Here is a 1,153,433-nt window from a genome sequence, read left to right as displayed (position 1 = left end):
CACGTGCTACAAAACGCCACTGTTTCCTGCGCATGTACCCCGACATAAATATGGGATATGATCACTATGCACACGTACACAGGCCGCACAACGGGTTGGCATACTCTGGATCAAGTGGTCGAGCAGCTGCTGGGGTATAGCCTCCCATTCTTGCACCAGCGCCTGTCGGAGCTCCTGAAGTGTCGTAGGAGGTTGAATACGCGCAGCGATACGTCGGCCGACAGCATCCCAGACGTGCTCAATGGGACTTAGGTCTGGAGAACAGGCAGGCCATTCTCCTGATATCTTCTGTTTCAAGGTACTCCTCCACGATGGCAGCTCGGTGGGGCCGTCCGTTATCATCCATCAGGAGGACAGTGGGGCCCACTGCACCCCTGAAAAAGTGGACACACTGGTGCAAAATGACGTCCCGATACACCTGACCTGTTACAGTTCCTCTGTCAAAGACATGCACGGGTGTACGTACACCAATCATAATCCCACCCCTCACCATCAAACCACGAACTCCATACAGATCCCTTTCAACGACATTAAGGGGTTGGTATCTAATTCCTGGTTCACGCCATATGAAAACCCGGAATCACTGTTCTACTATACCTGGACTCGTCCGTGAACATAACGTGGGACCACTGCTTCACTGACCATGTACTGTGTTCTTGACACCAGGCTTTACGAGCTCTCCTGTGACCAGTGGTCAGTGGGATGCACCTTGCAAGTCTCCGGGGAAATAAACCATGTCTGTTCGGTCGTCTGTAGACTGTGTGTTTGGAGACAGCTGTTCCAGTGGCTGCGGTAACATCCCGACCAAGGTTACCAGCAGTACTCCGTGGCCGTCTGCGGGCACTGATGGTGAGATATCGGTCTCCTTGTGGTGTTGTACACTGTGGACGTCCCGTACTGTAGCGCCTGGACACGTTTCCTGTCTGCTGGAATCGTTGCCATAATCGTGAGATCACACTTTGTGGCACACGGAGGGCCCGTGCTACGACCTGCTGTGTTTGACCAGCCTCCAGTCGCCCTAGTGTTCTACCCCTCATAACGTCATCAATATGTGTTCTTTGAGCCATTTTCAACCCACAGTCACCATTATCACGTCTGAAAGCGTCTGCACACTTACTCGCTGCAGCGTACTCTGACATGCACCAGCACACCTCCGCGTATGTGGACTGCTACCTGCGCCACCGTGTGACAACCGCAGGTCAAATGCACCGCATGGTAATACCCCGAGGTGATTTAAACCCCCAAACCGCCCACCAGCGTTGTTTCACCAAGTATCAGCAGTATCCTTAATTTATGAGCATATTTCATCCATCATAATATGAAGAGCACAAACACGCACAGCGACTGCGAATAAGCTGGGAATTGCGCTGTCCAACTGCATAAACAACTACGATATCGTAATTAGGACGGACTGTGGCAACGCACACCCAGTTGTCCATATACCGAGTGAACAACTAACTTGCGGCGTTTTAAACGCTGTACTCGTCTGCAGATTGAAATGCTACAGCACTGAAGCTTCGACAATAATAATACCAGGAGGACAATAGTCGGATTATCGCCAGGAACCGACGGATAAAAAAATCTGCTGTCGTCGGCTTCAAATTCAAGATCGTCCAATACCCGCACAGGCAGCCACTGTCGCCGCGGAACCTTGGAATTCAGCCAAGAAGTAAAACTCAGCCAAACGAGATACTTCTGTAATGAACTGATGTGGAAAGCAAGCTCTCTCAGGCAGAAATTTATGTTCAAAACTGAAATTTCCTTCTAACAAATCTAAAGTTATTTTGTACCCTTTGTTGATTCTGCAATTAACAAAATTACGTTTACTTTTTCCTTATCTTTTTAATTAACACTTATTGGTACAGCATATTTAACTCCACGTTGAACGATAAATAATAATAATTCTGCGCATAGATCTGGCTAAAATTTATTTTGTCTTGAAGTTCGCAACTGTCATAGGATTACTTCGTGTGTTTTACAAAATGAGACATACTCGCGAATAAAAACAGTGTTCCAAGAACTACAGAATTCGTTTCCATAATTTCAGTCTATGACCACAAAAAAATGTAGTCATGCTATGGATTTCGGGCCATAACGACCGTCTTCAGATCTTTCAGGAAAAAGGAAACGAAAAACAGCTACAGAGCAATCTACATCTTGTAAACAATAAAGTACGAAATAATATAAACAGAACGTGGGCTTCGAATTCGATAAGACGTGCCTGATGAAAAGAGACGAAGCCTTATGTTACACTGACATGATTAAACTGAAGTGTCGTCTCCAAAGGATAAAACAAAGTTAGCTTTTCGTCGTTGAACAGACACACTGAAGGCCCAAAGAAACGGGTGCACCTGCCTGATATCGTGTAGGGCCCCCTCGAGCACACAGAAGTGCCGCACGGTCTCGACTAATGTCTGATGTAGTGCTAGAGGGAACTGACGACATGAATCCTGCAGGGTTGTCAGTAAGTCCTTGAGAGTACGAGGAGATGGAGATGTCTTCTGAACAGCACCTTGCAAAGCATCCCAGATATGGTCAACAGTGTTCACGTCTGGGGCGTTTGATGGCCAGCGGAAGTGTTAAAACTCAGCAGAGTGTTCCTGGAGCCACTCAGCAGCAATTCTGGATGTGTGGGTGTTGCATTGGGCAATTCCATCGGAATGCACAACGGACATGAATGATTGCAGATGATCAGACAGCATGCTTGCGTACGTGTCACCTATCAGAATTGTATCTAGAGGTATCTGGGGTCCCATACCATTCCAACTGCACATGTATTACACCATTACAGAATCTTCACCAGCTTCAACAGTCCCCCGCTGACATGCGAAGTCCATGGATTCATGGAGTTGTCTCGATTCCCGTACACGTCCACCCACTCGAAAAAATTTGAAACGAGGCTCGTCCGACCAGGCAACATGTTTCCAGTCATCAACAGTCCAATGTTGCTGTTGACGGGTCCAGCCGAGGCGTAATGCTTTGTGTCCTGCTGTCAAGGGTACTCGAATGGGCCTTCGGCTCCGAAAGCCCATATTGACGATGTTTCTTTGAATGGTTCGCATGCTGACACTTGTTGATGGCCCAGCACTGAAATGTGTAACAATTTGCGGAAGGATTGCACTTCTGCCACGTTGAAGATTCTCTACAGTCGTCGTTGGTCCCGTTCTTGCAAAAAAAATTTCCGGCCGCAGCGATGTCGGAGATTTGATGTTTTACCGGATTCCTAATATTCACGGTACACTCATTAAATGGTCGTACGGGAAAATGCACACTTCATCGTTACCTCGGAACCGTTGTGTCCCATCGCTCGTGAGCCGACTGTAACACCACGTTCAAACTCACTTAAATTTTGATAACATGGCATTGTAGCAGCAGAAACCGATCTAACAACTGCGCCAGACACTTGTCTTGTACAGGCGTTGCCTGTTTACATATCTCTGTACTTGAAAACGCATGCCTATATGGACCAAATCCCAGCCGAGAATTCCAAGACAACTATGCGCACCAAATGGCTAAAATTTTTACGATGTGTTCCTAAGATCCCGATCTCAAACAACTGTGAAAACTTTGGTATTATTTTTATCCGTTTACAAGATACGTAGTTTCAAAGTTATCTTACTTCTGTGCCTAAAATCCAGTATGAAGCGAAATCTAAATAATAAATAACAACAGCAAAGTGCTCAACTTTCAACGGTCTATTTTCTGGGCACTTATCTAGAACAGTCATCCCCCCCCCCTTTTTGAAAAATCTTTATCTGTTATCGAGAAACAGCCCAAAAACTTCTTTTTTTGGGTACCCAAATCCAGCCGTGGGCTCCGAGACAGCATGCACAGCAAATGGCTATAATTTTTACAATGTATTTCTAAGATCCCAATCTCAAACAAACTTGAAACTTTTTTTCATACCTTTATCTGTTTCCGAGCTATAGAGGTTCAAAGTTACCCTAACTTTACATGTAAAATACGGATGTAAAACGCTGTGTGAAGCGAAAAAATACTTTATAAAGTGACGTAGGATGGAGAAATAGGCTGAAAATGTCTCAGTTATCACATGGGAATCTCATGTTGTAGTACTAAGCACGTGCATTTTTTTTTTTTTTTTTTTTTTGCCAATAGAATCCGTTCTGACGTATAAACTTTATTTTGTATTATCTCAATTTCACATAAATAAATTATGAGGGCTGTCCAGAAAGTAAGTTCCGATCGGTCGCGAAATGGACACCACAGTGTAAACCGGATGAAGCTTTGGACAGATGTGTTGGGTAGTGTCTCTAGTATGAACGTCGATTGTATCAAGGCGCTCTTTTCAGTTGTGAGCGCACTGTGAGCGAGTAAAGGTGCCTGGAACAACGATGTCTCCCGCCAAGGAGGGCCCGCTGAGAGGCTTCGCCTTAATGAATGCAGCCCACCTATCACAACTGCCACGCACTTCCTTCTCCATGGCAACTCTCAGGCGCACTCTGCAGGGGCAGTGAAGACGCTCCTGCAGCCTTTTCGATGGGAAGTGTTCGATCACCCACAACACAGTCCGAATTGGCTCCCCCTGAGTATCATATCTGTTCACATGAAACGCTGGATACGAAGACAACACTTGGGCGCAGGCTATGCGCTATAGACCAGCATAGAGAATTATCGCAAAGCACAGGCGGCTGCCTTCTATGACGATGATGATGGAAATTTGGTATAACGTTGCAACAAATGTATAAGTCGGAGCGGTGACTATGTAGAGAAGTATCTGGAAAGTGTAGCTAACTCTTGTGAATAAAATGTTTCTGGTTTTCACTGTGCATTTCATTTAGCGACCGATCGGAACTTACTTTCTGGACAACCCTGGTATAACTAAATTTTACTGACCAATACATATCTTTTCATATGAATTACATGCGCTGCTGCAGCAGGGAAAATTCGGGAACAAGCACAAAAAAGGCTAATATGCTCCGTTTTAAAAGACTATATCTGAAAACGGGGTACCACCTGCCTCATTCTACCATCCTTAGCAACTTTAAAAAATTTTCCAAAAATTTTGGCGTGCGAATGTGTTCGTGATTTCTTTTTATGCTGAGAGAGAAGGACAGTGTCAGTGGCAAAGAGACGGAAAAGTAAGAAATACTGGAAGATAGTAGAAAGTGGTTGTGTTATAGAAGGAGCGAAGAAGACAATGGCAATGTGAGACAAAGAGAGGGACACGGTGGTGGTGGAATGAGAGACAGAGTATATGGCAGTGACAACGAGGAAGACAACGCCAGTGACTGTGAGAAGGAAGAGCAGCTGTGGGCAGGAAGAAATGAGATAATTGCGGGCAGAGAGAGCAAGAGAGAGACAGTAACAGTGAGAGAAGTAGTAGGGCAGAACGAAGGGGACTGTGGCTATGACACGGGAGATAGCGAAACACGAAGAGGTAATGACAATGAGGGGCTGAATGCGTGAGAGAGAAAGGACAAGTGGGAGTGGATGGATATCTGAGACTTACAGCGATGGTGTAGTGAGTATGAGTGACTTACAGTTAGCTTGTGGTAGTCTAAGGTAAACTGCATATTAAAAAAAAATTCGAATTTGTTCGCATACTAAAAGTTTTGGCAAAATTTTTAAAGGTGCTGAGGAAGGTAGACTGCGGCAGCTCGTATCTCATTTTGTCAGTCTTTTGCGAAAGGAGCATTTTTCATCCATGAGGAACACTGCATTTTCTGGAGACTACTCCATCTCTCGCGCAACTAATGTCACACCAGAAGTAGACAAGATAGCAGATGAAAGCTGCTGACTTTGTTCAGTCGTCCTGTATTAATTATATTATATTTCACGTGATTCTGGCATTTGGTGAAGTTGCATTTGTGTGTGCGTTCCAAGGCATCGATGTATCCAGTGTGAGCCCTAGATATTTTGAGTGTTTCACCCTAGGGTAGTAGTTCCGCGTCTTTTATTTTGTTTGTGGTCACTCCCATCCACCACCAGCCCGTACCGTCAATGCTTGAAAATTTTAGTCGTGTCTTTTGTGAGTTTGATTTTGCAGTTCAGTAACCAGGGTTCTAGTTTGAACCATAAAATTACGGAAATACAGAGGAAACCGATGTAAAGAGGAGCGGGCCTGAAAGGTTGTCTTTGCGAGTCGCTCCGAAGGTAGCTGGAAGTTTTACAGCCGAAATACTGAAAGCAGAGAAAGGCTATTGTCCGCAGTTTTGTGGATTAAGTAATTTCCTGTGAAAAAGTAAAGCTTCTCAGGTCTGTAGGGAGGATATAAGATGAACGTCAATAAAAGCAAAACGAGGATAGTGAAGTGTAGTTGAATTAAATCAGGTTATGCTGAGGGAATTCGAGCAGGAAATGAGACACTTAAAGTAGTAAATGAGTTTTGGTGTTTCAGAAGCAAAAGAACTGATGATGGTCGAAGTAAGGAGGATATAAAATATAGACTGGTAATGGCAAGAAAGGCGTTTCTGAAGAAGAGAAATTTGCTAACATCGAGTATAGAATTGTCAGGAAGTCTTTCCTGAAAAGGTGGGTAGATCACGTATCTAATGAGGAGGTACTGAATAGAATTGGGGAGAAGAGAAAGTAGCTATGTATGGATGTGAAACATGGACGATAAACAGTTTAGGCAAGAAGAGAATAGAATCTTTTGAAATGTGGTGCTACAGAAGAATGCTGAAGATTAGATGGGTAGATGACGTAACTATGAGGAGGTACTGAATAGAATTGGGGAGAAGAGAAATCTGTGGTACAACCTGACTAAAAGAATGGAAAGGTTGGTAGTTTTGTGTCGCCTCGTTGCCACTGTCGAGTCTTGTACCTGGGAAGCAAGAAGAGGATGTTGTCTGGTGGGCAGTATCCTCTATGTACAACACAATTGCACTGTTGTATTAACAGGGTTCTTTATTCATAAGAACAAGGAAGCCAGTCCATATGTTGTGGTACAAGCTCTTCCATAATAGTACACGTTAGCCTCACCGCAGGTGAAGTAAAAGTCCCACTAAAAACAGTGTAAATGTCGTGTGACTAGGGCCGCCCGTCAGATACAAATCTTTCGATTTGGCGCCACTTCAGCGACTTGAGCGTCGATGGGGATGAAATGATGATGATTGGGACAACACAACACCCAGTCCCCGAGCAGAGAAAATCTGCGACCCAGCCGAGAATCGAACCTGGGTCCTTAGGATTGTCATTCTGTCGCACTGACCACTCAGCTACCGGGGGCGCACACGAGTCCCACTAGAAACACTACATTCTCGTAGCCGGTGACATGATCTGACACACATCAATTAGAAAAGTGACTGAGCTAGTAACTGAGCCGTCTGCGACTGCTGCTGACTCTGTCTGAGACTGGGCTGCCTGATTGAGACTGACTGGGCCGTCCAGTCTGTGGCGGTGATCTGAATATTGGCGGTTGAGAGGGCGTTGGCAGCGCGTTGCTTGCGAGTCTGTCTTTGGCCTCTTTCCTGATAGGTGCGCTTGATTCAGCACCTGTTATCGATCTTCTTGCAACCTCTTTGCCGACCAGTGTGCTGGCGACAGCTTATGTCATCAAGGGAGAGGTGCAGGGTAAAAATCTTAGAGGGAGACCAAGAGTTGAATACACTGATTCAGAGGGATATAGGTTGCAGTAATTACTGGGAGATGAAGAGGCTTGCACAGGATAGAGTAGCATGGAGAGCTGCATCAAACTAGTCTTTTGACTGAAGACCACAACAACAACAATGGGCTTTTAGTTTGTTGAGGTAATCTTGCATTTGGCTGAATGCTCACTGGTGGTCGATAAGTGCGATGGGCACACATTCTGGTTCCACTTCCTTGCCTGCAGACGTATGCAGTACGCAGAGTATGCAGGATGGGGAGCTGACAACCCCTTGCAGATTTCCAGCTTGTGGGTAAAACTTGCCAGTATCTGCACCATTTACCCTTTCCCTCCCAAGGTACACATATTACGGTAATAAACTTCCTAACCGTATATTTAACTGACACCTGCCCTGTCAGACTTCCATACTCACTACTCCACGTAACTAAGTTAGTGAAACATAAAAAATGGTGAGAAAGTTCTGGTGAAATCAGAACAGTCAGTACTAGACACTATATTTATTATATGGGGCGTCTACAAGAGAATGTCCCAGTTATAAATTTTAATAGTATCAACTGCAAGCGTTGCTGAGTATTTGTTCGAGGTCACAATTTAAGAGTAGTTCAGTTTTAGATAAGCGCAGATGCGATTACTGCTTTGTTGTTTTTCCGCAACATAGCGAAATGGCGACTCTTAGCGCATAGTGTTCTGCAGGTTGCTAATAATGAATTTGAAATTTCAATTCTACGAGTGTGTTGTTTGAAGTTTAATAGTGATCCCCCATACGGCAAAAACATCCGAGGGTGACATTGCCAATTCGGAAAGACCTGATGTGTGTGAGGGAAAAGCGCGGGAAGACCAAAAGTGTCTCAAGAGAATGTTGACCTTGTCGGAGCACCTTACTTTCGTAGTCCTAAGAAGTCTGTTCTGACAGCAAGTCTTGAACTTCAGTTGCCAAAGACAAGAGTGTGTAGGATTTGAAGAAAACGGTAACGCATGCGTCCCGTCCAATACTGTTTACAGTTGGTGCACTCTTTAACGCCAGATGAGTATGAGATACATTATAACTGTGCTAGTGATTTGTGGCATCGGGAAGGTGGCTGTCTTAATCGTGACGAGGCAACTTCTCTTCTAAGTGGGAAGGTAGATACCCGTAGTATCTGCATCTGGGAGTCAGAATGTCCTCATGAACTTGAACAATTTCACAGAGAGACTCCAAAAATTAAAAGTTTCATGCGTTATGCCGCTAAGTCAAGTTTGCGAAACACTCCTGTTTCACTGAAGGTACCGTAACAGAAGCGGCTTATCTAGATAAGTTGAAAGAGGGGACTGTTTCCACAATTAGAGGGAGAACGCGACAAGACGGAGACCCTCCCCATCGACATCTCTTTGTATGTCAGTCGTTGAATGTGTAAGTCCCTAATAATGGTCAATATGTCAGAACTACTGCTTCCCGCTCGCCTCCGCGTTCACCTGACTTCACACCACGCGATATTTTTCTATGCAACTTTTTTATAAGATCATATCTCCATTCTGTCCTACCTAACGATTTGCTTCTGTTACTCCGGACGCGTTAATCAGTGAGTGGGAAAAATTGGTTTTTAGGTTGAGCGTGTACCGTGTAACTAAAGTTGCATATTGAACATTTGTAAGAAAAACTTGGTTAGCCGGCCGCTGTGACCGAGCGGTTCTAGGCGCTTCAGTCCGGAACCGCGCTGCTGCTACGTCACAGGTTCGAATCCTGCCTCGGTCATGGATGTGTGTGATGTCCATAGGTTACTTACGTTTAAGCTGTTCTAAGTGTATGGGATGTTAAGTCCCATAGTGCTTAGAGTCATTTGAAGCATTTGAACCAAAACTAGCAGCGCTACCAAAAACAGTCACTGCAGATGAACAGAAAAGCCAGGTCGACAACACAGGTGGCACTGAACTGTCAATCAGTGGCGCTATAAAGCCTAAACTGCAGAAATGCCTACTACACAAGCTCCCTCCACGGCAAAGTTATTCCGGCTATTTTTGGACACCCCTTCGTATTTTTTGTGTAAATTTGTCCCTTTTCAGCGGCTACAAGCAGATAAAGGCGTATTACGTAGACACAGCACATCAGCTGCTTTCTATTCTTATTGCAAACTATGAATTGTTAAGTTTTAAGCTTTCTCCTCATGTACTACGTCACGAGTTTGTTGTGGCTCCTCCCGTTTTTAATGTTTTAAAGCAAATGGAGCATTATGGTTCATTCATACTGCAATTCGAAAAAAGTTGCAGACTAGGGTTGGTGCCATTCTGTAATACAACTGATGTCCTCCGACTACAGTGACAAGCCAGCCGATGTGGCCGAGCGATTCTAGGCGCTTCAGTTTGGAGCCGCGCGACCGCTACGGTTGCAGGTTGGAATCCTGCCTCGGGCATGGATGTGTGTGATGTCGTTAGGTTAGTTAGGTTTAAGTAGTTCTAAGTTCTAGGAGACTGATGACCATAGATGTTAAGTCCCATAGTGCTCAGAGCCATTTGAACCAATTTTACAGTGGAAAACTGCCATATAGAGCACATGGGCAATTTGTGCACACTGCATATACACGCACACCGTCTAATAGGTCACACCACATTATTGTCTCAGGGCTGTAGTACCAGTTCTTATACAATGTGTTTGTTGCTCATTTTTTGACATTGTTACGAGAGGCGCTTGAAAAGTCCGTGCAAAGTCCGAGAGATGGCACAACCGGCGCGTATCGAGGTCATGTTTAGTTAGTAGCATCTTTGGAAAGAACGCGCACCAAGTTTCAGCCATATTGGTCTATTTCTTTGTGTTTGGCATTCGTGCGAGTCAAGGAAGTAGAGTGATAGTCAAAAAATGGACGAAAAAGAATTTCGTGTGTTGGTTAAACATTACTTTAAGAAAGGCAAAACGCCTCAGGATACTAAATAGAAGCTTGATAAACATTACGGTGACTACACCTTCGACTAGAACAGTTTATAAGTGAATTTTCGGAATGGCCACATGGGCACAAGTGATGCTGAACGTTCTGGACACCCTATGTAGGTTACGACTCCAGAAATCATTGATAAAATCCATGATATGGAGATGGATGACAGAAAAGTTCAGGTTGTGAGATTGCTAGTTCTGTGGACATCTCGAATGAATGGGTACATAATATTTTGCAAAAACATTTAGACATGACAAAGCTATCCGCAAGATGGGTTCCGCGATTTCTCACGCTTGAGCAAAAACGGAATCGTGTGAAGAGTTGCAAGGATGGTTTGCAGCTATTCAGGAAGAATCTGCAAGACTTTAAGCGTCGTTTCATCGCTGTGGATGAAACATGGATACATTACTATACTCCTTAGACTAAACGTCAATCTAAACAATGGGTTATCAAGGAGAGAATCTGCACCAAAAAAGGCGAAGACCAGTCCTTCGGCCGGAAAGGTTATGGTGACTGTCTTTTGGGATTCGCAAGTGATAAACCTCATCGACTATCTGGAAAAGGGTAAAAGTATTACAGGTGCATATTATTTATCGTTATTGGACCGTTTGAAAACCGAGCTGCAAGAAAAACGCCGGCGATTGGACAGCAAAAAGTGCTTTTCCATCACGACAATGCACCAGCACACAACTCAGCAGTTGTGGTCGCAAAATTAATGGAAACATCATTCCAACTCGTTTCATATCCCCAATATTCTCCAGATTTGGCTCCCTCGGACTACTATTTGTTCCCTAATTTGAAGAAATGGCTAGCAGAACAAAAATTTTATTCAAACGAGGAGGTGATTGCAGCAACTAATAGCTATTTTGTAGACTCGGACAATTCCTATTATTCGGAAGGGATCAACAAATTAGAACAGCGTTGGGCGAAGTGTGTAAGTCTAAAAGAAGATTATGTTGAAAAATAAAAAAGGTTTACCCCAAACACGTTAGTAGTCTTTATTTTTTGCACGGACTTTCCAAACGCCCCTAGTACCTTAATCACTTTTCCAATCTTCTATAGTAGCGCAATATCTCAAAGCAATGCAAATTTTAAGAATAAAAATTACTTCTTTTTTTAAAAAAAAATTATTTAAGAACGAGAAATTTTAACACTGCTGCTATGACAATATATCGGCTGTTTTCCTGAGTATTAATAAAAAATATAAATACGTGTCATAACCGAGAGTAGAGAAGTATCGAAAAACAAGTTATTCCGAACTAAAATACCCTGATCGGTTTTAACCGGTTGGTTTTTCCCATCCCTAGTATAAGTTAGTCCCTCTACGGTAATCGCCACCCCCACCCTCCCCTATTACAGTTCGATGACAGTGCAACTCGGCTGTTCGGAGTCTGGCGAGACTTCGGGAAATCCCCGCGGTGTTCGGCGCCCCGAACAGCTTCGGGAGCAGCGTCATCCGCTAGTGCACAGCAGGTGGCGAACAGAAAACGGAAGACTGGAGAGAAGAGTGAAGAGGAGAGGAGAGGAGAGGAGAGTGGTGTAATCGCGAAATGGGCCGCCGCCGGCGCGGTTTTTTGCTAATCCGCTGCTCGGCCGGGCTGCGTTCGGGTCGCTGCGCCCGCCTGCCGCCGCGGCGAAAAACACGGCGCGCGCACCAGCTGAACAGGCAGCCAGCGAGCGGCTGCACCGAGCGCCACGTTTTCAATTACCTTCTCTTCCTTTTGTCCCTTCTATAACGGTAGCGTTTGCTCCGTCAGTCCAAAAAGTTTCGAGGCTGGTCTAACCAAAAAATTGTCCAAATGCTTGTAGGACTCGCGCACGCAGGGTTCGTGTAAACTTCACGATGTACAGAGGCGAACAAAAGTATTCAGGCACTGGGAGTAATCAGTGAAGTAAACCGTAAATGTGTTTTTTAATCAAAACATATATTTTATTCCATACAAATGCGTAACATACGCAACACTAAGAGTAACGAAACACGTCTTATGTAATAGGAAAAAAAAGAAGAAAATCGAAATATACAATGGGAAAAAGTATTCAGACACTCAGTAGTGCCGGCCAGTGTGGCCGAGCGATTCGAGGCGCTTCAGTCTGGAATCGCGCGACCGCTACGGTCGCAGGTTCGAATCCTGCCTCGGGCATGGATGTGTGTGATGTCCTGAGGTTAGTTAGGTTTAAGTAGTTCTAAGTTCTAGGGGACTGATGACCTCAGATGTTAAGTTCCATGGTGCTCAGAGCCATTTGAACCACTCGGCAGTGAGTATTTAAAATGCGCACCTTCGTCTGTATTACAACCAGTCTTTGTGGCATGGAGTAAACAACCTTTTTCGTTATACCCGAACCGATATTCACCCACTCTTCTTGTTGTGACTTGGCAAGACAGCCAAGTCACTATGAGAGGAAGCCGAAAGGCACGCGTTTAAGCTCACGCAGGCTGGCGTGAGGTCTGGAACAGGTAAAGTAATTGAGACTAGCAAATAAAGTACGAAGCTGCTGGAATACTTAACTTTAATCCATAAGTGGTGAACATAGCTCTTGACGGTACATGCATCACAAGATAAATAGCAAATGATAATGGCGCCTTGCTAGGTCGTAGCTAATGACGTAGCTGAAGGCTATGCTAACTATCGTCTCGGCAATTGAGAGCGTAATTTTTCAGTGAACCATCGCTAGCAAAGTCGGCTGTACAACTGGGGCGAGTGCTAGGAAGTCTCTCTAGACCTGATGTGTGGCGGCGCTCGGTCTGTAATCACTGATAGTGGCGACACGCGGGTCCGACGTATACTAACGGACCGCGGCCGATTTAAAGGCTACCACCTAGCAAGTGTGGTGTCTGGCGGTGACACCACACTTCTTCTATCATGCACGCAAATGTGTGAAGCTGCTTAACATATCACAACTGAAAAAGCCCTCGGTCACTGTATTTTTAACAAATTAACCTGGTTTCAACATTGCTAGGAGTGCCTTCTTCAGAATTTAAAACAAAGAATGATCTATATTCTATTACATGGTCACAGAATAATGACTAAAAACGTATAATTGCTAGGTCGTAGCTAATGACGTAGCTGAAGGCTATGCTAACTATCGTCTCGGCAATTGAGAGCGTACGGAATCAACGTAAAAGACTGACAGTACTTGGTTGGTTTGTGGGATTAAAGGGACCAGACTGCAACGGTCATCGGTCCCTTGTTCCAAAACTTAAACTACCACACAGAGTAAAAAAACGGATAATAGAGACAACAGACAACACAGGACAAGAAAAACTCACACAAAGAACAGACATAACAAATTAAAATCACACGGAGTGTAGCAGTGGTTGCCCGACCATAGAATAAAAAAGGAAAAGCCAACCACCGAGAACACATTAAAAACTCAGTTTAAAACCGTAGACCAAAGGCCAGAATCAACACAAAACAATAAAATAAAACATAAACACTCATATTAAATGACAAAAACCCCCTGCCCGAATAAAACGTAAAACTAAGCCAGCCATAGCAACGTCATCAGTTAAAAGGGCAGGGAGTGTATCAGGCAGCGCAAATGTCTGCCTGACCACTGCTAAAAGGGGGCAGGCCAGCAAAATGTGGGCCACTGTCAAAGCTGCCCCGCAGCGACACAGAGGAGGGTCCTCCCGACGCAGTAAGTAACTGTGCGTCAGCCGGGAGTGGCCAATGCGGAGCCGACAAAGGACGACTGAGTCCCTGCGGTTGGCTCACATGGATGACCGCCACACAGTCGTCGTCTCCTTAATGGCACGGAGTTTATTGGGCGTGATCCGATCGCGCCATTCAGCGTCCCAAAGCGCGAAAACTTTTCGGCGGAGGACCGCTCGCAAATCAGTCGCCCGCATCTCGTGGTCGTGCGGTAGCGTTCTCGCTTCCCACGCCCGGGTTCCCGGGTTCGATTCCCGGCGGGGTCAGGGATTTTCTCTGCCTCGTGATGGCTGGGTGTTGTGTGCTGTCCTTAGGTTAGTTAGGTTTAATTAGTTCTAAGTTCTAGGGGACTGATGACCATAGATGTTAAGTCCCATAGTGCTCAGAGCCAGCAAATCAGTCTCTGAGAGGCCATCATCCAGAGATGGTTGCCTGGTGGCCTCTTTCGCCAGGCGGTCAACATGTTCATTGCCCGGGATACCGACATGACCGGGGGTCCACACAAAGAGCGGCCGCAACGGGCAAGAGTATGCAGGGACTCCTGGATAGCCATCACCAGACCAGAAGAGACCACAGTAGGAGTAGATGAAAGGTGGAACAGGTTTGAAAAAGCCATTAAGGATGCTGCAGAAGAAATAATAGGCATAAGAAGGAACAGAAGAACCCAGGAGTGGTTTGGTGAAGATTGCAGGTCAGCAATAGAGGAAAAGAACAGGGCAAGAACAAAAGTGCTACAGAGAGAAACCAGAAATAATGTGGAACAATATAGAGAATTAAGGAGAAGAGCTAACAGACTGTGCAAGAGAAAGAAAAGAGAGTGGAATAAGAAGAAATTTCAAGAACTAGAAGAACTAAAGGAACAGAGTGAAATAAGAAAGTTCTGTCATGCCATAGGCAAAATGAAGAATAGATTCCAACCAAAAACAACGGCCTGCTCCAGTAAAGATGGGAAAATGATAAGGGAGGAAGAACAGATAGTGGGAAGATGGGCAGAGTATTTCAAAGATACACTAAGCACCAGCCTAGAAGATGAAGAGACAGCTGCACAGGAGGGAAGAGTGGAGCTGGAAGTAGACAATGAAACCAATGAGGCAAGAAAGCCAACACTACAAGAGGTCTCCCAGGCTGTGCACAAGTCAAAAAACAATCGAGCCCCTGGGGAAGACAGCATAATTGCTGAATTAATAAAAACTGGTGGTGAGGCTGTAATAAAGGAACTGCACACACTAATATCAGATATATGGGAAACAGAAACTATGCCAGATAATTGGAAAATTGGAATAATAGTCCCCATTTATAAGAAAGGGGACAGAACAGCATGTGAAAACTATAGAGGTGTAACACTCCTAAGTACAGCTTATAAGATCTTCACAAGTATATTAAACGAAAGGATACAGAAGTGTGCAGAAGGCATACTAGGGGAATATCAGTGTGGCTTTCGACCAGGCAGAGGAACAACTGATCAAATATTTGTGATAAGGCAAATGATGGAAAAGTTCTATGAATATGATATAGATCTGCAGTTCTTATTCATCGATTTCAAACAAGCCTTTGACAGCATAAATCGGCAGGAACTATACAGAGTACTGAAAGAAGTTGGAATATGTGCTAAATTAATAAGACTAATCAGAATGATAATGACAGAGACAAGAGCAAAAGTAAAGGTCCTCAGCAGAACAAGTGATAGCTTTGACTTTAATAAAGGCGTGAAGCAAGGGGATAGTCTCTCCACTGTCCTATTCAACATAGCCCTGCATAGTGCAGTAAATAAAATCAACAAAAGAGGCACCATATTTATGAAAACTAGCCAGATATGTGCATACGCTGATGACATTGCTATAGTAGGAAGAAATACCAATACACTCCTAGAAACATACCGGGCAATGGAAACAGAAGCCTTAAAAATTGGCGTCATAGTAAATGAAAACAAAACAAAATATATGGTAATGTCACAATCTGAGGCCAGAAGAACCCCTAAAAACCTAAACATCAATGGGAAATGCTTCAATGGAGTGTCCTCTTTTAATTACTTGGGAGTCCTAATAACAAATGATAACAGTATTGGAAAGGCTATAAGAGAAAGAATACAGGCAGGAAACAGAGCTTACTTTGCAAATATGCAGCTTTTCAAAAATAGCCTTGTCACAAGAAAAACTAAACTGCTAATATATAATTCCCTAGTCCGCCCAGTTATCACATACGGCTCAGAGGTATGGACGTTGACAGAACACGATAAAAATGCTCTAAGAAGCATTGAGCGGAAAATACTACGCAAAATCTATGGGCCAATAAGGGAGGAAGAAGGCTGGAGAATACGCTACAATGCCGAATTACAAGAGTTAATACAAGGCAGGGACATAGTAAAATTTGTGAAATCACAGCGAATACGATGGCTAGAACACTTGGAGAGAATGGCAGAGGATAGAATTCCAAAGAAAATGATGAAAGGTATGATCCATTCAGTTAGGCGAAAAGGGAGACCTAGAAGAAGATGGATCGATGAGGTAATAATGGATATCACCAATATGGGAGTCCGGGGGTGGAAAAGAGCGGCAAATAACCGAGAAGTGTGGAGGAAGATTGTTGAAGAAGCCAAGGCTCACCAAGGGCTGTAGAGCTACTGAAGAAGAGACGAGAACGAGGGAAACACTGGTCGAGAGCTCGTAAACCACTCAGGGAATCGCTACAGATCACGAAGGACTCACCTGAGCAGGAGCGGATATACTCTAGGGTACGAAAGATGGCGACCAGCTCAGCAGTGTAAACGCTGCAGCCAGCCGGCAAGGAACGTTGTTCGGAATGGTCCCCTAGAGTTAGCGCATAACCGACACGACCAGCAACCATCGAACCGTCAGTGTAAACAACGTCAGAGCCCTGATATGTGGCCAGGATGGAATAAAAGTGGCGGCGGAAGGCCTCTGGAGGGACTGAGTCCTTCGGGCCAAGTCGAGCCGAAGGCAAGGGCGAGGAACACACCATGGGACTGACAGTACTTATATGTCATCTATAAAATAATAAATATGCCAAAAGGGCATTAGTCACAAAGATCAGGGAAGACAATGATATTTCCGTCGCAACGATGCCAAAAGGGCATTAGTCACAAAGATCAGGGAAGACAATGATATTTCCGTCGCAACGATGTGCTTTCTTGTTACTAACATGTTGGAAATTTTCCGGCTCTTCATTTAGAGATTCTTTGTAAAAAAAGGTGAATGGTGACTTCTTTTGAGAACGCAACCACTGCATTTTTTTTTCTTAAGCCTTTCACTGAGTCCTTTTGATAATCATTGAGTCCACTTAGTGTGATGAAATCATAGCCAGTCATCTGGACCACCTTAAATTTCCTTCTGGCCTTGGAAATGCCCACTCATTCTTACTCGTCTGGAAATCTTCTCAATAATTCCAAAATCTAGGTCGCATTCCATATAGGAATGACCAGAAATCATGACTTTGTGATCTACATTTTCAATGTGTGTATTCTGGGCAATGTAAAGCCAGAACATTACAACATATTTACTTTTATTTTGACCCCCATCGCTGTCACTAAAAGCTGTGGTGTGTTTAACTGATGTATCCAATCTACGTGCTTAGTGTAAAAGACAGGAAGCAGTTTCTTGACTCCAAATGCCAAATGTACAGCGTTACAACTCCAGAGGCTAAAACGTGTATGCAGACACTATAGGTCCATAATTGTCTTGCATAATACGCTCTGCTGAAACAGAGCACAGGTGTAGGGAGTGTCTCTGTGGGTCAAAACACACTGCTATTTGCGAACTGACATATATCGGACATTCTTTTGCACTGTCTTTTGTTTCTCTAACTGCCTCTGCCTTACGCAAATGTAATTCTTTTTCAAGGGTCAGTGTCTGAACAGGTTTGGGTCTCCATGAACTATCAAATTCTGCAACCTATGACACGTCACACAAGAATCAGTACAAGGTGTATGGAAACCCAGAGTGAAGGCTGTATTGAAGACAAATCCATAGTAATTCCTTTTAACAGGTGATAAATTATTTTCTGCATGAAGCTGTTTATGGAGTTCACACGTTTTCCTGAGATGTGGACTAATTTTTTATCGTTTAAAAACATGTGCAATGTTAACTAATTGTGTAGAAACTAAAATAGTAACAATAAATTACGAAGATCCAGTATAATAACTTTAAATTAAGTAGTTTATTATTAATAGCTTGAATACAACGTGTTAATGTTCTACAATAACATTTATTAGTTCGTTATGAACGACCTTTCGGCTTCTTAGGCTACCGTGAGATAACTTAATCTTGAACAGATAGTCCACACAACTTCGGAGAGAATTCATGGTTGTACAAAGATGTGTGACATTTTATGACTAGATCGATACAAAACACAAGCATGATGTAATACCTAAAGAGACACTGAACAAATAAATCTTACGTTGCAGTATATTCAAAAATTAAAACTATGTGAGTGTATAAAACAGAAAAGTTCTACTCGTGAGTAATGGCGCAGGGTGCTATGTCATATGGACAAACTTGTGAATGTGATGAACAGACCGAATAGAGGGAGGGGAAGCAAGACGCAGTTGGAATGTGGATATGGAACAGTTATAACAAGCGTATTAGCTAATGGTGAGACGAATAATAACTGGCTGCTGCCGCTTAGTAAGGGTGAGTAATGAAATTGTGTTCAGTCATTAAGTACCAGGTCAGGATTCTGTGACTGGTGTTTATTAGTGGCCAGAATTCCGGGTAATGTTAGTTTTCTCCCTTTAGTTCCTTTACGGGAATATCAACAGAATGGTTATATAATACTAAATCAAATCCAGTGGAGACAGAAGATATGGATGGCAACTGAAACATGCTTAAAGAGAATTATTTCCAATTCCAACAGTCTCTGTACAGTCAGTCAGATGGTTTAGCAATGCGGTCCCCACTGATTCCCTTATTAGCTGAAATGTTTATGGATAATTTTGAGCAAACATGTTTACATAATGAGTCACTAAGCTCTAAAATACACACATTAAATAAAGTTTTGCATCATCTCGGTTCCGAATCCTGTACAGAAAATTGGAATAGAGATCAACATAAACATCATTTCCGCCCTTTTTATTGCTCATGAAAATCACACATTGCATGTTGTACCACCATACAGCGACACCTTCAGAGGTGGTGGTCGAGATTGCTGTACATACCGGTACCTCTAGTACCCAGTAGCACGTCCTCTTGCATTGATGCATGCCTGTATTCGTCGTGGCGTACTATCCACAAGTTCAACAAGGCACTGTTGATCCAGATTGTCCCACTCCTCAACGGCGATTCGGCACAGATCCCTCAGAGTGGTCGGTGGGTCACGTTCTCCGTAAACAGCCGTTTTCAGTCTATCCTATGCATGTTCGATAACATTCGTGTCTGGAGAACATGCAGGCCACTATAGTCGAGCGAAGTCCTTATACTGAAGGAAATCATTCACAAGATGTCCACGATGGGGGCGCCAATTGTCGTCCATGAAGACTAATGCCTCGCCAATATGCTGCCGATATTGTTGTACTATCGAGCGGTGGATGGCATTCACGTATTGTACAGCCGTTACGGCGCCTTCCATGGCCACCAGCGGCGTACGTCAGCCCCACACAATGCCACCCCAAAACAGCAGGGAACCTCCACCTTGCTCCACTCTCTGGACAGTGCGTCTGAGGGGTTCAGCCTGATTGAAGACACTCATCGGTGAAGAGAACGTGATGCCAATCCTGAGCGGTCCATTCGACATGTTGTTGGGCCCATCTGTACTGCGCTGCGTAGTGTCGCGGTTGCAAACATAGACCTCGCCATGAACGTCGGGGCCCTGATACTATATGTGGGTAGGACTTCACAGGTTCTTGCCAGAAAACTAAAGTACAGGAAATATACTCCAGCTTTTTACTCTAGGCCGTGAGGTCTGGAACATGACAAGGAATTAGAATTCAGAAAGCGGACGTAATTAGTTTGATACTTAACTTAAATCCATTAATGATGAACGTCGCTCTTGACGGTACATGAATCACAATATCAATATCAATAGTAACTGAATATGGCGCCTTGCTAGGTCGTAGCAAATGACGTAGCTGAAGGCTATGCTAAACTGTCGTCTCTGCAAATGAGAGCGTATGTAGACAGTGAACCATCGCTAGCAAAGTCGGCTGTACAACTGGGGCGAGTGCTAGGAAGTCTCCCTAGACCTGCCGTGTGGCGGCGCTCGGTCTGCAATCACTGATAGTGGCGACACGCGGGTCCGACGTATACTAACGGACCGCGGCCGATTTAAAGGCTACCACCTAGCAAGTGTGGTGTCTGGCGGTGATACCACATTCTCCATAAAGGAACTAAACGGAGAAAACTGATGTTACTTGAAATTCTGGCCTTTAATAAACACCAAAGAATCCTGACCTGGTCCTTAATGACCAAACACAGTTCTACTACTCTCCCTTATTAAAGTAGCAGCCAGTTATCATTCCTCTCACCGTTAGTTAATAAGCTTGTTGTAATTGTACCACATCCACATTCCATAACTGTCTTGCTTCCCCTCCCTCTATTCGGTCTGTTCATCACATTCACCAATTTGTCCATATGACACAGTAGCCTGTGCCACTGCTCACTTGTGCAACGTTTCTTTTATACACTCACATTATTTTAATATTTGAATATACTGTAATGTAAGATTTATTTGTTCACTATCTCTTTAAGTATTACGTCATGCTTGTGTTTTGTATCGATATAGTCATAAAATGTGACATACCTTTGTACAGCATTTTTTGTACTGCTGTGAATTCTCTCTGAAGTTATGTGGACTATCTGTTCGACCTTAAGATATCTGACGATGGCCCAAAACGCCGAAAGCCGGTTCATAACGAACTAAGAATTACTATTGCGGAACATTAATGCGTTGTACTCAAGTTATTAATATGTCCATGTTTCTCCAAGAGCCGACGGAATATTCCCTAAATATTAAGTAGTATCTGTTAAAGACTCAGCCTGAGTATCAAACAGCTCTTTGCAATCATTTGATAATCAGGAGATACAAGTGCACTTATACCCTTTGACTTCCGAAGAAAATATAAGATTGTCTTAGCAGTGTTGCTTTCAGCCACTGTACTTGTATCTAGACAGAGCCGCGGGCCACCATTTGTACAATGGTCAGTGTGCCTAATACATTTTACTGCGTTACGCCGTTACCCGGTTATGGTTTTATGGTTTACATCTACATCTACATACATATTCCGCAATCCACCAAACAGAACGAGGGAAAAACGACTGCCTATATGCCTCTGTACGAGCCCTAATCTCTCTTATCTTATCTTTGTGGTCTTTCCGCGACGTATAAGTTGGCGGCAATAAACTTGTGCTGCAGTCAGCCCCAAATGCTGCTTCTCTAAATTTCCTGAGTAGCGATTCACAAAAGAACGCCTCCTTTCCTCCAGAGACTCGCACCCGAGTTCCTGGAGCATTTCCGTAACACTCGCGTGATGATCAAACCTACCAGTAACAAATCTAGCAGCCCGCCTCTGAATTGCTTCTAAGTCCTCCCTCAATCCGACCTGATAGGGATCCCAAACGCTCGAGCAGTACTCAAGAATTGGCCGTACTAGTGTTTTATAAGCGGTCTCCTTTACAGATGAACCACATCTTCCCAAAATTCTACCAATGCACCGAAGACGACTATCCGCCTTCCCCACAACTGCCATTACATGCTTGTCCCACTTCATATCGCTCTATAATGTTACGCCTAAATATTTAATCGACGTGACTGTGACAAGCGCTACACTACTAATGGAGTATTCAAACATTACGGGATTCTTTTTCCTATTCATCTGCATTACTTTACATTTATCTATAGAGTTAGCTACCATTCTTTACACCAATCACAAATCCTGTCCGAGTCATCTTGTATCCTGCTACAGTCACTCAACGACGACACCTTCCCGTACACCACAGCATCATCAGCAAACAGCCGCACATTGCTATCCACCCTATCCAAAAGATCATTTATGTAGATAGAAAACAACAGCGGACCTACCACACTTCCCTGGGGCACTCCAGATGATACCCTCACCTCCGATGAACACTCACCATCGAGGACAACGTACTTGGTTCTATTACTTAAGAAGTCTTCGAGCCAATCCCATATGCTCTTACCTTAGTTAGGAGTCTGCAGTGGGGCACAGGAAGTCAAGGAATATTGCATCCGTCTGATACCCTTCAACCATGGTTCGCAAGATATCGTATGAAAAAAGGGCGAGTTGCGTTTCGCAGGAGCGATGCTTTCTAAAGCCGTGCTGATGCACGGACAGCAACTTATATTCGAACTGAGAATATGTTCGAGAATCCTGCAACAAACTGATGTTAAGGATATTGGTCTGTAATTTTGAGGATCCGTCCCTCTACCCTTCTTATATACAGGCGTCACCTTCCCTTTTTTCCAGTCGCTCGGGACTTTACATTGGGCAAGAGATTTGCGATACATCTACATCTACATGACTACTCTGCAATTCACATTTAAGTGCTTGGCAGAGGGTTCATCGAACCACAATCATACTATCTCCCTACCATTCCACTCCCGAACAGCGCGCGGGAAAAACGAACACCTAAACCTTTCTGTTCGAGCTCTGATTTCTCTTATTTTATTTTGATGATCATTCCTACCTATGTAGGTTGGGCTCAACAAAATTTTTTCGCATTCGGAATAGAAAGTTGGTGACTGAAATTTCGTAAATAGATCTCGCCGCGACGAAAAACGTCTTTGCTTTTATGACTTCCATCCCAACTCGCGTATCATATCTGCCACACTCTCTCCCCTACTACGTGATAATACAAAACGAGCTGCCCATTTTTGCACCCTTTCGATGTCCTCCGTCAATCCCACCTGGTGAGGATCCCACACCGCGCAGCAATATTGTAACAGAGGACGAACGAGTGTAGTGTAAGCTGTCTCTTTAGTGGACTTGTTGCATCTTCTAAGTGTCCTGCCAATGAAACGCAACCTTTGGCTCGCCTTCCCCACAATATTGTCTATGTGGTCTTTCCAACTGAAGTTGTTCGTATTTTTTACACCCAGGTACTTAGTTGAACTGACAGCCTTGAGAATTGTATTATTTATCGAGTAATCGAATTCCAGCGGATTTCTTTTGGAACTCATGTGGATCACCTCACACTTTTCGTTATTTAGCGTCAACTGCCACCTGCCACGCTATACAGCAATCTTTTCTAAATCGCTTTGCAACTGATACTGGTCTTCGGATGACCTTACCAGACGGTAAATTACAGCATCATCTGCGAACAACCTAAGAAACTGCTCAGATTGTCACCCAGGTCATTTATATTGATCAGGAACAGCAGAGGTCCCAGGACGCTTCCCTGGGGAACACCTGATATCACTTCAGTTTTACTCGGTGATTTGCCGTCTATTACTACGAACTGCGCCCTTCCTGACAGGAAATCACGATAAATGCAAGCTAAGTAAGGAGCCAATGCAGTAGAGTACTCTCTGTAAAACCGAATTGAAATCCCATTAGGACCTGGCGATTTATTTATTTTCAACCCATTCAGCTGCTTCACAACCCCAGGGATGTCTGTCACTATGTCCCCCGTACGGGAATCTGTACGAGACTCAAACGGCGGTATGTTTGTACGATCCCCCTGCGTGAAAGATTTCTCAAATGCTAAATTTAAAATTTCAGCTTTCGTTCTGCTGTCTTCCGTTGCCAGGCCAGGTTGATCAGTGAGTGACTGGATGGAAGCCTTCGACCCGCTTACCGATTTTACGTAAGACCAGAATTTCCTTGGGTTTTCAGCAAGATCTTTTGCTAAGGTATGGCGGTGGTAGTGGTTTAAGTTAGTAACGCAGATGTGCTGTGCTGCAGCTATTATTTATAAGAGCTACAGGTAGGGGTCCTAAGCGGAGGGACGGGGACTTCGCGCCGCCATCGAGTCGAATGCCTCAGGCGGGGCGGCTCCATTTTACCTGCATCGCTGAAAACTCGTACCGGCCGGCCGGGCTCTACATCGAGATATTGGAAGCTTCAGTGTGGTACCGCTTCTCCATCGGCCCACGGCGCCACCATCAGCTGATTATTAAAAAAAACCTGATCATTATACCCTTTCTTCAGCCCTTTTACAAGCTATGTCATTTTTGTGTATACATTTATGCGCTTAATTATCACATGACAAAAGGTCTTACTGATATTTAATTTCCTTAAGACTGATGTGCTATTTCGTTTTACTTATGTTAAAGACGCGAGCGTCGTCATTGTGTTCAGTTTTCGTAACCTTTTAGGTGTTGTGACTTGGCAAGACAGCCAAGCCACTAGGAGAGGAAGCCGAAAGGCACGCGTTTAAGCTCACGCAGGCTAGCGTGAGGTCTGGAACAGGTAAGGGAATTTATAGCAGCAAAGAACATAAGTAACTACTGGAATACTTAACTTTAATTCGTAATTGGTGAACATCGGTCTGACGGTACATGTATCACAAGATAAATAGCAAATGATAATGGCGCCTTGCTAGGTCGTAGCAAATGACGTAGCTGAAGGCTATGCTAACTATCGTCTCGGCAAATGAGAGCGTAATTTGTCAGTGAACCATCGCTAGCAAAGTCGGCTGTACAACTGGGGCGAGTGCTGGGAAGTCTCTCTAGACCTGCCGTGTGGCGGCGCTCGGTCTGCAATCACTGACAGTGGCGACACGCGGGTCCGACGTATACTACCGGACCGCGGCCGATTTAAAGGCTACCACCTAGCAAGTGTGGTGTCTGGCGGTGACACCACATTAGGGACACTGGCGTTCGTTTCTTCTTACATAAGTGACATCTTTTATAGTCGAACTATCAGTCTGTTGGTGCTAATCATCGAATGTCTAATATATTGGCCACGACATCTTGGTAGATGATTGTTCCAGTGTCTTTGTGATTATGGGTTGCATTTTTTCATATGACTTGTCAAGCCAATGGCAGCACGGCATCTCTTGCCGCAATTGCCACAACTGTATCTCGCTGCTGAGGCAGGAGCAGTGGTAGCATTGCGAAGCTTTTTCTGCCTTAATCTGTCTAACAAGCCTTCATCGTGCTTCGACATTCCGGATGATATATCATCACGCCACTCTGGTCTCATGCTAGCCCGTGCCTTCCATCTGTTTGTGTCGATTCCAAAGCTCTCCATATCTCGTTTACAGGAGTCCTTGAACATCAATACAGGACGTCCTACAGGTCTTTTGGCTATAGAGATCTCTCCAAGCATCATCTCACGTGGTAATCTGTCAGGATCCATACGGTGGACGTGTCCCAGCCAGCGGAGTCGTCTCTGCTTCAAGATATCTGAAATATTGTTGCAGTTAGTTTTAGATAGCACTGCTTCGTTGGTCACTCGGTCCTTCCACGTTACTCCGAGGATGGATCTAGGCACCGCATGTGGAAAGCATTAAGGCGACGTTCTTGTTTGGCATAGGTAGTCCATGTTTCCGATGCATACAAAAGGATGCTGAGGACGTAAGTTTGATATACAAGAATTTTGGTGGTCAAAGAGAGTTTATTGTTTTTCCAAACACGTGTAGAGAGTTTGCCAAAAGTTGTTGCAGCTCTTCCAATGCGAGCATCAATTTCCTTGTCAACATACATGTTTGATTCTATGGTAGATCCAAGATGCGGAGTTTTTTTGGCCACCACATCATCGCATTTTCTGCGTTATTTTTAACTGCTTGACTTTACTATGTAAAAATTCCAATGATGGTACGTACGTTCATACACTTATTGTTTTTAATCTGCTGTTAACTGTGGTCTGCCGGCCGCGGTGGCCGAGCGGTTCTAGGCGCTTCAGTCCGGAACAGCGCGACTGCTACGGTCGCAGGTTCGAATCCTGCCTCAGGCATGGATGTGTGTGATGTCGCTAGGTTTATGTGGTTCTAAGTTATAGGGGACTGATGACCTCAGAGCCATTTTTTAACTGTGGTCTACCCCTGATCATCACTAAATTCTTATTCTATGCCCATTTTTGTAGGACTCCATCGTCCAGAGTTTGCCTGACGATTGCTTTCCGATGTAAGCGTAATTGTATGATCTTCCGACGATGCAAATTAATTTGCCAAAGCAAGTCAAGAAGTCAAATTAATAAAAATTTGTGCGGCTGACGATTTTCTATTCTTAAAACGTTCTTCACAGCTGCTGATTGGCGGCCATGAATAAAATTGTTTACCGGCCGCTGTGGCCGAGTGGTTCTAGGCGCTTCCGTCCGGAACCGCGCTGCTGCTACAGTCTCAGGTTCGAATCCTGCCTCGAACATGGATGTGTGTGATGTCCTGAGGTTAGTTAGGTTTAAGTAATTCTATGTCTAGGAGACTGATGACCTCAGATGTTAAGTTCCATAGTGCTCAGAGCCATTTGAACCACTCGGCAGTGAGTATTTAAAATGCGCACCTTCGTCTGTATTACAACCAGTCTTTGTGGCATGGAGTAAACAACCTTTTTCGTTATACCCGAACCGATATTCACCCACTCTTCTTGTTGTGACTTGGCAAGACAGCCAAGTCACTATGAGAGGAAGCCGAAAGGCACGCGTTTAAGCTCACGCAGGCTGGCGTGAGGTCTGGAACAGGTAAAGTAATTGAGACTAGCAAATAAAGTACGAAGCTGCTGGAATACTTAACTTTAATCCATAAGTGGTGAACATAGCTCTTGACGGTACATGCATCACAAGATAAATAGCAAATGATAATGGCGCCTTGCTAGGTCGTAGCTAATGACGTAGCTGAAGGCTATGCTAACTATCGTCTCGGCAATTGAGAGCGTAATTTTTCAGTGAACCATCGCTAGCAAAGTCGGCTGTACAACTGGGGCGAGTGCTAGGAAGTCTCTCTAGACCTGATGTGTGGCGGCGCTCGGTCTGTAATCACTGATAGTGGCGACACGCGGGTCCGACGTATACTAACGGACCGCGGCCGATTTAAAGGCTACCACCTAGCAAGTGTGGTGTCTGGCGGTGACACCACACTTCTTCTATCATGCACGCAAATGTGTGAAGCTGCTTAACATATCACAACTGAAAAAGCCCTCGGTCACTGTATTTTTAACAAATTAACCTGGTTTCAACATTGCTAGGAGTGCCTTCTTCAGAATTTAAAACAAAGAATGATCTATATTCTATTACATGGTCACAGAATAATGACTAAAAACGTATAATTGCTAGGTCGTAGCTAATGACGTAGCTGAAGGCTATGCTAACTATCGTCTCGGCAATTGAGAGCGTACGGAATCAACGTAAAAGACTGACAGTACTTGGTTGGTTTGTGGGATTAAAGGGACCAGACTGCAACGGTCATCGGTCCCTTGTTCCAAAACTTAAACTACCACACAGAGTAAAAAAACGGATAATAGAGACAACAGACAACACAGGACAAGAAAAACTCACACAAAGAACAGACATAACAAATTAAAATCACACGGAGTGTAGCAGTGGTTGCCCGACCATAGAATAAAAAAGGAAAAGCCAACCACCGAGAACACATTAAAAACTCAGTTTAAAACCGTAGACCAAAGGCCAGAATCAACACAAAACAATAAAATAAAACATAAACACTCATATTAAATGACAAAAACCCCCTGCCCGAATAAAACGTAAAACTAAGCCAGCCATAGCAACGTCATCAGTTAAAAGGGCAGGGAGTGTATCAGGCAGCGCAAATGTCTGCCTGACCACTGCTAAAAGGGGGCAGGCCAGCAAAATGTGGGCCACTGTCAAAGCTGCCCCGCAGCGACACAGAGGAGGGTCCTCCCGACGCAGTAAGTAACTGTGCGTCAGCCGGGAGTGGCCAATGCGGAGCCGACAAAGGACGACTGAGTCCCTGCGGTTGGCTCACATGGATGACCGCCACACAGTCGTCGTCTCCTTAATGGCACGGAGTTTATTGGGCGTGATCCGATCGCGCCATTCAGCGTCCCAAAGCGCGAAAACTTTTCGGCGGAGGACCGCTCGCAAATCAGTCGCCCGCATCTCGTGGTCGTGCGGTAGCGTTCTCGCTTCCCACGCCCGGGTTCCCGGGTTCGATTCCCGGCGGGGTCAGGGATTTTCTCTGCCTCGTGATGGCTGGGTGTTGTGTGCTGTCCTTAGGTTAGTTAGGTTTAATTAGTTCTAAGTTCTAGGGGACTGATGACCATAGATGTTAAGTCCCATAGTGCTCAGAGCCAGCAAATCAGTCTCTGAGAGGCCATCATCCAGAGATGGTTGCCTGGTGGCCTCTTTCGCCAGGCGGTCAACATGTTCATTGCCCGGGATACCGACATGACCGGGGGTCCACACAAAGAGCGGCCGCAACGGGCAAGAGTATGCAGGGACTCCTGGATAGCCATCACCAGACCAGAAGAGACCACAGTAGGAGTAGATGAAAGGTGGAACAGGTTTGAAAAAGCCATTAAGGATGCTGCAGAAGAAATAATAGGCATAAGAAGGAACAGAAGAACCCAGGAGTGGTTTGGTGAAGATTGCAGGTCAGCAATAGAGGAAAAGAACAGGGCAAGAACAAAAGTGCTACAGAGAGAAACCAGAAATAATGTGGAACAATATAGAGAATTAAGGAGAAGAGCTAACAGACTGTGCAAGAGAAAGAAAAGAGAGTGGAATAAGAAGAAATTTCAAGAACTAGAAGAACTAAAGGAACAGAGTGAAATAAGAAAGTTCTGTCATGCCATAGGCAAAATGAAGAATAGATTCCAACCAAAAACAACGGCCTGCTCCAGTAAAGATGGGAAAATGATAAGGGAGGAAGAACAGATAGTGGGAAGATGGGCAGAGTATTTCAAAGATACACTAAGCACCAGCCTAGAAGATGAAGAGACAGCTGCACAGGAGGGAAGAGTGGAGCTGGAAGTAGACAATGAAACCAATGAGGCAAGAAAGCCAACACTACAAGAGGTCTCCCAGGCTGTGCACAAGTCAAAAAACAATCGAGCCCCTGGGGAAGACAGCATAATTGCTGAATTAATAAAAACTGGTGGTGAGGCTGTAATAAAGGAACTGCACACACTAATATCAGATATATGGGAAACAGAAACTATGCCAGATAATTGGAAAATTGGAATAATAGTCCCCATTTATAAGAAAGGGGACAGAACAGCATGTGAAAACTATAGAGGTGTAACACTCCTAAGTACAGCTTATAAGATCTTCACAAGTATATTAAACGAAAGGATACAGAAGTGTGCAGAAGGCATACTAGGGGAATATCAGTGTGGCTTTCGACCAGGCAGAGGAACAACTGATCAAATATTTGTGATAAGGCAAATGATGGAAAAGTTCTATGAATATGATATAGATCTGCAGTTCTTATTCATCGATTTCAAACAAGCCTTTGACAGCATAAATCGGCAGGAACTATACAGAGTACTGAAAGAAGTTGGAATATGTGCTAAATTAATAAGACTAATCAGAATGATAATGACAGAGACAAGAGCAAAAGTAAAGGTCCTCAGCAGAACAAGTGATAGCTTTGACTTTAATAAAGGCGTGAAGCAAGGGGATAGTCTCTCCACTGTCCTATTCAACATAGCCCTGCATAGTGCAGTAAATAAAATCAACAAAAGAGGCACCATATTTATGAAAACTAGCCAGATATGTGCATACGCTGATGACATTGCTATAGTAGGAAGAAATACCAATACACTCCTAGAAACATACCGGGCAATGGAAACAGAAGCCTTAAAAATTGGCGTCATAGTAAATGAAAACAAAACAAAATATATGGTAATGTCACAATCTGAGGCCAGAAGAACCCCTAAAAACCTAAACATCAATGGGAAATGCTTCAATGGAGTGTCCTCTTTTAATTACTTGGGAGTCCTAATAACAAATGATAACAGTATTGGAAAGGCTATAAGAGAAAGAATACAGGCAGGAAACAGAGCTTACTTTGCAAATATGCAGCTTTTCAAAAATAGCCTTGTCACAAGAAAAACTAAACTGCTAATATATAATTCCCTAGTCCGCCCAGTTATCACATACGGCTCAGAGGTATGGACGTTGACAGAACACGATAAAAATGCTCTAAGAAGCATTGAGCGGAAAATACTACGCAAAATCTATGGGCCAATAAGGGAGGAAGAAGGCTGGAGAATACGCTACAATGCCGAATTACAAGAGTTAATACAAGGCAGGGACATAGTAAAATTTGTGAAATCACAGCGAATACGATGGCTAGAACACTTGGAGAGAATGGCAGAGGATAGAATTCCAAAGAAAATGATGAAAGGTATGATCCATTCAGTTAGGCGAAAAGGGAGACCTAGAAGAAGATGGATCGATGAGGTAATAATGGATATCACCAATATGGGAGTCCGGGGGTGGAAAAGAGCGGCAAATAACCGAGAAGTGTGGAGGAAGATTGTTGAAGAAGCCAAGGCTCACCAAGGGCTGTAGAGCTACTGAAGAAGAGACGAGAACGAGGGAAACACTGGTCGAGAGCTCGTAAACCACTCAGGGAATCGCTACAGATCACGAAGGACTCACCTGAGCAGGAGCGGATATACTCTAGGGTACGAAAGATGGCGACCAGCTCAGCAGTGTAAACGCTGCAGCCAGCCGGCAAGGAACGTTGTTCGGAATGGTCCCCTAGAGTTAGCGCATAACCGACACGACCAGCAACCATCGAACCGTCAGTGTAAACAACGTCAGAGCCCTGATATGTGGCCAGGATGGAATAAAAGTGGCGGCGGAAGGCCTCTGGAGGGACTGAGTCCTTCGGGCCAAGTCGAGCCGAAGGCAAGGGCGAGGAACACACCATGGGACTGACAGTACTTATATGTCATCTATAAAATAATAAATATGCCAAAAGGGCATTAGTCACAAAGATCAGGGAAGACAATGATATTTCCGTCGCAACGATGCCAAAAGGGCATTAGTCACAAAGATCAGGGAAGACAATGATATTTCCGTCGCAACGATGTGCTTTCTTGTTACTAACATGTTGGAAATTTTCCGGCTCTTCATTTAGAGATTCTTTGTAAAAAAAGGTGAATGGTGACTTCTTTTGAGAACGCAACCACTGCATTTTTTTTTCTTAAGCCTTTCACTGAGTCCTTTTGATAATCATTGAGTCCACTTAGTGTGATGAAATCATAGCCAGTCATCTGGACCACCTTAAATTTCCTTCTGGCCTTGGAAATGCCCACTCATTCTTACTCGTCTGGAAATCTTCTCAATAATTCCAAAATCTAGGTCGCATTCCATATAGGAATGACCAGAAATCATGACTTTGTGATCTACATTTTCAATGTGTGTATTCTGGGCAATGTAAAGCCAGAACATTACAACATATTTACTTTTATTTTGACCCCCATCGCTGTCACTAAAAGCTGTGGTGTGTTTAACTGATGTATCCAATCTACGTGCTTAGTGTAAAAGACAGGAAGCAGTTTCTTGACTCCAAATGCCAAATGTACAGCGTTACAACTCCAGAGGCTAAAACGTGTATGCAGACACTATAGGTCCATAATTGTCTTGCATAATACGCTCTGCTGAAACAGAGCACAGGTGTAGGGAGTGTCTCTGTGGGTCAAAACACACTGCTATTTGCGAACTGACATATATCGGACATTCTTTTGCACTGTCTTTTGTTTCTCTAACTGCCTCTGCCTTACGCAAATGTAATTCTTTTTCAAGGGTCAGTGTCTGAACAGGTTTGGGTCTCCATGAACTATCAAATTCTGCAACCTATGACACGTCACACAAGAATCAGTACAAGGTGTATGGAAACCCAGAGTGAAGGCTGTATTGAAGACAAATCCATAGTAATTCCTTTTAACAGGTGATAAATTATTTTCTGCATGAAGCTGTTTATGGAGTTCACACGTTTTCCTGAGATGTGGACTAATTTTTTATCGTTTAAAAACATGTGCAATGTTAACTAATTGTGTAGAAACTAAAATAGTAACAATAAATTACGAAGATCCAGTATAATAACTTTAAATTAAGTAGTTTATTATTAATAGCTTGAATACAACGTGTTAATGTTCTACAATAACATTTATTAGTTCGTTATGAACGACCTTTCGGCTTCTTAGGCTACCGTGAGATAACTTAATCTTGAACAGATAGTCCACACAACTTCGGAGAGAATTCATGGTTGTACAAAGATGTGTGACATTTTATGACTAGATCGATACAAAACACAAGCATGATGTAATACCTAAAGAGACACTGAACAAATAAATCTTACGTTGCAGTATATTCAAAAATTAAAACTATGTGAGTGTATAAAACAGAAAAGTTCTACTCGTGAGTAATGGCGCAGGGTGCTATGTCATATGGACAAACTTGTGAATGTGATGAACAGACCGAATAGAGGGAGGGGAAGCAAGACGCAGTTGGAATGTGGATATGGAACAGTTATAACAAGCGTATTAGCTAATGGTGAGACGAATAATAACTGGCTGCTGCCGCTTAGTAAGGGTGAGTAATGAAATTGTGTTCAGTCATTAAGTACCAGGTCAGGATTCTGTGACTGGTGTTTATTAGTGGCCAGAATTCCGGGTAATGTTAGTTTTCTCCCTTTAGTTCCTTTACGGGAATATCAACAGAATGGTTATATAATACTAAATCAAATCCAGTGGAGACAGAAGATATGGATGGCAACTGAAACATGCTTAAAGAGAATTATTTCCAATTCCAACAGTCTCTGTACAGTCAGTCAGATGGTTTAGCAATGCGGTCCCCACTGATTCCCTTATTAGCTGAAATGTTTATGGATAATTTTGAGCAAACATGTTTACATAATGAGTCACTAAGCTCTAAAATACACACATTAAATAAAGTTTTGCATCATCTCGGTTCCGAATCCTGTACAGAAAATTGGAATAGAGATCAACATAAACATCATTTCCGCCCTTTTTATTGCTCATGAAAATCACACATTGCATGTTGTACCACCATACAGCGACACCTTCAGAGGTGGTGGTCGAGATTGCTGTACATACCGGTACCTCTAGTACCCAGTAGCACGTCCTCTTGCATTGATGCATGCCTGTATTCGTCGTGGCGTACTATCCACAAGTTCAACAAGGCACTGTTGATCCAGATTGTCCCACTCCTCAACGGCGATTCGGCACAGATCCCTCAGAGTGGTCGGTGGGTCACGTTCTCCGTAAACAGCCGTTTTCAGTCTATCCTATGCATGTTCGATAACATTCGTGTCTGGAGAACATGCAGGCCACTATAGTCGAGCGAAGTCCTTATACTGAAGGAAATCATTCACAAGATGTCCACGATGGGGGCGCCAATTGTCGTCCATGAAGACTAATGCCTCGCCAATATGCTGCCGATATTGTTGTACTATCGAGCGGTGGATGGCATTCACGTATTGTACAGCCGTTACGGCGCCTTCCATGGCCACCAGCGGCGTACGTCAGCCCCACACAATGCCACCCCAAAACAGCAGGGAACCTCCACCTTGCTCCACTCTCTGGACAGTGCGTCTGAGGGGTTCAGCCTGATTGAAGACACTCATCGGTGAAGAGAACGTGATGCCAATCCTGAGCGGTCCATTCGACATGTTGTTGGGCCCATCTGTACTGCGCTGCGTAGTGTCGCGGTTGCAAACATAGACCTCGCCATGAACGTCGGGGCCCTGATACTATATGTGGGTAGGACTTCACAGGTTCTTGCCAGAAAACTAAAGTACAGGAAATATACTCCAGCTTTTTACTCTAGGCCGTGAGGTCTGGAACATGACAAGGAATTAGAATTCAGAAAGCGGACGTAATTAGTTTGATACTTAACTTAAATCCATTAATGATGAACGTCGCTCTTGACGGTACATGAATCACAATATCAATATCAATAGTAACTGAATATGGCGCCTTGCTAGGTCGTAGCAAATGACGTAGCTGAAGGCTATGCTAAACTGTCGTCTCTGCAAATGAGAGCGTATGTAGACAGTGAACCATCGCTAGCAAAGTCGGCTGTACAACTGGGGCGAGTGCTAGGAAGTCTCCCTAGACCTGCCGTGTGGCGGCGCTCGGTCTGCAATCACTGATAGTGGCGACACGCGGGTCCGACGTATACTAACGGACCGCGGCCGATTTAAAGGCTACCACCTAGCAAGTGTGGTGTCTGGCGGTGATACCACATTCTCCATAAAGGAACTAAACGGAGAAAACTGATGTTACTTGAAATTCTGGCCTTTAATAAACACCAAAGAATCCTGACCTGGTCCTTAATGACCAAACACAGTTCTACTACTCTCCCTTATTAAAGTAGCAGCCAGTTATTATTCCTCTCACCGTTAGTTAATAAGCTTGTTGTAATTGTACCACATCCACATTCCATAACTGTCTTGCTTCCCCTCCCTCTATTCGGTCTGTTCATCACATTCACCAATTTGTCCATATGACACAGTAGCCTGTGCCACTGCTCACTTGTGCAACGTTTCTTTTATACACTCACATTATTTTAATATTTGAATATACTGTAATGTAAGATTTATTTGTTCACTATCTCTTTAAGTATTACGTCATGCTTGTGTTTTGTATCGATATAGTCATAAAATGTGACATACCTTTGTACAGCATTTTTTGTACTGCTGTGAATTCTCTCTGAAGTTATGTGGACTATCTGTTCGACCTTAAGATATCTGACGATGGCCCAAAACGCCGAAAGCCGGTTCATAACGAACTAAGAATTACTATTGCGGAACATTAATGCGTTGTACTCAAGTTATTAATATGTCCATGTTTCTCCAAGAGCCGACGGAATATTCCCTAAATATTAAGTAGTATCTGTTAAAGACTCAGCCTGAGTATCAAACAGCTCTTTGCAATCATTTGATAATCAGGAGATACAAGTGCACTTATACCCTTTGACTTCCGAAGAAAATATAAGATTGTCTTAGCAGTGTTGCTTTCAGCCACTGTACTTGTATCTAGACAGAGCCGCGGGCCACCATTTGTACAATGGTCAGTGTGCCTAATACATTTTACTGCGTTACGCCGTTACCCGGTTATGGTTTTATGGTTTACATCTACATCTACATACATATTCCGCAATCCACCAAACAGAACGAGGGAAAAACGACTGCCTATATGCCTCTGTACGAGCCCTAATCTCTCTTATCTTATCTTTGTGGTCTTTCCGCGACGTATAAGTTGGCGGCAATAAACTTGTGCTGCAGTCAGCCCCAAATGCTGCTTCTCTAAATTTCCTGAGTAGCGATTCACAAAAGAACGCCTCCTTTCCTCCAGAGACTCGCACCCGAGTTCCTGGAGCATTTCCGTAACACTCGCGTGATGATCAAACCTACCAGTAACAAATCTAGCAGCCCGCCTCTGAATTGCTTCTAAGTCCTCCCTCAATCCGACCTGATAGGGATCCCAAACGCTCGAGCAGTACTCAAGAATTGGCCGTACTAGTGTTTTATAAGCGGTCTCCTTTACAGATGAACCACATCTTCCCAAAATTCTACCAATGCACCGAAGACGACTATCCGCCTTCCCCACAACTGCCATTACATGCTTGTCCCACTTCATATCGCTCTATAATGTTACGCCTAAATATTTAATCGACGTGACTGTGACAAGCGCTACACTACTAATGGAGTATTCAAACATTACGGGATTCTTTTTCCTATTCATCTGCATTACTTTACATTTATCTATAGAGTTAGCTACCATTCTTTACACCAATCACAAATCCTGTCCGAGTCATCTTGTATCCTGCTACAGTCACTCAACGACGACACCTTCCCGTACACCACAGCATCATCAGCAAACAGCCGCACATTGCTATCCACCCTATCCAAAAGATCATTTATGTAGATAGAAAACAACAGCGGACCTACCACACTTCCCTGGGGCACTCCAGATGATACCCTCACCTCCGATGAACACTCACCATCGAGGACAACGTACTTGGTTCTATTACTTAAGAAGTCTTCGAGCCAATCCCATATGCTCTTACCTTAGTTAGGAGTCTGCAGTGGGGCACAGGAAGTCAAGGAATATTGCATCCGTGATACCCTTCAACCATGGTTCGCAAGATATCATATGAAAAAAGGGCGAGTTGCGTTTCGCAGGAGCGATGCTTTCTAAAGCCGTGCTGATGCACGGACAGCAACTTATATTCGAACTGAGAATATGTTCGAGAATCCTGCAACAAACTGATGTTAAGGATATTGGTCTGTAATTTTGAGGATCCGTCCCTCTACCCTTCTTATATACAGGCGTCACCTTCCCTTTTTTCCAGTCGCTCGGGACTTTACATTGGGCAAGAGATTTGCGATACATCTACATCTACATGACTACTCTGCAATTCACATTTAAGTGCTTGGCAGAGGGTTCATCGAACCACAATCATACTATCTCCCTACCATTCCACTCCCGAACAGCGCGCGGGAAAAACGAACACCTAAACCTTTCTGTTCGAGCTCTGATTTCTCTTATTTTATTTTGATGATCATTCCTACCTGTGTAGGTTGGGCTCAACAAAATTTTTTCGCATTCGGAATAGAAAGTTGGTGACTGAAATTTCGTAAATAGATCTCGCCGCGACGAAAAACGTCTTTGCTTTTATGACTTCCATCCCAACTCGCGTATCATATCTGCCACACTCTCTCCCCTACTACGTGATAATACAAAACGAGCTGCCCATTTTTGCACCCTTTCGATGTCCTCCGTCAATCCCACCTGGTGAGGATCCCACACCGCGCAGCAATATTGTAACAGAGGACGAACGAGTGTAGTGTAAGCTGTCTCTTTAGTGGACTTGTTGCATCTTCTAAGTGTCCTGCCAATGAAACGCAACCTTTGGCTCGCCTTCCCCACAATATTGTCTATGTGGTCTTTCCAACTGAAGTTGTTCGTATTTTTTACACCCAGGTACTTAGTTGAACTGACAGCCTTGAGAATTGTACTATTTATCGAGTAATCGAATTCCAGCGGATTTCTTTTGGAACTCATGTGGATCACCTCACACTTTTCGTTATTTAGCGTCAACTGCCACCTGCCACGCTATACAGCAATCTTTTCTAAATCGCTTTGCAACTGATACTGGTCTTCGGATGACCTTACCAGACGGTAAATTACAGCATCATCTGCGAACAACCTAAGAAACTGCTCAGATTGTCACCCAGGTCATTTATATTGATCAGGAACAGCAGAGGTCCCAGGACGCTTCCCTGGGGAACACCTGATATCACTTCAGTTTTACTCGGTGATTTGCCGTCTATTACTACGAACTGCGCCCTTCCTGACAGGAAATCACGATAAATGCAAGCTAAGTAAGGAGCCAATGCAGTAGAGTACTCTCTGTAAAACCGAATTGAAATCCCATTAGGACCTGGCGATTTATTTATTTTCAACCCATTCAGCTGCTTCACAACCCCAGGGATGTCTGTCACTATGTCCCCCGTACGGGAATCTGTACGAGACTCAAACGGCGGTATGTTTGTACGATCCCCCTGCGTGAAAGATTTCTCAAATGCTAAATTTAAAATTTCAGCTTTCGTTCTGCTGTCTTCCGTTGCCAGGCCAGGTTGATCAGTGAGTGACTGGATGGAAGCCTTCGACCCGCTTACCGATTTTACGTAAGACCAGAATTTCCTTGGGTTTTCAGCAAGATCTTTTGCTAAGGTATGGCGGTGGTAGTGGTTTAAGTTAGTAACGCAGATGTGCTGTGCTGCAGCTATTATTTATAAGAGCTACAGGTAGGGGTCCTAAGCGGAGGGACGGGGACTTCGCGCCGCCATCGAGTCGAATGCCTCAGGCGGGGCGGCTCCATTTTACCTGCATCGCTGAAAACTCGTACCGGCCGGCCGGGCTCTACATCGAGATATTGGAAGCTTCAGTGTGGTACCGCTTCTCCATCGGCCCACGGCGCCACCATCAGCTGATTATTAAAAAAAACCTGATCATTATACCCTTTCTTCAGCCCTTTTACAAGCTATGTCATTTTTGTGTATACATTTATGCGCTTAATTATCACATGACAAAAGGTCTTACTGATATTTAATTTCCTTAAGACTGATGTGCTATTTCGTTTTACTTATGTTAAAGACGCGAGCGTCGTCATTGTGTTCAGTTTTCGTAACCTTTTAGGTGTTGTGACTTGGCAAGACAGCCAAGCCACTAGGAGAGGAAGCCGAAAGGCACGCGTTTAAGCTCACGCAGGCTAGCGTGAGGTCTGGAACAGGTAAGGGAATTTATAGCAGCAAAGAACATAAGTAACTACTGGAATACTTAACTTTAATTCGTAATTGGTGAACATCGGTCTGACGGTACATGTATCACAAGATAAATAGCAAATGATAATGGCGCCTTGCTAGGTCGTAGCAAATGACGTAGCTGAAGGCTATGCTAACTATCGTCTCGGCAAATGAGAGCGTAATTTGTCAGTGAACCATCGCTAGCAAAGTCGGCTGTACAACTGGGGCGAGTGCTGGGAAGTCTCTCTAGACCTGCCGTGTGGCGGCGCTCGGTCTGCAATCACTGACAGTGGCGACACGCGGGTCCGACGTATACTACCGGACCGCGGCCGATTTAAAGGCTACCACCTAGCAAGTGTGGTGTCTGGCGGTGACACCACATTAGGGACACTGGCGTTCGTTTCTTCTTACATAAGTGACATCTTTTATAGTCGAACTATCAGTCTGTTGGTGCTAATCATCGAATGTCTAATATATTGGCCACGACATCTTGGTAGATGATTGTTCCAGTGTCTTTGTGATTATGGGTTGCATTTTTTCATATGACTTGTCAAGCCAATGGCAGCACGGCATCTCTTGCCGCAATTGCCACAACTGTATCTCGCTGCTGAGGCAGGAGCAGTGGTAGCATTGCGAAGCTTTTTCTGCCTTAATCTGTCTAACAAGCCTTCATCGTGCTTCGACATTCCGGATGATATATCATCACGCCACTCTGGTCTCATGCTAGCCCGTGCCTTCCATCTGTTTGTGTCGATTCCAAAGCTCTCCATATCTCGTTTACAGGAGTCCTTGAACATCAATACAGGACGTCCTACAGGTCTTTTGGCTATAGAGATCTCTCCAAGCATCATCTCACGTGGTAATCTGTCAGGATCCATACGGTGGACGTGTCCCAGCCAGCGGAGTCGTCTCTGCTTCAAGATATCTGAAATATTGTTGCAGTTAGTTTTAGATAGCACTGCTTCGTTGGTCACTCGGTCCTTCCACGTTACTCCGAGGATGGATCTAGGCACCGCATGTGGAAAGCATTAAGGCGACGTTCTTGTTTGGCATAGGTAGTCCATGTTTCCGATGCATACAAAAGGATGCTGAGGACGTAAGTTTGATATACAAGAATTTTGGTGGTCAAAGAGAGTTTATTGTTTTTCCAAACACGTGTAGAGAGTTTGCCTCCACGCTCTCCCAACTTAACCCCATGCGATTTCTTTCTGTGGGATTATGTGAAAGATTCAGTGTTTAAACCTCCTCTACCAAGAAACGTGCCAGAACTGCGAGCTCGCATCAACGATGCTTTCGAACTCATTGATGGGGACATGATGCGCTGAGTGTGGGAGGAAATTGATTATCGGCTTGATGTCTGCCGAATTACTAAAGGGGCTCATATCGAACATTTGTGAATGCTTAAAAAAAACTTTTTGAGTTTTTGCATGTGTGTGTAAAGCATTGTGAAAAAAAAAAATTTTTTTTTTCTTTATTGTGATTTCATGCCCCTGCCCCATATGGGCAGGGGAGGGCTGTCAGCAGCACAATCCGCCGCTCTTCAGCCGAGTGACATGATAACTAAAACAAGAATAAATTAATACTTACATAAGGAGATAAAAAAGGGGAACATAAAACAGAGTAAGGGGAGAAAATGGAGGTAAAAATACACTGTCATGTAGAAGTTCATTGGGAACAGTTAAAAAAGTCACCAGAAAGTTAAAAAAACACAGTTGGCGATTCTTAAAACACAGAGAAGACACTGGACGCGCATGCACAGGTTAAAAGTTGGCCACAGTATTAAAAACACTCCGAAACAACACACTTAAAACCCACTTGGAGCACACACGACGAAGAATAAAACTACCAGGCGGGACCTGCCGAGGGAAAGGTCAGAGAGGATGGAAAAGGAGGGGAGAGCATGGGGCAGCTGAGGAAGCGGCGGGATGAAGAGAGGAGGGGCAACCGTGGGTTCACAAAGAGGCAGGAGACACGTGGGGCGGGAGAGGAAAAGGGAAGACAGGGCAGGAGGGAGCGCAGAGACACTGAAAGAAGGCACAAGAGATGGACGGGGAGTAGGAGGGGAAATCCGCTCAGAAGGAGGGAGAGGGAGGAGAGGGAGCCCTGAGGAGGAGGCAGGAAGAGGGGGTTAGAGTTGGTAGGAAGGGTAGATGTCAGGGCGAAGCTCATCATCCGGGAGTGGTAGACGGTGGAAGTTGTGTTGGGAAATGAGATGGAGGGTGTGGAGATGGAGAGAGGGAGGGACACAACGGTAAAGGCGTGGCAACTGGTTGGGAGTGGAGAGGAAGGGGGTGAGGGGGATCAAGGCGGCGGACAATATATAGTGTGCAGATGTGTTCAAGGAAAAGGAGAAGGTGGGGGAAGGGGATGAGGTCATAGAGGATGTGCGTGGGGGACGGAAGGCGGATGCGGAAGGCGAGGCGAAGTGCATGGCGTTCGAGGATTTGGAGGGCTTTATAGAACCGGGGATGGGCGGAAATCCAAGCGATGCTGGCATAACAAAGGATGGGGCGGATCATGGATTTGTAGGCGTGAAGGATGGTGGAAGGATGCAGACCCCATGTCCGGCCGGACAGGAGTTTCAGGAGGCGGAGGCGGTTGTGAGCCTTGTTTTTGATGGTAAGGAGATGGGGAGTCCAGGTGAGGTGGCGGTCGAGTGTGAGGCCAAGGTATTTGAGGGTAGGAGTGAGGTGGATAGGACGGCCGTAAATGGTGAGGTAGAAATCATGAAAAAAATAATAAAGTTATTGTAGAGCTGTGAAATCGCTTCAATCATTTGTAATAACCCTGTATATATAGTCTAACAAGTAACCTCTCAAAACTCTGGCATCTCTCTCCTCACATCCACCACTGCTGACGGCTCACCTCCAACTGGTCGTGGGCAGGAAATCGCGTATGTCAGAAGTCACAGTGACTGAGAAGTCACAGATATCACAGTAGCAACTTTACAGAATCTAACTGCGATTTTAGTCACAGTTAGCAGTCGCAAGTAGTATTTCACATTCAAAGACGTGAGCCATCTATTGGTCGAATTTAGCACTGCTTTCTGCGATTTCAGTGACAAGTCGCAACTAAGAGTCGCAAGTAGCAACTAAAAAGCGCAGTTAATAGTGCCATCTGTTGGCCAAAGTTCGTACTACGTCCATCTCTGCGATACGGTATCGAGTCTAACTGCGATTTCCGTGACAAGTCGCAACTAAAAGTCGCAAGTAGGAACTAAAAAGCGCAGTTAGCACTGCCATCTGTTGAGCAAAGTTCATACTACGCTAGTCGCTACCGAGTCAAACTGCGATTTCAGTGACAAATCGCAACTAAGAGTCGCAAGTAGCAACTAAAAAGCGCAGTTAACATACTTTTCCTAGTGTCATCTGTTGACCGACGTACGTACTTCGTTATGAGAGCCTTATGCCTCACGAGTTCGATGTGCTGTGTGTGCATATGAAGCGCTTATTTCAATAGTGGTACAAGTCCATTTTTGTTCATTTTGAGATACAGAGTCGTAAAGTTAAATGAGCGCTGAAAAATCTGCGGTTGAGATACCAGAAATATTCAAGCATATGGCTTCTTGTTAGAGCTGAACCTTTATTTATGTTTGTTTGGATCACTAATTTCAGAAGCATTATAGACAGAAAAGTGGAGGTAATGGACTTGTACCACTATTGAAATAAGCCCTTCATATTATATGACGACATGCACATTCAGCATCAGTTATGGTTGGTCAAATACTGCTGTGACTCCGAATGTATTTTATTAATAAGAAGCAACATTGCCTTTTTCTCCTGAAAATATCAAGTAACGTAACAAATGTGTTTGATTCTGCTTCCAATATGACAGTTTTGGTTAATACTCCACATGCCTACAGGACTTTGCAATGTTAACACAGCAGAACTCAGACATCTGTATAAGTGTAGAGAAATGAAAACAGTCATATGAATGCCTCACTTTTGTTCCGACACAGTTCAAGACTAGGGAGAAAAGTTTTACACCTGGTGTTCTACATGGCACCTTCACACACAAGAACTTTTTGCCGACACTACTACCACCTACGTAAGTAAGCTTTTCCTGTGTTACTTTCAAGTAATGCACTAAGCTATTCCTGATTTAACTGGAAGATCTGTACTTCCCACTTTCATATCAACAGCCTCAAAATGCATATTGTAGACTTCGGGATATGTTACAGGTCAGTGTCACACCAAGACTGTGGAGAAAAGGGGGGGGCGGGCGGCATGTCACTCTCCAACAAGTGTTTACCAATAAGTAAGTGGCGGAAAATTATGGGTATAGGACGGCTTAAACATGTGGAAAATGAGATTTTTATTATTCACTCACTGTATTTGACATTTATTATTCCTTTAAAATCGCACAACAACTTCAATAACACACAGTTTAATCATTCACACACTTATTTCACAATTATTTCACTTTTAAACTGCAAATCCTCTAAGAGCTGTCTTGAATCTTCACGAGTCTCTCTCAACAGCCTTGATGTGGATAGATACGTACAGCAACCAGTAATCAGTCAGAACTGTGTCTGCAAAAACACAAGGATTATTAAACAATTTTTGCTGTCATTAATTACTAGCAATAAAATTGACAGAGTAGATTGCTAATATTTGCTATAATGAATATCACATTTGCAAGAACGATCTCACTGAAGTAATTAAGTCCATCGAAACGCTTAGAAACTAACCTCTCGTCTGACGAAAACGGTCTAAAGACGGAGTGGCAATTTCTTCAGATCTGTCGACAATGATATTTTGAGTTATCACTTTACTGAGTGACTGAAATGTAGATCAGGTACCTGTGAACATAACAATATGTTAGGATTCATTTTCTAAATACGAACTATTACGGTACTGTACGGCTACTTACATATTAATTACACTATTAATATTTTCACAGTTGTTTCTTTAATACAAATTTAAAGCCAACGGAAGAAAAAACGTAAAACATACTTGCCAATGAAAGGTTTGTTGAGATGCAATTTTCTGTGTTGACAGATGTAACTTTTTCATACGGTGGTAAGTCGCAGAAATCGCAGGAATCACAGAAATCGCAGAAGTCACAGAAATCGCAGAAGTAGCAGAAATCGAGGAAGTAGCAGAAATCGCAGAAATAGCAGTGGCGGCGGGATACACGACCTATGTTCCTTAACTGCGACTCTTAACTGCGACAAATCACAGTTAAGAATAACAGATACTGAAATGTAGCATTCACAGAAATCACTGATATCGGAAAATCGCAGTTTAGCCCATCACTACCTCCAACTGCCCAACGCTACGCGCTGTTCACATCAAACTGCCCAACACTACACAAGCAAATATTCCAACAATGGGTCCAACCAGCCACAGACTGCACACAGCGCAGTCAGCGATTTTCATACAGAGCGCTACGTGGCGTTACCAACATAAAAACCTAAACAGCCTACTTACAACATCTACATCTGGAAACATCCAGACAGCTTTTCAGAAAGCCGGAGTAGAAGAGGAAAAACACTCTAAAATTTAAAAAATTTTAGCTCTCTATTCTACTCTGGATGCCCCAAATTAAAACGTGCTTCATCTGCTTCCTACTTCTTATTGATTTTGTAGTTGGTGGAACACTAATTCTGTTAATTAAATGATTCAAAACTAAAAATACCAGAGTATCCATAAAGTCCCTTTACAACTTCAAAATTTTATTGCAACTGCAGTTGTTGAAAAATTTTAACAACATTTTCTTTATTGTAATCAGTGTTTTAGTTGCACGAAGCACATCAAGGCGGTACTCGATTTCTTGCCATGTTCGCTGTAGCGTAGCGTCATCAATGGTGGCAGTGGCATTACGAATCCTTTGCTTCAAGTCAGCAATGCCCCGTATCTGTGTTTGATACACGATATCTTTTACATACTCGCATAAAAAAAGTCCAAGGGAGTGATATCTGGCGGTGACCAAGGAATTGGCCCATCCCTCCCAATCCATCTGCCAGGCAATGTTTCACTGAGGAACTGACGAACATGCAGTCCCCAATGTGGTGGTGCACCATCTTGCTGGAAAATGATGGTTGGATGTAAATCAATCAGTTGTGGTGCTACATATTCGGTCAGAAGGTCGGGTTAACCATCTGCAGTAATTGTTGACTCGTTGAAGAAAAATGGACCAATTATTCCGTTGCACATAATTCCGCATCACACATTCACTTTCGGACTATCCCGGTGAAGCTCCCTAGTCAGATGGGGGTGTTCAGATCCTCCGATACTGACACTGTGTCTGTTTAATGTCCCAGAAACATGAAAAGTTGCCTCGTCACTGAAAGAAACTCGCTTGGGAAATGCTTCGTCCCCCGAAAGGCGTTCCAGCATGTTGCGTGCAAACTCTGTCCGTTTTGGCTTGTCATTTGGATTGTCTGTAACAATTGCACTTTGTAAGCGTACAACAGTAAGTTCTGTGGAGGACCTTATGCACAGTTGTACGTGGTAGTTGCAACTGTCTAGCATCAGTGTGGATGAACTTCGTAGGTGAACGAGTGAAGACGTTTAAAATGCGATCGATGTTTTACTCGGATCTCAAGATTTTAAACATGGCTGCAACAGCAACTGTTGAAATTCTTCACGATAAGGGATGACAGCCAAAAACAGTTGCAGGATAGAAATTTATTAAAATTCTTGACCAAGGTTTCGGTACATACAAATATACCTTCATCAGAAGTAAAAAATCTAAAATTACATCATGCAAAGGAGATTAATAAAACAATTGTGCCAAAGGCGTCGTCAATAATTAAGACATCTACTCCATTTGTACAACATGACTATAGGCACAGGGTCAAAGCGAACAGTTTAGCACCATTACTTCGCCTATGAACTATCGAGACAAGAATGTTAGATTTTTTACTTCTGATGAAGGTATATTTATATGTACCGAAACCTTGGTCAAGAATTTTAATAAATTTTTATCCTGCAACTGTTTTTGGCTGTCATCCTTTATCGTGAAGTTTTCCTCGGATATTTTTGGTCGCCCGCTCCTCCCTTTATCCAACACTGCCCCTGTCTCCATAAATTTTTTGTGCCATGCACGGATTGAAGGGCGCGATGGTGGATCTCCTCCATACTTCGTTCTGAAGTTTCGTTGAGTCTGAACATCCGATTCTGTTTCAGTAAACCAGGACACACATTGTGCCTTCTCTTCAGGAGTTGCCATTTTATGGAGATTCAGTTCCTTCCATCAACGGAGTATCTGAAACACAAAATTTTAGTATATATAAATACTTTAGTAAACATTGAATACAGTAAAAAAATTTGTTAAAATATTTCAACAACTGTAGTTGTAATAAAATTTTGAAGTTTTAAAGGGTCTTTATGGATACCCTGTAGTTCCCAGTGCCCATATAGTGTACTAAACATTTATTTATGTTCAGTAATTCCTTCTTCACTGCTTTATAAATCGCTTCACACGTTCCTGGTATTATTTTGGTTAATGTGCAGTCTGGTATTCGAGTGCCGTATTGTAAGCTAGGGTAGCTCTCTCCTGTAGTAAGAAATCAGTGTTATAGTGAGCCTGTCTTCTGCACATAGGCTACAGCATTTCTCTAGTCAGTGTTCTGCTTCGTAATATGAGGACCTCCTTTACAGGGCAAATACTGAAATACACACTCATCCATTTGTAGGTAATTTATATAAGACTTGACGTCCTCCACTTGCAGTTCAAGTAAAATTTTTGCTGTATGCATTTATTACTTCGACATAAAACCTAGGCCTTCACCCAAGTATGTTACACAAAGCAATTATGACACAAGTAACTACAGAACATGAAAGATTGTAATTGTCCGCTACAGTGAACTTTGATGAAACATACAGGGTGACAATTATGGAACTATATGAAGTAAAATCGTCATAACTCCTGAACGGTTACCGTTATGACGCTCAAACTACACGGTTGGCTGCAGGGCATAATGGGAATTAGTATGCGCACGCGCATTGGTTTAGCGACAAATCCCACTTTCCTTTGGATGGTTTCGTCAATAAGCAAAGCTGGCGCATTTGTGGGACTGAAAATCCGCATTTCGGGGCCGAGACGTCTCTTCACTCTCAACAGGTGACTGTGTGTTGTGCAAAGTCCAGTCATGGAATCAACGGTGCGATATTCCTTGACGCCACCGCCACTACCAACGGGTACGTGAAGGTTCTGAAAGATGATTTCATCCCCATTATCCAAAGAGATCCTGATTTCGACATGATGTGGTTAATGCAAGACGGAGTTCGAACCCATCGAAGTAGGAGAGTGTTTGATGTCCTGCAGGAGCAATTTGGGGACAGCATACTGGATCTGGGGAACCTGGAGGTCATTGGCATGGGCCTCGATTGGCCACCATATTCTCCGGATCTGAACATATGCGACTCCTTGTGCTGCCACCTACTGCCAGATATGCCATATCAGCGACCTCGGTAGTCATTAGACATCGTGAGAGAGGAGAATGGAGCGCTCTCCGGAACTCACGGACTTCGAACGTGGTCAGGTGATTGGTGTCACTTGTGTCATACGTCTGTACGCGAGATTTCCACACTCCTAAACATGCCTGGGTTCACTGTTTCCGATGTGGTAGTGAAGTGGAAACGTGAAGGGACACTTACAGCACAAAAGCGTACAGGCCGACCACGTCTATTGACTGACAAAGACCGCCGACAGTTGAAGAGGATCGTAATGTGTAATACGCAGACATCTATCCAGACCATTACACAGGAATTCCAAACTGCAAGGAATTACTGCAAGTACTATGACAGTCAGGCGAAAGGTGAGAAAATTTGGATTTCATGGTCGAGTGGCTGCTCATACGCAATGTGATCAAAGGTATCCGGAAATGTGGCTGAAAATGACTTACAAGCCCTTCATCAGTAGTGCTGGAATTCAGAGTTGTGTTGGCCCACCCTTAGCCTTGAAGACAGCTTCCACTCTCGCAGGCATACGTTCAGTCAGTTGCTGGAATGTTTCTTGGGGAATGGCAGCCCATTCTTCACGGAGTGCTGCATTGAGGAGAGGTATTGATGTCGGTCGGTGAGATCTGGTACGAAGTCAGCGTTCGAAAACATCCTAAAGGTATTCTATAGGATTCAGGCCAGGACTCTGTGCAGGCCAGTCCATTTCAGGAATGTTACTATCGTGTAACCACTGCGACACAGACCGTGTATTATGAACATGTGCTCGATCGTGTTGAAAGATGCAGTCGCCATCCCCGAATTATTCTTTAACAGTGGGAAGCAATAAGGCGCTTAAAACATCAGTGTAGGCCTGTGCTGTGATAGTGCCACGCAAAACGACAAGGGGTGCAAGCCCATTCCATGAAAAACACGACCATACCATAACACCAGCGCCTCCCAATTTTACTGTTGGCACTACACACCCTGGCAGATGACGTTCATCCGGCTTTCGCCATACCCGCACCCTGCCATCTTATCGCCACATTGTGTACCGTGATTCTTCACTCCACACAACGGTTTCCCACTGTTCAATCGTCCATTGGTTACGCTCCTTACACCACCGAGGTGTCGTTCGGCATTTACCGGCGTGATGCGTGGATTATGGCTAGCCGCTCGACCATGAAATCCAAGTTTTCTCACCTCCTGCCTAACTGTCATAGACTTGCAGTGGATCCTGATGCAGTATGGAATTCCTGTGTGATGGTCTGGATAGATGTGTGCCTGTTACATATTACGACCCTCTTCAACCATCGACGGTGTCCGACCGTCAATAAACGATGTCGGCCTGTACACTTTTGTGCTGTACGTGTCCCTTCACGTTTCCACTTCACAGTCACATCGGATGTTTAGAACTGGGAGTTGGACTCTTTAAAGAATCGCGGGTGGGGATGGAGGATGGGTTGCTGGTTACTTAATAACGACTCATTGGAGAGCACAGGCCACCTTTTACCGAAATACTGAGAGCATATCTCTCAAAAACCTCTAAAATTTTGTCCGTGCAGTTCAGTTTCACACTTTGGATGTCAGAGGATAGGGTCATTGGCCCCGTTATAAACATCTGCAGAGTTCTCCGTCGCATACTAATTTTTCGTCCTTAAGGCAGAGAGAGTTAACTCGTTTGTATAAAATATTCTGGATATTCGGATAATATCACAGTGTTACGACGACTGCCTCCAATATCGTCAAAAGTTCCTCCACAGATAGGCAGCCTCTGACGGCAGTAATGGAGGCAGTCATCAAAGGACTGGAATTTTATTCGAATTTGACGAGGCAAGTTAACCGAGAACTTTGCGTTCAAGGACACCGTTGCGAAAGACTTCGTAGCCAGTTTCTTCCAGCTTTGAATGAGTAATTCTCTTATTGTGAAGAGACTGCAGCGATGTCTGGGAAGTGGAACGGCTGGGCAACATTGCGCAACTCGTCTGCGTCGCTTCTCCGGGAGAACGAACGGTCCCTCCAGACTGGACGGGACTGGAGTTGACTGGAATGCTACCCCTGTTGCGCAACGGCGCTCAGGTTTGTTTACAGTGTGGTCTCTGGGCGCAGCGGGAGTTCGTCTCGTGAAGAATGCGGTCAGAGCCACGGCGGCAAACGTCAGACGTACGGTACGAGTCGATGAGATGACGTAGCTAAACCGTTGGCCTCTGTTTGCCCAACCAATTGGCCAGGAATGTGCTCGTTTCCGTAAGTTCGGGAAAAGTAATGAACATAACAGTAATCTAGAAACTGCTTCACCGATGAATATTTTGCTCCATTCCAGAACAGTGGAGACAGACAGTACTAAAGGTGCTATATACAGGGAAAGGAGTCCACAAGGACCCTAGCAAATGCAGAGGCATGGTCCTAGAAAACAAAAATAATAACAGAAAGAATGGAGCAAACAATCGACGAACACCTCCCCGAAAGCCAAATGGGATTCAAGAAGGGAAGATCAGCTCTGACTGTAATAGAACTCCTGCTAAAGGGAATATCGGAAGCCCTTGAAGACAGAGAGATGTAGTATTTATAGACTCCACAGAAACCTTTTAGTATTTATAGACTTTACGAAAAGGACACGATGAATAAGTGACAATGCAAATCACAATCACCGATGTTGTTCAATCTGTATATTGAGCAAGCAGTAACGGAAACAAAAGAAAAATTCGGAGTAGTTATTAAAATCCATGGAGAAGAAATGAAAACTTTAAGGTTCGCCGATGACATTGTAATTCTGTCAGAGACAGTAAAGGACTTGGAAGAGCAGATGAACGGATTGGATAGTGTCTTGAAAGGTGGGTATAAGATGAACATCAACAAAAGCAAAACGAGCATAATGGAATGTAGTCGAATTAAATCGGGTGATGCTGAGGGAATTAGATTGGGAAATGAGACACTTAAAGTACTAAAGGAGCTTTGCTATTTGGGGAGCAAAATAACTGATGGTGGTCGAAGTAGAGAGGATATAAAAAGGAGACTGGCAATGGCAAGGAAAGCGTTTCTGAAGAAGAGAAATTTGTTAACATCGAGTATAGATTTAAGTGTCAGGAAGTCGTTTCTGAAAGTATTTGTATGGAGTATAGCCATGTATGGAAGTGAAACATGGACGATAAATAGTTTAGACAAGAAGAGAATAGAAGCTTTCGAAATGTGGTGCTACAGAAGAATGCTGAAGATTAGATGGGTAGATCACATAACTAGTGAGGAGGTACTGAATAGAATTGGGGAGAATAGGAGTTTGTGGCACAACTTGACTAGAAGAAGGGATCGGTTGGTAGGACATGTTCTGAGGCATCAAGGGATGACCACTTTAGTATTGGAGGGCAGCGTGGAGGGTAAAAATCGTAGAGGGAGACCAAGAGATGAATACACTAAGCAGATTCAGAAGTATGTAGGCTGCAGTAGGTACTGGGAGATGAAGGAGCTTGCACAGGATAGAGTAGCATGGAGAGCTGCATCAAACCAGTCTCAGGACTGAAGACCACAACAATAACAACAACAACAAAAACCTTTGACTTTATAAACAGAAAATTAATGACCAGAAAATTTGAGGAAACCTTGGGAGAAAACAACACATGGACACGAATCATAAGCGCAATACTGCGATTGAACGAAATAAGGATCTCGGACAACATCTCCCTATCGGAGCCGATACTCCAATCAAACAGAGTACTGCAGGGAGACCCTCTGAGTCCTCTGTTATTTATCCTTGCAGTTAAGAAACCGTAAGAATACGCCAAAGGGACGGTGTAATCTCATATGCACGTTGTTGTTGTCGTGGTCTTTAGTCCAGAGACTAGTTGGATCCAGCTCTCCATGCTACTCTATCTTGTCGTGGAACCCTATTCGTGTTCGAGTAACTAATGCAACCTGCATCCTTCTAAATCTGCTCAGTGTATTCATCTGTTGGCCTCCTTCTACAATTTTTACCCTCCACGCTTCCCTCCAATACCAAATTGGTTATCCCTTGATGCCTCGGAACGTGTGCTACCAACCGACCCCTTCTTTTACGTTGTGCCACAAATTCCTCTTCTCCTTAAGTCTATTCAGAACCTCCTTATTATTTATGTGGTCTACCCATCTAATCTTCAACATTCTTCCGTAGCACCACATTTCGAAAGCTTCTATTCTCTTCTTGTCTAAACTATTTATCGTCCATGTTTCTAGACCATACATGGCTACACTCCATACAAATACACTCCTGGAAATGGAAAAAAGAACACATTGACACCGGTGTGTCAGACCCACCATACTTGCTCCGGACACTGCGAGAGGGCTGTACAAGCAATGATCACACGCACGGCACAGCGGACACACCAGGAACCGCGGTGTTGGCCGTCGAATGGCGCTAGCTGCGCAGCATTTGTGCACCGCCGCCGTCAGTGTCAGCCAGTTTGCCGTGGCATACGGAGCTCCATCGCAGTCTTTAACACTGGTAGCATGCCGCGACAGCGTGGACGTGAACCGTATGTGCAGTTGACGGACTTTGAGCGAGGGCGTATAGTGGGTATGCGAGAGGCCGGGTGGACGTACCGCCGAATTGCTCAACATGTGGGGCGTGAGGTCTCCACAGTACATCGATGTTGTCGCCAGTGGTCGGCGGAAGGTGCACGTGCCCGTCGACCTGGGACCGGACCGCAGCGACGCACGGATGCACGCCAAGACCGTAGGATCCTACGCAGTGCCGTAGGGGACCGCACCGGCACTTCCCAGCAAATTAGGGACACTGTTGCTCCTGGGGTATCGGCGAGGACCATTCGCAACCGTCTCCATGAAGCTGGGCTACGGTCCCGCGCACCGTTAGGCCGTCTTCCGCTCACGCCCCAACATCGTGCAGCCCGCCTCCAGTGGTGTCGCGACAGGCGTGAATGGAGGGACGAATGGAGACGTGTCGTCTTCAGCGATGAGAGTCGCTTCTGCCTTGGTGCCAATGATGGTCGCATGCGTGTTTGGCGCCGTGCAGGTGAGCGCCACAATCAGGACTGCATACGACTGAGGCACACAGGGCCAACACCCGGCATCATGGTGTGGGGAGCGATGTCCTACACTGGCCGTACACCACTGGTGATCGTCGAGGGGACGCTGAATAGTGCACGGTACATCCAAACCGTCATCGAACCCATCGTTCTACCATTCCTAGACCGGCAAGGGAACTTGCTGTTCCAACAGGACAATGCACGTCCGCATGTATCCCGTGCCACCCAACGTGCTCTAGAAGGTGTAAGTCAACTACCCTGGCCAGCAAGATCTCCGGATCTGTCCCCCATTGAGCATGTTTGGGACTGGATGAAGCGTCGTCTCACGCGGTCTGCACGTCCAGCACGAACGCTGGTCCAACTGAGGCGCCAGGTGGAAATGGCATGGCAAGCCGTTCCACAGGACTACATCCAGCATCTCTACGATCGTCTCCATGGGAGAATAGCAGCCTGCATTGCTGCGAAAGGTGGATATACACTGTACTAGTGCCGACATTGTGCATGCTCTGTTGCCTGTGTCTATGTGCCTGTGGTTCTGTCAGTGTGATCATGTGATGTATCTGACCCCAGGAATGTGTCAATAAAGTTTCCCCTTCCTGGGACAATGAATTCACGGTGTTCTTATTTCAATTTCCAGGAGTGTACATTCAGAAAGAACTCTCTGACACTTAAATTGTACTCGATGTTAACGAATTAGCCTTCTTCAGAAACGATTTTCTTGTCATTGCCAGTCTCATTTTATACTCTCCCTACTTCGATCATCATCAGTTATTTTGCACCCCAAATAGCAAAACCCATCTACTACTTTAATTATCTCATTTCCTAATCTAATTCCCTCAGCATATGCAAATGGAGACGATATTCTAATAGGCGCAACGAACATTCTAAAGTTACAAGAAGCGATAAACGATATGGAAGACTGCTGTGTGAAACACGACTTCGAAATAAGTGTGGTGAAAACAGAAATGATGGTACTCAGACACCTGCATCAACTGGGATCTTCATACGGGAGAGGAAACTGAAGATTGTACCAGACCTAAAGTACCTAGGAGTCACAATACGAACAACTGCCAAATGTTTCACAAAACATGTAACAGAGAGACCAATGCAAGCAATAATGGCAATCCATTAAATACATCAGAGATGGCAATGGCAGTATTCAGAGTCAAAGTCTTCTCAATACTGACGTACGGCATAGACATTATCGGACCACATCTCACAGTGAAAAATCTAACGACACTAGAAAGAGTGAAGGCGACCTATATAAAGAAAGCAGTAGGACTGTCCAAAACAACTCGATCCAGACTTGTATATCAGCTGACGTGGGAACCCTTCTTCACTGGAGACCTACGGACAAACCTGATGCTACCCAGCAACAGCGCTTTGGAAAGTCTACTTAAAACAATGAAGGAAAAAAGGGAAGATGGACCTCCAGAATTTTACAGCACAGGCCTCCACGACTGACCGAACATGGACAAAGGAAAACTTCGAAATGAGACACCAGAACGGAAGCCCATGGTTTCCACCACCTTATTTGCAACAACATGTCATATCATGAACCAAACGCAATGTGTGAGTGTAAACTGTGTCATCAAATATGCAAACGTTACCATATAGAACTCTGTACAAAAAGGACACGATGAATAAGTGACTATGCAAATCACAATATGTAAAATTTTTAATTTCGTTTATTATTATCACTGTACTTTGAATTTGTATGGCTGTTTGGCTGCAATAAACTTATTATTATTCTATTTTACTGGAAGAGCTACGAGTTGCCCTCTACCAAAACTCCTGTTCACTACTGCAAAAAATGGTGCAAATGGCTCTGAGCACTATGGGACTCAACTGCTGAGGTCATTAGTCCCCTAGAACTTAGAACTAGTTAAACCTAACTAACCTAAGGACATCACAAACATCCATGCCCGAGGCAGGATTCGAACCTGCGACCGTAGCGGTCTTGCGGCTCCAGACTGCAGCGCCTTTAACCGCACGGCCACTTCGGCCGGCCACTACTGCAAATATACTACATAAATGACGTAGTAGATGGTAGGATTACTGGCAGTATTGGTAGCATTGGTAGGAAAAGGAATAAATGAATGTGTAAGAGAGAAACTAGAATCCGACGACTTCTCTTGGTTCTTTTCTTCTTTCACACATTCAGAATTGCACATCATTCAGTGTTAGTCCACTGTGTATTTTATATCCTAGCAGAATATATATTATATTTTATAAGTAATAAAAATTAATTTGTGTAACCAAAGCGACTACTTTTGAAGAAGGTACAGTTTATATGCACAAACATAAAAAGTGTATACAATTATTGTTGTTAGTTTGTACTCAACAGACCGTTCACCATCATGGTCGAACGCAAGGTATTTCCTTTTATTATTGATAAATGCGGAAGTTGCTCATGAATAGCAGAAATATATTTTATGTAAGTAATAAAGCGCTCATAAATACGAGAGTCGTCCACAAAGTAAGTTCCGTCTCTGTTTCTATCCGCGGCAGCGCTAAGGTCGCAGCGCGGCAGTTACTCTGACTCAAGCAGAAGACATGTACGCCATTTTCAGATCGCTGGTGCCAACGTGTGCTTTGTGGTGCTTCTTTATAATGTCAGCCGTAATTGAAAATACCACCGCGTGTGAAATCAGATCTGTGACTCGTTTTCTAAATGCAAAGAAAGTTAACCCAAAGGAAATTCATCGGAAAATCTGCGAGGTTTACGGACAAAATGCTATGACTGATTCAATGGTTAGGACATGGGTCAGACTGTTCAATGAAGGACGTGATCAGGTGCACGATGAAGATCGAAGTTGACGCCCGTCTGTGGTTACTGATGAACTGGTGCACACAATTGAAGAGAAGATTAAGCACAACCGCACAGCCCAGACCTCGCTCCTAGCGACTTCCATCTCTCCTTACACCTAAAATCTGTCCGTGGTCAACACTTCAACGATGATGACGAGCTGAAAGAACATGTTGCCACATGGTTTTAACAGTTGTAGATTTTTGTACAATAAATATTTTTTCTGTATCTGTACATGTTTGTTTTATATAACCAAACAGAAACTTACTTTGTGGACGACCCTCGTATATCCCTCTGTTTCAAATTACTAATCAACAATTTTAGAATAAAACCTAAATTAACCACTGACAATTTCAATGCTGTAAATACTGTTAACTTTTAAGAAACAGACGGGAGGATAACTATGTAGAACAAAAATGTTCCGTGGGTTACCCGGCCCTTTATATACACTCCTGGAAATGGAAAAAAGAACACATTGACACCGGTGTGTCAGATCCACCATACTTGCTCCGGACACTGCGAGAGGGCTGTACAAGCAATGATCACACGCACGACACAGCGGACACACCAGGAACCGCGGTGTTGGCCGTCGAATGGCGCTAGCTGCGCAGCATTTGTGCACCGCCGCCGTCAGTGTCAGCCAGTTTGCTGTGGCATACGGAGCTCCATCGCAGTCTTTAACACTGGTAGCATGCCACGACAGCGTGGACGTGAACCGTATGTGCAGTTGACGGACTTTGAGCGAGGGCGTATAGTGGGCATGCGGGAGGCCGGGTGGACGTACCGCCGAATTGCTCAACACGTGGGGCGTGAGGTCTCCACAGTACATCGATGTTGTCGCCAGTGGTCGGCGGAAGGTGCACGTGCCCGACGACCTGGGACCGGACCGCAGCGACGCCCGGATGCACGCCAAGACCGTAGGATCCTACGCAGAGCCGTAGGGACCGCACTGCCACTTCCCAGCAAATTAGGGACACTGTTGCTCCTGGGGCATCGGCGAGGACCATTCGCAACCGTCTCCATGAAGCTGGGCTACGGTCCCGCACACCGTTAGGCCGTCTTCCGCTCACGCCCCAACATCGTGCAGCCCGCCTCCAGTGGTGTCGCGACAGGCGTGAATGGAGGGACGAATGGAGACGTGTCGTCTTCAGCGATGAGAGTCGCTTCTGCCTTGGTGCCAATGATGGTCGTATGCGTGTTTGGCGCCGTGCAGGTGAGCGCCACAATCACGACTGCATACGACCGAGGCACACAGGGCCAACACCCGGCATCATGGTGTGGGGAGCGATCTCCTACACTGGCCGTACACCACTGTTGATCGTCGAGGGGACACTGAATAGTGCACGGTACATCCAAACCGTCATCGAACCCATCGTTCTACCATTCCTAGACCGGCAAGGGAACCTGCTGTTCCAACAGGACAATGCACGTCCGCATGTATCCCGTGCCACCCAACGTGCTCTAGAAGGTGTAAGTCAACTACCCTGGCCAGCAAGATCTCCGGATCTGTCCCCCATTGAGCATGTTTGGGACTGGATGAAGCGTCGTCTCACGCGGTCTGCACGTCCAGCACGAACGCTGGTCCAACTGAGGCGCCAGGTGGAAATGGCATGGCAAGCCGTTCCACAGGACTACATCCAGCATCTCTACGATCGTCTCCATGGGAGAATAGCAGCTTGCATTGCTGCGAAAGGTGGATATACACTGTACTAGTGCCGACATTGTGCATGCTCTGTTGCCTGTGTCTATGTGCCTGTGGTTCTGTCAGTGTGATCATGTGATGTATCTGACCCCAGGAATGTGTCAATAAAGTTTCCCCTTCCTGGGACAATGAATTCACGGTGTTCTTATTTCAATTTCCAGGAGTGTATATCCTCACTCAGTATGTAGACGGTTCGCCGCTCCCGGTTTTTAGGGGAATCTAATAAGACACTGATCGCCCGCAGTCTACACTTAACAATACTCTGCGGTGGCCTACGATAGTTTTACAGCTCTAACTACGAGTAGTAGATATTCAGTAGTAAGTACAATGGAGGAAAACATGTGGTACTCTCAAGAGACCTCACGCTAATACCGTGAGATGGCGAAGACGGAATTGTTATAGAACGCCTGATATCAGCTGTCCCAATAATATTAAACGGAATTACATCTCTGATTCAGTTTCATTAGAGCAACAACCAGGTTTACATAAAAGAAGAAACAAAGTATGCAAAAAAGACGAGAATTCAATTTGGAAACACACCTAGCATTTATCGATTATGAAGAAGCTCTGGTCAGTAACGGAGAAAAGAGGTGTACTCAGGCACCTGTTAAAAGTATGACAAGGCTTGTATAAAAACGTAAAAATAAAACAGATACTGACAAAGAACTGGTGCTAGGAATACAGATAAACCAGGAAGTGTGGCAAAATTGTAGCATGTCACCTACACTGTTCAACGTCTACTTCGACGATCTGGTCAGGGGCTGGATGAAGGACAAAATATCACAAAAGTATAAGAATTAGGAGAGGCAAACTTGTAAATACGATGCTTTTTGCCGGCGACCAGGTAATCAACAGGACGGCGGAGACAAACTGCAAATAACAGTACACAGATTAAAAACATCATAAGCCTAAATTATTTCCTGAAGCTATCAACAACTAAAAAAAAGGAGCTTTTTAGGAAAATACCGCACAAGGATTAAAATAATCACCAGTAACATAATAATAGAATTGGCGTGACTTTTCCATTATCTAGGATTTGATATAACTTTTGAATAAGATAAAGACATAAATGTGGCGCGAGAAGAACATTGAAGAGTAAAACGAGAGGAGAAATCCGAGGGGAATGTTATGTAATCGTGGCATTACCCAAGGTACTATGTGGGGCAAAAAGTTTGACATTAAGATCAAAAGACCTAAGACAACTTGAAACATCGGAAATGAAGTTCCTTAGGTCAGTGAAAGGCTGAAAAAGAGAAGATAAGAAATAGACAAAGGACAGGGGGTACAGCCATTACGTGAAAAAGTAATCGAATGAAGAAGAAGTTACATTGATCTTGCAAAACATTTGGCAAACTGAGGGAATTTCCAATAACTGGAGAACAGCGTTTATGTATCCACTGTATTGGAAAGGTAGACAGAACGGACGTTAGTAATTATTGAGGAAGTTCTCTTGTTTCAGATCAAACAGATCTCTGCCCAATATAAGTTTTAATTCTGCAACTATTTCTCAGCCATCAAAAAATTACCAAACAGAAAGTAGTTTGTACCTGTGCAGAATTTAAAAAGTCATGTGACATAGTGGAACTCAAGTCTGTGTTTCCTAATTCTGAAAGAATGAGGTCTGGACCTCAGAACCAGTACAGCTGTTACTGAAACTTTAAATGGTACAACATCTAAGGTAAAATTCTGAGGAGAAATTTTGGAACATTTTTAACTTAAAGCAGGAGTGAGACAAGTTGCGGAATCTCTTCATTACCCGTCCCCTGTGTCTTAGAAACAATTATCCAAGAGCGTTGGACACCAAAAGCAGAAATTAAAATTGACGAGACAATCAAATTAGGAAGCACCAGTATTAGGACAGACTAGTTAGGTTTTGCAGATGACCTGGAGATTCTATGTCAAGATGTTCAGACAGTACAGAAACAAAAAGGAATTCTTAAAGAAACAGCGGAAAAGGTAAGGCCCCAAGTATCGTTTGAGAGCAAGAAGTCTAGCAACAACGTGGCACCCAAGATTCTAAAAACTAAGTATGTGTAAATCAGGAGAATTTCTTAGTTCAGGTATTTAGGTGATACTATTCGGGAAACTGGCCTCGAATAGACTGGTTACGAAATACTTTGTTAAAAAACGGAAACAACTTTCAGTCTTACGACAGATATACACTCCTGGAAATGGAAAAAAAAACACATTGACACCGGTGTGTCAGACCCACCATACTTGTTCCGGACACTGCGAGAGGGCTGTACAAGCAATGATCACACGCACGGCACAGCGGACACACCAGGAACCGCGGTGTTGGCCGTCGAATGGCGCTAGCTGCGCAGCATTTGTGCACCGCCGCCGTCAGTGTCAGCCAGTTTGCCGTGGCATACGGAGCTCCATCGCAGTCTTTAACACTGGTAGCATGCCGCGACAGCGTGGACGTGAACCGTATGTGCAGTTGACGGACTTTGAGCGAGGGCGTATAGTGGGCATGCGGGAGGCCGGGTGGACGTACCGCCGAATTGCTCAACACGTGGGGCGTGAGGTCTCCACAGTACATCGATGTTGTCGCCAGTGGTCGGCGGAAGGTGCACGTGCCCGTCGACCTGGGACCGGACCGCAGCGACGCACGGATGCACGCCAAGACCGTAGAATCCTACGCAGTGCCGTAGGGGACCGCACCGCCACTTCCCAGCAAATTAGGGACACTGTTGCTCCTGGGGTATCGGCGAGGACCATTCGCAACCGTCTCCATGAAGCTGGGCTACGGTCCCGCACACCGTTAGGCCGTCTTCCACTCACGCCCCAACATCGTGCAGCCCGCCTCCAGTGGTGTCGCGACAGGCGTGAATGGAGGGACGAATGGAGACGTGTCGTCTTCAGCGATGAGAGTCGCTTCTGCCTTGGTGCCAATGATGGTCGTATGCGTGTTTGGCGCCGTGCAGGTGAGCGCCACAATCAGGACTGCATACGACCGAGGCACACAGGGCCAACACCCGGCATCATGGTGTGGGGAGCGATCTCCTACACTGGCCGTACACCACTGGTGATCGTCGAGGGGACACTGAATAGTGCACGGTACATCCAAACCGTCATCGAACCCATCGTTCTACCATTCCTAGACCGGCAAGGGAACTTGCTGTTCCAACAGGACAATGCACGTCGCATGTATCCCGTGCCACCCAACGTGCTCTAGAAGGTGTACGTCAACTACCCTGGCCAGCAAGATCTCCGGATCTGTCCCCCATTGAGCATGTTTGGGACTGGATGAAGCGTCGTTTCACGCGGTCTGCACGTCCAGCACGAACGCTGGTCCAACTGAGGCGCCAGGTGGAAATGGCATGGCAAGCCGTTCCACAGGACTACATCCAGCATCTCTACGATCGTCTCCATGGGAGAATAGCAGCCTGCATTGCTGCGAAAGGTGGATATACACTGTACTAGTGCCGACATTGTGCATGCTCTGTTGCCTGTGTCTATGTGCCTGTGGTTCTGTCAGTGTGATCATGTGATGTATCTGACCCCAGGAATGTGTCAATAAAGTTTCCCCTTCCTGGGACAATGAATTCACGGTGTTCTTATTTCAATTTCCAGGAGTGTATATAGCAAAAATCCATCTAAAAGTACGCCAGACTGAGACACTACAAAGCAGTTATCAAATCAGAGTACTTTTATGGGTTTGAGGTACTCATTTCAAAGAGGGACAATGAAGAAAAACAAGAGGGCGAACGAAAAGTAATGAGGAAAATTTTAGGTCAAAATCATACTCAAGAAGATCTTTACAGACTAAGAGCAGATAAGGAAATTTTAAAGTGTACTAACACATAGTTGGTTATGAAACAACGCAAGGTAATTTCTATAGGCATATTAAAAGAACGGAACAAACCAGGTTAACTAGACGTGTTTGTGGAATTCTACGGAACTCGCAGTGAAACGAAAGTTGAAACAGTGAAATGGGTCAGCACAGTCCAAGAACACCCGAAACAAGCAGAAGTAACACAAATTTATATCCAAAACGCAGAATGTTTAGGCGCAAAATCCTCGACCGGGCAGGTGGCCTCACTGGGAATCGCAAGAAGACCGGACCAGCTTGGTCTCACGAACGCGTAGGAGAATTAAAGTAGTGTGAACACAAAGGAAACATGAAACAAAACTCCGACAATGATCCATGTTGTACGAGGGCCTGGTGAAAAGTAATGCTTTCGGATTATTTATGTGAAAACTTTAAGCTTTTCAAATAAAACAACCATTACTAACGTTCTACATCTTTATTCTTCATGTCTACATATTTCTCAATATAGTCACGCTGATGACAAATATATTTCTTCTAATAATAGATTAGTGTGTTGATGCCGTCACTGTAGAATGTTGGACTTCGTCGACGAAGCCACAACCTTACCTCTGCTAGCACCGCTTCATCACTATCACTGCGAAGTCCTCCAAGGTGTTCTTTAAGTTTTGGAAACAGGTAAAAATCGGATGAGGCCAAGTCGATGCTGCAAGAAGGATGACGTCTGACACTGAACCCAAGGCATCTGATTGTTGCAGATGTCGCGGGGCTCGTGTGTGGTCTGGCAACGTCATATGGAAGGAGAGGTCGATGAACTCTATGAATTCGGAACTCGATTTATAATACTGTGCCCTGCCCGCGACGTAATAACGTACTATTTTCTTTTTCTATCGGATATTAAGGTTTAAAGATATAATTTAACCACCGAGTCAATGAACTGCGCTGCAAGTCAACGAATATGAGAGCGGCGTATCATTATCACTTGTATTTTGTTGTATATAAGAACGCGCGCTCGTTTTTTTTTCTCTTCTTTAATCGCGCGCCTTTCCGACAGCATCTTACGCTATCAGACTTCTATTTTCTTCGATTTTGTTCGAATGAACTAAATTTGTATTCCTGCTCGTAATTTATTTAATCTTTCTATTATTATCGCCAATTGGGAGTACTAATATATCCTTATTATGAATGCTTTATTCTTGCGCTCCAGAGTTGAGATAAGAGTATTGTAATTTCCAAATATTTTGCCGAAATACGACACAATTCTTTGTTATGGTCAAAACTGTGAAAATATTCACAAACAGTTAGATTTCTGTACAAATTATTTACTTCGTTAATAATAATTGTTTAATTTAACATTTCTGCTTTCATTTCGTAATAGAAGTCCCAAATCTCCAATTTATAAATGTTATAGATATTTCTTTACTACATTTTTACTTACGGTGCCAACGCGATACTCACGAGATTAAATCAAATTATTCTGAATTTCTCGCGAGGCGAGAAAACAATTATAAATTTCCCTGAGATTACAAAAAACATAACTTGACCGTTTTTCAGCATACTGCTTGCCTGCTGATCTTCACTTCAAGCAAAGAAGTTAAAAAGATTAAAATAAAGTAAGAAGTGAAGTGACAATATTGTGCGTTCAACAGTATTGTAGACATTTTCAGATAAAAATAATTTTTATTATAAAGTCATAAAAGGTGGCGTGTGTGTGTGAAATATCAAATCCATTTACTTTTGATTAAGGGTAAGAAGTGATACTTCTAACTATGCCAGGTACTAACAGTTGTACGTGAATATTTAAGTATTAAAAGTAACTAGTCTCATGCGTATATTTAAGTAACAATAGAACAGAAAACTTAATTGGGATAGATTAAGTTTGAAGAATTTTGCTTCACAGTGATTCAGTTACTGAACTATTTCCAGTATATGAATATACTATGAGTTTAGGTTGCATCCATTGTAATTTACGCTTGCCGAAGCATAAATTTCCACAATTCCATAATAATATTCACCCATATTTATAAAATATGCCATAGTCAAAAAGATTCTGTATAGATTGCAGCCCGCAGTTTTGCAACACCGACGTAGTTACGTTACACACCGCCATGTTATGAGCTTCATTCTGCAGATCTCCAACGTCAGAGGGCTGCAAGTATGTAGACATGAAGAATAAAGATGTAGAATGTTATTAGGTTGGTGCATACGTTCGTAGCGGTTTTGTTTTGCATGTTCGTATCCCGTTTGCTTTGGGTTTGCTTATCGATTGTCATCTATTTGAGTTTAAATATTGTCATTTTGTCATTTGGAGATGGTGAGTGGAGCTGTGGACGCTTTAAAATGGAGTGCCAAGTAGGGAAATCGGAACATTTCCAACACATTCTTCAAAAAATGGTTCAAATAGCTCTAAGCACTATGGGACTTAACATCTAGAACTTAGAACTACGTAAACCTAACTAACCTAAGGACGTCACACACATCCATGCCCGAGGCAGGATTCGAACCTGCGACCGCAGCAGCAGCGCGGCTCCGGACTGGAGCGCCTAGAACCGCACGGCCACCGCGGCCGGCAATAAAAGAATAGTTGAGCCCCAAGAAAGCAGCAACAACCTAGTACAAAGACCGGCATGCATCCACAGAAGATGTTGTTATGCATCTGGTAGAGCAGCGGCGGTGTGCTGTGCTACGGAATGCTTTGCCGAGGAGTAACCATCAACGCTGACATTTACTGTCAACAACTGCCGGCCGCGTTGGCCGTGCGGTTCTAGGCGCTTCAGTCCGGAACCGCGGGACTGCTACGGTCGCAGGTTCGAATCCTGCCTCGGGCATGGATGTGTGTGATGTCCTTAGGTTAGTTAGGTTTACGTAGTTCTAAGTTCTAGGGGACTGATGACCTCAGAAGTTAAGTGCCATAGTGCTCAGAGCCATTTGAACCATTTTTGAACTGTCAACAACTGAGAGGTCTTGCATAAGCAATCCAAGAACAGCGACCAGGAATACTGCGTTAAGCGATGCTACTCCACGATACGCCCACCCATATTCTACTAAACTGACAAAAACCATCTAGTAGATGGGTTGGGCAGCCATTCCGCACCCACCTTACTCACTTGATGATGCGCACTCAGATTTTCGCCTTTTCCGCTCTCTATCGAACTCCCTTCAAGGAAATTTGTTTCGACATGAAAATGCGCTCTGAACATGACTCGACGAGTTTTTCACCTCAAAACCACACAATTTTTACAGTCGCGGAATCGAAAAATTATCCCAGCTTTTATTTACAAAGCTTTAATAGTTTTCACATTTTAAAAAAATGGAGGCATTACTTTTCAACACACCCTCATACATCGCAATGACTCGGTAGGGCCCAAATGTAAATAATAATAATAGAACGGCAGCTACTGTTTAAAAAAGTCAGTTCTCTTCCTCTTACAACAAGGGGTTCAAGCCCACTCCGTGAAAAACACGACCACACCATAACACCACCGCCTCCGAATTTTACTGTTGGCACTACACACGCTGGCATATGACGTTCACCGGTCATTCGCCATACCCACAACCTGCCATCGGATCGCCACATTGTGTACAGTGATTCGTCACTCCAGACAACGTTTTTCCACTGTTCAGTCGTCCAATGTTTACGCTCCTTACACCAAGCGAGGCGTCGTTTGGCATTTGCCGGCGCGATGTGTGGCTTATAAGCAGCCGCTCGACTATGAAATCCAAGTTTTCTCAACTCCCGCGGAGCTGTCATAATACTTGCAGTGCATTGTGATGCAGTTTGAAATTTCTGTGTCATGGTCTGAATAGATGTCTGCCTATTACACATTACGACCCTCTTCAACTGTCGACGGTTTCTGTCAGTCAACAGACGAGGTCGGCCTGTACACTTTTGTGCTATACGTGTCCCTTCACGTTTCCACTTCACTATCAGATCGGAAACAATGGACCTAGGGATGTTTAGTAGTGTGGAAATCTCGCGTACAGACGTACGACACAAGTTACACCCGATCACCTGACCAAAGTCCGTGAGTTCCACGGAGCGCCCAATTGTTCTCTCACGATGTCTAATGACTACTGTGGTTGCTAATATGGAGTATCTGGCCGTAGGTGGCAGCACAATGCACCTGACATGAAAAACCTATGTTTTTTTTGGGGGGGGGGGGGTTGTCCGGATACTTTTGGTTACATAGTGTATGTGCGATATCGTCAGCTGTTCTCACCTGTCTGCCTGTTCACGTAAGCATAGTTGATGACGTAGCACCCCCTCCCACCCCCACCACTCCTGTGGTCGCTACTTGGTGGAGCACGTGTACGGACGTGGGCAAGAGGGCGCTTATATGCATCGTGCTATTGAAGTTGCTAGGCATTATATGATGTGCACACTATACAACACATTTAATAATGTTTTTAAAGTGGTTTATGTTCACTGTTGTAAAAATGGTGTTGCATTCCCTATTAGGCGTCGATTTATTATTGTTTTTCTTTCTAAAGGTGCTTATATTCTTCCTCAAGGTTTCTGCTATCTCCATACGAAATGTCATTGAATTCGTTTCAACGATTTAGTTCTGAAAACGTTAGGGGTAGAGTTGCTTTCTCTTTTAATAATATCACTAATAAATTACTGATTACACACGTTGAAGCATCGTATCATTAAGTTGAATCATATTACATAGAACACATGATCCACTAAAAGCGTTTTCACAAATATGACGAAGTTGAAAAGTCGAAGACTAAATAGCTTTTTCCTCAATTTGTGCAATATTCTTCCAGTCAATAATTATGTTGTACTACATGCTTTCTAATGTAATCTATATTCCTCATTTAGGAATTTCATCAAAATCGACTTAGCAGTATACTCAAGAAAACCTGTCAGAATTAGTTTTGCATTTATAGTATTAGTATGTGTTACACAGAACGCCATCACCTGTCTATATACTAATAAAATTAAAATGTACATCATTATTCTTTATCCTTGAACAAGTGGGATTTTCAGTGTCTTATCTGATGTTTGCGCTAATCTATTGTAGACTTTTACACCGGAATGTAGAGCTCCATTCTGAATCCTACATGACTACGTGTAGTATATATGCGCAAAATATTTTCACTTTTGTTAGTGTTGTTATGAACTTCACAAGTCCCCCTAAAGTCACTCTCATTATTAATGAGAAATATGATTAGAGAGCGGATGCTTTGGCATGCGAATTTAAGAATCCATATGCCTCTGAAGAGTCTCTTTGTGCATCTATATCTACATATATACTCCGGAGGCTGTCGTATGGTGTATGGCAGAGGATACCCTGTACCACTACTCGATTAGTTTACTCATGTTGAGCTCGAAGGGCCAATTTGTAGTGATTAGTTAGAAGAAGAAGAACTTCTTACTTAATTGGAAATAACCGGTTTCGTTAAAACTAAGTTACCCTCTTTAGACCACTTGAAACGTCCCCTTAGAAAAATTTATGAATTACTGTGCTGATAACTCTCTACGTTATTTGATTGTCAAACAGCTGAGCAGAACTGAACGTACTCAGACATTTCGCTCTTTTCCTATTCTGATCAACACTAAACTGACACACAAAAGTTTTAGCGCAACGCAATCTGACTTTCAATAATCCCTACAAAAGAATGGCCCTGACTAACATTAACCTATACCTTTCACGAATCACTTACCTCACAAAAATCTTCGTTACTCGAACTACTGCAATACAGCGAGCGCCACTACTGCCAGCTAAATAAAAGATTCTAACTACTGAAGGCACTAACAACTGATAGGCATACTTAGCAAATGAAAGATTTTGATAGAGAACAAACAATGTATTTACCTTAATAGTGTTCAAAAGTCATTTTATATATATATATATATATATATATATATATATATATATATATATATATATATATATCAGTTCATGACATCCAGTCTTACAAATTTACTCTCTCTGACGGACACACGTCCAGATCGACCGCTCTTAAAATTCTGCCATCTCTCTCTCCACATCCACCACTGCTGGCGGCTCACCTCCAACTGCGCAACGCTACGCGCTGGTAACAGCCAACTGCCCAACACTACAATAGCAAATTCCAACAATGCAAACCAGCCACAGACTGCACACAGCACAGTCAGTGATTTTCATACAGAGCGCTACATGGCGTTACCAACATAAAAACCTAAACAGCCTACTTACACTCTAACAAAATTACAAGAAATACCACAGACTGTTATACGAATAATTCAACATTCACCTGTAGAAGAACCAAATGAGAACATGCCTTCATAATGGTTATTATAAACTTCTTGTTCCAGCTACACATAAAATCTTTGTCGAATTTCCAGGTACATAAAACATGAAATGAGCGATGACTGGCACCTCATAACAAAAATTACTACGTGCATAGCAATTCGCCAAAACATCGTTCCCATAACATAACACGTCATGCCTACCAGGGCGCCACAAGACTAGCTGTCAGTAGCCAATGCATGAGACAAACTGACCACAACCACAACAAGTGTTACCGCAGTATATAGATTGTATCAGTAAATGTCAGATACGTAATTTAATAGTAACCATGAATCTAAATAGACATATGCAAAGAATCTTATGTACTATGTTTTGTCTGAAGCGTAGTATGTCGCACAAATTTTTTCGCTTCTCGCGAGGCTCCATCCCCTTGGAGGGTTGAGGCCTCCTGATATACAGCTAAAGGACTTCGGCATTATTTATTCGGCGTTCTATTTTAACACATACTTACGCCGCTCATTCAATCACAGTGGCGTTAGAAACATTAGATTCTGGTTTGAAAAACAAGGCTTTGTAATTGAGTTTATTGAGGTTCCAAACAGAAGTGTTGCAGTTGTTGACAAATTCCGTATTTATGAACAGTGACCATCTTTTTACAGCAACTGAATTTGAGAAAGAAACCCATTATGTGAAACTTATAAATTACCTCCTTCAACATTATTTTATTTGCAGAATAAATCTTTTGAGGTGGGAGATAAATTTGCAAGACAACTATATGCCAAACTAAGACAAATATATACGAAACTTATTTTATTTAAAGTTCACATAAAACAATGCAAAAATGGAATGCCAGTGAAGACACTGTAAAAATGAAGTGCCAATAAAACATTGTAAAAATGACATGTTAATAAATTATTTTATTGTCTTATAAGTAATAATTAATATTATTATGATTGACTTAGTTGCGTTAATTACATACATCACATAGTTTCTTAAAAATGTACTCATCCATAGCCGAATGGTTTTTAAGGCTGCGGGCGAACACTTATAATACAAACAAAAATCCTGCGCCAATTACCTTTTCTATTTGCTAATCAAAATGCATTGCGAAGTTTATCTCATAACCCCCAGCTGGTACCTGCTCAAATTATATTGATTTACTTTCAGAATACAGCTTTACCATCTAATTCAACATTTGCGACAGAAGGATAATGAGAAAGAAGCATTAACCTCTGTTTGTTATCCATCGGTTTGCTTAGGAATTGCAGGGTCGGAATTTCATTTCGTGCATCCCCATTGATCACTGTCTCTAGTAGGTGTAATTCATTGTCATTTGTATCCAATGCGTGATAACACCACTCTCAAGCCATTTCATCAGTATTGCTATACACTGTTATACAGGGTGGTCCATTGATCGTGACCGGGCCAAATATCTCACGAAATAAGCGTCAAACGAAAAAACTACAAAGAACGAAACTTGTCTAGCTTGAAGGGGAAACCAGATGGCGCTGTGGTTGGCCCACTAGATGGCGCTGCATAGGCCAAACGGATATCAACTACGTTTTTTTAAATAGTAACACCCATTTTTATTACATATTCGTGTAGTACGTAAAGAAATATGAATGTTTTAGTTGGATCACTTTTTTTCGCTTTGTGATAGATGGCGCTGTAATAGTCACAAACATATGGTTCACACTTTTAGACAAACAGTTGGTAACAAGTAGGTTTCTTAAATTAAAATACAGAACGTAGGTACGTATGAACATTTTATTTCGGTTGTTCCAATGTGATACATGTACCTTTGTGAACTTATCATTTCTGAGACCGCATGCTGTTACAGCGTGATTACCTGTAAATACCACATTAATGCAATAAATGCTCAAAATGATGTCCGTCAACCTCAATGCATTTGGCAATACGTGTAACGATATTCCTTTCAACAGCGAGTAGTTCGCCTTCCGTAATGTTCGCACATGAGTTGACAATGCGCTGACGCATGTTGTCAGGCGCTGTCGGCGGATCACGGTAGCAAATATCCTTCAACTTTCCGCACAGAAAGAAATCCTGGGACGCCATATCCGGTGAACGTGCGGGCCATGGTCTATGGTGCTTCGGCGACCAATCAACCTGTCATGAAATATGTTATTCAATACCGCTTCAACCGCACGCGAGCTATGTGCCGGACATCCATCATGTTGGAAGTACATCGCCATTCTGTCATGCAGTGAAACATCTTGTAGTAACATCGGTAGAACATTACGTAGGAAATCAGCATCCATTGCACTATTTAGATTGCCATCGATAAAATGGGGCCAATTATCCTTCCTCCCATAATGCCGCACCGTACATTAACCCGCCAAGGTCGCTGATGTTCCACTTGTCGCAGCCATCGTGGATTTTCCGTTGCCCAATAGTGCATATTATGCCGGTTTACGTTACTGCTGTTGGTGAATGACGCTTCGTCGCTAAATAGAACACGTGCAAAAAATCTGTCATCGTCCCGTAATTTCTCTTGTGCCCAGTGGCAGAACTGTACACGACGTTAAAATTCGTCGCCATGCAATTCCTGATGCATAGAAATATGGTACGGGTGCAATCGATGTTGATGTAGCATTCTCAACACCGACGTTTTTGAGATTCCCGATTCTCGCGCAATTTGTCTGCTACTGATGCGCGGATTAGCCGCGACCGCAGCTAAAACACCTACTTGGGCATCATCATTTGTTGCAGGTCGTGGTTGACGTTTCACATGTGGCTGACACTTCGTGTTTCCTTAAATAACGTAACTATCCGGCGAACGGTCCGGACACTTGGATGATGTCGTCAAGGATACCGATTAGCATACATAGCACACGCCCGTTGGGCATTTTGATCACAATAGCCATACGTCAATACGATATCGACCTTTTCTGCAATTGGTAAACGGTCCATTTTTTTTTTTTTTACTTTATTGTTATTTTAAAACCTGTACAACAGGCAGGCTGTCAGCAGCACACTACGCTGCTCTTCAGCCATAGAAGACACAAGCAGCAAAAACAGTGAGAAGACACAGAAGTCACAGGGCGGTGGGCAATAAAACAGGAGACACATAGAGACAATCACGGAGCCGTTCACACTCGTCGATAATCCACACTGCTAGCTGATGAGACGACGCACAACCACTGAAGATGATGATGGCACTGGTGAACGATGGAGGGGACGGTGAACACTAAACACTAAACACTAAACACACAAAACACTGATGGCGGCGACCTCCGGAACGGTCCATTTCAACACGGGTAATGTATCACGAAGCAAATACTGTCCGCACTGGCGGAATGTTACGTGATACCACGTACTTGTACGTTTGTGACTATTACAGCGCCATCTGTCACAAAGCGAAAAAAGTGGTCCAACTAAGACATTCATATTTCTTTACGAACTACACGAATATGTAATAAAAATGGGGTTCCTATTTAAAAAAAAGGAATTGATATCCGTTTGACCTATGGCAGCGCCATCTAGCGGGCCAACCAAAGCACCATCTGGTTTTCCCCTTCAAGCTAGACGAGTTTCGTTCATTGTAATTTTTTCGTTTGATGCTTATTTCCTGAGATATTTGCTCCGGTCACTACCAATGGACCACCCTGTATAACTATTGCTGTAAGTGAATAAAATGTAAAAGGTCTATTCTGATACACTTGTAGCAGTTTGTAAGTAAGACGTTGTTCGTTGTTTCAGGTTGGCAGCCAGCTTGCTTGCTGCTCCGTCATCGCGGTGAGTATCACAATAAATCAGGCTTTAGCTAAAAGGTTCACTTCATTTCACAATGATGTACCTTCTGCCTGTATAAAGACAGGAGATTGCTTTGAATTTAGGTTGCGCACAGGACTTCAAAGTTTTTATTTGCAAAAGAACCATTCGGTTTTACAAGGGCATACCTTTTACATGCATGCACATACAAGAAGTGGGCAAAAATGTGGAAATGTAAAAAGCACAACATATTACCACTGCTAATACGGAGTAGGAAAACCGGTGGCATTCAAAACTGCTTACAGTCTCCACAAATGGATGATACAGGTCCAGTATGGATTTTGAAGAAATTTTGTATCATTCTTCCTGCAAAGTAGCGGCAAGGTTAGGCAACGGCGATGAAGGTGTATAGAGATCTATCCAAAGTAGGACACAGAGGCTCAGCAGTATTGAGACTGCTGTAGCCATGGGAGATACTCGTGCTCACAAAACCGGACCTGGACAATGCAAGTTGTGTGAAGAGGGGCCGTTTCGTTTTGGAACACGGCATCACCGTTAGGGAACAAACATCGTAACATTGTATCATTGTGATCATTTAGACCTGATCCGGAAAAACGATGACATAATCTTGGGCAGTAAAGCGACCTTGCAGAGTAACCATGGGGCCCATGGAATAGCACAGTCGGGGGGCCAAACATTCACTGAACCCCCACCAAGTTTCGCCGTAGGACGTAAACCTGGCCAGAAGTCAGAAACAGTGCGAAACGACACTCATCGGACCAAGTGACATTTTTCTATTGCTTCCTAGCTTCGGCACTGCGTTTTCCAGTTAAGGACATTTCCTTTGTTGATGAGTGGTTTTGGAATTCCAGCTCACCCTTAAATTCCGTGATTCTGGAGCTCCCGACGTGTCGTTTTGGTGCTGACAGTATTCGTTACTGCTGTGACTTTTTGCAACTGTCGTCCCTTATTTTTCGTCACAATCCTCTTCAATGCCCACCCATTACCGTCACTCAGTAGCACTTTATTCCGTGTTGTGGCTTAGTGGTGATATTTTTTACTAACTTCCTCGTATGCGTTATCGTCTCTCCATATGGTGCCTCTTGAAACACCAACACTTCGGCTCCCTTGGTTAAGAAAGCACCCTCCATGCGAGCGTCAACAATTTGTCCACGTTAGACTATACGTAGGCCCGACATAATGCTCTCACAACTGCACAGAACTCTGTTCTGGTCTCGCCCGACACTTGCAACACGTTAAGGGCATTGCATAAGTGCCGCTCGTGGTCAAATGCAACAACGCGACGTGTAGGTTTGCCTAGCATATGGATTTGTGTCCAAGCATGCATTTCTAACTGTTTTTCCATGTTTTTGTCCAACCCCTGCACAGCCTTCATAAGGAGAGATTGTACTTTCGTAGGGGGCAAAATATTAAAAAAAAAATGTTTGTCAATAAACATACCTTGGAGTGTATTTCACTAGAGAAATATGTTTTCTAAGGGCGTTTTAGCCGTTAAAGGCTTTAAATATTCATTTACTTTGAGGGCAGCCCATGTTGCCGCGCCCCCCATTTGCCTTCTGTCAACTTCGTGAACTTCAAAAATCTAATTTGCTGATTTGTGAAAATATTTCGTCCTCACAGTTGGCTGCCCTGTTCGCATACTACATTCACCTGTTCCTTGTGTTTCCGGAGCGTTGTCTGTGCTTTTTTACACCGGAAAGTTGGTTTTTGTGACATGATGCCTCGAACTGAAAGAGATTACAAGAAACTGCAAAGGAGGGCGTGGAAGAAACCCGAAAGCAAATGCAGCTAATGATGATAATAGTACAAATAACGGGGATTTTGTCAGTGAGAGTGCTGCAAGCTCTTCTAGGTTAGGTTCAACTCCAACTTCCTCAGTGTTTGGAAGTGATATTTCTAGCACTGAAAATACGAGTATTAGAACCAGTCCTTCCACAAGAAAGCTGAACACTGATTCAAGTGCAGAATCGTTTGCAAGTACTAAATATAATAATGAACAGACAAGTGGCAATATTGTAATAGATACTGAACTATTGTCATCAGCCATATCTTCATTTGCAATTTGTAAAGTCTGTCGGTTATAGAACCCAGTACGTTGTCCTCGATGGTGAGTGTTCATCGGAGGTGAGGGTATCATCTGGGGTGCCCCAGGGAAGTGTGGTAGGTCCGCTGTTGTTTTCTATCCACATAAATGATCTTTTGGATAGGGTGGATAGCAATGTGCGGCTGTTAGCTGACAATGGTGTGGTGTACGGGAAGGTGTCGTCGTTGAGTGACTGTAGGAGGATACAAGATGACTTGGACAGGATTTGTGATTGGTGTAAAGAATGGCAGCTAACTCTAAATATACATAAATGTAAATTAATGCAGATGAATAGGAAAAAGAGTCCCGTAATGTTTGAATACTCCATTAGTTGTGTAGCTCTTGACGCAGTCACGTCCATTAAATATTTGGGCGTAACATTGCAGAGCGATGTGAAGTGGGACCTGCAAGTAATGGCAGTTGTCGAGAAGGCGGATAGTCGTTTTCGGTTCATTGGTAGAATTTTGGGAAGATGTGGTTCATCTGTAAAGGAGACCGCTTATAAAACACTAATATGACCTATTCTTGGATACTGCTGGAGCGTTTGGGATCGCTATCAGGTCGGATTGAGGGAGGACATAGAAGCAGTTCAGAGGCGGGTTGCTAGATTTGTTACTGGTCATCACGCGAGTGTTACGGAAATGCTTCAGGAACTCGGGTGGGAGTCTCTAGAGGAAAGGAGGCGTTCTTTAGGTGAATCGCTACAGAGGAAATTTAGAGAACGAGCATTTGAGGCTGACTGCAGTACAATTTTACTGCCGCCAACTTACGTTCCGCGGAAAAACCACAAAGATAAGATAAGAGAGATTAGAGCTCGTACAGAGGCATATAGGCAGTCATTTTTTGCTCGTTCTGTTTGGGAGTGGAACGGGGAGAGAATATGCTAGTTGTGATACGAGGTACCCTCCGCCACGCACCGTATGGTGGATTGCGGAGTATGTATGTAGATGTAGATGTAGATGTAGTGACAGTTTATTTTGTTATGAAGATACCACTGCACGATATGGACTTGAAAGGAAACTGTTTTTGAACTGCAAAAACTGTAACGTTCAGTAGTCATTTCGTACCAGTAAGACGGTTGATAGTGGGTATGAAACTAATATTAGGTTCATGTAGGGACTGCATACTACAGGTAAAGGTGAATTACCTGGCAAGACACTATGTGCAGTCATGGACCTCCCAAGTGGACCAACAAGATTTCAGAAGTATATAGGTACATTATATGAAGCTGCTAAGCATTTTGCTATTGCCTCTATGAAGGCTGCTGTCAATGAGGAAACTGAAATGAATGATAATTCCACAGATATTGCTGTGGCTGTTGATGGGACATGGCAGCGTAGAGGGCGTCACAAGTCTGAATGGTGCAGTAACTACAACAAGCATGAATAATGGCTAAGTGTTAGATGTAGAGCTACTGAGTAAATACTGTCATAAATGTGAATTTATAAAGGACAAATAAAAACTTAAATCATAAGGAAAGTTCTGAATGGAGTTTAAATTTTGAGGTGTCTAGTGGGAACATGGAGGCTGCAGGTGCAGTAAACATTTTTCCAGGTCACTTGATATGTTTGGGATAAGGTATGTAAAATATTTAAGGGATGGGGACGGGACAGTAAGAGCTTCAAGAGTGTGGCAGAAGCAAAACCATATGGAGACGTCAGTGTGAAAAAGCTGTAATGTATTGGGCATGTCCAGAAAATTAAAAGGAACAGTGACAGTGAGATAAAAAGGAAGCAGGATATCTAGGCAACTTATTTTCATAAATTGTCAACTGACAAGGAGTCTTGTTATGCCTTGTGCCCAAAAGGACCAACCTCCTGGTGCAAATACAACCGTGTTCTAGCAGATGGTGAACAGTACAGTCATAGGTACTCATTGCCTGTTGAAGTGTGCAATGTAATAAAGCCAAGTTTTAGAAGTTTAACTGACGAGAACCTGTTGCGTGCAGAAACATAGAACCTAAATGAATCATTTAACAGTCATGTGATCTAGATTTCCTGAAACAGTATTTGTAGGTACAGATACATCGAATTTGGGTGTTTATGGTGCAGTTCTTTTATTTAATGGTGGCAATGTTGGGAGAGTTAGGTTGCTTAAAAAGTTAGTCATACAACCTGGGGAAAATATGGTGACGGCGTGTTCCGAATTGGATGCTGTCCGTGTGAAGGAAACAGATTATGAAGTAACTATGATAGCTAGTAAGGCAATAACGCACTCAAGGAATGCCACGAGATCCGGGGAGGATGAAGAAAATGCAGATGACCCAGGACATGGTGCAGGGATGTTCTAAGGTCAATAACAAACTATATCCATCCTTAAATATGGATTCCTGAGATTTTATTTTTTTAATGATTAGGCACATCTTCTTCTGGAACAGTGAAAATTACACAGCTTACAGAAACTGGTCTGAACATCAATGAAGAATTTTTGAAAGGAGTTCAGTTTAATATTGTATAAATTATGAATTAATAAAGCTTAAATATGTGAAAAAAATTTAGAACTTGCAAAAAAATTGTTTAAAAAATAAATTGTGCAAGCGACTTATTTACAAAAATAGGTCAATGGAGAGAGACTCTTCCTCCACCAGCCATTAAAATATTATATTATTATGAACCGTTCAGGAGATAAATGTACCTAAAATTGACTAATTTAACATTGTAAGTACACACATCAAATTTAACATTATAAGTACACACATCAACCAAAGTTTTGCATCACCTCCGATAGTTCCGGAACCTCTACGCAAAATTGGAATAGAGATCAACATAAACATCATTTCTCCCCTTTTTATTGCTCATGAAAACCATACATTGCATGTCGTACCACCAGACAGTAAGATCTTCAGATGTGGTAGTCCAGATTGATGTACACACTAGTACCTCTAATACCCAGTAGCACGTCCTCTAGCATTGATGCATGCCTGTATTCTTCGTGGCGTACTATTCACAAGTTCATCAAGGCACTGTTGGTCCAGATTGCCCCACTCCTCAAAGGTGATTCGGCGTAGATACCTCAGAGTGGTTGGTGGGTCACGTTGTCCGTAAACAGCCCTTTTCAATCTATCCCAGGAATATTCAATAGGTTTCATGTCAGAACAAGCTTGCCATTCTAGTCGAGGGATGTCGTAATCCTGAAGGAAGTCATTCACAAGATGTGCACGATGGTGGCATGAATTGTCGTCGATGAAGACGAATGCCTCGCCAATATACTGTCGATATGGTTGCTATATCGGTCGGAGGATGGCATTCACGTATCGTACAGCCGTAACGGCGACTTCCATGACCACCAGCGGCGTACGTCGGCCCCACGTAATGCCATCCCAAAACAGCAGGGAACCTTCACCTTGCTGCACTCGCTGAACAGTGTGTCTAAGGCGTTCAGCCTGACCAGGATGCCTCCAAACAAGTCTTCGGCGATTGCCTGACTGAAGGCATACGAGACACTCATCGGTGAAGAGAACGTGATACCAATCCTGAGCGTTCTTTTCGGCATGTTGTTGGGCCCATCTGTACCAAGCTGCAAGCTGTCGTGGCCATGGACGTCGGGAGTGGAGTTGTGCATCATGCAGCCTATTGCGCATAGTTTGAGTCGCAACACGACGTCCTGTGGCTGCACGAAAAGCATTATTCAACATGGTGCAGTCATCTATCACACGTAACGGTATTTCGCTCTGTAGCATTCGAATGTTTACATTTGCGCCAGACATTGCCATTCGTGAAACAAAGGAGTATTGATATCGATACATTCTCCGCTGCTATCGTCATGCAATGTTTTGATCGCTGATTTTGTTTGTTCTGTTTTGAAAGATGTTCTGTGTGGAGTTGTAAATTTCGAAACGATTTTCATTTGGTTGTACTGTTTTGTGTTCGCTTGTGGCATATTATTGCACAAGATGCCTAGTATTCGTTGTTTCAACCGCAAACAACGTCACCAGGGCAACAGATACACAGTAAAGTGAGCTACAACCAGTTTTACACTAGTGGCTTAAGGCTGCAACCTCTCAGAGCCGGCAAACAAACCACCACCGAGTGCTTCAAGAAGGAAACTTGTTTTTGTTGCTATTGAAAATTGAGACTGTGAATCTGAAGTTTCATGCAATATTATTGTGATGTTAACATACTGTCACAGTTAATATTGGACAATGTTATGTGCAAGCATTGTGTGTGTGTGTGTGTGTGTGTGTGTGTGTGGTGGAAGACGAGAGTTCCAGGAAAGGCTTGGTATGAACTTATCTGTGATATGCAGCAAATGCAAGGTTGGTGCGTCATGCATGACATCTAAAATCGTAAACAAAGGTTATGATGTGAATTTGAGGGTAGCATATGGCTGTATTGGTAGCAAGAACATTTTGCCAGTGATGAATCTTCCACCTCCTCCTACTTGGGGCTGTAAAAGAAATTTATTTTGCTAAAAGTAAAAAAATAATTTTGTTATGTTTTTGAACTTACACTCCTATGAGTGTGAAGCCCGAATCCTTCCCGGCCGTGCTGACAAAGTTTTAAGAATTTTTTTGTAAAGGTATAGACAGTGGAAATTAAACTGTTCTGTGGTGCCTCTCCTGCTCCAAGTCGGCCCTTTTGACGTCCTACCACCCTAAAGGGCCAGAGGGTTCCGGCCCCGCCAGAAATTTTGTGATATAGTCACAGTCTAATATACAGGGTGATTCAAAAAGAATACCACAACTTTAGGAATTTAAAACTCTGCAACGACAAAAGGCAGAGCTAAGCACTATCTGTCGGCGAATTAAGGGAGCTATAAAGTTTCATTTAGTTGTACATTTGTTCGCTTGAGGCGCTGTTGACTAGGCGTCAGCGTCAGTTGATGCTAAGATGGCGACCGCTCAACAGAAAGCTTTTTGTGTTATTGAGTACGGCAGAAGTGAATCGACGACAGTTGTTCAGCGTGCATTTCTAACGAAGTATGGTGTTAAACCTCCTGATAGGTGGTGTATTAAACGTTGGTATAAACAGTTTACAGAGAATGGGTGTTTGTGCAAAGGGAAAAGTTCTGGACGGCCGAGAACGAGTGATGAAAATGTAGCACGCATCCAGCAAGCATTTGGCTGTTCCCTCAGCTCGAACAAGAAGCACAACAATTCATATTTCAGCAGGATGGAGCGCCACCACATTGGCACTTATCTGTCCGTAACTACCTGAACGTCAACTACCCGAGGCGATGGATCGGCCGCCAGGCAGCCCGTGACAGAGCACTTCATCACTGGCCTCCAAGAAGCCCTGATCTTACCCCCTGCGATTTTTTCTTATGGGGGTATCTTAAGGATATGGTGTTTCGGCCACCTCTCCCAGCCACCATTGATGATTTGAAACGAGAAATAACAGCAGCTATCCAAACTGTTACGCCTGATATGCTACAGAGAGTGTGGAACGAGTTGGAGTATCGGGTTGATATTGCTCGAGTGTCTGGAGGGGGCCATATTGAACATCTCTGAACTTGTTTTTGAGTGAAAAAAAACCTTTTTAAATACTCTTTGTAATGATGCATAACAGAAGGTTATATTATGTTTCTTTCATTAAATACACATTTTTAAAGTTGTGGTATTCTTTTTGAATCACCCTGTATACAGTCGCGACACTCACTGCAGCGAAAGTTGTTACCATTTGACAGTTCAAGTGACACTAGCGCCCCTAGCGGCCAGAAAGCTCGCCTTCCTCTGACGGCAGATGCGATGTAAAAATAATGTTTGTTTTTAATTCGTTTTGTACGTAATTTACAAAATAGTTAGTATATTTTTGCGTCACAAGTGTTAGGAGAACAGCGAGAGACATAAATCATCGTGAAATATAAGTAAACAGAGCACGAACTATTGAATGAAGTGACATAAGCTGCAACATATTCTTGAAGAAATAATTAAGAAGTGGCATACAATCGCACTTATTCCACTGAAAGTAAGAGAATACACGCTATATGCCCCATATATGAAGTATATAGATGCTCTTCCTTGTGTATAAATGAAGCAACACATCACTTTTCATTACGTTCTGCTTTGCAGGAAGCCTGCTTCCAAAAATACAATTTCCATCTTATTCTTTGTGGTATCAGATTATCTCGATAAGAAGCATGACTGTTTTAAAACTTTATTATATCCCACTGATACATTTAACGAAAATAAAATTAAATGAATGAGTCAGTCCTAACACTTTAGCAACCCAAATGAGCCAGCTTCATCACTTTTTTATTTCTTATCTTGCTCCTACTGACTAAGCCTTGATTCCTGAATTTAATAATGTAAAGGAGCCTCACGGTGTCATAAAAAAGTGGATCTTACTCCCTTCGTGTACTAAACATGGATTAACTGGTGTGATACCCAGTCTGTGCCTCCACTCCACAAAATTCGATCCTCGATCAGTCACACGTGTTTTTACAACCAAACCAATCTCTGTGAGTTTTTTGACAACTTCAAGAAATATGCGCGTCAGATTGGTGGCTCCTACTGGTCCTTTGGAGAAATAATGTACTAATGGCTGTTTAAAATTTGAGAAGATGCCGTTAATCATTATAACTAATGCAGTATTGGCAACCACAGATGTACGTATGAAAGCCATGTCTTCAAATCCAATAACACGATCCCTAGAGCTGTCATATATAAAATTTTCCGTTAGTGACATCTCATCCATAGACAAATTAACAATTATATCAGTTTCTGGTAACTGCTGCACTTTCTGCTTTAAAAGATAAAATATGTTATTATTTATCCCACAATTTAATTGGATATCTTCCACATACCTTTGTAAGGTACGTACTGATGGAAGGCTAAAACAGTGTGATAAAAAACTGTATGCCTGAGTACTATAATACAACAAATTAAGTGCAAATAATTTAGTTTCATCTTTCCATCTCGCACCACGGTTTCCATTCAATGGTATACTGATTTCGCTTATCAATAAATCGAGAGCATCTTTTTTCAAGTACTTGGGACCAATACTTTTTAAAATGAGCTTGTCCTTTTGTACATGTGTCCTGTGACGTTGTGGTTGCAGTTTATTCTTATGATGGTCACTTTCCTTGTCACGTAGTAATTTTGTACGAAGTCTAATGATTTGCACGTTTTTACATTTCACACGATTTTCCAACACGCGAATAATTTCACGTAATCTAAGCATTTCATCTTCAAAAGATGTCTGTGTTGCAGATTCCGTTGTTGGTGATTTTATATATGTTTTTCGTGCAGGAACACTTGTGGTAGCTGTTTCTTCTGTGTCAGGAGACAGTTTTATTGTTTTTGCAGTAGCACTTTCACGTTTGTATGGCAATTTTCTCTTCATCGTCACTAGTCGTGGCTTATTCGACACGCCAAATAACGTAGGAACTGCATTCCATACCAATGTCTTCTTTTCCGCGCTCATGAACTGGTTTGACTCGAAATGTAACGCACAAAACTTCACGTTATTGTGCAAATAAAGGACATCTTTTTGCAGCAGGTCCTGTCTTCTACTATTTGTTATTCAGTTCTTGCTTCTAAAAAAGAAAAACAAATTCAGTAATTCAATACAGTTTAGAAAAAAATCGTAAATAAAGAGCGCTCTAATGTGATGTTTCATACCCCTCAGGGTCCTTAGGAAACCTGAAGACTGACAAATGTGGTGTCTTCTTCCTATTATTACTGCAATTGATTGCGCTACATACGCTGCCTTTCGTAAAAACCATGTTAAAAATGAATATAAACGATACTGTGTACATTTACTGACTACCGTATTCAGCAGCGTGGCTTCTCCACCGCTTGGTGCGCTGTTGTCATGGTGTATAACAAAAATCTGCGCGAGTGTCGCGACTGTATATATTAGACTGTGCTATAGTTTTATTCGGTATTAACAGTCTGAGTATGGCATAACTTTGATGTAATACGAGTGACACAGACTATAATCCGTTCATCATACGAATAAACCTGATGTAAGCATTAAGCGATGTATTCTTCCGAGTTTGCTTGAATCTCGTTGGATTTCGTTTCACGTGGAACGGAAGCCGATCTGTGACCAGTACAGTCGAGCACGATCATAAGGATACGCTTTATGCTGTGTAAGACGCACATAGACTGAGCGATAACGTGGGACAACAGCTTTACCGGCGCATTAAATTTGGACAACAGTGGCCAGCCAGCGGTCCAGCTAACCTGCAATGGTGCGAGCAGTTGCAATTCAGATGTAAAAAGAGACGAGGAAACAAACAATGTCATTTAATTTAGATTGGTTACTGTAGCTACAATGGCAGGTCATCAAGATTTAAGTGAGTTTGGACGTGGTGTTATAGTCGACGGGTAGTGTTATGGGACACAGCAGTTCCAAGGTAACGATGAAGTGGGGATTATCCCCTACGACCAATTCACATGTGTACTGTGAATATCAGGAATCCGGTAAAACATCAAATCTCCGACATCGCTGCGGCCAGAAAAAGATCCTGCAAGAACGGGACCAAGACGACTGAAGAGAATCGTTCAACGTGACAGAAGTGCAGCAGCTCTTCCGCAAATTACTGCAGGTTTCAATGCTGGGTCAGCAACAAGTGTCAGCGTCAGAACCATTCAACGAAACATCATGGATATGGGTTCTTGGAGCCGAAGACACATTCGTGTACCCTTGATGACCACACGACACAAGGCTTTAGTCCTTACCCGGGCCCGTCAACACCGTCATTGGGCTGTTGATGCCTGGAGACACGTGGCTTGGTTGGACGAGTCTCGTTTCGAATTGTATCGAGCGGATGGACGTGTACTGGTATGGAAACAACCTCACGAATGCAGGGATCCTGCATGTCAGCAGAGGAGCGTTCAAACTGGTGGAGGGTCTATGATGGTGTGTAGGGTGTGTGCAGTTGGAGTGATGTGGGATCCCTGAGACGTATAGATACGACACTGACAGGTGACACGTTCAGAAGTATCCTGTCTGATCACTTGTATCCATACGTATCCATTGTGCATTCCGACGTACTTAGCCAACTACAGCAGGACAATGCGACAGCCCGCAAGTCCAGAATTGTTACAGTGTGGCTCCAGAACACTCTTCTGAGTTTAAACACTTCCGCTGGTCACCTACCTTCCCAGACATGAACATTATTTAGGATATCTGGGATGCCTTGCAACTTGCTGTTCAAAAGAGATCTCCACCCCCTCGTGCTCTTACGGATTTATGACAGTCCTGCAGGATTCATGTTTAGACATTAGTCGAGTCCATGCAGGGTCGTGTTGGGGCACTTCTACGGGCTCGCGGGGGCCCTACACGGTATTAGGTATGTCTACCGGTTTCTTTCGTTCTTCAGTGTACTTCCAATTGTCCCAGAAAAGAGAATGAAATAACATGCGGAGACACTCGAGCACTTCCGCGCGTTTCTTAGGTGACCAGACGGAAAGCACAAAACGCACTCGTTCTCACCTGACATAGTGTTCTAATTACAAACAAGAGCGATGAAAATTTCCAACTTAAATATAGGGTAATTGTTCTGAGCGAGCTGTGTGTAATGCAAAAGCGCACTGCAGGGATTTCACTGTACTGTTGAATACTGAAGCCACTGAAGGTATTAATTACAGACAGCCGTCTGGTAATCTCTTAGCTCCTTCCTCATCCGAATCCGAGAAATACATTTCAATTCTGGAAGCGTCAACTGCTACATTGATAACGAGCCTATCAACAACAGAATCCACGAAGCCAACCAGGCGCCGCATTTTCTCTTACTTCTTCTATATCTCGCCAGCATTCGGCAGTGACGTGTGTAAAAGCTGCGTGCGTTACTTCCAGTGCGTCTGTCAGCTTAACAGTCTTGTTACTTCTCTGGCCAAATCCCGCAGCTTGGCTCCAGATCAGTTCTGTTGGGATCATATTGTAACGGTACAGCAGCAAATGTAAAATGCAGCATCTGTATGACGTGCACGATGCAGTCAAAATATTGTTTTTCATGTTTCTACAATATTTATCTACCTCCGTGGACATAGCTCAAATAAAGAGGATTTGATTTTTCATTTTTGTCTTAAAAATTAAATTGTTATGTTTTCTTAGTTTAAGCAACTTTTATGAACAATCTTTCATAAAACATCGATAATTAAGAATTTGCAGTTGAAATGAAAACAGGAATTTCGCGTCCACTGTGCAATTAGAAACAAGAAGACGTGCATTATTCATAAAAGTAGGTATTTCAAATTGAACTAGAAAAAAATGATTCAGGTATAGGTTTGAACTATCGAATCAGGAACTGTTTATGATTATCTTTCTTTTACGCTGCCGACTGTGCTACACGTTCAAAGTAAATGTGTCAATAATTATCTTGGAACTCTTCCATTTGGTCCGTGTTTGCATAGAAAAACAGTAATATCAGAGACTGAGTTCGCCTTGATGCAAAACACCTTGTTATTCGTTTATTTCTTTATTATCCCAAACTAGTTTCGGCGACAAATATGACCATCATCAGTGGGTTTTTTTAATCAAAAACATGCAGAAAATGGCATGGTTATACAAACACAGTAAAACATTATTACATTTTTACAATTCGTCTTTTGAAATATAGTTTTCTATTGATACTTTCATACTACCTTATTTATTGTATGTTACAACATGTTTTAAGCAATTATTGGCGCTTTTTGTGACATATTTTCTGTGCTTTTTTTACTTTCCTGTTGCCGTCTTTTTACTTAGCGAACATCAAGACAAATATTGCACCCAGCAAATTAAATGTATCAGTGCAGTAAATAAACTACAAATCGTCCAAAGTTTCTAAAAGAATTGAAAATAAAATCTATGTCTTACTGTTTGTGGCTCCTATTGTACATTGATTTTATGGTGGCGCAAAGTAAAGAACAAATTTTATCGTTCCTACTAAATTATTAACAGTGTATGAATCATTAATAGGAAATAAAGAAAAACGGCTATAACCACGAGTTGAGCACACATTCCTGTCCAAGAGTTATGTTCTTACTTTCCATTTCCTTGCTTTGAGCAAAGGAAACACATTCATAATGTCACTTGAACCAAATTTAGCAGCTGCAAGATAGTTGAATTTGACAGTCTGCTTCAATTACACTCGACCATAAGTAGGTTTTTCATCATCTTTAATTTGCTGAAAGTGCGTTGTAATTGTCATAAATATCTTCAATGTTATTTCGATGTTTGCATAAGCATCTAGCAACCCATACACCGAAAACAAAAAACTCAAATTATCCAAATGGCAGTCTGTTAGTGCTCTTTCTGCTGGAGTTCGAAAGGAGCTGTTTCGGTAACTAGCTCTGCTGTACCGATGTTTCTGTTATATTTGGAATCAAAATCTACTGCATATGTTTCAAAATAAGATACAGTGCTCTTGTATTGTATGTTAACCGGGGGCCTAGAAACGACGGAGAGGCTCCGTCCCCGCCGCAGCCACAGTGGTCCACAACCCCACGACGACTACCGCAGTGCACTTCACCCCTCCAACGCCCCGTCATGTACTATGAGGTGTTGAAACCAAATGAAACGATCACAGGTGCTCATTATCGAACGCAGTTGATGCGTTTGAGCAGAGCATTAAAAGACAAACGGCCGCAATACAACTAGAGGCACGATAAAGTGATTTTGCAGCACGACAACGCTCGACCCCACGTTGCAAAAGAGGTCAAAACGTACATGGAAGCGTTAAAATGGGAAGTCCTACCACACCCGCCGTATTCTCCAAACATTACTCCCACTGACTGCCGCCTGTTTAGATCAATGGCACATGGCCTGGCTGACCAACACTTCCGATCTCATGAAGAAGTCACAAACTGGATCGATTCGTGGATCGCTTCAAAAGATGAACAATTTTTTCGACGCGGGATTCGTACACTGCCCGAAAGGAGAAAGTAGTGGTCAGCGATGGAAAACACTTTGAATGATACATGTGTAACCAATTTGTTTCATTAAAGCCTCAAATGGGGGAAAAGCGGCAGAAGCAAAGCTGTACGCCTTGTATTTAGATAGAAAAACATAAGATAACATTGACAACCAAGCACTACCAAACAGTAGAAATCAACTAAGAAATGTCTGTAGCTAGCCACAATTGTTGACCATATAATTTTTTACATGTTTAAATGTCATTTTTTGAAAATAAGACAAGGTAATATAAAAGAAAAACGGTTTTTCTTACCGTTATTTCCGCAAACCTTCTTTAATACATCTTTTAAATTTACTTGATGAGCAACTTCGTGCTCAGTTGTCAAAATGGCCAAACCATTAAGACGATCTCGTGTAGTGTTCGAATATAAAATGTTCTTAACTAATCTTAATTAATTTTAACTTAGAGAAACTCCATTTGGCGCTTGCCGCAATAGAGTATTTGACTATTTTCCGGAAATTGCCTTAAATGATTAATTAAATCATATTATGCTCATAACATGCTTTCTTCCTCTTGAATTTCAGTATTCTTGTATAAAAACGGAAATGAAATTCAAATAATTTGAAATTTCACTAAAACGCCCCATTCGAGTCATGTCATGACAGTCTTGTTTGGAATTTAGATTTGAAAAATGTGTTACAGATGCTGTGCAGTACCAAGCTGTACAAATACATGTATAACAACTCCTGAAAAGTTGTTTTTGACGATTCCAGAGAACGACAACGTGTGTAAAATGTGGTTGCACTGTGCCGACAAATTGCCATCATGTCGACGCGTAAATTCACTAAGTTAATTAAAAATGTGTTGCACTGTGAAGTTAACTTTAACTTATCTCCGAGATATGCTCTCCCACTGTTGCAACGAAGGATAGCATCATTCAACGAAATTAAGCTCCTAGTGAAAATTGTTGTTTAACCCAACTACACCTGAATTATTCGGTAGCTCGGTTATTAGAGCGGTACAGAGTTGAATTTTATAAGATCACGTCCATAGATCGCTGGTTCGAATCTGTCGCGAAAGTACCTTTTTACTTATTTGCTAAACGACCCGTCAAAAAAATGGTTCAAATGGCTCTGAGCACTATGGGACTTCACATCTGAGGTCATCAGTCCCCTAGACTTAGAACTACTAAAACCTAACTTAACCTAAGGACATCACACACATCCGTGCCCGAGGCAGGATTCGAACCTGCGACCGTAGCAGCAGCGCGGTTCCGGACTGAAGCGCCTAGAACCGCTCGGCCACAGCGACCGGCAAACGACCCGACAGTTCACTCGTATGAAATCAAATCACAATTTCAACATTTCGTCAGACCGATCAGAAACAGAATATTATTTGAGCCGTGCGCGGCTCGTGTTCATGCCGTTTATTGTTTGTCATCTTCTCTTACGGTACTGCCGCCTCGTTTTCTTATTCCATTTATTCATTTATTGCCGTCACTGACTTCCTGCCTTACCTGCCGTGAGTGGCAGCAGCAGCGCTTATCGATAAGTGCACTGTCGTGCCATCTCTGGAGCGACCGATAGTATTCCCGGGTCGTCGTGTGTCTGCAGTCAGTTGGAGACGGACCAGCAGTGCAGTCGGGACGCAGCAGCGGTGAAGTCGGGGATGGAGCGCCGGTGAGGCGCCGACAGCCAGTGCTCGCCGACCGCTGGCGACACACTTGAACTGTCCGACGGAAGGAGACTGGAGCGGGAACGACCGCTGGTTGGTCGTTCGGTCGGTTGTCTCATCGGCCGACGTGTATTTACTCCTTTGACCGTTTCCGGGCCTAGGCAGTCTGTCTGTTGGGGCAGAGCGGCGAGGAAGTCTCCGTGGCGCGTAGTCAGGCCGGAGCCTATGGCGGCGTGCCCGCGCGATTGGAGTTGTGAGGCGCTTCTTGCGAGGGTTATCAAGTTCCTAGCCCACCGATCCTGCACACTAAAGTTGAGTGCTCACTTAACCTACTATCAATTCTCATCTGCTATCACATCTCTTCGTTTGATCCTGGTTGTCGCTTTCTGGGAGATTCCCGCGAGCAACAACGAGTGTGCATTGAAGTCGGCTAGAATTGCAGCCGTATTCCTTTGTGGTGTTTAACTTAATGTAATTAATTCCTTCATTAGTGAAGTGGATTTTCTTGGATTGATTTGGGGGAAGAGACCAAACAGAGAGGTCATCGGTCTCGTCAGATTAGGGAAGGAAGTTGGCGAAACGATTTAGGGAAATCACGGAAAACCTAAATCAGGATGGCCGGAGACGGGATTGAACCGTCGTCCTCCCGAATGCGAGTCCAGTGTGCTAACCACTGCGCCACCTCGCTCGGTTTAGTGAAGTGTGCCAGCGGTATCTTCTGCCTTGTAGCCGTTGACGTTCAGGTGTCCTGCCCTGGTCGTTGACGTAGTTTTTGGCAGTGTATTTTCCTCGTCGTGTTGACGCTGTCCAGCACGGCGTGTAGTTCGACAGCTGAGGTCCTGTTGGTAGTTTTGGGCGTTTATTCTGACTTGGCTGGATTGGGTACCAGTGTCCAGAACGTTGTACTATTCACATCTTGTTGTTTTGCTGGTCGGGTGGAGCAGAACTGATCTAGTTGGTTGGTTCGTCAGCTGGCTTTCGGTTGGGTTGCCTTCCGAGTAAGAGGTTGTCGGTCTGGCTGCCTGTCTCACCTAAACGTGCGTTAGTGTTACTTTCCCAGACCGATCATTGGAACCTTCTGAGGGCCGCTCCTTGGGTTTTACACAGAGATTTCCTTTTTAGTCTTGAGTATTCTGTGTGGCCTTCAGCTGACTTTAATCGTATTAAAATTGCAAAGCTTCCTCTTAGGCCTTAAGATGTTATATATATATATATATATATATATATATATATATATATATATATATATATATATATATTTCTTTTTGGTATGTGGCCTTTAGTCGAGTTTCAGCCTTTCAAGATTTAAAATTGAAAATTCCTTGTGTCTAGGCCTTAAGCCGTAAATTTGTTTCAAGTTGGTATGTGGCCTTCAGCCGAATTTTCAGCCTTTTCAAATCGAAACTTTTGTCAAGGCTTTAAGCCGTAAGAAATATTTTCTTGTTTTTTATGTGGCCTTCAGCCGAGTTTTCCAGCTTAAATTAAAAATTGGAAATTTCTTTGTCTGGGCTTTAAGCCGTGAGATTGTTTGGGTTTCGTATGTGCTGAGGATGTACGTCTGGAGTACAGCATTGTATGGTAGTGAAACATGGACTGTGGGAAAACCGGAACAGAAGAGAATCGAAGCATTTGAGATGTGGTGCTATAGACGAATGTTGAAAATTAGGTGGACTGATAAGGTAAGGAATGAGGAGGTTCTACGCAGAATCGGAGAGGAAAGGAATATGTGGAAAACACTGATAAGGAGAAGGGACAGGATGATAGGACATCTGCTAAGACATGAGGGAATGACTTCCATGGTACTAGAGGGAGCTGTAGAATACGTCAAGCAAATAATTGAGGACGTAGGTTGCAAGTGCTACTCTGAGATGAAGAGGTTAGCATAGGAAAGGAATTCGTGGCGGGCCGCATCAAACCAGTCAGTAGACTGATGAAAAAAAAAAAAAAAAAAATGTGGCTTTCAGTCGAAAGTTACATGAAGCATTTTAGGATAAAGCCTTTAACCTATTTTAATTGAAATTTAGAAGCTCTTCCTTTTAGGCCGTAAGCCTTAAAATTGGTTTCTGCATGGTGTGTGGCCTTCATCCGAGTTTAATCTTTCTTAAATTAAAAATTCAAAATCCTTGTCTTGCCCTTAAGTCATAAGATTGTTATTCTTTAGTATGAGGCCTTCAGCCAAGTTTTACACAGAATATTTTAAGATAACGCCTTCAACCTTTTCAAATTGAAAGTTCTTCTTCGTTGGTCTTAAGCCGCTAAATTGTTTTGTTGATATGCGGCCTTCAGCCGAGTTTTCAGCCTCTTTAGACTAAACATTGAAAATCTTTGTCTCGGCCTTAAGCCGTAACATTGTTCTTGGTTAATGTGAGGCCTTCAACCGAGTTCTATGAAAAAAATTTAAGCTACGGCTTTCAGCCTATTTATATTGAAGATAAAAAAAATTTTTTGTAAAGAAGTGAAACCTCCAGAAGAACTCCTGTACCTCAATTCCTTTCTTAGGCCTCATGCCTTGGATTTTCGTTGTGGTCTTCAGGCGATCTAAATTAAATCAAGGGAGGTCTTTCGTTAAAACCTTGAGAGTTATAATTCTTGCTTCTGTGATTGTGTGTTTTAAGAAATAAAGTTTATAAGTTGAGTGTAACTGACAGTAACTTATTTTGGCCCCTTTCCACAGATATAACCGCAGCCTGCTGTCCTGCTAGCCCAGGGATTTCATTATTGTGTTTTCGTTGCTCTTTGCATGCGATTACATTTGAAATCGCTGTTCACACACGTCAAATTCAAAAAGATATTTTCTATTTAATGTAACCACATGCTTTTTACTTTCTTAGAAACAATGTTTTTATCTTCGTGCTGTCTAGCTAGGATCGTTATTGTTTAAATTTTTGCAGCTCCGTCATCTTACATAAAAATGAAGTCAGTCTGCCTCAGACGCAAACGTTCGTTTACACTCACGTGTGGCCTGCATGTTGTATACCCTTATAACGTCTACTTCCTACACCTCGTTGTACTGTGCGCGCATAGTAAATAAATGTCATGTGACTAGTGCCTCCCGTCGGGTAGACCGTTCGCCGGGTGCAAGTCTTTCGATTTGACGCCACTTCGGCGACTTGCGCGTCGATGGGGATGAAATGATGATGATTAGGACAACACAACACCCAGTCCCTGAGCGGAGTAAATCTCCGACCCAGCAGGGAATCGAACAAGGTATGACATTCCGTCGCGCTGACCACTCAGCTACTGGGGCGGACTGCGCGCAAAGTGATACCTTTGCTACTAGCACTGCTTTCCATCAAATTGTTTGTTCGCAAAGTATATGCATTTGTCGTCTGTTGTTCATTTCTGAGACGAAGACTGAAGTGATGCTATGTATAATCCATCCCACGATCGAAACAACTGCTAAATTCACTTTCTGCTTGTGTAAAATTTTTAAAACTACATGACCCTTCCTAGATTGCTCTTCGATGCGCTACCCGTTGCGCCGCAGAACGCCTGCTGCATGCAGCATCTCTGCTGAGTGTCTTCTAGAAAGGAAATCACACTAAGTTTTGCATGAATAATTTCGTTGTATTTTGGGTCGCGGCTTATGACCGATAGGGGAAAATCTAGTTACAACATGGGGTATAAACGCGTCAGCTTTTACAAGGCTTCCACAACCACCATTCACCAAATTCGTTTATATTGTTACTTAGAAGTTGTAATTGCGTTTTGCATCACTAAGTAGCTAAACTGTTTGCAGAAAAAGTACGTCAAAACCTGAAAATTCGTCTAACGCTCATAAAATAGATGTATAGCTTCTTCTTACTCCTAGACTGTCAAGTCATCAGCTAATAACACAGTGTTTTCGATCACGTTGCCAGGTCTTGATATTTAATGATTTTTAAACTGTAATAACATATTTTGTGAGGATATTGACCGTAAAAGCTTTTTAAATGCTATAATCAGTCAGAACAACAACAATCCGAACTGTAATTTTATCATAGCAAAATAGGCTATTACTGCTATATTCTTAAAGCATTACTAAGATTGGGACAAAATTTACCTTTGTAAATAAGCTCAGTACATAGCTTAGGCATTCCTTTTTGCCCAGAAGTGCAAGGACTGCAGAAGTTTCCTGAGCTACTTCTATCCCATTTATGTCAACACCATCACCATTAGTTAAAGTACATTCTAAATCTTTCAGAGTTTTAGTAGCATTTTTGAACATATTACTTAAAGGCAAAAGGTATTGGTGAGAAGTCTAGCAGAAGTGATACACTTTAGAGATCAAGAGCAGTTGGCACAGATTCAGATATCTTCATTTTTGTCATGCAATATGTGAGATGGGATCAATGAGGCAGCGATAGGAGACAGTTTTTTGACAAGAACATACACAACGGTAGATGAGCCCAAGAATTAATTTTCTGCAGGTGCATTTGGTACCACATGGAAGACGTTTGTATATTTAAACTTACAATATATGTTCCCACACTTACGAAACTTTGCACTGGCTGAGTTCAGTATGTACTTATTTAGCAAGAAGACACATTTCAATAACTTAAGCGAATTTGCAAATGGCATTTCATTGTGTTTGCAGGTTGTCTAATCTCTTACACCAGCCTTTCATCAATAGAAAGCCATCAGTCTGACGCCAAGAATCGGTTTTTTTCTTTTTTTGAGCGAAAGGCTATTTACAATTTGTACAGAAACCAGATGGCAGTTATAAGAGTCGAGGGACATGAAAGGGGAGCAGTGGTTGGGAAGGGAGTGAGACAGGGTTGTTGCCTCTCCCCGATGTTATTCAATCTGTATATTGAGAAAGCAGTGAAGGAAACAAAAGAAAAATTCGGAGAAGGTATTAAAATCCATAGAGAAGAAATAAAAACTTTGAGGTTCGCCGATGACATTGTAATTCTGTCAGAGACAGGAAAGGACGTGGAAGAGCAGTTAAATGGAATGGACAGTGTCTTGAAACTAGGATATAAGATGAACATCAACAAAAGCAAAACAAGGATAATGGAATGTAGTCGAATTAAGTCGGGTGATGCTGAGGGAATTACATTAGGAAATGGGACACTTAAAGTAGTAAAGGAGTTTTGCTATTTGGGGAGCAAATTCGTAGTAGAGAGGATATAAAATGTAGACTGGCAATGGCAAGGGAAGCGTTTCTGAAGAAGAGAAATTTGTTAACATCGAGTACAGATTTAAGTGTCAGGAAGTCGTTTCTGAAAGTATTTGTATGGAGTGTAGCCATGTATGGAAGTGAAACATGGACGATAAGTAGTTTGGACAAGAAGAGAATAGAAGCTTTCGAAATGTGGTGCTGCAGAAGAATGCTGAAGATTAGATGGGTAGATCACATAACTAATGAGGAGGTATTGAGTAGAATTGGGGAGAAGAGGAGTTTGTGGCACAAATTGACAAGAAGAAGGGACTGGTTGGTAGGACATGTTCTGAGGCATCAAGGGATCACAAATTTAGCATTGGAGGGCAGCGTGGAGGGTAAAAATCGTAGAGGGAGACCAAGAGATGAATACACTAAGCAGATTCAGAAGGATGTAGGCTGCAGTAGGTACTGGGAGATGAAGAAGCTTGCACAGGATAGATTAGAATGGAGAGCTGCATCGAACCAGTCTCAGGACAGAAGACCACAACATGTGACATGGTAAAATACAGCATCACTGGTCTTTCGCGGTCTAACTGTGTTGCTGCGGCAGTAAATTTAACCACAGGGCGGAGACGCCGTATCACTGCAATACACTCTGGAGGTGTGGCAGTGGGACTTGGAGTCCCGTACCTAACCCCCCCCCCCCCCCGCCCCCAACGGTGACAATACTCATTAGCCAGGCATAAAAACTTAGTCCGACATTGGCAGGTAGGGCGGGAAAGTACAGAATGGGGGGCTAGTCTCGCCAAAGCATGTAGCTGTCGTGGGCGTGCCAGGCCCATCGTTAGCCAAGGTCGGTAGCCGATTCCTCTAGGACGGTTAGAGGAACTGCATGTCGATGCCAGTGGCGTGGAAGTGTGGCTCCAACGTGGCGTAACCCATGGGCAGCATCCTGCATGGCATCCACATTCTCTAAGAGCCGCCGTGCACTGTTGCGTATAGTCATCTTGAGGGGAACGATATCCGCTTCCTCATGGAGAGTCACAATTCTCGTGAGTGGCGGTGCATGCAGACTCCACCTGAGAAACTTGTTCTGCAGGTAGTGCAACGTCCGCATCCTGGTGACACTAATCGTGGCCCGTGAAGCGGATCCACACGCGAGGGCAGGTAGGATAACTGCTTGGTGCCGGCCGGGGTAGCCGAGCGGTTCTAGGCGCTACAGTCTGGAACTGCCTCGGGCATGGCTGTGTGTGATGTCCTTAGGTTAAAAAATGGTTCAAATGGCTCTGAGCACTATGGGACTCAACATCTGAGGTCATCAGTCCCCTAGAACTTAGAACTACTTAAAACTAACTAACCTAAGGGCATCACATACATCCATGCCCGAGGCAGGATTCGAACCTGCGACGTAGCGATCGCGCGGTTCCAGACGGAAGCGCCTAGAACCGCTCGGCCACCTCGGCCCGCTCCTTATGTTAGTTAGGTTTAAGTAGTTCTAAGTTCTAGGGGACTGATGACCTCAGAAGTTAAGTCCCATAGTGTTCAGAGCCATTTGAACCATTTAACTGCTTGGTAGATGCGGAGCTTGGTATGTAAGTGAAGTTCCCTACTGTGGAAGAGGGAGCACAAAGCCCTGGTCAGCTTTTTCTCCTTATTGGCGACATACTCCGCATTACAGTGATATCCCGCCAGGGGGCTCACCGCTCTTTGGTGAGTACATGTTTGGCGACCACGGGGCCCCAGCCCTCGCAGCACCACTTCTCTTTCAGTGCTGCCTAGTCTCCTCTTCTTCTGTCCTTCCCCTTTCTTGGGGAGATGTCTCGTGCCTCCATGGGTTCTTGAATCTCATTTACGTTGCCTTACTTGTAGGACTCTTCTCACTTGTATTGCTCTTTCTCTATACTGTTCTCTCACTTTAACGCTCTTTCCCTAAACTGCTCTTTTCCTATATCACTCTTTCCCTGCACTGCCCTTTTCCTATATCGCACTTTCCCTGCACTGCCCTTTTCCTGCATCGCTCTTTCCCTGCACTGCCCTTTTCCTGCATCGCTCTTTCCCTGCACTGCCCTTTTCCTGCATCGCTCTTTCCCTGCACTACTCTTTTCCTATACTGCCGTTTCCCTGTCCTTCTCTTTCCTCATTTTGCTCCTTTCCTGTTTCCTCTTTTCCTGTTCAGTTTTCCCTGTTCCGCTCTTTCCTTGTTCCTTTCTTTCCTTGTTCTGCTCTTTCCTTGTTCTGATCTCTTTTTCCTCCACTATGGCGTTTGAGACCATTCTTTCTTTCCTCCTTTCCTATCTATTCTTCTTCTCCCTGGGTGCGCCTGGCGGCCATCCAAGCGTGTGCTGCGTAGCAGGAGACTGGGTAACGGGTCATTCCCAGCCCCTGGTTGTCATGTAGGACCCGCACGTACCCCCTGGTACAGGCTAGGCCCAGGGAGGGGTGATTGCCTGAGCTGTTACTTTCCTCCTCTGCCGACTGGTCCTTCCGTCTGTCGTTCGGGAGGTGTGGTCTAAGATGAGGACAATCACCTAAGGCTCTCCTTTGGAGGGCCCCTGGCTGGAAGGAGCGCGCCATCAGAGACTCTGGCAGTCATGGGGGACTTCTTCCCAATGACTGACTTTCCTTCTCTTTCTCCGAGTGTTTCCCATAAAAGAAAGTGGAATGAGGCTCCTGCCTCAATGTCTCTTCCTGTTGCGCCTCGATATCTAGTAGTCTCGCGTTTAGATGAAAACCAGACTTTTGCTACTGTTACCCCCTTTGTTATACAGAAAGGCGTGGATGACATCGCCAGCCCTGTGAAGTCATGCTCTCGTCTCCGCAATGATACTCTGCTTTTGGGAATCGATAGTGCTCTCCAGGCCCAGAAACTACTCAAGGCCCAAATCCTCCACGAATATCCTATAAAAGTAAAGGCTCACAGGACACTTAACTTGTCCCGCGGTGTTATCTACACCCGGCTGTTGGATGGTTTGACGGAGGACGAAATAACTAATTACCTATGGTATCAGGGCGTTACTGCTGTTCATGAAGAAAGAAGCTGCCTATTTGGTGCCCACTCGCACGTCGTTCCTGACTTTCGATCGGTTAACACTTCCTACCAAGATAAAGACATGCTATGAAGCCATCTCTGTGTGCCCTTACATTCCCAATCCGTTGCGGTGTTATAAATGCCACCAGTTCAATCATACCAGCACGCCATGTAAAAACGCAGCCAAATGTGTCACTTGTAGCAGGGATGCACACGAGGCCGCCTGCTGCGTTAGTTGTCCTGGAGACCATGCTCCTTCTTCTCTTTCTTGTCCCATCTATTAAGACGACCGGGTTGTTCAGAAGATAAGGTTGAAGGAGAAGGTACTTTTTCCTGTTGCCCAGAAACTGTTGGCGAGCTGTAAACCGACTGTCCCTTCGTCTGGAAGCTACAGCACCGTGTTAGCCTGTCCCCGTCCCACGAAACACATGGCTACACGGTTGCAACGCAGCCAGTGAACCGTCAATTCAAAAAGGATTATTCCTGGGAAGATTTCTTGCGTACCTCGAGTTTGCAGCCATCTGGCTCTTCTGCCAATCGTCAAAAGCCAAAACAATCATCCAAAGCTGACACGTCGGCCCTCTTCGACCCGTCGGTCCTTTTCAACTGACCGACGCCGAGGAAGCTCCATCGATCCCGCTGAGTTAATGGACGAAGATCCTCCACCTGTGGATTCCAGTGGCCGTCCTCCCTCGACGGCTCGCCCTAAGCGGCCGTCGAGGTGAGTGTTTTCATTCTCCGGTGTTCCTAAATTTTATGGCCCTTTTACAATGGAATATCCTTGGCTTTCGGTCTAACAGGGCGGACCTCCAGCTGCTCCTGCAATTGCACTGCCCGCTTGTAGTCTGTCTCCAAGAAACCAAGCTACGTCCTCAAGACCATTTTGCTCTTTCCCATTTTAGTTCGCTACGGGTGGACCTTCCCTCTACGGCGGGGATTCCCGCTCATGGTGAGGTCATGCTGCTTTTACGAGATGATGTTTGCCATCATCCTATCCTCTTGCACACCCACCTGCAAGCAGTTGCTGCCCTTGTTTTCCTTCCCGAATTTACCTTTTCCCTCTGCACCATTTATATCCCTTCGTCTTTTGCTGTCACTAGGGAGGACCTGATGCAACTTGTTGCTCAGCTTCCTCCACCCGTTCTCCTCCTCGGCGACATCAATGTCCATCATCCTCTTTGGGACTCGCCTGTCGCCTGCCCGAGAGGTTCACTTTTGGCGGATCTTCTTAATCATCTTAATCTTGTGTGCCTTAACACCGGCGTAGCCACGTTTCTCTCTGATTCCACGCACACTTATTCCCACTTCTCTCGATCTGCTGTGCCCAGCTCGCTCGACGTCTCGAGTGATGTGCTCTTTCCGATACTTACTCGAGTGACCACTTCCTTTGTGTGACTCACCTGTACAATCATACGCCGCCACAGTGGCCCGCTCGTTGGAAATTCTCTCCTGCTGACTGGAGGCTATATTCCTCCTTGGCAGTCTTTGACGAACGGCCGTTTCCCACCTGTGATGATCAGATAGAGCACCTCGTGGACTTTATTCTCTCGGCTCCCGAATCCTCTATCCCATGTACTACTACCTCACCCCGTCGGATCCCGGTCCCTTGGTGGACCGTGAAGTGCGGCAATGCGATTAGTGCCCGACGACTTGTGCTTCCTGTCTTTCACCGTCATCACCTACGTTACCGAACTGCATCTGCTACAAGCAACTAAGTGCGCAGTGCCGTCGCACTATTAAGGAAAGCAAGAAAGAGTGCTGGGTTTCTTTCACCAGCTCGTTCAACAGATTTAGTCCGTCCGCTCTCGTCTGGGGTGGCCTGCGCCAGCTTTCTGGGACTACTGCCCACTCCCCGATTCCTGGTCTGACTGTGGCGGGAAACGTCATAGTCGACCCTGTCGATGTTTCCAACGCTTTGGGCCGGTACTCTGCGGACGTTTCAAGCTCCACCTACTACCATCCTGCCTTCCTTCCTCGGAAACAGGTGGAGGAGGCTCGTGCAATCTCTTTTCTCTCGTTGAATCGAGAATACTACAATACTCGTTTTATTATGAGGGAGCTCGAGCGTGCTCTCTCCTCATCCAGGTCTTCTACTCCTGGGCCCGATACAATCCACTCTGGCCGCACATGGGGTCTCTGGACCCCCCCACCATTCTCCACACTTATAAATCCCTCATCCATCCCATCCTCTGTTATGCCCATCCAGCCTGGATCTCCACCCCTTCTACCTTCTACAAGTCCCTTCAAATCCTGGAACGCCATGCGCTCCGCCTTGCCTATTGCATCCACCTCACATCCCCTACGCAGATGCTCTATGAATTAATTCCTTTTCCCCACCTCCTCTTCCTTGAACAGATACAGGTCCTTTACACCTTCCGTAAACTTGATCCCCCTCGCCCAGTTCTCTCTCCCATCCTTTCCCACATCCGTCTGCTGCCTCACCTGTACTACTGCATCCCACCCGCTCTCCATCTTACCACACTCCATACCCTTACCCAAGGTGGCTTCCGCCAACTCCCTGATAATGCCCTCGTCCCCTCCATCTACCCCTCCTACCAGCTTTGAACCTCCCTCCTCCTGTGTTTTCCCCCCAGGGTTCCCTCTTTTCCCCTATCTCCCTCCTCACTTCCTCCCCTCTCCTTCCCTCCTTCCTGGGCTTCTACACACACCCTCCCCCTCCCTTCTTCTCTCCCACTGGCATCCTCCCCCCTCCCTCCTTCCCACCCCTCTTCCCTATGGTAGGCCCCCAACTTTTTCGTGCAAACAGTATGTTTTAGTGCACGAAAGTTCGTCGCCACTGTGTTAGTGTTTCTCTTCCCATCTGTTCATCAGTGTCTCTCCTTCGGTGCTTCACATGTGAAAATCTGTGTCTCCATTTGTGTATGGTGCTGAACTTTTTTATATAACCAGTGTGTCCATCAACACATTCCTTTATTTTAATATGTATGTCTCCTGTTTTTATCCTCCTTGTATGTTTGTTTTTATGTCTTCCTGTTTAATGTATGTTTTTCTATGGCCGAAGAGCGGTGTAGATAGGCCGCTGCCACCCTACCTTTATGTAAAGGTTTGAAAATAACAATAAAGGAAAAAAACTATTCTTGCCAGTTTGGTTTTACTTTGTACCTCTCCACTGAACTTCAGGTCCTATGAATCACTGAACATGTCAGCAAAGGCTTCAACACGGCCAAGTCGGCAGCTGCCGTTTTTCTGGACTTGCAGAACACCTACGACAAGATCTGGCACAACAACCTAGTGCACAAGATGCTGACGCAGACCCCTATACCGGATAACTATGTCAAGATTGTGGATGACTTCCTCCATGATAGGACTTTCCTAGTGGCTCAACGGGGAATGCATTCCGGCATTTGCCAATTGTCAGCAGGCACTCCACAAGGATCGGTGCTGTCACCCATTCTTTTTGATGTCTATGTGAATGATATGCTGGCATCCCCGAGTGGCACCTGGCACAATATTCTGAAGGCACAGCACAATATGCCACTGGCCAGATCACTGACGCCGTCGTCGCCCACCTCCAGTGACAGGTGGATGCTACCATCATCTGGTGCCAGACAGACAAGATGGCTCTCAATGCTGCCGAAACTATGGCTCCCAGTCTTCCGCCGCAATATTTCGATTGCAGGTTTGCAGGTGCCCTTTTCCCCGAAGACCACCTATCTAGGGGTCAAGATGGACCACAAGTTGATATTTCATTGTCACTTTTTGTGGGGTTTTAGGGCGAAAATCATCTAAGGTTATAAGCGCCCAATATAGAACCATAGAGTGCTCGGACCGCGGGGGTAAAAAACTCTTGTGAGGTCCAATACAAAACGGAAGAAAAAAACAAATCTAAAACATCAAGACATTACGGAAGAGTATCTAAAAGACGTCGACAAGACATTGGGGTCACCAGGTAGAAATCAAGTCTCTTTTGTCATATTACCGCTTTTTAAAAAACTTTAAACATGAGCCACAGTTCGCACATCATCTGCTAAAATGTCCGGCAAAGCGGGCGGCAACTTGAGCCGGAGATGTAAGTGGCTAAAATAGGGGCAGAGAATCAGGAAATGTCTGACCGTTGATGGCTGGCTGCAGAAAAAACAGCTGGGTGCAGGGTTGCCACTCAACAAGTGGCGGTGACTATAGCGGCAGTGCCCTATTCGCAAACGAGCTAACATTACTTCCTCACGGCGAGACGACCAGGAGGAAGTCGACCAGGCTTTTGGAAGAGGTTTGACTTCTCTGAGTTTGTTCCCATGAAGGGAGCACCAATGGTCATGCCAAAGTGATGTGATACGCTGACAGAGAAAAGCACAAATATCTTGCGAGGGAACAGAGGCGGGCCGACCGAGATGGACTGCAGCCTTGGCTGCAGCATCAGCAGCGTCATTCCCAGGCACACCAACATGGCCAGGAACCCAGATGAACATCACTTGGGCTCCCTCATCGCGGGAACAAATGGAGGCAGTTCTGGATCCGTCGAACGATGGGGTGGACTGGATCGGGATCATCTAGACTCTGAAGGGCACTGAGGGAGTCAGAGCAGATCATACAGCGAGTGACCTGGTGCCTCTGGACGTAGAGAACAACCTGACAGAGGTCAAAAAGCTCTGCTGTAAAAATATTGCACTGGTCGAGAAGCCAATATTGAAACTTATCAGCCCTGATGACAAAAGCACAGCCAACACTGTGGGCAGGCTTGGAACCATCAGTGTACAAAAATATGCTATCGGCAAGTTGTGAGCGAAGTTCGAGAAATTTGCAGTGATAGGTCAGCTCAGGAGTCGAATCCTTCGGGAACGACCTGAGGTCAAAACGAATGCAAACCTGTGTTTGAAGCCAAGGTGGTGAAGGGCTCTCCCCCATTCAGAAACTGGCAGGAAATGTGAACTGCAGCTGCTGAAGCAGGTGACGAAAGCGGACGCCGGGAGTGCCGCAGGGAAGAAGCGTACGTCTCGTACTGGCGGTCAAGAATGTCATCAAAAAAAGGGTCAAAGGTTGGGTGGCCTGGCATGGAAGAAAGCCGACACGCATACCTACTGAGTAGGATGTCGCGCCAGTATGACAGTGGTAGTTCACCAGCTTCTGCATAGAGACTCTCAACAGGGCTAGTATGGAAGGCACCAGTGGCGAGACGGATCCCCAAATGGTGTATTGTATTTAGACGGCGTAAGATAGACGGCCATGCAAAGGAATAGACAATGCATCCATAATCCAACTTGGAGCGGACAAGAGATCGATAGAGGCGGAGGAGGACAGTCCGGTCAGCTCCCCAACAAAAGTTACCACTCAATACACGAAGGACATTGAGGGACCAGGTGCAGCATACAGTCAGGTAGGACACGTGAGGAGACCAACTGAGTTTCCTATCGAACGTAAGCCCTATAAGAACTTCGTTGCACCCATGAATGGGAGAGCATTTTGGCTCAGTCGCAAGGACGGTGGAAGGAACGCCTTATATCGCCAGAAGTTGAGACAAACGGATTTGGTAGCGGAAAAGCGGACCCATTTGTGACACTCCACAAATAGAGACGGTCCAGACAACGCTGAAGACAGCGTTGCAGGAGACACGTCCACTGGGAGGTGCAATAAATAGCAAAGTCGTCAACGAAAAGAGAGCCAGAAATGCCAGCTGGAAGGCAGTCCATAATGGGGTTGATGGCTATGGCAAAGAGGACGACACTCAGTACGGAGCCCTGAGGCACCCCGTTCTCCTGTGAAATGGTATGGGATAAGGAGGAACCCGCATGTACCCGGAAAACTCGGTCCGTTAAAAATTCCCGGATGAAAGTGGGAAGACGACCTCGAAGGCCCCATGTGTGCATAGTACGTAGAATACCTGTCCGCCAACAGGTATCATAGGCTTTCTCCAAATCAAAGAACACGGTCACTGTTTGACGCTTCTGCAGAAAATTACTCATGATAAACATCGACAGGGTGACGAGATGACCAATCGCTGAGCGGCACTTTCGGAACCCACACTGACCATTAGTGAGAAGATGGTGTGACTCCAGCCACCACACTAATCGACCATTAATCACGCGTTCCATCACCTTACAAACGCCGCTAGTAAGGGAAATTGGCCGATAGCTGGAAGGAAGAGAATTATCTTTACCAGGCTTAGGTAGGGGAACAATAGTAGCTTCACGCCAAAGCGTGGGAAATACAGTGTCATTCCAAATATGGCTGTAGGTATCGAGGAGAAAGCGTTTTCCCGCAGGAGCGTGCCTTGGCTTGGATCATGTGGAGATGGTGGGTCCAGGAAAGGCGGTGGTCAAGGGTGACACAAAGGTACTTGAGGGTGGGGGTGAGATTAATAGGACAGCCATAGATGGTGAGATAAAAATCAAGGAGGCTGAAGGAAGGGGTGGTTTTGCCTACAGTGATTGCCTGGGTTATGGAAGGATTGGTGTTGAGTAGCCACTGGTTACACCAAGTGGTGAACTGGTCAAGATAGGATTGGAGAAAGTGTAGGAATCCATATTACAGATGGTGACATAGGAAGGATGGTGAGAATGGGAGGAGGCATAGTTAATAGGAAGGTCAAAGGTTTGGAGCTTGAAGAGGAGACCGGAATGCCATACATGGTCATAGGCACGCTCAAGGTCGAGAGAGAGGAAGATGGCTGAGAAATTTAGTTCTTTGGAGAGGAGGTGAGTGAGATGAAGGTCATCGGCAGAGAAGGATGGTCGAAAGCCACATTGGGTAGAGGGAAGGAGGCGGTGCTGGTGGAGGTGCTGGTGGATGCATTGGGTGAGGATGGATTCCAGGACCTTACAGAAGACTGAGGTAAGGCTGATGGGATGGTAGGACGAGACAGCGGAAGGCGGTTTGTCTGGTTTGAGGAACATCAGGATGTGGGAGGTTTTCCACAGGTCAGGGCAGAAGCCAGTGGACAAGACGACATTATATAGTCTGGCCAGGGTAGAGAGGAAGGAGGCGGGAGCTTCACGGAGGTGGCGGTAGGTAACACAGTTGTGACCGGAAGCAGTGTTTCGTGTGTAGTGTAGCTGTGATATATTGAGTGGTGATTGGGGAGTTGACTTCAGTGTGCGGAATGTTGTCCAAGTACTGGAAGCAAGGAACGAGTGGAGGGGCAGAGGTGTCAGTTCAATCACGGACATCAGGGAAGAGGGAGTAATAGAACTGGGAATCATCAGGGATGGTAAAGATAGTGGATAGGTAGGAAGCAAAATGGTTGGCCTTACTAAGGTTATCAGGAAAGGGGCGGTCATCATGAAGGAGCGGGTAGTAGGAGGTGGGTTTAGACCCAGTAAGGCGGCGGAAGGCTGACCAGTACTTAGACGAGTTAGTAGGCACGGTAGCATTAAGGCGGGTGCTTGTCTGTCGCCAGTCCCGGCGTTTCTTGGCCGCGAGCAACTTTCGGATGTGTCGTTGGAGTTACCGGTGGCATTGTAGTTTGTCCCGGTCCCATGTGTGAAGGAATGCACGGTATAGACGGCGGGATTCACGAAGGTGGAGGACGGCCTGTGGAGGTAAGGTAGGTCGGTGTGGGTGGATGGCGACAGTAGGGATGTGTGCCTCCACGGCCACAAGAATAGAGAAAATTCGCATTCAAGAGCGAAAATCATAACACACCCTATTTCTTAGGGTGGCAGTTGTGAATTTACTAAGTTGGCAGTTGTGAGTTTGCTTGATGTCTAATATTAACCAGCAGTCGTAAAGTAAGAAAATGGAAGCAGAAATATTAGTGGGTGTAGCTGTGTTTACTAGATGAGGTAGAACTATGTTTGTCAGTGTGGGGCTAAGCGAAGCGAGCGAGCAGAAGCGCCCCTGTCGACCAGCGGTTGAACTACTGTGCAGTTTACAGTGTCAAGACAGCGGAAAGTTGCTGTGCAAGGAAAGATTACACAGAAGGAGCGAGAACATAAAGTTAGCGTCTGAGGACTGTGTATTTCATATGTTTGCGTGTGTATTTCTGTATTTGTGTCCAGCAGGCGACTTGTGCAGTATTGGGAGATATTGATAAATATGAAGTTATATGAGTACACGTATGTGTTTGGGACAAACGTCAGGTATAAGTAGGAGTGGCAGGCGCGCGGTTTGCATCTTCTTCCTAGCCAATCCTGATCCGAAATTCCTGGGTGCCTGCACCCTCACCCTTCAAATCCAGAAGTATATCCCCAGTGCACCCATCACTCAACTTATCCCTCACAGAGACTCATCAAGTCTCCCTCTCCATCCTTCCATACTGATCTCCTCTGGCACCTTCCCCGCATCACCTTTGGGCCCCATGCATCCCTCACCCCATTCCTTACATCCTCCTGTCCTCGTCAGCCCCAACCACCTCGTCGTCCACCGACCCTCACCGCCGTCATCACAAAACTCATCCCTGTGGTCACAGAGGCTGAGGTGTTGGCGGAACTGAACGCCCACTCCGCCCTGGAAGGCCGCTCCGCCACCATATTTACAACTCCTCTGGCCCTACTTTCCTCATGCATATATTTACAGAGTCTGCCTCCTCCATCGACCGCCTCCTCACGCAGGGAGCCCTGATTTTCAACCGTCGCCACCCTGTTGACCCATCCCATTCCCCTCCTCAATCCTAGGGCTGCCAGCATTGTCTTCTGTACAACGACCACCTCACCCAAAACTGCAAGAACCCACCCACCTGCCCCCACTGTAAAGCCTCCCACTTCCTTAAACAGTGTCCCAACCTCGCCTCCCCCCTTCCTGCAACACCTGCAGTGAACCTCACCCCACCTATTCCTCCAAATGCAAAGCCAAGCCCCTTCCCACCAACCCTGAACTCACTGTACCCGTTCGCCCCATCGACCCACCTATCCACCCTAATTCCCTCCGCCATCCCCCTACAACAGAGGACATCATCTGGTTCCTCACCATCGTCCTGCAGAACATCCACCCCTTCCAGCGCCCCCACACACTCCAGCAGATTTCCCTTGCCACCCGCTCTGTTTTCCACTTAAACACCTACGCCACCTACTCCCACAACCAGGCCCACTTTACCTTCATCCACCTCGACGCCCTCATTTCAGCCCCTCTCTCCCCTTCCCGCACCCTTCCCACCTCAACCTCCTGGTGCGTCAACAGTATCGTCTCCTCTATCTCAACTTTCGCTCCCTCCCTGTAAAAACAAATACCTCTTCATGCATACCCTCTCCCAGCACCAGGTTGACTCCTTCATCCTTAATGAAACCTTCCTGCAACCTCACCATGTTGTCCGCACCTCCCCCTATCTCCTTCACTGCACTGACAATCCCCTTCCCCTAGCCCGAGGCGGGGTCGCTATAGGCCGCCTCAGACATCTCCCTGTTCGGCCACAACCCCTCCTCAATGACCCAACAGAACACCTTCTCCTCAGCCTATTTTTTCCCTCCCTCACCATCACCTTTGCCACTATCTATATCCGCCCCGCAGCTCCTCTCCCCTTTGACTTCATTTCCCATGTTGACCGTACCTTCTCCACCTATGTGATCGCCGCTGACCTCAACATCCACCCATTGGCGGTGGCATCAGTTCCTTGCTACCCTCCATGGTGACCTTGTTCCTCTCCCACAGCACATCCGTCCTGAAAGTAACTCCACCCCTGATGTTATCCTCGCATCCCCAAACCTCCTTGGTCGCATCGCCATTGATGTCCTCGATCCTGTCAGTGGTGACCATCTCCCTGTCCTTCTCACCACCCTGTCTACCCATCCCGCCACCGCAGCCACCCGCCCAGGTGCCCCTCCAAAGTCTGTCCATGACTACTGCCGTGCCAATTGGGATACTTACCGGGAATCCATTGCCTTACAGGTCGAAAGCCACCCCCTCACCTTTCACCACCCTGATGACATCACCCATGCCTCTTCCTTCCTTCAGAAGACCATCACTGACGCTGTGGAGGCTCATGTCCCTACCAAACTCATCCACCCTCGCCACCCTACGCTTCCTCCACAGGCCATCCTTCTTCTGCATGAATCCCGCAGGCTCTACCGCTCCTTCCTCCGCACTCGTTACCGGGAAATTCTCACCCGCCACCGGCAATTACAGCGACATATCCGGAACCTCCTTACAGCAAAGAAATGCCGGGACTGGCGCCAGACATGCTCATGCCTCAACTCCACCCTCCCTGTCAACTCCTCCAAGTACTGGTCAGCCTTCCACTGCCTTACTGGTAGCCATCCCACCCTGCATTACCCCATCCTCCACGACGATCGACCCTTTCCTGCCACCCTCAGTAAGGCTAACCATTTTGCTTCCCACCTATCTGAGGTCTTCTCCATTCCTGACGATCCCTATTTTGATTACTCCCTCTTCCCCACTGTCCTTGACCGCACTGACACCTCTGTCCCCCTGCTCGCCCCTAGCTTCCAGTACTTGAATCGGTTACCCCACTCAGACATCAACACTCCCATCACCACACAAGACATCACACTCGTTCTCCGCTCCAAACCCAACACCGCCCCTGGTCATGATGGCATCACCTACCGTCACCTCAAGGAATCCCCTCCATCCTTCCTGTCTGTCATTGCTACCCTGTACAATGTCCTCCTCTCCACTGGATTTTACCCCAACCTTTGGAAGACTTCCTGTGTCCTGCTGTTCCCTAAACCTAACAAACCCCCCTCTGATACCTCTTCCTATCGTCCAATCTGCCTCACGTCTGTGTTCAGTAAGGTCTTCGAGGCCATCCTCTCTCACTGTATTCACCGGTACCTTAACCAGGACCGCCTCCTTCCTATTACCCAATGTGGCTTCTGGCCTTCCTTCTCCGCCGACGACCAGCTCCTTAACCTTACCAAACTTCTTTCCCTTCAACTTAACTCCCGTCGCTCTGCTATCTTTGTTTCCCTTGATCTCCAGAACGCCTACGACCGTGTCTGGCATCCCGGGCTCCTCTTCAAAGTCCAGACCTATGCTCTCCCCAGCTGTATTGTTGCTTCCTTCCTCTCCCATCGTCCCTCCTATGTGACTATCCGCAATTCCAACTCCCGTACTTTCTATCCCTCTGCCGGCGTGCCCCAAGGTTCTGTCCTTTCCCCTCAATCTCTTGTACACTGCTGATATGCCCAAACCTCCCCCTCCTGTTCATCTTCTCCAGTTCGCTGATGACACCGCCTTCCTAGCCCTTTATCTTACCCTTCAACGGTCCCAACATACCCTCCAAATCCACCTTGACCAGTTCACCACTTGGTGCAACCAGTGGTTCCTCTGTGTTAATCCCTCCAAGACCCAGGCGATCATCATAGGCTGCACCACCCACTCCTTCCGCCTCCATGATTTCTACCTCACCATTTATGGCCATCCTATCCACCTCACTCCTACCCTCAAATACTTTGGCCTCACACTTGATCGCCACCTCACCTGGACTCCCCATCTCCCTACCATCCAAAACAAAGCTCACAACTGCCTCCGCCTCTTGAAATTCCTGTCCGGTCGGATGTGGGGTCTGCATCCTTCCACCATCCTTCACACCTACAAATCCTTGATCCACCCCATCCTCTGTTATGCCAGTGTAGCTTGGATTTCCGCCCCTCCCCAGTTCTATAAAGACCTCCAAATCCTCGAACGCCATGCGCTCCACCTCGCCCTCCCGCATCCGCCTTCCGTCCCCCATGCGCATTCTCTACGACCTCATCCCCTTCCCCCACCTTCTCCTTTTCCTTGAACACTTCTGCACACTATATATTGTCCGCCACCTTGGTCCCCCTCACCCCCTGGTGTCTTCCTTCCTCTCCACCCTCAACCAGTTGCGCGCCTTTACCATTATGTCCCACCCTCTCTCCATCTCCACACCCTTCATCTCCTTTCCACTGTCTACCCCTCCCGGATGATGAGCTTCGCCCTGACATCTACCCTTCCTACCAACTCTAACCCCATCTTCCTGCCTCCTCCTCAGGGCTTCCTCTCCTCCCTCCTCCTGAGTGGCTTCCCCCTCCTACTCCCCCCCATCTCTTGTGCCTCCTTTCAGTGTCTCTGCACTCCCTCCTGCCCCGTCTCCCCTCTTCATCTCCTGCCCCACGTGTCTCCCGCCTCTTCATGTACCCACTGATGCCCCTCCTCTCTTCATCCCACCACTTCCCCTGCTGCCCCTTTTCCATCCTCTCTGCCCTTTCCCTCAGCAGGTCCCACCTGGCAGTTTTTATTCTTCATCATGTGTGCTCCAAGTGGGTTTTAAGTGTGTTGTTCCGGAGTGTTTTTACTACTGTGGCTGACTTTTAACGTGTGCATGTCCATTCAGCTTTGAAGAATCGCCAACTGTTTTTCAACTTTCTGGTGACTTTTTTTTTAACTGTCCTCCATGAACGTCTCCATGTTAGTCTATATTTTTTACCCCATTTTCTCCCATTATTCTGTTTTAAGTTCCCCTTTATCGCCTTATGTATGTAACATTTTATTCTTATTTTACGTTTGTCATGCCACTCGGCTGAAGAGCGGCGGAATGTGCCGCTGACAGCCCTCCCCTGCCCATATGGGGCAGGGGAATGAAATCACAATAAAGAAAAATAAAAAAAGGCCGGTTTGCCCTCCTCCTCTGCTGATATCCTCCTCCTGCACGTCACCCACCTCCTCTCCAACCAACTAAATTCCCATAGATCCGCCATCTTCGTCTCCCTCGACCTAGAACATGTCTATGACTGTGTGTGGCATTCCAGTCTCCTATTCAAGCTCCAAACCTTCGCCCTTCCCATTAATTACTCCCACCCTCAAGTATCTTGGCGTCACCCTTGACTGCCGCCTTTCCTGGATCCCCCATCTCTGGATAGCCCAAGCCAAGGCAGGTATGTGACTCCACCTAGTTAAACACGTCTGCCCGCACATGGGGTCTGGACCCCTCCACCATCCTCCATACTCATAAATCCCTCATCCACCCCATACATTGCTATGTCCACCCCACCTGGATTTCTGCCCCTCCCACCTACTACAAGTCACTCCAAATCCTGTAACGCCATGCACTCCGCCTCGCCTATCGCATCCATCTCCCATCCCCCACGCAGATCCTATGCCACTTGATACCCTTCCCGCATCTCCTCCTTTTCACTGAACGGATACAGATTGTTTACACCTCCCGCAAGCTTGATCCTCCCCACCCGCTTGTCTCTCTCATCCTCTCCCACCCCACCCTGCTGCCATGCCTGTACCATTGCATCCCAACTGCTCTCCACCTTCACACTCTCCATACCCTTGCCCAAGGTGGCATCTACCAACTCCTCTTCCCTGCTGATATCCTCGTTCCTTCCATATACCCCTCCTACTGAATCTAATCCTCCACTTCCTCTCCCCTTTCCATCCCTTTCCTCCAGGGCTCCTTCTCTCTTTTTTCTCACCATCCTTTCTTGTTCATCCCTCCCCTCTCCCATTTTTCCCACTTCTTCCCCCCTCCCAAGCTTCCACATGTCACCCTACCCTCATCCCTCCCCTCTACCTTCTTTTCTCCCACTGGCTTCTTTCCTCCCTCCTTCCCCCCAGACTGTCCCCTACACCCAGTGGCGCCACCCCCTCATCAAGTGTGTTCACCGTTTTCTGTGCCGAAGATCAAAAAATGGTTCAAATGGCTCTGAGCACTATGGGACTTAACTACTGTGGTCATCAGTCCCCTAGAACTTAGAACTACTTAAACCTAACTAACCTAAGGACATCACACACATCCATGCCCGAGGCAGGATTCGAACCTGCGACCGTAGCAGTCGCGCAGTTCTGGACTGCGCGCCTGGAACCGCTAGATCACCGCGGCTGGCTGCCGAAGATCGTCATGAGTATTTAGTGCAATGGTGTTTTCTTCATTTCTGTGAGTCAGTGTTATCTTCGGTGTGATCCTCCGTTCGAGTGTAAAACTGATTACCTTGTTTCTGAAACCAGTGCCTTCCGACGAACGTATTCATCACTATTCTTGTGTGTGTCTTCTGTTTTTAACACTCATGTACTTCTCTTTCCATGTCTCCGTGTTTCCTATATGTTTTTTCTGTTGGCCGAAGAGCAGCATCTGTATGCCACTGCTGGCCCACCTTTGTATAAAGGGAAAATATAATTTTAAAAAATCGCGCGCAGTTTGCAAGAAAGGGTCAGAGTCCTGTAGTGTTGACTACACATTTACTTGCGATTGTATGCGTAGATTCTTTGTTATGTTCACGCGTATTCTCTACAGCGTTGTGTTGTCGTTTCATACAACGTGATTTGTTACTGCTTTCTTTGGCGTTATTTTTGGTGTGCGTCTTTTCCGGCGATGTTGTAGATACCACCCTGGTTACATCATTATAGCCAGGATTTCGTATGGATAACGCCTGGCCGTTGAGGACTCCGCAAGGTGACTTATCCACCACCCCGTGTGGCAATGTGGTTCCTATCGAGCAGTATGCTGCCGGTGGCGCTAATACTACCACCTTCCAACAGGCTAAGAACTGCACGTGGCGGGCCGACCGCCAAAAGTCTCCAGTCACCACCAGCACTGGCACCGATCAAAGTGTGCCTGTTCCGCACCCCTGTATGTGAGAATGCTCACCATCGTCGTTGTCATCTGACAGTTCACCTGGTCTCTTGGTTGTTGTTGACCTTTCACCCGCTGGCTGTCCTTCCCTGCTGTAACTCACCTCCACTTGGATGCACCTCTTAGGGTTGTGCCGTCTGCTTCCTTCCACCAACCGGATGGGCTTTCTGAGGCTGTCACCCATGTCTGATTATGCCGTCATCAGACATCCTACAGCTCGTCCGCTCATACTCGTTGCAGCAGCGATGGCTACGGCTCAGATTCCTCCCTTCCAGGAGAAGCCACACCTGCTGCAGCCATGGACGTGGGTCCTGCTGTTGATCTCTCCTCTCGGGCTGTGCCATCAGCCGCACCACCAATTTTCAGCCCTCCTGAGTGCTGCTGCATCTACTCTGTCTAACCGGCCTGACAGGCCTTGTGAGGACTTCACTCCTGTCAGTCCACGAACATCCAAACACGCTCGTCGCGGTGGCGATGGTTCCGAATCTGATGTGCCCTCTCAAGTGGAAGCCGCGCTCGATGATGCCATTGACGTAGATGACACTCCACGTCCCACTTCTCAGGTACCACAAGCTGCGCCACCGAAGAAGGAGAAAAATCCCTCCAGTTGTGGTATACCATCCAAAGAATTACCTAAAGCTGAACGCTGAACTGCAATGCCTCATCGGTGGCCAGTTGCGGGCTGTCTTTCAGAAGGACTTCATCAAATTGCGGGAAATGCCTTACTACACTCATCAAGTTTCTGGTGACAGGAAGGTGAAAATTATTATTAAAGACTTGCTACCTGAAGTTACAGAAGTGGATACCAGGACCGAACTGCTCCGTCTCAATTTCGCGGACCCTTTGGTCCATCAATACAGCGAGAGGGACCCTGAGACCCAGAGGTTAATCCTATTGCCCACACATGTGATCTTCCTCTCTAGAAGGGATGATATTGAAAGGGTCTACCAAATCCGGTATCTTCTGAGCACTAGAGTGCGCATTGAATCCTATGAAGGTCGCGCCAGGCCCTCCATTTGTCGTAGATGCCACCACATGCGCCACGCTGTTAATTACTGTTCATTGGCATAGAAGGTGTTAGAGATGTGCACAAACCCAGCCTCAGAGAAGCCCACGTGTGCCAGATGTCAAGGCACTTCTCGTGACAGCCACCACCTGGCCTCCTGAAAGGGTTGCCCTACGTATCAAAAGGCGTTAAAGTCTTCCCGCCCTTCCAGGAAAAAACCTCGATCGAATTGAGACCTCGCCGATTTCCCACTCGTCTGGAGCCAACCTGAGATTCCTCCAATGGCGGGTGCTAAACTCCAATTGCAATTGCAACACAGGAGCCCCCTTCGGGTCAGTTGCATATGCTTACCTTTGGTGATGTGGCTCGATCTACTGCTCCTTGTCTGTCTCCTGTGGTGGCTGCTAACGATCACCAAATGAAAAGACCAGCTGCAGCATCCTCACGACCACCTGCTGAAGTGTCTCAATCTGTCGAGGTGGTACCTCCTCCGCCTGCGCCAACTCCCATGCCTGTTCATCGCAGGGTCCACCGACCCACACGGGAAGTACCCCCAGCTGAGGAAGCTGACACATCCTTTCAGGACGACATGCTAGAAATCCTACAGGTCGTCTCCTTTTTCACGAAACACAACATCAGGGCGGTTATTGGTTACACGGCTCAAAAAATCCGGCGGTCAGAGGACAAGCTCATGAAGGTCATCGCCCTGGTTCAAGGGCTCAGTCAGATCATAATATAATGGCAGATCGCCCTCCACAGGACCACCATTGCCCTAGGTATCCCGTCATCTGCATCCTTAATGCCAATGGTATCAGAAGGATGAAAACTATACTGAACGCCTTAATTCATGACTACTATCTGTATATTCTCCTTGTTACTGGAACACACCTTAAGCCAACTGACGAGTTTCGCCTACCCAAATAGTATGCTATTGGACTGACCGGCTCAATCACCATGGTGGAGGCACAGACATGTTCCTCTGCAGCGCATCGGTCCACAACCAAGAGGCTGTGCAGCCACTGGACTACATAGAGGCCACAGCTGTCACTATCTCCAGCTGTCTTGGGGCCATCACTTTTGCTGCAGCTTATTTGAGCCCTAACCAACCCCTACTTGAGACAGAACTTCACAAGCTAACATCATTTGACAAGCTTATCATTGGGGCTGACCTCAATGCCAAACATCTCATGTCGCCAAACCCAAGGATCTCCTCCTCCCTGAGCTAAAAGATATCTGAGCAATGTCTGTCTATGGCCCTCACACTCCTACCCACACACAAGCCTGCTCCAACTGCCAACCAGATGTTTTGGATGTGATTATTTGTAGAAACGTTGCTGTACATTTTTCCTTGGAAACAGTCCATGACCTAACATCTGACCATGACATGGTACTTCTACTCATTACCGATGTTGTGTTGTCTTTTGACGTCCATTCTACTGTCACAGTTACTGATTGGGACAAATTTTGCAAGGGTCCTCAACAACAGCACCCAACCAGACCTAGACCTGGCGACTCCTGCCAATCTTCTTCGTGCAGTTGATTACCTTACCACGAAAATCCAGCGAGCGGTAAAAGTCTCCATTTCCCACATTGCTAGGGTTGTAACTCCACTGGATGATTTACCTTAACGTTAGCATGAACTGAAAATCAGGAAAACCGCTACCGCCGCTGGTGGAAACAATACCGTGACCCTTGGCCAGGCATTACATGGAGCATCTCCAATGGGAGTTTGGTCGTCGCCTAGCAGATTGGATGTCAGAACAGTGGGAGGATAGAATGTCCACCTTTCTCCTCCAGCATAAATTGGACTGGGCTGTCACCCAAGTCCTGCATTGTACCAACTTGCAGACCCACCAACCTGTCCAGACAGACACAGGTCTCACATATGATGCCCTCTGTGTGGTGGAAACCCTGGCTGATGCATTTGAGGCCCAAAACCAACTGCTCGTCCTGGCCCCCACACGTGATGAACTCCAGGATGACCAAGATATCCTGAGGGCTGTGGCTGCCTTCTGAAACACCACCGATTATAGCCCCTCACCTTAACGTCCATGACGGAAGTGCTCCGAATCCTCCAGAGGAAACATAATTCGGCCATCGGTCTGGATGGGATTGTCAACGAACATCTCTGATGGCTACCTCGTAAACCTCTGGTCTTATTCACTAGGATCTTGAACTGTTGTCTTCAGAGTGGCCTTTCCCCTCCACAGTGGAAACAGTCAAAGCTTATTGCGATCCTAAAGCCTTCTAAGGACCCTAAAGTCCCTACCAACAACAGGCCCATCAGCCTTTTGAACACCATGGCAAAGGTCCTGGAGTCTCTCATACTACACCATATTTTCCAGCCTCTGGCAGCAACTGGTACGATCTGTTCTGAGCAGTCTGGGTTTACCTCACACATGTCCACTGAACTGCAAGTTCTCCAAATCACGGAGCACATCAGCACATCTGCATGGTTTGTAACTCCAGCATGTGGACAGCAGCGGTCTTCTTGGATGTGCAGAATGCTTATGATAAGAATTGGCTGGAGAACCTGGTGTATAACATGCTGGCGCAAGCGACCATCCCTGACATATACATAAAGATTGTGTATGATTTCCTCCACTAGAGGACCTCCCTCGTTGCTCAGAGGAGAAAGTGCTCCAGTGTATGCCACATTTCGATGGGTACCCCTCAGGGCTCTGTACTATCCCTTCTTCTTTTTAATGTCTATGTCAATGACATGCCCCTCAACCGCCACTGCCATTTGGCTGAATATGCCGATGACACAGAGCTTTATATGACTGGCCAAAATCCTGCTCAACTTATAGCTCACCTCCAAAGGCAAGTGGACGCAATGGTCACCTGGTTTCGCTAGCTGGCCAGAATGGCCGAGCAGTTCTAGGCGCTACAGTCTGGAACTGCTCGACTGCTATGGTCACAGGTTAGAATCCTGCCTCAGGCATGGATGTGTGTGATGTCCTTAGGTTGGTTAGGTTTAAATAGTTCTAAGTTCTTGAGGACTGATGACCTCAGATAAGAAACTTTTCTTCCATTGCCTTGATTTTTCCCTTACCATCTGCACCCGTCCTGTCCACCTCTGCCCCAATCTCACCTACCTTGGCCTCACCATTGACCATCACCTCACCTGGATCCCTCAACTCCGCTCTATCCAATCCAAAGTTCACAATTGCCTTCAACTCCTTAAACTCCTCTATGGCTGGACTTGGTGTTTGAACTCCTCTCCATCCTCCACACCTACAAATCCACACCTACAAATCCTTAATCCGTCCCATCCTCTGTTATGTCAGTCCTGCCTGGATATCTGACCCCTCACCAAATTCTATAAGTCCCTCCAGATCCTCCAGTGCCATTCACTCCGTATTCGCCTCCTGTCCCCCAGGCAGATCCTCTACAACCTAATTCATTTGCCCCATCTGGTCCTTTTCGCCTGCTGGAGTGGCTGAGCGGTTCTAGGCACTACAGTCTGGAACCGCGCGACCGCTACGGTCACAGGTTCGAATCCTGCTTCGAGCATGAATGTGTGTGATGTCCTTAGGTTAATTAGGTTTAATTAGTTCTAAGTTCTAGGGGGCTGATGACCTCAGAAGTTTAGTCCCATAGTGCTCAGAGCCATTTGAAACATTTTTTTGCTCCTTTTCCTTGAAAATATCCACAACCTATACAGCTCCCACTGACCTGATCTCCCTCATCCCCTGGTTGCTCCTCTCGTCTCCAACCCCCACCCTATGCCGCACCTCATCATTATGTCCCCCCTACCCTCCACCTCTACTCCCTTCATCTCCTATCCCAAGGTGGCTTCCATCAACTATGCCACACAGATGATGCCCTCTCTCCATTTATCCCTCCTATCAACTGTCATCCTCATCTCCCCCTCCCTTCCTCTGCCTTTATCCCAGGCTCCGTTACCCCCCCCCCCTTCCATTTTGTTTTTAATCACACACCCTCTCTCTGACTCCAATCTCTCCCACGAGTCATTTTGCTTTCCCCTCCACTTCATTCCCTTCTCGTGCACACCCTGCCCCCCTTTTTCTATGTCCTCTCCCTCCATCGGCTCCCTACTTTTTTCTTTTCCTCTGCTCCCCCTTTTCTAACCCAATGCACTGGGACCTGGCCCCGCCGCCATCTGCCACTGTGTCGCCTCTACAGTGCTGTTTTAAGTGAATGTTCAGTGTTGTGCACCCCCTGTTGGTGTTGCGACCAGCCACCATACTGTCACAGGGTGTGTTTTTAACTGTTACGAACAGAAACCAGCCTGTCAGCATGTTTTTTAATTGTGCCTGTCTACATATTATGTGCTTTAATTAGCGCCACTGACCTTTTGTCTTCGGTTATTCCTTGCAACATTATCGCCATAAATCAGTTTTTATCAGTCACCCCCTTATCGCGTGCTTTTGCTGTAATATCTCCTAACTTTGTATTTAACTTTCCTGCAGGCTGCAGAAAGGCATACAGTGCTGCTGCCAGCCCGCCCCATTCTTGGGGGGAATCAAAATGCACTAAGGAAAAAAAAAGCATAAAGTTATTTACATATGCGCAGTGGCAATATCGTAACCAATGAAGTGTAACTGAGGTGCGATTATTGCTAGTTGAAAACTTTTACCAATACCCCGCCATAGAGATGTGAAATACCACCTCTGTGGCAATTTTTAGTAACTCCTAAGGGAGTGTGAGTCTAATGTAAACAATGTTTGAAGGTGTGTTTGTCTGTAAACTCGGTCTGCAGTTGTGTAAGAGTTTGGCTGATGGTTGTGAGGGACAATGCACACCAGATAGGCTGTGTTCCCTCAGGGATTGTATACAGTGTTTGGAAGCTAGTGAAAAACATTCTCGAATTGGGTAAGCTGTTGTGCAAGTGCTAGTGTGAATCCCTACACCGTTTGTGGACCACTGAAGTGCTGTTGTGTCTAGAGGGATGCAAGTGGTACTCAAGTGCAATGTTTACTGATGTATGTTGTGTTTAGCTATTTTCTGCCAGAAATTATTGAAGGAGACTAGGGCAGTACACTGAGTGTTGATGAAAGTGTGGGAGGTTAACTCGTTTATATATCAGTGCCGGCATTGTACTTTCGTTGTTTTGTCTTGTGTTGGTCATTAGATACATGTTTGATCTTTTATGAATATGGCTGTGTGTACAGGTCGATAATTAGCACTGATGACTGTGGAATTGCTGTTGATAGCAGTAGGAAATGAATTTGTTTACACGTTTAAGGTGACTGATGTGTATGCACAGTCACATAGATGACAGAGTCTTGCCTGATGTGTGCTACACCTCACAGGTGTAACTGTAATGTCATGCAAGAGTTTGGCTCACTTTGAGAATACATACATTTCCTGTAGTGTGCAGAGCAGATGGATTGACAGAAGAGTTAGTGCTAGTAAGTGGTTGGATAGCAGCAAATGCAGTCTGTGGTGTTGAGTGTGGTATTGTGATTGCATATGTAGCATACTTGTTTCAGCTGCAGGCTACAGGTAGGGCATGTTTCTCATGCAGTGCAGAATTTGGTCTACTCAAGGCATGGTGTTTTCATTTCCATCAGTGCAATTCGTGTGTCTGTCGTAGTATTCCTTGGACTGTGGATTTGCTGTTCATGTGTGACAGAGGCTTCAGTGTAATAGTTGGTGCTTATTTATGGTCCGTTTTGCCATGAGAATGTATGTTACACCGTGTGGCATACTGAAAAGAAAGGTCTCACATTGTCTTGTGGGGTAGGATTAGTATCCATGATACTGAATATAAACCAATGTAAGCATTAAAAAATGCAGGGGTATAAAAGGCATTGGTGAGAATTCTAGCAGAAGCCATACATTTTTTATGATCAAGGGCAGTTGGCTTCTGATGGCACCTTTTTTTTCTGCATCTCACCGTTTGTGGGTGTGACTGTTCCCTGTATGTAAGGTGGGCAAAATTAGCTGCCCACTATATTACAAGGTGGGTGCCATAGAAAAATGTCTCGTATTGTTTGTATCTGTTGTAGGTGGTTGGCACTGAAGATTCCTTTTTAGCACACAATCACATATTTTCATTTTTGTCATGCAATATGCAAGATTGGGTCAATGAGACAAGAGGCAGGGTAGGGAGCCGGAGAGTTCTTTATGATTTTTTTTTTTTTTTTTTTTTTTTTTGGAAAGAACATAATCAACGGTAGATGAGCCCAAGACTTAATTTTTCTGCGGGTGTATTTGGCACCATATGGAAGAAGCTTGTATGTTTAATGCTACATTATATGTTCCCATAATAATGAAGCATTGCACTGACTGAAGAGGGTGCTTAACTAGCGAGGCGACACATTTCAATGACTTAAACGAATTTGTAAATGGCATTTCATTGTGGTTGCAAGGTGTCTGAACCCTAAGACCAAGTTTTCATCTGTGAACAGCCATCAGTCTTTCGGCAAGAAACGGGAAAAAATTCATATAAGAGCGAAATACACGACACACCCTATTGCTTAGGAATGTGAAGTTTATTAAGTTGTCAGTTTGCTTGGTATCCAATATTAGCCAGCAGTCGTAAAGTAAGAAAATGGAAGCAGAAATTGTAGTGGGGGTAGCTGTGTTTACTAGATGAGGTAGTACCACTTTTGTCAGTGTGGGGCTAAGAGAAGCGAGCGCGCAGAAGCGCCCCTGTCGACAGCGGGAGAACTACTGTGCAGTTTACAGCGCCAAGATGGCGGAAGGTAGCTAGGCAAGGAAGGATTATACAGAAGGAGCGAAAAACAAACAGTTAGCGTCTGGGGACTGTGTGTTTCATATGTCTGCGTGTGTATTTCTGTATTTGTGTGCAGCAGGCGACTTGTGCAGTGTTGGGAGATACTGATAGATGAGAAGTGATACGAGTACCCATAGGTGGTTGCGTCAGGCGTCAGGTATAAATACTAGCTCTAGGTGCAAGGTTGTTTACCTTTGCGCAGTGGCAATATCGTAACCAGTGAAGTGTAACTGAGGTGCGATTATTGCTAGTTGAAAACTTTTACCAATACCCCGCCATAGAGATGTGAAATACCACCTCTGTGGCAATTTTTAGTAACTCCGAAGGGAGTGTGAGTCTAATGTAAACAATGTTTGAAGGTGTGTTTGTCTGTAAACTCGGTCTGCAGTTGTGTAAGAGTTTGGCTGATGGTTGTGAGGGATAATGCACACCAGATAGGCTGTGTTCCCTCAGGGATTGTATACAGTGTTTGGAAGCTAGTGAAAAACATTCTCGAATTGGGTAAGCTGTTGTGCAAGTGCTAGTGTGAATCCCTACACCGTTTGTGGACCACTGAAGAGCTGTTGTGTCTAGAGGGATGCAAGTGGTACTCAAGTGCAATGTTTACTGATGTATGTTGTGTTTAGCTATTTTCTGCCAGAAATTATTGAAGGAGACTAGGGCAGTACACTGAGTGTTGATGAAAGTGTGGGAGGTTAACTCGTTTATATATCAGTGCCGGCATTGTACTTTCGTTGTTTTGTCTTGTGTTGGTCATTAGATACATGTTTGATCTTTTATGAATATGGCTGTGTGTACAGGTCGATAATTAGCACTGATGACTGTGGAATTGCTGTTGATAGCAGTAGGAAATGAATTTGTTTACACGTTTAAGGTGACTGATGTGTATGCACAGTCACATAGATGACAGAGTCTTGCCTGATGTGTGCTACACCTCACAGGTGTAACTGTAATGTCATGCAAGAGTTTGGCTCACTTTGAGAATACATACATTTCCTGTAGTGTGCAGAGCAGATGGATTGACAGAAGAGTTAGTGCTAGTAAGTGGTTGGATAGCAGCAAATGCAGTCTGTGGTGTTGAGTGTGGTATTGTGATTGCATATGTAGCATACTTGTTTCAGCTGCAGGCTACAGGTAGGGCATGTTTCTCATGCAGTGCAGAATTTGGTCTACTCAAGGCATGGTGTTTTCATTTCCATCAGTGCAATTCGTGTGTCTGTCGTAGTATTCCTTGGACTGTGGATTTGCTGTTCATGTGTGACAGAGGCTTTAGTGTAATAGTTGGTGCTTATTTATGGTCCGTTTTGCCATGAGAATGTATGTTACACCGTGTGGCATACTGAAAAGAAAGGTCTCACATTGTCTTGTGGGGTAGGATTAGTATCCATGATACTGAATATAAACCAACGTAAGCATTAAAAAATGCAGGGGTATAAAAGGCATTGGTGAGAATTCTAGCAGAAGCCATACATTTTTTATGATCAAGGGCAGTTGGCTTCTGATGGCACCTTTTTTTTCTGCATCTCACCGTTTGTGGGTGTGACTGTTCCCTGTATGTAAGGTGGGCAAAATTAGCTGCCCACTATATTACAAGGTGGGTGCCATAGAAAAATGTCTCGTATTGTTTGTATCTGTTATAGGTGGTTGGCACTGAAGATTCCTTTTTAGCACACAATCACATATTTTCATTTTTGTCATGCAATATGCAAGATTGGGTCAATGAGACAAGAGGCAGGGTAGGGAGCCGGATAGTTCTTTATGATTTTTTTTTTTTTTTTTTGGAAAGAACAATCAACGGTAGATGAGCCCAAGACTTAATTTTTCTGCGGGTGTATTTGGCACCATATGGAAGAAGCTTGTATGTTTAATGCTACATTATATGTTGCCATAATTATGAAGCATTGCACTGACTGAAGAGGGTGCTTAACTAGCGAGACGACACATTTCAATGACTTAAGCGAATTTGTAAATGGCATTTCATTGTGGTTGCAAGGTGTCTGATCCCTAAGACCAAGTTTTCATCTGTGAACAGTCATCAGTCTTTCGGCAAGAAACGGGAAAAATTTCACATAAGAGCGAAATACACGACACACCCTATTGCTTAGGAATGTGAAGTTTATTAAGTTGTCAGTTTGCTTGGTATCCAATATTAGCCAGCTTGGTATCCAATATTAGCCAGCAGTCGTAAAGTAAGAAAATGGAAGCAGAAATTGTAGTGGGGGTAGCTGTGTTTACTAGATGAGGTAGTACCACTTTTGTCAGTGTGGGGCTAAGAGAAGCGAGCGCGCAGAAGCGCCCCTGTCGGCCAGCGGGAGAACTACTGTGCAGTTTACAGCGCCAAGATGGCGGAAGGTAGCTAGGCAAGGAAGGATTATACAGAAGGAGCGAAAAACAAACAGTTAGCGTCTGGGGACTGTGTGTTTCATATGTCTGCGTGTGTATTTCTGTATTTGTGTGCAGCAGGCGACTTGTGCAGTGTTGGGAGATACTGATAGATGAGAAGTGATACGAGTACCCATAGGTGGTTGCGTCAGGCGTCAGGTATAAATAGTAGCTCTAGGTGCAATGTTGTTTACCTTTGCGCAGTGGCAATATCGTAACCAGTGAAGTGTAACTGAGGTGCGATTATTGCTAGTTGAAAACTTTTACCAATACCCCGCCATAGAGATGTGAAATACCACCTCTGTGGCAATTTTTAGTAACTCCTAAGGGAGTGTGAGTCTAATGTAAACAATGTTTGAAGGTGTGTTTGTCTGTAAACTCGGTCTGCCGTTGTGTAAGAGTTTGGCTGATGGTTGTGAGGGACAATGCACACCAGATAGGCTGTGTTCCCTCAGGGATTGTATACAGTGTTTGGAAGCTAGTGAAAAACATTCTCGAATTGGGTAAGCTGTTGTGCAAGTGCTAGTGTGAATCCCTACACCGTTTGTGGACCACTGAAGTGCTGTTGTGTCTAGAGGGATGCAAGTGGTACTCAAGTGCAATGTTTACTGATGTATGTTGTGTTTAGCTATTTTCTGCCAGAAATTATTGAAGGAGACTAGGGCAGTACACTGAGTGTTGATGAAAGTGTGGGAGGTTAACTCGTTTATATATCAGTGCCGGCATTGTACTTTCGTTGTTTTGTCTTGTGTTGGTCATTAGATACATGTTTGATCTTTTATGAATATGGCTGTGTGTACAGGTCGATAATTAGCACTGATGACTGTGGAATTGCTGTTGATAGCAGTAGGAAATGAATTTGTTTACACGTTTAAGGTGACTGATGTGTATGCACAGTCACATAGATGACAGAGTCTTGCCTGATGTGTGCTACACCTCACAGGTGTAACTGTAATGTCATGCAAGAGTTTGGCTCACTTTGAGATTACATACATTTCCTGTAGTGTGCAGAGCAGATGGATTGACAGAAGAGTTAGTGCTAGTAAGTGGTTGGATAGCAGCAAATGCAGTCTGTGGTGTTGAGTGTGGTATTGTGATTGCATATGTAGCATACTTGTTTCAGCTGCAGGCTACAGGTAGGGCATGTTTCTCATGCAGTGCAGAATTTGGTCTACTCAAGGCATGGTGTTTTCATTTCCATCAGTGCAATTCGTGTGTCTGTCGTAGTATTCCTTGGACTGTGGATTTGCTGTTCATGTGTGACAGAGGCTTTAGTGTAATAGTTGGTGCTTATTTATGGTCCGTTTTGCCATGAGAATGTATGTTACACCGTGTGGCATACTGAAAAGAAAGGTCTCACATTGTCTTGTGGGGTAGGATTAGTATCCATGATACTGAATATAAACCAACGTAAGCATTAAAAAATGCAGGGGTATAAAAGGCATTGGTGAGAATTCTAGCAGAAGCCATACATTTTTTATGATCAAGGGCAGTTGGCTTCTGATGGCACCTTTTTTTTCTGCATCTCACCGTTTGTGGGTGTGACTGTTCCCTGTATGTAAGGTGGGCAAAATTAGCTGCCCACTATATTACAAGGTGGGTGCCATAGAAAAATGTCTCGTATTGTTTGTATCTGTTATAGGTGGTTGGCACTGAAGATTCCTTTTTAGCACACAATCACATATTTTCATTTTTGTCATGCAATATGCAAGATTGGGTCAATGAGACAAGAGGCAGGGTAGGGAGCCGGATAGTTCTTTATGATTTTTTTTTGGAAAGAACAATCAACGGTAGATGAGCCCAAGACTTAATTTTTCTGCGGGTGTATTTGGCACCATATGGAAGAAGCTTGTATGTTTAATGCTACATTATATGTTCCCATAATTATGAAGCATTGCACTGACTGAAGAGGGTGCTTAACTAGCGAGACGACACATTTCAATGACTTAAGCGAATTTGTAAATGGCATTTCATTGTGGTTGCAAGGTGTCTGATCCCTAAAACCAAGTTTTCATCTGTGAACAGTCATCAGTCTTTCGGCAAGAAACGGGAAAAATTTCACATAAGAGCGAAATACACGACACACCCTATTGCTTAGGAATGTGAAGTTTATTAAGTTGTCAGTTTGCTTGGTATCCAATATTAGCCAGCTTGGTATCCAATATTAGCCAGCAGTCGTAAAGTAAGAAAAAGGAAGCAGAAATTGTAGTGGGGGTAGCTGTGTTTACTAGATGAGGTAGTACCACTTTTGTCAGTGTGGGGCTAAGAGAAGCGAGCGCGCAGAAGCGCCCCTGTCGGCCAGTGGGAGAACTACTGTGCAGTTTACAGCGCCAAGATGGCGGAAGGTAGCTAGGCAAGGAAGGATTATACAGAAGGAGCGAAAAACAAACAGTTAGCGTCTGGGGACTGTGTGTTTCATATGTCTGCGTGTGTATTTCTGTATTTGTGTGCAGCAGGCGACTTGTGCAGTGTTGGGAGATACTGATAGATGAGAAGTGATATGAGTACCCATAGGTGGTTGCGTCAGGCGTCAGGTATAAATAGTAGCTCTAGGTGCAAGGTTGTTTACCTTTGCGCAGTGGCAATATCGTAACCAGTGAAGTGTAACTGAGGTGCGATTATTGCTAGTTGAAAACTTTTACCAATACCCCGCCATAGAGATGTGAAATACCACCTCTGTGGCAATTTTTAGTAACTCCGAAGGGAGTGTGAGTCTAATGTAAACAATGTTTGAAGGTGTGTTTGTCTGTAAACTCGGTCTGCAGTTGTGTAAGAGTTTGGCTGATGGTTGTGAGGGATAATGCACACCAGATAGGCTGTGTTCCCTCAGGGATTGTATACAGTGTTTGGAAGCTAGTGAAAAACATTCTCGAATTGGGTAAGCTGTTGTGCAAGTGCTAGTGTGAATCCCTACACCGTTTGTGGACCACTGAAGAGCTGTTGTGTCTAGAGGGATGCAAGTGGTACTCAAGTGCAATGTTTACTGATGTATGTTGTGTTTAGCTATTTTCTGCCAGAAATTATTGAAGGAGACTAGGGCAGTACACTGAGTGTTGATGAAAGTGTGGGAGGTTAACTCGTTTATATATCAGTGCCGGCATTGTACTTTCGTTGTTTTGTCTTGTGTTGGTCATTAGATACATGTTTGATCTTTTATGAATATGGCTGTGTGTACAGGTCGATAATTAGCACTGATGACTGTGGAATTGCTGTTGATAGCAGTAGGAAATGAATTTGTTTACACGTTTAAGGTGACTGATGTGTATGCACAGTCACATAGATGACAGAGTCTTGCCTGATGTGTGCTACACCTCACAGGTGTAACTGTAATGTCATGCAAGAGTTTGGCTCACTTTGAGAATACATACATTTCCTGTAGTGTGCAGAGCAGATGGATTGACAGAAGAGTTAGTGCTAGTAAGTGGTTGGATAGCAGCAAATGCAGTCTGTGGTGTTGAGTGTGGTATTGTGATTGCATATGTAGCATACTTGTTTCAGCTGCAGGCTACAGGTAGGGCATGTTTCTCATGCAGTGCAGAATTTGGTCTACTCAAGGCATGGTGTTTTCATTTCCATCAGTGCAATTCGTGTGTCTGTCGTAGTATTCCTTGGACTGTGGATTTGCTGTTCATGTGTGACAGAGGCTTCAGTGTAATAGTTGGTGCTTATTTATGGTCCGTTTTGCCATGAGAATGTATGTTACACCGTGTGGCATACTGAAAAGAAAGGTCTCACATTGTCTTGTGGGGTAGGATTAGTATCCATGATACTGAATATAAACCAATGTAAGCATTAAAAAATGCAGGGGTATAAAAGGCATTGGTGAGAATTCTAGCAGAAGCCATACATTTTTTATGATCAAGGGCAGTTGGCTTCTGATGGCACCTTTTTTTTCTGCATCTCACCGTTTGTGGGTGTGACTGTTCCCTGTATGTAAGGTGGGCAAAATTAGCTGCCCACTATATTACAAGGTGGGTGCCATAGAAAAATGTCTCGTATTGTTTGTATCTGTTATAGGTGGTTGGCACTGAAGATTCCTTTTTAGCACACAATCACATATTTTCATTTTTGTCATGAAATATGCAAGATTGGGTCAATGAGACAAGAGGCAGGGTAGGGAGCCGGATAGTTCTTTATGATTTTTTTTTTTTTTTTTTGGAAAGAACAATCAACGGTAGATGAGCCCAAGACTTAATTTTTCTGCGGGTGTATTTGGCACCATATGGAAGAAGCTTGTATGTTTAATGCTACATTATATGTTGCCATAATTATGAAGCATTGCACTGACTGAAGAGGGTGCTTAACTAGCGAGACGACACATTTCAATGACTTAAGCGAATTTGTAAATGGCATTTCATTGTGGTTGCAAGGTGTCTGATCCCTAAGACCAAGTTTTCATCTGTGAACAGTCATCAGTCTTTCGGCAAGAAACGGGAAAAATTTCACATAAGAGCGAAATACACGACACACCCTATTGCTTAGGAATGTGAAGTTTATTAAGTTGTCAGTTTGCTTGGTATCCAATATTAGCCAGCTTGGTATCCAATATTAGCCAGCAGTCGTAAAGTAAGAAAATGGAAGCAGAAATTGTAGTGGGGGTAGCTGTGTTTACTAGATGAGGTAGTACCACTTTTGTCAGTGTGGGGCTAAGAGAAGCGAGCGCGCAGAAGCGCCCCTGTCGGCCAGCGGGAGAACTACTGTGCAGTTTACAGCGCCAAGATGGCGGAAGGTAGCTAGGCAAGGAAGGATTATACAGAAGGAGCGAAAAACAAACAGTTAGCGTCTGGGGACTGTGTGTTTCATATGTCTGCGTGTGTATTTCTGTATTTGTGTGCAGCAGGCGACTTGTGCAGTGTTGGGAGATACTGATAGATGAGAAGTGATATGAGTACCCATAGGTGGTTGCGTCAGGCGTCAGGTATAAATAGTAGCTCTAGGTGCAAGGTTGTTTACCTTTGCGCAGTGGCAATATCGTAACCAGTGAAGTGTAACTGAGGTGCGATTATTGCTAGTTGAAAACTTTTACCAATACCCCGCCATAGAGATGTGAAATACCACCTCTGTGGCAATTTTTAGTAACTCCGAAGGGAGTGTGAGTCTAATGTAAACAATGTTTGAAGGTGTGTTTGTCTGTAAACTCGGTCTGCAGTTGTGTAAGAGTTTGGCTGATGGTTGTGAGGGATAATGCACACCAGATAGGCTGTGTTCCCTCAGGGATTGTATACAGTGTTTGGAAGCTAGTGAAAAACATTCTCGAATTGGGTAAGCTGTTGTGCAAGTGCTAGTGTGAATCCCTACACCGTTTGTGGACCACTGAAGAGCTGTTGTGTCTAGAGGGATGCAAGTGGTACTCAAGTGCAATGTTTACTGATGTATGTTGTGTTTAGCTATTTTCTGCCAGAAATTATTGAAGGAGACTAGGGCAGTACACTGAGTGTTGATGAAAGTGTGGGAGGTTAACTCGTTTATATATCAGTGCCGGCATTGTACTTTCGTTGTTTTGTCTTGTGTTGGTCATTAGATACATGTTTGATCTTTTATGAATATGGCTGTGTGTACAGGTCGATAATTAGCACTGATGACTGTGGAATTGCTGTTGATAGCAGTAGGAAATGAATTTGTTTACACGTTTAAGGTGACTGATGTGTATGCACAGTCACATAGATGACAGAGTCTTGCCTGATGTGTGCTACACCTCACAGGTGTAACTGTAATGTCATGCAAGAGTTTGGCTCACTTTGAGAATACATACATTTCCTGTAGTGTGCAGAGCAGATGGATTGACAGAAGAGTTAGTGCTAGTAAGTGGTTGGATAGCAGCAAATGCAGTCTGTGGTGTTGAGTGTGGTATTGTGATTGCATATGTAGCATACTTGTTTCAGCTGCAGGCTACAGGTAGGGCATGTTTCTCATGCAGTGCAGAATTTGGTCTACTCAAGGCATGGTGTTTTCATTTCCATCAGTGCAATTCGTGTGTCTGTCGTAGTATTCCTTGGACTGTGGATTTGCTGTTCATGTGTGACAGAGGCTTCAGTGTAATAGTTGGTGCTTATTTATGGTCCGTTTTGCCATGAGAATGTATGTTACACCGTGTGGCATACTGAAAAGAAAGGTCTCACATTGTCTTGTGGGGTAGGATTAGTATCCATGATACTGAATATAAACCAATGTAAGCATTAAAAAATGCAGGGGTATAAAAGGCATTGGTGAGAATTCTAGCAGAAGCCATACATTTTTTATGATCAAGGGCAGTTGGCTTCTGATGGCACCTTTTTTTTCTGCATCTCACCGTTTGTGGGTGTGACTGTTCCCTGTATGTAAGGTGGGCAAAATTAGCTGCCCACTATATTACAAGGTGGGTGCCATAGAAAAATGTCTCGTATTGTTTGTATCTGTTATAGGTGGTTGGCACTGAAGATTCCTTTTTAGCACACAATCACATATTTTCATTTTTGTCATGCAATATGCAAGATTGGGTCAATGAGACAAGAGGCAGGGTAGGGAGCCGGATAGTTCTTTATGATTTTTTTTTTTTTTTTTTTGGAAAGAACAATCAACGGTAGATGAGCCCAAGACTTAATTTTTCTGCGGGTGTATTTGGCACCATATGGAAGAAGCTTGTATGTTTAATGCTACATTATATGTTCCCATAATTATGAAGCATTGCACTGACTGAAGAGGGTGCTTAACAAGCGAGACGACACATTTCAATGACTTAAGCGAATTTGTAAATGGCATTTCATTGTGGTTGCAAGGTGTCTGATCCCTAAAACCAAGTTTTCATCTGTGAACAGTCATCAGTCTTTCGGCAAGAAACGGGAAAAATTTCACATAAGAGCGAAATACACGACACACCCTATTGCTGAGGAATGTGTAGTTTATTAAGTTGTCAGTTTGCTTGGTATCCAATATTAGCCAGCTTGGTATCCAATATTAGCCAGCAGTCGTAAAGTAAGAAAAAGGAAGCAGAAATTGTAGTGGGGGTAGCTGTGTTTACTAGATGAGGTAGTACCACTTTTGTCAGTGTGGGGCTAAGAGAAGCGAGCGCGCAGAAGCGCCCCTGTCGGCCAGTGGGAGAACTACTGTGCAGTTTACAGCGCCAAGATGGCGGAAGGTAGCTAGGCAAGGAAGGATTATACAGAAGGAGCGAAAAACAAACAGTTAGCGTCTGGGGACTGTGTGTTTCATATGTCTGCGTGTGTATTTCTGTATTTGTGTGCAGCAGGCGACTTGTGCAGTGTTGGGAGATACTGATAGATGAGAAGTGATATGAGTACCCATAGGTGGTTGCGTCAGGCGTCAGGTATAAATAGTAGCTCTAGGTGCAAGGTTGTTTACCTTTGCGCAGTGGCAATATCGTAACCAGTGAAGTGTAACTGAGGTGCGATTATTGCTAGTTGAAAACTTTTACCAATACCCCGCCATAGAGATGTGAAATACCACCTCTGTGGCAATTTTTAGTAACTCCGAAGGGAGTGTGAGTCTAATGTAAACAATGTTTGAAGGTGTGTTTGTCTGTAAACTCGGTCTGCAGTTGTGTAAGAGTTTGGCTGATGGTTGTGAGGGATAATGCACACCAGATAGGCTGTGTTCCCTCAGGGATTGTATACAGTGTTTGGAAGCTAGTGAAAAACATTCTCGAATTGGGTAAGCTGTTGTGCAAGTGCTAGTGTGAATCCCTACACCGTTTGTGGACCACTGAAGAGCTGTTGTGTCTAGAGGGATGCAAGTGGTACTCAAGTGCAATGTTTACTGATGTATGTTGTGTTTAGCTATTTTCTGCCAGAAATTATTGAAGGAGACTAGGGCAGTACACTGAGTGTTGATGAAAGTGTGGGAGGTTAACTCGTTTATATATCAGTGCCGGCATTGTACTTTCGTTGTTTTGTCTTGTGTTGGTCATTAGATACATGTTTGATCTTTTATGAATATGGCTGTGTGTACAGGTCGATAATTAGCACTGATGACTGTGGAATTGCTGTTGATAGCAGTAGGAAATGAATTTGTTTACACGTTTAAGGTGACTGATGTGTATGCACAGTCACATAGATGACAGAGTCTTGCCTGATGTGTGCTACACCTCACAGGTGTAACTGTAATGTCATGCAAGAGTTTGGCTCACTTTGAGAATACATACATTTCCTGTAGTGTGCAGAGCAGATGGATTGACAGAAGAGTTAGTGCTAGTAAGTGGTTGGATAGCAGCAAATGCAGTCTGTGGTGTTGAGTGTGGTATTGTGATTGCATATGTAGCATACTTGTTTCAGCTGCAGGCTACAGGTAGGGCATGTTTCTCATGCAGTGCAGAATTTGGTCTACTCAAGGCATGGTGTTTTCATTTCCATCAGTGCAATTCGTGTGTCTGTCGTAGTATTCCTTGGACTGTGGATTTGCTGTTCATGTGTGACAGAGGCTTCAGTGTAATAGTTGGTGCTTATTTATGGTCCGTTTTGCCATGAGAATGTATGTTACACCGTGTGGCATACTGAAAAGAAAGGTCTCACATTGTCTTGTGGGGTAGGATTAGTATCCATGATACTGAATATAAACCAATGTAAGCATTAAAAAATGCAGGGGTATAAAAGGCATTGGTGAGAATTCTAGCAGAAGCCATACATTTTTTATGATCAAGGGCAGTTGGCTTCTGATGGCACCTTTTTTTTCTGCATCTCACCGTTTGTGGGTGTGACTGTTCCCTGTATGTAAGGTGGGCAAAATTAGCTGCCCACTATATTACAAGGTGGGTGCCATAGAAAAATGTCTCGTATTGTTTGTATCTGTTATAGGTGGTTGGCACTGAAGATTCCTTTTTAGCACACAATCACATATTTTCATTTTTGTCATGCAATATGCAAGATTGGGTCAATGAGACAAGAGGCAGGGTAGGGAGCCGGATAGTTCTTTATGATTTTTTTTTTTTTTTTTTTGGAAAGAACAATCAACGGTAGATGAGCCCAAGACTTAATTTTTCTGCGGGTGTATTTGGCACCATATGGAAGAAGCTTGTATGTTTATTGCTACATTATATGTTCCCACAATTATGAAGCATTGCACTGACTGAAGAGGGTGCTTAACAAGCGAGACGACACATTTCAATGACTTAAGCGAATTTGTAAATGGCATTTCATTGTGGTTGCAAGGTGTCTGATCCCTAAAACCAAGTTTTCATCTGTGAACAGTCATCAGTCTTTCGGCAAGAAACGGGAAAAATTTCACATAAGAGCGAAATACACGACACACCCTATTGCTTAGGAATGTGAAGTTTATTAAGTTGTCAGTTTGCTTGGTATCCAATATTAGCCAGCTTGGTATCCAATATTAGCCAGCAGTCGTAAAGTAAGAAAAAGGAAGCAGAAATTGTAGTGGGGGTAGCTGTGTTTACTAGATGAGGTAGTACCACATTTGTCAGTTAGGGGCTAAGAGAAGCGAGCGCGCAGAAGCGCCCCTGTCGGCCAGTGGGAGAACTACTGTGCAGTTTACAGCGCCAAGATGGCGGAAGGTAGCTAGGCAAGGAAGGATTATACAGAAGGAGCGAAAAACAAACAGTTAGCGTCTGGGGACTGTGTGTTTCATATGTCTGCGTGTGTATTTCTGTATTTGTGTGCAGCAGGCGACTTGTGCAGTGTTGGGAGATACTGATAGATGAGAAGTGATATGAGTACCCATAGGTGGTTGCGTCAGGCGTCAGGTATAAATAGCAGCTCTAGGTGCAAGGTTGTTTACCTTTGCGCAGTGGCAATATCGTAACCAGTGAAGTGTAACTGAGGTGCGATTATTGCTAGTTGAAAACTTTTACCAATACCCCGCCATAGAGATGTGAAATACCACCTCTGTGGCAATTTTTAGTAACTCCTAAGGGAGTGTGAGTCTAATGTAAACAATGTTTGAAGGTGTGTTTGTCTGTAAACTCGGTCTGCAGTTGTGTAAGAGTTTGGCTGATGGTTGTGAGGGATAATGCACACCAGATAGGCTGTGTTCCCTCAGGGATTGTATACAGTGTTTGGAAGCTAGTGAAAAACATTCTCGAATTGGGTAAGCTGTTGTGCAAGTGCTAGTGTGAATCCCTACACCGTTTGTGGACCACTGAAGAGCTGTTGTGTCTAGAGGGATGCAAGTGGTACTCAAGTGCAATGTTTACTGATGTATGTTGTGTTTAGCTATTTTCTGCCAGAAATTATTGAAGGAGACTAGGGCAGTACACTGAGTGTTGATGAAAGTGTGGGAGGTTAACTCGTTTATATATCAGTGCCGGCATTGTACTTTCGTTGTTTTGTCTTGTGTTGGTCATTAGATACATGTTTGATCTTTTATGAATATGGCTGTGTGTACAGGTCGATAATTAGCACTGATGACTGTGGAATTGCTGTTGATAGCAGTAGGAAATGAATTTGTTTACACGTTTAAGGTGACTGATGTGTATGCACAGTCACATAGATGACAGAGTCTTGCCTGATGTGTGCTACACCTCACAGGTGTAACTGTAATGTCATGCAAGAGTTTGGCTCACTTTGAGAATACATACATTTCCTGTAGTGTGCAGAGCAGATGGATTGACAGAAGAGTTAGTGCTAGTAAGTGGTTGGATAGCAGCAAATGCAGTCTGTGGTGTTGAGTGTGGTATTGTGATTGCATATGTAGCATACTTGTTTCAGCTGCAGGCTACAGGTAGGGCATGTTTCTCATGCAGTGCAGAATTTGGTCTACTCAAGGCATGGTGTTTTCATTTCCATCAGTGCAATTCGTGTGTCTGTCGTAGTATTCCTTGGACTGTGGATTTGCTGTTCATGTGTGACAGAGGCTTCAGTGTAATAGTTGGTGCTTATTTATGGTCCGTTTTGCCATGAGAATGTATGTTACACCGTGTGGCATACTGAAAAGAAAGGTCTCACATTGTCTTGTGGGGTAGGATTAGTATCCATGATACTGAATATAAACCAATGTAAGCATTAAAAAATGCAGGGGTATAAAAGGCATTGGTGAGAATTCTAGCAGAAGCCATACATTTTTTATGATCAAGGGCAGTTGGCTTCTGATGGCACCTTTTTTTTCTGCATCTCACCGTTTGTGGGTGTGACTGTTCCCTGTATGTAAGGTGGGCAAAATTAGCTGCCCACTATATTACAAGGTGGGTGCCATAGAAAAATGTCTCGTATTGTTTGTATCTGTTATAGGTGGTTGGCACTGAAGATTCCTTTTTAGCACACAATCACATATTTTCATTTTTGTCATGCAATATGCAAGATTGGGTCAATGAGACAAGAGGCAGGGTAGGGAGCCGGATAGTTCTTTATGATTTTTTTTTTTTTTTTTGGAAAGAACAATCAACGGTAGATGAGCCCAAGGTTTAATTTTTCTGCGGGTGTATTTGGCACCATATGGAAGAAGCTTGTATGTTTAATGCTACATTATATGTTCCCATAATTATGAAGCATTGCACTGACTGAAGAGGGTGCTTAACAAGCGAGACGACGCATTTCAATGACTTAAGCGAATTTGTAAATGGCATTTCATTGTGGTTGCAAGGTGTCTGATCCCTAAAACCAAGTTTTCATCTGTGAACAGTCATCAGTCTTTCGGCAAGAAACGGGAAAAATTTCACATAAGAGCGAAATACACGACACACCCTATTGCTGAGGAATGTGTAGTTTATTAAGTTGTCAGTTTGCTTGGTATCCAATATTAGCCAGCTTGGTATCCAATATTAGCCAGCAGTCGTAAAGTAAGAAAAAGGAAGCAGAAATTGTAGTGGGGGTAGCTGTGTTTACTAGATGAGGTAGTACCACTTTTGTCAGTGTGGGGCTAAGAGAAGCGAGCGCGCAGAAGCGCCCCTGTCGGCCAGTGGGAGAACTACTGTGCAGTTTACAGCGCCAAGATGGCGGAAGGTAGCTAGGCAAGGAAGGATTATACAGAAGGAGCGAAAAACAAACAGTTAGCGTCTGGGGACTGTGTGTTTCATATGTCTGCGTGTGTATTTCTGTATTTGTGTGCAGCAGGCGACTTGTGCAGTGTTGGGAGATACTGATAGATGAGAAGTGATATGAGTACCCATAGGTGGTTGCGTCAGGCGTCAGGTATAAATAGTAGCTCTAGGTGCAAGGTTGTTTACCTTTGCGCAGTGGCAATATCGTAACCAGTGAAGTGTAACTGAGGTGCGATTATTGCTAGTTGAAAACTTTTACCAATACCCCGCCATAGAGATGTGAAATACCACCTCTGTGGCAATTTTTAGTAACTCCGAAGGGAGTGTGAGTCTAATGTAAACAATGTTTGAAGGTGTGTTTGTCTGTAAACTCGGTCTGCAGTTGTGTAAGAGTTTGGCTGATGGTTGTGAGGGATAATGCACACCAGATAGGCTGTGTTCCCTCAGGGATTGTATACAGTGTTTGGAAGCTAGTGAAAAACATTCTCGAATTGGGTAAGCTGTTGTGCAAGTGCTAGTGTGAATCCCTACACCGTTTGTGGACCACTGAAGAGCTGTTGTGTCTAGAGGGATGCAAGTGGTACTCAAGTGCAATGTTTACTGATGTATGTTGTGTTTAGCTATTTTCTGCCAGAAATTATTGAAGGAGACTAGGGCAGTACACTGAGTGTTGATGAAAGTGTGGGAGGTTAACTCGTTTATATATCAGTGCCGGCATTGTACTTTCGTTGTTTTGTCTTGTGTTGGTCATTAGATACATGTTTGATCTTTTATGAATATGGCTGTGTGTACAGGTCGATAATTAGCACTGATGACTGTGGAATTGCTGTTGATAGCAGTAGGAAATGAATTTGTTTACACGTTTAAGGTGACTGATGTGTATGCACAGTCACATAGATGACAGAGTCTTGCCTGATGTGTGCTACACCTCACAGGTGTAACTGTAATGTCATGCAAGAGTTTGGCTCACTTTGAGAATACATACATTTCCTGTAGTGTGCAGAGCAGATGGATTGACAGAAGAGTTAGTGCTAGTAAGTGGTTGGATAGCAGCAAATGCAGTCTGTGGTGTTGAGTGTGGTATTGTGATTGCATATGTAGCATACTTGTTTCAGCTGCAGGCTACAGGTAGGGCATGTTTCTCATGCAGTGCAGAATTTGGTCTACTCAAGGCATGGTGTTTTCATTTCCATCAGTGCAATTCGTGTGTCTGTCGTAGTATTCCTTGGACTGTGGATTTGCTGTTCATGTGTGACAGAGGCTTCAGTGTAATAGTTGGTGCTTATTTATGGTCCGTTTTGCCATGAGAATGTATGTTACACCGTGTGGCATACTGAAAAGAAAGGTCTCACATTGTCTTGTGGGGTAGGATTAGTATCCATGATACTGAATATAAACCAATGTAAGCATTAAAAAATGCAGGGGTATAAAAGGCATTGGTGAGAATTCTAGCAGAAGCCATACATTTTTTATGATCAAGGGCAGTTGGCTTCTGATGGCACCTTTTTTTTCTGCATCTCACCGTTTGTGGGTGTGACTGTTCCCTGTATGTAAGGTGGGCAAAATTAGCTGCCCACTATATTACAAGGTGGGTGCCATAGAAAAATGTCTCGTATTGTTTGTATCTGTTATAGGTGGTTGGCACTGAAGATTCCTTTTTACCACACAATCACATATTTTCATTTTTGTCATGAAATATGCAAGATTGGGTCAATGAGACAAGAGGCAGGGTAGGGAGCCGGATAGTTCTTTATGATTTTTTTTTTTTTTTTTTTGGAAAGAACAATCAACGGTAGATGAGCCCAAGACTTAATTTTTCTGCGGGTGTATTTGGCACCATATGGAAGAAGCTTGTATGTTTAATGCTACATTATATGTTGCCATAATTATGAAGCATTGCACTGACTGAAGAGGGTGCTTAACTAGCGAGACGACACATTTCAATGACTTAAGCGAATTTGTAAATGGCATTTCATTGTGGTTGCAAGGTGTCTGATCCCTAAGACCAAGTTTTCATCTGTGAACAGTCATCAGTCTTTCGGCAAGAAACGGGAAAAATTTCACATAAGAGCGAAATACACGACACACCCTATTGCTTAGGAATGTGAAGTTTATTAAGTTGTCAGTTTGCTTGGTATCCAATATTAGCCAGCTTGGTATCCAATATTAGCCAGCAGTCGTAAAGTAAGAAAATGGAAGCAGAAATTGTAGTGGGGGTAGCTGTGTTTACTAGATGAGGTAGTACCACTTTTGTCAGTGTGGGGCTAAGAGAAGCGAGCGCGCAGAAGCGCCCCTGTCGGCCAGCGGGAGAACTACTGTGCAGTTTACAGCGCCAAGATGGCGGAAGGTAGCTAGGCAAGGAAGGATTATACAGAAGGAGCGAAAAACAAACAGTTAGCGTCTGGGGACTGTGTGTTTCATATGTCTGCGTGTGTATTTCTGTATTTGTGTGCAGCAGGCGACTTGTGCAGTGTTGGGAGATACTGATAGATGAGAAGTGATATGAGTACCCATAGGTGGTTGCGTCAGGCGTCAGGTATAAATAGTAGCTCTAGGTGCAAGGTTGTTTACCTTTGCGCAGTGGCAATATCGTAACCAGTGAAGTGTAACTGAGGTGCGATTATTGCTAGTTGAAAACTTTTACCAATACCCCGCCATAGAGATGTGAAATACCACCTCTGTGGCAATTTTTAGTAACTCCGAAGGGAGTGTGAGTCTAATGTAAACAATGTTTGAAGGTGTGTTTGTCTGTAAACTCGGTCTGCAGTTGTGTAAGAGTTTGGCTGATGGTTGTGAGGGATAATGCACACCAGATAGGCTGTGTTCCCTCAGGGATTGTATACAGTGTTTGGAAGCTAGTGAAAAACATTCTCGAATTGGGTAAGCTGTTGTGCAAGTGCTAGTGTGAATCCCTACACCGTTTGTGGACCACTGAAGAGCTGTTGTGTCTAGAGGGATGCAAGTGGTACTCAAGTGCAATGTTTACTGATGTATGTTGTGTTTAGCTATTTTCTGCCAGAAATTATTGAAGGAGACTAGGGCAGTACACTGAGTGTTGATGAAAGTGTGGGAGGTTAACTCGTTTATATATCAGTGCCGGCATTGTACTTTCGTTGTTTTGTCTTGTGTTGGTCATTAGATACATGTTTGATCTTTTATGAATATGGCTGTGTGTACAGGTCGATAATTAGCACTGATGACTGTGGAATTGCTGTTGATAGCAGTAGGAAATGAATTTGTTTACACGTTTAAGGTGACTGATGTGTATGCACAGTCACATAGATGACAGAGTCTTGCCTGATGTGTGCTACACCTCACAGGTGTAACTGTAATGTCATGCAAGAGTTTGGCTCACTTTGAGAATACATACATTTCCTGTAGTGTGCAGAGCAGATGGATTGACAGAAGAGTTAGTGCTAGTAAGTGGTTGGATAGCAGCAAATGCAGTCTGTGGTGTTGAGTGTGGTATTGTGATTGCATATGTAGCATACTTGTTTCAGCTGCAGGCTACAGGTAGGGCATGTTTCTCATGCAGTGCAGAATTTGGTCTACTCAAGGCATGGTGTTTTCATTTCCATCAGTGCAATTCGTGTGTCTGTCGTAGTATTCCTTGGACTGTGGATTTGCTGTTCATGTGTGACAGAGGCTTCAGTGTAATAGTTGGTGCTTATTTATGGTCCGTTTTGCCATGAGAATGTATGTTACACCGTGTGGCATACTGAAAAGAAAGGTCTCACATTGTCTTGTGGGGTAGGATTAGTATCCATGATACTGAATATAAACCAATGTAAGCATTAAAAAATGCAGGGGTATAAAAGGCATTGGTGAGAATTCTAGCAGAAGCCATACATTTTTTATGATCAAGGGCAGTTGGCTTCTGATGGCACCTTTTTTTTCTGCATCTCACCGTTTGTGGGTGTGACTGTTCCCTGTATGTAAGGTGGGCAAAATTAGCTGCCCACTATATTACAAGGTGGGTGCCATAGAAAAATGTCTCGTATTGTTTGTATCTGTTATAGGTGGTTGGCACTGAAGATTCCTTTTTAGCACACAATCACATATTTTCATTTTTGTCATGCAATATGCAAGATTGGGTCAATGAGACAAGAGGCAGGGTAGGGAGCCGGATAGTTCTTTATGATTTTTTTTTTTTTTTTTTTGGAAAGAACAATCAACGGTAGATGAGCCCAAGACTTAATTTTTCTGCGGGTGTATTTGGCACCATATGGAAGAAGCTTGTATGTTTATTGCTACATTATATGTTCCCACAATTATGAAGCATTGCACTGACTGAAGAGGGTGCTTAACAAGCGAGACGACACATTTCAATGACTTAAGCGAATTTGTAAATGGCATTTCATTGTGGTTGCAAGGTGTCTGATCCCTAAAACCAAGTTTTCATCTGTGAACAGTCATCAGTCTTTCGGCAAGAAACGGGAAAAATTTCACATAAGAGCGAAATACACGACACACCCTATTGCTTAGGAATGTGAAGTTTATTAAGTTGTCAGTTTGCTTGGTATCCAATATTAGCCAGCTTGGTATCCAATATTAGCCAGCAGTCGTAAAGTAAGAAAAAGGAAGCAGAAATTGTAGTGGGGGTAGCTGTGTTTACTAGATGAGGTAGTACCACATTTGTCAGTGTGGGGCTAAGAGAAGCGAGCGCGCAGAAGCGCCCCTGTCGGCCAGTGGGAGAACTACTGTGCAGTTTACAGCGCCAAGATGGCGGAAGGTAGCTAGGCAAGGAAGGATTATACAGAAGGAGCGAAAAACAAACAGTTAGCGTCTGGGGACTGTGTGTTTCATATGTCTGCGTGTGTATTTCTGTATTTGTGTGCAGCAGGCGACTTGTGCAGTGTTGGGAGATACTGATAGATGAGAAGTGATATGAGTACCCATAGGTGGTTGCGTCAGGCGTCAGGTATAAATAGCAGCTCTAGGTGCAAGGTTGTTTACCTTTGCGCAGTGGCAATATCGTAACCAGTGAAGTGTAACTGAGGTGCGATTATTGCTAGTTGAAAACTTTTACCAATACCCCGCCATAGAGATGTGAAATACCACCTCTGTGGCAATTTTTAGTAACTCCGAAGGGAGTGTGAGTCTAATGTAAACAATGTTTGAAGGTGTGTTTGTCTGTAAACTCGGTCTGCAGTTGTGTAAGAGTTTGGCTGATGGTTGTGAGGGATAATGCACACCAGATAGGCTGTGTTCCCTCAGGGATTGTATACAGTGTTTGGAAGCTAGTGAAAAACATTCTCGAATTGGGTAAGCTGTTGTGCAAGTGCTAGTGTGAATCCCTACACCGTTTGTGGACCACTGAAGAGCTGTTGTGTCTAGAGGGATGCAAGTGGTACTCAAGTGCAATGTTTACTGATGTATGTTGTGTTTAGCTATTTTCTGCCAGAAATTATTGAAGGAGACTAGGGCAGTACACTGAGTGTTGATGAAAGTGTGGGAGGTTAACTCGTTTATATATCAGTGCCGGCATTGTACTTTCGTTGTTTTGTCTTGTGTTGGTCATTAGATACATGTTTGATCTTTTATGAATATGGCTGTGTGTACAGGTCGATAATTAGCACTGATGACTGTGGAATTGCTGTTGATAGCAGTAGGAAATGAATTTGTTTACACGTTTAAGGTGACTGATGTGTATGCACAGTCACATAGATGACAGAGTCTTGCCTGATGTGTGCTACACCTCACAGGTGTAACTGTAATGTCATGCAAGAGTTTGGCTCACTTTGAGAATACATACATTTCCTGTAGTGTGCAGAGCAGATGGATTGACAGAAGAGTTAGTGCTAGTAAGTGGTTGGATAGCAGCAAATGCAGTCTGTGGTGTTGAGTGTGGTATTGTGATTGCATATGTAGCATACTTGTTTCAGCTGCAGGCTACAGGTAGGGCATGTTTCTCATGCAGTGCAGAATTTGGTCTACTCAAGGCATGGTGTTTTCATTTCCATCAGTGCAATTCGTGTGTCTGTCGTAGTATTCCTTGGACTGTGGATTTGCTGTTCATGTGTGACAGAGGCTTCAGTGTAATAGTTGGTGCTTATTTATGGTCCGTTTTGCCATGAGAATGTATGTTACACCGTGTGGCATACTGAAAAGAAAGGTCTCACATTGTCTTGTGGGGTAGGATTAGTATCCATGATACTGAATATAAACCAATGTAAGCATTAAAAAATGCAGGGGTATAAAAGGCATTGGTGAGAATTCTAGCAGAAGCCATACATTTTTTATGATCAAGGGCAGTTGGCTTCTGATGGCACCTTTTTTTTCTGCATCTCACCGTTTGTGGGTGTGACTGTTCCCTGTATGTAAGGTGGGCAAAATTAGCTGCCCACTATATTACAAGGTGGGTGCCATAGAAAAATGTCTCGTATTGTTTGTATCTGTTATAGGTGGTTGGCACTGAAGATTCCTTTTTAGCACACAATCACATATTTTCATTTTTGTCATGCAATATGCAAGATTGGGTCAATGAGACAAGAGGCAGGGTAGGGAGCCGGATAGTTCTTTATGATTTTTTTTTTTTTTTTTTGGAAAGAACAATCAACGGTAGATGAGCCCAAGACTTAATTTTTCTGCGGGTGTATTTGGCACCATATGGAAGAAGCTTGTATGTTTAATGCTACATTATATGTTCCCATAATTATGAAGCATTGCACTGACTGAAGAGGGTGCTTAACAAGCGAGACGACACATTTCAATGACTTAAGCGAATTTGTAAATGGCATTTCATTGTGGTTGCAAGGTGTCTGATCCCTAAAACCAAGTTTTCATCTGTGAACAGTCATCAGTCTTTCGGCAAGAAACGGGAAAAATTTCACATAAGAGCGAAATACACGACACACCCTATTGCTTAGGAATGTGAAGTTTATTAAGTTGTCAGTTTGCTTGGTATCCAATATTAGCCAGCTTGGTATCCAATATTAGCCAGCAGTCGTAAAGTAAGAAAAAGGAAGCAGAAATTGTAGTGGGGGTAGCTGTGTTTACTAGATGAGGTAGTACCACTTTTGTCAGTGTGGGGCTAAGAGAAGCGAGCGCGCAGAAGCGCCCCTGTCGGCCAGTGGGAGAACTACTGTGCAGTTTACAGCGCCAAGATGGCGGAAGGTAGCTAGGCAAGGAAGGATTATACAGAAGGAGCGAAAAACAAACAGTTAGCGTCTGGGGACTGTGTGTTTCATATGTCTGCGTGTGTATTTCTGTATTTGTGTGCAGCAGGCGACTTGTGCAGTGTTGGGAGATACTGATAGATGAGAAGTGATATGAGTACCCATAGGTGGTTGCGTCAGGCGTCAGGTATAAATAGCAGCTCTAGGTGCAAGGTTGTTTACCTTTGCGCAGTGGCAATATCGTAACCAGTGAAGTGTAACTGAGGTGCGATTATTGCTAGTTGAAAACTTTTACCAATACCCCGCCATAGAGATGTGAAATACCACCTCTGTGGCAATTTTTAGTAATTCCGAAGGGAGTGTGAGTCTAATGTAAACAATGTTTGAAGGTGTGTTTGTCTGTAAACTCGGTCTGCAGTTGTGTAAGAGTTTGGCTGATGGTTGTGAGGGATAATGCACACCAGATAGGCTGTGTTCCCTCAGGGATTGTATACAGTGTTTGGAAGCTAGTGAAAAACATTCTCGAATTGGGTAAGCTGTTGTGCAATTGCTAGTGTGAATCCCTACACCGTTTGTGGACCACTGAAGAGCTGTTGTGTCTAGAGGGATGCAAGTGGTACTCAAGTGCAATGTTTACTGATGTATGTTGTGTTTAGCTATTTTCTGCCAGAAATTATTGAAGGAGACTAGGGCAGTACACTGAGTGTTGATGAAAGTGTGGGAGGTTAACTCGTTTATATATCAGTGCCGGCATTGTACTTTCGTTGTTTTGTCTTGTGTTGGTCATTAGATACATGTTTGATCTTTTATGAATATGGCTGTGTGTACAGGTCGATAATTAGCACTGATGACTGTGGAATTGCTGTTGATAGCAGTAGGAAATGAATTTGTTTACACGTTTAAGGTGACTGATGTGTATGCACAGTCACATAGATGACAGAGTCTTGCCTGATGTGTGCTACACCTCACAGGTGTAACTGTAATGTCATGCAAGAGTTTGGCTCACTTTGAGAATACATACATTTCCTGTAGTGTGCAGAGCAGATGGATTGACAGAAGAGTTAGTGCTAGTAAGTGGTTGGATAGCAGCAAATGCAGTCTGTGGTGTTGAGTGTGGTATTGTGATTGCATATGTAGCATACTTGTTTCAGCTGCAGGCTACAGGTAGGGCATGTTTCTCATGCAGTGCAGAATTTGGTCTACTCAAGGCATGGTGTTTTCATTTCCATCAGTGCAATTCGTGTGTCTGTCGTAGTATTCCTTGGACTGTGGATTTGCTGTTCATGTGTGACAGAGGCTTTAGTGTAATAGTTGGTGCTTATTTATGGTCCGTTTTGCCATGAGAATGTATGTTACACCGTGTGGCATACTGAAAAGAAAGGTCTCACATTGTCTTGTGGGGTAGGATTAGTATCCATGATACTGAATATAAACCAACGTAAGCATTAAAAATGCAGGGGTATAAAAGGCATTGGTGAGAATTCTAGCAGAAGCCATACATTTTTTATGATCAAGGGCAGTTGGCTTCTGATGGCACCTTTTTTTTCTGCATCTCACCGTTTGTGGGTGTGACTGTTCCCTGTATGTAAGGTGGGCAAAATTAGCTGCCCACTATATTACAAGGTGGGTGCCATAGAAAAATGTCTCGTATTGTTTGTATCTGTTATAGGTGGTTGGCACTGAAGATTCCTTTTTAGCACACAATCACATATTTTCATTTTTGTCATGCAATATGCAAGATTGGGTCAATGAGACAAGAGGCAGGGTAGGGAGCCGGATAGTTCTTTATGATTTTTTTTTTTTTTTTTTGTAAAGAACAATCAACGGTAGATGAGCCCAAGACTTAATTTTTCTGCGGGTGTATTTGGCACCATATGGAAGAAGCTTGTATGTTTAATGCTACATTATATGTTGCCATAATTATGTAGCATTGCACTGACTGAAGAGGGTGCTTAACTAGCGAGACGACACATTTCAATGACTTATGCGAATTTGTAAATGGCATTTCATTGTGGTTGCAAGGTGTCTGATCCCTAAGACCAAGTTTTCATCTGTGAACAGTCATCAGTCTTTCGGCAAGAAACGGGAAAAATTTCACATAAGAGCGAAATACACGACACACCCTATTGCTTAGGAATGTGAAGTTTATTAAGTTGTCAGTTTGCTTGGTATCCAATATTAGCCAGCTTGGTATCCAATATTAGCCAGCAGTCGTAAAGTAAGAAAATGGAAGCAGAAATTGTAGTGGGGGTAGCTGTGTTTACTAGATGAGGTAGTACCACTTTTGTCAGTGTGGGGCTAAGAGAAGCGAGCGCGCAGAAGTGCCCCTGTCGGCCAGTGGGAGAACTACTGTGCAGTTTACAGCGCCAAGATGGCGGAAGGTAGCTAGGCAAGGAAGGATTATACAGAAGGAGCGAAAAACAAACAGTTAGCGTCTGGGGACTGTGTGTTTCATATGTCTGCGTGTGTATTTCTGTATTTGTGTGCAGCAGGCGACTTGTGCAGTGTTGGGAGATACTGATAGATGAGAAGTGATATGAGTACCCATAGGTGGTTGCGTCAGGCGTCAGGTATAAATAGTAGCTCTAGGTGCAAGGTTGTTTACCTTTGCGCAGTGGCAATATCGTAACCAGTGAAGTGTAACTGAGGTGCGATTATTGCTAGTTGAAAACTTTTACCAATACCCCGCCATAGAGATGTGAAATACCACCTCTGTGGCAATTTTTAGTAACTCCTAAGGGAGTGTGAGTCTAATGTAAACAATGTTTGAAGGTGTGTTTGTCTGTAAACTCGGTCTGCAGTTGTGTAAGAGTTTGGCTGATAGTTGTGAGGGACAATGCAAACCAGATAGGCTGTGTTCCCTCAGGGATTGTATACAGTGTTTGGAAGCTAGTGAAAAACATTCTCGAATTGGGTAAGCTGTTGTGCAAGTGCTAGTGTGAATCCCTACACCGTTTGTGGACCACTGAAGTGCTGTTGTGTCTAGAGGGATGCAAGTGGTACTCAAGTGCAATGTTTACTGATGTATGTTGTGTTTAGCTATTTTCTGCCAGAAATTATTGAAGGAGACTAGGGCAGTACACTGAGTGTTGATGAAAGTGTGGGAGGTTAACTCGTTTATATATCAGTGCCGGCATTGTACTTTCGTTGTTTTGTCTTGTGTTGGTCATTAGATACATGTTTGATCTTTTATGAATATGGCTGTGTGTACAGGTCGATAATTAGCACTGATGACTGTGGAATTGCTGTTGATAGCAGTAGGAAATGAATTTGTTTACACGTTTAAGGTGACTGATGTGTATGCACAGTCACATAGATGACAGAGTCTTGCCTGATGTGTGCTACACCTCACAGGTGTAACTGTAATGTCATGCAAGAGTTTGGCTCACTTTGAGAATACATACATTTCCTGTAGTGTGCAGAGCAGATGGATTGACAGAAGAGTTAGTGCTAGTAAGTGGTTGGATAGCAGCAAATGCAGTCTGTGGTGTTGAGTGTGGTATTGTGATTGCATATGTAGCATACTTGTTTCAGCTGCAGGCTACAGGTAGGGCATGTTTCTCATGCAGTGCAGAATTTGGTCTACTCAAGGCATGGTGTTTTCATTTCCATCAGTGCAATTCGTGTGTCTGTCGTAGTATTCCTTGGACTGTGGATTTGCTGTTCATGTGTGACAGAGGCTTTAGTGTAATAGTTGGTGCTTATTTATGGTCCGTTTTGCCATGAGAATGTATGTTACACCGTGTGGCATACTGAAAAGAAAGGTCTCACATTGTCTTGTGGGGTAGGATTAGTATCCATGATACTGAATATAAACCAATGTAAGCATTAAAAAATGCAGGGGTGTAAAAGGCATTGGTGAGAATTCTAGCAGAAGCCATACATTTTTTATGATCAAGGGCAGTTGGCTTCTGATGGCACCTTTTTTTTCTGCATCTCACCGTTTGTGGGTGTGACTGTTCCCTGTATGTAAGGTGGGCAAAATTAGCTGCCCACTATATTACAAGGTGGGTGCCATAGAAAAATGTCTCGTATTGTTTGTATCTGTTATAGGTGGTTGGCACTGAAGATTCCTTTTTAGCACACAATCACATATTTTCATTTTTGTCATGCAATATGCAAGATTGGGTCAATGAGACAAGAGGCAGGGTAGGGAGCCGGATAGTTCTTTATGATTTTTTTTTTTTTTTTTTTTTGGAAAGAACAATCAACGGTAGATGAGCCCAAGACTTAATTTTTCTGCGGGTGTATTTGGCACCATATGGAAGAAGCTTGTATGTTTAATGCTACATTATATGTTCCCATAATTATGAAGCATTGCACTGACTGAAGAGGGTGCTTAACTAGCGAGGCGACACATTTCAATGACTTAAGCGAATTTGTAAATGGCATTTCATTGTGGTTGCAAGGTGTCTGATCCCAAAGACCAAGTTTTCATCTGTGAACAGTCATCAGTCTTTCGGCAAGAAATGGGAAAAATTTCACATAAGAGCGAAATACACGACACACCCTATTGCTTAGGAATGTGAAGTTTATTAAGTTGTCAGTTTGCTTGGTATCCAATATTAGTCAGCCTGGTATCCAATATTAGCCAGCAGTCGTAAAGTAAGAAAATGGAAGCAGAAATTGTAGTGGGGGTAGCTGTGTTTACTAGATGAGGTAGTACCACTTTTGTCAGTGTGGGGCTAAGAGAAGCGAGCGCGCAGAAGCGCCCCTGTCGGCCAGCGGGAGAACTACCGTGCAGTTTACAGCGCCAAGATGGCGGAAGGTAGCTAGGCAAGGAAGGATTATACAGAAGGAGCGAAAAACAAACAGTTAGCGTCTGGGGACTGTGTGTTTCATATGTCTGCGTGTGTATTTCTGTATTTGTGTGCAGCAGGCGACTTGTGCAGTGTTGGGAGATACTGATAGATGAGAAGTGATATGAGTACCCATAGGTGGTTGCGTCAGGCGTCAGGTATAAATAGTAGCTCTAGGTGCAAGGTTGTTTACCTTTGCGCAGTGGCAATATCGTAACCAGTGAAGTGTAACTGAGGTGCGATTATTGCTAGTTGAAAACTTTTACCAATACCCCGCCATAGAGATGTGAAATACCACCTCTGTGGCAATTTTTAGTAACTCCTAAGGGAGTGTGAGTCTTATGTAAACAATGTTTGAAGGTGTGTTTGTCTGTAAACTCGGTCTGCAGTTGTGTAAGAGTTTGGCTGATGGTTGTGAGGGACAATGCACACCAGATAGGCTGTGTTCCCTCAGGGATTGTATACAGTGCTTGGAAGCTAGTGAAAAACATTCTCGAATTGGGTAAGCTGTTGTGCAAGTGCTAGTGTGAATCCCTACACCGTTTGTGGACCACTGAAGTGCTGTTGTGTCTAGAGGGATGCAAGTGGTACTCAAGTGCAATGTTTACTGATGTATGTTGTGTTTAGCTATTTTCTGCCAGAAATTATTGAAGGAGACTAGGGCAGTACACTGAGTGTTGATGAAAGTGTGGGAGGTTAACTCGTTTATATATCAGTGCCGGCATTGTACTTTCGTTGTTTTGTCTTGTGTTGGTCATTAGATACATGTTTGATCTTTTATGAATATGGCTGTGTGTACAGGTCGATAATTAGCACTGATGACTGTGGAATTGCTGTTGATAGCAGTAGGAAATGAATTTGTTTACACGTTTAAGGTGACTGATGTGTATGCACAGTCACATAGATGACAGAGTCTTGCCTGATGTGTGCTACACCTCACAGGTGTAACTGTAATGTCATGCAAGAGTTTGGCTCACTTTGAGAATACATACATTTCCTGTAGTGTGCAGAGCAGATGGATTGACAGAAGAGTTAGTGCTAGTAAGTGGTTGGATAGCAGCAAATGCAGTCTGTGGTGTTGAGTGTGGTATTGTGATTGCATATGTAGCATACTTGTTTCAGCTGCAGGCTACAGGTAGGGCATGTTTCTCATGCAGTGCAGAATTTGGTCTACTCAAGGCATGGTGTTTTCATTTCCATCAGTGCAATTCGTGTGTCTGTCGTAGTATTCCTTGGACTGTGGATTTGCTGTTCATGTGTGACAGAGGCTTTAGTGTAATAGTTGGTGCTTATTTATGGTCCGTTTTGCCATGAGAATGTATGTTACACCGTGTGGCATACTGAAAAGAAAGGTCTCACATTGTCTTGTGGGGTAGGATTAGTATCCATGATACTGAATATAAACCAACGTAAGCATTAAAAATGCAGGGGTATAAAAGGCATTGGTGAGAATTCTAGCAGAAGCCATACATTTTTTATGATCAAGGGCAGTTGGCTTCTGATGGCACCTTTTTTTTCTGCATCTCACCGTTTGTGGGTGTGACTGTTCCCTGTATGTAAGGTGGGCAAAATTAGCTGCCCACTATATTACAAGGTGGGTGCCATAGAAAAATGTCTCGTATTGTTTGTATCTGTTATAGGTGGTTGGCACTGAAGATTCCTTTTTAGCACACAATCACATATTTTCATTTTTGTCATGCAATATGCAAGATTGGGTCAATGAGACAAGAGGCAGGGTAGGGAGCCGGATAGTTCTTTATGATTTTTTTTTTTTTTTTTTGTAAAGAACAATCAACGGTAGATGAGCCCAAGACTTAATTTTTCTGCGGGTGTATTTGGCACCATATGGAAGAAGCTTGTATGTTTAATGCTACATTATATGTTGCCATAATTATGTAGCATTGCACTGACTGAAGAGGGTGCTTAACTAGCGAGACGACACATTTCAATGACTTATGCGAATTTGTAAATGGCATTTCATTGTGGTTGCAAGGTGTCTGATCCCTAAGACCAAGTTTTCATCTGTGAACAGTCATCAGTCTTTCGGCAAGAAACGGGAAAAATTTCACATAAGAGCGAAATACACGACACACCCTATTGCTTAGGAATGTGAAGTTTATTAAGTTGTCAGTTTGCTTGGTATCCAATATTAGCCAGCTTGGTATCCAATATTAGCCAGCAGTCGTAAAGTAAGAAAATGGAAGCAGAAATTGTAGTGGGGGTAGCTGTGTTTACTAGATGAGGTAGTACCACTTTTGTCAGTGTGGGGCTAAGAGAAGCGAGCGCGCAGAAGTGCCCCTGTCGGCCAGTGGGAGAACTACTGTGCAGTTTGCAGCGCCAAGATGGCGGAAGGTAGCTAGGCAAGGAAGGATTATACAGAAGGAGCGAAAAACAAACAGTTAGCGTCTGGGGACTGTGTGTTTCATATGTCTGCGTGTGTATTTCTGTATTTGTGTGCAGCAGGCGACTTGTGCAGTGTTGGGAGATACTGATAGATGAGAAGTGATATGAGTACCCATAGGTGGTTGCGTCAGGCGTCAGGTATAAATAGTAGCTCTAGGTGCAAGGTTGTTTACCTTTGCGCAGTGGCAATATCGTAACCAGTGAAGTGTAACTGAGGTGCGATTATTGCTAGTTGAAAACTTTTACCAATACCCCGCCATAGAGATGTTAAATACCACCTCTGTGGCAATTTTTAGTAACTCCTAAGGGAGTGTGAGTCTAATGTAAACAATGTTTGAAGGTGTGTTTGTCTGTAAACTCGGTCTGCAGTTGTGTAAGAGTTTGGCTGATAGTTGTGAGGGACAATGCACACCAGATAGGCTGTGTTCCCTCAGGGATTGTATACAGTGTTTGGAAGCTAGTGAAAAACATTCTCGAATTGGGTAAGCTGTTGTGCAAGTGCTAGTGTGAATCCCTACACCGTTTGTGGACCACTGAAGTGCTGTTGTGTCTAGAGGGATGCAAGTGGTACTCAAGTGCAATGTTTACTGATGTATGTTGTGTTTAGCTATTTTCTGCCAGAAATTATTGAAGGAGACTAGGGCAGTACACTGAGTGTTGATGAAAGTGTGGGAGGTTAACTCGTTTATATATCAGTGCCGGCATTGTACTTTCGTTGTTTTGTCTTGTGTTGGTCATTAGATACATGTTTGATCTTTTATGAATATGGCTGTGTGTACAGGTCGATAATTAGCACTGATGACTGTGGAATTGCTGTTGATAGCAGTAGGAAATGAATTTGTTTACACGTTTAAGGTGACTGATGTGTATGCACAGTCACATAGATGACAGAGTCTTGCCTGATGTGTGCTACACCTCACAGGTGTAACTGTAATGTCATGCAAGAGTTTGGCTCACTTTGAGAATACATACATTTCCTGTAGTGTGCAGAGCAGATGGATTGACAGAAGAGTTAGTGCTAGTAAGTGGTTGGATAGCAGCAAATGCAGTCTGTGGTGTTGAGTGTGGTATTGTGATTGCATATGTAGCATACTTGTTTCAGCTGCAGGCTACAGGTAGGGCATGTTTCTCATGCAGTGCAGAATTTGGTCTACTCAAGGCATGGTGTTTTCATTTCCATCAGTGCAATTCGTGTGTCTGTCGTAGTATTCCTTGGACTGTGGATTTGCTGTTCATGTGTGACAGAGGCTTTAGTGTAATAGTTGGTGCTTATTTATGGTCCGTTTTGCCATGAGAATGTATGTTACACCGTGTGGCATACTGAAAAGAAAGGTCTCACATTGTCTTGTGGGGTAGGATTAGTATCCATGATACTGAATATAAACCAATGTAAGCATTAAAAAATGCAGGGGTGTAAAAGGCATTGGTGAGAATTCTAGCAGAAGCCATACATTTTTTATGATCAAGGGCAGTTGGCTTCTGATGGCACCTTTTTTTTCTGCATCTCACCGTTTGTGGGTGTGACTGTTCCCTGTATGTAAGGTGGGCAAAATTAGCTGCCCACTATATTACAAGGTGGGTGCCATAGAAAAATGTCTCGTATTGTTTGTATCTGTTATAGGTGGTTGGCACTGAAGATTCCTTTTTAGCACACAATCACATATTTTCATTTTTGTCATGCAATATGCAAGATTGGGTCAATGAGACAAGAGGCAGGGTAGGGAGCCGGATAGTTCTTTATGATTTTTTTTTTTTTTTTTTTTTTTGGAAAGAACAATCAACGGTAGATGAGCCCAAGACTTAATTTTTCTGCGGGTGTATTTGGCACCATATGGAAGAAGCTTGTATGTTTAATGCTACATTATATGTTCCCATAATTATGAAGCATTGCACTGACTGAAGAGGGTGCTTAACTAGCGAGGCGACACATTTCAATGACTTAAGCGAATTTGTAAATGGCATTTCATTGTGGTTGCAAGGTGTCTGATCCCAAAGACCAAGTTTTCATCTGTGAACAGTCATCAGTCTTTCGGCAAGAAATGGGAAAAATTTCACATAAGAGCGAAATACACGACACACCCTATTGCTTAGGAATGTGAAGTTTATTAAGTTGTCAGTTTGCTTGGTATCCAATATTAGTCAGCTTGGTATCCAATATTAGCCAGCAGTCGTAAAGTAAGAAAATGGAAGCAGAAATTGTAGTGGGGGTAGCTGTGTTTACTAGATGAGGTAGTACCACTTTTGTCAGTGTGGGGCTAAGAGAAGCGAGCGCGCAGAAGCGCCCCTGTCGGCCAGCGGGAGAACTACCGTGCAGTTTACAGCGCCAAGATGGCGGAAGGTAGCTAGGCAAGGAAGGATTATACAGAAGGAGCGAAAAACAAACAGTTAGCGTCTGGGGACTGTGTGTTTCATATGTCTGCGTGTGTATTTCTGTATTTGTGTGCAGCAGGCGACTTGTGCAGTGTTGGGAGATACTGATAGATGAGAAGTGATATGAGTACCCATAGGTGGTTGCGTCAGGCGTCAGGTATAAATAGTAGCTCTAGGTGCAAGGTTGTTTACCTTTGCGCAGTGGCAATATCGTAACCAGTGAAGTGTAACTGAGGTGCGATTATTGCTAGTTGAAAACTTTTACCAATACCCCGCCATAGAGATGTGAAATACCACCTCTGTGGCAATTTTTAGTAACTCCTAAGGGAGTGTGAGTCTAATGTAAACAATGTTTGAAGGTGTGTTTGTCTGTAAACTCGGTCTGCAGTTGTGTAAGAGTTTGGCTGATGGTTGTGAGGGATAATGCACACCAGATAGGCTGTGTTCCCTCAGGGATTGTATACAGTGTTTGGAAGCTAGTGAAAAACATTCTCGAATTGGGTAAGCTGTTGTGCAAGTGCTAGTGTGAATCCCTACACCGTTTGTGGACCACTGAAGTGCTGTTGTGTCTAGAGGGATGCAAGTGGTACTCAAGTGCAATGTTTACTGATGTATGTTGTGTTTAGCTATTTTCTGCCAGAAATTATTGAAGGAGAGTAGGGCAGTACACTGAGTGTTGATGAAAGTGTGGGAGGTTAACTCGTTTATATATCAGTGCCGGCATTGTACTTTCGTTGTTTTGTCTTGTGTTGGTCATTAGATACATGTTTGATCTTTTATGAATATGGCTGTGTGTACAGGTCGATAATTAGCACTGATGACTGTGGAATTGCTGTTGATAGCAGTAGGAAATGAATTTGTTTACACGTTTAAGGTGACTGATGTGTATGCACAGTCACATAGATGACAGTCTTGCCTGATGTGTGCTACACCTCACAGGTGTAACTGTAATGTCATGCAAGAGTTTGGCTCACTTTGAGAATACATACATTTCCTGTAGTGCGCAGAGCAGATGGATTGACAGAAGAGTTAGTGCTAGTAAGTGGTTGGATAGCAGCAAATGCAGTCTGTGGTGTTGAGTGTGGTATTGTGATTGCATATGTAGCATACTTGTCTCAGCTGCAGGCTACAGGTAGGGCATGTTTCTCATGCAGTGCAGAATTTGGTCTACTCAAGGCATGGTGTTTTCATTTCCATCAGTGCAATTCGTGTGTCTGTCGTAGTATTCCTTGGACTGTGGATTTGCTGTTCATGTGTGACAGAGGCTTTAGTGTAATAGTTGGTGCTTATTTATGGTCCGTTTTGCCATGAGAATGTATGTTACACCGTGTGGCATACTGAAAAGAAAGGTCTCACATTGTCTTGTGGGGTAGGATTAGTATCCATGATACTGAATATAAACCAATGTAAGCATTAAAAAATGCAGGGGTATAAAAGGCATTGGTGAGAATTCTAGCAGAAGCCATACATTTTTTATGATCAAGGGCAGTTGGCTTCTGATGGCACCTTTATTTTCTGCATCTCACCGTTTGTGGGTGTGACTGTTCCCTGTATGTAAGGTGGGCAAAATTAGCTGCCCACTATATTACAAGGTGGGTGCCATAGAAAAATGTCTCGTATTGTTTGTATCTGTTATAGGTGGTTGGCACTGAAGATTCCTTTTTAGCACACAATCACATATTTTCATTTTTGTCATGCAATATGCAAGATTGGGTCAATGAGACAAGAGGCAGGGTAGGGAGCCGGATAGTTCTTTATGATTTTTTTGGAAAGAACGTAATCAACGGTAGATGAGCCCAAGACTTAATTTTTCTGCGGGTGTATTTGGCACCATATGGAAGAAGCTTGTATGTTTAATGCTACATTATATGTTCCCATAATAATGAAGCATTGCACTGACTGAAGAGGGTGCTTAACTAGCGAGGCGACACATTTCAATGACTTAAACGAATTTGTAAATGGCATTTCATTGTGGTTGCAAGGTGTCTGATCCCTAAGACCAAGTTTTCATCTGTGAACAGCCATCAGTCTTTCGGCAAGAAACAGGAAAAATTTCATATAAGAGCGAAATACACGACACACCCTATTGCTTAGGAATGTGAAGTTTATTAAGTTGTCAGTTTGCTTGGTATCCAATATTAGCCAGCAGTCGTAAAGTAAGAAAATGGAAGCAGAAATTGTAGTGGGGGTAGCTGTGTTTACTAAATGAGGTAGTACCACTTTTGTCAGTGTGGGGCTAAGAGAAGCGAGCGCGCCGAAGCGCCCCTGTCGACAGCGGGAGAACTACTGTGCAGTTTACAGCGCCAAGATGGCGGAAGGTAGCTAGGCAAGGAAGGATTATACAGAAGGAGCGAAAAACAAACAGTTAGCGTCTGGGGACTGTGTGTTTCATATGTCTGCGTGTGTATTTCTGTATTTGTGTGCAGCAGGCGACTTGTGCAGTGTTGGGAGATACTGATAGATGAGAAGTGATATGAGTACCCATAGGTGGTTGCGTCAGGCGTCAGGTATAAATAGTAGCTCTAGGTGCAAGGTTGTTTACCTTTGCGCAGTGGCAATATCGTAACCAGTGAAGTGTAACTGAGGTGCGATTATTGCTAGTTGAAAACTTTTACCAATACCCCGCCATAGAGATGTGAAATACCACCTCTGTGGCAATTTTTAGTAACTCCTAAGGGAGTGTGAGTCTAATGTAAACAATGTTTGAAGGTGTGTTTGTCTGTAAACTCGGTCTGCAGTTGTGTAAGAGTTTGGCTGATGGTTGTGAGGGATAATGCACACCAGATAGGCTGTGTTCCCTCAGGGATTGTATACAGTGTTTGGAAGCTAGTGAAAAACATTCTCGAATTGGGTAAGCTGTTGTGCAAGTTCTAGTGTGAATCCCTACACCGTTTGTGGACCACTGAAGTGCTGTTGTGTCTAGAGGGATGCAAGTGGTACTCAAGTGCAATGTTTACTGATGTATGTTGTGTTTAGCTATTTTCTGCCAGAAATTATTGAAGGAGAGTAGGGCAGTACACTGAGTGTTGATGAAAGTGTGGGAGGTTAACTCGTTTATATATCAGTGCCGGCATTGTACTTTCGTTGTTTTGTCTTGTGTTGGTCATTAGATACATGTTTGATCTTTTATGAATATGGCTGTGTGTACAGGTCGATAATTAGCACTGATGACTGTGGAATTGCTGTTGATAGCAGTAGGAAATGAATTTGTTTACACGTTTAAGGTGACTGATGTGTATGCACAGTCACATAGATGACAGTCTTGCCTGATGTGTGCTACACCTCACAGGTGTAACTGTAATGTCATGCAAGAGTTTGGCTCACTTTGAGAATACATACATTTCCTGTAGTGCGCAGAGCAGATGGATTGACAGAAGAGTTAGTGCTAGTAAGTGGTTGGATAGCAGCAAATGCAGTCTGTGGTGTTGAGTGTGGTATTGTGATTGCATATGTAGCATACTTGTCTCAGCTGCAGGCTACAGGTAGGGCATGTTTCTCATGCAGTGCAGAATTTGGTCTACTCAAGGCATGGTGTTTTCATTTCCATCAGTGCAATTCGTGTGTCTGTCGTAGTATTCCTTGGACTGTGGATTTGCTGTTCATGTGTGACAGAGGCTTTAGTGTAATAGTTGGTGCTTATTTATGGTCCGTTTTGCCATGAGAATGTATGTTACACCGTGTGGCATACTGAAAAGAAAGGTCTCACATTGTCTTGTGGGGTAGGATTAGTATCCATGATACTGAATATAAACCAATGTAAGCATTAAAAAATGCAGGGGTATAAAAGGCATTGGTGAGAATTCTAGCAGAAGCCATACATTTTTTATGATCAAGGGCAGTTGGCTTCTGATGGCACCTTTTTTTTCTGCATCTCACCGTTTGTGGGTGTGACTGTTCCCTGTATGTAAGGTGGGCAAAATTAGCTGCCCACTATATTACAAGGTGGGTGCCATAGAAAAATGTCTCGTATTGTTTGTATCTGTTATAGGTGGTTGGCACTGAAGATTCCTTTTTAGCACACAATCACATATTTTCATTTTTGTCATGCAATATGCAAGATTGGGTCAATGAGACAAGAGGCAGGGTAGGGAGCCGGATAGTTCTTTATGATTTTTTTTTTTTTTTTTTTTTTGGAAAGAACAATCAACGGTAGATGAGCCCAAGACTTAATTTTTCTGCGGGTGTATTTGGCACCATATGGAAGAAGCTTGTATGTTTAATGCTACATTATATGTTCCCATAATTATGAAGCATTGCACTGACTGAAGAGGGTGCTTAACTAGCGAGGCGACACATTTCAATGACTTAAGCGAATTTGTAAATGGCATTTCATTGTGGTTGCAAGGTGTCTGATCCCAAAGACCAAGTTTTCATCTGTGAACAGTCATCAGTCTTTCGGCAAGAAATGGGAAAAATTTCACATAAGAGCGAAATACACGACACACCCTATTCCTTAGGAATGTGAAGTTTATTAAGTTGTCAGTTTGCTTGGTATCCAATATTAGTCAGCTTGGTATCCAATATTAGCCAGCAGTCGTAAAGTAAGAAAATGGAAGCAGAAATTGTAGTGGGGGTAGCTGTGTTTACTAGATGAGGTAGTACCACTTTTGTCAGTGTGGGGCTAAGAGAAGCGAGCGCGCAGAAGCGCCCCTGTCGGCCAGCGGGAGAACTACCGTGCAGTTTACAGCGCCAAGATGGCGGAAGGTAGCTAGGCAAGGAAGGATTATACAGAAGGAGCGAAAAACAAACAGTTAGCGTTTGGGGACTGTGTGTTTCATATGTCTGCGTGTGTATTTCTGTATTTGTGTGCAGCAGGCGACTTGTGCAGTGTTGGGAGATACTGATAGATGAGAAGTGATATGAGTACCCATAGGTGGTTGCGTCAGGCGTCAGGTATAAATAGTAGCTCTAGGTGCAAGGTTGTTTACCTTTGCGCAGTGGCAATATCGTAACCAGTGAAGTGTAACTGAGGTGCGATTATTGCTAGTTGAAAACTTTTACCAATACCCCGCCATAGAGATGTGAAATACCACCTCTGTGGCAATTTTTAGTAACTCCTAAGGGAGTGTGAGTCTAATGTAAACAATGTTTGAAGGTGTGTTTGTCTGTAAACTCGGTCTGCAGTTGTGTAAGAGTTTGGCTGATGGTTGTGAGGGATAATGCACACCAGATAGGCTGTGTTCCCTCAGGGATTGTATACAGTGTTTGGAAGCTAGTGAAAAACATTCTCGAATTGGGTAAGCTGTTGTGCAAGTGCTAGTGTGAATCCCTACACCGTTTGTGGACCACTGAAGTGCTGTTGTGTCTAGAGGGATGCAAGTGGTACTCAAGTGCAATGTTTACTGATGTATGTTGTGTTTAGCTATTTTCTGCCAGAAATTATTGAAGGAGAGTAGGGCAGTACACTGAGTGTTGATGAAAGTGTGGGAGGTTAACTCGTTTATATATCAGTGCCGGCATTGTACTTTCGTTGTTTTGTCTTGTGTTGGTCATTAGATACATGTTTGATCTTTTATGAATATGGCTGTGTGTACAGGTCGATAATTAGCACTGATGACTGTGGAATTGCTGTTGATAGCAGTAGGAAATGAATTTGTTTACACGTTTAAGGTGACTGATGTGTATGCACAGTCACATAGATGACAGTCTTGCCTGATGTGTGCTACACCTCACAGGTGTAACTGTAATGTCATGCAAGAGTTTGGCTCACTTTGAGAATACATACATTTCCTGTAGTGCGCAGAGCAGATGGATTGACAGAAGAGTTAGTGCTAGTAAGTGGTTGGATAGCAGCAAATGCAGTCTGTGGTGTTGAGTGTGGTATTGTGATTGCATATGTAGCATACTTGTCTCAGCTGCAGGCTACAGGTAGGGCATGTTTCTCATGCAGTGCAGAATTTGGTCTACTCAAGGCATGGTGTTTTCATTTCCATCAGTGCAATTCGTGTGTCTGTCGTAGTATTCCTTGGACTGTGGATTTGCTGTTCATGTGTGACAGAGGCTTTAGTGTAATAGTTGGTGCTTATTTATGGTCCGTTTTGCCATGAGAATGTATGTTACACCGTGTGGCATACTGAAAAGAAAGGTCTCACATTGTCTTGTGGGGTAGGATTAGTATCCATGATACTGAATATAAACCAATGTAAGCATTAAAAAATGCAGGGGTATAAAAGGCATTGGTGAGAATTCTAGCAGAAGCCATACATTTTTTATGATCAAGGGCAGTTGGCTTCTGATGGCACCTTTTTTTTCTGCATCTCACCGTTTGTGGGTGTGACTGTTCCCTGTATGTAAGGTGGGCAAAATTAGCTGCCCACTATATTACAAGGTGGGTGCCATAGAAAAATGTCTCGTATTGTTTGTATCTGTTATAGGTGGTTGGCACTGAAGATTCCTTTTTAGCACACAATCACATATTTTCATTTTTGTCATGCAATATGCAAGATTGGGTCAATGAGACAAGAGGCAGGGTAGGGAGCCGGATAGTTCTTTATGATTTTTTTGGAAAGAACGTAATCAACGGTAGATGAGCCCAAGACTTAATTTTTCTGCGGGTGTATTTGGCACCATATGGAAGAAGCTTGTATGTTTAATGCTACATTATATGTTCCCATAATAATGAAGCATTGCACTGACTGAAGAGGGTGCTTAACTAGCGAGGCGACACATTTCAATGACTTAAACGAATTTGTAAATGGCATTTCATTGTGGTTGCAAGGTGTCTGATCCCTAAGACCAAGTTTTCATCTGTGAACAGCCATCAGTCTTTCGGCAAGAAACAGGAAAAATTTCATATAAGAGCGAAATACACGACACACCCTATTGCTTAGGAATGTGAAGTTTATTAAGTTGTCAGTTTGCTTGGTATCCAATATTAGCCAGCAGTCGTAAAGTAAGAAAATGGAAGCAGAAATTGTAGTGGGGGTAGCTGTGTTTACTAAATGAGGTAGTACCACTTTTGTCAGTGTGGGGCTAAGAGAAGCGAGCGCGCCGAAGCGCCCCTGTCGACAGCAGGAGAACTACTGTGCAGTTTACAGCGCCAAGATGGCGGAAGGTAGCTAGGCAAGGAAGGATTATACAGAAGGAGCGAAAAACAAACAGTTAGCGTCTGGGGACTGTGTGTTTCATATGTCTGCGTGTGTATTTCTGTATTTGTGTGCAGCAGGCGACTTGTGCAGTGTTGGGAGATACTGATAGATGAGAAGTGATATGAGTACCCATAGGTGGTTGCGTCAGGCGTCAGGTATAAATAGTAGCTCTAGGTGCAAGGTTGTTTACCTTTGCGCAGTGGCAATATTGTAACCAGTGAAGTGTAACTGAGGTTCGATTATTGCTAGTTGAAAACTTACCAATACCCCGCCATAGAGATGTGAAATACCACCTCTGTGGCAATTTTTAGTAACTCCTAAGGGAGTGTGAGTCTTATGTAAACAATGTTTGAAGGTGTGTTTGTCTGTAAACTAGGTCTGCAGTTGTGTAAGAGTTTGGCTGATGGTTGTGAGGGACAATGCACACCAGATAGGCTGTGTTCCCTCATGTATTGTATACAGTGTTTGGAAGCTAGTGAAAAACATTCTCGAATTGGGTAAGCTGTTGTGCAAGTGCTAGTGTGAATCCCTACACCGTTTGTGGACCACTGAAGTGCTGTTGTGTCTAGAGGGATGCAAGTGGTACTCAAGTGCAATGTTTACTGATGTATGTTGTGTTTAGCTATTTTCTGCCAGAAATTATTGAAGGAGACTAGGGCAGTACACTGAGTGTTGATGAAAGTGTGGGAGGTTAACTCGTTTATATATCAGTGCCGGCATTGTACTTTCGTTGTTTTGTCTTGTGTTGGTCATTAGATACATGTTTGATCTTTTATGAATATGGCTGTGTGTACAGGTCGATAATTAGCACTGATGACTGTGGAATTGCTGTTGATAACAGTAGGAAATGAATTTGTTTACACGTTTAAGGTGACTGATGTGTATGCACAGTCACATAGATGACAGTCTTGCCTGATGTGTGCTACACCTCACAGGTGTAACTGTAATGTCATGCAAGAGTTTGGCTCACTTTGAGAATACATACCTTTCCTGTAGTGTGCAGAGCAGATGGATTGACAGAAGAGTTAGTGCTAGTAAGTGGTTGGATAGCAGCAAATGCAGTCTGTGGTGTTGAGTGTGGTATTGTGATTGCATATGTAGCATACTTGTTTCAGCTGCAGGCTACAGGTAGGGCATGTTTCTCATGCAGTGCAGAATTTGGTCTACTCAAGGCATGGTGTTTTCATTTCCATCAGTGCAATTCGTGTGTCTGTCGTAGTATTCCTTGGACTGTGGATTTGCTGTTCATGTGTGACAGAGGCTTTAGTGTAATAGTTGGTGCTTATTTATGGTCCGTTTTGCCATGAGAATGTATGTTACACCGTGTGGCATACTGAAAAGAAAGGTCTCACATTGTCTTGTGGGGTAGGATTAGTATCCATGATACTGAATATAAACCAATGTAAGCATTAAAAAATGCAGGGGTATAAAAGGCATTGGTGAGAATTCTAGCAGAAGCCATACATTTTTTATGATCAAGGGCAGTTGGCTTCTGATGGCACCTTTTTTTTCTGCATCTCACCATTTGTGGGTGTGACTGTTCCCTGTATGTAAGGTGGGCAAAATTAGCTGCCCACTATATTACAAGGTGGGTGCCATAGAAAAATGTCTCGTATTGTTTGTATCTGTTATAGGTGGTTGGCACTGAAGATTCCTTTTTAGCACACAATCACATATTTTCATTTTTGTCATGCAATATGCAAGATTGGGTCAATGAGACAAGAGGCAGGGTAGGGAGCCGGATAGTTCTTTATGATTTTTTTTTTTTTTTTTTTTTTGGAAAGAACAATCAACGGTAGATGAGCCCAAGACTTAATTTTTCTGCAGGTGTATTTGGCACCATATGGAAGAAGCTTGTATGTTTAATGCTACATTATATGTTCCCATAATTATGAAGCATTGCACTGACTGAAGAGGGTGCTTAACTAGCGAGACGACACATTTCAATGACTTAAGCGAATTTGTAAATGGCATTTCATTGTGGTTGCAAGGTGTCTGATCCCTAAGACCAAGTTTTCATCTGTGAACAGTCATCAGTCTTTCGGCAAGAAACGGGAAAAATTTCACATAAGAGCGAAATACACGACACACCCTATTGCTTAGGAATGTGAAGTTTATTAAGTTGTCAGTTTGCTTGGTATCCAATATTAGCCAGCTTGGTATCCAATATTAGCCAGCAGTCGTAAAGTAAGAAAATGGAAGCAGAAATTGTAGTGGGGGTAGCTGTGTTTACTAGATGAGGTAGTACCACTTTTGTCAGTGTGGGGCTAAGAGAAGCGAGCGCGCAGAAGCGCCCCTGTCGGCCAGCGGGAGAACTACTGTGCAGTTTACAGCGCCAAGATGGCGGAAGGTAGCTAGGCAAGGAAGGATTATATAGAAGGAGCGAAAAACAAACAGTTAGCGTCTGGGGACTGTGTGTTTCATATGTCCGCGTGTGTATTTCTGTATTTGTGTGCAGCAGGCGACTTGTGCAGTGTTGGGAGATACTGATAGATGAGAAGTGATATGAGTACCCATAGGTGGTTGCGTCAGGCGTCAGGTATAAATAGTAGCTCTAGGTGCAAGGTTGTTTACCTTTGCGCAGTGGCAATATCGTAACCAGTGAAGTGTAACTGAGGTGCGATTATTGCTAGTTGAAAACTTTTACCAATACCCCGCCATAGAGATGTAAAATACCACCTCTGTGGCAATTTTTAGTAACTCCTAAGGGAGTGTGAGTCTTATGTAAACAATGTTTGAAGGTGTGTTTGTCTGTAAACTCGGTCTGCAGTTGTGTAAGAGTTTGGCTGATGGTTGTGAGGGACAATGCACACCAGATAGGCTGTGTTCCCTCAGGGATTGTATACAGTGTTTGGAAGCTAGTGAAAAACATTCTCGAACTGGGTAAGCTGTTGTGCAAGTGCTAGTGTGAATCCCTACACCGTTTGTGGACCACTGAAGTGCTGTTGTGTCTAGAGGGATGCAAGTGGTACTCAAGTGCAATGTTTACTGATGTATGTTGTGTTTAGCTATTTTCTGCCAGAAATTATTGAAGGAGACTAGGGCAGTACACTGAGTGTTGATGAAAGTGTGGGAGGTTAACTCGTTTATATATCAGTGCCGGCATTGTACTTTCGTTGTTTTGTCTTGTGTTGGTCATTAGATACATGTTTGATCTTTTATGAATATGGCTGTGTGTACAGGTCGATAATTAGCACTGATGACTGTGGAATTGCTGTTGATAGCAGTAGGAAATGAATTTGTTTACATGTTTAAGGTGACTGATGTGTATGCACAGTCACATAGATGACAGAGTCTTGCCTGATGTGTGCTACACCTCACAGGTGTAACTGTAATGTCATGCAAGAGTTTGGCTCACTTTGAGAATACATACATTTCCTGTAGTGTGCAGAGCAGATGGATTGACAGAAGAGTTAGTGCTAGTAAGTGGTTGGATAGCAGCAAATGCAGTCTGTGGTGTTGAGTGTGGTATTGTGATTGCATATGTAGCATACTTGTTTCAGCTGCAGGCTACAGGTAGGGCATGTTTCTCATGCAGTGCAGAATTTGGTCTACTCAAGGCATGATGTTTTCATTTCCATCAGTGCAATTCGTGTGTCTGCCGTAGTATTCCTTGGACTGTGGGTTTGCTGTTCATGTGTGACAGAGGCTTTAGTGTAATAGTTGGTGCTTATTTATGGTCCGTTTTGCCATGAGAATGTATGTTACACCGTGTGGCATACTGAAAAGAAAGGTCTCACATTGTCTTGTGGGGTAGGATTAGTATCCATGATACTGAATATAAACCAACGTAAGCATTAAAAAATGCAGGGGTAAAAAAGGCATTGGTGAGAATTATAGCAGAAGCCATACATTTTTTATGATCAAGGGCAGTTGGCTTCTGATGGCACCTTTTTTTTCTGCATCTCACCGTTTGTGGGTGTGACTGTTCCCTGTATGTAAGGTGGGCAAAATTAGCTGCCCACTATATTACAAGGTGGGTGCCATAGAAAAATGTCTCGTATTGTTTGTATCTGTTATAGGTGGTTGGCACTGAAGATTCCTTTTTAGCACACAATCACATATTTTCATTTTTGTCATGCAATATGCAAGATTGGGTCAATGAGACAAGAGGCAGGGTAGGGAGCAGGATAGTTCTTTATGATTTTTTTTTTTTTTTTGGAAAGAACAATCAACGGTAGATGAGCCCAAGACTTAATTTTTCTGCGGGTGTATTTGGCACCATATGGAAGAAGCTTGTATGTTTAATGCTACATTATATGTTCCCATAATTATGAAGCATTGCACTGACTGAAGAGGGTGCTTAACTAGCGAGGCGACACATTTCAATGACTTAAGCGAATTTGTAAATGGCATTTCATTGTGGTTGCAAGGTGTCTGATCCCTAAGACCAAGTTTTCATCTGTGAACAGCCATCAGTCTTTCGGCAAGAAACGGGAAAAATTTCATATAAGAGCGAAATACACGACACACCCTATTGCTTAGGAATGTGAAGTTTATTAAGTTGTCAGTTTGCTTGGTATCCAATATTAGCCAGCAGTCGTAAAGTAAGAAAATGGAAGCAGAAATTGTAGTGGGGGTAGCTGTGTTTACTAGATGAGGTAGTACCACTTTTGTCAGTGTGGGGCTAAGAGAAGCGAGCGCGCAGAAGCGCCCCTGTCGGCCAGCGGGAGAACTACTGTGCAGTTTACAGCGCCAAGATGGCGGAAGGTAGCTAGGCAAGGAAGGATTATACAGAAGGATCGAAAAACAAACAGTTAGCGTCTGGGGACTGTGTGTTTCATATGTCTGCGTGTGTATTTCTGTATTTGTGTGCAGCAGGCGACTTGTGCAGTGTTGGGAGATACTGATAGATGAGAAGTGATATGAGTACCCATAGGTGGTTGCGTCAGGCGTCAGGTATAAATAGTAGCTCTAGGTGCAAGGTTGTTTACCTTTGCGCAGTGGCAATATCGTAACCAGTGAAGTGTAACTGAGGTGCGATTATTGCTAGTTGAAAACTTTTACCAATACCCCGCCATAGAGATGTGAAATACCACCTCTGTGGCAATTTTTAGTAACTCCTAAGGGAGTGTGAGTCTAATGTAAACAATGTTTGAAGGTGTGTTTGTCTGTAAACTCGGTCTGCAGTTGTGTAAGAGTTTGGCTGATAGTTGTGAGGGACAATGCACACCAGATAGGCTGTGTTCCCTCAGGGATTGTATACAGTGTTTGGAAGCTAGTGAAAAACATTCTCGAATTGGGTAAGCTGTTGTGCAAGTGCTAGTGTGAATCCCTACACCGTTTGTGGACCACTGAAGTGCTGTTGTGTCTAGAGGGATGCAAGTGGTACTCAAGTGCAATGTTTACTGATGTATGTTGTGTTTAGCTATTTTCTGCCAGAAATTATTGAAGGAGACTAGGGCAGTACACTGAGTGTTGATGAAAGTGTGGGAGGTTAACTCGTTTATATATCAGTGCCGGCATTGTACTTTCGTTGTTTTGTCTTGTGTTGGTCATTAGATACATGTTTGATCTTTTATGAATATGGCTGTGTGTACAGGTCGATAATTAGCACTGATGACTGTGGAATTGCTGTTGATAGCAGTAGGAAATGAATTTGTTTACACGTTTAAGGTGACTGATGTGTATGCACAGTCACATAGATGACAGAGTCTTGCCTGATGTGTGCTACACCTCACAGGTGTAACTGTAATGTCATGCAAGAGTTTGGCTCACTTTGAGAATACATACATTTCCTGTAGTGTGCAGAGCAGATGGATTGACAGAAGAGTTAGTGCTAGTAAGTGGTTGGATAGCAGCAAATGCAGTCTGTGGTGTTGAGTGTGGTATTGTGATTGCATATGTAGCATACTTGTTTCAGCTGCAGGCTACAGGTAGGGCATGTTTCTCATGCAGTGCAGAATTTGGTCTACTCAAGGCATGGTGTTTTCATTTCCATCAGTGCAATTCGTGTGTCTGTCGTAGTATTCCTTGGACTGTGGATTTGCTGTTCATGTGTGACAGAGGCTTTAGTGTAATAGTTGGTGCTTATTTATGGTCCGTTTTGCCATGAGAATGTATGTTACACCGTGTGGCATACTGAAAAGAAAGGTCTCACATTGTCTTGTGGGGTAGGATTAGTATCCATGATACTGAATATAAACCAACGTAAGCATTAAAAAATGCAGGGGATATAAAAGGCATTGGTGAGAATTCTAGCAGAAGCCATACATTTTTTATGGTCAAAGGCAGTTGGCTTCTGATGGCACCTTTTTTTTCTGCATCTCACCGTTTGTGGGTGTGACTGTTCCCTGTATGTAAGGTGGGCAAAATTAGCTGCCCACTATATTACAAGGTGGGTGCCATAGAAAAATGTCTCGTATTGTTTGTATCTGTTATAGGTGGTTGGCACTGAAGATTCCTTTTTAGCACACAATCACATATTTTCATTTTTGTCATGCAATATGCAAGATTGGGTCAATGAGACAAGAGGCAGGGTAGGGAGCCGGATAGTTCTTTATGATTTTTTTTTTTTTTTTTTTTTTTTTTTTTTTTTGGAAAGAACATAATCAACGGTAGATGAGCCCAAGACTTAATTTTTCTGCGGGTGTATTTGGCACCATATGGAAGAAGCTTGTATGTTTAATGCTACATTATATGTCCCCATAATTATGAAGCATTGCACTGACTGAGGAGGGTGCTTAACTAGCGAGACGACACATTTCAATGACTTAAGCGAATTTGTAAATGGCATTTCATTGTGGTTGCAAGGTGTCTGATCCCTAAGACCAAGTTTTCATCTGTGAACAGTCATCAGTCTTTCGGCAAGAAACGGGAAAAATTTCACATAAGAGCGAAATACACGACACACCCTATTGCTTAGGAATGTGAAGTTTATTAAGTTGTCAGTTTGCTTGGTATCCAATATTAGCCAGCTTGGTATCCAATATTAGCCAGCAGTCGTAAAGTAAGAAAATGGAAGCAGAAATTGTAGTGGGGGTAGCTGTGTTTACTAGATGAGGTAGTACCACTTTTGTCAGTGTGGGGCTAAGAGAAGCGAGCGCGCAGAAGCGCCCCTGTCGGCCAGTGGGAGAACTACTGTGCAGTTTACAGCGCCAAGATGGCGGAAGGTAGCTAGGCAAGGAAGGATTATACAGAAGGAGCGAAAAACAAACAGTTAGCGTCTGGGGACTGTGTGTTTCATATGTCTGCGTGTGTATTTCTGTATTTGTGTGCAGCAGGCGACTTGTGCAGTGTTGGGAGATACTGATAGATGAGAAGTGATATGAGTACCCATAGGTGGTTGCGTCAGGCGTCAGGTATAAATAGTAGCTCTAGGTGCAAGGTTGTTTACCTTTGTGCAGTGGCAATATCGTAACCAGTGAAGTGTAACTGAGGTGCGATTATTGCTAGTTGAAAACTTTTACCAATACCCCGCCATAGAGATGTGAAATACCACCTCTGTGGCAATTTTTAGTAACTCCTAAGGGAGTGTGAGTCTTATGTAAACAATGTTTGAAGGTGTGTTTGTCTGTAAACTCGGTCTGCAGTTGTGTAAGAGTTTGGCTGATGGTTGTGAGGGACAATGCACACCAGATAGGCTGTGTTCCCTCAGGGATTGTATACAGTGTTTGGAAGCTAGTGAAAAACATTCTCGAATTGGGTAAGCTGTTGTGCAAGTGCTAGTGTGAATCCCTACACCGTTTGTGGACCACTGAAGTGCTGTTGTGTCTAGAGGGATGCAAGTGGTACTCAAGTGCAATGTTTACTGATGTATGTTGTGTTTAGCTATTTTCTGCCAGAAATTATTGTAGGAGACTAGGGCAGTACACTGAGTGTTGATGAAAGTGTGGGAGGTTAACTCGTTTATATATCAGTGCCGGCATTGTACTTTCGTTGTTTTGTCTTGTGTTGGTCATTAGATACATGTTTGATCTTTTATGAATATGGCTGTGTGTACAGGTCGATAATTAGCACTGATGACTGTGGAATTGCTGTTGATAGCAGTAGGAAATGAATTTGTTTACACGTTTAAGGTGACTGATGTGTATGCACAGTCACATAGATGACAGAGTCTTGCCTGATGTGTGCTACACCTCACAGGTGTAACTGTAATGTCATGCAAGAGTTTGGCTCACTTTGAGAATACATACATTTCCTGTAGTGTGCAGAGCAGATGGATTGACAGAAGAGTTAGTGCTAGTAAGTGGTTGGATAGCAGCAAATGCAGTCTGTGGTGTTGAGTGTGGTATTGTGATTGCATATGTAGCATACTTGTTTCAGCTGCAGGCTACAGGTAGGGCATGTTTTTCATGCAGTGCAGAATTTGGTCTACTCAAGGCATGGTGTTTTCATTTCCATCAGTGCAATTCGTGTGTCTGTCGTAGTATTCCTTGGACTGTGGATTTGCTGTTCATGTGTGACAGAGGCTTTAGTGTAATAGTTGGTGCTTATTTATGGTCCGTTTTGCCATGAGAATGTATGTTACACCGTGTGGCATACTGAAAAGAAAGGTCTCACATTGTCTTGTGGGGTAGGATTAGTATCCATGATACTGAATATAAACCAATGTAAGCATTAAAAAATGCAGGGGTGTAAAAGGCATTGGTGAGAATTCTAGCAGAAGCCATACATTTTTTATGATCAAGGGCAGTTGGCTTCTGATGGCACCTTTTTTTTCTGCATCTCACCGTTTGTGGGTGTGACTGTTCCCTGTATGTAAGGTGGGCAAAATTAGCTGCCCACTATATTACAAGGTGGGTGCCATAGAAAAATGTCTCGTATTGTTTGTATCTGTTATAGGTGGTTGGCACTGAAGATTCCTTTTTAGCACACAATCACATATTTTCATTTTTGTCATGCAATATGCAAGATTGGGTCAATGAGACAAGAGGCAGGGTAGGGAGCCGGATAGTTCTTTATGATTTTTTTTTTTTTTTTTTTTTGGAAAGAACAATCAACGGTAGATGAGCCCAAGACTTAATTTTTCTGCGGGTGTATTTGGCACCATATGGAAGAAGCTTGTATGTTTAATGCTACATTATATGTTCCCATAATTATGAAGCATTGCACTGACTGAAGAGGGTGCTTAACTAGCGAGGCGACACATTTCAATGACTTAAGCGAATTTGTAAATGGCATTTCATTGTGGTTGCAAGGTGTCTGATCCCTAAGACCAAGTTTTCATCTGTGAACAGTCATCAGTCTTTCGGCAAGAAACGGGAAAAATTTCACATAAGAGCGAAATACACGACACACCCTATTGCTTAGGAATGTGAAGTTTATTAAGTTGTCAGTTTGCTTGGTATCCAATATTAGCCAGCTTGGTATCCAATATTAGCCAGCAGTCGTAAAGTAAGAAAATGGAAGCAGAAATTGTAGTGGGGGTAGCTGTGTTTACTAGATGAGGTAGTACCACTTTTGTCAGTGTGGGGCTAAGAGAAGCGAGCGCGCAGAAGCGCCCCTGTCGGCCAGCGGGAGAACTACTGTGCAGTTTACAGCGCCAAGATGGCGGAAGGTAGCTAGGCAAGGAAGGATTATACAGAAGGATCGAAAAACAAACAGTTAGCGTCTGGGGACTGTGTGTTTCATATGTCTGCGTGTGTATTTCTGTATTTGTGTGCAGCAGGCGACTTGTGCAGTGTTGGGAGATACTGATAGATGAGAAGTGATATGAGTACCCATAGGTGGTTGCGTCAGGCGTCAGGTATAAATAGTAGCTCTAGGTGCAAGGTAGTTTACCTTTGCGCAGTGGCAATATCGTAACCAGTGAAGTGTAACTGAGGTGCGATTATTGCTAGTTGAAAACTTTTACCAATACCCCGCCATAGAGATGTGAAATACCACCTCTGTGGCAATTTTTAGTAACTCCTAAGGGAGTGTGAGTCTAATGTAAACAATGCTTGAAGGTGTGTTTGTCTGTAAACTCGGTCTGCAGTTGTGTAAGAGTTTGGCTGATGGTTGTGAGGGACAATGCACACCAGATAGGCTGCGTTCCCTCAGGGATTGTATACAGTGTTTGGAAGCTAGTGAAAAACATTCTCGAATTGGGTAAGCTGTTGTGCAAGTGCTAGTGTGAATCCCTACACCGTTTGTGGACCACTGAAGTGCTGTTGTGTCTAGAGGGATGCAAGTGGTACTCAAGTGCAATGTTTACTGATGTATGTTGTGTTTAGCTATTTTCTGCCAGAAATTATTGAAGGAGACTAGGGCAGTACACTGAGTGTTGATGAAAGTGTGGGAGGTTAACTCGTTTATATATCAGTGCCGGCATTGTACTTTCGTTGTTTTGTCTTGTGTTGGTCATTAGATACATGTTTGATCTTTTGTGAATATGGCTGTGTGTACAGGTCGATAATTAGCACTGATGACTGTGGAATTGCTGTTGATAGCAGTAGGAAATGAATTTGTTTACACGTTTAAGGTGACTGATGTGTATGCACAGTCACATAGATGACAGAGTCTTGCCTGATGTGTGCTACACCTCACAGGTGTAACTGTAATGTCATGCAAGAGTTTGGCTCATTTTGAGAATACATACATTTCCTGTAGTGTGCAGAGCAGATGGATTGTCAGAAGAATTAGTGCTAGTAAGTGGTTGGATAGCAGCAAATGCAGTCTGTGGTGTTGAGTGTGGTATTGTGATTGCATATGTAGCATACTTGTTTCAGCTGCAGGCTACAGGTAGGGCATGTTTCTCATGCAGTGCAGAATTTGGTCTACTCAAGGCATGATGTTTTCATTTCCATCAGTGCAATTCGTGTGTCTGTCGTAGTATTCCTTGGACTGTGGATTTGCTGTTCATGTGTGACAGAGGCTTTAGTGTAATAGTTGGTGCTTATTTATGGTCCGTTTTGCCATGAGAATGTATGTTACACCGTGTGGCATACTGAAAAGAAAGGTCTCACATTGTCTTGTGGGGTAGGATTAGTATCCATGATACTGAATATAAACCAACGTAAGCATTAAAAAATGCAGGGGTATAAAAGGCATTGGTGAGAATTCTAGCAGAAGCCATACATTTTTTATGGTCAAGGGCAGTTGGCTTCTGATGGCACCTTTTTTTTCTGCATCTCACCGTTTGTGGGTGTGACTGTTCCCTGTATGTAAGGTGGGCAAAATTAGCTGCCCACTATATTACAAGGTGGGTGCCATAGAAAAATGTCTCGTATTGTTTGTATCTGTTATAGGTGGTTGGCACTGAAGATTCCTTTTTAGCACACAATCACATATTTTCATTTTTGTCATGCAATATGCAAGATTGGGTCAATGAGACAAGAGGCAGGGTAGGGAGCCGGATAGTTCTTTATGATTTTTTTTTTTTTTTTTTTTTTTTTTTTGGAAAGAACATAATCAACGGTAGATGAGCCCAAGACTTAATTTTTCTGCGGGTGTATTTGGCACCATATGGAAGAAGCTTGTATGTTTAATGCTACATTATATGTCCCCATAATTATGAAGCATTGCACTGACTGAAGAGGGTGCTTAACTAGCGAGACGACACATTTCAATGACTTAAGCGAATTTGTAAATGGCATTTCATTGTGGTTGCAAGGTGTCTGATCCCTAAGACCAAGTTTTCATCTGTGAACAGCCATCAGTCTTTCGGCAAGAAACGGGAAAAATTTCATATAAGAGCGAAATACACGACACACCCTATTGCTTAGGAATGTGAAGTTTATTAAGTTGTCAGTTTGCTTGGTATCCAATATTAGCCAGCAGTCGTAAAGTAAGAAAATGGAAGCAGAAATTGTAGTGGGGGTAGCTGTGTTTACTAGATGAGGTAGTACCACTTTTGTCAGTGTGGGGCTAAGAGAAGCGAGCGCGCAGAAGCGCCCCTGTCGGCCAGCGGGAGAACTACTGTGCAGTTTACAGCGCCAAGATGGCGGAAGGTAGCTAGGCAAGGAAGGATTATACAGAAGGAGCGAAAAACAAACAGTTAGCGTCTGGGGACTGTGTGTTTCATATGTCTGCGTGTGTATTTCTGTATTTGTGTGCAGCAGGCGACTTGTGCAGTGTTGGGAGATACTGATAGATGAGAAGTGATATGAGTACCCATAGGTGGTTGCGTCAGGTATAAATAGTAGCTCTAGGTGCAAGGTTGTTTACCTTTGCACAGTGGCAATATCGTAACCAGTGAAGTGTAACTGAGGTGCGATTATTGCTAGTTGAAAACTTTTACCAATACCCCGCCATAGAGATGTGAAATACCACCTCTGTGGCAATTTTTAGTAACTCCTAAGGGAGTGTGAGTCTTATGTAAACAATGTTTGAAGGTGTGTTTGTCTGTAAACTCGGTCTGCAGTTGTGTAAGAGTTTGGCTGATGGTTGTGAGGGACAATGCACACCAGATAGGCTGTGTTCCCTCAGGGATTGTATACAGTGTTTGGAAGCTAGTGAAAAACATTCTCGAATTGGGTAAGCTGTTGTGCAAGTGCTAGTGTGAATCCCTACACCGTTTGTGGACCACTGAAGTGCTGTTGTGTCTAGAGGGATGCAAGTGGTACTCAAGTGCAATGTTTACTGATGTATGTTGTGTTTAGCTATTTTCTGCCAGAAATTATTGAAGGAGAGTAGGGCAGTACACTGAGTGTTGATGAAAGTGTGGGAGGTTAACTCGTTTATATATCAGTGCCGGCATTGTACTTTCATTCTTTTGTTTTGTGTTGGTCATTAGATACATGTTTGATCTTTTATGAATATGGCTGTGTGTACAGGTCGATAATTAGCACTGATGACTGTGGAATTGCTGTTGATAGCAGTAGGAAATGAATTTGTTTACACGTTTAAGGTGACTGATGTGTATGCACAGTCACATAGATGACAGAGTCTTGCCTGATGTGTGCTACACCTCACAGGTGTAACTGTAATGTCATGCAAGAGTTTGGCTCACTTTGAGAATACATACATTTCCTGTAGTGTGCAGAGCAGATGGATTGTCAGAAGAGTTAGTGCTAGTAAGTGGTTGGATAGCAGCAAATGCAGTCTGTGGTGTTGAGTGTGGTATTGTGATTGCATATGTAGCATACTTGTTTCAGCTGCAGGCTACAGGTAGGGCATGTTTCTCATGCAGTGCAGAATTTGGTCTACTCAAGGCATGATGTTTTCATTTCCATCAGTGCAATTCGTGTGTCTGTCGTAGTATTCCTTGGACTGTGGATTTGCTGTTCATGTGTGACAGAGGCTTTAGTGTAATAGTTGGTGCTTATTTATGGTCCGTTTTGCCATGAGAATGTACACTCCTGGAAATGGAAAAAAGTACACATTGACACCGGTGTGTCAGACCCACCATACTTGCTCCGGACACTGCAAGAGGGCTGTACAAGCAATGATCACACGCACGGCACAGCGGACACACCAGGAACCGCGGTGTTGGCCGTCGAATGGCGCTAGCTGCGCAGCATTTGTGCACCGCCGCTGTCAGTGTCAGCCAGTTTGCCGTGGCATACGGAGCTCCATCGCAGTCTTTAACACTGGTAGCATGCCGCGACAGCGTGGACGTGAACCGTATGTGCAGTTGACGGACTTTGAGCGAGGGCGTATAGTGGGCATGCGGGAGGCCGGACGGACGTACCGCCGAATTGCTCAACACGTGGGGCGTGAGGTCTCCACAGTACATCGATGTTGTCACCAGTGGTCGGCGGAAGGTGCACGTACCCGTCGACCTGGGACCGGACCACAGCGACGCACGGATGCACGCCAAGACCGTAGGATCCTACGCAGTGCCGTAGGGGACCGCACCGTCACTTCCCAGCAAATTAGGGACACTGTTGCTCCTGGGGTATCGGCGAGGACCATTCGCAACCGTCTCCATGAAGCTGGGCTACGGTCCCGCACACCGTTAGGCCGTCTACCGCTCACGCCCCAACATCGTGCAGCCCGCCTCCAGTGGTGTCGCTATAGGCGTGAATGGAGGGACGAATGGAGACGTGTCGTCTTCAGCGATGAGAGTCGCTTCTGGCTTGGTGCCAATGATGGTCGTATGCGTGTTTGGCGCCGTGCAGGTGAGCGCCACAATCAGGACTGCATACGACCGAGGCACACAGGGCCAACACTCGGCATCATGGTGTGGGGAGCGATCTCCTACACTGGCCGTACACCACTGGTGATCGTCGAGGGGACACTGAATAGTGCACGGTACATCCAAACCGTCATCGAACCCATCGTTCTACGATTCCTAGACTGGCAAGGGAACTTGCTGTTCCAACAGGACAATGCACGTCCGCATTTATCCCGTGCCACCCAACGTGCTCTAGAAGGTGTAAGTCAACTACCCTGGCCAGCAAGATCTCCGGATCTGTCCCCCATTGAGCATGTTTGGGACTGGATGAAGCGTCGTCTCTCGTGGTCTGCACGTCCAGCACGAACGCTGGTCCAACTGAGGCGCCAGGTGGAAATGGCATGGCAAGCCGTTCCACAGGACTACATCCAGCATCTCTACGATCGTCTCCATGGGAGAATAGCAGCCTGCATTACTGCGAAAGGTGGATATACACTGTACTAGTGCCGACATTGTGCATGCTCTGTTGCCTGTGTCTATGTGCCTGTGGTTCTGTCAGTGTGATCATGTGATGTATCTGACCCCAGGAATGTGTCAATAAAGTTTCCCCTTCCTGGGACAATGAATTCACGGTGTTCTTATTTCAATTTCCAGGAGTGTATGTTACACCGTGTGGCATACTGAAAAGAAAGGTCTCACATTGTCTTGTGGGGTAGGATTAGTATCCATGATACTGAATATAAACCAACGTAAGCATTAAAAAATGCAGGGGTATAAAAGGCATTGGTGAGAATTCTAGCAGAAGCCATACATTTTTTATGATCAAGGGCAGTTGGCTTCTGATGGCACCTTTTTTTTCTGCATCTCACCGTTTGTGGGTGTGACTGTTCCCTGTATGTAAGGTGGGCAAAATTAGCTGCCCACTATATTACAAGGTGGGTGCCATAGAAAAATGTCTCGTATTGTTTGTATCTGTTATAGGTGGTTGGCACTGAAGATTCCTTTTTAGCACACAATCACATATTTTCATTTTTGTCATGCAATATGCAAGATTGGGTCAATGAGACAAGAGGCAGGGTAGGGAGCCGGATAGTTCTTTATGATTTTTTTTTTTTTTTTTTTGGAAAGAACAATCAACGGTAGATGAGCCCAAGACTTAATTTTTCTGCGGGTGTATTTGGCACCATATGGAAGAAGCTTGTATGTTTAATGCTACATTATATGTTCCCATAATTATGAAGCATTGCACTGACTGAAGAGGGTGCTTAACTAGCGAGACGACACATTTCAATGACTTAAGCGAATTTGTAAATGGCATTTCATTGTGGTTGCAAGGTGTCTGATCCCTAAGACCAAGTTTTCATCTGTGAACAGTCATCAGTCTTTCGGCAAGAAACGGGAAAAATTTCATATAAGAGCGAAATACACGACACACCCTATTGCTTAGGAATGTGAAGTTTTTTAAGTTGTCAGTTTGCTTGGTATCCAATATTAGCCAGCAGTCGTAAAGTAAGAAAATGGAAGCAGAAATTGTAGTGGGGGTAGCTGTGTTTACTAGATGGGGGACTAAGCGAAACGAGCGCGCGGAAGCGCCCCTGTCGGCCAGCAGGAGAACTACTGTGTAGTTTACAGCGTCTAGATGGCGGAAAGTAGTTGTGCAAGGAATGATTAGACAGAAGGAGCAGAAAACATAAAGTTAGCGTCTGTGGACTGTATATTTCATATGTTTGCGTGTCTATTTCTGTATTTGCGTCCAGCAGTGGCTTGTGCATTGTACGGTGATATTGATTGATAGGAATTGTTGTGAGCACCTGTAGTTGTTTGGGCCAAATGCCAGGTATAAATTAGAGCATCAGTGCTATGAGAGTATACTTACACCATTTTTAGACCACTGAACTGTTGCTCTGTGTAGTGGCAATTTCTCCTTCATAGCATGCAAGTGATACTCATGTGCATTGTTAATTGATGTATGTCGTGTAGCCGAATTTCTGCCATATAGTATTGAAGGAGTGTAGGATAGTACTCTGAGTGTTAATGAATGTGAAGGAGGCAGGTGTTGTAGTTAACTCATTTAGATAGCTCTGCCAAGATTGTACTGTGGTTGTGTTGATTATTAGATACATGTTAGATCCATTTTGAACATGGCTGCTGTTGATAGTAATAGACAATGAGTTTATTGACACTTTTAAAGTGCCTGATGTGTTAGGGCAGTCACATAGAGGACCATCTTGCCTGGTGTGTGTTACACCCTACAGGTGGAACTGTAATGTTATGCAGTACTTTGGCTCAGTTTGAGAATACATACATGTACTGTAGTGTGCAGAGCAGAGGGATTGAGAAAAATGTTAGTGCTACTAGGTGGTTGGATGGTAGACAATGCAGTCACTTATGTTGAGGTTTTAAAATCTGAGCGTAGCATATTTGTTTCAGTTATAGGCAGAGATTCTTTCTCATGCAGTGGCCGCATTGCATCTGCTGTAGAACTTGTTTGATTCCAGCAATAGCATTTGCATTTTAGCTGTGTGAATGGTATGTCTTTTGTGCTAGTCCATGAGCTGTAATTTTCTGTGCATATGTGATTGAAAATTTAGTGGGACAACTGCAGTTTACCATTATGCATTATGATGAACCATTGTGTTCTCAAAATGTATGTTACACCATTTGGCTTATGAAAAAATAGCCCCTTTACCTGCAGGATAAATTGTGATTGCATTCCAGTTCTTTAGCTGTACTGCCTTTTGGCATTAGACACCGGATCTTGAGTACTTTTTCTTCATGTAGTCTGGATAAATTAATTTTGGTTAGTTAATGAGTATGACAACCGAAAATAGTCACTCATAATAGGAAGAAAGTTATTGACTTTTAAATTGTTATGACGTATATAAAGCATAAATTAATGATATTTTGACATTTTCTTTTGTTGCAGGACTGATGATGTTTTCTACGCTTCAGGAAGAAGTGCAACTCCAGGCAGGATCCAAGGAACTTCCTTGATTAAGTCACATCTAACAAACACTGAACAAGTAATGTTTAATCCAACAGTACAGTATGACCCGCAAGTACAAAATAATCGTGTCAGTCTTTATAAGACTGTACAGGAGAAACATGATTTCGAGCAAGGAACACAGCATCATGTGCCAGGCCATAACCTTCATAGGATTAGACCACTTATAGCTCATATTTTGCAAACAACGAAGCCACCATCGCGGCATAGTGGAAGTAGCGTTTCACTTAACAACTATATCACAACGAAATCAACTTTGAAAAGTCTCTTGTTTTCTTCATCTGCGACTGCTACTGAATCTACCTTACAAGTAATAGATCGTGTGGTGAATCAACATTCTACTAACACTGCAAGTGTAGGATCTGCTACGCCTAACAGTCCCTTGAATGGTGAAAGGGAGAGTATTCTCAGTACTCCGGTACCTCATGTACCGTCAAATGAAGAACAGTCCCGAGACACAGCTATGGGAGAAGTTTCTCTTGCTAATAGTAAAGAGAATTTATCTTCTGGTACTAGATCATTATGTTGCAATAACTTATCACATTCAAGCGCTTCAGAAAGACCTAATCAAAAACATCAAGTTCTGTCTGAGGAGGATCTGAGTCAGAGTGCTGTAGGAAGCAATAAGCAGTTGCAGGGGATTTATACATCAGTTACAGATGTATCAATTACAAACATTAGTTATCCCAGCAAACAAGGTTCTTATACTTTCTTACTCTCATCGAAAAGTGCAAAACACCAGGATACAAACAAAGAAAAATTCACAACTGAAATTCAGGAAAGACAGAATGATAATGCTGGAATAAAATCTGCCAATGTTGGAATTAGTATGACCAGTCTTACCATCAGCCAAAACGACAGTGTGGATAACGTGTTTGACAATAGCGACAGGTCATTGCCTTTGCATGATGTGTCTAAAGTATATGTTACTTTGTCATCCAATCCTCATCCCACAGAGGAAGCATTATTCTTTGATGGTGACAGTGAATATGCACCAACACCTTTGGCTTTGCCGCTATTTGGCCTCGAAACAAGTTGGAGTGACAGTGATCGGGCAGAATATGTGAGGCGCTCAGTAGAGTCTTTCTTGCCTAATGACTTATCTCCCGTGAAAAATGTACATGAAGATCTTATTGATGAAGGCAACAAGGCTGTAGTGGCCAGTCAGAAAAATCCAGACAGCTATATACATTTCCAGGAAGGTGATGGAAATTATGAGGCAGTGAAATCAAAAACAGTCATGCTCCTTCCTGAGAGACATATTGGTGGTTATGAGAAAGGGTATGCTATAAACAGCACACCTACCTTGAGTTCTGAGAAATCACCAGAAAGCAGTCAAAGACTTGAAGATGTCAGTGCAAGAAAACGTAATGCACATATGCTCCTCAGCTATAATGGTAGTTCCTCTGTTTCAGAAGTTCCATTCCAGAGGGATGTAGGTGGAAATCTCAGAGAATTTAATACTGGAAGGCTCGAACGCGCCGTTGACAGGATAGACAGTTCAAAAGCAAAAATTGTCAGTCACTTTGGAGCTGTAACAGAAGATAACATGCAAGACAGAAGTGGCATAGTCGATGAAATTGGATCCAGAAAGATTAATGCCATAGGTAGGAATGGAACAAGCACATCATCAGCCTATTACAACTACAGAGGTGGCGTGAAAGATGAACAAAATGTGAGGACTGATAAATTCGGTCATTCTATACCTCTGGAATCAGTTGGCGAGCCAAGTATTGTTGACAGCAAAAGCTCTGAGATTGGTAGCACCACCACTGAAGAAGTGAGCGCCAGGAGAATGGCTGCTGGAGATAAAGCAGAGCCATCTAGCCTGCTGGAGGTAGAGCACATGTGTCGTGCCTGCTCACAGGTGTGCCACCACACGACTGCCGAAATAGGGAGTGCGGGCAGAGTGCGCTGTGGCTGTTTCCGCGGCTACACTGTCGCTTCAGATTGGCAGCACTGTGCCGGTAAGGTGCTGACGAAGAGACCTGCATGCTGCATGGGATAGCCCTGAGCGCATGTTGGCAGCGTATATTGACTACCCCGGTGAGTAGAGTACTGTTAGTGTTTACAAATTACAAGCATGCTTGGGATTAACAAGTGCAGCCACCTGTAAATGGTGAACTGTTAGAGAAGTGTGCAGTTTAGTAATATTCTTACTGAATCTATTTTTGGATTTCTCAATTCTTGCACAGTGTACCTACTGTTCTTATATAACCTTCTTTTTAGTTCCAAATGATTTGCAGCTTTTTGTTTGAGATTGTAGTGTTGATGAATGTTCCCACGTTCTATCGTGAAATCTTATGTGTATATTGATGTCAATGATAAATATTCTATTGACAATTATATTACTGTTTAGAAATATGGCGGAACTTATTACCTATTTAACTTGCTTGAGGGGAAAGTATGCCCAACGGAAATGTAATCCAACCACCCCTCTGTTGCAGTCATAAGCTTTTGCGTTTGTAAATCACAATAGAAATATTTGGGAGCAGTCAACAACAATAAAATTAACCATATCTCTAAAACATATAAAGCGTTCACACCTTATTAACATATATTTTTATATAAACATAGCAGGGGCTAAGTATAATATCAGGGTTTTTCTTAATCTAAAGCACTGAATTTTACACGCATACAAAGTGAGCAAACATTTTACAATGAGTGTAGTAACCTGTGTACTGTTGGCTGTAGCATTCATCTTCACTGCTATTGCTTATGCTTGCTTACTGCGTCTAACGAAAAAATGGCTTAGTGTAATATCTAGATAACTTCTCTTGCGCTATTCAAATTATTCTGGAATTTGCAGACCATTACAGGAGAAAAGAGTGGAAAGAAATACAAACCTCAGAATAAAGCTTCTGCTATATCAATCCCATCAAGAGGGATGCACAGATTGCCAGTCGTAAATAAAACCTCAGATAATGTGACACACGAGAGTAGCAATTCCTAGCACTTCAGGAAGTACACACTGTTCTTCTCAGACCTGTTCCCACAGCTGCATTCATTGTTGCCGTCCACACACCACCTTCTTCTGGGTGGTTTTTGCCTTCCTTCAAGCCACTTTCCCTAAACTTCCTTGCAAGATGATCATAGTTCAGTTACAATGAAATAAACTTAATAATAATTACTTTAAAATAATGGAATGTAAGTCTAACTATGACCTGAAACATGAAGTTAATGTTACGCATATTAGGCCTATGTCATTCTTGTGTTATGCAATACAAGTTATCTGATAGTCAGTTACACAGCTTTTGCTTGCTTTTCAGCCTTAATACCATTTGCCCAATATATAGGGGCAATTTATTAAACAACCTTAAGAGCATCTACTTCTCAAGTTTAAAATTCTTACTAGCATATGCCTTGAGGTGTCTTAGCTCTTAGCTCTGGTGTACTGGTTGTGAGTTTCATGCTTGGCAGAACATTCAGAAACGCCGTTCCTGACACTGAGTTCACATATTTGTAGATACAAAATTGATAGCACTCGTTAAGTCTCAGTTTGAGAGGATGACTAATTGTTATTCTTGGTATGTGGTAGGCATAAGGAATGCACGACTAGAATAGTCTGAAATACTTCACACAGAGGAAGCGACCATAAACCAGACCCGTTTCTGTGCAAGTAGGGGATCTTTCTGCGGATCGTCCGAATTAAAAATGTAATGGTGTCGATGGAAAGAGGTTTGCTCATTTAATAATCTAAGAGTACCGTGATAACACATCTAGGATTTGTTTTGGTGATTTTATTTTGTATCTTATCTGTGACGTTATTTTAATGTCGTTTCTAAATGAAAGATTTCAAATTTATGCTATTTCTTCCTCTCAGGTTTCCTGTTGCCCTGTTTTCATATTCACATGAAGCGCCGTGCCTAAGACGGACAGATTCAGAAATATTTACTTAACTTTCATATCAATATTTTGTTCATCTGTCTGTCACATTGCTGTTGATATGGTTAAGAGTTCACAGTAGTACACTTTGACCGCAAATTACTGTAGGTGAATGAAGTCACATCGTGACCGCAATTAACTCCAAATTCGAAAGCAGGGTCGTCGATTAAGTACAACACTTATTACTGAAAGGACATTTACAGGGTGTTTATAAATGAATATCGGGGTTTTATCGCTTTATAATATTTATTACATTAAAATTACAGTTATAAATGATGTGTCAAACGAAAGAGCAACTCAAATAGTTTCACCAAGAGGCTTATAAATGTTCAATGTGGGCACCATTTGTCACATGGCACACATCAAGTGACTCTTGCCAAACGTTGACAAGTGTGTCTTCAGTGATTGTACGAGCAACAGCTGCTTCAGTCTGGTTTCTTAATTCAGGGAGGTCCGCTGGTAGCGGAGGCACGTACACACGATACTTGATGAAGCTCCAAAGGAAAAAATCGATGGCGTTAGGTCGGATGAACGTAGAGGCCATGCAAAGCAAGTCCTTTCATTGGGCCCCTTGTGGCGTATTTAGTGTTTGGGAAGAACTCGGCTATAGACTTGATGTGTGCCGTGTGACAAATGGTGCTCACATTGAACATTTATAAGGCTCTTGATAAAAATTTTTGAGTTGCTCTTTCATTTGACATATCATTTATAACTGTAATTTTAATGTAATAAATATTACAAAGCGTTAAAAACCCGATATTCATTTATAAACACCCTGTATTAGGGACACCAACGTACTGACAGAACATTAGAGCTTTCTGGAAGGAGAGAGCTGCTGTTTATACAGATACTGAATATTACAGAATATGCAAGCAGCACAGACATATGAAGTTTCGAGAACCTTCCGGGAACGATGAATAATAAATAACTACTGACAGCTCGCCAGCCAGCGACGCACGCTGCCACACCACACTGCAGGCAGTGAAGCTTGCAGCACTGCGTCATCTCCTGGAGAAAAAGTTCTCATTCCTACATCTACATCTACGTGACTACTCTGCTATTCACAATAAAGTGCCTGGCAGAGGGTTCAATGGACCACCTTCAAGCTGTCTCTCTACCGTTCCACTCTCGATCGGCACGCGGGAAAAGCGAGCACTTAAATTTTTCAGTGCGATCCCTGATTTCTCTTATTTTATCGTGATGATCATTTCTCCCTATGTAGTTGGGTGCAAACAGAATGTTTTTGCAATCGGAGGAGAAAACTGGTGATTGAAATTTTATGAGAAGATCCCATCACAACAAAAAAACACCTTTGTTTCAATGATTGCCACTCCAATTCATGTATCATGTCTGTGACACTATCTCCCCTATTTCGCGATAATACAAATCGAGTTGCCCTTCTCTGTACTTTTTCGATGGCATCCGTCAGTCCCACCTGATGCGGATCCCACACCGCACAGCAATACTCCAGAATAGAGCGGACAAGCGTGGTGTAAGCAGTCTCTTTAGTAGACCTGTTGCACCTTCTAAGTGTTCTGTCAATGAATCGCAGTCTTTGGTTTGCTCTATCCAAAATATTATCCATGTGATCGTTCCAATTTAGGTTATTTGTAATTGTAATCCCTAAGTTGTTGCTGTTGTTGTTGTTGTTGTTGTTGTGGTCTTCAGTCCTGAGACTGGTTTGATGCAGCTCTCCATGCTACTCTATACTGTGCAAGCTTTTTCATCTCCCAGTACCTACTGCAACCTACATCCTTCTGAATCTGCTTAGTGTATTTTCTCTTGGTCTCCCTCTACGATTTTTACCCTCCACGCTGCCCTCCAATACTAAATTGGTGATCCCTTGATGCCTCAGAACATGTCCTACCAACCAATCCCTTCTTCTGGTCAAGTTGTGCCACAAACTTCTCTTCTCCCCAATCCTATTCAATACTTCCTCATTAGTTATGTGATCTACCCATCTAATCTTCAGCATTCTTCTGTAGCACCACATTTCGAAAGCTTCTATTCTCTTCTTGTCCAAACTATTTATCGTCCATGTTTCACTTCCATACATGGCTACACTCCATACGAATACTTTCAGAAATGACTTCCTGACACTTAAATCAATACTGGATGTTAACAAAAATCCCTAAGTATTTAGTTGAATTTACAGCCTTCAGCTTCAGATTTGTGTGGTGTGACGTATCGCGTAATCGAAATTTAGCTGATTTCTTTTAGTACTCATGTGAATAACTTTAAAGTTTTCCTTATTCAGGGTCAATAGCCACTTTTTGCACCATACAGATATCTTATCTAAATCATTTTGCAAGTCGTTTTGATTATCTGATGACTTTACAAGACGGTAAATTACAGCATCATCTGCAAACAATCTAAGACGTCTACTCAGATTGTCTCCTATGTCGTTAATATAGATCAGGAATAATAGATAGCCTATAACACTTCCTTGGGGAACGCCGGATGTTACTTCTGTTTTACTCGATGACTTTCCGTCTATTACTACGAACTGTGACCTTTCTGACAGGAAGTCACGAATCCAGTCACACAACTGAGGCGATACTCCGTAGGCACGCAGTTTGGTTAGAAGACGCTTGTGAGGAACGGTGCCGAAAGCCTTCTGGAAATCCAAAAATGTAGAATCAATTTGACATCCCCTGTCGATAGCACTTATTACTTCATGAGTATAGAGAACTAGTTGTGTTTTATAAGAACGATATTTTCTGAAACCGTGCTGACTATGTGTCAATAAATCGTTTTCTTCGAGGTACTTCATAATGTTCGAATACAGTTTATGTTCCAAAACCCTACTGCAAATCGACGTTAGTGACATAGGCCCCTAATTCAGCGGATTACTTCTTCTTTCCTTTTTGGGTATCGGTGTGACTTGAGCAATTTTCCAGTCTTTAGGTAAAGGTCTTTCTGTGAGCGAGTGGTTGTATATAATTGCTAAATATGGAGCTATTTTATCAGCATACTCTGAGAGGAACCGGACTGGTATACAATCTGGACCGGAGGCCTTGCCTTTATTAAGTGATTTAAGCTGCTTTTTTTTTTACACCGAGGATATGCACTCCTATGTTTCTCATCTTAGCAGTTGTTCTTGATTGGCATTCAGGAATATTTACTTCGTATTCTTTGGTGAAGGAATTTCGGAAAACCGTGTTTAATAACTCTGCTTTAGTGGCACTGTCAGTAAATTCACCGTTGTTATCGCGCAGTGAAGGTATTGATTGCCGCTTGCCACTGGTGTGCTTTATGTATTACCAGAATCTCTTTGGGTTTTCCGCCAGATTTCGAGACAGAATTTCGTTGTGGAAATTATTAAAAGCATCTCGCATTGAAGTACACGGCATATTTCGAACTTCTGTAAAACTTTGCCAATCTTTGGGATTTAGCGTTCGTTTAAATTTGGCATGATTTTTTTCGTTGCTTCTGCAACAACGATCTGACCCGTTTTGTGTACCATGGGGCTTCAGTACCATCACTTATTAATTTATTTGTTATATATCTCTCAATTTCTGTCGATACTATCTCTTTGAAGACATTCCACAACTTTTCGACGCTTACATGATCAGATCGGAAGGAGTGAAGACTGTCTCTTAAAAAGGCGTTAAGAGCATTTTTATAAGCATTGGAGATGAGTACAGCACCCTGGATCTAGGTCTTGTCAGTGGTCCTCTGTATGTCATCCCTGCCTGATCCACGCTACTCCCGTCTAAGCACCACGATAGTTCAGTAGGTCTTCAGCTTCCCATCGGCGACCTGCGCCTCAGGATTGTTGTAGGGCTTCATACAGAGGAAATGGTCGACTTCTCTGCCCTTTTGTCTTCTTGATCGACGGTATTAATACTCGATTTCGTATGTGGCGTCCAACAAGTGGAGAAGGATATGATACGACCCAAAGTAGCACTTTAGTACCTTTCCCGATAGTCTCACTTTCCAGATGGCGTAAAAATCCATACCTTACCACAGGATATGTCTGGGGGTTGAACTGGAAAGAAACACTGAGGATCTGCTGAAACGTTTGAGTTCAGCTACTTATGCTATTGCAAATTTTGGCGATATACATCTCAGTAAATTACCTTACCACGCCTATTTTCATTCTCTGCTTTCGTATGGCGTCATACTCTGGGGTAACTTATCATTGAGTAAAAGAGTGTTCATTGCACAAAAGCGTGTAATCAGAATAATTGCTGGAGCTCATCCAAGATCATCCTGCAGAAACTTATTTAAAGAGCTAGAGATCTTCAGTGTAGCCTCACAATATATATATTCACTTATGAAATTTGTTATTAACAATCCGAACGAATTCAAAAGTAATAGCAGTGTACATGGCTACAACACTAGGAGAAAGGATGATCTTCACTACACAAGGTTAAATCTAACTTTGGCTCAGAAGGGGGTAAATTATGCTGCCACAAAAGTCTTTGGGCACTTACCTAATAGCACGAAAAGTCTGTCAGATAGCCATATAGCATTTAAAAGGAAATTAAAAGAATTTCTTAATGGCAACTCCTCCTACACATTAGATGAATTTTTGGATGTAGTAAGTGGGTAATTTCCCCAACCCCCACAAAAAAAATTAAAAATATTAAGTGTCATGTAATATTTTGTGTAATGTAATATCTTGTATAGACACCTTTTATTACCTGACACGTTCCACATCATTACGAAGTGTCGTATTCATGATCTATGGAACAAGTACTAATCTAATCTAAATTGACCTGTGTTTGATGTTGTACTCTTTATCCGGCTGTACTGGGCCTGCACTCGAGCCAGCTGTCTTGCTTCTTCGGTTCTGGTGGTGAGCATATCTGCCAACGCCCTATTAAAGCTTTCTCTGAGGCCATTCGTCTATGGGTGGCAGGCAGTTGTCATTCTGTGCGTAATCTCACAACATGAAATTACCTCTTATGCTCATCTCGACTGGAAAACTTTGTTTGCGGATAGAAACCATCAGAGTGTCTGTTTCAAAATGACATTTCCTGCAAAGAACCTTGCAATTTCCGGATCTCTGACAGTCAGTACAGTTTTGATGACAGTGTAGTGGGTGAGGTAGTCAGTGTAGACTATCGTTTTCCATTTGTCGACTTCTGGAACCACCACAAGAAGTTGTTTCCAGCGCTGCAGCAGACAGAGCCTCAGAAGTAACTGCAGCATGTGCTTCCATCACTACAGTGGCTCAAATGGAGACCTGCTCAGTGGTACACGTGTCTGATTCTGTCTAAATTATCCTGCATACTACGTGACCAGATGTTGCGGTGTCATGGAAAAACTTCTGGATAGCTCGCTGTACATGGGCAGTCATTTCTACCCCATCCATCGTAGTTCCTCCTATACAGTGTTCTGTTTATTAATTCAATTGCTCCTTTTGTTGGTTCCTCCTCCTTCAATGCTTCTATGGTTTTCAGCAATGCTATATCTTCCCTCTGTTCAGCGGCAATGTCATTTAATGCAGTGATGACTGAGATTTCCTCCACGCTGCTGTGTTGGACGAAATGCAGTTGGAAGGCAGTTAATGTCCTTGTGACTGCATCCATTTTCTTCTACCTCTTTGACGTCATACACCTGAAGCCTCAGTACCCAACCCGCCAGTCAGCCCAACGTATCCTTCAGGCTAGTCACCCACCTTAAGGAGTGGTGGCCCATCACAACAGTGAATGGTTCGCCAAATAAATGAAACCAGAACCTGTTGATGGCCCAAGCAATTGTGAGGCACCTCTCTCAGTTGTACAGTAGTTCGCATTGGACTTGGAGAGTACCCTGGAGGAGTAAGCTACCACCTTTTGCAGCAGCTTTCTGAGTTTTTACTAGAACTGCACCTCTGACAGATGACCTGAAACTTGCCATGGACAGACAAGAAGCGACTATCATTTGCTTCTTATATTTCAGCAAAGCTGTCGACTGCGACATCTTACTAGCCAAACTTAGTGGCGTAAATTTCTCACCAAGTGCAGTGCAATGGTTTCGCTCGTAAATGACGTCTCGTCAGCAACGCGTCCTGTCCGGGAATATAAAATCACAATGGCGGCAGGTAGTGTCAGGCGTTCCTCAAGGCTCAGTACTAGGTCCCATACTCTTCTCTCTGCACGTCAATGATGTGTCATCGGTTCTGACCTATTGCAAATATCATATGTCTGCTGATGACCTTCAGTTGTATCTAAGTGCGAAACCAAGCAGTCTTAAGAAAGCTACTGAAAATTTCAATACTGATCTCGATGCACTATCAAAATGGGAACAGGACATAGGACTAAGACTAAACCCATCTAAAACCCAAGCGGTACTTGTTGGTCACTCTAAGCTCATTAGCCCAAAACATCGGGAATCCGTACCATCACGTATCGTAAATGGAACAAATATTAACTTCTCTCCCTCAGCAAAGAGTTTGGGAGTAATAATAGATGAAAATCTAAGTTGGACAGAGCACGGAACTGCAGTGTGCAAAAAAGCATCAGCATCCCTTCATGTTCTACAAAAATATAAAAAACTCTTCCCTTTTGATCTGAAAAAGAAATTAGTACAAACGCTTATACTCCCAATCATTGACTACAGCGATATTATCCTACAAGGCCTCTCTCAGGAAAATTCGCGACGTCTAGAGCTGGTCATGAATGCCTGCGTCCGAAATATCTGTGACGTTCGACTTTTTGATCACATTTCACCAGCATATGAAAAATTGTCCTGGCTGCATGCAGACAAACGCAGAGATTTCCATACACTCTGTCTCATCTACTGCCTTATAAACGTACACTGTCACTCATATCTCTCCTCGTCCTTAACACTTATATCGGAACAACATGACAGAAACACCCGTTCCCATCATAATAAAATCCTCTCTGTTTCACTGCATCGCTCAGTCACCTTCTCCAAGTCCTTTACATTAGCAGGAACCCGACTCTGGAATAACCTCCCTCGTTATGTTAGAGAACTTAAAACATGTCCGGCTTAAAAAAAACAGTTAATGACGTATCTACTTACGCAACAGTAATGCCTTCCTCTGTACATGAATGCACTTCACCTCATTACTTCCCACTGTCCCCCTCCTTTAATCTCCCTTCCCCAAAACTCCCTATACTAGTAAACATCTACTTTACACACGAAGATGTTGTACATCTGCACAAATCTTCATTACTATTGCCAATTTTTCTCATGGTTATCATTATTATTTGATTTTTTACTGTTACTATTATCGCTTTTATCATAATTTGTATGTATAGCACCTGTTGTAAAATACTGCCAGCACTTACTTTATTAGGTCTTAGTCATTACTCTTTATTCATATTGTCACTAGAGTAATCTAATTTTCTTATTTAAAGTATTGTCATGATGTAACTCTTATGTGTGAAATGCTGCATGTGTGAAACACTGGTCCGATGTAAGAGAGGGCCTGACGGCCCCAATCTGATCAGGTTAAATAAATAAATAAATATTTCATAAGCATTAGTGTAGGTGTGAAGTTCTGTTTCAGCATTCTCGTCATACAGTCATAGGACTGAAAAAGCTGTTAATTCCTCCTTAAGGACAACTTGGTCCTTCTTGCAGCTCGTTCTAGGAATATTTGGGGCCACCCTGTAGTATTTCTTCCAATGTAGATTGGTACAAAAATCCGTTAGGAATCACTGGTGGTACCAAGTGGCTGTAATTGAAGTGTAGCCACTCACAGATGTCCAGTGCAGGCTGCAATTATCGTATGGCAGCGAAATGTGGTATATATTCTAATGTGTTAACAATTTATTTTTTATTTATTTATTTATTTACGTACTGAATCTTTGTGGTACATATACCATACCTTAGATGTTGGACAAAATGATATTACATTAATATACTGTTACATTGGTGTATACATTACATTTATAAATTGTTACATTTTTATATTGCTATATTGTTACATTTTTATATTGTTACAACCAACTTATTTTTCAAGATACTGTGTTACTGAGTAAAAACAGTTTTCCAAGAGATATGATGTTACAGATTTTTTAAAGCTATGGATTTTGTTTATGGCCCAAAGAACCAATTTACGCTGGAACAAAATTAGTTCCAGTTTTGGCCATCAGGTGCTTTTGGCGCTGTACAGCATCTCATCGACGTCTCTGGTGCTCATATTCATAAAACTGTGTAAGCGGCAGATAATAACATCAACATTATGCTTTTCTCATTTATTTCGCCTTTCCTGTCCACATTCCACTCCTAACCCCTTACATGTGGAAACATTTCTGTAAGTCTTTTCTTGCATTCACATTCATAGCGCCAAATTTGCACCTGGTGGCCAAAATTTGAATTGGTTTTTTTCTGCATTAGCACATTAGCATATCTATTAAGTTTCACTGCCATACGATAATTAAAGCGCACACTGGATCACTATGAGTAGGTGCACTTTGCTTCTAACCACCTAGTTATTCCAAGAAAATTTTTATCGCAATACAAATGAACTGAGAAATCGGAAAATCTATGACACTCTGATTTTCTCTGGATCAGGACAGACTCCACAGGCATTAACTGGGTACCCTAAGATTTTTATTTCTTGTGCAACGAAGAGGCAATTTTTCGGATTCAGGTGGAAGTCTTTAGTTTGAACACACTTCAACGTGGTTATCAGGCAGCTTAGATTTTTCTCAAAAGTCTTTGAAAAAGTGACAGTGTCACCCACAAAGCAAAACACATCATCTGTCTAAGGTGCTGAAGTAGGTTGTTCATCATACATTGAGTGGTGGCTGGGGCTTTACGTAGTCCAAATGACATAACTTTGAACTCATAGAGGCTGTCAGGATTTATGAAGGGAATCTTTCTCTGGTCAGCCTAGTCACTCTCAATTTGCCAGTACCGTGTCTCTATGTCCGTAGTTGAGGATTACATTGCTCCTTTAAAACAGTCTAGGGTATCATCAATGCGTGGCAATTGATAGACATCTTTCTTCATGATTTTTTCAGTCGTCAGTAGTCAATGCAAAAACGCCATGAGCCTATCTCTCTTCTTCACAAGGACCACAGAAGAGGGGCAAGTTCTTCCTATAGATTCAGGGATGTCATCTTGCAGCATCTTCTCCATTTCCTCCCTGATTATCTGTTGTTCAGCTGATGACACTCTATACAAGCACTGGACAATTGGTGGATAATCCCCAGTGTTGATACAACTATTGGCCAATTGGTGTGTGTTTTCTCCACTCTGAAATTGGAAGCATCCAAGAATTGTCATGGAATGGCTAACATTCATTGATAGTGTTCCTCAGTCAGGCCACATTCTGTTGGCAATTCAGTTGTAGTTTCCTCCACTGTATTCTCTGTAGTGATAGTAAAGCATGATTCTTCACTGACAGCGCAGAGTTTCCCATCCTGGACTGGTATGGCTGTTGCTATGCATACAACTTTTAGGGATGAGTTGTGGCTGTTTATGGCAATCAGTGGTCTCCACTATTTCTTGATATGGTATATAGATTTCGTTTGTGAGCTTGAGCATCTTTTTGCAGTCAGCAAGAGCTTCACAGTTTGAGTATCTGGATTGATGACCAGAACTCATCTCATTGAGTATGGCGAAATAACAACGTTTTAAATGATAAACAACCATCCAGTGAAATCTTTGTTCTGTGTGCTTGTTAGAATAACTTCACCAATCTGGAGCTCTGATATTCCCCAATATGACTACTTGTGATGCCTGCAAGAAGTCCCATCCAACAATAACGTTATAACTAAATTCCATTAAGAAGATAAATTTGAAGGGCTACATTCTGTCATCAGTGATTATTCTTGCAATACATGTTCCTGTCATATGGAAGCATTTCCCATTTATAACCTTCCGTGGGATCTCCTTTATATTAAGGAACAGTCTTCTTGAGCTATATCGTCATCTACAGAGGCATCAGATAAAAAGCGAAAATGTGGTTGTCAGTCAAATGCTTTTCAGAAATGAAGAAATACCGCATCTACCTGTTTGCCTTAATCCAAAGCGTTCAGTACGTCACGCAAGAAAAGTGCAAGTTGGGTTTCATATGGTCGATGTTTTTGGAATCAACGCTGTTTGGCATGGAGGAGGTCATTCTGTTCGAGATATCTCATTATGTTTGAGCTCGGAATATATTCTAACAAGGGAACCTCCCCATCGCACCCCCCTCAGATTTAGTTATAAGTTGGTACAGTGGATAGACCTTGAAAAACTGAACACAGATCAATCGAGAAAACAGGAAGAAGTTGTATGGAACTACGAAAATATAAGCAAAATATACAAACTGAGTAGTCTATGCGAATGATATGCAACATCAAGGTTATTTTGAACTCAGGAGCGCCGTGGTCCCGTGGTTAGCCTGAGCAGCTGCGGAACGAGAGGTCTTTGGTTCAAGTCTCCCCTCGAGTGAAAAGTTTAATTTTTTTTATTTTCAGACAATTATCAAAGTTCAGGTACTCACACATAATCAACTTCGCTCTCCAAAATTCCAGGACATGTTCAGATTTGCTTGGACATATGCAGGATTTGACGGGCTACACACGGAAAAATTTGAAAACGTTAAAAACATATGTTATGACAGAGCACAGGGAAAACTGTGCGACTGTGAAACTGTATCATTCATTTGTTTCAGTTTATGTGACAAACGCTTATGTTTTCATCACTTTTTTGGGAGTGATTATCACATCCACAAGAAAACCTAAGTCGGGCAAGGTAGAAGAATCTTTTTACCCATTCGCCAAGTGTACAAATTAGGTGGGCCGACAACATAGTCCTGTCATGTGACACACATGCCGTCACCAGTGTCCTATAGAATATATCAGACGTGTCTTCCTGTGGAGGAATCGCTTGACCTATGACGTTGCGATCAAATCGCACGGTTTTGCGGTGCGGTCGCAAAACACAGACACTAAACTTATTACAGTGAACAGAGACGCAATGAACGAACGGACAGATCATAACTTCGCGAAAATAAAGAAAGTAAACTTTGCACTCGAGGGAAGACTTGAACCCTGGACCTCGTGTTCCGCAGCTGCTCACTCTAACCACGGGACCACGGCGCTCCTGAGCTCAGACTATCATTCATGTTGCCTATCTTGCGCAGGGCCTCCTCAGTTCATATATTTAGCTTATTTTTTTCATAGTTCCACACAACTTCTTCCTGTTTTCTCGATTGATCTGTGTTCAGTTTTTCAAGGCCTATCCTCTGTGCCAACTTATAACTAAATCTGAGGGGGGTGCGATGGGGAGGTTCCCTTTCTACAACAGATGGATGTAGGGGGACATTGGATGGTAGTGTTGTGGATCTCTTCTACCACCCTTCTTTTTAATGGGTGTGACCCGTGCTATCTTCCAACTATTGGGCATATTTTTTTGTTTGAGGAATCTTCAATGGATTATAGTCAGCAACAAGTTCAGGATAGGATCTGACAGCGATTTCATTGGGCGCAACTTTAACGATTTCGGCTGTTTCTCAACACCACTGGCACTGACATATATGTCATTCATCTTCTTAGGTGTACAAAAATGTATTTGGGGCTTTTCTCTTGTGTCTTCCTTTGTAAAGAAGCCTTTGAAAATGATGTTACACTCTTCAGTTTTTGCTCAATTCCAGTTCTCGTCTTGTCTATGTCTTACTGGACACTAACTTTGATTCCATTAGCAACCTTTATACACACATCAAAAAAGTTTTGCATCACCCCTGTTCCCAGAACTCCTGAAGATAGACATTGACTGTGGATATTGTATCATAGGCACAGTCCCTTTGACTGTTCAGAGGTATCACTAAACCCGCCCAAAGATATGAACAACCAGGCATGAGCAGCGCCTATTAAACTGAGGGGGTTCCGACAGCCGATCAGTTCCAGTCATTGCACCAGGAAGGAGATACATGGCCCACGTTGTTTGTAGTTTAACCATGGCTAGATGGTCGATACCGCGGTTCAATTGCGATTGCATTGTTGCTTTGTGCCAGAAAGGGCTCTCAACAAGGGAAGAGTCCGGGCGCATTGGAGTGAACCAAAGTGATGTTGTTCGGACATTGAGGAGATACAGAGAGACAGGAACTGTTGATGACATGCTTTGCTCGGACTGCCCAAGGGCTACTACTGCAATGGATGACCACTACCTATGAATTATGTCTCGGAGGAACCCTGACAGCAGTGCCACCATGTTGAATAATGCTTTTTGTGCAGCCACAGGATGTCGTGTTAAATAACTCAAACTGTGCGCAATAGGCTGCACGATGCACAACTTCACCCCCGACATCCATGGTAAGGTCCATCTTTGCAGCCATGACACCATGCAGTGCAGTAGAGATGGGCCCAACAACATGCCGAGTGGACCGCTCAGGGTTGACAGCATGTTCTCTTCATCGATGAATGTCGCATATGCCTTCAAACAGACAATCGTCAGTGACGTATTCGGAGGCAGCCGGTCTGGCTGAACGCCTTAGAGACACTGTCCAGCGAGTGCATGGAGGTTCCCTGCTGTTTTGGGAATTACGTGGGACAGGCATATCCGACTGGTGGCCACGGAAGGCGCTGTAACAGCTGTATGATACGTGAATGCCATCCTTCAAAAAAATGGTTCAAATGGCTCTGAGCACTATGGGACTTACATCTATGGTCATCAGTCCCCTAGAACTTAGAACTACTTAAACCTAAGTAACCTAAGGACAGCACACAACACCCAGTCATCACGAGGCAGAGAAAATCCCTGACCCCGCCGGGAATCGAACCCGGGAACCCGGGCGTGGGAAGCGAGAACGCTACCGCACGACCACGAGCTGCGGACTGCCATCCTTCAAGTGATAGTGCCTCCATATTGGCAGCATACTGGCGAGATATTCGTTCTCATGGATAACAATTCGCGCGCCCATCGTGCACATCTTGTGAATGACTTCCTTCAGGATAAAGACATCGCTCGACTAGATGACCAACATGTTCTCCAGACATGATCCCTATCAAACAAGCCTGTGATAGATTGCAAGGGCTGTTTATGGACGACGTGACCCACCAACTACTTGAGCTATCTACGCAAAGTCGCCGTTGAGGAGTGGGACAATCTGGACCAACAGTGCCTTGATCAACTAGTGGATAGTATGCCACGACGAATAGAAGCATGCATCAATGCAAGAGGATGTGCTACTGGGTATTAGAGGTACCGGTGTGTACAACAATCTGGACCACCACCTTTGAATGTCTCGCTGTATGGTGGTACAACATGCAATAAAAATGGCATAAATGTTGTTCATGTTGATCTCTATTCCAGTTGTCTGTACAGGTTCCGGAACTCTCAGAACTGAGGTAATGCAAAACTCTTTTTGATGTGTATATATGATGAGAATTCTTTGAGTTTTGTAATAGGTCATTTGATAATAATCTTCTACAGTAGACACTAAAGGCTTCATGCATTGGCCTCTTGACAGCCAAACAGTTTCAGTCACAATTTTTCTATCTATTACTCTATGCTTTGTTTTGCTGCTATTGTGCAATAGTCCATGTTGCTTTAAAAGTTTCTTTACAGTGACTGTCCACAATGGAGGGACCCTAGTGGGTGCACCCAGTGAGTGGTCAATTATTCTTTTAAACTTGAGCGATAGCTCCTCCACATTGAAATAAGAGTACTGTTTTTTATCTAATTTACTAAATATATATATATGTTTCTGCTTGTTTCAGTTGCCCTAAGTATTTTCGTAGTCATTTTTGCCACAACCATAGCATTGTCACTGATACCAGCTTCGATGTGAACATCCTCAAAGAGGGCAGGTCTGTTTGTAGCCATTATATCTAAACTATATCCACTGTGAATGGAGTTCTGAACCTTTTGTTCTGGGAAGTTTTCAGAGCAGGCATTTAGTAATGTTTCACAGGATGTCTTGTCACGCCTCTCACTATCAAAACTGTAATTTTCCCACTTGATTGTTGGGTGACTCAAATATCCACTGATGATTATAGTGTGATTAGGGAACTTACATATAAGTGAACTGAGGTTTTCCTTATACTTTTTGGTTACATCGGGAGGTGAGTCTGGTGGACAGTAGACGGATCCAATGACAATTTAGTGCTTGCCCCTTGTACTAAGTCTTGCCCAGACAGTCTCACATGCAGCTTCAATTTCCATCTCAGTAGATTTGTGTGTCACAAATACATCACCTCCATATCCTGTTAGCCTATCTTGTCTACATACACTTAAATTGCCGCCAAACATCTCACTGCTATTGACTTCATGCTTTAACTAGCTTTCTGCACCTAGTAATGTGTGAGCTTCACTGCTTTTCAGCCGGCCACTGTGGCCGAGCAGTTCTAGGCGCTTCAGTCCGGAACCACACAGCTGCTACGGCCGCAGGTTTGAATCCTGCCTCAGGCATGGATGTGTGTGATGTCCTTAGCTAGGTTTAAGTAGTTCTAAGTCTAGGGGGCTGATGACCTCAGATGTTAAGTCCCATAGTGCTTAGAGCCATTTGAACCATCACTGCTTTTCAGAAGCGCCTCAGACTCTGGCCCTTTGTTGTGAATGTTTCGGCATTTACCTACTAGGCTTTTAATACTCTTGTATGTTAGGGACATCCCTTTAGATTTTACACTTATACTTCTGGGTCTCCTGCAGCTGTTGTTACATGGACTGGATGGAGGGTCGCTTAATCAAAAAAGACACCCTTGTTCGCATCTCACACACAGTCAGCTACTTAGATACAGCCTCTGATATGTCATGCTTATCTTACCCATTTAGGGGAATCCTACAGTTCTCAGCCATATGGTGCACATCCAGGAAGTCGCAACCTAGCTTGTCACAGAACCTTGGGAGTTTCTGGTGCAGTATTTCCACTCGACTAAGAATCAGGGGACCACGATCAGTTCTGGGAACAATGTTGGAAGTTGTGAACTTCATTTAAACTCTGTGCACTAAGCTGGTCTTCTCAACCTTCCGTGCCAGTTGCTGGAATGATCCAAATAAGACCTCGTAGCCTAAATGACAGGCATCATTTGTTCGCATGTGCGCCACAATCAGCAGTTGGCTGCATCCTATTACCTCAATGGCTACTGGAATATCCTCTTCAACCTGTTGAATGAGACCCCTAGGCATATATATATCACACACCGAGTGCACCTGAAGTTTTTGGCCTCTTGCTGCCATTTTCCTAAGGGGTACCATTATTCACCGTACGTTTGAACTGCCAGTGACTTCTACCCTTCCTCTTGACACAAAAAGGAGGTTCCCAACAGTTGAAGTGAGTCCCACTGGCTCAGAGCACTGAAATTAGCATTTCTATAATATGAATATACAGCCAGTACTGCATTAATTTTCAATATTTGTAAAAGAGCTGCTGTGAACCTAAAAATTAACTTTCACTAATCAGTCAATAATACTTGCTTACACACTAATCTTATCCATACATCACTTTATACATGTAATAGAAACATCACATACTTTAACCACAAATTAATCACTATGTGCTCATTAAGCTTTTATATACCGTAGTCACACTTCCTGCCATTGTAGCATGTCAAACCGTAGGGTCTATAAAAAAAACGATGCATTTTAGAGAGGTCTTTAATGCGGTGCATTATTGAAATTACATATTTTCGTAGTACGTAAGTATAAAAATGCTTAGAAACAATATATATTTGTCCACCGTAAAGATTTTTTTGAAATTTTATATTTTTTCTAGTAGCATTTTTTTAATATTTTAACTTCGTAAACCCAGTTTTGGTAACACTCAATTCATGAAAACAGTTTTACCGAAATTCTTCTCGTACAAAATGGTTCAAATGGCTCTGAGCACTATGGGACTTAACTGCTGAGGTCATCAGTCCCCTAGAACTTAGAACTACTTAAACCTAACTAACTTAAGGACATCTCACACATCCATGCCCGACACAGGATTCGAACCTGCGACCGTAGCGGTCTCGCTGTTCCAGACTGTAGCGCCTAGAACCGCTCGGCCACGCCAGCCGGCTTCTTCTGCCACAACCAGAGATGTTGTGGATTCCCTGACACTGAGAGCTTTCGACTGTTGTTTAATATCAAGTATTTTGGAAAAGCAAATACAGTCCACTCATTTTTCAGTTTCATAGAGCCCTATAATATTTTGCCAAAAACATCAGTATTGTTGGCTGTTTTCAGAATTTAAGGATGAAAAACTGAAATTACAGTGTAATAGGACAATCTGCGCGTATTAACCTATAAAATTAAAATCAGTTGTTGTTTGGAACATTTTCTCATGCTAGACACAAGTTGAGTACCATTTTTGTACAGGATTCGAAAAGTTTTAGACATAGCTGTGTAGTAAGTGAGGAAGACATGTCAGACTTAATATTCACTATAAACTCTGCTTACAACACGATGAAACCACAGCATACCAGTAACCTAACAGTCGTGACACTTCGTCTCATTTTTGATACCACTGCGACAGTCTGGTAAAACCAATGTCAGAGAACCATTTATTAATTTCTTTCTCCAATAAAAATACTGCTTCAGATATTTTCCAAAACAGAGATTTTTTTTTTTTTTTTTTTTTTTTTTTTTTCCAGCATAGAACATTTACGCCCGATTGGGTGCGGGCTACATGCAGTGAACGTGCAATGAAAAAATATAGAAGTTTTGTAAGATCAGCTTCATCCCATTATTTCTGAAATATTTATTCACCATTGATTGTTCATTCAGACATATTAGTAGGCTTTATCTTTAATACTCAATAATAGTAATATTGAGAAGGCAACGAATACAGAATACACCATGTGATCGAAAGTATCCGGACACCTGACTGAAAATGACTTAGAAGTTTGTGGTGCCCTCCATTGGTAATGCTAGAATTCAATATGGTGTTGGCCCACCCTTAGCCTTAATGACAGCTTCCACTCTCAGAGGTATATGTTCAATCAGGTGCTGGAAGGTTTCTTGGGGAATGGCAGCCCATTCTTCACGGAGTGCTGCACTGAGGAGAGGTATCGATGTCGGGCGGTGAGGCGTGGCATGAAGTCGGCGTTCCAAAACATCCCAAAGGTGTTTTATAGGATTCAGGTCAGGACTCTGTGCAGGTCAGTCCATTACAGGGATGTTATTGTCATGTAACCACTCTGCCACAGGCTGTGCATTATGAACAGGCACTTGGTCATGTTGAAAGATGCAATCGCCATCTCCGAATAGCTCTTAAACAGTGGGAAGCAAGAAGGTGCTTAAAGCATCAATGTAGGCGTATGCTGTGATAGTGCCATGCTAAAGAACAAAAGGTGCAAGCCCCCTCCATGAAAAGCACAACTGCACCATTACACCACCACATCCGAATTTTACTGTTGGAACTACACACTCTGGCAGATGACGTTCACCGCGCATTCACCATACCCACACCCTGCCATCAAATCGCCACATTGTGAACTGTGCTTCATCACTCCACATAATGTTTTTTCATTGTTCAATTGTCCAATGTTTACGCTCCTTACACCAAGCGAGGCGTCATTTGGCATTTACCAGCGTGATGCGTGGCTGCTCAGCCATGAAATCCAAGTTTTCTCATCCCCTACCTAACTGTCCTAGTACTTGCAGTGGATCCTGATGCAGTTTGAAATTCCTGTGTGATGGTCTGAATAGATGTCTGCCTATTACACATTATGATTCTCTTCAACTGTCAGCGGTCTCTGTCAGTCAACTGAGGAGGTCAGCAAGTACACTTTTATGCTGTATGTGTCCCTTCACATTTCCACTGCACTATGACATTGGAAACAGTGGAGCTAGGGATGTTTAGGGGTGTGGAAATCTCGCGTACAGACATACAACACAAGTGACACCCAAACAACTGACCACATTCGAAGTCCATGAGTTCCGCGGAGTGCCCCATTCTGCTCTCTCATGATGTCTAATGACAACTGAGGTCACTGATATGGAGTACCTGGCAGTAGGTGGTAGCACGATGCACCTAGTATGAAAAACGTGTTTTTGGAGGTGTCTGGATACTTTTGATGACATAGTGTATTCTCAAAACAAGATTTGATTATCATTTTTTTTTTTTTTTTTTAAATTGTAGAACTTGCTTTCCAGCATTCGATAAATGGCATGAACTGAGCAGAGAATGGTATTCTCAAAGATACTGAGAGCGTTCACTTTGTGATAGTTCTTGCTGCATTTGCCAAAGATCTTGTTATTTGTACAATCTCTTTTGTTTTATCAATAAAATTTTCCCAAGCAACACATTTTGAAGTGTGTATCATGATACAGAGTACAGCGATATTTAAATAGCCCCTCACCTGTTTTGCGTTTTTAATCAAGATTTCAGAGTGCAGAGACAACGGTATAAATTATTGTCTTTCATACTGGTAGCACGGTGAGGGTTCTGAAAGGATTCTGTTGGTTCTGGTGCAAAAATTTGCATCAGACTCCCATAGTACAATGAACTGAGATCCCAAAAGACACAAAAAATAATTAAACAAAACCTAATAAGTGATCATCCACCTCCTCTACAAATTATGGTTATTGAGATTCAAAGTTTGAAGGCTTCTACATCTACATATATACTCCGCTAGCCACCAAGCGGTGCGAGGCGGAGGGCACAATTCGCAGCCAAAGTCATATCCCCCCGGTAGGGAGCTGGTATCTAGAGCCTGTTGTATATCATGCACAAAGAGGGCCAGCTGTGACTCACATGACCGCTGTTTCCTGAAACCATGCTGGTTTCTGCAGATGAGCTTCTCAGAGTCTAGAAAGGTCGTTATGTCTGAACACAAAATATGTTCCATGATTCTACAACAAATCGATGTCAGTAAAATTGGCCGGTAATTATGTGCATCCGATTTTCTACCATTTTTATATATTGCTATGACCTGGGCCTTCTTCCAGTCCCATGGAACTTTCCGCCATTCCAATGATCCCTGATAGATGACGGATAAGAATGGTGCTGTATTTGTAGCATACTTACCATAAAATCTTACGGGGATACCGTCTGGGCCAGATACACTAAACACTATGTCACTCATCCTTTCGTTTGTTCGATAATTGAAAGGGGGGGAATGGTGCTGCAGTCCTCTATCGTAAACGAGTTTTTGAAAGCTAGATTTAGAATTTCGGCCCTCTGTTTATCATCATCAGTTACATTACCCATACTGTCAGCAAAGAAGGTATTGAATTATTTGGAGCATTCATAGATTTTACGTATGACCAAAATTTTGTGGGGTTATTTTTAGAATCTGCAGACAAAATATTGCTTTCAAATTCGTTAAAAGAATCTCTCATTGTCCTTCTGACAGCTGCTTTCATTTCGCACAATTTCTGTTTGTCAGCGGGGCAGTAACTACGTTTAAAACGACTTTGCAAAATTCTCTGCTCTCTCAGCAACTTCCTAATATGTTTGTTATACCAAGATGGATCCTTTCCCTCCCCTATACTTTTGCTAGGCACATACTTCTCTAGCACATGGTGTACAATACCTATAAATTCCGACCAAAGATGCTCAATATCTTTGCATCCCACGGTGAATGCTTGTAGCTGACTAAGAAGATATTAATTAATGACACTTTTATTTGCTTTCCCAAACAAGAAACCTCTACGCTGTATCTTTGGTTTTTTTGCAACTCCCACTGACATAGAAGCCACAACGACATTATGGTCGCTAATACCTTCTTCTAGATTAACTTCCTCAAAAAGATCAGGTGTGTTTGTCACCAAGATATCTCATATGTTCCCATCTCGAGTTGGTTTTCTAACCAGTTGCTCAAGGTTGTATGTTGAGAGCGCTCCTAGAATAACTTAACACGAAACTTTGCTTCTGCCCCCGGTGATAAACGTGTAATTTTCCCAGTCAATGGGTGCTAGATTAAAGTCTACACCTATAACTAATGGATAATTTGGATATTTACTTCCTATGTACTCAAGAGTTTCCCTGAAACGTTCTGCGACGTTTGTTGTGGATGCTGGCGGTCTATAAAAACATCCTAATACAATGGTCAATCCTTGTCTGATTGACAGCTTTATCCAGACTGTTTCACAGTCCGGCCCAGTATCGATCTCAACTGTGTTTAAACAGCTTTTAACTGCAATGAACACACCACCTCCCATAGCATTAGTCCTATCCTTCCTAAACATTGTCCAATCAGAGTTCAAAATTTCACTGCTTTTTATGTCTGGTTTCAGCCAGCTTTCGGTACCTAGTACAATATTGGCATTGCTACTGTTTATTTTGGAGATTAACTCAGGGATCTCGCTACAGACACATCGAGAATTTACTACCATGAGATTAAGCATATTTAAATCCTTTGGAATGACCTGTTTAGGCGAACTAACAATTTTTGCAGTTGGCACACTTACATCAGTGTCATGAACTGGTAATTTTTCAGGCCAGTGGTTTGTTTCCCATGGGGAGGAACCTAATCTAAAAAAACCAATGTGCACACCACAAGTACTGTGCTACCCATGTAGCTGCTTCCTGTGTGTAGTGCACCCTCGATCTATTGAGGGACGTCCTGCAACCTTCCACCCCATAGCATAGGTCAAGGAATCTACAACCATTTTCCTCACAGAGTCGACGTAGCCTCTGATTTAGATTCTCCACTCGACTCCAAACCAGGAGACCCTGGTCTACTCTGGGTATGATGCTACAGATCGTCAGCTTGGCTTCCACTCCTCGAGAGATGGAGGCCGCGTTCACCAATTTAGCCAGCCATTGAAAGCACCTAAGGATTTCCTCGGAACCCCGACGACAGGCATCGTTGGTGCCGACATGTGCAACAATCTGCAGCTGGATGCACCTTGCACACTCGATAGCTGCTGGAAGAGCCTCTTCCACATCCTGGACAAGGCCCCACGGCAAGCACACTGAGTGAACGTTGGACTTCTTCCCCGCCCTAGCCACTATGTTCCTGACCCACCCAACATTGGAGCTCCCAATAACTAACAAACCTCTACCCCCACGTGCCTGTCTGGACCTTGCTGAAGGAGCGGCCACTATCCTAGCAGATGGTGCATTCTGATCCGGCTCAGCCTCTCCCCCCCCCCCCACCCCCCACCCATTCCCCCCCCACCCACCCCACCCCGCCACCCATCCTAGCAGATGGTGCATTCTGATCCGGCTGAGCCTCTCCCCCCCCACCCCTCCACCCCCCCACCCCCCCACCCCCCAGCATCAGATAGCACACTGAATCTATGAGCAAAGTGCATGGGATTTGGCAGGAGAGCCAGCGTCCCCCCTGCAGCCTTCTCCTTGAGGCTTGAGACCTCGACACAGTCTGCCACCCACTCTTCTTTGCTGAATGACGAGTTACAATGGTCATCGTAAACAAGCCCCCTCTCTTGTGGCACATAAATAACAGTTCTTATCTGTTGGACTAAAAATTAGTTATTAAATATTAAGCAAGCAATAAGACACAAAAAACAGCTTTTTATTGTAACAGCAGATGCAGTGCCTCCCCTCCCCCCCCCCCCCCTCCCTTTTTCAAGCATAGAGCCCAACATCAGTGGCATACATTTTGTACACCAATACCAACCAAATGGTGCCCGTGCATGTATGAACTATGAAATCTTTATGATGCTAAAATAGATGTAGATCTCTGTGGTACACACACAATCACATGTACACATTATTGTTATCAAACAGTATGCTGCCACGCTTCCTGGTCCTGTAGGTCATTAATACATTTACTATAGACATGCCCAATTATGACACTGATGATGGGACATATGGCTGAATACTGGTCTGGCGGTTAAATATTTTTACACGCAGCTCACAGTGTACAGCAAGACTTCTTTTAACAACTGTGAAAGTTTTCCACCCTAGGAGTATCTATGGAATAAATAGACTAGAACTGTATACATGTTGTGAGTGTAATAAAGAGGACAGCTGTGCCACAGAACCAGCATTACACATTATTCTACATTTACAATTCTTTTTTGAAATATTAGTGTTATTAAAATTTTCTCTACATGCTGAACCAATATGAATGAGCATTGCAAAAGTCAAAAATATGCCACACAGCAACCATCAACCCATTCTCTGTAAAGCGCAATGTAGGAAACCCATGGTACATCTTTTCAGACATGGTTGACATGTCATTTCCAATTGCATTTCAAGTCAATATGAATTTATAACAGTCTGACATAGTAATTTCCATATTATATGGCAGTTCTAATAGCAACTATCGAGTTTTCTGCAGATCATCAAGAAATTTTACTACTGACAATCCATTGAATTATAAATGAGTATAAGTGGCACACAGTTACCTGCAATATTTTTAACCATACTTAATTTGTACTGTTTATTATAAATTAAAGTTCGAAATCTATCCTCTTGAGTTTTTGAGGGCTTAGCTCCAAATTCCTGTAATATCTCTTTCATTTCTCACTAAAGAGTGTTAGCATATTGTCCAAAGTTTATCCAATGGGGGCACATCTTTGCTTTTTGTCTGTTTTGAGCTGTATGACCATACTTCGAATACTACTGCCTTATTTTCAGTTATATCCCCATGAATGTTTGTTTTTAGTCATATATTACCAGAGATTATCAAAACACATCCAGTAAAACTTCATCCCACTTGTTTTTTGAAACAAAATGCTCGTGGCTCTCACTTTGATATTCACTTGTTAGATATGAGGTAATCCCTTCCCAGTGAGTCCTGTGTTTATTCTCTGTGCACCTCTGTCATGTCAACTAGATTCCCACAGTCTAGTAATACATCAACTAGGCAGTCTCCCTCCCATTTCTCATTCTATACAGGATTTTTCCAAAGTGGTAATATAGACTTTCAGGAGCACAATTAATGGAAGGAGTTTCCATATTGATTGTAAATTGATGTTTCTTAGTGACATGCACAGAAATGAAACCTCAGAATCTGAAATTGTGTTTGTTGGTAATCATACAGTTCAATGATGAATGCAACTAGCTTGAGTTAAATGTTTTACAAATCCACCATAATTCAAGTAAGACATTTACATTGGAGTAAATATAGCACAAAAGGCCCTGTTAATTTTCATCCAAAGCAGTGCCATTTAGCAGCCAAGTAGTGTCCTTAATTCTTGACGTTATGAAAAACAACAGCACTCAGTGCCAGCTCATTGACACAGCCCATTCCTGTTATCTGCACTCAGTTCACTTGTACATAACTTTACTCTGCAGTCCATTGAAGTCACTCTCAACATAACAATAGTAACTTTCCTCCAAAAGAAGTTCAGTATTTAGTGACAGAGGACCTAACTATCTTTCAAATCACAGTTAATCAAAACAAAACCACAAATCATTATTTTCTGCATGCACATACCCTGTTATTCATGATAGAAAAGTTAAGATACAAGCCACTTGTGGGCTGTAATAAACATGACTGTACAAAGTGAGGCACTGATCTTCATTGACGTGAATAACATGAAACTGTTAATGTGATCAATAATTGTGAGTGCATTTTCATTGGGATGGTTTGACAATAGTGGTATGCACTCTCTCAAGAGATGTTCACTGACTGTGAGACTCACACAAGTATATTATACATAGGTCTTTTCACATCAAATGCTAGCTGTGTGATTTCCGGCTGCAGACTATTTTAACACACAAACTTCCATGGAAGTTTTTTGCAGTTTACTGCCTTGTGCAGACCCTGGACATTTGGGAGGGGACAGATATTTATAGATCGGCATAATGGTGGTCTGTGCTCTTGTGAATTACGTTATAATTTTTAAAACTACAGAGTACAAATTTAATAATGTAGATGGCCATTCAGTTCCAATAATGATTTGGTTTAACTAAAAGATAGTGAAAAGTTGTAAAACTTCCCAGTACTTTTTCAGTAGCACATTGTATCCCTATGTGGTTTTATGGGTAAAGCTGCCATATTTAAAATTATGTTAATTTAGTCAAATCTTTAAATAACAACTTAAATGAACAGTCTGGTCAGGTAAAATTAGATCAACAAAAATACTAAGTCAAGAAAAATACAAAGTCAAATCCTGGAATCTCGCAAGCCTAACGGCTCAAATGGTGAAAATAGTTTCGGGCATAGCTAATCTTCAATTACAGATAGCTTTTAAGTTAACTAGTTTTTGGCAAATTGAAACAGATTACCGAAAAGAATGAAACAAGCGCTTTTTACTGAGTGGTGTCAGTACTCTCAAATCTGCTGTCCGCAGCTAGTGGTCTCGCGGCTGCATTCTCGCTTCCCAAGCACGGGGTCCCGGGTTCGATTCCTGGTGGGGTCAGGGATTTTCACCTGCCTCGAGATGAATGGGTGTTTGTGTTGTCCTCATCATTTCATCATCATTTATGAAAGAGGCGAGATTGAGTGAGCAAAGTTTGGGAATTTGTACGGGTGCTAATAACCGCGCAGTTGAGTGCCCCACAAACCAAACATCATTATCATCCCAAATCTACTGATTGAAATTATTACTACAGCATGAAATGGTAAAAATAGTGTGAGCCAGTCTTGGTTACTCTTCATTAACGTAGTTTCCATTGGAACTAAGTATACGGTTGTAATCTGTGGACTGAAAACTACAGCTTGAATTATGTAGGGTTACTCAAAAGTCCCTTGACATTTTAAGGAAACACTTTTATTCACAAAATGGAAGTTACAGCTTCATTACACACTATATGGGGGACAACATCAATAGTTTAAGTGTGGTGACCCTGCAAGTCTTCGTACAGCTCCCATCTCTCCTGTGTGACACAAAACACGGTCACCAACATGTCTTGTGTCATTGCTCCTGCTGCATTGGTTATTCATTGTAACAACTGGTCTAGGCTATTGATCCTTACCTGGTACACCTCTGACTTTATGAAATCCCTTACAAAGAAGTCAAAGGGCATCAGGTCAGCCCGAATGATGATTGCAAAGTGCAGAGGTGTGCCATCTTGTTGGAAAACAGCATAGTCTTTTATCCCATCCTGTTCCAATTGTGGTTCCAGATACTGTCAAAGCATGTGTTGGTAAATTCTTCTTATAACTGTCTTTTCAGCAAACATTAAAAGGCTGTATACCCTTGTTTCAGCTACTCCCATCCACACATTTACTTTAAGGGTGTTAATTCCCAATCCTGAAGTACATTTGGTTGGTCATCTACCCAAATGCGACAGTTGTGCCTATTCACCTTGCCACATGTGTGAAATGTTCATTCTTAGCTGAACAGGATGTTTTCTGTTACATTTTCATGCTCGATTGCTTGCAGCAGGTCTGCACAAATGAAACCACAATCAGCAGTGTCTTCAGAATGAAGGTGGTGCATAGTCTGGATTTAGTATGCACAATCGTTCAACATGCATCTCAGTGTCTACCACACAGTCATTTGCAGGGCTTCTAGTTCCCTACTGAACCATCAAATTTAGGTGGTTGGACTGTGGTAGATAGCATTCTGTTTGATGTCTGTGGTTTCTGGTGATATTACTCGCTTCCCATAGTGTACTTCATTGGTGACACATTCTGTTCCTTTACACTTATTTACTAAATTCCTGATAGCTTGTCTAGATGGATCTGGCTTTCTAAACTTCCTCAGGAAATCTTGCTGAATATCTTAGTAGGTCATACCTCTCAATCAAGCCAAAACAACAGCCATTCTTCCTGCAACTGTGAGCATTCTTCATGAGTATCTGCAAGACATAGACACTGGTTAGCAATTTCGAGGAAATGTCAAGGGACTTTTGAATCACACTGTAAATTAATGAGAAAGCATTTTGGCAGCTTAGAATGTATATTTTATATACACAGTACATTTAGTCAGATATATTTGAAATATAAAGAAAAAAATTAATTATTATTCAACAGGAGTAGAATAATTTCTGTTGGAAGAGTTTCAGCTTGCTGTGATTACAACTGACTATACAGTTGAGGTGTTGAGCAGTTGACAGGCATATAAACAAGACTGAAAATCATGTCTTCCTTCAGAACTAACTTATACAGAAAACACACACATGCATTCACTGTCAGATCGCCTCAGCTGACTACATTGTCACAGTGTCCCACAGCAGACTGTTAATGAAGATCTGAGCAGCAGTCTCTAAATGTAGAAAATGTGAATTAAAGGAGATGATTAGGAAATAAAATCCTGTAATGTTTGAATATGATGGTAGTGGTGTGCTGCTTGACACAATCATAGCAGTTAAATATGTATGTGTGATTGCAAAATGATATGAAATGAAACAGATGTTGTGGGCAATATGCTTACTGAATGAGCTACCCACACACCAAGTTGTGACAGGGTGTCATGAATTGTGTTTGGACAGAACGTTTGGCAAGAACTTTGCCCCATGAAGGCAAGATTCTAGGTTTGAGTCCTAGCCTGACACACAGTTTTAATTATGTCAATTCATCATGTGTTTTTCAATCTCTAATGAAGATTAAGCTGTGTATACTGACATTGATGAAATTTAGATACAAATGGACAGTATAGACCTGTGCACAATCAAAGGAACAGAATAAATACTGAATATATTTCTAAAAATATTAAGCATTGCACTTCCAGTGATACATCTACATCTACATGCTTACTCTGCTATTCACAATAAAGTGCCTGGCAGAGGGTTCAATGAACCACCTTCAAGCTGCCTCTCTACTGTTCCACTCTCGACCGGCGTGCATGGAAAATGAGCACTTAAATTTTTCTGTGCGAGCCCTGATTTGTCTTATTTTATTGTGATGATCATTTCTCTCTATGTAGGTGGGTGTCAACAGAATGTTTTTGCAATTGGTGGAGAGAACTGGTGATTGAAATTTTATGAGAAGATCCCATCACAACAAAAAAACACCTTTGTTTTAATGATTGGCACTCCAATTCATGTATCATGTCTGTGGCACTATCTCCCCTATTTTGCGATAATACAAAATGAGCTGCCCTTCATTGTACATTTTCGATGTCATCCGTCAGTCCCACCTGATGCGGATCCCACACCATACAGCAATATTCCAGAATAGGGCGGACAAGCTTAGAACTGTTGCACCTTCTAGGTGTTCTCCCAATGAATCACAGTCTTCAGTTTGCTCCCCACAACATTATCTATGTGATCATTCCAGTTTAGGTTATTTGTAATTGGAATTCTTAAGTATTTAGTTGAATTTACAGCCTTCAGATTTGTGTGGCTTATCAAATAATCGAAATTTAGCAGATTCCTTTTAGTACTCATGTAACTAACTGCACACTTTTCTTTATTCAGTGACAATTACCACTTTTTGCATGATGCAGCTATCTTACCTAAATCATTTTGAAATTCATTTTGGTCATCTGATGACTTTACAAGACAGTAAATGATGGCATCATCTGCAAACAATCTAAGATGGCTACTCAGATTGTCTCCTATGCCGTTAATATAGATCACGAACAATAGATGGCCTTTAACACTATTGTGGGGAACGCCATATATTACTTATGTTTTACTTGATGACTTTCCATTTATTATTACGAACTGTGACCTTTCTGACAGGAAATCAAGAATCCAGTCGCACAACTTGAGCTGATATTCCATAGGCACGCAGTTTGGTTAGAAGACACTTGTGAGGAACGGTGTTGAAAGCCCTCTGGAAATCTAAAAATATGGAATCAATTTGACATCACCTGTTGATAACATGCATTACTTCATGGGTATAAAGAGCTAGTCATGTTTCACAAGAACAATATTTTCTGAATCCGTGCTGACTGTGTGTCAATAAATCATTTTCTTTGGGGTATTTCATAATGTTTGAATACAGTATATGTTGCAAAATCCCACTGTAATAGCATTAGTTATACAGGCCTGTAATTCAGTGGATTACTCCTACTTCCCTTTTTGGGTATTGGTGTGACTTGAGCAATTTGCCAGTCTTTAGATACGGAACTTTCAATGAGTGAGTGGTTGATATAATTGCTAAATATGGAGCTATTGTATCAGCATACTCTGAAAGTAACCTGACAGGTGTACAATCTGGACTGGAGGCCTTGCCTTTATTAAGTATACAAAAAATGGTATCACAGTTATAAGTTTTAGAGTAATTTTTCTGCAAAATGACAGGCATTGAAAGAAGTGATTATGGGTTAGGAAATTCAATGAAATTGCAGCATAGGGGGAAGGATACAGGAGCTGATGGGGTACTTATAAGAGTCTAGATAGAGTATGCATAAGAACTTGCTCTTTCTCAAGCAGCTCTGTGCTACAGGTCGCCGGAGGAATGAAGTGTTCAATGTGATAGGAAAAGCACACAGGTCATACCTGTTTTCAAGAAGGTTGGTCAAACAAATGCATGCGACTGTAGACCTATACTGCTGACAGCAGTCTGTTGCAGAAATTTAGAACATGTGTTATGCTTATTAATTGTGTCCATTCTGGACCCTGAAAATCACCTGTGTAGAAATCAACATGGGTTTCACAAACAACAATAACAGGAAACTCGACTTGCCCCGTCCATCCATTAGATGCAGAAGCAGTAGATTCTGACACCCACGTTGCTGTATTCCTGAACATTCAGGGCACATTTTCCATAGTTGCCCGATGAACAAAATATGAGCGTATAAAATATCAGACTGACTTTATGAATGTATTGAAGAGTTACTAGCAAACATAACGCAGCAGTTCATTTGTAACAGAGAGAAAACTTTAAACATAAAAGTAGCTTTAGACATACCCCCAAAGACTGTTATAGGACCATTAATGTTCATAATATATATATAGGGTTTCAAAAATCTGATGCCCAAACTGACAGATATTGTGACAGACACAACAACAGATTTATTTCATTAAGCAACCTAGTGTCAGGAATGTGCACTTGGGGAGCACCAGGCATGCTTAAATATGCCAGTGATGAAGGAGATAAAAAAAGTACCTTTTTCAACCATTATTACTCCAAGGTATCTTTGAAGTATTGTGTTGTGTTGTGATGTCCTGGCATTCGCATTGAGCCAGTAAACAACATGTAGCACTATAGTTCTTGGCCAACAGTCACTAAAAAGCATGGAGAGCTACATATGGAGAGAACTGAGAGGCGTGCACCCTGTAAGACCTAACATCTCTCAAAATACATGAAAAGAGAAGTATATTCTACACCTAAGGGCTCAGAGCAAGAGGAATTTCTTGCAGTGGTCACAGACATACAGAACATGCCTCACATTTACCACTGAACATTGGTATTGGCTCTGCACTGAAGTTAATGGTGCTTATTTTGGACATTTATTGTAACACTGATCAGAACAATTAAGGGCTGAAATATTTATCATTATTTTCTTCTAAATAACACCTGATGACAACCTGGATATGCCATACTCACAGAGATGCATTTCTGGACTTGGTTGTTTAATGAAATGTATTCGTTCTTGTCCCCATTATCATATATGTCAGTTTGGGCATTGCATTTTTGAATACCATCTGTAAATGACCAAGCAGATAATGTCCAACCCCCATGAGGCTGTTTGTGGTTGATGTTGTTGTATATAGAGAAGTTAAAAAGCTAGAAAATTGTTACGAAATGAACACCTGCAGAGGGTCGACGCTTGGTGTAAGGATCGGCAATTGACCCTCAACATAAGCAAATGTATAACAAACTGCACATAAATAAGTGGAAATGCTCCTCTTGTATGATTGCATGATTGCCAAACAGTCACTTGAGGCAGACTCATCCATTAAATATCTGCAATTTAAAGTGTGGTGGGTACATAAAATTAATTGCAGCTATGATAGATGCACTGAGATTTGTTGGGAAAATCCTTAGAAGTAGCAGTCCACCAGAGAAGGATGCAGCTTGCAAAGCCCTCATTCAACCAATACTTGACTATTCCTTATCAGTCTATGCTCTTACCAGATAGGACTGCTAGAGTAATTATACAAAGAAGAGTTGTGCATTTTGTCACACATTCATTTAATAAGCATGAAAGTGGAACAGAGTGCTCATAGAATTCCAGTGGCAGACACCACAAAAGAGGTGTCATATATAACAGAGTTGTTTACTGTTAAAATCCTGACAGCGTACCTTTCTAGAAGAGTAAGCCAAAATATTGCTTCCTATTATGTTTATCTTTGCAAAGAGGAAATTAGAGAGATTTGAGCTTTCATGTAGATTTATCAATGATCCCTTTGCTACACAAAATAAGGTAACTTGTGGTTTGTAGATGTAGATCTCTGTGGTATCTTCAGTCCCATAACTTCAGAATTGCATCAGTTAATTGATTAGGAGAACTGAAACAGTAATGACTATCATAAATGTTGACTGCCATAGCCAAAATGAGCAAACTGCTCCCAGAAGACTTGCTAAATGGTTCATACAGTGGCTTGCATGCAGTCTGTGCCAAAACCTAAAAGATTTTTTTTAACACTAAAGAAAGTCCTTCTTGTTATCTCACAGTTTGTGTGCGGAGTAGAAAGTGCTTCTCAGATTTCAACAGTGAGGCAACGTTGTAAAGAGAAAGTCCCAGCTAGTATATTTCTTAACATACTCAACAATACGGCTCTTCTCTTTGTTGTATTTACATTGGTAACTGTCCCAGTCTTCATTGTAGGTTATTCACTGATATTTATCATTATCTGCAGCTATGTTTCCTTGTAAAATGGCTTGTATTGATGGGAAGCTTAGTGATGTCACAAAAATATTTGATTGGTATTCAGCCAACAAACCATCTTAAACATCAGGTTACCTTCCATTAGGAAAGAGAGTGCACTCAGAGACTGTTATGTAATTTATAAATGATAGAGCGCAGCGCAGCAATCAGTTGCCCCCCCCCCCCCCCCCCCGCCCCCTCCCCCCTCCAGGTTTTATTAAGCAAATCCAGTGCTGCAGCCTGTGACAATTCTGTCGTCCAGGTAATTAATACCATGAGGGATTGTTGACGTGAGGTGCTCAAGATAACACTGAAATATCGCCGGGGCACTGGATATTCTGAAGGCCAACCACTGGTATTTGTAAAGGCCAAACAGTGTGTTGATGACCGCCAGCCGTTTGGAGTCCTCATCAAGTGGTATCTGATAATAAGCCTCCAAAAGATCGATTTTCGAAAAATATTGGCCTCCTGCCACGTCGGAGAACAATTAATCAGAACATGGCAAGGGATAGGTGTCCACCACCAATTGGGAATTAATGGTGGCCTTGAAATCGCCACAAAGATGTAATTTTTGCTGAGGGTTTCCTGACAATAATGAGGGACGAAGCCCACTCACTAGAAGAAATGGGAAGAACGATGAGGGCTGTCAGCCGGTCTGGCTCTGCTTTTACCTGAGGGCGGAGAGCCAAGGGGATCTGCCTCGTGCGTAGAAAATGCGGGCGAGCCGACGCCTTCAACGTTAAGTGAGCTTCAAAGTCAAAAACACACCCCAAGCCCTCCTCAAAGATATCCTTGAAGTCAGAGGTCAAAGATTCCAATGATTGATAGGGAACATCTTTGGAGACCAAATGTATGGTGTCTGCGATAGAAAAACCGAAAGCTTGAAAGGCATCCAATCCAAAATGGTTAGCGGAGCTCGCATCACTGACAACAATAAAAGTAAGAGGCCGAGTGACTGATTTGTAAGTAACGTCAGTAGTGAATTCACCCAGTAGTGGAATGAACTGTTTACCATAACCGCGGAGACGCCGGTAAACTGACGCCAACGGGGCGACCCAAGGTCGGAGTAAGTGTGCATTCAACAAGGAAATTGCCGCGCCCGTATCTACTTGCAGTTGTAGTCGAACCGACACCTCGATAAAGAGTTTGTGTGCCAATACGTCGGGAGGCTGGCCCGATGAAACTTCCTGAATGTCAACGTCCATGTCCTCTGTACCTGCTTCCTTCATTTCTTTTGAGACTGAGCGGCAAACTTTAGCAATATGTCCTTTTTTATTATATTTGCGACAAACGGCCCAATGCTGGGGGCACTCTGACTGATCATGATGTATTTAGCATGACGCACAGGACGGTAACAGGGGCCAGCAGCCAGAACTCTACATGCCATGCGGGAGTGACCGTAATGGCCCGATTGTACTGCTCACATGTCGTCCATCCCAGACGCAGTGGACACGGCCGCACCGCCCTGAACTGCCGCGACATCGCACCACGCTTCCAACTGTTGACTTGTGGCATCAGAGACTTCATACGATTGAGCAGTGGACAGGACTTCCACAAGGGAAGGGTCTTCCAACTGCAGGGCCCATTGCCGGACCGCCCTATCAGGGGCCGAACGAACAATGATGTCTCGCACCATAATGCGGGCATACAACTCTCGCGACTGCCCCGTGACAAAATGACACTTGTGACTAAGACCGTGCAGGGCAGCGGCCCACGCTTGGTAAGACCGATGGGGCTGCTTCTTGCATTGATAGAACTCGACCCTAGCCGCCACAACATGTGTGCGGCAGCGATAATATGAAGACAGCAAGGAACACAATGTGCCAAAAGGCAAGGATGAGGGTTCCTGCAACGGCGCTAGCTACCGCAAAACTTGATACAGCGAGGGAGATATCCAAGATAAGAAAAGAGCATGACATACCTCCGCATCGACAACATGAAATGCCTGGAAATGCTGCCGAAGGTGATGTTCATATGTGTCCCAATCCTCCGCCGTCTTGTCATACGGGGGAAAGGGAGGAGGGAACGGTGCTGGAGCAGACTGTGTGGAGAGCAGTGCCGGAAGTGCTTGGTTCATGGTTGCCATGAGCTCCTTCTGCTGCTCAACCAAAACCCACACTGAATCCTCCATGCCGTGGATAAGCTGCAAAACCGGAACAACAATGCAACACGCGAAAGAACGTCCGTACTCATCGCCAATTGTGTATTAACACGATTCACGTTGTCGGTTGCACTTCACATAGTGTAGACCGGGAACTGTCTGCTAGGCATGCCCGATGTAAAACTGAATGGGCACGGCCCGTGCTGCCTGAGTTGTTGTTGTTCCACTGGAAGAGGGCGTCGCCGAATTCTCGTGTGCCCTGTGGTGGACGGGACTTTACTTGCGGCAACTACTGTCCATGATGCATTGTGCCGATGTGTGCCTCCTGTGATCTTTCTGGTGGCTACTGCATCCAGATTTCGGCTAGTGCCTAGCCATTATGAATACTAAAAATACAAGAAGTACATGTTCAGGTTATACAATAAAAAGTTATAGCTCATGACATAACCTTTATGGCTTATATATTAGATTACATACCACTATTTTTTAATCTTGATGCATGTTAGGTCCCTGTTGTTCAGGTGTCAGTCACAGTTCTTTGAATGCTACTGTATAAAGAAGGTAGGCTGTGTGGAGAACATGTCGACTGGTTGTATGGCACTACGTATATAACTACGTATATAACATTTAAAGGAAAGTAAAAAAACTTCAAATTTGCATGGGAATTACATAAAATAAAATGTAAGTAAAATAAGTTTACTGGAAAATGTGAAATAAGTCAGACAGCAATGTAAAGAATTTTACTTATGTTTTATTTTATGTAATTCCCATGCAAATTTGAATTATTTTTTTTTACTCTCCTTTAAATGTTATATATGTAGTTCACATAGAGGGCACCATACAATCAATCAATGTGTTCTCCACACAGCCTGCCTCCTTTATAGAGTAGTATTCAAAGAGCTATGACTGACGCCCAAACAACAGTGAACTAACATGCATCAAGATTAAAAAATAGTGGTATGTAATATAATATAAAGGCCATATAGGTTATGCCATGAGCTTTAACTTTTTATTGTATCACCTGACCATGTACTTCTTGTATTTTTAGAACTGATAATGGCTAGGCACTAGCCAAAATCTGGATTTGCATAGTAAAACCTACAAAAAAATAAAATAAAATGAAAATTTTTGCTCTACAATGGAATGTATGCTGATATGAAACTTCTTGTCAGATTAAAACTGTGTGCTGGACTGAGAACTCATGACCTTTGCCCTTTGCAGGCTCTGGCTATGCCATGTCTGCACTATATTCCTTCTTCCAGGAGTGTTAGTCTCACAAGGTATGCAGGAGAACTTTGGAAGGTAGGAAATGAGGTATATTGTTGAAAGTATAGCTGTGAGTATGGATCATGAGTTGTGCTTGGGTAGCTCAGTTGATTGAGAACTAGCCCACAAAAATCAAAGGTCCTGAGTTTAAGTCTCAGTCTAGCACAGTTTTAATCTGGCAGGAAGTTTCATGATCAGGTTTGTCTAATGGCAGGCATTACTAGTGTGACTGTGACTTGTGGAGTGAAATTTCTCACATTCCACCTGTATTTGCGTTCAGCAAGAAGCTGGGGTTGAAATCTTTTTCTCCTCTCTCTCTCTCTGTCTCTCTCTCTCTCTCTCCCCACTGCCCCCCCCCCCCAACAAGTGTTATGTTAACAGAGGCATGTATATGAGGACCAGGAATCAGAAAAACATGGGAGGAGAAGATCTACCAGGCTCTCAAACTGGAGGAATAGAGATTTTGCTGGAATGAAAGTGTTTCTGGGATTTTTGCTGCGCGTGGTTAGGCCTTGTTGTTTTCTATATATATATAACATTACTGCAAGTCCATTGCAAGCAGAAATGTATTCTAGATATCATCACTTTTCAGACAACTAATCCCTTTCCAGTAATTCAAGACAATAAGCTATGTAATGATGACTCAGTTAATTTGTGGTGTGGTTTTCTGTTTTTCATGTAGTTTTTATTGGAAATGAGAAATACAAGTATGGTGTGAAACTATATGAACTCTCTGTAATCAGTGGTTCAGTTATCACATTAAAAATCTGCTGTGGCAAGTCAGAGGAATGGGCAGAGATGGAAATTGTTTCACAGACAATGGAAACCTAATTGAACTAAGGATATTTCCTTTATGAGGGCAATATTAATAAGTGCTGTTACAAAACTGTTATCTTCTTTTAGAACATATGTTAATAAAAGTCATGTAACATCATAAAGAATAACCAAAATATTAGGCATCATGAAACTGAGGACAGTTTGAATGGAATTGAAAAGAAGACATGAAGTCATTTGCAAGTGGAGGGATAAAAATGAACCCATCACAGTTTCTAATATTCACTGTGCTGAAATGCTCAAAGTACATAATTGAAATAGTAAAGTTTCCTGTACACCTAACATAGTGGCAAGTCAGGGCTACTATAAATGGTTCATTTATTACCAAAGCTCTACATTGTTCAGTTATTATATGTACAAATATGTTTGATGCGTGAATCAAACTTTAAACTCTCCCAGTTTGCATTGTACACTCCAGTTGGCACTACAAGTGCAGTGTCCACACAAAATGGCGACAAAGCATTGCTCGAATAGGGGCATTGGTGGTGATATGGCTCTGTTCCCCCTCCCTTCAGCTCACCTGACATAATGCCTTGTGACTTTTTCCTTTGGAGATACAGTAGAGTGTCAATTATCCGAAGTAATTGGGGGACATGGGTGTTTGGAAAACTGGTTTGTTCGGATAATCAAACTGTACATGTTTATTTGCCAAAAAGAAATACTGTACAGCAAATTGATTCATAAAAACAGGCATCTCTTTTAGTATTACAAAGTAACATACAAAGGCAACTTCAGCAGGAATATATAGTATGTGACACAGTTTATTAAACAAAAATATATACATATTACATACGCATTTTGCATGAACAATACACACAGTATACAACATTAATGTTTAAAAAAATCCTTCATTTTGGTCTGTCTAAGCAAGCGTACACACTTAGGAGCAGCTAAGTCATGTACTTTTTTCATTACAGATATCTGAAACTGGTCACTTTCATCTTGGGCTTCAAACCATCGCAAGGCAGTATCCAAACAAGTGAACGCCTCAGAAACTGTTAGTATACTTTCATCTTCACTTTCTGGAGCACTGATTGATGAGATGCTGGCTGCGTCATCTTTATCAGTGACAACGTTTACAATCTCGCTGTCCTGCATGATTTAGTTTCCTGGATCTGCATCATCGATATTCACCCATTCATGAACGTCTTCTTCATCATATTCGTGGCAATCTATTTCTTTTAGCATACCAAGAATTTCAGACATATCATTCTGTTCGTCATTTTCAATCATACCTTGTGAATTTTCATCTGTGTCCAAAATTTTATTCCAGGCTTTCTTCAAATTCTATTCCTTTACACTACTCCATGCTGTGCTGATCATGTAGGATGCATCTTTCAAGTCAATATTCTTACGATTTCTTAAGAGACTTTCTTCTCCATCCTCTTCTCTTTTTAACAATAACTTACGCAACAATTCTTTCCTGTAATATCGTTTGAAAGTCTCAATAATGCCTTGATCCATGGGCTGTAATAAGGAGGCTACGTTAGGGGGAAGAAATATTACCTTTATGAACTCATCTTTTTCGTTTAAAATATCACATGACGGATGAGTTGGTGCATTGTCAAGGAGAAGTAATTTTTTTATCTCCCTTTTCCCATTCTTTAGCTGATGAGCTTTTACAGAGGGTACGAAAATGTCCAGAAACCAGTTTATAAAAATTGTACTATCGATCCAGGCACTCTTTTGTGAGGTGTACACAACAGCAAGGCTGACATATTAATGTGCTTGAAACAATGCCGTTTTTTACTTTTACCAATGACGAACATAGGCAGTTGGTGACTTCCAGTAGCATTAGCACAAGCCAAAGCTGTAATATGGTCCTTGCTTGTTTCAGGACCAGGTACTGCTAATTCATGACTTGAAACAAGAGTTTTTCTCGGTAAAGCTTTCCAGTTAAGTCCAGTTTCATCAGCATTGTAAACGTTTTCGAGAGCATAATCTTCTTCCCTTAATACGTCCCTTAGTTTGACTTTGAAAGGATCAGCTGCTGAAGAATCAGCTGACAGTTTTTCTCCCTGTATTGTAAGCTCACGAATGCCGTCTCTTGACTTGAAGCATTTTAACCAGCCTGTGCTCGCTTTAAAGCTCGAAGGCCCTCCAAGTTTTTCATTGAACTGCATTGCCTTCTCACACAGAATGGGACCTGAGATAGGTTCTCTTTCCGATCTCTTTTGTGTAAACCACTTGTAAATAGCATCATCTAGATCTGTGTTAGTGGCAAGCTTCATAGTTTTACGGCTTGTTGATCCATCAGTAGAATCAAGCATAGCTATAAAATTTGCTATGCTCGTCTTTTGTTTTTTTATATCCGTAATTGTTGACTTCCCCACCTTGTACTCATTGGATAAAGTGGTTGCAGATTCACCTTCTTCTAACCTTTTAATAATCTCGTACTTGTCCCTCATAGAAAGGACAACACGTTTACGTCTAAGCATTTTGTATCGTCAAGTTCACTTCTCCACGCAGCAGCGCACAAGTGGTCGTAACAGAGGACAGGTGACTGTTCGCACCGTGAGAAGCTCTTCTTGGGGGCGCGCAATCCTTCAAACTGCACGGAGCGGCATGCCTCAACCCTAAGCTGGCGCAGCTGTTGCTGTCAACAGCTTTGATACTGCCACTACTTCTACTGCCAATGCCAAGCCGATAGAAGTGTGCTGAATGTTGAAACACAGCGACTGGCGGCTTGGCCGGTCAGCAGCGCCTTGTGGAGGCCCCATTAGAAGCAATGTTCCGCCAGCAGTGGCGCAGTGCGGCGACTACTGTGGGAAACTTGGTTTGGGAGTGAGGGGGATGATGGACGGTAGGGTGGGAGAGTAACAGGTGCGAGCGAGTACACAGTTCAGTTAAGCAGTCGTTCGGTTGACCGACATTCGGATAATCGATGCTGTGTGTACTCCACTGCAAAGAACACAGGGCAGCTTAGAGAACACATCAATACTGCTGTGATGGCCAACGACAGGGTTTTGCTACATAAGGTGTGGAACAAACTTGACTACCACTGGATGTGTGTCGTGTGACCATAGGGGCACTCGGAACATTTAGGAATGCAAAATACAAACTTGGTGAGTTTACTCTTCTATTTGTGGATGAATCATATTTGCACATGTAATACTTTGGAAAATATAGAGCTTTGAAAATGAATGAATCATTTACAGTAGCCGTGTACAATAATAGCATGTCAGTCTGCGCAACATGCGTTTGATTTGCATTCGAGTGACTGTGATGTATATCACATATCTATCTTTGAGAGGAGAATTAGCTCAAAGGAAAATTAAAACAAAAGACAACTTTTATTATTTAGAGGCCACACCTGCCACTGGAAAGAAAGAATGACCACCAGTGCCATGCAAAATGTGAACTTGACAGATGTGAATCACACTATCATTGCCAGATTTATTAAGAACTGCAGAAATTTATACATTTATTATCAAAAACTGTATTACCTGTATGCACTTAAGTTACTTTATTCCCAGTATGAAAATAAAAATTATATTCTGTCATGCCCAGAAAACATGCCATAGCTGTATCTCATGAATACAACATGTATTTGCAATGAGGTTTACCTACCTACCTGGCTTTACATAAAAGCTAATTTTTTTTCCGGTTAATTTGAAGTTGATGACAGCAGTCAAATCAGTAGGTGCAAGATAACTCGCAGTTTGAAATCGGTGTATTAATCATTAGATCTTTGCCCCTTTTTGATTTTGTTAAGCTGTGGACGTTCTTGTTCCATGCTGTAGTATTTGAAGCAAAGAGTGGCTTGGTATTCTGTTGTGGCAATTATGCTGGATCAAATACCTCCACAATTTTACCTGATCTGGGTCCCAGTTGCCTTTCTGGTCCCTGTTCTTCCCATAAACTTGATTGTAGTTTTGTTTATTCTTCTGTTGCATGTGTATCTGCCAGCAGATGAAATGCTTCATTAACCTACTCAGAAAACAAATTTAAGCTGTGGTGTAACATAGTTATATGGTACTACCTGTTAATTGCTTGCAGCAACAGTAACTACTGATACAGCTGTATATTACAAGTAATCATAACTTTTACTGGCTGCGTAACAGCATGCTTATACTGTACTGAACATGCTTTTTGAGGATATATCTTATTTCTAAAAATGCTGTATATTGTAGAAGTTACCAGGTTTCTTTGACGTACTTATTAAAAATTGTTGTATACTGTAGAAATTTAACCATTTTTGTTGATATTACAATTAGTAAATGTTACATTACTTCAGTGATGTATACACGGAATGTGTATTGTACGAATACTTTTTTTTTTCTTTCCTTTGCACCAAGGATTAGAGTGGTCCATTGGAGGTTCTTTTTAACCAATTACTCTATTGCTAACTGTTACAATTTATAGTTTTACGTGCACAACATGTGTGGCAAACTGCCTTGATAATTTATTTTTCTTTGCAGAATCAGCCTTGAGCCATACCATGGATATTTATTTTCTGTGCATAACAAAATTAGACTTACCACTGGTTATTAGAAGTGTTTAAGGACTCCAACCTGTTGTATGTACATTCCAGTCCTTGTTAAATGGACAGCTTCTAAATATACTGGCAACACATCAGAGAAAATGTGCCTGTCACTCAGTGTACCTGTTACATCACAGCATTGAATACAAATTGTGCTGGTAATGTTTGACCTTTTCTAACTCATACAAGACAGAATTTTAGCAGCCATCATTCTGCCCCTTTGCACATGCACTGTGCATATATCTGTGCAAGAGGAACCCATATGTTTTCTCTTCACACTGATTCATTCCTCCTACTGCTTACTTTTAATGCAAGGGCATTCGCCTGAACATTGTAGCTTCCATACTGATATAAGAGATAGGGACATCAGCTGACAAACTTTTCATGGTGGAAAATAGATACAGTTTATTCCCTTTTCATTTCTAGAGATAACCAGCTTCATTTTTTACCTTTCTCTTGAATGTTAGTTAATTCTGAAGTCACAAGATACCATCTTTAAATATCTGGATATAAATACAAGTTCAGTGACAAATATCCAACACATGAAATGTTGTATTATCCCTCTTGGCAAGTAACCAGAGAGTATGTTGGCAGAGAACAATCTTTATTCATATTGGGCTCACAGTAAGAAGTACATAGTTGTAGGGACTGGTTGAAATGTTTTTAAGGTTTAGTTATAACAGTGTAGACAATCTGCAACTTACCAAACTGAGTCATTCAACAGCATTTTTTATGAGTTGTATCAAGTGTTGATAATTGGATGTCATTTTTCATAAAGATAAAGATACATTGTCACTTATTCAGCAGAAGAGATACTGAGCTGCCGATGGGTATAGGCATGTAAAAATAGACGATCATTAATAGAACCTTCAGACAAAATCTTCTTTTAGAGACCCATATGGCATGTGTGCATCTGCAAAGAGTTGTGCAGCAGGAGACAGGATCCAGAAAGAATTTTCACTCTGCAGTGGAACATGTGCGAATGTGAAACCATTCATGACCTGCCCTTGCAGCTGTACTTCTGGCAGTATCTCATTTACTACCCACCAAACTTCACATAAGTTCTCCTGCTCTAGTAGCTCAGTTGCTTTACCAATTTCCCATGAAAGCCAAAGATCCTGAGTTCAAGTCTTGGTCTGGCACACAGTTTTAATCTACCTGGAAGTTTCAGGAGACTGGAAGTATTGTAGATTCCATGGAAAATTGGAAAAGGAACTGCTCAACTGTGACATTTGATTTTTGTTTATTCAGTATGCTTGCTCATACAGTTGTATTCTTTGCAAATTTATTAAGGTCCATGCACCTGATTTTGGGGTACTTAAGGGGAGTTGGAACACCCTATCATGACAAAGTTGAATTTAGTGACTTGGCTTCCCTGTATTTCAGGAACCACTGTAGCCATTGCTATGAAACTTTTATAGGACATTAAACTGTATGTTCTGAGTCTACTGAACTACAATAATTGCATTTCACCCACTGCTTTTGGAAATACAATTTTTTAATTACACATTTAAACTTTTTTGTACTTTTTTGTATGCTATCCTAAATAATTTTCGTTATACATAATTTTATGTTCTTCTTTTAGTTCAGTAGACTCAGGGTATGTATGTTATTACTCCCTGAAAATCTGAATACTCTACTTAAAGTGGTTCCTAAGATTTAGGCAAAAATGCAACAGAAAATGTAAATTTTCAGGAATGGCTTCTAAAGTTTCAAAAGACTGTAACTCACTTAATATACGCTTACTTTTTTTTATTTTTAGTTACTCAGAAGCACTCTGCACCATACTGTGTTTTATCCTCTTGATCTTTTTCCAGGTTTTTTCTTCTTTCTGGCCAACTGTGCTGCATACTCTGCTTTATCAATGCGAACCTTATCCACCTGTTCAAGTTCTCTGATGCAGTTTTCTCCAGGATTAATTCCCATATGACATAGCACTTTCACCTTACCAATGTTTCCACCATTAAAAACAATAACAGCATTGCTAACCCTCCACTTTAGTGTCTTCATTCCAACAAAAACATTTTTTGTTAAGTGAGTCCATATAAGATTGTTGAACGACTCATTGGGATTTTGAGTCTGACTGTGACAACACGTCTTCAGTAATTGAGGATCTGTAAATGGGTTTTATGATATCCACAACTGCTGCTGGAATGGAATGTTTATGGCTGTATGAACTGTTTGAGTACTGTGCATTGCGATAACTGCACTGTGAATCAGGTCCAGGAGGGAAAAAGTGGTGTACTAGTTTTTCATCAGTTGACAGTCTGTGGAAGAAGGTAGCCCATATTGCCTGCTTCATTTTCAACAAATCCTCAGTATTATTTTTAATAGCCTTCCCATAATACTGCTGTAGTTCATCAATCATTTTGTCTGTCAGCCTGCCTCTTATGGTTTTACCATCAGAAAGTTTCTTGTCTCTCAAACTTTCTTTCAACTTCCTCAACCTGGTGCCCATCCTCTCTTGGATGTGACCATCACATTCCAGATTTGTGATAATCTTCTCACCATAAGGCTGAGCAGCTACTACACTGTTATATGCTGTTGAGTCTCCATCACCTAAGAACTTAGTGTAACACACACTACATGTTGAATGCAGTGTTTCCCTTTATTCGAAAATTTATTACCATGAAATCCACATTTCTTAAAAACACTTTGTTTTGGTGTCATACTTTACTTTTTGAGAGATTTACCAATCTGTTCATCACTTTTCCTTGGAAAAACGTTAGCACTTTGATATACAACGTGTGTCTATATTATGAAATGATATGATACTGTTTTTGACATTGCTACCAATACAAACATGTAATTTGACCTTTATAACACAGCAATCTACAGCCTTCTATTAAAATTATTAAATTACTGATTATATTAAATGAGGATGACAAAGGAATTTGAGTACTCTGAACTCAACTGAATGTAAGTTGAAATGTTCCTTCCATCTCAAACTCTCAGATCCTGTGCCCTCACATTAAGTCCGAGTTGTGGACACAGACAGATCTCACACTCTCTTAGCTATGTCCAATGCAAAAGACACACTACATGAAATATTGCTCTACAGATTTACTCTGATACATTTATTGGTGGACTCAGATTAATCATCTGAATTACTATGATATTAAATGAGTTTCCAGCTTTGCTTTGACCTGTGAGACATATCCAAAACTAGCACAAGACCTTCATCAATAATAAATACCCTGAAGCAATCCAACAACTTTCAGACTCCCAGATCTGACCACTAGACTGGAAAACGTGCCCCACAAAACACTCAAAGTCAAAAGGGAAGTAAATAATGCAAAATACACCAAACAAATGTAAGTTATAGGCCCAAATAGATTTGATCATCCTTGCAAAATCCATCACTTTTATCAAACACCACCTCCAGTTAGCCAGTGGGTCCACATTCTGATATGAGGTTTCTCCCTGACTTAACACTCATTCACAACACCAGACTTTGAATTAGGTAAGTTCCACATACACACATCAAAAAAAGTTTTCCATCACTTCAGTTCCGAGAGTTCCAGAACATGTACAGAAAATTGGAATAGAGATCAACATAAACATCATTTCCACCCTTATTATTGCTCATGAAAACCACAAATTGCATGTTGTAGCACCATCTTCAGAGATGGGGGTCCAGATTGTGGTACACACCACTACCTCTAATACCCAGAAACATGTCCTCTTGCATTCATGCATGCCTGTATTTGTTGTGACATACAATCCACAAGTTGATCAAGGCACTGTTGGTTCAGATTGTCCCACTCCTCAACAGTGCTTCAGCATAGATCCCTCAGTGGTTGGTGGGTCACGTCATTCCTAAACAATCCTTTCAGTCTATCCCAGGCTTGTTTGATAGGGTTTGTGTCTGGAGAACATGCTGGACACTCTAGCCAAGCAAAGTCATTATCTTGAGGGAAGTCATTCACAAGACACTCACTTCTGGCTTCAAACACCTGTTAAACTTAAAATATCTTCTCAATCTGACATGGCTCCCAACTCAATTCTCGTAGCCCTGAAGGCCACCTACTGATGCCATGGTTTTGCTAATTATGAGCAGCTCCATGAAAAGTGTTTTTATGATCCAACCTTTCTGCCAATTGATGTAGGAATAGAGTGCAGTTTCATTGGCCATTTCCCAGATGTCACTAAATCTGTCCAAAGATGTAAAGAACCATGCATGAGCAGAGCCTATTAGACGGAAGGGGTCCGACAGCCGATCACTTCCAGTCATTCCACCAGGAAGGAGACATGCGGCTTTTGTTGTCTGTAGTTCGACCATGCCTAGATGGTCAACACCACAGTTCAATCACATCTGCCTTGCTACTTTGTGCCAGGAAGGGCTCTCAACAATGGAGGTGTCCAGGCACCTTGGAGTGAATCAAAGCGATGTTGTTTGGACATGGAGGAGATACAGAGAGACAGGAACTGTCAATGACAGGCCTCGCTCAGGCTGCCCGAGGTATACTACTGCAGTGGAGGAATGCTACCTACAGATTATGGCTTGGAGGAACCCTGACAGCAACGCCTCCATGTTGAATAATGCTTTCCGTGCAGCCACAGGATGTCGTGTTACGACTCAAACTGTGCGCAATAGGCTGCACGATGCACAACTTCACTCTCGACGTCCATGGCGAAGTCCATCTTTGCAACCATGACACCATGCAGCGAGGTACAGATAGCCCCAACAACATGCCAAATTGACTGCTCAGGATTGGCATCACGTTCTCTTCACCGATGAGTATCGCATATGCCTTCAATGAGACAATCGTCATACATGTTTGGAGGCAACCTGGTCAGGCTGAATGCCTTAGACACATTGTCTGGTGAGTGCAGCAAGGTGGAGGTTCCCTGCTGTTTTGGGATGGCATTATTGGGGCCAATGTACGCCGCTGGTGGTCACGGAAGGCACCGTAACCACTGTACGATACGTGAATGCTATCCTCCAACTGATAGTGCAATCATATCAGCAGCATATTGGCAAGGCATTCATCTTCACGGACAACAATTTGCACCCCCATCATGCACATCTTTTGAATGACTTCCTTCAGGATAACGACATCGCATGGCTAGAGTGGCCAGCGTGTTCTTCGTACATGAACCTTATTGAACGTGCCTGGGATAGATTGAAAAAGACTGTTTATGGACGACATGACCCACCAACCACTCTGATGGATCTATGCTGAATCACTGTTTAGGAGCGGGACAACCTGGACCAACAGTGCCTTGATGAACTTGTGGATAGTATGCCACAATGAATACAGGCGTGCATCAGAGCAAGAGGACTTACAAGTGGGTATTGGAGGTACCGGTGTGTACAGCAGTCTGGACCACCACCTCTTAATGTCTCATTGTGTGGTGGTACAACATGCAACGTATGGTTTTCATGACCAAAAAAAAATGGCGGGAGTGGTGTTTATGTTGATCTCTATTCCAATTTTCTGTGTAGGTTCTGGAACTCTCGGAACTGAGGTGATGAAAAACTTTTTTATGTTTGTATTTTATATTCCATTCTGGATTTTCCATACATATATCAGTGAGATCATTCTTCAGTATTTTCGATGCTAAAGTTAATTTTGGATAACATCATGTTGAGTGTTTCAGATGTGGATGAGTGTCTGGTCAAAGACTCTGTCTGTCAGAATGGTATCTGCCTCAACACCCTTGGGTCCTTCACGTGCCTCTGCCGACCCGGTTACCAGCAGATCGGCAGTGACTGTTTCGACATTGACGAGTGTGCTATTGGAGCGGCTTGTGACCAGCTCTGCATCAACTTACCAGGTATTTCTCACTGCTGTGCTTCTTAAAATGATCAGTCTTTTTCCAGAAACTCCTTGACTGTGAATAGAGATACCTTTCTTTTTCAAGGAAAGCGAAAATAATTAAGAGATAAACTATAAACAAACACAAAGAAAGGCAACCACTCAGCTGTAGCTAATTGAGTCACAGTGCACAGAAACACGTAAAACACATAACAACACAGAAACTTGATTGGCTTTTGAGAGGTGAGTGGGGGAGGGGGAGGAGGGAGAGGGAAAAATAGGTATGTGTGAGACTGGAGTGGGAGCAGAGAAGTGCATGGAGGCAGTTGGAGAGCAGGGACTGTAGAAGGTTACCTTCATTATTCTCCATCTTGCACCAGTCTCTGGGTCCTTTCCACTTCCCATTCCAGCCTCACACATGCCTTCTACCCCTCCACTTCTCCTGCATAGCCCTTCTCCCATCTCTTCTTCTTTCCTCTCTCCCCGTCCCCTCTTTCCCCCACAGTGCAGCCTCTTGTCTTGTCCCTGCCACATCCCATGTCCCTGCATTCTCCCAATACAGCATCTTCCCCGAACACCTACCCAACTTTCCCTTCACTTCCCCATCCCACATCTCTCCTGTATCTGCACTACCCACCCCACCCCAGCTGAGATGATTGCTCGCTACAGTTTTGGACCTGAGCACCAGGAGGCAATACCTTGTGTGTGTGTGTGTGTGTGTGTGTGTGTGTGTGTGCGTGTGTGAAGAAGGCCTTTCTCCAATAGATTAATTAACTTTTACACATGTCTTTATGATGCTCAGCTCTTCCTGTATGTGCTGAACAGCAGTCTATCCTGATTCAAATTATTGCTATTCCATCCCAGATTTTCCATTATAGTTTCAGAGTCATAGCTGTAAACCCAAATGTTATTACCAGTGACAACTTTTCGAAATTGTTTAGATCATCCTGAAGCAATTGGTTAAGTCTTCCACTTGATATCATTTCTGATCATATTGGAATTGTCAGGTTACAAGCTTTGTTACAGTCCTCATTTTCAATACTTCTGACCGACTACATTCACTTGTACCACAACTTATTCCCGAGGTGTTGTAGAAGTCTCAGATGGTCTGTGAATCAGATCCCTCAGTTTCTGAATATTTTCTGGTGTGACCACTGACAGGAGCAGTTGTTGTCATCATTTTATGTCTGCTGATTTTTGAAATGGTTATATACAAGTTGTAAGTCAGTGCTGTCTCCAAAAGCTTGCTTCAAAATTTGGTGTGTTTCAGCAGCTGTTTTCCCCAAGTTTTAAATGAAACTTTGTGTGCACAAGTTGATCTTTCAGTCAGCCGTTGCAAAACCCCAAACTCAGGGAAATGTCATATTGAGAATACGCTCACCAGCAACTAACCAGATCTCTCAATTTGCAGCTAGTTCCCACACTCATTTACGAAAAATTCATGAGGGAACACCTAATGGTATTTTAGTGTACTCATAGCTGTTTGCTCACAAAATTCAAAACTTTTGAACTTTTGGACACCATCTCATATATGCTTTCTGTATGTGGGATACACAACATTCATTCTCACATTAGAGGTTCTTAAATTTTCTTTTAAAGCACCAACTTGGGATACACGTAGAGGGTGCACTAGGCTCAGATTGAATCTGCCTTATGGATTAATGATGGGAGTCAGTGTGCCAGCCAGCTTAGTGTTGTTTTTAGGCACTTTTCCACATCCACCTAAGTAAATACTGTGCTGGGTACTGTACCTGCCTCAGACATGGGATATGCAAACACTGCAGCATGTGGTTACACTAGGTACAGACCCAAGTGGTACATCAATTGGGAGTGGCAACCCCATCATAGTAATAGCCTGTAAATAGGTTTTCCAAAAAATAGGGGTATTGACCATTTAACAACTCCATTTTGCAATTGACGACTACAGTACCTAGTCCTGCCTTCTGAAGAATGTAGAATATTGCACCAAAACCCAAAAGGTGCCAAAAAAAATGTATTAAGAGTTTGACCAGACAGCAGATGAAACTCATGGTAGGTCTAATGACTCACCATGAGAACTACAGGCAACAGCTGCACGCAATGGGTATAGAGAAAGAAGTATTCTTTGTAAATGCAAACTATTTGGTACAGAACATGAAACGACGCAACTTTTAATCTAAAGTATATTACTGCGTGGCTTTTCTAAAATGTTGAAGAGAGATACCGCACAATAAACTTAGTTTCAATGTTGGCAACAGGGGGCTAGTACCAGTGTTGCTTGTATCCCCAAACATTAATTTTTGTATTCATAACAGGCAGTAACTAACACTACCATCTGATGTTTTAACCATTACATGAGGGGCCAGAATTTTGCAATTCACAGAAAAGTGTAACATATTAAGTACTCCTAAACAGAAAATACTCTTATACTTCAACTTAAAGCTCAAATAAGCATTTGTCATATTAGAGCCCGTATTCTTCCTGGAGAAAGTAATGAAGAAAATTTTTATAATTCAGTAAGAATGATGTAGCAGCAGTGAATATATTGTCAGAGTTTATGTTATTATTGCTGCACTAGGCCTGGCCTTTCTTTGCATCTCTGTTAACTGAGTAATCTCTGGGAGGTTTAATTTCTCTCATACCGGCTATAAAGTCTTTTTCCCAATATTCTCTTTAAAACAAAATTTCTGAAAACTCTGTGTGTCTGACTGTGATCTTTAATTTTTCCTTTTTTTTGTTTAGTACACAATTAGATCATATTTTTCTAACCTTTTCCTATTAAATATAGTAAATTGAGGTAGAATATGATACTGAGGTGAATATCCATAAGCCAGCTTATGAAACCATGAAAGTTCTGTTCGTTTTTTGAGGCCAAACTTGCTTAAAACTGTTCCTTCCTAAATTGTAATTTCAAGACCTTTTTACGATGTATATTGCTGTTTCGAGATTATTGTTTATAGCTCAGTCATTAATGATGAGTGTCCTATTAATCACTGTAATCTATAGAAAAAAACTACTAAAAATTCACAGCAGCTCAAAGTTCTAATAAAACTGTACAAGTAATTATGAGAGTTATCGAATACTTACCTCCTCAGCAGACAGGTGTAAATTCTCCATCTGAACACTCCAGAGAAAATCTCAACCACTCAGCTTGAGTCAAGCTGAACAACTAACCAAAACCAGTTTCATACAAAATGAGCAGCACTTTCATCGTCTCTTTATGTTATCCATAGTACATAATAATTGTAACTCTTGAAGCTGGTGACAGTTTTATTATTATTATTATTATTATTATTATTATTTATTTTTTCCCGTATGAACCCTATTGGACCATGCAGTGCTTATAGACTGTTTCTCAGTCAGCTCATGTTTTGCTGTAAACTTCCCATTCTGCAAATTTTGAGGGTCATCAGCAAATTACTGGAGGCACCATACCTCCTCCCATATATCAACAAATTAAAACAATTCCAGTTACAAACTGTACACTACATAATTCAGTACACAATGTGTCTTTACATACATAAGATAGCAAAATATTTATAATCATGATGTTTCAAAATTTTTGTACTGTCACAAACTGTGTACAATTTGCAGGGAGCTACCAGTGCTGGTGTCGGCGGGGCTTCACACTGTCGACCGTCAACCGCCGTCTCTGTGTCGATCTAGACGAGTGCTCACTAGGGGTGGCACTCTGTGCTGGGAACTGCCTCAACACTTTTGGTAGCTTCATCTGCCGCTGTCCCCCAGGGGCTACACTCCATGCTGATGGCAGAACCTGCATTGCCAAAGCTTTGGTCAGTAAATATGGATCTGTTTCTCACTGTCATTGTCATCTTGTGCCACAATTCACAATGTACTTTCTAAATTTTCATTTTTGTTCCCAATTGCACAACTATTTTCAATAAGATGTGTACTTGTATGTTGGGTAAGGAAGGGGGCATGCAAGGGGGTTTGTTAAATGGTGCCTATATGTATTGATAGCCACTTCTTGGGTGTACTGCACTAAAGAATTTTCCATATCTTAGTAATCATTGTAGCTTTGTATTTTCGCAGAACTCTTTTTTGAAATCTGGTTTCCAGGGCTGGCAGTATGAACTTTTGGAGACATTATCAGAACTAATGCTTCTTGATTTCAGTTTCTCATTGTGACAAGAGTTGCACAATATGTTGCAAATCCATACAAAATTAAAAGAAAGTTGAAACATATCTGGCCTGGCACTAGTCTGTGAAATCACTTATGGCCTACATTCAATGACTGGAAACTCCTGTTAGCAGGATAAATGTCATCCATTGTAAATGTGCCTCTATTTTTATATCAAGCAGATAAATGTTGGACTTTGAAATTATGACAGTCAGATGTGTGAAACTGCCTAAAAACTACATCCAGGATGGCTGGTACACCATCCTCATCATTAATCCGTTGGGCAGCTTCAGTCTGGGGCCAGCACCATGCCTTGTCCTGGAAGTGGTGCTTTAACATGCACGGCTATCTGGGTCCGTCAGATGCTCGTTAATGATCAAGCGATAGTTTTTATTATTGCTTTTGTTGTTTTTTACGTATGAACCCTATTGGACCATGCAGTGCTTATAGATTCATTTTGTGGGTCTCATTCTCTCACCATGAACTGTTTTTATTTTTTCTGTCCACTTGGTCCATGGTATTTTTGGAATCTTGTGTTCTGGCTTGTGAGCATACAAGCTGTGGCAGGATATTAGAGCAGCAGTTTCCCACCACAGAGCATGTGGCTGATGTTTGCTGTGGTGCTGTGGCAAGTGGCTAGCGTGTACACGGCCTTGGAAAAACCCGAGTGGATGCTTGGCAGGGGCGCATATGGCTGTGTTTGCACTCTTGGAGAAATTTATATGCCACAGAAAAATGGATAAAAACAAAACTAGGAGTGACACAGAAGCACGAGTTGGCACTTACGGACAGAAAAATATGTAAAGCTAAACTATCTAGATGTGCCACAAAAATATGTAATAGTTTAAAAGTTATTGTTGTCTTAGAAATTGTAAATTTATGAAAGTTCAAAAGCTAATATCTCTGCAATGCTTTGGCCGATTAATATGAACAAAATGTTTACAGATGCAGCTAGTAGAGCTGGGTGAAGGAGTCATAGCCAATTTAGCATAGGATGTACCATTTTCGAGTGAGAGGTTGGAATACGGGATTCGACAGAGAGAAACTGTGTTTTTGGTGATAAATAAATTTAAAGAGATGAAACTAGTGGCAGGATTCTAAAGTTGAAAAGGTAGATGAGTAATTATGTATGTATTTTTATTTGTTTATTTATGTTTGGTATCAAAAATCCGGGAAAAGCAATGTCATGTCATAAGAACGTTATTTGTGAGAAAACAGTGGCAGATACAGAAAATTGGACTTTAAATTATTTTTGCCTGGTAATTTTCCATATTTTTCATTGTATCATGTGTTTTTGTGTTTAGTTTTAGAATATCCATAATTTTTTGTCAAGCATTGTTTTGAGTTAGGCAGTCATTTCGAGGGTGCATAGGGTGGCCATCTTTGATGACTGGGAAGTTGAGTTTGAGTGAGGCTAAGAGCCGGATGTGCTGTCCATCTGGGGGTGGTAGATGGTTTTGAGCAACACTAAGAACCAGACATGCCACACATCTGGGGGTAGTGTGAGTTCGTAGCCACATTCGGGGACAAGCATGTATGTAGCAACTTTCAAAACCGATCAAGTGGAGCAAAATATAGTGATCTACAAAAGCAGACAACAGTGTATTTGTGAACTGTGAACATACTCCAGTGTCATGATCACAACATATGAATTTTATAGTGAACTGTTGTGGCATCAGTTATTAACAGCTGCCCTTATGTAAAAGCCCCTCAGACTGCATTTTAAGTGTTAAGTGAATTTATTGAAGAAAAATAAACTATTTGTTCAAATTATAAATCAACATGAGTGACTCAATATTTTAAATTTCACCACAATACCTGCCTGCATTGTTTTGTTATATTTTATTTCAACTTTAAAAATTGAGTTTACGACAGGTTCTAATGTGTTTGATGACTAAGAGTGTGTGAAGTGTATGTGCAAACTCCCTTTTCTCTTACATGAGTTGACTTACTTTGGAAAGCGCAGCTGATCTTCTCTGGACAGTCAGCTTCTGTAATCTCTACAAACTACTTCTCCAAAGAATGATGCTAGTCACTGGAATGTTTAAGACTTTCTCTCTCTCTCTCTCTCTTTGTGAAATAATGAGGTACTCGAAGGATGCTTTTCAACAACTATCGGTCTATTTGAACTTCCATAAAGAACAAAATTCACACTTCTCATATAAACCACTGACTTCTTGTAAGTCACCTGTGTTGTCTCACATTAGAAACAATTAAGTTACATTTACAACAGAGTGTTGTTTTGATAAACATAACTCTATTATACAGGAATCATATACATGTCTTGCCTCTAGCAAGTTAAAGTTAAAAGTTACTTAAAAGTCCTCTCAACTAAAATGTGCTTTTGTCACCAACAATAGTCACAGTTATAAAACAGCACAGAATAAGACAGTAATTCCTTGGTTCTGCCAACTTCCATGTTGCGACCGACAAGTACTTGTCGGTGCCGTTTGACCACCATGTCTACTGTCTTCTCACGATAAACTTCGGACCTGGATACACAGACAGGTGACGCACAGTAGATAAGGTTCCTTTCTCCCACTCACATCTAAAATATCGTGTGTTCGAGATGGTGGAAGGCCGAGTGGTTCTAGAATTTACGCAGAAATTCTTGAAACACTACAAGACGTGAGCTGGCACCCTATGATGAAAAGCATAGCCAAACATCGAGACCATCCACATGTCTGGGCCACTCAATTAAGCTGAGTGTAACTAATATATACAGTTTCGTGCTGTAGCACGTGTGGGCTCAGGCCAAACTATTCGAACTTCAATGTGTAGTGCCCAGTACCATCGTAGGTTGTACCTTTTGACTAAATAGATTTCTGTCTACTATTTCCACTGTTTCTTTTTGGACTTTCCTGAGATCCTTTTAACTTGTTGGATCTATTAATTTTCCAGCGTCCTGCATCATAATGTAGTATTAGCTTCATTCCTGAGAGTCACTGAATATATCCATAAAATTTCAGTCTTTAATCCCCCATTTTTTATGGGCCAAGAATTTCCCTCATAATCCATTGTTCTTCCTTCAAGATGTTTCCCAGACAACTTTCTCTGTTGATACTTAAAGTTTCACTCACATACAGAGCTTCAGGTTTGATCACTGTGTTGTAACATCTAGCCTCTATATGTGTGGACGTGCAGTTTTTGTTGCAGGTAACTTGCATACTTTCATACACACTCTTGCATTTCTAAAATCAAACTCTCTGTGCCTTCTTTTGTAGTCTCTTTGGCATTACAATCTCATGGAGATACTTGAAGTATCTGCCCCTTTTGATTTATCCATACTTAGTGTTTAATTTTTGAATATTAAATTTTGTGCAACTGAGATAAGCTTTTGCAGCACATTCGTTCAGGGATTCTATTTATTTGCTGTGATTTCACTCTTCACCAGTATCCCAAAGACAAAGAGATATTATTGCAGTCTTTTGTTGATCCAGTTTGATTAGGCTTCCAGTGATGTTTTTAATTCTTTTTCCCATGCCCTAATGATTTTTGTCTCAGATGGGATGAAAGAGTCCTGGCAACAATCCATCTCCTTGATAAATAGATTTTAATTTCTAAAATTTTACTTTTGACTTTGTATGTATGAGGGTTTGCTGGATTAGGCCCACTGTCTTTGGTTCTAGTTTCTGCCCTTCTAGGATGTCAAAAAGAGACTATTGGTCAACTGAGTCACATGTCTTTTTGAATCAGTGAAATTTTTTCACGTGAAGTGAGTGACAGCTGTGACAATGAAGGTACAACTGAAGGCTGATGCATTTGATATGAACAGAGTTTTCTGTGGGACTCCTGAAAGCGAATGTTGCTTGGTTATCTGAGAACAACTTGCTGAAGTACATTTATGACTGGATGTTGTTGTTCTGGAGGAAAGAGCAAAGGTTGTCCTATTCCTGTACTGGTTATACTGTACTATGACTTTAGTTTGTAATTATCTAGATGCTTTTGTTGGTTTCCAAGTGATATTCTTATAAATGTAACACATTTCCAGACCTTCTAGTAATATTTCCAATTTCATATTTTGATATTAGGAGTTCATCTCTATTATCTTTGAGACTTCTTATGATTGGATGAAGGACATGCAATGAGGGCTTTTTTTCAGAATAACAGTTTTATCCATGGTTCCATCTTCTGTTTTCCAAGCAGTTTCAACTGTTACTGTATTTTGTCTGTAGCTCTTCCAGAAAAAATAACTGTAAAAAAAAAGTCCAACTGAAGGTGTTGTAAATGACTGAGACAGTGTGTAAAGCTGTTTGCTCAGAGTTCCAACACATATAAATAGATTAGGGCTCATTTTTATGTTCAGGTTTGCTGCCCCTGAGAAAAAATGGTACTCTATAGTGGCATTCTATTACACGCAAACAAGTGGGTCTGTCACTTCAGCTATGTTCATTGGTGTTGCATGGCATAATTGGGTATGAAGCTGCCATTAATGATGCTTGAGGAATACTGCCTAATATTATATAATCCTGAACTCTACCCTAATCACATTGTCATCCTAAACCTGAACAGTGTTTAGCAGCATTTATTGCTTATTTGGTGCATTAATACTAATTGTGGAGGGGTTCATTATAAACTCAAATTATATTTAGCTCAATCAAGGATGATTTTTTGTCATGGGATTTTAGTGTGTGAGTAAAGATGCAAATAAAAACATTTATGCTTCACATACTTTCAGGCTTTTATTACAATAACTCATTAAATCACTGAAAACCGAACAGTATATAATAAGCACAACAGTGTGCTCAACTAATAATGAGCCAAACAAAATTTAAGTAATAGATAATAAGCCATATTGTCACAGCAGTGATGCTATTTATAATCTTTCAACAATTATTCCATTTCTTGCTTTGTTAAGTTTGTTCTTTCAATTGCATTTATTATAATTAAACAAAATTATGACAGGCTACACATGATAAGTTATTCAGTGTTCCTCATTACATGTGTCAGCATCAAATCCTTTTGCAAAATTTGCCTCTCTAATACAAATTTCAGTTTTGTATAAATTTATACCTGTCTTAAAGTTCATTGAATGCTTTAATGTATACAGTAACTATACCTTACATAGACTTATCAAAGCTCTGTTTCATGTCAGTTCCTTATATTTTTAAGTGACAAATTGTGGGTTTACTTGACTTAAAACAATGAAGTATCTATCTACCCTCATTTTATTGTTACGGTATTGTTGTTATTATTATAGATTGTAAGATATGCAGCCTTTGATATTTGATTTGAGGATGAAACAAAATACACAAATTATTAACCAAATGTGATGACCACCTACTCATAAACTGTATATTATTGTCAATATTTTGAAATAACAAATTATAAAACTGAAATATATGAGCATACCAGGACCTTTATTAAAAGTATAGATTGTATAATATACTAATGAAAATTGAACACTAACAAAAAACCATAAAGTTTACTTTCAGCAAAGATCTGCAATTTAAAAAGTGTAGACATTTATTCCAATGAACATAACAACAGTAACTCTTTGTACAACAATTATATGTCTTCACTGTACACTCTGCGAGAATCAATTGCTCCTGCAGATTTACATTACTTTATATAAGTGACACAATTTTGGCCTGCCTTCTGCACAGGAATCCAGAGATCACTCTCCACACATTGTGCTACACAGGGGCTCAACAGTACAGCCACCAGGAGAGCAGAGTATGTTGGAACTGCCCACAGCACGTGCTGGTAAGTCTTGAGCAGTGTCTTACTGTCATAATGACAAGCTGGGTGGCCTGTAGCCAATTGAGCAGATCTCTGCAGTTCAAGAGGTGTGTGGCTCTATCCCTGGCCAGTCTTAAGGCTTTTTCGTCTCTTACTACTTCTTTTGGCCCTGGCAATAATTTGTTAATGTAAAAAATTGTGAGTTGGAGTCCACATTAAACTGTAGGTTCCATTATGATATAAGCACAATAAATGTAGTGTATCACAGCTACTATGAGTAAGTAATTAGGTATGATGTAATCTTCTGTGGAAATTTAGCCAACAGCATTAGACTCCTAAAAAGAAAAACTGTCAGGAGTGTGTGTATCAGGGAGATTCATGTCACACCCTAGTGTGTGTGTGTGTGTGTGTGTGTGTGTGTGTGTGTGTGTGTGTGTGTGTGTGTGTGTGTGTATATATATATATATATATATACACACACACACACACACACACACACACACACACACACACACACACACACACACTCCTGGAAATTGAAATGAGAACACCGTGAATTCATTGTCCCAGGAAGGGGAAACTTTATTGACACATTCCTGGGGTCAGATACATCACATGATCACACTGACAGATCAGAGGCACATAGACACAGGCAACAGAGCATGCACAATGTCGGCACTAGTACAGTGTATATCCACCTTTCGCAGCAATGCAGGCTGCTATTCTCCCATGGAGACGATCGTAGAGATGCTGGATGTAGTCCTGTGGAACGGCTTGCCATGCCATTTCCACCTGGCGCCTCAGTTGGACCAGCGTTCGTGCTGGACATGCAGACCGCGTGAGACGACGCTTCATCCAGTCCCAAACATGCTCAATGGGGGACAGATCCGGAGATCTTGCTGGCCAGGGTAGTTGACTTACACCTTCTAGAGCACGTTGGGTGGCACGGGATAAATGCGGACGTGCATTGTCCTGTTGGAACAGCAAGTTCCCTTGCCGGTCTAGGAATCGTAGAACGATGGGTTCGATGACGGTTTGGATGTACCGTGCACTATTCAGTGTCCCCTCGACGATCACCAGTGGTGTACGGCCAGTGTAGGAGATCGCTCCCCACACCATGATGCCGGGTGTTGGCCATGTGTGCCTCGGTCGTATGCAGTCCTGATTGTGGCGCTCACCTGCACGGCGCCAAACACGCATACGACCATCATTGGCACCAAGGCAGAAGCGACTCTCATCGCTGAAGACGACACGTCTCCATTCGTCCCTCCATTCACGCCTGTCGCGACACCACTGGAGGCGGGCTGCACGATGTTGGGGCGTGAGCGGAAGACGGCCTAATGGTGTGCGGGACCATAGCCCAGCTTCATGGAGATGGTTGCGAATGGTCCTCGCCAATACCCCAGGAGCAACAGTGTCCCTAATTTGCTGGGAAGTGGCGGTGCGGTCCCCTACGGCACTGCGTAGGATCCTACGGTCTTGGCGTGGATCCGTGCGTTGCTGCGGTCCGGTCCCAGGTCGACGGGCACATGCACCTTCCGCCGACCACTGGCGACAACACTGATGTACTGTGGAGACCTCACGCCCCACGTGTTGAGCAATTCAGCGGGACGTCCACCCGGCCTCCCGCATGCCCACTATACGCCCTCGCTCAAAGTCCGTCAACTGCACATACGGTTCACGTCCACGCTGTCGCGGCATGCTACCAGTGTTAAAGACTGCGATGGAGCTCCGTATGCCACGGCAAACTGGCTGACACTGACGGCGGCGGTGCACAAATGCTGCGCAGCTAGCGCCATTCGACGGCCAACACCACGGTTCCTGGTGTGTCCGCAGTGCCGTGCGTGTGATCATTGCTTGTACAGCCCTCTCGCAGTGTCCGGAGCAAGTATGGTGGGTCTGACACACCGGTGTCAATGTGTTCTTTTTTCCATTTCCAGGAGTATATAAGGAGCAATCACATGGGGAGGAAGAAAGGAAATGAAACTTCATGGATCGAGAGGGTATGTGATGTTATTTCAATGGTGACAAAATCGAGTCACATTTACAAAGAACTCGACAATATGAGGCCACATATGAGTACCTCATTGCACTCCCTCTTACCTCAATTTGTGCACTGGTTTGGTTGGGGAGGTTCTCATAAAGGCACTGTGTGTTCTCCTGAGGCAAGCTGGCCCAAAATTGCTGCAACCAGTCCTTGAAATCCCGGATCTGGCACTGAGATGGAATTGACATCCGATCTGGTCCCAGTGTCAGGTGAGTGAGCATTATCCTGTTGAAAACTTGCACCATGATGCTGTCAGAGGAGAGGTAACATGTGAGGATGCAGGATGTACCACCGTGCAATCAATGATTACCATCCATAAACAGATGTCGTATCCCGTGGCTCCTCAAACTGTGATGCCAAGAGTAACAACACTATGCCTCCCCAGAACTTTGGAAACAACAGCACCTCTCTCCAGATCACCACTGTACTCTATGAAGGTGGTCCTCCAGAGTTGTGCAGAACTGTGACTTATCACGTGACAGTGCAGTGCCATTCGTCAACAGTCCATGGTCCCATTCACTGCACCACTCCAAATGCAGACATTTGTGTCGTGGTGTTAATGGCAGCTTACATGTGAAATTCCTTAGTCCAGCAGCTTCTAGTCTCTAACCAGTGGTGTGGGATGACAGAGAAACTTGCAGGGAATCCATTACTCATTTTCAGATGACTGGCACAGATGTGATCGGATTAGATGTGCTCAGTGCACAGTGCAGTGGTCCTCCCCTGTGGTGGTCAGAATAGTCAACAAGAATCATGAGAACAAGTACATTTGCCCTTGTGTTTCACATTCCAACATCAAGTCACCATCACATCTGAACACCCGACAGATCTGATTATTGCACGATTCGACCAGCGTGCCGAATGGAGACCCACAGTGCTGCCTGTCAGCAGCTGATAATACTGCCTCACAGAAGTATGCAGCTTCTCAAAATGTCCTTCACAGTGACTGTTCAACATCTGAAATTTTTCACACCTCTTATATACCCTCCCATGCTCTGTAACAACCCTCAACAGAAAAACAGTACGCAATCTGATGGCTGTTCTGATTCTCATAGAGAATTGCAGCTCTTATCAATTACATACCAACCAATGATGCACACACTATCAAAAGTATCCAAACACCCTCCAAAAACACTTTTTTTTCACATTAGGTTCATTGTGCTGCCACATACTGCCAGGTACTCCATACCAGTGACCTCAGTAGTCATTAGACGTGAGAGAGCAGACTTTGACTGTGGTTAGGTGATTGGGTGTCACTTGTGTAATATGTCTGTACCCAAAATTTCCACACTCCTAAACTTCCTTAGGTCCACTGGTTCCGATGTGATAGTGAAGTGGAAATGTGAAGGGACACGTGCAGCACAAAACTGCTCAGGTCGACCTCGTCTGTTGACCGGTAGAGACAGTTGAAGAGGATTGTAATGTGTAATAGACAGACATCTATCTGCACCACCACACAGGATTTCCAAACTGCATAAGGATCCACTGTAAGTACTATGACAGTTAGGCGGGAGGTGAGAAAACTTGGATTTTGTGGTCGAGCAGCTGCTCATAAGCCATACATCACACCGGTAAATGGCAAACGATGCCTCACTTAGTGTAAAGAGCGTAAACATTGGACAATTGAACAGTGGAAAAATGTTGTGTGGAGTGACGGATCACGGTACACAATGTGGTGATCCGATGGCAGGGTGTGGGTATAGCGAATGTCCGATAAATGTCATCTGCCAGCGTCTGTAGTGCCAACAGTAAAATTCAGAGGTGGTAGTATTATGGTGTGGTTGGGTTTTTCATGGATGGGGCTTTCACCTCTTGTTATTTTTCCTGGCACTATCACAGCACAGGACTACATTGATGTTTTAAGCACCTTCTTGTTTCCCACTGTTAATAAAATTATAGGTAAAAAGATGAAGAAGCAAGCTAGGTCCCTGCTGTCCCCAATGAAAAAGAAAAACAAACTGGAAAAGAAATAGTGCAAATTACCTTTCATAGGGAAAACATCAAATAGCATAAGTAACATATTGGAGCCAAAGGATTTCTATGTGTTTTTCTATGTCCCACAGACAATAGGTACGTTCTTGTTCAATGCAAAAGACAAACAACCAGATATCACAAAAAGTGGGGTTTATAAAATCACATGCTGTGAGTGTCAGTCTTGCTACATTGGACAGATGGGGAGGTAAATCTGTACCAGGCTTAAAGAACACCTCAGAAGCTGGAGATTGAAGAAGCCTGAGTCAGCATTTGCAGAACATTGCCTGAACAATAACCACAAATGCACAATACATGTACAAGTCCTACACACAGAGCAAAAGGGGGCCAACCTCAACCAATAACAAATCTTGGAAATTAAAAGACAGATGGGCATATCCCCACACCTATTATTAAATGAGCGAACCCAGTTCAGTTATTCACCTCTTTTAGATGAGATCACAACCCAATGATAGAAGCAAAACTTTGGGCTCCAGTCCATCATAGTTAGAGAGTTCCAGGCTGATGCATAACTTTAGTCTGGGCATTGTTGTGTAATAGTTAAATGTGTAATTTGTTAAAAAATGGTCATTGACATAATTGCACATTTAGCAACTTAAGAAGTTGAGATGATTATCTTTGCCTGGTCATTATGTTTATCTGTGTATTATCGTCTTTGGAAATCAGTAATGTACTTGAAAATTGGCTTATAACCTGAAACCTAGGTTGTGAAATAATGCTAATAATAAAATTGTGAAACAAGGCCGAAAACAGTGTTTGTTTAGTTAATTAAATTAAATTTTAATGGGCAATAGTTAAAAGAAAAAGTGGAAGATCACTTGAGGAATATGAAAACTTTTTACTAAAGAAAACAGCCAAATATAAACAATAATAGTCAGGTAACCAATAGATTAATCACTTTCTAAAACTAGCTCAGAAGATTGGCATGGACAGTTCTCGGAGTAAGGCAATAGAATACATGCAAGAAGCAATGTCAACATAACAGACATACAGCCAAATCATTTACCCCATCCTCTGCCAGTGAAATTAAGAATGTACTTAAACCCTTCTAAAGCAAAAATTCTCAAAAATTTGATAATATTTCAAGTACATTTCTAAAATATTTTTCTTCACTTGTATGCATTGTATTCAGTCCTGTATGAAATATACCGTTACCATTTCTGCCTCTGTTTATAAGTGGTTCTGACAATTCTCTGTACTATACTTCTCACATGTCTAAACCTCCTCATCCCTCTTCTCTACTCTGAGCTATTTGTAAAGCAAGCTGCAGAACCAAAAGTTACAAATTCATCTTTTTGACTCTTCTATGCTGCTGTTGACCTACTTCAAATTTCTGCAGTTGATAAACATTTATCTGACTGAGCGTAAGTCACATTTATCTTTAAGAATATTTTTCAGTGTGTTGTGATAGCTCTGTAATGTTGCAGGTGGTAGTGCCCATTCAGCACTGGAGAAGAGGAAGCTCCACTTGGAAACACTGCACAATGTGGCCACACTCAGGAGCTCCACATCCCGGATGAAACAGAACAAAAAGCCACTCAAGACAGAGATAGCCCATCAGACAACTACAAGAAGACCAAACCCTAAAGATGGGGCACACGATGAGTACAGAGACACTGGCTTCGAGTCAGTACCTCCTGCTTTCAACACTGGCAGGTCTAGTCCTGTGCGAGATGAGGGACAAGTTCAGGATGGTGAGGCACAGGACAGAGAACACCGTCACTTGTATGGTGCAAATGGGGTTTCTGCAGAAAGAGGCCTGTCAGCAAGTTCCAAGAATATAAGGACTGGTGACTTGGGTACCAGATATAATGGTAATGTAGGTAAGCCACATTTCACAGATGTATTGGGACCAACAGTAGTAGTGGCAATGAAAACAGAACAAGAAACTGAGGCAGCAGATATGTTTCACATAAACAGAGTCCTATCTGAGTCTCAAGTGACTACTGAACTTCCTCTTCAAGCCACTGACCTACCTACAACAAAAGTATCTGGAGTCGGATCACCAAAACCGAGTCATCAGCCACAGGACGAATTACATCAAAGCACTCAAACATCGGCATCTACTGGTAATACAGTATTCGGAATTTACTCGAAGCACAACAAGCGCCGGAGCTGCATCCCAATGTGCAGGAATGGAGGAACGTGCAATACTGCAGCAGGAGCATGTACCTGCCTGGCAGGCTTCCGTGGCCGCTACTGCCAGCTGGGTAAGTCACGGTCATTGTATAAATCTGCACTGAAAGTGAAATCTTTCCGGTGATTAAACTGTGTCACTTTCCTCAACAACTTGATGGTTCGTATTTCAAACCCTTTGTTGTAATCTGCTTCAGGAGTCTTCTGGTGTCTGAATGCTGTGATTTTTTAAATTTTATAGCTCTCAAATCTAGACACTCAAGGATGAGACAGGAACTGAAATTGGGGAACGGGGGGGGAGGGGGGTTAGCAGTGCAAAAGCAAATATGTTAAATTCAGTTTCAAAATGTTCCTTTATAAAACAATACCCAGGAGCATTGTCCCAATTTAATTCTTGTATTAGTTCATACACGAGTGACCTGGATATTGGTGTTGAGAAACAGTTTAAATTAGCAAAACTGAACACAGCTCCAGGACCAGGCAAAATCCCTGTCAGATTTTATACCGATTTTCAACCTGAGTCAGCCCCTCTTCTAACTATAATGTTCCATAGTTCCCTCAAATAAGGAATTATACCCACTAGTTGGAAGAAATCACAGGTCACACAGGTGTACAAGAAAGGTAACACAATTGACCCACAAAACTGTTCTCCAATGTTCTTGACAACCATTATTTGTCGAATGCTAGAACATAGTCTGAGCTGAAACATAATTATGCATCTTAAACAGGATGACCTCCATGGCAATCAGTGCGGATACCCAAAACAAGTCATGTGAAACCTAACTTCCCCATAACATCCTGAATGCATATATTGAGGCAGTCAGATAGATGCAACTATGCAGCACACAAGTAGTCAATCATGACTTCTGAGAAGCATTTTAGCTATGCTTATTATAAAGTACATGATTATATGGGGTGTCAGTGAAATTTGTGACAAGATTGAGGATAGCGTGGAAGGGACGACACAGCATGTTACAGTGGATGGATAGTCATGGATGGATGTAGAAGTAACCTCAGATGTACCCCAGGAAAGTGTGTTGGGACCCTTGCTGTTCACCTTGTATATTAATGATGTTGCAGACAGTATTAACAGCAACCTTAGACTTTTTGCAGATGATGCAGTTTTCTATAATGAAATATTACCTGAAAATAGCTGCACTAATATTCAGTCAAATTTTGATAAGCTTTTAAACTGGTGCAGAGATTGGCAACTTGATTTAAATATACAGAGCTGTAAAGTTGTACACTGCACAAAAGGGAAAAATATATTCTAGAAGATTCATTTCAAAAGTTCTGCACACTGTAAGATAAAATTGAAGAAAATAACTTATTTTACAAAATACCTTTACAAACCTTCAACATAATGTCCATTCTTGCTTATGACAGCTTCCCAATTTTTTGGCAACTTCTGTATTTTGTATTTGGCTTCATTGTTGAGTTACTCAGGTTACCTCATTGGAAGCTTCATCAACTGTTTGAAAACATTTTCCACAGTGCTGTTCCTTCAATTTGGGAAACAAATTTAAGTCTGATGAGCTCATATCAAGACTGTATAGTTATAGTGGGTGGAGAAATATTTCCCACCCATATTTGTCAAATGTTTCTCTGACTGGTAGGGCAGTATGCAGTCACGCATTATTGTGCAAAATGAGGACACGAGCTTCAAACATGTCAGGCCTTCTTCAATGAATTTTTTGATGCATAACATTTTGCAGAATCAGTTTGTAGCATGCACCTGTTACTGTTGGCATCAGAATTTTTTCAGGTTTGTAGAATTAGAACTTTTCCTTTGTGATAACTGAAACTTCAGTTCTGGCTCAAAATCTCATTTCCAGGTTTCATCAAGTGCAACAATCCTTTTCAGAAACTATTCTCCTTCTGTTTGATAACAATGAATGAATTCTGTGATTCTTCTGTGATCTGCTTTCTGCCCTCCATTCAGATTATGCAGAACCCATATGGTAGCAACTCTCCTCATCTTTAACTTCTTGCGTATTGTTCAGTAAATTGAAGTGACAGACATTCTGGCCTCATATGCAACTTCCTCAGGTGTTTTTTTGTTAATCCTCTCTCAAGTCATTAACAATAATGTGAGATGTGTAGTCTTTTGTAATTTTGTCCTCAGTGCTTACTGGACTTTCACAGAAATGAGTAGAGCACCATGAAACGGTGCTGCAATCCACTACACTACAGTAGATCCTACACACCTCTCTCAAAGTGTTGTAAATCTCCATTGGATTTTTTCCATGTAGGATTCAGTTTTGATGTAGGAATATGGTCACTATGTGTAATCCAAACTGGCTCGGTTTCAGCTTCCATTTTAAAACTGAATTCCTCATGACACAGTCACATGAACCAGCAAACACACATAAGACCATAACACCCAAAGTCTCACTCACAGCAACATAAATTTCAACTTGTTCACTTCACTGTAATGGTTGCACATGCACAATGTGCAGGAATTTTGAAATGGCCCTTGTATGACTACAGAATGAATAAATCGCAGTTGTAACCTGTCAACTTATAAAAATACTTGGGTGTAACACTTCGTAGGGACTTGGAATGATCACATTGGCACAGTCACAGGTGAAGCAGGTGGTAGACTTCAGCTTACTGGCAGAATACTAGGGAAATGCAATCAATCTACAGTGGGAATTGGTTACAAAACACTTGTGTGACCCATCCCAAAATATTGCACAAATGTTTGAAACCCAAACGAGATAGGAATGACAGGGGATATTTAACATATACAGAGAAGGGCAGTGTGCATGGTCACAGGTTTGTTTGACCCATGGGAAAGTGTCTCAGAGATGCTAAAGAAACTAAACAGGCAGATGCTTGAAGATAGATCCTATCTTAGGAAATGCTACTTGTGAAGTTTCAAGAGCCAGCTTTAGATAGTGGATCTAGGAATATACAACAAGCCGCTACATTTCACTGCTGTAGGGATTGCGAGGGCAAGACTAGACTAGTTACAGCATGCACAGACATTTAAACAATCATTCTTCCTGCACACCATAAGTGAATGGAACAGGAAAAAGCCATAACAACTGGTACAATATGAGATACCCTCAGCCATGCCGTTCAGTGTATGGCTGTTGATGTAGATGAATAATTATGACACTGACTTTTTTTTTTAACCGTATACTTTCTCAGTGGACTTGATAAGAGCCTTCGGTGAGGACTTCAGTGACATTAAATTGTGGGGTTTCATCAAATACTAACAGGATAACAGCAATGCAACCATTGTTTCATCAGCAGCAGAATAAATCCCTGAAATGTCTGCCCTACTGCACCTCTAAGCAAACACATAACTCAGATGCAGCTCATGAGTTGACCTGAACACTTCAGTTTGTGCTTTAGATTGTAGCTATCAGGCAACATGTTCTTAAAGCTATTCAGACATTCATAATGTGTACATCAGTAAAGAAAGTGCATATGCTTTTTGTTTATGGCAAATGTTGACAGACTGTTAGAGCAGTGGTGAGGTTGTAAGCTGAAAGATATCCTGATCTTGCCAAGACCTCGCATTCTTTATTTGCAGATACTATTAAAAATATTCAAAAAATTGGAAGTTTGGAGGATGAAATACACCAACAAAAAAGAACATCAGCTGATGAGAAAAATGAAACTAATATTTCAGCTACAGTAACTCGCAATCCACAGAGGCAGCTTGAATGTGTGAGTGGTATAAGCCAAATGTGCTTTTCATGTCTACAACATTCGTATGCATTTCATACTTTTCACATTCTGCTTCAGCAACAAATTCATGGCAATGTCTTTCCAAAGCACTCGCAGTATCTACAAAAACAGCAAATTGGTGCAGAGTTTCTATGGAAGATTTTGTTTATGGATGAAGCATTTTTTGAAAACCGTGGCCAAATCTGTCTTTGGTCAGTTGATACCTACATTGGCCAGGAGAAGTGAATATACATCAACCTTGTTCTGTCAATGAGTGGTGGATGCTTTTTGAATATTGCATCATTGGTCTTTGTTTTATTGATAGAACTATAAATAGGCACTAGTGTCTTCCTAACAATATACTGCCACACTTATTGGAAGACACCCCACAGAGCACATGGCAGCCCTTATGGTTCCAACATGATGGTTATTGCATTCATTCTGCACCGATAGTTACATTCCTTCATAAGCAAATGTCTGGAGATCATTGGATCAATCATTCATGAAATCCAAAATGGTCAGCAAGCTCACCAGACTTAATATCTCTAGATTTTTATCTGCAGGGAAAATTAAAAGAAATGATCTACAAGAAAATTTCGGTGGTCTGTGCTGCTTTAAGTCCAGATCAAATTCAACACGCATTATTGTTTGTTCATTTTATACAATGGTCTGATGGCAGAACAGTGGTTTGTGGTGCTGTTATCTCTGATCGAGCTCCACAAGTGATCTAAATAAGTAGAGTAATTTTTAACGCAGGTTTCTGCAGTGCAGTGTCGAGATTGTCTAGCAGACCCTGGAACAGTGACAACATTTTTTTGGTGTTCTTTCATTTTGTGCTGCTGGAATTGTGCAACAGAGAAGCAGACAAGATCAGGAATAATGTATGGTGAGACTTGCCCTTTTGTGCACACGTTGGCCAATAGTGCAATATAGCCTTCCAGCTTATGACTGTACGTCCTTTCTTCTCTGTCTTCAATTGTGAAGGCGTCATAACGTTTGCATGTTAACAGTTACTGCAGCATTGCTCAGTCGCTACTTCCCTCATCATGTCCACAGCCGAGTTCAGTAACTCCCTCACAGGGTGAGTGTATCCATGCCAGTGTCACACCGTCACTTCGTCGGTGAGCTGCTCAACTCTCTAGCATCTTCCCCCACTTCTGTCATTTGTGGACTCTCTCAATTACTCGCATACTGCCCAGTTCTGTGCCTGCTCACTGCTGTCTTGTTCTTCCAGTTTAACAGTTCTGACCCCTCCGTGTTTCTTCTAAATGTGTGTTTTTGCAACATCCACTTGTCCTTCGTCCTTGTCTTGGCTGATTTGAGGCCTCAAAAGAACTTGAAACATAGCCATCTTTTCACATGTGGCCCTCGACAGCCAGTACACGAAGCAGTTTACCCTATATGTCACAAGTCTGGCTGGCATTATAGCTAGTACACCTTACATATCTGGATTCACACTGATGTGACTCCATCTGTGTCATCTACAATATTGAGGCAAAAGTCCAGAGCTTAGGTCATAGGCTCCTCCTTAATGTGCAACCATTGTTCATTTCTCAATTTTAAGATCCTCTTTAGTATAAAGTGTGGCAGCTGTCTTGGGTAGGCTCCACAGTTCAGAAGAAGACAGCAGCTTTCTCCATTTGGTCTGATTGTATAGCCCAACCACCTGAAACCAGAAAGTGCCAACTGTTCCTTATCCACAGAAACCCTTCAACATGGCCTTTGCTGTAGCTGCCATCAGTGGCAATGTACAATGTACAGTGCTACAAACACTTTGAGAGTCTTTCACTGAAATAAAATTGCAGAAACAATTGCACCAGATGAACATTCTCTGGTACCATGCGCCGCGGAATTTGAATCCCCACCAGACGTCATGGACATCGAAGACCCATAGAGGTCTCTGCACCATCATGCTGTAAGCTGTGGCGGCGCGTGCCTCCTGGCCTGCTTTTAATGTGAGGGTGCCACAGTGGAACACATGGTTGCAGCAGCCAATAGCGGCACCGCCGATAGCCTACTTAAACACCTGCCTCGCGCTCAGCCAGCAGTCTAACATCACTTTGCGTCTCAGGACATATTGTCTCAGGCAGCGTATTGACTTCGTGTTTCTATTCCAGTGGACATGGTTGTCTTGTTTGGTTCGTTACTCTGTTGTGTGTTCTTATCATGTTGTAAGGTCCTCCGTTGGTCGTGTCCGTCCTCTCCTGTTGTGTTGTTGTTCATGGGCCAGTCTGCGGGTCCCGCTGCGTTTCCGTCACTGCTACCCCATGACCGTTCCGGTCGCCGTTACAACACATTCCACATAAGTTGCATTCCAACACAAATCTGTAGTGCAACCATTTTGGTCACACATTTGTAATTGCAAGTTATTGTTTATCCTAGAGTAATACATAGGAAACCAATGTATCATTTGTTTTGGTGAAAAAAAAGTCTGATAATGAATTGCAAAAAATTCAAAACTGGTAACAGTGCTTTTTGAATGCATTTGTGGCTGTTTGCTGTACACCATCAACAATTTATCTTTAAATGGCATTTTTTACTGTGCAAATGTGACTTTCTGCAGCCCATTCTTCACCTGGATACAGTTTGCAATATTGTTGTCCCGTTCTGTGAAGTTGTTTCTGGAGTTTCTGATCGACCCCACATTTGCAGTGTCCTCCAGCTCTTATCATATTGGTCAACATTTGTCAATCATGTTTCCTTCTGTGACCTTCATTTTTCCTTTGCCAGATTGTGTTGTGTTGTCTATCTGCCACTGCCATGTAACAGCTCTGCTTAGTCATTGCTGGAGCCCTGGTTATTCTGCATGTTTTACTGTTCGTGATGAGATATGTCATTAAACCAAATATCACACTTGAAAAATGTGACATGGCTCTATCGAATGGACACACAAAATTCAAACTAAAGAAAAGGTTTCTATCAAGAAACAGCCAGACAGTGGGCACAGCATGAAACAAGTGATGAGTAGTACTTGTTTGTGTTGACTACTGTGACTGGCATCAGAAAAGTCCAGGAATAACTTCAGAACCAGTGGTGGCTGGCCAAGTGGCTGAGAGTTTTGGCAGTGAGTAGCTAGAGAACAACAGGTGGCCAACATGAGAGAATGATGGGCAATGGAGATGCACAGCACAATAACAAGTCCAAAGGGTAAATCAATGTCAAATACTAAGATGTAGCAAATTCGTAACTGAGACAATGATGTGTAGTGAGATCTGTATGGTAATGTAGAGAAATCACAACTGATGGGCGGAGTGGCCACCTGCTCGCTTTATAGGGCAGCAGCGAGCCCTTATAGGCTGACTGGAGAGGTGTGTCTTATGGCAGTGCTTACATTGGTGATTGCAGCACCCACCATTGCAGCAGTGCCACCTAGTGGCCCAAAATGGGCATATGATATCAGAAGTGGCCTGGATGATGCTTTGGAAGGCAAACAACTGGCAATGCTTGAGGCCCGGCATAGAAGCCCGCCAGGAGGCAGGAAAACTCTAGAGTACCCAGTGGCACAGGCACGGACAGTGTGGACAGTGACTGCCGAGAGAGCGGTGGTCACCATGAGACCTCCACTTCAATGTCTGCATCCTTGGAAAACCACTGCTGAAGCCCGAGAGTGTAAATTGTACCTCAGTCGGCATGAGAGTGGCAAAGGTGCACCTTCCAGGACCGAATGAGGTGGCAGTGATGGCAGTGGGACAGTTGGTAGGCAAAAATAGAGCTGGTTGGTGTGCTGATACTCCAAAGCCCTCAGAGTATCCACCTCCATAAGGTGCCATATGGGAGTGGCGACCACCGTTGCTAGCACCTGTGGGGTTTTTGCCCCATGTGAGTGTACCCACGCAGCTGTGCCGTGCAGAAAGCACCGGTAGGCCTGGTCCAGTGATCTGTTGGCTGTGGGCCCAGGAGGTAGAGGAGAATATGTGGCTGCTGGCCACAGAGGTGTTCTACCAGGCAACAGTCACAGAAAGGGGTGGACTGGTAGGGGCTCAGAAACAGTGTGAGGGCAACCATGCTAGTGGAAGTACCCACCAGTTTCAACATTTATGATTTAAACTTAAGCATCATGTGCTCCACTTTGCCTTTGGAGGGGGGACGAAACAGTGAAATAAACGGGTGCTCGATGCCATTGCAGATGCAGAACTGTTCGAAAGCTGCCACTGTGAATTAGGCCCCATTATCTAACACAATGGTGCAGGTTCTGCAAGAAAACCACTCGATGGTGAGAGTCTGGATGAGAATCGGTGGTGGTGGATACTGTGCTGACCACATATAGATAGTTAGAATAAGCATCTCTGACAATGAGCCACATAGATCCCAAAAAGGGGCCAGTATAGTTCAGACGAATGCAGTCCCAGCAGTGACAGGGATGGGCTAGGGAGTATAAGACTGGGGCAGAGCTGTCTCGTGTCAGGCACGAGGAAAACAGCTACACACCATGGTCTCCACATCTTTGTTCGATCCCAGACAGTAAGTGTGGTGCCATGCGAGGGCCTTCACCTGCAACATACCCCGATGCCCACAGTGAAGGAGGTGCAGAAAATGATGGTGCAGGGTACGTGGGATGATGACACAGTGAGTATCCACCTCTGCATCAAGCAGGAGAAGTTGGAGATGGACAACAAATTGTGGGAGAGGCAAGCCCAGGCCCAAAGCTCAGGATTGATAGATTCTGAAAAAGAATTGGCCCACCCAACTGAGCACAGGGTGCATGGCATACTGCAATGATGTGAGTAGCCATAATAGGAAACCCATCTGAGGTGTGCTGTCATTCCTCACCAATGTGGAAACAGGAGACATCCTGTCAGTCAAATGCCAGATCGGGCTCTGGAGGCACACAAGAATGGGCATCTGCATTTGCATGTTATGCCGTGAGCTTGTATTTAATTGTATAAATGTAGGAACTGAGGAAGAGTGCCCAACACTGGAGGCATTGGGTAGTCTACTCTGGAAGCAGAGGGCAGGGCCCAAAGAGAGCCACTAACAGCTTGTGGTCCATAGTGAGGGTAAATTTTATCCCAAAACGGTAAACGTGGAACTTCTTAATGGTAAAGATGATCAACAAAGCCTCTTTCTAATCTGCAAGTAGCTTTTTTGATCAAATGTCAGCATCTTTGATGCATAGGTAATTGGCTGTTCCATACAGTACTTCACTGCACCAGTGTCATAGGGAGCAGCATCTGTAGCCAGAACCAGTGGATGCGACGGAGTGAAGAGCATTAGGCAGGGCACAACAGACGCTTCAGCTGTGTGAAAGTATGCTCAACGGTAGCTGTCCAGCCAAACATCCTTTTTGCACAACTGTTTGCATGGATGCATAACATGGAGGGAACTTGAAATAATAATTTACCTTCCCCAAAAAAGTTTTGGGGCGTGGTAGAATGTCTGTGACAGAAACATTGCTCTTGAAAAAACCTATGTTTGTGTAAGTGCCACTTGAGCGCTGCATCATGGTATGTTGAAAGGGGGTACAGTGGTTGTGCTGGCGGTCCAAACACAAGGTTCTTATAACAATTAGCTTGTCTAGAGAGTACAAGCAGAATTGGACAAGATTAACTGTTCCTGGTATCTCTGGAAAATTTCTGGAGCAGAAGAGATCCCAAAGGACAAGTACCTGTATTTATATAAGCCAAAGGGAGTGTTGATAACCATAATGTGTTGTGATTCCTCATGCAGGGGGGATGCATATGCATTGGTCAGGTATATCTGAGAGAAATATTCACCTCCAACAAGCTTCTTGAGGAGGTCTTCCAGGCCACTTGTATCCCAACATTGATCTTCAATTTAAAATCCCTACATAGCCGGAGAGAGCCATTAGACTTCTTGACCATCACCACTGGGGTGGCTCAGGCATTATTTTTTATGAGTTCAATTACCCCAACAGTATGGATGTGATGGAGTTCTTGCTTAATGGCTACCCACAGACAGATAGGGAGCAATCCCACATGCCAAAAATGGGGCACAGCATCCATACTTACGGAGATATGGGCTTGGAAATCTGTGGCGCACACCAGCCTGAGTTCAAACAGAGGTGCGAAGGTGGCACAGAAATCATCGAGCTCCTGGAAGGGAACTGATTCACAGATGACCCGGACCTCACCAGTGATGGAGGAGGCATCGAGACCAAAAATATTGCCATATGAGTGACTATCAACAACAGAGTTAACAGCTGGACTACCTGTTTGTACGTAGTGTTGACTGTGATCTGACTCTGGAGAGGAGTTGAACTGTCACAATAGGTGACCACTGTATGGGTGGGTGGGGTGAAGTCGGGGAAAGCGAGATGAGTATACATATGAAGGTTGATGATAGGAATTGTAGCTTCTGTGTCTAGCTGGAAGCGGACATCTTGGGTTGCAATTTTTCACACACCATTCTGGGTGCATATGGGGGGGGGGGGGGGGGTGTGACAATTGACTGTGTGAAGGTTGACAAAAAACTGTGTGGAGATGCCCATCTTTCCAAGAGTGGGTGCAGTGTGCCCAGAAATCCAGAGATCCTACATGTGGGTGGGCCATGAAGCAATCAGGACTCAACACTGCTTGTATCGACAGAGCATGATAGGCTGTTCAGAGGTCATGGAGATGTCCAAATTTGATGAACTTTGATGCCATTAGTAGGAAAAGGACTTACAGGAATTTCACCCCCGACACGATATCTGGACTGATGCGACCTGGGTGGAGCCATCAGGCGTTAGTTTGCAGTTTGTGTGCTCTCAAAAGAGAGTGTGATGTTCAAAATATCATTTAAGGAAGGGTTGTATAGTTTGAAGGCTGCAGTACAAACCTCTGGATTGGGACCCAATTACACCACAAAATTGCAGATCAGTGAATTGCACATCAAGTATTGCAAACAGGGTTTGTGCAAGTGAAATAATAACGTTGACTCAACCATTGTAAATCTGTCACCCACGGGTGGTACAACTGACCAGATTGCTTGTGGTATAGATGGAATTTGGGGTGCGATGCAAGCACATGGAATAAATCGTGAAGAATAATTGGACAGATCTTGTCAAATGTGAGCACAGCCAGATTTGAGAGTGGAACCAACTTCTTTAGCAAGACAAAACTCTCCAGGGAAGCCCAAGAAAGGAAGGGCAATTGATGGAGAAAAACCTGAAAAGCAACGAAGTGCTGTTTCAGCCACTGCAAATATGTGTCCCAAAACTCTTATGCATTGTTACATGGTGGAAAAGCAGGTGGGTGGCCCTTCACCTGGGAAGTGTCCACAGTCTGGGTGGGTTGAGAACACTGAACCTGTAAATGATCTGACAAAATTTGAAATAGTTTTTGGAATTGCTGTTGCTGCTGCTGAAACAGCTGCAAGAGTTGATGTAGCTAATGTTGCTGCAGGAGCAGCTGTTGCTATTGCTATTACTGTTGCTATTTTAGGAGTTGCACAAGCTTAGCGTCCATGAAATGCCACTAACCTTTTACCTAATCAACAATTATAGTGACCACAATTGGGCAAGTCTGGGAGTGACTTCAGAACCGGCAGTGGCTGGCCGACTGGCGTAGAGAGATGACAGTGAGACGAAGGAGAGCGACAGTTGAATAACGTGACAGAACGATAGACTACACAGACAGCACGGCAGAATATTGAGGCCAAAGGGCGAGCCGACATCAAATACTAAGATGTAGTGAACTCAGAACTGACACAATGATGTGTAGCAAGATGTATACAGTAATGCAGAGAAATAACAAGTAATGGGCAAAGTGACCATACAGCTGGCTTTGCAAGGCAGTCATGAGCCCTGAAACGCTGGCCAGACAGGCACGGTTGTGGCGACACTCAGTTAGTGACCACAGCATCTGCAATTGCAGCAGTGTCACCCAACAATTGTCGTAGATGTCTGTACCGTCCGGTGGGTATTCAAATGTGCTGGGCTGGGATACGATATTGACTCTATCCATACACTACAAAAAATTTAATTGCAGATACCTGGCAAAATGCCATGGAAAATGCATCTGACAATTCTTCAGAGAAAGATACCCAACATATAAGCAGTGAGTGAAATCTTTGCTTACTTCACTAGTGCACATCATTTGACATGTATCAGAAGCTATGCAATGTTAATAAGACATGTAGGAGATTGTCAAAATAACATTACTTGACTGTATAACTGCACAGCCTATGAAAGTTTGAAAAATGTCATGATTCACCACCAAGAATTGTTGATAAAAATTCGTTTGGTTTGTCTGCAGACCATGGTCATGTATTCTGTACACTAAGTGAAAGGGAGTACGAAAGGCATTATAAATTGAACTGTCAAGAAACAGCTAACTGGTGTACACGTTCACGAATATCTTGCATAATAAGATAGCACATACCATATTTACCCCCTTAAAAGGCAAAAAAATCAATGACATTGAACAACATAAAATCCTTGACTCAGTACTGGAAATAAAAGAATGACACATCAGGTAACATAACAGACTGTGTTAATACATATCACAAAATACTTAGACATTTATTGCATTCATACAGTGTTACCTGTTGTCAAGTAATATTATAAATTAAATTCTTGTTAGTAAAAATGTACCAGATGCTACACTCCTTCGTGTTATAGAAGGCATCTCAGGAGGATTGGTCAGTATTCAGGGATACAATGGAAAGATCATTCGATGCAAAAAAAGTCCAGTAGACAGGGGCTCTAAAATCCTTACCTTAAGAGCTGTGAGCACTTCTTCATTTTCTATACTGTGAAACAAATCTCTCCTACTGGAAGCTCTCTGTTCTCCATATTTTGAGAGTGGTAGTATGGACCAAAACAAGAAAAAGCATCCAGTAAACATGGTCTCTAAAGTGCATACTTCAAGAGCTTTGAGCAATTCATCTTCACTACTGTGAAATGCATCTCTTCAACTGAACGAGTGGTAAGCTATGTGTTTTAGAGCCAGTGTTTATTAAACTTTTTCATTTCAAATGATTGTTCCTGTTATATCTCTCAATGTGGCCCATTCTTTCTGGAACACCATGTATTAACAGTGAGCTTACAACATTATGAGCAGATGCACTTTTCATACTGCCAACTTCACAGCTGATTACTGTTTGAGATGAAGCAAAGATGGTCCAGAGGTTTGCATACATTAATAGCTACTGTATGATTCCAGTGACTAGTATCTCTATGATTATACGTGCTGTGTGTCACATATTACTATGAGCATTTGTGACTGTCATAAGAGTCTCATGTTCCATATGTTGTATGGAACAGCACATTGTATGTGTTACAAAAACATTAGCACTTACACTAGTAAAAAGTAAATGAGTAATGACTTATAGTTCTACATTTATATCTATGTGAAATTAGCTACAACTATGTTTAGTATGTGTAGTATTTTTATTTTTTGTAATATTGTTGTTTGAAATTGCTTTTGTGGTGTGAACACACAAATTGTTTAAGACAAAATGTTGCTGTTACGGTATAATTTCAGTTTTTGTTTATACGAAAGACTCTTTTTCCTCTGAGATGTAATATAGGCAGCTGGCCATTAAAATTTGCAACACTGGGGAGGACAGTAACTAACAGAATTTTATATATTGGGTGTATAGAGTATAGTAAGAAGAACATATTATTAAATTTGCAGCTGACTTATGAGAATAGAGGGTGCAAACATTAACACACAGAGCTGCGTCCTCTGTCAACAACAACAGCTGTAATGCGGCTGGGTGCCGAGTCACAGCTTGGAGAAAAGATACAGGTTTGTTATTCCACAGTTCTTCAGCTCTATTCAAGAGTTCATCAGTGGGAGTGGCTGGCAAGTGTTGGCATGCCAGTCTTTTGGCATCCTGTGACCGGATGTTTTGAGTATGTGGGGGATCTGTAGAAAGTGGTGGCCAGGGAAACGGTTGAATGCCCTTTGTGTTGAGGCAGTTCGTGACAGAAAGGGGAATGTGCAGTCTTGCATTATCTTACTGAAAGGTATCTCACAGACACTAGGAAGGTAGTACATGGCCACTGGCCTTGACACATCACAAATGTGATGACTACTGTCCAAATTACCAGCTGTGTGAACCAGAGAACATGTGTACCTAATGGTACCCCATATAAACACACCTTCATGATGACGACGAACGCAGTTCATTCTCCTTGGAGCCTCCTCATACAGATACATCTGTCATGACAGGATAATGGGACTGGAACTTTTCTGAAAAGACAGTGTGGTGCCATTTCTGTGTCCTGTGTTATCACAGGGTGCCCTACTGTAGCACACCTCTCTCTGCTGCTATGTCGAGGAAAGCCACAACAGTGGTAGCTACACTGTCAGTCTGTGGTGTTCCAGAAAGTGTACACTGTCTGTGTGTGTGTGTGTGTGTGTGTGTGTGTGTGTGTGTGTGTGTGTGTCTGTAAATAGCTGGATGTCGGCACATGCCTCAAAACCCAGGAGAGAAATATGTGAAGCAGTAAGGCAGAAGGATTGCATGTGGAAGAGAATGTGACACCCACCAGTAGCCAAGCTAGACACAGCTGAATGCTGGCAGATGGGACACACACGAGGATGAAATCAAGACAACCTTTGTAAACAACAAAGTGCAAATCAGAAATGTTTGCCACAATGACGTCGGCAGGCTGAGAGCAAAGAGAGATACAATCAAAATCTCGACCAGAGAGAAAGATCAAGTACCAGGTGAGGTTGTTATCTGATAGCACACGGTACAGCGATCATGGTAACTGATAATTTCAGATGTGAGTGCAGAACTGATAGCCATTCATTGGGCAGCCATATTTATATCTTGCTGATTTGAGGCATTATTCTGTGAGATGGTAGTTCTGCAAGTGTTCAGTACTGAGGAAATAGGATATTTTTTGTTTTGTTTTGTCCTTATCAGATGCACGAATGTGTAGTGTCTGCTCTCCCGGACTTGTCCAGAAGGACAGATATCGGGCGGAATCTGTAGCTGGGATACATTATCTGTAACCTGAAGGTGGAGGTGTGGAGAAAGGAAAGGAAAGGGAAGGGGTTACTGATTTCAGCTACATTGGGACAGTTGCATTGATATACAATTTTAACTGCACTGGTTACTGGTTTTAAGCTGACACACCAGTTCTCAAACCACACACCTTGTTATTAATCCTAAGTAATTATACAATTGGTGCCAAAAGGCACAAGTAGCTTCTGCACAGGAAGTTAAACTGTAGGCAGCAAATACTCTCATTGACATTAGCCCTTGTATCAACTATTGAACCTGACTGACACAACCAGTAATGTGCAACAGTAGACACAAAGGCTAGTGTCTATGAAAATACTTGTTGCCCACAGCTTAACTTTCTGTGCAGAAGCTATTCTTGTCTTTCGGCTCCATATCGTATGACTAGTTATGATTAATAACAAGGTGTACGATTTGAGAATGGGTATGACAGCCTGAAACCGGTAACCACTGCAGCAAAAATTGTATATCAACGCAACTAAGAGGGACAAAATTAAAAAGATATCCAGTTTCCTTCATATTTATATCAGCTGTGAGGAACACCACGGCTATTGTATTCATGACGCAAGACGAGTAGCGTGCTCGTGCTGCGAGTGTGGCACTGTGGTGAGACTGTGCTCTCAAACAGCCATTTGGTCCAGTACTTCTGGTGGAACCAGGCACCAGACAGACCATCCCATTTCCCAGCTTAAGATGTGCGTTGTGACTGTATGATCCTGAACAGATGAGGAAAAAAGATCTCTCTCCCCTCATGGGCCAATCACACCTGACAGCTGTGATCCTCCAGGGCTTTGAGTATGGTCCACTTGAAGCCAGCAATTCGTTATTTCTGTAACTGTAGCGGAAATGACAAATGAGATTCTCATTAGGCTGCTATGCTGCCACTGTCACATTCCAACATATGTTGGTAGATGCTTCTGACTTACAGAAGGCATAACACTGTCTTCTTACAAGCAATCATTATTCAAATATAGTTTCTGAATGAGAAACCTGCTGCATAATCCTTACTTGCTCCATAATCCTTCCTTATTTATGGAATGAAGTGGCAATATTCTTTCACATACAGGGTGAGGTGGTGCAGTCGTTAGCACACTCGACTCACATTTGGGAGGACGACTGTTCAAACACTCACCCAGCCATCGTGATTTAGGAGGTTTTCCATGTTTCCCTAAATTGCTTCAGGCAAATGCTGGGGTGGTTCCTTTGAAAGGTCATGACCAATTTCCTTCCTCATCCTTCCTTAATCCGATGGGGCCAATGACCTCAGTGTTTGGTCCTCTCCCTCAAATCAACCAGCCAACTCTTACATACTTTAAGCCATTGTAGTGAAATAATAGTCATTTTAATGCCCAAGCACATAGGTCACTTCGTGCCAGATTAGCGTTTGTCACATGCCACTCTCACAGTGTTGGCAGGTCTGATGGCCAGCAGTGTAGTACTAGGTAACTAAAAGACCTTTAATGCCCACAGATCGCAATGAGTGTATAGAGGAAGATAGACCGTGTGGCAGCCACCTGTGTGTGAATGCATGGGGCTCGTACCGGTGCCTCTGCCCTGCCGGCTACCGCACTTCGGCAGGCGGGACGTCATGCGTCCAGGAAAGTGCCTGGCGTGATCTCCATGTCGCAAACATGGTCATAGAGGATCGGCAGCCGACCCCTCTGCCGCCGCCTTCTGCTGAAAATGTAACAACTCTGCAACATTTCAGCATTGCAGCTGAAAGAGAAAAAAGTGTAACTGAGCTGACCACTGTCAGTCCCAAGCTGGGCACTCGGGAATGGCCACTGGAAGAATTGGTGAAGAATGGAAGTGCAAGCTCAGAAAACAGTGCAGATGTAAATATCTCCAGCAGTAATTTAAAAACATATGGGCCCTCTCCAGCTATTTTGAGGAACAACACTGACAAGTATTCGAATATACTATCAGAAATGCTCACCTACAGTTTTGCTCTGTACACCAATCCTGGCTCAAGAGCCACAACATTTGCCACTACTTCAGCAGTTACAGAAGGAGCTGTTGGTAGCAATTCATCCAGCAGCAGCAGCAGTCACACAAAGAAGCCCACACAAACAACGCCATTAGATGATGTTTCTCAAGCAGTCACTTATACTGTTGCTGTTGTGCCTAAACTTTATGAGCATAGATTTTCAAATGTTTCTTCAGTGAGTTTAGTCAAAAACATGAAGAATGCTAGAGAGTCTGTTCAAGAATATGTATCTGGAGAGTACACACAGTCTAACAAATCAAACACAAATGTGCACAATTCAGTACCTTTGATAAATAGTGCTTCTAATGAATTGTCGAAAAGCTCGGATGCTTCTACACTAATGGAACATTCAACTACAAAGAATCTTAGTGACCCAGAGATAAAATTTAATGTATCACACATGGGTAGAAATTGCAGTTCATCAGTTACATCTAATGTTTATGACAGTCAGCTCGGTTATGAGCCTAAATCGATAACAAGTGATGACAGAAATTTAAATGCCGAGAAAAATAATGCTGTGAACAAAACCACTATTCAGAGTGACAAGCCTGGGGAACACAATTTGATAGAGAAAGATTCAGCAGGCAGTGTACAACAACCTGCAGTTTCTTATGTGGCAGAGAACAGCATAAACACCTCAGATATCGGGACAGCCTCGAGTACATACGGACAAAGAATTCTACACACAGATCATAAATTGGTCGAGCACAGTGGAACAGATATGTTACATACCACGTTACCTTCAACTGACAGTGAGGCTCAAGATTTCACTGCACTGCCAACAGTCACACAAAAAATGGAACTTGTGAGAGAAGAACAAGATACACTGGAATTAAAAATTGAGACACAGCAGATTCAGAAGCCAGATGAAACAAAATTCAAATCCATAAAGATGAAGAAAGTCAGGTCCAGTGTGGAGAAAATGAATAAACAAACAAAAAGCCAAGAAGAGAGAAGTGGAGAGATGGGAAGAGGACGCATGGCAGCTTCAAGACCGCCTGAGAGTAGAATGGTAAGTCACATTATAATTACTCCTTCTGTGTTGTCTTTTGAACTTAAACATATGGAAAATGAAGCTTCCTGAAGTTTCATTATAGTGCCCACTCCACTGCAAAGTGAGATACTCATTCTCAAAAGATTTCCTAGGTATCGGATTATCGAGTGTTTCTTAAACTGTGTTCCATGAATTCTGGCATCCCATAGAGATCACTGAAGTGTTCCGTGAAGTTACATTCCTTTCTCGCAACGTTCAGAAAAATAACTTAAAAAACAATAAAAATCGGCACCTCTACAAAATTAAAGAAAGAGCATGGCAACTATATAATTTGGATAGTCAGTATGAATGTGACACTGACAGTAGATAAAGCTGTATTTGTGAGAGAGCAAACAGCAACCTTGCATATGGCAAACTCAATGGGGAATGACTCCACAAGGCATGATTGTAGTAGGCCACAGTTCTCTCTCACTGTGCACCCTTATCCACTGCCATCCTCAGAAAGGTGAACCACATTGTGATTTGCAACCAACTTGCTTGCCAAAAGCTGCATTAAAGCCATACTGTAGAAGCAAACCAGGGATTCCACAATAAAAGTGGCATTAAAAAGGGTTGCACTTATAGAAAAGATTAAGAAATGTTGGGCTAGTCCATTATCCATCATATCTTTGCCAGGACTGTAAGGTGGACTCCTGTAAAGCTGGGAAGAAGAGGAGAGAGGAACTACAAGAGTGTGGCTTGTGACACATCTCTAGATGCCTCAGCCAGTAGAACATTGCCTGCCAAAGCAAAGCCAGTATCAAGTCCTGGACCAACATACAGTTTTAACCTGTCAACAGATTTTTATTTTTTTCAAGGCTAGATAAATGGTACACAGCTTCTTTGCTCACACTGTGCTCCATGTTAATGAACTACCATATTTTTTTAATCATGAGTCAGAATTTGCCTTTTTCTGCAGATGAAATTCTTAAGTTGAGCACAAAAACATCAACAGGGAATATATTAATAATGTTTTTTTGTTAAAGTTACCTACCAGTTTTGTACTTATTTACTTGCTTCAAACTATGAAAAAAGAAATAAAGAAAAAAATTACACAGTTCATCTGAGTTTATACTGTCAAAAGTACCCCATCTGTTACTAACATAATGTACCACAAAAAGAATAATAAATAGAGTAGAAAGTTCAAAGTTCTTGGGTATGCACATACATGAAAACTTAAACTGGGGAAACCATATAGTAGCTTATATCTGCTACAACATTTAGTACAGCTATTTTTGCCATATGAATAATTTCCAACTTTGTGTGCTTAAAAATCAATAATTAACATATTTACCATATTTTCATTGAATGATGGACTTTGGGATAATGTTCTGGGATAAATCATCAATTAAGCAAAAAAGATTCATCACACAGATGAAAGTAATAGGAATTATGTGTACAGTTTACTTATGTACTTCATGCATACTCCTACTTAAGCAATTGAGAATATTAACCACGTTGCTCAGAGTGTAGTTATTATATGATGAAATTTGTTGTCAACTATCTAATTTTGCGACAGATAGTGGTGAACTACTTGGGTGTAAAAGTGACTGTATTTGTTTGAAGTGAAAGTTAAAACTTATGACTGTACTTCATAAAATAAAGATGATACATTTTTAATTTTCTTTATATTGGTTGGAATTCCCAATTTCTTACATTTGTCTATATGGGAACATGGTTGAATATCTTTGCACCCAAACACATGACTCCATTCTCAATGCTAGAGAATGGAGACAAAGCCTAAACAAAAAATGATTTGTTGATTTAAAGACATGCAAATTAATTAAGTAATGTTCTGTTACTAGTAGTAGAGTATGTAATTTGTCAAACAATAGAAAATCCAGTGTGGAATGTAACAATATCCTTTTCATAGTAAGTAATTTGTTCTATTTTTGCTGCCAGTTTCACAGGGAATACCTTATACACTTGGCACTCTAACACCTACATCATCTTTAACAAGATGTAACATATCTGAAATCTTCTGAGTGGGACAGAAAACCAATCTCAACTCATGCCTCTGGAATAAGTATTCTATTTTGCTAACAGTCATACACTATAAATGTAATGCTGTCACCTTTGCCAAAGAAAAAACCTATTGGGATTTTGCTGTAAAAGAGCAAGCTGATATTTCATTACAGCACAATAATTTCAATTGGTATAAGTACATCTGGGCAGAATTTGGACATTGAGCAACAACAAAGAACAACATTCAGTGTCCACAGAAAGGCAGACGTCGCACTTTTTAAGATGGCAACAGTCCCTTGCACTATGTGGTGTCATTCAGCCCAGGGGTAGGTTGAATCTACCATGCCCTATTTGACTTTCCTTCTCGTAGCTGTGTAAACTGAGTCAACTTTTGAAAGGTGCTGCACTTTTTTCTTTGTGCTTATGAGGAGGACATCTAGCCACTTCAAGCAGTCCACAATCTGTGCCTCCTAAAGACAATCATGGGGACAACTGCGGTAAGATTGTGAATTAGGACACAACTGACAAACCGAGAACATCTTGTGCTGTCAAGCACCAAAAAAGATTCTGAAGGAACATGGAGCAAGTTCCTCCAGAATCATATGTGGGTCTTCTTAATTCTGGACCACAAAGTTTAAAGGCTCTGACAACACCATCTGACAGTGGGAAGTGGGGAGGTCTGGCTTCATGCCATACAGAATTGTCAGAGCCATAGATCACATAGAGTTTTGTAATCCTAATCATTCATCTATTGCAATGCAAATATCTGTGTTATAAAGATTTTTCAGTTACTTGTGTCCATCATGGAATCACCATGTCCTCCTTGAAATATACACTGACTAGCATTGTGTAATTATTAGTTTAACTGAAGTGAAGCACTTCAACCAATTTTTTGAGATGGGGTATGTTATTGTTGTTTCTTTGCAAGTAAACAATGAAGTATTGATTGTTTACTGCACTAGCCTCAATTGTTGTTTCTGCCCAGCCTGGAAAGCACATCACTAAATGTGAGTAAATAATGTTTTTCTTCTCTTGTAGCGCTTATTGTTGTATAGAGAATTGTTTCCCTTTCAACCACATGAGTTTGTAGGATCTTTCTGTGATATCCGTAATCAGCTTTCTAGAGTAAACATGCCATTAAGCCTTAAATAAGCTGTGAAAGCTGTTGCTTTGGTGGAAGACGGCCGCAGCATGCATTATGTTGCAGAAGTGTTGAAGACTTATACCTTCCATGATTTCCAGGACCGCATGAAGTTACAGAGCAACTGGAAGCTTTGGAAAGAGACCAGCAACAGGCCCCAAAAGAGTAACATCTGAGAGCGATGACCTCATCTTAGAACTTCCAGGTTCTCTACAACCAACACACCACCACTATTGAAGCACAAAATTGACTCCACCAGGTTCGAGGGCCAATGTTAGTGAGAGAACCATTCGAAGAAGACTGGAAGAAGCTAACCTTCAGTCCAGAAGACATGCTACAGGTCCAAAACTCCCCAGAGAGCATTGCACAGCTCGACTACGTTTTGGAAGGGAACATCTGGACTGGACAGTACAACAATGGGATCAAGTGTTGTACACTGATGAGTCGCAATTTGGTATCTGATCATCTGACAGATGAGAGAGAGCCTGGAGAAGACCAGACCCTTGCACATTCTCATCCAGGATGCCTTTTGAGTGTGGTTCTGTCATGGTGTGAGCAGGAATGAATGCAGTTGCGAGGATGTATGTGGTATTTGTGGAGCATGGGAGTCTTACCGCACATCAGTATGTGGAGGAAATCCTTCTGGACCATGTTGTGCCATTCGCTCCATTATTGGTGATGATTTTAGACTAATGCATGACAATGCATGCTCACATGTTGCAAGAATTGTGCAAGGGTTCTTGGATGAAATATGGATTCATGCTACGGGTTGCCCTGCTCGATACCCTAATTTGAGTCCTACGGAGAGCATTTAGGTCTGACTGGAGAGAAGAGCTCGTCAGCATTATGCAGAGACCCTACAGGACCTACAGAATGCCCTCCTGGAAGAACGGCATACGATTCATTAACAGGACATTACCGCATTAATCAGGAGCATTCCTGAAAGGTTGAATGCAAGAGGTGGCAGGTGGCAATACACACATTTGAAGATGTGAGTAGATATCTCTGAGATTGTGTCTGAGATCTATGAAGTAAAGTGTAAAGTGTCTAACATCAAAACAGATGTGCATTACCTTTTGAGCTTACTCAAAATTTCCCCGAAGTGTGTGTCTCTGTCTTAAATTGTTAAATTTGTTTATAATCATCTTTCTTTTTTCATTTTTGGACACTTAGATGGGACTGTACCACAATATTCCATCATAAGATTGTGGATTAGTGTCATAAATTTAAAATAAATTTCAGGTTTTGTAAGAAACTGAATTGTTGCATTTTTTGTGCCGGTCAGTGTAATACAGATTGTAGTGGCATAGGCATAGATTGGAGACAATATCTTTGTTTTGTTTACTGTTTATTGGTTGCAAGCAGCTTTTGTGTTGCCACTTTAAACCAGGTGAAGTCTCAGGATTCACAAATGAATGATACCTGTGTAAATTAATGATAAAGCAAATATCATGGTAGCATAAAACAAAAGCTGTCTTTAATTCATTAGCACAATAAATAAAAAATTTCAGCATTTTACAACAGTAAGTATAATATTTTCCTTCATAGGCTTTAGTGAGAAATTTGTGAAGCTCGTGTTCTAAATGAAATGTTCTCATGCTTCCAGTTCCTCCTGGAGCCACTGCCGACTCCGACCCCAACCACAGCTGGTACACTGCCGCCATTGCCTACTCTCGGAGCACCACCACAGTCTGGAGCTGACTGCTTCTTCAAGTATCGCAGGATCCCATCAGGCCAGAGCTTCTACAAGGATGCCACAAACTGCACTAGTTGCATATGTCGGGTAAGTTTTTGATACGCCCAGAGAATCCAATGTGTGGTATCTGCAACAATTAATGGATTAATAAAGGAAAAAATGCTTAACAATTGGAGCACGAGAATAACCTGCCCATTACATAAGAAAGGCGATAAGGCAGAGTGCAGCAATTATCGTGGAATTACTCTCTTAGATGCAACGTATGAGGTGTTTAGTAAGATTTTAGCATCTCGACTAGAATACAAGATGTGACTGGTACTAGGGTTTATCGTGCTGGATGAAGGAGTAATAGATTCACAGTGGACTAAACATTTTAATCAAGATGCGTGATAGAGGCACTTTATGAATTTGATGAGCAACTGCATCTGTTATGTTGATAACATGTAAGCTTTCACAGCCGGCATCTTCATTAATTAAAACTTCCGGGCTAAATTGCTATGGTCCATATATAAAACTTCTTCTCCTTCATGACGTTTCGTTGCCTACTGCGGGCAACATCTTCTGAGGTGAGTCGGTGACTGGTTGCTAGGCACTGGTGGTCCCGCTTATATAGAGCGCTTAGATGGCGCCACCACTCGTCACGTGCTTTCAGATTTAAAACTATCTCTGGCTAGTGCCATCTCTCTCGATTACAGGTAATCGACTGTCACTTCGTTGGTACAAAGTTGACCGCCATATCTTGTCTAGTTTTAATCCTTCTTCTTTTCTATTAAAATTATTTCCGTGCTTGTAGATCTCTATAGCTTCTCTATACATGCGAGTATAATAATGTGAGGTCCTCGCTATCACGCTTGTCTCACTAAATTTTATTTTGTGATCACCGTCTTTGAAAACATGTTGCGCTACAGCTGATCTGTAGATTGGGACAGGTTGACAAATCAGCTGTAGCGGAACACGTTTTCAAAGACAGTGATCATGAAATTAAATTTAGTGAGACAAACATGATAGCTAGGACCTCACATTATTATACTCGCATGTATAGAGAAGCTATAGAGATCTACAAGCATGGAAATGATTTTAATAGAAAAGAAGAAGGATTAAAACTAGACAAGATATGGCGGTCAACTTTGTACCAACGAAGTGACAGTCGATTACTTGTAATCGAGAGAGATGGCACTAGCCAGAGATAGTTTTAAATCTGAAAGCACATGATGAGTGGTGGCGCCATCTAAGTGCTCTATATAAGCGGGACCACCAGCGCCTAGCAGCCAGTCGCCGACTCACCTCAGAAGATGTTGCCCACAGTAGGCAACGAAACGTCAGGATGGAGAAATAGTTTTATATATGGACCATGGCAATTTAGCCCAGAAATTTTAATTAATGCATTTGTTATGCATTGATTTTCTACAAGCATACAACAGCCCAGATAGGAATAAAATTCTCCAAATTATGAAGGATTTTAAAATCCTGCTAAAATTATTGATGGCAGAAATGACAATGAAAGCAGCAGTTTGCAGGGTCAGAATAGAGAAAGAATTGTCAGGACTGTTCTATGTGGTTAAAGGGCTGCAGCCAAGAGATGTGATCCCTGCACTACTCTTTAACTTAGCACTAGAGAAGGTAATTCGACAAATCACAAAAAAACAGGAGAAACAATACTCGACTGCCATGTCCAAGTGGTGGCATACACTGATCAAGTAGCAGTAATTGCAAGTAATATCAGAACATTGAAGGATAATTATGCTGCATTGGAAAGATCAGTGCAGAAGTTAAGACTGGGAGTGAATATAAGTAAAACAAAATACATGATAGGAGATTCTGGTGGGGGTGGATGAGAGACGTCAATAAAGGTAAATGGGAAAGAGTACCAAAGAGTGGAATCATTTAAAAACCTTCACTTGAAAATACAAAATAAAATAGGACAGCAGCAGAAATCTAAAAAAGGATCGAAAGTGGAAACTGATGTTATTATCCCTTACAGAATATATTCAGGTCCAGAAATGTTAGTAGGAATTCAGAAATCCAAATATATTTGATTATATTAAGACCTACAGTAATGTATGGCTCAAAAGGGTGGGTGATGACCACAGAGGAGGAAGGCTGGCTGTTGAGCTGGGAAAGGAAGATTGTGAGAAAAATATTTGGGATGGTGAGAGGCAGGAAGCTGGAAAATAAGGATAAACACAGAACTACAGGCAATTTCTGGACAGATGAATATTGTAGTGAAAATCAAACAAGGAAGAACAAGATGGGTTGGACACATACAGAGAGTGTTAGATACTCAAAGTATTAGGAAAGTGTTTATAGGAAAGCCCAAAGAGAAAAGGAGAAGAGGCAGATCCAGGAATGTAAATAAGTAACAGTGAATCCAGTCTCCTTTACACAGCTCTGAACAGATTGACATCCTGTGTGTGTCTGAGCACCACATAACCACAGGGTTAGATAAGTTACTTATAAAAGATAACACTCTAGCATCTTACTTGTTCAGAACTAATATGGGAAAAGGAGGAGTTATTCCATTATCACCCCCTTACACACTCCACCCGACACAACTTCTCATCCCAGTTGAACTGCAGCATCATCACAGTGTAGTCCACTGGGACAGCTTAGCCGTACAGGTGTGTGTGAACTCTGTAACTCTGAAAAAGATTTGTGCAAAATATAATAGCATTGTCAGTCTCGATAATGTGCCTGTCGACAACTCGGCGTGTCTACTGTTCGGGACTCGGTTAGTTATTAGTTGCGAGGTATATTTGTTAAACAGTATATGAATAAATGATGAATTTCTCAATATGCTTTTCTTAACATACAGAGTGATTATGTGACGATGTCACAAACTTTCAGGCATGATGGTGAAGGGTAAAGGTATCCATTTGGGGGAAGGGACCCTAGTCCTTTAATTACAGAGTCAAAAGTTATAAGCTAAAGTGTAATACATATACCTGTGCTGTTGTTCCTATGATTGTAGGGTAGGCAACTTTCAGAGGTAGTAGTAATAAGAAAAAAAATTCTAGTAAACATGGGCTCTAAAAGCCATATGTTATGAGCTATGAGCCCCTGTTCATCTTAGCTACAAACTCTTCTACTGAACCAGTGCCCATAGTTCTTAAGGTGTGCATTTTAGAGCCCATATTTACTGAACTTTTTTTCTTATTTTGGTTCATACTAACCGCCTCTGAAAGTTACCTACCCTAAAATCTTTGCAACAACACCACCAATATGTGTATTCTATTGTGAGAGGTACCACAATGATTTTCACTTCTAACTTTTGCCCAGTCATTCCTGCACCTGGGTCTCTTACCTCAAATTGATATATTTACCCTTCTCCATTGTCTCTGTAAGCTTGTAACATCACCATAGAATCACCCTGTATAACTAATTCTAGAGTACAAATGGAATAAAATGGTAGATTATTAAGTTTTTTCACAAAATCCAATTGTGGAATACATTTCTGTACATGATTCTGAAAACAATTTGTTCAGTTATTTTTATTCATATTTCTATTACTTAATAGTGGTTTCGTTATTGGGTTTTATCGTATAAATTTAGCAAGCCTCTGAAAATCTGAAAATTCTCAATATATTACAAACTACTGCTTGTGTATGCTTGCTTAATGGGGATTGCTAAGGGATAGGGATAATAGAAATGATTTGTGTTTGCTTTTTGTGTTAATGCTGTGCGTGGACTGAACAGACGTCAGCTGCTCGTGAGTCACATTTTCCGTGCACAGGACAGTGAGGTGAGATGTGAGAAGAGGCAGTGCCCTGCAGAGCCGTTGCACTGCGAGGAACCGGTGGCCGGCCGCTGCTGCCGACACTGCCCGCAGGACTGCGTCCTGGAGTCGGGCGACGTGCTGCTGCCGGGGGAGACGTGGACGTCGGCTCTGGATCCTTGCAGGGTCTGCCGCTGTGCTCCAGTAAGTGTGTACAACACGAGTACTTGTGATGCGTATGGTATGGATTCTTACTGATATGATGAAATGTGACTGCGCTATATTTGAAAAGTTCAAAAACACTTTTCTAGTATATAATCTACCATACGTGAAATATTTACATCTTCAATAGCTCTGTAAAATGAATAATATGCACTGTTGACCAAAGGTTTCATCATCATCAGTGAGGAATTAATACTGTGCATAGCTAATCCGTATATTTTGTCGTCAAAGAAACAATACAGTATAACTTACTCTGTGCATGTTTGTAAAAAATGATGTGAAAATTGGCAGTTGACCTTAATTAACGAAAAGTGTGAGGTCATCCACATCAGTGCTAAAAGGAATTCATTAGACTTCAGTTACACAATAAATCAGTCAAATCTAAAGGCCGTAAATTCAACTAAATACCTAGGAATTACAATTACAAACTTAAATTGGAAGGAACACACAGAAAATGTCGTGGGGAGGGCTAACCAAAGACTGCTTTTTTTTTTTGGCAGGTCACTTAGAAAATGTAACAAATCTACTAAGGAGACTGCCTACACTATGTTTGTCCATCCTATTTTAGAATACTGTTGTGTAGTGTGGGATCCTTACCAGATAGGACTGACAGAGTATATCAAAGAAGTTCAAAGGAGGGCAGCATGTTTTGTATTATCGCGAAATATGGGAGAGAGTGTCACTGAAATGATACAGGATTTGGGTTGGACATCATTAAAAGAAGGACTTTTTCATTGTGACGGAATCTTCTCACAAAATTCCAATCACCAACTTTCTCCTCCGAATGTGAAAATATTTTGTTGACACTGATGTACACAGGGATGATCACCACGAAAAAATAAGGGAAATTAGAGCTGATATGTAAAGATATAGGTGTTCGTTCTTTCTGCATGCTATACGAGATTGGAATAATAGAGAATTGTGAAGGTGGTTTGATGAACCCTCTGCCAGGCACTTAAATGTGATTTGCAGAGTATCCATCTAGATGTAGACATAGATGTGGTTATTTGCCACAGAAATGCAAAGGCATGTGGATCCACAGTTTACTGCTATTGCTTAATGCATATCTCTCTGTATTGGGAAGCAGTTATCGAGTCAAAGCTTCATTTGATGCAAAAGGACAGCGTTTCACAACATTATCTTTCCACTGAGAAAGAAATTATTGCTCACTTGAAAGCAGCGTACAAATGCAGTGGAGCCGGCCGAAGTGGCCGTGCGGTTAAAGGCGCTGCAGTCTGGAACCGCAAGACCGCTGCGGTCACAGGTTCGAATTCTGCCTCGGGCATGGATGTTTGTGATGTCCTTAGGTTAGCTAGGTTTAACTAGTTCTAAGTTCTAGGGGACTAATAACCTCAGCAGTTGAGTCCCATAGTGCTCAGAGCCATTTGAACCATTTGAACAAATGCAGTGGTTTGGTTTTGATTGTGACTGACAGCTGATGGCCAGTGCTTGAATCATTGGCTATCTGCAGATCTTCCTGCAGTTCACTCCAGACTTCTAGCATTACAACCTTCATACAGACAACAGCACTGTCCACAGAAATGCCTCATGGAGTTTCTGATGCTCCAGATACATTGTCTTGCAGTTATACAGAATGTACATCTTGTTTGCCTTGTTTGATGTGTGTAGTGTTCTTTCAGCTTCGTTTTTATTAAGACACAAAGGAATTACAGACATTGGCTGCAACTAGGCATTGATTTAAATCAGTGGCAAAAGTTCAAAATTTGTCAGAGCAAGATTCGAACCCAGGTCTCCTGTTTACTAGGCAGATGCTCTGAACACCAAGCCATTTGGTCAAAATGATCATTGCATCTGCACAGACTACCCTAGCATGGCTCCTTTCACCCATATTCATTCTGTACTTATCCACATACTACTCATGTATCGATTATGCCAATGACTGCACAGTCTGGAAAATCAGAAAGTCCATTTTGTGTTTTTGTTCTCTCTCTCTCTCTCTCTCTCTCTCTCTCTCTTTGTATAGATATATATATCTCTGAGTTGGGGGGGGGGGGGGGGGGGGTGTCCTCATCATTTAATCTTCATTGACACTCAAGTCACCAAAGTGGGGTCAGTGGCCAAACTCTCCAGAAGGGGATAGTGAGCTAAAAATGACACCACATTTTTATGACAACCCGAATTGCAAGAAGATTGTCTTTATATCAGAGCACTTCTTTATTTTACTATGGGCAAAGTATAAACCCCATAAATCTTTCTTTGACAACTGCAGACTAGAACTTGGCAACTTCAAGTGCACTAATCACAGCTTTTTACCGTTACCTCCGTGGTGCCAGTTAATAGGACTGGATGTAGACTACATAGGCTCAGTCGTTGGTATAACAGGTTGCAGACTTCGGTTCATTGGCAGGGTAGTGGGACGATACATTAAGTCTGCTTACAAATCACTTGTGCATCCCATATTAGAATATTGCTAAAGTGTGTGGGACCTATACCAGATAGAACTAACAGGAGACACTGAACATACACAAAGAAGGGAAGTATGGGTGGTCACAGGTTTGTTTAACTCACAGGATAGTGGCACAGTAATGTTGAAAAAGCTAAATTAGCAGATCCTTAAAAGATAGATGCAAATTATTCTTTAAAAGCCAAATTACAAAACTTCAAGACACTGTATGAAGTGAAGAATTTACAGACTTCTTCAGCCTCTTACGTATCACTCCCATTGGGACCAGGAAGACAAAATTACACCAGTTACAGCAGACACAGAGGCATTTAAGCAGGGGTTCTTTCCATGCTCTGTACACAGCTGGGATGGAAAGAATCCTTAACATGTGGTACCATGCTAAGTTTCGTTTGCTATGCTGTTCAGTATGGCTTACAAAGCATTTATGTAGAGTAGATAGTTGACACTTCAAGAAATGGGCTGAACAGACTGCTAAAACTGCTTGTACGCATTTCTGAGGAACTTTCTAATTTGATGTCTTCACAACTGGTCCTATACCTCCACAGTTCTGCATGCTCCAGCTCATAACTTGTAAGTTATTCCTGGAGGCAATCACTGAAGACCCTATCAGGAAAATAATATGAATAACTGAGCGTATTCTCCTTCTTACATCCATCTGTATATCTTCTTCTTCTTCTTCTTCTTCCTCTTCTTTCTATTCCCTGTCCTTATCCCATGTCTTTACTGGGCAACATTTCATACTGAATTTGGCAATGTTAGTCGTAGAGGATGGCTGGATGCCATCCGTCACCACCCCTTCCTTTCTGAGACAGAATTATTGCACCCCATCTGTCTGCGTGTAGTGTTATCTCATTTTAAGTGTGTGAGCATTTTCTAAATGTTTATGAATCAGTAATTGAGTCAGGATGTGGATACCGGCCCAGTATTCATCTACTCAGATGTGAGAAACCACCTAAAAATTCATCCACACTGGCCAGCACCTCGGCGCTCATCATTAACCCACCGACTGAATCTGATCTGGGACTGGCGTGCCTCCTCAAATCCCAGAAGTAGTGTGCTAACACTTGTAGCTTTATAGGTGGCTTAAATCCATACACTCATTTACATTCTGTATTCTCTGTGTCTTTGATTTTGTTCTCTGTCTTTTTGGTGTTATGTTAATTATTTTCAAAATGGCACAGTTTTAACCTGTCTCAAACTTTTATTTTATTTTCCTTTATCTGATTTTCCCATGTGCCTTAGACTACCCTTTACACTACCATTCTTCTACTTTCATTATGGATCATTTCTCTCCAGTTTCAGCATTTTTGTCTGACCTACCGAATGTTCGTTGTTACCTCACTTTTTAATTTATTCTCTTTTAGACCTTGTCATTCTTCTGAACCAGGGTTTTCTATTCTATGAACATTAGTATATCTTTTTTGTGTATTTTCCTGCTTTTTTATTTTATTTTACTATTCAAAATTCTCCTACTTGACTCCTCCTCTTCCCCCAGAAAGAGTTTAGTATCTCCCAAAACCAAAGATTACAGATTGTCTCATTTTATAGCATTCCATCTGTAGTCTGACACACAATTTTTTCTCTCAACATCAAGTTCCTTCTCTCTTTGCCCTACTGGACCTTCCCCTTTTCTTAATTCCCTTCTCAAGAAGGGATGCTGGATTCCAAAACTGCAATGGATGGGATGGATGTGTTTAATATTGGGCACTAAACAGCAAGGGCTTGTGGCGACGATAGGTAGTATCGACCACGATTAAAACCATCTTTGGACTCTGATTGCTCTGCCGAGCCTCCATGTTAGTTTTTAGTTCTGTTCTGTATCGCAAGCTGTGTACACATATATGACTTACTGCAAAATGTATCTCTATATGAAATTTAATGGGGATAGTTATTGCATTCAACCGATAATCGTATCCTGTTCCCGTACTGGTCAGCCTGAAGTTTCTACGTCTTCCGCGACTTCCACGCTAGGTGTTGTAAATCAGCAGGTTACGCACACGATGCCATGGTTACCTCACCCAACACTTTGTTCGAAGATTTGGAAGCACAACAGTGATCGCCGGACATCTCCATTCCTTCATCAATGACCGGTTCTACATTAATTCACAGTGATTCATGATCTCCAGCCATGTTGACTTTAAACTTTGTCGCTCTACAGTGGTCAAGTGCTATGCCTCCAACACAATTGACTTGGGTTTCATGTCACTGGACTGTGCTTGCCACCATGTGAAGTGTGAAGTGAATAATATTCAGAACTGTGTACCTAGTGATCAGTCGTATAATGCTCAAAGTGATCTAAATTCGCACACATACTTTGACTCTCAATGGACCACAACAATAGTTACTGTCATGCCATGTGCAGCACTGCCATTATTGCAAAATACACCTAGCCACTATCAACCGCGACCTGTTCCGGTTTTACCTCATTGGCAAACTAATCAAGAACATTTTAATGCACACAATTCTACATTCTCACTTAAGAAGAACTTAAAACTTTGGTCATACGAGTTACCGACACCCCCTCCCCCTGCCCCTCCTCCCCTCCCCGCGCACTTGCAGGGGCCCCGGTTTCGGTCTCTCAGCCACTCGCCTCTCCCACAGCACCGCCTGTGTCTACCGCGCCAGCCTTCCACGTCATGTCCGGGGTGGGTCAGTTCAATTCAGTACCTGTAATCTCCGGTCCAGTTTATGGGATCCCCGCACATATTGCCCAACCACTTGTTCCCACGGTACCGACCGTGCCATCCACATCATGTTTTCGTGACACGTCAAGGATAATGCAACCCGCCGTTGCTACGGACGTGCTTGTCAGTAACACACCCACGCCTGCTCTGCCGGTCTGCTGTATGGCCTCTCCTACCATGAACCAGCCAGTTTTTCAAGGTACACCAAAGTCACCTTCGTCCCCTCCCCCTGGTCGTCTGCCAAAGCTGCCTTCTTTATACGAGGACAACCTTGTATCATGGTTTGTACTTGTTGAGCATCTTTTTGAGTTGCGTCATGTGTCCAACGACAACTCTAAATTCCTGTGTCTTGCCACGCACCTCCATGATCACTCAGACTTAATTTGTGATCTACTCCTCTCCCCACCACATCGATCGAAGTATGAGTTCACCAAGAAAATGATCATGGATCGACTTGCCTGCTCACCACAAGAATTAATCATAAAGATCTTGCACGAGGAACACCTGGAGGACCGAACTCCATCACAACTCTGGTGCCACCTTCGGTTGCTCGTGAGCGAGCACACAATGCCGGACGTCACTCTGTAAGCAGTATGGTCCGCCAAATTTCCTACCAACCTACAGATTCACCTGCTACCACACTCCTTCAAGTCAATCATCTCTGGATCACAGACAAGCCGTATGCATTGCTACAACAATACCAACCAGCTCACCACTCACCGCTGGTCGGCACAACTGCTCCTGTCTACCAGCCGTCTGCTGGCAGAGGCAGAGCTCACTCCCCAGCCACACATTGTACACTGCCTGGTAGTATCTGCTCACTCACTCTACTGTCCGGACATTCCAGGATCCCCCATGCACCATATGTGCCGGTATACATGCCAGAACAAATCGGCGAGGACAAGCCTCCTCCGCTACCACAGTCACCACCACCACCACCACATCCAGCTCATCCATACTGCTGGTACCACAAGGTTTTTGGCAATAATGCTAAGAAGTGCCGGTTACCTTGCCAGCACCCAATCTGACCACAGGACCTAAAAGACGCCGAGTCCTGCAGGGAACCTCACAAGCGTCCCCATACATTGCACTCCGTCCACTTATCCGCCTGGGCGAGCGGTCATTTATATGTGACACATTTGATCATAGCTCATTTTCCTAGTTGACACTGGTGCTGACGTGTCTATCATACCTACATCAATGGCTCCCCCTGTCTTTTCACCAACAAGGTCACTTCTGCAAGCTGCCAACACATCAAAGTTACAAACCTCAGTCTCTGTCAAAGTTACAGTGCATCTGTCCCCTTCTTTGTGTTTTCCAAGGACTTTCTACATTGCTGACATTGATGAACTAATTCTCAATATGGATTTTTTGTCCCATTACAAACTCTCTCTGAAAGTGGTTCAGGGCTCGGTGCTACACAACCACACCAATACTCAGATACTGTGCTCCTGCACTTATGTTCCACGTTCTGTTTCTCTCGCGACATGTGAGTTAGTATGTGAGTGCTTCACTCTCGTGGGTGACGTTGTGACCTGCATCACTAACCTATTGTCAGAATACGACTCGGTGGCACAACTCCAGCAGGAAAATGACGAGTTGAAACAATGAATAGCACACACTTACAACGAGCTCGTCGCAGCTCGTACCTCATTTGCTGAAACTGCAGTCCACTGTGCTGCCACCTAACCTTGTTTTTCCAGCAGAGACCAGCTCAGACACTCAGCAGGTTAGACCAAAAACATTAATTGCGTGTGACGATTCACGTCTGGTAGACACTGCATCCCCGATGTGTTCACCACGTTCAGTACCATGTGTTTCAAACAGTGCTTCCAATGACAATAATGCATGCAATATGACAACGCGCACCACACAGGCAGCCACCCCGCATGTTGATAAACATTCCCCCTCTCTCACGCGCCAACCACGTGACTCGGTGGCCATCACTGTTTCCCGCATGACGCCAACACCTCTCTCGCCCACGCCGGTTACCCAAAGCAAGGCTGACAACAGACAGTCACTGCGCATCTTGACTCGCTCCATGCTGCATGCACAACTGACCTCTCCAAACAAGCACATGCTGTGCTCATGTAATAGGCTTGTGACTTTCATCCTGCCTTTTCCCACTCGCGCTAACGGTTACTCCTCGTTGCACCCCATTCATCCAAAAACTTCATGTCAGGACGTTACTCAGTCTCGTGTGCAGTTCTCAGTTTCTTCCGTCACTGATGGAATGACACACAAGATAATTACCACTACCACCCCCTATTAGGCACAGGGTTAGATGCCTCAACCCCATTAAGTTGCGCGTGGGCTGGCAGCAAATTAACGAACTTTTGGAGGCAGGTATTCTACAGTCGTTGGACAGCAACTGGTCTTCACCAATTCACCTCATCCCCAAACATGACAGTTCTTTTTGAACGTGCGGTGATTACAGATGCTTAAATGCTCGTACCATCATGGACAATTACCCCATGCTGAAAATAAACGATTTCACTCATATGTTATCAGGTGCCACAATCTTCAGTGTGATTGACTGCAAACATGCCTATCACCAGATTCCCATAGTGCCGGAAGACATTCTGAAGGCAGCTATTATCACACTGCTCAGTTTGTTCCAATACAACTTCATGCTGTTCGGCCTGAAAAACGTGGCACAAACATGGCAACATTTCATCGACTCAATCTTACGACAGTTCAAGTTTTGCTCTGCATATCTGGATGACATACTTGTTTTCAGCAACTCGGCTGAGGAACACGAAAATCATTTATACAAGATCCTCCAGACCTTGAACTCAAATGGCGTCGAGGTCAAAAAGGGCACATTCCAGTTGCGCCAGTCCTCTGTCACATTTTTGGGTTACATCATCTCCACAAATGGAATATAACCTCCCAAATCCTGTATGCAGGCCATCACATCACTGCCACCTCTGGCTACTTATAAAGAACTCCGACATTTTTTGGATACAATAAATTACTGCTGTTGGCATGTGCCTTCTGCTGCCACCGTGCAGGCCCCACTGACAGACTCGCTGTCAGGCAAACAGTCATCAGGCCTTAAACATTTCACAGGACTGAACGTATGCTAGAGGCCTCCAAGGCTCTAAAAACTTCCTTAGCTCACGCCGTGACACTCGCCCATCCCGACCTGTCGGCCAAGTTGTTCATCACTACAGACGCCAACGACATCGCGATGGGGGCAGTACGTTAGCAACGCAAGGGTGACACAGTTTCTCATTCACTACAGACGCAAACGACATCGCGATGGGGGCAGTACGTTAGCAACGCAAGGGTGACACAGTTTCTCCATTTCTTCTCTAAAAAACTGTCTATAGCGCAGAAGAAATATTCCGCTTTTGATAGAGAAATTTTGGCTGTCTATAAAGCCGTCAAACACTTTCGTCCCGACGTCGAGGGCTGCTCTTTCTTCATCCTCACTAATCACAAACCACTAGCAGATGCTTTCTGCAACCCTCCCAAGGACCCACCTCCTCAGCTTTTCTGCCACTTTGATTTAGTCTCTCAATTCACAACAGAACGTTTGCTACACCAAAGGCACAGAAAACATCCCCGCAGATTATTTTCTTGCAGATCAATACTGTCTCATACATCATCAGCTTATCCATCGTGGCCGCTATCCAGGCCTCCGACAAGGAATCTCAAGCTCTCCTCGTGGATCCTCAAACATGTCTTGTGTTTACCAATGCCAAGTTCCCCAGCATTTTGGATGAGGTGTGGTGCGATTCTTCTACCGACAACCTGCGGCCGTTGCCCCCACCCACAATGCATCCGTGCCACTACGTGGCTCATATCTGAGCATTTCATTTGGAAAAATATTAAATGGGACTGTCAGACCTGGGCACGCAGCTGCATCCCCTGTCAATGCAACAAAATCGGCCACCACACCACCCCTCCACTAGGCAAGTTTGACATTCCACAAGTATGATATTGTCATGTACGTATCGACCTTATTGGTCCACTACCACCGTTGGAGGGCCACAGATATATTCTCTCCACAACTGACTGCTTGTCTCACCGGGTGGAAGCTGTTCCTTTACACTGAAACTGTGGCCTAGGGTTTCGTCTCCTCACGGATTGCCAGGTTCAGTTGCCCGACCACCATAACCGTGGACCAAGGTTGGCAGTTTGAGTGTTCCCTGTTCACCATTTTATCTAATATCTGCAGCATTAAAAAAATTTGTACAACAGGCTATCACCCACAAAGCAACGGGTTAGTTGACTGGTAGCACCGCAACCTCAAAACTGCCCTCAGATGCCACGACTGCCTCTGGTCTAAGGTGCTTCCGTGGGTGTTACTTGGTCTGTGTTCGACCTTTAAACCAGACTTGCAGGGAACCATCTCTGAATTCGTTTTTGAGGAGAACCCAGTGCTTCCAGGGGAACTTAGCCTGCCTTAAGCACCCGGGGATTTTGCCCCCTCCCCCCAAATTTCATTAGTCACATGCGCACTCACTTCAAACGTGCATGGCTACACCCACCTATCAGCCATTCTCCGTCAGACACTTATGTGCCATTTTGTTCCCATGTTACGCTCAGGGATGATTCCGATAGACAACCCCTGCAATCACACTACCTCGACCCCTTTAAAGTACTCCGGCGGGGTGAGACAACGTTCGACATTATGGTTAAAGATCGTCCTCAAACTGATTCATTGCACAGGCTCAAACCTGTTTTTGTGGACTCCGACGCCCCTCTGCCATCTCAGTCGGACCCTCCTGACGACTTTTCCACCGTGGAGCCTGAGAATGCTTTGTCTCGTCCCATGGTGCTGTTTTCTCCAACCCATGATCCGTCATCACCATTCACAGGTTTTCCAGGCTCGTCGCCATCCACCCCGTGTGTGTGTTTTGCCACCACTTCACCGTCTGTGGAGACTCACTCTTCCACATTGAACCTGTGCTGCAACATGCCACCGCACTGCCTGGATGATGTATCAATCGTCCCCTTCGATGACTGTGTGCTCGTGCTCCTAACAGACACTGCAGCCTCGCCATCCGATGCGCAGTTAAATGTCAGTGTGTTGCGTAGCCTGTCCCTCCCCCGCGAGTGCGACCCATCATAAATCCGCGTGTTCATCTCATCGGACGGCTCGATCTGCATACGGGGTGGAGATGCCTGCACCACAACACAGCCCATTCCGCACACCTGCTCTCAGGCTGGTCGACGCATCGTCTGCCCCGCTGGTTAATCGACTACGAGGTAGACCTGCCACCAGTCACTCAGCCTCCGCACTCCGCCTCGACCGAGATGGAAATCCCAGTCATGTGCCTGTTGACTCGCATGATTACAACCGACGCCTATGCCCACATGACCTCCGCTCGAGCCTCACCAGTGGCACTCCGTACTGCGGGGGTGGCTGTGTGTCGTCGATAGGTCGTATCGACCACGATTAACACCATCTTTGATTGCTCTGCTGAGCCTCCATGTTAGTTTTTAGTTTTGTTCTGTATCACAAGCTGTGTACACATATATGACTTACTGTGAAATATATCTCTATGTGGAATTTAATGGGGTAGTTACTGCATTCAACCAGTAATCGTATCCTGTTCCCATAGGTTAATCACCCATTCTCAGTATTGTGGTAGAAGTAGCCACTATTATTCAAATTGAAAGTAAAGGCTGTATTTACAAACTCAGTGATTAAAATGCCAAACATGCATACAATGGGATCTCTAATTCTGCTGTTGTCATATATTTACAGTATTTATAAAACAGTTTGGTGAGTAAATGTGGTCAAATGGTCATACAGTTAAGTGGATGAAACAATCATCTTGGAATACATTTTTCTGTGCTACGCATTGCTCTGCCTTAGGTGAGTGGTTGTTTTTCCCTTATTTTATGCAATTTTCTATCCAAGAATTTCCACTATTTTTATACTTTGCTTATTCCTATCTTCCTTCTCATACCCTTTTACCTATGGTACTGTCTGTCTTCATTTATCTACAACCTATTTGTCTGTTATTTACTGCCTAATATGTCTATACTTTCTTCTCCGCTACAGTATCTGCCTTTAAAACACACACTTACCACCCTCTGTTGCAAAATATAAACAACTGCTGTTGTAATAGCCCACCACACTAATAGGTGCTATACTACATCTCCACGCTCTCACAGCAACAGCCCCTTTTCAAACATTTAATTCCAGTGCTGTTGTTAACACACTACCTACTATCAACTCTTGCTTTTAGACTTGAATGTTAGTGCACCAGGCATATTTATTTACAATGTCATTTTGCGAGTGTGTGTTTATTTACAGTTGCGCATGTCAATTTATGATCAAACATATATATTTATGAGTGCATCTATTACATCCTGATTCTTTAAAACTTTTTATTACCCTTCTTCTCTCTCCCTACATAGCTCTTTATACAATACCTACCATTTCTTTTGTTATAATACTCTGACCATAGTTTTCACCTTCTCATTTTCAAAATTTTCTGACTATTTCTTCAGTGTTCTTTTAATCTCCTGACCATTTAATCATCAGTCCTTGTACTTTCTACCTCTACCAACAAATCTTGTCTCAGACATGGTGGACATGGTATCCTATGTAATGGGCTTACCATTAAAACTGGGATCTTGAGCTGTCATCCATCATACCTCAAGGACCTTCACCTTTTCCAATTCCATCAGTCTCTCACCCTCACCAATCTTTCTTCCTAATCAAACAACTCAAGCTCAATTCATACTTCAGAGCCTCTACTCCTTCTGAAAAATCCTTTTACTCTATGGCCACAACTTTCTTAATACTATCACTGTAATAGAATTTAATATAACAAGTCTTGCCATTACTCCAGGAGTGTGTGTTTGGGTGTCTGTGTGTGAGAATGTGTGTACTTTTACTACACTACTGGCCATTAAAATTGCTACACCAAGAAGAAATGCAGATGATAAACGGGTATTCGTTGGACAAATATATTATACTAGAACTGACATATGATACCATTTTCACGCAATTTGGGTGCATAGATCCTGTGAAATCAGTACCCAGAACGGCCACCTCTGGCTGTAATAACGGCCTTGATATGCCTGGGCATTGAGTCAAACAGAGCTTGGATGGCGTGTACAGGTAGAGCTACCCATGCAGCTTCAACACGATACCACAGTTCATCAAGAATAGTGACTGGCGTATTGTGACAAGCCAGTTGCTCGCCACCATTGACCAGACGTTTTCAATTGGTCAGAGATCTGGAGAATGTGCTGGCCAGGGCAGCAGTCGAACATTTTCTGTATCCAGAAAGGCCCGTACAGAACCTGCAATGCGTGGTCATGCATTATCCTGCTGAAATGTAGGGTTTTGAGGGATCGAATGAAGGGTAGAGCTACGGGTCGTAACACATCTGAAATGTAACGTCCACTGTTCAAAGTACCGTCAATGCGAACAAGAGATGACCGAGACGTGTGACCGACGGCACCTCATACCATCATGCCTGGTGATACGCCAGTATAGCGATGACGAATACACGCTTCCAAAGTGCGTTCACCACGATGTCACCAAACACGGATGCTGTTAACAGAACCTGGATTCATCCGAAAAAATGACGTTTTGGCATTCGTGCAACCAGGTTCATCGTTGAGTACACCATCGCAGGCGCTTCTATCTGTGATGCATCATCAAGGGTAAAACATGATGGTACGCATTTCTCCTCCTTAGACGAGACATCATGACAACATTTCACCAGGCAACACCGGTTAACTGCTGTTTGTGTATGAGAAATCGGTTGGAAGCTTTCCTCATGTCAGCACGTTGTAGGTGTTGCCACTGGCGCCAACCTTGTATGAATGCTCTGAAAAGCTAATCATTTGCATATGACAGCATCTTCTTCCTGTCAGTTAAATTTCGCATCTGTAGCATGTCATCTTCGTGGTGTAGTAATTTTAATGGCCAGTAGTGTAGAAAGAGAGCAAGATCTTAAAAGCTAGAGTGAATACTGTTTCCTGTTGTCTATTTCTGTATGCCACGCATTGGTTCATAATGAAATTGAGAGTAAGACCCTCGGTAGACCAAAGGCTTCCCTCTAATCAGCATATAAATGCCAAGATGTTAAAACATTATGCATTGTGAATGTTACTGTCAAAAAACTGTATTCTGATGTATCTTCTACTCAAAATGGGTGATTTTGTGTCATTTGTCAGTATCTTGTATGAATGCAAGTGAGGACCACTTGATGAATCCTGCTTTGAGAAGTGGGTAATAGTCAGTTCAACTGACTGCAGCTTGTTGTCTGTAACTTCCTGCAACTGTCTACCCCAGTTTTAGCCATCACCTGTTTTGTTGCCCAGGAGACTACAGCAGCCTGTGAGAGGGGGGAGGGGGGGGGACACATTATAGTGAACAGCTATGTTTTCATGGTAGGCTGCATTTGTTGCTGTCAGCTACCTTTGTTACTTCCATTCCAATCTTTGTAGGTGCCTAGCAGTATGCCACATTCTTTACCAGCCTTTATAGGAGAAGGATAGTGTGTTGCACCATCTTGACTGTGTTTCTTTGTTTGTGTTTTCAATTTTATGGCCTTCATTGGAAGACTCTAGCCAACTTTATACAAAGAATTTTTCAGTTTCGTGTCACCCCAGTACTTATTCTGATGTGTCGACAGAAGTGCCGACACAGTGTTATTTTGAGGGGGCCGATAGGCACACTATCTAACGCAGACGGGCGTGAATTCTGGAACAGGATAACTATTGAATGGTAGCAAGAAAAGTACGTAGCTGCTTTATACTTAACTTTAATCACTCCTTGTGATACATCTCTCTTGACTATACAAATGAGACTCGTAATATACATGCACTGTTACAATTGGCGCCTTGCTAGGTCGTAGCCATGGACTTAGCAGAAGGCTATTCTAACTGTCTCTCGGCAAATGAGAGGAAGGCTTCGTCCGTATTGTCGCTAGCAATGTCGTCGTACAACTGGGGCGAGTGCTCTATCGTATATCGAGACCTGCCTTATGGTGGCGCTAGGTCTGCGATCACACAGTGGCGACACGCGGGTCCGACATGTACTAAATGGACCGCGGCCGATTTAAGCTACCACCTAGCAAGTGTGGTGTCTGGCGGTGACACCACATATTCATTCTCTCGGATCTCATCCTTCTTTCTTCATCGGAAATCGCCCTTCCTATTGTCTGTTGATTCTCCTTTGCAGTCTGGTTTGTTTGTCTGTGAATTTCCTGATTTTGTCACTTTTGTTTCTCAGGTCTTCCAATGTCATCTGTAGCTCATCCATATCTTCCTTGATTTCTGTAATCCACTTAATGTTGCACTTACTATTCCACAATTTTTCTCTTATTCTCCTGATGATCCTGTTCTCTGGTGTTCTGATTAGATATCTGAAAATAGAAATGCATTTCTTCCTGATTGTACTCATTACTGAATCTATTTACTTGTAGACTGTTTCATTTGCAGATACTCTCCAGTGTCCATCTTTCTGGTACAATTTGTTGATGCACATTCTGATGATTCTTCTCTCTAGTTTGAGTATTTTGTCTATTTGTGGAGTGTTAGTTGTTTTGAAGATGGTTTCACTTGCGTATGTTATTTCTCGTTGAGTCACTGTTTTGTAGTGTTTTAATTTTGTTGCTATTGACAGGCCCTTTTTGTTGTAGGTGTACTTAGTGATATATTGTGCTCTAGTCAATTTGTTTATTCTGTTATGCTATGTTGGCTTTTCATTGAGGTTATATATTATGAGTTCTCCCAGATATTTAAATTTATCTACAATTTTGATTTCTTGGTTTCCTGTGGCAATTTTGTTTATGAGTGGTGGGTCAGTTAACATGATGACTGTTTTTTCAAAGGATATTCAAAGACTAATTTTCTGTGTTATTTCCTGTAGTGAGATGATTTGTTGTTTGGTTTCTTGAATATTGTAGGACAAGAGAGCAAGGTCATTAGCAAATCCTAGACAATTTAAACTTATGTTGTGTTTGCATCTTCCAATTTGGATGTTCTTTGCGTTAGTCTTGTACCATTCCCTCATTATGTATTCTAAAGCACAGTCGAACAGCAGGGATGCCAAGCAATATCCTTGTCTTAAACCTGTTTTTATGATGAATGGCTCAGAGAGTCCCCCCTGAACTTGACTTTTGATACAGTGTTAGCTAAGATGAGTTCTATCAGCTTGATTAATTTTATATCGAGCCCAAAATTTCTTAAGATTTTTAACACTGAAGGCCTATGGATACAGTCATATGCTTTTTTAAAGTTCACAAAGGTTATTAAAAGAGGTTTATTTCATTTATTATAATATGCTATGGATAATTTTAAAGTGATGATCTGTTCTGCACAGCTTCTCCAAGGTCTGAACCCTCCTTGGTATTCACCTAATTCTTCCTCTAGTTGCACTTTGATCCTCTTGTGTAGGATTCTGGAGAAAATCTTATATGTGCAGTCTGTAATTATCTGGGTTGCTTTTATCTTCTTTTTTTATGGAGTGGGTGGATTATGGCTGTGGTCCAATGTTCGGGAAACTTTTCTGTTATTCAGATTTTTGTTAGGGCTACATGTAAGGATATTTGAACTGTATCACTGGAATATTTCCACATTTCTGAAAAAAACTTGGTCTTCTCCACATGCCTTATAATTTTTCATCTCTCTGAGTGCTGTTTCCACTACTTGCATTGTTGGAGGATTTATGAGGACTATATTATATGTTGGGTGCATTTGCTGAATAGTGTGCAGAGCACTGAGGGAGTCCAAGCAGACAAGAAAGTTCCCTCCACCTAGAAATCTCATCTCTTCCAGAGCCTTCTTGATTACCCACAGCTCTGCAGAGTACACTGAGACTTATTACCTTTTTTTCCAAAGTAGCTTCTTTTTCTCTTAATGTTTATAACATACATCATCCTCACTACAGGTGGCATGTAATCATCCTTAGGTGTTAGTGTCCTGCCCTTCCTTTTAATTTTCCCCTACCTATCTCTCATCCTACCTGAGGATGGAACAATTAGTTCCAAAAGTGAGGTAGTGTGTCACTTTTATACTGATTTTCAGAGGGAGCAATAAGTAAGTTGGGGGGATATGTACACAACAGAAGACAAATGAATAGCTTTAAGATCTGAAACAGTGAAGGCAGTAGAGGATTGAAAGGTAAAAAGGTAAGATGTAGCAGAAATCTTTGAATAATACAAGAGATGTTGAATTTAATCAGTGAAAGCAATTTATCATGGAAACATCATTATTAATCAGACATTTTATTACTCTTTGGATTACACAATTGTGACAGTGTTTGCATGTGCCCACAGTGTTTACATTTACATCTACATCTATATTCTGCAAATCACCGTGAAGTGCATGGCTGAAGGTACATCCCATTGTGCCATTTGTTAGGGTTTCTTCCCATTCCATTCGCATATAGAGCATGGGGAGAATGATTGTCTGAATGCCTCTGTGTGTACCATAATTATTCTAATCTTATCTCATGATTCCCACGTGAGTGTCATGTAGGGGGTTGTTGTATATCCCTAGAGTCATGGTTTAAAGTTGGTTCTTGAAACATTGTTAATAAAGTTTCTTGGTATAGTTTAGGTCTATCTTCAAGAGTCTGTTAGTTCAGTTCCTTCAGTTTCCCTGTGATACTTTCCCACAGATTAAACAAACCTGTGACCATTTGTGCTGCTCTTCTCTGTATATCTTCAATATCCCCTGTTAGTCCTATCTGGTATGGGTCTCACAGACTTGGGCAGTATTCTAGAACCAGTTGCATGAGTGCTTTGTAAGCAATCTCCTTTGTAGACTGATTGAACTTCCCATGTGTTCTACCATGTGCTTTACCCATGAATGAGCCGATGTGATAATTCCATTTCATATCCCTACAGTGTTACAGCTAGGTATTTGTATGAGCTGGCCAATTCCAACACTGGCTCATTGGTATGATTGTCATAGAATATTACTTTTTTCATTTTGTGAAGTGTGCAATTTTACATTTTTGAACATTTAAGGTAAGCTAGATCTGATTGAATATTTATGCAGCTTCTTTCAGACAGTACATCATTATACTGACCTTCAAAGTAGTCACCAGTTTGTAGCAGTTCTGAAGCAAATGCCGTGAAGTGTTTCTTTCAGTTTAGAAATCGAGTTGAACTTACAAGGGCTTAAGGTATAGAACTTAGCAGCCTCATCAGTCAAACAAATCAATAATAGCTTGCACTGTACATGCTTGAGCATTGTCCTGCAAAATGATGGTCAGGTCCTGCATAAAGTGTCATCACTTCTGTCTCTAGGCTGGTCATAGGTTGTGTTCCAAAAATGAACTGCATAGAGACAGAAGTGATGACACTTTATGCAGAACCTGACCATCATTTTGCAGGACAATGCTCAAGCACGTACAGTGCAAGCTGTTACTGATTTGTCTGACTGATGGGGCTCCTAAGTGCTATACCAGCTACTGCACTCCCCTGACTTAAACCCTTGTAAGTTCAACTCGATTTCTAAACTGAAGAAAACACTTCACGGCATTTGCTTCAGAACTGCTACAAATTTGTTGGGCAATAGATTGCAAAACTCAAACTGTCAACACAACTGGCACTGCTAAGAGTATCCTACAACTTCCACATTGCTGGCAAAGGGTTATACACAATGCTGGTGACTACTTTGAAGGTCAGTAAAACTTTGAAACATGTATCCATTTTGTATGAGCTGTAAATAAATAGTTGCCACTATTGAAGTTCCAACCCTCGTATACAACATGAACAGCTCGGGTCCCAACACACTTCCCTAGGGCACACATGGAGTTACTTCTACATCCAACAATGACTATCGATCCAAGATAACGTGCTACATCTATCCTGCCAAGAAGTCTTTAGTCCAGTCACAAATTTCACTTGATCCCTATATGATCATGCTATTGACAATAAGTTTAGATGTAGTACTGAGTCAAACGCTTTTCAGAACTCAAGAATTACTGCACCTACCTGACTGCTTCAATCCAGAGCTTTCAGTACATCATTCAAGGAAAGTGCGAGTTGGGTTTAACACGATCGATGTTTTCGGAATCCGTGCTGTTTGGCACGGAGGATGTCATTCTGTTCAAGATACCTCATTATGTTTGTGCCCAGAATATATTCTGAAGCTCAGAATACGTGTTTATGGAGTGTGGAGAGATTTGCCACCAGCAGGTTGGCCTGTGGCCACGCATCACCTGACCAGAGGAGCAGCATCAGCTGGGGCTCTGTTGAGGCACTGACCTGGCAGCAGTGGCGGCCTACAGTGCAGACGGAAGACACCCTGGTTGCTCAGGACGTAACGTGTCGAGGCACTCAGAACCGCGCCAATGTCCAAGCATATGTGAGATGTCTTTCAGCTACAGTGCCCACATGTGCGAGTGGCAGTGATCAGCATCAATGTTTGCCCACCTAGACGAGACGAGACGAGCGAGCAGCTGCACTGCCCCAGGCTCGAACTCTAGGCTGCTGAGGTAGGAGGCTGGCAGTGCGTGATGGTTTACCTGCTGGAGGCTCACTACCCGGAAGGCAGGAAGTCACCAGCATAGGACTTAGCTCAGCTGGTAAGTCCACTGCTACTAGGAGTAGGATCCAGCTGTGGCACCTCGCAAACCAGTGTCGACACTTAGGCTGGCGTAACTCCCCCCTTGTAGGTGGTGGCTGGCTAATGGTACACATCTATGTAAAAATGAGGGGAGTTACATAGGCTCAGCTTACCCCTGTTATGCCACATTGTTGATTTCTATCCTGTAACCCAGAACAGTGTCCTGTGTAGTAATCAGGGCACCAACACTACAGTGGCCCTGCTGTCTATTGTGCTGGCAGTATTGTGCACTAACTAACTGGTCAGTGCTGTGGTGCTGGTTCTTACTGCATCAACAGGTTATAATTTTGTCTGGCTGGCCCTCTTCCACCTTCCTGCCGACGGTTTCTCACAGTAACACCGGGCAGTGTCTTTGTCTTACTCGAGCACGCAAATAAAATAATGGTGGTGCTATAGCAGAGAATGAGCTGGGTAAAAATGAGATTTGCATGAAATGAACAATAATGAAGCAGAAATGACTATAGAAGAAATGCAAAGGTGTTGAAGCACACATAACTGGGAAAGACAGATACATCATATAGGAAAATTAAAGAAATGTCCCTGAGAAAGAAATTATTACTTCTGAAAGATAGGACAATGCCCTGTACTTTTTACATCTCTGTAAACAGTATTACATATATCACCTCCAGAATATTAATACTGTTCAGCAATTCTGTCACATTACTTATTAATCATATGTAAAATAAATTAGAAGTAATTTCCATAATTATCAGTGTGAGTATATTAATAGTTTGTGAGAACACTTTAAAGAAGTAGTCTGTACTGGCTGCTTTTGCCTGTTACTGTATAATGTGACTCGTTCGGAAATTTGAAGCTGTGCACTAAATAAAATGTGAAAACTTGGTATTCTATGACTACAGTATCAATGTGTCACAGTGGTAATTCAGCAACTCATACAGATATTTGGGTGTAAAGATTTAGAGGGATATGGAATGAAATGAGGTGACAAAGGCTTTTCAATTGTGTCATCTGCTCTTACTCTGTCAGTGCCCTTCAAAACCTCTGTGTGCTGAACACCGCCCATCCCTCAGTGCAACGGGTCCAGGAAAGCTGTCACTTGCTCACTCTTGATGGAGCCACTGTGATTTTTATGCGGGTTCCTGGTCATGTTGGTCTGACAGGAAATTAGGCCACTGATGCTGCTGCTGAGGTTACAGTCCTCGTATCTCAGCCTGCTACTTCTTACCTTCCCTCCGATGATCTCTGTGTTACCGTCTGTCAGCAGGTGGTGTCACTTTGGGATCACCACTGGTCTTCCGTCTCCCAGCAGCTTGGATGACCTCCTCTCAGCCCTCTCACCATGAGGAGATCATTTTAGCTAGGTTGTGTATTGGGCACTGTCATTTTAGCCATTGCCACTTGTTAAGTGGTGCTCCCCCACCACTTTGTGCTGATTGCACTCAACCTTTAACGGTCCCCCATTTCCTGACAGAATGCACTTTTTTTAGCCACTTATGTTCTCATTTGTGTTTGCTGTCTGAGTTACCTGCCATTTTAGCAAACGATGTGCAGGCTGTGTGCAGACTGTGTTTTAATTTTTATCCATTGTAGCCATATGGCGAAAGACACTTAATTTTTCGTTCAGGACCTCCATTTCTCTATGATGTATTTTATAAATCTTTCTCCATGCCCCTGATTTTAGTTGTCTTGTCTTCCATTGATTAGGATTCATGTGTAGTTGTTTTTAACTCCTTTCTTTGTCTTCATGTTCTACAGTTTTGACATGGGTGCCCGTGACCCTAGTTGTTTTTGTGCTCTAAAACAAAACAAAACAAACAAACTGCATAATTTGAGTTGTAAAAAAAAAAGAAAGAAAGAAAGAAAGAAAAATGTCTGATAGAAATTAAAGTTCAGAGGGAAGAAATAAAACTTTGAGGTTTGCCAGTGACATCATAATCCTGTCAGAGACAGTAAAGAACTTGGAAGAGCAGTTAAAAGGAATGGATGATGTTTTGAAAGGTGGATGTAAGATGAAAGTCAACAAAAGCAAAACAAAAATAACAGAATGTAGTCAGATTAAATCAGGTGATGCTGAGGATTAGGTTATGAAACAAGACACTTAAAATAGTAGATGAAATTTGCTGTTTAGGCAGTAGAATAACTGATGAAGGTCAAAGTAGAGAGGATATAAATGCAGACTGGCACTGGCAAGAAAAGTGTTTCTTAAGAAGGGAAATTTGTTAACATCAAATACAGATGTGGGTCAAGAATACTTTCCTGAAAGTTTTTGAATGGAATATAGCCATATATGGAAGTGAAACATGGATGATAAACTGTTTAGACAGGAAGAGAATAGACTCTTTTGAAGTGCGGTGCTACAAAATAAAGCTGAAGATTACCTGGGCAGATCCTGCAACTAATGAGGAGGTACTAAACAGAATTGGGGAGATGAGAAATTTGCAGCTCCCAGGTGGTATTACATATTCCAAGACATCAAGGTATCAGCTGATCAGTAGTTAGGGAAGTGTGGTGGGTAAATATGTGGAGGGAGACCAAGAGATGAATACAGTAAGCAGATTCAGAAGGACGTAGGATGCCATAGTTATTTGGAGGTGAAGAGGCTTGCACAGGATAAAATAACATGGAGAGCTGCATGAAACCAGTCTTCTGACTGAAGACCATAACAACAACAACAATAACAATAACAACATTAACAACAATTTGAGGTACAGTTCTGCATAGCAAACTGTGAACTCAGTAGTGATAAAAGTGGTGGTTGTGGTAGCGATTTGGTGATGGTTGGGATGCTGATGCTCTAAGGTTCACGGAAGTTTTGTTTGAAAGTCCTATATTCATTTGATTTTGCTTTGCGAATCTTTCATATAATTTATAATTCACATTACATTTTTCTTTAAATTTTCTGTTGCAGCAATTTCTTATAAGAAGATAGTTTGTGGCTGTTTTTCTGTGTATCCATGTCACAACACGTGTGTGTGATCTACAGTTTTCGTGCCACCATTTATTGTGACTGCTGACACAGAATTGGTGTGCTAGGGGAACCCTGGGCGCACTGTCTGCCACGATGTGGAGTGCCCGCCCCCTGCATGCCCAGCCCGGGACGCGGTGCTAGTGGCAGGCGAGTGCTGTCCTCGCTGCCCACCCTCGCCTGGCTGTATCCATCGGGGCCGCTTCCTCTACGAGGGCCAGCTGTGGCTCAACCGTGAACATGGTTGCCACTCCTGCCTCTGCAAGGTCTGAACATGTGGTGTGCACTTTCGTGTCATGTGTAGTTTGTGCACTCTGCAGATCGGTCAGCTTCATCACGTACGTCAGTCTCCCGCAACGTGAGACACGTACATCATGAAATATTCTTGTCAAAACCTTGTTTTCACCTTCATTATTTTCCATATCCTCTTTTTCTTCTTCTGTGCAGCTCATTGTTAGCTTGTAGCACAGAGTCACAATTACAAGGGTGGTCTGTAAAGTTCTTTGCCTCACCATAGATTACAGCACCAGATGGATGGTTTTTTTTCCACAGAGGTCGATACAATTTTCTACATGCTCTGTGTGAAACTGCAAGTCATTCCATCCAATAATTCACCATAGACAGCAGTTTGAACAAAGTGCAGTGCTTGAAATCTCAGAAATGGTGAAAATTGAGTATCATATAGTGACAAAGTTTTTGGTAAAAGAGGGCTTGACGCCAGCTGAAATTCAATTAAGGCTCATAAATGTGGACAATGAATCTTCTTCAATTTACACTGTGAGTAATTGGGCTGCCAATTTTAAATGAGGCCATGGAGGTGTTCCAGTTGATTGCAGTAAAGACATCCAAAAAGTGTAACAGCTTCAGATACTATTGGAAAAAATGCACAATATGAACCTGAAAGATCAGTGTCCAAAGGTATGTGACATTGCCAAGGTTATGGGGATTTCGAAAGAATGAGTCTGCTTCATTTTGCATGAAGAATTGCACATGAGAAAGTTTTGTACAAGTTGGGGGAGCAGAAATGAATTCACATTTTTATATATTTTTGTAGTAACCAAATGATACCTACCATTTATATTCAACAATGTGTGCAACATAGGCAGAATCAAAACAGCAATTGAATCAGTAGACAGAAGCCAGTTCTTCAGTTCCAAACAAGGCAAAGACAATGTTATCAGCAGGGGAGATCGTGGCACTGAAATAGTACCCCAAAAGGACATCTACTGTTACCATAGTAATGCTAAGTGTCAATAATGGACATTAGTCTTTCTTTTACTGGAGTATGTAGATTAGAGGTTATGTTCCAAGCAAAAATTTAATACAGACAGTATTCCAATATACCCGTGCTGCAGATGACATCTAGTATTAATAGTAACTTCCAGATTTCTTGTGCTGGCCAAAGGGCATACACAGTGTAAAAGAAAGTTAAAATACATATGTAACCTAAACAACAAAAAATCTGATATCAACACAGTATATACACTGAAGAGCCAATGAAGCTGGTACTCCTGCCTAATATCATGTAGGGCCCCGCAAGCACACAGAAGTGCCACAACATGACATAGTGTGGACTCTGCTAATGTCTGAAGTAGGGCTGGAGAGAATTGACACCATGAATCCTGCGGGGCTATCCATAAATCTGTAAGAGTATGAAGGAGAGGAAATTTCTGAGCAGCAGGTTGCAAGGCATTCCAGATGTGCTCAGTAATTTTCATTTCTAGGGAGTGTGGTGGCCAGCAGAAGTGTATAAACTCAGAAGTGTGTTCCTGGAGTCACTCTGTAGGAGTTCTGGATGTGTGGGTGTCACATTGTCCTGCTGGAATTGCCAAAGTCTGTTGAAATGCACAATGGGTATGAATGGATGCAGGTGATGAGATAGGATGCTTACATACGTGTCACCTGTCAGAGTTGTATCTAGATGTATCAGGGGTCCCATATCACTCCAACTTCATGCCCCACACCATTACAAAGCCTCTACCAGCTTGAGCAGTCCCCTGCTGACATGCAGGATCCATGGATCCATGAGGTAGTCTCCATACCCATACATGTTCATCTGCTCAATACAATTTGAAATGAGACTCATCCGACCAGGCAACGTGTTTCCAGTCATCAACAGTCCAATGTCAATGTTGACAGGCCCAGGCAAGGCATAAAGCTTTGTGTCGTGCAGTTGCCAAAGGTACATGAGATGGTCTTTGGGTCCTGAAGCCCATATCAATGATGTTTCATTGGCTGGATTGCTTGCTGACACTTGCTGATGGCCTAGCATTGAAATCTGCAGCAGTTTGCAAAAGGGTTGCACTTCTGTCATGTTGCATGATTCTCTTCAGTCGTTGTTGGTCCTGTTCTTACAGGATCTTTTTCTGGCTGCAGCGATGTCAGAGATTTGGTGTTACACCAGATTTCTGATATTCACAATACACTCGTGAAATGGTTGTGTGGGAAAATCCCCACTTCATCGCTACCTTGGAGATGCTGTGTCCCGTTGCTCGTGCCCCGACTATAACACCATGTTCAAACTCACTTAAATCTTGATAACCTGCCATTGTAACAGCAGTAACTGATCTAACAACCACTCCAGACACTTGTAGTCTTATATAGGCATTGCCAATCACAGCACCGTCTCCTGCGTGTTTACATATCTCTGTATTTCAATATGCATACTTATATCAGTTTCTTTGGCACTTCAGTGTATTTTCACAAATGCCATACACTAACTTTCTCTATTGAATGTAAAAATACTTTTTGTTTACTCCCACTTGCATAGGGAGAGATGACCATAGCAATATAATAAAGTAAATCAGAGCTTGCATGGAAAGATTTAGGTTTTCATTTTTTTGATGTGCTAGTCAAGAGTTGCACAGTCGAGAAAGAGTGTGAAAATAGTTGTATTAACCCTCTGCCAAACAATTAATTGTGAATTGCAGAGTTATACGTAGACATAAATGCATATGCAGGCAGTTGGCCATGGCCTTGTTGAAAGAACCATCTGACATTTGGCCAAAGTGATTTAGGAATACCTAATGGCTGGACAGAGCACAGGCCTTTGTCCTCCTGAATCTGAGGGCCATGTCTCAACAAACTCACCACATCATCAGGTTGTATATACTTCTATTACATTTGTACTTAGTTTGAATAAGTTAGCTTTTTCTGTTGCTAACATAAAAAATACACTGAAGTGACTAAAGTCGTGGGATAGCAATATTCACACATAGAAAGCAGTAGTATCATGTACACAAGCTATAAAAGGGCAGTGCATTGGTGGAGTTGTCATTTCTACTTAGGTGATTTGTGTGGAAAGGTCTCCAACATGATTATGGCCACAAGATGGGAATTAACAGACTTTGAATGCAGAATGGTAGCTGGAGCTGGATGCGTGGGACATTCCATTTTAGAAATCGTCAGGCAATTCAATATTCCACAATCCACAGTGTCAAGAGTGTGCTGAGAATGCCACACTTCAGACATTACCTCCCACCACAGACAACATGGTGGCTAACGGCCTTTACTTAACAATCGAGAGCAGCGGCATTTGCTGTGAGTTGTCAATGATAATAGATGAGGAACACTGTGTGAAATAACTGCAGAAATCCGTGTGGGATGCACAACATACTTATCCGTTAGGAATTTGCAGCAAAATTTTGCATTAGCAGGCTATGGTAGCAGATGACCATCATGAGCCCCTTTGCTAACAGCATGACATCACCTGCAGCGCCTCTCCTGGTCTCGTGACCGTACTATATCAGTTGGACCTTAGGTGACTGGAAATCTGTGGCATGGTCAAATGAGTCCCAATTTTGGTTGGTAAGAGCTGATGGTAGGGTCTGAGTGTGGCGCAGCCCCCATGAAGCTGTGGATCCAAGTTGCCAACAAGGCACTGTGCAAACTGGTGATGGTTCCAAAATGGTGTGGGTGTTTACATGGAATGAACTGGATCCTCAGATGTTCGACTATTTGGAGGCCATTTGCAGCCACCCAAGGATGTGATATTCCCAAAAATATATATATATATATATATAATGGAAGGAAACATTCCACGTGGGAAAAATTATATATAAAAACAAAGATGAGGTGACTTACCGAACAAAAGCGCTGGCAGGTCGATAGACACACAAACAAACACAAACATACACACAAAATTCAAGCTTTCGCAACAAACTGTTGCCTCATCAGGAAAGAGGGAAGGAGAGGGGAAGACGAAAGGAAGTGGGTTTTAAGGGAGAGGGTAAGGAGTCATTCCAATCCCGGGAGCGGAAAGACTTACCTTAGGGGGAAAAAAGGACAGGTATACACTCGCACACACGCACATATCCATCCACACATACAGACACAAGCAGACATATTTAAAGACAAAGAGTTTGGGCAGAGATGTCAGTCGAGGCAGAAGTGTAGAGGCAAAGAAGTTGTTGAAAGACAGGTGAGGTATGAGTGGCGGCAACTTGAAATTAGCGGAGATTGAGGCCTGGCGGATGACGAGAAGAGAGGATATACTGAAGGGCAAGTTCCCATCTCCGGAATCCGAACTCCGGAGATGGGAACTTGCCCTTCAGTATATCCTCTCTTCTCGTCATCCGCCAGGCCTCAATCTCCGCTAATTTCAAGTTGCCGCCACTCATACCTCACCTGTCTTTCAACAACTTCTTTGCCTCTACACTTCTGCCTCGACTGACATCTCTGCCCAAACTCTTTGTCTTTAAATATGTCTGCTTGTGTCTGTATGTGTGGATGGATATGTGCGTGTGTGCGAGTGTATACCTGTCCTTTTTTCCCCCTAAGGTAAGTCTTTCCGCTCCCGGGATTGGAATGACTCCTTACCCTCTCCCTTAAAACCCACTTCCTTTCGTCTTCCCCTCTCCTTCCCTCTTTCCTGATGAGGCAACAGTTTGTTGCGAAAGCTTGAATTTTGTGTGTATGTTTGTGTTTGTTTGTGTGTCTATCGACCTGCCAGCGCTTTTGTTCGGTAAGTCACCTCATCTTTGTTTATATGTATATATATTTTTTATTTATTTATTTATTTATTTATTTATTTTTTTTTTTTTGACAGTGTGTCGTGTCACTGGGCCCCAATTGTATGTGATCGGTTTGAAAATGCTATGTCCTCGACTGTCACCTCCACTGTGGCCACTGTCTCGAGATGGCTTTGCCATCTTTCTCCAAAGGGAAGAGGAATGCTTTGTACCTCAAGTGCTCAATATTCCGGCATGACACCACAAAGCAATACCCTGCATATTGCTGTCACACCAGGTGCCTGCAGCTGACACTGTTGGACTTCACTGTGCCATACGCTGTGGTAGGGAGGGCGCCGCGATCACAGGACAGCTGGCACTATTTCGCATCCACAAAGCCACATGACATCGACTGTTTCCAAGTACCCTTATGCCGGGTGGCCAATATAGGACTGCCTCCTGCAGCTCTCCAGGGGTGTGAGCTGATGAGTGTGCTGCCAAGTAAACGACGAGTCACCAATACAGCACTACCAGGTGAAGACAATGCGAGTGCACCACCAATTGGGATCACAACCGATTCCGACCTTGGAGAGCAATCGATGGTGACAGACTGTGTGCTAAGATCAGAATGATCTCTCTTGCTCTTTGTAGAGATTCAGTTTCTGTGTTCCATGTTTTCTTGTTGTTTCATTAGAGAAATAAATTCTGTAGTTCAAGGCTACCTGGGAACTGCCCTTTTTCAGCATGCACCATCCCACAACGGGATATATCCAAAAACATTATGTACGGAAATACGGAAGCGTCCGATCCCGCCCGTCTGCTTTGACCCATGACGTCACAAATATGGCGGAAACAACCATAAACCATGATTCCAATATGGCGCATATAAAGTTGTTATGTACACATTATGAGGACAAAAATACATCGAAAAACAAACACACACACATTCCACAAAAAGCCTAATGACACTAACGTGACAAGTGCGGGAAATAGGAGGTTTTTGGGTGGGTACAAACTAAATATAAACAAATTTACACACCCACCCCCATACAAAACCACACAAAATGATGAAAAAAACTGACATCACAAAACTCCCCAAATACCACTAAACACAGTATCATCTGGAATCGGACACTTCCCTTGACCTATATAGCTCAACAGCAGCTCCCGATCCCATAAATTAGGTCCTAAACACTTCCCTTGACCTATATAGCTCAAAAACATCTCCCGATACCAATACCAACATTCACAGCCATACATTGGGATCGAACACTTCTCTTGACCTGTTATCCTTACGACATCTCCACATACAGCCATCCATGGTCTGAGATGCCGGAACTTTAAGTAAGCCTCATTTCTTCACGACATACTGAACACTTCACGACTTCATCCAAAAATCTGAATAGTTGAGGAAATTTTATTAGAGACAATGCACTGTCCCCTATCATAGTCGACAACCGAAAACTGTTGACCCTGTCAGTCATATCCATACCTACCAAAGACATAAAAAAAGCAATTTACCAAAATTCACACGACGCCACACTCTCAAACTAAACCAAAAACATCACCTAACACACCACCAGAGAGCACCACCGATCGCATCAAAATGACACCTACAAACATGCCACTCTCACAAACTAAATTCCGCGCCGTCGTGACGTCACACACAACACCCTTACGTCATGGGTCAAAGCCAACGGGTGGGATCGGACACTTCGGTCGACCCTTCTGTACTACTCGAACGAATAGTTTGGCCACCCAAATCACCTGAAATGAATCCCATCAAACATTTATGGGCATAAATGAGGGGTCAGTTCATGCACAAACTCCTGCAACACTTTTGCAATTTTGGTCGGCTATAGAGGCAGCATGGTTCAATATTTCTGCAGAGGACTTCCAGTGACTTGTTGACTCCATGCCACGTTGAGTTTCTGCACTACACCAGGCAGAAGTAGTTCCGAGATGATATTAGGAGGTATTCCATGACTTTTGTCATGCAGTATAATTATCTAACTCTTCATGAGGGGCTGATGACTCAGATAAAATGGTGTGACTTTGGTATTATGGTCTAGAATAATCTGTATAATTGTTATTGTTATTATTATTATTTCTCTTTCCTGTCTCAGACATTATGTCTGGTTAAAAATGGAAAGTGATGCGGACCTTGATCAAGCGTGACTTCCTTTTAACTGTACGGTATATGTTACATTGCATTTAGGAACTTTCGGGTAATTGAACAGGTATCAATAATTACAGATTTCTGTAGTTGTATATATACGTTTGGATGTAGCTGTATTGCGTTGATGTACTTGTGGATATTGTGTGGTATGACTCCTGTAGTTGATAGTATAATTGGTATGATGTCAACTTTATCCTGATGCCACATGTCTTTGACTTCCTCAGCCAGTTGGATGTATATTTCAATTTTTTCCTCCTGTTTTCTTCTTTATATTATTATTATTATTATGTCCGCCCCAGTAGCTGAGTGGTCAGCGTGACGAATTGCCGTCCTCTGGGCCCGGGTTCGATTCCCGGCTGGGTCGGAGATTTTCTCCGCTCAGGGACTGGGTGTTGTGTTGTGTTCATCATCATTTCATCCCCATCCGGCGTGCAGGTCGCCCAATGTGGCGCCGAATGTAATAAGACCTGCGATATGGCGGCCGGACCTGCCCCGCGAGGGGCCTCCCGGCCAATGATGCCAAACGCTCATCATCATCATTATTATTATTATTATTATTATTATTATTATTATTATTAACTCCAACTCTCTAAGTAATCTTTCACTGTCAAGTATGCAATTTTTAATAGGTAAGGTTTGACTGCCTTTTTAAATAAATGTATTTTAAGCAACTCTCCCATCTGCTTGGGCAATATGTTATTCATTTTAATCTCTGATATGAAATGCTGTTTGAAGTTTCTATGGTTGTTTTTCCTTTCTGAATGTAAATCCAAAGTGAATCTTGTGTCACAATTGTGTACACTGTATAACTATTGGTAATGTACTTTTCTTTGTTTCTCCTGATGTGCACAATAATAATTCATTTAACACAATATGGATACACAATTTTTTTAAATATTTCTTTGCAGTGAGCTCAATTACTGCTTTTAGTTATTATCCTTACAGGCCTTTCCCCAGTTTGGACAATGTATCCATGTTTTGTACATTTTACCCTAGAAAAGTATCTCACAGCTGTGAAATGAATGTACATAGGAGTAGTATGTCACCACAAAGCACTGACTTTTGCACTTTGATGATAGCATTCAAGGGCCATAACATGCTGCTCACAATCTAATTGCCAATATCTTAGTGTTCATTCCATGTCAGCTGACAATCAATATTCATCACTAAAAACTAGAGTTATCACATTTAAAATGATAAGTTGTCTTCTGTGTGTAAGCAATCCTGTGTCCGGCCATCACGATTTAGGTTTTCCGTGACTTCCCTAAATGGTTTCTTTGAAAGGGCACGGCCAACTTCCTTCCCCATCCTTCCTTAATCTGACGAGACCGATGACCTCGCTGTTAGGTCTCTTCCCCCAAACAACCCAACCCATATACACTGTCTGATGATAAAAGTGAAGCACACTGGAGGAGAAAATGAAATTCCACGAGTCGAGAGGGTATGTGATGATATTTCAGCAATTACAATATCTAGCCAAGTTTTCAAGCAACTTGGCACTGTGACAATATTTATCAGTACAACACTGCATAACCTCTGACCTGAATGTGTGCACTGAGTCAGTCAAGAAGTGTGTCATGAAATCATTGTAGACTTTCCTGAGGCAAGCTAGCTCACAACTGTTGTGTTGCTCCTCAATATCCTGAATACTCGCACTGGAACGGAGTTGACGTCTGAGCTGGTCCCACACATGTTCTATTGGGGGCAAATACAGATAACTTGCCAGTCACGGGAGTATCTCACCGTCACACACAGTTCATAGAAACATTTGCCACATCTCGATGAGCACTGTCCTCCTATCGGAAAATTGCACCGCGATACTGTCACACCAGAGGTAACACGTCAGAATACATGACGTCTGACTGTACCATTGTCCCGTCAGAGTTTCCCAGTCACTACCAGCCGAGACCCATGAAGGCACACCTGGTAGCTTCCCACATCATGATGGCAGGAGTAGCGTTTGGGTGCCTACCCAAAATATTGGAAGAAATGGACCTTTCCCCAGGTCACCACCATACCCTCTGATGGCGATCATCAGGAATAGTGCGCAACCATGATTCGGCACTGACCCCAGTGTGATACCGTTCACCAGCAGTCCGTGCTTCCAGATCTTGACACCACTCCACATGCAGTCATTTGTGTTGTGATGTTAACGGCAGCCTATGCAAGAGACAGTAATTTCTTAGTCGAGCTGTTGCTAATCTCTGAACAGTGGTGAGAGATGACACAGACTGTTGCAGGGAGTCTATTACTTGTTCACAGATGGCAGGCACAGATGTGGAGGGTTTACAACACACTCACTGCACAATATGGTGACCTTCTCTTGTGGTGGTCAGACTCCTAATGAGGCCCCTTTCAAACTCTGTCAGATGCCACTAATACTGTCTCTCAAGAGTGCCTAGCACTGCAGTGTCCTTCTGTGACCACTCAACATCCGACACTGTTCACACCCCTTTTATTCCTGTCAGGCCTGTTAACAACACTAAATGTGACTAACATTAATGCACTTTGATGGCTGTTCTACTTGTTACAGAGAACTGCAGCTCCAACCACTTACATACCTGCTGCCAATGTGCACATGTGCAAAGTTACATTGACTTCTCACCGTGTCTTCTGGGTGCTTCACTTTTGTTTGTCAGACAATGTATATTAAAAACAGAATTAGTCCTGACATATTCCCTTGAGTAACATCTACGTTAATATCTTTAGGGTATGTTAATTGTTTCAGTAAAAATTGAGCATCATTTGAAATGTAGGGCACCTATAACCATATGCACCATATTTTCTAAGTGTGACTGGAACCAATCATTAACTAATTCCCCTACACCTAGTGCTTCTATTTTGTTTAGTAATATTTTATTTGATTGTCAACCATGTCAAAACTCTTGGATGAGTCTAAAAATTTGCCTATAACACAGTCATTATAAGTTGTTTTGAAATTTCATGGCAGGTTAAAACTGTGTGTCACACCAGGTCTCGAACACGGAACCTTTCCTTTCACGGGCAATGCTCTTACGAGTTTAGAAGGTAGGAGAAAGGTAGTGACAGAAGTAAAGCTGTGGGAGCAGATCGTGCATCATGCCTGGCTAGTCTGGTTGGTAAGAGCATTGGTCACGAATGGGAAGGTTTTGGGTTAAGTCCCAGTCTTGCACAAAATTTAATCAGGTAGGAAGTTTCAAGTGGTCCACTAATTACTGTATTTCTCTGTAGCCATCCAAGAAGGTAAATTTTTCAGGCCAAACGTTTAGAGAAGTTAAACACTATTGTGTCATAAGAAAAACCGGAAGCACTGTGTCACTGTATGACTGCTAGGTTTTATCAAATATGACTGATTTTAAACTTATAGACAGTTTAAGAACCTTCAACATCGCAGCGCATCAGCAATCGTTGGCTAATATATTAAAAAACTAAAAACCCGCCTCGATTGCGAAAAAAGCACCTAGTGTCAAGTGTTAACCCAGGTTTCGGCCTATCAATAGGCCGGAGTGAGGTGGAGCGTACACCATTAAGTTAAGTAGTGGTTTTGACTTTGTACATATGTACTGTTTGTGTTTTCCTTTCTTTTTCATTTGTAAATGTATAGCTATGGTGTTCTTTTAATAATTGACAAAGGTCTTCTTAGGCACTTGTGGGTTTTATTGTTGTTCTGAAGAAGGTGTAGTTATCTACACCAAAACCTGGGTTACCACTTAACACTAGGTGCTTTTTCGCAATGGAGGCGGGTTTTTAGTTTTTTAATATAAACAGTTTACCTTGCAATCTATTCTTGTTAGACTGTAGCTCCTAAACTGATAAGTTACTTTGAGACAATAGGAATTGTTTATGAATCTGAAATCAGCCTTACCTTAAAAAAACTTTGTAATCTCAATCTGCTAAATAAAAAACACTCATTCAAACATGTATATTAATGCTCAGGGTCTTACCTTTTTTCAGTTAAAGTTCACTGTGTCTTCTATTGTCAGATGTTCACTCTGGATGCTGTTATTTCAGTTTAGGTAAACTGACATAGTTTCCAAAATAAATATATATATTTTGAAATAATAAGTTGCCTATTGTCTTTAACAATGTGGTATAGCAATTCAACAGTATACATCAACCTTGTCGCACTAGATCCTATTAAGATTTCATATTACTGTTCAAGATATATTTTTGAAGATCTATGCACGAATAATCTTTACAATAAATCTTTCAAAATTGGCGTTTAACAAGTGGCATAATTCTGATGTTTTATGTGGAATGATGCAGATTTCACAGAGTTATCAAAACCAGCAAGGTCTGTACGAGCAGAAATAAGTGGGACAAGAAACACTGTGTCTCGTAGGTGCAGCCACTGGCAGTTGTTGCAGCCCACCCAGAATTTCTTCTATATGAAACAAACCATTCAAGACACGCTTCAGTAGAATTCACTCTCACAGAGTTAACGCATAGAAACATGACAAACAAGTTCATTAGCTCCTTTTGTTAAATTTTACCCTACAGAAGCCCATTTTGCATTGGTCAACAGTAGAGGATCGTTTCACTACATGCTACACATACAGTTCATGAATAATCAGAAAAGCTTTTATCAAACATGTACCTGAAAAAACTAATCAGTTGGAGAGGCAGTCTGAAGTCTTGCGAAAAAAGGAAGATTAAGGTTTAAGATCCCACTTGGACTGTATTTTCTCGAAACAAAGCACTCTGGAATTTTCCATGAGCAATATAGAGAAACCATGGGGAATGTAAATGTGGAAGGCTGGATGGGGATTTGATTACATATCATCACTCCTTTATTTCTTTTTTTCAATTAAAAATAAAATGATATAATGCAGCAGAAGTGTAGAGAGGAATTTTGTGTACATCACTGTTGGTCGTAACACTATTTCGTGTCTGCCCAGAGTACAGTGGAACAAAAAACTGTAAAATAAAACATTGTGTTCCAGAATGGCCAAGTGGAATGCAGCCCTGTGGAGTGCACACTGCAGTGCTACCACCCACGGCTCACGCCCGGCGAGTGCTGTCCCCTGTGCAAGGGTTGCCAGTACGGCAGCCGCACATACGACGACGGCCAGCTGTTCCCACACCCGTCGCTGCCCTGCACCACCTGTGTCTGTCAGGTACGGGTGTGCACACATCTGCTTCACTCAGCTCAGAACACCGCAAAGAGGAGCATCCCTGATGGTTCTGGTGTCTTTCCTAGACTAAAGACACACTTTTTTGCCTTCTCGCTATTTACAAGTCATTCTGAAACTAATGCCTCCTATCATTTTGCATCAACTTTCGGTGTCCGAGCCAGATTATGTTGGTGTAGTAATAATTTTTGAACCTTTGCAGTAGTATGCTGCCCATTTTGTTGCCCTGCAACAGACAGCAGCATCAAGGGAGCATTCCAGAAAGATGTCAGACGTTGACTGCTGAACAAATTACACCAATTCAGATCCATCTGTGCTTGAAAAAGGTGTTTGGAGATGTACAGTATATGCAAGTAATGTGAAATCCTGGGTACTGCATTTCAGTAGTGTTGAAATAGATATGCATGACAAACCACACCCCGGTCAACCTGCTCGGCATGCATCTCTCATAATGAACAGTGCCTCGATCAACTCCTGCACGATGAAAGGTGGATCGTGACTGAGGAATTGTGTACGCAGCTGAATGTTAACTGAAATGCCTTAAAAGAGATGTTACATAACTTAGGTTATGCAAAGTGTGTACAACATAGGTCCCATGGATGCTTATGTGAAAAAGAATGTTGAATGGAAATCAGTTGGGACCTACTGAACCTGTATTACGCTGAAGGTGACAATTTTCTGAACATCATTATCCCTTGAACTGTCACAACTACAAGCCAGAATTCAAAAGGTAGTTCACAGAGTGGCAACATTTGAGCTCTCCTGCAAATAAGGTAAAGACAAAGCCATCTGCAGGCAAAGTGATGTGCACTGCCTTCTCGGATACAAATGGTATGGTTCTTTTCAGTGTCTCCGAGAGTAAAGTAAGTAAAGCAAGCCTCAATAACTGTCAGTTCATAACACTACACTGCCACACTGCCTGGGCTGGAAGCTTGAATTTCCAGTGTCAGGCATAAAAGAAGACAAACTTCCAATCAAAACACAATAATGCTCGGTCCCACAACAGTTTTGCGACTGTGGAACTCATTGCCATATTTGACTAGACTCTCTGACCACATCCACCACACATTCCTGAATTACTGTCATTAGAGTTCCACCTCTATGGGCATGCACAAGATGTACTACATTGCCAACATTTTCCAGACTCAGATGCTGTCACTGGAGCTGTAAGGCAGTAGCTAGCCTCAGTCAGTTCAGGTCTTTATGAGTGTGCAGTGTGCAGCATCTTCTTCATCATTGGCAAAAGTGCATAATGAATGGTGACGACCATGTGGAAATGTGACAGTATGTTGCTGAAATATTGCACTATGCAATTGTGTTACTGTCATTTCTATAACTATTGTAGTTTTTGTGAAAATAAATGGGAGGCACTAGTTTTTGAATGACTTTCATACTTTCTGATAACATTTACCTTGTAAATATCAAAATTAATTAAGGCCTTGGTTTCAAAATTATCATCATTCAGACAGTAATTAATGTCTTGCTAATTCCTAAGGTGTAGTTAGTACGAGGGTCACTCCAAAAGAAATGCGCACTATTTTTTTTTTTTTTAAATCCATCTTTTATTCTACAGGTTTGAAAGTTTCACAGTGTGTAGATACATCCTTTAGGAACAATATTTTCATTTCTCCACATAATTTCCATCCCTCACAACTGCCTTACACCATCTTGGAACCAGCGCCTGTATATCCACATGGTAAAATTCTGGACCAACCTCCACTGATTGCCTCTTCATCTCTGGTGAAAAATGATGAAGCCATGTTTCATCACTTGTCACAATTCTTCCAAAAAATTCATCTCCACCATTCTCATACTGTTCCAAAAGTTCTCTGCATACCATTTTTCTTTTTTCTTTGTGAGCCACTGTCAGCATCCTGGGAACCCACCTGGCACAAACCTTTTTTAACGCCAACACTTTCAGTATTCTGCAAACACTTCCTTCCCCTATCGCAACATAGCATGACAATTAGTTCACTGTGATGTGTCTGTCAGCAGTCACCAATTCATCAACTCTCTGCACATTGTCTGGAGTGCGTGCAGTATGAGGCCTGCCACTGCTAGGACAATCATCAATATTGCCGTGCCCGCTGTCATCACATAATCTGCTTGCCCACTTACTAACTGTACAGCGATCGATAGCAGCATCTCCATACACCTTTTTCAACCTCTTGTGGATGTTTCCCACTGTCTCGTTTTCACAGCACAGGAATTCAATGACAGCACGTTGCTTCTGACAAACGTCATGTTTAGCAGCCATCTTGAAGACATGCTGTGACGGCGCCACTCACAGGAACAGGTTGAACTAAGTTTGAAAACACACTCTAAAACTTTCACACATGCAGAGTGAAAACTATATTTTTACAAAAATAGTGTGCATTTCTCTTTGAGTGACCCTCGTATTACTGGGGAATTTCAATGTACAGAAGAACTTGATATGCAAAATAAATGCTTGTGTTTTAAAATTTCAACCACACTAAAAACTTTTGCTGGAACATTGACCTACACTGATTTGAAGTAATAATGAATATGTCATGTGAGCTGAAAGTTTGTGCAAGACTGGAACTCAAATCTGGATTCCCTCTTTATCACAAGCAATCACATTCACTGTTAAGCTATTTGATCACACCTCCAGGCTTAACTCAAACTTTCATTGTCACTGAAGCTTCCATCACTACCAATGGGGTGTATGGGAATATCTGCATTGGTGGGACAGAGCCAGTGGAGAATAGTTGCTCGGTTGCAACAAGGAATATACAGGATGAACCAGAACTCGACCGGCAAGCTTTCAGAGGAGGTAGGATGGACCAAAACGAGAAAAAAGTCCAGTAAAGATAGGCTCTTAAAGTGCATACCTTAAGATCCATGAACACTTGTTCATCTTTGCTACTGTGAAATTTATCCCTTCTATTGAACAAGTCCTCATAACTCATAAAGTTGTTGAACAGAGGCACAATAAAAAGAAAAAGAAAAATTATATCCACGTGACCGAGGTGAGTCACATAGGACACCTATAAAGTATTTTAAAAATTTGGAAATTTCTTTTACGTTCAAATGCTTATTAATGTGTCCCTATGCCTTTAATATTTGTAGCCATTTGTAGTTGCCATATTCATTTTGAGTTGCCTTGTACACGATTCTCAGTCAGTGATATAACCGTTGCACAAGAGGTCGCATTTTGACACAGTCTCGTTTTTATGTAGATCATTTGTGTAGACTTTTCTGCTCTCACCCAGCAAGGAAACATCACATGCTATCCAGAGGTGTGTCCGGTGGCCAACTGCTCGCACCCCCTGCTGGCTCCCTCTGGGGGCGGCGGCAGTGGCAGCTGCTGCCCCCGCTGCCTGCACTGCCTCCTCGAGGGACAGAGGCTGCTGCATGGCACCTCCATCCTCCTGCTGTCTGCCAACACCACCTGCCACAACTGCTCCTGCCATGTAAGTGCACAGAGGTACACGTATCTGAGTTAACAATAGATGCTTTGGGTTTCGTATTCTATCTCAAAACTTTACCTGTGTGCAGTCCTTCTGAATCTCTCTCTCTCTCTCTCTCTCTCTCTCTCTCTCACACACACACACACACACACACACACACACACACACACACACACACACACACCCTTCCCCTTCCCCTTCCCCTTCCCCTTCCCTTCCCACTGCCCCTCTCTATCCTTGTCCCCTTCCCCCTCCCATTCCTCACCCCCTCATGCACCCCCCACCCCAATCCCCACCCTCCACTAAAGCTCCCCACACCCCCTAACCACCCACCACTCTTCCCCAACCCCTCAACCTCTGTCATCATTCTCAACCTCACCACTTTCTCTGTTTTTGACATGAGGGGAAAAAGTTGTGGACACATAATTTCAGGTCATCAATGGCCTTATTTTGTTGAATACATCAGTTCTCACGAGATCACAGAGGTTAAGCAACGTCAAGGTTGGTCAGTATTTGGGTTGATAACCACCTGTGTACCCTATGTGCTGGTGGCAGCTCGCCATTTTCCCTACAGCAAAGGGTAGGAGGAGTGGTAGCATACAGTTTCTTCTCACAAGACTTTGTGCCAGTGTCCTGGAATAAAGTCCAAAGCTCTCTGCAGTGTTTGATGATATGAGGGCATGCGGCACTGTCATTGTGATCTGTCAGTCAGATGGGTACGTTAAACTCTGTGGCCCACTAAAGTGCTGTTCAAGAGAGTAGGGTACGTGCTGGCAGTGGGTTTCACCCTCTTTCTTCTCTCATCATCATCACAGTCTGACACAAACATGACATCACACTACACGCCCATTACTGTCAGCTACACTTATCAGGTACATCTACATCTCACACTTCACAAAGTAAAGGTGCCATTGTGTGTGAAGAACAAAGAAAAGCTTTCCACTTAAGTGCCTACACCTGCTCTTTGAAGTCTCCTAGCCAACAACTTTGCTGTGTGAGAATGGCTGAAAGGTTGTCAGTCAAAACTTAGTAACATGAATTAAAAGTACACATGGTGTGCATCTGAAAAAGATGGGACTTTAATTTGTAGTTGGTGCCAAATCTCAGAAGGCCTAATATAAATGAGTTGGATCAAACAATTGAAAGTCCAGGCTGGAATAACAACAATATTATGAAAAGGATAGGTTGCTAAAAAAGGACTTCCAGCCAAAAGCTTAGATGTATAACAGTCCTTTCGTTGTGCCTGTCTGTGACTCACAGTGTCCTTTTTGAGGCGAGTAGCAGCCTATCCCATTCAATTGGATCAAAAGTTCACTTGAGAAAACTAAAAACAATGTGAGCCAGCATTGCTAACCAGTACTTACCTCCAACTGGTTAAATATTTAGTACTGCTGAAAAAAAGTATAAAAGTAAAAGTGAGACACTACCTAACTTTCACAACAAGAGTTTGATAAGCTGGGGATGTTTGGAAGGACTCAGACACCAGAATGAGAGGGAGCCACCTGTAATGAGATAAACAGAAATGAAGAGGGAGGAGTGAGAGGGAGGAAGAGGCCAAAGCATCTGTCTGCTCTCTGACAAAAGCACTAATCATTCTAAAAGCTAAGGTAGTGTATGGACTTTGGTGTGGGTGCATCTGTAGTACTAAATATTTTATGCATCTGTAGTACTAAATATTTTACCCTGTAGTGGCCAGCTATTGTGTCTAATATTTTTTAATATAAATAAATTGCATATGTACCAGTTTGTGGGGTACCACTTGCATAACCAGAGCTTTCTTACTGATGTGAACTTAAACAATTTGTGAATTTTGGTGCCAGTCCATGTAATGGACAGTGAAGTGACAAAGTATTGATTGTGATGATTCACAAGGCAAGTTCTCAAACTGAAATCTAAATATTCATAGCAAATGACTCTTCCTGTATGGCAGACTGAATATACTCTGGTCTTTTTTCCACATTGGATTGTTTTCAATTAGTTGCACTTCAAGAAACAGCAACTTGGAAGTGACAGTAGCAAAAATAAAAAAAAAATTAAAAATGTATTAGGAAAGCATATAAGCACATGACAAACTGCCGCCAGATGCACCATAATAGTACAACTTTTCACTCCAATAATAAAAATAATTAATGTTGCCACTTTCAGTCTGGTAGTTAGATGACAGAACTGTAGTACTCTGTGACAATCTGAATAAAACCTAAATCAAACAATGAAAAATCTAGGATGGAATATAACAATATTATGAGAAAGAAAGTAACTATTCACCATGTAGCAGAGACATTGAGTTGCAGATAGGCACAACAAAAAGACTGTTGGAAAGTGAGTTTCAGCCAACAAGACCATTGTTGAAAATAGACAAAACACACACACAAATGCCATACTGACTGTAAGCAGCAGTGCATGATGGGAGAGGCAACCAGGTGGTGGAGGTAAGCAGTAAACAGGGATGGGGGATGACAAACAACAATGTTGTCTGTCTGCATGAATGGCCATGACAGACAGTGGCCAAGAAACAGCTGGACTGCCCCATTGCTGAGCTCGCTGCCCAATATGATGTTCTTCATTCCAATTATGCTTCACAGCCTGTGCCACACAGATCCTTCCCACCAACACCAGCTTCCAACTTTTCTGTATTTCGCAGGTGGGAACTCCCCCTGCAATATATCCTATGTTCTGAATAGAGGTGGAGGGACTAAGAATGTGATTTATATATATTGGAAACTGATTAAAAAAATTGCTGTCTCAAGAATTAAAAGAGAAATTTTGAAAGAATGATTGAAAAAAAATTGGAAGGTACACCTATCCTGAGTGAACTTTAACTGGCTCTAATATAAACAGACATTCAATATTCTATACATATATTCAGCATTTAACATTCATGAACTTACATACATCCTTTCCTTGTTACCACCATTGTACATGGCGATTGGTATGACAATACTGGTTCCGGATCGCCCCTCCTCTGCTCGTGCAAATTCTTCTTGTTAGTTACCATCCTCTTGATGCAGGATTCTCAGCATGTCGCGGAGAGATGAACAACTGGGTATCATCGTCATGAATGAACGAATAAACTTTGCTATTTTGATAAGTGTCTTACTACTTTCTAACACACAACCACAATATAAACTTCTGAACAATACCAATGCGGAGAAAATTTTGTACCATAGATAACATTGACATACAAACAAAAGAGATAGCGAGATGCTCTTCAGTTTTTTAATTCCTTTAGATTCATCTGTCTGTTACTGTAAGTTGTAGTGGGTGGACATGTGATGAGTTCCTCTGCATTGGTATTGTTCAAAAGTGTGTATTCTGATTGTGCATTAGAAAGTTCCGGATCGCCCCTCCTCTGCTCGTGCGAATTCTTCTTGTTAGCTACGATCCTCTTGATACAGGATCCTCGGCACGTCATGGAGAGATGAACAGATGGGTATCATAATCATGAATGAATGAATAAACTTTGCTATCTCAATAAGTGCATTTAATACTTTCTAACACATAATCAGAATACACACTTATCAACAATACCAATGCAGAGGAACTTGTCATATAAATATTTTAAAAAATGCTGTGACTTACCAAGCAAGAAAGCGCTGGTAGATAGACACAATAAAAAACACACAAACACACATACAAATTTCAAGTTTTCGCAACCCACAGTTGCTTCATCAGGAAAGAGGGAAGGAGAGGGAAAGACGAAAGGATGTGTCTGCTCTGCACAAACACAGACACAAGCAGACATTTGTAAAGGCAAAGAGTTTGGGCAGAGATGTCAGTTGAGGCGGAAGTAAAGAGGCAAAGATGTTGTTGAAAGACAGGTGAGGTATGAGCAGCGGCAACTTGAAATTAGCGGATAACGAGAAGAGAGGATATACTGAAGGGCAAGTTCCCATCTCCGGAGTTCTGACAGGTTGGTGTTAGTGGGAAGTATCCAGATGACCCGGATGGTGTAACACTGTGCCAAGATGTGCTGGCTGTGCACCAAGGCATGTTTAGCCACAGGGTGATCCTCATTACCAACAAACACTGTCTGTCTGTGTCCATTCATGTGAATGGACAGTTTGTTGCTGGTCATTCCCACATAGAAAGCTTCACAGTGTAGGCAGGTTAGTTGGTAAATCACGTGGGTGCTTTCACACGTGGCTCTGCCTTTGATCATGTACACCTTCCAGGTTACAGGACTGGAGTAGGTGGTGGTGGGAGGGTGCATGGGACAGGTTTTACACCAGGGGTGGTTACAAGGGCAGGAGCCAGAGGATAGGGAAGGTGGTCTGGGGATTTCATAGGGATGAACTAAGGGGTTACGAAGGTTAGGTGGATGGCGGAAAGACACTCTTGGTGGAGTGGGGAGGATTTCATGAAGGATGGATGTCATTTCAGGGCAGGATTTGAGGAAGTCGTATCCCTGCTGGAGAGCCACATTCAGAGTCTGATCCAGTCCCGGAAAGTATCCTGTCACAAGTGGGGCACTTTTGTGGTTCTTCTGTGGGAGACATATTTAAAGACCTGCTTGTGTCTGTACATGTGTGGATGGATATGTGTGTGTGTGCGAGTGTATACCCATCCTTTTTTCCCCCTAAGGTAAGTCTTTCCGCTCCCGGGATTGGAATGACTCCTTACCCTCTCCCTTAAAACCCACATCCTTTCGTCTTTCCCTCTCCTTCCTTCTTTCCTGATGAGGCAACAGTTTGTTGCGAAAGCTTGAATTTTGTGTGTATGTTTGTGTTTGTTTGTGTGTCTGTCGACCTGCCAGCACTTTCATTTGGTAAGTCACATCATCTTTGTTTTTAGATATATTTTTCATATGTATGAATGAGGGAGTTAAGAAAAGAAAGAAAAAATAATAATAATAATATGTTACATTATAGTCCTGTAACCCTCCTGGCCTCAACCTTCATTAGCGATTTTTCTTACCCATCTAGCTCCTTCCCTGTTCCCACTGCACCGCTCTTTATTCCACTTCTCTCCTTTTCCGCTCGCCCCCCCCCCCCCCCCCCCCCCTGTATCCCCCCACTGGCCCTTTGTCTAAGCACCCAACTGCACATAGCTGCCCTACCCTTACCCTCTCTCCACCCCACGTCATCCCTGTATTCTCCCACAAGCAGCACTTTACCATCCCCAACACCTACCCTGCTATCCCTAGCCCTCCCTGCCACAGGCTCCTCCTTACCCCCACCACCGGCTGCCTCTCCCAGTCTAGCCTCAGCTGCCAGAGACTGTGGTCATTTGGAGTGAGCTGCATTAGCATTTGTGTGTGTGTGTGTGTGTGTGTGTGTGTGTGTGTGTGTGGTCTACGTTTGACAAAGGACTTGTTGGCCAAAAGCTCACTTTCCGACAGTCTTTTTGTTGTGACCATCTGCAACTCAGCATCTCCACTATATGGTGAGTAGCAACTATCCTTTTCATAATATTGTTACATTCCACCCTAAATTTTCCATTATTTGACATTCCTTTAGGATTATTAAAATTTTTGAGCAAACTAACCATAACAGAACTATTCGATTAAGAATTTAGTATGTGGGATATAGGAGAATGGCAGAAAACCTCCAGGCTTCAAGAGGAATGTAATGTTTCCAATTTGAAAGAAGGCAGATGCTGACAGTGGAAATACCAGACAAGCATGAAGTTAAGAAGCTGACTTTGGGGGAGCTTAGTTTCGGTTCCAGAGAAATTTAAGGATGTGATGGAATACTGAAGAAAGGAAAACATACATTTGTAGCATTTTTAGATTAACAAAAAATTTGAAAGTGATTACTGGACTACACTTTGAAATTCTGAAGTAATCATGGATAAAATATATGGAGCAAAAGCTACCCCTACAACTTTAACAGAAACCAGACTGTGAGCAATTGATTTAAGAAGTCTGTTTTGTGGAGTTTCAGTATTAAAGTTGAAGTACTAATTTTCAAAACAAACTGAGTCCTGAATTTTATTATGAGTGACTTAACTCACATTTCATAGTTGTGGCTAAGAGAGCTTATTCTGATAGTGGCAGAGGAGTTTCTGTGAGATGATTATCAAACTGAAAGTGGTAATGTTGATTACTTTTATTGCTGCTGTGAAGAGAACGAGACACTAAAAGTAGCAGATGCATTTTACTATTTAAGCAGAAATTTAACTAACACTGGCTGAAGTAGAGAGGATATAAAATACAGGCTTCATAATACCAAGAAAAGCAAGATTTGTGATAAATGTGAGCAAAGTAAGGGAGTGAAGTCAAAGAGTATTCTCCTTACAACCAAACTGGGATTCCATCCTTATCTGGTGAATTGATTGTTTTCAACTCTTTCAGGTGCTTCACTCTGCCAGGGATGCCTATTACTATGCCCTTCTGTGTGAATGATTTCTTATACGCACAATTTAAAACTTTTTGCTTTCCTTCTGCAGTCTTCCGTGGCCTCACCAGACAGAGTGACTGGATGTTTTTCTGAAGAAAAATGTTGAAAATAAGATAGATAGATCAAATAAAATTGAGAAAGCACTGAAACAAATTGAGGGCAAAAGAAAGTTTTGGCACAAGATGACCAAAAGAAGGTATAATTTGATAAGATAAATCATGAGGCATCAAAGTATAGTTAATTTTTTATGCTGGAAAGATGTGAAGATATTAATCGCTGTAAAGAAAGATCAAGTTTTGACTACAGCAAGCATGTTCAAGTAGGTTTGATTTTCAGCAGGTATGTAGAGATTAAAAGGGTTACACAGGGTAGACTAGCAAGGATAGTTGCATCAAAACAGACTTCAGACTGAAGACCATAAAAACAACAGAAAACTATGGCAACAACAGCAACAACAACAACCACAAATTGATACTAAAGTGTAGTATTGTTGGGCAATGAAGCAGTACTATTTAAAGTAGTTCATATCTGACAGGTACAGCACTGGACTATTCTCACCAGTAATACAACAATGGGAGTTGTAATGGCATCGTAGAGTCTCACTCTGTTGCTACTTCCACTGCACAAAGTGCCCTCCATTTGCTAAGTACCAAATTTTTGGGACAAGAAAATTTCAAGAAAAAAGGTAACTCCAGCAAAATTAAAAAATCACAAACTTACTTTTGCCATGCTTAGAAACACTATACAAATCTGTGCTCTATGCGAATTTCAGAATGTTTACATGATTTGCAAAAGAGGTAGAGACTTTAAACTTCATACTTCTTAGGAGTTAAATGTTGACAAAATGGTAAAAAATGTCTTTGGTGATGTTTATACATAGCAAAGGCAATTAAGTACAAAAATTTGGAAAGATCTGTTAACATACAAGATATTTTGGTAACCAAAGAAAAATAAATATTTCATTCAGTGTGGTAGTTTTTGAGCTATGATATGAGAACTTTAAAGCTTTTTCCCAGTTTGGAAAACTTTAGCTGTTTCATAAAATCAACTTAACTCAGACCCTAATCAAAATTAAGAACACTTTTGGGTTAAAGGAGGCCGGAGACCACTCACCAAAAACAGAAGCATGAATCATCAGTAAGCACACAGAAAAAGAATGAAAACTTGGAAGCTAGAATAAAATACACACACATACACGTGGCTATGTCCCCACACGAACAGTGCCAGTGCCGTATTTGAGCAGGTGAACCAGTTTGTGGAGTAATGTTGGATGGGTGGTTAGAGGGAGAATGAGGTCAAGGAGTGGGATTGGGATTGTGGATGGCTAGTGGCTCAGAGGGAGGCAGCCAGTTTGCTGGCTTGGAATACAGGAGGGAGAGGTGGCAGATACCCGAGCTAGGCACACGATGCTCACTTGTCGCAGCCAGTGGGGAGCAGTGAATGCTTAAGGTGACATGGGAACATGTACTGGGAGGAAGTGACAGGATGGAGGAAGGGGGAACTGTTGGGTAGAAGGTGTGGAGAGAGTGGGTTACTGGAGATTGAGGCCAGGACAATTACAGTAGCAAAGGATGTGTTCCAAAGATAACTCCCATCTGGCGGTGAAGGGAAGGATCTGGCAGCCATTGAAATTGAGCGTGTTGTGCTTGGCTGCATGCTGTGCCATCAAGTACTCTCCTTTGTTCTGTGAACAGTTTGGCAGAAGCCATTCGCCGTAGTGAATCGTTGGTAGTCATATCGACATAAAAAGCTTTGCTGCATTTACTGCAGAGTTGGTGTATAACATGGCCTCTTATACATGGCCCGGCCTCTGATTGGGTAGAATAAACGTGTGACAGGATTGGAGTAGGAACTGCTGGGTGGGTGGGTGGGTTGGGCAGGTCTTGCACCTTGGTCTAGGCAAGACTTGGTGTACACTAGCAAGCAAGCTGTGTAGATTAGGTGGGCTACAGAACAACACTTTACGAGGGATGGGATGGGCCTTGATTACACTGTCCCTCATTTCAGAGCATGATGAGAGATAATCGAAGCTCTGACAAAGGATGTGGTTCAGTTGTTCCAATCCAGGGTGATACTGGGTGATTGGGGAGCGGGGCACTCCTTCGTAAGCTGATTCTTGGGGGTAGTGGAAGAATTGGGGGTGTGTGTACTGGATTTGGTTGTAGTGCCTACCTGTGAAGACCTCCATGAAACCTTCATTGCACAGGGCAAGGGAGTTCTTATCATTGCGGATTCATGGTCCATGGGTGGCTAGGCTGTATGGGAGGAATTTTTTGACGTGGAAGTGAGCATAGCTTTTGAAATACAGGTACTCTTAGCTATTAGTGGGTTTGATGTGGACAGGCCAATGGCCTTGCTGTGGTGGTAACAACGGTTCCTGTCAGATCACGGAAGTTAAGTGCTGTCGGGCTGGGCTAGCACTCGGATGGGTCACCATCCGGTCTGCCGAGCGCTGTTGGCAAGCGGGATGCGCTCAGCCCTTGTGAGGCAAACTGAGGAGCTACTTGATTGAGAGTAGTGGCTCCGGGCTCAAAAACTGACAGACAGCCGGGAGAGCGGTGTGCTGGTCGCATGCCCCTCCATATCCACATCCAGTGATTCCTATGGGCTGAAGAGGACATAGTGGCTGGTCGCTACTGCTGGGCCTTCATGTCCTGTTTGGGAGGAGTAATGCGGACCGAGAGGTGTGGATGGAACTATCAGAGAGGTGGAGATCAATGTCCAGGAACCCGGCATGTTGGTTTGAGGAATAGGTGAAGTGGATGGGAGAGAAGTTGTGGAGGAATGAATTTGGAGGCTGGGAAGGTTTCTTCTAGATGGCCCATAAACATGTTGTCAAGGGAGGGTGCTCACGGCTGTGCTGCAGATTTTTTTGTATACCTCTCCTTCAAAGGAAAAGTAGTTGTGAATCAGGATACAGTTGGTAATGTGTATAAGGAATGTGGTGGTGGAGAGCAGTAGCACTTGATAGCAGCAAGTCTGTGCCCGTGAGTAGGGTGACCTGATGTCCGGACATGTCCTCCTTTTTAGCTCTTTGTCCAGGGTCCAGGCGGCTTTTCACAATGTTCGGCTTTTTCGCAAAGTTGAGCGTAATACAGTTAAATTTACAATTCGTCCCGTTCTATTGCTCTTTTCTTAAATACTTTAACTATTGGCACAGCCTTCATGTTAAACACGCATGAAGGCGGTGTTATAGGTGACACCAGGATCGTCGATGTTATCGTTGATCGACCTATAAGCGAAAGTAAATATCGATTATTTAAAATTTTCGTTTCGTATCTTTGCTTTGTATTGGCTTGGCTTCCTGTAGTGCGCGTGGAATTTGTGAGTGTAATTTTTAACAGAGTGAGTTACGTAAAATATTTGGCTATGCCTAAACGAAAGTGTACATTTTCTAATGTCTTTTCGTGCAAATATCCGACTTTAAGAAAGGGAGAAATTAATTTGAAGTGGAATGTAAGATATTTGGAGGTGGAACACACGTCTCAGTGGCAAATAAAGGTGAGAAATAACTCGACAGATTAACTGTTATAGTTTTATTTCATTGTTTCATAGTCATTAAATTTATTTGTATTCGGAGGTTTAAAGTGCAGTTGGTAGCGGTGCGTTGAATGAAGGGAGGTGAATGGTCTTACGTTTTTCGCTTTGTAAACAGTTCCGTGTTGTTGACATAACAAAACAATTGACACCACACTGTCACCACAATCAATGTTTTTAATTTTTTTATATTGCTCAGTTAACCACCACCTGACCATGAGTAACAATTAACTACTAGTTTTACTGGTAATTCCCAGCAGTCACGTGACTTGTCCAAAGCTGATGGGTGGTATCCTCATCTGCATTTGACCCATTTGATGTGTCCTCTTTTTTCTTCCTTTGTCCTCCTTTTTGAAGCTGTTTGTCCTCCTCTTTAAACAATTGTATCTGGTCACCCTGCCCATGAGGGATGTTGGTGTTCAGGAGGATGGGGTCAACAGTGACAAGAAGGGATCCAGGAGGCAAAGAGGGGGAGAGGAGGGGGCAGGGGGGGGGGGGGGGAGGAGTTGGTGAAGGAACTGGTTAGTGTATTTGATGTGGAAGGCTAGGTTTGGGACAATTGGTTGGAGGTGTTGGTCAACAAGAACAGAAATTCTTTCAGTGGGAGCAGTTGCCACCTACAGCAGGGTGTACAGGATTGTTGGTTTATTGGATCTTGGGGAGCATGTGATTGTGGATGTGTTGAGTGTTGTTAGGGTGTGAAAGAAGATGGGCTCAGGGCAAAGGTTCTGGAAGTCATTCTTACAACACATCTTTTGCTCCTGTAATTTTCCTGGCCTTATTCTCTGATAACTCACTGTCCCCACACCCTCCACCCAACAATTTACCTTTCCCCTGCCATGGCACATCTTCCCATTTAATATTCCCATGTCGCTTTCAGCGTGTGCAACCCCCAATTGGCTCAGATACCTGTCCATCACATACCTAGTCTTTGTACCCGCCACCCCGTCCTCCCTCCCTCGTGCATGCATACATGTGTACATACGTGTGTGTGTGTGTGTGTGTGTGTGTGTGTGTGTGTGTGTGTACGTGTTTCTAGCTCAAAAAAGGATTACTCCAAAAGCTAACAAGTTGTCTTTTTTTTCTTTTTGAGTGCACTTATTGACAACTCAATGAGTCTGCTTTTTGGTAAGTGGTCTCCTTTAATTCAAAAGTATTTACTCTCTACCAGAACTTTCGTACAACATTTAAAATTAAGAATAGATTTCTTACATGATTGGATGTACTGTATAGAGCTAATACAGACATTAATTTTACAATTTTTACTTCCAGAACTTTCCTACAACATTTAAAATTAAGAATAGATTTCTTACATGATTGGATGTACTGTATAGAGCTAATACAGACATTAATTTTACAATTTTTACTCAATTTTTGTAGGAGACAGACTTTAATGTAATTTTCTGTCACCACAGAGAGCAACTTTGAACATTAAATATCAGATGCCAACTACTTTAGTTCAGACTGTAGTTCTTCATAATTTACTGACTTCACAGTCCCAGACTGTCTGTAATTTTTTCTGTAGAGTTATTGGTGAATAACTCACTATACAATTCACAGTAACGAGACACAGATTTTTGGACTCGCCACATGGGAATACAGGCCCAAAGTGTGCATCTTTCCACAGTACGGCAATGTGAGCTGCTCGCCCACACCCTGCGAGACGACGTCGGGCTGCCGCCTGGAGAGCGGGGCAGTGGTGCCACTAGGCTCTCAGTTCTGGCCGGCGCAGGATGTGTGCACTGTCTGCCGCTGTAACGAGGGTGGCCGGGCCCACTGCCATTCCGCCGACTGCCCCGGCCCCCCCTGCACGCACGGCGTCCTGCTGCCCGACAGCTGCTGCCTTGACTGCTCCAAGTGCGACTACCGGGTGAGTGGGCAGCTGCAGCATGCCAATTAAATGATAATATTCTAATATTTGAGAACTGGAGTGTTTTATCAGAAATGAGTAAACTCCAGCAGCCAAGGACTGATAATAAACAAAGTAATAACTGCTATAGAGAACATGCAGTTTTTGATAAGCCTATCAGCAGTGGTATCTGATGCGGAGGATGAACACATTAATGTATGCATACTGATATCAATAACATGAAACATTTTGCCTGTACTAAAGCAGAAACATAAGATTATGTACATATTGTGGGCGTCCACATTAAATTAAATGTCTGCCAAGTATAAAATCTTTCTAATAACTGAAAATTATGTAATCCATAAAAAATAGAAACCTGTGTGTATTCAAAGTCTAATTGTAACCCTGAACATATCAGTGCTTATATCACCATGATAGTATCTATTTTGTCTTACCCCTGCAGTACAGAGTTCATATAAAGTGTGCGTGTTATAACTGTCCCACCACCCCCAGCATCAGACCAGTCACAGACATTTCGTACACTATAAAAGTCTTGGCCACATTTAAAAGCAGCCATATCATAAATCAGCTATGCTGCAGCATTCTTTGTGGGCATGATAAGTAACAAACTGTCTACTTGCACAACACAAATGATGTAACAGCTACTTCACTATGCGAGCCATTTGGATGCTCCCTTCCAGCAAAGTTTCTCTGAACTATGCAGGTGGGAATTCTCTCACCAGCGTATCCTGTGCTCTCGCAATCCTCCTGGCCTAAGCCTCTGCTAATCTGTTACCCACTCCTCACCTTACCTTTTCCTTTCTCTCTTTTGTGCCCACTACTCCCTCCTTGTCCAGATCCTGTACTGCTTTCTCCTCCCCCATGGAGGTTCTCTCTCTCTCTCTCTCTCTCTCTCTCTCTCTCTCGACCCCCTCCCCCTTTCTCATCTCCCCCTTTTCCTTCTCTCCAACCATTGCCCCCTCTCGCTCTTCCCCCTCTACCCCTTTCTCCCTCTCTATTTCTTTCTCACCCTTTCTCTGTTCCATCAATGTCTCCCCCTTCATCTCCGCACTCATCTCCTTTCCTCCCCTTCTGTTTTCCTACTCCTTCCTCCCTCCACCTTTTGTATGCTCTATCTTCTGAACTACTTTTGTCTTCTTGTGCTGCCACAGATTCATCTGTTGAAAGACCTGCCTCACACCATCTTGCTACCCTCTTCATGCATTCTTCCTTACCCTCCCCACCCCCATCTACCCAGACAACTGCCCTTTATGGGTATTGTGCAAGAATGTTACCAATGAAATAGTCCTGTATTTCTATATAAGCTATCTACATGTACATGCTACAAAGACTGCAATAATGTAATCAACTACCAAGACATGAACAGATTTTGGTATGAAATTATCCATAGGAAATTACATTGTAAAAAAGGAAAACTAGACAAAATTATTTGGAATCACTAAACAGGACAATCTCAAATGAAACACATGTGAAGATTCCTTAGGTTGTAAGATATTTAAAAACATATTTACTATAAATGTGATTAGCAAACATTGTAGATATGTATGTGCTGAAATCTGCATGGTTCGCATTGAATTATTGATAGGAAATCCTAATGTCTTGTTTTACATTTGGTGGAAGTTTGTTGAATACTTTTCCAGCTGAGTATATAACCACTTAGATCCCCAAACAAGGAAGCAAACTGTACATGATAATTAAATTTGTGTTTTGTATTGTAATCATGAAATCGCGCTTCAGCTGAAACTGATTTTTATCATCAGCAACAAAAGGCATTAAGGGGTAATCCTTAAACAGACTACTGCATGATGTGCAGCTAGCTACTATACACAGTATTCTCCTTACTCACCAATGCTCAACAAATTCATTCCAGGATGGTTCATTTCAGAGGTCACGCCCAATTTCCTTCCCCCTCCGTGACACAATCTGAGCTTGTGCTCCATCTGTAATGACCTCGATATCAACAGGATGTTAAACCCAATCTTCCTTCCTTTCCTTCACTCAACAAATTCTTTATTTATGTCTGGTGTATTGCCCCAGGAGATCGCTCATTCATTCATACATTCAGACATCTTGTTCCATTAATCATGTCATGAAGGGAAGCAGTGATGTGTGACAAGTCAAGTTATACAGCAACAGACAATTTCTGTAAAGTAGAAAGTATATCTAGTGCTGGTTCACTCACACAATGGCAATTGTGGTAATTATTTCTAGATTTCTTTACATTTATAGACATGTAGACTATTAGTAGAGAAGCAGGTACTTTGAGAAAATGCCATTCCCTTTCTCTGACACTGCTCACACCAATTTGCTCACTTTTTTCGTAACTGTAGTACTTACTTAAATGTAAATAATGCTGCTCTTGTATGATGTGCTTGTGAAGTGTTTTTGAGAAATTGGGGTTCAAAGCTTTATGAGCTTCATGCCGTACAAGATCACTAGCTGCGGCGTTAGTGCCAATTGCTAAGACAGTAGACTACAAATCTGCCCCTAATACATTTGAGTCACGCCTCCCTCTGTCTTCTTTTTTTTTTACTGCACTGAACATCTGTACGGCTGCAGTAATGATAAGCTTTGTGATACATTAGTACTGAGATATAATAGAGGTATAATAAGGAACTGCAATGAAATAAACATTTTATTTATTGATACACTTGTGTATGTTTCACAAATACAATGTACATTGTTCAGAGTAGGTATAGAGCAATATGGCTTCACTACAATATGTGCATGAACGTATGGATACATAAATGTTTATTTCATCACAATTCCTTATTATAGTTTGATTATTCTTCACTACAAATGGACCACAGTGATTATCATTATTATTACTGTTATTTTGGAAGGAAATATGGTTCGCTGTAGTACTACAACTGTTTGTGGGAAGGTTAGAAAAAAAGGATGAAACTTGAACACACTATGGTCAAGCTCATAGTTTACCGCATTCGTGGTTCTGCTGAAGCCACTGCTTAAAGGCTTGTGATCTCGTAAGGAATTCAACAGCCTTGTAAAGCTTTGAACTTCAATTTGCTAAAATCTCTTGAGAACTGAATCATTATAGTGGCATTTGTTACAGCTATGTATATACTACAACCAAACAATGGAAATTCTGGGGTGGAATAGTAACAATATGAAAAGAATTTGTGACTACTCATCCCATAGAGGAGGCACTGAGTGACTGACAGGTACACTGAAAAAAGACCTGTAGATACTGTATTGTCAGCTACCAGCCAAGTCCTTCATCAGCCACAGACAAAACACACACACATATTCATAACTTGTACACACATGGCAACTGTTGACACTGGGCACTGAGGTCTGACTACAACTGCATCTGCAGTCAGCAATTATCTTTGTTGGGAGGGGAGGGGGGAGTAATAGGGGTATGGAGGAGGTATGGCATAGGGAGAGGTATGTGGTGGAGACAGGATGGGGCTGCTAGGTGCAGCATCGAGAGACTGTGCTTCGGGGCAAGGGGGCTGGGGAGCAAACGAAAGAAGGCGGAGAAGGAATATGCAGGTATATTGGTGGGATAGAAGGCATATATAGTACCGTAGTGGGAGCAGGGGAGGGGATAGGCAGCTAGAGGAAAACGACTAGCAGAGAGGGAGGACAGGGGATTACGAGAATGAAGGTTGTATTACAGGGAGGTTCCCACCTGCATAATTCAGAAAATTGGTGTTGGGAGGAAGAATTCGGACGGTGCAGGCTTCAAGCACTTGTGCCGGGCAGCATTCTGAGTAACTGGGTGGTCCAGCTGCCTCTCAATCACAGTTTGTACATGGCCATTCACACAGAGACACATCTTTTCAGTGGTCATACCATTGTGGAATAGTGATTTTAGCTAAGTTGGTGGATCACATGTGGCCCTGCCTTTGATGGAGTAGGAGATGCCAGTGAAAGGACTGGAGCAGGTGGTAGTGGGAGGATGTGTGGGACAGACTCTGTATCTAGGTCCTTTGCTGTGAAACGAGCCATGGGACAAGGGGTTTGGATCAGATGAGAAGTACGCAGGTATGTGGATATTGTGTAGGTTGGGCGGGCGGCGGAATACTTCTGCGAGAGGGGTGGTGAGGATTCTTCCCATGTCAGGGTGCTATAAGAGGTGGTCAGCACCCTGGCAGAGAATGTGATTCAGTTGCTTCAGTCCTGAATGGTGCAGAGCCGTGAGACAAGTGCTCCTTTGTGGCCAATCAGTGGGTATGTGAGGGACAGTACGTGACTGTGGAGGCAAGGTGGGAGAGATCTGTTGCTGGACAACACAGGAAGGGTTATTTTGGTCTGAGAAGGCCTCAATGAGACCTATGCCATTGTTTCGGAGGGATTACTTGTCATTACCGATGCAACAACCACAAGGCAAGTAAGCTGTATGGAACATCACAGTTGGACATTTGCACCCAGCTTGGCAGTGGCTCTCTCTTTGTGTGTGTGTGTGTGTGTGTGTGTGTGTGTGTGTGTGTGTGTTTGTTTGTGTGTTTGAGTGAATGAGTGATATGTTATGTGAATGTGTTATGAAGGACATAGCCTGACAGCAAATAATATCTAACAGTGTTTTTCCATGTGCCTGTCTACCACTTAATGCCTCCTCTATGTAATGTGTAGCAACCTATCCAAATCATATTGCTTTTATGTACTACAGCCGAAAGATGAAGAGTATGCTTCCCTAGTAAGCATTTATGTAGCCTTTCCCAGAACGCTACCAACTGTCTATAAGCTGGCAAAGTTAAAAAGTAATGTTAGTATTAAACAGAATTAACACTTGTTCCTTCTTATAAATACTTTTCTATTTTCCGTATATGTACAAAATAAAACTGAAATTCCAGGGAGAACTGTTTGAGGAGAAGCAAGTGTTCCTTCTGAAGACAGACCCTTGCCAGAGCTGCAGCTGTGCTGGCGGCAACGTCACCTGCCACAACATCTGCGGCGATTCGTCTGCCGTGAGGCTGCCCGGTGACTGAAGCGAGAAAGAAGCCTGGTACCTGTGAACACGAAGCGTCTGCTACTGTCATTGTCCTAGAATCGAACAGATCCAATTGTTGTGCTAAACAGAATGTGCATTTATTGGGGATGGGTTGGTTGGGGGCCATTTTTAGATGGAGATCTTGTATTTTTATCCACATTGGATACTGTAATGTACAGAAATTGTGGGTGATGCTTGTGGTCTTTTCAGAAAGTGAGGATGTTACTTGCCACTTGTATAATTCTTATGTATTTGATGCATAGGGAATTAATATTTTTGTTATTATTATTATTATTATTATTATTATAGAGTTCTAATGTCTCCCTCAAATTTGGTTCAGTGCTTCTGCCACATTTTCTCAAATTCTATTTGTTTTAATTTATTTTCAGTATCACTCCATGTACTAGTTTATAACATGAAGGATAGAATGAACGCTAGACTAGTAGTATTTTAAACTCTCACATTGCACATTAAATGCCTTAGAACTGTAGCACTTCAGGATGTCACCACTGACAGATTCCATCCCATTATCTGAACAGCATCGATTAAAAACTCGTGTGATACTTAATAAATCATTATCTTGTGTGTAATTAATAAGCAGATAGACAGCAAGAGTATATTTTGAAATAGTTTGTGGAATATGCACTTTGAAAAGCACATTAGGGAGATCTTGTAGATGTATATAGTTATCATTAAGCACACATGGAAGAAAAAGTGCAAACTAGATGGTATTACCATATGGTGAAATACGAGACTGCCTCCCTGCATACTGCACTATTCCAGTGCGCCTCTTTCCTTCGGCTTTGCTGGAAATCAGTTTAATTCCCCTTTCTGTGGGTATCTGAATGAACACAACGTTGTTACCTCATAATCTACTTTGTTGCTAAACAAGATAAGGATAGCAGTGCAATATATTTCTACATTTACAGTTCACAGAGCTTTTGATATGTACGTCATTCTTCATTTTCTTCCTTATGATGCTGATTACTCAGAAGAGGTCATTTTGATTTTTTGTGTGTCATGGTACACACAGATTTTAATTAGATTTTTTATAGGACTCCATGTAATAATTATTGCTAATTCATAAGTAACTGTTTGATTTGTGACATTATTTTTATCAGAACATTTGAAATAATTATTTTTCCACAGTGTGCTTATAGTTTACAATCAAATAATTTCTGTATTTGTAATACTTATACCCCACACATGAGAGGTATGTGCTATTAAATATTTACACCTCTCCTCAGCCGGCCTAATATATGGAAAATATGGACACTTGACCAATGAGAGCAATAACAGACTGCAGTAAAGTCCTAGTAAAATGTTCAGTTTTTTTAACAGACTGTAGTAGTTTATCTGTTTCTGAAAACACCATAGGAGTAGTGCACTATCAAACTTAGAGATACTGATATCCTCATGAACTACATTGTCTTCCATAAATTTTCTCCTGCACATTATTAGACAGCATGTGTTGTATATCAAATTATAAAACTTTATACATGTTGAAAGTCACTAGTTATTACATTGTGAAATTGCCATTTGTATTTATTCAGTTACAATGGGAAATTCTGACTGATTGTTGTTATATTATATATAATTTTATGTGTATTTTGAGATTGTAATTTATCTGATGTTTGGAGTAGAATAAATAACTACAGAAAGACTTGCTCTGTTAGTTCCACACATATCTATGTGTACGTGCCTTTATATCCATATTTCTTCTTGTGACTGTGCATGTCTGATGAAAAGTGCATTCAACTTACAATACATTACTCGTCATAACAAGAGTTATTATTATTGGTAATAACAAATTGTCTTGGATTTTGAAATTGTGAGTCTTTGCTTGAACAGAATTGGATTAATAGGATCAGCTTTTTTAGCAAAACACAAGTTATTCATTTCTATTTACATGTTTTGCCATTGTTGTGGCATCCTCTTTGAGTGTTTGTTTATTTCTTCCACAGATTACCTTTCGTCATTCTGTGATTGTCTAATGGTTTCAATCCATGATTAATACAGTATGCCATTGTTGTTTTTGTTGTTGTTGTTGTTGTCGTCGTCGTCACAGGCCTGCCCAGAGTCTTGACAGATATAAGTTTTTTAAGCTTATTGCACCCTTTTTTAATTAGTCAATTTGTTCCTTGTGTTCTTCTACATGTAGCTTAGGAACTGTGTTGCAAATGAATAACAGCAGAAAACTGTGGACAAGCATGAGGACATCATCACAAAGAAAAAAAAGACAAATCAATGAGCCAAAAAAAGCAGCAGGCCTGCTAAAATATACTGCTTAATTTATAGATCTGTAATGGAAATTGATTGACAGCTACACGATAATGTAATTTAGCATAAAGAGTAAATAAATGAATGCCCATCACAATTGTCATGAAATATGCTTGGATTAAACAGAACAAATAATTGTGTTTTGCTTAAAAATAATAAGTGCAAGTGTAAACCCACAAATTGCTCCTAGAAGTTAGCTTGTGAAAAACTTCTCAACATTAATTTCAAATTTTATTTGGAATTTTTAAGATGTTTCAGAACGGTGTCCACACCTCAGCAGCAAACGGCAATGATAATTTGCCTTAATATAGACCTATAGGAACATGGTCACTAAGAAAACTGTTTGTATCATGTTGACTTTGTCTTAGTGGATGCGCATTGTCCACAATCAGACCCCAAACCAAGCTCTGTGATACTGATTGCCTTCTGCAGCTTATGGCAAGATTACCATATTACTCTCCTTTGGATACCCACATTACATTACGAGTCCCTGGTTTTACTATCACGGCAGCCAATTTTCCTATTAGGGATACTGTCTGACACACATTACTAATAAATTCTCTTGTAATGTAATGCCTGCAGCAAGATGATGCTACACAACAGACAATGTGTTTATAATGATTTTTATTTTCAGGCACAATCACATTTAAATTTTTAGATTGCCAGTTTTCACTGTATCACACAGTCATCTGCAGATCTAAAAATAAAGATTAAAACTTGTATATAATTTGACATACAAGATAAATTACACATTCAGTATTCTTCTTTTATTTGTTTTGGCCATCTAAGCTTTGTTTATTCTTATCTTTATTCTTGTACAATTCTCTTTCAGTCTCATACTTGGCAACTTTTTCTGTCAATAATGATTTTTCCCTGTGTCTAATTCTGTCTCGGAAACACCGACAGCCTGGATTTTTATTTTGAAAGTCACCCTGTCGCAACTCTCTGTTTCCTGTCATCCTTTCTTCCAGATCCCATTGAACCTCTTAGTATTTTGGTTCTCTTGTTAACAAGAAACTGTGTTATTTGATTTGTCAATTTCCTCCAATCTGTTTTAAGGATGTTTCAAAGAGTATTCTCTTTCAAGGTGGTGTTAAAGATTCTCTCTATCTGAGTATGCAGTTCCCAGTTTGCTCATCTTCTGTATCGACTGTCTCCTGCACCAGTATCTTGCTCAGAATCCTTCTTTTCACAAGCTCCACCCTCATAAGTAATTCTGTTCTTATTAGGTTCAGACTTTCTACTGTGTACAATGTTTCACGGTTGACCATTGTCTGATAATGTCTCAGTTTTCCATTGATCAAATGATTCTTCTTATTGCAGATGAGTTTTTATGCTAAATTCATTTTGTTGGTTCGTGCTCGCATTGCTTCCTTCTCTGTGAGATCAGTTTCTTTCCATTCTCCTAGGCATTTAAATCTCTCCACATTCTGAATTTTCTCTCCTTCTGTTGTCATCCACCTACGAACTGTCATCATGATCAGCATCCACTTCGTTTTCTCAGTAGATATCTGCTGACATGCTTTAGCCATTTGTCTCTGAAGTTGTGTCATTTGATTAGCTGTCTCTTCTAATGATTCTGACAGTATCACAATACCATCTGCAAATGCCAAACAGTCCACCCACATTCCTTTCCTTCTCTCTCTCTCTCTCTCTCTCTCTCTCTCTCTCTCTCTTTTCATCCCAGTCATATTCCACCTACTCCTTTCCTTTCATTTCTCATCACCAATTCCTAACCACGTTATTGAAGACACAGTTAAAGAGTAACGAACAGAGTCCATCTCCCTTTGTGTCTCAGGGTTTGATTTCGAAAGGTTCTAAAAATTTTCATGTAGATCTAGGATGTCATGTTACTTAAGGTCTGTTTAATCATTTCACTGGGTTTTCTATACAAATTCACCTCCTACAAAATTTAGAACAGTGTTAGTCTATTTACAAACATGAGGTTTTTTAAGTCTATGCCACACAGAGTGGCCGCACAGTTTGAGGCACCATGTCACAGATTGTATTGCCCCTCCCCCTGGAGGTTCAAGTCCTCCCTCGGGCATAGACGTGTATGTTGTTCTCAGCATAAGTTAGTTTAAGTAGTGCAGAAGTCTAGAGACTGATGACTTCAGCAATTTTGTCCCTTAGGAATACACACACACACACACACACACACACACACACACACACACACACACACACACACACACAGATATGATGTGTCTTACCAAACGAAAGCACTGGCACGTCGATAGACACACAAACATGCACACAAAATTCTAGCTTTTGCAACCAACGGTTGCTTCGTCAGGAAAGAGGGAAGGAGAGGGAAAGACGAAAGGATGTGGGTTTTAAGGGAGAGGGTAAGGAGTCATTCCAATCCCGGGAGCGGAAAGACTTACCTTAGGGGGATAAAAGGACGGGTATACACTCGCACACACACACATATCCATCCCCACATATACAGACACAAGCAGACATATTCAGAGGCCATGAAAATGAAAATAAAAATATTTTTCCACTTTCAACACTACCGCTGCTATAAAATCCACCGTTTCTAGTTCACAAACAGTTCCTTTCACCTATTAAACAACCATTTCGGCTAGTTCTGATAACTTTCGCTTTATTTCCATTTCCATTTTTCCCACATCACTGATAATTTTTAGCCGCTTCCCACAGGTTTTAACGTCATTATTTCTTCACCAGACAATTGTTAGCCTCATTTTCGTAATCTGCCACCACAAAACCACTCCTTTTAATACATTTACACGCAGTTTTTTCGAAATTTTCCCGAATTTCTCCATCCTTTAACGTGTTTTGGGGGCAACACAACCACCTAACCATTGTGCACATCGTTGTCTACCAACCCAAGTTCACCACAGGATCAACATAGCCCAGCTTTAACCAACACTTTTTCGCCTTTTTTCACAACAGATCTCCAGTTACTTTCTAGTTCACCTTTATCTCTCCCCATATATTTTTATTTTCATTTTCATGGCCTCTGAATATGTCTGCTTGTGTCTGTATATGTGTGGATGGATATGTGTGTGTGCGAGTGTATACCCGTCCTTTTTTCCCCCTAAGGTAAGTCTTTCCGCTCTCGGGATTGGAATGACTCCTTACCCCCTCCCTTAAAACCAACATCCTTTCGTCTTTCCCTCTCCTTCCCTCTTTCCTGACGAAGCAACCGTTGGTTGTGAAAGCTAGAATTTTGTGTGTATGTTTGTGTTTGTTTGTGTGTCTATCGACGTGCCAGTGCTTTCATTTGGTAAGTCACATCATCTTTGTTTTTAGATATATTTTTCCCACGTGGAATGTTTCCCTCGAAGTCTACGAATAATTCTTGCTTCTCTGTTTTTGATAGATAATTAACAGTTTCAGATTCAAGATGTGTTGTGTGCATTATCTGGCCATTCTGAAGCTGCCACATCACTCATCAGTTTGTGTATCTGAGTGTTATAATACAGTGCCAGACAAAAAAAAGTGATGTACCCAGGAGAGGGGGAGGAAATGAAATGAAATTTCAGAAGTCCAGATGGTATGTGGTTTTATTTCAGTGGTTACGAAATTGAGTCAAATTTACAAAGAACTTGGCAACTGAAGCCCACTTATCAGTAGGATGTTGCACCTCTGTAGACTGAATCCATGCACTGATTCTGTCGAGAAGGGTGTCAAGAAGCTGTTCTGTCCTCCACCAAGGCGAGCTGTCCCCCAACTGTGACAACAGGCCCTTTATATCCTGAATACTTGCATGGCGACATACTTTACGTTCGAGTCAGTCCCGTGGATGTTCTGTCAGGGAGAGATCTGAGGATCTTGATGGCTACAGGAGTGCCTCAGCATTACACAGACAGATACATGCCACATATGGACGAGCATTCCATGATACTGTCATACGAGAGGTGACAAGAGAGAAGACACAGGAATGTCCATGATTTACCACTGTGCTACCAGCATTCCCTCACTACCGGCGGCGACCTGAAGTTGTACCGGATGACTTCCCACATTGTGACACCAGGAGTAACATTGCATTGCTATGCCTCTCCGAAGCGCCGGAAGACTGGGACCTCTCCTCAGATCACCACCACATTCGCCAGTGAAGGAAGAGGTTACGATACACTCAGTGTATATTATAGTGATCTTCGCTAGTGGTGGTCAGGCAGAGCTGACCAGAAACTTGATGAGTAGTGTGCCTGCCCTAAAGTTCCCAGTTTAACATTGGGCCACTATCACTTCTGAATGCTTCACAAATTTGGATATTGTACCATTCAACCAGCCGGACAGATGGAGACCCACAATGTCAGGTGTTGATAATGTTGTCTCACACAAATGTGTGGCAATTCCGTGATCTTCACTGTGATTGTAACCTATTTCAACAAATATCAGACCAAACCAACAAATACACTATAGCAAAAATATGTATAGTGACACTGTTCCCACAACATTCTGCATGGTGGGACTGGAGAAAAGTTACAGAGGAAGAAATGGTGTGCTACTGAATATGGTTTTACAAAAGTGTAAGAGCCTGCTGGGCTGGTTTTTCAAGAGAATGGTTACAATCATCTGATTTCTTTTCAGACTGTTTTACTTGCAGCCGATTTATGCAAATTTTTGAGGCACTTCATGTTTCTAATCCAGAGAGTGCTACACATGTCAGCACTCAGGTTCAGTCAAATCTGAGTAAAGTAAAGAATGTGTCAGATTACCTGTCTGGCAAGTTTCTCAAAATTTATTATCCATACAGATATTTAGCTGCTGATGAATCTACAATATCTGATGTGTCGACAGAAGTGCCGACACAGTGTGATTTGAGGGGACCGCAATGCACGCTATAAACACACGAAGGATGGCGTGAGGTCTAAACAGGATACGTAATGAATGCTATAAAGAAAAGTACGTAGCTTTAGGAATACTTAACTTTAATCCATCCTTGTTGTATACATCGTTCTTGATGAGACATGCTTTATACGATAAGTATCAATTGCTATGTAAGGCTAATGGTGCCTTGCTAGGTCGTAGCCATGGACTTAGCTGAAGGCTATTCTAACTATCTGCTCGGCAAAGGAGCAAGGCTTCGTCAGTGTAGTCGCTAGCAAAGTCGTCCGTACAACTGGGGCGAGTGCTATCCCGTATTTCGAGACCTGCCTTGTGGTGGCGCTCAGTCTGCGATCACACAGTGGCGACACGCGGGTCCGACATGTACTAATGGACCGCGGCGGATTTAAAACTACCACCTAGCAAGTGTGGTGTCTGGCGGTGACACCACATTCCTCCCCCGCAAATTGGCAAACGGTCATGTTATAAGGCTTCCGCCCGCCGTGAGGAGGACCCCATGTTGACGTATGCGATGAGGTGGGGAGCCTAACAACAGGCGAGGCTGTGCCACCTGCACCCGGCAATTCGGTCCGAGGGGAGCTAGGAAACGCCTGAAAACCTAGTCCAGGGTGCACGTCAACATGCGGTGTATGCGCCCGTAAAGAGACAGTACGGGCCGAAGGGTCGACCTCCATTGCATTGGGGTACCCAACGCGCGAAGATGCCATGTGGTCCGGAGCGGGCAAGAGTTCCATGGGGGAGGACAGCTGATCACAGGAAGCGATCGGCGGCGCGTGACCCAGGGAGGCACCTGGCGGCTGCAGCGAAGCTTCTACTGCGGGCGTCGCCGGCGGGAGAACAAGCGACGGCGGCGGCGCGTCACCATGGGGCAAAATGGAAGGCAGCGTCGGTAACACCTGGGGATGAGGCGAGCCAGTAGATGGCTCCCCAGGGCGCTGACCGGACGGCACCGTCGCTGAAAGCAGACGGGGAGCGGCAGAACCCGGGCGACGACAGAGGCGCAGCTGATTGAGATGCCGACGCACCTCATCAGAGGCCCCCAAAACCAAATACATTGCGCGGCCGAGGCAGCGAAGAATGCGCCCTGCGAGCCAATGCCGTGAACCTCGATAGTGGCGATAGAATACAACGTCGCCTGGAGCAAAAGCAGGAGTCTGCCGCTGCACAGGAACCTGATGCGGCGGATGCAGCAAAGACATCAAGGTTCGATGAGGACGACTGTGGAGCAACTCAGCCGGCGAGCGACCATCTCGGGGCTGAGAGCGATACGAAGACAAAAAGAGCAACAATGCGTCCTCCCGAGAATGCGACTCTTTCAACTTCAACATCTGTGACTTGAAAATCCGGACCAATCGTTCAGCGGCACCGTTCGACTGAGGCGAAAACGGCGCGGACGTCAGATGTTGAATACCATTGGCCATGCAGAGTGACTGAAATTCTGCGGACATGAATTGTGGGCCATTGTCGGAAACAATAGTCTGTGGAAGACCTTCAATGCAAAAGATAGCGGACAACGCTTGGGTGGTGGCAGATGATGTCGTGGAAGACATCCGGACAACAAAAGGAAAATTACTGAAAGAATCCACCACAACCAACCATCGAGCATTCCAGAATGGACCAGCAAAATCGATGTGCAATCGTTGCCAAGGGGAAGCGGCTTTCGGCCATGCAAAGAATTTCCGCGGTGGTGCGGATTGTTGTTCGGCACACACCATGCAAGAAGAGCACATATTTGTAATCGCAGCATCGATTCCGAACCAAGTACAGTGCTGATGAGCAAGTTGTTTCGTGCGCACCATACCCCAATGTCCTTGATGGAGAAGCCGTAAGACAGAGGACTGTAACGAACGTGGGACCACGACTCTGGACTGATCATTATCAGAACGCAACAACAAAACACCGGGTCTAAACAGGATACGTAATGAATGCTATAAAGAAAAGTACGTAGCTTTTGGAATACTTAACTTTAATCCATCCTTGTTGTATACATCGTTCTTGATGAGACATGCTTTATACGATAAGTATCAATTGCTATGTAAGGCTAATGGCGCCTTGCTAGGTCGTAGCCATGGACTTAGCTGAAGGCTATTCTAACTATCTGCTCGGCAAAGGAGCGAGGCTTCGTCAGTGTATCGCTAACAAAGTCGTCCGTACAACTGGGGCGAGTGCTATCCCGTATCTCGAGACCTGCCTTGTGGTGGCGCTCAGTCTGCGATCACACAGTGGCGACACGCGGGTCCGACATGTACTAATGGACCACGGCCAATTTATAACTACCACCTAGCAAGTGTGGTGTCTGGCGGTGACACCACAATATCATTTGACAATTGAGTGTTATTCAAAATGTACAATCCTCAAGAATCAACAAAATAGAGACCCAGAGTTTATGTGATTTCTGATTCATCAAACAATTGTACTTGCAGTTTGATACCCTCCTTTGATGCTGTAAAACAGAGTCATTGATTCATTCAGAGTTGAATTTTTCTGAAAGAATTGCTCTTCAATTGCTGGTTAATATCATAAATGCTACAGGGAAATCAGGGTATCATTTCTACACTGCCCATTTTTATACAGGTGCTGCATTAGCTGTCAAACTGAAACAGAATGTGCATCTCACAGGAATGATTCAGGCTAATCGCAAGAACTTTCCAGCTGCAATCAAGAAAGGTTTTTCATCTGAAGAAGTGTGAAACAAAATGCCTCAGCAATAACAAAATGCCAGTTCTGGCATGGCAAGATAAACGAACTGTTCTCATTCTTTCTACAAAAGCAAATAACTCAATGTCACTCAAAGAAAGGAGAAACAGAAAGGAAAGGGAAGAAATAATGAAATCAAATATGATTATTGGTTATACTTTGAAGATGGGTGTAGTTGATTCATCTGCCCATTTTATTTCCAGTTATGGTTTTCTAATGGAAAATGTGAAGTACTGGCAAAAACTGTACTTCTGGTTGTCAGAAGTTAGACTTGTAAAAGCTGTTTGCTATACAAGAGTCACTGCAAGGAAAACAACATGAAGAAACTGTCTCACTATGTATTCCGTAAATGTGTTATAAGAGATCTAGTTGGTGAAGAAAAAAATTCAGGGCTGAAATGACACTATTGTTGCTTTTGATGAATAGGAACCTTTGAATGGAAAGTTTCACATTATCGACAAGCTTCCTGGGAACAAAAGCATAAGGATTGTGCTGTGTGTTCAGACAGCAGAAAGAAAATGGCGTGTGTGAAACTATGTATTTATACAAAACATGCACATGAAACCCAGTTCTCCATCCCTGATGAGTGTTTGAAAAAATATAATTCATTGAAAAGCTTCATACTCTAATGTTTTGAAAATGTATTTGAATGAATTAAAGTGCACTTTTTTTTTTAATGTATACCCTACTTGTTGGTCAGGGCCTCACTATTTCCGCACAATTCTCTGTGGGGGGCAGCAATTTAAATAAGATTGTGTGGAACCACTGTGTATCTGTCATATGGAGTGCAAAGAGTGCCATCCGCTATGGCCGAGCAGTTCTAGGTGCTTCAGTCTGGAACCATGCAGCTGCTACAGTCACAGGTTCAAATCTTGCCTCAGGCATGGATGTGTGTGACGTCCTTAGGTTAGTTAGGTTTGAGTGAAATGAGAAACAAAAACGGTATTTCTAATAAATTGTGAAATAGAACTGCTGGCCAGTACTTAACAGCTTCAGGAGGCAATAATACTTCCACTTCGACAGCAGCCACCCATTCCACACTGAGAAAGCCCTTCTTACAGCCTCACCACTTGTGGTAGTCAAATCTGTAGTGATGGGCAGTCCCTCTCCAAATATGCCAAGTGTCTCACTGAGGCCTTCACAGACCGAAATTACTTTCCCAATCTTGCCCAGAAACGGATCTCCAACATTTGTCTCCACAGTTGCCTACCTCCCCCAAAGTCTGTCTTCAAAGGAGCACTCCTCTTGTGACACAACACCACCAAGGACTGCAGAAACTGAATCACTCTCTCTCTGCCAGGATTTTGACTATCTCTCATTTTGCCTGTAAGTGAGAAACATCCTCCCCACCTCTCCCACAGCACTACTAATGCAGACCACCCAACCCTTGGAATGTCATTGCCCATTCCTACTCATCTCTGCTTCCAACCCCTTGTCTCATAGCTCACATCCCTGCAATAAACCCAGGTGAAAGACCTGTCTCATACATCCTCTCACTACAACCTACCCCAGTCCTGTCACTGGCATCTGCAGTCTGCTACACCATCAAAGACAGGGCCACCACGTGATCTATATAACCAAACTGTGGGTGAGAGACAGTTGGATGACCCAGTTGCTGAACGTGCCTCCCAATACAATGCACTTCATTTTAATGACTGTTTCACAGCCTGTGCTGTCTTGATTCTTCCCACTGGCAACAGCTTTACTAAACTACACAAGTAGAAACTCTTCCTACACCATATCCTTTATTCCCATAAGCCCCCTGGCGTCCAACTGCCTATCCCCATCCCTGCTCCCACTATAATACACACATGCCTTCTATCCCACCAATCCACCAACAAGTCCTTTCCCTTTCCTCTTTCCTACATCCCCTTCCCTCTCCCCCCTCCCCAGACCTAGCAGCCCTGTCCAGTACCCACCATGTTGTTCCCGCATGCTCCCCCAGTCAGTACTAGCATCTTCCCCCAGCTCTACCTTGCTTTCTATCCCTCCCCCTCCCCACACCAGGCCACATCCTTACCTCCACCACTGACCACATCAGATTGCCAGTCACGTCAGATGCAATCGCAGTTCGGCTCTAGCAGCCAGAGATAGTAGTTGCGTGTATGTGAGTTGTGGAAAGTGAAGATTATAAGGGAGTAGTTTGTGTTGTTGCCCCGGATGACACGAATATTTTGTCAGGATTTGTAAGTGGTGGGTCCTTGAGGTACGGCAATACGCAAACAAAGAGAGGTAAGTTTAAACAGTTTTATTAACAAAGGCGAATTATAAAAAATGCACGCTACGCATACCCATCATTACTGTGTCTGACATCCTAACACCAGCTAATTACGGTCATATTGAAAAGCTCCATGGTGAGCTAAGGAAAGAGACATATTCGCACCCGAGGCCACGCTGGTTAATATGGTGCGCTGCGGACAGTGGACAGTGGCATACTCTCTGCGTCACGCTCCGGCCGGACACACACGTTCTGACCAAGAAAATTGTCAGCATTCCAGATAGGCCGGCTGACAAGCGCGTGTTACGTACCATACACCTGCATGCGCCCCGTAGACCCTTACATCAATCTCCCCAGAGAAAAAGAGCAACCACAGGTGGCTCAAAACAACCTCCTGGGTGTTATGAATCTGTTTTGCCATTTGTGGCATCAGAAGGCATTGAAACATGTATTTCATTTGCAGACAAAGTAACGTTCGGCACAGAGAAGCGTGCCTTCAGGATGACAATTTCATACATGACAAATGCTGCTGACAAAAGACAAATTAATAAAAGCAATAAAAACACAATATTGACAATCAAGTATGCATTAACATTACTGGATGAATCGAAGGACTTAATTCTATGTGCTGCTTCAATGAAGTTTAACTCATTATTGGAAGAAATTACATTTTCATGGATATCCTTAATTAAATTAGTGTCTTCAGAAAACTTGATAGGGAATGCTTTCCATATGTCAATACATATGAATCATTGTAATAAACAGATAACATTCTCGTTAATGGTAAATGTCCAGTTGCATGAAATGTAGTTGGCAATACACTAGGCATATCAAATAGTTCACATGATAAATCGCAATGTGTGGCATTCAAGATTAATCCACTGTTATTCAGTTTGAGTGTAAAGGGTAGCTCAGGTGTATCATAATTTTTACATGTAAATGTGATATCAAGGGTGGAGTTAAATGAGAAAATTATACCTTCAGAACATCATTTAAGAAATGGATGATAAAGGTGCGTTAAAATTCTTGGGCAATCATCTCTTGGAGGATGATTCATAAACAATTCTTTCTCACAGCTGTACACTCTACTAGCTAAGAATACTGCTGATTCTGGGCAAATTAATTTATGACTACATTTACACATATGCAAATCATTTCCATTTAGGGACACAAAATATCTTTGATGCTTGCTGATCAGTAGATAATCATTCAGTACGTACTTTACATGAATACCTGCCTGTCTCCATTTCAGGGTAAGTATAAATCTTATACATTTCAAAATTATGCTTTGATCTAGCAATGGGTATAGAAACAATAACAGTTAACTCATCTTCAATCCTTAAAGAGTTTGTGGTGGTTAACTTATAGTAATCATATAAATTGTAAGAGTTAACAGGGTAAATCGTAGTATAGGTTGCATCTAGCTTTCGTTCAATAGACAGTAGGATCTGTAAAAATTGTTCTGGATGTAGCAGTACACTGCTCAAACAATCATTTGAACTACTTTCTAAGACTGTTCTGAAGTTAAGGGCATCAATCCTATCATTTCATAAACTATCAGTAATCCTTAAAGGAGTGTTTAAGTGTGCACTCACAGCATTTAATCCTTGGAATAGTTCTTGGATATTTGCATTTATTTCATTAAAAATTGCATGGAAATGTGAGGTAAATTGATTTACAATCTGTTCAGTGCAAATTGTGTGGTTAGTAATGGTTCTTTGCATATTCCTTAATACGATAATTTCATTAGAGAGGGTAGTTGAATCTGTACTGGGCTGTTGTTCAAGAGCTAATATTTTGCCTTTAACTTCCAGTAGATCTCAACTAGTTAAAGTACCAAATACAGTATGAAGGATATTCCCTCCAAAACCAAACCAGAACCGTTTATGCCTAATTAAAGATTTGTGTGGCAAAAGCTTTCAAAAACAGTAAATCTCTTGTTCATAATTAGTAAATGTAGACTCTACCTGCATTTTGGCTGTGATCCAGTTATTATACCAAGGTGTACCCATTTCGAAAATTGTGTCATTACCCTTAACAGAATGAATTAGATCAATTTGCTTCTTTACAGAATTGAACTGTTGCTGGATTTCACTCAGATTGTACTTGAGGACAAGTTTTGCATTACTTGTTGAAACTACTGCATCTGATCATGGTTCAAACAAAAAAAAACCTGTACTCTGTGGTACTATTACTACAGCATTAGTGGAATACGCTATCATAGCAAACATCAGAATAAAAATGATCATGGTTAATTAGTTCTAAATACTAGAGTTAACAATGAACATAAAATAAATGAGATTCTTGTGGTAACCTCATGCAATAGCTTCAATACTAAATTTTCCCAACACATTCACATAAGCACATGGCGGAAATAAACACACACATTGCACTCTCACACACTACACACGTTTATACAGATTGTAGGGCTGTCTGGAACAGGATCGCTCGGAACGTGGCAATGCCTCGGCCTCGAAGTCTGGACTGCGACCTTGCAATTCTCACTTCCTGGGTTTGAGAACAGCAGGTCTGCCTTTCAGTCAGTCCTCGTCGCCTTACGGCACTACAGGAAATCTACCCAGAAATTACTTTACATGATTGATATGAACGACAATCAAACAAAAGGGCAGTTGGAGCTTAAGAGTTACTGGAGACAACACCTACAAGATTGGAATGGTCCTTTCCAAAACTTCTTAAACTGTTTGACTTGACTCTTCTTTAACACCATGTTGCTCAGATACTCAAGATCTCCAACTCGATACTGTGGCACTGCTGCTTGGCAGCCATGTTGTCTTGCTTGCTGAAGAAAGGATTGATGATTTCGCTGTTTCACTCCCCTCCATGCTTCCTTTAGTTTGTGTGCTAGACCCCTGATGTGTTCGTTGCTGATTCTGGCAGTTGATCTTGCAAAGTCCAAGGGTGAATGCATTCTTCTTCTGTAGACGATCTCATATGGACTTAGGCCAGTTGAGCTGTGCATTTTATCATTGTAACAACTTACCAAGTTTGGTAAACAGACATCCCAATCGCCGTGTTTGCTGCTCATATAATGGCTAACCATTTTAATAATTGTTCTGTGGACTCGCTCGACTCTTCCATTTCCTTCAGAGTTTGCTGGTGTAGTCCTTAACTGAGTTATTTGCATGAGCTTACAAGTCTGTTTAAGTAATTCACTCATAAAATTTGTTACTTGATTGCTAATTATTCTTAATGGCAATCCAAACTTAAGAATCCATTCTTTTACAAAAACTTTAGCTATAGTCTCAGTGCTCTGATCAGGTATTGGTATCATGAGAAGGTATCTAGAGAAATGATCTAATGTTGTCAATATGTATTTCTTTCCATCTTTAGTCTTAGGCAACAGTCCTATGACATCTAATCCTACTCGTTCAAATGGTACAGTTGTCTCTGGCAGTTCTTGCAATGATGCTCTACTTTCTCCTATATTATTCCATCTGTTACAGGAATCACATTGTGAAACAAACTCAAAGACATCAGCTTTGTGGCTCGGCCACCAAAACATTTGAGCTATTTTAATGTTTGTTGCTATTTTACTGCAATGTCCTGATAATAAAGAATCATGTTGTTCTCTCATGATTTGCTCTTTCATGCTTTGTGCAATAACTAAGTGGTTTCCTTTGCTAGTGATTTTGTACAATAATCCATCTATTTCGACAAAATGTTGATCATTTTTCCATAATTTGCATTGTGGATCTTCTTCTTGAGCTGCCTTTAACTCTTCTTCTCGACTTATTGTACCACAAACATTGACTTTTCGACTCATTGCATCAGCATTCACATGTTGTTTACCAGGTCAGTGAATAACTTTAATTGGGTACTCACTCAGTCTTAATGCCCATCTTGTTAATCTGGAACTTGGATCCTTTAAGCTTAATAACCATTTAAGTGCCAAATGATCTGTAATAACTGTAAATTCTCTTCCTGTTAAGGAACATTTGTTACGTGTTATACCAAAAACCAAAGCAGAAAGCTCCTTCTCAGTAGTAGTATAATTACATGACGCATTTTTTAATTGTCTGGAGGCAAATGAGATTGAATGTTCATGACTATCAACTTCTTGAGACAAGATTGCACCTATGGCAAAATTGGATGCATCTGTTGAAAGAACAAAAGGTTTACTAAAATCCAGACAGGCTAACACTGGGGCTGTGGTTAGAGCAGTTTTAAGTTCTTCCATTGCCTTTTTGCATTCTGTTGACCAATTAAATGCAGCTCCTTTCTTCAGTAGTGTGTCACTGGACGTGCTATATTCGCATAACTGGCTATAAATTGTCTGTAGAAATTTGACAATCCCAAGAATGATTGTGGTTCTTTCAAATTCTGTGGTTCAGGAAAATTCCTTACATCATCAGTTAATTTTGTATCATGTTGAACACCTTCACTGGTTATAACATGACCAAGACAGTTAACTTTACTTTGTGCAAAATGACATTTATCTATCGATAAAGACAGATTTGTGCTTCTTATACACCCAAAAACAGCTTGTAGTTCTCAGTATGCTGCTTCATGTTTTCAACAAAAATTATTACATCATCAAGGTAAACAAGTGCTTGTGTTGGGGTGAGCCCTAGTAAAACTGAATCCATCAGGCATTGAAATTTAGCTGTAGTATTACGAAGTCCAAATGGCATACAAAGATACTTGTACATTCCTGTTGCTGTTACAAATGAAGTTTTTGCTTGATCATCTCGATACATTGTTAACCGGTGATAACCACTTGTTAAATCACGTACTGAAAAAAATCGACATCTGCCCAAGTAATCCAAGGTTTCCACTAAATTTGGTAAGGGGTAAATGCCAGGTGTGGTCACAGTATTCAAAGATCAGTAATCAACACAAAAACGGAACTGGGGGTCTCCGTAAACTGATTTCTTCTTTATAATTACAACAAGTAAACACCACGGTGCGTCTGAAGGATCTCTTGGTATTATAATTCCGGCTTCTAATTGTTCTTTAACCATGTCTTCTACCAACTCTCTTTGACTAAATGCTATTCAGTAAGGTTCCTGTGTGATTGGGCCTGCATTCCCTGTATGAATATGATGCTGAACTAAATGAGTGACAGGTAAATTTGCACATTCTCGGAATAAATCTGCATACTGCAAGAAAACAGGCACTAAAATCTTCTGTTCATCATCTGTCAAATGTTCTATCTTCTTCCAAATCTTGCACTTCAGTTCATTATTAACTTTGTCTCCTTGTTGTAATTTTGCGATACTGTTACAAAAATCTGTGTTTATAACTGCAGCATTTGTTACCTCAACTGGAATCTCTATTACGTCACTTTTACTTACGCTCGACATTTCAGCAACTTTCGTTCCTCATGGCAAAACAATATCCTCATTGCTCATTTTTGTTATTGTAACTGAGATTTTCACGACATTCTGTCTCACCATTGTAGCGACACCTACACTTCTAGCAACATAACAATGCATTGTATCCAGTAACTCACTTTTCTCAGATCGGTCAATTAATAACCAAGTTCCTTCCTTGCATTGGGGTGACTTAACTTCAACATAGATTGTCTTTCCTGCTCCCTTGGGAATTTGCTGAGGCTGATCAATTTGAACATCAACTCGGACGGTCTGAACTGATGCATCGTTTGGGTGGTCCAGTCCCATGACGTCAGTATTGCTGCTCCTTCCAGTATGATCTGAAGAACGATTTCCTAGGTTGTAGTTGCTATGGCCTAGTCTGATCTTTCTTTCTGTGACAAATATCTCTGCCTTGTTAGTGGACAAGAAATTAGATCCAAGTACACCGTCGTAATGCATTTCGTTATTTGAAACTACTTGCACCCTCATCTAGGTCTTGGCCGAGAATTAATTCTACGCCAACTTCTCCATAGTTATGTAGCTTTCCTCCATTTAATCCTCACACTTTTAAATAGTGGCAGTTTCAATGTATCCTGTTTATCTATGCAATACCACATTAATGAGGTCTGTGCTCCTGTGTCAATAAGTAGTTCGATGTTTCTCCCGCAATATACAGCACCTATCACGAAGTCATTTTCGGTCTGATTTTTGCTGGAACTAACAGGAATCACTGTCTCTGGCAAGGGGCAGACAGAGTGGTGGCTCGTACATCCCCATACTCATTTAAAGATCTGGCATATTGTCTGTTGTTCGCACTACCTTTCTTCTTGTTGCAACCATCTCTCAAAATGTGACCCTGCATACCACAATGATAGCAGATTCAATTCGCTTTACAATCCTTACATTTGTGACCCAGCTTATTGCATCTGTAGCATTGTACTGTGGTGTTGAAAACTCTGCGTTCTTGTTTCTGCATTTCATTTGGTCAGCCTAGAGCTTCAGGGAACCAACAGCTGATTCTACTGCTTCCTGAAACATTTTACATTGCACCAATCGAACAGCTTTGCTTGCTTCCTCTCCATGCATCCCATGAATTACTGTGTTCAAGGCTCTCTGGTCGGCTCCAAACAACTGAATGCGATTTTCATTTTCATCTCCTACTAACTCGTACGTTTGAGCATTGATGTTTCAAATTCTGCCAGCAAACAGCTAGATAGATTCGTCTCGTCGCATTCGCAAACTGTAAAGCTGCTCTCTGTAAAATCTGATCATGTTTTTTCATTTAAATCTCTGAACAACAATCATTCTAAACTCGTTGTAATCTTCTGTTTTCATGCAAGTAGGCTCCGCGCTAATGAAATCTTGTGCTGCTCCTTGAATTCTTAATTTGGCAACCACTAGCTTGTTGGAATCTGTCCATGATCTTAACAGAGCGGCACCTTCAAGTTTACGAAAAAAACACCTTCCCATCGTCTTCGAGTTTCGTGCTAAACACTGGTACTGATGGCAATAATGAAAAATTCTTTATTGTAGTTGTATCTGTACTGCATGAACTATCATATGACAAGTCTTTTGGAATGTTATGTTTGCTTATTTCTGCTTTTAACTGCTGGATCTCATTAATAACAGTTTGTAGATCGACAATGTTACTCTGACTGGATTGCGGCATTTTGTCTAATTTAATGCGAATGAGCCACTCAAATGTAAAATTAAAATCCATCACTGCCTTTCATATCTAGCCAAACTGAAGTAGACCAACCTGAATCCCAGCGTTGGATGTCCCCGCATAGTTGGAAGATGTTCATGCTGCTGCTGCTCGCTCGAAGTTCATGTTGTGCTGCACCTCTTCAGGACTGCAGATTTTCCATAATTATCCCCATGCTGACACCACTTCTATAAGTGGGTAGTTTGTGTTGTTGCCCCGGATGATGATTACACGAATATTTTGTCAGGATTTGTAAGCGGTGGGTCCTTGAGGTATGGCAATATGCAAACACCGAGAAGTAAGTTTAAACAGTTTTATTAACAAAGGCGGATTATAAAATATGCATGCTACGCATACGCATCATCATTGTGTCTGACATCCTAACACCGGCTAATTACAGTCGTATCAAAAAGCTCCAAGGTGAGGTAAGAAAAGAGACATATTCATGCCCGAAGCCACGCAAGTTAATATGGTGGCCAGTGGCAGTATGCCACTGCGTTACACTCCAGCTGGACACCTTTGTACTGACCAAGCAAATTGTCAGCATTGCAGATAGGCCGGCTGGTGAGTGCTCGTTATGTACCGTATGGCTGCGCGCAACCCATAGACCTTTACAAGATATTGAATGAACAGCAAGGTCTGCATACTGTCCGGACCTAAACCATAAGGCACATGCCTGAGTAGACATGTTTCTCAATGAACACCCTCTTCCTGAACTGCAAGAAATGGAAACCACACTGAGAGAGGTGTGAGACACTATTCCCAGAGAACTCCCCAACAGTTTGGTAGCTGGTATGAAAAACAGGGCCAAATTTTGCATTAGAGCCTGAGGGGAGCATATTCCTCACTGAGAGTGAAGCGTCAACCTTTGTGTTGGGAGACTGAACTGTGCCAAACATGACCTTATTTATGTCTGTTATCCTGCTTTTGCACGTGGTGAAATATGTACCATTTTTCGTTATAAAGTATTCCATTCCACCTCTATTACATGTGTACTGTGTTTCATGTCATCCATCATTCTGTATGATTATCCTTGTCTAACAATGTCTCTGTTCCTTATGTTCCTTGGTATTTGTCAAGCAATGTACAAGAAATAGTATAGTTATAAAAACAAAGATGATGTAACTTACCAAACGAAAGCGATGGCATGTTGATAGACACACAAACAAAAAACTTACCAAACGAAAGCGATGGCATGTTGATAGACACACAAACAAACACAAACATACACACAAAATTCAAGCTTTCACAACCAAAGGTTGCTTCATCAGGAAAGAGGGAAGGAGAGGGAAAGACGAAAGGATGTGGATTTTAAGGGAGAGGGTAAGGAGACACTCCAATCCCGGGAGCGGAAAGACTTACCTTAGAGGGAAAAAAGGACAGGTATACATTCGCACAAACGCACACATATCCATCCGCACGTACACAGACACAAGCAGACATTTGTAAAGGCAAAGAGTTTGGGCAGAGATGTCAGTCGAGGCGGAAGTACAGAGGTTGGTTGCGAAAGCTTGAATTTTGTGTGTATGTTTGTGTTTGTTTGTGTGTCTTCCAACATGCCAGTGCTTTCGTTTGGTAAGTTACATCATCTTTATTTTTAGATATATTTTTCCCACATGGAATGTTTCCCTCTATTATATTCAAATAGTAAAGTTATCTTTAAATCTTAACATACAATTGAAAGCACTAAACTTGAGGTATAAAGATGGCTGTGACTTCAAATAAAAATATAGTAATTACAGGTTTTTTACCTAGATGAGTAATATTGTTGATTTATGTGGCTACTCCAGAACTGTGTGTGTGTAACAGTCCTTGTAAAATCTCCTTCTGTTTGGCTTGCATGTACTGAAGGGGATAGAAAACTTGTTGACTGCTTAGTATGAGAAAAATAATTTAATAAGTTTGAAAATCAGATGAGGATGATTCATGATGGAATATTAGCCACAGCACATTAAAGGTATTTACATTAGCAAGAGAGGTGCAAATGAGTTATTTCCTATTGCCATATTTCACGATTTTGGTTAGTTTTATGATCTAGAAAAAAAATACCTGTCTCTCTTTATATCGATATGCAGGAGGCAGGGGGCTTCTCTGATGAGCTGATCTGGAGAACACTGTTATTCCTTTTATGTTTTGAGCATGAAACTGGAAAGTTACAGACTGCAAGCTCTTGTGAAGGGTGAACATTATACTCTCTTAATTTTCACATACTGCGCAAGCGGCCAAGACACAGTCGAAACCAGCCAGGAATTAGTCTCTTTTCACTTACCGCTTTTGACAGCCTTGAAGAAACAGTAAACTCCTTTGCCTTCTCTACAGTAAAAGGTAAATGATTATTATTAAATAATGAACAAATATATTTCCATTTGCCCAAACTCTATTCAATGCTAAAAACACAAAAATACCAGAATGTGACAAAACAAGATCAACCTTAACATATCTAATGTTTTTCGACAGAGATCATAATATTCCATCTGTCACTGAAGTTATTTATTGGAACTCCACACTGTCCCCTTAGGTAAAGTCTGTGCAGTTCATACTCACACGGTTGAGCCCAATGTTTCACTTCACAAAATGCTTGTTACGTACTATCTTTAACTTGTGCTATAGTGTTCTTGTGTATTTTAAAATCTTAGTATTCATCGTTGTCCATACTGCTTTGAGATTCATTTATATAACAGTTTGCAATAATATGAAATGGTCTTTCTTTCTGTTTTTTCAACTAAATTGAAACTAACAATATTGTCTTCAGATGTAAAAAAATCATTCTGTCTTATCTAATTACAATACACAACTTATGTCTCATCACATTAGCTCCATACAATCTGATTTCTCTCTTTACACACATTTTATACATTCAAGTTTCAATAATACAATAAAACAAGTGTTTTTCAGAAAAAGAGTTACTGTTCTTTGTACCTGAAATGGAAACAAGAAAAAAAATTCCTACATAGATATATTTTCTCTTCAGGTGACATATTGGATGTTAAAGTCGTTGGATGAATCGGGAATAGGTTGGGTAATTGGATTGCCCATTGATCCATCTGTGAAGTGGCCTTCAAAGCATAGTTTTCTGGTACCCGAACAAATAATCAAACAGAAATTAGATAACATCTTATACTACGCACATACATAAATATACATAAAAATACTATGTTCTCCTTTATTACATCATGATTTCAATCTCAGTAAGCTTACAACTGGGATGTCTTGAGTTTTCTCCTTTTTTTGTTAACTCATGAGCTTTTAATGAGGATACAGTCATTGCTTTCTCTACAAACTCCCTCAATATGCACTTGCATAAGTGTCTTTGTGAGGTTCGCTTCCTATTTTTAAATTCACATTGTACATACGTCCATTGGGCAGGAAGAATGCTGGCATGTATATGAGTGCATATGTGACAATCAGTACAGTACAGAGGCAACTGGTCTTCTTATCCACCACAGTTGATTGGTGTAGCATATTTTATAACTGTACATGTGTTACAAGCACGGGTTTCCTAGCACTTTCTTTCATCATAATTTTATCCGCATCAAGCTCCATCATGTCCAAAGAAGAGTAGCAAGGTTCTTGAAGAAATTGAGAATCCTTTCTTTACTACTAGATCCAGATAAGCAACACAGCTTGATGTTTGATGCCTTGTTACTTACTTTAACTATCCACTGTTGCATGTCCAGAACAACCTGTCTTCCATAACAGGAACAAAACTTTCTTAAACCACAGTTTTTGCTTCACTATATATGTGCTGCTTAAATGTAGTCTCTCGGTTTATAGTCATTTTTTAATTTAACTTCATAACAATCTTCCTTCATAACACACTCACTCACAAACACAATCCTTACTTGTTTGAAAACATCACCAGCCGCATACACATTTATTTACAATTTATTATTTAAGAAACAATTATTTAAGGTATTGCTCCCTTTACTATTATTCAGAGTATAAGCAAAAAATGGATTACATGAGCCTGCCTTGTGCTTTCAGCATACCGAAATGCGAACAGTGTGTACACATAAGTCATCTGGAAAGCGTGTCTTGTAAAGTCACTGTACACATTTTCCTCATCATAAATGTAATTTGCTTAAATGTTTGGCTACTTTCACTTCAAAATTTTGGGACACAATCAAACACTCAGAACCATCTCAAATTTAAAATGTGAATCACTGTTTTACTACAAACACTAGTAACATTAAAAAATATGTCCAATAGACAAACCTATTCTCCTACTAGGTTCACCATATCTACTGATCTGGTTGTATTACTTATGTTTGTGGTTCATGTTCATTTCATTGTGTCTTTTACTTTTACAATAACTCACCTTCTGTGGCTTACTGCACATATCATACCTATTAAACAAAATAGTGTGTGCTAGAGCTGAGCACTTGTCGAACTGCTACATATATTTACGTCTTTTCATTTGTTTCTGTGTTTCTATGAAAGAAATGTATAAACATTCAGGTCCTGTTCCAAATTACAAAACAAAGTTCATTGCTGGTTCTTCTCAAGTGGCTTGTACTTCTTCTCTTCTGTACATTAGAAGCGGTTTTGCCTCCCAGTTCCAAAATTTAGACCTGAACACTCATATATTCCTCTTAAAAATAAAGCTAAAAGTAACTACTGTGCTTAATAGTATTCACACTTTTCTATATTTTCTAAAAAATTAGCCCTTATTAGCATCAAGAGTAATATTAGCATTGAAAGGCAGATGGAATACATATATTTATACAAACACAAAGAAAAACCTACTTGTATCCATTTTTCTATTTCATTCATTCAAGGATGTCAGTTCTTGTCCCATGCTTTGTCCACTCATCTTGATCAACCTGTAGTAAAATACTGTGCAAGGTCCATGCCCATAGTCTCTGGACTCCTCTATTATTTAACATAATATACCGGGATTAATATACTATGCTGCCTAACAATTACATTTCCTCGCTTCTTAACTGCTAGTAACAAATGTAGCCTAGCCCAATTTCCTTTTTATAATCCAGCGTTATTTCCCACATAAGTGTACTAATTTTCTGTTTTACTTAAGTACTGTGAGAACAATAGAACAGCATCAGTATGTTTGGATTGTTGTGATTTTGTTCTTTAACCTTGTGCTCTGATCTATAGCCTTACTTTCTTCGTCCCTTTGTCTCTGCTGTAAGTTTTCTTTACATTTTCCTATTAGAAGTATACTTATTCAGATCACGTTGTGCATACAAACATTTTATATTCCTGCTCTGTCGATATGCGAGTAAATAGCTGCCATCGTGTGGTGTTCGCACAGTGTGAAAAGGGCCAGTATACATCAATTCCCATTTCTTATTTTCTTTTGTAATAATGATGGTTTACAGCCAGTCTTTAGCAGTACACTTTCCTCAACAGAGAATTGATTAACCATGGGAAGCTGAATCTTTACACCTTGGCACTTTCTGTTAAAGATATTAATACACTATTGGCCATTAAAATTGCTACACCAGAAAGAAATGCAGATGATAAATGGGTATTCATTGTATAAATATATTATACTAGAACTGACATGTGATTATATTTTCACGCAATTTGGGTGCATAGATCCCGAGAAATCAGTACCCAGAACAACCACCTCTGGCCGTAATAACAGCCTTGGTACGACTGGGCATTGAGTCAAACAGAGCTTGAATGGCATGTACAGGTACAGCTGCCCATGCAGCTTCAATACGATACCATAGTTCATCAAGAATAGTGACTGGCATATTGTGACGAGCCAGTTGCTCAGGCACTATTGACCAGACGTTTTCAGTTGGTGAGAGATCTGGAGAATGTGCTGGCCAGGGCAGCAGTCAAACATTTTCTGTTTCCAGAAAGGCCTGTACAGGACCTGCAACATGCAGTCATGCATTATCCTGCTGAAATGTATGGTGTCGCAGGGATCGAATGAAGGGTAGAGCCACGGGTCACAACACATCTGAAATGTAACGTCCACTGTTCAAAGTGCAGTCAATGCAAAACAAGAGGTGACCGAGACGTGTAACCAATGGCACCCCATAACATCACGCTGGGTGATACGCTAGTACGGCGATGATGAATACATGCTTCCAATGTGCATTCACCACGGTGTTGTCAAACATGGATGCGACCATCATGATGCTGGTAACACAACCTGGATCCATCCGCAAAAAGGACGTTTCGCCACTCGTGCACCCAGGTTCGTCGTTGAGTGCACTGTCGCAGGCGCTCCTGTCTGTGATGCAGCGTCAAGGGTAACTGCAGCCATGGTCTCCGAGCTGATAGTCCATGCTGCTGCAAACATCGTCAAACTGTTCGTGCAGATGATTGTTGTCTTGCAAACGTCCCCATCTGTTGACTCAGGGATCGAGACGTGGCTGCATGATCCGTTACAGCCATGCAGATAAGATGCCTGTCATCTCGACTGCTAGTGATACAAGGCCATTGGGATCCAGCACAGTGTTCCGTATTACCCTCCTGAACCCACCGATTCCATATTCTGCTAACAGTCATTGGATCTCGACCAATGCAAGCAGCAATGTCACGATATGATGAACTGCAATCGCGATAGGCTACAATACGACCTTTATCAAAGTCAGAAACGTCATGGTACGCATTTCTCCTCCTTACACGAGGCATCACAACAACATTTCACCAGGCAATGCCGGTCAACTGCTGTTTGTGTATGAGAAATTGGTTGGAAACTCCCCTCTTGTCAGCACGTTTTAAGAGACGCCACCAGCGCCAACCTTGTGTGAATGCTCTGAAAAGCTAATCGTTTGCATATCACAGCATCTTCTTCCTGTCGGTTAAATTTTGCGTCTGTAGCAAGTCATCTTCGTGGTGTAGCAATTTTAATGGCCAGTAATGTACATACCTTACCTTTTCTTCAAGGGATACTTCCTCCCTAGGCATCAGCAGGATTGGTGTAAAACACTTGCTCTTTTCCTTGTTTTTTGTGTATTATATCTGAGGGTCTATATACTGAAGTATACAATGGAATGTTTTTAATGGTTTGCTTATCTGAACAGGTTACTCTTGACATATGGAGGGCCTCACTCCCCTCCACAGTAAGCAGTGGAGGGTGTAATGTGACCAATTCTTGTTCGACATATTTATAGCCACTGAATATGTACTATCTGTGCTGATAAGTGTTTCTCCCCTGATTAAATTGTGGCTGGTTTTCCCGGTGGTACTGCCATTGTGGATTCTGAAAGTCCCTATTCTTACTGTACTGTGAGTGACTATTGGCGGTGGTCCTCACTGACTGCTATTGTTCTGATCTTTACAGTTGCCATTACCATGGTTTGAATGACCAGTGTGATACCTGTCATCATTCCTACATCTCCTTTTATGATGTGGAGAGATGCCACTGGCCGGGACGGGCATTGACATCGGCACAGCTTGCTGTGTGTCAACAAACGTGGTATACACATCAAGTGCTCACCCATGATTGTTGCCGTTATACTGCGATATCCGTTCTGGTTATCATTATTATACTATCCTTCATATCTTCATTTATAGGGTCAATAGAATTGATAACTGACAAAAAGTATTCAAAGTTGATTTCTGGGACCTGTACCACTTTTCCTCTAATGTGAAATGGAAGTTTTCCTTTAAAAATGTGTAGAACATCACTAAGATCCACAAATTCATCCCAGAAATGAGTCTTATTTATGCACTTTCCAAAATACTTTCTTAATGAGCCGTGCCTGATGTTGTATGGCACTGGACTAAATATTTATTTTTTTAATCTTTCCTGCACACAACGTGACTAATAGTTCACAAGAAATGCAGTTTCAAATTGTGCTAATGTGTGACAGCTCTCTGCCGCCTTGGATGCCCAAAGCACTGCCTCACCCTCAGTAAAACCTTATACATAATGGATCTTTTGTCATTCAGACCAAGCTGCAGGCAACATGCTTCTAAAAGCTTTTACAAAAACAACTGGATGAACATTCACTATATGATCAAAAGTATTTGGACACCTGGCTGAAAGTGACTTACAAGTTTGTGGCACCTCCGTCGGTAATGCTGCAATTCAATATGGTGTTGGCCCACCCTTAGCCTTGATGACAGCTTCCACTCTCGCAGGCATACGTTCAATCAGGTGCTGGAAGGTTTCATGGAGAATGGCAGACCATTCTTCACAGTGTGCTGTACTGAGGAGAGGTATCAATGTTGATTGGTGAGGCCTGGCATGAAGTCGGCATTCCAAAACATCCCAGAGGTGTTCTATAGGATTCAGGACTCTGTGCAAGCCAGTCCATTACAGGGATGTTCTTGTCACGTAACCATTCCGCCACAGGCTGTGCATTATGAACAGGTGCTCGATTGTGTTGAAAGGTGCAATCGTCATCCCCTAATTGTTCTTCAACAGTGGGAAGTGAGAAGGTGCTTGAAACACCAATTTAGGCCTGTGCTGTGATAGTGCCACATAAAACAACAAGGAGTGTAAGCCCCCTCCATGAAAAACATGACCACACCATAACACCACCACCTCTGAATTTTACTGTTGGCACTACATATGCTGGCAGATGACGTTCACCGGGCATTCGCCATACCCAAGCCCTGTCATCGTATCAGCACACTGTGTACCGTGATTCCTCACGCCACAAAATGTTTTTCCATTGTTCAATCATTCAATGTTTACGCTCCTTACACCAAGCAAAGTGTCGTTTGGCATTTACCGGAGTGATGTGTGGCTGATGAGCAGCCACTTGACCATGAAATCCAAGTTTTCTCACCTCCAGCATAACTTTCATACCACTTGCAGTGGATCCTGAAGTCCGTGAGTTCTACAGAGTGCCTCATTCAGGTCTCTCACGATGTCTAATGAGTACTGAGCTTGCTGGTATGGAGTACCTGGTCTAGATAGTAGATAGATGTCTGCCTATTACACACTATGATCCTCTCCAACTGCCAACAGTCTCTGTAAGTCAAGAAACGAGATTGTGCTGTACGCTTTTGTGCTGTATGCATCCCTCCATGTTTCTACTTCACTATCACATTGTAAACAGAGGATCTAGGTAATGTTTAGGAGCGTGGAAATCTCATGTACATACGTATGACACAAGTGACATCCAATCACCTGACCACTTTCGAAGTCCGCGAGTTCTACAGAGCGCCTCATTCAGGTCCCTCACGATGTCTAATGAGTACTGAGCTTGCTGATATGGAGTACCTGGCAGTAGATGGCAGCACAATACACCTAATATGAAAAACATATGTTTTTGGGGGTGACCAGATACTTTTGATCACATAGTGTATTTGTTTTCTGGGATGAACACATGGAATTGTCAGTTTATTAGAAGACTTTCTTCTAGTATAAACAGTGAAAGTGTGGTGTCTGCCCCCACATTTCGTATAACTGTGCTTTGTGGTACCATGTTCATGCTAGCTACTCTTCCTTGTACACATACATTTGCATTAGAAACTGGACTATGACATTCATCATTACTCTTACCTGTATAGCTACTATCATTCCTTGCTTCCTCCTTAATGTTATTTCATTCTTCTTCCAATTTCTCCAGTTTTCATATTTGTGCTTGCACATGATCCTGTGTATGTGTTCTTTGTATGTAACTTAACTCAGTTTGTATCTTTAATGCTGATGCATTCTGCTCTGTGTACACACTGATAATCATTTGCTCAACAGCCTTCTGTAGCTCTGTCTGTAACCTGTTATCAATTACAGTCTCTTTTTCTTGCAAAAAACCACCAACTTGTTTCCTGTGTGATCTACTTGCTTGCTTACCTGTTGAACCATTCTAACCCCATTGCATCAAAATCATTTGCCTGTTTTTTAATCTGTTCTGGCATGTCTTTTATTGTGAAATTGCATTAGTTATTCCTTTTAAGTTTCTGCATATCGCTTCACTGACTTGGTTCACAATATCTGTTTTCAAAGTGTTCTGCATCTGAATAAGATTACTAATATCATTAGTCACAGCTTCTAATTGTGCTGAAGTATTGTCAAGTGTTTGATTGTTTTCATATCGTTGCACAGAAGGGTGAGGTGTAGGATTTGCTACTTCAGAATCAGTATTATTCACCAGCTGTGACTTTCTGTAACTTGGTGGCCCAAAACATTACTACCATTACCCTGAACATTTTCAAAATTAGTCCACTTCCTCTGAAATTTCCATGGTTCTTGTTTCAAACTTAGATTTGACCATAAGAGTGTGTATAAATTTTTGAAATTAAGTAACCTTTTCTTTCTTATTTGTCTTATGTTCACTATGTAAACTGCTCACCGATGATGCTTAGCTGTAACTTACCTCTGCTACTGAAAAACATTTCTTTAACAAGCACTATGTTCTTTACCTGACGTGCTGTTTTGCTGCTATCAGGTAAATATTTCAGACTCAGCTTTTTTCGAGATTTTTCTGTTCTGCTATTACTACCTCAAAATTTTGGAAAATATTTTCTTATTACTGTAGATTGTTTGGCGTCATGCACACACTTGCATATAGCACGAAACAAACAAATATTTATGTAACAATAGTATAGTTGCTTTTGACATAAGCATATTATTAATATGTATGTATTTACATCGTATAAATGGTAGGCTGTGTAAAATCTTATTCTGCGTGACTTGCATTTTCTGACTGGGATAGAAAAATTGTTGACTGCTTGGTGAGAGAAACATAATTTAATAGTTTTGAAAATCAGATATGCCCCCAATTTGAGGATGATTCTCAATGGAATTGTTAGTCACAGCACAGGAAAGGGATTTACATTAGCATAGAGGTATGAATGAGTTATTTCCTCATGCCACATTTCATGATTATGGTTAGTTTTATGATCTAGAAGAAAATACCCGTCTAGCTTTAGATAAGTATACAGGAGGCAAGAGCCTTTTCTGATGAGCTGACTCGAAGAAAACTATTATTCCTTTTATGTTTTGACCATGAAATTGGAAAGTTAAAGACTGTAAGCTCTTGAAAAGGGTGAGAATTATACTCAATTTTTATGTACCATGCAAGCCACCATCATGACACAGTCCAAGTCAGCCAGGAATCAATCCGTTTTCACTTACCTCCTTTTACACCCCTGAAGAACCACTAAACTCCTTCACTTCCTCTACAGTAAAAGATACCATAGGACAATAATAATTTTGTATGCTAATTTCTTCACTTGAATGGTTATTATCAAATAATGAACACTCATATTCCCATCTGCCCAAACTCTATCCAATGCTAAAAAAAGTAAAGATAGCAAATGTGAGAAAATGAGATCAATCTTAACATATCTGCTGTTTTATATCTACTGTTTTTCTACAGAAATCATAACCCTAAAATCTAAATTATCATTTGTGGAGATTTCAACATCAACACATTGAACCCAGATACATTCTGCAACATGTTTTTGAATATTGTGTACAGCTATAGAATATAACTATTCATTAACACAGCCACAAGGATAACTATGCATTCAGCTTCAATCACTGACCACACACTAACTGATTTGGAGAAAGAAAATGGTGATGTTGTAGGTAACATGAGGCTTTCAGATCATTCCAGTCAGATATATATGAGAGAGAGACGATGGGAAGGAAATCAACCATGCCCTTTCAAAGGAACTGTCACAGCATTTGCCTGAAGTGATTTAGGGAAATCATGTTGTTGTTGTTGTTGTCTGGTTTGATGCAGCTCTCCATGCCACTCTATCCTGTGCAAGCTTCTTCATCTCCCAGTACTTACTGCAACCTACATCCTTCTGAATCTGCTTCGTGTATTCATCTCTTGGTCTCCCTCTATGATTTTTACCCTCCACGGTGCTCTCCAATGCTAAATTTGTGATCCCTTGATGCCTCAGAACATGACCTACCAACCGACCCCTTCTTCTTGTCAAGTTGTGCCACAAACTCCTCTTCTCCCCAATTCTATTCAATACCTCCTCATTAGTTATGTGATCTACCCATCTAATCTTCAGCATTCTTCTGTAGCACCACATTTCAAAAGCTTCTATTCTCCTCTTGTCCAAACTATTTATCATCCATGTTTTACTTCCATACATGGCTACACTCCATACAAATACTTTCAGAAATGACTTCCTGACACTTAAATCCATACTCGATGTTAACAAATTTCTCTTCTTCAGAAACGCTTTCCTTGCCATTGCCAGTCTACATGGGAAATCATGGGAAACCTAAATCAAGAAGGCCAGACCTGGGTTTGAACCATTGTCCTCCCGAATGTGAGTACACTGCGCCAACTAGATAAGTACAAAATAGTTGAAATTACAATGCAAATGAGCAATAAAAGATGGGGAGAAGTGTGCATGGGGACTAGTACAGATAGGGATTTTTCAAAGTTTCTATCGAAATTTAAATTCGTGTATGAAGAAGTGTTTCCAAAAGTACTACGAATCACTAAAACATAAAACAAAAGTAACTGGGTGACCAATGGTACAAGAAAATCCTCTGTAACACTCAAACACCTCAGCAGTATAAAAAACAACCAAAATGAACCTGCATTTCAAAAACAGTACCAAGCATTCAAAAATGTATATACAAAAATTTTAGTAACAGCAAAAAGGTCCCAAAAATGATAAAATTATAGAAAAGGCAGAAAACAAAATAAAAAACAGTCTGGAATGTAACCAAACAGGAAACAAAAAGAAAAAAGACAAAACAGATAAACATACAATTACAGCACAATGTACAACAATACATGATCACAAAAAAATTACAAACTTTGTAAATCAATATTTCATCAACATAGCTACCCAGCTATAGCACAAATCTGACAAAGTACAGCCTATACAAACACTGAACCATGTTCCATACACAATGGTGCTGCCACTCACCACTTCACTAGAAATAAGCAATGTTATTCAGAACCTATACCTAAGGTATAGATGAGGTGTCTGTGTGTTTGCTGAATTACTGCACAAACAGTATCATAGGCCCTTAATGCACGTCATAAATTAACCATTCAACACAATCTGCTTCCCAGTAGCACTTAAATGTGCAAAGTTCCTGCTCCTACATAAGAAAGGAGGCCCCCAAAATATAGAAAATTATAGGCCCATAACTTTACCATCATTATTTTCAAAAGTAATGGAAATCATAATGAAAATTAGACTCATGGGGTACATAACAAAGTACAATCTCCGTGTAAAGAGTAGTTTGGGTTCAGGCCTGGTAAAATCACACAGTCAGCTGCAGCTCATTTTACAAATGTTGTTCTGGAAGCACTACATAAAGGAGATTATACAAAAGGCATCTTCCGTGACTTCAGCAAAGCCTTTGATACAGTAGACTACACAGTCCTGTTAAATAAACTGAAAGCTCTGGGTGTAAGAGGGGTAGTAAATAAGTGATTTCGTTCACACCTAAAAAACAGTGTGCAATGATTGGAGATCCAATAATACCATAAAACACATTTTTAACACAGTATACATTAATATTGGAGTCCCCCAAGGAAGCATGATTGGCCCAATACTCTTCTTGGCATATATCAGTTATTTTCCCCAGGTGTCAAACATGGTGAAACATTATTGTTTGCTGATGACAGTAACATTCTGATCTATGAAATATCAAGTGTACTAAAGGACAAAGCTGAAGAAACACTCATGCATCTATGTATATGGGTAGACAACAAAAATTAACATAAAAATGTAAAAAAAAGTGTTAGTTTCCACATAAGCACAAAACCCAAAAATAAATCTTTAAGAGTGAAAGATGAGCTCACAGAATATGTATCACAAACAAAATTTCTAGGGGTGCATGTTAACACACAACTAAAATGGACTGGCTTGTTACTGCCCTTGGGAAACAAATAGCTTCAGAATGCTTTGCACTTGTTGTCGTTGTTGTCACGGTGGTAGTCTTCCATCTAAAGACTGGTTGGATGCAGCTCTCCATGCTACTCTATCCTGTATGAGCCTCTTCATCTCCAAATAACTACTGCAAACTACATCCTTCTGAATCTGCTCAATGTATACGTCTCTAGGTCTCCCTCTACAATTTTTACCCCCCACACTTCCCTCCAGTACTAAATTGGCGATCTCTTGATGTGTCAGAATGTGTTTTATCACATCACAAATTTCTTGCCTCCCCAATTCCATTCAGTACCTCCTCATCAGTAATGTGATCTACCATTCAACATTCTTCTGTAGCTCCACATTTCAGAAGCTTCTTTCTTTTTGTCTAAGCTGTTTATTGCCAAAGTTACACTTCCATACATGGTTAAACTCCAGACAAATACCTTCAGAAAAGATTTCCTAAGACTTAAATCCATATTTGATGTTAAAAAATTTCTGTTCTGCAGAAATGCTTTTTTGCCATTACCAGCCTACATATTATATCCTCTCTACTTCAGCCTTCATCAGTTATTTTTCTGCCAAAATAATAAACCTAATCTAATTCCCTTAGCATCACCTGATTTAACTTGACTACATTCAATTAACCTTCTTTTGCTTTCATTGATGTTCATCTTACATCCTACTTTCAAAACATTGTCCATTTTGTTCAATTGCTCTTCCAAGTCCTTTGCTGTCTCAGACAGAGTTATAATATCATCCACAAATCTCAAAGTTTTTATTTGTCCTCCTTGAATTTTGATTCCTACTCGACATTTTTCTTTGATTTCCAACACTGCTTGTTCCACGTATAGATTGAATAACATCAGTGATAGGCTGCAACGCTGTCTCACTCCCTTCTCAACCACTGCTTCCCTTACATGCCCCTTGATCTTATTACTACCGTTTGGTTTCTGCACAAGTTGTAAATAGTGCTTCACTTCCAGTACTTTACCCCTGCCACCTTCAGAATTTGAGAAAGAGTATTCTAGACAACATAGTAAAAGCTTCCTCTAAGTCCACAAATGCTATAAATGTAGGTTTGCCTTTCCTTATCCTATGTTCTAAAATAAGTTGTAGGGTCAGTATTGCATAGGGTGTTCCTGCATTTCGCCAGAATCTTCCCTGAGGTCTGCTTCTAAAAGTTTTTCCATTCTTCTGTATGGAATTTTTTGTTACTACCTTGCAACCGTGACTTACCACAATGATAGTTCGGCAGGTTTCAGACCTGCTTTCTTTGGAATTGGAATTACCCCATTCTTTGTTAAGTCTGAGGGTATTTTGTTTGTTCCATTCATCTTGCACCCCAGATTTAAGAGTTATGTCATGGCTGGCTCTCCCAAGACTACCAGTAATTTGATGGAATATAGCCTACTCCTGGGGCATTTTTTCAACTTAGATCTTTCATGACTCTGTCAGATTCATCTCACAGTATCATATCTTCCATCTCAACCTCATTTGTGTCCACTTACACCTTTCAGCTTTCCCTTCTCTTGCTGGTTTACAATCTGAGCTTTTGATATTCATACAGTTGTTTCTCTTTTCACCAAACTCCTCTTTAATTTTCCTGTAAGTGGTGTCTGTCTTTCCCCTAGTGAAATATGTCTCTAAATCCGTACATTTATCCTCTAATGATTCCTGCTTAGTCATTCTGCACTTCCTGACAATCTCATTTTTTAAATGTTTGTATTCCCTTTTGCCAGCTTCATTTATAGCATTTTCATCAATTAAATTCAGTATATCTTTGTTATCGAAGGATTTCTACTCCATCTTGTCTTTTAAACTATTTGATCCTCTGCTACTTTTACTACTTCATCTCCTAAAGCTACCCATTTGTCTAATACTCCCTCTGAAACTGTTACCAATCTCGGGCCCCAACTCATTAATTACCTAATTTCCTACCTTTTCCAATTTCTTAAGTTTTAATCTACAGTTCACAGCCAATAAATTGTGGTCAGAGTCCACATTTGCCCATGGAACTCTCTTACAATTTAAAACTTGGTCCCTAAATCTCTGTTTTACCATTATATAATCTACACTCCTGGAAATTGAAATAAGAACACCGTGAATTCATTGTCCCAGGAAGGGGAAACTTTATTGACACATTCCTGGGGTCAGATACATCACATGATCACACTGACAGAACCACAGGCACATAGACACAGGCAACAGAGCATGCACAATGTCGGCACTAGTACAGTGTATATCCACCTTTCGCAGCAATACAGGCTGCTATTCTCCCATGGAGACGATCGTAGAGATGCTGGATGTAGTCCTGTGGAACGGCTTGCCATGCCATTTCCACCTGGCGCCTCAGTTGGACCAGCGTTCGTGCTGGACGTGCAGACCGCGTGAGACGACGCTTCATCCAGTCCCAAACATGCTCAATGGGGGACAGATCCGGAGATCTTGCTGGCCAGGGTAGTTGACTTACAACTTCTAGAGCACGTTGGGTGGCACAGGATACATGCGGACGTGCATTGTCCTGTTGGAACAGCAAGTTCCCTTTCCGGTCTAGGAATGGTAGAACGATGGGTTCGATGACGGTTTGGATGTACCGTGCACTATTCAGTGTCCCCTCGACGATCACCAGTGGTGTACGGCCAGTGTAGGAGATCGCTCCCCACACCATGATGCCGGGTGTTGGCCCTGTGTGCCTCGGTCGTATGCAGTCCTGATTGTGGCGCTCACCTGCACGGCGCCAAACACGCATACGACCATCATTGGCACCAAGGCAGAAGCGACTCTCATCGCTGAAGACGACGCGTCTCCATTCGTCCCTCCATTCACGCCTGTCGCGACACCACTGGAGGCGGGCTGCACGATGCTGGGGCGTGAGCGGAAGACGGCCTAACGGTGTGCGGGACCGTAGCCCAGCTTCATGGAGACGGTTGCGAATGGTCCTCGCCGATACCCCAGGAGCAACAGTGTCCCTAATTTGCTGGGAAGTGGCGGTGCGGTCCCCTACGGCACTGCGTAGGATCCTACGGTCTTGGCGTGCATCCGTGCGTCGCTGCGGTCCGGTCCCAGGTCGACGGGCACGTGCACCTTCCGCCGACCACTGGCGACAACATCGATGTACTGTGGAGACCTCACGCCCCACGTGTTGAGCAATTCGGCGGTACGTCCACCCGGCCTCCCGCATGCCCACTATACGCCCTCGCTCAAAGTCCGTCAACTGCACATACGGTTCACGTCCACGCTGTCGCGGCATGCTACCAGTGTTAAAGACTGCGATGGAGCTCCGTATGCCACGGCAAACTGGCTGACACTGACGGCGGCGGTGCACAAATGCTGCGCAGCTAGCGCCATTCGACGGCCAACACCGCGGTTCCTGGTGTGTCCGCTGTGCCGTGCGTGTGATCATTGCTTGTACAGCCCTCTCGCAGTGTCCGGAGCAAGTATGGTGGGTCTGACACACCGGTGTCAATGTGTTCTTTTTTCCATTTCCAGGAGTGTATCTGAAACCTTCCAGTATCTCCAGGCCTCTTCCATGTATATAATCTTCTTTCACAATTCTTAAACCAAGTGTTAGCTATGCTCTGTGCAAAATTCTACCTGGTGGCTTCCTCTTTCATTCCTTACTCCCCATTCCATACACACCTACTACATTTCCTTCTCTTCCTTTTCCTACGATTGAATTCCAGTTCCCCATGACTATTAAATTTTCATCTCACATAACTATCTGAATAATTTATTTTATTGCATCACACATTTCTTCAATCTCTTCATGATCTGGGGAGTTAGTTGGCATATAAACTTATATTACTGAGGTAGGTGTGGGCTTCGTGTTTCTCTTGGCTGCAATAATGCATTTACTATGTGATTTGTAGTAGCTTATCTGCGTTCCTTTTTTTGTATTCATTATTAAACCTACTCCTGCATTACTCTTATTTGATTTTGTATTTATAACCCTGTATTCACCTGACCAGAAGTCTTGTTCCTCCTGCCACAGAACTTAACTAATTCCCATTACATCTAAATTTAACCTATCCATTTCCCTTTTTAAATTTTCTAACGCACCTGCCCAATTAACAGATCTGACATTCCATGTTCCAATCCGTGGAACGCCAGTTTTGTTTCTGCTGATAATGACATCCTCCTGAGTAGTCCCCACCCAGAGACCCAAATGGGGGACTACTTTACCTCCAGAATATTTTATCCAAGAGGATGCCATCATCATTTAACCATACAATAAAGCTGCACATGTTCGTGAAAAATTACAGCTGTAGTTTCTCCTCGCTTTCAGCCATTCACATAACCAGCACAGCAAGGCTGTTTTAGTTGATGTTACAAGGCCAGATCAGTTAGCCATCCAGACTGCCCCTGAAACTACTGAAAAGGCTGCTGCCCCTCTTCAGGAACCACGTGTTTGTCTAGCCTCTCAACAGATACCCCTCCATTGTGGTTGCACCTACAGTACAGCTATCTGTACTGCTGAGGCACGCAAGCCTCCCCACTAATGGCAAGGTCCATGGTTCATGGGGAGGGGGGGGGGGGGGGGGGGGGAGGGGGGGGGGGGATTTATAGCGTATAGGATTACCTAAAGTTATGTGCAAATTTTGTTGACAATTATGCTAATGATTAATTACTGCAATCAATAGGCATTTGACAATATGTTCAATATAGCAGTGAAATACAATGTCCAAATGGGTAAAACAGTAAGGCAAGAAACATATGTATCTATTTATGTGTGCAATTGTACATGTTTATATATCTGTGTGTCCATACTTATGTATTTATGTGTTGACAACATCCATGCAATTTACATTGTTTATGAATGGATAAATAAATTCCATCTGGCACCAAAATTATTTACTGTAACCCTTCATCCTTCTCCATCAGGAGTCTGATTATTACTGAAACAAAGCTAAAATGTCCATCAGGCTATGATACTCAGATAATACTTTTTCTTTCCAACATTTTGAAGTTCTCTCTAAAATAACCTAAATAAATCCAGGAAATGATATCTGTCTGTAAGACAGTCTCAGTATTCTAGCTACCTTAGTGGTGGATTAAGTTTCTGCAACCTGAGGTTTCCAAGTATCCCCTCCATCGGAAACAAAATTGGCTCATAGCAAAGGAAACAGTCCTTTTAGATCTGTCAGAACAGACAGTAGTAGTTCTCCAAAAATCGTGTTTTAGTTCACCACTGGCAATGTTTAAGTCATGAAAAAAAACTGCAGCACAAAACAGGAGTTATTTGGTTACCTTGAAATTTACTCTACAGATCAGGTTTCCCAACAGTGCCTCAGATCATCAGATTTGCCCTTTGTCTGCTATGTCATTCAGCAGTGCAGTCTGCCCATTGCTTTCAACACAGTAGTGTCCAACATGTGCATAGCCACCAGTTTAGGTCATGTCGAAGTGAGTCTCGGCATGCCAGAGTAACAGCGTTTGTGTGCATTTTTAAGGCCGAGGAGTTGGTGGTTTCGACTCCACAGCAGATGATACAACAGCACTCGTGCCACCACTCCAGCACTCACCAGAAAGCGTCAAACTGTCTACGCGGGTATGTCCTCACCTATTGTAGTGCTTCAAGGTCGAGGTGATTCTGTGAAGAAAGCTGTTCTGTCTGTTATGACCACACAGGCAATATGAGAGCCATTCCACACTGTCACCAGAGTGTGTGGTCAAGTGCCACTCATTGTTGTGAGCTACCCTATTCAATCCACTGATTCCACATACCCGTCACTTTTTGGAGCAGCATAAGCCACAGAGTCACTGTATGGCAAAACGTGTTTCCTGAAGACCAATCATTCTATGCTGTTGATATTCACTCACATGCTAACATTGCACTGTTTGTTGTAGATGGGGCATACCAGTACTTGCTTGCTGGTTTCCACTTCATCTGACGGTTCTGCACTGGCTGATTGTGGCACAGTGTAGATACATCCGGTCACAAAAGATAGTGTGGTACTGGTCCTATATGCATGCCATCTCTATGCAGTCACATTCACTTCCTATAGTTTCACTGTTTTAACAATCCTCTGATTTTAGAGTGATTCAGATCATTCCTTCTGGGTGTTGTCTGAAGCTTTTGGTCTACTGGTGAGTGTCGCTGCCTCAACATTGTGGAGTCCCAGGTTGGATTCCCAGCTGGGTTGAAATTTTCTTGGCTTGGGGCTGGGTGTTTGTGTTACCCTAATCACTCCATCTCATCTCCACCGATGCCCGAGACGCCAAACTGGCATCAAATAAAAAAGACTTGCCGAACAGGGCACGGTCTCCTGGCCAATACAGCCAAATGATCATTCCATTTCATTTTCTGAGTGTTGCAATTTTGACAAACAGTAGCGTGCATCCAGCGAAAGAAAATGACACAATGGCTGTTCTCTTTGGTACCAGTGTTAATACCATTTGTAACACTCATATTCCATTTCATTGTGACAGCAATAGGCATCTTCAAGCTATTAAGTATGTAAATCTGTGGCAGAAAATATTCTCTCACAAAAGTCATTTCCATTCCTTATCAGGGCATAGCTCTACAGAGATCAGCAGGATTCTGAATAGATAAAAAATGCATCTCTTATGCTTCTATGCAGCTCTAGGTGGTACTGGGTCCCGCAAAGTTTCAGAAAGTAGGGCACATTCGAGAAATCTCACTAGCGCAGGATCCCATAAACCAGCTGACCTCAATCTCCAGTAGCCACTGCCCCGCGCTCACCTCCACCCCAGGACTCTAAGTTCATTCATCCCGTGCCAACACACTCTTCTTTGCACTATCTCATTATTTTCTTCTACCTCCACACTGCTCCCATAAGGTACCACTACCTCAGTTTGACTAAATTGGTCATGCACAGCTTAAAGAATGGTTACACGATAAAGTGCACAACTCTCCCTGCCTGTAACCAGAACGAGCTCAATGCTGCTGCATTCCTATTCCCTGTCCCTGCTGCTGCCTTGCAACTGCTAGCCACTGCTCCCTCTTCCTCAAACGCCCCTCAAACTTCCTACATTTTTGACACCTTACCCACTCCAACTGACACAACCCGTCACCCAAATTAAGTTGCAGTGCTGGCACAATGTAATCAGCCAGAAGCAATCTCTCTCTCTCTCTCTCTCTCTCTCTCTCTCTCTCTCTCTCTCTCTCTGCATTTCTGTGTGTGTGTGTGTGTGTGTGTGTGTGTGTGTGTGTGTGTGTGTGTGTGTGTAAAACTATACGAGCCACCAGGAGGAGCAGGGAAGAAGATGGGGTGGGATAGAGTACACTCCACACTATGAGAACGCTTCTCGTGCCGACAGCGCCGGTACTCCAACCTGGAGCCTCCTACGCGCAGCGGCCTGTTGTCCGCTGCTGAGCTGGCTGGCCAGCCGGGCACCGCCAGCCACACGCGGCCGAAGTAAGGGCATTCGACCGCCACGTCACAGCACGCGGCACTGCACTAGCAAGACTGGTGCGGCCCGGAGCTGGTGTCATCGCTCCGAGTCAGCGAGGACTCGGGGAAGGTCTTTGATATCACCAAGCTCAGCCAGCCTGTGTTATGTGGGCCACATTGTACTTGGCAGGAATAAATGTGTCACGAATTAATAATGTTTCTTTGGCGTTTCTGACGTGTCCACAGTCATTTCCTAGTATCCTGTCAGCTGGAGAGGTCACCGCTCGGCTTCCCGTCCACCTTGGGCGACCAGGACCACCGGGCACCTACAGTATCCGACATTATAATTGCACATACAAGCCACATAATTACGGATATATGTGAGCACCATAGATCAGCCTAAGGGAATTACAGAACTGTGCTGCTACTAAACAGTCCCAGCATATAACACAAAATGAAACATAATGTGTCGCGTGTAATCTCACTGAAGTAGTGTTACAAAATGGACAATGGAGTGTAGATGGACTGTACTGTAAACAAATGTGAAAGAGGATGCATCCTCTAGCGGATTTTGTCCAGTATTTCACCACTATATTACCTAAGATTTTATTACAGTTAAGAAGAAAATACTCTGCCTGACAAAAAATGTCTGCATGATGTTGCGATATCACCACGGCCTAATAGAACTATCTTGGGTGACAACTCCATCCCAGTGCCAGTATCCAGGATCAGTTTGCTTCAGCAGAGAATGCAATGGCTTTATGACACCCTTTCTAACCCAGTCAATGCACACATCCATGCTCGAGGGGTTACAGCGTCACACTGATAAGCAGATTCGTACTGCCAAGTTCTTCATAATTTTAATTTGATCTTGTAATCCCTGAAGTAACATCACATGCCATCTCAACCCATGAAGTTTCTTTTTTCTCTCTCACTCGCCTCACTTTCTGTGTGCTTCACTTCTTTTTGCTAGCAAGTTCAAATTTAATCTGTCACCAGAGTGCCATGAGGCATGTACAACTTCATGAAGAGGAATACCGACTAACAAAGCAGTGAAATTGGGCTCTTCATTTTTCTTGCTGAAAAATCATAGCATTGAAAATTAAAGTTAAATGACAGCCCCTCTATTTTCACCCACAGATCATTTCTGAGACTGCAGTATCCAGTTTGAGATCCATGAGTGTGTGTTTCTAAGTAGTGGAACAGATAATGTGTCTATCACTAAAACCAGTAGACCACAGACCACTTCATGCAGATTTTTGTCACAGCTTTTTACTTGTCTCACCTCTCTGTGTCCAGCACGCTGCTCTCAGAAGCAAATTATTTACCACATGTCATTTACTTGTAGGTGACCCAAGAGCAAGATCTCTCCTGTATGCCCATCCACCTACCAGCTACTGCAGTCCAGTCGCAGCATTTCCTACCCTATAACAGGCAGACCACATGCGAAAGCAGCCGCATTGTGTACAAGCTGTGTTGTGATTGACGAGCAGAGCATCCTGTCGGGATTGACAGCTTATCAGCTGTCTACCTGTGTAAATAGCTACAGCTGAACTATGAAGAACTCCAAATTTGACAACTCAATTGATGAACACACTCCACACAACACTAATGACTTCAACTGCTGCTTCTGCACTTGTGCCTTTTGGATCTGTGCACTCTGTTCCAGGACCAGCTTCTCCCAGTTACACAGGTGGAAACTATTTCTCCAGCAAATTCACTGTCCACACAGTACTGTATCTCCACTAGACTGTTTCTCATCCATTTCATTTCCCCCTCACTCCACTCCTCCCACATCCAGATCTTCTACCCACCTCCTCCTTCCCTGCTCCCTGTTTTCCTTTACCCATATATCTTCTTACTTCCTCTCAGTTGGGGCGACAATGGTTTAAAACGAAATAATTCTCTTAGTGGTGATATCTTTTCATGGAATTTCAATCACCAAAATATATTGTACACTCCAATCTACATAGGAAGAAATAACCATTGTGGGGGGAGGATGATGATGATGGTGATGTTTGGTTTGCGGGGCGCTCAACTGTGCAGTTATCAGCGCCCAAATTCCCAACCTTTGCTCAGTCCAAACTCGCCACTTTCAGGAATTATGATGAAATGATGAGGACAACACAAACACCCAGTCATCTGGAGGGAAGGGGGGGGGGGGGGGAGGAGTAGATTACGTGTAAATATTTAAGTGTTCATTATTCCCATATGCTATTTGAGAGTGGAGCAATGGAGAAATAATCAGAAGGTGGTTCTATGTACTGTACGCCAAACACTGAAGTGTGAATTACAGGTAATTCGTTTAGATCACCGTGCCACTGTGTTCGGATCCACTACCACCGTGATGGCCTATTGTGGACTCACATCCGCATTATGACCAGTAAGTGACCGTGATCTCTATTAAAGTTGGAGGTGCTAAACTAAATTTCTTTTATAACAGAATTAGAGTTTAAAGTTGTTTGAGCAAGGATCTCTGTTTCTTGAAACTTTATCATGTGATCATTATTTAAGCTGTGCTTGACTGACTTGTTTCAAACCGAGTCAGCTTGTACACAATGCGGCTGCTTTCGCATGTGGTCTGCCTGTTATAGGGTAGGAAATGCCGCGACTGGACTGCAGTAGCTGGTAGGTGGATGGGCATACAGGAGAGATCTTGCTCTTGGGCCACCCACAAGTAAATGACATGTGGTGAATAATTTGGGCAGAATAAACACAGGGACAGACTGGCACACTGTGTAGCTTGAGTGGGAATAGAGTACTACTATACTTACTAAACATAAGATTTTGGATAGAATATCCCTCTTCTTATCTCAGAACAAGACGAGAGAAAATCAAAATGGTGGTAAGCAATGTGGCCGAATTTCTTGAAAACTGGGTAATAAGAAGAGTACTGGTCAGTGACTCATCCACAGTAGTGACGATTTGATGGTTTCATCGCAAATCTATTTGTGGACTTGATGGGCAGGCCATCTAGTATAATCCTTCCTATCTACTTAATGCCTAAAATTGTCTGGTTTAGCTTTATTGAGAACTTCATCATGATGTGGCCCAAGGTAAGTGCAGCCTCTGCTGCTACTCAGAAATCACATATTCTTCTTTCAAATCCACTTCACCTGGCCTCTTTCCAATTCAACAAACTACCTTTCTAGATTTTCAACTCTACCTTTCAGCTGGCTCGATAGAAACCATCCATTCTGAAAGTTTTGAATTTCTCTTGTCTTGTCCTGACATAAGAAGAGGGATTTCTATCCCTCTTCTTATGTTTAGTAAGCATAGTAGCACTCTATTCCCACTCAAGCTACACATATGTTGGTCTGTCCCTGTGTTTTTTTCTGTCCAAATTTTCACCACATGTCATTTACTTGTAGATGACCCAAGAACAGGACCTGTCTCTCTCCACTGCAGATGCTGTGTCATGGGCACTGAGGCTGTAGGTGAGGGACTCTTTAATGTGGTGACAACTGTCAGTAGCTGTTGCTGTTAGTAGTTAGCACATTCGATATGGGTGGTTTCTATGAAGCCAGCTGACAGGTGGAGGTGAAAATTGAGAAAGGTAGATTGCTGAGTTGAAAAGGGGCCAGGTGAAGTGGATTTGAAAGAAGATTTTGTGATTTTGGAGGTAACAACAGGGGCTGCACTTGCCTTGGGCCATGTAATGATGAAGTTCTCAATAAAGCTAAACAAGTCAATTTTAGGTATTAAGTGAATAGCAAGAATTACCCCAGATGGCCTGTAAACAAGTTGGTGTAGGGTGTTACCATGCAGATACCCATAGCAGTTCGGGTCAGAATACAGTTGGCAAAAAGCATTAGGAAGGGTGTGGTGACTAAGATATCATGAAGATGTCAGAAAATGATGTGTTCTGTGGCAAAGTTATAATCTTGGTGGGTATTGGTATTTAAGAATGTAGCAGAAAGACAAACAAGCAAGGGAGTATGCAAGAATATTAAAATAGTCAATTTATGTATTTATAGCAAATAATTTGTTGTAATCTTATGCTAACCCTTTCCACCCTGAGAGAACTTCTTTTAAACTTTACCCGAAATGTGCCAATTTCCATACATTATGACTTTCAGAACCAAGCAAAAATATTGAAAAAATTCTCATTGTGATAGTGTGTTCAAGAAGTCTCTAGCATCTCTGTGCAACTCAAAACAGGAACATGTATAACATCCAACTGGCACTTCATGCATTTTCTTAGGCACCTTATATATGTTAAATGAATAAGTCCCATTCTAAAATTATGACTTACACTAATGAAATGTAGAAAAATATATTGTGTTTACCTCGTGGACCGTGCAGCTATAATCTTGTTAAGTTTGAAATGATCTGTTGTTCTCTGGTGGTCACAAAATGATACAACACAGGTGCCAAACGAAAGCAGGGAACTCACACAATCATTGCAGTATAAGGTGATACAGAAAAGTTACATAGCTGAGCCACAGAAAGTTGAAAACCAAACCCGCACAATCGAGCAGACCAAGGTGGAAAGGGCTATGGCATAAAAATAGGCATCAAAAACATTAGAAACAAACAGCAAAAATTTCCATCTCATTCTGTCCTACTGAGCCTCCTTTGACCCTGGGGTATTGGTAACTTTCCTGTTTAACCTTTGAAGCATCCAATTTATATTAAGCCTTCAGTCTCAGTTTATCAGATACTGTAAAACTGTATATTCAGTTGCTACTGTTCGGGAAGTATTTCTACAACATTTCACGAAAGCAGGAAATGACGTACAGGGTGAAGCGAAATTCACAAACCCGTGCTTAGTAGTGCGACTCCTCACATACCAGCAATAAAAAAATCTCTCTCGCAAAATGGATAGGGACTGCAACTGCTGTGTTCGGATGCAGGCTGAGTTGGCATCCCTTCGCTCCCAGCTTCGGGCAGTGTTGGCTTCGGTCACACAGCTTGAGGCTGTTGCCAATGGACATCACTGTGGGGGTCCGGATGGGGGTTTGTCGGGGACGGCCAGCTCGTCCCACGCATCCCCCGATCGGACTACGACTGTGGTTGCCCGGGATACTGCCCGCATTGCGGCTGATCCCTCACCTGTGGTAGAGTGGGAGGTCGTCTCAAGGTGTGGCAGGGGGCGAAAGACATTCCGGAGGGCTGAACGGAAGGCCTCTCCAGTTTGTCTGACGAACCGGTTTCAGGCTCTGTCTCAGGCTGATACTGATCTTCGGCCTGACATGGCTGCTTGTCCTGTTCCAGAGGTTGCCCCTCAGTCTGCAAGATCCGGGCGGTCGCAGAGGGTGGGCTTACTGGTAGTTGGGAGCTCCAACGTCAGGCGCATAATGGGGCCCCTTAGGGATATGGCAGCAAGAGAGGGGAAGAAAACCAATGTGCACTCCGTGTGCATACCGGGGGGAGTCATTCCAGATGTGGAAAGGGTCCTTCCGGATGCCATGAAGGGTACAGGGTGCACCCATCTGCAGGTGGTCGCTCATGTCGGCACCAATGATGTGTGTCGCTATGGATCCGAGGAAATCCTCTCTGGCTTCTGGCGGCTATCTGAATTGGTGAAGAGTGCCAGTCTCGCTAGCGGGATGAAAGCAGAGCTCACCATCTGCAGCATCGTTGACAGGACTGACTGCGGACCTTTGGTACAGAGCCGAGTGGAGGGTCTGAATCAGATGCTGAGACGGTTCTGCGACCGTGTGGGCTGCAGATTCCTCAACTTGCACCATAGGGTGGTGGGGTTTCGGGTTCCACTGGATAGGTCAGGAGTCCACTACACGCAACAAGCGGCTACACGGGTAGCAGGGGTTGTGTGGTGTGGGCTGGGCGGTTTTTTAGGTTAGATGGCCTTGGGCCAGTACAGAAAGGGCAACAGCCTCAATGGGTGCAGGGCAAAGTCAGGACATGCGGGGAACAAGCAGCAACTGGTATTGTAATTGTAAACTGTCGAAGCTGCGTTGGTAAAGTACCGGAACTTCAAGCGCTGATAGAAAGCACCGAAGCCAAAATCGTTATAGGTACAGAAAGCTGGTTGAAGCCAGAGACAAATTCTGCCAAAATTTTTACAAAGGTACAGACGGTGTTTAGGAAGGATAGATTGCATGCAACCGGTGGTGGAGTGTTCGTCGCTGTTAGTAGTAGTTTATCCTGTAGTGAAATAGAAGTGGATAGTTCCTGTGAATTATTATGGGTGGAGGTTACACTCAACAACCGAGCTAGGTTAATAATTGGCTCCTTTTACCGACCTCTCGACTCAGCAGCATTAGTGGCAGAACAACTGAGAGAAAATTTGGAATACATTTCACATTAATTTTCTCAGCATGTTATAGTCTTAGGTGGAGATTTCAATTTACCAGATATAGACTAGTACACTCAGATGTTTAGGACGGGTGGTAGGGACAGAGCATCGAGTGACATTATACTGAGTGCACTATCCGAAAATTACCTCGAACAATTAAACAGAGAACCGACTCGTGGAGATAACATCTTGGACCTACTGATAACAAACAGACCCGAACTTTTCGACTCTGTATGTACTGAACAGGGAATCAGTGATCATAAGGCCATCACAGCATCCCTGAATATGGAAGTTAGTAGGAATATAAAAAAAGGGAGGAAGGTTTATCTGTTTAGCAAGAGTAATAGAAGGCAGATTTCAGACTACCTAACAGATCAAAACGAAAATTTCTGTTCTGACACTGACAATGTTGAGTGTTTATGGAAAAAGTTCAAGGCAATCGTAAAATGCGTTTTAGACAGGTACGTGCCGAGTAAAACTGTGAGGGACGGGAAAAACCCACCGTGGTACAACAACAAAGTTAGGAAACTACTGCGAAAGCAAAGAGAGCTTCACTCTAAGTTTAAATGCAGCCAAAACCTCTCAGACAAACAGAAGCTAAACGATGTCAAAGTTAGCGTAAGGAGGGCTATGCGTGAAGCATTCAGTGAATTCGAAAGTAAAATTCTATGTACCGACTTGGCAGAAAATCCTAGGAAGTTCTGGTCTTACGTTAAATCAGTAAGTGGCTCGAAACAGCATATCCAGACACTCCGGGATGATGATGGCATTGAAACAGAGGATGACACGCGTAAAGCTGAAATACTAAACACCTTTTTCCAAAGCTGTTTCACAGAGGAAGACCGCACTGTAGTTCCTTCTCTAAATCCTCGCACAAACGAAAAAATGGCTGACATCGAAATAAGTGTCCAAGGAATAGAAAAGTAACTGGAATCACTCAACAGAGGAAAGTCCACTGGACCTGACGGGATACCAATTCGATTCTACACAGAGTACGCGAAAGAACTTGCCCCCCTTCTTACAGCCGTGTACCACAAGTCTCTAGAGGAACGGAAGGTTCCAAATGATTGGAAAAGAGCACACGTAGTCCCAGTCTTCAAGAAGGGTCGTCAGGCAGATGCGCAAAACTATAGACCTATATCTCTGACGTCGATCTGTTGTAGAATTTTAGAACATGTTTTTTGCTCGAGTATCATGTCATTTTTGGAAACCCAGAATCTACTATGTAGGAATCAACATGGATTCTGGAAACAGCGATCGTGTGAGACCCAACTCGCTTTATTTGTTCATGAGACCCAGAAAATATTAGATACAGGCTCCCAGGTAGATGCTATTTTTCTTGACTTCTGGAAGGCGTTCGATACAGTTCCGCACTGTTGCCTGATAAACAAAGTAAGAGCCTACGGAATATCAGACCAGCTGTGTGGCTGGATTGAAGAGTTTTTAGCAAACAGAACACAGCATGTTGTTATCAATGGAGAGACGTCTACAGACGTTAAAGTAACCTCTGGCATGCCACAGGGGAGTGTTATGGGACCATTGCTTTTCACAATATATATAAATGACCTAGTAGATAGTGTCGGAAGTCCCATGCAGCTTTTTGCGGATGATGCTGTAGTATACAGAGAAGTTGCAGCATTAGAAAATTGTAGTGAAATGCAGGAAGATCTGCAGCGGATAGGCACTTGGTGCAGGGAGTGGCAACTGACCCTTAACATAAACAAATGTAATGTATTGCGAATACATAGAAAGAAGGATCCTTTATTGTATGATTATATGATAGCGGAACAAACACTGGTAGCAGTTACTTCTGTAAAATATCTGGGAGTATGCGTGCGGAACGATTTGATGTAGAATGATCATATAAAATTAATTGTTGGTAAGGCAGGTACCAGGTTGAGATTCATTGGGAGAGTCCTTAGAAAATGTAGTCCATCAACAAAGGAGGTGGCTTACAAAACACTCATTCAACCTATACTTGAGTATTGCTCATCAGTGTGGGATCCGTACCAGATCAAGTTGATGGAGGAGATAGAGAAGATCCAAAGAAGAGCGGCGCGTTTCGTCACAGGGTTATTTGGTAACCGTGATAGCGTTACGGAGATGTTTAACAAACTCAAGTGGCAGACTCTGCAAGAGAGGCACTCTGCATCGCGGTGTAGCTTGCTCGCCAGGTTTCGAGAGGGTGCGTTTCTGGATGAGGTGTCGAATATATTGCTTCCCCCTACTTATACCTCCCGAGGAGATCACGAATGTAAAATTAGAGAGATTAGAGCGCGCACGGAGGCTTTCAGACAGTCGTTCTTCCCGCGAACCATACGCGACTGGAACAGGAAAGAGAGGTAATGACAGTAGCATGTAAAGTGCCCTCCGCCACACACCGTTGGGTGGCTTGCGGAGTATAAATGTAAATGTAGATGTAGATGTAGAAAATTTTTTCTGGCGGGTACATCCAGGAGAAAAAGGATGTTAAAGAGTGGCAGTCTGGCAACACTGTAAGCAAATGTATGATAACTACCTCTATCCTCTATCAGCAGATATTAGCCGTGCTGTACAGTTGGTGCAGTGGGTATAGTATGGGTTAGCATGCAGGAGGTAGATGGTTCAATCCTGGGTTGAAGCATATGTTTTTTATTTGTAGTCCAGGTGGTACGGTATCTGGTATCTTAATCAACAGTGACTGCAACGTCCTTACATTATCAGTAGAATTAGCAACGTACTTTGCGAATAATGTCCACACTCCATTGCTCTTTGTATGTGTTATCACCACGGTCCTGCTAATTATGCCTTTCAGCATTAAGTCTGGTAACCGCATGCTGTTTAGTATGTATCTCAATGCATTATTATTGTTATTATTATTATTATTATTATTATTATTATTACTACTACTATTACTATTCTATTGATGGGATTGTGGAAACATCATGTCTATTACCATTAGGGAAACAGTGTCATTTGAAACCGAACATTTCACAATTTGCAGTGTCGGGATGAATCATGTAGAACAATATCTGTGAGAGGGGTAATGCACGTTAGGTGGAACAGCACACAGGACTGACAGCGTGTTTATACTGTATGCGCTGTCCACTGGACAGTTACTAGTTGTGAGTGACGAACTCCGACGTACGTGCGAATTTTCTCATCGTAAACCACTAAACCAGTGTGGCAGACGTATGGCATACACAAACGATGAATATGTGGATATGCTTTTTCTGTATAGTACACGTAGTGTAGCAAGGCAGCTGTGTGTCTCACAACACACGGTCGTTAACATGCTGCACGAGCATGAGCTGTACCCCATCATTATGCTTTCGTGCAACACCTACATCCTGCAGATCGCTGCCAGTGGATGCAATTCTGTGAACGGTTCCAACAACAACAGGAAGTTAACGATGACTTTGTGAACACCATAATATGGTCGGATGAAGCAGCATTCACTCATGAAGGTGTCTTCAATATGCACAATGCCCACCATTGGTGAGAGGTAAACCCACACATCACCTGCGACTGTGGATATCAAGTTCATTTTGGTATAAATGACTGGGCCGGAATATTGAGCAACAGGTGTTTGGGCTCCTACATGTTGCCTGACTGTTGACTGCATGAAGGTATCATGCATTCCTCACAAACTATCTGCCTGATGCACTGGAAGATGTTCCACTACATGTTTGGCAGAGGATATGGTTGCAACATGATGGTGCACCTCCACACTCTTGAATTAATGTGCAACAGTATTTGGACAGAACATTTCAGGGAAATGGCTCATATGTGGAGGTCCAGTTGTATGGCCACCACGTTCACCTGACCTAAATCCCCTGTATTTCTTCCTGTGGGGACACCTGAAGGAGCACGTGCACTCTACCCCACCAACGAATATGGAAGAATAGATAGCATGTGTTCACGCTGCTCTTGTTACTGTGGACACAGCATTGCTGCGAAGGATCCAGAGCTGTACGATCTGGTGGGTTGTGTAATGTTTGGATGTGCGTAGAGGTCATTTTGAGCCTCTGTTGTTCTGAAGAAAAAGTATTCCGTTGTGATGGTCATACGGCCATTAATATGGACATTATTATTGTCACTGGCTTCTAATGTGTGACATCTAAGTACTCATATTACATGTAGTATAACTGAGAACTAGATGTTGTGTTATTGTGCTGTGCTATCATCCTTAGCATCTCGAAATTGATATTATTTTTGTAGTTACTCTCTCATATGACAGGTCATTTGTTTCAACTGTCAATTTCTTATTTGTCTAACCACGTATTTGTTATGTTCAGCATTACAAAATGTTATAAATTTAGAATACATGTGACCTAAGAAATGGTGTATATTAGAGTATGAACTATCAGAATGAAATTAGCAAATAAAAAAAATGCACCCCAACCCAGGATCGAACTCTCGACCTCCTGCACACTAACTCAAAGCTCTATCCACTGCACCAACTGTACAGCACAATTAATATGTGCTTATAGAGGTTGTTACCATATATGTGGTTACAGACTTGCCAGATTGCCACTCTTTAACATCCTTTTTCTGCCATAGGTGCTTGCCGGCCAAAATTTTGTGAGAGACTTTTTTTTTTACTGCTGGCATGTGAGGAGTCGCACTGTGAAGCCCGAGTGCGTGAATTTCGCTTCACCCTGTACATTACCTGACAGACAAAAGATTTAAATCCCATTATTTGCCAAAATTAAAGGAAAATCTGATTAAATCATAAATATCAGCCAAAAGTAGAAGTATGATGAACAAAAGAGTTGAGACTATGCTACCTTACTTCAACAAAGGAAAAGTACACTGATCAGCCAGAACATTATGACCACTGGCTTGCTATTGATATAAATCCATCCAGGCGATAGCAGCATCAACTGATGACAAATGACTGTGAGTCATACATATGCACAGTGCATGTTGTATCAGTGATCATGCCTTTGATGTGTAGAACGGGGAAGGCGCGTGATCTATGCGAGTTTGACTGACGACAGGTTGTGACAACCCACAGGAAACTGCATGACTTGTCAGGTGTTCAAGGAGTGCTGTGGTTAGTATCTTCAACATGTGGCAAAACAATGTGAAACCACATCCAGAAGTCATGGGTTTGGTCGGCCACCCCTCATTACAGGTATGAGAAGTCATTGGCTGGGCAGACTGGTAGAATAGGACAGGTGACGAACTGTGGCGGAGCTTTATGCTGGGCATAGTACAAGTGTGTCTGAACACACGGTGCACCAAACACTCCCAACTATGGGCCTCCGCAGCCAACAACCCGTGCATGTACCAATGTTAACACCACGTCATCAGCAACTACAACTGAAATGGGCACGTGACCATCGGCACTGGACATTGGCGCAGTGGCAGAGCACTGTAAGGTCTGATGAATTCCAATATTTTCTTCATCATGCTGATGACAGGGCATAAATCCGTTGTCTTCCAGGGGAACAGCTCATTGCCAACTGTACTGCAGGACAGAGAGAAGCTGGTGGCAGATCCATTATGCTCTGGGAAACATTCACATGGGCATACATGGGTCCAGTGAAGTTTGTGCAAGGCACCACGATGGCCAAGGAGTACTGTACACTGGTTGTTGACCACGTGTAACCCTTCAATGACAATCATGTTTCTGGACAGCACTGGCATTTTTGAACAAGATAATATACAATGTCATAAGGCCAGAAGAGTGATGGAGTTGTTCGAGGACACAGTGGCGAGTTCCAACTGACGTGCTGGTCCCCCGATTCACCATATCTGAACCCAACCGAACTCACCTGGGATGCAATCGAACATAGCGTCAGAGCTCATCACACTCCTCCACGGAATTCATAGGAATTAGGTGACTTGTGTGTGCAGATGTGATGACAACCTACAAAGGCCTCACTGTTTCCACGAAACAATGCATCACCACTGTTGTTGTGCCAAAGGTGAACATACCAGCTATTAGGTAGATGGTCATAATGTTCAGGCTGATCAGTGTATATTATATTCTGGTAAAATTAGTCTGCACAACAATTTTGTTTTCCAAATGAATGCACAGTAGGTAACAGATTTACCCACAGAAGTGTTATTAGATTATGTAGCTTAAAATAATATATCAATACATATTTTGACACATTAAATTGGGCTGTCAAGCTAACAGAAAATACCCTTCAGTTTTCAAGTCTAAGATGTCAGTTGAGCTGATACAATGTTATGATGCCTACTAGACAGGGAAAAAATATAAATATTCTAAAAATATAAATATAGTCTCTATTTTAAACGGTTGTAGTGATGGGCACTTTTACATATTTATTATCATTATGGAATGGTTTTGTTTCCTCATTTACTTTGTGTGTTAGTTATTATTGTGTATTAGTCAGGTTACAAAATTTACAACAGTTCACAATATTTTTCTGAAATCCCCAAACATTTCAGACAGTCCAGAATCAGTTTCAGACAGTTTACAATAAATGTTGAGTACATTGATCACCAATTTACACAATGACTACCAAGAGGTCACTGAGGCCCACAGCAAAGCCTCACGTCTTATTCCGTGGCCTGGCCTGTCAGTGAAACATCCAGCCTATGTGTGTGTGGCTGATAATGAGTTCAATGCACTGTTTTAGTCTCAGGAGTAGCAGAACTGCCACAATGCAGCGTATCATTTCATCTTTTCTACACTTCTGGTTTTACCCAACCCCATGAAACAAAATTCTAAATCACTGTTGAGTGTAGACAGTTTTGTAATCACGTAATGCAACTACAATGACCAGTCCAATAATTAGGAATAGCACAGTTCAAATCATGTCCCCACATATGTAAATGGGGAGAGTATCGTGCTGGAAGTAGATTGCAGCTGAGTACCCAACAGGTCTTCTATTTGTTCAGCAACACATTTCTCGAAAAGGCCAGTAACTGTGTACAGTCATTTTCCACAGTAACAAAACACTTGAACATATCATCAGCATATGTGAAATGTGCTCTCAGAAGCCACTAAAAATGAGGCTTTGAAAATGCCTATTTTCTGACAGCTCTCAGAATATTGTCATCCTTTGCATGAAATTGCTTCCTTCTATATAAGTCATAATGGAAACAACATCTATAAGTAAATATTGATCTTTGATCATCAAAACAATTAGCTTTAATATATACAAAGAAAAACGATAACATGGATTATCTCCAAAAGCATATTATGTCTAGAGAATTTTATGCTAAACTTCCAAAACGAAATTGGAAACAGTTGAAAATTAAATTTTTAGCTCTCCGTGTGTGTGTGTGTGTGTGTGTGTGTGTGTGTGTGTGTGTTTTTCTGAGTGAGAGAGAGATGTTAAACTTTTATAACCGAGCAGTTGTTGTTGACAGGATGTACAAAAAATGAAATAGCTTTTCTGGCTTTGAACTCTGATCCTCTATTTCATTAACAGGTTGTACAGTAATTACAAAATGTAGTTGTTACTGATTACACTTTTGGTTGTTTTGAATAAATATATGGACGTTTGGTTTGGAGTGTTGAGTACTACAAAGAACTTAGGATATTTACATAAGTTATAAGTAGTTTGTTTGGCAGTGTAACTCAAAAGTGTACTGTATTGTTTTAAAATTTCCCTTATTCAAAATTAAAGAATATTCAAGAAGGAAACTAAAGCTCTTGACACTACACTTGACCATCTGGAATAAAACAGACTGCAAGCATGTAATAATATAGAAATCTGAGCCCATTTTACTATGCATATTCAACGCATGGTGGAGAGTATGTACTACTACAAAACATTCCCTTTCCTGTTCCACTCACAAACAGAGTGAAGGAAAAATGACTATATGCCTCTGTGCAAACCAAAATTTTTCTCATTTTGTCTTCATGATTCTTAAATGAGATTTTATATGGCAGTTCTCTAAACTATCTCAATAGTGCTTCACGAAAAGGACTTAGTTTTCTCTCCAGTGACTACTTCACGCCCAGCTTTTGAATATAATGTAATCTAGTTGTGTACTTTATATTTTAAAATTACAAAAACAACTTTATAAATGCTTCAAAAAATATTTTATGTTACTTCTTTATTGCAAGACAAAGTATTTAATAAAGCTTCCTCCAATATTTCATTTTTTTCTTCAGACATTATTTTTTGGCACACTTTGTGCCCCACTCTCTCCTTGTCATCATGTATCTTTTTTCTCAGTGACATCAACTGTTGTTTCCGGGATTCTCCAAAATTACTGATTTTACCATTTGCACACTACACTCAAATTTACATTCCTATCTGTTTGTAGATGGTTAGACTTCCAACATCGTGGAATGATTTACAGCCTGACGCTATTCTCTACATATAGCCACTCGTTTCTCTCGCAAGTCATTTCTCCGCAACACTGTCCAACATTCAGACCAGTCATAATAATCTTTTCTTGTCTTGACCATGTGCACATTTGACAGTCTCTGCTTCTTCAGCCTTCCCTTTTTTACTAATCGACATAAAGAAACTACTTATTTTACTCATTCTGAAGAATGACTGCGGTGATTTAATCAAAACCAACTCAAAACTAATGCAAACAACTCCCAAACATTTGCTTGTAATAGTGAAAACACTACAGAAATAAAACACTGATGTAACAAGTGAACTGAGCGTAGTTTCCTGTTAGTGACACCTACATATGAAACACAAAAGTGTCATTCCAACTTAAACACAATAAAACTGGAAATTTCATTCGTGAAGACAGTGACAGCTACCAGGATATTTATAATATGTTTTGCTCTAAATAAATCAAACATTTTTTTAAAACATAATAAAAAAGGTGCTGGTACTGCGTACTGTTGTGTCCTGCCAGAAAAAAGTTCTGGTACAACCTGCATACAAATTTTGCACTCTAGTGCCTCTGGTGCCCCCTCAGCTTAGTGCCCCAAGGAGCTTGTGTCACTTGAGCCTTAAACCAGCACTGGTTCCACGTCCCATGCATCATAACTATAGTCTCCCACTATGATGTGGGACAGGTCAGTTTAACAATTATGGTACTCTTCCTCAATTAAAAATACAGCACCATGCTAACCATTAAATGATTTCCTAAATTATGTTTTTTACACACAGATATAGTGATTTATGCTTAACAAATATGAAAGCTACCTATTGCTTGAAAAATGTTTGTTCCATCATGAATTTGAATTAAGGTCTCAAGAACAAAATGCAGTTTGTTTAATTTGTATTTTTCTTAGCACTGTATGCGTCAAAACACGATTTTGCACCCTTCTAAAGCAAAAGCACCATATCTGTCGTTTGATATTCTTTCAAAACTTTATAAATATCAGACTGTCCATGGTAATAAGTTTGGTTTACAGAATCTGAAAAAAAATTTCTGGTACTTATTTCCTTTTATATTATCTTTGTCATTTTTAATATTAATTAGTTCTCTGTATCAAAAATTGAAATGGTCAGTACATATAATTGTGAGGCAAAACTACCATACAAACCTATTAATTGGATTTACGGAAAACTCAATCAAATCTCAGAAATTATCAGTAATGTGACGAGTTTGTTTTTAATAAAGTAATAGCCACAGTGAGCGAGACAGTTGTCATATGTGAAGCTTAAATGTATAGCAGTCTTTTCGTTTTTCCTGCCTGCGACTCCATGTCTCCTATACATGCGTGAGTAGCAGCCTATTCTTCTCATAATATTGTTAATAGTGTTTTTTACTAGATTTGACCTAAGCGACAAGTCTCTTGTGACAGATGCTTCACAGAGGCAAGGAAAATGAAGATTATGTCAACACACTACTCCAAGCTATTAAACTAAAATCTGTAAACGATCCAGCTGAGAGAGACGTCACACTCATGGCAGACTTCAGTAATTTAGGAGAAGAAAACAAAAAATAATACATGCTTCAAGTTGTACCAGAGTATCACCAGACATTTCCAGGGCATAAAACAATACTTTATAAAAGAATAAGAACATTTAATAGAAATGTGTTTTTTCATATTATTTACCTCACAAATGTTACACATAGTAGATTTAGAGATTGTATTATTAAAGCTAATACAGCACTATTAATAAAGAAGTTGAGACTAATAAAGTTACTGGTTATCAGCTACTTCTGGACAATACTTTCATCTCATTTGTTTTTGCAATTTTATCACACTGGGAGAAAACATCAAAGTCAAAAAATTGTAGCTACCCTACAAGAGATTACTTCCCCTTTCCCTCCTGTTTGTATGTGGAACATGGGGAGGATAACTGCTTAAATGTTCTGTGTGTCTAGTAATTAGCCTATTTCTGTCTTCTGGGTCTGTACAGGAGCAATACGTAGGAGACTGTAGCACATTCCTGTTGCCCCCCCCCCCCCCCAAAAAAAAAAATAAATAAATAAATAAAAATAAAAAAATCGAAAGGCACCTCACCTTTCTTCATGTCCTTCACCTAACAGATGCCCGTACCCAAATGTCAGTTCTTATAAAACCAACCAATAAGCAACAACATCTACACTCTGGCAGCTGGCACCCTTTCCACATCAAACGCACCCTTCCCTACAGCCTAGTCACCTGAACCAAATATATCTGTTCCACCACCAAACCCCCCAGCATCTGCACCAACTACCTTTCTCTGGCTATCCTCTGCCACAATACCCCACAGATATTATCCAGAAACAAATCTTCTGCTTTGCACCTGTGGTTAATGCAGTTCCCACTTCCAACAAACACAAGACGCACCCCTCATTATCCTGTGCTGACCAGGCCTCGAATGACTCAGTACTGTATTCCATTGAAACTATAATTTCTTTTTGAGTCAAGCCTTGAAATGAGATCCCGTCTCCACAATATCATCCCTAGCTCACACACTGTCAACTTTCATTGCCCTCCTAACTTCAGTAACATCCTTGTCAAACCCTGTAACATTCCCCCACTTCAGGTGACTAATCATGCAGTCTTCTCCAGAGTAAAACCTGTGCTGTGAACCCCGTCCCATCAATTATAAATCCTACAATATAAAAAGCAGAGCAGCTTGTAAAACAACACATCATTCAACAGCTAACTTGTGTCCGCTGCATAGAGTTTTATATAGGCACGACCATTACTACACAAGCTGAGGATGACAGGCACAGAACTATGTGTTTTAGGGCCCCTGAGGCTTGCTACACCACAAGGGGTATTTGGAATCTCGCAATGAATATTAGTTTTCCTGTATTCAGCAAAAAGGAACTCACCCTCAGACAACTCCTCACATCCCAACACCATCTCGGAGTTAATCCTTGTTAACACCACTTCCCCTCTCTTTTTCTGTTTTTTCATTATCCTCAACCCTGGACTTCAGCTGACACAGTGCTTACCAATGTATCATCTCTGACCTACTACCTCTGATGCTTTCCCCTCCGTCTGTCTAATGTCATTCTAAATACAGCTTCAACCCACTCATCTTAGGGTCCAAGTGACCACCCACTCCATTTTAATACTTCTGCAGGCAGCATACTTGTCACCATGGGGATATGTCATACTACCTGTTGGTTGGTTGGTTGGTTGGTTGGTTTAGAGGCAGGAGAAAGGACCAAACTACGAGGTCATTGGTCTCTTGTTCCTAATAAAACAATGCCACAAGTGTGAGAACAAAACAGATGAAACATATAACACAAAACGGAAAGAAAGAAAAAGCCACAAGAACAAAGGGAAGGCAATGAACACTAAAACGAACAAAAGAGGACAAGAAAACAATAGAAAGATGCTGGAAACAGAAGAGAGTAAAACATGAAAGCAGATTACAGTGGCTGGCCAACCACGAGAATAAAAAAGGGAAAGCCAGTCACTCTGCAATACATTAAAAACTCCATCCTTAAAGCACTAGGGTGGAGGACACAGAGGGACAAAGGACATGAACTAAAACCTACATACAAGTGTAAAACCCACTCTCACAGATAAAATGTAAAAGTAAAGCTGCTGTGGTGGCATTATCGCCCAACACCGAAGGCAGGGTGCTGGGAAAGCTCTGCTGCAGAGTGGCTAAAAGTGGGCAGTCCAGCAAGAGGTGGACAACAGTCATTTGGGAGCCACAGCGAAACTGAGTTGGGTCCTCATGATGGAGTAGGTAACCATGCGTTAGCCATTTATGGCCAACGCAGAGCCGGCAGAGGACAACTGATTCCCTGCCACAGGCCTGCACAGAAGACTTCCACACATTCGTAGTCTCCTTAATGACACGCAGTTTGTTGTGCGTGCTGTTATGGCATTCCGTCACCCAAAGCCGGAAAACCCTGCAGTGTAAGACAGAATGCAGGTCAACTTCGGAGATGCCTATCTCCAGAAGCAGTTTCTGTATCGCCTGTTTGGCCAGCCTGTCAGCAAGTTCGTTAGCAGGGATTCCAAAGTGTCCTGGAGCCCACACAAACACAACGCAACGGCAGAACTGTCGGCATAGATGGGACTCTTGAATGAATGCTACCAGACGGTGGTGAGGGTAGCCCTGGTTGATAGCTTGTAGGCTGCTCAATGATTCAGTACACAGGAGAAAGGACTCCCCAGGGCATGAGCGGATGTACTCAAGAGCACGAGATATTGCCGCCAGCTCTGCAGCCAACTGGCAAGAAGTGCTGCTCAATATGTCCTACATGAATATATGTGATGCCTACGTGACCATCAGCCATTGAGCCCTCGATGTAAACCCCTTCAGGGCCCCGGAACACGTCAAGAATTGAGAGGAAGTGACAGTGGAGAGCGGCAGGGTTAATGAAGTCCTTAGGGACGAGCAAAAGGTCCAGATGAAGCTGCGGCCGAGGCATACACCATGGAGGCACACGTGAACGGACTGCAAGTAGAGGTGGTAAAGGAAAGGATTCCAGTTCAAAGAGAAGAGACCGCACACGAACCGCATTCATTAGCCTCGATCTGAGCCACCAATGCGGGAGATGGACTGCCACGGGCGGGGAAAGGAGATGGTAATTCGGATGCTCAGAGGAACTGTGAATGTGTGCTGTGTAACTGGCAAGCAGTTGCGCACGTCTGATCTGCAGTGGAGGGACACCAGCCTCCACCAGTACCCTGGACACCGGACTCGTTCTAAAAGATCCTGTCGCTAATCAAACCCCACAGTGGTGCAGTGGTGCACAGGGTTGAGTAAATGCGATACTGAAGGCACTGCTGAAGCAATTCAAGATTGGAAAAGGGCTCTGTAGAGTTGCAGCAGCTTACAGTGATCTGGACCCCAATTGGTTTTGCTCAGGCAACGGAGGGCAATGAGGTGCTGCCAGTACTTCTGCTTAAGCTGACAAAGATGAGGGAGCCAAGTCAATTGAACATCAAAAACCAGTCCTAGGAATTGATATGTCTCCACTACAATGAGTGGATCATCATTAAGGTAAAGTTCGGGTTCTGGATGAACGGTACGATGTCGTCAGAAGTGCATGACACATGACTTTGCGGCTGAAAACTGGAAGCCGTGACTGCACCTTGTGGATGGCTCCCTGGAGACGCCGCTCGGCAACAACAGTACTGGAGCAGCAGTACGAAATGCAGATGTCGTCTGCATACAGAGCAGGTGAGATGGAGGGTCCGACAGCTGCTGCTAGACCGGTAATGGCCACTAAAAATTGAGAGACACTCAATAGAGAGCCCTCGGGATTCCATTCTCCTGGATATGGATGGAACTATGGAAGTCACCAATTTGGACATGGAAAGTACGGAGTGACAGGAAGTTTTGGATAAAAATCGGGAGTGGTCCCCGGAGACCCTACTCATACAATGTGGCAAAGATATGATGTCACCAAGTCAAGTCATATGCTTTACGTAAGTCTGGAAAACACTGTTCGGATGGCAAACTTGATGGACACAAGATTATCAGTGGTAGAGCGACCCTGGCGGAAGCCACCCTGACATGGAACCAGCAAGCCACATGACTCCAGGACCCAACCCAACCGCCAATATACCATACGTTCCAGCAGCTTACAAAGAACATTGGTGAGGCTGATGGGCCGATAGCTATCCACATCGAGCGGGTTTTTACCAGGTTTGAGCACCGGAATGATGGTGCTCTCCCACCATTGCGATGGAAAGATGCCATCGCACCAGAGCCGGTTGAAGATGATGAGATGTCGCTTGTAGTCAGATGAGAGATGATTAATCATCTGGCTGTAGATGCATTCAGGCACAGGAGCTGTGTCGGGGCAATGTGCAAGGGCACTGAGGAACTCCCACTCTTGTAAATGGGGGATTATAGGATTCACTGAAAAGTGTAGTGAATGAGAGGACGTTCCCTTCCAGCCACCGTTTCAGTGTGCGAAATGCTGGGGAGTAATTCTCCGACGCAGAGGCTTGAGCAAAGTGCTCAGCAAAGTGCTCGGCAATTGCGTTTGCGTCGGTACATAACCCACCATTTAAGGTAAAACCGGGGGCAGCTGTTGGGGCCTGATACCCGATCTTCTTTTTTTTTTTTTGGATTGTCTGCGTGAAGAGACCAAACAGCGAGGTCATCGGTCACATCGGATTAGGGAGAACGGGGAAGGAAGTCGGCTGTGCCCTTTCAAAGGAACCATCCCAGCATTTGCCTAGAGCGATTTAGGGAAATCACGAAAAACCTAAATCAGGATGACCGGACGTGGGATTGAACTGTCGTCCTCCCGAATGTGAGTCCAGTGTGCTAACCACTGCACCACCTCACTCGGTCTGATACCCGAAAAGACGTTTGATCTTTGCCCAGACTTTGGAAGGTGATGTGTGGCACCCAGTGGTGGAGACGTATCTCTCCCAACATTCCTTTTTCCATTGTTTTATAAGGTAGCGTACATGGGCACAGAGATGCTCCAGGGAAGGGTGCCGCTTATGCTGCTGTAGAGCTTGCCGACACTCCTTAATTGCGTCAGCGACTTCTGGAAACAACCAAGAGACTGTCTTATGCCTCGGGCACCCTAAAGAGCGAGGGATCGCGTTTTCTGCCGCAGAAGCAATTGTGCTAGTCACCTGCTCAACCATCACATCTATGTTACTGTGTGGGGGAGATTCAGCAGTGACAGCGGAGGTGAAAGTTCCTCAGTCCGCCTTGTTCAAAGCCCATCTGGGCAGGTGTCTGTGTGCCTGACGCTGGGGCAGTGACAGGAAGATGGGGAAGTGGTCACTACCACACAGGTCATCATGTACTCTCCAGTGGACAGATGGGAGAAGTCCTGGGCTGCAAATTGATAAATTAATGGCCGAATAACTACGATGAGCCACACTGAAATGTGTGGCGGCCCCAGTATTTAAGAGGCAGAGGTCAAATTGCGACAGTGAAGTTTCAACATCTCTGCCTCGGCCAGTAATCATGGTACCACCCCACAAGGGGCTATGGGAATTAAAATCTCCCAGAAGTAGGAAAGGTTTAGGGAGTTGATCAATCAGTGCAGCTAATACATTCAGGGGTTCTGCACCATCTGGAGGAAGATATACATTGCAGACAGTTATTGCCTGTGTTGTCCTTATTCTGACAGCCACAGCTTCAAGAGGGTTTGAAGGAGCACATGTTCATCACTACAGACTGAGTTTAGGACGTAAAGGCAAACTCCACCTGACACTCAACTACAGACCCTGTAATATCCTTATAGCTGCGGAGGGCAGGGCCCCACATTGCTTGGAACCAGGTTTCCTGGAGGGCAATGCAGAGCGCACGTGTATAGCTTAACAGCTGCCGTAGCTCAAACAGGCGGTGGAAAAAACCACCGCAATTCCACTGGAGGATGACATCGTAAGACTGGGAAGGCATGGAACATTCAATGAGGCAGTTTACACCTCGGAGTCACCTACTGCCACTGATTTATTGCCTGAGCAGTCTATATCCATTGTGTCTGAGGGTCTGGCGAGATCTAGGTCCTCAGCAGATGCCAAAATCTCCACCCCATCCTCAGCCGCAGGGCTTGTATGTAGCGGTGGTGTGGGTGCCACTGCAATTTCCTTGGTCTTGGGGTTTTCTTTTTGGATTTCCCTCGCTGCTCCTTGGGTTTCCCTTGCTGGGAGGACTTCACTGGCTCAGTCTCCGGGACTGAGGATGAGAGTAAAGCCCTATGACCAGCTGCTTTTAGGCTCTTCAGCTACTGACGGGTGTCGTCTTTTCCACTAGAAGAAACCTGGGAAGGGAGTGAATCAAGAGATCCCTTCCTAGTGAGAGAAGCCGAAAAACATTTACGCTTCTCTGGCCTAGAAGTGGGGACAGACATCCCCGATGGTTGGAGGGGATGTTGCTCCTGAAGTAGGTGGTGCAGGAGCAATAGGGAGGGAAATGACCCCCACCATCAAGTGGGAAGGTGTAGCCTTCCGGCTCTGAGAGGTGACCTGGGTTGGCAGGACTGATGGTGCCAGAACTGTTGTAGCGGTGGCGTAAGACGATGTCATCTGCACAGGATGCAGGCGTTCAAATTTTCTCTTAGCCTCAGTGTAGGTCAATCTGTCCATGATTTTCCCTTCTTTCTGGAGAATCCTGCAGTCAGGCATGTGAGGCGAATGGTGCTCTCTGCAGTTGACAGAGATGGGAGGCGGGGCACATGGAGTGTTGGGATGTGATGGGCGTCCACAATCTCGGCATGCAGCGCTGCAAGTACAGCAGGAAGACATATGGCCGAATTTCCAGCACTTAAAGCACCGCATCGGGGCAGGGATATAGGGCTTTACATCACACCGGTAGACCATGACCTTAATGTTCTCAGGCATATCACCCTCAAAGGCCAAGATGAAGGCACCGGTGGCAACCTGATTATCCTTCGGACCCCGGTGGACATGCCAGATGAAATGTACACCTCGCCGCTCTAAATTGGCATGCAGCTCATCGTCGGACTGCAAAAGAAGATCTCTGTAAATATGATACCCTGGACCATATTTAAGCTCTTATGGGGCGTGATGGTTACAGAAACATCCCCCAGCTTGTCACAAGCGAGAAACTCCTGTGACTCAGCAGAGGATGTTGTTTTGATCAAGATTGACTTAGATCTCATTTTGGACAAACCCTCCACCTCCCCGAACTTGTCCTCTAAATGCTCAACAAAAAACTGAGGCTTCATAGTCATGAAAGATTCCCCATCAGCTCTCGAACATACAAGGTACCGGGGCGAATAAGAACCGCTGCCATCCTTAACCTGACGTTTCTCCCATGGTGCGGCCAGGGAGGGGAACGATTTGGGGTCGTATTTCTGTGCGTTGAATTGAGCTCGTGATCGCTGAGAGACTGCTGGTGTTTCACCACCAGCAAGAAACGATGGACTACGCTTCATTGCATGTCATCTGCCCTGATGCCACCCACTCCGACCAGGGCCCCCCCCCCCACGGGCGCCATCCAGCTGCAGCAAAGGCCATCTAGCAGAATGGTCATTGCCGGGAGTCCTGATGCCCCAGAGGACATCTACCCCTTGGCATACGTGGGGAGTTAATGATGCAGCCATTATCAGAGTGATCCCTTTGTGGTCAGGGGGCTACAACCAACAGGGTACATGGCGGCCCCCCCACTACGGACTGTTGGATATCAGGTGCAAAGAAGTCCATGGTCATCGTCGATGCAGAAATCGACACTGCATAATGCATGGTGGAAAGCGCACACAGAAAGGTGTCCTCGCCCAAGAGATGGAGAATGGGCAGGGCTGCAATGCGACAACAAGAAAGTTGGCTAAAGATCTCTATGCATGATGGGACATGATGCACCTTGTAAGGCACCCTTCCCCAATTGGCTCACTCTTCGGGAAAATTTTGAAGAATGGAGGTCAAACCCTACAGGGGACCATCACATAAAGGCCGAAACGTGTGAAGCTCCGTTTAGTCACCTCGTACGACAGGCAGGAATACCTCGGGCCTATTCAAACCACCGGACCCGCAGCTGCAATTTCTGTCTGTTGTAAAATAGATCTTCCAATTGTCATGCCTTTCTGGGACCATAAGAAGTATACATAGCACCAAATGACATTTCATTTAAGGTCAGTGATAAGCACACTTACCATCAAAGTAATTTTTTCAAGATACACGGGAAGCATACTTGCCACAAAATTAATATTTCTTACGCAGACTGTGGAAAGCATACTTACCACCAAGACAATTGTGACACCTCATAGGAATACATCTTGCCACCTCTGGCTGTGACTGACGTCTCATGGCAGTACACTGCACCAGGCGCATAAAACTTCTAAAACAATGTTTCCATCTGTCAAGAGATCACTACTGTTGTCACTCCTGAGGCCCAAACACATGGCTCCGTTTATACAGTATACACTACTGTATCCCAATGTACACATATACATTGCACCAAGTCGCCTTCTACAGATATTTGGTGTTTTCAGGGGAATTTCAAAGGTCATATAATGGCAACCAGTAACAGCATACAAAAGGCCAGTGGGAGGAAACTTACCACTTTTTTTTGTTCTAAATCAAAGAACTAAAGTAGCCAAAAATGAGATATAGTCAACTGATCACAATTATAACATGATACTGAAAAAATTAACTTTGCCAAGTCATTACAAAAAATTGTTCTCTCATAAGAGTTAACCTTCCCCAACTTATTGCTGACTCCTCTCTGAGGAAGGAACTATTACTTCCAAAAGCTAGGTAGTGGGTCCCTCTCACTTTTTACTCATGTCTGTTGGCAATACTCCACATTTCACCTCCTGACACTAAGTGCTGGTTAGCAGTTCTGCCTCACAATTTATTAGTTATTTCAACTGAATTTACATTTGGTACAAAATTGCTGAATTCCTCACATCGTCTGTTCTTGAAAATTGGTAAGTAGGCTTTCACAATATAGTTGCTGTGCACCTCTGAGCATCTCACAATTCGAGTTTTTCAGCACTCCATGACACTCTCCCTTGGGTCAAACAAACCTGTGATCATTTGTGCTGTTGTTATTTATAGACATTCATATCCCCTGTAAGTCCTATTCGGTTTCTTCACACTCTAGCAATATTCTAGGTCACATCACACGAGTGTTTGTGAGGAATCTCGTCTGTAGGTTGCTCACATTTTCCCAGTTTCCTATAAATGATCTCAAGTATCGTATTTACTCGAATCTAAGCCGCAATCGAATCTAAGCCGCACCTGAAAAATGAGACTCTAAATCAAGGAAAAAAAAAATTTCCCCAATCTAAGCCGCACCTGAAATTTGAGACTCGAAATTCAAGGGGAGAGAAAAGTTTATGGCCGCTCCTCCAAATCGAAACAAAGGTGGTCCATTGTAATATGAGACACAATTTAGGTCGAATGAATGACGATACAGCTACAGTAGTTTGGTTCGAGTTGTAAGCTTTACCAGGTACCCATTGCTATGCGTCAGGCGCTCCGTCCGTATTTATACGGGTACCCTTCCTTCTTCACACGTTTCATCTTGTTTGAATTCATTGCTTGTTTTTCTTTGATCTGACAAGTGCCGTTCTCTATGTTATAGGTGTTTACGTCACTCTAAAACTGAAAATGCCTTATTGTACTGTGTCATCCATTGTTTGTCGCATTCTGATACGAATGTTTACGACCTATCGCCGATCGCGGCATGGCTTGCTTTAGTGCGCGCTGCCGCTGCTGACCATTAAAAAATGAGAGAGGAATTGTCTCATTAGCAAAACATTGGAATGAGACTGCTATTTGTTGTTACTTACACTGCTGCTTTCTTTGATAATGGTCAACAAGAACCAAATAATAGACTGCGTATGATAGAAGATGTTCTGAATGAGAGTTTAGCGAAAAGTTTTCTCCGTTTGAAAATCTTTGCAATTTAAAAATCTAGTCAATTGCCGTGCTTCATTTCTGACTGTATCACTATTAGGCATAAGAATAATACGAATATAAACATGACAGTTTATTCTTCCGCGTTTGCTGTTGTCTCACTCTAGTTTCGTAGTTTATGGGGCAGATAGGATTTAAATGAGATAGCAGCAAACACGAAACGATACATGGCAAAATGTTTATATTCGTATTATTCTTACGGTGAAGAGAATACTGCATGTGATTCACAATTCACAAAAATTCCTATTAGCAACCATCTCTTCTCACAAGTAGGAAAAAATTCAAAACGTAGAGTTGGCCATATTGACAAACATCCCAAACAGTCTTGCCAGTGGATTTTCGTAGTACATTGAAATGCTGCTACATTCAAAGATGAACAATATGGAATTTGTATTTACTTCGTTGGATAATGTATGAAAATGCAGTGGTTGAAACACGGGGCGGAGAAAAAAGCTCGTCTTCCATCTTTGTTTTGGAAATTTATTTACTGACACAGAGCTTTTGGCGCCAGTATTTATTTTAGTGCCTGCAAAGCATGCCTGTGTAGCGCTACATACATTCGACGGCAGAAGTTCGATGTGGCGGCACCTACCAACATTTTTCAGAACTTCCGCTTGCTTTGCACTCGATTCTAAGCCGCAGGCAGTTTTTTTAATTACAAAAACCAGAAAAAAAGTGCGGCTTAGATTCGAGTAAATACGGTAAGCATTAGCTTTACCTACAATTTGACCTATATGTTCATTCTCTTAGATATCCCCAACAATTGTTACATCCAGGCATTTTCACAAGTTGACCAACTCCAGTTGTGACAGATATTGTGTTTTTGCATTCTGTGAATTTTCGTTATGGTTTCACGACAATCTATTTTTATGACAGACCTTACAGACTTGCGACAATGAAAACCTAATGGAGTCCCCCAAGTTAGTACATCTGCAGAAAGAGCAGAAATTTGTGAAGGGATATCTAGAGCTACTACATCTACAGCTACGAAAGTGTATTGGGATCATGGAGATACTTTGTTCGCTAAAAGTGACTGTAGAAGAGAAACTAATTTTAAGAATAGTGGTAGAATGGCTTTGACAAAGATTATTGCCTGTAACAAGACCACTGCTATGAGAGCCACTGCAGAACTTAATAGGAATCTATGTAACAGAGTATAATGTGAATTAAGTAAATGAAACATTTGTGAAAGCATTTCTAGTGGCAAACATCTGTAAATCAGATGAATACAAAGAAGAGGGCTCATTGGTTCAGAAAGAATTTTAAATATTGACTGACGGAAATATTTAACGTGCGCACACATCTACTTCTATAATCTTCCCTGCCACAGTGCACATTTACATATAGATCTTGCAAAAGCCTTTTTTAGGATCTCAGAATTCTTACACTCGCTTCCCAGTACATTTTCCCATTGTAAATGTATACACTGTTGACAGTATAAATCAATTTCAAAAGAACTGTGGTACATACAGACATAGAAACAATGTAGACCCTGCCTCGTGTGTATCTTTCAGAGTGAAGTTATGAACGCAGGTGGAGAAAATATTCAACAAGCTCCCATCTAATGTACAGCAAGAAATTGGGAATCATGGCCAATTCAAAAGAAATGAGAAACTTAACTCATTAGTCCCTCTTTCCACAAATTATCTGAACATCTTGATTCAGGGAATGAAACAGTCTGTTGCCTACATGACAAATAGCAATATTCATCGAAAAGCTGCACATGAAACACAAGTAGTAATGTACCGTAAATTGTAACCATGTAAATATTGTGCCACGAATGGCAAATGAACAGCAACTCTTTAACGTATAAGCAAGTGAGGAGACAGTAGCTTCCCTCTTCCTCAAAGCAGCAGCTTTTCTTTAATTTACTCAATTATATTTAGATGGCTTAAGCACAAATGAAATTAAATGGTATAGTCGTAGTTTGCTAACATAGTATACAGAAATTACATTTTTATGGTGTTCTTGCTTTTTGTTAATGTATGCTTTGACTTACTCCACGTCCCTGAAGGTTCTCCTTTGTAGGTTCTCAGAACCCAATGAATAAATGAGAATTTAAAAAAAAAAAAAAAGCACACAGCCCAGTCTTCTTCCAGTTTTAAACTACAGAGGAAATTTTGTATTGGTTTGGGTAGTCACTTCATGCTTCTCATGGGGTGTAATGTCATAGTGATCAGAAGGGCCCACTGTAGATAGAGACAAAACAGTATTGTGGCAAGACTTTATTAATACTGTACACATTTTCATCAATAAATAAGGAAAGGTGTATAATAAAATCAATCTGGTTAAAATTTTTACCATCCAAAGCATCTACTGCTAAACTCATTTTCTATACAAAATAGAGATTGTTTAGTATTAAATATTTGATAGTTATGGCGGTACATAACATGGACTAATTTTAAAAATTTCCTTGTTTGGAAATAGTTTTCAGTGAACACTGTAATTATAAATATGAAATAAATGAACTATCTGTAATTCAGTCATTCTGCATATTAAAATGTACAACGCTGCACCATCAGTATCAAAAATTAGAATTTCTGCAGCCTATTTAATGACCTCTTCTGCTGTGAAACTGTAAAGTAAAATTGAGTGAAGTCAATACACAATGTTTTACTATGGTGTACTGTAATTCATGGCAACATGGGTTTGATCCTTTACAAATCAATCCTTCCTAACTCACTCACTCACTCTCTCTCTCTCTCTCTCTCTCTCTCTCTCTCTCTCTCTCTCTCTCTCTCTCTCTCTCTCTCTCCCCCTCCCCTCTCCCTCCCCTCTCCCCCCCCCCCCCCACCCCCACCCCCTCTCTCTGCCACCCACACACATTCTGCAAATCAGCTGCAGTACATTACATTCACAAAAATATTTATGAAAAAATGATTAAAGCCAATAGGAAGACAATACACCTCCAAGTGGAAAATAAGTCTAGTATGTACACAACAAAGAGCACAAGTCAAGTCACAAGTGCTACAACCAAATGTGTGCAACAAATTCTATGCAACAAACCAGTGGGAGAAGAGAGAGACAGACAGAGACAGAGACAAATGTGTGCAACAAATTCTATGCAACAAACCAGTGGGTGAAGAGAGAGACAGACAGAGACAGAGACAGTGTGTGTGTGTGTGTGTGTGTGTGTGTGTGTGTGTGTGTGAGAGAGAGAGAGAGAGAGAGAGAGAGAGAGAGAGAGAGAGAGAGAGAGAGAAAGAGAGAGAGAGAGAGAGAGAGAGAGAGAGATATTATATATATATTACTTTTTATGATGAATAAATGAAGTAAAAATCACAAGCATAAAGTAATAAAAATGAAGTAATGAAGGAAGACTTGGTACTGGCAACACAGCACAATTCTCAAAAAGTAAAAAACAGGAAAGTGATTCGCAATGAAATGCCTTGTTTGCTACACATCAAATGAGTGTGGGATTATCTCAAGTATTCTCTGAATAAGGAACAGCTGAAAAATTTTATATGTTACAAAAACACATAACAACAGGAAATTTTAAGTAGCTACTTACATCAATCACAGATAGCATAATTTGTCAACAATTGAGTATCACATAGCAAACCTGTGAGAATTTCAGCAAAGAAACTGGGATAACATTTTACATTGGGTACAACCAGATTAGATTTTGTTTACAGAAAGCAATGATCACAAACAATCTTACAAAATAATTCTCACAGTCATCTACTCCTTTGTACAATAGGAACACAGTAATGCTTCTCAATACTGGCATATTTTTCACAGTTAGATTTTGTTTGGAATTTCTACCCTGCTTTCAACATTGTTTGCTAAACGTTTCGATGGTGGTATCAAATGTTCTGGCAATATTTCAGGCAAATTGTGACCGTCTGCCTTCAACCTCACGAGATACATCGCCAAAGCAAATTCGTCTTTGTCGAGCATATTATCCTTGTCCACATCTGCTAGTAACCATATACTGTTCAAGATATGGCTCGGAAGCTTCGACTTCCGTAGTTCGTCCTTCACATCTGTGGAAGAAGTAAAAAGAAAAGCAGGACATTATTGTTTTTTATTTTTTTAAATTACACACACATAAAAAAATCATCACTTTCATAATTATCACGTAGAATCAAAACACAGACACTATGTGGCCGAGAGTCTCCAGAAATCGACAGCGGCTCATCCCACATAACGTAATGGCATTCAGTCTTTGGGAGAAGGTTCTTGCACACATGCACGTGCGCGCGGGCGCCCACACACACACACACACACACACACACACACACACACACACAGAAAATGGCCTATCACTCTACTTAGGAAAAACACAGGTCACTTCATTTGGTACAGGTCAATAACAACCGAGCACATAGAAAAGGAAATACGTGAAACAGAATGGTCAACATTCCTGGCTGTGAATATTACTGATGAGTACTCACTTGAAAATCACATACATCACAGATATTATCAAATACCCCAGTTCAGCAATATTGTGTGTGCTAGCTGATTCTCATGATGAAAGCATTAGAATGTTGGTCTACTTCGCACACTTTCATTAAAGAGTGTGATTCGGAATCATTTTCATCTGAAACTTCACATTTAAATACAAAGTATCCACTGCAGAGAAAAATTGCTGAAAAAGATAATATCTGGTGCCCATACTTGAACTTTATGTAGGCTACTTGTCACACTAACTACAGCACCACACTAAATAGTTGTGGAGAAACAGTTCCTATTTGAAAATAGTAGTAGCACTCATAAATATAATACTAGGGACAAAAATGCCTTATACAGATCAAATCTCAGTCTTACTCTTACACAAAAATATATAAACTATGTTGTTGTTGTTGTTGTTGTGCTCTTCAGTCCTGAGACTGGTTTGATGCAGCTCTCCATGCTACTCTATCCTGTGCAAGCTTCTTCATCTCCCAAAGCCATAAAATTATTTGATCTCTTCCATTGTGGTTAAAGATGGTGGTAGACAATGAAAAAGCTCGAAAATCAAAATGAATTAATTTGTTCTTGACCACTACTACTCTTTACAAGACATTCCATCTAGATAATGTGTGGTTTTGTTGCAATTTTTTATTTTATTGTGAAAAATTCAGTGAATCAATCATACAGAACAATAACAATACCAGAGAAGGAAAGTTGCTACTCACCATATAGCAGAGATGCTGAGTTGCGATAGGCACAACAAAAAGATTCACACAATTAAAGCTTTCGGTCATTAAACCACACTGAAACCACACTGGCAGTGTTGTTTCAGCTCTCTGAGACTGCACACGTGTGCAAGTTGTGTGTGTGTGGGTGCGCGCGCGTGTGTGTATGTGTGTCTACTGCTGACAAAGGCCTTAATGGCTGAAAGCTTTAATGGTGTTAATCTTTTTGTTGTGCCTATCACGACTCAGCATCTGTACTATATGGTGAGTAGCAACTTTCCTTCTCTGGTATTGTTACATTCCATCCTGGATTTTCCATTGTTTGATACAGAGCAGTACGTAATAATGGACTTCCGAGTGTACTTAGTTCTTTGTTACGATTCTGCTTCATTCCATTTTCTGAAAATTAAGCTGCCTCTAGCAAATACTTAAACTTCTATCATCCACTGAGACTGAACTTTATCCCTAATGTAACAAACATTAATGTCTAGTTACAGGTAACACTGCAGTCTTGAAAACAGTTAGCAATATTTTCCTCCTTCACAATTCAAATTTTCATTCTTCTCCTCTGAACGAGGGCACCTCCGAATTTTTTATGTGAATATTCTCTAGTCTCTTTAAATAAAACAAACATGAGCAACATTCTACACGTTTATTCCTCATGTCTACATATTTGCAGCCTTCTGCTGCTAGACGGCTCCGAATCGTAGCATGTAACACAGCAGTATGTAATGTAACTATGTCGGTGCATGAGAAACAGTGTGCTGTACTCGAGTTTCAAATTTGAAAAGTTCATCCACAAGTAGAGCACTCTCCTTCAGCACAACGATGCCAGACCACATACAAATACTGCGACACCTGCAACGATCCATTGCCCTGTGTTCAGTGTCTTTGGTCATCCTCTACACAGTTCAGACTCAGCCCCATCCAATTTTCATCTGTTTCCAAAATTTAAAGAACACCTTCAAGGACTTCACTTTGATGGTGATGAAGTGGTGCAAGCAGTGCCGAGGTTGTGGCTCCATCGAGAAAGTCAAATATTCTACAGTGACTGTATCGACAAACTGGTCTGTCATTTGAAGAAACCTATTTGTCGCCAGGATGACCATGTTGAGAAATAAATATCCAGAAACGAAGAACAAAGATGCATAATGTCAGTAACATTTGTTTTATTAAAAAAGTTTTAAGTTTTCACATAAAATATTTGGAGGCACTAGCTTTCAGCACGTCCTCATATATGAAATTTATAATTTTAGTTTTCAGTGTTTCTGACCTACCTGTTTTTGTCAGCTTTCCGTGCTGTGGCTTCAGATTATCAAACGTGTCATCATACTGGCTCCGAAATTTTTCAACAACCCATTCCTTTTCTCCTAAGCCTTGCCTGATACCTTCTCTCTCACTGAACGGATTTTCTGTGTCGACGACACTCACAAATGCACCACCTGAAAGTATTTGGCATTGTTAGTCATTGGGAAAACTATCACAATTTTGGCCAGAAATTTACCGGCAAAACAAATAGCAATCGTATTCGAAAAAATAAAAATAAAGAAAACATTAATTTTGGCAGATTGATAACTCTGCACACAATTCTTACTAAGGATGTGTGAATAGGCATTGAACAATGGCTTCTGGAAATCAACTTTATGACAACAAACCAAAATTATAAAATAAATTCATTACTTCAGAACAACAAACTGTAGTTATCAACTACAAATGGCGAAGGTTAGAACCTCCATAATACATTGCACCCACATGTCACTCACTGCTCCAAAACCCACCACAGAAAATGTGGCAGAGGGTATTAGGTACCAATTTCCTATTCCATTCACAAATGGTGTGCAAAAAGACAAGCGTCAGTAACCCTCCACGTGAAGTGAAAAAGGATGTGGTTAAATGGTTTCGGTTTGGGGAGATATTGTGTAAAGAGAGGGGTGCTTTTCTGAGTTTGAGGGTGTGACTGGAGAATTAGCAGCATTTGTAGATATAGGACAAGATATCACCAATGAAACAGAACAGAACAGTGGGTTTAGGACCTCATTCATTTTTATTTATTTATTTATTTTTAATAGTAAAGTTGCTACTCAATATGCAGCGGAGATGCTGAGTTGCAGATAGGCATATTGTTTGATTTTATTTATTGCTTGATTTATTGATTTAACCTATCATGGTTAGGGCCATGAGGCTCTCATACTGTTACATGTAACCAGGCATTCTACATATTTCGCATTACACATGTTACGATTAGCGCATTACATCTAAAGTAGAATACAATATTTAGAAATTAATGACAGTGTACAAAAGACATAGTTCACATTCTTTTGTGAGTAGTATAACAATAAAGACAATTACAGGAAGATAGACTTAAACTATGAGCACTGGCAGAAATGGATACGAGGGAAAGGCCGGAAGAGGGAGAGATGGAGGAATGTGATAGAATGCAATGTGTGAAGACGGGGGAAAAGAAAGTGATGCACCCGAGGAATGAAAAGACAAAAAAGTGTACCCAGGGGAAGACGGAAGCATTTGTTTCACTGTCTGATAGGAGGGAAACTGGGCACATTTGAGAATTATGGAAACATTTGAGGGTGACAAAAGGAAGTGCTTCAGTTACTTCTTAACAGCAAAAGGGCATCAAATTGTGTGTAGAGTGCACATTAGCTCATCTTGAGGCACACAACGGCAACAGAGAAGGCATTTCCAATGTTTCTGCTTTACTTATGGGCACAGCTCAAACGCTATAATCCGTTCATCATAAGAATAAACCAGATGTAAACAAACACAAATGTGATGATTGGTCAGAAGCAGTAGCACATCTACACTGGTGTTGTTACGCTCTTGGAAGTAGTTCCTACTTATATATTAGATATCTTATCACTAAGTTACATTAAATAAAACTTTAAGATATTCAAATGTATTAAGAGCCATCAATGTTTTTCTTAATCACGCTGTAGCCACATTGTTTTTATTTCAAAAATCGTGTACAGTCTCAGCCTCTGCAGAGTTGTGCTCTGATTGTCACGCTGTTAATGCGGAGTATGAAAATGGCCGAGGCTGCTTTGTGCTCCGTAGTGAAACATGTGCGTGGAACACAGTTAAAAAGTGCCAAGAAATAGGCTGTTCTTAATGTTTTTCGTAAATTTATGGAGATAACTGGCTTTGAAGTTTTCCCAGTTTTGTCTATGATGCAGTTGATAAACTAACACACATTGAATGTGTAGCACAGTCAGTAGCGTAATGGAATGTAAAGCAAAGGAGGTTATTCATGCGTTTGTTCACATTTCCCCAGTATCAGTTTTTTCTTCTCATTCAATTTGAAATACCTACATCTCGTAATTATGAAACTCATCATCTTTTTTTTATGAATAATGCACATCTTCTTGTTTCTAATTACATACTGGACGTGAAATTCCTTTTTCAATTTCAAATACAAATTCTTAATTATTGATGTTTTATGAAAGACTGTTCATAAAAGTTTTTTAATTAAGGAAATAAGGCAAAAATGAAAAATCAAATCCTGTTTATTTGGACTATGTCCATCATTTTATAACACAGAGGTAGATAAGTGAATGTATAAACATCAAAAACAATCATTTTCACAGCATCGAGCACATCATACAAATGCCGCATTTTTACATTTGCTACTGTACCATTACAATATTAACCCAACAGAACCGATCTGGAGCCAAGCTGCGGGATTTGGCCAGAGACGTAAACAGACCGTTAAGCTGCCAGACGTACTGGAACTAACGCACACAGCTTTTTCACACGTCACTGCTGAACTCTGGCGGGATATAGAATGGCTCGTCATAAAAGAAGAAGAGAAAATGTTGCGCCTGGTTGGCTTTGTGGGTTCTGTTGTCGATAGGCTCGATATCCACAAAACAGGTGATACCTCCAGAATTGAAATGTATTTTTCGGATTCGGATAAGGAAAGAGCTAAGATATTACCAGATGACTGACTGTAAGTAATACCTTCAGTGGCTTGAATATTTAACTATATGGCGAAATCCTTGAATACTCTCTTGTGTTACACACAGCTTATGCAGAAAAATTACCCTGTGATTAAGTTAGGAATTTTCATCATTCTTGTTTTTCGCTACAATAGTACGTTAGCAAAAAACAATAATGTGTTGCAGTTTTCATCTAGTTGTCTAAGGAGCGTATTGTGGGAGATCTGCAGTGTATTATTTCATGCTGCTTAAAAATTAAATGATATTCGAAGCTGTATTGCTCCTCTGCTTGTCAGTCGATGTGCACGTAACGCACAGCACAAAACGTACCCATATTATCGTACTTGACAGTACTCGTGACAGCTTGGCTGTAGTCCCACGTGAAACTGAAACCCAGTGAGGATCCAGCAAACGCGGAAGAATACATAGTGCAATGTTTACACCAGGTTTATTCTTATGATGAACAGATTATAGATAAGAGAGACCTTGTGTTTCCATTACAGTGAGATGACAGGCACTTATCTCTGATGTGTGCTACTGAGGTGCTGGCACACTGAGGAGGCGATGAAGCAGAAACCGTGCGCAGTAACTCGTCTGATCACAACTGACCTAACTAGGTATACAAAGCAATGACGTGGTCGTACAGACAAATGTTGCAGGTGGAACACATTAAAATATTCACAATTAGTTGTAATGGTCTCATATTCTCACCACTTTGACCATGCAGGATTAGTCTGCAATAACAGAGATTCAGTATAATGAAAGCACAAGTTCACATTTCACGTCTTGTGGAAATCAAATGATGGAAAGTCTAGATAGGAATATCAACAATGTTATGGAAAGGATATATTGCTACTCATGGTCAACACGACATGTCGAGTTACAGACAGGCACAACGAAACGACAATTAAACATTTAGCTTTGGGCCAGAGACTTCCTCAATAAAGTACACACACCCCCATTCACACGGGCAAGCACACCTCACACACACAATCGCTATCTCCAGCTGCTCTGACCAGAAATCTTGTGGAAATATGCTCTGAAACTATTTAAAGACTTACAGGCAAGCGGAAGTATGTGGCGACAGTATTTTCTGTCTAGTTGAAAAGCTCATCCAAAGTTGCAACCAAATTCTTCCCTCTTTTCTGATATGGTACTGGAATACTATAAAGATAAATATAAGAAATTGTTTGTGGGATTCATAACCTATTAATTTCTTACGGGATAACAAAATCTTCTCAAACTGTTCTGCCACTGACATGGTCTACTCGGAAAATGAGCCTCTCCGCTTTCTCCGATCTTCCTGAGCCCTCTTTGCAGCTGTTCTTTCCTGGCCTTCCCCTCTCTTTTGTGTGCATTCTTGCACACCTTTAGTCTTCTCCTCAGCTTCTCACTATTCATCTTTGTCTCGTGCATCTTCCTATACATCTTCATTTCTTTTTTCTTCAAATGTCCATATGCTCTTGATCTTCTTTCCCAAATATTCTCTTGTAAGTGTTCCACATGTGTTATTTCCCTAACACTTTCATTTCTTATCTCTTTCACATTTGTTTCACTTATCTGACTTTGCAAGCACCTTACTTTTTTGCCCTTTCATTCCTGACCCAGGTTTCTGCAGTGCAAAATGGAATAATGTGTTTAGTATGTCATTTTATTTCAGCCAAAGTTCTGAGTCATATGCAATATCATCATGTGCTCTGAGTAACCTATCCTTTCTTTCAGACTTACCCCAAACTATCCCACTCCCCTCCATGAAGTAGGAACTATTGGTTCCAAGAGCTAGAATAGTCTATGTACTTTCATGTTTGTGTATTGGCAATACATGGCCAGCAACTATGTATTAATTAGTTCACAGTGAATTTTCCTTTTGATATACATTTAAACTATCATCAGTCTTCAAGTAACTGTTAGGTAACACGTATTACACGTCTAAAGCCCTGATCCAATGTACGGGACGATGTGAACACTCAAATCTCATCAGGTTGCATAAAAAAATAAAAAAATAAATCATCATATGGCACAGCAGCCCTTTATGAGCCTTGACATTCTTCTTCTTCCTTTCCCCATTATTTATCCTGTCAGTTACAGAGTCTGCTTTTCCAGGACTTGGCAGATTTTATTTAATTATTTAATTCTGTGGCTGGATACCCTTCCTGGCACCGCAGTCAACGAGGTAACTTGAGGGGGAGAACTTGTGTGCCCCAGATGCCTGTGAATGTAAACTTTGTTCTCCAAGATATCATATTTTAACTATTTGTATACAACATCTGTTGAGGCATAATTTAGGGATAAGGCCAACATCTGTCCAATGAGTGTGGGAAACTGTCTAGAAACCACACTCAGGCCGGCTGGTGTTTCAGCCCAAAGTCTGTAATCTGGGTAACCCTCGGCTTTCCACAGAAGGTCATTCCATTCTTTCTTGTGTATTGTCAAACTCCTCAAATTCTCGATCCCAATTTTCTTATATCCTGCTTGACAGCTTCCTCCCTTCTTAAGAACTGGACTTCCAATCCTCTGGGTTCCTTTGGGCACTGTGCTGCGTATTTCAATTGAATTTCTCAATTCTGTCATTAGCTCTCAGCACACAGATTGCCTTTTAATCTTGATACAGCTGACAATGTATGGTTCATTGGTTCATTATTCAGATTATATAATTCACAGTTGAATCTCCTCCTCCAGGCAAAACGAAAACATAAAATAAAAAAACTAGTTCTTTAGCTCAGATTGGAAACAATCAAAAGGAAAACTGGCAGTGTCTTTGCTGCAGGAATAATCTCACATATGCTTCTGAAATGACATTTGGTGAGTACACAGATAGGGCATTATTGTACTGCGTTGTTTTTGGCCAAAAATTCATGAACAAGCAGCAAAGCTCGAGCATGTCCCGTAAGAAATTAATAGGTTATGAATCCCACAAACAATTTCTTATATTTATCTTTATAGTATTCCAGTACCATATCAGAAAAGAGGGAAGAATTTGGTTGCAACTTTGGATGAGCTTTTCAACTAGACAGGCATGGTGTAAAAGCCATGAACTATTTCGCTATAAATGTGTCTCCCTGGAACCCCCCCCCCCCCCCCCTCAAAGACTGCTTTGTGCAAATGGTGCTGAATTTAAAGGAGTACTCCCTATCGATCATTTAACACTGTGGCAAGAAATGGAAGAACACAGTGATTATAATCTTCTCACTTGACTATATTTTCCAATCAATATTCTGTCTTGGCAATCCAGAATGCTTACAATGAAACAAATGAGCCTTAGTTTCGACATTATATCCATACCCTTGTTTCAATATTAGGTGTATGGATATGATGTCTAAACTAAAAAAATCTTCAACAGATTTGCACACATAAACAAGTATGTTACATTTCAGCTGTTGTAAAGCAAACTAATCTTACCGTGAATAAATTTTTTGGATCCCAATTTTTCTTCTTCAATTTTCTCTGCTGCCAACATTGACATGAACTTAGATATATCTTTCGCCAGCATGTCATCGACAGACCTCAGGAGACTGGGTGTTATACCCTCAAATCTGTCAAAGTTCGCAGAGTTCAGCAAGACCTATAAGAAAAATTAACCATTTCAATACAATTTAATGTGACACTACTAACTGCTTCATTCATTCATCACGTTATAGAGATCCCATCAAGAGAAAGAGAAGTCAAGCTGTACATTAACAATCAACTGTACATTGTCTTCTTTCTCCTTCTTTTTCCAGGCCTTATCCTGAACCTCCACAGGATTGCCACGTTAATACGGATTAGTCAAAGTTAGTGATCAGAGGTGACCGAGTGTACTTCCTGTCATCATCCTTTGCTTCCCAGAACAGAAATTGTGTACCCCATCTATCTGTGTCTCGCGCTACACTGTGTCAAAGTGTGGGACTGTTTTTTAAGTGTTTGCAGATCCCATAACTGTGGTGGGATGTGGGTATTGCCCCAGTATACCACTAGTCGGATATGGGAAACCACGAAAAACTGACATCTGGGCTGTCCAGCACACTGACCCTAATCGTTAATCTGCTGGGAGGACTCGACACAGGGCCAGTACGCTTCCCTGAGTCCTGGAAGCAGCGTGCCGATGCATGTGGCTATTTGGGCACAACTTAATCTGTACATTCTACTAACAATAAACTATCTGCATAGTGTGTGACACTATGCCTGCCTATACAGCTACTTGTCGCCTTGTAAATTAGAAGGAAAGCTGCTGCTTGTGTTATGTTATGTTCAATAGCAGTTGTCTTCTAATAGTAGTTTAATTTTTCTTGATAATATTTGTAGTTTTCAAAGAAAACAGTTACTTACATCTGAACAACAGGGGCTAGTTTACAATACAATACCTATCATACAGCTTTATTATGATCATTGCTACTTGACACATAATTAACAGAAATTTTCAGTCCATGAATCTAGATAGTTAGATAATTTGTAAGAGTGGTTAATGGGGTATGCATTAAATTTTCTTTTGAACTAATTGGGATTCCCAATTTATTGCTTTATGTTACGTGCAAGCTTTTCGGACACTTTAAATCGTAAAACATGAAGCAGCGCATCATGAAATTAAATGTTTTATGCTATGAATGTAATTCAAGCCTAGATATAAATTTAACTACAGAGAATCACAACAAAGAACTTGTCTATCGTTTCCATTACATGGACATAAAAAAAAATTTTTTTTAAAAAGTTTACAATATTACTAAGAAGGAACTCCAGATACAGTTTTAATTGCAATAAAGATGCTATATGAAAATACACAGAACCAGAATGGCTTAGAATATATATGGATGGTTCGCAGAGTAGTGATGCAGCTGGAAATTATTTCATCAATACTCCCTGGTTGAGCAGTATATTACATATTTTATGCTCAATGATACACACTACAACCAGCAATAAACAACCTTACATACAGAATCAACTTATTTATAAAAGATGTGATATTGACTGATTCAAGAGAAGCCATTCAAGCAACCTCAGCAAACCAATCTACAGAAACAAAACCATAAGTTTGGCAGTGTGGCCTGAGACTGCAAACTGTGTGTGTGTGTGTGTGTGTGTGTGTGTGTGTGTGTCTGTGTGTGTGAGCGCAAACGTTTGTGTGTCGTCTATTTCTGACAAAGGCCTTACTGGCCGAAAGCTTTATTTGTGACAATCTTTTTGTTGTGCCTATCTGCTACTCAGCGTCTCCTCTATGTGGTGAGTAGCAACTTTCCTTTTCACAATATTGTTACAAGCCATAACTGAAATAATACATCCCTTACAGTAGCCTGCATCATGGACACAAATAAGAAAAGTGTTTCAATGGAAATCGTCACATGTAAGAATCGACAGAAATGAGACTGTTGACTTATTGGTCAGAAAAGGAAGTTGTATACAAGCTACAAAAAATCAATTTTATCTGATACACTTCAGAAACTTACATAGCAATTTTGGAATCCCATATAACAGACATAACAAGTAAATCAAAAGGAAAATATGGAAAAACAGACAAGACCACCAGAAGTTATACAGGAATAAACTGAGGAAGGAAACAATAGACAGCTTTCAACTGACAATGGGACACAACTGTCTAGCCTAACATCTAAACAACACATAAGTAATTTCCACAAATGAATGGCCTATTTGCAAAACTGGTGTTGTGGATTCAGATCACCTACTGACACGATCATGTTTGGATACCAAAGCACAGAAGGAAATGAACATCCACAAACTATATTGGGATGTTACAAATTAAACCTTATACCTTTTGGCAACCTTTGCATCACTATTATTGTTGTTGTTGTGGTCTTCAGTCCTGAGACTGGTTTGATGCAGCTCTCCATGCTACTCTACCCTGTGCAAGCTTCTTCATCTCCCAGTAACTACTGCAGCCTACATCCTTCTGAATCTGCTTAGTGTATTCATCTCTTGGTCTCCCTCTACGATTTTTACCCTCCACGCTGCCCTCCAGTACTAAATTGGTGATCCCTCGATGTCTCAGAACATGTCCTACCAACCGATCCCTTCTTCTAGTCAAGTTGTGCCACAAGCTCCTCTTCTCCCCAATTCTATTCAATACCTCCTCATTAGTTATGTGATCTACCCATCTAATCTTCAGCATTCTTCTGTAGCACCACATTTCAAAGGCTTCTATTCTCTTCTTGTCTAAAGTATTTATCATCCATGTTTTACTTCCATACATGGCTACACTCCATACAAATACTTTCAGAAACGACTTCCTGACATTTAAATCTATACTCGATGTTAACAAATTTTTCTTCTTCAGAAACGCTTTCCTTGCCATTGCCAGTCTCCTTTTTATATCCTCTCTACTTCGACCATCGTCAGTTATTTTGCTCCCCAAATAGCAAAACTCCTTTACTACTTTAAGTGTCTCATTTCTTAATCTAATTTCCTCAGCATCACCCGACTTAATTCGACTACATTCCATTATCCTCGTATTGCTTTTGTTGATGTTCATCTTGCACCCTCCTTTCAAGACACTGTCCATTCCGTTCAGCTGCTCTTCCAAGTCCTTTGCTGTCTGATAGAATTACAATGTCATCGGCGGACCTCAAAGTTTTTATTTCTTCTCCATGGATTTTAATACCTACTCCGAATTTTTCCTTTTGTTTCCTTTACTGCTTGCTCAACATACAGATTGAATAACATCGGGGATAGGCTACAACCCTGTCTCACTCCCTTCCCAACCACTGCTCCCTTTCATACCCCTCGACTCTTGTAACTGCCATCTGCTTTCTGTACAAATTATAAATAGCCTTTCGCTCCCTATATTTTACCCCTGCCACCTTCAGAATTTGAAAGAGAGTATTCCAATCAACATTGTCAAAATCTTTCTCTAAGTCTACAGATGCTAGAAATGTAGGTTTGCCTTTCCTTAATCTTTCTTCTAATATAAGTGATAGGGTCAGTATTGCCTCACGTGTTCCAACATTTCTACGGAATCCAAACTGATCTTCCCAGAGGTTGGTTTCTATCAGTTTTTCCATTCGTCTGTAAAGAATTTGCGTTAGTATTTTGCAGCTGTGACTTATTAAACTGATAGTTCGGTAATTTTCACATCTGTCAACACCTGCTTTCTTTGGGATTGGAATTATTATATTCTTCTTGAAGTCTGAGGGTATTTCGCCTGTCTCATACATCTTGCTCACCAGATGGTAGTGTTTTGTCAGGACTGGCTCTCCCAAGGCCGTCAGTAGTTCTAATGGAATGTTGTCTACTCCTGGGGCCTTGTTTCGACTCAGGTCTTTCAGTGCTCTGTCACACTCTTCACGCAGTATCATATCTCCCATTTCATCTTCATCTACATCCTATTCCATTTCCATAATATTGTCCTCAAGTACTCCACCCTTGTATAGACCCTCTATATACTCCTTCCACCTTCCTGCTTTCCCTTCTTTGCTTAGAACTGAGTTTCCATCAAAGCTCCTGATATTCATGCAAGTGGTTCTCATTTCTCCAAAGGTCTCTTTAATTTTCCTGTAAGCAGTATCTATCTTACCCCTAGTGAGATAAGTCTCTACATCCTTACATTTGTCCTCTAGCCATTCCTGCTTAGCCATTTTGCACTTCCTGTTGACCTCATTTTTGAGACGTTTGTATTCCTTTTTGCCTGCTTCATTTACTGCATTTTTATATTTTCTTCTTTCATCAATTAAATTCAATATTTCTTCTGTTATCCAAGGGTTTCTACTAGCCCTCGTCTTTTTACCTATTTGTTCCTCTGTTGCCTTCACTATTTCATCCCTCAAAGCTACCCATTCTTCTTCTACTGTATTTCTTTCCCCCATTACTGTCAATTGTTCCCTTATACTCTCCCTGAAACTCTGTACAACCTCTGGTTCTTTCAGTTTATCCAGGTCCCTTCTCCTTAAATTCCCACCTTTTTGCAGTTTCTTCAGTTTTAATCTACAGTTCATAACCAATAGACTGTGGTCAGAGTCCACATCTGCCCCTGGAAATGTCTTACAATTTGAAACCTGGTTCCTAAATCTCTGTCTTACCATTATATAATGTATCTGATACCTTCTAGTATCTCCAGGGTTCTTCCATGTATACAACCTTCTTTCATGATTCTTGAACCAAGTGTTAGCTATGATTAAGTTATGCTCTGGGCAAAATTCTACCAGGTGGCTTCCTCTTCATTTCTTAGCCCCAATCCATATTCACCTACTATGTTTCCTTCTCTCCCTTTTCCTACTGATGATTTCCAGTCACCCATGACTATTAAATTTTCATCTCCCTTCACTACCTGAATAATTTATTTTATTTCATCATACATTTCATCAATTTCTTCGTCATCTGCAGAGCTAGTTGGCATATAAACTTGTACAACTGTAGTAGGCGTGGGCTTCGTATCTATCTTGGCCACAATAATGCGTTCACTATGCTGTTTGTAGGAGCTTACCCGTACTCCTATTTTTTTATTCATTATTAAACCTACACCTGCATTACCCTTATTTGATTTTGTATTTATAACCCTGTATTCACCTGACCAAAAGTCTTGTTCCTCCTTCCACCGAACTTCACTAATTCGCTCTATATCTAACTTTAACCTATCCATTTCCCTTTTTAAATTTTCTAACCTACCTGCCCGATTAAGGGATCTGACATTCCATGCTCTGATCCGTAAAATGCCAGTTTCCTTTCTCCTGATAATGATGTCCTCTTGAGTAGTCCCCACCCGGAGATCCGAATGGGGGACTATTTTACCTCCGGAATATTTTACCCAAGAGGACGCCATCATCATTTAATCATACAGTAAAGCTGCATGCCCTCAGGAAAAATTATGGCTGTAGTTTCCCCTTGCTTTCAGCCGTTCGCAGTACCAGAACAGCAAGGCCATTTTGATTAGTGTTACAAGGCCAGATCAGTCAATCATCCAGACTGTTGCCCCTGCAACTACTGAAAAGGCTGCTGCCCCTCTTCAGGAACCACACGTTTGTCTGGTCTCTCAACAGATACCCCTCCGTTGTGGTTGCACCTATGGTACGGCTATATGTATCGTTGAGGCACGCAAGCCTCCCCACCAACGGCAAGGTCCATGGTTCATGGGGGGGCATCACTATTACACGAATGAAAAAATGCTCCTCTTAGAATACAAAAAGGGTGAATATGTTCCTTTTCAAAAGACTCTGATAGAAAAGTGGGGTATCAACTGTCTCATTCTACCTTCCTCAAGATCTTAAAAAATGTTCCCGAAAATTTTGGCTTGTGAACATATTTGTGCTCTTTTTAACACGCAACTCACCTCTCACTGCCACAAGCTCCTCTGACTGTAACTTGCTCACACCCACCAGTCCATCACTGCAAGTCACAGTCACAGTCCCACTTGGCCATTCTCACTTACTCATTGTCATTATCTCTTTGTGGATCTAACTGTCACTGTCTCCTGCTCCACAGCCACATTCTCTTTCATTCTCTCTTACTACTAGTCTCCTCTCACTGTCACTGTCTAACAGTTGCTCTCTCTTACTGCTATTATCTCAGCCACTCATTCTTACTGCTGCTGCCTCTTCTATTGTCACTATCTCTCTCTTCCTCACTGTCACTGTCATAGCCTCCGTCTCTCAGTATCGCTAGCTCCACCCAGTTCCACATTCTCCTCTTTATTCCTCTCCCATTGGCACTGTCTCCTTCACTCTTCTCCTAGCACTGTTCTGTCACTGTCAACTCTGATCCACTTCCTCTGTGTTCCTCTCTTTCTTTCACACTGCCTTTGTCTCCTTCATTCTTTCTATACCACAACCACGGTCTACCATCTTCTGGTATTTATTACTTATCCACATCTTGCCCACTGCCACTGTCTGCTCATCTCTCAGCATTAAAAAATCTGAATATTTTCGCATATCAAATTTTTGGGAACATTTTTAAAGGTGCTGAGGAAGGTACAATGAGGCAGCTGGTACCCCACTTTTCAGCCAGTGTCTTCTAAACAGCAGCATATTCACCTTCTTTGTGCTCTGATAGAAGCATTTTTCCGCCAGTTCCTTTCCTTTCCCTGCCACAGCAGAGCTTGTCACTCATATGCAAACCAATTTATGGGTCAGTAAAATCTTTATAGTTTTCTTGTGTGAAATTCAAGTAACACAACAGTAATTTTACACCTCAGTTGAGATTATACATGCACAAAAATTTTGCATGTACTTCAGTACTACAACATTGGGTTTCTAGAACACTTTAGATGATAATGGGGACACTTTACAGCATATTTCTCTGCACCATGTCACTTTATAAACTATGTTTTTGTACACACCGGATTTTACATGTGTATTTCACATGTACATGTAGGGTGACTTTGTTCGGGATCCTACAAATATATTGTAAAAATTACACTCATTTCCTGCAAATAGCTGTCTGGGAACCTGCGGCTCAGTTTTGGTACCGAAAAACCAAGTTTTGGGGTTGTTTCTCAATAAGGGATAAAGAGTTTTGGAAACAAAAGATGGTACTTCTAGCTAAATGCCTACAGAACATAACATTAAAATCTACGCAACTTGCTGTCGTTACTTATTATTTAGATTTTGTCTCACTCTGGATTTCACATGTGTAGTTTACATGTAGAAGTGGGGTAAATCTGAACCTCTATATCTCAGAAATGGGCAAAGATATCAAGAAAATTTTCACCATTGTTTGATATTGAAATTTTAGGAATACATCATAAAAATTTCAGTCATTTGCTGCCCATGAACTAATGGTGGCTCCATAAGCTCCTTAAGGTACAGGCACAGACCACATCACACGCAAAAAGAACCAGACACTTTCTTCCATTTGCCTAAGTAGGAGAAAAGGTGTAATATTCATACTCTGAGGTCATACCGTAGGACAGTGAGACTAGGACAAACCTTCTGTTTGCTATACAAATGGTCCCTGTCCCAATGTCTATGTGGAACACTTGACCCCACCTTTTTGTCACCAACAGAACCAAAGGTATGAGCCCAGAAGAATCCTGTTTTTACGAGCGGCATTTTGGAACATAAGTGATGCATGCCGTCTCGTGTGTACTGATTTATTTCTCTAAGTTATTATGTATGTACATCTTAAAATGTTCCTTGGATGCCATAAATGTATGTTATAACTTTTCTGAGACTTCTGTTTTATATTACTATCATCATCATCATCATCATCATCATCATTCTAACACATTAATTGTGTGTTAAGTTATTAATATTTTCACACTGATATGCAGTCAGATGTTAAATGCATTATGGATTAATTTCCAATAAAGCCATATGTAACAACAACAGTGTCCATTTCTTTTTATGAATCTGGAGATACTATCAAATGATTCACACAGTGTGTCCACCAACACAGATGCTGTGAAATACGACTGACATCATCGAATTATACAGCCCTGTACTATCAAAATTGGGGTTTTACAGCAGCCAACTTAGAAGGACAGCTTTGCTCAGGACAGGGATTTATATCAGAAATAAGATACATGGTGAACATTACAGAGCTATCAATAATTTACTAAAAATGACTGTTCCATGGCCACAAACTTTTATATTCGAAGAATGTATACCATCTAGCCCTTTCACTAGTGGAAAAATGAGGGCTGTCCTATGTGTCACCATATAATCAAAACTACACTTTTTTTTTTACTGGTACCATTACCACTATTTTTGATCATATTTAAGGTTGCCATTTAGTGCCTATGGTATACTACTACAGAAAAATGTATACTATAATGTCATAGTACAGTCTCTGTTGCTACATAAATTGCAGTACAATTTGCCACAGCAAGAACCTATGTGTTTGAGAATGCGATGTCACCACAGTTTACACAAAAATCAATTCACTACAAGTTGTTGGGCTGATAGCTGAGTTGTCATATTCTTTACACGATATCTCAACACGATCCCAAGTTGTCTTCTTCAGGTATCAATATCGTCACTCGGTTTCAGACTGCAACCAAACTGCAGATGGGACGCGCTGCACACTGTCCTAACAATTATGCAGCTGGATACTACTGTTGCGGCAGTCTGAACTGCAACATGCTGTAGCATAAATCAATGTTTCACAGCCAGCTACATAGCCAGGGTGGCTACTCAAACTTGGAAAAAAAAATCCCTGGTAATTCCAGAAGTGAGGAGGAACATGGCGTCAAGAAGCTCCCGATAATTAATGGTGAGCAGGGCATGGGGGGGAGTAGCATACCACATTAATGACTTTTCTTTTCTCTCAGCTGATTGGTTCAAATGGCTCTGAGCACTATGCGACTTAACTTCTGAGATCATCAGTCGCCTAGAACTTAGAACTAATTAAACCTAACTAACCTAAGGACATCACACACATCCATGCCCGAGGCAGGATTCGAACCTGCGACCGTAGCGGTCACGCGGTTCCAGACTGAAGCGCCTTTAACCGCACGGCCACACCGGCCGGCTTTCTCAGCTGAGCTATATACCAGCAATAAGCAGTACTTCATCTCAGTTTTTAAACATCTATAATTTATATGGAGTAATATTCACATAATTAACACACTTTGTAATATCAAATATTTTAAAATTTGTGATTCGTAAAATTCAGTTTCAATGTTAGGTTAAAAAAGCAGAATTCCCTGAGATTTTATGAAATTCCTAAAATTCCCTGAGATTCCCATGATTTCTCCAAACAAAATGCAGTTCCCAGACATTTTCCAGTTTTCCATAAGAACTGCCACCCCGGTAACAGTAACCGAGCTCCTGTGATAACACAACTAGCCAGGGCAAGTATACAGCCAAAGAGCTACAGCTCAACTGGGCATCACTGTCAACAGGGCAAAGCTGCCGGTCTACTCACTATCAGCTCGCACTGACGATACCGAGCTTCAAACTGGTACCGCTGAGGTGAAGCCTCTCGTCGGGTGCTGTCGCCTTACTCTCTACTCTGCGTTCAAGACTCCCAGGTGTGATTCGGAAAGCCTGCACCCCTGCCAGATCCATCAGGCTGAGTACTTCAGTCTAGCTGTAAGCTTGCCGTGCAATGGGCTTCCGTCTCATTTTGGCGTGGTTGCAGTCGCCGCCAACCTTTGGTACACCATCTATGAGGACTTATCCACTGCCACTAGTCACAGTCGGTTGCAGCCGTCGACTATTGTACAAGGACAGTAGAGCAAAGGTTGTTTTACTGACCAGGACTTCCCTCCCCACAGCTATTCGCACATGCCACTGTGGGGGCAGAAGTGGCCATCCTGGATCACTGGTTTCAGCACAGAGGTCATAGCACAAAGTATTTCAGTTTGTATGGAATAAAGTCTGCATTCAGCTCCCAAGGAGGACAACTAGGATTTTTTTTAATGTTTACTTTTATAAGGAGGTTGTTTGTGTTGTTGTCCTGGATGATAATTAGACACAAAATTTGTCAAGATTTGTAAGCAGTGTGTCCTTGAGTTACAGCAATATGCGAACATGTGAAGTAAGTCTAACAGTTTTATTAACAAAGGCTGATTATAAAACACGCACGCTACGCGCACCCATCATCACTGTGTCCGATATACTAATAACAGTCGTTTCGAAAGGCTCCACAATGAGCTAAGAAAAGAGACATCTTCGCACTCGAGGCCACGCTTGTTAATACAGCGTGCTGCGGACGCCCTGCGTCGCACTGCAGCCGGACACACGTGTACTGGCCAAGCAAACTGTCAGCATTCCAGATCGGTCGGCTGGCGAGCACGTGTTTGTACCGTACGGCTGCGTGCAACCCGTAGACCCTTACACTTCAGACAATATTGTAATGTAGGTAGTAATAAACAGCTTCTGGTTCTCTTTTATTTTAAATGCATACAAAAACATGATGCATGGATCAACATCTTGATATCTGTCATCATGTTTCTAAATGATGTCATTTGCACACACTTTAAGAACTTGAATTTTATTACTAACTTTACAAAATCTGTTGTTAAATAAACACAGCATTTTCAAAACAAAGTCTTTTTCAAAGTATTTTCCGATCCCTTAGGATGTGTCTCGTCCCTGATTTTTGGGTTTTTTCCCTTCTTCGTGTTCCTTTTTTGCTGGCACACCTTTGTCCAATAGTACCTCAATTTACTAGTTCTTTCATACTGAATGTTTGGGGTACATTTGCAGTCACCAACTACCATTTTACTAATCTGATTGCATCTGAAGGTGGGCGTCATCTATCCTGCTTTTAGTGTGCATCTATCTTATCAACATCAGTAGTTCAGTAGTTTTTTTGCTAGGTTTCACTTTGGGACGACTTCCTCTTATGACGAATTTTACATTGTGAACAGTCTTAAGGTCCTACACAAGCACCAATTTATCGGCCAACAGACCAACTTGCTAGCAGTCCCCACACTGTTTGAGTGATGACACACCTTGATCACAGTGCCACCCTGTTCCTGTCACTCTCTGCTTGTTGATTATATTAAGTTCGTTGTGGTTGTGTTACCTGAAATACTGATCAGTGTAACAAAGACACAAAAACTTAGCTTTCAGTTGATGTTATAGAACTGACAAGGCCAAAAAAGTGAGAAAAAGCTGTGAGCATAGAAATCGCTTCTTCAAAGGATCAAATTCGCCTACATTTTACTATAAAAGGAGTTGGGATCCAAAAATTTCCAAAATTATTTAAGAATATCCACCAGTGTTCCAGCCTCCTCTTCCGCCTGTGTCAGTGCCTCCACCTATGAGCCTATGACTTCACATCTTTTGGCAGCAGCTTTGGTGGCCCTCCAGTCAGTGGACAAGCCCCATGCCTGTTTGATGTCTCCTGTGTGGCCTCCGGCAGCAACGAAGTCACCTCCACCTTCCACATCACCACCCGACATTGCAAAGGATCCCAGCTCAGACAGTCCGTCGCCTACAATGTCATCTCGTGCTCCAACTAGAGAGCATCAGTGCTCTCCTCATGCCAGCCACTTTCGTCCATATTCTAAGGTCTCCAATGATCGGGAGTTCCTCTCCCCTCTCATCTCTGAGGCTTCCACAGACACAGATGCCGTCTCCACATCGTGGCCACCCACAACTTGCCTGGGGAGTCAGTGACACCACTCCCAAGGAGGGAAGAATGTAGTGACCCGCATATATTTCCCACCCGAGATCTGGGCACACAGTTGTAAGGTGTGCCATAGAAGTCAGCAGATGCTAGGACCTGTTAAGAAACCACTACTCACAGATTTGCACTCAGCTTCTCCTCTGTGCAATCTGCCGGTCACCCGACTGCTCACTACAGAGTCGGGCCCTGCCAGCCTTGCCCTCAGTTCCATGTTGACATTCTTGCTAGGATTACTGTACTAGTAATGTAGTCACTCTGTGGCTCTCTTGCACAATCTATTTCTAGACGTAAGAACATATTGTGTCCATAACTGTCTGTGTGTTCTTGTGGTTAGAATATACATCACTTGTGTGACCTGATGTTTAAATATACAAGTTGATCACTGTGTTTTCCGAAGGCAGTATGTGAAGCCCCCAGAACTAGGAATGTTGTAGAAACATCATGCAAATAAAACAACAATTTGATCACAAATCCAAAAACTTTTAAACCCCCAATTTCACAGAGCAAGCATAAGAGAACACATCAGTTTGTTATAATTATTTTTCCTTCTGCAGTGCAAGAGAAAAAAACACAGCCGTCCCCCTACAGTGGCAATGATATGATTACTTCCAAATTAATTTACTCTTTAATTTTACAACCTTGAATTTGCATACTATATTATCTTGTACAGAAGGGGTGCATCAATGTATTCTAACAGCCCACTTAGTCTATATTTGGAAATGACAGTTGAGTTTACCAAAAACCATAAAATACACTGTAAGGTAACTCCCTATTAAACATTCTGGTATGACCTTCATTTTTTTATTTCTACTACTACTACTACTACTACTACTACTACTGCTGCCCCTGAATGGGGCTTCTTTGAGCCATGGGTGCACACCTCAGTTTATTCTAGGAGGCATAATGGTCTAGAAGAGAAAGAGGGGGGAGAGAAGTCTGTTATTGACTTTCTCAGAGAGTTATGGATCTGGGATGCAGGACATTTATGGAACTAAAAAGGCTAACTGATGGCCACATTTCATGAAGAGCAGCTGTTTTAGCAATTTCAGTATTGAGAGTTGGATCCCTGTAAATCTTGCAGAGTACTATCACAAATAAATGCAATTATTGTATAAGGCTGATTTTTACAAACAGTAAACCAAATTTTTTGTCATTTTTGTTATATGGGCATTAGGTCATGCCTAAAATTTTGGTCCTAAAGCTGCCTATGCCATCAGAGGCAGTATTTTCAAACTAAAACCGAAACAGCAAGCAAAACTGTTTAAAAGTAATAGTGCAACAGCTGTGTCTTAACACACCTGAATGCTGGCTGAGACGATGGAGTCATGACAACATGGGTTGTGGAGCTTGTACTGTGGCTGTTTGTTCTATTTAGCAATAAGTCCCACAACTTGTTTCATTTCAATCCTCCTCTTTTTCTGTTAAAGTTAGTTTTGTGCTTTTCAATTTCTAATGACTGGATTTCAAAACATTATACTTTCAGAGAAATAAATTTGATGATTCTCTGGTCCCAGAATGTAAACAGCTTCAGCTGCTTTATCCATTTTGTCCAAATGACAATTGCTCTTATGTTCCTTAAACAAGGAGTTGATTCTTCTTTCAATAGTTCACGTACACTTGACCAAATGTGTAAGGGATTTTGTACACTCCTGTTACAGCAGGTTATGGGTGTAGATCCTTTGCAGTTTTCAAATGTTCGTACACCTTTCTAACTGATTTAAATACTGTGTCTTCTTAGCACTCTGCTGATACAAACTACGAGTGTTTTTATGAATGGATGGAAAACTTTGTCCTTGGCTGCTGCCTTGTGGCTCAGAACTTTAGAAATTAGTGCCATTTTTATCTCTTTGTCAAAAGCAGCCATTTCTCCTGAAAGTAAGTCTTAAACAATCAAGCTCTTCCTCCAAGAACTGTGCTTCAAACTTTCTTTTCACCTGGCCCACCAATATTTTAATAATTCTTCTTTTCTGCTTGGAACAGCGATAGGATTTTTTTTTTTTTTTTTTTTGAAGGTATCAAATGCCCATATAACACAAATCACTAAGAACGTAAATAGTGGCTGTGAAAACCTGTACCATTTGAGTAAACCTAATGTTATTTCCTTAAAATGATAATATTTTCAAATGTTATTAGAGATAATTAGAGTTGTTTTTCTGAAATACTGTTACAAGATTAAGAAATTAAAAGCTGACTGCTTTCTCATTCCTAGCGGTAACAGTAAGTTATAAACGGCGTCTTGCAACTGTGGAAGCTGTTACTATCGCAATATTCTCTCTTCCAGAATGATTACTTTGTCAAGTAGGGCATTCACTATATATAACTGTAATCAGCGGCTGAATCCATACGAGTGGCAATGGAAACAAAAGAATGACAAAGAATGTGAGGTCTGTCACCAGAACATAGATTATTTAAGAGCAAAAGTACCAACTGGCCCATCCAATTTTAATAAGAATTACCAAACAAATCAGTGTTTACTACCAGGCACTGGCACACAGTCAGAATCCACTACAAATATCACAATTATTCTAAGGATCAAATATCTATCTCAGTCTTACCTTCATTTTTTCTATGTCTGGGAAATCTCCAGCTGATATCATGTACTTGCTTTGTAGTGTGGCATAAATCTGTGGGAGACTGTCTATGAGCTCTTGCTTCTTCTTGTCCTTACCAAAGAAGGCAGGCATTTGTTGCTGTAATTCTCCAATGATACAAGCATGTGCCTGGAAAGAATTTTCATTGCTGTATTTAGTCTGACTGTCGCCTCTGAACAGATAACCAAATCAATGAAAATAGTTTAAACAGTAATTAGCCGCAAGGTTTGAAAAGCTGATAACTGGGAGAGAGTATGCCCTTGTGTACTGCATCCAACAGATACCTCAAGCAAAGGATGACAAAGCATGTGGTCGGCATTGTATGATCCTCAGGACCTGATCGCAGAGTTAGTTTAGTTCAGCTCCAAAAAGAGAGCTGCACCTGTTTTTACTTTATGATGATTATTACACACTTTGGTTGTATTTGTTTTGCAACATTTGTACCTTGATCTGCTAATGTTGCCTCTCTTTCTTAGCCCTACAGACAAACCAGAATACTATTTTGCAATCAGGTTTACAGAATTAAATTTCAATCTGAAGTGGAGCGTGCACTATTTGCCACTTCCCGGCACATTAAAAGTGGGCCCACTGGGGCTCAAACCCAGAACCGTCATCTTTCGCTTGCAAGTGCAACAAGATTGATTCACCGGGGCACCCACAGTTACACTTTCGCCAATTCTTCTAACTTCTTTCCTTATGCATAGCTCAGTCGATAGGGCATTTTCCTGTATAAGGCAGAGGTTCCAAGTTTGAGTCCCAGTCCAACACACTTTCAATCTGCCAGAACAGTTTATTTGTTCAGTTATTTGAAGAGAAGTGAAAAACGTTTCAGTCATGATTGAAAGACAACATTCTCTTATGTACACGAGATGCCTCACTGGGGAAGGATAAGCCTGCAAGAGGACTGGAGTATGAGGCGCTGTGTGGGTGGATTGGACAGGTCTTGCACTTTTGTGTGCCACAGGGACATGATCCCTGCGGCAAGGGTGTTGGGACTGGGACTGGCAAAGGATAGACTAGGATGTTGGGAACATACACCTGTTGACGAGGATGAATGACCACAGCCAAACTGTTGTCAAGAACAAACTGACCATACTGTGGCACACCGTGCAGTGGAGCACAACACACTCAATTTCAATGGCTGCTTCACAGTTCGAGCTAGCTGGATCCTTCCCTCCACCACCAGCTTCTCTGAACTACACAGATGGAAGTTATTTTTACAACAGGTCCTGCCCTCCCGTAATCGTCCTGACCTGAAACTCAGGTAATCCACTGTGCCCACATTCTCCACCCAACAGTTTCCCCTTCCTCCATCCTGTCACCCCCTCCCAATTAGTGACACTAAGTCACTTTCGGCACATGCCACTTCCCACCGGCGATCCAATTGTGCCAGCCCGTATACCTGCCACTCCTCCCTCTCACATTCCTAGTCGGCAAATGGCCACCTCCCTCCGAGCCGCTAGCCACCCACACCCAGTCGCTCTCCCTGCCTCCCTCTACTCACCCCACCAAACACTACAACCACCGCAAGTGGTCCACCTGAAGCAAAATAGCATTTGGCACTGTCAGACATTCTACACTGCATTTCAATTGGTGGCATCCACAGGGGCCGTTCCATCCCATCACATCACATCATGTCATGGCACCATCACGTTTCTCCGGAAGAAAGTTTTTATCACCCGTCTGTTGTCGATAGCATAACCCTATGCTCATTTCCTCCTGATACGCAGCCATGCACATTTCTCCATATTTCATTTCAGCGTAGTTTTTGTGTCTGATATCAGTTGTTTGTTGCTTGTTATTTTTGTTATTTGTTATAAATTGTTTCATATCATTATTTATTTTGTTAACATTTATAATTTTATAATAAATGACAAAAATTGATTGAAGCAGTGAGACAGCAGTCTGAACTGTACAACATGAGCATACTAAATTACTTGCCATCTACTAGTGGATGTTTATATGTACCAGTACCATATTTAATATTCTACAATGAAATGGATTGCAATATGGCTGCAACTTGAAGTGAAAAAAGTACCGTGAGTAGAATCAGATTGATTAGTAAGCGTAATTTATTTGTCTGCTGTCAGGCATTTGTAGTGTTTCATAAGGAAATGGACTGAAATCTTCAGACATTCAACTGTGGCAAAAATGCTTTTTTTGCAAAGTATACATCAAGTAATGTATTAGAGCTGTTTGCTTAAATAAGCATTTATGGCAAGCTTATTTATTGTTAAGTAGCTCTCTAGATTGTGTGAGAAACAGTTTTGCAAGCATCAGTAGTCAATATTTATGTGGTTTCACTAGCCAATCCCTGTACAAATAAGGTGCTTGGACCATTAAAAGCCAAGTACAAGATGTAAAGAAAACCTGTAACACTTGAAGGGAACAGTATTGAGGAAGATATGACTACTGCGCAAAAATTTGCACTTGACTGGCAACAAAACTTACCCTTGAAGAAACCAACTTTTCATGGGCTGTGATGCCAGCTTGTAACACTGAGTTCCTTTTAGTAATTCTGGGTGCAATTTGATGAAACAACGGGTGCTTCAACTTTCTGAAATACTTATAAAATGCAGATTCCTCTCCTTAGAGTGTGAATCCCCTTCAGTACCCCATAACATTTTTTGCACTCAAGCTCTTTTTTTGTGTTTTGCACTTCTGTCTGTGTTCTCTAACATACAAGCTATCTGTGCAAGTTGCAACACATTTGAGCTGAACAAACATAATTTTGGTACAAATGTTGAATCCAGCATCCACGTACATAAGCTACAGCATTATGTATGTGCACTTTTGAGTGTAAAAACAGTTGAAAATCAACTAGCGACTGAAAAAAAACAGTTGCGGACAGCCATACATGTTGAGATCACATGACTTGAGCTGACTTGATGCACTGTTATGTAACGGACAATGTGAATAAATCTTGACACGACAGTGCCATACCATGATGGTGCCTTGATAGTCAGTGTGAATTAACCTTTGTTTCTTTAGTGAATGGATTAAAGTGGTTTACAAAATTTTTATATCTGTAAATGTGCATCACAAATTGATGGTGTGGCTGCAGATAAAGTTCCTGGGACAGTGGATCTCATTTTTCTTATCTGAGCAAACCTCCATTTACAGTGGCGTGTGTAGCTGGCTATAACAATAGGATAAAACGTTAAAAATTATGAACATTTAGGGATCCACATTTAGACAAACAACCTGAGTTGTATAGCTAATCCTTCTTTTTCCTAAGAATGTTGTTTTTCACATTCTTTTATTGATAGAAATTTTCACTGAAGCATTCCTCAGTGTAGTAACTCATTACTTACTTTTGCAAGACGTGCTCGTCTGCTCAGATCATTAATTTTCCTCAGTATCGCATCTCTCGGCAGTGATCTCAAATCGAGGAAAAGGTCCCTTGTTTCATCCTCAAACAACCTGTAGAAATGCCAATTGTCTTATGAGACCTAATTTTGATTGCGGAAAGGAAACACTGAAACATGCAATAAATTCAGGATGTCAGTACCTTCTGTTTTCATCGTGGAGAAGAGGTTTGTCCCAGAATGAACCTACATAAACACGTGCTACTTCTGGGAAGTTAAGAATTTTTCCTAGTGACCACATCAAAGCACCATACACTCTCATCAGCTGTTGCTGATTCACTTGGTCTGCCTTATTCAAAACAATCCTAATTTTTTCATCCTGTGAACGCAAAATATCTATGCACCTTCTGAATTCATCAGAAATATCCAACTTATTTGCATCAAACAATAAAATTATTCGATCGACACGTTCCGCAAACCAGTGTAAAACACCGTCAAAATCGTAACCTCTATTCACGCGCTGCTTTTCACCTGATAAAATTCCTGGTGTGTCCACAAATGAGACATAGTTCAGAACATCAGAATTTATCAGTGAACATTGAAATCGGTTCAGAAAGTTGTTGCCAAACCTTGCCAGAGGCCTAAACTGTCTATTCGGATCTACAACTAATGCATTCCCTGGTATTTCTTGCTCTTCACTGCCATGCATGACAGCTACGAACCTGTCCGTCGTAGGCTCCGGGCCGATTCTCATACCCGGAAAGTCGGAGCCCAAGATGTACCGAATGAATGTCGTTTTACCAGTCGAGTACTGGCCCATGAGGAGTATCAGGGGCTTCGCAGCAAAGTCCGAATCGAATAATTGTGGTGAATGAAATTCGTGAAATAAATATTTCTTTTCCAGAGGCAATAACTTCATGCTGTACACAGTCTTCAAGCCGTCCACAACATTTCCATATTCGGTAGCCTTCTCAGAGGTCCCAAACCAGCTGCAAAATTAAGATTATGTATGAAAATCTATACTACAAATTCCATGTTAAACAGATAACAGTCAATACACAGAACTCCCATAAGTTTAGTATGTAAAGATGAAATAGGAAAAAAAGCTGACCACACCACATTTCTACACATAAAAAACACAAGTAAAAATTAAATGACACAGATGTTATTAAGCACTTTGTAAAACAGAATATCACAAATTTACCAAGCAGCTGGGCAGAGGCTAAGATAAAAGTGATTCGTAACTTTTATTTACACTATTACATATGCTTTAGTATAGTTAATAATAGTAATAACAGTAACAACCTTACATGAAGAGAAATAGAAGCAGGCATGAATGCATTATCTGTACTTCTATGCAATGGCAATTAGCTTGTCGCTCAAAGTTGCCTTTCAACCAATAACCTGATACAGCTTGCTGGTAATTTAATTTGTGGTAAGTTCCTATGGGACCAAACTGCTGAGGTCATCAGTCGCTACTTAATCTAAGTTAAACTAACTTACGCTAAGGAGAGCACACACATCCATGCCAAGGGAGGACTCTAACCTCCAACAGGGAGAGCCGTGCGAATCGTGGCGGCTACCCTGCGTGGCAGATACAGCTTAATTCAATGCATCAATAAAACTATTGCCATCCATTTACATGCACTGGGTCACTTCCAGAGAGGACGTCAATTTCTACTATCTATATCCTACACTGAAATGTGGCCATCAACAATTTGAACCAAATTCTACAACAACAAATCTCTACACTCATATAATGCAGACTTCCACAAACAATATTTATAGTCTAGATGATGTTAATGGTTTGGGTAGTAGGCTGTCATCTACAGCAGGTTTCTGTGCCTACAAATTCATTACCTGCTGCATGAGACATTCTCAAATCCTACTTTTTTTTATGCGTGTCCAGGAGAATACAGTAGAACAGTAATAACGTACAAAGTATCAGTTACAGAGGAAATTCAATAAAATAAAGATAGAAAGTAATGGCACTAAAAATATGATTAATACGCAGTACAAGAATTTATAAAATACAGGCAGGAAGGTAAAAGAAAACAGCATAATAATTCTCTTCAAATTGTGTGGAGACCCCAGTATTCAGCAGTTTTTGTGCTGTTTTGTTAGCTGCAGCAAGATCCCCAGTAATGCATGTATCTGGCCTAAGTCCCTGCAGACCAGCAGTTGTTGGTCACACAGGTCACCATCCCAGCAAATTTTATCATCACTGCTGTAGCTCCACTTCCTGAGGTTGACTTTGTGTCTTGGCATTCCAGTCTCCAGTCTGTTCAGTGTCTCCCATGTCACATAACGAAGATGTGTCTCTCTAGCTGGCTCCTCTTTCACAGTCATTCGGTTTGCCACAGGCAAAGAACTTCATCAAAGTTCAGCATGGGGAGTTCTGAGGGATGACAGGATTGGTGAGGTCCTGTGCATGAAGCTCCTCCTTGATCTGAGCCCCAGTTGTTGCGGCTCATGTCTAAACAAGGGGTAATTGGCATCAGTTTCATGTTTCTTCTTCTCCAGTTCTGAGGCTGCCATCCTGCGAACATTTTTTGGTGCAATATCTATAATTTGGTTCAGTTTACTGACAGTAATTCATCACAGACAGCCTGTCATAATGTGCCCAGTTTCCTTCAAAGCTGAATTGACCTGTTTGGCAGATAAAGAATTTTGCCAGATAGGTGCCGAATATTCTGCTATGCAGAAACATAGTGCCGGGGCAGACACTTCTGTTCGCGTACCCCAGGTGGTTCCTGTAAGTACATATATGACGGTGTCTTTTCAGGATTTGGCTTCAGACGATTGTCAAAATAGTACCTGGCCAACTCTTGTCAGATTTATCTCTACCTCCTCACGGGTTTTGCCTTGGGCAGTAACTGCTGTATCATCCACATAGATAAATGCTTTAGTTTCACAGCTAATAGGTTGGTCACTTGTATATGATGATGGTGGTGGTGATGATGATGATGATGATGATTATCAAAGTCTGCCCACCTCCTCCTCCAACTTAGGAATGAGCCTGACTGTTCACAAAATTTCACCACTCTTGTAACACTGGAATCAGGATAGGCGAGGATGATGGTTGGATCTCCAACAAGACTGAGAGCTGCCTAGTTATCAATATATAAGTCATACATTGCCAAAATACGCTGAACTGAAAGTGGTACACCACAAACACCTCACAGACGACATACGTCCCCGTTGGAGGAGGATGCCATAAGTTAAAGGGCTATGTCCAATGCGCAGCCTGTCCCCCCTCCTTCCAGCGGTGAGTCTAACGTGGAGTCTGCCATGCCTGTATGGTCGACTTGAGCAACCGCAGTTTGTTTCCTGTCACCTTCAACTATTCAGTCTCCCACTGATGCTTGATGCTTCTGTCAGAAAATGAGATGACGGCATGCAACGGGATGGCACGCTGGCACACAACACCATCTCGACATGCTTTGTCGGCTGTGTCATTTCCCTGTATCCCGTTGTGGCCAGGTACCCAGCAAAAGATCACCTCTCTACCATGGTGGTGGAGCCATTGTAAGGAGTCACAGATGAGCTGAATCAATAGGTCTACTGGATACATTTGTTGAAGTGCTTGCAGTGCACTAATTGAGTGAGAACAGACAAGAGACCTTGTACAGTTATGTCTGTGAATCCTCTCCAATGCCATCATAATGCCATATAACTAGCTCCACATCATAATTTGTAAATTGTTCCAGAAGACATACTTTGAAAACCCTATCAGGAAAAACAGCGGAACAACTAAAGACATTCTCTTGTTGGGATCCATCTATATAAACAATGATAAAACTGTATTACATACATAAAATGGAAGGAAACAAAGTTGTAAATTCATAATCTGGAATACAAATTTTCTTGTACCACGTCAAACTTAAAATCAGTTTGAGCCTCTGAAGACACCAAGGTGGCACTGCGTTCCATCCCTGGCTTTGTATTCAGAAATCTGGTCAATCAATATCCTTGAAACAGTCAGTAGCACGTATCCCGAATGGCTGAGTCACATGGGGCCGATTCCTGAACAGCCATTCAAAGTTGCTGTTGAACTACTGCACTAAATGCCAATGACTGAGGTGACACTGAAATTTTCAGTGCCTGTCGAGCCAAAAGGATACGTTGCTCAATCCAGAGTGGTGGTTCACAAGCCTCTCAACTGGACTGGTCTGAAAGGTGGTTCCAGTCGATATCCGAAGCCCTCATGGTGGACAACGTCTAACATCTTGAGGTAAGAAATATGGGCTGATTCGTAGACCATGCTGCCCTATAAAACTGCAGGAGGCAGGACCTGTCAGCTCCTCATACTTTTCCGTAAAGGCTTTCCAAAACGTTAAATGACTGGAAGCTCCTTATTTGTAGGTCTTTCGTGCGTGGAAACCAATTTAACTTTGAGTCAAATAATAAATCCAAAAAGCGCACAACTTCCGGAAAACATAAAATACTGTCCCCCATTGTGAACACTGGTCGGTTAAAACTTTGACGAGCGAGATTAAAATTGACACATGTAGTCTTCTCTGGTGAGAACCAAAAATCAGTTGTCTTGGCCCAGATTTCCAGCCTCCTGATGGTCAGCTGTAGCTGCCTCATTGTCACTGTAAGATCAGAGGAAGAGTAGAAGATTGAGAAATCATCCACAAACAAAGAGCATTTGACAGGGTTCCTGACAGTGGAAACACACCATTGGTAGTGATGGCAAACAATGTGACACTGAATAGACTGCCTTGGAGGACCCCATTCTGTTGAAAATAGCCGTCAGGTAAGGCATCACCAATGTGATACTGAAAGTGCCTGTCATCAAGGAAGGACTGGACAAGAAGCGGTAGATGTCCACGTAGTCCCTATTCATGAAGTTGGCAAAGAATGTTGTACCTCCAAGTAGTGTCGTATCCTTTTTCCTTTTTTGAGGTCAAAAGACACACAAACCAAATGGTTTTCGCATAAGAAGGACTCCTGTATTGTCGTCACCAGCAGAATTAAGTTGTCGTGGGTGGAATGGTAGCACCTGAAACCTCACTGGGAGTGGCTCAGGTGATCTCAGGATTCCAGCAGCCAGATGAGGTGGCAGTTGACCATGTGTTCCAGAGTCTTACGCATACAACTGATAAGGGCTATACTTTGGTAACTGTTACAGTCCTTGCCTAGTTTCCATAATGGAATTAATATTTCATCCTTCCAGTCCTAGGGTACCGTCTATCAAACCATATCTTATTGAAACAAGAAAGGAGCTGTCCTATCCCTTCGGGGCACAGATAACGGAGCATGGCATAAAGAATTATATCTGTTCTAGGAACACTGCCCTGGCTATGGACAGAGTTGATTCCAGTTCCCACATGGAGAATGGAAGGTTGTAGACTTCCTTATTATGCGGGAAGAAATAGAGCTTCCCATCTCCGCAGTCCAGCGGAACACCTGAAACGCAGGAGCTTGTCTGGATGATGCAGTGACCGTAAAACAAGTGTTCAAGTATAACCTAAGCCACATCTTTAGGCACATCCAACAAGACCCCATTTCTTGACAAGGCCGTGAAGGGGATGTGTACCACCCTTGCCTGAAATCCACCTTATTGATTCCCAAACTTGCGCATTGGAAGGGGATCAATTATTGGAAATCATGAATTCCTTCCAGGAATCCCTCTTCCGTTCTTTTATCACTCGCCTCGCATGTGCTCTCACAGATCTGAAGGTATGTAGATTTTCTGTAGTTGAATGGTGTTTGAAGTTCTGCAGAGCTGTTTGTCTGGCTCTGATTCCCAAGCAACAGTTGTCACTCCACTAAGGCACAGGCCATTGTCTGAGGTGGCTGCTGGCCCACTAGATGGACTCTGTGGCAGCCGATTGTATCTCACAAGTGATACGGGACACCGTCTCATGTGCACAAGCCTTTTCTTCAAAAATAGCCTGTCACCTGTACTGCAACCAATTTGCCCTCTGAATCATCCATCTTGTCGACCACCATACGAGCCGGCGGACAGATCCACAAAAGAAATAGTCAGTAGAACATAAATCTGTAGCCACTTTGCACTGAATTGAGAGTGCAATACCTGGGGAGCAAAAATTAATGTCAGTGGCTGAAAAGGACCCTGTAGCTGTGAAAAAGTGTGTCATCTGACCCGAGTTCAAAAGGCAGATATTTTAGAATGGACAAGTCGCTCGATAATTCAACCCCTGGAACAAGTGGTAGCCGAGTCCCACAGCACACTGAGTGCATTAAAGTCCCTCCACATGGAGGACTTGGTGTGGGAGTACCTGGAAGAGTTCTGCATCTGCATCCAAAGGATCATAAGGTGGAAGATATAAAGAGCTCACTGTGATGTTAAATGGTGCTAGAACTTTCACAGCACCTGCTTGTATGGGCATGGTAAGAGGGTCGGGCGAGCAGTGGCATCTGTCATCATTAAAATCATCCATTCTACCTTTAGCTCTGTCTCCAATAATGTGGTCCTTCCTGTAGAGGTGCTAACTTTAAAATTAGTTTCTTGTGAGCTTATATAGAACAGTTTCTCCTGCACCAGGAGCTGTAATTCTTCCCAATGTGATAACGTCTCCATTTAAATTCCATTGTAACACAAAAGTACTTGTGGAAGCCATTGATGGTTTGTCATGTCTATCCCCCTCAAAAGCAGTGATTTACATTACATTTACTCCAAGTGGAAATCCACATCCTCAAGAGTAAAGTCCCCATTTGAGAGGGTGAGAGCTCACAGATCCGAAGGTTTAACTCCACTTTTTTGAACTTTGAACTACTTTTTGAGGGATGTTTTCTCTTATTTATGGGAGGATGTGGTTACTTGGGTTGAGGGGCTGGCTTAGTAGGTTTCTGACGGTGGTCAGCGGTACGTGGCTTAGATTGTAAGCCCATCGCTGACAGCTTCCAAATGATTTCTCGTTCAAGTGTAGCTTTGCCCCCACAGGTACACTGACAAGTATATATGCTCCTACTTGAATCTGTGGTCTGAGTTTGTGTGGAGGCATCATACTTGGCGGCTGGCTTCTTAAGGGCTGATGCAAAAAAAAGTAGCAAAAACCGTAGGTTGCACAGCTTGGAAAGCTTTTATAGCTTCACAATAGGGTACAAGTCTTGTACCTTCAACTCTTGAATTTTCCTTCCCTCATGTAAACCTCACAGTTTCTGCTCCATACTGGGTGATCCATGGAGCAGTTTACACATTTCAGAGGAAGTGTAGACGTATTGCCTGATTTTCGTGAGCTGAGCGTCCACAATGTCCACACATAGTCTTCCCATTTCATCCCACAGTGGTACGGCCAAATCTTTGAGTTAGAAACAAACAAGCAAATCTTTAGACAGATATGGCTTGCAAGGATCTGTTCATGTCATTCTGGAGTGCTAAAAGTTAGGATAAATGTTGCAGATTTTTCCAATGTGGTGACTCTCCACATATACACTCCTGGAAATGGAAAAAAGAACACATTGACACCGGTGTGTCAGACCCACCATACTTGCTCCGGACACTGCGAGAGGGCTGTACAAGCAATGATCACACGCACGGCACAGCGGACACACCAGGAACCACGGTGTTAGCCGTCGTATGGCGCTAGCTGCGCAGCATTTGTGCACCGCCGCCGTCAGTGTCAGCCAGTTTGCCGTGGCATACGGAGCTCCATCGCAGTCTTTAACACTGGTAGCATGCCGCGACAGCGTGGACGTGAACCGTATGTGCAGTTGACGGACTTTGAGCGAGGGCGTATAGTGGGCATGCGGGAGGCCGGGTGGACGTACCGCCGAATTGCTCAACACGTGGGGCGTGAGGTCTCCACAGTACATCGATGTTGTCGCCAGTGGTCGGCGGAAGGTGCACGTGCCCGTCGACCTGGAACCGGACCGCAGCGACGCACGGATGCACGCCAAGACCGTAGGATCCTACACAGTGCCGTAGGGGACCGCACCGCCACTTCCCAGCAAATTAGGGACACTGTTGCTCCCTGGGGTATCGGCGAGGACCATTCGCAACCGTCTCCATGAAGCTGGGCTACGGTCTCGCACACCGTTAGGCCGTCTTCCGCTCACGCCCCAACATCGTGCAGCCCGCCTCCAGTGGTGTCGTGACAGGCGTGAATGGAGGGACGAATGGAGACGTGTCGTCTTCAGCGATGAGAGTCGCTTCTCCCTTGGTGCCAATGATGGTCGTATGCGTGTTTGGCGCCGTGCAGGTGAGCGCCACAATCAGGACTGCATACGATCGAGGCACACATGGCCAACACCCGGCATCATGGTGTGGGGAGCGATCTCCTACACTGGCCGTACACCACTGGTGATCGTCGAGGGGACACTGAATAGTGCACGGTACATCCAAACCGTCATCGAACCCATCGTTCTACCATTCCTAGACCGGCAAGGGAACTTGCTGTTTCAACAGGACAATGCACGTCCGCATGTATCCCGTGCCACCCAACGTGCTCTAGAAGGTGTAAGTCAACTACCCTGGCCAGCAAGATCTCCGGATCTGTCTCCCATTGAGCATGTTTGGGACTGGATGAAGCGTCGTCTCACGCGGTCTGCACGTCCAGCACGAACGCTGGTCCAACTGAGGCGCCAGGTGGAAATGGCATGGCAAGCCATTCCACAGGACTACATCCAGCATCTCTACGATCGTCTCCATGGGAGAATAGCAGCCTGCATTGCTGCGAAAGGTGGATATACACTGTACTAGTGCCGACATTGTGCATGCTCTGTTGCCTGTGTGTATGTCCCTGTGGTTCTGTCAGTGTGATCATGTGATGTATCTGACCCCAGGAATGTGTCAATAAAGTTTCCCCTTCCTGGGACAATGAATTCACGGTGTTCTTATTTCAATTTCCAGGAGTGTAGTTCTGCACTTCCGCGACGGCCATATTTTTCAATTCTTCACAAAACTCCACAGCGTCCAGCTCCATTATATCGGAGCAGGTAACCACGCCTTTACTACAGCTAAAAGTGTTATTTGTTTTGTGTAAACATTGAGTATAAATATGTAGTTAGTTAATTTTTATACTCTGCACATACACTTTTTGTGGGATGTTTCCATGATTGTATTTTTACAACAAAATGAAAGAAATGCAACCAATCTTTTTATTTATTTACGATACATTTTAGAGGCTTTGATCCAGTATTGCACTGCAGTTCCAGTGTTTCGCTCAAGTGCATTGCTCATGAAAAGTCAATAATGGTTTTGAGCTTCTGACAACCACTGTTTACAAACTTAAGGTAAAATCGGTAAACAGTGAATGTAAAATACTCAAATACAGTGCTCTCAGTTAAAATAAAAATGACACAACCACATGTCAAACTATTTACGAGCCACTTATAAGAAACCTTCCTAGTCACCCAAGATTCTAAACCTTTAGTCAGGTTCAAAGCCCCAGGTCGTGTCAGAATCCCTATCAGATTCTACATCGAATCTGTGACTGAGTTAGCACCTCTTAGCCATAATCTATTACATATAATGCAAACAAAAAAAAGAACTGTTCTCGGCAGTTGGAAGAGAGCACGGGTCAGCTAGCCGCGGTGGTCTCGTGGTTCTAGGTGCTCAGTCCGGAACCGTGGGACTGCTACGGTCGCAGGTTCGAATCCTGCCTCGGGCATGGATGTGTCTGATGTCCTTAGCTTAGTTAGGTTTAAGTAGTTCTAAGTTCTAGGGGACTGACGACCACAGATGTTAAGTCCCATAGTGCTCAGAGCCATTTGAACCATTTGAGAGCACGGGTCACATCCTTCTACAAGAAGGATAGCAAAAGTGATGCATGAAACTACTGTCCAATATCCTTGACAGCTGTTGCAAAGCCCAAGAACATATTCTGAGATTGTAGGTAATGAGGTACCTCGAACAGAATGACCTCCTCCATGAGAAACAGTATGGGTTCCAACTTGCACTTTTCTCAGATGACATTCTGAAAGCTATGGATCGAACCAGTCACATAGATGCAGTGTTTCATGACTTCTAAAAGTAGTCAACAGAATAACACACGTTTATTATTCGAAGTACAATCCCAGGGGGTTCCATGCATAGTTTGTGACTGAAGTATTTCTTAGTGGGGAGGACACACCATATTTATCTCAAACGGAAAGACTTTGACAAATGTGAAAGTAACTTCAGGTGTGCTGCAAGAGTGTGTTGGGCCCCTAGCCGTTTATATTGTATGAGGTGTCATCAAAAAGTAACAGGATTTTTATTTTATTTTGTGGGCTTTATACATCCAATTTTCACACTTTTTTATCCTGTTGGTACAAATGTTCCTGGTACATGTTTGCATTATCAACTGTTTTGAATATTTAGTTTATTGTAGCAGTCAAAATGGTTGTGTGTGTTTTCGAGTGCTAAGCAAATTTTTATTTTCAAAAAAGATGGAACAAAGGATTTGCATTAAATTTTGCTTGAAAAAGGAATAAAGTGCAGCACCACATTTAGAATGTTGACTGTGCCCTTTGGCAAAGCTACTATAAGTGGTATAAATGTTTCAAAGGGGGCCGAGAAGACGCGGAAGACGACAACCGCTTTGAAGCCCTAGAACATCGGTTACTGACAACATGTGGGCAAAGTACAGAAAATTGTTCTGGAAAATTGCCAAATCACCAACAGAGAGGTTGCTGATAACAACATATTCTTTCGGTCATGCCAAGTGATTTTTTTTTTTTTTTATGTTTTCAATATGAAACACGCTGCAGCAAGGTTTGTTCCAAAATTGTTGAATTTCAACCAAAAATGACATTGCACGGACATTGCTTGAGAACCACTGAATGGCGCTGACGATGATCCAGAATTTCTAAGGAAGGTTACAAGAGGTGACGAAATGTAGGTATACAGGTACGACATCAAAACCGAGGGCCAGTAACCCCAATGGAAGCTGCCTGAACAGCCAAGACAGAAATTCAACCATGTGTGAAGATTCTTCTCACTGTTTTCTTCAAATGCAGTGTGATAGTTCATCATCAGTCAAAAGGAATGCTACCTGAAGACTGTGCATCGTTTGCATGAAGCAATCCAAAGAAAACAATCAGAATTGTGGCAGAACCACTCACGGAAATAGAATCATGATAAAGCTCCTGCTCGCAACTCTAAGCTTGTTTGTGATTTTTTGGGAAAAAAAACATATGTTACGTGGCCTTAGTCCCTGTATTCACTGTACCCGGCCCCCCCTGTGACTTCGTTTTGTTCCCGAGGCTGAAGAGAACCGTGAAAGGATGTCATTTTGCCGCTACTGATGAGATAAAAACAGAATTGCTGAAGGAGCTGAACACCGTAACAAAAAGTGAATTCCGGCAGTGCTCCCAAGATTGGAAAAAGCACTGGCATCTCTAGGGGGATTATTTTGAAGGGAGCAATGTTGATATTGATGATAAACAAATAAAGATTCTTTAAGAAAAACAAAAATTCCCATTACTTTTTGATCACACCTCATATACTAGCAAACCCGGCAATGCTTCGTAGTTGTTACATATTTATGGAAATTGGAGATATGTACTAATCTCCTTATTACCCCACTCTCTGTCCATCTCCTCCTCTCCCTTCCCTCTGTTCATCTTCTCCTACAACCTCTCTCTTTGCCCATCATCACCTCCTCCCCCCTCTCTCTCTGCTCCTGTTCTTTCTCCTCTTCATATCCATTTCCTCCCCCCCCCCTCCATCACCTTTTCCCCCTCCCCCTCTCGCCGACCTTGAGCCTTGTTTATTGTTATTGAGAATGAAACCATGATCATGAATCAAATGGGTCAATTGCTTGGCATCACTGGCAGATGGGGTATGAGAGACCTCTCCTGCCGCACGACCTGTGAGGATAGTAGCTTCAATGACAGTATTTCGCACGTTTTAGCCTGCAAATGGGTAGGGTTACAAAGTTTCAAATGATCCAGATTCTGTAGTACTATTCTGACCATAAGCTGATGAGCCATAATACAACATTCTCGTTTGCAGTTAAAACCGACTGCAAGGAAGATATAAAAACAGCACATTGCTCTGTATCCAATTTTTGTTTAAAATTACAGATAAAGAGAATGAATATATATGAAGGAACAATTTGTTTAATGTTTTAAATGCTCTGCTTTGCAGTTAAAATTGATTGCAAGAAACAAAACAACACATTTTCACAGGTCAGTATTTTGCTTTCCACAGATTTAACAGAAAACACGCACGTTTTTGTTTAATTAATATACAGCCAATGACTGTCTCAATGTTTATTAGAGAACCATGCATATCCGTCTGAACGTTTATTAGGTTATCGTGTGAAACTTTGAAGTCAATCAATCAGGAACTTTTTGAAATTTTTGGTAACAATGCTAAACGATGGCTTGTCTTTATACAGTAGTATACACAAGGTGACAAAAGTCATGGGACAGCGACATGCACATATACAGATGGCGGTAGTATTGCTTACACGAGGAATGCGAGGGCAGTGCACTGGTGGGGCTGTCATTTGTACTCGGGCGACTGTGTGAAAAGGTTTCTGATGTGATTATGGCTGCATGATGGGAATTAAGACTTTTGAATGTAGAATGGTAGTTAGACCTATAAGGATGGGAGATTCCATTTCGGAAATTGTTAGGGAACTCAGTATTCTGAGATCTGCTGTGTCAAGAGTGTGCTGAGAACACCACATTTTATGCATTACCTCTCACCACAGACAACACAGTGGCCAACGGCCTTCTCTTAATGACGCAAAGCAGTGGTGTTTGCGTAGAGTTATTAGTGCTGGCAGACAAACAAAACTGCGTGAAATAACTGCAGAAATTGATGTGGGACATTCAACAACTGTATGCTTTAGGACAGTGCAGTGAAATTTGGTGATAAAGGATTATGGCAGCAGACAACTGGTGCTAGTGCCTTTGCTAGCAGCATGAGATTGCCTGCAGTGCCTCTCCTGGGCTCGTGACCATATCAATTGAATTCCAGACAACTGGAAAACTGTGGCCTGGTCAGATGAGTCCCAATTTCAGTTGGTAAGAGCTGATGGTATGGTTTGAGTGTTGCACAGACTCCCCCACAAAGCCTTGGACCCAGGTTGTTAACAAGGCACTGACCAAAGTTGTTAAAAAGGCACTGTGCAAGCTGGTGGTGGCTCCATAATAGCATGAGCTGTGTTTACATAGAATGGATTGGATCCTCTACTCATAATGAACCACTCATTGGCTGGAAATGGTTATGGTCAGGTACCTGGAGACCATGTTTACCTATTCATGGACTTCATGTTCCCAATCAATGATTGGATTTTTATGGATGTCAATGCACCACATCACTGGACCACAACAATTTGCAAATAGTTTGAAGAACACTGCGGACAATTTGAGCGAATAATCTGGCCATCCAATTCCCTGACATGAATCCCTTCGAACATTTATGGGACATAAAAAAAAAAAAAAGAGGTCAGTTCATGCACAAAATCTTGCACCAGTAACATTTTCACAGTTATGAATAGCTACAGAGGCAGCACATTCAGTATTTCTGCAGGGGACTTCCAACAACTTGCTGAGTCCATGCAATGTCCATATGTTGTACTATATCAGACAAAAGGAGGTACAGCACGATATTATGAGGTATCTCATGACATCTGTCACCTCAGCATAGGCTAATGACCCTGCAGACAATATTAGTAACCTTAAACTTTTCACAGATGATGCAAGCTGCACAAATATTCAGTTGGATCTTGATAAGTTTACAATGTGGTGCACAGACTGGCAACTTGCTTTAAATATTAAGAAATGTAAAACTGTGCACTTCACAAGAAAACCTAGTATCTTGTGACTACAATACAAGCGAGTCACAATTGAAGTCTGTCAATTCATACAAATACCTGGATGTAACAATTCATAGGGATATGAAACTGGATGAACACATAGGCTCAGTTTCACTAACATAGGTAGCAGACTTCGCTTTATTGGTAGAATATTATGGGCATGCATAGGAAATTGCTCAATATCACTCCTGTGACCTACCATAAAATACTGCATGTGTGTGGGAGCCATACCAAATGCAACTAACAGGGGATACTGAATGGATACAAAGGAGGACAGCACAAATGTCCACAGGTTGGTTTACCTCTAAATACAATATCCCACTCAGTTTTATCTGCAGACAACACATATGTACATGTATTACTAAATTTCTGACATTTCCACTAGCAGCACCCGCACTGCACCTAGCTACACTTGGTCCACAACATAATGTTCCTGTAACACCTCCATCTGATGATGAACCTGCAGTGGCTCGAAAACACATTCATGGTTGAATAAATCGTAAAAATGCGACTGGCTTCATCGCTATTACCAGATAAATAGTTAAAGAAAAGTTGTTTACCAAATCTATTTTGAATTTACTGTGCATTATGTGTGAAATCGGAAATACAGAAGCGTCCGATCCCGCCCGTCTGCTTTGACCCATGACGTCACAAATATGGCGGAAACAAAAACAAACACACACACACTTTCCACAAGAAGCCTATTGACACTAACGGGACAAGCGCGGGAAATGGGGTGTTTTGAGTGGGGGGGGGGGGGGGGGGGCAAACTAAATATAAACAAATTTAGACGCCTTGCGTAGCTAAAACGTGTAAGTGAAGACAGCCATGCATGAATACCCACCCACTTCCCCCGGGGGCGTAAGCCCTGCAACCCATAGAAGATAAAGATGCTTCAGAAGCTGATTAGTGTTTTTTGTCTTTAAAAAAAAAAAAAATCTCACGGGATAGAACGAACAGATCAGAAAGATAAATATAATAAACTAAAACAGAAATTGGAGGAAACAGACAATTAAAAAAAGTAATAAGTGTTTTTAAATTTAAAAAAAAAAAATCTCACGAGATAGAACGACCAGATCAGAAAAGTAAATAAAATAAGACAAAACAGAACTGGAGACAGCCACATTCAAACAAAACTCCGCGCCGTCATGACGTCACACACGGCAACACCTTTACGTCACGGGTCAAAGCCGACGCGTGGGATCGGACGCTTCTGTCGACCCGTGAAATCTTATGGGACTTAACTGCTAAGGTCATCAGCCCCTAAGCTTACACACTACTTAATCTAAATTATCCTAAGGCCAAACACACACACTCCCATGCCCGAGGGAGGTCTCGAACCTCCGGCGGGCCCAGCCGCACAGTCCATGACTGCAGCGCCCTAGACCGCGCGGCTGTACATTATGGAATAATGTTTTGGGATAATGCAAGTAGTCTCAATAGAATATTACTACTTCAAAAAAACTATTATCACAAATAAGTATAAAATTAAGCCTATCTAACCACAGATCTAAAAATTTTAACTATTCCATTTATTTATTTTATGAATTGTTTGCCTTTATAAATACCAATACAAAATTATTTGTAGAAAACTATTTTCAATAAAATTTTAAATCATTATGAAGATTTCTTTGCATTGTAATGAAACAAATTTGCAATTATTTTTGTAAATTAAGAATGATTTTTACACACATTGTATGTATCACTGTTAAATTATTTATATTGATGAGTCTCCTGTACTTTCAATCAATGATTTCTGTATGTACGTCATGTGAGAATAAAAGTTTTAATTTAACAATCTATTCGTTGTCTACGATGACAAATCCTACATCATTGTGGGATGGTGCCAGGATGAAAGAATAAATAAAACACATATACCTCACACAAAATTCCAGTTACGATAGTAGCAATTCGTATAAATATAAACGACTGGTCGTGACAGGATCAATATTATTGTGCCAAATGACAGCTCCTTGTCAAATATTAATACAATCTATCATAGATCCACGCACGTAATTTAAAAGATCAATCACAGTTTCTCCCTTTTCGACATGGTAAAAAATGTACACTTAGGCAAATTACTTTGAATGCAGACAATAATCCTGAGAACAAATTCAGTCGTACCTCGCATAACATCTACGAAGTAGCAATCCTGTTACTTGTCTAAAACGACACTCCAACGCAATCATCTCGCTCTGTAAGTGTTTGTTACTGTATAACAACCGGAAAATATACGAATGAAACTACAAAATTTTCACAGGTCTCTCATTGCTTCTACACAACCGAATACACACACACTGTAAACATTCCTACGATCATATGTCAAAGATAACACATTTCTCAAGCAGCATATTGCTGGAAAGATAACACAGATTCGAGTTTGCAACAATTATGACGAATTCCACTGCGCAACTACTTAAACCACTCACCAATCAACTAATTGATAGCAATGATACCATAAGTTCGATTCGTAGGTGTTCTGTTGCAATATATCACGTTATGGCATTCATTTGACGATCATTTTGTTTTGCAGCAGAAGAACAAATCGTTGCAGTGGCGCTGCAAGCAACAATAATTATTATTATTAACTGAGAATGCCGATGATGGACAAGGTTTACAAAGCAGATGCTCATAAATTGGAGGAAAACGCAAATTGCATCGTGACAAGTTGAAATGAACGCATCTTCTTCTACTTTTGCTTTTTCCCGTTTCCTCGTCGGGGTCAGCATTGGTATACACCTGGTATCGGCAGTGTTTTTAGTAGCATTTAGTGCCTTGGTGGTGGAATGCCGTTTCTGAAGCCACAATTCGCTCCGGAAGGGAATCAGTGTACCCCATCCGCTTGCATCCCGTCCAAGTGAGATAACGGTTACCACACTGGTATTTACCGAGCTTGATGTGAGAAATCTCCAGAATACTACATTCTATCTGGCCGGCTCACCATCTCTCCCGTCGTTAAACCGCGAGTCGGATTTCACCCGCGTACGGCTCATCGCCCAGTTTCACGGATCCTTAGCCATTAGTGCTCTCGGCTATCCGGGCGGGTCAATTGATATATTACCCGTAGGCCCTATTCACAAGGGTATACTTAAGTCTCCGAGCGACTGACATACTCTGCATTCAAAACCGCGTGGTTTGAGGCGTCATGTCACGGACTGCGCCCCCTCCCCCCACCCCACACCCCCGCCTGAGGTTCGAGACCTCCCTCGGGCATGGGTGTGTATGTTGTTCTTAGCGTAAGTTGCTTTGAGTTAGTTTAAATGATGTGTAATCTTATAGACCGATGACCTAAGCAGTTTGATCCCTCTGGAATTCACAACATTTCTTTCTGCAACCAAAAGACGCGGCATGTGTAATTAGGGAGGGTCGTTCAGACAGGAATACTACCGTAGCGGCGTCCCAGAGACACCACGACTTTGATACTATGCGACCCGACGTGCTTAGTCTCCCAGACTCTCAGCTGCATTCGTACCATTGGGTTGCGCAGTGTACAAACAAATGTTTAATATGATATTCGTGGGAGAAGTGGAGAAATATACAGAACTGTAAAATTACAAATTGAAAGGGTATTCAAGTGAGGAGGTGACAGAGAGAGCATGGCATGAAGTAGCCGATGAGGTTGATCTATCAGATAAGTTCATTAACAATAATTAAAATTATTAACATAAAATAAATATGCTTTAAGATCCATTTTATTAAAAAACTAATCAATGATTTATAAGTATCCACTATACAAGAAATGTAATTAATAAGTTACTAATACGTTTATACACATAAAATTTTTTATAAAGAAATACAATCATATTAGATTATTGTTGATGCAGTACTTCCAGGGAAATACGAGGCATCAGAAACTAGTTCACTAAATAATTTCTTACTCCATAAGCAGTAGAATGAGGATGCAGTACAATGTCTTTCCTAGGCTGGATTCTGACTGTTGGCGTTTCGGAACTGTTCCATGGTTGTTCACCGCAACTGTATTGGACACACTCATGTTTTCGAATGCAGTTATTCATTATGCACATGGATTTTATTGTGTCATCACTCTGTCTGTAGTTCGAGAATGGATAGGACTGCTCAGGACATGTAACTTCTGTGTCAGCATTCCAAATGCGCATTCCACAGATTTTCTTCCTCTGCTTAATCTACGATAATAAATTCTCTTCGCATTACGGAGCGTTCTTTATGGGTATGATCACATCAAGTAGCGTGATAATGGAAATGCTTCATCTCCTATGAAGTAATAAGAGAAATTATATTCATTTTCATCATCTTGTAATCTCGAAGACAATGGCAAGTTTAGTCTTCCATTTGTAATCCAATTGTGGGATCTCGGTTGGGTTGTAGCCCAAGGAAACACACACATTTCTGTAAGACTCAGTATATTTCATTACAGATGTCCAAATTACAATAAGTCGCACAGGCAACTAACAAACAAGATGGCGTGGGCCGTTACCGCACGTATGGATGGAGTGTGTGGGGAGGGGCTGTGTCGCCCACGTGTGTCAGTTTGTGAAACAGGTGAGAGGGACGTTGAGCAGAACACACTTGATAGGAGCGGGGGTAGCGCTGTGTGGTTGACACTGGAGTCACACGAGATTAGTGTGGAGTAACTTATCTGGGTACTGTTCTCGGCGGAGGTGTCAGGTACTGTGGCTGTAGGCTCGGTTGTTGGCTTTGCAAAGCGGTGTGAATTGATGCAGGCAGTGATTGCAACAAGTTCGTCCTTGGCACGTGCAACATGATATTTCGAAGCGACGTTCTCACAGCGGAGGGTGCACGTCTTGGCACATTCCGCTAGGACTCGATTCATGGATGCATAAGTCGTGCTTGCGAGAGCCACGCACTGAGGCACTACACAGTTAACGGCATTTACACTCGGAGCAGGTGGAGGAGTACCATCACATAGGATGTCAGACTTAGAGGTGTGGTGAAACACAGAACCTTGAACGACGTTCGGAGACAGGTGGTGGTGTGATGAGAAGTCGATTCCCAGGATTGGTTCTGAGATGTCCGCCACATGGAAGATCCAGGGGAGGGAGAGGCCATTAGAGAGGTGGAGCTAAAGGTCTGGAGTGTAGATGAGTTTACGACTTGCAGGAGAGAGCGTCTGCATGTGAAGGGCATGTGACCATTGATTTAGGTACGATTGAGACGTCAGTGCCGGTGTCCGTGAGGAAGTAGCAACTCAAAGAATAGTCTTTGCCGTAAAGGCTGCCATTCAATATGACGGAAGCACGGACAGAATGTAGCGTGGTTGGCACTTATCACACGGTTGGCTTTTCGGATGCTTGCACAGGCGGCGGCGGTACCAACAGTGAGGGTACGTTGGGAGAGGAGGTGGCTGATCATCCTCTATGTGTTCATACACTGGGGTGGTCAGCACAGGCACGATATGCAGCAGCTTGGTGGGCAGAGAGTGCGTATGCTGGGTGCCAGGAGATGCAGCAGTCTGGGGGCAGGACTTTGTATATTTCATTACAGATGTCCAAATTACAATAAGTCGTAGAGCCAAGTGACAAACAAAATGGTGCGGGCCATTAGGAAGCAGAGTCAAAGAACTTGTGATGGCAGAGATGTCATTCGTACTTGTCGATGCCACACAGCCCTGCCTGCATCCGGGTGAGCTACCATTGCAGGAGTGCCAACCTGTTGCATCAGCTCCTGCTGGTGGCGCTGGCGTGTGAGCAAATAGACCTGGTCAGCCATCTGCAGATGCGAACCGATGGCTTTCAGGGCGTGGGGGAGGAGATGAACTTGGAGATGTGCAGGCAGTTTTGATAACCACACCGACCACAAGGTTTCATCCGGCATCATCTGCTTGCTGACCAGGAGGCGTAGATGGCGCCAAAGCTGGGACAGGGTGCGGTCGTTGATATGCCCCTTGTACAGTATTCACGGAATACTGTATGAGGGGGAATGCGAAGCCACTTGATGATAGTCTGTTACGCAAAATTGCACTTCGAAGTTAGTGGCGGCATCAGAAGTAGATCGCAGATCAGGTCTGTGTGCCCACGCAGTTGAGTCATGAGCCACATGAATTCTGAATTGTCGTTGGCGACATGGTTCAGCTGAAACCAGTTCTCCACTAGTGCAAACCATGTCGTTGGGTTGTCCTCAGATAGCGGGGGCAGGCTTGCTAAGTGGCATGGTGGCGGCGATGAAGGCGCAGCTAGTCCTCTATCTGAGTCCCTCGTATCACTCATATGACGTGGATGCTGGACTGCCGCGGTCGATGCACATGGCACTGCGTAGAGTGCATGCAAGCAGTCTGTTGAAGCGGATGAGAATGGCACCGAAGCACTAGGGAATGATGATGTAGAACTGTCTACCGCAATGTTCGTGGCATGGAAGTCTGACGCGGAAGGCATGGCTGGCGCCATGGGAAAAGTAAGCAGGTGAACAGCTGCAGCTGAAACCTCCTGCAAGTGTACTTATGGTGGCAGAAAAGGGGGTGGGGGGGGGGGGCGAAGGTGTGGAAGAGCAGCACAGTAAAATGTTCCCGCTGGGCTTTCGACATGACAAGTGTAGCATGTTTGGAGGAGTAGAAACCACAGTTAGTATCACTACAAAGAACATTGTTCACATCAAGTGGTGGCTCGTAAAGTGCACTGAGGGGTCAAATGGTCTCCGGGGGCAGAAACTGGACTGGAAATGTTCTGTTCACACCACAAGTGACTTGGCAGTACATGAGACTCATGTCGTGCCTGTGTGAATGTGATCGGCTACTTGTCCAGTTCAGTTTCCCAGCCTCTTGGTTGTCGGATAGCTGGAGACCTGATTTTAGTACTCCCGTGTGAATAGGGCCTTAGTGTGCTTACTTCCTGCATTTCAATTAATTTATGATGTATACCTATTATCATTCCCACAATCAGTATGCCGCATGTAACATAGTAAGTGTGTCTCCCTCATCTCCCCTATGCTGATTGGCAACTAGTGTCAGTAGCAAGATCATACCCAGTAAGGATGGAAGCTGGGCACCTGCCGCCCCCCCCCCCCCCCCACCTCCCGGTGTGTCTGTGAGAAAAATTTCAGAAAGTTTTGAAATTATGTGTAAAGATGCTGGAAATCATGAAGTACCCTCATTCTCAAATATGTCTCAAGGCATAAATACGGTTCCTCACTTTAATACTTGACAACTTTTAATAAATTAATGAGTAGATTATGACATATTAAATTCTCTCAATAAGTATTTGAGATACTGAAAATCACATTTTTGGTGTCATTCAAAGCTATTAGGTAAGCAACCTGCAACTGGGAATGGGTGGCCATAACTGTTTAGTAATACAGATTACAATGTCATCAGCAGACCTCGAAGTTTTTATTTCATTAATTTTAATTCCCTTTCCAAATTTCTGCTTCGTGTCCTGTACTGGTTGCTCCCTGTCTTAGTCCTGTCTCAATTACTGCTTCCCTTTCTTGTCCTTTGACTCTTATAAATTTGGTGTGATTTCTGTAGATAATCTTTCACTCCCTGTAATTTACCCCTGCTATCTTCAAAAAGGGTATTCCAGTAAACATTGTCAAAAACTTTTCCTAAATCTGCAAATGTTAGAAACACAGGTTTGCATTTCTTCAGTCTATCTTCAAAGAAAAACTGTGTGGCCTCATGTGTTCCCACATTTCTCCAGAATGTAGAACATAGAACTCAAACTGATCTTCTCTGAGATCCGCTTCTACAGTTTTTCCATTCTTCTGTAAATAATTTGCATCAGTGTTTTGCAACCATAACTTCTTGAACTAATAGTTTGGTAACATTCACACCAGTCAGCCATTTCCTTATTTGCCATAGGAATTATTATATTCTTCTTGAAGTCTGATGTTATTTTCCTGTCTGATATATGATGCAAACAAGGCTGGAATAGTTTTGTCATGGCTGACTCTCCCAAGGCTCTCAATAATTTTCAGGGTATGTCATCTACGCGAGGTACCTTATTTTGACCACAGTCTTTTGGATCTCTGCCAAATTCTTCTCGCAGTATCATACCTCCTATCTCATCTTCATTTACGCCCTCTTCTCTTTTTATAATATATTATTAGTTGTGTTTCCCTTGTATAGACCCCATACATATTCCTTCAGCCCTCCATGGAAGTTACCATGTGTATATCAACCACACCTGTAAAAAGATTAGCTGCAATATTTACTTATTCAAATGATTCTCAAATATAATAATGCTACTATCATTAAACAAACATACTATGGATTAATCCAGCGGTATATGCAACACGGGTTCGAATTTTTTGTGGGACACTCATAGTCTGTCTGGATAGGACATTCAGGACTCAGAAGAGAGCAGGCGGAATGAGGGTCAATATAAGCACACCATTCCTGTAGGGACACCTTCCATCAAATATAACTTACTGACTATGTAGTTTTTGCATGTCTTTAAGAGAATTATGTTTCAAAAGAGAATGAAGTAATATGACTAGACATATTCATAATTACAACAGGTGTTGTGATTATCATAGGATACAGAGTAATAAAATTTATTTATTTGTCCATACTTTACCCATAGACTCTAGCTGATAATTTTCAGCCAAGAGTGTAGTATGCATCATATAGTTCTGTAAGCAACAGTCAAAGACATATCAGCATCTGCATTTACCATAGGATTACACTTTAAGGCTTGTATAAGGTTATTATTAGGCTGGTGCATATGTTTGTAGCATTTTTGTTTTTCATATTGGTATTCTGATTGCTATGGATTTATTTATTGACCGTCATTATTTATTTGTAGTTCATTGTTGCCATTTGAGTTAAGTTATTGTCATTTGTCAATAGTGAATGGAGCTGTGAAAGTTAGAAAATGGAGTTCAAAGTGGAGGAATCATAACATTTCTGACATATTCTCCTGTTTCAGCAGAGGGGTGACAGCAGCAGAGGCAGTCACAAACATTTGTACCATGTATGGGAATAATGCCACTGGGCAGAGCATGGCACAAAAACAATTTTTAGGAGCATCTTTTAACATTCGTAACTCTTCACATTCAGGAGACATGCAGGGTTTGGTGAAGGTCATTAAAATGCATTAATCCACAATGATCCACATTAGTGTATTTGAAATCTGACAGAAGTGATGAACTGTGATCATTCCACCATCACGCATCATTTGCATGCAATGGGAAAGGTTCTAAAATCGAGAGTAATAGTATCCCATACTCTAAGCCAAAATCACAGAAATCACTGGGGCCATACGTGCATCTCTGCTTGCTCGTCAACAATTGGCTCATGAACAACACCGACCATCCTTATCTTGCATGCATCCACAGGAGATAATGTTATGCATCTGGTGGAACAGCAACGGTGTGGTGTACTATGAATTGTTTCTCCGAGGTATAAGCACTACTGCTGACATTTATTGTCAACAATTGAGATGTCTTGCAGACGCAGACCAAGAACAATGATCAGGAAGACTGTGTGAATGATGCTACTCCACAGCAATGCCAACTCGCTCTCTGCTAGGCTGCTAAACACTATACAGGAATTATGCTGGGAATTCATTTCACATCCATATTATTCACCTGATCCAGCACCCTAAAATTTTTTCTTTTTCTGCTCTCTGTCAAATAAATTTCAAGGAACTTCCTTTCTGGATGAAAATATGCTTGAAACATGGCCTAACAAATTCTTCATCTCAAAACTACATGTTTTCTACAGTTGCGGAATAAAAAGTTACCCCAGCATTGACAGATTGTTGTGAATAGTGAAGGAGAATATACTATTGATGTCTAAAATCTCTTTTATGTGTGTCTCTTGTGTATATTGAACTTATGGAAAAAATGCTATGAACTTTTGCACCAACCCATTACATACTCATATTTTGTGTTATAATATAACATCTAGTGTTTAATATGATGTAAATAGATACATAGAAAATCTACTATTAAGTGGCGGCAAGAGAACACACACTCACAAACAATTAACTTTTACAAGCTGTCAGAGACAGTGGCTTCTTCTTCTGGTGGAAGAGTTGAAAGGGAAGGAAGAGGGGTGAAGGAAAATGACTGGAGAGGTCGACGAAAAGGGATACAGTTCGGAAAAGTCAAGGTCACCCAGAAACCCAAGTCAGGGGATACTTATGAGATGGAATGAGAAGGAAAGACTGATTGTTGGGGACTGCACCAGATGAGATTTGAAAAACTGAGAGTTTAACAGTGGAAGACAGGAATTACTACTAAAACATTGTGTATGAGTTAATAAAAGTGAAAATCTAAGTGTGTTGTGTGTAACAGAGGTGGGAGGGGGGACAGCAAAAAATAGACAGGTCTGGTAATGGCTGATGTAGAAAACTAAAATGGAGTGAAGAAAGGAGTAATTACTGTAAATAAATGCTGCAATGGAAGGAATTTACTTAAATTAGGGGCTGGTGAGTGGTGAAAACCAAGGACATGTTGTAGTGCTAGTTCCCACCTACAGAGCTCTGAGAAACAGGTGCATGGGAGAAGAATTCAGATGCTGCGTGTGCTGAAACAGCATCAAGGTCATGACTGTCATGTTTTGGAGCATGCTCTGCAACAGGATATTGTGTGTTAGTGGTATTCACCCTCTGCCTATGCCCATTCATCCTGACTGATGACTCGATGGTAGTCATTCTGGATAAAAGGCTGATCAGTGTTTACGTAACAGTTGATATATGACATGTCATTTCACAGGTGGCTGGCTCTCCCTTTGATAGTATTTGTTCTGCCAGTTAGAGGGCTAGAATAGGAGGTGGCAGGAGAGAGCATAGGTCAAGTTTTGCAGTGGGGATGGTCAAAGGGGTAGCAGTCATAGGGTAGGAAGATCAGTCCAGCAGGAGCATGGGGTCTGACAAGGGTACTTCTTAAGTAATAGAACCCAGTATGTTGTCCTCGATGGTGAGGGTATCATCTGGAGTGCCCAAGGGAAGTGTGGTAGGTCCGCTGTTGTTTTCTATCCACATAAATGATCTTTTCTATGGGGTGGATAGCAATGTGCGCTGTTTGCTGATGATGCTGTGGTGTACGGGAAGGTGTCGTCGTTGAGTGACTGTAGGAGGATACAAGATGACTTGGACAGGATTTGTGATTGGTGTAAGGAATGGCAGCTAACTCTAAATATAGATAAATGTAAATTAATGCAGATGAATAGGAAAAAGAATCCTGTAATGTTTGAATACTCCATTAGTAGTGTAGCGCTTGACACAGTCACGTCGATTAAATATTTGGGCGTAACATTGCAGAGCAATATGAAGTGGGACGAGCATGTAATGGCAGTTGTGGGGAAGGCGGATAGTCATCTTCAGTTCAATGGTAGAATTTTGGGAAGATGTGGTTCATCTGTAAAGGAGACAGCTTATAAAACACTAATACGACCTATTCTTGAGTACTGATTGAGTGTTTGGGATCCCTATCAGGTCGGATTGAGGGAGGACATAGAAGCAGTTCAGAGGCGGGCTGCTAGATTTGTTACTGGTAGGTTTGATCATCATGCAAGTGTTACGGAAATGCTTCAGGAACTCGGGTGGGAGTCTCTAGAGGAAATGAGATGTTCTTTTCATGAATCACTACTGAAGAAATTTAGAGAACCAGCATTTGAGGCTGACTGCAGTACAATTTTACTGCCGCCAATTTACATTTCACGGAAAGACCACAAAGATAAGATAAGAGAGATTAGGGCTCGTACAGAGGCATATAGGCAGTCATTTTTCCCTCGTTCTGTTTGGAACAGGGAGAGAAGACGCTAGTTGTGGTACAAGGTGCCCTCCGCCATGCACCGTATGGTGGATTGTGGAGTGTGTATGTAGATGTAGGTGTAGAGGTATTACTTAGAGTGGGAGGGCAACGAATAGCTAATCTAGGTGTGGTGGACAAAATCTCAGACAGAATGGATCTCATTTTAGGGCATGATTTTAGTAATTCATGTCCTTGTCAAAGAAGCTGATTAATACGTTCAAGAGCAGGATAACACTGAGTGACAAGTGGTGTGCTCTGAAGTTGTTTTTTGGATGGATCAGCAGTATCAGGATTGGATGTGATGACTTGGGAAAACTGCCTTTGAACTAGGCTGTTGGATAATTATGTCTAGTGAAGGCTGAGGTGAGAATGGTGGTGTTTTGCTGTAAAGAGTCTGCATCCAAACAAATATGTTTGCATTGAAAGACAAGGCTGCATGGGAGGGAACATTTGACATTGGAAGGATGGCAACTGTGAAAATGTAAGTACTGTTGTTTGTTAGTAGGTTTAATGTGGATGGAAATGTGTTGCTGGCCTTAAGAGAGGATGAGATCAACACCAAGGAAAGTCACATGGCATTGAGAATAGGACCATGTGAAATTTAATTGAGCCTTCTACAAAATCCTGCATTTATCTGCCCCTCATGTGTCCTTGGGTTGTGTGGCGTTTGCTGTTTTATTCCATGGTTTGGTATGTAACTAATTTGTAAATGCAAATGATAATCTTATTTTATTACAGTGAGTAATTACTAAATAATTTTTCTCCCGGCTAAAGATTTGGTCAAGTTGCTGAAGAACCCCAAGTTAACGTCATGTTAAAGTGTTGTCTGTAAGATGTGTAAGTGTCACTAAATCACAGTTCATACAACAGATTCTATACAACTATTGATTATGATGGAAACAGTTATCTTCAGCAAAATGATCATTAAAACCACTGAATATCATCGTGCACAACACTGATGTATGTTACCTGAAACAATATTCTTCGCAACTCGTATGTAATTAATTTCGGCTCCATACATCAGCTAGAAAAGTTTGTTATAAGAATCGTGCTATGAGCACTGTTTTTAAAGAACCAATCTGATTCGAATTATTTTCATTAAAATGAGTTCGGGACCACCGGTGCACATTTATTTTTACACATTTTTATTACCTTCGACATTTATGTCTGCAGAGTTGCGTAATTTGAATTTGCCGCTGAGATAATTGTTAAGATGGCGGCAGACGAGACTTGCTATTGTTAGAGAAAATAGGATAAGTATTTGAAATGCTTATTAAACTTTACTTTCGTATTGTGCACTATTTAGACTTCATCAAACAAACATTTGATTTTTTTCTAAGGAAAACGTAGACAAAAAACACTATAGAAATCGCTATCATTAATGGCTGCACTCCTTGCAGTGGAAAGAAATAATTAACACAGATAATGCTTACTGAGAGAGGAATTAAAGTTACAAATAATTATTCACTCATATTTATAATAATAATGAACTCTATTCTCCAGTAATAATTAACAAATAATTACAATTTCTTAACAGACCTCAGTTTGATATGCGTCTTGCACCCTGAATCTACAAAAGCCAACCAACAAAAGGTAAAAGCAAAGGAAGACAAACACAGATGATAAAAGGAATTTACAATTATCATTGTCTTTGTATGATACACATCGATATGTCCAATTACATCATAAAATATTATATAAATAATTAACATTTATTTCACTGTTTTTTCATATGTCGAATAGATAATGTTTATAACTGTTAGAAGCATAATTTCCTCTCGTCACACTGTAGCTAAAATTTATCTCGTGGATATTACAGTTGTATCATCTGCCAAGCCAACTTCAGACTGCAACAATATCCTGGACTTCACCTCATAAAGCTATCCATCCATACCCTAAATTACCTCAAGTGCTGTTTCCCTTCCTGGCTCTCCAGAGCGCCCCAAACAGCCACACCATCAACTAACACTCCTCTCCTACAAATTGAGTTTGGCCAGCCTCCTCACCACTGCCTCCCAGACCAGTAATAACTCATAACCAATCACAACAGTACAGTGTCCTCAACATCTCATCTAAAACACTGTCCCCTCCTGAATCATCTGAATTATCCAGGGGTCTCACTTTCAGCCCTAAAGCTGCATTTAATCATTCTGCTTTGGTGAAGGACCTACTTTCCTTTATACATAATATCAACTGGAAATATCACTTTGCGACCCAATCCCAAAACCTTTCCAACAGCAGACCTGACACTAAACCCTGTCCTGAACAGTTCCAATCATGATCCCAACTTGATCCACCACCACTACCTCAAAATCATCCTTTACAAGAATTCCCCACATCCTGCACCGTTTCACAACCTTCCTCAGATCCCTACAATATGGCCATAACCTATCCTCTGGGTAACTCCAGGCTCTATGTTCCCTAAAACCTGATGACTCCATCATTATACTCCCAGCAGATAAAGGATTTACAACTATGGTACTTGATGGACAGGAGTATGTTAGTGAAGGTCTACACCAGCTGTCTGACACCTCTACATACAGCATCTGCCATCAAGATCCCATCCCTGTGATTCAAACTGACCTGCAGTCTCTCTTACAAATTCTCTGCCTCGTGATAACTGGGTGTTGTGTGATGTCCTTAGGTTAGTTAGGTTTAAGTAGTTCTAAGTTCTAGGGGACTGATGACCATAGATGTTAAGTCCCATAGTGCTCAGAGCCATTTTCTCTCCTACAAAACCTCAGGCCCCTCACAAGGACTTACACCTTAATTCATAGAACTTCTTACTCCACCCACACCATGCAGCCCCACCTTTTACCTTCTTCCCATGATCCACAAACCCAATCATCCTGGCTGTCCTGCAGTTGCTGGCTTCAAACCATCCACCAAATGTATATCCGTCTTAGCTGATCAAGAGCTGCGACCCATACTAGAAAGACTTCCCTCCTATATTAAAGATACCAACAATTTCCTAGACTGTCTGAAATCCATGCCCATCCCACTACCACCTTGCTTGTCACAATTGGTGCCACCTCCCTCCAAATCAACATCCCCCACATACATGGTCTGTCTGTTGCTGAACATTTCCTGAGTCAACATGCACCTGATTCTTCTTCCTCACGTTAATCAACTTTTTACTTAGCAACAATTACTTCACCTTTGAGAGGCAGACCTACAAAAAGATAAGGGGTATGGCTTTGGGAATCAGAATGGCTCCTTCCTATGCCAATCTTTTCATGGATCACTTGGAGGGTGTTTCATGGATCACATGGAGGGTGCTTCCCTGGGATCCATAAGCCTTCAGCCCTGGTCTAGTTTAGATACATTGATGGCATCTTTGCCATATGGACTCATGGTGAGGCTGACCTGTTAAAATTCCTGGAATCTCTAAATACCTTCTCCTAGTTAAATTTCACATGGTCCTACTCCGATTTCCATGCCATTTTCCTTGATGTTGATCTCGTCATCACCAAAGGACAGCAACATGCTTCTGTTCACATTAAACCTGCTAATAAACAATAGTACTTACATATTGACAGTTGCCATTCTTTCCATGTCAAATTTTTCCTCCCATAAAGCCTTGGCATTCGAGGCAAACATTTGTTCAGATGCAGATTCTTTACAGCAATACACCACCATTCTCACCTCAGCCTTCACTGGACGTAATTACCCCAACAGTCTAGCTGAAAAGCAGATTTCCTAGGCCCACCCAATCCTGATACTGCTGATCCCTCCAAAAAACAACTTTGGAGCACACTACTTGTCACTCAGAATTATCCTGGTCTTGAATGCATTAATCATCTACTTTGACAAAGCCATGACTTCCTAAAATCATGCCCTGTAATGAGATCCATTTTGTCTGAGATTTTGTCCATCCGCCTAGAACAGCTTTTCATCGCCCTCCAAATCCGTGCAATATCCTTGTCAGAACATATGCTGCTCCTGCACCCATCTCCTTACCACACAGCTGGACCATCCCTGCTACAAGACTTGCCCTATGCACCCTCCTGTCACCACCTATTCTAGCCCTGTATCTGGCAGAACATATACTATCAAAGAGAGAGCCACCTGTGAAATGACAGGTCATACACCAGCTGTGATGTAAACACTGTTCGGCCTTTTACATCAGTATGACTAACAGCCAGTTTTCAGTCAGGATGAATGAGCATAGGCAGAGGCAGAGGGTGTATACCAGCAACACGCAATATCCTGTTGCAGAGCATGCTCCACAGCATGACAGTCATGACCTCGGTGCTGTTTCACCACACACACCATCGGGAGCCTTCCACCAGACACCAGTTTCTCAGAACTCTGCGGGTGGGAACTAGCACTACAACATGTTGTTGGTTTTCGCCACCCACCTGCCTTAATTTAATTCCTTCCATTGCAGCATTTATTCACATTAATGCTCCTTTCTTCAATCCATTTTAGTTTTCTATATCTGTCATTTCTAGACCTGTCTATTTTTTTGTCACACCGCCTCACACCTCTGTTACATACAATACACTTAGCTTTTCACTCTTATTAACTTGTGCACAATGTTTTAGTAGTACTCCTTGTCTCCCACTGTTAAGCTCTCAGTTTTTCAAATCTCATCCAGTGCAGTCCCCAACAATCAGTCTTTCCTTCTCATCCCGTCTGGTAAGTATCCCCTGACCTGCGGTTCTGGCTGACTTTTCTGAACTGTACCTCTTTTCCTAAACCTCTCCAGTCATTTTCCTTCACACCTCTTCCTTCCCCTTCAACTCTTCTGCCAGGAGAAGGAGCCACTGGCTCCAAAAACTTGTAAAAGTTAAACGTTTTTGAGTGTTTATCGTCTTGCCGCATAGTGAGTAGATTTTTTATATATCCATTTACATTATACCGTCAATAACTGATCATTTTTGTTCTAATTTTAATTTGATATTTAATACTTTCTCATACTGTATATACATTTCTCTACAAGAGAATTTTAAATGATTTTCTTCCTTATGTGATTTCAGTAGCATGTTAAAAAAACTTTTTGTTTACTACAACCGTCAACAAGCTGCTGCTGCGCTCCCACCTTCACGCAGAGTGCTCTGACTCGAACTGAGCATTGATGGGATTGATTACAGCAGTAGTCCCACCTGCGGTGACTGCAACTTGTAACATTGTTCAACTTTTATACGTATTTTCCGGAAAAACCTCGTACGTTGCACCAGTCAAAATGCAGCCCTACTTCGAATGCTGTTCTCAAACACAGGATGAGTTGGTTGACTTTGTAAGTAACTGTCAAATGATAGACAGCTGCTGTGAATCAGTGTGTTGGAAGAGCTCCCAAGAATCATGTACCTGTGATACCTGTACCAGAGGAAGTACTATCCTCTCCTGTGGATCCTCTCTCTTCTACAGAAAGTACAGGATCTGTCGTTACCTGTCCACTTCACTGCAAGTGGCATGTCAGTGGTAGATCTAGGTGTCCTGTACAGGATGGCCAGGAGCCAGGGAGAACTCAGTGTGTTGTACAGATCCCCCTAACCAACAAGTCTGAGGTGCTGTCTTTTACTGAAACTGAAACTGAAATTGAGCCAGTGGGGCTCACTTCAATTGTTTTGGGGAAACCTGCTTTGTCCAGTGTCAGGAGGAGGCAAATGCAAAAGAGTGGGGGTTTATTAATCACCAGTAGTTCAAACATATGGCAAATGGTGGTACTCATAAGGGAAATGACCGCAATGGACAGGAAAGACACCATGTACCCTCAGTATGTGTGCCTGGGGGTCTCATTCAACATGCTGGAGAGATTGTTCCAACACCCACTGAGGGAACTGGTTGAAACCAACTGCAGACTGTGGTGCACATTGGAACAAATAATGCCTGTTGTCTGGGATCTGAGGTCATTCTTGGGTCATTCCTGTGACTGGTAGAGAAGGTTGTGAAGACCAACCTTGTGTGTGGAGTTTCAACAAAGTTCTCAATTTGCAGCATTGTCCCCAGAACTGACCATGACCTTTGGTTCTGACTTGAGTGGAAGTACTGGACAAGAGACTTTGAAGGATCTGTGACAAGCTAGGTTGCAACTTCCTGGACTTGTGCCATAGGGTTCAGAACTGTAGAGTCCCTGCTCAGGTAGCTGACTGTGTGTGGGGTGCACAAGAGAGATTTTTAGGTTAGGTGATTCTCCATCCAATCCAGATAATGATAGCTGTAGGAAACCCAGGAGTATCAGTGTAAGACTGAAAGAAATGCCTCCCCAAGGTGAGAGTATTAAAATGCTAACGGTAAACTGCCAAAGCATTCGTAACAAAGTGCCAGAGTTTGAAATGCTCATGAAAAGCAGTGAAGCTCTCATAATACTAAGTACAGAAAGCTGGTTGAAACCTGAAATTGACAGCAGTGAGATTTTTGGGGGAAATGTACATTGAAAGGTTAGGCAAATGGGAAATAGAGGTGGTGCATTTTTTGCAGTACACAAGAAACTCAAATCCACCAAGATGAAAATTGAAGCTGCATGTGAGATTGTTTGGGCAAGGGTCAGTATCAGGGGTGTTCTTAAAATGATAATCAGATCCTTCTATTGCCCACCAGACTCACCTCCTAATATAACTGAAAACTTTAGAGAAAACCTCAGTCCACTTGCACATAAGTTCCCCAATCACACTGTAACCATCCAACAATTACTTGGGAAAATTACAGTTTTGTTAGTGGTGAGTGTGATAAGATATCCTGTGAAACTTTACTAAATGCCTTCTCTGAAAACTACCTAGAACAGATAGTTAGGAATACAACTCACGATGGAAGTATATTGGATCTACAAACAGATCTGACCTCTTTGAATAAAGCCGCATCAAAACTGGTATCAGTGATCATGGCACTGTTGTGGCCACTATCATTAACAAAGTAGAAACAACAAATAAAACAAACAGAAAGATATACAAGTTCAGTAAACTAGATAAAAAGTTGTTAGTGTAATATCTCCAAGAGGAACTTGAAACTTTAAGGCTGTGGCAGGAGCATGTAGAGGAATCCTGGCTCTGGTTTAAAAGAATAGTTGACCAGGCACTGGATATATATGTACCCAGTAGAACAGTTCATAATGGGAGGGGACTTCAATGGTACACAGTCACTGTAAAGAAATTTCTAGAAACAGAGATTACTGCATAGCAGGTGCAAAACAAAGCATAGGGATATAGAGGAATGCTGAAGATTTGATGGATAGATCACGTAACTAACGAGGTGGTACTGAACAGAATTGAGCAGAAGAGAAATCTGTGGTACAGAGATTACTGCATAGCAGGTGCAAAACAAAGCATAGGGATATAGAGGAATGCTGAAGATTTGATGGGTAGATCACGTAACTAATGAGGTGGTACTGAACAGAATTGAGCAGAAGAGAAATCTGTGGTACAGACTGATCAAAAGAGGGGATAAGTTGGTAGGACACATTTTGAAGCATCAAGGGATCACCAATTTAGTACTGGAGGGAAATGTAAAAATCATAGAAGGAGACCAAGAGATGAATACAGCAAGCAGATTCATAGGGATGTAGGTTGAAGCAGATACTCGGAGAAGAAGAGGCTTGCACAGGGTATAGTGGCATGGAGACCTGCATCAAACCAGTCTTTGGACTGAAGATCACAAGAACAACAAGGATATAGATAGAGAGATGCTGAATGAAGCATGTTTGGCTGTCAAGAGAGCAGTGTGTGATGCTTTCAATAACTGCTGTAGCGAAATATTGTCAAGTGATCTTTTACACAATCCAAAGAAATTCTGGTCATATGAAAAGGCCGCTAGTGGTACCAAAGTTAGTGTCCAACCCCAAGCAAATGAGACAGGGATTGAAATATAGGGTATCATAGCAAAAGCTGAAAGGCTGAACTTCATTTTCAAATGTTCCTTTACAAAGGAAAAACCCAGGAGAATTTTATTTTTGTATTCGAACTACTGAAAAGATGAGTGAAATAAGTATTAGTGTCAGTGATGTTGAGAAACAGCTGAAATCATTGAAATTGAATATAGTTCCAGGGCCCAATGGAATCCCTGTCAGATTCTATACTGAATTTGCGGCTGAGTTAGCGCCTCTTCTCACTATAGTTTATCATAGAGCCTGCAAGCAAAAAACCATGCCCAGTTGTTAGAAAAAGCCACAGGTCACACCCTCCCCCCCCCCCCCCCCCCCTACAAGAAGGGTTGTAGAAATGATCCATGAAACTACTGTCCAGTATGACCTCCTCAATGCCAACCAGCACAGATTTTGAAAATATCAGTCATGTGAAAACCAACTCGCACTCTCCTCACATGACATATCGAAAGCTTTGGATCGAGGCAACCAAGTATATGCAGTGTTTCTTGATTTGTAAAAAGCACCTGACTCAGCACTGCACCTACACCTACTGTCAAAAGTACGATCACATGGGGTATCAAGTGAAATTTATGACTGTATTGAGGGCTTTTTGGTATGGAGGACACTGCATGTTATCTTGGATGGAGAGCCATTGTCGGATGTAGAAGTAACTTCAGGTGTGCCCCAGGAAAGTGTGTTGGGATCCTTGCTGTTTTTGTTGTATATTAATGACCTTGCAGGCAATATTAATAATAAAATCAGGATTTTGCAGATGCTGCAGTTATCTATAGTGAAGTACTATCTGAGAGAAGCTGCATAAATATTCAGTCAAATGTTTATAATATTTCAACACAGTGCAAAGAATGGCAACTTGCTCTAAGTGCTCAGAAATGAAGAAATGTGCACGCCACAAAACGAAAAAACATAGTATCCTATGACTATAATTTCAATGAATCACTGTTGTAATTGTCCAAATCATACAAATACTGGGTGTAACACTTTGTAGGGCTATCAGTCTACAAAGGAGACTGCTTACAAAACACTTGTGCAACCCAACGTAGAATATTGCTCAAGCGTGTGGGACCTGTACCATATAAGACTAACAGTGGATATTGAACATATACAGAGAAGGCAGCATGAATGGTCACAGGTTTGTTTAATCCAGGGAAGAGTGTCACAGAACTACTGAAGTAACTGAAATGGCAAACTGTTGAAGACAGACGTAAACTATCCTGAGAAAGCCTATCAACAAAGCTTCAAGAACCAACTTTAAATGATAACTAGAAGCATACTGCAACGCCCTACATATTGCTCACACAGGGATCATGAGGATGAGATTAGAATAATTACTGCACACACAGAGGCAGTCAATCAATCATTCTTCCCCCACTCCATACGTGAATGGAACAGGAAGAAATCCTAATAACTAGTTTGTAGAGTATAGCTGTAGAAGTAGCTTTAGATGTATGTAGATCCCTAAAACAAAAAACCGTGCCCAGTTCTTGGAAAAAGGCACAGGTCAGTCCTGTCTAAAAAAAAAAAAAAAAAAAAAAAAAGAAAGGGTAGTAGAAATGATCCACAAAACTACTGTCCAGTATCCTTGACACAGATTTTCTGAGCTCAAATATAATGAGGTATCTTGAATGGAATGACCTCCTCAATGCCAACCTGCATGGATTTCGAAAACATCAAGTGTGTGAAACTTAACTCACACTTTCCTCATATGACATACTGAATGCTTTGGATCAAGGCAAAAAGGTAGATGCAATATTTCTTTATTTCTAAAAAGCATTTGACTCAGTACTACAGCTACACTTACTGTCAAAAGTATGATCATATTGGGTATCAAGTGAAATTTGTCACTGTGTTGAGAACTTTTTGGTAGGGGGGACACAGCATGTTATCTTGGATGTGAAGTCATTGTCAGATGCAGAAATAACTTCGGGTGTGGTCCAGGAAATTGTGTTAGGGCCCTTGCTGTTCATGTTGTAAATTGATGATCTTGCAGACAATATTAACAGTAACATCAGACTTTTTGCAGATGATGCAGTTATCTATATTGATGTACTATCTGAAGGAAGTTACATAAATATTCAGTCAAATCTTGATAGGATTTCAACATCGTGCCGAGATTGATAACTTGCTCTAAATGTTCAGAAATGTGAAATTGTGCACTTCACAAAATGAAAAAACATAGTATCCTATTACCATAATATCAATGAGTCACCATTGGAATCGGCCAACTCATACAAATATCCGGGTGTAACATTTTGCTGGGCTATAAAATGGAATGATCACATATGAGGGTTGCCCAGAAAGTAATGCACCACATCTTTTTTTCTCAGCCAAAAACAATGCTACAAGTGCAGAATGTTACGTACGTATTATTTGAAGTCTCCTGAGTGAGCACACAAAGTTTCCATCACTTCTGACAGATAACGTAGCTGCAGGACAGTTTCAAAATGACGGTTGTAGGTGATGTACATTACAAGCGACATGTCATCATTGAATTTCTCACTGCAGAGAAGGAAACTGTGGGGAATATTCACAAACACTTGTGCAAAGTCTATGAAGAATCTGTTGTTGATAGGAATACAGTTGGGCATGAAGGGTGAGGTCATTCGAAGGCATTTCAGCAGCTCTCCACGATTTGCAGCAGTCAGGGAGACCATCCATGGCTGACACACCTGACATAGGCCCCTCAGACTTCCCTGGTGTTTGGGCCATTAAAGGATGCCATTCGTGGAAGACATTTTGAGGATCATGAGGAGGTGATTCACACACTAAAGTACTGGCTCTCACCAGGACAAGGATTGGTACCAACAGGGCATATGCACCCTTGTTTTGCGCTGGAGGAAGGCCATAAAATGGGATGGAGACTATGTGGAAAAATAGGATGTGTTGATAAAACACCATTCTTTCATGTGTGTGATTCTCATTATGTTCAATAAAGAATTGTTGAAGAAAAAAAATGCGGTGCTTTACTTTCTGGGCAACCCTCATAGATTCAGTCATGGGTAAAGCAGGTGGTAGACTTCAGTTTATTGGTAGAATACTAAGGAAATGCAATCAGTCTACAAAGGAGGTTGCTTACAAACCATTCACATGACCAGTTCTAAAATATTGCTCAAGTGTGTGGTGCCCATACCAGATAGGGCTAACGGGGGATATTGAATGTACACAGATAAGGGCAGCACGGGTGGTCATAGGTTTGTTTAATCCACGGGAGAGTGTCACAGAGATACTGAAGGAACTGAACTGGAAGATTCTTGAAGATAGATCTAAACTATCCCAAGAAAGTCTATTAACAAAGTTTCAAAAACTGTCTTTAAATGATTACTATACGAATATACTACAGCCTCCTATGTATCGCTTATATAGGAATTGTGAGGATAAGATTAGGATAATTAATGCATGCACAGAGGCATTCAAACATTTATTCTTCCCATGCTCCACATGTGAATGAAACAGGAAGAAACCCTAATAACTGGTACAGTGGGACATTCCCTCTGCCATGTACCTCACAGTGGTTTGCAGAGTATAGATGTAGATGTAGATGTAGCTTTCAATTGTTGTTCATCATACCCCTCAGCCACGAACACTAAAACATTGGTTTGTAAGATTGTTCGTACTACATACTTATTTTCAATTTCAATATTTAGAAGTGCTTCCTATTCAAGCTCCTCCTTTGTCTCAGCTGCATATATGATTTTATTGTCATTGGCATGCATTGTAAGTTCCTGCTTTGCATATTCTGAGCTACATATCACAGTCATCTTGTAGCTGGAAGACAATTCTGTAAGACAGTTCTGCAAGGTTCGCAGGAGAGCTTCTGTAAAGTTTGGAAGGTAGGAGATGAGATACTGGCAGAAGTAAAGCTGTGAGGACTGGGCGTGAGTCGTGCTTCGGTAGCTCAGATGGTAGAGCACTTGCCCGTGAAAGGCAAAGGTCCCGAGTTCGAGTCTCGGTCGGGCACACAGTTTTAATCTGCCAGGAAGTTTCATATCAGCGCACACTCCGCTGCAGAGTGAAAATCTCACTCTGGAATTCTATAACATTTTGTTAATAATATGAAACAGCCCTGTGGAACTCTCTTTTAAGGGCAAGTTGAAACAGTTGTTAATTAAAAGATGTTTATAATCACTCAAATATTTCTGTTCTATGTTACTGATAGTTCTATTTTGTATGTTGCAATATACTATTGGTAATAAATATTTACATAATGGTAGTTAATGTGTGACTTGCCTATATTCATTATGTTTGGGGCATACCATTCTTGTAAATGTTATAGGGTGCCTGTATAATAATTATGTATAGTAATTATATGTGTTGTTTATGGTTGTTGAGAGCAGAAAAATACATAAAGACTTATTATAAATTAAGTGAACATTTTAGAGACTTTGACATGTTAAGCCACAATATTCAATTGCGGCAGCTGTCGAACAAGAAAAGCCAGCACGTGTGTTGACATTGGTCACATTTCTCCTCAACATAAGAAGGCTGATGACCAGTGGTGTTTGCTCGGCAGCAGTCAGCACTTCAGCAGATCAACAACCAAGAATACGACCAACGCTTCAAGGAGAACAACGACCAGTGCAGTTTGCACACTAGCGGTCAATGCTCCTGGAACTATCAGCTTACTTAACTCACATGAGTGACGTATCTGGTGATGCAGAGGAAGACAAAAAGGCAATGCCCGACCATGCCAGCATAGAGGTACAACAATGGAATGATGGCACGTGTGCCAACATTGGTCACATTTCTGCCCAACTTGAGAAGCACAGATCAACTTTGCAACATTGGCAAAAACACCGAATAAATACCTCCAACAAATGGGCATGATGAGGTCCTTCAAGGGGAGAAATAAGACACAAAGCAACATCACCTGGACGGACAGACGATGGTTAGTCAGCATACATCATACTCCGTTACAACAACTTAGCTGCTATACTGCTCGACAGAAGAAGATGTCAGTACCACTTCAATAGGTCAACACAGAAGATGCCATCCCAGATGTTACCAGAAAGAAGTTCATGTGGTACTTACCCAGGTGGCTGGTGAGGACAAAGGGACTGCAGCCTCACGAAATGGGTCACCTGTGAACCTGGAGCTGTTTGTGCTGGCAGAAGGACAGTACGCAGCTGCTATTGTGGCATCTACAGAAAATGCTCTGTTCGCTGTCCCCTCCCGTGAGCAGCTGCAGGAGGCATAGGAGGCTCTCTCTGCTGTCTGCTCCCCTGAACGACTGCCCCAGTAGCTGGAGCGGCTTCCCGCACCCTTGCCTGGTCACCAATGTCAGTGATGTCGGAGTACTGGCTGTTTTCAAAAATCAAAATACCAACGTGATTCGCACCTTCACAAGATGGATTATGAGCTGCTTGCAGAGCACTGGAATGACCTGCAGCTTTTGCAGCATGAGCAAAGCTCTTTCTCAATTTAACTTTCATAGAATTTGTGCATGAATTATTTTTTGCAGTACCACATTTAAAATGATGGTCAAAGTAGAGCGGATATAAAATGTAGACTGGCAATGGCAAGGAAAGCGTTTCTGAAGAAGAAAAATTTGTTAACATCGAGTATAGATTTAAATATCAGGAAGTCGTTTCTGAAAGTATTTGTATGGAGTGTAGCCATGTATGGAAGTGAAACATGGATGATAAATACTTTAGACAAGAAGAGAATAGAAGCCTTTGAAATGTGGTGCTACAGAAGAATGCTGAAGATGGGTAGATCACATAACTAATGAGGAGGTATTGAATAGAATTGGGGAGAAGAGGAGTTTGTGGCACAACCTGACTAGAAGAGGGGATCGGTTGGTAGGACATGTTCTGAGGCATCAAGGGATCACCAATTTAGTACTGGAGGGTAGTGTGGAGGGTAAAAATCGTAGAGGGAGACCAATAGATGAATATACTAAGCAGATTCAGAAGGATGTAGGCTGCAGTAGGTACTGGGAGATGAAGAAGCTTGCACAGGATAGAGTAGCATGGAGAGCTGCATCAAACCAGTCTCAGGACTGAAGACCACAACAACAAACATTTGAAATGTGAGCAGCCTCTGTAATTTGCAACATGCTTTTCTGGGCAGCTGTAACACTTCAATGTATCTGTCCACGAAAGTGTGCATTCTTTACTGGGATGTTTCCTGGCATATTTCACACATTTTTGGGCATAATACAGATTTATGCCACATGGTACATGTCATAGCAACGAAAGCACTGCACTCATCTAAAACCAGGTTTTCTTTGGCCACTTTGACATCGCCCAAATTAGTCATTACGGTTGGCACTGGTGCAGGTGCAGGTGCTGGTGCTGTGTCATTTGTGCCAGTGGAAACAACAGGAAGCAGAGTGTGCTCAATGCCCAACTACGACTCAGCAGACACAGGAGCAGGTACAACCGTGGTCCTATCTGCTAAGCCACATTTTTCGATGCCGGGCCGAGTTGTCTGCCGACCGCCAATGGCCAGTGTTCCTACGATACCCTAGGAGGGCATTTCCCCCACTACGTGCCACCATCAAACAGCATCTGTAGCATGTGAACCCGTGGGCTCATACACCATTGTGCAGCCATTGCTGTTAGGGAAGCAGCATGCTGTGGAAAGTCACGTATCGTATCGCAGCTGCAGCTGTCACCTTATACAGCTGGTGTTGCAGTGTCTGCCACTGACAATCGCGGGGGAGCACACTCTGCAAACCCATCAGGCACATCAGAGGTGCTACCATCACCTCTTTGCATCTGTGTGGTCTCAGCCACATCTGCTAAGTGAGGCAATGCGTGTGGAGCTCATGCTCCGTGCGCATAATGCTCTCCCTCACTCGCCATACTCATTTGAACTCTAACTCCTGCAACATGATTTTCTTTTTAAATGCATCCCCATCAAATCAGAAAGATCTTACCTTGCAAGCATTTACTGCGGGCAATGCGCAACCAATTAAAATGCAAAGACTGCAATCCATTCTGTATGTTAAAATTTTTGTTCCTGCATGGCTTTTCCCTTTATAAATTCAACAATAGTGAGGATTAAATCAAAAAATCATTCCAGGCATCCCTTGACTTAACCAACATGTTTTTCAGTAATATATGCTGTCTTCAAACTCTTCGTTCATTTCCACAGAAAACTGTTGCAACTGAAAATGGAATAATGGGTGCAGCTTCAGCAAATTTACTATTCATGCCACCAATTTCTTCAAGTGCTCCATGCCTGCAGATTTATGAGAAAGTGCTTCTTGATGTGCAGAACAATGTATACCGTATGTCAACTGTAGTAATTTTTTGCTCTTTCATTGTCATCTAAATGTTTCAATTCCTTCTGCATGGTACTATAATGCCATTTCACAGCAGAGAAGCAATATCCACTTATTCACTTATTATGCAGATTGAGAAATCTCATCCCTCTCTTTTGTCATTCTAATTCATTCGTAAACATCTGTGATGATAGATTGCTAGACACCTCTTTTTGTGCCAACAGCCACTGAATGTGTGAATATCCTTCATACCGTGAGAAATAGCAAAAGGGAAATGGCACTGACACCACGATTCTGCCGAACTCAGAGAGTTGTGCCGACCACAAAACATTGCACTGCAAACCTAAATGAAATGCCATACTGGGTACTTCTGAGAAGGACCGGGCAGAGCCGAGTGACAGGCCAGGCTTTGGCCCACCTGTGGTCTGCACACACTGTACGTGTGAAGTTTGGCACGCTGTGGCCAGTCCTGTTATAGTAGATGAGTCTGTCAGTGTGACAATATTTCTAGTAAAGTATTTAAATATTGTTAGAAAGATGTAAGTCTAGTCTTATGTAACATATTCAAAACTAAAACTGGCTGCATTGATATCACTCTTTAAAAATGGTGATAAAAGTAATCCCACAAACTACCATTCAAGCTTATTTTTAACTGTATTTTCAAAAATTTTTGGAAAACTTGTGCACAGAATTTTTGCCAATAATCTAAAAAGCTTCCACAATATCCTCAACAAAAATCAGTTTGGATTTCATGCTGGTCTTTCTACCAAACAAGCAAATAGGTTGTCAGGAGAGCTTCTGTAAAGTTTGGAAGGTAGGAGATGAGGTACTGGCAGAAGTAAAGCTGTGAGGACAGGGTGTGAGTCGTGCTTGGGTAGCTCAGTTGGTAGAGCACTTGCCCACGATAGGCAAAGGTCCCGAGTTCGAGTCTCGGTCCGGCACACAGTTTTAATCTGCCAGGAAGTTTTATATCAGCGCACACTCCACTGCAGAGTGAAAATCTCATTCTGGAAGCAATATTCTCTTTTAACAGGCAAGTTTTGGAAGCCAATAATAAGAAAATGTTATGAATAGGTATTTTTTGTGGTCTCTCAAAAGCCTTCAATTGTATATACCATCAAATTCTCTTGAATGGTGCAGCAAGTACTGTTGGTTCTCGGCTTCAGTCATATCTTAAGGATCAAAAACAGACTGTAATGCTGAAGGGCTTATCTGGAGGACATGCTTCATCTGAGTAGAGTACCTTAAGTTGTGGTGGCCAAAGACTCTATTTTAGGTCCACTGTTATTGCTCATTTTCATTAATGATCTCCCACTTTGTCCCAAAACAAAGAGCAAATTTATCCTTTACATAGATGATACCACAACTGTCATATACTAATTGTCAGAAAATAGTCTTGAACAAACTGCTATCAAAGTTTTCACCGAAATATTATATCAATTTTCTTCAGATGGTCTGTCACTCAATACAGATAGAATATGTTATATGTATTGACATAAAAGGTAGAGATCAATCAATACAGAAAGCTGAGGATACAAAATTCCTGGGTGGTTATGTAACAGCAAATGTAACTGGTCAACCCACATTCTCCAGCTTTTTAAAAGATTTAGTGCAGAAACATTTGCACTATGGATTATTGCTTCAGTGGCTGAAGCAGATACCAATAAGGCTTCCTTCTTTGACTACTTTAATTAATTATTGTCGTGCATGATTATATTCTTGGGACACAAAATTTTCACTGTACATAAAAAGCCATTACAATAGTGAGTGGTATCAGCCATAGGCATTCTTGTAGGTACCTGTTTTAAAGGATGAGGACTCTTACCACCTCCTCAGAGTATATTTTTTCCTTGTTGACTTTTGCCTGCATTAACTTTTGTCTCTTCAAGGACAGCAGCAAATGTTACTACAACAACACAAGAAGCAAAAACAGTCAACATACTGAAGTTAAAAGTCTTGATCTGATTTAAAAAGGAATTTATTACTCCAGCATTGAGCTGTTTAATGCACTTCCATCACATATTAAATGTCTTCGTAGTCAACTGCCCAAATTCAAACTAACTCTCAGAGAGTAATTAATAGAGAGATCTTTTTATATGGTTGATGAATTTCTGAAAGAAAGTGAATATCACTGCTAAACTTATCATTATTTTAGAACAATATGTGATTATTTTTGTGTCAGGACAACTAATCTAAACATGACTGTGATGTTCCACTTAACAATCAGTGAAAACTACAATGTCTGTGTCATATTTTCATTCTTTTTGTCATTGCTAGCCTTATAATCGCTTTGGAATAGTTCTGATTAATTTTATGTCATCAATTATATTTTAAACATGATTGTGCTGCCCCACTCAAGAACAGTGCAACCTAGAATGTCTGTATCATACATATTTCATCTTTATTGTTTCTTAAACATATGTTCAGTTCAAACCATAGCTATTCTTATATTTTTAGGCACTAGTATGTCATAACTTAGATCTTATATATAGTATTCAGTATATAGTAGTTCTGCCAACATTCATAAAGACATTGGAGACAGAAATGACTTTTAGATCAGGGTTAAAATCATTTCTTGTTGAGAAGTGTTCCTAAAATGTAAATGAATATGGTAGCTTATAGGATCACTATAGGCCATCATTCATTGTTTGGGTCTTCTGCTTCTGTTGACTGATGTGCCATTGGTGCTGTGTTTGTCTTTGAAAAGAATGTTTCCACTGTTGGTTTTCTGTTCCCTCAGATACAGTGTGACACCGCTGAGAAGGTTTCTGGTGCTAACCTCATAGCGATGGTTACAGTGTCGACAGGTGTTTGTGTGTTTATGCTTTTTAGCAGTGTTACGTAATGTGCTTGGGTGGTTTTTTTTTTTTTTTTTTTTTTTCCGGGTTGTCCTAAATCAAAGTTTCATAATTTACCTACATCATTGACTCACTTAGTGTGGATTCTGTACTTTTCTCCAGTGTTATGTAATTTTTTCATATGTTTTCACTTATTTGCTTATTGTGCATGTTGTACTCACAATGTAGATGACGTATTTTGCAACTCCCCATCCAATCATGTACCAGGCAAGGTGGCTACACCAGTTTTCATGTACTGGACCAGCATTTGGAGGATCAGACTTTATTCCGCGTCTAGCCACCCAGACTTCGGTTTTCCATGGCTTCCCCTTGTCACTAAGGTGAATGCTGGGATGGTTCCTTTGATTAAACCATGGCTGATTTCTTGCCCTATCTTATCCTATCCTATTTTGTTAATGTTTTATATGGATATATTATTTCTGTGGTATATTATTCATGTATTGTAATAAATGGTCTATGGATGAATAAATAAATAAATGTTTTCCTGCTGGTTTTTTTCTTTTGATAGTGTTTAATGGCATAGAAACTTTTAGGGTATGTCATGCTGCAGGAAAATTTAGATATTTGCACTGTTGTCAGTATGTGTAGTTTTGCAATGTATTGATTTATTTCTTTATTTTATAGTACTGGATAATGGGATAATGTAGACGCAAAAAATGTTGTAATCAATGTATTATACATTGGACAACTGGTGCATACAGTTGTAAGATAGATCTACAATGGATACTACTGCAACCCACATCCACTTGAAACTGCTAAATACCTACGGCTATGTTTGTTCATTTACTTCGCCATTCATAGGGGTCAGAAACAACAATAATGAATTACATACATAATAACCAGAAACATAAATAACAAAAATAGTGGTGCATGAGTAAATTTAGACCTTTCTAAATCTTTCATTACTGTTAAGAAATTCTTTTAGATAAGTTGGAAGCAATGAGGATAAGTGGGATGGTAAACAAGTGGTTTCCATTATATTTTCAAAATAGATCACAAGTTGTGAAATCCATTTCAGCTCATTTTACTCATATAATCAGACTTGTATCTGATGCAAAGAAAGTCAAAGCAGCTGTACCACAAAGTAATCTGTTAAGCTCTCTTCTGTTTCTTATGCATGTGAATGACAGACAGATTTCAGAAACTCATTTTGTTTGCAAGTGACATCAGACTAATAGTGGGCAATGTTACAGAATGTCTCTCCACAACTGCTCAAATCCTTACAGTCATTGTTGAATCACCCCTAATATGGACAAAACACATTACATTCAATTTGTAAGAGTGAAATAAAACCATGACCTCCATTTGGTACTAGGCTAAGTTGGAAAGGGTATGATGTACAAAGCTTCAAGAATATACGCTGATCAAGAGATTCTCTCCAAAGACTCAGTTCTCCACATTTTGGTCTGAGAATCATTTCTAAAGCATGCTCTGCAGAAGGTCCTGAAATGGCTTACTTTGGTTACTTCGAATCCATTGTAGGTTATGGAATAGTGTTCTGGGGTAAAATTAATACTTGATTAAGTGGAAGTTTTATATTATAGAAAAAATGCTATTTGAATTTTATCACAAAGCTGTACAAGGACTCACTGCAAGTCCCTATTTAAAAAGTTGAGTGTGCTTAATGTATCATTCCTGTACATAAACAAAATGTGTTTTGATGACAAGAGCTAATCTTGGAGACCTTCAAACAAAGAGTGGTTATCTTAGCTGTGACACTCTCAACTGTGGGTTCCCCCATGTAGAGTGAACAGAAGCAACTCATACTCAAATATATGTCAGCCACTTTGGTGTTACTTTTTGTAATGCATTGCCAACATACATGGCTTTTAGAGCAGAGTTAAAACCATTTCTTACTGATAAGTATTTTACAGCATTAAAGAATGTATTAGGCTACAGAAATATATGCCCTCATTTATTGTTGAGTACTTTTTAATCTGTTGATGGATGTAACATCCATGCTATGTTTGTCTTTGCACAAGAATGTTTCTGCTGTTAGTTTTCAGTTTTTTCTGTTTCAAATCCAGTGCAATACAGTTTCTCAGAGAAGAGAGCAGTTCAAAGATTAGTTGTTATGTATGTAGTATTGACACGTGTTCCTGTGTCCATGTGTTATTCTTTTCAGCAGTGTTATATAATGTATTCTGTGCTTTCATTTTTTCAGAAGTGTACTGTATCAAAGTTTCATGTTCTAGAAATACAATTTATAATAATTCTTCTCCATGATGTAAGCTCCTTGTGGACTAGGTACATATGTTTTCTTTCCAAATCATATACTGAGTGAGGTGGCTAGGTGGTAAAAGCTGTATTATGTGTTGGACTCACATTCAGGATAAGTGGGGTTTGTACCTTGTCCAATCATACTGACTTAAATTTTCCATGGTTTTCCCAAGTTGCTAAGATGAATGCTGGGATGGTTCCATTGATAAGGCCATGGCCAACTTCATGCCACATCCTTGCCTAATCCTATTCTACTTTGCATATATGTTATATATGCATATATCTACATCTATCTGTGCTTGCAGTAGATCCTGTGTTAAGTCCAAAAGTGGTGAAAACAAGTTAAGTGCACTACTTCCCAGGCACTTCACTCCTTGTCTGGAAACATTGAGTCAGGTCCTATTAGCACCTGTTGCTGATTGGTGCATTAGCGTATAGTGGGTTATGTTTGTGGATATTGACCTGGTGTAGAGAATAGCATGTCAGTTGTGACCATCCTGATATGACACATTCTTCCCTGAGCTCAGTGCAGATGGGAGTATGTATAATGGGTGAAGTCTGCTGACTTGTGCTATGTACCATGTGGTCGTCAGCTAAGTCCTGCACTTTGTGAAGAATAAATGCTAACAATTGCAATATAAAATTCAGAATCTTAGTTTGGCACCAATTGTATTTGCAGAACATAACTACCTACCTACATACATACCTTTGTATGCCTATAGCAGCAGAGATCAACAAAAAATTCCCTCATAAGTAAAAAATTTTGTGTCTTTTTTTTTTTCAGGTCGTAGCACATCCAACTGTGTACCAGCAGCAGACCAAATACAGATATGATCCCTTGGTTGTTATGTCTGGAGCCCAATAATTCCAAAGAAAAAGAGAAGACTTGTCATCCTACCATCAGTGAATCTGATGATGATGCGAGATGATTTGCCATTGAATCATTTTATGGAAAAGGGTACTATCAGGGAGGGAAGGAGGGCCGAAGGGAAAGACATGGCAGAAAAGGGATTCTCATAAAATACTTTGAAATCTGGGGTTGAAATACGAGATGAAGGGAAGTAAAAATAAAATGTACCCCAAGAGAGAATCAAAAACTGTATGTTTGTGTAGGTACAAGTGTTCAGAAAAATTAACTGGTGAAAGATCTGAAATATTGTTTAGAGAATAATGGGGAGAGGGAAATTTCCACTGGTACTTATGTACATATCAAGACTTATACAGGGTGTTACAAAAAGGTATGGCCAAACTTTCAGAAAACATTCCTCACACACAAATAAAGAAAAGATGTTATGTGGACATGTGTCCAGCAACGCTTAATTTCCATGTTAGAGCTCATTTTAGTTTCGTCGTCCACCTACGCTCAATGGAGAATGTTATCATGATTTCATACGGGATACTCTACCTGTGTTGCTAGAACATGTGCCTTTAAAAGTATGACACAACATGTGGTTCATGCACGATGGAGCTCCTGCACATTTCAGTCGAACTGTTCGTACGCTTCTCAACAACAGATTCGGTGACCGATGGATTGGTAGAGGCGGACCAGTTCCATGGCCTCCACGCTCACCTGACCTCAACCCACTTGACTTTCATTTATGGGGGCATTTGAAAGCTCTTGTCTACGCAACCCCGGTACCGAATGTAGAGACTCTTTGTGCTCATATTGTGGACGGCTGTGATACAATACGCCATTCTCCAGGGCTGCATCAGCGCATCAGGGATTCCATGCGACGGAGGGTGGATGCATGTATCCTCGTTAATGAAGGACATTTTGAACACTTCCTGTAACAAAGTGTTTGAAGTCATGCTGGTACGTTCTATTGCTGTATGTTTCCATTCCATGATTAATGTGATTTGAAGAGAAGTAATAAAATGAGCTCTAACATGGAAAGTAAGCGTTTCCGGACACATGTCCACATAACATATTTTCTTTCTTTGTGTGTGAGGAATGTTTCCTGAAAGTTTGGCCGTACCTTTTTGTAACACCCTGTAGAACTGAGAGACCCGGGAAGAACAAGATTCTGGATAGAACACAGCTACAAGGCAGTTATAGTCTTGTCCCATATACTGTTTAGTGATGAAATGGCACAACTGTGCAATTCATGTTTCTTGGGTGTATTTGGTGAAACCAGGAGATTTGTGGAAACAGTTTGTTTTTAAGAATGGCTTCATCTGGAGTAATTCAGACAGACATGTGAGGTATACTCAAGAGTGAAAACCGTGAAACTGTTACAGTCAGTGTCAGAGAATTTCTCAGAAAAATTCCAAGCTACGAGAATCACTATTCAAGAAGACACTGTAGTAAAATTTTTTTGTCCCCATACCTTATGATTACATCCCTGTGTGAACAATACGCCAGAATAAGGGCTAATGGCAATGCAGCCTACAAAGTTTTTTTTTGTGGAGTTCCCAAACATGAAACTTAGTATGGACACATGTGCAACTTGTGATAAAATGAAAATCCACCTGAAACTTGCTCCAGAAACTGAATAACCTGAGTTAATGAAAGCTATCAAAGGACATCATGTGGAAGCTCATGCAGTTTGAAAAGTAAGAATGCCAATAAAGAAATTGAAAAGAACAGTAACAAAACACAGACCATTACATGTGATTTGCAGCAATATCTCCCAATTGCTTTACTCAAAAATTCAATATAATTTTACAAATGGGCATTATGGACAAATAATGTAATGCTATAGACTAATTATTGGCATGAGGCTGATGCTGCAAGTGGAATCCTGAATATACAGATTCAATCAGGATATCAAACCAGAAGAGAAAACATCGATAATGCATTCCAGCCACTGTTGAAGCCAAAATAAGAACAGCCATATTGCAATGATGTGCATGTCTGCCCTCCAGAAGTCCCCACCCTTGGAAATAATCGATTCTAAAGTTCTTATTGCTGGACACACCCCAAAGAGTGTGATTAGCATGTTTCATCGCACAATTTGACAGAGCAGAAGAGGAAAACTTTCAGTGGATCTATAGAACACCCACAGTAGTAGACATAATTGATTAGACAAACTGGGGGAAAAAGTTCCACTGCCATCAAAATGCATAAAAAGGCAGTTTTCCTGACTAAGCTGCTGTCTTGAAAACCCAACTACAAAATCACACAAATGACAATGACAGTTATCCATTCCAATGGCCTTCAGCTTAAAAACACCAACCAGAGATAATTCTTTATAAAACATCACTGATAAAAGAAGAACAATTTAAAACTGTGAGCTTCAGCAGGTGGGGAAAACAGCACTGAGCAGTGCTGGGAGTATTTACCCTGGTCCAGACGATGAAGAGGCATGGAATTTTTGTACATAACTATAATTTTTGTTTACTGTGATTTTTCCTGGATTAGTATAGAATAAATGATTATGTTCCTGAATACCTATGCTTCATCTATTAATTAATTAATCATTCATGAGAGCTCACAGAACCACATTTTCATAAGTTAACATCAAAGCTCCAATTTAGAGCATACAATGGGTCACGCCCACAATTTTTATTGCGCACTAACTTTAATGTTGAACACCAGTGACCAAACTTAATTTTAAATGGAAAAATCAATTTATACTGATAAGATACTTAGTTTTAGAATACACTAAGCAACAAAATAATTTTTTGTGACTATTACAGCATTTTGCACAAAGTCTAATTTTTGAACTTGACACACTGTCTTCTGTAACCACACATATTATTTTGGTAAAAAAATAAATAAATAAGTAAATAAAGAGACAATAGCTCTTCATTTCTCCTATTTCACTGTGTGTTGATCATCTTGTATAATTGTACTTAACTGATCAGAAATTGTGTTATTGCTGTCACCATTTTGCACTAATTCTCAGTACATATAATTTTCAGCCTATTAATTTCTCTTTTAAAATTCTCTAATCTCTCTGTACAATTAATAGGACTAAAATCCCATGTTCTGACCCACTGAACATCATATACATTTATCCTTCTGACAAAGTTCCTACCTGGATACCTGAATTGGGGACTACTGTATCTCCAAAAAAATTAATCTGAGAGGATGCTATCATCATTAAACCATATGGTAGAGCTACATATCCCCAAGGAATACAGCAGCTGCAGTTTTCCCTTGCTTTTTAACTTTCACAGTATCATCATGGAAAGGCCATAATTGTTAATGTTACAAGGCTACATAAATCAATTCTCCAGACTGGTGCCCCTGAAACTTCTGATTAAATTAGATTAGATTCAGTTTTAGGTCCACAGACCCAAAAAATGAGATGATTCTCGTGGGTGTGAAATGGCTGCTGCTCCTTTTCAGGGATCACATTAATCTCCCTCGCCATGGATACCCATCAGATGTGCCCCCAACACACTTCCTTACAGCACAACAGGCAAGTCTGCTTTCTCCTACATTTCTTTCCCCATCTGCACACTTTTGATTCTCCAATCATAAAAAGACCATGAGACTGCTATATAGAGGAAGGATGAAAAAAAAAAATATGTTGATGAGAGAAATGTGCTTTTTGGATGATGTGGGTAAGTAAAGAATGTGTATTAGTGTCAATTTTGTTCACACTCTGTCAAGTTTTTTCACCTAAAATTATATACTTATGGTCATTTTATTTTTCCAAGAGATTGCTCTTTGTCACATATTTGTAACACATTCTTGTAGCTGTTGTGATAGTGAGAGTGACTTGACCCTGACACACAAGCAGTGCAAACTATACGAAAATTAACTTGTTGCTCTTATTTTATTGACAGACCCTAGCTTTCCTTGTTAAATCAAGCACATAATACATGGTGATTGAATACTGAAAACGATAACTACTGTGGGTTGGGGCTGAGGGCTCCCATATCAGTTAATTGGTGTTAACATGGAATAGTGGAGGCTCACTACCGTTTTATAAAGTACACACATCACAAGTTTATTTAAGTGCAAAAGATTAGTGTTTGCATAAAGTGTATGGGGAGGATATTGCTAATGCTCGTTTTTCTAGAGATTTCAGTTGGGATACTGGTTGCTGTCATTATACAGAGCACTGAGGATGTAAAGAAGTTCAAATTACAGGTTAACTTTCTCTCTATAAACAGGAGCAACCAATTACTTTCCTTCTACCATTTCTGCCTGTTCGAGTGACCCACTTTTGCGTGTTTCATCAAAAACGTGTCATCACGGGAATTTAATGTTAGTTTAGCCTGTAGTCTTAATAGATCTCCTATGAGCGATGTTTCAAAGAAAAGGAATTTCCAATTCTTTTGCTGCCGTAGTGCCACGCCCACTTTCATTTTCTTGTTCATTCATCAGTCAGTAACCTAAAGGGGCCGGTGACATCATGGTAGTTTTGTAGCTATCCGCTTATAATCGGCATTGTGAATTACTGCGTCTATAACACATTCTACAGTCTTTACTGAACAAATTAATAAGAGAAATCGTGAAACATTTCCTTCTACAGTTGGTAGGTTCTGAACTGTGCCTCGTAAAGTGCTTAAAAAGCACGACTACTTTGCGCCGCGCAGCCATCTTTGTACTGTGCAGTTGAGCGGTCGTCCGACTAGGTGCAAAGCGAGTTCGTTGCAGTGTAGGTAATTTTCGGGCTGGTAGTGTGCTGTTGCAGGGGTGTGTGTGGCGTGTGTGTTAGTCCCTGTGTGTCTGCGACACCGAACGACCCGCCGATATACAAGGTAAGCACGTATTGTGCCACTTATGAAGAAATTAAATTGTTTTTCGGTGAATCGACCGAACTGTTTCTGTCACCCGCGCCTTCATAGTAGCCGTCTGCCGGAAATTTCTAATTGTGAAGTGCTCATTCCGCTATGTAGACAACTCTCAGTCGTTGAAAACGTTTGCAAGCTGTATCCACAGACTTCAGAGTAATGAAAGTGATCTTTATAACGTAAGTTTAATTTTGATAAACGCCATGTTTAAGAGTCTGCAGCACTTTAGGTTAAAGATGGTAAAGGTAATAAACAGTTACTGAACATTAGTTGTACATAACGAAATCTTTGAAGAATAGTTCCTGTCAAAGTATGCGGTCAAAATTATAAACTGCTTAGAATAATTTGTAGTAGTGCGGCTGGCTCTAAGTAGTACCTTATTTTCGAAGTACTGACTGATCGGCGAGTACCGAAGTATATTTCCTTGTACGCTAAATTAAATTGATAAGTCATCCGGAAGACGAAGAGTGATACAGTTCGTTAAATAAAATTTAACTAGCGCTAAGAAATTAATGAAATGATTTCAATATTTGAAGAAGCAATAAAAATGGTCTTGCTATTATCAAGATATTTCTAATGCAACTAAGTCATTAGTGCACAGAATTTGTGGGCAGTAGTGGCACTGTAAAGTGCCGACGCATAGGCGAAGTAGGACGAATTGTGCATAAATGAAACATAGGGGGAATTGAGTCAATTATCGATTCACGTGTCCTCTCCAGACTAAACACGTTTGTATATTCATATATCAGCTTATATGGCTCATCTTTTTCCTAGTAATAATTTGACAAATCCATTGTCAATGTAAAATGATCCTTGGCTGAATAAAGTACTTACTAACCGGGTGCAAGTAGTATCAAAGGGAGTGCCATTAAGTTGCCATAATTTTGCCGGTATAGTTGTCTGTGGCAGGTAAAGTAATGGAAAAATGTTAGCATCTTCAGAGTGCTATAAAAGTCTTCTGGAGAAGTACATGTACCGATATAGTATACTGTGTGTAAAAAATAGAAATAGGAATTTTCTATCCCAGAGTTGTTATATATGTAGTCAACAAGTAATAAATCATTGGTTTATCTGACATACAGTAGTGACGCCATTTATACTGCTTTGGAAGAGAGAAGGTAATCAAAGTGCATTTCTGTAAGCTTAACTGGCGGTTGTTAACGTCCTAGGTCTTGATATGAGAGAGAGCAATTTTTCGAACGAATTGTTGGAATTTGTGCTAAAAAATGTCGATATTGTGGTTAACATGTTTGTCAACGTTAAATTTTCCAATGTATTGGCATTAAAATGACAACTAACTTTGGGTTTTCCAAATCTTTTCCTCGCGTAATATAAACAATAGGCACCTAAACCCATCTGCATGTTTTTTGTTCAGTTTGGCATTTCAGCATTAGGAATGTATCGAAGATAGTGTTGAGTTTCCACTAAGAGAGGGATCTTTTCCAAGAAAGCCCGCATCATTTTTGATGTCCTTATACGCTTGTTAAACGTAGACATGTGTTTCAAGTGGCGGGTGTGGCAACACAGTAGTTCAGCTTGCTAGAATTCACTCCGGTAGGGTGGGATCAGATTTCGACAGTTATACGGCTTTCTTACACAGGGTTACAGTCTTTCTACCGTCAGTTGTTGGTCAATGAGCTAACACAACAACAAAAAATCTCCAGCAACTCAAACCTTTTTTTAACATACACTTTTCGTATAAAACTTGATACTTGGCGTACTTTGTAGCTACACAAAACAAACGTCAGCTGTCTATTTCGTGGTAAAGTTGAAGCTTCTAATGAGAAAATTAGTGGTAATTCAGACGCCGAAGTCCAAATATTGCGATAAATTATAAGGATGTGTAACAATGAAAACTTACTTTAGTATTGAAAAGGTACCGGTTTCCAATTTCCAGACGTTTGCCGCCAGCAAGTTTAACGACTTAATCACGAGAGCAGACATAACCCATCTACGCGGATTTTTGTGAAATTGCGACACACTGTTTTGGAAGTTAGTTACAAAAAGATGCAAATCAAATGAGTAGCAGAGTTTCTGTGGTAGCAAAGTGATTCATATTGTCTTCTGTCACTTCTTTGGCAGAGGTTGAAAAGCGTTATTTATTACGAGCCAGTTTGCGGCTTATTGGGCCTTAGTCACGCAACAACCGACAGTAGCCTTATAATCCGAAAACTGGTGCCAGTAAACAAATACAACAGAGCAGAAACGCAGTTTGTTTTCGAGCCCTAAATATGATTCATATTCGTAACAAAAACTGGTACTTTTGGGTGTATAAGTTTTGACACTACCAGGCAACAAACATCGAACACTGAATTTACTCCTCAGTGTAAAAGACTGACAATTTTTAAGAAGTTTAAAGTGTTGCTCCGAATAATGAGTCTGCCGTAATAACAACATTGCAGGCAACGGCCTTTCGTTGTGAGAGTGTAAGGCAACTAGAAATAGTCGGGCAGAGTGGGTGGCTACATGGGCAGACAATATCAACCAGACGGGAGTATTTAAGCTAATTAATTACATAGATACAGACGTTTCGTCTACTCGTCCGGGTTTTTTGGACGGTCGTCCATCGTTTGCAAGAACAGTTGCTCTTTTTAATAAACAGAACTGTTATGGAAACAGTCTTTTGCGACGGAGTCCTTGCAAAAAATTTCTCGGTTAACATGTCGCATTAAATTCGGACAAAATCCCAGGCTTGCAGTTAAGTTTTTACAGACTAGACATACGGTCTTAGAGGAAATTTTCCTGAGGCTAAGTATATGAAAAAGATATGTGATTAAGGTGTTATAATAAGTCTTCACCTGAGGGAGATTATTATTTATCACCCTGAGGCGTAAAAGTCGGCAAGCACGTTTTTGCAGCTGTAAAGTGTTGATGGGACTATTCTGTTTCATTTGATGAGAACAAAAATGACTATAATGTGAGATTTGTGGTAGAAAAGCATGTTAAGTACTTCGCTGTGATAATATACACTGTTGCTATTGGGACAATTTAATGAATCTAATAATAATTCAGTTTAAAGCATGGTGAAAGGTAATTCAGCGCAATTTCGCAAGAAGGGGATGTCACTTCATAAGCTTATAATTATGAGGGTATGCTGAACGTTGTTAGTACCAAGTAGTATTTTCAGGTATTTATGACGCTGGATGTTGTAATGCGCAAAATAAGCTACACTCCGCTTACTAGAATAGTGTGTAGGCCACGGAGAAGTTCGGAGCGCCAATCCATAGTTAATCGTATCGTATATAGTATCCACGTTAGCACTTCATCGTATTTGCTTTTTTGGGACAGTTCCAGGCACTGAACGAAGAGGCTTAAGGCAATGATAAGACACTATATACGTGTTCAGAGAGTCGACGGTTGAGATACCTGGCCGGCCAGTCAGACTTCTGTGATTTCCATAAATCACTGATGGCGAGATAGTTCCTACGAAAAAGCACGACAGATTTCCTTCTTATCCCGAACTTGTTCTGTCTCTAATGGCCTCGACGTCGCTGTGACGTTAAATCCTAATCTTCTTCCCCCTTAAAATTCTAGGTACCTGTCACAAGGATTCCTCGTTAAATGGCAAGTTCCTACCGTATAAGGGCTGGATGAGCAGGTTGTTTTAAATAATCTGCCATATGTTTTCAGCTTATGGGGCTCTTAAGGGCATTGATGCCCTTAGGAGTGTGGGTTTAGGAATTTTGTTCTGTTGAGGCTCCCACCCAATTGGTTTGTTCTTATTCATTTGATTATGTATTTTTCTCTACATTTCTTTTCGTGGTGAAATTCCGCATCCCGGTATTTACACATAAGGGGAGCCACCAGTGAAAAACTCAATTGGAAAGGATACTGGTTGCTGTACTGACCAATCGTTTAATTATTTTGCTATCTTGTCTTTGGGTATATGTTAGTTGCCGTTTAGTATACTCGCATTCTGTTTAGATGACCTAAACCTATGTCATCTATCTTGTTCGCTCAATAGCCACACATGGGATAAAGACTGGGATTATTTTCTATCTTTGCTCTAGTGCTCTAGCCGTGACTATTGATCATCTGTCAACATAGGACGTCACTACCGTAAATCTTATTCTAACCTATTTTGGCTCGAAGGGAAGGACTACTTTTGCACTCTCAATTCACTATTCTCGCAGTTGTTCACATGTTCGTAATTCCTAGGTCTTGGGCAAATTTTTTTAGCGGACAAGATTACATCTGGGGGGGGTGGGGGGGGTATGAAGTGGGTTGTGCTGAATTCGTAAATGGGCGTAGTTAGTCTTTCATTGGTCCGTTTTTTCTAGTCCTGTTCAGACCATATTTTCCGATTTCTGGTGTGATCTTTACCCCGTGTGGGCGGGTATTAGTTACTGTATATACCGTTTGTTGTGGTGCAGTTTAGCCTTGCGAGGAAGGGAAGCGAACCATCGTGAGAAGCACTTTCTATTAGTAAACCTCTTGTGTTCCAACCAGGCTTCGGCATGATGGCGGCGGTACTTTGTACTCCAGTACTGGGTGTCGGTGGAAATATTTTTTTTGCAGGTAGAGCTCGGAAATGAGTACACATGCTCCCGTCACTGCTGGAGATAACGTCAAGATAGCTTATCCACTGCTACAGAGCCGCGATAAAAGGCGTGGTCGGCCAACAGCGATGGATTAAGATAGTGCACACATCTTAACTGTGAAAGCGCTTTCTACCTGTTTCTTCAGTGTCGGTTGTAAGATTATAATGATGGGACATGAAGCTGTCGACAAACTGAATAGTAGACACGCTGGTGGTATAACCCTTTGTAACCTAACCTGCAGCTGAGCACGCTCTTAATAAAGGATACAATTGGCTCTCACACAGAAAGCTTCATTATTACTTAAATCATGCTATTCTATCCTGTGCAAGCATCGTCATCTCTAACTACAGCAAACACACATTCATTAGAACCTGCTTGCTGTATCCATATCGCGGTGCCTCTCTGCGATTTTTACTCCCAACATTCGTACCCAATATTTAATTCAGGATTCCTTGACGTCACAGAACGTGTGCAATGAACCGATCCCTTCTTTTAGTTATTTTCCTTCATTTAGTTACATTGTCACAATTTTCTCCCCAATTCTATTAGTATCTCCTAATTGGTTACGGTATCTGTCTAATCTTCAGCAATTTTCTATATCACTACATTTGAAAAGCTTGCATTTTCTTAACTATTTATCGTCCACGTGTCACTTCCGTACACAGCTACACTTTTCTGACAAATCCCTTAGGAAAAGACTTCTTAACAGCTAAATTTATCTTTGATGTTAACAAATTCTTCGTCTTGAGAAAAGCGTTTCTTGCCACAAGTTATTTTATTGCCCAAGTAGCACAACTCGTATGCTGCTTTTGTCTCGTTTACTAAACGTAACTCCCTCAGCACCGCCTGATTTAATTAGGCTACATTCCAGTATCCTTGTTTTGCTTTTGTTAATGTTCAACTTGCCCTCCTTATAAGACTATCCATTGCGTTCAGCTCCACTCCCAAGTCATTTGCTGCCTCTGAATTGCAGTGTCATCGCCAAGCCTGAAAATTTTTATTTCTTCCTTCCATAACCTTAATTCTTTTTCCAAATTTTTACTTGCTATCCTTCGCAGCTTGCTCAGTGTCCAGATTCGATAAAATTGGGGATAGGCTACAAACCTGCCTCACTCTCTTCTGAACGACTGCTGCCCTTTCATGCACTTAGATTCTTAAACTTGCCGTCTTGTGTCTGTACAAGTTGTAAATAACTTTTCACTCTTCGTGTTTTACCCCCGCTAACTTCAGAAGTTTAAAGAGTGTAATCCAGTCAACATGTTAGAAACTTGAAAACGACAGACCACAGTGAGAAAAGTAAGCCCTTGTGGTTTCCATCGGCGGACGAACATATGACCTCGAAATGCAAAGTGTGTGAAAGTAGTCAAAGATTCGCCTGACCGTTATCTTACGGCCAAAGACTACCTTCAGACCTAATAGTAGCTGCATAAAAGGTGACAACGTTGTCGTCAGTCCTAACAGAGCGGCTGTATGACGATCTTCACTACACTCTTATCCTTCCGTGACAACTTGCTCCATAGATAGAAATGGTGACATCGCCACTGGAACGTAGTGATCCCCCCTTTCTTAGTAAAATAAAGCGATTATCTCGATCGCAAAGTATTTTTATTAACAGGTGACCTATTTCAGTGTCTTATGCGCCCGTAAGTAAAGCTGTCATCAATCCATGTATTGTATCGAACACCCCAGTGCTTTACCAGGCATGGTCGTGTTGGAAGTGACAAGGCGTTGCCTTCCTGTGAGCTTACTTACCCAGCCAGTCATAGGACGACCTACAAATTAACGTGGATTCCGAACTGCCGGAACTCGCTATTTTTCACACACTCTGCCAGATTTAAAATGCCTGGCTGCGAATAGTACGAGGGGTGTTCATTACGTAATGCAACACATTTCTTTTTCGATTGAGAAAGCGGGATTTGGTGTGGGACATAGTGGAATATTCTCGCTTCATAGTTTCATAAAGTTCTGATAGGTGGCGGCGCTATACGTCTGTAACGGAGGTGTTCCAGGTTTCTTTTGGCGGAAAACCAGGGCATCGCAGACATTAATACGTGCTTGCAAGATGTCTGCGAAGATCTGGCAGCGAACAAAAGCACGATGAGTCGTTGGGCGAGGCCCGTCATTGAAACAAGGTCGCGCAGACCTTTCCATCTCCCGCATGGCACCCGGCCGGACACAGCCGTGACTCCTACAATGTTGGAACGTGCAGACACTCTCAAAACGAGGGATCACAAACAAACCACTTCGCTGCCCAGCTGGGCGTTTCTGTTGTTAGCGCTGACACATGTCTGCGCACTCGTGAGGAAGTCACGAAACTTCATTGTACTGTTCTTACTCATCTACCCTGCAGCCCGGATCTCGCAACGTCAGACTTCCACCTGTTTGGGCCCGTGAAGGATGCACTCCGCGGGAAGCATTGCATTGATGATGGGGGAGGTTATTGATGCAGCAAGACTTTGGTTCCGACGTCGACCACATGCGAGGTACCGTGTGGGCATACAGACCCTCGCAGTAAAGTGGCGTAAGGCTGTCGCATTGAACGGTGGTTATGTCGTAAAATGATTTTGTAGCCAAAAGAATGATGAATAATATTGTTTACTGGAATCCTGAATAAAACCAACCTGATCTGAGAAAATGTTTCATTACTTATTGAACGCCCCGTACCTAACGGGAACAGCAGTTTCATAAGCAGCAGGCTCAGAGGTATTCGTAATCATGCATTTTATACCCGAGTGAAGCCGTTCATCTGTAACTGCGATTGAAGGAGAAAATTTTAAACTTACCTCTAGTTCATAGATGGGTGTGCGCACGCGCGCCCGCAGTAACGGATGTTCTATTCCCTCTAGAGCAGTTATTCCTACCTGGGTGTAATTACCCCGTGAGGGGTAAACTAAAATTTTATAATGGGTAAAAAAAATGAATTGTTTCGGTCACGAAACTAAATTATTTTTAAAAGATCGTTATTATTTATTTACATTTTTTAGACTCATAGAGAATCTCACAAAGCAAATTATGACCTATGACAGTTATTTTTCATGTTCTTCCAGAATTGTTTCACCATCCAGCTATGTGTACCACGACGTTCGTTTAAGCACTTTCTTCTAAGTAACTTGGGCTTGTCTTCTGATGAAATTTCGATCTTCCATGTATGTCGGTGAGATTTTGGCATTTTTTAGATCAATTTGGACTTGTTTTATCCGTACTGTTTCTGTAAGTACGCCAAAATTTTGTTAGTCGGTTGTCATCAAATCTCGTGATGTGCCCATAGTATTTCAGTCGCCGTTTGCGGAAATCGGTTTCGGTGTTGGAATAATTTTCTGTGACTGTGAGTGATTGTAGACGGTATCCTTCGTCTGTGAGTTCTGGCTAAGGATTTTTCGGGTGATCTTTTTCAGCCTTTTTGATATTTTCGAGGTCTCCTTTGTAATTAAGGTTTAGAGTCTCGCTGGCGTAGAATGTTTAAAAGTTTGAAATGATATTTAACTGGACACCCTAGCTGCAAACAGGCGTTGATATACTTCATTGGGGACATGTTGAAAATGTGTGCCCCGACCGGAACTCAAACCCGGGATCTCCTGCATACATGGCAGACGCTCTATTCATCTGAGTCACAGAGGATAGTGCACCTGCAGGGACTTATCCCTTGCACGCTCCCCGTGAGACCCACATTCCCAACATGTCCACACGACTACATTCGTAGTGCGCCTAATAGATGTTTGCCCATCATACTCATTACTCGTGGCAGATTAATCTACCAAGTCCCGTACGAGTTCGGACATAGCGTGTGCGTTCGCGCAAGGTGGTCAGTGGCCGGGAAGCCATATCTTAACTATATATGATCCTTTTCTTGTCGTAACCTGATGGGTCTCCAGATATTTAGATTTTTCAGTTCTTGTTCCCGTTCTTTGATTATTAAATTTCTTAAGACTAATACTGATTACGTAAGTTATGTTTTCAGATACTAGCATTAAAGCGTGACTATATAGTGGAAGCTTCAACGTGTGAAGCCAATGTATGAACATTATCTTCTTCAGATAATCCACCAACTGTGCATACACACATTTCGTACTTTGTACCATACATCTATGACAGTAAAGTTGAGATACATACTTACATCACACATGCTTAAATATGCCTTTCGCGAGTTGTAAGTAGTTCCCGCAGTAGACCACAAATTGGTTCATAATTCACAACAATAAACGAACTAATTAAGATCACAACGCAACATTTATGTAATGGTTACTACAGTGCTGTAGGGCCTAATTACTACTACTACTACTACTACTACTACTACTACTACTAATAATAATAATAATAATAATAATAATAATAATAATGGCGGTGGTCATACACGAAGTACTGGCAGCCTCACAACTTCAGTGTCTAACATTTCAGAAGTATTATTGTCTAAGCAATAGACCTCAAATGCCGCTTTATAGGCTTTTAATTCGAAAATTGCTCTAAAATGCTACTTTTGCTGCTCAATTATCACATAATTTTCCCTAATAAGGCCTGCACTATAGGTTCAGTCAGTGATGTTATAAATTTAATATAGGGCTGTGGGTGCGGCCAACACGCGTCTTTGATGCTAGCCATTGAAACCACTGCCTGTACTCACACATCACTGTTCAACCAAACATTGCGCACTCCCTTGATAAAGACGAGTTGCTCGCTGACCACAGTACGACGTACACACGTAATCGAAGTACTGCGGCTACAGCTGGACTGCCACAACATACGCAGGTGTAACTGTATCAAAGCTGTCTGCATCCGTACGAGTTGCGCCTCTCACATTTCTGTGTGTGTAGGTGACGCCGCCACCGTAGCAGCTGGAACCTCAGGCATGACATCACGTGCGCGAAACTCGAAATAGCAAAGACAGCGGCCGCGATCGATGCTGGCTGCAGTGTTACTTTTTGCGGAAAGGTCAAGGAGAACGGTGGCGCCAGCCGTGGATTAGCAGCAAACCGCCTGTGAGTCATCTCCGTCCCATACACGGCAGGCGTATGGGAAACTGCGGTCCCAAAACTGAACTATTATTGGAGAAAGCGGGAGTTTACTTTCCCCTCAAACTAATGTGACGCTCATCTTGTGCTCATTTTCGACTGTAATGCTGGACTGAATCGACTTTAATACCAACAAGTCTTGGGTGCTATACGTGCATTTAAAAAGTGAAGCATTCAGCATCATCAAATATAGGGTTTTTCAAAAAGAATGATTTGATTTCACAACTTCATATTAATTGATTAACGTACTATAAATAGGAGATGGATTGCAAAATACTCAAAAAATCATAGTTTTACTTCGCTTTGATGAAAGGAGAAAATGTAAAAATGCAGTAAATGAAGCAGGCAAAAAGAAATGCAAACGTCTCAAAATGAGATCGACAGGAAGTGCAAAATGGCTAAGCAGGGATGGCCAGAGGACAAATGTAAGGATGTAGAGGCTTATCTCACTAGGGGGTAAGATGTATACTGTCTACAGGAAAATTAAAGAGACTGGAGAAAAGAGAGCCACTTGGATGAATATCAAGAACTCAGATGGAAACCCAGTTCAAAGCAAAGAAAGGAGAGCAGAAAGGTTGAAGGAGTATATAGAGGGTCTATAAATGGGCGATGTAATTCAGGACAATATTATTGAAATGGAAGAGGATGTAGATGAAGATGATACTGCGTGAAGAGTTTGACAGAGCACTGAAAGACCTAGGTCGAAACAAGGCCCTGGGAGTAGACAACATTCCATTAGAACTACTGACAGCCTTGGGAGAGCCAGTCCTGACAAAACTCTACCATCTGGTGAGCAAGATTTATGAGACAGGCGAAATACCCTCAGACTTCAAGAAGAATATAATAATTCCAATCCCAAAGAAAGCAGGTGTTGACAGATGTGAAAATTACCGAACTATCAGTTTAATAAGTCACAGCTGTAAAATAATAACGTGAATTCTTTACGGACGAATGGAAAAACTGGTAGAAGCCGACCTCGGGGAAGATCAGTTTGTATTCCGTAGAAATGTTGGAACACGTGGGACAGTACTGACCTTACGACTTATCTTACAAGATAGATAAAGCAAAGGCAAATCTACGTTTCTAGAATTTGTAGACTTAGAGAAAGCTTTTGACAATGTAGACTGGAATACTCTTTCAAATTCTAAAGGAGGCAGGGGTAAAATACAGGGAGCGAGAGGCTATTTACAATTTGTACAGAAACCAGATGGCAGTTTTAACAGTCGAGGGGCATAAAAGGGAAGCAGTGGTTGGGAAGGGTGTGAGACAGGGTTGTAGCCTCTCCCCGATGTTATTCAATCTGTATATTGAGCAAGCAGTAAAGGAAACAAAAGAAAAATTCGGAATAGGTATTAAAATCCATGGAGAAGAAACAAAAACTTTGAGGTTCGCCAATGACACTGTAATTCTGTCGGAGACAGCAAAGGACTTGGAAGAGCAGTTGAACGGAATGGACAGTGTCTTGAAAGGAGGATATAAGATGAACGTCAACAAAAGCAAAACGAGGATAATGGAATGTAGTCGAACTAAGTTGGGTGATGCTGCGGAAATTAGATTAGGAAATGAGACACTTAAAGTAGTAAAGGAGTTTTTCTATTTGGGGAGCAAAATAACTGAAGATGGTCGAAGTAGAGAGGATATAAAATGTAGACTGGCAATTGCAAGGAAAGCGTTTCTGAAGAAGAGAAATTTGTTAACATCCAGTATAGATTTGTCAGGAAGTCGTTTCTGAAAGCATTAGTATGGAGTGTAGCCATGTATGGAAGTGAAACATGGACGATAAATAGTGCTACAGAAGAATGCTGGAGATTAGATGGGTAGATCACATAACTAATGAGGTATTGAATAGAATTGGGGAGAAGAGGAGTTTGTGGCACAACTTGACTAGAAGAAGGAACCGGTTGGTAGGACATGTTCTGAGGCAAATTTAACGTTGGAGGGCAGCGTGGAGGGTAAAAATCGTAGAGGGAGACCAAGAGATGAATACTCTAAGCAGATTCAGAAGGATGTAGGTTGCAGTAGGTACTGGGAGACGATGAAGCTTGCACAGGTTAGAGTAGCATGGAGAGCTGCATCAAACCAGTCTCAGGACTGAAGACAACAACATAAATATAAATGCTCTACATGTTCATTATCAGGTGCTCGGAGATCCTCTAGACGATGGTTAAATTGGTCATATACTTTAAACAGTGTACCTGCTTTTACAGAAGTTATGGCAGCTGTTATTCTGTTTTTCACTGGTTTTGTCTCACGAGGCAAAGGGGAGATAAACACTTTCTTTGAAATATTCCCAAAAGAAAAAAACCGCGTGGGGTCATTTCTGGCGATCTTGGATGTCAGGAAAGCAGGACGATGTCTTGGGGTCCCGTGCGTCCTAAAAAGCGTCGAGCTATCTTTAAATGCTGCAGAATTGGATTTTTCTACAATTCATGACTCCGGTGACTTCATTTTTTCCAACAGGATGTAGCTCCACCGCAGCGTACGTCAGTTTCTCAATGACACTGAGCCTCAGCGTTGGATAGGGAACACTGGACCCTGATACACTGTGCTGCTTTCTTGGCTTCCTAGATCGCCAGACGTTACCCCATGCGATATTTTCTTCTGGGAACGTTTGAAGGAAAGTGTGTTCATCTCCCCCTTACATCGGGGCATAGGAGCAGTGAAGAACAAAAGAGCCTCTTTAACTTCTTTAAAAGCAGATACATTGTGTAACGTTTAAGACCAATTTATCTATCGTCTAGATGTTATCCGTGCTGCTTCTTCTGATAGTGGACGTGTAAAGCATTTTTAATAGCATAGTAAAACTAAGATTTTCTGAGTATTTTGCAATCCATCCATTGTTTCTAACGTGTTATCAATAAATATGAAGGTTTGAAGTCAGGTAATTCTCTTTGAAACACCCTGCACTATTCGACCAGTAAACCTCTTGAGCCATTACAGAATTGAACTCAATGCATAAAATAGCTACAATCGTCTGATTACTTTACAGATGAGGCTGTGTTAAACATTTGTCTTAAAGCATGCGAGCAAGATAAAGTAAAGGAAGAGTTTGAAATTATGCTTAAAACCGTTGGTAACCGCTAAGTTACCGGCGGATTATAAAACTGTTGGAGCACAAAAGTTGCGAATATGCTCCTATTTAAAAGACTCTCACTGAAAAAAATGGGGTACGAACTGCCTCATTCTGCCTACCTCAGCACAATTTCCCAAAAATTTTACCATCCGAACGTGTTGCACTCTTTCTTGATATGCAGCTCGTCGCTCTGGCGCTCTCTCCGCTAACTGCAACTTGCTCCGCAAGGAGCATTTTTCCACTTGGTTCTCTTCTTTTCACTGTTACGTCAGGGCGTCACATTCACATGAAACGAAGTTTATGGTCCAGTGAAATTTTCATCGTGTACATTTGTGAAACTGAGGTAACAAAAACTAATTCCACACAGCAGACGTGATTTTAGGTGCACAAAAATTTTGCATACGTCTCAGTACTACAGCATAGGGTTCCCAGAATCCTTGTGATAATAATGGAGACACTTTACAGCATTTTTTTCCGTGCTACATCACATTTTAAACTAAGTTTTCACCCTCACACCGGATTTTACATGCGTATTTTGTGTAAAAGTAGGGTAACCATGAACCAATGTATCTCGGAAAAGGATAAAAATACTAACAAAATTTTGAAGGTATTTAGAGTTCTCGATGTTTAGAATATATCGAAAAAATTACAGCCACTTGCAATGCATAGCAAAAATGGAATCAGAGGCTGTGTTTTGGTAAACAAAAGCCGTGTTTTTGGGGCGTTTCTCGTTAGCTGATAAAGAATTTTGAGAACTTGAAAATGTCACTTCTAGATAAATAATACGTAGCGAATGTGCCGTTAAAATTGGAGCATTCAGCTGCGGTTGCTCATTTAGATTCCTGTTGCTGATGGCAAAAAAGATGAAAAATGCTTTTTCGTGTTTTCTCCGGAAACGCGCGTAAATAGTCTTGGGTTAGCAATATCTGTTGCGAATAGTGTTCGTTGTGAAGTAGTAGTAAATTAAAACATCACCCCAGATGCTGAAGTTTAACTGCATGAGCAACGAAAACGTAGTAAGCGATAAAGCTTTTCCTTTGACCATTTTGTGGCGGTTGTCAGCGAGAAAAAGTTCCCTAAAGATTTGAAATTATGTGTAAAGTTTTCTGGAAATCTGAGTGGTCTCGTTCTCAAATACTAGATTAATATAGTTTGGCTATTTGCGCGCCTTGAGTTATGCTGCACTAGGACAAACGCACAGTTCCTGATAATACTTGTGATATTGTGTTGAACTTTTAACATACTCTACCTCTTAATGAGTAGATTACGGTAGCATTTTAAATTTGGCCAATAATAACTCGAAATGTAGAAAATCAATTTTTTTCAGTCCCTGAAAGCCGCCAGATAGGCAACCTGGAGCCGATATTGGTTTCTGGGATAGCGATTTAGTAATATAGATTCTCTCGAAGGAATTGTGATAGTTTATATAGGTTCCGCGCAAAGGGTGGGGGAGGGGGGGGGGGAAGTGGCAAACGTACTTTCGCTTCAGGATTATGGACACAAGCTTTGTATTCATTGCGGGATTCTCAGTAATTTCCAGCATTCATTGACAAGGCGACTGCGGTCCCTCACGCTAGGATCTTTTTTAGGGCCTCTTTTTTTTTTTTTTTACGCTGTGTTACATAGTTACGTGAGGTACGCCATCACGCTCCACAGTCGGCGTCGATACACCACCAAATCGGGCAGCTTCATTCACTGCTCGTTGAAGCAGAATAGCACCTTTCTGCAATTCTCTCACGGCCTCAGGTGTTCCCATTCAACCGACTGGCAAATACACAACACAGCACTTCGCCTGCATCATGTGCGAGTAGCCTTAAAGAACATCCGATTTCCCTGTCTTACTTCGAATATTACCTGTACATCTGTCGACTTGGTTCCGTTAAGAACGACGTGTTGAGTTCTATCTGCAAGAAAGTCTAGGATCCAATCGCAGGTCTGCTCCGATACTCCGTATGCTCGTATTCTTTTAACGCAATGTGGGACGGTGTCAGATGTGGGAACGTGTGGTGAAAAGACAAAAATGTGATTCGGTTGTGATAATTTCGCGTGGCTCAGTGGGCTCGTGCAAGTCTTTTAATTTTACGCCACTTCGGCAGCTTGGGTGTCCTGAAGTTATGTCAGTAATACTATTGATTGGAAGCGGACTTACAGTTCAACGTGGACCCGAACCACACGTCGTTAATGGCGAATCTTCACATCGTAGAGAGGTGAAGATCAAGTGAAAACCAGCCTGGAAAAAAAAGTCGTGTTCCGATCGGAAGTCGTAACCGCGCCCCCGCAGTTTCCAGAAACGCGCTTTACCGCTGGATAGCCAAGTGCGGCGAAAGTCCAGTAATAATTAACTTTGTCTAAACGCAAACTGCATTGATTTTAGCAAGTGCGGAAGAATGGTTCAAAATATTAACAGTGTAAATGTGTGTTCAGTGGTGGTAGACGATGGAGGTGTTATTGGTATATTGTTCGTAAGGGCACATTACTTGCCTTCAATCAGCCGGATGATTGACTGCTTTCTTCGCGTTTTATCAATAGTTAATCATTTCTTATTGACCCAGGTACTTCCCATTTATCTTTGATACTTCTTGGGCAGCAAAAGCAGCAACTTCTTTTGACCTGCAAATGTAATGCGGTCAAATCTGTCGAAGGCATTCAACGCGATATGCCAGTATTAAGAGATACGACCGATGTGTGTGTGTGTGTGGGAGCGAGAGTTAAGGGAAGAAACGGCTAGACAACGGCGAGGTATCCAGTGGCTCGTGTGGGAGGTGTGTTGATGTCCGGCAGATGCCACGGTCACTGTGACGTACCATCGTGATATTGTCGCTGTAGTTGCAAATCGTATGCAAATTAGTCATGACTCTGCGTGTGACATTGTTCCTATCCAACGGACACTGTATTCGTTACGGTCGACAGCTACAGCTGGTTTGGCTGCCTGGCGGAGGTGGGTCGATCGCCCGCGGGTCAGACATTCCAGTGTAGACTATAAAATATGGACCCTTCCTCAACCTGAAGGTGGGGATGGTGGTTGTTGCCGAAACAACTGGTTTTCGGATTTATCGGTTTTTTCAACGTCAGTTGAACCTGACAATGAAACGTTAAAAACGTCCGACCTGACCGGTTTCTGAAATAAGATATCCGATTTTGTATTCCTCTTATTTCCTGTAAAAATCGTAAAAATCAAAGAGTGAAGAAATTTGACTCCTTCAGTTCTAAGATACATAAAATGAAAATAAAATATTAAAGTAAATAGGAAAAGCCAAGAAAACTTGGTCCGTCCAAGGTTCGCTGCTTTCACGGAAAGGGATAAGTGGTTGAATACTACAAAAAAAAAACACTTGTATTCTCTTGTTGATTCTAATTTTTTGAAACTCTGCTCAAAAATAATGTAATCAAGAATCATACCACCATTTGGGCATTAGGTGTAGTGAGTGCTGAAGTGTGAAATCTGAGGTTGAAGAGCCCTATTGTTCATGTTAATTTGTCCATTTTAAAGAAGCAGATAAAGGCATATTACGTATAGGCAATAGCTTAGCTATTTTCAGTGTTCATCGTAAACCATGCATGAGCTGTTAAGTTTCCAGCTTATATGATGTCGCAAGTTTGTCGCGGTTCCTCCTGTTCTTAATCTTTCAAGAGAATGGAGCATTGTGCTTCCTTGTTACCGCACTTCGTAAAACACTTCCAGACGAGGGATGGCACCATTCTGTAAAGTACAACTAATGTCCGGCGATGACAGCGTGAAACTGCCCTATAGACGAGATGGGTCGAGTCTCGCACATTGCTTTGTACACGCATACCATTCAGTGCGCCACGTCACATGGGAATAGTTTTATCATTGCCTAAGCAGTACTGTACTAATTCTAATACCACGCGTTTGTTGCTAGTTTCTGTCGACATTTGATCTCGTTTTACATTTTCAGTAATACCGCAATATTTCAAAGCAATATGAATTTTTGCGAATAATCATTTAAAACTTAATTTAAAAACCAAAAATTGTGGCGTTGCTGCTATGGTAAATATTTCGTTTTTACCCAGTTATTAGTAAAAAATAAACACCTGTTATAACGTACACCAAACAAATTGCGAAAAATACCTGTTATTCAGAAATACAATACCGGTATCGCTTTAGGCCGGTCGAGTTTTCTCATCCCTGCCTGAAGGTTGTTATTTTCGAACACTCGTGTACATTACTCGGCTCGGTCGTATTGCAGGTGGTTTGCCGATCTTTGAACTGACTTACCCACACAGTTATAAAGAAACCTGCAGCTTGCGAGTCGGCCGGAGTGGCCGAGCTGTACGCTCGCAGGTTCGAATCCTGCCTCGGGCATGGATGTGTGTGATGTCCTTAGGTTAGTTAGGTTTAAGCAGTTCTAAGTTCTAGGGGACTAATGACCTCAGATGTTAAGTCCCTTAGTGCTCAAAGCCATTTTTTTCAGCTCACGAGGGTTAACCATCATCATATAGTTTCATCGCGTCGATAAAATTAAGCTGCATCCCTGAAACTCTGTGATAGTGTTCTTCATACACCATTCAGTGAGACATTTTCCTCCATCGATGAGGAAGGTTGCACTGACTGGTTGTAGAAGCCTTTAATACCGTCGTCACCATTCTGAAAATGCCTGTCACGAAGTGATTTTTTGGAAAGAGGAAAAAGTCACTAAGAGCCATGTCATGTGAACAGAGAAGGGAGACAAAATTTGGGAGGCCAGAGAAGTCGCATATGTGACTCTCTCCTGTGCAGTATGAGAGCGCGAGCGTTGCGGAAGAAAACACCCCCTCGGACTTTGCTTTTGCTTGACTCCTGGTACGCATTTAAAAAATCTTAGTCCTTTAGAGAAAACTATCCCTCTTGAAAAGTGTGACATTGCAGTCCCTACTACCTGGAATCACTGGACAAATTCAGCCACTCGTGTTTGGTTTTTTCCGTGCGTATAAAAGATATGATACAAGGTGTACAACTTTGCTTCCGACGTTTTTTCCCCAACATTTGAGGCTTTAATGAAACAAATTGGTTACACATGTACCATTCAAAGTATTTTCCATCGCTGACCGCTACTTTTTCCCATCTTTCGGGCAGTGTACGAATCCCGCGTCGAAAAAAATTGTTCATCTTTTGAAGCGATCCGTGAATCGATCCAATTTGTGACTTCTTCATGAGATCGGGAGTGTTGGTCAGCCAGGCCATGCGCCATAGATCTAAACAGGTGATAGAGGCTGGAGAATACGGAGAGTGCGGTAGGACTTCCCATTTTAACGCTTCAAAGTCCGTTTTGACCTCTTTTGCAACGTGGGATCGAGCGTTGTCGTGCTGCAAAATCACTTTATCGTGCCTCTCGCAGTATTGCGGCCGTTTGTCTTTTCATGCTCTGCTCAAACGCATTAATTGCGCTCGATAACGAGCACCTGTGATTGTTTCATTTGGTTCTAACACCTCATTGTACACGACGCCGAGGTGGTCCCACCAAATGCAGAGCATGATCGTGGAGCCGTGAATATTCGGTTTGGCCGTCGACGTGGAAGAATGCCCAGGATATCCCCATGATTTTTTGCATTTAGGGTTATCGTAATGAACCCATTTTTCGTCCCCTGTCACAATACGATGCAGAAATCCCTTCCGTTTTTTGCCTCTGGAGCAACTTCGATGTGCTTTCGTCAGTCTATCTTGCTTTACTTCAGTCTAACTTCCACAATGAGACCGTATGGTGCGTGGCGGAAGGTAGGCTGTGCCACTACTAGTAATTTCCTTTCCTGTTCCACTAGCAGATAGAGCGAGGGAAAAACGACTGTCTACAGGGTGTTACAATAAGGCACGGCCAAACTTTCAGGAAACATTCCTGCCACACAAAGGAAAAAAATGTTACGTGGACATGTGTCCGGAAACGCTTACTTTCCATGTTAGAGCTCATTTTATTACTTCTCTTCAAATCACATTAATCATGGAATGGAAACACACTGCAGCAGAACGTACCAGCGTGACTTCAAACACTTTGTTACAGGAAATGTTCAAAATGTCCTCCGTTAGCGGGGATACATGCATCCACCCTCCGTCGCATGGAATCCCTGATGCAGCCCTGGAGAATGGCATATTGTATCACAGCCGTCCACAATACGAGCACGAAAAGTCTCTACATTTGGTACCGGGGTTGCGTAGACAAGAGCTTTCAAATGCCCCCATAAATGAAAGTCAAGAGGGTTGAGGTCAGGAGAGCGTGGAGGCCACGGAATTGGTCCGCCTCTACCAATCCATCGGTCACCGAATCTGTTGTTGAGAAGCGTACGAACACTTCGACTGAAATGTGCAGGAGCTCCATCGCGCATGAACCACATGTTGTGTCGTACTTGTAAAGGCACATGTTCTAGCAGCACAGGTAGAGTATCCCGTATGAAATCATGATAACGTGCTCCATTGAGCGTAGGTGGAAGAACATGGGGCCCAATCGAGACATCACCAACAATGCCTGCCCAAACGTTCACAGAAAATCTGTGTTGATGACGTGATTGTGCAATTGCGTGCGGATTCTCGTCAGCCCACACATGTTGATTGTGAAAATTAACAATTTGATCACGTCGGAATGAAGCCTCATCCGTAAAGAGAACATTTGCACTGAAACGAGGATTGATACATTGTTGGATGAACCATTCGCAGAAGTGTACCCGTGGGGGCCAATCAGCTGCTGATAGTGCCTGCACACGCTGTACATGGTACGGAAACAACTGGTTCTCCCGTAGCACTCTCCATACAGTGACGTGGTCAACGTTACCTTGTACAGCAGCAACTTCTCTGACGCTGACATTAGGGTTATCGTAAACTGCACGAAGAATTGCCTCGTCCATTGCAGGTGTCCTCGTCGCTCTAGGTCTTCCCCAGTCGCGAGTCATAGGTTGGAATGTTCCGTGCTCCCTAAGACGCCGATCAATTGCTTCGAACGTCTTCTTGTCGGGACATCTTCGCTCAGGAAATCTGTCTCGATACAAACGTACCGCGCCACGGCTAATCCAAACATCAAATGGGCATCTTCCAACTCCGCATTTGTAAACATTGCACTGACTGCAAAACCACGTTCGTGATGAACACTAACCTGTTGATGCTACGTACTGATGTGCTTGATGCTAGTACTGTAGAGCAATGAGTCGCATGTCAACACAAGCACCGAAGTCACCATTACCTTCCTTCAATTGGGCCAACTGGCGGTGACTCGAGGAAGTACAGTACATACTGGCGGAACTAAAATGAGCTCTAACATGGAAATTAAGCGTTGCCGGACACATGTCCACATAACATCTTTTCTTTATTTGTGTGTGAGGAATGTTTCCTGAAAGTTTGGCCGTACCTTTTTGTAACACCCTGTATATGCCTCCGTATGACCGCTAATCTCTCTAAACCCATCTTCATGGTCGTGACGCGAAATGTATGTTGGCGACAGTAGAATCGTTCAGCAGACAGCTTCGAATGCCAGTTCCATAAATGTTCTCAATATTGTTCCCCGACAAGAACTTCGCCTTCCCTCCAGGGATTCCCATTTGAGTTCCCGAAGCACCTCCGTAACACTTGCGTCTTGTTCGATCCTACAGGTGATAAGTCTAACAGCCTACCTTTGAATTGCTTTGATGTCTCCCTTTAATCCGACCCGGTGCGGATCCCAAACACCCGAACAGTACTCAACAACGTATCGCACTGGTGTCCTACATGCGTTCGTCTTTACAGATGAACCATACTTTTTCTCATAGTAAATAGTCGACCATTCAACCTTCCCAACTGCAATCCTTACACAGTCGTTCCATTTCATATCGCTTCCCGACGTCACGTGTAGATACATTTAATCGATCTGATTCAGGTAGCACGCTACTGATGCTATTCGAACATTATGGGCTTTTTTTGTTTTCCTGTTGATGTGCATTAACTTCAGTTTTTCTATCTTTAGAGCTAGCTGCCATTCATCAGTCCAACTATAAATTTTGTCCAAGTTATCTTGTATCCTCCCCTTCCCATACTCCACTGCATCACTGGCAAGGAGGCTCAGGCTGCTGCTTATTGTGCCCGCCGGATCAGTTATGTATGTAGAATCTAACAGCAGTCCTATAACGCTTACTTGGTGCACTCCTGTCTGTAGAGGACTACGTAATTGTTTCTGCTGCTTAAGAGGTGTCGAGCCACTCATATACTTGGGAACCTATTCCGAATGCTTTTACCTTCGTTAAGTCTGCTGTGTGGCGCGTTGTCAAATGCTTTACGGAAATCAGGGGATATGGAATCTACCTGTCGCCCTTCATCCGTGGTTCGTAGGATTTCATGTAAGAGAAGGGCAAGTTGAGCTCTGCACGAGCGATGCTTTCTACGAGGGTCACTCCAAAAGAAATGCACACTATTTTTTTTTTAAATCCATCTTTTATTCTACATGTTTGAAAGTTTTACAGTGTGTAGACATCCTTTAGGAACAATATTTTCATTTATCCACATAATTTGATCCCTCTCAACTGCCTTATGCCATCTTGGAGCCAGCGCCTGTATACTCGCACGGTAAAATTCTGGACCAACCTGTTGGAGCCACTGTTTGGCAGAATGCACAAAGGAGTCATCATCTTCAAACCTTGTTCCACGAAGAGAGTCTTTCAGTTTCCCAAAGAAATGATAGTCACATGGAGCCAGGTCAGGACTGTAAGGCGCGTGTTTCAGTGTTGTCCATCCGAGTTTTGTGATCGCTTCCATGGTTTTTTGACTGACATGTGGCCGTGCATTGTCGTGCAACAACAAAACATCTTGCTTTTGCCGATGTAGTCGAACACGACTCAGTCGAGCTTGACGTTTCTTCAGTGTCGTCACATATGCATCAGAATTTAGGGTGGTTCCACTTCGCATGATGTCTACAAGCAAGAGTCCTTCGTAATGGAAAAACGCCGTAGTCATAACTTTTCCAGCAATTGGTGTGGTTTTGAATTTTTTTTCTTGGGTGAATTTGCATGATGCCACTCCATTGATTGCCTCTTCGTCTCTGGTGAAAAATGATGGAGCCATGTTTCATCACCTGTCACAATTCTTCCAACAAATTCATCTCCACCATTCTCGTACTGTTCCAAAAGTTTTTCTTGTTTTTTTTTTTTTTGTGAGCCACTGTCAACATCCTGGGAACCCACCTGGGACAAGCCTTCTTTAACGCCAACACTTTCAGTATTCTGCAAACACTTCCTTCCCCTGTCCCAACGTAGCGTGACAATTCGTTCACTGTGATGCATCTGTCAGCAGTCACCAATGCGTTAACTCTCTGCACACTGTCTTGAGTGTGTGCAGTACGAGGCCTGCCGCTGCGAGGACAATCCTCAATATTGCCGTGCCCGCTTTCATCACGTAACTTGCTTGCCCACCGACTAACTGTACTGCGATCGACTGCAGCATCTCTGTACACCTTTTTCGACCTCTTGTGGATGTTTCCCACTGTCTCGTTTTCACAGTACAGGAATTCTATGAAAGCACGGTGCTTCTGACGAACGTAAAGTGTAGCAGCTATCTTGAAGACATACTGTGACGGCTCCACTCACGGGCACAGGTTGAACAAAGTTTGAAAACAAGCGGGAAGGATGTATCTACACACTGTAAAACTTTCACACATGCAGAATGAAAACTGTATTTTTAGAAAAGTAGTGTGCATTTCTTTTGGAGTGACTCTCGTAAAACCGTGCTGATATGTGGGCAGAAGTTTCACCCTCTGAAGGAAATTTTTGTATGAGAACTCATAATATGTTCTAGAATTATGCAGCAGGTAAGTAATTTTGCGGGTCCGTTCTTGTACCGTTATATACAGGAGTCATGCGTTTGGTTTTTTTTTTTTTCCAAGTCGTCTGGAACTTTGCGTTGCACGGCAGATTCGCGATTAACGCAGGCTAAGTAAGGGACCAATGCCGTGAAGTGATCTCTGTAAAACCGTATCGGAATCCCATCAAAACATGGCAACGTGTTTTCTTTCAACTCGTTCCGTTATTTCTCTACACCTGGGATGCTTATTACTACGTCCTGCATACGGAAGACTGTTCTATTGTTGTTTGTACGATTCTCTTGCATGAACGATTTCGCGAATGAGAAATTTCAAACTTTGGCTTTAGTTTCTTGCTTCTGCTCCCAGACGAGAGTGGTCATAAGGTGACGTGATAGAAGAAGCATTACACCTACTTAGCGATTTTACCAGGGGTGGTTGAAAAGTCTGCGCAAAAATAATTACTTCCGTCTTATAGTCTCCTTTTAGACTTGTACACTTTGTCCAATGCTGTTGTAATTTGTTGATCCCTTCCGAATAACAGGAATTGTCCAAGTCTACAAAATGGCTAATTAGTTGCTGCAATCACCTCCTCGTTTGAATAAAAATCTTTGCCCCACCAGTCATTTCTTCAAATTGGGGAACAAATAGTAGTCCGAGGGAGCCAAGTCTGGAGAATAGGGGGGGAGGGGGTGCGAAACGAGTTGTAATATTATTTCCATTAATTTTGCAACCACAACTGCTGAGGTGTGTGCTGGTGCATTGTCGTGATGGAAAAGGACTTCTTTGCGGTGTAATCGCCGGCGTTTTTTCTTGCTGCTTGGTTTTCAACCGGTCCAATAACGCTAAAATAATATGCACATGGAATAGTTTCACCCTTTTCCAGATAGTCGATGAGGACTGTACCTAGCGAATCCCAAAAGACAGTCGCCATAACCTTTCCGGCCGAAGGACTGGTCTTCGCCTTTTTTTGGTGTAGATTCCCCCTTGGTAACCCATTGTTTAGATTGTTGTTTGGTCTCGGGAGTATAGTAATATATCCATGTGTCATCCACAGTGACGAAACGACGCTTAAAGAGTCCTGCTGTTATTCTTCCTGAATAGCTGCAAAGCATCCTTGCAACACTTCATACGATTCCGTTTTTGGTCAAGCATGAGCAAACGCGGAACCCATCTTGCGGATAACTTTCTCATGTCCAAATGCTTATGCAAAATATTATGTACCCATTCATTTGAGATGCCCTCAGCATTAGCAATCTCTCGCACCTTAACTCTTCTGTCATCCATCACCATATCATGGATTTTATCAATGATTTCTGGAGTCGTAACCTCCAAAGGGCGTCCAGAACGTTCAGCATCACTTGTGCACATATGGCCACTCCGAAAATTTTGAAACCACTTATAAACTGTTCTAATCGAAGGTCCAGTCACCGTAATGTTTATCAAGCTTCTCTTTAGTCTCCTGAGGCGTTTTGACAATCACTCGACTTCCTTGATTCACACGAATGCCAAACACAAAGAAATAGACTATATGGCAGAAACGTGGTGTGCGTTCTCTCCAAAGATGCTCCTAACTAAACATGACCTCAATACGCGCCGGTGGTGCCATCTCTTGGACTTTGCAAACGCCCCTCGTACATAGTACCTGAATTTTCATTCGCAAGGTCCTACATTTCTCCCGCAGAACACAAACTGAACTTCCCGAAGTTCGGCTTCTACCAGACTTTGGATTCTTCTGTAAATAATGCGTGTATCTGCTGCCACGACTTATTATACCGCTCATTCCGTAATATTTATATGGCAGCGCCGGCTATGATTTCTCAAATAACGGAACTGGGATGAGCCGGTCTCATCCGCACACGCTCGACACCCGGGGTAGATAGTGAGGACTGCAAACGCAGGTTGCGGCAGTAGGCCAGCAGCTTTCTCGGGGTTGTGTTCCGGCGGTGACCCTGAGACGGCTGCTGCCGCCGGAGGTCGGCGCCCCTGTTGTGGCCGCTACGGCGTGACGCGGGGCGATGGCGATGGAGCGCCGCATCGCGCCGCCCTGCTCGCCCATGCGGAAACTGCACTTCCTCCGCGCCGCCGTCGACCCGTCGCAGTGGCCGATCTGGTGAAAGCCAGCCGCTTCAGATCTGGCTAGCGAATCGCTGTCGCCTGAATGTTGTCTTAATAAATATGAAGCGAATGTGCACCTATTTGCTTTCCTTCTTGTTTCTCTCTTTCTGAATATGTAGTCTCTTTATGAATGTAAGCTGTTGCGTACCAAAAATTAATCAGAGAAGAGAAATGTGTGCATAAGCTAGCATCACATTGACATAACTTTTGTTCTTTAGTAACCGCGTGTAGTGTCCCTGTGCAATATTCACCATTATCGAGGTGAAACATAAATAAGTGACTGTATGTGACTCAAAATGAACTGCAAACATCGATTTATCTGCGAAAGGTAATAACACTAACTGTACAAATATACAATATAGATCGATAGATGCAGAAAAGACATTTTTTTGTTGCATGAGATTATAATGTGAAAGAAATTAAAAGAAGTATTATTATCTTTGTAAGAGTATAAAACACAATGTAATGCTCATTCTTGTGTCTAGTCTGTTTAGTTCTGTTCGTTCTGGTGTTAGCTGGAAGAAGGTACGCAAGTTATTGTGTTGCGCTAGCATTTGTTTCCGTCGTAACGTAGTTGCAAATATTTAATGGTGTAAACTGTGTCCTAGTAAGAATATATTAGTATAAAGTGATCTCCGTGTGTTATTTCAAGAACCTACGCCACATTTATCTTATGAAAAGAATATTTAATGAAAATTATTTAGCATGTTCCAGCTGCTGCGGAGCGCGTAACAGTGATCTCGGTTAACAATTAGTCGCCATTACGCGGTACATTTAAAAATATTTTTTCACAGCACAATGTCTGATAGACGGAGCGGAAGAAATTATGTAAAAATATTCAGTGAGATTAATTGAAGGAATCCAGTAAAATAATTTTATTAAAACTTGTCTACTTTCTGTGATAGTAATAATTTCAGATCAGTGAACTGGAGGTGAGTAATACTACGCTATTGCATTTGTAGGGAGCCTGGCGCTCGATAAAACCAGATATAATACGTAATTGGCAACCTACAAAATTCATTATTTTGCTTATTATATTTCTTTTGTATTTTTTTAAAGCTAAACGTAAAAACTAACTTCACTAAAAATCAGTAACATCACGATAAATCAAAGGACAAACAAATTTACAAGGAGAGTGTTTCCTCTAAAATAAATAGTTACATAATTTATTTAAGAGAGATAATACGCGGTACAAAATATGGCTTCTAATGACATGAATATTACGAATGCCAGCTACATTACTCTTTCAATGGTTTTTAGTTTATAATCATTTACGATGAGGCCATATTTCCGTCATCAGATGCACTTACATCTCCAGCCTACATCTAATATGACGAAATCGGCTCATCATGAGTGATTATAAAATAAAAACCATTTAAACAGAACTGTAGCTGGCCGATTATTACGAACATCACGTTTACAGTCTGCCAGAGGACGAGATGCAAACCTGACTCCGAGAATGTAAATGAAATATGCTCTGTCTGAACCAACACTGTCAGTTAAAAAACACTCTGAATTTTAATTGTGAGAATTAAACTCAACAATGTGAAATTGAAAACTCATATCTCCCATGTTTGGCTTACGTGTGTCGTAATGGGAAACGCCGTGCAACTGCTCTCGTAGAAAAAGAAGGAAAGGCGCGTCTCAGTTTCTGAGCTGCTACTGAAGAGAATCGCGATAGTGCATTGCGGTCTCGTAAATAAGTACAGTGCAAATTTGGTTCTCGTAAAATTTCCCTCTCATGGAAAAGAATGTTCATCAGGTAACAGGAGCGGAGTTACCCTCTAGACAAAAATTCTTCTCAAGAAACTGCATTTAAGAAAAAAATTCTTGACACTATTCCATTTACAAAATTTCACCATTGAAGGCCTAGCAAGCAATTAGAAAATATTTCATTACAAATTACACTTAAGCGAAATCAACATTGCTGAAATGCGGAAGTGTAGTAACTCAGCATGGAAATTTGTTGTAACACAAAGGTCCTCGTACTAATCATTAAATTCTTATCGTCTTTTGAAACCCATTAACATTGCCTGTGACCAAACTTTATAAAAATAGCAAGAAATATCAGATTTGGCTGTCAGTGTTAAACAAAAAATGTCTAACTAAATGCTGCTGCAATAAATAAAAATGTCAATTCGTGACCTCAAATCGCAATCTTCTCAAAATAGTTTCTGCCTTAGTAAATCCATCTTATTTAGTGCTAAATGATAGTACTGTTTTGTAATATTATCTTCCGCCAGATCAGTAAAATAATTCCCCAGAGCACCATTTTGTGGGTCCTCCCTATGCAAGCTCCCTGCCCCGACACCCCTCTACAATTCCCCTATCTCCTCTCCTCGAGCTCAACACTTTACACCCGCGCTTCTTCACAGAGCGAAGATGACATAACTAGTCGCCGGGCAGTGCAGCATCTCTGACGAGAGTGCGCGCGCATAACATAAAGATACATATATTACATGCACGTCCTAAAACATCCAAAAACAAAAATTTACACACACACACACACACACACACACACACACACACACACACACTCACTCACACGCGCGCACTCTCTCTCTCTCTCTCTCTCTCTCTCTCTCTTCACGCTGCTTCCAGGATGAATGTTCACTCTATGCAGGGGAATATGCGCTGATTTGAAACTTCCTGGCAGACTGAAGCTGTGTTCCACGACGAGACTCGAACACGGGGAACTTGCATTATTTAACGCGCAACTCCTTAAACCGACCGACCACAGCAACCACAACTCACCACTTGCCCTTACACCTTTTGCCATGCAGATGTCGATTATCAGTTTAGCGATTTGGGGTCGTCCAACGTAGCGTACGTGAAGCAGAGGGCGCCCCGTTATCGACCTTCCTTGAATGGTGCCTGTTGAGAGTGGAAAACCTGCACCAGGCCGGGAAATTTTGTGAACGCAACGATAAATCCCTTTGTTTTAATTATTGTTGCCCGCCCCCCCCCCCCCCAAAAAAAAAAATACTTGCTTGTATCCATGACACTCTGTCCCCCTTTCACGATAACACAAAATGAGCTGCCATTCTTCCAACATTTTCGATGTCGTCCGTCAATCCTACCCAGTAACGATCCCGCACCGCGCAACAGTACGCCAGAGAACGACGCGCGAGATTAGTGTTGGTAGCCTCTTCGGTGGATTTGATGACCTTGTAAGCATTCTGCCACTAAAAAAGTCTTTGGTTCGCCTTCCCTATGGTATTATCTATGCAATGGTACCAATTCGAGTTGTTGGTCGGTGATGTTTCTATCTACAGTATCCGAACACTGCTTCGACATTTGAGTAAAATAATTTTGAGTGCTAGGCTACATCATTATGAAGCACTAAAATAACTGTAAATCCGACTTTACGGCTGTTTTTCCTGCGTAATTCTTTGGAGCAACTAACTGCTCCGTTCGGGGATTCTTCTCTAATGTGCCACATTATTTCGGTTATCATGAGAAAATAGAGTCCCAGCCTCCTACGCCAGTGAATCGTCCGGAGGGGTCGCTGGGCGTTGGGCTATTGCTTGTGGTGCTCTCCCTCATGTGTACGAGCTGTCGATTAGCTACCATTCACCTGCCCTCCACTGGCATACGGACTTCCGCGATAAACATATGGAAGGTGCGAGATACGGCCTTTAGGAAGGATGAAGAAGAAAGTCCATTTAAGTTTTGTGAGCTGCTCGCGGGTGCGCGGACTGCTGTGAGGTCTTGCGTTGTCATGTAGTAGCAGTAGTAGTAGTAGTAGTAGTAGTAGTACGTTTGCTTTTGTGTGACGATGAGCACGCTGAAGTCATTTCTTCAGTTTCCTGAGGGTAGCACAGTACAATTAAGAGTTTATCGTTGCACCACGAGGGAGGACATGAATTACTCCTTCCGATTCCTAGAAGATCTCGCCAGGTGTGCGTGTGTGCGCGCCGTTTTGTGTTCGGTTTGAAATGATGAACCCAAATCACGTTTCATCGCCTGTGACGATGCGTAACAAAAAATCAGCATCGTAGCGCGCAAGCAATTCGGCAGAGACTGTTCTCGTTGTTCTTTATGGTCTTCTATTAGGCGAGCAGATTACACCTTCGAGTACCTCAAAGAGTGGACGAGCGTGTTAGCACTACCAACGGAGACGTTCAATTGAGCAGCGAGATGTTCGATTGGGATCCGTCGATCTCCTCGAATGAAAGTATGTGCACATTCTAGCACTGCGGCAGTCACAGCTGTCTGCGGCTGGCTGGTGCGCGGGAGATTAAACAGGTTTTGCGCTCGCGACCTTGTTGCGATGATGACAGACGCTACGCCCAACGTCCCACCATGCTTTTGTTCACTGCCAAGTCTCCGCAGACATTCTGCAAGCACCTGTTAATATCTGCGATGTTCTGATTTTCCGCCAAAAGAAACAGACGGCTCTCTGCTCGTAACACACCTCAGATAAGACGCAATTTTAGGGGCTGAAGCCGGAATATTGCACGATGTCCAACAACAAATTTCGCATTTTTTTCAGCCGAAACTGACCGAGAAGAAATGTGTTGCGTGACTTACTGAACGCTCGTCGTAGTTCATAAGTTGTGTGCCCTCGCGCCGCTGGCAGGTGGTTGATTCTCCGCTCGCCTACCTTCGGCTGCTTGCTAGGCTAGTGGCAGTATTTGTTGGCTGCAAAGATATTTCAGACAGGCAGTAACACTTATATTATTTTGAAGAATCAGCCTCAGCTGCGCAAATTTTCTGGTCTTTACCAGGTTTCGGCTAAATTAATCTAGCTATAACATGCCAGAGTAAGGCACAGTCAACATTAAAATTAAAACCTGGTAAAGACTAGAGAATTTGCGCAACCGAGGCTGACTCTTCAAAAATATCACAGTTGCTGACGGGGCTGCAATATGCTAAAAATTCTTACAAGGGAACCTCCCCATCGCACCCCCCTCAGATTTAGTTATAAGTTGGCACAGTGGATAGGCCTTGAAAAACTGAACACAGATCAATGGAGAAAACAGGAGGAAGTTGTGTGGAACTACGAAAAAATAAGCAAAATATACAAACTGAGTAGTCCATGGGCAAGATAGGAAACATCAAGATAATGTGAGTACAAGAGCGCCGTGGTCCCGTGGTTAGCGTGAGCACCTCAGGAACGAGAGGTCCTTGGTTCAAGCCTTCCCTCGAGTAAAATTTTATTTTCGCAGAATTGTGATCTGTCCGTTCGTTCATTGACGTCTCTGTTCACTGTAATATGTTTAGTGTCCGTGTTTTGCGACCGCAAAACCGTGCGATTAGTAGACGAAAGGACGTGCCTCTCCAATGGGAACCGAAAACATTTGATCGCAAGGTCACAGGTCAACCGATTCCTCCACAGGAAAGCACGTCTAATGTATTCTGTACGACACTGGTGACAGCATGTGCGTCACATGACAGGAATATGTTGTCGACACACCTAACTTGTACACTTGGCGAATGGGTAAAAAGATTCTTCTACCTTGTCCGATTTAGGTTTTCTTGTGGATGTGATAATCACTCTCAAAAAAGTGATCAAAACATAAGAGTTTGTCACATAAACTGAAAATAAAAAATTAAACTTTTCACTCGAGGGAAGACTTGAACCAACGACCTCTCGTTCCGCAGCTGCACACGCTAACCACAGGACCACGGTGCTCCTGAGCTCAACACCTCCTTGATGTTACCTATCTTATGCAAGAACTACTCAGTTTGTATATTTTGCTTATTTTTTTCATAGTTCCACACAACTTCTTCCTGTTTTCTCGATTGTTCTGTGTTCAGTTTTTCAAGGCCTATCCACTGCGCCAACTTATAACTAAATCTGAGGGGGTTGCGATGGGGAGGTTCCCTTGTTAGTAACGCTTCTCCTTACATTCCGTAACAAGAGATTTCATTTATGCAGACTTCCCAGAAATCGAGGCACACGGTAATGGGTGACTGAAATGCTTTTCAAGTAGAATATGTTCTACAATACCCGTAATCTTGGCGGGATTTCGGCAGTACGTCACGGCATAGTTCTCGGTGTGGGTGTGCCTGTAATGGCGGCTGCTGCCCGCGGGCTTTTTTTGCCGGCGGCCAGTGGAAAGCGGTCTGTATTACAGGGTCGCCTCTAAATGCCGCATCTGGGTCGCCGGCTGGTTATCGCCACCAGTTGCGAAAGCCCTCGGGCCGCCAGGTCCCGGCGTCGGTTTCGTTCAGGTGTGGGCGTTACAGCTCTGATGCTGGTTGTCAAACATACCGTAAGCTGATAGAAAATAGCAGCTATTCACTAAACGTCCCATTCCTTCTTTAGCTCATCCAATATTTTTTGAAATACACTGAAGCGCGAAAGAAATTGGTATAGGCATGCGTACTCAAATACAGAGATAATATGTAAACAGGCAGAATATGGCGCTGCGATTGGCAACGTCTATATAAGACAAGTGTCTGGTGCAGTTGTTAGATCGGTTACTGCTGCTACGATGGCAGGTTATCAAGATTCAAGGGAGTTTGAACGTGGTCTTTGCGCACGATCGAGGGGGCACAGCATCTCCCAGGTAGCGATGAAGTGGGCATTTTCCCGTTACGACCATTTCACGGGTGTGAATGTCAGAAATCTGGTAAAACATCAAATGTTCGACATCCCTGCGTCCGGAAAAAGATCCTGCAAGAACGGGACTAAGACGACTGAAGAGAATCGTTCAACGTGACAGAAGTGCAAACCTCCTGCAAATTGGTACTGATTTCAACCCTAGGCCATTAACAAGCGTCAGCGTGCGAACCATTCAACGAAACATCATCGATATGGGCCGAATGCCCACTAGCGTACCCTTGATGGCTGCACGATACAAAGCTTTACGCCTCGGCTGGGCCCGTCAACAGCGACATTGGACTGTTGATGAATGGAAACATGTTCCGCAGTAGGACCAGTCTCGTTTCAAATTCTGTGGAGAGGATGGATGTGTAGGGTTATGGAGAGAACCTCATGAATCCATGGACCCTGCATGTCAGCAGGGGACTCTTCAAGCTGATGAAAGCTCTGTAGTCGTGTGGGGCGTGTGCGGTTGAAGTGATATAGCACCCCTGATACGTCTAGACACGACTCTGACAGGAGACACGTACGTTAAGCATCCTGTCTGATCATGTGCGTCCATTCATGTCCATTGTGGGACACCCCACAGGTCCACAATTGCTGCAGAGGGGCTCCAGGGACGCTCTTCGGAGTTTAAACGATTCCGCCGGCCACCAAACTCCCCAGAAATGAATATTGTTGTGCATGTCTAGGATGCCTTACAACGTCCCGTTCTCCACTCGGTAGTACTCGTACGGATTTATGGACAGCCCTGCAGGATTCGTGCTGTCAATCCTCTCCAGCACTACTTCAGACAATAGTCGAGTACATGCCACGTCGTGTTGCGACACTTCTGCGTGCTCGCGGGGGCTCTACATATTAGGCGGGTGAACCACTTTCTTTGGCTCTTCAGTGTAGGACCTAGGCATTACTTGTCATTCTAGTTGTTAAACTTTCCTGAAGGGGAAGTATGTCAAAGCACTTAAACAAAAAGAGGAAGACTGGAATTTTAATGTCGTATTTCCAAGAAGAGGTAAAGCACGATTAAAATTCAACACCTGGTGTTTATCGTCAGAAGTTGCGGCGTTTCCGGCACAGGTGCTGTCTCCAGCTCTGTCGATAGAAAATGCATTCAAATCATGTCACGTAGAAAAATAATAAATTCTGAAATTCACGTGTGATACAGATCTCGAAAAATGTCATAAATATTATTAAAATTTTAAAAAGAGCGAAAATTCTGTTTTCTTGAAATGGGCGAAATTTACACATCCTGCTTTAGAACTGATCGGGACAATGCTTTGCGAAATGGAATTGCGGCACAGTGGGAGCCGACATCTCCAGTACAGCTTTGAAAATGAATTGTTGGTGGGACCATAGTGTGGTTCAAAACTCAGGACGCAAAGGGCAAATAAGGTGAGCCACAAATCCGACTAACTTTCACAGGTGGTACTGTCGACCACAACAAGAAATAACTTCTAGTAAACATAGCCTGTAAAATACATACCTTACGAGCTATGAGCACTTGCTCATTTTCGATGCTGTGAAACACCTCATCTACTGAACACGAGCTCATGACTCTTAAGGTATGTTTACTTTACTGGTCTTTTCTTCTTTCGGTCCAAACCACCATCTCAGAAAGTTTATAGGGGTATGACTTGCGAATCATCCTATACAGTCATGGGATAGCGGTATGCACATATACAAATGACGTCAGTATCGCGTACAAAAGGTATAAAAGGGCAGTGAATAGGCAGAGCTGCTACTTATGCCAAGGTGATTAATGTGGAAAGGGTCCCGAAGTGATTGTGGCCTCGCGACGGCAACTTCTCAGACTTTGAACGCGGGGTGGTAGTTGCAGCTAGACGCATGGGACATTCCGTTTCGGAAATCGTCAGAGAATTCAATATTCCGAGATCCACAGTGTCAAGAATGTGCCGAGAGTCGGTGTGTAATAGCACCGAAGATTTAATAAGGTTGCAAAAAAAAACTCAGGTCATTCCCGTTTTGAACAAGGGTCGTAGAACACACGCTTAAAATTGAACATTTGTCTCTGACGTTGCTCTGTTGTGGAATTTTTGAACATTTTTTATGCTTACTTATTGTGACGTTTCTGGACGCCGAAATTCTCCTTTCCAGGAACCAACATGGGTTCCGAGAACAGTAGTCATGTGGAACGCAGTGCGCTCTGTACGTCCACGAGACGTGGAAAGAAGTAGATAAAAGTGCACAGATAGGTAGCGTGTTCCTTGATTTAACGGAAGGTTCCGCACTACCCCTTAATTGACAAGATACTAGCGTACCGAATGTCAGACCAACTATGTCATTGAAGAGCAAACGGAACACAGCATGTCATTCTAAACAGAGAAAAGTCTTCAGCTGTAAAAGTAGCGGTGTTAGAAAACTGTAGCGAAATGCAGGAAGACCTCCACGGGGTCGACGCTTGGCGTAGGGAGTGACAATCGACCTTCGACATAAACTAATGTAACATACTCGGCATAAATAGGCAGATAACCTAACTATTGAATGATTACACAACAATCACTGGCGCACGTTTCGCCACAGATTCAGTTCTTTCATTCATTTCGTATTAGCCATCTTTAGACCACGTTATTTCAACTGTCTTGCTTTTTACGTGTTCTGATGTTTGCCCAGTGCTCCCGCATTCGTTCTCGGTGTTGCTCCCTCCTCTCCTGGGTCCAAGCCTTTCTGTTTTTATTGGTTTTTCTTGGAAACTCTGCCACACCATAAGTTTCTTAAGTGGGACACGTTCCAAGATGTTGTCATGTGTGATCCCCACTTCTTAAAGATCTTCCTCCACCTCTGTGAATCAGGCCCATTTTGTTTTCTTCTTTTGAAAGTAGGTAATCATACGTTTGGTGAGTCTTGCAGGGCTTATTCGTGTCACATATCCATAAAACATAATCATTCTTTTCCGGATGGTATCGCTTATCCTCTCTATGTGGGAATACAGTTCATGATTATGACGTCTTCTGTATTCCCCATTATCTTTGATGGGAACTAAGATCTTTCTCAAAATCTTCCTTTCCTTGGACTCTAGTTTTTCGATTATGCCTTTTTTGTCCATTACTAACCATTCAGAAGCTCTGAGGGCTGAAGTAGTGATGGCAGCAGAGGATCAAGTAGGTAAAAAGACGATGGCTAATAGAAATCCTTGGGTAACAGAAGAAATACTGAATTTAATTGATGAAAGGAGAAAATATAAAAATGCAGTAAATGAAGCAGGCAAAAAGGAATACAAACGTCTCAAAAATGAGATCGACAGGAAGTGCAAAATGGCTAAGCAGGGATGGCTAGAGGACAAATGTAAGGATGTAGAGGCTTGTCTCACTAGGGGTAAGATAGATATTGCCTACAGGAAAATTAAAGAGACCTTTGGAGAGAAGAGAACCACTTGTATGAATATCAAGAGCTCAGATGGCAACCCAGTTCTAAGCAAAGAAGGGAAGGCAGAAAGGTGGAAGGAGTATATAGAGGGTTTATACAAGGGCGATGTACTTGAGGACAATATTATGGAAATGGAAGAGGATGTAGATGAAGATGAAATGGGAGATACGATACTGCGTGAAGAGTGTGACAGAGCACTGAAAGACCTGAGTCGAAACAAGGCCCCGGGAGTAGACAACATTCCATTAGAACTACTGATGGCCTTGGGAGAGCCAGTCATGACAAAACTCTACCATCTGGTGAGCAAGATGTATGAGACAGGCGAAATACCCTCAGACTTCAAGAAGAATATAATAATTCCAATCCCAAATAAAGCAGGTGTTGACAGATGTGAAAATTACCGAACTATCAGTTTAATAAGTCACGGCTGCAAAATACTAACGCGAATTCTGTACAGATGAATGGAAAAACTGGTAGAAGGGGACCTCGGGGAAGATCAGTTTGGATTCCGTAGAAATGTTGGAACACGTGAGGCAATACTAACCTTACGACTTATCTTAGAAGAAAGATTAAGAAAAGGCAAACCTACGTTTCTAGCATTTGTAGACTTAGAGAAAGCTTTTGACAACGTTAACTGGAATACTCTCTTTCAAATTCTGAAGGTGGCAGGGGTAAAATACAGGGAGCGAAAGGCTATTTACAATTTGTACAGAAACCAGATGGCAGTTATAAGAGTCGAGGGGCATGAAAGGGAAGCAGTGGTTGGGAAAGGAGTGAGACAGGGTTGTAGCCTCTCCCCGATGTTATTCAATCTGCATATTGAGCAAGCAGTAAAGCAAACAAAAGAAACATTCGAAGTAGGTATTAAAATTCATGGAGAAGAAGTAAAAACTTAGAGGTTCGTCGATGACATTGTAATTCAGTCAGAGACACCAAAGGACTTGGAAGAGCAGTTAAACGGAATGGACAGTGTCTTGAAAGGAGGATATAAGATGAACATCAACAAAAGCAAAACGAGGATAATGGAATGTAGTCAAATTAAATCGGGTGATGCTGAGGGAATTAGATTAGGAAATGAGACACTTAAAGTAGTAAAGGAGTTTTGCTATTTGGGGAGCAAAATAACTGATAAAGGTCGAAGTAGAGAGGATATAAAATGTAGACTGGCAATGGCAAGGAAATCGTTTCTGAAGAAGAGAAATTTGTTAACATCGAGTAGAGATTTGTCAGGAAGTTGTTTCTGAAAGTATTTGTATGGAGTGTAGCCATGTATGGAAGTGAAACATGGACGATAACCAGTTTGGACAAGAAGAGAATAGAAGCTTTTGAAATGTGGTGCTACAGAAGAATGCTGAAGATAAGGTTGGTAGATCACATAACTAATGAGGAGGTATTGAATAGGATTGGGGAGAAGAGAAGTTTGTGGCACAACTTGACTAGAAGAAGGGATCGGTTGGTAGGACATGTTTTGAGGCATCAAGGGTTCACAAATTTAGCATTGGAGGGCAGCGTGGAGGGTAAAAATCGTAGAGGGAGACCAAGAGATGAATACACTAAGCAGATTCAGAAGGATGTAGGTTGCAGTAGGTACTGGGAGCTTTCACAGGATAGAGTAGCATGGAGAGCTGCATCAAACCAGTCGCAGGACTGAAGACGACAACAACAACAACAGAAGCGCACAAGACCTCTGGACGGATAACACTGCAGTAACGCCTTAACTTAGCATTGAAAGATATTGATTTTTTTTTTTTTGTAGATGTTTTAGGTTAAATAGAATGCCATTTTGTTCATGCGTTATTGAAGGCTTTTTTCACTGATAATGTGGCTGTTATCCATTGTCAGGGCTGTTATCCATTTTCAGAGATATTTAAACTTTCCAACTCGCTTAATTTTGCCTTGACCCACCACTATCTCCCTTCGTGGTGAATTTATGTTCGTTATAAACTTGGTTTTCTCAAATGAAATTTGGAGGCCAGTCTTATGTGCTTGTACGCAAAGCTCATTAATCTGTCTGTCAGCTGTTTCCATGGAATCTGCAAAAGCGAGACAATAGATTTCAAGATTTTGTTTCTTGTAACGCAGCCTGACACCATTTTTAATTCCTCGATTTTCCAGTTCTTTGTGCCACTCGCGAATCACCTTCTCGAGGGCACAGTTGAAGAACAGACGTGAGATCCCATCTTCTTGCCTCACTCTTTATTTCAAAAGCTTCTGGTGTTTCTCCTCTAAATTTCACTTTTGAGGTCGTGTTGGTTAGTGTTTGCTGGATTATCGCTTTGGTCTTCTTGTCTAGGCCAAGTTCTTCTAGAACTCTGATCAGGGTTTGTCGAGCAATCGAGTCGTATGCCTTTGCGAAATTCACAAAGGTCACAACAAAATTTTTATTCCTGAACGTCAAGTACGAAGGGATGGATTTGAGGTTAATGATCTGTTCGACGCATGATCGCCCCCTTCCTGAAAACACATTGATACTCTCCCAGCCGTGGGTCTACCTGTTCTTCTGTCCTAGTTTGCAGAGCTTTCGACACTCGTATAGGTTGTTGATATGAGAGAGATACTACGATAGTTCTGTCGCCTTTATTTTAAAGAGGATGAATTATAGCAGAATTCCAGTCATGTGGGAGTCTTTGTTTGCCAAATCTGATAATTTCTGTTAGTTTATCTACTGCTTTATCCCCTGCATACTTCCAAAGCTCAGCAATTACAGAATCTTCCACTGGTGCTTTGCTGTTTTTAAGCAAGCGAATAATTAGCTTCCTTTCCTCTTTCGTGGGTGGTGATGAATTTGGGTGCACTTCTACATAGTCGGTAAAGGGAAATGTGGAATTTGGAGATTCACAATTCAGAAGAATTGTAAAGTAATTCGCTGATATCTGGCAGTTGTCTTTATCATTGTGAGCTAGCTTCCCGTTTGTAGTTTTGAAGTGTAGGCTTGAAGGATTGTACTTGGTGAGATTGGCCTTAAAAGTTCTATAGAAGTTTCGTGTATTTAGCTTCTGGAAGTCTTGTTCAATTTGTGCCAACTGCATTTTCTCAAATGTTCGCTTCACCCCCGTATGAATTTTTTTTTTTGCATCCAGGAAGTTAGTTTTGTTAGCTTCATTTTTCTTGGCATTCCATCTCTGCCACGCATGCTGTCTTTGCTAACATTGCTGCCTCACAATCACTGTTTCAAGTATGCTTCTTCGGTTTCAGAAGTGGAACAGTTTCCTTTGCTGTTCTGATCAGGGCTTGTTGCAATTCTTCCCAGCACTCTGGATCTAAGGATTCAAGTTTACGAGTGAATTCTCGGTTGGACATCAGCTTTTCCGTGTCAGATCTATCTATCTTTGCCTGTGTTTTTCTGGAATTACTTGGAATTAACTAATCTTCAAAAGATGGCGATCTGAATCCAAATTGGCATTCCTCAGAACTTTAACATTCTGGATCTCTCGTTGTGCTTTTCGAGGGATGGCAAAGTCATCAATTTGGTATTCTCCAAGATTCGGATTTGGGCGTGACCAAGTTTTCTGTTTCCTTGGCAAGTGTTTCAATGCTGTTGATTTCATGACTAGGTTAAAAACGTTACGCAATTCCACGAGTCTCTCTCCATTGCGGTTGGTTCTTTTATGTGCTGGGTAATTTCCAAAAATGTTTTGGAATTCTCTCCAAGTTGCGCATTGAAATCTCCGACCAGGATGTGTGTCTGGGATGTTGGGTATGAGGTCTTCTAGTTCTTCCCAAAATTCATCTGTTCCTTTCGGATCTGTCTTGTTTGCCTGGTTGGTAGGTGCATGAACATTCACAATGCTGTAAACTTTGTTTGTGCTTCGGAAAGAAATAGTAGATACTCGGTTATGTGGTGAGCTAAATTCTCTGATGGAATCTGGAATTTTCTTCTTAACTATAAATCCCGTGCCAAGATGAGGAATAGTTTTTACAACGCTTTTGCCAGTTTTACCTTTAAATATTATGTAGACCTCTGACTCAAAGGTATGTTCGTCTGTGAATCTTGTTTCTTGAATCTTTGCAATTAGTATTTTATGTTGCTGCAGGGTATCTGTAAGTTGTTTTAGTTTACCAGTCTTCAGAAGTGAGTTGGCATTAAAGGTGGCAAAGTAATTTGGGCGTTTGTGCTTAATCTTTGCGAGAGTCTCAGATACCTCCAAGCATGTTGGTGCAGGCTCCCCAGACTCAGAGGGCCGTCCAAGACGACGGTGGATTACGTACCACCTGGGGTAGTAGCATTTCCTGAGCTTTCCTCCATGCTTTCTTCAGTTGAAAGACTGTTTTTTGGGGTCGACGATGTTTTGCACCGACAAGGATCCTGGCAAGGTTGTGAGCCTTGGAGCCCCCAGCATTCATTTAGTAACCGCAAAAGCCAATTACAACGGAGAGGCTTTGTGCGTTAAAAAGTTCAGAGAGCGTACGTTTGTAGAACAAATGTATTGCTCTGCGCTACGTAATCTCCTGATAAGGCCATAAAGATAAAATTAGAGATATTCGACCTCCCGAGGAGACTTACCAGCAATCTTTCCTCCCGCAAATCATTCGTGACTGGAAAAGGAAGGTGGGGTAGTGAATGGTACAGAAGAGAACTTAAATATGCATAGTCGGCCAGGAATTTGAGCCCCTCTTGTGGAGTAACAGTCCAGCTGCCTTACTGCGTCACATCGGAGTAGCATACTTAACTCTAAAACATGTCCTTTTAAACTCTAGTGAATGTATCGAGAAATTAGATCACTCTTTCACTAACATGATTTTAGGATGGTTTTGCGACAACATGCAAAATATAAAAAGTGGTTTTTAGATGTCATTTCCACAACAGGATTCCAAAAAGAAAGCCGAGATATTAATGATGTGCGCCGGCCGGAGTGGCCGAGCGGTTCTAGGCGCCTCACTCTGGAACCGCGCGACCGCTACGGTCGCAGGTTCGAATCCTGCCTCGGGCATGGATGTGTGTAGTGTCCTTAGGTTAGTTAGGTCTAAGTTCTAGGGAACTGATATCAGATGTTAAGTCCTGTAGTGGTCAGAACCATTTGAAACATTAATAATGTGCCCCTTAACAAGACTTCAATGAAAATGTGTGTGTGTGTGTGTGTGTGTGTGTGTGTGTGTGTGTGTGTGTGTGTCACATCTTTATACTGCCGTGTTATTAGCACTACTTTTGTTTTTCAAACAAAAATTCAATGTCATTCTATTTCGCGGATGCTAAGTAAATTAAAGTCTTCTTTACCACGAGTGCTTCATAACAACGTAGAAGTATGGAATGTAAAAAGTTACAGCCCAGATTCCTTTACATTTGTTTCCACGGAGTCTTAAGACAACCTCGTGTGAAAGAGTAGTGAAATTTCAGTGCACACAATTTTTGGATTCTGTTTTGGAGCAGTAAAGGAACATCAATAGGAATGACCCATTTTTTGTGGTGTACTTTGAGAATTAGAGTTGAAGCAATAGCTATCGGATTTTAACATGGACTTAGGCTATAATTTTAGGACAATGTGAAATTGGAGGAAAACGCTCGTCTTTTTATTTTTCATCCTGGTCGTAGGGGAGTTGTGCTTAGTGCACAGTTTCTGATCATAAGGCTGTCGACATTCCATTTGAATTCGACTGAAGTGTTACGTACGCTTTGTTCTCTTTCTGCATATCATGTTTTGATACTACAGGAGAGATTCTTTGATCCCAAAATTTTCGCGCTTGCAAGTGTTAAAATTGTCGCTGTAATAGTCGTTTACCGTAACGCTATTTAACTTCTTGTTCAGTAATTTATTTTTAGCAGCGGTCCCGGGAGTAAAAAGTGTAACGTGGCGTATTGTTTACACAGAGTCGCGAACGAACTCGCTGGTGAAAGCGCCTGCGGTGAAGAGGGGGATAGGGGTAGGGGTGTGGAGCGCGCATGCGCGGAGTGAGTTTACTTTATCGATGTTCTCTCGCCGTCTGCATTAGCGCCCTGAAAGCGGCCACCCGAGGCGCCATAGCGCCGCAGGCATTTGTTCATAACGGAATTTCGGAGTGAATAGCAGCAGCGCGGCACGGAGTATCAAAAGCGCTTCTATTCTCTAGCCGAGCCGCTCTTACGGGCCGCGCTCGCTATAATCAGTATGCACTCCCTCGCTTTCACTCGATCGCAGCAAGATTTGCCGTCGGTGTTGACATTGTAACAAGGAAAACAGTGAAACGTCGAAACAGTACTGAAAGAGGAGGATACCGCATATGTAGCACTATTGTTTATGGATTCAATATTTAAGATTTCAGCAATTCCCCCTTTTCAGTCACACTTTAACTCGCAACGCGCTTCAAAGCTATTGCTGAATTTTGAAGATGTCGACGATTTTGAGACTTTGATCGAGTATATTTGTTATGCAGCGGAAGATAGAAGTACGCATTGTTAATTGTTTTTGTGGTCTTCAGTTAAGACACTAATTTACGTACGAATAACGAATGCCTTCGTATTGCAGTAGGCTTTCCCGTGGGTGAAAAGCTTTGACGTTCGCATTTACATTTCACGAATTTTGAAAGTTTTACCAACCACCTTTATGAATAGGATGTATCGTTACGACTCGTAAATATAATATAATAATATTAATTTTGCCCAGGTTCGGAAGTATAGTAAATCTGGGGCTGATACACAGAGCAGTTATGAGTTGTGGTGGGGAGGTGGGTCGTCTCCACGTCCTTTGTATACGTTAAGTGATTTTGTTGTTTCCCCTTCGTTTCATCCTCTCATGTTAAATCATAACAAAACGGATTTTTGTGGCCGAGAGCTATCAAATGAATTAAAATACGTTCGCATAATTACGGAAGGCTAAAATATGTTATTAGTTTCAGACTTTATTTCCTCCTTTCTGACAGTGAAGCATTAATCGACTTGCAGAACAGTGAAGTTATTTTTGCCGGTTTGCTAAAGAGATTTGGCTTTCATTAATCTTTTCTGCTGAGGCAGTCAATTTATTTGAAACGAAGTGTTTAGTTTCACGCAGTTGGCTAGTTTCGACTGTTCGCTGCATTTCAAGTGCACGTCTGGAATTATGCCACAATAAAGAACCAAACATGAGATAATACGGTACTGGTACTCCAAGAAAATCTACTTACGAATGTGCATTTTAAGCCGAATTGTGCATTTTAATATGATTCACGAAATTCCGACGCTTTTGAAGTTTCCTCTGATGTCTTGTTTCTTTTATGACATAATGTAAGATCTTCTAATGTTTTATACGTGCGAACATATGGGCTTCCTGCGTCATCGTAGCTGCGCAAGCGCCGTGGCGCCTGTTACTTGGCGCTCTCTTGCAGCTGCTGAAACGAACTTATTTCTAACAGGTCGTGGAAAAATGTTACGAATGGTGGTTTTAAATTTCCTTTTACGCAAGATGAACTATGTGCGAGAATGTACGATGAATTTCTTAAATCATCAAGCATTTGACTCTCGTATTAAAAATCAACTCTTAGAGGACGACCATTTAGAAGAATTTTGAGCCCAGATCAGACATTTACGTCGTTATTAAAAAATTTACTGCCACATTTGTGTAATGTATCTTAAAGTGTAACACGCGCATAAAAAGATCAACATATGTGGAAGCTTCTCTTCCAGCGTATTAGTCTTAGAGACCAATATTATATATGAATGCTATGTACATTAATTTAAACCATTAACTTTTCTTATTTGTCTGCTAGTGCTACTTAAGAGTGATCTTGCTATTGGCTGACTACATCAAGTGTCCTATGCTGTCATGCTGTCAGCTGGCGAGATCACGCGACATGAGCTATGACTGGCTTACAAAAGCGCATCGCATTCTCGATTTCAACGCTTCGGAAAGTGACATGCGGTGTTTGGTGAAATTCAAACTTAATACCTTCGTAATACGAAAATTTACAGCGTACATGTTGCTGCACATCAAATGTGTTTTTCCTCCCTGAGTTTCGTTTTCTAAAGTGCCAGGAAATTCTACGTCGGCATATAAAACCATAAACATTCAAAGAATTGATGACTTTTACAGTGACTAGGAAGAGTATACTTAACAGGGAAAAAGTGTATTTTCACCCGGGAGAAAGTGTATTTTTAATCGGGAAATCCGGGAAAAAATCAGGAATTTTTTCCTTACCCACGTATACACCCTGATTTAATGATTTTGTAAAATAATAGCGGGTTACCGTCGTACTATGACAATTTAGTCATGCGTCACATCGATTGAAGAGGATTTTTTATTACAAAGTGGTGACTCCATTTTTCTCGTTATGTAGAAATGATGATTCACGCCTTTATGCCGATTTTCGATAGTGTTAGTGGCCAAGATGCGAAGTTAAGCAATCTACTTCTACAGGGTGAAAAGCATTTAAACCTACAAACTCTGCGAGGTTGTAGGGAACATCAAAACAAATATTTTTCCCTAATGTCATTTTTTCCTATGAGGATTATTTAAATCAGTGGAGGCTGTATTAAGCCCTTCATTTGTTAGAGGCCGTATTACGATCTTCAGTTGTTAGAGGGCGTATTACGCTCTTCAGTTGAAGGCAATTGCTGTCCATCAGTGTAGTAGTTCATTGTCTGTTTAGTAATCGAGCGATACACCTGGAGTGAATACACTGATACGGTTGGTGCGTGTTGCGTAGCGCACCACAACGGACGAGCAGCACAGCGGGTTTATCAACAACAATATCCTAATCGCCGTATCCCGCATCATACGACCTTTGCTGCTGTGTACCAACGTCTGCATGAGACCGGGTCATTTAGCAGATTACCTGGACAGGGATGCCGTCGCACGGTAAGAACTCTACAATTTGAGGAAGCTGTTGTGCAGCATATGGAGCGGGATCCTTCAATCAGCACTCATGCAATTGCACGTAACATGGGGATGAATCAGACGAATGTAAGAACAGTCCTTAGAGAGCAATTATGCCCATTTCACTTACAGCGTGTCCACAACCTGGAACCAGTTGATCATCCACCCAGAGCACAGTTTTCGCAGTGGTACCTGGAACAGTGTGAAATGAAATGCATCCTGCATTTCCATCCTCTGTGTTGTTTACCGAGGAAGCAACGTTCGGGCATGATGGAGTCTTCTACATGCACAATTCGCATGTTCGGAGTGAGGATAACCCACATGCCACAGTTGGTTCAAATGGCTCTGAGCACTATGGGACTCAACTGCTTAGATCATTAGTCCCCTAGAACTTAGAACTAGTTAAACCTAACTAACCTAAGGACATCACAAACATCCATGCCCGAGGCAGGATTCGAACCTGCGACCGTAGCGGTCTTGCGGTTCCAGACTGCAGCGCCTTTAACCGCACGGCCACTTCGGCCGGCATGCCACAGTTACTAACGCTCATAAAGTGCGGTTCTTCGTTAATGTTTGGGTCGGTGTTGTTGGGGACGATTTAATTGGGTCATATCTGCTACCTAGGCCAGTAAATGGCAGGTACTATTACAATTTTCTCACCAGAGCGTTGACAGAATTGTTGGAAGACGTTCCGCTCCCTACAAGACAACGCATGTGGTTCCAACATGATGGGGTGCTGGCACACCTCAGTCGTCGTGTGCGTCGATTCCTGGACCAACGGTTCCCAGAAACGTGGATTGGCAGAGGTGGTCCTGTACCATGGCCTGCTCGAGCCCCAGATATGTCCCCTCTGGACTTTTTTGTGTGGTGGGAGATGAGCAACCTTGTTTACGCAACCCCTGTTGCATCAGAAGAGGATCTGGTTGCCCGGATAGCAGCAGCGGCACCACGAACACTCTCGGGGTTTTGGCTCAAGTCAGACAGAACATGTTCCGACGGTGTAACCTTTGTTTACGTGTCAATGGAGGCATTTTTGAAAATCTGCTGTAATTGAAATTGGGCTGTGTTAATGTGTTGTCTCTTGGTCATAAAAAATGGAAAAGTGTTTGTTGGTTTGATTCATTTGCCGCCAGCGAAATCTTCCTCTACCGGTTTAAATACTCCTCACAGGGAAAAATGACATTAGGGAAAAACATTTATTTTTATGTGCCCTACAACCTCCCAGAGTTCGTCGATTTAAATACTTTCGACCCTGTATACGGTGTGGTGCGGAGCCCACCTTTCCTGTTCTAGTCGCGTATGTTTCGCAGGAAGTACGATTGGTGTCGTGTAACTGAAGAGAGATTGGGAGGGGATAAAGGAAAGGGGAGGAACTAATGATATTAGCTGCATCGTAACTTTCAAGGAATCAGTGGCGACGAGTGAAATGTGTGCCGGACCCGGACCCCGAACCCTGGATCTCCTGTTTACTAGGCAGTTGCATTAATTACTGCGGTACCCGGACGCAGTGTTTATCGCAAATGCGCTGACAGTCTCGGTACGTTCCCCTGCCGACGCACACTCGCTGCCAGCGCTACCTATTTGCAGCCACTGTCCGTGACCTCCAAGAGCGTTACTTTTAGATTCTCGCTGGCGTCGTACATGAATATGCATCCGCACTGAATGTTGTGGATTGATTGTCGATCGAGTCAAACCAGTTACGTGAATGCGTTTTCTGTTCTTTCCGACATGACTGAAAGAACGGACATCACGTATCAATACAGGGTGTTACAAAAAGGTACGGCCAAACTTTCAGGAAACATTCCTCACACACAAAGAAAGACAATATGTTATATGGACATTTGTCCGGAAACGCTTACTTTCCACGTTAGAGCTCATTTTATTACTTCTCTTCAAATCACATTACGCATGGAATGGAAACATACAGCAACAGAACGTACCAGCGTGGCTTCAAACACTTTGTTACAGGAAATGTTCAAAATGTCCTCCGTTCGCGAGGATACATGCATCCACCCTCCGTCGCATGGCATCCCTGATGCACTGATGCAGCCCCGGAGAATGGCGTATTGTATCACAGCCGTCCACAATACGAGCACGAAGAGTCTCTACATTTGGTAACGGGGTTGCGTAGACAAGAGCTTTCAAATGCCCCCATAAAGGAAAGTCTAGAGGGTTGAGGTCAGGAGAGCGTGGAGGCCATGGAATTGGTCCGCCTCTACCAATCCATCGGTCACCGAATCTGTTGTTGAGAAGCGTACAAACACTTAGACTGAAAGGTGCAGGAGCTCCATCGTGCATGAACCACATGTTGTGTCGTACTTGTAACGGCACATGTTCTAGCAGCACAGATAGAGTATCCCGTATGAAATCATGATAACGTGCTCCATTGAGCGTAGTCGGAAGAACATGGGGCACAATCGAGACATCACCAACAATGCCTGCCCAAACGTTCACAGAAAATCTGTAAATATTCACTTTCCAACTAAATAAACTAGTCATTCAGTCATTATCTTGCTGCGTATTGCTATATTGACTTGTTGATATTTTTATAGTGAAGCCAAACAGTTGGCAGCACTTGTACATAATAAAAAGATTGATCATTCACCAATGTGTACATGAGATTTCCATTGGGGAAAAATATTTCTGATCCAACTGAGAGAGAGTAAAATTTAATGTAGACCATTGTAGCCAGTGGCCCCGAAAGGGTTAAAATATTGCCGTGTGCCTTTTATACAGCCGCAATAAAAAGGAGGGCACGCGAAATGGAAAAGTGGGAAAGAAAACTAAGACGAAGCGGGGCGGAAACAGCTTCCTGTACATCCACTAATGTTTAGTCCCCCCAGGGGATCCACAACTCTTTTGTGGATACGTGCGTAGCGAGCACGGGGCCCCGAGCTAATGTGGCCTTCCTTCCTTTCCGGGCTGCATACCTTCCCTTTCCGCATCCTTCCCCATCCCCTGTCTTCACCCCCCCCCCCCCCCTCACCTCTTGCTCTTCCCGTCACTTTCTCCCCCTCTGGGAGTATGGTTTGCGCCTACGTCCGGAGACGGACGCTTGTAAACGTACCGCATTCTTCTTCTTCTTCCTTGCTTGTATGTCTTCTTCCTTCCTTTGTCCATCTCCTTTCCTTACCTCTTCTCTTTACCCTTTTCTCCGCTGCGGCGTTTGAGACCCCCTCTTCTTTCCTTTCCCTTTCTCTTTCTTCCTCCCTGTGCGTGTCTGAAGGCCGACCCACGCACTTCCATGCGTAGCCGGTGACGGGGTAACGCGTAATTCCCCGCCCCGGGTAGACAGGTAGGACACGTACGTACCCCCTGGTAAAGGCCAGGCCCAGGGAGGGGTGATTACCCGAGCTGATACCTTCCGAAAGTGCCGATTGGTCCCTCCGTCCGTATGTCGGGAGGTGTGACCTGAGGTGTGAACAATCACCTAAGGCGGGTGTGCCCTCGGTGAGGGCCCCCACAAGGGAGGAGCGCGCCATCGGAGACGCCGGTAATCATGGGGGATTCTTCCGCAATGGTTTCCTTACCTTCCACTATGTCTGCTCACAAACGTAAGTTCACTGAGTCTCAGCCACAGACGGTTCTTCCATCGTTGCCACAGTTCCTTGTTGTTTCTCGGTCTGACGAAGGTCAAGACTTTTCCACGGTCAACCCTTTCATTATTCAGAAAGGTGTCGACGCAATTGCGGGTCCTGTAAAGTCTTGTTCCAGATTACGGAATGGTACCCTGTTGTTAGAAACACACAGTGCCCTCCAGGCTCAAAAATTGCTGCGTACTTCTCTGCTCCACACCTTTCCTGTCCGGGTGGAACCGCACCGTACCTTAAATTCCTCGCGTGGAGTCGTTTATACACGCTCCCTCGATGGATTGTCTGACGAAGAAATTCAGCACTACCTGTCTGACCAGGGCGTCACCGCTGTTCATCGGGTTATGAAAAGGGTTGACTCGAACATCATTCCAACCCGCACTGTCTTCTTGACTTTTGACAAAGTTCAACTCCCATCAAAAATCAAAGCAGGCTATGAGATAATTTCCGTTCGCCCTTATGTCCCAAACCCTACGCGTTGCTATCGATGTCAGCGGTTTAATCACACCAGCCAGTCCTGTTCCAATCCGGCCAAATGTGTTACGTGTGGCAGGGATGCCCATGAGGGTGCTTGTCCACCTCCATCCCCTCACTGCATCAACTGTATGGGTGACCACGCTGCTTCCTCTCGAGATTGCCCTGTTTTTAAGGACGAAAAGCTGATCCAGGAAATAAGAGTGAAGGAAAAGGTGTCGACCTTTGCTGCTCGAAAGTTACTCGCCAGTCGACAGCCCACCGTGCCTCAGAAAGGAAAATACAGCGCTGTCCTTGCTTCTTCTCGGCCAACAAAGGAGGCGGCCACGCAGACTTGCGACCTCACATTTAGTACCACGGTCGTCAGATCGGCCAGCGCAAAGATCGCCCGTTCAACCTCACCTCTTTCGCCTGCCCACTCTATGGCTCACCCTTCGTCGGGTTCTGCTAAATCTCGAGCCCAAAAGTCAGACGCCAAGTCTACAAAAAAAGAGCATTCTCGTGAAGAGTTTTTACGTACTGCAACTTCACAACCATCGGTTCCTCCTTCATCTAAACATACCTCCAAGAAGGCTACGAAGAAACACAGTTCCTCTCCTTCTCCGCCAAGGCGTGTCCCATCTACAGCACCACCTGGCGGAAATCGCCCTCGGCCATCTTCTGTGTCGCCGAGGCGCACTGTTGGTGGCCGGTCAACTGGCCGATCGTTGGTGGCAGGAGCTGCTCCTGACCAACCTATGGATCAGGATCTTCTGCCTTCGACTGAATGCCATTCCATGCTGTCGGTCGCAAGCTCTGAGCAGTCGTTGAGTTGACAGCACCCTTGGTGCCGTTCCTCCATTTTCTGTTCACCCTATGTCCATTATCCACTGGAATATCCGCGGCATTCGCGCCAATCGGGAGGAATTGTCGATCCTCTTACGATCCTACTCGCCGGTCATCTTCTGTCTTCAGGAAACAAAGCTGCGTCCCCATGACCGCTTTGTTCTCCCTCATTTTCAGTCCGTCCGATATGACCTCCCCTCAGTTGCAGGCACTCCAGCCCATGGAGGACTCATGATTCTGCTCCATGATACTCTCCATTATCACCCAATCCCCTTAAACACTTCCTTCCAAGCTGTCGCCGTCCGTCTTTCCCTTTCTGGATACATGTTCTCTCTTTGTACGGTATACATTCCTTCGTCTACACCAATGGCACGAGCTGATCTCCTTCATCTTCTTGATCAGCTTCCACCCCCCTATTTGCTGGTTGGGGACTTCAATGCCCACCACCCGCTTTGGGGATCTCCACATCCTTGTCCACGTGGCTCACTATTGCTAGACGTCTTCCACCAAGCGGATCTAGTCTGCCTCAACACTGGGGTCCCTACATTTTTGTCTGCCTCCACGGCAAATTTATCCCATTTGGACCTTGCGGTCGGTACTGTTCCGCTAGCTCGGCGCTTCGAATGGTTCGCCCTTGATGATACACACTCGAGTGACCACTTTCCATGTGTTCTTCGACTGCAGCCTCAACTGCCATATATGCGCTCGCGACGCTGGAAGTTTGCCCAAGCCGATTGGACACTTTTTTCGTCTCTAGCGACATTCGATGACCGTCGCTTTCCCAGCGTCGACGATGAGGTCACACATTTTACCGACGTTATTCTCACAGCTGCGGAACGTTCAATACCACGCACCTCCGAATTGCCCCGGCGCCCTCCAGTTCCTTGGTGGAACGAGGCCTGCCGTGACGCAATACGTGAGCGGCGACGTGCTCTTCGCATTTTCCGTCACCATCCAACTTTGGCCAACTGTATCCGATATAAGCAGCTCCGTGCGCGATGCCGTCGCGTCATCCGCGATAGCAAGAAGGCAAGCTGGAAATTCTTTACTAGCTCATTTAACAACTTCACTCCCTCCTCGGAAGTTTGGAGTCGGCTTCGACGGTTCTCAGGCGCGCCTAGTTTCTCCCCGGTCTCTGGGCTCACTGTCGCGCATGATACCTTAGTGGACCCCGTCGCAATTTCTAACTCATTGGGTCAGCACTTTGCTGAGATTTCGAGCTCTTCAAATTACCCGCCAGCGTTTCTCCCGAAGAAACGTGCAGCAGAAGTGCGGCATCTTGCTTTCTCCTCTCAAAATCGCGAAAGCTACAATACTGTTTTCTCCATGCGCGAACTCCAACATGCACTCTCTACTTCTCGCTCCTCCGCCCCAGGACCGGATGGTATCCATGTCCAAATGTTGCTGCATTTATCAACCCATAGCCTGCGTTACCTCCTTCGCCTTTATAATCGAATTTGGACCGACAGTACCTTTCCCAGGCGATGGCGGGAAGCTATTGTCGTTCCCGTTCCGAAACCCGGAAAGGACAAACATCTCCCCTCTAGCTATCGCCCCATTTCTCTCACGAGTAGTGTCTGTAAGGTTTTGGAGCGTATGGTGAATTACCGTTTAGCTTGGTGGCTGGAGTCCCGCAGTCTTTTAACACCAGCCCAATGCGGATTCCGAAAGCATCGTTCTGCTGTTGACCATCTTGTTGCTCTCTCCACTTATATCATGAACAATTTTCTCCGGAAACGCCAAACGGTAGCAATATTTTTTGATCTGGAGAGAGCGTACGATACCTGTTGGAGGACAGGCATCCTCCGCACACTGTTCTCTTGGGGCTTTCGAGGCCGGCTGCCCCTTTTTCTTCGCGAATTTATGGCAGAGCGCACATTTAGGGTGCGGGTGAACACTACTCTCTCCCGTACTTTCTCCCAAGAAAACGGGGTACCCCAGGGCTCCGTGCTGAGTGTTGTACTGTTTGCCATTGCCATTAATCCAATTATGGATTGTCTCCTTCCTGATGTCTCGGGCTCCCTCTTTGTGGACGATTTTGCGATCTACTACAGTTCTCAAAGGACCAGCCTTCTTGAAAGACGTCTTCAAGGATGTCTCGATCGCCTCTACTCGTGGAGCATCGAAACCGGCTTCCGTTTCTCACCCAGTAAGACCGTTTGTGTTAATTTTTGGCGACGTAAGGAGTTTCTTCCGCCCTCCTTACATCTAGGTCCTGTCAACCTTCCGTTTTCCGACGTCGCTAAATTCTTGGGTCTTATGTTTGACAGAAAACTGTGCTGGTCCTCCCACGTTTCCTATCTTTCGGCTCGCTGTCTGCGTTCCCTTAACACCCTCCGTGTCCTGAATGGTACCTCTTGGGGAGCGGACCGGGTGGTCCTTCTCCGCCTCTATCGCGCATTAGTGCGCTCGAAATTGGATTATGGAAGCATAGTCTACTCCTCTGCTCGGCCGTCTATTCTTCGGCGTCTCGACTCTATCCACCACCGTGGATTACGTTTAGTGTCTGGAGCTTTTTACACCAGCCCTGTGGAAAGCCTTTATGCTGAGACTGCTGAACCTCCGCTGTCCAATCGGCGGGCAGTCCTTCTGAGTCGTTATGCTAGCCATCTGTCTTCCATGCCTGCTAATCCAGCCCATAACCTTTTTTTCGACGCCTCCTTTGATGTCGGGTATGCAGGCCGCTCCTCCTCCCTACTACCCCCGGGAGTCCGCTTCCGTCAACTGCTCCATTCTCTTTCCTTCCGCTTTCCTAAAACCTTCTTGACAACTTGGGGCACAGCACCGCCTTGGCTCCGTCCCCGGATCGACTTGCTCAGAGACCTATGTCAATTTCCCAAAGATGGTACCCCTACACTTGTTTACCGTCGGGCATTTGCTGCTCTATGTGCACAAATGACGGAAGCCACATTTATTTACACCGATGGCTCGAAAACATCGTTAGGTGTAGGGAGTGCCTATATTGTTGGCGACACCCCAAATCACTTTCGGCTTCCCGACCAGTGTTCGGTTTATACTGCAGAGCTTTACGCTGTTCTCCAGGCTGTCCACTACATCCGCCGCCATCAGCGGATACAGTACGTAATCTGCTCAGATTCTCTCAGCTCTCTCCTAAGTCTCCAAGCTCTTTACCCTGTGCACCCTCTGGTCCACCGGATTCAGGACTGTCTGCGCTTGCTCCACCTGGGGGGCGTGTCAGTGGCGTTCCTTTGGCTCCCGGGACACGCTGGTATCTGTGGAAATGAGGCGGCCGATATAGCGGCCAAGGCTGCAGTCTCTCTTCCTCGGCCAGCTCTTCAGTCTCTTCCGTTTACCGACCTACGGAGCGGTTTATGTCGCCAAGTTACTCATTTATGGCATGCGCATTGGTCAACACTTCCCCACAATAAATTGCGGGAAGTGAAAGCCGTTCCTTGCGCTTGGACCTCTTCCTCCCGAACGCGTCGTCGGGAGGAGGTAATTTTAGCTCGACTCCGGATAGGGCACTGTCTTTTTAGTCATCGACATCTTTTAAGCGGTGATCCTCCCCCACTCTGTCCCCACTGCTCTCAGCTGTGGACGGTCAGACACCTTTTAATTGAATGCCCCTATTTTAATCCGTTACGCTCCCGTCTACAGCTATCGCCTGATCTATCGTCGATTTTAGCAGATGACACGCGCTCAGCTGACCGCGTTCTACAGTTTATTAGTGACAGTGAAATGACGTCAGTCATTTGAAGCTTTTTTTTTTGTGGACAACCAACCCCTTTCTATAGTGGACTTTTAAGCATTCCTTCTGCCTTTAGTTTCTCCAATTTTCTGACTATGTTTCCATTGCTGCTGATTTTAAATTTCGTTTTTTTCCTGTTTTCTACGTCACGGGCTGGGCGCTAATGACCATAGAAGTTTTGCGCCCTAAAACCACAAAAAAAAAAAAAAAAAAAAAAAAAAAGTACCCCCTGGTAAAGGCCAGGCCCAGGGAGGGGTGATTACCCGAGCTGATACCTTCCGAAAGTGCCGATTGGTCCCTCCGTCCGTATGTCGGGAGGTGTGACCTGAGGTGTGAACAATCACCTAAGGCGGGTGTGCCCTCGGTGAGGGCCCCCACAAGGGAGGAGCGCGCCATCGGAGACGCCGGTAATCATGGGGGATTCTTCCGCAATGGTTTCCTCACCTTCCACTATGTCTGCTCACAAACGTAAGTTCACCGAGTCTCAGCCACAGACGGTTCTTCCATCGTTGCCACAGTTCCTTGTTGTTTCTCGGTCTGACGAAGGTCACGACTTTTCCACGGTCAACCCTTTCATTATTCAGAAAGGTGTCGACGCAATTGCGGGTCCTGTAAAGTCTTGTTCCAGATTACGGAATGGTACCCTGTTGTTAGAAACACACAGTGCCCTCCAGGCTCAAAAATTGCTGCGTACTTCTCTGCTCCACACCTTCCCTGTCCGGGTGGAACCGCACCGTACCTTAAATTCCTCGCGTGGAGTCGTTTATACACGCTCCCTCGATGGATTGTCTGACGAAGAAATTCAGCACTACCTGTCTGACCAGGGCGTCACCGCTGTTCATCGGGTTATGAAAAGGGTTGACTCGAACATCATTCCAACCCGCACTGTCTTCTTGACTTTTGACAAAGTTCAACTCCCATCAAAAATCAAAGCAGGCTATGAGATAATTTCCGTTCGCCCTTATGTCCCAAACCCTACGCGTTGCTATCGATGTCAGCGGTTTAATCACACCAGCCAGTCCTGTTCCAATCCGGCCAAATGTGTTACGTGTGGCAGGGATGCCCATGAGGGTGCTTGTCCACCTCCATCCCCTCGCTGCATCAACTGTATGGGTGACCACGCTGCTTCCTCTCGAGATTGCCCTGTTTTTAAGGACGAAAAGCTGATCCAGGAAATAAGAGTGAAGGAAAAGGTGTCGACCTTTGCTGCTCGAAAGTTACTCGCCAGTCGACAGCCCACCGTGCCTCAGAAAGGAAAATACAGCGCTGTCCTTGCTTCTTCTCGGCCAACAAAGGAGGCGGCCACGCAGACTTGCGACCTCACATTTAGTACCACGGTCGTCAGATCGGCCAGCGCAAAGATCGCCCGTTCAACCTCACCTCTTTCGCCTGCCCACTCTATGGCTCACCCTTCGTCGGGTTCTGCTAAATCTCGAGCCCAAAAGTCAGACGCCAAGTCTACAAAAAAAGAGCATTCTCGTGAAGAGTTTTTACGTACTGCAACTTCACAACCATCGGTTCCTCCTTCATCTAAACATACCTCCAAGAAGGCTACGAAGAAACACAGTTCCTCTCCTTCTCCGCCAAGGCGTGTCCCATCTACAGCACCACCTGGCGGAAATCGCCCTCGGCCATCTTCTGTGTCGCCGAGGCGCACTGTTGGTGGCCGGTCAACTGGCCGATCGTTGGTGGCAGGAGCTGCTCCTGACCAACCTATGGATCAGGATCTTCTGCCTTCGACTGAATGCCATTCCATGCTGTCGGTCGCAAGCTCTGAGCAGTCGTTGAGTTGACAGCACCCTTGGTGCCGTTCCTCCATTTTCTGTTCACCCTATGTCCATTATCCACTGGAATATCCGCGGCATTCGCGCCAATCGGGAGGAATTGTCGATCCTCTTACGATCCTACTCGCCGGTCATCTTCTGTCTTCAGGAAACAAAGCTGCGTCCCCATGACCGCTTTGTTCTCCCTCATTTTCAGTCCGTCCGATATGACCTCCCCTCAGTTGAAGGCACTCCAGCCCATGGAGGACTCATGATTCTGCTCCATGATACTCTCCATTATCACCCAATCCCCTTAAACACTTCCTTCCAAGCTGTCGCCGTCCGTCTTTCCCTTTCTGGATACACGTTCTCTCTTTGTACGGTATACATTCCATCGTCTACACCAATGGCACGAGCTGATCTCCTTCATCTTCTTGATCAGCTTCCACCCCCCTATTTGCTGGTTGGGGACTTCAATGCCCACCACCCGCTTTGGGGATCTCCACATCCTTGTCCGCGTGGCTCACTATTGCTAGACGTCTTCCACCAAGCGGATCTAGTCTGCCTCAACACTGGGGTCCCTACATTTTTGTCTGCCTCCACGGCAAATTTATCCCATTTGGACCTTGCGGTCGGTACTGTTCCGCTAGCTCGGCGCTTCGAATGGTTCGCCCTTGATGATACACACTCGAGTGACCACTTTCCATGTGTTCTTCGACTGCAGCCTCAACTGCCATATATGCGCTCGCGACGCTGGAAGTTTGCCCAAGCCGATTGGACACTTTTTTCGTCTCTAGCGACATTCGATGACCGTCGCTTTCCCAGCGTCGACGATGAGGTCACACATTTTACCGACGTTATTCTCACAGCTGCGGAACGTTCAATACCACGCACCTCCGAATTGCCCCGGCGCCCTCCAGTTCCTTGGTGGAACGAGGCCTGCCGTGACGCAATACGTGAGCGGCGACGTGCTCTTCGCATTTTCCGTCACCATCCAACTTTGGCCAACTGTATCCGATATAAGCAGCTCCGTGCGCGATGCCGTCGCGTCATCCGCGATAGCAAGAAGGCAAGCTGGAAATTCTTTACTAGCTCATTTAACAACTTCACTCCCTCCTCGGAAGTTTGGAGTCGGCTTCGACGGTTCTCAGGCGCTCCTAGTTTCTCCCCGGTCTCTGGGCTCACTGTCGCGCATGATACCTTAGTGGACCCCGTCGCAATTTCTAACTCATTGGGTCAGCACTTTGCTGAGATTTCGAGCTCTTCAAATTACCCGCCAGCGTTTCTCCCGAAGAAACGTGCAGCAGAAGTGCGGCATCTTGCTTTCTCCTCTCAAAATCGCGAAAGCTACAATACTGTTTTCTCCATGCGCGAACTCCAACATGCACTCTCTACTTCTCGCTCCTCCGCCCCAGGACCGGATGGTATCCATGTCCAAATGTTGCTGCATTTATCAACCCATAGCCTGCGTCACCTCCTTCGCCTTTATAATCGAATTTGGACCGACAGTACCTTTCCCAGGCGATGGCGGGAAGCTATTGTCGTTCCCGTTCCGAAACCTGGAAAGGACAAACATCTCCCCTCTAGCTATCGCCCCATTTCTCTCACGAGTAGTGTCTGTAAGGTTTTGGAGCGCATGGTGAATTACCGTTTAGCTTGGTGGCTGGAGTCCCGCAGTCTTTTAACACCAGCCCAATGCGGATTCCGAAAGCATCGTTCTGCTGTTGACCATCTTGTTGCTCTCTCCACTTATATCATGAACAATTTTCTCCGGAAACGCCAAACGGTAGCAATATTTTTTGATCTGGAGAGAGCGTACGATACCTGTTGGAGGACAGGCATCCTCCGCACACTGTTCTCTTGGGGCTTTCGAGGCCGGCTGCCCCTTTTTCTTCGCGAATTTATGGCAGAGCGCACATTTAGGGTGCGGGTGAACACTACTCTCTCCCGTACTTTCTCCCAAGAAAACGGGGTACCCCAGGGCTCCGTGCTGAGTGTTGTACTGTTTGCCATCGCCATTAATCCAATTATGGATTGTCTCCTTCCTGATGTCTCGGGCTCCCTCTTTGTGGACGATTTTGCGATCTACTACAGTTCTCAAAGGACCAGCCTTCTTGAAAGACGTCTTCAAGGATGTCTCGATCGCCTCTACTCGTGGAGCATCGAAACCGGCTTCCGTTTCTCACCCAGTAAGACCGTTTGTGTTAATTTTTGGCGACGTAAGGAGTTTCTTCCGCCCTCCTTACATCTAGGTCCTGTCAACCTTCCGTTTTCCGACGTCGCTAAATTCTTGGGTCTTATGTTTGACAGAAAACTGTGCTGGTCCTCCCACGTTTCCTATCTTTCGGCTCGCTGTCTGCGTTCCCTTAACACCCTCCGTGTCCTGAATGGTACCTCTTGGGGAGCGGACCGAGTGGTCCTTCTCCGCCTCTATCGCGCCTTAGTGCGCTCGAAATTGGATTATGGAAGCATAGTCTACTCCTCTGCTCGGCCGTCTATTCTTCGGCGTCTCGACTCTATCCACCACCGTGGATTACGTTTAGTGTCTGGTGCTTTTTACACCAGCCCTGTGGAAAGCCTTTATGCTGAGACTGCTGAACCTCCGCTGTCCAATCGGCGGGCAGTCCTTCTGAGTCGTTATGCTAGCCATCTGTCTTCCATGCCTGCTAATCCAGCCCATAACCTTTTTTTCGACGCCTCCTTTGATGTCGGGTATGCAGGCCGCTCCTCCTCCCTACTACCCCCGGGAGTCCGCTACCGTCAACTGCTCCATTCTCTTTCCTTCCGCTTTCCTAAAACCTTCTTGACAACTTGGGGTACAGCACCGCCTTGGCACCGTCCCCGGATCGACTTGCTCAGAGACCTATGTCAATTTCCCAAAGATGGTACCCCTACACTTGTTTACCGTCAGGCATTTGCTGCTCTATGTGCACAAATGACGGAAGCCACATTTATTTACACCGATGGCTCGAAAACATCGTTAGGTGTAGGGAGTGCCTATATTGTTGGCGACACCCCAAATCACTTTCGGCTTCCCGACCAGTGTTCGGTTTATACTGCAGAGCTTTACGCTGTTCTCCAGGCTGTCCACTACATCCGCCGCCATCAGCGGATACAGTACGTAATCTGCTCAGATTCTCTCAGCTCTCTCCTAAGACTCCAAGCTCTTTACCCTGTGCACCCTCTGGTCCACCGGATTCAGGACTGTCTGCGCTTGCTCCACCTGGGGGGCGTCTCAGTGGCGTTCCTCTGGCTCCCGGGACACGCTGGTATCTGTGGAAATGAGGCGGCCGATATAGCGGCCAAGGCTGCAGTCTCTCTTCGTCGGCCAGCTCTTCAGTCTCTTCCGTTTACCGATCTACGGAGCGGTTTATGTCGCCAAGTTACTCATTTATGGCATGCGCATTGGTCAACACTTCCCCACAATAAATTGCGGGAAGTGAAAGCCGTTCCTTGCGCTTGGACCTCTTCCTCCCGAACGCGTCGTCGGGAGGAGGTAATTTTAGCTCGACTCCGGATAGGGCACTGTCTTTTTAGTCATCGACATCTTTTAAGCGGTGATCCTCCCCCACTCTGTCCCCACTGCTCTCAGCTGTGGACGGTCAGACACCTTTTAATTGAATGCCCCTATTTTAATCCGTTACGCTCCCGTCTACAGCTATCGCCTGATCTATCGTCGATTTTAGCAGATGACACGCGCTCAGCTGACCGCGTTCTACAGTTTATTAGTGACAGTGAAATGACGTCAGTCATTTGAAGCTTTTTTTTTTTGTGGACAACCAACCCCTTTCTATAGTGGACTTTTAAGCATTCCTTCTGCCTTTAGTTTCTCCAATTTTCTGACTATGTTTCCATTGCTGCTGATTTTAAATTTCGTTTTTTTCCTGTTTTGCGCCCTAAAACCACAAACAAAAAAACAAAAAAAAAAAAACTAATGTTTAGTGCAGTACGGAATTATTAAAGGTAGTAAATTAAAAGCACAGGTAAGAGTTAAAATATTAGCGACACATGAATATTTTCAAAAATGTACTTGATTATGGTCGTGTTAATTGATTGTAATGTATATATACGTAAGCATTTCATTATGGACAGGTTTAGTACACTTGTCGAAAGACATCTAACTCTATTAATTATTTTATCTGCGTCTTTGTAAGAACTTTCTGGTGTCCCCCCCCCCCCCCCCCTTGAGTTTTACCAGATCATTTGTGCACTTACATTTGTGACTGGGCGCTAATGACCTCAGTAGTTGAGCGCCCTAACACCATACAAAAAAAAAACCGGCAGTACGTCAGTTTCGGAGACCTGAGCCGCTACTTCTCAGCAAGGGCTGAGTGTACTCCGCTTGCCAATAGCGCTCGGCAGACCGAATGGTCACCCATTCAAGCAGTAGCCCAACCCGACATCGCTCAACTTCAGTGACCTGACGGGAACCTGTGTTACCACTGTGGCGAGGCTGTTGGCTGTACGTGTAGTAGTGCGGAGAATTAACCCACATCCGCCAATAAACGTTTCCCACCAAATCGACGGAGCAATACGTCGGGCAGTTTGTCTCGAGCGCCACACTCACAAGGGAACCTCCGCATCGCACCCCCATCAGATTTAGTTAAAAGTTGGCACAGTGGATAGGCCTTGGAAAATGAACACAGATCAATCGAGTAAACAGGAGGATGTCGTGTGGAACTATGAAAAAATAAGCAAAATATACAAACTGAGTAGTCCATGCGCAGGATATGCAACATAAAGAATAGCTTGAGTTCAGGAGCGCCGTGGTCTCGTGGTTAGCGTGAGCAGCTACTGAGCGAAAGGTCCTTTGTTTCAAGTCATCCCTCGTGTGAAAATTTTAATTTTTTATATAGTCAACTTCGCTCTCCAAAATTCTAGGACATGTTCAGATTTGCTTGGACATATGCAGGATTTGACGGTCTACACACGGAAAAAGTTGAAAACCTTTTGACAGAGCACAGGGAAAACTGTGCGACTGTGAAACTGTTGCATTCATTTGTTGCAGTTTGTGACAAACTGTTTTCATCACTTTTTTGGGAGTGATTATCACATCCACAAGAAAACCTAAATCGGGCAAGGTAGAAGAATCTTTTTACCCATTCGCCAAGTGTACAAGTTATGTGGGTCGACAACATATTCCGGTCATGTGACGCACATGCCGTCACCCGTGTCGTATGGAATATATCAGACGTGTTTTCCTGTGGAGGAATCGGTTGAACTATGACCTTGCGATCAAATGTTTTGGTTGCCATTGGAGAGGCACTTCCTTTCGTCTACTAATCGCACGGTTTTGCGGTGCGGTCGCAAAACACAGACACTAAACTTATTACAGTGAACAGAGACGTCAATGAACGAACGGACAGATCATAACTTTGCGAAAATAAAGTAAACTTTTTACTCGAGGTAAGACAGAACCAAGGACCTCTCGTTCCGCAGCTGCTCACACTAACCACGGGACCACGGCGCTCCTGGGCTCACATTATCCTTGATGCTGCCTATCTTGCACATGGACTACTCAGTTTGTATATTTTGCTTATTTTTTCATAGTTCCACACAACCTCTTCCTGTTTTCTCGATTGTTCTGTGTTCAGTTTTTCTGGCCTATCCACTGTGCCAACTTATAATTAAATCTGAGGGGGGGGGTGCGATGGGGAGGTTCGCTTGTCAGCTGAGTGCGTGTATTGTGGCCGCGGTCGGGTGTGGCACTTCGCGCGACGCACGGACGAGAGGGACGTGTCAGCGGGGCTGCCACTCGCTGACACTGTGTGTGTTTTGGCTCGGGTGTGATGCTCGTGACGTGTCGGGAGTCGCCACTGTAGCTGTCAGGTGTAGCAGGAGGCGGTGGTGCTAGCAGTCTGGGTCTATGTGTGAAGGCAGACGGGGCCGTGCGGTGCGGTAGCGTGACACACGCAGCCGGCTGCTGGGTAGGCGGCGCACGCCTGACGTAACGGGCCGCTCACATCCGCGTGACTCGACACACCGATCGCTACGTGACGCGGCGCCACCTCCGGGGCCCGTCCACCCACGCCAGTCGCGTACAGCCCATTCTTCACCTCGCGAAGTGGGTCCTGCTGTGAGCGCAGCACTGGCAAGGAAACCGATGACGTGCAGGAAAGTCTTCAGGAAGACAGCTGGGACGTGCATTGTCGTGCCAGTCGGTCAGCTCCCTAGCTCCCTTTCTCATTGTATTTGTGGCCTGTTCAGAGAACTGGGGACACTGTAATTTTTCTCGCGACGACATCCTCGTATAAAATATTCTCGCTTTACTTGTCTACATCTACATTTATACTCCGCAAGCCACCCAACGGTGTGTGGCGGAGGGCACTTTACGTGCCACTGTCATTACCTCCCTTTCCTGTTCCAGTCGCGTATGGTTCGCGGGAAGAACGACTGTCTGAAAGCCTCCGTGCGCGCTCGAATCTCTCTAATTTTACATTCGTGATCTCCTCGGGAGGTATAAGTAGGGGGAAACAATATATTCGATACCTCATCCAGAAACGCACCCTCTCGAAACCTGGCGAGCAAGCTACACCGCGATGCAGAGCGCCTCTCTTGCAGAGTCTGCCACTTGAATTTGCTAAACATCTCCGTAACGCTATCACGGTTACCCTGTGACGAATCGCGCCGTTCTTCTTTGGATCTTATCTATCCCCTCCGTCAACCCGATCTGGTACTGATCCCACACTGATGAGCAATACTCAAGTATAGGTCGAACGAGTGTTTTGTAAGCCACCTTCTTTGTTGATGGACTACATTTTCTAAGCACTCTCCCAATGAATCTCAACCTGGTACCCGCCTTACCAACAATTAATTTTATATGATCATTCCACTTCAAATCGTTCCGTACGCATACTCCCAGATATTTTACAGAAGTAACTGCTACCAGTGTTTGTTCCGCTATCATGTAATCATACAATAAAGGATCCTTCTTTTTATGTATTCGCAATACATTACATTTGTCTATGTTAAGGGTCAGTTGCCACTCCCTGCACCAAGTGCCTATCCGCTGCAGATCTTCCTGCATTTCGCTGCAATTTTCTAAAGCTGCAACTTCTCTGTATACCACAGCATCATCCACGAAAAGCCGCATGGAACTTCCGACACTATCTACTAGGTCATTTATATATGTTGTGAAAAGCAATGGTCCCACAACACTCCCCTGTGGCACGCCAGAGGTTACTTTAACGTCCGTAGACGTCTCTCCATTGATAACAACATGCTGTGTTCTGTTTGCTAAAAACTCTTCAATCCAGCCACACAGCTGGTCTCATATTCCGTAGGCTCTTTGTTTATCAGGCGACAGTGCGGAACTGTATCGAACGCCTTGCGGAAGTCAAGGAAAATAGCATCTACCTGGGAGCCTGTATCTAATATTTTCTGGGTCTCATGGGGTCTCATGAACAAATAAAGCGTCAAGTGTGAGCATTTTGAGGAACGCGCATTACATTTTGACTCCATTTCGCTCATCTTCCTTTCATAGCACTCTACCACAGTGTGTCGTCTCCGCATTGGCCATACCAGGCTGACCCGTGGTTTTCTTTTGCGTGATGAGCCACCCCCACTTTGTGGTTGTGGAGCCTCCCAGTCAGTAGCCGACATTTTAGTTGAATGCCCCCTTCTTTTGGCTCTGCGTGCTGAGTACAGACTCCCCCGCACTTTACCTTTGATGTTCGCTGACGATTCCCGGATGGTCGCTCTGGTTCTCGGTTTCCTCCGGGAAGGTGGTTTTTATTCTCAATTTTAAGGTTTTTAATCTCTCTCTGGTGTTGGGGCAGGGCGGTGAGTGTTGTGGTATCTCACACTGTAAGCCGTGTTTAGAGATTCCCATCCCTGACTAAGATCCTCTTTTCTTCCCCTTTTACTCTGTTTGTATTTTTTTTTTTTTTTAGGATTGGTTAGTCTCCGTTTCCCATACGTACTTCTACATTCTAGCGGTTGCATTTTTAAGTCGCAGGTGGTCTTGCCTCTGCTGCTTCAGCATAGCGTTGGGTTCGCTATCTTGCTGACTTACCTTATTTTGTTTTTACCATTGACAACATAACTGCCCTTTTATATTTTTTAGCCTTTTCCCTTTTTTTATTCTGACTTTTCTGAGATGGCACACTATCGGAATGGACCACATTTGAAACAAGGGACTGATGACCTTGCTGTTTGGTCCCTTAAACACCAACCAATCTTCCTTTCATTGATATGTTGACACATTTGTGGGTCATGCATCCCAACATCCAATTCGCTGTCCAGAGACAGATGTATCATCATTCAATGTGATCGGAATTGCTTATAAAGTGTGACTGTATGCAAGTGAGACTATTATAATAAATTTTTCGAAAAAGACGAGGAAAGCTATCATTTGTTTATGGTTCCGTTGACAGGAAGCCACAAGGGCTGTTCGGCCACTGTGCACATCGCAACCCGACGTACTCTTCATTTATAAATCAATGCCCAATGTTTTCACCACCCTGTGCACAACACAGCTGTGACAAAGGCATTATTTATGGATTGGCAGTCGAGAGGACGAGGGTTCAAATCCGCGTCGGGCCATCATGGTTTAGGTTTTCTGTGATTTTCCTAAGTCGCTTCAGGTAATGCTGGAATAGTTCACGTTAAACGCCACGGCCCACGGCGGTAGGCTCGATGACCTTACTGTTTGGTCCCATCCCCCGAATCAACCAAACGTCTTGGCAGAGCAGTTCAGTATTTAACATTTAATAACAAGTACACTGTTTTGTTCTACTGATTTTTATTTATTTCGAACTACTTTTCGGCTTATTAGGCCATCTTCAGGAAACAACTGATTAGTGTCTGCAAGGGACACTGGTTCTTAGGGAACCAAACATTATAGGCGAAGATACAATCGCTTGCTTAGCCTGTGCATCAAGCTTGTTTCTTAATGTTGAAATTACACTTTCCACAATGGACAATGTTGAGCTGTAGTTTTATGTAAGAGGCACTACGCCCATATCCTATTGGACAGCAAGTACAAAAGATTTATTATGTAACAGTGGTGTTTTTATAAAATCACTTGCAGTGACTGCAAGAAACTGTACATTGGTTGTACAGGCAGGGAAGAACAGCTAGGCTGACTGGACATAAACGCATCTGGAGATTGTGTTAGCTCAGACTTCACCTTAGCCAAACATGTGCTGAAAGAACGACAAAAATACGAAATCCACACAGAAGTACTACATCTGCCTAACAATGAAAGAAAATTAAACGTATTAGAAGCACTTAAGATAAACAGACATTTAACCCAAAATCCCCCAAGTGATCCATTACAGCTGAGCACATCCCTACTTTCAAGCTTCACATGATGCTATCGACCTGCCACGATGACACACACTGCCACACAAAATTAAACTGTAACAGACATTGCTATTCCTTACATCACGTTTTTAAAAAAGTTGTTCAAATGGCTCTGAGCACTGTGGGAGTTAACATCTGAGGTCATCAGTCCCCTAGACTTGGAACTACCTAAACCTAACTAACCTAAGGACATCACACACTCCATGCCCGAGGCAGGGTTCGAACCTGCGACCGTAGCAGGCGCGCGGTTCCGGACTGAATCGCCTAGAACCGCTCGGCCACAGCGGCCGGCCACAAATTTCAACAAGATAACTTGTAATACTTTAATACTGTACATTTTAACGATGTATCATTTTTAATATTGCCCATTGCACATAAAAGTTATTTATAATGTAAAACATACTTCTTTCTCAATATAATTTGATAGTGCCCAGTTATGGCACTGTAACCACATACCCTGTAATAATGTAAGATTATGTATTCTGACTATTCTGTATAATACTGTCGCCGGTCTTTGTGGCCGTGCGGTTCTAGGCGCTTCAGTCTGATACCCCCTGTATCACTTTATGCGCTTGTCCGTTTAATAGTCGGTAGTTATGAATACTATTATTTGTGATAAAAATTTGTAGACTGCGAAATAACATTGTAAATTTAATAAAAGTTCATCCAATTACACGTATTTTCCCCATTACATCAATTGTAATATAAATAGTAAAGAAAATGACTGTTAGAAATAAATAAAAAAACTGGCGAGCTGGGCTCGATCCAGCAAACCAGCGATTAGAGCTTGAACACTAACCACTCGGTTGCCCGCGCTTAATGGTAAAAATAGCCACGCACAGTTATATATTTTACGACCGAAATTATCTTGCGATTTTCTCAATAACGGTTGAGAAGTACGCGCTACTGCTTACACATTTTGTTGTCCTAAAGGTGCGTTTACACTGCGATTTGTATCGGCACATGTATGAGATACATGTATATGCGACTTTGCGACATGTATCGCGACTTGTATGAGTTGACAAGCATCAATCTCATACATGTATGAGCGTGGGTTTACACTGGTTGATATGAATCACTGTGCGATAGCTTCCGACGACGATTTGGAAGATTTCACATTTTTATGTGCTGATACACTTGCTCTTTTGGAAGATGGTAGGAAGAAAAGGCGGAGGAAGCGTAGATGGTGGCACAGAGAGTTTCTCGCGAATTAACGCTAGAAGATGGCGCATATTTTAGAAATTATGTTAGGATGAGTATGGAGGATTTCCGCGGTTTGTTATCACTTGTGGCTCCTCTTGTGTCCAAAACCAACACAAACTTTCGGGAAGCGATTCCACCAGAGGATCAGTTGGCAGTAACACTCCGTTTTTTGGCCACTGGGGATCCCTCTTGAAACGAAGATTTCATGACAAAACATTTGCATTGTCGCGCGATTGCTAATGCAAACGTCTCACACACGATTGTCGGCATCCGTTGTCAACATTATCATCGAGGCCCCCGGAATAATAGCAAAACATTGATATACTTGCCAGATGCATGAAAAAAATTATATAATGTATTACATACACTGATATATATATATATAAAACTTTTACCTTCACTTCTTGGGATAAAACTTGCACAATGGCCTCGCAAACACGAAGAATAATGTTGCATATGGCACTTTTTGATATTCTATGCAGATACATTAACATCGAAGAGCCTGGTACTACGCATGCGCTAATCGTCGAAATAAGCGGCAGTCGACAAGACGACAGGAAATGATAGTACTGCGCATGCGCGAGTTCTTCAAATGTCGCTCATACATGTCGCGTATATGGCCAAAAAGCGATATACAAAATGTATACGCGACATGTATGAGCTAGAGGGTCCGCATACAAGTTACGTGAATTTTTGTATGAGGTGATGTATCGCGACATGTCAAATTGACATGTCGCTCATACATGTCGCGATACATGTATCCCAGTGTAAACGTACCTTAATGGAGTACTAAGAGTGTCCGAATTTTGCAGTACATTCGCGTTCCAAACGTCGTGGCCTCCCATTGTTAGTCTTGCTGCAAACAATTTCTACTGATTCCTGATGACACTGCAAGTGCATCGTCCTCCCGGATTTCACCCCCGGACAACGATCGGCCGGCGAGTGCTGTTCACACAGTGCGTCCATCTTAACGTATGTCTGTAGTCGGCTACGCGGACGTCCAGAACTTGGTCTGCGGGTATGGGAATCTTCCACGAATCGCTGGTGAAAGCCGCGACGCACGGCTAATACATTGTGCCCAACATGCGCAGTAATTCGCCGATACGTCCGTACTGCTTCCCGCGCAGACCCACAATGCGGCCCTGTTAAAATGGCAGCTGTTCAGCAGGAGTACGTACTCGTCAGTGGGGGACGGTCGTAACGTAGAATTATGTTGCAAACCCTGTTTACCGGTACATTCAGCACAGTTACTGCCTGCAGAGACTGTACCGGGGGTGCACAAACTGGCCTCCTCAGCGCCAGAGACAGCGAGTAATTAACACTAAAAACACTCAGTGTGTGTGGATGTTATATGCTGGTGCTACTGGGCGTAATCCATGAAAGGTGTTGAAGTTTTTCTGCCTATGTACCGGGTGATCAAAAAGTCAGTATAAATTTGAAAACTGAATAAAACACGGAATAATGTAGATACAGAGGTACAAATTGACACACATGCTTGGAATGACATGGGGTTTTATTAGAACCAAAAAAATACAAAAGTTCAAAAAACGTCCTACAGATGGCACTTCATCTGATCAGAATAGCAATAATTAGCATAACAAGACAAAGCAAAGATGATGTTCTTTACAGGAAATGCTCAATATGTCCACCATCATTCCTCAACGATAGCTGTAGTCGAGGAATAATGTTGTGAACAGCACCGTAAAGCATGTCCGGAGTTATGGTGTGGCATTGGCGTCGGATGTTGTCTTTCAGCATCCCTAAAGATGTCGGTCGATCACGATACACTTGCGACTTCAGGTAACCCCAAAGCCAATAATCGCACGGACTGATGTCTGGGGACCTGGGAGACCAAGCATGACGAAAGTGGCGGCTGAGCACACGATCATTACCAAACAACGCGCGCAAGAGATCTTCCCCGAGTCTAGCAATATGGGGTGGAGCGCCATCCTGCATAAACATCGTACGTTGCAGCAGGTGTTTATCAGCCAGGCTGGGGATGATGCGATTCTATAACATATCGGCGTACCTCTCACCCGTCACGGTAGCAGTCACAAAACCAGAATCACGCATTTCCTCGAAGAAAAAAGGCCCGATAACGGTAGATGTGGTAAATCCAACCCATACCGTGACTTTCTCGTCGTGCAGTGGAGTTTCCACGACAGTTCTAGGATTTTCGGTAGCCCAAATTCTGCAGTTGTGGGCCTTGACAGACCCTCGCAGCGTGAAATGAGCTTCGTCGGTCCACAACACGTTACTCAACCAATCGTCATCTTCCGCCATCTTTTGAAACGCCCACACCGCAAATGCCCTCCGCTTCACTAAATCGCCAGGTAACAGTTCATGATGCCGATGGATTTTGTACGGATAGCATCGGAGCGTACGCCTAATTGCCAACCAAACAGTGGTGTTTGGAATCCCGGTGCGACGTGAGACTGCACGAGCGCTGACTTCCCCGTGCATAGACGAACCCGCTACAGTCTCCATTTCTTCCTGAACTGTCTCCGCAGCATTACGCCTAGTGCTCGGTCGGCCACTACGTGGTCTATCGTCTAAACAACCCGTGGCTTCGAACTTCGAAATCATTCTTGTCACAGCTGCATTTGTCAACGGACCTTTACCCATTCGAATCCCCTTTCTACGGCGATGGATCGTAACGCTGAACTAGCACATTCCCCGTTCTGATAATACAGCTCCACTAAAAGCGCCTTTTCAGGTAACGTCAACATTCTGCGACTGCTGGCGCATCTGATTCTCTCTCTCTCTCTCTCTCTCTCTCTCTCTCTCTCTCTCTCTATCTCTCTCTCTCAGCTCCTTTTATACACGATTGTCATGCGCAGTCACTTACAATTTTGCTGTCCAGCGCCATCTGTCGGACATTTTGTGAACTTTGTTTTTTCTTTGGTTCTAATAAAACCCCATGTCATTCCAAGCATGTGTGTCAATTTTTACCTCTCTATGTACATTATTCCGTGATTTATTAAGTTTTCAAATTTATACTGACTTTTTGATCACCCAGTATATATATCGTCGCGCGAGCGGTCGGCAGACCGCCCCCGTTGTTGCACAACGCAGCAGGAAATCCGCACGGAGGCCGTACAAGCGGCGCGTAACGGTTGTGTGGCGCGCCTGTGCGGATGTCGCCTCGCCTGTCAGCACAGTGTGGCTAGGAAGTGTGTGTGTGTGTGTGTGTGTGTGTGTGTGTGTGTGTGTAGCATTTGCAGATATCTGCTTTACATTGTAACAGGAAATCTGTGCTCCAGATGTTCCTTGACCCGCGTGTTAGCGGACGACGCTCGTATGGTTACGTCGGTCCTCAGTTTGCTTCGTGAAAATGGGACTTCCTCTCAGGTTTAACTACCTGAATTTCCCTCTGAATTGGAGTCCCTCCGTTAGCGTTGGCATTGGTTATGGAGGCCTTGGCCTTGCCTCCACACCGGCCAGGTTCTACCTCCTTTTTTGTATGGTCTTTTGTGACGTTTTGTTTCCTCTTCTCTTGTCTCCTTCCTCTGGCTTTGTCCCCGTTGTGTCGTCGGTACGGTACGGTACGGTACGGTTCGGTTCGGGAAACGGGAAGGGTCGGTGGTGGTGGTGCTGGTGCCCAACACGTGTAGCGTCTCTGGGCGCCCCTGCTCTCGCGACTCACCCCCCCCCCCCCCACCCCTCCTGTTATTTACTCTTCCTGCTGCACAGATATTCCTTTTACCAGAATGAGATTTTCACTGTGCAGCGGAGTGTGCGCTGATATGAAACTTTCCTGGCAGATTGAAACTGTGTGCCAGACCGAGACTCGAACTCGGGTCCTTTGCCTTTCGCTGGCAAATGCTCTACCAAGGTAGAGTTAGTCTCCGTCCAGCACACAGTTTTAATCTGCCAGGAAAGTTTCATATCAGCGCGCACTCCGCTGCAGAGTGAAAATTCATTCTGGAAACATCCCCCAGGCTGTGGCTAAGCCATCTCTCCGCAATATCCTTTCTTTCAGGAGTGCTAGTTGTGCAAGGTTCGCAGGAGAGCTTCTGTAAAGTTTGGAAGGTAGGAGACGAGGTACTGGCAGAAGTAAAGCTGTGGGGACGGGGGCGTGAGTCGTGCTTGGGTAGCTCAGCTGGTAGAGCACTTGCCCGCGAAAGGCAAAGGTCTCGAGTTCGAGTGTCGGTCCGGCACACAGTTTTAATCTGCCAGGAAAGTTTCATTCATTTTACCAGTTTGTTTGCCCGTTTACCCTTCCCCTTGCCTGGACTATGCTGTTCGTTTAACTCCACCGTTGCTTTCTGCCATCTTAGATCATGGGATCGATGACCTCACTGTTTGATCCCATACCCCAGTCAACCAAAAAACTTGCCAATAAGGTAAGGTAATCTACGTCTACATTCCACAGTCCGTACGTACGTTTACAGCAAGCATGTGCGATTCCAGTCATCTCCACACACCTTTAGTCTCAGTGCTTGTTTACAACACAGTCCAGTGGTAGAGCTGAATTCTAGGTTTAAAATAATGTCTGCCTATCCCTTGCACACACTGGTCACGAGAGAAGAGAAACACACAATTTACAGCGAAAAGTGATTCTGAAAGAAAATTCGCTCGACGAAAGATCCGTACCCGAAGACTGGAAAGTTCCATATGTCACACAAATATTCAAGAAAAGTACTAGGAATAATCCACTAAATTACAGGCCCATAACATTAACGTAGATATGCAGCAAGATTTTGGAACATATATTTCGTACATTATGTATTACCTCGAAGAGAACGGATTTGGAAAACATCGTTCTTGTGAAACACAACTGGCTCCTTACTCACACCAGGTGTTGAGTGCTGTTGACAAGGGATTTCAAATTGATTCCGTATTTTCACTGCCGAGCTGGTCGTCATCTCTCGCGCTCTGTAGTATATCCGCTCCTGCTCAAGTGAGACTTTCGTTATCTGTAGTGACTCCCTGAGCGGTTTACGAGCTATCGACCAGTGTTTCCTTCGCTCCCGTCTGGTGATGGCTATCCAGGAGTCCGTCCATATTCTTGCCCGTTGCGGCTGCTCTGTGGTCTTTGTTTGGACCCCGGGTCATGTCGGCATCCCAGGAAATGAACGTGTTGACACGCTGGCCAAACAGACTGTCGGTGCACCAGCCTTGGAGATTGGCCTTTAGGATAGTGACCTCAAGTCAGTTTTGCGGCAGAAGGTACTTCGCACCTGGGGTGAAGAATGGAGCGCCCTTCCTTCACCTAACCAACTTCGGGCCATCAATGAGGCTACCGGTGCGTGGCGCTCCTCCTTGCGGGTCTCTTGCAAGGACTCTGTTGTCCCCTGCCGGCTGCGCATTGGCCACACCTGGATAACGCACAGTCATTTATTGCGCCACGAGGACCCACCTTTATGTCGCTGCGGGTAAGCTCTGACGGTGGTCTACATTTTGCTGGCCTGTCCCCTTTTAGCTGCGCTCAGGCAGACGTTTGCGCTGCCTGATACGCTTCCTGCACTTTTATCAGATGACGCTGCGATGGCAGATTTAGTTTTGAGTTATTCGTGCAGGGGGTTTTTATCGCTTGCTGTAAGTGTTTGTCCTTTCTCTGTGTTGAGTCTTGCCTTTGGCCTACGATTTTAGACTGGGGTTTTCAGTGCTTTTCTTGGTGGTTGGCTTTTCTTTTTTTGTTTCGATGGTCGGCCAACCACTGTGACACTCGGTGTGATTTTTAATTCCTTTCTTCTGGTCTCTGTCTGTATCTTCCTTGTCCTGTGTCGTTTCTTGTCATCTCCATTGTTTTTATTCTTTGTAGGTGTTTCAAGTTCGTCGAAAAAGGGACAGATGGCCCTAGTAGTCTGGTCCCTTCAATCGCACAAACCAACCAAAAGCTGTTTTTAATAGTTCATGAGTCTCGGAAGCTGATTTCCCGGTTTTAACACAAATTTTCACACAAACTCGTTGCTCCGTTTTCACGTCCATTTTCACGCGGACAGAATCCGGCAACAAGCCCTAACAGACCCACACAGCCAGCTGCCACAACGAACTGAATAAAGGAAATGCAGTTTCCTGGCAGACGGGGTTCAAGGACAAAACAATGACTCACTCCCCACTCCCAAACCAGTAAGCAGTAGCGGATCCATTCTTAAAAGTTTCCGGTCACACCTCGTGCAACCTACAACTGACGGGGATGCGCAGAGTACGGAATGTTTCGCATTGGCCCCGTTTTCGGCGGCTCGCCGTGGCGCGTGTCGGGCCAAAGAGAGACAGGGAGGGTCTTTTTCCGTCGCGCGCGGGTCAGAGCGGTGACCCAGATGGCGGCGGAAACTGCGCGCGGGGGGCGGTGACCGTGGGGGCGTGAAGACAAAGGCGCGCCGCGGCTGCCCGCAGCACCTGTCGCCGACACCAGACCAGGCCAGAGCAGGGCACTGCACAGCGCGGCGCCACCACGCCACTGACACTACCGCTTCCGCGCCGGTCCGCTCCGCTGGTGGACATCATCGCCTCTTCCGCATTCCCGCGCCACGCGCCTTCCGGCCGCGGCTTTTTGTGTGTTTCCGCAGTGGAGTGAACCGAGGCCCTCAGTGTAACGGAAAAGCTCCAGCGAACTGCCCCGAGCCCGAAACACACTCACCTTTCCTTCCTCGTTTCCGAATAAATAATATCGTCAAACCGTCAATATATTGACAGTCTGAGGGCGCGTATTGACGTATTTCAATCGTAAAATATTGATGGGCAGAACTGATGGCCCACAAACCATTTTCAGTTTTTTCTTTTTTTTAAAAAAAAATTTGTGGTGAGTACTTATCGGACCGAACTGCTGAGGTTATCGGTCCCTAGGCTTAAACACTACTTGTTGTTGTTGTTGTTGTTGTTGTCTTGTCCTGAGACTGGTTTGATGCAGCTCTCCATGCTAATCTATCCTGTGCAAGCTTCATCATCTCCCAGTAACTACCGCAACCTACATCCTTCTGAATCTGCCTAGTGCATTCATCTCTTGGTCTCCTCGCTGCCTTCCAATACTAAATTGGTGATCCCTTGATGCCTCAGAACATGTTCTACCAACCGATCCCTTCTTCTGGTCAAGTTGTGCCACGAATTCCTCCCCAATTCTATTCAATACCTCCTCATTAGTTATGTGATCTACCCATCTAATCTTCAGCATTCTTCTGTAGCACCACATTTCGAAAGCTTATATTATCTTCTTGTCTAAACTATTTATCGTCTATGTTTCACTTTCATACATGGCTACACTCCATACAAATACTCTCAGAAACGACTTCCTGACACTTAAATCTATACTCGATGTTAACAAATTTCTCTTCTTCGGAAACGCTTTCCTTGCCATTGCCAGTCTACATTTTATATCCTCTCTACTTTGACCACCATCAGTTATTTTGCTCCCCAAATAGCAAAACTCATTTACTACTTTAAATGTCTCATTTCCGAATCTAATTCCATCAGCATCACCCGAGTTAACTCGATTACATTCCATTATCCTCGTTTTGCTTTTGTTGATGTTCATCTTATACCCTCCTTTCAAGACACTGTCCATTCCGTTCAACTGCTCTTCCAAGTCATCGGCGAACCTCAAAGTTTTCATTTCTTCTCCATGGATTTTAATACGTACTGCGAATTTTTCTTTTGTTTCCTGTAGTGCTTGCTCAATATACAGATTGAATAACATCGGGGAGAGGCTACAACCCTGTCTCACTCCCTTCCATTTCATGCCCCTCGACTCGTGTAACTGCCATCTGGTTTCTGTACAAATTGTAAATAGCCTTTCGCTCCCTGTATTTTACCCCTGCCACCTTCAGAATTTGAAAGAGAGTATTCCAGTCAACATTGTCACAAGCATTGTCTACAAATGCTAGAAGTGTAGGTTTGCCTTTCCTTAATCTATTTTCTAAGATAAGTCGTAGGGTCAGTATTGCCTCACGTGTTCCAGTATTTCTACGGAATCCAAACTGATTCCCCGAGGTCGGCTTCTACCAGTTCGTCTGTATTTTGCGTTAGTATTTTGCAGACACTACTTAACCGAATTTAAACTTACAGTAAGAATATCACACACCCATGTCCGAGGGGGAGGACTCAAACTTCCGACGGGGGGGAGCCGCGCGAACCGTGGCAAGGCCTCACGGCTACTACGCACGGCACAATACGAGGCGCTATCCAAAATTTTCGGGACTGGTGCTGCCATCTGTTGAAAACCTTACCTTTGACGTAATGGTCACTATCACCCTTGAAGTAGTTCCCATCCGCATACACACCGGTCCCAGCACTTCTGACATTGGTCAAACGTAAAGTCCTGTTCTTTGAGGGTGTTTATCACCGCCAGCGATGCTTCTTGAATCCTCTCTAGAGTGTCGAACCGACGGCCTTTCAACTTGAGGTTGAGTTCTGGGAACAGCGCTAAGTTGCAAGGGGCAAAAGCTGGCGTGTACGGTGGGTGGGGTACAACCGCCATGTTGTTTTTTGCCAAAAAGATCCTGATCGGACAGGGCGCGTTGTCGTGGTTCAGCCAGTTCCCTGGACGCCAAAGTTCGGGCCATCGTCGCCGCACGTTTTCACGGGGCCGTCGCAAAACGGCACAGTAGTACGCGGAATTCACTGTTTGGTTGGGTGGGACGAATTCTTTGTGCACAATTCCCTTGGTATCAGAGAAAACGATGATCATGTTCTTCACCTGCCTCGCTTTTTTGGATCTCGGAGAGCCCGGGCTCTTCCACTGGGACGATTGTTGCTTCGTCTCTGGGTCATAACCGTAAATCCAGCCCTCGTCGCCGATGATAATGGGTTACAAGTGCCTTCATACTCAGCTGTTGCCAAGTTGACGAACGAGTTTAAATTTGGCGGGGATAGGTTAGATGGACCGCGTAGTGGATGCGGTCAGGATGATCCATTCCTCCAGAAATTATTGCTAATGTTCATAAAATGGTCGTAGACCGTTAAGTGCGACAAATTGCTCATCCGAGCGGGCGTATCACATTTTATCAGTGGAATTGGATACGAGAAAATTATTTACTATATGGTTGCCGCGACTCTTAACGCTAATTTAGAAACGCATCAGAATGGAATAAAATAAGATCTGTTTACATAGCAACCAACAACATTTTTTCACCAATGTGTGACCACTTGGGTCCATTAGTATACCCCAGGGACAAAAGTCAAATCAGTGGAACGATGTTTGTTCACCACCACCACCAGCAGCAGAGAAAGCAAAGGCAATACCGTCGGCTGGAAAGGTCAAGGGGTCAGTCTTCTGGGATGCGAAAGAGATTCTGCTGATGGATTATCTTCCCACTGCTCAAACAATTACGGAACAATAGTACGCTATCCTCTTGGACCAGCTACAGCAAAAGATACACGCAAAAGTAAGGTTGGTGAAGGAAGAAAATCCTCTTTCGTTAAGACAATCGTGGCACGCAAGACCATCAATACAACGGTAAAAATAGGCGAACTAAGATAAAAATTAGTACCATACCCTCCCTATTAGCCCGATTTGGCACCGTCAGACTTCCATCCCTTTCACGATTTCAAAATTCTTTGTGTTGGACGGAGAAGCTTTCCAAACAAAGAACTGACAGCCGAAGTTGACGGGTATTTTGCAGGGCTGGAGGAATCTGCTATTCAAGATAGGATCAAGATACTGGAACGTCGCTGGACCAAATGCATTACTATACAGAGAGACTTTATTTTTGTATGCATGAACTTCTTTTTATTAATTCCGAGAACTTTCCAAACTACCCTTGTACCCGGCAGAAGACAAAAGCAACTTGACGATCCGTTTGAAATTGAGAAAGATAAAGGCAACAGAGGGCGGTTTCTAAACTTATGCTTGATAATGTTACCAAAATTTCAGAAAATGAGGATAGTTTTATAGGTTTTGTCGAGCTATAAAAATGTTTGGCGATATAATACGGTGCAAAATCGTCGTAACTCTCAATAATTTGTGTATAAGCTATAAAGAAAATGGATAATATCAGAGGATCATTGCAAAAACCATGGCAACTATTTTGCGTCTCGATAATGGTAACGAATTTATAAAAAAAATATGAAATATGCAATGGAAGGTTAGTTTATGTGTAAACATTGCATGTAGGGAGATGGTTGAATACACACATCGCCATAAAGATATAGATCGAGAAAAAAAGAAATTTTGTCGTTACACACGTGTTTTACTGTCAGTTGTACCAGTAAACTATAGTACATTACAAACTACGTCCATTCCATGGTAGGTAGTGTCTCCCGAAGAATCCACAGTGACGTCACATGACGCTAGATCGCACGCCTTTTCAGGAGAGCGTGCCGTGAAGAGAGTAGTGAGAGTTGAGCAGCCATTCAGGACGGATGTTACCGACTTGAGCAGCGCTCTTACGTGAAGATTGCAGTCCACCGTGGAAGGACTGCGCGACAATGGCACGAGGAGCGGTAGGAACTGCAGCTCCACCGTACCGAACGGTTGCTCGGTGGGTGGATGCATTCAGGCGGGGCACAGCTGCCACGGCCGACATGCACCTGCCCGGGCGGCCTGTCGTTCCGCATTCGGACTGAGCTCGTACCCAGATCACGCAGTGCTGGGAGAACGACAGAAGGTGGACGCTGCTGGAATTACAGCGACGCACTGGTATTGAGAAGACGACAATCTACAGGATTTTACGAGACGAGCTACACGTGCCTAAAGTTTCTGCAAAGTGGGTGCCTTACGCACTAAGTGGAAAAGTGGGCACGTCAGGAGACTTGTCGTGTGCAGCCAGCACGTTTGGAGGAGGAGGGAGACTATGCTTATGAGAATCGTCGCCTTAGATGAAATTTGGGCCAGGGCCTATGAGCCAGAACTGAATCTCCAGTCCGCGCAATAGCGTCATCTATGTTCAAACTCGGGCAGAAAATTCGTCGCAAACCCTGTCCTGTCAAGTTATTGGTCATCATAGCCTAGGACTTTATAGAAGTGGCTTTGTACAATGTCATCCCACATGGACAGACTGTTAATGCACTGTACCATTGTCGCACATTTCTGCTACGACGTCTACTACGGGCTGTTTGAGAGAAACGCCCTGAACATGTACATGATGCTTTAATTCTTCACGAGAACGCGAAAGCCCATATGATAGCGTGTGTGCAGAATCTGCTCGCGCCATGGGGATGGAAAGTACTGGAGTATCCACCGTATTCGCCAGACTAGTCACCTTGCGATTATGACCTCATACCAAAACTGAAAGAGCCATTGCGTGGAACACGTGGAGACATTGCCACAGCAGTGACGCGCGAGATCCGACGATTCGCTCATGGTGACCGTTAGCAGCTGGTGAAGGTTTCGTTGGGAGAGTGTCGAGGGACTCTTAAGATTACACAGGTCAATGTTCCTGCTCTGCACTATTGTGTACTGTTGCAGTCAACAGTAAAAAGTGTTATAACGCCAAACTTTTTCGCTTTTTTTTTCTCATACCATATTCTTACGGCGGTGTGTGTTCACCTCACTACATGTAACGTTTACATATGAACTAACGTTCCATTTGCAAATTTCAGAATTTTTTATTCGTTACCATCTTCGAGACAAAGATAGTTGCCTTGACTTTTGCAACGACTCTTGTAGTGTAACAAGTACTAGAAACGAGGGGTAGCAATAAGAACGGAAGAACGACGAAGTGCTCAGGTTAGAATGAGAGTAAGACAGGCATGCAGTATTTCTCCCGTACATCTTGTAAATTGGAGAGGGAATGACGGAAGTAAAGGAAGACTCAAGAATGAGATTACAATTTAGAGTGAAGGAGTATCAGTGATAAGATTCGGTTCTTACATTGCTATCCCCAGTGAAAATGAGTAAGACTTACAGGACTTGTAGAATGGAATGGATAGTCTGAGTGCGGGGTGAGACTATATCAAAGAAAGACGAAAGTAATGAAGTGCAGCAAACCTGAATCGGAGGACATAAGAAGCAAACAAGCACGGGCAACGAGAGTATTCAACCCTAAACGGATTCTATTAGTATCAGGTATTGACGTTAATTTAAGAAAGAAATTTGTAGGAATGTACAGAATTGTACGGAAGCGAATAATGGACTTAGGAAAACTAAGAAAGAAGAAAAATCGAAGTGTTTTTGGTGGGATGTTCGAGAAGGATCCCGGTGTACTGGTAAGAAATGAGGTTCTCTGCAGAACTGCCGAGGGAAAGAACACTGATGGATAGAAGGGAGAGAATGTTAGGACATGGCTTCAGGCAAAACTGTAACGAACGACAGAGATTAAAGTGTATCGAATAAATAATGCTAACACTGGATTTAAGTGGTGGAGTAGTTGTAGCGGGCTGCATCAAGAGTGGTTATTGCCTGGCTCTGTTGGTTTCACCAGATCATCAGTATTCACAAAAGGTTTAGTGTGGAGGAAGCCAGTGGGATTGACAGACCCGGAGAGGGAAATGTCTGGAACGATAGCGGCGCATTTTGCAGGTACTTGAGGGGCAGTAAGCCTTTTCTTCTTCTCCGGAGAGAATCCGACGCGCTGTAAGCCATTACATTTAATTTCCTTTTCAATACACTCTCTCTCTCTCTCTCTCTCTCTCTCTCTCTCTCTCTCCCCCTCTCCCTCCCCCCTCCCTCCCTCTCCCCCCCTCCCTCTCCCCCCTCCCTGTCCCCCCACCCTCTCCCCCCACCCTCTCCCCCACTCTCTCTCTCCCTCTTTAGTTATCTATCTGTATACTACCTACTTAACCTTCACAAGACGAACACTTGGTCTGGTTGTAGTTGCGCGGCACAACGAAACGTGAAACGAGTTGTTTACTGTAACAGGACACACGCAACAGCGTTATGAGTTTACACTAGACTTCGTTAGTGAGCCTGTGAGAATGTTGCGTCACGAGGTTGAGTTGCACAAACTGCTTGGCGTGTCGGGCAAGGCTGTTAGAACTATACATAGATAAGAACAACGGTAGCCTCGTCAGCGCTCATTCTTGCTGGTATTTGCTACTCATACATTCCAGTCCTTCGTACACGCCGGGCTTAACTGTCAGGGTGCCGTATAGCATCGCGAGAAAGAAGCAGTGGAATTCTGGAATGCTTTAAATGTCCTTGTGAAACTGACGTCATTTTAGCTTTTGTCGACAGCATACTTTCACGTGACTCTGCAAGATATATTACGTCGTATAAACTTGCTATCGGATAGTGTGACTGGACTTGCATTCGGGAGGACGACGGTGCAAATGCCCGAACGGCATTCAGAATAGATTTTCCGTGATTTCGCTAAATCGCTCAAGGCAAATGTCAGGATGGTTCCTTTGAAGGGGCACGGACAGGTTCCTTCCCCACCCGTGATACATTCAGAGTTTGTGCTCCATCTCTAATGACCTCGATGTCCACGGAACGTTGAACCCAAACTTTCGTTCCTTCCTACAGCATGAGCTATCCAGGCACCGCTTTCCGACCGATTGTCAGCATTGCTTCTCCCAGTGCCTGTCTAGTACTCGAAAGTTTCGCAGAATCTCTACTGCGTAGTTTGCTGGACAAGAGCTCGAGGAAGGAAATATACTGCGAAAAATGGCTGAGTCCAGGCGTTGTCTGCAGTAGCAGGGAGCGTGTTTTCACACTTCTTGAGGAATTAAAACTGTACGCCGCATTCGTTCCTGACTGCAGAAGCCGATCCTCTGTCGGCAGGTGTTGGGCACTTGCGTTTTTATAACAGAGAAAGTCCAGAATGAGATTTTCACTCTGCAGCGGAGTGTGCGCTGATATGAAAGTTCTGGCAGATCTGCCAGGAAGTTTCAACAGAGAAAGTCGTTAGGCGAATATTATTGGCAGCCTGATACATTTAGGCTATCATTTGGCTACCTAATCACACACCATAAAACGATAAAAAGTTACTTGGTTTTTGTAATTTATCGCTGATCATATTGCGCAATGATATCAGGTCGTTTACTGTATTTACACACAAAATTGTATTGAGGGCTCAACTTTGATCTTTCCACGAAGTTATGATCACGTGCTTTTGGTAGCAAATATCTGGCGACCTAAGCTCACTGTATACAGTCGAGTTATTTGCGAACAGCTTCACATCTTTCATTCGTATCTGACGTTACTTTAACTTCTGACGAATCCTGCCCAAGGAAGAAGCGGTGGGTATTGTTGGCTTGGAATCTTTTTCACCCACATTGCTGTTTAGGTATTCCTTAAGGAAGTCTCTTGTCTGTGCAGAATGATACTGAAGGCTTGTCTAACAAAAATGAAAGATTCCTTTTGAAGGTCTTCTTCGATGATAGCCGATAGTGTTTAAATGTTCTGTCGATCAAAAGTCGAAACCCAAAATCTTACCACTCTACATTTGAACACTGAGTCAGTTGTCCATTTCACGCGTAACGCATTGAATGACTTTGTGTGATATTCGCTCCTAGCGTCGATACGTAGAGGAAGGGATTTTTTTTTAGGGGGGGGGGGGGGAAGAGACACGGGATACATTTCCCATTCCAGCTTTTTTTCCAGAGAAACGTTTGGCCCTGCACTTCCCCTCGTCAGAGTACAACTTCTTTTACCGATACTCTTCCAGCGTACTCGCCATTTCTGGAGATAGTGTCACAGCTCTTGACTCGATTTTGTGAATATTTCTCTCCGGCCTCTTCTGTTAGTTCTTCGACCATGCTGTTAAGTCCCCAGAAACAACGTTCATCATTTTCGGATCGTAGAAGTCGCTCATTGTTCGCACCATCTTAAAAATATCGTGCCTTGCAAGGGTGGGAATACAACGCTCTGGAGAAAGCACCTGGCTCGCCTTTGCGAGGGTAGTGTGTTGAGGGGAAAGGTAGTATGCAGTGTAGCTCTCGTTATTTTCTTCGCATTGGCAGTGGCTTTCAACGTGGCCGCCAGACTACACGAGTTCTCCTTTAAGCGAGGCGACGGTAGCCATTAGCGCGCAGTCCCACCATCGCTTTCAAATTACGGCGGCCATCCATCAAGGGAGAATATCAGTGGCAGAGCTGCTGGCGCCTCGCCGATGACAGATGGTAAGCGTTTGAAGGACGCGTCTGCCCTCGTCGACATCCTGTGTATGACGAAGACGGGATTACGTAGTGGGTGGCATTGCATTAAGTCTCACCAAATTTCGAGTAGAAAAGTGCTGATTTTCTTCCTGTTCCCAGATCACGAAGAAAATTGACTCAGATGGAAACCGGGTAGTGGAAACTGGAATCTTCTTTTAAGGACCGCCATAACCCATAAAACAATGTCAAACTTTACTTAGTTCGTCAAATTTCTGATTTTGTACGGCGCTACTTGTCAAACGTAGAACGAGTTTGACAGAAATTTTGACTGACAGCTTGTTTGACATGATGGAAGTTGTTTATATTGGTGTTTCGCCGAACACCTTTAACGAAATTTATTACAATTCATCTCAATGTATCGTTTTTTTCCAAAACTGAAAAACTACAGGATGACAATTACTGAACTTCACGAAATAATATCTTCATAACTTCTGACCGCTTTGCATTGGAGCGTTCAAAATGCACTGTTGGCCACGGGGCATGATGGGAATTAGTTTGCGCATGCATTGTTTGGCTTAGCGACGAAGCCCACTTTCATTTGGATGGGTTCATCAATAAGCGAAACTGGCGTATTTGGGGGACTGAGAATCCGCATTTCACGATCGAGAAGTCTCTTCCCCTTCAACGGATGACTGTGGTGTGCAATGTCCAGTCGCGGCATAATCGGTGCGGTACTCCTTGATGGCACGGTGACTACCGAACGGTACGTGAAGGTTTTGGAAGATGACTTCAACCCCATTTCCATTCTGACCCTGCTTTCGACAAGATGTGGCTCATGCAAGACGGAGCTCGACCGCATCGAAGCAGGAGAGTGGTGTCCTGGAGGAGCACTTTGGGGACCGCATTCTGGCTGTGGGGTACCCAGAGGCCACTGACATGGGCTTGGGTTGGCCTCCATATTCTCCGGATCTGAACCATGTGACTCCTTTTTGGCGGCTATATTAAAAACAATGCTGAGCTGAAAACAGCCATTCATGTGGTCATCGACAGCATCGATGTTCCGACACTCATCCCAAGGGTGGCAGGCATATCTAACATGTCATAACCTAAATCCGAATATCCATAGTAACGTTTACATGTTGAATAAAGTGTGTGCACTCTGTAGTTCGTTACTAATTTTTTCGTATAGTTCAATAATGTCACCCTGTACGATCAAGGATAAAAAAGTAGGACAGGCATTTACCAAAATGGTCGAGGTGCTGCGTCTTTCCCAGTCATGACGAAGGAAAAGGTTAGGAAGAAGCTCAGTGTTGCACGCGAGAATGCCATAAAATAAAGAAAAGCTCTCCTTTAACGGACGTTGTGTATGTTCGTGGTATTTTAATAAATCATTAGAGGACCAAGTAGAACCCGCCAGGGTAGCAGAGAGCGCTAACGCGCTGCTTCCTGGACTCGGGATGTGGTTTTTAGGCGGTTTTCCACATCCCGCTAGGTGAATGCCGGGCTGGTACCCATGTTCTGCCTCAGTTACACGGCTCGCAGACATCTGAACACTTTCGCACTATTCCATGGATTACACTCGACGCAGACCGTTGGGGTACACTAATTCCGTCCCAGGGGGTACGGGGTGGCGGCAGGAAGGGCATCCGGCCACCACTTAACCATTAACATGCCAAATCCGATTAACAATGGCTGACCCTGCGTAACTGCGGGACAAGGCTCAAGCGATAGAAGAGAATTAGAGGACCAAGTGGGAGAGAATAAATTTTCTCGTACTTGTCTTCTTTTCCAGTATAAGAGCTAAGCAGCTGTGTTCCCCTCCCCCCCCCCCCCCCCACCTCTCTCTCTCTCTCTCTCTCTCTCTCTCTCTCTCTCTCTCTCTCTCTCTCTCTCTCTCTCCCCCCTTCAATCATTCCCTGGACCAGCGTCTTATTTTCTTTCTCTTCTCTACACGCATTACTGAAGTCAATCCAAGAGATACTTCCTCTGCATTGGTACCAATCTCCACACCTCCACACGTTTCAAAACACTCCGCAGCATGACCAGCGTCTATTTGAAAAGGCATGTTAAATTGACAAACTTTGTTGTTCCCAGTACAGCCTTCTTTGACAGACCCATAGATAGAAAAGAACGAATTTTGGAGAAGTTTGATGCTGTACGGGCTACTTCAAAGACATTGCAAGAAATGGTAACACCTCTATTTAAGGCAAATTCTGAAAAGTAAAGATGAACAGTCATACCACAGTGAGGCCAGCGACTTTGCGTAGGCTCTTGTAGCCAAGGCGACCTTACGCCCCTCTCTGTCCTCGTAGTCTTTCTTTATAAGTACTACAGGTTTTTAAGCCCAACTCCCGTTGATAAATTTTCTACGCCAGTTCGTAAAAAACTAGGCTTATTTTGAAAGCATTATTTCCGAGCGTTGTTTAATACAAGACAGTTTTAAATTATGCTGAATGCATAGCGTTAGAGCCTGGAGGTTGTTGGATAGTCCAGGTTCGTATCTCGCATTAGCAACGTTGCTGGTGCTCTCAAAGTACACTGAAATTTGATACGAACCATACGAAATGCGGTATTGTTAAATAAACATACGCTATACACATCAGTGACTTAGTTCCGTCTGTAGAAATAAGTGTTTTATTTTCTGTGTGGCGTTTCGGATTATTGCACCAAATTTTAATTTGCTTTTAATAGCATTTTCATGCGATTAGTGCTTCAAAATAGTTTTATTTTAATACAAAATTAGTATTTGTAAACAAATATGGTATTTAAATAAAAGTAATGAGATTATAACCAGCAAGTTTACGATGGGAAGATCTTTGCTCTGTGCAGTCAGCCACCGAGAAACTTGTTACTTAGTATCTTAATAAGTTACTTAACATTGCTTGGAAATATTCTGATTTTCAAAGGCAGTAGTTCGAGCTTTTAAAAGTGTCGTACTTCAGGAAATTGGTGTCCGAGCACCGATCCTCTATGTATGCACAAAATAGAAGCATACCCTAAGGTAATCCATATAAAAGTATTCAACAAAGAACTCTTATTTTCGCAAAATGGTTTGACCCCCTCTCCCACGCCTAATGCTATTTACGACACACGCCTGCCCACTGAGCCACGCATAGACGAAGACTGGACACGTTCTGGTATGATATGCGGGAGCTGCGAGCTGCATTTCGAATCTGCATCCTGTTACGTATTTGCAGAGGTAACGGTAGTTTCTCGCAGACCTTGGACCTCTTCCTGCCGGACGAGTAAGCACGCATGGGGAGTTACAGTTGACGTGGCACGGTGACAGAAGCGGCGCTGGTGACCCGTCAGCAGTGAGGAAGCAGAGTACTAACGACCGGCAGTCAAAACACACCGAGCGCAGCCGGAAAAAATAGCCAGAGCTCCTGTTACACTGGAGGCTGAGTCTCTCCGACAGTGTTGTCAGCGCTGCCTCGTGTGTGCCCCCCGCCCCCCCCTCCTCCCGCAGCAAGCATCTACTGCGCGTACGCAGGGGCATTTCAAGTTGTTTTGTAAGAAACTACTTCCTACAGGGAAAAGCGGCTGTTCACTTTGGACTCCTACTGACACACGTACATCACGTGCGGTGGTATTAACAATAGTAGGTTTTAATAAAGCAGCCAAGAAGGAAGCAGAGCAGCAGCAGACTTGGCTCACGGCGCGCATAATCTCACTCCCCACCTACCCGTTGGCAACGTCGCCGACGACAAACTACGGAAAAGACCGCGCTCTAGAGCAGTCTGTGGAACGCATGTAACGGGCGGGACGATTGTTCTTGTACTAATTATGTAACATTTAGGTTAGGTTTACCGTTTTAAGTACCTAAAAGTATTTCCCTAGATATGGTGTTACTGGGCGTGGGTATGTGGTACGCCAGTTGCTTTGTCCCGAGTTTTGAATCTCCGCTAGCAGACGGTGGTGGTGGTGGTGGTGGTGGTGGTGGTGTAGCTACACTGTCATAAAAATGGAATATCCTCAAGGACTGTTCAGAGGCACCAGGCATGCATACTGAGGCGCTTAAGTGTTAGTGATTCATTTGTCACGGTCACGGTCATCGGCGATCGGAGGGATCTCAGGGGGTTTGTCTGTGCACCCTGTGTGTTGACTGTTCGCAGGTCGACCGAGCGAGGAGGCGCAGTGGTTCGACACTGGACTCGCATTCGGGAGGACGACGGTTCAGTCCCTAGTCCGGCCATCCTGATTTAGGTTTTCCGTGATTTCCCTAAATCGCTCCAGGCAAATGCCAGGATGGTTCCATTGAACGGGCATGGCCGACTTCCTTCCCTAATCCGATGAGACCGATGAAGTCGCTGTCTGGTCTCTTTCCCCAAACAAGCCAAGCCAATGTTCGCAGGTCATGGTCTGTTGGCTACCGTTGCTGCCTCCGGGAATTAGAGTAGTAGTTTCGAGTGAGAGGATTACGTCTGGCAAAGTTAAACGATAGTGAATTTAGTGTTTACGCAGCAGAAAATAAAAAGTGTAACGTTAATTTCTCTCTCTCTCTCTCTCTCTCTTCTCTCTCTCTCTCTCTCTCTCCTCTCTCTCTCTCTTTCATGGTCAAATTGAAAAGCAGTAATTTAACAAGAATTGGGATGAAAATAGTTCAGATTCCCCAGTCCAACGTAGCTTTTCGCGAGGTTTCTCTTTGTCACTAGCCGATCTGACGAGAGTTAAAAATCCTCTTCCGGAGACTCTGAATTGAGGTACACACTCCTGCCCTGTTGAGATTTTTGGCTGGAAGCTTTTACAGCAGGCAGCCCTGCTCACACAAAGTGAGAGTAACAGATATTTAAAGATCCTCTGTTCGTTCTAAACACAAAATGCTATCAGCTAATATTTTATAACCAAACTATTTGCATTCCTGGCATTGCTTCCAGCATGAATAGCAGCAAGTAATAGCTTGATGAAGCACGAAAATAAAAAATTTAAACAATTCGGTAAACAAAGAAATTCGGTAAACAAAGAAATTCGGTAAACAAAGAAATTCGGTAAACAAAGAAATTCGGTAAACAAAGAAATTCGGTAAACAAAGAAATTCGGTAAACAATGAGTTCATTATTTGTGCGTGCTGCAGATAAAAACTGATAGATCATCAATAGTCACGATTTTAAACATAGACCTAATTTCATGTATGTGGAAATGGGAGGGGGCATTGAAGAGGAGGTACGTTGTTATGGATGTAGCTGATTAGGCGCAGGGGTATGAGAAGCATAATAAACCCGCCAGGTCAAGAAAAAAGCAGCTGGGTGTTTGGCTAAAAAAGATTTACAGTGTTAAAAGATGTTGATTTATTTATGATTGAAAAATTAATAGACACTTAGCAGCATTCTGCGTATGTGAATATATTTGCACTACCAGAAAAAAAATTCTCTCTCTCAAGGATAAGCTCATTTTATTGACAATTTATGTCAATAAAATGAGCTTATCCTTGAGAGCGTAGCAATACATAACAATTTCAAATCACACACACATGTCACAAAGATTGCCCAAACAGCTGCATAAATGCACAATGTAACCTCCTTTGGCGGCAACGCAAGCGCGTATTCTCGCATGCAACAACAGATAAATGAACGTGCCAGATGGAGTCCTGCGATAATTGTCCCAAACTTCTCGCGGCTGTTGTTCCAATTCCACAATCGATTATTTCAGGCTCTGGGCAACGAGTGAGGTGTGGTGACCTTGCTGGCAAGGGCTGTTCTTTCACACCACGAAGCGTATGTTGCATGGCAGCAGCTGTATATGGTCGTGCACTGTCGTGCTGAAAAAGCAGGCCACCTTCCTGTTGAAGAAATGGCAGTAGCACGAGGATAACAGCCTGTGCAATGTAGCCGGCAGTGGTTACTTTACCCTGCAGAAACACCAAATATGACCGCGAGTTATTGTTAACTCTCCAGTCGACCCTTTAACAACAACAACAACAGAGTAGTCATGATGGTGATGTCATGGTGTCAGTAATAGCCTTGCCGGAGGCACACGTGATTTTAGTCATGTTGCCAGCAGATGGTTCCCATTGGCCCCTGGTGACATAGGTCCAACAAGTCTCCGGATTTCGTCCCTCGACGATACTCGGTCGGTCACCGCAGCTCTCATAATGCTTTGACGTATGTCTGCACTAGGCGGGAGTCCACAACCCGGTCACCACGCGTGGCAATGTTCCATGGACCACTGTTGAAAGCAGCGACACACAACCGATACATTGTTCCCAACATGTTCGGCAATCCGTCAATACGTCCATCTAGTTTCCTGCAGTCCCACAGTGCCACACCCTTCCAGATGGCTGAAGCTGTTCCACAGGAGTACGTACCCGCTGGTGGAGCATGGTTGTACCCTGGAATGAATGTTGCAACCCCCGTTCACCTCTAAACTTGGTACAGCAATTGCCTGCAGAGTCAAAACAGATGATTGGGGGACGCTCAACTACTCGGTTATCAGCGCTCGTACGAGTTCCCCTTCTTTACATAGTCCAATCTCGCCACTTGTACGAATGATGCAATGAGGAGGACAACAAAAAAACCCGAGGCCAACACCCAGTCCCCGGGCAGAGAAAATTCCCTACCCGGCCGGGAATTAGAGTATTAGTTTTAAATGAGTTGATTACGTCTGGCAAGTTTAGACGATAGTGAATTTAGTGTCTACGCAGCAGAAGGTACAGTGTCGTTCTTCACGAATTTACAAAAATCAATGCCAGTTTACAAAATACTTTATAGCTTGCGACATGAAGCTGTTGAATAACATGAGTTTACAGTTGCCTTCGGGCACATATTTCCATTTATTACAACAGAGTAATCGCATACGACATCTGCTTACCTTTCTAACCTGAAATTTTCCTGTACTGACCTCTAGTTTAAATAGAGCAAATAATAAAGCTGATCGTGTCCACCATTTTGAACCACACAAGTAAACTTTCACCTTGTGCAGGCGTGCGCTACTTCACCCCGATCACATCTAAATACTCTGTACTTACTTAACTAATAATCGTCTGTTTTACTTCCACAACATTACCATTTCCGAATATTGCCGCTTGTGTAGTCACAGATGTCGTCTTCGTCACAGCTCTGACGAAACGCACTCAAAACAGACCAACTATAAGCCGAAAAATAACATATATACTAACGTTACAGCATAAACAATGTTGTAGGTCGATGAGTCAGTGCGAGGCCACTTTGTGATGTTCCCAGAATGGAACGTTACAGCTGCCAAAGAAACCTTTCTGAAAGGTTTGACACCATTCTGCCGAAACAAAGAAATGTTTGTTTCGCGCTGAAAGTGCCAGGCCGGTCGAAATTACCGCAGCTACGGAAAGCTCCGCTCTGCGCCGGTAAGGTGTCTCAGAATTTCGCACGCTAGTGCTAACATGTCTTCGCAGTGTCGTGGGGTACTACATAGTGTCTTTGTCTCCCGTGTGTTCGCAGACACAGCCGCACACAGCTGTGGGGTTCCGGAGCTGATTCCTTCGTGACAGAACGGTGAGTACAACATCCGCCTACTTAGCCCCATTGTGCAGCTGCAAATTCGTTTTAACGTTCCCAGAGGGGAAAAACTTGCCCCTAGCATTTTCGCATTGTCTTAAGCTTAAAAACACAACTCGTAGGGGCTTCCTTATCATTCAAAATATTTTTGTAATTCAGTGGTTTATTGCCTTTGTCTATCCCCACACCGTATCGTATTAGCTTCTTCCCCTCTGTTTCTTTCTTTTCTATACCACTTTCTTTTCCGCTATATCTTAGTAACAGTTAAGTAGTGTAACATGGTGTTGGGTATCAGGTTTGTATTACTATTAAATAATGGAATATTTTTTTATGTACAGTTGGTTTTTAGACGATGATGATGAAGTAGGAGAATAGTGAAATACGATCTGAAACAGCATCTATATAATTTATGAATAAATTTCACGTCAGAAGATGGACTACATGGAAGAGCCCAGGTGAGATGCAACAATCGACTTGTAGCCTAATCATCGTATTTACAAAATTTCCCAACTAGACAATTTCAAGTTTATTCTATAGGAGAAATTGTTGAACCGAAGGCGCTGAAGGGGGGGGGGGAGAGAGGGGGGGGGGGGGGAGAGAGAGAGAGAGGAGAGAGAGAGAGAGAGAGAGAGAGAGAGTTGCAAAAGCATGGAGACCATACAAACCTTTGTGGAACATGTGGAAAAACAATCTGTATACCAACATGGAAAATTGCATGTTTGCGTTTCGGACGTTGTGGTGTCTGTCATAAACTGCAAATCGTCTTAATAAATGATTTATTTTCGGTCGTGAGTTAGATGAAATATGCGTTCCGAACAACCAAGGAAGAATATCTCTGACCTGTTAACACCAGCAGACGCAGATTTATCCCTGGTCATCGCACATCGCGGCACTCAAGGCACATATCTGTTTACAAGTTTTGTGATCAAAAGTATCCAGACACCCCCAAAAAACATATGTTTTTCGTATTACGTGCATTGTGCTGCAGCCTACTGCCAGATAATCAACGTCAGCGCCCTCAGTAGTAATTAGACATCGTGAGAGAGCAGAATGGGGCGCTCCGCGGAACTCCCGGACTTCAAACGTGGACGGTGATATGGTGTTACTTCTGTCATACGTCTGTACGTGAGATTTCCACACCCCTAAACATTCCTATGTCCACTGTTTCCGATGTGTTAGTGAAGTGGGAACGTGAAGGGACACGTACAGCACAAAAACGTAAAGCCCGACCTCGGCTGTTGACTAACAGAGACCGCCGACAGTTGCACAGGGTCGTAATGTGTAATAGGCAGACATCTGTCCAGACCATCACACAAGAATTTCAAACCGCATCAAGATCCACTACAAGTACTATGACAGTTAGGTGGGAGGTGAGAAAACGAGATTTCGTGGTCGAGCGGCTGCCCATAAGCCACACATCACGCTGGTAAATGCCAAACGACGCCTCACATGTAAGGAGCGTAGACATTGGACTCTTGAACAGTGGAAAAACGTTGTGTGGAGTGACGAATTACGGTACACAATGTGGCTATCCGATGGCAGGGTGTAGGTATGGCGAATGCCCGGTGAACGTGATTTGCCAGCGTGTGTAGTGCCAAGAGTAAAATTCGGAGACGGTGGTGTTATGGTGTGGCTGTGTTTTTCATGGAGCAGGCTTGCACTCCTTGTTGTTTGGCGTGGCACTATCACAGCACAGGCCTACATTGATGTTTTAAGCACCTTCTTGCTTCCCGCTGTCGAAGAGCAATTCGGGGATGGCGACTGCATCTTTCAACGCGATCGAGCACCTCTCCATAATCCACGGCCTGTGGCGGAGTGGTTACACGACAGTAACGCCTGTAATGGACTGCCCTGCACAGAGTCCTGACTTGAATCCTATAAACCACCTTTGGGATCTTTTGTGCCATCGCCGTATTAAATTCCAGCCTTACCGATGGAGGGCGCCACGAACTTGTAAGTCATTTTCAGCCAGGTGTCCGGATACGTTTAATCACATAGTGTAGATCTGCGAAGTGCTGTAAAAATGAACTTTATGACGGACACACAGGGCCTGAAATGCATCGCGTAATTCGATGGAACACGTAAAATTGAGACTGGAGGCGTTGTTATTCCTACACCTGTGTGCTGAATAAAGTCGAAGTTCACAAATGCAAAATTTTGATAAAATTTAGTGACATCCCCAACGAAAACAAGTATAGAAAGAAAAGAAGAGTTTTTGGAAAATCATTGGACAAAATGTGAAATTGGAATTTAGATGAGACTGCTATATTAGTATCAAGCTACAGAAAAATCACAGGTGCCGCCAGGAAAGGGGGATTACAGTTTTAGGGCTACATATACAGAATGGACACCAGGAGGCTTTGAAAGAAAAACCTAACCTTAGTTTGGAAAACCACAAGTGGCAAACAGAAGTGAACGAACACCTCAAAGAAATTAGCGTTGAAGAAGAAATCGGACAAGACAGAATGAAATTTAGAACTCTAGTTCTCAAAAAGAAAAAAAGCTGGGTAGTCAATCTAACAACTTTCGGAATGAGCAGAAGAATGTAAAAAAAAATTACAATTAAGGAATGAAGCAACGCTGGGAGGAAAAGAACATATGCTGAATATCTAATTCAATTGCACTCCATATTTGAACTCAAAGCATTGTAGAATTGATATGTCGTACCCGGTAATGGAATCAGGGTGTCATTGCGAGCACGCTTATTACCATCAATAGTTGGTGTGCTGCACACGTCACCAGTACTGACACAACCAACATTGCTTGGGAGGTCCAGTTGGTAAGGCAACTGCTCACGGTAAGCAGAAAATCAGCCACAAATTTCCATTTCATGATCCACATTCATGCCATTGCACGCTCAGCGTTTCTGAAAGAATTGCACGAATATCATTACATTTATTTCATATCCACTGGTTGCATTTAATTAAATTTTAGTGAATTTATACAGGGTTTCTCCCTGTCCCGTTTAATACATATCGATAAAACAAATATCGCATTACACTAATCTGGGAACGTTCTATCGAATGAGCACGTAAAATTCCTCTTTAAAAATCATTTTGTTTGTAAGGAGAAACGAAACGACGTTTCCGTGAACACTGGGCGTCGTAAGACTTAAGCGTCGGTCGGTCGGTCGCTCGGTGTCCAAACAGCGACGTCGTTGGTCCCATCGGATTAGGGAAGGATGAGGAAGTAGGTAGGCCGTGCCCTTTCGAAGGAACCATCCCGGCATTTACCTGAAGCTATTTAGGAAAATCACGGAAAACCTTAACCAGGATGGCCGGACACGCGGGTTTACACAGTCGTCCTCCCGAATGCGATCCAGTATAATAACCGCTACGCCACCTCACTCGGTATTTGCCTCGTGTGACTGGTTACACAATACAAAACGAAATTGCAAGTATCTGCTGAAACACAAGAGAAAATGCGCTAGGAGATAGACCCAGTAAAAGTTGCTGTAAAGCTTGAGACATGCTTATTGCCTGCCGTGACGTGTCTATGACAATTACAACATAACATGCCACGTCGCCTTACCGCATCCTGCCTGCACAGTCCTCTTCAGCGAAGATCAATTGCGAGGTTTGTTCCACGTGGTGCAGATATAATGCCCCTCATTCCCATCGTAACTGCCTGAGCGTTTACTGGCATGCTGCCTGTGAAAGCGGAAGTGGTGGGAGGGGATGTTGTTTTGATGCGGTGCTTCATTGCAGTATTCACAAACAAAAGTTTTTTAATTGCGGACTTTAATGCTGCTTCTCTCGCAGCAGAGTAACACTTTGTGGGCGTTTCGCGAGTAATTTAATCTCACGTTCAAAGTCTGCAATAAATTAAATTCCTGGACCTAGAGCACTTTAATGGAAGTCTCTTTAAAGGGTTTTTACCGTGGCGTGTTCTTTCCCCACCTGATGTCCGCTAATATTAGCAGGGAGCTCATTTCTGTAAGAGTCTGAGATAAACTGTTACTGAAATATCTCGATGATCAAGAGAGAAACGGGGAAAAGTTACAATAAAGTAAGTCTGCGTATTTGTTGATGCGAACAATCTGTGTTGTTAGTCATACGGTTGAAATGGCAGCATATAGTTTCCAAATAACCGATTCGATTAATTTTTTTTCTTCCGGCGATATTTTCTGAGTATTTTTGGTACAAGGAACCCGTGGTATCCGGTAGCTCGTTAGAGAGGAATTTCGTTTTATTTCTCATCCCTGTTTACCTTTCCATTTGTATTGCATAGAAAATACCTGCACGTCTCGGGTTTGCCTTCGTGGCAGTGTTAGTTGACAGATAAGTGACCTGTAGCAACGTGGATAGGTTTACTGGTGAGGAGTTGGCCGATATGCACCTCGTGGGTGGGTCTACTGAATGCAGTGGATGAGCGGCTAGAAGCCGCTGTGCCGATCCAAAAAATGTTCAAATGTGTATGAAATCTTATGGGACTTAACTGCTAAGGTCATCGGTCCCTAAACTTACACACTACTTAACCCAAGGTATCCTAAGGACAAAATCACACACCCATGCTCGAGGGAGGACTCTTAACTTCCGCCTGTACCAGCCGCACAGTCCATGACTGCAGCGCCCTAGACTGCTCTGCTTATCCCGCGCGGCTGTGCCGATCCGTGCCGCAACAACACAGTATTTCTGCACCTGTACATTAGCACCTACAGAAAAAACCGATCATTTCATGCTACGGTTTGGCCTTTTCGCTGCTCTGAGGGCATTCTCAGAGCAGCAAAGACAGATAGCGTAACAAATCAGACAAATAATACGCAATGCTTTGTAACAAGCCACCACGGGCCCCATACACTACAGTAGTTAGTTAACATACTTCAACAGTCTCCACTGTTTCGGCTGTGTAGTCCGGATTCGCCTTGTTTATTCCAATATTTGTCTTCTATAATTTTTGCCCTCTGCGAACGTGGAGGTTCTATGATGTCTTAACTCGTGTCTTACCATTCCGCGTTTTCCTTTCCTTTTTCCCCCTTTTCCCCCTTTTCCCCCCTTTTCCCCCTTTTCCCCCCTTTTCCCCCCTTTTCCCCCCTTTTCCCCCCCTTTTCCCCCCTTTTCCCCCCTTTTCCCCCCTTTTCCCCCCTTTTCCCCCCCTTTTCCCCCCCTTTTCCCCCCCTTTTCCCCCCCTTTTCCCCCCCTTTTCCCCCCCTTTTCCCCCCCTTTTCCCCCCCTTTTCCCCCCCTTTTCCCCCCCTTTTCCCCCCCTTTTCCCTGCTGATGCAGTTGAGAAATTACTAATCTATTTTTTTGAGGCCACGTAACACCGTATCCCAAACGCTTCAATTCTTTTCTTCTCCAGTTAAATATAGACAACCGTAACGCAACGGCTGACCAGTGGCTCGTGAAGGCAATGTGTGACTGTACAATACGCGTTCGGCAAATCGTATACATAGACCTGAACTGGGGGGTACGGCTAAGTTTTACACTGAAGAGAGCCTGATTCTCCCAGCGGTACGTCAACAAAAATCCTGAAAGGGATCCAGTGCAATTTTATACTAGTGCTCGCGAAGAAACTTAAGATTGATTGGTTAGATAACAGTGCTTGGTACAAGATAGTTTTTTTCCTAACGGAAATTTCACATTTCGGTACCGTTCAAATACGCTGTGGTCAGGGAAACGTATTATTCTGCCCTATAATGTTGTCACAGGTCTTGGCACCTGCCTTTCCTTCCAGTGGCAATGGCCTTAGAAACTCGTATGCCAGTCACATCGATTCTGTTCATTAAATACCGGTTGCTTATGATTAAAGTGCAGTTACTCACGGAGGGCCGGAAGTGTGGGCTGTAATTATCGTATGGCAGCGAAACTTGGTAGGCATGCTAATGCGGTAATGCATTTGCGCTGAAAAAAAAAAAGTTCCTATTTTGGCCACAAAATGTAAATCTGCCGCAGTTGCTGATGATACTTTACGGATGCAGTATCTCGTCGACATCTCCTGTGCTCACATTGAACAAATAGTGCAAGCGGCGGTTAATAATAAAACCGTCATTACGCGTTTCTAACTTCTGCCCAGGTCCCTTTCTAGACCACAGCATACAGAAATTAAACCTTGTGGCTAAAATTGGAACTAATTTTTTACAGCGTGAATCTGTTCCGCATTAAGCCTTAGCGTATCTGCCAAGTTTCACTGCTGTATGATAGTTACAGGCCACACTGCACCTCTGTCGGTAACTGTACTTTAATTATAACCACTCGGTATCATTCCTATAGGCTCCACCTTTACCTTAGTGCCATATATCTGACGATATGTATTATCGTCTACCACATAAACGATAACCTACCTTCAGTACTTGGAAGTTAAGTACGGTATAGTCCCAACTTCAGTAGGACTGCTGAGAATACAGTTGGTTATGTGGGAGCTATTTGCGGGATTCTTTCAATTCGGACTATCCCACTAACCTGTAGAAGTCACGCGTTGCGTATACAGGATGGCCGGAAATTCCCGTTACAGACTTCTAGGGCTTGCAGAGGGGAGTGAGTACATCTTATTTTGAGTAGGAACTCGTGTTCGGGAAAATCATCCGACGAGACTACAGAGCGTCAAAGTTATAGTCGCGGGCGTCTGTAAATGTACGTGTACACGGGGTGATTCCGTGATGATGTTACACACTTTCTACGATGATGGAGAACGATAAATGTATTCATTTGAAGAAAGGCTCCCTGTACCGTAAACGAATGAGTCGAAAGTTATAAACCGTTCTGATACCTCTGACAGTTAAATACATGTACCGGTTCTTGTGTTTCGAAGAGTGTTGGGTTGGTAACTTTCAGTGGTGGTAGTGTGGATAAAGACAAGACAAGAAAAAATGTCCAATAAACGTGGGCTCTAAAGTGCGTGCCTTAACAGCTATGAACACTTGCCCGATAGAGGAGATGCGTTTCACATTAGCGAAGATGAACGAATGGTCATAGCTCCTCAGGTATGTAATTTAGAGCCCACGTTTACTGGACATTTTTTCTCGCTTTTGTCCACACTACCGCCACTGAAAGTTACCAGCCCTACACTCTTCCCAACACAAGAACCGGTACATGTATTCAACTGTCAGAGGTATCAGAACGGTTTTCGTTTATAACTTTCGACTCGTTCGTTTCCGGTGCAGGGATCCTTATTTCAGATTAATACATTTATCGTTCTGCATCATCCTAGAAAGTCTGTAACATCATCACGGAATCACCCCGTGTATACGTACATTTACAGACCCCCGCGCCTATAACTTTGACGCTTTGTAGTCTCTTTGGATGACGTTTCCGGACATGGGTCCCTGTTCAATATTCGATGTACTCACTCCCCTCCACAAGTCCTAGAAGTCTGTAACGGGAATTTCCGACCACCCTGTATATTCTTCAGTATAGGTTGTATCGGTCCCTTACATTTCAAGGGCCGTTACTACAGTTTGTGTAGAATATTGATGAAAGTCCTCCTTAACATTACTGAATCCCTGACAAAGGGGTAATTTATATACTGATTGCTCGGTTGTGTAGATCCATTCTTGAGGTACTAACTATCCAAAGCGTTATATCCACTTGTTACGCCAGGTTGCGGTCCATGGGAAGATGTTCTTGCTCCTTGAAGAAGCCTCGAACCTGAATTTTACCGTTTGTCTAGTCTCGTAGAAGTAGAGCTACACATTTTCCTGCCGCGGCTTACAGCGCCCGCACATTCCGCGACCATTCGACCCTGAAACTTATCATCGCGCGATAGCGATTCGTCACGTGGCGCAGCTGACTCATTTGCTGATTCTCCGCTACAGCCGTCGCCGGTTGTCGCTCGCACCGTCGTCACTGACTGTGTAGAAAGTAAACTGCCGCCACTGAACAGAGGATGAAGTTGCGTACGTGCCCAGTGTGACGTAGGCAGAACATCGCACTCTGTTTACCCGGTGTAGCATTTTGCACATTCGTGCAGAATGTGGTAGAGCTCAGGTGGACGAAGTCCAGTGTTACCTCACACGCTGCCCAGACGGTTGCTTATTTGCAGATGGTCGAAATATAGGTACGATACTTTCCTAAGGGACCTTTAGACTTTCTGGGTTGAACGGAGCATCTTCGCAGCTACCGTCTGCTCTTACGGTCTTTGGTATTCATTTCGTATTTCTACATTCCAACCAAAATGCAGCTTTCGCACACTCCTGAATCATTAGAGTGGCACAATATGTTCTGACAATAGCCCAGTTAAGTAAATTCGCATTTAAGATAATTTGTCTGTCGAATACTATTATTTCGGAAGTTGTTGTGGTCTTTAGTCCTGAGAGTGGTTTGATGCAGCTCTCCATGCTGCTCTATCCTGTGCAAGCTTCATCATCTCCCAGTACCTACTGCAACCTACATCCTTCTGAATCTGCTTAGAGTATTCATCTCTTGGTCTCCCTCTACGATTTTCACCCTCCACGCTGCCCTCCAGTACTAAATTGGTGATCCCTTGATGCCTCAGAACATGCCTTACCAACCGATCCCTTCTTCTAGTCAAGTTGTGCCACAAACTTCTCTTCTCCCCAATCCTATTCAATACCTCCTCATTAGTTATGTGATCTACCCATCTAATCTTCAGCATTCTTCTGTAGCGCCACATTTCGAAAGGTTCTATTCTCTTCTTGTCCAAACTATTTATCGTCCATGTTTCACTTCCATACATGACTACACTCCATACAAATACTTTCAGAAACGACTTCCTAACACTTAAATCTATACTCGATGTTAACAAATTTCTCTTCTTCAGAAACGCTTTCCTTGCCATTGCCAGTCTACATTTTATATCCTCTCTACTTCGACCATCATCAGTTATTTTGCTCCACAAATATCAAAACTCATTTACTACTTTAAGCGTCTCATTTCCTAATCTAATTTCCTCACCATCACCCGATTTAATTCGACTACATTTGCTTTTGTTGATGTTCATCTTATATCCTCCTTTCAAGACACTGTCCATTCCGTTCAACTGCTCTTCCAAGTCCTTTGCTGTCTGACAGAATTACAATGTCATCGGCAACCTCAAATTTTTTTTTCTCCATGGATTTTTAATACCCACTCCGAATTTTTCTTTTTTTACCTTCACTGCTTGCTCGATATACAGATTGAATAACATTGGAGATAGGCTACAACCCTGTCTCACACCCTTCCCAACCACTGCTTCCCTTTCATGCCCCTCGACTGTTATAACTGCCATTTGGTATCTGTACAAATTGTAAATAGCCTTTCGCTCCCTGTATTTGACCCCTGCCACCTTCAGAATTTGAAAGAGAATATTCCAGTTAACGTTGTCAAAAGCTTTCTCTATGTCTACAAATGCTAGAAACGTAGGTTTGCCTTTTCTTAATCTTTCTTCTAAGATAAGTCGTAAGGTTAGTATTGCCTCAAGTGTTCCAACATTTCTACGGAATCCAAACTGATCTTCCCCGAGGTCGGCTTGTACCAGTTTTTCCATTCGTCTGTAAAGAATTCGTGTTAGTATTTTGCAGCTGTGACTCATTAGATTGATAGTTCGGTAATTTTCACATCTGACAACACCTGCTTTCTTTGGGATTGGAATTATTTTATTCTTCTTGAAGTCTGAGGGAATTTCGCCTGTTTCGTTCATCTTGCTCACCAGACGGTAGAGTTTTGTCAGGACTGGCTCTCCCAAGGCCGTCAGTAGTTCTAATGGAATGTTGTCTGCTCCCGGGGCCTTGTTCCGACTTAGGTCTTTCTGTGCTCTGTCAAACTCTTCACTCAGTATTATATCTCCCATTTCATCTTCATCTATATCCTCTTCCATTTCCATAATATTGCCCTCAAGTACATCGCCCTTGTGTAGACCCTCTATATACTCCATCCACCTTTTTGATTTCCCTTCTTTGCTTAGAACTGGGTTTCCACCTGAGCTCTTGATATACATACAACTGGTTCTCTTTTCTCCAGAGGTCTCGTATAAAAAGAAAATAACAACCACGGAGAAGTTGGACAAAAGAGTGGCTTCCAAAAAGGATAACGCTTTCGTATGCCAATCTCTCAAAGGTTCTAAAATTGAAAAAGAAGGCTGATCTAATTACCGAGGACGAAAAGCCATTCTTTGTTTCATTGAACTGCGTTACACCGTATGTAATAGTAATGGGAAAATCGATAATTCCTTACAGAAGACTCTCAGTAACGTTGATGGACTTGACAGCTGCCAGAAGCTTTGCTGATGTGAAATTTTCTGCTGCGGTATCGTCTTCATCGTTGAGCTACAGCACTCTGGAAACATGTCGTGCCATATATGAGTAGTGAGGCATTTCATATGGGCTGCGCTTCTCGTCTGCGTCAGTTCAAGAACCTCTAGACTTTGCACAGGCCGAGGAAGTAAGACAGACAAGTTTGGGTGTCGGCAATTCATTCGCGCGCAACAACTTGACTGTGCAAACACTATCTGTACAGACAAGTCGGTGCAAATATCTGAGCGTGCAAAGGGCCCTTTTAGATAGAGCTCGGTCGGTTCTAGCGGAAGCTGTTCGAGCGTATGCCGGGAACCCAATCTTCTGTTGTTTCGTTGTTTTCTCCGTCTTTGCACTTGTTGCTTCTTTACTCCCCGACCACCTCCTTAGTTTCTTCATTTTTGTAGGTGTTCGAAGTAGAAGTATTTTTTCCACAGTCCAGCTGTGTAAGTAAGCTGCAGTGGTCTGATGTGTGTACCAGCGTCGTCATACCGGAGTATCGATCTCCTGGATGATGTCAGCTGGTCCCTGGGAGATACAGATCAGTATGGTGAATTTTCTATGTGCTCCATGTCCTAGAACACCATCAGGCTTCTTTTACTCTTGCACATCCAGAAATGAGATTATTTTCTCTTCAAGTTCCCTAGTAAATTTAACGTTACGGTGAATCTGGCTGAGGTGATACAGGAATTCGTTTGGAGCAGTGTCTTTAAACTTTTCCCCGGGCTCCCGTGGAGATCACGAAACTTACGCATCCTTTTTAAAAGCACTTGAGAAAGGAACTAAAAAATAAAAATTAGTCTAAGAAATTAAAAAAATGGATGTAACCCTCAGTTTCGCGAAATGTGGATACCCGATACGAATGTGACACACGGTAAAGAAAGCTGCATTATTTATCACAGATAAGATGGAAATCTGCTCTGAGTAGGATTCGTATCCAGTAATAAAAAGCTTTTTAGAAGAGGAAAATGTTGGGATAGGAGAGACAGTTATCAAAGTTATTCAGCATCGGGAAGTTTTGAATGAAGCTTTCAGTCATTATTTTCGAAATTAACGGCAGATTCAATATCAAAATGAATTGTGGATTAAAAACCCATTCATTGTGAACTCTTCGATCATACTGGCACAAGAATACCAAATTTTTATTGTTACATCATTGGAAAAGAACTTCAGATTAATGTTTATCTGGCTGCTGGTGAACTTCGAAAGACGAATGTCTTCCATTGTTGTAAAAGGCTGTGTTGGTACATTTACCATTTGTAACTATAAGGGGCGTTGTTGGCCGTATGAGGCTTTGCATTGTAGTGGAGCAGAATTACCCCACGGGTAAGATTGCCTGGTCGTTTTGAGTTGATCGCTTGGCGAAGGGCGGTCAAGGTTTGCGATTAACGCTGGGCATACACTGTTGTCCCGTGCTGCAGGAAATGTAGCAGAAGGGGCCGTCTTCGTCAAAGAAGAACGTCAGCGTAACGTTTCCTGCACTCGTGTGGACTGCGACGTCAGGGTCAGGGGCAGTACTTCCAACATACAGGTACTGGTTTTGTTTAATTGTGCCTCCGGCTCGTTACGTTTTGAACGTCCCTTATACATCATTATGTGACGAAACAAGGTTCTCGCCTGATTATGTGTGGACTTGATGCTGAATCTGTCGTGAGAAATCAACTTTCATCCGTAACGCCTAATGGTAGGTGCATCCTTGAAAATAAGAACCAGTCGTTCTCGCCTTTCTAAAATTTAAATTTAAAAGTACTATTTCATTACATTTAAATTTAAATAACTTAAAGAACTTTTTGGTTAATTCTGAAATCATTTCTTGAAGCAAATTGTGATTGGTAGTAATTGTAATTTGTGTTGCAAATACTACAGCCCATTTACAGAAAGTTGAATTGAAAACATATTATAGAAGCCAACTAAGTGGTCCACAATAAATCATTAAAAATGTTGTACGAAAAAATGGACATTAAAAAGGGTTCCACGTATCGGAAAGATTAAGAAATGCTGTTATGGAGTCCCCCCAATAGCGCCAAACCACGTACATACCGCCGAAGTATCCTCTGGAATTGCTTAGGTAGAGGAGACGCTCGCATAATGTTGACGCCAATAAGGGAGGGCGGTGAACCTTATACGAGGGTTGGAACTTAGTGGCAACTATTTATTCACAACCGATACGAAAGTGACGCGTTTGGACCTGTTACTGTCCAAATTAGTCTCCATTGTTGTGTAGAACCCGTTGCCAGCGATGTGGAAGGCGTAGTATACCGTTAGCAGAACCTGTTCTGTTGATGGTGCGAATGGAGCTGTCTAAAGTTATGGTGATTCTCGTGTACGACTGTGAGGGTGTTATCCTAACGTATTACGCTCCGCCATGGCAGACCGTCAGTGCACAGTATTACTGTTCATTTTTGGAGCATCACGTGCGACCAGCTTTGCGAAAGAACCGGCGACACTTTCTGCGCAAAACCACCCATCATTTTGCACGACAATGCGCGGGCGCATACAGCGCAAGCTGTGGCTGCTCTGTTCAGTCGATGGGACTGGGAAGTACTGTAACATCCACCATACTCCCCGGACGTAAGTCCTTGCGACTTTGATTTGCTTCCGAAGATGAAGGAACCACTTCGTGGCACTCTATTCAGGAGTGTTCCATAGATTCGACCGCTCCATTCGTACCATCAACAGGCTCTGCTAACGGTATACTACGCCTTCCACATCGCTGGCAACGGGTTCTACACAACGCTGGTGAGTACTTTGAAGGAAAGTAACAGGTGCAAACATGTAACTCTTTTGTGTCGGTTGTCAATAAATAGTTGCCACTATTGAAGTTCCAACCCTCGTAGTAGCAGAGTAGTCGGTTAATCATGTGATTACGTACGAAGACGGGGGAGAAAGGGAGAAGGGGTAGTGAACGAATAAATAGGGTTGGGCGTAGGCTGCTGATTGCGCCCCTGTCCACGTTTTGGAGCGTAGCACGGCCGGAAGGCAGCCGGTCAGACGCACGCGGCCGCGCGTGTTTAGCCGGTAACGCACTCTGCTGACGTCACGGCTATTAATAGCTGCCGGGCGGAACCAGAGCGTCTGCTGTGGCGTGCTCAGCAAGGCGGGCCCAGCCGCAGGTCTTCCGATACAATAATCGGAAGTCTGATCACACTGCAGTCCAGGCTGTAGCGAAATAGCGACAAAAACTGGGCTCCAAATTTCACATGCGAAGATGCAGCGGTCATCCTGTAATCACGAAAGTCGCGCAAAATCTTCAAATTTTCTAGGAGAAATTATTAAACTGGTGTGACTAAATCGAGAAGCTAACAAAGTAATAGAAAATTACAAATATCATACGAATTCAGCTGGTGACAGATACAACAAAAAATCTGTATCACAAAAGGGAAAACTGCGATATTATAACGCAGTTGTATAAACAGTAGCTACTTACGAATCAGAAACGCAAATTGGAGATTCCAAATAAAAATCATTAGAAATCTTAGGGTTAAGAGACGGCGGTGTGGTAAGGTACAGAAAAATGACACCATCAGGAAACCGCGAGTATGGTTTTACTGAATGGATAAAAAGAAATTCAAAAGGAAAAATTTTAAACTTTGTTGATGAAAACGCAGCATTTGATGACAGAAGTTAAAGCAGACTTAAAACAAATTAGCTGTCATAATCGTTGAAAACAGAACAAGAATCAGAATCTTAACTCTCGGACAGAGTTTAAAAATGTTCTCGTTAGTGTAGCATGAGGAAAAACTGTATTTTATCATACTTTTGTAGTGGTGGTGTTGATAAAGAAGCAGGAAAAAGATAATGAAGCGTTTTGTCACTGTCCAACACGTTCATACTGCTGTTTCCGTCTGACAGTTCCAGACTTATTAGCGTCGCTGTTCACATAATAGCAGAGTATCCCAGTAAAAGCAAAAAAATAACACAGCATTTCATCCACGAGAAACATATATTTCTTTGATACGCAACAGTTTTGCTCGCGGTGTAAAGATTTGCTCGTTGTTGCAACTTCACTCGGTTTTCCAATTCACAATTATTTAACATAATTACGTCTGCATCAAATACGAAATAAATTTTTATTCAAACATTTCATTATATTAAAACATTTTTAAAACTCAAAACTGTGGAAAACTGATATTTTACTTCTGTTATAAATAAAGAAATGTATGCTACCGGATGATAGTTTCTATGAAAATATCACAGCAAGAAATCAAACGGCAGGATTAACAAAAATCTCCAACTTCAGCTACCAGAATCGCTTTTTTGGTCAGAAATATATTCGGAAGAAAATATGCTTCTAAGGCTTTAATTAGCGTGAAAATTTTAGGTGTTGCAGTTTTGTGAACTAAATCGAAGAAAGCGTTTAAAATTCACCACGACAAATCGGCTTTTTCACAATTGAATAGAAAAAATGGTCTTAAATACATTAATTTTTCGGTAGGCCTAATATATGTTCATAAAACTCTTTGTTGTAATGAATACGCAAACTAATCATCACTAATGACTAAATATACAACACGTTTAAATGCCGATTACATGTACTGGAATATCCGTTTGAAATGAGAGAATTCAGTGCCCTTTCTGAGACTGGCGCTAATAACTATATAACTACATACACGATTTCTCTCCTTTTTTTAAATTATTTATGAAATTAAACACTTTGGAACACTTTAATTATGTAAAGACTAGCAGCCACGTGAAAGGTCACAAACACTCCAATTAAATTTCAATACTGTGTACAGCTTAGTTTGCGTAGACTAGATGCACAGTTTGCGCAGTATGCAGATTTATTCATGAGCAGTGGGCGTAATAACATAAAAATCCGATTAAAGAAAATAAAATGTGCGCAGACCATACAGTCCATGCGAACGAAGCCGCGGGCACAAAGCTAGTCTTGTATATTATTAGGAGTATTAACTCTGCATTTGCCGGCCGCTGGTGGCCGAGCGGTTCCAGGCGCTTCAGTCTGGAACCGCGCGACCGGTACGGTCGCAGGTTCGAATCCTGCCTCGGGCATGGATGTGTGTGATGTCCTTAGGTTAGTTAGGTTTAAGTAGTTCTAAGTTCTAGGGGACTGATGACCTGAGATGTTACTTCCCATAGTGCTCAGAGCCATTTGAACTCTGCATTTGTTGATACAAATTAACAGAGCACGACTTTTAATGACATTATATACGTTTTAACGACATTCCAAAGCTCTTCGTCTTAACGTTGGTATCGAAACTAATCACAGAAATGTGACAAATATGCTAAAATCAAGAGCCATTGCGACGACCGACAGCACCAGCGACTTGCACCAGGTGGCCAAACAACCCGATGTTGCGGTGTAAAAACTGCCTGTCAGGATATCTGCCTCATCATATCCATCATGTATTGAAGATAAGGTCGCAGTCGTATTCGAAATAATTTTCCTAATACTTTCGCTATAAGCTAAATATCAGCAACAGTTATATAGTAGATCGTGTCTCTCCGTCGCCGAAAAGCAAAGGTATACTCCTCTCTTCTTATTAAATCTTCGCAAACCGAACTCGTGCTCTAACTGCCAGTAAGCCAAGCACATTAATGGATAGTGACTAGTAGCAGATGTGACCAGATCTTTTTTTCTGTCGTGAAACCTCAGAACTGTTTCGTCATTCACCGCGAAGCTAACACGAGTACCCTTCTTCACGCTAGCCCAGGCCTGTGTGCGCTTTTTTAAAGCAAGAGGAAGTGCGAGGGTGCACAAAAATACGGAAACACCGCGAGAAATGCATGCTTGAACATAAATGCCGATTGCAGAATGAGATTTTCACTCTGCAGTGGAGTGTGCGCTGATAGGGAACTTCCTGGCAGATTAAAACTGTGAGCCGGACGTAGTCTCGAACTCGGTACCTCTGCATTTCGCGGGCAAGTGCTCTACCGACTGAGCTACCCAAGCACGACTCAAGACCCCCTCCTCACAGCCTCAATTCTGCTAGTGCCTCGTCTCCTACCTTCCAAACATTACGCAAGCTGTGAGGACGGGTCGTGAGTAATGCTTGGGTATGGTAAGGCACTTGACCGCGAAAGGCAAAGGTCCCGAGTTGAAATCTCGTTCCGGGAGACAGTTTTAACCTGCCAAGAAGTTTCATAAATGCTGATGCTAGCCGAGCCTGTGGGTTGGGCTGTTGTATTTGACCACGAATAGCACCTGTACACTGTCATTCATGTTCTGAACAGTGTTCTGTGTTGTTAGTCAGTGCGTTATGTCGGAGTTATGTGAACTCAAACGTGTGCTTTTATGGTGGGTGCTTTCGTAACCGAGGTAGTCGAAGTGTTCGGTGTTTCAAGAGGCACGGTATCAAAGATACAAACCTCATACAAAGAAAGCGGAAAATCATCTTCTAAATCACAACGCCGATGAAAGTGTGTGTCGAGTGATCGTGATGGACGGTCATTGAAGAGAATTGTGGCGAAAGATAAAAGGACGACAGTTGCAAAAGTCATTGCAGAACTGAATGTCGCGCTTTCGAACCCTGCCAGCTTCAAAACAATACGTAGCGCCGTAAGCAGGGAGTTGCACAGCTAGCTGGAATTCCAAACCCCCGTTTGTGATGCCACTGCCCGTGCCAGGAAAAAGAGTGCCGAAGCCATAAAACGTGAAATAAGGAACAGTGGAAGACTGCCAATTGATCGGTTGAGTCTTGTTTCACACTGTTTTCAACTTCTGTCAGAGTTTGCGCCCCAAAGAGTGAAACATGGCTGGGGGTACGTTAATGGATTGGGCAGACATATCGCGGTCCATGAGCCCCATGGATCGTGTAAAAGATCACATTGCTGGCAAGCATTATGTGACCGATTTGGCTGATCAGCTACGTCCCTTGGTCAATATTTGTGCCCCAGTGGTGATCTTGTGTTCCAAGAAGAGAGGGCCTGGTCTACATAGCTCGCAACGTCCAGGACTGGTTTTCAGTGGCGCGAGGATCAATTATCGCATCTCCCCTGGCCAGCACACTCGTTAGACCGAAGTACTTTGGAGGCCTTGTAGTCTGCTTTGGAGAAGGGTACGTGATCGCTGTCCACCTCCATCATCGATGCCAGAGCTCGCCACTACTTTCTTCTTCTTCTTCTTCTTCTTCTGCTTTTACGGCCTCATTGGACCACTTCAGTCAATCATTTCTGGTCCTCTTCTTTGGTATTTTCCCCTTCCGAGTGGCCCAGTATCTCTTCATTCGTTCCGATGCTTTTCGTCGTTCCTCATCTGTAAATACCCTTTTCATTGTATGTCGTTTGTCAATTTTTGGTTTAAATCTTATTTCTGTGTCCCTCAACTTCTTTAAATTTGGCGTTTTGTTCTGCAAGTCATCCAGAGTTATTTCCAGTTCTTCCATATCCTCTCTTATTTCCTTAAGCCATCCTCCTTGTTGTTTCAAATTCCAGAGTTTCTCAATAATTTTCCTTGATAATCTGGTTTCTGGTGTCCTCAGAAGGTGACCACAAAAAGAGATCCTTTTCTTTCGTATAGTATCGGTGATGGGCTCCAGTTCTCTGTATACCACTTCATTTGGAACTATCCGCCATTGCCCAGCTTTTTGATATTTCTTATTTATGCATGTTCTAGCAATTCTTCTCTCTACTTTTAAAATTTTGTCAATTCTGTTTTTCTGGGTGACTTTAAAAAGAGTTTCACTTCCGTATGTAACCTCTGGTTGAACCACCGTCTTGTAATGTTTTAATTTTGTTTTAATTGATAGACATTTTTTATTGTATGTAGACCATGTTAGTTTTTGAGCTTTTATCATTTTATTAGTTCTTGCTCGCCATGCAGGTTTCTCGTCCAATTTGTGTGTTATAATTTCACCCAGGTATTTAAATTGTTTCACTATTTTAATTTCCCTATTGTTCACTGTGATGTGATCTATTACAAGTGGATCTGTTACCATTATTTCAGTCTTTTCAAATGATATCTGGAGTCCTAATTTTTGTGCTATATTTTGTAAACTTGTTATTTGTTTCGTGGCTTCCTGAATATTATTAGCTAGTAATGCTAGGTCATCAGCAAATCCCAAGCAATTTAGGTTTATTTTATCTTTCTTAGTTCCAATTTTAATATTCATAGGATTTTCCTTGTACCATTCTCTCATTACATATTCAAGAGCACAATTGAATAGCAATGGTGATAAACAATCTCCCTGTCTCAACCCTGTTTTAATCGTAAATGGTTCAGATATTTCTCCTCTAAATTTTACTTTGGATTTGGTGTTCGTTAAGGTTAACTGTATCATTTTTATTAATTTAGGATGAAGTCCAAAATTCCTTAATATTTTCATCATTGAAGATCTATGGATGCAATCATACGCCTTTTTGAAATCTACAAAGGTTATGACTAGTTGTTTTTGCCTTCTTTTGTAGACATCCATAACTAATTTCAAGGTGATTATCTGTTCTGGGCAGCTTCTCCAGGATCTAAATCCTCCTTGATATTCTCCCAGTTCCAGTTCTAGTTGATCTTTACAGCGGTTGTATAGTATTCTTGACATGATCTTATACGTGCAGTCCAAAAGGGAAATTCCTCTATAGTTGTCTGGATTTGATTTTTCTCCTTTCTTATGTAATGGATGTATTATAGCAGTAGTCCAATTTTCTGGTAATTTCTCTTCATTCCAGTTTTTACTATGCATTGGTGTAATGCTATCTTTACTGGTTCTGCTGCATATTTCCAAAGTTCAGCAAACGTTTGATCTTCTCCACTTGCTTTGTAGTTTTTGAGTTCTTTCAAAGCTCTGTAGACCTCATTAATTGTAGGTGGATTTATATTTTCTGCTGGTGTTTTAATTGGGGTTTCTGTGTTTATCTGAAGAAGTTCTGGGGGATCTTCACAATTTAGTGACTTGTTAAATGTTTCTGCTAGAATTTCTGTATTTTTACTATTGCTATGGGCTAGGTTATTATCTTTATCTTTTAACATTAATGTTGGAGGATCATATCTTTGTAATTGTCTGCCAAATATTTTGTAATAGTCTCTTGAGTTTGTTTTTTCACTATTTGTTTCTATCATTAGAAGTATATCTTTTTGGTACTGACGTTTAACTCTCCTTATTATTTTTTGTGTTGTCTTCCTTTGTTTTGTGAGTTCCAAATATGATTTTTCTGTTTTTTCATTTTGATGCCTTAACCAGGCTTGGTGTCGACCCAACACTGCTTCATCACATTCATCGTTCCACCACTGGTGTTTTTTCCTTGGATTTATAGGGGCAACTTGTTCAGCTATTTGTTTCAATTTGGGAATTATTTCTTCCAGATCATCTGTTATTTTTATATCCCTGGTTTGTGCTTCATAATCCTCATTTTGTATCAGTTTATGAGGGTCATAGGTTCTCTTCTTCTTTTGGTGGGATTTTTTCTTTGCTAATGGGGTTAATTTAATTTTAATTTTTATCATGTAATGATCTGATCCGGTATCTGTCCCTCTCAGTACTTTCACATTGTAAATTTCCTTGTGGTAATTCTTATCCATGCAGACATGGTCCAGTTGCCATTCTCCTTTTTTCCAGTCTGGATGTTTCCAAGTTTTTAGTTTACTTGGTCTTCTCTTAAAATACGTCGACTTTGAGATCATGTCATGGTTTCTGCAAAATTCCACTAGTCTTATGCCATTTTTGTTTGTTCTTCTTTGTGCTGTCCATTTCCCTATTATGTCTCTATATCTCTTTTCCCTTCCTAGCTGGGCATTGAAGTCTCCAATTAAAATTTTGATGTGATTTTTATTAATGTTATTCGTCGTTTGATCTAAGAGCTCCCAAAATTTTTCTACCTCTTCTCTGTGTTCTTTTTTATTATTTTTATCATTTGTCGGGGCATGGGCATTTATTATTGTGTACATTTTATTTGCAGCTTTTAGAGTTAATGTTGAGAGCCTGGGAGATTGTGCTTTAAATTCTATTATGGACTCTATTATTTTCAGACTCACCACGAATCCTGTTCCAAATTGTGGACACTGTTTCATGACTCTTTTCCCTGGTATTCCCTTATAAATCCTATATCCTTGTGACTCTATCGGCTCCTGATCAGTATTTCTCATTTCTTGAAGTCCGGTTATGAGAATCCCCTTGCGATCCATTTCATCCGTCAGAATTTTGAGTTTGCCTGGTTGTATGAGGGAATTTATATTGTGTGTCGCAATGTAGTTTATTTGTCGTGTCTTGAGTTTTGGTCGTCTGTCCGTTTTGGGTATTTTCAGATGCTCCGACTCATCCAAGTTATCTTTCAGGTGACTGCCCACCGTATCCGAGTGCAGTCTTCCTTGGTTATTGCCAAGCGGTGGATTATTCCTTGAAAGATTTCCTTCCATGTTTGACTTTCAAAGGTAGTCAACCTTGTATGGAGCAAGCTCCGAGTTACAACTACGGTTGTTAGCCGTAGAGGTTGTTTAGTGTTTGGTCCGCGAGAGCTATTTTATTTCGCTCAAGTCCGCCAGTAAACTGGTGAGGACCCCCCTATCCGCCACCTGGGACGCGCCACGTCGGAGTATCACCTCTCCGCCTGCTACGACACCGTAGTAGGTTCGTGGCGCCACTACTTTAAAAGAAGAAAGGTTCAAGATTTCTGTGAAAACCGTTGTTGTTGTGGTGGTCTTCACTCCTGAGACTGGTTTGATGCAGCTCTCCATGCTACTCTATGCTGTGCAAGCTTCTTCATCTCCCAGTAACTACTGCAGCCTACATCCTTCTGAATCTGCTTAGTGTATTCATCTCTTGGTCTCCCTCTACGATTTTTACGCTCCACGCTGCCCTCCAATACTAAATTGGTGATCCCTTGATGCCTCAGAACATGCCCTACCAACCGATCCCTTCTTCTAGTCAAGTTGTGCCGCAAACTCCTCTTCTCCCCAATTCTATTCAATACCTCCTCATTAGTTATGTGATCTACCCATCTAATCTTCAGCATTCTTCTGTAGCACCACATTTCAAAAGCTTCTATTCTCTTTTCGTCTAAACTATTTATCGTCCATGTTTCACTTCCATACATGGCTACACTCCATACAAATACTTTTAGAAACGACTTTCTGACACTTGAATCAATACTCGATGTTAACAAATTTGTCGTCTTCAGAAACGCTTTCCTTGCCAGTCTACATTTTATATCCTCTCTACTTCGTCCACCATCAGTTATTTTGCTCCCCATATAGCAAAACTCCTTTACTACTTTAAGTGTCTCATTTCCTAATTTAATTCCCTCTCCATCACCCGACTTAATTCGACTGCATTCCATTATCCTTCTGCTTTTGTTGATGTTCATCTTGTATCCTCCTTTCAAGACCCAACAGAATTACAATGTCATCGACGAACCTCAAAGTTTTTATTTCTTCTCCTTGGATTTTAATTCCTACTCCAAATTTTTCTTTTGTTTCCTTTACTGCTTGCTCAATATACAGATTGAATAACATCGGGGAGAGGCTACAACCCTGTGTTACTCCCTTCCCAACCACTGCTTCCCTTCCATGCCCCTAGACTCTTATAACCGCCATCTGGATTCTGTACAAATTGTAAATAGGTTTTCGCTCCCTGTATTTTACCCCTGCCACCTTTAGAATTTGAAAGAGAATATTCCAGTCAACATTGTCAAAAGCTTTCTCTAAGTCCACAAATGCTAGAAATTTAGGTTTGCCATTCTTTAATCTTTCTTCTAAGATAAGGCGTAAGGTCAGTATTGCCTCACGTGTTTCAACATTTCTACGGAATCCAAACTGATCTTCCCCGAGGTCGGCTTCTACCAGTTTTTCCATTCATCTGTAAAGAACTCGCGTTATTATTTTGCAGTTGTGACTTATTAGACTGATAGTTCGGTAATTTTCACGTCTGTCAACACCTGCTTTCTTTGGGATTGGAATTATTATATTCTTCTTGAAGTCTGAGGGAATTTCGCCTGTCTCGTTCATCTTGCTCACCAGATGGTAGAGTTCTGTCAGGACTGTGAGAACCGTACATGACCTGAATTTATCCATTCTGAGATGACTGAATGAATACCAGCGATTTACCTATACCGTATTAGATACGGTAATGTCTGGTGTTTTTGCGGTTTTCATATTTTTGTGCAACCGCTGTACATCTCGGCTTTATTGACTGGACTACATGGACTTTATTGACTGGACTACATGGACTTTATTGACTGGACTACATGGACTTTATTGACTGGACTACATGGACTTTATTGAAGTTTTGACGATAGCAGATATGAAATACAGGGAGCAGAACGTTATCTACAACTTACACTGATACACTAGACTACAGATAGAACAGTCAGAGGACATGAAACGGAAGAGGCGAGTGAGACAGGGTTGTAACCTATCCGTGTATTGAGCAAGAAGCAAATGAAACCAAAGAGAAATTTGGAACTGAGGTCCAGTGAGAAGAAATTAAAACTTTGGCTAAAATTACTAGATGATTTGTACAATTTGGGCAGCAACTCACGATGATCAGAGTAGAGAGGCTATAAAATGCAGATCGGCAGCAGAAAGAAAATTTCCGAAAAAGAGAAAAACATCTAATATAAATTTAAGTAATAAGAAGTCTTTCAAGAAAATACTTGTCTGGAGAGTAACGAAGTGAAACATGGGCGACAAATATTGGATTTGTGCATTAGTTCGTAGCGTTTTCATTTTGTTTGTTGGTACTCTGGTTGCTAAGGGTTTATGTATCAGTTGTCATTCGTATATAGTGAGTGGAGCTGTGGACACTAGAAAATGGAGTGCCAAGATGAGAATTCAGGACATTTCCAGTATCTTCTTCTCTTTTTCAACAGTGGGCTGCCAGCCAGAAACATTTGCGCCATATTTGGAGATAATGCCATTGGATAGAGCACGGCAAGAAAGTTTTTTTTTTTAGGAGGATCGCTTTGACATTGGTGACTCGACGTTGAGGATGACGTTCGGGATTTAAAGAAGATCGTTTAAATGCATGAATCGACAATGATCCACATCAGTGCACTAGAGAACTTGCAAATGTGATGAACTGCGGTCATTCCATCATCGCGCGACGTTTGGATGCAATGGGGAAGGCCTAGAAATCAGGTGTATGGTTACTGCATGCATCAAGCCAAAAATCATGAAAATGAGATGGTGGCCATATGTGCATCTGTGTGGGTGGGTGTCATCAGTTGGCTCATGAACACCACCGACGATTCCTATTCCGTGTCGCTACTGGTGAGGAGAAATGGTGTCTTTATGCTAACGCAAAGTAAAGAAAGGAATGATTGAGCTCAAACAAAGCAGTAACTCCCCGTACTGAAAGCTGCGCGCAGCTACAAAAGATGTCACGCATCTGATGGAACAGAGAGGGTGTGGCTTACTAAGAACTGCTCCACCGAGGTGCAGCCCTCACTACTGACATTTATTGTTAACAACTGAGACGTGTTGCAGACGCGATCCAAGAACACCGAGTGGGAAAAACACTATACAGGAGGTGGATTAGGAAGATATTAAGCATCCACTGAATTCGCCTGATCTTCCGCCCTCAGATTGCCACCTTTTCCGCTGTGTATCGAACAACTTTCAAGGAACTTGCGCTCCGAACACGGAACGAAGAGTTGTTTGGCTCAAAACCACGTGATTGCTACAGTCGCGGAACCAAAAAGTTATCCCAGCGTTGGTGGACTGTTGTGCATAAATAGTGTTGTGTATGTGTCGTGTATTAAACTTATGGAAAAACGCTACGAACTTATGCACCAACCCATCAGTTACGACAAGAAAAGAATCGAAATGCAGTGCTAGGGAAAAATGCTGTAATAAGAGGTGTGGATCGGATAATTAATGAAAAGGTGGTATGGAATTAGGGGAAAAGATATTATGGAACAATTTGACGAAAACACTGGACCTATTTGTGAACACATCTTGAGGCATCAGGATGTAATTGCGTTATAGGGTGACAGTTTTGTGTGTGTGGGGGGGGGGGGGGGCGGGGCGTGGTCGCTTTTCTGACGTCAGAATGCCGCCGCACCGGCGCCGCAGAGGTCGCATTGATTGGCTGCAGGCGGCGCCGTCTGGCATCGAACTGCGGCCCGCCGAAGAGACTGCAGCGCGACGCCTTGTTTTGGCAGCCGGCCGCGATACGGCACTGCGGGGGAGGCCGCGTAAGAGAGCGGCTGCCGTGGAGTGTCAGCGCATGCAACCGTGTCGTTAAAACGAAGTGGGGATCTGGAAGAGGAAAGTGGATGTAGAGCCGGTAGGCCGTGCATAGACAGACATGCTGTGGAAGCCCTAACAGAGAGGCAAGCGATCCGTAATAGTTCGCTATTTGTAGATCGTCTTGATCACATTATAAAGGAGACAAGGACAACAAAGTGGTCTTAAAAGGATTCCGTTTTTACCGACTTAAGTACGGAACTCTCAAAAAGAAAAATATTAGAAATTAAAACATAATGTTTCGGCTTTTGAACAACCATCTTCAGATCCACGAAAAGGAAATGGCAACGATTATCAGTGAAGGAAATCTCGTTCTTGAGTTAAAAAAAAGACAAGCGTGAGTATGACTTTCGCTCTAAGGGTTTTGTTTAAACTTTATTATGTATATACAGTTTTCACCCATAGGTTTTGATGAGCGACTTCGCGAGTATCAAAATGTGTTGCGTAAACGCCCTTATCTTTTGATTACATTGAGTTACAAGCCAAAGGACCGGAGACTTTAATATTTGACATAAACTTCAACTTGATATGTCTACCCGTACCTGAGAAACCGGGGTCTTACCCCTTGCAGTATCAACGCATTTTCCATAACGCGTAATACGAAGGTGGGGGTACTCTGTGCCCACCACAAAAACTAAAAAAAGGCAGATTTCGTTAAATGTGTTCAAGTTTTGTTAACATAATTTTTTAAAATAGGTACTGATGTATAAGTAGGGTAGAGAATTGAAAATATTTTTAAGGACCATCTTAGCAACACCAACGTATTTTTCGTAAAGTTTACACCGAGTAGAGGTGTACTTTGACCACTTACAAAAAGTTTAAAAAAATATAAATTTCATGATTTTCATTCTCAACATACGTTTAAAATAATGTAGACTTGTAAGAAGGAACCTAAACCTGAAAATGAAAATGACATTTGCCGCATGAAGACAAATTTTTTACTAAGTTTTAGAGAAAATTTTAAAACAGTTGCGGAATCTAATATACGAAACCATTTAAAAAAATTCAAAATTTTAAAATAAAAAGGACCAGACAAGATTCTGATATTTTCAAAAGGTGGGCATAAAGTTATGTCCTTTGGGATTGCAAGGGTTAACGTACGGACGAGCTTTCACCAAAGTGATTTCCCGTGCTGACAACCATTTCTCTGTACTTTGTTTCCTCAGCAACTGTTTCTTTATATTGCGATCAACACACATTTATAGTGGACAAAGTATTCTCCCTCAAACGCCTAACAGAAAACATACCATGTGAAAGGGAGACGCAAATAATGTTTCCAGAATGAATCTTCCACTCTATGGCGAAATGTGCACTGTTCTATACACTGCTTGCAGATTAAAATTGTGTGCCCGACTAACATTCTAACCCGAAGCCGTTTGTTTGTCACAGACACTGCCGTTAACAGAGATATCCACGCACCACACGCAATTAAAGGCTTATGCCACTGCGAAAGTTTAACTCAGGGGAAGCAATGGAAGATGAAATTTCCGCAATTTATGGTAAGGGAGTGAAACAGCTTAGTAAGAATAGTAAACGGAAGTTCAAAGTAAAGGATTGTGCAATTAACAAGCAATGAGACAAGTCGTTGCACCTCTCTGTTGAGCAGACAGGGCAGAGTTCGTTGTCTCCGGTGTGCTGCTGCGGAAGTATGTGCAAACAAACTAATTCCCCCCCCCCCTCCCCCAAATCAGTCTTCTGACTGGTTTGGTGCGAGTCGGCAGGAATTACTTTCCTTTGCCAACCTCTTCATCTCAGAGTAGCACTTGCAACCTCAATTATTTGTTGGATGTATTCCAATCTCTGTGTCCTTCGCAGTTTCTACCCTCTAAAATCCCTCTACTACCATGGAAGTTATTCCGTAATGTCTTAATTGATGTCCTATTATCCCGTCCCTTCTCCTTGTCAGTGTTTCCCACATACTCCTTTCCTCTCCGATTCTACTCAGAACCTCCTCATTCCTAACCGTGTCATTCCACCTAATTTTCAACATTTGTGTGCAGCACCTCATCTCAAATGCTTAGATTCTCTTCTGTTCCGTACTCCAGACGTACATTCTCAGAAATTTCTTCCTCATTCAGAGCTGTGTTTGGTACTAGTAGATTTTTGTTGGCCAGGATTGCCCTCTTTGCCTGTCCTAGTCTGCTTTTTATATCCCCATGCTCCGTCCAACATGGGTTATTTGGGTTATTTTGCTGCCTAGGTAGCTTTCTCTACTTCGTGATCACCAACTTCGCTATTTCCACTGTTCCACATTACTTTAATCTTTCCTCGATTTACTCTCAACCCATATTCTATACTCATTAGACTGTTCATTCCATTCAGCAGATCCTGTAGTTCTCCTTTACTGTCACTGAAGATCGCAGTGTCATCAGCGAATCTTAACATTGATGTTCTTTCACTTTGAATTTTAATGCCGCTCCTTTTATTTTGGTCGTTGTTTCTTCGATGTACCTATATATTGAACAATAGGGGCATCCCTGTCAATCCGAGCACCTCGTTCTTGGTCGTCGGCTCTTAGTGTCCCCTATTGGCTCCTGTACGTATTGTACATTACCCGTCATCCCCTGTAGCTTACCCCTGTTTTTCCCAGAATTTGGAACATCTTGCGCCATTTGACATTGTCTAGCGCTTTTTACCGATCGACAAATCGTGTGAACGTGTCTTAAATTACGTACCAGTTAACTGTTCTGTAAGTTACATGTTTGTTGCTGCATTCACAACGGAATAATTCTTCTCACAAGGTATCAAAGAACTTTTAGAGCGATAGAATGCCTACATTGGTGGAAAAATGATGTCTGGAATTTTTCTGTACACTGCATTTGCATTATAATACAATATTGTTTTCAGTTGAATCACCCTCGTAAATTACATCGAACGGTCTAAGAAATAATCTCTATGCAGGTGTGTGTGTGTAGAGAGAGAGAGAGAGAGAGAGAGAGAGAGAGAGAGAGAGAGAGAGAGAGAGAGATATTGATTTCAACCACATTAGTTGTATAAATAGCCTGGTAGAAAATGAAAAAAAAATTATTGTATGGCGTTGTTGGCCGAGAGGTCCTATTCGGGTTCGCCCGCGAGTGCAAGTCTTATTTCATTTGGCGACCTGCGTCCGATGATGAGGATGAAGGATAAAAACACCCAGTCCACGAGCGGAGAAAATCTGCAACCCGCCCGGGAATCGAACACGGGCCCTTTGCATGGAAGGCAAGCACGTTACCACTCAACTAAGCAGGCGCCTGGTAGATAAAGTAGATGAGTCATTTCCTGGATTGCCGTATTGTGTACCAGCAGGCGGGCATCCATGAAAACTGGTTGTTGTCACGTGCTTTATGACTTCCCAGATAACCGATTGATGAAAAGGCTCTGAAGGTTATTCTCAGTGTAAGCAATGGAGTGTAACGTGGCAACAGGCAAAGAATATCCCGCTTGTTTGACTAGGCTCGAGACGATAATTCATTTAGTCAGCCATAACAAACACTGGCGGGTTACCGCCCGAGAATAAGTAGCGTACGCTTCCGTTAGCTTGCAAATCTAGTTGTCCGGAAAGCACTGGCAGAGTTGTTAGTCGTGCGTATACAAAGGAGACTCTCACCAGGTGATCACTTCTTGTGTAATTGCCGGTGAGAACTAAAGTAGAAACGGTGAGAGGGGAAGATTGTAGGTTCATACGACTGTACTCTGCGTTTTGTCAAGGCGAATAGGAAAAATATGGAAAAAATACGTCGTATTCTGGTCTTCATTCGATGAGCATTACTTCACTTATTTCTGCCTCCCTTATTCTGACGACATAATGACCATTGCGGTCAAATACGAAACAGAACATGTCAAACCATATGAAAATTTCCACCAGACTGGTATGCTAGGTGGCATTTCCTGCTTTTCAATTTACCGATTGGATTAAACTCACCGAAATGGAGGTAGTGAGGAAGAAAGCAGCAAAGATGTAATGATTGTATATAAATCAGTGAAAACCGTTCAGAAACTCTGTATCTGCAGCAGTTGTCAGACGAGGACTGTAACCAGATTCTGGTGCATGTCGCTTTAATAGGTCATCCGAGCACACTTCCAGACTTGAACAGTAGCTGAAAATAAAATAAAGTGCTGCTGAATATAAATAATAATAATAATAATGTCGTGTGACGAGGGCCTCCCGTCGGGTAGACCGTTCGCCTGGTGCAAGTCTTTCGATTTGACGCCACTTCGGCGACTTGCGCGTCGATGGGGATGAAATGATGATAATTAGGACAACACAACACCCAGTCCCTGAGCAGAGAAAATCTCCGACCCAGCCGGGACTCGAACCCGGGCCCTTAGGATTGACATTCTGTCGCGCTGACCACTCAGCTACCGGGGGCGGACGCTGAATATAAAATTACAGTAGTGGAAGAAGTGTCTGAATTCTGTCAAGGAAGCCAGGTTACACGGGGCGGCTGAAACAAGCAAGATATCAAAAGTGTGAGAGGCGATCAAAAAGTTTGAGTTCGAAGGCTGTACAGTCCAAAATCGGTATGCAACACAAGCAAAATCAAATCGCCGTATGTGGACAATTGCCGCACTGATGCTCCAGGTTGGAGATACCAGTGTCGTGCTGCGAGTAGTAGTTTGTAACAGCCTGCTGCACATCATCGTCCGACAGGAATCGTCGACCCGTCAACGCCTTTTTCCTTAAAAAAAAAAGACTGAAGGCGTGATAAGGGCATGGGAAGAGGTCAGAACTTTAAGGGCGGACGCTGAAGTGTCTCCCACTCGAGTTGACGTAATTTCTGGATCAAGACATTTGCGATATGGGAACGTGCATCATCATGAAGTAGCAGCAGACCTTGTCGCAGTTTTTCTGGACGTTTCCCCTTAATTGTACGCCGTAATTTCTCCAGTGTTCCGCAGTAGCGTTCCTCAGTGACGTAGACATCAGGGGTTCTGAAATCAATAAGCAATGGGCGCCGGTAATCAAAGAACAGGGTGAGTATCGCATGTCCGGCAGAGGGCTGGCTCTTGAACTTCTTTGAGATGAGGGGACGGTGGATGACACCACTGCATTGTCGACGCTTTAGATTCCGATTCCCAGTGATGACTTAAGCTTTGTCGCTGCAACAGTGCTCTCAAGGAACACTGGTCTTGTTTGTACCCATTTGGTAATAACTTCGCTATAATTCACGTGTACCACATTTAGCGTATGCACGACGAGAAGACACCAATGCCCCGCTAAACCCTTCCCTTCACGTCGGTGCTTTAATATCCGCATTGGAGTCGCGCTAAGTTGCATATACGCTGCAGCTGTGCCCTAAAACGGAATCTTTTTGATCGCCCTTGTAGACTGGCACAGGCCTAGAAAGCTTTCTTCAGTTAAAATAAAAAAATCCTGCTGCTATCATATCTTGACAAGGAACTGAAATCAGAATCAGGTTCCTGAAAGTGTACGTTAGGCGTTCAGCAAATTAAACGTGGGCTATGGAAAATACAGAACAAAAGGAACGAGAAGCATTTGAAATGTGGTGGTGGTGGTTTATACTCGAGCAAGTGAAGTGTGATAAGAGAAAGCAGTCAAAAGAATAGGCGAGGAAAAATGTCTGTGGAAGACCCTTACCCAAGAAAGGATAGATTGACACTAGTAATCTCACCACCGCCGGTTACTGAAACAATCTAACATCTGTACTCTAAGATAAGCTAGGTTTTCGCGCAACTCAATGTTTTTGACGCCATATCTCGAACTTTGTGTCATAAAAGTACAGAATTTTACAGATGTATTCAGTAGTATGTGAAGGCTGGCTGCAAAACGTATTGCAAATAGTTAGTAGTAAAGAAGTAATAAAATAAAACGCCATGCCTGATGCTAGAGTTTCATTGCTTGAACACCGAAACTGAAGTCCTTAGAAAACTTTTTTCCTTTCAGGATTTTGTGGGTGGTACCAGCCAGAAAAAGTGCCGAAAAGATTGCAAATTATGTCTAAAGTTTGTTGGAAGACGCTAATTTCTCTCATTCTCAAATACTGTGTATCATCTGGGTTAATTTACACGCACTGAGTTAAGCTGCCACAAGACACACCTATGGTTTCTTCCGCCGTTAAACCTTCAGCGTAAGATTATACCTCTTGATTAGTAGATTATCACAGCATTCTTAGATTATGACAGCATTCTAAAGTTTTATATTCGGTCAGTAATTATATGAAATAATGAAAATCAAATGATCATTGTAAAGTAAATGGAACACCATCTGGATCGACGGAGTTCGTGGTTTTTTAATGAACGCACACCCCTTCTGCACAGGAGTTACGCAGTATTGGGTATCAGAATTAAATGCTACGTACCTCTAAAAGTCTCTATGCGAGATTTAAAGCGCTCTGTGGTGAGTCACTGGGCGAGGCCGGCGCGGCTGTGTCACCGCTGACGTGGCTCTTGAGTCTGCAGCGATGATGTTGCAGCGTGTACACGTGCAGCAGGCAACACCTGAGTCTGTAACACGGCACTGGCGCTATTCGTAAACACCCTGGACAAAAAAATTTGCGTGGCTGTGTCAGGCTCGTGGCCTGTAACTCCGTCTCTAGTGCTTTGATAATGGCCTCAATTCGGAGAGGAAGAGTCCATAAGCTTCTCCAGCTATGCCATTCCATACCATACCCAGCTAAAGCCATTCATAGACATAAGATCACGCAAAGATGCCTAATTATGGGGATGTTGACTGCTATGCTTCACCCGCTGTTCCAGCTAGTCCCACACATTTCATTTGAGGTGAAGATCAGCCGATCTATGGGGACAGTTGAGGCGCTTAGGGCACGTGAACGTTTGTCAAACCCAAGGAACGGCAGTTACCATCTTAGAAGAAGCGAGTATTCGCTGTCTACTCACCTTGAAGAAGATGTCGGAGGAGGGGCAATGGTTAGTCACCGAAAATGTTGGAATAATCGTAGTCATTGTTGTTCAGTAACCAGGATGAGTATGCCTGAAGTCATGGGACAAAAAACACCTGGATAACATCACAGAACCACCTCCGACCGGAATCTTCCACTCACTGCGGGTTGAACGTTTCACTGGGCTGTCTGTGCTCTACGTGTTGCATCATTTGAAAAGAGACGAAGTCGCTTCTCGTCGGACCGCACTGCACACGTACAGCAGCAATTCGTCGTATTCGAAACTGATTATCATTCAGAGGGCGGGACACTCGTCTCCGGTCCGTCAGCATCTTTTTACAACTGACAGTACGCCGTGTTGTATGGCTGTAACTTGCGCGCCATTCCTTCTAGACACGTTGAGCGGACCGCGTTGATACACCGACAGATCAGGTAATTTCATTCACGGTGTGCTCACAAGCACGCCCTAACAAGACACTTCCTTCGTGCCATTCCGTCAAGTCTCTGCATTGTGACCCATCTTATTGTTTTGGTTCCATACAATCGACTGAGAAGACTACCTAGCATAGGTCCACACCATCTACAGAGCCCCAAGGCGTCCACTGTGCCTTTTAAGAGGGCGACTAATATTTTCTCCAGTGGGCTTATGCGAAATCATTACTTCGCTTATGCACCCAATTTCTGGTGTCACGATCAGATCTCAAAACAGCCAAAGGTCGTTTTCTCTATTTCACTTGTTAATATCACTTGCGGTTCTGGTTATGTATTAGAGTGCCGTGTAAGTTCGTTGGATTTGCGTTTAGCACGTTCGTATTCTCGTTGCTATGGGTCTATTTATCGATTGTTATTTTTCATTTGTTGTTCACTGTTGCTACTTGAGTCTATATATTGCCATTGTCATTTGGAGCCAAAGGCCTTGCCGCAGTGGTATCACCGATTCCGGTCAGATCACCGGGCTGGGCTAACACTTGGATGGGCGTTCATCCGGTCTGCCGAGCCCTTGTGAGGCAAACTGAGGAGCTACTTGATTGAGAAGTAGCGGCTCAGGTCTCGTAAACTGACATACGGCCGGGAGAGCGGTGTGTTCACCACATGCCCCTCCATATCCGCATCCAGGGATGCCTGTAGGCTGAGGATGACACGGCGGCCGGTCAGTACCGTTGGGTCTTCCCTGGCCTTTTCGGACGGAGTTTAGTTTTATTGTCAGTTGGAGATTGGTGAGTGGAGCTGTGGACGCTAGAAAATAGTGGCCAGTGAATAAATCGGAACACTTTCGACGTACTCTTCTGTTTGAGTTCATTGGAGCGGTGGCAGCAGCGAAGGCCGCCAGAAACATTCGCGCCGTGTATGGGGATAGTGCCAGTGCAGAGAGTACAGCAAGGAAATGGTTTTCTCGTCTTAAGAAGGACATTAGTTTTGATATTAGTAACTTCCGTATTCAGGAAGACCTTCGGGTACAACTTCTGACCGACATCAATTCCTTATTGCTATGGTATTTGACCTACAAAAGGCTTATGACCTCACATCGCGACGCCACATCGTTGCAACCCTACGTGAGTGGGGTCTCTGGGGCCCGGTTCCGATTTTTGTCCACAACTGCCGGCCGGGGTGGCCGAGCGGTTCTAGGCGCTACAGTTAAGTCTGCTCACTTTTCAGTGGCGATCAGCGGTTTAGCAGGAGCGGTGGTATCTTCAGTATCTCCCTCCTTGTTTCTAAAAGCCGACTGCAAGGCACCATTCGAAAGGTGCTGTCATGGTCCCTCGCCTATGGCTTTGTTTTCTGCCGCCAAGACTCGCTTCGTGCAATTCTGTCGCCATTGTTTTTCACTGCAACGGGACCTTCTCGTGAACTTACAAACACCAATTTACTCCTGAGATTGCCAAAACATTATGTTGACACCAACCTACATAGGGAGAAATGATCATCACGATAAAATGAGAGAAATTATGGCTCGAACAGTGCTCATTTTTCCCGCACGTCCAGAGTGAAACTGTAGAGACACAGCTTGGAGGTGGTCCATTGAACCCTCTGCCAGGCAATTAATTGAGAATAGCAGAGTAATCAGGTAGATGCAGGTGTTTATCCACAACCAGAACTTTACCTCGACGACCAGGTACTGAATTTAATGGAGACTTACCGCTTTTAGGCTCTGGTCTTCGATGCCCGTTTGACGTGACTTCCCCATCTTCGCCAACTTAAGCGAAGGTGCTGACTACACCTTAATACAATTAGCTGCCTCTGTAACACCAGCTGGGGTGCAGACTGCAACACCCTTCTGCAACTTTACAAAGCCCTGATAGTATCCCGTCTTGATTATGGGAGTCTGGCTCGTGCTTAGACATCTCCCTCAGCATTTCGGTCACTGGACTCGATACACCACTATGGGGTTTGATTTGCAACAGGAGCCTTTCGGACTAGCTCTGGGAATAGCCTACTCGTGTATAGTCTGGGGTCCCTCCACTACGGATCAAGCGCCAATAACTGCTACTCGTTTGCAGCTCCCCTAAGCATCGAAACTATTGTCCTTTTTCCTAATAGGAAGGTACACCTCCCACAACAAGAGACCAAGAACTAGGGTCACAACTGCAGTTAGACTGCAGTGTGTCTGCTCTGAACTTCCCCCCACTATAGCCTCTTGTCGTGGAGCAATCGCGTACGTCCCCATGGCGTGTACCTGTCTCCCTTTATCTTTTGGACCGAAATATTCAGATGACCTCATAGTATTTCGACACCTGTTCCTGTCTGTCCTCGATGCATTTTCAGGTTCGGAAATGGTATACGCTGATGGCTCAACGGTCGATGGACGAACCGGTTTTGTATATACACATGCTAGGTGCAGTGAGCTATGCTCCTCGCTGAATGGATGCAGTGTCTTCTTCACTGCTGAATTGGTGGCCATCATAGGAGTCCTTAGCCGTGCTCATTCTAGCACTGGCAGACTGCGGTATATGGTCGACTTAACAGCAGCATTGGACGGACATTAGAGAATTGCGTCCTAAGTGGTGTATTTTGCTATTGTTACGTCGGTCATATACCGCTTTGATTGCTGCAGGAGGCAGGTTCTGCCATGGGCTATCGCCTGTATGTGTCACACTTACAGCACGGACTACTTGAAAATGGAGACAGGTGTCCGAATTCAGTCACCACCAAGAAACGAAACAGTTAATTCTCAATGCAACTTATGACAGAGCTACAACCATTTATTTCAGTTAAAAGACAAGTTGCGGAGCTATTTTTTACCTGCAGCATGCACAGTTCGTAAATATTAAGTCGTTTATGTTTTTGCTGTTAAAATTCATCGAATTACAGAAACGCAGAGCGAGCCCAATTAAGAGTTCAGCTGCTTATATGTGCCTGTCGGGCGATTAAACGCCGTCCTATATCACCAGTATTCAAAGGGAACAGTTCAGTGATTCTCTTCACGCTGCCAGCACACAGCTTCGTGGAACATCACGACCTATTGTTTCAGTATAACTTGACCTGATACTAAAAGATCTATTCAATTTTTTCTCTTTTACCACAGATCTCTCCTTCCACTTCACTCCTTTCTCCATGTTTCTTCCACACCCATTCCCACATATTTCCCATCTTTCTCTCTTGTTATCCTCGTCTTATTTCCCTCCTCTCCTGTTGCTCGTCGACGTCCTTCTTCTCCTCATCTATTTCTTGTCCCCTGTCGACGGTGGCCCAACACATGTATCCCTGTCTGCACATATATGCACTGTATTATATTACCATCGTTAACGTGCAGATTTTTGTATTTAGTTAAAAGTAGTTTGTGTCGGCTTCCTGTCTCCTTTTATTAGGCTTGTAATTGCTGTAGTGTACAAAAGCATTCCTTTGTTGATATTACAGTATATATTTCAATATGTTTGAACAGAGGTTGCAGTGTGTGTTATCTCGCCGTGCTGGCGCTCTCTCTCTCTCTCTCTCTCTCTCTCTCTCTCTCTCTCTCTCTCTCTCTCTCTCTCTCTCTTGTGTTGCCCTTTGACGGCAGGGGCCGTCCCAGGTTGACATTTGAGGCGGGCCGCAGCTGCGGCGGTAACCAGAGCGTGTCTGCTGTACCTGCGCTCTGCCGCAGGGATTGACTTTCAGCCCACCACAGCGGCCGCAGTGAAAGCAGTCCACTGGGCTCTCTGGTCAAAACTTGGAGCGCCCTATCCCGTAAGCACTCGGTTGTCTTACACGTAACGACCGAATATACAAAAAAATATTATCTATAAAATAACGTGCCGAAACGATCCACATACGGACTGAAATTTCCGTATCAGATACCAAAAATATTGCTTTCACACGAGTACTCAGCAAGGATTACAAGAAGTCAAATAGACTGATCAGGGAAGTGTGTTGGACCCTTGCTGTCCATCTGATACATTAGTGACCTGGCAACAACAGCAACCTTAGGCTTTTCACAAACGGTGCGATTATCAGTAAGTATTGTCAGTAAAAAGATGCAGAAATATTCAGTCGGCTGTTGAAAGGCATCAGAGTTGTGCAAGATTTGGCAATTTGCTGTAAATTTTCAAAAATATAGAACTGTGCTCGTCACAAAAAAGTAGTTTATTTCGAAAGAAAACATTGTCCGCTGTGCGCTGTAAAATATTTCACTTTTTCCTGCTGCTGTTCAGACTGAAGTAAATATGAAGCACATACGTAGTATCTCTATGCAACATGTCGTAGGAGATGGGGCATGCAAATTAATCGATCAGTCCATCTGTGGAACCATACGTCAACATTGGCACGATATGTATCGAACACGAACAGAAATACAGTAAAGCGTGTGGAAGAACTAAGAACAATGTAATTATCTGATGAACTTGTCATCTTTTCACTAAAGAACCACATTTTCTCACATGTGAACGAAAGCAGGCCGATAGAACAGTATTATGGTACGGGGGACATTCACCTGGGCGTCCATGGAACGTGTGGTAGTAATCGAAGACACCGTGACAGTTTAGGACTAAGGTGGCATTATTACGAACTCCTTGCATTTCATCATGCTTGATGTCTTTCCGGACAGCGGTGGCATCTACCAGCAGGGTAACGTAGTCACTAGGGCGAACAGTGCTACGGTAGTTTGAGGAGCGTGGTAGTGAACTCACGTTGATGTCTCGTTCGCCAAACTCGGCTGGTGTGAACCCGATGGAACACATCAGCGACGCTGTCGGGCGCCAGCTCTGCGCAGACAAACCAGTAGTAGCCCTTAATTTACGGGAATTGGGTGACCTGGGCGTACACGTCTAGTGTCACACCGCTCCGGAAACCTACCAGGGACTTGCAGAGTTAATGCTACACACAGCCTGTGCTGTACTGCATTGAAGAGGTGGACCAACATGCTTTTAAGCAGGTGGTCATAATATTTTTTAAAGTGTGTATACACGTTACACAACAGCGCCCTTGGAAACAGAACACATTAAAGTATTCCACCGATTAAATAAAAGTTAAGACACAAGTGTCCGAATAATTGGAGAGAACTGCAATCAGAAAACAAGATAGGCTAATTATTTATTTGTAACTTCTGCTACTAGTCCGTTCTGTTTGTTTTATGTTTAATCTAACATAATACAACGCGTTTCTAACATGTTCTGTTCATCACCAGGCGTTTAGACATAAATATATACATACATACATACAGAGAAACTTTACTTAAAAATAGCCGGCCGGTGTGGCCGTGCGGTTCTAGGCGCTTCAGTCCGGAACCGCGTGACCGCTACGGTTGCAGGTTCGAATCCTGCCACGGGCATGGATGTGTGTGATGTCCTTAGGTTAGTTAGGTTTAAGTTGTTCTAAGTTCTAGGGGACTGATGACCACAGATGTTAAGTCCCATAGTGCTCAGAGCCATTTGAACCATTTTTTAAACTTAAAAATAAATTGTCTTATACTAAATTAACATAGAAAATTTTTGTCATTTGTTCGTTACTGTAGTAGCTGGTGTGGCATTTTGGGTGGATGGTCAGAAATCGAGGTCAGTTGATGTCTTCTGCTCGTTTTTCTTGTTGTTACTTATGTCATGCCTGATAATAACAGATGAAACGCTTTGTTACGTTAAACGTAAAACAAATAAAACTGACTGGTAGCAGAATTTACAAATAATTAATCGCATCCTATACAGGCTGTGATGTCATACATAACCAACAAGAAAAACCGGCAGAAGACCTCGACATCGATTTCTGCCCTCCTCCTCCTCCTTCTCCTCCTCCCGAAATGCCACACCAGCCTCTGCAGCAACGAACAATGGACAAACAGTTCTAGGTTAATTTAAGACGATTTATTTTCAAGTAACATTTCTCTGGATGTAAGTATCAACGCCTGATGATGAACAAAACATGTTGGAAACGCGTTGTATTATGTTAGATTAAACACAAATAAGTGACTGGTAGCAGAAATTACAAATAAATAATTATCCCACAGAGTCGCATTTCTCTAACGCAGCAACTATGGGCGATAATAATTAAGATAGTCTAAAGTTGATTCAGTAAAACTGCAAAAATTTCGAACTTTGTGAAGTAAAATTTACTTGATCAAATAACGTGTATATTTTGAGGCAATATCGTCTGTTCGTTTGACATAACCCCTGCAACCTCATTTTCTGCTGCAGTTGCAGCGTCCGATATTCGCGGAAAACCTTCGATTGGTCCATGCACGACAGCTGCCAGCCAGCCAAAAAGCCGCGCGCGAAAGTGCGATTTCTCATGGGTCACATCTCGGGATTTATTGATCGCAGACGTAAATGGTCAAGTGTTTTGGATAGCCCTTGGCCTAGTAACCCTTTGTGCGGCTATCAAAAAAAGGTACATACTGTACCTATGCTACAGTACGGGTTTAAAATGAGTGATTTTTACATTTTCTGCAGCCCAAGCAAATTGAGAAAATATACTTTTGCATTAGGTGTAGTTTAGGGTGGACATTAGACAGCTTATAAAAGAGTTTTTTCATGGGCAGTGCTTGAGAAAGCACCGAGAAACCATGATTTTTGGGTCGAAAAGTACCAATTGTGACGATGGCCACTTCCATAATATCTATTCATGGCAGATCGTACAAATTATTACAATATCATGTTAAGACATGATATTGTCTCGAAACTTCCAAACTTTTTCCGATACTATTATCCGCTCCCTAGATCCAAAGCTCCAAAGTTACGTTACTTAGCCATGTGAAATATACACGTTATATCTGACGCGTAAAAATAATTTTAACTGATGTGGTGAACAAATGGCAAGGGTTCAGGGTCTGCTCTGTTCTGAGGTGACCAAACTGTTTTTATTTATCATGATTTTACCAATAAAAATTTATGTCGCGCTGTCTATGTATAGTGGCCACTTCAAGCATATGCAGAAATGGTGTAGAAAGGGTCTTAACAAGCATTAAAAGAAATTAAAATGACTGCAAAAAATATTTAAAACTGGAATGACTGCACATTCAGAAAATGTCTAATAACATTTTTACTCTTTCATGATACAAATCACAAGCCCTGTATTAATCTTATATTCTGTGTACTTATTTGTTGTTTATATGTGTCAAAGTATATAACTGTGTGTCGAAGTATATAAATGAACTGTAAAAACTTTACTGACTTTCAGAATACATTTTATATAAGCAGTACACCCCGTTGTAGCAGAACAAAGAAGGAAACCAGCGGAAAAATGCTCCTGTCGCACAGAAAAAGGCGAATATCTACCCCTGAGCAGGGAGACAGTGACGGTGGAACAGGGAGAGGACTGCGCCAGCGGGAGGGGGAGAAGTAAATGCGGACCACACACACTTGGGGGGGGGGGGGGGGTGTCCGGACTCTTTCAGACTGGCTGTCTTTAACATGTTGGGGAGGGCGCATTTTGTACCGAGATTTTAAACACGCTGTTTTAGGACAAAATATAAGTTGGACCACCCAGAAATTTTGAGTTGTCGGATGGAGACAGTGAGAATGGGAAAGGAAGACAAACCGAGCGAGGTAGCGCAGTGGTTACACACTGGACTCGCATTCGGGAGGACGACGGTTCAATCCCGCGTACGGCCATCCTGATTTAGGTTTTCCGTGATTTCCCTAAATCGCTCCAGGCAAATGCCGGGATGGTTCCTTTCAAAGGGCACGGCCGACTTCCTTCCCCGTCCTTCCCTAATCCGATGAGACCGATGACCTCGCTGTCTGGTCTCCTTCCCCCAAAACCAACCAAAGGAAGACAAAATGAGACGGTGACTCAGCATAACCCTCTCAATGCCGCTGTATATACCGGTTGATCAAAGTCAGTATAAATTTGAAAACTTAATAAACCACGGAATAATGTAGATGAGAGGTAAAAAATTGACACACATGCTTGGAATGACATGGGTTTTGATTAGACGCTTGAAAGATCTCTTGCCCGCGTCGTTTGGTGATGATCGTGTGCTCAGCCGCCACTTTTCGTCATGCTTGGCCTCCCAGGTCCCCAGGCCTGAGTCCGTCCAATCATTGGCTTTAGGGTTACCCGAAGTCGCAAGTGTATCGTGAACGACAGACATCTCTAGGGATGCTGAAAAACAACATCCGACGCCAATGCCTCACCATAACTCCGGACATGCTTTACAATGCTGTTCACAACATTATTCCTCGACTACAGCTATTGTTGAGGAATGATGGTGGACATATTGAGCATTTCCTGTTAAGAACATCATCTTTGCTTTGTCTTACTTTGCTATGCTAATTATTGCTATTCTGATCAGATGAAGCCCCATCTGTCGGACATTTTATGAACTTTTGTATTTGTTTGGTTCTAATAAAACCCCATGTCATTCCAAGCACGTGTCAATTTGTACCTCTCTATCTACACAATTCCGTGATTTATTCAGTTTTCAAATTTATACTGACTTTTTGATCACCCGGTATATACAGCGGCATTGAGAGGGTTATGCTGAGTATAAAGTATAACCAGATAGAGAGGCAGGGTTAAAGGATTTAAAATGTTCTGTGTTAAGACACCGCTAATATGTTTGCATGACTAAATTTTTGGTGAGGAAGGCGGAATGACGATCGAGATAGGTGGAGTCCCATTTTTCTCTCAGTCTTTTAAAGAGGACTGTATTCGCCTTTTTTGTGCTGCGAAAGAAGCATTTTTCCGCTGGTTAAAACATGATACAACAAAGGCCAAATTTGTTTCAATATTGCCATGAAGAGATCAGATCGAGACTTTGTCGCCCTTAATATGTACATTACCCAACTCTTTCCTCAAAAGCTTTCACTGCAAGCCGTAAGAAGCTTCATAATGCAGTTTGCGTACGGACTATCTTTTCAAATACGTGACTGTCGCTAGAATTGAACAGAAACTGATGTAAGATCGGATGTACCGTAAGGTTGTTTATCAGGGCGTATAATGTTGTCAACATGGATAAACAGCTTCTCGACTAGGATCTACGGTGGTATCAGATTGTTAGCTGATGATGCTGTTGTCTGCAGGAGTGCACTGTCATTGGATGACTGTGAGGAAGTGCGGAGCTGCTTTGGCAGTGTTCATACTTTCAGAATTGAATGACAAATTTCTAAATGGTGAGACATGTAGGTAATTAATGACTATACGAAAGAAGCGGGTAGTATCAGGTCGGCAAGCGTTTGTTGCATCTAACAAGTTACTTCGCTGGAAATGGATTTCAATCCGGATCCTGATCTTAACCCGTCAAACGAAGTACGGGAACGGCGGCTAGTATGGACCACTTAAGCCAAAATAAAATATAAAAACTTTAGTTAAACATTTATGTTGGTGTGAATGGCGATAAGAAGATTCCTAGCCCAAACGACACACAACAAGAAAAGCTTTTTCTACGGGTTAACAATTCGAGATGTTAAGGAAAGTGTTTGGTAGTTTGTCAAACAACAAACTATAGGTTAAAAGTTTTTGCAGTTCAGAAACGAAGTAGTCTATTCGGATACGAGGACTAAAAGATAATAAAAAGACAGTTGGCGAAAGCCTTTCAACATGTGATCGATTGAACCTGACCCAACTTATTAAACTTGTGGACTGAGGTTTTCTGTCAGACAGTTCTGGTGCTTCTTCAAAAAGTTTACAGAAACATTTACGTGACAATTCTTTTCTATGTGAGGCAGTGTCAAATTTTTTGCCATTACGTAAGAACTCACTCTTGCCTAATTGTGTTAGCGTGGAATATCTCTCTCTCTCTCTCTCTCTCTCTCTCTCTCTCTCTCTCTCTCTCTCTCTCTCTCTCTCTCTGTGTGTGTGTGTGTGTGTGTGTGTGTGTGTGTGTGTGTGTGTGTGTGTGTGTGTGTGTTGGGGGGAGAATCTAGAGGGAGGTAAAGGCTTGAATACATCATTAAATGGATGCAGGTAGCAGTATTTACGCAGAGATGGAGAGGTTTGCAAAGGGTAGACTTGCGCCTTGAGCTGCATCAAATTAACCTTTGGACTGCAGTCAACAACATTAATATTATAACAAAAACATGGTGTAGCGTGCGGACTCTATAGCGTGGCAGGCGGCCGCGAGTGTAAACAAACGAGAACTTCCACCGGCCGAGGGAATAGGAGCGGGTGGCAGCCTAGGTCCGTGTTGTGTGCTCCTTCGAAATCGGAATATTGTCATAATGGTCCTGGGGATCGCTGAGCTGCTCTGGTGTTGTGAGGGTCGTACTCGAAGGTGGCCGTGGACCAGCATTTATCTCTTCATCTCATAATAAGAAAAAATAGCAACGCATAACACAAAGCAAATTTGATTGGCGACTCCATAGAGTGTTCCGTGCACCACGACCAAATAGTGGCTGCAATTGGAAGGAAAATCATCATTAGCAGTATTTTGTTGTTTGTCAGCAAAATCGATTTTCGGTCACTTATGACCATCCTCAGTGCTGTAATATACAATTAAAATTGGTAGGCACTGGTATCAAGCTATAACTACAAGCTTAGAGCGATCACATTAGTTTACATCACAGCACTGAGGATGGTCACTAATTGACCGAAACTCGTTTTTGCGGACAATAAAACAACGAAAGCCGGCCACGGTGGCCGTGCGGTTCTAGGCGCTGCAGTCCGGAACCGCGGGACTGCTACGGTCGCAGGTTCGAAACCTGCCTCGGGCATGAATGTGTGTGATGTCCTTAGGTTAGTTAGGTTTAAGTAGTTCTAAGTTGTAGGGGACTGATGACCATAGATGTTAAGTCCCATAGTGCTCAGAGCCATATGAACCATTTTTCAAAATGGTTCAAATAGCTCTGAGCACTATGGGACTTAACATCTGAGGTCATCAGTCCCCTACAACTTAGAACTACTTAAACCTAACTAACCTAAGGACATCACACAACACCCAGTCATCACGAGGCAGAGAACCATTTTGAAGCAACAAAATACGGCCAATGCTGATTTTCCTTCCAATTGTACAAAGCAAAAGTGGAGTACGCAAAGCAGTTTGTGGTAGTCCGGTCCAGATCTTTCCATCTGTGTGTTAAGCAACTCCCACCAGCTATAAAACTGCCACGGTGAAACGTTCGCATAATATCGGCAGCGCGCTGAGAGGTCGCGCACGAGACGTGTGCTGCCATGAGGGAGACGCTGCTTACCGACAGGACACACGGCTGGGCTATCAATAGTTAGCCGGCCTCCGCGCCCTGCCCTCGGATTATTTTGGTAGAGCAGCGGGCCAGAGCGTGCCCCTGCTATGCGGCCGAGGTCCGGCCGCGGCGGCCAGCGGAATACTCACAGCCACCCACAAACACTGAAGCAAGTACGGCGGCTATCTCGCAGAATAGTCACACTGGCCAGGAACCGTGGGAAGTGCTGGTACGAATAAACGAGGCTCTGAAGACTGCAGCGCTCCGTGTTTATATTGGCGGTCCGTGTAGGTACAGCATGCAGCCATTCGCTTTTTGAACTTGATTCATATTTTCGCTGCCGTAAAGAGACTCGTGGCATGCCTCCCAAAATCGTATCTGGCTTCTTATTGCCCGGCGCAGCGCAGTAGCTCGTGACACGGACTCAAGCCGCTGGAAGTCCCATGCAAAAATAATCAGTCATGCTACCTCTATAGCGAAAGTATCGCCTGTGCGGGATTTTGTGCACAAACTGTCCTCCAGATTATGTCCCATAAATGTTCGCTGGGATTCGTGTCGGGCGATCTGTGTGCCCAAAACATTTGTTCGAACTGTCCAGAATTTTCGTCAAACCAATCGCGAACAGTTGTGACCCAGTGACATGGCGCATTATCATGCATAAAAATTTCGTCGCCTTTTGGTAACGTGAAGTCCATAATGGCTACAAATCATATGGAAGTAGCCAGTCAATTATCGGTTCAGTTGCACCGGAGGACCCAGTCCATTCCCTGTAAACACAGCCCACACCATTATCGAACCACCACCGGCTTGCGCAGCCCTTTGTTGACAAGCAGCGTTCAAAATGGCTCTGAGCACTATGCCACTTAACAGCTGTGGTCACTAGTCCCCTAGAACTTAGTACTACTTAAACCTAACTAACCTAAGGACATCACACACATCCATGCCCGAGGCAGGATTCGAACCTGCGACCGTAGTGGTCGCGCCTAGAACCGCTCGGCCATTCCGGCTGGCTGACAAGCAGGGTCAGTGGCTTCGTGGGGTCGTCGCCACACTTTTTTTTTATGTGGTTTTAGGGCGCACAACTTCAATGGTCATTAGCGCCCTGACTACGTTAAGAATGCATCGCAAGCTCGCCATACTTGAAACCTACCATCAACTCTTACCAACTGAAATCGGGACTCAGCTGACCAGACCACGGTTTTCCAGTCGTCTCGGATCTAACCGACAGGGTCACGAACCAAAAAGTACCGCTACAGGCGATATCGTGCTGTTAGCAAAGGCACTCGCGTCAGTCGTCTGCTCCCATAGCCCATTAATGCCAAATTTTTGCCGCACTGTCCTAATGGATACGTTCGTAGTACGTCCCACATTGATTTGTGCGGGTGCTTCACGCAGTGTTGCTTGTCTGTTAGCACCGACAACTCTACGCAAACGCCGCTGTTCTCGGTCGGCAAGTAAAGGCCGTTGGCCACTGCGTTGTTCGGGGTGAGAGGTAGTGCTTTAAACGTGGTATTCTCGGCACACTCTTGACACTATTGATCCCGGGATATTGAATTTCCTAACGATTTCAGAAATGGATGTCCCATGCGTCTGGCTCCAACTACCATTTCGCGCTCCAAGTCTGCTAATTCCTGTCGTGCGCTCATAATCACGTCGGAATCTTTTTCTCACGAACCACCCGAGTACAAATGAGAGCGCCGCCAATGCGCTGTCATTTTACTCCTTGTGTACGGGATGATGCCGCCATCTGTATACGTACATATGGCTATCCAATGACTTTCGTTAACCCAGTGAATTATAACTTTAACCAGTCTTGAGCTGTTGCTGGCTCATCATCAGATCAAGGTGTTAGACGTACATATTGTGGATTAGGTGCAGCTACATGCTGGAATCATGGTGCCGGGGAAAATAACGGAATTTTGGAATTTTACTTACAGTAACTAAATGGCTTATAAACCGAAGAGAGTTTCTATGTCGTAGCATAGGTGATGCACGGGGAGGATATATATATATCTGGTAAAATGTCGGAATGAATTTGTGGTGAAATGGATACCACGAAGCATCCTATAAGATACAGATTTCCTGCAGAACCATGAACAAAGCACGTAGTTGCAGGTGGTCCAGAAAATGTTACTGTAAAACCATCTGACGAAGTGCCTGAAGTAGCGCGGAAACTGGTTAATGGTGCAATAAATACGTGTCAAATTCAAAAACTAACTTGTTGCATACTGCATCTACATAAACCGCCGATTAAAAACAGTTACACTTCTCATCAACACTGGATGTAATGGATCAGTCTCTGAGGTTGTGAATCAATCAGTGCCATATATCATTTCAAAGGATTATGTTGGCGAAAGATGTTCAATATTCGGAAACCAATCCTAAGAAACGGCAAAGAGAATTAAATACCCGGGAGCAAGTATCTTTGACGAACGACTTTGGAATGGAGTTCAAATGCTGAAGATACTTGAACAAAGTTATTTATAAACCACCACCAGCTGCTGAAAAATTAAACCTTCATTCGCTACCAGTTTGGGGAAATTACGATGATGCAATATAAAATTACATCAGCCTATGTGATATTGTTACTACTGTCACGCCAATAAAAATAAAACCACCGTGCGTAATTGACGTAGACAGTAAAATGCATTAATACAGTTTATTAATCTTTAGTACGCTGTCTATATTTTGGTTCCATGCTGTTCGGAGTCACTCGGCAAACATTTTACTGTTGACGACTGACTGTGACGCAAGGTGGTTTATTGGCGTTTCAGTAAGAATTGTAAAATACGAAGTCACGTAAATAATTTTCTGTTGGCTCACTATCTTTAGCACCGAAACTGGTAGCTGATAGTTTAGTTTCGTCAGCAGCTCTGCGTAGTTTCTAAGCATGACGTATTTCAAATATTTACGAGCTGTTCGGAGTCACCTGCAAAGTTCTGTTCGTAAATTTTACTCTCGTCAGTTCATCACGTGCGCCTCACTGTCATGCTTCCGCTCCCTTTTGTAATCCGGAGGTACTTCAAGTTAACTGGAATTTCTGCTGTTCAGTACTGAAGCGCCTAGTAGCCCGATATAGCTTCCCTTTATCGTGAATGAATCGTTACTCTGCACTTGATTGCGCACTGTTTAGGAACTTTACGGCAGATTAAACCTGTTTCCCGCATGGGGATTCGATCCTGGAACCTTGCCCACTGAGACACGCAGACACGACTCTCCGCTGCACTTAACGCCAGCCAGTACCTCGTCTATCTTCTAAACTTCCGGGGAGCTCTTCGGCGTAACTTGCGGAACTACTAGTGCTGCAGGTGGGAGAAGAGGCACTGGCGGGAATGAATCTGTGAGGCTGAGTCGTGAGTTGTCTGGATAGCGCAGTGGGCAAGAGCATTGCCCGCGAAAGACGAGATTCCGAGTTTGAATCCCGGTGAAGTACACAGCAGCGATTAGAAATGAGCTGCGTGTACTCGCTGCTGTAAACACGCCAGCAAGTTCACTGATGTCATCTCCAAACTGGCCGACTACGTGTACTCCTAAACTCGACTCGTTGAGTCTCCGGCGCATCCCACTTGTCTCCTGAGTATGTGGTGGGGCGCAAGCGGCTCGACTCACTCAGAAAGCAGTTACCAAGTACAACTGCGGACTCTGGGCATTCCTCTACATACGAAGTCGTTTTGAAAGCAACTTCCGCAATTAAACTGTAAATCAATATTTATTTATTTCACGCAGTCGTGATTTCAACTTAATAACCATTCTCAAGTAAAAGTTGAAATGTCACGAGAGGTCCGACCTACTTAAATGCCAGATGCAATCACTGAATGTTGCGATTATTATATACCAACATATTACTGATACGATAGCAGCAAATACTGTTCTGTTTATACATATATTTACAGTACGGTGACTGCTATAAATTTATTTTAATATTAAATATCTGTTCATAAACAGTTACGTTCACATATACACGCTTTTGAGAACTTACAAAATCTGTAACGACAGTACGACAAAACAAGACATTAAGATGAAGTGTAATTTCTCCACGGTGATTAATTATTAAAATAAATTGCAGAAATGAGTTATAAGGCACACATGTCACTGTTAGCCCACAAACGCAAGTTATCGTGGCCAAATCAATGCAGGAATAGCTGCTTTTTTGTCGCAGTGGTGGACAGGGACGTTGCTCTGTGCTCAATTTTCGTTTGCCGCAGAACACATGTTTACTCATAGTGGAAGTGAAATAGATAAGAATAGAAACATTTTATTTGGATTGCACGAAATTTGCATGTGTTTTTCGTCTGAAGCGTGTATAGAGTAAGATTTATTCCTGATATTAATTCTTCTGTAATGTTGTGTTCTCTGAATCAGTTAATTTTCGTCCTACAGGCTCCAGTCTCACAAAACACGGCTTGATTAAAAGCCATCTGATCCCACCAATCGGTTATTTCAACATTTCAGTGCTGCTTTACAGCAGCAGGATCGTGTACTGATCTCCCGCGCTAACAATAAGTCACGGCTAGTCTGTGAGCTGCACGCTTCAGTAAGAGAGAACGAGCCAACGAGGATGAAGCGACCGCAGCGCCACCGTTTTCAGACGCGTCACAACCGCGGAACCACAGCGCGAACGGAGGAAGCTCGTTAGCATTAATACAACAGCGGCACCTTGGTTTGTGCAGTATGCGACACGCAACATTAGACACGTACTCGCTCCCTTTCTGATGTCTAGTACACAGTTCCGAAACGCCTTTACCTTGCTCTCAAGAGTTCGCCAGCGCAGCAAGTCGCCCAGATGTAACGTGGTAGCTGTTCAGTCTATTTTTACTGAACCTGTGACTTAATACTTTCATCATTCAGAGTTTCTTGTTTCTTATTCCCGAGAGCTTTTGAGAAGAAGCGTAAAACTGTTTTCTTGCCGGGCGCTGTGACCGAGTGGTTCTAGGTGCTTCCGTCCGGAACCGCGCTGTTGCTACGGTCGCAGGTTCGAATCCTGCCTCGAGCATGGATGTGTGTGATGTCCTTAGGTTAGTTAGGTTTAAGCAGTTCTTAGGGGACTGGTGACCTCAGATGTTAAGTCCCATAGTGCTTAGAGCCATTTGAACTGTTTTCTTCGGTGTTCTGTTGTACACTATGTATCTCGTATGACTTCGTGATATCTGAACAGTCTCTAAAACTATTTCTCATTTTCAGGTAAGTGGGAGCGTCTTGGATGGAGTAAGCTGGCAGCACTGCGACAGATTGTGAGTAGTTGTATTAAAAGCGATACACACATTCACGGTGTACTTCTGACGTTGGTAGAGTATCTGTGCTTGACGGAAAAAGATGGCAAATACAGCAAAAATCTTTTTATTAAACTGACACAGCTCAATATAGTGGCAGTTTCGGTGCCCTGTACGAAAAACAGACGAGTATCGAAGCATGTAGCACGCAGTGGGAGACGAACTTGTTTATAAACAGCGGCTCGACACGAACACCAGTTCAGTGTGCTTGTAGTCTAGTCAGCGAGTACGCATAACAAATTGGTCCCGTTCGTGAAGTACTGGGTACAACAGTGACATCGCGGCGAAACAACCCGTAGAACAGTTGATAAAGGGTCTGCGCTGTCGGATGCTGGCCAGGACGTCCGCGAAAATTTATCGAAGAGCGGAAAAGCCTTAAAATCGCTGTTTATACCGATTCGATAAGTCTGAGAACGAGTAGTTTCCCAAAAACTGTTTTACCAAAAGTACATACACTAAAGTATTGAACCCACGCAACATTTTTTCTTTCTTCACTTTTTTCCCCAAGATTACTAATACTCTCTTTCAAATTCTGAAGGTGGCAGGGGAAAAATACAGGGAGCAAAAAGCTATTTACAATTTGTACGGAAACCAGACGGCAGTTACAACAGTCGAGGGACATGAAAGGGAAGCAGTGGTTGGGAAGGGAGTGAGACAGGGTTGTAGCCTCTCCCCGATGTTATTCAATCTCTATATTGAGCAAGCAGTGAAGGAAACAAAAGAAAAATTCAGAGTAGGTATTAAAATCCATGGAGAAGAAATAAAAACTTTGAGGTTCGCCGATGGCATTGTAATTCTGTCAGAGACAGCAAAGGACTTGGAAGAGCAGTTGAACGGAATGGATAGTGTGTTGAAAGGAGGATATAAGATGATCAACAAAAGTAAAACGAGGATAATGGAATGTAGTCGAATTAAGTCGGGTGATGCTGAGGGAATTAGATTAGGAAATGAGACACTCAAAGTAGTAAAGGAGTTTTGCTATTTGGGGAGCAAAATAACTGATGATGGTCGAAGTAGAGAGGATATAAAATGTAGACTGGCAATGGCAAGGAAAGCGTTTCTGAAGAAGAGAAATTTGTTAACATCGAGTATAGATTTAAGTGTCAGCCTGGGGGATGTTTCCAGAATGAGATTTTCACTGTGCAGCGGAGTGTGCATTGGTATGAAACTTCCTGGCAGATTAAAACTGTGTGCCGGACCGAGACTCGAACTCGAGACCTTTGCCTTTCGCGGGCAGAGTGAAAATCTCATTCTGGAAACATCCCCCAGGCTGTGTGGCTAAGCCATGTCTCCGCAATATCCTTTCTTGCAGGAGTGCTAGTTCTGCGAGGCTCGCAGGAGAGCTTCTGTTAAGTTTGGAAGGTAGGATACGAGGTACTGGCAGAAGTAAAGCTGTTAGGACGGGGCGTGAGTCTTGCTTGGTTAGCTCAGTTGGTAGAGCACTTGCCCGCGAAAGGCAAAGGTCCCGAGTTCGAGTCTCGGTCCGTCACACAGTTCTAATCTGCCAGGAAGTTTCATATCAGCGCACACTCCGCTGCAGAGTGAAAATCTCATTCTGTACACAGCACCTGTTAAAACCACAGTGCGTGCCGTCGCGCTGGGCAGCGCTAGACCTGCGGTTTAGTGAAACCGAATCAAAAACCTTCTAAATGTTTTGTAATGAATGTGTCTGCCCCCCTCCCCTTTCATGAACGCCTGTCAACACCGGTAGTTGCATTTGGTTGCCCCAGTTACTGGATCCCGTCCCTGTAGCTGCTGCAGCGAAGAGAGCGACCAAACTAGGACCGCTTGCTCGGCGTGAAGAGCTGACGTGTTGAGGACTGTCCCGCGTCGCGGCCGATCGATCGGCGGCCATGTTAACCGGCCCGCCGCCGTGCTGCGACACCGAGCTCGCGGCTCCGTAATTAATCTCGTTTCCTCGCAGAATCAGCCGGATTAGTACCCGCCGCCGGCTCGGCTAGATGCCCTTCCGAATACAGACTCCAGCAGCAGCTTGTCGGCGAGAGACCTTAAGTTACCCGTTCGAACACGCACATCGAATATGCCACAACCGTCACTTGTTGGGGCAGTTTAACCCTTTATTTGGCAGTGTTGCTCTGAAGCAACATCAAATTTACGTTGACCTTATGGGACAACAAACACTTCCCAATGCCTTTTACTGGCATTGTTGCCTCCAGGCAACGTTCCTTTACACACTGCGAATGCCAGATGTTGTAATAGTTCAAGGTTTTCCACACGAGATGGCAGTTTGTGCAGTGATGTTAGAGATCTCCTCGTGTGAGCAACATGGGTGTCTTATTATGGTTCTGAAAGATTGAATTTCAATAAATTGGCAGTAATCTTAGCAGAGTTTCTTCAAGAAGTACCCAGAGGTGAGTTTATAGCAGAAATATTTCAATCTAATATTGTTTTGAATTACGTAAATAGTATAAAACTTTTATGTTACCTGTGAGCAACATTGCCCATTGTTGGGACATGTGCCATTAGTATATTACATATGCTTACGGCGGATATTCAAAACAACAAAATCGTGACATTTGGAAGCTCATTTTGTGGTGTCCAACCACTCTCAACAGTAAAATGATGGGACAGCAATCAAAAAAGAACTGATGTGCCCTGTCCCAGTATTGTACGTCAGTACAACAAGCATATGGGAGGAGTTGATCTTGCTGGTATGCTGATAGAGCTCTACAGAGTACCAATAAAAACTAGGTGTTGGTACATGAGATTGTTTGGATTTGTGCTAGATCTGAGTGTTGTAAATGCGTGGCTGGTATTTCGAAGAGAATCTCTGGACAAGAGGACCTCACTAAAGTCATTCAGGGCAGATATTGCCAATGGTTTGATATTTTCAGGGAAAAGGAATGTAGGAAAGCCCTCAATAGACATAACACCACCAGAAAAGAGGAGGAGGAGGAAGCTCCGACTGTTACACAAGATGTCCGATTTTATAATATGGAGCATTGGCCTGTATACGGTCCCAAAGGTCGTTGACGTTATTGTCCATCTGGATTTTCTACAGTCATGTGTTCAAAATGCAATCTAATATTGTGCTTCGTTCCACAGAGGAACTGTTTCCGAAAACTCCATTGCAACAAGAACTAGAAGGGAAAATGAAACAGTTCTATTACACAGCAGGAATGCATAAATGTGTTTATAAATTAAATTATTCACGTACAGGAAACTTTTCGCTTGAGGTTATTGGCAAACACTTTTTTCTAAGATATGTAAAAATGTGGTCTATTGCTGGCAATGTTGCTTGTAAGCAACATTTCATAATTTCCATAATTTTTGTCAAAAATTTCTAAAACTGACTGAATTGTATTTCTTTAAGCATAATATATAAAGCACTGAAATTTTATGTTTTTATTTTCACCATTTGCCAAATAAAGAGTTAAGTTGGACTGACGATGAAAATGTAACATGGCGGAAGAAATGTGACTGCCTGTTAATTACCGGATGAGCACCAAGGAAGTCTGGGGTTCATTTGACGCTGGGAGTCACATTGCGGCTAAACAATCATCTACAAAAGAATTTTTAACAAGTTGCAGCCCTGTCAGCAACTGTGATAAATTAATATGTCAAAGATCCGCCTCATTTGCGAAATGTTACTGGTCTTTACCCAGGTTTCAGCTAGAGTATTTTATGCTTCCGAAGAAGGATAGATTAAACTAATAGATGCCAGAATAAGGCACGGTCAGACGTAAAAAAAACGAAAGTACCGTGGTACCATGTCAAGCTACGTTACTTACATGAGTAACAGCCCCGGCCCCACTTCGTGGAAAGCGGTCGGTTAGCAGCGGACGCTATTTTGGAACTGACTGTGGCACGCGGATATGTGCCGAGCAAGACGGCGTTTACTTTAAACACGGCGGAACGTGAACCGTTTACAAACTTAGCCGTTTCGGAAATGCTTCCACCCCTGGCCTGAAAGCCAATGATCGTGCCTTTTTGGAAGCAGATAAATCGCCCATTTTCCGCAGTATGACAACGACAGCATTGTTTCCGGCATCCCCCAGGTATTTCTAGAATGAAATTTTCACTCTACAGCGGAGTGTGCGCTGATATGAAACTTCCTGGCAGATTAAAACTGTGTGCAAGGAAAGCGTTTCTGAAGAAGAAAAATTTATTAACATCGATTATAGATTTAAGTGTCAGGAAGTCGTTTCAGAAAGTATTTGTATGGAGTGTAGCCATGTATGGAAGTTAAACATGGACGATAAATAGTTTGGACAAGAAGAGAATAAAAGCTTTCGAAATGTGGTGCTACAGAAGAATGCTGAAGATTAGATGGGTAGATCACATAACTAATGAGGAGGTATTGAATAGAATAGGGGAGAAGAGGAGTTTGTGGCACAACTTGACAAAAAGAAGGAACCGGTTGGTAGGACATGTTCTGAGGCATCAAGGGATCACAAATTTAGCATTGGAGGGCAGCGTGGAGGGTAAAAATCGTAGAGGGAGACCAAGAGATGAATACACTAAGCAGATTCAGAAGGATGTGGGTTGCAGTAAGTACTGGGAGATGAAGAAGCTTGCACAGGATAGGGTAGCATGGAGATCTGCATCAAACCAGTCTCAGGACTGAAGACCACAACAACAACATTGACACACTTGGATACACTACCAAGGTTCATACGCTAATTCAATAAGACTTCTTTTTACGCGATACGGGATACAGTTTAAACCAGTTTTCTGTCGTTCGAGGGAGTAGGCCGCCGTAGCAGCTACCTGCACGGACCGTGAACATTACGTATCAAATAATTGAAGGAAGCAAAATTAGTGTTTAAACCCCCGCTTACGATGAGATCATTGGAGACGGAGCGCAAGGTAGAATTAATAAAGAAAGGGAAGGGAAATGCACCGTGCCTTTTCAAATACCATCCAGCCATTTGCCTTAAGAAGCTTTAGTGAAATCACGGTAAATCTGTATGACTGGACGGAGATGTGAACCGTCGTCCTCCAGCATGCGAATCGGATGTTCTAATCACTGCGCCACCTTGGATCTGTCACAACTATTAAATCTTATTCACAAATGTTTTGATCACATTTGGTAGGTACATTAAACTAATGATCATAATTGAAAAGATTTTGTTACGGAAGTAACACGCCACATGGTCTCAACCTGGGTGAAGTGTAAAGAAAGTGAAGTAATGACAAGAGTATCTAAAAAGATTTGAAGAAGAAAGAGAATGGAAGAACCGAAGGAGCAAAAGGGGACGAAGTGTGTGCGTCATACCGGCTTACGAAATATCAGAACAGCTTGGTGAATGCATTCAGGAGTATGTAGCACAAAGATGTAGTTATAACTTTGGAACTAGGGGGACCATGAATGTTTTGGTGCTAATGACGTTCAGAGGTATTGCTGACTTGATATGAATTTCTTTTTGTGGGGGGTGGGGGTGGGGGAGGAATGAAGCGTTTGGCGTACAAGACGCCGACGCACATCCTAGAAGAGATGGTTGTGTGTCTGAAGCTGCACTTATTATAAGCCAAATGGTTTTTTTTAGCGTTTTTGATGTCTGTTTTACGTTAATGCAAAAGATATTTTTCTGCAACATCTCTACTCGGCAGAAGAACACTGTTTCCGAACACCACTACCTGCAGAAACCCTGCAGGGTAATTCTGCACCTGCGACATTTTTGCCCAATAAATTTCTCTTTTCATCTGCTCTAAATAATAAAATTTAGTGTATGTTGACTTTTTTTAAGACCTTGTACACTAACGATCTAGCGGATAACTTCCAAAGCTTTGTGAGGGTGTTCGCGGATCCTGCTGTTGCAGTTGTGTTTGTGCATAGTTAAATGGTACCGCCAGAAAACTTGTCAGAGGCAAGAAGACCTACACAAGATCAACGCTTGGTGCAGGGAGTCACAGTTGACCTTCTCCCCATATAATTAAAACGCACTGCGCCTAAATACGCGGAAATACCCATTAGTGTTTAATTAAACTAGTGACGATGAATCACTGGAAGTGTTCCAACTCTAAAGCATCCAAGAGCATCCCGAAGTGCAATGACAACATAGCACTACTTACGGAGGAAATAGTGAGAACAATCGGAAAAATTAAATCGTGCACTAGAGAATTGGTTCACAAAACAGTCGTTACACCAATTAAACTATTCCTCCTCAGTATGAGATCCTTACGAAGCAGGTAGGCTGTACAAGATGGACCTCATATAACATGGAGAAGTATAGTGTACGACTGCCAAGAATGAACTTTATAAGTCAGCATTGTTTCAGAGCACCCTAGGATGACACGCTGTAAACATGTCACCCGATTAGTTTCTAAGAACATAGCCGGTACTGCCAATAAAACACCACGGAAAAACAGCGGAGGCGAGGTTTAATAATTTTTTTCTGTATTCTCAGCACCTGTGTTGTACTTAACACGCATGAAGTTCTTTCAAACTGGAGCAGAGAGAAAGAAGTGGAAAAGTATACGTTTTCCAGAACCGCGGCAGAGAACTGCTGAGTGAAATGAAACAGAAGATTTAACCTCGCACATGTAGAGGTGTGTAGCGTTCACAGGTTGGCTCAGTGCTTTCTGGCTGTAACGCATCGCGCTACCGATAGTTGACTGTACAGACAAGTGCGTGAGAGGGGGTGAGGGGCTAAAGAGGGTCGGGGAGGGGTAGCGGCGCGGCACCGGTGCGCATGCGTACCATTATAGACCAGGACACACACACACACACACACACACACACACACACACACACAGGCGGAGCAACAGCCTGTCGCCCTCCGGACACAACAAACAGTTCCTGTCCGCATTCCGCCGATACGGCGACTACACCACCAGCGCGCCAAGGGCCAACGTACTGAAACAATTTTGCTCACACAGTAGACAATTACTACTGTTTAAGACCTGATTCAGGCGCTTCAAAAATGGGGTCACTGGGTCATCGACGCAAATCCTTCGCTTTGAGAATCGTTACCTTTTAGTTCCTTTAAACCCTTAGGGGCAATAATTATATTTAATATTTGTAATGGCGATGTCGGTCTGACAGCCTGCGCAATAAAGCACTGCATGGGCAGATTTGCGTAAGATTTAAGGCAAAATAGATAAAGAAAAGCCCTGGCCTTGGCTGACCAACAGAACACTTCAGAAGCAAACTGAAGGACTGACATCTGCTGTATAAGAACCTATCAGAAATAACGGCGTTAAAGCCACACTCGAGAAATCAGCAAAAACCGACCTAAATAGAAGAGGAGGCACAATGTTTCACGAACGCTCCATTGGAACTTACGCCAAAAATTACCATTCGCGGCGGCGACGAGTAGTAGGACAACATGCCAGAAAAGTTGTCGAAAATGAACATGCCAAATTACTGTGGGACCTCAGGCTTCAGACAGATGGCATGCAGGACCGCAACACACCAGACATCAACTGTCGAGAAAAAAGTGTGGCTCATTGACATTTTTATCCCAGGCGAGAGGAAACTCGGTGAGAAACCATTTAAAAACCTTGGCAGGTACGACGACTAGAAAATCTAACTACAGTGACCCTAGTGTAAACCAGTGGAAGAGGTCCCAGTGGTTCTGTCCACTCTCGGACAAAAGATGTTAGTGGGAACTTCAAAATCACTGTTACTGAAATTAGATCCATCTCCCCACTATTAAAAGACACTTCACTGAGATCTCCGCGAATTATGCGGCGATATAGCACGCACTGCTAGAAGCTTGGGAACTGTCCGACTAGTGATAAAATACCAAATCGAGCATAGTGAACTCATTTGCTGTGTTTACTGTTACAAGTAATAATAATAATAATTTCGTGTGGCTCAATGACTTCGTGCAGTCAGGCACCACTTTGCCCTCCCCCAGAAATTCTACCGAAGAAGCGGGACCTACAGTTTAATGTGGAATCCGAATCACGTGTCTTACAGAATCTTCTTCACACCATTGAGGCGGTACGACTAGGTTAAAGGCAGACTGAAAACATACGCGCTCCGACCAGGGTTCGATCGCCACCTTTCGCAAGCCTCACTTCAGGAACAAGACAGACAGTACTGTTGAGTCTAGTTTCTACCCATACTCATCTGAATGTCTGTCTCATGGAACAGATTATCCTCATGTCACTAATATTATAACTCAGCAGCTTCCAAATTTTCATGACGACCGCTGCGAAGATGTGAACGGGCTATCGACAGCGTCACCTCAACAATCGTTCAGCGCACTTTGCTGCGTATGGACCTCCGCAGCAGGCGCCTGGTGCGTGCACCCATGCTAACTGCCGACGAAGACTGGAATTTGCACGCCGATACCGCAAATTGACGCCCATTGAGTGGCGACATATGGCCTTTTCAGATGAATCATGTTTTATGCTCCGCGGGACAGATGGCCATTGGAGTGTACGACGAGAAACCTTTGAAAGGAAACACCCTGCATGAGTTACGGACTGGGGAAAGTCTCACACAGTCCATCCTTTCATGAAGTTCGTTTTTTCTCGCCACGATGGCGCCAATCGGCAGGACAACGCAACGTGTCACACAGCTCGCCGTGTACGAGCGTGACTCGAGGAGCACCAGGATGAGTTTAGTGTACTCCTCTGGCCACTAAATTCCCAGCGGAGGTTCGAGTCCTCCCTCGGGCATGGGTGTGCGTGTTTGTCCTTAGGATAATTTAGGTTTTTTTATTTAATCGTGTCAGAAGAAAGGAAAGTGCGAGAGTTCAGGACCAATTGGATGAAAATCAGTGTGGGTTTAGGCCTCTTACAGGTTGTCAGGACCAGATCTTTAGCTTACGGCAAATAATGGGGAAGTGTTATGAGTGGAACAGTGAATTGTATCTATGCTTTATAGATCTAGAAAAGGCATATGACAGGGTTTCTAGGAGGACGTTATTGTCTGTTCTACGAGATTATGGAATAGGAGGCAAACGTTTGCAAGCAATTAAAGGTCTTTACATGGATAGTCAGGCAACAGTTAGAGTTGACGGTAAATTGAGTTCATGGTTCAGAGCAGTTTCAGGGGTAAGACAAGGCTGCAACCTGTCTCCACTGTTGTTCACATTATTTATGGATCATATGTTGAAAACAATAGACTGGCGGGGTGAGATTAAGATATGTGAACACAAAATAAGCAGTCTTGCATATGCGGATGACTTAGTTGTGATGGCAGATTCGACTGAAAGTTTGCAAAGTAGTATTTCAGAGCTAGATCAGAAATGTAAGGACTATGGTATGAAGATTAGCATCTCCAAAAAGAAAGTAATGTCAGTGGGAAAGAAATATTAACGGATTGAGTGCCAAATAGGAGGAACAAAGTTAGAACAGGTGGACGGTTTCAAGTACTTAGGATGCATATTCTCACAGGATGGCAACATAGTGAAAGAACTGGAAGCGAGGTGTAGCAAAGCTAATGCAGTGAGCGCTCAGCTACGATCTACTCTCTTCTGCAAGGAGGAAGCCAGTACCAAGACTAAGTTATCTGTGCACCGTTCAATCTTTCGACCAACTTTATTGTATAGGAGCGAAAGCTGGGTAGATTCAGGTTACCTTATCAACAAGGTTGAGGTTACGGAAATGAAAGTAGCTAGGATGATTGCAGGTACTAGTAGATGGGAACAATGGCAGGAGGGTGTCCACAATGAGGAAATCAAAGAGAAACTGGAAATGAACTCTATAGATGTAGCAGTCAGGGCGAACAGGCTTAGATGGTGGGGTCATGTTACACGCATGGGAGAAGCAAGGTTACCCAAGAGACTCATGGGTGCAGCAGTAGAGGGTAGGAGGAATCGGGGCAGACCAAGGAGATGGTACCTGGATTCGGTTAAGAATGATTTTGAAGTAATAGGCTTAACATCAGAAGAGGCACCAATGTTAGCGCTGAATAGGGGATCATGGAGGAATTTTATAAGGGGGGGGGGGGCCTATGCTCTAGACTGAACGCTGAAAGGCATAATCAGTCTTAACTGATGATGATTATGGTGGTGGTGGTGGTGGTGGTGGTGGTGCTGATAAGCATCGTACATAAAATCAGAATAATTAACACATACATGTCAATTATATAACAAATACAAAGAGTATAAAAGTATACAGATATATTAGCAGGGTCAAGTAGTTTTTTATTTTATGAAGTCTTGGACCAGAACCTGGCCAGCGCTTCCGGGGTGGCATTCATCAAATCCTTCATGGTGCAGGTGCTTGGGCACAGCACGCGCTGCATGAGGTGGATGGTGGTTTGAGTGTGTCCACAGTCACACAGCGGCGGTTCATTTGAGAGGCCCCCTTTGCGCATATCGTGTGACACCAGAGCGCAGCCTATTAAGAGATTTCCATGTCGTCCATCCTTCCATATGGCCGGGAGGGAGTTGTTCGTTTGGGACTAACCATTCCTCGAGGTGCACGTTTTCTTCTCGCCACATTGCCAGCCTCACTTGCTGCGGTGTCCCGACTATGTTTCCTGCTGTGTGCATGAAGCTTTTTCTAGATTTTAGTCTGCGGCGGGCTGGCTGGTGTTTGTACAGCGGGTGGGCAGGTGAGGTCAACGCCTTTGTCTTTTCCTTCCTGGCCGCTACTTTCCTTCTAATATCTGGTGGGACCACGCCTGCCAGGCAGTACGTTTTATCAGTCGGGGTTGGTCTCAGCCAGCCTGCGATGATGCGGCAGGATTCATTAAGCGGTATGTCCACTTGCTTGGCGTGGCTAGAATTCTACCACACTGGGCACGCGTACTCCGCTGTTGAATAGCACAAAGCAACAGCTGTGGTTCTCACTATTCCAGGCTGTGCCCCCCATGTAGTGCCCGTTAGTTTGCGCACAATGTTTCTCGCGGCTACTTTGTGTTTAGTGTTCATGCAGTGCTTTTTTATAGGTGAGTGCGACGCCTAAGTATTTTGGTGTTTCGCAATGTTCCAGGGGCACTCCTTCCCAGTTAAGTTGTAGTCTTCTTGCAGATTGTCTGTTCTTTAGGTGGAAGACGCAGGTTTGGGTTTTCCTTGGGTTGGGTTTGAGATGGTTCCCCTTATGGTAGGTGGCAAGCTGTTCGAGGGCTTCTGACAGATTCTGTTCAACAGTTTGAAAGCTGTCTGCTTGAGCGGTAATGGCGCAATCATCTGCATATATGAAGCTTTCGGTGCCTTGGGGGAGGGGCTGGTCATTAGTATATATATTAAAGTGTTGGGGCCAGTACGCTTCCTTGGGGACGCCATTTTTTTGTATCCTCCACAGGCTTCTCTGTCCCTGAAAATCCACGAAGAATCTTCGATTCTGGAGTAGGTTTCCAATCAGTAAGGTTAGTCTGTAGTCCCTACTCATTGCGTATATTTTCCCCAGGAGCAGTCGGTGGTTGACTGTGTCGTAGGCTGCTGATAGGTCTAGGAAGACAGCCCCGGTTCTCGAACCCATCCGCTGTGTGTTGCGTTAATTTTAGCACCTGTGACGTGGAGCATTTGCCCTGTCTGAAGCCTGCTTGTTGTGGGATCAGGAGGGGCTCGATGGCGTCCGTGATTCTGTGGAGTATCACAGTAGAGCGACATAATTTACGTTAAGTAGTGTGTCAGCTTAGGGACTGATGACCTTAGCAGTTGTCCCACAAGATTACACACACATTTTAACTAAATTCCCCGGATTAAAACCCAATCGAGAACCTGAGGAACTGCCTGGATCGGGCCGTTCGCGCCATGGATCGTCAACCGAGAAATCGGCACAGTTGGCCATGTCATTAGAGTCGGCGTGGCTCGACATCCCTGTTGGTATCTACCAGAACGTCATTGGAGCTCTACTTGCATGTCTAGCAGCGGTCCGTGCTGCAAAAGGTGGTTATTCAGGATTTTGACAGGCGGCCACATTAATGTGACTGGACCGTGTATTTATCGTACGTGGCAAGGGTCCTAGCAATGCTAATAGATCATACAAGCGTTCTGTAAGCCATTTCATTCATGGATGAATCACATTTCCTTAAGAATATCCCAATGAATGTGAATCTCGCATCCTCTTTCCCTAGCCCGCAGTTCGTGGTCTAGCGGTTAGTGTTGCTGCCTTTGGGTCCTGGGGTCCCGGGTTCGATTCCCATCCGGGTCTGGGATTTTCTCCGTCCGGGGACTGTGTGTTTGTGTTTTTTTCATGATCTCATCATCATAGTCTTATCATTTGGGACGTGTCGCGACTGGAAATGGAAAAATTGGGAACTTGTACGGGTGCTGATGACCACGATGTTGAGCGCCCCATAAATCACCACCACCACCACCACCACCACCACCACCACTTCTGTTCCTACTATTGATTTTATGTGTGCATTCCATTTCAGATCGCTCATATCCATTCCTTAGCGTTGTACGACAGTTTCCATTGATTCGTCACCAATACTGTTACCACTGTGTGATACATTTTCTCCCTTCTTTATGCGCAGTACGTTGCATTTATTTACGTTCCGGACCAACTGCTAGCTCCTGCATTTGACATCGATAGCCTGCACGTCTTCCTAGTTGTTCGTTACAGTCTTCGGCCCTTCAGGTCTTCCTATACACAACAGGAAAGACCGCGAATAGCCTTCTCCATCGTTATCCAGTAGATCATTAATATACATTGTAGATAGTAGCGGCACTGTAACACCTCCGTGGAGTACTCCCGAAATTACACCTTTCAGTATTGTTTTATTTAGCTCAATGCCAGACTCTGGTTGCTGTAACGTTCACCGTAGCAGTCCAGCCTCCTCGCTGCTAAATGCCTAGGAGCTACAGCCGCTCGATGGTTCGTAGCACGTCTGCTGTGAGCAGGTAGTAGGGGGTAGAGAACGGGAGCGTGTCCGAGGCCCTTCTCGGCACGCACGCTCCAGCCCTGGAGTGTCCGGGCGCTCCTCGGCTCCCCGTGCTTGTGCGCCCCCCAGGGCTCTCGGCCGGACCTCAATGACATGGCGGGCCCTCGACGTTGGATGGCTCTCCGTCGCCGGCGGGTAATGCGGTCTGAAACATGAATGAGGCGCTGCGGCGGCCCGGCCTGCTTACGAGGCGCTAATCTCGGGCCCCGCGCACCACAGATCACACGGCTCTCGGCATTGCTGGAGGTAGCCCCGCCTAGGGAGGCGCTCGTGTAGAATACTGTGCGGCGGGATAAGCACACGACCGCATTTTTATAACAGCCTTGCATTCCTCAGCTTATCGCGAACCTCGTACTACTTATAAATGTCAAGTCATGCGCTAGAAATGTGCGCGCACACAAGGTATAAAGGGCAGTGCACTGTCAAGAGTTGTCATTCGTACTCAGGTGATTCGCGTGAAAAGGTTTCCGACGTGATCATGGCGGCATGATGGATATTAACAAATGGCTCTGAGCACTATGGGACTGCTGTGGTCATCAGTCCCCTAGAACTTGGAACTACTTAAACCTAACTAACCTAAGGACATCACACACATCCAAGCCCGAGGCAGGATTCGAACCTGCGACCGTAGCGGTCACGCGGTTCCAGACTGTAGCGCCTAGAACCGCACGGCCACTTCGGCCGGCGGATATTAACAGCCTTCGAAAGTTGAAAGGTACTTTGACATTCCTTCGAAAACCGTTAGTGAAGGCAATATTCCGAGATCCACAGCGTCAAGTGCGTGCCGACAGTACCAAATTTCTTGCAGTACCTCTCATCGCGGACAGTGCAGAGGCCGACTGCCTTCACTTAACGACTGAGAGCAGCGGCGTTTGCTCATAGTAGTCACCGCTACTGACAGACACTGCGTAAAATAACCACGGAAATCAATGCGGGACGTACGGCGAACGTATCCGTTTGGAGAACGGGGCGGAATTTGGCGTTAATGGGCTACGGCAGCAGACGACCGGTGCGAGTGCCCTTGCAAACATGACATCGCCTGCTAGGCGACTTGAATACCGTGACCTGGTCAGATCGAGTCCCGATTTCAGTTGGTAAAATCTGATGGGGTTTTTAGAGTGTGGCATACCCTCCCCCCCACCCCCACCCCGGTAGCTATGGACCCTAGTTGCCAGCAAGGCATTATTCGAGCTGGTGATGGCTCCATGTTCAAAGTGTTATCTCCGGTAGTGCTGCCATAATAACTTCGGAAACCTTTTCACGCTAATCACATGAGTGCAAATGAGAGCTCCGCCAATGCACTGCCCTTTTACACCTTGTGTGCGCGATGCTACCGCCGTGTGTACATGTGCACATCGCTGTCACATGGCCACTGTCACTCGAGTGTAGTGTGTGAAGCATCGCTCCTGGGCGCCCCGCAACCCGGCGGGGCTGTGCGCAGTGCGGGTCGCGGGGCCCGAGCAGAGCCTGTATTGATCGGCGTAGCCCGCCTGGCCTACACACGGCCGAATCGCCCGTCTCTGGCGCCTCGCCTAGCTGAGAAAGTCCAGCTGTCCTCGGCTGCAGCAGGGGCCCGGAAGGCGGTAGATACCGGAACGCCGCCTACTGAACCAAAATACGCGCGTGTGAAATATCAGACCAGCTGTGTAATTGGACTGTAGAATTTCTAGCAAACAATACGTAGTATGCCGTTATTAACGGACAGAAAGTGTGAGACGTAAAGGTAACTTTGGTGTTAGACCTCAGAAAGTGGTACAAGACCATATTATATTGAAGTTCGAAGTTCCGTGAGACTTTCGCAGGTGGTACTGTTGTGTAATGAGAAGTAGTAGAAATGAGAACAGCGAGAAACTTAACATCAGGATTGATGGTCACGAAGTCTATGAAGGAATTCTGCTACCTAGGCAGTAAAATAACCAATGACGGACGGAGCAAGGAGGACATCAAAAGCAGACTCGCTATGGCAAAAAAGGCATTTCTGGCCAAGAGAAGTCTACTAATATCAAATACCGGCCTTAATTTGAGGAAGAAATTTCTGAGGATGTACGTCTGGGGTACAGCATTGTATGGTAGTGAAACATGGACTGTGGGAAAACCGGAACAGAAGAGAATCGAAGCATTTGAGATGTGGTGCTATAGACGAATGTTGAAAATTAGGTGGACTGATAAGGTAAGGAATGAGGAGGTTCTACGCAGAATCGGAGAGGAAAGGAATATGTGGAAAACACTGATAAGGAGAAGGGACAGGATGATAGGACATCCGCTAAGACATGAGGGAATGACTTCCATGGTACTAGAGGGAGCTGTAGAGGGCAAAAACTGTAGAGGAAGACAGAGATTGGAATACGTCAAGCAAATAATTGAGGACGTAGGTTGCAAGTGCTACTCTGAGATGAAGAGGTTAGCACAGGAAAGGAATTCGTGGCGGGCCGCATCATACCAGTCAGTAGACTGATGACCAAAGCGATTTAAAGCGGAACTACCGCATGAAACTAATTGCAGGAAAGGCAGATGCCAGGATGAGATTAATTGCACGAATCCTCCCTGTATAGTTCACGTAGAAAGGAGGTAACCTACAAAACAGTCGTTCGACGAATACTTGCATTTTGGTCGTTAGTCTGGGATCCGTACCAGGTAGGATGGTGGAAGAAAGAGAGAAGAACCAAATAAGACCAGCGCGTTTCTTACTGGCTCGTTTAGTAAGCACAAAACAGTCACGGAAATGCTCAGCCAACTTAAGTCGCAGACGCAGCAAAAGGCGTTGTGTAGGTCAGAGTGCTTTAGTGTTGAAATTCCGACAGCGTACTTTCCTAGAACAGTGAACCGATATGTTGCTTTCTGCTACTCATATCTCGCTAAAAGACACTGAAGATTAAATTACAGAGTTGAGCTCACGAGGTGGTCTACAAACAGTCGCTCTTCGGGAGTGCCAGCGGCGGTTGTGCACAAAGCGCACGCCACCATGCACTTCGCAGGCCGTACGCTGCCTCATCAATGTCAGTCTCTTTGTTATTAAAGCTTTCGAAGCGTCCAGCCAGTTCCAGCCCGCCCTGTCAAGGCAGCCTTCGTCTACACAGTCGATGGTTTATCGCAGCTCTGGACAGAGGGTTTCCAGACGCGCCGTGCCACATGACATCCGCTTCCTGTTTAATGTCTATAATGCTATTTTCACTCATCATGTCGTATACTTTTTTTTTTTTTTTTTTTTTTTTTTTTTTTTTTTTTTTTTTTTTTTTTTTTTTTTTTTTTACAAACTGGACTCGTACTCAGGACGACGACGGTTCAAACCCGGTTCTGATCGATCTAAGTTTTCCGTGATTTCTCTAAATAGCTTAAGGCTTCGAAAGAACACGGCGGCTTTCCTTCTGCATCCTTCCATAAACCGAGTTTGTGCTCCGTTGCTAATGACCTCGTTGTCGAGTGGACGTTAAACGCTAATCTTGTCCTCCATTTGCTTTTTCTCCAGCTTCCCCTCATCCCTGTATACAATACGTCCAACGTTCTTTCATTGCATTTCCTTCGAAGATTGTTTCTTTCCGTCTATCCTCATAGTTGCTCACCCTCCGGAGTTGTAGAAAAAGATTAAGCAGATGATGGCGTAGCTCTTGCTCTTCCGTATGAGGAGCTTCGGCTCTCTGCGTATTTCCACGATTGAAAGAGGTTATGTTACCCAATTAAATCTTCTCCTTCAGAACGACGATTAATTCATGACCGGTTGTCAGCTTATGTCCTCACATGTATGGACTCTGCTGCATATCTGAATTTGTCCACTTTCAAATGACGAAGTCTCCTCTTATTTCTTGTTCGACTTATAAGCATTTATTGTCTTAGTTTCAGTAATCTGCTGATACCCTTTCGCAGCCTACGGGTTGATGCTCTCCACTACAGAGTCATTCTTAGCATCACCATTTGTGATGCACATTCCACTGGACTCGCATTCGGGAGGACGACGGATCAATCCCGTCTCCGGCCATCCTGATTTAGGTTTTCCGTGATTTCCCTCAATCGCTTCAGGCAAATGCCAAGATGGTTCCTTTGAAAGGGCACGGCCGATTTCCTTCCCCATCCTTCCCTCACCCCGAGCTTGCGCTCCGTCTCTAATGACCTCGTTGTCGACGGGACGTTAAACACTAATCTCCTCCTTCTGTGATGCACATTTAGCTCAACACCATTCTACCGCCATTTATCTGCCCTCGACAAGCTCCTTCAACTCAACTGAATAAACTAATTGTACTAAATAGTGCAGCTATGATTGCTTTAAAGTGTTCAGCAAGTGTATGGAGGGAAACTATTCAACTTTGATTCTGATACGGTACTGAGTAATGGTTCCTTTCAGAATCTATGTTTACTTTGTAATAACTGACTGGAGATCGATAGCTCTCTCTCTCTCTCTCTCTCTCTCTCTCTCTCTCTCTGTGTGTGTGTGTGTGTGTGTGTGTGTGTGTGTGTGTGTGTGTGTATACCTTAAGAAAGTGATGCGTAAACGTTGAGCTAACCACCGAACTCTTTCAGTCGGGTTGGATGTCAGTGAGGTTAACGAGCGCCGAGTGCCCCTACTGTAGCTGGAACGTTGAACTCTGAGGCAGATGTCTTTAAGAGGGGGGGGGGGGGGGGGGGGGAATGGGAGGTTGGCGTTGAGGGACGCATGACAGCGCGGGAATTTTTCGTCTGACAGTGTCGGAGGAAGAAGAGACGGATCACGTTAAACAGAATGGTTGCTTGTTAATGCGAACCTCACTGATTAGTGAACTTAACATAGGTGTATAAAATAGAAAATCGGTGGAAACAGTGACAGTGTGTACATTCACGATGGAGCTGTTATTTAGTACTACTTGTGAAGCTTTCCTAACGCCTTGAGTCTCAGCGGTACAAGCAGGTCAAAACCTGGACTACCGACCGACAGTGACATTCGATACTCAGATGATACTTCGTTCACATCGTTCCATACTGCAGCACAGTCCAGCCAGTTTTCTTCTAGTTGTGAAGCGCGCTAGAGGTTTAATTAAGCGAGGCTACTGGCGCGCGCGGTCTGTTGACGAGTAATATAGGTTGCTATCCCGATCTCCAGTCCTCGTCATCACCCCAGATGACTCTACATCTACATTTATACTCCGCAAGCCACCCAACGGTGTGTGGTGGAGGGCACTTTGCGTGACACTGTCATTACCTCCCTTTCCTGTTCCACTCGCGTATGGTTCGCGGGAAGAACGACTGCCGGAAAGCCTCCGTGCGCGCACGAATCTCTCTAATTTTACATTCGTGATCTCTTCGGGAGGTATAAGTAGGGGGAAGCAATACATTCGATACCTTATCCAATGAGGGACGTCTCCCTCGTAACACCCGCCCATGTGGGCAGTTGCTGAAAGTACGCCACATTTTAACGTCCTGTCCGAATTTTAATACACTGCGCATTGATCTTGGCCTGCCGCGTACTCTGGATGAAATTTTAGCGGATGACCCAGGAGCAGCTGCTCGCGTTCTTCGTTTTATCCACTTGACAAACCTGTCTAAGGACATTTGATTATGCTGTTTTCTTTTAATCCCTTGCCTGTTAATGTGCATTTTATAGTGTTGTCCTTTTTAGTTACTGTTTTAACATTGTGCCTCGCAGTGAATTCATAATTTAGTCTGGGCGCTAATGACCACTGTAGTTGTGCGCCCTAAAACCACAAAAAAAGTAACACCCGACCACAGGTGGGATTACCGGTTGGTATGCGTCTCACTTCTCTCTGTAGGAATCTCCATCTCCACTCACTGGACTGCACCCCACGTCCTTCCTCCCATACCAATACCACCCCCCCCCCCCCCACCCGTTTCCCCTTAAATAGTACGTAGGTACGTAGACCAGGACGAGGACCGATCTGTTCCAGGGTCCTAAGGTCTCTGTGGCTCCTATGGTTTACTGGCGTCTTGTATGTGCCATCCTTACAGTGTTCCAGGGTACTACCAACTTTTACACTGATGGTTCTAAGACTATCAATAAGGTGGGATACGCTTTCACGTCTCCTACTGACTTCGAGCACCATTCGTTGCCGGGATCATGTAGTGTGTTCACAGCAGAGCTTCTAGCCATTCACAGAACCCTCTTTTTTGTTTCTCAGACCTCCCTCCACAGTGTTTTAACTTGGTCCGACTCCATGAGCAGCCTGCAGGCTACAGACCGATGCTACTCTCGTCACCCTTTGGTCTCTGCTATCCGTGACCTTTTCTCTGCCCTTACGCGTGCCGCCTGTTCAGTCATCTTTTTCTGGGTTCCAAATCGTGTGGGCTTCCCAGGGAATGAACTGACTGACCGTTTGGCTAGAGAAGCAGATACTTACGCCCAATTTCCTCTCATGATTCCAGCTGCGGATATGTGGACCTACGTCAAATCTCTCTGCCCAGAAGTGTAATGCCATCTGGAGCGCTACTCTCATAGTAATAAACTCCGCACAACCAAGGAGTCTACTGCAGTTTGGCGCTTTTCCTTCCGCTTTTCTCGAAAGGAGTCCACTGTTTTATGCCGTCTAAACACTAGTCGTACCAGGCACACCCACTGCTTCCTCCTACGTAACGACTCACTGACAATATCTCACATATTGATGGATTGTCCTCTTCTTTCGGCCCTTAGTGTTGAGTCTTCCCGATTCCTTAAATTTAATTTGAGCAGACAATTCATCGGAGGGGGGGGGGGGGGGAGGTTGAACTGGCCCTCAGTTTCCTCCGTGTAAGTGGTTTTTATTTCCTGGTAGAAGGTTCTACGTTAGTCTTGGAGCAGTGTCAGGGTGGGTCTGTGACCCCATGACCACCACCACCACCACCACCACCACCACCACCCCCACCACCAACCCCCGTCCCTTCTCCAGATTTTAGATTTGGTCTCACTTTTAACGCCTTTACTGTGTATGTTTAATGATCCTTGTTTTATAATTTGACTCACCTGACTGGATCCGTACACTTTTAGCAGACCCTCTTTCTTCTGTGACTCACTTCGGAATCGCGGGACTGATAACCTCGCCGTTTGGTCCTATAACCTCTCTCAATCAATCTATCATGATACAAGATAAAGTAGAATACCTACAGGCAAAATGGTAGTGGAATTACGGTAGTATTATGAGTTCAGAGGCATCTGTCAACGATACTAACTTCAATAACACCCCTCTGGGTACGCAGCCAGTTCATTCTCGAAAGTTACAGTAGGAAGAACCCCAACTTCCTTAAACTGCCACTTACCGGCTGGAATCAGCTCTGTTGCTTTTTTGCATTGTGGCTAAGTGTGAAAATAAATAATCGATTTTTGCTATGAATGCGGCGAACATATCTTGGAGTCATGGGTACTTACTATGGGACATCGCATTTTTCGGTACCGTTAAGTGTGTGTGTGTGTGTGTGTGTGTGTGTGTGTGTGTGTGTGTGTGTGTCCCACAAGTTGACTTACTTACAACTTTCGGAATCACGTTAAATAAGAAGATATTACATTCTCCGATATTGACTTGCAACTTACTTACCAGCACTTAGCGTTGCTCTGTGACGTCTGAAGCTCAATCCGCCACGAAAATGGTATCCTGAGCAAAGACAGTCCGCTTCCCATAACCTTGGACGTAATCTGAGCTTTGAACAGCGTTAACAGGCATTTCGTCAAGGGCCGTCGGCGGCTATACCTTCTAGGTTAGGAATAGTTTTGTTAGTAAATCGTTGTCTTCAGTGACATTATTTTGTTTTGCCGCAACTTCATATTCAAACTGAATGTACGTTTTTTGGCCTTTAGACGTTTAGCACCTCCATCTGGCCTCGAAATGTTCATCTTCTGCATCAGTGAAAAACATCATTTGCACGCACTCATCGAATACCTTCGAATAAGTGTCCGTGTGCCTTCGGAAAAGATACTTACGGATTAAAAGCGTTGATTATTTATTTATTTATTTTGCAACCTCCAGACATGATACGCTCAGCCCCCTTACGGTACATGAGATGCTACAGATTATAAGACGACTTTATATATACGACTCGCATTCCAAGCATATGGATTGTAAACATATTAATGAAATCATATGTTCAGCTGTTAAAATGCTACATATATCTTTATATAGTGTCACATCCTTTGCTGTTACGTGGTGTCATTCTGGTGGGAAGTTCTGCGCAAAGCACTAGAGTAAATTTTTTGTCGTGAAGTATGGCAGCGAGCTAGCGAAAATGTATGCCGATGTCCTCATCTGCGCCACAGTCTCGGAGGAGTGAGTCAGAGGTGCAGTCGCCACCGACCGTGGTTCAACCCGGTTCGAACATGGCGAGCAAACTTTTCAAGGGAGTACCACCGTCGTGGAGGGATGCTTGGCTGTGTAGGTGCAATGTCTTCCCTATGTTGACATTATAGTTGTTTCAGTTAATAAAGCTGTAATATTACTGTGACATAAGCAGCGCCACAGGCGTCCCAAGTGGGACCGACCGACCACCATGTCATCCTTTACCAGCAATATCATTGGTATGCAGTATGGAGCAGTTTGTCAAATGGCTCTGAGCACTATGGGACTTAACTTCTGAGGTCATCAGCCTCCCTAGAACTTAGAACTACTTATACCTAACTAACCTAAGGACATCACTCACATCCATGCCCGAGGCAGGATTCGAACCTGCGACCTTAGCGGTCGCTCGGTTCCAAACTATAGCGCCTAGAACCGCCGGCAGCATTTTGTCAACACACCGCTCCGCTGGCCGTCGTCGGTTTAGCGGACTTGCTTCCACGTCCACTCTGTTAAGTAGTTTCTCAGTTGGCATCAGGAGAGTGAGTGCATCCCGTTCCAGTCCTCTGACCAAGGAAAAAAACCCAGGCAATGCCGGGACTCAGAGTCCCACGCGTGAATGTCAGCCGCGCTGACCACTCGCTTACGGAGACGGACATTGTTGTCATAGCCGGTGAAAAGAGGTTTTCCTAAGATCTGCCATTATGAGTAATGATGGAGCTGAGTATTAGATGGTTTTGTGTCTAAATCCATCCACCCTTTACGCCACTTTATCAACTTACGACCAGCCGCCTATCACTGACCAATATGCTCTCGTTTCTTATGAGAACGAACAAAGTCACGGTTCTAAAAAGTCGTTCTACGATCTTTGTAATGGAGGCGCCACAGAGGTGTGCGGAGGACACGGGATAGGACAGCGGCAACTCGGGATGGTCGAAGAAAACGTCCCCGTTTAAAGTAGCTTCGAGGTGGTAGGCGTCGGCCACCGTGGCTGGAACGATTATATAGGGTGCAGCGACTGTCGCTTATACACCGGCGCCGGCCTTTCCCGGGTCGATAAGGGCGTCTGGCGGCAGTTTCTCACGTCCCGGCCTTGGAGCGCCGACGCCCACACTGCTGCACCACGGCCTGAGGGGCCGATAGAAACATTTGCCCCTCTGCGGAGTATGTGGGATAACTTATAACGGGGTTTTCAAGCTTCGACTTGGTGGCTCTGTGTCAGACAACGGATCCAAAGTTTTGGGGTTTCTTACCCCGTCAGTCCTACGATTTTGTAACCAAGAGCGTAAGGGTACTCAGCGAAGCAAAAGGCAAAAGGGGCTGCAGTCACCCTCCTCCACCCCTCCCCCCTCAACCTTTCTCCTTCGGGGGAATAAAATAATAAAATAGCAAACGAATGGCACATATTGTGTCACCAAGCACGCAGACATACCAATTCCTTATCAGTTTGAAGAAAGGCAGAACATATAATGGATATTGACTAGGAGGAGGTCACGAGCTTCAGAGCTATTTGGCCACTCGGCGCAAAAGTTAACATGAGTTAGTTCCAGAAAAAAAAAAAAATGCTTTCTTGCCGGTTTCGGTATCATCATCATTAGTAGACTAAAGCGCGGCTACAGGTATAGACAAACGCAATTTTTTTTCTGCTCTGTTGGTCGTTGTTGCAACCGGCAGTATGTCGGAAATGTACAGATGGTTGTGACGACGACGTGACGTGATCAGCGACGTTCGAGTACCAGATGCGGCATGTTTGGTATCCGTTCCTCGGTTACGTATATATAATCTCGGAGCAATCGAATAACGCTGGGAGAAAACGTTCTTCATTACTGCGCTAATGTGCACGCAAAAAGTGTGGTGGGGCAATGCGCAGTGGGCTAGGAACTGTGCAGCACGTGATGTTCTAACCAGTAGGCCAGTGTCCGGTTTGATTACATCGTGCGTTAATTTCCATATTTAGTTGTGGCAGTGGTGTTTGGCCACTGCAGTGTCCTTTGTGCGTGCCATAAAGCAAACAAGACACGTATTACGTCAACAAGCGACAGCGACAGTTCTCAGTGTGTACATTTTTTTTAGGGAGGCTCAGAAGTACCGGTAGAAGTGGCGGCAGGATGTAGCTGATGACGGTAAGCAGGGTAGGCGTCGGCTGGAGCGTGAGGCGTGGCACAGAGTCAGGCAACGCACTGCGAGTGAGGAAGGCGGATGGGGGTTCAACGACCTGCAGGCAGCGCCGTCATTACAGGCGGAGAACGCACGCTATTTTCCATCCCTCCCTGCGCAGACCGCATCTCGCAACCGTGTGCTGAGAATGTATGCATTGTCTACGAAGCACGTACAGAACAAGGAACGTTCAGACTTCAAACAGGATATACCTGTAAACCTTTTCCCCATTATGGACGATGTAAATTGTGAATGGTATAAATAATTTTATACCCCGGCACACTCAGTGCCTACTCGTTTCGTTCTTTTCAGCCGAGCAACGACCCGTACAGTGCTACAATCAACCATTAAAAGTGTGTTCCATCTGATGATCGGCTAGGCGACCTGAAACTGGTCATGCTATTATAAAAATTTGTCACAAAAGGGGGCTGGTTGCAGTTACTTCTCGAAACCTATACACCTGTCACGCTAAACCTTCGAAAAGTGATTCCAGTAGTGAAACCTAAGTAGTGTGTGAAAGATTTTCCAAACGTAATAAAAAGTAGAGGCTTTGAAGCAAATTTCATACTACACGTACCATTATTACAAGCAGAACTAATGTCACAATGAAAAGTATTGTCAGCTTGAACCATTATTTTTCACATACGTTGTGTAAAAATATTTCTCTTCCTCTACCTACATTTACTTCACATGCATTCGAGCACTGGAGTCACCATACCGAGATAAGGGTGCATGTACTAACATTATAAGTAGGGCCTGTATGTGGTATTTTTCTTTTATTTTGTACTGTTGTACTTTTGTCCTAAGCGTTTCGCCAGGGTAATGAATACAGCCTCGTCGAGCTAGTGATGGAGGAGGTTATTACAGTGACGTGTCAGAAGTCATGGGATACCACCTAATAGCGTACCGGACCTCCTTTTGGCTGACGTAGCGCGGCAACTCGCCGTGGCATGGACTTCAGTCCTTACAAGTCCCCCGCGGAAATATTAAGCCATGCTGCCTCGATAGCCGACCGTAACTGGAAAGTTGTTGCCGGTGCCAGGTTTTGTGCACGAGTGGACCTCTCGCTTATGTCCCAAAAATGTTTTATGGGATTCATATCGGGCGATCTGGGTAGCCAAATAATTCGCTCGAATTGTCCAGAAGCTTCTACAGACCAATTACGAACTGTTGTGGGCCGTTGATATGGCGCATAGTCATCCATAAAAAAATCCATCGTTGTTTGTGAACATGAAGTCCATGAATGAATGGCTGCAAACGGTCCTCAGGTAGCCGAATATAATCATTTACAATCAATGATCGGTTCAGTTGGACTAGAGGACCCAGTTCGTTCCATGTAAACACAGCCCACACCATTATGGAATCGTCACCAACTTGCACAGTGCCTTGTTGACAGTTGGATCCATGGCTTCGTGGGGTGTGCGGCACACTCGAACCCTGCCATCAGCTATTACTAACTGAAATAAGGACTCATCTGACCAGGCAATGGGTTTTCCAGTCCTCCAGGGTCCAGCTGGTATGATCACGAGGCCAGAACAGGTGCTGAAGGTGATGTGCTGTTAGCAAAGGCACTCGCGTTCGGTTGTCTGCTGCCATAGCCCATTAACGCCAGATTTCGCCATACTGTCCTAACGAATGAGTTCGTCATACGTCCTACATTGATTTCTGAGGTTGTTTCACGCAGTGTTGCCTATCTGTTAGCACTGGCAAGTCTGCGCAGACGCCGCTTCTCTCTGTCGTTAAGCGGAGCCCGTCGGCCACTGCGTTATCCGCCGGGAGAGGTAGTGCGTAAATGTGGTATTCTCGACACGCTCGTGGCACTGTGGATTTCTGAATATTGAATTCCCTAACGATTGTAAGGAAATGTCCCAAACGTCTAGCTCCAACTACCGTTCCGCGTTAGAATTCTATTAATTCCATCCCTGCCGCCGTACTCGCGTCTGAAACCTTTTCGCATTATTGAGAGTCCCGCCAATGCTCTGCTCTTCTATGCCTTTTGTACGCGAAACTGCCGTCACCATAAGTGCATTTCATTACCCCGTGACTTCCGTTACCTCAGTGTATGTCGCCCCACATTATTCAATACTTCCGATGCATCGATGATCTGAAGTTTCTTAGGGTACTCGGTCTCTGTAGCGCTGCCTGTAGTGTCGGTAGTACCGGAAGGGCGGTAGGCTTGACAAGCCGGGGCGCTGGTGGGGCAGACTGCAGGGCAGGTGCGGCGCCCTCGGTTCGTCCTCTAGTCTAGGAGGGTCGCCGGATCGATACCCCGGCGCCGGTCCGGCTGCACGGGCGGTGCTGTCGTGACGCGGGGCGGCGCATGCAGCTACAGCAACACCGGTCGCGTGGTCGCAGGTCGTTAGTCCCTGCCAGAAGCTGGCCGGCGGGGGCGCGCGCGTTGCCCGCCACGTCCGCTGCTGGGTCCAGGCTCCGCACGTCCGTGTCGCTGCTGCGTATTTTCGAATTTTCTGCCCCGTTCTTCCGTCAGGTGGTCGTTTAAATTTTATTCATCGTGGGAATCCAGCAAAGAACGTACTTACGCGTCCGTCAACGATCTAGTCGCCTCATTTCACATTCTCGTTCGTTAATAGCGGGGGAACGTTAAAAGTACTCCTGCTATCGGCAGCCAACGAGAATTGTCTCAAATTAAGTGCTAGTTATATGGCATCTGATAAATACAGACGCATCACTTGTATGTGACTCACCAAAATAATTGTTATTCCTCGAAGTACAGACATGGCTCGTTGTTACCCATGTTGTGGACATGCAGTAGCACAATCAGAGCAGACTTGAACACGTTCTCGTTTCTTTAATTTTTTTCGGATCGAAAATATAGGATCGCTAACATATAGATAATAGAGCTACGTAATCGATATAAATAGAAAAAAGTAAAAAGGTGTTAATGTTTAACAGCGAGCTTCCAGTGTATTCAACCGATTTGTCGTTTATTTTCTGCGCAATATATTGACTACCGACCGAGCGTTCTGTAGGTGGTGTGACTTCTGCTGTTACGTGTACTCGTTGCCTCGACTCAAACCGGACTGCGAACTGTTGTCGGTTTCGCGCCGCTGTTGACAGCTGATTGTGACATGTTGTTAGATCCCAGCTCTTCTCGCCTATATTTAAATGAATATGGGCGGTCACAAATTTAATTAAAGGCAATAGAGGAGGGGACAACTGCTATCATACAAGTAAACAAGGGAAGGCTCAGCTGTGATCGTCCCTTTTGTGATTTTTTTTGCAGTTTGATTATATTGATTGACGATAAGATATTCAACAACTAAGGAGAAGCAAAGTACGTAAGTATAGTCACAATTCATTAGACAAAATTTCAGCACTAACAAACTTCATTCGCACCCATCACTGCTTTACAATACCATTTTCACTCTAGCCAGTGCCTTTCCGAAAATTATTGTACCTTTATTTAAACTTCGTTTTCGACTATCACGGTTTCTCATCGTCCACACGCGTTTGTTCACTTTACACGTTGGAGCTAATTAAATGCCGACGTAACTTCCTTAACGACACCTTGTTTCAAATTATTTAATATCCTTCCACTGATTAAACTTCCATTTGATACCCATCATAGATATTTATTTGACTTTTAATGTTAACCGATACCCCCACACAACTCTGTTCGACTCCAGATTCTGCCTGCTTCCGTTGTGACGCGACCTCCTGGCTCCCTGCACTCATACTAGACTTGAAAAACGCCCACATTTCGAAATCGAAAACCTCTCGCGGTTAGCGCGGCCATGGCCGACGTATCCCTTTCCGCCGAGGAACTGGGTCCATACTGCTTACTGAGCAGTGTGTATTGTCTTACTGCTGTAACACTAAAGCTCGTTTTAGTTTTCAGACATTGCTAAACTCTTTCTGGAATTTAGTCCTAAGATTCTTTATGTTCGGGTCTACTTCCAAACTTAATCTGTTAGGTCTTCCGTTCGTTATTGTCCTAGTCTCCAGTAGTACATTGTCATCAGCCAAACAAAGATGGTTCACGTATGTTTCAGTAAGACACATACCTGCTTCTTCCCACTGTAAGGATCTAATTTCCTATAAGTCCGCTTAGCATAGCTTTGATATACAGGATTCGTTTTTTTCCTTTTCAGTACAGTTTCTCTCACAGTGAGCCGGCCGCTATGGCCGAGCGGTTCTAGGCTCTTTTGTCGGGAACCGCGCTGCTGCTACGGTCGCAGGTTCGAATCCTGCCTGGGGCGAGCCAACCGCGGGGACTCAGTCGTCCTTTGTCGGCTCCGCATTGGCCACTCCCGGCTAACACACAGTTACTTACTGCGCCGGCAGCACCCTCCTGTATGTCGCTGCGGGGCGGCTTTGACAGTGGCCCACATTCTGTTGGCCTGCCCCCTTTTAGCTGTGGTCAGGCAGACATTTGCGCTGCCTGATACGCTCCCTGCCGTTTTATCTGATGACCCTGTTATGGCTGCCTTAGTTTTACGTTTTATTAGGGCAGGGAGTTTTCATTCTTTAATCTGAGTGTTTCTGTTTTATTTTGTTTTGTGTTGATTCTGGCCTTTGGCCTACGGTTTTAAGCTAAGTTTTTAATGTGTTTTCGGTGGTTAGCTTTTCCCTTTTTTTGTTCCTATGGTCGGCCAACCACCGTCACACTCCGTGTGATTTTATTTCGTTTTGTCTGGTCCTTGTCTATGTTTCTTTTGTTCTGTGTCGTCTGTCTCCTATTCTGTTGACCATTTTTTATTCTCTGTGGGTATTTTTAGTATTTTGGAAAAAGGGACCGATGACCTCTGCAGTTTGGTCCCTTTAATCCTTCAACCAACCAACCAACCTGCCTGGGGCATGGATGATGTGTGTGATGTCCTTAGGTTAGTTAGGTTTAAGTAGTTCTAAGTTTGGGAGACTGATGACCTCAGATGTTAAGTCCCATAGTGCTCAGAGCCATTATCTCGCAGTGTTAGGATAGTTTAATGGAATTTGCAACATTACCGCATATATACTTCAGTGCAACAACGCACGTGTAGGTTGAGTCAGTGCCTTGTTACCCAAGTGCTCTCAGTAGAGACTTCGTTTATACTTGAATCTTTGGTGTTCTGTATAGGCGAATGTCTTGCAGCTGCCAATTTCTCTTCCTTCCCTACTGTCACACGATCCTCACATCCTATTATCCATTCCGAGCGAGGTGGCGCACTGGTTAGCACACTGGACTCGCATTCGGGTGGACGACTGTTCAGATCCTCGTCCAGCTATCCATTTTTAGGTTATCCGTGACTTCCCTAAAATGCTGCAGGCAAATGGCGGCTTGGTTCATTTGCAAGGACACAGCCCACTTGTTTCCCTATCCTTGACGCTTGTGATCCTCCTTTAATGACCTCGATGTCGACGGGACCTTAAACGGAATCTTCCTTCCTTCCCACTATCTGTCGTAGAGCACATTTCGGTATTCGCGTGGCAGTGCCTATCATTATAGCTGTTAGAGGAAACTCCGCCCTTTTTATCCTCTGGAGGAACTATTTGCTTGCTAATGTTTTTTATTCCAGTCTTTGATCACAATATCAATTCTTTTGACGATGACCGGTTTCAGTCCGTAATGACCATCCTCAGATCTACAATATACAATATATACACCTAATAAGTAGTGTGTCTTTCAACACAATACAGTAATACGTATCACAATATACTATATTACAACAAGGCAAATGTATAGATAAAATATGGTAAACCGTACCTTTTCTACACCACGTCCTTAAGTCATAAGGTCATAATGGCATCGTCAAAACACATAATCAACACAGCATCGTCACATAGATCTAAAATAAGGTGTAGAATAGGCCACATCGTCCACACAGTCATTATTGCAACTGGCTACTGAAGCACAGTAGCTACCAGAAATCTGTTTGCCTACATCCTCCCTATATGTTGCTACTGTGGCTTTAGATGTAGTCATTTACGCAAAAAAGATAATCTGATAAAACACATTAGGTAAAACTCACGTGGCAGACTTCTAAATATTGACAAATATCATAGAAACCAATTGTGATACATTAAAAGACGAATACAGTTACCCATATAAAATTATTAAAAGGGAATATATGAAGATGATAGGTCCGACCCTTTCATGGTGAATTTACGTAATACATTGGCTGTAGTAACCTATAAATTACCTAGGAAAGATAAAATGTCTATATTTGCTTGCTCTTTGGGAACGCAGACGAACTTCAGCAACGAAGTCTCGGATTATCAAGCGAACAACAGAGTGGTCTTGAACTTTCCTACAACTCTCTCACTTCGCCTACAGATAACGAGGAGGAATGTTGCCGAAGCGTTTCTTCCAGACGATTCTGTTACTGAACTGATAGCGCGAGAATATTTTACTTCCGTACTCTTCTCGAGCGTCTTCCTGCACGTCTTCCTGCTCATCCCAGCGTTTTACCACCTCGCCACGGATGCTGGCCAGCGCTCTTCATAATATCACTAAATTATCCCTGCTGCCATAGAGACGTGGTCTCCCCATTGGTTTCCAGGCTGCAAGCGGTTTTGTGCTGTTCCGGTGACAGTTGCAGCGAAGCCGACCTTATTTTCTCCGTAACGAGAGACACTGTACTTAGGTCTGCCGGGTTTTGTGGTTGCTGACGTGATGTTGAAGGGAAAAGCGCGTTATGTTCTCGGAACAGCTGTCGCCATCATTACCACTCATACAGTGTGCTTCTGTAAGGTTCAGATTTCACAAGAGTACGCCTTCTGTATAAATAAAGACACGAACTTGGGACAAATTCTAACGTGAGCTTCTGACTCCAAAGTTCTTTTTGTCAAAAGAATCATCCAGTTTCATAATCGTATTCTTTTAGGTTTCGGATCAGAGTTTTCATTTGCCTTTGGATCAGCACACACGACAAACTCCTGCCGTACTTTTGCGAGCGATTGGAGTCGCTGTGTATTACGTGGCTATCGCTGTGCGCCGTCGCGGTTCACGAAGTTGTTGGAGGAGCCGCCACATAAGACTCCCTTAGAAAATCACAGACCGTGGGATCAGGCGAGTGTGGAGGCCGCTGATGCAGTGCGAGATTCGAACGACGCCTTAAACGAAGCTGGCACTGCAGAGGTGCTGCGTCCCAACGTAAAGAACCAGTGTCTGGAAAACGCTGCTGCCGTCGTTGAATACTTAGCTGTCGGAACCGCAGTGCCGTACTCGCGACGAAAATCGCGCCGCACAGTGTAACTTAACTGCAGTTGTTGAAACGGAGAACGCAAAACGCCTTTTCTTGCTGTGTCGCCTTCTCGACACGTTGGTAGGGATGGCGGTTGTCACTGAAATTAGCGGTTTTAGGTAACCTCGAATTTTTCCACGCTAGTTAACCTGACTGTCAACCGCTCAAAATAATCTGTTTCTGAAATATAACTGATTCTGAGTTTTTTGCTCCTATTATTTAAACAGGCCTAAAGTGATGTTTTAACCACCTTGCTGCTTCCCACTGTTGAAGAACAATTAGGGGATGGCGATTGCTTCTTTCAACACGATCGAGCAGCTGTTCATAATGCACGGCTTGTGGCGGAGTGGTTACACGACAATAACACCCCTGTAACGGATTGACCTGCACGGAGTCCTGACCTGAATCCTATAGAACTCCTTTGGGATGTTTAGGAAAGTCGACTTCGTGCCAGGCCCCACCGACCGACATCGCTACCTCTCCACAGTGAGCACTCGTTGAAGAATGGGCTGCCATTCCCCAAGAAACCTTCCCTGAACGTTTGTCTGCGGGATTGGAAGCTGTCATGAAGCCTAAAGGTGGGCCAACACCATGTTGAATTCCAGCATGACCTTTGTCATTTCGGCCACGTGTCCGGATACTTTTGATAACATAGTGTAGAAATAGAACAAAGACTGACAAATTTTGATTCCCTCACATAGAATCAAAATATTAAATAAGGCAAATAATAGAAAACTTTCACTGTTGGCTGATTTTTTTTTTTTTTTTTTTTTTTATCGAACAGTTGTAAGTATTCTTCTCTTGTTTCAAATTTTTTTCCAACTGCTCAGAAATCACGTTGTCATCGGGGATCATCCCACTATTTGAGCATTAAATAGCAGTGCTGAAAGGTAAAAACTGAGGTTGAAGAACTTTTTCTTGGTAATTTGACCTTCAAAGGCTAGAAGCAGGTCACGGCATATTATGTAGCCACATGCAGCAGGTCAGCTATTTTTTGTTTTATTGTGTATTATGAATGAATTGTTAAGCTTTTAATTTTTCATTATTTCTTTTCTCGTTTATTATTTCATAGCAGTGGTAGACAAAGCAAATGAAACGCTGTACTTCGTTGCACTCCCAGACTAGGGTTGGTGCCATTGTGCAAAACAACGGATGTCCGGCGGCGACAGCGACAGCGACAAACAGCCGTATAGACCGGCCAGGGCCCTAGTCTTGCACACCGCACGCACGTACACACGTCGTATCTCGAGCCACGACACGTTGTCTCAGCATTGCTGTACAAATTCTTATCCTACGCGTTTGTTGGTAGTTTCTGTCGGCATTGATATTAAAATAGTACTGATCGTTTCTCCCATTTTTCTGTAATAACACAATATTCCACAGCATTGGAAATTTTTCGTTAATTTTTTTAAAAATGGTTTCTTTTAAAAACAAATTTTAGAACTGCTGCCATGGCACGCTGATATTTCAGTTTTTTACTCGGTTGTTAGTAAAATCTAGAAAACAGCTGTTATAACCAAACAAATACCGAAAAATATCGGTTATTCATAACTAAAATAACGGTGTCACTTTTAATCTGGCGGTTTTTTCCATCCCTAATCGATGGACGTTGGGTAATGAAAGACTGAGCGAGCTAGCTGCACCAGGTAGACCCCCTAATGGAGACTACACGAACCGACAAGGTATAACTGGCGCCAAGCACAAATATTAGTTTCAATGTTTAAATTAAAATCTAACCCAAACTTTCCTATCTCAGTCTATACAGAAAGTGAAAGCTCGTGAAATCATGGATCTTTTTGAAACATCGTGCCAATTGAACGAGCGTGTGGATATGTAGCCGAAAGTGAAATACTCAAGGTTGGAAATGTATTATGTGAGTTTAGCGGTAGATAATATCGAAAGCGTTAGTCTTTTAAAAAATTTTATGGCTAGTGATAATCCGTGTAAAGAGAGATTTACATTTCAAAGTCGGTGGTAGTGACCACCCAAACGTAACGCTGAATACGTAATATTTTAAACGATAAAAATATTCATTTGCACGAACTTCATAATGCGCTTTGGGACGTAAATACAGATGTAGGACGCCGAAGATATTGCTATCCATGTTGGTCTGATCGACGAGGTAACGCTTCTCTGCCATTGAGTGTTTACGAAGGGACGCGATGTGGTGCCTTTCCAAGAGGAAGAGCCGAGGCATTTCCAGAGCAGTGACAGGCTTTCGGTTTCGACCTCTGTGGGGGAACATTTCCAAGAACGTGATGCGGTCTGCGCCTTTGACACGCTTCGCCTACCGGTCGAAACAGCGTGCTTAGTCGGGTTTGTGAGAGCCACGGACGGTGTTCAGATGGATGCTCCGGGTATGCGTCACCAGGCGTTATGCGGTCGACGGTCACGAATCGAGTGATTCAGCACAGTTGGCTTGTCGAGTGAACGCTGACACTGTTTCTTCTGTACTGGATGGCGGGCACATTGCCACAAATACAGCTCGAGCGTAACCCATATTTATTAAGTTTCTTGAATACCAGTATAACCCCCTCCCCACTCCGAAGTACTTAAAGAAACAAACTCCGATGTAGAAAATAATTTCAGAAGACGACTACTTTACAAATGAGTTAATGTGTTAAATATCTGACTTTAAGCATGTAAGTGAGAAAGTTTGGGAAAGGTTTGAAATTATGCTTGAAGCTTGTTGGAAATCTCTAAGTGATTTCATTATGAAACTCTGGATGAATATAGTCCAAAGAATTTGCTCTCAATTTTCTGAAAAACTACTTTTTGACGCATCTCAGTGTTCATGGCACCATATCTCCTGAAGTGTGTGTAGTACAATGATGTAATTTTGCAGCTACGTTCAGTTGTACATGTGAATGTTGTCTGTAAACCGTGTTGCTAGTAGAGTCAATAGTGAAGAAGTAATAAATTGGAACGTAATGTGTGATGCTGAAGTTTTACTGCATAAAAAGCAAAAATGTAGTCAACGATAAACCTTTCTCCTTCCAACGAAGTGGGGGATGGCCCCTAGTAAAAGTTCCATAAAGGCTTGACATTACGTGTAAAGTTGTTGGAATCTGCTTCGTGCTCTCATCCTCAAATACTGATAGAAAAAAGTCCGGGCATTAGCGCGCTTGATGTTACGCTCCTTCAAGACAGATACGCAGCTCCTCCATAGCACCTCCAACTTCTCGCAGCACAATAAGTAACTTTCCAGGCAGTTTACAATCTAGATGATCAGTCGCCATAATTACGTATGAATATGTTAAGACCTTAATGTTAATTGATCTCGATACAACTCTCTTGGCACCTCTAATTTCCAGGGTTCCTTGTATATGCATTTCCGCTTCAAATTCTGATGGGTCGGAATTGAAAACGAATTTCTTACTGAACGACGGGACAAGTTTATCTCATCTGCAAATTGTCGGGTCGATTCCGCAGTTTGCTGTGCATTGTCAAGTTGACGCTTTGTTCGTTCTTCTGTAGCACTGTTCGACATTGCTCAACCATCGACTGCACTTCCCTCGAAATCATTGTAATCTACATCGGACACAGTTTGGTGTGCCTGACGTAAGTCACTATCATGAACATTCTATAAATTATATCGAGCACCCCTGAAACGCGCAAATACTAGTTTCTGTAACAAGTGCGCCTTGTCCTCCCTTGAATATCCGTAGTTTTCCTTATGCGCTTCACGGTCATATTGTTGCAGACTTACTCGAAATCTGTTCGTAACTTTTTTTTTTCTATGCCACAAATGATCTTCCAAGTATTTTACTACCAGCTGCTTGGACGGCGATTTCCTTCACTTTTTGTCACTGGAGACTAGTTCTGGCTACCTGTTCGACAAGGATGACGAACAACACGACTCAACACCTGTCTCAGTATCACTTCCCACTTGTTCAGCACGTATCGTCCTCATGTACATTGTCCGCACAGTCGAGCGTATACGACACCACACATTCCACTGACTCCTCTTGCAGAAACGCTAATATTTCATCTGTCACTTATTTCTCACTCTGCGAAATTCCTTGGGTTCCTTTCCGACGAAGTGTCAGATATTAATTATTGTTATTATTATTATTATTATTTTAATGAGTGTGGTAGGGAACTAAGACATCCTGCTGCCTCTCGAGTGTGCCAAGAGTAGCGGACCGCAGTAAATTTTGATTATAGTACCGTCGATAGGGAATGGGTTAATGCACATGGTGTAAAATGTTACCTGGAACATCAGCCATCGTCATTCACAAAGGACTTAAAGTCGCTTGCTTACATTTCTTACTGTTCCCGGTTATCTGAGATCATGGGAAACATGAAAATTTGTTGGCTTTACTACGTTCAACCCAACCGCTGCAGTGCCACATACTATCGTTCCGTGCTATTTAATTTGTTGCTGGGTGCTTGAGTAGACAATTGCCTAATGATCTGCATAAGTTCAGTAGCTCGGAGACTGACGGCGAAATCTGTAAGAAAACTATACGTACTTTGAGCAGTAGACAAAGATGCTAGTTTTCATCACAATTGCGATATAACACATTGGTCAGTTTAACTACTGTCAAATCCATGGAATACTCCACGAGAGCGATTTATCCTGTAATGTCCACGCCCACTCTAGCTGTGCGGCAGGCAGATGCCAGACGAAGGTTAGTTGAAAGGAAGTAAAGGTAGTTCATGCATGAAAGATGTTCCTTGCAAAAGTCGCCAGTCCTACCGACATTTGAATTGGGATGACGTTCTGCAATTGTGCGTACGCCTTTTTAGTGCTGTATACAGGACATCCCAAGAGAGATTGTTATTATTATTATTATTATTATTATTATTATTATTATTGGTTTGTGGGGCGCTCAACTGCGCGGTTATCAGTACCCGTACAGATTTCCAACATTTGCTCAGTCCAATCTCGCCACTTTCATGAATGATGATGAAATGATGAGCACAACACAAGAGTAATGATCAGTATTCAGCAATAAAAAAAACCGCTCATTTGAAGCAAAAAACTTGATACGCACGTATGCACTTTTGAGAATGGTTTGCAAGGTATATATTTGTTTTTGGGCTAGTGACGCGCCCTTGTCTTGTCAACCCATTTTGTGTTCAGATAATATAGATGTATCATCTGAAGTGTTGACACTGTTGCGCAAATAATTAATAAACAGAACAATAGGTCTGAGAATAGAGCCTTGGGGACACCTTGTCACTATTAAAAGAAGCAGTTTCGAAGGTTGTCTAAAATAAATGTGCCACATGTCTTGTACTTCACCTTTCTTGTAAGTGTGTGTAATCTTGATACTACATACAAACAATACTGGCCACACCAAGAATAGTCGGTATTCTATCTTGGAAACCATCCGGAATAGGCCCTATGTCCAAATGAAATTTTTTGCTTCAAATGAGCTTTCCTATGATAGAATCTGTATAGACGTAGGTTTCCATTGACTGATGGAATTGCCGTACAGTCACACAGACCCTTCTAGTCTGCGGGTGCGGAGTTGGCGCCCAATAGCGTTCCAAATGGTTCATACCAGGCGAATTTGGTGGCAAAGACATCAACGTGAGTTCACTTTTACGAGCTCCTCAAACTGCTATAGCAGTTTTCAAAAAATTGGTTCAAATGGCTCTGAGCACTATGCGACTTAACTTCTGAGGTCATCAGTCGCCTAGAACTTAGAACTAATTAAACCTAACTAACCTAAGGACATCACACACATCCATGCCCGAGGCAGGATTCGAACCTGCGACCGTAGCGGTCGCCCGGCTCCAGACTGTAGCGCCTAGAACCGCACGGCCACTCCGGCCGGCGAACAGTTACACGGCTGCAAGATGCCATTCCCGCCGAGAAAAACATAAAGCTTGAAGGGATTCATGTGGTCCACAGCAATGATCACGTAGTCCACAGCCGTGATCACGTAGTCCACAGCCGTTCGAGCGGATGCTCCATTCTCTATGGTGCTGTGTCCACTGCAATCGTTAACTATGTCGCTGTGTTAACATTCGAACACGTATTCAACAAAGTGCGTGGAACAGTGTGCTCCGAAACACTAGTATTGTACTGTGTTGTCAGGGCTGCCACAGATCACCGCCTATCCTGCTATTACAGAGCAGGCAAGCGTTCTGTGATGATGCGCGGACTTGTTACCTGCTCGTGGTTTCACCTTCCTTGAACCACATTCCTTAGATGCTGATGCCAGTAGCAATGCGTACAGCTGACCAACTTCGCCGCCTTGTGAAAGCCCATTATGCCAGTCCATTATGTGACTGCATTTCTCCATCTGCAACTCGTGTCGTCACCAGAATGAATCCTCACTCATCTCTGGTGAATACAAAGTTTCGAGGTTGGATTAATAGAGAGACTTTAAGATGTGGTTTAAATGCTTCAGGTGTTCTACATAGTACCTTAGTACAACGCGCTGAACATTTCGTACAACCATGTGACTCTGTTATAAAAGTCTTTCTGTGGGATGGCGTTCAAATAGCGCGTCATATTGGCTTGAAGGTCGGTTATGGCGCCAGAGCGTTGACCTTTCTTGTAAATATCAACAATTTGCCTTTTTGTTGTAGGTTCGTACTGATAACACAGTCTAGTCACCCATGATGATTTTTTTTCCCAGAAAAGAATAAGTGTTTTGCATGTCAAGCAAGTCGCAGCAGGAGTTCAATCTGTGTTGGTTTTTCTTCGGTAGTCGGTTGTGCCCGACAGACTTAGAATGTTTCTTCAAAACGTTCTGGACAATGTCTTGAACACTTGATTTACAGATGTTAGTATATTGCGGTTTTTGACACAATGAAACGCTTCTCACCAGTGTCTGCTCACAGTTGACTGCTCGAGTGCACATCGGTTATTTAGAGTCGTTAGTTCAAGCAGCCACTGTAGTTTAATACGCTGACACCGTTTATACGCCATGAATACAATCAGTCTCCTAACTTTCTGGACTGACGGTGTATACTTCCCTTTACTGCTTGACGTGCCCGCAACGCAACCAGGCGGAATTCCGTCTAGCGGTGTGCTGTGGTGATAACGTTTTGGCTCATCAGTGTTTGTAGTATTTATAAACGGCTCTTTCAAAATCGTGGAGAACATGTATTATAGTTGTGTATACCTATGCGCTACTCCCTGAAATGATTGGTCCAGTGATCCGGTACAAATACGTCAATGAAGGACAATAGTCGTTTGCACTCAGTATCGCAGTCACTAACAATTGACGTCACCCGGTATTGTTGTAAGATTGATGATGCCTGATTTTCTTATCATTGACATTATCTCATTAAGTAAGTACTTAAAATTTTAGAAACTCTTTCGGGTGAATTTTTTTGAACACAGCATAATTGTCACCAGCCAGTTTTCTAAAAATTCGTTGCGTATTTTTGACTTCCAACAAATAATACTCCTCTGCATTATGTTGGTTTCCTTCTTTTTCTTCTGTTACTCAAAGTTACGAGCAAGGACATAGCTGCTACGACCATTGGTTTCCTGATGTTGCTTCAATGAACTGACACGCAAATCAGCAAACACATGAAACTTGCAGCATGCGACATCAGACAACAGTTTTTCTGGCAGAGACCACCCTGGCTTTTTCTGCTCCATGCAACACAACAAAAGTAGGCAGTACTAGGCATGTGCGAGGGTCGTTCAGTAAATAATGGCCCCACAGATTTCTTTCAGAGGTACTAGTATTTTTCTACATAATCTCGATTGCGTCCTATGGCGTTGCAATAGCGTTGTGTAAGAGCGTGTATTTCTTGTTGGTAAAAGCCCTCGTCCTGGGCTCGTAGCCGTGTTTTCACTCCATGAATTACGCTCTCTTAGTGTTCAAAATGTCCCACGTAGAGAATCGTTAAATGGCCGAGAAGGAAAGTTTGAAGGCACCAGGTTTCGACTATAGGATGGATGAGGCTACAGTGTCCAACCAAACTTGGCGATGTGTTTCCCAGTTCTGGGACTTGGGTATAAGCGTGTATTTTGTAGCAGCAAGCTGTTTTTGGATTAATTTCAGACCAGTGCGTCGGAAATGTTTGTTGAGTTTTTTCAGTATGCACATATGCATCTGAATTAGTAGTTGACCGTTTTAGCAACACACCGACGAGAATGACCCAGTCACTATCCCAAAAGACTGTCGTCACGACTCTGCAAGCGCATGGAGGTTCCCTGACTTTTGATGATCGCACTAACGCACTCCAGTGACTGCCTTTTTGTTTCCAGCTCAAACTGATGCACCCGGGTTTCCTCACCTGTAACGATCAATGGAAGGAAGAAAGCTCTCTCTATTGGCGTTGAACTGCTGTAACAGTTCAGATGAAATGGCTCTTCTTTGAATCTCCTGGTCTGTTATGAGCATTCGAGTAACCTAACTTGAGCAAACCTCTGAGTATCCAGGAGTCTGTGATTGCATGTGCACTTCCAATACTGATCGATAGCTGTAAAGCCAGTCGTGAAGAGGCCGTGTTCGAAACTTCGCACGCGCGCAAAAGAAAAATTAAATATGACCCACCTAAAAGGATTTTTCACAAGTGCGTCTCGGGTTTCAGAAGACGAGAGCACGAAGATTGCAAGATATTCAGAAAAATGAGACATACGAGGTTGTGAACAAAAAGGTAAAGGCCCCGAGTTCGAGTCTCGGTCGGGCACGCAGTTTCAACTGCCAGGAAGTTTCAAAAAGGAAATTTGTTTTTCTTTATTTGTTAATCAACATAAATTTTGTCCCTTTCTGAATAATTCCCCTCAGATATACAACACTTCTGTAGCCCTTTCTCCAGTTTTGGAAACACTTCTGGAACACTCTTTCCGTTACGGTGTTCAGTTCCTTCAGCGAGTCTGTTTTTATCTAATAAGCGGTGGCAAAAGTCGTCCTTTCTCTTCAGCCTCGGAAATTGAAGGAAGTCTCAGGGGGCGATGTACGGCGAATACAGTGTCTGAGAGAACATAATGAGTTGTTTTCTGCCAAAAAATGACGAACAAGCGTTGACGTGAGAGGGATTGCATTATCGTGATGCAATATCCACGCGTTTTTTTGCCACAATTGCGATAATCGTCTTCGAACGGCTTCACGCAAATGACGCATATCTGTCGGGTAGTATTCCTTATTGACCGTACGACCATAATACAGTGCACTATCTCATTGGAATAAAAGAAAATTGTGAAAAGAACGTTAACATGTAATCGAACTTGAATTTTTTTCGGTCTTGGCAATTTAGTTCCCATAGGGACGATTCGACTTCATACCTGTACACCCAAGTTTCGTCACCTTCTCTAGAAGCTGTGAATCGTTGTTGAACTCATTCTCTTGAGACGCCCATATCAATCGTAAACATTTGTCTCGCTCATAGGAGATTCGCCAAAGGCTAATCAACGTTTCGAATGCGGTGTCTTAATCCATGTGTTTCATAAGTAAAAATTAGCCGAGCACTCGAAAATACAAATAACCTTTTCGATTGTCAACAACGAAGTAAATGTTCAAAACCGCTGAAAATGCGTACATCAGGAACATTTATACCAGCAAGATAAGAAAAATTTGAAAATCGGAGGTAGAAAGCTTTTTGATCACACCTCGTAGTAGTAGTTAGAGCGTCTGTCACAAGTCGTAATACACTCCGTGTCGTAATTGAACTACGAGGGAGGCGTGTCGGGACGGGAAGAAAAGTCATTCGCTCCGTCGAATTGGTTCGCGCCTGCGCGTAGGAAACACCTTGAGCCCGTTTCCAAAGTGGCCATACGGGGCATTTCGTGATACCGACTGGAATGAAATGTACGCACGTATTGACGTGTGCACTAAAAGCACTCCGTCTTGCTACATCGTAAACGTTGCCCATGGTGAGCACCTGTAATAAGAGATGAACACTTGTATAGATGCTATACCCATTGATATGTGCCAGTTTTCTGAGTGTTGTGTAATTCTGGTGTAGACTTCTTCAGAAATCAGAGATACATTTATGACTGCCCTGTATATATAACGGCGGAAAAAGGCATTATTTATTGAACGATATTCTTAGCATGGGACTTGCGGCAACTTGTCTAGTGTTGGTTTTATTCTCTCGGGTGTGGTACACAACAGCATTTACAGAGGTGACAAAAGTCATGGGATACCTCTTACAATCGTGTCGGGCCTTCTTTTACCCGGCGTAATGCGGCAGCTCCACATGGCTCGGACTCATGACGCTGGAAGTCCTCCGCAGAAATATTCAGCCATGCTGCCACTTTAGCGCGTCCGTAATTAGGAAAGTGTTGCCGATGTAGGGTTTTGCGTACGAGCTGATGTCTCGATTGTCTCGTGTCGAGAGATCTGGGTGGCTAAATAATCCGCTCAAACTGTCCAGAATGTTCTTCAAAGCAATCGCGAACAGTTGCGGCCTGATGACACGGTGTATTGTCATCCATAACAATTCCATCGTTGTTTGGGAACATGAAATCCATGAATGGCTGCAAGTGGTCTGAAAGTAGCCGAATCTTACCATTTCTAGTTAATGATCGGTTGAGTTGGGCCATACGACGTACTCCATTCTACTCGTATGTAAACACAACCCCTACCATTACGTAGACATCACCAGCTTGCACAGTGTCCTGTAGACAAAGGTCCATGGCTTCGTGGGGTCTGCGCCAGACTCTGACCCTGCCATCAGCCGTTACCAACTCAAATCGGTATTAATCTGAGGCGGCTACGGTTTTTCAGTTGTCTAGTGTCTCACCAGTATGGTCACGAGCCAAAGAGGCGCTGCAGGCGATGTCGTGCTGTTACCAAAGGCACTCGTCTAGGTCGTCTGCTGCTATAGCCAATTAACACCAGATTTCGCCGTACCTAACGGATACGTTCTTACTATGTCCCACTTTGATTACTGCTGGGATATTATGCAGTGATGCTTGCCTGTCAGCACCGACAACTCTGCGCAAACGCCGCTGCTCTCGGTCGTTAAGTGAAGGCGGTCGGTCGCTGCGTGATGAGAGGTAATGCCTGAAATTTGGTATCCTCGGCACGCTCTTGACACAGCGGATCTCGAAATATTGAATTCACTAACGATTTCCGAAATTTGAATGTCCCATGCGTCTAGCTGCAACTACCATTCCACATTCAAAGTCAGGATGTGAAATCGAACACCTTTCTGCCGTCTAGTTTCCAAACTTATTTGGCTACCAGTTTCGGCGATTTACTACGCCATCTTTAGGCCCCTGACCTACGTTTGGGAAGCACCATCTCGGTTCTCGGGCTAGCAGTACTTGGATTAGTAGATGGACATACAGACACATTCAGAACCTGTTAATTCCCGTAGTGCGGCCTAATCACTTAAGAAAGTTTTTCCCGCAAACCACCTGAGTGCGGATAACAGCTTCTCCCATGCACTGCCCTTTTCCACCATGCGTACGCGATACTACCGCTACCTTCAAACGAGGTGTATTCAAAAAGTAAGATGACTTTATATATTTACGAAAAAATATTTATTCATCAATATTCATGTTATCACCTGCAAAGTAATCCGGCCCTCGAAGCTCTTCTTATAAGTACATTTTGGTACAGCCTTGAGTACTTTCAGCGATGCAGTTTTTGTTTCTTCAGTCGTTGAAAAGCTTCGTCCTTTCAAAGGTCTCTCCAGTTTTGGGAACAGGAAAAAGTCACAGGGGCCAAATCCGATGAATATGGTGGCCGATGCATGATTGTCGTGTTGTTTTTGGCCCAAAATTCTCTCACAAACCAAAAAGGATGAGCTGGTGCATTGTCGTGATGCAAAAGCCATGAATTGTTTTTCCAAAATTTCGGACTTTTTTGCGTACTGTTTTTCGCAAACGGCACATAACGTCAAGGTAATACTCCTTATTGAGCTTGAAGGAAAAGCTCATGACGCACTACACCGCGGTAATTTAAAAAAAAATAGTGAGAAAGACTTTGACATTTGATCGAACGTGACGTAATTTTGTGTTGGCCCTCCGGGATGCTTCCATTGGGACGATTGGGATTTGGTTTCGACGTCATAACCGGAAACCCTTGTTTCGTCACCAGTTAGGACCCCTTCGAACAAGTCAGGATCGTGATTGACTTCATTCAAGAGCTCCTGAGCGATGCTCATACGACGGTTGTTCTGATCAAAACTGAGCTAACTTAGCTGACACACGTGTCATGTCCAAAATATCCCAAAAAATTGCATGACACGAGCCGGCCGATATGCAAACGTCCACAGCAGCTTCTCTGACGTAATTCGACTGTTTTCCAAAATAATTTTATTAACAGCTTCGGCGTTATCTGTTGTGCTGGGGCGTCGAGTGTGAGGTTCGTCATTGGCATCCTCCCGGCCATCTTTGAAGAGGTTCCACCGCTTGTAAACTTTAATTTGGAGCAGACTACCGTGTGCCACTGTCAACATTTCAAGTGTTTTAGGGCACTTGATACCATTTTTGATACAAAATTTGTTGCAGATTCCTTGCTCCATTTTATATAATAATCGAAAATTACCGAGCATACTAAAACACGTCTAACCTTTCTACAGGTTGTTACAAAAAGGTACGGCCAAACTTTCAGGAAACATTCCTCACACACAAAGAAAGAAAATATGTTATGTGGACATGTGTCCGGAAACGCTTACTTTCCATGTTAGAGCTCATTTTATTACTTCTCTTCAAATCACATTAATCATGGAATGGAAAGCTCATTTTATTACTTCTCTTCAAATCACATTAATCATGGAATGGAAACACACAGCAACAGGACGTACCAGCGTCACTTCAAACACTTTGTTACAGGAAATGTTCAAAATGTCCTCCGTTAGCGAGGATACATGCATCCACCCTCCGTCGCATGGCATCCCTGATGCACTGATGCAGCCCCGGAGAATGGCGTATTGTATCACAGCCGTCCACAATACGAGCACGAAGAGTCTCTACATTTGGTAACGGGGTTGCGTAGACAAGAGCTTCCAAATGCCGCCATAAATGAAAGTCAAGAGGGTTGAGGTCAGGAGAGCGTGGAGGCCACGGAATTGGTCCGCCTCTACCAATCCATCGGTTACCGAATCTGTTGTTGAGAAGCATACGAACACTTCGACTGAAATGTGCAGGAGCTCCATCGTGCATGAACCACATGTTGTGTCGTACTTGTAAAGGCACATGTTCTAGCAGCACAGGTAGAGTATCCCGTATGAAATCATGATAACGTGCTCCATTGAGTGTAGGTGGAAGAACTTGGGACCCAATCAAGACATCACCAAGAATGCCTTACCAAACGTTCACAGAAAATCTGTTTTGACGACGAGATTGCACAATTGCGTGCGGATTCTCATCAGCCCACACATGTTGATTGTGAAAATTTATAATTTGATCACGTCGGAATGAAGCCTCATCTGTAAAGAGAACATTTGCACTGAAACGAGGATTGATACATTGTTGGATGAACCATTCGCAGAAGTGTACCCGTGGAGGCAAATCAGCTGCTGATAGTGCTTGCACACGCTGTACTTGGTACGGAAACAACTGGTTCTCCCGTAGCACTCTCCATACAGTGACGTGGTCAACGTTACCGTGTACAGAAGCAACTTCTCTGACGCTGACATTAGGGTTACCGGCAACTGCACGAAGAATTGCCTCGCCCATTGCAAGTGTCCTCGTCGTTCTAGGTCTTCCCCAGTCGCGAGTCATAGGCTGGAATGTTCCGTGCTCCCTAAGACGCCGATCAATTGCTTCGAACGTCTTCCTGTCGGGACACCTTCGTTCTGGAAATCTGTCTCGATACAAACGTACCGCGCCACGGCTATTGCCCCGTGCTAATCCATACATCAAGTGGGCATCTGCCAACTCCGCATTTGTAAACATTGCACTGACTGCAAAAGCACGTTCGTGATGAACACTAACCTGTTGATGCTACGTACTGATGTGCTTGATGCTAGTACTGTAGAGCAATGAGTAGCGTGTCAACACAAGCACCGAAGCCAACATTCAATTGGGACAACTGGCGGTGAATCGAGGAATTACAGTGCATATTGACGGAACTAAAATGAGCTGTAACATGGAAATTACATGTTTCCAGAAACATGTCCACATAACCATCTTTTCTTTATTTGCGTGTGAGGAACGTTTCCTGAAAGTTTGGCCGTACCTTTTTGTAACAGCCTGTATATCTCAAAAACAAACTAATGTACGCTGCCCGCGCAATTTGAAAAGTCACCTTTCTTTTTGAACAGCGCTCGTATCCAGTGACTATTGTCACGTCGGTGCAGCTTCCTCCGACTAGAGCAACGGCTACAGCTGAGGAGTGGGGGTGTGTTTCCTCAAGAGGAGCCACGGAGAAGTGAAAGACAGGTGTGTGGCGTCGCTCGGTGCGTACTATAGGCAGCAACAGGTGTGGTGGTGGAGGTAGCGCCGCGTCGGCTGGGCTGTATCGAGCGGTCGGTGGGGCCCCGTGGTCGATAGCGGAGTGTCGGCGGCGGTGGCGGCTGCTTGCCTTGCGGAGGCACTGCGGGCAGTGTGTAGCGGCGGCGTGCCGTGTGGATGCGGGCGCGCGGCGCCAGCCTCAGTCCTCGCCATGAGCAGCCTGCTCGGCGCCTGCCGCTGACCGCTCCGCGCTCCAGGTAGGCCGCTCTGCCGAAACCACTGGCCTGCCGTTCTGTCGCCTTTTTTCCCAACCCACTTCAACCGGACTGTTAAAACCGCTCGAAGTAGCCGCTTTCTGAAATAATCGCGTTTCGGTTTCTTCCTTTTATCTCCTGTAATAGACGTAGAATGTTGACTCCCTCAGTTCCGTGACCCACAGAATCGAAATTTTAAATTAAATGGGGAAATATAAGTCCGTCGACTATTCGCTGCTTTTTCTCGAAAAGCGATTAAGTGGTTGACTACTACAAAAAAAAACCAATATTCACGTATTGGTTTTAATTTTTTTGGAACTCTGCTCGTAAATTATGTTGTAATCTGAAATCATGCCGCTGTTTGGACATTGCGAACAGTCAATGCTCAAGGGTGAAAACTGAGCATGAAGATGACTCTTTTTCGTGTTAATTTGACCATTTTCAGAGGCTAAAATCAGATAATCGTTTTCTGTAGACACAGGTAGCATATCGGCAGCTTTCGATTTTTATTGTAAACTATGAATGAACTGTTAAGTTTAAAGTTTTCTCTTTAAACTTTGTCGCAAGTTTGTAGTGGCTCCTCCCGTTTTAATCTTTTAAAGCGAATGGAGCATCGTAATTCGTAAAATACTGCCAGACTAGGGATGGTGACATTCTGTAACAAAACGACGACACTGAGGAACTACCATTCAGACCAGATGGGGGAACTCCTGCCCACTGCATGTACATGCATACCATCTGACAGTCCTCACCACGTGGTAACAGGAACATTGTTTCAGCGTTGCTGTGCCAGTTCTTATGCTATGTGTTTGCTTTTTTTTCTGTCGTCATTGTTATCAAAATATCATTGATCGCTTTTCCTCATATTGGGTAATAACGTAATATTTCAAAGCAGTTTAAATTTTACGAATAAAAAAATTAGTTTATTTTTAAGAAACCTTTATTTAAAAACGAAAAATTTTAGTACTTTTTATGGCTATTTGATATTTCGGTTTTTTTCCTGGCTGTTAGTAAAAAAAATACACACCTGTTACAACCGGAACCAAACAAATACCGAAAAATACCGGTTATTCGAAGCTTAAATACCGACATCACTTTTAACCGGTCGGTTTTCCCATCCTAACTGCTAGACTCTGCCGTTGAGACCAAAGTGCTTGGCAGAGGGATCATAGAATCATTTTCGGACTATTTCTCGACCGTTTTTTCTCTAGTAGCCCGTAGGAAAAATGAACACCTAAATCTTTCCGTCCGAGCTCTGTTTTCTCTTATTTTATTAAGATTGTCATCTCTCAGTATATAGGTTGGCATCAACAAAATACTTTAACATACAGGGAAGAAACTTGCTAATAGAAATTTCGTGAAAAGATCTCGCTAAATCGCTGACGCCTTTCTGTTAATGACTGACACCTCAACTTTCGTTATCATATCCGTGACACTCCTCCCTGTTTCGCGATAGTACAGAACGAGCTGCCCTTCCTTGAACTTGTTCGACGTCCTCTGTCCAGTCTATCTGATAACGATGCCACAGTGAGCGAAATATTTAAGAGGAAGACGTGTAGTTTAGACAGTATCTCTACTAGATCTGTTGCATCTTCTAAATTTTATGCCAGTAAAACTCAAGTTTTCGACTTGCTTCTCCTATAATTTCTGTATGACCGTACCAATTTAAATTTTCCGTAATCCAAATACGTAGGTACTTAGTCGAAACGATAACCTTAAAATTTGTTCCCAAATTTAACGAAATTTTTCAGTACTGATGTGGAGGACCTTGTCCTTTTGATTGTATAGGGTCAACTACCAATTTTGCTCACCGATGTTCTCTGAATCAATTTACAGTTTCGCTTTTTTTGATGACTTTACTAGAGGGTAAACGACGACTCAGCGTGTTCTATTGTGTGCGAGAAGGTAGTAAGAAAAAGGTCGTAGGGAGATACTATGTACGTCTACATCATACGCGAATTTTCGAATTTTCACGTCATTGTCGCAGCGAATAGAAACATAGAAATTCATACATGTGAAGAGTAAATCACTGGTCATTTTGTAACAACAAAGTTGTCTTCGGTAGAATCAAACGCAATGTGATATCCAACTTTTGAAAGAACAGTTGTCGAGCGAGGTATTTTGATAATAAACGAAGAAATATATTAACAGAACTGACCCTAATTTTAATTAAGAGCTAGTTTTTGTCATGCCTAGAGACACTATATATATTCGTTCAGATTTTTTTGTCGTGTTCTAGATCGGAACACTGTGCAGCAACTTTTGGACCATTAAACGTCAGGTGCCAACCAATTTAAATCAGACTGTGAAGCACATGTTATAAGCTTATGTTATAAGCTTATGTTGAAAGCACAGGAGGGACTTTACGGCGCCGATCGCAGCATGTGTTTTCCGAAAGTATGCTCGCTGGCTGGTCGAAACCGGTAACTACATTTAGAAATCCTTTTGTGATTGTTGACGCAAGAAAATAAAAATTGTTGGTGTAAAACTCACGCCGTCTGCTGACACTCTAGGTTAACGCCGAGAATGCGTCGTTTTAGGGAGGAATAAGATTTCTCGTCATGAGATTTAACCGACAGATGTTCCCACGCGCCATTCCTTAAGTACAATAGGAAAGGGTGCATACACGGAAATACACGTAGATCTAAAGTCTGCGATTCACCGTCAAGAGCGTGTCGGGAATTTTTACTGTGCCATTTACTAAGGTTCCGCCCACCTTCTCATGCATGGAGAGTATTTGTACGGCTCTCCGTGAGCGGTTACTTGTCTAATCGTGTTTGCGGGAGAGCATTCGTAATATCCTCTCTGAATGGCAGTTCTTAAAAGTTCACGCACGGTATGTGTCAGACTGTTCGTTAACATTTCTGTTGCACTCACTCACTCGCCAGACGGACAAGGCTCCGCCTTTTTGTGTACGTTACCGCCTTTTTGTGTACGTTACCGCCTTTTTGTGTACGTTACCGCCTTTTTGTGTACGTTACCGCCTTTTTGTGTACGTTACCGCCTTTTTGTGTACGTTACCGCCTTTTTGTGTACGTTACCGCCTTTTTGTGTACGTTAACTGTAACCTGATAAGGACCCCCATACACTTTAGCAGTATCAACGTATGCATACAAAACGGTTGTACGGCTCAGCCCCTGTTGTAGACCTACGTCACACATCATAAGAGGGCTTGCGGTATATACCTGTACTTCATTTCGTTAAATTTTACAGGACAACCAAACTGGTTTAAAAAAAAAAAAATGGAATGACACAGTTAAAGGTGCTGCATGTACAACTATACTGTAGAAGCGTTATTGACAGATTAGAGAAATCCATGCACTTTCAAATCTCTCTCTGGTAATGGAGCTACAGTTTACTGGAATTACGAGGCTCTCACAGACAGATGAAGTTACGAGGGTTTCATTGCGCGTCATCGATATGTTGAAACAGTGTGCAGCGTAAATTTATCCTATTGCAGTAGAAATAATGTTGCGTACCTCCATATTATAAAATGCGCGAAACTACGTTTTTTCTTCAACTTGCCACTGATGATGCCTTGCAGAAAATAGAGGCGAAACGCGTATGGCACTAAAATTGTGTTTTATTCAGTTGCTGTCAGACGGTCCATAAGTAAAAATTATTAATATACGTTTTTTCTGTCTCACCAAAAATAGTGTGTTGACAGGATGCAGTAATAACACGCTACTTTCAAATCGGGAAGTTTTTGCTCGGTGTTCCACTTACAAGTGTTATGTGGTTTTCAGTCCTAAGACTAGTTTGATGTGCCGAAATATGATCGACTGTGACCAGAAATATTTAATAGCGTAATCATGCGCTTTGTGTGATTCATCTGTTATGGAGAGCCACCGCGATTTAACGTTTCAGAGGAGTATAGGTCGCATTTATGACGAACTGCACGCAAAGGTATCGCTCCAGTTTTTCTTTAAATATTATCACTTGAGTGCTTAGAACAGGTCAGAGATTAGTTTACTAAGGGCACAGATATTGTTATTTATATTTAAACTGTCAGATGTTATAACAGAGTGCTTTGCTGTTGTTGAAAGAACCACTGAACTGCAGAGAAATGTCTCAAGAAATTAGCTTTGTACTTTCCACTCAATCTATCAGCTGTTCATGAAGAACGCGAATTTTTCATGTAAGGCCATTTGATTTAGTCTGTTCCTCGTTTATTTGCCCTAGTCTAACATATATTTATTTAGTGTGTTTACACAGTTTACGTTAAATTTCATTGTGTTGGTAGTTGCCTGCTCCAAGCAATAATTATTTGTAGTTCCTACTGAATTTGGCAACAATTTCCTGCGTTCATTGCCTGCATCGGGGAGGGCGTATTTGGTTGTTCCTGCTGAGAACTCGTCATCCATTCTGGCTTCTTATCTCATACTTGGTATACACTAGCGTAACCTGGTAAACAGCAGTGTAGAGTTTTACTCCGGCAGTCAAGAGAACTGAATGCCTACTTACTACTTTCTGCATCTCGCGAAGGAGAAGAGCAAGCATCAGGCTTATATCACCGTTGATACTTGCGGTATACAGACTGATTTGTACATACTCACTATCCATTCTCCAGGAATTCCCTGTATTTCGCATAATTCCACCACAAATTAATGGTTGGCATCGCAGTGGGTGCGGGAAAATAAGGACGTCCTTGACATGACCTTCACCTCCGGACGTGAATCACAACGCACAGCTTCTTATTTTAATTAGTGGCATTTAGTTTCGTGCTGCAGTTGAGCCGGCCGGAGTGGCCGTGCGGTTCTAGACGCTACAGTCTGGAGCCGAGCGACCGCTGCGGTCGCAGGTTCGAATCCTGCCTCGGGCATGGATGTGTGTGATGTCCTTAGGTTAGTTAGGTTTAATTAGTTCTAAGTTCTAGGCGACTGATGACCTCAGAAGTTGAGTCGCATAGTGCTCAGAGCCATTTGAACCATTTTGAACAGTTGTTGAAAAATTTTGCACTGTAACTTTATTAACGCTGGTTTGGACAAGACCCTTGTAACGTCACAGTGCAAAATATTTTAGCGTTTCACCATTGTCGGAACCTGCAGTAATTTTAGAAAATTTGGAATCTATGGACAGTCACAGGAGCGTTCGCGAAACCGACGATGACGGTGTTACTGTATGCGATTAAACCGAGCAACCTTGACGTTCAAACCGTTGTGTGTGCAGCTGCGATGAAGGAACTTTGTATCTAGATAACCTTTTTACAGGCCAGCAATTCGCCATCCGTCTCATTCTTATACCGTGTGTGTGTGTGTGTGTGTGTGTGTGTGTGTGTGTGTGTGTGTGTGTGTGTGTGTGTGTTGGGGATATTAAGCTCTGCAGTGGAAAGCACAGTCCTGAATTCTCTCAAAACGTTGAGGAAATAATAGCAGGCAATCAGTGTTTGCAAAAGAATTCATGTGACGTCGGACGTGAGTCAGTTTGCCCGAAAGCATGGTAGATAGGAAGCTAAAGGCCTGATGTGAAGAGTTAAATGATGATGGTGTTATACAGATAATTATCGTTTTTTCACCTCCGCATTGGATTCGGCATTTTAGTCCTAGCGCTGTACAAGGAGCATCTGAGGCTTTCTAAATTTAAAAAAAAAAAAAAAAAAAAAAAAAGGTTACGTGAGGCCCAGGAATTAAAATGTGTGTCAATACTGTAACGTGCATTTTATTTTGCTACATTTGCAAGTAGTAGTTTTATACGACGACTTGTATTAAAACGCAACATTCCTTGGCGAGAAATGGAGAATGAGTATTAATCGGAAAGGGTCGTGTCGATTAACGGCTGTGCAGCAGGAGTAGCTGTAAACTGTTACGTATTCTGCCGTTGCTGAAGCACTGTTGACACAGTACAGTCGAGACCAAACAGTATTAGCTGGAGTTTTCTTACAGTAGAAAGCTGCATTTCTAGCTAGTGCGCGTGTTAAATGTTAAGGAATCCATGTTAGCGAATAAAACTGCCATCCTTAACGATGATTTTGGAGCGCTAGTTCTGTACACAGATTCTAATTTAATGTACGTAAAACGATATAGAAATTAATTTTAGTGGCAAAGACACACCGTGTAAATAAGATAATTTTTGTGATTTCCACATTGTTGAAGTGCGAGGGCGAAAGTGATACGCTGTTGGAGATCGCAGAAACTCGGGATTGTATCGGTTATTAAAACAGTGTAATTAGTAGATTGCTTCGTTAGTATGAGTTGCGTACATCATGAGCCTCAGTGACAAATATCGGAACTTACGCTTTACTCGAATTTTCATACCGTGAAAGAATTAAATAAGAGTTCGGGCTCGATACCGTGTATTTTAGGTGATATTTGTCGGCAGGTGGTTTGTGCGAGGCGAAACAATCTCCAAAATAATGTATGTAGTGAAAAAATAAAGCTTATACTGTAATATTCTCTGGCAGTAGTTACTTAACATCGTATTAAAGATAAATGTAACAACGAGGAACAAGCAGTTCATTCGTATTCATATACCATGTGCAAATGCGTAATTGACCACTCGTCTGTTAGACCATTGTTTCCATGGTAGAGGAATGTTTCCGAAGGGGATATACTTACAATTAGCATTAAAATTTTTTATGCTGCTAACAAATTAATGATATAAGACTGATTTCCAAAGTTGTTTGGGCAATTCACGAGGGAGACTTCGATTCGTTACGGGAAAAGTGAAAGTATTGTTTGCGCAATGATTATTTGCATTAAATCTGAAGTGTATTGTTACGTAAGCGCCTCACAAGAGTAAATGTTCTGCAAGACTGCTGTAAGTATTGCCAAATACGGTACTTAATTAGGAGTGCACAAATGCACGTCCACGAATAACAATCGTAATTGTTTTCATTTGAGTATGAAATATTTGTTGCCAGAATGGGAAGCTACCCTAGCCTATTATCGTCTGGTAAACCAGTTAATTGAAATGGAGAATAAGTTAACTCGCTTAGTTCTGTGTCCAGTGTTCGAAATAATTCCTGTAGCAAAAGTAGTGGAACCAAATAGTTAAAAATCTAATGTAACACAGAACTTCGTATCTTGTTTCGTGGGGCAAATTTTTGTTACTCAAAAATAGATGAGCTGTCGCTTTAATAAAATTAAAGCAAACTCACCTGTGCGATGTTTATGGCTTTTCAAAGACATAATTTAATAACCTCTCTGCTATAGCGTCGTTCAAAGTTGTAGGCCGTGTTAGTTGATACAGTATTAGTAATGTCACAGCTGGAAGAAGTGCATGCACAGCTACTTTAGGGAAGCTATGTCACTGTAGTTTTTGACGACAAATCGGCGGGCAGATAAGTTTTATTGCTGCGTCCAGGAAAGCGGTCACGTTTAAGTGTTCTGCCCTTCACTGCTATGCGTGATCGGAAAACTTAATTACATGTCATAAGCGATGTTTTTGCAGTCGTACGTTATGGTGTAAATAATGAAGTTATTCTATTAGTTGCGTTTTTTATGTGGAGGCTAACGCGTTTCGGGAATTTACTTCCGCTTTAGCGTGTTTGGACGTTCACATAATTTTTTTCATACTTGTGCGAGAGTTGTTCTGCCTCTTTTTTTCTCTGTCAAAAAAGGAAATAAATTCTTAAAGCGCCTTGCTCTACATACTTTCGCGACAAAAAGTGGTGTATTGGTTGACTCAGGTAAACTGAAACGGAAATGAACCTGGAATATACGTCGTGTGTCTGTTATAAGCCCATTGAAAGGTTTTAAATTGATTGAAAAATGTCGCACGCGAAAGACTAAAACGCAGAAAATAATTCCTTGAATAAAAATGAATTTTTAATATACCGTGCCTTTTAAATTAGGCTTAAAAACATAAAGTAATTCCTTCTAGCCCCCATACAGATACCTAACCCCATACAGATAGTCTTGAAAATTTGTGATTGTGAATTTTTAATGTCAGTGAAAATACTTGCAAGATTTAAAATGAAAAAACGTGAGGAGAATGCAGTGCATAATTCATTCATGAATAGTTCGCTTCCTTACTATTATCTATTTCGTCTACCCCACGTTACAGATATTTTCATAGCAATTAAAAATCCACAGTCAAATATTCTCAGGACTATCTGTGTGCGGCCAGGTGAAATCACTTCATACTTATTAGTCGTGTTTTAAACGTAGTATAATGAAAAAATCATTTTTACTTCGTAAATAAAACCTGTTCCTCAAGTTGCAGAGCTAGCCATTTTTACTAGGTCAGTTAAACATCAAGTACGTAAAACTGAATTGTACGAATAATGAGTAAATAACAATCAATGACAGCAGAGATGCTTTTGGAGGGATTGTACACTTAAGAATTTGTGTTAACTTATTACTGGCGCCCTCTACTGATAATATCCTCATTACGGTCGGAGCAAGGCAACGGCAAACCACCTCCACTAGGACCTTGCCTAGTACGGCGGTTCAGGTCTCCCGCATCGTTCCCCTACGCTCTGTGAAGTAGTATGGGACTTACCATCTACTGATGATAAACGCATGTCAACACAAGTATAGTAATATCTCAACCTATCGTTTAGCAGTTACTGACGGTACCAGAGCGGTACGCTATATCCTTCACCTTATTTTGTAACGCTAGACCCTTGTCCGATGAGCCCTTAAAAAAAAAATGTGGGATTGGCGTAGGCCAAGACCTATAACATTTTGAGCTATATGCGACACAGTGTGATATGAACTGGAAATTACGAATACCTTAGTAACCGGTTATAGCTCCTCGAAGCTGGCTTCCAATTTGAGTAATCCTTGGACTCTTGACGTTAAATCATATTGCAAACACACTTACGTATGCAGTGTAAACCCGGTTTTCTAAAAGCGACTCTTACGTAACGACAGTCGTCAGCAGTACTCAGATGTACGCGTCTGTGACGTAAAATGTGCCCAAGGAAAAATATTTGAGAGGGCGCAGCATGACGGAAAGTGGTAGCTCACGACAGATGCTAATAAAGCGCGAGCTCCTGGAAGATGTAGCTTAAAACCTAACGAAGATAAACAAGGAAAGTATTAAAGTTTCGGTGCGAATATCTTCCTTACTCTCGCCGAGAGAGTGGTTGCGAGTAGTTAATCGCGCAGATTTCACACCTGGATAGAATGGTGTAGTATGTGCAAACATTACGCCAAGAAGCAGATAGTTACGAAAGTTAAAATGAGGAGCGCAGATGGTTTTGTGCTAACAGTTCGTAGGACATTCCCATAGTTGACACTGTGCTGTTCCCTGGACAGCCCTCCTGCATGTTCATTTCTTTCTTCTGCAAGGAAAGGACAAAACAGATTTTGTGTCGAGAGGAACTAAATTTTAGTATAAAGTGCAAGTAAGAAGAGAGAACATTTTGATGATTTCATGGCTATAGTGACTTTACGTATAAAATTAACACTGCTTCGTATTTTACAGACGTTTTAAAGACATCGCATCTTAATTGTGTTCTACAAAACAATTAAAAAGATTGTAATATGTAATATGTCTGACTAGCTGTCAAGTGCCTTCCAGCAACTAGAAGTTGATACTGAGTGATTACTTTGCACCAGGTGCTCTACGTTAGACAGCTTGCTTCGCTATATTAATAGGATTCATAATTTGCTCCGGAATGGATGTAAGTGCGTTAGCGACTCATGTCAAAAGTGACAATGATCAGTTAAGTTTCTCTAGGATCAAAATTGAAAATAGTACACTTGTGTGCCGTTCCTCGGAGTTATTTCCCAATTTTTGCTGTTTACACCCGCATTTGGAATACGTTTATGTTTTCTGTACCCCACCCAACATAAGAACTTTCAGGCTACTTGAAGGGTGAAGCCAAAATGACCAGGTCGCTTATTAGTGAGAGGAATGTTATCGATTGAATCCACCTGAGGAAATTGTGAATCCCCTTTTAGACGAAATGCGTGTTTTGTCAAACGTTGCATATAGAAGTGGGCGTCTAGAAGAAATTTTAGAAAGCAGTTAAGTTTAGAACGAAATCCTTCGTGACGGCACTGTTGTAGAAAACATTCTCGGACTTCTTGCCGCGTCAGTCAGGGAAAAACCTCTAGCTTTCGACGATTACCTCCAACGTCTTCGTCAGGAGCAACTGACTGGTCAAAATTGCTGCTGTGAATGCTTTATCTATTCCATAGATGGCTTCTAATTGATCGGTTATTACGTAATGACTGCGCAGACATTGGCGCCAATGTCTGTGCAGATTTCTCCACTTCTCAATTTTTAAAATGCTGTTGTTGATTTGCACAGCGGCCGGAAACGGTATGGATGAACTGACTGATATAATTGCATCCGCACTAACAAGGGATGTTATAAATGTCAGGTATCCGGTGCAAAGTGTGCCCTCAACAGAGCGTAGCGTCTCTTATTTCCTTAGGAGGTTGGAAGAAAGGTCCTACACCCCTTCTTCCCAGAGCTGCCGTAATTTGCCGAATGTCGCGCTTTAGAAAAGGATTACAATCGGTAGCTCGTTATGTGATTGTTCTGGATTTTCACTTCCATTTGGGAAGGATGACTTCATATTGCGTGACCCACAGCCGTTATTTCGGAACACGTACGTAACATGTTTAATTTCGGAATCAGAGCGACCCTCGGCAGAAACTGTTACTCTGTGTGCCAGTGTATTTAAAACGCTCTTCTGGACTGGATGACGAGAACTCTGGGCGCTAAGACAGAAATCAGTTGCTGAAAATGTTCAATCGCTACGTTGACGACACATCTGTTGTCTGGCAGTACGGCGTAGAAGCTCTTGAGCACATGAGCAGTATGCATCCATACGTCCAGTTCACTGTCAAGACAGAGAAAAAGGGAAGGATGTTATTTCGGGATGTTTTGGTACAACGAATGTCAGATGGACGTCTCGGCCACTGTACCGCAAGCCGACACACACTGATTTATATCTTAGCGCCCAGAGTTCTTGTCACCCAGTCTGTACGCAGAGCAATAACAGTTTCTGACGAGGATCACTTTGATTCCTAAAGTAATCATCTTAAGTACGTGTTCCAAAAGGACGGCCGTGGGTAACATGTTATGAAGTCACCGTTCTCCAACAAAAGGAAAAGTGAAAATACTGAACAATCACGTGAAGATCTACCGATTGTATTTATTCATTTGTACGGCGCTACATTCAGCAACATAGGCAGTTCAGGGAAGATAAAGTGTAAGACCTTCCTTCCGACCTCCTAAGGAGATAAAGGAGACGCTACGCCCTGTTGAGGACGCACTCGGCGTCAGGTACCTGGCATTTATAATATCCCTTGTTAGTGCGGAAGCAATTGAATCGGTCAGTTTCCGGCCGGTGTGCAGAACATCAACGGCATTTTAATAATCGGGAAGTGGAGAAATCTGCGGTTAATGAGCACTGTCTCTCAAACACACACAGAATGCGGTTTGACGAAACAAGAGTTTTATCCCAGACACACACATAACGGGATTCTGTAATTAAAAAGTCTGTAGAAATAAGAATGCGTGAGATCTTAAACAGTGACAGTCGATATAATCTAAGCGGTGCATGTAGGCGAGCCTTCGATGCAGAGAAGAGCCAGAAATATTGGTCTGTGGAATGTATAAGGCCTCCACAGTTGCTCCTGACGAAGACCTTGGAGGTGGTACACGAAAGCTAGAGGTTTCAGCCTGAGTTGACAAAGCAAGAAGTCCCCCTGCGGGTCCGGGGGTTAGAATAGGCCCGAGGTCTTCCTGCCTGTCGTAAGAGGCGACTAAAAGGAGTCCATCCCCCTCAAGGGGGTAGTTAGCGCCTGCGTCCAGAGACAGACGGTCCCACGACCTATATTTGTGGTCTTTTTGGTTTTCACTTCAAGTTTCTTCCTTCTTTGGTTGGTTCCTTTCTTCGTTCTTCTCCATCTCACTGTCTTCCTTACTCTTTGCCTTGCCTTCTTCACCTTGCCTTGCCTTCTTCACCTTGCCTTGCCTTCTTCTCCTTGCCTTCTCTGGTCTCCGCCTCGGCGTTTGAGACAGTCTGTCCTCTCTCTCCCTCTCTCTCCTCTTCTTCTTCTTCTTCTTCTTCTTCTTCCTCCCTGTGCGCGCCTGAAGGCCGACCCACGCGTAGCCGGTGAAGGGGTAACGCGTAATTCCCCGCCCTGGGTAGACAAGTAAGGCACGCACGTACCCCCTGGTAAAGGCCAGGCCCAGGGAGGGGTGATTGCCTGAGCTGATACCTTCTGACCATGCCGATTGGTCCCTCCGTCTGTTTCTCGGGAGGTGTGACCTGAGGTGTAAACATTCACCTAAGGCGGGAGTGCCCTCTGAGAAGGTCCCCATAAGGAAGGAGCGCGCCATCGGAGACGCTGGCAATCATGGGGGATTCCTCCGCAATGGATTTCTCTTCTTCTCTCTCGACTTCTGCCCGCAAACGGAAACATGACCAGCCCCCAGTGACAAAAGTACTACCGCCTACCCCCACAGTTCCTCGTCATTTCTCGATCTGAGGACGGAAAGAATTTTTCCTCTGTCAACCCTTTCGTTATCCAGAAGGGCGTAGATGCCATAGCCGATACTGTTAAGTCTTGTACGAGGTTGCGTAATGGTACCTTGTTACTAGAAACTGAGAGCGCCTTTCAGGCACAGAAACTGCTTCGAGCCACACTCCTGTACACGTTCCCTGTCCGGGTGGAGGCTCACCGAACTTTGAATTCGTCTCGTGGTGTGGTCTATACTAGGTCCCTCGACGGATTGACTGACGAGGAGATTCAATCTTTCCTCGCTGAGCAGGGCGTGACGGCTGTCCATAGGGTCATGAAAAAGGTCAACAATGACCTTGTACCGACCCGGAAACTTTTCTTGACCTTTGATAGTGTTAAGCTGCCATCGCGCATCAAGACGGGCTACGAGGTTATTTCTGTTCGCCCCTATATCCCGACACCTACGCGCTGCTACCAGTGTCAGCGTTTTAATCACACTCGACAGTCTTGTTCCAATGCGGCACTTGTGGCAGGGATGCCTATGAGGGTGACTGTCCACCTCCGTCTCCTCGTTGTGTGAACTGTCAGGGTGACCATGCAGCATCCTCCCGCGACTGTCCCGTCTATAAGGAAGAACGCTGTATCCAAGAAATTCGGGTCAAAGAGAAAGTGTCCACCTCGGCTGCTCGCAAGCTATTGGCTAGTAGGAAGCCCACGCTGCTCCCAGCGGGGAAATACAGTACTGTCCTCGCCTCTCTACGGACTACCAGGGAGGTGGCAACCCAGACATGCGATCTGACCTTCAGCACCACGGTCGTCCGTTCGGCCAGTGCTAAGATCGCGCGGTCGACGTCTCCTCTTCTTCCCATCACCCCACAGACACCAGCCCCTTCATCAGCTTCTGCTAAGACGAAGACCCAGAAGTCAGATGCACGGGCCTTCAAGAAGGAACCGTCCCGTGCAGACTTCCTACGTACCTCGACCTCCCAGCCATTGACCGGTACTTCCACCAAACGACCTTCCAAGAAGGCTCATAGGAAGCACAGTTCTCCTTCTCCGCCACGGCGCATCTCTTCTCCTGCGCCACCCAGCGGTTGCCGCCCCAGGCCGTCATCCGTTTCGCCTGGCCGCACCGCTAGTAGCCGGACATCTGGCCGTTCACCGGCGGAGGAAGCTCCCCCTCCCGGCCATCTTACCAAGATGGCCGATGAACCTATAGAACCAATGGACGATGACTGTCCGCCTACTGATAGCGGCGGCAGTGCTCGCTCGAAGCCAGGCCCTCAGCGGCCTTCGAGGTGACCACTTCTCTCATCTTTCCTTTCTTACGATGGCACTTATTCACTGGAATATTCGCAGCATTCGCTCCAACCGAGAGGACTTGAAGTTGCTGCTCCGCTTGCACCGTCCGCTCGTCGTAGCCCTCCAGGAAACGAAGCTACGCCCATGCGATCAAATTGCCTTGGCACACTGCACCTCTGTGCGTTTTGACCTACCCCCTGTGGTAGGTATCCCGGCTCATGGAGGGGTTATGTTGCTGGTCCGGGATGATATTTACTACGATCCCATCACGTTGCACACCGGCCTGCAGGCAGTTGCCATCCGAATTACTCTCCCCACTTTTACATTTTCCATTTGTACCGTTTACACTCCATCGTCGTCTGCCGTTACCAGGGCAGACATGATGCAACTTATTGCTCAGCTACCTGCACCATTTTTGTTAACTGGAGACTTCAATGCCCACCATCCCCTTTGGGGCTCTCCAGCATCCTGCCCGAGGGGCTCCCTGTTAGCAGACCTTTTCAACCACCTCAATCTTGTCTGCCTCAATACTGGCGCCCCTACTTTTCTTTCGGACACATCTCACACCTATTCCCATTTAGACCTCTCTATATGTACTCCCCAACTTGCACGCCGGTTTGAGTGGTATGCACTTTCTGATACATATTCGAGCGACCACTTCCCATGTGTTATCCATCTCCTCCAGCATACCCCCTCTCCGTGCTCATCTAGTTGGACCATCTCCAAAGCAGACTGGGGCTCTTCTCTTCCAGGGCGACCTTTCAGGATCAAACCTTCACAAGCTGCGATCGTCAGGTCGCACACCTCACGGAAGTCATTCTCACTGCTGCTAAATATTCCATCGCTCACACTATTCCTTCTCCACGTCGCGTACCGGTCCCCTGGTGGACCGCAGCATGTAGAGACGCTTTACGTGCTCGTCGACGTGCTTTACGCACCTTTAAACGCCACCCTACAGTGGCGAATTGTATAAATTATAAACGATTACGTGCACAGTGTCGTCGTATTATTAAAGAAAGCAAGAAAGCCAGCTGGGCTGCTTTCACAAGCACCTTCAACAGTTTTACTCCTTCTGTTGTCTGGGGTAGCCTACGCCGCCTATCTGACACTAAGGTCCACTCACCAGTTTCTGGCTTGACGGTCGCGAATGACGTCCTTGTGGCCCCTGAGGCTGTCTCCAATGCCTTCGGCCGCTTTTTCGCAGAGGTTTCGAGCTCCGCTCATTACCACCCTGCCTTCCTCCCCCGCAAACAGGCAGAGGAGGCTAGGCCACCTAACTTCCGCTCCTCGAATCGTGAAAGTTATAATGCCCCATTCACCACGAGGGAACTCGAAAACGCACTTGGCCGATCACGGTCCTCCGCTCCAGGGCCTGATTCTATTCATATTCAGATGCTGAAGAACCTTTCTCCTGCGGGTAAAGGTTTTCTTCTTCGTACTTATAATCGCATCTGGATTGAGGGACGTGTTCCCGCATGCTGGCGCGAGTCTATTGTTGTCCCGATCCCTAAGCCGGGGAAGGACAAGCACTTGCCTTCCAGTTATCGACCCATCTCGCTTACCAGCTGTGTCTGTAAAGTGATGGAGCGAATGGTTAACTCCCGTTTGGTTTGGCTGCTCGAGTCTCGACGCCTACTTACCAATGTACAATGTGGATTTCGTAGGCGCCGCTCTGCTGTTGACCATCTGGTTACCTTGTCGACCTTCATTATGAATAACTTCTTGCGGAAGCGCCCAACCGCGGCTGTGTTCTTTGATTTGGAGAAGGCTTACGACACCTGTTGGAGGGCGGGCATTCTCCGCACCATGCATACATGGGGCCTTCGCGGTCGCCTCCCTCTTTTTATTCGTTCCTTTTTAATGGACCGACAGTTCAGGGTACGTGTGGGTTCTGTCCTGTCAGACACCTTTCGCCAGGAGGATTGGGTCCACAGGGCTCAGTTTTGAGCGTCGCTCTCTTCGCCATAGCGATCAATCCAATAATGGATTCCCTCCCAGCTGATGTATCAGGCTCCCTTTTCGTGGACGATTTTACCATCTATTGCAGCGCGCAGCGTACGTTTCCTGGAGCGCTGTCTTCAGCGTTCTCTTGACCATCTTTACTCCTGGAGCGTCGCCAATGGCTTCCGTTTTTCTGCCGAGAAGACGGTCTGTATTAACTTCTGGCGCTACAAAGTTTCTCCCACCGTCCTTACGACTCGGTCCCATTGCTCTCCCATTCGTGGAGACAACAAAATTTTTAGGTCTTACATTTGACAGGAAACTTAGCTGGTCTCCACATGTGTCATATTTGGCTGCCCGTTGTACCCGTTCTCTAAATGTCCTCCGTGTTCTCAGTGGTATGTCGTGGAGAGCGGATCGAACCGTCCTACTTCGCCTATATCGGTCGATCGTCCGCTCCAAGCTGGATTATGGGAGCTTTGTATACTCCTCTGCACGGCCATCCATCTTACGCCGCCTCAACTCCATACAACATCGGGGTTTACGACTTGCGATCGGAGCGTTTTATACTAGTCCCGTCGAGAGTCTTCATGCTGACGCTGGTGAATTGCCACTCACCTACCGGCGCGATATACTGCTTTGTCGGTATGCCTGTCGGCTACTGGCAATGCCCGACCACCCGTCTTATCGTTCCTTTTTTGACGACTCTCTCGACCGTCAATACGGGTTGTATGTCTCTGCCCTGCTACCCCCTGGAGTTCGCTTTCGTCGCCTCCTTCAACACTTAATTTTTCACTCCCTGCAACCTTTCGAGTGGGCGAGAGCCACACGCCACCTTGGCTCCAGGCTCAGGTTCGCGTTCACCTTGACCTCAGCTCGCTCCCAAAGGAGGTTACTCCCGGTTCAGTCTACCACTCCCGTTTTGTCGAACTTCGTTCGAAGCTCATTAATATGACCTTCATTTATACAGATGGCTCTAAGACCAATGACGGGGTCGGGTGTTCCTTTATTGTCGGGGCACAAAGTTTCAAATACCGGCTCCATGGCCATTGTTCGGTCTTCACAGCTGAGCTCTTTGCCCTCTACCAGGCTGTTCTTTACATCTGCCGCCACCGACATTCTGCATATGTCATCTGCTCCGATTCCCTGAGCGCCATCCAGAGCCTCAGTGATCCGTACCCGGTTCACCCTTTCGTGCACCGGATCCAACGCTCTCTTCAGCAGCTGGTGGACGTCGGTTCTCCAGTTAGCTTTATGTGGGTTCCGGGCCATGTCGGTATCCCTGGGAACGAAGCTGCAGATGCCGCGGCCAAGGCTGCGGTCCTCCAGCCTCGAACAGCTTCTTGTTGCGTCCCTTCGTCCGATTTTAGCAGGGTGATTTGTCGGCGCATCTTATCTCTGTGGCATGCCGATTGGGCTGCACTTACCGACAACAAGCTTCGGGCCTTGAAACCTCTTCCCGCGGCTTGGACGTCCTCCTCACGCCCTTCTCGGCGGGAGGAGGTAGTTTTGGCCCGGTTACGAATTGGACACTGCCGGTTCAGCCATCGCCATCTGCTGACGGCTGCGCCGGCGCCGTTCTGCCCATGTGGGCAATTGCTGACGGTCCGCCACATTTTAACGTCCTGTCCGGATTTTAACACACTGCGTCTTGATCTTGGCCTGCCATGTACTCTAGATGCCATTTTAGCGGATGACCCACGAGCAGCTGCTCGCGTTCTTCATTTTATCAACTTGACAACCCTCTCTAAGGACATTTGATTATGCTGGTTTTTTAAAATCCTATGCCTGTCAGTCTGTCTTTTATCGTGTTTTCCGTTTCGTTGCTGTTTTAAACTTGTGACTCGCGGTGCATTCCTAACGTAGTCTGGGCGCTACTGACCGTTGAAGTTGTGCGCCCTAAAACCACACAAAAAAAAAAGCAAGAAGTCAGAATGTTTTATACTAAACACATTTCAGTTGCTACCAAAATTTGGGCACACATGCTGACTACTTTGTTTTTCCTTAATGGTACTATAATTGTACTTTCCCTTTTTTCCTCTAAATGCACTGCAAGCAGACAAGCTGAGCGATCTAATTAAGGTCGTTGAAGCACAAATAGATGTGGGGATACACCATTTTGTCACTGATAAGTGATGACCGTAATCAACCATAATTTATTTATACTTCTTGACGACACTACATATACATAATTACTCCGCAATCCACCATACGGTGCGTGGCAGAGGGTTCCTCGTACCACAACTAGCATCTTCCCTCCCTGTTCCACTCCCAAACAGAACGAGGGAAAAATGACTGCCTATATGCTTCTGTACGAGCCCTAATCTCTTATCTTTGTGGTCTTTCCGTGTAATATAAATTAGCGGCAGTAAAATTGTACTGCAGTCAGCCTCAAATGCTAGCTCTCTAAATTTCCTCAGTAGCGATTCACGAAAGGAACGCCTCCTTTCCTCTAGAGACTCCCACCCGAGTTCCTGAAGCATTTCCGTAACACTCAAACCTACCAGTAACAAATCAAAAGCAGCCCGCCTCTGAATTGCTTCTATGTCCTCCCTCAATCCGACCTGATAGGGATCCCAAACGCTCGCGCAGTACTCAAGAATAGGTCGTATTAGTGTTTTATAAGCGGTTTCCTTTACAGATGAACCATACCTTCCCAAAATTCTACCAACGAACCGAAGACGACTATCCGCCTTCCCCACAACTGCCATTATATGCTTGTCCCACCTCATATCGCTCTGCAATGTTACGCCCAAATATTTAATCGACGTGACTGTGTCAAGAGCTACACTACTAATGGAGTATTCAAACATTACGGGATTCTTTTCCTATCTATCTGCATTAATTTACATTTATCTATATTTAGAGTTAGCTGCCATTCTTTACTCCAATCACAAATCCTGTGACGACACCTTCCCGTACACCACAGCATCATCAGCAAACAACCACACATTGCTATCCACTCTATCCAAGAGATCATTTATGTAGACAGAAAACAGCAGCAGACCTACCACACTTCCCTGGTGCACTCCAGATGATACCCTCACCTCCGATGAACGCTATAAAGTATTTCAGACATAACACATTCAGTCCGACAGATAGCTTTGTGATACTATTTAAAATGCTTAAAGGAGATATATATAGGATGGAAGGAACATTACTCCCTGTTTTATTAACAGAGCCAACGAGGTTTGATACTCCGCTAAGATCGTACCACTTCACACCAACATAGTGATGGCCTTATGAATTTTATGCGTGTCTGCTGCTTGGAAATATTTTTTACGTATTCTTGCGTTTCAATGTAATGAAAGAACAGAATGTAATATTGTCTCCAAATTTTAATTAGGACGATAAAGAGTCTGGTAAAAGTTTGAGTTTCTTCGGCTTAGTGGACGTATACATTGCTTATTTAAATTAATTTTTAACTGTCTGTATATTGCTCTGTGTTTGTGTTCGTCTTTAAGTGTATCATTAAAAATGGGACGGAAACGAGAACATGTTCATTTCCAGATTAAAGGCCTCCGTAGCAGTGTAATGTCTAACACCAGGATTGGTCAAACATTGTGTGTTGACCCAAACACCGTAAGACTGAGTTAAGAGGTGTGGTAGTGATAGTGACAGCAGCAGAGTTGTACGACCAATAAAGCACACCGAACACTAAAAACGAAATCACACACGGTATGGCGCCAGTACTCCAACAGCTGCGAACCGTCTGAATTTCTCAGATTACTACCAGCAGAGTCAGAAAACCATCGGTAAAGCAAATGAAAAAGATTTTATTCGTAAAAAGCCGTGGAGGAAACATGCTTACAGCCAACCAACAAAACCCATGCTGTCAAAAAAATTATTGATCGTCAGGAATTTTGTGAAACAGTGATGTCTGAAGCTTTCTGTAATCCCAACCCTGAAGGTAAAAGGAAAACGATGAACGTTTTCTGTACAGACAATAGTCTAGTAGAGTTTCATCCGAACTCCAAGAAACAAAGTGTCCAAATCTGTTCTCAAGAACCAGAGAGAATTTCACCATTCCACCGACAAAAGTAGTGATTGAAGATAATTTTCGCTGGAAGCTCTTGTGAGTATGGAAAAACTGAACTGCATGTGGTTCATGCAAAAAGGACCGTCAGTGGTGGCCAGTATCAGGAAAGCATTGTTACCTCCTATACTACAGCAGTCCGGAATGGTCTTTTCCCAAAATTAGACAATGCTGTTGTGGAAGACAGAGCCACAGCTCACACAACCAAACAACGGCGCTCTTGAAGAGAACATTCCCTGTTGTTTGGGATGACTGGGCTGGAAAGAGCCCAGACGTAAACCCTTGTGGGGCACTTGGGGTCAAGACTACAAAATGTAGTCTTAGAAGAACCTCGTCCACGCAAGAGCTTACTGCACTTGATGAGGAATGGCAGTCACCCCTGATAAGACAGCGGTGCTCACGGAGAGTTGAGAAATTTCTTCACAATCAGGGACGCCCACAAAATACAGAAAAAGTGAACACATGATAGTCCAAATCATTCATTCAAATGTAGAAATATGACTTGTAAAAAAAAAATTTGTGTAATAAAAACGTTCATAAAAATCTTTACGGAGACAGTTTCCGTCCTACCCGTATTTGTGATACATTCACATTTACAATAATTTTTCACTCTCACTTTGAAAATATTGCATCCATATATGTGAATTATTAACAGCGTCAACTACAAATGAAAATGTAACAATTTTTGTTAAAAATACAAGTTGAATTTTAACTGGTAAGTACCACAGACATTGCTATGTAACTTCGTAATGGATGAATAAAGTTCGCGTATAGAATTATAAGTTGAACGGAAGTTGGCTTCGGGTGCCTTTAAACGTTGCTACGTATCATAATGATAATTTATTTCTTTAATGATCGTTTTTATTCAGACGCTCATAAGTTTCTCGTATTGGTGTTACGCAATGCATTGGACTGAGGTGCAGGCGACGCCGCACATCTTGTGTTATTTTGGGGCGTGCTCATCAGTCGCAAATATTGACCGGCCTAATCTCGGCTGTCAATCTAGCCCCACAGAGTTTTATGGCGACAATAAAACTGACGGCTCCGTCGGCCAGAAATGTGCAGTAAGGCTGGCGTCATTATTGTCTCGGCACAATGCACGTGGTGCGCCAGCGGGAACATTACGACGAATAAAAAGTCGTCACCCGGGTGCTCATAACAATGGCAGTATGAGTGTGTGACATGCGTCGACTTGGCTCATTATTCTCAAGTTTGTGTCTGGAAATGTGATATGTTGCGTAAGATATGGATGTGGAAGGAAAATAGTCTGATACTTAAATGGCGTAGATTTTAATGTCATCGCGTGGATATCTATGACGCTGCAATCCCAAAATGCTTTGATTATTATATCGCGGATGTCTTCTTTCGAGAAATGTTGGCAGCACTCTAATCTCCAGTTAGTGTTAGTAGCCGTGTGAATTCGACGCTCGTAATCTGCGTAACGCAGCACTAGGTTTACAGTTTTGTTGCTCGACTTGTACAAAAATCACACCGCGGTTGTATGAGTTACAGGACGTGAAAGGGAACCAGTAGTTAAGTAGGGAATTAAACAAGATTGTTGCCTGTCCCTGAGGTTATTCAATGTGTGCATTGAGAAAGCAATAAAGGAAAAGAGAGAGAGAGAGAGAGAGAGAGAGAGAGAGAGAGAGAGAGAGAGAGAGAGAGAGAGAGAGAGAGAGAGAGGGGGGGGGGGGGGTTGGAATGAATGCTGTGCGGTTTGGAGATGACGTTGTGGTTGCCATAGAAGGTGAAGGTGAACGGAACGGATATGGTCTTGAAAAGTGGTTACAAAATGTACATTAGCAAAAGTAAACTATGGGTAATGGAGTATAGGCAAATTATATGTGGTGATACTGAGGGAATTAGATTATGAAATTACAGTTTATAGCACATCTTACGTGAGAAACTGCTGCTCGCTACGTGTGATCATGGCGTAAACGGATCGTCAGAAATCACTAAAGCAGTTCGTAATGCTGAGCCGCTGCCGTCACTATGTTACAATAAAATTGTCCTCGGAACAAAGTAGCTGGTACGAACTTCGCGAAGTAATTAGTTTGTGGTGCCCCAGTTGCCGAGCGTAAGTTTGTCGCCGACATTGGGCTGTGTAGTGAACAGCCGGCGGCGTTTCGCACTTGTCGCCGCGGGTTCTGTTTGCCGAGTCGCCGGACGATAGCCGCTAATCTTATCGGCTCTCTTGTTTGTGGCTGCGCCGAATGGGAACAGGTGCAAAGTTCTGGCCCGCCTCTATTCAACGGCACGTTATACAGAGGTAGCTGTGTCGCGCGCTGCCTCTCTGTCTGCCGCTCTGACCGTGTCGACGTCGTCCAGTTCGCTGCTTGTTTTGCACGTCACACGCGCGACAATACCGTCTGTGGAACATTTCACTATGTTACTCCGAGTTAAATGGTATTCAGTCATGCGGACATTTCAGTATTTCAGCTTGTTTGGGATCGGAATCACCGTTCTAACAGGACCTTAGACAGCAGATTTTAATGTTGTAGGATTTTCCGAGCGAAGCTTGAGAAATGCAAGAAATGGGAAGTCTTCTGGTTTAGTTCCATGTTTAGTATATGAGATAAATAAACTGAAAATGGAGCCTGTGATCACTGAAGGTGCCACAGGTTCCCAAAACACGTACAGACAAGACATTCGTGTCGTGTTAATTGACATAAATCCACCAAACGGTGGAGGTGTAATCTTCTAGAACGCGTAATGAAAAGTATAATGTGATGACACTAGTTACAGCAATTCCCGTTTTCACTAGAAAAATGGAATGTATTGAGCCTCCCACAAAGTTTGTACAAAGTGATTGGTAAATAGGATATGCTTCAGTAATAGGAAAGAGACGAAAGATGATTGTCGAAATTACGGGGGTGTAACAGCATACCAGTGTCTTCAGGAGACTTTACAGAAGAATTATTAAACATTTCTTAGGACAAGAATATAAAGAATGGAGCCTCAAGAATAAGCAGGCCTTACGACTCATAAATAAACAGTTGATCACATCGTTTACCTGTTAACAGATAATTGATAAGAAAGTAGTTCGTTTGATTGGTGGTCGTGGTCTTTGTCGTCTTGTTTTTGTGCAAGCCTCATCTCTACTAACTACCACAACCTATATCCATTTGAACTCGCTTACTGCGCTGGTATAAAATATGTACAGAAGAGACTGTAAAGCATATTTGCAGATGACCAACTGATTTTAACCCAAGACTATGAGGATACGAGTATATGCTGCTGTAGGAGTATAAAAAGTAGGGGCTAAATGTAAAGGAAAACTGAACACGTGGTGGATGGGAAGGAAGCAGCTACTGACGAATATAAATACCTAAAGGGTAGAATTACAAATGATGGAAATTATATCAAGAACAAATGAGGAGGAGATTCGTATTGCTATATTAAATTGAATTTCTGTGATAAGCACGTAAGAATTGATAGAGAAGCAGTAGTTAGGAGCATTATAATGGGTGATTTACAGGTTTACACAATGAAATGGCTAGTAAATTTCTAATTAATAGCTGTGGAGATGAATTTCAGACGTCCAGCAGTGATGTGGAAGAAAAGAGGAAACGGGGAACAAAATAGAGACGAATGAATGTTCAAATTTCGCTCAATGATACTGTTGACTAGAAAGAGCTATAATGGTATGGGCATGTCAGCAGAATGCAGGGAGGTCAGTTTCTATAGTGTACAATGGACTGAATTTTTTAATGGTATAAGGAAGATTCTGTCGGCTACCTAATACTTAGTTAGCAGGGTTTCTCATTAGTGACGGAGAATATTGTTAAATAGATGAGGACGATTAGGAAACCACGGGCAAATAGCACACACACTAATTATGTAGTCGCTGATATAACGTATAACCATACGAATCGTCAGGATCAACGTGCAGCGAAGGCCTGCCTCCTCCTCCTCATCTCCCCCCCCCTCTCTCTCTCTCTCTCTCTCTCTCTCTCTCTCTCTCTCTCTCTCTCTCTCTCTCCCCCCCCCCCCCCTCCCTCTCCACACACTTTTGTTAGTGGATGGTCATTGGGAAAGTGCCCCACAGTTGACCGCCCACTAGAAATTTCGCATAAGCGTCTATAACTGGTGACGTGTATTGCACCAGTATTTCCTTGTATCATTCAACCCTGATGCCCATTTGCTATCCGTTAACGAGCGATATTGTCATCAGGATGAAATTTTTGTGGCTCGGAGACAGTCTTAACGGATTTCGGACAAATGACGTCGTTAAATGTAACTTACTTTTGTCGAACAATTTTGTGCACGTGGAAATTTTCTTGCGTCACCGGATTATCGGAAAGTACACAAGCTCTGTCCTCAAATTCTGCCTCTTAGAAACAAGTAAAAGCATTGAAAGACGGTCTCTCGGACAGGAGACAGGTTTCCGAAAGTCTGTTGCAAATTCTCGAGGTTTCAGAACCGCTCATTCTACTGTTGAAGTCTTAGAAAATTTTAAAGCCTGGAAGTGCTCACTTCTCCGATCCCTGTTAATGGCGACAGAGTGCCGATGGATGTAAAGTTCTGACCCTTCCAGAAAATGTAAGAAGCTGAGTGAGTTAAGATGTGCCCACATAACACTTGAATGATGCTGTTGTCAACTTTATTTATAGGAAGTGAGATAATGAAATATAACACGTTGTCTGCACCAAACCTATCTTCCGACTGAAAAAGTTGGGTATCGCGTATTTTTAATATAGTATTGATGGTAAAAAGACCAGTATTTATGGTAATATATAGCAACTATTTATGAACATACCTGGCTGCTTATTTCCTTGTTTGGCATTGTAATTTCCATATGGTTTAATTTCTGTAAAACCAATAGATCTTACTTCAGCTTTTTTACCCATTATTTCGGTATGTGTATAATGTATACCAAATGATAACACGAAAGCAAACTCATAAACGGCTACATTTCAGTTTATTAAAGTTATGACATACCTAGATTTAATACCTTATCTTAACGTGCATATTGTCTGTTATATGTATTAGTGCTGATTTAGGCGATGTTGCTACGACGCTTTGCTAGATAACATTGTTTTTCGTAGCTTGCAGAATCCAGGCACAAAATCAGCAGCTGAACAGAAAGTATTCAGTACTGAAATGCATATTCAATATTAATAAATTAAACTGTCAAGGGTTACCGTTTTCAGTGTTTTCATAGCATTCTTTGCGCAGTCAAGGTAGCCCTAACTTAAAATATTCTAAATGTTTTTTCTTTGTTTTGCAGGTAAGCTGCAGTTCCCGGCACTTCATCGAACCACTGCTAGTGAGTAAAACTAGTGAGCTATTCTGTCAGCCCAATAACTTTGAAGAAACCGCCAAATTACACGAGCGGATGCTGTGGTCAGTCTAAAGCAGTTCCAGCAGGTAATTAACGGTTTACGATTGCCATGGAGGAACCTGTGAAGCTGTTGAGTATGGCTGAAGTGGCGAAGTGCAAGGACAGAAATCGTACTGTCATGGTAATAAACAACGCCGTGTACGACATCACTGCGTTTTTGGACGATCACCCCGGAGGCGCGGAAATTCTCATAGAGCAAGCTGGGAAGGATGCTACAGATGTTTTCGAAGATGTTGGTCATTCTACTGATGCGAAGGAAATGATGGAAAAATACAAAATTGGCGAACTTGTTGAGGAGGACCGCGTCCAAAGAACAGCGAAGCCATCAGCGATCTCAGACACTGGAAATGAAACAAATTTTAGTTACTGGAAACTGTGCGCCGTATCTGTTGCATTAGTAGCTGTTGCCACGGTTTTGTACAAAGCGTATTATATCGAAAAGGGTCACTAACGCAAGAACCGTACAGGAGGACGTAGCTTACAAAACCGTATAACTAGTGAAGTAGTCCCCAATCTCCTTTGCATGATGGTTCTGTAATACCAGTAAGGCTAATGGGATGTACAGTTTCTTTCAAATGTAAAACTTGAAGGAAATTCTCGCAAGCGGATTTTAGCTTCTTCAGAATTATAACTGAACTGCTGATCTCGAATTTATGCAATAAAGGAATACTAAAAGAAATCCACATAAATGACAAATGGCTCTAAGCACTATGGGACTTAACATCTGAGGTCATCAGTCCTCTAAACTTAGAACTAAAACCTAACTAACCCAAGGACATCACACACATCCATGCCCGAGGCGGGATTCGAACTTGCGACCGTAGCAGCAGCAGCAGCAGCAGCAGCGCGGTTCCGGATTGAAGCGCCTAGAACCGCTCGGTCACAAAGGCCGGCGAAATCCAGATAAAACTACCTCAAGAATTAAGCTCGGATAGTTCATACTTTCTGGAAACTTCCATAGGACATGAGTACTAACTCCGCGTTCATTAGTTCATCAATTACTTTGCTTCGCAAACGAAAAGTCGTACGCACAGTCTTTTTGTGTTCGTCCTATAATACATTTTGCGCAGGGATGAAGAGCATTACACAGCATAGACTAGCTTGGGAGCTGCAAAAAACCAGTCTTCTCACTGAAGACGACAACACTAGCTGCTCATATAGCACACGGTGTTGTAAGACATGTTTTCAGAATCTTCGTTTTGGTCAAAGTATTAACCCAGTGGCGCATAGCGTCCGCTTGAGTGAACACCTGTAAATGGCCGCTTCAGTGGAGTTTTCAACGAGTCCTTTGGCTGCAAATGCACACTGTCCGTTGCAATGGGTACTCACTGCTGGTGTTCTGTCCTGCAAGCTTTTGCAGCCTCATGACTGACTGAAAACGCCAGAGAAGTGATAATTAAAAACAGCCCTCTGCAGTGAATAGTGGACCACACGGTTGAAAGGACCTACAGTTTCCTGACATTACCCTATACCCGACTGTCCACAACTGAGATTTGCACGTGGCTGTGCACAGTAGCAAAGTATTTGCCACTTCAGAATCATTTCCGTACACTTCGACCAACACCTTTAGTTTAAGAAGTGATGTATAGAATAATTACAGTACTATTGAAAAGGTAAGCTTCCTTAGAATTTAATTTATTCTTCGATTACAGTTCTTTTTCAGCTATTGACACGATCGTCGTGGCCTTTTCTTTTGGTAATATCAGTTAATTGGTCTTGGTTTGAGCTTCCTATTTATTCTCCTTATGTTAAATTGTGACTGTGCTCACCATTGCTGCGCTGCAGCCTTATTAGAGACAACTCCTTGTGTTGTTCTTTCTGCACTACAGTGTGCATCATAATGTGCTGCAATCGTGACGAAACTTCTGGTGCGATATGGTTTGATAAAACCCAGGGGGTGTGAAGTGTTAATTTCAAAATTAAAAAGAACACCCCTCTCATGAAATGTCTTGTTTCAGGTAATTAGCCTTAATATTGCGTTCACATTGCTTGTTTTCGCTGATTGAAGACGTTACTGGGTGTCCTACGTGGTAAGGTCAATACTCAGGGAGTCCGACTGTTCATTTGGTACACATGTAAATGTTGATCATGATTAAGAAATTTTAACAAATTCTGAATTTGTAACCCACTGTTACATGTTGCTTGCGTGTTCCCCATTTACGAGCAATTCACAATTTCCAAGAAAGTTATCAACTACTACTATGCTCGTTTGTTTCGTATAAAGAACGTGTTGTCTCTTCAGTCTTAGCACCTCTACGTTCCTTTGCATGCAACAGTGTCCATGGTGCGACTCCTAGCAGTTAACCCCGCTCATACGCCTGTCTGCTGTGTCCTTGTCTCACCATCCAGGCCAATAAAGAAAAATGTAACGGTGTTAAGATATAAGATGTTGGTGACCAGGTAATGTTACTGCCACGGCTAATCCACCATTCTGCAACGTCAATACAGCGCTCCCTACTCGTTCAACTACTACATTTTCTATAAATGTAAGTAATCCTATACTGTTGTTGGATCCCTATATGTGATGAACATGCTTGGAATAGCGCATTACATTCCTTTTCGTTTTTTTCACCTCCTGGAATATTTCGTCTGACACGCCGTGTGTATTGACTTCGTTTAGATAGGAAGCTTTTCAGTTGAATTACTACTGAAGAGCCAAAGTCCTTCAGAGCGCAGATAGCCAGGGGAAAATTCAAAAGTAATTAGTCAGACTGGACCTAACAGTGACATAGGACACGTTTATTAACGCTATGAAAAGTAGTATCGTTTCACAATACTGGAAAAGAGTAGCTTATCTCGAAACTGATTTGGCGGTGTTGTGCAGGAAGAGTTAGCACACTTGCGAGATGCAGGTAAGAGTGGTAATGTGAAGCCTAGATCAAAAGATGTCATTTGCTCTAAAGACTTCTGGGGTCGGCGAAAAATGCACAAGAGACGAAAAGTAAAGGTTTGTGTCGACATTTCCAGCACCTTCAATGCTTTGGAAACAAGGAAATAAAACACACACACACACACACACACACACACACACACACACACACCTAACGGCTTCAGTGGCGGTCTGGATCATACATCATAGATGCACTGGAAAATAATTCAGGCACACTGGTGCGAACAAAGAGAGAGAATATGACAGACAGAAATCTCATACTCCACCACTAACACCTCACGTACGACATAGTTCCCTAAACCTCGAAAGATGTTACGTGACTTTATTTACAAATTATGTATTGTTTTCATCTTTCAACGCTACCTTCTTACACATTACTTCAGTTACTGCAGTCACCACAAAATAGATCTAGACTCCAGTCCACTATTCATTCGTTTTCCAGTGGCCGCATTTCACTGAGGTCATTGCTGTTTAACCTTTCTAATACATTATTGAGCTTTTTACCTTTGAAATTTTACGACTTCATTAACTTGATTTTAAAGTAGTAATTGAACCTTCGTTGTCATGAATAGCAAGATGCTGAAGATAGTTTCTTAATGAAAGTTCCTAAAGTATTATTTTAACAGATCAAAGAACGGCTCACAGAATCAATTTACAACGCTTAAAACTCAGAATCCCTTTTTAAAACAAAGAAAATTCAAATTGCATAATGCAACGTTAAATAAAAGATTGTAATACCCGATGGCAATTCAAAAATTTTCCTAGATCTCACCTATGATCTCTAAAGGCAATAAAATATTAATCACAAAATTTTTAATTACAAAAACTTAAATGCAGTGAAATTGATTACTATCAACGTACACTCAAACCCTGTAGCCTCTACGAAGCGCAACGTCCCACAAAATATTTTCCTTCTTTTAAACACTATACCATAAACCTCTCTACGTGTGATACATACTACACCCAACGAATTATGACAATTAAGCATATATGTTATAATTAACAAAGTATGTAAATCTTATCATTTCAAAATAAAAAAATACACAAATCAACTCAAGCTCAGTGGTTACGTCCGTTAAAAATTATAGAAAACATATCTTTTGATTTAGTCGTTATGCGCTGTTTTGCACCGTGCTCTCCTTCAGTATCACTTGCGTCAAGGGAAACACTTTCCGCGATGTAAAAAACGTTAACAGGGCGCAGCCAACCTACACAAATTGCATACTGGGATTATACGTCGATATGGATGCGGCTCGCAAATCTTAAAACGGGCGACGGACGAGACGCGGTTCTATTGAACACTTAGACTATACCGCACCGTACCAAATAGCAGTACGGTGGGGTAGACAAGAGACACATGAACAACTGTTGCAAGGCAACCTCAGAAAAGGCAGTAAGAAAATATTTGGGGCTTTAAACTCTTGAGAGGGCCACACCAAACCACAGAATGACGTCCCAAGCTAAATTATGAAAACACTATCAGCGATTTCGCCACGACTAGTAGAACCGCAAGATACCATAAGAAGTGAACTGCAATTAACACGACTCAGAAGCGTTCGACTGAAAAGCTTTCCCTTACTACAAACACGTGACAGTACCTCCAAAGTTCACTCGTGGACACTACCAGAGTGTCAAATTACTCGGTATAACTGTAGATAACAAAGTTTAACACGCTGGGGACCGACTTAGGTTTCTTAGTAAGACAAGCAATGATTCGGTCCCTCACTTTGATCCACCTTGGAACCTAAACAGTCATTTACCTTAAAGCAGCAAAAGAGATGGCAATGCCGATATCAACACTGCCCTCCAAAGCAGCGATCTAACTGGAGACTGCAGTACCGAAGCAAATCTTACACCATTCACTAGTCTGATTAACGCGCCACCAACGTGAACCGTTTTAGAGAACACAAACATGTTCACCTCATGCACCAAAATTGCCGTAATTCTTCGTCGGAATCCAAGGGCAGAACCAAGAAATCACTTTCCTGCACCTGAATGACCACACGATGGTCGCCATCGGGACAACCAACCGACTGCTTCCGCGGGGCCCACCGACCAAGCGGCCTTGCCCTTCGACACCGACGTCGCTGCTCGCACACAGTCCAGAGCTAACTCAACACAGTCCAGAGCTAACTCAACAGCAACCACCACCTTACTCCTCCTGTCGCCTCGCGGCGCGCGTGGCGCCAACTCGCCAAAGATATGCGGCGACCAGACTCCAATCCGATCTTGAGATTGACATCGCGGCTAGTACTGAGAATGCGGGTGGTTTCAGAAAAACAAAAATAATGTATATATAATACGTGTCGCGATTAATAAAATTCCTTAAAGGATAGTGATCTTATGCATTTACAAGGGGACAACGACGAGTTTATCGGCGCAGTGGGTGTTGTGTTAACAGAAGAACCAACACCGTGTTACGAGTGGAGGCCGAAATGCACGCGTTTTAGCTCACGCAGGCTGGCGTGAGGAGGGAAGAACTATACTGACGCGAGGTCTGGAACATGACGAGGAATGAGAATTCAGAAAGCGGACGTAATTAGTTTGATACTTAACTTTAGTCCATTAATGATGAAAGTCGCTCTTGACAGTACGTGATTCACAATATTATCTGTTCACAATACATCCTTGAAGATAGTAATTACAGTAACTGAATATGGCGCCTTGCTAGGTCGTAGCAAATGACGTAGTTGAAGGCTATGCTAAACTGACGTCTCTGCAAATGAGAGCGTATGTAGACAGTGAACCATCGCTAGCAAAGTCGGCTGTACAACTGGGGCGAGTGCTAGGGAGTGTCTAGACTAGACCTGCCGTGTGGCGGCGCTCGGTCTGCAATCACTGATAGTGGCGACGTATACTAACGGACCGCGGCCGATTTAAAGGCTACCACCTAGCAAGTGTGGTGTCTGGCGGTGATACCACAGTGGGGATCCTGACCTCGCCACTCGTTATGAATGCAGCTTATACTCCGTTCCGTAGTTAAGGAATTTCTTCTACGGACGCATTGTTACGTATCGATAGTGTTGGTAGGGTGTGGTGACTCGTAGCGGGACTGATTTCTTTTAACATGTTTTCTCATATTATTTGTACGTGGTGTTTGGTGCGATATTCGTGGCTTGAGTGAACATTGCGGAAAAAAAAAAAAAAAAAAACTCGTACCTGTCACTGCAGTAATAGAAATTGCTGTAACGTATCTGTAGGCGAGTTCTTAGCGTGAATGAAATAAAGCAGTTGCGACCTGTGTAGAACTGCAGAAAGGAATGAATGAAAGAATGAGTGAACGAATGGAACAGTGATGCGGGAAAAATGTCTTTTATAGAGACTGGAAAGGGTAACCCTCGTCGTTGTGTACTATGTGGTGAGTACGCAGAAGTGAAATTACAATAGACGGGTAGAACTGGAAGTGGATGTGAGTGCGATTGGGAGACTGTAGAGTGCTACGACAAATAGATTAAATTATTTCTTGATGGTTTCGAGAAAATTGAAAGCTAAACTAAAATAATCATATCAGGTAGTTCTGAACCATTTACGTAACGAAAAATTTTCCGAATTTTTACTCGAATTACTGGCAGTATTAAATAACAGCTAGATCTAGACACACGAAGGTAAAATAATGCGCTGGGAATATTAACGAGGTAGGAAGTGACCGAGTGAGTACTGAAGGCAAAGGAGAGATAACGAAACTGTCACTAACCGGTGTATTTCAATATTTCACCATAAGTATTCCTACCTTCAGGGGTAATTTATAATTTATCCACGTCCACTATAACCTTTTAGTTGCCTGTTCATATCCAGACGGCCTTACAATATGTACGCACATTTCCCAACGCTACCTACAGACCGCCGCAGTTTTGTAAATATAAGGATGTGAAATGCCTAAAATATAAAAAGACGAATGTTTGGGAGTTTCCTCATTTATTTTTCAGTATATAGACCTAAATTTGTAGCTGATGCTTAAGTTCAGCGTTAATGCTGCTAATACCAGATTTTCTTGTTTCACTGAGTACCACTGGGGTCATAAAGACCACAAGTAATTTACATGAGATACAGTGGTAGTTCTTTAATGAACTAACATAAAAAAGGTTACAGCTGTGCAACGTAACAGTCATCACTCCATTTTCATAAATGTCGCATCCAAGAAACGGAACGAAATTTAGATTGGGGTCATATCAATCCCAGTGGTACTCAGTACAAAAAAAAAAGAATAAATTGTAATGTGTTAAGTGACATGTATAATGTAGGTAGAGAAAACTGTGACCAGTCACTTTTTTGAAATATTTATTCCATAAACAGGTTATTGAACCCTTACAGGCTCAGCTTCAGATGGTGCTCTGGACTATTGTAAAGTGTAATGCTGGGTTGCGACAGTATGGACAGCTTTGTTGTTAATATCCATCTGTCACGATATGTGTGTGTATACTTCGTAGTTACGAAACTTTGAGCATCCAGCTTGTGCTGTAAAACAGTTGTACAGCACATGCTGGATGGTGCATAGGGAGTGGCTACAGTTTTCTCACTTTATATCGAATAAGACGTCAGGGGTTCTTAAAGATTCATAATAGATAAGCTTAAGCTAAGGGAGCTGCACGTTCCGTAGGTGGTTATGGGTTCATATTGACCCCAGTGGAACTAGGAGAGTTAACAAAGTCTTCTTTGCCCTGTTTCTTGGTGGCGTAGGTTCTGTTTCCTTTGAAAAGGAAATGGTATTAAGTTTTATACCTCCATCTCCGGAAATTACTTTTTTCCAGGTAATTAAAGACGCACTGTTTAGATAGATTTATATTTTCTTTCCCGGGAAAGATATAATAGTTGTTCGATGCAAGATAAGAGCTGAACACTTTCAGATAGCAGTAAACAATATTCCACATTATGAAAGTGATAGTGCTTTGGAATGTCGTTGCAGTAGCCAGACTCACACCTCTTCGAGGCGACTAGCCGCTGCGTGATCAGCGGCGCACGAGATTGTCCAACTAGCTTCATCTCGAAATTATAAAAATAATGTAAAGAGTTCTTGGATTAGCTCATAACACTAAACAGACTTATTACTTGAATTCATTCTGGTATTGTATATAGACTCCTACCTATAAATAGCTGAAAAATGCGGTCCTTTGTGATCCGTTGTATTTTTGTTGTCGACTTGTGTTTTTAGTGGTAATTTCGTCACGGACGCTACCTTCGAGAACACGCTTACTTGTACAAGCTGTGATTCCAGCGCGGCTCTGGTAACGACAGTGGTGATGCTGTTGCCCCTGGAATAGAGGTGGAGGAATGTTTTCCGTCGTGGCCCAGTTGCTGTGCGAGCAGGCGAGCAGCAGGATGTCGACCCACATTTGGCGGGGACGGGCAGCTTGGCTGCAGATCAGGCGGCCCTTTATATTTACCGGTTTACCCTATCGCCACCCCGACCGTCGTGTTTGCAGGAATGTTGCCAAGGCGCGTCGCTCTCGTTCCTGTGACGCATCTGTATGCCGCGTGTTCCTGGTCTCGGTCTCTCTCTCTCTCTCTCTCTCTCTCTCTCTCACACACACACACACACACACACACACACACACACACACACACACACACACAAAAAACACTCCTCGGGGAGCACCGGTATTTTGTTGCAAACACATTAAAACGTTCCTTTCGTCCACAGAGCTGCCGTGGTGTGTCGCACTGAATCCCAGCAATGAGTCGGAATTCATACTCGTAAGCCTCACACGGGACGAGGTAGCTGACGTTAACGTGGAGCTGCTGGAATTTTGTAAAGTCACTTCCTGTTATTTCACGCTGACGAGCGATTGTCAGACGTGAAACACAAAATGGGATATTTCGGCTACGTGCTACGAAACGGTGAACTGATAAGGGACAAGAATGTTCTCTGTGCCGCAAGCAGAACTTGAGGCATCGTTTTGGATTTTGTAGGCTTCACTTGAAGCCCATATTTGGTGGGTTTTACACTGTATCGTATGATTATATGCCGTTTCTAAGCACCAGCGCATGATCGATCTTTCGAAAACGGGTCGGTAGAGGGGCGATTTGTTGTGGCTATGACGGAGTGATATAATGTTCGTAAAAAAATTTTAGTAATTAGTTATTTTCCTATTATATTTTTGCATGTTATTGAAGGTGTGCAGTTTTAAAGAAACAGTACATCGATGTTTCACAAAAACCGCGTTATATTGGACGGGATTTGATACAATAATGAGTTGCTCAGATACCTGCAATTAAAGCCTTCAAGAGACCGTGACGTATAAGACAGGGTCTTCTGTGCCCAAGTTCAGCATGGCATATTGGAAAGACGCGCCGGGTTACGGAATACTTTTTCACGTCTTAACGTATCCAATTTTATTTCCGCCTTCGCTTTTTGTGAAAGAATGTGGGCTTCGTTATTTATGTAATAGAAAAATCTTCTGTGACATTTGATGTTGGTGTAAATATAAATGCGATCTCTCTCTCTCTCTCTCTCTCTCTCTCCCTCTCTCTCTCTCTCTCCCTCTCTCTCTCTCTCCCTCTCTCTCTCTCTCCCTCTCTCTCTCTCTCTCTCTCTCTCTCTCTCTCTCTCTCTCTCTCTCTCTCTCTGTCTTTGTACGATTTTATGATCTGCTGTAATCTGACGTTATTGACTGGACATAGAACTTTCGTTTTTGTCTTTAACATGTTCATGGATATTCTAGTTTTGATGATGGCTAACATATGGACAGCGGACGGAATGTTCATGTTAATGGAGCTAACATAGGAATTTTACGTGCGCCCATTCTAGAAAACAGATACTGTCGGGAGCTGCCGCTGGAGAGCACTGCAGTCGGCTATCACGCAAACCAGCACGTTCCGTGTGACGGACGCTGTCTCTCGTGCGGTTGGATTTTCCGTCCGCGTTGACGTTATCTACCTTGCCCTGTGTGAGGACGGCTTACTCGGCAACATTAAATCTCGCTTGCCTCCCTTTGACCCGCGAAGGAAAGGCAAAATTGTCAGTACTTTTATACAGCCAATAAATGGCCTGAGCAATCCAGTTAGATACCGCAGTTGGAGCACTGGACTGGACACGACACTGCTGAGTTCATACATTCGTTGCAGCTGACTCGTAGTAGCTTCCGCTGATAATATCCACAGAACATGGCGAGCGATCGGATGCGGGTGGGGGTCTCTCGCCGCAGATGAGCCCTTGGGGGTCTTTCGTTTGCTCTGACCTACTTACTGGCCCGATCGATATACTTTTACTTTCCAAATTATTTCTCAGCTCTCGTCTCTGTATTGCTTTCAATGCCTCCATTTTACCATCGATACATACTTTTATAATCTGATCGAATTTCTGGCAGACGTCACTAACTGCAGATGAATCGCCTCTTGAGCGACGGGGTGTCCACCTTGCTGTTCAGCCCTTGAACTCCCAAACGTGGCAACGAACCAATATACCTCAGTTGCCCGTAATGGCAGAACAAAGTTGATCCATGAGAGCCCCCCTACTCACGGCTCGATTCACTCAGCCTCTTACAACCGCGTGGGCCGCTGGCCGCCTCGCCGATTTTGCGAGCTCCAAACCGCTCCACAAAATTGTTGCCAATCAGGCTTAAGGGGGGGGTAGGACGTGAAACGGCCCGACTTGGAGCAGGAGAGGCACCACAGGACACTTTAATTTCCACAGTCTATACTTTTACAAATAAATTTATAAAACTTTGTTAACATGACCAGGAAGGATTCAGGATTCACACTCACAGCAGAGGAAGTTCAAAAACATGACAAATTTTTTTTACATGTGAAATTTCATCATTTTTTCACTTTGTATTAGCTGCATTTGTTGCTGTAGGTACACTTTTCTTCATAAGTAAGAGAGATTCTTCGATGAATTTTGTACAGCATCCAAACCATACTTACAGGTGTATGAAACTCTAGAATTTCCCAAATCTGTTAAAACTGTGGTAAAAATTGAGATAATTAACTATAAAATTCGAGTTTTCTCTAAACACGAAGTGTAAAACGTAACAGCCCATTCATTTTTCCATAGATTAAATAAATTCTAGAGTTTCATACAGCTGTAAGTATGGTTTGTAAACTAAGCAAAATTCATCGAAGAATCTCTCTTACTTATGAAGAAAAGTGTACCTATAGCAACAAATGCAGCCAACAGTAAGCGAAAAAATCATGAAATTTCACATTTAAAAAATATTATTTTTTCATGTATTTGAACTTCCACTGCTATGAGTGTGCATCCTGAATCCTTCCTGGTCATGCTGACAAAGTTTTATGAATTTATTTGTAAATGTATAGACAGTGCAAATTAAAATTTCCTGTGGTGCCTCTCCTCCTCGAAGTCAGCCCGTTTGACGTCCTACCCCTCTTAAAGGGACACAGTCGCGAGGGAACTCCCATAAGGAATCAATGCTAAAACGAGCAAACGTCAGGTACACTTTCTGAAGTAACTAATGGAGATAAAGACCCGAAACTTTTGAGTGTACAGCTGACACATCATTCTCAAATCACATAAAAAATGGTTAATGTATTTTATATATTTCATGAGTAATCAGTTTTTGTTCTATAAGACAAAAAATTAAAACTTTTCTAAACACCTTGGAGCTTGTAAATCTGTTCTTTTTATCACTACTGGTCTATTTTTTTATCTAGTTAATCATCGTTGTATTAACAAGAGATACTGTAAGTCTGATGTCTGTAGCAGTCATAGTTTTTGAGAAAAGTGTACCAGAAGGTCAAAAAATGTAGTTCTGAGAAAAATGGTATTAAAGTTTTACATGCAAGAAAGTAATGTACAATGTCATACAGACACTTTTAAAACATTCCAGGGCTATACTGTGGCTTAGCTTCTTGTTCATCTTCTTATCTTCTTTTCTTTGATCTTCTAGCTATCCTGGCCTCTTTGGTAGCATTTCCTGCAGAAATATCAGCATAACGGATATGGTCCGTGTCAATCTTTTTCAGTCCCCTTTCAGTGTTGATACCATCCTTTGTTCCCAAGAGTCTTAATACATCAGTCTTCTTTGACACACCAGCATTGAAGCACATAACTGCATCATGAACATCCAATTTTAGTGTTTGTTTTGTAACGAAAACTGTTTTTGGTAGCCTTGTCCAAATGACAGACTTCAAACTTTCATTTGGGTTTCGAGTTTTTCCATGGAGACACTTTTTCAAGAGCTCTTGTTGGCTAAGGTCTCTGAGAATGGGTTTCACAGCTAGCAGGATTTTTTCTGGAATTGATTGTTTGTGCTTATAGCTGGAAGATGTAGCTGGGTTGTTGAATTTGCACCAGCTGTCAGGTCCCCGTGGGCAAAGGTTATGTTGTGGTTCATCTGTTGAAATTTTATGAAAGGATATAGCCCAGATGGCTCTCCTCATTGCTTCTACATTGTTGCAGTTATTTCTAATGGCCATACCATAATAAGTCTATTTCAGCCTTTGTCAGGCCCCCTTTACCACCTAACTTTTTTTCCTTACATATCTTTAGAAGTCGTGATCCCATTCTTTCCTGTACATGCCCTATACATTCCAGTTTATTAATTTTGACTCTTCTACTTGGAAAACCGGCAGCACCTAGAAGCTTCTTGTTTGAAGCACTGACACTCGCACTGACTTCACTTTCAATATTATTTTCTGCCCTCTGTTCAAAACTAGCAGTTTCGCGGTTTATTTTTACATATTTATTTCCACGAAACTTAGGCTTATATCCAAACTTCCTTATTCTACGCATTGTGTTATAACATTTCACAAAATCATTACATTTGTATCACCAAAACGTAAACAACTAGGATGAAGAAACTGACAGTCGACAATGCAGACAGGCTGGCAAACATCAGAATAGCAATTCTCTCTTGCAACCCAAATAGAGTATTTATATCCGTGGAACGTAAATGATTGTTGTGCTATAGTCAATGCTGACTACTGCGCAAGACACAGCAAAAATGGACGTGGCGCTAGTTACCATGCTTCACGAACAAATTAATAACTCCGAATCTAATACTCAGATTTGTATGAAACAAACTGCATTTTGTAGCCAAATAATTGGAGCCTAGATTAAGACTTAAAAAAAATCGACTTTTTGAACCTGTTCGCGACTGTCCCCTTAAGAATCTTTTTTTTTTTTCTCTCTCTCTCTAAAAGATGTTTCTTCCTGCCAGGATTTTACCGGCGCCTGTTGGAAATAAAACTTTAGATACACATATCGTCATGTGAAAGTAAGTAGTCCCGAAGCCAGTGTAGAAGGTGCGACCACAACTCTCAAGGTGCAGTGCCACTGAATACAGGCTCTAGCGGCCCCAGTCTCACTGTCCGGTTGTTTTTGTGCAGCAGCTGATAACGAAGGCCGAGCACGACGTGTTGCTCGCGCCGGCTGCCAAGTGTAGGCTGGTGTCGGGACGTGACGCCCGGCGGTCCGCTGTTGGCGAGAAGCGTGTTTACCTCTGCAAGGTCGCGACACGACAGCCGCGCTGCCCGGGCGAGAAGCCTGCGGCCGCATTCCCACGCAGCTCGGCTTGCTGCTCGACCGCCTGCCCTTGGCACACTGCATCTAGATCGTCAAAGGCCTACCTGCCACCCACTACCATCCAACTCGTCCACGTCACTCGCAACGTCCCACGTCGTTCCGTCTTACTCGATATTCCGGCACTCGACGCCTCATCCTCGGCATTACTAACGGCTAAAGCGGTCAACCAGTGGCAGTTGCCGATTGCCAGTCTAACGGTTTCCAAGGCAATAGTCTTTCATACAATTATCGACCGAATTTAAAATACCGTCATAATCTACACATTAAGATGATCTTGGGTTAACTATTTAACATACGTATTAACAATAGAAACTGAGAGTGTGTGTCTTGACGAAGTGTAACTCGTGGCTTGCAAATTACCTAGACTATATTCATCTAGTATTTGAGAATAGACAAGTTAGCGACGTGCAACAAACTTTCCACAAAATAATGAAAGAGGAAAATATTATCACTTCTGCATTTTTCACTGTTCACGCAGAAAAACTAGAGCATCATGCTTGACATTTTAATATATTACTACTTTACTACTTTCGGAATATAGTATCCACGTATTGAATGTACCTACAAAGCTATATCGTTGTACGACTCATACTGTAGGAGATATGTTCTATACGTTGTCGTCCGTGAAAAACTAACTAGTCTTGTAATGAATCTATTTTATACGTGAGAGTTCGATTCTTTAAGTGGGATGGCGCGGTTACTGGTTTGCCTCAGGCCTTTTCGGCATGTGTAGCAATCAGACAAAAGGTGCAGAACGTACAAGGCACATAGCAGCGGTCTGGTAACAAAGTGCCGTTCTGAAATCTCATGCCGCATCACGCCTATATGGCGGACTGGTACTCGAAGGGAGAACGTACGTGCGTAAGGTCTTACCGTTTTTGTTTGCGTTTTGGTATTCCAGTGGCTATGAGTTTGAAAAATTCATTTCTTATTTATAGTTCACTGTTGCTATTTGAGTTAACATATTACGATTTTGTCATCTGCAGATAGCAGAGTTCAGTAGAGGTGTGACAACAGCGGAGCCAGCCAGAAACGTTTGTGCCTTGTTTGAGGATAATGTGATTCGCCAGATCACGACAAGAAATTGGTTTTCTCACGTTAAGGAGGGTTGTTTTGATACCAGTGACTTCTCACGTTCGGGGCGACCTTCAGGGTTTGATAAAACTCATTTAAACGCTTTAATCCCCAATGATCATCAGTATACTCGAGAAATGGCAAATGTGATGAAGTGGGATCATTTTACCTTCGTGAGGCATTTGCATGCAATGGAGAAAGTTCAAAAATCGGATGTATGGGTACCACTGCTGTAAGCCAAAATCCTCTATTTGCTCGTCATCAATTGGGTTGTGAACAACACCGACCACTTCTATCCTGTACGACGAGAAATTGTGTCTTTGTTAAGAAACGGAAAAGAAAGGTTAAACCCAAACAAAGCAGCATCTCCGAGTACAAAGAACTGCCTGCATCCACAAAAGATAGTATTATGTATCTGGCGGGACAAAAAATACTATACAGGAGTTGGTTTGGGAAGTCGTACCGCACCCACTTGATCTTGCGGCCTCATACACTCCTGGAAATGGAAAAAAGAACACATTGACACCGGTGTGTCAGACCCACCACACTTGCTCCGGACACTGCGAGAGGGCTGTACAAGCAATGATCACACGCGTGGCACAGCGGACACACCAGGAACCGCGGTGTTGGCCGTCGAATGGCGCTAGCTGCGCAGCATTTGTGCACCGCCGCCGTCAGTGTCAGCCAGTTTGCCGTGGCATACGGAGCTCCATCGCAGTCTTTAACACTGGTAGCATGCCGCGACAGCGTGGACGTGAACCGTATGTGCAGTTGACGGACTTTGAGCGAGGGCGTATAGCTGGCATGCGGGAGGCCGGGTGGACGTACCGCCGAATTGCTCAACACGTGGGGCGTGAGGTCTCCACAGTACATCGATGTTGTCGCCAGTGGTCGGCGGAAGGTGCACGTGCCCGTCGACCTGGGACCGGACCGCAGCGACGCACGGATGCACGCCAAGACAGAAGGATCCTACGCAGTGCCGTAGGGGACCGCACCGCCACTTCCCAGCAAATTAGGGACACTGTTGCTCCTGGGGTATCGGCGAGGACCATTCGCAACCGTCTCCATGAAGCTGGGCTACGGTCCCGCACACCGTTAGGCCGTCTTCCGCTCACGCCCCAACATCGTGCAGCCCGCCTCCAGTGGTGTCGCGACAGGCGTGAATGGAGGGACGAATGGAGACGTGTCGTCTTCAGCGATGAGAGTCGCTTCTGCCTTGGTGCCAATGATGGTCGTATGCGTGTTTGGCGCCGTGCAGGTGAGCGCCACAATCAGGACTGCATACGACCGAGGCACACAGGGCCAACACCCGGCATCATGGTGTGGGGAGCGATCTCCTACACTGGCCGTACACCACTGGTGATCGTCGAGGGGACACTGAATAGTGCACGGTACATCCAAACCGTCATCGAACCCATCGTTCTACCATTCCTAGACCGGCAAGGGAACTTGCTGTTCCAACAGGACAATGCACGTCCGCATGTATCCCGTGCCACCCAACGTGCTCTAGAAGGTGTAAGTCAACTACCCTGGCCAGCAAGATCTCCGGATCTGTCCCCCATTGAGCATGTTTGGGACTGGATGAAGCGTCGTCTCACGCGGTCTGCACGTCCAGCACGAACGCTGGTCCAACTGAGGCGCCAGGTGGAAATGGCATGGCAAGCCGTTCCACAGGACTACATCCAGCATCTCTACGATCGTCTCCATGGGAGAATAGCAGCCTGCATTGCTGCGAGAGGTGGATATACACTGTACTAGTGCCGATATTGTGCATGCTCTGTTGCCTGTGTCTATGTGCCTGTGGTTCTGTCAGTGTGATCATGTGATGTATCTGACCCCAGGAATGTGTCAATAAAGTTTCCCCTTCCTGGGACAATGAATTCACGGTGTTCTTATTTCAATTTCCAGGAGTGTATTTTCACCCTTTCCGCTCTTCTTCAAACAACCTCCACGGAACTTCTTTTCCGGATGCAAATGGGCTCCGAGCATAGCTCGACGCGTTCTTCGCCTCAAGACCACGTGATTTCTCGAGTCGCGGAATCGAAAAATTATCCCAGCGTTGGCAGACTGCTGTAAACAGTGAAGGAGAACATATTATTGATGACTTAAGTCTCTGTTAGGTATATCTGTTGTGTTTATTAAATTAATGGAGAAACGGTGCTAACTTGTGCACCAACTCAGTACCCTACCGATTGTGCTATGCAGGCTCAGCTTACGACCTGTCCTCAGAATTTTACTTCGGCTAGTATCTGTAACCTACTTCTCAAATGGGCCCAGATCGCTAGGGCGGTAGGAGCATCGTCCGCGGAAGGCGGCCCGGGGCACTGTTTTGATCTGCCAGGACATACCAGATCAGTAAACACTCCGCTGAAGAGTGAAAATTCGTCCCGGAAAGTTGTCTGCTGAGTCGCGTGGGACTGCAGGAAAATTGGTACGCTCTGACGTGGTAGTAAATACTTGCATCGCGTACAATTCAACACCATCTGCTTACGACAGCATGCGAGATTTGTAACTGCATTCAGGCCAGGGCTTCCCAGCAGATACAAGTCAATTGGGTGAGAAATTCTAAGTGCGGGGAGTTCTGCAGAGGATGGACTCGATGTGCAACGACTGGCCTCTGACCCCTCAAACAATATAAATGTAACATATTGCGCGAAATAGGTTGGAAGATACGTTACTGTTTGATTACACGGTTGGCAAAATAGTGGAAACGGTAACAGGTGTCAAATATCTCGACTAACCAGCCGAAATGACCATAAATGAAATGAGCACGTAAACGTGTAATTGTAGGAAGACAAGTGGTCAGGACGACATTAATAGCTGATTCTGTGAATCTGAACAGATAGGGCAGTATGAGAGGGGGAAGATGTCGGTGCTTATTGTCAGGTGTTTCTTTGGTAAACACGAGAGCAACACGGAAATGCTCATCAAAATTCTGGCGGTAAATGCTGGAAGAGAGGCGTGATGCTTCACGGAGACGTTTATTCTTGAAATGCCAACAGCGTACGTTACAAGGAAACTCCGGTGAGCTGTCACGTGCGTACATTAACAAACTGATTACGACGATAAAATTGTAAAATCTGGAACTCGTACGGAAGTTCACCGAAGACTCCTACCTTCCTGTCGCATTTCTCACATGGCCTCAGTGTACTTCTTGCGAATTTCTTTGATAACAGAAAAATTTAGGTACCTCCTTCCTTTAATGGGCGCTGTGACACAACATTATCACCACCTCTTTTTGCGATATTTCACGTCGTAATGGCTATGGAATGGCTTAGCTCGTTTCGCCACACGCGCCTCCACACGCAAGTCCTTGCCTTCTGGTTAAATTACTGAGTCACTATCAGAAAAATTTCTGGAGGATAAAAACGGAAGTAGAAATAATAGTTGTACGCAGCCGCATCCCCACACATTTATTCTCACCTCTTATTCGAGCCTTCATTTCGACGCGCTTAAGTGATTGTATATATATACACAGGGTGGTCCATTGATAGTGACCGGGCCAAATATCTCACGAAATAAGCGTCAAACGAAAAAACCACAAAGAACGAAACTCGTCTAGCTTGAAGGGGCACACCAGATGGCTCTATGGTTGGCCCGCTAGATGGCGCTGCCATAGGTCAAACGGATATCAACTGCGTTTTTAAATAGGAACCCCCATTTTTTATTACATATTCGTGTAGTACGTAAAAAAATATGAATGTTTTAGTTGGACCACTTTTTTCGCTTTGACAGATGGCGCTGTAATAGTCACAAACGTAGAAGTACGTGGTATCGCTTAACATTCCTCCAGTGCGGACGGTATTTGCTTCGTGATACATTACCCGTGTTAAATGGACCGCTTACCAACTGCGGAAAAGGTCGATATCGAGTTTATGTATGGCTATTGTGATCAAAATGCCCAACGGGAGTGTGCTATGTATGCTGCTCGGTGTTCTGGACGACATCATCCAAGTGTCGGGACCGTTCGCCGGATAGTTACGTTATTTAAAGAAACAGGAAGTGTTCAGCCACATGTGAAACGTCAACCACGACCTGCAACAAATGATGATGCCCAAGTAGGTGTTTTAGCTGCTGTCGCAGCTAATCCACACATCAGTAGCAAACTGCGCGAGAATCGGGAATCTCAAAAACGTCTGTGTTGAGAATGCTACGTCAACATCGATTGCACCCGTACCATATTTCTATGCACCAGGAATTGCATGGCGACGAATTTGAACGTCGTGTACAGTTCTGCCACTGGGCACAAGAGAAATTACGGGACGATGGTAGAATTTTTGCACGCGTTCTATTTAGCGACGAAGTGTCATTCACCAGCAGCGGTAACGTAAACCGGCATAATATGCACTATTGAGCAACGGAAAATCCACGATGGCTGCGACAAGTGGAACATCAGCGACCTTGGCGGGTTAATGTATGGTGCGGCATTATGGGAGGAAGGATAATTGGCCCCCATTTTATCGATGGCAGTCTAAATGGTGCAATGTATGCTGATTTCCTACGTAATGTTCTATCGATGTTACTAAAAGATGTTTCACTGCATGACAGAATGGCGATGTACTTCCAACACGATGGATGTCCGGCACATTGCTCGCGTGCGGTTGAATCGGTGTTGAATAGCACATTTCATGACATGTGGATTGGTCGTCGAAGCACCATACCATGGCCCGCACATTCATCGGATCTGAGGTCCCCGGATTTCTTTCTGTGGGGAAAATTGAAGGATATTTGCTATCGTGATCCACCGACAACGCCTGACAAAATGCGTCAGCGCATTGTCAATGCATGTGCGAACATTACGGAAGGCGAACTACTAGCTGTTGAGAGGAATGTCGTTACACGTATTGCGAAATGCATTGAGGTTGACGGGACATCATTTTGAGCATTTATTGCATTAATGTGGTGTTTACAGGTAATCACGCTGTAACAGCATGCGTTCTCAGAAATGATAAGTTCACAAAGGTACATGTATCACATTGGAACAACCGAAATAATATGTTCAAACGTACCTACGTTCTGTATTTTAATTTTAAAAAAATCTATCTGTTACCAACTGTTCGTCTAAAATTGTGAGCCATATGTTTGTGACTATTACAGTGCCATCTATCACAAAGCGAAAAAAGTGATCCAACTAAAACATTCATATTTCTTTACATACTACACGAATATGTAATAAAAAATGGGGCTTCCTATTTTCAAAAAACGCAGTTGATATCCGTTTGACCTATGACAGCGCCATCTAGCGGGCCAACCATAGCGTCATCTGGTTTGCCCCTTCAAGCTAGACGAGTTTCGTTCTTTGTAGTTTTTTCGTTTGACGCTTATTTCGAGATATGTTTGGACCGGTCATGATCAATGGACCACCCTATATATATATATATATTTTGTGTGTGTGTGTGTGTGTGTGTGTGTGTGTGTGTGTGTGTGTGTGTGTGTGTGTGTGTGGGGGGGGGGGGGAGAGAGAGAGAGAGAGAGAGAGAGAGAGAGAGAGAGAGAGAGAGAGAGAGAGAGAGAGAGAGAGAGAGAGAGAGAGAGAGGGGGGGGGGGGAAATTTACGAGCGGCAGCACTTTTCTAGGAGGGATAGGTTGTAAGAAGAGACCTGGTGTTTTGTTGTAAGCGAACCACGCTCCCGGCATCCGTCCAGTCTTTCTGGCACGCCTCTCCGCAAATGGAGAGTGACGTTTTTAGGCCACGCCGCAGACTGCAGCTTGCCTGTGGCGCGGCCACCCGCTGCAGTAACACGGCTAACAGCGCCAGTCACGAGAGCTCATGCCCTGCGCAGGGCTACACCCTGTCACTCAAGCCCGTCGTCCAAGTCTGTCTGACTCAGCTGGCTCCATGTTATTCTTCTTTTGTTTTCTCGTAAGAGACAGTTATCCGAGCATTTCACCATGCCGTAACTGGTATAGAGACGCCAGTGGTCATTTTCATATGGTCAGTAGATAAGACGACACGAAGAATCGTTGTAGAATCTACAAAACCTACCAACTAAGAGGAAAAAAAAGTTATACCTAAAGCCACATTCTGCGTGTTTTCAACAACACTGGTGGCGTGCGTGAAATGGTTCATAGGCACATGGTGCTGTGGACTGGACAAGATTCATAATAAGTAAAGCAGTATAGTAAAGGAGCTAATAAAATAATTGCCTGTTATGTTAGTAAATAATTACGAAGTGCTCGCTGACGTTGACGTGACGCGATACATTTGCCGTGGTGCGTAGCTGTGGTGCTGAGGGGGGGAGGGTCAGTGCGGCACAGTTTCCCGCATGTTTGTTGTTGTTGGCTACGTTTCCATGTTTCTAGCTAACTTTTTTCCTGTCACACATGCATAGTTCGAATGTCTGTTACCAATGGCTGTTAAGAGAATAGAAGTGAAATCCAGGCTGTCCCAGTGGGATTGGGGGTCGGGGGTCACTTCGGGGAGACGCCAGAAGAGAGAATAAAGCAACGTAGACAAGCTGAGCAGCAGTGATCTAGGACAAAATATTGTGAAGATTGCAGTAACGTAGACAATGCCGCTCAGATTGATCTCGTGTTCCTTGATTTCAGGAACGCATTTGAGACCATCCGTCCTTGCCGTTTAGTGAAAAAAAAATACAAGCTTATCGAATCGGAGCAGATTTGCGACTGGATTCCAAACTTCCTTACAGACAGAACTCAACAAGTCGCTCTTAACGTAACAAAAGTCGATGGATATAAGGGTGATCTCCGTGTGATAAGACCGTTACTGTTCACAGCATGTAGAAAGCGTGGGATTCTCACTAAGGCTGTTGGGAGATGATGCTGTTATGTATAACAAAGTAACAGCGCCAGAAGATAGTAACAATGGTGCCGGCTCTGGCAGCTGATTCTGAACGTAAATAAATGTAACATGTTGCGCATACGTAGAAAAAGTAATCCACTACTGTACAGTTACACTATTGATGACAAACGGCTAGAAACAATGTCTGCCGTGAAACGTCTTTGAGTAACTATTCGCAGCGACCTTAAGTGGAATGAGCATATAAAACAAATAGTGGAAAAAGCAGGTGCCAGACTGATTCATAGGAAGAATATTAAAGAAATATAACTTATCGACGAACGAAGTGGCTTATAAGGCGCTTTTTCGACCCATTCTTATTGTTCATCTATCTGGGATCCCTGTCAGATAGGACTGATAGAAGAGAGCGTTACGGGGATGCTCAACAAAATCAGTCGCTAATCAGTCGCTAGACGTTAACGAAGAGGCATAGCGTGCCACGGAGAGATTTTACTATTGAAATTTCGAGAGAGCACTTTCCGGGAAGAGTCGGACAACATATTACTTCCTCATACATCCGTCTCGCATAATGACCATGAGGAGAAAATTTGAGAAATTGAGCCAATGCAGAGGCTCATCGACAGAGAACGATTGTCGGTAAGCCTCTTCCCACGCGCTATTCGCGAGTGCAACAGGGTTGGAGTGCTCCGTTAGTGGCACAAAAGTACCCTCCGCCACACACCATTAAATGGATTGCGGAGTATGATGTAGATGCAGAAACGAAGGATGAAACCACGAAAATTGGGATTCCGTCGCGCGATTACCTGAAGGAAATCCCTATTACTACCCAGCAGGAGTAAGAAATATTTTCACGCCAAATACGAGATGGTTCTAACACGCACAAAAGTGAAGGCTCACACCATCATAAAATTTATTGCTTGACGGAAGAGCAGGAAAAGAACCACAGGAGTCAAGCGGCGATCTTGTGAGCCCTCAGGTGCATTGCCTGTGACGCGACACGCTGCTGCAGCGTGATGTAATTGCCTCTGGAACAGAACATTGCACCGCAGGACACATGAATGAGGGCAGCGAGCTGACCAGCGTTGTCGGTCGCCGCCCGCCGCCCGCGCTGGCAGCGTGTCGTCACTTCCGCCCGCCTTTTCAGCAGGTGTTCGCTGCCGTCACTGCCCACACCACGAGCCGCTCATTCACATCCGCCGACACGCATGCGCAACGCACGACTGCGCCTCCTTACGTTTAAACGGTGACAAGCTTCAAGATCTGACTCTTTTGTCCGTTCATTTTTGGAACATTGGTTCAAGCCAACAATATATGTTTTTCACGCGTCGTAGATTCTGTACTGTAACTTCAGACGTTTGGAAATCAGTAGTTTTCTGGGAAGATACAGACACAAATTTTGTTTGAAGCACCTTTCGACAGTTCTGTTACACTTGAGTTTGTAAACTTAGCTCGAATACCATATTTCGGTAGCTTATTCGAAGTTTTGTGTGCTCGTGGCTATCTGAAGCTCTCATTGGACAACTGCCGATAGGGTAAAATAGTATAGTCTGTGTAGCCTTTATCGGTCACCAGACAAGCGTAAGCCCTGTTAGGCGTGCCATTCCAAACACTGCGCGGGTACTAGTAACCGGCAGTGTTACACCACGATTTATTTGCTGTGACACCAGTCTTCGCATTCGTACCGCATTCGTCTTACTCTTCTGCTCCCAGTATGATTCAACACGTCCTAGTTTTTTTATCGTTCGTTTCGTCGATTTGGTGATATGCGTTGATTTAACGCTAAATTCAAATCTTTCAAAAGATTTGCTACGATCTTTCCTATCTCCTTCCGCTCCGCTATTACTAGAAATGTAACTAGACGTCATTTACACTTTAACGTACCACATACACTATAACGCTAATATTAATATTACGGGAATGCAGGATTTACCGGCGAATTTCATTGATAAAATATTCTCGGGATATTAATCGGCTGGCAGTGTCTTATTGTCTCAACATTCCAACGAGTTTCGTAATCGTCGTCTTCAGGTCTGAAAGTTATGAGTGGGAAACTCATTGAATCGCTGCTGCAAGACGCACTAAGCTGATACCTCGAGAAGATTTCAATAATAATAAATATTTATATTGTAAAAGTGTACAGTGTGCCTCTGAAACTCAGAAACGAGTCTCGATACGATGAAGGGAGTTCCATGCTGTGGTAGCCCTCTTCCCTCCATACATGAAGAAGGTTCCCATTCAGCTGAAGGGCGTGCTTTTTGAAGATATACAGGCTGGGAACTTTCGCCCCCTAGAAATTTTTAGAACATTCAAAAGCATTAGAGAGCATTGCACAGTGATTCGGGATATTCTGCAATGTTCGGGAATAGTGTGGATCATTCGGTAAGATTCCAGAACATTCTACATCATTGTGGATCATTCCAGAACATTCTCGAATGTGGTGGGATGTTCTGGAAAATTGTGGACCATTCGATGCCTTTTTGGTGTGTTCTGGAATTCGCCACTGTTGGGGCTACCCATTGGTAAAGACCGGTTGTGAGTTCGAACATAAGTTTCTTGTCAGTGACGAAGGGAGCAACCGAAAAAGAAGTGCAGTGAGTGAATAAAAACAAACAGTGAAGTGTGAGTAATCAAAGTGATGTAGAGACAAATGGCTCTGAGCACTACGGAACTTAACATCTGTGGTCATCAGTCCCCTAGAACTTAGAACTACTTAAACCTAATTAACCTAAAGACATCACACACATCCATGCCCGAGGCAGGATTCGAACCTGCTACCGTAGCAGTCGTGCGGTTCCGGACTGAGCGCCTAGAACCGCTAGACCACCGCGGCCGGCAGTGTAGAGACAGTATAGAAATCGAACGTTATGTTACTTAGCGTATTTGTTAATAAAAAGTTGATTTATATTTCAGGCAACGCCGAAACGTAAGATGAGGAGATATTGCAGTTTTGAAGCAAAACTGCGAAAACAAAAAACAGCGAAAAAACGAAACAAACGAGTAGTGCAGAGTACGAACGAACGAGAATGTGCAACGAAAGAGTCAGAGAAACCGAAGGGCAACGAAATGAACGGATTGAAGAATCTAGAACTGCTACACAATCTTATTATAAGACTGCGAACTCAAGCCAGCCATAAAAATATCACTCGACGAGAAGCGCGGACGAGGGCAAGTAAACAGTACAACACAAAAAATGAAGCGTTCGACTACGACCCGACGAAAGAATACAACAAACACGCCGTAATCCGAAAAATAACTGGAAATTTTGCAACGCGAAAACACACTAGAGAAACACCAGGATTCTGTTGCATGAATGGAAAAATTTGATTGCCGTCACTGGAAGCATCTCCGCAGGATTTTTTACGTTACATTACCACTCAAGACGCCATCCCTACATAACAAAATACGGACGCTCTGGCGTCTTCATAACATTCACATGCAACTCGTCGCGGCTGCAAATCAAAGAACAAGTAAGATACGGACGAGCCTCCATGCATCGACACGACATGATAGCTCAAGTTTTCCGACAAAAGCAAATGAGATTTATTGAAATCATCACAGAATACATCTTTGGAATCGTTAGATGCTGGATGTACTCGGACGAATGGCAAAAACGAGGACTGCATCATTCACACAATCTCATATGGCTATAGGACAGAATTCATCCCACAGATACCGACAAAATCACCCAAACTAAGTTTCCCAATCCACAAGATGATTCGGAACTGTACGCCATAATAGTGAAAAACATGATTCGCGGACCATAATGGGGCATTGAACCCCAATTCGCCATGTAGAAAATATGCAAAAAATACCCAAAATCATACTTGGACTACACACAAACCGGAGTTGATGGCTATCCAAAATACGGACGACGATCATCCAAAAACGGTGGCTTCACCGCAAAAATACGAATACGGCGCAGCGACGAACTGGAAATAGATAATCAATGGGTAGTACCATATAATACACTACTTTTCAAAATATTCTAAACCCACACAAACCTAGAATACGGCAATTCAGTGAAATCCATTAAAATGTCTAAGTATATGAAGAAAGCCAGTGCCATGGCAGTATTTCAAATAGTCAAAGACAGCGAACAACAAAACAGAAACGAAGAGATCTTCATGTACCAAATGGGAAGGTATATAAACAGTAACGAAGAAGCGTGACGGATTTGGGGTTCTCCCGAACACGAACCAGTTGAACAACAACTTGCAGCACATTTGGAGAATGGGCAGGGGGTTTACTTCACAAGGGACTGCCGGAAAAATAGCAAGCGAACCACTTCAGAACACAACGGTGAGAGCTTTTTACCAACTGCGCCAAACGGATCCATTTGCGAAAGCGTTACTACTTGTCGATGTCCCTACCTGTTATGTGTGGAACACAACAGGAAAAATCTTTCAACGACGAAAAACAGGAATTCCAGTAGACCATCATCCAGCAATCGTGAAAACCGGCGCACAGTGTTCAGTATACATCGTACAGCCGAACAACACCGAATGTTTCTATCTCCGGATGTTGCTATATGAAACACGAGAACCAACCAGTTTCACAGGGCTCAAGACTGTTGACGATTGCCTGTGACAGACGTACAGAGAAGTGTGCCGACCCTTAGGACAGCTGGAAAACGACAACGAGTGGGAACTGGGAATCAACACTACAAGGAGCCTCACTCACAGACTCAGCGGAACAGATTCGCCACAATGCTAACAACATGAACCCATCGAATCCAAAAGAGCTGCGGGACACCTTCAAAGTTAGAGTGATAACATGCTGTACCAAATTCAACAAGCTCACCCTGAACTGACCATCGAATTCAACGACATATTCAATGGGACTCTCGTGCGCGTTGAAGTTATATGTTTAGCCATAAACAGTCCGACCTTAGTACAACTTGGGATGCAAGCACAACGAAAAGATGCTATGAGTGTTCTAAACTTCGAACTTACAAAGGAAAACAAGCTTTAACAGCAACGGACTGCTTAGTACATTTCCCACAACACACCACTCCCCAATGACAATAAAACGGGGATTGACAACATTTTAAGGGATCGGATCAACAACACTGGCGGAATTATTTGCTTGGGCGCACCAGGCGGCACTGGGGAAACGTTTGTAAAAATCTGTTGCTGACGGAAATACTTGATGAACAACACATTGCATTTGCAGTGGCGTCATCCGGCATTACAGCCACACCTAATGGATGGACGACGAACTGCTCTTTCCGCTCTCCAACCACCACTGAATATAGCCAAAGAACAATTCCCGGTAGGTAAAATCTCAAGAGCGCCTGGACCGAGTAAACTTCCAAAACAAGCTTAAATTATCTTCTGGGACGAATGCACAGTGGCACATCAAAATGACTTGAAATCATTGACGGAACATTACAAGACTTGCAAGGAAACTAAGTGCTGGGCGGAGGTCTACTCATACCCCCAGCAGGTTTCCGACAAAGGGTCGACACGAGCAGACGAGATCAATGCATGCTCAAAAAGAAAGAAAAAAAAAAGGCAACATCTCTGGCCACACATATAAACACTGCGACTAACAAAAATATGAGAGTTGAACTGCCGAAAGACGAGGCAACAGCACACTTCGCTCAACAAGTTTTGCAAACAGGCGAAGGCACACACCCTACTGACCAGACGACCAGCCTCATTAAAGTCAACAGTGATTTCTGCAACATGACCACTGCTGAAAACGAATTCGTCGACCAAATTGATCGGAACATTGCTCACAACTATACCAATCGGAACTGGATATTTGAAAGGGCAATTTGGGCATCTACATACATACTCCGCAATCCACCATACGGTGCGTGGCGGAGGGTACCTCGTACCGTAAGTAGCATTTTCTCTCCCTGTACCACTCCCAAACAGAACGAGGGAAAAATGACTGCCCGTATGCCGCTGTACGAGCCCTGATCTCTCTCGTATCTCTGTGGTCTTTCCGCGAAATGTAGGTTGGCGGCAGTAAAATTGTACTGCAGTCAGCCTCAAATGCTGGTTCTCTAAATTTCCTCAGTAGCGATTCACAAAAAGAACGCCTCCTTTCCTCGAGACACTCCCACCCGAGTTCCTGAAGCATTTCCGTAACACTCGCATGATGATCAAACCTACCAGTAACAAATCTAGCAGCCCGCCTCTGAATTGCTTCTATGTCCTCGCTCAATCCAACCTGATAGGGATCCCAAACGCTCGAGCAGTACTCAAGAATAGGTCGTATTAGTGTTTTATAAGCGGTCTCCTTTATAGATGAACCACGTCTTCCCAAACTTCTACCAAAGAACCGAAGACGACTATCCGCCTTCCCCACAACTGCCATTACATGCTTGTCCCACTTCATATCGCTCTGCAATGTTACGCCCAAATAATTAATCGACGTGACTGTGTTAAGCGCTACGCTACTAATGGAGTATTCAAACATTACGGGATTCTTTTTCCTATTCATCTGCATTAATTTACATTTATCTATATTTAGAGTTAGCTGCCATTCTTTACACCAATCACAAATCCTGTCCAAGTCATCTTGTATCCTCACTCAACGACGACACCTTCCCGTACACCACAGCATCATCAGCAAACAACCGCACATTGCTATCCACCCTATCCAAAAGATCATTTATGTAGATAGAAAACAGCGGAACTACCACACTTCCCTGGGAACTAAAAGTAGTATTGTCGACGATATCAGTTTTAATAGTCAAAAGAAAATTCGCGGTGAAGAGAGAATACACAAATCGATCGACACGACGGTAAACTTTGAAGAAAGTGTGATTTCTCCCTACTGAATTCCTAATCTTTTTGCAAGTAACAGGAATGCCATTACAATGCCTTCGATTTAAAATTGGATCTCCTATCTTACTGCTCAGAAATCTCAACTTACGAAAACTATGTAATGGAGCAAGGATGATGATCAAACAGCTATCGAATAACGTCATCGAAGTCGAACTTGTGGCTGGAAAATACAAAGGACACACAGTATTTATCCCAAGAATACCACTGATCTCAACTGCATTCCAATCAACATTGTGAAAAGCTTTCTCTAAGTCTACAAATGCTAGAAACGTAGGTTTGCCTTTCCTTAATCTTTCTTCTAAGATAAGTCGTAAGGTCAGTATTGCCTCACGTGTTCCAGTATTTCTACGGAATCCACACTGATCTTCCCCGAGGTCGGCTGCTACCAGTTTTTCCATTCGTCTGTAAAGAATTCGCGTTAGTATTTTGCAGCTGTGACTTATTAAATTGATTGTTCGGTAATTTTCGCATCTATCAACACCTGCTTTCTTTGGGATTGTAATTATTATATTCTTCTTGAAGTCTGGGGGTATTTCGCCTGTCTCATACATTTTGCTCACCAGATGGTAGCGTTTTGTCAGGACTGGCTCTCCCAAGGCTGTCAGTGTATTAAACATAGGTAATCGTTTTCGAGACACTTTGGTTTTCATGTTAGTTCTCTCTCTGAGAGTTAGCTGAGGAATTGGAAACTTGATATGTCGAGAATATAAACGCTTTTACTGTTACTTTTTGAGGGGGCGGGGGTTAATGACCGCACAGCATGCCTAGAACATTTTGAATCGACGTCACTGTCTCTACAGCAGCCGCCACGGAGTGGCGTGACTGTGGCGAGAGTCCGGCTGAGCTGGGCGTCGCCCGTCGCTCGCCGGCCGGTTTGAGGTTAGCCGCGACGCTTGGCAACGGCGCCGGGCATCAACTGGCCCGTGACTCACGCCGGAGGACGCCGCGCCGCTACGGGGCGGGTAGTCGTGCCGAGCCAAGCCAAGCTAAGCCAAGCCGAACTTCACCTCCAACCTACCTGTCTGCCTAACGTTATACGCTTGTAGTCTGTGTTGCTTGGCCCACTGCAGGCGTCAACTTACGCGTCACTGTGAGGCAACCTTCTCCAGATGATGCATGCCGTCCCCTTCGCAATGGTCGCTCGGCAGCTTGTCCTGTTGGTCCTCCATTCACTGACACCGGCGCAGTTATTCTCGGGTTTGGAACCTATTGCCACAGAAAAGGCGTGACACTTTTCGTAGAAAGATGCAAGCTCGCAGGAATTGGAGACATTAACCCCAGTTACATTGCTGCAAACGATGCACCATTCCTCGCCGACACGTTGGACAGACAGTGTTGAGATACCAACAAATGGGGCAACTTCATTCACGTTTCGGTCATGGGCACGTCTGCCGTTGTATGCGGTCCGCACTTCGACTCATCTTACTCCACTGTTTCCACACAACTGATTGACACGTAGACACCACTTCACTGCCGTGTCAGCGATGGAGTTAACATGACCCCCATCAGTTCCGCATCATCTACAGCGCTCCAAACGCGTGCGTTGTCATCTTGTAAGGGGGATGACCGTTTTATCCCGTGACTTTACATTAAAAGTATGTTTGCAAGCTCGTGCAACAATTAATGCTTAGTCTTAGAGCCATCAATTTATTGTAAACCTCGGTGAGTTCCACAGTGATCACGTCACAGACGATTGTGTATTGTTTTTGAAGGTAGCGCCCCAACGTCGATGGAGACACACAAGCAAATTTCTAACACATGCGTCAAATTAGACCGCCTGGAATACTCATTTGCAACCATTGGTGCCTAACTTCAGAGCAGTCACTTTATGTCTACCGTGTGTATTTGTTCGATCCTTAACATTTGGGGCACTTTCCTATAGCGTATAACCCAGTATTGAAAGATGTTTTCAGCTGTTTCGTGTACCTCACAACATAGTCCGCAACTCAACGTCACAAGCAGTACTTTATAGGCAATTCCAACCCTTCCGCAGCGCCCTTTCCAATCGGTGGCGATGCAGTGCGTACACACGTCCGCGGAGTGCGTTAAAACTATGCAAAATTCAAAAATTGCTATCTAATTTAACTAAGAGAAGCACACAGTAACAGGATCTACTTAATGCAGAGCACGCTGCACTGTTCTGCTAGCGGGCGATTTGTGTTGCGAGCTCGCAGCGTTACATCCTCGTGTGTCTTACCAGTCGACGTCAAACGGTGGAGGCAGGCACGCTACGGTATTGGAGCTCAGAGTACGCGGGGAGAGAATTGTGTTCGCCGGCCACTGCTGCTTCGCCGGTCGCCGCCAAACCTGCAGTCGTGCCAGGACTGAGTCGTGTACACGTGTTCGCAACCCTGGCAACAGGTGCCGTCAGCGTCCCGTGGATGCAGCTAGTTCGGACGTGGAATTGTATATAGAAGAGGTAAAGAAAAGCCTCGAAATATGCGACACACACAGCAACGAGTATCACGATGATTTAACACAGCCGCTTGGTTTCAAAAGTGCGAAAGGTTTTGAGAGACTTGCTGCGAAACTTTACTGTCATTTTCTCTTAAGATAATGACTAGGGTCACTAACGTTCATTTCAGTAAGCATTAGATCTGGTCAGAGCCTCCATTTGCGTTTATTAATGAATTTGTACAAGAATTAAACGCTACCTGTTTTCTGCTGCCTACGTCTATATTGTTTGCCCTCCAACCGAGCTATGCTACACGATTATGTCTGCGATGTCATCGTTTGTGCACTGAAATGGTTTGATGCTGAGCGTTCGCTGCGAACGCGCGCGGCTATTACTCGCTCGTGTGCACCCATACTCATCCCGCACGGCCGTTATAGCTGTGTACCGGGAAAGGCCACCTCCCTCAGCAACATCGCAACTAGATATTCAGCTGACAGACGACAGTAGTAGTAGTAGTAGTAGTAGTAGTAGTAGTAGTACAGCATAGCGTGTCCACAACATGTTACAGAATGTACCGAAAATCAAGCACGCATCGTATGGATTTTGGGGCCCAGAATTCGGCAGCGATAATTCCTCAAACATTTGCTGAAACAAGGTGAGCCAGCGTGCAGGATGCGGGTAGCTTCAAGTTCACCACAGTTCCAGGTTGCCTCTCCAGTAGTGTATCCTCCAAAGCTTCGTATTATGTTTGGCCGCGCCGCTCCAGTTTGCGATCTGTTCGAGGTCTTACACGTCTGATGAGGTAGATTTTTTTTTAGTTTATGGTTTCAGGCACAATCTATTTCACAAAATGCTATTATGTCAGATAGTAATACAAACAGGCCATTTATAAAACATAATTGTAGAAGATAATTAGTCGACAAAAAATATATTAATGCAGCATTGCAGTAAAGGACACAAAATTTTAATTTAAAGTTTTACGTATAAGTAACGGTACATAAGCTACTCATACTACACAAGCCGGCTGGTGTGGCCGACCGGCTCTAGGCGCTTCAGTCTGTAACCGCGCGACCGCTACGGTCGCAGGTTCGATTCCTGCCTCGGACATTGGTGTGTGTCATGTCCTTAGGCTAGTCTAGTTAGGTTTAAATAGTTCTAAGCTCTAGGGGACTGATGACCTCAGATGTTAAGTCCCATAGTGCTCAGAACCATTTGAACCATTTTTTTTGAACACACAGGCGACATTGGCAGAAGTTTGTGTTTCTAAATGCTAAAATCGATCCTGGCCCAGTTGCTGGTTATCTTTCCAACGATTTCCAGGGGCAACATTATTTTGATCTTTCTGAATTTAAAATACTGCCATAACCGATCCATAAGGAACTGTAATATTTCGTTAAAGCTTTTAACACGGTAAGTATTAAAGTTGGAAAATGTGTGAATGTCATGATGCACTAAAATTAACGGCTGCAAATTACCTAGAAAAAATCATCCGTTATTTGAGAATGAGAGCACACGGTGACTTCCAAAAAATGTCGCACATAATTTCAAACGTTTTCGAACTTTTTGTCGCTGACACATCCCACAAAATAATGAAAGAGAAAGAAAGGTTAATGCTCACTACATTTTCGATGTTCATAGAGCAAAACTTTACCGTCATGTGTGACGTTTCAGTTTATTACTTACTACTCACTCTGTTCACAAATCACGTTGTAGACAGTATCCGCTGAATGTATTTTCAAAATTTAATCATTGTACGCGACACAGCTCAGCAGATGTGACGTCATTACCATTGGAGAGGGGGAAAAGATAGCTTTCATTAAAACGGAACTGTTTTATTCAGGAGAGATCGACACTTCAAAAAATTGGGGGGGGGGTGGTAGGAGAGTTATTACTGGTACTTGTGTACCAGCTGGGAGAAGCTTGTCTGCATTGGTGGGGAAACTGCGTTCGCCTTCAGTGCTTCCCATCTGCGTGTCGTGTAATTAGTATCGGCGCGCGGTGAACGGGTTTGCACGCTCGTAGTCGCGAGACGTCGCTGATGAGACGGTTGCGCAACAGACCTCGCGAAGTGGTTACGCAACGAGATAACGAACCCGAGCGAGCACCGGCGCTGAACTGCTTCCAGCGAGCGGTGAAGCGCGTACACGGCTGCTGCAGCCGCCCGCTGTCTCACCAGTCACGGCCGCGCCTTCCCTGTCGGCATTCCGCCGGTCCAGTCGTATGCTTGCCGTCTTGACCCTGAGCCCACATTTAGATAAAACCTTCATTTCGACAAAATCGTACACACGACCCGGGTTTCAGGGTGTAAATCCCACCTCAAGGCCCGAACTACGACTTTCTCGTACGCTGTCAAGCACCTGAAGATCGGATTTACATTCTGAAACCCGGGTCGTGTGTAAGTTTCATCCAAATAAAAGATTTGTCGAGTACAACTGGAGCAGATTTTTCGTCATGGAAAAATTTTAGCAACAATTGTGGATGTCCCGCAAAGAGTATGTAATCATCAGTGTTCTGCGTAAAGGCAGTTTTCACATGGTAGTTTTCCAGGGTCTCCGGTCTTCTGCCATCCTCTTCAGATTTGCATAATTTCCTCTTCTCTTTAAGTCGTTTATCATCTTGTATCTCCTTCTTCCTCTGTCTTCTCCCACAACCAATCCTTCCAAAGCATCTACAAGCAGGCACTCGCTTCTCAATGAATGTCCTAACCAGTTCTTTTTCCTTTCTCTTACAACTTTCAGCAGACATCTTCTCTCACCAACCCTTTCCAATACTCTTTCATTACTCACTCTTTCCATCCAGCTTATTCCCTCAATTCTCCTCCACATCTACATCTCAAATGCTTCTAATCTTTTTTCATCCTCTCGTCTCAGTGTCCATGTTTTTGCCGGACCAAACATTTTCCAAGCCTTTTCTTTAGTCCTTTATCTAATTTTCCACAGTCTCCTCTTTCTGTTGAATGCCTCCTTCGCTATGGCAATTCGAGTTTTCACCTCCTGGTGACATCTCAAATCTTCAGTTATTGTGCTTCCGAGATATTTAAATTCACTTACTTGGCTAATGGTAGATTGTCCTGTTTTAATATTGGACAGTCTGCGTCTTGTACTGATGACCATGCGCTTTGTTTTTGCTGTGTTTATTTGCATCCCATATTCCACACAAGCTTCATTCAGATCTCTGAGCATGTTATTCACTGTCCGCTCACTTTCTGCCACTAATACCATGTCATCAGCAAATCTTATACATTCTATGAGTATGTAATACAAAAGTTTTTTTATAAAATGACTTTTTGCTACCAGTCACGTTTTTCTTTTACTTACTTACTTATTTCTTTCACGACGCATTTCGGAATCTGATTCAGATTTTCAACTGCCAGACACTTTAAGTGTGATTTGCAGAGTATCTTTGTAGATGAAGAGCATTTTTTCGTTGTGGCATTAATGCGTGAGGATTTAGATATTTGACCTGATACATAAACCTGTTGCCTTTCCTATAATGTATAAACACGCGCAAGTTTGTAATGAATGATGCATCTTTAGTGCCGGCATTGGGAGTCAGTCCCCTGCATATGACTCCCGTACAAACCGCGAAGACAAGTTTACACGACTTGTGGGAAGAACAGTTTGGGTGCCGAAGAAACATACGAACACGTGAAGATAGATTGAAGAAAGGCAAACGTATGTTCATAGCATTTTGTATATTTAGAGAAAGCGTTAATTGCACATTGTTATACATCGCAGTGGAGACAACAGAATAATGTAGGATCGAGAGTAACACATAAATGCCATAGCGCAAGAAAAACGCTCGCGAAAATGAGTATCATATTCCGAAGTAAATAAAAAAGGTGATTGGCAGTAACGAAAGTTACTTTTCTAAAGAAACCAATTTTTTCAGTCTCGCTCATTCTCTAACTCTTTATAGTGGATGACATAAAAGTAACTGCAAAGGTTTAGTGTTTGATACACCGCCAAATTTCTTTTATTAGTTTCTCCACTTGCTAATTCCGCAACTGTTGTTTAATTAATGAAAAACTGTTCCAGTTATTGTTGAGAACGTGACTTGAGTACACTTCCAATTCAGAAACAAGGTCCGGATGATAAAAATGTACGTCAGGTGGATGACCAACAAGATAATTTGCCACATAACGTTTTAAGTCCCCCCTGACTAGCGGTTTTGACGTTGCTTTTGTGCAGTACATTTTTTCTGAGGCCGAAACCGGAAGCGGACTCAGCAGCTTCAACAACAGCTGGAACAGTTTTTTTATGAACATTTTTTCTGTGAACATATTTTGTCTCCGGGAATGCTTAGTGTGTCTGAAAACTGAAGTTGCGCGTGGTTGGCTATTTACATTTAATTGTATCGTCCCTCCTCCCTCCGCTGTACCTGGGTGATCATGCAGGTTCTTGCATACCTGTGCCTGCAGCACAGAAAGAGCGCTGGTTGGTTGTAAGGAGTTACTGAACGACGTAGACAGTCATTGCGCTTCATATGCACGGTGCCCAAAATAAAGCTGGCCTGGAAAATATTTCGTGCACCTAAAGGCTGGCAGACAGCTTTCTGCACCTGTGGCAGATGATATCAGTTGAGTTGCTTGTATGAAGGTGCAGGAAATATTTTCCAGGCTGGCTTTACTTTTCCCACCCAGTTCTAAAGGAAAGCTTTCCTCAAACGCGAATAATTGATCGAAACATGGTAAATAACACGATGGATTGTGACTACTACATCAGGCGTAAACTTCCGGAGGCTTTCGCATCGTTTAAATATGAAAGTCGGTTTCCACTGTGTCAGTCGATCCCACTATTCACTGTACCATCTCGAAACCCACTCTTCTGTAGTAGCTCACACAGCGTGATGGATGATATTGCAGCGCGTTGTCTTTAATGATCGTTGACCTCAACTGCCTTCTGCCTATCTGTGCGGAATATTGTCTGCCAGCATGGCAGCCTTTTGACATTCAGAAGTCCTGCTTAGCCTCGCTGGATCCTGCAGCTCCAGTATCGTCGACTTGTTGCAGTGATCGTGTAACTCCATGAGCGGATGGAACTTTCTGTAATGAATGGGGGAACTTTAATAGTCACACCCTTGTTCCAAAAATGAACGGCTTACAGAAAGAAGCGGCGACATTTCCTGCAGGACCCGCCCAGACTCCCCCCTCCCCCCCCCTCCCCACCCCTTTGTTAATTCTCGGACTCGTATGGCGCAATTTGACAGATATGTCCTGTCGATGGGGCTGGGAAGTGCTGTGCCACCCATCACATTCCCCGGGCTTAAGCCCTTGTGACCGATTCCAAACTGAAGTAAGCGCTTCCTAACATTCGTTTCAGAACTGTTACAGAGATTCGTCGGACAATAAACCGGTCCACTCGCACTTCAACATAACTTGCGTTGCTAAGAGTATGCTACGACTTCCACATAGCTGGAAACGGGAAATACACAATGTGCTGGTGACTACTCTCGAGGACAGTGCAACTTAGAAGCATGTATCGGTTTTGCGTACAACTTGTAAATAAATAGGTGCCACTGTTAAAATGGCAACACTTGTCCATAATTTTATGAAAACGTGATTTAAAATACGCAAAATATAAGTGCGTTTTCAGGATTTCGAAGTGTTACCACCAACTTACATGGTACTCGCATCTGTCAGAAAAGAGAGGGAAGTTCTGGCATCTGAAAATGGTGTCGATTGCCGACATATTGTGCGTAGAAGCTCAGTTGAAACGAAAAAAATTACGTGAGTCCATTATTTCCTTACGTTTAAGAATAGAGAGGAGAGGTAGGGATTTCTGTAAAGTTTTTATCCGACTGTAGCTTTTGCAATATGACGATAACCTTAAGTGTAAGCGAATGCGTTATATTGATAGTTTAATCGGCTGTAACAGCGGTTTCCTAAACACACTACCGAATAAACAGCAAAATACTTAAAATTGATTAATTCGCTAACCAGTAGTTGGTTTGATGTAATATCTGACCTAAACGGCTCAATTTCTCTTAGGAAGCAGATGGTCAGCCCCTGCAGGTAGCAAACCCGCCTAGCTGAGTGACCGCCGCCGTTTGCCGCTACCTGCCTCGGCTATTAAAAACTGCGTGAGCCATTCTTAAAAGACAAAAATTCACAGCGAACGATAAACTGAAGGATCGTTAAAGATCACGTTAGTGCCCAGCTTGCAGCGGTGCGTCCAGTAAACACGCTGTGTAAGGAGAATCCGTTCAGGTTTATCTTCCGTTTTCGGTAAGTGTTGTGGGACGTGCGTGCGTAACTGTAGTCCGGCATCATTTACGTCACTCTGCTATAGAATTTATAAGTCACGTCTTCCGTTTATGATCTTTTGCCATACCAAAATTCTTCCCAAAAATAAAAAAAACACTAATTTGTAAGCCGCGATCGTCTTAAACTCGGTCCACTGTGTTCGTTCACGAGATAGATGGCATGCACCCACGGAGATGCAGCGTTAGACTTCTGGGAACAGTTCGATACTATTCTGCCCTTCGCCTAATGAGCGAAGTGCGTGCTCAGTGGATATTGTTCTAGGTTTGTTGAAGAACAGAAAATTTCCTAGCAAGTATATCTCGTGTAGTTCTTAGCTGGGAGAAATCATAGGTCATGGGGTACCCCAAATACTGTTACTGTTTCCAATGTGTATAAATGACTTATATGTTAGGAATAAGGTATAATAATTTACAGGTAGCTTTTTTTTAAAAAAGAAAAGTGTAAGCGGAAATGAAGTTTTCCGCCGAGACAGAAGGCGAACATTTCGCAGCCAAATGAAGGTGATAAACTGCAGCAGATCTAACGCCATAAAGTCACTTGAGAATGGAGTTCTAAGGTCGGATTAAAGCCCAGGAATAAAATATTTGCAGATAAGATGGTGTATTGCTAGCAAAAATATTCTAATCATTAAGGTACAGTCGTGGACGACGCATGACAAAATGACTGTTAATAACTAGTTGTATGTAAAAGGACTGAAGAGGACGTTACATGAGGCTGAGTCTGTTCGGTAATGCTGCTGCTTGTACCAGGTATCTCCCCCAAGAGTCGGAAAGCGCATTTTCTCTGGTGTTTCGGCTGATAATTTGCAATTTCGTCTCTGCATTGTGTAGCTGGAGTAGTGCAAACTATTACTGCTCCTTGCGTCTTTTATACGACGCCCAGCGTGAACAGAAAATACCCATTTGTTCCCCATTACAAACAAAATTATTTTTAAACGGTGATTTTACTTCCTCATTCGATTGAGTGCACCCAAATTAGTCTAGCCCGATATTCGTTTTATCGTGCTGTTATATTACAACATTGGCAGTCAATGTGTAGCAGCCACAACGGTGGAATATAAAGGCGTACGCATCCGTAGTGGCTTGAAATGAGAGGCGAAAACGTAACAGTAGCTACAGAAAATGCATATGCTAGGTTGATCTTCACTGGAGGAATGGTAATGAAGTGGCTCAGAGAATACGTGTTTCAGCTATTCCTGAGAGTTGCTGGTCACCACGAGATTATTTCTAGATGGGACTGATAGATGAGGTAGATTAGGTGCAGAGAAGAGCAAAACGTTTTCTCTAGTCTAGGCACCGCGGGGGCGCCACTTGAGAAGTGCTACTCTGGTGGCAAGCGCTGCGATAAATGCCTGTTCTCTCACGCAGATCCAGGTTCATAGTGAACACTTCTTAAAAATTCGATTAGTGGAAACCAGAATGTCTGTAAATTTTAATACAGATTTTTCATGATACGGTGTTTTATTTATAGATTTTCGTCATCTATACGTTATATATGGTCGCCATGAGCCCTCGCATAGCTCATCCTCTCGCTAAGGATTCTAAAACGAAACTGGATCCTTTATAAATCACGCGTGTGCCACAGGTGGCGCTAAAGCAGATGTGATTCGTAGTAGCCAAAACATCTAAAACACTATCTACAGAATACTCAGTGTACTTCAGAAAAATTATAGGAAATGTTTTCGCTTTACGAAACGAATTAATTAGTTTATTAATTGATTTTAGCCTGCCGGAGTGGCCGTGCGGTTCTAGGCCCTACAGTCTGGAACCGAGCGACCGCTACGGTCGCAGGTTCGAATCCTGTGATGGATGTGTGTGATGTCTTTAGGTTAGATAGGTTTAATTAGTTCTAAGTTCTAGGCGACTGATGACCTCAGAAGTTAAGTCGCATAGTGCTCAGAGCCATTTGAACCATTAATTTTACGATTAAAATATAGAGAAATTTCAACTTATCTGAGATATAAGTAAGAAACTGACTTTCATTTGGCATAATTTATGAAGTATGCGCTACATCGCCACTCAGAAATTGCAAACCGAACCGACAGATAACGCCAGGGGCGTTCAATAAGTAATGTGACCCATTTTCTCTCGGCCGCTTTAGATTGAAAAACTAGCATATTTGTTGTGGAACATCATGGAATATTGCCCTTCAGCCCCCTATAGCTATATGAAATTCCAGTGGGTGGCGGCGCGATGCGTAGCCTTAAAAATGGCCTCAGCAACTGACGTGCGCTCCAAGCAGACAGCTGTCAATAGCGTTTCTTTTGGCGGAAAACCAAAGCATCGGAGATATTCAAAGGCGCTTGTAAACTGTCTGCAGAGACCTGGCAGTGAACAAAAAAGTACGGTGAATGTTTGCACGAGACGTCTGCCATCGTCGCAAGAAGGTCGCGCAAACCTATGCCATCTCCCGCGTGCAATGGTGGTACGTGCGGACGCTTTCATTAGAGGTGATCGGTGAATCGCGAACAAGCACCTCGTTGCTCAACTGGACGTGTCTGTTGGTAGTACCGGCATACTCGTCCACAAGTAGCGGTACTCAATTGGGGGGGGGGGGGGGCGTGCGCGCCCTACAGCCAGAATCGCGCAACTTCAGGCCACCATCTGTTTGGCTCAATGAACGGTGCACTCCGCGGGAAGCAGTGCGTGGATGATGAGGACATAATTGATGCAGTAAGACGTTGGCTTCTACGTCGACCACAAGTGTGGTACCATGAGGGCACACAAGACCTCGCTGTAGTGTGGCGAAAGACCGTCTCCTTGAAATGTTGAAGAACAGGGTTTTTGTAGTGTGAAGACTGTGCAATAATATGTTGTATTTGCAATCGCGAATAAAACCAACCTGGTTTCATTAAAAAGTGTTGCTTTACTTACTCAACAACCCTCGTAAAGACTGTTGCCATTGTTGTTGCCTTCAGTCCAAAGACCGGTTTCGACGCAACTCTTCACGCTAGTCTCTCATGTGCAACCTACCTCAGCCTACATGCATTTGGACCTGATTATTGTACTCGAGCTGTGGTCTCCCTTTATAATTTCAAACCGCCCCTCCCCCTCAACAATTGTTTATATTGCCAAAGAGATGATTGATGCCTTAGGATGTGTTCTATCAGTAGATCCCTCCTTTTAATCAGATTGCACAATAAATTCCTTTTCTTCCCAATTAACGTGAGCACGACCGTATTAGTTACACGATCTACCCATCTAATCTTCAACATTTTTGTAGAGCACATTTCAAAAGCATTCTTTTTTCTTGTCCGAATTGTTTACGCGGCTACACTCAAGATAAATAGTTTCAGATGATACTTCTTAATACTTAAATTTTTAATAAATGATAAAAATATTTGTTTTTCCGGAAACGCCATTTTGCGTTTCATATTCCCTTTACTTCGGCCATAGTTATTTTGCTTCACAAATAGCAAAACTCAACCACCACTGTGTCTCGGTTTCTAATTCCGTCGATATTGCCTTACATGACTGCTTCATTCCACTACTTTTGTTTTGCACATTGATTGATGTTGCCAGTCTGCACTTTATCTCTCATCTACTTTGGCAGGGCGAGTTAACTTTTTTAATTTCTACTCCCTGAATTTAAATTCCCATACTATATTCCTTCTTGCTGTTCTTCACAGCTTACACATTGTACAGATTTATGATGTTGGGGGTATGCTACGACCCTGTCTCACACCCTTCTTAGATATTTCTCCCCCTCCGTGCCCTTCGATTCTTGCACCTGTAGTCAGATCAGTAAAAGTGTGCTTTACCTTTGGCTCTGTGTACTTATGTCTCTAAATCGTATACTGAACAAACGGATACTTGTGACAACATTGTACGTGGCAGGAACGCGTGTGGTGATCGCGTCCGACCAGCGGCTAGCAGGGACCAGTGACGGGCTGATTTACAACGTGGCCACCTGCCGCAGTCGCGGAAATAGCAGCGACCAGCTGTTTAGCCCCCAGCTGTCGCGTCGTAGCAAACTCTCTCCTGCACCACGTGGAGCATAAGAGCATAAAGTCAGCTTTGGCCTGAAGCTCCGGGCTCCGGTACTCCAGCGAATATCGAGTAATCTTGCAAGCAAGAGGCAGGCGAAAGTAGTGAAACTCTGTGTCTGCAGTGCAAAATTGATGGTTCGGAAAACGACAGAGTTCCTGTATTCAAACGGAATTTTCATCTTTTCTGTGTATGTAGCGTGTTTGAAAAAGATGCATCCGATTTCATCACCTGAATGGAGACAGATACTTGAAGTTCATTTTAACTTACGTTCATAGGACTACAATGTTTATATTTTCAAAATAACCGTCGCCTCGCGGTCTCGGTACCGTCGCCTCGCGGTCTCGGTACCGTCGCCTCGCGGTGTCGGTACACTGTGGCCCAACGTGTAGGCCTGGCACTTCCCGCCTTTGTATTTTCCCCTTTTGCTATTGACTTTACAAAGACGAAAGGAGGGCTAAGAATAATCTTGGTACTTTCTTAATCTTCTCGTTCTCAAAGAGGTCACATACTTTGTATGCATCATACCCTCCTCCTCCTCGTCTCTTATATGTTTTGTCGTATTCTACCGCATAATGTGAAGACTCGTCGCTTGATTTGCGCTATGGAACGACAAGGCACCGCACGGCACGGCAGGTGGGGTGGGGGGGGGTGTCCTCCAGCCGCGCGGCGTGGTTCCTTTTTCCCGCCTCGGGCAGCCGTAATGACGTAGCCGGCAGCATTAATGAGGTGGCGCGACTTGGTTTGCCGGCATCCAGCGGCCGCGCCGCCACGCAAATTGGGGCCAGAGACAAAAGGTGTCGTTGCCGCAGCTGTTGTTAATGAGGCGGCGGCCAGGGGCAGGGCGCTTCCCAGGTCCCACACGTCCCAACGAGGCGCGTTCCGTCGCTGGCCGTGCTGGTGACTAACCTTGTGGCTCCGTCTTATCCACTCATTCCTTCGTTGGTTTGCTGATGAAACAAACCTTTGTCGGTGATTATCAATGCTTTTCTGTTCCTATATCATGTTACTAAATAATAATTGATCTTCTGGTCGTGTATTGGTATTTGTTATTTTCAGCACCGCCTAGCAGTGTAATGTGTAATGTAATTTGAAGGTTAAGCCTGCAAATGTGAGCCCCCTTTGAAAGAAATAAAATTGGAAAAGAACAACACAGTCGCAAAGACTGTTTCAAAGTACGTGTGGGCAACTCGAGGATCTACATCGGGGCAATGCTCGATGTGAGACTTGACGGGGCGAGCTGGTGCAGTGGTTGTACGCTAGAGTATTATTCGGGAAGGCGGTGGTTCAAAGCGGTGCTCGACGGCACAGATTTAGGTTTCCCGTCATACTCCTAAACCACTTGCGGCGAATGCTGGGATTGTTCCTTTGAGAATGGCACGACTGATTTCGTATTCACTCATCGATCTGAGTTCGTGCCCCGCCTCCAGTGACATAATCGTCAACGGTAGGTTGAAGCATCATCTTTCTTTCCATGTCTCGCTGTGAGGGTAGTACCACTGAAAACTACCTCATTTTTTTTGTTTGTTTTATGAATTTGGCTAGCTATGGACCGCATACAACTTAAGACTTATGGTGTTTCTTTTTCTTCCGTTCTTCCCAGTACTTCTTCATTTTCTCGCCAACTGCTCGTCTCTGCTCATCTGTCCACACTCTCTTGGGCCGAGGTTTTGGCTCATCTTCATAGTTTGCGTTTTCTATCAGTAGCCTGAAGTGATTCCTGTCACGTATTATTTCTTCTGTAACACCTATTTTTTTGTTGTCTCTTTCTTTACTGCTTCTATCCATCCTACAGTTTTTTTCAGCTTACTAACGTAATTAAAAATTTTCTTTGTAATCTGGGTTTCTTCCATTCTCTTTAAATGTCCATAAAATTTTAGTCAGCTCTTCCTCATTGTATCTGTGATCTTTCTGTATTTTTGTGTAAGTCTCCATTTCTCCTTTTAATCCACCTATTTTCCTTGTTTTTCTCAGGACCTAGAGTTTTTCTTAGTATTTTTCTCTCTTTTTTTCTAGTTCTCTTAATTCGCCTTTCTTATTCAATGTTAGGCACCTCTCATTCGACAGCTGCTCACGCTAACCACGGGGCCACGGCGCTCCTGAGCTGACACTATCCTTGATGTTGCCTATCTTGCACATGGACTACTCAGTTTGTATATTTTGCTTATTTTTTTATAGTTCCACACAACTTCTTCGTGTTTTCTCGATCTGTGTTCAGTTTTTCAAGGCCTATCCACTGTGGCATAACTAAATCTGAGGGAGCTGCGATGGTGAGGTTCCCTTGTCAGAACACAGCCACAATCAGCCTCCCGCGACTTATTGTTGCGTTGTGTTGCAAAACTTTCTTAGCACCCTTTGTGTAGAGAGCGTTTGCTGGCAGCCACCAGCTGAGCCGAGAGCCGCCGGTGTCCGGGCTAGGCGTGCTCGTGGCGGCAATGAGGAAGTGGCGTGTCCGTGGCGTGCCATTTCCCGAGTTAGCGTGCGCCCCCAACCCTGCGGGAACACGTACTGTGCTGCGCGCCTAGGGAAGTGCCCAGATATCTGAGATTTCCCCAACCTGATTGATAAATAAGTACAGCGCCCTCCTTCTCCAAGGTTGTTGGTAACACTGCAGTGTTGTACTGGGCGTGTTCCTGTCGCACACGGGCTGCCCCTTGCCTTCCTACTACATTTGAGTTTCAAACTAACTTTCCCAGCCAGTTACAGGGCGATCTGCAGTTCGAGAGAGGATCTGCAGCACAAAGCAACGTGTCATTTCTTGGCATGTAAATTTCATCAGATGTGAAAAATGCAATGCTGTTTTCGTCTCTTTAGTCCGAAGAGGTTTGATGCATTCGTAAAGCTAGTTTACCTTGTGCATGCCTCGTCATCTGTGCATTACTACTGTGACGCGTGTCCACTTGAACCTGCCTGCTGCAGTCCAACTTAGCTCTTCCCCTACGAAGTTACACCTCACACTTCCCTCCATTACCAAACTGACTTTTCCTTTATTCCTCAGAGAGCACCCTATCAACCGATACCGTTTTTCAGGTGGAGCTATTAATTTCTGTTCTCAATTCGAGTCAGTATATCTTCATTAATAGTTCGGAATACCCATCTAATCTTAAGCATTTTGTGTAATATCACATTTCAAAAGCTTATATTCTTTTCTTCTCTGAACTGTTAATCGTTTAAATTTCTATTCGATATACTTCCTATTACCAGTCTGTATTTTATATCATCTCTGCTTGATCTGTCGCAAATTATCTTGCTGCGCAAAGGGCGCAAGTGATACAAAAAAATTCTAGGACTGACATGGGTTGAATCCCTGGGGCTGTCATATGCCCTGTTACCTACCGATCCACACACGTTATTGAGAGAAGATATCTTTCCACCAGTGCCGCACGCGGTTGTCCGTGACGTTGGATGTGCCGTTCGTTTCTGTAAAAATGGAAGAGAGAGGTGTAGGCATGTCATTTGTCTCTGCAAGACATTAAGTAGCACAATTCATTATGCTATTTGTAGTATAAAACCTGCGAAACAAAATACTCATAAACAATTAACACAGGAAAGGAGAGACTTTCGAGCAAATAAAATCTCTTAGGTACTGATGAAGTCTCGTGACAGAAAATGGTTGCTGTGTGGATGAAATGAGATGTAAAATATCTGTGGGTAAAATGGCGTTTGAAAAGGTGCAGCAGATTCGCGAAGTGCTTTGTCCGGAGTGTTGTGAGTGTTACGTGACAAAGAATATTGAACAGTCAAAAACAGAAGGTAAACCTTTGGATAGTTTTCAGTGTGTTTATGGGCAAAATAATTCATAGAAAGAAATGGAGTGATAGACTGGAATGAGGAAGTACTTCTGAGGGTAAGAATGGAATGAAAACTAGTTGAAAACCATTAGAACGAGAGAAACATCTTGGCTTGGACGTACTCTGCGAAGAAACACCCTATCGACGACGATCAAGCGAAGGGAAGATAAGTGTAGAGGGAGGGAGGGAGAAGGCTTCGAATGGCGATGGGCATTAAAACTGGAAGAAGTTAGCAACGAGTTGAGGTAGAAGAAACTGGAAAGCGTTCAGGCGATACATGTCGCTAGGCAGATATATCGAAAGTACAGTACACGCTACCATGTGTAGTACCAACAATGAAGTATTGAGGAGCTGTTGTTACAGTATGCGCTGTTTATCATGGTTAGGGTACGATGCCCCTGTAGCGCTTAAAAAGAGCGCTAAATGCGGAAGGATATGAACACATTTCATAGCATCGTGTACTGCGCACAATAGAGAAGCATTTCAGATTCGATGACTGTGTCATAAAGCAGTATCTGCGACAAGAGTTTGACAGAACTACTGATAGCCTTGGGAGAGCCGGTCCTGACAGAACTCTACCATCTGGTGAGCAAGATGTATGAGACAGGCGAAATACCCCCAGACTTCATGAAAAATATAATAATTCCAATCCCAAAGAAAGCAGGTGTTGACAGATGTGAAAATTACCGAACTATCAGTTTAATAAGTCACGGCTGCAAAATACTAACGCGAATTCTTTACAGACGAATGGAGAAACTTGTAGAAGCCGACCTCGGGGAAGATCAGTTTGGATTCCGTAGAAATATTGGAACACATCAGGCAATACTGACCTTACGACTTATCTTGGAAGAAAGATTAAGGAAAGGCAAACCTACGTTTCTAGCATTTGTAGACTTAGAGAAAGCTTTTGACAATGTTGACTGGAATACTCTCTTTAAAATTCTAAAGATGGCAGGCGTAAAATACAGGGAGCGAAAGGCTATTTACAATTTGTACAGAAACCAGATGGCAGTTACACGAGTCGAGGGGCATGAAATGGAAAGGAGTGAGACAGGGTTGTAGCCTATCCCCGATGTTATTCAATCTGTATATTGAGCAAGCAGTAAAGGAAACAAAAGAAAAATTCGGAGTAGGTATTAAAATCCAGGGAGAAGAAATAAAAACTTTGAGGTTCGCCGAAGACATTGTAATTCTGTCAGAGACAGCAAAGGACTTGGAAGAGCAGTTGAACGGAATGGACAGTGTCTTGAAAGGAGGATATAATATGAACATCAACAAAAACAAAACGAGGATAATGGAATGTAGTCGCATTAAGTCGGGTGATGCTGAGGGAATTAGATTAGGAAATGAGACACTTAAAGTAGTAAAGGAGTTTTGCTATTTGGGGAGAAAAATAACTGATGATGGTCGAAGTAGAGAGGATATAAAATGTAGACTGGCAATGGCAAGGAAAGCGTTTCTGAATAAGAGACATTTGTTAACATCAAGTATTGATTTAAGTGTCAGGAAATCGTTTATGAAAGTATTTGTATGGAGTGCAGCCATGTATGGAAGTGAAACATGGACGATAAATAGTTTGGACAAGAAGAGAATAGAAGCTTTCGAAATCTGGTGCTACAGAAGAATGCTGAAGATTAGATGGGTAAATCACATAACTAATGAGGAGGTATTGAATAGAATAGGGGAGAAGAGTAGTTTGTGGCACAACTTGACAAGAAGAAGGGACCGGTTGGTAGGGCACGTTCTGAGGCATCAAGGGATCACAAATTTAGCATTGGAGGGCAGCGTGGAGGGTAAAAATCGTAGAGGGAGACCAAGAGATGAATACACTAAGCAGATTCAGAAGGATGTAGGTTGCAGTAAGTACTGGGAGATGAAGCAGCTTGCACTGGATAGGGTAGCATGGAGAGCTGCATCAAACCAGTCTCAGGACTGAAGACAACAACAACAACGTTCCTGAAATGGAGCCCCAGCATCCAACACGACTACCATTTCTACGGTTTCGGCTGTTGACGAAGAATGGACTGCCAATCCCGTACAGACATTGACACGTTGTTGAAAGTGTCCACGGCAAAGTTAAAAGCCGCCACAAAGGCGAACGGTGAGCACACCCTATATTTATGTCCATTAATGGGTGTCCGGATACTTTCCATCAGTGTATATGAAATCACAAGCCGAGCAGACGCAAATAGGCGACTTTGATGTATTGGGACATGCGGTCTTTCAGGGGAGCATAGCTGCTAGCTGTACAGTCATATGTTTGGTGTCTGAGGGAACATCCCGCTCAGCAGTTTTATGGGAATCTTTGGATCAAAGGCGAGGTCATTGAGGACGCAGTGTCAGAGGTAGACTGAAACTATTCTGGTAAATCTATTAATCTCTGCAGTACGGATGGCGGGAACGAGATGTTAGAAGGCTCTGATTTTTTTTTTATTTTTTTTTTACCCCGCCAGTCTTCTGATTGGTTTGATGCGACACGTTACGATTTCTCCTGTGCTAATTTCTTCTCTCAGAGTAGGGTTTCACTCAAGCTCAATTGTTTGTCGTATATATTCTAAACTCTTTCCCCTAGAGTGTCTTCCCTATACAGATCCATCTAGTAGCAAGTGTCACTTCCTGATGCCTTAGGAAATACCCTATTAGCCTCTACCTTCTTCGAGCTATTGACTTCCATATACTCCTCTCCTCGCAGGGTCTGTATAGAACATCATTTTTATCTTGCTGTGCATCAGACGCGCATTCTGTGAAATCTCTCTCTCTCTCTCTCTCTCTCTCTCTCTCTCTCTCTCTCTCTCTCTCTCTCTCAAATTAAGCTCTATATTTGACTACTTCTTAGCCTGAGCTAGCCTGCTTCATATGTACAGTAGGACGTTAGTAACGCGTCAAACTCGGGGACCCGTCGATGCCGGATTAAGGTATTTTTAGAAATCTGGTTTAAAAAGAGAGATACAAGAAAAACCAATAGTTTTAACGTACAAAAACCATTAACTATAAACACAAAAGAGATTACGGCATAAAAACATTGAAAGAATGTATTACTTTCCTGTAAAGACAAAATTTAAGTCCATCCTATACTGCTCTTCTAAATAATTTTAAGGCTCAAAGTTTCAGAAAATTTCAGTATACATAATTTTTTGTACACTAATTTCTCTTTAGGAATAGCGTAAATGTCTTTGTCGAGTTATGGAATATGTCGTACTGGTATCTACCACTGATGGTTTAGCTGAATTTTAATTTTTTTTAATTTTTTTTTTTTTTTTTTTTTTTTTTTTTGTCCTCTTCAACATCTCAGAAATGTTAGCTTGTATGATGAACAGATTCAATACTTCAGCAGCGTCGTATTGTTGGCTACTCACGGAAGTGTTTGACTTCTGAAGCCTCAGCTCATGAGATGTGAGTTGTAGGCGTTTTCTTTTTCATCATTGTTGATTTATGGTTTCTCCTGTGGGTTGAGAAAGCTTTGTAACATGCGTCACGAACTACACGATCTGCCGGATTATTGCGGCCTTGGTATACTCCCCATGATTCTACTCTTACGTCGCAACATAGTCACATGTTTTTCTTGTAGCTCAATGCCCGAATGACACCTAGGGCGGAGAGTGAGGCTGATGCTAGTACAAAGGGCGTTCAAAAAGTAGTTGGAACATTTAGCTATACATTGAGCCTACTCAATGTAGCCATCATCAGCTGTGATTCATCTGGTCCAACGTTCTTTCCATTGTGTAAATGCACTTCGGTAAAATTCTGGGGATTGAGTTTTACACCACTGCTTGACACACGAAATGTATTTCTCACTATCAAATGCTTTACCGTGCAGGTGGGCCATCAGACGACCAAAGGGGTAAAAATCAGATGGAGCCAAGTCCGGACTGTAGGGAGGATGAGGATCAATTTTCCAACCCATTTTCCTGATTTTTCTCGTGTGTCATAAGGGCTGTATGGGATTTGACATTGTCATGGCGTAGTCTGATGAGCTGACCCTGAAGCTGTGGTCTGTGGGTCTTGATGGCACGTCGCAGCTTGTCAAATGACAAACAGTAATGGTCCCGGGTAATTGTCAATGACAATGACACCACACTGATCTCAGGATGAGGCCATCACCTTTGGGCATGCTGTTCATGAAAGTCTTGGATTCTTCTTCCGAGGGGAACCCGGGTGACGCCACTCCGTGGATTGGATTCTGCACTCAGGTTAGGACAAAAACAACCATGTTTCATCCTGGGTAATGACGTCGTCAAAACAGTTTCCACTCTTCAGTAAAGGTCTTCATGAGACCCTCGCACACATTCTTCCTCATAGTTTTCATTTCTCTTGTCAATAATCAAGGCACCCAACGCGCACAGATTTTTCTGTAGCCTAGTGACTGTACCAGTGATACTACACTACCCAATGACAAAGAGTGTCATCTCAGCAAGCTGTCGTGTCGTCACACATCTGTCATTTTGGATGATTTGATCAATGGTGTCCTTATTAACATCACTCACTGCCGTCGATGGTCTACCGCATTGTGGGTTGTCCAGTGGAGAGAAATCACCTTCTTTAAACCTCTGCAGCCACCGCTGGATACTGCTGCGATCCACTGTGTCTTCCCCATAAATAGGGAGCAACTTCCTGCGAATCGATGTGGCAGTCACATTGCCGGTCTTGAAGAGAAACGCCATCACCGACCGTTGTCGCAACCTGACATCCACTTCACGGGCCATCTACTTCACGGGTCATTATGGCTCACCAACTTATAGCTAAATGTTCCAAGTATGTTCACAAAAAATTTCATTCTCCTCCTGCAAAAACTAAAAATTAGACGACTGTGCAAAACTTTTTGAAAGCCTTTCGTACAAATTAAATTTCGGCATGCAGTGTAGAGCGGCTTGTGGAGTCCGTATTGAGATGTAGATTTAAAGCGTGAGCAGCAGGGCCGTACGAGTGGCAGTAGCGCTAAACGGCCGTGATGGGTGGCGGTTGTGAGGAGTCAGTTATGTAAGGCATTCCAAGAGCCCGGAAATTGGCCGCCTCCACCGTGTCGTGGTGATGTCAGCTGCGTGACGTCACGGTGACGGCAAGTGGCCGTGGCAGGCGCGACGGGAATAGCGCGGAGCAAGTGCCTCTGGGCGGGGCTGCTTACCTCTGCTGCGGCGTTTCTCAAAAGCAAGAAAGACACTGGTGTGCGAAGCTTAAGGACGGAAGCAACTTGCACCTGTTGTCACTGCCAGGTAAGTCCGCAGCTCGCGGTCTAGTGGCTAGCGTTGCTACCTCTGGATCACGAGGTCTCGGGTTCGATTCCCGGCCGGGTCGGGGATTATTCTCTGCCCGGGGACTGGGTGTTTGTGTGTAGTTCAAATGGTTCAAATGGCTCTGAGCACTATGGGACTTGACTTCTGAGGTCATCAGTCCCCTAAGACTTAGAACTGATGCCTGAGCGCCGTTGTCCACTGCGCTGTGGACCTCAGGGAGGAACAGAGAGCTGAGCTTAGCTGGATCTCTATTTGCGGTATCCATGTTGATTTTTATAGAGGAGATCTTCATTTTCTAAACACGTCATAATTCTTGAGCATGAAACATGTTCCATAATCCTACATAAGATTGACGTCAACGATATAGGTCTATAATTGGGCAGATCTGTCTTGTGGCCTTTCTTAAAAGCGGGAATGACCTCCTGTTTTTCCCGGTACCTTTCGTTGCTCAAGTAATACGCGATAAATTACTGGTAGAAGGGGAGCAAGTTCTTTCGCATAATTTTTATAGAATCTGTTATCGGGTCCTGACGCCTTTCCACTACTAAGCGATTGTAGCTGCTTTTTAATTCCGCGATCGGTTATCTCAATATCTTTCATTTCGACGTTTGCACGACGATTGAAACGAGGGGCAGTGTTAAGATTCTGCGCGGTGAAATAACCTAAGACCGAATTCAGTATTTCTTCCTTTCGTCAATACTAGACCTGCCGCTGTTCAATTTGGTATCCCGTTCGTCCATTGTTCATTTCCCACTCTTCCTTTGGCTATGAAAAATCGGACAAAAATCTATTGTGTAATTTATAGGGCGTCTTCACTCCGCTTCGATGAAACATGAGAGTACTAAAATGCAGGGAACGAAAGGCAATCCATAACTTGTAAAGAAACGAGCCGGCAATCATAGAGAGCTAAAGAATGTAGAAGTGTCAGTAGTTGAGGAGTGAATCAGCTTGTGGCCTCTCCCCCTTATTTGAACAAGTTGCAGAGGAAGCCAAGGAGAAATTTGGAACGAGGATTAAAGTTGAAGGAGAAGAAAGGAAAACTTTGATGTAATGCTGTCAGAGACTGCCGAAAACTCGCTAGAGCAATTGAATAGGTTATAACATGAACATCAACGGAAGTAAAACAAAGGTAATGGAATGGTGGGGAAATAAATGGGGCAATACCGAGGGAATTGGATAAGGAATCGGTACACTGAAACTAATTGACGAGTGTCGCTATTTGTGAAACAAAATGACTAACAGTGGCCGAAATAGAGAGGATGTATACTACGTTTAGCGCGTAACTAAGTTTTAGATTGGGAAAAAGCTCTTTTTTTAAAAGACGCTGTCCACGTGCGCCGTACGTCGCGGAGCTCGTTGTCAGAGCTGCGGGGGGTGACGTTAGCCTCGTGACGTCACGTGGCCGTGGCAGATAATGGGAGCAAGGCTTAAGAAAGATCACAGGATTTGTCGACCTAGAAGAAGCGTTTGACACTATAGAATGAAGCAGCACGTTCGAAATTGTGGTAAAAATAGGTGTTTGAGATTAGAGTATGCAGTATGATTCTTAGGATTGTGCGACAGACGGACGCGTACGCTATTTGTCTAAAATTCCACCCATCCAACTCCCGACATTGTCGTAGTAGTCTCTTCTCAAGCTGTTGTAGCTCAAGGTCTCTAACTTGGCGCCCCTATCAACAAAACAAATTAAAAGTCAGTATCGAGATATGTCTCGGAGCACTTCATTTTTTATAACATTTTGCGTTTGTTAAATAGCAGTGATATGGGTGAAAATGGCTGTACTGTGTGTTCGATTTGTGAAGTTTTAGGTGACTTGTCTTGTAGTCCCACGTCTCAATTGCGCTGGCTCCTCTCGACGATTGCAGAACACACTTCCCACTGTCTACATCATGTACGTTTGCAAACACGAGAATGCACGTTGGAGTTGCAACACACACGACGACAGGCGAGAGGTAGCGGAGAAACCTTTCCAAGGCCTGTCCTCTTTGTCTTTCGGTGGGCCATCTCAAACAATTAGTTTGTGCGGCAGAAGTTGTAATCCACTATCGTTAGTTCAACATGTCGCGGAAGCTTGATGGTATTTCAAAGGACGCGAGAATCTCCTCCGATCCGTGCATGCTTGTTTAGCAGCGGGTGAAGGGTATTTTGAGCTTCTGGCTATGCATCTTAAAGGAATGTACGTTCATTAAATTAATATTTTCTTTTTAAAAAGCTTATTTCAAGATATACGTTTACATTGACACTAAATTTCTTCTTTAGAAGTTTGGAATCCTCACACTAAAGTTCGTAAAAGAATTTCTAATACACCCAGTTAAGGGGATACGGAATCGGATTTTGGGTTAAAAAATCGAATTTTTTTTTATTGGTGTATTATATTCTGCCATGTTTCCTCTTTAAAATGACGTATCATACATAGCTCTACTACAATTATAACTATTTTATTTTTATATATTTGTGAGATCGGGTATTGCGCTTTAGTTATACACGTCTCTCGTGGCTGACCATGAACTTTTTGGCAGTACCTTTAAAGTGACATGAATTCAAATATCCCGGTTTCCAGCGACTATTTATACACTAGTTGCCCAAAAATGTTTCTCTCTGGTTTCCTCAAGTTACTCTTTGACTTTGTGGCGGGACTGTTTTGTAAACAGTGTGATATAAGAAAGTAGTTGTTGTTGAGTTATTTCGTATTTAGTGCTTCATTTTTCGCAGTGAAAATGCCTAGAGCTAAAGCAAAAGTATTTAAAAATGGTGTGAACTGGCAAAAGAAAAGAAATAATGATTCATTAGCAAAGCAAAGCAGTTCATCATCATCACTGTTGGAAAATGTGAATCCACTTATTACTGATTTGCCGAACGAACTTACACCAAATGAAAACAGTGCTTCTCATAAAAAACTAAGAGATTTGGAAGAGAAATATAATTTACTTGATAGAGGGAATGAAGTTTTTGAACTCATTGATACGAATATATTGTGTGAAGCTCTTGAAAACAGTTTGTGCTGCAAAAAATGTCATGGAAACGTTTCTCTGAAAGTAGAATCCCATGTTGGCCTGGCTGCCCAGTTTAATTTAATATGCAGTGTTTGTAAATACAGCTGTAAGTTTCCAAGTTCGGTTTCAGTAACTGTAAATAATGGATACAAGAAAACTGAACTTTATAGTGTAAATATTAGGTTAGTTTATGGATTGCGAGCAATTGGTAAGGGCAAAGCAGCTGGTGATATGCTATGTGGTGTTCTAAATCTTCCAAGTGCACCTGCAAAGTTTGAAGCTTACAATTATGTACTAGGATCTGCAGTTGAAGATGTAGCACAGAAGTCAATGCAGGTTGCTGTGGAAGAAGCAGTGGAAGAAAATGACGGCAGTCGTGACCTCACAGTGGCGTTTGATGGCACGTGGCAGAAAAGGGGCCACACCTCGAACAATGGTGTTGTAACAGCAACTAGTGTTGATACTGGCAAGGTTATTGATGTTGCAATAATGTCTAAATACTGTAGGTGCACAGGCAGGCTGAAAAATGAACACAGTGATGACTGTATTGCTAATTATTATGGTAGTAGTGGTGGCATGGAGGTTGCTGGGGTGAAGAAAATTTTTCATCGCTCTTCACAGTGGTATAATGTTCGCTATGTCAAATATCTGGGAGATGGTGACTCTAAAGCATTCAAAGAAGTTTTGGAAAGCAAACCATATGGGAACAGTGTAAATATAAGCAAACTTGAATGTATAGGACATGTGCAGAAGAGAATGGGTGCCAGGCTGAGAAGGTTAAAATCAGTTATGAAAGGGAAAAAACTAGATGATGGGAAAACCTTGGATGGCAGAGGAAGATTGACTGATTCCATAATAGACCACATTCAGAACTGCTATGGCCTTGCAATCAGGCAAAATACAGGCAATCTTGAAGAAATGAGGAGAGCTATATGGGCTTTATATTTCCACACCGCATCCACGGATGAGCATCCACAACATGGTTTGTGCCCCAAAGGTGAAAACAGCTGGTGTAAATACAATAGGGGACTAACAACAGGAGAGAAATACATTCACCACCACAGTCTACCATCAGCCATCATGGCAGAAATAAAGCCCATTTTCAGAGATCTGGCTGACAGAAGTCTTCTGATGAAATGTCTTCACGGAAAAACGCAGAACCCCAACGAGTGCTTGAATAGTGTGATATGGCATCGTCTCCCAAAAACAGTGTTTGTCGGAATTAATACACTACATTTTGGTGTGTATGATGCTGTGGCAACCTTCAATCTTGGAAATATAACTAAATGCCAGGTCCTTCAAAAGTTGGGTATGTGTGTTGGTTCCCGTACGGTACGTGCTATGTTCTTTTTAGATCAGCACAGACTAAGGCATGCTGATAATATAATCAAGACATTAGTGAAAAAAGCAAGACAGGTGCAGAGGGGTGCCAAAAGAAGACTTGAAGATGATTATGAAGACTGTGAAGGGGGTATTAGCTACGGATCAGGAATGTTTTAATCTTCTTTCTCCGTTTCCCGTAAGTTTACTTTTTACTTCATCTAGGAACATTATCTCAGGTACTGGTCAACCTAGAAGTCTGAAATTTTTATGACGTAGTGACATAGGTCCCTATTACATACTGAAACAACGATTTTTTAATTACTTGATTTACAAAAGACTTAGGGGTGATAGTCTAGTAAAAAGCGATGGAAAAAATTTACTTAAAAATAAATGTACAATATCTCTGTAAGAAAATACTTTGACAATAAACTGTTGTTTCAGTATTGTTGTAACATATGAATGCACATACAGTAAAATTTTTACCTCTCTGTCTCCAGTAGTTTGTGAGAAAATGTTCCCTATAGTAGGCATATATTAACATTGCGGGGATAGGTGATTCCGTATCCCCTTAATGCTGAGATTGAGAGAAAGCGGCAAGGTCGTTGCACTTTGATTTAAAATGCATAGTTGATGAGGATGATTAGGGTTTAACGTCCCGTTGACACGTAGGAGACGCCGGATTGACGCAGGTTATTGATGAAAATGGGTCGTGCCGTTAGAGGGACCGATACAGGCTTTCGTTTTAATGTTTTAGAGATGCCCAGACTATGATGTGAAGCGCCGTCCCTACGAATGCGAGTCCAGTGTGCTAAACAGTGTGACACCTCGGTCTGTGAAGTTGGTGAATTGTTTGTTGCGCCTGGCTCCACACACTCCTTCACTCATTCAGTGTCTCCCTGGCCCCGCTATTTGAGGCAGCAACATGGACGCTGGTGGCGGCCCTGAGTGCTGAGGATTTCCGGCTGCTGCTGCTGTTGCAGTAATGACGCGAGCTTCCCCCACCCCAGCAGCCCCCGCCGACCTGCTGCGTGAGAAAAAGACGGGCCCTCGAAGCCGATCCGCGAGATCTCATTGTACGTGACTGCGCAGCAAGAAAGCCACTGCCGTAGTACAGTCTGCTCTGCCAGATGGGCTGACTCGAGAAAACTTCTCAGTTCCGCTGATCAGCCTTGCAGACTAATTTAATGGCAGTAAAAAAACTTTGAGGTTCGCCGATGACATTGTAATACTGTCAGAGACAGCAAACGACTTGGAAGAGCAGTTGAACGGAATGGACAGTGTCTTGAAAGGAGGATATAAGATTGAACATCAACAAAAGCAAAACGAGGATAATAGAATGTAGTCGAATTAAGTTGGGTGATGCTGAGAGAATTAGATTAGGAAATGAGACACTTAAAGTAGTAAAGGAGGTTTGCTATTTGGGGAGCAAAATAACTGATGATGGTCGAAGTAGAGGATATAAAATGTAGACTGGCAATGGCAGGGAAAGTGTTTCTGAAGAAGAGAAATTTGTAAACATCGAGTATAGATTTAAGTGTCAGGAAGTCGTTTCTGAAAGTATTTGTATGGAAGTGAAACATTGACAATAAATAGTTTGAACAAGAAAAGAATAGAAGCTTTCGAAATATGGTGCTACAGAAGAATGCTCAAGATTAGATAGGTGGATCACATGAGGATGGGTAGATCACATAACTAATGAGGAGGTATTGAATAGAATAGGGGAGAAGAGGAGTTTGTGGCACAACTTGACTAGAAGAAGGGACCGATTGGTAGGACATGTTTTGAGGCATCAAGGGATCACAAATTTAGCATTGGAGGGCAGCGTGGAGGGTAAAAATCGTAGAGGGAGACCAAGAGATGAATACACTAAGCAGATTCAGAAGGACGTAGGTTGCAGTAAGTACTGGGAGATGAAGAAGCTTGCACAGGATAGAGTAGCATGGAGAGCTGCATCAAAACAGTCTCAGGACTGAAGACAACAACAACAACAACAACAACAACATAACTATAAATCACAAAGCACGGTGTTCGTTCCCCAGTTGAATCTTACAATTTATCTGGAGCTTACCGTGCCTTTCAACTCTTGCGAACCTCTATGAAAGTATAAAAGGCGCGCTTCTTCTGTTGGAATACTACTTCCTTTAGATCGCCGTAAACTAGGGTCTACAGACTCGCTAGTACCGCGGGCCGCAAACCCTTTAGTGTGACTACGTAAGAGCTGCAAGGCCCAAAATACCGTTCCTTGTGACATTATTTCGAATTGGCATTCCCTTGTCGCAATGCCTGCGAGACTGGGCTCAAAAGACTTGTTGTAACAAGGACCCGCTGCCTTCGTTTCGTGAGGGAATGAAAGATTAGAAAAAACGACGAAAAAATTACAAGAGAACGGAGATGAGCGGGTCGCCTTCAGCTCAATGGCGGCCCGCGGTCTGGGCGTCCTTGTCTTAAACCGAAGGGGTTTGTTGGCTCTCTGGTCAGAAGAAAACATGGGGGATATACGAGGGTCATTCCATAAGTCAAGGCAACTGCGGTATATTTTACGGTAATGCGATATTAAGAGGGTCGTTCAGTTAATAATGCCCCACATTTGTTTTTCTCAGAACATATTTGTTATTAAGAGTCAGAGTTTGGTGACAATATACAGGGTGTAAATTATAAGTTGACAAACCACAATAACTCGAAAAATAAGGTTCACACGAAAAAATGTGTAGAATCCAAAGTTGATTGTCTTCGAGGGAGACACGTATTGCTGCTAAAATTAGTCCGCACCCCCTGGGCGCATAAAAAACTACGTACATTTTGTCTTAAACATTTGTTTTGATTCTTGGTAGTTGGCGTTGTAATTCAAGAAAATCCATGTTCTCATTTTTGCGTGGGAAGTCGTTACGGATAAATAAAGAATACTTATTTACTTCGTAATTTTTGATTCGCTAAAATTAAATCTCTCCCTCTCCCCCCATGGGGTGGGGTTTGAGAGAGAGGAATTAGAGTTTTACAAATGTTGACCCAACATTTAATTTTTTCCGCAGATTCGGTAAGTTGTGTTTCGTGGTCATGAGGCCACACAACTTTTAATTATCAAACATATTATCTGACTAGCTAGATAGCTAACTAACCAAACATCCTACTTGCTAACCAGTGAAATCATTTTTTATTTATCCGTAACCATTTTCCACGCAAAAATGAAAACATGGATTTTCTTGAATTACAGCGCCAACTACCAAGAGTCAAAACAAATGTTTAAGACAAAATGTGCGTAGTTTTTTATGTAGAATGATTCTGCAATAAAAATGGGTTCCCATTTGAAATTTTAAAGTTTCCTCCCGCCCCACCGCTAGGGGGCTTGGTGGCGGGCTAATTTTAGCACCAGCACATGTCTCCCTCGAAAATAATCAACTTTGGATTCTACACATTTTTTCGTGTGAATCTTATTTCTCGAGCTATTCTGGTTTGTCAACTTAAAATGTACACCCTGTACATAAACGTATCTTGTCAATGCCCTATTTTTTCTACGAAGTCTCCATCACGTTCTATGGCCGTACGCCAACGTTGTGTAAGAGCATGTATTCCCTGCCAATAAAACGTCTTGTCCTGTAGGCTAGCCATGTGTTCACTGCATGACTGACACTCTCGTCATCTTCAAAAAGTGTGTTCCGCGTAGAGAATCTTTAAGCGGCCCAAATAGATGTAAGTTCGGGGGTGGATGAGGCACTAATGTCCAACTCAATTTGGCGATGTGTTCTCGGGTTCTCAGACTTCGGTGTGGGCGTCCATTATCGTGTTGGAGCAAGATTTCTGCTGAATTCTTGTCCTATCGAACACGTCGGAAACGGTTTTTGAGTTTATTCAGTCCTCACGTATGCCTCTGAATTGAGGGTTGATCCTCTTGGTGGTGAATGAAGATGATGCCACCCCAAGGACTGCCTTTTTGTTCCTGGCGCAAAGTGGCGCACCCAGCTTTCGTCCCCCGTAACGATCCGTGACAGAAAGGCCTCTGCGTCGGTCTCAAAACGCTCCAACGATTCAGATGAAATGGCCTTTCTTTGAATCTTTTGGTCCGATGTGAGCATTTGTGGAACCCATCGTGAGCACCTCTTTGAATATCCGGGTGTCTCGGTCATTGCAGACGCGCATTAAATGCTGACCGACAACTGTAGAGCCAATTGTCGAGTTGCGATGAGCAGGTCTGCACGAATAATGGCACCTGCACGATTCAGAAGCCTTGGAGCTCTGTTTCTGGATTTCATGAGGCTGTAACTTTCTTTACCCATCGCCCAACTGTACTCCTGTACTCCTGTACTCCTATCAACAGAAGCATCGCCATACACCGCACACAAACGTTTATGGATGTTCACTAAGGTTTGTTTTTCTGCGCACAAGAATTCAATAACAGCACGCTGCTTGTAACTTGGGTCTTATGTAGACGCTTCCTGCGACGCCGTGACAGCTTCCCATAATCTCATGAGGAGACCTCGGTAGTATGCTTCCAACGGTTTACGTATAGGAACATGTGTTTTAGTACCGGACCACAGCAGTCTGAAAAAACGCTCAGCATCTTGCACTATTATGGTTATTTCGTTCTCCTTTTTCGATGATGGTGAATGTACAGATTTTCTCTGTTCACTTTGCTCTTCTGTCTAGAGGTCACAGCACTAGTCGGTGGCGATTGGGCGGCTAGAGCTGTCATCTGGATTGGCCTCACACAGCTGGAACGCTCCGCTTTTGTCTCGGTTCGGCGGGCTGTTAGAATGGCTATGAGCAGCTGCGGAACATAGCGGACGGCGATCTTCGTCTCGTTCAAGAAATCTTGCAACATCTTGATAAGTCGTCCACGGTTGCTTTTCATTTTTTCTACTACCTCTCCTGTAGTGCTGCGCCAGATTTCGTGCACCAGGGCCACTTCTCCTGCGATTCCGGTTGTTTGCAGAGATGGTCAGCCACTTTGTTGTTTGCCACGCTGGCAGCGCCTACGCCACCTGACCACTGTCGTATGACGGGGCATTGTTGTCGCACGCTTCCACCAACTTAGCGTGGATTGTTGCACTGTTGCTCTCCCTCAACGAATTGCTGCACGATAGTTCACTTTATCAGTTTGGTATGGCGTGCTAGATACTGCGGCGCGAAGCTTCATACTGTACTACACTATGTGATCGAAAGTATCCGGACAAGTGGCTGAAAATCACTTAAAAGTTCATGGCGCCCTCCATCGCTAATGCTGGAATTCAGTATGGTGTTGGCCTACCATTAGCCTTGAAGACAGCTTCCACTACCACAGGCATACGTTCAGTCAGACTGTGCTAAGTTTATTGGGGAATGGCAGCCCATTCTTGACGGAGTGCTGCACCGAGGAGAGGTATCGATGTCGGTCGGTGAGGCCCTGCACGAAGTCGGCGTTCCAAAACATCCCAAAGGTGTTGTATAGGATTCAGGTCAGGACTCTGTGCAGGTCAGTCCGTTACAGGGATGTTATTGTCGTGTAACCACTCCGCCACAGGCCGCGCATTATGAACATGTGCTCGATCGTGTTGAAAGATGCAGTCGCCATCCCCGAATTGCTCTTCAACAGTGGAAAGCAAGAAGGTGCTTAAAACATCAATGTAGACCACCGCCACCGAATTTTGCTTGTTGGCAACACACACAATGGCAGATGACGTTCACGTGGCATTCGCCATACCCACACCCTGGAATCTGATCGCCACATTGTGTACTGTGATTCGTCACTCCACACGACGATTTTCCACTATTCAGTCGTCCAGTGTGTACGCTCCTTACACCAAGCGAGGCGTCGTTTGGCATTTACCGGCGTCATGGGTGGCTTATGAGCAGCCGGTCGACCACGAAATCAAAGTTTTCTCACCTCCCGCCTAACTGTCATAGTACTTGCAGCGGATTCTGATGCAGTTTGGAATTCCTGTATGATGGCCTGGATAGATGTCTGCCTATTACACGTTGTGACCCTCTTCAACTGTCGGCGGTCTCTCTCAGTTAACAGACGAGATCGGCCTGTACACTTTTCTGTTGTACGTATACCTTCACGTTTGCACTTCACTATCACATCGGAAACAGTGGACTTAGGGATGTTTAGAAGTGTGGAAATCTCGCGTACAGACGTATGACAAGTAACACCCAATCACCTGACGAGGTTCAAAGCCCGTTGAGTTCCGCGGAGCGGCCCATTCTGCTCTCTCACGATGTCTTATGAGTGCTGAGTCGCGGATGTGGTGTACCTGACAGTTAAGTGTTAGCACAATGCTCGTAATATGAAAAACGTATGTTTTTAGGGGTGTCCGGATACTTTTGATCGCATAGACATTTTACCTGAAAACAGTCAAAGAATGAATTACTTACTTTATTTTTTCCAATGTGATAATTAATACTGTCCCCTCCTATCTAACTTTTGCCAGTGCTGGCAAAACATTTCTGTGTGACAGCCGTACTTTCGAACAATATTGAGATAGACAACTGTCCGTCGTTGCTACAGTAAAATAAGTCCACTTGCGCTACGGTTTATTTTTTATTTTTTTTTTCCTTCTTCCTGTGAGTGAAGTGCGTGCCATTGTCGTCGCGACCGCCTGCAATGACGGGCGATATTTCTCGGACGGGTGAGTCGCGCCAGGGGCCCCCTTCGTTTATTTTTGACGGCCGGTGAAAGCGGCTTTCCTCGGCTTTTATGCGGACCGCCGCGCACGCAGACTGGCTCCCAGCTTCTTTGGGGCCGACTGTACACACCGTGGTTTTTTTTCTTAGCGCTTCGCCGAGAAACGAATAAGCGAGCAGCTGGGAAAAACTGGGACCGAGCGTGCGTTGGGAGTGCTCTCACGTATCGCGCCCAAGTCTCACGACGAATTCCTAACTGCTGCAGCGCTGTGCTGTTTTTCTGGTTCGACCATCTGCGGGGAAGAATTTAAATAAAATTCTTAGTCTTCCATAGCGTGTCCCAATATGGATGCACTATGTAAATTCCGCAACATTTTCGTTCAGGTTGGTAGCAATGCTTGGTATAACTCGTTTGTCATCTAGAGATATTGCGTTTACTGAAAATGAATCGCTTTGTCGTCGAAAGTAGTGTCATCCTTAGTTCTTTGGGGAAATGGTGCAAACTGCGTATTTTATTTCGGTCAATGAAACTTAATCGATTCATCGTCAGTTCGACGAGAAAGTAAGAATTTTGGGGAATGTTCAGGCACTAAAACGACTTAGTACCGGCCGGCCTGTTGAAAATTTTGCCTCAGTAAATAAGAGTGTAAACCTAAGCTCCCAACCTCGATTCGCCGTCCATCTCAAAAACTCAACATATTGTGGAGTTCCACACGGCAATATAGCGAATTTTGACAGAGGATCTTTCATCTGCTGTCTTACAAGATTCAACTGCCAACGATGCTTTACAACGGTGTTAATTCGTCGATTAATTCGCTGATTTGGTGTTGGAAAACCAAAATATAGATGGCTCTTTACGTAGGAATCTCATGTTTGCCGATGAAGCGTTTTTCTAGCTGGACGGAGACGAGAATCGTCTCGTAACACCTTCTAGCAACTGTGTGGTGCGGATTTTCGGCGGGTGTTGTGGTTGGGTCTTAAGTTCTTGAGGCAGCCTCTTGTAATGCAGTGATGGTAAACATCGTACATTATTGGTAACATAATTATAAACACAAAACTTATGACGCCGTTCCACAACGCTGTCGTATCTTAAAACACCGATTAGACTTTGTAGTATTGGAGTCACCAAACCAACAGTAAATGCACTCGAGATTTTCACAGTCGTACATAAATGCACATACCGGTTCGCACGCAGCAGTCATTACTACACAGAAACAATATATCACTGACCACAGTAGTGCAAAGTTCTCTTCAGACATATGCTCAAGGACTTACTCTCTGCAGTGCAGCGGCAGAACAATCCATTGATTTTAATATGTACTTCCAAACTGATTAATAGTGCTCACAACATTCAGGACTGAAAATTATTTCTCACCCTGAAAGAAATTTGCAGTCAACACAGTGAAACATGTATTGTGAATTCGGACGAAGTAACAAAATGGTACACATTATTTTTGAGGCATATGCTTTTCTGAATTTTAAAGCGAATTTATAGTTGTGAGCAAGGCCCTAGAAGAGGTAGTAAATGCGATGATGCGGATGTAGTCGACACCTATCGTCCTCTTTACTTATCATCTTCATAAAGAAACGTAGTTTTCCATCACTGATCCCTATCCAACATGCTACAGCGTACCTGCTCGCTTTGGCCATGCAAACAATTCTGCGCTTTTGCAATGATTTTATTATTTTTATTTTGTCATCTGAGCATGAGTCATACAGCCATCATACGTATAAGGTTTTAAACATCATATATAAAATTGTGCGAATCGATTAATACTTTCTGTAAATGATGTTAATTGGACTGAAATTATTGCTCAGCTGATGACACCATTTGTATGTGCATCGTTCTGATTTTACGTGTAAATATGTGCTGAAACAACGTTTTTCTAGGACGTTTTTGAAGCGTGCCACTTCTGTTCTTTAAACTTGTGCGCATTGCTTAAAATTTTGCAAGAAGGAAGATAAACGGGTAAAGTCAGAACGAAATTTTTATCCAATAATCTTCATCAGTTGTCGGTAATGCGATGGTTTAAAGTCAAGCTAAATGTATCAAGTAAAATTTCTGCTTACGTGTATTGAACGCGCGGAAGGGGTTTAAGGTTTAAAGTGATTCAAATAAATGAAAAACGCATTCGTACGATAAAATTGAAAACTCACTTTCTAAAATCTAGGTTCATTCAGAAATTACATACAAAAAATCTTTTCTGTGAGCTTTTCAGGCGTGTCGCTTCTATGTTTCAAACTTGTGCGATCGATTCCAATTTTGTGAGAAGGTAGACAAATACATGTAACTAACGGTCGTCCTGTTACTTTTGATAGCTTCATGCGTTGCCACGATATGAGCAATATGATTCGAAATACAAGAAAAAAAAAAAAAAAAAAACTATACCAAATCAGTAGTTGCCAGAATTAACGAAAATCAACATCGGTTGCAAAGCTATGGCGGTATTATGTAAAAATTGTGGTAAAGTTGGGAACCATAATGAGAGATGCTCCTACCTGTATTGTAGCAGCAAAAAAGGCGAATATGTTCTGGGCAGAAGTAGGGGTGTAAAATAATTAAACTTGATTTTCATCTGACAGCTTCAAAGACATTTCAGTTTTTCCATTCGTCTGTAAACAATTCGCGTTAGTATTTTGCAGCTGTGACTTATTAAACTGATAGTTCGGTAATATTAATAAACTGAATAGTCATTATCTACGATTTGTCATGTACAGCATTGTTTTATGCATTCACGCCAGTGATGATGTCAAAATGCACTAAATGGATTTTCTTTTTTCTTTTTACAGGTAAGCTGCAGTTTCCCGCACTATATGGAACCGCTGCTAGTAAGTAAAACTAGTGAACCATTATGTCAGCTTATACAACTTTGAAGAAACCCGTCAAAATGTACGAGCGAATGCAGTGGTCAGTCTCAAGCTGTTAGCGGATGTTACTACGGATAGTACTTAGCCATGGAGCAACCTGTATGGATTAAGTAGCACAGACAAACAACAGAAAACGCTTTCATCGTAATACGCAGTGGCGTGTACGTCGTAATTGCGTTATTAGTTGAGCACTCACATGGTGAAATAGCTATCTTGTATGAGATGCTTTCGAGTAATTAGCCGTTCTACTGATGCGAAAGACACGACGGAGAAATAAATAGAAAAACAGGTTATGTAGGTGAATGTCGCTTAAAGACAAAGGTAAAATCAGAACTTGGTGTTGTGTAATCTGTCACTAACGACCCCGTTTTCAGCGGGAAGTTAAACACTAGTCTTTCTTTCGGCAGAACAGGCGTATATTATTGACCTCCCTCAGGACCATGTTGCTTGTATTATTTGAAAATGAGTCCACAAAAAGGCGGCTAGATCATATCGTTCAGGTATAATGGACTCCCAGCGCACTTCAGTATGTATAAACGCTCGATTTCTGAACAGCTCTCTTTCAAGACAGTGGATCGGGTGTCGAAGTGAAATGCACTGCCCTATCCAGTCTCCTGACCATAGCGAAGCCCACTGAAGTTGAGGTCGCGGTGGCACAAGATAACTGTTTACTATTTGAACATCAGATATCGATGACCTGTAAGTGCTTATCAATCACCTCCACCGCCACTAAATTTTTAAATAATCTACCTTGCATATCTAAAACAGTTTCAGGCGTCCGATTTATTTAAACATGAGTTAACACGTTACCTTTTTTATACATTAAGCATGTTAAACTTCATGGTTGAAGAGCAAAGCCCTAATTATGTTGGTTTTGCTTGTTTCCTATTATTCGCCCATAGGCTATGGAAAAATCGAAATCAAAAGTGGCAAGGTCATATCACATCGGATGGGAAAAATGGGTTTTTAATTGTACTGTGGCCAAAAACCGCATAAAAACATCGATTAAAATCAAATCGGATTATTAATTTCCGTGTGACTGGCGCAAAACATGTTCAGTATGCTGTCCACCGTTTTCTGCAACAAGTTGAAATCGAGAAACAGCATGTTCCACAATTGATCGAAGTGTTTCCGGGGTCACGTTCAGAATGTGTTCCGCAATGCGTGCCGGCCGAAGTGGCCGTGCGGTTAGAGGCGCTGCAGTCTGGAACCGCATGACCGCTACGGTCGCAGGTTCGAATCCTGCCTCGGGCATGGATGTTTGTGATGTCCTTAGGTTAGTTAGGTTTAACTAGTTCTAAGTTCTAGGGGACTAATGACCGCAGCAGTTGAGTCCCATAGTGCTCAGAGCCATTTGAACCATTTGAACCGCAATGCGTGCCTTCAATACAGCTAAGTTTGCGATCGGAACACTGAACTCATCTCTCAGGTATACCCACAGCCAGAAAGATCGGATGATCGAGACGGCCAGACTGTAGGCTGATAATTACAGCATTTCCGAAATGGCGCTTCAGCAACTGCTTAACTGGATTTGCAATGTGCGGAGGTGCGCCACCTTGCATAAAAATTATCACATCCACGCTGTTGGAGAGCTGGAATGACGCGGTTGCGCAAAAGACACTCGTAGCGCTTACCAGTGACGGTACAGGTAACAGGACTGGAAGCACCTGTCTCTTCGAAAAAAATATGGCCCTATGATAAATGATGCCGTAAACCCGTACCATACAGTGACCTAAGGATGAACTGGTACTGGCTGATTTGGGTGTGGATTTTCTATTGCCCACATTACACAATTCTGTGTATTGACGTATACTGTCAGATGGAAGTAGGCTTCGTCTGTCCACAAAATCTTCCACGGCCAATCATTGTCGACTTCCGTGCGAGCAATAAATGATATAGCAAAGCTCTCTTGCTGGCAGGTCAACAGGAAGCAACTCGTGCGCGTGGGTAATTTCGAATGGATAGCAAACAAGGGTGTTTTGTAGGATTTCACGCACCGTGCTTACGGGTATGCCCAATGTTCGGGCAGTTCTCCGTGCGCTACACGCTTGCACACCACTACTCGTCTCCTCCAACATTGCTGTGACCACTGCTTCCACTGACGTCGAATCAATTCGTTTCTTTCCTCTACCAGGTTGCACACCAAAAGAACCAACGCCCTTTTTCAAACCCTTTATTGTCCCGGGTTCGATCCCCGCCACTGCCTAAATTTTGATAAATAATCAGCATTGGCGGCCGAAGACTTCCGGCATAAGAAGTCAGCCTCATTCTGCCAACGGCCTTGCCAAAGAGGGCGGAGGAGCAGATAGAGGTTCAGGGCACTCTCTTGTCCTAGGGGTGGGAAATTGCCCCTAAAGGCGGAAGAATCAGCAATGATCAACGACATGAAGATGCAGAAGGCAATGGAAACCACTGCACGTAACGTGTATCCACAGGACATGTGGCCTGTAACCGAAGAAGTGTCATGATGATCTCTCCATTGGCAAAAGATTCCGGAATAGTCCCCCATTCGGATCTCCGGGAAGGTTACCATGAGAAAAAGATTGAATAATCAACGAAAGAATAACGTTCTACGAGTCGGGGCGTGGAATGTCAGAAGCTTTAACGTGGTAGGGAAACTAGAAAATCTGAAAAGGGAAATGCTCAGTCTAGATATAGTAGGGTCAGTGAAGTGAAGTGGAAGGAAGACAAGGATTTCTGGTCGGATTAGTATCGGGTAATATCAACAGCAGCAGAAAATGGTATAACAGGTGTAGGATTCGTTATGAATAGGAAGGTAGGGCAGAGGGTGCGTTACTGTGAACAGTTCAGTGACCGGGTTGTTCTAATGAGAATCGACAGCAGGCCAACACCGACAACGATAGTTCAGGTATACATGCCGACGTCGCAAGCTGAAGATGAACAGATAGAGAAAGTGTATGAGGATATTGAAAGGGTAATGCAGTATGTAAAGGGGGACGAAAATCTTTTAATCATGGGCGACTGGAATGCAGTTGTAGGGGAAGGAGTAGAAGAAAAGGTTACAGGAGAATATGGGCTTGGGACAAGGAATGAAAGAGGAGAAAGCCTAATTGAGTTCTGTAACAAGTTTCAGCTAGTAATAGCGAATACGCTGTTCAAGAATCACAAGAGGAGGAGGTATACTTGGAAAAGGCCGGGAGATACGGGAAGATTTCAATTAGATTACATCATGCTCAGACAGAGATTCCGAAATCAGATACTGGATTGTAAGGCGTACCCAGGAGCAGATACAGACTCAGATCACAATATAGTAGTGATGAAGAGTAGGCTGAAGTTCAAGACATTAGCCAGGAAGAATCAATACGCAAAGAAGTGGGATACGGAAGTACTAAGGAATGACGAGATACGTTTGAAGTTCTCTAACGCTATAGATACAGCAATAAGGAATAGCGCAGTAGGCAGTACAGTTGAAGAGGAATGGACATCTCTAAAAAGGGCTATCACAGACGTTGGGAAGGAAAACATAGGTACAAAGAAGGTAGCTGCGAAGAAACCATGGGTAACAGAAGAAATACTTCAGTTGATTGATGAAAGGAGGAAGTACAAACATGTTCCGGGAAAATCAGGAATACAGAAATACAAGTCGCTGAGGAATGAAATAAATAGGAAGAGCTGGGAAGCTAAGACGAAATGGCTGCAGGAAAAATGTGAAGACATCGAAAGAGATATGGTTGTCGGACGGACAGACTCAGCATACAGGAAAGTCAAAACAACCTCTGGTGACATTAAAAGCAACGGTGGTAACATTAAGAGTGCAACGGGAATTCCACTGTTAAATGCAGAGGAGAGAGCAAATAGGTGGAAAGAATACATTGAAAGCCACTATGAGGGTGAAGATTTGTCTGATGTGATAGAAGAAGAAACATGAGTCGATTTAGAAGAGATAGGGGATCCAGTATTAGAATCGGAATTTAAAAGAGCTTTGGAGGACTTACGGTCAAATAAGGCAGAAGGGATAGATAACATTCCATCAGAATTTCTAAAATCATTGGGGGAAGTGGTAACAAAACGCCTATTCACGTTGGTGTGTAGAATATGAGTCTGGCGATATACCATCTGACTTTCGGAAAAGCATCATCCACACAATTCCGAAGACGGCAAGAGCTGACAAGTGCGAGAATTATTGCACAATCAGCTTAACAGCTCATGCATCGAAGCTGCTTACAAGAATAATATACAGAAGAATGGAATAGAAAATTGAGAATGCGCTAGGTTAAGATCAGTTTGGCTTTAGGAAAAGTAAAGGGACGGGAGAGGCAATTCTGACGTTACTGCTAATAATGGAAGCAAGGCTAAAGAAAAATCAAGACACTTTCATAGGATTTGTCGACCTGGAAAAAGCGTTCGACAATATAAAATGGTGCAAGCTGTTCGAGATTCTGAAAAAAGTAGGGGTAAGCTGCAGGGAGAGACGGGTCATATACAATATGTACAACAACCAAGAGGGAATAATAAGAGTGGACGATCAAGAACGAAGTGCTCGTATTAAGAAGGGTGTAAGATAGGGCTGTAGCCTTTTGTCCCTACTCCTCAATCTGTACATCGAGGAAGCAATGATGGAAATAAAAGAAAGGTTCAGGAGTAGAATTAAAATACAAGGTGAAAGGATATCAATGATACGATTCGCTGATGACATTGCTATCCTGAGTGAAAGTGAAGAAGAATTAAATGATCTGCTGAACGGAATGAACAGTCTAATGAGTACACAGTATGGTTTGAGAGTAAATCGGAGAAGAAGGTAATGAGAAGTAGTAGAAATAAAAACAGCGAGAAACTTAACATCAGGATTGATGGTCACGAAGTCAATGAAGTTAAGGAATTCTGCTACCTAGGCAGTAAAATAACCAATGACGGACGGAGCAAGGAGGACATCAAAAGCAGACTCGCTATCGCAAAAAAGGCATTTCTGGCCAAGGTAAGTCTACTAATATCAAATACCGGCCTTCATTTGAGGAAGAAATTTCTGAGGATGTACGTATGGAGTACAGCATTGTATGGTAGAGAAACATGGACTGTGGGAAAACCGGAACAGAAGATGATCGAAGCATTTGAGATGTGGTGCTATAGACGAATGTTGAAAATTAGGTGGACTGATAAGGTAAGGAATGAGGAGGTTCTACGCAGAATCGGAGAGGAAAGGAATATGTGGAAAACACTGATAAGGAGAAGGGACAGGATGATAGGACATCTGCTAAGACATGAGGGAATGACTTCCATGGTACTAGAGGAAGCTGTAGAGGGCAAAAACTGTAGAGAAAGACAGAGATTGGAATACGTCAAGCAAATAATTGAGGACGTAGGTTGCAAGTGCTACTCTGAGATGAAGAGGTTAGCACAGGAAAGGAATTCGTGGCGGGCCCCATCAAACCAGTCAGTAGACTGATGACCCCCCCCCCCCAAAAAAAATTGTCCGGAACTTCTGCAGAGCGACATGTGCACAGTCATTCTTGTAATACAGTTTTACAAGCAGAGAGCGATCCTGCATTGAGACGGTCAAGGCGAACGCCGACGCGAAAGGAGGAAAAGCCGTGTACCCGGCGTGTTCATACAAAACTTCAAAGGATCGTCCGCATGACAGGTGTTTCCATTTACGTATTCTAACACAGACAGCGCCATCTATAGATCAATTTTCACACTATTTTTTTTCTTCTGCCATACGTTTTCCCCCTTCTCCGATAATATTCCGTTGCAATTTGACGTCGTTCTGACCAGTGGTGTTATTTCTGCAGCGTTTTGAAAGTTTAATTTTATCACCCTGTATATTATAACAGCATTTAATTTTTCAAATTCTGTCAGTAATTATCTTTTAACGCTCACATTGCTGCTCTCAGCGGACACTTGTAGTGTGTCCTTTGATGCGGCGACCATACTTTCTGCAATACGGTACTGTCCAAGTCAGTAACTGTGTGCGATACATGTCTGCAGAAACGTTTTTTCATTCTTTTAATCCCACCAATCACCATTCCTCCCTCCGTCCGTACCGCGACGGTTAGTACATATTACATGTCTACAAAAACACGTTCCATTCATAATCTCGTAGATGGGTAATCGGGTGCGTTTGATGCTGATTACGACGGTTAGTATACTTTAGAAAAGTGCGTGTTATAGTATACGGCTGGAAGCTACCGGTGCGCAGGCAGCATTCGCTAACTGGCGCCGAGCAGTATTGGCAGGCAGTCGGAGCGCGGTGCGTGTGTGACGTCAGCGCGGCCTGCAGGTGGCGGTGACGTAATCTGTTACGAGGACGCTCGCACCGCGACGGACCCAACTCCGACGCTTTCACTTTCGGGTTCTGCCTGCTGCGCTCGCCATTCGTCCAGTCCGTAAATCTGCAGCTGCTCCTGCTACTACTCCTTAGACTGCTAGCCAGCTGTCTGGTTAACTATAAAAAAAGCTAATGGCATGTTACTCCTCTGTAGAAAATAGTAATCGCCGTCTGTGTATGTACTTGCCTAAACATTCCGCAGGCGAATGTAGGAATTTCTTAATTTGTCGTAGCTTGTATATAATACCAATGAAATGACAGCATTGAAAGAGGTGGGGAGGGAGTGAGTGTGTTCCCCCTTAAGGAGCAATATTTTAGTTTTATTTACGTACAGTTTGTGCTATTGACATCAATGCCAATATGACTTTTTTTGACGTATTCAGACTGAAAGATGATATGGTCATAACACTACAGCCTGTAATATCACCACCCTGGAGGAACAACAGGAGGTGGTGGAGGAGGGGGAGGGGCTAAGGTAGTCATTCTGACTTCGTGATATACTCCGATTAAAATAAGTTTGTGATTGAGAGATTGCATTGGAGGGAGGGGGAAGGGGAGCGCAGTGTTGCCGGCTTGTATCCAGACGCGCTAAATCGGGCCCTCCGATGTACCTACAAAACGTAGGAAGCACACGGTGCTCGAGAAAGACTGGCTATCGACTGCACCTACGACTTCCTCACTGAAACGTTAGTACAAAGTTATTTTAATCAGAGTATGCTAACGTCTTTATTTTTTTCCACCGATTCGGTAGCGGTGTTGAATTTTGTCTAGCTCACAGTTTGTATTTGTATGCTAAAAAATTAAAGAAGAAATGGCTCACTTCTGCTATGACTGTTACTGCATTGATGGAAGGAGGATAGAAAACATGCCACCTATGCAGTTGTAACAGTGGAGTAATTTTGATTTTATTTACGTACCACGCCGATGCCAGGAGAACTTAAAACATCGGGCCACTGTTAAGGAACGGTAAAGGGTTTGAAGTAGCGGACAGGGGTTAACCTCATCTCGCACGCACCCTCCTCCTCCTCCCCCTCTCCCCCTCCCCCCTCTCCTTCTACGACGCTCTGTGTGCAGTAACAGCTTCCTAAAAACTATAGAATGACGCGCGCGAAATTAAGGATGAAGGCGGTGCCATTCTAATCACCATTGCCTTGTCACCACTGATGATGTAGTAATGAGTGATGTGCTCAGTGGCTGCAGGTAGCTTAAAGAGAGAGAGTAGATAAATCAAGTATGCTTCGTGGAAAATGTTAAAATTGAAACGCATCAAGTTTCTTATTGGTTCTGTCAGTGTAGAGATGAGCGATAGCATCAGTTGGAAAATAGTTGCAGCTTTCTATAGAGACGTGCGTTTAAGTTTTCCCTGGTTTCCACCAAATTACTTCACACGAGTGTTACTTCCACTTGACCACGACCGTCTCTCTCTCTCTCTCTCTCTCTCTCTCTCTCTCTCTCTCTCTCTCTAACGCTTTCGACGTGGCAGGGTACTGTAAACATGTCTGCCAAGTAGGCTCTTGTCCGTTTGCCTTGCTAGCTAGTTTGTTCGCCGCCTGCCAGTACTGTGATGTTCTCGGAGGGACGCCTCGGATATTCGCTTGCTATGCAGGTGGCGCGGTCGGAGCTCGCTATAAAAGGCAGCGAATGGGCCGGTCGGTCGGCAGCCGCTTTCACGGCGTCTGCAGTCTGCCGACTCGGTAGTCGCAGCAAGAGACCCCTCCAGCTGCTGCGGCCAGCAGCAGGCAAAATGCGAAGTCGTTGTGATGGAAGTAATGAGACGTAGGGGGGTGAGCATCGAATTCCTTCACTTCTTGCCGCCGCTAACCTTGAGATACCGGGACCGATCGTCGCTGGCTGCTCAGTGTACGGCAGCAAGAAGCCATGGCGTTGACACAGATCATATTTTCTTTCTCTTATGCTGGCACATTTCGCAAAATGACACAAGTCGTGGGCGAACAGGATATGCAAAATTAAATTGTACACATTTTTAAAGTAATCGTGGATAGCAAAGTTCAGTAGACACAAGGTAATGGCAGGTGTGATCTGTGAAATGTGGGAATAGTGAGAGTCGAATGTAATAGTAGGATAGGTAATTGTTCTGTGTCAATCAGATAATTGTAATTTGTAGCAGACAGCTTGCAGAACATGCAAGGTCTTGTGGTGATGGCCTATAATGTTCTGAATCTAAACATACCCATCTGAAGCGAAACTTATTGCTTAGAAAATGTAATGAAATCACGGTAACCAATTTGCGGAATTACGTGTATGTACAATGCCGTCAACGTTGCTGTTGCGTAAACTACGGTGAATTATTTGTAGTGTTCTGTGTCCCAGTCTGTACAAACGGAAGCCTTATATGATCGGTTTGTCGTCTGTCCGTCTGTTGAGACCTCTTCTCTGGAACGAGTGTGACATTTATGGCACATGCTAAGATCTTCGATCCCTTGACGGTATAATACACGTTAGCCTGTAAGTCACTGCAACCAAAAGATACGACCATTTGTGTCACGTGTTTTGATACTCGCCAACTCGCTCATTAAAACCAATAGGATACTTCCGATGACGTAGAATCACAAAATTAATTTGACAAGAAGCAAGATTTCAAAGTACAGGTAAAGGGGGAAAGAATCATAAAATGGTGGATTTGTAATTATATCGCAGAAAAAATAATTCCTTTGTCACTTGTTACCAGACTTCAAACTTCAAATAAAAACATGTAATCCCAGGGCTAGATATCTTCCCAGTATCTTTGTCGATAACAGGTAAAAATCTTTCAGATTCTTGTTTCTCGGAATGGATGAATTAAGTTTGTACAGATCCCACAGTATGCGAGTCTTACTCGCAGCTGGCCGTCTTCTTTTTAAGTCGTCAAGTAATGATAGATTGCTCGTTCATTTCATTCGTATCTTGTAAATGACCCCATCTGACATTCTTAGATTGTGAATTTCCTTGTGCTGGTTTCTTGCGTCTCCAGTCGGTGGGAATATTGTAACGCCTAACTGACGCTAATCCCTTTGGCAGTTATGCAGTCCGTAGCTAATACGTATGAAAGCCTAGCAAATCAATACGGAGAATGCAGTAAATGCCATTTGAACACATCTTGACAACTTCTAGTTTACCAACAGGCCCGTGGTCTCCGTAAGATTGACAAGTGTAAAGTCCCCATATTCTCTGTAATACACTTCCTTATCGGTTGTACCTTGTACTTCATATCCGATCCAGGCCATCTAAAACGCGCTTAATTTGGAAAGCTTTTCGTGTTCACTACCAGGGTTCCCTCTCTGAAAATGATTCTAAATTATCCCTGAGTAATTTTCGTACTATTTCTGACGGAGCCACATGAGGCAGGTTTTCCTGTATCTGCAGTCTCTTGTCTGCAGCGCTGCTAATTGCACATGGCTGATACGGAACATTCAAAGAGACCGAGATTGTACCTTTTGCCTATGGATGGAATGTAACTAGACGCTTTTTTTTCCCTCTCCAGGACTTAAGTATGCAAAAAGTGCTGAAAATGAAGATTTACGGTAGAGTGAGGATATGGCAGGGTGCCCATGTTATTCACTATGCCCAGTGTGACGAATACCGCCGTCCGGCGTGTTGTGTAAGGCGGCGCTTATCAGCTGACGTAACCCTGTTCTGCGTTATCGCGCCCTTGCCGTTCGTACCACGAAGATACTCACGGCTATTTGTGTGCCTCAGTCCAAGAAACTCGGCTAGCTCGAGACAACATTCTAGGAATGAATGGAACTAGCGCGTAGCATCACAAAACGAAATTTGTAAGCCGCTATTGACTGCAATTTAGAAACCTCTTCCGTCATCTGCCCTTGACTTCATTACGCTGCGGTTTATTCTTTCGTTGGTTCCTTTATGTTGATTGATTTTTCCGTACGTTACCCGTCCGTTTAGAAAATAACCATGGTTTTTATGCCACAGCGAAGCGTATTAGTGGTGTCACTGCCCACCGAGTAAACCATTTTGTTTTTCTACATTTGCTATAACTCTTTTAGCTTCCGAGTGTTGTAAAGCTCTGTAGTTTCTGCAATGCCTAATTTACGGAAGCAACGATGCAACTTGAATTTTGTCTGAATGTTGTACAAAAAAATTTCAGTAATTTTTTATTAATCTAGAAAGTTTCATGATAACAGTCGGCAATGGCCATAATGTATTTAATGAAAGACTTTCTGGAAAAATACCTTGGCCTGTAGACGCAAAACTAGGACTGACTGCGGGCTGAACTCTGGACGTCTGAATACGTAATCCAACAACCGCTTCTCACTGAATCGCACATGTTTATGGACGGATGCTATTGACAAATTTATTTATTTATTTATCGTATCCAAGACATCACCATTTTACAAAAAAAAATTGTATTACAATGCAAGAGAAGCAGTTATAATACAGTAATACATGGTTATAAGGTAAATTAACTACAATAATATAGAAAAGTATGTAACACATAATGACAAGCGCTAACGATGCGAAACAGAGCGATTTTCATATCCCACGTGAAGCCCAATATACTGCAGCTTGAATAGCCTTGTCATTTGCTTTAAATAGGTCTTGAGTCGAACACGGGTTATTTAGTTTCCTGCAGACCAGTAGGTGTTGTGGGTCTTGCTGTTCTCCGCACTCGCAGGGCTCGTCTGCACTGATGTAGCCCCATTTTTCCAAGTTTGCTCTGCATCTTGATACGCCTGTTCGTAGTCTATTCAGGGCTTTCCAGGTCGTATATGGGAGTTCAGAGCCAGCTATGGGTTCTTCCCTGGGGCTATTCCCTGGTCTTCCTGGGTCCACATTGTACCACAGCTCTTCTCGTCGTGCTCTAGGCGATAGAAGAGTTGCTTCAGTTGTTCGTAGGAAACTCTTCCTTGATTTAAGTCGCGAGGTTGAAGATTGTATCCGAACATTGGATGCCTGGGATCTGTCTCCTGTTTATGTTTCTCGATTTCTGCGGCAGTCCTTCTTCTGATGTCTGGCGGGGCTATGCCCATGAGGTGGTACAGCTGCTTTGTGGGAGTTGGGCGGAGGCATTCTGTCACGATGCGTCCAGTCTCATTCAATGCTATATTTACTTGTTCAGCGTGGGTGGAATTTTGCCAAACGGGTGCCGAGTACTCCGCAGTGGAGAAACATAAAGCTAAAGCTGACGTGCGGAGAACTGTAGGTTGCGCTCCCCATCTGCTATTTGTTAGCTTGCGGATGATGTTGTTCCTGGCATTCCTTGTAGGTGAGAGCACGGTCAAGTTTAATCCCAATATATTTTGGTGTGTCGCAGTGAGATAGATGTTGGCCCTTCCAGCTTATGTTGAGTTTCCTCCTTGCTTCCTTATTACGTAGGTGAAAAGCACAGGCCTGGGTTTTTGCTGGGTTTGGCTTGAGGTGGTTATTATCATAATAGTCACCCAGCTTTTCAATCGCTAAAGTTAATTTACTTTCTACCTCTTCAAAGGTTTTTCCCTGGGTGGCAACGACTGTATCGTCTGCATAGATGAAGGAGCGAGCGTCCATGCTGATCGGTTGGTCATTGGTATAAATATTATACAGCAATGGGGCGAGGACGCTACCTTGAGGTAGGCCGTTTTTCTGGGTCCGCCATCGGCTCTTCTATTGACAAATGGGCGATGCTGTTTCCGATTTCTTCTTCTTCTTCTTCTTCGTCGTCGTCGTCGTCTAAACATCCTTAGCTGATCGTAATCCACCCAAAAACATTGAAGTCTTTAAACACCAGTATTAAATCACACGTTTGTAGAATGGCGATAAAAGCGAAGAACAAATACATATTTATCAATCAGTAGATACAGTAACAGTTAACACTTCTTATCACACAAGTTTTTGTCTACACACTGTAAAAATAGCCTTTTTTGAGACAGGTTTCCCCTTCTGTCTACTGCGTTGTTGAGAGAGAGAGAGAGAGAGAGAGAGAGAGAGAGCATAGCCTGCGTTTGCCGAGATAGCGATGTGGCCATACAGCTCCAATGTGGGATATGTTGTAGCTCTAGATAGGTAGTACCGATGATGTGATTCCACATTCATGTGATTCCACTTCTAATGGATGTTCTTGAACATATGGAGGGCAATCTGTCAGATACTATGACAGAACGTATTTTTTAGTGTGCAAATTATTCTTTTCTTGTGCTGTTTTTGTGATATCCACTCTAAAAGTCAGATTTACTTTGTTGTGTATCGACATGTTGCCCACCGTCACTGTCAGTCGTCACAGGGCTGCAAGCAAACTCGCTTCACGATTGTCTTCTTACGTGCTATAGTATCTTGAACGCGTATGTTCTTTAATCTTGCACCAAGTAATGTTGATGTGTCTAACATGTTAACTTGTTCAGCTGGTTATGAGCGCTTTCTGATTATGTCGATGTTCCTCTTCCGGTCCTCTGCTATATACTGTATTGGTCGCATACTAGATATTTTGATATTCAACATACTAGCTTTTGGTATGACTTTACTGCTTGGAATGTAGTGTTTTACGCAAATTTCGCATGTAGCTACTTCTACAGGCCGCAAAATTCATAAACATCTTTCCGAATCTGCAGCATCTGCGGCTGGTAGTTTGACCTATGATTCTTTTCTTAGCAGATCACTTGGATACTACACTTTGAACAAGGTGATTCGAAGTGTAAATTTTAACAAGTAAAAATCCAGACAGTACTGGTATACACTACTTGATACCACGAAGGCATGAGCCGAGTCAATAATGAAAGACTTTAGTCCACGCTTAACTTAAAGAATAGCTAATGTTCTTGACTTTCTTATTTCAAAATGTTGCCCCAGTCCCCATACCTTCGAATGTTCGACAAGTTTCAAATGTGTTGTTACTCTGTTGGTTTCCCCCCCCCCCCCCCCCCCCCCTCCTCCTTCGAGCGACATTTAACAGCGTATAGAGAAAGTGGACAGAATAATATGAACACCTTACATATACAAAATATTTAGTCATCAATGAGGAGTGAGGCACCCAGTGATTTGAGCACAGTTCCAATTTTTCGCGGAATAGATTCGTAGTGTGTCTGAATAGTTTCTAAAGGAATGTTCTCCCATTCTTGTAGCAGAACATCCACTAGTTCCTGGTCCTGGAAGTCAGACACATTCTGTTCGAAAACGCCCCATAACGCTTCAATGACGTTGAGGTCTGGCAATTGTGCCGGCCAGGGAAGATGTTTGATGCTATTCTGATGCTACGCAAACCAAACTTACGCCTTTTTGGGTGTGTGTATATGGGCGCATTATCATATTGGAATATGGCAGTGTTTGACAGTAATATGCTAGTCATAGTAAGCACTTCTCTGTCGAGAATGTGGAGATATCATTCGCAGTAATACGACCAGTGAGGCTAATGCTAGAACCAGCTGAATACCACGATATAGCCGCCGAAATCATAAAGGAACTTCCGCCACGCTTCACTGTAAGAAAGCAGGCAGCTCTGATCGTAGGCTTTTTAGAAGCATAATCCCGCCCGTTCGTAGGCGACAATGTAAACGATAATTCATTGGACCATACTACAGTGTTTGCCACCAAATGTCCAGGTTGTATGGTTGTGGCATCTCGTTTTTCGCAGCTTTGATCTGGGTTCCTTTATTAAGGGTTTCACAGTTGCAGCCCCTCCGTGAACATCAGCCTTGTGAAGCTCCCTCCTTTCTGTCTTATAATACTAGCTTACAAACGACCGGTTTCGTTCACTCTCCATCCTCCAGATGAGAGAGAATATAGTTACAACGTAACATTTCATCATCTGTCTCCATATACGAAGACTGAATTAAATATCGTCAAATGTGTAAAAGATAAAACATTTCCAGTAATAAGGCAGTGTGTGTCTTATCAGTGGTAAGCGATAACCTCAAACTCGATCGCTTGTGAGATTCACATGGCTTGTTATTTGTAATTGATGATAACTGTTTTACACATTTTGACTATGTTTAAGTTGTTCTGCGTATGTAAAGACGAGTATGACATGTGACGTGACTGGATTCTTTCCTACCTGGAGACAAATCAATGCCTGAAACCGGTCGTAATAAAAATTAAGACAGCACTGTATCATGCACTTTTCGAAGAATAAATTATTGCTAGTGGTAACAAATAGATTTTTTTCAACATTGAAGGTGGATTTCTTGGCTTTATCATCGATGTTTGATTCAAAGATTTCAGCATCGTCATTGAAACATGTATGTTTAAACTCCCAACATCGATATTTTTGCAGATACACCTGCGTAGCTTACTGGGGTCGACTGCAGGGAGCAGCCATAATTCTGGCCACATCTGCTAGCTCGCTAGAAGAACGCGTGTGGAAGCTGTCGGTACGAATATCGCACTGGCGGTGATCCTATTGGGATGGGCGTGACCTCAAGTAGCGCTACCGCATGAGCTGCTTCCCCTACAAACATGCAGTGAACTGCATTGTGATTCAGATAACCCCTATTCTGTTTCCAAGTAGAAACATTAACACGCACGTGTTATTTGGCATCTTCTTTACCACTGTTGTCTACGCTATACAGGTACTCTTTGTGAAACCCTCGTGTACACTTCCCGTCTGTGAAATTGTCGTCTGCGCATTTTGCAATAATAGTTTTGCGTCGCTACTTGTACAAGTTGACCTTCTTCGAAAGGGGTATCGTGGCTAAAATATACGGATGAGCTTAAGGGCAAAGGGCACTGCTCTAATGAAACACGAGGTCTAATCCATACCAGATAGCAAATTCTTTGAACCTTTCTTGCGCCATCTTTTGGTTACATCTATGCACTGACCGCGTATTGCAAGCCCCTCATTTACAATCCTGTGTAGATTTTGCTGAAACGGTGTCCACAAACGCTCGCTGGTTTTGTTAAACAGAAAGCTTCCTCTCGAAAATGAGCGCTTACTAAAACTAACGTTACATCAGCAGTTCATTGTTCACTCGAGGTCGTTTTGACGCTCCGAGGAAAGCGTTTGAGATATTCTCGACAGATGACGTCATAGCACCAGCTACGTGTTCACACGAAGCACCGTGGGTCGGGTGAAACAGGTTAGCTATGCAGTTAATACAGCGGCAAGGGAGACGGAAAGCGGTTTCGTAACGGCCGTGGAACAGCCAAACGGTTTAACTTCGCGAATAATATTGTGCCTTTGCAAAAGCTGTGATTTTGTAAACTGTGATTTTATTCAGGAGAAATTTTCTTATTAATCTCTCTCGAAAAGAATAAATTGCCACATACTTGGAAGGTATTCCTACTTTGATGCTGTCTCATGCTGGCGATTGTGAGCTTATCTATGCTTTTTCATTCTTCATTACATTGTAATACATATTCTTATGAGCCATTTTATCCACCTTTCTGACAGTAATTACTGAGAGCATATGTGTTTAGTCGAAACTTGTTACCATATAAAAGGGGGAAAAAAAACTATGAGAGTCTGTCAGGGAGTAGTAGCAAACGCAATTTTTATGAAATCTTCAGTAAGAATTTTTTGTAAATGCAGTTTTTCAGCAAAGATGACCTCGAATTCAGTGCATTATCATCATTGTTACACGAACTCTTACTTATTTCATCCGAGTTACCTATTTATTTGGCCTACACGCAAGAAATAGTTAATAGCACTTCGACCATTATCACTTTCAAATCACCTTGCAAAGGTACCTTGAGAGATCCATCTAGTAATCTCATAGAGTAAGGTCAAGGCTGCAATAGCATCCAGAATTTGTTTCTGAGTCATGTTCTTAATTATGGCGGCTATAGTGTATTGCCGAGAAAAACGAAACTGAAAATTGTGGATAAAAATAAGAAATTTGAATTCCCAGACGACTGAAACTTGTACCAAATCAATCAATCTCTCTCTCTCTCTCTCTCTCTCTCTCTCTCTCCCTCTCTCTCTCTCTCTCTCTCTGTCTGTGTGTGTGTGTGTGTGTGTGTGTGTGTGTGTGTGTTGCTAGTAACTCGGGTGGCCGTTTGGTGCTGTGAGGTTGGCAGCAAGGCGGCTGCCACTTGCAGTATCATTCATGTCAAGGTCGGCTGTGCGATGAGCAGCGGGCGCCTGAACCGTGAGAGGTAGGGCTGTTCGTTCTAGTCCGCTGTGGAAACATCGTAATAGAGAGAGAGAGAGAGAGAGAGAGAGTGAGAGAGAGAGAGAGCGCGCTCACGCGTATTTGAATTTGGTGTGCTAACTGATTGGAAAACTTGATAACATCCGTCTGCTGTCTTTTATAGTGTTTCTGCTGTGCCAGTGAATAGTGAGAAGTCAATGATCGTCATCAGAGTTTAAATTATTATTTAAGGTAAAGTTCCAAGTTGTTAGGTGTGCATTTTGGTGAAAAGTCAAATGGAAAAACTGCTAAAACGTTTCAGTAGCCATAAGAATAATTGCCAACTTTGAGGATACAGAAGTCAGAGGTTTAACATATTCTGATATTTTCATTCACTGGTGAACAACTGAACTTACCGTAGGTGCTAGCAGTACATGACAATGAAATTTCGAGAACATACCTTCACCGAGGAGTCAAGCAGTATAGTGCTCCCTCCTACGTATATCTCGCGAAGAGACCATGAGGATAAATCGGAGAGATTAGAGCCCACACAGAGGCATACCGACAATCCTTTCCACGAACAATACGAGACTGGAATAGAAGGGGGAATCGATAAGGGTACTCAAGGTACCCTCCGCCACAACCCGTCAGGTGGCTTGCGGAGTATGGATGTAGATGTAGAATCAACACTATTTTCGCAATGCCTGCTTATTGCTACGGCTCATAATAGTGTCAGATACTGATTGTTACGGCTCATAATAGTGTCAGATACTGAGCGCCCATAAGTATGTGGACATTCTTCCCCTGGGCTGCGCCAATGCTACAGAAAGACACCTTCATATGTGTTATAGAGCGCAGTTTAGTAGTCCCGTGCCAAGACTGGATACCAAAAAAGAATGCCCACCACCTCTCTTTTTCTCTTAGTTAAAAAACGCGCAGTGGACGCGTTTTGTTAGAAAATTTTTCATTTACTTCAGTGTCTGACTGCTAAGAATAGCCACTGTGGGTACCATTGGATTACCTACTTGTTGATGAGAAAGAGTTATACGGCAGCTGCGTTTTATTTCATTTTACTCGCGCTCACAAGCGGAGAAAAAATTTTTACGTACAATATTTTTTACAATCATGTTTACGAGGTGGAGCATTGGTAATATCTTGGACCCACATTCTAGAGGATGGCCTGTCGAGCTACACAGATTTTGGTTTTCCAAAGTTTTCCTAAATCGCTAAAAACAAATGCAGGGATGTGTCCTTCCACAATCCAAACTCTTGCTAAGTCTTTAGTGATAACACTTGTACTGCACAAGAGGAACAAGCACATGCACGACCAAATGTGCTTGTAAGTAGAATAGAGAGAATCACTGATATTACGTCACCGAAACTGACAAAAGTGTGGAGCATTTTTTTTGCAACATGCCTCTGTACTGAAATTCCCATGCTTAGTTATCCCGATAAGTAATGCCGTCACACTTTAGCGAATGGAATTATGTAGCATAAACAATCTTGGCATTTAAGTAAGATTACAACTGGAATTACAATTATAGGAAATATGTGGTTTATTGGATCATTAGATCCAGGATGCGCGTCTTCCGTTTACTAATAGTGGTTAATGCCTGCTTACTCTGGGAGTGGGGAAAAATGTCACTTAATGAAGGTGAGTAAGCCTGTAATATTCGAACTCAGTGATGTGCTGCAAGGGGCTGTGAAATAGAACGAGCACGTAAGATCGATTGTGGGGAAGGTGAATGGTCGATTTCGGGTTATTGGGAGAATGCTAGGAACGTGTAGAGTATCTGTCAAAAAGACCACATACAAAACACTAGTGCGTCACGTTCTCGAGTACGGCCCGAGTGTTTGGAATCCTCACTAGGTCGCAATAAAGAAAGACATCAATGTACTTCAGAGGCGTGCTGCTACATTTGTTACCGGTAGGTTCGAAAATCACGTGAGCGTTTCACGGTAATGTTCCGTGAATTGAAATGGGAATCTGGAGGGAAGACCACATTCTTTCCGCGAAAGAGTATTCGAAAAATTTAAAGAACACCCATTTACGGCTGACTAGAGAACGAATCAGCTGCCGGCACCGTACATTTCGCGTAAGGACCGCATAGGTAGGAGAAATTAAGGCGCTAACGAAGGCATATAGATAGTCGTTTTCCCCTCGTCCTATTTGCGAGTGGAACAGAAGGAATGACTCGTAGTGGAACAAGGTACCCTCCGCCATACACCGTATGGTATCGTGAGGAATATGGATAAAGATGTTTTTTGTTGTTTGAAAATATCGCCATGATAGGCTTGGCCTCCTGTGAGAACTCGTGTCAATATTTCACTATTTATTTACCTCTCAACGTCTGTTAATATTTTCGGGTATTTCAGTAAGTAACAGCTCAAGTACAGTATGAAAAGGTAATAAAAACTACAGGCATGGAATCGAATGTAAAGGAAATAATTAAAGAGAAAGATTGGTAGCGGGCCTTCTTTTTCGGTGTCTGGTCTTGGAACAGGAACGCCAACTCCGCTTTATACCACAGGTGGTGTCTTTCCGTAGCATTGGCGTAGCCCAGGGTAAGAATGTCTTCATACTTCTGGGCGCTCAGTATTTCGACTGAACTTGTTTCTACGGTCCATACGAGTGCGATCGCTAGAGGAACTGTGTTACACTCCTACTGGTTGTCGAAACTTTATAGTTCAGACCTTAAACCGTCTGACGGTTCAGTTTTCCAGGATTTCCATGAGACAGTCATACTAGTGATTAATTGTGCTGTCCGTCGCTACGTACATTCAGTAGCCAATATTAGTCCTATGTGACCCAGTTAATCAACATCCTAGGATAGGTCGCAGACCTATTACTAATGTACAACAGAGCAGCAAGGGCCCCTGGAGCACATCTGAAGTTACTTCTTTATGGTCCTCCATATAAAAAAAAAAATCCTTAATTCAGTCACGAATTCCTTTGATATGCAGCATGACCGTGCTGTCGCTTAGAAGCGTTGTTGTGTTACTGACAGTGATTTTAATTATAGGGATATAAAATCTTTGTGAAACAAATTATTAATGAGGTCAGATGTAGACGTTACGCAGGGATGAGAATCGAGCATCTACCCCGCTGACAGGTTGAGGATGAAGAAGAGGTATCCGGGTAGTGTCTCGTGAAGTCTGTGGTAAGATGAATGCGAGCGAGAATAGACGTCCGGGCTGCGGACGTGCCGCGTCGGCTGCCTGACAAATTGAAGCGGCGTCGACGTGAGGGGGCGGCGCTGGCCATTGGCCGCGTTCTTAATTTCTCGGCCCACATCGCCGGCGCACGCCGGAAGACGCGGTGACGTCACGGCCGGCCGGCTCGCGGCGCGTCACCGTCGCCAGCGCTCCCACGCGGCCGCCGCCTCAACTAGTGCACGCCGCCGCAACCCGATCCGCCGGCATTGCCTTACGAGGAAACCACGCCCAGCGCGCGGCTCATCTTGGTAAATGCCAAACGGCAAAGCTGGTGTACGGTTAACGTTTCCACACAGCTCACAGTTTCTCTCCTCAGTAACAGCTGTATCTCGCTCTCGTTGCGTGTTCTACACTTTCCGAGTAGGCAACCTCGGTACAACATTCTTAATGACGTTAAAAAACATGATTACAAGCTAGTATTAATTTTTATGCGTATCACCGCTTGCTGAAAACTTACTGAAATATCTTGGACTCTGTGTTCTGTATAAGAGCTGTTAAGATCAGCGTTAAACCTTCTACATCGATATCTACATCCATACTCCGCAAGCCACCCGATGGTGTGTGGCAGAGGGTACCCTGAGTACCTCTATCGGTTCTTCCTTCTATGCCAGTCTCGTATTGTTCGTGGAAAGAAGGATTGTCGGTATGCTTCTGTGTGGGCTCTAATCTCTCTGATTTTATCCTCATGGTCTCTTCGCGAGATATACGTAGGAGGGAGCAATATACTGCTTGACTCTTCGGTGAAGGTATGTTCTCGAAACTTCAACAAAAGCCCGTACCGAGATACTGAGCATCTCTCCTGCAGAGTCTTCCACTGGAGTTTATCTGTCATCTCCGTAACGCTTTCGCGATTACTAAATGATCCTGTAACGAAGCGCGCTGCTCTCCGTTGGATCTTCTCTCTCTCTTCTATCAACCCTATCTGGTACGGATCCCACACTGCTGAGCAGTATTCAAGCAGTGGGCGAACAAGCGTACTGTAACCTATTTCCTTTGTTTTCAGATTGCATTTCCTTAGGATTCTTCCAATGAATCTCAGTCTGGCATCTGCTTTACCGACGATCAACTTTATATGATCATTCCATTTTAAATCACTCCTAATGCGTACTCCCAGATGATTTATGGAATTAACTGCTTCCAGTTGCTGACCTGCTATATTGTAGCTAAATGATAAGGGATCTTTCTTTCTATGTATTCGCAGCACATTACACTTGTCTACATTGAGATTCAATTGCCATTCCCTGCACCATGCGTCAATTCGCTGCAGGTCCTCCTGCAATTTAGTACAATTTTCCATTGTTACAACCTCTCGATACACCACAGCATCATCCGCAAAAAGCCTCAGTGAACTTCCGATGTCATCCACAAGGTCATTTATGTATATTGTGAATAGCAACGGTCCTATAACACTCCCCTGCGGCACACCTGAAATCACTCTTACTTCGGAAGACTTCTCTCCATTGAGAATGACATGCTGCGTTCTGTTATCTAGGAACTCTTCAATCCAATCACACAATTGGTCTGATAGTCCATATGCTCTTACTTTGTTCATTAAACGACTGTGGGTAACTGTATCGAACGCCTTGCGGAAGTCAAGAAATATGGCATCTACCTGTGAACCCGTGTCTATGGCCCTCTGAGTCTCGTGGAGGAATAGCGCGAGCTGGGTTTCACACGACCGTCTTTTTCGAAACCCATGCTGATTCCTACAGAGTAGATTTCTAGTCTCCAGAAAAGTCATTATACTCGAACATAATACATGTTCCAAAATTCTACAACTGATCGACGTGACTGTCACGCATTTCGGGTCATTGTACAGATCAAAAAGAAATTAAAATGTCTTTTTTAAATAACCAATTTCGAACAGTTTATGACAGTATCAAAGTTACATCGATTGAGATGTGTAATGTAGAAGTGTTTCGTAAGGACAGCTTCAGTCTATCGTAACGTGAGGTTGTCTTCAAAAATGTCGATCTAGATAACTTGAATGTCCTAAAGTGATCGAAGTAGGTTCTTGAATAAAGAAAACATATAGCTGTGCAAATGTACAGTTAAGTTACTCGAGTACCGTGGAGTTACCAGTCACCAGCCACACAAAATACTCCTTAAAAAATATTTTCTGAGCGTGAGTCATTCATTATTCGAGCCAAAGTTCAGATGAAAAAGATGCAATGATGGTCATTTTAACTCTAGCACTATTCGGTGCGCGCAAGATATTTCATTTTATTTGAAATACAAATGGGAATAGGTTTCTTTGCAGATAAGTCGCCGAACATAGAGTACAATCATGAGGGAAAGAAAGTAGTGTGTAGTGTTTCGTGAACCCTATCGTAATTTCATAAGACATAACATCCAGTTTTTTTTTCCACCACCGTTGATAGGTGTACTTAACAAATATCCCCAAGAAACTCAAGAACTTTCTTAAGTTTTTCGGGGATATAGGGTGCAAACTTAAAATAGAAATATTTTATTATGTAGTCGTTGAAACCTGCTAAATTGTCACATATCTACGGAAATAAATGTTAAGATTTTTTGTGGTTACTGTTGTAGTTGATAGTCACGAAAATTCCGCTAGGTGCTACAGTTCTCATGTCAGCTATACCCTTCATTTTAGTATAATTCTTGCATCTACATCATTAACGACCAGCCTTGAACCCATAGACGTCCTTCCCGGTGACTCTTTGTTTCGTTGTTTTCTATATTAGGGATCTCTTTCTAATATGTTTCTATTAGGTCGCTTTCTTGTCTGTCTGTCTGTCTGTCTGTCCTCTACAAATTTTGTAATTGACTTTGGACTGACTTTCTGATCAGCTAGAGGATTGAGACTTGCAATATAGCTCAGAACGGATGACAGGGCAATAACAACTCACTTTCGTATCTGATGTGTGGCTGAGGGCACTTTGTGTACCACTGCTCTTTCCCCCTTCTCCTGTTCCAGTCCGGAATGCTTCGCCGTAAGAAAGACCGCTGCTAAGCCTCCGTTTGAACTCTATTCTTATTTTTACCTTCACCGTCTATTCTTATTTTTACCTTCACCGTCTATTCTTATTTTTACCTTCACCGTCTTTTCACGAGATCTACATTGGAGTAAGAAACTGAAGTACACATGAAATATACCACATGTCGCTGTCGGAATCCCGTCAAAATGTTTGAAACCGACGAAAATATCACACACACACACACACACACACACACACACACACACACACACACACACACACACACACACACACAAATCAAATAATTATTAAATAAAATGACTTTTTAATAAACCACGTTTTTAAGCCAGACTAATGTATAAAATTATTTTCCGTAGCCGCATACAAATTGCCAACCCCATACAGATAGTCCTAAAAGTCTGTGCTTGTGAATTTGTAATAGCTATGGCAGTTTCGTACAATTTAAAACAAGAAACGTGTGTCACGTCCCGTAGATAATGGCAAAGAGCGTAGATAGTGTCTTTCGTCGAGAAAAATCACTCGGCAGTGGATACCATTTGCAGAGCAGTGAAATTGTTGCTGACTCGAAGGTAAACTACATATGCATCAGTTATCCGTTGCATGCGGCTCAAGTTTTTCATTTTAAATTTTGCAAGTATTGTTATCGCTATTAAAAATTCACGAACACAAATTTTCAGGACTGCATGTGCGACTTTAGGAATCTGTTTGGGACTAAGAGCAATAATTTTATACTTCTTAGTCTAGCGGCGCACTGGCTGCAACGTGTGCCCTGTTATCACTGGCATAAGACAGATGTACGTGATGAATAACCGTGTATATCGTTGTTTTAATTTTGACATGTCGATGCACAGTCTTGTAGTCTGTTACGTGCCTGCCAATTCATTCGAGAGAGTACTTTTGTTGCTATTGTAAGAAATGTGCAATAGCCTGTCTCCGAGATCTGAAGATGTTAACTGATTACCGAAACTGGTTATCGAGAATGAAGGCCTTCCCCAGGGCACGACAGGGACAGTTAGTGTTCAAGAGCTGTTCCGCCACATTAGCCAGAACATTGTCCACATTTCCGTGTTGAATGCTGGATCCAATATGTGGTAAATTACCCTTTCATGTAACATTCCTGTGTCCAGCAGACATAAATAAATCTCCTCATACGTATCGGCATATCGTCTCATAAGACTGAAAAAATGGTTCAAATGGCTCTGAGCACTATGGGACTTGACATCTTAGGTCATCAGTCCCCTAGAACTTAGAACTACTTAAACCTAACCAACCTAAGGACATCACACACATCCATGCCCGAGGCAGGATTCGAACCTGCGACCGTAGCAGTCGCGCGGTTCCGGACTGAGCGCCTAGAACCGCGAGACCACCGCGGCCGGCTCATAAGACTGAAACAGGCTTTGATGCCTCATCGGCACACGTCCCTTGCATCACTACGTGCGGTTTTTTTTGTTTTTGTTTTTTACGTACTTCGTTTCCTCGTTGTCCACAACACTACTGTTTTCATCAGTTAATGACGCATCGCATTGTCACAGGCTATTTGAGATACTTAAAGTTCTTCCAATAAACGCAGAATTCTCGCAGCTTCTGCTTCATAGGGGAGACATGTTGTTCCTTACTGAGTTCACGAAACAAGCTCAGATTAGTGTCTCGATTTCACAAACATGCAACTAATGGTATGACTGCAGAATTATTACAGAAAGCAGCGAGCTACAGAAAAGTCTGCAGTGCTGTGTCGGGTACTGCAATACACTGAACTACTGTGACGGCTGCACACTGCATTGTATACCAATGGGTTAAACAATGCGTAACTATGCTGATGAGATAGTCTTCTGATTAGAGGGCTTCCACCGAAAAACTTATCGCCCTTTCTGAGAACAGATGGCGACAGTTTCTCTCTGCCTCGTGCTGGGAGTAAGTTCAGTGTTTTTGCTCATTAGTACTTCTGCGCTGACAGACAATTACGCGTGTTTGGTGTGTTTGTCCTGTAGACCATGGGGAGGCGGGGGGAGGGGAGAGAGAGAGAGAGAGAGAGAGAGAGAGAGAGAGAGAGAGAGAGAGAGAGAGAGAGAGCGAGCGAGCGAGCGCGCGTTACCCCTTTTTTTTCACATGCGGAAAATCCACCAAGTGCTGCGGCTGTTATCCACAGACAGCATATGCAGTAAGTGCAGATTACGATGACGTGTGACTATGCGTCACTGTACTCCAGCGTAAGCCACTACTGCTAACTCTGTGGGTGTTGTGTGATGTCCTTAGGTTAGTTAGGTTTAAGTAGTTCTAAGTTCTAGGGGACTGATGACCATAGATGTTAAGTCCCATAGTGCTCAGAGCCATTTGAACCATTTTTTTGCTAACTCTGTCGGCAGAGTCAGCAGTCGTCGCTAAAACTCTAAGTGAATAGTGTTCAGGATGTTTAAGGTAGAATATCATTCTAAAGGAGGAACATTAATAGAAGCCTTGTTCTCAGGATATATCGAACGGTCAGCGATTGCTGATAAGCCAACTAACGGATCGTTACTTGTTTGATTTTCTTGTCAATTACTTTTTACAGCTTGTGCTAGAAAATGCTCTCTTCCTGCGCCCCCCCCCCCCCAATAATATAGGGTATACATAAAGTTCGGGAACACTTGCAATTATTTATTGCGCAAGAATTAAACATTCTACGCATGTCATATATATTGCATTTCGAAGAGAAACTCTGAAAGTTTTTTTTTTTTTTTTTGTGAGTAACCCGGCAAACATCAATACGGTAATCGAATTCTTGCCATACCCGTCCCAGCATGGCACCGTCGACTGTGGCAGTCGCTTCCCGCTCTCTTTGTCGGGCACAAGCAACCCGGGCACAAGCAACCCGTCGTAACGAATTTGTTGTGTCAGTGGTGAATGGCATTCCTTGCTGGTGGCTTTTTACCGTACTTGGCTCTAAACATCCGTTGAACATGCCGTAGCACACGTTTTTGTCGAACTCCAACACACAGAAAGCTAGCTCCGCACCTGAACTCGCTATGTTTGCGACTAGCGCTGACTTTCGGCAAATTATCAAACTAAGCTGTGGCGGTATACATGAAAAAAAAATCAGCGTTCCTCTTTAAATGACATATGTATGATATCTGGACAATGTTTGGGTCTTGTGCAATAAATAATTGAATGTGTTCCTGGACTTTATGTACACCCTGTATATTTTGCGGTTCGTGTAGACTGTGGACAGACGAAGTGTTGCTAATAGTAACTTGTGTCTGCAGTCCTTTCCTTCATTATTTTAAAAAAGCGGGCCGAATCTACTTCGTCGGATTTCCCCCCATGTAGAAACATGTTATTGATCAACACAGCAAATAATAGTGCAGTGAGGTCGGTTGGCTTTGGTGGCCATGCAGTACTGCTTTTAAGATAACTGCTATGTACGATGATGTGATATACACTAAAATTTCTCTTAATATTCAATTAAAAAATGGTTCAAATGGCTCTGAGCACTATGCGACTTAACTTCTGAGGTCATCAGTCGCCTAGAACTTAGAACTAATTAAACCTAACTAACCTAAGGACATCACAAACATCCATGCCCGAGGCAGGATTCGAACCTGCGACGTAGCGGTCGCTCGGCTCCAGACTGTAGCGCCTAGAATCGCACGCCCACTGCGGCCGGCATTCAATTAAACGTGAGCGAATTAGCAGCGGGGTGAGATAGCTGAAAAGTTGTTGAAAGTGTACAAATTGCTAATTTGTGCGCTTCGAAATGTAGGCAGTATAGAAGTGTCGAAGCTTGGGTTTTTCGTATTGGCGTCTTAAAATGTTGATTAATATAAAATAAGTTTTTTGTTTGGAGTGTAGTAGTAGTAGTAGTAGTAGTAGTAGTAGTAGTAGTATTGAAAGGACACACATTGCGCGCAATGGTGGGTAGTAAAAAAAAGGAGTGCAGCACTAGGTTTTTATATTACTCATATTTAATAAATTCTTTGCAAAACTGTATTGCGCGCCAAGGATAAACAGAGCGAAGTAGCAGTGTTTTGAAAAGGCTGGCCTTGTATTTGGGAGGGTTGGAATTACCCCCTTCATCCAGCCACAGTGATTAAGGATTTGACGTTTTCAGTGGTTTCCCTAAGTTATTTCAGGCAACTGCCGAGATGGTTGGCACTATAAGGTGACTACCGACTACTTGTCCGATAAGTCTGTAGTTACCTCTGTATGTGAACTATGTTGTTTTTGTTGTTCTTGTGCTGTAATGTCATGAGATGTAGAAGTGATACGCGGACGAATACTACTACTAAAACGGTAATCTCCCGTCCTGCTTCCCATTTTCCTCAGCAGGCTGTGACCTGGCTGAATGTTGAGCCGGTGTTAAAGAGACCTGAATGGCCGGAGCAGCTGTAGGGGAGCAGGTCACGTGCTTCTAGAGGGTTAAAGAGGCTGGCCGCACCAGTTGCGTGTGTGACATCTGCGCGCTTACCCCCCCCCCCCCTCGTCTGTGTGTGTGTGTCTGTCTGTGTGTGTGTGTCTGTGTGTGTGTGTGTGTGTCTGTCTGTCTGTGTGTGTGTAGGCACGCAGAGACTGGTTCTGCACACCTGGTGCGTCGGGGAAGGGGGCTGGTTGTCGGAGACACCTTCCCTGTGAAATGATTTGTTTGCTAGCACCGTACACGAAATGTGCCCGTCTTTGCAGTTGCCCCACGACATTTTCACGGTCTGCCAAACTGCGCATGCCGGGGCGATAATGTTTACCTATACACGCACCATTTTACCGACCGATGAATTTCGACGCAGCCTACACGCGTCTCCGACCGACTGTTGCTGTGATTTATCTTTCGTTCATTGAGACTAAGTTCTACGAGATCCCGTTTGGTTCTATACAGGAACAAAAACTGGATTTTGCCTTGGCCGGTTTAGAGTTAATAAGACCAAAATGGAAAAAAAAGTATCATCCACGCTTCGTTACTTACGCAGCAGGGAGCCAGTGATTTTCGTAATTATCTGAGAATGAATGAAACACGCACTTCGGAACTACTAAACGTCATCCAGCTATCATCAAACCATTGTTAACGAAAAACAATACAATCATGAGAGAGGCCGTAAACTGCGAGCGCAGGCTGTTAGTTATGTTGCGGTTTCTAGCCGCTGATAGAAGTTACGAGGACCTCAAATTCAGTGCGGTTGTAAATTCCTCAAAGGATGTTCATGTAAATTTTCTATTTATTTGTGTATGTAGCATAAGACACCTGTGTTAGTTTCTGAAACTCGTTTCACATAGAAAAAAGATTACAAATGGTGGTGACGCACATCATCTAATACATGCAGCAAAAGATGTATAAAAAATGAAAGCATCTAGCAACTGTTAAAATAAATCCTGTACTTCGCTCTTCATAACAGAAGGCTTGGATTTAGGCAGCACTTTTTTAACAACGATACATTTTGTGAATAAAAGTCCATTGTATGGCTATATTACAGTTTTTAGGTTTCACTTTCGATACGTATCGGAAATGAAATCTAGGATCTTCCTATGTATGTTTCGGTTTTTAAATTTCACTCCCGAAAAATATCGAAAGTAAATCCTAAAAACCGTACAGAAGGTGGACGGACTTCTATTCATAAAATGTATTTGTTTTAACTATGTGCCGCATGAAACCATTACGGATTCGTTACAAAATGAAAAACTTGCATCATTTCTTGCATCTGTATTGCTGTACTCCTCACACTTCGTGTCTGACAAACATCTTAATCTCTGTTTGTCCAGGATCACCGTCATTAAAGTTTCATCCGTATCGCATTGTCCCATATACAGGGTAATAAAAGGTCAGTATAGATTTGAAAACTTAATAAACCACGGAATAATGTAGATAGAGAGTTAAAAATTGACACACATGCTTGGAATGACATGGGGTTTTATTATAACCAAAAAAACAAAGTTCACAAAATGTCCGACAGATGACGCTGGACAGCAAAACTGCCATCATGACGGGTGAGATGTACGCCGATATGTTACAGAATCGCATCATCCCCAGCCTGGCTGATAAACACCTGCTGCAACGTACGATGTTTATGCAGGATGGCGCTCCACCCCATATTGCTAGACGCGTGAAAGATCTCTTGCGCGCGTCGTTTGGTGATGATCGTGTGCTCAGCCGCCACTTTTCGTCATGCTTGGCCTCCCAGGCCCCCAGACCTCAGTCCGTGCGATTATTGACTTTGGGGTTACCTGAAGTCGCAAGTGTATCGTTAACGACAGACATCTCTAGGGATGCTGAAAGACAACATCTGACGCCAATGCCTCACCATAACTCCGGACATTCTTTACAGTGCTGTTCACAACGTTATTCCTCGACTACAGCTATTGTTGAGGAATGATGGTAGACATGTTGAGCATTTCCCGTAAAGAACATCATCTTTGCTTTGTCTTACTTTGTTATGCTAATTATTGCTATTCTGACCAGATGAAGCGCCATCTGTCGGACATTTTTTGAACTTTTGTATTTTTTTGGTTCTAATAAAACCCCATGTCATTCCGAGCATGTGTGCCAATTTGTACCTCTCTATCTACATCATTCCGTGATTTATTCGGTTTTCAAATTTATACTGACTTTTTGATCACCCGGTATATTAGAATAGCATTTACTACGCGCACAGTAACAAAAGACGAACTTTTGTCTGGCGGCTTGTACGGCAGTGCTATTAATACACACGGCACAATGGGTGGAATTTTTTAGTTTAGTTTTGGGGTGGTCGCACCCGACCGACCGCCCGACAAAATAAGTTGGACGGTCGGTTGGCGAAAGCGCCAACAGGCGCCCAGTTTGTCGGTCGGTCGTTCGGTCGGTCGGTGGTGTGTAGGGACCTTCATTTTTCCGTACTACGCAAAGAATTATACTCTGTTTATCGTCACAGAAGTAAACATTGCGTTATGTATTCCTACCTCATCAGTCAGCTTCCCGCGGAACTTAAAATGACGCAATGTTCGCGTGTAGTTTGTGCTGCAGTCTCTTTAATTCACCAGCTGATGCATTTAACCTGCGGCTGCACGTATCTGCCCTCCCCACGCTGGGATCCGAGCCAAGCGAGGATTGCGCTACGGCTGACACCCCGACAACACAAGTTCCCTGTGTATGAGATTCGTAAATACGGTGAACAGCAGGTAGGCATTTTTATAAGGGCAGTGATATGCTATATGGTAAGACTTCGTTATACAGCACCCAAGTGATTATTTATTTAGCCTCACCTCTTTCATCGGACCAGGAACAATACACAACAAAGATATTTAAAATAAAATTCTCAGTATCTATGCGTACTTCAGGTTCAACAGTGTACATCTGAGAAATTATGAGAATAATTACATATAATTACCAACACAAATAAATAATAATAATGTATAGCATATTTGAAGCAGTCTTTAGTATATGGGGAGATAATGAAATAAAATATTGAAATAAGTGACAGCGGCTGTTAAACGCTTTACGTAGAGGACTCTGTAAACAAGGGGAGGCTGTGGTTGACAACAGAGAGCTGCAGGCAATAATATAGAAAATATAACTATTGTGACGGTGAGCCATTAGTAGTTATTCGAAGTTTAAAAGGAATTTAATTTCTGTGTTCCTGACACAGGGAATGGTTTTGAGAACATGGCGACGTCATGTATTGGCACAGAGAGAATTTTACTTGGCTGATAACGAGTATTCGTGCTGCGCTATTCGCATAGTATTGTTAAGAGCTGAAGATGAAAACAGGGTGTGCGATGATTCGGAAGGGAAAGCGAAAGAGCAGCAAAAAAACATGACGCAAACGTAGGATATTTAATCTGCTTGAAATATGTGTAATGTAAAGACACATGTAGAGATTTCAGGAGGAAACAGTTTCCTTAGGTCGTGTTTTTCATTGCATACTTCTAGTGCACTAGTCAGAGATACTCCGCTAGACTCTGATGTTATTTCTGAATCCTGCTGTATGGGTAGCGACGGATTTTTTTACCTTTAAAAAAGTCTGTAACAATTAACACATTAAACGGAATCAATTTCTCGCTACTTGTTTATTATTTCCCTCTCCAGTGTTTTACAAAACGTGGCGCGCAGCCCGTGATCTTCTAGTAGATCGTGGGGGCTCCGGGTTCGATTCCTGACCAGATCGGAGATTTACTACACTTAGGCGCTGGGTGTTAGTGTTGTGTCCGCAGCTCATGGCTGTGCGGTAGCGTTCTCGCTTCCCGCGCCCGGGTTCCCGGGTTCGATTCCCGGCGGGGTCAGAGTTTTTCTCTGCCTCGTGATGACTGGGTGTTGTGATGTCCTTAGGTTCGTTAGAACTACTTAGTTCTAGGGGACTGATGACCATAGATGTTAAGTCCCATAGTGCTCAGAGCCATTTGTTAGTGTTGTCCTAATCTCTTTATCGACGGGCCGGCCGCCGAAGTGGCGTCAAATAGGTGAGCGTGCTGACTGCAACGGCTATATACAAGTGTCTGGTGCAGTTGTTAGGTCGTTTACTGATGAGATTTTCACTCTGCAGCGGAGTGTGCGCTGATATGAAACTTCCTGACAGATTAAAACTCTGTGCCGCACCGAGACTCGAACTCGGGACCTATGCCTTTCGCGGCCAAGTGCACGACCGAAGGGCCGAATTCTGCCTGTATTTGAGAACTCACGCCTATACCAGTTTTCTGTGGCGCTTCAGTGTATATTCGGTGTTAACAAATTCGTCCTTTTCAGAAATGTGTCCCTTGCTATAGCCAGTCTGCTTTGTATATGCGCCCAACTTTGTACGTAAATTACTTTGCTGCGAAGATAGCCACGTATTTTTTAGCGCCCCACTTCCAAATCTAATGCTCTCAGCATTGCCTGATTTAAGTCGACCACGTTACATTACCCAGCGCCCTGACGGTTTTGTGTGTAGACTGTAGAGCGTTTGACTCCTGGCTCGAAGGTTTCGCTTTCACTCCCACGAAGGATTTTTCCTCATTCTATCGGCTCCAAGAGGATCCCAGCTCTAGTCGATGTGCTTTCAGCAGTGAGTACCGAGAGATCTTCCACGAGGATACGGAATGGCCCCTCCCCTCCCATTGTCGCTCACTATGCCTGGTGACAGTCCGGTCGAGGAGTTGAGTCACAGCCTTCACCTTCACCTTCACCTTCACCTTTCATATTTCATTAACATTCTCATACTTTCGTTGATTCCGTCCGAGAAACTCCTTTCAGGACACGTCCGTTCCGTTCAACCGGTTTTTCCCGACATGCCGTCTGTAACCGAATTAAAATATGGTCGTCAAACCCCGGAGTTCTTATTTCTTCTCCCTGAGCTTCAATTATGTTTCCAGACTTTTCCTTAGTTTCATTTACTACTTCCTCTGCCTACAGAGAACAAGAATTACAGCCGGACGGTGTGGCCGTGCGGTTCTAGGCGCTTCAGTCTGGAACCGCGTCACCGCTACGGTCGCAGGTTCGAATCCTGCCTCGGGCATGGATGTGTGTGATGATGTCCTTAGGTTAGTTAGGTTTAAGTAGTTCTAGGGGACTGATGACTTCAGATGTTAAGTCCCATAGTGCTCTGAGCCATTTGAATTTGAACAAGAATTACATCAAAACAATGATGCTGAAAAGTCCGTCACTTGAAGATATTTTAAAAACGTAACCATCGGTGGCAACGAAGTACATCGTCTCAGTACGATGTGAGGTGGTTATTTACGAGTTTGACAGCGACATGACATTACTCAAGTGTTGGCAGGCCGGGGATTGAACTCCAAATCTCCTGTCATCCACAGAGATATATAAACCAGATAATAAAGTCGAAAACGCTCAGATGTTTCGTAGTTGATAAGAAAATGATTTGATTTTCTTATCTATTACCAGAATTGATTATCTGTATTGTGATGCACGTGCTGAGTAGCAGCACAGCGTAGTGAACGGTGTGCACAATCTAGTTTCTGAGCAAGTACTTGAGACACGCATGAGTATGGTGTCACGTAAGGGACCTGATGATAGGGCTGAGCGACCCCTAAATCTAACGCGTTTCGATGTGTGGTCAAGAACACAATGTCAATGAGAAATAGAGTGAACGAAGGGAAGTGAATAATAGTATACAGATACGCTGTGTGGCGTTTATCATACAAGATAATTGAAACAAAGGAGTAAAAGTGGGGGGGGGGCAAGGTACTTCGTGCTCCCCCCCCCCCCCCCGCCAATAGTGAAAAGTATGGGCCTCGCCCCCTCCTCCCCTCCTCCCATATTCGCATTTCTCATCGCTCTCCCCCCCCCCCCCCCCCGTACTTCATCCTTTACTGGGAAATTAGTTAAAATTTGCGCATACATTTTTGCATAGTATGTAGGAAAAAAATACCGATTTTACGAGCTATTGCGTATTCCTTTCTGCTACTCCTCCAACCTCTGCGTATGACGAACTGTCGTGACAGGGTTTGTCCCCTGCTTCTGTGCTATTCGCACACTTTTACTGTACGGAGGTATGCGGGGAACTAAAGCTCACCATGAGCTCGCAGCGCTTTGGCTGCTCTACTTCCTCCCACAGCACCTTCTGGCAGCTTGTAAAAGAAACTAATGAGCAATAGTGACAGCGAATTTGATGGCGATCGCTAGAAGGACTAGGTAACGTTAAAGAATCTTCATTCATTTTTGTAAATTCTATTGACAATAACTAAGTACAACACCACACAGATCAGCACCGGCTGCAGGGATTTGGCTGCCCCGCGCGAACATGTTAAGCGCCCCCCCCCCCCCCCCCCCCCCGCACTCCCCCCCTTTTCGACAGTCAACTTTTCCCACAATATATTTCATACATGACGCCTTATTTTCACATATCACACTCATTCGTCTCTTTGTTGTGAATATGTCTTTAAGATCAAAGCTGCAGTCAGTGATGCGTTTACAGTGCATTTTAAGTCATTTTTGTTGGAGGAAACGTTTCTTTCGTAAATCAGAGCACACTGTTTCTGTACCATAGGTAATTTTCAATAAGACCCTTGATTTTATTAATAATTTGTATTTCCAATTTATTCTCACATTCCTTCATTTACGCAAGATGGATTTGCCGCCCCCAAAAATCTGCCGCCCTGGGCGATGGCACGGTTCGCCCCTCCCTAGAGCCGGCCCTGACAATAATCAACACTATTGTTGCATCGCTACTTCTTGTTAGGCGCACAGTTCTGTTACGCAGGCCGCAGCTAATGTTGGCAGCGAACGTAAATATTCCGGAGCTGGGCATCGCCAGTGGTCAGTTAGTCTTACTGTGACTCGGTTCAGTTGTTAATCTTTTGTCCCTTACTGTCCAGTTTAAAATGGACAAGTTTATAATTAGGAAGAAATGTGACAATGTGGCAAGCGTTAGCGATGATGGAGCTAGACAGTGTTAGTGGTGCTCTGTGTGTGACAACAAAGACACAGATAGCGACGGAACTGTAGCGGTGACAAAGAAAAGACTGTTCCCGGAAAAAAACGCTGTTATCAGCCCTCTTGGAAACAGCAATTTGCATGGATCGATTACAATAAGGTAAAAGATGTTATTTTTTGCAAAATTTGCAGACAAATATTTGAAGAAAATCGTTTTCAGTCCTCTCACAAAATGGAAAAAACTTTCATCGAAACTGGTTTTTCGAACTGGAAGAAAGGGGTAGAAAAGTTGAAAGCGCATGAATATAGCCGTAGCAACGGGAATACTGATACGCGAAACAAAAATGCAACATCGTAGTCAACTAATATTTTTGCACTAAAAGTCGGTCATGATCGTCGTAAATAGAAAGACTCGGCTGGTCGTAAATAGAAAGACACGGCTGTCCGTGATTTTTGACGGTGTGGCTTGTAAAAGAACTCGCATAATTAAAGCCCAAGAGCAATTCTCTACGGCAAAGTAAAAAAAAAAAAAAAATCGAAATTACACACACACACACACACACACACACACACACACACACACACAGAGAGAGAGAGAGAGAGAGAGAGAGAGAGAGAGAGAGAGAGAGAGAGAGAGACTAGGGAGGGGGACAAAGTTCCGGAACTTGCGCAGCGCAGCGGCGAAGTTGGCAAGTGCTCTACTGTATTGTGGGGCAGGAACGGGGACAAGGCTAAAGCGCAGTGTAGCCCGGGTCTCCACATCGAACTACTGTGCGCTGTCGTCTGGTGCAGCGCGGCTTCAGCCAATGGCGGAGCGAGGCGCAGGTCGTTGGCACCGTCGGCGCCTGGCAGCAGCCCCTCCTCCCCTCCCCCTGCCACAATCCGTGCATCCTGTGGACACCCTGTCCCTCCCCCCTCCCCTCACTCCTCCCCCCTTTCCACTTTAGATCGATCAGGCGAGTGCGCCGGCGCAACTACTAGCCCGTGCCAGCTAGTGGGGAATTTTGTGCTAAGCTCTCAGCGGTATTCCTCACGCCCCTTACATTATGTATAGTTTGTCCCACATAGCGTGAACAAATACTGAAGGAGACGTTCAGAAGGTACGAGAATTTTGCTGTCTTGTCACGATTTGTAACTTTCATCAAAAACCATTCAAACAACTATATTTGAATAGTTCGATGTACTTTCGCAAAGGCATGTGATAAATCTACAAAAGCGTATAGAAGTGGATGTACTCTTTTACATGTTTGTAGATACACATTTCACATAAATAAATAAATATGCTGAAAAGTGAGGCAGAAGTGAGCGCTACGTCCGCCTGAACATTTACAGCTGTTGCGTAAACAGGACCTATCGGACTGAAAGCTGATTCTGCCGGCGGCAATGTCGACCCCACATTTAGATATGTCCCGGTTGTTTTCTCTAGATGTTTACCTGCAAACATTAAAAAGTTCTCACTCGCTATACTCTTTTGAAGTGCTATCGAAACAATACTGTTTTTTTAGAGCCACTGAGGACTGTTAACGTACGTCGGTTTACATCTTAAATCTTAAACGTACTACCATCTTCCTACCTTCATTACTTTCCGAAAGAATCGTATTTGAGCATGTTCAAAGACGCTTGGGTGGTTTGCACTCCAAATATATTCTAGAAATACAGTATGTCGTTGGATCTCCTTTTCGCTGCACACCCATAAGGGTGTAAGACTTCGTACGGTAGTGTGGAAATGTTTTTTTTTCCTATTTCTTCTCAAGGTATTTTTAATTGCGTTGTTGCAATATGTAGGTGGAATAAAGGCAAATGAATTCAGTGAAATGGGAGTTTAACACGATGTCCAGTGTCGTTAGAATCAGTGGTTTTTCGTTCTCGTTAAACGCAAAGTTGTTTGAAACGTAATTTTTATGTACTCAGTGTAGAGCTTCCCCGAACTAAGCTAGTGCAGTTCATCCCTGTCCGACTGTAGAATTTCGTGCCACTTAACAGGATTTCCAGTTCTGACGGCGCTTTTTCAATCTGATTAAGCTTAGGCAAGTTGGTATTCCATGCTAAACTGTTGTCTCCCCCCCCTCTCTCCCCCCCTCTCCCCCTCCCCCCCTCTCCCCCCCTCCCCCTCTCCCCCTCTCCCCCCCTCCCCCTCTCCCCCTCTCCCCCTCTCCCCCTCTCCCCCTCTCCCCCTCTCCCCCTCTCCCCCTCTCCCCCTCTCCCCCTCTCCCCCTCTCCCCCTCTCCCCCTCTCCCCCTCTCCCCCTCTCCCCCTCTCCCCCTCTCCCCCTCTCCCCCTCTCCCCCTCTCCCCCTCTCCCCCTCTCCCCCTCTCCCCCTCTCCCCCTCTCCCCCTCTCCCCCTCTCCCCCTCTCCCCCTCTCCCCCTCTCCCCCTCTCCCCCTCTCCCCCTCTCCCCCTCTCCCCCCGTCTCGTCCGTATAACTGCTCAGTTACCGGATACAGCGGCATTGTACTGCCGCCTCCTGCCACCACCAATAACTAATAAAGCACTGCAGTGTTCAGAGCAGCTCCTGTTTTGATAACAGCTCCACGTAACTATCTACAAGGGCGAGGGACTACTTAACCATGCTGTTGAAACGGCATTGCTTAGACCTTCAGTAACTGGAAAGCATGGAAACAAAGAAACAGCTGTTGATTTGAAGCTTGGAATCCAGCCGTAAGTCGTCACAATGGCTAAACGTGAAGAGCACTAATCCGGCAAAGGGGATGTCCTTAATTAACCGGTTCAGTACGTTTGTAACTTGTCCCTAATAGTGAATTCCCAACAAGTTTGAGACATGTTGTCTTGCGATGTTAAGTTTACTTCGTCGTCAAAAATGCGCCTCTGCTTAACAGAAACGTTTGTAACGACAATGCCGTTAGCTTTTTGACCAAAGCAAGTGTTACGGTTCGTGTTTCGCGGTGCAGTAAACATACGTGACGGATGACACACACACACACACACACACACACACACACACACACACACTGCGAGGAAAAGTAAGCCCCATCACCCGATTTCCCAGGAACTTCACTCGGTGGAACAGCAGTCAAAACAAGTGAACACGTGTCTTGGCTTATCCATAGACACTCGACTGCTCTGAAAAATGACCGTCAGAGTTTTCGAGGTACGTGTGATGAGGCTTTTACCGCGCTGTGGCACAGTGGGTTCTGCGCCCCGCATTCAGAACCAGATTATTACATTTTTGTTTTTCGTTTATATACCCATATCTGTAAAAGATTACCACACGGATACTTCCCAGTGTGTATTGATACAACGTTGTTCTTATTCGTCTACTAACTGTATGTCAGATGAATGAACTAGAGATATAAGAGAGAGAAAATTATTTGAAATTGTTTTCGTGAAATTCCTGTAATGTAATTTGATTCATAATCAATTGCAAGCGCCAGTTTGCGTGGTTTGCTGCGAAATTACTGCCGACGCGGGAAATCTCCAGCCGTGTTAACGACGCTTCTTTCCCGAGTGAGCTCCATACGAAGAAATGCCACTATCTCAGACCTACCTTCGCGCGCGATGCTCGTGGAATACCTGTTTCGAATGTTTGTACGTTCGGCGGCATCCTAAGGCGTGCACCACATATTTTTGAAAAATAAACATGAATAAACTATAAAAATTAATATGAGAACTGATAGAAGAATGAAATATCACAGTATGAGTATTTAAAACGATTGTAAGCCCTCAACATATCATCCACATGTAACACTTGTTCCGCGCGGTCTGAGGCGCCTTGTGACGGTCCGCGCGGCTGCCCCCCGTCGGACCTACGAGTCTTCCCTCGGGCATGGTTGTGTGTATTGTCCATAGCGTCAGTTTACGTTGGATTAAGTAGTGTGTAAGCTTAGGGACCGATGGCCTAAGAGTTTGGTCCCCTAAGATCTCACCACAAATTTTTTTTAAACACTTGTTGTGAAATCTAGTTTTTACAATAAATATATCGTCTTGTATTGATATTAAACATTAGTTGTGAATAACCTTCTGCAGACATAAGTAGATCAATCAAAACAGTAAAAATAAAAGAAATAAAAACACTAATAGTGTTTCGAACGCGGGGCGAAGAATTAAGAAGCAGAGACGATAACCACTGAGCCACCATTAGTCTGATGTGCGGTAAAAGGCCCATGCAGCATGTCGAAACTTTTTTCCTGTCAGAAACGATCAAGTATCTATGCGTAAGTAGACACACGTGCTGGCTTATTTTGACGCTTCATGCTCTGAGCGAAGTTCCTGGGAAATCCGGTGATGGCGCTTCCGTTCCGCTTATGAGAGGAAGAGAAGTATTTAGCGACCAGTCGAGTGCAACACAAAATGGTGCTCACGATAAAACAGCGTATGTTCATTGATGAATGTTGCGGCAAGCACAATTCGTGGAAAATTTCTGCCGAAGTTTTTGTGCGAGATCCTGGAATTTGTGTCAAGCGATTTGGAGAAATCAAGGAACACGTAAATCTAGATAGGTGGACGAGGATTTGAACCGTTGTCCACTGGAGTCCAGTGTGCTGACCACTGCGCCACCTCGCTCGGTTGTGAGACTGGAGGTGTTTCGAGAAAACCTACAGCAAAGTCTCCAGTGCAAAACTTAGTGGGGAAATGGCGTGAAACTGACTCTGTAGCGAATGAACATCGTCACTATCCGAAAAAGAGTTGAAACACAAAAAAACATCGCTGTAGTGTTACTGTGACTGTGTTTTATTTCCCTACCCTGTATATTCCTCGACTACTATAGGGACATTAGAAAAAAGCAGTCCGATAGTGGAACGAGTTAGGAAGGGGAAGGGGCACATATTAGCTTCACGGTTAACGACGAAATAATTTTGAAATTACACGACAAATATGTGTAGGTACAGCCCTCTGCTAATCAATAGCCATTACATGTTCTGCCATTCTTCAAACTCGTACTTAATTGAAACATTTTGTAACACAGCATTTCTTCGCCGTCCACGTGTGCTATTGTAGTCACTTGAACGTCAAGTTTCCGGCCACAGGGCCTGAAGCTGAAGCAGTATTTCCCTAATCCTCCAAACCGGATGGCGATCCGAGCAGCCGAAGCTGAGTTTTAAGGCCGAGTAATTTCCGCTTTACTGTTGGTAATTCTACATCTACGTATATGCTTCGCTAGCCACCAAGCGGTGTGTGGCGGAGGGCACTATCCGCACCAAAGTCATATCCCCCCCTCCCGCTGTTCCACTCGCGGATCGCGCGAGGGAAAAACGACTGTCTGAACGCCTCAGCACAATCTCTTATTTCCCTTATCTTTGAATGGTGATCATTGCGGGATTTGAAAGTTGACGTAATAATATATGCTCTACATCCTCGGTGAAGATCGGATTTCGGAATTTAGTGAGCAGCCCCTTCCGTTTAGCGCGTCGTCTATCTGCAAGCGTGCCCCACTTCAAACTTTCTATGAGATTTGTAACGCTCTCGCGATGGCTAAATGTACCAGTCACGAAACTTGCCGCTCTTATTTGGACCTTCTCAGTATCTTGAATCAGACCCAACTGGTAAGGGTCCCATACAGACGAACAGTAAGACTGGACGAACTAACGTATTGTTAGCTATTTCCATTGTTGAAGGACTGCATCGCTTCAGGATTCTAACAATAAACAGAAATCTAGAGTTCGCGATGCCCGTTAGTTGTGTGATCTAATCATTTCATTTGAGATTTTAATTGTCACACCCAGATACTTGACGAATGTGACCGCTTCCAAAGACTGGGCATTTATTTTGTATTATTACATTAATGGAGATTTTCGCCTTGTTATACGCAGTAGATTACACTTAGTAAGTAATATTGAGAGATAACTGCCAGTCATTACACTACACATTTATTTTCTGCAAATCCTCATTGATTTGTTCACAACTTTCGTGTGATACTACTTTCCTGTAGGCTACAGTATCATCGGCTGTCTAATGCCGCTGTCAATACCATCAACCAGATCGTTTATGTAAATCGTAAAAAGCAGCGGACCTATTACACTGTCCTGGGGCACACTTCATGTTACGCTTGTTTCTGTTGAAGTCAACACATTCAGGACGACATACTGCTCTCTGTCTGTTAGAAAACTTTTTTGGAGCAAGCGACAGTGCGGAGCTACGTCGAATGCCTTTCGAAAGTCTAGAAATATGGCATCAACCTGGGAGCCGGTATCTGGAGCCTGTTCTATATCATGCACAAATAGAGCCAGATGTGTCTCGCATGATCATTGTTTCCTAAAACGGTGCTGGTGTCTGCAGATGAGCTTCTCAGAGTCTAGGAAGGTCATTATGTCTGAACACACTGTTATGTTCCATGATTCTACAGAAAATCGACGTCAGTGAAATTGGCCGGTAATTGTGTGCATCCGATTTTCTGCCTTTTCTATAGGTTGCTATGACCTGGGCCTTCTTCCAGTCCCGTGGAACTTTCCGCTGTTCCAGCTATCTCTGATAGAGGATGGATAAGAATGGTGCTATATTTGTAGCATTGTCAACATATAATCTTACGGGAATGCCGTCTGGGCCAGATGCCTTCCTGGCGTCTAAGGATCTTAACTGTTTTACAATCTCAGATACACTAAACACTATGTGAGCCGTCCTGGCGACAATTGCGTCGCAGATACTCAAAAGTCCTGCCAGGAAGTGGTAGTCTATTAGCCGGAGCAGGGAATTGTCAATGAAGACGCCTACTTTCTGCTCGTGATTCTGATTGGCTGGGAGGCATAAAAGTGGAATAATTTCGTGTAACGGTCAAAGAGCTCGCGAACTCCGAAAGTCAGTCAATAGTATTACCGGCTTTTTCAGCCGTGGATCCTCTGGCGGCGAAGATGCTGATTCGAGAGTGGTATCGATTTCTGCCTCAGGATGCTTAGTAATCCACGAAGTGTTACTCCCAGCACGGAAAGTTGAGAGGACTGATTATTTCCCGTGCGTCGGTATGGCGTGCTTGACGATTTTATGGCTGAATGGCTCTGAGCACTATGGGACTTAACTTCTGAGGTCATCAGTCCCCTAGAACTTAGAACTACTTACACCTAGCTAACCTAAGGACATCACACACATCCATGCCCGAGGCAGGATTCGAACCTGCGACTGTAGCGGTCGCGCTGTTGCAGACTGTAGCGCCTAGAACCGCTCGGCCACACCAGCCGGCACTATTTTATGGTTTTTGTGGGAGAGTTAGTTGCCTTCAGAGAGAGTGCGCACGCTATGGAGGCAGTCCCCACACTTTTGTTGTGGAGCCAGGTATCTCGTTGCACGATTGTCGTTTTATAGTGCGTTTAAAATTAGTTGCTACTTTGACGTTTGGTTGACTGGAGGGGGACGTGATGCCGTTGCCCAGGTAACACCAATAGCGAGCCGGCTTTCCCTACCACGCCGCCAGCGGTGCGGCTGGTAAAGCGCCCTGTTGCCACACCATGACGTGGTGTCACGCATTAGACGAATCAACGTTCGTCAGCTCTCTTAATGTAGTACTCTCTGGCACTGAAGTGTTCTGTAATCGTCAGGTATTGTGAACAATTGTTTTGTGTTGGCGTCGCATTAATAACAACAGTGCAGTACATCTGAATACGGGATTTGCAATAAAAGCGTCGTTTAAGCACACGTTCACTGGCTGGGAAGATTACGTTCTGCTGCAAAACATTCGACAGTACTAAAGAACAAAACGCCATACCACAATGTTGTTGTGCATAAAGCTCCGACAGTGCGGTGGACGAAAGCGGATATTTTGCTCTAGGTACAAAAAAAGTATTCAGTGAGAGAAAGTTGAAGCTGTATAAGACTAAGTTAATGAAGTTGTAGTGCTAAGCCAAAACTTAGTAGTGCGAAGCTTAACCCTGTCTCTTGGGCCATAGTCAGGCAGGCGACTCTTACTTTACACGTGTTGCAGCGCAGACAATTAATCCGACCAGGACAGTAAATGTTACCCATTAAGTCCACGGATATTGCGTAATTGTCTCGCGCGCCACCACGTAAGCTCCGAGATAGGGTGAAAGGAACGTTTATCTGTTTGACAGAGCAGGTTGTGAGTTCGGTTTTGCGAAGATCTTTTTTTCTCGTTCCGGGGTAGTAATAAGAGCGATAACTTCAGTGAAATAGCAACAGTGTCTACCGAAACTGCCACAGACAAGGTCCCTGATATTCTAAAACTGGAAGTTTTTGCGTGAAACTGAGAGTCAAATTATCAGTAGCAAAATACTATTAAACATATCCAAACGAATTATATAAAAGTATCTGCAGACTTCAACGACAAAAGTGAAGACATTAATGTATATATTTCGTCTACCATATCTTCGGCTGCGTTTTACTGTTTCTGGTTTCTTTTCCACATCTCGAAATGCGACAGTGCAAGTTTATGTGCTACTTCCGAAGAATATAAGAACTATCCTCATAATGAAATAAAATTGGCGAGGCGCGAATAGGACTCCTCCACAGAGGGTATCGTACGAACTTATATAGACAGTTCACCCATTCCGGAAATAGAGGATGTCGACGATTTTTGCCTGTTAACGAGGTTGATACTGGAGAGATATCGCTCCCAGGCATTACAAGACTTCCGAGGATATTTTAATTTCAAGTTTGAAGTCGTGTAACAAATGACCAAAGAAATATTTTTTTCTTGTTGTATAATTGCACATTCCCAATTTTCTGATGCTTTTTGCGTTTACTTGTACAGTAAAAGTATTTCTTGCCAAAGTTAATTATTCTACTTCAAAGAGAAGTACTCTTTAGGTTTCAGTGAGTGAAGTAGCGAGTATCAAAATGTGTGACATAAATGGCCATATGTCTTGATTGCACTGACTTACACGCTTCACTTTCGTGCATCGCAAAGGAATCGATACATTACTATGTGACGCAGATTTTAACTTGATACTTTATACGTCTGTCCGTTCCTGACGGAGTGGTAAGAGTTCAGTTTTTATCGATTGAGTTACATAACCCTGAAAAGGAACCGACTAACAACGTAGAAGGAAAAAGGAACTAGAGGTGGGGGTTGTTTGATTCCGGTAGTGCACCACGCCCTGGGGCTTTTGTTATTGCTTTAACCTTGACACACCTTCCCGCGCCACAAGAGTTGTCAGTATTTCCTCGTAAAAGCTCTCCTTACTTTGGTTAAGTGTGTGAAATGAGATATGCTTTAACGGCTTTCGTGTCAAGTCCGACGAGGTTAGAGAGACGGATTGTGTGAGGAAATGCACTTCCCTATCTTTGGGGTGTTGGGGGCGAGAAGGCTCGAACCGAGACTGGCGTGATCGATAGTGGCAGCGGCCCGGCTTTTGTCGGGGTTGCTTGCCACGCCTTTTTTGTCCCCACGGGAGACAGGCCTTTGTGGGGAGAGTGCTGTGGAGGGGATCAGTGTAGTGGGGGGTGAGAAGAGCGGAGTGCGAGGGAGGGAAGGGGTAAGACGCTGTGAGCAGACCAATTTCGCAGCAGCGTTTTCGCCGCACCGAACGGAGCGTATCATTGTTCGTCCTGTCTGCGCGTGATGGCATTATCTACGTTATTAAACGGCTAAAGCGGTGCATGTCACAGTTGCAGGTGGCGTTTCCAACGGCATTTAGGGCCAACAAAAATTGATTTTTCAGTCTTTCACTTAATTATTGACTGAATTTAAAATCCTGCCTTAATAAGTTCAGTAAGAGGTTAATCTTACATTAAAGGTTTGACGCAGTATGTCAAATATCAGGGCTCAAAACTGTCTCTTTATCTTGAGGCAGCGTAACTCAGGACGCACGTATCACTCACACGTATGCATCCGGTGTTTGGGACTGGAGCACTTCGCGATTCCAAACTAACATTATACATAATTCCAACCCCTTTCGAAACTTTTCCCTCCACATATCACAAAGATGAAGAAGAAAAAAAAAGTTTATCGCTTTAATTTTAATTGTTCATTGCAGTCAAACTTCGGCTACAGGCATGATGATGTTTTAATCTGTTACTTCCTTGCTACTGACTCTGCTCTCTGTACATTTTGCTAATACGTACTGTATTCGACTGGATGTACCTGCAAAATTATATCTTTCTGTGACACACAGTTCAGGGGATTCGACATTTAATATATATGGGAGTTCGATTTTTATTAGAGTGAGTGAGGGGGTTGGAGGAGAGTTTATAAGATTTCGACATGCATACCACGTCGGACAACTTCTTGTGTGTTTCAAACCTTGGCTAACGTGAAACAGGGAGTAGGGGAGTAGGGTTGCCCGTATTTGAGAATTAAACAAAATTGTCCGGTATGGACCTTTCAAGGGACGCTGAAATCCCCTGTGTAATGTTTTTTTCCATTTTATCGTGTAATTCATTGTCGAAATTATTAGGTCGGTGCATAAGTTCGTTGCGTTTTTGCTTTGCAGTATGGTATTCCTGTTGCTGCTGGTTTATTTATCGATTTCCATTTTTTAATTGTAGTTCGCTGTTGTTATTTCACTGACGTATTGTCTTTTTTCGTTTGGAAATATTGAGTGGAGCGCTAAAAAACGGAGTACCAAGTGGAGAAATCTTGAAATTTTGAATTCAGCAGAGGGGTGACAGCAGGGTCTAGAAAACGGTTTTCTCGTTTTAAGGAGGATCGTTTTTGACAGTGACTCTTCACTTTCAGGAAGACCTTCGTGGTTTGAAGAAGATCGTGTAAACGCATTAATCCATAATAATGAATGTTAGTGTACTTGAGAACTGGCAAATGGGATGAACAGTGATCATTCCACTATAGTACGACATCTGCATGCAATGGGGAATGTTCAAAAATCGACCGTATAAATACCGCATGCTCTGAACCAAAACCACAAAAATCAGCGGTTGGCCATATGTGCGTCTCTGCTTGGTCGTCATCAATTGGGTCGTGAACAACACCGACCATTCCTATCCTGTATTGTTACTGGTGACGAGAGACGGTGTCTTCGTGCTAAGATAAGGAAAAAAGAAGGAATGGTTGACCCCCAACTAGGCAGCAGCTCCCCCGCTACAAAGACCTGAGCGTATCCACAAAAGATGTTATGCACCTGGTCTAACAGCGATGGTGTGCTGTACTAGGAATTACTTACGCGACGTGTAACCACCACTGCCGACTTTCTGTCGCAACTGAGACGTCTTGTAGATGCAGTCCAAGACAACGACCAGGAAGATTACATGAAGTGACGCTACTCCATCTTAAGTCCATCCGCATCTTGCAAGACTAACAAAAACCACTATCTAGTACAGGGCCGGCCAGAAATTCTGCACGCGTGCGGTGCTCCTGCACATGTGCAACTTCCGGGTCACAGCGTGCACGCCGCAGCCGTCAGCGTTCATGTAGTGCATGTTTCTACCCACAGATGTCGCTTTATCCACTTGCTGGGAGACAGTGTACCGGCGCATTCTAGTGCTCTTTCCACAGCTTGCAAGCCAACCATGGGAAGGTATTTCGCGTATTAAACATTTAAAATACTGTCGAAGTCTACTTATTGACACGTCTACTTTTATGTTTACAGTTTAAAGACAAGTAATACAGTTATCAACCGTGGGTTTTTATTAAGGCAGCTTGACTGTAATGTTTTTGATCTAGTATTTAAGAAAGAGAGCACTTAGCGACTTCCAACGAACCTTATTCATGATTTCAAATAACATTAAACTAATGCAAGGTTTCCTATAACTAATTCTCGGTGCCCTCAGTTACACCCACATAATTTCTGTTTCACTGACCTCTGAACAGAATGATAACCGCAGACCTCTTGATGATCACCTGTTATTTCAATACCATTATTGCTACATCTTTCATCAGTTACGTCTGAAATCTGCATAATAACCGACAGTTAGATGAATGTTATGTTTTATCGACTTCAGCTGAGCGTAGCCCTTCACACATTAAAAAAACCTAAAAAAAAACCTAAATGTAAGTATACATTGGAACAATCGGTTTAATGACCAACTTTCCTGATGATAATGTAACATGGAGCAGAATGAGGCAATAATGCACAGTTAGTAAACAATAATTTTTAATTATGAAAGGAATAAATCCAAATACGTTTATCACTGGTCATGAGAAATGATTATCGAGTTGATGTGTCTCGTCCATTTTCTTAAGGACATTTAATTTTGCTTGCCGTTCTTCACTGTTGAGTACACTACACTCGTCTTTTGTGATATGTATTGTAGTGTCTTTCAATTGAAAACTTACGCTGGCCGCCTATTATTCGGCGGCACAGCAAACATTGTGAATTTTCACCAACGGCTACAAAAAAGAATTGCAGTTCCCAATCATTTCTAAACGACTGAGAACATCGATCTCCCGTCCTTTGCTTTTTCACAGTACCTGCCATTTCTCAGTACTTCTCTGTTAAGGTTACGGTTACCAGGGGTAAACGAGACTGGGTATGTTGCGCTCTTGCTTGTACCACATAAACAGGTAAGTGGAGCCGCCGCCGTTCATTTAGGACACATGTCTAATAACAGATGTCGCTGTCGCACACGTGCGCACATGTGCAGCACTTCCGCACGTCTGCACACTGTGCAGCGTTTGGCCGGCCCTGATCTAGTAGATGGGTTGGGAAGCCATACCGCACCCACCTTAATCCCCTGATCGTGCGCCCTCAGATTTTCACCTATTCCGCTCTCTATCGAACAACCTTCAAGCAACATCCTTTCCGGAAGAAAGTGCGCTCCGAACGTGCCTCGACGACTCCAGAGCCACGTGATTTCTACAGTCGCGGAATCTAAAAATACACTCCTGGAAATGGAAAAAAGAACACATTGACACCGGTGTGTCAGACCCACCATACTTGCTCCGGACACTGCGAGAGGGCTGTACAAGCAATGATCACACGCACGGCACAGCGGACACACCAGGAACCGCGGTGTTGGCCGTCGAATGGCGCTAGCTGCGCAGCATTTGTGCACCGCCGCCGTCAGTGTCAGCCAGTTTGCCGTGGCACACGGAGCTCCATCGCAGTCTTTAACACTGGTAGCACGCCGCGACAGCGTGGACGTGAACCGTATGTGCAGTTGACGGACTTTGAGCGAGGGCGTATAGTGGGCATGCGGGAGGCCGGGTGGACGTACCGCCGAATTGCTCAACACGTGGGGCATGAGGTCTCCACAGTACATCGATGTTGTCGCCAGTGGTCGGCGGAAGGTGCACGTGCCCGTCGACCTGGGACCGGACCGCAGCGACGCACGAATGCACGCCAAGACCGTAGGATCCTATACAGTGCCGTAGGGGACCGCACCGCCACTTCCCAGCAAATTAGGGACACTGTTGCTCCTGGGGTATCGGCGAGGACCATTCGCAACCGTCTCCATGAAGCTGGGCTACGGTCCCGCACACCGTTAGGCCGTCTTCCGCTCGCGCCCCAACATCGTGCAGCCCACCTCCAGTGGTGTCGCGACAGGCGTGAATGGAGGGACGAATGGAGACGTGTCGTCTTCAGCGATGAGAGTCGCTTCTGCCTTGGTGCCAATGATGGTCGTATGCGTGTTTGGCGCCGTGCAGGTGAGCGCCACAATCAGGACTGCATACGACTGAGGCACACAGGGCCAACACCCGGCATCATGGTGTGGGGAGCGATCTCCTACACTGGCCGTACACCACTGGTGATCGTCGAGGGGACACTGAATAGTGCACAGTACATCCAAACCGTCATCGAACCAGTCGTTCTACCATTCCTAGACCGGCAAGGGAACTTGCTGTTCCAACAGGACAATGCACGTCCGCATGTATCCCGTGCCACCCAACGTGCTCTAGAAGGTGTAAGTCAACTACCCTGGCCAGCAAGATCTCCGGATCTGTCCCCCATTGAGCATGTTTGGGACTGGATGAAGCGTCGTCTCACGCGGTCTGCACGTCCAGCACGAACGCTGGTCCAACTGAGGCGCCAGGTGGAAATGGCATGGCAAGCCGTTCCACAGGTCTACATCCAGCATCTCTACGATCGTCTCCATGGGAGAATAGCAGCCTGCATTGCTGCGAAAGGTGGATATACACTGTACTAGTGCCGACATTGTGCATGCTCTGTTGCCTGTGTCTATGTGCCTGTGGTTCTGTCAGTGTGATCATGTGATGTATCTGACCCCAGGAATGTGTCAATAAAGTTTCCCCTTCCTGGGACAATGAATTCACGGTGTTCTTATTTCAATTTCCAGGAGTGTAATTACAGCGTTGCCAGGCTGTTGCTGTAATTGGTGGAGGAGAATGTATTCTTGACGATGAAATTCTGTTATCTGTGTCTGTTGCCTTTATCAAACTTATGGGAAAGCTCTAAGAACTTATGCACCAACCGAGTACGTTCATGTTAGCCTGTACCTCGCTGATAAGTATTCTTAGACGGTTGTAGGAATGATGGACGGTACGTCACATTACTTACCGTTAGACAGTGCATTTAAGTTTGAATTTGCCTTTTTTAAACTGCAGCGTTCGTCGATTGTCTAGATTGTCGAAGTAACTCAAATAATATAGTGTCTGTGTTGCAACAGAACTTCAAAATTTGGGAAGTTGCGACAAGAGTGAATTATGCTTTAATACTAATTGCATCTCCGAATCAACCGCAATTGCTCTTATACAATAGACGACAAAATTCAGCGGTTGTTACTCGACAGGAGTTTATTGGACGAATACAATTAACACTAGAACAGAGGGAAAATGTTACATTGCTACAAAAGCATCGCAAAGTATACTAACCTACCTTTTATTCAAAGGAGTCGTAGTTTATAGGCTGTGCATTAGTTAATTACAGTTATTACATGCCCAATGGTATGTTAAATAATAAATGTCATTTTCTATGCCTTACTGCAATCGTCAATTTTACGGGGTTTTGGTAATCTAGGGTTACATTCGAAGTAATAATTTCTAATTAACTCCTAAGTGTGTTAAACGGCCGAGTCTTTATCTAGAAAGATAAGGAAGATGTCCGTGGCAGGCACACGTCATTAACAGTTGGTTCAGTGCGAAATGCATGACTTATAAGTTAAGAGTTCTTTTGTTGGGATTTTTTTAAGTTGTTGAGGGTGACAAGAAGCAGTTGACTAAAGCAAAACAAATGAATAAAAGTGAGTTAACCCTGATTACGGAATGAAATATGTTAATATTCAACGTTTGATATTTAGAATGTTTTGTGAATATTTAAACAAGCTCTGTAGTATTTAAAAAGTTACTAACAGAGTATTTTATAGTAAACTTAAGAACATAAGTTTTCTGTTTACCACTTTGTGAATTTCTTCCCGCAGTAAAATAACTGAACGGATACGTCAGCGGAACGCAGTAGACCCACGCAGCATTGAATAAAACTGTACAAGACGTGTTCACATCATTTAAAGAGTGAGCTTCGGTCGAAAGTAGCTTCTCCTGGCTGATGGAAGTAGACCGAACGATATTGGATTATATCGTTTGGTAATACCCTAGTTTGTAATGTTCAGTGAAGGGTACGAAGTAGTTGTTTCGAAGTACCGATATGTTAAGTTTCCTTAAAAACGCGCCTTAAGTGTGAAAGTTATCGGGCAGAATTAGAAAGAAAAAGGCTAATAGTTATTTACAGTTAATGAGAAAACAGACTGATCATTCAGGAGTTGTCCCCTCTTCTAACTATAATTTACTGTAGATCCCTCAAACAAAAAACTGTCCCAGTTCTTGGAAAAAAGGACAGGTCACACCCGTCCACAAGGAGGGCAGTAGAAGCGATCCACAAAACTTTCGAATCACTCGTGCGAACGGTTCTAGAATATTTTTCAAGTGTGTGGGACCCGTACGAAAGAAGACTAACAGGGGATGTTGAACGTATACAGAAAAAGGCAGCCCAAATGGTAGCACATTTGTTTCACCCATGAAAGAGTATCACAGAGACACTGAAAGAACTGAACTCGCAGACTCTTGAAGATGCACGTAAACTATCCCGAGGTGGTCTAACAGTGTTTCAAGAGCCGGCTTTAAATGACGACTCTAGGAATATATTACAATCCCCTACATATTACTCACATGGGGATCGTGATGATAAGATTAGAACAACTACTGCACGCAAAGAGACCTTCAGATAGCGGTTTTTCCCGCTATCCATACTTGAAACGGGGAGAAACCCTGATAATTGGTAGTGGGGCGCACTCTCTGCCATGCACCTCACGGTGGTACAGATGCACGACGACGACGTAAGTGAAATACACTGAAGCGCCAAAGAAACTGTTATAGGCATGCGTCTTCAGACCCAGATATATCTAAACAGGCAGAATACGGCCCTGCGGTCGGCAATGCCTATATGACAAAAAGTATCTGGTGCAGTTGTTAAATCGATTACTGCTACTACAATATCACGTTATCAAGGTTTAAGTGAGCCTGAAGGTGGTGTTATAGTCCGCGCACGAGCATAGGACACAGCATCTCCTAGTAGCGATGAAGTGGGGATTTTCCCATTCGACCATTTCACGAGTGTACCGTGTGTATCAGGAATCCGGTAAAACGTCCAATCTTAAACATCGCTGAGGCCGGAAGAAGAGCCTGGAAGACGCGGACCAACGACGACTGAAGAGAATCCTTCAACTTGACAGAAGTGCAAACCTCCCGCAAATTGCTGCAGATTTCGATGCTGGGCCATCCACAAATGTCAGTGTGCGAACCATTCAACGAAACATCATCGATATGGCGTTCGGAGCCCACTCTTGTATCCTTGATGACTGCACCACACAAAGCTTTACGCCTCGCCTGGGCCCGTCAACACCGACATTGGACTGTTGATGACTGGAAACATGTAGCCCGGTGACACTTGTTTTAAACTGTATCGAGCGGATGGAGGTGTACTGGTGTGGAGACAAGCTCATGAATCCATGGACTCTCCATGTCAGGAGGGGACTGTTCAAGCTTGTGGAGGCTCAGTAATGGTGTGGGGCGTGTGCAGTTGGAATGGACCTCTGATACGACTCCGACAGGTTTGTCTGATCACCAGCATCCGTTGTATTCGCGCTCCAGCTATTTGTCGTCTGGATGTAGTCTTATGCTTTGAACTGGTTACCTGGGAGCATCCTATAAATGACTATACGGTATAGCTCGTTTTCTCCTTCGTGAATGATTAACCCTAGATTTTTTTTGTATTGTGGCAACTGTTGAGCTGTTTTGTCGACTATGTTAAGAGTTTATGTATACAAACATAAAATTTTGAAGTTACATGCATATGTATTTCATGCCATGGGCGATGCTTCCACGGTAGAAAGCTATACGATTCCGAACTCACTTAAAGTAAGATTATTATGTTCCGCAAGAAAAAGATATTATGCCGTTAACAATGTAGTTGCCAAAATGAATGATTTAAGATAAAAAAAAGATGAACACAAAAGACTGATTTAGATTTTAACCATACGTCCTTTTAGTTTTCGATGTGAGTGAAACTGTTGTTTCGTTGGACTGCGTCGTCGTATCCCTCTCGTATTCTCTGTGTATTCCTGTGTGCAGTCTGTCGGTAATTGTCGCAATATTAGTATAGCGATTCTCGGTAACGTTTGTACGCCTGCGAAGTAAATCGTTTTGATGTGAGCTGTAGACCATTAGCTCAGTCTTTCCTCCCATTGTGGTTGAGTGAGATTACATTGGGCGCCTCTGTTTATGGCCTCTCCACCGTACCAGAGGAGGCACCCTGGCTGATTAAAATGTGGATTAGACCGTGCTCGCTGTAGGATCTTGTCGTGCATAAGTACAAAGAAACATGCCATCTCTCTCATCTACCCTCCTTTACATTCTATAGTGTTGTGCGATGTAACGGGCTGTCCAGTCACAAGTGAAGAATTTTCTTCAGGATAAAATTCAGTCGTTAGTTGAAAATATAATTTTATTACGCCTTACCATTTTCGACAAATCAATTTGTCATCTTCAGGGGCTACAAAATCAGGGATATTATACACTGAGGGGACGAGTCATCGGATGGCGTTATGCACAAATACACATTGCGGTTGTATCGCGTACACAATGTATAAAAAGGAAGTTCATTGGCGGAGCTGTCGTTTGTACTCAGGTGGTTAATGTGAAAAGTTCAGGCGTGATTACGGCCGCGCGGCGTGAAGTAATTTCGAACGCGGAATGGTAGTTCGAGCTAGATGCACGGGACATTCCATTTCGTAAATTGTTAGTGAATTCAAAATTCCGTGGTCCACAGTGTCAAGATACCAGATTCCAGGCGCTACCTCCCTCCAAGGACAACGCAGTGGCCGACTGCTTTCACTTAACGACCGAAAGCAGCGCCGTTTTCGTCACCTGTCAGTGCTAACAAACAAGCAACATTACATGAAATAACTGCAGAAATCAATGTGGGACGCACGACGAACGTATCCATTAGGACAGAGCGGCGAAATTTGGCGTTAATGGGCTATGGAAGCAGACGACCGACGCGAGTGCCTTTGCTGACAGCACGACATCGCCTGCGGCGCCACTCCTGGGCTCGTGACCAAATCGGTTGGACCCTAGAAGACTGGAAAAACTGTGACATGGCCGGATGAGTTCAGATTTTAGTTGGTAAGAGGTGATGGCAGGGTTAGTGTGTCGCGCAGACCCTACAAAGCCATGGATCCAAATTGTCAACAAGGCGCTGGCCAATCCGGTGTTGGCTCGATAATGATGTGGGCTGTGATTTCATGGAATGGACTGGGTCCTCTGGTCAAACTGAACCGATCAGTGCCTGGAAATGATTGTTGTGTTCGGATACTTGGATACCATTTCGAGCCATTCATGGACTTCATGTTTCCAAACAACGATGGAATTTTTATGGGTGACAATGCGTGATTGGTTGGTAGAACATTTTCGACAATTCGAACGAATGAATTGGCCAGCCATCGGATATTTCTGGGATATAATCGAGAGGTCAGTTCGTGGACAACGTCCAGTAGTGCCAAGGCTTCCGCTATTATGAACGGCTATCGAGGTAGCATGGGTCTATATAACTGCAGGGGGACTTCCAACGAGTTGTTGTTGTTGTTGGTCATGCTACGCCGAGACGATATTAGGTGGTACTCCATAATTTGTCACGTTGGAGTAAATCTTTAGATCTTGGCTATACGTTTATGTGAAGTATAAGAAGTATGCCAGGCGGAGTGGCCGCGCGGTTTGAGGCGCCATGTCACGGACTGCGCGACCCTTCCCGCCGGAGGTTAGAGTTCTCCCTCGGGCATATGTGTGTGTGTTCTTAGCATAAGTTAGTTTAAGTAGTGTGTAAGACTAGGGACCGATGACCTCAGCTGTTTGGTCCCTTAGGAATTCACGCACATTTGAACATAAGAAGTATGCAACGGAAACTTAGTATTGGTGTAACACGTTTCTGCAGTATATTTCCTACACTTAGGATAAATGTATAGCTAAGATCTAAAGTTTTGTGATATCCTTAATTTTGTAGGCTTCTGAAGATGACAGATTGATTTGTCGAAATCGGTAAGGCGTAAGGGTTATCCTAAATGATGGACCCATTTTCATAAATTCGTATGTATTAACGTGCAAAGCCAAAATGAACAAGCTTTATACCAATGAAAAGAGGAAATTTGAAAGTTTTTTGCGGGCGGACGGTGATGGTTTCAGAAGCGGCCGGTAGAATTCGCGCGGCAGTATGGCCGTCATTCCGTTTCACTGTCAGTTGTGACTGAGATGGCGACTGTGGAACACAAGGTTTTCTGCGTTCTTGAGGTCGCGAAAAGTGAGTCGCAAATTTCAGTGCAGCGGGCATTTCGTACCAAATTCGGTATTCAGCCACCAACTCGCAAAAGCATTAGCCGTTGGTTCAAGCAATTTGAACACACTGGGAGTGTGTGCAAAGGAAAAAGCACAGGCCGACCGTTTGTGTCAGAGGATAATGTCCGGCGGATTCGAGAAAGTTTTGTGCGCAGTCCCAGTAAGTCTTCCAATAGGGCCAGCCGAGAACTTGGAATACACCAACCAACTGTATGGAGAGTTCTGAGACTCCGTTTGCTGTACCAGCCGTGTCAATTGCAACTTGTACAGGCTCTCAACCCCAATGACATACAGAAGCGTCTCACATTTTGTGGTTAGGTGTTAGCAAAGACGGAGGATGACGAATTTCTACAGCGTGTAATTTTTAGCGACGAAGCGACGTTCCACCTTAGTGGAAAAGTCAACACACAATGTTCGCAAATGGGGTTTGGAAAATCCGCATTCACCATCGCAACACGAAAGAGACTCCGAAGACCAACGTGTTCTGTGCCGTATCCCGTACAAAGGTTTGTGGTCCATTTTTCTTTGCGGAAAGAACTGTAACGGGAATCGCCACCTGGACATGTTGGAATAATGGCTGTTCCCTTAAGCTATGGAAGATTCCCAGGACTTCATTTCCCAACAGGATGGAGCTCTGCCTCATTGACACCGTGATGTAGGAGGCTTTTTGAATGACTCCTTTCCTTAGCGCTGGATCGGTCGCAGGCTGTGCACTTCTGGCCACCGAGATCTCCTTACACCCAGCGACTATTTCTTACGGGGTTGCGTGAAGACCACCCACTCTGAACGATCTGCGGAACCGGATCACTGCTACCGTGCACTTACAAGGGAAGGCCACGACCTTTGGAACGCGGATTTACTTCAAACTTCGTACACTCGTAGTACTCCATTAGGACAACAAAATGTGTGAGCAGTAGCGCGTACTTCCCAAGCATTATTCAGAAAATCGCAAGACAAATTCGGTCGTCCAATATATACCTGTGCCTTGCCATTTTTACCGTGAAGCGGCGGCAGCCCCGTGGAGCCGGCACGGTAGCTCAGCGTGTTCGGTCAGAGGGTTTAGCTACCCTCTGTAATAAAAAACTGAGCGAACTGATCAACGAACAACCTGAACAAGTGTCATCGGACGTCCGCCAAGAACAGTCAACGAACAATATAGAAAAAAATGAGATAAAAAAGTGGTCAGCGTTCAAGCCTCGTAATCGCTGGATCGAGTCCCGTTCGTCAGTTTTTTTCTTTTTTCAACACAGTCATAATCTTTACTATTTATATTACAATCGATATAATGGGAAAAATACGTGTAATCGGATGAACTTTTATTAAATTTACAATGTTATTTGGCAGTCTACAAATTTTTATTGCAAATAATATAATATTCATAACTATCGACTAGAAAACGACCAAACGCAAAAGTGATACTGAAAATGTATGCTTGTCCGTGATTTGAGAAATCCCTTATACCTGGGGGGGGGGGGGGGGGGGGGGGCCTTTAACTACATTTTAGGTGAAAATTTTGACCTGCACAGACGGCTTTCCAAAGATGTACAACCAATCGTCGCTTTCGACATTACGAGTAAAAGTTGCAGGATGGTATTTTCCATAGAAACATGGAAAACATTTTGTTAAACGGCACCAGCTGCATTGAATAAATGCTATGATTCCACATACGCAAGGTCTTTTGAGGTTTTCCATGGAAAAACAAACCTCGTTAACATTTTCAAAAGCCTCTCTTTCAGCCGATAATTTGGAAGCAAACCATGCATATCGCAGCATTTCCTTAAATATCGGCGCTGACAACTGGTCATGCAGTATCGAGTGTATTTTAATAGCGGCTTCACGAGAAGCAATTTCTCCTTCTCTTTCGATTAAAATAAGGACAATTTTGAGGACGCTTAGTGAAATTTTTAACTTGCCTCTAGAAATAAACATCGCACAGTAGGCAAACTGGCGTGCCGCCGCTTCATGGTAAAACTGGCAATGCACGGGTATATATTTGACGACCGAACTTATCTTGCGATTTTCTCAATAACGCTCGATAAGTACGCGGTACTGCTTACACATTTTGTTGTCCTAATAGACTACTAAGAGCGTACGAAGTTTGAAGGAAATCCGCGTTCTATACGTCGTGGCGCCCCCTTGTCAGTAACATAAGATACGCTTCCGCGTGTGTGGAACGAATTTGTCTACCACGCCGCTGTTTGCCGTGCAGCCAACGGTGGCCACATTGAACATTTATAACATTTCTCATTATTAAATGTTTATTAAAAACTAATTAGAAATTATTAAATTGATGCAAAACGTTGTTGTTGTTGTTGTTGTTGTTGTGGTCTTCAGTCCTGAGACTGGTTTGATGCAACCCTCCTTGCTACTCTATCCTGTGCAAGCTTCATCATCTCCCAGTACCTTCTGCAACCTACATCCTTCTGAATCTGCTTAGTGTATTCATCTCTTGGTCTCCCTCTACGATTTTTACCCTCCACGCTGCCCTCCAATACTAAATTGGTGATCCCTTGGTGCCTCACAACATGTCCTACCAACCGAGCCCGTCTTTCTAGTCGAGTTGTGCCACAAACTTCTCTTCTCCCCTATTCTATTCACTACCTCCTCAGTAGTTACGTGATCTACCCATCTAATCTTAAGCATTCTTCTGTAGCACCACATTTCGAAAGCTTCTATTCTCTTCTTGTCCAAACTGTTTATCGTCCATGTTTCACTTCCATACATGACTACACTCCATACAAATACTTTCAGAAACGACTTCCTGACATTTAAATCTATACTCGATGTTAACTAATTTCTCTTCTTCAAAACGTTTTCCTTTCCTTGCCTTTGCCAGTCTACATTTTATATCCTTTCTCTTTGACCATCATCAGTTATTTTGCTCCCCAAATAGCAAAACTCCTTTACTACTTTAAGTGTCTCATTTCCTAATATAATTCCATCAGCATCAGCAGACTTAATTCGACTACATTCCATTATCCTCGTTTTGCTTTTGTTGATGTTCATCTTATATCCTCCTCTCAAGACACTGTCTATTCCGTTCAACTGCTCTTCCAAGTCCTTTGCTCTCTCTGACAGTATTACAATGTCATTGGCGAACCTCAAAGTTTTTATTTCTTCTCCATGGATTTTTATACCTACTCCGAATTTTTCTTTCGTTTTCTTCACTGCTTGCACAATATAAAGATTGAATAACATCGGGGAGAGGCTACAACCCTGTCTCACTCCCTTCCCAACCACTGCTTCCCTTTCATGTCCCTCGACTCTAACTGCCATCTGGTTTCTGTACAAATTGTAAATAGCGTTTCGCTCCCTGTCTTTTACCCCTGCCACCTTCAGAATTGAAACATTATGAAAAAGAAAACTTTGAAACTTCTTTTCATTGGTATACAGCTTGTTCATTTTGGATTTGTACTTGAATAAACACGAGGTTTTGAACATGGGTCCATCATTTAGAACAACCTTGTAGATTGGCAACTGATGACTGAATTTTATTCTGAAAAATGTATATTGCAGTTGCTGAAAATTACAACCACGAGGAAAATAACAAGCGAATAAATATGCGGAACGACTAGCTCGATCACAGTAGTTCGTCCTAGTTATTGGGTTGCAGAAAATCTTGTATTTGAGGTGCCTGTTTCCAGACTTCGTACTTTAGTTGGGGGTCTGTTTCCTTGCTCGTCGTTATCCGATACTAGGTCGTGCACCATCGCCGATACCCCAGTTGTCGGGCGCTCTCTAGCGCTGCGGCACCGAGGTCGTTGGCCCCGGGCGCCGGCTGCCGTCTGGGTGAAGGGCGTTGGCTTATCCCGAGCTCGGCTCCACTGCACTCCAGGCCAGCCTGACCTCAGCCCAGCTGCCTGTGCCGTCTATAACGATCCACACGGCCGCCCACGTCGCTGCCGTCGCAGGGCTTCCTGTACTCGAACAGCGTTCCTTAACCTAGTCCAGGAGCCCAACACCGCTAATATAGAACCGCCAGTTTATTCCAGTGCCGTGGTTTCGTGCAACACTCTGCAAATGGATTGTTTTCCCCAAAAATGAAAATTGTTTCAAATTATATTTATTTGATAGCTAGCAAAGGAGCTATTTTTCGAGTCCGAGGAACAAGAGTAAAATACTGCAGTGGAACGCTTCAGAGTAGGAGTGTCGAACCCTTTAGGTTACCTGGTCTACATCAGAAGACGATGAGTACTTTTGGGGCGCATACTTACCTAACAATACCCGCTGATCTCTGAAGGTAGTAGGAGTAATCCACTAAATTACAGGCCTCTATCATTAACGTCGATATGCAGCAGGATTTTAGAACATACATTGTGTTCGAACGCTATAAATTACCTCGAAGAAAACGGTCTACTGACACACAGTAAACACGAATTTAGAAAACATCGTTCTTGTGAAACACAACTAGCTCTTCTCTCGCACAAAAAAATTCAAATGCGTGTTAAATCTTATGGGATTTAACTGCTAAGGTCATTAGTTCCTAAGCATACACACTACTTAACCTAAATAACCTAAATTGTCCTAAGGACGGACACACACACACACACACACACACACACACACACACACACACACACATGCCCGAGGGAGGACTCGAACCTCCGCCGGGACCAGCCGCACAGTCCATGACTGCAGCGCCTTAGACCGCACACAAAGTGTTGAGTGCTATTGACAAGGGATTTCAAATTGATTCCGTATTTCTGAATTTCCGGGAGGCTTTTGACGCTGTACCACACAAGCGGCTCGTAGTGAAATTGCGTGCTTCTGGAATATCGTATAGGTTTTGTTACTGGATTTGTGATTTCCTGTGAGAGAGGTCACAGTTCGCAGTAATTGATGGAAAGTCATCGAGTAAAACATTAGTGATTTCTGGGCTTACTCAAGGTCGTGTTATAGGCCCTTCGCTGTTCCTTATCTATATAAACGGTTTAAGAAACAATCTCAGCAACCGTCTTAGGTTGTTTGCAGATGACACTGTCGTTTACCGACCAATAAAGTCATCAGAAGATCAAAACAAATTGCAAAACGGTTTAGAAAAGATGTCTGTATGGTGCGAAAATTAGCTGTTGACCCTGAATAACGAAAAATGTGAGGTCATGCACATGAGTGCTAAAAGGAATTCGTTAAGCCTCGGTTACACGATAAATCAGTCTAAAGTAAAAGCCGTAAATTCAAGTAAATTCCTAGGAATTACAATTACCAATAACTTAAATTGAAAATGTTGTGAGGAAGCTAACCAAAGACAGCGTTTTATTGGCAGGACACTTACGAAATGTAACAGATCTACTAAGGAGACTGCCTACACTACGCTTGTCCGTCCTCTAAAATACTGCTGCGCGGTGTGGGATCCTTACCAGATAGGACTGACGGAGTACATCGAAAAAGTTGAAAGAAGGGCAGCACATTTTGTATTATCGCGAAATAGGGGAGTGTGTGTGTCACTGAAATGATACAGTATATGGGATGGACATCATTAAGACCAAGGCGTTTTTCGTTGCGGAGGAATCTTCTCACGAAATATCAATCACCAAATTTCTCCTCGGAATACGAAAATATTTTGTTGACGCCGACGTACACAGGGAGAAACGATGCCTCTGATAAAATAAGGGATATCAGAGCTCCTACGGAACGACGTTCTTTCCGCGCGATATACGAAACTGGAATAATAGAGAACTGAAGATGGTTCGATGAACCCTTTGCCAGGCACTTAAATGTGATTTGCAGAGTATCCTTGTGTATATATAGAGAGAGGGTTAGGGATGGACCAGCATGTGGCGGGAGTTTCAGATTGAAATTTTCAATTTATCGTAACTTTACATAAACTGAATCTTATGGAATTTTTTTTGCCGATCGTGTGACAGATGCTCACTTCCTGCTTTGAGCCTGCAGGTCGCGAGCTGGTCCCTCTGCTTCAGAGAGCTTTCATGAGACACCCCTCTGTTCTGGAACAAAATATCGAAAATGATTTTAAAACAAGAAATACAGCGTTAGCTTACCTTTGTACGCCGAATAAAGTTTATATGGTTACTAACCTTAATAATGTTACTAAGATCGGAATTATGAATACAAGCAGATATTGCCTTTTAGGCATATAACTTTTTTTAAGGGGAGTGGCAAAGACGGAGGGGTTGCGGTGGGGGAAGGAACTTCTAAGTATTAATGTACACCCTGACATTCGTCTTGGTTAAATTACTTTAAATAGTAGAGTAACCACTTGCTTTTATGTAGTTTTGGCGTAAACACAGCTGTACAAAACGTGGCTAGTTATATATTTTTTAAAGTAATTTAGTCCACAGCCACAGATCTCAACCGCAATCGTTAGTTTTTTTTGACAAGTGTACTAAATTTTAGTTTATCGAGCTAGACGCATAATATGCCTATTCACCATCAAGGCTAGAAAGCATAATGTGGCATAGCTTTCTGATACTAGGCGCGAGTGTGATCGGGGAATGTAGTGGATGTGGATGCTCTGTGAGACGGTAGACCATCGTCATTGCTACAGTCGCGCCTTGAGCAGTCGTCAACACAGTGAGGGGCCTGCCTTGAGCAAGGTTGCTACCTGATCTCTGATAAAGCAGTAGCCCCCCCCCCAGCGTCTAGGATTGTTGAAAGAGTCTAGCCCCTAGGTATAAAGATGCGTGTTTAAAGTTGGTTGCAAGTCGCTAAACAAAGGTCAGTATAGTAGGGCTAATTGGAGCTCCGTTTTAAGTAAAAGCTCCTTTCTCACCCATATCACTCCTTATGACGTAATACCTCCTGAAATAATTTGGAGGTACATTCAGTGAGTGCAAACTGTTTGCAAAAATGGGTTGCGAATAGAGTGAAGTAGTAATAAATTAAAACGTAATGCCTGATGGTGAAGTTCTACTGCATGAATATCGAAAATATAGAAACAGATAATCTTTTTTAATTTGTGAGAGATATTAGCGACAAAAAGTATCGTTGTGCTTTGTTTTGAAGACACGTTGCAAATGTTGGACGAGGGCCTGGCATTTTCCTTAAAGTGTTCTCCCGGAAACAAAATATCTGAAAGTAAAAAGGTATTTACGTTTTACAATACCTGGACCAATAAAAAACCCACGTTGTGTGTAAATATGAACGCAAATGTTTATCAGCTAAATTATTTCAGCAGAATAAAAATCAGATATATTTGAGGGAAAAAATTAGGAAAAACTGTCAAATGTTTTTGAAACGATATGTCAAAAAGTAAGAATTGAAATAACATGGAATGACGCTCGAAGTCACGTACGGCAATTAGAACATTAAAGCAAAAACGTGGCCCACATTACTTTAAAAAAAATCAAGTATTTAAAATCGTAAACAATGAACCGTAACAGATGTAACGCTCATACGTTAGTTACGTAGGAAGAACACTAAGTAGAATCCGCACTTCGGTTGGAACTGGTGTCTGATTTACAGTTCGAATTTATTCTGTTCTTATACGTTTTATCTGTAAAAGGGAGTGAAACAAAGAATAATAGTTTCCGTGACCAGGGGTTTGAAAAATCGCAGTTAATAAAAATATTATATTACCAGTATATAATTAATGTTTATCGTTAAAAGAAACATTAAATGTTTGCGTACCACACCTAATTGTTAGTACAGTAGAGTCGTGTTAAGGGATAAATTATGTTCCGGACCGTCCGAAGCGCGCCTTACGAATCACTTGCGACACAGTCGGCAGACATGCTCAGGGGGTGCTTATTTTCCACAAAATGCGTTAACGCTACAAGTAATACAGACGTGAGTTAACACCAACCAAACACACATGGGCAGAATCTACGTAAATCTCTGCATTGCTTATTCACCCTGTGCGGCAGTTGTAGTGTTCTGCCGCGAAAGGCAACTTCCCCCACCACTAACATTGCTCGATTTTCACTTTAAAGATTCGCAGACAGGATGACAGTTACTGAGTTACATGAAATAAAATCGTCATAACTTGTGAGCTGTTTGCGTTAGGACGTTCAAATTGCACGGTTGACCGCGGGGCATGATGGGAGTTAGTATGCGTAATATGGTTTGGTTTACTACGAAGCCTACTTTCCTTCGGATGAGAATCCGCATTTCGCGATCGAGAAGTCTCTTCGCCCTCAACGCTTGACTGTATGGTGTGCAATGTGTAGTCACAGAATAACCTGTGCGTTATTCCTCGACGGTACGTGAAGGTTTTGGAAGATGATTACTTCCACATTATCCAAAGTGACCCTGATTTCGACGCGATGTGCTTCATACAAGGCGGAGCCCTACCCCATCGAAGCAGGAATGTGTTTGATGTTCTGGAGGAGCACTTTGGGAGCCGCATTCTGGTTCTGGGACACCCAGAGGCCACTGGCATGGGCCTCGATTGGCCGCCATACTCTCTGGATTTGAACACGTGCGACTCCTGTTTGTGGGGCCATATTAAAGACAAGGTCTACAACAATAACTCTAAAACCATTGCTGAGCTGAAGCCAGCCATTCAGGAAGTTATCGACAGCATCGATGTTCAGACACTTCAGTGGGTCATGCAGAATTTCGCTATTCGTCTGCGCCACATCATTGCCAATGATGTCATAACCTAATTCCGAATATCTGTAGTGACGTTTGCATGTTGAATACACTAGTGGCCATTAAAATTGCTACACCAAGAAGAAATGCAGATGATAAACGGGTATTCATTGGACAAATATGTTATACTAGAACTGACATGTGATTACATTTTCACGCAGTTTGGGTGCATATATCCTGAGAAATCAGTACCCAGAACAACCGCCCCTGGCCGTAATAACGGCCGTGATACGCCTGGCCATTGAGCTTGGATGGCGTGTACAGGTACAGCTGCCCATGCAGCTTCAACACGGTACCACAGTTCATCAAGAGTAGTGACTGGCGTATTGTGACGAGCCAGTTGCTCGGCCTCCATTGACCAGATGTTTTCAATTGGTGAGAGCTCTGGAGAATGTGCTGGCCAAGGCAGCAGTCGAACATTTTCTGTATCCAGAAAGGCCCGTACATGACCTTGAACATGCGGTCGTGCATTATCCTGCTGAAATGTAGGGTTTCGCAGGCATCGAATGAAGGGTACAGCCACGGGTCGTAACACATCTGAAATGTAACGTCCACTGTTCAAAGTGCCGTCAATGTGAACAAGAGGTGACTGACTGAGACGTGAAACCAATGGCACCCCATACCATCACGCCGGGTGATACGCCAGTATGGCGATGACGAATACACGCTTCCAATGTGCGTTCACCGCGATGTCGCCAAACACGGATGCGACAATCATGATGCTGTGAACAGAACCTGGATTCATCCGAAAAAATGACGTTTTGGCATTCGTGCACCCACGTTTGTCGTTGAGTACACCATCGCAGGCACTCCTGTCTGTGTTGCAGCGTCAAGGGTAACCGCAGCCATGGTGTCCGAGCTGATAGTCCGCGCTGCTGCAAACGTCGTCGAACTGTTCGTGCAGATGGTTGTTGTCTTGCAAACGTCCATATCTGTTGACTCGGGGATCCAGACGTGGCTGCACGATCCATTACAGCCGTGCGGATAAAATGCCTGTCATCTCGACTGCTAGTGATACGAGGCCGTTGGGATCCAGCACGGCGTTCCGTATTACCCTCCTGAACCCACGGATTCCATATTCTGCTAACAGTCATTGGATCGCGCGCGACCAACGCGAGCAGCAACGTCGCGGTATGATCAATCGCAATCGCGATAGGCTACAATTCGACCTCTATCAAAGTCGGAAACGCGATGGTACGCATTTCTCCTCCTTACACGAGGCATGACAACAACGTTTCACGGGGCAACACCGGTCAACTGCTGTTTGTGTATGAGAAATCGGTTGGAAACTTTCCTCATGTCAGCACGTTTTAGGTGTCGCCAGCGGCGCCAACCTTGTGTGAATGCTCTGAAAAGCTAATCATTTGCATGTCACAGCATCTTCTTCCTGTCGGTTAAATTTCGCGTCTGTACCACGTCATCTTCGTGGTGTAGCAATTTTAATGGCCAGTAGTGTATGTGCACGCCGTAGTTTGTAACTAATTTAGGTTTTTTCATAAAGTTCAATAATTGTCATCCTGTAACTCACCAGCATTTTCTGTTTAATTCTCTTACTTGAGTAGACGAAATAATTTCACTGCACTCATCTTCATATAGTGGATTTATTTTCAGTTTACTGAGTACTTACTTGCCGTTAAGTGAGCTGTTATGTAAAATAGTTCCTAGGTGATTGTGTGATGATCTCAGTAACATGTAGTGTTGGTGAAAAGGGATGATTTGGTAAATTTGGCACCTTGCTGCTGTCTATTGTTGATAACATATTGTACAGTCGTGTAATTGTGTTGTAGTCACTTGGTAGTGAATTAATGACTGATCAGAAAGTTACTGCACCTCTCTTAGCATTACTTGTGTTACCGGTAGGCTGCACAAACTGTTTTCCAGTCAGGAGCTCTTTGCATTTATATAGTGGGCCGCACTGAGTGGAGCCACATTCCACACATCCACAGCATATCTTCCAAGGCAAATGTGTGACACCAAGGAATGAGTCTTCTCTTTTAATGGTAATGTAATTCCATGTAATTCCAAATTAGTTCACTATTCTCTGACCATATTATTACGCACCGCCGGACTTCAGTTTTAAATCTAAAATTGTCTCAGATGAAGTTTTTATCACGCCGTCTGACATACAGTCCAGTATTTATTTCAGGAAAGATTGCAACTACTAGATTGCATAAAATCCTAGTCCGTTATCGGCAAGTGGGTGTTTCTGTGGACTACAGAACTTAACACGGTTCGGTTTAAAACGGCGGTTTCCCATAAAGGCTAGGGGGCCGCCGCTTTTAAGACTGTATGAGCCAGCAGGGCTGTTAACTAATTCACGGAACAATGGCTGCCCTTACGTCAGCGGAGAACGCCATTGTACCAGGCCCTGGCAGACGCCGTGGGTTAACAAAAGACGGCAGCAGCCGCGTCACAGCCCGTGACCTGCTCACAGTCCACACCATTCGCCCATAGGCTACGCCATTGAATGCGCTGTACGTGTTGCGACGCTAATAGGTTATGCAGTGGAAAATGACTGTCTTTGGCGCTTACGCACGCCAGAGGGAACTGCCAAAAACACGACCGATGTGAAAGACTCCGTTTCTGCTCAAAGAAGATAGGCTGGAAAAAGAATTTTTGTTCAATAACGTAAGAATCTTAAGAGCTAAGATTAGCCGATGATTATATCTTATAACCAAGAACTATAGTGTTTCATCTTGAAAAAATTAGTGATTTAAAGTAGCTGCATAATTACTGGAGGCTGATTTATACAGCAAGTACGTTTTGGTATGTAGATAGTTGAAACATTCAAAAAAAGGTGCCGTAATTGCTTCATTTCGTTTTGTACGTAATATTAATTCTTGTAAACTACTGAAGCTTTTCTGATTACGTTTACTGTATTGCTGCAGCAACCAGAGAAATAAAAAAAGAAAGCATTCAATCTTTGACGGTGATCCCACGTACATGATGTCCTAAACCGGACACGACGAATATTCTACGGATGGCAAGAAATAGTAGGGTGTGAATTTTAGGATCAAGAACCATTTGGCGAAATATGGCGATTTGTATTAATCGCAAACTTTTAGGCGGGCCCTTTTGTGTTCAGTGAAAATCGGCTGCTGCGGAACGCCTGTGCGTGTTGCCAATTTCAGGTATCTGACATTATAACGAGCCGTAACAATAAGCAGGCATTGCGAAAATAGTGATGATTCTACATCTACATCCATACTCCGCAAGCCACATGACGGTGTGTGGCGGAGGGTACTTTGAGTACCCCTATCGGTTCTCCCTTCTATTCCAGTTTCGTATTGCTCGTGGAAAGGATTGTCGGTATGCCTCTGTGTGGGCTCTAATCTCTCCGATTTTATCCTCATGGTCTCTTCGCGAGATATACGTAGGAGGGAGCAATATACTGCTTGACTCCTCGGTGGAAGTATGTTCTCGAAATTTCAACAAAAGCCCGTACCGAGCTACTGAGCGTCTCTCCTGCAGAGTCTTCCACTGGAGTTTATCTATCATCTCCGTACCGCTTTCGCGATTACTGAATGATCCTGTAACGAAGCGCGCTGCTCTCCGCTGGATCATCTCAATCTCTTCTATCAACCCTTCTGGTACGGATCCCACACTGGTGAGCAGTATTCAAGCAGTGGGCGAACAAGCGTACTGTAACCTACTTCCTTTGTTTTCGGATTGCATTTCCTTAGGACTCTTCCAATGAATCTGTCTGGCATCTGCTTTACCGACGATCAACTTTATATGATATTCCATTTTAAATAACTCCTAATGCGTACTCCCAGGTAATTTATGGAATTAACTGCTTCCAGTTGCTGACCTGTTATATTGTAGCTAAATGATAAAGGATCTATCTTTCTGTGTATTCGCAGCACATTACACTTGTCTACATTGATATTCATTTGCCATTCGCTGCAGATCCTCCTGCATTTCAGTACAATTTTCCATTGTTACAGCCTCTCGATGTACCACAGCATCATCCGCAAAAAGCCTCAGTGAACTTCCGATGTCATCCACAAGGTCATTTATGTATATTGTGAATAGCAACGGTCCTACGACACTCCCCTGCGGCACACCTGAAATCACTCTTACTTCGGAAGACTTCTCTCCATTGAGAATGACATGCTGCGTTCTGTTATGTAGTAACTCTTCAATCCAATCACACAATTGGTCTGTGCAGTGTTGCGCGTACTGCTTGTTACTCCTGGGACGCACTAACCCGTTCAACGTTCGATTGTTTTTTAAGCTATAATATGCATGCCCTGAGAATGACAGGAGACGGCGGCGTTTTTGGCAACAGCCAGCGGCAATCAGACGGTCACAAGCTAGCGCTCCAAGCATCCCCCGCAAAAGGTCCTACGAAATTATGCGCGATTAGTTATTAATACGACGACGATGTCGTGAAATGTCTTGCTAATCTCCTCCACCGTCATCTGATGTAGTAAGAGTCATATATCACAAGCAGGATTGCTTGCAATAGTATGTACATTGACCACAGTGTTTAAGTTCCAGAGGATTAAACCGTAGTTGCTTAGAAGTCACTGTTGAGTGGAAGAAAATAGCATTTTTTTCACCATAAAAATGTGACCGCTGTCGTTCTCATCATAGTGGAAGCAATTAGATTGAGGGCACGTATTCGTAGGCTGCTTATGTTCCGTAGCAACCAAGTGCTTTGGGGGGGGGGGGGGGGGCAGCACAGTCGTCTGTACTAGGTGAATGACGAGCGTTTTCACTGTTCAGTTCTTGAGTTATCGACGAAACGTAGCTGTACACTCTACAAGAACAAGAAATTAGTGTAGGCTGCAGCAGCATGTAACGCCTGAGAAGCAATTTGAATGCACAGAGAAAATCTCGCAACAAACATCGTAGAAAATGGAAGGAGACTTGGAAAAATACCAGGGGTTATTCCGAAAGTAACGTGTTCCGTAGCCGCTTCCCCGCCTCCTTATGGAAACCAAAACGGGAAACACAGTTACACAACGCAAGATTTTAGCCACATACTGACGTTTTTCCACATAGTCACCACAGTGGGCTTCTGCAGAAATTTATGGGGGTCAGGGGGAGAGGGAAGTCAGGCAAGACTCGTTAACATTGGCATTTTTGTTAAAAAGTGTTGATCTGTTTCGAGAAGTCTTATGCCAGATTTTAGGGAGAGGATTTTAATTTGCTCACTGTGTGACAAGCTCGCCCATATTTTATGTAAGTGGCCAGCCAATAACAATTTCCTGTGACATTCTTGTTGCTATTTTTCCCCTTTCCTTAGGTTTTACTTTCTTAGGTAGCATTTTCCTTCTTTTCCTGCTGTGTTTGAGTGTGTGCTTTAGTTTTCTAAGGTCTGTCCACATTCGTTCCTTTTAATGTGTGTCAGGGTGCTGATGACCTCGATGTTGAGCGCCCATAAGCCCCAACACACCACCACAATGCCAGAAGAAGAAATAGTAAGCGCCCCAAATAACTTATTATACACCAGAGGTTGAGGCGTGGGGGCCTCTCTTGCCGCCCCCCCCCCCCCCCCCCCCCTTTCACTTGCCCCAGAATGCCCGTTGCAAACTGCTATAGTTATTGCCGTTTGTTATACACTTAGAATCAGTGCAGATTATTTTTTTGACACAATGCATTAGTTTATACTATAATTACAATGCTATGATGTTACACTATTGATGTGATGTAACACCCATTGGTATAATTTTTATTGTAGTTTGTAATAATATTCCCATTTTATCTTTGCAGGGTTTAACCCGACTTGAGCCGTCGCCATGACGACGGACATCTCAATAGTTCGGTGGGATCCGAGCCTGCAACAGGAAATAGTAGAAGACTATGAATACGACGGCGGGAACTCCTCTTCGAGGCTGTTTGAAAGATCACGCATAAAAGCCCTTGCAGGTTAGTGTAGTTGGCAACTGAAACTTTGCTTTAGGAAAATGCACCGTTAGAACAAAGTGACCAGCGATCAGTATATGTTGGAACAAGTTAGGTGGCCACCAACAACTAGCATTAAATCAGTGATGAGAGAAGACAGAAATAATCTTATACATTGACTATTCACTCCTGAGAGAGAGAGAGAGAGAGAGAGAGAGAGAGAGAGAGAGAGTAAAACTTTTCTTTAAAGGTAATTTATCACCACGTCAAGATAGTTATACCTCATGTTAGTGCATTGTTGGAGTTTGGTTGCATATTAATATTATGAATAAAGCAGTTCCTACATTTCAGTTTACTAATAAAACTGATACTTGCTGTGATGGCCAACAAACCTGAGTATTGGTGAGGTGTATTAGTGGTAAGACACTGGGCATATATTTGAATGATGCCAGTTTAAAATCCATGTGCAGCCATTCAGATCTAGATTTTCTGTCGTTTCCCTAAATTGTATACAGCAAATATCAAATTTTTGTTTAAAAGTCGTGACCCATTTCCTTCCAATCCCAAGCTTTTGCTACATAGTCGATGAGACATGAAATGCATGGTAGGCAAAATGCACTCACTTGCAGTTCATGAACAAGTTTTCTGTGTTCCCGAATTTTGGTAGCTGATGCCTTATGTTTCAGACTCCACTTTGGGATGATGTATCTCCTTGTTGTCGGTTGTATCTCCAGATGTGATGCAAATGACTTTAATGAAATATATTTGAGCTGCTATTTCAGAAACTTGAGGCAAATGTAAGGCTTATTATCAAAATGCAAAGTTAGTTATTTGGTGAATATATTTTTTTTACCCCTAAAGAATTATTGATTTGGGAGAGAGCGCACAGTAACACATACATTACAGCTTCATGTGTGTAATATTGTGTAACTGTATATGTTACTGATGGTGTTACTAAGGTATTTCGTTTTACATACTGACTTTGTTTGTTGGTTAGATGTAGTCTGTAACATTCTAACTGTGTTTACCTCTAAACAGCAGTGATTTTCCTTTTCAACACCTTTGTTTCATTGTCTGTGGCCTTGTTCTTATTTCTTATGGTGGAAAATAGCGACACACATTATTTACAGAAGAATAGAAAGAAGTTACAAAAGCTAATCTTGGGAATCGTCAGTGTCAGTTCCAGAGTAATGTGCAGACACATGAGCAATACTCATTCTACAATTTACCGTAGAAGGTGGACTAAAGGAAGGGAAATGCAAATTAATAGCAGTCACAGATTTAGAGAAACCCTTCCATGATGTTGACTGTAATACACTATTTGAAATTCTGAATGTAAGCAAAAAAGGAGGTTCTGCATTCCAAGCGAGATGGGGCAATATAGTCAGCTAGTCATGTCACCCTCTGGCAGTGGCGTCATTAGGGTGGAGTTTGGAGGAGTGTAGGGCAGACGCACAGCTCTTGACCTTGGAGCTGCTATTTCTGTCTCAGCTATTGCCTCAGTTGGCATTACAAGGATGGGTACCCCCTGTTTCAGCCCTCTGACTTAGGGAAAATCTCTGGCAGTACCAGGAACTGAACATGGTTCTTCCGCATAGTAGCCACACGTGCTGCGCAATGAGCTACGGGGGAGACGTATTCTGAAAGAAGCGGAATAAAATACAGTATAGTTAAAGACCAAAAAATATAGTGCGCAATTTTAAGAAAAGTCAGGACTTCTGCTGCCTACAGGTATTGACTATTGAAAATTTGTGCCAGATTGGGTCATGAAACCAGATGCTCCACCTCTCCAGAGTGGTAGCATTAGCCACCTCAGTTAAGTGGTGTCTGATTGTAAAACGTGAGCTTTCAGGGCCAGATATGTCTATAGTGTTGTGGGCTCAGCATTTCGTCCCCATCTGTGGAGGACATTTTCAAAGGGGATTGTAGCTTCTTTGAATGTCAAAGCTATACCCTGGCTCACTACTGATTGCAGCGAAATTGCGTTTCTATGTGCTTCCGCGCAGTGCTGTGAAGTCACGTCACATGTTTTGAATACCAGAGTGCAGTTGGTCATTGTTGTAAACAAATGTATCATCCATGTACCAGAGCCAAAGTGGTTTGTTCAAGATGGAATTTTTTAAACCAATATTTGATTTTAAAACGTGGAAAAAAAGTTAAGAGAAGCTTCAAAGTTGAACAAGTTCAGGAAATCGAAGCAACTCGGTGTTCGTTTCACATGTTTAATCTTGGAAATTCAAGCACTATAGTTCCCTGAACTGGGTAAGTTCAATCATTGAATAAAGAAACAACATATTTTCATGATTTGATTGGGCGAGAAAATTAAGTTTCACAGGTCATTTGTGAATGGCTACCAAACTGAATGATTCCATATGTGTTTAAGATAACATTGCTCCCAGAGCACAGGCGTACACTGTTTGCAGCAGTGAATGCAAGTGAATACCAAAATAACCTGGAAACGGGACTCACCATTCCTTGTAAGACTGATTTCTTTTTTTAATAGTTGTATCGGAAATAATGTCTCACAATATGATGAAAAATTCACTGTTTTGAAGCTTTGAGTTACTTTATTTCCCATATCCTAATGATACAACATGTTCTGAACTGATTTGAGCTATAACAATTGCATTTTGTCTTAACTTGACTTACTTCCTGTGGCCCCTATGGGGGCATAGGGCATCCAGGAGAACACGACCTTCGTCTCTGTCTTTGGCCATATGCCACAATTCTGCACAGATCTTGACAACTCTGTTTGCTTTCCCGTCCACTGTCCTTTTCCATGTGCCCCTAGGTCTTGCTGTCTTCCTTGTTCCCTGGGGATTCCATTCCAATGCTTTTTTTTCTCAGTGGCTCCATCTGGTTTTACAGCAGGACTCCACCATTCTGTGTTTGGAATTCCCTAGATTCTGGGCACCTTATTTCACACAGTCCCAATATATCTAGTCAATAGTTCTCCTTCTCTTTTTCAACCTGTCTTAGCCTCCCTGCCTCTCTCAACATAATTACATTCCAAAAACCAATACGAGTTTTTCTTTTCAGGCCAAAGGCCATATCCTTAAGACCCATCTGGCTGTTTCTCCTTTTAGTTCCTGTGATACGTGTTTTTTGGTGGTGCGGGTTATCAGCCCACAGCCCCCGAGTGTCCTGGTGGGGCTGCCACCTCGTGACCTGGACACCTGCCAAGGTTTTATTTCAGGGCCATACCCCTTAGATAGCTCGTCTTCACCGCGACTACAGAACTCTATCCATCCCTTCGCAGTAAGGCCTATGTGCATCAATGTGGTCCTGGTTTCCGAGGATCTTCTGCTGTGCACATTAGGGACTGTGCCTGCTGCCACACAATCACAGGGAGGAAAAGGACAGGAAGGGAGTGTATAGGATGGGATGGAATAGAATAGGACAGGACAGGACATGACAGGACAGGACAGGACACTAGACGGGACGTTGTGAGAGAGACTTTGTCTGGATCCTCTATGGAGACCTGTCCGGCTTGGGAGGCCCTGCTGGTAGTTAAATTACCGCCGGTATAGTCCTCCACTTCGTTGGATCACACAAACCCCCTCGCCCACACGGACAGTGTTTCGTTAGAGCGATGTTTCCTTAGAAGTCATTTTTGTCTTAAGACACACAGAAATTGCAGACATTGGGTGCAAGCGGGTGTCTGTTGAAATCTGTGGGGAAAGTTGAAAATTTGTGTGGGATCAGGATTCAAAGCTGGTCTCCTGCTTACAATGCAGATGCTCTGAACACCAAGCCACCTGGACACAGTGGTTATTTCAACTGCATACCTCCTGTCGCATCCAAAATCTCAACTTGTCCACACACTGCTAATGTAGTACCCCTCGTCCTTTATCGCTTGTGTGTTGTAATTACAGGTGGTGTAAAAAGTAGGGGCAGTGTAATAACGTATCAAAACAATATGTTGAATTGGTTCATAAGTTCATCGTGTTTTCCATCAGTTAATAAACACAATAGATACACATAACAGAGACTCGAATCATCGGTAATACTTTCTCGTTCACTGTTTACAACAGTCTGTCACCACTGGGGTAACTTTTCATTCCACGACTGTAGAAATCACCTGAGGTGAAGAACTAGTCATTTCGGAGTGCAATTTTCATCCTGAAAGAAAATTCTTGAAGGTTGATTGATAGAGAGCAGAAAAGACGATGATTTGAGGGCGCAGGATCAGGTGAATAAGATGGGTATGGAATGACTTCCCTACCCAACTCGTGTACAGTATTTTTTGTCAGTCTCTCAGAATGCAGATGGGTGTTAGCGTGGAGAAGAGTCACTTCACGCAGTCTTCCTGTTCTTGGATTGCATGTGCAAGACATCTCTGTTGTTGACAATAAATGTCAGCAGTGATGGCTACACTTTGGGGAAGCAGTTCGTAGTGCATCACACTGTCGTTGTCCCATCGGATGCATAACATTATCTTTCATGGATGTGCGCAGTTCTTTTGTACGAGAAGTTGCTGCTTTGTTCGGCTTAACCATTCCATTCATTTTTTGTCATGTTAGCATAAAGACTCCATTCGTATTGCTAGTAATGATACAAGATAGGCATGGTCAGTGTTGTTCACGAGTCGATTGATGACAAGAAAGCAGAGGTGCACATACGGCTGCACACAGATTTTTGTGATTTTGGCTTAGAGCTTGTGGTACCCGTACCCCTGGTATTTGAAAATTCACCATTGCATGCAAATGTCACATGACGATGGAATGATCACAGGTCATTACATTTACCAGTTCTTGAGTATACTGACACGGATAATTGTGGATTAATGCATTCTACATCTACATCTACATTGATACTCCGCAAGCCACCCAACGGTGTGTGGCGGAGGGCACTTAACGTGCCACTGTCATTACCTCCCTTTCCTGTTCCAGTCGCGTATGGTTCACGGGAAGAACGACTGTCTGAAAGCCTCCGTGCGCGCTCTAATCTCTCTAATTTTACATTCGTGATCTCCTCGGGAGGTATAAGTAGGGGGAAGCAATATATTCGATACCTCATCCAGAAACGCACCCTCTCGAAACCTGGCGAGCAAGCTACACCGCGATGCAGAGCGCCTCTCTTGCAGAGTCTGCCACTTGAGTTTAATAAACATCTCCGTAACGCTATCACGGTTACCAAATAACCCTGTGACGAAACGCGCCGCTCTTCTTTGGATCTTCTCTATCTCCTCCGTTAAGCTATCTTCATCGAAACTCGAAGGTATTCCTGAATGTGTGGAGTCACTAATGTCAAAATGATTCTCCTTAAAACAAGAAGGCCATTTTCTTGCCGTGCTCTGTCCAGTGGCATTACCCCCGTACACGGCACGAGTGTTTCTGGCTGCCTCCTCTGCTGTCACCCATCTACTGTAATCAAACCGAAGAATATGTCAGTTTTCTCCACTCGGCACTCTTATTTTCTAGCAGCCGTAGTTCCACTCACTGTCTCCAAATGACTGGTTACTTCAGACTTTCTTGGAATGGATAATGGCAGTTTTATTTGATTGTCGTGAGACAGATGCAGTGTGCCTGCTATGAACACAGGCTACTCCACTTGACCAGTCTCAGCTTTCTATACATCCAACACTATTGTCCATTCTACTCTTAGATAAGTTTTGATGGTGTCTCCCTAGAGAGTAGAAACAGATAGAGGTGGGACACAATGTCCTAATGCTCAAAACTGTAGGTGTGCTAGTGGGACTTGGATGTCACATCAGCCACGGAAGTGTTAAAGTTGTATATGGTTGTATGTATGTTACATAATAAAATTGATCTTAGAAATGCAATGCACACTTGATAAGTTAAAAAGGTAACAATTTACATTACAATTAAAATTTAAGTGTAATTAACTGAAAGTGGTTTGCATGTTAGGTAAATTACGGTGTCTGTGACAAATGGCTATAAATCAAATTGCCAAAGTTTTAAAGATATAGGACGACATCATTGCTAAAAAAGAAGTCAGTATTTGTGTACACACCACACACCACCATAACAGATAGTATGTTCTGACACAGTACTACATGCTGTATCTGCTGTTTCCTGAGTTATTGCCTGCAGGGATCATTTATTCAGATCCTGTGGTTGTTTTCTGTTGGTGGCTTTATGACACTGATAGCAAAGCAGTGAACTGATCATACAATGGAGAGCATTGATTGATTGATTGATGTGAGTTATTTCTGTTGTACTTAAAATGTTTTAGCAGTTGAGGATTTGCAGTCAGTCTGGTATTCCTTGTTTACCAATAGGAATTTTCATAAAAACAAAAATTAATTAGTCTATTAAAAGCACAGACATTCCAGCATTCCAGTTAAAAATATCTTCTAGTGATGTCCTGTTTGGGATCTGGGTCATCATATGACCATATCATCATAGTTGCTGGACATGTTTCCAATCCTAACTTTTTCCAGTTAATCTTATCCATTTTTGGCAAGCTGTTGGATTTGGGCATTGTGTTTGCATTTAGCAATGATTTACGATGTGGCCTTTTTAAGTTAATATGAAGGTAAAACAGTGCTGTTCTGAAGGTATATTAAGTGTAGCAAGCCTGTGGTAGATAAAATTTTTCTTTCAGGACAAGGAGAACCAGACACTCCTGTGGGCATAAGATAAATTTATATTGTACCCTATCAAAAGAGAGCAGAATGGGGCACTCCGCGGAAGTCACCGACTGAATGTGGTCGGTGATAGGGTGTTACTTGGGTCATATGTCTGTACGCAAGATTTCGACACTCCTAAACAACCATAGGTCTACTGTTTCTGATGTGATAGTGAAGTGGGAATGTGAAGGGACACGTACAGCACAAAAGCACACAGGCTGACCACCTCTGTTGACTGACAGTGACCGCCGACAGTTGAGGAGGGTCATAATGTGTAATACGCAGAAATCTATCCAGACCATCACACAGGAATTCCAAACTGCATCAGGATCCGCTGGAAGTACTATGACAGTTTGCGGGATGTGAGGAAACATGGATTTCATGGTCAAGTGGCTGCTCATAAGCCACAGATCATGCCGGTAAATGCCAAACGACGCCTTGCTTGGTGTAAGGTGCGTAAACATTAGACGATTGAACAGTGGAAAAACATTGTGTGAACTGACGAATCATGGTACACAATGTGGCGATTTTGTGACACTATCACAGCACAGGCCTACATTGATGTTATAAGCACCTTCTTGCTTCTCACTGTTTAAGAGCAATTCGGGGATGGTGATTTGATCTTTCAACACGATCGAGCACCTGTTCATAATGCACGGCCTGTGGCGGCATGGTTACATGATTATAACGTCCCTGTAATGGACTGGCCTCCACACAGTCCTGATGTGAATCCTATAGAACACCTTTGAGATGTTTTGGAATGCCAACTTCATGCCAGATCTCACCGACCGACATAGAAACCTCTCCATGAAGAATGGTCTGCTATTCCCCAAGAAACCTTCCAGCACTTGATTGAATGTATGCCTGAGAGTGGAAGCGGTCATCAAGGCTAAAGGTGGGCCAGCACCATATTGCGTTCCAGCATTACTGATGAGGGTGCCACAAACATGTCATTTTTAGCCAGGCATCTGGATGCTTTCGATCACATAGTGTAAGCACTAATTGTTTTTCCTCCACCAGTATTAATTTATGGGTGAGGGGGAGGGAGAGAAGTAGTAAATGAGGGAAAAAATGTGATAGTTTCTTTTTAAACATGTAAAATGTATCTAGTAAATACTACAGGTTTAAGTTAATAAAACTGAAAATAAGCTTGATGTTGGTAACTGCAGTGGAACTTGGTGAGGTGTTTTAGGACTGCTATTGTAATTCTTTGTGTTGAATTTGATGTACATAAAAATAATGTTGTTGTTAAGTATCACTCCTCACCTTATCTTTGATCAGGAGGTGACTGTTACGTGATCTGTGGTGCATAGTTGAAACAAAATTTTTCCCTCTATATATGCCGAGCAGTTTGATTGAAAATTGAACTATGTGTTGGGAAGACATCAAACTATTGTAGAAAACTTCTGAACTTGCAACTTGCTGCAGTAATGTGTTGTATTCATATATTAGTTTATTCCTGCCTGTAATTCTGAGTAAATGATACATTGGATTCAGTAATAATAGTAGTAATAATAGTAGTAATAATAATAATAATAATAATAATAATAATGTGCAATCAGAAGAAGAAGAAAATACAGTAATGGACTCAAACATCCCAGAGCAAACAAACAAAGAACAACACGCATCAATTAAACAGTCAGAGGAAAACGAAATCTTAAGACAGCCACTAGAACGAGCACAAATAGAACACGAAGTGACACACATGTTAGATATAGAAGAAAAATTTCAGCTGACACACATAGAATACAAAGACACAAATACAGACATTAGACCATTCTTGCATAGACCGCCAAATAACCCACAAGTCGAAACAACAATAAAAACTATCAACACAATCATACACAACAAAATAAATGAAAACACAACTATGGAAGAGTTACAACTACTGGTTTATATAGGAGCACTCACTACACTAAATATACACACTAGGCAGAGATCAGAACCAACCAACACACAGAAGAAACCCACAAAACCAGCATGGCAACACAGGCTACAGATCAGAATAGAAAGACTGAGAAAAGACATCGGACAGCTAACATAATTTATAAGAAATGAAATGTCGGGAAAAAAACGAAAAAGGTTAGGTAAAATCTCACAACAAGAAGTGATAGAGCAATTAGATGAAAAGAAGCAGAAATTACAAGCATTGGCCAAACGACTTAGAAGATACAAAAAAAAAAAAAAAATGTGAAAATAGAAGGAAACAAAACCAAACATTCAACACAAACCAAAAGAAATCTTACCAGACAATAGATAACACACACATTAAAATAGACAATCCACCAAACGTAGAAGACATGGAACACTTCTGGAGCAACATATGGTCAAACCCGGTACAACATAACAGGCATGCACGGTGGATACAAGCAGAAACAGATACGTACAAGATGATACCACAAATGCCTGAAGTGATAATTTTGCAACGTGAAGTCACCCAAGCAATTAATTCTACTCACAATTGGAAAGCCCCTGGAAAAGATAAAATAGCAAATTTCTGGCGAAAGAAATTCACCTCAACACATTCACATCTAACTAAATTATTTAACAGTTACATTGCAGACCCATACACATTTCCTGATACACTTACACATGGAATAACTTATCTGAAACCGAAAGATCAAGCACACACAGCAAACCCAGCTAAATATCGCCCCATAACATGCCTACCAACAATATACGAAATATTAACTTCAGTCATTACACAGAAATTAATGACACATACAACACAGAACAAAATTATAAATGAAGAACAAAAAGGCTTTTGCAAAGGATGTAAAGAGCAACTGATAATAGATGCAGAGGTGACATATCAAGCTAAAACTAAACAAAGGTCGCTACACTATGCATACATTGATTACCAAAAAGCTTTTGATAGTGTACCCCACTCATGGTTACTATAAATATTGGAAATATACAAAGTAGATCCTAAATTGATACAGTTCTTAAACATAGTAATGAAAAATTGGAAAACTACACTTAATATCCAAACAAACTCAAATAATATCACATCACAGCCAATACAGATTAAGCGTGGAATATACCAAGGAGACTCATTAAGTCCTTTCTGGTTCTGCCTTGCTCTGAACCCACTATCCAACATGCTAAATAATACAAATTATGGATACAATATTACTGGAACATACCAACACAAAATCACACATTTGCTATACGTGGATGATCTAAAACTACTGGCAGCAACAAATCAACAACTCAACCAATTACTAAAGATAACAGAAGTATTCAGCAATGATATAAATATGGCTTTTGGAACAGACAAATGTAAGAAAAATAGCATAGTCAAGGGAAAACACACTAAACAAGAAGATTACGTATTGGATAACCACAGCGACTGCATAGAAGCGATGGAAAAAACAGATGCCTATAAATATCTAGGATACAGACAAAAAATAGGAATAGATAATACAAATATTAAAGAAGAACTACAAGAAAAATATAGACAAAGACTAACAAAAATACTGAAAACAGAATTGACAGCAAGAAACAAGACAAAAGCTATAAATACTTATGCTATACCAATATTGACCTACCTTTTGGAGTAGTGAAATGGAGTATCACAGACCTAGAAGCACTCAATACACTTACACGATCACAATGCCACAAATACAGAATAAATCACATACATTCAGCAACTGAAAGATTCACATTAAGCAGAAAGGAAGGAGGAAGGAGATTTATCGACATAAAAAACCTACATTATGGACAGGTAGACAATTTAAGAAAATTCTTTCTAGAACGAGCAGAAACTAGCAAAATACACAAAGCAATCATTCATATAAATACATCGGCTACACCACTGCAATTTCATAACCACTTCTACAACCTTTTAGATCACATAACATCAACAGATACGAAGAAAGTAAATTGGAAAAAGAAAACACTACATGGCAAGCACCCGTATCATCTAACACAGCCACACATCGATCAAGATGCATCCAACACATGGCTAAGAAAAGGCAATATATACAGTGAGACGGAACGATTCATGATTGCAATACAGGATCAAACAATAAACACCAGGTATTACAGCAAGCATATTGTTAAAGATCCCAATACCACAACGGATAAATGCAGACTTTGTAAACAACAAATAGAAACAGTAGATCACATCACAAGCGGATGTACAATACTAGCAAATACAGAATACCCCAGAAGACATGACAATGTCGCAAAAATAATACATCAACAGCTTGCCTTACAACATAAACTTATAAAACAACATGTTCCCACATACAAGTATGCACCACAAAATGTACTGGAGAACGATGAATACAAATTATACTGGAACAGAACCATTACAACAGATAAAACGCCACCACATAACAAACCTGACATCATACTCACCAATAAAAATAAGAAATTAACACAACTAATCGAAATATCGATACCCAATACAACAAATATACAAAAGAAAACAGGAGAAAAAATTGAAAAATACATCCAACTGGCTGAGGAGGTCAAGGACATGTGGCATCAGGATAAAGTTGACATTATACCAATTATACTATCAACTACAGGAGTCATACCACACAATATCCACCAGTACATCAATGCAATACATCTACATCCAAACTTATATATACAACTACAGAAATCTGTAATTATTGACACTTGTTCAATTACCCGAAAGTTCCTAAATGCAATGTAACATATACCGTACAGTTAAAAGGAAGTCACGCTTGATCAAGGTCCGCGTCACCTTCCATTTTTAACCAGACATAACTTCTGAGACAAGAAAGAAATAATAATAATAATAATATTTTATAGGCGTATTTAGATTCGACTTATGAATATGAGAAATATTGTCATGAAAACCTATAAAATTTGACATCATTCAAGAAATTAACAGCTATGGGTAATTTCACCTACAGTGAATAATACTGTAAGTAAATAAAAAGAGAATTTGTGACACACGATTATGCCCTAAAATTATTGAATGGAGGAATTTGGACGAAGCTAAAATATAAATCTCGTTTTATTTTATGCATCATATGGAAATTGCTAGCTACACATCTTTGGAGTACAAATGTATTCAGAAATTTCTTTCTTTCTTTTGTGAATTAATTTATTACCAGCTGCCTTTAACATAGGCATAAAATTGTTCAAACCATAGATTGAACACCTCAGTGTTACGGTTCATAGTGCTTGCGGTTCTTCCATATAATATAACACGTGTCCGTATTACACTTCCTTGACTTACGTAGTCATTCAGGTTGTTGCATATTTCAACTGGAATTCGGTAAAGGTATTTCCGGCAGTCTCCCACCATTTGTTGCAGGAGAATCAGATAAAAGCATGTGGTCACTCGTTTAGAGTGCCTGTGTGATTTGACTGACAAACATCAGTGTAGTTGTCAGAATACTCAAAGAAACTTTTTTATAGCAGTGTGTCGGGGTTTAGATTACGCCTGGTTTTCCTACAGTACTCTGGCGGACATTTTATGGCCCTGAAACTCGGTGATTTATGTGAAGAATTCATTTGGACAAAAGCCGACAAACAGTTTATGGTGTTGTAGAAAACTTCTGTGAGAGAGAGTGGCTACGTGATTTATTATCCTTAGAAGATTTCTCGGTGTGAAGGCTGCAGTCTTAGAAAGCTGAAGCTTTTCTTCGTGTATAGTGGTCTGCAACTGGATATGTCGGACACTGATATTTGCTAAACAGTTACCAGAATAATAAAAGAAGCCAGAAAATTACTGTTTAATATCTTTCAAGTGGATAAAAAATATCCACAGTAATAACTGGCATCTAAAGATTATGGCTAAAGTGATATACTTTAGAATGTAAAAAGTGTGTTGGGAAGTAAAAGATTAAAGTGCCTTGATACGCTTATTCAGTACCACTTTTATTACTGAAACAGAAAAAGTCCAGTAAAATATGTTTCTAAGTGTAATGCGATAATGGACAGTGCAGGAACAATGGACTTCTGCTTTGATACTCTAGAACATTACTACGATAGAGTCTTCCTCCAACTTAGAGGTCGGTAGTGTTTTCTTGCCTTACCATTGCTTGGTTTGTTTAATATTTATGTCAACTCTACTTTCTTCACGTTGCAAGTATGTGCCAATTTTCCCCCTATTAAAAAAATTGTGATATTGTCTAACAGTTGCTACCTTTTTACCATTCCAGTTCGAATAGAGTGAGGTTTAATTACTAGAAAAGAGAGAGGCAATCTGTTTAAAGATGTAATTTACTTGAGCATGATGCAAAGGAGACCATTGTATTGGTTTTTCTCACATCATATATTGATAATTGTTTTTTCAGCATTGTTTCTTTCTAGACCCAGGTAATTTTGTTCCACACGGGAGAGATACTTGCAAAATAAAAAAGTTGGAATAAAGTAAATAAATCTCATGATTTATGCATTTTTGAAAGCTTTTGTTCCCATGCAGTTTCGTTGTGAACGTTGTCAGTCATGAAAATTTGCAGCAACACGAGTTCTGCTAGTTGAGAATAGCGTAAAAAGATGACTTAGTGCTCTGTGTTAGTGCACCATCAAACACTGCACATGATTTTTTTTGATACATTTTCTGTCTGTGTCTGTCTGTCTGATACTTTGCAGTATCTTCTGCATACAGCCACAAACTTCCTCAGGCTTGCTGGAGCCTTTACCCACACAGGAAAGAGGAAGTAAGTTTGCCACATTATCACCCTCTATTATCACTGTACTGGCACAGGCAGCACATTCTCGAGTGAACGCACGCTGGAGCAGGTTCATTAAGAAGAGATGTTTGGCAGTTGTTTAAGTTTACAGTTATATATACTAGTGTGAAGTAGAGTTTAGACATCTATGTACAGCATGCTCTGTCCTCGTCTTGATGGCCAAAAGCTTTCTAACGTGATGTGCTGCAATTTTGTGTTTACAAGTTCATCTGAGAATGCAGATTCCTGGGCACACGTGTATTTGACTACAGTGATTGTTTAAAGTATTCTTTTGTGTTGTTCCATCATTTTGAATGACAGCCAAATATTGTTAATAACTGTAACTTTTTGTGTGGAAGAGGCAATAATGAGACCATTGGAGTTGAAGGCTAGCAAAGGCTACTATGTTCTGAGTAGCTCCTGCCCTCGCCCACCCTTCATGTAATGCGTTCTGTTTTCAAATTTGTGGTTTTTAAACGTACAGCAGAAGCAAAGATTTTTGTGCCTGTGCTTGTGGAAGTGTGCTAACTTCAGCAGTTTTGATAAAATTGTTCTGTGAATGGCTGAAAAGCTGAATCTGTCTGCTACGTTTGTTGAAGTGCTGTTACATTTTGTAGTAACTTTAGTCTCTCTGACAGCAGTAATTTACAATTTAACCTGTGGTGCAGCAAAAACCAAAATGTGCTAGATCATTAGTTTAACGGCTCAACTGCAACCCATTTTTTTGACGAATGGATTCTGGACCAGATTCTCTGGAATTATATTATGACAAAATATACCAGGAGCTCAGAGGTTTGTCAATTTTTCGCTTATTCATTCCTTTTTTTTTTTTTTTTTTTTTTTTTTTTTTAAGCGGGGGTGGGTGTTTTCAGGATATAGCAAAAATTGTGTGTGCCATTTACCTCTGTGAGAGCCTGTACTGTCAGTTTGCTACTGTACTGCTTACTACCAAAATGATTTTATATTGTCTTGAATCGGTGTGCTTGACTGAAAGGAATCTGCAGCAGCTTGGGTTTATGCTGTGAACAATGGTTCGTCTTAAAGCTTGTGGCTTAAGAGGACACCAAAGAGCTGAATGCAAGAGAGGCAATTAACCACAGTGAATAGGGCTTAAAGTGCCACTTTGCTTCTGTGCTGTGGTACGGCCCGTTCCCTTAGAAACACGGAACTTGCTGTGTGTAGCAACTTCAGTTAGTCAACTTATCTCTCATAATTGTGCATTTTCTAGAGAAAGAAGATGCACTGAGCCGCTGCAATTTTTCTTTTAACTTTATTCACAGACAGGTTTCGGAAATTTAGGTTTCCATTATCAGTGATGTACAACTAAAAACAAAAGTTATGTTAATAAGAAAAAATAAAAATCATATACGAATAGAATATTTTCATTTTGAAAAATATTTACCTTACCTCAGAAAACAAACAAGAATTTTGTATTACACCTCTCAAAACCCGTCACAGTTAAAACATTCAAATTCTTAAAGTGTGTCGACAATAAACGAAAACCAAAATGGGGGTGATCATAAAAATGCTTGTTCCACATAACTGGGAGGTGCCTGAAAGGAGCATAATCTGTAGCATGTCATTACAGCAAAAAGCTGTGAACATAGGTGCAGTGCTGATGAGCATAATTAGACGTGTGTATTACACATACCATGACTCAGATCTGTTATATAACTTTGTTTCACTATTCAGCATTGATAGCAGAAATACAAATTCAAAAGAATATTCTGCGAATGAAGTTCAGAGAAAAATTGTGCTTGTTGAGTAGTTCTTCTTCCTCTTAAAAACATACAGCTGTTGACCCAGTCCAAATAGCTTCCATCAGCAGATTACTCCTTACACGTATGTTAACCGTTAATCTTTGGCGAACACACTCTTGTATATTTAATGATGGCTTATATGTCATGTACAATTGAGCTCAGTGGAGAAGTATTACAAAATTAAATAAGTCCTTTATGCATGAGAAACCTCTTCCATCCAAAAATTGTAGGACTGTGAATATTTGGTGTTGACTTAAGTGAGCAAGGAGATAAATCATATTTTCAGAACTGCATGCCCTACTTGAAGAAGATTCATTTGGGAATTAGTTTGCGCCATTCTACAAAATTTAACTTTGGGAACTATAAAATAATTTCGACTGGTCTGCAGTTGACTTTTTTTTGGGTTGCCATAATGGGATTCATTTCATTTCTCTGACTGGGAATTTCACAAGTATGTTGAATGACTGGCTTTTGTTTTATAGTATTTGTTTTACTGAACAGAATATCATCTAATGTCCAAATATTTTATTAAACTTTTTTTTTTTTTTTTTACCACCATGTCATTATTCAATCAGTGTCATAAATGAGCCTCATAGATTTTGCTGGCATTTCCTTTTCTGTCTTTTAGCACAAGTTAAATATTGTTACTGCTGAAACAAAATTTCACAGTAAGAGTTAATCAGACAATTACAAAGTGAGCCATGTTAATGCAACAGCAGCTTCTATTTTATCGCAAAATCAAAATAGGTTCTTAAAACACTAAAATTTCATAAGACCTCGTGAATAATTTTATTTCTGGAGGTGTTGTGAATGCTCATTGTACCATATATTTAACTTGATAATGAGGACTTACATTCAGTTTGGTGGATATACTTCAGAGAATTACATGCTCTACCAAATGTCTGCCCAGCCTTATTTTGAGATGTTGTGTACTAATGTATCACATTTGATCATAAGTGTGATTGGTCCCCCGATGCAATCGAACAACCTGACAGAAACACATGGCAGATGCCATTAAATTTTTTGGTACAGTATTGAAGTGATGCTTAAATATGTAGGCCAAAGAACACAAAGTGTAAGTTCGTGGAAGTTTTATGTGTATGCAGGGTCTGTGAACCTCCGTTGTTAAATTCATAGTAAATGTTCTTGGACATAATTTCGAGTGACATATTCGTGAGATAAAAATTTGTGAAGAGGTACCATTCTGTTTCAGCAAATTGAGGAAATTAAGAAAAATCAGTTTTACGCCATTTAAGACATATTAGTGCAATAGATAAACTTGTCTTTGATGTAGTCCTGTTATATCAATAGTATGTATCCACATAGTCCACCTCTGTAGCTGGCGGTTCAGTGTAGATGACTGCCATGTGGAGCAACTGTGTTCAGTTCCCAGTTCTACCAAGGGTTTGTCCTTGGCCTTGTCATGCCAGCTGAGAAACTACTTGAGTGACAAGTAATAGACTCCTAGGTCTGGGAAGCCCACAATGGCCAGGAAAGCAGCCTGCTGACCTCACACCTCTCCCTACTGCATCCAAACAACACCAATAGTTCAGGATGACATTGCGGTCGGTCAGTCCCAATTGGTCTGTCTGTGACCAGAGCAGCATAGCTTGTGTCCATGTAAACACATTATCATCCTGGCACTGATTGTTGGATCATATTAGACTGGTGCACGAGTTTGTGGCATTTTCCCATAAGCTTAGTAAAGACAACAGATACGCATGATATATCATCCTGCCAAAGCTGGCGTAACTTTTTGATTTCACGACTGTAGAAATCGCGTAGTTTTCATGTGGAAGATTTTTGGAGCTGTTTTTGCGCTGCATTTCCTTTGGGGAGGAAATTCCTCGAAGGTTATTCAGTAGAGAGCAGAAAAGATGAAAATCTGAGTATGCAAAATCAGGTGAATATGATGTTTTTGTCAGTCTACCACAATGCAGGCAGGTGGTGTTGTGTAGCATAACTTCACTAAGTCTTCTTGGATGTTGCTGTAAGATTATCTCTGCTAGATGTCTCAGTTGTTGACAATAAATGTTAGCACTGATGGTTGCACCTCTGTAGCTGGCGGTTCAGTGTAGATGACTGCCATGTGGAGCAACTGTGTTCAGTTCCCAGTTCTACCAAGGGTTTGTCCTTGGCCTTGTCATGCCAGCTGAGAAACTACTTGAGTGACAAGTAATAGACTCCTAGGTCTGGGAAGCCCACAATGGCCAGGAAAGCAGCCTGCTGACCTCACACCTCTCCCTACTGCATCCAAACAACACCAATAGTTCAGGATGACATTGCGGTCGGTCAGTCCCAATTGGTCTGTCTGTGACCAGAGCAGCATAGCTTGTGTCCATGTAAACACATTATCATCCTGGCACTGATTGTTGGATCATATTAGACTGGTGCACGAGTTTGTGGCATTTTCCCATAAGCTTAGTAAAGACAACAGATACGCATGATATATCATCCTGCCAAAGCTGGCGTAACTTTTTGATTTCACGACTGTAGAAATCGCGTAGTTTTCATGTGGAAGATTTTTGGAGCTGTTTTTGCGCTGCATTTCCTTTGGGGAGGAAATTCCTCGAAGGTTATTCAGTAGAGAGCAGAAAAGATGAAAATCTGAGTATGCAAAATCAGGTGAATATGATGTTTTTGTCAGTCTACCACAATGCAGGCAGGTGGTGTTGTGTAGCATAACTTCACTAAGTCTTCTTGGATGTTGCTGTAAGATTATCTCTGCTAGATGTCTCAGTTGTTGACAATAAATGTTAGCACTGATGGTTGCACCTCGGGGAAGCAGTTCGTAGTACACCGCACTGTTGCTGTTCAGTCAGACGCGTGGCAGTATCTTTTGTGGATGCGCACAGGTTTTTGTAGGAGTAGTTACTGCTTTGTTTGGCTCAACTGTTCCCTTCCTTTTCTTATGTTAGCATAAAGACACCATTTCTTGCCACCAGCAGCAATACAGGATAGGAACGGTCAGTGTTGTTCACAAGTCAAGTGACGATGAGCAAGCAGAGGTGCACGTACGGCATGTGCTGATTTTTGTGGATTAATGCATTTAAACTATCTTCGTCAAATCCTGAACACCTTTCTCAACCTGCAGAGCCACTAATGTCAAAATGCTCCTCCTCAAAATGAGAGAACCATTTTCTTGTCTTGCTCTGACCATTGGCATTGCCCCCAAACACAGTGCAAATGTTACGAGCTGCCGCCACTGCTGTCATCCCTTTACTGAACACAAACAGAATAATATGTCAGGAATGTTCAGATTTCTCCACTTGCCACTACATTTTCTAGCATCCTTAGTCTCTCTCCCTCCCTCTCTCTCTCTCTCTCTCTCTCTCTCTCTCTCTCTCTCTCCTCTCTCTCTCTCTCCCTCTCTCTCTCCCCCTCTCTCTCTCTCTCTCCCTCTCTCTCTCTCCCCCCCCCCTCTCTCTCTCTCTCTCTCTCTCCCCCCCCTCTCCCCCCCTCTCTCTCCCCCCCCTCCCTCTCCCTCTCTCTCTCTCTCCCCCCCCCTCTCTCTCCCTCTCTCTCTCTCTCTCCCCCCCTCTCTCTCCCTCTCTCTCTCTCTCTCCCCTCCCTCTCTCTCTCTCTCTCTCTCCCCCTCCCTCTCTCTCTCTCTCTCCCCCTCCCTCTCTCTCTCTCTCTCACACACACACACACACACACACACACACACACACACACACACACTCAGTATGTAAACTCAAATAGCCAACAGTGAACTACAAATTTAAAAAAAGACACAATTCTTCTACAAACCTGTAGCAACCAGAATACCAACATGCAAAACAAAAACTCTGTGAACTTATGCACAAATCTAATAGTAAGATTTTCTCCGTATTATGACACTGTAAGATAAACTAACTTGCCTCAGTTACGCACTCGTACTGCCTATGAATCTAGGAGGAAAAAATAAATATATAAAATGAAGTAAAAATGTTTTATGGTACCAGTAACAGTTGTATGCAAGTAGTCTCCTGATTGAGGTAGTAGGGATAAAATACTGACAGTGAGATGAAAGTTATTGGCAACTTTTATAGAAAGTAGACTGTGGTTACGAGAGTCAAAGGACATGAATGGGGAGCAGTAATCAAAAAAGGAGTGAGACATGGTTGCAAGATCTCTCATATGATCTGTATATCCAGCTAGCAGTAAAGGAAGCCAAGGAGAAAGTTGGAGGAGGAGTTAAAGTCCAGCAGGGAGAGGAAATAACTTAAAAGTTTTCTGATGGACAATGTAATTCTGTGAAAGGCAACAGAGAACTTCCAGCAACAGTTAGCAGTTGAATGGAATGGATAATATCTTGAAATGAATTTACAGGAACATCAACAAAGTAAAGTGAGGATGATGGAATGCAGTCAAATTAGATGATGAGATGCTGATTGAATTCGATTAGTGTAAGACACACCAAAAGTAGTAGATGTGTTTATCTCTTTAGGCAACGGATTAACTGATGATGGCTGAAGGATCATTGAGGATACAAAGTGCAAACTGTCAGTGGGAAGGGGTGGGGGAGGGGAGAGACATTGTTTCTTATAAGAGAAATGTTGAACATAGCAACCGAACTAAAAGAAGGGACACATTTTGAGGCATGATGAAATTATTAATTTGGTATTGGTGGGAAGTGTGATGGGTAAAATTTTTAGAGGGAGACAAAGGGATGAGTATAGTAAGCACATTCAAATCGGTTTTGCAGTTATTATTCAAAGATGAAGAGGATTTCACAAGCTAGGTTAATGTGGAAATCTGCTTCAAACGAGTATTCATACAGGAGGAGGAGGAGGAGGAGGAAGAAGAAGAAGAAGAAGAAGACACAGACACTAGCCACTTCCAGCTGTATTCTGACTATATGTAATGAGGAAAACAATGAAGTGTGTAAATGCCTCTGCATACCCTTTAACCTCACTTGTGATTTGCCACACCTATTGTTGGATGGTGCCAGTAGAACTGCTAGGTGGTCTACCTTGAACAAAAAAATGCGTTGAGCACCTGTCTTAAACTTTTGTGTGGGCTGTACCTTTCCTAGAAGCAGAAGTCTATTTTCCTCTAATGTTTTTATCAGGACCTCGAACACCAGAGCATACAAGATCTTGTAGACCTGTTTGCTGTTTCGCCACATTTTCTGATAGTCCTTCCAACAAATGTAAGTTTCCAGTTTGGTTTTCCCAGTCTTTCTTCCATCTGTTTTGTTTTTCTGCAGTTTCGTAGCCTTACTGTCAAGTACTTCACAGTGCAACAGGCTCCGGAAGTGTACCTTTAATGCTGCAAATGTTTACATATGGTACCTTTCATTAATCCACATATAACAAGAGCTATCATTAAACAAACCAGTTGGAAAGATTTGCCATAGTTATAGTTGATATAACTTAATTTGTCTGATTTCAGTACCTTATTTTGTTTCAGCTTATCTGACTACATTTGTGTCTTGTATCAGTGTGATATCTGTGCAATTCCCAGGTCATTTTATCTGCGGTTTCGACTTTCAGTTGTCATGTGACAGTGAATTAAGAAGTTGTAAGCTGGTTTGAGACCTAATATTTTGCAGATCATTGGGGAAGTGTTTCTTGTTTAAAATTGTTGTCACATTCTGCCAAACACCAACAGAAAATTGTGTTGTATGTTACTGCATCATATATTGACCCTAGATATGTAAACTGTTTGACTTTGGCAAAGCTAATGCTATGATAATAGTTTTGTTCAAAAGTGATAATAACTGCAACTGTTGTAATGCTTCCTTGCCATGTGAATAAATGTGATTTCTGTATTCCAGACGAGCGAGAGAGTGTACAAAAAAAGACCTTCCAAAAATGGGTGAATTCGCATCTAGTACGGGTATCGTGTCGTATCAGCGACTTGTATGTGGACTTGAGAGATGGCAAAATGCTCCTGAAACTTCTGGAAGTTTTGTCAGGCGAGCGCCTTGTAAGTTTGTGCACTAATTCTAATTATCTCAAAGTGTGTGATCGATTTTGGATGTTTGTGTACTGCAGACAGTATTCTGTTAAGCCCCTATCAAAAGATTGTATATATTCTATATAAAGAAATTTATTTCTGATTGTTTCAGTGCAGTTTGCAGAAACTGAGTTTCTCTTGAGTATAGTGTTAATTATCTATGCAAGTAGTACCTATAATAGAGCTCTGTCATTCACTTAAGCGATGTAGCATCAACTTCATGTAGTTGTATTTGCCAAGAATATTAAAAAATATATATATTTTTTCCCTTTTGCTATATCTGTGTAGTTAGTATTAGTTCATGGAAAAACTTTTTCTTACTGATAGATTTCAATAAATTGCAGATATCTAAAGCATGCTTTGGAGAGTTGTTTGATAATACTGTAATACTGAAAGGAAGTAATTGATCATTTCAGTGTTTCACAAAAAAATTGTAGACATGAAATTTTCTTCAGCTTTTCATTTCCAATTGTTTAAAAGCAACTGCTTTTTCATGTTAACTAATAACTGTTTTATTTCTGAACCCCAAACAGTTGGATAAGATTACACATGTCAGTGAAATTTATATTTAAATTTTTGCTTGTTATTTGGTTGATGTACACAGTATCATCTATATTGCTTACAAATATATCGAGCAGAAAAGAGCAGGTTTCCACCCTTCACTGAGGGACCTGTTTTGCTCATGGCTTCCCTTTCCAACACCACTATCTTTTCACTTTCTTTTGTATGGCAGTATGACTGCAGTTCAGCTGACCAGTGAAACTCGCCAAATATTACATGTATGCCCGTGTAAACGAACTAGTATGTACACTGAAAATTTATGTTGGAGATCGGTTAACCAGGATGAAATTTCGATTTACAGTGGCATGCTGATTTGAAATTTTTTTGAATGTTAAAACTGAGTGCTGGACTGGAAGTAGAGCCTGGAACCTTTGCCTATTGTGGGCAAATGCTCTTCCGACTGAGCTATTGAGATGTGATCTAATCAGTTTCTGAGTTAATCCAGCCTGGCACTCTGTTTGAAATGGCCAGGGAGTTTTGGATCACTGGTAACATCCCCCACTGAATAATTTTTCTTTCGTGATCATTTTCCCCTCTCTTAATATCTGGTACCTTGAAACCTTTTTTTGCCCATACCCCAAAAACTGCACACTGATTGCACCTTAATTCTGTCAACTGTCAGCAAGCAAGGGCAAAAAAATCTCTGAATTTCTTGTATTGAGAAAACCATTTCACTTGAGGGTGTTCATCAGCCTCAAAAGAAGTTAAGACTTGGAAAATAAAGTTGTCAAATTTCCAAGGCCCTAAAAGGGATTAAATTTTATTGATTGCATTGTGAAAACAACAGAAAGTAAACACATGAAATGGCTTCAGTATTTTGCTTTCAGGGGATGAAATTATTGTACTGCTAATAGGCACAATTAAAAGTAGAATAATAGGTGGGGTATTTTTTAAACTGGGACCTGTCCCTGCTTCCCTGTTTTCGCAAACATATCCTTTCCTCCTGGGAAAGGAACTAACAACAATGAAAGCTAGAAATACGTTTTTCAGCTTTTAAATGTCCCTGTTGGCAACACTGAAATTCCCAACCAGACAGTATTTGTCAGGCATTCTGTCTCCTGGCAATTTTTTTAAGACTCGGCTGAATCCTCATTTTGATTCAGTAAATACATACAAAATCTCAGGTGTAAAATAATGGTTAACTATCATAAACAGCAGATAATATTAAGTTTCAAACAGTGGATTATTCTGAGCAGTGTTCTGCAAGTCCGATTGATGTTTCAACAATTTTTTTGTGGTATCCTGCCCACTCGTGTAATATACAATGCTTAGGATGCTGCTTTCTCGGATCGCTAAACAACAATTCGAGCAAATCACATTAATGGCTTTTATTACAGTAAAGTGCATTGACAGTACTTAACTTGGCCTCTTTACAAAGAGTGGTCGCAAGCAATTGGTGACATGAAAAAAATCAATGTCCGTCAATGTATAAAATGTCCATGCAAGTAAATGATACTGTTCCCAAGTCATGGGTCATCTTCTGTTGCGGCTCTTATAGTGTGGCCGGGGCTAGGCGGCATGTTGCTTTTATTCTCTTCGTGTTGAGGTTGCTGCTGCTGTGGTGACATCCTAGTCAGCATGCTATTGGCTGAAGTTGTTCTCACAGCCCTCTCTACTGTATTGCTCTTGATCTTCGTGCCAGCACTTGTTGTTATGCTTTAACATTTTTTCTGTGGCACAGTCCTTTTTTTTGTGTGTGTGTGTGTGTGTGTGTGTGTGTGTGTGTGTGTGTTGACCAGAAAAATTATGTATTTATCTTTGTGTGTCCTTTGCCAGCCTCGTCCAACCAAGGGGAAGATGCGCATCCACTGCCTGGAGAATGTGGACAAAGCCCTCCAGTTCCTGAGGGACCAGAGGGTCCACCTGGAGAATATGGGTTCACACGACATCGTCGACGGAAATCCGAGGCTCAGCCTGGGCCTCATATGGACCATCATCCTTAGATTCCAGGTCTGTCTTTCAAAAACAAAACACCATATTAAAAAAAATTCTTCACTTGTTAAATTTAAAAGGAATTGGTTTAAAGAGACTGATTAACAGCTTCTAGAAAACTAGGAGAAGTTTGACATGCCAAAATGACATGGTGTGAATTAATTTGTGATTATGTGGCCAATGAAATTACTACTACTCTTGTTATTATTTCACGTTTGCCATTTGATGATGATTTTAAAACATACATTTTAATTTTTGGAAAATCATGGTGTGCATGTCACTTCGGTTAAAAACAGATCATCCTCAGGTATAATGCGACATTGTTATTCAGATGTGTGACACGTACTGCCTATTAACAACCATCATGTGATAAACCAACATGTTGAGGCCAACTATAATACTTGAGTGACCTCCGTCTTCTGGCTTTCCGTGTTTATGCCGAGACAAGCATGCTCCAGATTCACTATCTTGTCCTCGGTCTGCCAACTGATCTTCTCCCCACAGATTAATGATTTGAGGCTTGCATTGGAGTGGTGATTTCAGCCATAGGCAGAACATGTTCCATCATTTCTTTGTATACAAAGTGCAGTTTTCTCTATTTTAAGTTTCTCACTTAATTCTGCATTTATGTTTTTACTCCAGATTTTATCCTGTCGGGCAGTGGAAAACACATTTCAAATAGAAAATAATTACTCTTTTAGGTTAGATGATGAAAGTCGTAGTATAGATGTACCTAACTAAAAGGTGAAATTTCTGACTAATCGACAGACAGCGGATGTACAGTATGTTGTAATAAATAATGTTCCTTGTATTAAAAAAACAGCTAATGATAAAATTAGGAAGATGATTGTGTGTGGAATCAGTTTTCTTAAACACTTCTTTGTGAAAATGGGTGGGGGGTGATTAGTACCTTGGTGGTTTCTATTTGCCATTACATAGTGTAAATACAAATCAACAGTAGACTGATAACAATATGTGAACCTCACCATATAACAAGTTACTTCTGATTTTAATTTCAGTATATTTAATTGCATTTATGGGTAAATCTTCTAGACCCATTCAGTCATGCAGCTTGTATGCATTGCATTAATAGTCTTTGGCTTTTTTTTTTTACCTGAATATGGTATTGTGTTGACATAGTGACTGAAGGAAAGTATTTGTTGCAGATACAAGACATAACAATCGAAGAGACCGATAACCAAGAAACAAAGTCGGCAAAGGATGCACTCCTGTTGTGGTGTCAGATGAAGACTGCCGGCTATCACAATGTCAACGTGAGGAATTTCACAACGTCGTGGCGTGACGGTCTCGCTTTTAATGCGATTATCCACAAACATCGTCCAGACCTCATACAGTTTGAAAAACTGTCGAAGTCCAATGCAATGTACAATCTCAACAACGCATTTAATGTTGCTGAAGAGAAGCTTGGCCTAACAAAGTTGTTGGATGCTGAGGGTGAGAAACATTAATTTGCATTTGGTTTATGTATTTCCCCGTGGAGAATCTCACAAAGTCTCTTAGGAAAATGTGACTAATTAATAAAAAGTACCAAATTGTGTGTGTAATAGGAATTGAAGAAATGAATAGTGTATATAAAAAATAGTCTCATCTGTGTAAGATTAATTATTTTAAAATATCTGTTATGTAAGCAGAGATAATCTACTCACTGAGATACAGTAGTTGGAAGTGTGCTGGGCAGTGTAAAAGTGCATGGTTTTATGGCAATATGTATTGATAAAATTCCCTCTGTTGTATTCTTAGTGTGGTGCACAAAATGACTTACTTCTCATATTGGTCATCGTGTGCACCACATCAAAAATGATTAAAGAGTACATCACTTGAATTAAATGCCCGCGCCTTGTAGAAGAGGATAGTATGGTCTGCTTTGCTGTTGGTGTCACTATTCCTGTGATGAATTTATCCAAGCACATTGTGATATCATTGAGTTTCTTGTATGGTGGAAAATGTTTTAACCAGATGGAGGGCATCACAAGAGGAGCCCATTAGTTCCAGTTACAGCCAACCTGTTTGAGTCATGGCGCTGGACGCAGCTCCTGCAAAGCATAGTTGCTGTTATCATCACTTTGATGACATGTTCATTGTCATGTACTGTGTACATGAAAAGCTGGGAGAATTCTTTGACCCCATCAACAATATCCATGACAACATAAAGTTCACAGTGAAATTAGAGGCAGATGTTGCCTTGCCATTCTGTTATGTCCTCATCACCTGTAAAGCAAATGGGTGTCTCAGCCACAGTGTTTACCGGGAAGCCACTCACAAGTGCCGATATCTGCAGTCTGCAAGCTGACAGCTATTGCCGTCCGTCTGTTCTGAAGACCTTGCTGCATCGAACGGACACTGTCTCAGATGCTGAAAACTTGCTGAAGGAACTGGGCCACTTTCTGAAAACACATAAGCAGAAGGACCCTGAAGAGGACAAGAAGCTTGTGTTTTTGTCGTTATGTGGCTCAGTAACAGGAAAGATTAACTGGCTCTTAAAGATGCATACAATCAATTCAGTCTACAGGGATCCAACAAAAATTTGACAATTCTTGATGCTTGTGGGAGATGGTGTCAGCCTCAGAATGACAGGGGTATATAAAATACCATGTGAGTGTGGGGAAATTTTATGTTGGATAGACTGTGTGTACCATTGAACAGCAATGTGTAGAACAAACGGTTAAAATGGCTCTGAGCACTATGGGAAATGTGTAGAACATTGAGAGTTGCTTGTAGCAGAACATGTTCTGGAAAACGGCCATCACATTGCGTTTGATGAAACATCCATTATTACATGAACAAATAGTTTCTGGGACAGCATAATAAAAGAATTGATTGAGATAAAAATTTATGGCAACACCCTTAATAAAGATGGCAGCCAGCAGCTAAACACGGCTTGGATCCAACCATCGGAAAGTTGAAGCTGGTGCACGGCAAAACCATTACCCTTATATGGGCACCAGTGACATCACAGAAGGCAGTGCTGCAACATAAGGGCAGTAGCAGCTACCAAAAGAATGTTACCATTTGACATTGACCGAGGAGTACACAGTTGAAAGTTTTTGGATTTTAAACCGCCTGATGCAGCTGGAAGCTTGAGAGAATTTTTTCTATGTTTGGGATGTAAAAGTTAAAGAATGAATCTTTCGTTTTGTGGTGAAGTGCTGTTGTTGTCTAAATGTCCTGGCAGATTAGAACTGTGTCTTGTCAACCCCCAAACATTACCTTCCACAGACAATATTCTTATAGGCTTGAAAACAGCACACACTAAAATCTGCTAAGCTCTGGTGAAGCCATTTCACCACAGTATCCCTTCTCCTACAAGTGAAGCTCTCTCATTAGTGAAGACGACACATCACTGTTGATCCAAGTCCATCCTGTGTGTTCCCATGTTCTTCAAGCACCCTTATGCTGAAGGTTTTATGCTGTTGTTCATAATAGTGGATGAGTAAAATAAAAGTGGCCCAGAGAATGTTAAGACTGATGCGGACCTGACCCTTCTTAATGAGCAAGGGAAGAAGTGTCCATCACGAATAATGCTGGAAACTGTGATTTCGATGCATCGATCGGTTGCTGTCAGATGTCTGCATGTGCACATCTCCTGCCTGCTGTGCCCTGTATCATTTACATTTGAGTGAATAAGTGAATGGTGCAGAAATGTTTAGTGACCAGTGGAATGCAACACAAAATGGTACATGTTCATTGTCGGATCTTATGTGAAGCACAGTTAGTGGAAAACATCAGCAGAACAGTTTGCGCAGGTGTTCAAGATGCAGTGTTTCGGCAAAACCGCCAGTGAAGTTTACAGCACAAAATCTAGTGGGAAATGGCATGAAATTGGCTCTGTAGCGAATAAAAGCTGTAGCTAGCAGGAAATAAGACACTATTGTGGTAAAATACTATCAAAAAAGACCTACATCCAGACGAACTTCTGCATGTGGTCTCTTGAGTGAAGTGGAATCTAGACTTGAGGATCCACAGTTTATTTCTGCAAATGAGCCTCAGATCAGCTTGTCAGGGTATGTGAACTCAAGAGACCATGTACCATTACACTTCAGAGAATCCTCATCAGTAGTTTGAAGAGCAGTTGTGTAATCTCAAGATTGGTGTTCGGTGCCTGATGTAACATGGTTTTTTTTCACCAAACCATTAGTGCAAATCAGTCTGCCCAGAAACTGTCCAATGTGTATTTGAATCTGCTCACAAGAGATGAATGACTGTTTAGATATTTTCAGTAACGTGGAGCAACGGCACACATGACCTCGACAACCTTCTCAGTTACCCACAGTTCATAAGTAGAGGTGACAGATTGTCAATGTTTTATGGGTACAGTAGTGGTCGAATGTTCAAATGGCATAGCTGCGGTGTACACTAATTTGATGGGCAATTTCCCTTGCTAACAGCCGTCCTTGCTGTGAAGGGGCAATGTATGCCCAGTCTGAGCTTGGAATAGCACTCGTGGACACATCAAGGCACTGAACAGTATTGTCCCGTTCACAGTTGTAGCCACAGTGTGCCCAACTGAACTATTCTGACTGAGAAAGCGGGCTTGCTTTTACCTCCATTACATAGGTGGACTGCACATTGCAATTTGCTGTAATTCCAAGTTTGAGAAAGCTGAGTGTCTGGTACAAAACATTTTTTCATCAGTTTATTTCTAATATAAATATTTTTAGTTAATTGGTCACTGTTTCATTTTAAAGTGATTTTATTTCTTCAGTAAATTGTGGATGCTAGCTAGTAAGGCAAAACAGTGCATACTGGTGGTGGGCTGTCAGTTTAGGTTGCAGCATTTTTGCCTCTTCTGTTTCATAGCTGCACAAAATGAAAAGTTTTGATCATTTTCTATTTGCAGATGTCTTCGTGGAGCAGCCCGACGAGAAGTCCATCATCACATATGTCGTGACTTATTACCACTACTTCAGCAAGCTGAAGCAGGAAACTGTGCAGGGCAAGCGAATTGGCAAAGTGGTCGGTATTGCCATGGAGAACGACAGGTCCGCACAGGAATACGAGTCACTGACATCAGATTTACTGCGCTGGATCGAAGCGACAATAGAGTCTCTCGGAGATCGTAACTTTGCCAACTCTTTGGCCGGAGTGCAGCAGCAGCTGGCACAGTTCAATACTTACCGCACTGTGGAGAAACCACCTAAGTAAGTATGGAGTTGATTTAGAGTACAGTTTTCTTAGTCGTGTAGTCATCATAGTAAAATTTCCGTGTCTGGAATGATGTGCCTGGCATACATTTTTCTACTTTCCCTGAATACTGACTTCCTTAAAAAATTTAATTTAGTGGTAGGCTCTTCTATTTCAGCCTCCATATTAAAATGGAAATAGGACTCAGCTGAAGCAAATCGTGTGAAAAAAAAAATGACATTTATTAAATCTGTAATGTATTAAAATGCAAAACATAATACAATTCAACACTACCTCTGACTGTGCAAGAGGGGAGAGTAGTAGTTCCAATGTTAAGAATTTTGTGACACTTTAATGCCTGACCTGTGTAATTGGTAAAACTTCTGTACAGACTGTAGTGTTTCCAACAGCTAGCTGGCTTTTCAGTGGAAAGTTGGAGATCAGTTTGTGTAAAAAAAGTTAAGAATGCTGTAATACCTGTGTCCAGGGAATTAAATCTCGTCATGATGTATATTATTTTATTTTTAGAATTTTTAGCAGTTTGGATGAGTTTTCCTAGTTGTAGATGCTGTGCAGAGTTGAAGAGCTTAGAGTATATGGGGACCCCATGACTATTCACTTTCCTGTGTAGGGTAGAAATGGCATACTAATTAAACTTCCATAAAAGTTTATGGATGAGAGATTACAGCAGTGGAAAATGTACTTCTTACACATGTGATGTGAACCACATTAATTAATTGGCAAAAGAATAACAGCTCTGGGCAGTGAAAAATGGTGTGTAGAATGCTACATATAAATTTAGTGTTGCATTTAGCTTCATATTTTCAAAGAGGAGGGGTTTGGGGGGTCATGCCGTGGTTTTCAGATCATTTTTAACAAAGGTTTTTTTTTTTTTTTTTTTTTTTTTTTTTTTTTTTTTTTTTTTTTTTTTTTTTTTTTTTTAAATGAGTGGATTATCAAAGGATGGCTAATGTAAACACCTAAGCTGCTTCTTAATTTTAGCCCCTCTTGTTAATTACATAAGATAGACAGGTTGATTAAGTAATGAAAGAGAAACTTTAATATTCTGCAGAAATATACACAGGAAGGTGTGCTCCACAAATGAACTCATGGTTTTGTTAGTAGTAGTGTGTTCATTTGGGGCGTGATTCATTTCATTGACAAAAAAGAGTTATGAGAGATGGGTGATGTTTTGTTATGTTGAGTCTGTGTATATGAAATCTGTTATAGTAAAGGCATAGAAGTCAGTTAAGAGACAAAGAACAGTCTTCTAGGATGATACTACTTCATGTTATTTGCTATTTGTCTCTTAAATGTAGTTTTGCAGCATTGGATTTAAAGTGCAAAGTATTTCAGAACTGATGAAAAGCTAGTTAATAGATGTGTTCTCACATTTATAGATGGTTAAAAGTGTGTGTGTGTGTGTGTGTGTGTGTGTGTGTGTGTGTGTGTGTTAGTGTTACTTCCTTAATTTCTTTTCACCTGTTAATTGATTACAACACTGCATTTCTACAAGCATAAACTGTGTCTTATAGGTTTGTGGAAAAAGGAAACCTCGAAGTGCTGCTGTTTACACTGCAGTCACGAATGCGAGCAAACAATCAGAAGCCGTACACACCTCGAGAAGGGCGCATGATCTCCGACATAAACAAGGCATGGGAGAGGCTGGAGAAAGCGGAGCACGAGCGAGAGCTCGCCCTCCGGGAGGAACTCATCCGTCAGGAGAAGCTGGAACAGCTCGCAGCCAGGTAAGCTCGCTGAAAATCCCAAACTATTCCCTGCTGCCAATGGTGGAATTAAAGTTGCTGCCATGTAGAGGTGGTTTTAGTGCACTTCTAACTGACCAACTTAGTGGTAGAGCAACCATCACATTTCTATGAGAGTTGTTCAATAAACAGTGCTAGAATTTTTATATTTTTGTGTATTTTATGTATTTATTTATTTATTTATTTACATTAAAAAGGCATACCATTTTCTTCTGTTCTCAAGATACATTCAACAAATCCTCATAACAGTCCACATAATTCAAAACAATGCGGTCAACTTATTGTGAATATTAAGACAAGAATTCTGTTTGTGTAAGATCGCTTGGGGAAACCAAATAGTGAAAACGGTGGCATATTCATTTCAATAAAACTTATGGATGGGAAACGGTGAAAATTTGTCTTGAGTGTCATAGAAAAAGGTGAAAAGTAACAGCCCTGATTATCTTTTCAAATGCTGGTGATACAGTATTGATTTGTGATGATTTAGAAGATCTTCCATAACTCATCAGCACATTAGGAAATGACAAAAGTAATCTGTGTCTGAGTATCAACACCAAAAAGACAAGTTAGACAAGCTCACGATAGCCCAACTCTGTTACAGATGCAAATCTATGATTTATTGCCTCCTAAATGTAAAGAGTAGACAAGTTAAGCATTTTGGATTGTGGATTTGTGAAGATTGGAGGACAGCCATGGATGTAAAATGTTGCATCGAGAACACTCGTAATGCCTTCATAAAAATTCTCACAAGTACAGATGTGGACCTAAACCTTCGTGTCCTGGTTTGGCACAAATTTTCATATGTCACTATTGGGTAGCAGAGCCTATCTAATGCAGCTGATGTCTCGAAATTCAGTTACCGAATTAATTTCAAAAATATGTGGAGCCCAACATTGGCTGTTGTTTCAGACATGCATGTAACTAAGCCTTAGAGTGAAGATTTGTAAGGTACCACATCTGGTATATGGTCTATACTTATATATGATTCTGATGAATGGGCACTAAAGTGCCAACAGCAAGGAAGTTAGGACATAAAGTATATTACAGAATGCAAAATATGGTTGATAATAGTAGGGAACATTCAGTGAGAAAGGTGGTGGTGGTGAGAATAGGTTGGTTAAATAACATAGAGCAGTAGACACGATTGCCAAGTGCATATAAACTATTACATACTGCACTTCATAAAATAAAGGTACATCGTGTAGTTGTCGATATCCATCAATGGGGGGGGGGGGGGATATTATTATTATTATTATTATTATTATTATTATTATTATTATTCATGTGTTTTACATGAACTGCTGTGCAGATGGCGAGTATGTAAGGTACTGGGTCCTATAATGTACGTAAGTCAACATTCCCTCAGCTGTGTTCTGCAGAACTCTGGGATTCCTTGGAGATAACTTACAGGTTCTGTGAAATGAATGTGCCTTCTTTCATATCATTCAAGAAAGTAACTTACAAAATAGATAAAATTAACTCCTCTACAAAATAAAAAAAAATAGAATAATCGACCCTTGCTTCCACATACTAATTTGGATAGATGATATGAATGCAACACCAACAGTGAATAAGCCTGTATTTATCAGAGACTAGAGGGCAGCCTTTCAGATGGAAAACTCGACAGTGAGAAACAACTGCACAAGGCGTGACTATAACAGGTTACATAAACAGGAGTTGTTGTTCACCTGCCAGTGCACCTACAGTACATAGTTTTCTATCATGGAAAGATGCGGTCCAAATTGCTCATTTAAGCAACCTTCTTAAAGAGATCAAATGAACTTAATTTAACCTTTGATGGTAAATAAATGTATATACTGACCATGAAAAAATCCTTGCACTTAAGAAAGGATAATTTTTAAGTGCTTCATTGAGTTTCACCACTTTCCAGCAATAAGACCTTATCAAAGGAGGAGGGATTGAATTAGGAGTGACATTTACTGAAAAACTTATTAAGCAATTGAAAGGTTTCAATGAATCTGTTAATTAGCATTCCCAAAATGAACAACAGACTAAATTTCAATGATTTTGGATTGAAAACCCATTTATTGGCCTTGCACGACCATTCATGAAGTCAGCAGAATAATGTGAAACTTTCATTGAACTTGCATCTCCTCCATTCTTGGAAAAAACTATTAATTAAATGTGATCAGGAGAATTTTGCTGCAGTTTAAAAAATGAATGTCCTCAGCTATTGCTGTGTTGGTACTTCTGTCATTTGCAATGCTATAACTTATTTACCAAGCTACACTTCGCCTGCTTAACTGAGTGGTAATGTTTGTCTACCCGGGTTAGATTCCTGGACTGGGTGGAGATTTTTTTTCGTTCGTGGACTGGGTGTTGTGTCCATCACCACCACCACCACCACCACCACCACCACCAGCATGCAAGTCGCCCAATATGGCTTCACCTGAGATAAGACCCGCAACTCGGTAGCCAAACGTCCCCAGATGGGGCCTCCCGGCCATCACCGCCACACTTTCATTTCATTTTTACCAAACTATAAGGCAAGGTTTTTTTTCTCAAATTTGTCTTTTGAAAAGTACAGGTTGGTCTTAAACTTGCAGTTTAAGCTATTGTTCCTAAGGCCAACATTTTTATGTTGAATACTATCTTATTTTAATGGCTGTCTTACATTTACAGATGAAGTTTCAGCAAGTGAGTTCACTTGCAGATTTAATTTGAAGAATTCAGTAGGGTCGTACCAGCTTATCTGAGCACTAGGACTTGTGAGAGGAGAGGAGTGGCAAGCAGGGGGCAAAGTCCATCCTGCTGCCAGTCATGGGAGTGTGTGCTTTATATGGAGATCTACCTTGCTTAAACAACAGTTTGCCTAAATCATTTAACAGTTGGAACTGAACTTAGCTAAAAATTGGACAAAATGTGTGTTTCTACAAGAGACAGATTAATGCTAACAAAAATGTTCACACAATGCTTGAAACGTGGAACAACAAATGAAACAATGAAACATGAGCTTCAACGATGCCACTGAACCCATTACTGCTCTACAGCCCTATTGATTGCCAGGGTTGGCAGTAGTATTAATCTGAAGTGGTAAGGTTTATATTGTTGTCATTCAGTTTGGTTGTCTTGGTAGCACTAGATATAATCAATGTAACAAAATGGCGTGACTGTTTGCCAGGCGGTTCAAACAAAAATTATCAGATTCCTGTTTATTTTGATATGCCATCAAATATTACTGTCGATCAGGAGGCTTTTTAAGTTTTGTATAAGAAGATATAACAGTAATGCTGAGGATACTTGCAGGAGTTTCTCCCACGTGTGACTCTTCACAGGAAAATGATACCAGAAGGAAAACTGCCTGCAGGGATTACCTTTAGACACCAAGAAAAGAGCTGGATGACAATTGATATGAAGTTAGATTGCGGACCATTTGCTTATCAGAAGGGAAATGTTAGAGCTGGATTCTTTCAGTGGACACCTCACAAAGGAAATTAAGGATCTAACAGTAAAGAACATCACCACCTGATAACAATTCATGGTGGCATGACCTCACAACTTCAAGTAATTGGTGTTGGTGTGCATAGACCTTATAAGGCTCACCTGTGACAGCTTTACAGTGAGGGCATATTTTCCTATTCGGGAAAGTTAAAGAAATCCTTAATATCTATGCTGGGCCAGTGGATATTTAATGCCTGGCACAGCATCACAAGGAAATCTATAATGAAAGAATTCAGAAAGTGCTGCAGAGCTATTGCTATGGGTAGGCCAGGTGATAATGCCAGTAGAATTACAAATGAAGACAGTACCGGTTGTTGCTGTTTTTGTTGTTATAGGTGGTGGTGGTGGTGGTGGTGGTAAAAGTAGTGATACCACAGGCATCTGGCTTGGCTAGTAAGGATTTGTTCATTTTATTTCTCCTTGTATTCCAGAATCTAGACAATCAATGAATGACATAAGCTCTAAAATGGGTATAATGCTAATTTTCTAGGCAGATACTTTATATCAATACAACAGTTCATGATTTTAATTAGAATATGTTAAAAATAAAAATTTCTCAAGGAACTTTTTGAGGGAGGGACAGCGGTCCTAATTCCAGGTCTTATAGTCGGTTAAATATAGTATATGTGCAAAAGTCAGCTTGCGTGTTAAAAAATACCTTAGCAGACTTAATATTAAATATATCTGCAATAATAATGACCAGTACCTTATTTTATCTCATAAAAATTTAAGTTGATTTAAGAACTTTGGGGTTAATTTTGGAATTACTTTTGAAAACAAATAAATATTATTTGCAATAATTGTCATTTTTGTTGCAAATAATCCATTTACGGAATGTTGGTTTGAAGGCATACTACAGACACACACAGGGAGTACCACAATAAAAAAGGACATTAAAAAGGGTTACACTTACCAAAAAGCTTGAACACTCTTGTAGGTAACTATTCAGGTTTTCTCATTTTTTTTGCACAATACTCACACTACTCTGTAGGGATACTATATATTCCTGCAGTAAATACTGATTTTTGCAAATATGTTTTGCAAACACGTCTCGCATTTTCTGATGATCGCGAAACACAATTTTCATGTTCACAGATTCAATCGCAAGGCGAGTATGCGAGAAACATGGCTGTCGGAGAACCAGCGCCTCGTGTCCCAGGACAACTTCGGGTTTGACTTGGCTGCTGTGGAGGCAGCTGCCAAGAAGCACGAGGCTATCGAGACGGACATCTTTGCGTATGAAGAACGTGTCCAGGCTGTCGTGGCTGTGTCACAGGAGCTGGAAGCTGAAAACTACCATGACATTGACCGCATCAATGCCAGGTATTGAACAGTAAAATATTGGAACGGGCTTCAATTCAGTCTACAGATTTATTAAGGAAATAATGTCTGCTGCATGAAATGATGAAAACATATTTCCTGTATTTATTTATTTTTTAAATTGTGTTACGGATTTTGCTGGCATGTTTTGGTTGCAGAAATAGTCTTCAAGGATAGTACAGTTACTAGTAGTTATTAAATTGGGATTTGACATTAACAGGAAAGACAACGTTCTTCGTCTGTGGAATTACCTCCTGGAGCTTCTCAGAGCTCGCCGTCTTCGCCTCGAGCTTTCTCTCCAGTTACAGCAGAACTTCCAAGAGATGCTCTACATATTGGACTCTATGGAAGAACTTAAGGTGAGTAATCAAGAATAGAAAATACAAATTTTTGTGTCCTATTGCTAGAAATTGTCAATTCGTTTGCTGCTGTGTGGTTTGCAGAGGAAAACGCTTCAGTTTAATTAATGGCAGTTTGCAAAGAAAGTATCCACCAAACTGAAATTTCAATTCAATATTGGTAGAATCGGTTTTCTGCTTAACTGGCCAACAGCAGCATGAGTCACATACTTGCCAGCTTAAAGAACTTGATGTTATCTTGACTGACACAGGGGATGGGGGGGGGGGGGGTGGTGATGGTTGAACAAAACAAGAGTGCTGAGAAAATAATCCAGAGCTCTGTATTGAGGAACAAAAAGTAAACCAGTCTGAAAGGGAATCGATGAATGCTATTTGTTATTGCTTCTCATTCGTCCTGTACTTCTGTTCTTGTGTCCTTTTACTCCATACTCTGCCTTTGATTATTATCTGCTTAATTAATGGCTGTTTTTATTCAAATACACACCACATTGATGTGCCAGAACATAATTTTCTAGGATAAGAGATCCAGAACAGTAATTATCAAGCAGCAAGTAGCCTTTTGTTTGTAGAAGTTGGGGAACTGCACTGTTTATTGCAGTTTATTATACGTCGTCATAGTTTTGAAGGTTTTGCGATAATCTGCAGGTATTAAACTTCATATTGAAGTGCTTATTTATTCCTGTCTAGTACTGCCTGTGTGCAGCTGTAGTTGTGCTCTGTGCAAGCTGCAGCACAAAATACCTTTGACTACAATAACTGAATATTTGATGTTCTGATGTTCACTGTGGCTACATGTCTATGGTGTCTCATGACATAATTTTGCTCTAAAATATGTTTATGGAATTTTTCTTGTAATAAGAGTGATGAAGTGGAAAAGTATCAGAATGGAGGCCCTAGGCGTTTAATACTACGATCTGTAAAATGTGGCAATATTAGTGACAGAAGGAGAATGACTTTTTACTAGAAAAAACTGAGGAACCGTCCATCATTTTCCTTGAAGCTTATGTCTGTATAATCTATTTACATTTCAGACTTAAAAAAGAAATAGAAAAAAAAAAAAAGGAACATGGTAGTCAAGGTGCTGGAGAAACACTAATTGGAATAATTTCATTTTGAGCACAGCTTAAGTTTTCTATGTGATAGTCTCGACTTAGGAAGGGCCCGTAGTAGTATTTAATTGGGAAATTTTTTCTCGGCATATTCACACAGCTCACTTAGCTTATGACAACTAAAGCTATCATTTTCCAACCCAACCTCAGCTCGGAAGCAGGCCGCCGGTTATTTTATCCCTAGAACTAAGATTTCATATTTCAAACCAAAACAGAAGAAAAGCAAAATTCCTGTTCAAAAATACTCTGAAATCTTAAGAATTTCTCAGAGGAGAGGTGGAAAGTTGTGCCAAACCTTTAATTGGGAGCTAGAGAGACCTTGCACAAAATGATTTGTAGTTAATACTGGGCCAACAGCCAGGGTTGTAAATCTGTAGTGCCCTTAGTAATGTTATGCTAGTAATTGACAGTCATTCTATGGAAAATTGCTTTATTGTCTGTTCGTAGTATTCATTAGTTACCTTTTCTGGTTTAGAAGTCAGTCAAAAGTTTACGATTTATAAAAACAGTTAATGTTTTAATTGTGCCAGAAACTGCTGAAACTAATTTTAAAAAATTGCATCTACCCTACTGCCCCTCTTTTCTCAAGTTGCTGTTAGAGAGAGAGAGAGAGAGAGAGAGAGAGAGAGAGAGAGAGACTCTAGTACTGAGATACTTTAATTTTACTGCTTATTTTACAGCTACGCCTGCTGTCAGACGATTACGGAAAACACCTCATGGGTGTGGAGGACCTCCTGCAGAAGCACTCTCTAGTGGAAGCAGATATAAATGTGCTAGGCGAGAGAGTGAAGGCGGTGGTGCAACAGTCGCAACGCTTCCTCGACCAGGAGGCTGCCGAAGGCTACCGGCCGTGTGACCCGGCCATCATCGTGGAGAGGGTGCAACAGCTGGAGGTGAGTTTCTTAAATGCATAATTGAGAGAGTGTAAATTTGGTAACACTTGTTGCCGGCAGCTCCTTAATTTTAGGGTCATATATAAAACACACATGGTTCAGTGGTAAAGAGCAGGCTACAGATTGAGACGTCTCGGGTTAGATCCCAGGCCACTTCCAGGATTTTTATGTCACTTATCTCTTTGTTCACCTCAGGCAGCATTTGTTTGTTGGAAAAAATGGTTCAGAATTCACATCAAACTGTAGATGACCTAAAACTGGCAGGGCAACTCAGTTCGATGGTCAGATGGAAGGCAACAATGTATTACCTGAAATAGGACTGTCTCTAGTCGACAGTTGTGGCATTCAAAACAATCCTCAGATTGCTGACTGCCCTATTCTTCCCCCAGTATACACAGCAGCATGTAAGACAAGTTTTCTTTTAACTAGAGTTTCTACATTTATATCCTGTGGCAGTGTAATTTGTGTGACGTGTTTGAATTTGCTTCGTCTGGGTGCACATGATGATTGTTTCCCCTGACATGGATAAGATCACGGCACAAGTGAACACTTTCACATTGTAGAGAATATGTGGTTTTCCTTTAGAAGATTGCTCTTCTTCCAATATGTCTTAAAGTGGGTACTTTGGTGGCCAAATATCTAATATTGTTATGTAGTAAGAGATCTAGAAAGTGATAAAATACTGTTTATGATAATGCATTTCACTCAGTAATGTTTATAAGGAAAACAATAGGTTTTATTTAATTACATATTCCACAAACATTTCATCAAGGGCTGTCATAGGGCTGACTATTCTTTTAGGAATATGTTTGCTAGTAATTCACCATGTTGTGTCATAGCATTTTGTTGTTCTGCTATAGCACAATGTCTTTTGGAGCCACACCTTCATACTTCGGGAATACAGTAACACTTCGTGATGTTCGGCTGCTTTATTTCTTTGTCGATTGTTCTCTGTGTCGACATATTGCATTGCTACACTGGCTGAAAAATGAGGGTGAAAGTTCAACATTGATGTAGCCGACAGGTGCACATTTGTGTTTCACAGTTCTTTACTTTCACTGCTCTCAACCCTCCAATAATACACAATTAAATGGACAGCACATTATTGTTCAACTTTAGATATGTGTCATTAATAGATTGCAAGCAAACATCAACAAACTGCTACGATAGTTTACTGTTGAACATCTACGAGCAGTAAAAACCTAACCACACAGTTCTTGTCGCATAATATGGTACGTATTGAACAGACACTGTCATTGTTTTAACACACCGCCTATTACACTTATTTCACAGTTAAATGGCTGCATTGTTGTTGACCTAACGAATACAGGTTCCTCGTCTGAAACTCTGCCGTGGACTGACTGTCTCGGGATCAAAAATCGGGCTCTTGTATATCCTCACAATAATAGACACTGAAACTATACATTGTTCGATGTTTAAGTTACAGAAATTACAAGTAAAACGTAACTCGTGAAATTGATTGAATACATCGATACATTCTGTGTTTTTTTACAGTTTCTTCTACTACAAGTTAGATCGAATTATTTGTTTAAATGATGAAATTAACAGATATAGTTACACAAACAATACTTTTGACAAAACTGGTAATTACTTTGGGATTAAGAGCTGGCTTTGCTAACGTGTTTTCGAATAGACCAAATAGATACTTTTAAGATTACTATTACTTGTTCCTCCAAATGTTTATAATCGGTACAGAATTTATATTTGTTATAAGTCAACTGTAGAATTTGAGTTATGAAACAGTTACTGATTTCACCCTATAACAGAAGATACTAGCTAGGCATAGTCAAAATAAATTAGAAAATCAGTTACATACATAAAACTAAGCACAAAATTAGAGCTGGTGTTATATTCTTTAAAACTGAGGGCCAATCTTTCTCTTTTATGAAAATGCAGATTATACTCGTGTATGTTGATGGTAATTAGCTAAAAGTGAAAAAAATGAATTTTAAGGAGACAGGTGGCAAAACAAGATGGGAAGTAAAAATATCCCAGCTTGCTTTGTCCCAACCTTTTTGGGCAAGGCATCTAATTCAGTTCATCGTGTAGCAGTAAATGAGTTATATAGTTGTTAGTTTTATGCAAAAAAATCTCAAATGAAATAAAATAACAAAAATAATCAATTATTGATAATAGTGTGTGTGTGTGTGTGTGTGTGTGTGTGTGTGTGTGTGTGTGTGTGTGTGTTTTTCCCCTGCTGCCATTTGATGAGTTGAGGTTTTTTTTTTTTTATCTGTCCATTTATATTATATTGTCAAATGAAATAAAGTGCAAGATTGGCTACAAGATTTTCATTTCCTGTGTCAGTGAAAAACTTCCACATTTGTGCTTGCACTGTAAATAGAATACTTTAGTATGTTTATGACTGTACTGTGGTGTTAAAATGACATTTTAATTCATGGTTGTAAGGTATATTCAGGCATCAAAGGTCATATTATTATATGTTTATGTAACAGGTGAAACAAAATAAAATTATTGAGACTAGTGGCAGTTACAATGTAATTTCACATTTGCATCTATTTTTTAAATTCTGAAACAGTCACGGTATAGATAAAATTGTGAGAGGAAGTAGTAATGTTGGAACTGAATACCCTAGGGTCATCTGTATTCTTTCACTTTTCACACAAATTTGACATTTTTCAATGTGGATAAGTTTTGTTATGATCACTGTAGTGAAACTAGACCTGAAAGTACGTAAATGCCTGTACAAGCGAAGGAAGGGCAGCTCAGTCAGACCCCAGGATGAGGGGACCCACCTGTAGTGAGGAAAAGGCCATGCCTGCCATTGTTGATATTTAATCTGCAGTACCATCATGTCTTTCACAGCTTTCTAAAACTGACCCACTTCTAAATACCCCTGTTGGAAGTTTGGGGCCCGAAACTTCACACTTGAATTGTGTTGCGGAATTTTTACTCTCAGTACAATTTGTGCCGAGAAATTTTTCGGAGCAGGAAATACTGTACAAATAATTGTTGCTCTCTGTCAGTAATTTTTCTCTCCTCATTCATAGGACGCATATGCCGAACTCGTCAAGTTGGCTGTGGAACGGAGAGCGCGCCTGGAGGAGAGCCGCAAACTGTGGCAATTCTACTGGGACATGGCCGACGAGGAGAACTGGATCAAGGAGAAGGAGCAGATTGTCTCAACGGGAGATATCGGACACGACCTCACCACCATCAATCTGCTGCTTTCCAAACACAAGGTAAGGACCCGACTAGTTATCTCAGGTGGCTTGCATGCTGCCCTCTGTAAGGAAACAGTGGTCATCAATTGTCTCACGCGACCAAGTGACAAAATCGAGAGTAAATATTTATTGCATGAAAAGGAAAAACATGTTCCTAGGTGTGTGGTTTGGAGACGAGCCCACTATCCTACTTCTGCGATGACTAAAGTGCCTGTACAAGACTAGTAGACACTGCTTGCCGAAAAGGAAAAACCACCCACATAAGTAATCGGAGGACACAAAATGAAGAAATAAAAACACACAATTGAGGGCAAAGGAGAAAGAGTATTCAGTACTTCAGATTTTGAAGAAAACTGCTGCCTGTGCAGAAGACTGCACTTTCCATAGCCAGCCTTATTGTGCTCATTCGCACAGTTTTGGGCAAGCTGCTTAGATGTGTTAGGTTACCATACTCATACTACTTATAACGGTCAGAACTGTCTCTCCAGCACCTCTGCTGTATTCGTGTGGCGTGATCTGCTAAAATTTAGCACAAAGGGCTACCTTACAACAGAGAACACCGTCTGTGCAAAAATTATCAACTTCTGAATTAATTAGAGTTACAACCAGCAGAAATTGTGGACAACACTTGTATTCCGGGGCACCATTATTGTCTATCTGCTATCCCTCATTCTCTCTCATGACACACACACAATCATGAATCAAATTGTAGTCAAAATTAATTAATGTCATTGCTATCTGCAAAGGCTTGTTACTCTCTAATTAACCTACTTCTGCCATGCCTGGAGGGTGTGGCATCACAAGAAGGCACTGACCTTTGATTATAATTGGCGGTAAAATATGACCATGAAGATTGTGACTGTCTTATGCTTCGTACTGCTGCACAGCATAAAACTCGCATCAAATGACATATAGCCAGAACAGAAATGGAAATTGTATGTGTGTCATGGAGTTTTCCTACCACTGATGATGTTTGGGGTTGACAAAAACGGAAAAATGTGTGTTAAGAACACATCTGAGTCTGCCAGAATTCTCACATCTGATTTTTGTATTTATTAGTGGTCATTGTGTATAAAGTGTAGTTTTGGGAGTAACAGACTCCTAATATCCTAAATTTACAAGCTTATATATATTGAAAGTACTGATAAAACTTAGTAACTAAGTAATTTTGACAGTTCTGTTGAAAAACTGCATAAAGAAATGCAGATTTGCTATTGATAGTAATTTAAGTTTTCCTATTAATACTTCTAATTAAGAGTGCAGTTGTTAACTCAGTGTTGTACCCGTACACAATATGCAATAAATCTGGGAACAATGAAAATAGCTCCAGAAAACCAGTCAGTACACTTCTGAAGCTCAAATCTAAAAATATTAAGCTATTAATTGTGTTCACAATTATTGTCTTTACTCCAGCAGAGATTACGTGACAAGTTGCATAACTCTTCTCCACCGTATGCTACTGTTGTTACTCTTATTGATTACCGATTTCTCGCCGCAGGCTCTGGAGAACGAGATCAGCAGCCACGAGCCACAGCTCATGTCTGTCGTGGATGTCGGCCGGGACTTGGTCGGTCGGCAGCACTTCGGTGCTGCTCGTGTGCAAGAGCGGCTGGATGAGATTCTCGACTCTTGGAATCACCTGCTCGAGCTGTCTGCCTACAGGCGCAAGAGGCTCGAGGAAGCAGTCGACTTCCACCAGGTAAAACGCCGATACAGTTTTTGAAATTTTTTTGTTTTGTATTTATTCTAGGTTAGCTGTCCAGACTATTTCCTCGTGTTGGGAATTTAATAATAGTGATGGAAATGCTATAGGTTTCTTTCCTAGGATGTGCCAGGACAGTAAGAAAGTATTCAATTTGTCAAATTGTAGCCAAGCCTTTGTGATTTAGGTGTTCCACAATACCCCCATGGTGAATTTAGAGTTTATTCATAAATCTTTTAATGTGATTAAGACAGCAGGTCACTGTACCTGTGTCTGGGTGTCATGCTGTGCAAAGAAAAAGCAGAAATGTTGCATGTACACTAAACATCTATAATTTTTAAACTGAAAGATGTTAATAGATATACATATATTTCAGGCTTTAGTGAATTCTCCCACGGTCTTCCTTCTTAGTTGTCGAGCATTTCATAATCTAAAGCAGGTGTAATATATAGTTATTTTTCAGTACCAATTGCACTTTTTTAAAAAAATTCGTGACCAGTTCCAATCTCCCTGGAACTTCTTCAGACTTCCGTAGTTGCACCAGAAACCTATGGTTTTTGTGTCGGAGTGACACACCCAAAGTGTGAGCTGGCTATGCCTGCTTTGCATTTGCTCCTGCTGTTTGCTTCTACTAGACACACTTGTGGATTGATTGACCATTGTACAAGAATAATGGTGGTTTTCCACAAAACATCCTCAGTCTGTAGATATGAATATTATTCACGTAGCGTAATTATTTCGGCTTTGATGTGGGAAGGAAACTGCTCCTGACAAGATTGGGCAGATCCAGCATGTTTGTCCCATAAGTTCTAGACTGAATCACAAAAATACAGAATCGTTGTTTTAACATACCTCTGCCATAACATGTAATACAGTCGTCTATATTGCCTTCTGAAGATGAAACCACGGTAAAAGGGAGTTCAATAAACATTCCAGTTTGTGACTGGTTAGCTGTTCATTATTTCTACAAAATGATTTCATTCTACAGTTGCTGCTCCAGCCACATACAAAATTTTAAAATACTATTGACAGCAGGAAGGATTGAGTTTATTGAACATAACAGTGGTCCTTTTGCAGTGACTGGCAGCCTTGTTGTGGAGCATTGACAGCCATTTGAAAATTTTCTTTTACTTAACTTTGAAACTATTCCATACTGACCAACAACACAAAAGAGTTGATTGAATGAGAATTTTATTAGCAGCCTCCTATGTGAGTGAATTAATTTCCATAGGATTCTTGTGACAAATTTGTTTGACATCGCCCCCTTCACAGCTACAATCAAATTTATATGCTTCTTCCACCTTAAATTGTACCAGATTTTCAAATGTGCCTCACTCTGTGACTAAATCCTGCAACTGCCTGTCATTTGTGTAATCAATTTATACAAAAAATTTTATTTATGCATATTACAATGATTTTATTTAAGGTTAGCTGTCAATTCCGGATCAGCTATTAGGTTGAATGCACAATCTACAGTTCAGAAGATGAACAGTCTATGGTTGTACTGCCGGTTCATAGTGTCCATTGGGCACAATATTTAGGTGCACTGATTAACTGAGGTCCTGAGGGTGTGCAGCCAACTCTCGTACCCTCCCACCACAAGCTGTTCCCTCCGTGGTCTGTACTTGAGGATGCATGTCGGCACCCTTTGTGACTTAGGTTTCCTGGTCATCAGATCGTTGTCTTTGCTGAGTATAATGTTAATTAGACCCAGTGCTAGTTCCCAAGCCTTGCTGAGATTATAGTCACAGTTGAGAATGATAGGATTTTGATGGCTTCTCTAACAACGTTCTTCCAGTATTTGAAGGTCTGTGCTCAAATCCATGTATGATCATATTCCATCACATGATTTTCTCACAAACAGTGCTCTGGCTGCTAACTTGTTGGTGTACATTTAGATGACATCAGGGCCTCGTCCTCCTTGAAGTGCTCCATGTGCAAATTTGCAAACACTAGCAAGAGTGGGCTGCCTATTGTAACTCCATCTATTTTCTCGAAATGTTCTCTCTTAAATACAAAATACGTAGTGATCAGGACATGCTTGAAAAGATTGTTGGTCTTCTACTCAAAATTGTGATTGATGTTCTATACTCTCATAAAGGCAACCTGGTGAGTAACAAAACAGTGTCAAAGCTCACCACAGTATCTGAGTTCTTAGACCTGTAGTTGTTGAGACATTTCACAAAACCTGCAAAATTGTGAATGTAATGTGAGCACCACATTTTCGCGAACCTTCGTGAATCCATAAAATCTTGGCGGCACAGGTCCTTGTAACAATTTCTTGATGACCCCCCTCTGGTAAAGAAGAAAGAAGACAACCATTCCTGGATGTCTTGCTCAAGAGAAGAGCAAATGGCACCCTCACCAATGGTGGGTATTGGAAGGAAACACGCACTGACCCGTATTTGCATGTAGATGGCTACCACCGCCCTGTGCAGAGGAATGGGCTACTAAAACACTAATACACAGGGCATACACAATATCAGACACAGTGTGTCTGCCCCAGGAACTGGAACACTCAGAACTGTGTTAAAAAGGGTAGGCAGAATGGCTTTTTAGCTCCACCACTACAGTACAGACTGTTGAGATAGAAGAAATCCCATAGGCAGAGGTAGCCACAGAGTTTATACTGTACGCAGGCACACTGCCAGGAAAAGTTGGGTTCATACTGAAAGAGCACCATGTAAGATTTGTCTTTTGCCTGCCCAGTAAAACATGGATATTATAGGGGAGTGTGGAAGGCCAGGGTATATCAAATTGTGTGCCAATGTAGTAAGTCACGTATTGGATGAACAGTGCGCACATTTCTAGATTGAAACTGAGAACACCAGTGGCACACTTGAGTAATGTATCCCAACAAATCTGTAGAGCACTGTTCGGCAGAAAATAATTCAGTGAAATATGACCATTCCAGGATTTAAGTGCAGGCTTCCAAATACTGGGAAGGAGTCAGTAGAGTAGCCATCGAAATTCGCATCAGGAATAATTATATAAAAGGTGTTCAAAAAGAAACAAGCCGCAGGCATAATTTCAGAAACCAGCACCTGTATGTTAAAAGTATTGACCCTGGCTGTTAAGACACCTGTCCCACTGTGACACAAGGCAGTGAATGGCTGCGATGTTAACCAGTTCTGCACATACAGCTGAACATCATCGTCTGAGGTGAATCATTATGCTGACGTTTTTCCTTGACCCACTTCCTGCAGCACAGGACAAAAGTGAATACCCATTGTTACTCGCAAGCCTTGACCATCATTCGCCAAGCGATAAGATCAAAATGACAATGGCAATCTCGCCAGTGGGATCATTCTGTTCCACAACAATGCAAAGCCTCATACGGCCAACACAGATGTGGCGCTCCTGCAGAAATTTAAATATTATGTTCTCGGCCATCCCCCGTACAGTCTGGACCTCTCTCCCTGTAATTACGCCATTTTTGAGCCCCTTACAAAGCCTCTGAGGGGCAAAAAATTCACCTCGGACGAAGATGTCCAGCTGTATGTGTGGAACTGGTTAACATCGCAGCCCCGGGAATTTTGAAACAGCCATTCACCACCTTGTGTCACAGTGGGTTGTCTCAACAGCCAGGGTCAATACTTCTTACATACAGGTACTGGTTTTTTTAATTATGCCTCTGGCTCGTTTCTATAATCTCAGCAAGGCCAGGGAACTAGCACTGGGTCTAATTAAGAAGACGCTCAGCAAACACAACAATTTTGCAACTGGGACAGACAGAGCAGTTACATCGACACTACAGCAGACTCAGGTGCGAGCATCTCCACGAGTGCTGTCGCACATCTGCGGGTGCAGACTGTAGAGGGAACAGCTTGTGGTGGGAGGGGATACAAGTTGGCCATGCACATTCAGGAGCTCAGTTTGTCAGCACACCTGACAATGGTGCCGTGTTTGATGACCGGGATATTGTACCCGTTGGACACTGGCGGACTGGCAGCACACCTGTGAACTATTCGATCGACAAATAAACCAGGGGAGAATCGCTTTAAGTTATTTTAGATACCAAAACTCGCAAATATTTTCTGTGAATGAGTTCACAACATATTTTGTCAAACCATGACAACAAATAAGAGGAAATTAAGATGTTCACAAATTATAGATTGACAATATTAAAGTGAATCGGTTTTACTTAAAGTATGTCATTGTTGGCACAGTTTTAGTGCAAGATGTATGATATTTCTGTCTGAAAAATTGTTTCCAGGTTTTAGGACTTTTTATGCAAGTCATTTGAATGAAATCGTGCAGGCTTTGATGTGGACTTCTTCACATTTTATTAACACTTTCTTCCCAAAGTGCAACCCCCCACCCCAATATGAGGTCCAACTTATGACTTCTACAAACATGTCACATGTCATATCACTCCCTCCCACCAAGAACATCGTGTCAAAGATTTTACATTATAAAGTTACTCCAGTGGTTTCAACATTTACATTTTAATAGAAAAGGTCATCAGTTTCAAATCGTTTTCAGTTTACCATATTCAAACTCTTCAGTGATCCATATTAATATGACTAATAACGATTGTAATAAGAATTACTGGTGTAGTCAGTTACACAAATACCACGGAAATTATACGTGGCAACTCTGTAATATCACTTGAGTATGAACAATAGCAATGGGTGAGTTAATCTCTCTGTTCCTAAGGAACTGCAACCTCACTCACCTGTGGGCAGGCTGTTGCTCAATGGACTTGGGAGCATTGGTATTTGCTAAGTCAGTTTTAAAAAGTGTGGCATTGCTGTCTTGTTGGCTTGTAGAGTACTCAGTAGTATATGAAATTGTGAGTGAGGTCTTCAACTTTATATTGGAAGTGCAAGTCTGCAATTTGAGCTGCCCCTACACTGCTGCAGTGTGGCTTCTCCCACCCCCACCATTGCCCCTTTCCCTGCTCAGTTGATTTGGTTGTCAGGGACCAAGTTTTATTGCTTGCACCTTGCAAGCTTACTTCCAGTATGCTCTACTTTGTGTTCGCATGACCTTTCTGTGGTGTGTGAAGAAGAAAACACTGCCTGAAAAATTATTGTGTACATGAAACATGTAACTGTATTGTGTTGTTAGTGTTTTTCAGTTTTGGAAATCCCACAAAAGTTGTGATCGTGTCCGTTTTTCCAGTTCTTCGCAGATGCAGACGACGTCGACATTTGGATGTTGGATACGCTGCGGCTCGTTTCGAGCGAAGATGTCGGCCGTGACGAAGCCAATGTGCAGTCGTTGCTGAAAAAGCACAAGGACGTGACGGACGAGCTGAAGAACTACGCGGGAGCCATAGAAGCCCTGCACCAGCAGGCATCCCAGCTGGGAGAGCAGGACCGCCAGGCTCCACAGGTAAGCCACAGTGTGCAGTATTGTTAAGTAATCTAAATGACCAAATTAGACTGTGAATTCGTCATCCTGACTGCTTGTAAATTGCTCACAGGTTGTCGAAAGGCTGGCCAGCATTGACCACCGCTACAAAGAACTCCTGGAGTTTGCCAAACTCAGGAAGCAGCGGCTGCTCGACGCATTGTCTCTGTACAAACTGCTCAGCGAGTCAGATGGTGTCGGTCAATGGATAAGCGAGAAGGTGAGCGATGTGTTCTTACTGGTGCAGGTGGAGAGCTTACATTGATTGAGGCAGCTATAAGTTAAATGATATAATTTTGTGGAGGGAACAAGAGGAAATAAACAGTACATAAAATTAATTTCACAAGCTGTGATAGTCGCAAATTAAAATGGTGATCCAGGAAGTGTAGGATAAATTTCTTTTATTTCTGTTAATGATTGCAAAAGTTTTGGTCCTCAGACTATTGGTTTCGGTCAACAGTGACAATCTTCAGATATGCAGCAAAACATGGGAAATTAAAAAAAAAGTGGCAGACAGTTTAAATGTTGAAACAAAAAGGTCTGCCATATTGAAAAGTATTAAACCAATAGATTCTGAAATATGTTCTTAAAATCTGACAAAATATACAGGATTTTACATCATCTCATAATGTAATGAGACTGCAGTGGTATCATCACAAAATACTCACACAAACAGGTTAGGATCATTATGTGTATCTAAAATATTGTGTGCGCTAGACCACATGGCCAGCAGAGTCACACTGTTAGTAGCACTACTATTCACAACAAACTGCAGTTCGGTAGCCACAACCTAAGATTGTGGCGTAAGCTCATTGGATGTGTCTGCTGTACGTTTACATGCATTCGTTAATTGTAAAATTGTACAGAATGCAATAAAATGAAGAAGCCAATAGATGAAGTCTATAGTGAGCTTACCAAGTGTGTAAGTCATTACAGTGGGGAAAACGTAAAAAATTAAGAGCACAAATAAAGTTAAATTTAAAAATGTTGTAAAGGAAATGATTAAGTGACCGCATGTGATTGACACGCTCTTGTGGTCAATTTAATGAAAAATATCATGTCCCTACACAAGATAAAATAGCTGGGGAAAGGAGTGAAATGGATGAAAACAAGACTAAAGTAAGTAATAAGTGTTCTCTGTTGGCATAGTAGCCAGAATGCAGCATAGGCAAGAAGTTGGAGGAACTTAACCACCAGAGGGCTTGTCATATCTCGCGACACACTGTTCTGAGAAAAGTATAATAAAACATTGTTTTAAGCTGTAAACTGTCTGCTAGTAGTATTTCATTTCCCATGTTCTGCTACACATCTGATGAAGGTGGTCATTGCTGACCGAAACCAGTAGTCACAGGACCAAACATTTTGTGATCATTGATGGAAATAAAATAATTTTATTCTCCATAAATTTAATAAATTTTGTTGACACTTAAGTGTAAAAAGAGTGACTTCAGTCAGTAACATATGTTTCTCATATCACATTGGCATGTATCTTACTGCCCTGTACAGTACATCAAGTAGGATGTTGGAGGTGGACATTAGGGGAGATTGCTTATTGTGCTTTCAGTGAGACCATCGAAGGATGGAGTAATTCTTTGGCAATCTCTTTGGCAACATGGGTGGGTTGCAGAAGTTAGAAGATAATGGAAACTGATATTTCAGGGCAAATGCAGGAGGGTGGGGGTTGGGGGAGGGAAATGGGGAGAGGGGGGGGGGGGGCAGGAGCTGGTAAATAAGAGAGCCAATTTGTGTGTGCGCATCTGGAGGCAGATGCGAAAGGCAATACGAAGTCCTTTCTCCAACATCGGTTAATCAAAGTATGGTGGGCTATCTTGCTCCTTGCATGGGCCCTGTATTGCCGTTGGACTTTGGTATGTTTATGTAGATTTGTGTAAGGGCAAGCATTCTGGGCAAGAACAATTGGGCATGGGAAGTAACAGCTTAATTTGTATCGGTCAACATTGTGACTGACAGATGTGCTTGCTCATATTTGATATAGAAATGAAGAAATTGTGATGTAATTAGTAACACATTAGTGTTGTATTGAAACCCGACAGCAAGAATAGAATTAGGTAGACAAAAAGGTGTTATTTGTTGTTCAGCATGACCAGCCCAATATATCTTAAATATTAGAAAATATTTTGTCTACCATTATCTGATTATTGTTACAATTTTTGATATTAGCTTTTGCTTAACCTGTGCAATGCCAGAATTTCTCTGGGGGTTTTGCAGTTGTAGGTGGGATGTAGGACTTCTTAAAATTTGCAATAAAATCTGCACAATTAAATACAGGAATTTTTATATTTAATATGTGGATAATATCTAAAATTGATATGAAATGCATATTGCTAAAGTGTCTTCCTTCAGGCAATAAAACATTTAAACATGAATTATTGTTGTAAAAAAAATGCCCATATTACATTCGAATTCTGTGCTCAATAAAATTAAAAAATATAAACTTTCCATGTCATATTTTGGAAAATACTGTCACTGAAAGTAACTTGAGGAAAGAAAAGCCTTACAAATAACTTTATGCTTCATGATTATTGTGATTGACACTTTATACTGAAGTATTTGGATCATAATAAGGTTGTGTTTGATACTAAAATCACAAGTGGGGTACAAGTGCAACTCTCCCAATATTTGGCAATATTTAAATTTTCATTTCAGTGACAATTATTTCTGTACACAATTATTTCTGTACACAATTCTTCAGACTATAGTTGCATGATATCTATTTACTAACAATTGATTGTTCGTGCCTCCAGGACCGCATGCTCCAGACTATGGTTCCAGTGAAAGACATCGAGGACGTGGAGATCATGAAGCACCGCTACGATGGCTTCGAGAAGGAGATGAATGCCAATGCGTCCCGTGTTGCAGTTGTCAACCAGCTGGCTCGCCAGTTGCTGCATGTGGAGCACCCCAACAGCGAACAGATAGTTGCACGGCAGAACCAGGTGATGTTTAGTATGACGTTAATTACTTTTGTCATCCAAATATGGAACAAGATCCAATTGGCAGAACATGAAGATTTATGGGCTGGCGGTTTAAAAAATCAGTGGCACAGAGACCTAAAAATTGGGACAAAAGGACATCAACTTTCGATAATTAGATCAGTATTTCCTTATAATATTTTATGAACAAAGTTGGTACACTGGTACAACTATACTCAAAAGTGCTGTTCTGCTCATGAACAGTACCAACTTGAAGCTGGTGATACAAAAATTTCCTATTCACTCCAGTGTAAGTCAACAGTATGTTCAAACACTAATTATTATCCTTTAACGTGCATAATATACAGTTGGGCCGTGTGCACAGATGAATAATTTTTTAACTTCAGCCACTCTGCACGGTATGCTAAGAGAAGTCTTATCCTGTCAGTGAGCGCAATTTGGGGGGGGGGGGGGGGTGAAGGACTTTTCAGAAAGCAGTGTGGTCGCACTAATAATACGATTAAAGCCATGTGACTGACTGTCTTTGAAGTATGGAGTTGTGGCTTGTGCCGAGGCCTACTTTTAGTTAAACAGCTGATTGCAACCTTCTGGCGCACTGTGTTCCAAAATTTTTGGTCACTGCCATTGGTACATTCAGAAACTCATTTTGGAAATTTCATTTAGTTGACCAATTTTTAAGTGAACGTACATGGTATTTCGAATTGGTAATAGTGGCAAAAAGTCTGTACATTTGATGTCCCGTGTAAGGCTTATGTCAGTCGGGTCACTGCCCACTAAAAATTGAGGACATCCTGTGTAAATCTGGCAACACTAAGCAAAGCCTCAATTAGTATATGTAATCCTGTCAGGAGTGCTAATTGGAAAATTCTGATATGCCTAATATTTGTAAATATGTAGCAATTTTGTGAGTGTGTTAAGATTTAATCTCATAAATTTTGTAATGTATCATAGAGATAAAGATTAGAATATTCAGGATATATTAAGGAAGTTAAAAGATCTGTAGGGAAACTTAAAGAAATAAATGTTGAACTTTTGCTGTTATATTGATAGCAGCCATAGTTTGTTATGTCCAGACAGTCATCCAGAGAGTCATCTCCCCCTGCACACTAAACTGAGTCCAGTTGGGAGGCAACCTAGTACTTTTGCTCATAGTACATGTTGAAGGCAGTTGCAGCTGCTGATGGAAATATTGTGCATAAAATTTGAATACTCAATCCAGAGGAAATGTATCTTCTAAAAACATAATTTGTTTAACGATTCTGCTTGTAATTTTATTTTGCAAACTCACAGAAGTGTATCATTTAATATAAAATTTTTTTTAAAGTACTTCTGTTACTGATTGTGATGATGACTTTTTGCAGCAGAGTATTCCATTTAGAATCTGAAGAAAAATTTTCAGGAAGAATTGTACGAGTAAAGGAAATGTTACGATAAGCAGATTAATAGAAACATTGTTTCGGAGATAAAGATTTTTGCTAGACAGTTGCCTACTACGTTCTTCCAGAAACTAAGGTTGGTTTTTCTTAAAGTAAAAGTATTCAGCTGGAAAGTAGCAGGGGTGTGACAGAGTTATGGCATGCAATCACATGATGGCCATAGAAGTCTATGCTGTTGTCAACAGTGCTCTAGCAGTGGCTGAAGGTGGTGGCTCTTACTCTTTCTTGTGCCAACTGTGACATTCAGTCTGTGATAAACTTTCTTAATGCACGGAACACAGAAGTGTCCAGATGTACCACCTGTTGTATCAGGGGTATGGGCAGTAGGTCACGAGTGAATACGTGCGTTGCCGGTTTGGGAATTTTTCAAAGATCGGCAGTATCTGTATTGAAGAGGGCTGTGGGCGACTGTCCATCATTGATGACCTCGTGTAGTTGGTGCAGTAGTGCATTACGGAGATTATGGTTCTCTGCAGCATTTTCCGTAGATATAGCAATCCTTGCTGTGTGGAATTGTCACTAAGTGGCTGCTGTTGAAGAAAGTGTGCGCCAGAAGAGTACCGATAAACTTGTTATCTGAACATGAAACTGAATCGCTTAGGGGCAGCATTAACACATAGGAATCAGTACCATTATGACTCGGATAAGCTTCTTGACAGGATCTTAACAGACGATGAGGTGTATCTGGAAACTGAGCAGCAGCCAATGGATTGGTATCGCACTGGATTTACAGTCAAGGCAAAGCTCTAACAGACTGCATTGGTGCGGAACGTGGTGTGCGCAATGTTCTTGTATAGAAGGGCATTTTGTCACTGGTGTCGTGCCCGGAGTTGAAACAGCGAACGCAGACCATTATCATGTAACTCTGGGAAACTGATACTGTCCAGTCACAGTGAGAGGTGTGATATACTCAGTGGAAGTATTGTGCAGATTTGTGACACTGCTCTCCCACATACAGTGTGGTGCACAACAGCTGTTCTGAAGGAGTTTAGCAGGGAATTGGTTGGCCATTCTCCGTACAGTCCCAATCTTGCTCCCAGCAGTTTCCATTTTTCCTTGTGCCTCAAGATGTTCCTGTCTTTTGTTCAGCATTTTCACAATGACAAAGAGCTGAAAAAGACTGGCAGACTTTTACAACACAGGAATACAAAAATTGGTCCCACAGTATGACAAGTGTCTCAGTTCTGATGCTGGTTGTGTCAAAAAATAGCTATAAGAGTGCTATATGTACTGCCAGTAAAGTTTTTGATGTAAGCTTGTTTTCTTTTTTTAAAAATAGGCAAACTTATTTTCTGGATGACCCGCTCACTTTTATGTTGTGAACTGAGTATGTCGTGAATGAGGACACTTCCCAAATATGCTTTACTTCACTTTGACATCATTTTTTATTTGGCGTGTAGTGCACGGTCAAATTTGCAACAGCATTTTCCAAATTACTTAAAAGTTTACTGCCTACTGTCTATAGTGGTTACCTATTAAGAGTTTACTGTTAACAAACCATTGTCGCTCCACAGAAATTTTTCATAAACTGAATGCGTATATTTGTTTACAGTTGAACCACGAATGGGCACAGCTACGAGAGAAAGCAGAAGCAAAGAAAGAGGAACTGAACTCTGCGCATGGAGTGCAGACATATCACATCGAGTGTCGGGAGACCATGTCCTGGATCGAGGACAAGAAGCGTATTCTCCAGTCAACGGACAGTCTGGAGATGGACCTCACTGGCATTATGACACTTCAGGTGATATTAATTGAATTTTGGTTAAAAGCTCTCGCACAATTAGTGAAATAATTTTTCTCAAATAACCTTTTAAGTAAAATCAGCCTCCCTCTTCTTTCAATCCCTCTTTGGAAATATGAGAGTTTTCCTTCACAGAATTTCTTTTATGGTTTGATTCAAAGTGTTATTATTATTATTATTATTATTATTATTATTTATTTTTTTATTATTCTTTTTTATTTGGAGGGGGGGGGGGGCGGCTGTAATATGAAGGTTGTCGATTCAATTAAATATTTACGGTTTACAGTAAACAAAATTACAATTGACAGAAGATGCAGAAAGCATAACAAATACCCTAGAAAAATTGCTTGCACAGCATTTGTTGGTCCTCTTTCAGAGTATTACTGAGCAGTTTTATGTCTTTACCAGAGAGGATTGACAGACAAGAAAAAGTTTGAAGAGGAGCTGCTCATTTTGGGTTATCAGGAATTGGGTGAGAAAGTATCACTGTTATGATTAGGGAATTGGGATGGCAGTAATTAAAATAAGGACAGTTTTCATTATGTTAAAGCCTTTTTACAGAATTTCAAACTACTACATCATCTCCCAAATACCAAAATATTTTGTTGCCCGATATGTGCATACAGAAGTGTGAGCATGACAATAAAATGAGGAATAAGTGTTTTCATAAAAAGATTTAGGTGTTCATTTTTCCCATACATTGTTCAAGTGTGTAAAAATAGAGATACTGATTGAAAGTAGCCCCTAGCATTCTCCGTCAAGTACTTAGTAATTGTACCCTCTAAGAACTCGCTCAGCGTGGTGGCTGATACAGAAGTCTGAAGTCTGTGTGATATTTGACAAATATATTCACTCACTTCCATATACTTTTGATGTACTTGTTGTCAGTACACTGGCATTGTTGTAGCCACACTGTTTCCGTATTGTTGCTGTGTGATTGTGATCACGTGTAGAGGACATCCATTTCCAAGTATTTCCAACTAATATTATAGCTTAGTTTGAATACGTAGCCTCGCAGAGTACTGTGCTGTCTGATAGATAAGGCTTATTTGATTGGCTGTGCTGACAAAACTGTAGCACAGACCGATGTTGTTAGACTTCTTTTGAAACGCCTACTTCTGTCAACCGCCGTGTTGAGCGACTTCTTAGAGTGAATTATTGATATGTGTGAATTGCAAAGTAATTGTGTAACTGCAGAAAAGGATAATGTTCGTCACATCTTCATCTTCCTTCCTCTTCAGAATAATAAATGGTTTAATCTTATCTTATTGACGTAATTTTGCTGTGTCAGAAATACTATTTCTTTTTGGGCCAGTTTTCAGGAGTATCGCTTTAGATTGGGCTGCTATTTCTGTGTTAATTTTGTCGTTCTCAGTGTTTTTGGTCAGAGCATACTATGTTGGATTTTCAGTACATTAAGGATATAATGAGAAAAGTCAATTTTAGTACTTTTACATCCAGTACATTCCTGGAACTTACCGTGCATTGCATGTCGTGTTACAGCGTCGGCTATCTGGCATGGAGCGTGATCTGGCTGCTATTCAGGCCAAGCTGGACTCCTTGCAGCAGGAAGCAGAGACGATCGGAGCCGAGCACCCTGAGGAGAGGGAGCTGATCCAGGAGAGGATCGACCAGATCAAGCTCGTCTGGGAGCAGCTGACACAGATGGTGAGTAGCTGCAGCAGTTACTGTCCACCGTGAGACTGAACGCTGCCTGGTGGTGTTATGGGCGTGTGACGCATGAGGGCAGTATATAAGCAGAGTGGGAGAATCGTTAAAGTGTCAGTACTAGTTGCATAAGTGACATCGAAAGAGAACACATTTTTATGGCCCAGCGATTGGGACGAGCATTTGAATATGGTGAATCTTCTCTGCTGTACATGTGCTGCTGTTATGGGTGTCTGTGGAAAATGGCTGAAGGATGGTGAAACCTCGAGTAGGTGGCAAGGTGCTGGATGTCGATACCTCATCACAGAATTTGGTCAGAGGCTTGTCCGACATATGAAGCGGGATCTGTGCCAGATCCGACGACAGAGTACAGTGCCAGAGTATGTAAAAGTGTTTTGGGGTATGCTGTTTGCTGCACATTGGTGAAAATGGGGCTCTGCAGCAGACCACATCTACTTCTTCCAGTATTGACCAAACAACACTGTCAACCGAGATTGCAGTGGGCTCAGGTTAATTGAGATTCGACCTTGGATCGACACAAACTTGTCGACAGGTCAGATGGATAACATTTCTTGTTCTACCAGGTTGAGACAGCTGTGTTTAGGTATGCTGTCATCCAGGTGAACAGATGTTCGAAACGTGTATCGTGCTGTGGATAAAGGCTAGTGGGGTCTGTGTTATGCTATGGGGGACATTTGCCTGGGCTTACGTGGGACACGTGGTAGTTGTGACAGGTGCCATGATGACGGGGAGATATTTGAACACTATTGTGGACTACCCGCATCTCTTCACATTTGATGTTTTCTTTTATGGTTATTGCGTGTTTCAGCAAGAGTTTCGTCCAGAATTGTGCTGTGGTTTGTGGTGCAGGATAGTCAACTTGCATTTGTATTGTGTCCACCGAATTTGCCCAGTCTGAACCCGATGGACTACATCTCGGGTTCTTTAAGGGACGAGCATTGCGCCCACAAACCACCGACTCATAACTTAAGGAATTACCTGACATTTCACATAGACACCTAATGTGACATTCCTCTGGAAACCTTCCAAGGACGTATCAAATCTGTGCCGTGCCAAATTACTGCCGCATTGCATTCCTACGGTGGACCCACATGTTATTGAGCAAGTCACCGTAATACAGTGGTTCATCAGTGTACATTTATGTCTGTGCTTTGGAAGCCACCATTCATTAGTGTAGCAGTACTTGTGGTACTTGATTTACCCAGGAATATAAAGACTGTTTCAGAAATATTTTTACAAACTTTGGGAAGATGTTCCTTACAGCAAAACTAGAAAAAAGTTCATATAAACATATCTCTGAATCCCTGGCTTATTAATGAAAGTTGACATTTAGGGGGTTTCCATGCACAACCCAATAATTCCACTTACCTATGAACCCGTTTGACTCACCATATCCTAGATGGTGTTGTGTTGCCAGGGAGGCTTCTTCACATTCATCATTCTTCTGTCCTGAACATGCTTATTTCCAACATGGCAAGATATTCATTTCATGAGCAGTCAGAAATGTTTTTACGTACAGCTGTCCAAATGAAAATGGACACGAGGCAGTAACAGGCGGCATTTCCAGGCCGAAGGCAGCTGAGTTATCCAACCTTTGGCACTATGTATCGTCGGGTTGCTAGGACAGGATCCATAGCACTACAGACCGTTGACTGACAAAAAGACTACATGTTGCTCGTACGTCTGGACGGAAGAGCAAGTCCTGTGGGCAGCCAACAAGTAGCCAGGTTTCAGTGGCGTTGGCATGTGGTACATCTCCTTCGGCACGGAGGATACTTCTTGAAGAGTACGTGTCATCTTCAACATGTGCAGGAGCTTACGCCTGCTGATGGTTTGTTGCACAGGCTGTCAGTGAGTAATTTGCCTCTTCACTCATTTGTCTCTGTGTTAAAGATGCACTAGGTAGTACCCTTTATGTTGACTGTAAGGAATGGAGGCATAGAGGATCACCAGTTCCATGGCCTGTACCTTCCACCAATCTCTGTGGGGACCTGCAGCAGACCACCCTCATGCAGAAACTAATCATCAGTGTGCCGTGGAGTCCTGGAAAACCTTTTGAAACTTTTGGTGTATCTGAAAGGGTGCAACAGCCCATGATTCGACAGGTGTGTGCATGTTTATAAGCACGAGGACAACATTTTGAGCGTTTGTTACGAGTTTGTGTTGATGAGCTCTAATCACCAAAGTGTAAACTTTCATTAGTAACACGAAAATGGATTTTTGTATACGTGTTTGTATGAACCTTTTTGTTCTTTTTTTGTGTAAGGAACTTGTCTCCAAACTTTGTAGAAGTATTTTTTGAAGCTCCCTGTATGTATATTCCTTCTCCTCTAAGTGTAATAGTTTCCCTGAAACGGATGAAGCCATAGTTTTGAACCAACAATTTTACATATGAAAAAACCTACTTATTAAGCAGTGTCAGGAGAGAACACACACAAAAGTTATGGAATGTGCAAGCTTTAAGAGCCAATGGCTCTTCCTCCTGGTAGAAGGGTCAGGGAAAGGAAGAGGGATGAAGGAAAAGAACTGGCAAGGTATAGGAAATAGGGAGAGTTACTGGATGATAAGTATCCCCTGACTCAGTAATCTGGGCAACTTTTCAGCTTTGATAATGCACCTTCAGATGGTTCCTCATTTATATTTGAAAATTTGTTGGAACAATATCATACAAACTAGAGCAAAAAAATTCTATCATCTTATGTGGGTAGATTAGGAGGAAGAATGCAGATGAGTAAGACTGGCAATCTCAAATACATTTTTGGTCGATTTGTAACTCTCAGAATTTTTTTGCAAAGGATTGTGTTCCATCTTTTGATAATTTTATTCTGTCATCGTACATAACGTTAATTGCCACGGACAACTGCGGCAGTCCTTAATTTTCCTCTCACGGAACACAGCTGAAGGAGCGCGACGCCAAACTGGAGGAGGCGGGCGACCTGCACCGTTTCCTGCGCGACCTGGACCACTTCCAGGCCTGGCTGACCAAGACGCAGACCGACGTGGCCTCTGAGGACACTCCAGCATCGCTGGCTGAGGCGGAGCAGCTGCTGAGCCAGCACCAGACCATCCGCGAGGAGATCGACAACTACAGGGACGACTACACCAAGATGATGGAGTATGGAGAGCGCATCACTGCCGTAAGTGCGGTTGAGGCCATTTTAATATTAATATGCTTCGCTCAAGTAGGTTTATGTTTCACCAGAGTCATTGCTGTCCCAAATTCAAATTGCCAAAAAAATTAGTCCTTGCCGTTAGAAACAAATATTACTAATTCAAAATTAGGCTGTTTGATATCTAAAATACAGTTTTAGGTTTCTGTTAAACTTTCCGGAGGAATGTTTCAAAAATCAAATAACATAATAATGATCCACAGTGATTTAATTTTATCCTTACCCATCCTTCGTTGTGGAATGAGGTACCATTTTTATGTACTTCAGTCTAAAAATAGAGTGAGTTTATTTGGATTATCAGTCACAATTTACATATTTATGCAGCACATTCACAGCCCTGGCAGTGGTGGAATATACCCTTCCATTAATCTTTCCTCCAGTTCTAAGCATTTACAATTTTATTAATAAAAAAGAATAAATGTAGAGGGGAAAAGTAATGATGACAAAATAATGTTAATGGTGATCCTAATGTTAAACTACTACAACCCTTCCAATATTTTATTGTAAAACAGGATACTTACCTGCACTAGAGCACTGTTGTTTGTGTTATAATCATCAATTGCACCTTACTGTACATTTTAAAAACACGAGGCGACATATTAGATGGCCAGTACTTATCCTCAGAAGGTAAAATACCTGTTGTGACGCAAAAGGGAGAAAGAAAAGGATTGTAGCTTTCAGAAATGTTAGCTCTTTGCCCGTGAGAAAAAAAGATTAGATTGGGAAGGAGGGACAGTTCATTCAGGCCACAGGTTGAGTGGAACTAAAGAGTTTAAGCCCTTGAGACACAATCTCATTACCTCTGAGCCCTTGCCCTTCACATTTGTCACCTCACATCCTCACAGCAGTTGGATTCCCTCAACATAGGGTCTGACTGACCCACCCTCCTCCCTCCAGGAGGTAAGTATTGGGCAGCCATTCTATATCCCTGTAATATTACAGTTTTTGCAACTGGTATTTCCGTTCTGTACTGCGAACTGGTACTGCGAACGGCTGAAAGCAAGGGGAAACTACAGCCGTAATTTTTCCCGAGGGCATGCAGCTTTACTGTATGGCATGGAGAGCTGCATCAAACCAGTCTCAGGACTGAAGACCACAACAACAACATATTTCCATTCGTCATAAATTTTGGCACTCGTAATCAATGTTTGTCTCGGATACATAGAACTGAGCAGCAATGACTGTGGATGGGGTAGATCCCTCATTGATCATCATCATCATCATCATCATCATTACCACCACCACCACCTTAGTGATATGCTTCAACAGGACTTGTAGTGAATTTTTATGCAGGCTGCACAAATGGTTTTTTTTTGGGCAGAGCACCACTTTACTAAAAATTAAGCCACAGCTATAAAGTTAAAAAATGTGCAGCCATTTCATTTTTTAAAAGTGTCAATATGTCAGTATTAAAATTATATATCCCATCTCATTTATTGATACCAGTTTTTCTTCTTTCACGTGAAAGTAACTATTTCACACAGACTAAGTTTTGGTAGAAATGAAGGAGAGGCAAGTGTCGGAAAAAAATTAAAAGCAAATGGTAGTTGGATACAAGAACCGTTAGATTTGTAGTCTGACAATTGCCTGTTTAGCCACCAAGTTTCTTACTTACGTGTATTGTGAATTCAGATCATTGTACAATAATAACTCTCATTTAGATTGTTGGCCAATATTTTACTTTTTAGTCGGTTCGCCACGCTATTAGCTTATTATAGCGCTAACTCTAAGGACCAGAATGGAGGTATACAACCTACAGTACCCCACTGCTAAAATGTCATCAGTGTCAGAGGTCTTCTAGGGCACACAATCGATCTGCAGCATTTAATGTTGTCAATTTCTCCTGTGCTGTTCCATTATTTACTACACTGTATTTGCAAGTAGACACAGAGACCTGAGCAGACTGTCGTGTGCAGGAGCCCTCGACGCAGGACGACCCGCAGTACATGTTCCTGAGGGAGCGGCTTAAGGCGCTGCGTGACGGCTGGGAGGAACTGCACCAGATGTGGGAGAACCGGCAGCAGCTGCTGTCGCAGTCGCTTAACCTGCAGATGTTCGACCGCGACGCCAAGCAGGCCGAGGTGCTGCTGGCCCAGCAGGAGCACGTGCTCAGTAAGGACGAGACGCCGGTGAGTGGAAAATGTTTAGCAGAAATCTGCTCTCGGTCCCCTATTTACAGACTCCTTGTAGTGACGAGAAGCTGTGGAGTTGCGCACACTCTTAAATTTGCTATACCCAGTCACCTTCTTTGTGTTGCAAGGAACTGAAGGCTATATCCTTGTGTGGAAACACATCTGATGACGCAAAATAGAAACTGAAGCTTTACTTTTATGTTTGTTTTCAGCCACAATGGAAAATGCAAATAGTCTGCGTGTGCACATTTCACAGCTTCCAGATTATGTTGGCAAAGTGATTTTGAGGAAAGAGGCGGTAGAATATGGCAACATGGTGCAGGTACCAATTGACTGTTCATTACATCACATGAACAGAAACTTTGATATCAGAAGTAAAGACTGTCATAACAGGAGCAAATGTGATGAAGCAGTAAACAAAAATTGCTACTTTAGAGAAGTGTAGGGCGCAGAAATAATTTATTATTCGTAATACAAGAAAGTTATGCCATTGAAACCTTGAAGAGAATTGCCTTGGGTAATGAGATGCACGTAAACACACACACACACACACACACACACACACACACACACACACACACATATTTCTTTCATCATAGTGTCCTGTTCATCAGTTTCACAATGTTGAGTAGAAGCTGGTTATTATCCTTGCTCAGCCTCATATAATTTTGAAACTGATATTGGTCCACAAAAACAATTTATTTTTTAAGAAATGCTAAGCTTCCTCTTTCCTTCCGTCTGCTTGTCCATTTGTTTCATCTGTAATAATTGTAGTCGTGGGGGACTGGAATTCGATAGTAGGAAAAGGAAGAGAAGGAAAAGTAGTAGGTGGCATATGGATTGGGGGAAAGGAATGATAGAGGAAGCCGCCTGGTAGAATTTTGCACAGAGCATAATTTAAACATGGCTAACACTTGGTTTAAGAATCGTGAGAGAAAGTTATATATGTGGAGGAGACCTGGAGGCGCCGAAAGGTTTCAGATTGATTGTACAATGGTTAGACAGAGATTTAGGATCCAGGTTTTAAATTGTAAGACATTTCCAGGGGCAGATGTGGACTCTGGCCTCAATTTATTAGTTATGAACTGTAAATTAAAACTGAAGAAACTGCAAAAAGGCAGGAATTTAAGGAGATGGGACCTGGATAAACTGAAAGTTCCAGGGGTTGTAGAGGGTTTCAGGGGGAAGAGATACAGTAGAAGAAAATGGGTAGCTTGGAGAGATGGCATAGTGAAGGCAGCAGATGATAAAGTAGGTAAAAAGATGAGGGCTAGTAGAAATCCTTGGGTAACAGAAGAGAGATTTAACTGAAAAAAAAAAAATTGACAGGAAGTGCAAAATGACTAAGCAGGAATGGCTAGAGGACAACTCTAACAATTTAGAAGTACATTTCACTAGAGCAAAGATATACTGCCTGCAGGAAAATTAGAGAGACCTTTGGAGAAAAGAGAACCACCTGTATTAATATCAAGAGCTCAGATAGAAAATCAGTACTAAGAAAAGGGAAAGCAAAAAGGTGGAAGGAGTATATAGAGGTTCTATGCAAAGGAGATGCACTTGAAGGCAATATTATGGAAGTGGAAGAGGACATATAGGAACATGAGAAGGGAGATATGATACTGCATGAAGAATTTGGCAAAGCACTGAAACACATAAGTCAAAACAAGATCCCGGGAGTAGACGGCATTCCATTAGAGCTACCGATAGCCTTGGGAGAGCCAGCAATGACAAAACTTTTCCATCTGGTGAGCAAGATGTTCGAGACTTCAAGAATATAATAATCCCAGTTCCAAAGAAAGCAGGTGCTGATTGGTGTGAAAATTACCAAGCTATCAATTCAATAAGTAACAGCTGCAAAATACTGACTCACTGTCTGGGTTAAGCTACTGGGGTTCTATTACTTAAGAAGTGTTCTAGCTACTCGCATCTCTTCAACAACCTACTCCATGTTCTTGGTCGTTTGTTAACAGTCTGGAGTGTGACACTGTGTCTCACTTTTTTGGGAATCTAGAAATATGAGAATCTGCCTATTGCTCTTGTCCATTGTTCGCATGATATTGTATGAGAGAAGGATGAGCTGTGTTGATGGTTTCTAAATTCGTGGCTAGAAGCTTTTTCTCTTGAGAAAATTTACTACAGTCATATATAGAGTATGCTCAAGAATTTGCAGCAAATTGACATTGATATTGGTACGAAATTTTGCTAGTCGGCTCTTCTATCCTTATTACACATGGGAAATGTCTGCCCTCATTTCCAGTTGCTGGGGGTTTCCACTGTTAGAGATTTGTGATAAATGCATGGGACCAATTCCTTGGAGTACTGTCTGTAAAGCTGAATTGGGATTCTGTGTTAATCTATCAATTTATTTGTTCAAACTCTTTCAGTTGCTTTTCAATGCCAAGGATGTCTTTTTCTGTGTTCTTCGTACAGGATTTTGTGTGGCGGTCAAATGACAGTATAGTCAGTCTGATCTTCCTGCGTCAATAATTTATTAAACGTGAAATTTAAAACGGCTTTCTTTTTACTGTCTTGTGGTACCATACAAGATGAGTAACAAGTGATTGAATAGAAGCCTTAGATTCACTTGATGATTTTATGTAGTACCTGAATTTTCTAGGATTCTTGACAAGATCTTTCACTAATGTAAACGATGGTAGAAATTGTAGGTTTCACATGTCTATCTTTGTATAGATGCACAAAGGTCTTCTGCCTGTTCAGTTTAGCTTTCTTTATTGAACTGAAAGTACAATAATCTCAGATTTCTCAGCATTTCAGTCAATTCAGCAGTTAATAATTATGGCAACATTCAGGATGGTAGTTTCAGTTTGCAAATTAAAGAATTTGAAAGTTTCTTGTTTGAGAACACTGTTATGTTATTTTTATTGTGTTGTTGGCATGTTGTGCATTTAATTTTTGTCTAATATATCCATTTTCTTATTTTGCACTGTATTCATTCCAAACACGGTTAATATGTGATTGTAACATTAAATACACACTTTCCAAACACGAGGTAGTAAGTGTTTCTTGATATTAAGACAGCTACTGCTATTATCTGCTGTTGCTACAGAAATTAAAATAAATAAATGCCATGACTGAGCTGCAGTAAGTACACTGTACTTCACAATGACTTAATTTATGGTAGAATACTTAAAATTATCAGTATAATTATGCTTTGTTCCTCACAGTTCAGGACTGAGTTATACAGAGTCCAGTGTGTTTTGCTCTGAATGTAAGATGGGTATATCAAGTGTTAAAATAAAAATACTTAATTAAAAAAACTGATACAAACAATGGAAATTCCTGGGTGGAATAACAGTAGTATGGAAAGAATGGATTGCCTGCTGTTTATAGTGAACTCTGTGCCTGTATTTGAACACTTAAACAGCTCTTCTGGTATCGTGTATAATGGTTTCTAGGTTATTTAATTCATAAACTCAAAGTCGTGCACAATGCCCTTTAACAGTTCAACTTTTTTTGCAGACCAACTTGGAACAGGCAGAGAACTTGATCAAGAGGCACGAGGCATTCCTTACTACAATGGAAGCAAATGATGACAAAATCAACAATGTAGTTCAGTTTGCAAGCCGCCTATGTGACGAAGGACACTTTGCAGGTGAGGGGTGTGTGTGTGTGTGTGTGTGTGTGTGTGTGTGTGTGTGTGTGTGTGTGTAGATTAATTTTGGTATTTTGGTAAAAAAAAAAAAGTTTGTTCATGTGATTTGAGATATTGGTGATTAACTGCAATGAGGTAACAAAAAAAAAAAAATGGCTCTGAGCACTATGGGACTGAACTTCTAAGGTCATCAGTCCCCTAGAACTTAGAACTACTTAAACCTAACTAACCTAAGGACATCACACACATCCATGCCCGAGGCAGGATTCGAACCTGCGACCGTAGCGGTCACGCGGCTCCAGACTGTAGCGCCTAGAACCGAATGAGGTAACATCTTAAATAAAGCCGGAATAATGTAATTTGGAAAGTTATATCAGAAGATGGTACAGAAACTGAGTATGTCCAGCCCAACTGGCCTTAAAACTGAGATTGCTGGCATATTAAAAAGATGATCAGGGTTGAATCTCCTGGTCCTGGCAGAGGTTCGAGTCCTCTCTCGGGCTTGTGTGTGTGTGTGTGTGTGTGTGTGTGTGTGTGTGTGTGTGTGTGTGTGTGTGTTCTTAGGATGATTTAGGTTAAGTAGTGTGTAAGCTTAGGTACTGATGACCTTAGCAGTTAAGTCCCATAATGTTTCACACACATTTGAACATTTTGAATCTCCTTTTGATAATCTCATTATAACCAGAGCCCATGGGAATAGCAGGGAGGGAAAATGGACATGTATTCTCTATGTGGGAACTAGGACAGTTGCTTTAATACAACCATTGCACTTGCCTCTTGTTCATTAGAATTGCAGCATACATGATTACAACTGTTGTTGATTTAGTCTTTTGTACATTTCAATCTATAAATAAATTATTAATTAATCCCTTTTTGTAAAAATCAATTTCAAAAAGTTTCCAGAATATAACAGTGTTTTATAAAAGTTATATGTGTTATTATTTATAAACATCTTAAAAAATGATTTTACAAATCTTGACTACTTTCATGTCATCTCTATGTAGTTGTCAATTTCAGTCATAGTTTCTAATATTCACCTTGTCTCAAAATGCTAAAATTCTAAACCTTTTTATGAAGTGTTTAGAGATTTAACATTACTTTAGAAAATTTATACATATAGGTGCATGTCTTTTAGAAAACTTGCCAGAGCATATTTTATGTCTCGTAGGATATGCCTTGTATTGTGAGTGAATTAAAGAATTTCCTGTTGGCCATGTCATCCTACTCACATGGAAAGTGTCTTTGAAGGGATTCTCATAAGTAACTTAAGAAATAAGTGAAGTTTTTGTTACAATTCTTTTGTTCTATTTTGTATTGGCTCTTATATATGAAATATTTCTCAACATTGGTTTTTGAAAAATAAAATTAACGTCTTAAGCTTCTTGCCATATTCCAGAGGATGGGTATGGTGGTTGGTCTAGTATGGTTGTTAAAATAACAGCACATTACTGTTAACTGCCTCATTCTTTAGTGTGAACTACTACAGAAGAACTGTGCTGTGAAAGTAGTAGTAAATTGTGATAAGGAAGCACAGTTCCAAGAGGTTTGATAGAAAAGAAGTGTTTGTGAAGTTTGACTGATGATTTATTGTTTCATTTTCCAGCTGACAAGGTTAGCAAAAAGGCAGACAGCATCAATGAACGGCGCCACGCAAACCGCAACAAAGCTCTGGAGCAGATGGAGAAACTGAAGGATCAGCTGCAGCTTCACCAGTTCCTACAGGTTATAAGACTTGCACTCAAGAGTGACAGTAACTGTAATTTGTCAGTTACTTTTACCCTTTTTCTTAACAACTTTTACAAATTTCGAAACGATATCCATTGTGACCCATTAAGTATTTATTTTTACGTAATTTTTACATGAAAAGAGTGAAATTGTGATAAATTCATTTTTTGATGTGAAGAAGTGTGGCTTGCATACATTTTGGTTTTCCTAGTGTACCTTCTTTAGACAGTGTCCTAATCTGATAGGTCTTCGTTAATGTGTGTAGTGGTTCCGAGATCATCGTAACTTCATATTATACGATATCCAGTGTAGACAAAAATATTTTTAGGTTGTCGCACTCTGCTATGTTTAATACTAACCTTGCCAACATTTCGGCACAGCTGAAGGACCCTCCTTCTAGTAGAAGGCTCTTGCAATCACAATGAAACTCTAGAAAGATTAGTACTGAAAGTGGTGATGTATGATAGCTTACATTGTTGATTCTGCATGCTAGTGGTTGTGAAATAATAACAAGTGGGTTTGAAAGCTGTTTATAGGAATCAAATACCTGTGTATACTGCAACAATACTGAACATAGTCTCTGAACATGTTTTTCATATTAAATAACTTTCAAATCTGAACACTTTTCAATAATGATATTGCAGCTAGTGATATTATGCTGTAAAATGATCTGTAGAACGGTGCATTATAAACACAAAACAAAAACTGCGTAATTGACTTGCTCACTCAGGAGATGATTTTCAGGCCTGGGAACTCTGTACATGACTAAAGAGACAAAGAAAAGCATTTCTGCTTAGTAAGATTTGAAATGTTAAGTAAAATAGCTTATTGTTCACTGACAATTGAGTAACAGAGAGATACTGCATTTCATAAACAAAAATACTGAGTGTTACCAAATGCATACTGAGCCTACAGAACTCTCTGTGCATAAGACAGTAATGAGCCCTGTGTTTATAATCCTTCAACAGATGATACATTTGACTGTAGGTGTTATTAGTCTGTGCTCACATATATTGTTTCTTGGCCAAACCGATTTTGACATTAAGTCAATTTCAATAGCCCATATTTCTTCTCGGGCATTTGCTATGTCATTACATTGGGGTTCTTGTCTCCTCAAGGTTCCTACTAGAGGACTTCATTAGGAGCTTTAAGGAGATACTCGTTCCTACTAAGTACTGATGCAGTTGTTGGCTGAGAAGGAATAGGGGCCATTGAAATTGACTTAAATTTCAAAAGTTGTTTAGCTAATAAACAATTTGTGACAGTTGACTGATAACCTCTGTAGCCAAATTTGTGTGTTCACTGATGCTGTACACTGACAAGGCGGCAAATATGAGCAAATAAATATATGTCTTATTTTGTTAAAAATAGTTAGTAATTAGTTTTATCACACTGACCATTTTAGGACAACTTCTTGTGACAAATTACATAACATTTTCATCTTTTTTTTGAGATATGTTAAAAGTCTTCACATATTCAGTAATTGTTCATTACATATAGCTACACATTCTTTATTTCATATCACTTGCACTGTTTTCATATGAGAAATCATTGCCATACATCACTTAGAAGAATAAAGTACCCACCACTTGAATATTGTTGTCAGACGTTATTAGTCTCGCCAGTAACAACAGTGTTTGATTTTAGAATGAAACAAAATACTTCCATTAGCAATCAAATCTATTGAAAATTATATGTCATTGTCAAAACCCTAAAATGACAAGTTTCAGGAATAAAACATACGGATTCATAACGTTGCCCATTTAACGTTTAAATTGAATAATACATTATAAACTTTCAGAGGTGTTTAAATTGCAAAGTAAATGTTTCAATTTATTTCAGGATTGCGAGGAACTGGGAGAATGGGTGCAGGAGAAGACTGTAACGGCACTAGATGACACGTATCGCAGTGCCAAGACAGTGCACAGCAAGTGGACGAGGCACCAGGCTTTCGAAGCGGAGATCGCCTCCAACAAAGACCGTCTCTTCAGAATACAAGAGGCTAGTATAAGTAACTAATACCTTTCTCTAATAGCAGGTGTACATTTTAATCATAGCAGTGGCTCTCTGCCGTTCTCACTGTTAACATTCTGATGATGATCTTCTTAATGTGGCATTAAAATCAGTATAGGAAATATTGTAGTCAATTAAATATGTACTCATTGCTTTCTAGTAAATAGTCCATCTTCAGTAATGAGAGAAGTGTGCACTATCAAAATACTTACTTTCAGGGAAGAAAGAGAGATTGGAGTGAGATTTGTTTAGAGACAAAAAATTAAACTTTATATCGATTTGTACTGAACATTTGATATGTATATATTTGGAATCATCTATTGTATTTGAAAACTGTATGCTATGTTCCATAATGCTAACAGAATGTTGTCTGTTTGTGTGTGACATTTCATAAAATAATGGCGCTGTAAGTAACTGTTGAAGAAATTGCTTCACATAAACAAGGTTTTGTCCCCCCCCCACACACACACTTACTTACTTACTTACTTACTTACTTACTCCCTCTCTCTGCCACTGCAAATCCCACTGCTTAGCATCAGCAGTTAACTTCTGCTGCTGTTTGCTATAGCTGAAATGTCTCCGCCTTCTTCCCCATGCACCCCCCACCCCCTTTTCCATCATAATACTGCAATTTTTTTGAGGAGAGCAATGTTTCCTTTTAGTTTAATATGAGGAATGAGTGTTGAGGTGGAGGAAGGTATGAAATGGTTTTACCAGTTTTACATCTTCCATGTGAAAACATTTTTCTAGCAGTGTTGAGTAACTACTGTGTCTGTAACTTATTGCCTTCACTTCACATTAATTCAGGCGGCAGCAGAGTTGATGAAAGAGAAACCTGAACTTGCGGAACTCGTCGAACCGAAAGTGCAGGAGCTTGGCAACCACTTTGATAAACTGGAGGAGACAACCCGAGAGAAGGGCGAGCGCCTCTTCGATGCTAATAGGGAAGTTCTCTTGCACCAGACATGTGACGACATCGACACCTGGATGGACGAGCTTGAGAAACAGATAGAAGGCCCGGACACAGGCTCAGACCTGGCTTCTGTCAACATCCTCATGCAAAAGCAGCAGGTATGGGATTTTCTGTTCGTATTTTTGTGTGTTTATAGGGGAAAAACGCGCACACGCACACTGTTCAGTGTGATTTAACTTGAAACGAAGGCTTAATTATTACAATCTGGATGATGATGATGATGATGATGATGCGTCCTTCAAACACACATGTAGATGTATGAGGAATGTAATATGAGGTAGATATTAATGTTTCAAAGATCCTTTGCAAGGCTACAATAGATTTCATTAAACCAGATCCATTTTTAGACCAGTCTGGTGAATTTTTTTTTTGTATCTGTTCAGTATTTAACTGTGCACATAGTGTTGGATTTCTCAGAAAAGAAGAAACTGTTAGTGCTGTATATCCACAAAATCAGATTCACTGATATTTGGCTTAAAGATTACCATTTAATAAAATACTCATGCGAAGAAAAGATAGCATAAACTGTTTTTTGTAGCGGAGGGTATAGATGGACATTGAAAACCATTATTTGTGTTAGAATATCTTTAACGTGAAACTTGACTCCTCCATGACATTCCTTGGTTGTTTGTAGAGAGCTTGCTCCACTCGCAGACGATGGTTAGCAGTCATGGCTAGCTACTTGTCTGTTATGTCAGGTTATAAAACATTGGTGAATTCTCTACATTGATGAATCGTATAAGCCGAAAAAATGGACAGTATGTTTCATTTATGAAGTTTGCATTAAGGGTCTCTACACACTCACCATAAGAAATCTTTGATAATTATGTATTTTGAAGACTGATGAAGTTTTACAATTTTTAATAGGCTCTGTTTGTGAAATATGTCACAAATGTATTTTATCAATAATATTATGAAAATGATAGATTGCTACTCACTGTGAAAATGACACATTGAGTTGCAGACAGGCACAGTGAAGAGATTGTTACACACAGAACTTTAAGTCATAGCCTACTCCATAAAACAAAGTAAAACACACACATGTACGCACAGGCAGGCACACCTTACACACACACACACACACACACACACACACACACACACACACACACACATATGACCACTGTCTCTGGCAGCTTACATAAGGTGCTGTTAACTACTACAACCTAACCACAATAGTGATAAGCTGAGCACTTTTCGGCAAACTAACAAATATTTGCAGAGTAGCATGTTACAATAAAAATTATTGTGGAATATTTACCTTGGCTAAGGGGTGATTTTTCGTCCTGGCATCTTGCTGCGTGAATGTAGATGCAAATAAAAACATTTCTGCTTCTCTTTGATTGTGGCATTTATTACAAAATACATCGTCAAAAGTTGATAATCACTGAGAATGTGAAAAAATTGAACTGACAATAACAATGAGCCAAAACTGAGACAATAGTGCACATAAAGCAAGATATAACTGAGTCTGGTCAAAGAATGAAAGCGGTCACAGCCAGTACTACATTTGTAATCTTTGAACAATCACTTAATATTATAATCTTTTTTTGTTTCCTACTTTACAATTGAATTTATTCTACATTAAATTTTTCTTTAGCAGATAATATGTGACAGTTGAGTTCACACATTTTGTCAAATTCAGTGACAACAAATTCTTTTACAAAGTTTGATTCTTTGATATGACATTTACTGTTTCTCACGCAGTTGATTTTACAAATTTTCATATTTGTTGAAATTTGTTCGATATCGTTATATATACCTTGGTTATTAGCTGTAGACAGTTATTTTAATGTTGTTTTTATCTTAATTGGCAAAAAGTCTTCACCTGATTTAAAGCAATGAAGTCACCCACGTATTATTATGTAAATTACTCGTGAACTGAAATATTAAGACAGAACAAAACAAAATACTGAATTATAAATCAGAAGTGTGAATATACAGGTTTACCAGTTTCTTTACTAATTAACTGAATCAAAAGGTACAGTATGAACTCCAAGGCTCTTAAGATTACAAGTGTCAAGTAAATATTCATTACAGAAAATATGCAAAAATTGCAGATAGAGTAAGTCTTTTTTTTTTTTAATCGAATTGTCTTCGTTCTTCTCATCTCGGGCAAGAATACAGTGTAGAGAGGAATTGTCATCACACTAAATTAACTTTTTTTGTTGTTCATATTTCAGATGATCGAAACACAGATGGCTGTGAAGGCAAAGCAAGTAACAGACTTGGAAACCCAAGCAGAGAAGTTGCAGAAGACTGCTCCAGAGAAGATGGGCGACATTGTTGCCAAGAAGATGCAAGTGGAGAAGAGGTTCGCCCAGCTGAAGCAGCCTCTGCTAGAGAGGCAGAGGCAGCTGGAGAAGAAGAAAGAGGCCTTCCAGGTCTGTATCCATGCCTAGAGGTTCTCTAAATGTTTATTAAATGTCCTTCTCAATGTTATTCTGGGTTCTTACTTAATTTAATTTTAAGAGTATTCCTTTGTTGTTTACCCTTGTGATTCATAAATTTTTGTGATGTCATTGTCGTATAAGTGCTTCAACCGTAAGAGCTTACAAGTATAGGCAACTGGCTATCATTTCTTACATTGAGATTGTGAGTGATCACTTGAACATCTTGTGAAATTAATGTAATGACAGTTGGCAAAAAAATTGATACTCATTCGAATTCCATTAAAGTACACCAAAATGATCATCAGATCATCTTGCAGGATTTTGAAAAGTCATCTCTGTTATCATTTTGTTGTACCTTCAATATATCCAACAATGCCTTCATTATGTTGTTGTTGTGGTCTTCAGTCCTGAGACTGGTTTGATGCAGCTCTCCATGCTACTCTATCCTGTGCAAGCTCCTTCATCTCCCAGTACCTACTGCAGCCTACATACTTCTGAATCTGCTTAGTGTATTCATCTCTTGGTCTCCCTCTACGATTTTTACCCTCCACGCTGCCCTCCAATGCTAAATTTGTGATCCCTTGATGCCTCAAAACATGTCCTACCAACCGATCCCTTCTTCTAGTCAAGTTGTGCCACAAATCTCTCTTTTCCCCAATTCTGTTCAGTACCTCCTCATTAGTTATGTGATCTACCCATCTAATCTTCAGCATTCTTCTATAGCACCACATTTCGAAAGCTTCTATTCTCTTCTTGTCCAAACTAGTTATCGTCCATGTTTCACTTCCATACATGGCTACACTCCATACTAATACTTTCAGAAACGACTTCCTGATAAATCTATACTCGATGTTAACAAATTTCTCTTCTTCAGAAACATTTTCCTTGCCATTGCCAGTCTACATTTTATATCCTCTCTACTTCGACCATCTTCAGTTATTTTGCTCCCCAAATAGAAAAACTCCTTTACTACTTTAAGTGTCTCATTTCCTAATCTAATTCCCTCAGCATCACCCGACTTAATTTGACTACATTCCATTATCCTCGTTTTGCTTTTGTTGATGTTCATCTTATATCCTCCTTTAAAGACACTGTCCATTCCGTTCAACTGCTCTTCCAAGTCCTTTGCTGTCTCTGACAGAATTACAATGTCATCGGCGAACCTCAAAGTTTTTACTTCTTCTCCATGAGTTTTAATACCTACTCCGAATTCATTACTGTTGTCAAAATTGGTGCTGAGATAAGTTGGGAGAAGATATTTACTCAATAACTCCTCTTTACACATTGAACTATTATTACAGATATTATTAAAACATCTTAACAAAAACCAAACTAATCATGGTATGGCTGTGTAATTTCACTGGTAGTGGAGGTTTTAAATTGGAACTTGAAGTGTGGGTTATATCTTATTATGAACCTTGCTGTAAAAATTGGAATTTACTGAGGATGTTTTGGATACACTGATGCACACAAGGTGGAATTGTGTCGTAGTATTTCCTATATAGTAGAATGTGGAATAAGAAACTGATTCGGAATTGGAAGCTTGACTTTAAGGGGGAAGGCAAAAATTGTTTACTCTTTTTCTAGGTAAATTAGTTATTACTGTCATACTTGTAGTTAAAATAAAAGAAAGGTTTAATGTAGCAGTTCATTATTTAATTTCTTTTTTGTTACAGTTCCGACGAGATGTGGAGGATGAGAAACTGTGGATAGCAGAGAAAATGCCTCAGGCAACATCAACAGAGTATGGAAATAGCCTGTTTAATGTGCATATGCTTAAGAAGAAGAACCAGGTATGTAGGAATTTATTACATAGAGCAGTTGTTACTTGCAGGATTGAGATAGTCATGTGAAATGTGGTATATACAGCTTACAATCCACTAATGTTATGACACAAGCATATTCTTCAGAAAGCGATACACAATTTTCTCTTTCTCTCTTTTAGTCATTGCGCACAGAAGTGGAGAACCACGAACCACGCATAAACCTGGTGTGTAGCAACGGGCAGAAGCTCATAGACGAAGGACACGAGGATACCGAAGAATTTGCAGGTCGCATCAAAGAGCTCCAGGAGAAATGGCAAGCTCTCAAGGACGCCATGGAGAATCGGCGAAAGCACCTTCTGCAGTCGGAGAAAGCCCAACAGGTTAGTCGTGTAGAGGTCATCTACAGAAATTGACTACCACGTGTTCTGCAGTGTGGTCAGTGCAACACGTATATTTATTTAGTTAATGTTTCATGCTCGTAGACAATTGCAAACAAATTAATAATCATAAACAAAAAATTATAAACGACCAGTTAAACAAACAAAGGCAGAAAATCAAAGGTAAGTGGACAGGTTTTCCAGCCACTCAATCGCTTTAGTGCCAGCTAGGTACTCGGCGAAAGTGTGCGTGTAGGCTGAGATACGTGACACTGTACGCTGCAGTTACAGCTGAGTCTTACTGTCCACAACTGTAGAGGGCTGCAGCTCTCCTTCCTGTGCCACTCCTGATTCTACTCAATCTGCACCTAGAAATGCGAGGAAGGGTTTTTGGTTCTAGAGAAGCCTCACTTGGATCGAGACGACCACGCCAATTTCCAGCCCGACACAGAATTGAAAGGCTGGCTGACAGACTGGTGGCAATGCTCTAGAATCATTTGAGATTTCAGTTGGATTATAGAACCTTGGTGTTTGATAATATTATGTATGGAAAGAGATTGGATCTTCTGTATTCTTGTCCACAACAGAGAGAGGGCTTGGAGTCTTCTTACGGGAGGTAGTGATGTTGCTTAGTACTGGGAGCCACCAGATGTAGGCAGAAGTGTAGCAGATACAACATGTGGCTTGTCCTACTAGGTAGCCTGTGCTTCTGTTCTCGAATAACATTTCTGTACTGTACTTCCCTGCGGTTGGGTTCACAAATTTCATAACACTTCATATCCGAAGTCTGCTGCCCCTTCTTCTACAGAGGGCTATCGCATACCAAAAAGTGAAACTTTCCAGAATGAGATTTTCACTCTGCAGCGGAGTGTGCGCTGATATGAAACATCCTGGCAGATTAAAACTGTGTGCCCGACCGAGACTCGAACTCGGGATCTTTGCCTTTCGCGGGCAAGTGCTCTACCATCTGAGCTACCGAAGCACGACTCACGCCCGGTACTCACAGCTTTACTTCTGCCAGTACCTCGTCTCCTACCTTCCAAACTTTACAGAAGCTCTCCTGCGAACTTGCAGAACTAGCACTCCTGAAAGAAAGGATATTGCGGAGACATGGCTTAGCCACAGCCTAGGGGGATGTTTCCAGAATGAGATTTTCACTCTGCAGCGGAGTGTGCGCTGATATGAAACATCCTGGCAGATTAAAACTGTGTGCCCGACCGAGACTCGAACTCGGGACCTTTGCCTTTCGCGGGCAAGTGCTCTACCATCTGAGCTACCGAAGCACGACTCACGCCCGGTACTCACAGCTTTACTTCTGCCAGTACCTCGTCTCCTACCTTCCAAACTTTACAGAAGCTCTCCTGCGAAACTTGCAGAACTAGCACTCCTGAAAGAAAGGATATTGCGGAGACATGGCTTAGCCACAGCAGGAGAGCTTCTGTAAAGTTTGGAAGGTAGGAGACGAGGTACTGGCAGAAGTAAAGCTGTGAGTACCGGGCGTGAGTCGTGCTTCGGTAGCTCAGATGGTAGAGCACTTGCCCGCGAAAGGCAAAGGTCCCGAGTTCGAGTCTCGGTCGGGCACACAGTTTTAATCTGCCAGGATGTTTCATATCAGCGCACACTCCGCTGCAGAGTGAAAATCTCATTCTGGAAACATCCCCCTAGGCTGTGGCTAAGCCATGTCTCCGCAATATCCTTTCTTTCAGGAGTGCTAGTTCTGCAAGTTCGCAGGAGAGCTTCTGTAAAGTTTGGAAGGTAGGAGACGAGGTACTGGCAGAAGTAAAGCTGTGAGTACCGGGCGTGAGTCGTGCTTCGGTAGCTCAGATGGTAGAGCACTTGCCCGCGAAAGGCAAAGGTCCCGAGTTCGAGTCTCGGTCGGGCACACAGTTTTAATCTGCCAGGATGTTTCAAAAAGTGAAACTGTTCATAATAAGGAAAAATGTTCATTGGGAACCATTAAGGGACTGTAGAAATTCATCTTCACTCAATTTTTGGAATTATTTACACATTCGTCATACTGTGGCTTTAATTTGCCCTCACTATTTCACAGTAGCTGTCCACCTTTCTGTTCAACCTTGGGCTTCTCTGCAATTCCTTAATGACGAAATGATGTACTCCTTGTTACTACTTCGTGTTAACAAACATGACAATTGCACAACACTAAATCTGCTAATGAGGTGGACAATCTAATGCCTCCCATTTGAAACTCTGTAGGAATCTGCTTCAGTGTGGTGGAGGAAGCCACAGGATGACAGAATTCCTCTCTCCTTGTTTTTAGCTGACCTGTGTAGGCAAGGAAAATTTTGGAAAATTTTCCACCATAAGGTCATAGTGATAGTTGCCCTGGGGCTTCACTGATTGAAGTGCCACAGATTGTTGTAGGTACATAACACATTAGCCACACATTCTTGTAACAGGTACTTTGCTTGAACATTTTCTATCTGTTCACATCGACACCGCACATCGTGTCACACTTTTTTTAAATAACACCTGTACTGCTGTCTCGCAGTGGTGGAGAAACATTGACGCCACACTCATATACTTTATAACCTTAAACATTCACTCTTAGGAATTCTCTGCTGATCTGGTAAGTTTTTGATCGTTTGTAGAAACTGAATAACAGTATTCAACTCTCCTTTCTTTAGGGACACAATTGTTTTACGTAGGTTGACTTGATCCTAATGGTTATGAGCTTAAGGGTACTTAAGACATCATGAACTGTGGCATTTTGATGCATGAAACCTTATTTCTTTGTTAGTTTACCTTGACTTGCCACAACTTTCTCTGCCACTTGTGACTTCTCTCATTTTCCCGAGTGTTATATATGCCCTCCTCCTCTTCATGCATAGGTCCCTCTCGGACTGGATCCTGAATAATCTCTAACATCCCCTCCCCTCTTCCCCTATCACCCTTCCGACATCATGAACTCTTCCCACCCCTATTCTTAACTCCTCCAATACTTTCTTCCTTGTGCCTCTCAAGATAGAACCTGTCGTTCTGAGAGCTGCAACTGGTGGTTTATTATTTTCTGATCAAATGTTTGAGTGTAGTGAAAACACCCATTATAAATTACACAGTGGGTTTTTGTCCATATTTTCATACTTAAGCAAAGAGTGGGAAATGGACAAATGGAGTACTAATTGACCACCTTGAGGTATAGTTTTATTAGACATATTTAATTGCTTGAAGGTAATCAAGAAAAAATTAATTAGTGATTGGAGGGAAAATTGAAATATTTCACAAGTAGTAGCTGCTGCTAGCTATGTAAATGAAGTGTCAAAAAGTTTATCTGTTACAGTCCTAGTTGTTTTGCATATTCAAGTTGTAGCAATATGACATTGAACTGTCAGAATGGCTTTCTCCAGATCAAGTATTAAATTTGGGACATTTTGAGAACTAGAGATGCAAGAAGAACAAATGAGGTGTCAGAAAGATCATTCTCTATCTCTGTCAATGAAACAAATATTATTCTTAGTTAGATTTATATAGCCAATGGTAGGTCTGTACACCATCATTTTGTACTTTCACAGAAATATATTAGGTGATACTTCTCCTGCACATTTGAGTAATTGAATTCTGAAGTGTCCAAAACATCTTTAATGTTCCTTGTCGTATTTACAGTACTTCTTCGATGCAAGTGAAGCTGAATCCTGGATGAGTGAGCAGGAGCTGTACATGATGGTAGAAGACCGTGGGAAAGATGAGATTTCTGCTCAGAATTTAATGAAGAAACACGAGACACTGGAACTCGCAGTTGAAGACTATGCAGAGACTATTCGCCAGCTGGGTGAAACTGCACGGCAGCTCACGGCGGAACAACACCCAGACAGGTACCTGTTTTCATTTGTGTGAACTGGTCACCAACATAATTGCATTGAGTGCAAGAAATTCAAAGCTGTTACTAATGATCTGTATTCTAATCACCACTATCACTTCCATTATGAAAAAGTCTGTGAATATTGATGCACTGTTATTGGATAACCCATTCCACTTCATTTATGTATTTAATTCACATGATCTATTTCAGAATTATACAGTTTGATCTTAAGACATACTTGGAGCAATCCAACCAATATGAAACATTTAGCCCGCATCTCGTGGTCGTGCGGTAGCGTTCTCGCTTCCCACGCCCGGGTTCCCGGGTTCGATTCCCGGCGGGGTCAGGGATTTTCTCTGCCTTGTGATGGCTGGGTGTTGTGTGCTGTCCTTAGGTTAGTTAGGTTTAAGTAGTTCTAAGTTCTAGGGGACTGATGACCATAGATGTTAAGTCCCAAAGTGCTCAGAGCCATTTTTTTTGAAAAATTTAAGTACACAGGGTGTATATGCCCTGGGGCAACCAAGAAATCTAGGAAAAACACACGAGAATTTTTAATCTGGGTAGAAACTGGGAATTTTCCATTGTTCTGGTTTTCAGTTAAATTTTTGTGATTTTCACTGGTAAGGACTGATTTCTAACAAAGAATTTTACTTTAGTCCACTACTACTGAATAATACTACAGCAATAAAACAAACAAGATAATAACACAAAATAAAACTTTAGTTGCAAAGAAAATGTGCCATTTACTATAATACACTGTACACACATAACTGCCAGAGGACAGCAAAATGTGTCAGACTTTGCAATACTTTGTAATAACAGCTGCTTTCAATAAGTATTTCTTGTGAGCCTTGTTTTGATGAACATGATGTCACAACTGTTTGCATTTCTAACAGATTGCGGGAAAATATTGTAAATGATAGTTTGAGAAATGTTGCTCGTAAAGTAAATTTCCTTTTACGCAAGATGAATTATGTTACATGTGAGAACGTGTGATGTATTTCTTAAGTCATGGAGTGTTAGACTCTCATTCAAAACTTAACACTGAGGACCAGCTACTTAGAAAAATTTCGAGCGCAGTAGATCAGCCATGCATGCAATTATTTAAAATTTTACTGGCACATTAGTGTTTCATATCTCTTAAATGGCAAAACACACTAAAAAGGCCAAGTTTCAGGGTTAGTTTTTGATATTTCTTTTAGTTCTTTCATAGATTAAAAATAACACAAAGTGAGTACTTACGCAGTTTTACACATGAAACTTCCTGGCAAATTAAAACTGTGTGCCGAACCAATACTCAAACTTAGGACCTTTGCCTTTTGTGGGCAAGTGCTCTACCATCTGAACTACCCAAGCATGGCTCACAACCCGTCCTTACAGCTCTAATTCCACCAGTGCGTTGTCTCCTACCTTCCAAATTTCACAGAAGTTTTCCTGCAGACCTTGCAGAACTAGCACTCATGGAAGAAATAGTATTGAGGAGACATGGGTTAGCCACAGCCTGGGATCCCGCTAAGGATCTTGTCACTACATCCTCAGAAAAAAAAAAAAAAGTCAAATTTTGTTACGACCAATGTTATATGTGAAAGCTTAGCTTTCCTTGTAGCTATACTGCCTGCATATTAATTTAAACCATTAGCTTTTCGTGTTTGTGTGTTCACTCCACTTAAGTGATTTTGCTATTGGCTGACTACATCACATGTCCTATGCTCTGAATATCTGCTGGCATTAGCTGGTAGGATCACATAGCATGAGCTGTGACTGGCCGACAAAAATGAGTTGCAGCCGTCCGCAGCTCGTGGTCGTGCGGTAGTGTTCTCGCTCCCCACGCCCGGGTTCCCGAGTTCGATTCCCGGTGGGGTCAGGGATTTTCTCTGCCTCATGATGACTGGGTGTTGTGTGCTGTCCTTAGGTTAGTTCTAAGTTCTAGGGGACTGATGACCATAGCAGTTAAGTCTCATAGTGCTCAGAGCCATTTGAACCATTTTTTTGAGTTGCAGCCTCAGTTTCAGTGCTTTGGAAGCTGCTGTGCTGTATTTGGTGGAATTCATGTTTATACTTTCGTAACATGAAAATATGCATTGTAAATTTTGCTGCACAACAAGGATCTTTCCAAAACGTGTTGTTTTTTTTTTTTTTCCTGGTTTCATTTCTTAAAGTCCCCGGATGTTCTGCACTGCTCCAAGGGAAAGTACAACATAATTTAACACGGAAAAATATGTGCTTTCACCAGTTGCATAGTATATTTTCTCCAAGGAAAAAAAGTGTTTTTAACTGGGAAATCTGGGAAAAATCCAAGAGTCCCCACCCTCCGCTACCCCACCCCCTTGGCCGCATATACGCCCTTGTACAGAAAGAGTTCTGAAATGTAATACATCGAAAATCAATGGAGCAGATTGGCGCAGAGCTGACTAACATGGTTCAATGTCAAGTATTATGCATGCACAATAGTGTGTATTGGGTAGCAGAGAGGCGGAGGGTGAAGGAGAGAATCTCATTTCGTATTTCAGTAGCAGTGGACCATACAGCATTGTGTTACCTCAGTTCATTGTTATTATGAAACGAAGTCTGTGATGGAAGTGCAACATTAAAGTGACATCAGGAAAAGATTTGACGTTGGTCAGGTACCATGTTAGAATACCATATTGGCTTAGGTGGAGAAGTTTGAAGACAGTGATAGTGTGTTTGATCCAAAGGTGGAGCTCGGAATGCAGTGCACACACCTGAAAACTTGCAGAGAGTAAGGAAAGGTTTTGAACTTAGTCCCCAATGCTCAAAATACAGGGCTGAGTCGAAGCAGTTTATGGCAAATGCTTAGAGAGATCAGATTTCATCCTTACAAATTGCAATTGAACAGAAACCTAACTACAGAGGCAAGAAAGCACTAGTTACTTTTTATGTTGCCGAGTTCGGTATCCTAACTGAAAACCCAGATTTCTTAAATAATTTGTTCATGTCCGCAAAACCCTTTTCCAGTTCTCGAGCTTCATCAAAAAACAGAACACGCAGTACTGGTCTCCTGTGAACCCTAAAATGCTGCACAAGAAGCCACTGCACTTCCCCAAATCATGGATTGGTGTGGATTTGGTGTTTTTGAGACTCCGGGCCTGTGGGATTTTTTTTAATTAATTAAGATGGAGGAACAGTGGGTTAATTCAGATTGTGGTGTCACTGTGTTGGGGAAACATTGTTCAGCCTTGCTTGCAGTGCCTCAGCGTTGACCCGAACGTCCTTTATTTTCAACAAGGTAGTGCAATACCCGACACTGCACAAATCAGCAAGACCATTGTCTGTGGAATGTTTGGAAGTGTTCTCTCATTTTGGAGACATCACTTGGCCTCCTCAGTCATGCAACATTACTTCTTCTTTTAATGCTATGAGTGTTCCAGAGACGTGTAGTGAACATTGGAGAACCCAAATGAGCCACTTCTGCTGAAGTTGCGACTTGTGATGGTGGGGGACCTACGGAGGCACATGTAAAACTGTTGGAAACACTTACATCCATGCACTGATTTCAATTGATTCTATCTTTCTGACACAATTTTCAAGAAATAAGCTTGTAAGCTTTGCATAATAAATGCCATAATTCATAGTATTTACAGACTATTTCATTTTATTTTTCCTGCTTCCATTTTGAAATCTATAACATCTTAAATGTTTGGCTAGCTTAGCACAGATCTGTTTTATTGTAACTATAAAATATGCCAGTACCTGTCTGCATTCAATATGAAGGCCAAACACACAGGAAGCAAAGGTTTATGCATGCTCAACTAAACCTAAGTATTACTGAAGACGGTTTGTGGTGTTACAGTGACCAGATAATAGTGAAGCAGTCTCAGGTAGACAAGCTGTACGCCGGCCTCAAAGACTTAGCTGGCGAGCGGCGTGCCAAGCTGGAGGAGGCTTTGCAGCTGTTCATGCTGAACCGCGAGGTCGACGACCTCGAGCAGTGGATAGCGGAGAGGGAAGTTGTTGCTGGCAGTCACGAGTTGGGCCAGGATTATGACCATGTTACGGTGAGTGCTGTCCTGCAGTTACAGAAATAAATTTTGAACTGGATTCGAAATATACATAAGGTTTTTGGATCACTTCTATGTAAATAAGGCCCTCGGGAGAGGTTGTTGCCTTCCACCAGCATTATTTAAAATATTTATTAGTGAAATACTGCAATATTGTTCTGGAAAATGTTCAAGGAGGAAGATATTTACATAAATGATTCATTTCTGATGATCAGCTTCTGCTAGAGGAATATTTAAATGGTGGTGATGATGATGAATATAAAAAGTAGAGATACGCGGTATGATAATTACAGGTAACTCTGAGTCTAGGATCCACCGTTACGGGACTATGTCCATAAAATATAGATGGTTGGCAATGAGTACACGGAAGTGTGTATATTTGAATTAACTTGTCACAACTAATTCTTGCTGCGCTAAAGGACTTGGGTCTGAATTAACTGCAGGTAATGATTTCAGCTGATAAATAAAAACCAGGCAAACTTTAAATTCCTATCCACGGCTGATTATGTTAGATGTGAATTATCTGTGAAGTTTACTGGCTAAAGCTTGACTAATCGACTACACTAAAAGTAATTTAAGATAATGAGTGGTAATGTTGACAGCACTGCAGTGAGACAGTCTGTTTACATCTACAGTGCTACTGATGATGATGAAATCTAAAGGCTAAATGTTTTACTTTTTGCTAATGTACCGAGAATGAGGATGAACCCTTGAAGACAGTGGTTGAAAAGAAAACAGAAACTAAATTTTAAACACTCCTTTTGTTTCCAAAATCAGACTTTTTATGGCAGATGCTCACATTTCATGCCTCCAAAGTCGCTTTGAGGAGGACAACTTTGAAGAAATGACAACAGCTGATCAGTTTTGTTCAACCAAACTATTAGACATACTTGTACATATTCACTTACCGGGCAAACTCTGCACATTTGTCACTGATTGGCTGTCATTTTATGGTCATAGTTCCATAACACTGCATTTCTGACCTGTGGTTATTAAAAAAAATTTTCTCAGTTTTATGTTATATGTCATGCTGGGACTGTATTATCAGGCTGTTTTTCATCACCCTGTATGCGAGTTTAATTTGTTGCAGACTATGCTGGTCATTCAAAGCTTTGATTTAATTAATCTTTGGACTGTAACCACAGAAAGTATAGTATGCAAGTTATTTGATGTGCTATATGTTGTATGCAAGTTTTCTCTTAAATTCTTTCGACAAAACAACCAATTGTTTTGTATTTTAATTATATTACACATTATATGGATTTCAACCATTTGAATGTTGAATATTGATTCACAGGTGAATCTGCACAGCAATGAAAGCAAAATAAAAAGGGTATTTTAATTCATTCAGTGGCAACCTGCATGGCAGAATGTTATTGTTCAGGCAGTTCGTGGTAGCATCTCCTTCTCCTCCCCCTCCCCCTCCCCCTCCCCCTCTCCCTCTCCCTCTCCCTCCCCTGTTCCCTTTTCCTGATTTACCTTTATTTTTCTTAAAAATGTTGATGTTTTTGGCAACACAAAACATAAAGCGTAACTTGCTTTGTTGCAGCTTTTGTGGGAACGCTTCAAGGAGTTTGCTCGTGACACAGAAGCGATCGGCAGTGAGAGAGTGTCTGCCGTGAACGGAATTGCCGACCAGCTGATTGGAGCAGGCCACAGTGACTCTGCCACCATTGCAGAATGGAAGGACGGACTGAATGAGGCGTGGCAAGATCTGCTGGAGCTCATTGAGACAAGGAAGCAGGTGAGGCAGTTCTTAGTATTTGGTTGCTTTCAGCTGGTATAGGATATTGTTCTGGTGAAGCATCTGAAGTCTTTCACATTACTAAAAATTGAGAGAGAAATGAAGGAAAGTTACTAGTTAGTTGACATTGTGATTTTCATGCCAAGGTAGTATTGTTTTGTGAAAGAGTGCTGCCACAGCTCAAGCTGATGTATCAGTCACCAAAGAACTTCATCGGTGGCATTGTATTTCTGATAAATTGACTCTGGTCTTTGGCACAGCTAAATATTTATTGTTTTGTCTCCTCGTATAAGGAATGTTTGAGGCTGCCAGGAAAAGTGTTAGATTTTTTGGCATTTGAAAAATGAGGCATCATTGACTGTGACCACTTTCACAACACTGAAGTTGTGTGAGTAATCAATATTTGAAACAGTAAATGAGAATTTATCACACAACACCTCAACCCTGTTTTCTCCCCTTAGCCTCAGATTAAGCTTTCTAGATAGAGGACACAGTATAAGACAAAAAATTGAACAGTTGTGTCCAAGACTAGAGCATGAGTGTTAGGAAAGAGACTTCATCAAGGATTACTTCCTGTGGTCACAGTCAAAGCTTATGATGAGTGAACAAAGAAGGTGGGCAGCTGAGTAGGAAACAGGAAATGGTAATTTCTCTGGAAAGCAAAGCAATTTATTCATTAAAAGAAAGCACCTAATGTTAGCAGTTTATTTTTTTCATTAAATGGTTATAATGAGAGGCAGAATAATTCTGAGGCAGGCTCATAAACTCAGAAGTGTTGAAAAATATTGGTGGGCCGTATGTCTTTTTGTTGTGCAGAACATAGTGCTTTCAGCATGGAACAGGAAGTAACCAGCAAATGCATTTTAAAAAGAAATGTGGTCTTGTTAGAATAGATGCTAGTTATAAGCAGTAGTAGTTAAATCCAAGCTAAGTAGAGTGAAGGTGCAGTTGTACTCCTATCATGCATATTGATAAAGATACACGCGGATCTGTGAGAGAAGCTCATTGAGTGGCTTCCTTCAGTGTGGAATACATTCATTTGTGTTTGGCACTGATCCCATTGTAACTATCCAGTTACATGACTGTGAGGCTGTCTGGGATTACAAACTACAGCCTATCACAACAATCATTTTATGCTCGCTATTGTGGAAACAAAGATAATTTAGTTTCCATAAAAGATATGCCATATACATTCCTAAAACAACAAAAATTTGATATTATGATGACGATGATGATGATGATGATGATAATAATAAAAGTACATTAAAATTTACAAGCCTTCATAAAAAAATATATAAAAATGGTAATTAGTGTTTGCAGTGACAGATATAATTGTTGCAATAAGTCTTGTCACCACAATTAGATACTGGTGACATGGTAGAATTTTATGTATCCACAAAAATTACTAGTTGCGCTCTTAAGTCAGTTATTGATGTTTACTCCCAAAGGCACTGCCAGACTTCTGACAATGAATATTTGAAGAGTCACATTGACATCATGTTTCTCACGAAAGCTGGAGTGCTGTTTTGTTGTTGGATCCATTATGAACTCCAAACAAATGCTAAAATGTGGTAACAATTTCCGTTGCAGAAAAAGAAAACACAAAAGGTGTCATTACAGTACCAAATGCACTTTCATTTTAGAGCCACCTGATATACATAAATCTCTTCCAGTTAAAAGTTGTCATTGCCATCTTGAGCATCAGTGGTGTCACTATAAATTCCTTTAACCAAAATATGCATCACATAATGAATAATATTAAGTGTACAATTTCTACCTTTAATGTATTTCGTTTGTATTCAAACATTTCTTGCCACCACTTCCAAGTGTTTGTGCGTGCCTATTTAAGTGGGAACAGCCTGAAAAAGCAATTTTACTGTTTTCTAAAATTAAATGAACAAAACAGTAGCAATGTTAACTATGCAACATGACACTGTATTGTCACACTGTGCTGCATGACTTTTCACTGAGACCAGTTAAGAAAAAAAAAATACTTTGCAGAGCCATGCAGAAATGATTCTCAATGCTAAGAAGAAATGTTTTTAATTTATTAGGTACAAATTTTATATAGTATTAGCAACTTTCCTTCTCTAGAATACTCTATGATCTTAGTAAAATTCTTGTGCATATTGGTGCCAGATAAATGGATCCTGCTGTATTATTGCCAGTGTAACAGGAAATGAGGAGGTATTGAATAGAATTGGGGAGAAGAGAAGCTTGTGGCACAACTTGACTAGAAGAAGGGATCGGTTGGTAGGACATGTTCTAAGACATCGAGGGATCACCAATTAGGTATTGGAGGGCAGCGTGGAGGGTAAAAATTGTAGAGGGAGACCAAGAGATAAATACACAAAGCAGATTCGGAAGGATGTAGGCTGCAGTAGGTTCTGGGAGATGAAGCAGCTTGCACAGGATAGAGTGGCATGGAGAGCTGGATCAAACCAGTCTCAGGACTGAAGACCACAACAACAACAACAGGAAATATTCTCCCAACCCCTCCTCTTTCCTCACCAGAGCCTCTCTGCATGAAATTAGCATTTTTATCTCAAAAAGTTAGTTTTAACTGGCACTATACCACCAACATTTCTAACTCCAGTTAAAATTGCAAAAATTGCAGCTCAGTCAAGTCACAGCACCACAGCGTAAACTCACTCGGCCGTTGGCCGTGCACACGCACCTGTCCGTGAGTGTGTCAGATCGTATTCCACTTCAGCTCACTGCACGAGGCAACTTGTCCCTAGTCGATATCCCTTTGACAAAATAATATTTGTACTCTTTAATGTCACAAATCTCAGAACGGTACCAGCAAGTTCGGTCTCGATTGCGAAAAAACGGCACTGAGAGGTATTCACATCCAAATAACTTTTATCTTTTCTAGAATTCCTAGAGCAGGTAGATTGTGAAGACTTACTAAACATGTCATTTACTCTGCAACTAGATGCTGGAAGCGTCGAGAGAACTGCACAAGTTCTTCCACGACTGCAAGGATGTGCTGAGCCGCATTCTGGAGAAGCAAAACTCGATGTCGGAGGAGCTGGGTCGTGATGCCGGTCAGGTTTCTGCCCTGCAGCGCAAGCACCATACATTCTTACAGGACCTGCAGACACTCGGTGGCCAGGTAAGAGGACCGCGGGGGCTCGAGAGTTGTTCTCAATTCTTTGATTCGCAAAGTAATGGTAGTGGTTGCTGTGACATCACTTCTTCGTGTGCTTTTTGACTTGCATTTTTATAATGGTGTTTGTTGTAATATTTGTGTTGGTTTTATGAAAAATGTTTGTCTTGTGATAACCATTCAGATTTACTACTGATAAGTACATACAGGGTGTCCGAAAAGTCTTTCCCTGATTACATAAATTGATAACTCAGACGAGAAGTAAGATACAAATATGAAACTGGTGTCTAATTGTTTACAAATTATCAAAGTTTTTTTCACACATCAGTAAACTTCCACATGAGCAGCCTTGGTAGCACGTAGCACATCTAGGCGATATTAAATTTCCGTCCACACATTAGCCAACATCACTGGAGGTATCGATTCAACGACTGTGGTTATCCGTTACCGCAGGGTTTCAAGATCTGGTACACGTGTTCGGTAGATCTCGTCCTTGACACAACCCCATAAAAAGAAGTCTAATGGGGTTATGTCAGGAGAGCGTGGAGGCCAAACCGTTGGCCCATTATGACCAATCCATCGCCCAGGAAAGGTCATATCGAGATAGGCACGGACGTCCAAGCCCCAATGAGGCGGTGCACAATCTTGCTGAAACAAGACATCGGGGTGATACTGAAGCATCTGAGGAACAGCATACAGTTGCAACATGTCCAGATACACTGCAGATGTGATGGTAGCCTCAGCGAAGAAGAGTGGCCCGATATTTCGATCGTGCAATAGCGCACCAAACATTCACCTTTGGACTATCTCTGGTGCACTCTATGAACTTGCCAGGGGGTTGTGAACCCCAAATGCCCACATTATGGAGATTCACTACTCCACTGACAAAAAGGGTCGCTTCGTCGGAAAAGGCAATTCGTCTGAGATAACCTTCATTGTCCTCAATACGTAATAGCATTTCGACCGCAATGTCATGTCGACGTGTACTATCATTGGGCAACAAGGCCTGAATGATTTGCACTTTGTATGCACGAAACAATAAACGTTTGTGTAAAATGTCACGGAGAGAGCTTTTTGGCATCTGTAATTCACGTGAGACCCTGCGCACCGATTTCTTCGGACTTCGCAGAAAACACTGCCTTAGAGCTTCCACCCTGTTTGCTGAGGTTCTTCGTCGATCAGACCTCGGAAGGTCAGCAACCAATCCTGTGTTCTTGAACCTCTCATACCAGGCTTTAATGCTCTTGACATCAGGTGGATTCCTTCCAAATGTTGTCTGGAAGTGTGTCTGCACTGTGGTTGTTGATCGTGTCTCATGGTACCACAGGACACACTATGCCTTCTCCTGATTGGTTAACATGGCTTCTTGGGCACTGCACCTCATCCACTACTTACGTACTACGAACCTAAAACAGAAAAAAAAACTTTTGATAGTTGTAAACAATTAAACACAAGTTTCATATTTGTATCTTACTTCTAGCCTGAGTTATCAATTTATGTAATCAGGGAAAGACTTTTCGGACACCCTGTATATTCAGTTGAATTGAATAGCTAATGCGTATTTTCCACTCCTAGCTAAGATAGGTTTGCAGTAAATAATTTTTAAATTTGAACTGTGTGTCACGATTACCATTACAACTGTAGAACTTGGTTTTACTTACTCAGTTTCTTATTTATATTGACTACAATAGTTGTAACTTGAACTATTCTTTCCTGATGTTATTAATGCTCCTATCCAAAACTGTCTGTAGTATGTGTGTCAAAATATCAGACATGATATGACAATACAATCACCATTTTGTTTACGTTGTTGCAGCTTCACATCAACACTTGCCAAAACTGACTGCGAATTATCGTAATTTCTTCTTTATTTCCCATAAATAGCAAGTCAAATGCTAATGATTTTTTTACGTTTGAATGGTTTGTAGCCAATACATTATTGTTAAATGAACTCTCTTCCCCAAGAAGTGTTATAGGACCTTTGGTTTTCCTAATGTATATAAATAATTTAGGAGGCAATGTAAGTAGCCTTCTTTGCAGATAATGCTGTCGTTTATCATGTAGTCAAGTCATCAGAAGATCAAAGACAATTGCAAAATGCTTTGGACAACATATCTGTGAACACCTAGAGGATGCAACAGGTCTACTAGACAGACTGCCTGCACTATGGCTCTTCTGGAATATGCTACATGGTATGGGATTTGTATCAGGTAGGACTGACAAATGAAATCTAAAAAGTTCAGAGAAAGGCAGCTCATTTTGTATTACCACAAAATAGGGGAGAGTGTGCCATAGATATGACTTTTTTTTCCTTTCTGCAGGGAGATATTTTCACAAAATTTCCGTCACCAACGTTCTTCTCTGAATGCAAAAATTTTTGCTAATGGCTGCATACATAAACTGAAATGATCATCATAAAAAATAACAGCAATTCGAGCTTGCATGGAAAGATTTAAGTGTTCATTTTTCTCGCACACTAGTAGAGAATAGAACGGCGGCAAAAGAATCTAAAGTGATTCAGTGAACCCTCTGTCAAGCTCTTATGTATGGATTGCAGATTAGACATGTTGGTGTGAATGTAGATATATTGTTTGTGTTATGTCATATCTGTACGCTAATGTTATTAATATAGCCCCATCAGAATTGCTGAACATCAAAATAATCAACAGCTGTCTGTACTTGGTTTTCTTTATCAAATTTAAAAGCATAATTACTGCTGATCATCAGTTAATTTTAAACAAATCAAAGAGTAGACAATCATTAATGTCTGTTAAGAACAAGCAGCCAAAGCAAAGATAGTGTTAGTGATGTTTCAGTCAGTCATTGTTGAAAGTTAGTAAAACTTATTACAAAAACTGACTGTAAACAGAGAAATGGGGGTAAATATATACTATAAAATTACAACTCAGTTTATAAGAGTATAATGGAAAATGAGAAAACAATGGTAACTCCTCATAGCTAATGGTGTAAAAATGTAAAAAGTATGATAATATTGGCATGCTGCAATTACAGTGCATTATTTTGGTGTTCAGTTTGATCTAATGGGACTAAATTAATAACACTGCCATACAGTTTTTGGGTGACATGAAACTAGAAAATGTTCCCTATTATGTATAGTCATTTACATAATTGCAACAGTGCAACTGTTTAAAGTAAATAAGGAATTTTGTACTGTCTTACGACAAAAGGAACACATACCATCTGTTAAATGTTTAACTGATAAAACTGACTCGTGGTCAATAGTTTGGCAATAGAACTAAGCCATATTTCAAGCTACAGAATGAAACACCGTCTTTAAGCTCATGTAATCTTGTTTCTCCTCAACTTTAAATACAACATCAAAATTATGCATAAACTGGTTGAAGAATGGTACATTTTTGTTTCAAATTCTGTCAAAACAAAAATTTCTTAACTCTGCAACTACTATCCACTCACAGTGTCCAACTTAAACTTCCATTTAGCCTAGGCAAGTTCTTGTAAATCATTAGTATTAGGCTTTTATACAACTGTAACAAGAAATTTCAAATTTACAGAGACTTAAGTGTGACAGTGAGTTCAACATTAATAATTAAAAATATTTGAAACAGTTAATCTTCATGTATCTTAGTTTTACAGTTAACAAAAGTTTGTAAAATACTAATTTTAAACAGTCACTTTGAAGAGATGATAATTCCAGCTCTAGTAGGTAACTATTTTGATTGTCTTCATTTACGAAGGTTTCAATTCCAGTTTCAGTTCCAAAGTTAAATTAGTTCATCTGTAAAACTGGCTTCGAAATCATATTGACACTTAAAAAAAAAATAATGACGACATTTTGCAGTGTTTTCAAGAAACTGCAGTCTGGTAATTCTTCATATGTTGCACAAAAATTGTGTTGCATGATTGAGTTTCTGTCTAACATGAGTTTGAAATGATTGATTTGACTGAACAGAAATATGTATGAGCATACATGAATTTTCAAACTGTAGAGTTTTGTAATCTTGAATATGAAATGATGTCACAAAACTTTGTGATTGGCTGGTCATTAAATTACGTCCAATGGTGTTACATGAGGATTTGTAAATGTGGAAGAAATTAACATTACCATTAATATACAGCAATGCTATAATGCGTTGGATAGCGCATATTTCCTACAGAAAAGTGGTATTGTAAACGTCTTTCAGTGAACATTATATGAAATCGAAGGTTGTTACCTTAAGTAATATAAGATCATTTTTAAGTGTTGTGTTATCACACCTCTTGCATAATTGATTGTATTCAATGCATTTCAGATTGTTTAATGTTTCTGCTGTACACAGACACTGTGATTATCATTAACTGTAACAGGTAGTAATAATGGACATATCCATTTATTTCATACAATACTTAACAGCTTTTCACAATTGCCCTTAGACCTATTCAATTATTAAACTTTGAAAAGAATCTCTGCACAAACTTTCAGTTAATGTAATAATGCTTTTGACTGCATACAGGTGGAGGCCATTCAGGCATCTTCAGCCAAGTTGCAGACGGCGTACGCTGGCGAGCGTGCCCGTGAGATAACGGGTCGTGAGGCGGAGGTGGTGGGGGCTTGGAACGCCCTGCAGGCCCACTGCGAGGACCGGCGCCAGAAGCTGGGTGACACGGGCGACCTGTTCCGCTTCTTCTGCATGGTGCGCACGCTCATCCTCTGGATGGATGACGTCGTGCGTCAGATGAACACATCTGAGAAGCCAAGGCAAGTCGTTTTGTGATACACTGCTTGTTTGGTGACCACCTCCTGTTGTTGTTGTTGTTCTTGTTGTTGTTGTTGTTCTTCTTCTTCTTCTTCTTCTTCCAATATTGGTCCTCTCTGGAACATGTTATTTCCACTACGCTTTTCCTTTTTCTTGCATGGTTCCTTAACTTTTGTGCAGTATTCTCACACTTGTTTCCTATGCTGCTCCATACCTTTGATCTAAATTTTTGCCAGTTTCTACTTTGGCTTATCTGGGAGGCCCAGGTGCTCTTGGTGTTTATTCTTGAGCAGAATACGTTTATGGACTTTCTCCACTGTTATCCCCACTTATTGCAAGTCTTTCTCTACTTTGATGAACCACACCTTTATGGGTTTCTTGTTGGGAAAGTAACAGCAGATCAGATTCTTCAACAGTGAAAGACTCGTATGAGCAGTATGCCTATAGAAAAAGATTCTCTTACTTCTAATTTGTTGACCACACTTTCTCTTCCCATAGCGAGGCAATCTTCGACGTATAGGGCAACCGGTCTTATTGTGCAATAATGTCCCATCTTTGCACTAATTGAGATTGACTTTTCTTGTATACCCTTACAGTAGCTAATATGCTGTTTACGTTTTTCTGATCAATGATTCAAAGATTTCTTTCTCAGGAGAGCTTGGCTTTCTCCATTCTCCTAGAAATAAACTTCTTCGTCCATCCATTTCTCCTTCTTCTTCCTCTAGTACTCCGGTGCCCTGATTTTTTTGAATAAACTCAATTTGCTTGTGGGGGGATTTGGTGTCTTGTCTTTGGTGCTTATGGCTTCACTTCATTGATTTGTCATGCCACTATGTCTAGCAAATTGGAAAAAGATTTCCAGATCTTCTGCAACAGCCTGGGAGTCAACTGTGAAATTCTTGTTTTAAGATGTAAACCTGACTCCATTTTCAGCACCTTGTCACTCATTCATTTTCGCCCCATCTGTTAACTTTCTGAAGTACACAGTTGAAATGCAAAGGTAAAAGTCCATCTCCTTGCTTGCCTCGAACCTGATTTCGAAAGCATCTGAAATTTCTCCCATAAACTTCACTTCAGGGGTGGTGTCGGGAAGAGTCTGGTATATAATGGCTCTTGTTTTCTTATATAAGCCAAATTCTTTGAGCATTCCGAGAAGAGTTACTCAATCAATTGAATCTTAGATCTTGGTAAGATCTAAAAAGTTCACTACGAATTTTTATTCCTGCATTTTAGGTAAGAGAGAACACATTTAAGATTTATGATCTGTTAGGTGCCTGAATGCAACTGTTGACTTTTAATTTAGCTTTGTAATGTTGAACAGTTTTGATCTTAGGTAATTTTCGAGTACCTACATAAATTCATTAGCTACTTGGTCATCACAACTCTATGAAGGCAGATTTTGCCAGACTGGTCACATACACAAAGGCACCACATCTGAGTGTGTATGTTGTATTTATAATTAAAGTTTTGTGTGAGTAATGGAAGTACAAAGTTAATTGCCATGCTTTGTGCACAACGTATACAACAGACCAGTGTGGCAGTATTTGTCATCACAGAATTTTAATGACCCAACAGCCAGCAAATGTAAGTATACGTTTGTAAATGGCTCGATATTAAATTGCATAATAGTACAAAAATAAGCTAAAAATAAATAGTCGAAATTGGTATGGAGTCGCTGAAGAAATTAATATTAAATGTCTGGGCTCTAATGATTTCTTCTTAGCCCAAATGGCTACTATTCACATGTATAAGTACTGATCTTATCTTTATCAGAGGCCACAGTCATCCAAAGTTTTTTTTAAAATTAAAACATTTTTGTTGTTTGAGTGTAATTATGTTTATTGTATCCACTACTACATTTTCAGCTTTGGAACCATTGTAAAGTGCAGCACATCGTCCTTTACACACATGTAGCCCAAGTAAAACTGTCCATCATGCTCTTAGAAAATGCTGTTTCTTATGTGCTCGATTGCACAGATGACAATGCTCTGTATGAAGAGAGTAGCAATGGTGTTACAATGACTCACGATCATCTGAGTATTGATTTAAAACAATACATGTATGTTTATATAATAATTCAGTAAAATTTCTGTTTTGTAGTTTTTCTTTTCATTTCTAAGTCACTTTCTTTGTAGATATGTGAGGGTATCCTGTCAGTTGATGAGCCTGTGTCACTACGAGTGAATAGTAGTGTGTGTGTCTTATGTGCCTGTTTATGTGATAGTTATTTACATCTTTCTGTCCTACTGTGGCACATTATTGGGGGTTTCTCCATAGCAGAGGTCTATTTGGTCTACCGTAAGCCTGTGCAAGCCTCTTCGCACCTTTGTCCTAAGCAGATGTTTCGTAACTTGTTTGTCGAACAACATTGACAGACGTAGGAGATGCTACAGCAGAAAGGTTTTCTGCAGCGATGACAATACTTACAGTTTGCACTTTGTTGGGGCCACTTTTGCAGTAAATGATTCTGTGTAGAATTATTATGTTGTTGTTGTTGTTGTTGTTGTTGTCTTCAGTCCTGAGTCTGGTTTGATGCAGCTCTCCATGCTACTCTATCCTGTGCAAGTTTCATCATCTCCCAGTACTTACTGCAACCTACATCCTTCTGAATCTGCTTAGTGTATTCATCTCTTGGTCTCCCACTACGACTTTTACCCTCCACGCTGCCCTCCAATGCTAAATTTGTGATTCCATGATGCCTCAGAACATGTCCTACCAACCGGTCCCTTCTTCTTGTCAAGTTGTGCCACAAACTCCTCTTCTCCCCAATTCTATTCAATACCTCCTCATTAGTTATGTGATCTACACATCTAATCTACAGCATTCTTCTGTAGCACCACATTTCGAAAGCTTCTATTCTCTTCTAGTCCAAACTATTTATCATCCACGTTTCGCTTCCATACATGGCTACACTCCATACAAATACTTTCAGATTGCTTAGAATAAAAAAAAAAAAAAAACTAATAAGGTACCCTGTCTAACCTCTGCCAGAGATGATACAAATCATTATCTTGGATATGTAGACCTTAAAAATACTTTGAAAAGACCCATATACGACTCAAACGTGAATTGTGGTACAGTCTGTAAGAATATTTAGATAGATATTGCGAATTCTCACTGCTGTTAGCAGTGTTTGCAATGTAACAGTAATTTTAAGTGTCCAATAGGCTAAATTAAATTCCATGCAAATCACTACAAATAAATCTACTCCCCACAAATCTCTAAGAGGTGGGAGTGCTTTGTATTTTGTGCATCTTTGATGAGCCATATTTGTTTTGGTTTGTAAGTACAACTTAAAAAGAGGGTAAATCATTATTGTTCCACTCCCACGTCTCATCACATTAGAGGTCAGCTTAACTCGAGCAAATACGGTATGTCACTGTCATTAAATTGAATGTTTGGAAATGAGATAAACATGAAAATAAAATTAAAAAATGGAGCTGCAAGGGAATTGCCTTTCATATGAATAAATTACTGTTGCTGGATGAAGCGTATTGTTGGTTACTACTTCTTCCGTTCTCCCAATGCTCCTAATTGACTTGTTTGTGTATTGTTAAGTGGTAGTCTCTCTTTATTGGTATTGTGACATTATAGGGATGTGAGTGGTGTGGAGCTCCTGATGAACAACCACCAGAGCCTCAAAGCAGAAATAGATGCGAGGGAAGACAACTTTACCTCGTGCATATCTCTTGGCAAAGAGCTGTTGGCACGTAACCACTATGCGAGTGCGGAAATCAAAGAAAAGCTGTTGTCGCTGACCAATCAGCACAAGTCTCTGCTCCACAGATGGGAGGAACGATGGCTTAACTTGCAGCTCAGTAAGTAAAACACCCTTTTTTGTTCTTGCCTATGTAACGGGGTTTACTGATAACATTGGGTAGTCTGTTGATAAAGATCAGGGAAGGACTTCTTATGTCAAAGATTAACAGTAAAAATGAAGTTAAATGTTAACAGTGTGTATGAAGTTGTTTTTATATATTTAAACATATTTTAAAACTGTGTTTCAGTCTTGGAAGTGTACCAGTTTGCCAGAGATGCGGCCGTGGCGGAAGCTTGGCTGATCGCACAGGAACCATACCTCATGAGTCAGGAATTGGGGGTATGTATTTTGCAAGAAAATATTTTTTGGGTCATAGAATAATTGCAGGTTCAAGGTCAAGAATCCCAACAATGGGTCTGATTAGCCCCTCTAGGGCCAGGGAGCAGAACTTTACCTATTTTTGAGAGCCATAGAAATGTTGAAATAGTTGACCTGTAGATGGTAAATATACATAGGACAGAAGCAATATTGTGGGGTGTAGGGAATAGGAAACAGTTTCTGGTTTGAGAACTATTGGATGTGCAAGCTTTATCAGATGGTAGAGGATGCAAAGATGTACCTGAAAGATAGTGCTATGAAACTGCTGTGACAAAAATGAGACACACAGTTTTATGACAGAGTTTGCTTAGTTAAAGGCGAGGAAAAATTTGAGCTGTAAAATTAAAGACTGGGCAATGTATTTAAGATGGGGTCACATATTAGATAGTTAGAGCAGGACTTGGATGTGTGTGTGATCAGGTCTCTGTCCATGACTTTATTTCCAAAATAAATTGGCCCCTTAGCCATGCCCTTTCATTATTGTCATCACCGATATTCTGCCATTGCAGCCTGCCCCCCTCTCTCTCTCTCTCTCTCTCTCTCTCTCTCTCTCTCTCTCGCCCCCCCCCCCCTCCCTCCCTCCCCCCTCTCCCTCTCCCTCTCCCTCTCTGCCACCCCCACCCCCCCCTCCGTGTGTGTGTGTGTGTGTGTGTGTGTGTGTGTGTGTGTGTGTGGAGGGGGGGCGGGGGAGCTTACCTGAATTTCACTAACAGTATTTGATCTGATTCATCAGCCACATGGTTTAGTTTGTCTAGTGTTTTCCAGCTGTGATTTTAATATGTTAATAAAACCAACAGAAAGCAACCAAAATTTAGTCAGTGAATAGTGTTAATCACAGATTTTAAAGTTTTCTTTTATGTGGTGAGGCTAAAAAGTAAAATTCATGGAGAAATGGTTTGTTCAGGTTACTCATACATGATTCTTCTTTTCATAAGGCAGTTCAAACAAGCATTCATTTTTAAATTTAGATTAAGCTGTAGTAGGCCCTAAATTCTCACAAGGATACCCAGATAACAATCTTGACTTTAGCTGAAGTCTTTTTACTGCAATTTTGGATATATTTCCAGTTCCTGAAAACTATGTGAATGCACAGAATAGATTCCTTTGATGTTAGCAAATGTACTCGCCAAAGTGAACTCGCCAACTACAGTCATCCCTCTTTATACCTTGGAGATACAAGTTATGAACCATTTTTCTTTTCCAGCATACAATTGACGAGGTTGAAAATCTAATAAAGAAGCATGAAGCCTTCGAAAAATCTGCAGCAGCCCAAGAAGAACGCTTCAGTGCGCTTGAAAGGCTTACGACGGTAAGTGCGGATGCCATCTGCGGTGTTAAAATTACATTAAAGAAACAAATTCTACTGTTGATAAAGAGGAGGAGGAAAATCTTGAAATCTCACTCATTGAGTAACTCTGGTAAAGCTAAAATGCAGGATTGCGGCATTTTGTCTGGGAATCTACTGCAGTGCCGTCAATAATATCCCACAAGAAGAAGTTAAAGGTAAACTTTTGAAATTGTTTGGGTAATTGCCTGTTGTGCATGAACTAATTCATTGTTATTTCAAGTTGCGGTTGTGGGTGTAGCATGTAATCTCGTTGTCTTAAGTAATTTATGTATCTGCTTGACACAGTTACATTTCTTAATTTTTTAAATTATTGGGCATGGTAATTGATGGATTTGAGAGCATGAATGTGGTGAATTGTGGCTAACAATATAGTGTGTCACTGTTGGTAATACTTTCTACTACACCAAATAATTTTTATTATTTTTCTCGTAAGATGATGATACACTTCTCCCTTCCAATACCATGTTCCTGCGTTGTAGGTGATTTGATGACGACATGCATACAGCAAAGTTTAGAAATAAGATTGGGCTAACACCTCAGATTTGCAGTCTATCGAACACTGATGTTGGGTTGAGCCTCTTGTATTTATTTCCTGATTCCGTCCGTATTATATTTCCTGTTTGATATCTTTACCATTCCATTTACTCTCATGGATTCTGTTGCTTTTGCCTATCATCTTATCTACAGTACCAGAGGCTTTTTTTCCCGTGCGCACATGCATTCTCTCACACGCACACAGTTTATTCATCCCACAAACTCGTACGTGCTACTGGTCCTTAGTAATATTCCGTGGATGTACATAAGACACTGTCACTGCTGAGTGCATGAACAAGAATTTCATCATCAGTAGAATTTTATCATCAGAACACCACCTTCTGGGGTCTAAAAGACCATTGTGGTGCACAGCAATCTGCATGCAGATCAACTACTTCAACATGTAAGAAGCCTGAAATGATTAATGGCAGGAGCAATCTTCTCAGAAGCATCACAATTTGATCAAAACTCTCTGGGAGCGATCAGCAGGCTTGCATCTAGCACGATGGTGCATACTGGATCAGATAAGAACTGACCAGGGCAGATGTGGAGCATTGCTGCACTAATGGGGGCTGGAAGTCGTCCTTCCGAATGTGAATGCGAGCAGAAAACAGTACATCACATAACATTTAATAGTTCTCTCAGAGTATTCAAAGAGACAATGGAAGACCACAATTTGTATCCAGCAGCTTCTGACTGGATTTTGAGCATAGACATAGAGCTACAAACTCGTTAAAAGCTGGAGAGGATGTGTATGTGTATAGAAATGTATATATTTCTTGTAAATAGGTGTCTAGCATTTTTTCTGTCATCATATGATAAATAAAATTAATAAATTAACCTTAAAGATAAAATGTCAACACATACCTATGCAGTGCATCCACTCCACATTCACATGCTTATACTGATAAATACTGAGGGGACTCGTCAACTTTAATGTGCAGGAGATACGGAACAGCTAGCGAGGTTTTCTGTTGCAACTCTGGAGTAGAGTCCAATAATAACCAGTGCTTGTCCTAAGATGACACTATATTAGACCGACTGGGGTCCAAAGCTGGCAAATCGGGAGCCTGTTTACAGTTACTCCACAGATTACAGTGTCAGTATGTTTCTCAAAAGTAAAATTTTATTGAGAGGACCGTAAAGTTATGTGACGACAGAACAATGGCCAGCATTTACTTTCCACAGATGGAATTCCAAGTACTTGCTGAAAGAAGTCCTTAAAAGCATAGTTATGAAAAAAGTTTGGAACTTGCATGTTTCTCCTCAGGGAAGAAAGAGCAATTGTTTGAGTAGGAGAGTCCCTCTCATTGTAAATGTGAGACACACAAACATGTGAAAGTTCTACGCACATTATGAAGCTGACAGCAGAATGTGATTTAGATGTTCCAGCTTGTGTGCCACTGAATATGGACCATACTTTGATACCAAGTTGTTAAATGAAGTGTGGTCGTTAACACAGCTTGAGCTGTAATAACAAGACGTCTTTCATATCTTAGGCAGGGTGTCCCAGGAGAAATTGTCAATATTCATGTCAAGAACAATCATTCAAAACAAACGGAAGTCTGTTAAACATTGCTTCTATAATGCATACCTCAAGAGCTATGAGCTCTTTTTCATCTTTGATCCTGTGAAAGAAATCTCTTCTACTGCAAGCCCTTTGCTCTCCATAGTTTGGAAGGAGGTAGTAAGGACCAAAACAAGACAATTTTGTCTTCTTCATGTGGGCTATAATATGCATACTTCAATAGAAGAGATGCTTCACAGTAGCTAAAATGAATAGGCTCATAGCCTGTAATGTATGCATTTTAGAACCTATCTTTATTAGACATTTTTGCTTTGCGTTTTTCTTGTCATGTCCCTGAATATTGACCATTCCTCCTGGGACACCCTGGGATACATTTTCTGTTGGTTCCTTAAATCACGTCAAATGAGGTGAGCCTTATGTTGGCTCTTTAATCATGTATTACTTCCTTAATGACACACCTGATGCATTCCTTTCATCCCTTGCAACTGAGCCTGTTTTTAACTTTCTCCTTTTAAAGACGCAAAAATAACAGAATAGGTTTTTAAATAATTGGTGCAACAGTCGACTAATCTCAATGAAAGGTCACAATAGACTTAACCTGGGCTATTTTTGTTGTAGAATGGTCTTTGTTAGTTTTTATTTAACAAAATGGTGCATTGTAGTTGTTAATGCTTCTTTTAGTAGTGTAATTTGTGCATGTAATTCTAACTGTTGTTGACTTGTAGAACAGGTTGCACTGTGATGTAGTGATTACTTTGTCTGTAGTTTGTGGCATGTTAAGGGAAAAAAGGTTCGATCTTTTTAGTAGAATAAAGACCAGTATGGAGCACATAGTGTTCAGTTTCCAAGACTGGTGCCAAAATTTCAATTTGTTGCCATCACTACTTCTTCGGGGAAAAATTAAGCTGTCCTTGATTTCCTTAGAGAAAGATACAGGCTTGTAATGTATCCTGTATTGTATTCAATGTGTACATTAAGCAGGCAGTAAAGGACACTGAGGATAAATTTAGAGAGGAAAATAAAATTCAGGAAGAAAAACTTTGATGTTTTCCTATGGAATTGTAATTTTGTCAGAGACAGCAAATAACTTGAAAACAGCTCATAAGATGAATTTTAGCAAAACTAAAACAATGCTAATAGAATACAGTCTAATTAAACCAAGTGATGCTGAACAAATCAGTTTAGGAAAATGCATACTAGAAGTAGTAGGTGAGTTTTGCTGTTTGGGCAGCAAAGTAACTTACAATGGCTGAAGCAGACAGGATATAAAATGCAGTCGGGCTGTAGCACGAAAAGCGTTTCCAGAAAGAGGAATTTGTTAATACCTAGTATAAACTTAAATACTAGAAAGTCTCTTTCTGAAGGTATTTGTCTGTAGTGTAGCCTTGTACGGAAGTGAAACATGGACAATAGGCAATTCAGATAATAAAAAATAAAAAAATAATAAAAAAAATGGAAACTTTTGAAATATTACGCCAAGGAAGAATGCTGAAGATTAGGTGGGTAGGCCAAGTAAAGAATGAGGATGTACTGAAATGAAGGATACATTCCAAGCCATCAAGGAATTGTCTGTTTGGTAGTTGGGAGGGGGGGGGGGGGGGATATTGTAGAGATAGACCAAGGCATTAACGCAATAAGCAGGTTGCCGATGGAAAGGCTTGCCTAGGATAGAGTATCTGGAAGACCTGCATCACACTAGTGTTCAGTCTAAAGACACCACAACAACAGTGTTCTAGCAGAAGTTTTGTGCACTGAAAGAATAGAATGATTCTGGAATGCCGTTTTCGGAATAAGAATAATGGAACAAGAACGCAGTCTGAGTGGGTGAAGGGTTGGATTGGGTGGAAAGAGTGAGAGGGCAAAGGATGCAGAGTAGGATGTTTCCACTAAAGTGTGCTTTCCTCCCTCTAGTGATGTTTCACAAAGTAACCACATTGAAGTTAACAGAAAAATATCAGTTAACTGTATTGTGTAAGGGTGTGGGGAGGGGGGGTGGAGGTTTTGACTTGGTTGGGTTCTAGACTAAGATACGGGTTGTCTAAAATGAAATAGCTTGCACATTTACTCGATGCTCCGCGTTTCTACCACCTAGGAAGTTGAGATTACGTTTGTTTTCATATGGATTTCTGGAGTACTGCAATAAGAGAAATGAAATTTTTCCAAAGGGGAAAAAGACTACTACAGCGGTATGATTACTTAATGGAAAAATAAAACCTACCATGTTGTGAAATGACTTTTACAGTCTGTGTAGCAGAAGTTCCGTCCGATTTTTCCTCAACATGCCACTGTTGATTATGTTGCTCTCTTGTCCATGTGATTAATTCTGTAGTGTAGTGTATTGTAGTGTAGTGTAGCATGTTGTGATGGTTGCTTGCTTGTCTGTGCCGTCACTTGTCTCCTAACATCCTGTAAAGCTATGTGGTAGGAACAAAGTGGAATTTGTTTCATATAAGACTTTCTTTTCTTTTTTATATTAAAATAGAAAAGAAAACTAAGTGTCAGAGAGTACCTGAAACATTGGTCTAATGCTGGCCATTATCCTCATACATTAACATTGTTTCTTGCTCATAAGAAACTGCTCACGGTCTACACATCCCAACAGTGCTGCAGTTTTTCCTGGTGTTAATATGATATACAGTTTCACATTAACTCGGTAACAAATACTTCATAATTGGTTACCCAGTTTGTCAGCTTTCCAAAGATTATATTCTTTCCATGTTGGCTGTGGAGTCATTCCTGCTTTCATGTAGGAATATTTACTTAAGCTTTACAGTCGCTGTTAATAGTTGCTGTCAGTTTCCTATTTTGCCAGCGGAAAGGGAAGAGTGGGAAAAAAATTATTTTCACGTTAACACTCGATAATGACCGAGAAGGCTGAAATCGGTTGTGCTCTGATAAAATGAGTTTTATGTTTACTTATTTTGGTACTCTATCAGAATGTCTTTCGTGAGAGAAAAACAGTGCTACAGATTCCACTTTGTCACGTTGTGCATGTGTTCATTTCACTCTCTGCACGTGTTCTTGTGGTTGTCGGTGTAGCTGGAGAGCAGAGACGACGTGGATGCCTGTGCCGTCCTGCAGTTGCCGCCCGTGCCTTCCCTACCATCCCTCAAATTCCTTGACGATATCCCTCTCCCGCCTCACACCTCATGTTCTTGTGAACAACCATGTGTCTTAGAAAAGAAAAAGTGTTTTGAGACGAAAATTTCCTGGAAAGATCTCTCCCTGTACTGTGGAGGTTATCCCCCACTGAACCGCAGGCACAAGATGAGAAGTTCGGTCAGGAAATACTTAAATGCAGTGAAGAATAGGGACTCCCCGAGAAAAGCAGTTCGTCGACTGAATGAAATTGAGCCTCTGGCACCGTACACCACGGAGCCTCCCGGCGCACCGCCATTGCCGTATTCGACTCAGTCACCTCTATCTCCCACATCCCCTAGGCCACGGTCCTTCCTGTGGGATGCGGGTTGGCATTCCCCTGGGTCAGGAGAAACCTTGCCTCCACCATTCGAGCCAGAGTCTCCCACCGTCCCCTATCCGTCCCTTGATTCCTACCATGGCCGGCAGCAGCAGACTGTGTTTTGCTTCCCGGAGATGACGTCGGTCTCGTCAATATCCGACCTGGACGAGTGCATGGTAAGTACTGTGACGTCACAGCATAACAGTTAATTTGACGCACTTAATAATTTTGTTTATTTCACATTTTTGTGAGAATGTTGTAGTGAAGAAAGTGACTGCCGAGGTAAGTCCCAATGTTTCAGATTACTGTTTCCATTGTTTTTGTGAAAACTGTGGTCATTGAGAAAGCTTAAGTGTCATATGCTAAATAATATAGTGGATTACCTGAACAGTGAAATTACTTATGTGTTTTCATTCACTCTAAGTGACTATCCCAAGAACTGTCAGAACTATTTGTTGTTTGAATAATGAAGTCTAGTTCACAATTTCATTTGTTTTCAGTGAACCAGTACAGGCCTGCTTCAGCTCTAAAAACTTATTGCAGCAGATGGGCTTTACTGGTTTAAACTGGTCATTGCAAACAAATGAAATTGTGACCTAGACTGTATTTTTCATATATGTATAAACAAAGATGATATAACTTACCAAACGAAAGCGTTGGTATGTTGATAGACACACAAACACACGCACAAAATTCAAGCTTTCGCAACCAATGGTTGCTTCATCAGGAAAGAGGGAAAGATGAAAGGATGTGGGTTTTAAGGGAGAGGGTAAGGAGTCATTCCAATCCCGGGAGCGGAAAGACTTACCTTAGGGGGGAAAAAGGACAGGTATACACACACACTCTCTCTCTCTCTCTCTCTCTCTCTCTCTCTCTCTCTCTCTCTCTCCCCCTCTCTCTCTCTCCCTCTATCTCTCCCTCTCTCTCTCTCTCTCTCTCGCTTGCACACGCACACGCACACGCACACACACACACACACACACACGCACACACACACCTTGGTTATGGTTTGGAAGTGGGTTACGTAAAGTGGGTTACGTATTATTGAGTATATATAGGCGGGATGAAATTGTATGGTAGAGTACGGTAAAAAGGAGAAGGTGAATACAAAGTGAAACTACTTGCAAAAACAGAAAGAGAAAATAAGATGACAGGAAAGATTTCAAAATGCAACAGTGACAATAACAAATGTAATTGTTGGGTTCAAATTAATGATATGAATATAATAGAGGGAAACATTCCACATGGTAAAAATATATCTAAAAAGAAAGATGATGTGGCTTACCAAACGAAAGCGCCGGCAGGTCGATACACACAAACATCCACACACAATTCAAGCTTTCGCAAACAACCAAGAAGCAACCATTGGTTGTGAAAGCTTGAATTTTGTGTGTATGTTTGTGTTTGTTTGTGCATCTATCGACCTGCCAGCGCTTTCGTTTGGTAAGTCACATCATCTTTGTTTATAGTTGATGTGACTTACCAAACGAAATCGTTGGTATGTTGATACACACACACACACACACACACACACACACACACACACACACACACAAAATTCAAGCTTTTGCAACCTACGGTTGCTTCATCAGGAAAGAGGGAAGGAGAGGGAAAGACGAAAGGATGTGGGTTTTAAGGGAGAGGGCAAGGAGTCATTCCAATCCCGGGAGCGGAAAGACTTACCTTAGGGGGGGGGAAAAGGACAGGTATACGCTCGCTCGCTCGCGCGCGCACCCGCGCACGCGCACACACACACACACGCACACACGCACACACACACGCACACACACACACCCACGCACGCACGCGCACGCACGCACGCACGCACACACACACACACCCATCCGCTTCTATTTTTCCCACGTGGAATGTTTCCCTCTATATATATCTATCACTGTGGTGTCTATACGACAGCATAGTACTCTCTTTCACAGCATTATTTATGATGTAAAAACAGTTCAGATTGTAATTTACATGAGTTCTGGTTTCAATTTATTGTTTCACTTAATCAGTCATTTTTGGCCCTTTAAATTTTTATTTTCGGCTTCATACAGTTACTTTTTATTCCATTTTTCTAATTGGGGTATCCGCATTAATGACATGTATGACCACAACCTATTATAATGGAATTAAGCTCTGTGCCCATGTTTGCGGGAAAATGATGGTAAATTAAGAGCCCACTTTCTTACAAAATAAAATTTTGTTGTATTCCTCATCATGGTTCACCACAACTTTGGCAGAATCTATGGGTTTTCCTTCTATTCCTTTTATTTCTTCTTTTGTTACGTGATGTGTGCCTTGTGGCTGTCAAATGTCCGAGAAGGAAAGGAATACTTAAGCTCTTATTTTTAAAACAAACTGTACATAATGCAAGAATCTCTAATTATGTAAAAATGACAAAATTAGCTTCCAATACGTCCTGGCAGAGAGCTGCCAACCAGTATAAATGTTGTTGATGGTGTAGAAGACGACTTGATCAAAGCAGATGTTGTCACAGATTGATCAGCTATGTCTTTACCATGGTGTTCATCCTCCCTCTGAGGGTATCACTTGCCAGAAATTGGAAGAAGTGAGGTAGACACTGTTGGAACACACTGCTTACATGCCAGAACTGTCAATGTGTGATTTGAGACTGGTGCTGGTGCGAAAGATGTCACGCACAATAGGCTGGTGCCGTGACTCGCACTTTTGACAATGAGGTCATAAAGTTGGTGCCAATATGATGTGCTAAGTGCGTGTCTAAAGCAACAGATTATGCACAAAAGTGGTGTACACTTGACTCAGTGGAAAAGCAGGTTGATTAGTCCTTAGGTGTTTAGACTTGGTCTGAGTTTGCTATTTCAGACCGAGAAATACTGTATGGTAGGAAAGCTTGTGAACTTGCGTAATGTGCTTTACTTAGTGCACACAAAATATTGAGCATAAATGTATGAAGACAAAATTATAGATTATATCCTGTGAAGCATGTGGCAAAGTTCATGTAGTGCTGTGTTATCAACATAACTGCAATACATTAATTACATTTGCCAAAGTGATTTCTGCACTAGTATCGTACCCATAGTTGCATATAACTCTCTAGATGACCAAGCCTACACTGCTACAACAAATCACTACAAACTGTGTACAGTTTGACCACGAGTCACTTTGTGATTTGAAACAGTTATAGTTGTATAAAAATTGTACATTTACAAATAGGCAACTGGTTGCAGCTATTTCTGAAAATTTGAAAACCAAAATTGCACTTCGAGTCTGACTGCATTTTCATCAGTCCTTAGAACTGATGGTAGAGGCCCTGTGTAACATAAGAATACTGAAAATTTTAGCTGGCTAGGAGGTGTGCTTGGATAGTCCAGTTGTGAGGTGCTGCTCCTAAAAAGTAAGAAATCAAAATTTGAATCCCAGTTCTGGCATAAATTTTGAATTATGTGATCAGATGGCAGTCTGTGATTACAAAATATGGCATACTGCTTTGCTGCATGACACAGTAGTTTTTCCAAGGTTTTGTTCACCACAAAGGACTTTTTTAACTAATACATGTGCCTTCTCTTTTAGTTTGAATTGAAAGAACTAAAACGCCGCCAAGAAGAGGAAGAGCGCAAACGTCAAGAGGAACTGGCTGCCAAGCAGACACCTCCACCTAGCTCTCCTGATGAACAACCATCTGAAAAGTGAGTATTGAGTGCAGTTCTCTCTCTCTCTCTCTCTCTCTCTCTCTCTCTCTCTCTCTCTCTCATATGACTGCCATACATTTACATTACTGAGGTAAACACTGTTTCGATAAATTCCCTTGTTTTAGGGTGGATGGAGAAATGTCACCAGAGGCTGAGCAAGTGCAAGTGAATGGTGAGGATACAGAGGCCAGAGAAGGTAACTAACTGTGCAGATTACTCTCTCTACTGCACAAGGTGGTTAATGCAGTTACAGCTATAGTAGTCTAGGAAAAATAGAAAAAAACTGTTCCCAGAAGGCCGAGAGTCTTGTAATGTAGTTTAGCCCCATTTCCCATCTGAAACTTATAGATCACTGTATCAGTTATATTTTGATAATGTCGAGGTAACACTTGTATACTGAGAGGGGGGAATCAAGAAATATTTCACTGTATTTGACAACGAGAAAAATGGTGGTGGAACTTCAGACTACTGCTGTAATATCAACAAATGAATGCCTCTTGGGAATAGTTTTAGATTAAATGTTGTTAGCAGCAGCATCTCAGATATGTTGGCTAACAAATAATGTAAGACTACACAGATGTGGGTGCAACCTGAAACAGCATCAAAACAACTGAAATTACAGTGTCAAATTTACTTATTTAAGAAATATTGTTGAAGATATCTTGGCAAAAATGTATTAAGAATGAATTTTTTACTCTGCAGGGGTGTGTACACTGAAATGAAACTTCCTGGCAGGTTAAACCTGTGTGCCAGTCTGAAAATGGAACTTGGGATCTTTGCCTTTTGCGGGCAACTGCTGCATCGACTGTGCTATCCGAACACAATTGAAATGAGCAGCTGCCTATAAAAGGCAAAAGTCCCAAGTTGGAGTCTCGGTCTGGCACATAGCTTTAATGTGCCAGGAAGTTTCATATCAGTGCACACTCCACTGCAGAGTGAAAAATTCATCCTGGAAACATCCCCCAGGCTGTGGCTTAGCCATGTTTTTGCAACATCGTTCCTTCCAGGAGTGCTAGTCCTGCTTGTTTTGCAGTAGAACTTCTGTGAAGGTAGGAGACGAGGTACTGGTAAAGTACAGCTGTGAGGATGGGTCACGAGTTGTGCTTCGGCAGCTCAGTTAGTAGAGCACTTGCCACAAAAGCCGTAGGTCCCAAGTTAGAATCTCTGTCTGGCTCACAGTTTTAATCTGCCAGGAAGTTTCAAAAATGCGTTATTTAAACTTGGTAGTATCAGTGTAGGGAAAATGTGGCATACAGCAGTACGCGGATGGTAGTATTGTACAACGAAAACTTAATCTGAAAATGTTACTGTTCTTTTACGAGTCAGTTTGTGCTTTTATCTGGTAAGGTGTTCAGTCTGTTTTGATGGTGTCTGTCTGGAGATGGAAGTTCATACCGCAGAAACATGTCAATTTCAAAGTGATCAAGTTTTAGGTTGATTAACATTGTAAGTATGGACCTATGAAAAGGATGTACTAACTTTTGCCTCTGTTACTGTTTAATTGTGCTGCAGAATGACATGTCACCTTAGGATATTTTGCTATGTGATTATTCTCTGCAGTTTCTTAGGACAGAAAAAGAAAATAAAGCCAAAGGATGCGACAACAGGCTATACGGATAACTTAAACTTTTCCTAGAAATGTTATACACACAGTTAATTGCGTATTGCAATGTACATGTGAATTTCAGTTGATTTGTTGTTCTAAGGAAGGAACCTTAATGTTTTGTATAGTGAATTATTGTTTGAAAGTATTTCATATTTTATTTATTTTTTGTTGAAGATTTCTTGCACCAATTATTAGTGATTTTTGTTTTGCTTCTATATGGGTGAAGTGTTTGCTTTTTGTTGCATTTCTGCCAGATTTGTTGCACTTCTTTATTACCATCATGTATCTCCTGGTTTATTAATTATTATTATTATTATTATTATTATTATTATTATTATTATTTTGTATGCTATTTATGTAGCATCCCCTTTTAGTCAACCAACTTGAATTTTCCTAAATTCATATGATTCTATCTTATTCCACTTATCTTCCTATAACAGTTTATCTACTTGATGGAAAGTGACTCATAGCCGTTGGTGTATCATGTGTTGTGAATACAGAAACAAATGAAATTAGGTTTCAAATTGAAGTGACAGGTAATTAGTCAAGAAGACTACTGTGATGAGGAAAGTGTAGCACACAGTTCATTAGACATAATTTACACTTTCCTGATTTTTTTTTTTTTTTTTTTTTTTTTTTTTTTTTTTTTTTTTTTTTTTTTTTTTTTTTTTTCATCCCAAAATTTATCAGTGTTCTTCATGAGTGCGAGTTTTAAATTGAGTGTTGTCTCATAAGTAAGGTGCACATGAAATAAAGTGAGCAAAAAAGGAACATAATGAGGAAATGAATGTTGTTCCAAATAGATCCTTGCATATTAAAATATGTTGTTTATCCTGACATTTTTCAGTGTTATCTCAGTGTCAGCTTAAGCCTTATTTTGAGGAAATACCGTATACAGGGCTATTACAAATGATTGAAGCGATTTCATAAATTCACTGTAGCTCCATTCATTGACATATGGTCACGACACACTACAGATACGTAGAAAAACTCATAAAGTTTTGTTTGGCTGAAGCCGCACTTCAGGTTTCTGCCGCCAGAGCGCTCGAGAGCCAAAATGGCGACAGGAGCCGAGAAAGCGCATGTCGTGCTTGAAATGCACTCACATCAGTCAGTCATAACAGTGCAACGACACTTCAGGACGAAGTTCAACAAAGATCCACCAACTGCTAACTCCATTCGGCGATGGTATGCGCAGTTTAAAGCTTCTGGATGCCTCTGTAAGGGGAAATCAATGGGTCGGCCTGCAGTGAGCGAAGAAACGGTTGAACGCGTGCGGGCAAGTTTCACGCGTAGCCCGCGGAAGTCGACGAATGAAGCAAGCAGGGAGCTAAACCTACCACAGCCGACGGTTTGGAAAATCTTACGGAAAAGGCTAAAGCAGAAGCCTTACCGTTTACAATTGCTACAAGCTCTGACACCCGATGACAAAGTCAAACGCTTTGAATTTTCGGCGCGGTTGCAACAGCTCATGGGAGAGGATGCGTTCAGTGCGAAACTTGTTTTCAATGATGAAGCAACATTTTTTCTTAATGGTGAAGTGAACAGACACAATGTGCGAATCTGGGCGGTAGAGAATCCTCACGCATTTGTGCAGCAAATTTGCAATTCACCAAAAGTTAACGTGTTTTGTGCAATCTCATGGTTTACAGTTTACGGCCCCTTTTTCTTCTGCGAAAAAAACGTTACAGGACACGTGTATCTGGACATGCTGGAAAACTGGCGCATGCCACAACTGGAGACCGACAGCGCCGACTTCATCTTTCAACAGGATGGTGCTCCACCGCACTTCCATCATGATGTTCGGCATTTCTTAAACAGGAGATTGGAAAACCGATGGATCGGTCGTGGTGGAGATCATGATCAGCAATTCATGTCATGGTCTCCACACTCTCCCGACTTAACCCCATGCGATTTCTTTCTGTGGGGTTATGTGAAAGATTCAGTGTTTAAACCTCCTCTACCAAGAAACGTGCCAGAATTGCGAGCTCGCATCAACAATGCTTTTGAACTCGTTGATGGGGACATGCTGTGCCGAGTGTGGGAGGAACTTGATTATCGGCTTGATGTCTGCCGAATCACTAAAGGGGCACATATCGAACATTTGTGAATGCCTAAAAAAACTTTTTGAGTTTTTGTATGTGTGTGTGTGCAAAGCATTGTGAAAATATCTCAAATAATAAAGTTATTGTAGAGCTGTGAAATCGCTTCAATCATTTGTAATAACCCTGTATATGCGGTTAATACATGGCATCAAATAATCCACAGACCCTAATTTTAAGGGAGGGAGGGAAAGAAAGAAAGAAGTATTGGCTTTAATTCGTGTTTTATTTACAAAAAAAATTCTAACATACAGATTCTATTCATAATCACTTCCATTGTCATCACTAGCAGAATTGTTGTCGCCATTTTCCCATAGTGTCTCATCCTCTGTTCTGTTCAGTGAATTTGTGATACATTTTTTTAAGAATTTTTCTGCCAGTGTTAGGAGAATGGAGTCCAATGCATATTTCACCCACTCACAAATCTGGGACAGAACCGGTTCCTTGATTTTTCAACTCTTCGTGAACTTAGGGCTTTCATTGGCTATCCATTGCATATTTCACTGTTTAAGTGCAGCTTTGAATGACCAATTTATACACACATTGAGTGGTTATAGGACAGAGGGTATGTCTCCGTGGATAATGACCAAGTCAGTTTTTGCTTTATGTAACTTGTCTTGCACTTTCTCAGTTGTATATACACGTGGAAGCTGTTCAGGACCAATGTGTCATGTAAATTCAGTAACACACCAGGGCGAAATTGCCAAACATGTCATGTAGCTAACCGTATTGCCATTGTCCATTCACCCTTTCAGGTTCACTTTTACCTATATGCCTTTCACTGATATTTTTGGAATAGCTCTCCTTTTAAATGCTACTTAAGGTGGTAGCTTTCACCCATTATCAGTTGCACAAATCATCACTGTGCGCCTTTGCTTCTCATTGCCATCAGTTCATTTTGTGGCACCAGATTCCCCTTTCTTGTTCACGGTGTTGTGAAGCGGTATGTCAAAATAGACCGGAATTTGATCTGCGACACCAATTTGCGGTAATACATAGGAATGTTTGGGGCATAAGTATATCGTGTGGTGATGAAAATTCACTACTTTTTCCTCGTAATCACCTGGAAGCCATTGGATGATTGTAGTTTTCATCTGTAAGTCTAATCCATTTCGACTGAAAAATCTTCGTAGCCAGCCCCGGTTAGCTGTGAAACAAGTGATGCCTAGTTCTTTGAGTTTGGACATTTCACTAGTCACTGCACATCTGTATTGTTACTTCTCATCTACATAACTGCAGAGCCTTTTTCTGATGTGAAAATGCTTCACTTTTTTGCTACAAAATGAAAGTTTTCCTTTAGCTGTGTGCGAGCGACAGTGAGAACTTGTAGCCATAATTAACAAGTTGACATGTGATTAGCACTTTACTTCTAACGTGCTACTGATGTGTCACAGACTGAGGTTGCAACATTGTTATAGTATTACAGGATTTATAGTATACAGATGTATAGTATTACAGGAGCAGCACTAACCTTATTAAAATTAATTTACACATCACAGTTATTCGCCCTTAAGTTCTCAAAAAAAAAACTACTCATGAATTATTTGCTTGTACATGGTACTGGTTTCCACAAACTCATTGTGCAGAAATCGATGTCCAAATTTTTAAGCCCTCTCCCCACTTGTCTTATATCTTCAGATCAAAATAATTTTCACTGTGCACTTGAGACCACTTGTGGCTGCCGTTAAAGAAGAGATTTATTTAGGGTACTGGAGCTTATCTATCCTAGCTCTTTACAACTCTCAATATCAGTAAGGTATTGAGCAGAATGCTCTCCTTTTCCGCACCCCCTCCAATAAATATGTGGTGAGTAACTTATTACCATATGCAGGATTAATGTGTGACAATCCACATTACATGTTACATGTCTGAAAACAGTTGAAAGCTATTGTTGACAGCTTCTACACAAGTAGTTACCATCCTGGGTGTTTCTGTACTGTGTATTCTTGGGTGATTGCATGTTTCAGGTCTGAACTATGTCTGACCATAACTTTAGTCGGTCTTGAATCCATATGTTGGTGTGAAATCACAGATTTTTTTTCAGTAGTTTCCTCTTAGTATTCTTTGGCATAGTATCTTATCTGTATTTAACTTGGAACTACAGTATTGTTCCACCAGGTTGCATATTCTCGGTGGCATAGAATGTTTATGAAGATGTGTAGTACTGTGGCTGTTGCTAGCATAATGAACTTAAGAATACATCGATCAACACTTAGAAGATGAATGAATCTCAAACTTTGAGCTGGTAGTGTGGTAAAGGAAGAGGAGAGTGAGATTGGATGTATGTAAATTTTTCTAAGGGGTATAGACTGCAATTTGTGTTCAAGCAGGGTAGGATGAAACAGAAATTGACAATTGATTGCAACAAACAATACCACAAAAAGTTGTGTTCAGGTTTCTCATGTCTTGTTGACTGCAGAATACGGTTCATACCAGCTTTGCTGTATCTGTTTATCTGGGCCAGGATTGTGGTATGTCTTTACATGTAGCCATGTGTGCATGACAAATGCTGTCCTTCATGTATCTAATATCCCTCCTCCAGTGGAAAGAACCAAAGTACCTTAGAAATTCCTTAGCATGATGTACTGTCTTCAAATGGCATGTCACTGCTGCATATCTATCTAAGCTTTCCTTTTCTAACTGTACAACTTCAGTACATCCTTGTTTATGAGAAGGGTCCCTGCACAACACAGTCTAAGAGATTCTTTAAATTATGTATGTAAATTATTATGTTTGTAACAGTTCTTCTGTGTCCACATTGTTAGATATTTCCACTGTAGTTCTCTCATTGTGAATGACAATGGTAAACAGGGGCTACATTTTATATTTTGTTATAGACATTGGTATTATTTTGTGTGTGTATGTCAACAAAGACACCTTACTTATGGGTCTACACTCACTTGCTTTTCAGTGCTTCTATTACCTTATGTGTTTGTGGTGCTATAAAAGCTTTGGTGAGAATTCTTGCGCAAAAATAGCTAGGGCAATAACCACATACAGTAATTTGGATATTTTTGGCAGTACTGTGCATTTAACTTGCTTTGTAGCTTGTGTTTAGTGAGTGTGAAGTATTGAAACTTAAGTAACGGTTCCTTTGCCCTCGTGCTTGTTAATCGTTGCCCTCAGAATTACATGCACACACTCATTCTCACACTCACAATCACATTGTGCACACCTGCAACTGTACATTCTGTCAATTAAAGTTCATATCTTCCTCTTCACAGCTAATACTGCTATTGATGATGCTGCTAATTCAATAATTGCTGCAAAAAGTTCTTGGCATAACAAAGACAGATTGTTAATTGGCAGTTATCTCAGTACCAGTTTCTGTCTTGGAGAGTACGACTGTATGTGTCACACATTACTTGCATGCAAACACATATATTCATTGTCAGTGAAAGATACCTTGGACTAAATCTGCTGTAGCCTTTGTTGACAGTAGCAAGGCAGAGACCCAGATCTCCAGACATTCTCACGTTTTTAACACTTCTTATGTTCAGTTCACAATGGTTTTGAGTGTAGAAATATGCTGTTCGGGAAATTGGTTTGAAACATTACCAAAGGGTTTTAGTTACTGGTTAAATCAGGAACTGAGCTGTTGTACCATGGATTTGTTATTGATAAGCAGTAATGTGCTTGACTGAATCTGAATCAGGGTGCAGGGTTTGTAACTCTGCATTAATTTTGCACTTCAGACAAGATAGATTGTTGTCAGATGGTGTAAGCAACTAAGTTTATAAGACACTTGGGTTTGTGAAGGAAATTCTTTAAATAATACGTAAAATGTGAAGGGTCACTCAAAATTCGGGGCCATCGGTATGATAATACTTATGCAAAGTTGTTCTCCTGCACACAGATATGTTATAACAGTTAACATTCGTGACTGAAAAAGGACGTCTGCAATTTTGACCTCTGCTTTTGAAGTGTGCAAGAAAACCAGTCAGGACGTATCATGATCGTACCAGGTCTCCACCATTTGTGTGAGTGCAAAGGGTCTTCAATTATACAACTTTAAAAGTTGTTGTGACAGTGCATGTTTTTGTAGGTTTCATAGAGACAAACAAGACATTACAACAACATTCTGTTTTGCAGCCAGTTGTCTATCAAATAAGTAAGTTACATTTCACCAATGTATTGTGTCATTGAAATGAATGTAACAAGAAGGTGCTGCTGTAGCTGTGCAAATAGTGACTCTGCCTATGGAGCAGAATGTAACACAAGGTGCAAAACGAGCTACAGTGACGTACAGAATAAGGGAAACATTTGACACATGTGCAGGGTGTCTTACCATTATGAAATTGTTTCAGGTCAAAATAATGTGACTGTATCGTGACTATTTGGTGTTGTCATCAGTGGCAAAGCACAGTAGTGAAACATGTAATGTGATTCATCAGTTTAACTGTTCACGCTAGAGCACAATGTTATTACACAGGCTTGTTAGTCTGAATGAGGTGTGTGGGCAAACAAAAATGTGTGTTGCTACGACGACTTTTAAATTCAAACTCGTACAAAGAGGTAAGCAAAGTTTTAATTTTCACCTAAAAAAAAATAGAGTTGTAACAATGAAACAGGGTGACAGTGTAGTCCACTACATATTCAACCTTAAATGAGAGACATTTTTCCCGGTGGTGGAGGCCTCAGTTGTGGAAGTTTGCATTTTGGCCATTTGGGAACTTACTTTGTCGTCCATCTAGAAATGCCTGCTGCTCCGAGCTTTCTTCTTGTGAAGAAATGGGGAGAACTCGCTGGATGCCTTGTCGGGAGAATACGGAGATCAGGCAAACTATGACGACCTGAAGAAGCGACGTGTACAACTATCGTGTGGGGTATTGTGGAGCAAAAACTCCCCTTCAGGCATCTTCTTGTGACATCTGCTGTAATGTCACACAATTGGTGGTGGCCTTTGTCGTGTTCAAAATGTAAAAACTGACCCCTTACCTTTTTCCACTGTGGCCGCTATTTGTGCACCTGGGCCGCTACTTAAATGTGATTCTTGGTTATTTACAGATATACTGTCTGCCACTTCAGACCTTTTTGAGCAAACTGGAAGCATTTCCTCCATCACTTTGTCATACATCTGCAGAGTGCTGTCGTCCACTTCTGTCAACTCAATACGAATTGTTGCATTTTTCCCCCTTCAGATGCAGGAAATCAACCAACACGTGATGCTGTACTTTATCAGTAGGCTGTGCCATTCTGCTTTGGTTCTTCTAGCAGTGTTCTGCTGCACCGTGGCATGGGGATTCCTGTGTATAACACAACTGCAGACATTTACCAGCAAACCCAAAAAATTAATTTTGTCAGTTTAATTTTTTGAAGGCATTTTCATCATCATCATCATCATCATCAGGTTGCAGCTCCAGTTTCCTGGGTGCTAGTGACAAGCCTCCCAACTTTTTATATCCATGTCCGACTCTCCCTTTTGGTTTCCATACCAAAGATAAACTACTTTCAACCACATCCTTGTTAACGGTGTCAATTCATCTTCTTTGCTGTTCGACATGTTTTTTTCCCATTTATAGTCAATACAAGGAATTTTATAACCACTGTGGTTTCTTCCATCCATTTCACACGACCGTACCATATTAATCTAGAGTGGCAGAATTTTTCCTGTATACTGAGTTTTACGCCTCATGTATTTTATTCCTTTCATTCTTTACCTTATCCTTTTACATTGGTCTTGGTGTATGTCTAACAAACTTCATATCAGCACCTTAGCTTTGGTTGTTTTCTTGCTCTCTCTCTCTCTCTCTCTCTCTCTCTCTCTCTCTCTGCCAGAGCACGTGTCTCCAGTGAATTGAATAGGTTAAAACAAGAATACGTAGTAGGTACCGAAGAGGGCTAGTTTGTATGGTGTCCCTTACTCGTCCATATCCCCCTCCCCAATTGTTGTGTCTTCTTCTTCATCTTCTTCTTCTTCCACATCTTCTTCTGCCCCCACCCAACCCCCTCCTCACTCTTCGAAAGCCGAGGTCACAGTCTGAAACTTCCCATTTCAGATTGTTGCTGTTTACAGTTCTAAGACACTCTCTAGTCAGCTTATACTTTATTTTTTCTTGTATCACATGCATAGTATCCTACTAAACTAGATGAAGCTGGTCGTTAAGTGTCTAATTTTTGCGCAACAATGCTGTCGACTTGACAGGCACGTACGATTTTACTACTGAAGTTCATTACAATGTATATATAAATGGGCAAACTTTGCTATATGCTAATGGCAGCAATGATTTTGTCAGTATTTGGACTGGTTTCACAGCCCATAGCAAAAGAGTGATACTTTCTGGAGTGAAGGGTCGGCCTTGCGAATAATGGTGCATGTGATGACAGTGCGGTGTGTTTTATGTTTGTCCTCACACCTCCCTGCTACATCCCACCTCACTCACGCCTCAATCGTTCACTCTGCCCTGCCCTTCACCCATCTGCCCACCCACGACATCACTCACACCTCACACCTCGCACCCCGTGTCACGTGCTACGCCCACGAACGCGCCCACTTGTCCTGACCGGCAGCCACTCGCAAACCGTCCACCAAGGCCGCCAGCCAGCCAGTGGAGAGGCCAGTCGTTCGTGAAGGTGAGTGCCACTTTCTCCTCCTCCTCAATCTTTTATTGCTTATGTCTCTGTCACACCTTCACTGAAACTCGAAAAGTTTGAATCGAGTAGTTGTGAACATTTTAATGCTCCTTGTGAGGGTTGCTGAATGAAGCTGATGCTGCATCTGCAAAAACTTTGTTTAAAAAAAAAAAAAAAAAATCAAAACTACCATTTCGTCCTCCAGTGTAGCCACCTTCAAAAGGTATGCATTCGTACAATTCTCTTATCCACGTTTAGATCTTAAAGTTATTTTTAAATCTTATACCTCATCAGTTGTGGACTTGAAGGTTATTGCTTGGTATTCTTTCTGATTGCTGAGGGAAAGGATCTCACAGAACAGAGGTTTTGTATTGACTGAGATGACTGTAAAGCCTATGAAGCCCATCTACCTGAGTCTAGTGTTAACTCGTGTAAAAGTGAGAGAATGCCTGATATATATTTGCGATTCTTGTAATTGAGGCAGGATCTGGGTACAAGCCAGGTATTCACCTAGTGGAAACCACCAAAAAACCACTTCCAGGCTGGTCATCATACCAGTTCTCATCGTGAACACACCAGGTGAATGTAATTTGAGGTTGACGCACATCTCCAAATCCCGGAAGCAGCATACTAATGTGTGCAGCTATCTGCGTGGCTTGTCTGATAATACGTTGTGGGACAAAACTTAATTTGTAAGAATACTGTATGCAAAAGCTTACATTCTTCTCGCACCCTCTCCCTCTTGACTCGATGATTACGTGAGTGTGCACATGATCACATCCTTAGTATTGACAGCAATGTAGGAAACACCAGGAGGAAATTCTGTCCTTTCCATGAAGCTGACATTGATGTATTCAATGCAATGTAGGAAACACCAGGAGGAAATTCTGTCCTTTCCATGAAGCTGACATTGATGTATTCAATGTTAAAAAGATCTTATACAATTGGACAGAGACAGGTATAGACATGGCACAGATCTTCATGTATTCTTGATGTAGTCTTTATTAACAGAGTGTAACACTTCATTACATAACATTGCTGTCAAATTTCTGCTACCTTTAATTTTTTTCAGAGGTGTCAAGAACTATAACTGTATTTGAGACGCTAGTCCAGAAAAACGTAGCATGCGGTAGCAGTTGAGAATACTGAATTCTGTAAGAAATGGTTGATAAATCGTAGCCTGTGATTGCATTTCCAGTACTTTTGAGAAAAGCCTGTATTTATGGAACAAGCCTCACAGTACTGTTACAAATACTATACCTCGCCTGTTTACAGTTGGCTCAGGATTCTAAAAAATACTGAAAGTTTGTTACTAATTGAAGATAACTGCAGTCTGTGTTAAATTTAATGCCCCAGTGGCAAATGGTACATTGGGTTTAGTTAACATTAATGGCATTTCACATTGATGCAAACATTTGCGTAGCCACCAGTTGTGAATTTATAGGCTTTGAGTGATGTACTCATTATGGTATTGTATGTTTCTCAGTAGGTAGACAACTACTTTAGATGATATCTAAGATTTTCATATGTGGCAACGTCTTTGATGTTTAATATCTATTGGCAAAAAATTGTTAATATAATTAGTGAGAGAACATTATTGTGGCATATGAAATTTAATTGACAAAGCATAACATTTTTACTGAATTTCTCACTGAAGGTTTTCTAGTTGTTGATAGCTTAAGTTACAGTGACTGTAACAGGGAATTTGTGCAACATCAGTAGGTATTTGTCATTTTGACACACTGGAAAAAAAGAATGGTCATATTTGGCTAAAACAAAAATGATACCTTGATTTAGAAAGTTTCGAGGATATGCAGGTACTAAATTGTCTTTTTGTGGTGGTCATTATTTTGCAAAAGCACTGCTTAGTGCTTGTATTGTTACAAAGATCTATAATAAACCAAGGAAACTGAACAAATGTCAAATGATTGATTCATCACAGGGCAGAGGGCAAGATAAGACTGCTAATTCTGGAATGAAAGTTTTCACAGAGTAACTCGTCATCAGTTCTATGTCCCATTCTCTCTCATCTTCTATGCAAACTGATTTGAATGTTCATATAATTTTCCTCATTAGAATCCCATCCAATCGTGATTGATTTGTACCTTTAATACTTCACTGTTCAGCAATCTTTCATCCAGAGGTCTACTAATTAAACTGCTTACTGAAAGAGTAAATGAATAACAAGAGAAGAGTTGGAAAAGTAAAGTAACATCATTCCAGAAGGCATTAAACTTGTTAAGAAGTCCTGTATATTATGTTTTTAGTAATAATTTGCTAAATGCTAAAAAAAAATCTTATTTTCTTCCCAGCAGTTTTGACTTAAAGATGATGTTCATCATGTGCGCATTGACTTGCTTTGTTCTTAATGTTACAAAGAAATCTGCTTTTCATGAGACACATTATTCAAAATTAATGAGTTAACAGTAATCATTTTCAGCTACACATATCTGTGATCTCTATTTTTTACCTCAGAAAAATATACCAGATCAGCAGTAAAATAATGCACATTAAAAAATTATTTGGTGTTGATTCAATACAAGAATTATAAAATATGACCCTCAGTTCGTTTGCTCATGTTACATTATTATTACAGCATCCTGAAATGAAAATGATAAAAATGTTATTTATGATAGACAGTTGAAAATGGTTATCATATTTTCTCAGGATTCATTTTAGACTTTCTACAGAACACTCAGAGCAAGAAGAAGTTGCACTGAATGAAAATGCCTTTTACTGTAACTATAAAACCAATGGGAACTATTTTATATAAACTCTTGTCTGCTAGCTGGCTAGATCTTTGTGATTGCAGCTATTTTACTTTAGAAACAGTCGGTGTGCTGATATAATTTTACATAAGTATACTCATTTTTTGTGCTGTGAGTGAGTTGCGTAGCGAACGTACCTTCATTTTTGTCTTAATCCATTTTGAGACATAAGGTGTTCATAAAAAGAGAGTATTCTTGCTAAGATATTTATTAGTCATTTGTTTAATTACAATAATGATCGAAGCAGAAGACATGAACAAAAATTTGTGCTGCAGCCAGGACTTGAACCCAGGTTGTCTTGATTGCTAGGTAGAAATGCTAACCATTTACACTACCACAGCACAATGGTCAACTTGGGTAGTTTGTGCAGTGGTAGTGTAAATAGTTAGCATTTCTGCCTAACAAGCAAGACGACCTGGGGGTCGAGTCTCGGCCACAGTACATATTTTAATTCATGTCTTCTGCTTCGATTATTATCGTAGATAATGAAGAGACTTAAATGTCTCAAGGAATATGATTCTAAGATCTATTTATTTAATTAATCACTCTGTTGACTGTGGACAGCTCTTCTTTATTGTGTAAGTTCACCTAGCATGTTATTTTGTCAATTGCACGTGATAGCATGTGTAAAATTACCCAGTTTACTTTTTTTCCCCTTCAGGCATCTGTCCTTGGATTTCTTAAGCTTGTGAATTGTAATTGGTGAGATTTTCACTGTCAAGAGACTTTTTCACTGTCAAGAGACTTTTTCACTCTGATATAACCTCTTTGAAGTGTTGTGATACATCTTCCCTGCCTTGCGATAAAATGTTGGTTCTCCCCTGACACAGATTGAAACCTTTGTTTCAGTAACTGTTGGTTTCTCCAAGCAGCAGCATCATCACACAATTTATTTTGGTGTCCAAGTCAAACATTAATTTCAAGACTATGATCTCATCATAAAGTACCATATAGTCTCGTATTTGATTGTACTTGACTTTAACATGAATTAATGGTGTGATAAAATTGTATGAAGAAGCTGCACTGTTGCTGGAATAAACTGAACAGCTGAAAAAAAGTCATGGGAATAGTAACTGTTCATGACTGAAAGTTTAAAGAAGTGCAATAATTAATCCTGGTACAGAAATGCAATAAAAATGCTCTGTGTTATTGGTGTAAATGGGTATTGTGCATTTTAGTACATGTTTAATATCAAACTGCATTTTTATGAACACATTCTGTGTAGTAGCAGTAGTGTGTGTGTGTGTGTGTGTGTGTGTGTGTGTGTGTGTGTGTGTGTGTGTGTTTCCATGTTTAAGATATTATTTATTTGGTGTTCATGTGTACATTATGTTAGGTTTTTTGTGAATGTTTTGTATGATTATTTGTGTTGTTTATTATATATAAATGTGTTTGGTACAATAGAGCCTTTGCATTAACTTGTATACAACTTACTTCTGAACTGGCGGTCTTTGCATTTGTTTCCTGGCTTGATTTCAGTGGATAAGGCCTGTTATGGGTGTGGTGTTTTTATCCTTCTTTCTTCTAGGCAGCGGAATGGCACTGCTAGTGGATTTTTTTAACTATGAATTGTGTGGTGGCACATAGGAATCACACAATTTAATGCTACAACTCACAAACTGCTTAGTTACAGGCGAAGCTGCTGGCCACTAGGAGCCTCAGGATATCGCCACTAAAATGAAAATTGAATTAAACTCTCTTTCCTTGACTTCAAGCATAAAATGCAGCTTTTTAAACATGCTATATTTAACATCCTAACATATATGACCTAAGTTATATAAAAATAAAAGCCTGCTGCTTCTCCTGCTGTTTAAGTATGTACTGTGTGTCCCATGTCTTTTTAGTTAGTTAAATGTAACTCCTGGTGAAGTGTTGATGGCACTGTGTTTACAGAGAAGGATTTAGAGTTAATTGATTTCAGGCTGTTGGAGTTGTGGTGAAAGTGTTTCTGAATGTTCTTCACGGAGCACACAATTGAGCACTTGGTAATGGAGCCTCACAATCTATCACTGTTCTGCTTGTTTTATAGTGGATGTAAATCTGATAGAGATGTGGCGGGCGTGAGATTGGGAATGGGTAAAATTTATCACTGTGGGCGAAGTCTGTGTGACAAACACATCTTGAGATTTCTTTCGTGATATGAATATGTACACACTTGAAGGCAGATGGAATACTTTATAGATCCAGCAGTTTTACTTCACAAATGGCAGCCACTCTATTTAGAAAGTGGAGTGCTGTCCTAGTTCAAAAGATCTCGGAATAATTTTGTATCTTCCATTTAAATATGCACAGTATAGAAATTATGCTTTCCCAAACTCATTTGCCACATCTTGTATAATGTTTTTGCTCTTGACTTGAAATGTTGACAATGTGACTGGCACAGGTATATTGGATGAAGGGATCCCTCACTGCTGTATGCACATAGTTTAACGTCACTGGTGCAGGTGCGATACTAAACTAATGAGCCATTTGAACTTGAGTGTTGTAACGAAATGGCAGGTAAGTTGTCTCGTTTGTTTTTTCGTCTTATCCTTTCGATGCATGAAATCTATTTGTTTCCTGTAGTTCAGCTCTTGGTGCAGGTAAGCTGTTAGTGGTATTGTTTGCCACACTAATATTTTCATCTCTGTGAAAAGAATTAAGCCGTATTGCAATGCCTCTGTTTCTGAGTGGGTCACAGATCCCATGGAGAGGAGAATCTGAGATGTGGAAATAAGTCATGGATGTAAATTTTAAGTGCAGTATAATGAAATGAGTATGCATTATTAAATTTTATTGTTTAATGTGAACCATAAAATAATCTGAAACATGAATTTTCAGGTCTACTGAGAATATTCTATTCAGTAGAATAAGCTGTGCAGCAGAAAAAGTTCTTTGATTTAGTCTTCAACTCCGCCAGATTATCCATAAGACATTTAATGGGAATTAAATTACCCCGTTAGGCAATTCCTACTCTAATAAATTGTATGTGAACAGAAACTACTAAAATTAATGTTTAAGTTGCCGCAAAACAGTAGTAGTTCATAATGTGAAGCCATTTCTTTTTATTTCATATTTTATCCTCAGGTCATACAGAGAGCAGTGCAAAGATCAGTGTTGACTGAAAATAAGCATAGGTGGCTGCCGTATATAAAAAGGATAAAAAAAGACCCACAAAATTACAGACCAATATTCTTAACATCTGTTTCCTGCAGAAGTATTGAAGATATTCCATGTCCAAATATAATACATTTCCTTGAGATTAAAAAAAGCTTCTGTCCACAAATGGACACAGATTTAGAAAGCATTGCTTGTGTGACACTCAACTTGCCCTTTCCACGTGTGGTATCCTGTGAACTGTAGATAAAGAGCAGCAAGCAGATTATGTATCTCTAGATTTCCAGAAACATTTGACACAATACCTCAGTGCAGACTGTTAATGGAAGTCTGGGCACATGGAATGGATTCCCAAATAGGCCAATGGTATTAGCGTAGGTACATGGTGACCCCCTCACCCAGTGGGAATCCACTGCAACCTGCAACCTGAGAACTGGTAGTTGTGCAAGAATAGAGTGGAATGGAAGAAATGGGTAGAGTGGGGTTAGCTCAACATCTGAAAGCATAAGAGAATTTAAGAAGAAGAAGAAGAAGAAGAAGAAGAAATGTGTTTGGCTTGAAGACTTCTTAAGCAATAGAACCCAGTACATTGTCATTGATGGCGAGTGTTCGTCAGAGACAAGGGTATCGTGACGCGTGCCCCAGGGAAATGTTAAAGACTGCTCTAGTTACCTATATACTGTACCTACATGATGTGGCGGATAGGGTAAATGGCAATAGGTGATTGTTTGCCAGTGACACTGTAATATAAGCAAAAGTACCATTGATGATCGACTGTGGGAGGATTCAGGATAATTTGTACATAATTTCTATTTAGTGTTATTAATGGCAGCTTGCTCTAAATGTAGAGAAACATAAAAGAATGTGACGAGTAGGGAAAACAATTCTATAATGTTTGAATACAGTATTCGTGGTTTGCTGCTGGACTCAGTCATGTCGGTTAAATGTATATGCTTAACGTTGCAAAGCAATACAGAATGGAACTAGCACACAAGGACAGCAGTAGAGAAGATGAATGTTAGACTTTCGTTTTGTGGGAGAATTATAGAAAAGTGAACCTCACCTATAAAGGACCATATGTATAACATTAATGTGACTGATTCTTGAGTACTGCTACAGTGTTTGATATCACCACCAGATCAGATTAAAGGAAAATATTGAAGCAGTTCGGAGACAAGCTGCTACATTTGTTACCAGTAGGTTCGCAAATGTTTCTTGAACTCAAATGGGAATCCCTGAAGGGAAAACAGCATTCTTTTTGCAAGACACTATTGAGAGAACTGGCTTTACCAGCTGACTGTAGAATGATTCTACTGTAGCCAAAGTACATTCTGTGTAAGGATCTCAGAGATAAGATGAGAGAAATTAGGGCTATTATGGAGGCTTATGGATAGTCATTTTCCCCTTGCTTTGTTTGTGTATGGAACAGGAAAGGAAATGGCTAGTAGTGCTAGAAGCCATCCTACACCATACTTTGTGTTGCAGAATGTGTATGTAGATGTAGTCAGTATCATTATTGGCTTTGACTAATTACAGAGTCCACAAAAGACTTGAATATGTTGCATAGTGTCAGTTGAATACTTTGTCGTCTGTGTTTGTCTAGGGCAATATGACTAGTCTAAATGATTTCACAGTATTGCAATTGAATAAAATGTACATCCATGGCCACTTTCCACATACAGTAACTCCCTCTCAGTGAGGGCTCCTTCAAGTAGGACCAATGTATATAATCAAAATCTGTTCTTCTGTGTACTCTCTTCAGTAGCCCCCTTTTTTTGTTTTACTGTGTTAGCTTCTTGGATTTTAATTGTGGCTGTGTGTATAGTGTTGGTAATACTTCCAATAAGCTATTACCAAAACTTACATTTTGCTTGCGACTGCATGTTGTTGTTCTTGTTCCAGATAAAGAGAGTAATTGTTGCTTTGCATGTTGTAGAAGTTAACTGCTTTTCTAACACTTGTAGTGTGTTGTTTATATGGATTGTGAATTATCGATAGTGGTGAGAAAATTGCACAGATCGCATATGCTCACGTAATGTAATGAAGAAATTATTTTGGAATGCATCCAGCTGTTATTGAGTTGTTTATAAATATGTAGGTTTACTGAAGAAGCAGAATTGTACAGTCCAAGGTAACTCGGAGGAAAATTGGTGCACAGTCTGTGGTGTGTTTAATACGCCAATCAGAAAGTACACACTGTAAAGCTTGCAGAAGTATAAGAAAATGAAGGAGAAGAAGTACAACAAAATAAACTAAACAGTACGTAGATCGTGAGTGCAGATGAAATGTTCTTAGAGAAATGGTCTTGTGGTTAAAAAAAAATCACGGTGTGTAATGTATTAAAAATAGGTTTGTGCTTTGAACTTGAAAGTAAATTTGAAAAGTATAGGGAGCCAATAGGCCAATAACAGCTGGATGGTGTAGCTTGTGCCTCCTGCATGATGCATGACTTTGCGTCCTCCCACCTTGGAGCAGTGCATGAAGTGGACACGGGAATGGGAGCGGGAGCGGGCTACTCGGAGTCGGGCCGGCCGCCCACCCCCGTGCCGGACCCGGCAGTGCCCACAGCTCCGGTCCTCGTGCCCTCGCCTCCGCCAGCGTCTCCGGTGCGAACCGCACCCCCGACAAGTAAGTTGGCACCTGCCTTTCACGTCGTATGCAGGTGGTAGATTCTGTCACCTCCTGTGCAGCTTTGTAGCTACGTCTTCGAAATTTCTACTTTTAGGTGCACAAATTCTGGCGGCTAGTTGTTTGAAAAATTATAACAGCTGTTGAGAGTCTTACTTTAAAAATAAGTTTTATAGTGCTTTATCCATTGTGGGTTGGAACCCAAATGCACTCAGTGGTAGATGTTGTTGGTCAGAATTCCTTCTATTGCATCAGAAGGAAAATAACTGCACCAGTTAAAGTAGGTGTGTATTGTGGCTCAGTGTGTAGGTGCCAGACTACAAATCCAAAGTCGTGGGGTTCAGGTGAAATGCCAAATCAAACTGTGGTCTGATATACGATAAACTGTAAGTTTGGCAGAAGTTACTGAAAGTGACATGTACTATCTCACCTAATAACACGGCCTCGTGAGCCGTGTATGTGGCCACACGGATCTCACAGAGTCACAGTCGCTCGCTCACATGTTGTGAAGTTGCAGAATCAGTGTAGGGGCAATGGCCTTCCTTCACTGAGCACTACATCTTGTGACACACTGTGATATAGCAACCTGCCATATTTCCTTATCCTTTTCCCTGTCATGTGGCACATGAAGGTGAGTGAGGTTAAGGTGCATAAAAAGGGGAGTGGTGGGGAAAAAGATCACTCGTGCAAATGCAGTGCTCTAGTTCACACAGATGTTTAGGTTGGTTACAGTTGTGCCTTTTTTTCTAGTTAACTCTTTCATGCCAGGTTCAATTGCTGTGCAGTTACCCTAAGAGTACAGAAATACACTAACAAATCAGATATTCAGTATTAGTCATTGAAATTTGGTACAAGTATACTAGAAGTTATAGGTTTACTGTCTCTGTAGGTTCAGAACAATATCTTGTTGTGGTATATTTCAAAACATATGGGTAGATGTGGAGGAACACAGCTTTGTCTGCCAGTTTCTCTTTGGCTTTCTCTGGTGTAGCACACTGAGGAATGTTTTGTTGGATTCTTCTACCTTTCATCTGATGGGATATTCTTAAGGAAATGAGGCCAGCTTTTTGGTTGCAAACACAAAAGAATAGAGACAAACGAATGTCATCAACTTGTTAGTATGTAACAGAAACTGCACTGATTGCAGTAATTGTGCCATGTTCACACAAAATTCTGAGAACATTTTCTTTTATTGGCCTGTGAGTTTGTGGTGCACAATATAAGCATTGAATATGCACATGTTCAGAATATATAAGATGATTTTGATGCACTTTACAGGCTATTTTCGTCACTAGAATTTTGATATTTTCATCAAATTTAGGAGAAAAATTGCTATCACCTGAAATAACAACAAATTTGATAGTGCTATGTAAAGCACAGTTTAAAACTTGCATAATTTTCCTCTTCCTCATGAAAGTAATACACCCTTGAAGTAAGTTTGCAGCTGAAGAATGAATGTTTCAGGAAACTATATTGTAACATCAGGGCAACATACAGGGGAAAAAAAAGCCACAACACAAGGCACGTACATGTACTATCCTCTGTAGTGCATAGAAGAGACGTTTGTGGCCACAAAGTCGCACTGTGTTGACTTACACAGAACACTGTAACTATGAAAGCCGCGACTGTAAAGAAATTTATTGCACAACTTGTTGTGTAAACACACAAGATTAGGTAAATCTCTCTCACAAGTTTGGATTGCTTTCAGGTGTTCAGCCATGTGGCTGCTTGTAGATGATGCAGGGTTTTGGCAGGCTGGCTTGTTGCTATCGGCCACCTTCAGCACCACTTGTGAGGGTGGCAATGAGTCAGTGTGCCAAAATATTCTCACCGTCTGTATGACGCAGTTAAAGGTGGCAACACTCTGAGGAAGCCTAAGATCACACACCTCTACTTTTAATTTACAGAATTTTTGGATTTGCTAATAACAGAGAGCACTATGTCTTAAAATGGCAAAAATTCTGTTCCAAGGAATCTGTGAACTTCATTCAACAATTTTTTTTTCTGAATTGTTAGTATTTTTGGCTGGGAGGACCAAATCAGCTATGAACTTTAGAGCTGGTATTAATTTAAGCTGCATGTGTAGCATAGGACTGAAATTTGGATCATTACTTCAACATGAGAACTGAACAACAGTGGTAATCCTTCTATAACACTCTTCTTAAATACAGTTTGGTTTTACTCATTTTTCATGCCTGTTATTCAACGTACAGCATTTCTTACACCTTCTGTCACATGGTTAAAGAATCCCTCTCTTCCCATCCACCTCCCCCTCCACTCCCCTCCCTGCTCCCATCCCCAAGTTTTTTCTCTTTTTTCTGTATTATTCACACTTGGAGATCATCAATCGGAATTACACTGCTATGTGTTGTAGTTGTGTAAGCATGGCTTTCAACTACAGCACTTGACTGTTTTAATAAATGCCTTACACACTTTGTGTTTTTCAGTAATAATGTAACTGGTGCAGTAATTTCCTTATTTTTTATCATTAATAATACAGTTGCAGGCCTTAAAGGTAATTAGGCAGCAGTAAAACACGCATTTCATCTACTATAAAAGTAATATAGGATTATGAATCTATTGTAGAACCACGTATGTTTGTTACAATGTTGCTGTGGCATTTCATATCCAATTAATGGCACTTGATTTGTGTCAAGGCCATTAAAATGAGATGATTTCTGTTTTAATAGTAATTATAATCATTAACACTTTGGAGGCTGGCCACTTAGAAGAATATTGGGCATAGAAAACCGGTCATTTATGCCGTTATTTAAAGCGTTACTGGCACATATACTATCAATGTGTCTTCAGGAATAGTACAACTAGAAAAGGGCCAGACTTATAGATTTATTTTTCATATTTATTTTAATTCTCTGGTAGATTACATATTTTGTAGTAATTATGACAGAAAGTACGATTTTACTTCCAAGAAAGAAGTGTAACGTGAGTTGTTGAGCAATTTCTTCCTATTGAGCTTCCAAAGTTTTTTGTTCACTCAACAAACATGTCATATTTGTTGCAGAATTATAGCAAAATGCAAAACCTAAAGAGCACATGTACAAAATTACGTTGCTGAAATTATATTGACTCAGCCATTCATGACAGCAAGTGTTAAGTTTGCTAATGTTTTTTTTTTTTTTATTCTAGAAATTTACAACAGAAGGCAGCACCAGCCAAGGGGTAGATTGCTAGATACCCGTACATTGTCCTCATACAAAATGAGTCCATTTTTCAAGTGATAAGTGGTTTCCGCATTGGGAAAATCATGGCCTTACATATACGCGGGCATGGTTGTTTTAACACAAAGTTGCCACCCAAGCTGTGCTCGGACTTGGTCTCCATAGTGTCAACTGAAGGAATAACCACAAGTTTTCACAAGAAACTAAAGGGGTAATATATATATACACACACACACACACACACACACACACACACACACACACACACACACACACAAAATATTTCCTTTAAGCTTCACAGCTTTTGTAAATAGCATTATCAGTGTCATTTGCACTTGTGCAATGCGTGAAATTCCTTACCATAAAAAAAGATAATAAAATTGATCGGAATATGTTTTTTTGATACTCAGTTTCCTCAGTTATTGGGAAGAGAGGGAGGTCTAATTTGGTACATAATCTTTGGTGTGTGAAACTGGTAACCATGGAAAGAGGAACAAACTAAGCTAAAAGTGTGTGGCGGATCGGCAGGAGCAGTATAGCGATTTATGTCACAAGGTGATGTCTTATGCCAGTGATGGCATACTGCTCACTTGCACTCACAGACTTGTGATGGCAAAAGAATTGGGTTTAATGTTATTGTTACAGAAGTGTGGCAGAACGACTACTACATAACCTGCAACATACGTTAATATTTTGCTTGAAGATTTGTGATTAAGACTAGTAGACAGTATCTGACATGTAGGTTTCAAGACTTAATTAAAACTGTAAAGCAGAACCAGGCTACTCTGATACGTAAGAGGAGCTTGCACATCTCGGATGTTTCATGAATCCTATGTTGTTTGTAAAAAATGTTCAGTTATTATAAGTTGATACAGGCTTTAAAGCTACATAATCAGAAATGGTTTGATATGTGGAAGCACTAGGAAGTGTTACCTAGAGGTAGTTCTAGTCAGGTAGTGCAAGAGCCTAACGCTGTAAGGTTACTCATTAAAGTGTTTACAGTACACAACAGAAGCTTTAATGTTAGTAAGCTTTGACACTATTGTAGTTACGATGTTCGTCAGTGATGCATTTTAGGCCAGAGTAATGCAACCAGAAACTGATCTCTCCAATTTAAAACTAACGCTGTTTTGAGAAAAATTTAAATAAGTGGGATATTGAAACAGTGGTCCATGTCAATGAAATAGAAAGTATCTGGTACTGCCAGTACTAAATGTGTGCACTTCCTGACATCGCATTCCCATAGTTGCTACCATGTATGTCTGTCGTTGTGTGTCGATGTAATTTGTGACCGGTTAACCTTTTAGCTGTCTAATCTGGACTTTATTTACTTTGTTAATTGGTTAAATTCATTGCTTGTTCATTCCTTCCACTCTATAACCGTAAGAAAATGCTGCTGACAAAAATACATCCGTCAAAACGTAAAGTGTCACACTGTTACAGTAGAAGCGGATCACTTAATTGCTTGAACATCACTACATTTGTCAAAAATGTATAATGTTTCTAGACTAGTCAAGATTCATTTCTGAGGATATTGGATACTGTTGGATGCACTTAATGTGGAAGCGTCATCCTGTAAGCTGTATGCAGTGATGGACATGTTGATGAAACATTTTGAAATCATTAACTGAAAATTTTCTCACACAAAATATGATTTCAGTAACTCCTGTTTTTTTGTACATGTACTGAAATATATTTTAGGGCTTTTTAACAAGATGGTACATTAAGTTGCAGACAGGCACAGTTAAAAGATACTTGCACACAAACTTTTGTCCACAGCCTTCGTCAGAAAAGGAGAGAAAAAGCGTGCGCACACACACATTCATTCACACAAGAAAGCACACCTCACGCTTACATTACGAGGGGCGTTTGAAAAGTCCATGCAAAGTCCAAGAGATGGCACCACCTGTGCGTATTGAGGTCATGTTTAGTTAGTAGCATCTTTGGAAAGAATGCACACCAAGTTTCAGCCATATTCGTCTATTTCTTTGTGTTTGGCATTCGTATGAATCAAGGAAGTCAAGTCATTGTCAACAATGGACGAAAAAGAATTTCTTGTGATGATTAAACATTACTTTATGAAAGGCGAAATGCTTGAGGAGACTAAAGAGAAGCTTGATAAACATAATGGTGACTCTGCACCTTCGATTAGATCAGTTTATAAGTGGTTTCAAAATTTTCGGAGTGGCCATATGGGCACAAGTGATGCTGAACGTTCTGGACACACTGTGGAGGTTACGACTCCAGAAATCATTGATAAAATCCATGATATGGTGGTGGATGACAGAAGAGTTAAGGTGTGCGAGATTGCTAGTGCTGTGAGCACCTCGAATGAACAGGTACATAATATTTTGCATAAACATTTGGACATGAGAAAGCTATCCACAAGATGGGTTCCGCGATTGCCCTGCTTGACCAAAAATGGAATTGTGTGAAATGTTGCAAGGATGGTTTGCAGCTGTTCAGGAAGAATCCGTTTTGTCACTGTGGATGAAACATGGATACATTACTATAATCCTGAGACCAAACAACAATCTAAACAATGGTTTACCAAGGGAGAATCTGCACCAAAAAGGCGAAGACCATTCCTTCAGCAGGAAAGGTTATGGCGACTGTCTTTTGGGATTCAAAAGGGATAATCCTCATTGACTATCTGAAAAAGGGTAAAACTATTACAGGTGCATATTATTTACTGTTATTGGACCTTTTGAAAACCGAGCTGGAAGAAAACTGCTGGCAATTGGGACTGCAAAAAAGTCCTTTTCTATCATGACATTGCACCAGCACACTCCTCAGCAGTTGTGGTCGCAAAATTAATGGAAATAGTATTCCAACTCATTTCACATGTCCCCTATTCTCCAGACTTGGTTCCCTCAGACTACTATTTGTTCCCCAAGTTGAAGAAATGGCTGGCGGGACAAAGATTTTATTCAAACGAGGAGGTAATTGCAACAACTAATAGCTATTTTACAGACTTGGACAATTCCTATTATTCGGAAGGGATCAACAAATTAGAACAGTGTTGGACAAAGTGTGTAAGTCTAAAAGGAGACAGTTGAAAAATAAAAAAGGTTTACCCCAAACATGTAAGTAGTTCTTATTTTTGCACGGACTTTTCAAACACCTCTTGTATCATCATCTCTGGCAGTGTTGACCAGAGTGCAGCTGTCACATGGAATGGAAGGGAGAGGACGGGGAAGGAAAAGGGATAGCAGTGTAAGAGTGAGGGGAGAGAAGTGCTCTGTTGTCTGGCAGAACGTGCAGGGACTAGACTGCCAACAGGTGTAGTGTTAGGAGGCTGTGGAGCAGGGAGGTCGTGACAACGGAGTGAGAAAGGAGAAGACTGGGGAAATGTGGGTGGATGAGTTGGCAGAGGGTGGCAAATGGAAGGTGGGAGATGATAATAGGAAGGGGGTGATGGTGCAGAGAGGGTGGAGACTGTTACGTGGACAGTGAGGGGACAGTATGTTACCGCAGTTTGAGGCCGGGATAATTTTGAGAGTGGAGAATGTATTGTAAAGATAACTCCCATCTGTGCAGTTCAAAAAAGCTGGCAGTGGAGGGGAGGATCCAAATGGATCGGTTAGTGAAGCAGCCATTGAAATAGAGCACATTATGTTCAGCTGCGTGGTGTGCCAGAGGGTAGTGGACTTTGCTCTCGGCCACAGTTTGCCAGTGGCCGTGCATCCTTGTGGACAGTTGGGTGGTACTATAAATTGCGTTTTATTTGATCAGTCTATTCTGTACTCACTCTGAAATTTATACACAGTTGAAAGGTAAATATGTGACACCTGTACAAAAAAAGTGGTGGGTGGGAAAGTTGTGCAGCTGAACACATCATGAACAAGCACTATAGGAGCTATTCCATCATTTTTTTTCATGTAATAGTCTTCTTTGGAATAGGCATCTTTTATTTTAAGTACCTTCAGTGGTCGTTGTAACAATTGTGGTTTGCCTACAAATGGGCTTAGCAAGATCATAAACAGGTCCCCTGTTTAAAATTACTTTCATTATTCACAATTTAGCTTTTACAATAAACCTGTGTGTTGGTTGAGGGGCGCCAAGGATGCATAGAAATAATATAGAAGAAAGGGTTGGGGGTGGGGGGGAATTGGGCAATGAAAGTAGTTTTAAACATGAGAACTGTCTATGATCACAAAAAAATCATTTGGTAGCATAATAAAAATTATTTCAGTGAGCATTGAAACAGTTTTAAATAAAAGCCCAAATAGTCCTTTATTTCAGTCATAAAATACTGACTCCCATATTATTTATAAAACTGTGTTTGCAGAAGAGAGGCCGGTAAAACAAATAAGACAATGTCTACAGTAGTAGCAGTCCTTCTTATAGATCACATTAAAAGCTGAATCACTGCTTCAAAAGTGTCACACTCAATGACAAGCATGTATTGACGGGTAATCATTTAAATTCTTGTTAATATTAATGTTAGCTTTTGATTTCCAAGCCTAAAGATGGTAAAATATTGCTTGTGTGAGATAGTGGTCTTAACATATTATTAGCTGTCATTCATTGTGACAACTATGTTACACTTGCCCATTTTCTGAAAATTCTGTATTTTTCATGCCCTTGTTTATAAGGAACAAGTAGCCTTAGAGAGAATGCCACATTGCATTGTGAATAGCATGGAATTCTAATTTTGAAAGGCATGCATCTTTCAATTGGAGGAAGGCGCCATCTTTACAGGTAAGTAGCAATCATATCTTGGGAACATTTGCAGAATAATTCCTGTATGTAATGCTTTCACCAGTATAGTGATATCAGGCTAATGCTGTAAATGTTCCCAACAATTGTTGCATGTGCACTGTAGGAATGAACTCCTATTTTATGCTTTCGCTTGCTTTTGGATGGTTGTCTTTTCTTGTATTTTGTGTGCAACTGCTAAATTTTTGTAGTGTTCCCTCTTCATTGATTATGCTGAGATCAGTGCCAGTTCAGTAATGAAAGTTGTCCAGCTGCTGGCATATAACATGATTTTGCACGTAAATGGCAGTTGACAACCCAACCATTCTTGGTTTTTATCTAGTTTGGAAGTGATGAGCTCTGGCACTGTTCCAATGCAATCAGGCAAGGGTTTCGTGCATGTGTGTGAGTGTCTGCATTTTTATTCTTGTGTCTTGGCCAATTTACACATCTCTGTCAGGAGAGTGAAGAAGTTGCGTGCTGCAGTTAATAACGACTTAGTATTAGTGTAATTTATTATGTTCACTTGTAGTTGCCATATAGTTACTTCCAGTAACATGGAATCACCATTTACCAGTTTTACAAGTTTCTGCAGTTAGTTTAATAATAAAAGGAAGAAAACTTCAAACTGTGTCCTTTTTAATACTCAGGCAAAAACTTGTTTTCCTCTGTTCTTCAATATGTATCTCTGATGTGTGCCCTCACTGTCCTGTTACACTTGCTTGAAGTTGTCAGGCACATAACATTAACCTGCACAAAAATCTCCCTAAATTATAACTATTTCTAATTCTGAAGTACTTGGAATGATGTTGATGTGATTGGAATCCACTAAGTAGTGGTCATGAGGGCCATGGATATGGACTATATGATCAGTAATGGAAAATCCAGGATGGAATGTAACAGTATTATGAAACGGATAGTTGCCACTCACCATGTAGCAGAGATGCTGAGTCGCAGAAAGGCACAATGGAAGGACGTCAAGAAGTGAGCTTTCGGTCAACAAGGCCTTCGCTGGAAATAGACAACACGAACACGTGCGTGCACGTACACTCAGGTGACCATCTTGCTGCTGAGGCCAGGAGGGTTAAGGGAACATAGGATATACTGCAGGGAGAATTCCTATCTGCACAGTTCGGAAAAGCTGGTGTTGGTAGGAAGGACCCAGATGGTAAAGGCTGTGAAGCAGTTGTTGAAATGAAGAACGTTGTATTGAGTGGTGTGCTCAGTAACAGGGTGGTTCAGTGGTTTCTTGGCCACAATTTGTTGGTAGTCATTCGTGCAGACAGCTTTTTGGTTGTCATGCCCACATAAAATGCAGCACAGTAGTTGCAGCTTAACTTGTAGATCACATGACTCATTTCACAGGTAGTCCTGCCTTTGATGGGGTAGGCGATGCTTGTGATTGCACTGGAGTAGGTGGATGTGGGACTATATATGGGACAGATGTTGCATCTATGTCTATTACAGGGATATAAGCTACGAGGCGAGGGGTTGGGAGCAGGGATTGTGTATTCATGGATGATGGTATTGTGTAGGTAATGTGGACAATTGAATACCATTGTGGGAGGGGTGGGAAGGATAGTGGGTAGTACATTCCTCATTTCAGGGCACGGCGAGAGGTAGTTGAAGCCCTAGCGGAGAATGTTATTCAGTTGGGTGGAACTTTGGGAGGTGGTGCGTGACTGGAGAGATACGGCACGGGCGATCTATTTTTGTACAAGATTGGGACGGTAATTACGATCTGTGAAGAGCTCAGTAAGACCCTCAGTATATTTCTAGAGGGACTGCTTGTCACTACAGATGCAACAGCCACGGGTGGCTATGCTGTATGGAAGGGATTTCTTGGAATGGAAGGGGTGCCAGCTGTCAAAGTGGAGGTGTTGCTGATTGTACCTTGCCAGACTCAGTTTGCTCCTCTGCCCAACAGTGATCCACCTTCACTGCCCCCAAGTCACCCCTGTTGACTTTCCAGAATATCTTAACCTTGAACCTTGCCTCACTATCAGTCCCCAAATCTCTCAACATGCAAACTAACCTTACATTTGCAGAAAGAACCATAATCCACCATCTAAAAACTGATCTCACCCTGTAATCTTACCTTCTGACAAACACTCCACCACTGTTGTTTTGAACCACAAGGATTACCAGGCAGGAAGACTCTGCCAGATGTCAGATTCATCCACCTGCAAACCCTGCCACAGCTAACCCATTCCAGATTCGGCAGGATCTCCAGTCTCTCCTCAGATCCTGGGGCCCATCCAAGAACCTCTCCCTAGAGTCCACACCTCTCCTCATCTCTACTGTTCCCTGCATCTCTACTGTTCCCTGCATCTCTATCTTCTACATGCTTCCCGAAGCCCATAAATCCAACCATTCAGCACGCCCCAGTGTGGCTAGTTACTGTACCCCGAGTGAGAGAATCTCCACTTTCATAGACCAATACGTTCAACCAGTTACACACAGCCTACCCTTCTATATAGAAGATACCAGCCATTTACTCCAGTCTCTCCACAGTTCCCATTCCTTTACCGCATGGTGTCCCGCTTGTCACTATTGATACGACCTCCCATTAAACCAACATCTAACTAAACTAACATCCAGGGCCTTACCGCTATCGACCATCACCTTTCCCGGCACCCAACGGATTCTAATCTATAATTTCTTCCTAGTCACCTTGACCAACTATATCTTCTCACAATTACTTCTCCTTTGAAGGCATTATCTACAAACCAACCCAGGATATGGATATGGGCATCTGCTTGGCTTCCCTCTATGCCAAGCTCTTCATGGTCAGTCTAGAGAAATCCTCCCCAAACATCCAAAATCCCAAACCTCTCACCTAGTTCAGATTCACTTATGACCTTTTCGTGATCTGGATTGAGGGTGAGGAAACCCTATCCACATTCCTCCAGAACCTCAAGACATTCTCCCCCATTTGCTTCACCTTGTCCTACTCAACCCAACAAGCCATCTTCCTCAATGTTGACCTCCACCTGAAAAATAGCTACATCAGTATCTCCATCCATATCAAACCTATCAATCACCAGCAATACCTTCACTTCGACATCTGACACCCATTCCATACCGAGAGATCCCTTCCGTACACCTTATCCACCCACGGCCATTGCACTTGTAGTGACGAACGCATATCCCTGTAATATACCTATATGCAAGACCTGTCCCATACATCCTCCCTCCAGTGCACCAAAGGCAAGGCTACCTGTGAAACCAGTCACGTGATCTACAAGCTAAACTGCGACTATTGTGCCACATTCTATGCGGGCACGACAGCCAAAAAGCTGTCTGTCTGCACGAACGGGTACCGACAAACTGTGGCCGAGGGACAGCTGAAACACCAGTTGCTGCGCCCAACACAACATTCTTCATTTTGATGACTTCTTCACAGCCTGTGCCATCTGGATCCTTCCCACCAACATCAGCTTTTCTGACTTGCACGGGTGGGAACTCCCCTGCAATATATCCTACGTTGCCACAACACTGCTGGCTTTTACCTCTTAGTCATTGTCGTTACCCGTGTAGCCCCTTCCCATTCCAGCACTACACAGCCATCTATTCCACTACTATACAAGCAGTCTTTTTTTACTTCTCTTGTTTTCCACCCCCCCCCCCCCCCCTCCAACAACAATCACCCCTTCTCTCTCTCTCTCTCTCTCTCTCTCTCTCTCTCTCTCTCTCTCTCTCTCTCGCCCGCTCCCCGGTCTAACCTCCTGACTGCCTAGCTGACCTACCCTCTCCCCATCTCGTCCTTGAATGTTGTGTGTGTGTGTGTGTGTGTGTGTGTGTGTGTGTGTGTGTCCTCTCCCTCCTCCAACAAAGGCCTTGTTGACCGCAAGCACAAACAGACAGACAAATGGTTAAAATTTCTGAAAAATTGGATGATTTACGCGAGAAAAAGAGCTTCACAAATTGAGCATATCAATACCTAGTTGGTACACTCTGGTCCTAATGGAAGCAGCTATTCATCTTGGCACTGATTTAGTTGTCAGATATCCTCCTGAGGGATACGGTGCCAATTTCTGCCTGACGGGCAAATTAGATCATCAAAATCCCGAGCTGGTTGGAGGGACCTGTCTCTACTGCTCAGAACATTCTCAGTTTGGGAGTTATCGGACGACCTTGTTGGGTGAGGTAGTGTTTGGCAGGCACAAATACGAGCAGCAGAAACACTCTTTGTGTGCAGACAGGCATTATTTTGCCGAAATGTGAGCCTGGGATGGCTTTCTGTAACGGGCAACAAAATGGGTTGTAGAACGTCGTCGAAGTATCATGCCGTAAGGGTGCCACTGATCGAAACTAAAGGCATTCTGGTACGTAAAAGAAATGCCACCCCAGACTGTTGGCCACAGCTGTTGGGCCGTATGGTCGGTGACAGTAGGGTTAGTAACGCACCGCTGTCCGGGCCATCTCCAGATACGCCTTCGGTGTGAAATCCCGTTTGACTGCAGTGCGACTGTCTCCAGCGGTGACTTTCGCTTTTTGAAGTGAGCCTCGATGATGGGCAGAGACCTGTCTGGAAACACCTGAGAGAGTGGTGGGATATTAACCTGACTGTCCCCTGCTGTACAGCCTGACAGCCGGGAGTGTGGCCGGGGGTGCCGTTTCATTTCATAGCAGTACCCCTTTGGTTGTCATCTGCAGTAGTATGTCGACAAAATTCTACTCTGTTTTGTTGCCTTTCACGGTAAGCGATCGTGGGCTTCCATTTCGGCAAGATAATGCCCACCCACAGGTGGTGAGGGTTTCTACTGCTCGTCTTTGTGCTTGCCAAACTGTACATTGGCTAGCAAGTTCTCTGGATCTCTCCCAAATTCAGAAGGTTCTGAGTATTATGGACAGAGCCCCCCAACCAGCTAGGGATTTTGAGCATCTAACGTGCCAATTGGACAATTTTGTACGATACCTGTCAGGAGGACTTACAAGAACTATCAAATCAATGCCAATGTGGATAACTGATGGCATTAGGGCCAGAGGTGGACCAATGCAGAATGCAGTATTGACTTGCTCAATCTGTAAAGGTCTTTCTCTTGAATAAATCATCCAATTTGTTTTAAAACTATAGTCATTGTTTGTACCTGCACATTATATCTATAGATTTCCTTCCCATTCATGTAATTTGTTCATGTCACGTGAGTGCGTGCGTGCGTGCGTGCGTGCGCGCGTGTGTGTGTGTGTGTGTGTGTGTGTGTGTGTGTGTGTGTGTGTGTTTGTGAGCCTATGTTGATGGCAGTAGAATTGTTCTGCAACCTGTCTCAAATGATGATTCTCTAAACTTTCTCAGTAGTGTTTTGTGGGAAGAATGTCTTCCTCCCTCCAGGAGCTCTCATTTGAGTTCACAGAGAATTTCCATAACACACATTGATCGAACCTATTGATAACAAATATAGCAGCAGGCCTTTAAATTGCTTCAATATCTTCTTTTAATCTGACCTGGTGGGCATTCCAAACACTTGGGGAGTACTCCAGAATGAGTTGTACTTGTATTCCGTTGTGTTGTGTATGTGATCATTCTTTATAAATGAACTACACATTATCCTAGAAATGTCCCAATAACCCAAAGTTGACCTTTAGCTTTTCCTACAGCTGAACGTACGTGCTGATCAAATTTCGTCTCACTTTGCAACATTATGCCTAGATATTTAGTCTATGTGATGGTGTCAAGTTGCACACCACTAATACTGTATTCCTATTCATATGTAGTACCTTACATTTTGTCACATTTGGAGTAAGTTGTCATTCATCGCACCAAATAGAGTATCTGTCCAGTTCATTCTGTATCCTCCTGCCATCACATTAACTCTGCCATCACATTAACTGTGACACTTTCCCTGATACTGTAGTGTCTCCAGCAAACATTGACAAAGTGTTACTGTGTCTGACAGATCATTCGTATCTATAGAGAAAAGGAGCAGTCTTATTACATTTTACTGTGACATTCCTGGTGATATATTTGTTCTGATGATACTTGCCACCAAGAACAGTGTACAGAGTTCTATTACTTAAGAAGCCTTTAAAGCACTTGCTAATCTGAGTGTCTAGTCCGTATTCTTGGACCTTTGTTAACAGTCTTCAGAATGTCATTGTAACAATCACTTTCAGGAAATCTAGGAGTTTGGAACGTGTGTTGCCCTTCACCCACAGTTCACAGTATATTATGCAAGAAAAGGGCGTACTGAGTATCACGTGAATGTTGCTTTTGATAACTGATAAAGGGTTCTGAAAATAAGTCATATTTGCCAACTAAATGCCAATGCCTTATGTGAGAACATGAAGGACGGAGGATTGCTCAGTTAGCAATGGGCATGGGCGGTGAGTGATGTACATTAGGAAGTCGCATCGGCTAGAACCTTCATTCTGTTGCGTATGTCTGTTGCGTGTTTTCATACAGAAATTGTGTACCAGAGAGTCAGAAACAGGAACAGTGTTCCTGTGTGAACATCCCTTGTGGTTGCCTTTCAGGCATCTGATTTTTAGCTTTGTGCAACATTTTACGTAAATAATGAGTTGGGACATCGAGAACTTTCTTTTTCCTCAGTACCTTATCACATATAATAAAAGGGAAATTGTATTCGACATTAACAGAAGCTTTTCATTGCTTAACAGTAGCTGCATTAGAAAGACGATTATTTCTTTATTCTTAATTTGTTTTGTGTTGGGTGCCGTGTGGCCACCTGAGTAATATCTATTTGGTGTGCAGCAGGTCAACACAAATGTATTTCACATAATTCCTCTTAGCTACGGTTGAAAACCTGGACTTCTGATGATTCATATTCATTCAGTTTCTTGGTAATCCACTTGAGGATAGTTTACAGAATGCAACACACTTTTCTTTGCAATTGTTGAGAGAGTTTTATCCAAATGAAAATTTTTTTTTCTATCAAGTGTTCGTTGAGTGAATTCCTGTTGAATGAGTCCACACTACTTATAGCAAACCTCACGAGATGGTAAATGTGCAAGAACAGAATAATTAGAACTCCCAGAGAATTGAAAAAGGGTTTGTGTGGATTTCAAAAACAGACATTGCAGATTGTTATAATTACTTTTCTATGACAGAAGAATGTTCTTTGTGAACACCCAGAATTTTGTCAAAATATGATACCACAGCACACAATAAACAAGTCATTGCATTTCAATGTCAATGGCAATTATTCTTGTAGTGAGTTTGTTTTGTGCTTGAGAGTTTTTTAAGTTGTCCTTTTGATCCTCTGTTCAAAGGTTGGTTGGACTAATCAGTGCAATCATTCCACCTCTGCTGAAGCACTGTAGCCTAAATCCAACATAAACTGCTTAGTACAGTTGTGTCTTGGCCTCCCTTCCCACTTTCTACCCCTCACATTACTAAACTGGCAACTCCGTGATGACTCTGGACGTGACTTATTAACCTGTCCTTTCTTAGTCTGTTCTTCTAAATTTGACTTAGTACTTCTTCATTGGTTGCCCATATACCCAACGTACTTTCAACATTCTTCTTTAATATATTTATGTGTATTAAATTAAGATAGGCATTGAAGAAAAGAGGAAAGGAAGAGTGTCCTGGGTATGAAAATTGTCCTACAAAGTTATAATCACTTTCGTCTTCGCAAACTGCACGAGAGCTCTCTCACATCTGCGACGGCACCGTAATCTCGCAACCGATTCTGCTGACAGTTCAGATGTGCAATTGGCTGACACATTCATGTTTGTGCTCCCGTAAGTTGTCCCTGACCCGATCCCTGACCCGCTCACAGCTACCCCTCGGCCCCGTCCGACAAAGGAGCCGGTGGCCGTCACATCGCCGCCGGTGACGCCGGCCGGCCCGGGCGCCACAGCCAGCCTGGACAGGAAGAAAGACCGCTCGCGTTCCAAGTCACCTTTCCGCAGCCTGCGCTCGTGGCGCAGGTCTCCGAAGGCTGGCACGTCCGGCGCACACAGTGACGACGAGGGCACATTGGAGCGCGCTGCAGCTGGTAAGGTCTTTGGTGTAGGTTGGAATACCGAATGAGGAGACGCCGTGGTAAAGTACACAAATTGTATTCGATGAGGCTGGGATTCGTCACTCGTCTGGCCTTTATCGAAGCCCATTCGTGACCTATTCTGAGGACTTTATAGCTCTTATTTGTGAGTGTTGAAATTATTATGTAAGCAACATGAACACCCAATGGTGAGGTTTGTGTGACATAGTGAAATAAGTCTATTCAGTGAGAATGTTATACAGGAAGAGTCAAACAGGACTTGACAACTTTGGAATGCTATAGAAATTTACTGAGATAAATTACAGAATCGGTAGTTGTCACTTTGTAGCAAACAGCCCTGCTTTTGATTCGCCAGAGTTTATTTCATGAAACCAAAATGCACAGTGAGCACGCTCCACACTAGTGGAGGTAGCCATTTTAATGTTGTACTATGCTGGGTGCTCCTCGTTGCGGAATGGGATACTGCACTACGTGAATCAAACTTGAGGTTGTTTGATACAAAATGTCACATCTACCGATGCTGTAAGATCTCTCAATAAATTACTGTATCATTCCAAAGTTGTAAAGTCCTTTCTGACTCACCCTGAATACAGTGAAACAATGTGTACATAAGCGAAAGAGAGTTAATTTCGTTTTAAATTAGTAAAACAGTGATTTGTTCAATCACCTAAAGACTCTTCCCACCCCTTTTGCATGATGTTGTTGCTGACTTCGTCCTGCCTCGCCCACCCATTACTTTTTATTACTGTTCCCCCTGTCATCATGTCCCCTACTTCTCCCCAGTCTGTTCAACTTTCTCCCATCTCAATCTTTTGCCTGTCACAGCCTTTATAGAAAAATGGCCACAGGATGCCATCAGAAGCGTGGTTATATTTTTGATTCCTTCTAAATAATATTGATCTCTCCCCCCCCACCCCACCCGCGCGCGCGCGCAATCCTTTGTAGGCGTGTGCATTAAAGACCAATGTTGAAGAAAACACTGCTTGAAATCACTGGCACTCTGTGGTTTACAATATAATTCCATAGTTTAAAAAATATTATTTCTGGAATCTGTGAAATAATTCATTGGTGCTGAGAATCGGTGTGCACCATCCCCTGAATAAGAGCTATAAAGATACTGTTAATTTACATTCAGGAGCAACGTAATAAAAATTTTGAAAATATTCCATATTCTTCATTAATACCACACCACGATTAGAAGGATGGTAGGTAAAAGATTTGTCTCTGCATTTATTCTGAACCCTATTTTTTCTTTTCTCCCTTTTTTCTGCTTAAGTAAAATGTCTGCTAATTTGGCCATAACTCTAGTAGTGTAGAATTTGATACAATTGTTGTACCCATTTGTACACCAGCTTTTTGTTTTGTTTATCATTGTAGCTTATGTGAGTGTCTTGATAATGTTGTGTTGTTACTAGCATTTGTACTACAAGGATCATTCATCCGGAGAATGTGGCTGCTGTGTAAGTATGAGCTGCTCAAAAACTCACAGTATTTTGTGTAGTTTCTGCAGTAATTATTCCACTGTGGAACAAAAGGTAATAAAATTGTTACTTTTGCTCCCTCCCACCCTTTCCAGGCTCGTGTGTATCTCCTTTTTGATGTATCTGAGCTACATACATCTTTGTGTGCTACTTGTAATTTTTTCACTCTTCAGGTATGTGCTGTGATCACTCACATAAAATTGCCGAGATGGTTCTGGAATCAGCATCGCACTGACTTGTGAAGAAGAGCACAAAGTGCAATGATTATTAAAATGTGGAACTTGAAATATTGCGCAGAGTTTTAATGTTACGTACAGGAAGGAAAATTTCGTAACAGTTGGCAGCAGAGCAGCAGTTTGTTGTTTATGGGCTACTGAGTGTATGTAGTTATGAAGTTGAATGTTTTCTTCACACAAGGTATCCCAAATAAGTAGATGTGGAAAGCAGTTGTGGGATTGCCTCTTTTCTTGTAGTTCACGTCCTTCACGCTGCTCCTCCCCTCCCCTTCTTCTTCTTCTTCTTCTTCTTCTTCTTCTTCTTCCTCTTCCATTTTTCTACATGAAAAAGGTTTTCTGTAAATACCATAGTACTTAGTTGATAGTTTCGGGATTAAACTGCACCAAGGAAATTCTGTGAGGGCAAAAATACTAAGACAATTCCTTTGCAAAAACCATGGCCAATTTTCTACTTCCTCTTTCCAAATCCTTCATTCAGATGAATGCAGAATTAATCAGTGCTGCCATTGCTGAATTGTCGGGTAAAACTGTCAATGTGCATGACATCCTTGCAAATTTCCTGTTACATGTGAATTACATGGGTATCTTAACAGTATGCAGCACATATATTTCGTATCTGTTTGTCTTACTGAGTTGCACATTTCTCAACTTCGTTAAAGATGTTTGAGAACATTACTGTGTCTAAATATGGAGCTCTTTCTCCTCTTTTAGATCCTTTTTGTACTTTGTTAATTTCTGCATCTCTTCCCTTTGCAATGAATGTTACCTTGTTTTGTCGAAAATATTGTGGTCTTGCTTCATGAAAGAAGCAAAGCATATGTAGGTGTCCCACTAGATTTATCATTGCTTGTGCTGCTACTGAATAATAAAAACAACTTGAGTCAACATGCCCCGCAGGAGGCATTTTGTAGTACGTATTATTTTAGAAAGAAGGATGTTTTTTTTCTGTATGGAAGTGTGCACAATCTCGTGAAGATAGATGTAGGCTTGTGTCTAGTTATGCCTGAATAAGTTTCCATTTGATGAACTGGTGCATGGTTTTAGGTATTTTTTTCCATCACTATCATGTGCAAATGATGCTAAATAGGTCCTGAAACATCGACTATCTGAGTGCTACTTTGGAGAGAGATTTTTTAACAAATGAAAACATCCAGTCACCACATCTGTACTCTACTCTTTAAGTATCAAAGATCAATGATACGTGACTTAGAAAACTCTATCATGAAGAATTAGGTTAATAAGATGCTCTATCACCTAGTTAGGGAGACTCAATACACTGATTGTAGTCCTGATTTGTTTTCGTCACTGCCTCTTTGTTTGGTCCTTTTTTACAGATATGGTATGCACCAGCCAGTCCTCAAAGCAAGAAGATTGAAATCAGATTTATTTATTGTGTTTGTATCTTGTGATAACTAATTACAACTGTACTATGATGTGAGTAGAATGTTATTAGCTTTCTGCTCTGTGCTAGTTTCACGAGGTGCTGCAGCAGCAGTGTTTTTGGAAGCTTGCATCCAGTTAGTTTTGTAGCACTTGTCCAGTGTCTTTAATTACCTCGTGTGGACCATTTTTACAGAGCGGCCCAGCCCAGGCGCAGAGGAGGATCACATGGAGGGCAACCTTGTGAGGAAACACGAGTGGGAAAATACCACAAAGAAAGCATCAAACAGGTAGGGCCCATGACACTCAGTTTGATTATTTCTGGAGCATTTCGGTGCACAATGGATTATCTTCAGTCTACTCTGCACTTAATAAATTAAATGGTACATTTAAATTAAAATGAGGTGGAATGACTGACCATTGCTTACCTTTATGAGGCAAAATTCCAGGTACAGCAAATACCCATTTAAAAGAAGAAAAACCTGTACAAACAGTATGCGTGCCAAGAGAAGCCACAGCAGCTCGTAGGTCAGCTGGTGCTGACATTGCAGCCTGAATCAATGATATTGACACACAAAAAGCACTGTTTGCTGGAACTGCTTGCAGTAGTGGCTTGCTATGGCAGTTCACGGTTAACTGCTGTCATCCCCGAAACTGCACAGTTGTTGACTGTCGTAGCATTTTAGTTGCTGCAGCCCCATTGTCGAAGGCAGTCTGGGAGTTGTGTTGTGATTGATGTGTGTGGTAAATTCCATGTACATCTTATAGTATTTGAGTTATAATGACAAAAAAGATTAAAAATTTGAACGATGCTTTTATTGAAATGATGTGGAATGAGTCAGCTTGCAGGACACGTATGCATGATGAAAACATTATTAGTTTTAGTTCTACTCGTACAACAAGGATGGGAGGTACACACCTGTGGTCAGGATGAGGGTAGGCAAAGAGGGACAGGGAGGTGTCAGAAAGAGCAGGTCACAGGTAGTACAAAGCCATATCAAGATGAAATTGCACATATTTTCCCCACGCTAAGACCATTGCATAATAAGAATGGCACAATGTTGGAAGAGAGTGAATGTGCTGGGTTTCCTGCAGGCAGCTCTGCTGCAGTACCAAATAACAGGTGCATCGCAGTGTGGGAGGTGAAATGGTGTGGCTACTGAAAATTAATTACAAAGTTGAAGTACTCAGAAAAGTATTGTTCTTGTGAGTGAAATGTCTAAATTGCACATAGACTCATTGTGAAATTCTGGTGGTATTTGGACCAAACTCATTGTTGTTTACAGCTGTAGGAAATGGTACCGACAATTTGACCGAGGCGCACAGATGTGGTCGGTGCCGTTCGGTAAGAAAGACTGTCGACATAGACCACTGACACGTGCCTCGGCAATTGAGGAACGGATTTTGCAGGCATTACAGATTTTCCGATGATAAGGGCATTCACACGACATTTTTCAAATGACTGTGCGATCGAGGAGTCAATTTCTGTCGTCGACAGTCGGAAGGAGAGACAGAACGTTCTGACTGTTATGGGGACTTTGTGACTGTGTTCAAAAGTATTGTCATGTATCTGAATCACTTTGAAGCATAGTACAGTACTCAGTAAAAATTACCCACAGTTGACCTGTCATAATAATATGGAACTTACTTTTTGAAGTCCCCTCGTACAATAGTAAGCACTCGATATTGAGGTACAGGGTTATGGAATGGTGATGAAATTCATGAAAAAGTGAGGGAGAACTTTGACTGGTGCACTTAATGAGAAAATGTTAGGACAAAGTGAAGAGTTTCTATACATGAACAAATGGGATGTAGTAAGAATGCTAAGAAAATAACGAAAGAGATAGTTGTCAATTATAAAGATGGCTGAAAACACATAAGACTGCTGTGAAATGGGAGCAGATAGCTAAATACAGAAAACCAGTAGCCAAAGAAGAAAAGTTATTTATAAATGGGGAAGAAAGGACAGCAAATGCAGTGAGGAGATAGCCAAGCGAAGTCGATTGCTAATCAATGGAAAGAGAATTAATGCACCAATTGTGACCTCTCTGTGATGTGTTCCCTGTCATCTTTGTGTACTCCTTTCCTCACTAGAGGTGGGGTCTGAGTGACTTTCCCAAATCTATCCTTCCTTTCTCCACAAGGAAGTAACTATTATTTCTGAAAGCCAGGAAGGTCTCACTTTTACATTTGTTTACATGGGGAGGAAAAAGGAAAGGTTGAAAAGGACCACTTGTTGAGAGGAAGGCAGCTGTTTCGAGGATGAGAGTGCTTGTGCCTTCTTTCCAGCCTTCTCCAAATTGACCTCCTCCTTCGATGAAAGAGCTCACGGTTCCGAAAGCTATGTATAGTTGTGTCACACTACTGGGAATTTTGCTTTCTGGGGATAAAGTCGTGGACAGCCATCCTGTCTTCCATTATTTTAAAGTTTTCTCCAGTGAATATTTCTTGTGGCATTTTTTAACTACAGTTCTGTTGCAGACAGGCACAAGTAAAAGACACTTACATAAAGCTTTCGGCCACAACCATCATCAGTAAAAGAGAACAAACACCCTTCATACACAAGAGCAAGCTCACCTCATGCACACGACCATCAATTCCAGTATCTTATGCTAAAATGCAACTATCGCGTGGGAGGCAACACAGTTCACAATTAATTTAACAGATAACTTATTCTATGAGATAAAAGAAAATGCAGTTTTGTGTGTCTTGTCTGTTGTAAGGTGTCACTTGATGAGAAGTGACTGAAGTTGTTACTCTGTAAATACTCTTACGAAGTGTCTGAAGTGCATATGCAGGAAGCGAGTTAAGGTAGGGATGGATGAAAGTTAAATAAATAAATTATAACAGATAAATTAATGATTGTTCTGGTACTTTTGTGTGCATTCTCTCCCAATGCTTATGAAAGAGAGTTTGCCAGATTCTATTGTCCCCAGACACTTTCTGTTCTCAGGTTAACCCTTCAGGAACAGATTTTTTTTTATAGGAAGGAAAAATTTATTTATGTGGTAATGCTCTTAGGTGATTTTTCAGTAATTTTAGATGCAAGATTTATACATAAATATATGCCTGTTTTCAGCACATACTTTGTACATTTTACGGACTCAAATAACTAATTATGAGATATTCTCTATTGTAATAAATAGTAATATGCTAATTCAAGAAGTAGCAAGCAAAATAACAATAACAGTGTTTAATTATACGGTGGAATATAGTGAACCAACCACACCTGTGTATTGTGGTGGTCACTAAGTGTTGTGCACTGCTGTATTGACCTGATGATGTTTTGATAGTGATGCCCAACAGTTGGCAGCACTTGTGCATGATGAAAAGATTGAACATTCAGTAAAATTGTAGCCAGAGGGCCTGAAAGCGTTAAATGACTGACTATTAAATCTGATATTTTGCTTATATTGTTGTTTGTGTGTAGGTCATGGGACAAGGTGTATGCAGTCCTCAGAGGTAACCTGCTAATGTTCTACAAGGACCAGAAGACGTACAAGACATCACCCGACACCTTCTTCAAGGGAGAAAGCCCAGTTGATTTGCGTGGAGGTGCTTGCCAAGTTGCCTCCGATTACACAAAAAGAAAGCACATATTTAGGGTGAAGTGAGTAGCAATTCTTCCTGTCAGTGCCTGCTGTATGTAAATAATTGACTGTGGGATGCAACATATTTTTGATTATTATTATTATTATTATTATTATTATTATTCATATTCTGTAGTAGACAATGGTTACTAAATATAAACCTACATACCCATCCTCCCTACTCTCTCCTGCCCCCCCACCCCCCTTTCTGTCGAGGCTATTGTACCATGGAATTATTTGTAAACTGATAAGACATGAATGGGTTAGACTTTTCCTACTAACATAGAACCAATTATTACACATTTATATGAACTTTCTCTGATTATAAAATGCTCTTATTATTGTTGGTACCTTCTGTATGGGTTTGTAGAAAACAAGATACTACTCATTCATAAAAAAAAAAGGCAGGATACAAGAGACACCTACAATTATAAAACGTTAATTTCACATGCAGCAAAAATACTCTCATCCATAATTACCAAACAGAGTAAAATGGAAAATTGAATATAATTTGAAGATGAATTTGGTTTTAGACAAAAATGGGAACAAGAGAAACCATTGTAGCACTTGAGAGCTTGCTTGCGAGGTGTCAAGAATCTAATATTGTACATAGGTATTCTTTATTGATTTAGAAAAGACATTTGACTGCATTGCCTGAAATATATTGTTCACAATTTTGAAGGATAAAACACATACAAAACTGAAGTGTAAGGATAGTGTTAATAGAGAGCAATACGAAACCTAAATTCGAAAACAGATAAGACAATTGTCATCATATTTGTTTAACATTTTTGTTATAAAATCTATGAAAGTTGTAAAAACAAAATCATCTGGAATTTAGATGAAGTGAGTTCTCTCTCACTGCAAAAAAATTGCAGGTGATGTATACATTCTAAATTTGCAACAATACAGAAATATTTTGAACTTAAAATTAATAGGAAAAAAGGAAAAGAAAAGAAAGAAGAAAGAATGAAATGAATTTGTGATAGTAAGCAAGTCAAAGATTAGAGGAAAACCTAACATCAAAATTTAAAGAAATAAAATGGCAAAAGTTGATAATGTTGTTGTTTAGGAACATTAAATACACTGCATGAACAAATGTTGCATTGAAACCAGAAAAAGGATTGCAGCAGCAAAGTATAAGAAGACAACTACTAGTGAACGAGTTGTTTGGTATTGAATAGAAAAACAATTTGTCAAGGTGCTTCTGTATGTTTGTGAAAGGTGGATTCTCTCTCTTCAATGACTGACAGATGGTGCTTATACTAGATGGAAATGTTGCTTGGAATAAAGTTAATGAGAACCAGCTGGATAGAACAGAAATGTGATGAAGATGTCCAAAAAACAAAACTTTTTGATCATTTATTTAGTCACGATAAGCTTTAACATTCATAATGGAAAGAACATTTGTTGGTCAGGCAAGCAAGGGGGTGCAAAAGAAAATAATAGATTGTCCCTTGGAAGTAATATAATGTTTTATTATCAAGAAATGAATAGGAAAGCACAAAGCAGGGAAGAGTGGTTGCAGATACAATGTTGACTATGTAGAAGAGTACATGCTAGTGGACGTTAATTGTTATGTAGTTCAAAAGCATAGCATTAGCTATTGAAAGTAAAGTCATAAAGATTCTTAAAAAATTTCTGTGGGACATCCCAAGTAATGTGAAAATTGCTAATATCAGCATTTTAGGATAGTAAAACCAATCTTTTCACACGTGCTCACCTGCAGGGAGATGGGGGTGCATTTCTCTATCATTAGTATCATTTAAAAAATTTTAAACATATTCCCAGTATGTTGAAAGAGTGTGTGTGTGTGTGTGTGTGTGTGTGTGTGTGTGTGTGTGTGTGGGCGCGCGTGCGCGCACACATGCACACTTCAACTTCTTTAAAAATAAATAAATACAAATTTGTACTGTTGTTTTGCAACGTATTACTCATTGTCTCCTTTTCTACACAGGCTGTCAAATGGAGCAGAATACCTCTTCCAGGCACGTGACGATGATGAGATGAACACTTGGGTGTCTCGCCTGTCCCAGCAATGCGAACGTGATGCATCTGCCGGCCCATCACGCTCCCAGACGCTGCCTGCTTCTGGTGACCGCAAGGATGAGCCCAAACGGCGTAGCTTCTTCACACTCAAGAAAAAGTAAATACTGTTTCTCTCCTCAGCAGCTTGAGGGAGGGGGGGATGGGGGGTGTACCTGCCTGCACCACTATGTCATATTTAACCACTCTGATGTGGGAGCATGAACCTTGTGTACTACTGACTTGTTAGTAACTGGCTGCCTGTTAATGGCGATCGATGCATGCTCTTTTGCCTCTTGGAACATGTGCTTCGATATTTTTCGTGTGTATCACCACTCAAAGGAAACGGCTGCCTTTTATAATGAATAACATTTGTTATGTCCCAAGCAGAGCTTTTTTTCCCCCCCTCCCCAACGTTTCATTTTTGTGATAGCCTCGTGGAAGAAACATGAGACTGTGGAGCAGTGAATCCAGGTGTAATTTCTGAAAGTAGGATACCGATCCCAATGTGCTTACATTCATGTTTCCAGGTTTTCTCGTGTACATTAGGGCATCTTACAGGCAATTTGCATGTAAATGTGATAGTTTGCATGCATTTTTTCTGCAGTCATGCTGGAAAAGTGGTTCTCTTTGTAACACTGTGAATTGTAATGTGAGCAATAGGTGAATCTGAAAGAATGGGGTCATGCTAAAATCTTAGTGTATCCAACTAATTTGTGAGAGTTGGATTTCCAAAGATTTTTGATACATACGCTAAATTAGTGCGCTTGAATACAGCTTCTGAAAATGGGGTGAGTGTACCATACTGAAAATATGTGCAAGTGCTTTACACAGTACTTTCTGGTGGGCGTGGAGCTGCCACAGTTGTTCTGTGCATTTTCATGCAAATAAGGTCACTTGTCAGTGTGTTGTCAATTGCAGTAAGGTGTGGCCATTCTGTCTTGCATACCAGTAACCACATGCACTAATGTGTGTAATGTTGATGGACTGTTGTAAATGTATTGTTTTGTGTATGATGGTTAATGTTGGAAAGTTTATAGGCAGTATTTTGTTTGTGTATCTTGTACCAACATTGTTGCAGAACTAACTGGATTTCATATTTAATCAGGAAACTACTATTTCATTAATCCATGTGTAATTAATCCAAAAAAAAGTGGTTGAAGATGAATAACATTGTGGTGGTGTTTTTTCATTTGATTGCAAGCACTTTTCATCTATTGGAGAGTATGAAATATGTTTGCAGAGAGAATGTGGTTACCATTTTGTCAGGGTTACACCACACGTAGAAAAAAACCTATACAGGTAAAAAGTCTGGGAAATCAGTAAAGTATTACAGTGTGTAGCTAATTACATAACAGGGAAAAACTTCTGAGACTCTTGTAAATTTACTGTTACTGTTTATGTGCCATTGAGTGCAAAATGTTGAAAAGTTAAGGGAAGAGAACGGGTGATAGCAGCTCTAACACTGCCAGTGAGAATAAAAGTTCATATTTCGTGTCTTGCCTGGTAAGCAGTCCTGGTTCATATTTTGTAGAAAAGTTTCCTAATTTCTTGTTTTTAGGTTATTGTAAATGTGGCTTGCAATAACCGTGATAATTGAATGTGTGTTCTTGCTTGTGTGTACATGTCAGTGCGTGTGCACATGCTTGTCAGACTTTCTGATGTAAACCTGAGGAAATTACAGTAGATACAAGTGCTTTGGTTATAGTCTTCTGCTATTTAGGTATGGTAGCTGGAAATTTAGACTGTGATGTCAATTATGTTTGTTACGGTCATCAACACAAAGAGAAGAAACAAGAATATTTGATACAAATGGCATTCGAAATAATATGCCGTAACCTGCAAAGATATCATTGACAGTAGTGGTTTCAGCTGTTTATTAGACATACATTGTGATAACAACTGATGAATGTGGCAAACTTGAGTCTCTGTGGTTCGTGGATCAAATGTGTAGTTTCAGATTACTTCTGTGTGGAAGAAGTGCACATTTTTATATATAAAAAATATATTGCTGTAAACACTTAAATTATAGGACTATTATTACTGTCAAAACAAAGTATCTCTTATTTTAAATATGATGGTCAAATGCAGCCTGTATAAATAGTTTGCACCCTGGTGTGTCAGGGAAATAGCTATTGTCTATTACATCTCTGAATAAAGAGCAGTGAATAAAAATGAAAATTTGTTCAGCACACGATGGGAGACCTCTTTACTGGGGGTAATATGGGTAATATACTTGGGGGGGGGGGGGGGGGGGGGGTGTTCACTACATGTGTTTACAATAAACTTATCTCATAGTGACACAGATTTGCCTTAGCAATTAGCAAGAGTCTGTTTCTTGGAGAATGTTGCCATAACTGACAGCAGCACGAGTTGTGTGTTAGCAGTTAAGCGTTTTTGCTGTGAAAACTGCCTGCCATGTATTTTTCAAAATTTCGTGTATTTGTGTACATGTGCTGTTTCACTCTAAAAATTACATAAATGAAGTCGTGCAAAAGTTGACAGTTGGACATTCTGATAAGTAGCAATTATTAGTATTATTAAAATTTTGAAAATGTATTAAGTGAGCTGAATTGTCAGGTATTGGAAAACTGAAGTTTTGCTTCAGAGAATTGTATTAGTCTAACAAGTTGGTTGGCAGCATAGAGATTTTAGTTTGATGATACCTGGAAAAGTAGAAGGAAGATAGTCATGACATGGTTTGCTATCTTCCACCACTGTTCTTCCTAAAGTATGTGGCTCTGAACAGTCTCTGGGTGGCATGACATAGAACACTACCCATTCCTCGTAAGAGTGGGGTGAAACAGAGTTTCTTTAGTTCAGCATTATTGTGGTTTGCACTTAGTGTCAGAAAAAATTTTTAATTGCTGCAGCAAATGACTACTGATGTTGTATAAGAACTGTAAGTATGGCGAAGAGATCTTAAAGGGCTGTTTCACAGTGATCAGTTTCATCTCAGGACAGTAAAAACAGTACCTCAAAAAAGTTCTTCCAGGTGTAATAATGAAAAGCATTTCTTTTGCCAATAATGTTAGGTGTGGAACCCTGTACTAAAATGACATTCGCTAATTAAGTTGTTGTAAGATGGGTATCTTAGCAGCAAACTTCTTTGTATAGAGTCTTATTACATTGTAAGTGTGCAGTAAATAATCAACAAACAGTGATTTTTTGTTGTGGTTTATTCTAAAAAAAATACCATTTATTAGTTAACTATGTGCATGAAATGAAATTCAGTTAAATCCTTCCCCTCTCCCCCCTCACCTCCCCAAGGTACTGCTACAGAAGTTCTTTAAAGTACTCCCCTTTGGCATCCAAACATTTTTTTCAGCTGTTCTGGACTTCACTGTAAGCATATTGAAGGGAAATACATTTGCATTACTTTACAGGAACATCTTGCTTATTTCCTGTTAATTTTTCCTGCCCCCATGTTTCAAGTTTCTGTCATTGTCACCCATCAGATACTAACAGAAAAGATGTAACAGCTAAATAGCAATATGAACATGAGCAGCAAGCTTGGATTAGGCAATTTGGTATTGAACAAATTATATGCGAATGAGTGACTGCTTGCTGCTTATTCACTGCACATTTATATGTGTACCATCATGGGGTTTCTCTGGACATTCCTATGTGGACAAAAGCAATGGTTGTTACACTATTTTCTTGTGTAATGTTGGTTTCTTTCTGGACTGTTTTTCCCCCCATCTCATTTTTATCAGTAGAAAGGAACACCAGGTTACAGCAACATATGTTTGTGTGTGTGTTTTCTTTTGCCTAATTCATCATTCAGAATAAATGTTAAACTCATATCCGACCACCTTATCTCTTTTTTTGCAGATAATCTCTTCAGAATCCTGTATCTTCGGTGTTTATTGTTTTCATCCTTCACTGTCATTATTTTTCATTTTCTTTCTCTTTGTGTGTGTGAACATTTTAAACCTTCATTCCAGTTTTTATTTTGGAGTCCATTGTTTTTTGCATTTTTAAAAAACTCTTTTTTTTCATTTTTTTTGTTTTGTTTAATGGAATTGATGTTATTTCTGTGACCCATTGGCACTACAACATTTCTCATTCTGAGTGTCAGCAGAGAATGGCGATAAACTTTTTCCGAGATGCACTGGTCAGGTATGTGTTGCACGCCGTAAAATCAACATTGTACCAACCCCTCTTGTGTTTGAACCTGCATGTCCCTTGAATATAAAAAAATTGAGAGGCCTGTTGAGGACTTTTACTGTTCCAAGGCATAGAATCATAATTGTACTTCTCTATCGTAGTTCAGTGTGATCATAATTTTTATCTTTGGTACCTGGGGGAAGACTTCTTTAAAGTGCTTTTCCAAATACTCATTTGCCAACAACTTTATTTTTCTGTAAAACCATGTTATCATGTGAACTTGGACTGGTAAGACCCACACAGACTTCTCAAATTGCCATCTGATCATCCTTCTGGTATATTGTTGGTACAGTTTAGTAAACCACTATTATCATCTGTTTTCAGTTTCTTTCTTGATACAACCTGTCCTTGTACATTTGCTTCTGCCACAAGTTGATGTTCCTACTATATTCCTCAATTTGCTGATCTCGTATGCAATGTTTTGTAATCTGCCAGTTTGTCTTCCATTGCCCATATAACACTTCATTTTCACAGCAAAATGGTATTTTCTTTGTAAATTAATACTGAAATAGTTGTATGCCTGCTACATCTAAAGTAATGAATTAACCTCTGATGATTTCATTATAGTTCTTCTCATCACTGAAAACCTGATGGCATGAATTTTCAGTTTAAATCGAGTCTTGTAATTTCCTGGCAAATTCAGTCTCTCTTTCACTCATTTAGTGCTGTAGGTAAAATCGGATGGATTTTTCAGCCTGGGCTTTTGTTGTTTGTATTGATGTTACTTTCTGCATAATCTGTCACTATGTAAGTGAACAGCGTTAAATTACGCACTGCATGTTACTGAGACAGACACCACTGTAAAAAAAGAATATATATATATATATATATATATATATATATATATATATATATATAGTCTCAACTGTATGAAGAGTGCATTCACTTCTCATTGTTGTAAATTTTTGCTGTGATACATTAAAATGGAAATAGCTGTTGAAACCTTTCCTTTTGCTTTACTATACAAAATACATATCGTATAGTCTAGGCAGATAATTTTCCTAAACATATATGTATATACATCTCCCAGTCCTCTATACGTGTTACTTTTTGACAACTGTGTGTGTGTGTGTGTGTGTGTGTGTGTGTGTAAGGGGGGGGGGGGGGGGCGCTTGCTTGCGTGTGTGCTTTTTGGAATAGTACAAAGTGTTGAGCAAGAACATTGCTTTCTGTGGTTGGTATTGTGAGTTTGCTGTTTGCAAAGTAAATGTAGAACACCCTCCTTCAATACTGCTACATGGTTTTTACTTAGAAAATACTTGGGTCAAATTTGTGCACCACAATCTGAGGATCCATATTCATGACCTTTCAAGTGAATAACAAATAGAAACACAATTGTGCAGTGATTGCCGTAATTAAGTGCATTGCAGTGAGAGAGATTTTTTGGGCTGTCTCATTTTTCAGTGGGATGAAATAGTAAACTGCCACCCATTGTTTTGTAATTTATCAAGTCACTTTATGTATTAAGTCAGATTTTATGTGAAGCTTGGTGGGGGTATTGCACTTAAGCTTCTGTATCTGAGGATCGTGGGGAGAGGGCAGGCGTCCATTTAATGAGGAAGTGAAACAATTTAGTGATTTGGAATTCTTCAAAGATGGTTGTATTTTTGGTTAAAAGCTTTATATATCTGATGAGAATTTTAACAAGAGACATTTAGGTTACAAATGTAATCTTCATTAACTGAACAAAGAAACCTTCCTCCCCCCCCCCCCCCCCCTCTCTCTCTCTCCCTGGAATAGGCCCACCATTTCAGAGCTGAGCTTATTATAGAACTGAGAGAAATGTGAATAGAGCAGTACAAATTACTTACTGCCACACACTTCCCCTCAGTAAAGAAAGAAGCTGACTACATTAAGTGACAAAATATATACTGCATGTGCCATCAGATGGCCAGTAAAAAGCTGCTAGCTCAGATATTGCCATTGTGACATGGTTCTGCCTTGCAGCCCCCTTTATAAGTGCCTGGTTACCATTTGCTGCAGTCCACGTAAGGACACGATATTCCACGTGTGACCAGTATCCTTAAGTGGGCAGAGATTGCCATAGTCCTGCTATTAACCAGAATTACCCTCCATTTTCGTTCGTAAATATCAGTGAGCCTTTATTTTTATCTTGGATATTTTTAGTACTGTACTGTCATTGTTTAGTGCATTTTCACTAGCTGAGGTTGTTTGTGAATAAAAATGACAGGTACAATAAAGTCTAACAAAAGCTATTGTGAATGAATTAATTTGGAATCGTAGGGTGACAAGCTTCACATTGTGACTAAATGCATGGAAGGGCGCGGAGCCTTGTTCAAAGATGCGACATACTATTAAATTTTCTATTATAAATATGCAGGAAAACTTGTGCTGTAACAGATACCTTGCTCTGTTGCATTAAATTTTCCTGGCGCACTTGCGTTATTAATTGATTATGAAAAAAGTTCTCAACAATATCCTCTATTTTTGTAGTGGATATTGTTGGAACCTCAAATTTCCATAATGAATTAAAGTGACAGTTGCACAGAGGACATTGAGTACAACAAATCTGTTGTTAAAGACTTAGTGGTTATCTCTTTCTCTTGATAGCCATTTTGAAAAAGTAGGACCTGTTTTTTGCAATTATGACAAGGTAAGTGGAGTGTGTATTGTCTGCAAATGGGAGTGTACTGGTACACAGTATATTGGTTGCCCTATAACAAACAGGTTTTTTTTTTTTCTCAAGTTAATGAACCTGGACAAATAATAAATCTTCCTTTATCCTGCCACAACTCCACAACTGTCCATATGGTGTAGGTGATGTGCAACACACACAATTTCCCAGTGTGATGTGATTCCCCCATTGTCAGTAAAGAAAACCTTTTATCAGAAAACCATGATCCACATTCTGTTCTCCTACACTAGTGAAATTATGTTAATAGGGAGTTAAGACTTATTTTACCTGAGAGGATTTACGACAAATTGTACGCCACCAATTTCAGCCTCAATATCTAATTGCACGTTAATAAATTCCCTGATCCAGCCTCTAGACTGAAAATTATGCACTACTAGCAGTCTCCACTTCACACCTCAGTTTATTCTTTGAGACATACTGATGAAGGAAAAACTTGGGTTTCAGTGGGTACAGTAAAATTGAAATAGTAAACTTTAAAAAACCTAACCAAAACCATATCTTTGACTAGTAGCTTCTCCAGCTTGTTGTTAGCTATATGCTGTGACATGTAGCTGCCATTCAAAAGTAATGCATATCCAGATGCATTCATAATAATTGCCTCAAAAATCTGAACTGCCAAGACTGTGACACTTTTTTTTTTCTCCCCATTCACTCCCTAATTACCCATTGAGTCTAATGGAAATTCCAGACAGTTTGCCACTCATTTTGCTAATTATGCTGCCCTTCTTAGTGCTGCCTATTAACAGGCTCGCATGTTAATATTACGTACATTCTAATGCACTTTGAAATTTTCCTGAATGTTGTGGAGAAATCTCCTGATGAACTGGTCAACCCAGAAACTATATTGAAAGTGCTGTACTGTGGTTAGCCCTTCCCAAAAGGGGTGCTGGATAGTAAAGTACAACCATAGTTGATGGCTGCTGGGAGAGGGAAACATTCCACATGGGAAAAATATATCTAAAAACAAAGATGATGTAACTTACCAAACGAAAGCATTGGTATGTTGATACACACACACACACACACACACACACACACACACACACACACACACACACACACACACAAAATTCAAGCTTTCGCAACCCACGGTTGCTTCATCAGGAAAGAGGGAGGAGAGGGAAAGACGAAAGGATGTGTGTTTTAAGGGAGAGGGTAAGTCTTTCCGCTCCCAGGATTGGAATGACTCCGTACCCTCTCCCTTAAAGCGCAAATCCTTTCACCTTTCCCTCTCCTTCCCTCTTTCCTGATGGAGCAACCGTGGGTTGCGAAAGCTTGAATTTTGTGTGTGTGTGTGTGTGTGTGTGTGTGTGTGTGTGTGTGTGTCAATATACCAATGCTTTCGTTTGGTAAGTTAAATCATCTTTGTTTTTATAATCACTCACTGAATTAAAATTTGAACAGAGTAATTAACTACTGTCGAAGCCAAACTGGGCTTAACTGATTGTAAAGTGGAGCATTTGGTACAACAAGTTAACCATAATGGTTACAGAAATGAACTAGTTGCACTAAAGAAGTGATTTTGTTTCATCCGTGTATTTAGATTCTCGTGCAGTTGCATAATATAGTTGCAAACAGGCTGCTCTTAAATTATTAAAAGCAATTTGAGTTACACACATTAGTTTGGTCAACCCTTGCCATGCAGTTTTTTGTAGTCCTTCACTCATTTGCCTCTGACACTTTCCTAATTTGAACATTTTCATTTCTGAATGATTGTTCATTGTACATTGTATTGGTTTAAGGAACTGTGTACTGATAGTTTAGTCTCCTTGGAAGTTGCCTGTATACAAAATTCCTTTTTCATTCAGTACAGTGTAAAAACAAAATGGTGGTCTACCTTTTAAATGAGAAATCTGGCAGGAGATGAAATTAACTTGACATGTAATTATTGAAATACTTTTTATAGAATATGTCTGACTGGTGTTGACAGTGTTGATGATGATCATCATTCTATCAACATGAAGTTATATTTTCAATGCATACTGATAAGGTGTCTGATATCCCTGTTCAAAGGGTACGGGAATGGTGTGGTTTTTTTTTTTTTTTTTTTTTTTTTTTTTTTTTTTTTTTTTTTTTTTTTTTTTTTTTTTTTTTTTTAATTGTTCATCTCCCTCAAGACGAGCAAAGGACTAATTCTCTCTTGTAATATAATTAAAATATGTGAATCCATTCTACAATTTAAGTTACATCTATATGTACAGTGTTGAATATAAATTTAGTATGAATTTTAAATACACTCTTGTAGCGCTCTCTCTCTCGCTCTCTCCCTCCTCCTCCTCCTCCTCTACCAAGCAAGGTAGTGCAGTGGTTAGCACACTGCATTCGCATTTGGGAGGATGACGGTTCAAACCAACGTCCGGCCACCCTGATGTAGATTTTCCGTGATTTCCCTAAATCGCTTCCTGCAAATGTGGGGACAGTTTCTTCAAAAGGGCATGGCCAATGTCCGTCCCCACCCTTCCCTAATCCGATGGGACCGAGGACATCGCTATTTGGTCCCTTTCCCCAAATCAACCCCCCCCTCCCCCCCTCCTTACCATTGAACATTCAATATGTTTTTTTCCTTTACAAATAACCCAGGAATGTGAAATACAGTGTTACTGCTTGCACTTCTCTAAATATAGCTCCCTCACAAATAATTGGAATTGTAAACGTCAGTAGTGCTTATTAGTTGTTTGGTGTATAGTATTTGTGTAGTTGCTTTCTCATTGATTCCTGTTTAAAGTTTTACTGGGCTACTGCATTTCTGTTCTTATTGCAAATTTTTAACAATGTTGCAGTTAATGGTAGTGTGTGAAGAAAGAATCGGAAGGCTCGCCAGAGAGACTCTTCTACGGGTGCACCCAGATTCCATTAAATGGAGCAGTGGTATGCTGTGTTTATTATGCTTCATCAGGGATTCAACATGCAGTCCACTTGGAAGAGAACACATTCACAGAATGTCTGCAAGGGAACATGTAAGCGTGTTGCATTATGGAAGCCGTCACTTGCTTAAAATGGAACATTCACCACTTTATGTATTTTTGAATCATACTTTCATGATATTTGGCAGTCATGTTCATGAAGTTATAAGAAAAAGTGTTAAAGAGAACTTTTAAAAATTAGTTTTAGTAGAGCAAACTCTACTCGGAGTACGTGAATTGCAGGATTAGCTGCCGAACTTCCATTTGATTCTCAGATTATGCTTTGGCTCACATCTGTTTGTTGGTTTACCAACTTTCATAGTGCAGTGAACTTTTCTGGTGGAATGTGCTGGACAGCTTGGTTTAGGTTGCAGTTTATTTTTAATGAACATGACTATGGGTGAGCCAGGTATACATTCACAGCATTAATTTTCATATTGTAAAAAACTTTGCTTTATTTTTTATGATTTCTTAGGCTTACAGTTAAATGTTGGTCATTAAATTCATCTTAAAACAAAAGTATATTGTGTATATATATATATAAATATAAAGAATTTTTATATATGCTTTTATGTGGTAAAGTTTATACTGAAATTTGTGACTGCTTATGGAGACATACTTCAGCTGTATCTTTATTTTTAATATGTAAAAAATCTTATTTTAATTGAACTTCTGGAGAACACATGCAACTGATTGTACATAGATCATAGAGCCATTGTTCCCATAAATTCATTTTTGACATAAATGTTAAAATTCTTACAAAATTATAGATGCTTATAAAAACTGTGTGTCAACAAAAAACTGTTTTTGCATTTAAATGTTAACAGTAAATAGAAATAATTTTAATTTCTTTACTATAATGTTAATAAAATACAGTAATGTACCTTATTGAACGTTAAAGCTAATACATGTATTTTGAAACTGCCCAACCTTCTGGAAAATGCGAAATTGATTGTGGAGACAAGCAGTCCAAATTTTGTTTCCTTTTCTCAATTAATATTAGCTTATTTACAATAATCCTTCCAGTTGCAAGTTTGAAAATGGGATTCTACATGTATAGTGCCTTTTCTCATTCCTCCCTCCATATTCATCACAGGTTGAATAATTGGTTTTTATTTCTTATATTCTAAAATACTGGACATCAGTGTGCACTCTGATGGTTGGTAGCATATTTATTTTCCTTGTGCAAGTGCAGTGTAGTACTGATCTAAAAATTAGGAACGGGGTACAGGCGAAGCCCCACAGACAATGAATGCAGGTTTTAAGAGACTGGCATTATTGCGCGTCTGTCAAATACTTGTTTCTATATTTCATTCAGTAATATGTATAGAGTTACATAGTGAAAGAAGCTTTACAAGCTAGTTATATTAACTAATCTTGTAAAAATTCATACTTTTTTATCAGAGTTCCTATTCTACTCTCTGCCAGAGGTTTATTAACAATTCAAGAATGAGGAAATTGAGGAAGGTTTAGCAGTAGTACAACATTTCTGGATGAAAATGTTCCAAAGCTACTACACTTGCACAAGCGAAAACATTAAGTACTTTTATCATCTGTTTCCCTCTGGATGATGTAATGTGTGAAGGTTTTATACAAACTGTGAACACAGTTGAAAGAAGAGGAGAGAGAAATGTATAGTAAATTGACAGGGGCTATGCTGCACTATTAATTGCTGGAGTAATGGATACTAATGGCATTGGTGCTTTTTGTTGAACTGGGTGTAAAAGAAGTTGCATTGGGTGCTGGCTGGGGATGTACTGAACAGGGAATAGCCTAGTGCCACATACAATGTAGATTTGTTGTCCACTTGTCTACAGTATGCTAGGCATGACAGTCGTTCCTTGGTCTTTTTTTTTTATAATCAGTTCCCGTATAACTGTCTAATTTCAGATTTGGAATCTTGTGTGTGTCAGTGCGGATATCGTGGAAAAACGGTCATCTCAAACAAAATGTTTAATTTTTTATTTGTATTGTTACTTAGCTTTGCTGGAATAAATGAAGTATGTGAATGTGTGAGTGGTTCAGAATAAATTTGCGGTTATTACTTTATTAGTTCATGATTGTGCACCATGGCAGGCACGTTTTTACACTCGAAAATGAGGTCTGGATTTACAAACTCTTACTGAAACTTTTGAGCTCTAATCTGACTGAATGTTGTTTATACTTGAGAATATTATAATCACTGCATTCCTGCTATTAATCCAGGCAGGAGAAGAAAGTTTCACACATAGTAAAGCAGCATTGAGTATTTTGAAGGATACTGTAGCTTCTTTTTTGAACTTTTCCCTACATCTTTATGTATTTGTCAACAACACGACAGAACTGAACTTTTGGCACAGGCTCGACACAGCACTCTCTCTCTCGCTCGCTCATACTGTTGGCCACTAGAGGTGTGTCTTTCCTCAGTTTCCAGTTGGCCCTCGCCAGTTTCCTCTTGAGCCACAGTTTCCACCCTCAAAGTAGACTTTCGGCTCAGATTTGGACGTTTGTATGTAAGGAAACTAGAAACCACACTTGATTAAAAACAAGAAGTTATGTATATGTATTGTTGGAAGAATGTTATATTCTGCTTTCAAGTAAAATAAATATATATATTGATATGTATAAATGAATAAATGCCACATTTTCTACTTTGGTGTATTATTATCATTATTATCACCACCACCACCACCACCACCACCACCACCACCACCCCATTAAAAGGACTAAAACCGTATGTTGTAGAGCTAAAGGGTTCAGGTTAGGAGATAAAATATATATCAGATATTTACCATCAGGCTTAACAGACATATTTTGACATTATTTGTTTATTTTTTCTAAGGAATATGGTTTACCAAGAAACTTAATTGGGGGGGGGGGGGGGGGTGCAACAAGCATGGCAAGTATATGATCAGATGTGAATTATTGAAAAAACATGGGGGGAGGCAGTGGCCAAATTGTTTAACATATACATGAAGAGGTGCTATTTCCTCCAAGCTGTTTGCAATAATACACTCCTGGAAATTGAAATAAGAACACCGTGAATTCATTGTCCCAGGAAGGGGAAACTTTATTGACACATTTCTGGGGTCAGATACATCACATGATCACACTGACAGAACCACAGGCACATAGACACAGGCAACAGAGCATGCACAATGTCGGCACTAGTACAGTGTATATCCACCTATCGCAGCAATGCAGGCTGCTATTCTCCCATGGAGACGATCGTAGAGATGCTGGATGTAGTCCTGTGGAACGGCTTGCCATGCCATTTCCACCTGGCGCCTCAGTTGGACCAGCGTTCGTGCTAGACGTGCAGACCGCGTGAGACGACACTTCATCCAGTCCCAAACATGCTCAATGGGGGACAGATCCGGAGATCTTGCTGGCCAGGGTAGTTGACTTACACCTTCTAGAGCACGTTGGGTGGCACGGGATACATGCGGACGTACATTGTCCTGTTGGAACAGCAAGTTCCCTTGCCGGTCTAGGAATGGTAGAACGATGGGTTCGATGACGGTTTGGATGTACCGTGCACTATTCAGTGTCCCCTCGACGATCACCAGTGGTGTACGGCCAGTGTAGGAGATCGCTCCCCACACCATGATGCTGGGTGTTGGCCCTGTGTGCCTGGGTCGTATGCAGTCCTGATTGTGGCGCTCACCTGCACGGCGCCAAACACGCATACGACCATCATTGGCACCAAGGCAGAAGCGACTCTCATCGCTGAAGACGACACGTCTCCATTCGTCCCTCCATTCACGCCTGTCGCGACACCACTGGAGGCGGGCTGCACGATGTTGGGGCGTGAGCGGAAGACGGCCTAACGGTGTGCGGGACCGTAGCCCAGCTTCATGGAGACGGTTGCGAATAGTCCTCGCCGATACCCCAGGAGCAACAATGTCCCTAATTTGCTGGGAAGTGGCGATGCGGGCCCCTACGGCACTGCGTAGGATCCTACGGTCTTGGCGTGCATCCGTGCGTCGCTGCGGTCCGGTCCCAGGTCGACGGGCACGTGCACCTTCCGCCGACCACTGGCGACAACATCGATGTACTGTGGAGACCTCACGCCCCACGTGTTGAGCAATTCGGCGGTACGTCCACCCGGCCTCCCGCATGCCCACTATACGCCCTCGCTCAAAGTCCGTCAACTGCACATACGGTTCACGTCCACGCTGTCACGGCATGCTACCAGTGTTAAAGACTGCGATGGGGCTCCGTATGCCACGGCAAACTGGCTGACACTGACGGCGGCGGTGCACAAATGCTGCGCAGCTAGCGCCATTCGACGGCCAACACCGCGGTTCCTGGTGTGTCCACTGTGCCGTGCGTGTGATCATTGCTTGTACAGCCCTCTCGCAGTGTCCGGAGCAAGTATGGTGGGTCTGACACACCGGTGTCAATGTGTTCTTTTTTCCATTTCCAGGAGTGTAGTTAGGAAATTATATGAGAAGTGAATGAAAATGGAAAAGATAGCAACTCTAATGAGGGACCACATTTGATATATTCAATTAATGTAAAAGACCTGGCAGAACTGGAAGCAGTGTTGCAATCCAGGGACCTATCTCACAATGAGTTCGAGAGTGAACTACTACTTCCTCCTTACAATATATCACTATAGTTTACATTTTATTTTGACACAATCTGTATAGTTTCACTTTTAACTTCTGAACATCTTTTTATGATTATATAAGTTGTAGATCTGAAATCCTCGTTAAAGTTAAATTTTACCATGGCAAAAGATTAACCCTTTTAAATACCGCAGTGAAAAGCCAAAAAAATATATGTTGATGGTATGTGACGATGCTTTCTAGAGTGCTCCACTGGAAGTTGGGGATTTGGGAGTAGGTTGATGCAGAGAGGGCAGGGTTTCACGTCTGGTGTTTGTATACTAGGTGACAAAAGAAATAGGCCATGGTCTGCGGCAAGTTTCCATTCTCCTGCTACTGGAGACATCTTGGATACTATAAAGCTCTTGTTAGTTACTTTTCAAATGTAAGGAAACAACATTAACAGAAAAAGAGGTCTGAAGTAGACAAGTTGTGGCCTTTAATGCTGAATAAAGCAGAACCATCTTCTGCTGTACAAGCTCTGTAACACGCTTTGGCGCAAATCCACAATACTCGGTAGTGGTTGGACGGTATCACAACCCGACCATCGCACGGTTACTGATAAGCAGGTAAGCAGCTTTGTTAGCTAAAAAAGTTTGTTTCAAAATTAACTTATGCACACTTATAGCCTCTGATGATTTCTCCCACTATAGGTGATGAAATGTTAAGTATGAAAAGGTACCTTTGAATTCAGTCTAATGCATATAAAACCAGTGTTGCCAAGGATACAAAACAATGATTGTTAATATACCAGAGCTTAATTCATACCTTTGAGCTATGTATCCAGTGAAATTGAAATAAAAGCTAATTGAAAAATTGATCTTTTGTATCCCGCGTAGAAGGCGGCACGTGGGTCTGCTCCAGTAAACTGAAGGGTAGGCCGAATGTAGGAAGTGAGTAGGAGCAGGAAAAGGTAAAACACATCGGTACTGCAAATACAGTTAAAGCATCTTTACTAGTGTGTAAACATATGCAAACATATTACATAACTTTAGATGATGAGCACGTAGGTGCGACGTCATAGATCCATCGTAACTGATGCAAAGTCTCAATAGCAAACTAAGCTGAAACGATGTTTCCTGGCTGCCTACTGATGAAATGGGGCAGAATCTGTAGCGGAGCTCGTAAACCTGCACAGTGCCTGTTAGAGGGCACTATCGTCGGTGTCGGTCGTAGTGCCAACTTGAATACTTGCACCTACGCTGTGGCATCGTGGCTATTAATAACACAAGATCCAATAGTGCTCTATGGAAACTAAACAAAAGTACCATAAGGCATTTGACAAGAAACTGTTAAGTTTTAAACGAAAAGTATTAAACTCCTTTGGACCAGTGTGGCCTTCAGTTAGCTGGAGAAGAAAAGAACAATAACTGTATGAAATAATACAATGGTGTACCTCTGCTGAGAGAATTAACATAAGGCTTCAGTGGGCAATACATAGGGGCTTACATGCTTTGACATTACACCAAAGCAGTGATGAGGAGACCCTGACAAATGCATCTATGTGGCAGACATTCTGAGTGATATGAGGCGAAACTCTAAGAAACGTGTGCAGCAGTGAATAAAAGATAATACGTTGCTGATAGCAGCCATTGGAGATGAACTGCGAAGCTAGTATTTTATCCTTAGGGTTGTCAATACTGAGAAGTAATTAATTAATTATTACCCAAGTGCATTAGTGAAAAATTTTCCTCATCTTGTTAATTTTAACAGAGGTGCAAAAGGTTTAGAAGCTCAAACTATGAAAACACAGCTGTCATTCATCATATATATGTATATATAATAGTGGGAAAAATATATCTAAAAACAAAGATTCTGTAACTTACCAAACGAAAGTGTTGGTATATATATATATATATATATATATATATATATATATATATATATATATATATAAAAAATCAAAGATGAGGTGACTTACCGAACGAAAGCGCTGGCAGGTCGATAGACACACAAACATACACACAAAATTCAAGCTTTCGCAACAAACTGTTGCCTCATCAGGAAAGAGGGAAGGACATATGTCTGCTTGTGTCTGTATGTGTGGATGGATATGTGCTTGTGTGCGAGTGTATACCTGTCCTTTTTTCCCCCTAAGGTAAGTCTTTCCGCTCCCGGGATTGGAATGACTCCTTACCCTCTCCCTTAAAACCCACTTCCTTTCGTCTTCCCCTCTCCTTCCCTCTTTCCTGATGAGGCAACAGTATATATATACACACACACCTCTTAAAACCCACATCCTTTCGTCTTTCCCTCTCCTTCCCTCTTTCCTGATGAGGCAACAGTTTGTTGCGAAAGCTTGAATTTTGTGTGTGTGTCTGTTTTTGTTTGTGTGTCTTTCGACCTGCCAGCGCTTTCGTTTGGTAAGTCACATCATCTTTGTTTTTTGATATATATATATATATATATATATATATATATATATATATATATATATATATTCATCCGCACTTAACAGACACAAGCAGACATACCTGTCCCTTTTTCCCCCCAAGGTTAGTCTTTCCACTCCTGGGATTGGAATGACTCCTTACCCTCTCCCTTAAAACCCACATCCTTTCGTCTTTCCCTCTTTCCTGATGAAGCAACCGTGGGTTGCGAAAGCTTGAAATTTGTGTGTGTGTTTGTGTTTGTTATTGTTTCTATCAACGTACCAACATTTTCGTTTGCTAAGTTACAGAATCTTTGTTTATATAAAAACAAAGATGATGTAACTTACCAAACGAAAGCGTTGGTATGTTGATAGACACACAAACACACACACAAAATTCAAGCTTTCGCAACCAACGGTTGCTTCATCAGGAAAGAGGGAAAGACAAAAGGATGTGGGTTGTAAGGGAGAGGGTAAGGAGTCGTTCCAATCCCGGGAGCGGAAAGACTTACCTTAGGGGGGAAAAAGGACAGGTATACAAGCAGACATGTAAAGGCAAAGAATTTTGGCAGAGATGTCAGTTGAGGCGAAAGTACAGAGGCAAAGATGTTGTTGAATGACAGGTGAGGTATGAGCGGCGGCAACTTGAAATTAGCGGAGGTTGAGGCCTGGTGGGTAACGGGAAGAGAGGATATATTGAAGGGCAGGTTCCCATCTCCGGAGTTCTGATAGATTGGTGTTAGTGGGAAGTATCCAGATAACTCGAACGATGTAACACTGTGCTAAGATGTGCTGGCCGTGCACCAAGGCATGTTTAGCCACAGGGTGATCCTCATTACCAACAAACACTGTCTGCCTGTGTCCATTCATGCGAATGGACAGTTTGTTGCTGGTCATTCCCATGTAGAAAGATTCACAGTGTAGGCAGGTCAGTTGGTAAATCATGTGCATGCTTTCACACGTGGCTCTGTATTTGATCGCGTACACCTTCCGGGTTACAGGACTGGAGTAGGTGATGGTGGGAGGGTGCATGGGACAGGTTTTACACCGGGAGCGGTTACAAGGGTAGAAGCCAGAGGGTAGGGAAGGTGGTCTGGGGATTTCATAGGGATGAACCAAGAGGTTATGAAGGTTAGGTGGACGGCGGGAAGACACTCTTGGTGGAGTGGGGAAGATTTCATGAAGGATGGATCTCATTTCAGGGCAGGATTTGAGGAAGTCGTATCCCTGCTGGAGAGTCACATTCAGAGTCTGATCCAATCCTGGAAAGTATCCTGTCACAAGTGGGGCACTTTTGGGGTTCTTCTGTGGGAGGTTCTATTATGAGGAAGTGGTTCTAGCTATTTGCTTCTGTAACAGGTTGGGAGCGTAGTTGCGGGATGTGATAGCTGTTTTCAGGTTATTGGTGTAATGGTTCAGGGATTCAGGACTGGAGCAGATTCGTTTGCCACGAAGACCTAAACTGTAGGGAAGGACCGTTTGATATGGAATGGGTGGCAGCTGTCATAATGGAGGTACTGTTGCTTGTTAGTGGGTTTGATGTGGACGGATGTGTGAAGCTGACCATTGGACAGATGGAGGTCAATGTCAAGGAAAGTGGCATGGGATTTGGAGTAGGACCAGGTGAATCTGATGGAAGCAAAGGAGTTGAGGTTGGAGGGAAATTCTGGAGTTGTTCTTCACTGTGAGTCCAGATCATGAAGATGTCATCAATAAATCTGTACCAAACTTTGGGTTGGCAGGCCTGGGTAACCAAGAAGGCTTCCTCTAAGCGACCCATAAATAGGTTGGCGTACGAGGGGGGCCATCCTGGTACCCATGGCCGTTCCCTTAATTGTTGGTATGTCTGGCCTTCGAAAGTGAAGAAGTTGTGAGTCAGGATGAAGCTGGCTAAGGTAATGAGGAAAGAGGTTTTAGGTAGGGTGGCAGGTGATCGGCGTGAAAGGAAGTGCTCAATCGCAGCAAGGGCCTGGATGTGCAGAATATTTGTGTATAAGGAAGTGGCATCAATGGTTACAAGGATGGATTCCGGGGGTAACAGATTGGTTAAGGATTCCAGGCGTTCGAGAAAGTGGTTGGTGTCTTTGATGAAGGATGGGAGACTGCATGTGATGGGTTGAAGGTGTTGATCTACGTAGGCCGAGATACATTCTGTGGGGGCTTGGTAACCAGCTACAATGGGGCGGCCGGGATGATTGGGTTTGTGAATTTTAGGAAGTAGGTAGAAGGTAGGGGTGCGGGGTGTCGGTGGGGTCAGGAGGTTGATGGAGTCAGGTGAAAGGTTTTGTAGGGGGCCTAGGGTTCTGAGGATTCCTTGAAGCTCCGCCTGGACATCAGGAATGGGATTACCTTGGCAAACTTTGTATGTAGTGTTGTCTGAAAGCTGACGCAGTCCCTCAGCCACATATTCCCGATGATCAAATACCACAGTCGTGGAACCCTTGTCCGCCAGAAGAATGACGATGGATCGGTCAGCCTTCAGATCACAGATAGCCTGGGCTTCAGCAGTGGTGATGTTGGGAGTGGGATTAAGGTTTTTGAAGGAGGATTGAGAAGCAAGGCTGGAAGTGAGAAATTCCTGGAAGGTTTGGAGAGGGTGATTTTGAGGAAGAGGTGGGTCCCGCTGTGACGGAGGACGGAACTGTTCCAGGAGGGTTCAGTTTGGATAGTGTCTTGGGGAGTTGGATCATTAGGAGTAGGATTAGGATTATTTTTCTTCATGGCAAAGTGTTATTTCTAGCAGAGAGTAAGAGTGTAGGACAGTAAATCTTTGACGAGGGCTGTTTGGTTGAATTTGGGGGTAGGGCTGAATGTGAGGCCTTTGGATAGAACAGAGGTTTCGGATTGGGAGAGAGGTTTGGAGGAAAGGTTAACTACTGAATTAGTGTGTTGTGGTTCCAGATTGTGTTGATTAGAATTTTGAGGTTTTGGGGGGAGTGGAGCTGGAAGTGGGAGATTGAGTAGATGGGAGAGACTGGGTCTGTGTGCAATGAGAGGAGATTGAGGTTTGCTGGAAAGGTTGTGGAGGGTGAGTGAGTCACTTTTCCGGAGGTTGCCGCCGCTCGTACCTCACCTGTCATTCAACAACATCTTTGCCTCTGTACTTCTGCCTCGACTGACATCTCTGCCCAAATTCTTTGCCTTTACATGTGTCTGTTTGTGTCTGTATATGTGCGGATGGATATGTGTGTGTGCGCGAGTGTATACCTGTCCTTTTTTTTCCCCTAAGGTAAGTCTTTCTGCTCCCAGGATTGGAATGACTCCTTACCCTCTCCCTTAAAACCCACATCCTTTCGTCTTTCCCTCTCCTTCCCTCTTTCCTGATGAAGCAACCGTTGGTTGCGAAAGCTTGAATTTTGTGTCTTTGTTTGTGTGTCTATCAACATACCAATGCTTTCGTTTGGTAAGTTACATCATAACTTCAAAATAATAGTTACTGCTGTAGCAATATTTTTGCATTACGGCAAAATCAGAAGCTTTTAATGAAATGGAGGACAGTTATCACTAGTTCATGGTAGCAATGAAGCTGAGGTTTGCAATTCCCACAACAGATTAATTAGTATTATGAAATTGTACATTAGGAATCAAATGCTAACTAATCTACAAAATCTGCTGTAATTCTGGAAAGTAGGGTTTATACTGCATTATTTGATACAACTTCATAAGAATCTTGGTATTTTGGAAATTGTTGCTCACTACATATATTCATTCACATCTTTTGAGGAAAAAGACATATTGGAAACAACAAAACATTGTGCAAAACACGAATAAAATATTAAGACCAAAAAAGACTTTTTGTGCCACAAAGGAGCTGTATACATAGGTATATGTGTATTGAACAACCTATTATACCATATTAAATATCTTTTTGATGATGTGATGGAGTTTGCGGCTGAATCAAAAAATTTCGGGAAACTCCATTGAAAAGTACTGTCACTGAAATAAATGAATTAAGATACTTTATTGCCATTGACACTGTAATACAATAATATTTCATAGGGTGAAGTCAGTTTAACATATACTTAAATAAAATATATAGCACAATATTTTTATATCAAAAGAGATTAGATGAAAAACTGGTAGAAACAGAGTTTGATAATACAGAAGATCAATATCATTATATTATAAATAAACTACATGAAGCCGCCAAGGAAGCTTTAGGAGAAACAGAAGAAACACGTACAAACCATCCATTATACTACTGGAATGAAGAAACTAAAAAGGAAGTGAAATTAAAGAAAGAAAAATATTTAAAATGGTTAAATACCAGAAATCTTCAAGATAAAATAGAGCTTTATGCACAACAAGCAAAAATTCGAAAAAAGGTTGCAGAAGCAAAAAACAAAGTTGGGAACAGTCATGTCAAAAAATTGAATCCTATATTGGTGGTAAAAGAAACACAGAAGCATGGAAAACTATAAAAAATTTAAGAAGGAATTCCAAAGTAACAACACATACTAAATATATTACTCATGACTCTTGGGAAAAATATTTTAAAAGTTTATTAACAGAAAACAGGGAAGAATACTTGGGAAACCCTGAATATAATGAATTTGATAGATCTACAAGCAGAGAATTACATCCGTTTGGAAATAGAGACAGTAAAAACTGCAATAAAATCTTTAAAGAATGGAAGGGCTACAGGCATTTGAGGTATTCCTGCAGAATTATTAAAATTAGGAACAAAGAAATTAATGGAATTGTTAAGAAACCTTTTCGAAAGATGTTTAAATGGGGAAGATGTCCCAAATGATTTGAAAGTAGGATATATTTCAGTGATACATAAAAAAGGAGCGAAAGATGAGTGTAAACTATAGGGGAATAACAGTGACCAATACCTTCAGTAGATTATATGGAAGAATTATTAAATATTTGTTAGAACAAGAATACAAAGAAAAGGAGGCTGAAGAACAAGCAGGTTTTAGAGCTGGAAGATCAACAATTGATCATATCTTTTGCCTACAACAAATTATTGAAAAAAAAAAAAAAAATGGTTCGGGCACAACCTGTACATTTAGTATTCATAGATATAGACAAAGCCTATGATAGTGTGCCTTTATCCAGTTTATGGAAAGCTTTAATATCAATAGGAATAAATCCAAGAATAATTAAAGCAATTCAAAATTTATATAAAAATTGGTAAATATCTATCACATGGATTCCAAGTCACAAAAGGATTACGTCAAGGATGTAGCATCTCACCTACATTGTATAAAATATATACAGAAGTAACTTTACAGAATTGGAAGAAAAAATGTCACGCTATGAGAATACCAATAAATGATAGAACAATATACTCGTTACAATTTGCAGATGACCAACTGATTATAGCCCAAGACTATGAGGACATAGAGTATATGACCAGAAAATTGATTCAAGAATATAAAAAATCAGGCCTAAATGTAAACATGAATAAAACAAAGTACATGGTAATTGGTGGAGTGAATGGAGACTTAATATTAGAAGAAGGGATGGGAACAATAACAGCTACTGAGGAATATAAATATTTAGGTGTGAAAATTACAGATGATGGGAAACAGGACAAAGAAATTAGATCAAGAATAAATTCTGGAAAGACGACAATCTCTTTATTAAATGGAATTCTCTGGGACAAACACATAACAACTGATAACAAAATAAGGATTTTTAAAACAATAGTTAGGAGCACTATTACATATGGTGCAGAAGTGTGGACAACAAAATGGCAACTGAAATCAAAATTATTAGCCACAGAAATGGATTTCTGGAGACGTTCAGCAAGAATATCAAGACGAGAAAGAATAAGAAATGAAGTAATCAGAGACAAGATGAAATGTAAAAATTCGATTATTGATTTCATCGAGCACAAACAACTTAAATGGTATGGACACATCGGACGAATGGAACAGGAAAGGCTACCAAAATGCATATTCGACTGGGTACCAATTGGAAGAAGAAAAAGGGGACGACCACCTGATACATGGATACAGGGAGTTCAGTCAGCAATGAGGAAGAACAACATTCCTGAAGATTTATGGACAAATAGAGAAGAGTGGAGAACAATTATTAGTGACTTACTGTAATCTAGAATAGGTGCTGGAAAAATGTACTCACATTGTAAATCCAGAATAATAATAGTAATAAATGTACTTGCATTAATAGTCAGATCTTATTTAGGATATTCCTTATTTCAGTTTTTAATTGGAGTATGTATGCTGTGATTCAACCCCCCGCCCCCACCCCTCCCCCAACACCAAAGTCGTAACCCTCAAACAAATGGGATCTTTCTTAATACTTGAGTGTGTGTTCTAATCTTTCAGAAAAGTTCCTTAAATAAGGTGAGAAATAGCTAAGATTCTGTTAATGGGATAAAGATGCATAGAGTAACTGGACCTTGGTGGTCCTTGTTTTTTCCCCCAAGGAATAGGTGCTTATTTATTTCTTATAGTGTTGCCAGAATGGAATTAAGTGTTTTATCTTTGTAAAATGACACACTGAATCTCATTCGTAATCAATTGTTAGATATAGCTTGGCTGGAAAGTTTTCAACTGTTTATCTCCATAACAATATGGTGCAGTGGGAGATTTGATTTTGACAAAAACCAAATATTATTACTGCTGCTGCTACTACTACAATTATGTAGACAATACATTTCTCACATGAGTGCTTGCTCTGATTCATTAGTTAGTGTTTTTTACCTCTAGAGTGGGTAGTCCCAATTATGACATGGAGCAACAGTCATATGCTTAGGATAACAGGGTCATGTGCACCAATTCCCCCAAAGGATCTGTTATCCCATTAAAAAAAAATTGACCTCCTGCAATTATTAAATGTGGATTAAAATTTCAAGATAAGCTACATGATAAAATGAACACAACTTTTAATCACCATGTGTCATGTTGTGGACGTACAGGAGGAAACTACAGAAAGGGGCTGGATTTAGTTAATGCTGAAGACCTGAATCAAGTGCTAGGTGGTGGGAGAAATAGAAATAAGACTACCTTTTTTAGTTTTCTACAATATCCCTCGCTTTGTATTGAACCATTATGTTAAAAGGAAGGGGCACACATAATGAGAACTACAGGCAGTTGTGGTATCACCCTATCTATCTCCAAAAGATGAAGAAAAACTGTCAAACATAATCCAAAAAAATGGGCAAAAATAGTTTCGGGCTGTAGTCTGAAGATGTGCTGTAAAAGAAAAGGCACTCACTTTCCATAAAGGAACTTCAGTGTATTGAACATTCTCATTGTGATTAGGTCAACCCAACTAAATTTATGGGGAAATCCAGAACAGATACACAATTGTGATGAAATTTCATTTTCACATGATCCCTCTAGAACTAGAGGTATTGCAAGTGGCATAAAAAATAGACATAAGGCTAGTGGTAGTTCTGTGCGAGAAAACAGTCTAGTCTTATTTTGTTTTTTAGCTGATGGTTTGTGTTTTTAAAGGAAAGTATGTTATGGGAAACTGGATCAAGTAATGTTTCCTTGCTGGTTGTTTCACGAAGTGCAGATTTTATCTGGAGCAGTCAATACTGAATATTATATTGCTTACCTTCTTCTCAACCATGACTGTGTCAATTTATGTACTACGGCTTCAAATTCTGCTGTCTTTGCTGGAAAATAAATATTTAGCATAATATCCAGTTTCAAAGCTAAATAAGACTCTTCTCCAATATCTTAATACATTCCTTCAGCTAAGTATGTGGAATCCTCCAGTACAATTACAATAAGCTCATGATCCAAAAAAATTGAATGAATAATCAATTATTACCTCCTTTTGTGTTCCCAAATTGATCCCAGCTTTGTTTGCTAGCAGCTTTTATTACAGTATCGACATCCTATGCGAACCTGGGCCTAATATATGTGTATTGTCCACAAACACCCATACAGGTTATTGCTCCCATGAAGCTACTGCCACCCCTCCTTGAAGATTTCTCCATCCCTTGAACTGACTCGCCACATGAAAAATAAATAAAACATGTCACACAATAAGTGCATCCTCCTGTATAATAATTTATTATATCATTTTATTGTTCACAGGTATCATTCGTTGGAAAGGTTAAAGTAGGATTACTTGTCACTCTCCTGAAGTGGTATGTAACACCGCAATTGACAGAGGTGTCCCTACACAGACTGCATGTCAGCAAGTGAATGTGTATGGGTGGAGACCACAGTTTTTACAACTGGCTCAGAGATCTCTTTTTTTTAAACAATATTGGCTCAGTGACTAGCATTATTAATTTACAATGGACACACGAACCACATTTCACGTAATTTGATCCAGATAGGTCTGAAACACAATCTTACTATTGCAAAGCTGCTGCCTTGCACCACAACCCCCTAATCTTTTATTTCGATAACCAACTGCTTGCAATAGAAGTCCTCTGGTAATAGCGGAACTATTAAAGTAAGTCTGATTTTTCTGTGTAACTTAAATGTTTGTCAACTGGCATAAATACTTCGTATCAGACTAACACTGCTTATATGGCATATAGACTAGCTGGGTCCATTTACTCTCAAAAATCTTGGGTAACTGGGTCGATGAGAATAGCATTTTTTCATTTGAATTTTTCTTTAACTCATTTAGAGAGCTTTTCAAACAGAGCATTTCAATAAGAAAATTTCAATCTATAATGAAAGACTATTTTAAATATAAACATAAGAAACAACTGGCTTTAAAGTGAAAAGGATTCTGTACATCATGTAAAAAAGTTATCCAGTTACCTTTTGCTTCCTTAATATATTAATTTAATTATGTGCATTTTGCCACAGTAACTCACTCACATCATATCAAAACTGCGATTTGTATGCATATATCTTCTGTGAACAGGGTTACATAAAAATAACTGAGCAGTTTATGAAGCATGCCTGGGTAACCATAAAAGGCAGTTATCTGGTTTTGTGTACTGTCCTTTTAATACTTCTATAAGAAAAAAGGTAATGTGCACCTTAATGATGCAAGGTTTCTCTTCTCCTTTGTAGTTGTACAGTCCAGTTCTGCACACTGACATCAAAGAGCAGTCATAGAGGAAGGAGGAGGGAGGGATGAAGAAGATAGTGTGAAATTAGCAATTGCTACTGGTGGGTGGGGTACATTTATGAGACGGGGCTGTGTAGAGGAGCGCATGCTCAAGATGTATGGTTTGCAAGAATTCATTTTCTCTTGCAAATGCACTGTCATTGGATTTTGATTACTACTACGTCAAATGTAGCAAAGAACATTATGCTCAGCCTGCAGAATACACACTGAGGTGGTAAAAAGTCAGGCGATAGCAAAATGCACGTATGTACACAAGGTATAAGAGGGCAGTTCAGTGGTGGAGCTGCCATTTGTACCCAGGTGATTCATGTGAAAAGGTTTCCTACATCATTACGGCTGCACAGTGCGAATTAACAGACTTTGAGTGCGGACTGCTAATTGGAGCTAGATGCACGGGACATTCCATTTCATCATTAGGGAATTCAATATTCAGAGATTCACAGTGTCAAGAGTGTGCCGAGAATACCAGATTTCAGGCATTACCTCTCGCTGCAGACAACGCAGTGGCCAACAGTCTTCACTTAACAACTGAGAGTGATCGCATTTGCATAAAGTTGTCAGTGCTAACAGACAAGCAACACTCCGTGAAATAAACACCAAAATCAATGTAGAACAGACAGTGAACATATCGATTAGGACAGTGTGGCGAAATTTGGTGTAAGTGGGCTACGGCAGCGACAACCGAAGTGAATTCTTTTGCTAACAGCACGACATCGCTTGCAGTGCCTCTCCTGGCTCGTGACTGGGTCGATTGGAACCTAGATGACTGGAAAACCGTGGCCTGGTCAGACGAGTCCCAATTTTAGTTGGTAGGAGCTGACGGTGGTGTTAGAGTGCGGCGTAGATCCCACAAAGCCTTGGACCCAAGTTGTCAACACGGCACTGTGGAAGCTGGTGATGGCTCCATAATGGTGTGGACTGTGTTTACATGGAATGGACGGGTCCTCGGATCTAACTGAATTGATCATCGATTGGAAAAGGTTGTGTTCGGCTACTTGGAGAAAATTTGCAGCTATTCGTGGTCTTCACGTTTCAAAACAACAAGGAATTTTTATGGATGACAACGCTCCACGTCAGCAGGCCACAGTTGCTCGTGGTTGGTTTGAAGAACATTCTGGACAGTTTGAGTGAATGATTTGGCCATCCAGATTGTCAGACTTGAATCTTGTTGAATATTTACGGTGCAGAGTCGAGAGGTGAGTTCATGCACAAAATTCTGCAGAGGCAACACTTTCACACTTACGGATGGTTGTAGAGGCAGCACGTCTCAGTATTTCTGCAGAGGACTTCCAGTGACTTTCTGAGTCCACGCCGCATCGAGTTACTGCACTACGCCAGTCAAAAGGAGGTCTGGCACGATATTAGCAGGTACCCGTGACTTTTGTCATGTCAGAGTAAATTTCATATTTTCACAATAGTGGATGTGATTAGCACCATGCAGTTTTAACCGAATAAGTAAAGGAATGGTAAGTAATTACAAAAAGAAGCAGGACATACTGTGTTGCATGTGGCTATGCTGAATAATTATCCTATTATGGCAGTGAATATGGATGTGGTCCGCAAGGATAGATGCTTACTTGTGCTGAACCATTGTGCCTTTCAGAATGATGAGATTACCCAGGGAACGCTACAAAACATTTCCCAGACCATAACACACCCTCCTCTGGCCTGGATCCTTCTGACGATTGTTGTAAGGTGTTTACTTTCACGTGTTTGGCACTGTACGTGCTAGCAGCCATCTGTCTGGTGGAGTGTAAAAAGTGGTTCATCTGCAAAGGCCAACAGTCTGCACTCAGTGGGCATACAGTTGCGGTGCTGGCTTGCAAGTTCAAGTTTTCGTCACTGATGAAGAGCAGTCAGCAAGGGTGCATGAACCAGGTGCCTGCTTCGGAGGCTCATACGTAGTAATGTTCACTGAATGGTCATCGAGGATATGCTTTCGGTAGCCCCTTGGTTGATATGGGCGGTCAATCGCTAGACATCTATTCCCTGTACACATCTCCACAGCTGTCGTTCACCCCTGTCATCTGTGGATTGTGGTACACCACAGTTGACTTGGTGCCAGTCCAGGATAGCATTATTTTGCCCTGCATGGTGTACTTTTTAAAAACGCAGCTGTTTCAGATATGCTTCTATCCTTGGCCTGAAAGGCAATGATTATCTCCTTTTTGGACGTCAGATATTACTTCTGTTCCACATTACAATGATAAGTGTACTGTTTTCTGTCCCCCCCCCCCCTCCCCCCCCCTCCTCAACCTCTCCAGCATACTTTATATACCTTCCACTGCTAGTGCTGCCACGTGCTGTCTGTGAAGAGTAGTTATTGCATTTTGATGTCAAACGTAGGCCATGGGCACATGAATGTGACTGGACTGTGCATTACACCACTGATCATTTAAGGAAACTTTTACTGGGTTCTTGGATCACTTCTCACCACTGCCATGCTTCTAAAACAGTCTTAAACCTCGAGCAGGTGCACTGTTTTCCATAACATGAGTGGGCACGTTGTGTACTTTGTACACATCTAAAGAATAGCTGTGTTTGTTATCAAGGTAAACAAGCATGAGTAAAAACTAAAATAATCTGACATTAATGAGTTAAATAGCCGTTTAATTAAACAGTAATAAAATAAACTTTCGTTATATCACTCTGTTACAGGCCATAAGTGTTATCCCACTGTAATGCCCCACTTGAAGCATTAAACGGAGCAGTTGCATTAGATTCCTGTCAACTGCTTTTTTGATTACTACTTATGAGGTATGATTGGAAAGTTTTAAGAATGGGTCTGCTACTGCTTACTGGTTTGGCAGGCAGGTACACAGAGGGTGGGGAGTGAGTCATTGCCTTGTCCTTGAAAAGCTGCATTTCCTTTGTTCAGTTCATTGTGGCAGCTGGTTGAGTGCTTGTTGTTAGATTCTGTCTGCGTGAAAATGGAAGTAAAAACGGAGCAATGAGTTTGTGTGAAATTTTGTTTTAAAACCAGGAAATCAGCTTCTGAGACTTACGAACTATCCATTAAAAACAGCTTTTGGAGATAATTGTATGGCCCAGTCAAATGTTTTTGTCTGGTTCAACAGATTCAAAAATGGCTGTGAATCATTTGAAGATGAACCATGGTCTGGCTGTTCTTACACCTCAAAAACGATTGAAAATGTTGTAAAAGTTCGCAACTTAGTGTGCTCTAATCGTAGACTTACAATTAGGGAGATGGCTGATAACTTAATTTAAGTTTCTATGCAGTTCAGTCAATTTTAACTGAAGAGCCAAACGTGCATCAAGTGTATGCAGAATTCATTCCAAAAGTGTTGTCAAGTGACCAGAGACAATACCAACTTGAAATGTGCAAGAACTGATTAATCAGACTAAAAATGACCCAGATTTGTTAAATATGGTAAATATAGATGACAAATCATGGGTATATGGATATGATCCTGGAACCAAAGTGCAGTCTTTGCAGTGGAAGACTCCAGGTTCACCACGACCGAAAAAAGCACGGCACAGTCAGTCGAAGGTGAAGACAATGTTGGTGATTTTTTTCGATTCTACCAGTATTGTGCATCCTGAATTTAGCCCTGGAGGACAGACAATTATCCAGGAGTACTACAAATGTGTACTTGAGTGTTTGTGCGAAAAGGTGTGGAAGAAAAGGCCTGCACTGTGAAAAGACAGGAGTTGGATGCTACACCGTGACAATGCTCCGGCTGATCGTGCCTTCTCCGTCGTTGCATTTTTGACCAAACTCAAAATTTCCTGTGCTTCCACAACCACCATATTCCCCTGATCTGGCCCCTGTGGAATTCTACCTGTTTCCTAAACTGAAATTTTCACTGAAAGGGAAGTGATTTGACTCGATTGAAGACATCCAGGCAAATAAGGAGAGCGTCCGTAACACACTTCAGAAAAAAATTTCCAGGAATGTTTCCAAAAGTGGAAACACTGTTAGAGTCGGTGTGTTCAATCAGAAGGGGACTATTTTGAAGGAGATGCATCACAGTAGCATGTAAGTACTACCATTGTACATTTACAAGCCCAGTCTTAAAACTTTACAATCACACGTTGTATCTCACAGATAACTGCCTTATTGTGGGACTGTGGCGCTGACTCACAGTCTGGCTCATTTCCTTGCACTGATTGTAAATTTTTTCTCACCTAGCTCACTGTTCATTTTATATTACTGCCGCTCACTTGGACATACGATTACACAACTTATCACTGTGTTAGTTGAATCGGTAATGAAGGAATAGATGTGGGTTGGCAACTGTAATGGTACAAGAGAATGTTTTCTGTGACTAGTACACCTTATACACGTGCATGGCTGCTCGACGTTTGATGACAATTGCCAGCTTTACAGTGATAAATGGCCTGTAGTAGTTGACTTCACCACACTGTATTCGTAGGTACTTGTTGTGCTGCAAACAAGGATTTGAGGTGTGATTTGGCCTGCACGGCTGAGCAAACTACGCACCTGTCCTTTCAGTTGCTCGCCTCGTGGGGCACTGAGGTAGTGCACAGTGTCACCTATGACCATCTTGAACCTGTCAATTCCGTATTCACACAACAGTGGCATCCTGACCGATGCGATCGTGAATTGTGCAGAATGGTGAACTGCAGTCTTGTTAGAGCACAATCTTGCTCCTGTCTGATCCAAAAGTGCTGGTGGGCATTTTTTCTTCTTACACGAGCGTAACACGATCTCTGTGTGACCTACCAACATTTGGACAAGCTTTCTGAATGAAAACCCAGCTGACTAATCTTTCGTAATATACAAAATGTAGCTGGCATTTGCCTAATATACTGTGTGTGGCTGAAGTGAAATGATAATGTAAAATCATTTGTACATCTTAGTGCATAGTACTGTTAACACCAATTTGATGTTTGTTGCAAGCTATCTTCGTGATGATGTAATCTCAATAGCACTGCATTACACCACTGATTTTGTGAGGAGACATTAACTGACAGACTCAGATCACTTCTCGACGCTGCAACAACACTTCTGAAACAGTCTTAATAGTGGTCGTCGGACTTGCTTTCACATTGGAGGCGATTTTAAAACTGTACTGTTCCAACACATGTGATAAATTACCTGTACCATCCTAACTGCCTCAAATACATCCCAAGATTTACCCACTGGATTGGGATACACAAACAGGTTCCTTAGAATGCCTACAGAAATCTCTACAAAGGCATATAAGGATTGTGAATAACAATAACACCACTGAACACCCAATAGCTGTTCAAATTATCATAAAAATTATAACAGTTAAGAAGTAAAGACTGATGGGGTGTTTCCAAAAGCCACTGAGGTGTTTCCAGAAGCTGTAGAGCTATATGTAGGTGCTTTATTCGCAATTACTAATTTCACATCACTATACACACGTCTTCAGATATATAATGATTATATTTCCATAATTTTGATGGAATATTGCAGAGTCCCAGTCTACAGGAAGTTATCCATGTTAAAGAATCAAACAACATTGGTGGGTCGTCATAATAAAATTGAGTACATTTGAAAGATGCTCATCACAATGCATGCTGCATGACTGTTGAGTGAATCAGGCCAAATAACACCCTGTAGAATTTATTATGAGATCCGGTAGACACCAGGTGTATAAAACTGATGAAGTAAAACTTAAAATCCCTTGTAATGTGCATACTTCCACCATATTACCAACAGGCCCATGTGGTGTAAGAAGCCCATGAAGGCTAGCTATACTCACTTGAAACTAGTAGTTGAGAATAAAGCATTTTCATACATCTGTGTGGCTTTTGGAAACACCTCATTTTTCTTCACTTTTTAATTGCTATAATTTTTATGATAATGAGTAGCGTTACTGTTATTCACGATGTCTCTGAGCTGCAGTTGCCCTCCCCAGAAAGTTGTCTGTAGTAAGTAACGATTACAGTTCATTGCAGCATAAGTCATGAGACACACCAAAATCAAAGCACATCAAGTTTCCTCACCAAGTCTGCCTTTTCCATAATCACAACTTCCAATTAGCTAATATCTTCACAGTCAACTCTGAAGCCTCTGCCTACCAATAGTGTGTGCACGCACAAAGTCACAACATTCATCAACAAAAGTCTTGGCTTAATCTTCACTCCCGCACACACGGATATTTCTCCTTACTTCCTATGCCTGAGGTGGCTACCTACTGATATGAGACTTTGCGAGCTCTGAGCAATCCATGAAATTGTTTAAACATTGAGCCCTGTTAAGCCAGTCAGTATAGAGATGCAGAATGACTGGCTTTCCTACTGAGTGCTGCCCCAAACAGGACTTCTCACATATATGCCATATTTACTTCTGTCGAATGTTACTGTGAGAATACCTGATGTCATCACAAAGTCTGTAATCCTGAAGTGGGCTTCACAGACTCTAACCACAAATCTGAAAACACACCGTGAATCACCAGACTGACCCATCCTCTGCCAACTGTGGAGGAATGGCCCATCAGCTCCCAATTGCAGCAAAAGTGAACACCTCTAGTCTGAGGTGCAAGTGTAAACTTCGATAGTCACTGTCTGTTGTATCACTGATGGGCTGTCCAAGGTGTGGTCATCTATCAGATCAGATCAAATCAAATGATATTAAATATCCCTTCTCCAGTTAAAACCAAAATAGGATAATTAGTCCACTGAACACTTGTCCCTATAGTCTCAGAAATGATACATTACGCTAAAACTAAAGCCATACAGTCTGTTAAAGAGATCTCAGAAATCATCAAGGCATTGAAAACAATTAACTCTTCTGGTTACAATGGTAGAAGTAACTTCAAAAGTGCCCAGGAAAGTGTCAGGACTCTTGCTGTGGATGTTGTATGTTCGTGATGTACCAGGCAATATTAATAGCAACCTCACACATTTTGGAGATGATGTAGTGATCCATTATGAAGTACTATCTAGAGAAGCTGCACAAACATTTAGTCAGATAATGCTAAAATTTCGAAGTTTTGCAATACTTGGAAACTTGCTTTAAATGTTAAGAAATACAAAATTATGTACTTCACAAAATGCAAAAACATAGTGTTCAATGTATACAATATCAGTTAGTCACAGTTGGAATCAGTCAACTTTTGCAAATACCAGGGGATAACAATTTGTCGGGATATAAAATGGAATGATCGCTTAGGCTCATTCATGGATAAGGCATGTGGCAGACCAGTTAATTAATAGGACACTGGAAAATGTGTGGGGCACACATCAGATAAGCCTATTGGGGGATATTGAATGTATACAAAAGGGCAGCACGAATGGTGACTGGTTTGTTTGACCAATGGGAGAGCATCACAGAGATGGTGAAAAACCTAGACTGGGTAATACTTGAAGATAGATGCCATGAAAGCCTACTTACAGATGTTCAAGACCCATATGAAGGGAGGAATCTACCACAGTTCCCCATATATTTCTCCAATAGGGGCCATGAAAACAATACTAAACTAAACATAGTGCCCACAGTGGCAGCTTAAGCAATTGTTTTTCTCGTGCTGCAGGTACAAATAGAACAGAAAGAAACCTTAATATGTTATATAATGGGGAATACCCTTTGCGATGCACTTTAGACAGTGGTTTGTGGAGTATGGATGTTTGCAGAAAAGAGAAGCAGCTCCATGAATATCAAAACTTCAGATGTATTAAGCAATGAAGGCAAAGCTGAAAGATGGGTGGAATATATAGAAGAACTATACAAGGGAAATAAACTTGGGCAAGACACTGGAGAAACAGAAGGAAGTAAATGAAAACAAAATAGGAGAAATGATCACAAAGAGGATATAGAGTACTGAAGGACGTTAATGGAAATAGGGGCCTTGAATCAGATGAAATTCCTAGAGCATAATTGAGATCCTTGGAACAGCCACTCATGACAAAACAATTTCACATAGTGTGCAAGATGCATGACATAGGTAAAATACCCTCACATTTCAAGAAGAAATATAATAATTCCAATTCTAAACAAGGCAGATGCTAATATGTGTGAATATTACCCTATCAGTTTAATAAGTCACGGTTGTAAAATACTGACACGAATTACTTACAGAAGAGTGGAAAGCTGGCAGAAGTTGATAATCTTATAGAATAGTTTAAAGAAAGGCGAACCAACTTGACTGCAATATTGTCTTTGAAATTCTGCAGGGAGAAGGGATTAAATGCAGGAAACTAAAGCTTATTTATGAGGGGTGCTAAATAAGTAACGCAACATTATTTTTTTCCTCGGCCAGTTTCGGTTAAAAAAAATTTGGAGTTTATTCTGGAATATTGATGCTTTGGTCCCTCTAGTTCCATAAGGTTCTGATAGGTGGCAGTGCTATATGTAGCCTTCAAAATGGCATCTATTATGCAGGTGCATTTCAAGCAGAGAGCAGTCACTGAGTTTTTATGTCGGAAAATAAAAGCACGGTAAGTTGTCGGGCAACCGTCATCATTGCAACAAGGTCGTGCAAACCTGTCTGATCTCCTACATGCTGCCCAGCCACACACAGCTGTGACTCCAGCAATGTTGTAATGTGTGGACACACTCATTTGAGGTGATTGATGGATCACAATAAACACACTGGACGTCCCTGTCGGTAGTGCTGACACACTCGTCCACCAGTTGCTGCACTCGACGGTGTGTGCCCGCTGCATTTCTTGCTGCCTAACAGAAGACCACGAACAGCAACAAAGGACCGTGTGTGCAAAAAAACTTCTCCTGCATAACAATGCACGGTCTCACAAAAATCTGCACACCCGAGAGGAGCTCACAGTACTTCACTGGATTGTTCCTTCTCTTCCACTCTACGGCCCGGATCTTACACCTTCCGACTTCCATCTGTCTGGCCCAAAGAAGAATGCGCTGCGCGGGAAGCAGTACGTGGACTATGGGGAGGTTATCGATGCAGCGAGACGGCGGCTCCGATGTCAATCAGTGGAGCAGTACTGTGTGGGCATACAGGCCCTCCCAGTGAGTTGGTGTTAGACTGTTGCATTGGATGGAGATCATGTTGAAAAATAGATAATTGTACCGAAAAGTGTGGGGAATAATACTGCGTATTTGAATCCCGAATAAAACCGACCTGATATTTCAGAAAAAAATATGTGTCACATTACCTATCGAAAGTCCCTCGTACAACTTACATAGAAACCAGAGCACAATTAGTTGAAGCGTGTAAAAGGGACGTAGTCTTTGAGAAAGAAATGAGATGTGGCTGTAGCCTATCTCCAGTGTTATTCAATCTGTACATTGAGCAAGCATAAAAGAAAACTGAAGAAAAAGTTTGAGAAGGAATTAAAGTTCAGGAAGAAGAAAGAAAAATTTTGAGGTTTGCCTATGACTTAGTAGTTCTGTCAGAGACATCAAAGGATTTGGAAGAATGTTGAAAGGAATAGATTAGTCTTGAAAATAGTTTAGAAGATGAGCCTCAATGAAAGCAAAACAATGGTAATGGCATACAGTCAGATTAAATTGGACCAAACTGAGGGAATTAGATTTGGAAATGAAAAACTGAAAGTAGTTGATGAGTTTTGCTATACGGGTAGTAAAATAACTGATGATGGCCAAAGTAAGGAAGATATAAATTGCACACTGGCTAAAGCAAGGAAAGTATTTCTGACAAAGTGGAACTAGTTAAATGACACCAATTTAAATGCCAAAAACTGTATGCTGAAGGTGTTTGTGAGCATTTGAAACATGAAGGATAAGTTGTTCAGACAAAAAGAGAAAATAAGCTATTGAAATGTCATGCTACAGAAGAATGCTGAAGATAGTAGGTAGATCGAATAACTAATGAGAAGATACTGAATGAAGTTGTGGAAAAAGAAATTAGTGGCACAACTTGTGGATTGGAAGGACTCATCCTGAGACAACAGGGAGTTGTCAGTCTGGTAACAGAGGGAAGTACGGGTGCATGGGAAACTGTACAGTGAGACCCCGGCACGAATACAGTAAGCAGGCTCAAGTGGATACAGGGTAGGCAGAGATGAAGAAATCTGCATGGGATGGACCAGTGTGAAGAGGTGCACCAGACCAGAATTTGGACAGAAGACCACAACAACAACAACAACAACAACAACATTTAGGCTTTTGCAAAAAAAAAGAAAATGTAAGCAAGTTCTCTTTTCACATTTTGGACAGATTCAGTCCTTTACTGTTGTGGTTATCAGCCCAAAGACTAGTTCAGTGCACCTCTGCTTGCCACTCTACCCTGTGTGGGTCTCATCACCTCCGAATAACTATCACAACCTACATTCGTCTTAACCTGCTTTCTTTAGTTGAGCCTCGGTCTCTCTCTGCAGTATTTTCCTCTTCCGTTACCAAAATGATGATTCCTTGATGCTTCAGGATGTCCTATCGACTGATCCCTTCTTTTAGTAAAATTGTGTCATAACTTTCTTTTTTCAACAGCTCATTTCAGTACCACCTCATCTGTTATTTGATGTACCCACCTGATCTCCAGCATTCTTCTATACCATCACATTTCGAAAGCTTCTGTTCTCTTCTCATCCGAACTGCATATTATCCACAATTCATAGCTGTACAAAGCTACACCCCAGACGAGTACCTACAGAAAAGACTTCCTAGCACCTAAATTGATACAAGATATTAAAACTTCCTCTTTTTCAGAAAGAAGCTGTTGTCAGCCTGAATTTTATATCCTCTTTGCGTCATCCATTGTCAGTTATTTTGTTACCCAAACAGTAAAACTTGTCTACTACTAAAACTTGTCTACTACTTTTTAGAGTCTTGTTTCTTAATCTAATTTGCTCAGTATCAACTGATTTAATTCGACTACGTTCCGTTACCCTCATTTTCCTTTTGTCAGTATCAAACTTATGCCCTCATCTTAAGACACTGTCCATTCTGTTCAACTGTTTTACCAAATCCTTTGCCATCTTTGACACAATTACAGTGTCATTGGCAAGCCTTGACGTTTACATCTCTTCTCCATGCACTTGAATTTCTTCTCCAGATTTTTCTTTGGTTTCCTTTACTGGTTGTTCAATGTACAGATTGAATTGAAGATAGGCTACAACCCAGTCTGACTATTTGCTATCCTTTCAGTCCTTTGATTCTTATAATTGCAATTTGTAAATAACCTTTCACTCCCAGGATCAATATCACCTTCCGTGTTTCTACATTTCTCCAGAACTCAAACTTATCTTCCCTGAGGTGTACAGTTTTTCTGTTCTCTACATAATTAATGTCAATATTTTGCAATCATGATTTATTAAACTAGTGGTTGAGTAATATTTACAATACCTTTTTTCAAAATGGAATTATTGTATTGTTCTTGAATCTAAAGATATTTTGTCTGTCTCACTTTTTTTTTTCATCAGTCTTCTGACTGGTTTGATGCGGCCCACCACGAACTCCTCTCTTGTGCTAACCTCTTCATCTCAGTGTAACACTTGTAACCTACGTCCTCAATTATTTGCTGGATGTATTCCAATCTCTGTCTTCCTCTACAGTTCTTGCCCTCTACAGCTCCCTCTAGTACCATGGAAGTCATTCCCTCATGTCTTAGCAGATGTCCTATCATTCTGTCCCTTCTCCTTATCAGCATTTTCCACATGGTCCTTTCTTCTCCGATTCTGTGCAGAACCTCCTCATTACTTACCTTATCAGTCCACCTACTTTTCAACATTAGTCTGTAGCACCACATCTCAAATGCTTCAATTCTCTTCTGTTCCAGTTTTCTCACAGTCCATGCTTCACTACCATACATTGCTGTACTCCAGACATACATTATCAGAAATGTCTTCATCAAATTAAGGCCAATATTTGATATTAGTAGACTTCTCTGGGCCAGGAATGCCCTTTCTGCCATTGCTAGACTGCTTTTGATGTCCTCCTTGCTCCGTCCATCATTGGTTATTTTACTGCCTAGGTAGCAGAATTCCTTAACTTCATTTACTTCGTGATTATCAATCATGATGTTAAGTTTCTCGCTGTTCTCATTTCTACTACTTCTCATTACCTTCATCTTTTTTCAATTTACCCTCAATCCATACTCTGTACTCATTAGACTGTTCATTCCATTCAGCAGATCATGTAATTCTTCTTTGCTTTCATTCAGGATAGCAATGCCATCAGTAAATCGTATCATTTCACCTTGAATTTTAATTCCACTCCTGAACTTTTCTTTTATTTCCATCATTGCTTCATCAATGTACAGATCGAACAGTAGGGGCGAAAGGCTACATCCTTGTCTTACACCCTTTTTAATGCAAGCGCTTTGTTCTTGGTCATCCATTCTTATTATTCCCTGTTGGCTGTTATACATATTCAACATGAGCCATCTCTCCCTATAGCTTACCCCTACATTTTTCAGAATTTCGAACATCTTGCACCATTTTACATTGTCAAACACCTTTTCCAGGTCGACTAATCCTATAAATATGTCTTGATTTTTCTTTAGTCTTGCTTCCATTATCAACTGCAATGTCAGGATTGCCTCTCTCATGCCTTTACCTTTCCTAAAGTCAAACTGTTCATCATATAGCACATCCTCAATTTTCTGTTCCATTCTTCTGTATATTATTCTTGTAAGCAACTTGGATGCATGAGCTGTTAAGCTGATTGTGCGGTAATTCTTGCACTTGGCAATTCTTGCGGTCTTCGGAATTGTGTGGATGATGATTTTCTGAAAGTCAGATGGTATGTCGCCAGATTCATACATTCTACATACCAACATGAACAGTCATTTTGTTGCCACTTTCCCCAATGATTTAAGAAATGCTGATGTAGTGTTATTTATCCTTTTTGCCTTGTTTGATCTTAAGTCATCCAAAGCACTTTTAAATTCTGATTCTAATACTGGATCCCCTATCTCTTCTAAATCAACACCTGTTTCTTCCTCTATCACATCAGACAAATCTTACCCCCTCATAGAGGCTTTCAATGTATTCTTTCCACCTATCTGCTCTTTCCTCTGCATTTAGCAGTGGAATTCCAATTGCTCTCTTAATGTTATTATCTATGATTGTAATGTCACCGAAGGTTGTTTTGACTTTCTGGTATGCTGAGTCTGTCCTTCTGACAATCATTTCTTTTTTGATGTCTCACATTTTTCCTGCAGCTGTTTTGTCTTAGCTTCAGTGCACTTCCTATTTATTTCATTTCTCAGCAACTTGTACTTCTGCATTCCTGAGTTTCCCAGAACATTTTGTACTTCCTCCTTTCATTGATCCATTGAAGTATTTCTTCTGTTACCCATGGTTTCTTCATAATTATCTTCTTTGTACCTACGTTTTCCTTCCCAACTTCTGTGGTGGCTCTTTTTAGAGAGGTCCATTCCTCTTCAACTGTACTGCCTACTGAGATATTCCTTATTGCTGTATCTATAGCCTTAGAGAGCTTCAACCGTATCTCGTTAGTACTTCAGTATCCCACTTCTTTGCATATGGATTCTTCCTGGCTAATCTCTTCAACTTCAGCCTACTCTTCATCACTACTATATTGTGATCTGAGTCTATATCTGCTCCTGGGTATGCCTTACAATCCAGTATCTGATTTCGGAATCTCTATCTGACCACGATGTAATCTAACTGAAATCTTCCCATATCGCCCAGCCTTTTCCAAGTGTACCTCCTCCTCTTGTAATTCTTGAACTATTACTAGCTGAAACTTGTTACAGAACTCAATTAGTCTTTCTCCTCTTTCATTCCTTGTCCCAAGCCCATATTCTCCTGTAAACTTTCCTTATACTCCTTCCCCCACAACTGCATTCCAGTCTCTCATGACTATTAGATTTTCATCTCCCTTTACATACTATCTTACCCTTTCAATATCCTCATACACTTTCTCTCTCTCTTCATCGTCAACTTGCGACATTGGCATGTATACCTGAACTATCGCTGTCAGTGTTGGTTTGTTGTCGATACTGATAAGAACAACCCTGTCACTGAACTGTTCACAGTAACACACTCTCTGCCCTACCTTCTTATTCATAACAAATCCTACTCCTGTTATTCCATTTTCTGCTGCTGATAATACTACCCTATACTCATCTGACCAGAAATCCTTGTCTTCTTTCCACTTCACTTCACTGGCCCCTACTATATCTAGATTGAGCCTTTACATTTCCTTTTCAGATTTTCTAGTTTCCCTATCACGTTCAAGGTTCTGACATTCTATGCCCCAACCCATAGAATGTTATCCTTTCATTGATTATTCAATCTTTTTCTCATGGTAACCTCCCCCTTGGCAGTCCCCTCCCGGAGATCAATGGGGGACTATTCCGGAATATTTTGCCAATGGAGAGATCATCATGACACTTTCCAATTACAGGCCACATGTCCTGTGGATAAATGTTACATGTTTTTAATGCAGTGGTTTCCATTGCCTTCTGCATCCTCATGCCGTTGATCATTGCTGATTCTTCCGACTTTAGGGGCAGTTTCCCACCCCTAGGAAAAGAGAGTGCCCTGAACATCTGTCTGCTCCTCTGCCCTGTCTGTCTCATATAATAGGTTAAATAATTTTGTTCTGGTTAGCTCTCTCAAGACTGTCAATAATTCTGACGGAATCTTGTCTACTCCAGGGGCCTCATTTCTATTTGGGTGTTGCAGTGCCTGTCGAATTTGCCTTTGCTCTATCGTATCACCCACCTAATCTTCACCACTCTTCTTGTTTTGTAATATTGCCCTCAAGTTCTGAGCTCTTTTCTCCAGTGGTCTCTCTAATTTTTGTACAACCAGCATCTATCTTATCTGTCTTATCCATGCTTCTACAGGCTTGCATTTATCCTTTAGTAACTCCTGATTTGACATTTTCCATTTTCTTTCAGTCTCATTTTTTAGACATCTGTATTCCATTTCACCTGGTTAATTTGCTAATTGTTATATTTTCTCCTTTTGTCAGTTGAGTCCAGTATCTTCTGTATTATACTTGGAATTCTATTAAGCCTTGTCTTTTTACCTACATGATCCTCTATTCCCTTCCTTATTTCATCTCTCAAAGTTATCTGTTCATCTGCTGTTGTATTGATTTCCCCTGTTTCAGCCTGATGTTGCCTCATGCTAACCCCAAAACTCTCAACAAGAGGTTTCAGTTCTTTAATTTATCACCTTTTTGCAATGTCTTCAGTTTTATTCTTCAGTTCATAACCAGTAAATTATGGTCAGAGTCCACATTTGACCCAGGAAAATGTCTTGCAATTTAAAATTTGGTTTTGAAATCTCTGTCTTACCATCATATAATCAACTTGAAATGTTCCATTGTCTACAGATCTCTTCTTCATGTACAGCCTTCTTACATAATTCTTAAAGCATGTGTTCGTGATGATTGAATTATGCTCTTTGCAAAACTCTATCAGGCAGCTTCATCTTTCATTCATTTCCACCAGTCCATGTTCTCCTTCTATTTTTTCCTTCTCTTCCTTTCCTTATAATCAGAGTTCAGTCTTCCATCACAGTTAAATTTTTGACTCCTCTATATACTGGAAAAATTTCTTTTTTATCCTTAATTTGATTTTATATCCAATATAAAATGGAAACAAATAAGAAGTCAGACAGCACTTGATAATAAGCTAGTGTAAATATAAAATAATAAAGGATTATGCATAATTATCAATGTGAGTAGATTAACTAATTGGCTTATATTGCCGGCCACAAGTTTCAAGTCAGTTATTACATTGCCTGCTGTGAGGTGGGCTGAGCAGCTATAGCTTCTTCTCAGTGTTTCCTCTTCTCTGCCAATAGATGGCATGACGTGTTATATACCACTGGAAAGCTGCGAAATTGATCTAGTGGTGTATAACACTCTCAATTTCTTTTGATATTTTGTGAATTATAAACAATTGTTTTCAAGTTTTGTCAGGTTTATCCCCTGAAACCCGACCAAGTAAACACCCTCCAGAAACTGTGCAGGGTGAGGAACAACAAAGAAGAAAAGTGAAACACGGTTTGAGAGTGAGAAATGTCTACTGGTGTTGCACATGTTTCTATTTTTTCAGGGACACCACATCAACAAAAACTTCTGAAACAGTATGATCTTCACTCCTATCACTTCAATAAATAATAAGTATAGATTTATAAAGAATTCCTATCAAAAAATTAAATAATTTTGAGAAAAGTTTGTAAGACAAAATATGCTGATTTTCATAAATTACACAGTAAATGTAGAGTTGACTATGGGGAAAAATATAAGTAAGTCAGTGGCTTAATATTAGTTGTAACTTATTATTTGTACACTTTACAGAAATAGCACTTAGTGGCTGCTTCTTCTGTCAATCAGCTCGAATCAAAAGCAAAAATTTACTCAAAAGATAATAAAATTATGACACTGAAGTAGTGAGTACTGCTTACCTTGACAGGATAAAATAGACAAGTATAAAAGTACGTGACACCGTAACTTATTTCATTCCACATCCCTGAATACTTTCCTTTGTTATCGGGAAACACAATGTCTGTTAGAATGAAAGTGATTTTTATATTTTTACTCAAGTTTATGTTCTGTCTTTTGTGCATGTTATTTCCTGAACAGAGCTAATCTTCACCTTCAAATGATTCAGGAAACAGTCTTATGTTTGTCCACTACCAGACTAGAGTTGAAACACAGCTCACAGAAGACCACTGGTTACAGTGCCTCAGAAGATGAGCTAGTCATGTGTTGAAATGTTGTGAGCAAACATGGAACTTTCAACTTGGTTGGAAATGTGCCACGGCAATCACTTAAAGATATGTTTCTCATTCCTAGTTTCAGTACAAGAATGAGGGCCGCTTACCTCTAAAAGTTAATACATTTAAGAACTGTTAAAGCTGGCTGGAACTCCATAGTGATCTTAGAACTGTGCTTGATCTAGTCAGTCACATCCTACTCCTGTAAAGACTGGATGCTAAAGGCATAAGAGAAGCCAGGAATGATTGGTTTCACATAAACCTCTCAAACAGAAGGTAGCAACAACTTATAGATACACATTATCAGTCACCTCAGGAGTGTCACAGGTCTCAAATTTTCTTTCACTTTAACAATGGTCTCCCAGGAAACCTTCCCTTGGCAGTACCAGTGTTATAATACACTCCTCTCTTGAAACATTTCTCCATGGCATATGACAGATGATTTAGTTGACAACAACAAAAATCTGCCGTACTGGCTCTATGGAGCAACCTCTTACTTAATATAGATAAAACAGTTCATATGGTCTTCTGGCAATCAGTAGATATAGAACCAGCAGTCATAGACAGTCAAGTTATTGAACAGGTTAGTGAGATAAAAGGTTAACACTTTACAGTGGAATATCCACTGCTGTGCAACATGAGTAGTGCAACATTTCCCTTTTGTGTGTGTGTGTGTGTGTGTGTGTGTGTGTGTGTGTGTAGGGAACGCTGCTTGGTGAATGGTGAATCTGTCATTGTGATGCAGTCTACGTTACCTTCAACTGTTCTCCTTCCAATGTGGTCTGTACCTCATAAATTCAAATTCGTCAATCAATATGTCCAACCACATCAAACTCGGCTTAAGATCTAACAGTTACAATCTTCATTTCTCTTGTGTGTTTACATTGCAGTATGTCACTTTTCTCTGATGTGTTCATGACACATTCAAGGGGTGTCATGAAGGTGTAAATGTCCACATCCAGCAAGTGCTACTGTGCTCACCACGCCGACCTCGCCTCTGCCATATTATATCACTGCATACGCAACGTCCACACAGATCACAGACCGGGGTGTGGGCAGTGTATTTTTCCAACTACATAAAATGTTAATAAGGCACGTGGCCATGTTTTTCCAGTGAGAGTATCCTTAGTACAACATAGGTCATTCTCAAGAATAACCCATGTTACATCACAGTAGCTTCAACTATGCTTTTAGAGTAGGACATGACTACCATTAGCATTGTATACATTGCTCTAGTTGATTCAGTCATTTCGTACTTTATTCCTTTCTGAAGGTCAATACACAAGAAAATACCTGTCATGTGATAATTAACTGTGTAGATCACGATACAATTGCCACCACATGGAGCAATCGAGCTAATCTTCTAAGAACTGGGAATATTACCAGTCCCACGCATATACTTGTTGCAGACCTTTTCATTCATAAATAATAATCTCCATTTCTTTGAAACAAAAGATGATGTGAGTAAATGCCCTGACAATGTGAGGAATCAAGGCAGCATACTCTATAATAACTTGCCTTGCACATTGAAAAATAATAACTCATACAGGAAGAATGTTACCAGTAAAATGTTCCAGCATTGTTTTTATTCTGCTGCTGAATTTATGGAAACCAGTTTTTGCTTACCCACAAATTAGACTAATACAGGATTAAGGACAATGCTCTAAATTGGCTAGCATCATACTTACTCAACAGAAAACATAGGGGAACTATCCCAATGATTAATGGAAAATCTCATGTAAAGATGTGAAACAAATACTAACAAAGAGATAGAGGGGCTGGCCAGTACTTACCTCAGCACAGTACAGCTGATAGATACACAAAACAGATCTATCTCTTTGTTAGGGTGTCTATCCCCTCAGAAGTGGTGAATTATTATTCTAAATGGAGTACAGTATCACAAGGTGTGTCTCAAGGCTCCATTTTGGGGTGAACCCTGTTCCTGTTCTACGTAAATCACTTACTCATATATGTAAATTCCCCAATAGTTCTGTTTGCAGACGATACTTCTGTCTTAATTGAAGATGATGATGCAGAAAAAATTCCGAGCTCCATTGTAAGCATACTGGATATCTTAGAAAGCTGGTTCCAGTTAAATAGGTCGAAACTGAACATTGTTAAAACCCATGTGGTACATTTCAAAACCAAACATTCAAAATGTTGACAAGAACTTAAGCTGGAATACACATATTGACTCCCTGCCAAATAAACTAAGCAGTTTTGCATGTGCAATGCAAATACTAGCAAATTCCACTGACCTGAGTACACTAAAAATTGCTTATCATAGTTATTTCGAATCTGTCGTTAGATACGGGATAATTTTCTGGGGAAGTTCAAGTAGTGTCTCTCACATACTGAAACCGCAAAAGAAAATTGTCCAATACATGTGTACTGCACAGCAAACAGAGTCCTGTTGCCCGTTATTTTGGAAACTACAAATCCTGACTGTTCCATCTGTATACATTTATGAAATTACAATCTTCCTACACAGCAGACAAACATTATTTGAGGAGAATCATTTTAACCATACATATAACACAAGAAATAAAAATAATTTTATGCTACCCACACACCTGTTGTAATTATATGCACAGACTCCACAATACATGAGGATGACAATATACAACAAGTTAATGGGCAAGAACATATTAAATATGAAGCCAGAAATTTTAAAAACAAAGCTATTCAATAGAAGAATTCATAGAAGATGAAATGATAATCTGAGCAAAGGGTAATTAAGTGTCAGATTTTATTGTGTGTATATATAACAAAATTGAATTGTTATTATGATGCTGCTTGTTAATATCAACTGTTCATTGTTTATGGTGAAATTTTACCACAGTTTGACATGTCTCCTGTACCTGAATCAAACAACTTAGATTATGTTCATTATGGGACAAATAAACCAAATTCACAATGTCAATTGTAACTTTAATTTTTTCCACACTGTAGTAATATTGAACGTGATGGTAATTAATGCACTATTAATTCTTATGTAGATACATACAATTTGTCAACTGCAGCACATACACCTTTGAAAACTATTGTGTGTTACGCACACACACACACACACACACACACACACACACACACACTCTCTCTCTCTCTCCTTTTCCTCTCTTCCACATATATATAGTAACTTATATTCCATACCATGAACATAATGTTGTGCATAAACAAAAAAATAAGTTAGTCCAACAAGTCATACACAATACTGTCTTGAAAGGAGTACTATGTTGCTTTTGCTCCTACAATGAAAATAGTCTTTTATAATGGTGGTACAAAAGTCATTTCACATTTAGTACCAAATAGACGCTTCCACATTTTCGAGGGTAAAATTTATTACATAACTTTTTTTGGGATCATTCTTTTTCATAGATGAAGCCATTTCATCACATTATTGTCCGTCCCCGGTAGCTGAGTGGTCAGTGCGACAGACTGTCACCCCTAAGGGCCCAGGTTCGATTCCTGGCTGGGTCGGAGATTTTCTCCGCTCAGGAACTGGGTGTTGTGTTGTCCTAATCATTATCATTTCATCCCCATCAACACGCAAGTCGCCGAAGTGGCATCAAATCGAAAGACTTGCACCAGGCGAACAGTCTACCCGACGGGAGGCCCTCGTCACACGACATTATTATTACTATTATCACATTGTTCACTTACAAAGAATGGTAGCACAAACAGTCATATTCTTGTTTGGTTTCATGAGAGAACTGCACACTAATCTTGTAACAGGTTGACACTTAAAGATGGCTAACACCCACTTAGATGATTTTAAACACTACATTTTGGAATGGAGTATGCATATATGAATATTCAGCAGCCCCCTAAACACTGTTTCAAAGTTATCCTGAAAATTAAACAGAACAATACACACTGCTGCATACCAATGCTGCAAGTGTTTTGTCCAATTCCAATATAAGATCTAGAGCCTCTGGCATGTCCCAGGTCCAGTTCCCAACTTCTGCCAATCTGTGAAATTTAGCATTATAGGACTCTGAAAGATTCCAGAACCTTGTTGTAAACTTAATATCTGCACGACTAAACATTTCAGTCTTATTTATAAGTAGGACCACAAACTATTCAAGAGTTAGTCCCACTCTGTTTACACTCCTTTTGTGCTTATATCACTAAATTTCTTTCAGTTTTAAGTGTCGACAACCCCACTCTCAGACCTGGTACACAGTACAAAACGTTGTACTGATATAACTATCCATTTGTGTTGTGTTCTGTATGTGAATTGCTTGAGAAGTATCACCACGTGGCCCAGGGGGTAAGGCCTCATCACAAGTGTTGCGCTATCTTGTTGTTGCCAGTCACGTTTCTCCGACCACTGGTCGTACTTTCCGTCTGTGGACCGGCTGTAAAGACCGCAGCTTGGCTGATTTACAGCAGTTGCACTTTCAAGCACCTCTGCGGTCAGGCGGCGACTGTCCGAAGTTCTTCAGCATGGAGCTCTCGTGTCTGAGCGCAGCCACAAGTCGCCCAAATGCTCATCTTGGCTGTCTCACTGCAGTTCCTCAGTTCAGAGCTCCCGTTGCAGAGCACACCACACTCGGCTGACTGACTTTTGCCCACATCTGCAGTCCAAGGAGCACATTGACTGTCATGTCTGAACATCTGGCCTCCACTGGGTGCCTCCTCTACACCACAGTGCAGGACATCGCCACTGACTTCGCCTTTGAGCTCCCGGCCTAGCGGGACGTGTACTACAACCTCCCTGAGGACATTCCACTACATGGTGATGGATACTCTTTGGCACTGAGCTGTACACACAAGAAGTATTTTTTTGCTATTTTTAGTGAACCTAGAGAGTATTGTTCTCTTCACAGAGTAAATAAAATTTTGTAGTTCTTGGCTACCTGGGTTTTCATACCTTGTAACATCCACCTTTGCCATTCTGACACTTCAGGAAGGTTCCTAAGACAAAACAATTCCAAGAAAAATGGTGAATACAATGGGTAGCACAAGAGAGGAAATATATAAGCTAACAGATGAAGCAGTATCGGATAGCGTGTAAAGGTAATGTGACTTAAACTTACTCCTTAGCCGAACTATTATGAACAAAGAATAATAATATTCAGATTTAATGTTCGATAGTGAAATGAAATATCTAGGCAACTCTCAGTCATTCCTCCCAGGCTATCCAGGCTGGTGGAACTGGTCACTAAGCTCTCATCTTGTATTTGCTTCTGTATTTCTCAAGTCTGATCAGGAAGGGTACTGACCTGAGCATTTCCATTTGCCAGTTTTCTTGTTGTGACTATTAGTTTTGGCTTTCTGTCAGATTTTGCTGTTGCGTGTGACCAGATCAGCTCACACGTACATTATTGATGGTGAGAAGTGGAAATTTCAACAATCAATCAGCATTCTGGTGGCTTTAAGAAATTAACTCTCTAAAGCATTGTCAATGTCCGTGGCAATTCACATACAAAGACCAGTGAGAGCAGTTTGTCTAGAAGCAACAGGACTGTTTTTGTGATTGTGTTGCAACTCAGGAACCAGTTATTCCAAGAACAACTGTAAGTTGTCAGTTACAATTGTGCAAACGCAGTTATTGGTCCATGCAGTAGTGGAAGCAGATTTTGCTGTTGTGGTCCTCAGTCCTAAGACTGGTTTGCTGCAAGCCCCATCATCTCTGTAAACCTACTGCAGCCTAAATTCATTTGAAACTGCTTACTGAAGTCAAGTCTTGGTCTCCAATTAAAATCCCCCCTTCCTCTCTTCACCCCGTGCTCCATTACCAAACTGACAATTGCTTGATGCTTCATTATGTCACCTGTCAAGCGATTCCTCTGAAAGAGAGGAAGATGGAATCTCCCATCTGCTCTTATTGCACTCCTGCCAATAATTTTTTTTCCTTTTCTTATTTTTCAATTTTCGTAAGTTTATTTAAAAAAAAATACACATGTGGTAGTTGCTGAAATAGTTCAGAGTCTTAACTAAGCTTTTCCTCACTTAGATTCAATATTCAAGGCATTATTTTTCAATGGGCTGATTCTAGTGATGTGCTAGTTTTTCTGCAAACCTTGTTAATCAAAAGACGTGAATTACTGACCTTCTTATTACAGTATGACTTTTCAGTTTTTGTGTGCCTAATATGTATTTATGGGCATGGTGACAGCATTCATTAGAAAGAATGGCATCTGACTTTTCACTAACATATTTCAATTTCAGTAAAAATGATTAGCATACAGGATAATTAACATTAAAGTTTGTGATCAACTACGTTTTCCATTGCAGATTTTGCCTCTACGTTTGTTGGAACTGACCTTTGCTGTTACACTTTTGTTGGCTTGGATTTTATGCACAAGATGACACATTTTACTAATTTATTAAGCATTAATTACATTTTTGCATAATTTTAAATATGGGACTTGTACCCATAAATGAAGTGTTCCCACCCTGCGTGCACAAAATGGTTTTTATGAACTTTTCTAATTTCCTAAACCACCATATATGTCATAAACTGAGTTACTGCTAATACATATAGTCCATATTACCTAGAAAAATCTAACCTAACCATTTTTCAAACGATTATGTAGTTTCAAAGATTGCAAAATGTTTATAGGCCGGTCTGCAAATAGTTAGATGTCGCCCAAAATTTTCAGTCCAGGATAAGCTAGCACTTGTGCAACACTGATACGGGGTCATGAGACATTACAGTTAGTCATTAAAATCAATTGATGACTTTGCAGTTGACTTTTACGGTGTTGACCTCTGCATAAAAAAGTTTTGTCTTACTATTACGATATTGACTCCCATACAACTGTTAAGCGATCGGAAAGTTCATATTAAACTTTTCCATGGAAATCTTTTGACTCTGTATACATGAACAGCACATAAGTGTGGATTATATGACGTACTCTTCTCAAGTAGTAATTTTATCAGCTCTTTTGAATTGACAGATATTGTTGACTTCAAACTGGTGCTGCGTTACGCACTTGTTTGCTCTTTTGATGACTATCTCAAGAACTTGAGTGTGTACATTGTTTACATAATTTACAGCAACAGTCTTCTGCAAATAGTGTCTAAAAAGTGCTGCAACTTCAGACTACGATTATGTTGCTAATGCCATGTCTGTGTACAGTGAAGTGGAGAGGCGGAGGTACCTACTTGAATAAAAAGATCTTGTCATTATAGTGTTTGTATTGGCAATAAATACGGAAAAAAGCCACTCCATTCGGAAATTTATTTAATGTACATCATTTTCAGAATTCCTAGAAGTCAATTTACAATTATTCTACAACATTTTAATCATTGAGATTCCAAGGACTTAACGTACAGTGAAGGTAGGCACTGGTACACCTTCTTTTAGTCAAGTTGAAGCATAAATTTCTTTTCTCCTGAATCTGATTCAATGCCTGCTCATTAGTTATCTGATATACCCATCTAACATTAAGAATTCTTCTGTAGCACCACATTTCAGAAGCTTCTATCATCTCCTCATATGAACTATTTCTTGTCCACATTTCACTTCTGTACAAAGCTATGCTCCAGATAAGTGCCCTTAAGAAAGACTTCCAGTCACTCAAATTTGTATTTGACATTAAGAACTATAACTTGATTTAACTCGACTATGCTCCATTTCCCTTTTGTTGATGTTCATCTTACAACCCCTTTTCAAGGCATTATTTGTATTGTTCAACTGATCTTCCTATTCCTTTTCCATTTTTGTAAGAATTACAATATCATCAGCAGGTGCAGAAGAGCCTGCAGGTAATGCTGGAGAAGGGTAGTCGGGGGACACACCTGGTGTAAACTACTGACTCACATAACAGACATCACATCGATAGACAAACCAGTTTTAAATGTTTCACACATCCACTTCTGTCGAGTCCTGCAAGCTTTAGTTTTCTGCCAGACACTTTGCTGTGAGCAATGCTAGGTGGCATAACTGTTTCTTTCCCAGACTGTGTTGCAGCTATTCTAGAGAGGCAGTACTGTTTGGTTCACTCTAGTCTGCAGCAATATTTTTTAAGAATTGACGGTGATTGTGTTTGTCCTCTTTGCCACCATATGTAAACAGATTTTATTACCTCCATACTTTTCTACTTTGCCTCTCATCCCTCCTTTCTGTGTGAGACACCTTTTGATGTGCTGTGTACTGTAATTAAGGTGTGAGCATATTACTTCTAATGTTTATACCCTGACTATCACAGGTACTAGTGGCAGCGTGCCTTATGTTGATGAGGTCAGGACAATGCAGCACTACAGGTAGACTAAAGTGAGAGTTGTGGGTTGTGACAGTTGAAGTGCGCAAGGGGAGAAAAGGGGCTGATGGTGAGGAGGGAAAAGCAGCAGAGGCACACAGGATAGACACTTTGCTGTGAGCAATGCCAGGTGGCATAACTGTTTCTTTCCCAGACTGTGTTGCAGCTATTCTAGAGAGGCAGTACTGTTTGGTTCACTCTAGTCTGCAGCAATATTTTTTAAAGAATTGACAGGGATTCTGTTTGCCCTCTTTGCCACCACATGTAAACAGATTTCATTACCTCCATACTTTTCTACTTTGCCTCTCATCCCTCCTTTTTGTGAGAGACACCTTTTGATGTGCTGTGTACTGTAATTAAGGTGTGAGCATATTACTTCCAATGTTTATACCCTGACTATCATAGGTACTCGTGGCAGCGTGCCTTATGTTGATGAGGTCAGGACAATGCAGCACTACAGGTAGACTAAGTGAGAGGTTGTGGGCTGTGACAGTTGAAGTGCGCAAGGGGAGAAAAGGGGCTGATGGTGAGGAGAGAAAAGCAGCAGAGGCACACAGGATAGGAATGCAGCACTGGTGACATCATTCTGGTTGCAGATGAGGGGAGTTGCGTGCACCGTGCAGTTATGTGGAAGGGTGGATTGGAGGAGGAGATAGCATAGAGGGAGAAAGATTCTGTGGAGAAGAGGCTGTGAGTGGGGGATAGGATCAGTCAGGGTAACAAGACAGGGGCAGAGGCTGGTATGGGGCAGGGGCTCATGGAGAATGAGGCCAGGAGGATTACAGGTCTGAAGGGTGCGTGGCAAGGGCAGCTGATATCTAAGTAATTCAGAGAAACTCACATTGTGGGGAAGGATTCACATGACATGGGTTGTGAGCATGTTGCACAGCTGGACAGAGGAATATGTATGTATGTGTGCAGTTGTACTATGTAGCTCTGGAGGGGGACTCATACGAAAGTCAGCAATGCTCTCACTTCATTTATAAACCTACCAATGAGTTAGCACCTCAAGTACTACTGTGGCATTCACACAGTCGTATTTCCCTCGTGCGATCCGCGAATGGAACAGAGGGAGGAGGGGGGGGGGGGGGGGGATATGACTTTAGTGCGAATTGTGCCCTCCGCCACACACCGCTAGTATTTGTCAACACTAGAAGAAAAGTTCCTACAGTGATATGTTCATACAATACCTGTTGAGATGTCCTCTCATTCCCATCTGCTTGTTACCAATGTAGGAAAAGATAGATTGCTACTTACCGTAACACGTCAAGTTGCAGACAGGCACAATTAAAAAGACACTAACATTTAGCTTTCGGCCATAGCCCTCATCAGTAGAGAGAGAGAGAGAGAGAGAGAGAGAGAGAGAGAGAGAGCAAGCAAGCACATCTCGCACACACATGGCCACCGACTCCAGCACCTCAGGCTGGAGGTGCTGCAGTTGGCGGACGTGTGTGCTCGCCCTCCCCCCCCCCCCCCCCCCCCCCTCCCTGTGTGTGTGTGTGTCTCTCTCTCTCTCTCTCTGTACTGATGAAGGCTGTAGCCTAAAGCACGTGTCAAGTGCCTTTTAATTGTGCCTGTCTGCAACCTGACAATATCTCCTTTGTAGCAATCTTTCTCCTACATTGTTGATATTCCTACCTGGAGTTTCCATCTGCCTGTTAAGCAGATGCAGACACTACAGACAGTGCTGCATATGGTTTCCATGGCTCCTGACATGTCCTTTGCAGTGAATCACACGCTGTTTGAAATACACCTGGCTCCATTTTGATTGCATCACACAATCCTGTAATGTGCATGATTTTGATGGGTTGGCCATACACCAATGCCTTTAAATGTTCCCTTAGTCAGAAATCCAACAGATTCAGGTCTTATGACAGGGGAGGACCAAACCGTCACCTGTGAATTGTTGCAGTGAGGTATTGTCACACTATCCATATTATACGAGTTGTCTTCCTGTTGTCATAAACCCCAGTCACTGTCTTTCTGCAAAAGTAACATCATCTAACCGCACTAGTAATTCATAGTGCAGAAATGAAAGATACACAGAATCTGTCAATCTGTATGGTAAAGTGTATGGCCTTATGAGTCTGTCACCGACAATTCCTGCCCATACATTGATACTAAAGGGATCCTGATGCCCCACCTCCACGACTGCTTGAGAGACTTTTTTAAACACCCTGTATTTATAGGTTAATAATATTGTGCCTGTGTTGATGAATGAATTTATCAGACGTCATTCCACTTTTTTAAGTGTCCTATACAAATCAGGATTTATGCCGTACTAAATGATGTATGTCTACAATAACAGTACATATCTGAATTGGACCCACAGGTGTGCTCAGCTGGCCTAAATGAAAATCACTTTTTGTGATAAAGGGGAGACCTGGACTGGAATCCCAGTTTGGCACAAGAACACACAAAGATTAGAGTAATAGAGAAACAGCAGTGGTAAACCGTCCTCCCTTGTACTGGCCTACTTGTAACCAACCAGCAGTGGCTTGAAAAGTTTACAATGTATATGAAACATTGGGTTATCATACATGAAATACTCAAACCATGAAATGTCATCTGCAACAGCTTCTCTAGCATTGTGTATGAAGTTCCTATCTGTCTGAACGTATGGCTCCAAAGCTAAATGGCAATAAGACACAAAATGATGAGACAGAATGGCTGGCCAGCACCTGCCTCCAGGATGCAAGATAGCTAGCACCGTTGGTGGATGGTAGTAATCACATCTCTTTGAACTAATTATTACTTCTTCCTCGTACCGTAGGTGCGACCACAATGAAGGGGTATCTGTTGAGAGGCCAGACAAACGTGTGGTTCCTGAAGAGGGGCAGCAGCCTTTTGAGTAGTTGCAGGGGCAACAGTCTGGATGATTGACTGATCTGGCCTTGTAACACTAACCAAAACGGCCATGCTGTTGTGGTACTGCGAATGGCTGAAAGCAAGGGGAAACTACAGCCGTAATTTTTCCCAAGGGCATGCAGCTTTACTGTATGATTACATGATGATGGCGTCCTCTTGGGTAAAATACTCCGGAGGTAAAATAGTCCCCCATTCGGATCTCCGGGCAGGGACTACTCAAGAGGATGTCGTTATCAGGAGAATGAAAACTGGCATTCTACGGATCGGAGTGTGGAATATCAGGTCCCTTAATCAGGCAGGTAGGTTAGAAAATTTAAAAAGGGAAATGGATAGGTTAAAGTTAGATATAGTGAGAATTAGTGAAGTTCGGTGGCAGGAGGAACAACACTTTTGGTCAGATGAATACAGGGTTATAAATACAAAATCAAATAGAGGTAATGCAGGAGTAGGTTTAATAATGAATAGAAGAATAGGAGTGCAAGTAAGCTACTACAAACAGCATAGTGAATGCATTATTGTGGCCAAGATAGACACGAAGCCCCTACAGTAGTACAAGTTTATATGCCAACTAGCTCTGCAGATGATGAAGAAATTGATGAAATAAAAGAAATTATTCAGGTAGTGAAGGGAGACAAAAATTTAATAGTCATGGGTGACTGGAATTCAGGAGTAGGAAAAGGGAGAGAAGGAAATATAGTGGTGAATGTGGATTGGGGTTAAGAAATGAAAGAGGAATCAGTCTGGTGGAATTTTGCACAGACCATAACTTAATCATAGCTAACACTTGGTTCAAGAATCATAAGAGAAGGTTGTATACATGGAAGAATTCTGGAGATACTAGTAGGTATCAGATAGATTATATAATGGTAAGACAGAGATTTAGGAACCAGGTTTTAAACTGTAAGACATTTCCAGGGGCAGATGTGGACTGACCACAATCTATTGGTTATGAACTGTAGATTAAAACTGAATAAACTGCAAAAAGGTGGGAATTTAAGGAGATGGGACCTGGATAAACTGAACCAGAGGTTGTACAGAGTTTCAGGGAGAGCATAAGGGAACAATTGACAGGAATGGGGAATGGGGGAAAGAAATACAGTAGAAGAAGAATGGGTAGCTCTGAGGGATGAAGTAGTGAAGGCAGCAGAGGATCAAGTAGGTAAAAAGACGAGGGCTAGTAGAAATCCTTGGGTAACAGAAGAAATATTGAATTTAATTGATGAAAGGAGAAAATATAAAAATGCAGTAAATGAAACAGGCAAAAAGGAATAAAAACGTCTCAAAAATGTGATCAAAAGGAAGTGCAAAATGGCTATGCAGGGATGGCTAGAGGACAAATGCAAGGATGTAGAAGCTTATCTCACTAGGGGCAAGATAGATACTGCCTACAGGAAAATTAGAGAGACCTTTGGAGAAAAGAGAGCCACTTGTATGAATATCGTGAGCTCAGATGGAAACCCAGTTCTAAGCAAAGAAGGGGAAGCAGAAAGATGGAAGGAGTATATAGAGGGTCTATACAAGGGCGATGTACTTGAGGACAATATTAAGGAAATTAAAGAGGATGTAGATGAAGATGAAATGGGAGATACGATACTGAGTGAAGAGTTTGACAGAGCAGTGAAAGACCTGAGTAGAAACAAGGCCCCGCAAGTAGACAACATTCCATTAGAATTACTGACGGCCTTGGGAAAGTCAGTCCTGACAAAAATCTACCATCTGGTGAGCAAGATGTATGAGACAGGCGAAATACCCTCAGACTTCAAGAAGAATATAATAATTCCAATCCCAAAGAAAGCAGGTGTTGACAGGTGTGAAAATTACCGAACTATCAGTTTAATAAGTCACAGTTGCAAAATACTAATGCGAATTCTTTGCAGATGAATGGAAAAACTGGTGGAAGCCGACCTCGGGGAAGATCAGTTTGGATTCCGCAGAAATGTTGGAACACACGAGGCAATACTGACCTTATGACTTATCTTAGAAGAAAGATTAAGGAAAGCCAAACCTACGTTTCTAGCATTTGTAGACTTAGAGAAAACTTTTGATAATGTTGACTGGAATACTCTCATTCAAATTCTGAAGGTGGCAGGGGGAAAATACAGGGGCGAAAGGCTATTTACAATTTGTACAGAAACCAGATGGCTGTTATAAGAACCAAGGGGCACGAAAGGGAAGCAGTGGTTGGGAAGGGAGTGAGACAGGGTTGTAGCCTCTCCCCGATGTTATTCAATCTGTATATTGAGCAAGCAGTAAAGGAAACAAAAGAAAAATTCAGAGTAGGTATTAAAATCCATGGAGAAGAAATAAAAACTTCGAGGTTCGCCAATGACATTGTAATTCTGTCAGAGACAGGTATGGATTTGGAAGAGCAGTTGAATGGAATGGACAGTGTCTTGAAAGGAGGATATAAGATGAACATCAATAAAAGCAAAACGAGGACAATGGAATGTAGTTGAATTAAGTCTGGTGATGCTGAGGGAATTAGATTAGGAAATGAGACACTTAAAGTAGTAAAGGAGTTTGCTATTTGGGGAGCAAAATAACTGATGATGGTCGACGTAGAGAGGATATAAAATGTAGACTGGCAATGGCAAGGAAAGGGTTTCTGAAGAAGAGAAATTTGTTAACATCGAATATAGATTTAAGCATCATAAAGTCGTTTCTGAAAGTATTTGTATGGAGTGTAGCCATGTATGGAAGTGAAACATGGACGATAACTAGTTTGGACAAGAAGAGAGTAGAAGCTTTCAAAATGTGGTGCTACAGAAGAATGCTGAAGATTAGATGGGTAGATCACATAACTAATGATGAAGTATTGAATAGAATTGGGGAGAAGAGGTGTTTGTGGCACAACTTGACTAGAAAAAGGGATTGGTTGGTAGGACATGTTTTGAAGCATCAAGGGAAACAAATTTAGCATTGGAGGGCAGCGTGGAGGGTAAAAATCGTAGAGGGAGACCAAGAGATGAATACACTAAGCAGATTCAGGATGTAGGTTGCAGTAAGTACTGGGAGATGATGAAGCTTGCACAGGATAGAGTAGCATTGAGAGCTGCATCAAACCAGTCTCAGGACTGAAGACAACAACAACAACAACAACAACAACAATTACTCCCTTCGGAAGGAAAGAGATACGTGTAGGGGAAAGTTGAAAAGAGGTAGAGGTCATCCAGTTCCTAGGTTGAGGGGACCCCTGTAATTGTCACACATATCTTATTTTTTCATTATTTAGCTTCTTAATTAAAATTTGTAGTTGAAAATTTTTAGTTGTGCTGAAAGTTATGTGAATATGTCACACGAATAATGTATTACACTTGGAAAGGGTCGATTTATGCTAGATATTGTAGCAAGGGAAAGTACCACTGTAGCTGTGTGGTGCAAAGGCACCAGAGGAAAAGCTGGAATGCGAGGTGTGAGGGTGCATCAAGCTGGTGCACAAACAGTTGGATGGGAGCCGTCTTAACATGCAGTCAGAGTGAGGTTAATTGGTATGAAGAACTGAAACTGGTATGTAATGAGTCACGGGCGATGTTATGTCATGAAATCATGAGGTAGCTTGCTATTAAAATATGTCTTTGGGTTGCATTATTCATGTAGACTGCTCACTGTGTAACTGCTACTTGGATGACAGTGAACAGGGTCTTGAGGCTTCAGGCTCAGTCTTCGCTGCTTCTACCAGCTAAAAAATAGTCTAAGAATTGCAGCTACTGCTCAATGAACTCAAAGCATTGTCATCTTAAACACAGACATATTGTGCCTCCGTTGCAGTAGTTCATCCCATATTACATCCAACTCCAAGTCAGATATTACATCTGTTTTCCCTATAGTTTCATCTATCTCAATTGCTAACCTCCTGTGAGCTAACCGGAACTCCACTTCTCTCGTGATGCCACTGGGATTGTCATGAGCTGCAAGACTCCTGGGTCCACAGTCAGTCTCCTATGTGGAACACTGGCAGCACAGAATGACTGCCTAAATGTTAAATATACCACTGGGAAGTTGACTCACCACCCATTGTCTTATCTTACAGATGTGCCACATTCAGCCCTCCTCATGTCATGTGCACAAAAAAGCAGAAAATTTCCTGCCCAATATACCGACCACTTAACTACTAATAAGAAGTTACAAGAAGTCATAGTCCTTGGAAGGACAAAGAAAGTAATGTATCACTTTCTCTGAAATGATCTGTTACATCTCATATCCCCCCACTTAGATGGAGGATGTTGTGACAATTTTATCATCTTAATAACTAAAATATTCTTATTTGTTTTTCACATGACTTTAGACTTAACCTAACTAATTCATGGAATCAATACTAGAAATAAGAATAATCTTCACAAGAATTTAAAGTCACTTAGTCTTGTACAAAAAGGTGTGCATTATTCAGGAACACACATTTTCAATAACTTGCCAGCAGCCATAAAAAGCTTAACAACCAATGAAATTCAGTTTAAGAGAAGCCTAAAGGATTTATTGGTGGCCAACTCCTTCTACTCCATTGATGAATTTCTCTGTAAAACCAACTGATTTGTATATAAGTACAAATATAACTTCTGTACAATTTCAGTGCAGTAATGTGTTCATTGAAAATATGTGTGTGTGTGTGTGTGTGTGTGTGTGTGTGAGAGAGAGAGAGAGAGAGAGAGAGAGAGAGAGAGAGAGAGAGAGAGTGTGTGTGTGTGTGTACAATCTAACTTCTGCACCATTTCAGTGCAGTAACGTGTTCATTATAGTAGTTGTATTACATGTTTATTACCTTATAAATAAATAAATAACATTTTTATTTTAAATTCAGTGCATTAGTATTTGTAAAATGACTCTTTCATATAGTGTTCATTAAAAAATGACGATCATTCCACTTGGGACCTGTGGAATGGTACATTAGCTTATTTGTTTTAGTTGTAAATATTTGTCATGTATTGTTGTTTTTCTGACATGTCCCACATCCTGGAGGTCCTTCTCAATATGGATCAATTGGAATGAAAGTAAATCTAATCTAATAAACAAAGATAATAATTCTTTCATTTATACTACTTACAACTTACTTCCTAAAATAAACTTGCAACATACCACTGCATATCCTGTTGAAAGTTCTTTAAAAACAGGGTAGCTATCTTTTAGAATCTCGTACCATTTTATTTCTGTTTCAGTCTTTGCAAATTACAAGTGCATTACCCACAGTCTCAACCTTTGCCAATTATTATTATTATGCTTTGGATGTCCTCTTCATAAAGTCTAGTTCACCCAGTTGACTCTTCCTCTTTGGTAAAACCTCTTGTGACTATAATTTTCTTTACCTATGCTATCTTTACACTATACTTATTTTGATGTGTGTGGCTGAGCCCCTACAAGAATGCCTCATTCTCAGTACTTCGGTTCTTGTTACTAGTCCTTTAACTTAATTTACTCAATAATTCTGTAAGTATAGGGTTTTCAGTTACTAACACATTCTTATTACCCTCTCCTTCAGCAGTTACTTTTACATATGCCACACACAGTTAAGATATACCCCACTATTTACAACGGCAGAGCAGATGAATGAGAGAATGTTTACTTCTTGTTTGCATTTCCATACTACATTTAAAATTATATGTTGACTATTGTTCAACAAGGTGATCACCAAACTATTGCAGGTTTATACCCTAGCTTATACATAGTCATTTAATACAAGGGCTATTTGGAAAGTGAGGAACAATCGGTCGCGAAATGGAAACCACCGTGAAAATCCGATGAGGCTTTTCACAGACATTTTGGGCAGTGTATCTAGTATGCCAATTCATCACATCAAGGTGCCTAGAACAACAATGTCTCCCACCAAGTAGGAGGGCCCGCTGAGAGGCTCCGCCTTAATGAATGCTGTCCACCTAATGCAACTGCCACACACTTCCTTCTTCGTGGCAATTCTCAGCCGCACTCTGCAGGGACAGTGAATACCCTCCTGCAGCCTTTTCAATGGGACGTGTTCGATTGGCCCCAACACAGTCTTAATTGGCTTGTCCTGAGTATCATTTCTGTTCACACGAAACACTGGATACTAAGACATTTGAGCACAGGCTACGTGCTATAGACCAGTGTAGAGAATTATCAGAAAGCACAGGTGGCTGCCTTCTATGATGATGGCATTGGAAATTTGGTATAATGTTTCGACGAATGTCTTAAGTCAGAGCGGCGACTATAGAGAAGTACCTGGAAGGTGTAGCTAAATGTGCAAAGAAAACAGTTTTGATTTTCACTGTGGTTTCCATTTTGCGACCAATCGTTCCTTACTTTCCAAACAACCCTCGTACTTTCTTTCACAATGCTTCTGTCATGTCAGAGGAGCCACATGCTGTTAGGTGCTTGCAACTCACACCTCTATGATACTTGTAAATCATTAAACTCAAGCCACTGGCATCTTTGGTCATGTTCACATTTTATCCATCACCGTGCTGCTTCACACATGTGCAAAGCAAAGTTTCAACTCTCTTTTAATCATTGCCCTTGAAGCTTAAAACAGGAAACTGCTTTGCAATGTTGCTTTATGAAACTGATTAAAAGGATCTGACACTAGAATGCACTGCTGACCTTACGATGTGACAATGTGTGTGGCTCCGTGTAGCATTGTCTGTCTGGAACACACTGCTCTCTTTCAATGGTGATTGCTAATAGTTGCAAGCAAGAACACATGAACGTAAAAAATATATTGTGCTTCTATAACCTTTGGAGAGTACACTGGTTTAATTCAGATGAATAAATTTTGCTTGCATACGTGCAATTGTGCATAGTAATGCTCCTACCCACACTAGAATGACAACAAATTAGTGTTTCCTTCATTCTGCTTCCTTCTAGTTTCTCATGCTCAATCGAGTGTTGTAATGGAGTCACTCTTGTATTTTGAAAATGGGACAATGTAAAGTGATGACTTGTGAAGAATTTGTGGCCTTAAAATGTCCATCTGACAGTGAAGATGGCCTAGGTTAAGCCATAACTGTAAACGATCTGGAACCTGCAGAAATTGATAGCGAGCCTGAGATTACCAGAGGGCACACACAATTCTAATAATTTTTTGGAGGATGACAGTAATGAACTTGTTGCTGCTATATTGGTACTACAAGCTTCTGAAAAACACCCAAAGATACAGAAAAATCAAATCATTTAGAAAAAACTAAGGGCTTCATTTCATAACACCCAGATATCAGAGTATTTGGAAATGTGATTCACCTCGTAAGTGAGATTCCAAGGGACCGTAACTACAAGATCTATTTTGACATATTACATTCCTATGGATGCAGTTTTGTATCTAATTCAAGCTAGAGATTAGGTGTGTAGGCACGCTCAAAAGGAACAGAATACAGAGCTGTAAAATGCAAAATGGAAAGGACCAACAGAAAGAAGTATACGGGTATTTTGAGTAACACACTACTACTGTTGGCAAAGTGGACTTTTCCTCCATTTTCTATAAAGACAACAGTATTGTCTGTTTTCTGTCTACTTTCATCATTGAGCTGCCAAAATCTGAAATGAATAGGCTTGACAGAAAGAAGAGGGAAATGTAAATTTATTAGACAGTAACTTTGGCAGATGTCATTTAAAGACTAGATCCAAATACTGGTTTTTAAATTTGTTTTTCTATTGGACTGAAATAAATGTAATAGATTTGTTAATTTTCTACAGAAGGTTACTCACAGGGGGACAAAAAGAACAGCAGTCATGTCAATAAACCAGTAGTTTAGAATTGAATTGGCTCAAACTCTGTCAGTTTGGTCCTGGAGCAAAAACATGACGTAGGCAAGCTAGCACAGATTCAAAAGAGATGAACTGGGTTAATGTAAGGGGTCATCATTATCTCCAAAGGATATAAGGTTGGAACCTTTTAATCAAAGAACAGTTCGGAATGAGAAGAGAACAATGTGCAAATGTTGTAACTGTTTAACATATGTGAGAAGTGAACAGTAAACCTATGTATTAGTAAAACCAAAAACTGCTTTCTTGGGTTCCACAGTAGTTAAAAGATGTGTTACCCACCCATTTTCAACAGCACTATTGATTCTACCATAACTGTTGTTCATCTGATGTTTAGAACTGTGTTTAGACACTTAAAAATGTGTATTAAGGATGTAACTTTCACACAGATTTGTGTCCGGGGAAAGTGTTATATATGGGTGAATTTGGTAAGTTTCATACAGTTTGGCATAAACGCAAAGTGTAAATAAATATATTTTTCAGAATTAAGAAAAGTCCCAGTCTGACACAAATTTTCACATGTCATCAACAGGGAGTACATCTACATCTAACACAGCCAAAGCCAATGTATTCGCATTCAGTGAATTTATTTAGAAAATTTCCCATTTCTTAAAAAAAAATAAATGGTGTTCTGAAGAAAGAGCAGAATGAAAGGTTAAACTTGTACTTCCAATGGCCTGCACGAATCTGTGATGTTCCTTTACTTTACTATTCTGGAGAACTTTTATTTTAAAGGCAAAAAATAGTATCTTAATCCTGGTAAGAACTGTCCAAATACCTTCTGCAGAAAGGTACTTCCTAATCAGTTTTTATTGTGGTAGTGTCCCTCTCATGCTTTCACTCCAAGCCTGATATAGGTCATCCCTTTACTGGCTTATTTCCTCACACACTTTAATTTCTATGAAGAACAATTTACCACACAAAATAAAGTATCTTCTTACTTTCCTGATTATTTTCTTGAGGTAATTACTTCTTTAGGTAGAATCTACACTAGACAATTGAGCCTACTTATTGGCAGCAGCTACCATTCTCCTCTTCACTAGAAATCCTATGCCTGTATCTTAATCTCAGGTGCTTGTGTGAACACTAGTTAACTCACCTTCTCTTCCCCTGATTAAATGTGATGGCACAAACATCGATCTGCAATAAGTCACTCTCAAATGTAGAATATAGTTTTCACTTTTACATGTAACATATTATCGTATGTACCAGGTACTGGTTGAAAGTTTATAATCTCTACCATCAATTCTTAAAGGTCAGTTGTGTTAATAATGAGATGCTCGCATATTGATGCCACAGTAATGTAATATCATCTTTACCACTTAATTTTAAGAGCCTAAATGTAACTATACCATTACGCTGTGTATGACTACTAACTTTAATGCTCAATATCAAATGTAGCAACATGTGACTGTAAAAGTCAATTTTTTAAATAAATATCATATCTATATAAGTTGTCCTCTTGGCCAGTCAATGGGTTTGCGATAATGCTTGCATGCACAAAATATTTTAGATGTAAATATTTGGGAGGGAATATTTAGTTGATTACTTCCAGACTTATTTAAATGGTCATTATTCTGTTTGTTTACTTTACAAAATTTACTTTTATTTCTTCCCTGGAACTTGGATGCATTATTTGCTGCCCCGCAATTTTTGCCACGTGTTTAATTCGGGCGCTCTTTATTTTGCATATCCAAACCATTCGCAAATGTTAACAGATTGTGTATCTTTGTCCACCCCAGTACCAAAACTCTTCTCATATGATATGGTAGTCTTTGTACCAATATGTTAACGAAATGAGTCTTCTACTGGGTTAGCCAGATACAGTATTTAGATCTTGTCAAATGTCATTCTCTATACTATACCCCATGTGCTATTACAAAACTTAGGATAAAATAACTCTAATATTAACTTCCCCTTGCGTAATATGTGACCTATATTTCTTTTTGAATCTCTCTTGGCAATCATCCCAGGGTTTAAATTCTTCCAAATGTACCATTTCCCACTCAGCCATGTACCTGTCCCAGTAATGGTTTGTGAAATTATCTCCTCTGAATCCTCCAAGTGATTATGTAATGATCTAGAAAATATTCTCAACAAATACGTCGAGTGTACCTCTCCATCTGTTTTAAATTTTGGAAATTGTTTAGACAAATTTGTCCCATTTCCTGATTGCAGCTCGTCGATTAGCCCTCCTGTCAGTCCAATTAGTCTTTGAAATTACCCTTCGTTTTTAACTAAATCAAATGCAGGATTAGCTGTACTTACAGTTGAGTCAATGTCCTCTTGCAGAATCTGGTCAACTACATGCTGTGGGAGTGGGAGGGGTAGCAAGGATAGCAGGCAGGACATTTCTCATTTCAGGGCACAACAAGAGGTAGTTAAAACCCTGGCGGAGAATGTAATTTAGTTGCTCCAGTCCTGGGTGGTACTGAATTATGAGTGGAATGCTCCTCTGTGGCCAGACGATGGCACTTTGGTAGGTAGTGGGAGACTGGAAAGATAAGGCACAGGAGATTTCCACTCTGCTGCAGAGTGAAAATCTCTTGCTGGAAACATCCCCCAGGCTCTGGTTAAGCCATGTCTCCGCAATATCCTTTCTTTCAGGAGTGCTAGTTCTGCAAGGTTCGCAGGAGAGCTTCTGTAAAGTTTGGAAGGTAGGAGACGAGGTACTGGCAGAAGTAAAGCTGTGAGGACGGAGTGTGAGTCATGCTTGGGTAGCTCAGTTGGTAGAGCACTTGCCTGCGAAAGGCAAAGGTCCCGAGTTCGAGTCTCGGTCCGGTACACAGTTTTAATCTGCCAGGAAGTTTCACAGGAGATTTGTTTTTGTACAAGGTTGTGATGGTAATTACCTGTAAGGCTTCAGTGAGACCCTCGGTATATTTCGAGATGAACCGCTCTTCACTGCAGATGCAACGACCACGGTTGGCTAGGCTGTATGGCTGGAACTTCTTGGTATGGAATGGATGCAGCTGTTTAAGTGGAGGTATTGCTGTGGTTAGTGGAGCTGATATGTATGGAGGTACTGATGTAGCCATCTTTGAGTCGGAGGTCAGCATCTAGGAAGGTGGCTTGTTGGGCTGAGTAGGACCAGGTGAAGTAAATGGGGGAGAAGTTGTTGAGGTTCTGGAGGAATGTGGATAGGGTGTCCTCACTCTCAACCCAGATCACAAAGGTGTCACCAATGAATCTGAACCAGGTGAGGGGTTTAGGATTCTGGTGTTTCTGAAGGATTCCTCCACTTTGACAGCTGCCACCCATTCCATATCAAGAAGTCCCTTTTATACAGCCTAGCCATATGTGGTCGTCACATCTGTGGTGACGAATGGTCCCTCTCGAAATATATCGAGGGCCTCACTGAAGCCTTCACAGACCATAATTATCCTCCCAACCTTGTACAAAAACAAATCTCCAGTCTCTGATCTTTCCAGTCTCTCACCACCTAACAAAGACCTACTGTCCGCCCACAGAGGAGCATTCCCCTTTTAACTCAGTACCACCCAGGACTGGAGCAACTTAATTACATTCTCCGCCAGGGTTTCGACTACCTCTTGTCGTGCGCTGAAATGAGAAATGTCCAGCCCACTACCCTTTCCAGCCCTCCCACAGTGGTATTCTGCCGTCCACCGGACCTACACGATACACTCGACCACCCCTACACAACTCCTGCTCCCAACCCCTTACCTTATGGCTCATACCCCTGTAATAGACCTAGAGGCAAGTCCCATACATCCCCCCACCACCACCTACTCCAGTCCCGTCACAAACATCACCTATCCCATCAAAGGCAGGGCTACCTGTGAAACCAGTCATGATCTACAAGGTAAGCTGCAACTATTGTGCTGCATTCTATGTGGGCATGACAACCAACAAGCTGAATGGCCACCGAGAAACAAGTGGACCACCCTGTTGCGGAGCATGCTGCCAAACATGACATCCTTCATTTTCACTGCCTGTGCCATATGGATCCTTCTCACAAACACCAGCTTTTCTGAAATTCGCAGGTGGGAACTTTCCCTGCAATACAGCCTATGTTCCTGTAACCCTCCTGGCCTCAATCTTTGTTAGTGTCCTCAGCCATCAAAGCCCTTCTCTGTTTCCATTTCAATACTGCACAGCCTTCATTCCACCATCACATCCCCTGCCCTCTGTCCAACCTGCAGCACTTCACTGTCTGCCACCTCTACCCTACTATCTATGCCTCCCCCTCCCCGCCCCAGCCACCTACTTACCACCACCCATTTGCCACTCCCATCATGCACTGGCGCTGCTGCTCACAGTGTGGTTTCAGCTCTGTGTGTGTGTGTGTGTGTGTGTGTGTGTGTGTGTGTGTGTGAGCGTGGGGATGGTGTTCGTTTTTGACAGTCTTTTTGTTGTGCCTATTTGCAACTCAGCATCTCCGCTATATTGTGAGTAGCAAATTTCCTTTCCATAATATTGTTACATTCCATCCTGGATTAGAGGGAGTTGTGTTGATATCTGTTTATTTCAACCTCTATCAAATGAAGTCCAATAACTTACCCATAATTTAGTTAATGCTCCACAGTTGAGATTATTGTAATCATAATGAAACTGAAAGGTACATTTTTAAGTAAACGTGATTAGTATTACCACCATGTCCCTTGTGAATGGACATTATTGTAGAAGTATACCAACTGGAGAAGTATTACAAGCACTCTGAATGACCTGTTGACCTTCCCTGACTGCTTTCCTTGATGGAGGAGGAACATTTAGTTCTGAGAGCTAGAATTACTATTTTCTACTCTAAGTGTTTCTGTTAGCTGTCTCCTTGTAATTTAACAGTTTTCTAAGTTGACTTTTTCTAAATCTTTGGATCACAAACACCAGTGAAGTTACCTAAATTTAATTTCTTCTCTCAGTGACACTTAGATGATACACATTATATATCAGAATGAATACAAGGGTTTGTGTGAATTGAGTATCTCGTAAGATGTAGTTTGCTTTCATACAAAATGACTGATAAAATTGGAGTGTGTTCCAGTTCAATGGTCAAAATTAATCTTTTGGAAGCACACATTTGGAGTTAGTGCCAAACATATAAACTCTGATTTATTGCTATCAATAAATTACAGCCATGTATTGAACATGTCTATAAATAATTCTGTTTAAATTTTTTTCAAAGCTCTTTACATTCTATCCTTTTTTACTTGATCACTTTGTGTATCTTTCATTGCTTTTGCCTGGGGAAAGGGTATATCGAACTTATTGCATTATAAAACAAACACTGGAAGACCAAAAATAATTTATTAATAGTTAAAATGTGTTCTTTTTTAAAAAAGCATAACGAAAGGTGTGACAGATGAGAAAGATGATTGATGATCCACCTATGAACCCCTGGAACAAAAAGAAAGGAGAATGTTAGCAAATGTTAAAATAACAGGAAATTTCTCTTACAGGTGATTGTCAAAATAATGGGTACATTATAGTGAAAACATTTCACACTATCTTCAGCTGTCTTTAGTGTATTTTACAGATTTAATATACAAAAAAACTCTTACAACTGTTTACTTGTTTCAGGAGGAAATTTGTATCACATGCACTTAGCAAATCACATGGATGAAATCTGTGTCCAATTCTCTGCTTGGATCTGAGCAACGTTTGAGTTGGGTGACAAGACGACAACCACCAAATAGTGCACACACAGGCAAGAAATGTGAACTATGGTATTACCATTTTAGAATACAGATTATTTGTCAGAGTGCTTTACAAGTACGGAAGGATAAACCAGACAACTATTGATAAGAGATGGGCAGAGTTCCAAACCAAAGCTAAATTATCACCCTCAGAAGCACTGGCATATTCCAGTTCTGTAAGTGTTTATTGTGTGAAGGTTCAAACTCTAATCACAATGGCTAGTGTATTTTACTAATGGTGGTGGTGTCACTGTCTTCAATCCAAATAAAGATTATATGCAGATATCTATGCTGTTAAATCCCTTGCAAGCCTCTTCGTCTCCAAATAACTAGTGTAACCCACATCCATTTCAACATGCTTACTTAATTCATCATTTGGCCTCACTGTCCCTTCTTTTAGTCAAGTTGTGTCACATATTTCTTTTCTCCTCACTTCGATTCAGTATCTCCTCATTACTTATTTGATGCACTCACATAATCTTCGGCATTCTTCTGTTGCACCACACTTCAAAAGCTTCTATTGTCTTTTTCTCTAACTTTCCACTTCCTCTATAGCACCACATTTCGAAAGCTTCTTTTGTCTTTTGTCTGAACTGCTTACCATTCACTTTCCCCTTCCATACAAGGCTACACTCAACACAAATCTCCAGAAATTCCTGTTTCACCAAAATGCTTTCTTACTATTGCTGGTCTGCATTTTATATCCTCCTCTTTGGCCATCACAAGCTATTTTGCTGTCCAAATAGCAAAGCTCATCTGATTCTTTCAGTTTCTCATTTCCTAATCTATTTCCCTCAGTGTCACCTGATTTAGTTTGACTTCATTCCAATATCCTAGTTTTATTTTTGTTGATGTTCTTGTTATAGCCTCACTTCAAGACATTCAATCCATTCAACTGCTCTGCAAGTCCTTGCTGCATGAGAATTACAATATTGTCAGTAAATCTCAGTTTTTATTTCTTCTTCTGAATTTTAATTCTCTCTCTAAATTTGTCCTTTGTTTCCTTTACTGCTTGCTCAATATGCAAGTTGAATAAACACTGGGGATAGGCTATAATCCTATCTTACTCCCTCCTCAGTCAGAGCTTTCCTTTCACATCCCCAGACTCTTTATAATTGCAATCTAGTTTCTGTAAAAATTGTAAGTAACCTTTTGCTCCCTGTTATCTACAGCATTTCAAAGAGTGTGTTCCTGTTAACATTGTCAAAACCTTTCTGTAAATCTACAAATGCTATAAATGTTGGTTTGAGTTTCTTTAACCTATCTCTTAAGACAAGACATAATGTCTTCACGTGTTCCTGCATTTCTCTGAAACTCACACTTATATTCCTGCGCATCAGCTATCAGTTTTCCCATTCTTCTGTAAGTACAGGGTGACACACACGGGAGACGGATGGTTTTTAATGAAATAATACGCAGCTAACTTTAAAATTAATGCATGTATATTTACACAAAATCAAAGCTCATTATTTGCCATTTTAGTTAAAGTTATTTGTGAAAAATAATGTCGCCAAGGTGATGTCCATCATTTCGAATGCAGGACTCAAGTCTCTTATCAAAATCCTCCATCACATGGACTAAAATCTCTGCAGGGATGGCAGCAATTTCTTGAATTATTGCATTCTTCAACTTGTGCAAATTTCGTGGTTTGTGAGTATACAGACAGTTCTTAACGTCCCCCCCCCCCCCCCCCCCCCACACACACACACACAGGAAAAAGTCACATACTGACGAGTTGGGAGACCAAGGAACATTGCCAAAATGTGAGATAATCCGGCCAGGAAACATGCGTCTAAGAACTGTCATTGAAGTGTTTGCAATGTGCGATGTTGCCCCATCCCACTGGAACCAAACGTGTTTTAAAGGGATTCGTCGTCGTCTTAGTTCTGGTTTCAAGAATGTTTCAAGCATACGAATGTAACGAACTGAATTAACAGTAACTGTGGCCCCGTTCTCTTAAAAAAAATAAATAAGGTCCAATAATGCCAACAGAGCCAAGGGCACACCAGACTGTTACTTTTTCTGAGTGTAGAGGACACTGGTGGATAAGGTGTGGATGCTCTGGAGCCCAGTAACGTAGGTCTTGCTTATTCACAGTCCTGTTTAAACAAAAATGAGCTTCATTGCTCATCAATAAAATTTCATTTTCATTCGATCCCAAAATCACTTGCATTCTGTAAGCAAAGTCTTCTCGTACAGCAAAATCAGTTTCCTTAAGTTGTTGGACAATGAGCCATTTTGTAGAAGATGGAATTTTAATTCTTTGTGCAAAATTCATCCAACCGATTCACGATTGATTCATAACTCACTAGCATGACGTCTAGCTGACCGTCCTGGGCTTCTGACTGCTGCTTGCCTTACCCTTTCAACATTTTCCGGTGTTGTTACTCTGCGTCTCGAGCCAGGATGCTTCTTATCCAGTATGTTTCCAGTTGATCTGAAGTTTTCCACCCATATGAGGATTGTGTAACGGGTCGGAACAGCTCCATGTCGACCGACATTAAACCGCGCATGAAACAATCGCTGCGTAGAAATAATAGACTCACCACTTTTCACGAAACTGTCATAGACAAACACTCGACATTGCAAGTCCCACTGCTCCATAGTGACTGAGTAATGAAATGGCGTCTCGTGTGGATCATAACTATCCCCACCACGACCACCTCCCACCATGGTGCCCTCAGTACTATGCAGTTCAAAACTGTCCGTCTCCTGTGTGTCACCCTGTAATCCACATCAGTATTTTGCAAGCATTAATTGTAATATTCACACCTGCAGGGATCTACCCGATTTGGAATCATTATTTTGTTCTTGAAGTCTGGGGGTATTTCGTCTGTCTCATATGTCGCACAAGAGGTGAAATAGCTTTGTCATGGCTGTTACTTCCACATTCTCTTTCACTAATAAAGGGCACATATGCTTTCTGCTCGCTGACATCTAACCACCTGCATAAGTATTTAATAAACAACCTACCCATTGCAGACCAGCTTCCTCCACACTGAAAGATTAATGCCACCACTCAGTAAAGAAATTTTCAGGAACCCAGGGGTCGATGTTATTTCGAATTTATTTAATATTTCCGCCAGTACTGCATAATACAAATGCAGAGAAATGATGTAAATTATTTTCTCCGACTGACTATTGTGTCTCATTCCATTTAGTTCTCAGCTTTCATATTCTATTACCTACTACAGACTATATTAACTTAATGTTTGTTTACAGACTGGTGACACTAGACCTTAGAAGTTGGTATCACAGTGTGGGAAGGATCAGTGTAAAGCAATCAGACCAAATTTACTTCGGCTTATATCGTGATACAAAAAGTTGTTAACTTACACAATGATGTTATTGATGGGTATGTGGATAAGCTTCACAAAGAATCCAATGAATCCCATTATGCAGAAACCAATTGCTGTGGCAACTGCAATCTTCTGGAACTCTGAAATTAATCCAGAAATGTGCAATCAGATGACACTTCAAGCTAATTCAAATACTAAATTACAAACCACCCTTAAAACAAGAATAAAGTAGAACTGAAAAAAATGTGAAGGCAAATTTGCAGATCACACCTTACAATGTTTCGTGTTGATGTGCAATGAGGCCTAATTTCAATAAGTATTTTGTTGGGCACACATTATGAATGGTACACAATTCTTTTTGTAAGGTCTGTTTTTGAATCTAGATCATTTTAAAAATGTTTGCCTTTAAAATTTATACAGTTCTGAATGCATTCAAACCAATTCTAGAAACATTTAATTCTGCTCAAAAATCTGGTTTTGGAATGGTATAACTGCTTCTCGAACTGATGGAAATCATTGTGCATCTTTTGTTTGAAGTGACAAAACAGAAAGAAGTCATCCAATGATAAAACAGGTTAATATCACCAGTGAGAGTGATTACATTATTTTCTATGTAAAATAATCAATTGCTTGAGATGCCGTGTAATGGATGGCATTGTAAAGATGAAGAATGATGTGACATTTTCAGTCATTTATTCTGATTTTATCAATGACTTGTAGCAAAAAAATTACTGTACCATTCAGCATTAACTGTTTTTTCATCATCGAAATCACTGCGGGCAAATAGTGACCCATTTTTGTGTAACAATTTTATACCTTTTCTGAAATGCAGAATCATTTTAAAACATATAGTCCTCTACTGGGCTCTACTTCCACAAAGTGGCTCATGAACCAAAACTACTGGTCACCCCTGATTTAAAACAATGATCAGATGTCCACTGTAACCAAAAAAAATGAGTAATCATTTTTTCTGAAAGTGCTCCACTAACAAATAACTTATGTTGGTTTCAGGTATACTTTGAACACCCAAACCACTGAATGCTGCTTAGTTTCAGGTTCATATAAAATGCTTTTTTCCAAAATGAAAATAAGTCATCAGTAGCACAAAATTTTTTTAATTTTACTTTTGTGGTTTCAGCAGATTAATCTTATCTTCAGAAGTTTGATATGGGCTTAAATCACCATTTCATTGGCTGTTGAGCACCTGACCTAACGTATAACTGTCTTTTTACATGCTTGTGTTAAACACCTTACACGGTTTTAAAAGGGTCTATGGATGCAAGCACTCTTATCTCATATACAAGCGTGATCATTTCGCTTAAGTTATCAATCTGTTGGTTGCTGTTCACTGCATATAAAGGATATGCAATGCAGTCAAATGGAAATGAGACAGTGTCGAAAGTAAGTAAGTAAGTAAACTGTAAATTATTTCAAAAGTAATCACCATAACTTTCAATACATTTATCCCACTGTGAGACAAGATAGTCAATGTTTTTGTGGAAAAATATTTGCAGTTGGCTATGGAACCTGGTTGCACCTCATTGTCTGAAGCAAACGGGCAGTCACAAATGTCTTTCTCAGGGCTCCAAAAATATGAAAATTGTGTGGAGAGATTAGTATTGTATGGGATATGTGCAAGGGCTTCCAGAGAAAATTGTGAGGCATAGTCAAAACAGCCTTGGCAACATTATCCTGCCACACAGAATAATTCTGTTCATCTACATTCCTGGGCATTTGGACTCGGTGGTGCTGCAGAAGTTTTGCTAGGAAGCCTTTACACATCCTCCACACACTCCCGATCTCTCACTGATTTCCATATTTTTGGAATGCTGGATAAAGACTTTTTTGTTGTCAATTTGCTTCAGACAAACAGGTGCACACCTGGCAATCACAAACATTTTTCCATAAAGGCACTAACCATCTTCTCTCACAGTGGGATAAAGATCACTTTTGAAATAATAATTACTTTGTTTTCCGTATGCCTTATTTTCATTTGACTGCCTCTTGCACTTTTTGCAATGCACCACAGTGTACTATTCTTTAACAAAGGTATACGATTTTTCTAATTTTCACCTAATGTAGATTCATGTCTAACAAACTTTTTTACTTTAATGATTCTCAACTATTATTCATTTGTTTTTAACAATCTTTTACATTTTTTTACTTATTTTCTGTAGGATACCTATAATCTGACCCTTATTTTATGTTGGCTTACCTATGATTCAAGACTGTATCAAACTTCTGAAGATAACAGATTAACCTGTTGAAAATGGTAGACTGAAATTAATAATTTTTATGCAACTGAACTAATTTCTATTTTGATGAATAATACACACCGCAGCTGCTGAACAATTTCTATGAACAAATCAAAAATGTATAGAACTTTTTGTCTCCTGTTACAATGATTCGTAAGAATTTTTCATTTCCACAACTGAAATGTTTGAGTTTCGGTCAATTTGTGCAGAATCAATTAGGAATGTATCTTTTTCATTCATTCAAAATCAACAGTAATGTCCTCTTCATTACCAATGGGGCTCCACCCATCCCACATAAAGTTGCTGATTCTGAGTGTTACAAAGGGCATCACTGTTTCCTTTTTGGTTGGTTGGTTGGTTGGTTTGGGGGGGAGTAAAGGGACCAGACTGCTATGGTCATCGGTCCCTTTTTCCAAAGACAAAGAACACCCACAGAGAATAAAAACGAGGAACAGAAGAGATCACAGACGATACAGACAAGAGAAACTGAGACAAGGACAAGACAAAACGAACTAAAACCACACGGAGTGTGACGGTGGTTGGCCGACCATAGAATTAAAAAAGGAAAAGCCAACCACTTAGAAACACATTTAAAAAAAATCAGTTGAAAATCATAGGCCAAAGGCCAGAATCAACACAAAACAATAAAATAAAACAGAAACACTCAGATTAAATGATAAAATCCCCCTGCCCGAATAAAACGTAAAACTAAGTCAGCCATAGTGGAGTCGTCTGTTAAAAGGGCAGGGAGCGTATCAGGCAGCGCATATGTCTGCCTGACCACAGCTAAAAGGGGGCAGGCCAACAGAATGTGGGCCACTGTCAAAGCTGCCCCACAGCGACACAGAGGAGGGTCCTCCCGGCGCAGTAAATAACTGTGTGTTAGCCGGGAGTGGCCAATGCGGAGCCGACAAAGGACGACGGAGTCCCTGCGGTTGGCTCGCAGGGACGACCCCCACACAGTCGTCGTCTCCTTAATGGCACGGAGTTTATTGGGTGTAATCCAATCGCGCCATTCAGCGTCCCAAAGCGCAAAAACTTTTCGGCGGAGGACTGCCCGCAAATCAGTCTCTGGGAGGCCAACATCCAGAGATGGTTTACACGTGGCCTCTTTCGCCAGGCGGTCAACATGTTCATTGCCCGGGATACCGACATGACCGGGGGTCCACACAAAGACCACAGAGTGGCCGCAATGCGCAAGAGTATGCAGGGACTCATGGATAGCCATCACCAGACGAGAACGAGGAAAACACTGGTCGAGAGCTCGTAAACCGCTCAGGGAATCGCTACAGATCACGAAGGACTCACCTGAGCAGGAGCGGATATACTCTAGGGCTCGAAAGATGGCGACTAGCTCAGCAGTGTAAACGCTGCAGCCAGCCGCCAAGGACCGTTGTTCAGAATGGTCCCCTGGAGTTAGCGCATACCCGACACGACCAGCAACCAGCGAACCGTCGGTGTAAACAATTCCAGAGCCCTGATACGTGGCAAGGATGGAATAAAAGCGGCGGCGGAAGGCCTCTGGAGGGACCGAGTTCTTCGAGCCCTGTGCCAAGTCGAGCCGAAGGCAAGGGCGAGGAACACACCACGGGGGTGTACGCAGACGCGCCTGGAAAGGAGGCGGAACAGGGAAATACCCAAGCCCGCAGAGAAGCCCCTTGACGCATACGGTGATCGGACAACCAGACCGGGGCCGACGGTCCGGCAGATGGACGACCGACTGCGGGAACAGGGCACGGTAATTTGGATGCCCGGGCAAACTAAAAACATGGGCAGCATAAGCAGCCAGTAATTGTTGGCGTCGTACCCGCAGTGGAGGTACACCTGCCTCCACTAGTACGCTGTCCACAGGGCTGGTGCGGAAAGCACCAGTGGCAAGGCGTATCCCGCTGTGGAGAATTGGGTCCAGCACCCGTAACGCAGATGGGGATGCTGAGCCATAAGCCAGGCTCCCATAATCCAGACGGGACTGGATTAACGCCTGGTAGAGCCGCAACAGGGTAGAGCGGTCGGCGCCCCAGCGGGTGTGGCTCAAGCATCTCAGAGCGTTTAGATGCCACCAACACGTCTGTTTAAGCTGCCGGATATGAGGCAGCCAAGTCAACCGGGCATCGAAAACCACCCCCAAAAACCTGTGGGTCTCCACCACAGCAAGGAGTTCGTCGGCAAGATAAAGCCGCGGCTCAGGATGGACTGTTCGGCGCCGGCAGAAATGCATAACGCGGGTCTTGGCTGCCGAAAACTGAAACCCATGCGCTACAGCCCAATACTGCGCCTTACGGATAGCGCCCTGTAGCTGACGTTCAACAGCTGCAATGCCAGTAGAGCTGTAGTAAAGGCAGAAGTCGTCAGCATACAGGGAAGCGGAGACAGAATTTCCCACGGCCGCAGCAGGCCCGTTAATTGCTATTAAAAACAGACAGACACTTAAAACTGAGCCCTCTGGCACACCGTTCTCCTGGACGTGGGAGGAACTATACGAGGCCGCGACTTGCACGCGGAAGGTACGACACGACAGAAAATTGTGGATAAAAATCGGCAGAGGACCCCGAAGACCCCATCCATGAAGCGTAGAAAGAATGTGATGACGCCACGTCGTATCGTACGCCTTCCGCATGTCGAAAAAGACAGCGACCAGGTGCTGACGGCGGGCAAAAGCAGTACGGATGGCCGACTCCAGGCTCACCAGATTGTTGGTGGCGGAGCGGCCTCTACGGAACCCACCCTGAGACGGAGCCAGAAGGCCCCGAGACTCCAGTACCCAATGCAAGCCCCGGCTCACCATCCGTTCAAGCAACTTGCAAAGAACGTTGGTGAGGCTAATGGGACGGTAGCTGTCCACCTCCAGAGGGGTCTTTCCAGGTTTCAAAACGGGGATGACAATGCCTTCCCGCCATTGCGACGGAAACTCCCCCTCGACCCAAAGACGGTTGTAAAGATCGAGAAGGCGCCGCTGGCAGTCCACTGAAAGGTGTTTCAGCATCTGACAGTGGATGCCATCCGGCCCAGGAGCGGTATCAGGGCAAGCAGCTAGGGCACTGCGAAATTCCCACTCACTGAATGGAGCATTGTAAGATTCCGGGTGGTTGGTGCGAAACGAAAGGCTCCGACGTTCCAGCCGCTCTTTAATGGAGCAGAAGGCTTAGGGTAATTCGCAGAAGCGGAACTCATAGCAAAATGCTCTGCTAAGCGATTTGCAATGACGTCGGAGTCAGTACACACGGCTCCATTCAGTGAGAGCGCAGGGACGCTGGCAGGGGTCCGATAGCCGTAGACGCGTCGAATCTTGGCCCAGACCTGCGAGGGAGTGACATGGAGGCCAATGGTGGACACATACCGCTCCCAGCACTCCTTCTTGCCTTGGCGGATAAGGAGGCGGGCCCGCGCACGCAGCTGTTTGAAGGCGATAAGGTGCACTAAGGAGGGATGTCGCTTGTGACGCTGGAGCGCCCGCCAGCGATCTTTAATCGCGTCAGCGATCTCAGGCGACCACCAAGGCACAGCCTTCCGCCGAGGAGACCCAGAAGAACGGGGAATGGGAGATTCGGCGGCAGTAACGATGCCGGTGGTGACCGATTGAACCACCGCATCAATGTCATCAGTAGAGAGAGGCTCAAAAGCGACAGTGGAGGAGAACAAATCCCAGTCAGCCTTATTCATAGCCCATCTGCTAGGGCGCCCAGAAGAGTGACGCTGTGGTAGTGACAAAAAGAGCGGAAAGTGGTCACTACCACACAGGTCGTCATGCACACTCCATTGGACAGATGGTAAGAGGCTATGGCTACAGATGGAAAGGTCAATGGCGGAGTAGGTGCCATGCGCCACACTGAAGTGTGTGAAGGCACCATCATTTAACAGCGAGAGATCGAGCTGCGACAATAAATGCTCAACGATGGCGCCCCGACCTGTGGCCACTGACCCACCCCACAGAGGGTTATGGCCATTGAAGTCGCACAATAGCAAGAAAGGTGGCGGCAATTGGGCGACCAGTGCAGCCAGGACATGCTGCGAGACATCACCATCCGGTGGAATGTAAAGACTGCAGACGGTAACAGCCTGTGGCGTCCACACGCGTACAGCGACAGCCTCTAAAGGCGTCTGGAGAGGGACAGACTCGCTGTGCAGAGTGTGAAGGACATATATGCAGACGCCACCAGACACCCTTTCATAAGCTGCTCGGTTCTTATAATAACCCCGATAGCCACGGAGGGCGGGGGTTCGCATCGCTGGAAACCAAGTTTCCTGGAGAGCAATGCAGAAGAAAGGACGAAGGCTGAGAAGTTGGCGGAGCTCAGCTAAATGGTGGAAGAAACCGCTGCAGTTCCACTGGAGGATGGTAGTGTCCATGGCGGACAAAGGCGTGACGGGACTGGGAAGGCAGATTACGCCGCTGGGTCACCTGCTGCCTCCGATTGAGCACCCGTGCTAGGACTATCCATGGCGTCTGAGGGACCGGCGAGATCGAGGTCCTCAGCAGACGCCAGGATCTCCACCTCGTCCTCAGACGCAGATCTGGAAGGCGGCGGTGGGGTGGCTGCCACCGTGAGTTCCTTGGGCTTAGAGCTCTTCTTCTTTGATTTCTCACACTGCTCCTTGGGTTTAACTGGCTGGGAGGGCTTCACCGATTCAGTCTCCGGGACTGAGGAGGATCGTGAAGCCCGTCGACCAGCTGATTGCGGGCACTTACGCCACTGTTGGTCGTCAGCCTTCCCACTGGTGGAAACCTGGGAAGGGAGGGACCCGAGGGACCCCTTGCGAGCATGAGAAGCCGAAGAAGTTGGACACTTCTCCGGCTTAGAAGCAGGGACGGACGTCCCTGATGGGGGGGATGGTGTTGCCCCTGAGGTAGGTGGCGCAGGAGCAACCCGGTGGGTAGAGCCCCCCACTGGCAAGGGGGCAGGAGGAGTCTTACTGCTTATCGAGCTGGCTGGAAGTCTCGAAACTGATGGGGCTAGCACAGGTGTTGTAGCAGCTGCATAAGAAGATGTCATTCTCACAGGATGGAGTCTGTCATATTTCCTCTTGGCCTCAGTATAGGTCAGCCGGTCCAGGGTCTTATGTTCCATGATTTTGCGCTCTTTCTGAAAGACTTTGCAGTCTGGCGAGCAAAGTGAATGGTGCTCCCCGCAGTTGACGCAGATGGGAGGCGGGGCACATGGAGTATCGGGATGAGATGGGCGTCCGCAATCTCGACATGTGAGGCTGGAAGTGCAGCGGGAAGACATATGGCCGAACTTCCAGACCTTGAAGCACCGCATCGGGGGAGGGATATAGGGTTTGACGTCACATCGGTAGACCATCACCTTGACCTTTTCCGGTAATGTATCACCCTCGAAGGCCAAGATGAAGGCACCGGTAGCAACCTGATTGTCCCTCGGACCCCGATGAACGCGCCGGACGAAATGAACACCTCTACGTTCTAAGTTGGCGCGCAGCTCGTCATCAGACTGCAAAAGGAGGTCCCTATGGAAAATAACACCCTGGACCATATTTAAACTCTTATGTGGTGTAATAGTAACGTTAACATCCCCCAACTTGTCACAAGCAAGCAACCTGCGTGACTGGGCGGAGGATGCCGTTTGTATCAGTACTGACCCAGAGCGCATTTTAGACAAGCCCTCCACCTCCCCAAACTTGTCCTCTAAATGCTCGACGAAGAACTGAGGCTTTGTGGAGAGAAAAGACTCCCCATCAGCTCTCGTACAAACTAAGAATCGGGGCGAATAACTGTTACCTCCATCCTGAGACTTACGCTCTTCCCACGGCGTGGCCAGGGAGGGGAACGTTTTCGGATCGTACTTCTGAGCATTAAATTGAGCCCGAGAACGCTTAGAGACTGCTGGCGGCTGGCCGCCAGCGAGAGATGATGTACCACGCTTCATTGCGGGTCATCCGCCCTGATGCCACCTACTCCGACCAAGGGCCCTCCCCACGGGCGCCACCCAGCCACAGCAAAGGCCACCTGGCAGGATGGCCGTTGCCGGGAGTCCCGATACCCCAGGAGGATAGGCATCTACTCCTTGGCATACGTGGGGAGTTAACGGCGCAGGCATCAGTAGAGCGATCCCTGTGTTGTCAGGGGGCTACAACCAAGAGGGTACATGGTGGCCCCACCACAACGGGCTGGCTACCATGCTGGATCTTAGGTGCAAAAATGTCCAAGGTCGTCGTCGCAGTGAAAAGAAACACTGCAGAGGGCAGCGTGGTAATCGCACCCAGGGACATATCCTCGTCCAAGAGATTGAAAACGAGCGGAACACCATTGCAATGACGAGAAATCCGGCTAAAGGTCTAATTGCACGACGGATACAGTGCACCATGTAAGGCGCCCTTCCCCAATTGGCTCGCTCTTCGGATAAATTTAGAAAGATGGAGGTCAAACCCGAGAGGGGACCATCACATAAGGCCGAAACATGTGAGACTCCTTTTAGTCGCCTCTTACGACAGGCAGGAATACCGCGGGCCTATTCTAACCCCCGAACCCGCAGGGGGATTCCTTTTTGGAACAATGAGTGATTTTGGCTAAATTTCACAAAATTAATTGCTGACAGAAGCAAAAAGAAATTCTGGAAACCAACGGTCAGCTATCTTTTCTGGAGATCACTGATTACCAAAAGTTGAACAAAGCAATTTGAGACACTTGTTTGCATGGGCCTTTACAAAGAATATAAAAATGTCAACCAACAATGTTACATGGAATTTCCAGTTTTTCACAGCACTTGTTTCTTGAAGTGCTCACTGTACACAAACTATTGGACCAATGTCTGAGCTGTCATTGTTTTAACGGTCCCCTCCCTCCAAATCAACCAACCAATCAATCATTCAACAAATTTCGAAATGATGATAACGTCATATCTCAATAGCACCATCCAGTCATTTGTAAAATCTTAAACGGTTACGTTGTTATGTAATGAACATAACTTACTGTTATGTAATGAACATAACTTAGGCTATCTGAACAAGAGAAAAAAAATCTTTTCAAAATAATTTGTGGTTGGTTGTGGTTTCAATAATCTTTAATGGTATACCAGTTTAGGAGTTCATCGACATCTATCGGAAATAAAAATGGTACCCCTGACACTGTCAAACTAGACTATGAATTGCAGTGCTATAATATTATTCTCGAAATTTGCTCAACTGCATTCTTCCTGTTGACCCAGAAGATTTAAATCCACAAGAGGTTCTTGAACAAAGAGCTTTCCAAACCTCTGAAGAAGCATCTTACGCTACACAAAATGCCCAGTGGTGAGAATGTGAGATGGATAATTTGGAGGAGGCAGAATTGCATCAGAATGGCCATTGCGCCAGTGAAGGTAAACTGGATCATGTCGAGCCTTAGAAATGAACATGGCAACAGATGAGATTGAGGCAAATGTCAGAATATGGAACTTCTCCTGATCTGTCCCAACTATTCCAGTAACAATGCACTCAATCAATTATGGCCGTGGAGCAAGGAAACATTGGATGTACCCCAATTTTAAGGTGAAAAACTTTGCTCTACGGACACAAAAAAAGTGCAGCATTAGCCAGCTTCAAGAAATGATTCAGTAGGATCAAATTTGTGTCTAATGAAGAGCTCATCAATTTTACACAACCTAAGAATTGTATTGTAGAAAGCGACCACAGTGTGTGGTTGCCACGGTTGTACTGGCCTTGGAAACCAGAGACTGTGGTCACGTGTGTGTCAATTGCGTTTGCATGTCTGCATGCACTGTTTGATTCTTTTTGGCTGAAAGTTTACTCGTTTGATAGTCTCTTAGTTGTGCTTATCTGCGACTCCACATCTCTGCTTTATGTTGAGTAGCAATCTATTCTTTTCATAATATTGTCATTATCCCATCCTGGATTTTCCATTGTTTGATTCAACAAAGCTTATGCTGTTTTTGCGACCTAGATTGTTTTTTTCTACTGAAAATATGTCACAGTTGCTGGACCGGGGACACACAGTGGGAGCATTTATAAAGTACATACAGAACATAGTATTTAGCTTTTCTGCTTCCTATTTGAACTGCAGATGGTATGGGGGAAGAATTTCTACCAGTAAAGTGCCCTGGGAGCCTTTCCTGATGTGTACTGTCCTCCAAATGCCAACTTGCACTAAACAAAAGGAACACATTCTTTCTGATGCGACTTAGTACTTCTGCGGTAACGTGAGATGGCACAGGAAATCTACCTGTGAAAGGCATGGGAAGCTAACTATAAGAAGTGGATGCAGCTAAAATAAAGAACAGGGAATATGTAAATATGTTAAAGAGAAGTTCTTTACTTCTTAAGTAATAGAACCCAGTACGTTGTCCTCGATGGTGACTGTTCATCGGAGGTGAGGGTATCATCTGGAGTGCACCAGGGAAGTGTGGTAAGTCCGCTGTTGTTTTCTATCTACATAAATGATCTTTTGGATAGGGTGGATAGCAATGTGCGGCTGTTTGCTGATGATGCTGTGGTGTACGGGAAAGTGTCGTCGTTGAGTAACTGTAGGAGGAAACAAGATGACTTGGACAGGATTTGTGAATGGTGTAAAGAATGGCAGCTAACTCTAAATATAGATAAATGTAAATTAATGCAGATGAATAGGAAAAAGAATCCTGTAATGTTTGAATACTCCATTAGTAGTGTAGCGCTTGACATAGTCCCATCGATTAAATGTTTGGGCCTAACATTGCAGAGCGATATGAAGTGGGACAAGCATGTAATGGCAGTTGTGGGGAAGGCGGATAGTCGTCTGGTTCATTGGTAGAATTTTGGGAAGATGTGGTTCATCTGTAAAGCAAACCGCTTATAAAACACTAATACGACCTACTCTTGAGTACTGCTCGAGCATTTTGGATCCCTATCAGGTCGGATTGAGGGAGGACATAGAAGCAATTCAGAGGCGGGCTGCTAGATTTGTTACTGGTAGGTTTGGTCATCGCACGAGTGTTACGGAAATGCTTCAGGAACTCGGGTGGAATTCTCTAGAGGAAAGGAGGCGTTCTTTTTGTGAATCGCTACTGAGGAAATTTAGAGAACCAGCATTTGAGGCTGACTATAGTACAATTTTACTGCCGCCAACTTACATTTCGCAGAAAGACCACAAAGATAAGATAAGAGAGATTAGGGCTCGTACAGAGGCCAGAACTGCTCACTGGTACCACATGCCCATTTCGAGGAATTGCTGCCTCTCCCTCCCAGCTGTCAGTCACCCTTCCCCTACCCCACCCTCCCACCTCCTTTCACCCCTCACCCACTCCACCTGACAATCCCCTCATCATAGACACACTGTAGGATGAGATGGGACGGTGTGGCGCAGAGAGAGAGAGAGAGAGAGAGAGAGAGAGAGAGAGAGAGAGAGAGAGAGAGAGAGAGAGAGAGTGTCTGCATAGTACAGCTCTGAAAAGGTCAGAGTAAGAGCTGGTTAGATTGCTTAGCTCTTGACTATAAGCTGGAAATGTGATGGGTTCTGTAGGAAATGGAAGATTTGTTTTAACTATCTCATGAGACGCAAGAAAAAAGGTGATGTGTCTTTAGCACAGAAACTGAAAACTGGCCTGGAGATTGCATTTAGGAAACTTATCTGTAGCATAATCTGAGGACTAGGTTAGGTGGGTAACATGACAGTTTGGTTATGAGCTTGCAAACTTTGACTACACTTAACAAATATGAAGGAATTACATTTTCCTGGAGACATATGAGTCTCAACTTTACCTTTGATAAAGATAGAAGCTGAAGCGATGAATTAAAATATGTGACACAGTAAGGACTTGAACCTGGGTCTCCTGCTTACCAGGCAGACTTCTAACCACTGCAGCACCGTCACACCGTGGCTACAGCAGCTGCATGGGCTACCCTAGTCAAACACCCTCCCTGGCACAAAACTTCACACCTTTACCCCACTTTCCCCTTCTTATATTGTCAGTGTAGCCAAGTCTCTCCAACATTGGAATAGCACCTCAGCTTTGTACGTAATGGGGTAATGGACTAGTTGCAGCTGCAGCTGTGGTAGCCACAACGCTGCACCACTGTACTGGTTACCACATCTGGTTGGTAAGCAGGCAACCCAGGCTCACTCCCAGTCATCTCACAAATTCACTGCTTCAGCTTCTGTACTTGCCAAACAATTCAAGTAATGATTCCATGCGATTAGGTCAGAACTCATTTCTATCCCTTATTAGTTCTACTCTAGCTGCTGCAGATGGCTGAGCACCATGTTCACAAATACTTTGCACACTGTGAAGTTGTGGTCATGTTTAGACATGAGATGTTAGCTTAAAATACTGTCATCTTATTTTACACTTCGTTCCTGTCATTTTCGAGCATTCTGGCAACCCCACAGTTTTTGATATTTTACGATGTGGAAGTTTAACTCTCAGAGTGGTACAAAATATATCCTCCCCCTGCGTCGCGACTCCACGATTAAATTAAGTAAACAATTACAAAGCAACCTTAGTTTCAATATCTGGAATACTGAAGCAACTAAAGGGTGCAGGAGAATGGTTTACAGCTACCGACAGTGAGTCCTATTCCCACTTTATTTTAGTCTGGGAGTGAGAGACAGAAACTGTATCAAAAACTCACTACAAATTAAATAACGTATGCGCAATTATCACACCCTGAGACTCGCTTTCTGTGTCTATGAAATGTGGGAGAAAGTATTGGGAGAAGAGGTTACTTACAATTTGGGCTACAGTGGGGGTTTGCAATATCACAAGGCAGTATACTACCTAACACCCATCACACCAATAGTGTTCCATACCTCCCAATGATACACTATGAAAATTTAGTGTTAGTACGTGTATGGTACAAACTATTTAGGCCAAGTAATTTTTCACAGTTCAAGAGGAATGTTCTATACGGGTCATCGGCTTTGGCCAGTGACAATATTTAATGGCTGTTGTCACGTCACTTTTTCGAGCATATATTCACAGTTTTGTTTTTCATTAGGGAAGCGAGCAAATATAAAGCAAAGATTGGATGTGGTGATGAAGCTAAAGTTGATTGTGGCGATATACTGTACTGTCTCTTAGCCTGAGGAATAGGTTAGGTTGGGTGGTAATAGTTTGGTTGTGAATTGCCAAAGACAACGAGAGCAAATTGCCAAAGACAACGAGAGCAATACAAAAAAAGCTGGTTGTGCCGAACGACTGTTTTGTAGCTTAGCCCATTTGAAAAAAATCACCAATAATAACATGTTTACGGAATTTGTCGCATGTATCGTGCGTCACATGCCAAAGCTGACAACATGTATCAAATCTCAATCTGCAAACGCCCAAGATGTCTGACATATACCGTATAATTTTCTGTACACATATTGGCAAACTTATAAATCTTGCAGTATAGTGTGGGCCCTGTAATAGATACTATGTAATTAATGCCGTGTAGTATGTTTACTGTTTGTTCATTTCTTTATTTGACTCTAAACTATAAAAAAACCCTCTTGAACTTTATACCCAATAGAGGATTAACAGATTATTTTATTTTAAATTACTAAAACCTTGTGTCTTAAATAAAACTGCTAGCGCTCTGACTGAGACACACACACACACACACACACACACACACACACACACACACTCAAAACTAGAGAAAATACTTATCTGTGTAATTACTGGTTCTGCATAATTTCCGAATCTCACACTACTTAGTAACTTATGTATAAACTTCGTATGAGCACGTCCGATGGTATTAAAAAAAGTAAACAGAGCTATCACTACAGTGTTTTTGTCTATCACATTAATAATAGTGCATATTTCAGTTGTATAACAACTCGAATAAATGAACCGAATGATGGTTTACTAATTACTGGAGACAGTAAAATTTAAAGTTTTAATTCACCCTCTAACGTGGAGGTTGGTAACAATCGGCATATGCTTCCTTCAAGTGCACGTTTATTATCTTATTCTTCAATATTAGATGCAACAGCTCCTGTTTTGAAAATCAATATCACTAATTCTTAATAACGTCTATACAACAATGTAAATTTAATACATATTAGTTGTTCCAAGATATAACATACCTTTTCTGTCTGGTTTCGTACACCTTTTCACCAGACGGATTGAATCCTTCGCAAATTGGCGTCCTGGTTCAATAAACTTCGTTACTTGATCCATTTTCTTTAATAATGTAGATCCTGCTAACAAATATTTCTATTTAGTAACTATACAATGTACCACGAATGCCCACGAAAAGTAGAACGCAGAAGCCTCCACCTCCCTTTCACGAACAGCGACACGCTCCTACCCTCCTACAATACGCTTCCACGTCTCGACAGCTTTGGCGCACGTCACTTCCTACAGCTGTGTCAGAGATACCAACTAACTACACATCTGCACTTGAGAGTCATTGGATGAGCCACAATAAACAAGGAAGCATCAATTGACGTTAACCGTAGTTACTACCACAAGCGGTAAATGTAACAAATTGCAGTGTCAAGTGAATACTGCATTACGGATGGTGATATCTTTAACAATGAAGAGGTAATAAATACGGAATAGGAAACTCAAGCTTACAGGGCGGCGAAATTATTTAATTTCTCCGAACCCATTTCCTGACTACATGAAATAGTGGGTGTGATATCTGAGCAGGATATAAGGATTGTAGAAGTATCAAGAAGTAGTGAATCTAGAGTCGGTTTTGATTTTTTATGCGCCTCATTTTTTCCACTTAGAAACAGTCATTGCAGATAATGTTCTTCGATTGTTTATCGGACAGCGGTGCATACAGTAACATAACTAATTATTTATTGCTGTGGTACAGCTAGTTGATGCTCTCAATATACGCCCTCTTTTTAGGCATGGAAACTCGGATCGAAGTTCGATGAAAGCAGTTCTAAGAAATCGAACTGGAAGCACGTCCTTTTTTATTAATTTTTTTAAGTGTCGTTTGAACCTAAAGGCAACAATAGTTGCGAAGAATCCACAACCATGCCCGTTTCCCGGTAGGTCGTTCCGTAAGGAAAGTGTATTGTAAGAAGAAAAGAAATGTCATCATGTATCAAACAGAAGGAAGTGGTGTAGCAGGTTAAGCCTGTAATATTTTGTTACTGTCAATCAGTATTTCGGACCCCTCACTTTATTGCACACACTGTGAGAACGGTCCAACCACACTTGAATGCAATCAAGTGATCAAATCGCGTATTGTGTGCCAGTATTCTTACTGCTAGGTCGTGATATTTGTCGAAGAAAGGAGACCCTTTTGATTATATAAATTTTGTTAAAGAAGTGTAATAAACATTTACATATGATCTCTCTCTCTCTCTCTCTCTCTCTCTCTCTGTGTGTGTGTGTGTGTGTGTGTGTGTGAGAGAGAGAGAGAGAGAATCCTTTGACAAGTTTGTTCTTTCAAATGCTCAACTCTTTTACTCAAGAAGGCTTTCTACATTTATTACAGATCACACAATTTTGTAGGAAACTGGATGTCATTGCATAAGACTGCAATTTTCATGAGTGACTGATTATATTACTAGCTCAATAGACTGTTTCTTGAAGTTGATCATAGTTAATTACTTATTTTGATAAAAATGGGGTAGTGATCCTCCCAAAAATATTGGTTGTGATGACATACTGATTTGTAGCATAGCTTGAGATGTACGTTTGGTTGGAAAGTGGTAATTTGGATGAGTTGGGTGAATTCAATGAATGTGAATGCAAAATAAAGGTTGTCGTAACATATTGTTCTGGAGTGTAGTCCAGTCCATGTCTTCATTCAGTATGTAACACACTTTATCTTGTGGGAATTCAAGCTCTAAGGTACGAATACCATGCAGTCTTTGACAGCTCACTGAGCTTGTTTGAGTTTGATGCTACTATGAGTGTCTTTATAGCATCTGATTATGTCTCCAGTTTTCAGCAGTGAACTGTTAGGCACAGAAACTTGCCTAAAGCCCATGTAAGAACAGTCACAAGGCTACAAGGTAAATTCTGAAAATTTGTGTAAGACGACAGGCAAATCTGTGACAGGTATTTTGGTGCATGTCATCCACATATATAACTCTTAAGTCATTTTGAATTTTGGTTTTTAGGAAGTGTGTTTCATGTTTGTGTGAAAAAGTTACAAAGAATGGTGTTGAGTACACTAGATGTGTAGATATATCCAAAAATATGTAGTTGTGTACTATATTTGTATATTCTACATATTCTGATTGGATACTATATTTTGATTTTGATCCATATCTTTTTCAGTGAACGTGAATGGGGACCGAGTGGACAGAAAGTGGTGGACATTACCAAGTCTAGGAAGGAGAAAGTATAGCTGCCAAGGTAGGACTGTAAGTAAAGAAAGAAAGGGAAAAAAAGACAGAGATCTAGAAAATAATTTTTACCATGAGATGTTTTATACTATCTGAGAGGTCTTTGTATAATTTCCTTTAGATCTGGGTCCTTGTTGGGGGAGAGGGGGGGGGGACAAATAGTAGGTTGTAATTTTTTGGTCAGGTATTCCTGTGCAGAAATATTTTCCCACTCTAAGGCTCAGTGCTACAAAGCAAACGCACATTATTGGAGCTAGGGAAGGAGTATGGAAGACCTTGATTTGTTGGGAAAATTCTGGGAAGGCATAATGCATCTGCAAGTTACTGCTGCAACCTGCTCCAGGATTTGTAGACAATTATTAAGTTCTACATCTACATTTATACTCCGCAAGCCACCCAACGGTGTGTGGCGGAGGGCACTTTACGTGCCACTGTCATTACCTCCCTTTCCTGTTCCAGTCGCGTATGGTTCGCGGGAAGAACGACTGTCTGAAAGCCTCCGTGCGCGCTCTAATCTCTCTAATTTTGCATTCGTGATCTCCTCGGGAGGTATAAGTAGGGGGAAGCAATATATTCGATACCTCATCCAGAAACGCGCTCTCTCGAAACCTGGCGAGCAAGCTACACCGCGATGCAGAGCGCCTCTCTTGCAGAGTCTGCCACTTGAGTTTATTAAACATCTCTGTAACGCTATCACGGTTACCAAATAACCCTGTGACCTGACAGCAGTTAAAGAATTGTTGAGGGAACTTATGTGGGGATCACAGGGAAAAAGGTGTGTTGTTCCCCATGAAAATGATTTACTTGGGTCATTGAAGGGCTCTCAGAAATGGGGGTGGTTGCTGATAACCCAAGTATGCTGATAAAGTGCCCAAACAAGACCATTCCAGCCACAGCCAGGAGGTGAATGGAATGTCCTTCCAACTGGTTCTTAGCTAACAGCTTAACTCTTCATCTTTTAGGCTCCTATCGAGCAATCTCAAACACATGGCTGTATAGTTACTGAAAATAGAGATCAATGAGCACACACTGGGTGTGGCTCATTGTGCGAAGTTCTTAGGCACCTCGATTGGTAATGAATTGAGGTGGCACAAGCACATGGATAGGCTTACCATAAGGCTCAAGTCTGCTTACTTCGAACTTGCTGATCTTTCATTGCATTGCCTTGAAGACACGACTGTTACCATACTTTCACTTAGTACTGTGCTATGGAATAATCTTATGTGGTAGTGCTGCAAAAATAAAAAACAATTTTTGTACAGAAGCTGTAATTGTTATTGAACAGCTTGCAGAAGCCTCCTCAGGGATCATGTGATTCTTAACACTGATGTGCCAGTACATTTCCTCCATAATGGTATTTGTGGTTAATGACAAGAGTGAATTGAGGATGAACTGCAAATTTCAATTACGATACTAAAAGTATAAATAATTTCCATATCGACTGTACATCCCTTTCTAGGGTCCAGAAAGGAGTTGTGTGTTCTGATACACACATCTAAAACAGGTTGCTGGTAGATGCCAGGCAGAAAACTGAAAGTCCTTAGATACTGAAAAACAAAATAAAAGAATACATAGTTAGCCACACCGTCCACCATTTATGAGAATATTTGGCCTCAGGGATCCAAATTCCACTTAACAATAATGTCTGTATGAAACAGGTCATAACTTTGTTAGTATAAAAAAAGTTGATAGCGTTCTGTGTCAAGAAATGTAAATGCTTTTATTAAAAGATTTGGATAAAACAGCAACTCATTAGCTTAAGAGGAACAGGCGTAACTTTTTAAAGTAATTGTTTTTCTCCTAACAGCAATATGATTTGGGTAGATAGCTACTCAGCACTTAGAGTACACATAAAATGGCAGACAGACACATTCAAAATTAGACTAAGCAGTCGGACACAGGCATCCTTCAGACATTGAAAAACTTGGACAAATTCATACTCGCACATGTGCCCTCGGTTATATCTGGATGCTGAGGCCAAGCTCGTGTGCTTTGAAATGTGTATGTCTGCTGCTCAGTGCCTTCTGAATGTTGTGAGTAGCAGTCTGTCCTAATTCATAATGTTGTTATTACATTGCAGATTTTCCATTAGTTGTTTCTTTCCTAATATATGTAATGTAACGAAGATCCCTTTTCATGGGTGAACTGAACCTAGATACCAGATATCACCTTCATTCCACATTGCAGTGATGATGTGGAGTGTGACATCATAGTGTTCAAACAGAAAGGAGACCACAGGAATGACAATAATCATTTTGTGTCTGTTGTATAGGTTTTAGAAATGTAGATTGTAATGACAGATTGAACTGTACTATAGTCAGGGGTCTACGTAAGTTTGGAAGATGATAGTGTGACTGGGTGTTGGTAAAGCCAATGTGATTAAGAGATCTTGTGTGTAGTGACATACTGATCTATAGCATAGCCTGAGATCTAGGTTAGCTTGGATGGCATGATGAAGTGGCATTAAATGCTTCAGTTATTCAATATCACAATTATCAAGGTGAGTAGACCAGCATGAATCACAATTTGTTGTTTGTATACTCGACAGAAGTAGCCAGCAGTAGCTGCTGTGTAACTGGACTTGTTCCACACCCCTTAGTGCCCTATTTCTTGCTGAGATTTACAGAACATGGCGTGTGAGTGATGAGAAAATGAAAATAGTGTGTCTATTGTAGAGACTGTAAGGTTACAACAAGAGTAGAAGAGGGAAGGATGTGGCTAACATGACAGCAAAGTACCCTCCATCCTTTACTGTACACTCCAGCCTTTACTGTACACAGGATTGTAGAGTTTATACTTTTTTTGTTTCATTCATATGCGGAGCCTGGGATATGTAACCACTTAAATGTCTTGTCTCTGTATGCCCTGCAGTTTGGTGGTTGTAGTCAATTCATAGATTATTCATTTAATACAGGGTGTTCAAACTTAGTAAGTAGTCTTTTGGGGGATAATTGGCTTCTATCTTGAAGTGCTGTTGTTATGTTGACACTGTATCGTGGCAGTTTTATGGTGGGGTGGTTTGATCGGTAGAAGTCGTGCCTGAACTGCCACACTCTGCCATTGCTGACCTCGGCAAGTGGTTGCACAGTAGCTGTTAGCGAGTGCTGTATGTATTCTGCTTTGCTATGCATTGTACATTGCTCATTGTTGGCCTTTCTTTTGCAATGAATGAGGAGACTAGTACTGGTCCATGATGGGGTTCAGATACAACCCTCATGACACCATCGTAATGACTGTTATATCAGTTCTGCTTCCACTAGAGCACAGAACTTGGAAGTAGACCACCAGTGCTGTGAGAGGAAGGTGGGGCTCATGCTCTGCTGCACTTCTTTTCCCTTGGGCAATCCACGCTCTCATTTGTTTACACCGTCGCAGACTGACACAATATATTGTCAGGCTTCTCAGCATTTCTGTGGAGCTCTCCCAGGAGTCAAACTAACTACTGACCCTTGGAGCTTTGCCTCTTTCTACATATTCAGTATCTATTGTTAATCCTGATATGTGTGATCTCTCACATTTGGGCAGTGTTATTTCACAAGTATAAGAATTTGGGGAGAAAAATTACATGGATGGGATGCGCAAATGTTTTGTAATCAGTCGCCTTTGTGAACAAATTGCAATTTCCCAGCTTTGTACCAGTGAACTGAATTCTGCCTGCTGCTTTATTTACAACTAAACCTTTGTGATAATTTCATTTTATATTCTCACATATTAGTAGATCCAAGCATTTGGGTCATTCTCAAAAATCGGACATATTTTGTAAAATTTTTTTTTTTTTTTTGAATTTTGAAAGTAATTAAGTTTTATATATTTTTATGTTAGCACAATCAAGTAAATCATTACTCCAATAGTGGTTCCAGAAAAAGGCTATTTTTTTTCAACTAAAAAGTTTAACAGCATAGCTGGAGGGGTGCTTGGTAGTAATGGAGGTGAGAACTGCCTAAAATATCTGAGTATTGGGTAAGTTAGAGGTTAGTAATTGTCACTGAAACATAAAATGAATCATTATTTATTGTTTATACTCATTACAGTACAAACAGATCAAGATACAAATAGTACATCAGACCAAAATATTATAATTTTTCAAATCATCACATTAATACTTTTCTCGGTTATTGATGTTTGGTGGACTTAAAAAGAGTCATGATTTCACATCATTCTATATGAGAGACATCTTCTTTTTCAGGGAATACAAACAAAGTGGCCTAAAAATCTCAACCTACAGCTCGAAGCAAATTTGTGAAAGCAGCGAACAGTTTTAAAAACTAAAAAAATTGAGCTGCTATATGAAACATTAATGTAAACCTCAGCAAGCATACATAAGCTGCATAATTCCAGTACTACTTTTTAAAAAGTAAATAAAGTAGGATCATTTCAGTGCATGAGGCTGATCTTTTAATATTCTGAAAATCATAAGTTAGAGCTTAAGCCTTTTTTTTTTTTAAAAAAGTCACTGCCTAGCTAAAATATAAATTTCTCACTTATATATGGACATAGCTTTTCTAATTTGACAAATAAAAGAGCTTATTTTTATCATTTAATCACTAATGAACACTCCATTACTACATTCTCAACTCCGTGAAGATCAGTTTTCAGGGAGGTGTGAGTAATGGAGGTGACAAACATTCACAAAATTAGGTGTTTAGCTGCTTATTTTGAGGTTGGAATTTCCTATCCCCTTAGTGTTAATTTACAGTTAATGTGTTATCGGTTTATAATAATAAAAATAATAAATGACTATAACTTACACAAAACAATAACGTAGTGGAGGTGATGATTATTAAAGTTAATATTTCTTCTTGGCACTGTAATAATTTAACTCAAACTCTACAGTCATACAAGCCGCACTATAACTGCCCAAGAATTGCCTCTTTTCTTATGATAAAATTATTGTTCAGATCGTTGTTATTCTGATTGATTACAACATTTAAGTCGAATATTATCACAAAATATGTTATTTTTATGTAATTAAAGCTTAAAAACCATTAACTATGAAGATGTGGTCACTCGATCAAAAACACTCTTATCTTGGCTGATGCTCTGGTGACGTCACAGGCTAGGAGTAAGATGAAGCTATACTTGTGTTACAGTAGCTTTAACTGAAGTTACGACATTCTTACGTACTTTTACTACTAACAGTTTAACTATTTAGTGATGTAAAATGCAATTACAACTTTTAAGTAACAATTGAAAGGAATTTTGTGAAAGCTGATATTGGAAGCCTAGCAAAAGTCGATGCATTTATATTCTTTTTCCTATAACATCATCAAAATCACTTAAAACTAAGGAACTATAGAACTTTTGCTAATGAGTCCATATATTATGACTAGATCGTTGACTATGAGTCATAAGCTACAACCCAAAGCACAAATTGTTCTTGGTAAAATTCAGTGTTGGTTTACTTTGTAGGAGGCAATCAGCAGAGATACTGCATCTGTCAGACATTCTGTGGTGCAACAGACAGCATATTCGACCGCCGTGCGAGAGGGCCCATGTTCAAATCCTGGAAGGGTCTTTACTTTTAAAAGTTTTACACGAAATAAATGTCCGCCGCTCGTGGTCTCACGGTAGTGTTCTCAATTCCCGAGAACAGAGTCCTGGGTTCGATTCCCAGCGAAGTCGGGGATTTTCACCTGTCCCAAGATGTCTGGGTGTTAGTGTCATCATCATCATCATCATCATCATCATCATCATTCATCCCCATTATGGTCGGAGGAAGGCAATGGCAAACCATCTCCTTAGGACCTTGCGTAGTAAGGCAGTACGGGTCTCCCGCATCGTTCCCCTAAGCTCTGTCAAGTAGCATGGGACTTCATTTCCATGCGAAATACAAAAATAGCATTAGCAAGAACTGATTGTAACAGTTGTTAAAATTGTCGGCTGTATTATACCTAGCTTCTCATTAGTCTTAGTCTGAGAAAAGGATAACAGAGGATAACTGCATTTGCTTTGCAAGCAAACAATTCACTTTTTTGGAAAGCATTGCTCGTAGTTAAGATATAATCATGCAGTATTGAACAGTAGCCACAAATTTTGCCTGTGCTGTGCAGTGTCTTCTGTGATGTTAAGTTTTCTCAAATCCCTTCTTGTCTCTTCCAACCACCTTGTAGTGTTTTTTTAATTTGGAAATGAAATTAAAAATTTTCTTCTTTAGGCTATTGTCATTCATTCTACAAATTTGCCTGTAAAACTTTAATCTCCTCTTCCTTACTATGTCTGCAATTGTTTCTACATTTCTTTATAGATCTTCACTTTTCCTTTTCGTCCAGTTGTTATCCTAGTTCTTTTGTGGTCATAAAATTTTTCTGAGTATTTTTCGTTTTTTATTTTCCAGTTTTTCTTTTTCACCTCTTTTATTCATTGTTAGGCATTTAGATCCATGAAGTGCTTCCACTGAATTACTGTTGCGTAGTGTTTAATTTTTGCCTGGAATGATACTGATCTTTTGTTGTATTGGTTTCTGGTGAGATGTAAATGGATGAGCTCATACGGAGAGAAATAAAGTGTGTACAACATTCAGGTGCCACAAATGTAAGGGCTGTGATGTTTGTTAGTGTAAACTAACATTAGCGTCTGAAGCAGACTTCCTTCATACTTATGTAAGATGGTGAAACTGCAAAAGTTAAGCAATAAGTATCCTAGCCAAACAGTATGAAGATAAAAAAACATAGTTTGTAATGTAGTAAAATGTGTGTGGTCACATTAACTAGAAAATACCTTATTGAACATTATGTGGGGGAGCATATCTTGGAGATAAATTAATGGTTAACTTCACAGTGCAACATATTTTTAATTAAGTTAGTGAACTTGTGTGTTGACATGGCGGCGGTTTGCCGGTACAGTGCAATCACATTTTAAGCATCTTTTCATTCTCTGGAACACTTAAAAACAACGTTTCAGGAGGTTCTGTAGATGTATTTGTACAGTATGGTACTACACACCATTTTTGACCCATTTTCCAAAATGTAAATTCCAAAACATGACATCAGCGTGAATTAGCATTATGACAGTAGGCGCAACGAGCTAGCCAGTGATGTCACGAGGACTTGAATAGAGCGTTTTAGGGGACATTCAAATTATTTGAATTTAATTTCCGTTTTTATAAAAGAATACTAAATTTTAAGACGAACAACAGCATGTTAGGAGCAAAAAATGACATAATTAATCATTTAAGACAATTTCCAGAAAACGGTCAAATACCCTAGTGTGATCGCTGCTTGCACTTCCCCTTATATGAAGAAAAAAGCTACTAGAACACTGCATGAGACATTTATTGAACTAATAACTCTCAATCAAGGAGGTGAAGATGTAGCGTGGGACCGGGTTTGAAAATTTTTGAAAGAACTTTAAAAAATGCTTTTTAAAAAAAATACCGTAGTACCATGTTGTTAAAATTTTCTAATTGTTAAACTGTTTAAAAATTAAAACCCTTTATAATGCCTTATACAACTTAACATGTATGTGTGGATGGATATGTGCGTGTGTGCTAGTGTATACCTGTCCTTTTTTCTCCCTAAGGTAAGTCTTTCCGCTCCCGGGATTGGAATGACTCCTTACCCTCTCCCTTAAAACCCACTTCCTTTCGTCTTCCCCTCTCCTTCCCTCTTTCCTGATGAGGCAACAGTTTGTTGCGAAAGCTTGAATTTTGTGTGTATGTTTGTGTTTGTTTGTGTATCTATCGACCTGCCAGCGCTTTTGTTCGGTAAGTCACCTCATCTTTGTTTTTATATATAATTTTTCCCACGTGGAATGTTTCCTTCCATTATATTAACATGATGTGATTAAGATTGGTGTAGGGAACAAGTAATGGAGGTGAGATCTCACATACTGTTGTTCAAATTTTTAATAATATTGAATAATTTTGTTTAAAAATAAGTAAATTAATGATTTAATATAGTTTTAAACTAAATTCAAGATATTTGAAAAAAAAAAAACTAAAATGCATTTAAATAAAGCATGTTATGACCTGGGACCCAAATATGCCCGATTTTTGAGAATGACCCATTTGCGTGAATTGTCCGATTCCAATTGTAGTCATAGATTAATACTTGCTTGTGTATTATAAAGTGCATAATTTTATATTTCTGCCCATTTAAAGCAAGCTGCTATTTTTTGCACCTGTTTGGAATGTTATCAAGATCTGCATGGAAATTTTTGCAACTTTCTTTTATTCATATTGTACCTCACTGCACATAACTCTATCATCTGTAAAAGGTCTTAGGTTAGTATTAGTATGGTCTTCCAGGTCATGAAACAGTGAGCTGGTGAGGAGGGAAAACAGCTGGTTCAAAGTTTGTATCCTTTCAGTGTGTGTGTGACTTTCCTAAGGTAATCAATTGAATACCACAATGTTACATCATATTATTAATTTTCTTTTCAAGTAATCAATTCTGACTGGTTTGAAACAACTCACCACAAATCCCTCTCTTGTGCCAAATGTTTCTTCTCAGAGTAGTACTTGCATGTGAAGTCCTCAATTATTTGTTGGCTTCATTCCAATTTCTGTCTTCCCCTTCAGTTTTTATTGTGTACTGCTCCTTCTAATAGCATGGAAGTTATTCATTGATCTCTCAACACATGTGCCATCTTCTTGTCCTTTATATTGTCAGTGTTTTCCATATATTTCTTTGTTCGTTGATTCTACAGGGAATCTCTTCATTCTGTACCTTACCAGTACACCTAATTTTTCAATGTCTTTCTGTCTCAAATGCTTTGATTCTCTTCTGTTCAGGTTTTCCCACAGTTTGTGATTTACTACTATAAAATGCTGTGCTCCAAATGTACATTTTCAGAAATTCTTTCCTCAAATTAAGGCAGATGTTTGGTACTAAGAGAATTCTCTTGGGTTGGAGTGCTATCTTGGTCTGCGTTAATCTGCTTTTTATGTTGTCCTTATTTTGCCTGCTGTGTTATTTTGCTTCCCAGGTAGCAGAATTCATTAACTTCACTTGCTTTGTGGTCACCGATTTTTATATTTAGTTTATCCCCAATCTCATTACTGCTGCTCCTTGTTATTTTTGTCTTTCTTCAGTTTACTCACAATCCACATTCTGTATCCATGAGATGATTCATTCCATTCATCAGGCCTTACATTTATTCCTCAATTTCACTCAGGATAGCAATGTGATATCTTCTCTTTGATGTATTTTCACTCCAAATTTTAATCCCACTCTTGAATCTTCCTTTTCTTTCTGTAATTGCTTCTTCGATGTATATGCTAGACAGCAGAGACAAAAGACTGCATCTCTGTTTTACACCAATTTAATCTGAGCATTTCATTCTTAGTCTTCCATTCTAATTTTTAACTCTTGGTCCTTGTATTGTTGTTGTTGTGGTCTTCAGTCCTGAGACTGGTTTGACGCAGCTCTCCATGCTACTCTATCCTGTGCAAGCTTCTTCATCTCCCAGTACCTACTGCAACCTACATCCTTCTGAATCTGCTTGGTGTATTCATCTCTTGGTCTCCCTCTACGATTTTTACCTCCACGCTGCCCTCCAATACTAAATTGGTGATCCCTTGATGCCCCAGAACACGTCCTACCAATCGATCCCTTCTTCTAGTCAAGTTGTGCCACAAACTTCTCTTCTCCCCAATCCTTTTCAATACCTCCTCATTAGTTATGTGGTCTACCCATCTAATCTTCAGCATTCTTCTGTAGCACCACATTTCGTACGCTTCTATTCTTTTCTTGTCCAAACTATTTATCGTCCATGTTTCACTTCCATACATGGCTACACTCCATACAAATACTTTCAGAAAGACTTCCTGACTATTAAATCTATACTCCATGTTAACAAATTTCTCTTCTTCAGAAACGCTTTCCTTGCAATTGCCAGTCTACATTTTATATCCTCTCTACTTCGGCCATCATCAGTTATTTTGCTCCCCAAATAGCCAAACTCCTTTACTACTTTAAGTGTCTCATTTCCTAATCTAATTCCCTCAGCATCACCCGACTTAATTCGACTACATTCCATTATCCTCGTTTTGCTTTTGTTGATGTTCATCTTATTTCCTCCTTTCAAGACACTGTCCATTCTGTTCAACTGCTCTTCCAAGTCCTTTGCTGTCTCTGACAGAATTACAATGCCATTGGCGAACCTCAAAGTTTCTATTTCTTCTCCATGGATTTCAATACCTACTCCGAATTTTTCTTTTGTTTCCTTCACTGCTTGCTCAATATACAGATTGAATAACATTGGGGAGAGGCTACAACCCTGTCTCACTCCCTTCCCAACCACTGCTTCCCTTTCATGCCCCTCAACTCTTATAACAGCCATTTGGTTTCTATACAAATTGTGAATAGCCTTTCGCTCCCTGTAATTTACCCCTGCCACCTTCAGAATTTGAAAGAGAGTATTCCAGTCAACATTATCAAAAGCTTTCTCTAAGTCTACAAATGCTAGAAACATAGGTTTGCCTTTCCTTAATCTTTCTTCTAAGATAAGTCGTAGGGTCAGTATAGCCTCACATGTTCCAATATTTCTACAGAATCCAAACTGATCTTCCCCAAGGTCGGCTTCTACTAGTTTTTCCATTCGTCTGTAAAGAATTCGTGTTAGTATTTTGCAATTGTGACTTATTAAACTGATAGTTCGGTAATTTTCACATCTGTCAACGCCTGCTTTCTTTGGGATTGGAATTATTATATTCCTCTTGAAGTCTGAGGGTCTTTCGCCTGTCTCATACATCTTGCTTACCAGATGGTAGAATTTTGTCAGGACTGGCTCTCCCAAAGCCGTCAGTAGTTCTAATGGAATGTTGTCTACTCCCGGGGCCTTGTTTCGACTCAGGTCTTTCAGTGCTCTGTCAAACTCTTCACGCAGTATCATATCTCCCATTTCATCTTCATCTACATCCTCTTCCATTTCCATAATATTGTCCTCAAGTACATCGCCCTTGTATAGATTCTCTATATACTCCTTCCATCTTTCTGCTTTCCCTTCTTTGGTTAGAACTGGGTTTCCATCTGAGCTCTTGATATTCATACAAGTGGTTCTCTTTCCTCCAAAGGTCTTTTTAATTTTCCTGTAGGCAGTATCTATCTTACCCCTAGTGAGATAAGCCTCTACATCCTTGCATTTGTCCTCTAGCCATGACTGCTTAGCCATTTTGCACTTCCTGTCGATCTCATTTTTGAGACATTTGTATTCCTTTTTGCCTGCTTCATTTACTGCATTTTTATGTTTTCTCCTTTCATCAGTTAAATTCAATATTTCTTCTGTTACCCAAGGATTTCTATTAGCCCTCGTCTTTTTACGTACTTGATCCTCTGCTGCCTTCACTATTTCATCCCTCAAAGCTAACCATTCTTCTTCTACTGTATTTCTTTCCCCCATTCCTGTCAATTGTTCCCTTACGCTCTCCCTGAAACTCTGTACAACATCTGGTTCTTTCAGGTTATCCAGGTCCCATCTCCTTAAATTCCCACCTTTTTGCAGTTTCTTCAGTTTTAATCTACAGTTCATAACCAATAGATTGTGGTCAGAGTCCACATCTGCCCCTGGAAATGTCTTACAATTTAAAACCTGGTTCCTAAATCTCTGTCTTACCATTATATAATCTATTTGATACCTTTTAGTATCTCCAGGGTTCTTCCATGTATACAACCTTCTATCATGATTCTTAAACCAAGTGTTAGCTATGATTAAGTTGTGCTCTGTGCAAAATTCTACCAGGCGGCTTCCTCTTTCATTTCTTACCCCCAGTCCATATTCACCTACTATGTTTCCTTCTCTCCCTTTTCCTACTACCGAATTCCAGTCACCCATTACTATTAAATTTTCGTCTCCCTTCACTATCTGAATAATTTCTTTTATTTCATCATACATTTCTTCAATTTCTTCATCTGCAGGGCTAGTTGGCATATAAACTTGTGCTACTGTAGTAGGCGTGGGCTTCGTGTCTATCTTGGGCACAATAATGCGTTCAGTATGTTGTTTGTAGTAGCTTACCTGCATTTCTATTTTTTTTTATTCATTATTAAACCTACTTCTGCATTACCCCTATTTGACTATGTATTTGTAACCCTGTATTCGCCTGACCAAAAGTCATGTTCCTCCTGCCACCGAACTTCACTAATTCCCACTATATCTAACTTTAACCTATCCATTTCCCTTTTTAAATTTTCTAACTTACCTGCCCGATTAAGGGATCTGACATTCCACGCTTCGATCCGTAGAACGCCAGTTTTCTTTCTCGTAATGACGACGTCCTCTTGAGTAGTCCCCGCCCGGAGATACGAATGGGGGACTATTTTACCTCCGGAATATTTTACGCAAGAGGAAGCCATCATCATTAACCATACAGTAAAGCTGCATGCCCTTGGGAAAAATTACGGCTGTAGTTTTCCCTTGCTTTCAACCGTTGGCAGTACCAGCACAGCAATGCCATTTTGGTTAGTGTTACAAGGCCAGATCAGTCAATCATCCAGACTGTTGCCCCTGCAACTACTGAAAAGGCTGCTGCCCCTCTTCAGGAACCACGCCTTTGTCTGGCCTTTCAACAGATACCCCTCCGTTCTGGTTGCACCTACGGTACAGCTATCTGTATAACCGAGGCACGCAAGCCTCCCCATCAATGGCAAGTTCCATGGTTCATGTATATATTCCATATTACCCATATTTCCCTATAGCTTACTCCTATTTTCCTCAGAATGTTGAACAACTTGTACCATTTTACATGTCATACTATATGGAAGAATTTTGGTACATTCAGTTGTATAAAAAGCTAAAATAATCTTAGGAAAAGGATAGATTGCTACTCACCGTAAAGATGACACGTTGAGTTGCAGACAGGCACAACCAGTTGGGTGCATCGGCAGAGGATGGCACACAGTGAAGGTGAGGGGACATGAGTAAGGAGAAGGTGATAGGACAGAGGGAGGCGGAAACTGTTGGGTGAGAGGTGTGGGGGTACAGCACGTTACCACAGGTTGAAGCTGGGGTAGCAGATATCGGGAGTGAAGAATGTGTTGCAAGGGTAACTCCCATCTGCGCAGTTCAAAAAAACTGGTGGTGGAGGAGAAGATCCAGATGACCTGGGTTGTGACACAGCCGTTGAAATCGAGCATTTTATGTTCAGCTTCATATTGTGCCTCAAGGCGGTCTATTTTGCTCTGGGCCACAGTTTGGCAGTAGCTGTTCATCCTGGTGGGCAACTTGTCGGTAGTCATACCAGTATAAAAAGCGGTGCGATGATTGGAGCAGAGCTGGTATATGATGTGGCTGCTTTCACAGGTGATCCGGCTTTTGATAGGGTAAGATAAGCCTGTAACAGGACTGTAATAGGAAGTGCCTGGTGGGCAGATTTGACGAGTCTTGCACCTATATCTTCCACAGGGATATGATCCCTGTGGCAAGGGGATGAGATTTGGAATGGGATAGGGACAGACTAAGGCATTATGGAGGTTGGATGGGCAATGGAACAATGCTTTAGGAGAGGTGAGAAGGATCTTCGGTGGGAGGTTATCAAAGCCCCGAGGAAGGACGTGGTTCAGTTGGTCCATTCCAAGGTGGTATTGGGTAAAAAGGGAGCTCACCTTTGTAGCTGGTTCTTCGGGGTGGTGGGAGAATTGGAGTGTATGGGGAAATGGCATGGGAGATCTGTTTGTGAACTGTGTTTGGGGATAGTGCTCGCTTGTGATGGGCTTGGTAAGACCTTTGGCATACTGGGCAAGGGAGTTCCTGTCACTGCAGATATGCCATCCCCAGGTGACGAGTCTCTGTCAGCGTTTTGATTACCTATCGTCACGCCCTGAAATGAGGGTCATCCTAACCGAGACCCTTCTTACCCTAACTAAAGTGGTGTTCCATCGCCCATCCAATCTCCACAACATCCTAGTCCAGCCCTGTGCCACTCGTATTTCCAATTCCAACTTCTTGCCACAGGCATCATCTCCCTCTGGAAGACCGAGGTGCAAGACTTGTCCAATCTACTCCCCAGCACTTCCTAGTCCAGTCCTGACCGAGAGCGAAGGAGACCAACCTGTGTATGCAACTATATGCAGCTGTATGTATCATGCTTGATTTCAATGACTGCTTCAGTACCTAGGCCATCTGGATCCTCACCTCCACCACCAGTTTTTCAGAACTGCGCAGATGGAAGTTACCATCACAACTCATTATCCGCTTCCAAACTTAGGTGTCCCAGCCTCAACCGATGGTGACCTACTGTCCCCACACCTCCCACCCAACAGTTTTGGCCCCCACTGTCCTACCACGTCCTCCCAATTCACATCCCCTCACTCTCATCGTGTGCCGTCATCTGCCAGTGCCCTTGCCCAACTTTCCCTTTCCCTGCTCCTCGCAAACAAACCAAAGTCTGCTGGTGGCTTTACCCACAGTTGAGCCTGTGTGATCATTCCATTTCACTTTGGTGAAACTGTTATAGCCAAGTGTTTGTACAAGATGTCTTATTCCAGATGTGATTAATTGATGTTGTACTCGTGGGATACTACTTTTCTATGTCTTGTGAAGTACACTATTTTAAATGTCTTTACATTTAAAACAAGTTGTAAATCTTTGCACCACAATGAAATCTTTTCAAGACTGACTGGATATTAGTGCAGCTGTATGTGCGTACTACTTCGTTATAGAACACTGTATCAGTTGTAAAAAGTCTGAAGTTAGTACTAATATTGTGTGGCAGGGCATTTTTATAAATCTCAAACAACAGTAGTCCCAACATACTTCCCTAGGGCATGCCTGAAGTTACTTCTACTTCTTGAGATGACTCCTTTTGCAAATATCCTCTATCCAATTACAAATTTTGTTTGACACCCCCACATAATTGTATATGTATCAATAAATGTTGGAGAGGTATTGGATGGATCAAATGCCTTTTTTTTTTTTAAAAAAAAGGGTGTTATGCAAGAAAAGTGCAAGTTGGGTTTTGCCCAATCAGTGTTTTCAGAATTTGTGCTGGGTGACATGGGGACTGTAATTCTCTTCAAGGTAGGGAGCTTTCTTTTGGGAGCCAGGGGAGAACTTCATCAGGCCATCTGCCACCCATTTACTAATCTGGTTCATGTCCCACCCACTGCTGTAGTAACAAATTCGTCTTCCTCTGCAGTCTGTTCCCTGTTTTTCTGTCTATCATGGGAATTCTCAACATGCATCCCTCCATTGCATGCCCAGCAAGCTTCAGTTTTTAAAGAGTTTTCATATTAAAAGCCCAGGTCTCACTATTGTAAATAAAATCTGGTAATACACGCTGGTTATAAACTTTCCTTTCTGAAGGCATTGAAAACTTGTCTTTGAAAGATCTGTTTAGTTTTGCAAACATATTGCAGGTCATTTGTACTCATATGTTTACTTTCGTACCATTTCAGTCGAATTCTTGTGACTGAACAGTACTATCTTTCACTATGATGGCTCGCTGCCAACTCTGTGGACTGTCGCTGCTTGCATTGATAAGCAAACCCATTATCGTGGCTCGATATGTGCTTTTACTCTTTCTTGTTAAACTGCCAATGCAGTTGCCCTCTAGTCTTGTATGCTGTAAGAACAATAATCTTATGACAGGTTCTGTGACTTTGTTGGTATTTTGTACTGTTTTCTTTTCAATATAGTGATTACATATTATTTTACTTGTTTTGTAATTTATTTTCAAGCCTACTTTCAAACACCACTGTATATTGCCAAATTAATTGCAGCACCTTTGATACAGTTAAGGTTTTTTTCTGTTCCTCTCATCAGTATCCCTCTCCTGTGGCAACCACTTCATCTCGGAATTGCACTTGCATCCAGTGTCTTCCATTATGAGGGCAATGTGAAAATTTGTGGAATTAGTGCTAACACAATGAGTTTCCCATGTAATTATAGTTTATCCTCTAAGAATAAACTCGTGACACGTCAGTGCTCTTGACAGAGATCTGTAATGCGGACATCTCTCTGCTGTTGTTCCTGTGTAGTGATTTGTGAAGATGGAAAAAAAATTAAAAAAATCAAGATTTGAGCAGTGATTAAGTACTATGTAAAGCAAGGTGTGGAAGCAAACGAAATCCATGACAGTTTTCAGAACACAATGGGGGCTGCTCTTCTTTGTATTCAACTGCTGTCAAGTGGACAAACGAGTTTAAATTTGGTCAGGACATCTTACATGATGATCTGCATAGTGGTCTGCCAGAATGTGCCACTACCCCTGAAATTATTGCAAAAGTGCATAAAATGGTCACGGAGGATTGCTGACTCAAAGTACGAGAAATTGCTGAAGCTGTAGGGATGTCATCTCAATGGGCTTATCACATTTCAACAGTGGAACTAGATATGAGAAAATCATCTGCTAGATCCGGTGCCGCAGATATTGATGCAGGATCAGAAATGCTTCAGAATGGAAATGTCCAAACAAGGTTTGACCAGTTTTCAGAGTAACCGACAAGATTTTTTGTGCCAGTTTATGGCCACAGGTAAACGTGGGTTCGCTGCTCTATGGCAGATACAAAACAATAGTCAAGGCAGTGGAAATGTGTTGATTCACCACCACCAAGGAAAGCAAAGGAAATACGGTCTTCCGGGAAGGTCGTGTCAGTTTCCTGGGATGTGGAAGGGACTCTGCTTATAGATTGTCTTCTCACCCATTAAACAATTTCGATACAATATTATGCTAATCTCCTGGATCTACTACACCAAAAGGTAAGTGAAAAAGACCAGGTTTGGCAAGGAAGAAAGTAATCTTTCTTTGAAACAATGCACGCCCACACACAAATATCATTGCTGTGGGTAATACACAAATTAAGATACGAATTGTTGCCATAGCTGCCTTATTCACCTGATTTGACTCCATCAGACATCCTCTCTTCCCGAAGCTCAAAATTTTTCTCAGTGGATGGAGACACTCTTCAAACAGAGAATGGACAGCCAGAGTCAATAGGTATTTTACGGTCTGTAGGAATCTGACTTTTGGGTTGGGATTGGGGCACTGGAACATTGTTGGAATGAGCGAATTAGTGTACTGGGAGACTACATTGAAAAATGAAGTTTCACTGAAGTAAGTAATTTGTTCTTGAAGGAAGTAATTTGTTTATATTCTATTCAAAGAACTTTTTAAATTACCCTTGTGTTTGTTTAGTGTATTGCAATCTCTATCTTCCCCTGCAGTTTTTACCCTTTACATCTCCCTCAATCACCACGAAAGTTATTCCGTGATGTCTTAGCACAAGTCCAATCACCCCACCACTTCTTGTCAGTGTTACATATGTTCCTCTCCTTGCTGATTCTGCAAAGAGGCTCCTCAATTCTTGTTAAATAGGTTCACCTAATTTTCATCATCCTTCTATAGCACATCATCTTAGATATTTTGACTCTCCTCTCTTCCGTATTTCTCGCAATTCATGATTCACATCTATACAATGCTGTACTATAAATGTACATTCTCAGAAATTTCTTCCACTAATTAAGGTCCACTGTTTGATAATAGCAGACTTCTTTTGGCATGGAAAGCCCTCTTGCTTGTAGCAGTCTGCTTTTCGGTCCTACTTACTCTGTCCGTTGTATTATTTTGTTTCAAATATCAAATAATGGAAATTCCTTAATGGAATGTAACAATATTATGAGAAGGAAAGTTGCCACTCACCAAATAGCAGAGATGCTGAGTCGCAGATAGGCACGACAGAAATCCTTCCGTTTGTCTACTTAATGGTCACCAATTTTGGTGTTAAGTTTGTTGCCATTCTCATTTCTCTACTCGTCATTACTTTCATCCTTCTTCAGTGTACCTCGAATCTAAAGTATGTGCTCATTAAATTGTTCATTCCGTTCAACAAGGCCTGCAATTTTCCTCATGTCTATTGAGGATAAATTTTGTACTTAGCATATTCTCATCTCCTGGTGTCAAATGAAATAATATTTTGGAGGAAGTCAGGTCGGGCACAGAGGTGACTTTTGGTCCAAGAAGTGTCATCTGGATAGAATCGAAGTAATGAAAGGAGTAGAGGTAACAATGCAGTTGAGGCACTGAGTGGTCAATAGACATATGAACGTGACTGAAAGAAATTGCTAAGCTTTTTGGCATCTTCTTCTCTGTCCTGCTCTACCCTACACAATTCTTCGCTGCAATCAAGTTGCAGCAATGGTACACTGTAGTCGCTCAAAATAATGTCATCGAATGTGTGTATGCCGTGTCTGGGTTAGTTAGCTTGGAAGAAAGAGGTTGTCAGAATGCTAGGTGACATTTTCAGTCCCATTCGTGTGCTTATCAGCTAACTGCCTCAGCCATATCTTGTATCATCATCTTATTCCTTCCATTATTTATATTCCACCGAAGACTTCCCATTGTCAAATATATGGTGTTAATTGAATAACCTCATGTAGACCACTATTTGATGAGCTGAGAATACTTTCACTCATGCCATAGAACATATACTTTCTAATTAGGTTTCTTGTGTGAGGGATAAACTCCTGCTTTCTAATTAAATGGGTTGTGTGAAGGAAGCAGGTACATCCATGGAGTTAATGCAAGACAGAGGAGCAGTTTGTGTGCGGGGAGGAAGGGAGGGAACAGTTGCTTTGTTTTTGTAAAATGTGTATCACTTTGTAGCATACATTTTGAATGTGCTCTCTCGAGAACTGGTGGCAGTTGTAGGAAAATGTCCTACTTTCATGCTCAAGTAGAGACCTTTCCTGTAGACAAACTTTATTCTGTCTGCAAGGATACTTAGTGATTTCAGTTGTGAAATAACTATGACATACTAAAACTGATGGAATCCAGAAAATATTGCTCTTCAAATAACTTATGGGAATGCAGCCATGTGACGTCTTTGATGATACCGATATTTTGACAGGTGCACACCCCATTATTTTCAAGGTTAAAATGCAATGAGAGAGCGCTGTGCATGAAATTTAATACCTCGGTATGTGGGAAAACAACACACACACACACACACACACACACACACACACACACACACATCTTTGTTGACAGAAATTTATCCAATAGGTGACAAAATTGTATAGCTGATATTTTTTTGTATAACTGACACAGTGAATTTGAAGACATATTGTACACCAAGAGTTACATCTGGCAAAAGCTTGATAATCATCCAGTCATAGTGTAGTTAAAGATTTACCAGAATGAAAAATGCTCCTATCATAGCCCAAAAACAGGCGAATATGTCCTCATCAGAGTTAGGGTTGTAAAGAATATGAACCAGCTTTTTGACGTATTAGGCAGTTGCAAAAGACACACAAATCAAATCATCTTGACATATTTGTGCTTTTTGACGTATTGATATTAGTATCCATGTCATGTAATATAATGCATCATGTCAAGTAAAGTAATATTATACATGGTGTCATGTCCTGTAACATAACACTTGCCATCATGTCATCCAACATGGTATTTGTCATATAGTGCAGTATGACACAATGTGTCATTAAAGTTAAGAATGTATGCATCCCTACTCCGGGATACTTCCTATTATACCATATTGTACGGACTGTAAAACACATTTTTTCTGTGAAAAATTGCCTCAAAAATTCAGGTGCTTCTTATATTGAAATTAATATAAAAATCTCCAGTGTTTGATTTAAAATTCCTGGCAGTTTAAAAATGGCCATATATTCCTGATGCCGAGGGAAACCTCTCTCTATGTGGCAACATTGGATTCAACTGGTAGCAACAGTGCACTGATATGATGAACATGAGTTGAGGGGATTCACAAGCTAGCTAACACTGTCTCCCTCCTGCCCCACCCCGCTATCACAAACCCAGAACACTGTCTAGCCTGTTATGCGTCGTTACAGTCTACAGTGCCAGTGAACTTAAATTGAACGTGATTTGTGTAATTGGTAGCAATACAGTATTTTTGTTAGTAGCTAGTTTCGTAATGGAGATAAATTATCATATGATGCGAGATATAAATTGAAAGTAAGACCATTTGCAGAACATGGAATCAGAGCCGCTGAGTGGCATTTCTGCCCTCCACCAACAGAAAAAAAAACACTTGTGATTGGCAGGCTAGTAAAGAATAACTGAAAAAAATGAGGGAGACCAAATGTGCAAATATAGGACTGAATGCAAAATGGCCAAAACTAGAAGATGACATATTGCAGTGGATTCAAGGACACTATCAACATGGCACTGGCATCAATACAAAAATGATTCAAATACGCCTTGTAAGCTAGTGCTACAGTGGAACGTAACAGACTTTAAGGGTGGAGTTGGTTAGTGTTTCAAGTTTATGAAGTGTCATGGACTTAACTTGAGAACCAAAACCAAAGTATCTCAGAAAATGCCACAAGAGTATGAAGAGAAAATATTATCTTCCCATTTCTTTATTATTCAGCATCCAAAAAAAACCAGTGTGGAAATAAGCCAAAAGATGAATGTGGATGAAACTCGTCAGACATTTGATGTGCCAAATAACAGAACTGTTGCCATGAAAGGTACTAAAACTGTAACTATAAAAACAAGTGGACATGCTGTTGTCCTTTCATGTTGTGCTGATGGTACTAAACTTAATCCATTGATCATTTTCAAGTGCAAAACAATGCCAAAACCATCTGAAATACCACCAGGTGGTGTTGTTTGCTTTATTGAAGATGAGTTCTCTTGTTGTGCTAGATCTTTTTGGTAGTCATTTGAAAAATTCTGTGAAACATAAATTGAGACATGGAAATACAGAACTTGCTGTTATTCCAGGAGGACATACTTCACAGTTGCAACATCTTGATGTCTTGATAAATAAACAAGCCCTTGGTGTCTCAGTAAATAAACCAGTTAAAGTGTACATGAGAGAGGAATGGAACAAATGGATGATGGATGAAACCCAACATAAATTCACCCCGAAGGGAGCTGTAAAATGACCTACAGTCAAACAAGTGTGTCAATGGATAAAACAGTCGTGGTCTAGATTGAGAGAAAGCTCAAAAAATGCAGCAGAAATGACATTTCCAATAGCAGTGAAGACCATATTATATATTAAAAGGACAACAAAAAGGAAGAAGAAGAAAGTTCAGATGATGATTTTTAGGGATTTTAAAGGTCAGTTTTGTTTTATAAACTAAGAATTTTTTTTAGTCTGGTTTTGCAGTCTAATAATAAAAATGGTGAAAATGTTATTTTTCTAAATAATTGCTTGAAAAGTAAGGTGCATCTTAGAGTCCGTAGCATCTTATGATCTATAAAGAACGGTAGATAACCACGACTCTAAGATACTTCCTATTATAAACACATCCCACTCTCTAGAAGCACACAGATTTGTGTCTGTTTGTTCACCATACATCTAATGAAATGAGTCTTAAGAGAGCTCACAACACAAGGAAGGTAAGGTTATCTCTTTAAAAAGTGCAAATATGTCAAGACGTTTTGATTTAAATATCTTTGAAGCTGCCAGATAACTTGAAAAGCCAGTTGCCTTCCTCTACATCCCTAATTCTGTCCAGGATATACTCTCCTTTTTTTGGGCTATGATAGGATCATTTTCATTCTGGTTCCCAACTTTTACTCTGCCATACTTTTGACCTTGGACTGCCATCCCTTGACAACTAATGTAGAGTTCAGTTGTCAGGGGCAGTGAGTGATCCACGTAGTTTTTTTTTATTGTCTTTTAAACATTGGTACCTACATCGTGGCAATGGGTAAAACTTTCACAAAATTAAAAAATTAAAAAAAAGACCATTAATTAGATGTACAGGGTGATTCAAAAAGAATACCACAACTTTAGGAATTTAAAACTCTGCAACGACAAAAGGCAGAGCTAAGCACTATATGTCAGCGAATTAAGGGAGCTATAAAGTTTCATTTAGTTGTACATTTGTTCGCTTGAGGCGCTGTTGACTAGGCGTCAGCGTCAGTTGATGCTAAGATGGCGACCGCTCAACAGAAAGCTTTTGTGTTATTGAGTACGGCAGAAGTGAATCGACGACAGTTGTTCAGCGTGCATTTCGAACGAAGTATGGTGTTAAACCTCCTGATAGGTGGTGTATTAAACGTTGGTATAAACAGTTTACAGAGAATGGGTGTTTGTGCAAAGGGAAAAGTTCTGGACGGCCGAGAACGAGTGATGAAAATGTAGCACGCATCCAGCAAGCATTTGTTCGCAGCCCAGGAAAATCAACTCGCAGAGCTAGCAGAGAGCTGCAAATTCCACAATCAACCACATTGGCACTTATCTGTCCGTAACTACCTGAACGTCAACTACCCGAGGCGATGGATCGGCCGCCAGGCAGCCCGTGACATAGCACTTCATCACTGGCCTCCAAGAAGCCCTGATCTTACCCCCTGCGATTTTTTCTTATGAGGGTATGTTAAGGATATGGTGTTTCGGCCACCTCTCCCAGCCACCATTGATGATTTGAGACGAGAAATAACAGCAGCTATCCAAACTGTTACGCCTGATATGCTACAGAGAGTTTGGAACGAGTTGGAGTATCGGGTTGATATTGCTCGAGTGTCTGGAGGGGGCCATATTGAACATCTCTGAACTTGTTTTTGAGTGAAAAAAACCTTTTTAAATACTCTTTGTAATGATGTATAACAGAAGGTTATATTATGTTTCTTTCATTAAATACACATTTTTAAAGTTGTGGTATTCTTTTTGAATCACCCTGTATTTATCTACCTGATTACAAAATTTTAATTGATTTGCACAAGTTGAAAACAGACAAGCAGCACATGTAAAAAGCTCACAAAAACGTGCTTTTTGCCCATAAAATGTGAATGAAGTTAGATTTTTTGAAAGCAAATTTTCAGTTTTATTGAAGAATGCATTTTTTATTTATTTGATTCACTTTAAACCATTTCCACACATTCAATTCCCATTAGAATGAATCTTACATGCTACATTTAACTCAATTTTAAACCATCATATCTTGACAACAGATAAAGTTTATTGGATTAAAAAATATCGTTTTGACAATGTGCAAAGTTTGTATTGATTTTTACAATTTTACATTATAGAAGTGTGGCACACTTCCAAAACCTACCAGAAAAAAGTGCTTTTTGCATGTAAAATCCAAACGAAGCAAGAGTTTTTTTCGAACAGTTAAAACTTATCTTAGACCAAGGTTCGATACACCGGTGGACCAAATTTGGACTATCAGTCTTACTTGAAATCCAAACAGTGACTGTTTTTGCATGTTAAAGTTCGAACAATGCCTTTAGCTGAGCATTAATTTCAGCACAATAAAAATCTTTTCCAAAAGGAATTAATCAATTCGCATAATTTGCCTGAGCGCCAATTCTGGTTCCTTATTCAAACTTAACTTAATGTACTGTAACATAGCAACAGTGAAACAGATGTTTGAATGGCTATGCAAACAGTGCTTCCATACTGTGATGATGATGGTAACTGGCAGGTGAGGTAGCATTAACTCTGTCCCCCTGCTGTTTGACCAGTTATAGAGCAAGATTCAATGCATAATTGAAGCAAGACATCCCATCTCTTTTTATAAGGGCACTTGCTAATTTATTTCAACTGCTTTCTTAATAACACTATCCCCTATAGCTGGAATGCCAGAATCTCTGTGTTTTTATATTCCATAGGATGGCCATTGCCAAGGCAGTGTTCTGCAATAGCAGATTTGCTTGGTTGTTGTAAGCATGTGTGATGCTTATGTTCAATTCACCAGTTCACTATGGTCCTGCAACCAATAAATGGCATGCCGCAACTGCAAGGAATACAATAGACATCTGCCTTGCACAAAGCAAGATCATCCTTTACGAATCCCAAAAGTACCCTAATCTTATATGGTGGTTGAAAGACACATTTCTCATCATATTTCCTCAGAAAGTAACCAGTTCTGTTGAAATGGTTCCTGTGTAAGGTAAAAAGGCCGTAGACTTTGATGCCACTTTGTTATTAGCATCGCCTACCAGATTCACTGTTGGTGAAAGCACAATGTTTGTTTAATCCTTCTTTCACTATCACCTTTCTGACAAAAAGTGTCTGAGACAGGCTAACTCAGCTGACATACTTTCTGGGTCTGAGATGACATGAACCTTCATGCTTTGTACCTTGGTTTATAGGGCCCACATCATCTCAGGCACTGAAAGTTTGTCAGCTGAGTTAACCTGTTTTGAAGCTGCCTTGTGTTAGAATGATTATGGCGAAAGACAGATCAAAAGCACATTGCACTATCAGCCAACTGTGAATTGTGTTTAAAATGATATATTGTGTATGTATATTACATAATTATAATATAGAATATGTATATTTGTGGACAACATGTGATTCTGTGAAGATGATGTGACATCTGTTAAACCAGTAGCAGGGTTAAGTAAGTGTTTGTAATAGACTTCTTATACTTTATATTAACGTGTTGGCAAGGGTTAATGATTTATAATATTCCAGTTTTTGTAGGCTCGTTAAGATGACAGATTACATGTTAAATCACACAAATGTAAAGGCTGAGAATCCAACCAAATATGTAGAGATTAAAATTATAAATAACTTAAGTTGGAATGTTTACATAATTAATGTTGTGGGGAAAACTTTTTTGGACTGAACAATAAAAGTTTTGCACAGTATAATTTATTGGCAGAACACGTAAATAAGCAACAGGCTTACCAAAGGGACCACCTACACTACACTTGTCCATTATCTTCTGGAATATTGCTGTGTGGTGTGGAAATGGTATCAAATAGAGCTAACAGAGAACATTGAAAAAGTTCAAGGAAGGGCAGCTTATTTTGTATTGTTGCGAAATAGAGAAGAGATTTTCATGGATATGATGTGCAAGTTGGGACTGGAATTGTTAAAACAAAGGCAATTTACATTGTGGCAGGTTCTTTTCACAAAATTTCAATTGCTAACTTTCTCCTCTTTGAGTGTGAAAATATTTTTTTGGTACCCACCTACATACGGAGAAATGATCACTGCAGTAAAATAATAGAAATCAGAGCTCACACAAAAAGGTTTTAACTGTTCATTTTTCCTGCATGCTGTCCAAGAGTGGCGTTATAGGGAAATAGCTAACCACACGACATTTCATTTCATTTCAGTCTTTCCTTCTCATCCCGTATTGTAAGTCTCCCCTGACCCATGGTTCTGGGTGGCTTTCCCAAAATCTACTCCTTTTCCTACACCTCTCCAGTCTTCTACCTTCACCCTTCTTCCTTCCCCTTCAACCCTTCTGTGTGAAGAAAGAGCCACAGGCTCCGAAAGCTTGCCAATCACAACAGTCTTTTATGTGTGTGTTTTGACAGCACTTGGTGAATAGATTTTTTATTGTCCAGTCAAATAATTTTATCAGTGAGCGAGATTGAAGTTAGCCCTGTCGAAGGAAAAAAAAAAAAAAAAAAAAAAAAATTTTACCAGAGATACAGTCACCAGAAGGTGACCAGCCTATCGCATTCTTCACTTTCTTCGGGGCTACTGTAAATAAAATAGGTAGAGTCCTGGGCAGACATGGCATTGAAACCATTTTCCAACCACCCAATAAAAGATAATTTTGCTCTCAGTGTTCCTGGAATTCATACAATTCCTCATGAATGAGTAACATTCAATCAATACGAACAATTTCAGAATGCTGCGCAGAGCATCGATGCTACATGAAATAATGAGATTTTGATGTATGTGCTATTGCTGAGGACAGCCTCATGTTCGGAGAACTGGAAATATTATCCTGTGCATGTACCTACTGGGATTACATCATCAAAGAAACTTGGGATTCTGCGATCAATGTGGAACAACTTCAACCAGCACAATTGCTATAGCCTTAGAGATGTGGTGGATATTGTTATAACTTCAAGTTGAACAAATATATTTCAAGGAAGACGCAATGCATCAAAGTCAGAGATCAAGTAAACAGAGTAAGACGTGTGTACACTTTAACAGTCAAATCATAACTGGCCGCTTAGGTGGTGCTGCTGCTGCATGGCTGGCAGACAGCTTGAAAGATTGGCGAGTCACAATACTTTTCCCCCCTTTGAAGTTTTTGCACAGGTCTTGATGGAGGTGGCCTGTAGATTGCTAACGTCTATAGGTATTGTTTGACTGGCTGTAAAGTCTCAAGGAGGAGGCTTCCCGTACGGACGGAAGTGTCCCCGATGATAACAGGTTGAGATGACAGGAGACATAGGGGTCGAATCTGCTGGGGCCCCGTGCACCAATCTGCCCGTTGCGGCAAGTCCGGTTGTTATAACAGGAGACATGGGCGATGTGTCCGCATCCGTAGGAGAAGGAGGCGAGTAGAGTTGCTCCGACAGATGATGGTCATCTTGTTCCTGCATGGGCACATCTCCTGGTCACGTCAGTTCTTGTGCTGGCACCGATATGATGGTGAGAGGACTGCGTTGTGAGCAATGAGAGATTCCACTATCCCGAGCGTCAGGTAGAGCCGACGGTGATGTAGTGGCATCCAGAACAGGTGTTGCCGGCACACGAGGCCGAAGCTGGTCCGAATGACGCACTGCAACACCCGTGTCCGCCTGGCTTTCATACAGGCGTTGGCCACGGTGTCGTAAGATGCGGCCAGGACTCCATTTTGGCCACCTGCCATATCCCCATACCCATACAAGGTCGTCGGCGGTGAACTGGTCAAGCGAAGGCACCCGTGGCTGTGAGGTGGGAGGCCACAGAAGATGAAGTAGTGTGCGGGGCTGTCGGCCATGTAAGAGCTCAGCCCGGCTGTGGTCGCCCATGGGGGTGAAATGGTAAGAAGTCAGAAATATGAGAAGCACATCATCAGCAGCAGAAGAAGTCAGGAGTTTCCTCATCTGAGCCTTAATTGTGCGGACCAGTCGTTCAGCCTCACTGTTTGACTGTGGCTGGAACGGAGGGGCCGTGACATGCATGACGCCGCGACAGGCACAACAATCTGCAAAATCGGAAGAGGCAAATTGCGGACCATTATCAGTAACAAGAGTAGAGGGAAGGCCTTCCGAAGAGAAAATGCGAGCTAGAGCATTGGTGGTTGCTGCGGTGGTAGGCGACGTGCGACGGACAATGAAAGGAAAGTTAGAGTAGCCGTCAATAATGAGAAGCCAATAAGTACCTAAAAAAGGTCCTGTGAAGTCAGCATGAATACGCTCCCAGGGCTTCTCAGATGACTTCAGGGCGGCAGCCTGTGACGCACAAAGGCCGCAGGCAGCGACCATGTGTGCGATTTCAGAGTCGATGCCAGGCCAGTATACATGACGGCGCACCAGAGATTTTGTGCGAGAGACACCCCAGTGCCCTTGGTGAAGAAGGCGCAAGACCGAAGCACGCAAAGATGCAGGTACCACAACACGCGGCGAAGCATTTTCGGTGGAAAGGAGGATAACACCATCCTTAGCCGTGAGGCGGTAACGCAAAGCGTAGTAGTTCCACAACGGATCAGAAGTCTTAGCGGACAGACGATCTGGCCAACCCTTCTGAATACAGCGTAAAACCTGGGAGAGGGTAGGGTCAGAACCTGTAGCAGCCACCAGCCGGTCCCCGGTGATGGGGAACCCCTCCACAACCCGCTGCTCGGCAACATCAAGGTGGAAACACAAAAGTTCGTCCCTATCGAATGCCAGATCAGGACCCATGGGAAGGCGAGACAGTGCATCAGCATTCGCATGTTGAGCTGTCGGCTGGAAATGAATCTCATAATTGAAATGAGACAAGTAAAGAGCTCAACGCTGGAGGCGGTGTGCAGCCTTGTCGGGAACTGATGTTGATGGATGAAACAAGGAAACAAGTGGTTTGTGATCCGTAACAAGATGAAATTTGGATCCATAGAGAAAAACACCAAACTTATGAAGAACATAGATAATGGCCAAAGCTTCTTTTTCAATTTGAGAATACTTTTGTTGGGCATCCGTGAGCGTTTTGGATGCATAAGCAGTGGGTTGTTCGGATCCGTCAGAAAAACGGTGCGCAAGGACTGCACCGACCCCGTATTGAGAGGCGTCCGTGGCAAGAACAAGATGTTGGCCAGGTCGATAAGTAGCCAGGCACGGGGCCTGTTTCAGCAGTCTTCAATTTCTGGAAAGCCGCATTGCATGATGCGGACCAGTGAAAAGGCACATTTTTATGCAACAGGCGATGCAACAGCTGAGCCACCGAAGCAGCAGACGGTAAAAACTTGTGATAGTATGCTATTTTCCCCAAGAAGGCCTGCAGTTCCTTAACAGATGTAGGGCGAGGAAGGGCTTCGATCGCAGTGACAGTTTGCTGAAGCGGATGAATACCATCCCGAGAGAGTTGAAACCCCAAGTACGTGATAGATGCCTGAAAAAATTTTGATTTCTGAAGATTACACTTAAGACCAGCAGTCTGTAAGACAAAAAAGTGTGCGGAGATTTTGAAGATTTTCGTCAGTGGTGGAGCCACTGACAACAATGTCATCCTGGTAATTTATACACCCAGGGACAGTCAGCAATAATTGTTCCAAGAATAGCTGAAAGAGAGCAGGGGCGCTGGCAACCCCGAATGGCAGTTGTTGGTATTGATAGAAGCCGAAAGGCGTGTTAAGGACCAGAAACTGCCAGGAAGCAGCGTCGAGAGGAAGTTGATGATAAGTTTCTGACAGGTCAAGTTTAGAAAAATACTGGCCTCCAGCAAGTTTAGTGAACAATTCTTAAGGTCGAGGCATAGGGTAAGTGTCGATAAGGCATTGGGCATTTACAGTGGCTTTGACATCGCCACAGAGACAAATATCACCATTTGGCTTAGCAACGGCAACGACAGGAGAGGACCACTCACTGGAAGTGACAGGAAGCAAGACCCCTGAAGCAGTGAGATGATCCAGCTCCCGTTTGACCTGATCACGAAGGGCCACAGGAATGGGCCGAGCCTGAAAAAACTTATGCCGAGCAGTGGGTTTGAGTGTGATATGAGCTTCTAAGTCGTTTGCACGGCCTAACCCAGGAGAAAAAAGGGACGAAAATGTCGTCGACAAGGAATCCAATTGAGCGTAAGGAATAGCATCAGAGACAATATTGACAGAGTCATCTATGGAGAACCCAAAAACGTGAAAGGCATCGAAACCAAAAAGATTCTCCGCATTGCTATGGTCGACCACAAATACGGGAACAGTGCGAACGACAGATTTGTAAGATACCTCAGCATCAAATTGTCCCAAAAGAGAAATCTTCTGTTTATTGTAAGTCCGTAACTGCCTAGTGACAGGTAACAGGATTGGAGAACCCAACTGATGATACGTCTGAGAATTGATGATAGTGGCAGCAGAACCAGTATCCACCTGCGTGCGAACATCTCGACCAAGTATTTCGACAGTGAGGAATAACTTCCCTGAAAGGGAAGAAGTACAATTGACAGACAACACAGAATCAGAATCAGCGTCATGTTCATGAACATCATGTATGCGGTCGGATTTGCAAACGGATGACACATGATCCTTTTTTTTTGCATTTGTGACACATGGCCCAACGTTATGGACAGTCTTCTCGTGAATGTTTCGTAAAACACCGTGGACATGAAGGAAGTTGCCGTGGGTTTTGCTGCAGTTTCTTAGAGGTATGTTTACGGTTAGGCCGAGGCTGCGCTCAGGAGCGTACTGCGGCTACGTCGGTCAGCGGGGACACGTCACACGCTTCGGCAACATCGCACAGAGGTTGTAATTCCCCGACGTCGCCCCATGCCTCTGTTTGTGCTCCAGCAGCGCGAGAAATTTCAAAATACTGAGTGATGGATAGGACTTCATCTAGAGTTGGATTTGCCAACTGAAGGGGACGTTGCCTAACTTCTTTGTTGGGCGCCTATCGGATAATAGCATCCCGTACCATGGAATCGGCGTAGGATTCTTTGTGAACTTCAGTAACAGATTGACACTTTCTACTGAGGCCATGAAGTTCAGCAGCCCAAGCGCGATAGGATTGATTCGGTCGTTTTTGAAAACGATAAAAGGCGACACAAGAGTCTACCACATGTGTTTGCTTTTGAAAATAGACGGACAGAAGTGAGCACATTTCAGCAAAGGACAAAGATGCAGGATCTTTCAAAGGAGCCAATTGCAACAACAACCTATACATTTGAGGTGAAATCCATGAAAGGAACAGAGACTTACATGTTTGTTCGTCTGCGACTTGAAATGCCAAGAAGTGCTGTCAAAGATGTTTTTCGTAATCAGACCAGTCTTCCGCCGTCTCGTCATAAGGAGGAAAAGGAGGTAGAGACAACGACGAGAGACGCCCCACATTTGATGCCGCGACGAAATCACGAATCGCATTTGTGAGAAGCGTTTGCTGTTCTATGAGACCTCGCAATAGTTGCTCTAAAGTACCCATGGAAACATGTGGGTCAATGATGGAAAAGAAAAATCCCATCCTCGTCGCCAATTGTTATAACTTCAAGTTGAACAAATATATTTCAAGGAAGATGCAATACATGCAAGTCACAGATCAAGTAAACAGAGTAAGACGTGTGTACACTTTAACAGTCAAATCATAACTTGAGTCCGATTCTAGTGGCCGCTGGCTGGCTGGCTGGCTGGCCGCTTAGGTGGCGCTGCTGCTGCGTGGCTGGTAGACAACGCCGCGTGTAGAGGACATGCGTAACTGTGCGGCGGCACTTTGAAAGATCGGCGAGTCACAACAGATATGTGTACTTGATGCTGAGGGGCAACAGAGAAAACAGCTGTTCTCTACCATCTAATGAAATCGGCATCACTACCAATGTGCTTTCATCAGAGACATTGACATAATCTCTGGTATGGAAGTAACGTGACTTCACGATGTCTCCGTGACGTAATTCTTCCAGTTAAATCAAGTACCTCACAGCCTGTAGTTAACTCCTGATGTTCACGAAGGATGAAGTAGCCACAACTGGAGAGTAAATACAAATCCATTGTGACAAGAAATGCATGAAGCATTTTTCCAAATATTGTTCTTGTTACCCTAGATACAGGATTGTTCCTTGTCCTAGCCCCCATGATTGGAGATTAAAGTAGTTCTTCAAAATCATTGCAGGTGAATGCTAGACTGATTTATAGCCATCACCATTGGCTTCACTATTCTGTGCCCACTGCCAGTAATGTCACATTAACATCGTATACGGAAAATTATCATTATTCATGTAATGTATGGGAATGTTTTATGATCCCGTGACAATAATGGGGTGATCCTATGGAATGTAGTGTAAAATACTAGTTGATTACTTAGAGTTCCATAGTTAGCCCACCACTATATTAGATAAACTTTGTCATTTGTAAAACACAAACTTAGCCATGATTAGTTTTAAAAACTTGCAATCAGAAATTAGACACATATAAAAGTATATGACACTACCCCGGCTTTCGAAACTGTTGGTTCCTTCCTCAGAAGGATAGAGAGAAGATTATAAGGGAATGGTGGGCCACTTGCACCACAGAGTGACAGGGCTTACCTGTTGTGAGGACGTGGGGAAACAAAGATGAAAAGGAGGAGGAGAAGGTCAAAGATAGTACACTACCCAAGCAAGGAAGTAGGAGTAATTGCTGAATTACAGACCCATATCACTAACATCCCCCCATGAACCATGCACCTTGCCATTGGTGGTGAGGCTTGCGTGCCTCAGTGATACAGATAACTGTACCATAGGTGCAACTACAATGGATGGGTATCAACATGTGGTTCCTGAAGAGCCTTTTCAGTAGTTGCAGGGGCAACAGTCTGGATGATTGACTGGTCTGGCCTTGTAACATTAACATGCAGCCTTACTGTATGGTTAAATGATGATGGCGTCCTCTTGGGTAAAATAGTTTGGAGGTAAAATAGTCCCCCATTTGGATCTCCGGGCAGGGACTAGTCAGGATGATGTTACAAGGAGAAAGAAAACTGGCATTCCACAGATTGGAGCGTGGAATTTCAGATCCCTTAATCGGGCAGGTAGGTTAGAAAATTTAAAAACGCAAATGGATAGGTTAAGGTTAGATACAGTGGGAATTAGTGAAGTTCGGTGGCAGGAGGAACAATTCTTCTGGTCTGGTCTGGTGAATACAGGGTTATAAATACAAATTCAAATAGGGGCAATGCAGCAGTAGATTTAATAATGAATAAAAAAAAATAGGAGTGCGGGTAAGGTACTACGAACAGCATAGTGAACGCATTATTGTAGCTAAGATAAACACAAGACCCATGCCTACCACCATAGTACAAGTTTATATGCCAACTAGCTCTGCAGATGACGGAGAGATTGATGAAATGTATGATGAGATAAAAGAAATTATTCAGATAGTGAAGGGAGATGAAAATTTAATAGTTATGGGGTACTGGAATTTGATAGTAGGAAAAGGAAGAGAAGAAAAGTAGTAGGTGAATATGGAATGCAGATAAGGAAAGAAAGATGAAGCTGCCTGGTAGAATTTTGCACAGAGCATAACTTAATCACAGCTAACATTTCGTTCAGGAATCATGAAAGAAGGTTGTGTACTTGGAAGAGGCCTGGAGACACTGGAAGGTTTCAGATAGATTATATAATGGTGAGACAGAGATTTAGGAAACAGGTTTTAAATTGTAAGACATTTCCAGGGGCAAATGTGGAATCTGACCACAATCTGTTGGTTATGAACTGCAGATTAAAACTGAAGAAACTGCAAGAAGGTGGGAATTTAAGGAGATGGGACCTGGATAAACTGAAAGAACCAGGGGTTGTAGAGAATTTCAGACAGCATTTGTATACTTAGAGAAAGCATTTGAAAATGTTGACTGCAATACTCTCTTTCAAATTCTGAAGGTGGCAGGGGTCAAATACAGGGAGGGAAAGGCTATTTACAATTTGTACAGAAACCAGGTGGCTGTCAAAGAGTCGGGGGGGGGGGGGGGGGGGGGCGGCACGATGGGGAAGCAGTGGTTGGGAAGGGAGTGAGATAGGATTGTAGCCTCTCCCCGATGTTATTCAATTTGTATATTGAACAAGCAGTAAAGGAAACAAAAGAAAAATGCAGAGTAGGTATTAAAATCCATGGAGAAGAAATAAAATCTTCGAGGTTCACCGATGACGTAATTCTGTCAGAGACAGGAAAGGACTTGGAAGAGTTGTTGAACGGAATGGACAGTGTCTTGAAAGGAGGATACAAGATGAACATCAACAAAAGCAAAACGAGGATAATGGAATGTAGTCAAATTAAGTCAGGTGATGCTGAGGGAATTAGATTAGGAAATGAGACACTTAAAGTAGTAAAGGAGTTTTGCTATTTGGGGAGCAAAATAATTGATGATGGTCGAAGTAGAGAGGATATAAAATGTAGACTGGCAATTGCAAGGAAAGCGTTTCTGAAGAAGAGAAATTTGTTAACATCGAGTATAGTTTTAAATATCAGGAAGTCATTTCTGAAAGTATTTGTATGGAATGTAGCCATGTATGGAAGTGAAACATGGACAATAAATAGTTTAGACAAGAAGAGAATAGAAGCTTTTGAAATTTGGTGCTGCAGAAGAATGCCGAAGATTAGATGGGTAGATCATGTAACTAATAAGAAGGTACTGAATAGAATTGAGGAGAAGAGGAATTTGTGCCACAACTTGACTACAGGGAGGGATCAGTTGGTAGGATATGTTCTGAGGCATCAAGGGATCACCATTTAGTATTGGAGGGCAGCGTGGAGGCTAAAAGTCGTAGTGGGAGACCAAAAGATGAATGCACTAAGCAGATTATGAAGAATGTAGGTTGCTGTAGGTACTGCGAGATGAAGAAGCTTGCACAGTCTCTCGAGTGAAGTCAACAACAACACTAACATTGATTTTGGAATCTTGAAGAAAATGATTTATTGACAAATGGCCAACACAACCTCAGAAAATATCATTCTTATGAAACACAACTATCTCTTTATTCTCACGAAGTAATGAGTGCTATTGAAAGGGGATGTCAAATTGTGTTTTTGTTGTTGTTGTTGTTGTTGTTGTTGTTGTTGTGGTCCAGAGACTAGTTTGATGCAACTCTCCATGCTACTCTATCCTGTGCAAGGTTCATCATCTCCCAGTACCTACTGCAATCTACATCCTTCTGAATCTGTTTAGTGTATTCATCTCTTGGTCTCCACCTACGATTTTTTACCCTCCACGCTGCCCTCCAATACTAAATTGATGATCCCTTAGAATATGCCCTATCAACCGAACCCTTTTTCTAGTCAAGTTGTACCACAAATTTCTCTTCTCTCCAATTCTATTCAATACCTCCTCATTAATTAACGTCAAATTGATCACATGTTTTTAGATTTCCACAAGGCTTTTGACATTGTTCCTCACAAGTGACTTCTAATTAAATTGCATGCCTATGGGGTATTGTTTCAGTTGTGTGACTGAATTCATGATGTCCAGTCAGAAAAGTCACAGTTTGTAATAATTGACAGAAAGTCATCAAGTGAAAATGGAAGTAATACCTGGCATTCCCCAAGGAAGAATTCCTGATGTACATAAACAATTTAGGAGACAATCTCAGCAGTACTCCTGGTATGTTTGCAGATGGTGCTGTTATCTGGCTTCGTGTAATGTCGTCAGATGATCAAAATGAATTGCAAAATGATTGACACACAGTATCTGTATGTTGCAAAAAGTGGTAATTGAGTCTAAATCATTGAAAGTGAGAGGTCATCTGTTTGAACACTAAAAAAAAGGCACTGGTAAATTTCAGTTACATGATGAATCACGCAAATCTAAAGACTGTAAACTCAACTAAATACGTGGGGTTTACAATTACAAATAACTTGAAATGATCACATAGATAATGTTGTGGAGAAAGCAAACCAAAGACTGCAATTTAGTGGCCGAACACTTAGGAAATGTAACAGGTTTACTAAAAAGACAGCTTACACTACACTTGTCCGCCCTCTTCTGGAGCATTGCTGTGCAATGTGGAATCTGAATCGGATAGGATTGACAGAGTCCATTGAGTAAGTTCAAAGAAGGGCCACATGTTTTGTATTGTTGTGAAATAGGGAAGAGAGTGCCAAGGATGTGATACGTGAACTGGGGTGTCATCATTAAAACAAAGGTGTTTTTCACTGCAACATGAACTTCCAGAAATTTCAATTGCCTTCTTTCTCCTCAGAGTGTGAAAATATTTTGTTGGCACCCACCTACATTCGGTGAAATGATCATCATAATAAAATAAGAAAACCAGAGCTTGCACAAAAAGATTTAAGTGTTTGTTTTTCCTGCATGCTGTTCGAGAGTGGAATGGTAGAGAAGTAGATTAAAGGTGGTTGATGAACCCTCTGCCAGGCACTTGATTATGAACTGCAGAATAATCGTGTTGATGTTGATGTAGATGTTAAGCACAGGCCCAGTCCAGATATGATAGAACAGAGTGAGAAGTAAACAGGTGGAGAAATAAAATGCATAGTGCAAGTAACGTGTAGGAGGAAATGGAGTTGGAGACGGGGCAGGGTAGATACGAGAAAAAGGGCAGAAATGAACATGAATACGGAAAAGCAATGTGGAGTTCAGGGCAACTAGCATCGAATGGGAAGAACCAAATAGCCCATGTTTTGTAGCAGGCAATCTGGTCACTTGAGTAATATATATAAACCAACAAATGAAATCACACACACACACACACACACACACACACACACACACACACACACACACACACACACTCTCTCTCTCTTTAATAGGAGGGCTAACTGTTGTTCTGTACACAGTTCACAGTGAGGAAGGACATGGCAGCTGGCAGTGGTGCAGGAGCAGCCAGCGTGGGCATCGCGAGCAGTGCCGTGGTGGGTGCTTCGAGCAACATCCTCAGAGGAGCTGCGGCGATCGCCTCTTGTGTGGCGGGCCCCACCTCCAGGATAAGTCCGGAGAACTTCAAGCTGTGGGCAGAGCACCTGCTGCGTGCGCGGGGCGACAACGGCATCTGTCGCGACCCCGTCAACTCCCACTATCTGGAAGGCGACGCAGTCGCTATGGGGTACTTCGGTCAGACGCCGATGTACGAACGTTTTGCCGGGCCATGGCGCTCGTCTCCGTTGCAGATGCACGATGTCGACTGGGACCCTCCTCCAGAGTATCGCATCAATTCCACAATTAGGTACAATTTCTGCCATAGTTAATACTGTCTCGTTTTGGCGTATCTATTTTCAGTGTCCCTATTATTGATGTTCGGTTTGTAGGTCTGCCTTATTACTGTGTCTTCAAAGTTCAGCTACAAAAAATTATGGTTCATCTTATTTGCACAATCCTATAAAGCACTGATTTATTTTCACATTGTAGAAACTTCGGCTGTAATGCTTAGCAATTTGGAGCAACAATATCACTTGTGTTTGCAAATTAATCGTTCTCTATGGGATAATACTATAGCTGCCTTTGATTGCCGATGTTACATTTAGCTAGAGACTATTATCATGTACACAGTTCCTCTGTTTACATGCAGGACAGGCAGTTTTTTCTAAGCCAGCACCGATGAGTAGTAAGAATGAAACAAAATTGTTGCCAAACTTCAGATTTTGTATCAGTTACAGAGCAGATTTGGAATTCACATTTATTTTTAGGCAAAGGTACATCTAATAGAGAAGCTTTCTAAAAATACGGTTCAAGAAGTATTGCACGTCCAGTTCCTGGTGAGAACAGTGTTCTTTGTTTGGGTAGAGATTGATGAAAATCCTGACAGTGATGAAGTGATTACTAATAGTGAAGTTAATAGCATGTCTGTGACAGTGGATAGAAAGCTGCTATCTCTATGTAATTTACCTACATTAAATCATAAAAAAATATGATTAAGTGTGACCATATTATGAATAGCTTTTATAAAAGAATGTTGTGTTTTTCTGCTGACAAGGGGACTTTCCTATATCGAAAGAGAGAGTTCTTTCATCACACATAACCTTGAAAAACATCCCAGACTATATGATAGGTTGTTGCAGTGTAATTGCATGTGTAAAATCTTTTCCAGCCTACAGCAGTGACTATTCCAGAACAGATAATCGCGACAAAGTATTTGCGTGCTGAACCTTCAATTCACAAAATGTACCTCCTTAGTTTGAAAAAATCTGAATCGTAGGCAGTAGAACAAGTAAAAGAGAAAATGTATTAAAAGATTTTCATCAACAAGTTTAATTTGCACTTTAAGCCTCCTAATGAAGATACTTATCGACTATATGATTCTTTAAAAATGAAAATCAGTGTAGCGGATGAGGCTGGGAAAATAGCCCTTGTTACACAGAAGGAACTTCACATTTGGTGAGGTGAGCAGGCTAGGACAACACTCCTCACTGACAAGAACAACACCTCAAATAGTTTACGCTTGCACATTGGAGCTACAAAAAGGCCTTGCCTTTTCTGAAGTTTACAACTTCTCTTGCTTACTACAAAATAAACGTCTGCATGTACAATTTGGGAGTCCATTGCTTCAGTGCTGATGAAGGATTTACATTTGTATGGGACGAGCCGCATTGTGGAACGGGATCTCAAGATATTATCAGTTCTGTCAAGAAGCACTTAAAAAATAATGACACTAACCACAAACATATCATTTTATATCATGCAAAAGTTAAGGAAATGTAGAAGCTTTTGGAGCCAATGGTTCCTTCTTCTAGCAGAAGGGTTGAAGGGGGAAGAAGAGGGATGAAGGAAAAGGACTGGTGAGGTTTAGGAAATGGGGAGAGTTTGGAAAAGTCAGTCAAAACACCAGGGCAAGGGAGACTTACCAAATGGGATGAGAAGGTAAGACTGATTGCTGAGGACTGCACCGGACAAGACTTTAAATACTGAGAGCTGAAAGTTGGAAGATAGGATAATAAGCAAGACCAAATGTCGTGCAAGAGTTAATAAGAGCGGTAAACTAAGTACATTATATGGGGAAGAGGGGTGTGGGGGAGGGGGGAAATACACGTCAGAAAATAAAGGATACAGAAAAGTAAAAGGGAATGAAGAACTGCTCAGTACAAAGCAATTGATGTAAATTAAGGTAAGATAGGTAGCAAGAACCAAGAACACGTTTTAAGGCCAGTTCCCATGTGTGGGATTCTGAGAGACTGGTTTCAGGGGAAAGGATCCAGAGGACACATGTGGTGAAACAGGTACTGATGTCATGACTGTCACATTGTAGAGCATGCTCTGCAACAGGGTAGTGTGTATTACCATTATACACCATCTGCCTATGCCCATTCATCCTGACTGATAACTCGGTGGTAGTCATACCGACGTAGAAGGCCGAACAATTTTTACATAACAGCTAGTATACAAGATGTGTCATTTTACGGGTGGCTGTCCTGGTAGTTACAATTACAGGCGTGGTATAAGGTGGTAGTAAGAGGGTGTGAAGGGCAAGGCCTACAGCGAGAATGGTGACGTGTAAGAGCCAAAGGCTAGGCAAGTAGGTGCAGAAGGAGCATTGGACCTGACCAGGATATTGCAGAGATTGAGATTTTTTTGAGGGGGATGTAAAGCTATTCTAGGGGCACGGGCAAAATGTCAGACAGAATGGACCTCATTTCAGTGCACGATTTTAGGAAGTCGTAGCCTTGTCAGAGTAGCTGATTAATACATTCAAGACCAGGATAGTATTGAATGACAAGAGTTGTACTCCTATGTCAGTTTTTCTTGGTATCAGTAACACCAGAATTGGATGCAGTAGTCTGGGAAATCTGCTTTTGGACTAGGCTTGGTGGCATAATTACGTCCAGTTCTAACGGTTTCTGATGACACGAGACAGTGTGGTACTGGGATGCAAGACTGTCACATATTGTGTGCAGCCGATCTTCTTCTCGGGTCAGACGAATGCGTCAATCTTCACAAACTCTTCTTCCCCGAAGACTATGCTGGTTAAAGGAATTTCAAAATAGACTTCTTTTCTACTCTTTAAATGATTCTGTACTCTCAGGATACTTTTTGTTCAACTCCATTACATTTTCATCTCTACAATAACACAACTTCACAAGTTTCACATAATCGTTCAACTCCCATAAGTCAACCCCATCGTGGTCCATTAGATACTAAGAGATACAATTACAATATGTTTGGTTTAATAACCACCATAAAACCAGTTCTTACTTCTAGCAAGTCCAACACCAGAAAATCAAATGTAAGTGTCTTTAGTTCAATACATAATTCATTTGTTCACAACAAATAAAGTCTTTACACCATCAAGGAATAAAGTGGTCTTGCTCCTTGTACTGGACATACAGCTTCTATGGCGCAAGTGGCAAACACTTGTCCGCACTATCGACCGTCACTATTGCAGTATTCTCCCGATACATGTCCATCCTGCACACACAGAAACTGGTGGAGTGGTAGACACATCTCCACCCTTTCACCCTCGTACTTAAAATATCGGGTGTTAGAGACGGTGGAAAGCTGAATGTCTCTAGAACTTACACTGAAATTCTCGAGGCACTACATATCCCTCCCCTTAGCTCTAACACGCGATATTTTATACATAATTATCATGTACAGTAAGTTCACATAGGACGACACTTCATCTTTCAACAATAACAGTGAATATGCCTGTTCTCATTGCTTATTCCTCTTTTTAAAGACATGTGTCTTTCAATCCCTGTTGGAGTTAGCTCATTTCAATTCTCTGACAATTCGTGCATACCAAATTTTTGTTTTCTGCCTTTTTCTACTCATAAATTCCAGGTGTACATAGCTCATCAATACTCTACTGCTTTGTTCTTATTTCCCGTACTACTTTTCCTTAGTACTTAAGTACTGGAGGAACTCTGGGTAAAATAAAAGTGTTCCCTTCTTCTGACTGTTGTGAATCCAAAACGTAAAAGTGCTAGTGCTGCACAGAATTCAAACCTACCAGACTCATCCCTTTAAACGTGTGACTTCCGTCATGATACTGTCCTTTTCCCCTTTAGGAACAGTACCTATATCTTACACAGGTTGATCCTATGAGTACCCTTTCTCCTTCCATTTTGGTAGGTACACCCCTTTCTTATTCGTATCCTTCTACGGTGTAGGTCAGTCCCCTTCTTGGTGCCCCTGTCCGCGTAGTATTGGTCAGCCTTTGATAGGTCCGCCTATCCCCCCTTTTTCTCATCCAATAAATGTCGAGTGTGCCCTCCGTATCCTTCTTGAGTAGCCCTCCTGGTTCATTGCCCTAGCACACATCTTTATGTATCCTACTCTTAAACATTCTCTGGTAAAATTAAAAATCTACTTTACACGTCAACTCCACTTTCCGAAACTCCATCTAAGACCCTGGAGTCCTCTTTCACTCCTCACTCCTCACTCCTACTATATAAACAGGTATCATGCCTACACATAGTAGATGCTATGTCTACCTGTATTTACCAACTCCCAGTAGATACTATGCCTTTTCTCAAATGACTAGCACAAGTAACTCCAATTAACTTATCCCTTTTTTATACTTATTGCCCCAGCTCTCATATATATTTACAAGCATATAAAGACAGGAGAATGACAATCAATTCATGTTCTTAGAGAAGATGTGTAATCAGCAGCGGTTGACAGCAGTAGCTCCAACGGCGTCGAATATTGGTTTCAGTGTCGTCATCGGCGAGCGTACGCAGAGTCAGCACCAGTGAGCAGCAGCTAGTGCGGTTGGCATTGGTGGCTGGTTACTGCATTGGCATCGGCACAGTGTACATGTGTGAAAACTGCTTACTCTCCACACCCAATCTTCTTAGTCGAAAAGTTGGGGTCTTCTCTCCGTTCTCCTGATACACATCCATCCTGCACACACAGAAACCGGCGGCAAGGTAGACACATCTCCACTCTCTCACCCTCGTACTTCAGATATCGGGTGTTCGAAATGGTGGAAAGCTGAGTGTCTCTAGAACTTAAATGAAATTCTCGAGGCACTACACAGTAAAGGGTGAGGGGAGAGTACTATTTCTCAAGTCAACGTCCCTTTTTCTTGACAGATACTAATCTTACAGGGCTGAGTGAGGTACAGTAGAAAGGTTTGTTAACCAGCTTTTGACACAGCATACCAATTTTGTGCTAAAACTTCCAATTTGTGGAAAATTTTAACATGAAAGAGACTTTTAACTATCATAGGCAAAAGGTCATCATGGATGTCTAGCTTCATACCTATATTTTATGAAGCTAATTTATTAATTGCGAATAAGAGACTCCATTTTCATATCATCTTATTACAAATACCATTTTATTCTGTTTAAAGTACTTGTTAAGTTGATAATTTATATACAGCATTGTCACAGGTAATAATTGTGATAGTCCATTATCTCTGCCCATTGTACAAGCTGACTTTTCTGAACAAATATACTTTCTGAAACAACAGACATATTTGTCATTATTGGCAAATAGATTTATCCCAACGATGACACTCATTCCAAATACTGTCATTATTTACAACATTAAAGGTGTGAAAGTTTTACTCATGTTCCCTGTTTACAATTAATACTCAGCTGATCGACACCAGGAAAACTGTTGTAATACCACAGATGAACTCAACACCATGTGATCTTCCACATTTAAGCTCAAGTGTTCTCATATGGTGCAGTCTTTCCTTCTCTTTTCTTCCAGTATGTGAAGGAGCCACTGGCTTCAAAAGCATGCACATTTCCTTAACTTTTTTATGTGTTGCTCCTTCCACCGCTTGGTGAATAGATTTTTTATCTTTCCAATTGTATTACATTTTTAAAACAGATTATTTTCATCTTATATTCTGATAGGTGTTGTGGGCAGAACAGAAGTATAAAAATGTTATTCATTCATTTGAAGCTAGTGTATGGCCCAGATTTTTCAGCTAGTGTAATAGATAATAAGTACCTGGTATCTGGTCATTTGTTTCTCCCAAATGATTCTGAATTTGGAATAATTGAATTTGCAAGCAATAAGGTCCAACGTATCTACACACTGGAAGACAGGGTCCAAACTATGAAATCCTAAAAGTGGAAGATTGCATATTTCAAAGGTTATTAATATGAAGAGAGATGATTTCTTATCCACAATGGCTTCAGAGGAAGTAATCACCAACAGGAAAAAACCTCCTTACAGTCAACCCATCAACTGCCTGGACATAAGATGGTAAAAGTTGGTGAAAAATTCTCCCATTCAGAATATTTTTCAAGGAAACTATGAGTGAAGATATTTCTGTCTTGGATTTAAACCTCAAGCAAAACAAGAGTGGATGATCATTATTATTGTTATCACCTTTCATTCAGGAGCTGCTATATGGAATTCAACTAAAGATCTCTGCAGCTAATAAGGACATGATGGATCTCTTGGCCTCCAAGTCAACATCACTCCTTGAAGAATCTTCCAGCTGAGATTGCTACTAGATCAGGTGATACAATAAAAAATGATGAAGATCAAAATGATGAACATGTGTAGATTGACAGACTTTGTACTGATATGGTTGTGTGGAAAAAATGTCACAAAATCTCTATTTTGGTATTAAATTGTATTACAACTCTAAATGTAATGCTCCGCTCATCATTTAAAAATACTGCGTAAATTGAGTTTTTGTTCCATCTGATAAATTAAAATTCACTACCAGATTGAATCAAGCCCATGTTTTTCTTTTACTTAATTCTTAGTCAGGGTTAATAAATTGTTATTTCATATATATGCAAAATTTAAGTTAAACTATGCACTAGTTACTAATGATTTTTGAAAATAAATTTAAATTTTCAATAATTGTCAATGAGCCAAAAGCTTTAGGACTATTTCTGTAAACTGTTCCAGAACTGTAATGTACTGTTCACTGATGATTGTTTCTCGCATGAGAAAAGGGCAAATAATGCCTCTCTGCACACTGTAACCCAAAACAGTAACTTTGGGAGAATACAGTTGTTTTGCTTCACACAAATGGGGGTTTTTGGAACCCCAAAATAGTAAGTTTTGTCTGTTCATGACTCCACTTAGGTTGAAGCGTGCGTCACCTGTAAACCAGACGCAGCCTCTGCTGCAATTCTTTGGACAGATTTCCTTGGATTTTGCTGAATAATCCCAGAAACTGTGGTGACGTTTTCAGGAGCAACTACAGTTTCCCTAGGTTGAATATTCCACACCAGATCATCAGCCACACTGCCTGTCTGTTCAAATTTGATGAAGAGCTTGCAAACGGTCTTAGTATTGGGCTCATTTGGAACATTAAATCGTGTTTGAAAACTGCGCCTTGTCGGTGCAGTACTGTATTCTAACGTGTCGTATTGCAGTACCAGAAAACACGTTGTCGAATGGAATGCATGATTTCGACCTCTACCTTTGGTGCACTAATCTCGTTTTGCATTTTGACAGTGGAAATGATAGCTCTGAGCTGTGGTGCATTATTTATAGGCACTACATATTGTGATTACAGTGCCATCTGTTAGCAGATTTTCGAACTATTTCGAAACTTCTGCATAAAATTCTTACAGCTTTCATAATAAGTGTACTGTTTCTTGCAATTGTCTATCATTCTTAGTTTTCAAGGACTTAATTTTGAAATCGGGTACTCCTTCACTGGAAATCCTGTATTAGGGTATCAGCTAAACTGCAAATGAAAATCAATGAAAATAATCAAAATACGGCAATTTGTATTACTCTGTCGTTATTACCCTAGTAGGCCAACTGTGGTACTGACAATAGTGATGTGACAGCCTATTGTATTTATGTCAGAAAGAGAGAGCTGGAGCACTGCTACTTGTACAGTTGTCACAGCATGCCAGAGACAACAGAGATTATTTGTTCTCCTTCTCCCTGTGTTCCAGTGGCAGTGTTCTCACAACTATTTTTGATGATAGTTTTATTAGCTATGACAGTGGACTACCGTCTACCAGTTCAGTTGTGACTGATAATCATTGTGATTCATTACTTGCACACACAATGTGGGTCGATGTTACAATGTTTCCAGCTACATCGCGTGTCGCAGTGTGTTATGTCCTATAATCTATGACAACATTAGTAAGAGGATTAACTGCACCCCCCCTCTCCTCCAATCCTATTATATATGGAAAAGAACTTCATTAACATTTTGAGTCCTGGCCTGTAGCATTCAAACCTATGCTAAAAAATGGTGATTTTTCTCATATTTTAGGCAATTGTAACTCTTAGAAGGTTTTAAATCTTAGTACTAAAGCTTTACGTTTATGGGAAATGTAGACTTCCTAAATTAAACTGGTGTGCACTGTGTTGTTCTTGTGTGGATATGTATGGTGCTTTAATAGAGTTTTTCCAGAATCCATGATTATTTTATGCAAAAATATTTAACAATGAAATGTACAGCTTGTTTTATGTACTGTAATTATACTTTGGGATCTTTTTTGTTACAATTTAAGGCTATGTACAATTTATCTCAAAGCACGGTAATGCACATTTTGCGACTCGGCACTCAGTTTACTGTTTAGAAAATATGATTTTGAGGGATACTGAAGTTGATTTTTCAGAATGTGATTATCTAGAAAATACAGCAGTATCTGGCTTACAATCAGTTGTTTTCCAGTTTTCTTCAGAGTTTGTAAGGTGCAAAATTCTTTCCGCAGTTTGCACTCTGCGAGGGCAGTATCTGGAGGAATATTGCCACAGTTCATTCCCACAGTGTCTCGATGAGCACACTCCTCTCGTTAGTCTACTGCAAAAAGTCATATTTGAAAATAAAAGCACAATGAAACTCCATACTGAAAACAATGTTGACGTAAATATAAACAAGAATATCGAGAATTTTGTACTGTACATTTGTTATGGAACTGTCTGAAATTTATTCTTTAATGTAGTTCACATCTTCAACAGAGTTGTCTACAATATCAACTTCTACATCTACATGTACATCTACATCCATATTGCGCAAGCCACCTGACAGTGTGTGGCGGAGGGTACCTGGAGTATGTCTATCGGTTCTCCCTTCCATTCCAGTCTCGTATTGTCGGCATGCCTCTGTGTGGGCTGTAATCTCTCTGATTTTATCCTCATAGTCTCTTTGCGAGATATACCTAGGAGGGAGCAATATACTGCTTGACTCCTCAGGGAAGGTATGTTCTCGAAACTTCAACAAAAGCCCGTACCGAGCTACTGAGCGTCTCTCCTGCAGAGTCTTCCACTGGAGTTTATCTATCATCTCCGTAACGCTTTCGCGATTACTGAATGATCCTGTAACGAAGTGCGCTGCTCTCCATTGGATCTTCTCTCTCTCTCTCTCTCTCTCTCTCTTTTCTGTCAACCCTATCTGGTACAGATCCCACACTGGTGAGCAGTATTCAAGCAATGGGCGAACAAGTGTACTGTAACCTACTTCCTTTGTTTTCGGATTGCATTTCCTTAGGATTCTTCGAATGAATCTCAGTCTGGCATCTGCTTTACTGCCGATTGCCGATCAACTTTATATGATAATTCCATTTTAAATCACTCCTAATGCGTACTCCCAGATAATTTATGGAATTAACTGCTTCCAGTTGCTGACCTGCTGTATTGTAGCTAAATGATAAGGGATCTTTCTTTCTATGTATTTGCAGCACATTACACTTGTCTACTACACTTGTCTACATTGAGATTCAATTGCCACTCCCTGCGCCATGCATCAATTTGCTGCAGATCCTCCTGCATTTCAGTACAATTTTCCATTGTTACAACCTCACGATATACTACAGCATCATCCGCAAAAAGCCTCAGTGAACTTCCGATGTTATTCACAGCATCATTTATGTATATTGTGAATAGCAACAGTCCTACGAGACTCCCCTGTGGCACACCTGAAATCACTCTTACTTCGGAAGACTTCTCTCCATTGAGAATGACATGCTGTGTTCTGTTATCTAGGCACTCTTCAATCCAATCACACAATTGGTCTGATAGTCCATATGCTCTTACTTTGTTCATTAAACGACTGAGAGAACTGTATCGAACGCCTTGTGGAAGTCAAGAAACACGGCATCTACCTGGGAACCCGTGTCTATGGCCCTCTGAGTCTTGTGGACGAATAGCACGAGCTGGGTTTTACACAATCGTCTTTTTCGAAACCCGTGCTGATTCCTACAGAGTAGATTTCTAGTCTCCAGAAAAGTCATTATACTCGAACATAATACATGTTCCAAAATTCTACAACTGATCGACATTAGAGATATAGGTCTATAGTTCTGCACATCTGTTCGACGTCCCTTCTTGAAGACGGGGATGACCTGTGCCCTTTTCCAATCCTTTGGAACGCTACGCTCTTCTAGAGACCTATGGTACACCACTGCAAGAAGGGGGGCAAGTTCCTTCGCGTACTCTGTGTAAAACCGAACTGGTATCCCATCAGGTCCAGCGGCCTTTCCTCTTTTGAGCAATTTTAATTGTTTCTCTATCCCTCTGTCGTCTATTTCGATATCTACCATTTTGTCAATTTAGAGAAGGAACTGCAGTACAGTCTTCCTCTGTGAAACAGCTTTGGAAAAAGACATTTAGTATTTCGGCCTTTAATCTCTCATCCTCTGTTTCAGTACTATTTTGGTCACTGAGTATCTGGACATTTTGTTTTGATCCACCTACCGCTTTGACGTAAGACCAAAATTTCTTAGGATTTTCTGCCAAGTCAGTACATAGACCTTTACTTTCGAATTCATTGAACGCCTCTCGCATAGCCCTCCTCACACTACATTTCGCTTCACGTAATTTTTGTTTGTCTGCAAGGCTTTGGCTATATTTACATTTGCTGTGAAGTTCCCATTGCTTCTGCAGCAGTTTTATAACTCGGTTGTTGTATCACGGTGGCTCTTTTCCATCTCTTACGATCTTGCTTGGCACATACTCATCTAATGCATATTGTACGATGGTTTTGAACTTTATCCACTGATCCTCAACACTAACTGTACTTGAGACAAAACTTTTGTGTTGAGCCGTCAAGTACTCTGAAATCTGCTTTTTGTCACTTTTGCTAAACAGAAAAGTCTTCCTACCTTTTTTAATATTTCTATTTACGACTGAAATCATCGATGCAGTAACCGATTTATGATCGCTGATTCCATGTTCTGCGTTAACTGTTTCAAATAGTTCGGGTCTGTTTGTCACCAGAAGGTCTAATATGTTATCGTCACGAGTCGGTTCTCTGTTTAACTGCTCAAGGTAGTTTTCAGATAATGCACTTATAAAAATTTCACTGGATTCTTTGTCCCTGCCACCCGTTACAAACATTTGAGTCTCCCAGTCTATATCCGGCAAAAAAAAATCTCCACCCAGAACTATAACGTGGGGAAATCTACTCGAAATACTTTCCAAATTTTCCTTCAGGTGCTCTGTCACAACAGTTGCTGAGCCAGGGGGCCTATAGAGACATCAAATTACCATGTTTGAGCCTGCTTTAACCGTGACCTTCACCCAAATTATTTCACATTTTGGATCTCCGTCAATTTCCTTCGATACTATTGCACTTCTTATCGCTATAAACACACCTCCCCCTTCACTGTCCAGCCTGTCTCTGCGGTATACATTCCAGTATGAGTTTAGAATTTCATTACTGTTTACATATGGTTTCAGCCAACTTTCTGTCCCTAGTACTATGTGGGCATTGTGACCGTCTATTAATGAGAGCAGTTCTGGGACCTTTTTATAGATGCTCCTGCAGTTTACTTTTACAACATTAATACTGTTATTCCCTGCTGCGTTTTGCCTACTACTACCTTGTTGTGTCTCAGGAGGCGTCTTGTGGGGCCTAGGGAGGGAATTCTCTAACCTAAAAAACCCACATGTGCACTCCACACGTACTCCGCTACCCTTGTAGCCGCTTCTTGCGTGTAGTGCACACCTGACCTTTTCAGGGGGACCCTACATTTCTCCACCCGATAGCGGAGGTCGAGAAATTTGCTCCCCAGATCTCCGCGGAATCGTCTGAGCCTCTGGTTTAAGCCTTCCACTTGGCTCCAAACCAGAGGACCGTGATAGGTTCTGGGAACGGTACTACAAATAGTTAGTTCAGATTCCACCTCGCGAGTGAAGCTTTCCGCCTTCACCAACTCCACCAACCGCCTGTATGAACTGAGGATGACCTCTGGACCCAGACGGCAGGAGTCATTGGTGCCGACATGAGCAACAATTTGCAGTCGGGTGCACCCAGTGCTTTCTATCGCCGCCGGCAGGGCCTCCTCCACATCTCGGATGAGACCCCCCGGCAAGCAGACAGAGTGAACACTGGCCTTCTTCCCCGACCTTTCCGCTATTTCCCTAAGGGGCTCCATCATCTGCCTAACTTCCAAAAAACCTACATCACTAACCTCAAGATCACAAGATAACTTGCGAGCAGTATCATCATCAGTCAAACTGTCTCATCAAATTAATGAAATTTAGGTTACAAGAACTGAAATAAAATGTGCAACTGCAAAAATAACTCCCCCCCCCCACGCGCAAGCACAAGCACAAGCACATGTGCACACCTGCAGCATGCCTGTATCATCTAGTGTCTGATACTTGTACTCTACTAAGAGTCATGCAGGAAACATAACACCATGCGCATGAACGAAGGTAAATATCAAGAGAGCCCGCCTATAAAATAAGTCAGTACCCTTTTGTTAGTTTAGGCACACTTGTATTTTTAAGGGAGTTAAAGTTGAATACTAAACATATTGTGATCCCAGTCATTTGCAAGACTCAATGCAAGAGGTTTTGTGTTTTAACCCTTCCAGACCCTCTGGCTACAACTGGGTGCATTAACTTTTACTCCCTTAGAAAAGAGGTGTTTTTTCCCAGTAGAAACTGGAGGTACACATTTGTAAATGTTCAGCCTTTTCATTGTGCCCAAGTGCTGCCAACTGTTGGGTATCTGTAAAGAACTATCAGCAAGTGAATGTAACAGTGTGCATCAGCTCATGACCACCAGGATCACAGATGTGGCTGGTTCGCTATATTCCACTGTATAATTCAATATTTTTAGTGCTGTTTTGCATGGTAATTATTGATGATCATTTTACTATATGTTAAATATAGAATTTTTGTAATTAGGCATTTTAGTCCATAAAATGAAGTCAAGTGAACAAAGTGTGTTTTGAAAATAGGTACATATTTTTGTATAAATCTTGGATCTAAAATCATTAAAAAGTCATGTAAGAGCATTGCCACATAAGAAAAATTTTCTTTCCTCCAGAAAAAAAAATTCAGCTCTGAAAGGGTTAATCTGCACGATAGGATTGGCCATCAGGGGAAATGAAAGCTGTCCAGTGTCAGAACCACTGTGCACTTGGTTCCTTTGGGAGGGGTGGGAGGAGGGTGGAAAGTGGGGAGCAGAAAGAAATGTGGGTGAGGGGGGGAGCTCCAGACAGGGGAGGAATGGTGTAGTTAATGACAGGAGAGCGAGCAGAAGAGTAAGGGGTGCAGAGCTGTGTAGCGAGAACAGCAGGTGTGCCCGAGGGACGATTCCCTCCCAGATAGTTCTGAGGCACTGCTGCTCTGAAGGAGCAGTTGAATGTTTCGGATACTGGAGCAGCTGTCGAAGCTGTCGGTGTGTTATGTCGCAATGTATAGTGTGCTCGAGAACTCGGAGGCCGAGCTTGAAGCTGCTGTGACCTTTCACGAGAGTAGACTGATAGCTGATAGTCACCGCTGTGTAGGCTACTGCAAAGTTACTGCAGCTCAGCTGGAGTGTAATATGACTGCTCTAACATGTGACCGTACCTGTAGTAGGATGGAATTGTGGCTGTACTGTGATAAGAGGTCTACATGTCTGTACATACTCCACAAGCCACCATACAGTGCATGTCGAAGGGTACCCTGTATTACTACTAGTCATTCCCTTTCCTGTTCCACTCGCAAATAGAGTGAGGGGAAAAGCTGCTATCTGTACGTTTCCTGTGAGTCCTGATTTCTCTTATCCTGTCTTCGCAGTCCTTACACGAGATGTGTGGTGGTGGTGGTAGTTGGATTGTCCTGTAGTCTGTCGCAAATGCCAGTTCCCTAAATTTTCTCGATAGTGTTCTGAGGAAGGAATGCATTCTTCTGTGGAGAGATTTCCATTTGACTACCCGTAAAATTTCTGTAATAGTCGTGTGTCGATCAAACCGAGTGGTAACAAATCTGACAGTATACTTCTGATTTCCTTCAGTGTTTTCCATTACCCTGATCTAGTGAGTGTCACAAAAACTCGAGAAGTACTGGAGAATCGGTCGCACGACTGTTCTCGGTGCAGTCTCCTTTAAAGGTGAGATACACTTCTCTAAAACTCTCCCAATGAACCAAAGTCGACAATTCGCCTTCTCTGCAACTGACCTTACATGCTCGTTCCATTTTGTGTCACTTTGCAACATTACACCTAGATATTTAATTGACATGACTGTCACAAAAAAGACCCAAGTAATAATGTTATTGAATATTATAGGATTGTTGTTCATAATCATCTGTATTAATTTATGATTTCTGTATTTAGAGCAAGTTCAATTCATCAGGCCGGGCCCCATAGAAATTCTGTCAAAGTCTTCCCGTATCCTCCTACAGTCAGAGGACAACGACACTTTCCCGTACACTGCAGCATCGCCAGCAAACGATTGCGGGCTGCTGCGTGCCCTCTCCGTCAGATCGTTTACGTATATAGAGAGTGAGCACGCTCTCGCCACACTTCCTGGAGGCTCTCCTGACAGTACCTTTGTGCAATGAACACTCACTGTCAGGGACGAATTACAAGAATATGTTACTTAAAAAGTCTTGGAGCCACTCGCATATCTGAGAACGTATTCTGTATTCTCAGATCTTAACATTCTGCATTGTGGCACTGTGCCAAGCGGTTTGTGGAAATCTAAGAATATAGAATCTGCCTGCCTGTTGTCCTTCATCGACAGTTCACAGGATATTCTGAGAGAATAGGCTGAGCTGAGTTATGAGAGTAAGGCTTCTCAAATCTGTGTGTTCAAAAGATTCCAGAACATTTGTAATTTTATGCCCATGGCTGTTGGAGCAAAATGTTGTTGGCATCCCTGCACACACTGGTTTTTGATGTGTAACGGCCAGAAGTTTCATTGTTGCATGCCTGTTAGTTATTGTTCAGTGCTGTATTGAGTAGAACATTGTGTCACACAGTTTGTGAACTTCGAGATGGCAGTGTTACAGGAGCGACACACCTGCATTAAATTTCGCGTGAAACTCGAGAAAACCTTTACGTCAACACACCAGATGATACAGGAAGACTGAGATGCTGAGTGCTTAAGCCATATGTGGTGTTTTGGATGGTTATCATAAGAAGCTAAAGATGACCCTCATTCCAGATGCCCTTCGACATCCACCGACAACACTCCTGTCAGGAATGTTAACAAAATTGTGCGTGCCGATCGAAGACTGACCGTCCGAGAGATTGCAGACGAATGTAACATTTCACTTGCATCATGCCATGAAATCCTGGCATAGCATCTTGGAATGCATCGTGTTGCCACCAAGTTCTTCCCATGGCTCATGAGTCAAGAGCAGAAAGACCTTTGCCCTGTAATCTGTGAAGAGCTTTTGGATTGCACAAATGAGAAAGTGTTGCCTAAGAGAATCTTAGCTGGTGGTGAAATGTGGGTGTATAGTTGTAATGTTGAGACCAAGGTTCAATCTTCACAGTGGGTCGGGAAAGTTTCTCAGAGACCAAAACAAGCTCGTCAGGTCAGGTCAAATGTCAAAGCCGTGCTGATATTTTTCTTTGACATTGAAGGATTAGTTCATCGTGAACTCATGCCACAGGGACAAACTGTTAATCGATGGTACTGTCGGGGCGTGTTGTGACACCTGTGAGAAAATTTGAGAAGGAAACGGGCTGAAAAGTGGCGAGACAATTCACGGCTCTTGCATCACAATAACCCACATCCACATTCATCCTCGTTGGTGTGTGACTATTGCACAAAAAATTATATCACTGTCCTGCCTCATCCTCCATACTCTCCAGACCTGACCCCTGTGCACTTTTTCTATTTCCAAAGTTGAAAACCCTGCTGGTAGGTTGAAGATTTGCAACGATAGACGAGATATAAGAAAATTCGCAGATGGCACTTCGTGCGATCCAGCAAGATACATTCAGAGACATCTCCTGGAAGTGAATGCGGCATTGGCAGGGGAGTATCAATTGTGGAGCAGAGTATTTCGAAGGAGACTGTGGTCAATAAGTCAAAGGTAAGCGTAGAAAGAATTTGTGGACAAATTTCTGGAATTTTTTGAACAGAACTCGCACACCAAGACTTTTCTGCAAGCAAGCGTTAAGGATTTACCCTTGGTGCAACCTCAGTGGCTCACTACTTTTTAAGATTTACCACTGCCACAGCACCATTCTTGCTGCCCCCTCCAGTGGGATTTGATTGAGGACTTTTGTGATGCCCTCACATTGATAATTAAATCTGTGTCCACATCATCTTTGAGTCTTCCTCCTCTACCTTTATTCTGACTCGTTAAACAGTAGTCAAGAATTGGTTAAATGAGGGTTTTTAACACTTTGGGTCCTGAGCCATTGCATGCGGCTGTCTACCATAAAGACTGGCTGATTTTAACGTATTTTAAACTACTACAACTCATGAAAGGTTTCAGTTGTAGCAATAAAATTACTCTTATTGAAAAACTTAGACTTTCTTGTTTACAACCATATAGAATACCTTTCTCTTGAATTAATACATACTTTTGACAAGCGTTATTATTATAACATTGTTTTTGAAAAAAGGAAAAATTGGTCAAAAGTATATTCACTGTATTTTTTAGAAGGAATTTTTTTTTATTTTACACTAAAATTGTAATTATGATGGATACAGTATATCTTATCTACAGTAACCTTTTGTAACTATTTTATCTTTGTGTGGTAAATTTTGAAGCACGGCATTTTGCAAAATGCTACTTTACATTCACTACACTGGTAGGTTGTGTCTTTTCGCCACACTTTTCCAGTCAGTTTTTTTCCTCTCAGAGAACACACTACACACTGTTTTTGTTTCTGTTTCTTACCTACTTCTGTCTCAATCTTTTCCAGGAAATAATTTCCAGTTGATAGTCTTGAGAGTCCAGATGGACCAGGTCAGGGTTCAAGATCTTTGCTTTGTGCAAGATCTGCACAGATAACTGTCATGAAGTGAGATGTTGTGAGCTGTTTTCCAGTAACCTTATTGTATAATATGCAGGAATTTACAATCACCATTAGTATAACATGGAATGCCAACTTTCACCACCACTTCACAGTTCGATGTTCAAATGCGCCGTATGACAATCGCTGATCCGATACGTCAACACCAAACTTGTTTTTGTTGTAGTCCACTACACAGGCTGGCTTTGACTTCTCTCTTCCTCTCTGATCAGTGAAAGTGACCATCTCAGCAGTGTGCCTTGTGCTTATCATATGCACATTTCTTTCGTCCTTCTAACACAGTGCTAACATATTTCCTTTACGCCTGAAAATAAGTTCACCTCGCTGAAGGTTCGGATCTTTTATAGCACGAGGCAGTCCCTGCCGAGATTTTCTTGTTGTCCCCACAAGGGCAGCTTTTTGCAGCTCCCAGTTCTGAAGCAAGAATTGGACTTGTGTAGAATCTGTCCATAAACAAAGTGTAGCCTTTTTCCGACAGATTTGCAAGCAATGTCTTTACCAGAGTCACTGTGCCAGACCTTTCACACGCATAAACAGAGAAATTCCAGATGTAACCTGTGTCAGATTTGGATAACACATACAGTTTCATACCCTATTTATTTGGTTTTTGTGGCATGTACTGTTTGAAATACACACGACCTTGAAATTTACACATGCCTTCATCTGTTGTAATTTTTTGAGATGGTGTATTCGCACGCAGGAAATTAGCACACACATTATCTAGGAGGGGTCTCACCTTGTGCAGTGGGTCCTAGCCAGTTTCTCCTTTCCTCTTAGCTAAGGAATTATCGCTAATGTGGAAGTTTCTCAAAATAGAAAGAAATCTGCCACGGCTCAAGATGTTTGGACAGAAATTACACGACACAACAGGGTTCTCGGACCAGTGCTCTCGTATATGTGGCCTCACACTTACACACACATGGACTACAATTGCCAGAAACTTCCTTATTTCCATAAGTGTAACTCCTTTCCGCTTTGATAATGAGCAGGTGGGTGAAAGGGAATTTGTGCTTCGTGATTTCCTGATGCATTGTTGAGCATACAGATTAGTTTGTTCCTTTATATGTTTCATCATACTGTCTGTCAGGAAATATGAAAAAAATTCTAGAAGTGCACTGTTCTGGTCTAAACTGACAATATTGCATATTCCGGATTGTCCTGAGACTAGATCGATATCTGGTGCACGATCAGTAGTCGTCCAACCTTCCTCAGAATCAGTGCGGCGCGCAGGTCTCGGCTTCCCCCTCGCTGTCAGTTTAGCTCGTTCTTCAGGCACAATATCGACGGGATTACTTGCTGCTGAAGTGCTTGGACACCTGAATCTATCAGAAGAGTAGTATTTGCAAATAAAATCATAATTACGTACTGAGAGTTTTTTTAGTGAAAATCTGAACAAAAATTATACATGTTTTGTTGTCAGAATTCTTTACCTGAACTGCCAGAAACTACTTCTTGAACGTAGTCCACATCATCATCAGAGTCATCTACAATATCTTCCTCTGACAAATCAATGCCACTTTCTTCTAAATCACGATATAACTCGCGAGCAATTTCTTCGTCCGTGAAGCCACGCTTCGCCATCTTGACACTACTGAGACCGCGCGGGAAAAAATCGGCGCTCACAAAACCCGACAAATAAAAGGGGAAGCACACCCTTCCACAGCATGCCCGCACCATCTAGTGACCAATATTTGAACTACAGTCCATGCAGCGCCTCGCAGACAAGCGGGAGCCCTAAGAACACACAAAGGAAGGAAGGGGAAGAACGAGAACACGTGCCCGTAAAATTATAGGCGTTGGACTTTTGGGCAGGCCGCGCACGCTTGTATTTTTACGGGTGTCGGCGCCTAAGTGTTAAGCAATCTCTACTACATCTGCATCGTTCCTCTGCAGACCACTGTATGAAGCACATGGCAATGTGTACCTCCCATTGCACTGTTTGTTAAGCCTCCTTCCTGGTACATTCACTAATGTAATCAACTAATATTGTTGATATTCGAACCAGGAGTTTTCATTGTTTATTAAAGGTTGTGATTTTACTGTCATTTAGAGTCTAATGAATAAGGAAATAGAAAATGTCTAATTATGTTGTTTTAAGGTGCCCCTCCGAAACTGAAAGAATCATTAGATAAAAGTTGTTACAGTGATCTTTTGTACACAGTGTTAACATGTATGTATATTGTCCTTTCTGGATAAATGCTGATGGGCTTGAAAATACTGATCATGATCTTTTGTCTCTGCACTAGTATTTCAGTTCCTGTTGCAGTGTTACGTGGCTTTATGCTTAATTACAGACTTACTGTTTCATCAGTTGATTTGTTTTCACCACGTAACGCCAGCGGTTTACGTCCTCCTTCATTGCTGAGCGATGTATCACTTTTCGTTCTGACGCCGCAACTCTTCGTTTTCTATATCTTTACCACTTTTTACCTATATAAATGATGAACTATTGGTTTTGCCATTTAATACCTTTTTAATAACTGTGGAAGTATTACAGGCATCAGGTCCCACCTAATGTGTCACCCGCCTACACGTTTTACATGAACCTTACAAGACTCAATCGATCTGTTTACAAAGAGAAAGCAGAATATATCTTCCTTTGACATTGACGTTGTCCAACAACGACCTAGGAAGCTCGACGCCCTCGCGGCCCAGGCTCTTCTTTGGCTCGCTTTAGTTTGCAGCATTCGTTTTATTCCTTGCCCACTTGCCGCTACATCGAACTTTCTTGGTGATCGTTGGGCAACGTCTTCCACGTTATCTGCAACATAAATAAACTTTCTTCCCACAATATTTCTGAAAACCTAAAAACGAACTTAAAGAACATAATAATAATAACTGGTCGATTTAATGAGGGGTGGGACAGGCCTAAGCCTTGTGAGACCACATTGTGCGTTAATTGTGGATCACCCAACACATCTTGTATTGTTTCTGTTGAGCCTGGATTCGGTGATCGGATGTACTTTTGCATTCCGTTGTGCGGCGGCTTTTGTACACCATTAATTCTTCCCTTTTAGTTTCTCAGAGGAATAAGTAAAAAATTTTTGCTTCTAACAACATTGGTAATTACATTTTCCATGTAATTATTTTCATTACAGAGGAATATTATGTCTGGTTGGCACAACTAGCTCTCTCAACATCTCATCACAGACAGAAGGAGATAATTAATAAAAATTAAATGTTGTATACTTGCCAACTTTCACAGAAGTCATGCCTTTGGTTCTTATTACTCTGTGCAATTTACCGTAATCTGTTATAAGCTAGAAAAGTTTATCGTCAAAACTAAAGGAAAAAAATATTACTCTTTCTTCTTTCATTATATTTACGTCGGTTGACTGAAAAGTAATGCCTCCACCTTCGTTACTCTTAACCAGTTGGCAGCATTGGCATGCAGCAGGTACTGGCTTGTTCCGTAGCCTCTTCTCTACAGCTCTAGTTGGCAGGAAGCCTTAGCATTGAACGGTTGTGTTGTTACAGTGTAAAGTATGGAACCCTGTGCAGATGGTCGGTCAATGTGATTTATTGAATTATTGACAGCAGAAGGTGTCACCCCAAAGGAGATTCATCAGAGAGTGAAAGCAGTTTATGGTGGTTGTGTCGATGTGAGTATTGTGCGTCATTGGGCAAGTAAGTTTAAAGATGTTGAGGCGGGAAGATCTGACCTGCATGACAAACAGAGAGTTGGACATCCTATGACAGCAACCACTGAGTTTCACAACCAAAATGTTGACAGATTGATTCAGGACGATCATCGTATCACTCGGAGAGAAATTGCAAGCACAATCGGCATTTCACAAGAACGTGTGAAGACGTTGAGATAACAGTGAGACTGTGGTTGCGGAAACAGAGGGTCGACTTTCCGTGACGGTTTCAGAAAACTTGTTCATTGTTGGCAGGAATGTATCCAATTGGCTGGTGATTATGTACAAAAGTGGATATTGGTAATTAAAGATCACATTCTAAGGATTGTTTCTGTGTTTGAATTATTATTATTTGAATTATTATTGAACTGCTAACAAAAAATATTTTGTAAAAAGATTAAACAAAAATATCAGTAAAGTGTAACTTAATCTTGAATTACTCTATGGTGTATTATGTATGTATATCAACTCGATAAGAATCGGCACTCTCTCCTCCTCCTGCTTTGTCAGAGTTTCATTGTTTCTATTTACAGAGTGACATGTTTTAAATTGTCCCAGTTTTACTGCTCTTGTTGTATAAGCACAAATGTTTATTCTTATTTGTTCATGCTGATACAAGTGAATATTTGTCTTCAATCAGTTTTACTCTAATTATTCTTATTACTACAGATATTTACAGATTTACGCCATTACTTATTTGGCAAATTGTCTTAAAGCAAATTCCAGATTCATTTTCGTACAACATGCTTGTTTGATTATCCTAGTACATTGATATTTTTATATACTGATAGTAAATAACATTTGAATTTGCATAATGTAACGAACACTGCAAGACAGAAATGTCTAATGATAACTCATCTTGAGGAATACATGACAGTGGTTTTACCCATTCCTCAATTTAAGACTTGTGGAACATTAGTTCCCTTGGTGCAAGACCACTGGAAGTATGTGATAAATTATTAACAACTTATTGAAAATAGTCAAATATTCTGTCTATTTAGTTTGTGTATTTGGGATGTATGTCCTGATTAAATTACTGAATTCTTTAATTACATGTTTCACTGGGCTGGTTTCATGGTGGAGTTTTGAAACCAAAATATGTTTAATTTGCTGTTCCTTTCCAAAATTTATCCACTTATTATTCGTAAAATTTGATGCAGCATATGTCATAATCATTACCGGTTTACCAATTCTGGGGAAATAATCACTCATAATGCTTCTAATAATAGGAGCTGAGGTCACTGATTTTACAAAGTACATACGGAGGTACTTGGAAAAAAAACATCATACAGTGCAGTTACATACTTTACCCCACCCCTGACCTCTGGATGTGGGTTGGTTGTGTCAAATGATACCGACCCTAGGGGTTTTGTGGGGATGATTGGAAGTAACTGTAGTAAACAGAATTGGTTTGAATGTTTTGCTTGCTAGCATATGACACATCTTCTTATTACCTGTTGTACTTTGTGGCAAACATTGGGAAAATAGCTGTTTGATACAATTTGGTTAATACACTTTGATACTTCATAATGGCTCCAGGTGGTGGAATTAAGCACCACCTGGTTGATTCCGCCATGTGATGATGAAAGAGTACAACTTGATTAAATTGGAGTACTTACCTAAATCTTCTTTATAATTTTCTCGAATTCTCTGCATGACCTTCTGCTTGCACAGATCTTCTTCTTGTAATTATTGCATGTTGTGACATATTTTTAAGTAGTAGGAACGTATGTGCCATCATTCATCAATGAAATGCAAAAATCTGTTCCGTTAGTATGGCAAATTCATTGAAACCTCGTGGGAGCTGTGAAAGTGTGACTGCTGTTATGTTCTGTTCTCTTTTTATGTATATGACCTCAAAACTATATACTTGTAGGAATATGCACCCCCTTGCTATTTGTTTGTGAGATAGTTTGCGTGTGAAGAGAAATGACAGGGCTTGGCGATCACAAAATACTTTTGTATGTTTCCCTCATGGGTGATATTGGAATTTTCTGAACATCCAAACCACTGCCAATGCTTCCAGCTCTGTAACTGAATACAGTCTCTTGCATTCTGTAAGGGTTCGACTCGCAAAACTAATTACAGATACAGTTGGTTCCCCTTCTATTTCTCTGATCAGAAACAGATACCCCCACTCCTTATCATGTAGCATCATAAGAAGAATTCTTTACTCGTATCCAAGTAGCGTAATAAATTAGCATTTACTAAAGCTTTTTAATAGTATCAAAGTCCTTGGCATTGTTTTATTCGTGACCATTTGTTGTTCTTTAATAGTAATTTAACAAAGCACCAGTGTTCAGTAGTTGATTCGGTATGAATTTCCTAAAAAATGATGTTAACTCCAGAAATGCCATCAGCTGCATTTTTGTTTTGAGGTCCCACCACCACCTACTCCAGTCCCGTAACCCGGAAGGTGTACACGATCAAAGGCAGAGCCACGTGTGAAAGCACCCACGTGATTTACCAACTGACCTGCCTACACTGTGACGCATTCTATGTGGGAATGACCAGCAACAAACTGTCCATTCGCATGAATGGACACAGGCAGACAGTGTTTGTTGGTAATGAGGATCACCCTGTGGCTAAACATGCCTTGGTGCACGGCCAGCACATCTTGGCACAGTGTTACACCGTCCGGGTTATCTGGATACTTCCCATTAACACCAACCTATCCGAACTCCGGAGATGGGAACTTGCTCTTCAATATATCCTCTCTTCCCGTTATCCACCAGGCCTCAATCTCCGCTAATTTCAAGTTGCCGCCACTGATACCTCACCTGTCATTCAACAACATCTTTGCCTCTGCACTTCCGCCTCGACTGACATCTCTGCCCAAACTCTTTGCCTCTATATATGTCTGCTTGTGTCTGTATATGTGTGGATGGATATGTGTGTGTGTGTGCGCGCGCGAGTGTATACCCATCCTTTTTTCCCCGTAAGGTAAGTCTTTCCGCTCCCGGGATTGGAATGACTCCTTACCCTCTCCCTTAAAACCCAAATCCTTTCATCTTTCCCTCTCCTTCCCTCTTTCCTGACAAAGCAACCGTTGGTTGTGAAAGCTAGTATTTTGTGTGTATGTTTGTGTTTGTTTGTGTGTCTATCGACGTGCCAGCGCTTTCGTTTGGTAAGTCACATCATCTTTGTTTTTAGATATATTTTTCCCATGTGGAATGTTTCCCTCTATTTTTATATATATATGTATGTATGTATATCTCCCGCGTGGAATGTTTACCTCTATATATATATATATATATATATATATATATATAAATAAAAAGAAAGATGATGAAACTTACCAAACAAAAGCGCTGGCAGGTCGATAGCGCTTTTGTTTGGTAAGTTTCATCATCTTTCTTTTTAGATATATTTTTCCCACGTGGAATGTTTCCCTCTATTATATATATATATATATATATATATATATATATATATATATATATATATATATATATATATATATATATGGCTAGAAAAAAATCGGACTAGTACTGGTGAAACAATAAAACAAATGCAATTAGGCTGAAAGTCTACTGCTCTACTGCTCGAGTTTCATCTGCCTCCTGCACTCAGTCTGCCCATGGTGTCTGTTTTAAGTAGTTGACGTTTTGTCTGTGCGTCGGAAAATGTTGAGTGTACAGAAAGAACAGCGTGTTAAAATCAAATTTTGTTTCAAACTAGGAAAATCTGCAAGTGAAATGTTTGTAATGTTACAACAAGTGTACGGCGATGATTGTTTATCACGAACACAAGTGTTTGAGTGGTTTAAACGATTTAAAGATGGCCGCGGAGACACCAGTGATCACACTCGCACTGGCAGACCATTGTCAGCAAAAACTGATGCAAACATTGAAAAAATCGGTAAACTTGTTCGACAAGATCGCCGTTTAACAATCAGAACAGTGTCTGAGTTAACAGGAGTTGACAAGGAAAGTGTTAGGCAGATTCTTCATGAAAGTTTCAACATGAACAAAGTGTGTTCAAAAATGGTTCCAAAGTGTCTCACAATTGAACAGAAGGAACGCCGAAGATTGATTTGTTCTGACATCCTGGAAAACATTGAAAGTGATCCCACCTTCTTACAAAATGTTATTACTTGCGATGAATCGTGGTTTTTTACTTACGATCCCAAAACTAAACGCCAATCGATGCATTGGAAAACTCCTAGTTCTCCACGACAAAAAAAAGCACGAATGTCAACATCGAAATTCAAGGCAATGATGATTGTTTTTTTTTTTGACATCAAAGGGATTGTGCACATTGATTGGGTACCAGAGGGACAAACAGTGAATCAGCATTACTACAGTAGCGTCCTGGCTACCCTACGTGAGCGAGTAAGGAGAAAACGGAACAATTTGTGGAGAAAAAAGTCATGGATCCTTCACCAAGACAATGCCCCAGCTCACAGTGCGTTGTCAGTGAAGACGTTTTTGGCAAAACACAACATTCCCATCTTAGATCATCCACCCTACTCACCTGATTTGGCCCCCTGTGACTTTTTTCTTTTCCCTAAAGTCAAGTCAGCTTTGAAAGGAACTAGATTTGAGATTGTTGAAGCAGTAAAAGAAAAAGCGACGGAAGTAATGTATTGACTTACCGAAAATGATCTGCAGCATTGCTATGAACAGTGGAAAATTCGTATGGAGCGGTGTAGAGACCAAGGAGGAGAGTACATTGAAGGAGATGACATGAAATTGTAAATAATTGTAAATAAATGTTTTTTCCAGCATCAGTCCGGTTTTTTTCTAGCCGCACCTCGTATATTTATCAAAAAACAAAGATGATGTGACTTACCAAACGAAAGTTATGGCAGGTAGAAAGACACACAAACAAACACAGACATACACACAAAATTCTAGCTTTCGCAACAAATGGTTGCTTCGTCAGGAAAGAGGGAAGGAGAGGGAAAGATGAAAGGATTTGGGTTTTAAGGGAGAGGGTAAGTAGTCATTCCAATCCCGGGAGCGGAAAGACTTACCTTAGGGGGAAAAAAGGACGGGTATACACTCGCGCACACACACACATATCCATCCACACATATACAGAGGCAGAGAGTTTGGGTAGAGATGTCAGTCGAGGCGGAAGTGCAGAGGCAAAGATGTTGTTGAATGACAGGTGAGGTATGAGTGGCGGCAACTTGAAATTAGCGGAGATTGAGGCCTGGTGGATAACGGGAAGAGAGGATATATTGAAGAGCAAGTTCCCATCTCCGGAGTTCGGATAGGTTGGTGTTAGTGGGAAGTATCCAGATAACCCGGTCAGTGTAACACTGTGCCAAGATGTGCTGGCCGTGCACCAAGGCATGTTTAGCCACAGGGTGATCCTCATTACCAACAAACACTGTCTGCCTGTGTCCATTCATGCGAATGGACAGTTTGTTGCTGGTCATTCCCACATAGAATGCGTCACAGTGTAGGCAGGTCAGTTGGTAGATCACGTGGGTGCTTTCACACGTGGCTCTGCCTTTGATCGCGTACACCTTCCGGGTTACAGGACTGGAGTAGGTGATGGTGGGAGGGTGCATGGGACAGGTTTTACACCGGGGCGGTTACAAGGATAGGAGCCAGAGGGTAGGGAAGGTGGTTTAGGGATTTCATAGGGATGAACTATGAGGTTACGAAGGTTAGGTGGACGGCGGAAAGACACTCTTGGTGGAGTGGGGAGGATTTCATGAAGGATGGATCTCATTTCAGGGCAGGATTTGAGGAAGTCGTATCCCTGCTGGAGAGCCACATTCAGAGTCTGGTCCAGTCCCGGAAAGTATCCTGTCACAAGTGGGGCACTTTTGTGGTTCTTCTGTGGGAGGTTCTGGGTTTGAGAGGATGAGGAAGTGGCTCTGGTTATTTGCTTCTGTACCAGGTCGGGAGGGTAGTTGCGGGATGCGAAAGCTGTTGTCAGGTTGTTGGTGCAATGCTTCAGGGATTCGGGACTGGAGCAGATTCGTTTGCCACGAAGACCTAGGCTGTAGGGAAGGGACCGTTTGATGTGGAATGGGTGGCAGCTGTCGTAATGAAGGTACTGTTGCTTGTTGGTGGGTTTGATGTGGACGGACGTGTGAAGCTGGCCTTGGACAGGTGGAGGTCAACATCAAGGAAAGTGGCATGGGATTTGGAGTAGGACCAGGTGAATCTGATGGAACCAAAGGAGTTGAGGTTGGAGAGGAAATTCTGGAGTTCTTCTTCACTGTGAGTCCAGATCATGAAGATGTCATCAATAAATCTGTACCAAACTTTGGGTTGGTAGGCCTGGGTAACCAAGAAGGCTTCCTCTAAGTGACCCATGAATAGGTTGGCGTACGAAGGGGCCATCCTGGTACCCATGGCTGTTCCCTTTAATTGTTGGTATGTCTGGCCTTCAAAAGTGAAGAAGTTGTGGGTCAGGTAATGAGGAAAGAGGTTTTAGGTAGGGTGGCAGGTGATCGGCGTGAAAGGAAGTGCTCCATCGCAGCGAGGCCCTGGACGTGCGGGATATTTGTGTATAAGGAAGTGGCATCAATGGTTACAAGGATGGTTTCTGGGGGTAACGGATTGGGTAAGGATTCCAGGTGTTCGAGAAAGTGGTTGGTGTCTTTGATGAAGGATGGGAGACTGCACGTAATGGGTTGAAGGTGTTGATCTACGTAGGCAGAGATACGTTCTGTGGGGGCTTGGTAACCAGCTACAATGGGGCGGCCGGGATGATAGGGTTTGTGAATTTTAGGACGATGGTCAGGAGGTTGATGGAGTTAGGTGAAAGGTTTTGTAGGGGGCCTAAGGTTTTATATATATATATATATATATATATATATATATATATATATATATATATATATATATATATATATATAAAAAAACAGAGATGATGTGACTTGCCGGGCGAAGGCGCTGGCACGTCGATGGACGCACGGACGAGCACAGGCATACACGCGGCGTTCTGGCTTTCGCAGCGGACGGTTGCTTCGTCGGGGGGGGTGGGAGGGAGAGGGAGGGACGAAGGGATTTGGGTTTTGAGGGAGAGGGTGGGGAGTCGTTCCAGTCCCAGGAGCGGAAGGACTTGCCTTTGGGGGGGGGGAAGGGTGTACACTCGCACACACGCACATGTCCATTCACACGGACACAGGGAGACATGTGCGGAGGCAGGGAGTTTGGGCAGAGATGTTAGTTGAGGCTCTGTATATGTCTGCTTGTGTCTGTATATGTGTGGATGGATATGTGTGTGTGTGTGCGAGTGTATACCCGTCCTTTTTTCCCCTCGCACACACACACATATCCATCCACACATACAGACACAAGCAGACATATTTAAATACAAAATATATATATGTGTGTGTCTGTATATGTGTGGATGGATATGTGTGTGTGTGTGCGAGTGTATATCCGTCCTTTTTTCCCCCTAAGGTAAGTCTTTCCGCTCCCGGGATTGGAATGACTCCTTACCCTCTCCCTTAAAACCCACTTCCTTTCGTCTTTCCCTCTCCTTCCCTCTTTCCTGATGAGGCAACAGTTTGTTGCGAAAGCTTGAATTTTGTGTGTATGTTTGTGTTTGTTTGTGTGTCTATCAATGTGCCAGTGCTTTCGTTTGGTAAGTCACATCATCTTTGTTTTTATAAATAAAAATCTCAAATAGTAGGTTGGTTAACAGTTTTTTAGAACAGGGGGCTAACTCACAAAAAAAATTAATTGCAATTGCTTTTTCATTGCTGTCATAAAATGTAGTCCAGTTTTTTTATTAATATGTTAATATATTTAATATTAATATATATTTAATATATTAATATATTTTCTCCATTTGTGTTACATGTTGGCCAGCAGAGATAAAATACATGTTCCCATTCCTTTCTTAGAAAATTCTTCCAATGAAACAAGAAAAAACAATTAACAATAATTAATGTTAAAAAAACAGCATCTACATAGTGTCTTGCAGCCCATCGTATCAACATCTTTGGCCCACACAGTAGGCGTGACAGTGACTGGTCTGCAATAGAGTGGATGAATCCCAGCCAAGTGTGGCATTCTCTTGCTCTGCATGAAATAAGAAAACAATAACAACGACAATCAAATACTAGTGAAATAAAAATTAATTGTGTTGAATAATGGTGCACATTAAGATACAGAAACAATTTGTAGGTAAATGTACCTTTAACTGGGATTGTGGGTATAAATACATGTGTCAACAATTCTGTGACACTACAACTGACGCTTTCCGTGCCGGTGACCTCAGGTGGTGTTCCCATTGTGACCTGTTAACCCAGTGGACGCGCGGAGTCCCCTGCCTGTCATCTGCAGGTGTGGCCCCTGCGAGTGCCATGTAGGCCACTCGCATAATGCTGGGTTGCTGGTAGAGAGGGTGAACACAGCAACTACTGCCTTAATTTTGGTTAATGATTTGTTTTGTTTCACAGCTGATTAGTTCATGAACTACTCCCCTCTATTCCGAGCCTTTTTACATTCGAGGTAAGGAGGTGGTGTAAAAATTCTTATTAACATTTAAAAACCCTCAAAGTGACGTAGATGATGCTGAGGCAAGTAATGTAATATAAGATTCACGGTGCCGCAGATGTCGGGAAATACCCAAAAGAGGGCAACAAATGTCGAACGTGTGACGTTGCCAGGTGGCGTACCTCACCACACGTGCAGCAGTTGGGAATGTGACATGTTGTAAATGTATATGTTATGAAATTATTGTCCTTGCCGTAACCGAATAAAAACTGTTCTTACTTTGTGTTTCTTTCCAGTTATCCCTGTCCCCCTCCACCTTTATTTAGTAAAGAACATGTAGATGATTTACTGGTTTTGATGCAATCAGAAGCTTATACTTGTTTACTCGTGATGCAGTATAGGTTTTTGTTGTACTGTACTCTGCAATTAACCAGCGGTGACTGCAGAAGCTGTAAATGATTATTATCTCATTGTAAACAAATAGTTGTCCACAGCAATGCGAAAAATACTGCTTGCTAGATTTGAGACTAGAGACCTGAACCCCGCGCACTTAAGTTGTGCACTTAAGCCCGGAGCAACGCAAAAGTGAATACTCGACTTGGGTCGTGATGATTGAGTGTGAGAGACTGATAGGTTCCGCCACTGCACGTGCGGCAAGGTATGTCGCCTGGTGACATCACACGTTCGATATTCGCCATCTGTTTAGAGTTATCTAAGCCACTTCTGGGGTTTTTAACCCTACGTTGCTCGTCATCCACACGATTTTCTTTCCATTAACTCTCCGTACATTAGCGTCAGCCATCATTGGCATTGTTTATGAACCATTATTATTGCTTGGAGGACATTGGTCATCTGCACGAGCACTAGTGCTACAATCTGGAACAAAGTAAATGTATGTTACTTTACTGCTTTCCTACAGTGAATCCAGCTTTCGTGTGCGCAATTTTAGGTGTTTCGAGACTAATTGCAGGTAATTTGCTTTTCACTTAGAATACTTATCTGCAAAAAGTAAATATTCTCTATACCTTTAGTTTGTGGAATAGATTGCTAAGGCAAAAGAGCCTAGGACAAAGTTTAGCAGAGATCTTAATGTACGGCTGGAGTGGTTCCATGCGATGAGTAATGGAGATCCTGACATTGATATTACTGACTCAGGGAATGAGAATTGTGTGCATGAAAGTGGTAACAATTCAGTAACAGAAAATGAAGTGTCAGAAAATATTGAATATGAATCGCAGGAAGAAGTAATTCAGTAGCATGTATTTCTTTTAGGGAAAGATGGAGTATCTAAATGGAGGAAAAGTAAATATCCTATCCATGTTAGAAAAAAGATCTTGTTATATTACTACACCTAAAAATGAAGCTCATACAACAAAGAAATAGATATTACAATGTCATTTTCAGATGAAAATGTTACACCCATTATTGCAAAATGTATTGATGCTAAATAAATTAATATTTACTTAAATGAAGTTCGTGATAAATTTTCTAGGAAAAGGATTGGTTTTTAATATCCGTTTGGACCTCGGAGACATTCTAGAAAGAGTTTATCAAAGTTGTGAGGTAAGTCAGATGGCTGTGGATTAGAATCGTGCTACTTATGCATGAGTGAAAACTGATTCAGATTGTGCACTTGAGATGTCTGAGGTTAGATAGTATCCCTGATAGAGGTGTTTGTAGCAAGAATGACAAGTTGACGGCTATGAGAGAGGTACTGGAGCTGTTTACAAACACTTGCCTAAAATAATTACCACCTGTTGTATACCTTACTGAATATGTGTATTAAGTGTATTATATTTGGATTTAAATAAAACACTTCTAAAATCAGTCATATACACCATTCAAACTGTCCAAATACATCATTTATGTTGTGGAGGACACCTGTCATCCGCGCAAGTAACTGTGTCAGAAATTATCGTAGAGAACTGAGGATTAAACGTTAATAAGAATCACCCTGTATATAATACTTTAGAGTGCCATAATGTTGAAGTGTTGATTTTTGAAGATGTTCATTCTTTTCTTTATTGTGATTGTTCTAAGTGTGTTATGTGAAGTGAAATATTTTTTCAGGGATAAACTGGCTCCTGTCGATTTACGCCTGTACGGGGACGACGTGCTGTTTTATACATTTTATGCATTTGTCTCTGAAGCACTGCAAATACTGGCTGCTAATGAGCTGTAAGTAATTCACAAATGTGTGCTCTGCTTTTGGGATGGTATGAGAAATAGGTTTTAAGGTGCACTTCATGTTGTATTTGATTTTTTGTTATGATCTCTGATTGCCTTTGAAACATATTGTCTTGTTGGATCTCATTTTTTGTGGCAGCTGTTACCTGTAGTTTGACGACTTCTTGTGTGATGTTTTTTTTTTTTTACATTTTCTCTTGGGAATATTAATGTCTGTATTAGGCATTGTAATAAAAACAGAGTAGTTTCTTAATGATTATCCTAAAACAAAGAGGTGGTGCAGTGGTTAGCACACTGGACTTGCATTTGGGAGGAAAACTGTTCAAACCCACATTCGGCCATCCTGATTTAGGCTTTCCATATTTCCCTAAATCGCTTCAGGCAAATGCCGGGATGGTTCATTTGAAAGGGCATGGCCGATTTCCTTCCCTAACCCAATGGGACTGATGAGCTCACTGTTTGGTCTCTCCCCCATATCAACCAACCGACCTAAAACAGAATGAATGGTGAAAACTTGTTTTTCTTTTTCCAAATCCTATCATATTAAAAATGTAATAATATCATTGTGAAATGGTTATTTGCTTAACAAGTGCAATAAAGTAACAATATGATTTTAGTAGTTGCATTAAATGTCATCCATTTCTTAACATTTTTCTACCATTTCTTTTATTATTTTATCCTGCACATACAAAAAAGTCACAAGTAGACAAGTCATGTGAACAAGGTGCCTAGGAACCTATGATTATTGTGCAACCTTCTGTTAAAGATCTGTGATACAAGACAGTGCCAGGTGAGATATGTCATAGCACATTTAGCTCCATCTCGCTGCAAAAAATCATACATTATTACATGCTCCTTTAACTGAGAGTACAAGTTCTCAAAAATTTTAAGATAAACATCTGTATCGACATTGGTTTCAAAGAACATTGAACCAAATAATTCGACAGTCAAAGACCACACATGAAACTCGTTATCGTGAAGAGGAATTTGTGAACAGTGTGAGGATTTCTGGTGAACTGATAGTAATTAGCGTGGCTATTCACATGCCATTAAGGTGAAACTGACCTTCATTACTTGTACAATACAATTGCTGTCCCCTTGCACCACTCCTTTCTCTATAAGCTTGAAGTAATGCTCAAAAACATGAAACGTAAAAAACTTTCAGGTGTGATAACTAAAGTACAGAGTGACGAGATATACATTTGACACCTGTCTGTTGTGAAAGCCGTCTGTCGTATCTTTTTCGGTAGTTTTTTCAGTGCTTCTGAAGCTGAAACTGAAGCCTCACATTTACACTCTGAGTAAGAGGCATCGCCACCAAACCATCATTTTATCAACTTCTGAATGCCACGTTTTGCAGAAAATTTGGAGTTCAGGAGTCTTCGTGGAATAATTGCTTAAGTCTTCTTAAATGAGGCAGTATGGATTTAAACTTGAACTCTGCACACACCTTCATTCACAAAATATCGCACGCTTTACTTGAATGAATGACGAGAAGACATTAAAAGCACCTTCAAGTGAGAGCTGAATTTGTGGCAATTAATTTCCCCATCATGAGATTGGGCAAGTGAGAAACATTAAAATCATGCTCCTCACAGAGCAGAGCTGCTTTTATCTAGGATGTATTGTAGCGCCATCAATGTACCTGTGATAATATGTAATTTTTTATGGAGGGGCTGACAGAGGTAAGTAGTTAGTTCTCAAGATAGTGTCTTCCTGATTATTTGTGTGTGGATTGTCTAGTTTGCAGATTGTTTGTGCATCTGAAAAGCTTGCAATATTTTTCTCCAGCAAACTGGAATAAACAACACTTGGCAATAACTATCATTTCCATTGTTTAAATGACTGCCATGTGGCAACAGAATACCATTTCCATTGTCACCAGGTAGCCTGTTCTGTGTAAATCGAAAACAAACTCAGTTTTCTGATGGTAATTGATATGTAAGTGTCAATGAAGCAAGTTAAAAGAACTTTGTAAAACAGATGACGGAGAAATGAAAGAGATACATGTTGATATTAATATTAATTGAAAGATATGAGAATGGGGGGAAACTGCTACAAAACTATAATTGCTGATTATGGTATTGGAATACAGGTTGTTCGGTTTTGGTACTGGAATGCAAACTGTTTGGCACATTAAAAAGAATTGGTAGAAAATACAGGATTTTGTCAGGAAATGGGATTCTAATTCTGAAGAACTATCTGCAAGAAAAAGCATGAAGAAATCTACATTTGATGAATGAGATACTGTTCTTTTGCAATGGCTTAGTCAAAAATGATCACAAGGTGTCATTGTTTAAGGTCGATGTGTGCCAAAAAAGCTGAATTTTGAAGCTGAGTTAGAGGGAGAATTTAATGCCTCATCTGGATGACTAACCAGAGTGAAAGATCACAGGATTCACAAACTTACAGTGCAAGAAGAGCGGCTTAATTCAAATGTTGCAGCAGCTGATTCCTTCTGGGAAGAGTTCCAGAAATTTGTGCAAGAAAACAATTTCACACCATACCAGTTGTATAATGCAGACAAAAGTGGTCTGTATTGGAAATGTCTAGCAACCAGAACCACTGCCTTTAAGAGCAAAGTTTGTACTCCTGGATATAAGTCATTTAAGGAATGCATAACAGTTTTTTGCACCACTAATGCTTCTGGGAACCAGAAAGTGAAACTAAAGTGCGCGTCATTTATGACAGCGGCCGAGTTTAGGTTTGTTCTGCGCATCTAACGTCACAAAACACAGTCAGCCAATGAACAGAGAACGACGTTGCCAGGGCTCGACTGCAGTACAGAGCATGGACGAGTGTCTTCAGTTTTAGAAACGTTCAGTCATAAATAAAGCAACTGAATGAAATCAATGTCTTGATAGCAGAATTTCTTTTATAGAAAGTTTGGAAAAAACATTCTTTATACCAATTGCTTCATATACTATTAATTAATTAAACCAAACAAGCAATAAGCCTCCTAATTCAGGCGATAGCAAGGAAAGGTGTTTGTATCATCCTCACTAATTGCTTTTTCGCAATAAAGAACAGCAATAATTGTTTATTTCCTATTGTACTTCGACTAAACGTGAGTAATTCATAGTCATAACAGTGTTTGACGGTATTTTGCGTCCCAGTTTAAAGTCCTCCAGGATCTATATTGAATAATGAGCTGCGTTAGCGTAATGGTTAATGTGTTTGGCTGCTAAGCGAAAGGTTCCGAGTTCAATCTTTGTTCTGTGCTTAATATTTTCTTTATTTAAAAACAATATGTCTTACTTCATGAATTTAATTCATTTGAAGGTAATTTTTGAAATTTCTAGTGGCAACTGAAATCAACCATATGGAAAGTATACACTATGGACTTTTACCTCTGCAAACTCTTAAAAATTTCGTGCAGCGGTTTACTACATTTAATGCTGCACAATAACTGCGTTGAACATCGAAACAAAATTAAGTCATTTATGGGGGGGAGGTATCAGTCAAGAAGATGTGTAAAATTCAAATTTTTGGGCCAAATAGTTTTTGTGAAATCGAATGATAAGTGTGTCAAAGCAGTCGGAACACCAGTGTCTGCACAGGCGAGCAGTGCAGTGATGACAAAATCGCGCACAGCGCGGAATGTGGGGAGCACGTCTCTGTAGCACCGAAAGGGTTAATGCGGCAGTGGTGGCTTTACTTCATAAACTGCGCGCTCCCCCCAAACGTAAACGTAAGTTTGCTTGGCGCGCGCAACTGGCAACGCAGCATTCTCCCGCATCTGGGCGGGCATGCGCGAACCGCCAAGGTAAAAGAATTGAACTATAGTAGTGATTGAAAAATCAATAAAACCTAGGTGTTCAAGAACGAGGGTTGGAAATTAAATAGTGCCAACTATTTATTCACAACCGATACAAAAGAGTTACATGTTTGCACCTGTTACTGTCCTTCAAAGTACCCATTGGCAGCGATGTGGAAGGCGTAGTATACCCTTAGCAGAGCCTGTTCTGTTGATGGTGCGAGTGGACCTGTCTAAAGTTATGGTGGTTCTTGTGTACGACTGTGATGGTGTTATCCTAATGCATTAACCAGGGTGTATATGACCCGGGACAACCGGAAGAAAACCGGGAAAAACCCGGGAATTTTTTAGAATTCCGGGATTTTTTTCATTTTTGTTCTCAGGCAATTTTTTGTTATTTTGACTGGTAAGAAATAATAATCTAACAAAGGATATTACTGCATCCCGATACAGCAGAATAATACTGCAGTAATAAAACATGAACGAGAGAAAGAAACTAAAATAAAACTTAAGTTGCAAAAGAAATGCGCCATGTACACAACAAAACACAGTGCTCATAGAAGCGTCGGCCAGTAGCAAAGTGTGTCAAAGGCTTTAGGAAGACTACGCAATGCTTCATGACAACAAATTGCCTCCGATGAGCATGACGTCATAACTGTTTACATTAGATTCGTGTGAGCAGTTGCGAGCGGGCCCATTGCATGCGCAGTTGATTTGCGCATGTACCTTCTCTCGCTTCTGGCTACAAAACTGTGGCTATTAGCTGTATAAGCAAGCAGCAAGATGCTACCCGGAAAAATTTTACTGGCGCACGCAAGCTGCCATATTCGCAGGGAGCAAACAGCGGTATCTGCCCCGGGCAGCAATTTCAGTCAAGCATTAATCGCCTTGCAGAACAATGAAGTTATTTTTGTTTGTTTGCTAAAGAATTATGGCTGTATTAATCTTTTCGGCTGAGGCAGTCAATTTATTTGAAATGAAGTCTTTAATTCCACACTATTGGCTAGTTTCAACTGTTCGCTGCATTTCAAAAGAGCATGTTTTCATCTTACAGCACGTATGGTATTATGCCATAATAAAGAACCAAAAATAAGATAATACAGTACTGCTAGCCCAATAAAATTTACAACCGAATCTGGACATACGGATGGGCACTTTAAATTGAATTATGCATTTTAGTATGGTTCCCGAAATTTCTCTGATGTCTTGGTTCTTTTATCACACTTAGTTCATTTAAAAACCAACTATTTGAGGACAACCGTTTAGAAAAAATTTTGAGCCCAGAAGATCAGGCATTTAAGTCCGTATTAAAAATTTTAGTGGCACATTTGTGTGATGTATCCTAAAGTGTAACACGTGCATAAAAGATCAACGTTATACATGAAAGTTTTAGCTTTTCTTGCAGCTTAATAGTCTCCGAGACCAATATTACATGTGAAAGCTCTGCTTTTCTTGAAGCAACACTATGTATATTAATTTACACCATTAACTTTTCCTATTTGTGTGTACACGCTACTTAACAGTGATAATGCTATTGGCTGAGTACATTGCGTGTCCTAAGCTCTGAATATCCGCTGTATTGGCTGGCGAGATCACGTGACATGAGGTATGAATGGCTTACAAAAGCGCATGGCAATCTCGATTTCAATGCTTCGGAAAGTAACATGAGGTGTTTGGTTGAATTTGAATTTATACTTTTGTAATACGAAAATAAGCAGCGTACATTATCTTTTTTTCTGAGTTTCGTTTTCTAAAGGGCTGAGAAATTCTACGCCGGTGTAGAAAACAATAACCATTCAAACGATTGATAAGTTTTACAGTTCCGAGGAAAAATATGTCACATAACACAGAAAAAGTGTATTTCCACCCGGGAGAAACTGTGTTTTTAACTGGGAAATCTGGGAATTTTTTTTCCTTGTCCGCGTATACACCCTGATTACGTTCCTCCACGGCAGACCGTCAGTGCACAGTACTACTGTTTGTTTTTGGAGCATCACTTGCGACCAGGTTTATGAAAGAAGCGGCGACACTCTGTGCGCAACCCACCCATTATTTTGCACAACAGTGCGCGGGCACATACAGCGCAAACTGTGGCTGTTCTGTTCGGGCGGTGGGACTGGGCAGTACTGTACCATTCACCATACTTCCCGGACTTAAGTCCTTGTGACTTTGACTTGATTCCGAAGATGAAGGAACCAGTTCGTGACATTCGCTTCAGAACTGTTCAAGAGATACGACAAGTAGCAGACCACTCCATTGGAACCATCAACAGAACAGGCTCTGCTAACGGTATACTACCCCTTCCACATCGCTGGCAACGGGCTCTACACAACACTGGTGACTACTTTGAAGGAAAGTAACAGGTGCAAACGTGTAACTCTTTTGTGTCGGTTGTGGATAAATAGTTGCGACTACTTAAGTTCCAACCCTCGTATATCACAGCTGAGTGTCACCCTATGCATTATTACAACTGAAAAAGAGCATGAATGGATAGTGAAATTTTCAGAAACTGGTTTCACACACATTTTGTACCACAAGTTTGATGATCTCTAGAAGAGAAAGAATTGCCACAGAAGGCTGTTTTATTGCTTAATAATGCTTCTTCACAACCCAATGAGAGGATTCTCATATATGATGATGGTCTCATTGTAACCAAGTTTTTACTGCCTAATGTGATGGTCATTATAAAGCCAATGGACCAAGGCATAACTGAGTTGGTAACAACAACACTACACGGCTTGCCTACTGAGAATGCTTGTTAATGAGGATGATTTGGTGGTGCTATGGAAGAAGTTGACAATTCTGGATGCCATATGTAGGATTTCTGAAGTCAAGGGAAGAAAATTCTTCCAGATGTAGTAGAAAGCAATTTTCAGGGTTTCAGTAATGAAGAAATAACAACTGCACAAATAATGAATATGGCAACTGGGTTAAATGGCTTTGAAGATGTCAAAGAAGAAAACTTGAATGAGTGGATGAAGATCAGTGCCTGTGAACCTGGCTTCAAGTACACTAGTGGTGATGAAATTGTGGTCACTGCTTCACAACAAAACAAATAAGAGCACAGTGAATAGGAAAATGGAGGTGAAGACATGACCTTGACAGTCACTGTACTGCATTGCAATGTGTGGATACTTTTCTAGCTTATATGCCCAGAGGGGTTTTAGTATAATGTTATTACTGCTACAAGAAAAATTCAAACTGTCGTGCAAAAAACCAGTCAGTTGCTCTCAGAAGCAGTCTAATATCACAGACTATTCTAAGAAATAAACAGGCCTACAGTACCCACTCACAGAACTTGAACAAACTTACAAACAATGAACACATGTTTGAAAATATCTCAATTATTCATGTTTTCTGATTATTCGTAGATCTTCTCCCCCATATTACCCTGAATAATCGGGGGTATACTGTAGTTTTTAAATATATATGACAGGTATCTTGAGAGACTATTGGCCATGATTGTCAAATTGTTGGTAGACTTTCTGATTACATGTGATTCATTTGTGTGGCAACAAGAATTCATAATTCCACATTTGAGTAATTTTTGGATTTGAAATTTCATTATACCTAGTTTATGAGGGGCAGTTGCTGCACATGCCTTGGAACATTCATTGATAACATCTGCCACAAGCAGTTACGGGCATTGACGTATGGCAGTTTAGTAGCTGAATTGAGGAGTCAGTGATGCATTAATGAAATGATTTTCTTCCAGTCACAGGAAAACTGAGTATTAGTTTCCATCCAGTATATTGGCAATTCCTTAAAGAATCGAATTCCCTCATATAAAACAACTTCAAATGTCTGTTTACTTTACAAATGAGTTAATGTATTGAATATTTGAAGTTAAGCATGTAAGCGAGTAGTAGTTTAGAAAAGGTTTTAAACTATGTTTGAAGTTTGTTGTAAGTTACTAAGTGCTTTCTTTACGAAATACTGAACGAATATAGTCTGGGTTATTTTTAAGCAAAATCTAGCTTTTCATCCATCTCATAAATCCTGAACTATGTGTTGTACTATTATGTAATTGTGAAGGTACATTAAGTGGTACATACGGGTACTGTCTGGGAAAGTGTTGTAAATAGAGTTAGCAGTAAAGAAGAAACAGGTTAAAAGTCATGTGTTATGCAGTAGTTTTATTCCGAGACCAGCAAAAATGTAGTAAGTGATAAACTTTTTTCCTTTCACCATTTTCATAATTTTCTTGCTCTCATTCTGAAATGCGGGATGAATACAGTCAGAGTAATTTGAGATGTACTCGTATATGCAGTTTCTGAATGTAATACTTGTCTCACGATGTACTTAGGCCTTTAACATACGATTATACCGCTCGACAAGTAAATTATGACAGCATTTCAAATTTTTTGTTGCCACTGAGGACACCTAGATAGGCAGCCTGGAACTCAGGCAATGAATCGAGAACCACAAATCATCTTACTGTGTCAGTAATATAAATGTGATGACAATCTCAAATAACTTGTGGTCAGATTGTGAGCAGATCATATCGTCGGGGAAAAACGTGTTGTTTGCTGAGGTAGTATTCAACAGTGGAAAATCCTGGACGGAATGTAACAGTATTACGAAAAGGATAGTTGCTACTCACCATATAGTGGACACGCCGAGTGGAAAGTAGGCACAACAAAAAGACTGTCAGGCAACGAGCTTTCGGCCAACGAGGCCTTCGCCAGAGAGAGAACATACACACACGTGTTCACGCAAACACAGCTCACGCACAAATGAACACAGTTTCCGGCTGCCGAGACTACGTCGTGAGCAGCTGCATGTGATGGAAAACGCAACTGGGTGGTGGGGGTAAGGAGGAAACTGGGGCGGGGAGGGGGGGATAGCACGGTAGGGGTAGGGGTACGGGGATGGTAAAGTGCTGCTTCTGGGAGCATACAGGGACAAGCTGAAGAGAGGGTAGGGCAGCTAGGTGCAATTAGGAGGTTAGGTTGAGGACAGGGGTAGAATAGAGGACTGTCTAATGCAGGGATGGGAACACGGAAGGAGCTAGAAGGTAAGGACAAAGACTAAGGAAAGTTGAGGCCAGGAGGGAAAGTTCCCACCTGCACAATCCAGAAAAGCTGGTGTCAGTGAGAAGGATCCTGATGACACAAGCTGTGAAGCAGTCATCGAACTGAAGAACAGTGTGTCGGGTAGCGTGTTCAGCAACGGGCTGATCCACCTGTTTGTCGACCACAGGTCGTCACTGGTTGTTCGTGTGGACAGACAGCTTATCAGTTGTCGTGTCTGCGTAGAATGCAGCACAGTGGTTGCAGCTTAGCTTGATTGATTGATTGATTTCTTTATTAATCCATGTAACAATTTACATTGTGTGGATTTCGTCAGCAAAAATCGTATACAATACAATATACCTACAATTATACACATAAAATTAGTATTTACACACATTTTTGAGGTATCTTAAATTAGTTTTATATCCTTCTGTAATTTGTAATTTTCTTATAGTACTGTACAATTTTGGATTTCATATTATAATTATTTCCTCATTATTACAATGCAGGCTACTTTAATTACACTACATGTTTTAATTCAGATAGTCCATTACTCCCCCCATGAACCATGGACCTGGCCGTTGGTGGGGAGGCTTGCGTGCGTCAGCGATACAGATAGCCGTACCGTGGGTACAACCACAACGGAGGGGTATCTGTTGAGAGGCCAGACAAACGTGTGGTTCCTGAAGAGGGGCAGCAGCCTTTTCGGTAGTTGCAAGGGCAACAGTCTGGATGATTGACTGATCTGGCCTTGTAACAATAACCAAAACGGCCTTGCTGTGCTGTTACTGCGAACGGCTGAAAGCAAGGGGAAACTACGGCCGTAATTTTTCCCGAGGGCATGCAGCTTTACTGTATGATTAAATGATGATGGCGTCCTCTTGGGTAAAATATTCCGGAGGTAAAATAGTCCCCCATTCGGATCTCCGGGCGGGGACTACTCAAGAGGATGTCATTATCAGGAGAAAGAAAACTGGCGTTCTACGGATCGGAGCGTGGAATGTCAGGTCCCCTAATCGGGCAGGTAGGTTAGAAAATTTAAAAAGGGAAATGGATAGGTTAAAGTTAGATATAGTGGGAATTAGTGAAGTTCGGTGGCAGGAGGAACAAAACTTCTGGTCAGGTGACTACAGGGTTATAAACACAAAGTCAAATAGGGGTAATGCAGGAGTAGGTTTAATAATGAATAGGAAAATAGGAACGCGGGTAAGCTACTACAAACAGCTTAGTGAACGCATTATTGTGGCCAAGATAGATACGAAGCCCACACCTACTACAGTAGTTCAAGTTTATATGCCAACTAGCTCTGCAGATGACGAAGAAATTGAAGAAATGTATAATGAAATAAAAGAAATTATTCAGATAGTGAAGGGAGACGAAAATTTAATAGTCATGGGTGACTGGAATTCGAGTGTAGGAAAAGGGAGAGAAGGAAACGTAGTAGGTGAATATGGATTGGGGCTAAGAATTGAAAGAGGAAGCCGCCTGGTAGAATTTTGCACAGAGCACAACTTAATCATAGCTAACACTTGGTTTAAGAATCATGATAGAAGGTTGTATACATGGAAGAACCCTGGAGATACTAAAAGGTATCAGATAGATTATAATAATGGTAAGACAGAGATTTAGGAACCAGGTTTAAAAATTGTAAGACATTTCCAGGGGCAGATGCGGACTCTGACCACAATCTATTGGTTATGACCTGTAGATTAAAACTGCAAAAAGGTGGGAATTTAAGGAGATGGGACCTGGATAACCTGAAAGAACCAGATGTTGTACAGAGTTTCAGGGAGAGCATAAGGGAACAATTGACAGGAATGGGGGAAAGAAATACAGTAGAAGAAGAATGGGTAGCTTTGAGGGATGAAGTAGTGAAGGCAGCAGAGGATCAAGTAGGTAAAAAGACGAGGGCTAGTAGAAATCCTTGGGTAACAGAAGAAATATTGAATTTAATTGATGAAAGGAGAAAATATAAAAATGCAGTAAATGAAGCAGGCAAAAAGTAATACAAACGTCTCAAAAATGAGATCGACAGGAAGTGCAAAATGGCTAAGCAGGGATGGCTAGAGGTCAAATGTAAGGATGTAGAGGCTTATCTCACTAGGGGTAAGATAGATACTGCCTACAGGAAAATTAAAGAGACCTTTGGAGATAAGAGAACCACTTGTATGAACATCAAGAGCTCAGATGGAAACCCAGTTCTAAGCAAAGAAGGGAAAGCAGAAAGGTGGAAGGAGTATATAGAGGGTCTATACAAGGGCGATGTACTTGAGGACAATATTATGGAAATGGAAGAGGATGTAGATGAAGATGAAATGGGAGATATGATACTGCATGAGGAGTTTGACAGAGCACTGAAAGACCTGAGTCGAAACAAGGCCCCCGGAGTAGACAACATTCCATTAGAACTACTGACGGCCTTGGGAGAGCCAGTCCTGACAAAACTCTACCATCTGGTGAGCAAGATATATGAGACAGGCGAAATACCCTCAGACTTCAAGAAGAATATAATAATTCCAATCCCAAAGAAAGCAGGTGTTGACAGATGTGAGAATTACCGAACAATCAGTTTAATAAACCACAGCTGCAAAGTATTAACACGAATTCTTTACAGACGAATGGAAAAACTAGTAGAAGCCGACCTCGGGGAAGATCAGTTTGGATTCTGTAGAAATACTGGAACACGTGAGGCAATACTGACCTTACGACTTATCTTAGAAGAAAGATTAAGGAAAGGCAAACCTACGTTTCTAGCATTTGTAGACTTAGAGAAAGCTTTTGACAATGTTGACTGGAATACTCTCTTTCAAATTCTAAAGGTGGCAGGGGTAAAATACAGGGAGCGAAAGGCTATTTACAATTTGTACAGAAACCAGATGGCAGTTATAAGAGTTGAGGGGCATGAAAGGGAAGCAGTGGTTGGGAAAGGAGTGAGACAGGGTTGTAGCCTCTCCCCGATGTTATTCAATCTGTACATTGAGCAAGCAGTAAAGGAAACAAAAGAAAAATTCGGAGTAAGTATTAAAATCCATGGAGAAGAAATAAAAACTTTGAGATTCGCCGATGACATTGTAATTCTGTCAGAGACAGCAAAGGACTTGGAAGAGCAGTTGAGCAGAATGGACAGTGTCATGAAAGGAGGGTATAAGATGAACATCAACAAAAGCAAAACGAGGATAATGGAATGTAGTCAAATTAAATCGGGTGATGCTGAGGGAATTAGATTAGGAAATGAGACACTTAAAGTAGTAAAGGAGTTTTGCTATTTAGGGAGTAAAATAACTGATGATGGTCGAAGTAGAGAGGATATAAAATGTAGACTGGCCATGGCAAGGAAATCGTTTCTGAAGAAGGGAAATTTGTTAACATCGAGTATAGATTTAAGTGTCAGGAAGTCGTTTATGAAAGTATTTGTATGGAGTGTAGCCATGTATGGAAGTGAAACATGGACGATAACTAGTTTGTACAAGAAGAGAATAGAAGCTTTCGAAATGTGGTGCTACAGAAGAATGCTGAAGATAAGATGGGTAGATCACGTAACTAATGAGGAGGTATTGAATAGGATTGGGGAGAATAGAAGTTTGTGGCACAACTTGACTAGAAGAAGGGATCGGTTGGTAGGACATGTTTTGAGGCATCAAGGGATCACAAATTTAGCATTGGAGGGCAGCATGGAGGGTAAAAATCGTAGAGGGAGACCAAGAGATGAATACACTAAGCAGATTCAGAAGGATGTAGGTTGCAGTAAGTACTGGGAGATGAAGAAGCTTTCACAGGATAGAGTAGCATGGAGAGCTGCATCAAACCAGTCTCAGGACTGAAGACCTCAACAACAACAACAACAAGGTTGTGTTCAAGCAGAATGGCTATACAGATAAATAGATCCATCGTGCTTTCCAGTTTGGACCTTCGCCTGCACCACCAGAAGATACCTGCAAATCGGTGGCTTTTCTGCCTTTTGCTGGGAGCATTTCCTCGAATATAGGACGAATTCTGAAAAGATACCATATCAAAAGTATTTTTCGTCCGCCAGCCAAGATTAGAGCGCTCCTTGGCTCTGTAAAGGATGACTTGGGTTTGAGGAAGCCCGGTGTGTACAAGATCCCTTGCCACTGTGGGAAGGCTTATATTGGGCAGACAATCTGGACCATTCAGGACCGATGTGTTGAGCATCAGCGGCACACACGGCTGCTTCAACCTGAGAAATCTGCAGTGGCGGAGCACTGTCTCACTGAGGGACACAGAATGCTCTATGACAAGACACAAATGGTTGCCCCTGCATCTCGCTATTGGGACTGTGTTTTAAAAGAATCCATAGAGATTCGTTTATCTGACAATCTTATTAATAGAGACAAGGGCTATCTTTTAAGTAAGACTTGGGACCCGGTGCTATCTGACATCAAAAAACAACGGTCTGTGTTTCGATCATCGGAATTAAAAAGTTTTTAATTTTTGACAGCGATATCTCGATTTCGCCTATTTCCACCACTGGCGGCGCGGTATGTTTACTGCGCTAGAGGGCAGTTACGGCACCTTCTCGCGCACCCGTTGTGGGTCTTCTGCGGCCTATATAGGGGCCGCAGCTTGTGCTAGGAAGTCAGTTCCGGCGAGATCGTGCACCTGCACTCTCACCTGAAGATGGCGGCCAGTTGGACCGCGGAAATATTGTGTCATGAAGACGTTATGATCCGGCTGCATACCCGAGAAGAACATTATTTGGGGTGTATGCGTATGACAGCAGATCATTACTCAGGGATAGAAGAGGCATAGGCATAGAAGGGACAAGTGCATGCATGCACACACACAAGCATCCTCATCACCTCACTGTCCCTAGTCCGATCCATTTTTGTCATCTCTACTGGATGCTTTCCTCAACTCCTTTTCACCACTTCTCTAATGGCCTTCCCTTCAGTCTCTTGCTCTACATCTTCATAGTGTGCATATTACTAGACATCTTCTTCTCATCCATTCTGTTAACATGTTCATACCATTTTAATCTTTGTTTCTCAGTCTTATCTCACCAGTGTTTCTTGTTTGTTACACCTACCCAGCTTCTCGAAAACTTCATTTCACTTGGTTGCACCTCGCTTTTTTTCTTTTCCTCAGAACCCAGTTTCCTCCAGTGTACAAGGCAACTGGTATATAATATGTTTAGTACAGCACCTTTTTAACGTTTCTGTGGGACTTCTTTGTTGTTCGGTAACATTCCTCTCACACTTCTCGTGAGATTTAAGTTATCAGCTTGCCTAGCATGTTCGCTGATTTCTCTGTCGTATCTTCCATTTTTATATTTTATACTCCCCAGGTTTTGGAACTTTCCATCATTTTCTGCTGCTTCCCACTAAGTGTCAGGTATCATATACATCTGTCCTTTTTCCTTGTTGTGCTCCCTCATCCAGCAGTTATTTACATTAAATGTCAGGCCATTATCTTAAACAACTTCTGTACCTCATCCTCATTGATCGCCCACACCATCAAAACAAAGGAGAGTGCTCAATCCTCCAGGCATTCCAGTAAATAAACACAGAAGTCCTAATAGTGTCTGTGGAAGCACATATTAAATGTATCTCTGAACTTGGCAGCATCTATTGTTCACATTTCTCCTTAGAACACAAATTTGTCTGGGTTAAGTACTAGACCTCCATTTCCTAATCGTCTAATATCAGTATTGTAAAATTGTGGATGGAGATAGTTCAGTAAGGGAATGTAGTAATACTTAATAGTTAATTGTCTCATTTATTTTTTATTTTATTTGTGCATTTATTTATTTTGTCTTAAGCATATTGTGATTTGATCAATTTTTACGCTAGACACATTACACTTTCATTTACAATACATCATCAGTGGTGCTTCTGTAAATATAAAATTCATAAATCGTTTCTAAATTTTCCTGTTTATAGATTAATTACATTATCCTTTCTATATTTGATATACAGTGTTAATTATGCCTTTCTGCATATTCAAAAGCCAATATACTTTTCTCCTTGTGTTGTTAGCAGAGGTTGAAATAAAAAAGGGACTTCATTGCTCATTAACGCAACTTGATTTTTCTTTTTTCCTTTTTCTGCACTTACTTGTATCCTTTACACCTCATTTCATTTTTGTAAGAGTTACACGAAGACAGTTACAGCTTCCTTTGCACACTGTGCAGTTCGTTAGTGGATACAGGAGCAAGGAACAGATGCTGTTCGTGAGCAGAGTATTCAGATAGTAGTTTATTCGACATATAATATCGTGTAGTAAAAATAATACATAACTTTGTCGTCAAATTAGCAGTGTCAGTTGCTAACAGTTAATCTGATTGTAGAAATATATACAGATACAAGAGATTTATAAATCTGTCACAATTCGGCACAATGTCTATTCAGAAGATGTTGAGCCCTGGCCACTGTGAAAATCTATAAATGTTACTCAGCTGGCAAACACACAAAACGGTCTCAGTGCACAAATGTGCACCCACCACCGGAGCTCCAGAGGGTGGGATGCTCGCATCTCGTGTACAGCGGTGTAACCGTTCGTGGCAGGATGCTTGTGCTGTGGTGGAGGATGTAGGAAACGTGGCAGCATAACTGGCAGCGCAGGTGTCGGAAAGTGCCACGGAGATGACTTGTACAAAGTTTTACAAAAGTGAAGTGCAAATAGTGCGAGAGCACCAAAACAAAAAGTCTGTTTCTAAAAGCTGAAACGTCGTGACGCTCGAATGTCGATTTGTTAGGAAAAAAGTTTTTAATCTATAAATGGAAAAATTTAGAAACGTACTATATTATTATATTTACAGAACTATGACCGACAACACTTCGTACAAGAAACAAGCAAGACCTAGTTTCTTTCCAATGTAACTATAAAAAAAACACAAAAGTGCTTCTTATACAAGTCCATAAAATTTTTTAATGCCATACCCCAAGATATCAGGGATCTTCCAATTCAACAATTCAAAAAAAAAGTAAAAGAATTTCTTCTTGAGCTCAGAATTTATGAAACTGATGAATTTTTAAGGGAGGCAAAGAATATACACTTTGTGATCAGTTTTTATATGCTTCTATATATGAGTAAGTCTGTAATTGGCTAAATTTACTATGCAATATCAGTTTGTACCAGAAGTTTCTCTGTTTTGTATTTGTGTGAAGGTACCATAATTATTTGTGTAATATTGATATTGTGTAATATTTTTCTTGTTTTTGTAATTATTTGTGTAACATTTATACTGTGTAATATTGACTTTTGTAATGCCTCAGATGATCTCTGAGGTCTCTACAACAATAAAAATCAATCAATCAATAAATAAATACCATACGAGGCTGCACTTTTGCAGACAAGGGAAATGACCGCCAGATTATCGATCGGCGGAATTGTGTGTGCAGTTACCTGAGAGGCTGGCGGTTCCACATACAGCGACGAGTGTGGCTGCGGCAGACTTCACGCAGCTGGGCAATATTCGAGCCGTGGTCGTGGCAGGTGGTGGAGCGCGACCTGGACGTGGACGTGTCGCTGCTGGAGGGGCGGCCCTTCCCGCCCAAGTCGTACTGCGCGCGCAGTTCGGCCTCCGAAGCCGAGCGGGAGGTGCCGGGCGTCGGGGCGGTGCCGGGGCGCATCCGGCCCGGCGTCCCCCGTGCGCCGTTCCCACAGCACTGCCACAGACAGGGGGCGCAGGCCGCCCGCCACCACCACTGCCACCGGACGCAGTTCGAGCGGCGGCAGGGCGAGTGCCCGGAGGACGGGCACCGGGAGGCGCACCTCGAGCTCGAACACTTCCGCGAGCGGCCGCAGCCGCAGCACCGGCATGAGTCGCAGCAGGATCTGCGGCAGCGTCGGCAGCTCGAGTTGCAGCAGCAGCAGCAGCAGCAGCAGCGCTGGCAGCACGAACTGCAGCAGCAGAGGCAGCTGGAGCAGCAGCACCACCACCACCACCACCACCACCATCAGGGCCAGAGCCGACAGCTGTGCAACCACCACAGCTACCAGCAGCAGCAGCAGCAGCAGCAGCAGCAGCAGAATCTCCACTTCCACCAGACGCTTCAGCTGCAGTTGCAGCAGCACAACCAGAACCAGCAGCAGGCGGTGCTTCCGAGTGACTACCACCACACCCAAGCTGTGCACCGCCAGCTGCATGTGCAGTATCACCAGTTCGGCGGCAACGTAGTAGTGGGCCTGCCGCCGGTACACCACGGTGTTGCCGTGGCGGATGCCGCGGCAGACGGTCGGACGTCGGTCGTGGCGGCGGCGGCGGCAGTACCTCCCGACTGCCGAGTCACGATATGAGTGCCCGGCTGCAATTCTGCACGCTTCTGTATGCCGGTGTCTGAATAATTGCCACAGTTCTGACTGTACGCTTGAGCTGTGGAAGATTCTCGGCTGTTATAGTGCCTCGTGGATAGGTAATGAATATGTTTGTTCGGATGGGCACCTTCTGTGGTGGGGTATATATCTCAATTATTATTCCTTTTTTCTGTCTTAAGTGATCTGCAATTTAATAATGTTCTGCAACGTACGTGTTTGCTTTTATTTACAGAGCGTCATTAATGGTGGTTCTATAATTATACTGCAAGTCGGACTTTCACATTTTGCCATTTATAGACTAAAAATAGTTTTTCCTTGTGAGATGGTGTACAGTATACTTACAGTGTTTGTTACACCTCTCAACTCATTCCAAAGTCTACTGGTTTTTCCCATGCCATCAGCAGAGGCTGAAGGGGGGTGAGGGGGAGGGGGAAGGGAGACCTCAGTTTGACTTTCACCGACCCCAATTTTTCAGCTTTTAGGAACTCACTTTTTGTTTTGATGTATTTGCATTTTGTGCACTTCATAAAACTTCCTACTACTGATCTTCGCACTGCATTTTACAAAAGTAAGTGTAGTGTAAAAACTACAAATGTAGCAAAAGAATGAGCAGGTTTCCAAAAGCCGTAGAATTTTCTTTTTCTCCTTCAACCTTTGGTAACAACAAGAGGAGGAACATGTTGACTTGAGAATATGTAAAAAGAATTATTTAACACTGTTTGCCAGATACATAAGGAAAAATGTTTTTAATCTATAAACAGAAAAATGTAGAACTATTTTACATTTACAGTACCCACACTTATGCTTTGTAAATAAAAGTGAAATGCTTCTGATGTATGAATCTGTGAAACTGCTGTACACTTAAGACATAAAAAGCAAATAATAACTGAGGTAAGTAATTGCTACGTATTACTACATTCCCTTACTGAACTATCTCCGTCTACTTTCTCTGTAGTTCCTTTAGGAGAATTATCTCATCAATGCCTCGTGTGGAGGTTGTAGGCAAGTAGGTGACTGACCTAGTAAATGTATAGCCAAAATGTGAAAATGCTCAAAAAACACTTTCTCTAGTGATTACATTAACCAAATGCGCACACAAAAGCAATAGAGTGTGAAGAGGAATGTAAGTGGACTGGGGTGTGACACCAGGGTGTTTTGTTGTCCTGTTGTATGTGTGCTAGTGTCCTTTGCTAGTCATTAGTGTAGGAATACCAGTCTGAATTGATACCCAATGTCTTTCTTTAACTAGTTATAAATTCTTTCTTCCTTTGTGTGTGTGTGTGTGTGTGTGTGGGGGGGGGGGGGGGGGGGGGGGGTCTCACCTTTGCACAGAAAACTAAATGTTACACTTTCTTTTAATTTGCATAGTACCTGACAGTTGATGTTTGCTGTAAGCTCACATTTTAAACTTGACAAATAATGTATCAGATCTGTTGGCTTATTTCATTGTTGGAATATTCACACTTGAACAACTTCCGATATTGTTGCTAGATGTGTAATTAATTTGAGCTGTTGGCAGCTTGGAAGGAAATACATGGCTTTTGTTCAAACATTTTTGCAATTTTTTCTGTATACTTTTCTAGTCCTGATAAGCTGCCAACAAATAATAATCGTATTTAATTCAAGGTTATCACATATTTTAGCGATATGTGTGTGGTGCTGACATGGAGGGACATTGTGCATCATAAAAGAATTACTTTTCAGCATATTTAGTTATTATGTATTGCTTACTGCTCATTTAATGCTCATGGCTTCTGTCAGCAGTTCAATTCGTTGTATTCTATTTTGAGGACTAGTCATGTCGATTTTTTACTAGTTTTCAGTGTGTGCCTCGGTCACTGACTAGTTGCGATAACATAAATTGCTCAGTCTCGATACGTAATAGAATGCAGATAGAGGAAAATAATATATGATAGTAGTATCGGCTTCTCCGAGTAATTGAATGGGAAAGAGGACTGTTGAATTTACAATAAGGCATACGCAAGAATAATGCGGAATAGTTTATCTCTAACTTTATTTCATAAATAAGAAGAAAAAGAATAATATTTAGTGATATGTAGGATATTGACTGTATATTCCATATTTTATGGTTTCTTGATAATGAGTCCTCTTTCAAATAAGAAACTGAAGGAACTTTCTCAGTATTCGTTTATCGTCATTGTATTTTCTCACATATCATCTCATATTTGAATGTAGACCACCAAAAGGCTCTCTCAGAATGTGCAATGTCTGTTCAGTACTGTTACTTTGCATTTGGCGGTTGTGTCTTCTGTGGTCAGATTTTGAGACAGCATTTTAAGAGACTTGTCGGCTAGTATTAAAGTACTGATCATAGGATGTCAAACTTGTGTTGTGTCCAGTTTATCTCTTCTGTACGGTAATGATAGGCAGAGCAGGGTTTAATCTTCAACCCGATTGTCTTTATTCTGTGAAAACTTTACAACAAACTGCAATTTACATATGAAAGTAGTTGGTTTAAATTTCCCTTCAGTACTCTTTAGGATAGTTACAGTTCATCAGATATTGTGCTATAAAATAAGGCATCTGCAGGTATGACATCAGAAAAACATTTCATCAGCAAAAACAACTCCTAAGTATGTAAACCATAGACTTTTTTGTGTATAATAAAAAAAAAAAAAAAAAACCTTCTGGCAGTCAATCTTTAAGTTTTTTTTAGACATGTGGAATATGAGATAAAGATCAGAACAAATCTTCCGTAGCTACTTGCATTCAAACTCTACCATATGGCAGATGAAATTAATTACCACCTCACAAAACTGCCATTTTTAAATGTAACTCCATGCAATAGTTGCAGCAGTACCCAAATATGTAACAGAGTTGTGGTCTAATTGATTTTTTGGAAGTGAATGTGAATCGTGGTGTTTCTTGCATGGTAGGCCAGTCACAATTTTCATACCTAAATAGTTCTAAATTAACTTTCAACCCTGCGTTTCAAGTTTCACTGTATCTGCTTTCACATTTCATTAGAGTCTGTGCTTGTAGCAGTTACTGGTGTGTTCGAAACAGAAGGCAAATGAAATTTTGTTCCTTGCTTTAGCAGTTAGAACAGAAGATTCTGGAATGAATATATAAGTTTTATTTTTATTCTTTTGATGAGTGGAAGCAGCACTCATGTTAGTAGATGTGAAATCTGATTGTGCACAATCAAGTTCCCCTTTCACATAAAGGAAACGCCAAATCACTAATTAGCTCTTACTGAAATGATAGCCAGTTTGGTCTGTTTGAACAGATATGTTTAATCTTGTTGGGTGTAGAAAATTGTAAGGCAAAGTAAAGAAATGTGTGTGTGTGAAGCACTTGGACTTCATATGAGAAGATGACATCAGGCCTGTAGTATGCTTTTGTTAATGTCAGTGTTTTGCAGGTGGTGTGTGTGTGTGTGTGTGTGTGTGTGTGTGTGTGTGTGTGTGTGTGTGAGTGTGAGAGAGAGAGAGAGAGCGAGAGAGAGAGAGAGAGAGAGAGAGAGAGAGAGAGAGAGAGAATATAACATTATTTTCCATTAATTATTAATATCACCAAGTGTTTTTGGGACCATGTTTTTTATTATTGCAATAACTATTAATCCTAGTACTAGTAGCTGCAGCATTATGAATGAATGAATGAACGAATGAATGAGTGAATGGAGTGAGTTTAATAAACTGTAGGAAATACTCAGTGTTTAATACCTGGAAATCTATTTTGTAAACAGAACTGTCTAAACTTCTGTTATGTGTATTTAAATATGCAGTCATTTGTTAAAACTGAAATAGAAACAAAAAAATATATTTTCATACCTAGTCATAAATACAGTTTAAAAACAGAGAGATTGAATTTATAAGCACAATTTTTATCAATACAAAATAGAAAAAGGACTATATTAATTGTTTGTATAATGTTTCATATTTTAATACTTTGTGTAAAATCTGTGAATGCTGTTGTGTTGTACAATATATCAGAATGCATCCTGATTGGACACATTAGCTTTACAGTTGCTTTAATAGGTATTTAATGTTGTGACGTTTACAGGCATATTTGCTCTGCTTATATGCTTTAATTTTTTTTTAAATCTCAGTATCTCATAGTAATGTAATCTAGAATTTCAAGAAAGTGATAATTACGTAGAAAGTGCAAGCAATATTTTCACTGTGAGAGAAATACTTTTACACCCCCTTGTTGTAGTAAATGGGGGATGGTGTATGCAAACATTTGGCTGTTTGCAGCTTCTAGAAAACTATAGTGTTGCAGTATGCCAGTTCTGTGATAATCCTAACCATTGCAGATATGTAACACTGTACAGTACCTGTATATTGTATTGTATTATTCCCACATAATTTTTTTGCCTTAGTGGTGTGTCTGGTGGCATTACGATGTATAAACATTGAACAGTGGCACTTCACACAAAAGTTACCCTAAATTTTTCTCTTATTACATATATCTGCATTCCACAACTCCTTGTTATTGGACTCTTCGACATATCTGTGCTTCATTTCTAGATATTTTTTGTATAAAAAAAAAGGAAAAGTAAGGCTCTTCAGGAATAACATGGAAAACAATGTTTCATCAGAATGCATCCTGAGGTCAAACTGAATTTGTCCAAAAAAAAAGAAAAAAATTATGAAGAAATCGACAAAAGAATAAATAATTAAGTATATGATACAGATAACTCTAGCTGCTATTTACATACCTGTAGCTTGTGTTTTTGTTATTACAGTATCAGCAGTTTCTTCTTATAATCATTTAGAACCTTACATCCTATATTATATTCACTGTGGCGAGTTGGGCTTTACAGGCCTACAAATAGCTAAAATCTTCGCATACTTAGTGTTTTATATTTATATTTAAATTGTGTTAACACAATTCATTTACTGTGTGACAACATATGTATCAAAAATTATCTGTTTTATGTTTGTTGAAAAGTATTAAATAGTTTTGTTTATGACCACAATTTCAGTTGGAATATTATTTCATGTTTTTTTTTAGTGCAGCTGTGACTAGGCAGAGTGACAAAACTGTCTATGGAAAGAAAACCATACCCGTAACTTAATTGGTAACTGAAATAACTGCCAAGCTACAAGTCAGTTTTTATGCATTATTGCGTATAAAAATGGAACTGTCAACCTGACTGTAAACAGTTAATTATATATTCTCAAAAGACAAGATCAAACAATGGAAAATTCAGGATGGAATAACAATACATATTAGGATAGATAGCTACTCACTACATAGAGAAGGCGTGGAGCAATGCAGAAGTACGTTTAAAAGTAGACTGTTGGATATTATTTAGTTGTTGTACTAAGTCCTGACACACCATACTGTAGCAGATGGGATGGATATACGCAATTTATCGAATAGCATTTAAAATGAGCTAAATATTTAGAAGGCCTTATTAGGACATATTGAGGGTAAGGAAGAAATTGCTAGTCAATGATTGGAGCAAGGACGCTTACCTACTAGATTTACTTGAGCAGTATATCCAATGTGGATAAGTTTGTTTTGGTGCTAGGAAGTGTTGGATACACATGTAGATTTTATTAATGTGTTCCGAAAGATTAAATAAGTTATTACGACCATGATATACACTGAAGCACCAAAGAAACTGAATAGGCATGTGTATTCAAATACATAGATAAGTAACCAGGCAAAATACAGAACTGCAGTCGGCAACACCTAAATAAGACATCATGTGTCTGGTGCAGTTGTTAGATTGGTTACTACTGTTGCAATGACAGGTTATCAAGATTTAAGTGAGTTTGAACGTGATGTTATAGTCAGTGTGTGAGCGATGGGACACAGCATCTCTGAGGTAGCAATAAAGTGGGGATTTTCCCATACAACCATTTCACAAGTGTACCATGAAATCAGGAATCCAGTAAAACCTCAAGTCTCCGACATTGCTGTAGCCGGAAAAAGATCCTGCAAGAATGGGACCAACGAAGACTGAAAAGAATCGCTCAATGTGACAGAAGTGCAACACATCCACAAATTGCTGCAGATTTCAGTGCTGGGCCATCAAGTGTCAGCGTGTGAACCATTCAATAAGACATCATCGATATGGGCTTTCAGAGCCGAAGGCCCACTCGTGTACCCTTGATGACTGCATGACACAAAACTTTACGCCTTGTCTGGGCCTGTCAACACCGACAATGGACTGTTGGTAACTGGAAATTTTTAGAAAACCTTTCAAATAATTTTTTGCTTGGGATGGAATTAAACATATATTGATTTTGAGGTATTGTCCTAGGATAAGGGGTTATTGTGGAAGTAGACATTCAAGTTTGGTGGAATTTCTGCTCGAGTTGGAGGTAGTTTTGAATGACATTTGACAGCCGTATTCACTATTAGAAAAAGTGGGCGATCAGAACAAGTATTAAAGTTGGTAAACTGGCCCACTGAAAATCGAAGAGATGTGGATGAGAAAGGAAGAAGAATTTAAAAAAGTATAAGGCCAGAAGGGAACGGCAGAAAGAAGAAATGGGAACACTGTGTGCCTTTAGAGCAGTGGTTTTAAAAATGCAGTCTGATTCGGTTATTCTTGCAGCCTGCGGTTCTCAGCCGTATTTTCCAAGTGCGTCTGAAAAGTTCAGTGAATGATCTCAGAAAATAAATAAAACAAGAGTTATAAACAAAATAGCTTTACTGGCCTTTGAAGCAATCACCATCAGCCACAAACCCTTCTGATAATGGCTGTAAAGCTGTTGAAAGCTGTCAGCAAATGCTTCTCGTGGAATCATTCGAAGCACCGTGGTCACGCTCAACGTCTGCGAAGCATAAGCCTTTCTGGACCCAATAGAAGGCGGGCAAAGGAAGAGAGGTCTACTTGTCACAAATCTGGAGATAAAGACGGTGTTGTAGAACAATCACAATTCCACAAGAAGTGTTTGCTGACAGTTTGTAACAGCTTTACAGCCAGAACTATGTTGTATAAAATGAAACTTCCTGGCAGATTAAAACTGTGTGCCCGACCGAGACTCGAACTCGGGACCTTTGCCTTTCGCGGGCAAGTGCTCTACCAACTGAGCTACCGAAGCAAGACTCACGCCCGGTCCTCACAGCTTTACTTCTGCCAGTATCTTGTCTCCGATCTTCCAAACTTTACAGAAGCTCTCCTGCAAACCTTGCAGAACTAACACTCCTGAAAGAAAGGATACTGCGGAGACATGGCTTAGCCACAGCCTGGGGGATGTTTCCAGAATGAGACTTTCATTCTGCAGCGGAGTGTGCGCTGATATGAAACTTCCTGGCAGATATAAAATGGTTATTACTTTGAGGCCAGTAAAGGTATTTTGTTTGTAACTTTTTGTTTCCTTTATTTCCCGAGATCACTCACTGAACTTCTGATGCACCTTGTATAATAATATTCATCTATAGCTGGGTTCAAGAATGAGGCAGTAGAGTTTAGGCTTATTCTGCACACCTGCGTCTCACATTCTCTGACAGCTAATGAGCAGTAGTGTTCCGAGTGCTCTGCCGTGATTTTCGTAACAAATATGAACATTAAACATGATGGTAGCAAGTTATTTAGTGAATTTTTATTCATTTGTTGCCAGTTGTCATAGCTAATAGTGGTGTTAAGCGACAAATTTTACGTAAGCAAGTGAGAGGCACGATTTCCGGAATACACGGTTTCTTTGAGCGCAATGCCTCAAGAATCATGAAAGAAGGTCATATACATGGAAGAACCGTGGAGACACTAGAAGGTATCAGATAGATTATATAATGGTAAGACAGAGATTTAGGAACCAGGTTTTAAATTGTAAGACATTTCCAGGGGCAGATCTATTGGTTATGAACTGTATATTAAAACTGAAGAAACTGCAAAAAGGTGGGACTTTAAGGAGATGAGACCTTGATAAACTGACTAAACCAGAGCTTCTGGAGAGTTTCGGGGAGAGCATAAGGGAAAAATTGACGGGAATGGGGGAAATAAATACAGTAGAAGAATGGGTAGCTCTGAGGGATGAAGTAGCGAAGGCAGCAGATGATCAAGTAGGTAAAAAGACGAGGGCTAGTAGAAATCCTTGGGTAACAGAAGAAATTTTGAATTGAATTGATGAAAGGAGAAAATATAAAAATGCAGTAAATGAAGCAGGCAAAAAGTAATACAAACGTCTCAAAAATGAGATCGACAGGAAGTGCAAAACTGCTAAGCAGGGATGGCTAGAGGACAAATGTAAGGATGTAGAGGCTTATCTCACTAGGGGTAAGATAGATACTGCCTACAGGAAAATTAGAGAGACCTTTGGAGAAAAGAGAACCACTTGTATGAATATCAAGAGCTCAGATGGGAACCCAGTTTTAAGCAAAGAAGGGAAAGCAGAAAGGTGGAAGGAGTATATAGAGGGTCTATACAAGGGCGATGTACTTGAGGACAATATTATGGAAATGGAAGAGGATGTAGATGAAGATGAAATGGGAGATATGATACTGCATGAAGAGTTTGACAGAGCACTGAAAGACCTGAGTCGAAACAAGGCCCCGGGAGTAGACAACATTCTATTAGAACTGCTGACGGCCTTGGGAGAGCCAGTCCTGACAAAACTCTACCATCTGGTGAGCAAGATATATGAGACAGCCGAAATACCCTCAGACTTCAAGAAGAATATAATAATTCCAATCCCAAAGAAAGCAGGTGTTGACAGATGTGAAAATTACCAAACTATCAATTTAATAAGTCACAGCTGCAAAATAATAACGCGAATTCTTTACAGACGAATGGAAAAACTGGTAGAAGTCGACCTTGGGGAAGATCAGTGTCGATTCCGTAGAAATGTTGGAACACGTGGGGCAATATTGACCTTACGCCTTATCTTAGAAGAAAGATTAAGGAAAGGCAAACCTATGTTTCTAGCATTTGTAGACTTAGAGAAAGCTTTTGACAATGTTGACTGGAATACTCTCTTTCAGATTCTGAAGCTGGCAGGGGTAAAATACAGGGAGCGAAAGGCTATTTACAATTTGTACAAAACCCAGATGGCAGTTATAAGAATTGAGAGGCATGAAAGGGAAGCAGTGGTTGGGAAGGGAGTGAGATAGGGTTGTACCCTATCCCCGATGTTATTCAGTCTGTGTATTGAGCAAGCAGTAGAGGAAACAAAAGAAAAATTCAGAGTAGGTATTAAAACCCATGGAGAAGAAATAAAAACTTTTGAGGTTCGCCGATGACATTGTAATTCTGTCAGAGACAGGAAAGGACGTGGAAGAGCAGTTGAATGGAATGGACAGTATCTTGAAAGGAGGATATAAGATGAACATCAGCAAAAGCAAAACAAGGATCATGGAATGTAGTCGAATTAATTCGGCTGTACCTGAGGGAATTAGATTAGGAAACGAGACACTTAAAGTAGTAAAGGAGTTTTGCTATTTAGGGAGTAAAGTAACTGATGATGGTTGAAGTAGAGAGGATATAAAATGTAGACTGGCCATGGCAAGGAAATCGTTTCTGAAGAAGGGAAATTTGTTAACATCAAGTATAGATTTAAGTGTCAGGAAGTCGTTTATGAAAGTATTTGTATGGAGTGTAGCCATGTATGGAAGTGAAACATGGACGATAAATAGTTTGGACAAGAAGAGAATAGAAGCTTTTGAAATGTGGTGCTACAGAAGAATGCTGAAGATTAGATGGGTAGATCACATAACTAATGAGGAGGTACCGAATAGAATAGGGGAGAAGAGGAGTTTGTGGCACAACTTGACAAGAAGAAGGGACCGATTGGTAGGGCATGTTCTGAGGCATCAAGGGATCACAAATGTAGCATTGGAGGGCAGCGTGGAGGGTAAAAGTCGTAGTGGGAGACCAAGAGATGAATACACTAAGCAGATTCAGAAGGATGTAGGTTGCAGTAAGTACTGGGAGATGAAGAAGCTTTCACAGGATAGAGTAGCATGGAGAGCTGCATCAAACCAGTCGCAAGACTGAAGAACACAACAACAACAACATTCTAAAAAGAAAGTGCATATTTTATTGGACAGTGATTTACAAATTTTTGCTTTGTGATGCTGTTATCACTGTATAACTGTTAGTACATCTCTGACAGTTATATATGTATCATATACCTTCAGTTCATGTGTACAACTCGATGCATCTGATATGTGTCTTTATTTGTAACCTGTGGATAGTTTTGTGAAGCGCCATGGCAGTGCTGTTACTATACTATGTGATTTCATATCATTTGTTTCACAGGTATCTGAGGACAGTTTGTCCTGAAATACTCAATATTAAAATCATTCATTCACCAGCTGATGATTGAGAATGTGAGCAGCCATATTCCGATTATACGATACGGTCATGAGTTTCCTCTTAGACTTTTATCACATCTACACTTAACTAAGTATTTAGCGGTTATGTAATTTTTGATGTCATAGATTTCCACAGTGAGGAACCAGAGTCACTTTCCAGGTCCTGTGGAGTGATGCTGGTGATGTCCATTCTGTAGGACTGACAAACTCAAATATCTCGAATCAAGTAGCCCCCACTCCCTCCTACAGGGAGGAATACTGGGGTGAGGGGTAGGAAGGGTTTCTATCTTTGTGGTCTATCGTCTTCCATTCTTTGACTGTGGTCAACTCAGTTATTATTTTCCTTTTCTTTTTCTTTCTTTACTCAAGAGACTAATTATATGTAAATCCAAGTTTATATATGCAGTGGTGTCACCTTTCTCTTTTCTGTACTGTTTGAAACTGTTTTAAAGCTCCTTGGCAATGCAACTTGGTAAGCTCTCCCGAGGTAAACTTCCTGTGGCCATAGGATGTGCAAGGACATGAGGTCTGTCTGGCCAGTTGTAAGGACTTTCTTGCCACTGCAGCCAAGTCGTGTATGGTTACTTGTGACCCCACTGTTCAAAGCATTTCGATTATTGAAATCGCATTCTGTGATGAACTGTTACTTTTATTGTGGATTTGTGTTGAGGACGCCTAAACAACCACAGGAGCTGGAGTGTCGTGCTCTTGTGAGCAATAGTTTCAAGAGTTATTAGCATTTTAACTGATGTCTGGTTAAAATTGAGTTCAACTGCAGATTAAAGCTATGACCACAAAATTTGGTATGGGTGTTTAATTATACAGGGTATCCCAAAAAGAATGACCCGATTTTAACTTGTAATTATAATATTGAGACAAATGTCACTAGGTAACTGAAACAGCTCTAGATGTAATCGGCACGGTCTAGAGTTTCAGAAAAAAATCCACTAGATGTCGCTATGAGTGCTGACCTGGAGCGTGCAGCCAGTCTCGCGCAATATTGCGTCCGCGCAACGGAAGGCATATTGTGTTATTGAATTTAGTCATACTCAGTCAGTGATCACAGTTCAGCAGCCGTTTCATATCCAATTTCGTGCTAAACTACCATCACCAAAGAACATTCGACGGTGGTATAAAGAGTTTGAAGAAACAGGGTGCCTCTGTAAAGGCAAAAGTCCTGGCCGGCCACGCCTTCCTGAACAAACAGTGGAACGAATCCGACGGGCATTTGAGTGGAGCCCCTGCAAGTCTACGCGTCATGCTAGCTGTTACTGCGCATGACAGTGTGGCGTGTGTTACGGCGTTGTTTAGCCCTCAAACCATACTGGTTACAACTGATACAAGCTCTTCGAGATACTGACAAAGTGAAGCGAGTGGACTTTAGCAATGCTATTCTGGAGGACATGGAAGATGACACTTTTATGTCACGGTTGATATTCAGCGATGAGGCAACTTTCCGTATTAGCGGTAAGGTTCGCTGTCATAATGTGCATATATGGGGGCTCGAAAATCTCATGAAACAATTGAACACGAACGTGATCCACCAAAAGTGGATGTTTTTTTGTGCTGTTTTGCAAAGCAAGGTTTATGGACCCTACTTTTTTGAGGAAGAAACCATAACAGGACAATCATATCTTGCAATGCTACGGAACTGGTTATTCCCACAACCTGACTGACAATTTCGTCTATCAGCAAGATGGAGCACCACCGCACTGGCACAACAATGTGCGCAGTTTCCTCAATGCCAATGTGCCTCAACATTGGATAGGGTATACAGGACCGAGAGACCAGGCTTTACACTCTTGGCCTCCGAGGTCCCCTGACTTAACACCATGTGATTTCTTCCTGTGGGGATATGTTAAACAATGTGTTTAAGTTCCTCCCTTGCCTCGTGACATTGATGAACTAAAAACCAGTATATCAGCTGCTGTAGCTTCAGTGACAGAAGACACCTTACACTCAGTTTGGGATGAATTCGGCTATCGGCTAGATGTCGTTCGTGCAACGAATGGAGGACATATTGAACATTTATTATGGATTTTTATAAACTCCTGTCTTTTCTGAGTAATTTAGTATGCAGTTTGTTGGTGTTAATACCTTCTTCCTAATAATTCTATTTAAAATCGGGTCATTTTTTTTGGGACACCCTGTACATTATATTTATTGGATTAGTGCCGTAATGTAATTGGAGTAGTAGTTGATTGCTGTAGATTACCTTGTATAAATTTTGATGGGGTCAAAATTATTAATGGGATTGTATAAGTCCGTGCAAATAGTGAAGCTGTGCCACATTTTAGGTCCTACAGACTAATAACTCTGGGCGTACACGATAGGTTATAGCTGGTACCAGAGTGAGACTCAGGGTTCCATCTTGAAGGTGTTAATTGTGTAAACTATTCTGATATGTATAAACTTTTGTGAGCGTGCTGGATTTTGAAGATTCTACTATTACAGGAATTGACATATTTCTGTGTGGTACACAGAACTTTTTCATAAGCCTTCTGTTCTGTTCTGTAAAAACGTCTTGTGGCAGCACTAGCGTCTTTCTCACAGTTACACGCATTAGTGTTTTTGGCTGAGCAAACATTTTATTAACTTCTATTACTTTTCATTCATCAACTGATGGGATGTTATGATTTTGATACATCTATATCTACATCTGCGTACATACTCCACAATCCACTATACTGTGCATGGCAAAGGGTATCCTGTAACACTAGTAGTTATTTCCTTTCCTGTTCCACTCGCAATTAGAGCAACTGTCTATATGCCTCCGTATGAGCCCTAATTACTCTTAACTCATCTTCGTGGTCCTTAAGCGGAATATATGTTGGCAGCAGTAGAATCATTCTACAACCACCTTCAAATGTCTGTTCTCTAAATTTTCCCGAAAAGAACATTGCCTCCAGGGATTCCCATTTGAGTGCCTGAAACACTTTCGTAACACTTGCATGTTTGAACCTACCAATGACAACTCTAGCAGCCCACCTTTGAATTCTTTCAATGTCTTCCTTTAATCCGACGTAGTGCAGATCCCAAACACTTGAGCAGTAAGCAAGAAGAGGTCGCAGTAACATCCAATATGCAGTCTCCTCTACAGATGAACCACACTTTCCAAAAATTCTCCCAATAAACAGAAGTCAACCATTTGTTTTCCATACCACAGTTCTCACTTGCTCATTCCATTTCATATCATTTTGCAATGTGTGTTGTTGTTGTTTGAGTCATCAGTCTTTTGACTGGTTTGATGCAGCCCGCCATGAATTTGTCTCCTTGCCAATCTCTTCATCTCAGAGTAGCACATGCATCCTACATCCTCAACTATTTACTGGATGTATTCCAGTCTCTTGTCTTCCTTTACAATTTTTGCCTTCTACAGCTCCCTCTAGTACAATGGATGTCATTCCATTGATGTCTTAACTGATGTCCTGTCATCCTGTCCCTTCGCCTTGTCAGTATTTTCCACATATTCCTTTCCTCTTTGATTCTGCACAGAACCTCCTCATTCCTTACCTTATCAGCTCACTTAATTTTCACCGTTCATCTGTAACACCATATCTCAATGCTTCGATTCTCTTCTGTTCCAGTTTTCCCACAGTCCATGTTTCACTACCATACAATGCTGTGCTACAAACGTACATTCTCAGAAATTTCTTCCTCAAATTAAGGCCTATGTTTGATATGAGTAGACTTCTCCTGACCAGGAATGCCCTTTTTGGCAGTGCCACTCTGCTTTTGATGTTCTTGCTCTGTCTGTCACTGGTTATTTTGCTGCCTAGGTAGCAGAATACTGTAACGTCTTCTACTTCCTGACCATCAATCCTGATGGTAAGTTTCTTGCTGTTCTCATTTCTGCTACTTCTAATTATTTTCATCTTTCTTCGATTTACTCTCAATCCGTATTCTGTACTTATTAGACTGTTCATCCATTCAGCAGGTCCTGTAATTCTTCTTCACTTTCACTCAGGATAGCAATTTCATCTGTGAATCATGTCATTGATGTCCTTTCACCTTGAATTTTAATTCCACTCCTGACCCTTTCTTATTTTCATCATTGGTTCTTCGATGTGCAGATTGAACAGTAGGGATGAAAGACCACATCCCTGTCTTACACTCTTTTTAATCTGAGCACCTCATTCTTGGTCGTCCACTCTTATTATCCCCTCGTGGCTGTCATATATATTGTATATTACCCATCTCTCCCTATAGCACACCCATATTTTTCTCAGAGTTTTGAACATCTTGCACTATTTTAGATTGTCGAACATTTTTTCCAGGTCAACAAATTGTATGAACGTGTCTCGATTTTTCTTTAGTCTTGCTTTCATTATCAACCATAATGTCCGAATTGCCTCTCTCGTGCGTTTACCTTTCCTGAAGCCAAACTGATCGTCGTCTAACACATCCTCAATTTTCTTTTCCATTCTTCTGTATATTTTTCGTGTCAGCAACTTGATGCATGAGCTGATTGTGGGATAATTTTCACACTTATTTGCTCTAGCAGTCCTCGAATTCTGTGAGTGGTATGTCACCAGATTCATTCATTCTACACACCGACGTGAATAGTCATCTTGTTGCCACTTCCCTCACTGATTTTAGAAATTCTGATGGAATGTTATCTATTCCTTCTGCCTTATTTGATCTTAAGTCCTCCAAAGCTCTTTGAAATTCTGAGTCTATTACTGGATACCCTGTGTCTTCTGAATCGACTCCTGTGTCATCTTCTGTCACATCAGACAAATCTTCCCCTCAGAGAGGCCTTCAGTGTACTCTTTTCACCTATCCGCACTCTCCTCTGCATTTAACAGTGGAATTTTAGTCGCACTTGTAATGTTACCACCCTTGCTTTTAATGTCACTGGATGCCATTTTCAGTTTCCTATATGCTGAGTCAATCCTTCCCACAGTCATTTCTTTTTCAATTTCTTCACATTTTTCACACAGCCATTTCATCTTAGCTTCTCTGCACCTCCTATTTATTTCATTCCTCTGCGACTTCTGTTTCTGTATTGCTACATTTCCCTGAACATTTTTGTACTTCCTTCTTTCATCGATTAACTGAATTATTTCTTCTGTTACCCATAGTTTCATCGCAGTTACCTTCTTTGTACTTATGTTTGTCTTTCCAACTTTTGTGATTGCCTTTTTTTAGAGATGTTCATTCCTCTTCAGCTGTACTGCCTACAGAGCTATTCTGAAAGTCTTAGAGAACTTCAAGCACATCTCATCATTCTGAGTACTTCCATATCCCACTTATTTGCATAGTGATTCTTCCTGACTAATCTCTTAAAACTTTAGTCTGCTCTTCATCGCTACCATATTGTGATCCGAGTCTACATCGGCTCCTTGGTACACCTTACAATCCAGTATCTGATTTCAGCATCTCTGTCTGACCATGATGTAATCTGACTGAAACCTTCCCTTATGACCCAGCCTTTTTCAATTATACCTTCACCTCTCATGATTCTTGAACAGAGTATTCACTATTCTTAGCTGAAATTTATTACAGAACTCAATAAGTCTTTTTCTCTCTCATTCCTTGTCCCAACGTGTATTCGCCTGCAACCTTTTCTTCTAGACCTTCCCCTCAACTGCATTCCAGTCCCTCAAGACTATTAGATTTTCATCTCCCTTTACGTACTGTATTACCCTTCCAATATCCTCATATACTTTCTCTATCTCCTTATCTTTAGCCTGCGATGTCAGCATGTATACCAGAACTATTGTTGTCGATTCTGATGAGAATAGCCCTATCACTGAACTGTTCACAGTAACATACTCTTTGCCCTGCCTTCCTATTCATAGCAAATCCTACTCCCATTATACAATTTTCTGCTGCCGTTGATATTACTCTGTACTCATCTAACCAGAATACCTTGTCTTCTTTTCATTTCACTTCATTGACCCTTACTATGTCTAGATTGAGCCTTTTTGTTTCCCTTTTCAGATTTTCTAGCTTCCCTACCATGTTCAAGCTTCTGACATCCCATGCCCTGACTCGCAGAATGTTATCCTTTGTTGATTATTCAGTCTTTTTCTCATGGTCACCTCCCTTTTCGCAGTCCTCTCCTGGAGATCCGAATGGGGACTAGTCCGAAATCTTTTGCCAACGGAGAGCTCATCATGACACTTTCTCAATTACAGCCCACGTGTCCTGTGGAGACACATTATTTGTCTTTAATGAAGTGGTTTCCATTGCATTCTGCACCCTCATGCCATTGATCGTTGCCAATTCTTCCGCCGTTAGGGGCAGTTTCCTGCCACTAGGACAAGAGTGTACCCTGAACCTCCATCAGCTCTTCCGCTGTCTTTGCCGAGGCCATTGGCGGAATGAGAATGCTGTATCCAAACATTACAGGTTTTTTTTCCATTCATCCTCAGTAACTTAGCTATTTTTACATTCAGAGCCAGCTGTAGTTCAGCACACAAACTAAAAATTTTGTCTAAGTCATTGCGTGTCCTCTTCACTCAACCTCGACTCTTTCCTGTACACTACAGCACAATCGGCAAACAACTGCAGATTGCTGCCCACCCTGTCCAACAGATCATTTATGTGTATAGAAAATAAGAGCAGTACTATTTTGCTATCCTGGGCCGCTCCTTGACGATACCATTGTCTGTGATGAACACTCAGTATTGAGGAAACCATACTGGGTTCTCGTACTTAAGGAGGCTTCAAGCAACTCACATATGTGGGATCTTTTCCATATGCTCGTACCTTCTTTAACAGTTTGTAGAGTGGCACCGTGTCAAATGCATTCTAGAAATCTAACATAGGGAATCTGCCTGCTGCTCTTCATCCATAGTACACAGCATATTGTGAGGAAAGGGCAGGCTGAGTTTCACATGAGCGATGATTTCTAAAGCTGCGTTGATTTGTGGAAAGAAGGTTCTCAATGTCAAAGAAAATTTATTATATTCAAACTGAGAATATGTTTAAGGGTTCTGCAGCAAACCAACATTAGGGATATTGGTCTGTAATTTTGCAGGTCTGTTCTTTTACCCTTCGTATATACAGGAGTCATCTGTATATTTTTCCAGTTGCTTGGGGCTTTGTGCTGACTGAGAAAACCACAGTGAATGCAAGCTAAGTAAGGGGCCATTGCCATAGAGTACTTCGCGAGACTGCCTGTCTAACCCATTGCAATGAATCCATAGATGTCCCAGTCTGTAATCGGTATGTTAATACTTCCTCAAACTAGTATTGCACGATCTGAGTACTTATGTGTTACTGACTGTAGGCTTTCTTTGAATAACTCTAGAACTGTCACAGTGGATTCAGATGGCCAGTAAAAACATCCACCAATTAACTTGGTTTCACTTAGACTTGTTATATGCAACCATATAACTTCACTGTCACAATCAACCTCGGCCTCTATCAAGACAATACTTCTGTCAGCTGCAGGGAACACTCCCCATCCTATGGCATCTAATCTGTCATTCTGAAATACGTTTAATGATTTGCTAAATATCTCAGAGCTTTCCACTTTGGGTTTCAGCCTGCCCTTGGTCCCAAGAATAATTTGAGTGCAAGAACCTTCCTGGAAGGCAGTAAATTCGGGAACCTCGTTACGAATACTTACTGATAAAATTTTGACGATCAAATTATCTTTACTCTGAACACTGTCTGACTGCCCTTCTTTTATCGACTGGCAAGTGTTTATCAGAGTACCTCAGACCGCCACCTAGCCTAAAAAAACACCACGTGCCCTCCACAAGTACTCTGCTGTCCGAATAATTGCTTCCTTTTAGTGCATCTAACCTTTCAAGGGGAGTCCTACAGATTCCCACCCGATACTGCAGGTCTAGAAATCTGTAGCCACGACTGTTACAGAGTCAATAAAGTCTTCGGTCGTAACCCTCCACTCGGCTCCAAACTGAAGGACCTCGATGAACTCTGGGAACAATGCTGCAAATTACGAGCCCCGCGCGCACACCACGTGCAAGGCCAGCAGCCTTCACCACCTCCGCCAGTCACCTGTGTCAACTGAGCATGTCCTCAGAACCCGTGTGACAGGCGTTTTTGGTGCCAGCGTGAACCCCAACTTGCAGACAATTGCACCCCACACGCTCGATAGCTGCAGGCGAGGCAGTCTCCACATCTCGGATTAGGCCTCCTGGCAGACATACTGAGTCTACAACGGCTTTCATTCCAGCCCCGAACGCTATTTTCCCAAGGTGCTCCATAGTGCAGCTAGTGCTGGAGCTCCCGATACCTGGCAAGCCCCTGCCCACGTGTAGCTGCTCGGACCCTGCTGAAGGAAACACCACCCACTCACTCACAGGGCACTGTCACAACTGGTATCAGTAATTTACTGTGCATTAATGTATTAGAGAGCACTGGAGTGGGACGACAAACGTACCTGTGTGCAGACCCGTGCACTTGTCAGAGGGCTTCGCCACCAGCTGCCACCGGCACTGGCCCACGCCGCCACTCACAAGCAGCAAGTGCAGGAGCCAGTGCGTCTGGCCCAGCCACAGCAGCTGACGTCAGGTGCTCCGGCCGCAGCTGCCGACGATGATGCTGCTGTTCTGCCTACCTCTTCGGCTCGCCCTGGTAATCTTACTCTCTGATCCTGCAACAGACAGAGTTGAACATAAATGATTACAGGTGTGGTGACAGTTACCTCATTTTCTTTGCACTGAACAATAACTCCGCGAAGACCTCACTCGGTGCACGTACACGCGGTACTGTCACGTCCTGAACGTGAGTGGCACTCGCGATTGGGTGACAGGTTTCAACAAAGAGGCAGATTGTCAGCTGCCATAATGAGTAGTTGTCTTTACCTGAGTATTTTCTTAAAACTTGCCTTTTTGCAAAATGTAAGGCTCAGAATAAGTGCTGAAATGACACACTATGATTGCTTTACAACTGCTGATCTCATTCACAAAGTGGTATCAACTCTTGATGTACTCAGTCTAAGAAGTTCCTCGCTGAACAACCAGTATTCCATGAGGTGGGCTGCAACTACCGTAGAAATTCTGTGTAACCTTCTCTGGTCAGTGCCTTTGTCTGGTCTGTAGTGCTATAGCGAGAACAAATGCAGTTAATAGAACGTAGTACTTTGTAGAGAAACACATTAGATACAATGAAGTACAGATTTAGTGTAACAATGAACACATTGACTGGACACCAGTAATACACGTTACAGAACAGGCCGAACACTCGTTTGGGGCCACGTAAATAATACTGTTTCTTTGCCGGCTGACAAGAGTACGCCATGGGACCTTTATAAGGAGTCACTGAAAGGAAGGCCAGGTGGGTGGCGAGAACCGAGGACACATTGTAGTGCTGTTTCCCAACTGTGGAGTTCTGAAAAACTGGTGACTGGCAGAAGAATCTAGATGGTGTGTCTGGTGAAACAGGCACTGAGGTCACGGCTGTCGTGTCATACAGCACGCTCTGCGACAGGATATTGTGTGTCACCTGCATACACCCTCTGCCTACACCTGTTCGTCCTGATCCTTTTGTGTGGGCGCTTCCTTGCCACCATTTGGTGAGTTGATCAATTAAATTACATGAACAAGTTATTTGATATTGCTAGGAAAACTGGAATAAAAGATATTATACAGAAGAAGACACACTATTTCCTCAAAAGCAAAGAAAATATGTCTTTTCTTTTAGTATGTCAGGAGCTGGTCTGAAGACAGCAGCTAACAAAACCAACATGAGGAAGCGAGAGGAAAAATGTAGAATAAGGGAGCTCGGTAAGAAGAAATGAATTTATCCACAAAAGGAGTCACAATCATCCTTTCTTTCACTATGTCATCATCATGTTTGTCATCTACTGAAACTGATGACAAAGACGAATACGGACCATCCAAATCATTAAGTACATCTTCGACATCACCACCTGCAGATGTTCCCTCCGTACCACCAAATGTACACGTAAACATATTCGAGTCACCTAAAGTTGTTATCATTTTGGATAGAGTCAATCTTCCACATGACGAAGCAGTATTTGTAACAAGCCATTGTATAATGTTTCCGATTTAACTATGTCTAAAACTTCAGTCAGGAGGCCGAGACCAATCAAAATAAAAAGGTGACCAAATTGCTGTCCTCCTTACTGGAAACAGACAAGAAAAGCTTGTGAATCTCAGGCTCAGGCATGCAGAAATTTAATTAAAGAGTGGAATTGGTGTCAAGCATTACCAAGGACTTGTGTTCGATACTACAGCTAGTAACACTGGGCATCAAAAAGTACATGTACAAAGATCCGAGAAACTTTCGGTACAGAGCCAGTGCAGATTGTTTGCCATCACCATGTTCTGGAAATCATATTATCAGATGTATTTTCCAACATCACTGAAAGGGTAGTTGCCACTCAACCATACAGCAGAGATGCTGAGTCGTGGATAAGCACGACAAAAATATTGTCTAACAGAGCTTTCGGTCAAAGACTAAACACACACACACACACACACACACACACACACACACACACAGTCTCTGGTTGCCAAGGGCAGCTGCAAGCAACAGTGCATGATAGGAGATGCACACTGGATGCCGGGGTTAAGGAAGATGCTTGGGAGGGGAAGGGGGGGCATAGCTGGGTTGAGGTAAGGCACTGCTAGTGGGAGCATACAGAGACAAGGCGGGAAGAGAGTAGGGCAGCTAGGTGCAACCGGGAGATCAGACGGAATGCAGGGTAGGCCGGGACGAGTGGGGAGGGGGTAGGCAGGGGGGGCAGCAACCTCACATCTCTGCTGTATGGTGAGTAGCAACTACCCTTTTCATAATACTGTCATTTACAGATTTTCCATTATCAGATCTATTTTCCTGTATTTTTGCTACATCTACAAGTCCAGAAACAACGTTTTCAAACATTTTCAACAAAAATGGTCTTCAATTAATCACACTAATTATCCCACAGCACTGGATGTACTGTTTGCGGATACAGTAATGAAAAAATTGCAGAACGAAATGCTGGATTACTTACCACATCCTCTACAAGTTCAACAACCAAGAGATGATTATAAAGAATTCTTAGAATTATCCTTATTGTTCCTTGGCGGTGCAAGTCATTTCGATCTCCTGCTCCCGTGCATCACGCTCACTGTACCGCAAAATGCTTTTGTGCACTGAAATTATTTCTCTTCCAATATCAGTTTAAATTAACACAATAAGAAATCCAGAATACAACTGACTTGGGAGTGGAATGAAGCACATATTAGTATCTGAAGTCCTTAAAATGGTATTAGACTTACTTCTCTCCTCGAGAATTACCGCGACAAAACTGTAGCTAGTAAAGCGTATAAGGCTCTTTGCAGGAACCTTTGGTTTCTCTCTGAGCACTTGGTTGCCCTAGCTTTCTTTTATGATGGAGTAAAAACAGAGAAAGGAAAACATGGTGAAAAACTTGCAATGCCCACAAATATTTGGTACTTCTTATTGATACAAGATAATGAATCAGTTGAAAGAGTTGGAAGACCTGAAATTACAGAATATTGTGAAAGAAAGAAGAATGAAATCAGCATCTTTTCTACAGTTATCTCCTACAGAAAGCTACATCATCTGGTATTCAAAGAGCTTCTTCACCACTGCTCTCAGATGGAAGTAGTAAATGACACAGCAGAACGCACTATTGGCCTGATCCGAAACTACAATGGAACGCTGGTGAAGGATGAGGAGCAGAAACTGTTTCTTTTTCAAATTATTTCCAAACACTGAAAAGACCTCTACCTCTTCAGAAGTTGCTCTCGTGTCACAATTTGCACATTCATCAAGAGAGAGATTTTTTTCCTCGTATTACAAAACTTTTGTGCCCTTGAGCGATCTCTGAAAGAAGATTTTTTTTTTTATAAAATTTTGTGTTTTCTCACTTCTATACATAAATGCACAATATAAGCCTAGTGGAATATGAAATTTGAAACCTCGGTATTTTTTGACCACTCGACTGACTGTATTCGTCGGTTATGGACTGCAGACTGAAACTGAAGAAATTGCATGAAGGTGGAAATTTAAAGATGTGAGACTGGGATAAATTACAAGAATCAAGTGTTCTTGTTAGTTAATGCAACAACTGACTGAAATAGGTCAAAAGAATACAACAGAAGATGGACAGGTAGTTTTGAAGGACTAAATAGTGAACACAGCAGAAGGTAAAACAGACAAAAAGGCAAAACCCATTAAAAATCCATGGGTATGTGATACTAAATTTAACTGATTAGAGGAGGAAGTGTGAGAAAGCAGCAAATGAAGCAGGCTAATGTTAATACAGTCCAAAAAATGAGATGGATAGGAAGTCCAAAAGGCTAGAGGACAAGTGGAAGCTGTAGGCAAAAATAAATTCCACCTATTCAAAAATTAAGAGAGATATCTGAGAAAAGAAGAGCAGCTGCATAAATACCAAGAACTCAGATGGCAAGCCAGTATTAAGCAGCGATGGAAAAAGCTGAAAGGTGGAAGTAATATGCAGAATGTGTACATGGAGGGAATATTACAGAAACTGAAAATAAATAAATGAAGATGAGGTGGGAGACATGATACTGTGAGAAAAATTCGGCAGAGCACTGAAAGAGTTAAGTAGAAAGAATGCCCTCACAACAGACGACATTCTCTCAGAATTATCGATGTCATAAGGAGAGCCAGCCACGGCAAAATTATTGCACCTGGTGCGCACAACAATAGGGTGCAAAAGTGACATCGGACTTCAAGGGGAATTTAATAATTCCTATTCCAAAGAAGGTAGGTGGTCAGTCTAGTGGTTATTAACAAACAATAGATACAAAAAGGAATGATCAGAAAGTACTGATACAAATTAGTCTCAGAATAATAGAAGAATCGCTAGAAGCCATCCTCGAGGAATGTTAGTTTGGGTTGCGATAAAACATAAGAATGTGCCAAATAATACTGACCAGACGACTTATGTTGAAAGGTAAACTGAAAAAAGGTGATACCACATTTACAGTATCTGTAGATTTCGGGGAGATTTGATGATGCAGCCTGGAATACACTCTTTAAAAATTCCCAAAGAAACGGGTAAAATACAGGGAACTGAAAGTTATCTTCAAGTTGTATATAAAAAAAAAACTGTGATTATAGCAGAGTAAGGACACAGAAAGGGTCAAGAAGGGAGTGAGACTCACTCCAATATTCAATCTGTACATTAAACGAGCAGTAATGGAACACAAGGAGAAAATGGGGAAGGGTATAAAAGTTTAGGAAGAAGTGGCAAAAAATGAAGTTCGCTTACAATACTGTAATTCTGTCAGAGTTGGCAAACGACTTTGAAGACCAGTTGATCAAAATGGATAGCATCTTAAAGGAAGGTTAAAAATGAATAATATGGAAAGATAACCATGGGACTGGATTAGGAAATTAGGCACTAAAAGTAGTCGCAGATTTTTGCTATTTAGGCAGTGAAAGAACTGACAATGGTGAAAATAGAGAGAGTATAAAATGAAGACTAGCAACAGCAAGAAAAGCATTTTTGGGAAAAATTGTTGGCATCAAATGTTAAGTTTAAATTAAGGAAGTCTTATCCAAAGGTATTTGTCTGGAGTGTACATGCACTGCGAACAGTTCAGACTAGTAAAGAATAGAAGCTTTCAAAACATAGTGCTACAGAATTATGTTGACAATTGGGTAGGACAAATAATTAATGAGGAAATACTGAAGTGGACTGGAGAGAAAGTAAATTTACAGCACAACTCACGTAATACGAGGGATCAGTTGACAGGACACGTATGGAGGCATCGGGGACTCGTTGGCTCGGTAAAGGGGGGCAGTGTGCGGGGTTAAACGTTTAGACGGAGACGCAGGCTCGAATATGGCTGTCGGCAGCTCTAAGCAGATACAGGTTGCACTTTTTATATGGAAACTGTGAGGCACACAGTAGGATTGATGCAGAGAGCTGCACTGAACTGGGCTTTGGATGGAAGACAGAAACGACGGCGACAAAGCTGATGATACTGAAGCAAGATGTTCGGGCAACTTCCACTATGACATTTCTGTTTCATCTGCTCTGCATTTGTTATCGTGTGCTCTTACAGTGATGAACTGCCTGTCATATTACTTGTCAATAAAATGACCTTGCCTTGAGGGTGTGTCATTTTTCCAGCAGTGTATACTGTTCACTGGATAAACCAGTTTCAACATTTACATATTTCTCAGAAGCCCTACAAAAGAAGAAACTACACGCAACAACAAATTTGTTAACATTTCATTAACAAACTAAATAAACAGTTATTTATTTGGATAGAGAAAATATCTACTCACCGGGTGGCGGCAGAGCAAACACGTAAAAGGCTGTTGTGATTGGCAAGCTTTTGGAGCCAGTGGCTCCTTCTTCAGGCAGAAGGGTTGAAGGGGAAGGAAGAAGGGTGAAGCAAAAGGACTGGAGAGGTCTAGAAAAAGAGGTAGAGTTTGGTAAAGTAGCCCAGAATTGCGGGTCAGGGGAGACTTATTGTACAGATAAGAAGGAAAGACTTTCCTTCTCATCCCATATGGTAAATCCCCCAGGACCCGCAGTTCTGGATGGACTTTCCTTTTCATCCCATACAGTAAGTCTCCCTGACCTGAGGTTCTGGGTGAATTTCCCAAAATCTACCAATTTTCCTAGACCTCTCCAGTCCTTTTCCTTCACCCTTCAACCCAGAAGCTTGCCAATCACAACAGCTTTTTATGTGTGTGTTCTACTACTGCTTGGCGAGTAGCTTTTTTATCTATCCAATTAAAGACTTTCATCAATAATTGGTTGTTATCATTGTTATAAATAAACAATTAACTAAACTACATAAATTAAAAGTGGTACCATATAGCTTCTTGACTGATGGTATTATAAGTATGCACTGAGAGTCAACTTATCCCCAGGTAGCCTACTAGAGGACCGAACAATACTACCCCATGCAAGTCTTTCCACAGCTTGCTTAACTGTAGAAGCTAATAACATTTGATTTGTACGAACCATTGCTGACCTCCGTAACAGCTACTCGTGTTGCTTCACAACTGAAGTTTCACGTTGTGCACTACTCATTTTTAATTTAAGTGGAAGCAGAATGTTTCAGCTGACTTCCTCCATTGCTCAAAATTCTTCTCAATTTCCTCGACATTATCAGACACAATGACTGCATCATTAGTATGCAAAAGGTTCCACAATGTTTGTTTCTCTAACTCTGTAGTTACATAATTCATTATAATGTAGAACAATAAAGATCTCAGTGTGCCTCTGTGATGGAAAACAGCTTAACATCAAAGTTCTGCAATTTTTAACCAAATGACTTTGTAAATTACTTTCTGTCCACACAGTACAAGCTCACATCCCTCTCCACCATACTGCCCAACAGAATTCTCTAAGAGCTCACTCACTGTCTCAGTAAATTTCACGCCCACTCAAAATGTAGCATTTTTAATCTGACCACCTCTCATTATCGTAACCATTGATTTGTGAGTGCATTGTGTGTGTAAATCTTGTGTCACCTTTTACCTTTGGTGCAAAAAATGGGGAGAGAAAGGAGGTTGTCGAGAGTGATCAGAAAGAGCAAACAGCCCCATTTGGGACATATACTGCATAGCAAATGCCTATAACAAAGAAAAGGGAAAGTGGAAGGAATGAGACAAAGAGGTAGGAGGAGACTTGAAATGATGGAGGACATCTGTACAAGCAGACGAAGAAAAGTGCTCAGGACAGGACACAGACTGCAATTGAAACCTGACAAGACAGGTACACTATACAGGACAAACCAGAACTCGACAAACTTTCAGAGGTCCTTCAGGGTTTCCTTCTGAGCACTTTGGCATAAGATATCCACCGTCTCCAGCAGGTCGTTACCGAGTTATTGAATTTCATTTGGTTTCTCGGCAGATTAGCTTAGTATCTGTATTGCACTGAAAATACCAGCACAATACTGCAAGCATCGAAGATGTACACTGCACTTTTTGTTTGGAAATGAACGACATACTTGCCCTCTTTACGCTCTCGTTTGCAGTTCGCACTCAGTGCTCCTCACAAGGTTTCTCTTTCTGGTACTGTTAGTCACTTGTGAAAAGTGAGACACGCAGCAGTACGAATACATTGCTGACTAAGAGTGTACTGATGTGCAACTCCTGTACTGTTTTACTCTATGCAAATGAGAATAACTGTGACACTACTCTGAGCCAGTTCTGCAGGGACTGCAGCTGTGTCGCTGTTTCTTCTGAGAGGTGCTGCATTTATCTGCATTTTTTATGTCGTAGATTTTGGCGAGTGCATATTATACACTTTTTCATTGGCGTGTGGGTCTTTTCGTGGAACTGAATGTAATACGAGTTACAAACCAAATAAATTTTACTTTCACTGTTACTCTGTAACGAGCTGCTGGAAACTGTGAGTCCATGCTGCCAAAATAATGTGACAGAACCCATGAACAGCCTCCACAAATTTGTCAGAGTTCTATTACATCCTGTACGATTTCTGAAACAGTGAACACTGTGAGGCAATCATTTTCACTTTACGTCAAATATACTTAGACCCCTAAAACTTTGCCCTCGGCATACGTGTTTCAGGTTGGCACATAACAGCTTATCGAGTTAAGAATGAGAAGTGCGAGCTAATGGAGATGCGGTGCAAACCGATTCTGGCACAATAATTGAGTCAAAGCCCCCGCATTGCCGGCTTACCTTTGTGTGTACGTAAAACCGATGGGTGTCGTGTTTAGTTTCTAGCAAATACTTGTGTTGTACTGTGCTTTAGAAAATTCTGTTATGTGGAAAATGCCGCAGGAAAGAGTTCGATTGCCGAGTTATAATGCTTTGCATCAACGTGTGCTGCTAGACAGTCATGCACTCGAGTTACAATGGATGAAACTTTTTCTTTTTAATATTTGTAGCTTTTCACTCACTATTTTGAAGTGATAGTGGCGAAGTTCCAACTCCCCATTCTCACTGTTGGCAGAATCCTCACTGAACGTCTTTGTCAGTGTCATCAGTGAGACACAAAGTTCGCTCTTCATAGTCACACTGGTACCTTCCGTTCTCTGTGCTGCTCGAATAACTTTTTTGCAGAGCTTGACCCTTATCCTCAGTGAGGCTGCACCCACAGTTGCAAGTGCTTCACGCAACAGCCTTTCCAGCTCTCTTATCTTGAAGGAATCTGTGTTATTCCTTATGTACGCCTTCACACCACTCTGTACCAACTCGATGAGGTCGAAATGGCAAGATATGATGGCACCCTTATTACAGTATGGTGCTGCTCCATGGCAATTTTCTCTACTATGTATTCAGGCATGGTAGGCTTATTTTCTTTAACACTCAAATATAACAGAAGATTCGTCATGCTGACATCTGCAGCAATATTTTTCCCCTGCAAGCTCTGCACCGTAACTTATTTGCAGTAATTTGTTGTTGGGGCTTTGTTCAGTGTCACTGAAGTGGAGCCCTGTCCATTACAATTGTTGTAGGAACAAAAAACTGTGTTAAAATGTTCCTGAACCGCTCAGTGTATTGTGAGTTGTCTGTTTCTATACAGTAATCACATGTGTTTTTGGACTAAAAAACAAACTGCTTCAGACATAAAACCATTGGAAGAACTTGCAGGGACCATAATTAATCCAATTCCTCTTCCTGATGGCTGATGACCACTACTGCCTGGAGCGTCAACCATCCAGCATTTACTGACAGCTTGCCCAGCATTAACCCATGTTTTGTGTAACTATATTGTGGAATAAGTGTCCTTATCCATAATTTTGTGCAAGAATACATTAGCCATTACAATGTGTGCCTTTTCTAACAGGAATTTCCGTCCATTTAGAGCTATGTAACGGAAACACATTGTTTTCAGCACAACCTTTAGTGACTTTTCCCAACACTGAAAAGTTCACTTTTTTATGTATAAATCTGCCTGTGAACTGCATTAGCCTGGGAGACTCGAAATCGGTGACAGGATGAGAGTGCTTTTTCGTCTGTCCAGGAGTCACTAAAAATACATTATCTGATTCAAATGCCTTGGAATGGTTACGCTCAAGTGTACATTTCTCAAATTTTGCAGTAACACTCCCTTCACTACTACTGTTCTTGCAATAATTCCAAGAGATTTTGATGCGTGTTCCACTACTTTATGGGCAGCAACTGATGGCTGTATGTAAGTACTTACATACAGTTTCTACTGCTCATAATACTCACAAGTGCTCTGTAATTACTCCAGTGTCTGGCTGTTTAGTGGCACATGTCAATGCAAAGGATTGTCACTAGGCGAATGAACTCTTTTCATGGCATTTGTTAAGTAACATAATTTTCTAAAGCACAGAACAATGGAAGCACTTGGTTGAAATGAACCACATCACACATTGTTAAAAGTACACACAAAAATAAAACCCACAACGTGGGAGCTTTGACAACACAACATGAAGCGATTACTGCACTGGGATTGGTTTGTGCCTCACGCCTGGTGGTTTGCACTTTTAATTCTTTACTTGTTAAACTGTTACACTGCCAACCTGAAACACACACATTGAGTGCAAAGTTTCAGCAGCCTCTGTCGACATCAGATAATGTATTTTCAGTGACTCTTGGACAGAAGGAAAAGCACCCTCATCCTAACACCAATTTATTTTATATCCAGACTGAAGCAATTTGCAGGCAGATTTATGCTTAAAAGAAAGTGAACTTTTCAGGGGTGGGAAAAGTCACTAAAATTTGTGCTGAAAAGTATCTGTTTCCATTATGTAGCACTAGATGGTAGGAAAGTCCTGGTAGAAAAGGCACATATTCAAATGGCGAAAATCATATTTTTGCACAAAATTGTGGACAAGGACATTTATTCCACAATATACGCAGATAAAATGTTGGTTAATGCCGAGCAAGTTGCCAGTAAATGTTGGACGGATGATGCTCCAAGAAGTAGTGGTCATCAGCCATCAGGAAGAGGAACTGGATTAACTATGGTCCCTGCAGGTTCTTCCAAGAGTTTTTATACCTGAAGCAGTTTTAGTTTTTTGGTCCAAAAACACATGTGATTACTGTATAGGCACGGACAACTCACAATACACTGAGCGGTTCAGGAACATTTTAAAACAGTTTTTTGTCCCTACAACAATTGTAATGGACAGGGCTCCACTTCAGTGACACTGAACAAAGCCCCAACAACAAATGACCACAAATAAGTTACAGTGCAGCGGTTACAGGGGAAAAATATTGCTGCAGATACCAGCGTGACAAAGCTTCTGTTATATTTGCTCGCTAAAGAAAATAAGCCTATGATGCCTGAATACATAGTAGACAAAATTGCCATGGAGCAGCACCATACTGTAATAAGGGTGCCATCATATCACTGCCATTTCGACCTCATCGAGTTGGTGCAGAGTGGTGTGAAGATGTACATAAGGAATAACACAGATTCCTTCACGATAAGAGAGCTGAAAAGGCTGCTGCGTGAAGCACTTGCAACTGTGGGTGCAGCCTCACTGAGGATAAGGGTCAAGCTCTGAAAAAAAGTTATTCGAGCAGCACAGAGAACGGAAGGTACCAATGTGACTACAAAGAGCGAACAATTTGTCTCAGTGATGACGACGGCGAAGACGGTTGGTAAGGATTCTGGCAACATTGATAATGGGGAGTTGGATGGAACTTTTCCACTGTCACTGCAAATCGCTGAGTGAAAACCTACAAATATTAGTTATTTATTGCATCATTGTCATAATAAGTTACAATCTCGGTTATTACTTATTTTGTAAACTATGTACTTGTTTTCAAGATACTGGTCGTCATCAATTGATTATTTGCTGTATTTCTTTGGTACTTTGCTGCTGTGGTAGTGACTCAAAAACAAATTTTTATATATACTGTTATTGCTTGACAGCTTATATTTAGTAGAGGGAACAGTAATCTGTATCGTGTACAGAGGCCGCTGTTGCAGCATTGCTAGTGCAGTGTAGCTCATGTGTGGGCTCACCTGAGACAGAATCATCAAGACATTCCAGGGACGAGCTCCCCCCACTTGTCGAGCAGCTGTTGGCTGCCTCAGGCTCACATTATTCTCCTTCACGAATAGTACAGCTAGGAATGAAATAAATAAATTCCGAGAAGCTATTTTGTGTAGAAATATTTATATGAGGAAGGTCAACACAAGAGAGGGGACAATTGGGAGGGAGTACGCGCATGACGAGGTGGTACGGAAGAACAGCAGTAGTGGCGGTGTGGAAAAAGATGGAGACTGTGTGAACACTGAAGTGTTGTGTCTCTAAATAAGATCGTATGAAATTGTAACTTTATTTCATTAGTTATCATTAACAATAATAATAGTGAAAACTATATTTTGGCTGAATCGTTTAACTAAGGGACAACTGGCTGTACGTGACTGACGTGTAGGCAACTTTTGCATCCAGTGCAGGCAAAACTCAAAGATGTACTGGGGTAGTTGCAAACAGCAATTAGGTAGATAAATTTACATATTAAGTCACATAATACATTTATCTACTTTCTCTTTGTTTGATTATCTACTTTAGATTTACTTTCTTTCCATCTAGGCACATTTTCTCCATATATACTTGCTATTGAGTTTTATTGTATAATTTATTATTTTGCACATAAGAGATTCGGTAGAAAAGCGTATACTATTCTGTAGAGAATTTTACATGTACTGATGAATCATTTGAACTGCTTTAATCACACAAGAGTAACCTTTATGCTGACAATAATGTACGTACACACACACACACACACACACACACACACGACAAAAAATTAAAATTAAATAATCTCACAAGTCTGTTCACACACTACACATCCACATAAGGCCATGCAAAAATCTTGATTGCACCACATAACACTACTGTACATATAGGTACTGTACACTACACGTATTGTATACCAACGCTAGGTCTATGAGACATAATCCAGATTCCAGAAGAAACACTATGAATGGAACACTGAGAATGACGTGCTCGGTTCAATAAGTCTAACGAAGCGAGCACACAGCAATTGGATTCTTGTAATTCTTTACATTTATTGTACAGTGACTTCACAACTTCAATGTTAAATACCACAAAATAGTTTGATATGATTCTAAAAAATTCTGGAGAAACTCCACTTTCTAGTTTTCCAGCTATTTTTAATATTCTAATGCAAGTTCAGTTTTTCTGTACAGGCCTGTGTTGTAGAAAGCGCACTTGCCATGGAATCTTTCACCCTAACTGGCTGTCTTATGATGAACTGTAGTTCCCTACTGCATTCCTCTGTGTATCTGTATTATTAGAAAACTATGGTCTTACTACCAGTTTAATAGAAGACTGCTTATTAAATCATTCATTTGCCACTGAAATTCTAGTAATTTGTCCGTCTACAGAAAGTGGCGGTGGTTTCAAAATGTGTCACAAACTTTTAGATATGTCATTGTTCTGATTTTCCCGTCTGTCTTTAGACAACAGTGTGCTTCAAAGAGTGAGGAAAATAAAAAATAACAGCCTTACCGTCCCCGACTCTGGCAGCAAATATGAACTAAGCACACTTAGTGTCTCCATGCACTATCAGAATAAAACAAACCTGCAACTGTTTACATATTTCATGCTGCCTTGTCAACCACAAATTGTTTAAATATGCAGTGTTCGATACACTGCAGTTAGTTTTCCAACAAATTCTTTAACTAAATAAATAAACCATATTCCAAACACTGCCTTGGGGTATTATTATTATATTATATTATATTATATGTGCAATTATATATCCTCACATGAATATTTCCCTTCAGTTACTTACTTAATGAGTTATAGATGAAGTTTCAGTTTTGCAATTCAAACCCCTCTCAATAAATAACTTTTTACTCTGCTCATATCACGAGACATTAGAGCTCCACCGCTGGGCAAAGTTTCCCTCCAGACTTCTCCAGGCATTCCAGTCACAGGCTACAAGCATCCCTGTCTTTACTGCACATCTCCTGAACTTCCATCGCCCAGCCTGGAGTGTTCCTTTGTCTCACTTCTCTATACAGACTGCAGCAGAGAACTCTCTCAGCTGGTCTGTCACACATTCTCTGGGTCTCACCTCCTGCAAACCTCCACTTACTTCATATACGCCTCCCAGTCCAGTCTCCACCCCGATCCAACTTTGTGCATTGCTCTATCTCTCCCAGCAATTTCCACTATACGTTAATGCTGCTACCAGAGTGACCCTCAGCCTTTTTAATGCCTTACACATTAAAAATTGGTATCTGTCTGCCGTTAGTCTCAACTTGCATTATTTGAAAATATATAATAAAATATATTACAATTTGTGGGCTCTAATTCATGCCAGTCTGTGAGATTGAGTATCAGGTCACAGTATTTACACAAGTACTGACTAAATGCACTACCTGATCAAAAGGACCTGGTCGCTACAAGGCAAAGTGGAACTGACCACTAGACTTCCCGAGAGCTGGGCTCTCCAGCATAAAAGGAGGTGGGTTGTACTGTGTTGCCAGCAGAGAAGCAGAGTGGGTCCACACACTTCGGCACTTGTTAAGCTGCCAAAGTCAGCTGTCGGCGATGGGACTCTGAAGTGGAATTACGACACAATGACCTCAGCTATACGGAGGCTAGGCAGATTCGGGAAAGTGGTTAGAAAAAATCTCACGAAATAAGTCAACGGAATCATTCTCAAGTTAAAAGTCCAGCTAGCACATCGATTGTCCACAGAGAGAGAAAAAGAACCGTGTACAACAGTTTAGCAGCTGCTCAAAACCCGTGTATTTCTGTCGACAACATTAAGCCGTGGCTGAGGTCGTGCGAACGACAGCACCGACGGACAATGGGCGTCCAGGAGCGAGTGACTCAGAAGGACCATTTGTGCCATACCTTAGGAGCTGAAGGAAGTGTTTCGGGTCTGCCGAGTGCCCGGAGATCGCCGCATAATGTCACACGTAGTGCCTACAGTTACGTACAGACAGATTGATATTACAATGTGCAGATGCTTTCTGTGGTTAGGGTGAGATCCCCTCAGTGCACTTTATGAAACAGCAATTGTGGAAGTATATGAACATATCCGACAGCATCGTGAATCGCGTAGAGTAGAGGACAGTCGAGAGACGATAAGTGACTGTACTGGCACAACAGCAGCTCCTGTCATAAAGCAGAATCAGGTGCATTACAGCACATTACATGAACACAGATTGGTCTCTTGTAAATAATGTTTTATTTCCAAATAAATTCTGAGACGTTATAAAGACAGGAGTAAATAACGTGAAAAACAAGTAGAAGAGAGGATGGCAGTTTGCAACATTTCATCAGACATGTAACCCAGTTTTCTTTTTTTATCTGACCTAAGTGCCAAGAGAGTAATACTTCTGACAAATTACAAAAGGCATCGCCATGTTATTCATTTTATAAACACAGTGCTTAGCCACTCTTTCGACGAAGCTAGCATCTGATTAAATCGAGCTTCAAACATGACGGAAACAATAAATATTGCTAAAAATTTTCAACAGTACACGAAAGAAGTGACGTCTGCTCATCTTAGAAATTAATTCTAAAACAAGTAGTCAGCAAATCCTGGAACAGCTTTTACAATGTACTGAAGTCCTTACACATTGAATATACTGAAATTACTGCTATATTGACAGAAAAAATTGTGCTTACAGATCACAGGAATACTATAATAATGTAGCAACAACAATAGTGAATTTCGGTAAATCATTTAAAGGGGGCCAAAGACGAATTACGAGGCAGGAGAATGTTTGATAGATGGGGCAAAGGAAATTTCTGCTGGTCCTACAGAAGTGCAGAAGGAAGACAAACTGACGGCTCGGGCAACAGACTGGAGTGGAAGACGTACTGGGAACGAAGTGGAGGTGGGATCAATACTCAGAAAGGAGAGTGTGTCAGATAAAGTGTGGGGGAATTATTTGCTGGGCTCCTTGTATAGGCGTGAGGTGACAGCTGTTGTCCCAGCAGCACCACACAGGGGTACAACATCTGTTGTTGGTGTATTACTTTTACGAGTTTCAAACAGAGGCAACTTATTTTAATTTACCTTTATGTGGAATAGTTTAATTTTGTAAATTTCTCACACATAATTTGCTCATTAGGTACAGTTTTGAATTTTTGTAACTGTCTAGTGTAGAGGTCCGCCACCTTTCATGCAGATAGGAACTGCGACCGGTGTATTCGGATGCGGGCCCAGTCGGCGACCCTCAACTCGCAGCTCCAGGTGGCCGGCAGGCTCTGTTCATGCAGCCGGACGCCTTCACATACGGGCTTCACTCTGGGGAGGGGCAGACCCGCAGATCTGAGGGGCACTGAGCACGTCTCACACGTCTCCCTGTCACTTCACTACTGTAGCCACCGCAGCCATTCCCTGACCCAGGGTCACCTCCCACCTGCGGTAGAGTGGACGGCCATTCTGAGGGACGGCAGGCGGCCGAAGACTTTCAAGGGTATGACTGAAAGGCCTGACAGACGGGAGTTTTAGAAACGTACTGTAGCTGACGAGATCCCGAACCAGATGCACTCACTCACCTCGTCACAGAGGAAGCCTCTAGCTCACGACGTCCGGTCGTTCACAGAGTGTGGGATTATCGGTAGTCGGTAGCTCTGATGTGGCCCCTTAGGAACGCGGCAGGCAGGGAGAATATGTGCATTCTGTGAGCACACTGCCGACAGTCATCCCAGATGTGGAGCAGGTCCTTCTGGATGCCACAAAGAGCACTATTTGCAGCCCACAGCAGGTGGTGACTTACGTCAGTACTAATGCCACATATCACTTCAGATCTGAAGAAATTTTGGCCCAGCACCGTCAACAGGACCGATCACAGACCTCCACTATGTAGCCGAACCTGGAGTCCGAGACGAAAGCCTCACACAGTTCTGCAATCATGTAGGCTGCAGATTCTTGGACTAGCACCA

The 1,153,433-nt window shown here is 42.2% G+C and overlaps 4 protein-coding genes, 1 long non-coding RNA gene and 23 other non-coding genes across 31 annotated transcripts; 27 read left to right on the top strand and 1 right to left on the bottom strand.

Annotated features, from left to right (window-relative positions):
* Window positions 1-113,614: 113,614 nt before the first annotated feature.
* Window positions 113,615-113,754, top strand: LOC124551530. Its single transcript, XR_006967893.1, has one exon. It is a non-coding gene; the product is annotated as a U4 spliceosomal RNA (small nuclear RNA).
* Window positions 113,755-115,985: 2,231 nt separating this feature from the next.
* On the top strand, window positions 115,986-116,125 carry LOC124551527. The gene has a single exon (XR_006967890.1). It is a non-coding gene; the product is annotated as a U4 spliceosomal RNA (small nuclear RNA).
* Window positions 116,126-118,369: 2,244 nt separating this feature from the next.
* Window positions 118,370-118,509, top strand: LOC124551517. The gene has a single exon (XR_006967881.1). It is a non-coding gene; the product is annotated as a U4 spliceosomal RNA (small nuclear RNA).
* A 2,235-nt stretch (window positions 118,510-120,744) lies between these two features.
* On the top strand, window positions 120,745-120,884 carry LOC124551526. Its single transcript, XR_006967889.1, has one exon. It is a non-coding gene; the product is annotated as a U4 spliceosomal RNA (small nuclear RNA).
* Window positions 120,885-123,128: 2,244 nt separating this feature from the next.
* Window positions 123,129-123,268, top strand: LOC124551524. The gene has a single exon (XR_006967888.1). It is a non-coding gene; the product is annotated as a U4 spliceosomal RNA (small nuclear RNA).
* A 2,245-nt stretch (window positions 123,269-125,513) lies between these two features.
* Window positions 125,514-125,653, top strand: LOC124551523. The gene has a single exon (XR_006967887.1). It is a non-coding gene; the product is annotated as a U4 spliceosomal RNA (small nuclear RNA).
* A 2,245-nt stretch (window positions 125,654-127,898) lies between these two features.
* LOC124551516 lies at window positions 127,899-128,038 on the top strand. The gene has a single exon (XR_006967880.1). It is a non-coding gene; the product is annotated as a U4 spliceosomal RNA (small nuclear RNA).
* A 2,243-nt stretch (window positions 128,039-130,281) lies between these two features.
* LOC124551522 lies at window positions 130,282-130,421 on the top strand. The gene has a single exon (XR_006967886.1). It is a non-coding gene; the product is annotated as a U4 spliceosomal RNA (small nuclear RNA).
* Window positions 130,422-132,666: 2,245 nt separating this feature from the next.
* LOC124551521 lies at window positions 132,667-132,806 on the top strand. Its single transcript, XR_006967885.1, has one exon. It is a non-coding gene; the product is annotated as a U4 spliceosomal RNA (small nuclear RNA).
* Window positions 132,807-135,051: 2,245 nt separating this feature from the next.
* Window positions 135,052-135,191, top strand: LOC124551520. Its single transcript, XR_006967884.1, has one exon. It is a non-coding gene; the product is annotated as a U4 spliceosomal RNA (small nuclear RNA).
* A 2,244-nt stretch (window positions 135,192-137,435) lies between these two features.
* LOC124551528 lies at window positions 137,436-137,575 on the top strand. Its single transcript, XR_006967891.1, has one exon. It is a non-coding gene; the product is annotated as a U4 spliceosomal RNA (small nuclear RNA).
* A 2,243-nt stretch (window positions 137,576-139,818) lies between these two features.
* LOC124551515 lies at window positions 139,819-139,958 on the top strand. The gene has a single exon (XR_006967879.1). It is a non-coding gene; the product is annotated as a U4 spliceosomal RNA (small nuclear RNA).
* Window positions 139,959-142,205: 2,247 nt separating this feature from the next.
* LOC124551513 lies at window positions 142,206-142,345 on the top strand. The gene has a single exon (XR_006967878.1). It is a non-coding gene; the product is annotated as a U4 spliceosomal RNA (small nuclear RNA).
* A 2,243-nt stretch (window positions 142,346-144,588) lies between these two features.
* On the top strand, window positions 144,589-144,728 carry LOC124551505. Its single transcript, XR_006967870.1, has one exon. It is a non-coding gene; the product is annotated as a U4 spliceosomal RNA (small nuclear RNA).
* A 2,249-nt stretch (window positions 144,729-146,977) lies between these two features.
* LOC124551512 lies at window positions 146,978-147,117 on the top strand. Its single transcript, XR_006967877.1, has one exon. It is a non-coding gene; the product is annotated as a U4 spliceosomal RNA (small nuclear RNA).
* A 2,210-nt stretch (window positions 147,118-149,327) lies between these two features.
* On the top strand, window positions 149,328-149,467 carry LOC124551511. Its single transcript, XR_006967876.1, has one exon. It is a non-coding gene; the product is annotated as a U4 spliceosomal RNA (small nuclear RNA).
* A 2,246-nt stretch (window positions 149,468-151,713) lies between these two features.
* LOC124551510 lies at window positions 151,714-151,853 on the top strand. Its single transcript, XR_006967875.1, has one exon. It is a non-coding gene; the product is annotated as a U4 spliceosomal RNA (small nuclear RNA).
* A 2,210-nt stretch (window positions 151,854-154,063) lies between these two features.
* LOC124551531 lies at window positions 154,064-154,201 on the top strand. The gene has a single exon (XR_006967894.1). It is a non-coding gene; the product is annotated as a U4 spliceosomal RNA (small nuclear RNA).
* A 2,246-nt stretch (window positions 154,202-156,447) lies between these two features.
* LOC124551506 lies at window positions 156,448-156,587 on the top strand. The gene has a single exon (XR_006967871.1). It is a non-coding gene; the product is annotated as a U4 spliceosomal RNA (small nuclear RNA).
* A 2,220-nt stretch (window positions 156,588-158,807) lies between these two features.
* LOC124551509 lies at window positions 158,808-158,947 on the top strand. The gene has a single exon (XR_006967874.1). It is a non-coding gene; the product is annotated as a U4 spliceosomal RNA (small nuclear RNA).
* A 2,262-nt stretch (window positions 158,948-161,209) lies between these two features.
* LOC124551507 lies at window positions 161,210-161,349 on the top strand. Its single transcript, XR_006967872.1, has one exon. It is a non-coding gene; the product is annotated as a U4 spliceosomal RNA (small nuclear RNA).
* A 2,247-nt stretch (window positions 161,350-163,596) lies between these two features.
* Window positions 163,597-163,736, top strand: LOC124551508. Its single transcript, XR_006967873.1, has one exon. It is a non-coding gene; the product is annotated as a U4 spliceosomal RNA (small nuclear RNA).
* A 2,227-nt stretch (window positions 163,737-165,963) lies between these two features.
* LOC124551529 lies at window positions 165,964-166,103 on the top strand. Its single transcript, XR_006967892.1, has one exon. It is a non-coding gene; the product is annotated as a U4 spliceosomal RNA (small nuclear RNA).
* A 4,784-nt stretch (window positions 166,104-170,887) lies between these two features.
* LOC124551220 lies at window positions 170,888-317,554 on the top strand. 3 transcript variants are annotated; one of them, XM_047126209.1, is made up of 13 exons: window positions 170,888-172,827; window positions 219,427-219,603; window positions 223,158-223,357; window positions 229,311-229,410; window positions 234,853-235,635; window positions 251,633-253,161; window positions 257,895-258,071; window positions 261,715-261,900; window positions 283,588-283,785; window positions 295,570-295,743; window positions 298,992-299,192; window positions 310,692-310,934; window positions 315,755-317,554. In XM_047126209.1, the coding sequence occupies exons 1-13, from the start codon at window positions 171,324-171,326 to the stop codon at window positions 315,887-315,889; spliced, it is 5,607 nt and encodes a 1,868-aa protein (XP_046982165.1). In that variant the 5' UTR covers window positions 170,888-171,323; the 3' UTR covers window positions 315,890-317,554. The 3 variants fall into 3 exon arrangements, with proteins under 3 accessions (XP_046982165.1, XP_046982166.1, XP_046982167.1); XM_047126211.1 differs by having other exon boundaries at window positions 172,739-172,906; XM_047126210.1 differs by lacking the exon at window positions 283,588-283,785.
* Window positions 317,555-385,357: 67,803 nt separating this feature from the next.
* On the bottom strand, window positions 385,358-427,979 carry LOC124550911 (EH domain-containing protein 1-like). The gene is made up of 7 exons (XM_047125704.1): window positions 427,780-427,979; window positions 412,132-412,917; window positions 411,935-412,043; window positions 408,585-408,749; window positions 394,435-394,597; window positions 388,363-388,527; window positions 385,358-385,951 (listed from the first exon to the last, which is right to left on the bottom strand). The coding sequence occupies exons 1-7, from the start codon at window positions 427,842-427,844 to the stop codon at window positions 385,707-385,709; spliced, it is 1,698 nt and encodes a 565-aa protein (XP_046981660.1). The 5' UTR covers window positions 427,845-427,979; the 3' UTR covers window positions 385,358-385,706.
* Window positions 427,980-463,049: 35,070 nt separating this feature from the next.
* On the top strand, window positions 463,050-960,170 carry LOC124550850 (spectrin beta chain-like). Its single transcript, XM_047125580.1, has 43 exons — window positions 463,050-463,135; window positions 549,547-549,600; window positions 798,504-798,659; window positions 819,417-819,568; window positions 821,936-822,109; window positions 823,258-823,546; window positions 826,950-827,250; window positions 828,769-828,981; window positions 833,557-833,784; window positions 834,002-834,140; window positions 835,930-836,142; window positions 839,175-839,366; window positions 840,847-841,047; window positions 846,178-846,390; window positions 846,482-846,628; window positions 849,174-849,365; window positions 852,351-852,539; window positions 854,043-854,207; window positions 857,126-857,365; window positions 859,315-859,527; window positions 863,011-863,143; window positions 864,747-864,865; window positions 866,711-866,869; window positions 867,689-867,952; window positions 870,038-870,238; window positions 871,924-872,040; window positions 872,193-872,393; window positions 876,012-876,220; window positions 880,019-880,223; window positions 881,776-881,970; window positions 884,909-885,088; window positions 889,555-889,799; window positions 893,392-893,615; window positions 893,805-893,896; window positions 895,140-895,244; window positions 904,358-904,473; window positions 904,602-904,672; window positions 923,097-923,249; window positions 938,875-939,093; window positions 942,393-942,486; window positions 945,627-945,806; window positions 947,744-947,932; window positions 957,418-960,170. Exons 3-43 carry the CDS (start codon window positions 798,530-798,532, stop codon window positions 957,419-957,421), a joined length of 7,266 nt encoding a protein of 2,421 aa, XP_046981536.1. The 5' UTR covers window positions 463,050-463,135; window positions 549,547-549,600; window positions 798,504-798,529; the 3' UTR covers window positions 957,422-960,170.
* Window positions 667,421-667,880, top strand: LOC124550849 (cytochrome b5-like). Its single transcript, XM_047125579.1, has one exon. The coding sequence runs from the start codon at window positions 667,428-667,430 to the stop codon at window positions 667,827-667,829; it is 402 nt and encodes a 133-aa protein (XP_046981535.1). The 5' UTR covers window positions 667,421-667,427; the 3' UTR covers window positions 667,830-667,880.
* A 72,290-nt stretch (window positions 960,171-1,032,460) lies between the features above and the next one.
* LOC124550604 lies at window positions 1,032,461-1,069,909 on the top strand. Of its 2 annotated transcripts, none has more exons than XR_006967723.1 (3): window positions 1,032,461-1,032,586; window positions 1,034,291-1,034,368; window positions 1,069,852-1,069,909. It is a non-coding gene; the product is annotated as an uncharacterized LOC124550604 (long non-coding RNA). The 2 variants fall into 2 exon arrangements; XR_006967724.1 differs by lacking the exon at window positions 1,069,852-1,069,909 and adding an exon at window positions 1,038,545-1,038,663.
* Window positions 1,069,910-1,153,433: the final 83,524 nt, after the last annotated feature.

This window comes from Schistocerca americana, chromosome 9 (genome assembly GCF_021461395.2).
Source record: "Schistocerca americana isolate TAMUIC-IGC-003095 chromosome 9, iqSchAmer2.1, whole genome shotgun sequence".
Lineage (NCBI taxonomy): Eukaryota > Metazoa > Arthropoda > Insecta > Orthoptera > Acrididae > Schistocerca > Schistocerca americana.
The sequence above is the reverse complement of the archived record's forward strand: the minus strand, read 5'-3'. Positions and strand labels throughout refer to the sequence as shown.

Coding starts and splice junctions, on each gene's coding strand:
- LOC124551220 (XM_047126209.1), top strand. CDS start 171,324: ATGGGAGAAGTTTCTCTTGCTAATAGTAAAGAGAATTTATCTTCTGGT. Junction 235,636..251,632: donor TGGCCGCTACTGCCAGCTGG/GTAAGTCACGGT, acceptor TAATGCCCACAG/ATCGCAATGAGTGTATAGAG. Junction 253,162..257,894: donor GACCGCCTGAGAGTAGAATG/GTAAGTCACATT, acceptor TCATGCTTCCAG/TTCCTCCTGGAGCCACTGCC.
- LOC124550911 (XM_047125704.1), bottom strand. CDS start 427,844: ATGATTGCGTTGGAGTGTCGTTTTAGACAAGTAACAGGATTGCTACTT. Junction 394,598..408,584: donor CAGACATAGAAAAAATGAAG/GTAAGACTGAGA, acceptor TTTTTCTTATAG/GTCTTGCTGAACTCTGCGAA. Junction 388,528..394,434: donor ATCCAAAAAATTTATTCACG/GTAAGATTAGTT, acceptor AAATACTTTCAG/GTGGTGCATTTGTGAGTGTC.
- LOC124550849 (XM_047125579.1), top strand. CDS start 667,428: ATGGAGGAACCTGTGAAGCTGTTGAGTATGGCTGAAGTGGCGAAGTGC.
- LOC124550850 (XM_047125580.1), top strand. CDS start 798,530: ATGACGACGGACATCTCAATAGTTCGGTGGGATCCGAGCCTGCAACAG. Junction 859,528..863,010: donor TCAGTAAGGACGAGACGCCG/GTGAGTGGAAAA, acceptor CTTTTTTTGCAG/ACCAACTTGGAACAGGCAGA. Junction 904,673..923,096: donor GGATACAGAGGCCAGAGAAG/GTAACTAACTGT, acceptor ACCTTGGAGCAG/TGCATGAAGTGGACACGGGA.